A 1,153,433-nucleotide genomic window follows, 5' to 3' on the forward strand; every position below is an offset into this window, starting at 1 on the left:
TAATGAATAAATTGCAACCTGTCCACAACCTTACTGATGGACCTCAGGCTTGTTTCCTTTTTGCCCTGTTATTAGAGTGTTACAAAGAATAACTTTGTGTATGTGGCCTTGTGCACATGTGAATCTGCATGCTGGATCCTGATCAGAGGGCAAGTGAAGGGCTAGGGATAGCAAGAAGTAGAGAATATAAGTGTCAGTACCAACTATCCTCTTTCCAGGTCCTTCGCTGACCTTCAGAAACACATATTTTCACTTATAGTGGGTTGTCATGGGAAAGCAGGGAGGCTCTTCCCTACTATTGTGCCTTGAGAGATTATAGATTTGAACAGAATGTCAAATGAATGCCCCACAGCCTTCTACTGACCTTGCCAGAGTCAGGGCTGTTCACACACGTAGTTTGCCATCTGCCCACATCTGGCTTCACTGCCCAACCTTAACACTTTAAGTGAGTGTTTTCACACCTTTTTTGAAAATAGAAAAAATTATGTGGGCAAATCCCAGAGTTTGCTGTGCTTTAGCTGGTTAAATGAACCATAGGGAGCAAAAAGGGACAGATCAAATATACTGGTAATGTGCCACCATCTTCCTTTGTGACTACGGGAAAGTCACTTTGTCTTGCTGTGTCTCCATTTCCTTATTCATGAAATTAAACATTCTTATGCATTTTATTAAAGTACTAAATAAAACACCTAAAAGTGTTAATTAAGTATACCTTAGCATTTTAACCCTTATTTACGACTGAGAAAATAGTCATGTGCATGCATATTAACTTTGACCATCAAATGTCACTTTTGGTGATCCAAATGTCTGGAGGCAATGGTGTGATTTTGTATGAAAGTGAATCCATTGCTATCACTAACTTGAGTTGTCTTGCAAAGACTTCCTATTTTATTTACTGACACTAACCCTCAAATCTTTCTTAGGGCAGTATTTTTTTGTTTAATTTGTATATACTTCACATTCTTGGTGAAGATTGTAGTCATGATAATTTTACAAAAATCAGATTAGGGATTTTCTATGGACCAAGATTCTATAACCCCTAAAATGCTTATTTTAAACAGGGAAAGTAAATCATTACACATTTCTGGTTAATAAAACCACTGAGATGGTTTCTTTAAACTTCATTAGATTTTTTTCAGTCACTCTGGATTATGGTAAACAAAATTTTCTAGCCTTAGTTCTGAGAAGATCTTGTATCAATGAGTGTCCAAAAAGATGAAATTGGTCATTTAATACTATTCTTTTCAAGATCCAGATAAAGCCTTAGATATGTTCAGACCAACCTTGTTTCTCTAGAAGTTGAGTAACTGCCAGCCTTAATGAAGTAATACATCATTTTAGTTATTAGTATTTTAAACAAATTAGTTTATCACAAAACCTAGCTGAGATTACGATCCTTCTAGAAATAGGACTAGAAAGGAGGTACAGAACCCCAGAAATTATTTGAGTGTAGCAGTACAAATTGGTATGTTGTAAAAAGAAGGTATTCGACTGGTGAAGTCAGCAGCTTGGAATCTGAAACCATCTGGAGGAGAGATGGAAACTTTCAGGAAGAGAGATGATCCTCAAGGCAAATTTTGCCTACTTTCAAATTCTACCACTTCTGAGATAAGACTGGAAGCCCCACAGTTCCAGGGCTTCTAAGAGAGTTAGCCTTTTTTGAAAAGCAGCTGACAAAATCTGGGAGAATGGCCCAGTCATACTGGCTATTCCACTTTCAAATCTATGAAGTCCCTAGAATAAGAATAAGTAAGAGGATAAGAGACAACAGGGACCATAGAAGAATAAGTAATCACCACTAAGATTTATCTTTTTTCTGTTGTAAATATGTCTATTTGAACCATAACCTTTCAAAAAGTTGATAAATAAATCACAACTTTATAATTGGTCTTTGTTTGACATGATGTGAATTGTTAAGCCGTACAGCTTCTTTTTTTTTTTCTTTCCAGGTTTTTATTTAAATTCCACTTAGTTAGCATACAGTGTAATATTAATTTCAGGTGTAGAGTTTAGTGATTCATCACTTAGACACAATACCCGGTGATCATCACAAGTGCCCTCCTTATTGCCCATCACTCATTTAACCTATCCCCCACCCATCTCCCCTCCAGCAACTCTCTATTTGTTCTCTATACTTGAGTCTGTTTCTTACTTTTCATCTCCCCTCCCCATGTTTGTTTGTTTCTTAAATTCCACACATGGGTGAAATCATATGGTATTTGTCTTTCTCTGACATATTTCACTTAGCATAATGCTCTCTAGCTCCATAATATAATTGCAAATGGCAAGATTTAACTCTTCTTTTTTGTGACTGAGTAATGTTCCATTGTGTATATATATACCATACAAATGGTGACTGTAGATAATGCTGCTATAAATATTCAAAATTTGTAGATAATGCTGCTATAAACATTTGAAATACTTTGAATCAGTATTTTTGTATCCTTTGAGTAAATGCCTAGTAGTGTCATTGCTGGATCATAGGATAGTTCTGTTTTTAACTTCTTGAGGAACCTTCACAATGTTTTCCAGAGCGGCTGCACCAGCTTGCATTCTCACCCACAACATTAGAGGATTTCCCTTTCTCTGCATCCTCACCAACACCTGTTGTTTCCTGTGTTGTTTAACTTTAGCCATTCTGACAAATGTGAGATGCTATCTCATTGTACTTTTGATTTGAATTTCCCTGATGATGAGTGATATTGAGCATCTTTTCACATCTATTAAGCTATAGAGCTCCTTAAAAATATATAGACTCTGTGCCCCATCTTGGACTCAGAAATCTGTTTTCTTCACAAGATTTACCAGAGATTTATAATTCATATTAGCATTTTTAAAGAACCATCTTTTGGCTTTGCTGAATCCTGTCACATGTTTGTTTTCTATTTTATTTCTTTATGTTCTCATATTTATTTTTTCCTTATTTATACTTTCTTTGGCTTTATTTTCCTCTTTCCTAAATACCTGGGATGGATGTTGGCTCATTAACTTTTAACCTTTATTTTTGGGAATTATTTGTATTTTAGGACTATAAATTTCCTCCAAATTTGACCTTCAATATACCTTACAAGTCTTACTTGTTTTATTTGAAAACAATATCATCCTGTTAAAAATATTTTCTGATGCCCATAGTTTTTTCTATTAATTTGTAAATGTTGTTTCTTAAAAATCAAATACATCGGGACATTATTATTGTCTTTTCAATTTTTATTTCAAAGTTGTAATTGCATTGTGGCCCAAGAACATGCACCACATGGATTCAGTCTTTTGAAATTTATTGAAATTTGCTTTCTGATATTTATAAGCCTGCCTTTTTTTTTTGCTTAACTATGTTACATATTTTAAAAAATAATCCTTGTATATGAATTCTAACATCTGAGGTCTCTAGTTTTGTTTTTCTTGCTTATAATTTGGAAGTTTCACTCATAATGCTTTGTTTCCTTGTGGGTTTTGTTATTTTTTACTTTAAGATCCACATATATTTACTGGAAAACCATTTGTGACAAGTCTACAATGACAAGGCCTACAATAAAATTTCTTTAGTGGGGATTTTCTTTTGCTTATATCACATGTCTTTACGAGCCCAGGACCACTTTGAGCTAAATTTGGGCCTAAAGTTTTTTGGGCTATTTAGGTGATATGATTTGGGGCTGCAAAACTGCAGGAAGTCTAGCTTGTAGTTGTAAATTCTCAGGGATGTTCCCCCCTTTTGTTCTGCACCAGTCCAAGGGATCTTCTCTTTGCATTCTCTTCTGGTGGGTAGTGATGGTGAGATGGGGAGTCAGGTTTACTTTAAGTTACTGTTACTCTAAGGCCATAGCCCTTTGGGGCCTTAGCTTTATTGGGATAAGTCTGCTATCAAACATTCCAACTTAGATTGATTTTAGGATTCAATTTATGTCCCCTGTACACCTGACTTAATCAAGACAGGAGCTCAGTTTTGCAATCCTCAATGGGTATAAGCAGCTTCCCCTCATTTCCATTCTTAGATTGTAAGCTTACTATATTTTTAGCTCCTCAATGACTTTAAGAAAACAAAAGAAAAATATTTTACATCATTTTTTTCAGTGTAAGAATTGGTCTAAATAATCTAATATGCCATATTACTCAAAATTTGTCTTCAGCTTGATTCATTCAGCCTGGCTTTTCCACAGAATAGAAGACATGGCCATCAGCAGGTCTGGATGATGACAAGAGCACAAAAGGATTATTCCCTCCATAGCTCTAGGATGAAACATATTCCAGGGATAGACTCAGATGGACTCACTGTAGCTGGATATAAGGTATTGAATTGGGGACAGACTCTGTCACCAGAAGAAGGAAAGTAGGACTGCTGGGGAAATCAAAACAATAGTGTCTACTGTGCAAACACTATTTAATTCTTCACCACCATCAAGAGGTAGGCATTCACTTTCTTTTACCTGAGGAAAAAAAATGGCTCAGTAAAACTAAGCAGCTTCTCCAATTTCATATAACTGGGAAAAGCAGAGCCAATTCAAACCTGGTCTCTTTGATTCCATGCCCCATGTTCTTTTTTAGATTGACTGATTGATTGATTCATTGATTCATTAGAGACATCGGGAGGCAGAGACATAGGCAGAGGGTGAAGCAGGCTCCCCAGTTTCCCTCATACCCCATGTTCTTAACCACTACATTCTTCTGCCATACCCTTCAACTGGCCATTCCCTTAGTGTGTCTCTAGTGGAGCAGGACCCAGGACATGGTACTTCGGGTGGATGGTATGGAAAATGGGAGAATACAAGTGGGGAGCTCAGTAGCCAGTGGCACCTCAGTGGATGTGCTGAGATAGAGAGATGGGGAGGCCATTAGAGAAACCAAGTACACTGCATACTTTACATTTCAGTCAAGATGGGCCTGAGTCATGGGTACGTAAGTAAATGGGACTCAAATAAAGCTAGACTTTTTACACTACTTTGCATTCACTCTATAACCAATCTTGATATACTGTCATATCCAAAAAACCCAAAAAGCACTGAAAGGGTTATAGGCTTTCACTAAAGTTTTAAGAGGCAGAAGCAGTGTACAGGTGAGTGTATAGCACATACAACATAGCAAAGCTTCTTTTCCTTTAGTGCCATGTCTCCCCAAAGATCCAGTTTTTGTGGAAACTGCTCAAACCTTCTGTCAGTACCAGCTGTCAAATTCCAACTCATTTCTCCTCCTTCTTTCTCTGTGTACCTTTGGTTTCCACCCTGATCTTGGATGGCCCTTTACAGGTAGCTTCACCCCATATTGACATAGAACCTTATATTCCACTTGTTTTCAAACTTTTTTCTTCCTAGAGTGCAGTATCTGATCAGTCCAAGAAAGACCTAGTAGTCAAAGAGTCCAGCAAAAGATACAAGAGGTAGGAGAGAAGAGAGCTTTGCATATACTTTTTGCTTTAAAGTTTCTTTTTTGCTTTCTTCCAAGTTTCCAATGTACATAATCTAGGCCTTTCAGGAATGGAAGATGAATCTAAATAATATTAAATGTGAGGTAAGAGCTAAGTATAAAAGGATCACTGTGGAAAATGATCTGCCTTATGAGATAAAGCATTTTGTTTTCTTTGTAGACACTGAAAACACTTATCGGATAGAATCCAATGTGTTAGATTGTGTTAGCTTAGAATGGAATTGTTCTTTGTCCTTCAGTGTCTTTGTTCTCAGTGATAATGTTCCTGTAAAACACTATTGCTAATCTAATATTGCATGGTGTCTTGAGCTCCGGATCCTTTACGACCAGATGGCATGTAAAGTGATTCAGTATCTATGTACAAGTGATTTCAAGAGAAAATGTACAGATGATACAATGACTTGCAGACATGCAGAGTTGAAGTCAACTGCCTCTCAGCAATAAATCAAATGCTCTGATAACTGACCTGGCAGTTTTTCATCTTGGATTTCCATTTTATTCACCAGAAACATCCTTTTGGGGAAGCTTAAATGCTTTTGAAATGAACGCAAATGAAATTGGTTCTTTACCAAAAGATGACACTAGACTTTATTTATTTAAAAAAAAACAGGTTGGATTAATTTGAAAATTATTTGTCTTGGTCTTTGTGTTTTGTGCTATTTTTGTCATTATGCCTATCCCTTAAAGAACTAGACACTTCTCAACAGCCACAGAATGAGGTTAAAAGAAACACACACACACACACACACACACACACACACACACACACACACACACAAAAGACTTGTTTAGATAAAATCAGCTTTCACCCTGCCTTCCAGCATACCAAGCACGCACAACAAAACAATCTCTATGGTTACCCTCCTCCTTTCTTTAATACCACTCACCATGGCCCACATTATTAGAATACATACACACACCTGTCTCTCTCCTCACCAGCCTCTGTACCTCTTAATATAGGAACTAGAGGGGTAATATCTGCCTCATGGAAGATGCTTAATGACATATTTTTTAAAAGATTTTATTTATTTATTTATTTATTTATTTATTTATTTATTTATTTATGAGAGACACAGAGAGAGGCAGAGACATAGGCAGAGGGAGAAGCAGGCTCCCCACAGGGAGCCCAATGTGGGACTCCATCCCAGGACCCTGGGATCACACCCTGAGCCGAAGGCAGATGCTCAAGTGCTAAGCCACCCAGGTATCCCTTAATGCTGCATTTCATTAATTCTAAGAGACATTTATTTCTTAAATTTTAATAATTCATAAATAAAGATGTTTCTTACAATAAATAGCATGTTATATAAGTGGCAGCATTTTTTTAATGGCATATAAAAATAATCATGCATCTTATAATTGATAAAGTCTTGTATTCAGTGAAATATGGTGCTGAGATGTACCTAATAAGAGATATTCACCCAAGGTTTAGGGGAATCTGTTAATATATTTTAGTTAAGAATATCAAGAACAGGAGCACCTGGGTGGCTCAGTTGGTTAAGCATCTGCCTTCAGCTCAGGTCATGACCTCAGGGTCCTGGGATGGAGCTCTGCTTCTGGCTCCCTGCTCCCTGCTCAGTGAAGAGTCTGCGTCTCCCTCTCTTTCTGCCCCTCCCACCCCCTTACTCCCCCAACACATGCTCTCTCTCTCTTTCTCTCTCTAAAATAAATAAATAAAATCTTTAAAAAATTCAAAGAATAAGTGACCAAATAATAGAACTTTAGAACATGGACTGGGAAAGAAATTTTCTAAAAATTAAAGAAATCAGAGTTACGATTCAGACAGTACATAATTACTGAGCATTTACCATTTGCCATGCTCTGTTCTTGGTGCTATTGACAAAGAAGTGAACAAAATAGTCTTGTGGAGTTTACAACATAGTTATAAACAGAGGGAGAGGGAAAGAGAGTCTTTTAAGCAGACTTGGCATTAAGTGTGGAGCCCAACATGGCTCAATCGCAGATCTAACATCCCTGAGGTGATGACCTGAGTGGAAACCAGGAGTCAGACCTATAAACTGACTGTGCCACCCAGGCATCAGGGCTTGCCAGGGTTTTGAGCAAGGAATCATATATCTGGCTTATGTGTGGAGTTGTGTGCTGCTTTGTGCGGTAGGGGTGAGAGGACTAGAGAAGGGCTGACTAATGTCAGCCTAATGGGGAACACAAAGGACAGTAAGTAGCTTACTATAATAGTCCAGACGACAGGTGGTGGTGATTATGAAGGAGGTGGTAGCAATGGAAGTGGTTGTGTAATTTCAAAGGTAAAACTGTCAGGATTAGCTAATAAATTGGAAATGGAGTATTGAAGAGAGAAATCAGGGATGAAGGCAAGATTTTTGGCCAAGCAACTGGTGAATGCCATTTACTAAGATAGGGAGGATTGTGGGAGGAATAGTTTGGAGGAGAAAAAAAATGAGTTCGTACTGTATGTATTGAACTAAAGATGATTATTAAGATTCAAGAGGAGATATTGACAAATGAGTATAAACTTCAGGGAAAAGGTAGAAGGTGAAAATATAAATGATTAAAAATTAAAATATATGTGGAATTTTAGGATATATGAAATCTCCTAGGCTCTAGAGTAATAGTATAGCATGGAAAAGGAAGGAGCCCTGGAGCAATCAGATATGAATGATCAGGGAGCCAAGGAGGAGTCAGCACAGGAAAGAGAAGAACACTCAAGGAGATGGGATGGGAATCAAGAGAAAGGGGCATCCCGGATGCCAAGTAGAGGATCAAGAGAATAACCTTGTTACATTCTACTATGAGATGAGGAAGATCTAGGCTGAGATGTAACCATTGTTTTTGGAAGCAAGGAGGGTATTAGTGACCTTTACAAAAAATAATTCAGTGGAATGTAGGGACAAAACCTGGCTCGAAAGAGTTAAAGTGAGAACAGGAGCAGGGAAAATGAAAATGAGAAATAGCCATTATAAACTACTCTTTCTAAAGGGATACAGTTTTGGGATGTCACTTGGAAAGGATATAGGATCCATGAGAAGTTTTGTTGTTTTTTCTTGTTGCTGTTGTTGTTTGTTGTTTTTTATTTTTAAAGATGGGAGACATAGCATGTTTGTACCCATGAAAGAAGGATATTCAATCTCCCTGAGTCCCTTCTCTCTAGTCTCTCTAAGGTAATTACTTAGTAACAATGAGGGGAGAAGCATGCAACTGAAATAAAGTCTGACATCTGGTCTAAGTTAAACTCTGAAAAGAAGGGATCCCTGGGTGGCGCAGCGGTTTGGCACCTGCCTTTAGCCCAGGGCGCGGTCCTGGAGACCCGGGATCGAATCCCACATCGGGCTCCCGGTGCATGGAACCTGCTTCTCCCTCTGCCTGTGTCTCTGCCTCTCTCTCTGTGACTATCATAAATAAATAAAAAATAAAAAAAAAAACTCTGAAAAGAATATTTATTTACACTTTTATTACCAATTCTGTCTTACATTTCTGAAAGGGTTCTAGAGAATCAGTTTTTTTTTAATATCCTGATCTGCTTTGTTTTTTAATAAGAAATATGGGAGAGGGAGGTATTTTTACATATTTTTGATTAGCAATATAAACGTGCCTGTAAATTCATTCAATATTAAATCATATTAACAACAGAATAATAAGGTCTCATCCTAAAAAGAAATAATCACACCGCTATGCTCCTCTTTTTCAATATCAAAGCTGACAGATAATCCAGTCTCATTAGAAACAGATAAGAGTCTCCTGACATCTGTTACAGTAGATGGCTGACATTACTGCTAAACACGTTGACTCTATTTATTATAGAAGAGCTATACTGAATAAATGAGGATTCTAGCCCAGTGGTTCATGGCTCTGGCTGCACATTTGATTTCCCAATACCTGTGACCCACTCCCAGAGATTCTGATTCATTTGGTCTGAGTTGGCACACATACCCAGGTATGTTTCAAAACATCCCAGGTGATTTGAATGTGTGTCGGGAGTTGAAAATCACTGCCTAGCATTTAATCTTCTCACCTCACGGTGGAAAAAAATCATAGCTGACTGTAATTAAAAGGCTTGAAATTTGATCTAATTTCAAAGACAGAACACGGGAAACAGCCACCTCCACATGCAGTAATCCCCCTACCGTGGATTCTCTCAACCACAGAGAGCACACTCACGTGACTTGGCTGGGGTGGCAGCTCCATGCCCTGCCCAGTTAACGTGGAAGTGGAGCAGGTTGGCATCTGTGGGCAGGATTTCTCTTCTCCCCTAGTGACTGAGAAGACTATTCTTCTCCCCTAGTGACTGAGAAGACTATTAAAGGGTCTCAGAGCAGTCAGAATCAAATTGGTTTTTCTTTGTTCTCTTAACTACATTTGACAGCTAGGCACAAGGAGAAGCTAGATAGTCAAAAAGTTTATTTCAGGTGCTTGTTGGAGAGAGAGCAGGAAAGGAGATGGAACTGAGAACAAGAAAACACAAGGAGAACAGAACGAAAAAGACAAAATTCAGCTGAAGCCATATAGCTCTAGTGGCAAATCCACTTTGCGTTTCAATTGCACACAAAATTTAGGTCACAGTAGAGTTTTTTTGCTTGAATTTTTGGATAATTATATCTATTTTATTTTGTTGGTGACAACAGCCAGGTTATTTTTTTTCTCTGGAAAGAACAGAATACCACAAGGAGGATCTTGGACTAAAGGCAACTTTTTGTTCTTTTATTTTTGCCTCAGAAATTTGATTTATAGGACAAAATAAGCAAAGGAAAAAATCTCTCATCAAAATGAAAATAAAGAGTTAAGTTTAACCCCAGTGTTACCATCATTATTTATCTATTTTTCTGTTATTCAATTTCTTGTTCAATCATATAAGTTCTTTCACAGATGTTTCACTACAGAATAGCTGGCCTTTTTTTTTTTTTTTTTTTTTTTTTGCATTCCTGGTCTTTCATCTATCACCTATTTGTTTCCTGGTAAGCTTGAGAGGCAGAGTTGGATTGATAGAGTGAAGTCCTGGTTGCCTCTGCCTCCGGGCACATTATCTTCATCAGTTCATCCATGCTCCTCAGGATATTTAGTTTCTTGGCTACTTCGCTTCCTTGTAGAGCCCAGTCTGAGCCACAGGCACCCATGCTCATACACTTAAGTCACGTTCTTCCAATACATATTATCTACCTTTATCTAAGTGCATATCTACCCATGGGCAATATATACTGTTCATTGTGAATGTGCTTTTACATTTATATTAATGGAATCAAACTATAAATCACACTATTGTTGTTTTTTTAATCATTCAGTGTTATGTTTTGGAGAATTCTGCATGTGAGTTTATGTAGTTTTTGTTTTATTTCTTTGGACTACTAAATAGCATTCTATTGTTTGTTTACATCCTATTGTAACTTCTTTTATTTTTTTAAAAATTTTTTTTATTTATGATAGTCACACAGAGAGAGAGAGAGAGGCAGAGACACAGGCAGAGGGAGAAGCAGGCTCCATGCACCGGAAGCCCGATGTGGGATTCGATCCCGGGTCTCCAGGATCGTGCCCTGGGCCAAAGGCAGGCGCTAAACCGCTGCACCACCCAGGGTTCCCTAATAAAGTCTCTTAATTTTCATTTTAAGGACTATATGACAGTCCAACATACTGATACATCAATTTCAATCTAAATATATTCTTGCTATTGTTTCTTTAGATTTTATTTAGTCTTATAATTAATCTGTGTAGACATATGTATCTTAACATGTACTTATTTGCTAGCACTGCCATAACAAAGTGCCACACACTGGGTAGTTTAAAAAACAGAAATTGATCTTCTACAGTTTTGGAGGCTAGAAGCCTAAGATCAAGCTGTTGGCAGAGTTGATTTCTTCTAAGCCTTCTCTTCTAGATCTGTAGATGGACACCTTCTCCCTCTGTCTACACATAGTCTTTCTTCTGTGTGTGTGTGCATGTCTGTGTCCACATTTCCATTTCTTATAAGGACAACAGTCATACTACATCAGGGCCCACCCTAAAGACCTCATTTTAACTTAATTACTTCTTTAAAGACCTTATCTACAAATATGGTTACATTCTGAGCTATAGGGATTTAGGATTTTAACATATGAATTTGGGGGAGGCATGATTTAGCCCACAACTAAAAAAACTAAGTATATATAATTATATGATATAACATCTTATAACTAATTATACATCTATATATATTTCTATATATGTGTCATATATATGTATATATGTACATACTGTTTTCTAATTTTCTATGTAAGTTTTGAAAATGAATACCTAGAACTTAGAATATTGGTTCAAAAGATATAAACATTTTTATATACTCTGATATTTATTGTTTTCCAAATATATTGTGTCTGTGTATACTGCCAATTTCTTTTGGTGCGTGCCAGTTTTACCAAGTATAGCAAGCACTGGGGACAAAATTTAAATTAACTTTTCCTTTTTCAACAAGTTTAAAATTAACATTATTTTCCTGAATTTCTTAAGTCTCTGCAGGAGTAACTTCTGATCCCTATCAGCAAGTAACAAGTCAAGACTATACTTTAGATGCCAATAGCATAACAGTAGATAACAGTAGCAAAATAGGGGATCCCTGGGTGGCTCAGCAGTTTGGCGCCTCCCTTTGGCCCAGGGTGTGATCCTGGAGTCCCTGGGTCGAGTCCCGCACCGGGTTCCCTGCATGGAGTCTGCTTCTCCCTCTGCCTGTGTCTCTGCCTCTCTCTCTCTCATGAATGAATACATTAAAAAAAAATCTCTAAAACAGTAGCAAAATGAAAATATGTTGTCATAGCTATACATATGCATCCTTATAAAGCATTAGATAACTTTTATGGTTTCTGGTTGGACTGTCAGCGTTCTCCGGAGACACAGAACCAAGAACATATATAGATGTAGATAAATATATACACACATACACACACATATGGAGAGAGGTTGATTGATTGATTGATTTTAAGGAATTGGTTTATGTAATTGTAGATGTTGGCAAGTCCAGAATCTGTAGGGGAGGGCAGCAGGCTAGAGACTCAGGGAAGAATTTGATGTGGCAGCTGAAGTCGAAAGGCAGTCTGCTGGTCCTCCTGCTTAGGAAATGTCAGTCTTTTTTCTCTTAAGATCTTCAATTGTTTGGGTGAGGCCCAGTCACAATAAGGAAGGTAATCTGTTCACTCAGAGTCTACTTATTTAAATGTCAATATCATCTACAAAATATCTTCAACAGCAACACTTTGACTAGTGTTTGACCCAATATCTGGGTACCATGGCCTAGCCAAATTGACACATAAAATTAACCATTGCACTGGGTATTTTGGGTTTTGTTTTATTTTATAACAGCTCTATTGCTGTATAGTTCAATACAATTCACCATTGAAAGTACATAATTCAATGGTGTTTAGAATATTCAAAGAATTATGTAATTATCTCCACAATTGATTTTAGAAAATTTTTAGCACTTTGGAAAGAAACTGCATATCCTTTAGATATTACCTTCCAAATTCCCTATTGCCCCCAGGCCTAAGCAACTACTAATATGCTGCTTATCTCTATAAATTTGACTATTCTGGAAATTTCATATTAATTGACTTTTTTGGTGGTCTTTTGTGAGTAGCTTCTTTTACTATATTTTCAAAGTCATTCATGTTGTAGCATGTATTAGTACTTCATTATGGCCAAATAACATTCCATTGTGTAGATATACCACATTTTGTTTATGGACATTTGAGTTGGTTTCACTTTTTGGCTATTGCATTATGTTGCTGTGCACATTTGTGTACAAACTTTTGTGTGGATTTATGTTTTCAATCTTGTGGGTTATATCCCAAGCAGTAGAATTCCTGGGTCATATGGTAACTCTATGTTTAACCTTTTGAAGAACTGTCACACTGTTTTCTAAAATGGCTACACCCATTTTATATTACACAAGTGTTCCAGTTTCTCCTCACCTTTTGGCCAACACTTATTTTTAGATATAGCCATCTTAATGGAGTGAAATAGCATCTCATTTTGGTTTAAATTTACATTTCCATGATGACTAATAATGTTAGCACCTTTCCCTGTATTTACTGGCCATTTGTATATATCTTCATTGAGAAATGTCTGTGAATGTCATATGACCATTCTTAAGATGGATTGTCTTTTTATTATAGAGTTGTAAAAGTCTTTTATATATTATTTATATCCTTATCGCATATATTATTTATAAATATTTTCTCCCATTGTTCAGGTTGTCTTTTCACTTTCTTGATAGTGCCATTTGAAGCACGAAAGTCTTTCAGTTTTGAAGAAGGCCAGTTTATGTTTTTCTTTTCTCATTTATTCTTTTGGTGTCATAAGTAAGATCCAGTGACAAATCTAAGGTCACAAAATTTTACTCCACATTTAATTTTAAGAGATTTATAGTTTGGACTCTTACATCTAAGTCTTTGATCCATTTTGAGTTAATTTTTGCATATAGTGTGATGTAGGAGTTCAACTCCATTCTTTATCATGTGGCTATCCACTTGTCCCAGCATCACTTGTTCAAAAGACTGTTTTTTCCTATTCAATGGTTTTTCCCCCCAAATGACCAAAACCTTTATGTTAACAAAGTACACTGAAAAGTTTACATTTATTTCCATTTATTTTGTGAGAAAAATCTCTATTCCTTTGTATATTATATATAGAGTATCTAAGGAATACTTATTATTTTGTTAGGTTAAGGTGTTTTTAACTCTGAGTAGCACTATGGTTATAGGTATTTAGTGAGAAATGTAGGTAACCTGAGAAATGACCTTTGTGAAAGTCATGGATCCATTACTTCACCTTGAAACTACCATCCATGTCATCCACACACTACTTACAAAGACAAGTCAAAAATTCATACCAACTGAATTCCTCCTTCCCACCTCTAGTTACAACTTTAAAAATTACTGTGGAAATTTAACCTTTAAAATGTGATAAATAAACCTCAACTGCACTTCTCCTTTCTTCTTCTCTTTGAAAGTGTCAAGAAACAGCATGCCATTATAGACCAAACTCTACTGCCAGCAGTGAAGGCCAGAGAAATCATCAAAACAGCATTGCAGAGAATAAGATATTCTCGGGAAAAGTGATTACTTCTTTCCTTTCAGCTCTTCTTTTACCTTCCGAAAGACGAGTTCCATGCAGGAGGTTGCATTTCAAGTTCCTAATAGAGTTAGTATTGATTCAATAAAATCTAAAGTGAACAATAGATTCTAAATAACTCCTGTTTATAAGAAAACAAAACCCCCACAAATACCCAACATCCCTTCCCCAAAAAGAATAAAATGGAAAAATTTAGCCTATCAATACTTGTTATTCATCTGTATCAATTAAGATAGAAACAAATAACTAGGCCAATGAAACAGAATAGAGAAGCCAATAAGATGGATAATTGATATATGATGCTGGAACCAGCTTCTACTGGCTCCTAAAAGCAGATTGTTAAATCACTAGAAGCTTGAAATTGACATTTGGTTCCATAACATCTATTATGTAGATTCAATCCAAAGCTAATAGTTGATCTCTTCTGTGAAATCTTTATTTTTATCACTCAGTAATTTTTGAGAAGGCAGAAGGATTATTTTATATTTATTCTATATGTTATAGTATATAATTAATGGGTTAAAGAATTAATGAATATATTAACTGCCCTTAAACTCACAGGCCTTAGAAATAATTTTTGCCTTCTTGGATTTTATTTGCTTGGATATGGTTTTCAAAATGTTTCACAACACAGAATTTTGCTTCAAACCTCAGCCTGAAGCAAACTTTTAAAAGTATCTGCATTAAAGGTGTGAGATAAGACTGGATAACTACAAAATAAAGTAAGTTTACTTTCTGCTTACATATTCTGCTTGATCTGTCATTGCCTGCTGAGCATAACAAGGCAATGAGGGGTACCCTAGATAGTTGGCTCCTATATCAGCCAGTAGTTGGGGGAGAGGTACAGGAGGTATAATGGCTTACATGTCTCTACCCTATTTTGGGCAAGGGTAGCTTGTAGCTCAAACCTCAATTACAAAGACATTTTTTTTTCAACCAAAAGGTGTTTCAAAACTTCTTCCAGCCCCAAAGGATAGCAAAGAGCACAGAACAAAGAGTGATGGAATATACTCAATACAAAGACAGGTCATAAACTGCAGCTTCCTCCAAACAGAGAGAAAAGTCCTTTGGGAACTTACTGGTAGCAGGCATTTTTTAAGAGAGAAAAAGAACTCCTTAGCAATACAGTTGAGAGACTTGTACTTAGAAAGAAATTTGCACAAGTATCTAAATGAAGAATGAGTTAGATCCTGACTATAAACTTGTATGTCTCAGTATGGCTCTCGAAGAAGAGCAACAGGTCCTGTTATAGCTTGAGGGACCATGGAATCTGAGCTACCCCAGGGCAGAGACTATACCTTATATTCTCCAGGTTTTGGTGAGAAGGAAATGGGATGTTTGTGACAAAACCACTGCCATTCATTTGAGATTCACTGTTAGGTTAATAATTTAGTGAAATAATTTAGTGAAATATACAGCTCTTTTCATAATATGACTGGGTTCAGCTATTCTCAATTAATCCTTTACAAAGTCTGGAGTAAGCAAAATCCCTTGTCATAGATCAAGACTCTTAAATGGAATCACATGGATAGACTTGTAGGCATATTTGCATCAAGACTAAAGATCTATACAAAATTTCATGTCAGTATATAAATTTTCCTAGGTAATGGGTCCATCATTTTCTTTAGACTCTCAAAGAGATCTGTGACCCTAAAAAGGTCAAAAACCAGTATTCTCGATAAAAATCAGAACTGGACAGATCATGCCTCATTTGTCTAGTCAAGGTTCTGGTGTTCAGAGCTAGAAAACTAGGAAACACCCCACAGATAAAAATATTCATTAACAAACTTGTTTCTGTCTGAGTTTCCTACGTTACACTATTTTCATGGAGAAGAAAACATATGAGAGTGCAGCATAAACATTTTTCTCCAAAATCATTAGATTCAAAAAGTGTCCAAGAATTATAAATCTTTTCTTTGCAAACATTTCCGTTCATTTCCCGTTCAAGAGCAAAATCACCTGGTCTGCATATTCAGGCTCCATCTGTAAATACAGATCTGAAAACAAAACAAAACAAAACAAAACAAAAAACAGCCAAAAGAGAAGGAAGCAGAAGAGACAAGATGCATGAAATGATCTGTAGGTCTACTACCTTGTTTCATTTATGCTCTAGCACAAACCCCCATGTTCATTTTCATAGCTGTACAAACATGACGACTACTACATGCCTGGGTGTGATGCTGAAGCCTGTGACTATGGACAGAGCAAGAGGCAAAAGATCAACTTACAGCCCTCACTGAGAATAAGAGAACTTCACAAAAAGCTGTTCAAATCTTAGAATTAACATTATTCCCATTCCACGCTTGGGGAAAACACTGAGGTAGGGAAATATTTGGCAAAAAAGGAAGGAGGGTGTGCATGTGTGAGTGTAAAGGACAAGTGACAAGGGAGAGGAGCAAGAAGAAAGGTATCAAAAAGCTATAGTGTGCTAAGAGCAGTAGAGTCTTCTTTATTAAGTGACAAACACAGTTCCTGCCCCTGTGACAATGTAGGGTAACATTATTAGGCCTGTGTCATGAGTAGCAATCTGTTTATTATGTGTGGCATATTTAGGATGATCCATTTCAGTATGTACTCCTATGGCCTCCAAGTGAGGCATCTGATATATACAGGACACAAAATCAGATCCTTTAGAATATCCAGGTACAACATGTGCAATATCAGATTTATACATCGGATCCCAGCTTGTGATTGGAGAAAAAAGTTAGACTGGACTTGTTGGGTAAAGGAATCAGGAGTTCTATAACATACAACCACTTCCAGCAACACGGTTTTGGGGACAGCCACTTATCTTCCAAGCTGCATAGGTCAGGTATCCACTGGATTGGAAAGAATAAGCAACTTGCAGTTTGGGCTGTTTTTTACATGACAACATAGCCTTTTGCAACTGGCATAGTTTTATATTTGCTTCTACCACACTTTTGAGAGCCACATAAAAATTAATTTAAACTTATATAAAATTAAATATGAATATATATTTAAATATCTATAAAAATAAAAATGTATTTTTATATGCGCACACACGTCAAGTCATACTAAATTGAAAGGCTATCTATCCAATGTGTTCATCTCCATTTAAAGGTCAGACCATGATACTACAAATTCCATTTAAGGCTATGACTAAGCTCCACTTTCTCCAGAGCACTACAGCCCAAAGAAAGTTTTTCCTGACCTTCTATTGACCTTATTTGAACTACTCAGCTGAGATTTATATGTTGGTAGGTATGTTGCCTTACATTGCTGTCTTACATAATTTTAAACTCTTGAACATTTGGATATTAACACTTTTTTTCCTCTATGAAGGTTTTATGCTCACTAAACACTGTATCTTTTCTACTTCTCCTCAGTCCCATGTACAGAGTTGACCCTCATTAATGAAGAACACCTGACCCTGCTAATTCACTGAATTTCGAGTTGGAACCTTCCTTTTCAGAATATCTGGGCTTCCAGAATTGCTAGGCTCCCAAATATGGAAGAATGTCATTCTCTCTAATGAAATATATAATGATCTTTTTAAAAATCATAAAACAATACATGGGAGATAAACTCCTTGTTTTTAAGGTTATTTGATAAAGTTGGAGGGGTAGTTCCCCTAGGAAATACCCTATCCTCCTGAAATAACCAATCAGTTCCTTGGCAGGTGGATCATCCACTGTTAACATCTCAGCACCTTTAACAGGAAGTTGCTTTTTCGGCAGTCTCCCTGTTGGACCCTAACAACCTGGTTCCCACTAAAAGATTTAATTGAAAATATGTAAAGTCTTTTTCATAAAATCAGAAGTGCAACCTAATACTTGCTTTATTTTAGTTTAGTTTATTGTACTAGTCAGGGTTCTCCAGAGAAACAGAACCAATAGGATGTGTGTGTGAGTATGTACATCTACGTGTGTATATAGTCATATATGAGATTCTATGTGTGTATATAGTTATACATACACATGGATAATTACATTATCCATGTAATTTTGAAGACTGGCAGGTCCAAAATCTGCAGGGTGGGCTGGCAGGCTGGGACACAGAGAATAGCCTATGCTGCAGTTCAAATCTGCCACCTGCTAGAGTTCTTCTCTTGCTCAGTTTTTTTGTTCTGAAGGTCAGGCCTTAAAATGAGTGAATGAGGCCCACCTATTATGAAGGACAATCTGCTTTATTCAAAGTCCACCAATTCAAATGTAAATTTTATCCAAAATCACTCTTTTGGAAACATCTAGAATAATGTTTAGCCAAATACCTAGGTACCATGGCCGAGCTATACGGACACATAAAATTTGCCATTACATTTAGCTTATTATTTTATTTTAACCACAGGTACCTTACACTCCCTTGGCTTAGTGTACCTTTTATCTGCCCAAGGGCAGGGACCTCCCCTGGATCTTATTCATCACTGTATCCACAATACCAGTTCCATAGATGGATGAACACCAAAAATTGTCTCTGGCAAAGACTATAATGTGACTGCAAACTCCAAGCAGCTTATTATCACAGCTGGGGCACATCAGCAAGAGGGACAAAGCTGTCTTAATTTGGTCCAGCCTAATATGAACGTCTTTAAAATCATCATTCCTAATATTGTAAAAAAACAAAAACAAAAACAAAAAACCAACCAAACAAAAAAACAGCCCAAACTGCAATTTGCTTATTGTTTCCAATCCAGTGGATATCTTGACCTGTGAAGCTTGGAAGATAAGTGGCTGTCCCCAAAACCATGTTACTAGATGTGGTTACAATCTGGATCCAGCCTCATTCCATTACCTAATGCGGGAAGGGCTGGGAGTTTGCCCACTGAGCTGCCATGGGTGGGTCCTGAGGGAGCATGGAGACTTTAACCTGCTTGGAGGGAGCAAAGTAAATGTTGTGGGTGTCTCCCTGAATCTGCACCCTAGCTTAGGTGCTGATGCAGATGAGGAACAGCGGAGAGTGGCTCACAAACAGGTGGTTGGCCTTGCCTATGAGGTGATCTAACTGAAAGATTGCACATCCTGGGCCATTGGACTGTCTGTGGCAGATTCGGCATAAAGTATAATGAAGACACCTAGGCGGGTACATCCAATTTCCACCATGAGTAAGGGTCTTAATGGAATAAAAAATGCTATCTTCCTTAGCATCCCTTGCATTTTGGGATGAATGGAATCTCAGATGCTGTGAAGGTGACTTTGACTCCCCAAGGAAGAGGCACCTTTGAAGGAGAATGCACATATGCTTTGGGGATCCAAAAAGAGCTGCAGTTCTGACGTTTTCTAATGGTATGCCACTCCGCTGTCTAGACCACAATAGGATTTTAGCTAGAGGTTGTGAATACTGTCCTTATTTTCTGATCTGTTATTACTTAAGTAGTAATATTGCAATGACCTAGGAGAAACATCAGTTTCCTAAAGTTACAGACAGGAATGGCTCACAAACCCCTGCAGCTGCATCCCGATGCTGATGATCCCTACATGGTGCAGGCCTAGATTGTTCAATATCAAATAGCTTCGCCACCTCAGAGGCACTGTGGCCAGTGTAGCAGATGCTGCAGCTGTTCTTCAAATCAGATGTGTGTTTACTGTGTATTACAGAACCCCCGGTTCCTTCACCCTACAAGTCCAGTCTGACTTTTTTCTCCAATCACATGCTGGGATTCGATGTATAAATCTGATACTGCCTGTATTGTGCCTGACTATTCTACAGGATCTGATTTTGTGCCCTATATATATCAGAATATAGTATACATGGCCATTTAAGGTAAAAAGAAAGATTTGTGTATAAACAATGCAACCAATTATCTGTGTGCCACACCAACTAAAATTCTAAATTAACTTTGAATTTATTCTAATAAATAACTAAGTAATCTCTAATGATCTTTCCTTAAATCCTTCTGGAAAACCCTTGTTTGTAAGTAAATCTTCCCATTTTAAATAAACCCTCCATAATATTGGAAATGAAGTGAGTGGATAGCAAGAGATTTGGCTAATGCCAGCTGAGCGATATTGAACTGTTACTATGAATGCCATATTGCCATTCAATGATAAGATCTTTTATGATTTGGGCTTTGAGTTGAACATGGGCATGTTTTTTTTTTTTTTTTAAATCATTCTTTGCCTTCTCTCACTGCTCTGTTCTAGGGAGGTAGGGATAAAAGCCGATCCCTGTAGATTGCATTTCAAAGGCCTCTATACCATATGTTTTCTGGCTGAGTTTGATCATTGAGGGCATTGGCAGTCAGGGGTAGCAAGAAGTGAGGGGCTATTTCTCCTCTTCCTTGTGTGCCTCAAGTCACTGAAATGCAAATCTCACTGTCATAATTCTTCCCATTTTCCACTTTTTGCCTTATGGACAATGCTCTCTGGAATACTCACCCCTAGAAGGGAAGGTAAGACTATCTTCTTAAAATTAAAATAATCACAACAAATAAGGCAAAATAAAATATCAAATAAAAGGAATCATAACCAAGTCCAAATAAGAGGGCACAATTTGCAAACAAAATTTCTGCACTTAATGCATTTTTGTCAGCAAATTACAAATGGCCCTTAAGAATCTTGGAAAAGGTTGGAGGTAGCAATCAAAATTATTTTTAAGTCTTTTCCAAATCATCTCCATTGTGAGCTACTCTAAAGCTAGTAGAGCTTAATCTCTATTTTTAAAGTTCTTACAATCATGAAATTACCTTTTCTGTGGGAGACTGAGGAAGAATGTTCACAGATGTTTGGTTTATGGTAGTGCCATAAATTCCAAAGAATACACTGGCTATATTCAAAACAGTTTATTTTCTGAAAGAAAGATTTTCCATATCACAGTTGATGTATCCAATCATAGATCATGCTGTTCTATCAACCACAAACTTTACTCTTTTCCTCCCTAAAGATATGCACACCTCCCAAGTTCTCTGTTTCTCTTATATTCTATGTTGACTCAACAGGGTATTTATCGTTGATACACTTTTTCTTTTCTTTGACTATTTCTGGTTGAATTATTTAAGCTGTTTGGAACTATGAAATTCCCTTAGGAAATGACTATTGATCTCTTGTTGGAGCACAAAGATGACTCTCAAAAACCTTTTCCTAGAACTTTTGAGAAACACCTCCTAAGAAAGAAAGGTTACAAACCTCAGCTCAGACTGAAAACCAAACTAAGTAGTTGACTATATCCTGACAAGAATTACTGGAGACATCATTCCTTTTAGACTATGGATAAATAGTTCAACTACTCTGAGTTCTAATTTTAGTTTTTACATGCCCAAAGCATTAATTTTTCATCACTGAGCCTGTGAATCAGTATTAAAGGGTTTGAGGTCTATTCTTAATTAACATACTTTACTATGATATCCTACATATCTTGAAGGATGCACATACATTGCAAAATGTCCTTGAGCCTTCAGACCTGCCCTACCTCAGATAAACTAAGTTGAAGTGTTATCTTTTGTCAAAAGATGATACCACCACCTACCAAAACTTGCTCTCCATTATGCAGAGATGGTATAATTTTTCCCTGAGGTATAAGGTCTAAGTTTGGTGTTTTACAAAAAAAAAAAAAAGAAAAGACTTCAAATTTAGAGCTCAGGAAAAGAGACATGCTTCCTGTGTTTTTTGATTATGAGAAATAACAAAGGAAGGACTGACCTCCATTATAGGTCTGAGGGAGAAATACTGATGTCTAGTTACAGGTTGTCCAGCACATCGGAAAAAGTAAAGCAAACATTCAGTCTATCAAGTGAACCCAAAAATACATTGCTGTCTGTAAGTAAGGAGTTTGGACTTTAGACCACCTAAGGTTTTCTACTAGCTCAAAAACACTGTGATTTTTTTAAAAAAGATTTTATTCATTTATTCATAAGAGAGAGAGAGAGGCAGAGACATAGGCAGAGAGAGAAGCAGTCTCCCTGTAGGGAGCTTGATGTGGGACTCAATCCAGGATCCCAGGATCATGACCTGAGCCAAAGGCAGATGCTCAGCCACTGAGCCACTAGGCATTCCTAAAATACTCTGATTATAATGGTACAGTTTCTTTACACTCTCTGATTTTGTGATGTGGAGCCCTAAATGATCCTATGCTTATTCATTCCTTTCTCTGCATTTCTCTCAGTCATTTCATTTGGAAAAGATAATTATAGATGATATCGTCTCAAAAAAATTTCATTCTCCATCTTTTTTATACTTTGTAATGGAAGTCATTGATGCCATAGAAATTCTCTGGGGACTTCATGGATATTCCTTACTCTCCTGTGACCTTTACGAGGGCATATAAATGTTGAATTAAAGAAGTACCTAACTGCTTCCAGTTAGGTTATAGAAGGATGCAAAAAACCTTTGCTTTGATAGTAATTACAAGAAAAGAGCCAAACTAAAAACCATACTTCTCTATGAAGCTAGTGAAAATACTGACAGCAAAGGAGCCTTATAGTGAAAATACTGACAGCAAAGAAGCCTTGATAAACTATATTCCAGAGAGAAATGAGCCCATCACAGGTGAGCAGAGAATGGCAGCAGCTTCCATACCTGGATCCAGAGCCCAAATGAGCTCTCAGATCTAGGAAGACTGTGGGGAAATAGGCAGTCCTTTTTTGGATGACTGGGCTGATGAGGAAAGGGCAATCACATGGTCCTGGGCATTTACACAGTGATTGGACTTCAGGGCCAAAAGTCAATCCAATATATCTGAAAGTGCAGTCAACCCCTCCCGGCTCAAGATCAAAACACTCCAGTGTTCTTTCATTCACAATGCTTGGAAATCTCTCTGGCTCACACTTGTGCTTGCTCTCCCTCTTGCATTCTCTCTCTTCCTCTCTCTCAAAAATCTGAGGAAGCAGAAAAATGTGGTAAAATAAAATTTGGATGACATAGAAATAGACTCAGAGATAACCTTGTTACTGAAATTAGACAGGAACTTTAAAATAAATGTTATAAATTTGTCAAAGAATTTACAAGAAAACGTATATTGTGGGTAAACAAATGGAATTTTCTCTTAATTTTCTGTGAAGAATGTAAACAGTATAAAATAACCAAACAGAAATCCTAAAACTTAAAAGTGCAATATCTGAAGTCAAAATTTATTAAATGGGTTACCAGCAGATTGGATATTGCAGAAAAAAGGATGAGAGAATTTCGAACAAGCCAATAAAAATTACTCAAATCAAGGACACCTGGGTTGCATGTCCGACTTTTGGTTTTAGCTTAGGTCATGATCTCAGGGTGATGAGACTGAGCTTCATATTGAGCTCTGCTCTCAAGTATACTCAAGATTCTCTCTCTCCCTTTACTCCTCCACCCTACTCACACACACACACACACACACACACACACACACACTCTCTCTCTCTCTCTCTCTCTGTCTCGCTCACTTGCTCGCTCTCAATTAAATAAATAAATAAATCTTTAAAAAAAATTATCCAAACTGAAATAAAAAGGAAAAAAATGTTTTTAAATCAGAATATCTATAACTGTGAGATAATATCAGACAAATATAATTGGAGTCCCAATAGGAGAGAAAGTGGGTCAAGAAAAAATTTGAAGTAGTTTTTTTCTCTTAGCAACAAAGTGTTCATTTCACAGTGGGGTCTCTCTCCTGCCTTCTAACTGCTCTCTCCACCTCTCTCTGGGCTAGAACTGGTATGCGTATGTGGGCAGAGCTGTTGGTTAGAAGCATGGCTGGTCCTGAATTACAATAATTAAATCAGAGTAAGCTTATTCTAAGACTCTAGGTATAGTAACTTCCAAATCCATGGAAGACAATGAACCACTAAGTACCAAGTAGTTATAATTACTACATAGTTCTATTTTTTACTCCAAACATGATAGAACCCAAACTCTGAGTTTCTGGGGGAAGTTAAGGGTGGGAGGGAGGGCGTGGAGGCAATATTTATCATTAACAATTCATTTAATCAATTTATAAATAATCCCTCTGTTTTCTCTGCATGACATTTTTAAAATGAACAAAACTAAAACCACTGAAGGGAAAGGAGCAGTGATATAGCAAATAAATCTGGAAATGCTCCTTTTAATAACTTACTCTGCTGAATCTTAATATGTAATGAAATGGAAGTGGCCAGGTATGAAGAGGCTAAGGCATCTAAGGAGCAGAAGTTGATATATGAAGTGCATTGATGGATGTGGTTGCATTGGATGAGATTTAAATACTACCTCTAGGTCAGCTGAGAGGCTGACCTCTAAATAGTGGTAAGAAATCCCTGTTTTTACTAGAAGATTCACATGGGATGGGGGGAATGTTCTGTCCACACTGGCAGAAATGAAAGAGAGAGCAGTTACCAGTAGGAAGCCACCATGGAATGCCTCCATCTCCTGCTAGCACCTCGTTGAGCACTCTGAATAAAAAAGATTCCAAGAAAGGAAAAAAGATCAAAGATGTTCTAATCTTATATAATTATAAGAAGACTAAATGGGAAAATTCCTATTTCATTCCATATTTCACATTTCCCAGCTTGTCAGCCAGTATTTAATCATCTTTTGGCACAGTAGCCTTCACTTTCCTAGTTTTTGAAATTTTCTGATCATAAATTGTGTCATTATATAAGTGTTGCCTATTACTTTGGAATACTCTCATTTGATGGAAGAATGACTGGAGGAAATCTTATGATATCAATTAATTTGACCAGTGACTTAGGTGATCTCTGGATATAACATGTTCTTGGGCAAATGGGGATAAGCATCAAGAACAGCTATGAAGGTTGTTGAGGATGATGATGAACCACATAGCCTTAGAGACCATGTAGTTCTCCCATAGTACCACTCCAAAATGACATGATAGAGCAAAGGTGCAAGTGAAGGAGAAAGGAGTTGGAGACTCCTTGGTCGGGGTAGGTATGGAGGATGGGGAATGAATGGGTGTAACTGAATGACTACAATGCTGTGCAGAATACAAGAGGGATAAAATTAATAAGAAAAAGAAAACAGAACCCACTAATAAAATTCTAGGAGTTACTTGAGCAAATTCCATGTAAGGTTATTTTCAGCTTATGTTTGAATAATAGCTGCCTGCTTCTTTTTTTTTTTTTAATTAATTTATTTATGATAGTCACAGAGAGAGAGAGAGAGAGAGAGAGAGAGAGAGAGAGGCAGAGACACAGGCAGAGGGAGAAGCAGGCTCCATGCACTGGGAGCCCGACGTGGGATTCGATCCCGGGTCTCCAGGATTGCGCCCTGGGCCAAAGGCAGGCGCCAAACCGCTGCGCCACCCAGGGATCCCCTGCCTGCTTCTTCTGAAAGGCCTCTATCCCTTTCCCTCTAGGACTCTTAGGTTTTCCTGAAGAAACAGTCTTTGTTTTTTGAAAACCTATAGTGAACATGTCTCCTTTTACTGTCAAGCCATGATGAGAAAAAAATGGAAAAGCCTAGGGTTACTTCCCTTCTCCCACCACATCCCCTTTCCCTAGTATCAACAATTGCCACCTCTAATTCAGCAGTTAGAAGCACATCCTATCCACATCCACATCCTATCATTATCTTATGTCCATTTTGAAACCTAGAATTGTTCCCTAACAAGAGAATGTGAGACTGAGAATTTTATACTAGATATCTGGCCAGAAACAGCTCAGAAAGTATAGTCTCTTTTCCGGGAACACTGACCATCCTGAAAGGGTTAATTAATTTCCAACAGGATCACACTTGATCAAGATTCTGCTTGATTTTCCATGGAGTTAAAATAAGATTGAATTAATCTTGAAGGAGTCAGTAAGAAAGTTTTGAAGTGATTATTAGCTCAGCCTAGGGAGAAACTCTATTTTGTTAAAAGCATGTAAACATGATATCCAATGTTGCTATTACCTCCACAAAAGTGCTAGCCAAATGTTAAATTGCAAGCACTGGTAGAAAAATCAGGGGAGAGTAATAAAAGTCTAAGGATTTGCTTCCTTTTTAAGCAAATTATTAATGACCATGGGAAAATAAAGTGATTTGAGAAGAGAAGCTTGCTGTGTACCAGCTGCTGCTGGAGTCAACTAATTTCAACATTCCACATGATATCTCACTAGATACACATGCATGAACAAGAAGGTCTTCATCACATTACAATTAGACTTTTAAATTATCTTCTAAGATGCAGTTATAGGCAAAAGCTATTGAATGCATAAATAAAATTGAGAAACAAATTTCCATCTAGGTTTCATAAAACCAATTTCAACATCCCCTTGATGTCTCATGGACACTGAATCTAGTTCTCCTCAGTGAAAGGACTTGGGTATCTTCAGAAAGGAAAAGTAATTGCTACCATCAATTTAATAACCTGTCTTTCCCATTAGACTGTGAGTGCCTCCTGGGCAGGACCAGGTGTTTTACTTTTGTATCCACAGGACCTAGCGTAAAGTCCACCATCTGGAGGTAAATGCTCAGTACATATTAGTTGAATGGATAATACGAAGGAGGAAATGGCCATCACATCATGTTTGATAGTGGTGCCTAGTGACTCCTTGGGCCCTGAATCTTTCATTATCAATGTCTTCTTTAGATTAAAATATTAATAGCATTCTTCTGATAGAACCAAAGTAGAACAAATGCATAGACCTCCCTGTTCTTGAATAGAATGACTCAACATTATAAAGATATCAGCTCTTCCCAAGTTAATGGATAAGTTTACAACAATCCCAATAAAATACCAACAAGTTTCTTTTTTAATGAAGTTAGGTAAGATGATAGGAAAGTTCATGTGGAAAACAAACATGTAAGAGTAATCAGGAAAGCACTGAAAAAGAAAACTCTGAAGAACTAGCTCTACCTAAAGCACACCATATGATAAAACTCCTATGATTTAAACATTGTGCTACTAACTCATGAACAGACAGGTAGACCAAAGAAAAAGAATGGGAATGGATTCAAAGATATGAAAGTTTAGAGTATGATAAAAGTGCATCTTGAATTAATGGGGCAAAGATTGACTTTTTATATTATTTTATTATTTTTTAAGATTGACTTTTTATTTTATATTTTTTAAGTTTTTTTTTTAAAGATTTTATTTATTTATTCATGAGCGACAGAGAGAGAGAGAGAGAGAGAGGCAGAGACACAGGCAGGGAGAAGCAGGCTCCATGCAGGGAGCCCGACGTGGGACTCAATCCTGGGTCTCCAGGATCATGCCCTGGGCGGCAGGCGGTGCCAAATCGCTGCACCACCGGGCCTGCCCAAGATTGGCTTTTTAATAAATGGTAGCCATTTGGCAAAAGATAAAATTAGGTCCATACCTCACTCCATACACAGAGTAAACTCCAAATATATCAGGAATTTTAACATAATATATGAAACCATAAAAGTATTGGGGGGGAAAAAAACATGAGTAAATTCCTCTTTAACTTCAATGTAGGAAAAGTCTTTTCTGACTAGGATTCAAAATCTGAAGCCAGTAAACAGAACTACTGGTAAATCTGATGACGTGAAAAAAATTTAATTACACGGTAAATACCATGAAGTTAAAAGGCAACTAACTGGAGGAAATATTTATAACAAATACCCCAAATAAAAAGCTAAAATCCCCACTATATAAGAACTATTAAAAACTGGGACTAAGGAAAACAAAACTGGGACTAAGGACCAAAACCTAATAGAAAATGGTAAAAAGATATGAATAGACAATTTACACACACACACAAAATACACAAATGACCCCTAAACATACGTAAAGATGTTTAAATTCACTTACAACTAAAAAGTACAAATTCTAGCAACACTGAGTTACCATTTCTCACCTATCAGACTGGAGAAAATCCAGAAGTAACACACCACATTGTATTGACCAGGCTATGAGGAAAGAGACATTCTCTTACATTGCTAGGAACGCAAATCTTCTAGATGGGGAATTTGGTACTATATAACGAAGTTACATATGCACATACCCATACATAAGAGAATGTTTGAATAAACTGTGACATATCCACACAATGAAGTAATTTGCATCAAGATAAAGAAGAATAAGAACAATCACTATGAATGGATAGGGAATGATTTCCAGGATATATTGCTAATTACAAGAAACAAAGTGCAAGAGATTATAGTGTGTTATCTTCATTAAGAAATGTGAGAAAATAAGAAAGTATACAAAAGAAATATAGGAAGAACAAACCAGAAACATGCATGGGAATGGTTATCCACAGTGTCTAGGTGGGAATTAGGTAGAAAGATTAAGGAAAATATAACTTTTCTGTATCTCTGAGTTTTAGAACCGTGGTAACATTTCACATAGCTGAAAACAAATTAAACAATGAAAATTAACCAGGGCACAGAGGGAACCTAAAATGAAATTCAAATAGAGTTAACCTAACTGTATTACCAATGAATAAATAATCACACTGTAGAAGTTGGTGAAGAAAAGAACTAACCAGGACTCCTGGGTGGCTCAGCAGTTGAACATCTGCCTTTGGCCCAGGGCATGATCCTGGATACCTGGGATCGAGTCCCACATCAGGGTCCTGCACGGAGCCTGCTTCTCCCTCTGCCTGTGTCTCTGCCTCTCTCTCTCTGTGTCTCTCATGAATAAATAAATAAATAAATAATAAATAAATAAATAAATAAATAATAAATAAACTAACCTAAGTAACTTTGAAAAATAATTTACTAGGTATGTAAGGCTAAAGAAAAAAGATACAAATATTTGCATTTTCTTTATTAAATTTGGTTTCGCAGATGATAGGTAATTCTGAAACTACATTTATGCATTCTAGGATTAAGCAAATAAATAAAATCCAGATTTCTCACTCTCATAGTATTCACTATGGGTGAAGCTAGTGCTCCATCTTTTGCTTTTAATGTAGTCAGTAGTTCTGGATTGCAAAACATTATGTTTAACCTTCTAGCAAATAATTTTAAATTAGTAAAACTGCATATTGAATGGATGGCATCTCCCTTCTAAGGAAGTAAAAATGGATGGCATAATTAATTATTTCCAATATACGTTTGAAATTCAGGCACACAAAAAGGACATCTTACATTCTCAAAAAAGTAGGTTTTGTAATTATAAACACTAATAATGGTCACCATTTGTTGAGCATGATTATGTGCCAGATACGCAGCCAGAGCACTTTTCACACAATATTTTTTAACTGAATTTAATGGCATCTTTCTGCTGTTTACAGATTAGGACATGCTTACATATTGGAAAGTAGAGACAGAGGGGAAGTAACTGCCCCATATAATCTTGAATTTGTCTAATGTCAGAGCTCCCAAACACAGTCCTCCTGTCATAATTCTTCAAGCCCAACAGGCTTCCCTGATTCCTGCACTACTGCTTCATTTCCCTACACTGCTGTCTTATGACCAGCACATAACAAGAGTTAACTGCGGATGCTCAGCATCCATCAGGAAAAGGGCAAGACATAGTTATTCATTTTTCTTATCTAGATGGAGCCTTAGGTTACCTCTCTTTGTGATCTTATTTGGTACCTCATATTTTCCAGAACTCAGTTCATTTAATGTCTTCTTTAAAGGAAAAGACAGAACATAATGGGAAAAAGTATTTCTAAGATTCTACCAAAAGATTTCAGAAACTGGAAAAGATTGTCTTTTAGTAGAGGGCTTATTTTTAGCTTAACCAGGCTCCAAACTTATAATTGCTTTAACCATAATCTAAGGAATCCCTTAAAATGCTGGATTCTCAAGAAGTAAAAGTTCTTCTGTCACCCAGGGGCCAATGCAAGAAACCCAGTTTCTTTGTTCATTTCTACCTCTTGGGCGATTCCGTTCAACTCTTTACTCTCCCTCTCCTTTGTCCCTTTCTGGTATACCATGATATCTGCCAAAGGAAAGCTAAGTGACTGTAAAAAAGAGTCATTTCCTTGATTCGCAGATTGTAAGGAGAAATTCGAAGTTGAAAATTGTTTAAGCTAAAAAAAAAAAAAAAACACATAAATAAGCAGCCAAGTGTTGACAGTAGAAAAAAAGTGCCGTGCTTAGAATTCCTGCATACCTTATTCAGTAAAAATTCCCTCTTCTCCCAAATTATTCTTTTTTTTTAAAAATTTATTTATTTATTTATTTATTTATTTATTTATTTATTTATTTATGATAGTCACAGAGAGAAAGAGAGAGAGGCAGAGACACAGGCAGAGGGAGAAGCAGGCTCCATGCACCGGTACCCCGATGTGGGATTCGATCCCGGGTCTCCAGGATCGCGCCCTGGGCCAAAGGCAGGCGCCAAACCGCTGCGCCACCCAGGGATCCCCCCAAATTATTCTTTTACAACAAATAGGTGCACTCATTCCTAAACTGTAGTGTGCCTTGTACCACAGCTGCATAGCCAGCCTCCCTACTCAACCACTCCACTGTTCTCCAGGGGATTATACAGCCTTTCCACAAAAACAGTAGTGGCTCTAGAAACTGGAGAGTTCTACCAGAAATGGCAACAGGGATACTTAAGTGCTACCAAAAAGAATTCTTCCATGACCAAGATCCATGGAAAAATATTTAAGATCCACAATATGGCTTCCATATTTTACAGACGATTCAGACCCCAAATCCTAAGAAATGGGAAAACTTAGGATTTTGTGTTAAAAATTCTGTATAACTACTTATAGATGATGTTCTGCCAAACATACCTGGTGGTATGACATAAATCTGGACTTGGAAGAATATTTTTTTTTTGGAAAGAATATTTTTTATTTAAGAGTATATCATTGCTGTGGGTTTCATTCTGGGGAGCTATGCAGAAACTTCAGGTTGGTCCAATTTACTTTGAATCACAAACTTTTTTTTTTAAAGATTTTATTTTTTTTATTCATAGACACACAGAGAGGGGGGCAGAGACACAGACAGGGAGAAGCAGGCTCCACGCAGGGAGCCCGATGTGGGACTGGATCCTGGGTCTCCAGGATCACACCCCAGGCTGCAGGAGGCGCCAAACAGCTGCGCCACCGGGGCTGCCCTGAATCACAAACATTTTCTGAAATAGAACTTGTCAACTCACTCATTTTTCAAAGGTGTTGACTTCCTCTTGAATTTTAAGTTTCAAGATTATTATCGTAAAATTATCTGTGTTATTTATTTAATGTCCTAGCTTACTACAAAATAGATCTCAGGTAGTTTATGTACTTACAAGTAGGACAATGAGATTTTTTTTTCTAAAGGTAGAGAAATCAGAGCAAAGTGAAAGGAAGAAAAAGAAAAGCCCAAGAGAGTTAGTTCACAGAAATGCATGCCTCAAGGTTCTGCATAGGGATAAGGGAAACCACATAGTAAATTCTGGATTCCCCTGTTGCCCAACCTAGAAGGGAAAAACAGTGAGCTATGGAATTCATCTTGTCCTTAACACAGTGTGATACAGAAAATACTTAACAACTAAAATAGGTCAGGCCCTAATCAACCTGATACTCATCTTAAAAATGTAATATGATTGTATGGTGATGAATGCTAACTAGACTTATTGTGCTAATCATTTCACAATGTGTTCACAATGTGTATCCAATCATTCATTATGTTATATGCCTGAAACTAATATAATGTTATATGTCAATTATACCTCAATTAAAAAAATAATTTTTAAAAGTAGCACAACATCTTAATATGTAGTACTTGGTAGTAAGAAATGCCATTCTCTTGACTTTGCCATCTTTAGACTAAAATTACTGGAGTACCTGTTAGCGAAAGATTCCTTTGTAAATCAAGCTTGTTGCTTAAAAGAAAAGGATAGCTTATTTTTCTTCGTTTTTTGTGCTTTCAAGCAGAAACTTGGTCAAGCCTTCAAATTAAAATTTAAATTTTTGACTACTTTCTGGTGATGTTTTTAAGTTAAAAGTAGGAGAAAATCTTCCAAATATGTCTACTGGTATTATTTCCTCTTCTAGATCTTCTATATAAATACTCAGACTTACAGAGGGTTTATTTTATGGAAAGATTTTCCTCAAACTGAATCCCAGTGAGGGCATCTTTGGCCTACAAACACTAGAATGCTACAAAATTGGGGAAGGTGAGTTCCATGAACAAACACTCGATTAAGTATTTAATGAATGTGTTGTCCTTGAAATGCAGGAAAATGTCCTTCATAACAGTTCCTCAAAGAGGAACCAGCAAAGGAGAAAGGGCTGCACAGAAGTGGAAATTCTGCAAAGTAACATAAGGAGGCAAATTGATTTCTCACATAATTTCATTCCCAGAAAGGGCAGGAAAAAAAGTGTTAGGGATAAAGTGTGAGTCTTACCCTAATCTCCCCTTGGCTTTTCATGTAAACCTTTTCTAAGGGAACTTGATTCCAATTTTGTGGCGAGCTTAGAGAAATTTGCTTTCTCTAAGTGTCTCTGACCCCAACCAAAAGAGAAAACTGCAGATATTTCTCTCTCTCTCTCTCTTTTTTTTTTCTTTTTAAGATTTTATTTTTAGATAATCTCTAAACCAAGGTGGGGCTGGAACCCAAAACCCCAGATCAAAAGTTGCATGCTCCACCCACCAACCCAGCCAGGCACCCCTTCCCAGATTTTTCTAAGTGAAGAATTCCATGAGTACATCACTTCCAGATTCTAAAGTGTGTGTTTATGAAGAGGTCTTCCTTCACAGGTAGCTATAAAGTACAAATGACACTAAGGACTTTGACACACTAATGTGGGGGCAGGGGGTGGGTGGCAACTAAAGTGATCTTTGTTTAACATATTTAATCAGATTCTGGGCTTTAATAGGCAATCTTTTTGTTACCTTATGCCCTGAGGGCAACTTATAGACCTTGAGAGAAAGGAAGGACCAAGGGAGAAGATGAGGGAAGGATGTGTGACACTCAAAAGAAGAGAAAAGAATAGGGAGAACAAAAGGGAAGATGAGAAAGAAAAGAGGTATACAAGTCATACATTTCCTGTGGTGTGAAGGTGATTCATGATACCAAGACTATTCCAGTTTTTTTAAAGATTTTATTTATTTATTTGAGAGAGAAAGAGAATATAAGCAGGGAGAGCGGGAGGTAGAGAGGGAGAAGCAGGTTCCCTGCTGAACAAAGAGCCTGCAGTAGGGCTCCATCATAGACCCTAGGATCATGACCTGAGCCAAAGGCTGATGTCCCCAGAACAAATTTTCTATAAGAATGGGATTGGCCATGTCTGAAATAAGAATAAATTTCCTCTAGCTTCTTCCCACCCCTCAGTGGTGGAGTGGCCTTCTGCAGTCTCCTCTGTGGCCTAGCATCCAGGTCCCCACCACTAGCCATCATATACCAAAGCCCACAAGAGGTCACTGACAAGGTTTCCATCAGCCCACAAGTGACAGCATGGCAGCACTTCCCTCCCACAGCTTGCTCATGGTCACCCATGACTCTTACTGGTGCGACCTGGGTTCCACTTCCACTAACAGCCCTTGTAGAACTTCAGAGTACCCTGGGGAAGCCACCCCTCACCACCCAGGTCTCTCTAGGGCCCACCCAGGTCACTGATGGGCAAACTTCTTTTGAGGGAAGTCCACTCTCTCGTTAAAGGCTATAGTGTTGGAGTCCCCAGAATGCTCCAAGTGTCCCCAAGCCTCCAGTGGCATGATCACTTGTGACATGGCTCTGGAGGCCATGAGGAAGGAGCCTGGTGAGTAGCCTGGCAAAGCCAACACTGGACCCCAGTCCTGAGTGGCCACCACTAGGCTTCAGGAGGTGCCAGGCTCACGAGTGCTGTCCTCTCCCATCCCTCCTCTCCCCTCCCCTCCTCTCCCCATAGACCAGGCAGGCTACAGCAAACAGAAGCAATAGGGTTCTTTTATATCAAAACAGCAAAATACCAAAAAAGAAATTGAGGGAACCCCTCTCATTACTATCCAAGCCACACACAAGCTTTCTTGACACCATGTAACCCTGTGCCTTGTACCAAGTACAAAATAAACTCCAAGCAGCCAGGGGAAAAAAAAAAAAAGGAAGAAAGAAAGAATAAATTTCCTCTGAAAAAAGATTTACTAACTTGGATCCCTTGACCCTTAAAGGGCTCATTGAATAGGTTGTGGGGAGTCCATGAATACCTAGAAATTGTATGCAGATTTGGCACATGTACACATTTGTATGTGGTGGTCTATCAGTATCTCAGAAGAGTTCTTTTGCTAAAAAGAAGTTAAAGCCAGTGCACACAAAAAGGAATTTCTTTGTAATTTAGCTTGAATCACCACCTGAAGTTCTTAGGTTCTTGGTTCACTTAACTGTGGAAGGATTCATTACCCTATTCCTGAGAAAGTGAATACATAAATCTCAGATCTGGAAAAAAAAATTGAAATGTTATGTGGCCCATTTCTCTGCCTTCAGAAAGGACTACAGTCTATAAAAAGTGAAAATACATCATTTTTCAAACTCTACAGAGCAGATTTCAATCCTTTTTTGGTAGCCATTCATCACTCACATTTCTCACCATAAGGAAGTTCTTCTTTCTGTCAAGCCTAATTCCCTTATGCTGCAAAATAATTTGGTCTCTTATGTTTAACAATCCAGTATTTTTGGATACTATTATTAAATTCACATGCAGTTTTCTCTCCCTCAGTACTTTTGATCTTTCCATATTTTCATTCTCACATTCATTAATCTTCTTCATGGCTTTCCTCTGAACCCTTTCCAATTCTTCATACTTGTCTATAAATTCAGAAGTGAGTGGACTGAAGAGAGATTCATAAAACCCTCAGTTGATTGGCAAACTTCCCTATGGTCACTCTAGTTGGTATGGGATAGTAAGTTGCCAGAAAATATTATCTCTGAGTGTGAAATTATAAAATTAATGCAGAATGGCCAAGACAGTTTTACTGGGGGTAAAAATCTAGAAACAATAGGGTGATCATCTGATTAAAGACTGTACATTAAAGGAAAGATGGTATCACTTAAAAGAGGTATTGGTCAGCCACGAAAGCTTGAGAAAGAAGAATCACAGAGTCAGGTCGTGGCACTGACTACCCAAACAGTATCCAGGGAGGAGAGTGTCAGCTAGATTATTCTAATAACCTGGTAGTGCTTGTCTCTTCCTGTTGAAGAGATAGATGCCATGGGTCTGAGTCCTGTGATCCTTATAGATTTGATCACTTATCACAGAACCCACGATGCGACCATGTCACTTGTATATAAGGAGATCAGCATGAGCAGGTGACCAGAAGAACCCATTCAGCTCTCCCTACATTCCTGGAAGCTCTAATTTCTATGTTAAACCTCTCTATTCTCATCATACTTGCCAAATTCTAACTCAGATACCAGATATGATGTGTCTACATTTTTCCAGTTTTTTGAAAAAACTGTATGCAACAAATTCATTTTTATTACCCTTGCTTTATTTCACAATATAGTACCAAAACATTACCTGGACATTTAAATCCTGAAGGGAAGGTAAATAGGAAGTTTATTGGTTGCTATACCAATGTTTACTTGAGTAAAGGAAGTCTTTTTTCTTTATTGCACTTCAGCATTTTCTTCCTAGCAACGGGAGGTGTAGATAATTAGCCAGTATATTACTGGCTCTTAACTGATATCTAACTAAAAAGTCTTCACTGATGGCACACCCTTACCAAATTGTCTTTAACTTGTTAGCTCTGAGAATGGAAAGGCATATACTGCTAATAGACATCATATCCACTTGAAGAAAGTCACTCTGAATGAAATACTATAAATCACATAGGAAACCTAAAGGATTCACCAAAATGTCTTAAACGGATAAATCATTAAGAATTTCATGAGACATGGAGGAAGGTTCAAATCATAGGCCAGCACTACTCTTCTTCCCTATTATGGGAGTCAGTTAACAAGCACAGGATGGACATAATTGATAGTATTTGTCTTCCCATGGTCTCATGGGCTTCATTTGCAATAACAATTTGGAAAGATTTGCCATGTATTCACAGCAATTCATATATTTCCCACCAGTGACATCCCTAGCATATTTGATATACAGAAAACATTTTTTCCTCTATACAACAAAATTAATTTTGGTAATAACTATGACATGAAACAAAAATAATGTCAAGAAATGTAGACTGAATTGTTTTCTTTATTCACCTTAATAAACATAATCATACTAGAAATGAATAAATTGATGGATGGATGGATTAACATTCATTTCTAAAAAGGAATAAAATAATGGATTATGTCCTTGTGTTCTTGATTTACTCAAGATACTTTTTGGGGAAAAAAAAGAAAAACATACCTATGTTGGATTCTCATAATTGGTTAACATTACAGTTTCTATTTTTTAGCTTTAGTCTCTGCAAATTTAAAAATCTTAAAAATCTTAAACACAAATAAAAACTCCAAGTAGTCACCTAAAAGGACAGAATTGAAATAAATCAAGTTCTCTTTCATTGTGTTTACAACTATTATTTAAAACCCACAGTTTAAACTATGGTTTAAACAGGAATATGTGAAGGTACAAATTATGACAGTTGGGAACCCCAATGACTCTAAATCATCACAAACTTACCCTTGAAACAAATAAATGTAGCTGTCTTAGGTGTCAGGGACAACCTTCACATCTGGCAGTTTGCTAAAGTAATTTTCAAGTGGAATACAATGTTCAGTGAGGAATAAGTCTTTTAAATCTGAAGCATATTATATATATTACATATCATGTATATATTTAAAACACAACAGTAACTGCTATACTTATTTAGATCTTAAGTTACGAGAAGTTTTTGCATGGAGGAGTATTTTCCCATTGAAAGTGTTTAGACTGCAGGCTCATAGTGATAATCAATAACAGGTTAGCGTTCATGGTTTTGTTATTGTTTTTACCTTCTCTATATACAATGCACTTCTTTTTGCTTGTATCTGAGGCAGATTGACCCCACTTACTCAACTTTGACATGCTACTTCCTCCAATTTAATTATTTTGGATTGCAACCTTGATGGACTCATGCTCATCAATAATCTGAAACATTCCCTCCACTTTCATCCATAGAATAAATAATATCATCCACTTTTTTTCACAGAGGCCTATTGCACAAACTTCCCTTACTTAGGACCTACACTTACGCCTTTGTCAGCAAAGCCCTCAGAACAGAAACTGAATTCTTGACCAGCTCAAGCTGGGTGGCCAGCTCAATAGGACACCACATTTAGAGCCCCGCCTGTATCCCATTCATTTCCCTCCCATGGTAGTGTCAGTGTGTAACTCCCCAAAGTCATCTTCTTTTTTCTTTCATGATATTGCTGAACCTAACATGCAAAGGCTCAAGCCTTTGTTGAACCTGTTCGCTCTCAATGTTCTACATTTTCATTCACAAAGAAATGGAGGGGGGTCAAGTTCATTCTTTATTGCCTCTTCTACCCTAATAATCTGCCAGAATTATCTTATATCTTAGTATTGCTGAATCTCCTTCATTTTTTTATACATCTCTTGTGGACTTACAAGAAATCGTTAACTATAATATTCATCATAAAGTAATTCTGTACTTTTCATCCCTGATGTTCCTGGGCCATATTTTTGCATTTATGAAAATGTACTCTCCTGAGTTTAGATTGTGTCGTATTCTGGCTGAGAAAATGAACTCAAAACCTTATTTGCTTGTTACCTATATCTCTTTCCAAAAGGAAGTATTTAGCAATAGAAAAGTTGTCTGACTGCAAAAAATTAACCACATCCAAGCCCATGCAGGCTTCAATTCATTGATTTACCATATATGGTATATGTGATTTAGTTTATATATGATTTATTGCATATTAATGAACATTTATTGTGTAAACATATTAGAACTTCAAATGTGACAAAAACCACCCCAGGTGCTGGGGATACAGTGATGAATATGGCAGGTAATCATTCTGGCCTCATGGAGCTTATAATCTACAAGTGACTAGTATTTATATATTTTTTTACATTGCCTGTAGATATCCAACTTCTAAAGTGACTTCAAGGAGCACATTTGCAAAAGTCATCATAAAAGACTGTGGTTTAACCAAAGACCTCATTGTCTACAATGGATAAGTACATTCGGTTGTAAGTAGACTGGCCAGGAGCAATATTCCATAATGATTAAGAATTCAGGCTATCAAGTCAGGTAGTCCTAGATCAAATCCTGGCTCTCTCCACTGGGTGATAGTGGGCACTGACAATCTACTTGACCTTTCTGAGCTTTATGGTCCTCAGGATCAAAGGGGTATAAAAATAATATGTATCTCAAGGAGTCACTGTGAGGACTGAATAAGATCTGAGGGCTAAGAACAGCACCCAGCACACAGTAAATAATAAAAGTTAACCATCATTATTATCATTTACTACTACAAATGTTTAAATGAAAGCCCCATTAGATGACCATTAAAAACAAAATGTAAGAAGCATTTAAGTAATTTGTTCATATGTATCAGTCAGAATCCAATAAAAAAAAACAAACAGATTTCAAACAGAGGGAACTGACTACAAAGGGATTGGCAGGGTTAGAAGAGAGGAAAAGGAAGGAGTCAGGATATCTGGAGACCAGGAGGTTGCTGAAGTGCCCGGGGCTGGCACCCACTGGCTCATACTTGCTGCCTGGCTGCTAGAGCTGTTGCCACCACTGCCTGTACTAAAAGCACCATGACTAGGCCCAGACCTGACTAAGGGGTGCCACTGCAGCCAGGACTGGTTACACCTACAAAGATGTGCTCCTGGGGAACCCACATTCGTTTTTCTCTCCTCCCCAGCAACTGCCAGTCCCTGCCATGGAGTTGGTGCCCGAGACCAAAATCTCTACACTCTTCAGCCTTCTGGTTCCCCATCCATGCCTCCCATTGGCAACACCCAACAGAAAGGGGGCCTGGAAAGTGTAGATCACAGACTACCATCCCCGCTGTACAGAGCAGAGCAGAGAAGGGCAGCATGAAGCTGAGAGACAGCAAGTGAATAGCACAGGACACAACACATACTCAGATCCATTATTAAATCTGAATCGAAGCATCATCAAGATTATTTAATTATACTTCTAGTTTAAAGATAAGAGTGTAGGGACGCCTGGGTGGCTCAGCTGTTGAGTGCCTGCCCTGGGTTCAGGGCGTGATCCTGGGCTCCAGGATCGAGTCTCACATCAGACTCCCTGCATGGAGCCTGCTTCACCCTCTGCCTATGTCTCTGCCTCTCTCTCTCTGTGTCTTTCATGAATAAATAAATAAAATCTTTAAAAAAAATAAAGATAAGAGTGTAAATGTTCTTTTTCCTGCCCAATTTTTGTTGTTTCTCGAGAGCTGATTTTGTTTCAGCTAAGTTTCATGTTGATCTTGGCATAAATGCCACCATAGGGTCTATTAGGAGTTTCTATAGAGGAATTTTTTAAAGGATTTTTAAAATGAGAGGATTCAAATGTTTGGAATATAATTTTAAAATGCCACTCTATCTGTACTACTAATCAATGCCTCTATTTTGCTGTCTTGGTAATGAGGACTGCACAGGTGGCGATAGTATCCTATCTATCTGGGTCACTGAGTAGGGCGTGGAAGCTTTTGAATAACTTCCCTGGCAAATAAAAACCATGCCAAGAAAATGATAATGCATAATGGTTATTTCCCAAAAGATATATAAAGCAGCCTTTGGAAAGCATGACCAGGGGCAAGGCGGCACAGCCTCATGATGCAGTCAGGAGAGAAAAAAGTCAAGTCACAAACTTTTCCTACCTAGTTCTTAAATAATTTTTTGTACTCAAAAGGCACAGTGTACTAATGTGAGGAGAATACTCATTCAGGTGTTTGGCAGCTACTAGATACACATTATCAAAACTGTGTCCTGATGTTGGGTCTGAAGCAGTTAGTTCTTGTATTTTAGAATCTGTGTTAGTGAAAGTAACATAGGGCATTAATCTTTAATTGGTCTGGTTACTTTCACATGAGAAATACAGTTGTAGGATCAGGTACAGCTAGATTCAGACAAGGATGTGGGTATATAGATTGGAAAGAATTAGCATGTAAGTAGAAGTAGGTAGCCACTGCTGTGGTAGAGACACATAAATTTATTTAAGGGTGTTTATGGTGAGACCCTCCTTAAGTCACCTCCATCCTCTCGCCAAAGTCTCTCTTCACTATGACTAAGTTTCATTGCCCCAATGAAATTTTTTAAAAACCCACCTTTCCCCTCAACCACTTAATACTTAAGAGCAGGCCATATCAAGTAATACAGTTGTGAGGTTTACATATTGACTAGCTAAGCATGGGGGTAGTTATGTCAGGGATGCTAGGACTGAGAAAGGGGTGGAGGAGAGAGATGGAAATAATTAATTGCAAATTGTGCCTAAAGGGAAGCTCATCAAATACATTATTTTAATGGTAACATGATGTTCTAGAAAGAACACGGGCTCTAGTGTCACATAGAAGGGAACTTAAGCATGATGTCCAGGGAAGGCTTCTCAGAGGAGGTAAGATCTGAACCTAGACTTGAGTGATAAGAAGGTATGCGATGAGCTGGCAAAAGAGCCTGCCAGATGGAACAAATAGCAATTGCAAAGGCTCTGGGGCAGGAGAAAGTTCAGAGCATTCAAGGAACAAGGAAAAGGCCCACAGAACTTGGGCATCGTGAGTGGCTGGGAGCATAATTTAAACTGAGGTCCAAAAGCACACAGGGGCTTGATCATGTTGGGCTTTGGGTTTTATCCAATACTCAATGGCAAACCCCTGGAGGGCTTGAAGCACATGGAGGACATGAAGTGAATGATATTTGTAAAGACTGTTCTGGCTGCTCTTCAGGGGAATAGTGTAGGGAGTGTGAGTGGAAGCGAGGAGGTTATTGAAAGCCTATGGCAGCAGTTAGGCAAGAGATGATGGTGGCTCAATCTCGGGTGGTAGCAATGGATAGCCAGAGAATGGAATGAATTCTGGCTCTATAGTGGAGTAAGATCAATATATATTTATCATGTGGAAGAACTGGATGTGTGGGACGATGGAGGGCTGCTCGAAGACCACCGTGGAGCAAGCAAAGGATTGTGTTTAACCAAGGCTGGAGTTTCCCCAGGTGAAAAATTAGAGGAGAGATGGGTAAGAGTGAGGGCTTGTGCAAGACAGTGAATTTTAAAAAGTATCCTGGAATCTTAGGAGAGAAGTGAGGTTACAGGTAGATGGGTGATGAGGAATGAAAAAGCATGGAAATCAATGGATTGAAGGTGTCTCTTATCAGCTATTGACACACAGGTGCTAGAGTAGTTACCAGCATTCTAACTTTTGGTAAATTATCCAACAATTTTTTAAAACCTCAATTTCCTCATCTGGAAAATAGGAGTAATAATTCCTACATTACAGAGCAACGGCTGATATTCAATTAGTTCATATGTACAAAGCTTTCCCTGTAGGGCCGGGTACCTAGTAAGTGTTCAGGAAATGAAATCATTTATAATAATAAACCCCCTTCCAACTCCCTTTCAATTTCTCTGTGCCCCAGTTCCTTCAACTGATACTGACACAACACCCATGGAAATTATGTGTCCTTTTCAGTTAACTCTCCCCGCGCTAGTGATTGGGTGAAGGTAAAGAATTTCAAACACACAAAACTATCATCACATTTTAGTGTTCATAACACTTCTGTCCCCAGTAAGTTCCATTTAGCAAAGTGTCAATCAGTTAAAAGAGGACATTGGGAACTGTTTAGATATCTTTTACTTTTAGGAAATAAGGCAACCCCTAGACTCAGATCCCCAAGGCATCATTACCAACAGAGGCCATGTGTTTGCCTCCCGGACTTTATGCTGCTCTCCTCTGACTGCTTCTCCAGAGCAATGCCCCATATCTGACTTGGAGAACCCTGGTCTCCCAGGACAGGCCTCTGGGAACAGGTCAGTCATTTTCAGAAGCTGCATTAACCTTTCAGGCACCATTTAGTGGATTAATGTTTTGAAGCACTAAATAGTACCCTAGTGGTCCATTCAGATGTGATGTAGCCTTTAAGGAGAAATGAGCTAAAAATTCTGTTGTTTCCTAGAAAAAAAGAGCCTTAATATTTGCATTTGTCTTTACAACAGTTCTCTATTGGCCTCATGATGCAGTAGAACCCATTATGATTCTGGTATCAAAGGAAAGGAATAAAACCCGCACAGTAGTCTTAAGAGCAATGCAAGTCATGTGATGTACTGTATAGTTTAACAGGACAATTTATAATGATACTTTTCTAAACTGGCAAGAATTGGCCCTATTTTACAAATATAAATATGAAAAGATAGACATGTTCAGTGATCTAAAAATGTAATTCCTCCAAGTAATCAATGACATTTTTCCATAGCTAACTCTCACTTGAGCACTTTTTATGGACTAGACATATTCCAAGTACTTCGTATTGTTTTAATTATTTCCTTCTTACAGCAACTTTATTATTCCTGCATTATGGATAAGCAAACGGATGCTCAGAGATGTTAAATGACTTGTTTATATAGCCAGCAGGTGGTAAAATCAGGATTCAAATTCAGACAGTCTAGCTTCATAGCCTGGCCTCTTAATTATGCACTCTGACCATATTTTGCAAAATTTTTTGGTCATGATTCACAGTAGAAAGCACTACTACACTGTAAACTAGTAGAAAGAATTTTAAAGATAATACTTATCCTAACAATTGGAAGACCTTTCAGTATTTTTCTTTTTATCCTTTTTCATTTTGTTTTTAATAAATGTTGATTGAGACTCCCTGGTTTTATTTTCTGACTCAGTAATGGGTTGTGGTCTTAGGTTTTCCAAACACTGCTCTAATTATGCTGCCTCCCAAACAAAGGAGCCTGGGTTTCATAAAAAACCTGCACAGGAATTGAATGGAGGCTGAAATCGGCTTCTCTCTCCTGCGCATCCTCTAAACCTCACCTGTACTCAGTTAAACAATCAGCCAGCAAGGGAAGATCAGGGAGAGGAGGAAGGATTGATTTGCAGAAATGTCCTAATTCCTCCTCAGTTGTTTCCTTTCTTTTGTTATACCATTCAAATTATGCCTGGACCATTTTAATACAGAATAAAAAAACATCACCCCAAAATCCAATTCCCTAAGTCCTAGAATAATGGCATTTTTAACTAATGAAACATGCAAACTACTGTCGAGTCCATTAATAGCCTCAATTTTTAATCTCTCAGATGATGGAACATTAAGGTTTCCATAGCAGCAGGTTCTAGCTGTTGGGGGATCCCAGGCTTTCAGTTGTGTGACAATTAGGGTGAAGCATCGCTGAGACTTTCCAGTGTTTCTGTGTCTTCATTATGCAGCACTCAGTGTTTTTTTTTTTTTTTAAAGCACTGATTATCATGATGTATTAGTTTAAGGAGCTTGACATGTTGGTACCTACCCTGGGAGAAGATAGTAATTTCTTGCAGCCTATCACCAGGAGCTGCCTGACATATCTGGAGCGATGATCTGGGGATGATCATTATCTTCAGTGTTTGGCTTATAAATTAATAAAAGTCTTGGTGAATTCAATTATAGACAGTTTGTATTCCAGGACTATAATAATTTTTGATAAGGACAAGAATCCAATGATCTTAGACAAGAGCAGGAAGACCTTCTTCGTCTCTAATACCCATATATCAGGAGGCTGTAGTATATAAAGCCTAGTTAGTTTGATAAAAATTAACAAGTTTTTTGGATTAAGTATACCTAAAGGAAGAGAGACATCAAGAGAGTGGTAAAAGCAAATTTGAATATTGAGTTACAAGCAGCTACTATCTCATGCCATTGATCATAGGATGCATAGTATATGATAACCAAATGCTAACTTTACTAATTTGAAGAGAACAACCAAAGTTAATTTTTCTAAAGAAAGGTGGGGTGGGGAAGAAGCGAGAGAGAGAGAGAGGAGGAGGAAAATAAGATTATCCTCATTTTTCAAATATAAGAAAATATACCAGGAACTCAAATGTTGTTTATATAAACTATAGTATTCACATATAACAATAGGGTATATAAAATATGCTATTAATGGCCTCATTTCATTGATAAGGTAACAGAACCTCAAGGATATTGTGGCAGAGTCAATGCTGCCTGTTAATCATACCTAGAAACAGATATATCCTCTTGGTCACACATACCCATAGCTAGACCACATTTCCTACCCTGTCTTGCAATTAACTAAGACCACATAATTGAGTTCTGGCCAGTGAAATATAGGAAGCAGTGGGGTCTCTCCTGTCTGTTTGCTGGATATTGATGCCCAAGGTGACCTCATGAGCCATGTACTGAAGCTGGAGATAACATCTCTCAATCTGGTTCTCTAAATGACTATATAGAAAAAGATCTCCCTGAAGCCCCATACTAGAATGTGATGAGAGCAATTAATATACTTTTCATGGGCTAAGTCACTGATATTTTTATGTATGGATTCTTGTTAAGACTCAATAGCAATGTTAATTATCCTGCCTGATACAGAAATTAATACTTTAGGGGCACCCCAGATGGCTCAGTTGGTTAAGCATCTGCCTTTGGTCCAGGTTATGATCCTGGGGTCCTGAGGGGATGGAGCCCCATGTCAGGCTTCCTGCTCAGTGGGAAGCCTGCTTTTCCCTCTCCCTCTGCCATTCCCTGCACGTATGCTTTTTGACTCTCCGTCAAATTTATAAATAAAACTTTTTTTAAAAAAAATACTTTTGTTGCAAGATGCTGCTGCAACACAAAATATGTAGTATCAGCAAGGAAACTAAACATGCCAGAAGGATGGCAATCAGTGTTATACTGTGGCAAAACATTTGGGAAAACTGCAATAATATTGAAAACAGGTCATGTGCCTACTGAAGTAGCCATTCTGGAGGAAATGGTTAGAAAGAATGAATAGATTAGTGTGTGTTGATGAACTTGGCTGAGTTTGGTATGAAAGTGAAAAAAATAAAAAGACATACATAAGAGAAAACTGCCCAGTGTCTAGAAATTTGGCCAGGATTGGAAAAGCCAAATGCTTTTCTATCCCAATTTAAGATTTAAGGATTAAGATCAAAACAGCCTTTGTGCCAAAGAAATCTTTAAAACCCAGTCGCACAACAAAATCACTTTAAGAATGTGGCCTTCCCTCTCAAGATTAATGGCCTCAAAATATTCATTATTTAATTGAGAGAGAAAGGATTGGGGAAGGATAGAGGGGAATCTAAGAAATGAAATAATTTGAGTATCATATCTAGTAAAGAATTTGTAAAAAAAAAAAAAAAAAAAAAGAATTTGTTGTGAGGTTACTGGCATGTGGAGTCACCGGAAGAAAACAGTCAAAAGTTTTTAAGGGTATTTCATTACCAAAGAAACCATAGCATGTACTTAGGAAGTCTTTGACTCTTTAGGATTAAAATAGTCCTTGAATCTTTGATCTTCCACATACAGGGAGCTCTATAGCTTCCAACAAAGGCATACCAAATGCCCCTTTCAGATGTGGCCAAGAAGAGAAATGAAAAGGAAGAATCCCCTACAGAGTGGATTGAGGAGCCATGAAGTACCTACTGAAAAACAGAAACAAGTTTAATCAGGGGCTAATGGGGATCTGAAAATTTTCATAATGCCAACTCCATGGGATTACCACATTGCTCTACACCTACATAGTGTACATCTACATAGTGACTGCTATGACTTCCATTCTTCCCTTTTCAGAATGGGAGTGTTTATTGTAGCCATCTTTCCCCAGCTTTACCATTGCACGATATCTTTAGAGTTCAAAAGTCACCACAACATGAAATGTCACATCCAAATGCCCATACCAGTCTGAGAGGTCCTAGACTCTGGGTGGATATAGTGGCTGGATAGGACTATAGATTATGTAGCTTTGGGTCATGCAGCTAGGTACAGAAGGAAGAGTAAAACGGGTATTTGGTAACCAAATGGGAATACTAAGGTAAAGACAATGCTGTGCTCACCAAACACATTTTCTTTTCTTCCTGGGCATATAGTCCAGACTCCTTTTTTTTTTTTCAGCTTATCTTTTTTTTTTTTTATAAATTAATTTTTATTGGTGTTCAATTTACCAACATACAGAATAACACCCAGTGCTCATCCCGTCAAGTGTACCCCTCAGTGCCCGTCACCCATTCACCCCCACCCCCCGCCCTCCTCCCCCTCCACCACCCCTAGTTCATTTCCCAGAGTTAGAAGTCTTTATGTTCTGACTCCCTTTCTGATATTTCTAACACATTTCTTCTCCCTTCCCTTATATTCCCTTTCGCTATTATTCATATTCCCCAAATGAATGAGAACATACACTGTTTGTCCTTCTCCGGTTACTGTGGCCAAGTTCAAAAAGGGTGTTGCCTGAGTTCTCCTCTGGGATTTTGATGGAATCTTGTCTCACATTTAGATCTTTCATCTATTTTGAGTTTATCTTTGTGTATGGTGCAAGAGAGTGGTCCAGTTTCATTCTTCTGCATGTGGATGTCCAATTTTCCCAGCACCATTTATTGAAGAGACTGTCTTTCTTCCAGTGGATCGTCTTTCCTCTTTTATCGTATATTAGTTGACCATAAAGTTCAGGGTCCACTTCTGGGTTCTCTGTTCTGTTCCATTGATCTATATGTCTGTTTTTGTGCCAGTACCACACTGTCTTGATGACCACAGCTTTGTAGTACAACCTGAAATCTGGCATTGTGATGCCCCCAGATATGGTTTTCTTTTTTAAAATTCCCCTGGCTGTTTGGGGTCTTTTCTGATTCCACACAAATCTTAAAATAATTTGTTCTAAGTCTCTGAAGAAAGTCCATGGTATTTTGATAGGGATTGCATTATACATGTAAATTGCCCTGGGTAGCATTGACATTTTCACAATATTAATTCTGCTAATCCATGAGCATGGAATATTTTTCCATCTCTTTGTGTCTTCCTCAATTTCTTTCAGAAGTGTTCTATAGTTTTTAGGGTATATTTTGAGAACCATTTGAATGGTAAATGGTTCTCCAACCTTTTATTTTCAGGTTGTAGGTGTCCTTCTGTCTAAAATGAGTCTCTTGTAGACAGCAAATAGATGGGTCCTGCTTTTTTATCCAGTCTGAAACCCTGCGCCTTTTGATGGGGTCATTAAGCCCATTCACGTTCAGAGTTACTATTGACAGATAGGAGTTTAGTGTCATCATGATATCTATTTAGTCCTTGTTTTTGTGGATTGTTCCACTGAACTTCTTCTTAAAGGGGAGTTTTAAGAGTCCCCCTTAAAATTTCTTGCAGAGCTGGTTTGGAGGTCACATATTCTTTCAGTTCCTGCCTGTCTTGGAAGCTCTTTATCTCTCCTTCCATTTTGAATGAGAGCCTTGCTGGATAAAGTATTCTTGGTTGCATGTTCTTCTCATTTAGGACCCTGAATATATCCTGCCAGCCCTTTCTGGCCTGCCAGGTCTCTGTGGAGAGGTCTGCTGTTACCCTAATATTCCTCCCCATGAAAGTCAGGGACTTCTTGTCTCTTGCTGCTTTAAGGATCTTCTCTTTATCTTTGGAATTTGCAAGCTTCACTATTAAATGTCGAGGTGTTGAACGGTTTTTATTGATTTTAGGGGGGGATCTCTCTATTTCCTGGATCTGAATGCCTGTTTCCCTTCCCAGATTGGGAAAGTTTTCAGCTAGGATTTGTTCAAATACATATTCTGGCCCTCTGTCCCTTTCGGCGCCCTCGGGAACCCCAATTAAGCGTAGGTTTTTCTTCCTCAGGTTGTCATTTATTTCCCTTAATCTGTCTTCATGGTCCCTTAATTGATTGTCTCTTTTTTCCTCAGTTTCCCTCTTTGCCATTAACTTGTCTTCTATGTCACTCACTCGTTCTTCCACCTCGTTAACCCTCGTCATTAGGACTTCTAGTTTGGATTGCATCTCATTCAGTTGATTTTTAATTTCTGCCTGATTGGATCTAAATTCTGCAGTCATGAAGTCTCGTGAGGCCTTAATGCTTTTTTCTAGAGCCACCAGTAGCTGTAGAATAGTGCTTCTGAATTGGCTTTCTGACATTGAAGTGTAATCCAGATTTTGTAACTCTGTGGGATTGAGGGCTGTTTCTGATTCTTTCTTTTGAGGTGAGGTTTTCCTTCTAGTCATTTTGCTCAGTGCAGAGTGGCCAAAAACAAGTTGTATTGGAACACGGGGGAGTATCACTGGTCCGTCTAGCTGGTCTTCTGGGGGAGGGGCCTGCTGTGCTGATGCTCAGGTGTTAGAACTTGGGGGAGCTGCTCTGCCCCTGCCTGCTGTAGGGCTCAGCGGGGGTTGTTTACCCCGTGAGGTCTCAGGAGGAACAGCCGCAGTTGCTATGGCAACTCTGGAAGCCTGGAGTCAGCCTCCGCAGGAACTACGGGGCTCGGGGCTCTCGGTTCTCCGTCTGCAGGGCCTGGAGGCTCCGGGGCGGGGCCGCTGATCTGCTCAGCTCGGGGCAGGAGCGTCCTCGCTGTCCTGGGCCCTCCCGGCCTCTGCCTGTCCCGGGGGAGGCCGGATCCTGGGCTGTGTCCCGGCGCCCTGTGCTCCGGGGCCTGCGCTGGTGGATTCGCGCTCCCGCCCCGCAGCCCCCTCCGCGGAGCCGCTCCCGAGCCCCTCCGAGCTGCTCCGGCCCCGCCGTGCGCGCTGCAGCCCTTAGGGAGCTCGGAGCACTCTCCTGCGCTCGCAGGTGTCTGTTAGTGTCCCCGGGAGCCCGAGGGCATCCCCGCCCTCCTGGGTCCTGCTCCAACTCCCTGCGAGCCCCTTTCCGCCCGCCCGGGAAGGTTGGTGCAGCTCCTGCTCCTCCGGGACGGGGCTCTCCTGTCCTGGGGACACTCGCCCCGGCCTCAGCCCGGCTCCTCGCGGGCCCCTCCCCCTCGGAGGCCTTTTGTTCCTTTATTTCTTTTTCCCCGTCTTCCTACCTTGATAGAAGCGTGAACTCCTCTCACTGTAGCGTTCCAGCTGGTCTCTCTTTACATCTCAGGCCGAATTCGTAGATTTTCAGGATGATTTGAAGGTTATCTAGGTAATTTGGTGGGGACAGGTGATTTGGGGACCCTGCTCTTCCGCCATCTTGCCCCTCCCCCCTAGTCCAGACTCCTTCATAGTGAATAGGCTCATTCAACAGTCCTGACCAAAGAAATATTGGAAGAATCGATGTATACACTACATTCAGACTTTGCTCATAAAATCTATGGCACAATCTTCTACTTTCTCTCCCCTGCCCCACCTCTGCCTCTCAGAGGTCAATATCCAGGGAAAACATTGAAGATGACTGATTATTTATCAACCTAGGTTATAAGGTTGTATGGAGAAGAGCTCCCACTCCTGCACTCTAACACACACTGAATTGCACAAGAATGATTATAATTCCCCCAAACTGGAAGCAACCAGGATGTTCCTCAATAAGTGAATGGATAAATAAACTGTGATAGACCCATACAATGGAATATCACTCAGCAGTAAAAAAGAATGGGTTATCAAATTGTATAAAGATATGGATGAATATTAAATATACACTGCTAGTAGAAGAAGCCAGTCTGAAAAGGTCAATCTATATCATTTCATTTATATGTCATTCTGGAAAAGGCAAAACTATAGAGATGCTAAACAGATAAACTTGGATCCAGATCTTTTCTAATACCACTCTCCAATAAAAAGAGCCAAGATTATTTGGAGAAATGGCTGATTCTAGAACTGGAGGAGGAAACATGCAAGATGAACTACTAACATTTAGTAGTGCCAGAAAGTTAGGAAATGCTTAAAAACAAAACAAAACCCACAATGCTGAAATTACATCAAAAGAAATTATAGTCAACTGAAAGAGCTCCCAATGGTCAAATCTGGAACAATTTAAATCACAAAATAAAGAACTGGATTCTATCTCAAAGTAAAAAATAAATATCCACAAGTCCATAATGATATAAGGAAGTGACTGAATAAAAGAAAAGAATCACATCTCCCATGCAGAAAAATCCCAAATAATCTAAGTAGACACTCCACTCTCAAAAAAAGGATAACATAGATCCCCACTCCTTAAACGTGGGCTGCACACAGTGACTTCCATAAAGAGGTCAGGAACAAGGGAAGCCCACTAACTACAATGGAGAAACCTGAAAAACTACCTGAGCCAGGTGATCAAGGTCAACATCAATAGTTATGTTGATAGTATATATTCTTAATATGATGCCATAAAAATGGTAATTTACTTTTGTGTTTTTCCCAAAATACCTAACTCCAGCCTAATCATAAAAACATCAAGTAAATCCCAACTGAGGGACATCTACAGACTGAATACCTGACCATAACAATGTAAGATGACAATAATAAGGAAAGCTGTTTGGGTATATGGAAATTCTTTGTCCTATCTTTACAAGTTTCTGCAAATTGACATTCTAAAATTACAAGTTTATCTAATTTAAAAAAATGTTCAAGTATGATATTAAGATCACTTATTCTTTTGTTAACTCTTTTTCAAGCTAAATTCATGGGGTTGAATAGATAAGAAGATAAGATTACTTCTATTTCCTTTTATTTTTTTATTTTTATTTTTTTTAGATTTTATTTATTTATTCATGAGAGACACACAGAGAGAGGGAGCGACACAGGCAGAGGGAGAAGAAGCAGGCTCCATGCAGGGAGCCTGACGTGGGACTGGATCCCAGGTCTCCAGGATCACACCCTGGGCTGAAGGAGGCACTAAACCACTGAGCCACCCGGGCTGCCCAGGTTACTTCTATTTCTAAAATTCTGTGATTTCATGACATATATCTGCCAAGAAATTTATCACAAGCAAAAAAATCCTAAGAATATTGGCATTAACAGCAGTAATCTTACCATTAACTTTTTTGCTCAATTCAATGCCTATCTAATAACCAGAGAAAATCCAACTTAATTTCCATATTTCCTCTTGACAATAATCAATATGCAGTGTTTGCCAGATCTTTCCTCTAACAATCATCACAAAAGCAAAAAATCTCTTCCAATGCAGAGTGGTTACTGAGAATGAGCTAGCTAGCACAGCATGGGAAAAGAGAGGTTATTTATTTTTTTTTAAGATTTTATTTATTTATTCATAGAGACACAGAGAGAGAGGCAGAGACACAGGCAGAGGGAGAAGCAGGCTCCATGCAGGGAGCCAGACATGGGACTTGATCCCTGTTCTCCAGGATCACACCCTGGGCTGAAGCTGGTGCTAAACGGCTGAGCTCCCCAGGCTGCCCAAGAGAGGTTATTTTTACATAGGCCCATTATATTCCTCTCAAGAGCAATGGTGTACATATTCACATAAATTCATTAGGATGCAGGGCAGATGATGAAAGAATGTGACAGAAGGGCACTGCTGTGGTGTCACATTAGTAAGCTGGGTGGCCAGTGGCAGGCTACCCCTGTGGGAATATCCAGAATGGAGAATGGAAGGGAGAAAAGAACTTCCTACTTCTCTAAAATGACAGTTACCATTTCCTAATGCTGTGCTGTAACGGATGGGGGACAGGCAGGGCGTGGTAATGATCATGAAGATTCTCAGATGGGGTTTGGGGGAGGAAGGGCTGATCTGCATCAACACATGGTAGATGAAAAACTGTTGAGTAGTTGGAGCCAACACAAAATATGTCCCTTTTTAGTCAACTGAACAGCACTAAAGTTCAGCCTGCGACTAACTTACAAACAAGGATCTGCTTAGTGATGGGGTAAAAAGACTCAGTGAGCTACTGTTGGTAACATGTCTGCTTCTGGCTGAAAAGGGAGGTTTTTTTTTTTTTTTTTTTTTAAAGAAATTGGCAACTTTAACACGTCTTTTTAAAAAAAAAAAACTGTCAACAGGAGATTTAAGAAAAGCTGAGAAAAAACTGAGTTGAAATCAGAAGAATCAGGGCGCCTGTGCGGCTCAGTGGTTGAGCATTTGTCTTTGGCTCAAGTTGTGATCCCGAGTTCCTGGGATAGAGTCCTGCATCAGGCTCCCCATGGGGAGCTTGCTTCTCCTTCTGCCTATGTCTCTGCATCTCTCTGTGTCTCTCATGAACAAATAAATAAAATCTTTAAAGAAAAAAAAAAGAAATCAGCAGAACCTTCCTTGTTCGATCTATGTTATCAGTATTTTAAAATTCCAAACAAGCAATACATTTCTATGAAGCACTTGTTTGTGCCCGTATTATAGTCTGCTCTTTAGAGATTATAAGAAGGATTTAAAACAAGGTCCTGCTCCTGTGAGGGAACTTGACCCCAATCTAACAGCAGAAACAGAGTAGGTAACCAAACATGGAAAATTAGAGAACCCAACTGTTTGGAGATACCAGGTCAGAGATGGGCTTATTGAAATGAAGCCCAGTAAAAAATAATTAAAAATCTGATTCCTAAAATATGTTTAAAGAAATACATTTTTATTGTTTATGGGTGCTTAAAGAGAATTATACGATAAAGATTACCTTTCACAAAGAGGTATATGCAATCCTGCCTAAACGACCAGTTACCTGGAAGGGCATGCTGGTAAATCTCCAGTCAGAAAGAACACAATCTTGTAAGCAGCCAATTCCAAACATTCTCAAATCCAAAAGATAGTCACAGCATCCCTTTACTGTCCTCTCTATGTCCCTGTCAGGCTGTTTAGCATTATCCACAGATGGGCATCCAAAAATCTATCTTCTCTGTCTTCCCATAGAATCTCAGCTTGTTCTAGCTACTGCTCATGCTATCAAAGCCATGGTAAGCCATTCTTGGATCCACTCTGGGAGAGCAAGGGTGGATTCTTTATTCTTCAGAGTAGGGTATGTAAAAGACTGTTTTTGCCAATACTCATCACTTCTAACGGCAAGATCTAATGCATTATTTTTCTGGAAGATCTCACCACCACTTATAATGAAGAGATGAAAGAATAAAAGAGGTAAAAGGAAGAGTATATTATGCCATGGATATATAGGTTTGTGGTGCTGAGGTACATGAAAATGCTGTGTTCATCAAATAGGTTTTATGTATTCTTTCTTAACGATCATATTTATGCCATCTCTTTAATAAAGAAATCTTGGTTTTCTATAGAAGCACACAAGATATTTTCAGTTTCAGTTCTATCAGAATTATCAAAATTCATTATTATGGGAGACCCCATTAGGGAGATATCAAACTATTAAGACGCTCTTTTTATAACTCTGTTCTTTTGAGTCATCTGCTTGCTCTCTGTAATATTTTTATCTCTCCAGCAAATGCTCACATTTCAGTCTTAAACTAGAAATATTTTTTAAAGGCATTGTTTTAAGAATATATAAAATGGTTTTCAAAATATAACTTTTTAAAGATTCTACTTCATGCAAATGAAAAGCCCAAATATAGCTTTGCTGTTATAACGAATAAAATGAGAAACTCCCACAAAGAAATAAAAAAATCCTAGTCCCAAATGAAGACCTGCTTATTTGTGGCAGCACAGTGAAAGAATGTGCTCACGCCCTGGAAATTCTCAGTAGCCAGCTTTTCTCCATAACACTTGTTATAGATGCTCTCTTCAGAGAAGAAAAGATTCTTTTCCCAGAAACAGCCCTCTCTTTAGAGACAAATCACTTATTTGTATGTGGTGGCAGCAGAGGAACAAGGGGAGACCTCTGCATCTTTTCCCTCGAAGACCTGATTCATCCCATTCAAGGGCCGCTTTATTTCTATTGAGCCCATGGTAACAAGGTAAATGACTAACACAGGTATATTGTGTTTTCCCAAATAGGATTATTCCTTTGCTTTTATCTTACTGGTTTACTATTAAGATTTTATATTACAAATAAAAATATAATGCAGCACGTTACATTAAATATTAGAATAAAATGTTGTCTGTTAAATATATTCCACCTCCATACACACAAATTTAAAGTGGAATGTGTGATTTAGTGAGATTAGTAAAGGGATAAGGAAGTAGCTCTTCAGACAAATCTCAAACATAAAGATAGCTCCCAAATAAATTCATCATTCATTCATTTGAAAAACATTTATGCCAGGCACTATTCTAGAGAAACAAAGCTCAATAAGGTCTAATGTTGGGCCCTATTCTCAAGAAATTTACTAGCTAGCAAAAAAAGATCTGTAAACAATTAATGATCATATCATGTGATATATGCCATCAGACAGCCATAGAAAAATCACCCCAAATTGCAAAGTTTGACAGGCACATTGAATCCTCTGTGCTGTGGCTACTGGCAAACTGTTGCCAGGATGTGCTGATGAAAGGTTATTCGAGCTCTTTGTACATGGAAGCTCAATAGACATTGGCTAATGAATGGATGGATGTTGATGTCTTCATTAGGAATTCTTAATTCATAGAAACAATATCTGTTGTTCTGACATAGCTGGCAAAATAAGAGTTATGTTTGTAAATATTCCTTAGCTTCAAGTTACATTGTTTTAATATTCTAAAAGTTCTTAATGAGGACACTTAAATTTAGAAGGAAAGAATCATCACATGAGGTTAAAAAGCACATGGCATTCCATGGCCTTAATGATTATGACACTGACAGATGTGCTTAATGAGTTTAGAGCAGCAAAAGGTAGAAGGTTCCTGGTTCTGCCAGAGATTAGCAAAAGCCATACAATTTTCTACAAGGAAAGGGATAAAAAACAATCACTGACTTTCAAATGTATGCTTTTAGAACAACATCTGAAGTGATTTTAGAAACATCTGAAGTGTTTTTAAATTAATGTTTCTATTATGTCTCTTCAAAACCGTGTGGTGAAGCCCTGAACTCCAATACCTCAGAATGTGACTGTTTGGCATTCCAAGGAGTGATGAAGTTAAGCTGAGGTCCTTAGAGTGAGCCCTAATCCAACCTAACTGATGTCCTTAGTAGAGATTAGGATATACAGATGGACCCCAGGAGTACGTAAGCACAGCGGAGGTAGCAAGGTGGCAGCCACCTGCAAGCTAAGGAGAGACACCTCAAGAGAAACCAACCCTGCCAGCACCATCTTCTTGGACTTCTAGCCTGCAGTATTTGTGAGAATATAAATTTCTGCTGCTTAAACCACCCTGTAGTATTTTGCAGCCTGAGCAAACTAATACAACTCCCCAGTCACCCCTGCCCTCCAACCAACAGAAAATTCTGATGCAGCTGAGGCTAGGCAGCACAAATCCGAATGCTTTAAAAGCACACAGGTGAATCCCACGCCAGTACTTTTAGGGTTTACGTCTTGAAAAAGGCAGCTACTAAAGAGAACTATGTGTTTTGCCAAAGAGATCTCTTTCCTGCTACATACCTTCATCTGTCTTCTGCATGTGACCTCAACTGCCACTGTGCTGCTGTTGTCTCTATTTGGAGAGGTTTGGGACTAAAGATGACTACCCAGACCAGACCTCAGTCATCACACAGATGGAGCAGAGCAAAGAAACAGGAAGCCACCTAGACCAGTCGATTAGAATGGGCATCCTACATACTTCTGCACTATGACCTTGCAATTCAAATTTCATGTATGCCCTGCTGCCCCAAAGCTATTTCCATTTGGCTGTGCCTCTCTCTTGGGGCTCCTTTCAGTTCTCTAACTCTGGATTATAGTTAAGTTTATCAAGCACTCCTGGAAAAAAATCACTTCCATTATTTGGGAAGTTCTTGCAGAAACAGTTCTTTTATAGATCAGGGTCTTCAAAATCTGACACTAATGATGTAAACTTGTTCCAAGGCACCTTGGTACTTGGTAACAGAGTGAGCCCTCAAGCAAAATTGTGAGTTTAGAGAAATCTGTCTTCAACATTTTAGCCTCTTCTGTTTGCCATTAACTCAGGCCACTCACTAATCCTAGCTCCAGATGTAGGTGGCTCTTCTGCATTCTGCTGACATCTGATTTGGAAAAAGTTCTCCTAAAATTCATTTATTCAGTCATTCACTCACCGAGTACTTACTGAGTTTCCTCTATTGCTGCTAGCTACTGAACTAAGCCATAGGAATACAATAATATTTTCTGCTCTTAAAGAGATGATAGTTGGAGACAGGGAAAGGGGATTCAGCAAATACTGTTACCAAAGAAGATATAATTACACAGAGACAAAAAAAAAAAAAAAAAGAGCAAGGGTAGAAACAAAGGCATGGGGGAGCAACCCAGAAACCCAATTGAAGGAACTATCCAGGGGAAGGGAAAAAAGTCCCTTTCCAGGCTTAAGCAAAGCTGGATGTGGCTAGCTCTAGAAGCATCAGCTGAGAGTACGACAGACATCTCTCTGGAACAGGAACCCTAAGAAGGAGGTAGGAACTAGACTATGTGGGGCCTTCGTCATGGAACTGGAATGGGAGAGGCTTCCTTTTCATGAAATCACCTGGTTCATGAGAAATAAAGATCAGCACACGATTTGCACTCTAGTGTGATCATTAACAGCCACAGTAGATTTGCTAACCAAGTACATTTCAAATTCCTATTGTAGGTGGTGATAGAACCTGGCTTTTCGATATGGCTGTTTTTTAGCACAAAAGCGTATTTGAAATTAGCCCCAAGCATGATAGATTTTTTTCCTTAAGTAACCCACATGGGACTGTTTTTTACTGTATCAGATGTCACCAGGATGGTATCTTTTTATCCACCATCCAAATGGAATATTAAATTTTCCACCAGATTTAGCGACTGGAAACTATATACATTTAGGAATGTAACTTCCCTGAAATAGCAATACTGAAAGTAGATATGTTCTATAGAGGGCTTTTCTGAGCTGGCCTTTTGTAGAAGACTTGTCTGTACATGCCTGGCTCATCTCCTGCTGGAAGACGAAAATAATATCTAATCCTGGGACAGGAACTCTTTCAGGGCTGACTATACCCGATCCCCACCTCTTTCCTCTTAGAAAGCAAAACTATACATTTCCACATAAACAACAGCCAGTTAGCAGGCACAAATGCTAAATGGGAAATTAACTTAGAGTGGGTGAGACAGACTACTAAAATTTTGACTATCCTACTAAATTTAGCCAAGGGAGATCCATCTATGCCAATTTAAAATGGTTTCCAGGAGCCGCCTGATCACACATTTCAGCAAAAGACAGAAGACCAAAATAGAGAAAGGAAATGTAGTTATTCACTGCATCTAAATGTGCTTCTAATTAAGGTGTCTATCCACACCCTGTTTTACAGAAGAAATAAATAGCTCTTTTCTGCTGGACAAGGATTACTATGTTTTGTGATGAATTCACTCTGGCTTGCTGACTCTTTCCTTCACTTAGCCATACAGATCCAGATGAGCTGGGGCAGCAGAAGAGGAAGGAAATCCAGAACTGCCATTATGTCAGGGGAGAAATCCCACCAATATTGTTTTTCATGAATTTCAGTTCGATATTAAAATGCATCAGGTATACATTTGTTAAATGTATTAAGTCAATTCCTTCTTCTATAGTACTTCTCTCTCTAGCTCCGGTTCCGTGTTGCAAAGACTGCTTTATCAATATGATTAGTAGTTTCTTTTCACAAATATGTTTTCTTTCATGCTTCAACTACCACCAGCATAAATAATAATGTTAGAAATAAATAATTACACAGGTGTGACTTTGATCTGGAGATCTTGAAGATGATATTTGCATTATTCTATTTTAGAAACAACCACCATACAGAGTGTGTCTTCAGTTGTTTTGCGCATTGCCATAATTATACAACCTACGGCTTTGGAATCAGGATTCTGAAATAAATGTGTAGTTTTACCCATGACTTTCTACATAACCTTGACAAAGACATTTACCATGTCTTGGCTCAGTTCCTCTACCCGTAAAACAGGGATAAAAATATTGACTTTACTAATAGGGCTGTGATTCAGATTAGTTATCCCAGCTTTGCAAAGTGCTTTCAAAAACCATCAGGCTGCAAAAATCACACTCTAGCAAAGGATATACATTCTGCTCATCCTTCTAAATACCATCCTTTCCCACTCAAATCATTCATTCCCTTCTCTCACATAATGGATTCTCTCAGGTGAGAAAATAGCTTAATGGCAGATGTCATCAGGCACTCTTTCTGCAATAAACTCATGAAATGCGAGGGGATACATAAATCAGCAATTAAAATAAAATTAGAATTAGATTCTGATACCAATGGCCTCTTTTTATTTGGATGACACTGAGGTTTTAGACTCCTGGGTTTTTGTATTATGTCAGCATTATCATCATACTCATCACCATTAATGTTTATTGAATGTTAAGTGCTGCCAGGCATTGTGCTTAGTTTTTTTAACATGGGCTACCTCATTTTTTTCCCAAGATTTAATTAATTAATTTATTTGTTTATTCATTCATTCATTCATTCCATTCATTCATGACAGACACACAGAGAAAGGCACAGACATAGGCAGAGGAAGAAGCAGGCTCCCTGCAGGGAGCCCAATGTGGGGCTTGATCCCAGGACCCTGGGATCACACCCCAAGCCAAAGGCAGATACTCAACCCCTGAGCCACCCAGGTGTCCCATGGACTACCTCATTTAATCCTTAAAACAATGTGGTAAGTAAATTGTCGTTATTATCCCCATTTTACTGTAAAGGTAGTTGAGGCGTACAGGGATCAATAACTGAAGGTACAGGACTTGTAAGAGGTAGAACTGGAACACAAACTTGGTTCTCGCTGACCTCAGAGATCCAGCTTTTTAAAGAATTTTATTTTTATTTTTTTTATTTAGTTTTTAAATAGGCTCCACACCAGGGCATAGCCCAACATAGGGCTTGAACTCATAACCATTGAGCCAAGATCAAGAGTCAGATGCTCAACTGACTGAGGCACTCATTTTTTTAAAAAAAGATTTAGTTATTTATTTTAGAGAGAACACAAGCAGAAGGGGCAGAGGAAGAGAGAACCTCAAGGATACTCCACACTGAGCATGGAGCCTGATAGGGGGGCTCAATCTCATGGCCATGAGATAATGATCTGAGCTGAAACCAAGAGTTGGCTGCTCAACCAGTTGTGCCACCCACATGCCCCAGAGGGCCACCTTTTCATAACTTTGTTATATTCCCATCATGCCAATCTTTGTGACTAAATTACACAGCAACCAAAAGTAGGAAATATTTATGGAAATAAAGAAGACATCAAGAAACTGATATTACTGTAGGTATAGAAAATGCCCCAAACAAAAGCAGCTTTTAAATTGAAAGAGTCAACCAAACCCATACTCAGCTGAAAGGAGGAAAGTCAATCCTCAGAGAGAATACAGTTAGTTAATTCTTCCAACCAAATGGTAGTAGCATGAATAGGATATACTCTTATACTGGGTATATTTGACATATTATTTTTCACATGTCCCCTAAATAATTTAAAAATATAATTAATGCTTTTAAAATAAAAATTAAATCTGTAAAGGGTGTTTAAAAAGACATTTCATTAAGTTGAGCATTAAAATAAATGCATTTTAAATTTCCTTCTATCTCAAAAGTTCAATGATTCTCTGAATGATTTGTGATAATATAAATGAATTGAATGGCACTTTTCTGTGCATATACTGTATGAAATCATTTTCACATTTCTCAAGGAAGCTTTTTAAAACTTCTCCACTCCCCATTAGTCTTCTATAATTACTCAGAATTCCTTCCTCTCACTAGGTAACTTTCATTTAACTTTCACAATTTGTCATCTACACCAGGGGATTCTTTATAATGAAAGGGGACTATAAAATTTGAAATCATATATTTTTCTGGAAAACATTTGTTTATTGAAAATAACTTGTTCTTTTTAAATTTCATTGACAAATTTATAAATAGTTCTACTTAAAAGCTGTTTCCAAAATTAAAATTCTTTATGAAAATTGAAAAGACATAAGTATATTTAGAGCCAATTTTTCAAAACTTCTTTATATTGATAATCTGAAATTTTAAAAATAATAGAAGCAGAATGATCAGCCAGTGATTAAGCTATATTTGTTCTAAATACTTACTGTATTGTTTGTATTTTCTAAAAAACTTCAACATCCCAGAATTTCTTCATGAAATTGCTTGCAATCGTCTTCAAGATGCATAAAATTTATTCAGTTTACATATTTGAAATTGTTGACACTTTCGATTGACTCTTCTCTGTCAATCACAGTAATTTTCATCAAATTAGTTGTCTAAATTAATGATCCTTTTTAAAGTTTCTGCTGGTTTAGACACCACAAAATTTGAGTCTTCCTCAATTTTATTCCATTCTGACAAAGAATATAAAATAATTGTTAAGAGACAATTCTCCATCAGTATCTCACATTATTATATATCTTCAGAGTGACAAGTGACTACCTTTTGTTCTAGACTACCTTTTCAAGGATGTTTATATAGAGAACAGCCCTGAAAGATAGAGATAATGTCTCCCTCCAGAGGGAGAGTATTAGAATAAAGATAGTATCTTTCTCCAGAGCAAAGTTCAGGCATATTTACTGCCCAGTATAAAAGATTCAGGCCCTCTAACATCTAAGATTTCTCTCCTATAAAATAACTCATTGTGCGTGCAGGTGTTATCTGGGGCTCTTTGTATTGGATATGAGAATTGGGGCTCAGGGAATTAATGCCAAAAATGCCAATACTCTGGCTATTACTATTGTTATAAGAACTAAACTGTTCTTCATCTCTGACCCAGGAGGTTCATGAAACTGGCAGGCCAACATATGAGCTTGAAAATAGGGTCAAACTTCAGACTTGTCATAGTTCTTGCTAGTTGGTGTGATGAGAACATCATGCTGATAGAGGCATGAACTTATAGAGGAAAAAAAAGGAGAATCTTTTGGGCCAATTAAAGAAATTTGAGGGAAGCCCATAACTTATTTGGTCAACTGTGCAACAAATAGTCCTCCAATTAATCACCTGATAATGAGGAAGGATTGGGGAGTGGTTGTGGACTGACTACTGGGAAATAAATCAGATAGCTGCCTAGAAGGGAAGATGATGGCAGAGTAGGGGAAACCTAAATTTGCCTCATCCTGTGAATACAATGAGATAACTATCAAATCATCTAGAAATTGACCTGAAGACTGGCAGAACAAACTCTACAACTAAAAATAAAGAAGTGGCCACATCAAATAAGACACAATTTAGGAGAGAACAGATTGTGGCCACTGTGGTGGGGTTGGGGAGGGGAGGGAACCATAGTCATGGAGAAAGGTGAGAGACAGACTAACCACACATGGGAATGCACTAAGAAGATGAATCCCATAGCAATTGGCTTAGAAAAAGAGAGGGGTTGAATTTCATGAGTGCTTGAAATTAGTGCGGCTTAAAGCCTGGAGTTCTACATGTTAGTGGGCTTGGCTCAGGGAGAGCCTAGAGGCACTGGGGCTGCTCTTAGAGAAAAGGCAGAACAAACACCTTTGGACATATAACAGAACATGTCCCAGAAAGGTAGCATTCATGGAGACACTCCTCCCAGAACAAAAGAGTTGGGAGATGCCATTTCCCTCCCCCAACCTCCAACATAACCACAGGCCACCTATGTGAACCAGTGCAGTGCAGACACTTGATACCTAATTTGTTTACACCAAGCCCTGCCCCCACATCCTACTGGAAATACCCCTCCCAGGCACATTTGTCTCAGTCCTAGTGCAGTGGACCCCTTCCCCTAGAAGACAGGCACAAACCCCTGCCCACACAGTATCTTCTAACCCAGGAATTTTGTGAAGCTTCAGTTCTGGTGGTGGTAGTGGCAGGTCTCATTTCAAAAGCAGATCAGAGCCTACATAGTTCAAATATGCCACTTTCAGGCTAGGTACCACTGCCTACAACAGGCAAAGAGACCCTCTGCAGATAACTGGCCTGAAGGATAAAGTGGCTAGGACACAACAGCAGAGCACACACAGCAGACATTGGAGATACTCTCTGAAGGGCAGGACACTGAAGAATGGGGGGCACTATATGGTGGAGCACTACAGGACCTCTTCTTCATAAAGCTATTACCTTCAAGAGCAGGAAACATAGCTGATTTTCCTAACATAGAGAAACAGTCACGGAGACTTAGAAAAAATGAGAAGACAGAGAAATTAGTCCAAATGAAAGAAAATAAAAAGGCCATGGCCAGAGATCTAGACAAAACAGATATAAATAACATATCTTATGGAGTATTTAAAACAATGATCATAGGGATACTCATTTGATTTGGGAAAAGGATAGAAGACATCAGTGAGATCCTTCACACAGAGATAAAGAACTAATTGGAGAGGAAGAGTGAAATAAGCAAGATTAGAAAAATGCTTGATGCAAGGAATAACAGGCTGGAAGAAGCAGAGGAAGAATTAATGACCTAGAAGATAGAACAATAGAAAGTGATCAAGCTGACAAAAGAGAGAAAAAAGAATTATGCAAAATGGGAATCGACTTAGGGAATTCAGTGACTCCATCAAATGTAAAAACCTTCATATTATAGGAGTCCCAACAATGGAAGAGAAAGAAAAGGTGGCAAATAATTTATTTGAAGAAATAATAGCTAAAAACTTCCCTAGTCTGAGGACAGAAACAGATATCCAGATCCAGAAGGCACAGAAAACCTCCAACAAAATCAACAAAAGCATATTCACAAGACATACTGTAATTAAACTGGCAAAATATGGTAAAGAAAAAAATGTAAAAGCAACAAGACAAAATGCCACACACACACACACACACACACACACACACACACCCCACAGTAACATACAAGGGAAACCCCAAAAGGCTAGCAGGGGATTTTTTTTACCAGAACTTTCCAAGCCAGAAGGGAGTACCATGATATATTCAACATGCTCAATGGGAAACATCTGCAGCCAAGAATATTCTATCCAGCAAGCCTATCATTTAGAACAGAAGGAAAAACAGTTTCCCAGACAAACAAAAACTAAAGGAGTTCATGATCACTAAACCAGCCCTGCATTAAGTATTAAAGGGGACTCTCTGAGTGGAAAGGAAACACTACAAGTGACAGTTTGAATATAAGAAACACAAAGGCAGTAAAAATGAATATTTTCATAAAATATCAGTGAAGGAACTCACAAAATAAAATGTAAAATATGATAACATATACCTAAAAGATGGGGAGAAAGGAATCAAAAAATGGGTCAAATTTAAACAACCAGCAACTTAATATAGGCTTCTATATGCAAAGATGTTATATACAAATATAATGGTAACCACAAATCAAAAATCACTAATATACAAAAAACAAAGACAGAGAAATCTAAATATATCACTAAAGAAAAGCAGCAAGCCATGAAAGACAGAAAGACAAGAAAAGATCAGAGAATATATTCAGAAACAACCACAAAACAGGTAATAAAATAGCAATAAATGCATAGCTATCAATAATTACTTTGAATGCAAATGGACTAAACACTCCAATAAAAAGAACTAGGGTGATAGAATGGATTTTAAAAAGACAATAACCAGCTATATACACTCCTTACAAGAGACTCATTTTAGACTTAAAGACACCTGCAGATTGAAAGTGAGGTAATGGCGAAACATTTATAATACAAATGGATGTCAAAGGAAAGCCAAAGTAGCAATACTTATAGCAGACAAAATAGACTTTAAAACAGAGACTGTAACAATAGACAAAGAAGGACACTATATACTAATAAAGGGGACAATCCAATAAGAAGATATAACAATTGTAAATATTTATGCACCCAACATGGGAGCACCCAAATACATAAAACAGTTAATAATAACATAAAGGAACTAATCAATAATAATACAATAATAGTAGGGGACTTTAACACCCTACTAACATCAATAGACAGATTCTCTAAATAGAATCAACAAAGAAACAATGGCTTTGAATGACAAACTGGAACCAGATGAATTTAACAGATATATTCTGAACATTCCATTATCTTAAAACAACAGAATACACATTCTTTTCAAGTGCACATAAAATACTCTCCAAAACAGATTACATATTAAGCCATAAACCAAGCCTTGACAAATTAAAAAAGACTGAAGTCATACCATGTATCTTTTCTGACAATGATGCTATGAAACAAGAAGCCAACCACAAGACAAAAATCTGGAAAGACCAGGAATATATGGAGGTTAAATAATATGCTACTAAACAAAACCAAAAATCAGCAGAAGAAAGGAAATAACAAAAACTAGAGTAGAAATAAATGATATAGAAACTAAAAAAACCAACAAGACAGACCAATGAAACCAGGAGCTGGTTCTGGGGGGAAAAAATCAACAAAATTGATAAACTGCTAGCTAGGTTTATCAAGAAGAAAAAAGAAAAAGGACCCAAAGAAATAAAATCACAAATGAGAAAGGAGAAATAACAGCAAACACTACAGAAATACAATTTTAATAGAATATTGTGAAAAACCATATGCCAACAAATTGAACAATATAAAAGATATGGATAAATTCCAGAAATACATAACTTACCAGAACAGAAACAGGAAGATAAAGAATTTTGAACAGATGGATTACCACCACCAAAGGAATTAAATCAGTAATCCAAAACCTCCCAAAAACCAAAAATCCAGAACACATGGCTTCCCAGGAAAATTCTAGCAAACATTTAAAGGGGAATTAATACCTTTTCTTCTCAAACTATTCCAAAAAATAGAAAACAAATGAAAACTTCCAAATTTATTCTACAAAGTCAGTGTAACCCTCATACCAAAACTAGATGAAGATCCCACAAAAAGAGAGAACTACAGGCCAATATCTCCGATAAATATAGATGCAAAAGTCATCAACAAACTACTACCAGACCAAATCAAACAATATATTTTTAAAAATCATTCAGCACAATCAAGTGGGATTTATTCCTTGGTTGCAAGTGTGGTTCAATATTTACAAATTAACCAATGTGGCACATCACATCAATAAGAGAAATGATAAGAACAATATGATCATTTCAATAGATGCAGAAAAGGATCTGACAAAGTACAGCATCCATTAAGGACAAAAAAAAAAAAACACAACCCCTCAACAAAGTAGGTTTACAGGGAATATAACTCAACCAAATGAAGGCTATATATGAAAATAATATATATTTCCCCATTGAGGATGTTAGCTAACATCCTCAATGGGGAAACACTGAGAACTTTTCCCCTAAGCTCAGGAACAAGATAAGGATGCCCACTTTCATGACTTTTATTCAACATAGTACTGGAAGTCCTAGCCACAGTAATCAGACAACAAAAAGAAAAAAAAAAAACGGTATCCAAATCAGTAAAGAAGAAGCCGAACTTTCACTATTTGCAGATGACATGATACTATATATAGAAAACCTGAAAGACTCCATCAAAAAACTGCTAGAACTAATAAACAAATCCAGCAATGCCATAGGATACAAAATCAGGGATCCCTGGGTGGTGCAGCGGTTTGGCGCCTGCCTTTGGCCCAGGGCGCGATCCTGGAGACCCGGGATCGAATCCCACGTCGGGCTCCCGGTGCATGGAGCCTGCTTCTTCCTCTGCCTGTGTCTCTGCCTCTCTCTCTTTCTCTCTCTGTGACTATCATAAATAAATAAATAAATAAAAAATAAAAAAAAAAAGATACAAAATCAACATACATAAATCGGTTGAATTTCTTTACATCAATAGTGAAGCAGCAGAAAAAGAAATTAAGAAAACAGTCTCATTTATAATTTCACCAAAACCAAAAAGATATCTAGGAATATTCTAGCCAAAGATGTGAAGACCTATCCTCTGAAAACTATAAAACCCTGATGAAAGAAACTGAAGATCGCACAAAGAAATAGAAAGGGATTCCATGCTCGTGGATTAGAAGAACAAATATTGTTAAAATGTCTACACTACCCAAAGCGATCTACACATTTAATTCAATCCCTATCAAAATACCAACAGCATTTTCCTCAGAGGTAGAACAAACAATCTTAAAATTTGTATGTATCCACAAAGGAAACCAAACAGCTGAAGCAATTCTGAAAAAGCTGAAGGCATCACGATTCTAGACTTCAAGTTATGTTACAAACTGTAGTGATCAAGACAGTATGGTACTGGCACAAAAACAGACACATAGATCAATGGAATAGAAAACCCAGAAATAAACCCACAATTCTATGGTCAGTTAATCTTCAACAAAGCAGGAAAGAATATCCAATGGTAAAAAGAGTATCTTCAACAAATGATGTTGGGAAAAACTAGTCAGGTACCTACAAAAGAATGAAACTGGACCACTTTTTTACACCATACACAAAAAAATAAATTCAAAATGTATTAAAGACCTAAATGTGAGACCCGAAACCATCAAAATCCTAGAAGAGAGCACAGGCAATAATCTCTCTGACAACAGCTATAGTAACTTTTTTCCCAAATAGGTCTCCTGAGGCAAGGGAAACAAAAGCAAAATAAAGCATGGGGGCTACATCAAAATAAAATCTCTGCATGGTGATGGAAAAAAATCAACAAAACTAAAAGGCAACCTACCAAATAGGAGAAGATATTTGCAAATGACATATCCAATAAAGGGTTAGTATCCAAAATATATAAAGAACTTGTAAAACTCAACACTCAAAAAACACAATAATCCAATTAAAGAATGAGCAGAAGACATGCACAGAAATTTTTCCAAAGAGGACATAGAGATGGCCAACAGATACATGAAAAGATGTGCATCATCACTTACTGTGAGGGAAATGCAAATCAAAATTACAATGAGACATCACCTCACACATGTCAGAATGGCTAAAATCAAAAGCACAGAAAACAACAGGTGTGGGGAGGATATAGAGAAAGGAGAACCCTCTTGCTCTGTTGGTAGGAATGCAAACTGGTGCAGCCCCTGTGGAAAACAGTATAGAGTTTCCTCAAGAAGCTAAAAGTCAAACTACCTTATGAACCAGCAATTGCATTAGTGAGTATTTACCCAAAGAATAATTCAACAGGATACATGCACCCCAATGTTTATAGAAGCATTATTTACAATAGCTAAGATATGGAAGTAGCCCAAGTGTCCATTGATTGATGAATAAAGAAGATGTGGTGTATGTGTATGTATGTATATATGTGTGTGTGTGTGTGTGTATACATACTGGAATATTATTCAGCCATAAAAAGAATGAAATTTTGCCATTTACAACAACATGGATAGAAAGCTAGAGAGTATTACGCTATGTGAAGTAAGTCAGAGAAAGACAAATATCATATGATCTCACTCATATGTGGAATTTAACAAACAACTAAAAGGGGGGGATGGAAGAGGAAAAAAAAAAGAAACAGACTCTTAACTAGAGAGAACTGATAGTTACCAGAGGAGACATGGGTGGGGGATGGGTTAAATAGATGATGAGGATTCAGGAGTGTACTTTTCATGATGAGCACCAGGTGATGTATGAAATTATTGAATCACTATATTGGACACCTGAAACTAATATAGCACTGTATATTAACAAACTGGAATTAAAACAAAGAAAGACTAAAAATACTAAGATAGTTGCCCAAAAGGTGCCTAGGTTGTTGTGAGTTTTCATCCAGATGTAAGTATGCATTCTTAACAATTAGGCTATTAACCTAAGTCCTCCCCTTTGTGACAACTAGTATTAAGATTCATCTTGGATTTGCAGAAAGTTCCATCCCAACACTTACAGAGATGAACATCTATGTGGAGTATAAGAGAAGGCACATTTGCAGAAACTGTGGCAGAAACCAACTAATTATTAGTGCTCTGCCTGGATCATTTGGGAGAGAAGGGTGTGTGATATTTAATGCTTGTTTAAAAAGAATGCAGCAACAGCTGTGACATCTTATTTCTCACTTCCTTCTGCAGGTTCTCAACTCAAACGTGAATCCATTTAGATATGATAGAAAAACATCTCAGAGTTTTTGCATGGGTCTTGGTTGGCTTTGAGAGATATTTGACCCTCATGGAGAGATTTCTCTGAAAACCATAAACTCTTAAGGGAACCTATAGCTAAATCACTGACTAGCATTCAGGCTTTTACTGCCCAGGTGGGTTTACAATGCTGATGAAAGTGAATCAATGGGAAATGAGAAAGTAACCCAAAGGACTCTACGTATATTTTTACTGTCAGTCTCATTGCCCTGGAAAACTCCCCTATCTCTACTGTTAAAATTGGGCAAAAACTTAAGAAATTATACCATAATAATGGGCAGGAAGTGACCCAGATCAAGGCAGATTTCTTTTTTAAAAATTAATGTGTGAGTCAAGCACAAGTCAAGTATGCAAACCCCATAGCCCTAGCCTAAAAACAATATGGCTGTGGTTGCTAAATCAAGGAGTCCTCAAGGCAGAAATAGACAAATGTCTCAAATAATAACCCTGTTACTCAACATGGGGCTGTGGAGGAGATGGTGGTAGGGAGGCAAAACTTTGAAAATTTGTCTGGTCGAGTTGCTAGCAATGGCTATACCACTTGAAGCCAAACATAAATCTAATGCCTTAAAATCATAAAGCTCTCTTCCTAGGTGCTTCTGGATCACTTCCTCCCCACTCTACACCACCTCAGTTGTTTTAAGAAAAATGATTATGGGTGAGACTAAGGTCTCTCAGTCCCCAAAGGCAAATCAAAGGCCAAATACAGTCATTTGAATATCCTGGGGAGTTTCAGAGTGGGAGTGATTCAAACTTGTATGGCTGTCTTGGCTATGGACAACCAAGTCACTATCCTACTTGGACATGTGGAAGGAAAAGGCACTTAGATTTAGCCAATGGGGTTTGAGTTAGGTTCACCGTGGGGAAGAACAAATTTTGTGACACCCTGGGGAACTTTGGGCCAATTCAATGTACTGTTGCTATCTCTTCTATATCTGCATATATAGTAAGAGTTGAGGTATTCTATCGCTATTCTTCCCTATCTCAAAAGGCCAGACAGGAGGGCCTAACAAGCCTTGATTGTCACATGGAAACAGTATATTCAAGAATACAGCCGACATGACCCAAGTCACATCTCAGCTTTACATGAAAAAAAAAATGACAGCTTTTCCTTTGAGGGGAATTTTATCCACTACTTTACCACCTAAAGGAAACTGCTGGCTCATTGAGACCTTCAGTTCACTGAGGTTCACCTAAGCACCTGTACCTAATTGAGTAATGGTTTGGCTAAGTTGAAACCTAACAGTGTCTGCTGGGCTGCATAGCTTTTCAACCTCAATACCAGCTATGCAAACTAAAAATGGACATGGTTGCTCCAATGAGTAAGTAAAACTCCAAATTCTCATAGCTTGAACCCATGTCCCTTTTAACGAACTTTGTAATATTTTTATTAACTCTTGGGCTGTTGCCAATGGCTTGGCTTTTTGGTCTACCACTTGAAAAGCTACAGACTGGACAACTAAACCCCCTATTTTCCATTCTGGTTGAATAGGCAATTGTGTAAATACCATTTTTGAAAAAATCCATCCTTTTCCCACTAAATTGAACACCCATTCATAAAATATAAACTTCTCATAGAACCTTGAGATTTCAAACTATTTGTCCCTCCCTGTGCCCATATTGATTATGATATGTGGAACAACTGGTAATGAAATTTCTCCCTCACTGTTCATCTATTTCATACTTTCTATTTTAGGACATTTATATTTTTGGTCTTCACTTTAAGATAATATTATCTAATGCCCCCCAAATTTTGTTTTTGGATTTCATTTAAGTTACATGTTAATTTTGGAGAATTTAAATTTTAAATAATAACTAGTCTTTCCATTTGACATGTTTTTCCATTTGTCCAAATATTCTTTGTATGCTTTCTAATAAGAGTATAGTTTTCTTTCTATAAGTCTTGTGCTTTTTCTTATCAAATTTTTGCCAATTTTTAAAACTGTTTTCTTCATAAGTGTATGTATATTTGTCATATATGTGACTGTTAAGAATGAAATACTCCCCCATATTTCTATTTCTAGGTCTTTATTGCAAGAGTAAAGGAAAACAATTTGTTTGTCTTTTGTCCAGTTACCTTACTAAATTTCCTTATTAATTTTTGTGGTATTTTACTAGATGGTCTTTGGTTTTCAAGGAATAAATCTGCAAAATAAATCTGTTTATTTATTCTTCTCCAACACCACTTCTTTCATTTTCTTATTGTACTACAGTTGCTAGTTACTCAAAAAAGTGCTGAGTAGTAGCAATCATAACAGGAATTGTTGATGTAGTTACAGAGGCTATACAGCATAGGGCTAAGAGCATGATTTCTTAAGCATTAATGCATAACTTTGATTTACAAGCTTGCCACTTGCTGTTTGTGTGTTCTTGGGCAAGTTATTTAAGCTTTCTATGTCTTGGTTTTTCCATCTTTAACATGGGAATTATAATAATAACTATCAACTATGATTTCTGTGATAATTATTATATGTAGAGTGCCTAGAACTGTTCTTGCACAGAGTAGGCACTATAAAAGTGTTAGCTATTATATTTTTTCTTTATTTAAGTGAAAGTCTTAGGGTTTCTCTAATTAGAATGGTATTTATTGTAAGTTTGTGGTAAAACAACATACCTAAGTAGTTTCTTATCTAGTTTTACTGTGTTTTTATTAGGAAAAACTGCTTTATTAAATGACTTTTAAACATCTATTTATATGAGCACCTGGTCTTTTTACTGATGTCATAATGGATTATACTGATACTGAATCACCTTTGGATATCTGAGCTACTTCTTAGTAATAATGTATTATTATTTTGGTATATTCTATTTACCAATATTTTAGAGTGTTAGCACATATTGACAAATGAGTTTGTTTTGTTTTGTTTTGGATACTATATTGGTCATTGGTAAAGTTTTGTTATTAAGTTTGTGGGATTTATATAATAAATTAGGAAGATTGCTAGCTTCTTCTATGGTTTGAAATAGTTTAAATAACCTGGACTAAGCTTTATTCTGTAAAGGTTAGATAGAACTTGGCTGAGAACCCATCTCACTTTGGTGTCTGAATGGTACATCTTTATTCACCTTTTCAAGCTTGTCTTTGGTAATTGGTCTTTTCAAGGATTTTATATCTTCTTCGATCAAACTTGATATTTTATCTTTTGCTAGAAAATCATCCATCTCCTTCAGGTCTCCAAGTTTGTTGTGAAAATATGTGTGTGGTCTTTTATAATTCTTGTAAATCTCTTCTATATCTGTACTTCTGTCTACTTTCTCATCCCTAATCTTGTATATATTTTTGCTCTCTCCCTCTGCTCTAATCAGGTTTATCTGATTTATTAGTCTTTTCTAAAAACCACATTTTGGGCTTATTTTTTCCTTTACTATAGAGTTTTGTTTTTTACTTAATTAAATCCAGTTCATCTTTTAAGTTTTCCTCTTTATAATTTCTTTTGGTTTCTTTTGTTATTCCTTTTCTAATTTTTAAAGATGTTTTCTTCCATTATTTTCTATTTTTCTTCAATATTGAGGACATTTAAGACTATTGATTTTCTCCTGAGTGCAACTTTTACTGTGTTTTATAGATTTGGAGATGAAGTAGTCTCATTTTCTTTGCTCCCCAAATGGCATGTTATTTCTTCATTCATTTCCTCACTGGCCCAACATAATACTTCTAGAAGTATGATTCTAAGTAGTCAGAATTTCTGGTTATCTATTTACTATTCATTTCAAGTATGATTGATTTATGACCAGAGTTTGTGACCTATAAAAAGCTGAAAATGCCATCAGTAAATTTAACATTTTATGGCCAAAGTCATGATTACTTTTTGTGAAATTTCCAGAAATGTATAGAAATTATTATTCTCTTCATAAGGAATATAAAGGCCTATTTATACCAATAAGATTAAATGTATCAATTGTATGATTCAATTTATCTATGCCTTTGCTATTTAATTCTGTCTACCAGAATTTTTAAATTCTGAGAGAAGTATACTAAAGTTGCACACATTCAAATGAATGAATTATAATCATTGTATTCGGGTACATAATGTGATCTAGTAAGTATTATTTGTAAAGCATTGAATAGGATTGTACGGGAAAGCCCAATAAATGTACTAAATAGCAACTGATTTATGTAATGAAAGGCTGTAGGTAGGCAGGCAGATAGATCTACAGTGTTTAAGAATTCAAGAATGCCATCAAGAAAGCAGGACCCTTGCTTTTCTGTTCTGTCATCCTTACTAAACACTGATACAGTTCTGGAATGGCTTCTATGTTCTGGGCAGCAGAAAGGAGGAGCAGAAGTGGCAGCACTGACAGATATGATGGCTTATGTCTCATTGGCTAGAATTGAGTCCCAGAGCCATCTGTAGTGCAAAGGGAATCTAGAGGGATCCCTGGGTGGCGCAGCGGTTTGGCGCCTGCCTTTGGCCCAGGGCGCGATCCTGGAGACCCGGGATCGAATCCCACATCGGGCTCCCAGTGCATGGAGCCTGCTTCTCCCTCTGCCTATGTCTCTGCCTCTCTCTCTCTCTCTCTCTCTGTGACTATCATAAATAAATAAATAAATAAAAATTTTTAAAAAAGGGAATCTAGAAAAACAAAAGAAAAACAAATTTTAGGGATCCCTGGGTGGCGCAGCGGTTTAGCGCCTACCTTTGGCCCAGGGAGCGATCCTGGAGACCCGGGATCGAGTCCCACGTCGGGCTCCCGGTGCATGGAGCCTGCTTCTCCCTCTGCCTGTGTCTCTGCCTCTCTCTCTCTCTGTGTGTGTGTGACTATCATAAATAAATAAAAAAAAAAGAAAGAAAAACAAATTTTAGCTTTAACATTTCCAAAATGGAAGAAGGCAAGTGAAAAATAAAATGGAATGGGTGTTGTGGTAGTCAGCCAATGGTATCTGCCACACATAAGAACTGTTAAGACATATATTCAGGATTCAAAGTTTTAATAGCTGGAGCCTCTTGCTTTCCTCAGGGCTGCTCCAGCTTCCCTTTATCACCTCTCTTTTTTAAAAAGTTGTAAGAGTTAAAGACATTATACCTAACTTAGGTATTCTCTGGTAATGAGAAGAATTGGAAAGATGAGACCTCTACCGAGTTACACAAAGAATCCTTCTGGGAATTTGACTGAAGTTACTTTGAATTTATAAATTGGTGTAGGAAGAATTCAGGTGTTATGACATCTTCACATGATGAGCATGGGCTACTTTTCTATTTTTAAGATATTCTTCTAGAAATATTTATTCAAAAATGTTTTTATAGTTTTCTATATATAGGTTTTACACATTCATCATTAGGTTTATTCCTAAATACTGTACTCTATATTTTTATTATTATAAAGGATGTCTTTCATAGTTGTTATTACTCTAATTGTTTCTGGTTTATAGAAGTATAATCAAGTGTTTTTGTGTATTCATCTTATGTTTAGCTACTTTGCCTAACTCCCTTATTATCATTATCATTATTATTAATATCACCTGGGGGATTTCAAGTAGACAATCATATCATCTGAAAAATGACTTTTTTTTCTCTTTTCCTATCTTTATGACTTTTAATTAATTCCTTTTTCTATACAACTGGTTAGGGATACCTGGGTGACTCGCTGGTTGAGCGTCTGCCTTTGGCTCAGGTCATGATCCCGGGGTCCTGGAATCGAGTTCCACATCAGGCTTCCTGCCTGGAGCCTGCTTCTCCCTCTGCCTATGTCTCTGCCTCTCTGTGTGTGTCTCTCATGCATAAATAAAGAAAATCTTAAAAAAAAAAAAGAACTGGTTAGAATCTCCCATACAATTGTTGAACAGAAGTAGTGATGAATTGTTAAAAAAAGTTTAAAATTTTAAGAGGAAAATATAGATGAATATCTTTCTGACCTTGCAAATGATTCCTTAAACTACCACAAAAATATTTACTAAGAAATAAAAATTAAAATTGTAATATTATTTATAAAAACTTTTATAAGTCAATAATAAAAATACAAAAAGAAATGAAAAATGGGCAAAAGACCTAAATAAGTATTTTACAGAAAAGAAAACATATAACACTAAAAAGCATATCAAGTTAGGCTCAATCTAACTATTATTTGGGGAAATGTAAAAAAAAAAATAAGAGTGGGAAAGTTATCTTACATTCATTCAACGGGCAAAAACTAAAATGTTGACAGTACCAAGTATTGCAGAGATTGTAAATCAATGGGCTCTCACATATTGTTGATGGGATGTAACTTGGAATAATCGCTTTGGTAAACAATTTAGCATTATTTTCTATAGTTGAATATTTGCATACCAAATAAATTAGCAATTTCATATTCGGTATTTATGCAAGTGAATTTAACAAATGTATACCACAAAACACCTAGCAGTAGCACTATTAATGATAGCACAAATGTGGAAACAATCCAGATGTCCATTGACAGGAGTTTGACTAAACTATAACATAATCAGATAATACTAAATACCAATGAAAATTAATGAACCAAACTACATTTAACACATGGATGAGTCTTATTGTAATAATGATGAGTGGAAGAAGGAAGTCCCAGAAGATACATACATTATGATACCCACTTTGTAAAATTCAAAAAGAAGCAAAACTAAATAAAATATTTAAAAAATATATGCATATATTAATGTTTCTTTAAGGCAGAGCAAGGATAAACAAAAAATTCAAAGTAATGGCTATTCCAGGGCAGACCGAAAAACCGAATTGGTAATAGCATATAGACGTATTTTAGATTACAGTTCTTAAATTGGGCAATGGATTCATATAATTTCATCATATTGTTAATGAATATATAAAATTAAATAAATAAAATAACTGAAGGCCATGAATAAGCAATGATGACAATACATCATAAACCAAAGATACTGATTAGTCCTATGTGGTGCCTTAAGGTAAAAAATAAATAATAATAGTTATAATAACAAAAACAACAAACACATAAATAAATAAAATGAATTCCACTTATAACTTCCATTCTCCAAACTGATGGAAAATTTAAACTCAAGTATTTGGAGGATACTTGCCCCACCCATGTCCTGTAAAGGCCTAGGGTCTTATCAGAATAAAGGCATTGGGAAGACCCTTCTTCCTAGCCACTATGATTATCACTGAGATTCCCATTGCCCAAACTAGCTCTATGTTGTTCTTTTATCTCTTTGTCATGCTTTGTAGTCTATAAGCAATTTTTCCTTCCTTTCCTTTCCTTTCCTGACACAGTCCTTCCTAGAGGCAAAGGAACACAATGTCTTTGATATCTTCTAGGAACTGAGCAAAAAAAAAAAAAAAAAAAGTGAAACACACACACACAAAGAAAAGGTAACAAATTAATATCTAAAAAAATATTCTAAAGAGAAAATGTAGTCTCTATTGTATTCATTCACCTGTGAGATATAGTTTAGTTAGGCTAAACTTCTTTCTCCAATTTCAGATTTTCTTGGTCAGATTTATTGCATCCTTCTGAATGAGTTATTATTCTTACTTGCTATATCACTAAAACATCTTTTTTGCCTCTAAACCCAACTCTTTGGTGATTGAGCTTGAGGAAAAATTTAATTACAATTTTACATGTAATTTTGTTTACTTCCAGAATCATAAACTGTTGCAATAAATGAGAAAATGAGTAAAGGCATAGAAAACAAATTAAGAAAACTGTCGTATCAAGTGGGAAATGGGCCCTTTGGCAAATTGTTTTTATTGCTTTTTTCCCCATTTATCTGAACACAAAGTTTATTAGTATTATATTGTCAAATGAAGCAGCTGAGTCTAGTTCAAGTTTATTACTAATATTATCATTCATTAATAATAAATTTATAAGTCAAATAAGTATTTTATAATATTTGCATGATTCAAATTGTGACCTACATTACAGCTATTTAATGAAGGATGATCTTGGGTCAACTTGCTAAAAATCAACAGTGCTTGCCCTTATAACATAACTTCATTCTCTCAGCCTGACATGTTTTTCTTACATCGATTAATGAGCTCTTCTATTTTTGTCTTTTCCATGTTTAACTTGCAAAGAGAAAAAAAAAACATCTAAGTTGATACATCTGAGTGTCAGGTAGAGAGTAGCTGTGGAGCAGAGAGAATTTTGAGCAAAGAATTAAATTTACAGGGCAGCTGTGGAAAGATAAGGGTCTAAGCTATAAGAATAGAAGAACTCTCCTATTAAAGGAGGAAGCAGGAAGAAGAAAACAGGGAGGTAAGTGCCTTCCAGGATCTGATCATATACAAAAACTTACTTTCATTTACCAAGTGTAGGATACATCAATTTCCAGCCCAGAACAGAACATTAATAATAAATACAGATTTTCATCTGTCTTCAACATAAATATTTTTCCCTTTTATTTTTGTATCTCTCAAGCTGACAGAGGAAAACTCCAGAGTAAATGTGGATCAAAATGCTGTTTCTTGGATTAAAATTACTCTTAAACATTTGAAGAAACAGATTCTAAAATTTTAAATAAACATAAGCACATAGAATATGCTTTTAAAAATCTTTATGGTATGAAAAATTATACTGCAAACAATAGGCTTGGCTCTTGTGTGAAGACATAATGTAATTTAGTGATATATATGCTATGTTAACTATATATGTGAATATGTTTACATATATAATAATATAAATATCATGTTAACTGTCGGTCTTCCTTTTTATAAGATTAGTGCCCTGACCTTTTATGCCATTTTCCATGGTGTTTAATTAATTAATTGGGATAATTTAAAAAGAAGACAAACACACCCTAAAAATTGGTCAATAGTGTGTCTCAAATTTAAGTCCATGCATTCCCAAGCCTCTCCTTCTTTCAAAAGTAACAGATCACTTTTAAATCCATCAATACAAAATTACCATTGTATTTCATTTTTATAACTACCAACAAGTACACAAGGTCCATGAGATTTTGCCTCATTTATCAAGTATCTCGTTAATAAGGGCTCCAAGTGTTCCCGGTCAAACTGTGCCTCTCCCAACTTTAACACTACCTGTCTCTCTAGCACAAATGGCACAAAACACAAATCTTGAGAAGGAAGCTATGATCAGAACTGACCACTCCCTTGCCCTTGAGAGTAATTGAAGGAAACTCATTATGCCCCTCAGACACTGCCAGAAGTCCAAAATTCTCAGACTGTCCTCATAGCCACACACTTGATACAGCTCTGTCCATTCTCTAATACAAAATCTTTGACCTTCCAAACTCTTGCACTACAGTCTCTGAAACTTACTCTTCCAACTCTCCTCTAGAGCTTCTAACTCTTTTCTAGATATTAATTCCAACTTTTTCATCTAACAAAAATTTAGCTACTCCCTCTGTATGCTGTCTCCTCACAGCCCTTAATGGAGGCTTTTTTCTCTCACATCCCATGTGACACCACAGGCCTAGAGAGCAAATTAGAGTCTCTGATCCTCATTGCTGTTTATAGAAAATGTCTTTTCTTCCCACCTTCCATAAAAACCCGAATCTTTGAAGCATAGTCCATTAAACTGTACCCTAGGATACCATTCTATAGTGGTATAGATGGTGACGCTATGGGCACCATCAACCTTTGGATCCCTCTCTCTTCAGTTGTTGTCTACTCCATTACTCTCCACCATTACCTCTGTCAGCATTCTTAGTGACCTCTGTATTTATGTTGATATTTATTTTACACCCAGGCCTCTCATTCATTGACTTCCTTATCTTCGACATTATTTTTTTGTCCTTTTCACTTAAGCTATCCACTCTCAAGGTTATGTTTTGGAAATTTTCATTAGCAATTACTCACTACATTACTTCCCAAATCTTTAGTCAAAAGTTTACTAATTTCTGTCTTTCCAGATCATGTACGGGCATATCTTTGAGATACTGTGAGTTTGGTTCTAGATTACCACAATAAAGTGAATGTCATAATAAACAAAATAAAGTTAATTTTTTGGTTTCCTAATGCATATAAAAATTATGTTTATACTATATATTGGCAATTAAGTGTGCAATAGCATTATATCTAAAAAAGTACATACCTTAATTTAAAAATATTTTATTGCTAAAAAAAGAATGCTAGCTGTCATTTGAGCTTTTAGCAAGTCATAATTTTTTTGTTGGTGGAGGGTCGGTCTTGCCTCAGTGTTGATGGTTGCTGACTGATCAGGGTGGTAGTTGCTAAAGGTGAAGGTAACTATGGAGATTTCTTAGAACAATTCAACAACGAAGTTTTCTCCATCAACTGACTCTTCCTGTCATGAATGACTTTTCCTTTCTCTGTAGCTAAGATGCTGTTTGATAGCATTTTACCTACTGTAGAATTCTTTCCAAATTAAAGTCAATTTTCTCAAACCCTGCCATTGCTTTATCAACTAACTTTATGTAATATTCTAAATCCTTTGTTGTCATTTGAACAGTCTTCATAGCATCTTCACCAGGAGTAGATTCCATCTCAAGACATTCTCTTTGTTCATCCATGGGAAGCAGCTCCTCATCCCTTCAAGTTTGATCATAAGATGGCAGCAATTCATTCACATCTTCAGGCTCCACTTCTAATTCTAGTTCTCTTTCTGTTTTCCACCACATCTCCAGTTACTTCCCCCACTAAGGTCTTATACCCTTCAAAGTCATCCATGAGGGTTAGAATCAACTTTTCCCAAACTTTTGTTAATGTTGATATTTGACTTCTTCCCATGAATCATGAATGTTCTCTAAGGCATCTAGAATGATAAATCCTTTCCAGAAGGTTTTCAATATACTTTGCCCAGATCCATCAGAGGAATCACTATCTATGGTAGCTATAGCCTGAAAAAATGTATTTCTTAAATAGTAAGTAAGACTTAAAAGTCAAAATAACTCCTTGATTCATGGATTTCAGAATGGATGTTGTGTTAGCAGGTATGAAAACAACATTAATCTCATTGTACATCTCCATCAGAGCTCTTGGGTAATCAGGTGCATTGCCAGTGAAAAATAACCTTTTTTTGTTTTGTTTTGTTTTATTTTGTTTTGTTTTGTTTTGTTTTGTTTATGATAGTCACGCACAGAGAGAGAGAGGCAGAGACACAGGCAGAGAGAGAAGCAGGCTCCATGCACTGGGAGCCCGATGTGGGATTAGATCCCGGGTCTCCAGGATCGCGCCCTGGGCCAAAGGCAGGCGCTAAACCGCTGCACCACCCAGGGATCCCGAAAAATAACCTTTTGAAATGAACTTTTTTTCTGAGTAGTAGTTCTCAACAGTGGGCTTAAAATATTCAATAAACCATGTTGTTAACAGATTGTGGTCATTCAGGCTTCGTTGTTCGCTATCTAGAGCACAGGCAGGGTACATTTATCATCACTCATTAAAGTCCTAGAGTTTTTGGAATGGTACATGATCTACTGGCTACAACTCAAAGTCACCAGCTGCATTAGCTACTGACAAGAGAGTAAGCTATCTTTAGAAGCTTTAAAGCCATGCATTGACTTACATTGACTTGCAACAGGTATCAACTTCTTTTTTGCTATGAATGTCCTATATGGCATCTCCTATGACTTCTTTTTTGCTATAAAAGTCCTATATGGCATCTTCTATGACTTCTTTTTTTGCTATGAAAGTCCTATATGGCATCTTCTATGAATATAAAGCTATTGTGTCTACATTAAAAATCTGTTGTTTAGTTTGGGCACTTACATTAAGTGTCTTAACTAGATTTTCTGGGTAACTTGCTGTAGCACTAGCAATCGCTTCACCTTGCATTTTTATGTTATGGAGAAAGCTTCTTTCCTTAAACTTCATGAACCAAGCTCTGTTACCTTCAAACTTTTCTGTAGCTTCCTCACCTCTTAGCCTTCATAGAACTGAAGAAAGTTAGGCCTTGCTCTGGATTAGGCTTTAGCTTAGTGAAATGTAAAGGCTGGTTTGATTTTCTATCCAGACCACTAAAACTTTCTCCATATCATCAACAGAGCTGTAGCACTTTCTCACCTTTCATGTCTTCACTAGAGTGACACTTTTACTTTCCTTCCTGTACATTCACAATTTGAATAACTGGCACAAGTCTAGCTTTTGGACTGTCTCAGCTTTTGACATGTCCTTTCACTAAGCTTAATCATTTGTAACTTTTTATTTAAAGTGGGAGACATGTGACTCTTCCTTTTACTTACACGTCATTATAAGGTTATTGATTAGCCAAGTTTCAATACCATTGTGTTTCAGAAAATGAGGAGGCCCACAAAGATAGAAAGATGAGGGAATGGCTGCTTGGTGAAGCAGTCAGAACATAACATTTATCAATTAACTTTGCCATCTTATATGGGCATGGCTCATGGTACCTCAAAACAATTACAAGAGTAACATCCAAGATCACTGATTACAGATTAAAACACATTTAATAATAATGAAAAGGCTTGAAATATTGTTGGAATTACCAAAATGTGACACCCAGACACAAAGTGAGCAATAGCTATAGGAAAAATAGTACCAATAGACTTGCTCACTGCAGGGTTGCCATAAATCTTCAATTTGTAAATAAATAAATAAATAAATAAATAAATAAATAAATAAATAAATATCAGTATCTGTGAAGTACCATAAAGTGAAATGCTATAAAGCCAGGAATGCATGTATTTTAATATCCGAACTCCAAAGATGTTTGAATCTCAAGTCTATTGGCACATTTTTAAATTCTCTTTATATTTTCACTTCTCTCATCTTGGATTCCACAAAACATCACTGTAATCACTTCATTGCATGTATTCCCCACTCTCTTCCCTTTGTCTCCTTCTCTGGCATTCTTGCCAGCAAAACGAAAAAAATTCAGTGCTAGTGAAACGTAACTCCATGCCACCTCTACATTTACTCTCTAACAGATGAATTTGGCTGCAATAAAATTCACAATCATTACTTATCAGTTCATAATCCACATTTCGAAGTGCCCAAGCAATACTGCTACATTTCTCTCATACAATTGCTTTCTCACTTCTCACAAGAACTATTTTATAACTTCTCCTTTCTTCAACATTTATTCCATGCTTTCTCAAATAATTATTTCAACTCTTATTCCTTGAGAAAATAGGAGCAATCAAGTGAGAATATCTCAAAATCATATTGCAAAATTACCAACAAACTTCTTGCTATATTTGAAATACACCAGGTGTATTTCTGCCTGTGGACTTTTTGCCTATAAGGCTCTTTTTTAAAGTTTTTGCTAGGACTTGTTCCTTAACATTATTTAAGCCTCTGATAAATTGTTACTTTCTCAGAGAGATGCTTCCTGACTACTCCAACAAAGATGCACCTTCAGGGATGCCTGGGTGGCTCAGTTGGTTAAGTGTCCAACTCTCGACTTCAGCTCAGGTCATGATCTCAGGACTGTGAAATGGAGTCCCATATCAGGTTCCACACTGGGCATGGAGCCTGCTTAACATTCTCACTCTCCCTTTAGCCCCCTCCATCACTCTCTCTCTCTCTAAAAACAAAACAAAACAAAACAAAACAAAAAAACGCACCCATTCATTACTCTCTATTATTCAGAGGATTAGTTCTGTTATAATCTTTATTAACATGTGAAGCTATATTATTTTGTTTTATGTCTTGACTTCTAGAATGAAAGCAAGGGATTTGCTCATCCTGTGTCTGAAGCACCTAAAACAGTGCATGAAACATAGATGCTCAGATAACTTTGAATAATTAATTAAATTATTATAAATAATTAACTAAAATAACATAATTAGTAAGGTAGTGAAAGATTCTCAAAACCTCTGGACTGAAAACAATCTTAATGAGAGAAAATAAATATCCAAATAAATAGATAGATATACCATGTTCATGGATTAGACTATATTGTTAAGAGGTTGATCAATGGATTTAACACAAGCTCAATAAAAATATATGCAAGCTTCTTTTTTTTAATCTAGATATTGACAAGTTGATTTTAAAATGTGCATGCAAATAGAAAAATATATATAATAGCAAAAACAATCTTGAAAAAAAAAGAAGTTGGAAGAAGACTTTTATTACTGATTTCAAGGCTTGCTATAAATCTACATTAAACAAGACAGTGTGGTATAGATATAGGGTGGGGAAATTAGACCAACAAAATATATTGAGAGTCTAAAAAGAGGCAAAAACATATACAAGCAATTAATCTCCCACAGAGGCATTAAAACAATCCAATGAATAATGGAAATTCTTTTCAACTAATGGTACTGAAGCAACTGCATATCTAGCTGGAAAAAAAAGAAACATCACTATCTCACAGTGTACATAAAATTTAAGTTGGATCATCCACCTAATATATAAACTGTTAAACTTCTAAAAGAAAAATATAGTAGAATATCTTCATAGACTTAAGGTAGGATAAATTTCTTAGACAAGACACAGAAAGCTCTAATCATAAAAAATGACAAATTAGACTGCATTGAAATAAAATTTTTCTGCCCAAAGACATATTAATAAATGAGTAGGTAAGACACAAACCAGAAGATATAGTCACAAAACCTATATGTGAGAAACAACTGATAACAGGGTATACAAATAACTACTACAAATTAATAATAAAGAGACAAGCAACCCAATTAAAAATAGGAAAAATATTTATACAAATACTTCCCAAATGAAGAATATAAATGCCCAATAAGCACATGGAAAAATGCTCATCATTAGTGCTCACCAAGAAAATGAAGATTAAAAGTTAAAAATAGAGCTACCTTGGGGATCCCTAGGTGGCTCAGCAATTTAGCGCCTGCCTTCGGCCCAGGGCATGATCTTAGAGCCGGGGGATCCAGTCACATATCGGGGTCCCTGCATGGAGCCTGCTTCTCCCTCTGCCTGTGTCTCTGCCTCTCTCTCTCTCTCGAATAAATAAATAAAATGTTTTTTTTTTAAATAGAGCTACCTTATGATCCATCAATCACACTAGTCAGTATTTGCCCAAAGAATACAAAACACTAATTCAAAGGGATATATTCACCCCTGTGTTTATAGCAGCATTATTTATAATAACCAAGATATCAAAGTAGCCCAAGTGTGAGATAGATATAGATACACACACACACACACACACACACACACACACACACACACACAATGGAATATATTCAGCCATGAAAAAGAATGAAATCTTGCCATTTGCAATGACATGAATGGAGCTAAAGAGTATAATGCTAAGTGAAATAAATCAGTCAAAGAAAGACAAATACCATATGATTTCATTCCCACATGGAATTTAAGAAACAAAAGACTAAAGGGGAAAATAAAAGAGAGAGACAAACCAAAAAACAGACTCTTAATTCTTTATTATGGAGAACAATGGTTATCAGAGAGGAGGGGGTTGGGGAATGGGTAAATAGGTGAGGGAGATTCAGGAGTACACTTGTCATGGTGTATGGTGTTTCATGTATTGTATATCTGAAACTAATGTAACACTTTATATTAACTAACAAATTTAAATAAAAACTTAAAAAGCAAAAAAAGAGAAAGAAAATGGAGATTAAAATAAAAATAAGATATCACTACACACCCACTAGAATGGTTATAATTAAAAAGATTGACAATACTGAATGTAGCAAAGGATATAAAAAAATAAGAATTCTCACACATTGCTTGTAGAACAATCAAATTATGTAATGGTTTTGGAAAAAGATTTGGCAGTTTCTTATATAGTTAAGTATATACTTTCCATATGACACTGTATTCCCACTCCCCGATATTTACCCAAGAGATATGAAAACATATGTCCACACACAGCTTGTACATGAGTGTTCACAGCAATATTATTCATAAGAGGTGAAAATTGGAAACAACTCAAGTATCCTTCAACATCAGAAAGAATAAACAATTTATGGCATAGTCAGATAATGGAATACTACTCAGCAATAAGAAGGAATTAACTACTAATTCATAAATTGATAGCCATAATGAAATTGATGTATCTTTTTAAAAAGTATTTAAAGAAGTCAGATTTTTAAAAGTACATATGGTAGAATTCAATTTATACAAATTTTCTAGTTGTCTATTACAGCCTATTTCAAAACTTCATGGTTTAAGAGAAATTAAAATTAAGTATTTTGATCTCAAATCTGCAACTTGGGCACAGATCACTGTGAATATCCCATCTCCACTTCATACAATGCCAGCTGCATAGCTCCACTGGGACGGTCAGACACACTTCCAAGGTAGCGCATTCACATGGCTAGCAAATTGGTTTTGTATATTGAAATTCAGCCAGGGCTGTTGGTTAAGGTTCTCAATTTCTTTCCATATGGATTTTTCTATGGGCTACTTGGACTTCTTCACCATACACTAGCCGGGTTCTTGGAGTGTTCCCAGATTCAGAAAGCAGAAGCTGCCGATCTCACAAAGCATGGGTCTAAAAGTTGGCACAGCATGACTTCCATCATTTCTATCAGCTAAGTTTTTATAGAGTCCTCCTATATTCAAAATTAGGGGGTAAAGATTCCATGTCTTGATGGAAAGAGTGTCAAAGAATATGTGGTCATCTTTAATCTACCAGATATGCAGTACTAGAATACAGAAAGCTAACCTATGCTGATAAGAATAAGAATAGTATTTGCTGTGGGGTAGAGAAAGTAGCAGGCATTGACTGGCAAAGCACATAAGGGAAATTCCTCAAGTGGTAAAAATGTTCTCTATCATGATTAAAGTAGTAGTTACAGAGGTGTATAAATATGTCAAAATTCATCAGACTGTAACACTAAAGATCTATGTATTTCACTGTATGCAAATTTACCTCCATTTAAAAAATAACTTCCTTATGTGGAAGCAGGTTTCTTCTAAGCAAACATAGTCACCCTAACAGAAAGTTTAGAAGTAAGTTTATTATATGCTCTGAGTTTCATTGAGAAACTCTTCTTGGTTGATTATTTTTAAATTGCTCTAGTAAAAGAAATCAGAAAAATCCTGTTTCTTAAGTCATTTCAAAGCCATTTTTAGGTCAAATAAGCTCAAAACTGAAAATTCTGGGGAAAAACATTTTTACTCAGCATATATGTTAAGGTGACATATATGCATATGTATACATGTATTCACACATACATAATTTGATTTGGATTATTTTTATTCTGTTTTTGCATTTGAGGCTTGAGAAAATTGAAGAAAAAAATCCTAGCAAAGCCATTTAAAAATCAATTCAATTTCTCAAGTATATTCTTATGGTGACATCAGATTAAGAACCATTTTTTACATCCTAAACTTGGTGCCCTTGATGAGCTTTAGGAAGGATGAGTTCTTCAAGAGTTTCTTAAATCACAAAGTAACTACTGGACTATTAAGTATATTTTATTATACTTAATTCTTAATAATCATTGATCTGTATATAGTGCTAAAGGCAATTCCTTTAAAAAATTCCATTAACCAGAATATTCTGTTTTTTAGGAATTCTGGATAAAGAAAGAAGATAGCATAATAGAACTTTAAAACTGTAACCAGTTTTCATGACAGTTTACTTCAGTTGCAAAACTAAATTGGTATCTATGTTTACTGAGGTCTTTAGCTGGAACCTGTGTGCCTTGGGTTAAAATCCTAGCAAGTTCTCTTTTGCTGAGCAAGTTTTCTTCATGCAATCCTGCCCTCACAGCTAGGCAACTCAGTGGTTCAGAAATCAGTGTTGATGAGTTAGCTACTATCTTCCAAAAGATTCTCCATTGAAACTGCTTAGAGCTCTTTGTGACTCCGTCTTCCTTCCTTCGTAGGATCCCTTCCCTTCAAGAGACCTTCCTCTGAATACAGATTCCTGCTATTGAATGTCATGAGTGCACGCTTGTGTTTGCAATTAGAGAAAAATAACACTTTTAACTCCATTCCATCATCTGTATTTGCAGACAGTGCTGCCCAGCACAAGAACGGTTATGTGCATGTGACTGTCTCCCTCTAATGCTAGAGCCCACATTATCATCTGCTGCTATGAATGCCCAAAGCAGGGTATGTATACCAAGGGTAAGCCACCAGAGAGAAGGCCTTGATGCCTCCTACTTCTTGGGAATCCTTTTTCATAACTCCTAGGCAGCCAGTAACTTCAGGAGTACTTTATGAATATCCAAATGCCCTAATGTAGTGCGCTACCATGTCTGCCCACTTCTAAAGTAAACCATCCCTCAAAATAATCTCTTTTCTCTCTTCACATCCTGATTCCTAGGGGAGTCCCCTGGTCTTCAGCATAATAAACTAAATAAATCCTTCTAAAATAGAATGATTGATAGGTTTAGACTTCACAGGACTGCTTATAGAAATTGATTCCTAATTAATGGAAGAGTATCAAAAGTGTCGAAAGAAGGGTGTATATATGTATATTTTTATCACAAGCCATGTGTTCCACACATATCTGGGATCCCATCTAAAATATTTCTCCTGTTTTGCCCCCATTCTGTTGGTTTACCAAAAGAATATGTTTCAGTGACTTGAAAGCCCATTCTGAAATTTGCCAATCAATAAAATACTTGGTTGAGAATTGGTGTTTGGAGGGAAAATGGGTGGTGTAAGGATATTTTTATTTGTTTATATGAGATTATTGTGAAGTTCTGAATGAGCAGGGGTACTCAGTATGTCTGCATGTGTTCAGCCCTCCACTTCTTAAAATATCAAAATACCTTCATACCAGTTACTAAAGATTCACTGTCCCAGATCCCTTCAAGGACTTCCTGTTTCCCCCAGCCTCTGTCCCAGATCCTTAAACTTCCCTATGATCCAACAATTCAAGGGTTAATGTCTGGCATGTCATGGTAGGGTGCCTCTGAGCCCCTACTTCAATCTATTCTAATTGGTCAGTGCCCCCATGGCACTGGTTGGTTTTGATGAAAGCTGATGAGATCATATGATTGTATACTTTTTTCTGCTAATCATTTGTGCATATAGAGTCAACTCTGAATTAGCTATATCAATGATTGCTAATATAAAACACAGTAAATCCAATTAAATGCTCTTCCATTTTACTTTGGAATGCATTATGTGATTTTCAGCAAGTTGAAACCCTTAACTATGGTTTTAAGCTAGTATCTAAAGTTAGTAATAAAAAAATAAAGTCAGTAATAGAAACTAATTTATTATTGTGTCCCAAATATCCAAGATAGCCAACACCCAAGGGAAAGTAAGGGAGTGGGAATGAACAAGTAAGTATTGAGCATTTTCCTATATCAGGCTCTGTTATCTCATTAAATTCTCACAAAACCCTCTAAGTATCATTATTCCCATTTTACCTATGGCAATTGAATGCTCAAAGTTGTATTTAATATCACACAGCTCTCTAAGCACAAGCACAGAAATGATCTATTTTATGCCTTTCCAAAAAAATATGAGAAATATGACTATGCCAATTTCATTTGAGGAAACTCAGACTCAGAGAGGTTAACTAGCTTGCTGAGGGCTAAACACCAATATGGAACAGAACTTAGGTGAGAATTGAGATTTTTAGACCCTTACTCCAGACTCCCACTTCCTGGGGAAATGAACTTGGCAGTATCAAAATGACACTATTTGAGAAACATATTCCATTCAGGCTACCTCCCCTACTTCAAGATAATGTCTTGGCCATACCAGAGCTCCTGCTTGCTTCCTCCCACCTTCCATCACCTTGGCATCAGTCCTTAGCAGAGCCTTATTATTGTCTGGCTCCTCTGCAGAGACTGCCCATGACAGTCTCAGAACTGTGGGTCAGTACACACACACACACACACACACACACATGCACGCACACACGCACGCACGCACACACTCCCCTCTCCTCACTGCAACAGGATTTTTATTAGTTAGAATTTTAAAAGATCTTGGAAGCTTTCCCTTTTTTAAAGATGAGATGTCATCTTTTGTTACGGACAGACTCCACCAGGCAGAAAGGAGAGTTCAATGTTCTCAGCGCCGCTGTGCACTGGGAAAGGAAGCCTGTTCTTACCGGTATGCAAACTCTCATTCACCCCCTTCTCTGCGTAAACAAATTAATCTAATCATGAAAGGATGTGTTAAAAAGAAAGGAAGAGAGAGAGTGAAGGCGGGAGTAAAGAAAGACAAAATTGAGGAGGGGGAAGGTTAAGAATAAAGACTCCAAACAGAGATTGCCATGGAAGAAGAAAGAATGTCTCCCAGTGTAAAAGACTCTTCTTTCAGAAGAAAACTACTTCTGGCTGCAAAATAAGCCTCCTACTGTTAGACCATTTAACTCTATCCAGTCTCCAGGGGTCCCATCCAAATTAATTTCATTCCTTTGTCAGGATCCTCCCATCTTTAGTTACGCGTCTCCATCTGTCCCCTTTGAAAGACTGCTGGGCACTCAGCTTCAATATCCTTCTTCCCAGCTGCCTTGGACTTTAAGGACCAATCTCTCACACAGAAGCAGCTCATCCAGGGACTCCGGGAGTGAGAACTAATTGGCAAGGGCCATCCTCTATATTCCCAAGAAAACCCCAAACAAATGAAAAATGCCAAGCCCGTTTTAAATAAAAAGCTATTCTTATAACTGTTAATTCCACAATTACCGTGTTAGGAGCACTGGCAATTAATCTCTCCACTTATATTTTTCTCCAGCAAATCTGCTTTTAAGGAAGCAATCACATGTCAAATAATTCAGTAAACCAAATTTGTATGAGACACAGACCAGTTATTTAGCTAGCATCCCCAAAACAATAGAACCGTCTATAGCGTTTTAGTTCGTGGGCATAATTGAGATCATCTAGCCAGTCTCTTAATTTTGAGGTGAGAAAACCAAGGCATACAGACCCTGAAAGTTTTCCTGTTGCACTATCCAGTAAGTTAGTGGTGAAGCTAAGAATAGAAACCAGACCTGAGTTCTGGTCCAATGATCTGATCTCTTTGTTGTAAATCTGAAGATAGATAAAGCCAGAACAAGTTTACATTTCGAACAATGTGAAACACTTTTATATTTATAATAAGCCCACAAATATAAACACGCGACCACTTTTCAAACACCAGTTCTCTTACCTTTTCACCACTCACATTTTGTGTTAAGAAATAAGAGCTATTCTTCATATAAATCTAGCAAACATTGAAAGGGAAACGTGCTGCCTCAGAAATCATATACAATGGGCTTTATAGTCAATTCTACATGGAGTTTATCCACTCTTCTGTTTACCTTAACATTTTTCTTTTCCCTTACTATAGATAACTGTGTGTTGGCTAAATTAGAATAAAACAAAAAACTTCAACAACTTTGTAAAATGTTTTTTTACATGTATTTTACATGTAAAAATACATATAAATGTATTTTTCACAGTTTCCCCCAAATATCCACTGGTATTTAATAATGCCACTATGCATACCCTCATTTAATTTTCTTCACCCACTTTTAAAAATCGGCTTGCTATCACACTATATACTATCTTGTTTCTTCTATTCTATTTACATTTAACTCCCTTTCTCCTTTTCTGAATTGTCTTCTGCCAAATACCCTCTAAATGTGATTCTTTCACCAAGTCTTTGCTCTGAACCCACTCTGGACAACAGTAATTTCATTTTCTTTCTTAGCTTTGCCCATTTGAAAATAAATTATTGCCTTTTTAAATTCTTCTTCCCAAAATTCTGTACTTAATAATTATCCATGATTACTTCTCCTTTGTCGACATACATAATTAATTACACAACCTGAACACTCTGTCTTCCATTTAGTTTCAGGTTTAAGTTAATTTTGCAAACATTTACTGTCTCCTTATCTTATGCAAACCATTGTGCTAGGTTCTCTGTGGCATAAAAAAAATAAGCAAATTATATTCCTTCATCTCAAGGTAGTTATCTGTCAGTCTTCTCCAGGTAAAGCAGAGTTGATAAAGTGTCTACTTTATAGAGGTAGTTTGAGGAGTAAGCAAACTAATGTATGTAGTTCCCAGCATACATTAAGTTCTTAGTGTGTATTACTTGATACTATGTTACTTTTAGTGTTATTGACAAATCAGTTTTTGATCCTCCCAAGTCTGAAAACGCTAGGACAAAAATATATAGAATATAAGGCTAAATGTGTCAAGAGCAATAGGCAAGCTGGCAGACAGCATTCTAAGCTAGTAATTAAACATCACCAGTAATGAGACATACTGATATCATTTACCTCTTGATAATGATGCGCTGAGAAGGGCACTTTACCTTTGTGATATCCTTGCTATATATAAATATATTGCCTGAATAAAATCACAAGCAAATATCAGATAAACCCAGAAAAAGAGGCATTCTACAAAATAACTGTTTAGACTCTTTCAAAAGTCTCGAGGTCATGAAAAACAGACTGGGGAACTGTCTCTGAAGAAAATTAAAAGAGCATGCCAGATGAAGGACCAGATAAAGGACATTACTAGGATAACTGCTGGAATCTCAAAAAAGGGTATGGATTAGTTAATGGTAGTATATCAATCCAATTTTCTGGCTCTGATCATTATGCTATAACTATTTAAGTCATTAAGATTTGGGGAAGCTAAATGAATGGTGTACAGAATTCTTTGCACTATTTTTGCAAGGCTGAAATTATTTCAAAATAAAAGTTTTTCATTCAAAAAAAGAGCAAATAAAATACAAATGTAAGAAAAAGGAAAGTGAGAATTCTTCCTCAACACATGGATGAAAAGGAGAGAATGAAGTGGGTAGCAGAAGGATTCTGGAAGATAGAAGCATCTGAGCTAGGATTTGAGGCCACTGATATTGAGGAAAGGTATTCTATGCGAAGAAAAGAGCAGAATTACAAGCAGCTAACAAGCAGAAAGGAAGGTGTGTTTGGATAGAAGTAATCATATTCTTTTGGAATTCAATGTCTTTGAGGGGGAGTAGTCTGAGACAGCAGCCAGACTTGCATATTTTTCTATCTCTGTTGTAGGCTGTATAATGTGTCTCCCTGTCAAAATGTCCATATCTCAATCCCCAGAACCTGTGAATGTTACTTTGCATGTTATAAAATACTTTGCACATCTGATTAAATTAAGGATCCTAAGGGACTCCTGAGTGGCTCAGTGGCATGATCCCATGGTCCTGGGATCGAGTCCCGCATTGGGCTCCCCATGAGGAGCCTGCCTCTCCCTCCACCTGTCTCTGCCTCTCGCTGTGTGTCTCTCATGAATAAATACATAAAATATTTTTTAAAAAATATGCCCTAAACATCTTTAAAAAAAATTAAGGATCCTGAGAAGGGGAGAGGATCCCAGATTATACAGGTAGGCCCAACAGAATCACAAGGGTCCTCATGAGAAGGAAGAAAGATTCAGTGCAGGAATCATATGGCCTCTTATAGCTGGAAAAGACAAGGAGGCAGGTTTCCCTTTGAAGTGTGCAGAAGAAATACTGTCTTGCAAGCACTTTTATTTTAGACTTCTGAACTCCAGTACTGTTAAGAGAATAAATTTGTGTTGGTTTAAGCCACTAAATTTGTGCTAATTTGTTACAGCAGCAAAAGGAAACTAATACAGTCTCTATTACCTTCTTTGGGGCCCATTTTGGTTTTATTTCCATCTGGACTACTATTTTAGCCTCCTATCTGTTCTCTTGGCTCTGTTTTCCATCTCTCCCTTCTATTAAATGAGGTTTAATTTATTTTTCTGTCAAGCCCTGGATTGATCATGTCATTCCTCTAAACCAAAGCTCTCAAAGGTGCCTAGTACTTGCTAAAAAACATTCATGCTTACTATCCTGGCATTTAAGAATCTGGCCCCAACACGTACTTTTAACTTCATCTGGGTATCTCTGCAGCATTAACTTTTCACCCAGGCAAATAAATTTTGTCATGGTCTCTGGGGCTCTCTTCCTGCATTTCAGAATGCCAGTTTTAAAGGTCCCGATCATGTTCCCACTCATTCATATTCTAGCCCATAGTGATGTCTGTCTCCACCAAGTGACTACAGTCTTTACCGATTGTTCTCCAAAACCCTCATATCGGAGGGCCCAAAGTAAAGAGCCTTCAAAATTTATGAGCAGCTTAATATCTGAGAATTGAAACATGGAAAAAATCCAAGTAAATTGCCATTTGAAGACATGATTCAGGATTTTGTAAATATGTATAAATCTGGGATGCAGATTTAGAAAACACTCAAGGCAATAGAAGTCTGTAAAATATGGTGGGGAAATGGGCTTGGGGCTAGGGTAACTGAGTAATGGGCATTAAGGAGGGCATATGATAAAATGGGCACAAGGCATTATATACAACTGATGAATCACTGAACTCTACCTCTGAAACTAATAATACACTATATGTTAATTAATTCAATTTAAATTAAAAAAATAAGTGCATAAAATAGAATTCGGGAAGACTAAAACTAATAAAGAAAAATGTTCCAGACAACATGCTATAATGCTTAAGTGGCTCTGTGCTCATGTTTTCTGGATTCAAAACCTGGATCTATCACTGGGCAGTTTTACTTCCATAACTGGGATCACTGTCCATTATAATAACTGATTGTCATTGTCAATAATATAATTATAGGCAAATTTTCTGATTATAGTACATAGTTTCACACATAGATCTTCCTACCAAGAGAGAATCTACCAGCAAGAAATGTGGTTCCCATTATAAATTTCTAAACTGGCATTTGGGTTCATACATTACCCTTTTGAGAATTTAGTTAAGTAGATCACTTAGGCTAAGTTCGAAATCACATAAACCAGCTAGAAAAAAATCAGTTGGAGAAAATTCAAAAAGAGAAAGCCCTTCTCCAGGAGCTGGAAGATTTGGAATTGGGTATTTAAAGATTCACAGAAACCAAGTTGTTTCCAGAAACCAGTGCAGACACATTTTCTGTTAAACACATTAGTTTACATGAAATATCCATGTGCCCACATTGAATGCTCATCTGTAATTTTAACCATTTAGCTAAGATTATGCATATATGCAAAATTATTTAATAATGTCTATTAAATTGATGTTTACATCCTGCATCCTGTACCATGTCCACACATGATATAGAAAATAAATACATTAATTTTTTAATAAGTTTGACCGATTGAAAGGCAATGTCATTGTTTTTTAGTAGGGGACAGTATTTACCACATATGTAAATAAAAGCATTTAAATCTAAAAAAAAAAAAGCAGCAATTTACTGCATCACTCTGGCCAGTGACAATAACTTTGCATTATTTGCATCTGAATTATTTATACTGGTTGTCTATAATGATCAAATCCACCAGATTATCACTCAATTTCTCACTGTAATTTGCATAGATAGCCTCTTTGTGCACCTGGCATTGTGCCTGAAAGTGTGGGACAGCTGCTCCATTGAAAACAATAACAGCTGTGAAGCTTAAATCATTTCATGTTTTAGTAAGATGACAACAACATGATATGCAAGCAGCAGACGGGAAATTCCTTTTGGACATTGCTTGTTGAAAATGCAGAACAGCAAAGAGCCATGCAATACAGTGATGTACGTTAAACTCTGCAGATGGAAGCCAGTGACACTCTCAGAAAAACCTGGTGATTCACAGATTCATAGAGTTGTCAAAAGCATGTTATCTTAGCACATACCTTAAATCCCTGAAATCTCATGCCTAAATGATACCAGAGAGAACTAAGAAGCACTTCTTAGCCTGATTCATAATACTCTCATATTATGGTATTGAGTCACATTAATTAATGTAGCAATGAACACTTTTGAAAAGATTTTATTTATTTATTCGACAGAGAGACAGAGATACTGACAGAGAGCAGTAGCAGGGAGAAACAGGCTCTCTGCTCAGCAGAAAGCCTGACTTTGGGCTCAACCCCAGGACCCTGAAATCAAGACCTGAGCCAAAAGCAGACACCTAACTGACTGAGTCACCCAGGTGCCCCTATGAACACTTTTTGATGAAGTCCCTTTATATTTTTTTACTCAAATTCTCTTTTTGGTACATAATATCCCAAACCCCAAGATATGTACATAATGAAAGACAGAAAGAAAGACAAAGAAAAAAAATATCCCATGCTTATTTGCATAATTTCTCATTGCATTATAGTAGCATATCACTGCAAATGAGTACAACTAATTACATGAAATCAAAGTCATAAAATTCTGTCTTTAGAAAGAAGGTCACTCAACACAGAAACCTACAGATTACCAGAAATTCAGAGGCAGTGGAGATTGACAAATTCAACAAGTGATCTAGCTGACCTTTAAATGATTTTGATGAAGAAAAGGGCAGCTCCCTTGAGTAGGAGAAAGAAGTGCTCACCTACCTAACTGAAATTATTTGGCAGGCACTGAGCTGGGTCTTCTGCCTCAAGTGAATCTCAAGTAACCTGTCTGAAGGCCTGTCCTTCTATTTTTGAATTTGAAAGCAGAAGACCACTGTTTCTATCCCAATATCTCAGTCAGGACACTACCTCCCTACGTATCACCAGGATCCTTTGAAAATCTAATCTTGAATTCTCTCTAATCCAGTAGAAGTTATTTTCTTGTTTAAAAATTACCAATGGATTCCCATGGTCTCTAGCATGGAATCCTAACCCTTCATGATATAGTCTTCGACACTTTGGCCTTGACATATCTTTTCTTCTTTCTCATTTTTAAAGCTTTGTTTAATGAAGATTTTCCAATTATAAAAGTAATATGTGGTTATTATACATAAATTAGAAACACAAAGAAGTATATATATTAAAAAATTAAAACCCAGAATTAACCACTATTATTCATATTTAATTTTATTTCCTAACAGTTGCTTTTTACAATGTATATATACATTCTTTCTCTTACTGTCTTTATTCTTTTCTATATCAGGTTTTACTCTAAGCACTTGCATGAGTATTTTCAGCCCATCTACCTGGGAATTCATTACAAAAAATCATAATAAAACCACTTTAGTCTATAAATTATTAAAGAGAATAATACTTTTTATGTTAGCCAACATTCCCCACTATATTTTTTTCTTTTTTCTTCCTTGGGATATGAATGTTAGAGAAAAATCCAGGGAAAAAGTCCAAATCTTGACTTTTGAGCTTAAAAACCCCAGTTTTTTGAGGATCTTATGATATAAACTTATACCATAAAGTTCTAGAGGTTTATTAGGGCAACCAACTTGCCTGGTTTGCCCAGGACTATCCTGGTTTAAAAAATGAAAATCTCATCTTCTAAGAACACCCTCAGTCACAGGAAAATCAATACAGTTGATCATCCCAGCAAAAGCCAGCTTTTCTGTTTAAGTGAAATATCCCATGGTCTTGGAAAGCAAGAGTCCCTGAGACAGGGCCATGTGCCTTGCCGGCAGTCAAACCCTAGAAAGACTGATTCAGTTGCAGGTAGGTGAAGGAATTTGAGAGTGGAGAACCTACTCTTCTCTTCTTTCCTTAGTAGTACCCAGAAAACAGTTAATGGTCAAGAGATCAAGAGGAAAAATTGGGAAAATTCTGATTGTCTACTTTTTCTGCTTGAGAAACAGGAAATGGGAAAATTTAGGAGTCTGGGGAGAACAACAAAGGAAATGGTGGCTCAGGGAAATGTGAAAGGCACTGACCATGGACAGCAAGTACAGCATAGCAGTGGCCCTATTGAAGGTAGAAGCCAAGGCCAGTCAACACAACCATATCCCTGCCTCTGACTATCCAACAGCCTCACTCAGGGGCACATGAGAGGGTCCTCAAAATGATTGGCCATGGATTCTCTAGAGGATATTTGAAAAATACTGATCTAGTTGAACCTTCTAATTTTATAGATGAAGAAAGAGTCCCAGAGGAATAAAAAGTTACTCAAGATTATTCACTTATTAGAGGACACAGAACAAAACCCAAGATTCTATACTGATCATGGTCACAAATTGCTTGAAATGATATACCTAATAGGACCTGTTTCATGGGTAGAAATAGAAATATATCCAGGGTACTAGGAACAGTGTGGGATCTTAAAATTTTACCCTACTTACTAACTAACAAATGAGCATGTTACTATTTCTTGGATGCATGAGGTCCTTGAGTTGGAAACAAAGAACTCTGTTACTCACAGTAAAAGTAGTGGCAAGCTTCATGGCTACTTGCTTCACGTCCTCATGCTCCCAAGTTTCATGAGGGCAACTCAAAGGGCTCATGATGGATGCCTGCAAACAAAATGGCTTGCATTTAGAGGACAGAAATGCTAAGCTTGGGGATTCACCACTTTTGTAGTAAACAGCAGTAAGCCAGCCTTGACTTTGGGGAATATGGTACCTCATCTCTCAAGATTCCTTGCTGCAAACACAACTCTGATAAATGGTCTGTTAAAGAGTGGGAAAAGCCTTGCCTTCTTGGTATACCCAGCAAGAATGTAAAAGGAAGCTCAAGGCCCATGCCAGATTTTCTCTCCCAATAACTATCATCTAAACTAAATGGAGAAACAAACATGCATGATTATACGGCATAATACTGCCCATTAGTTTTCCCATTCTTCCAAAGACTGAGATTTGATTCACCACATTATAGGAAATAAATGTTTCCCAAACATTGTGGTACTTTCTAAATATTTTATGTATTTTTATAAGCACTTATTCCACATATCAGTCTTAAATTATGGCTGTTTAACAAGGGTGATATTCCAAATATCTAAAATGGGCACCAATCAGAACAGAAACTTGCTATAAATAACAAGTATACATCATGATTGTAGTAGCTACTAAGTTCTACTGAGACTGAGCTTATGCTTAACTTAGAATACAGAAAGTTGAACACCAAAAATTTGTTAGAGTACATAAAAAATGTATAGCATTTGCCTAGGGATAAAGCAGATATGTGAATGCCTATTAGTGATCACAGTCCCAGTCTGTTTGATCTAATTCAATTGGAAGTCAATCCAGAAAATAACTTTGTGGTTCAAAAAAACCCTGTTATTTTCCCAACTTTCAAATGAGTATGAGGAAACCTGTTTGCATAGAAATTAGGTTGTTTGGAAGGCCAGAGTAAAGTATGACTTCAGCTAAAAGGAATATTCTAGGGAGCAGCTCTTTGAGAAAGGTCAAAACATTCTTTTAATTAACAAAAAGGTAAAATAATTTTTGAAGATGTTTTTATAGTCTTGAGGAAGTATTATGAGGGACTAAAGCTCTAGGGACAACACAATGGCACTTAAATGCTTCTTTTACATATTGTCAATGGAGTCTATCTGGTTATTCTCTCCAGGAGGTAAGATATAATTGACAGTGTGAAAAATTTCCTCCCAAAATTCTGTTATTTTCGCTCTCATTTGGAAGAAATGCTAAGGCCCACACATGGCTCACAGCCACTCAATCAGCCACTTACAATCCTGGAAACATCTCAAGGAGAACATTCTTGCTTACTTTCCTCTAATCCTCTCAAGGAAAATTATTTTACCATTTGTTTCTTTTTTTAAAGTTTTTATTTTAATTCCAGTTAATTAACATATTACCATCTGTTTCTTGGGAGTAACAGCAACTACATCTTGCCTCATGGCCCTACGATCCCAATGACAAAGTCACAAATGACCTAATTTGGTGAGTGGAAAAACCACGGTACAAAAATGAAGAGCTTTCAGATGCACTAAGTGCCAGCTGGATGGTAGAATGATTTCTGAACAATGATCTGGAGGGCTATGTGAATTCAAATTATCTGGACAATTATCTCATGTTTCTAATGCACAGATCTAGAACCTCTGAATCAGCAGAGAGAGCCAAGAAACAAATCAAAGTATGTTTCAAGTCTTCATTATACCCTTGCCACTACTATATTACCAGTCCTAAAATATACAGAAGCACATTTACTAAGTAATGGGCATGATGTAAGGTATTTTCACATGTTGTATGATTTTATCCCCACAATAACCCTATAGGGTGGCTTATTATTTCTGTTATGCTGATAACAAAAACAAAAGAACAAATCATACCTTATGAACTCTACAGAATTTTATAATTGTAAAAGCTGAAAGGGAACTATTTTAATTTCAGCATGCATATTTGGGTTTTACTATTTTAAATTTATTTTATTTTAAATTGTGTGTTGCAACCTAGGGATGGAAGAAAGGAGACTATAACCTTTTTAGTATTTATGAATTCTAAGGATCTTAACTAGCCCTGGTCAACTGCAAAGTTTGCTGATATATTGGTTTCCTGCTTTTGTAACTATTATCACAAATGGGGGCCTAGGACAGTAGAATTTTTATTCTATCACAGTTCAGAAGGCCAGAAATATGAAATCAAGGTGTCAGCAGGGCTGCACTCCTTCCAAAGGCTCTAAGAAAGAATCTTTCCTTGCCTCTCCCAGGAAGATCTGGTGGCTCCAGGTATTCCTTGCCTTGTGGTACCTTATTCCCATCTTTGCTTCCATCTTCACAAGATCCCCTTCTCTGTGTCTGTGTCTTCTCTTCTGTCTCTTATAAAGATACTTTTCATTGGATCTAGGGACCATCCAGATAATCCAGGATGATTTTAACTCCAGATCTTTAACTTAATTACATCTGCAAAGACTCTTCCCAATAGGGTCACATTCATAGGTTCTGGGGGTTAAGACCATGGACATACATTCGGAGGTCTACCGATCAACCCACAACAGGTGGGGTTAGACAAAATAATTTGGCTTCTGCTCTTCTATTATAATATTTACAAATAACTAATAAAAAGGCAATCTGAAAATCAACAAGTCATGTAAACAAAACTCAATGAAGACAGAGGTACTGTGCTTTCTTGTTTTTTTTTTTCTCTGCTGAATCCTAAGTGTCTGGCACATACTAGATGCTCAATAAATATTTGTTGAATGAAGGGGCTTAGGGCTCATATATGAATATCAGGGTGGAAGGAGAGTTCTAGAAGCATTTGAGCTAGTTTTCATTGATGAGTTGTTTCTGACTATAGCTATGAAGCAAACTAGGATCTCAATTCTCAGTGACAAGACTGAGAGAATAATTAGGAATACCTGGAAAGGAAAAAAAAAATTAAGTGGGCTGTAAAGTTTGTTTCTGTGAAGCCAGAAGTCAAAATTGTAATGTCCAAAGAGGAATGGTAGATACCAGAATTGTGATCCGCTCCTGAATGTAGTTTGTAGAATGAGTTTCTCAAGTGAGGATACCTAGATAAGTTAGGTGTGATATCATGTGTGGGTTGATTTTTGCAGATTAAGATGCCAACGAGAGATAGCGACATTCCTCCAGAGCTATCAAGAATTAGGAAGCATCAGGATTCCAGTCAAGAGTACTGGAGCCCAGGGCTAAGATAGCATTCCTAACATTTAGGAACAATTACAGTGCTGTTAAAAAACCAATACAGAATCCCAATTTTGCATACTGGAGAAATTTGGTGGGTGTTCAGATAAGTCTATGGCTTAATAGGCTGAATACCTGTAAGTTACCACACATATATCACTAGGATGAGGAGTGTATTCTTTTATGGCCTGCTCTGTCCAGGATCTTAGCTTTTTTTTTTTTTAAATTAGTTTCATCAAGCTTAGGAAATGATGGGGCTAAGCCACCAGAAGAAGATCCTCCATGTCAGCAGCTAGACTGGACAAGGAAAGAACAGATACCTTCAGCAGACGAAACTGTGGAGTCAAGTGTATTCCAGTCTGAGAAAACACATGATAGAATAAGAACCAGGAAGAGACAAAACTTGTTTGAAAAATGGTAGCTAATGCAGCCAGTAGTTTGGGAAACAAAGCTGTAATGTTCTGTAGAAGCCAGTTGTGGATAAGGAAATGAAACTAATTTAAAAAAAAAATCTCATTGAATTTTTCAGCAACCTTTCAAGGTTTCCTCAAAGAATAAGAAATTAAAGCTTAGCTGGGTTAAATTACCTTGCTTAGGTTTAATTCAGTGAAGCAGACAGAATTCTAATCCAGGGCTGTCTTGACTTCAAATGATAGCAGTCTCCATGGGATGTGAGACTAGATCTGTGTTTTCCCTTCAGAATGTGAAAGAGACCCCCCCCCCAGCTGTGATTAGTGAAATTAACAACACAACAATGCACATATGAAAAGACAGCATAGATAGGTATACCCGTTAGAAGATTATTGCAATTCTCTTCTAGGTATAAGAAGAGAAGTCCTATACTAAAATAACAATAGGAATAACATAATATGCTATGTTGGCCAAAGTCAACACTCTATCCCAGAAATCCAAGTTATATATTTATTTTAACTTTTCTTTTTCTTTTTTCTTTTTTCTTTTTTTTAGATTTTATTTATTTATTCATGAGAGACAGAGAGAGAGGCAGAGACACAGGCAGAGGGAGAAGCAGGCTCCATGCAGGGAGCCCGATGTAGGACTCGATCCCAGGTCTCCAGGATCACACCCTGGGCCGAAAGTGGGGCTAAACTGCTGAGCCACCCCAGCTGCCCTATTTTAACTTTTCAAAAAACATTTATTTAATGTTTTTGGGAGATAAGATAGAAGAAAAGAGGAGCCACTTAAAAGGATTCAGACATTTAAGCCTCATTCCTATTTTGGAAAATCACTGCTTTTTTTTTTCTACTAATGAATATGGAAAGATTTTAAAATATCAGAGAATTCAACATTCAACTTCAAATTAATGAGGGTCATGTATTAAGTAATTCTCCTGCTTCCCAAAATGGCTTGATGATTTATGAATGACATAGAGACAGTAAAGTTTTCAAATGAAAGGTGCTATATCAATTGAAAATATTTACAGTATCTTTATTGAAATAAAGCACAGCAGTGAGGTGCTCTGTAATTCATAAATGTGGACTGTAATTTAGGAATTGAAATCTGTTTTTATAATTGATTTTTTTCTAATGTCAATTGTACAGACGGATAAAAATGGCAATTCATGAGCAACTCATAGTTCATTCAAATTTCTTAATCATTAAAATATAAAATTATTACAGAATCAGAAATATGAATATTAACCACTATTTCCAGACTCTAAAGAGAAATCTCACTGAGTGAATGAAGCATTACTGTGGACCTGACCCAGAAGAGCAAGGCTCAATAAGAAGGAAGAAAACATCGGTTGGGAACATGGGTTGTGGGGTCAGAATGTCCTCAGTTTTAATCCCAGCTCCGATACTTACTAGCATTGTGTCCTTAGCTATTTCCCTAAGTTTTATATCCCCTTATCTGTTATTCCTATCTTAGAGGGTTGCATTAAGAATTAAATGTAGTAATACATTTGCAATATTTTTTTCTTTTTTTTTAAGATTTTATTTATTCATGAGAGACACAGAGGGAGAGAGGCAGAGACCAGGCAGAGGGAGAAGCAGGCTCCATGCAGGGAGCCCAATGTGGGATTCAATCCTGGGACTCCAGGATCACGCCCTGGGCCAAAGGCAGGCACTAAGCTGCTGAGCCACTCAGGGATCCCTACATTTACAATATTGTTCAGCAAAGTGCCAGGCACATTTTAAGAGATTAATAATGGGAGTTGTCATGCTTAGTGAGATTTTTCTTTCTTCCACTGCATCACTGTCCTTGGTGATACAGGATATTTGCGGAAGCTAGCAATTACACTTGTACTGGGATACCTGTTTTCTAAAGTATTCAATGAAACATCCTTCATCCCATGCTTCAGTAACTTTCTTTCTTCATCTGTTTTAGAGACTGAAAGTCTAAGTAATTCAGTGCATCTAGGAGTAAAAATTAAGCAAGGTGTATTGATTGCACCTAGGGTGTGCTGTCCATAGGAAGAAGGAGTAGAAATGACAGAGGAGCCATGGGAATGATAGATTCTGGTGGTTTCTCATACATGAGGTCAGACAAGGGGAAAACACAGATGGGTTCAAATTATCAAGAGTAATTTCTCTTCACATACAACAGAATCAGGCAAGAAAGCAGAAACAAGTTCTTTTCCAGCCCAGCAGATACACAGCAGGTAAGTAACTAGTAAGCTCTATAAATCACATGCCCTCTAAGAGCCAAAGACATTCCTCCAAGTCCTAGGTGAATGGTGAAGGGGGCCAAGGGAATCCTACACTAATTGAATACAAATATCAGGCCTGGTTGGCACTTCCTCACTTAGAGAAGAAACCAGAAAAAAGAACAAGCTAAGGCCCAAGAAAGAATCTGCAAGATAAGAAAAGAGAAATACTACCCAATTAAAAAATGAGCAAAAGATCTGAACAGACATCTCACCAAAGAAGATGTACAGATGGCAAATAAGCATATGAAAAGATGCTCAACATCAAGTGTGATTAGGGAAGTGAAAACTAAAACAACAAGGAAATACTACTACATAGCTCTGAGAATGGGTAAAATTCCAAAATTTAACAATATCAATTACTGGTGAGGATTGGAACAACGGGGGCACTCATTCATTGCTGGTGGCAATTCAAAATGTTACAACCACTTAGGAAGACAGCTTGGCAGTTTCTTACAAAGGTAAACATAGTCTTATCATATAATACAACAATCACACTCCTTGGTATCCCAGTAATCACATTCCCACCTGACTTAAAAACTTATGTCTGCACAAAAACCTATATGTAAATGATGATAGCAGCCTTATTCAAACTGCCAAAACCTGGATACAACCAAGATGTCCTTCAATAGGTAAATGGATAAACAAACTGTGATATAATTATTCAGTGATAAAATACAGAATATTATTTAATGATAAAATAAGCTATAAGAGATATTGAGCCATATAAAGACATGGGTGCATATCTTAAGTGCATAGTGCAAAGTGAAAGAAAACATTCTGAAAAAGCTACACACTGTATGATTCCATTATTAAACTACAGAAACAGTAAACAAAACAGTGGCTGCCAAGAGTTCAGGAGCTTGACAGAGAGGGTTAAATAGGTAAAGCACAGGGTATTTTTTAATGAGAGAACTGTTCTGTATGATATTCTACTGGTGAACACATGGCATCATGCATTTGTCAAAACCCATAAAATTTTACAGTACAAAGACTGAACTTTGATATATACAATTAAAGGGGTGCCTGAGTGGCTCAGTCAGCTGGGCATCTGACCCTTGGTTTTGGCTCAGGTCACAATCTTGGTTGTGGGATCCAGCCTGCATCCAGCTCTGTGCTCAGTGCAGAGTCTGCTTGAGATTCTCTGTCCCTTGCCTTGCTCATGCATTCTGTTTCTCTCTCAAATAAATAAATAAGATATTAAATACATATATTTTAATTTTTTAAACTATACAATTAAAATAGTCATTTATATTAGAAGGGGATCCCAGGATGAAATGCAGACTACAACAAAATGATCTAACTATATTATAAATGTATGAAACAACCTCACTGAAGGGAATGAGGGAAAATACACTGACCTAAGTAATTTTGAAAATGAGTAGATTCTCTAAAACTAAAGGAATAAGGTGCTTCACAGAAGCACTATACTCTGATAAAATTGTATTCATTAGAGTTCTAGTAAACAATTCTGGAATCACTATGCACATACACTGGAATTGAACAGTTAAGTAAATAAATTAAGTAAATTAAAAGCAGATAGTAGGATTCAGGTGTATAACTTTTGAAGTAGGAGATTACAGACAAGCAAGGAGAGAAGTCTAGAATGATCCATAAGATAATGGATTGTAGCTGAAATCGTCAGAATGAATTCATGTCTAGTTTAATATGTAGATACATCTGGATATATAGAGAAATATATAGATGTAGATATAAGTATGGGTTAGCAGGCACACACATATATCTTCATTCCATACCTGAGAAGGCCTAGAAGCATTGACATCTTAGTAACAGTGAGCACATCTTGTCCTAGATTTTGTTTTCTATTACCATTCTCTTAAGAAATTTACAAAAGAACTTGGAGTACTCTGTAATACCAGAAAATAAAAAGTGCTATAAAATAAAACCCACAATGATGAGATATGTCAAAAAGACATGAGCCAATTGAAAGAGTTCCAATGTTGAAACAATTTTTACAACACATATAGTATTAAATCATAACCTAAAGTATAAATGAAATAAGCATGAGTCCATATTGATATAAATTGATGGACTGGATGGATGGATGGATGGATGGATAACAGACAAGTCATCCATGCAGAAAAATTCCAAATAATTTGTGTAGATTCTTCCTTTGAAGAGAGGCAACTACACCTTAAGATAGCAATTTCCTTCTGAAGAATACATTATGAAAAGGGAGGAAAAAGAGAAATTTTGTAGTGGAAAAATTGACAATTACCTCAGCCAGGTTATCAAGATTAATATCAACAGTAATAAACCATGTTGATGTACCCTTGATACAGTATTATCAGAATGGCACTTCTTCCTCAGAACCTATAACCTCAATCTAATCATAAGACAACTCTTAACTGAGAAACATTCTACAAAATATCTAACCAGAACTCTCCAAATATGTCAAGGTCATAAAAAACAAGGAAAAACTGAGAAACTGGCATAGCCAATAGGAGTTCAAGGAGACATGATAATTAAATGTAACGTGGTATCCCAGATAAGATCCTACCCTGAGTTAAACATTTAGCCTCCACCTACATCTCTAATCTTAGGAGTTAAATAGAGTTCAGGGAATCTTCCATGGTTCATAAAACACCAAACCCTGCACCTCAGGCTATGTAGGCTGCCAACTATGAGAATCTTGCACTCTGCACTTTTTATTTGAGACTGAAGAGACAAGTTTGCCTCTTGGCATCCCCTGTGCCCACCACACACACACACACACACACACACACACACACACTTACTTGGGATGTGAGTGCACTAAACACTGTCTGCCCACTGTTTACTGCACTTAGCAGTTTTGTGTTTATTTTTCATTCCAGAGTTTGGGGTATTTTCTAATCTCATCAAAGAAAAGTTTGCTATTTCTCATCCTCCTCTTTTTTGCAGTTGGTTTTAATATGTACATAGGGACAGAAAAATCCTTATTTCAATGTCTTTAACCAGAAAGTCCAATATTACCTTATTTCAAAGAAAAGTAAACATAAAAAAGTTACCTGCAATGCACAGCATCCTTTCCCCTCATTTCCACTATTGTATTAATTTTACATTTTAAGACCAAGTAGACTACAACGGTATTTTGTAGTACCTTTTGAACTTTAAAGCAATGAGAATAGTAATTCATATATGCATTTTAGCATAATAGCAACTGCTGAAACAAAAGACAAATTGATCTATGTATCCTGTAAAATTTTGTCAAGCTTTTGCTTAAAAGCAAGGAATTCTAAAAGATTGACATGTAATTTCTTTGAGATTCCGTGTAGGCTTTCTAATAAAATTCCCATATTTAAGTGTTTGCATTATCTTAAGTAGTACTTTTCCATTAAGTTGCTTATATCTACTATGTGTGAGGTATTGAGTTTCAGGAACCAATTGAATTTGACTTTTATTTACTTATTTATATATTTTTAAGTTCAATTTGCCAACATATAGCACATCATTAGTTTCAGATGTAGTTTTCAATAAGTCTTCATTTGAGCATAGCACTCAGTGTTCATTGCATTATCTCCTTTATGCCCTCCTTAATGCCCATCACCAGTTATATCTAAAATTTTGTTGAAAATAGCACTTAATATTTGATATTGCCATCAAATCCTCCTCTCCCCCAATTCTTTTTTGGTAAAACCACTTCTTTGCTTTCCCATGTGCCCACTTGGTATATATTAAATAAGAAGTCTTAAAAAAATAATGTGCTACAGACACACTGCAGCAAGTTTGTGATTTATATTTACAGCATTTATCTACTAAAGATGCTTTGGAAAATAAAATAGTAATCAAGATCCTTTTTTATTTTTATATTTTTTAAAGATTTTATTTGTTTATTCATGAGAGACACAGAGAGAGAGAGAGGCAGAGACACAGGCAGAGGGAGAAGCAGGCTCCATGCAGGGAGCCCCACATGGGACTGGATCCAGGATCACACCCTCAGCTGAAGGCGGAGCTAAACCGCTAAGCCACCAGGGCTGCCCTCAAGATCCTTTTTTAAAGCAAAGTATACAGTCATGAGGCTCAAATATCATAATCCTCTGTAAGAAAGATTTAACTGAAAAGCTATGAGAATTTTTTATAACTTTCTACTTATTCCCAAACCTTCTATCCCCTTTAATAAGTAAAGTTAGCTCTATGTTAGCCTTCTTCATAATGTTTGAGCAGCTAACACTGCTGTCAGAGCAGTGTTGGATGCATGAACCTCTTGGGGCTAGGGGAGCGTGTGTTCTGGGTAGATGGTGCAAGTCTGCATGGTCTCCTGGGGAAGGGTACAGAATGTTACCCAGGCCCTGCCCTCTGACCTCCCGCATCTGTGCCCATGCCTCGGAAGTTTCACTCCACCACAGTAGACATTGCTAGTTCCATCGTCTTGGTCTTTGTGTTCTTCCTCCTCCTGTTTTCTTCATCAGAATTTTATTTTAAATACGTTTCAATTTCAGAGGGAATATTGTTTTAGCAGCATTTATCTCTAAGATCACCATTTCATCTAAACTTAGTCATAGTATGTATGATCAAGTGGTCAGGAAGACTCTAAGATCTGGAGCCCAGTGAAGAGTTCAAGCCCCAGAGCCACCCCCTCCCAGGCAGCACCTGCAGGTGTGCCTTGCTTTCTTCTTGCTTCAGGGGAGGAGGAAGATAATAGCATTGACTCGAGGAGTGAGGGAAAGGATAACATGAATTAATATAAAGTCCCTGGTACCCAGTAATCTTCTAATATAAGTTGGCTATTACAGTTCTATCATTACACATTTCTTCTGAATTGTCTTATACCTTCTTTTAATTTTTAAGCTTCTTGATTTTGCCATTTTATTTTCTTTTAAATCATTTTAATTTTTTCTTATTTACTATTTTTATGCCTTTGTAATCTTTTAGTCTACCCTTTCAAAGTTTTAGGGTTTTTTATTTTTTTGTTTTTTTAGTTTCTTTTGTTCATTTTTAAAACTGCATCATTGTAGTTAACTTTAGTTCTTTTATGGTTGCATTTGTTTTATTCCTGAGCCTTTTCGCATTTTTTCCCTTTATATTTTGCCGCTTTATTTATTGAATACTTAATTTTTAAGCTTCTAGGGAATTGTTTTTATTTTAACTGTATTTTGTTTAATCATCGATATCTCCATGTTTTAAATATCCTCTATTTGTCCTTTTATTCTTTCTCTTTTTTACACTTTAGTCTCAATTTCTGTTCTCAACCTTTTGCTTCTGTGAGGTCTTCTATTCCTAATGTCCTCAGTATATTTTTTTTAAGATTTTATTTATTTATTTATGAGAGAGAGAGAGGCAGAGACAGGCAGAGGGAGAAGCAGGCTCCATGCAGGGGGCCTGACGTGGGACTCGATCCTGGGTCTCCAGCATCACGCCCTGGGCTGAAGGCAGCGTGCTAAACCACTGAGCCACCCCAGCTGCCCTGTCCTCAGTATCTTGATGTCAATTTTTTCACTTTGAACCTTCTGTGCTCATTTCTTACAGGTCCAGGAATGCAGAACAGGGAGAATTATGAAGTAAGGCACTTAGTAGTGGAAGTGATTAGTATATTGTCTTTTAACCATCCTCTGTCCCTCAGGCTCCAATTAATGGGGTCCATATTCCCTTCAATGTTGTTTTATTTTTTTTTAAGATTTTATTTATTTGTGAGAGACACGGAGAGAGAGAGAGTCAGAGACACAGGCAGAGGAAGAGCAGGCTCCATGCAAGAGCCCGATGTGGGACTCCATCCAAGGTCTCCAGGATCAGGCCCTCGGCTGAAGGCGGCGCTAAACCGCTTAGCCACCCGGGATGCCCTTCAATGTTGTTTTAAAAAAGACACACATATGCACACACGTGCACACACACACACACACACACAATGGGTAATTTGAAATACTCACAGACCAAAAATCTTCCCTAGTTCCATAAAAAAAATTATTAGAATGGTATACTTAGCTGTTAAAATAATGTCATTTAATTTTTTAATTACCTCTTATTATAAAGGTAACAGATATTCAAAAGAAAATTTAAAAATTCAAGAATGCATTTTAAAAAGCCCTAAGAAACTAAAAAATTGTTTTCAATCCCACTAGCCAGAGATTACCACCTTTATACTTCAATACATTTCCTTCCTTCCAGAATTTTTGATATATATATATAAGAACATATATATATGTTCTTTTTTTCTTGTAAAGTTAGTTATATCATATGTAATGATATAGTCTGCATTTTTCTACTTAAAATGTTTATTTTCCTTTGCCCTAAAAATCTTCCAAAAATCATCTTTAATGGTTCCCTATATGGCACCAGATAGATCATCCATGTTTAAGCATGCTTATAGTTGGTATTACTTCTCTTCATGCATAATCTGGGCTTCTTATTGGAAGTTTAGTGTTCTTAGTCCATAGTCTGTCACATGTACAATAAGAAAGGAAGTAGATTAGAGGTAGTCTTTAGAGTAACATCACACACTGTCTATTTTTAGTAAGTTAGAAACTTGATGATTTGGGATCTCTGGACTAGGAATCATAAACTCAAGTGACCACCATAGGGCAGCCCCGGTGGCGCAGCGGTTTAGCGCTGATCCTGGAGGGATCAGGACATGATCCTGGAGACCCGGAATTGAGTCCCACATCGGGCTCCCTGCATGGGGCCTGCTTCTCCCTCTGCCTGTGTCTCTGCCTGTCTCTCTCTCGCTCTGTGTCTCTCATGAATAAATGAAAAATAAAATCTTAAAAAAAAAAAAACCAAACGTGACCACCATAAACTCAAGGAACCAAGAGGTGATATAAATACTGGCCAGGTCTGTGCATGGAGACAAGAATAGGAAGTGATAAGGCTTGTGGTGAACCTGGAATTACAGGCTCCTTTAAAGAGGATAGCCCCACTCAGCTCAAGATAATTGTCACTATGTCTGAAATCAGGGCCCATTCTTCTCAATTTTTTCAAGAGAAGCTAGAAATCCAAATTTTTAAATATATTATCTAATTTTGAAGAACTGACCACTAATGCACAGTTTTAAGGAACACTATTCAGGACAACACTATGCAAACAAAACAAAACTGTCTGAGAGCTAGGCTCAGTCCATGGGAGTCATAAGCCTAGACCCCTATGATTACCATGGAAGGAGCCAAATTAAAATTTGGAAAACTAGATACTCTTTAAATTTTAAAATCTGATTGAGGTTCATTACACCCATATCATTTTAGTCTTGTCCACCTACCTGTTTCAACCAAACATGTACAAAGGGTGTGGGACAGACCCAGGAACACATCCATGCACAGATATCTATTCAGGAGACCCAGAAGCACTTGTGAGTCTGTGATCCTCTCCCATCTTGAGAAAAAAAAGCTTATATTAAGAATAGGGGAAGCAGGGGAAGAGTCTTCTTTCCCTTGTCTTTACTAGTAGTGCAAACTACTGTTTCTGGCATAGCTTGAGGAGCAAGGAAATGCTGGCTTCCAGAAAGTTCTGAATCAGCATAAAGATATGAATGCACAGTTCCTTAGAGAAGAGTTGAAGGGGAAGAGTTTCAGAGCAATCATAGGATATAGGATAGATGCTATAAATCAAAGTTGACATTCCCACATACTTTCCCCAGCCCTGATCAGCAAGGTCTTAGGATTATGTCAAAGCTCTAGTATTTCAGACTGGTAAGAGGATGATTTGGGCCTAGATAATACAAGGTCAAGAAGAAGTAAAAATGGTTTACAGAGCTGTTATTTTTTTCAAGGGCAGCTGGATATTCAGTTGTAGGAGTTTGGCAAACCCATACTTGGTTAGAACAAGCATTTATTCACTCAACAAGTTTTCATCAAATGCTTAATGTATGCCAGGCTTAATATACACTAGGCATGGAAATTCAACTGTGAACATAATAGACATGATCCATTAAAATCTAGGAACTGGGGTAACAGGTAAGGAAACAGGTAATTATAATGTGGAATAATAATGCTAGGGAAAGTGCAAGATGTAATGAAAATACATAGAAAAATACCCAAACTGGAATGTCTTGGAAGACCTATAGAACAATTTAGGGTTGTAAATCTTTGGAGAGAGGAAGTAAGAAACTGTTTCATACAAAGGGATATGCACATGAAAATACTCAGACACCAAAGAGTGCCTAAAGCCTTAGAAGTACTAAAGGAAGTTTAGTATGGCTGGAGTATCGAGTTCCAGGGGTCAAGCAATGAGAGATGAAATATCTAAGAAGATCCAACATGGTTGATACACTTAAAAGGAATCTTGGTAGTAGCTATGGATTTAAGTGATTTCTCAATCTCTCTCTATTCTTTGATTAGTGGATTGAGATGGTGCAGGGAGCAAGACTTTATTGCAGAAAAGGGGAAGGGCTAGAGCTTGGCAGGGTATCAGGAGCCTCCCAAGTGGGCTTGGGCTGTGGATGGTGAAGAATTACTGCTATTCAAGGATGGAAGCCAAAGTTCTATCACACAAATTAGCTCTCTAGGGTTCACTGCAGGTATAGCACCAGGACAAACTCCCAACCCCATGTGGACATGACTGCATGGTTAAGATGTCTGGGAAAACAAAGCTTGGATTGGAAAACATGAATTAGTGACTTCTTCTGTGAGGAAAAGAGAGGAATTAACAAGTGAGAAGTGTCCTCCTCACTGAGGCCTCAGTTTAACTTGCTTTTAAAACATTTTAAATAGAAATTAAGCAGAGTATCAGGTTCCTGATGGGGACCTCCTTGAAATCAGTTATACTTTAAGAAAGCCTATATACACTCTATCAGTAATATTTCAGAAATTCTATTATGGAAAATATTAGTTCAGCTGAAGCATTATAGGGAATAAAATCTCCATTTGGCAATACATCTTAAACAAACAAACAAAAAAGGCACACATGAAACCAACAAATAAATTCAGGCCTCACTTCTTCATGATGAAAGAAAAGATTTTTCAGTGCTTCCATTATATATTCACTAATTAGAAAAATATCTGTAGCTGAGAATTGAAGTGAGTTTATATTAGACAGATGGTGTAAGCCCAATAGCATGAACTCATGCTACAAAAATAAAACGTGTCTTTGTAAACATCCATTAAGCATTAATCTCAAATTCTACAAACTAGTAAAACAATGTGGAACTTTTTTATGTAAGCCAAGTAAAACAGTGAAATCAGAATTCACCTCTTCTCTAAACAGAAATGAAAAAGTGAACTGTGTGTCAGAGGCTGCTCTGTTTTGTATGCACATGCTCAGACAGTATTTTTCAAACAGTTATCTGTGAATGAATATTTGATGTCATTGTACTCTCACCCTTAATAAAGATTTAATGGAAATATTTAATAGCATTTGTAAAGCATCGTGTCTCATTGTATCCTCACCAGATCCCGGTAAGGTATTATTTAAAGCTTAGAGAAGATAAGTAAACTGTCCAAGACTATGGAGCCAGAAGTCATGTCTAGATTTCATAACCCAAATATAGTATTATTATCAGACTACATACATTGATATATTATTTTTTATTTAATGAGTAGGACTTTTGATTCCAGAGAACTGTTTTCTTCCCTTTTCCTCTTTTTTAAAAAGTCTTCATCCTTGATATCAATTTATTCAAACTAAAACATTAGACCACAAAAATCTCTTCCTCAAGCTGTAACTAATGTGCCCATCCACTCCCAAACAAATATATAATAAGTGTCAACTATACTCTTGGCACTGTGCAGAGACCAATGAACAGAATACATACCTCTACACTAATTTTTTAATGTTAGAAAAACATGTTGAGACAGATATATACTACCACATGATTTTCTTACAAAAGTTTGGCATGCAGTAATGAGGAATTAATTCAAGTAGCATTGCTAGTTGCCCCTTCCGAACAGGTAAGATCTGCGGAAAGTGGACTGAGTCCAGGTATCAGGTTTGAACTTGCCTTGGGCACAGTGCATAAAAACAGGGCTAGCAGAATCTTAGGTAAAACTGAGAAACAAACAGAACATTTGGTTGGGACATGCTGTCAAACTAAAGGGGTGTGGAGAGTCAAACTAGATATGTTTTAGCAAAAAAAGATGAGGAGATATGAGGCAAAAACTGATAGAACTGCAAAAAAATTTAAAAAAGGAAAAGAAAAAAGAAAAAGAAAAGCAACACAGGTGAATCCACTATTATAGTTGGAGATTTCAACATCTCTCCATCAGTAATGGACAGATCCAGCAGGAAAAAAATCAGTAAAGACACAGCCTCATCAATCAACTAGATCTAACTGGTATCTAGAGAACATATCATCTAACAATAGCAGAATACACATCTTTTCAAACTCATATGGAACACACTCAAAGATAGACATTCAAAACTATAAAATACACCTTAACAAAATTTTAAAAAGAAAAACCATAGAGTGTATTTTCTCAGACCATAGTGGAAATAAACAAAAATTGCTTTTAAAAAACCTAGAAAATCCCTAAATACCTCAAGATTAAACAACACATTTCCACATAACACATAGGTCAAAGAAGAAATCTCAAGAGAAACTTTAAAAAACACTCTCTAGTAAATGAAAATGTAACTTACTGAATCCTATGGAATACAGTGAAAGCAGTACTTAGAGGGAGATTTATAGCATTGAATGCATATTTTAAAAAATAAAGATCTAAAATCAACACTCTGAGCTGTCAACTTAGGAAATAAGTAAAAGAAGACAAATTAAATCCAAAGTAGGCAGAATAAAAGAACTAATAAAAATTAAGGAAGAAATCAATAAAATGAAAACAGCAATAGAGAAAAATTAACAAAACCAAAGCTGGGTCTTAGAAAAGATTAATAAAAGTGACAGGTCTCTGGTCAGCCCAACTAAAAGGGGGAAAAAAAAAAGAGAGAAAAGACACTAGCTACAAATATCAGAAATAGAAGAAAGGACATCACTACAGATTCCATGAACATTAAAAGGATAGTAAAGGAGTATAATGAAAACACTATGCCCACAAATTTGATAACCTAGATGAAATGTAGCAATTCTTTAAAGACACAATCTATCAAAATTCACACAAGAAGACATAAACAATCTGAATAGGCCTGTATCTATTAAAGAAATTGAATCAATAATTGATAACTTTCTAAAACAGGAAACACCAGGCTCACATAAGTTCACTAGCGAATTCTATTAAATATTAAAGCAAAAAATTATATCAGTTCTCTAAAATCTCTTCCAAAAGATAGAAGTAGAGGTAATTCTTCATAACTTTTTCTATAAAGCCAGCATTATTCTAATTCCAAAATAAGACAAAGACATTGCAAAAAAACTATAAGCCAATATCCCTCATAAACATAGATGTAAATTCTTCAACAAAATATTAGCAAAAGAAATTCAAAAATATATTTTAAAGTAAATTTGTTCCATGTGCAAGTCTGGTTCCAAATTTGAAAATTAATTAATGCAATCCATCACATTTACCAGCTAAGGAAGAAAATCACATAACTATATCAATAGATACAGAAAAAGTATTTTACAAAATCCAACACCCATTCAGGATAAAATAAAAACTCTCAGAAGATAAGACAGAAGGGAATTTTCTCAACTTGATTAAAAAACACCTACAAAAAAACCCCCAAAAGCAAAAAAAACAAAAACAAAAACGAAAAACAAGGACAAACATCAGACTTAATACTAGAAGCTTTCCAGCTAATATCAGGAAAGAAAAGATGTCTCATCTTACCACTGCTTTTTATTATTATTATTATTTTTTTTACCACTGCTTTTAAACATCAAACCAGAAGTCTTAGCTAATCCAATAAGACAAGAAAAGGAAACAAAAGGTATATAGATAGGGAAAGAAGAAAAAAGACTATCTATTCATAAAGTTTGTTTAGAAAACCTGAAAGAATCAACACAAAATCTTCCTGTAATTCATAAGTGATTATAGCAAGGTTGCATGATGCAAAATTAATATATAAAAGTCAATTGTTCTCCTAATACTAACAAATGAACAATTGGAATTTGATATTAAAAACAAAATGCCATTTACATTAGCACCTGAAAGAATGAAATACTTCAGTATAAATCTAACAGAATGTGGCAAGTTCAATACGAGAAAAAATACAAAACTCTGATGAAAGGAACCAGAGAACTAAACAAATGGAGAGCTATTCCATGTTGATGGACAAGAAGATTCAATATTGTTTAGATGTCAGTTCTTCTCAACTTTGATCTACAGATTCAATACACTCTCCATCAAAATTCTAGTGACTTATATTGTAGGTAACAACAAGCTATTCTCAAGTATATATGGAGAGGCAAAAGATCCAGAATAGCCAACACAATATGGAAGAAGAACAAAATCAGAGGACTGCCATTACCTGATTTCAAGACTTACCATAAAGCTACAGTAATTAAGACAATGTGGTATTGGTAAAAGAGAAGACAAAATAGATCACAAAATAGAGTATAGAGGCCAGAAATAGACCCACAAAATATAGGCAACTGATCTTTGACAGAGGAACAAAAGAAGTTCAATGGAGGAAGGACAGTCTTTCCAACAAATGGTGCTGGAACAACTGGACTTCTACATGCAAAAACCAAACCAAACCAAAAATTAATCTAGACACAGACATCACACCCTTCACAAAAACGAACTCAAAATGGATCATAGACCTAAGTGTGAAATGCAAAACAATAAAACTCCTGGATAACAGAAGAAAATGTTGATGATGGCCATGACTTTTTAGATACAATACTAAAGGCATGATTCATGAAAGGGAGAATTAATAAGCTGGACTTCTATAATAAGTTCTGTTATCCAAGAGACACTGTCAAGAGAATAAAAAGCAACAAACTGGGAGAAAATTATAATAGCAAAAGACATTTGATAAAAGTCTGTTATCCAAAGTATACAAATAACTCTTAAAATTCAACAATAAGAAAATGAACAACCTGATTTTTCAAGTGGGCTAAAAATATCAATACACACCTCACCAAAGAAGATATACAGATGGCAAGTAAGCACTTTAAAAGATCCTTGGCATCATACATCATTAGGGCATTGCAAATTAAAGCAAAAGTGAGATATCACTATACATCTATTAGAATGGCTAAAATTCAAAACACAGAAAACCACTGATGAGGATGTGGAGCATCATGTACTCTCAGGCATTGCTGGTGGCAATGCAAAAATGGTAGAGCCACTTTGGAGAAAAATGTGTTAGTTTCTTATAAAACCAAACAATTGATCCAGCAATTGCACTCCTTGGTATATATCCTAATGAGTTGGAAATTCATGTCCACACAAAAATCTGCACATGAGCGTTTATAGTAGCTTTATTCATACTTGGAAACAACCAAGATGTCCTTTAGAAGTTGAGTGGATAAACCATGGTACATCCCTATGTAATATAATTCAGTACTAAGAAGAAATGAGCTACTAAGCCATGACAAGACATGGAGGAAACCTAAATGCATATTATTAAGTGAAAGAAGGCATTAATCTATATACTGTATAATTTCAATTATATGACAATCTGGAAAAGGCAAAACTATGGAGACAATAAAAATATCAGTTGTTTCCAGGGATTACTGAGGAGACAGGGATTAAAAGGTAGAACACAGGGGGGGAGGGGCAAGATGGCGGAAGAGCAGGGTCCCCAAATCGCCTGTCCCCACCAAAATATCTAGATAACCTTCAAACCATCCTGAAAATCTACGAATTCGGCCTGAGATCTAAAGAGAGACCAGCTGGAATGCTACAGTGAGAAGAGTCCGCGCTTCTATCAAGGTAGGAAGACGGGGAAAAAGAAATAAAGAAACAAAAGGCCTCCAAGGGGGAGGGGCCCGCGAGGAGCCGGGCTGAGGCCGGGGCGAGTGTCCCCAGGACAGGAGAGCCCCGTCCCGGAGGAGCAGGAGCTGCACCAACCTTCCCGGGCGGGCGGCAAGGGGCTCGCAGGGAGTTGGAGCAGGACCCAGGAGGGCGGGGATGCCCTGGGCTCCCGGGGACACTAACAGACACCTGCGCCCCGGGAGAGTGCGCCGAGCTCCCTAAGGGCTGCAGCGCGCACGGCGGGGCCGGAGCAGCTCGGAGGGGCTCGGGCGGCGGCTCCGCGGAGGGGGCTGCGGGGCGGGAGCGCGAATCCCACAGCGCAGGCCCCGGAGCACAGGGCGCCGGGACACAGCCCAGGATCCGGCCTCCCCCGGGACAGGCAGAGGCCGGGAGGGCCCAGGACAGCGAGGACGCTCCTGCCCCGAGCTGAGCAGATCAGCGGCCCCGCCCCGGAGCCTCCAGGCCCTGCGGACGGAGAACCGAGAGCCCCGAGCCCCGAAGTTCCTGCGGGGGCTGAATCCAGGCTTCCAGAGCTGCCATAGCAACTGCTGCTGTTCCTCCTGGGGCCCCACCGGGTAAACAACCCCCGCTGAGCCCTACAGCAGGCAGGGGCAGAGCAGCTCCCCCAAGTGCTAACACCTGAGAATCAGCACAGCAGGCCCCTCCCCCAGAAGACCAGCTGGACGGACCAGTGATACTCCCCCGTGTTCCAATACAACTTGTTTTTGGCCACTCTGCACTGAGCAAAATGACTAGAAGGAAAACCTCACCTCAAAAGAAAGAATCAGAAACAGCCCTCGCTCCCACAGAGTTACAAAATCTGGATTACACTTCAATGTCAGAAAGCCAATTCAGAAGCACTATTCTACAGCTACTGGTGGCTCTAGAAAAAAGCATTAAGGACTCACGAGACTTCATGACTGCAGAATTTAGATCCAATCAGGCAGAAATTAAAAATCAATTGAATGAGATGCAATCCAAACTAGAAGTCCTAACGACGAGGGTTAACGAGGTGGAAGAACGAGTGAGTGACATAGAAGACAAGTTAATGGCAAAGAGGGAAACTGAGGAAAAAAGAGACAATCAATTAAGGGACCATGAAGACAGATTAAGGCAAATAAATGACAGTCTGAGGAAGAAAAACCTACGTTTAATTGGAGTTCCCGAGGGCGCCGAAAGGGACAGAGGGCCAGAATATGTATTTGAACAAATCCTAGCTGAAAACTTTCCCAATCTGGGAAGGGAAACAGGCATTCAGATCCAGGAAATAGAGAGATCCCCCCCTAAAATCAATAAAAACCGTTCAACACCTCGACATCTAATAGTGAAGCTTGCAAATTCCAAAGATAAAGAGAAGATCCTTAAAGCAACAAGAGACAAGAAGTCCCTGACTTTCATGGGGAGGAATATTAGGGTAACAGCAGACCTCTCCACAGAGATGTGGCAGGCCAGAAAGGGCTGGCAGGATATATTCAGGGTCCTAAATGAGAAGAACATGCAACCAAGAATACTTTATCCAGCAAGGCTCTCATTCAAAATGGAAGGAGAGATAAAGAGCTTCCAAGACAGGCAGGAACTGAAAGAATATGTGACCTTCAAACCAGCTCTGCAAGAAATTTTAAGGGGGACTCTTAAAACTCCCCTTTAAGAAGAAGTTCAAGTAACTCTGAACGTGAATGGGCTTAATGACCCCATCAAAAGGCGCAGAGTTTCAGACTGGATAAAAAAACAGGACCCATCTATTTGCTGTCTACAAGAGACTCATTTTAGACAGAAGGACACCTACAACCTGAAAATAAAAGGTTGGAGAACCATTTACCATTCAAATGGTTCTCAAAATATACCCTAAAAACTACAGAACACTTCTGAAAGAAATTGAGGAAGACACAAAGAGATGGAAAAATATTCCATGCTCATGGATTGGCAGAATTAATATTGTGAAAATGTCAATGTTACCCAGGGCAATTTACACGTATAATGCAATCCCTATCAAAATACCATGGACTTTCTTCAGAGACTTAGAACAAATTATTTTAAGATTTGTGTGGAATCAGAAAAGACCCCAAACAGCCAGGGGAATTTTAAAAAAAGAAAACCATATCTGGGGGCATCACAATGCCAGATTTCAGGTTGTACTACAAAGCTGTGTTCATCAAGACAGTGTGGTACTGGCACAAAAACAGACACATAGATCAATGGAACAGAACAGAGAACCCAGAAGTGGACCCTGAACTTTATGCTCAACTAATATACGATAAAGGAGGAAAGACGATCCATTGGAAGAAAGACAGTCTCTTCAATAAATGGTGCTGGGAAAATTGGACATCCACATGCAGAAGAATGAAACTGGACCACTCTCTTGCACCATACACAAAGATAAACTCAAAATAGATGAAAGATCTAAATGTGAGACAAGATTCCATCAAAATCCCAGAGAAGAACTCAGGCAACACCCTTTTTGAACTTGGCCATAGTAACCGGAGAAGGACAAACAGTGTATGTTCTCATTCATTTGGGGAATATGAATAATAGCGAAAGGGAATATAAGGGAAGGGAGAAGAAATGTGTGAGAAATATCAGAAAGGGAGTCAGAACATAAAGACTTCTAACTCTGGGAAATGAACTAGGGGTGGTGGAGGGGGAGGAGGGCGGGGGGTGGGGGTGAATGGGTGACGGGCACTGAGGGGTACACTTGACGGGATGAGCACTGGGTGTTATTCTGTATGTTGGTAAATTGAACACCAATAAAAATTAATTTATAAATAAAAAAAAAAGGTAGAACACAGAGGATCTTTAGGTCACTAAGCTATTCTGTATGATACTACAATGGTCCATACGTGTCATTATACATTTGTGAAGACTCGTAGAACATACAATACCAAAAGTGAATCATAATGTAAACTATGGACTTTGGATGATTTCACAATGTGTCAAATGTTGGCTCCTGGATTATAACTAATGTAGCACTCTGGTGATGAATATTGATAGTTGGGGAGGCTATATGTTTGAGAGAGAAAGAGATATATAGAAACTCTGTTTAACCTCCACTTCATTTTGCTATAAATCTAAAGCTGCCCTTAAAAAGTCTATTTAAAAGAAAGAGAAAAGTGGTGGGTCTTGGAGCATCCCCTGAAATTCAAGAGACAGTCACAACTTGAGTATAGAATCATCTGTTATTACTACCTGGAGAGAGTCAAGCATGGAGACACATTAAGAGCACTGACCAGACTCCAAAATTACATGACTTGAAAGAGACTCCTTGGATCAAAAAGACCTAGAGATTTGGAGTCAGGCAACTTTGTCTACCACTGTATAGTTATGATCTTGTTGTGACCTTCAGTTTCTTTTCTCATTACTATTCTTAGGAGGATCAAGTGAATTGGCAGGTATGAAAGTCCTCAGTAATAAAAAGCACATTCTTGTAGAAGATTGAAACCACAAACAGGTACAGTGCAGAGATGGGTGAAATAATCCACGTCTGCCAAGAAAAGTGCCAAAAATGCCTAGGTTGTGGGAAAAGATATTGGGAGACAGAGTTAGCTAGTTCTGATGAGTAATTACTTTTGGAGAAGTTGGGGATAGGAAGAAGCCAATAGCGATCTTAGGGTGTCTTTTTGGTGGTGCAGGAAAAAAAAGGGGGACGGTGTCCTTTAGAAACAGGACAAGTTAGGAGAGGCAAGCCGTTTTTCATGGAAGTTGGCGAGTTAGGTTTATAAGGGCCAAATTTTAGCCTCCAACGGGAAACATCCAGTGAGTAATTTAATAAGTGTGACAGAAACTCAGAGAGAGAATGAGGCCAGAGATACAGAGGTGGAAACCATCTGCTTCGAAGGCTGATAGGTGAAGACACAGGCATGAGTAAGATATGGAGGCATTGGACAGAGAGAGACGAGCAGAGGGCTGGGCATGAACACCTCTATGGCTGACTCTGCCTCAGATGCTTGGTCTCCTGGATGGCTGGTAGGCTGTAAAACCAAGTCCCCAGACATCCATCACTTTTAAGAACTGCCCTTTAAATCTTCCTCCTCCAATTTAAACCTGAGGTAATTAATCAAATGAGACAAAAGTTCCAGAGATTTGTTCTTCTCTATAATAACCATCTCTTGTCTCTAGGGCCTTCTCCAAAGTCTTCATTGAATAGTTTAATAAGCCTGTTGGAGTTTTTCCTAGCTGTCACCTTCAGTAAATATCTTCCAGAGAAAGTCTCCAAGTATGTGATACCTAACAAGCTGAATACTTAACGCAGTTATTGAAATAGGGCCTGCTGACATGACAGCTTGTGATAATGGCTCCAGAACTATTATTGGCAAACATTGCAAGGCTTCAAAAAATTCTTTTTAATTCCTCATTAGCTCTGAGGCTCTCACCACTATGTGAGCTCAATTCCTCATCCCATTGTCAGAGTCAACAATAGCCTGTCTTCTCTGGTCCAATTGTCTCTCAGGTTTTCTGTCATGAATCCATTCACAATCTTTTACATTTCAAGGACAATGGATGTCCAAAATTTGACCAGACAAATCCAGAGAAGTTTGGATTTTCTTTTATTACTGATTCTTGTCCCTTAAAACTTTGATAATTTAAAGTCATTCTTTGAGCTAACAAGGCTTTTGGGTTTTAATTTGATTTGGTTTGTTTGGTCCCTATCTCGAGCAAATGAATACAGCAAGCCATCCACATGTTTCATTTCCCTGTGCCCAAGCTCACATCGATTACAAATAGGTCTCTCAATGCCAGCTGCCCTGGGTCTCTAAGAGAATAGATGGGCATGGGATGGAGATGCTTAGAATGACTGGAATGAAGCACTCTTGATGCCTACCAAGGCAACCACATGAGGACTTCAGTTCTCATCCACAGAGATAAACCATTTCTCCATGTGTCCTCAGTAATATCCCCATACTTCCTATAAACGAAAGATTCACAAAAAGAGGCTAAGAAGCATCATGCGAAATATGATCTTTATTTTAAGTGACTAAGAGCCCTTTTCCACTTTTCAAACATTGTCTCATTATCCAAGCACATTTAATAATTTCCTGTGTGGAGAGTTGTGCTAGGCATTTTACAAAGCTAATTAAACAGACACGGTATCTAACCTCTAGGCATTTATGATTTAAGGAAGACAAAGTCAGTAGAGACAGAGGAACTAATTCAGGATATAAAGGAAATTAAATGAGTACCATGCAACCATGTGGATGAACTATAAAGTAAATGTGATACTGGTATCTACTGGCAGTAAGAGAACCAGCCAGCCTGCCTGGGGATTCCAAAAGGTTCTAAAATAAGTTTTTTAAAGTTCATTGTGACTATTATTTATCTGTTCAATTCTGTATAGTCAAGAGCTAGCTAAGTCAAACAAAAGCAGACAGCTGACAATAAATTCTTGTCCTTCCATTCTGCAGAGGGAACTCTCCAGGAGTAGATAGGCACCTTCCAACACAGACTCCACACCTTCCTTAACTTACGTAACTTCAGTTCTATATGTTTTTACTTGCTTAGCTGTAGTCTGTTTTGATGAGTCTGACATTGTGTCCATTCTGACCTCTCTAGACTTCCTTCCTGGAATCATCTGCCTACTACAAAGGCCAGGTTTGTCCACTTCATTCCCAGTAACTAAGGGGGCAATAGCTGGTCACAGTAACTAAAGTCAAGGAAAGGACCAGAGTCACTAGTATTACTGTTTAATATCAGGTGTCCCAAGGTCCCCAGAGAACCAATAATTGTATTCAGACAGAATAGGTCGGATAACTTTGCAAACTAGGTTAGGAAAAAGAATGCCTGGCAAAGAGTTTAAAAGTAGAGGGTAAAGTTCTTTTTTTTTTTTTAAATTTTTATTTATTTATGATAGTCACACACACAGAGAGAGAGAGAGGCAGAGACACAGGCAGAGGGAGAAGCAGGCTCCATGCACCGGGAGCCCGACGTGGGATTCGATCCCGGGTCTCCAGGATCGCGCCCTGGGCCAAAGGCAGGCGCCAAACCGCTGCGCCACCCAGGGATCCCGAGGGTAAAGTTCTTGTTACTGCTTTGTAGGAAAGCAGAATTACATTTTCTATTAAAGAGGTCAGTTCTGCTGTGAAAGTGCTGGTTACTCTATACTGGTAAACAGAGGACAGTATCCGAAACTGCTGCTGGGAGTAACCCAGCAGGGCCAGCAAAGACCCGGGATCTTACATGGGGCCAAAGCACCAGGAGATCCTTGCAGTCAAGGATCCAATTGGTCCACAGCTTACCCTGGTGCTGCCTTAGCAGGAATACATTGTAATCTGCATGGGCCCTTCAGATCCAGTGCTCTACTGTTTCTGCACCTGTGTAGGAAAAAGGCACCTTCAACAAGGCTGGGAACCTCCTAGCTGGGCTTGGACCCTGCTGAATCATGCCACCTTCAGAGGGCTGGGCCTCTGCCCTCTGAATCATGCCACCGTCTCAGGTGCTGCTGCAGAGCAGAATGCAAGTTGCTGCTCTTTCTGGTACCTACGCTCAGATTCCACTAACTCTCCCATCCTTAGCTTCTCAAAGGTCCAATCCCCTGTATGGTGCTATTGACCTCCGACATACCTTGCATACTTTTTCAATGGGTTTAGGCTTTTCAAGAATACAGAAGGTGTGCATCTTGCAGGAAACTGTGGCTTTTGGCTCAGAAATTTAAACTATCTTTGAGATAAGAAGGCCAAAATGCTCTATTTGCTTGAAATGAGGAAAGGGGAAAATGTAGGAAGAAGAATTATTCTTAAGAGGTAGACTGTGGTTATAATGCAGACACAAAGGCCACAGGTACTCTGCCCAAGGCAAAGATGAGGCCCAGAGGTGGATTAACACAGAAACAATTTTAAGATGAATCTTCACATATATAAAACTTATATTTAACTTACAAGAATACACATTTTGTAAATAGGGGAAAACCTGTATGAATCATTTTTTCTTCCAATTCACAAATTAAACTCCAGGTGGTCTAAGAGTATAGCAAAAATCACATTTTTTTTTAGCATGTGGTAGATTTCCTAGTGATGACAATAACAGCAGTGACAATTATAATGAAAACACAGAATGGCATGAACTAATAAGAATTCTCTGACATCCAAGTACACACACACACACACACACACACACACACACACATATATATTAGGTTCGTCTGGAGGGACTGTGGAGATCAAGTTAGTCCTTACTTTCCACTAGCCTTAGTCCCCATGCCCAATTGTAACATGCATAGAGACTGACATGACTTTGAGTGATTGAGTGAAATCAGACACATTGAACTTCCCAGGTCTAGTAATTAATACCTTGTCAAATAGGAAGACAGTGGTGCACTCAAGGGGAAAAGCCCAGGAGTAATTATACAGTGGCCAGGTTAGGACTCAGTAAGTGACACTGACTTATTGGCCCTGAGCTTCTGACATTGCCTGTCAAGATCAGTTTATAACAGAAATGACTCATCTACCCTTCTCATTCTAAGATCAAGTGTGTGTCCTCTGCTCAGGGGAGTCTAACCTTCTTTGGCAGACTGATGGAGTCAAAGTCTAATTAACATGATGATAAATCACATGGAAGCCATTGCCAATTCCCTGATTCTCAAATAATCCATTCCATGTTCTACAATTGCTGTTTGCCTGGTCTCTGTGCCTTTCGAGAGGATCAATACAAGGACAACCCTAAATTAAATGATAGTGTTCCTTGGTGAAAAAAAAAAAGACATTAAAAACCTGTATCTTCTATAAAACAAAAAATAGGAAAGAAGGATAAAAGGAGAAAGGAAACATACATTGAGTATCTTTAAACTAGAACTAAGCTCTTTCTCCTACACAGCTGGGTGTATTTTTCACAAGTGTTGGATCCCACCAAAAAGCCAGGTCACCAAAGTAGAATCTGCCTTGGACATAATTACTCAGGGTGAGAATGCCTTGGACTTGGCCAAAAAGGGATTATTTCAAATGTGTGAGGAACCTGTAGAGAGCCTATGCCAGCGGTACATAAGCAACTGAATTCCAATAAATGCTGCAAAAATTGAGAAAAGCAAAAGTTTGTTTGGCCAATCTATACATCCTTGTTCTACGGCTAACAGACCCAAAATCAAGTCCTCAACCTCTCTAAGCCTCAGTTTCTTCACCTCCAAAATAGGGAATTAAATGGCAAAATGTGTTTAAAGTCCTAACTACAATACTTGGTAGATATCAGGTGCTTGGTGGTACCTTTTACAGAAAAAAAAGGCAGGAAGAAGAATAGGTTTGGGACAGAGGATGAGTTTGATTTTAGACTGTGAGCTTGAGGGTCCAGAATCACGATCAGGTAAAAAGTTGGAAGTATGTTAAAACAATATTGAAGGCAGCCCGGGTGGCTTAGTGGTCTAGCGCCACCTTTAGCCCGGGGCCTGATCCTGGAGACCCGGGTCGAGCCCCATGTCAGGCTCCCTGCCTGGAGCCTGCTTCTCCCTCTGCCTGTGTCTCTACCTCCCTCTCTCTCTCTGTCTCTCATGAATAAATAAATAGAATCTTTTTTAAAAAATTAAAAAAAAACTATTGAAATTAGGCCAATTAAGAACTCTGCAATGGCCTCTAAATGTGTAAGACAAAGGAAGTGTTACACTCTCTCACTCTAAATTAAAAGCTAAAAATGATTAAGCTAAATGAGGAAGACACAGATAGGCCAAAAGCTAGGCCTTTTGAACCAAAGAGTTAGTCAAGTTGTAAATGGAAAGGAAAAGTTCTTGAGGTAATTAAAAGTGCTACTCCAGTAAACACACAAATGCTAGCTATCTTCACCATCCCTAGGACAGAGGGACTCAACAGAAGCAACTCAATAGAAGCAGGATAGGAGAACAGCCCACAGCTGTAAGCCAAGTGCTATTGTCTGAAACTTACTCAACTAGGAAGTTCAATAGTTTAAAATTTACAATACATTTTTCGTTATAATTTCTAGGGTCCATGAGATTTACATCTTATATAAAGTTATGACTAATTTAATTCTTAAGAAACTTAGTTACTCATCTAAAACTTCCATAAATTGCATAAACAAGGTATTTATAATACTAACAGATAAAGTTATACTTCATATCCTGCTACTTTGTTATTTGTGACTTGATTTTACTGTGTTTTCTACATAGCTCTGTGTTGTTTTTTTTAAAAGAGTAAATAATTCAGTACTATATAGAACAAAGCTGAGCTTATATAAAACAGCTCAGTCTTCAAATACTGGATGAGGCTAAATTTAATTTTGGCCAGGTCGCATCTAATCAGTAAATCACTTCCAAGAACAAAATACAGAAATAATGGAATAAATCCTTATCGTTAACATGGATTTTTGAAAGTGTCTAGAGTCAGTCAAGATCTCAGTAGTATTTCTCAAATAAAATAGTAATTTACATGTCTATGTTTATTGTTTTAAAATTTGACATAAAATATATATAAAATTTACCACCTTAACCATTTTTACGTTACACAGTTCAGTAGTAGTAAATACATAGGCACTTTCTCAACCTATCTCCAAAGCTCTTTTTATCTTGCAAAGCTCAAACTTTAAACCCCCTAATCAACTCTACATTCACCCTCCTGCTAGCCCCTGGCAATTACTATTCTATTTTCTGTCTCTATGTTTTTTACTATTCTTTATGTAACTCTCATAAGTGCAATCATACAGTATTTATTTGACTTTTTCTGTGACTGGCTTACTTAGTATAATGTTCTCAAGGTTCATCCATGGGAAGCATGTGTCAAAATGTATTCTTTTAAAAAAATGAAAAATATTCCATTGTATGTATATATCACGTTTTGTTTATCCATTTATCCATCAATGGATACTGGAGTTGCTTCTTTTTTTGGTGTATCATGAATAGTGCTACTATGAACAGGGATGTACAAATATCTCTTCAAGGGGGACCTGGGGGGGGGCATTGGTTAAACCTTCGACTCTTGATTTTGGCTCAGGTCATGATCTCAGGGTCCTGAGATCCAGGCCCATGTTAGGCTCCTGCTCAGAGCAGTTTGTCTGAGATCTTGAATTCTTTCCCCCTCCCTCTCCCTCCTCCTCTGTTCCTCCTTTCCCCCTCTGCCCCTCACCCTTTCTCAATCAAATAAATTAATTAGTTAAATCTTTTTTAAAAAGAGAGAGAGAGAGAGACAGAGACTGCTTACAATTCTTTTGGATATATACCCAGAAGTGGGATTGATGAATCATATGGTAATTTTATTTTTAATTTTTTCAGGAACTACCTTACTGCTTTCCTTAGTCTGCTATATATCTTGCCTCATGCCCCTCGTCTGCAGCCCCACTATCACCATACAAGGTCGACCTCATTACCTACCTCTCCCCTACACTACTGCAAAACCTCCCGAACTCAATTCCTGTTCCAATCCACTGAACATATTAATTTTCCTTTAAGTGAATTTCTGATACAATTTCTCTGCTGAAACCAACAAACAAAAACAGAAACAGGAAAACCTTCAATGGCCCTATTGCCTGCCAGTTGAAGCACTAACTCTTGGACCAGATTTCCAAGGGCAGTCAAAATATAACTTCAATCCATGCTCTGGTTGTATCCTTCCCTCTTTCCTTTGCCCATGCTGTCTGCCCTCTTGTCAACATTTGCTCCACCTTCTGAAACACCTTCACCCCTTAGACATAATTTCATTTGGCACTGGCAGTGAGTAGTCAAAATGCCCCTATCAAATCTGAGTGTCTGTCAGTCTATGATTCACCTATGCAGCTTTCATGCATCCATGTACCTGTCCTCAGAAACATTCACCATATTCATAATTTCATATTCAATGTCTTATTCTCCACTAAACTAAACACTTTAAGGACAGGGAAGGGATCTATTTTATTTGCCACTAAAACCCCAGTGCTCTACATTGCTAGGCATAAAAGAAATAGGGAAGAACTGGTTGTTGTTAAATATTGAAGGCTTTGTATTTTCCTAAATATGAATTCTACTCTTCCTTTTGAAATTCCAAACTCTTAGAATTGAATCAAATTCATGAATGGGCCCTCTGGGGATGTTCTGAGGGCTCTTTATTTAGGGCCTCAATTACCCAGCTTGACTGTCTTAATCATACCAAAGAGATAACAGCTAAATATCTGCTTCCCTGAGGGTAATAGAGTCAGAAACACTAGATTTCATATTGGACTTTCTGCAATTAGCTCCCTTTCCCTTAATTATAATCATTGTCTTCCCCATGCTTTATGCTAATAAATAAATTATGATTATCTAATATTAAAAGGATCCCATGGAAATAGATTTGAGGAATATTATTCAGTAGGCAGAGCATTATCTCTGTGAGAAGTTTAAAACTTATCTCCTTTTTAATTGGTTTGTTTTATTATTCTTTTCCTGCTCTGTTGGACAGAAAACAATAAAAAGAATCACTACTTTTGCCAGGGAGAGACAACATAAAAATAAGTTAAAATAGGAGACAACTCTACATCCATGGTGCAATTTTACAGTAAAATTATAATACATAATAAAACTCAAAATGAGTTGCAGCTGTGGTTTGAAAATCTTAAATATATTATTGAAGAGAAAATTGACTAATAAACAGTCTCCCACACACTAACAAATCAGTGTACATATGCAAATAAAATTAATCCATACTCTAAATGCTAAAAAGAAATCCATAAAACATGTAGGAAGCTGCCATTTTTCCAGAATAACTGGAGGAACTCACATCCTATTGAGCCTGGGGAAGGAGCAGGAGAGGAGGAAGAGATAGCAGCCAGGAACAGGAAGGTGGAAGGGAAGCCACAAAGTGGTATCGAGGTGAGCAACTGAGAGAAACCTAGAGGCCCTGCCAGAGACAAGGTGGAGGGGAGAAGAACAAAGGTAGTCAAGAGAACACAGTGAGGACAGAGGTGCAGGCTCCTGCACCCAGAGCACTTAGTACCTTGGTCTGGGAATTCTACTTTTTTTTTATTATTATTTATGACAGTCACAGAGAGAGAGACAGAGAGAGGCAGAGACACAGGCAGAGGGAGAAGCAGGCTCCATGCACCGGGAGCCCGACGTGGGATTCGATCCCGGGTCTCCAGGATCGCGCCCTGGGCCAAAGGCAGGCGCCAAACTGCTGCCCCACCCAGGGATCCCGAATTCTACATTTCTTAGACTGTGTGTCTGCACACATTTTACCAGCCCAGAAGCCGCATCTTAAGGGAAGTGAACCAGGCTGTACCTGCCCATCTTCTACCTAATATTTGATTGCAAGCTTCTTGAGGCCAGAATCTGCCACTTGCTCATAATGGTACATATTCCTGTATGTATGTCAAGACATACTCCAGTATGTCAAGAACTTGCACACCATTAAGTGCCTAGTGTGTGCTTAAAAAATTAAGAGATGGGACAGCCCAGGTGGCTCAGCGGTTTAGCACCTGCCTTCAGCCCAGGGCATGATCCTGGAGACCCGGGGTCAAATCCCATGTCGGGCTCCCTGCATGGAGCCTGCTTCTCCCTCTGCCTGTGTCTCTGCCTCTCTCTCTCTCTCTCTGTGTGTGTCTCTCATGAATAAATAAATAAAATCTTTATTTTTTTTATTTTTTTATTTATTTATGATAGTCACACACACAGAGAGAGAGAGAGAGGCAGAGACACAGGCAGAGGAGAAGCAGGCTCCCTGCACCGGGAGCCCGACGTGGGATTCGATTCCGGGTCTCCAGGATCGCGCCCTGGGCCAAAGGCAGGCACCAAACTGCTGCGCCACCCAGGGATCCCTAAATAAAATCTTTAAAAAAATTAAGAGATGTATGAGATACAACGATATCCTAGAACCCACACAGAAGTATTAATTCAGCTTAGTCTGTGTACCAAACCAAAGTCTACATGGATGTCAAATTGCTCTGATGGTTCTGGTTAACACCTGTCTCAACACAGTCTCCACTTTCACTCTCAAAAGTACCCAGGTCTGGAAGACAAATTTCATGGTGCCTCTAGTCATAACACAGGCTAAAAGGTGATTTCTAGAATTCCCTGTCAAATTGTTTACTGGCTTGTTGTCTCTTAATGATCAAAACAGAAGACTGTGCAAATTCATACAGCAAATACCATCATTATGGATTATGAGTAAACAAATTTAGTTATCATTATTCTGTCATTTTTTTTCTAGAAAAAAGTATTTTCTAAACTCAGTGAGTATGTATAGCTACATAATGATTTTTATAATCATTTTTTTCTGGTATGAATATACAGCAGAAATGTTACTACCTTCAAGTCTCTGAGATATCAGTATCATTAAACATGGGGCCACACCTATACTGAAAATTAGTTCTCTCTCTCTCTCTCTCTCTCTCTCTATATATATATATATATATATGTGTGTGTGTGTGTGTGTGTGTGTGTGTATTTTTCATACACACACACATTTGTAAGAATAGAAACACATTTTGATGCTCCCAGAAATGTAAAAGACTTTGTATCGTGTCTGTCTTACATGGCCATGACTCCACTGCCGGATTTGTTTAAAAAGATGAAGGAGTTAAATTTTACCTTTTCACAAACATTTAAAAAATTGCTTTTAAGCATATCTTATTCAGTGATGCACTAGCCTATGCCATGTCATTTGTAGGAGTTAGAAAAAAAATCTCTCTGGATGGGCCAAGTAGAAAAAGGGCCCCTTTCTCCAGCTGAATTTAGGTCTGGATCACAAGCTAGATTTTATCCATTCGCTCCCGCAAATGTGAGTCATGGCCCTGACTGTAAAACTAATTTTTCCCACTTTACAAAGTAGATACAGTTACATAAAGGTTGCCTGTAAAATAAATCACATTTTATGTCTTTTTTTTATTAAAACTTTTCATCTGAGAGAAAAAAAAGCAAGTTTGATAATGTGTGTGTGTGTGTGTGTGTGTGTGTGTGTGTAGGTGGCACGGGGATTCCACTTCATAGTGCAGGGAAGCTTTGAGAATCTCAAAGTTGAAAGAAATGTAAAAAGCATTTGATAAGATCATATATCTACAATTCAAATAAATAAAAACCTATGAATTAAAAATAGCCAGAATGCTTTTATTTTCAGGATTTTAAGCCAAAGACAAAAAGATTATGAGAACTGACCAAACTGAGCTTAAAAGTCTTTAGTTTTTAATTAAGCCTCTAAAAAGTGACAACATGAAAACATGTTGTTCTCTTAGATAGATCTCGATCCAGTTTCTCAGTAGTGATTTCAGGAAGGTGGTTAAAATAGTGATCATGAGGATGATGATGAATATTAACAACTGCAGGACTAACAAAGAACAAAACCAGAAATGGGAAAGTGTATGATTCAGAAGGTGACAGAGAGCAGCAAATGAAAGAGTCAGAGCCCCACATCCACACAAGAATCACAGCTATAGTAAAACTCAACTGTCACCAAAAATCTATGGCCGAGAGGATCCCAAAATTCTGAAAGCACAAGTTGGTAAAGAGTAGCAAGTACTTCCCTGATTTACGACCCATGTAGGAGCACATTTGTGTGCATCCAAAACCTGGGTGAGGAGGAGACATACTGGCAGCTTTCAATTTTACCTCATGCTATAATTGTAACATAAAAATAAAACCACCAGACTGGTGTTAGCATAGATGTTATCACTGGAGTGGTACTGTGTAAACAGTATTTTTATGTGTTCTGAACCGATCTGTCCATTCTTTATTTCCACTATCACAATGGCTTCCAAATCTAAATGAAATAAATATTTAAAATGGCATTATTTCATCAAAATACTTGTAGTTTCCTAGAATAAGAGAAAACCATTCTAAATCTTGATGCAGCATTTTTACTAACTGGCAAACCAAATAATACCAACTGCACTCATCTGTGAGGAATTCAATCCAGAGAGTGCAGTCCTTAAAGAAACATTGTTAGTTGAACTGGAAAGAAATCGCATCAACTGTCCTTACACAGAATTTTCTTTTGATGCCAGACTTGTCTGTGTACATTCAACCTGAGATTTATCTACTCAACAATATTTTGAATGGATTCGTTTTTTAAAAAAATAGAGTGTTTATACTAGTAAGTCCCATCACTTTCCATTAAAGATTATTTTTTACAGTTTAGTATATCAGTTGACATTTACACTTTGTGAATAGATTCCCTTTTCTTTGTTGTCTCTTTTCTTCATCCTAGTACTTTGAGACCATACAACATGGTTAAATGTAGCTTTCCTTCTTCACCTCCACATCTGCCATTATTTGGACAGCCACTGTGCCAAAACCTATTGATTTCTGTGTTCTCCCCCAAATACTTTAGTTCCAATCATAAAGTTTCAACTTTAAAGTATGCTGCCCCTTCAGCCCATGCAATACCTCATCACTCAGTTTAGGTGCTAATTCTGTTCCTTGCAATGTTGAGACACATTCTAGATGGTTTGAAGCCATTCACCGTGAAACAATGTCCATACTGACTGAAACGAGCATTGTTCTCAGAAACACTGGTACCAAGAAATAAAGGAGATCAAGAGTGCATTTTTTAGAGGTCAAGAAGGGAAAGTTATAGTTCAAAAATTTTTCTGGGAAGCACCCGGCTGGCTCAGTTGGTAGATCATGAGACTCCTGATCTTGGAGTCATGAATTTGAGCCCCACATTGGGAGAAGAGATTATTTTTAAAAAATAAAAAGATTTAAAATAAAAGGTCCTGGGAAACCTGTAGTTTCTATGAGGAGTCTTAGAGAGTGGGAGCAAACAAGTTAAAAGCAAAGGAAACGGAACAAGAGGATGTGCAAACACTGCTCTACACTTAGAATCTGCAAGTGTAGCCTGTCACTACTCCTTAGAGGGACCAAGGGCACCCACATTCCATGTCTAGAGAAGCACAGCCAGCAGACCCTCTAAAGTGAAATGCCTTTTTAACAAGAGAGATTGTTCAAACAAACAAGCAAAAGAAATAGCATTATTTATAAGACATAATCTTGGCTTTTATCTCTTGGCTCAGGATGTTCTTCATATGTCAATATAAGCATGCAGACCCAAAATGTCACTCACTGAGTGCAAAGTAAATCTTTTAAATCTCATTTCCATTGACAATAAAGTATATGTGTTCAGTTAGTCACTAAACCCAAAGCTTCTTAAGAGTGACTAAGTGTTAATGATTGTTACTATGTGTGCCAGATGAATGAAGTCATGATGACCTTTCCCAAAAGCTAGAATGATTGATGCATGATGACAAAAAGTGAAAGCTCATAATAAAATAGCATCATTCACAGAGTGCATACTCTAATAATGCTCTACTAAGGTTCAACACATACCCCTGCAACAACACTATAAACCCAGGATTTAACCTTGTTTTTCAGATGAGATCATTAAGGCTCTAAAAGGTGAGGGTACCTGTGTATAGCACATAGTCAGGAGAGAACCACAGTTACCACCAAGGTCTATCTGATGTCAGATCCTGAGCCATATGCCCCGCAAAAGCTTGAAAAAGTAAAATTAAGCCTTCTCCTTAGAAAAATCATACAATAGATGATTAGAAAACTAGATGTTTCCATGTCACTCCTCATCAAGTAATTGTTATTTATATTAAATCTACCTGCAGAAAGGATTTGAAGCAAATTCCTGAGTAGAAGACAGGATAGACACATATACGTGGGGATAAATGTGTAATCATATCAGTTTCTATAAGGAGGGCGAGGGAAGCTGATGAGAACAGAGGTTTTGATGGAGGGTGATCATGGACAGCATGTCATGACAAACACACAGGCCTGCTTGGTGTTGATTTAATCCTCCTTGGCCCCACAATATGGCAAAGTGTGAAGTTATTAAAAGCTCAAGCTGGGAACCAATCCATTTGCATTCAAATTCTGTGCAATTTCATGCCACTTTGTTAGTTTCTCCCAGTCTCAATGTCTTTGTATTTAAGGAGGAAAGGGCAATGATTATAGTACTTTTTTCAAAGAGAGTTGTAAATGAGAGAATCCTACAAATAAAATTCCTTGCATAGCCCTAGCTTTTAGGCACTCAGAGGAAAAAAGAGTTTTGACAGCAGGGAATGCTATGAAAATAATCATTGAGTAACAGCCAGAAAACCTGTTCCAACCACCCCTATAAGTTTCCCTTATGTCCTTCCTCAAAAGCCAGCATGAAAATTGCAAAAGCTCAACCAAGGAATGCTTCCTGATGTGAAATCTTACAGTAGTGCTCTCCAAGAACCTATTAAAGCCACCAGAAGCAGAACGGCAAGGAAACTTAAAAAGGCTCCTGCAACAGTAATGTCCATGATGCCAATGGAGAGCTGAGGCATTTATTAGGTGTTCCTTTGGAAGATGTTAGGAAAGATTATTAAAGATAACAACAAAGGATGACCAGATTCATTGGTTCCTGTGAGTAAAAACCCTAGGCAGTTCCTGAGCCAATTAGAAAGGCTGAAATAGCCAGGTCAACAGAAGGTCAATTTATATCCAGAAGCCAATAAGTAGATAATAAATATATCATCCTGGAGTTTCTTGGTGAATGTGGTTTATTAGTACAAGGATGAACAATCATTAATGAAACTCAGGTTTATTATGTACCTGATAATAAACTATGTGCCACCCACAAAGGATTCTTGGGAAAAAAGGTCCATTTCCTCCCTTGAAAGTCCACGTGTTTGTGTGGGTTTGTTTTTTTTTTTTTTTTTTTTTTGCTTATTTTTCCTACTAGGAATGTTCTAATGAATAACATGGCATTTATTATCTCTCCAAGGCATGGGTTTTACAGGTGATCTGTTATTCCCTATTTATTAGTCTATTAATCATATCCTCTTGCTGTGGTGACTTTGGCATTGAACTATATTGGAAACTATTAAGTTCGTCTAAACAGCACAGGTAGTGAGATTAATTCCACTTCTAAAGATTGCTTTGGACAGCCTAAGACATGAATAGGACTAGAAGCATATTTGATGTCACTAACCTTAGAGACAGGGGCATTTAATACAATTCATTAAGTATAATTGAAATAGAAATCCTACAATGAGAATGTAACAAGGAACATTGTGTAAATTGACTTTTTGAGGTATATCCTTCCCTCGGTGCACATATTCAGTTCCCATTAATTTTAATGGACATAACGTGCTCATATATCAACTGAACTATTTCACCTGCTTCTGTGTAAAACTGGCTGCATAGAGAAAAAGGTTCCTGTGAAGAAAAAGTGAGAATGCTCATAAAGATCACTTGGATAATTGAGTCTGAGAGCATTACAGAGAATTAAATATAAATTATTGCATTGAATAATAAAGGAGGAATTATTATTAAATGAAACCTATTGTATTGTTTTAAAAAGAAAGCCCCTGGGAAAATAATTTGAGGTCAACTCATGTGTATTCTGGACTGCTTTCCCACTCAAAACCCAGTGCTCCAGAATGAACTGTGAGCTAAAGGTAGAGACTATGTCTTATGCCTCAGCATTGTACACTCAGCATAAACCTCACACACACACACACACACACACACACACACACACACACAAACCTCCCACACAAAAGGCACTCTGCAAATGAAATGAAGTGGACTCTATTGTTTCTTAAATTCTCTTCAAACTTCCACACCTCTGGGCTTCCACTCACATTGATCCCTTTGTCTGGAACATCCTCACACACTAGCCCCAATCTTCAATTGCTAAATTCCCAGCCAACAGATGAACACCCCACCAAATGTTAGGAGGTTTTTCTTGATTTTTTCCAAGTGAGTGCTGATAGACCAATGCAGTCCCAGAATCGTATTACACTCTTAAAACTTAATAAAGACCTTAAGGGGGATCCCTGGGTGGCACAGCGGTTTAGCGCCTGCCTTTGGCCCAGGGCGCGATCCTGGAGACCTGGGATCGAATCCCACGTTGGACTCCCGGTGCATGGAGCCTGCTTCTCCCTCTGCCTGTGTCTCTGCCTCTCTCTCTCTCTCTGTGTGTGTGTGACTATCATAAATAAATAAATTAAAAAATTAAAAAAAACCTTAAGGAGGTTTTGTTTAAATTAATTATACCTATCGATATTTACATTAGAAATTAAAACTAAAAATGTTTAAATATTAATTGATTAAAGCTAACAATAATAAACTCATTACATTTTGGCGTAAGTAACACATTTTTTTGTGAAAAATAACTTTTCCCCTGAATCATGAGTAGTTTGGCATTGCTTTACACTTTACAAATCTCTTTCATGTTTGGTTTAATAGAAGACAGACAGCTAGATTCTCATATCTGCTTTTGCAGTTAATATATTACAATATATTGTTTGAAACATTTAAAGAAAAACTAGCTTCACATGATATGTAGTTGGAAAAGGGAGGAGTATTTTTGGCAGCCTATTTGGGTAATAGTGGATATTCTTCTTTGATGCCCTACCAAATTTTTCAAAGGTAAAAGTTTCTTAAATGTTAACTACAATGGTGGAATCGGAAATAATATTAATGAATTTTTCATACAGTTAAATTTTTATTCTATTTTTCACTTAGAATAAATCTGTTTATCCACGCATGATTTTTTAACATTATGCAGTCATCATTTGGAAAATACTGATTCATTGAGTTATGCAGTTTCCAAATATTCAACTCTACAATATTTTCAAAAGCCACATTAATATCTCCACCAATCTCATTTAAAAAGCCTTCAACTATTGAGAAGCTGTCAAACTCATGAAAAATTTTCCAAAATTCCAATTTTCACTTGAAAGTTTGAGTCTTATCATTGGCAACAAATACTGTCAAATTGTTTTCTTTGAGGTAATAAGCTCACTGGATTCATTTTGAGAAAATGTCTACCAAATATTCACATCTGAAAAAAGTTTGTCAATCATTCCTTCTGGTATAAAATCATAATGTATAAAATCATACTAGTATAAAATCATAATGCCACTAAAACAACAACAAAAGAAAAAACCCTACTAACTCAGCTAGCAACAAAACAACTGTGCAAATGTTTTTCCTAAAATGACCATTGTATTTCAAGATTCCATAGAAACTCCCATTTGATCATATAGGATATCAAAAACACATGTATGCCAGGATCAAGAGTTCATAAAATAAATAATTTTGACTGTTAACCAAGGACATTCCTATGTTAGTGTTTTGTTTTATTGTGAGTGTGTAGCAATTAAGGAATACAATGACTTCAAGCACAATTGGGAGCCACTGTCTTGATTTCTGCACCAGCATTTTTACCCACCATTGCTTTTGTTCCATCATTACAAATGATACAGTGAAAGAAGCAATACCATTTTAGGATTATTTTGAAATAGTTTTAACCACACAGACTGCCTGAAAAGATCTTTGGGAATTCCTGTGGCCACACTTTGAGAACCACTGTGATACAGTAGAACAGACTTCAGTGTTGACCTTGAACCAATTACTTAACCATGTCTATAAAATAGAGATAATAAATCCTGGCATATTGGGTTATTGTGAGAATGATATGTAAAGCACCATATGCTACCTGTCACATATTCAGTACTGAACTAATCTTATTTCTTGTCAGCCCCTCTGTACTTACTTTATATCTATAACTACATTTAGAACATGACTTATAAAAATGCTATCTTTGGTTTTATTTCCGTATTAGATAATAACTCCTTTCTGGACCTTACTCAAATTTTCTATCCTAGGTAGAGTCATTGCTCCCTTTGAGAATCTGGTGTACCAGTAAGGCCTCCCACCTCAGAAAAATGTGTACGCACACACACATGCACACACAATTTTGCATAAAACTGCAAACTGAAAGAGCCCTTGAGGTGTATCTATGATTCTTCCAAGGAAGAATTTTTTTAAAGGTTGATCCTTGAAACATCTGCTTCGAAATCAACCTAAACATTACAATAATGATTCCTAGAGTGCCTGACTGGCTCAGTCAGTTGGGCATCCAACTCTTGGTTTCAGTTCAGGTCATGATCAAGGGTTATGGGATTGGGCACTCCACTCAGCAAGGAGTCTGCTTGAAGACTCTCTTTCTGCCCCTCCCCCTACTCACATGTGTGCGCATGCATTTTCTCTCTCTTGTAAATAAATATTTAAAAAATAATTATAAGAAAATAAAATAATGATTCCTGGGCCTCTCACAGAACTACAAAATCTGGATTGCTAGTCATCAAGCCAAGAACTTCACTTTAATAGTTCTCCAGGTGTTTTCTATACCCTTTCAAGTTGGATCTCCAAGGGAATTCATGAGCCTGATTAAGAAATCCTACCTCATAGAAGCTGCTATATGGCTGATACTCAATATACATTAATGTGAATATACACATACTTTGAAGTCAATGAAATGGCAGAGGATCAATGAAGTTTAGAAGAGTGTACACAATCCTCATATTTTCCAAACCCTCACTAATCAGCACAATTACTTGAGGGTTGTATTTTTGTTTGTTTTGTTTTATTTTAAAGCAAACATTTACTCAACCTACTCTAGAGGAAGTAGATGATGATTAGGAAGGCATGGAGTGGAATCTGAATAATTAAAAGTTTAGGGGTTTCTTCTAGTGATTATGATCATGAGGCCTTAAGAATCACTTTGTGCTCCTCTGCACAAAGTTTGCTTTGCTAAAACACACACACACACACACACATACATACACACACACTCACAAGAAATATACCTGTCTCTACAGGTTTATTTGATCCTGGATTTAGATGTTTAATGCAGATTTATTTTCGTCAAACTTTTTTCCTTGTCAAATTGTTTTCTTTGCATTTGTAAATCATATGATCGCTCTAGGTTAAAAGCCTCTGCACAACAAAGGAAACAGTTAACAAAACTAAAAGATAATCTACAGAATGGGAGAAGATATTTGCAAATGACATATCAGATATAGGGCTAGTATCCAAGATCTAAAAAGAACTTATCAAACACAACACTCAAGAAACAAACAATCCAGTCATGAAACGGACAGAAGACATGAACAGACATTTCTCTAAAGAAGACCTAGATACAGCCAATAAGCTCTGAAAAAATGCTCCACATTACTTGCCATCAGGGAAATACAAATCAAAACCACAATGAGATACCACCTCACACCAGTGAGAATGACTAAAATTAACAAGACAGGAAACAATGTTGGCAAGGATGTGGAGAAAGGGGAACCCTCTGGCACCATTGGTGGGAATGCAAGCTGGTGCAGCCATTCTGGAAAACAATGTGGGGGTTTCTCAAGAATTTAAAAATAGAGCTACCCTATGACCCAGCAATTGCACTATTGGGTATTTACCCCAAAGATACAATGTAGTGAAATGACAGGACACCTGCACCCTTCAGTGTTCATAGCAGCAATGTCCACAACAGCTAAACTCTAGAAGGAGCCACAATGTCCTTTGACAGATGAATGGATAAAGCAGATGTGGTATATACATATATATATGTATGTATATACATATATATATAATGGAATGTATATTCCATGGTATATACATATATATGTACATATATACATATATATAATGGAATGAATATTCCATTATGTATATATAATGGAATATTACTCAGCCATCAGAAAGCATGGCAAACCATTTGCTTCAATGTGGATGGAACTGGAGGGTATTATGCTGAGTGAAATAAGTCAAAGGACAAACATATGGTTTCACTCATATGTGGAATATAAGAAATAGTGAAAGAGACTATAGGGAAAGGAGTGAAACTGAGTGGGGAAAAATTAGGAAGACAAAGCATGAGAGACTTCCTAACTCTGGGAAACAAAGGGTTGCAGAAGGGGAGGAGAATGGGGGATGGTGTAAATGAGCGACAGGCAGTAAAGAAGGCACTTGATGGAATGAGCACTGGGTGTTATACTATCTGTTGGCAAATTGAATTTAAATAAAATATTTTTTAAAAATAAGATCACTCTAGGGTAGTGGCTTTCACATTTTACTGCAATTAGGAATAACCTAGAGAGCTTTTTAAAATCCTGACAAGACCTCAATCCAATTAAATCACAATCTCTAGGAATGGACCCAGGCATCAGTTCAGTATTTATTTAAACTCTTCGAATGATTCCAAATTGTAGCCAAGTATGAAAACTGATGCTCCAGAATTTATGGTCAGAGTTAGAAGAAATTAAAATGTGTTTCTTCCACTTCCTGCCCTCAACCCTGGCCATAAAAAAATAATTAAAAAATTTTTAAAAACTCTTCTTGCTGTTTTACATATAAAACAGAGAAGTTGAAGACTAGAAAGAAGAGGGGGAGGGGGGGAAGCCTGGAAAAAGAGGGATCACTTCTAATATCTACTACTTTGTAGTGTCTAGAACGTGTTCAGTTTTTCTGAGCTATGTAAGATTATACTGCAATGCCTCTCTGCCTGCAAATATTTCAGTGTATGTTTCTTAAAAACAAGAGCTACATACCTGTCAGACTGCCCAAAATCCAAAACACTGATAATACCACATGCTAATGGGGATACAGAGCAACAGAAACTTCTCTCATTACTGGTGGGAATGCAAAATGGTATCATCACTTTGGAACACAGTTTCTTACAAAACCAAACACGCTCTTAACTATACAATCCAGCAACTGTGCTACTTAGTATTTATCCAAAGGAAGTGAAAACTTAAGTCCATCTAAAGCCCTGCTCACAGATGTTTATAGCAGTTTTATTTATAATTGCCAAACTCTGAATGACCAAGATGTCCTTCAGTATGTGAATGGATAAACTGTGGTACATCTGGACAATGGAATATTATTCAGCACTAAAAAGAAATGAGATTTCAAGCCATGAAAAAACACAGAGGAACCTTAAATGCATATTAGTAAATTGAAGAAGTCAATCTGAAAAGGCTACATACTGCATAATTCCAACTATATGATATTCTGGGAAAGGCAAAACTATGGAGACAGTGAAAATATCAGGGGTTGCAAGAGGTTAGTGGGGAGAAAGGGCTGAATAGACAGAGCAAAAAGAATCTTTAGGACAGTGAAACTACTTTGCGTAAGACTATACTGGTTGTGGATACATGTTATTATACATTTTCCCAAATCCATTGAATGTACAACACTAAGAGTGAACCCTAATGTAAACTCTGGGCTTTGGGTGATAATGACATCAGTGCAGGTTCATCAGTTGCAACAAATGTATCACTCTGGTGGGGGATATGTTGATAATGGGGAAGGTTATGCACGTGTGGGGACCTGGGGATATGGGAAATCACTGTACTTTGGGTCAATTTTGCTGTGAACTCAAAGCTGCTCTTAAAAAATAAAATCTCTTTTAAAAATAATTAAATAGCAAAAAAAATTATAAGTAGTTTCCTTCTATTGTCTGCTATGCCATCCACATATCTCCAGCATATTGATTGTTTTCTTAGGCTGACCTCCACCCCTTCTCAGCTCAAGATGGCTGGCTCAGTTTCAAGATTTCTGTGAGGTGTTAAACACACCTACCTTGTCTTTTGTCTCTTTCTAACAGTAAGGGGAAAAAGATCTTCTCAGTAGTGCTCAGTAGATTTCCCCTCATGTCTCACTGGCTAGGCTTTGTTGCATGCATACACTTAAACCTAATTACTTATAAAAGTGAATGAGACCAGTACAATTGGCTTAGATAAATCATAAGTTATTTCCTTGGTTGCAGAAGAGCCTGCCCTCCTTAAAGGAAGTATACCTAGAAGGAGGGTGAGCAAAAATCAGAATTCTGTTTTCGAAGGAGAATGGCGATTGATTAAATCTAAAGTGCCAGCTACCTTCAACTTTTTGCCTGTCGACTCTTCCTCTGGAATCAGCCTCCTTTATGTGAAGAAAAGGGCACTTCAGAAACAAACTACAGAATAAATCAAGAGATAAACATATAGAAGGATAGAGAACATGGTCAGTCATTAATGGTACTGCTCATGTAAGAAACCCTTTTCTGCCCAACATTTTAAAAGACTTTCTCAATTTTACTTTTAAGAGTATCATTATCATTAAAAACTTAAATTATGCCAAATTAATGTTTAAAAATCAGGCCTTTTTTTAGTGGTTTACATTTGCTTTTCTGATACAGAGAATAACACTTAAGATTTATTGAGTGACATCTGGTTAATTAAATGTCTATTTCCTCCTGCCTCTTAAAGAGATCATAACACAGAAAGACAACATTGGGAAAATAATTAAAGTGCAACCAAAGAGCAGGACTAACCTTCTAACTCACTATAATTAAAAATAAAACAAGAGCATTGTGCTGAGAGAATTGCCTGTCTTTATCAGGACACCTGTCTGTACATTTGAAACCTTATTCTGGAAGTCTCCATTTTGCTTTTCTCCATTTTTGTGTACAAATGAAAATTTCATTTTCCACAGAATTACTTTGGCAAAAACCTTTTTATATTCAGCCTTCAGGAAAACTTATCTCTTAAAAGACCAGAAGGCAGGGACGCCTGGGTGGCTCAGGAGTTGAGCATTTGCTTTCGGCTCAGGGCGTGATCCTGGTCCGGGGATTGACTCCCTCACATTAGGCTCCCTGCGAGGAGCCTGCTTCTCCCTCTGTCTTTGTCTCTGCCTCTCTCTGTGTCTTTCATGAATAAATAAATAAAGTTAAAAAAAAAGAAGATAGTTTCTACCTACCTCTTTACAGGAGCAATGACCCCAAGTGTCATTAATAAAGGAGCGATAATGGGGGTCAGCTAAAAGAGAGCAACTTGCCTGACAGCCATTGTTGGTGGAGGAAGGCAATGATCCTAGGCCTTGGAACCCTTCAGACAGCTGTGAGCAACATTGCAGGTGACAGCCTATGAATGACCTTTCCAGAATAATAAATTAATAGGAGTAACTAACATAATACTTCTCCGTATATTAATAAGCATGTACTTGGTGTTTCATCTTTCTTTTTTTAAAAGCTTTTATTTAAATTCTGATTGGTTAACATACAGTATAATATTAGTTTCAGTGTTTCATCTTTTTCTAAGGAAAGAATATACCCATCCTGTTCTTTTGAAAAAAGCCTATGGACCAAATATCAGAGGAAATATATCCTAAATGTGAGTCCCAAAAGCTTTACCTTCAAGAAAAGGGAAAAGTAGTTTTAAAGGGATCAGAGGGATCTCATATCCTCATCCCCAACCAGAGGCTGATATTCCTCTGTTCCAAAGTGGCAGTGGAGATCCACAGCTCAACATATAATGTTTAAGTCTTGATTCCATCATTTTCTAAATATATGGTGCTAGCCATATCATTTAACCTCTCTTAGAATTATTTTCCTCATCATGAAGATGATCATGGTAATTGGGCCTGTTTATGAGGATTAAATGAGATAACATATGCTTAGTGGGTGCATTGTAGAAATGGCATCTATACTTCCTTCCATTTAGCCCAGACTGTGACATAGTGTTAGGTGCTGAATTGTGTCTCTCCAAATTCATATATTGAACTTCCAACCCCCAATACCACTTCAGAATGTAACTATTTTTGGAGATCGGGCCTTTAAAGAAGTAATTATGGGGGTGCCTGGGTGACTCAGTTGGTTAAGGATTCAACTCTTGATTTCAGCTCAGGTTGTGATCTCAGGGTTGTGAGATCAAGTCCCATCTCAGCCTCTGTGCTGGGCATGAAGCTTGCTTAAGATTCTCTCTCTCCCTCCCTTTCTGCACCTCCCTGCCCCCTTTCTCTCACTGACTCTCTCCCTCTCTAAAAAAAAACTAAAAAAAATTAAAAATGAAGTAATTATGGTCAAATAAGGTCATATGACTAGATCCTAATCCAATATATGTTACAACTGATGAATTATTGGACACCTAGTACTCATCACATCATTGCTTTTATATATCTAGCATCATGTCCTGCTTAGCATCATAGTTTCTTTTGTCCTTGTCTTCGCTCTCCCACACTGCCCATAGCAGATAGCTGAGATCCTCATGAACTCCTTAGACTTTACATGTGATTATTAGTTCTTGGGAACAAGAAGTGATTTTACATATATGTCTTACAACCCATAGCATAGCACTCTCCACATAGTGAATACATGTTTAGAAATGGTCAAATCAAACTGGATGAAATTAAAATGAAAGACTTTTCTTTAATGAAAACATTTTTCTGGAGTGCCTGGGTAGCTCAATGCATTAAGCATCTGCCTTTGGTTCAGATCTTGATCCCTGGGTTCTAGGCTCGAGCCCGCTGAGCAGGGAGCCTACTTTTCCCTCTGTTGCTCTCCTTCCATGTGCTCTCTTGCTCTCACTCTGTCAAATAAATAAATAAAATATTAAAAAATATCTCCTATGGTGAGGATTCTTTGCATTGTTGATAAGTTTCTAGGTAATTAAAACTTTATCTTAAAGCTGAACGATAATAGTATGACATACAATGGATTTGGAACTGTGATATCTGAATAGATAAAATATTTTAATTTTTAAATAAAATATTTTAAAAGAATCATTATCTTTCAGAATTTCTAAGAAAATATTTTTTAAATCTAACATTTGTCCTATTTGGTAACTCCAGTTGAAATAATGGTTGTGCAAATATTTTATAAAAGGTAAATTATTACACAAACATCATATTTTCAAAGCATTTAATATGGATATAACATAGAACATAATTTTCTTGACTTGGAATCATAAAACAGATTTCACTACTGAGGATAAAGAGGTCAAATCTATTTCTGTACTTACCCAATTTGACAGATTCATGGCACATCAATAAGGAATATTTTATAACCTTTTTTGTTAACAAAAATGAACCAGACCTTGTAAAAGATTTAGTTTTTAATATCTGGAAAGGTCATGTCAGTATTTTTATTTTTGTAATATTTTTGTGTTTCCCAAGGTGATGAGTGTACTATCAGTAAGAGACACAATCATTCATTGTGAGAGTTGCACTAATTTAAGCAATTGCACCAGATGCTTCTGGTCAGTCAGTTGTTGGTTATCCACACTAAAGTAACCAATGAATGCCATTTAGTCCATTAAATCCTCCATATTAAGAAAGGGAATAGATTTGAATAATGTATCAAATGTTTCAAGAATATACCATAAACAAAACCTTTCTATATTTCGCTACTTGATCCACTAGCTTCTCCCTTTAATCCACTTCATACACTAATTTATTTATTTAATAAGCCCAGGCTGAGTTTCCTTCCTCTCTGCAGTAATGTTAGGGTTTCTAAGTACCCCTCCTACCTTAAATAGTGTGAGGTTACAAGACCTAGATGTGTCCTCAGCAGAAATGAGTGTTGTTGACCTAAGTTAGGGGATGCAGACACAGAGAGAACTAGAGATACCTATAAGACCCCTCTTGAAAGTTAACATTGCCACTTAAATTCCTCAACACAAATCACCAAGCTAGGAATAGCTGGTGGATAGGATCAAATGTTCACTGATTACAGTAATAGGCCAGGAGCCACATTTTTAATGAAGTTTTATGGAATTATCTCCTACTATGATAGATTCACCTCATACTCCATGTTGTATCAAAACTTTATATTGATTGTGAACTTCTGAGGGCATCTTTGGTCTTTCTCAATGGTTTCCTTGTGCTTGTTAGTATTAGTCTTCCATGTCTCTGCAATAAAAGTAGTTTCACATTCCATCTCTGGCACAATTACAGCACCCAGAACAAGGCTCTCACTGGAGAACATGATCAATTCTTACAAAAGCACTGCAGGCCTTCCCAGAAGTACAGTCATTATTCTACTTGCCTCCATCTAATGATAAGGGAAATTTTTATAATATGTTTGCATTAGCATTTTTTCAAGAAAACTAGAAATTTATTTTACTCTAGAAATACATTAAGCTGTTTCTGCATTCAAATAACTCCTAATGCAATAGTTCAGTGTACCCCAAACTTATGTTATCTCATTTTATAATTTAATTCCCTAAATATCACTCACCTTGGTTTTTGTTACTCCCGAAGGATAAAATTTCATTTGTACAACTTTACAAAATATCCTTTTATAAGAAATCTTTTTTTGCAACCAAATAATGAGTATAGCTAAAGCTTCCCAAGGGGTTTCTGTTATATACAAAAAACAAAGTTTCTACCTCTGATATGTTGAATGACTATATTCACCTGTTCAATCACTTGCCTTCATAAATCCTCTAGACCTGATACCCTTAATTAGCATTCATAGTATACTCATATGCACAGATATGTTATCTGCTAATGTATACTTATCTATTTCAATGGATATTTATTTTGCAGTGTGGCCAAATGTGCTTTACAAATGCCTATATCTTTATTTAGAAAGAACTAAAAATAACAGGGTTTTCCTACCTGAGTTTGGGCCCCAAGATCTCTCATGAACCCATTATATGTAGAAACTATGGAGAAAAGAAAATCTTATACTGGGATCACATAAATGAGTAAATGGATGATGGGTGGTAGGATCTAGGTTTCTCACTACTGAGACATTATAAATAAACAAGGTAGAAGCAATGAGCCATGTGGTGCTGGAGTAGAGCCAGAAACATCAGTACGGACTTGTATTTGGCTTAAAATGATACAGATAGGTAGAGAAATGATTTTACACATGTCCTAGCACTGTCCACTGAGAGGGCCTAGAAATGATGATATCCCAGGAACAATGAGCACATCCAATGCCCAAATCTTGGTTTCTATTACCATTCTCTAATAAAAGAAACCAGACCTCCTTGGAGAACTGACTGATTCTAGGACTTAGGCAGGGAATATAAAAGATGAGCCTAGAGAATCTTGCAATGCCATAAAGTAAGGAAGTGCTCAATAAACAAAATGATGGGGGCACATCAAAGGAACACATGACCAGACTGAAAGTGTTCTCAAAGGCCAAAGCTGAAATAATTTGAGCAACAAAATAAATAAGATAGTAGTGAATTATAACCCATAATATAAAGTGCATATTTGTGAGCCTCTACTTATACAAATAAATTACTGAACAAATAAATAGAGAGGAGTGATGAAACTTCAATGCAGAAGAGTTCCAAATAATATATGTGGATACTACCCCCTCAAGGAAATAAAGCTTTAACTCCTCACACCTTGAGTATGGACTTTACTTACTGACTGCTTTCAAGTAAGGAAGTAGAATGGGGGGAATGCAGTAAATTTACAGTAGAGAAAGCTGGTAAACACTAGGTAAATCGGATGATTAAGATTAACATCATCATGGACAAGTAATCATGATAGTAATGCATGACAGAAAAATGAAACTAGACCACTCTCTTTCACCATACACAAAGATAAACTCAAAATGGATGAAAGATCTAAATGTGAGACAAGATTCCATCAAAATCCTAGAGAAGAACACAGGCAACACCCTTTTTGAACTCGGCCACAGTAACTTCTTGCAAGATACATCCACGAAAGCAAAAGAAACAAAAGCAAAAATGAACTATTGGGACTTCATCAAGATAAGAAGCTTCTGCACAGCAAAATAAACAGTCAACAAAACTAACAGACAACCTACAGAATGGGAGAAGATATTTGCAAATGACGTATCAGATAAAGGGCTAGTTTCCAAGATCTATAAAGAACTTATTAAACTCAACAGCAAAGAAACAAACAATCCAATCATGAAATGGGCAAAAGACATGAAGAGAAATCTCACAGAGGAAGACATAGACATGGCCAACATGCACATGAGAAAATGCTCTGCATCCCTTGCCATCAGGGAAATACAAATCAAAACCACAATGAGATACCACCTCACACCAGTGAGAATGGGGAAAATTAACAACGCAGGAAACCACACATGTTGGAGAGGATGTGGAGAAAGGGGAACCCTCTTATACTGTTGGTGGGAATGTGAAATGGTGCAGCCGCTCTGGAAAACTGTCTGGAGGTTCCTCAAAGACTTAAAAATAGATCTGCCCTACGACCCAGCAATTGCATTGTTGGGGATTTACCCCAAAGATACAGATGCAATGAAATGCCGGGACACCTGCACCCCGATGTTTCTAGCAGCAATGTCCACAATAGCCAAACTGTGGAAGGAGCCTCGGTGCCCATCGAAAGACGAATGGATAAAGATGTGGTTTATGTATACAATGGAATATTACTCAGCCATTAGAAATGACAAATACCCACCATTTGCTTCAACGTGGATGGAACTGGAGGGTATTATGCTGAGGGAAGTAAGTCAATCGGAGAAGGACAAACAGTGTATGTTCTCACTCATTTGGGGAATATGAATAATAGTGAAGGGGAATATAAGGGAAGGGAGAAGAAATGTGTGGGAGATATCAGAAAGGGACACAGAACATAAAGACTTCTAACTCTGGGAAATGAACTAGGGGTGGTGGAAGGGGAGGAGGGCGGGGGGTGGGGGTGAATGGGTGACGGGCACGGAGGGGGACACTTGACGGGATGAGCACTGGGTGTTATTCTGTATGTTGGTAAATTGAACACCAATAAAAATTAATTTATAAAAAAAAAAACAATAAAAAAAAAAAGGAAATATCAGAAAGGGAGACAGAACATAAAGACTCCTAACTCTGGGAAACGAACTAGGGGTAGTGGAAGGGGAGGAGGGCGGGGCGTGGGGGTGAATGTTATGGTCACTGAGGGGGGCACTTGAAGGGATGAGCACTGGGTGTTATTCTGTATGTTGGCAAATTGAACACCAATAAAAAATAAATTTATTATTAAAAAAAAGAAAGAAAAAAAATAAAGCACACCCTTGAAATGAAAAAAAAAAAAAAGAGAGAGAGTGGTGCATGATATGATGCAATGTAATAAGAGGTGCAGTTGACCTCTGTGCTATTATTTCAAAATCTCATAACCCCAGGCTGATCAGAAGAAAACATAAGAAAACCCTAAATTGAGGGACTTCTATAAAATATCCAACCAATACTCCTCAAAATTGTTAAAGTCATGAAAAAGAAAGAAAATCTGAGAAACTGTCAATCAAGAACAGCCTAAAGGACATGATATCTAAATATAAAATGTTTTTTGTGGTAATGGGATCCTGGAATAGAAAGAAAAGACATTAAAGAAAAACCAGTTAAAGTCAAAGTGTGGACTTCAGTTCATTATAATGCACCAATGTTGGTTCCTTAGTTATGACAAATTTTCCACAGTAATGTAAAATGTTAATAATAGTAGAAACTTGGTGAGGAGTATTCTCATACTAACTTTGTAAATTTCCTATAAATCAAAACCTATTCTAAAGGAAAAGTTTACTTAATTTTTTTAATTTTTATTTTTTTTATTTTTTAAAGATTTTCCTTATTTATTCATGAGAAACACAGGGAGAGAGTCAGAGACACAGGCAGAGGGAGAAGCAGGCTCCCTGGGGGGAACCTGATATGGGACTTGATCCCAGGACTCTGGGACCACACCCTGAGCTGAAGGCAGCTGCTCAACCACTGAACCATCCAGGTGTCCCTTATTTAAATTTTTAAAAATGTGAAACCAACTTTTAATTGGTCTCCTAAAATAAGGAGCTCTGACTGAAAGCCATTTTGTTCTAGGACAATCAATACAACAGACCTTCTAATCATGAATACATAAAGCAAGTGTACATCTTTCATTCTTAAAGAACACCTATCTACAGTGAACTTACCAAAATAGCAGGTATGTTAGTTAGAGGGAAAAATCTAGCAGTCTGTTTGGTTAGGTAAACTGGCTGTACAGTAAGTTTGGCAAATTTATGACTATGCGGACTTTGTTTTCCACTTTAGAAAAAACACGCCCGAGTGACTTAAATTATTAGGTGTTCTTGAGTGGTGATGAAAATTTGAACTGGAAAAGACCTTGGGATGGACATGCAAGCAAGTATTCACAGATTCCCCTGCCAGATATTATGGCATGATAGAATGGACTAGAAGTGCAGGGTGTCACTGTTTAGGAAATCTGCACATACTTTTACAATACTTAATTTATTCCTATCTGCATAATTGGGAAGAAATATCTCTCCTGCATTTTCATTCAAATTCTTCTCCAAAGCCAAGCAAAATTGTCCCTATCTTTGTGGATGGGTGTCGAAAGCTGAAAAAAAAAAAAAAAACATGTTGATCAAACCCAAATTTATTGGGTAGCCTTTTGGGGAATAGACAGTCAACAGTCTGATTATATATTCTGAAGGAAACAGTTTGACTAATGTGACCTTTGATAATATTGTAGACTCTAAATTGTAAATCATGAGTTACAAATTTAAATGTCTACTAGGTTCAAGTAGGTCTCATAAAAGCAGAAATCAAGCTTAGAGAGACCCTGTCTAAAAGTGGTAGCCACTATTTAGCACCAATTGACTACTACCTAGAAATATAGACCCAGTGTTAATGAAAATTTTTTTATGATTTTTATTTATTTATTTCAGAGAGAGAGCATGAGTGGGGAAAGGGGCAGTGGGAGAGGGGAAGCAGACTCCCCACTGAGCAGGGAGCCCAATGTGGGGCTCTATCCCAGGAACCCAGGATCATGACCTGAGCCAAAGACAGAAGCTTAATCAACTGAGCCACCTAGGTGCCCTGAAAACAAAGCAGAAAAGCCATATTTTTGTTCAGAGGATCTCAATTTTTAAATACTAGTAACCAATTAAAAAGATTTAAATGAGCCAAATTAAATGCAGCTAAAGTATGGACTTGGCCTACAGGCTATCAATTTGTCATTTCTAGCAACTACATTATTATAAGTCCAGGTTTTGTCGTTATTGAACTTTTTCCAAGACATTGGAAAAATAAATATGTATGTTAAAATAAATACATATGTCTCCAGCCTAATGAAAGAAACAAACTTACAAAAGAGTGTTATAGGATAATGATGTAGAAGGGAAATAGGCATAGTCATTTCAGGAAAACAGGGCAGGGGTGGGGGCAAAGTTCTTACTTTTAAAGTTAGTAAATTCTAAAATATGTTATAAAGAAATTCTAGAATCTAGGGGCACCTGGGTGTCTGAGTGCTTGAGCATCTGCCTTGGGTTCAGGTCGTGATCCCAGGGTCCTGGGATTGAGTCTCCCATCAGGCTCCCTGCAGGGAGCCTGCTTCTCCCTCTGCCTATGTCTCTGCCTCTCTCTGTGTGTCTCTCATGAATAAATATAATTTTTTTAAAAAAGAAAAATTCTAGAATCTGTTTCACTGACAATTTTATTTCACTTAACAATTCTAATGACAGGCTAGATTGTTTGGACCATCAAGCTCAACTGAGGGCATGGCTAAGTCACACTGAAGGTAAGATGTAGATACCTAGATACAGAGTGCCGGAAACCTAGGGACAAGTTGAAGGGCAATTAGCAAGTTCACAGGTAAGTTCAATGAAAGCCCCAAAGTAATCAGCAATACCAACTACAGAGGGAGGGTCTGATAGAGATGTGGCAGCAACTTTGAGATGGCCACTGCCATCTCAGGCAGGAATTAAACTTGATTATCATTACACAAACCAATAGTCTGACCTAATTTCCAATGTGACTATTCTAGCTCAAGTCCTCTCCATCAGTTCCTCTGCAAAATGCCTTTCAGCTCTATCTCTCTGCTTTCTACTCTCCCCCACACTGCTTCCAGTGCCAAATCAATGGCAGGGTGGTTGCCTAAGTGCAGGCAATTACGTGGACAAGTCTATTGAGAGTTTTGTTTTGTTTAAAGATTTTACTTATTATTTATTTATGTATTTATTTAGAGAGAGTATGAGTGGTGGGGAGGGGCAGAGGGAGAGGAAGAAGACTCTCTACCTAGCAGGGAACCCGACATGGTGCCCGATCCCAGAACCCTGAGATCATGACCTGAGCCCAAAGCAGATGCTTAACAAACTGAGCTACCCAGGTGCTCCAAGAGAGTTTAAAACAATACTAAAACTGACAAAAACTTGTTTTCAAATATGAGTCAGTGACAAACCATTCCTCCCACCAAAAAAAAATCTTTTCTCACTCTAAGTTCTAAACAATTGCTGTGATTACTATTTTTAAATATTATATACATGAGCTTCAAATTACCACATTTTTAGTTGTATATCCTTTGATAAAACATCTATTAGATGGAAATCAATTCCGAGAACTCCCAATTACACAGTTAGCACCCTGTGTTTATCCAATGAGTAAGTCTGTCATGATTCATTACTGTTCAAGCTCACTTCAGGAGCAGTTTATATCTCCAATCCCTATGCTACTACACATTCTCGAATACAGGCAGTCTTTGCAAGGCATTGTGGGAGTAAAAATAACTACACATGCAGAAATCTTCATGATCACCATAAAACAATCTTCATAATTGATAGAAAGTGTAGGATTCCTTTGTGACTTTTAAATTTTTGGTTGAAACATTAAAAAAACTCATTATTATAAATGAATAGGGAAATGAGAAAGTAGTAAAGTTTATTTAGTATAATTTAAAACATTTGAAATATTGTGAATTAAAGGTGTTTTCTTCCTTTTTGAAAAAATAAAAAAAACCTATCAAGAGTAGTTTGGGAGGATCCCTGGGTGGCTCAGCGGTTTAGCGCCTGCCTTCGGCCCAGGGCATGATCCTGGAGGCCCGGAATCAAGTCCCGTTTCGGGCTCCCTGCATGGAGCCTGCTTCTCCCTCTGACTATGTCTCTGCCTCTCCCTCTCTCTGTGTCTCTCATGAATAAATAAATAAGATCTTAAAAAAAAAAAAAGAGTAGTTTGGTGCTTGCCTTCTTTGTGTTCTAGAACTTTTTCATATGGAAGGAGTATTTGTTCTATGCCTTGACAAATTGTCATATTCCTTTCTAAGTTTGGAAAGCTTCCAATACTCTATCCTTTGCTTTTGTCATGAAATATCTCCAAGAGTTCCTTTAATGTAAGTTTTTGCTGGTATCACTTCCTCAGGGACATCTTTATATTTTTCATTACTGCCACTTGTCTCATTAATGTCAGTAAATTCACCTTCACGGAGTTTCTCCAGCTACATATCTGGAGTCTCAAATGAGACAGTGTCAACATTCACATGGCCAGGCTACTTCTCCCATAACTCTGTTTAACTTAGATTTGAGTTTCACTTTTATTATTATCGCTTTTGTTTCTTTGTTGCACTTTCATCTTTGATGGTCAATTTCCTCTTTTTTATCCATTTTTGTAAAATGTCATGTGGATTATCATTGGACAACAAGGATATAACACAACTATACACTTTACTGTCTGTGCATAAAATGACCAACATATACACAGTGACCAATCACCAAAGACTTTTAAAGAAATGTCTAGGCGGTCACTGACTGTAATGCACATTTGTTATCTACATAGTGTCTTGTAGGCTGAACATCTACCAGTGGAAGTTTGTGCTTCATGCAATTATTCACAGTTAATAAACTAAACTAGTAACTGAAATTGGAACCTTGATGTTGAGGGATTGGTGTTATTTAACTAAGTTGTGGTAACTAAAATTCCTGTCCATCAGAACCATGCAGAGCAACGACTTGGTAGACTCACAATGATAGTACAGTGATTAAAAAGATGAAAGAACTTGTGTTACTTCAGTTTTATCATTTTGTAACCAATTGATGTTTTGATTTGTGTTTAACATTTCAAACAATGAAATGAGTGCAAAAAACAGAAGTTGTTTAGTATATGTAAATTTTAGTTCATATTAAAAATATTTTAATAAATTTGAATCTTCAAAATGGAATTTATTCTTTTTAGATACTTAACTTTTAAAAAACAAAGGAACAAAATATATTCACATTATTATTACTGAAAACAGCTTTGTCATACAGAAAGGAATGAGTTTAAAAAGTGATGCACTCTGTTCAAATATGCTAGGTACTCAATTGGATCTTTCTTAAAGGCAAATATGATCTTGTAATGACTCTGATCAAAATTTTCACTATCTCTTTATCACCTATGTCAGTAATTCTTAACCAGTATCATCTGTGAAAGTTTTCAAAAACACAGATTCCCAGACAGTAATATATATAGAGAGACATTGCAATGCAGATCTACGCTAGGCACTGGGAAACTGTACTCTTAAAGCCCATTGGTGATTCACCTAGGTGCTAATTCACCAACCTACATGTTAGATTAAGTTTCTTTGCATGGAAAATAAGGGCCCTTAAAATCTGAAGCTTACTTCTATAGACTCATCTCTGGCTACTAATTTTTTCCCCGCATTTTACAACTTACAACTGCTCATACCTCCTGAATTAGCTATCTATCTTTGTCCATTGTGTCCCAACTCCCATGAATTGTTCTAGTCTCCCAACTCCATGCCTGAGTCCACTTGGAAAATCTTATTCCTGTTTAAGAGTTAACTCAAAGCTCAGGTGTTTTAGGCACCACCCCTTCTGTATACTTCCACTGTAGCAATTATAGCACACACTGCAGTGAATGATTAGTTCTGTGACAAGCTTCTTAAAGTAGGACATGTCCTTTTACATCTTTGTATCTCCAGCATTCACCCCATTACCCAGTTCTTTCATACCCAGATATATCTGGTAGGAACACTTTCCACTTCAAGTAACAGAAAGATGGCAGAGATTTGTAATTCTTATATAATAAATCTTGAAGGAAATGATGATTGGTGAGGATGCGTCAGCTCAACAACTTAAAGCTGTGATTTAAGTCTTCTCTGTGATTCTCCAAGACTTTCCCTCATACTTGGAACCTCATAGTTGCAAGGTGATGATTGAAGCTCAACACATCACAGCCATAGGAAGGAGAAGAGGACTGTGCCAGTTGTCTATGTATTCTTTAATCAAGAAAGCAACATTTTCCAGAAATTCCTCAGCTAACTTCCAGCGATGCCTCATTTGCTAGAACTGGGTCACACGACCACCACAAGCTACAAAGGAGGCTGAGAAAGCACATAGGATTGGTGTGAAAAAGAATTAGTTTAATATATATCTTCAGACCAATCATGACCCATGGCCTCAGATGGTAGGTACATCATTGGTCTGAATAAAATTATAATTCTGTTAACAAAGAAGAGAAAGGAATGGATATTGAACATAACACTGTCAGTATCTGCCAAAGTAGATATTCTATGATTGTTATAAGTATAAATGAGAGAATAAATAAATGTGTGAAAGAATAAATGATTAACTTTCAAGATAAAGATAGGCTTTATAAAGATAAAGATAATTCTGACAATTGATTAGAGTGAACAAGCCAAGGGTACCTACCAATGCAGAATGATACCAGTAATAGAAAACTCAACTCCTACACTTTTAGGCAAAGACAAAATAAAGGACTTGTGTGTCTCTGTGTAGCTTTCCTCATTGACAGAGCATTAGACAGCTCCAGGCTTACAACTTCACAGCTTCAAGTTCAAGGGGGTAAAGCACCACAGAAGCCAGAAAAGAAAGGAGTAAGTCCATGGTCAGGCTAGCATTGTATGGCCACCCTGGCCCAGCAGTCCCATCCATTACTGATGGGCTGAGTCAGGGGAGGATGAAGAAAATCAGGAGCTACTACCAGCAGAAGGAAGGACAGATGATCAGCAGACAAAAATAATGGAACCCAAAAATAAGGACTGAGCATTCTCAGAAGTGAGAATGAGAGGTTAGCAAAGATGGGTGGGACCAAACAATCTCTGAAAGCCAACATGATTTGACTGTCACCACTCTCCAAGCATCACCACCATACCACTTGGTAAGGGAAATTGGCAGCTCATCTCAGTCTAACTTTCCCTCTGTGATTAGATTTACAACCTAGGAGTAAGAGGACAGGTTAAATCAATGCTTCTCAAACTTTCCCATCAAAATATCCCCAACAGCCATAGAGAGTGGGAACTCTGGAATTTGGGGTGGGTGGTGGAATAGGAGGCTAGCCGCATATTTTGGAGCAGTCTGCTGCACAACTAAAATGTATTTGAAGTCTTGTGCTTTTTCTTAAAAATGTTGATTAACTTAATGTGAGATGAGTACTGGGTGCTATACTATATGTTGGTAAATGTAAATTAAATAAAAAGAAAAAATTAAAAAATGTTTATTAACTTCAAATTGTATTCCATAGAATATCTATGTAATTTTTAAATGTTTTCAATCACTAGCCACGAAAAATTTCCTCAAGTTTTTTCAAACAAAATCACATTGTTTTCAACTCTATTATTCTCAGGAAGCTGCTTCTGGCAGTGACATCATCTGTTAAAGCTATCATTAGCATTTTGAATGATAACTGCCATCTATTTAGTAACTACTACATTCCAAGTAATTTTATACATTTTCTCATTTAATCCTCTAACGAATTCTGAAAAGCAACTATCATTATTCCCAAACAAATGAAGGAAGTAAAAGTTACAGAAGGCCACACTAATTCCCTTCAAAAGTTACACAGCCACATATCAGGACTGAAACGCAGAACTCTCTGGCTTTAAAATTCATGTCTTTTCCAACATGTTTCCCTTCCTCTGCTTTCACATTGCTTCTTTATGTTCCAGGAATGTCAACCTCCACTATGAAACAATCCACAAATTCAAACAGAAAACAAAATAACTAATGTCATTATCCACATGTGGAGGTCTCCAGTACCAAGGCAGTATGAAGAAAGAAGAGCAGAAGCCCTGGGATCAGGAGGCTAAGTTCTCTTGTCAACTTCACCTGGAGCAAAATGTGGAGTTTAGAAAAGTCTCTCGCCTGTCTGGACCTGAGCACCTTCACCTGTGAAATGAGAGCAGGATTTGGTCACATTTGTAGTCCTCTCCAATTCTAGCAAGCTATCATTTTAACATCAATTCCTCAGGACTCAGTTACGTAAGTGTAGACTAAGCCTCATATGGCTATTGAATGTAACATGCCCTCTAAAAGAGACTAGGAAATCCAACTGTAGACACACTCAAAAGAAGTTTCCAGTTGAATGCTAACTCCAACTTTAACTTCTAAGAAAGTAATAAGGATGATGGTAACTGCTACTTGTTATCAATCATGTCCCAGTGACTATTCTTCTAGAAGTACTATCTCATTTAACCTCCACAACTCCATGAAGTAAGTCCCACTATTATTCCCATTTTATAGATGAAGAAACTAAATCACAGAAAGCTTAAGTAATTGCCCAAGATCAAATGTATTATGTATGGCAAGTCTACCAGCAAATCCAGCTGGTTAGGCTCCACAGTCTGGAGTGGCCTTCCTCCAGAAAAACTGTCTCCCTCCTCACCAGGCTGTTCTCATTGAGAAATCTGTACCTGAAAAGCTTCTTGGGAAAGAAAATAAAATCTCATTACTAATGCTGTGCCATAGATTAAACTTAAAATGCAGAGTGTTTTACCATGCCAGCAGAGGCATACCAGAGTTACAACAGTGTCTGGTTTTTCCAGTTGGCTTTGTTAACCTTGGAGTCTCTGTAGGTTTCAATGGTCATTGGGGAGAGAACGATTGCCCCAGTAGGAAGGAGTCTGACTGGAACCAGGAGGCAAATGCCTTCTACGGAAGGATTCACTGCATTATGACCATTTAAAAGCTGATGATACAACAGAATTACCATTATGACTTATCCACACCAGTTAGACATGCGTAATCATTAGTTCTCAAGCTGAAGTAGAACATACTAAACTTACTTGACATTCTTTCTCTGGCGCTTCCCAAACTCGTTTGAACACATAATCATTTGTTTTCATTGAGCCTTTTTTGAGACCATTGTCCCAATTGAGACATTGGGACAGAACACATTTGGAAAATTCTGCTCAATAGAATACAGCAAAGACCACAAAAAAGAAACGAGTGCAATAAAGAGTCCACAACTTCTCATACTATCCATCCAGAGGGCCCTGTAGCCCCAGACAGCTGGAGCACACGGGAGAAGGCAGTTCCTCACTCTTCATTACTCCCACCAGGGGCAGAACAGAAATGCCTCCATCAAGATAGAAAAGTACTTGCTGCTTTTAATTGAGCATTTATTACAGATAAGACTATGAAAAGCACTTCACATACTTAAAATTTTTAAGTTTGAACATCTGTATCATTTATAAATGTACGAAGGATAACTTTTGGAAATAGATTACTTGCTGGTAATCAATATAGCTCCAAAAAGATGTTTCTTAAGTAGAATTCGTTAATTAAAATTTTCAGGGATCCCTGGGTGGCTCAGTGGTTTAGCACCTGCCTTTGGCCCAGGGCATAATCCTGGAGTCCCGAGATCGAGTCCTATGTCAGACTTCCTGCATGGAGTCTGCTTCTCCCTCTGCCTATGTCTCTGCCTCTGTGTGTGTGTGTCTTTCATGAATGGATAAATAAAAATCTTTAAAAAAAAATAAAATTTTCAGGGAGGCAGTCAGTGACTGATATGAGGCAATGTCCTTAACAGGTTCTGCTTAATAGAATTTTTGTAAACATCCTATCCAGAAAAAGAACTTTCTATCATCAATTTTTATCTTTCTTTTCATAGTAATTTCAGGCTTCAAACATACAACACATTTTTTTGCCACTGAATTCTCTAAGAACCTCTATCGAGAAGGAAATCTTGATTAGATAAGTGAATCTCAGATATTTGTAGTCCTAGGAAGAAATGGTTCCAAAAAAAGAGGGTAAATGAAAGATGGTTGCTTTAAGAAATGAACAAAGAAGGAAGATAGGTTCCCAGCCACAAGACACACACTGAAAGAAATAGCTGGCTTTGCAATGTTAATGCCATCACTGCAAATTAGTTTTAATATAAGTAATTAATCAATTTTTGTCAGTTTTTGCAATACATTATGAACATTCTGTGTGAGGTCCGTCCTTCACTGTACTACTTCAAGTTTAAAAGCCTGAGGCTTTTAGAACTTGCCTTATGACATTGGCAAGGACCTTTTTATAGACTAATTAACATGCCAAGAATTTCAAGCCAACAAAAGATACAATGGTACCCTTTTCCAGTTTTCAAGAACTTTTTCATGCCCACTTTAAGCACCTTTTACACTTTGGCCCTCTCTGCTTGGATACCATCCCACTCACTGGAAGGACTGGCTTTAAATTTCACCTTGAGTGCCATCCCTCCCTCCCAGGACCCGTGATGAGGGGAAATAATGACATCACATTATGCAAGTTTCCTTTGGTAACCTCTCCTTCTAGAGCCTTTGTGTGGAATTAGCAGAAAAATATAAATCCATACTCAATGAGATTAAATTTAAGTCTCTAAGCAAAAGCACTGCATTGGATCAGAGCAAATGTAACAGATCTCAGCATGGACTCCTTTGGCACTCCAGTCCCCAAGAGGAGCACACACTGCCAGCCACACTGTCCACACAAGGATTTGGGGGATCTGGAACGATGGGTTCTGGATTTAAATTACTGTTGCTACTGAACTGCTACCTCTTCTATTAAAGTTTAAATTACCAATATACTAATACAAAAGAACCCATACTCATAAGCTCTAACTTGTTGGAAGGGATGTTTACAAACAACAAGATTTCCTATTTCTTGAACCTAACTTAGTTGCTAGGGCAGATTCTCACCCAGGTGGAGAACTGTAAATTTATTATTATTTCCATTATACATAGAAATGTACCCATTATGGAATATAAAGAAAAATAGAGGTAAAAATATCATCATATGTAATATACCAGTATTAACATTTTCAAGTAATACTTTTGATTACTCCAAGTAATTTCTTTTGATCTTTCTTCTCCTATGACTTGCATTTTATTATCATGCTCCCATGGAGAAGGAACACAGGTGAAACTATAAGTGAATTTTGACCAAATATATTTACTAACTATGCCAGGCTGAAGACAATCTCTCAGCCATCCTCTGAGAGCTAACTCGGATGACAGCCACCATGTCACCCCACCAATGAGGAAATAGGACCCAGGACTCAAGGGCTGCACACTTTCTGATTTTCCTCACAGTGAAGCAAGGCAGACAGAGGGAGTGAGGATTATTAATCAGAGAAAAGTGAAGCCAAACTGTCAGCCCACTCTCTATCCTCTGCTTCTCCAGCATTACCCACTCTCCCCCTTCTTTGCTCAGAGACAGTCCCCCTTTCCTCACTAGGGTGGTCTACCTTTTCAGTTGAGTGCTCCTCAGCCCCCCTGCAGGGCACTCCTGGAAGCCTCACAGGGCTTCAAAGCCAGCTACTAAACTGGCGAACCCTCTGTCCATGTGGTTTGTCCAGGCATGTCTCCCAAGGCCACTGTGTCAATGGGAAGCTCTAGGATTACTCTGTACAAATGAATTCTAAAATCCTTCCTTGCTTCACAGCAATCTCACAGAGATTTATCTTGTCACAAAGAAGAAAATGCAAACCTTTCTGCTGTCACTGAGGTACTCCAAGTGTGACTGCCTTTACTGCACTTCTCAAAAACGAGGCTCTGCATCCAAAACAAAATTTCAGTCATAATTTGGGCTTTAACATGAAATGGGTGGAAATCCTTCAAAAGAGTAACTTAACAATGAACTGGGTGAACATGAACAAGCAAGCATTCAGTACCTGAAAGGAAAAATCTAAATGATGAATAAATATGGGAAAAAATAGGTTCAAGTTCATTAATAATCCAAGGTATGCCAAACAAAGCATAGATGTTTTTGCTTATCTAACTAAAAAGGATTTTTTTTAATTGTATATGCAGTGTCAGTGTTGGCTGACATGTGGAAAAACTTGCTAGTCATATCTCCCACTACTGGTGGGAGAAGATTAATAAAAACAATTGCCCAAATACAATTTGGAAATTTGTATTGAGAGCAAAAACCCACAAAATCTCTGACCCACCAATTCTACTTGGGACCCAAAGGATGTAACTAGTAATATTTATAAAGATTTATATTTTCACATTTGATAATAACTGGAAAAATATTCAACAATAAAGTAGTAAAAATATATGGCTTAGTTACTCAGCAGAATGCTCTGCAGCCATGAATAAGAAGCTGTTGGAAAAGGTTTGCAAACGTGGAAAAAAGAGAATTATAAAACAACACATAAAACACAATACTATTTTTGTGGGATAATACAGTTGTAGAAACACAAACACTTAGGAAAGAGTCTAGAGAGGAGTCAACAGTGGTTATCTTGAAGTACAGTGCGATGGAGTCAAGACTAGCAGAGTGGCTTGTAGTTAAGGGTGAGAGGATGAGATATACTTAGTCCATATTCTAACTCTGCCACTGTGGAAACTGTGGTGACTTGCTTTAGATTCTTTATCTATAAAATGGGGATAATGCTCCTTCTTAGGGTTTGGGAAAGGATTAAACACAATGATGCTAGTAAAGTATATAGCACAATACCTGATACAAATACATACTAATTGAAAAAATTATAAATTTTTTATCTGCAATTTCCAACTTTCTACAATGGATATGTATTACTTTTATATTTAAAGTCATTCCAAAAAACTATAAGCAACTACAGAATTCCAACTAATGATATAGATGCTTAAGTACTTAAGAGGGCAGTAAACTCATATCCAGAATTATTCTGAAATGCATCAAAAAATAAGATGGATTGGGACGCCTGGGTGGCTCAGTAGTTGAGCATTTGCCTTTGGCTCAGGGCGTGATCCTGGGGTTCTGGGATTGAGTCCCACATCGGGCTCCTTGCTAGGAGCCTGCTTCTCCCTCTGCCTATGTCTCTGCCTCTCTCTGTGTCTTTCATGAATAAATAAATAATAAATTTTTAAAGATCTTAAAAAAATAAGATGGATGGATGATAGATATACAAATGTTTATTATAAAATTCTTTCAGCCTTGATATATGTTTGAAAATATTTATAGTGAAATGTTGAGAAATGGTTATTTCATTTAAAATTACCTTTTTCTTTATATAAGTAAAGCATACTCATTTTAACACAGCATATAATAAAGATATATTTAAAGAAAAAATAGTCTTCCTAACAGTCTTCACCAATTTCACTGTCCTCAAAAGGTATTTTTTTTTGTATCCTTCTGCATTGTTATGCTCATAAATGTAAAGGAAGGTTTTTTTTACAAGATCATAGTGTACACAATACTTGGCAACCAGTATTTCTTACACTTAGAAAGTAGCTTTTATTTAAAAAATGAGATCCATTTCTTACTAATGAACCTGTAAGTACAAATTAATTTTCTTTATAGATAAGATAGCAGTGAAGGCATAGCTTCTTCACATACTTGATTTTTATTATTACTTAAATTTTTAGAAGACTTCATAGTAAGGAACAAGATACTTCGGTTTTTCAAATGAACATACAAACAAAAAGCAGAAACAGACGTGTAAATACAGACAACTGATGGTTCCAGATGGCAGAGGAGAGGAGGATGAGCAAAATGGGTGAAGGGGAATGGGAGATACAAGCTTTCAGTCATGGGATGAATAAATCACAGGAATAAAAGGCACATCATAAGAATAAAAGGCATGACTATATAATCCATATCATAAATAATATTGTAATAGCTTTATGGTGACAGATGGTAGCTACACTTATGGTGAGCACAACATAATGTACAGAAAAGTTGAATCACTAATGTTGTACATCTGAGACTAATGTAGTATTGTGTGTCAAACATACTCAAATATAAAACTTTCTTGGGATGCCTGGGTGGCTCAGTGGTTGAGCATCTGTCTTTGGCTCAGGTAGTGATCCCAGGGTCCTGGGATCGAGTCTCACATCAGGCTCCCTCCGGGGAGCCTGCTTTTCCCTCTGCCTGTGTCTCTGCCTCTCTCCTGTCTCTCATGAGTAAATAAATAAAATCTTTAAAATTTTTCTTTTTTAAATATACTTTGCTTTTTGAAATTCTTTATTTTTATATGAAAATACAATGTAACTAGGTGCCTGAGCGTCCTGTCACCTAGCTAGGGTTTTATTCTCACTTCTTCCTGCTGGTCCTGAGTCCACTCACTCATAGGTCCTTATCTGCAGTGGCAGTATTGCCACTGTTACACTTGAGGCCATTTTTCCAGAGCCATCACTCCAGCCCAAGGTAGACAGAAAAACTTACCTGACATTTGCATGCCTCTGAATATGCTGACCACAATTTTACTCACATTTGTATACAGAATATAAAGAAAATAAAACAACAGCAGCAACAAGTGTATTGCATAATTCATTGTCATATCCATCCCACAAAAGCAGGATGGACCCTACCCAAAATGCTGTTGACATGTGAAGATTGATGATTCCACACACAGACAAAGAAGATTTTCAAGAAGAATGGAAGGGAATACAGCTGCCCACATTTTAATTTGCATTGTCCTGAGTTGGTAATTTGTGGATAGACAAAAGGGTATAGAATTGAAGGATCCTTGGGGCACCTATATTGTTCAGTCAGTTGAGTGTCAGATCCTTGATTTCGGCTCAGGTTATGATCTCAGGTCATGGGATCAAGCAATGGGCTTGGCTCTCAGTAGAGAGTCTGAGATTTGCTCCTTCTGCTCCTCCCCCCCCCCCACTCACACACACACTCTCTTTCAAAATAAGTAAATCTTTAGAATTAAAGGACCCTTTGTCCAAATATAAGGGTTCCATAGCCTTTTGTTTATTATTTAACCAGATGCTCAAATCTAGATATGAGATGAACACACATTATAGACATACATATCAGAAATATGTAAAGAAGAAAAAGAAGCAGAGGTTAGTTTTGCTCATCAAGAATACTTCACCAAAATCACCAAAAATGCTGATGAATTTGCCTGAAAATGTATGAGACAATTAGCTTACCATGATCCATGAAAAGAACCTATTCAGATTTTGATTGGAGGTGTTTTGAATCTTTAGATCCACTGGAGGAGAACTGATATCTCTACAAATACTTCTTTCCCACAGTTTCTCCCTTCACTCATTCATTTATAGTTTGTATAAAGGATATATATAGTTATACAAACTATAAAGGATACACTCATCCTTTATAGTTTATTTTGTATATTAAATATATATATCGTTTTATAGTCTTCCATAGAGATTTTGCATATCTTTTTTGAGATTTAATCCTGAGTACTTATTTGATATTTTCTGATACCTTCCAGATATTTTCTAAGTATTTGTGGCTAGTGTAAAAAAATGGAGTTGACTTTTGTTAAAAACAAAACCTTATATCCATCCACCATGTTCAATTCTATTATTTGTAATAAATTACCTATAGATTTTTTAAAAATTTTCTACAAAAAAGGATCATATCATCTGCTAATAAAGATATTTTTATTGTTTACAAAAATACAGTAGCATAGGTGAGTTGCATAGAAGATCTCTGGAAAAGTATACAAGCAATTGTTAACATTGATTGCTAACCTAGGGCCTTAAATAATCTTTCATAGGAGCACCGGGGCAGCTCAGTCAGTTAAGAATCTGCATTCAGCTCAGGTCATGATCCTGGGGTCCTGCAATTAGAACCCCGTGTTGGGCTCCCTGCTCAGTGGGGAGTCTGCTTCTCCCTCTGCCCCTCCCTGTGCTTGTGCTCTTGCACACAGACTCTCTCTCTCTCAAATAAATAAAATATTTTAAAAAATAATAATCTTTTATATATCATGTCCCTTTTGAATTTTGAGCCATTTTACATATTGCAAATATGCAATTGCAAATAACTAAATTTTTTTTTCAGAAATAATACAACCTTTAAGGCAGTTAAAATATTACTGAACAATTGGGCAAGTCACAGGCTCTCTGAGCCTCAGTTTCTTAATGTGTTAAGTACCTATGATTGGACTAGATTTGAGGTTGTAAACCAGATGTCCTTGAGTTAAATCCAATCTGCAGATTTGGTATGTTTGGCTCTCATAGTAGGATTTTTTCTTTTTATTTTGTCTAGGTGCCAATATCAAAAAACAGGTTTCAGTTACAAGGTTAGACTTCCAATTGTCTTATAACATCTGTTAACCCCAGAACAGAACATTGGCCTCCTCCCCATAGGCAGAGTATGGGCTCCCCAGGGTGCTCCAGTCCTACCCAGTGGGATTTCATCATTTCCATTCTCACCCATTCTATCTGGGTGCTTGTGAGCATTTAACTTTGCAACTCCTTGAGAAGAGGTCCCTGGTCCCTTCCTAGTCTGGCATATTACTATATATACTCTGAGAAACTATATACTTAAAATGTGTGTGTATGTGTGTGTCTATGTATGTGTGTGAGAGAGCACCTTTTTCAATTAGTTGGTAAGGTAAATACTGTTTTATTTAAGGAAACAATAGTCAATTGGTAAAGGATTGTTTTCTTAAAAAGAGGAAAATTATTAATGACTGTCTTAATAAACTGGTGAGATGGAAAATTACCTTACAATTCAGATCTGTAAAAAAAAATAGCCCTATTATTTTATCTGTAATTGATCTGGTCTTGTTCATCAGCACCATTCACTGAGTTGCAGACAAGGAACAAATTGGTCCCACTTAATAATCTCAACCCAACAATTTAAAATGTGTCCATACAGAACTCAGACTTGGCATATATAAATCAGGAAAATGAAGAACATTTCAGAGCTCTTTCCTCTTCTGCTCCAAAATAATGTCTGGGTGTGTGGGGAAAGAAGTGTGGCTCAGATAACTTCGTGGCCTTAGTCAAGAAGAGAGACCTGGCCTCCTGCCTGAATACTTACCTATGAGGTGGGTATAGAGGCTGCTAAGGTGAGTTTGGCCTTGTCTAGCTTCCCCTGGCATTCCATTTTCTGTGGCTAACATCAGGGACTAGCACACTCGTGGTCTGTTTGCTTTCAGCTAAGCCAAAGCTTTATGATTTTCCCATGCTGATCAACCCCACGTTGGCTATCACTAGTATGTCACCTCTAAGTTTGGTCATTATTTCCATTAGTCCTCTCTAAGGATCATTCCACTGCCATTAATGATTCACTTCACCCTGGTATGGAAGCTCCATCTGGATGACTCTTCAGCCAGACTCTCGGCCACTTTGAGAACCAGTCCCTATACCAGGGAACTAGGAGACTTAATAAACCTAAATACTAATGTCTCATTCTGCTGGGACAGTAAGGTGTGTTTTAATGTATTTAGTATGCTACTGGGTCAGAAATAGAGATAGGGAAAACATATTTTCTTCAAAATAGAATATATTATGATTTTATACTATTCTCTTCAATTCTATTCTGATCTATATATTTGTGCTTAATCTCATAAGTCTGATAATTTTAGCTCTTTTCTCCTATACCAAAAATCTCATATCTCCATAACACCATACTATATCAGAATGAGGGAAAAAAGTAACCCCAATAATGTGCTTACTGAAAATAGTTACAAAGTTTTTAAGTTCTTTTTGTCCTTAAGATGATACATTCTATTAGGATGCATGATCAAATTACTGAGTTGTTACAGTTACTTGAATTAGTTTCTATTTTGCCACCAACTCTATAAACAGATTCATTTCCTTTCCATTATGAGAATGCTCTTCTACTATTTTATTTTAGAACTATGTGAAATATTTGCATGGTTCCAAATCCAAATCTACAAACTGAACTTTAATCAGAGAAGTCTAGTCTCTCTCTCCATTAGCTCTATTCTGTTTCTTCCTTCCTTGCTCCCTTTGTTTTTTCACTTTTTGTCTTCCCATTTTTAATATAATATATTCATTTCCCAAACATTCTGAAATAAAAGAGAGCATATTGTTTTGTACACACTTTAGGTTGAATATTTTTTTTGAGATTTTATTTATTTATTCATGAGAGACACAGAGAGAAGGAGAAGACATAGGCAGAGGGAGAAGCAGGCTCCCCATGGGAAGCCCAATGCAGCACTCCATCCCAGGACTCTGGGATCACCATCTGAGCCAAAGGCAGGCACTCAACCACTGAGCCACCCAGGTGCCCCTAGGTTGAACATTTTAAATACATTCAGACATAGAATTTTAGATCAGGAAGTCACTTTGCAGATTAAGATAGTCAAATACTTAATCCTAAAAAAGAAAAAACAGGACAGAGATTTGGAAAGGTTAACTTTCCAAACACATACAGCTAATTGCTAGAGCTGGGACTCAAATTCACATTTCTTCCATCTTGTGTTCTTTATACACAATCAACATTTATAGACAATCATAGTGATTTCAGCATAAATTAAGAAATGATTTGAAGCAAAATTTAAGGAAACATGAACACCAAGATACAACCAGATGATTCATTTTTATTCCCTTGGTTTATATTTGGTTTGATTCAAATTCTATCCCTTTAATTAATATGACAGGACCAATTCACTCTATTATTTTCTTACAGTCACCAGCAGCTTTCAAAAATATGACTACCAAATGCTTTATGCTTAGCAGCTGTAACAGGAAAGCCCCTGCACCCTTTCTTCTGCTTTTTTTGATAAAAATTATTGACTATCATGATTTTCCCTACTGAGCCCTAGTACTCTCCACCTAATACCCTAGTCACTCTGAGCCTGGGGAGTAATATGCATTTTCATTTTGGATTGCTTGGTAGCCCCTGTGGAAGAGATTAGGCAAATATTAAAACATTGTCATTGGTTTTATACTGCTTGAAAATATAGTCTCTTGGTCTTTTCTAGTTTAATGCATAGATTGGTAAACACCTATGCTTATAGCACCTGTTTTTGTGCTGCCTGTGAACTATGAATGATTCTTATATGTAAAACTAAAAGTATTTGATGGAACACAGCCATGTTCATTCATTTATATATTGTCTATGACTCTTCTCCCCTATAACAGCAGAATTGAGTAGTTGCAACAAAGGGACAAAGGCCATAAGGCCTGAAAAACCTAAAATATTTACAAATACTTTGCCAACCCCTTCTTTACAGGATTCTTTTTTCCTGTTCCTTCTTTTACTTCATAATCCATACACAATCAATTCTTTTTGCCAATTCACTCCCAGTATCAAGCTCTTCTAGATATCAACTACTTTATAAGGAATCTGAGATTACCAAATTTTTGTAGAACCCAGAGTGATAGTTTCAAAAGCTTTATTCAGTTCAAGTAAGTTTTCTAATGGCCATATCCCAGATTTTTACCCATTACTACATCATCCATCTTTCTCAAACTCTCTTGCTACCACCTATCAGGAGATCATGACTTTAGAATTGGCTCCTTCCTGCTGCTTTTCCAAATAGATAGGGCCTGATTGAACTACTCACAGCTACACTGCCCATTGTACATGTTTATAACTTTCATGGATGATAGTTAAATCCAATTAAAAATGAAGACTGAAAAGACGTTTTTCCAAAGAAGATATACAGATGGCCAACAGACACATGAAAAGGTGTTCAACATCAGTAATCATCAGGGAACTCAAAGTAAAATCACAATGAGATATCACCTTATAGTTGTCAGAATGGCTAGTATCAAAAAGATAAGAAATAACAAGTGTTGGTGAGGATGTGAAGAAAAAGGAATCCTCGCACACTAGTTGCTGGAGTATAAATGGATACAGCCACTATGGGAGACAATACGAAGTTTCCTCAAAAAATTAAAAACAGAAATCCAATAATTCCATTATTGTGTATATATCCAAGGAAAATGAAAATGCTAATTTGAAAAGATATATGTACCCTTATGTTTATTGAAGCTTATTTACAATAGTCAAGGTATGAAAGCAAACTGAGTTTCAATTGATAGATGAATGGATAAAGATGTGGCATGTACACATACACACACATACATACACACACAGAAATATTATGCAGCCATAAAAAAAGAATGAGGTCTTGTCATTTGTAATGACATGGATGACCTAGAGGGTATTATGCTGGGTGAAATAAGTCAGACTAAGGAAGACAAATACCATATGAGTGAACTTCATTCATAAGTTGAACGAATCTAGAATGGAAATCTGAAAAAATTTTAAAAATAGATAAACAAACAAAAAGCAGAATCAGACCTATAAATACAGAGAACTGATGGTAGCCAGAAAGAAGGGGGTAGGGGAGAAGCAAAATGGGTAAAGGGGAGTAAAAAATACAGGCCTTCAGTTATGGAATGAATAAGCCACAGGGATAAAAGGCATAGCATAGGGAATACAGTTAATGGTATTATAATAGTATTGCATGGTGACAGATGGCAGCTACACTTGCAGTGAGCATAACGTACAGAGATGTGCAATCACTGTTGTACACCTGAAACTAATATGACATTGTACGTCAACTATACTTAAATTAAAAAATTTTAATGCCCCTTTTCTCTTGTTATACTCAATTCAGACTACCCAAATTAAAACTGCCTAGGCCCTAACACCATAGTTTTTAGTGTTAAAGTCCTTCTGTTATAATCTGTTTCCTTAAAGACTTGTGCAAGACAGTAATGATTGGGTCAAATGCATTTCCAGGATTAAGCAGTCCAGATTATCTTTTCTCTAATGGCAAGCTTTTTCTGTGGAGCTTTATTGTCCTTTCCCATAATCTGACTTCATTGAACCCTTTCCTCAGTTCACCTGATATGTATGAATAACTTTAAATCTCAAAGGCAAGAGATTTGCTTCATTTTGTGTAAATTTAGAGGTAATTTTGAGATACTCCGACCCTTCAACAGAATGTAAATCTTTAGGCACTTTTCATGCCACAACACTCCTCACCACACCTTCCCAAGAACAGGTAGGGCCTTGCCCAACTAATATGTCTTAGTCAAGGAACAGAATAAAAGTACAACATGCCCCAAAGTTTTATGGTAATTTTTATTTTAAAGACAAAGCTTTTTACAGTTTCTAAAAGGGCAGATTTTTATATTTAAAAGAGTTTAAAGTCTATTCTCCCTGGATGTCATACCTTATAGTTAAGTTTCCATTGAGATTTAACATGTAGTTAATAATTAGAACACTGCTTTAATAGAGTTTCTAATAGAAGACGCATCAGGGATCCCTGGGTGGCGCAGCGGTTTGGCGCCTGCCTTTGGCCCAGGGCGTGATCCTGGAGACCCGGGATCGGATCCCACATCGGGCTCCCGGTGCATGGAGCCTGCTTCTCCCTCTGCCTATGTCTCTGCCTCTCTCTCTCTCACTGTGTGCCTATCATAAATAAACAATAAATAAAAAATTAAAAAAAAATAAAAAAAAGAAGACGCATCAGACATACAAGAAAACTCATAAGATACATCTTACGCACATATAAATGCCTAAGTATTCACTATGAATCCAATTCAGTCGAATCAGATAGCAACTTTCAGTTTCTTCTCAGTAAGAATGTAGCATAGACCTTAACTACATAAAGGTTCTCAAACTTCAACATATAAATATTTGCCTAAGGAATTTATTTAAAAATACAAATTTCTTCAAAACCATGATGAGATACCATCTCACACCTGTCAGGATGGCTAAACTTAACAACACAAGAAACAACAGGTGTTGGTAAGGATGCAGGAAAAGGGGAACCCTCCTACACTGTTGGTGGGAATACAAACTGGTGCAATCACTCTGGAAAACAGTATGGAGATTCTTCAAAGTGTAATAGAACTACCCTACAATCCAGCAATTGCACGACTAGGTATTTATCCAAAGGACACAAAAATACAAATTTCAAGGGATACATGCCCCCTGAAGTTTATAGCAGCATTAACAACAATAGCCAAACTATGAGGAGATCCCAAACGTCCATCAAATGATGAATGGATAAAGATGTGTACACACACACACACACCACACACACACACTGGAATATTACTCAGCCATTTAAAAGAATGAAATCTTTATTTGCAATGACATGGATGGAGCTAGAGTGTATTCTGCTAAGTGAAATAAGTCAGTCAGAGAAAGACAGATACGTATGATTTCACTTGTATGTAGAATCTATGAAAGAAAATAGATGAACATATGGGAAAGGGGAAAAGAAAAAAAAGGAAAGGGAAACAAGCTGTAAAAGACTCTTCATGACAGGGAACAAATCAAGTGTTGATGGAGGGAGATGAATGGAGGATGGGCTAGACAGGTGATGGATATTAAGGAGGGCACTTGTTATGATGAGCTTTGGATGCTGTATATAAGTGGTAAATTGCTGAATTCTACTTCAGAAGCCAATATTGCCCTGTATGTTAACCACCTAGAATTTATATTGAAAAAATAAATTTAAAAAATACAGATTTCTTATCTTGACCACGAGAGATTCTACTTCATTAGGTTCAGAGTGGGATCCAGTAAAAAGCTTTTTTTAACAGCTTTGGCTTCCCATCCCTCAAAGCACACAAACACACATATACCATGTACACCTACACACACTAGAAGATTCTGACACAGATAGAAGAGGACCAGTCTTTCAGAAACATTGATATAAAGGGATTTCCTCTTTAATCTCACCTGTGTCCACCTCACTCTATGCCTCCACCCTTCCTGAACAAGAGAAGGATGAGTTCATCCTAAAAGCATCTCCTTTTCTATAGACAAGCTTCAGCTCTCACTGGCAACTATATAATTAGGAATAGCAGTCTAGCCATTCAAGCAGAAGTGCTGGAGAATGATTATCCTTCTGCCTGTTTTCCAGAATACTTGATGTGAGAACTCAGCAGACTTTTCTTGTAAATGTAAAGAAATAGCTTTTCAGCTTGCTTTCAATCTGATGGAATGTATCTACACCAATCCCTACTCTGCTGAGTCCCCAAACAAATGGACAAATAGGCATATAGCTAGAACCTTGCCCTTTCATTACTCAGGACCCATGGGCAAATATGGATGGTCTAAGGCAGCACTGTCCAATGGCATTTTCGATGATGATGCTCTTTATTGCATTATCCAATATGGTAGCCAATAGCCATATGTAGCTACTGAGCTCTTGAAATGTGGCTAGTGTAAATGAAATTGAATTTTTAAATTTTATTTAAAACTAATCAATTTAGGGATCCCTGAGTGGCTCAGCGGTTCAGCACCTGCCTTTGGCCCAGGGCGTGCTCCTGGAGGCCCCGGGATCGAGTCCCATCAGGCTCCCAGCATGGAGCCTGCTTCTTCCTCCTGTGTCTCTGCCTCTCTCTCTCTCTCTCTCTCTCTCTCTCTATGTCTATCATGAATAAATAATAAATAATTTTTTTAAAAAAATTAAATTAAAATTAAATTTTAAACTAATCAATTTAAATTTTAAATATTCACATGTGGCTAGTGGCTACTTTATTAGACATTTCATATCTGTGGTCATTTATTCATGGGCTTCATATATAAAGATTGTAATATAGGTTATAATCAATAAATATAGATTTATAGTTTTCAAATATGTTTTTTCCCTTTTGGAAGCTCCTTCATGGTCAAATCTGTTTCTTTGTCATTTTTAACTTCTTCAGAGCAACCAGAGCTTATTCCCATCTAGTAGGTACTCAAAAACTATCTTGTCAAATCAATCTATAACCGAGGCATGCCCATGGTATAAAAAGTCAAACAGAACTAAAGTGAAAATGTCCTACACTCAATTATCCTTCTAATCTCCATTCCCAGGCAACCACTTTCATCTCTAGCAGTTTTCTCTGTCATTTACCTCCTTATTTCTAAGTAACAATTTATCTATTATCTCCTAATTAAAAATTATACACACCTATTGACTTCATATTATGATTGTAGAGTTTCTAGCTCTTTTATAATGCCCAGTTCCTAAAGGTTATATGACATTTTTTAGTTAGATCCCTATTTAATGTTCTCATTTATAACATATACATATATAAACATCATTCACTGCTCAGCCATGACATGTACTATGATTACATTTCTTCTCTTTTGCTTTGTGTTTTGCCCTGGAGTTAATTGCTGTCTCTTCTTCTTCCTTTGCTTGCTTTTATTTGAAACTAAGCTAAATTTTCATAAACCCTCTAACAACTCTGTAAATGCTTCTCCTGAAATTTTCTAAATGGTCAAACAGATAAATGATCCAGGAAGCACCCTGCTGGAGCACCCCATCCTCCTACTTCAATCTAGTGGGCTTGTTTTCCAGGCTGGATGCATAGCTTGAGTCCTGAGTCCTTTGCTTCTCTCCTAGATCATATCTCATAAAATTCTCTTTTACTCTCTCATTTAGTGGGTCATACCCTTTAGGAGTTGGTGGGGGAAATGTTGCACGGATAGTAAATTTTTTGAGAGAGAGAGAGAGAGAGAGCATACATATGCATGAGCAGAGAAGTGGGGGAAGTACAAGGAGAGGGAGAGAGGGAAAGAAACTCCAGCAGACTGCATTGAGCATGGAACCCCACATAGGCTGATCTCATGACCCTGAGATCTTGATCTGAGCTGAAATCAAGAGTTGGATGCTTAACAAACTGAGCCTCCCAGGTGCCCCTGGATAGTGAATTTTTGCATGTGACTTTGTATATTTGAAATAACTTTATTCTATTCTCATACCTGAATGACAATTTAACTGGGTCAAGAATTAGCAAAACTGAAAAAAATATATATGTGAATCTGCAAGTAAGGAGGGAATAATTTTCCCCTAGAATTTTGAAGATTTTCTTCTAGTTTTCAGTGTTGTTGAGAGAGCTGATACTACTCTAATTCATAATCCTTTGTATATGTCTGTTTTTTTCTCTCTGGAAGCTTTTAGAATTATCTCTCTATCCATTGTGAAGTTCCAAAACTTCACAATGACGTGTTCAATAGGAGTATATTTTTCATTCATTGTGCTTGCTACATTGTGGACCCTTTTAATCTGGAGACCCATATCCAAGGAAATTTTCTTTTATTATTACTTTGAAAATGTCCTCTTCATCACTGTATCTGTTTTTTATTTATGAAATTGCTATTTGTTAGTATACTGGACCGCTTAGATTAAACGTCTAATTGTCTTAGTTTTTCTCCCTTACTGTTCATTTCTTTATTGCTTTTTCTTGCTAGGAGTTTTCCTTGATTTTATCTTCCAAATCATGATGAGCATTTTTAATTTCAAGTATCATTTTGAATTTTCAAGTGCTCTTTGCTCTGACTATATTTGTTTTATAGCTTTGCATTTTTATTTTATGTCATTAAAGATATTAGAGTCAATTTATAGGTGGTTTTTTTTTTCAAAAATCAGCCAGCTTCTCACTCATAACCTCCCCCAATGCCACATACATCCCTTTAGATTCAACCTACTTTTGATCTGCTAAATGGTTGAACACCTGCACATCCACTTTCCATCTTCATATACTATAATTTGGAATTTCAGATATTTCCTGGCTGGATCAAAGATAAAATTGAACACCTGTAATTTTGCTGCTGTTACCATTCTTATTTTGACTTCTGAGAGGAGAAATGGTCAGAGACACCATTAACTTTTACATCCCATCCTCTGAGAGTGCATCAGTAGCCTTAGTATAAGAAGATTCTTGTTAGTGAGGGTAGAAAGTTATTCTCTTCCAATTAGAAAAAGCCTGTCATATTTATTATATTTCTTATGTTTCTTAACATGAGCTCTCACCTAAATGATTTATTTATTTCATTTGTTAGATGCCTAAGACATACAAAGTCAGAAAAGCTATGGCAAGAAATCAAAAAAGAAACAGTTTTTTTGCTCTCTGGCAGTTCCTTTAATGGTTTGGGCTTTATATATTATGCCCATTACGTAAGAGAGAGAGAGAGGGACACTGAGAGAGCATATAAAGCCAAAATGTTAAGGGAGATTATGCTGAGAAGCTATTATTTACATATAAAACTGGAGGCTTTTAACTTAAAGTTTTATTCTTTTCCAAAGTTTTCTATTTAGAACACTGAAGAAAAGAAAAAGGAAAATGATGGGGACATAAAAACACTTAGTATTTAGTTAGATAGATACCAAACTTTGCCCAGTTTATTCTTTCACAATATTTTTGTTGCTGTATTCCAAAAACAAAAGCATAGAGATCTTTCCCTAGGTAAGGAAGAGCCCAATTGTTGCAAATGGCCCTCCACCCATGCTGCCCCTCCCCCACAATTCTTCTACCTCCAATCAAGTCCACATCTCTCCTTATTTGGCTGCCATTCATCTGAACCTCCTTCCACTCTTCATTTGTTTTCTCCTTGCAGTCCTGTTGGGAGGCAGAGCTCTCTTCCATTACCTAAGTTAAGCCTGTCAGATTCTCACTTTCCAAAGCCAACCTTGCAACTAGGGTGCCAGCACCCGACCAAATCAGACACACCTGCTCCAGCTAGCAACGTAAAGAAGCAAGCATCATGAGAGGAAGGGGAAGCTTTCTTATGTTCTGGTAGCTGCGGCAGCAATATCAGGTTCCCTGGCAGGAGCAGTATCAGAGCTCTGTGCCAGCAGTGTCCAGGTTGCCAACCTAAGTGAAGCACCTAACACTGCAGCTATGATGACAGGGACTTATGGACATGGAGTCTGAGCTCCAGACTCTTGGCAATTCTATCCATGCTATTCCTTTAATAAATTCCCTTCCTGCTCAAGTCAGTTCTAGGACTCTGATTCATATATGCAGGTTTCATATTTTTATTATTGAAATAACTATGATAATTAAAGATGCAAATCTTGATCTATGAAATAACAAATCTGTAAACAAGTAAATATTATCTATTATCTATATTAACACTATGGGTAGATATTCCTTTTGTGCCCGCAAATTTTTATTATTTTGAATAATAAGTCTGTTTTTAGAGTCCTAAACCAAAAACAAAAACAAAAACAAAAAAACCACCCTGCTAATATCCTTTTAATCTTGCAGATTTCAGAGACCAGACTCAAGGTTCTTGTTGGTTCCAAGCTGGGACATAGGAGAACTAAAATGAGCAAGCCAACTAGCCCATCATAACTGCCTAGATCCATTCTTCAGGCACTAGTGTGCTTAAGTACTTCCTTTGGATTCTATACACCTGCTTTCAAAATGCATGTTCAGGTGAGCTAGGGGAGGGAGGAAGGGGGAGAGGAGGGAAGAGGAAAAGGGAAAGAAGGGTGGAGGAGGGAAGGAGAGAAAGAGTAGGAACTCACAGAGGTGGTTAACAGCTATAAGAATCTATTTGAGCACTCCTTTAATTAGGCAAAGCTAATGAGTGCTGGTGCCTTTTTAAAAAAATCAGTATCAGGTGGTGGTTTTTAGTATCATTACTATAAATAAAGGCAGTGTAAGTTCAGGGAATCACAGGCAAATTCCTGAGATAATTTTACTTTCTACTCAGATTTAAATAAGCAACTCAAAAAGATGACACAGGCAAGGGAAATATTTTCAGTAATGAACATACAGCTATTTTTTATAGGAGAAAATCTTAATAAAATATTGAGAATTAATACTATGCTAGAAACATTTCTGAAGATAGTATCACATTAGGCACTGAGAAGCATCTAGAGATGAACAGGCCTTTGGCCCCACCCTTATCTCAAGTTAAGTCTGAGTGAGAGTTAGTAGAGAAGTGGAAGAGGTATGTGAAAACAAGAAGATACGTAATACGATAAAAGATAGTATGTGATAAACCAAAAGAGGCATAGCAGAAAAAATCACATTTTTCATTTGTTTTTCAATATCTTTATTTATCACTCCCAATCAAATGTTCCACCCTGGGGCTCCCCATGCACCAAAGATGAAATGCTCACCATTTTCAAGGAGAGAGTAGCTCTGCCTAGAATAAAGAAGTCACAGCCACACTATGACTTTCTTAATTTAGAGGGTTCACAATAAACATGAAAATCCCTAGCTTTCAAATACAAGAGCTAGATTCATGAAAGGCAAGCATTTTCTCAGAAATCTCAAAGATGTGCTTTGAAATACCAACTAGCCAAGCACAGAAGACTGAATTGTAGAGTTTTAACTGTAAACATAGAATGGGGAGACAATAGGGAAAAGAAGAGGGATTTGAGGAAAGCCCATCCTGAGGCTGGAGGAGGAAACTGAGGAAAGAGCCAGAGAGTTGATATGCTTCTGTCTTGGTCCCATTATCTCAGGATGCAGGATCCCTAAGCATCACTTCCTACAGGGACTTTTGGAGGAGAGTGACCCAGTTCACTCCTCACTCCTCAGGGTGGCCCACAGAGTAGAATTAGTAGCAAGTTGTGTTTAGGCTGAGAGAGTCTGAGATAAACCCCACCCTCCACTCTAGAAAATAACCCAGAAAAATCTCTGGAGTCCTTTCAGAAAGCATGGAAGATATCTGAAAAATGAAGAACCTCAGTGTGTGAAGAAGAGTCCTTAAGCCTACTTGAGAATGATGCATCAGGGAGATAGAGGACCCCTAGCAGAGGCTGCAAGGCCAGGGGACTCTGGGGACAGCCACACCAGTGGGAGTTGAAAGAGAAGATAGTAGGAAGAGACTGACCATACCAAGAGCACAGATGAGCAACACAGCCAGAGATACCTCATGAACAGACACAGTGAGATGTCACAGAAGACCAATTATGCACACCTGCTTCCCCTATGTCATGAGGCCCCTGAGCTTCCCTTCCAGAGGCTGAAAGGAGAAGAGTGATACTTATAAGGGACCACCAACCCTGGTAGAAGGCATGAACCTAAGTTGACCGAATTTAAATCCTGACTTGTCTAGAGAATGAGTAAACTTGAAGTGCTAAAATCAAGTCTTCTCTACAGCTGATGGGGGTGGATGATAAGTTAGATTCATTTTTAGAAACCACACATATTTCTACATAAGACAGTGTGAACATAGGGCCCATAACACAAAAGTACACACCAAGTGCTGTGAGGAAACTGAAGGAAGGAGACATTGTATTACGTTGAGGGGCAGAGGGATATCAGGCCAGTATTTTTAACAGGATCTTTTTTTTTTTTAACTGTGCCTTAGTAAATTTATGGGATTTTGAGAAGTAGAAATGAGGTGGAGGCATTCCAGATGGCAGAAAGAGGTTGATCAAAGCCTAGGAAATGGGAGGAGGTGGGAAATGTTCAGGAAAAAGTGATGGTCCAATTTGGCTGGAACCTAAGTTCCTCTTTTAAAATTCCATACATGCTCTGCCAGAGTCCTGTGCTTTGTACCTCAGCGACAGGAAGAGTGTTATAAATATCTACTGAGCTGAGTGATGCCTGGAAACACCCATTCCTTAGAAGTTCTATTATCTCTGCATGTTTCCTATTCCTTCCTGCAAATGTAGTAAACAGACTTGCCACCAAATGATGCCTCTAGTGTGGAAATACTCTCCTCTTGCTCTGTGCGCAGCCTTTGCCTACAGAGAAGGGATCCTCCGTCAATATTTTGTCCTTTCAACAGAGGTTAGGAAAGCTTTCACCATTCTGCCCTCCCTATTCCTTGGATGAAGGCATGACTAATACAAGGAAAGGTGGTGGTTCACTGGGGTATTAGGGGAAATCTAGGCATTTTTAATTAGACAAATCTCCAAAGGTGATCCGGATATGCAATTTTTACCTCCCTTTTTTCCTATCACTTTCCTTGCCTCCAATTCCTTCCTAGCAATGCAGAATAGTATATGGTACATATTTGGCGGCAATAGCTATTTTGAATGAATGAATGGTTGGATAGACACACTGATCTATTTTTCAGACTTTAGCTGCAGTGGAATCACCAGAAGGGCTTGTTAAAATACAGATTATTGGGTTCCTGAAGAGAAAACTGAAGAATTTCTGTTTCAGTAGATCTGGGGTAGGAGTAGAGAATTTGCATTCCTAAGGACACTTACCCTGCCCTGCCCTCACCCTTTTGGTGATACCAATATTGTTGTTGGGGGAGAAGGGTACTCTGACAACTACTGGTCTAGATCAATATGGAAATCCCCCCAGTACTTCAATCATGACACAAAACTGATTGCTATCTTTGAATGTTTTGCCTGTCATTTTCCGGGAAGCTTTTAGAAAAAGATGCTTCCCTATGTTTACTTACATAAGTTATAAGAGCAACTCAATAGCATAAATTATAGACATTGAAACTTGTTTCTGGGAACTATGGAATCTTTATTAAGAATTCTAGGAATCAGAAACTTCTGAATAAAATGTGAATTATCATTTTCCATTCAAGGATTGACATTTTAATGATGCAATAAGACTTAAAAAAAAGCCATAACTTCTAATATTTTACCCTAAACTGCCCCCCTTTAATATCACAACAAAGCAAAAATCAGACCTTCCCATCTGGAGTGACTGAGAATTGACTAAAGAGGAACACTCCTCTTTACCTTATCTAGATAAGAATCCATTTTGAGAATCTAGGACTGTCCTATTATCCTTTTACCCCTAAGGAAAAACAAAATAACACTTTTCATATTATGTCGAGCACTCATAAAAAGCTAGATCTTTGCCTTGTTTTCCAGACAGTATAAAAATTCCAGAATTGCTTCAAGAGAATCTTCTGCAAAAATTTGACTTTTTTTTTACTTTTATTTTATTTTATTTTATTTTTTTTACTTTTAAACATTAATGTTTAATATTCACATTGGGCCATAGCTTTCTTTGGAAATATTATTCTTGAACTTTCCTCACCTGATTTTCCAATTCTGTTAGTTATCTATATACAAAGACACTCAGATTTTGCTGGATCACTGTAAATAAAAAGGATTTATTTTATAATGGTGCATATTCTGTGTACTATGTGGACTCCCATGCTCAGAAATTTAAATGGTCAAATATCCTTGTTTCAGCAAGCTCCATGAGAATCATTAATTCCAATGAAACCTAATTGGATATATACTACGGAGTTCAGAAAAACAGTATTTGAATCTTCGGGGTAAATCCCTAACAGTGCAATTGCTGGGTCGTAGGGCAGGTCTATTTTTAATTCTTTGAGGAACCTCCACACAGTTTTCCAGAGTGGCTGCACCAGTTCACATTCCCACCAACAGTGTAAGAGGGTTCCCTTTTCTCCGCATCCTCTCCAACATTTGTTGTTTCCTGCCTTGTTAATTTTCCCCATTCTCACTGGTGTGAGGTGGTATCTCATTGTGGTTTTGATTTGTATTTCCCTGATGGCAAGTGATGCAGAGCATTTTCTCATGTGCATGTTGGCCATGTCTATGTCTTCCTCTGTGAGATTTCTCTTCATGTCTTTTGCCCATTTCATGATTGGATTGTTTGTTTCTTTGGTGTTGAGTTTAATAAGTTCTTTATAGATTTTGGAAACTAGTCCTTTATCTGATATGTTATTTGCAAATATCTTCTCCCATTCTGTAGGTTGTCTTTGAGTTTTGTTGACTGTATCCTTTGCTGTGCAAAAGCTTCTTATCTTGATGAAGTCCCAATAGTTCATTTTTGCTTTTGTTTCTTTTGTTTTCGTGGATGTATCTTGCAAGAAGTTACTGTGGCCGAGTTCAAAAAGGGTGTTGCCTGTGTTCTCCTCTAGGATTTTGATGGAGTCTTGTCTCACATTTAAATCTTTCATCCATTTTGAGTTTATCTTTGTGTATGGTGCAAGAGAGTGGTCTAGTTTCATTCTTCTGCATGTGGATGACCAATTTTCCCAGCACCATTTATTGAAGAGACTGTCTTTCTTCCAGTGGATCGTCTTTCCTCCTTTGTCGAATATTAGTTGACCATAAAGTTCCCGATGTTTCTAGCAGCCATGTCCACAATAGCCAAACTGTGGAAGGAGCCTCGGTGCCCATCGAAAGATGAATGGATAAAGAAGATGTGGTTTATGTATACAATGGAATATTACTCAGCCATTAGAAACAACAAGTATCCACCATTTGCTTCAACGTGGATGGAACTGGAGGGTATTATGCTGAGTGAAGTAAGTCAATCGGAGAAGGACAAACAGTGTATGTTCTCACTTATTTGGGGAATATGAATAATAGTGAAGGGGAATATAAGGGAAGGGAGAAGAAATGTGTGGGAGATATCAGAAAGGGACACAGAACATAAAGACTTCTAACTCTGGGAAATGAACTAGGGGTGGTGGAAGGGGAGGAGGGCGGGGGGTGGGGGTGAATGGGTGACGGGCACGGAGGGGGACACTTGACGGGATGAGCACTGGGTGTTATTCTGTATGTTGGTAAATTGAACACCAATAAAAATTAATTTATAAAAAAAAAAAAAAAAAAAAAAGAAAAACAGTATTTGAGTTACAAAAACATGCCTTTTTTTTCCCCACAGCCAGAATGCACATGAAATTCCCAATTAAATGTTGGACATAGTCTGAACTACACAGATCCTCAAATTACCCACAAACTTGATTTTGATGTAGTCCTACAGTGGACAGAAATTATGCTCATAAGGGTAGAAAATATCATTTAGTCTGCAGAAGTGTCCATTGATCCGGCCTTTTTATTACTCTCACTCACCAAAGACTGATGCTTATTTAAGTTGACATAACTTCTTCTAGACATACGACTTCAGCTTCAGATTTATTTTCCTTGCTATATTTTATAAGACATAAAAATTAAATACTCTTATATGTAATTATTAATTATAATTGCAGGTGGTATTTTGATGCTAATTGCTCCCTGTTGTCCCAATATTCTATGAGTATATGCAATTTTATAATATACTCTAATTATACATTGTAGAGAATTTTCCATTTATCTTACAATGGGTTATTTTACCAAAATGCAGGCAAGCACCGATATTAAAGGCCTTCATAGTAATAGAATAAAAACAAAGCTTGGTTAAAATCTCTTTTAGGAAAGGAAAACTACCCCCCTTTTTACATAATCTGGTAGAAATTCATGGTTAAGTCTCCTGGGTGGATGGAGGCTAGCAGAAATGGGTAGAGGTCAAAAGAGAGAATAAATACAGAGCTCAGGCTCAAGAGAAGAGAGCATCAGAATAGATGAGTGTCGAGACAGATAAGGAAGATGTTGGCAAGTGAACAACAGGAGCAAGAATGGCAGCATAGGGATGCAGGTTTGGGAAGCAAGCATGTAGGATGAGTGGGAGGACCAAGGAGTAAGGACACCAGGCGAGCATGCCGAGAAGGCATGGCAAACTTATGCAGGTGTGAAATTGGCAGATCTATGTAGAGGGTAAGTAAACAAAAGTTAGAGTCACAGCCAAGGCTATGACTGTAAAACTAATGGAGATGCAGGAGAATGAAGATGGAAGCAAAATAGACAATCCATTTTGACTATCCTAATGAGTTTTAATTAATACCTTTGTCTGGAAACCTCCCATGACCGATGATAGCAGCCTCCAGAGCAGCTTGAAGTAACTGTCCGAATGCAGATTAGCTGTTAACTGAATACATAGCTTGAGTTTTCTTTAGCCAGTTGTTTTCCATTGTATGGGCAAATGATCAAAGGTGTGAATCTGAATTCCCCAACAAGTGAATGGGATGGGAAACAAACAAACACTTATGAACTCTATTTCTGTTACTAGTAGCAACCCTCCTTAGGGAGGGTGAAAATTAATACTTCAAGAGATCCCATAATAAATGTTTAGAACCATCTCAGGCATAAAATTTTAAATTCCTCAGACAAGCAACCAGGCTAGATATAAAAAAAAACCCACAAGGCTGCCCTGAAAGTCATATTCACCTGCTCTCCTCAGAAATTAATGAATGCTAAATTCAACTCTTAAGTGTCAGGCCCTCACCTAAGCAGCATATTAGAATTATATAGGCAAATTCTGATTTGTCCAGGAGCATGAGCATCAGCATTTCTTAGAAGCTCCCCACATGACTATAAGGACTAAAAACTACTGCTTCTCAAAAAAGAGCTTGATGATGAAAACTCATTGCTTGATCATACTTCAGGAATACATTTGATAAGTTTAAATCACTTTGTTACTTTGTTACAATGGCAATTTGTTAAATTACTATTGATGGGTACTGTTCCTCCTCTGTTTCTTATGAGTTGTACAACCTAATTTAGCCTATCAGTTTATGTATCCAATGCTTTGTTGTGACAAAAAAAGTCTATATTTCTAATGGAGATCTAAACCAATTGCCTTGGTTAAAACATCTATTTTTCACACCCAAGAAAAATAGACATTATATCAAAAGAATATTTTCTAAATAGTCATATTGTGAAATAGAGATAAACACAAATTGTTGCAAACTCAAGAAAGTGATTTTGATACAACTGTGTCTAATAAAAATTAAGAAATCATTAATAATAAAACAAGTTCATAAATAAGAGTGGTTATAAACTCAGCTGACTTTGATGTCCTGTGCACATTAATTGATTGATGAACATTAGTCATGACCTACAAGCTTAAATAGAAATAAGAATCCTGCCAAATGTTAGATGAAAAAAACTTAAGTCCTGGAAAATATTATAGGCATATGAAGAAAGTAGTAGCATAACATTAGCATGAATAATGTTCATTTTGACTTCTGAGTTAAATTTTCTCTAAGTCCCAACATTATATACAATACATGCCAAAGTATTCAAATTTTTCTACGGCATAAGACTCCTCTCCGATAAAATTAAAATTAAATTTTTAAAAAGCCTTCCAAGGAAACACAAAGAGCCTGGTTAGATTAAAGTCTAGCTCTGGGCTCAAAGGTCCACACTCAGCTTACTGTTGGCCCCTTTGAGCCCTATAGCCCATTGCCCTGAAAACAGAATTTTACCCCCATTTCTCCCTCTCATAGATTGAATTCTTTCCTATGAGGTTCTTTGGTTTGATAAAGCAAAGATCCATCAAATACCCCTAGAACCCTAGGGAAGAAATAATTTAGATTTAATCTGGGACCCCTGCTACTTTAGATATTAAAAGAATATATTAATTATCATTTGGCAACAAGATTGGCATACTATTTAAAAGGAAAAGCACTGAACAGCAGGGAGTAGAAATCTAATTTCGAGTATCTCAGTAACTCTACACTGAAATTTGAACAAACTCATTGTAAGAGGACTTACTCAGCAAACAAAGGAGGTAATAAAGAAAGAGATATAACTCAGTGCCAGACAGCGTGCTAGCTTGTTAACAAACACAACCTGACTTAATCCTCATTGCAAAAACATCCTCCTTTAGTAAGGATACTTACAGAACTGAAACACTCGCCCAAGTTCACACAACTAGAAAGTGGTAAAGCTGGAGTTTGAATTGAGAAATATCTGACTCCCAAAGTCTATGCCCTTCCCCCTCACCACATTGGCAAAGAGTGCCTACTAAGAATCATATTTTGAAATCTATTTTGAACTTTACACCTTATAAAATTCAATATGATCTATCTAAAATGAAGACTAAATATCAAATTATTAAACAAACACTTCTCATCAGTCATCCTGCTTCCTGAGATCCATATGTTGAAAATATTTCATTCAATATTAAAGTAAATAAATGAGAAAAAAAATCCAGCAGGGATCCAAACCTCAATATTTGAAATTATCAAATACCTTTTAACAACCCCATTATTTAGCAACAATGAAGAGATTTAAATTTCACCAACAGAATGAGCATAATGAAGGTATTACTATGCCATGTCATAAAACATTTTACTTCTGCCTGAGTACACTTTCAGAAGTCTAGTTATAGGATAACTTTGGATAAGAAACCCCTAAAAATCTCTCCAATAGCATTTCTTGGATGAAACAAATCTGGAATATAATGGCCAAGAAAAAGCCTTAGACAGTGAGTTTATTACATTAAAAGTCTATAACCTAAGGATATAGTTTGAAAAATACAAAAAAAGGCCCGCTATAGAATATGTGAAGTTCTGAGAAATATCAATCTTTGACCAAAAGGTAAAGTCAAGAGTCTGAGATGTCCCTTAGACCAGTTGACTTGGTGAGGAAGTTATTTATATATGATCCTGCAGTTAGAGATGTTTGGCCTGGAGACATAAATTTAGAAATCACATGTAGATAGTATTTAAATGATTGGATGAAGAATCACGTAGGCAGAAAAAAAATAAGAAGTAGCTTTACATTATTATAATCTTTGTGAATTGGGAAGAGAAAGAGGATTTTAAAAAGAAACAGAATGAGTGGTAGGCATGCAGGAAAAAAGCCAAGAGATGTTTTCCAAAGTTAAATGAAGACAATGTTTCAAACAAAGCATAATTATGTAAGTCAAGAGCTCAACTGATATAATTCTTTCCCATTCTCCCTAAACTTGTTTCTTCTCAAGTATTCATTGGCTAAGTAAATGAACATCCACATTTACTGAAAATACCACAAAACACTTGGAGTTACTCTTGACTTCTCCCTTTCTTTCATCCTCCACATCCAACCATAGCAAGTACTGTTGACTTTAATTTCACAATAAATGCCAAATTTGATCACTTTACATAGCTTCCACTTCTGCCACCCTAGTCCAAGCCACACCTGTCTCTTCCCTGGACCACGGTAATAGCATCTAGGTTGGTTATGCTACTTTGTCTCCTGTGTTGTTATGACTTATATTCATCACACAGCAGCCAGAAAGATCATTTTAAAATTCAAAATAGGGTCATAATCTATAGCCCAGAGGAGCTGTTGCTACAAGAAATGACGGAATCAAATGTCTTCTGCTTCTTATAGCTCCTGATGGCAGTAAGGACAAGATAAGAAATGAACTTAGTCTGCTGATAATAGCCTCCAAGATAAAATATTGGCCAGAATGTGTCTTAATTGTAGTAAGAAACTGCTAAAGAGAAAACCCAAAGTTGTATTCTAAAAAGAGTATTAAAGTTAAAGCAGGAAAACAATACCAAAAAAATGTTATACCAATTGAGGGGCAAAAACCTAAAATGTAGAGGATATAAAGAGGAGCAGTAGGAGTGGGACATGTGAATTGGGGGACCAGACATGTCCCGCTCCACCAAAGCACTTTCTCTAGGAGTCATTTCCAGTCTTTGCCCGAATAAGGGCTAGTTCTGAATGGCCATACTTAATCCATGTTATTGTCCCAAGCAAGATGGTTGTTCCAGGGGCCATCACGGTTGGAGAGGGTGGAAGATAATCATATTATTCTTCTAGAAATTTGTATTGAGATGTTGAGAACCTCAGACTGTTGCAAGACAAGGAGAAAGAAAAGCTTCCAAGTGATAAAGTATTAGAAAGTCCATGAGCTGATTGCTGAGCAATCCCATGCTACCCTAGTGCCTGCGTTTCCTAAGTACTAGTTGCTCAGCATTTTTAGGACTTCCACGAGACTTCTCTGTAGCCTAATAATCACAATTTTTAAGTGAGTCAATTTGAGAGGGATGTCTTAATCCCTTGAGGCTGCTATAGCAAAATGCCACAGGGTGGATGGCTTACAAAACAGAAATTTACTTCTCACAGTTCTGGACACTAGAAGTCCCAGATTGGGGTGGTGATATGATTGTGTGAAGGTCCTCTTCCAGATACAGACTTTCATCCTTTGGATGAAAGAGACTAAAGGGCAAGTCTTTAGATATATGTCATCAAGTCTCCCTGAAGTGGGAGACCCAGAAGAAATCTATAGAAAATATTTGCCTGGAGGCTTCTATACTTAGGAATCCCTATAATGAGTTATTTGCATATTAAGTTATACAAAATGTGTTCAAGTGAATGGGTAGATCTTGTCTCAATATGCAAGGCCAAAAGCATCTGAACATTAGGAGAAAGAACAAAGACCAAGCAAACCAAGTTCATTCAAAATACATACAAATAATAACAAGCATAAGTTAAAGCAAGAAATCTCAAGAAAAAGATTAGAATATTGTAGTCTCCATAAAAAACTTTAAAACACTTAACACAAATAATTCAAATGACAAGGGACAAATTGAAAGGCTTTTAAGCCAAGTTAGTGATGAAAGGCAAAGAGCCACCATCCCCAAAAGAAAGTCCAGTATACACCCAAAAAAGATCAGCCTGCATAAGCCAAAGAAAGACCACAGGTGGTCAGAAAAATTAAAGAAGCACCCCATTTTTATTTTGATCTGGTTTCAATATTGCAAGACATAAACACTTCCATGTTAGAGCATAATATAAGAGATTTTGAGGATGAGATCTTTATTTTTTTGTAAAGTCATTTAACATTCAAACATCAGAGTGTTTATTTACGTGGGTATGAATTTGAGTAAGTATATTGTTTTTCTATTGCTGCTGTAACAAATTACTTCAAATTCAATTGCCTAAAACAATATAAATTAATTATCTTACAGTTCTGTATGTCAGAAGTCTCATAGACATCTCGTCAACTGAAATCAAGGTATTGGCAGGGCTGCATTCCTTTCTGGAAGTTCTCAAGAAGAATCTGTTTTTGTTAGCTCTAGAGACTACCAGAATTCTTTAGCTCATAGCCTCTTCCTCCATTTTCAAAGTCAGAGACACTCCATCTCCCTGATCCTTTTTATTGATCACATCTCTAGGAAAGGTTCTCTGGCTTAAAGGACTGATAAAATTAGAGCAGTTTTATTTCCCTGACCTTAATCACAGTTGCAAAAGTCCCTTTCACCATTCAGGATTAACACAGCGACAGGTTCTAGGGAATAGGTATAGACATCTTTGGGAGGACACTATACCACCTACTATAGTAAAGAAAATTGGATCTTCCTCAGGATGAGTTAAGCTCACATTTTCAAGTCTTCTAGATGTCATCAAATGCTCAAGACTTCTCCCCAAATCGATGAGGGCATCTCTCTTTTGCTTTGTGGGTCCATAAATTCTGATGTCTCTCAACCTGTGCTCTTAATTTACTACAGGAGATGATGTCTTCTTCCTTCCACTAAATAAAAACTTGCTCAGTATATCACTTGAGATATTTGCTATTCCTTGTACTCAATTAAAATATCATAACTTCTTCTTTTGTTTTTTTGTCCTTCATTATATACACAATTGCTATATCAGACACTCTCCCAGAGGCAAGTATTATATATTCAACTATCTTCAGATGATTTCCACACAGCACCATGGAGATTGAGGAGTTTATTGATGCTTTTACCATTTAACAAGTATCTGGCAAAACAAGTTTGTATTTTATAGGCAGAAAACAACAGACAAGTGGTTATTTTAAGTCAAGCTATCAAAACACATCAAATTAGATAAAGTTGGAGAAAAGAATTTTCCAAAGCAGGTCACTAAAAATTTCCCTCAGAAACCATTTTTCGGGCATGTTTAAAATTCAATTCTCTACACATTTTTTTTTCCAGAAACTCCCAATACTTAAAATGAGGTTCCTCACTGATGAACTACTTTTGTCCTTTTCTCAAGGTTGTCAGGTTACAGACACCACAGGAGATCAGAGCTAGAAAGAAACTCTGAAATCTATGTTCTTTACTTAATAGAACAAGGAAACTGAGGCTCAGTAAGTAAAAAGAATGAAGTATGAGAATCACATTGGTTTTATGGGTGAAAAAAAAAGGCTTGAATTGCTAGTGAACATTATTCAGAATTAGGACCAAAAGGGAGAAATTCTCACATTCTCAGGCTTCCAACTAACAACACTCTTGTTCATAGCTTAACCTTGAGAATGGTAATAGCCATGAGCCAGTGGAGCGGAAGGCCAGAGGAGAGAAGGATGTCACTCATGCTGATGGAGTGAGTGCCTTGCCAATAATAGGAATCTGCACACGGTCCCTTAAGCAACGATAGTTCAGCATGGTTTCCCCCAAAGAGTCTGTTTTCATTAAACATTTTCAGCCACAGCTTGCTTGATTTTTAATAAATAGGCAAGTTGATAATCTTTCATCTGAGAATTTTATATCTGGTGTTAAAATGAATTTAAATCAGCATGCCATGTAATTGTACATTTTCAACAGAGTATAAAAACATGCAACAGCAAATCACTAACCTCCCATAGTCCTTACCCAACACTTACCTCTTCTTCATCCCTTTTCTCACATATATGTGACACCTGGGAAGACACCAGGCAGCATTTTGTCATGATTCATTTAGGCCATATATACCTTTGGTCTCTCTTTTTTTTTAATTAATTAATTTATTTATTTTTTAAATTTTTTTAATTTTTATTTATTTATGATAGTCACAGAGAAAGAGAGAGAGAGAGGCAGAGACACAGGCAGAGGGAGAAGCAGGCTCCATGCACCGGGAGCCCGATGTGGGATTCGATCCCGGGTCTCCAGGATCATGCCCTGGGCCAAAGGCAGGCACCAAACCGCTGCGCCACCCAGGGATCCCCACCTTTGGTCTCTGAGAAAAATTTCTGTTCTCACACATACTCCTGCTTCAGATATCCTACAGCTGAAGACAATGGAAAAGTGAGAGAAAATATAAGGGCTCATTAGACAAACATAACGTCTCATCCCATGTAGTGATGAAAGTTTACTTCTGTTTTAATTCCAGGGACCCCTATGAAAAAACTTCACACAGAATGTGCTCCCATGTTCTCTCTCCCACTGTCACCATCACAGGAAAAGACTCCAGAAAAATGTTTGTTGGGCTTTTTACTAGCTTTATTGAGGTATAATTGAGAAATACAACTGTGTATAAATTGTATTAAAAGTATACAAAGTGATGATTCGATATACATACACACTGTGAAAAGATTCTTTCCATCCAGTTAATTAACACATCCATCACCTCATTTATTCACCCTCTTCTTTGTGTGTGAGTACATTTAACTATTACCCTCTTAGAAAATTTCAATTATTCAATACAGTGTTATCAATTATAGTCACCATGTTATACATTAGAACCTCAGACCTCATTCATCTTATACCTCAAAGTTTGCACCCTTTAACCAACCTCTCCCTGTTTCACCCATCACCAGCCCATGGCCACCACTTTTCAATTCTGTTTCCATGAGCTCACCTTTTTAAAAAAAAATCTCACATATAAGTGATAGCATGCAGTATTTGTCTTTCCCTGGCTTATTTCACTTAGCATAATGTGCTCCAGTTTCATCCATAGTTTCACAAACTACAGCCTTTTCTTCTTTTTAAAGGTTCAATAATATTCCTCTGTGTGTATATGTGCATGTGAAAGAGAGAGAGAGAGATCTATTCATCCACTGATGGAAAATTAAGTCATTCCTACATCTTGGCTGTTGTGAATAATGCTACAATAAACATGGGAGTACAGATGTCACTTCAAGATAATAATTTTGTTTCCTTTGGATATACTCAGAAAAGGGATTGCTGAATCATATGGTAGATATGTTTTTAATTTCATGGAGAACCTCATACTGTTTTCCATGTGGAAAAAATATTCCATCAACATTGTACAAGAGTTCTCTTTCCTCCTCATCCCTGCCAGCACTTACTATCTTTTTTTTTCATCCAATATTTTTGTTTTTCCTGATTTTTATCTTTTATTTATTCAGGTATAATTAACAGTGCTACATTAGTTTCAGGTGTACAATGTGATTTTAAAATTCTATCCATTTCTCAGTGCTCATCAAGATAGGTGTACTCTTAAACCCCTTCATCTATTTCACCCATCCCTCCCACCCACCTCCCCTCTGACAACCATCAGTTCGTTCTCTGTATTTAAGAGTATGTTTTATATCTTTGTTTTTTTTCTTAAATTCCACATGTAAGTGAAATAAATCAGTCAGAGAAAAACAAATACCATATGATTTCACTCATATAAAGAATCTCTTGTCCTCTGAGAATAGATATTCTAACAGCTATAAGGTGATATCTCATTATAGGTTTGATTTGCAATTCCCTGATTATCCATATACCTGTTAGTTGTTTGTATGTATTCTTTGGGAAAATATCTATTCAGGTCCATTGCCTATTTTTATTTTTTAATTTTTTAAAAGATTTTATTTATTTATTCATAGAGACAGAGAGAGAGAGAGAGAGAGGCAGAGACACAGGCAGAGGGAGAAGCAGGCCCCATGCAGGGATCTTTATGTGGGACCAGGAGCCCCTCAAAGGCAAAATAAAGATGTGTCACAGAAACAATGCTGGGAAGGGCATATAAAAGTTTTTGTCACCACAAATAAAACTAGAAATAGGGTGGATCAAGTGATGGACAGGCCCAAGTGAGAAACAGGTCTATGGTCCCCTACTCAACTGTCTGACTGCCTTCTAAGGCCACTGTATATAACTTTCTATCTGCTAAGATTCTGGGTCTTTGGAATCTTTTTGATTTCCTGGAATTAATTGTTATTCACTGATTTCATCCAGTTCAATACCCCTCTTTCAACTCTACATGGTTCTTCCCTCAGGCCCCATTAGGCCACTCCTTGCTGGCATGAACCTGTCTCCACATGGAAAGGACACTGAAATCATGAAAAGGAATGAGAGAATAGGAGCCAAGAAAGAAAGACAACAGAGGACTAGTCCTAAAAATAAGAGAAGTAACACAACATATAACCATGCAAGGGATGCAGTAAAAGGGTGCAGTGCAGACTTCCAATAGGTGCACGTGGTGAAAATAAACACTTTGGAGACAGAGTGCTAGTTTTAATTCAGCTCTGTTTACCAACTGGGTTAATTTGGACAAATTACTTTATCTCTCTGGGTCCTAACTAAAACAGATGAATAATAATACCACTTATCCTCATAGCAATTCATGGAGACTAAACAAATCAATACACCTAAATACTTAGCACACATAGCTTGCACTCAGTTAAAGTTGGCTAATACCACATAATAACATGAAAATAATATCCCTTGAATCCTTGACCCTTTTATAAGTGTCTTAAATATATGTAAAAGGTCTTAACATGTGCATCTATAAGTGCCAAGTTAGTGCCACTATTCTTTCCAAAAAAACAAAGTATAGTCTCTGGAAGAGAACATAAGAAAGGGGCCTGTGTCAGCCCCTTCATTCACAGTAACACATATTCCTCCCTGGAGGGAGTTTGACAGATTATGACATATAGTTGCTGTCAGGAGTGAAAAACAACCTTGTAGTAAATAAGTTTTTAATATGTGTTTTTGAAAAATTGGGACTATGCTTTAAAATTCCTTGAAATTAGTCACAGGTAAGTATATGATTACAGGAACACAATGCTTTCCCTTTCCTCAGTGGCAGCAACTCCTCAAAACAGAGAAAGCAGATTAATTCTTCATGTTGAAGATGGAGCCTCATCCTCCACTCCACAAGCTGGGAAGTCATTCTTGTCACAATAATGGAATTTTAGCTGTGAATCTTCCCAGGAGCAGTCCATGCATTTTCTCCTCTACCCAGTCCATGTCCCTGGATGATGACAATGAGGATAATTTGGTATTGAAAATAATCGGGTATAATGGGTGGAGATTAATCAAACATAGTTGGATTTTAGATATTTCAAAGTTGATGCTGAAGTCTGTAACAAGAAAAGACCAGATGATGAGCTCCTAGGAAAGGTAGTTCTCACTGAGTGGAGCACATGAATCTCAAATGAGACCTGGAAGCCTCAGATGGTGAGAATGTGAAGGAGAAGATTAATTCATGAAAGAAAGTACAAAACCCTGTCAGAAAAGCTAGTCCACTAGAAGCACAAAGAAAGAATGAGTGACAAAGGAAGAGGGCAGAGTCTCTAAGACTCTAGTACAGGCTGTGTGCCCAGAAAGTCTCCTTCAGGAAAATGCTATTGGTAGATGTAAGCAACCTCTGGGACCAGGTGCCTGAGCAATCTTAACCAGGAACCAAATAGAGAAGGATACTACTTGTTACATAAGCAGAAAAGCTAAGAGAGAGTAGTGCCTGAGCTCTGGGTAGACTGGGTATTTCTTACATACCTGTCATCCATTCCCACCTTCTTCCTTCCTGGCAAAGTCTCGATTTCTTTCCATAGATTTTCCCTTCCTCTATACAGCTTCAGAGAAAGTTAACCCCACCTCCAGTTCTTAGGATGAGTCTTAGCTGTCTAAAAGAAATCTCATCAGAGGGAGGCAAGATGGTGGAAGAGTAAAGGACTTCTTTCATCTGGTCCCTTCAATTTAGCTAGATATCTGTCAAATCATTCTGAACACCAATGAATTCAATCTGAGATGTAAGAAAAGAATTGCTGTAATTCTACAAATAGAAAAGCAACCACTTTTTGAAAAGTAGGAGGTGTGGAGAAGTGAATCTGAGGGGATGTATTGGAAGATAAATGGTGGGGATAAGGGGAGCCTCCATAAGCCAGCTACTACAAAGGATATAGCAGTGGAGAGCAAAATTGGAACTTTTAGAAGTCTGCTCCAGTGAGAGACATCCCTGCCTAAAAGCTGCTCATGTGGTGAAGTGGGGCATAATCCAAAGTGGGACAGCGTGGTCTCAGGACACTTGAGGTCACAGAAAGAACGAGGGTACTTGAGCCAGCAGAGTTCCCAAGCATTGGAGCAGGGAAACCAGCTATGGTCAGGGAGTCCAGGAATGGGCTGTCAGTTTGGTTTGTCATAAAACCCAAATTGCAGGATTGGGCAACCCCTCTCCAAGAGGGGGCCGTGCAAATGGCAGGCCTGAGGCAACCCTCCTCTCTCCCCCAGGAGGAGCGGCACAAGTGCACATCGAGTGAGTCTGTAGAGTTTGGTCCACACAAAACTAAAGACTGCTTTTCCCTAAGGGTTTGCTGAAGAGAGGGGGGCCACAATCTTTCGGCCCCGAGGCTGGAGATTGGGTGACGGTTATTTTTATTTTTATCCTCTAAAGCAGCATGGAAAGACTTCAGGGAACAAAAGCCTCATAGAGCAACCCAAAGCCGCTTACACTGAGCCCAGTCTCCCAGCAAGGGGTGGTGCGACTCCGTTCAGGCAGAGACACCTGATAATCAGAAGAGCAGGCCCCTCTCCCAGAAGACCAGCTAGAACATGAGGTGAATACCAAGTTTATGGATCACAAAGAACTGCAAAACTCCAACACTAAGGGAAATAGTATATAGAATATGAGGGTTTTTTCTTATTATTCTTTTATCTTTCAATTTAAAATTTTCCTTTTCTTTTTTCTTTTTTTCCTTTTCAATTAGTTTCTTATCAATTTTTGTTTTTAAGTCTTTTTTAACTTTCATTTTGATACTTACATTTTATACATATATTCTTTTGCTGTACTCAATTTGTGTGTGTGTGTGTGTGTGTGTGTGTTTTACTTTCTACAATTTTGAGATGTAGTGTCCTCTAACAGACCAAAATACACCTAGGACCAAGTGGATCACTCTGCTTCATCCACCTGGGAGATTATATTCTCTCCTTTTCCCCTTTTTCTTTCTTTTTCTTTTCTTTTTTGGTTTCTGACCTCTTTGGATTTGTCTAGTATGTATTTCCTTGGGTCATAGTTGATATTTTTTGTTTTGTTTTCTCGTGCATCCATTCTTTTCTGGGCAAAATGACTAGAAGAAGGAATTCACAGCAAAAAAGAACAGAGGCAATACTCTCTGCCACAGATCTAATTGATATGGATATAAGTAAAATATCAGAGCTGGAATTCAAGATAATGATTATAAAGTTACTAGCTAGACTTGATAAAAGCATAAAAGACATCAGATAATCTCTTAGTGCAGAAATAAAATATAATCAGGCCAAAATTAAAAATGCTTTAACTGAGATACAGTCTAAAATGGATGCTCTAACAGGTAAATAAAGCAGAAAAAGGAGTCAATGACATAGAAGACAAAAGGATGGAAAGGAAGGAAGCTGAGTAAAAGAGAAAAACAACTAATGGGCCATGAGAGGGGAGGCTTCAAGAAATCAGTGATACCATAAAGTGAAACAATATTACAATTGTTGGGGTCCCAGAGGAACTCAAGATACCTCCAGATTGAAAGTGAGTGGGTGGAGATCATTTGTCATGCTAGCAAACATCAAAAGAAAGCTGGGATAGCAATCCTCATATCAAATTAGATTTTAAACCAAAGATTGTAGTAAGAGATGAAGAGAAACACTATATCATACTTAAAGGGTTTATCCAACAAGAAGATCTATTATAAATATTTATACTAACTTGAGAACAGCCAATTATATAAATCAATTAATAACAAAATTAAAGAAACAACTGATAATAATACAATAATAGTAGGGGACTTTAACACCCCACTAGCAACAATAGACAGATTAACTCAGCAGAGATCAACAAAGAAACAAGGGCTTTGAATGACACACTGGACCACATGGACTTCACAGATATATACAGAGCATTCCATCCTAGGCAAAAGAATACACATTTTTCTCAAGGGCACATGGAACATTCTCCAAATATATCACATACTGGGTCACAAATCAGGTCTCAACTGGTACTAAAATTGAGATCATTCCCTGTATATTTTCAGAACACAATGCTTTGAAACTGGATCTGAATCACAAGAGAAAATTTGGGAGAAACACAATTACATGGAGGTTAAAGAACATCCTACTAAAGAATGAGTGGGTCAATCAAGAAATTTTTTAAAAATTCATGGAAGTAAATGAAAATGAAAACACAACTCTTCAAAACCTTTGGAATGCAGTGAAGCCTGTCCAAAAAGGGACGTATATAAGAATACAAGCCTTTGGGATGCCTAGGTGGCTCAGCAGTGTGAGCATCTGCTTTTGGCTCAGGGTGTGATCCCGGGATCTGGGATCAAATCCTGCATTGGGCTCCTTGCAGGGAGCCTGCTTCTCCCTCTGCCTATGTCTCTGCCTCTCTCTCTCTCTCATTCTGTCTTTCATGAATAAATAAATAAAATCTTTTTAAAAAAAAAGAATACAAGCCTTTTTCAAGAAATAAGAAAAGTCTCAAATACACAATCTAACCTTACATCTAAGGAAGCTGGAAAAAGGACAGCAAATAAAGCCTAAATCCAGCAGAAGAGAACTAATAAAGATTAGAGCAGAAATCAGTGAAATAGAAACCAAAAGAACAGTAGAACAAATCAATGAAACTAGAAGCTGTTTTTTTTGAAAGAATTAATAAGATTGATAAACCCCTAGCCTGACTTATTAGAAAGAAAAGAGAAAGTACTCAAATTAATAAAATCATGAATGAAAGAGGAGAGACCACAATCAACACCAGGAAACTACAAACAATTATAAGAACATATTATAAGCAACTATATGCCAACAAATTAGGCAATCTGGAAGAAATGGATACATTCCTGGAAACATATATAAACTATCAAAATTGAAACAGGAAACTTGAGCAGACCCATAACCAGCAAGAAAATTGAAGCCGTAATCAAAAATCTCCCAAAAAACAAGAGTCCAGGGCCAGATGGCTTCCCAGAGGAATTCTACCAAACATTTAAAGAAGAACTAATATTTATTCTTCTGAATCTGTTTCAAAACATAGAAATAGAAGGAAAATTTCCAAACTCATTCTATGAGGCCAGCATTACCTTGATCCCAAAACGAGACAAAGACCCCAACAAAAAGGAGAATTACAGGCCAATATCCCTGATGAACATGGAAGCAAAAATTCTCACCAAAATACTACCCAATAGGCTCCAACAGCACATTAAAAGGATTATTCACCACAACCAAGTGGGATTTATTCCTGGACTGCAAGGCTGGTTCAACATTTGCAAATCAATTAACATGATACATCATATTAATAAGAGAAAGAACAACCATATGATCCTCTCAATTGATGCAGAAAAAGTATTTGACAAAATATAGGATCCTTTCTTGATTAAAACTCTCTACAGTGTAGGAATGTAGGGAAAATATCTCAATATCATAAAACCCAACTATGAAGAGCCCACAATGAATATCGTTCTCAATGGGGAAAAATAGAGCTTTTTGCCTAAGGTTAGGAACATGACAGTTATGCCCAGTCTCACCACTTTTGTTCAGTATAGTACTAGAAGTCCTAGCCTCAGAAATCAGACAACAAAAAGAATTAAAAGACATTGAAATTGGCAAAGAAGAAGCCAAATTCTCATTCTTCGCAGATGACATGATACTGTATGTGAAAAACCCAAACGTAGGACACCTGGGTGGCTCAGTGGTTGAGCATCTGCCTTCCACTCAGGGCAAAATCCCAGGATCCTGGGATCAAGTCCCATGTCAGGCTCCCTCTGAGAGAGCCTGCTTCTCCCTATGTCTATCTCTCTGCCTCTCTCTCTGTGTCTCTCATGAATAAATAAATAAAATATTGAAAGAAAGAAAGAAAGAAAGAAAAAAGAAAGAAAGAAAGAAAGAAAGAAAGAAAGAAAGAAAGAAAGACCTAAAAGACTCCACTCCAATTCATATATGATTTCAGCAATGTGGCAGGATATAAATTCAATACACAAAAATCAGTTGCATTTCTATACCCTAACAATGATATAGAAGTAAAAGAAATTAAGGGATCAATCCCATTTACAATTGCATCAAAAACCATAAGACACCTAAGAATAAATCTAAGCAAAGAGGTACAGGATCTGTATTCTAAAAACTACACAACACTTATGAGAGAAATTGAGGAAGACACAAAGAGATGGGAAAATATTCCTTGCTCATGGGTTGGAAGAATAAATATTGTGAAAATGTCTGTGCTACCCAGAGCAATCTACACATTTTTGTGCAATCCCTATCAAAATACCATCAACAGTTTTCACAGAGCTGGAACAAATAATCCTAAAATTTGTATGGAACCAGAAAAGACCCCAAATAGCCAGAGGAATGTTGAAAGAGAAAACTAAAGCTGGTGGCATCACAATTTCAGACTTTAAGCTGTATTACAAAGCTGTAATCATTAAGACACTATGGTACTGGCACAAAACAGACACATAGATCAATGGAACAAAGAACACAGAAATGTACTCTCAACTCTATGGTCAACTAATCTTCAAACAGGTAAGAATATCCAATGGAAAAAAGACAGTCTCTTCAACAAATGGTGCTGGGAAAACTGGACAGCCACACATAGAAGAATGCAACTGGACCATTTTCTTATACACAAAGGTAAACTCAAAATGGATGAAAGACTGAGGAGACAGGAATCCATCAAAATTCTAGAGAAGAACACAGGCAGCAACCTCTTTGACCTCAGCCACAGCAACTTCTTGCTAGGCACATGTCCAAAGACAAGGGAAATAAAAGCAAAAATGCACGATTGGGACTTCATCAAGATAAAAAGCTTCTGCGCAGCAAAGGAAACAGTCAATAAAACTAAAAGGCAACCTACAGAATGGGAAAAGATATTTGCAAATGACATATTAGATAAGTGGGTAATATCCAAGATCTATAAGGAATTTATCAAACTCAACACCCTAAAAAAACAAATAATCCAGTCAAGAAATGGGCAGAAGACATAAATGGACATTTCTCCAAAGAAGACATAAAAATAGCCAACAGACACAGAAAAATGCTTCACTTCACTTGGCATCAGGGAAATACAAATCAAAATCACAATGAGATACCACTTCACATCAGTCAGAATGGTTAAAATTTATAAGTCAGGAAATAATAAATGTTGGCAAGGATGCAGAGAAAGGGAAACCCTCTTACACTTTTGGTGGGAATTCAAGCTGGTACAGCCACTCTGGAAAACAGTATGGAGGTTCCTCAAGAAGCTATAAATAGAGCTACTCTATGATCCAGCAATTGTAGTACTCCATATTTACCACAAAGATACAAATGTTTTAATCCAAAGGGGCATCTGCACCCCAATGTTTATAGACGCGATGTCCACAATAGCCAAACTGTGGAAAGAGCTGAGATGTCCATCAACAAATGAATGGATAAAGAAAATGTGGTATATATATAAAATGGAATATTATTCAGCCATCAGAAAGAATACTTACCATTTACACTGACATGGATGGAACTGGGGGTTATTATGCTGAGCAAAATAAGTCAATCAGAGAAAGACAATTATCATATGGTTTCACTCATGTGTAAACTATAGCAAATAGAGCAGAGGATCATAGGAGAAGGGAGGGAAATTAAATGGGAAGTCATCAGAGAGGGAGAAAAACCATGAAAGACTCTTAACTATAGGAAATAAACTAAGAGGAGGGGGGTGGGAGATGGGGTAACTGGGTGATGGGCATTAAGGAGGGCAGGTGATGTGAGGATCACAGGATGTTATATGCAACTGAAGAATTGTTGAGTTCTACATGTGAAACTCATGATACACTATATGTTGGCTAATTTAAGTTAAAAAGAAAACAAAAATAAAATAAATCTCATCCTCTTTTCCAGAGGTTAGTAAATTGTCATGTGACCCACTGATACCAGGGAGAGGCTTCCTGAGGCTTCTGCAAAAGTTCTTCTTCGGGGGGAGGGGCAAGATGGCGGAAGAGCAGGGTCCCCAAATCACCTGTCCCCACCAAATTACCTAGATAACCTTCAAACCATCCTGAAAATCTACGAATTCGGCCTGAGATGTAAAGAGAGACCAGCTGGAATGCTACAGTGAGAAAAGTTCGCGCTTCTATCAAGGTAGGAAGACGGGGAAAAAGAAATAAAGAAACAAAAGGCCTCCAAGGGGGAGGGGCCCCGCGAGGAGCCGGGCTGAGGCCGGGGCGAGTGTCCCCAGGACAGGAGAGCCCCGTCCCGGAGGAGCAGGAGCTGCACCAACCTTCCCAGGCGGGCGGAAAGGGGCTCGCAGGGAGTTGGAGCAGGACCCAGGAGAGCGGGGATGCCCTCAGGCTCCCGGGGACACTAACAGACACCTGCGAGCGCAGGAGAGTGCTCCGAGCTCCCTAAGGGCTGCAGCGCGCACGGCGGGGACCGACCGGAGCAGCTCGGAGGGGCTCGGGAGCGGCTCCAGGGAGGGGGCTGCGGGGCGGGAGCGCGAATCCCACAGCGCAGGCCCCGGAGCACAGGGCGCCGGGACACAGCCCAGGACCCGGCCTCCCCCGGGACAGGCAGAGGCCGGGAGGGCCCAGGACAGCGAGGACGCTCCTGCCCCGAGCTGAGCAGATCAGCGGCCCCGCCCCGGAGCCTCCAGGCCCTGCGGACGGAGAACCGAGAGCCCCGAGCCCCGTAGTTCCTGCGGAGGCTGAATCCAGGCTTCCAGAGTTGCCATAGCAACTGCGACTGTTCCTCCTGGGGCCCCACCGGGTAAACAACCCCCGCTGAGCCCTGCAGCAGGCAGGGGCAGAGCAGCTCCCCCAAGTGCTAACACCTGAAAATCAGCACAGCAGGCCCCTCCCCCAGAAGACCAGCTGGACGGACCAGTGATACTCCCCCGTGTTCCAATACAACTTGTTTCTGGCCACTCTGCACTGAGCAAAATGACTAGAAGGAAAACCTCACTTCAAAAGAAAGAATCAGAAACAGCCCTCTCTCCCACAGAGTTACAAAATCTGGATTACACTTCAATGTCAGAAAGCCAATTCAGAAGCACCATTATACAGCTACTGGTGGCTCTAGAAAAAAGCATTAAGGCCTCACGAGACTTCATGACTGCAGAATTTAGATCCAATCAGGCAGAAATTAAAAATCAATTGAATGAGATGCAATCCAAACTAGAAGTCCTAACGACGAGGGTTAACGAGGTGGAAGAACGAGTGAGTGACATAGAAGACAAGTTAATGGCAAAGAGGGAAACTGAGGAAAAAAGAGATAAACAATTAAAGAACCATGAAGACAGATTAAGGCAAATAAATGACACTCTAAGGAAGAAAAACCTACGTTTAATTGGGGTTCCCGAGGGCGCCGAAAGGGACAGAGGGCCAGAATATGTATTTGAACAAATCCTAGCTGAAAACTTTCCCAATCTGGGAAGGGAAACAGGCATTCAGATCCAGGAAATAGAGAGATCCCCCCTAAAATCAATAAAAACCGTTCAACACCTCGACATCTAATAGTGAAGCTTGCAAATTCCAAAGATAAAGAGAAGATCCTTAAAGCAACAAGAGACAAGAAGTCCCTGACTTTCATGGGGAGGAATATTAGGGTAACAGCAGACCTCTCCACAGAGACGTGGCAGGCCAGAAAGGGCTGGCAGGATATATTCAGGGTCCTAAATGAGAAGAACATGCAACCAAGAATACTTTATCCAGCAAGGCTCTCATTCAAAATGGAAGGAGAGATAAAGAGCTTCCAAGACAGGCAGGAACTGAAAGAATATGTGACCTCCAAACCAGCTCTGCAAGAAATTTTAAGGGGGACTCTTAAAACTCCCCTTTAAGAAGAAGTTCAAGTAACTCTGAATGTGAATGGGCTTAATGACCCCATCAAAAGGCGCAGAGTTTCAGACTGGATAAAAAAACAGGACCCATCTATTTGCTGTCTACAAGAGACTCATTTTAGACAGAAGGACACCTACAACCTGAAAATAAAAGGTTGGAGAACCATTTACCATTCAAATGGTTCTCAAAATATACCCTAAAAACTACAGAACACTTCTGAAAGAAATTGAGGAAGACACAAAGAGATGGAAAAATATTCCATGCTCATGGATTGGCAGAATTAATATTGTGAAAATGTCAATGTTACCCAGGGCAATTTACACGTATAATGCAATCCCTATCAAAATACCATGGACTTTCTTCAGAGACTTAGAACAAATTATTTTAAGATTTGTGTGGAATCAGAAAAGACCCCAAACAGCCAGGGGAATTTTAAAAAAAGAAAACCATATCTGGGGGCATCACAATGCCAGATTTCAGGTTGTACTACAAAGCTGTGTTCATCAAGACAGTGTGGTACTGGCACAAAAACAGACATATAGATCAATGGAACAGAACAGAGAACCCAGAAGTGGACCCTGAACTTTATGCTCAACTAATATACGATAAAGGAGGAAAGACGATCCACTAGAAGAAAGACAGTCTCTTCAATAAATGGTGCTGGGAAAATTGGACATCCACATGCAGAAGAATGAAACTGGACCACTCTCTTGCACCATACACAAAGATAAACTCAAAATAGATGAAAGATCTAAATGTGAGACAAGATTCCATCAAAATCCCAGAGAAGAACTCAGGCAACACCCTTTTTGAACTTGGCCACAGTAACCGGAGAAGGACAAACAGTGTATGTTCTCATTCATTTGGGGAATATGAATAATAGCGAAAGGGAATATAAGGGAAGGGAGAAGAAATGTGTGAGAAATATCAGAAAGGGAGACAAAACATAAAGACTTCTAACTCTGGGAAATGAACTAGGGGTGGTGGAGGGGGAGGAGGGTGGGGGGTGGGGGTGAATGGGTGGCGGGCACTGAGGGGTACACTTGACGGGATGAGCACTGGGTGTTATTCTGTATGTTGGTAAATTGAACACCAATAAAAATTAATTTATAAAAAAAATTAAAAAAAAAAAAGTTCTTCTTCACCTTCTGGAAGACATTCTGGACATTCCTCAAAAATTGTTCTTTGTGATGCAAAGCCCTGAACTGCTGCCAACCTGGGAATTAATTCAGTATACAAAAGAGAGAAGGGCTAAAAAATATAAAAACTGGAAGTAGGGGCCATAAGATTAAGTTATTTGGAAGCTGTCCTACCTGCGACTTCCACTTTCACAAGCCACTAAATCCTTATTATGGTTGAAACTACTATGACACCAATGCTTTTGTTGTCTGTAGCTAGAATACCCTGGAAAGGAAGTAGGAGCTAGAGGAGGAGAAGGAAGATGACAACAAAGATGATGAGGAGGAGAAAATAAAATCCTCAATTACGGGTCAGACTCAGAAAAATTACTACAAATTGCAAGAAATCAATATTCTAGCACATGTCTGGCTGACTTTGAAAGCCTACCTTTTCCCACTATCATCTCATGTTACTTCTCTACAGTGGATAGCAGAAAAGAGCACACTCTCAATTTCCTGCCTGAGTAGGATATGCACTGAATTTCCACACCAGCTGGTAAAATAGTTTTTGCTTGAGAAACAAAGGTCTCTACATAAGAGGAAGTGAAAGAGTACTCCTAGAACTCAGTCTTGAAAGGAGAAACCCAGATCCTTTGGAGGTGATAGGGGCAGAAACTGTTGGCTTTCCTTCGGTCCTGTGGCTTCCCTAGGTTATGTTTTATTACAGTGCAAGTTCTGGCAGTGATCTGAAAGAAACTGCTAGCAACTCCTGTTCTCAAGGGTTTAGCAGAAATAAGTTGATGGAGAAAATAAAATGCTACCAGTGGAGTCAAATACATAGAGAAATTTAGAACACTTTTCTAAAAAGAGTAAGGAAAGTTATACCCCTTATCTTCATTTATTTTTATTTTCCTATGCTTTAAGGCAAGTGAAATAAGGCATATATTTTCCCCCTTTAAGTCAACAGAAATGCAGCTCATGCTGCATTTCTATAGACAAAGTGCTTCTTCTTGTAAAATGTTTTATTAAAGGCATAAATACTTTGATTATCAAATAATGCTTTGAAAATCCAACAGAACACTCTCTTGTCAGAAATGTAGTTCCCTAAGATGGAATTAGTATAATATAGTTACTTAAGATAGTAATAGTTAGAAAGAGGCACAAATATCTATTCTAGATTACAGATTCCCTCCCTGCCCCATCTCAGAAAGGCATTTCCTCACTACAAGGCCCAGCAGATGAAGATTCTGAGCCCTCTGGCTCCTAATAAGGAAGAGAGGAATGGAGAAGTAGGAGGAAGGGAGGTTACTCCTGCCCTTCTGCCACGATGGATATTCTACCACTTCCCAGTAACAGAGGGTCTGCATGTCACCCCATGGCTCATGATTCTCCAAAGCCTGTAACAAGGGATAGGTGAAGTCACATGAGAAATATTATATCACAATTCCCTTGCCTCTCTCTCCATGATACTCATCTGGAAATACCTAAGCCTGATTACCCTCAATCATCTTTCTATTCTGCATTTGTACTTAAACAGTTGTCTGGTCTCTTTTTGAATTTGTGGTCACAAATCTTCAGTGGGGGCAGCCCCGGTGGTGCAGCGGTTTAGCGCCGCCTGCAGCCCAGGGCGTGATCCTGGAGACCCTGGATCGAGTCCCACGTCAGGCTCTCTGCATGGAGCCTGCTTCTCCCTGTGTCTCTGCCTCTCTCTCTCTCTCTCTCTCTCTCTCTCTCTCTCTCTCTCTCTGCATCTCTATGAATAAATAAATAAAATCTTAAAAAAAAATCTCCAGTGGTCCCCAGCACTGCCTGGCAATCCTGCTCTATTTCCCCTATGCAATTCATTTTCTCATTCTCCCGATTTTTCATTTTTCTCTCCTTAGGGCTCCAACACTCCCTACTTTTCCTATTCTCAACCAACTGCTTTGTTTCTTATTTCAATGAGAAAATAGATACCAACAGAAGGGAACCCCATATCTTCCCATTATCAAATTTACCAATTTTTCTTATATATAAACATTCTTGTTCTTATCCATCTAATTTCTCCCCATGTATACTGGATGTAACCCCCTCTTATCAGCTCTTAATTATGAAAAAGCCTCAAGGGGTTGGTGAGACTCTTGAAAATGCATGTAAAATGTCCAGCGCACAAGTATTTTTTTCTGAAGAACCATCCATAGTTTTTTTCATAAAGATCTCAGAGGGAGCCAAAACATTTAACCCCACTATAAGCTAATAAGAATAATAATAGTCAATATGTATTGAGCCTCTAATATATGCTAGTACTAGCATGAAAAAACTAATTTAATTCTCAATGCAATCTTACAAAAAAAGTGTTATTGAAATGCCTGTGCCACAGGTGGGCAAACTGATGGTCAGATGCTTAGAGAGTTTAGATAAGAAGCTCAAGTCTACAGCTGGAATTGCAGGGCTCCAATTTGAGCCCAGGCAGATGCTCAAGACAATCACGCTAATATTACCTCTGTTGTCTGGAATGACTGGTCACCAGTGGATAGAGAATTTACAATTATTCTTTCCTTTCCTCATTTTATATCCAGAAAACTAATACAAAAATATGTACAAATTCTCTTAAAGAAAATACTATTTTACAATCAAAATTATTCCAATAAACCACAAGGCAGGGGAAGGTGAATCCTTTTACTTCATAAGTAATTTAAATGATATATTGCTTTCTACATTGTGCATCATTTTTTAATAAACTATTATGAGATATTATGCAAATTTAAAGTTATCTGCCTTCTGTAAATAACAGAAAGAACTTTAAATATTTAATCAGTGATTTATAACTGCTTGAGTGATTGAAGAAGGTAATTTACCCTGTCCTAGCACTCTATACATTTGGACAATTAAAAAATTGCTTGGCTTATGTTCTAAAATGCCAAAATATGAGTCACTGTGATACATCCTCACTTGTTATACCTTGACTGCTATTACATCCTCACTCCTTTATTCCTACAGACCAAGAAACAGATGCTTAAGACACACAAATGCCCCACCCAAAGCTCAAAAGAAAACCAAATATTCTTCTGAAAAACAAAACTTTTCAAGACATAGTCACCTATCCATTGCTTCATATTGCTCAGGCTTTATTTGCAAAATAAATCACAAAATATTTCTTCATTTGCAAAAGTCACAAGCAACATGTCCAACTATTTGAAATAGATAAAAGCACTGTCTTGAGTTTCTACAATCTGTCAGAATACATACATAAAGTCTATAAGAATCCCCCATTTTACCATGTAGTCGGTATGCTCCTAGCTATAAAATGATGAGAGAGGGATTTACCCAGGAAAACCAATATAAGAAAAAGATCTCATTTCCCACTCAGTGTCTCTTCTGCAGACAGGTTTATATATCCAGGAAACATAACTAGGAATCCTTAGGGTGGATGCTTGTTAGACTCTAGCCACCATTCACATTAACACCTGGAAAGTGCCAAATCTACCCCCAAATTTCTCGAATTTTCCAATAAATTCCCTTACCTCCTACAGTGCTTGCTTCACCCATATTGAGCTTTGCCACTCTGCAAAACCATTCTCTGTTGACACTAGCCTTGTTGCCTCTGCCTGGAACACCCTTCCCTTCCTCCCTCTCCCCCTTTATGTACCCAATTCTTCATCTTTCAAATCTCACCTCAGAGATGCTTTCCTTGAGCACCTCCAACCCAGCTCTGGAAGAGGTGGCATTCTATGGCTCCATTAGTGCCCTGTTTGCACTTAGCTTAGCAACAAAGTCTGTTGTTACAGTCTATTATCTGTCCCCCTTGCTAGACTCTACCATCCTTTGGATGAAGAACTGTATCTACCTTATTAAAACTTGCATCTTTTATCATAGCTTCAATTAGAATAGATAACAAATAAAAATTACTTATTAAAGGAATGAACAACCATCCTCATTTATCATATCCTCTATTTAGAGCTATATGTCTATAAATGCAGGTAGGAAAGATGCATGTATAGAAGTGAGTAGTACAGAGACACAGAAAAAAGAGAATAGCCTTACCCCACGCACATGAAAACACATATTCATTACATAATGAATTCCTCCTCTTACGCTACTACCACATTGATTTTTACAATATGTCCTCCTCCTTTCTCATCATTTTATTTTTGCCATATCTTTTCCTGCCAATTCCCGATCATTCTCACAACTTGCCTTTTTCTCCACTATCTTTTTTTTAAGGATTTCATTTATTTATTCATGAGAGGCACAGAGAGAAAGGCAGAGACACAGGCAGAGGGAGAATGCAGGCTCCATGCAGGGAGCCCGATGTGGCACTTGATCAGGGGACTTGATCGGGGGACTCCAGAATCATACCCTGGACTGAAGGCAGGCACTAAACCACTGAGTCACCCAGGGATCCCCCTCTCCACTACCTTCTAATGGCAACTTTAATCTGGTTTGAATAGTAGGCTAATTCTAACTGTATATCAAAACAACATGGAACTAAATGTGTAAATAAATGTGGTACACCATACATGCCATTCATTGACTTATGCCTTACAATATATACTTATTAACAAGATATGTTTTCTAGATGTGAGCAGTGTATTGCAACAAACCACCAAATGTCAAAAGATCAATGAAAGACTTCTGGCTAAGATGGAGTAAACAGATTTATGACTGAACCTGAAACAACACACACACAAGCTGCAGAAAACAAATGAAACGACAGTTTTCCAGAAAGTAGACATTAGGCAATGAAGACCCCAATAATTCCTGAAAGGTAAGAAACAAATGAGGTAATCACTATAATTGCCCAGTTAGAGAACTTCCATGCTATGGCACAGGGAAAAGGAGCCTGGGTGGAGCCTAGTAGAATGTTTGAATTTAAGAAACAGAGATGGGAATCCAAGCAGACAAAGGAGGCTAGAGTTTGCAGAATAAGAATACCAGAGAGGAGCAAGCTTCACAGAGAAGTCTAAATTCTCAAAACCTGAGCATAGATCAGCTCATGCATTTGTGAAAATTACCAGAAAAAGAGCCACTTGAAAGAATAAGAAGAAGTAGTATCTTAGTACTTACGGAGAACCAGGAATAGCATGTATTCTCACCAGTTAAATTGGAAAACCTTATAACTCACAAGGAACCGGTAGAGTACTTAGAAGGTTTTGCCTCTGAGTGAAAAAAAAATAATAGTACTAAACTAAATACAACTCTGGTGCTGCCTTACAAATATTAAAGGCAAGACCTGAAATAATCCAACTGTTACTAAGTAAACTAACTGTATCCCCAGAACAAAACTCAGAAGAGCTATGGAAAAGAAAAATATCTAGCACCCAACAAAGTATCCATCATGTATGGCATCTAATCAAAAATTATGAGGCATGAAAAACAAAAGAAAAATATTAGTTCACAATGAATACTAGATCTATCAAACAATTGAAACTGATATAGAACTAACACAGATATTAGAACTAGCAGAACATTAAACAATTTTTATAATAAAAAAGAACCTTAAAACAATTTTGTAATAGCATTCCTTATGCTTAAAATTTTAAGTAGAGACATGGAAGATATAAAAGAAGACATCAAATAAACTTCTAGAGATAAAAGTTATAAAGTATGATATACTGGTCTTCCATTGCTTCCATTTTACTAGCTTAAAACAACACCTACTTATTAGTACATAGTTTTATGGGTCAGAAGTCCAGGAGGGACTGGTTAGGGTAGATGATTAGTGTCTCAGATAGCTGAAATTATGCTACTGGCTGGTCTAGACTCTTATCTTGAGGCTCTGAGGAAGAACTCAATTTCAAGATCACTCAGGTAGTTTGCAAAATCAAGTTTCTTGTGGGTATAAGACTGAGGTCTCCATTTGCTTGCCATGAACCAGAGGCTACTGGGAGCCTTGAGGCTACTTTTAGATCTTTTTTATATGAATCCCTCTATCGTCAAGCCAGCAACAGTACCCTCAATCCTTCATGTGCTTCATATATCTCTGGTTTCATCTGATAACAATCCTGAAGAATTCACTTATTTTAAAGACTTATATAATTACATAGACCCACCCAGGTAGTCTCCCTTTTGACTAACTCAAAGTCAATTGACTAGTAACTTTGACTACATCTGAAAAATTCCTTTTGTTATGTAGCATTATATAATTGGGAACCTGATATCTCATCATATTCACAGTTCTGGAGATTAGGCAAAAACTCTCAGGGGGCCATTTTAGAATTCTGCCTATCACAGGTGAGATAAAAAAAATACACTAAGACTTAAGGAATATTAAACGAGAAAAGATTAGTGAAATTGAACACAGTAATATGAAATATCCAAAATGAAACAGAGAAAAAATAGAATAATAGAAAACAAAATGAAGCATCAGTAAGCTCTGGGGACAACTACAAAGGAGGTGGAAAATATTTAAAGGAATAATTGTTCAAAATTTTCCAAAATTAATGAATCCACAGTGGCAAAAAGATCAATGAATCCCAAGCACAAGAAGTCTGAAGAAACTACACCAAGGCACATCATAATCAAATTGCTCACAACCAGTGATAAAGAGAAAATCTTAAAAGCAGGCAGAGGGGAAAAATACATGTTATTTACAAAGACAGATAAAAAAAGAGCAAAATTCTCATTAGAAATTTTGCAAGTGAAAATATGTATAGCAACATCTTTAAAAATAGGTGGAGAGTGATGTTTAGTCAATCTAGAATGGTATACCCAACAAAAATTACTTCAAAAACTATGGCAACGGCACCCAAATGAAGTAATAAAGAAGTTTAGGGTACAGATTACAGTAAGCACAGTGATATTAGGATTGAAAAGTGGCTGTAGGAACTGCTGACTTCAGAGTCTTATAGTATCTGCTCAGTCCATGCCAGCAGTGTGAACAAGTCATGTACCAGTGCTTCTTTTCCCCCTTAAATCAGTTCTGAGTTATGGTAAATAGCAAAAATTCCCCAGGAGATTCTAATGTGCAGAGATATATGTTTGAGAACCACTGATATGAGGTCTTGCGCCAAATGTGATGGGAAGGGGTGGTAAATTTGAGCAGGGGAGTGAAATGATCGGATTTATATTTTTAAAGCATCACATTAGGATCCCAAGAAAGCCAGTAAGGGGGCAAGAACAGAAATAGGGAATACCAATTAGGAGGCCATTGCAATATTCCTGGTGAAAAAGAGTATGGTGACTAGAATGGTAGAGGCACAAGTGGTAAAAAATGACCAAATTTGTGATATATTATGGATGCAATGCCAACAGGATTTGCTGGTAGACTGGATGTGGGATGTGAAAGAAATATTCAATGATGACAAAAAGGTTTGGGGCCTGAGGAACCAAATTAATGGTGTGAATGAGACAGGGGTCCTTTGGTAAGGGAATGGGAACAGAAGAATAATTTAGGGGGGAGAAATCAGGAGTTGACATAAAAAGAGTGTGGTTAACACTTTTCTACCTTCTTCCTTTTTTTATTTAACTTTCATTTGGTTTGGCCATAGCCTGGCTCTCACCCTGTCAAAACCACAAACTGCATCTCATCTCCCTTGTGAATCCAAAGCTCAAAACATTTCCCTACAGTGATATTATATCACTATAAAGTAATGTGCCTGTACAGATATTCTAAAGATCTGAGGAAAGACACACCTGGCTATACCGACAACTCCCAGAAAAGACATTAAAAGCATATTTCCACAAGGAAAGTTTTAGCTCTCATCAATGTACTCCTGTGTGCAAACTGGGAGTTAAAATTTAGTTTAGCCAAACTCCTGGGCAGCAGTGTGCCCTAAAGCTTTTAAGAGTCAGATCAACTAAATTTCAAGAAGTATCCAATCTCCTCCATTAGCATTCTTCATATAAAATGATTGCATGACTTAGATTTTGCAAAAATCAGATACATTTCTTTATTTACATATTATAAGCAAGGCTCATTAAATTTTTTTAACATCCACATATTTTTAGAGAACCATTGAACTTCTGATCCCTCTTCTCAATTTTAACATGAGGTTTGATCAGATTTCTAAAAAGGAGTATTGAGTATTTAAATTTTTCTAGTGGCTGATTCCTATTCTGGAATTGGTCTGGCCTATTTGAAAATAATCTTCTTTCTGAAAAACATGTTAGAATGGTTTTCCTTTTTTTAACTCCAAGATGGCACTGGATTACAATTGCTTTAGCAATACTCATTTCTGAAAAAAAAAAAAAAAAAGAATTATACTACTCAAATTAAGAGAAAATATTTTATATCTTTATCAAATTTTCTTTATCAAAACAAAATAATTTAAAGCTATAAAGTGAAGACCTCAAAAGACATCTTTAAAATAATAAAATATGAAAACTAAATGAATATTAAAATAATTTTGTAGACACATAATGATAGAACAGGTAGCTGTAAATATCAGTTTTTATGTTCTAAAGATGGTACCAACAAAGCCTTCTTAGTTAAACAAAAATTAAAGATATCACAACCAATGTATTAGACTAAATTATTTCAGAATAATGATAGAGACCAGACACCCAGGTTGCTTTTGTTTGGTTGGTTGTTTTTAAAGGCTTATTTTATTTATTTTAGAGAAAGAGAGAGCATGAGCAGGAGGGGCAGGGGGAGAGGAAGAGGGAGAGAGAATTCCAGATTGCACACTGAGCAAAGAGCCTGAGGCCTAGCTGGGTCCCATGACCCTGACATAATGACCTGAGCCAAAATCAAGAGTCAGCCACTCAATAGACTGAGCCACCCAGGCGTCCCCAACCACCTGGGTTTCTAACTTAATGGGAGAATCTGGAGGAGAAAGTAAACAAAGTATCAGGGCTATTGATAAGAGTTTGCTTATATGTACTAACATATTAATGAAATGAAAGAAGTTCTTCATATATCAAAAAGGCATACATGTGTGTAAAAATGAAAAAAAGTATGCCTTAGAAAAAAGATTCTGGTGTGAGAAGTTGGGTCTACAAATAAAGTATCAAAAGAAGAGAATGTCAAAGAAGAACATATAAGCTGCTCTTGACTGAGGGAAGAAAAAGATCAAAAATATATTTTTCCTTTTATGATAGTGAGTTTCTGAACAGTGTTTTGTTTGCCAGAAAATTTGAAAGCAAAGGAAAGAGCATTTCAAAGTGACAAAAATTTCCCAGCCATATTCTAGAATAGACTGATCCCATTAATAGCAAATAGGTGTTTGGAGACAAGAATTTATCTCATACTAATAAATCTACTACTTTATTTGCTAAATTCCTTTGCCTCGAGCTGTTTCAATGCTGTTGAAGCATTGCTCAATTACATTAAGTTCTAAAAACAATGATTGATGTGAAAATTAGTGATATTTATAAAACTATGTTGATATACACCGAGATAAGATCCCCTTTTATGAAAATGTAATAGCTTACTAAACATTTCTTATCAGTACATTTATTCAAAATACACAAAGGATGGGCAGCCCAAGTGGTTCAGCGGTTTAGCGCTGCCTTCAGCCCAGGGCCTGATCCTGGATACCCAGGATTGAGTCCCATGTTGGGTTCCCTCCGTGGAGCCTGCTTCTCCCTCTGCCTGGGTCTCTGCCTCTCTCACTCTCTGTGTGTCTCCCATTAATAAATAAATAAAATCTTTAAAAAAATACACAAAGGCTTAATTTATCTTAATGGTGTTAAGGCAATATCAACCTATGTAATGTTCACTCAAATGGTAGAAATTTTTTCTATTTCAATCTTTTAATTTTTAAAATATTTTTCCAGTTCTACTGATAAAATTCACATATAATTATAGTAGTTCACAACATGTTTTGATATATGTATATGTTGTGAAATGATCACAAGTTAACATCAGTCACCTCATAGTTACAAGTTTTTTTCTTGTGATGGGAACTTTTAAGATTTTCTCTCTTAGCAACTTTCAAATATATAACAGTATTGTTAGCTATGCTCATCATGCCATACATTATCTCCTCTAGGGTATCTTTTCTATGGCTACCAATCCCATTCATGAAGAATTCACACTCATGATCTGATCAATTCCCCAAAGCCCTCCCTCCTAATGCCATCACATCAGGAGTTTGGATTTCAACATATGAAATGTTAAAATATGACACTAACATTCAGTCTGTAGCAGTACTAGAATTGACAGAAGTTAGAGATTTCCAGAATAGAGGATTCCAGGGAAGAATTCAGAATGACTACTTAGTTCCTGAGAAACTAATTCTGGCCACTGAATTAAGGTAAAATAGTTTCTGGTGGGAAGCTGAAGTGTTTAGTTTTGGAATCTTCCAAATTTAATTCACCTGTTGTGCATCTGATTAGCAACCTGAAACATGGGTCTGAAGTTTAACAGAGAATTGGATACGTATCAAAGACATCTTCACCAGACAGAAAAAGATTTTAATATAGTGGGTGCAGTAAAAATTGCTTAGAAAAAGTATGGAGAAAGGCTAAAGATACAGCCCTTGATGATGACATACAGAGGGGCAATTAGACGAAGGAACTATAAAAATGGATTGGAGTCATCAAGAAGTAGGAGGTCCAAAGACAGTGATTTGAAACCCTGGAACCCAAAGAAGGAACAATTTAAACGAAAAGGGGAAGAATGGTGTGATGGTTAGTTTTATATGTCAGTTTGAATGGGCTAAGGGATGCCCAGATAATCGATAAAACATTATTTCTGGATGTGTCTGTGAGGATGTTTCTGGAAGAGATTAGCATTTGAATTGGTAGACTGAGTGAAGAAGACTGAGATCTCCAACTCCAGTGTGCATCAGCAAACCACTGAAGTCTGAATAGAGCAAAAAAGAGGAGGCAAGATGAATTTGCTCTCTTTGCTTGAGCTGGGACATCCATCTCCTCCACAATCACACATGGGAGGTCTTGGTTTTCAGGCCTCTGACTTAGGCTGAATTACACCATGGAATTTCCTAGTCTTCTAGCTTAGAGTCAAGCAAATCATGGAACATCATCACCTCTATAATGCATGAGCCAATTCCTGTAGTAAGTCTCCTCTTGTATATATATATATATATATATATATATAATCTTACTGGTTTTGTTTCTCTGCAGAACCCTGACTAGTACAGGGGACCTTCTGAAAGGAACATAATGGGAGCTTGCTGGAGAAGTTTGAGAATCTCTTCAAATCCTTTCACAAAACAGTGTAATATAACAGAAAAAAAGTGGGGAGAGGCAGAGAGAGAAAAAAGAGAGGAAGAGAGAGAGAACCTCTATGAAAAGGAATCCTCAAAAAATGAGTGAGGCTGAGGGGCAGGTCTCTGTCCTCATCTCTTCAGCTTCTGGTGTTTCCCAGTGTCAGGAAAACAGCAGAGGGCATCTGACATTACTGAGCTGGGAAACAAGAAGCAGCCCACCAAGGGATCACACCCACAGGGAGGAATCACACTCCCTGGGGGGATCCTGGAACACCACACAAACGTGCGGGAGCTCTGAAAGCTCTCACCAGGAGTATGTGCAGAAAGCCTCTAGAGACCCAGAGGGGTCAGAGGATGACAGAAGATGGAGCAGGAAACGAATGATCTAAGCAATCACAATCAAGGCTCTCAGAGTCCTCAAACAAACCGCTTTCTTTTTTTTTTTTTAATTTTTTTTAATTTTTATTTATTTATGATAGTCACAGAGAGAGAGAGAGAGAGAGGGAGGCAGAGACACAGGCAGAGGGAGAAGCAGGCTCCATGCACCGGTACCCCGATGTGGGATTCAATCCCGGGTCTCCAGGATCGCACCCTGGGCCAAAGGCAGGCGCCAAACTGCTGCGCCACCCAGGGATCCCAAACAAACCGCTTTCAAATGAACAAAGCTGCACCCTGAGATAAACCCATGAGGATATAATCCAAGAGCAGAATAAGCACTCTAGAGATGGAGACAAACAGACAACTAGGAGGGAATCAGAGGTGGCTCCAGGAAAAGGCCATGTTTTTAAATGTCTGGCAACAACCATGAGTCCAGGAAAGCTATCCTGTATACTCCACCTCCTACAAAGAACTCCTAAAAGCACAGGAAAAGTCATGACATTTGCCATGAGTCACTGAAAAGGGCTGTGATGGAACCCCACGCAAATAAAAGAACAAAGGGGAAACAGCCCAAGTTGTATGCAACTGACCCTTGAACAACACAGAGGTTATGGGCACCAACCACTCACACATTCAAAAATCCCTCTATAACTTTTGTCCCCCCACCAATTTTACTAAGTTTTTCATTGACTGAAAGCCTTACCAATAACAGAAAGAGTTGATTAATACATATCTTGTATAAGTCTTATATACTATATTCTTACAATAAAGTAAGCTAGAGAAAAGATTAAGAAAATCATAAGGAAAATACATTTACAGTACTGTACTGAAAAAAAATCCACATGTAAGTGGACCCAGGCCATTCAAACCCATGTTGTTCAAGGGTCAACTATACTGGGATAATTACATCATGCCAGAAAAAAAAAAAACAATATCTGGTCACAAAGGAAGTGATGACTATCATCTAGCATTTCAAAATGAGACATGATAAATTTTAAAGACCAGAGAAGCTATGAAAGAACAGCACAGCACTCACAAATGGTACATCTAGAACACAGAAGAATATGAAAACAGAGCTGAAAGAGCTCAGAGGCTGCCAACAGAAGGGAAAGGGCATAGAAATGGCAGATAGGGACACTGAAGACAAATGCCACAGACATCACCATTTACAACCTGGTTCTTACTCAGAGAACAAATAAGGGCTCAGTTCTCTAGCTAATTAAACTTCTGCAGCTCTGTCTTTGGATTGCCCCCTACCTGCCTTTGCTTGTCCTCACTATAGCATTTTTGTATCTCCTTCTCCATTATCCCTTGGGTTTTCCTTCTTAATCTCATATATTTTCCCGACACTCTCTGAGCCGTGCTTCATGAACGTGTCTAGTATCACTACTTGCACCTACAGGGCCCATGGTGTTCACACTCCACAATGAAAAGTCTTAACCCTGACATCCTTATTGTTCCCTCAAAACCCTCCATCTCACCCCAAGCAATAAGTAATTCAGACTTTGACTGCAGAAGTGACACTCAGCAACTGGTGACAGTTTCTCCTGGCAAACAACCATCAGATAAAGAATAAAAGAGACTTGGATTGTGTCAATTTCCTAGCAGATGATGTGGTTTTAAAAATGGGGGTAGAAAAACTCCCTTTCATGTATGTTGAGCTGATTTTAAGTACACAATAAGTGGAATAATAGAGGCCTAAATATGGTATGTAACATACTTCGCTGTTTGTACTGTTAGGTTAATATCAGACAGTGGTGACATTATGAAGGTTCAAGTACACCAGCAACTCCAGAAGGAAGCATTCTCTCCCTGAGATTTCTTCTCTCTGTTCATTGTACAGCCTCCCAACAGCCTGGCTTTCATAAGGCAGACTACTTCATGGTCAAAAATGTAGTATGATGCTAAAAAGGCCAAGAGAAGTTGCTGGGTGAAAAAAAAAAAAAAGAACCCCCCCACCAAAAAAAAAAAAAAAAAAAACATTTCAGCAAACAGGAAATAATGCCATCACCTTTTTAAACTAAAAAGCATCTTTGATTTTATAAAGCAGATTGCAGAAATATTAATTCCCCTAGCCCTTTCTGCTCTATCCTTTATTTTAAAGTTTCATTCTGAATTTTTCTCTTAGTTAAAGGTGTTACAACCACCTTGACACTTGGAAAGCTATGGTGATTTAGTAAGCACATTAGTCTGAGCTTAATATCTAAACCAAGAGTTTCTAAAGACTTACGGGTTTTACTCCAAAGATGACAGCATGTCCTTCCAAACAGCTCTCTGCCACCATGTAGATGAGAGCCTGACCTCTGAGGATTAAAGTTGGTGATGATGAGCTTCCAACTTTGCTCCTAAAAATCTAAATATAGTTTGGGTAACAAAATCCAACATGATAAAATAAGATGGCATTTCTGATCACATTTCTGTGGCTGAGCAAGATGCTCAAGGTACTCTGTATGCAGATTGCCTTAGAACATGCTGCAGATGTAATGTACAACCAAAGAGAAACCTACTGATTTTAATTTAGTGGAGTAAATAATTGTGAGAATGGCATCAAAATCCAAACCCAGACCATGACTCAGTTGGTTGAGGAAAGGGACAAGTGCAATCAGGATGGTTTATATTCCTCATTTTCTATATAAACAAATTTTGATGTGTGAGAATGTCAGTGCTGGCAGACTGTTTCTATAGTAATATCCTAATAGCTTGGAGACCTCCTGGGGAAATTATTTCTCTCTTTGCTCTATCTGGTGGTGTGTGAAACCAATCACGTCCAAAATAAAACACTGAGAACAGCACAAAATGTAAGCATGGAGAAAAGAAATGTGTTAGAAGGCTACCTCTTGATCTTAAGGAAAAACTAGAAAACTGAGCCTGTTTTTAGCCAAAACTTTTGCCCAATTATTTAAGTAGAATATGGGGAGAGGGTACGCCTTCCTTATTTCTATTGTTCATGAATTTGAGAAAAAGACAAATACTCCCAATAACAGAGAACAGTGATGAGGTGAATGATTACCAAAGGCACTTTTCTTCTCTTTGCCTCCTCTTCTAGGTTAGAGACAGGGGCATTTTTGTTTGTTCAGAAGGTCTTTTCATAAAGTTCAATAATTATTTTAAGGAGAATAGTTTCTAAAGCTAATATAAATTAATGCAAACATTATTAACATATATAACATTCTCCATTGTCACTTAAATTAACTGAATTCCATTTTAGGTCATTCCATTTAATTAAATCAGAGCTGCTCGCAACAAAGCTTTTCCCAAAATAAGTATAGTGAGGGCAATTACTCTGTTCTACTGTAAGTGTTGCAGGTGAAAATCAAGGAGGAACACCCCCTCAACCGAAAGACTATTTATGTTTGAATTTAATTAAAGCCAATTCATTTCTCCAACTGCCCTGAGACACCTAGAATTTCCAGAATAATCTTACTATTTTGTGCCAAACTCAAGAGATAGTGCAGGATTGGGGTAGAGTTGAGACATTGTTTTCTTTTAAATAAGAATTAGGCAATGTTTCTTGCTTTTCCAATAACTGAGTGAATGAGAAAATGTCTGGCTCAGACTGTCTCACAGTAAGATTATAGCAGGAACACGTGAGTCTTTGATACAAATTATTTAGTCAATAGTAGGTATAATGCAAGTTCTGCATCTAATGATATGACTATAAGTTACAAACAATATAGAAAAAATGCAAAAGAAGTCATGGCTAATTACTTTGAAAATGCAAACATGGTCTTTATCAATGGAAGGAAAGACTTGGTTCTGTTTAGGAGAGATCAGAGGAGGAGGAAATGAAGGGACCACTTCACCAGCACTGCACATTTTTTTTTGTCCTAAACAGAATACACATGAATACATTAACAGCATGAGAGTAAGCTAGCAATGTCATTATCCACAGGAGTGTAGAAAGTGTGTGAAAACTGCTCAAGTCACTCAGGAAATTCAGGTTAGTACAAGATTACAAATAGCTCTTTCGCCTCCATATATGCAGAGCATGAGCATCTTTGCACTAATTATCAAGGCATAGAAATACGGTTCTAGTATCAAGTCCAGCCTATAAATATGGACTCAAAATAGGATTCAAAGGAACAAGTTTAGCCTGGCACCATATAGAAAACCTGGCCAGTACCCCCTTGCCCTTAAGCTATGAGACAAAAAATTCAAACTAAATAGATTTTTTTTTAATCCCTGAGTGAAACCCTATATCCTTTTCTTTGGGAAAGACAACAAAATAAGCCATTGACTTTTTAAAAAAAAAATCTCTAACTTAGCCAGCATCCAAAATGCAGTACAATACAGGATATTTATCCCACCACCCTTTGCACAAATACAGATTTCCATAAAATCAATTAATCTCAGGGTAGAAGGGGCTTTGGAGGTCATGAAGCCCAATCTCCTACCGAGTTACTCTCACAGCCAGAAGATTGTCCAGCCGTGTTCAAAAACCTCCATTTGGGGAGCTTATTGCTGTTTAAGGCAGCCTCTTCCACTGAGGAAGAGCAGAAGTTATTAGACTGTGCTAATATTGGGCTGAAATCTGCCTCCTGGTAATTTCCATCCACTGGTCCTAGTTTTATCCTCTGAAGCATTTCAGGGTCTAAACCCTTATCATCACCATGACAACTCTTCAAATATTTGAGGGCGATGAGAGCTTTCTTCACCAGTCTATACATTCCCAATTTTCACACTTCCTCATTTAGAGATAGATCCTTCATTCCCCCCAGATGCTATACTTGAAACTAAATCTTACTTGATCAATGTCCATGTTAAAAGATACAGACCACAATATGATACAGTAACACATTTGGGCCTGGGTGCAAAGACTTCTGCCCTTTTCTGGGAACACACATTTTCTTACATAAGAATAAAAGTTTTGTTCAATCACTCTCTAGTAAAGCCTATTACCAGAAACATAGGTGGTAATACTCAACCCTGACATCTCCAAAATAGAAGTCTTTCCTAGAAAACATTACAAAATTGACTTCAGTTCAAAAAATGGTTTCAAGCGCTCACAACAAAGAAGGTTTTATATAGAGGACATATAAGATATAAAATCCTAAAAAATATAAAAAATATTATTAGATATGGAGAAAGGGGAAATCATTTCCTTGGAGAAGTCTGGGAAGGCTTCATGGAGAGCGTAGGAAGAGACAAGAGTTGAAGGGTCTTGAAGGATGAGTGAGATTTTTTTAAAGATATTAGATATTTATTCATGAGAGACACAGAGAGAAAGGCAAAGGCATAGGCAGAGGAAGAAGTAGGCTCCTCACGGGGAGCTTGATGCGGGACTGGATCCCAGGACTCCAGGATCATGGCTGATGACTTTTCTACTCAGTGTAGGAATCCCTAAGATATTCATTTCTATACTCTTATTATATTCAAGTGGAATTTGGCCACACAAAAACTAGAGGTACATGCCTATTTAAATGGCCATCATTAAAAAGACAGGCAATAACAAATGCTGATGAAGATGTGGAGAAAAGGGAACTCTGGGGCACTGTTGGTGGGAATGTTAATTAGTACAGATACTATGGAATACAGTATGGAGGTTCCTCAAAATATTAAAAATTGATCTGCCATATGATACAGCAATTCCACTCTGGGAATATACCCAAAGGAAACGAAAACACTAATTCAAAAATGTGTCTGCACCCCCATGTTCACAGAGCATTATTTACAACAGCCAAGATATAGCGACAATCCATGGACCCATCAGTGGATGAACAGATAAAGAAGTTGTGATACACACACTCACACACACACACACACTCAATATTATTTAGCAATTAAAAAAGGAAATCCTGAGGGATCCCTGGGTGGCTCAGCAGTTTAGCGCCTGCCTTCGGCCCAGGGCATGATCCTGGAGTTCCGGGATCGAATCCCACATCAGGCTCCCTGCATGGAGCCTGCTTCTCCCTCTGCCTGTATCTCGGCCTCTCTGTATCTCTGTGTCTCTCATGAATAAGTAAATAAAATTTAAAAAAAAAAAGGAAATCTTGCCATTTACAACAACAGGAATGAAACTTGAGGGCATTATACTGTCTTTAAAACAATCAAACTTGTAAGAAAAGAGAACAGATTTCTGGTTATCTGAGACAGAATGCTGAAGGGAAGGGGAATTGGAAGATGGTGGTTAGGAGGTATAAACTTCCAGTGATAAGATAAATTTGGTGACTCCCGCTAACACTGCTGTAGAATACACAGGGAGATTGTTAAGAGAGTAAATTCTAAGTGTTCTCATCACAGGAGAAATTTTTCCTTTTTTCCCTTTTCTTTTTATTGTATCTGTATGAGAGAATGGATAGTAACTAAATTTACTGCAGTAATCACTTTACAATTTCTAGAACTCAAACCATTTTGCTATATACCTTAAACTTACACAATGATACGTGCTGATTATATCTCAATAAAACTGGAAAAAACAGTTTATAAAAACAGATATATATTATATGTACATATTTTGCAAACTCAATAACAGCTACCATGTTGTACTTTATGTTGTGCTATTCATATGCCAGGCACTATACACTAAATGCTTTACACAAATGAACTCATCAGACATGTAGAATGCCCGTTTGAAGCAGGAACTATTATTTTCTCCTTCTCTATAAGAAGAAATTGAGTCATAGAGAGGTTAAGAAACTTGTCCAAGATCACACAGCTAGTGAGTGGGAAGAGTAAAGATTTGAACCTAAAGTCTGGCTGAGGGCTAATTTGTTACACTATGCTACCTCTCACATTAAGTATGTGGTTATTTATTCTAACAACCTGCTTATAATCTTACTAATTCAAGTTTTTAAAGGCTATTTTAGTCTTCAGGATGAGCTACAGCAACTTTTCAGTTTATATCTATCTGTTCAGCTTCCAGAATTCTTATGCTATTCTGGATACTGATTAAGGGACACAGTTAGCCTGCTGAATCCCATGAATTCTGAATCATCATAGGAAACAAGCCATTTCTCCATGGCTAACTGAAGGGAACTTGCCTGTGATAAAAATACATCTACAGATCATACACCGTTCCCCTCATACCTCCTCTAAAGCATATTCCATAATTAAGGGTAGGCTAATCTCCTCAAGCTGCCACTCTCTCCCCACTTCCAGGACGGTTTGCTGCTAAACAACTCTGACAGATAAAAATGTAACCTGCTGTTAAATCCCCAGGAAAGAAAATTCCACAGCCACCCCCAAGGTAACAAATCCCCTTGGCTGATCACTTGGAGCCATGCCTATTCATCAAATGAGAAAGTTTATTTACATACTTCCAGTGAAACTGCTTTCTCTTGATTTCCTCAGGGGCCCTCTGGTCCCTGAAAACTTGCTTTGTTCTGTAGCAGCTGGCACTGTTTCAGATTCTAGGATCACTTAATTGGGTCATGACTTGTTTTCTAGTCCTGACTCCTCTGCCACCAAGGAAACTTGCTGAAGTTAGCAGACTAAGCGGAGGTGACTTAAGGGAAATCTAGACCTCTAAAGGGAGATTTTCTTATCTTGACCACAGAGCTGGGCACATATGTAGGTCCATATGCACCAACACAGAGAGGCTTGCCCTCTCTCAGTTAATCCTACACCTTCTTCTCCATGTCAGCTGAGCTTTCTGCTCTGATAGTCTGACTCATCTTTTGGGGGGATCACTTACTTTTCAAGTCTTCAGAGACTTTCAGGGCTAGGCTACATTGGGTAGGAGAGGCCCAAAGTCTACAATTTTTTCAAGAAGCTTCAAAATTCTATAATAACTAGGAATAAATTTAACCAATGAAGTAAAAGATATATACTCTGAAAACTATAAGACATTGATGAGAGAAATTGATGACAATACAAATAAATGAAAAGACATTGGTGCTCATGGATTGGAAGAACTAATTATTGTTAAAATGTCCAAACTAACCAAAGCAAACTATAGATTCAATGCAATCCCTACCCAAATACCAATGGCATTTTTCACAGACCTGGAATAAATATCTCCCAAACTCATGGAACCACAAAAGAGCCCTGAATAGCCAAAGAAATATTGACAAAGAACAAAGTTAGAGGTAACACAATCCCTAATTTCAAACTATACCAAAAAGCTATAGCAATCAAAACAGTATGGTACTGGCACAAAAACACACACATAGATCAATAGAACAGAATAGAGAGCCCTGAAATAAACTTACTTATATTGTCAATTAATCTATGGCAATGGAGGCAAGAATATGCAACAGGAAAGACAGCCTCTTCAACAAATGGTGCTGGAAAAAAACCAGACAGTAACATTCAAGAGAACGAAACTGGACCACTTTCTTACGCCATACACAAAAATAAACGCAAAATGGATTAAAGACCTGAAACCATAAATATGCTAGAAAAAAACAGGCATAAGCCCTTTCACCACAGTCTTAGCAATATTTTTTGGGGTAGGTCTTGTCAGGCAAGGACAACAAAAGCAAAAATTAACAAATGGTACTATGTAAAACTAAAAAACTTTTGCCTAACAAAAGAAAGCATTAACAAAATGAAAAGGCAATCTACTAACTGAGAGAAGATATTTGCAGATGATATATCTGATATGGGACTGATATCCAAAACATACAAAGAATTCATATAATTCATTAACAACATCAAAAACACTCAATTAAAAAATGAACAGAGACTCTGAATAGATATTTTTTTAAAAAAGGACATAGAGATGGCCAACAGACACATGAGGAGATGATCATTATCACCAGTCAGGGAGTTGCAAATCAAAACCACAATGAAATATCACCTTATACCTGTACAAATGACTATTATCAAAATACAATAAGATATAACAAATGATGGTGATGATGTGGAGAAAAGGAAACCTTCATGCACTATTGGTGGGAATGTAAAGTTGTGAAGTCAGGATGGAAATCAAAATGGAGGTTTCTCAAAAAATTACAAATAGAACTACCATATGATCCAGTAATTCCACTTTGATTATTGATCCAAAGAAAATGAAAACACTAATTCAAAAAGATATATGCATCCCTATATTTATTTCAGATTATCTATAATAGACAACATATGGAAGCAACTCAAGTGACCATGGATAGATGGATGGGTAAAGAAGAAGTGGTATACATAAACAGCAGAATATTATTCAGCCATTAAAAAGAAAGAAATCTTGCCATTTGCAACAACATGGATAGACCTAGTATGCTAAGTGAAATACGACAAAAAAGACAAATGCTAGATGATTTCCTTTATATGTGCTGTTTAAAAAACAAAACAAATGAGCAAACAAAACAGAAATAGACTCATAGATAAAAAAAAAAAAAACTGGTGGTTGTGAAAGGATGAAGGAGATAAAGGGGTATAAAATTCCAGTCATAAAATAAATAAGTCACAGGGATGTGATGTATAGCATAAGAAATATAGTCAATCATATTGTAATAATTTTGTAAGGTGACATATGGTAACTAGACTTATCAAGGTGATAATTTCATGATATATAAAAATATTGGATGAATATATTATATAGATGAAATTAACATAATATTATATGACAATTATAACTCAATAAAGAAGTAAAAAAAAGGCAACTCTGGCTACAAAAAAATGAACATTCTTGCACAGACCCTCAGAGCCACACCTAAGCCCCTCTCCTCATCCCAGCCAGCAAGAATAAAAGCATAAGACACAGTCACCCTCCCTTCATTTCATACTTTTATCCACATATTCTCCTGGTATTGCTAAGTCTGGGATACAATTATCCCAACTTTAATGACTCCACTCAGAACATGCAAATCTCAAACCACCAGCCTCTCCTGACTCCAAGCAGCCCCTGGCTGTTTGTCCATTCATGAGGTAGAAGGATGCTTTCACTCCTCTACTCTTCATTCACTTATTCAACTAACACTTATCAAGCATCTTCCAAGTTGCCCCAAATACTGCATTAAGTGCTTGGGTGCACAAAGATTATCAAGTCACTGCCCATACCTTCTAGGAGCTCATAGTCTAGTGGGATAGACGATTATAAACCAAATCACTGATTTAGAGGGTTATAAGTCCTCTATCTGTTGTGATGTTTATATGCTATGGTGCCTGGAGAAGAAAGCAAATAAGTACCTGGGGAAGTTGGAAGATGCAAAATTTAGCCTGAGACTTAAGAACGAATAGGAGTATGCCTGGAAGAAAGAAGGAATAGAATGTTCTTGTCAAAGAAAGTACCTTGAACAAGACACTAATATATAAAAATATATGCCATATTCAGAGTCAAGAGGATGTGTCTACTATGGTAACTAAGGCCAAGGGGAAGGGGAGAGGGCCAGAGAGAGTAACTTGAAAGAGAGGTTGTGACTAAATTGGGAAAACCTTGCCAAGGACTCTGGTTTCATTCAGGGGCCACAGGTTTCCAGAAGAGCTAGAAGTTTTCTTTTTGTTTTAGAAAAATTTCTCCAGTGTGGAAAAAGTATAAAAGACATGAGTACTGGAGATAGAATGGTTAGTTGGGGGATCATTCTAACAATCCAGATTCCTGTCCTATCCTCCCTATTACCGATGGGGAGGAGACTGTGAGGGAACATGACAGCAGATAACAGATATTGGAAGGCACATCCTGAGGGAGAGGGCTCGGTGCACTTTTCCAAAGTCCCTGAGAGTAAGATGATTCTTCATGGAAGAGTGAGATTTTACCTCAACAGAAGGGACAGGTAAGGTTTGACACTGAGCATGGAAAGTGATTACAAATGGTGCCATGCTATAGAATTGGAAGAGTTGGGTGTTCTATTTCATGTTCCTCTTAAGTCCATTTAGAATCTTATATTATGCTAAGGACGTACAAAAAGATTCCCAAAGCACTGTCCACTTTGATCCTACTGCTGTGTAGGAGAAATACATTATATCTTCAATTTTTTTGGCTAAGGGATAACATGGAGATTTGTGGCTAATATAAAATATTGCTGATGTTACTCAAGAAGGAGCCAGCAAAGCCAATATTTACCAAACCCCTTTTGGAATCCACACAAACACTAGATGAGGTAGATATTATTGTTCCTATTTTGCAGATATTGAAATGGAAACACAGAGCGGGGGACACTTACCTAAAGCAATTGTGCTGGAGGGTGACAGAGATGGGATTGGGTCTCAAAGCCCTTCACCTCCCAAGTCCTACATGTTGCCCTGAGCTGCCCTGGGGAGGGTGGGCAAATGCTGAGAGGGGCTCTGAACTGGAACACAGAAGCTGGTGTTGGAGCTAGGAAAGACATCAGATGCAGGGTATGGCTCTGGGCAGCAATATTTGTTTAATACACTTTTTCTAAGTGAAGCCACTTTCATTTCAGTATTTTTCCAACTATTTTTTAGGATAGAAAGAGGAATGGGTCACAGACCCTGAGGGACTGAAGTGGCTCACCTTCTAGCTCTGCCTCTTGTTTTGAGGGAATAACCTAGGTCAGCTTCCCCCAATGGAAAAGAAGTTTTAGGGAAAAAACTTGTTTAGTTTTGTATAACTAACTTGATCACAGAGTCTTTTATCTATACAGCACCTAGCACCTTGCAGATCGACAGTTCAGAAAACACATAGTGACAGAGGCTAAGGACCTCTCTCCTCCAGCCTTCATCTCCTCCAAGGCAATCCCAATATTGAGATGTGGATTAACCTTGTAGGTAATGATTCAGCCAGAGCCTTCTGCAGGCAGTGTGGGTGTGAAGAAATAGAAAGTGCAATGTAGTGATGATTGCTTGCATGAGTCATTAACTCCTTTGAGCCTCAGTTTCCTTATCTAGGCAGTGGAGGAAACATAACGTTGTCTTGGGGACTGATGAAAGAATGTAGTGAACGGGTTTCATATAACTGCCTGACACTTAATAAGACTCAGGGAATGTTAGCTATTACTTTTTAAAATCATATTAAATGCTGGAGGTAATGTTACATGAGACTTGTGAAAATGCTTTATAAACTCAATAATACTATATAAATGTCAATTCTTCACTGTTGTTGTTATTATGAGACACTACCTAGCCTCTGTAAAATGCTGCAGTTAAGTCCTCTGTGTCCACAGAAATACTCGATTGTTAAAGATTGATTACTCTGCTTGTTAAGGCTTCATTACTCATGTGGCCCCGACCTGCAATGGAAAAGAACAAAAAATCCTTCTGTTTCCCCCTCTATAAATGGAAATTACTTTTCAAGAGGCCACTTCCTTTTGGCATGAGAAGTGAAGTAAAGAAAGCACTTTGGGTGGGGGTGGGGGGGGCTTGCAATCAATAAAGTGTAAGAAAGTAAAGAACATTTAAGCAGATAAGAAAGTTTTAATATAGCAATCTGCAAGGATCTTTAGCATTTTTTAGTTTGAGCAGTCAGTTCTTAGCTAACTGACCATACACTGGAATTTCAAATAGCATCAAGAAACTAGAGGACTGGAAAATAATCCACTGAGCTCCTAGATGCAGCTAGGGAGTCCTGGCTGCTTCTATATCGGCTTCTGATGAACAGGTTTCCTATGCAAGCAGAAGCTTTGTGAATGTTTCCTTTTCCACAGGTCTTGTTTATTCATCTGGACTCTCAGATGAAAAAGGTGAAACTCTTAGCTTCAGTTTGGCTTTGGGATCCATCAGGGTGTTTACCTGGAGGAGTTCAGTATCCTTCCCAAAAAGGCTAATTGCCTATACCAAGGTGCCTAGAATATGCTGGAAGAAATTGTCCTAACATAATGCAGATGTGTGTGTGCAACTGACTATGAGGACTTGATAGGTGAACATTACACAGTCCACAGACACTCTATCTCCTCGTCCTCCCTCAGCTGGGGGTGGGGGGCATGAACACAGAGACAATAGCCCCTGTGCTAGTCCTGCAGCTTCTAGATCTCTCCCCTCTCATCTCTTGTCCTCTCTACTCCCTTCCACTTTCTTCACTCTCTTTCCCCCTTTCCCCAAAGGAAATGCCTTACCTACAAGACCTTCCAATTTACAAGGTAATTTTACAGTTCCCTCTAATACATGGGCTTGTGAGTCCAGAGAAATGAGTCTGTGTTTGAATCCATCTCAGGCACTCACTGACTACGTGCCCTTGGGCAAGCAGGCTAACTTCTTTAAGAAGGGTCAGCTAAGAATATCTAACTTCAAAGAACTGTTGGGAACATAAAATGATCTAATGTATTAGAGCATTTTCCGCCGCAACCAGCACGGAGAAAGTACTTGTTAAGTAGCAACTATTCATAGCAGGCCCTTCTGACTTAGAGACTAATGGCACCATTTTACTTAAGAGAAAACTAAGACATAGAGGTAAGATGACATTGCCAAGGCCATCCAGTTAATAGGAAACAGAACTAGACTTTGAATCCAGGGCATTCGACTCCCTGGACAATTTTAATTATCCCAAGAAATGTATTTCTTAGTAACATGCAGAATGATTCCATAAGATTTCCTTTATTTTCTGGCTTTGGAAGCCAATAGCTGATATGATATGATTCCCACCATCCTACAGTGGCCAGGAAATTATGGTCTGACTTGGACAATCAATAGCTTTACACAGCTTGCACACATCAGTATGCATATGCATATATACATACATATATGTGTATATATGTGTAGTAAACTACAAATGTTCTTTTTTCCAAAAATATTATAGATAAGTTGGTATGAGAAATCTGCAGTGACTTTCAGGGAACATTCAAGAACAAAGCAGAGGCCATCCAATGACACGAGAGGAGAAAACACATTCAGCTTCCAACTTTGCTGCAGCAATGCTGATTCAGTGTTTTCATTTCTTCAAAGAAATATTTGCAGTAGCTCTTATATTTAACAAGCCACCTTGTGCTTAGTGTTTTATAAATACAAAATAAGAATACAATTTTTTTAAAAAAAGCAAGAACACAATAATACTGAGTAATGCTGAGAAAGCATCATAATTTGGTACAATAAGAAAAGAACTTCTCTGGGTACAGTTTGGATAGTTATTATCTTAGAACTCGAGAAAATACATACCAAATACTAAAAGGTTATCAGATATAATCACATCAAGAAGTCAGAAAACTTCACTAGACCCTAAATAAACACTCGTAAATGAAATCTACTTTTTCTTACAACCTGCTTCCAAACTATATGGGAAATTTCTTTCAGGTTAAAATCAGTAGCACTTTAAAATGTATTTTATTAATACTGGGGAAACCACTGGAAAACCCTCAAAATGGAGAATGTTGTGGGGTGGGTTGTAAGTAATTACCTTGATCCTCTGAAATAGCTACAGGAGTTCTTGAACCTGGCTGTCCTTATACTCTGACTTCCCCAAGTTGCCCTGGCTTATTATTGTAAGGGTAGGAAAACCCAGGAAATGCAAAGGCATCCTTGTGCAATCATTGTAAAAATGAGTCATTTCACCCGCAGTAGAATTTTATTACCTATAATAAATATACTTTCAGTTTTTAGTATTAAATATACTTCTTTTTTTTTAAGTAAGGCTTTATATTCCTTTAGGTTCCCAGCAAAATTAAAGGGAAGGTATATTTTCCCATATAACCTCTAATCTCATGCATACATGGCCTCCCCCATTATCAACTTCCCCCATCCCAGAGTGGTACATATGTCACAATCAATGAACCTACAATGACACATCATTATCACCTAAAGTCCACAGTTTACATTATAGCTCCCTCTGGGTGTTGTACATTCTACGGGTTTGGACAAATGTATAATGATTCTCTGTGCTCTGCCAATTGATGCTTCTCTCTCCCCAACCCCTGGGCAACCACTGATGGTTTTATGGTCTTCATAACCTAGCCTTTTCCAGAATGTCATATAGTTGGAATTATAACAATATGTAGACTCTTCAGATTTTTTTTCCTACTCAGTAGTATTCATTTAAGATTCCTCCATGTATTTTCATGAATTGTTAGTTCATTTCTTTTTAGTGCCAAATAATATTCCATTGTCTAGATAGACCACAATTTATTCACTTACTTACTGAACATTAACAATATACTTTAAATCACAAACAGTATTAATAATATGGAAGTAGGATATAATACATAAACCCTCAGAGTTTTGGGGGTCTAAGACCCAAATCATGTTATAGAAGAAAGCTCTATAAAAAACTCCTCAAATTATAATATAGGGATAATAATATATACCTCAAATATGCTTTGGGAAATGGGCCAGGTAACAAACATAAAAACTCCTAGCATGAGGCTAGACATACAAAAGTTCTGCAAATGTTGGCTGAGTCTAAATACGAATTGAGCCTGAAGCTAGACATATCCAGTCCCTGAAGGCTTCTAATTCTCTTGCTGCCCCCAACCCACCTCCAATTCCTAGAGAAGAATTCAGAGAAGAGTGAGTTTTCAATCCTTCTGACTGGTATTTCCTTCAGAAAAATCTCAAAATTCGTACACATCACTTTACTCTCAGAAAGAATCACACATGTTCTTTGAAAGCGCCAGTTTCCAAACATGAGGGAGTTTTATTTATTTTATTTTGAGGAGAACAATCTTTATTAACTGAAATTTTATGTTGAAGCACAACCTGTATAAAATCAGTAGAACCCATGAGTTTATGCTGGTGAAGGTATGAGTTTGGAACAGGGCAGCATCTGGCCTTGAGTCAGCTGTCTTCTCTCCAACAACCAACCTCTTCTACAAACCCCAAGAGCCTCCAGGTAACTCTCAGATATCCCTGGGACAGTTTGAAAATTTCTGTTCTTCAGGGACAAATAAGCCTTCCCACTCTGAGGTAAGAAAGCTGCTAGAAATATTATGTCACAACCCCAATTTTTAAATACCAGTAGGGCCACCATCTATGGAGGAGTCACAGTTAAACAGAAATCTACCCCCATATTTCATTTCAAATTCTTGTGAACTTTAAAAGTATCTTGGACTGGGCAGCCTGGGTGGCTCAGCGGTTTAGCGCTGCCTTCAGCCCAGGGTATGATCCTAGAGACCAAAGATCGAGTCCCATGTCAGGCTCCCTGCCTAGAGCCTGCTTCTCCCTCTGCCTCTGTGTGTCTCTGCCTCTGTGTGTGTGTGTGTGTGTGTGTCATGAATAAATAAAATCTTTAAGAAAAAAAAAACTATCTTGGGCTAGTTAATTAATAAACATTCATTCATTTTAACCCAACTTATTAACCCATCCTTAGTATTAGTTTGGTAGTGAGTGAAATAAATGGAAGTCACACCGAGTATTTCTGATTTGGGTATAAGAGAACAAAACTGCAAGGTTCGGCATTCTGCAGGTTTAAAATCATCTAATACTTAGCACCTAGTTGCAGGCATCCTCCAAAAAAATCCTCCAAAAAATACATACAATCCATTTGGGTCTAAATTGAGCAAAGTAGGCATAGTGATATGAGAGTATTATAGACAAGGCCTTGCCCTGGTGTCAAGTGTACTTTAATCTCCAGAGCAGAGGGAATAAAGAAAGTACTGTGCTTTAATTTGGTGGCTATTTATACACCTTAGTAATTACAGACGTGAAAGCAATGTCTTTGTAAGAAAGTTCTGGCTAAAACCATAGTTTTAAGGATCTGGATAATAGCTTTCCAGTAGCTATTTGTATTTCTCTCCAGATTGACTATCAGTGGTATCTTTACTTAGAGAAATGTGTCCCACACAGCTAAATCTAAGATTATTATATTTCAGAAAAGAGAAAGACTCTCTTTATTTGGTTGGAAACAGACAGAAGGGTATCTGTGTTAATTCTCTGCAGCCCCAAATATTTTCCCCAGCACCACACTTAACAGTTAAACCATTTTAACTATTGAATGTAAGTGATTATATAGCACCTTGCAAGTTAAATTCTTCTCTTAAATAATACCTATTACTATTATCACTCATAAATTCATTTTCATGCAGACCCAATTTATAAAAGATAAGTGTTAATAGTACACAAGCTGCACTATTTCCTACAGAGAGTGATATCCATTAATACAGCTTGCTTCAATCTCTTAGGAGATGGTTGTTTTTAAACCAGTGAGTGGCTTCTAATCTAGTAAATTCAAATCAATCTGAATTTATTACACTCTGCTCTTTTTTTTGCCCTTTTCCATCTTAAAATTTAAAGAGGTTTACTTAGTTCCAGACCTTGTGCTTGCTCTTGGAGCAATGTAAGAAAAATTTCCTGAAAGAATCATGTTTTCCTAGTTGTGAACCATAAAGGAACAGAACATGTGGGGCTGTGAGACACTGAGGAGGCTAGCTTGGAAACAGAACCTGCTGCTCAGCCTTATGGCTGAAGATATAAAAGTGCCAATGTTCTAGTCTGAACGGGTGGCTGAGTTTCATAAATATCCATGCTGTTGTGTGATTAGCCACAGAAAGAAGAAACTGTGAGTCATTGAAATGCAAGCAAATTAAAACAAACAAATAAACAAAAACCCAGAAAAAAACAAAACTGTAATTCAGTGCAGTATTCAGGGATAAAATGCTGTGTCATTGCCAATGGCCACAGGTTACATGCCAATTCTAGCTGGGAAGTTTAGCTTTCCCTAAGCCAGGACACAGATTCAAGATGGAAAACTGGGCATATGCATCATGAATCCTTCCTCATCTTGTGTCCTATTGAAATGGTAGAAAAGTGATTGGCTTTTTAAATAAACCTCTATCACAGAAGAACAGAAAGTCCAAAGGAACCAGGAAAAGACAAAGCAAACATGATCAAACGAACAAAGGACACAGGATAGGGAAACAGTACTTTAAAACTATGGTGTTCAATGAAACTTCAAGATTTAGGTCAACTAATACAAAAAACAGAAATGGAACCTGGGGCACTCATCAAGATAATTCACAAAGAGCTAAATGCCAGCTGAGCCAAATAGCCCCTTCCAATTTCTGGAGTTAAAAGGACTGACATTTGTTGAGGCCTTACAAAAGCCAGGTACACATTCAATCTTTGTAACAACTCTCTGAAGCAGGTATTATTATTATTATCATCCTTATTTGCTAAATAAAGAAACTGAGGCACAGAGAAATTAAGCAACTTACTTACAGTCACTTGGCTAGTAAGTGATAGAATCCAAACCCAGGAACAGTTTAGCTCCAGAAAAGATGTTTCTATTAGCCATCTGTATTACTGCCATAGAAGGCCAGTTGAAGACTGCTCCTTTATGAAATTGAGGAGCTTCAAATTCAGAATGGCAGACTAAGCACCAGCTATCGCCTTACCTTCTCAGACCATCCTCAGAAATAATTGCAACAAAAAATTTTTAGTATTCATTTCTACAATGAAAAGCAAGGAACACCTTTATAGAACCAGAAACTTTGAGGACTCATAAAAGGCAGAAGTCAAAAGGGATCAAAGAAAGAAACCACAAACCAAAACACTTGCAAAAAAGGACTAAAGAGAAAAGAAGAAGGAGACCTATGTGTTTGAAGCTCAGACTTGACAGTTACTGGAGGGAGAAGTAGGTCTTGAGGCAGCTAAGGAGACAAGTGCCCCACCCTGCCCACAGGCTGTGCTGTTGAGCAACAGAAATGCTGGCCTTGTAAAAATTATGACTGCAGCACTTAGGTCTTGGACGCAGAACTAAGCCCTGGCTAAAAGGAGGAGAAACTGGTATTCATTGTCCTCTGGATATAAGCTCTCTTCCAGTCACTGACCCTCTTTCAAAGGCAGGCTTTGTGGACAAGCTAACAGGGAGGCTCCAATCTGTAGAATAATGCAAAACCATGAGGCACCAGTATTTGATGTAGAACATCACCAAACATAACAAGCGGAAATGTTCACACCCTGAGGAAACAGAGCAAACAGAATAAACCTTTGGGTTAGGAAAAAATAATGTCCACAAAATCATAACAGTGAATATGACATCTATAAAGTAAATCAAGTATAAGTCTTGACAACTAGAAATTTGATCATTTATATAAAAATAAAAAATAGGGTTGTCTGGGTGTCTCAGTGGTTGAATGTCTGCCCTTAGCTCAGGTCATGATCTCAGGGTCCTGGGACCAAGTCCTACATTAGACTCCCCACAGGGAGCCTGCTTCTCCCTCTGCCTATGTCTCTCTCTCTCTCTCTCTCTCTCTCTCTCTCTCTCTCTCTCTCTGTCTCTCATGAATAAATAAATAAAATCTGTTTTTTTTAAAAAAAGGCAAGTTAATGAGCTAGATGATCAGAATGAGGAATTCTTCCACAAAGCAACTCAAGACATTGAATGTACAACAAAAAAAGTTAAAAGGTTAGACTCAGATGTTCTAATATTTATCTAAATATCCCAGAAAGGAGATTATATAGTATTGAAGGGAGTAAATATTCAAGACAATAATGGAAGACAATTTTCAACAATTGAAGACAGTACCTCCAAGATGGGAGGACCCACTTAGTGCCAAACAGGATGAATAAAAAAAGACAGATTATAGTGTATACCCAGAACTCCAAAGAGAGAGACAAAAATCTCAATTGCTTCACAAAGGGAAAATATTCTAATTCTATATAAAGAAACAAGTGTCAGATTGACATAGGCCTTCTCATCATCCACAGTACATGCAAAAATGTCTTCTTGGGGTCATCTCTTACAAATTCATATGGGGAGTGTGCCTGAGTGACTCAGTTGGTTAAGCATTCCATCATACCATTGATTTTGGCTCAGGTCATGATTTCAAGATCATGAGATCAAGCCCCAAGTCAGGCTTCACACTGATCATGGAGCCTGCTTGAGATTCTCTCTCTCTCTGCCCCTCTCCCACTCTCCCACTCACTTTCTCAAAAAAAAAAAAAAAATCATGTGGGAAAACTAACCTAGGATTCTAGGTCCAGAAAATTATCATTCAAGAGTGAATCAAAATAAATACATCTTTGAACATAAAAGGAATCAGAATTTTTTTGAACCAATAAACTCTCTCTCAATGAATGACTCAGTTTTAATTCAGAAAAAAAAAAGACAAAAAGGCAAACAAAAAAATGAATCTAAGAGTTTGATCCAAAAAAGCAATGATAAGCAAAAATAATAATATGAATAATACTACAATATATATACTGTCATTTGTATCATAGTATATATAATTATAAGATATAAATACATCCATTATATACCATGTATATACTATACTATATAACATATAAAACATAATGGTATAAATAAAATAATATAACAAGTACATAAACATTTCTGACAATATGGAACTAAAATCTCAGATAATCTCAACATGGTAAATAACTGGGGGAAGTGAAGTAGGAAATATAAGGATTCTAAGGTTCTTATCGTTTTTGGAGAAATCATATAGATATTGACTTAAAAATATTGCTAGAGGGATCCCTGGGTGGTGCAGCGGTTTAGCGCCTGCCTTTGGCCCAGGGCGTGATCCTGAAGACCCGGGATCGAATCCCACGTCGGGCTCCCGGTGCATGGAGCCTGCTTCTCCCTCTGCCTGTGTCTCTGCTTCTCTCTCTATCTGTGTGACTATCATAAATTAAAAATATATATATATTGCTAGAAAAATTTTCACTGCTATTAAACTTTTAAGACCAACCACCAAAAATGAGAAACATAATGCAAAGATTGTAAAATTTCCAAACCTCAGGATGGAGGTAGAAATGGAACAGAAAATGATCTATCCAAGAAAGAACAAACAGAGGGGGAAAAAGTTCTTGAATGGAAACTAGAAAACAAAAAGGATAGCATGCAGCATAAATCCAAGCATATCACTTATCACAATAAATATGAAGGACTTTAAAAATCTTTAAAATAAAATATATTAATGAGGATAAAAAGAACATGACGAAAGATTATAACAATAGGGAGCTGGAAACAGAAAGATAAATGGTTATTGACTTAGAGTACTTGAACTAAACAGAATCTCTTGACTAGGGGAAATGAGATATAGCTGAGGGAACAGTTATCATACAAAAAAACAGAGAAGTAAATCAAAGTCTAGGTAAGTATACACAGAATCTTGAGTGCCCTATTCCCATCTTGATCCCAAGATGTTTTAATGATGCATTTTCCCTTCAGACAGAACACCAGAAGATTCTTCTCTGAGAAATAAGACAACCCAAAAGAACAGACCAAAGGACACTGACATCAGGAATTCTCCAATTAAACTGCCTGGTCAATATCCCTGTTGGAAAACCAAGGGTCAATAGCCCAAACTATGTTCACAAAGCTTCCTATCAGCTTTTTAGTGCCCTATTCTTAAATGAACATAGAACCAAGGATCGATATATATATTGATATATATATCGATATCTTCAGATATCGAAAGCTAATAGAAAAGACCAAAGCTATATTCAGAGTAAAGAAAGTTGAAGGAAACAGTTTGTTTTAAAGAAAACTTTGAAAAATACTATCTTTAATATTCTCAGAGAAATAAAAGAAAATATTATAGTCATAAAATAAAATTAGGATGCTTTTAATAAGAAGCATTCAGAGCAAAACCATCTCTCAAAATTAGATATATGATGGATAAATATTAGAATACTGGGAACAAAGAAAAAGTCCTAAAAACTTTCAGAGGCTAAAAATAGGTGGTGTGCACACCTAAAAAAAGAATCAAAATTGTATTAGACTTTTCAATGTCAAAACTGGAAACTTGAAGAAAATGGAACGTCTTCAAAAATTCCAAGGGAAATGGAATCCAACACAGAATTTATTTTAAATCCAGTTAATCATCAGTCAAATATGAGGGTAGAATAAAGATGTTTTCAGAAATGTAAGATGTCAAAGCTTATATCCCATGCACTGTTTCTCAGAAATCTGCAGGAAGAGGCATTCTTCCAAACTGTCAAATAAGTCAAATAAGAAATAAAATGTGAGATTCTGGAACAAGGCATTCAACTCACATGTAGTGAAGAAATTCCCAAAATGATGGCGCAAGAAGGCCCAGGATGATAGCTATGCAACAAGCCTGGAAAGAAACAAGTCCAAATTAGAGAAGTTTAGAAATCTCCAGAGAGATTCTCCAAAAAGAAAAAAAATTGATGACATACCACATGTGCTCAAATATTTATCAAAAGAATACTTAAGAATTAGCAGAAAGTGTGGGTATAAATCAATGATAAACAGATTTTTAAAACTATCGTAAAAAAAACCTTTCCAGGCCAATAGCATTCTCACAAACATGGTCAATGTTCCTAAAACCCACCAGACTTCCTGCAAGAAGTGTGTCAAGCATCAACCCCACAAAGTGACAATACAAGAAAAACAAAGATTCTCTTTCTGCCCAGAGAGTGATGTTAGGACAGGAAGCAGGGTGGCTATGGTGGGCAGTCAAAGACAATTTTCCAGAGGAAAACTACAAAGATTGCACCAAGGCTTGAATGCACTGAGCCCAATTGCAGATCTAAGAGAATGCTGGCTATTAAGACATATAAGCATTTTGAACTGGGAGGAGATAAGAAGAGAAAGGACCAAGTAATCCAGTTCTAAGCTTCGTATTTTGTTGTATCATGAAGACAATAAAATCTTGAGGTTATGTAAAAAAAAAATGAACATAAAAAAGAAGTGAATTACTCTAGGGAGAGCAAAAAGATATACAATGGGGATCCCTGGGTGGTGCAGCGGTTTGGCGCCTGCCTTTGGCCCAGGGCGCGATCCTGGAGACCCGGGATCGAATCCCACGTCGGGCTCCCAGTGCATGGAGCCTGCTTCTCCCTCTGCCTATGTCTCTGCCTCTCTCTCTCTCTCTCTCTGTGACTATCATAAAGAAATAAAAATTTAAAAAAAAAGATATACAAGTAGCTTTGAATAAAGTTTGCATGGTCATAATCATAAAAAAATGTTAATACTGATCTAATCAAAATTATCAGTTCATTGAAAGATAGGTGGAATGGAAGACTACTTGGGGGAACTGAATGATAAATCTTCAGTTTATAATATAGAAGATCAATAGGTAATTCCCAAAGCTTTTTTAAAAAAGTGACAGAAAAATGTTATTTAATAAGTTTTTAAGAGCTATTTGATTCAATCAGCAAATAGCTACAAGTTAGAATCATGAAGTATTTTGCTAGAACAGGACTCCCACCTACCTACAAAGAAATGAAAACACAACTGGCACCAGGCTTCTCATCAATAACACTGAATTCTAGAATACCAAATTGCACACCTTCAAAGGCCCAAGGAAAAATAATTTTCAAGCTGAAATTTTATACCTATATAAATTATCAAATATAAGAATAAAATATTTTCAGCTTTGTATGGATTTGGAAAGTTTACATTCATCCATCTCATGGGAAAATGATTTATCTAGAAAAAAGCAAAACAGAAAAAGAATGCAAGAAAGACTACAAAATGAGATACAAGGAACCATGGCAACCAAACATTAACCTAAAAGAAGACAGAAAAACTCAAGATGCAAATCCATGTTCTTTGGCATGTAGGATATGTTTTTTCTCAGTAGTAGTGTTCAGATACACAGTATTTTGTTCTTTATTTTTTTAGAGCAAAAAGAAAACCTGACTTGGCAATGAAGAATATTTAATAACTATGTGATTTTTATTTGGTTTAAGTTTTTAGAAACAATCTACAGATAAATTGGAGAATGCTGAATCATAGTTAAAGATCATTTTGTAAATATTATAGATTCTGGCCATGAAAAATAAGAATAACTCCTTTTTTAAAAAGCAAGAAATTGGAAGGATTGTGGTTAAGAAACTATGTGTACAAAGTTCCTCATCTTTCACTATTTAGAATTAAAACATGGCATATAAATTGTGAATTATGAACCATAAATATTTTATTTAAATTATAAAGGAAAGCTCCAGAAGATAAAAAATAAAAGCAATTGAAAAAAAAATAAATAAATAAAAGCAATTGAAAATACTAGTACTCATTTTGAGAAATGGAATTAGGTGTAGGGAGAGATGACAATTATTATTTTTCATTTTATATATATTTTTCTCATTTTTGTTTGAGTACTTTTACTATGTGTGCTGCTATGGTCTGTTTGTGTGCTCCAAAATTCATGTTTAAATCCTTACTCCAAAAGGTTATGGTAAAAGGTGGAGCCTCATAGATGAGTTCCCACAGGGCTCCCAAAGCCCACCATCACAGGAGTTCACAGCAAGAAGCTACAACCTGAAGAGTGGTCTCACTTGGTCATATTGGCATCTTGTCCTCAGACTTCCAGCCTCCGGAACTGTGAGAAATAATTTCCTATTGTTTGTGTGCTACCCAGTCTATGGTATTTGGTTATAGCATCCTGATATATGCCTAGATAAAACTTGAATTTATATAAAAGACTAGCTTAAAATGAGAAGGACATAGGTTGATGCATATGTTAGAAAGAGGATACACCAAAAGGTCAGAATCAGGAACAGAAGGTGGAGGAAATGAATGATTTCCATTTTTAATTCCTAAATTTGTTTCAGACAAGTGTTAAGTTTGGAATTTTATAATTTAAAAATTAAAAATAACAAATTTGTAGTAAAACTAATGAAAACTAGTCAAGAAAATGGACAACTGAACAAAATGCTATTCTTCATTTCTGGAAGAAACAATTTATTTATTTTTTTTCATTTTTTTTTAATTATAAATTAATTTTTATTGGTGTTCAATTTACCAACATACAGAATAACACCCAGTGCTCATCCCGTCAAGTGTCCCCCTCCGTGCCCGTCACCCATTCACCCCCACCCCCCGCCCTCCTCCCCTTCCACCACCCCTAGTTCATTTCCCAGAGTTAGAAGTCTTTATGTTCTGTGTCCCTTTCTGATATCTCCCACACATTTCTTCTCCCTTCCCTTATATTCCCCTTCACTATTATTCATATTCCCCAAATGAGTGAGAACATACACTGTTTGTCCTTCTCCGATTGACTTACTTCACTCAGCATAATACCCTCCAGTTCCATCCACGTTGAAGCAAATGGTGGGTATTTGTTGTTTCTAATGGCTGAGTAATATTCCATTGTATACATAAACCACATCTTCTTTATCCATTCATCTTTCGATGGGCACCGAGGCTCCTTCCACAGTTTGGCTATTGTGGACATGGCTGCTAGAAACATCGGGGTGCAGGTGCCCCGGCGTTTCATTGCATCTGAATCTTCGGGGTAAATCCCTAACAGTGCAATTGCTGGGTTGTAGGGCAGGTCTATTTTTAATTCTTTGAGGAACCTCCACACAGTTTTCCAGAGTGGCTGCACCAGTTCACATTCCCACCAACAGTGTAAGAGGGTTCCCTTTTCTCCACATCCTCTCCAACATTTGTTGTTTCCTGCCTTATTAATTTTCCCCATTCTCACTGGTGTGAGGTGGTATCTCATTGTGGTTTTGATTTGTATTTCCCTGATGGCAAGTGATGCAGAGCATTTTCTCATGTGCATGTTGGCCATGTCTATGTCTTCCTCTGTGAGATTTCTCTTCATGTCTTTTGCCCATTTCATGATTGGATTGTTTGTTTCTTTGGTGTTAAGTTTAATAAGTTCTTTATAGATTTTGGAAACTAGCCCTTTATCTGATATGTTATTTGCAAATATCTTCTCCCATTCTGTAGGTTGTCTTTGAGTTTTGTTGACTGTATCCTTTGCTGTGCAAAAGCTTCTTATCTTGATGAAGTCCCAATAGTTCATTTTTGCTTTTGTGGAAGAAACAATTTAAAACATTTTCCCCACGGGTAGTTGTTAGCATTATTTTCCTACAAAAAGGAAGAATGCCATTATTTATTATAATTAATTATATTTATTAATAAATATAATAACAAGCACTTAGCTAAAGATACTTTCTAGAGTGTTAATTTATAGTCCTTTAAAAAAATTGAATTCCCCAAGCATTAATTCTTACTTATGTATCATAGGCCTCGTATGCTTTAAGTTAATTCTTTTTATGGAACAGCTCAGTAGTTTTGCAAGTCTTTAAAATCTAATAATGCAATCCACTTACATACAATAAACTTTTTGACAAGAGTCTGAGTGACAGGACCTTTGCTAGGACCTGAGGGACACAAAGATGAGTAAGTCAGAAAAGCAGCTCACAGGAAGTTCACAAGGGAGTCTCAGTGTCCATAGAAGGATTTCATCACCCCTTGAGAGCCATAGAAATCTTTCACAGCTAGCCTGTGGTTCTCAGCTTCTCATTTCTGTATCAAGTTATTAGGTTATTTTCTGAAGTGGCCAGGAGTCAATCGTGGCTTTTTTGGTTAATAGCCATTGGTTAGAAATGTGACACTGAGGCATTAAATATAGCTTCAATATTTGATACTGCCTTCTTTTCTTGTATGTGATATCAACAACCAAAATTAGAGTTATGCTATGCCCAGAACTTGAATGTAACCGCACTTGTGTGTACCAATGTTAAAGCTTTAGCAGTCGCATTTCCATTTGGATTTGCAGATGCACCAGCTCTGTGTGGCTCTACCTCCGGAAGGCTTCATTTTGCATTGATTTGAATTTAGCTGCAGTTCTCTATCAGGTGACGGTAAGCAGTTGAAGTGCTCTTTCTCGTGGTTTACTATTGCCAGAAACCAAAACTATCCAGCGCCCCAGTGTTTGTACCTTTTTATGACACTTTTTATTGTTGGTTACTTTATACTCTCACATACCTATCTTCCCCCTCTGGCACATGAGTTTTGTGATACAGGAGACCTGTCTCATTGTTAAGTGTCTCCTCGGCTCTGTGTAAAATGTCTAGAAATAAAATTTTGATTTGTGTTTAACGAATCTTTTAAAATATTACTTAGTGGACAATCTACCCTCTTGTTTCTACACGTTCACCCCCATCTCGCCAAGGTGCAGAATCTCTGACTCACCATTTAAAGAGCACTTATGAGAACTGGGCCCTAATCACAGCAGCAACATGTATGGATTCCTTTTTATGCTCCAGACCATGTGCTAAGTGTCTATTTATTTCCACATAGTGGGTTTTTTTATCTTTATAACAATCCCTTAGGATCCATTTTATCGCCACTGCACGCATGAAGAATCAAGGCCTAGCAGGAAATGTTCCCCACATCAAGACACAGTTCATAAAGGGTAGACATAGGATTTGAACCTACACCTGTCTGTCTTTTGAGTCTAAGCATTTAACCACTGCATTATACAAAAGGTGGCATTCCCAAGACTTTGGGAGAAAATGGTAAAGAAATTTATTAATCTCAGGAAGTGGCAGAGACAAGCAGGGAAGTTTAGAAAGGCATGGCTATGACTGGAATGCTGATCTTGGGGTTGGGTAGAAGTTAATTCCAGTGACATGGAATTCCTTTGCATTAATAAGAATAATGTACTTGACAAGTCATTTCATTATGTTTTTCATGCATGTAGTCACTTGCCATTTATTTACAATGTGGGAATAATTATAACACATTTTGTAATTTGTACAAATATGCACAACGAACCATTTACAATTGTTAGACTCATGATTACGGCATGTAATTAAAGCACAATGGTTTTGCATTTTTTCACAAGCATTGATAAAATTAATCCTTTCTGTTTTGTTTTGTTTTTTTCAAAATGACTTTTAAAAAATACCAATGTTTAATTATTAGTATTATTTTTCTAACCTTTTTTATTTTTTATTTTTTTAATTTTTATTTTTTTATGATAGTCACACAGAGAGAGAGAGAAAGAGGCAGAGACATAGGCAGAGGGAGAAGCAGGCTCCATGCACCGGGAGCCCGACGTGGGATTTGATCCCGGGTCTCCAGGATTGCACCCTGGGCCAAAGGCAGGCGCTAAACCTCTGCGCCACCCAGGGATCCCTAACCTTTTTTAATAAACTGCTCTTGCCTTGCCATGGAAGTGTTTTTAAAGCCTTGGCATCAGAAAAGCTTCAGTTTATGTCTTTGTCTACCACTCTCTAGTTTTGTGACATTGGACATGATACTTAATCTCCCTAAGCTTCAGATAGCCATACACAAAGCAAGAAAAAGGAATCCTAACTTGCCAAGTTCTTTGAGAAGAGACGAAGTACATGAAGCTCCAAGTACAGGGTTTGAAGCATAGTAACTGTGATGATGATGATGATGATGATGACAGCAATCTTTATTAAGTGCTTACTATTTGCCAGGCACTTTTCTGAGTGTCTTATATGAATAAACTCATTGACTCCATAAAAAGTAGCAAGCAAGGACGCCTGGGGGCTCAGTTGATTAAGTGTCTGCCTTCAGCTCAGGTCATGATCCCAGATCATGATCTCAGGGTCCTGGGATGGAGCCCCCACATCAGGCTCTCTGCTCAGCAAGGAGACTGCTTCTCCTTCTCCCACTGCCACTCTCTCTGCTTGTGCATTCTCTCTGTCAAATAAATAAACAAAATCTTAAAAAAGATAAAAGTAGCAAGCAGTAGTTGCTGTACTAGCAGTGCTCAGTTCGAGGACTGTATGCCAATACCAGTATTTCTCCACTGGAATTACAGTGATGGCAGGTTTTAAAACTCACTGTAGTTCCTCAGTGTACCCAAATGAGTTGAAAACTTAGGTTGGCACAAAAACCTGCACACAAAGGTTATAGCAGCTTTGTTCATGATTGCCAAAACTTACAAGCAAAACAGCTTTGTTCAGAATTGCCAAAACTTACAAGCAACCAAGATGTTCAATAGCCGAGTGGATAAACTGTGGTCCATCCAAACAATGCATACTTTTCATTAATAAAAGAAATGAACGATAGAGCCACAAACAGATCAAGGAACCAGAAATGCATGTTGCTAAGCGAATGAATCCAATCTGAAAAGCAACATACTGTATGATTCCAACTATAAGACATTCTGGAAAATGAAAAACTATGGGGACAGTGAAAAAGATCAGTGGTTGCCAAAGGTTCAGGAGGTGGGAGGAAGGGAGGAATAGCAGAGGCACAAGGGATTTTTAAGGCAGTGAAACTGGTCTATATGATACTGTAATGGTAGAGACACATTACTATGTATTTGTCAAATATACATAGATTATACAAAGAGTGACCCTAATTAAATTTCTGGAGTTAACAATAATATATTAATATTAAGACTGAATCATTAATTGTGAAAAATGTACCACACTAATGCAAGACATTAATAGGAGAAATTATGTGGTTGCAGGTACGGAATATTGTCTGCTCAATTTTTCTTTAAGCCTCAAATTGCTCTAAAAAAATAAAGTCTGCTAATCTGTAAAAACATACCAGGTTGTACACTTAAAGAATATATTATAGAGTTCTTTCTGAGGCTTAATTAATAAAGATATTTTCCCCTGCCCACAAAAAAAAATATATTTTTTTCCCTGAAAAGTCATTGTAAAAAACTAAAAGCTGAAAATGGTCTTACTTAAGTAAAAAAAAAAAAAAGGAAGGAGAAAAGTGTTCAGAGACTAAATAAAGAGAACCCACCTTGAGTGCCCACCTCATCTATGCTGAATAATTTCAGACACAGAGGAATTCCCAAGTCAGTGATTTCTAAAGCAGTGTCCCTGCAGCAACATCAGCTTCATAGGCAACTTTCTAGAAAGATTCTTGGTCTACCCGGATTGGGCTGAGTCAGGGGTGGAGCCCAGCAATCTGTGTTTTGACCAGTCCTCTACGTGAGTCAGATGCTTGCTGAAGTTCCATAGCTACTGCTCAAAGTCAGTGGATCTCTACTTTCTTTCTTTTTATTATTTTTTAAAATTCTTCTAAAAGATTTTATTTTTAAGCAATCTCCATACCCAACATGGGGCTTAAACTCACAAACCCAAGATTAAGAGTCAAGTGCTCTACCAACTGAGCCACTCAGGTTCCCCTCTCCTTCCCATTTTTCAGCAGACACATGAATTCACAAGCAAAAGTTTCCCATGTTTGATGACAGAGCCCCAGCGGATAGGCGCTAGGGTGAGGTAAGTGGGGTGCCACAACACGGAGAAATCAAGATAGATCATACTTCGATGCAATGCTTTCAAAATCAAACGAATACAAAAAATATCCATGATGAACAAAATAATAAAATTTTCAATACAGACAGGATCGGTGTGACTGATTTTCCCTTTAGCCTCAGGCTGCCCACTGATCACAAGGCATTGCTTCAGCAATGGGGGGGGGGCATGTGTGGGGGGCTGGGGGCTGGGATCACTGAGGCCAGCCTTCCCTTTCTCCTGACTGAAGTACTTGCCCTGTGTCACACCATCCTCCTTCAGGCACTGCCCCCATTAAACAGTGGTACTAATTGGAAACTGAGCATTTCTAAGAGAAATCAAAGAATTACTGTTCTTGAGACTTAGCATTTTTGTGGGAAGACTGAGTTTACACACAGAAATAGCAGAGAACCCACCAAATAACATCTCCACATGCAAGTTACAATAGTGCTAAGGGTTTAAATTCTGACGAATCACCCAGGACAAGAGAACTGAGCTACATGAGGCTTACTTGGTAACTTGATGAAAATGCTCTGGGGACTGCACATGGCTACAGGAACAGTGGCTGTGTTACAGTGATCCTCCAGGGAGACAGCCACTTGGAGCCAAGTTTGGAAGGTCTGCAGAGTTGGCAGAGGGGATGTGAGAAGAAGCAAAATCTGCTGTAAGCCTGAAGAAGAAACGGAAAAACTGGGGAGTGTGGGAAATGCAGCACAGGTTTGCTTAGTTCCTCTAGAAATAAGGAAAACCAAGGAAAAGAGGTACAGGAGGTGTCAGAGGGAAAGGGCAGAGTGGGAGAAAGAGTGAGGAGGAGGGAGCTACAGCTTGTGATTAAGAGTATTCCTTAGCCACAGCCTTCCCCGGATTCTGGAAGCTAAGAAACGGGAGGTCCTGAATTGAGTTAGAAATGGCAAACAAGGAGCAAAGGAAGGAGCAAAGGAAGAAGTTGCTGTGGCCAAGTTCAAAAAGGGTGTTGCCTGTGTTCTCCTCTAGGATTCTGATGGATTCTTGTCTCACATTTAGATCTTTCATCCATTTTTAGTTTATCTTTGTGTATCGTGTAAGAGAATGGTCTAGTTTCATTCTTCTGCACATGACTGTCCAATTTTCCCAGGACAATTTATTGAAGAGACTGTCTTTTTTCCAGTGGATAGTCTTTCCTGCTTTGTTGAATATTAGTTGACCATAAAGTTGAGGGTCCACTTCTGGGATTCTCTATTCTGTTCCATTGATCTATGTGTCTGTTTTTGCGCCAGTACCACACTGTCTTGATGACCACAGCTTTGTAGTACAACCTGAAATATGGCATTGTAATGCCCCCAGCTATGGTTTTCTTTTTTAATACTCCCCTGGCTATTTGGAGTCTTTTCTGATTCCACACAGGTCTTAAGGTGATTGTTCCAACTCTCTAAGAAAGTCCATGGTATTTTGATAGGGATTGCATTAAATGTGTAAATTGCCCTGAATAACATTGACATTTTCACAATATTAATTCTTCCAATCCATGAGCATGGACATTCATGAAGGCAAGAGAAACAAAAGCAAAAATGAATTATTGGGATTTCATCAAGATAAGAAGCTTCTGCACAGCAAAAGAAACAGTCAACAAAACTAAAAAGACAACCTACAGAATGGGAGAAGGTATTTGCAAATGACCTAGCAGATAAAGGGCTAGTATCCAAGATCTATAAAGAATTTATTAAACTCAACAGCAAAGAAACAAACAATCCAATCATGAAATGGGCAAAAGACATGAAGAGAAATCTCACAGAGGAAGACATAGACATGGCCAACAAGCACATGAGAAAATGTTCTGCATCACTTGCCATCAGGGAAATACAAATCAAAACCACAATGAGATACCATCTGACACCAGTGAGAATGGGGAAAATTAACAAGGCAGGAAACAACAGATGTTGGAGAGGATGTGGAGAAAGGGGAACCCTCTTGCACTGTTGGTGGGAATGTGAAATGGTGCAGCCACTCTGGAAAACTGTGTGGAGGTTCCTCAAAGACTTAAAAATAGATCTGTCCTATGACCCAGCAATTGCACTGCCGGGGATTTACTCCAAAGATACAGATGCAGTGAAATGCCGGAACACCTGCGCCCCGATGTTTATAGCAGCAAAGTCCAAATAGCCAAACTGTGGAAGGAACCTCGGTGTCCATCGAAAGATGAATGGATAAAGAAGATGTGGTCTATGTATACAATGGAATATTACTCAGCCATTAGAAACGACAAATACTCACCATTTGCTTCGATGTGGGTGGAACTGGAGGGTATTATGCTGAGTGAAATAAGTCAATCGGAGAAGAACAAACATTATATGGTCTCATTCATTTGGGGAATATAAAAAATAGTGAAAGGGAATAAAGGGGAAAGGAGAGAAAATAAGTGGGAAATATCAGAGAGGGTGACAGAACATGAGAGACCCCTAACTCTGGGAAACGAACAAGGGGCAGTGGAAAGGGAGGTGGGCGGGGGGCTGGGGTGGCTGGGTGATGGGCACTGAGGGGGGCACTTTATGGGATGAGCACTGGGTGTTATGCTATATGTTGGCAAATTGAACTCCAATAAAAAGAAATTTTTTAAAAAAAGGAGCAAAGGACATTAAAACAGAATTAAGTGGTCATATAAAAAATTTCAAGTGAAGGAACCTGTGAAAGACTTCAGTGCAATTCAAACACGTCATCTGAAGTGATGAGTGGGGGACTTCCACAGCAAAAACTTTTTTTATAAAGAAGAATGCTCAGATTGGGAGCACTGAGCAGTTTCTGGGCCCATTAGTCATTTTGAATGGAGACACGCAGCACCGCTGTGAGAACCTAACACCCCGGTGATTTGGGCAGGGCTGGACTTTGCAAACTGTTTTCTTTTTGGAGAAAGGTATTTGTCTTTCTCAGTAATTGTTGCTGAAGATCTGCAGCTGAGACCCAGCAGCAGCTGCAGGAGCCAGAACAGGACAAGCTCAGCAGGTTACAGAAATAAAAGCTCCAGTTCAAGCTGAGAAAGCAGATACAGAGGAAACAGACTGGACTACGTAAAGCTCACCCTTAACCTGTTGCTAAGAAGGAAATTGCCAGCAGACAGTAGGGTCAAGTAGGAGTGGAACAGCACTGTCATTGCTTTTTGGAACAGAGAATGAAAGGAGCTTCTCAGGGTTATGGGCAGAGCCTGTGAGAACTAGAATTATGTAAGATCCCTTTTTCAGGGACAGCCATTAGGCATCTGAACAGAACCTATAAGGTCATGATGTCTACCAGGATCAGGGCCTATCACTTCTGTTTAGCAAGTTATCAAACTAGAGCCATCACCCAGATCAGAAGTAGGAAAGAATGAGGAGGCCCTACAAAGCACAGACTTTGTGGAATAGGAAAGTGCCATGGACTTGTTCTTGCAACCTGGTACTCACTGGCCCACTCCACCTCAGGCTAGGGAGCTCTGGGCTGCCCTGGTCAGAATATTCTTCATATAAGTGGTCAACACTGGCTGACTTGGTCTAGGAGAAGCCACTGGCCAGAGCTGAGATGAAGCTCAGCTCTGGAAGCTCAGCTCTGGATCTAAAGAGATGTCGACCCTAGGACTCTACCCAGGGAGGAAAAAAAAAGCAAGACCCTTTGTTCTTTTTTGTTTTTGTTTTTAGATTTTATTTATTTATTCATGAGAGACACAGGGAGAGAGGCAGAGACACAGGCAGAGGGAGAAGCAGGGTCCCCACAGGGAGCTCAATGCAAGACTCGATCCCAGGACCCCAGGATCACGCCCTGAGCCGAAGGCAGTTGCTCAACCACTAAGCCACCTGGATGCCCCCAAAAAAGCAAGTTCTGAGAGAGAATTCTACCAACCTAGAGGCCATGCCAACTTCAGGGCTGAAGTGAAGGAAAGAAATTCAAGGCTCAGATTCTGCAAGATGTGTTAATAGGTTATATAATGATTGTCCTAAAATTTATCTATATATATAAACAGTTTTTTAATATTATATATATATGTTTTGTTTCTCTTTTAGAGTTAAGTACTCATCTCCTATGAAAATACTAACTTGTCTTTGATCAATTGGGAGTAAATGATTTTTGTCATTATTTGAAAATAAAAGCAAGGCCAAAAGTGAAAATCTTTGCATTATAAAGCAGAGAGTTTTTAAAGATTCTTGAGTTATCCAGTGATATGATGAAATCAGTCTTCAAGGACAAAGATTTGAGCAGTAGCCTAGTAGAAGTAGGAGAAGAAGACTGAAGACAGTATAAGACTGAAGACAGAAAGCCTAGTATTGCATACTATTGAAATGATTTAAAATCTAAAATAACAATTGCTAGGACTTGAGGGTAATAGTAGAAAGGGACAAATCTGAGAAAGAATTGTTCAGAGCTGCAAGTAGGGAGAACAATGAAGGAGAGATGGCACCACATCTTCTGCAGAGGGGGTTAGAAGAATGTGGGGGTTCTTGATGGCAATGAGGGAAGGATGCTGAAGTAACTGAGGGTGCAGATCATGAATCCTGTCCATGTGAGATTTTAGGATAAGCAGAACAGCCATCTTTTGTGGGCAACTAGAGATAAGGTAATGGAGAGAGACTGTGAGGTCAAAAAAAATTTAGGAAAGAAAAGACCCAGGTTGAAGCCATGTGCACAATGGTAGAGAAAAGATCCAAGGGTACTATAATAATAATAGCAACAAGAGTAATTACAATTTCTGTGACTTATTGAATGGCTACTGTATTCTAGCCACGTTACCAGCAGTGTCACCTGTTTCGCCTCTAAACACCATGAAATAGATTTGATTGCTCCTCTTACAGATCGGAGATTGATGCTCCTTGAGGTTAAGGGACTTGCCTAAGGTGACCCACTTAAGGACCAGGACTAGATATCCAGTCTGTTGACTCCCAATTCAGCCTCTTTGCACCAGGAATTCTTTTCATATGTGTAGTGGGTCATTCTTCTTGTCACAAAGCACTGGAGGTGGAATTATGAAAATATGGATATCCTATTGGAGTAACTTTAATGGAAGAGAGGAAGGGAAATCAGAGTTATTAACATTGGTTGGGCTCGAGAGAGGCACAAGTCCGGTTAAGAAAGAAGCCAAGAAGTTTGTAATATCCTCCTACAATGATAAAAAAAAATTAGTAAAGAAAGCATTACCCCTTGTCCTAAACCTGACACAACACAAAGATAGAACTTTGAAACATAATTTGGTTTTGGAACACTTAATTATCTCCCCCACTAATGCAAAGGGAAAGATGAGATCCAGACAACAGCTTTCAAATGGAGCAGAAGTTCCAGTAGGGAGATGAGCAGAGAGAACTGAGATGCTTTACAGCTTCATTAATAAATTCCCAGAACATTATACATATCCACATTCACTTATAAGCCCCTCGCCTCCTTGTCTCCTCTCTTTGGCCCCAAACATTCCAAAAGTCAATGTAAGCAACTTTTATTCTATTTTCTTAGGATTTATTATGATAATTATATATATGTTTTGAGGTCAAATGATAAGATTCTAAAATCAATGCCATTTAACAAGCACTTAGTTAATGTGTTCTAATCTCAGTAGACACGAGAATATGTTAGACATTTCCTGCCTTCCAGAAATGCACCATCTTTACATGGCCAACCATAAATCAGGATATGTGATGAAGGCTGTAAGAGAAATGGGAAATGGGGATTCTGTGCAAAAAAAAAAAAAAAAGAATGAGAAGAATAAGGATTTACATTATACCTAGAAAGACCAGGTGGAATCTTGTCAGGAGCTAATGTTTATTCTGGGCCTTCAAAGGTGAATAAAATTTTTCTGAGGGGTTCAAAGACGAATAAGAAAAATGGAGTATTTTAATTGGGGCAGAAATGGAGGCTGCAGTACTTGACCAGACTACAACCGGCCCCAAAGAGAAATAGCCCATGGCCTAATGGACAATGTATAAAGGAGCCTAAAAGATATATACCCTCTCTCAGGCCTGATACTGAACACAGTCCCATCAACTGGGGGATCAGCAGCAGGAGCCCAGACAGCAGGGAGCACAGGAAGTCTGAGGATCAGCAGAACCGTGGCTCCAGGTCTCTCTTACTGGCCCTGCGAACTCAAGCCTCAGAGAGACTTTGGCAAAGGCTTAGCCTTGGACTTGACAGAGAGTACTGCCCCTCTTAATATTTGAGGATGTAAAGAAGTTGAGGACCACAGAGAATGGTCCTGGCCATTCCCTTGATAAGCAGACTGCCAATGCCTAGACTTCAATCCAGAAACATCACATATCAGATCTGGGATAATAAGATCAATCTGAGACCCTACCCAGCCAGCATGAGCTAGTTACAATTCTTTACTACTACAGTGATTTACAGCAAGTAAGTATTCAATATATATTTTCTGAACAACTACCTGAATATGTTTTTATGCTACATTAAACTTGTTTTGCCTCCATTTCCTGCAGGACTACAAGCTACATTATCATCGTCATCAATCATCATCATAATCATGTTACTAGCTTCCAATTATGGTGGGTTTACCATGTGCCAGATGCAATGCTGGATGCTGGGGATCACTAATCCTCATAACACTTCTACAAGGCAGATACAATTAGCTACACTTTACAGATGGAGAAAGTCAACTTCAGAGGAATTGCACATCTTTCCTGGAACTCACATATAGCTCACCAGTGGCAAAGTAGTGGGACACCAACACCATGTTCTATCCAGTATGAAAACAACCCATTTCAATTGTAAATAAGCAAATTTTTAAATTTGGTCAATTGCAAGGGAGCAAAGTTATTGTGGTCAGTTGGTTTTGCGAGGGTGTAACAGGTATGTGACTCTTTCTAAGGTTTTATTAACCTTATATATACTTAAAAGTAAACAATTTGATGAATTTTCACCAGCTGACAAAACTGATTTTTCCCATTTCAGTCTGAATATGAGAATTCCATGAATATAGCACAAATATCACCTTTTCTTTGTCCATTACAGCCATCTCACAAAAAAGAAGAGAGATAACAGTTTCCAATTTACAGACATGTGTGATTTTATTCTAAAATTTACAAACAGTACTCTGGCACCATATCTCAAAGGTTTACTTTCCTACCCTCCACACGTTAACAATGCTGACTACTTAATGCGTGCAATCAACTCCATCTCTCATCAAGAGATTCTAGAAGGACTTGGGACATTTTTATTCAACTACATGCAGGTTATCCTTCCTAAAGAAATATCTCAATTCTTCCCACTATCTCTTAAGGAAACTCAACTCCCCTGAACTCAGTTCTGCTTGCTTCAGAAGTGAGAGATCTAGTAGAACTGGAGTAGCCCCATTTATTCTCATCACACAGAGCTGCAAAATGTAGCAAGGAAATAACAGCAGACTAGCAAAGAACCTTGCAACATCCCTTTTTAAAAGTGTTCCTGTCTGTCAGGGCATATGAATTATTATGCTACACCCCCGATTGCTAAATCTGCCCCCCTCTCATGGAGGTGCCAGCTGCTGCCTGTTCACCAGCAACAGCTCTGTCACTTTTACTTTGCATCCTAATTAAGAAGACATCGAGAGACACATGGAAGTACAAGTACCAGAAGGATTGTGCTATCTGTCATACTGTCCTCCAGATGTTTCTAACGATGCTTTTGAATTTGGATGGAGGAGACACACAGAAAGAACTCTGGTGCCATGAAACCTTTCCGTGACTACTTGTTGAAGAAAGACAATTAACGACCGAACAGCTGCTAATGGGAACCTTTAGCTGGAAAACTTGTTAGGAAGAGCACTTACCATCTCTCAGAGGAATTCATACTGATAAACACCTTAGTTATGCTTCTTATTTTTGTTCTAAAATGCACAATTCATCCTTCCTAAATCAGTTTCCTTCAATTACTAAGAGAGCTCATTAAGATAAAAAAGATTTATCACCAGTTTAAAAGAAAAAAAAATTTTTGTGAGCTCATGGAAGCCTACAGTAGGAATCATTTTCCTGAAATATTTTTAAAACTTCCCAAGTATTTGACTGGTAGCTTCTGGTATTATACTATTGAGGAATTGCAAACATAAAGCTTTGAATACTGAAGCCACATTTTAGAAACTTCCCTGTTGGACATATCACTAAATTACTTTTTAAAGATACTTTACTCAGAATACTGTGCCCCACCTCCACATTCCTATCCAGAGGCAATAAATACAAGTTCTGGCTTTAGATACATGTGGCTTATGGGGGGTGGGTAGGATATAAGAGAAGGAGAGAGAGAGATTCTTAAATAATCATTTTGGCAATGGACCTTGTCTTTGGAGTGGCCAGACTTTATTATAACTATAGTGTACAAGTGTTCTTATTTGTTCTGAAGTGTGGTGTGAAATTGAAAGGTAATCTTCGTGTAAGGAAAGTGATCTTGAGCAAATCTCAATCAGTGTTGACCTCATTCCCTGAAGGGAAAGAAAGACTAATTAATAAAATGATATTTTAAATAGAAACTCTGACAATTCTGTCCAATTTCATTATACTAACAACCTCTTTCTCTACCCTCAAAGAAAAATGAACCACTCTTACTAATTTTCATAAATACTGTACTATACAATCAGGAAATAATTAATTTGGAGCTCTTCATCAGTAATGGTGATGAAGTTCTTTAATGAACAGTCTCCCTTTAACTCAATGATGAGACAAATATTCCTGAAATATTTATTGGTATAAAACTACATCAAGGAAAGAAAAAAGAAGCAATTTTTTAAAAACCAGGTCAAATCTTGAATAAGGTATAGCTGGTTACTTGTCCTTTTTTGCACTGAAGGAATGAAATTCTAAAGAGTATTGGAACTTTAAAAAATATATCTAAATATTATTTTTGTTAAAAATAATTGTCACATTTCTATGCATCTTCTTTGTCATAACACTATGTTAAGTTACAGAGCTATACAAGTATGAAAAAGGACTTTTCTTTCAAGAAAATCAGTATCTAAGTCAGAATCTCTCAATAGCACCTCTATGGACACTTTGGACTAGATAATTATTTGTGCAAAGGCTGTCCTGTACATTGTACATTGTACATTGGCATCCCTGGCCTCTACTCAGCCTGTGGCACCACCTCTTGCTTGAGTTATAACAACCAAAAATGTTTCAGACATTCAGGACATTCAGACAAATGTCCTCTGAAAACAAAATCACCTCTAGTTGAGAACTAATTGGACTTAAAGCTCAAAAACCTTTAAGGACATGGTTTTCATAAGAAGGGTGCAATGATAGATTGAATCAGGAAAGGTATCTAAATAGCTAGACAATTGGGTGATCTAGTGATTATGAGTCAGTTGGTTTAGGTTTACATCCTGGCTCTACTTTTTACTGACATGGGCAAGCTACATGTTTCTTGTAAGCCTCAGTCTCTGATCTATAAAATAGGGATAATAATAAAATTTACACATAGGGTTGTCTTGATGAAGCAAAATAAAGTACAGAAAGACCTAGAATGATTTGCATCAACTTCCATTACCATAGGTGGCCATCAAACTTTTGTTGGATAGACTAGACCTATAAATATCCATCACTCATAGCGACATTAATAAGTACAAAATAGATTTGAATGAGTATTTTAGTGCTAATGGAAATGTAAGCTTTTTTATGCATTGGTAGAGGGCTACTTACTTTTTTTTTTTTTTAAAGATTTTACTTACTTATTCATGAGAGACAAAGAGAGAAGGCAGAGACATAGGCAGAGGGAGAAGCAGGCTCCTTAGAGGGAGCCCAAAGTGGGACTCGATCCTGGAACTCCAGGATCATGCTCCGAGCAGAAGGTAGATGCTCAACTGCTGAGCCACCCAGGCATCCCACTATTTATATTTTAAATGATGTTTTATAACAAATACATCATGTTTAATCTTGTGAGTTTTTCCTTTAGAGGAAATGACTCAGGAATAATTAATCCATAATGATCAAAATTGAGACACAGACTAGAAAAGTTCTTGAATTTCAAAAATAAACCCAAAATGTTGGAACAGCCAGGCAAAAATATCAAGCAATAGATAGGAAAAGAAAGAAAAAAAATAAAGCTGATCTAGCTTTCTCCATAGAGTCCAATGCCAAAACTCAGAGAATCAATACCTGTAAGATTATCAAAGAAAGAATTGTGAGCCGTGGAATTTATGACCAGTCAAGCTATCCTTCAAGTTTTATAAAATGTTCAGTCAAACCCCTTAAAATATGTAAAAATTCAGAGAATATTGCCATGATTCTTCCTTAAGAAAACTACCGGATGACAAGTTTCATCCAACCAAAATATAGCTGGGGAAAGGAAGTAAGAGATGGATGATGAACACTGAGTGTATTTCACTATAAATAAAAGAAAGAATATTTTAACATGATACGACTAACTAAAATTATGAGAGGATTGTGAAAGAAGGTGGTAAGTTTTCTGCTTTCTTCATCTTTAATACACGGAAATCAAAGGATGTCAAAGGTAACAGAGTGAGATAATATAAATTTAAACATACTTAGCTGTTCAAAGAGAAACACTTAAAAAGCTGGTAGTATTGATTGAAATAAGTTAATAAAGTAAAAGAAGAGAAGAGAAGGGGAAGGAAGAGGGAACATGTGAATTTCAGTACTGCATATAGTAGGAAACTAACAAGTACAATCTAAAAACATGAAGGAACTAAAGATACTACATAAAAGTATAATTAAAAGATAACAAAACAAAAATGCAAACTTCTTACTACCAGAAAAACTATACAGAGGCAAATCGAATGAAAACAGACCACAAAGTAAAAGTTTCTTCAAAGTAGAAAAGAGGGATCCCTGGGTGGCGCAGCGGTTTGGCGCCTGCCTTTGGCCCAGGGCGTGATCCTGGAGACCCAGGATCGAATCCCACGTCGGGCTCCCGGTGCAGAGAGCCTGCTTCTCCCTCTGCCTGTGTCTCTGCGCCTCTCTCTCCCTCTCCCTCTGTGACTATCATAAATAAATAAAAATTAAAAAAAATTTCAAAGTAGAAAAGATAGCATGAACTAATATGATAGAATCCAGACCAAATATATGGGCCATATCAATAAATCTAAATGGCCTACACTAATTGAAAAATGAAAACTGAATCACAAGTCAAAACCTAATTCTATAAAAAGGAAAAGTGAACGTTATTAAAGTGAAAATAAAGATAAAGTGTTTTAACAAACAAAAGCAAATAAAAAGAAAGCAGGGTTTATGATTTTAACTGGCAGAGTGGAATTCAGAGCAAAAAGTATTAGACAAGACAAAGAAATCTACTTATAATGACGTTTTGTAAAATTTACAAAAATACAACTGCTACAAATATTTTTGTACCAAAGAACAGCAGTGTCATGAATACAGAAAAAAAAATTATAGGAGATTCAAAGAAAAATACCCAGAAATACATTAGAAGAAAGATATTTGAAGTCATCTCTCTCGGTCAATTGACAAATAGCATAGACAAAAAATAAGTAAAATTATAGAAGAATAAAATAAAGATTAACAACAGAGATCTGACTGATAAATATAGAATTCTGCACCCTGGGAAATTGAAACTATACCTTCATTTCATGTAAACGTAAACATTCACAAAAATTAACAACGTATTAGACCCCAAAGATAACCTTGTAAATTGGGAAAAGTAGAAATCACAATTCCATCTAGAAACAGTAAAACTCCCCCTCAACCACTCTTGAGTAAAATAGTAACTGGAAAAAAAATAGTAACTAAAAAGCAAAATTCCAAATTTCTGGAAAACAATATTTTATGATACTGCAACATATCAGGATAAGATATTGCTAACACAGTGCTAAAAGAAAAACTGATAGCCTTAACTGCCTATTTCAATAATAAAGAATAAAGATAAATGACACAAGCATCCAACATTAAAAGTTATATATGGATCAGCAAAATTAACAAAAGGGAAATATCCAAAGAGAATTAATAAAGACAATATAATAGTAATAAGTTAGAAATAGAGATATAGTAGAACTCATAATTAGATACAAAAACTTTTTATGAAGGAAGAGAAAGGGTGAATAATTAAGTATCATTATCAAGAAAAAAACAAAGGAGAAACATTGCATATACAAGACAAGATGATAAAATGGAAACCCAAACAGAAGAATTTAAAGAATCACAAGAGATTAATTTGCATAGAACTTGCTGAATTCTATGGAAATCAATTTTAAAACCTGTATGGAATAGATAACTTTCCAGAAAAGGTCATTTACCAAAACTGACAAAGGAAATGAAAAATCTAAAGTAAATAAATTCCATTAAAAATATAGAGAAACATGTCAAAGAATTTCAAACAACAAAAGCACTAAGCCCAGTATATTCACAAGATAATTCCAATGAATCCTGAAAAGTAATTAATTCCAATGCTCTTTAAAGTACTTGGATTACAGGTATTAACCAGAACTTTTAAATTATTTTTATGAAATAAGTATAACATTGGTAGCTACATCTGACAAAATAGCATAAAAAAGAGTATTACAGATGCATCTCATTTACAAATACTAGTGCAAAAATCCTAAATAAAATATTTGTAAGCAAAAATCTAGCAGCACTTTATAAGAATAATACAATGTAATTAATTACATGAGGCTTGTAGAGATGTATTTTAAAAAAATCAACTACCATTCTTGAAAGGATAACACTCAGTAAAATAGAAAAATATGGGTACTGTCTTAACATGGTCCTAAAGCCAAATTTTTTTTAAAGCCAAACTTAATAAGAAAACACTAGGGGCATTTTCACAAAAGTCAAGAACAAGAAATGATGCCTGCTATCATCTTTATTATTTATCATTTAACTAATATTACTTGCCAATAGAATCTGCCAAAAATAAAGAGTTAGAGGTATAAAATGTCGGAAAGGAAGAGGTCCTTTTTTTATTATTTTTTTAGGCAGATGATCTATCTCTATAGAACATTCAAACTAATTAACTGCAAACAATAAGAGAATTCAATAAGGGAATAGGCTAAAATAAGAGTAATCAATAGCTTCATATAAGCAAAAATAACAAATAAAAGATATGATAGAAGAAATGACCCCATACATCACATCACCAAGGAATGAAATTATCAAGAAATGTACAAGAATATTGAGAAGAAAAGTCTAAAATGTCACTGAATAAAACAAAAAAATGGCATGAACAAATGGAAAGACATACCATTTTCTTAGACACAATGACCCAATACTACAAGGAGGTCAATACTCCTTAAAATAATTAAATATTCAATAATATCCCAATAAGTATACCAATTTATATCTTAACCAAACAAGTGAATTTTAAAGTTCATGTAAAAAAAATAATACACACAAAACTCTGATAATGGAGAGCAATAAGAAAAGCTAGTATCACTAAATTTTTATAAAATTACAAAGTCTCAATAATTAAAACAGTGCTCTGGTACATGAACAGATAGAGCAATGAGTTCTGAAATAGACCCAAAACCACCAAATGATTTAGGATGTCACAAAGGTGATATTCCAATAAATGAGGAAAAAGGGTAATGGTGTTGGGAAAAATGCATAGTGCTATGCGGAAAATATCCACACTTTGAACCAGGATCATTTCTAGATGGATTAAAACGTTAAAAGTAAAAAGTTAAACATAAAAATACCTGGAGAAGTGTCATGGCAGAAGTGTTTTTATATAACTCATGATTTTCTAAGTTTGACACAAAATCCAAAAGTCACAAAATAAAAGACTGATAATTTAAAATATGCAAAGCACAAATTTCCACATGGCAAAGGCAAAAAAAAACAACACATTAAAAAAATAAAGAACCTAAGGGCACCTGGGTGGCTCAGTGGTTGAGCCTCTGCCTTTGGCTCGGAGCATTATCCCGGGGTTCTAGGATCAAGTTCTGCATCAGGCTCCCTGCAGGAGTCTGCTTCTCCCTGTGCCTATGTCTCTGCCTCTCTCTGTGTCTTTCATGAATAAATGAATAAAATCTTTAAAAGAATAAAAAATTAAAAAATAAAGAACCACAATATATTTACACATACATCCCAACAGCTAATATTACTAAATTAAAAGGAGACCATACAACCCAATATGTGAAAGACCAACACTGAATTTTAAAAGGCTATGAACAGTTCAAAGAGGAGGAAGTGAAAATGGCTCCTGAACATATGAAAAAATTCTAAACAATGAGATGATATTTTCTCCTTATGTTGACAAAGATCAAAGAGTGAGATAGTACACTGGGCTGACAAGGGGGAGGGAAAAGACACCTTCATGCAGTGCTGCTGGGAGGCCAGATACACTCAGCCACCATGGAGGACTATTTAACAACAGCATAATTACAACAGTCCTTACCTACCCCTCCAACCTACAATTTCACTTCAACAAATGTGGGAATCTATCCATAGGATAGATAGACACTCATATATCTGATGTGGTACTTGGAGTCACACAAAACTTACAAACATTTGCAAGTACCAAAATGGACATTAATAGGGAAAGAGTTAAACAAATTTTGGTGCATCCATAGTATAGAATTAGAGAATAATAATATACTTAAATGGAATGACTTCCAAGAAAGAATGGTAAGAAAGGGAAGGAAAGAAAGAATGGAGGGTGGAGAGGGAGGGAGGAAGGAAGAAAAAAAAGCAGAAGGGTGGTATAAAGTTGGGGGTTGGACTTTGGGAATAGACACATATTTGTTTATATGCACATGTGAACAAACTATCTCTGGAAAGATACATAAGAAATTGGTTATAATTTCTCAGCTGGGAACAATGGTAGAAGAGAAATTTGCCTTTCCCAATACAAGCAAAAGATGCCTTTTGAATGTTTTTTATAAATCTATTTTTGAGTCTACAGGTTGGATTTGGTCTATAGATTACTACTTTGGGTTTTTTTAAAAGATATTTTTATTTATTCATTTGACAGAGAGAGCCTTAGAATATTGGAATTATGCAATCGACTTTATCCCAGTATGACAATTATTACAACATAAGTACTTCAACTCCTAATGTCCCAAATTCCAAGTCCATTCCAAAAATAAAGAATTTTACTATGTTCAGAAGTGGGATTATTCTACTGCAGAATAAATCATACAGGGTTTTGCTTGACAACCCTTCTATCTCTGACATAATAATCCTATAGTGTAGACTGATTTATATAGACTGAAAAAAAATTATCTTGTTAGAAATTCAAGAAAGAGAAAAAAGAAAGATAATATGAGTTTATTGGGCTCTGTCCATCTCTCAAGAGAAACATATACTACATTTGCTCATATTTGCCTTTAAAAACATAAAGGCTGATAAATAGTAAGTAATCATATAAAAAGAGAAACAGACTCACTATATCTGACAGTATAATCCCAGAAGAAAATTTTTCTTTTCTTTTTTTTTTTTGTCAGAAGGGTTAAGAAACAAAATCACCCCGAATTGACTCCAAATTGCTCTATAGATTCAAATCTCTTTTGTCAGTCCCTGAATGGTCTGAATTTCTCAGATTTGAAGGCTTTTTGACCTTTTTATAATGTTTATATTGTCAACCCACACAATTTCTTGTATACATCTGACTCCCAATTAAATCTGTAATGGATTTTGACCAAACTGATACTTCCTATTTCGAGTAATGGTGCCACATCTAAAGAACCTACTGCAAATGCTATCTACACAATGATCTCATTTTCAAGTTTTTCTTCCCAAAAGACTACTTCAACTTCTCACCATATAAATTGAAATTACCCACTATCTTTATTGGACTGTTTATCCATATACTCTTGCTGTTATTTCATATAAAAGGCTTTTGGTGAAACAAGAAGCATGTTCTCTTGAACCTTGCCCTTTAATTAGTGTAAGCTCCTTGGGGACTAATGGCCTGACTTCATGGCTGGTAATAGGATGGATCTAGGAAACAGGGCTAAAATGAAACATTCCTTCCAAATGTTTCGGGCAATCCTAAACCATGAAATGCCTGCCAACCCCCTGAGAAGATCAGATCAATAGAGCAACCACTGGGCATGTAAAGCAGAACCGCCCACTGCAAAGTCCACTTAATGAAAATCCCCAGTGGGCACTAGGTCTGCAATAGAAGAACATTCTTACAGAAGAATAGATTCCCTTTGTCTGTGTTTCTGACTCCAGTGGATGGTCCAATGAGCAATTAGGCCTGCAAACACTAACACCTACCAGCCCCAAACTGATTAGATGGCCTCACATAAATAAGATGATTAGATTGTTTTGGACTTCTTGCCTTTAGGAATCACTAGAGTACTGATATTAAACACAAGTATTCTAGGGTCATCTTAGGCAATAGAGCTTTTTCATCAGGAAATTCAACTCCAATCAGCAAACACTTAAGATTGGCTTTTGTAGAAAAAGCACTTTGTCTTTTACCGACCAGCAAATTTATCCATGTCTTTGGTTTGCTTCATTAAATTTAATGCACATGTATTGTACATTATTTTTAAAGAGGAAAGACATACTCAAGTGTTACCAGCTCTTCCTAATAAATCCATCAATACAGTGGAGTATGCTGTATCTACTTTGCAATTCTATACTAGGTTAGAAGCTCCCTTTCAACGACAAGTTATTTATCTTACTAACAATCTATCAAAGTAAGTATCTCCTAAGGTACAGCATTATTAAATATTTTTCACAGCTGAAATTCCCCAACCCCCTCAGGCAGAATTAATAGTTTTTGTTCATACATATATCATGATGCTTCTCACATTTTTAATGGGTGCTGTTGTTGATGGATCTTTTATTACCACCAGATTGGGACCCCCCTGAAGGTGGACCACAGTTCTTATTCATCTCTGAATAAGCCCCAATAACTTGCAGAGAACCTCCCACAGTATGGATGAATAAAAAATGAAATCTTGTAGCAAGAGGTTTGTTGTCCTCTCTCTGCTACCTAACCCCGTAGCAATGCTGGGATAGGAGTGGCAGGGTAGAGAGTGGTGGGGTGTTGAAGCTCTAAAACTACTTCCCCTGAGTTCCTTTCAATCCCATGGCCCTCGTTCTCCCTTCAATTCTATTACTATTATGACTCCTAGATTCACAATGTAACTTTCTTCTAAATGTGACAATTACTGCACAGAATGGCAATTTAGACCTATGACAGTTGAGCACAGAAACAGGTAGCCTATGGCACTGAAATGACAACACAACCCCTGGAGTCCCTGGTGGTGACACCCTGTCACACTGCCCACTGCATAGCGCTCCCTCAAGTCTCTCCCACAGAGCCTCTCCTCCTCCCTTCCTTCTGCTTCTTCTCTATTACTCTCTTTTCCTCCCAACTCCATTATTCCCACTGCCCTGCTCGTGCAGATGATAGCCCATGGGCTAAAAATACTGCCAGGTAGGGATGGAAAATGTCAAACAGAGTGTCCCCACTCATCTTTCACGTGCCCAGTACAAAAATCATTAGTAGACTCTTTAGACGCTTACCTGCAACCTCAGAATTCTAAGGCAGGGCTAGAAACAGCCACCAGCAATTACGAGTGGGCATGGAAGATAAAGTCTCCTTGCAATCTCTAGGAAATTTTTACCTTCTTGGCAGTTAAAAGTATTAATTTATTTAAGCCTTAGTACTGAACTGACAAAAAAAAATCTTCCTTTTCTTTTCCTCAATCCCCCCCCCCCCCAACACACACACAACCAAACCCCATTGTGATTGACTGGTAGTGGTTCTGCTGGAGTTCTGTGTTTAAAATAATCAAGAGGTAGCATCCTGGCCCAACAAGAAAAGGTATTATAATGCATTAGCAATGTCTTGCTAAGTGATCAAGAATAGAGAGCAGTGACATACATGCTAGTTATTTGCCCCATTTGCCTAACTCTCTCATCTGGTAAATTACTATTCTTGATGTAATCACCAGGGCTTGCAAACTTTATTTGATTCATTCAACAATTAACTGAACTTGAGTACAATTTAATTAGAATTGAGTATGAGCCAGCACTATGCCGGATACTGGACATAAAAAAATAACTCAGCATAGTCCTCAATCTCAGGCAACAGAGTCAAGCTTCTCACAACCACAATATTCTGTTTGCACTTCAGTGAAACCAGCCAGTAGGCAATGTGATCCATGTTTGTTCAGTTTAGTCAATGGCTGGCATACAACCATCCTTTTAATCTAACAAGGAAAATCTTAACCTTGGATTTCCAAAAAACTAAACCACTGGAGGGGAGAGGAGAATGGGGAATAGATGAAACAGGTAAAGGGAATTAAGAGGTAGAAACTTCCAGTTATTAAATAAAAAAATCATGGAGATGAAACTACAGTTTAGGGAATACAGTCAATAATATTATAATAACTTTGTACAATGACATGATAATTACACTTAGAGTGAGCATTTGGTAATGTAAATACTTGTTGAATCACTATGTTGTACATCTAAAACTAGTATAGTATATGTTCATTATACTTCAATTAAAAACAGGGACACCTGGGTGGCTCAGCGGTTCAGCACCTGCCTTCAACTCAGGTCATGATCCCAGGATCCAGGATCAAGTCCTGCATCAGGCACACTGAGAGAAGCCTACTTCTCCCTCTGCTTTTCCTTCTGCCTAAGTCTTTGTCTCTATCTCAGTCTGTGTCTCTCATGAATAAATAAATTGAAAGAAAGAAAAAGAAAGAAAGAAAGAAAGAAAAGTAAATATAATTGAAAGAAAAATTCTATTTACAATACACTTCCACAGTGTAAAGCAGGTACATAGAAGTCTAATAAATAGACCTATATAAAAATTAAAATAGCTAAAAGAAGATGAAATTAAAAAAATTTTATTGGAGTTCAATTGCCAACATATAGCATAACACCCAGTGCTCATCCCGCCATGTGCTCCCTCAGTGAGGGGGCCCCCTCTGTACCCATCATCCAGTCACCCCAACCCCCCACCCACCTCCCCTTCCACTACCCCTTGTTCATTTCCCAGAGTTACGTGTCTCTCATGTTTTGTCACCCTCACTGATATTTTCAGCCATTTTCTCTTTCCCTTTATTCCCTTTCACTAATTTTTATATTCCCCAAATGAATGAGCCACATAATTTGTGTCCTTTTCCAGTTGACTTATTTCACTCAGCATAGTACTCTCCAGGTCCATCCATGTCGAAGCAAATGGTGGGTATTTGTCGTTTCTAATGGCTGAGTAATATTCCATTGTATACATATGCCACAAAAGAAGATGAAATTTTTAAAAAGCCTAACTCAGGCAAAAATATTCCAAAGGGTCTCCCCAAATTTTCTGGTTACATTTGAAAGGGGCTTAGGGCCTATGATATAAGTTCAAATAATCAAATATTGAGTTTTGCTACTCCAAAGAGTTTGAGAACCTATAGTTTATACTTACATAGTACACGATACTGGTAACAATAGCTCAAATGAGGACAAGCCTAGAGAAATAACGGACAAAAGCAATATGGCTTTCTACAGAAGTGAGTATATGCCATGCGAGCACTGACTAACTTTCCATAAGAATCAGTTCAGGGTGAAGTGTAACAGATGTAGAAACTGTGACATTGACACATCCACACTGGAAGTAATGAGTCTGTCTATGCTAAGAAATGCTGTTTCCTTGCAATAGGAGGATCCATTCAGCCTGAGAACCAGGGCAGCAACAGGAAAAGAGGACAGATCAGAAAGGAAGACACACAACTTAGCCCTCTGAGCTAAACCACAGCCTGCCCTCAGGGTCTCCACCTCTCTCTATCCAACATCATGGTGGCTTCATATCATCTTCAAAATCCTCCCCAGAGCCTCTGGGTGCCTGCTGTTTTCTAGATCTCAAAACCTTGTTTAAGACCGAATGGTCTTGGACATCTACACTATTAGCAAATTTGGGGTTCTTTCTTTATTTGCTTGGGTTACATTTGTACAGAGGCTTAAGAAAACTCTCCTAGCTTTTTTTAACTAGATATATGCACTATATTAAATATATAATTTTTAACTAAATACATTCCAACATGAACTGAGAGAGGGTGTGTTGGCCCCCACACATAATTCCAGAATTCATTTATTTTCAGCTGTGGCTCTCTACTCAAAGGTGAGAAAGGTATCCTCCCTATGCCACTGTTAAAATGAACAGGATCCATATGACAAGGTATTTCTCAAGGTGCAGTCCTAGAGCACCCATCTTGAAATCTACCTAGGAAATATTAAAATGCAGATTTCTGGGCTCCATATGGCAACTATTAAGGGCCCATAAATCTGCATTTTAACAAATTCACCCAATGACTCATAAAGAGATTGAAGTGTGAGGATCTCTACTATTTTATGGTAATTGGTCCTTAAAGGCATTTAAAATATATCAGCAAGGGGCCTGGGTGGTTCAGTCAGTGAAGCCATGACTCTTGATTTCTACCCAGGTTATGATCTCAGGGTCCTGAGATTGAGCCAGGCTAGGGCTCTGCACCCACCCTCTCTGCCCCTCCCCCACACTCATGCTATCTCTCTCTCTCAAAAAAAAAAATTTTTTTTTAATTAAATATATCAGCCAACACAGTCACATCTGTGCAGTAGCATTAGGGTAATTCAAAGTTCAGATCACTAGAAATTCCCAGAAAGTTGGCATGACTCCCACCCCGGGGTCCCCATGGGATTAGAATAATCCTATTCCCTGAGTGCAAGGCAAAGGAAGGCTTTGGATGTCTGCTGTGAGGGATGCTAAGACTATTTACAGATTGGGGACAGATCTCAACACTCAGAGGGGCCCCTGGCAGCAGGCTCCCCACTCTTCGCAGGATGGGCAAAAGCTATAGCTCCTCCGCATGCCTCTGACCCCCTGTGTTGGTATTTATTGGTGGATATTCCTGGCTCCGGAGGGGCAGCTCCCAATGTGAGTCACAAAGAGATTTTTGCCTGCATCTCTGGCCGGTGCTGTTCACAGTGGAGCACCCATAAATCCTCCTACCCGCATCGATCAATAGCAGACACAACAAAACTTGAACCAGGCAAGTTTAAAGTTCAACGTGGTCGCTAAGGGAAAACACACTGTTCTCTGATTCCCTTTTTAAGAAAGAAGAGCTCAGAGATAAATACAGAAAATCATTCTCTTGCTATTTTCAAATATCTCACCTTTCACTGTATTGAACTTCAGCAATTGCCTGAGTTATGACCACTTTTAAAACCAGGTTCAAGTTAAATACTAAGTTCCCTACTTGATTTTCTTCTCCAACACCTCAAAAGAACAGTTATTTTGATTCAGATACATGTCACATCACACTTATTAGCACACTCAAAAAAAAAAAGTCCCTGTGCTAATGTTGGTATAGAATGAAAATATTTGAATTTGTTCATTTCCAAAGTATTTGTAAGCCTGCTGGTATCCCTATCACACTTCTAGCTAATACACTTCGACCTATCGAATTCAGAGCATGATTTTGTACAGGATCATACATACATGAAAGATCTATAGCCAATGAAATAATTTCAAAGTTAGAGACAAAAATGACTAGAATTTAGTCTCCAAACCTCATCTTGCAATGACAGAAACTGAATTCTGTACAGTGGAACTCAAAATTTACTTCCAGCACTGAGATTGTGATTTCATACTCTAACAGAAGCTATTGGTACCTTCCTTTACTCCTTTGTCAGTTAAAGTTCCCACACCTGCTCACAGCTTCCTACAACAAGCACCTGTGCCTCTCTATCTGTTGAGAGACAGCTGAGTTGCCTGGGTAGGAGGGAGGTACTGGGGAGGGAACACCCCCAGGCCAGCTCTCAGCCAGTGACACAAATAAGTTAGATTATCAGCCAGTGTTGCGTCCCCAAATGGGACAGCTTTAAGGTGTGCATTACCCCAATCCCAAATGTGGGTAACCTGCCCGCTGCTACACCCTGTGCTGGCTTCCCTGTCCTGCCTGGCCACTCCTTGCTTACACTCAGATCTAGTCTCAGGATGTGCTTCTGGGAGTTACACCTAAGTCCCCCAGCTATGGAAGGGGAAAGCCAACATGGTTTGGTTTTACATTAAAAAGACAAATAGGGGATCCCTGGGTGGCGCAGCGGTTTAGCGCCTGCCTTTGGCCCAGAGCACTATCCTGGAGACCCGGGATCGAATCCCACGTCGGGCTCCCGGTGCATGGAGCCTGCTTCTCCCTCTGCCTGTCTCTCTCTCTCTCTCTCTCTGTGTGTGAGACTATCATAAATAAATAAAAAAATTAAAAAAAGACAAATAAATATATCAGATTATGTCAGGGGAACCTAGAGGAAGGGGTAAACAGTTCTGTCTCAAATAGTGTGAGTGGTGTTCATCTGGTTCTTACAAGTGCCAATTTTTCAGAATCTTTGTCTCATTTCACATTAGACAGTTATTATGCCCTGAATAAGAAAATATATCAATCAGGCTCAAAACTGATCTAATAGCAATTTTGAAGTGAAACTGAAAAAAGTGACCATACTTCCTCAAAACCCAAAAGCAGCATTTGGGATACTTTCCTTAGGAGACTAAAGCATAAGAATTCTGCAGATGTCTTATTTGGTCTAGATAAGCCTGGTGTCTCCATTGGTTCACTATGTTTCACTTTTACTTTAACCGAGACACTTTCATATCTCCATTTCCTTAAATATATATTGAAGTAACCCTAGAAATACTTGCTTGAAAACTTTGTGTTTTACTTTCTATTCTTATTAACTGCTCTCTGATAGCACTTTAGTCTCTATAACAATACATGATTTTTATTAAATAGGTTTTGTGGAGAATTTACAGGTTTTCAAGCCAAAGGCTTTTCCGTCTTCCATTGTTATATTGATGGATGTGTAAAGACATGAAAAGACAACTTTAAATTTGAGCCTTTGCTCCACTGGGTCTGAGGTCACTCAGAAGATGAATTTAGGATGAAAAAATGTTGTAATATGTATTTCTTCCCAAGGAAAGATATTACCTTAAAAATAGTTATTGCTGGGGATCCCTGGGTGGCGCAGCGGTTTGGCGCCTGCCTTTGGCCCAGGGCCTGATCCTGGAGACCCGGGATCGAATCCCACATCAGGCTCCTGGTGCATGGAGCCTGCTTCTCCCTCTGCCTGTGTCTCCTTTTTTTTAAAAAAAAAAAAAATAGTTATTGCTGCAGCCACACTCACAGAAGAGGGGGAAAAATCTATGTTTTCTAGGACAAACCAAAACACTAAGATTGTAAGTGAGCAAGTGAATTGCCTGAGACCACTCAGTGAGCCAAAGGTATGAGTGAAAACAGGCTGCAGGACGCTAATTCCAGATCATACCGTCTAAATAAAAAGTTGGTTATTGAATCTCACTGCCAGGCAGAGGTGGATTTACCCTAAAGCCAATGGAGCCTTACTACATATGTATGCAATATTTCCAGAACCCTGGGTGGCCCTCTCATATGATCTCACATGGTCATATGGTTCTGTAAAATTTGCAGAAGTACAATTCTTTTTACTGTAATTAGTTAAAATCTATTTCCTGAAGAGGACCTCCTCAAATTCTATAAGCTTCAGATTCTATAAAATCTGAAGCCTTCCTTCTGCTAGGACTACATGAACATTCCCTGTACTTCCCAGCTGAACACTTATCCGTAGAACTCAGAAACCCACCAAGTATGCTCTTCCCAGAGAGACATTGTATTACAACATTAGCTCAGGCCTCACAGCACCTCCCCAGGTAACAACTTCACTAATCCATGGACTTCCAGAAAATATTTCACAATGACTCTAAACCTTTGTGAGAAACTTAGAAAGCTTTAGTGCATCAGTGAGCAGTTAACATCTGCGGGTTCCTACTGAGATCTAAGGTATCAATTAGTGGTAACTAGGATTCTTGATTTTTTTTTTTTAACCAGGATTCTTAGCAATGGGCTTTCAGAGAGAACAAGCATATGCTGATGTTTTAAATTAAAAACGTACTCTCCTGTAGAGAATGTCCACAGAGCATTCATCTTCTTTGGCCCATATAATTCTTATTACATTTTGCCCTCCAAAAGTGATTATGGCACTCATGGAAACACTGAATCCCAAAAGAAAATATTTCTTTATGAGAAACCATAACTCTTTGACTGCCATTATTTCCTGGACTTTTAATCATGTAGCTCTTTTTATTTTTTGTTTTTGTGAGCCCCTGCAGCTCATTCTTCATTCTCTACCACCAAACCCCAGCCAAAATACTAGATAAAAAAAGAGATGAACCCTAACATAATGGCAGGAGACCCTTGTGTCCTGGGAGGTGTTACCATCCTTCTAGGCTATAGGGTAGACCTAGAGAGGAGCTGGCAACTCCTCCTTCTCTCCAACTCTTGTTATTATAACTAATGTTGCCAAGTGTGCCTGAATCGGTTTCATTAACAATAATACTAGCTACCATTATTGAACTCAGACTATGTGCCAGGCACTATATTAAGCACTTGACATGCATTATCTCATTTAAGCAACCTCAAAACTATAAAAGGTAGGTACTCTTTAATGTCCCATTATATAGATAAGGAAACCAAAGCACAGCAATGTTAAGTAATTTGCCCAGAATTACTTTTTGTTTGACCACCTTCCATCTCACCCAGGGACTCTTAGTCCTAGCCTCTCCCAATATAGGATTAGACATGTAACTCAGGCTGGCCAGCTAGAGAATCCTATCCTCCCGGCCATGATGGTTGATTCAGGGGTGGCATTGTATTAGTTTTCTATTGCTGCATAAGAAACTAACACAAACTTAGAAGCTTAAAATAACATTCACAATTCTTGTTGGTCAGAAGCCTATACACAGCAGGGCTACATTCTCTGCTCAGAGTTTACAAAGCTAAAATCAAGGTGCTGGCCAGGCTGCATTCTCATCTTGAGCATCCTGGGGAGAAGTCCACTTCTAAAATCATTCTTGTCATTGGCAGAATTCAATTCCTTGCCTTTGTAGGTCCAAGGTCCTTTTCCTTGCCGGCTATTAGCTTTGGGCCACTCTTAGATTGGAGGTGCTACCCACATTCCTTGCCACATAACCTCCTTCATTTTCAAATTGGCAACAGTATGTTGAAGGCTTCTTATACTTAAAATCTCTGATGTCACCATCTCTGAGCTCAAGACCTGGATTAAAATATTTGTGTGATTAGATCAGAACCACCCAGACAATGTCCCTATCTTAACATCGACTGATTTGGGGACCTTAGTTATGTCTGTAAAATACCATCCAAACAAGTGCTTTACAGAATAACTGAAAAGGATATTGTGTATATCAAGGGTAGGAAATTTTCAGAACCATCTTAAAATTCTACCTACCACAGACATACAGCTCAGGTCAGGCCAATAAGAATCCTCTAAACAAGGAAGCATTCCCTCTTCTCTGGACTCACTATATATACAACAAATGCATAGAGCTGGGAAATGGAGAGACTGTGCCTACAAAATAGAGGAAATAAAATACAAAATACAGGAAAGAATACAAAATAGAGGAAAGGAAAGTTAAGAGGGAGAGAGAGGTCACCGATAATATTTTAATATCTGGATACAGATACCTGCTAACTTGACTGGCATCTGTTATATCCAACCAAAGAATTCTGACCAACACAGCTAAATCTTTCTCATTCCAAAGCCCTAGCTCTTTTTTTTTTTAAGATTTTACTTATTTATTCATGATAGACACAGAGAGAGACAGACAGACACAGGCAGAGAGAGAAGCCGGCTCCATGCAGGTTGACTGATGCGGGACTCGATCCTGGGACTCCAGGATCATGCCCTGGGCCAAAGGCAGGCACCAAACCACTGAGCCACTCAGGGATCCCCAAAAGCCCAAGCTCTTAATGATGAAATCTTGTATTTTCCTTTTATGTTAATGATAGTTAATGCTATCAATAACAAGCATGTATTAGGGAAAGAAATAAAAGTGTAGAGTTTTTGTTTTTGGTTGAGGCTAAGTTTTTATCAGCTTAAAACAAACTGTTAAAACTATAAGATGTTTTATGGAAGCCTCATGGTAATCACAAAGAAAATACCTTTAGAAGCCACACAAAAGATAATGAAATTAAAGAACATCACTACAAAAATCAAAGTACAAAGGAAAGCATATAAACAAAAACAAAAACAAAAAAAATTGTAAGACGGAAAATGACAATTTTAAGTCTTTATATATTAATATTTACTTTAAACATAAATTGATTAAACTTCTCACTGAAAAGATATACAGTGGTTGAATGGATAAAATATAAGACCCAACTATATGCTGAATAAGAGACTCACTTTAGATTTAAGGACACACATAGGCTGAAAATAAAAGAATGGAAAAGGTGCTCCACGCAATGTAAACAAAAGAGCAAGCATAGCTATATTTATAACAAACAAAATAGACTTTAAGTCAAAAATGGTCACAAGAAACAAAGAAGGACATTATATAATGACAAAAGGATCAATTCACCAGGAAGCTATAATAATTACATTTACACCCAACATCAGAACATTCAAATATATAAACCAAACATTAATAAAACTGAAGACAGAAACAACAATACAATAATAGTCAGAGAGAGACAATATCCCACTTTCGGCAGTGAATAAAACATTCAGAAAGAAAATCAGTAAGGAAACTGGTCTTGAACAACACTATACACCAATTGGACCTAAAGGACATATACAGAATATTCCACTCAATAGCAGTAGAATACACATTCTTCTCAAGCACACACAGACATTCTTCAGGATAGACTCCATATTAGGCTACAGAACAAAACTTAACAAATTTAACATTGAAATTGCACCACATATCTTTTCTGACCACAAGATATAAAGCTAAAAATCAGTAACGGGAGGATAACTGGCAAATTTAGAAATATGGAAATTACACAACATTATCCTGGAAAAAGGGGTGGGGTGTCAAAGAAGAAATCAAAGGAGAAATCAAATGAAAATGAAAATTAATGAAATATAAATTCATTTAAATGAAATTTAATGAAAATTAAAACCCAACATATCAAAACTTATGGGATACAGCAAAAGCAGTACCAAGAAGGAAGTTTACAGCAATAAATGTCTATCTTTAAAAAAGAGAAAGATTCCAAGTAAACAACCTAACTTTATACCTCAAGGAACTAGAAAAAGAAAAACAAACCAATCCCAAAGTTAGCATAAAGAATAATAAAGATTAGAGCAGAAATAACAGAGACTAGAAAAACAATAGAATAAATTAATAAAATTAAGAGCTACTTCTTTCAAAAGATAAACAAGATTAACAAACCCTAAACTAAGAAAAAAAGGCTCAAATAAAATCAGAAATGAAAAAGGAGACAGTGTAACTAATGCCAAAGACATACAAAAGATCATAAATAACTAGTAAGAATAATTATAGGCCAACAAAATGGATAATCTAGAAGTGGATAAGTTACTAGAAATATATGACTTACCAAGACTAAATCATAAAGAAATAGAAAATCTGATCAGGCCAATTACTAGTAAAGAGATGGAATCAATAACCAAATCTTTTCAATAAAAGAAGTACAAGACCAGAGAGTACAAAGGTGAATCTACCAAATATTTAAAGCATAGTTAACACCAACATTCTCAAAGTCTTCCAAAATATTGAAGAAGAGGGAACACTTCTAAACATATTTTACAAGTCCAGCATTATCCAGATACCAAAACCACACAACGATGTCACAAGCAAAGAAAATTTCAGTGCAATATCCCTGATAAACATACATGCAAAAATCCCCAAAAAAGTGCTAGTAATCCAAATTCAACAATATATTAAAAAGCTCACCACAATCAAGTGAGGTTTATGCCTGGGATGCCAGGATGTTTCAACATATGCAGATGAACTAATGTGATATACTACATTAACAAAGTGAAGGATAAAAATTATATAATTACCTCAAGAGAAACAGAACATGTAACAAAATTCAACATCTATTCACGATCAAAACTCAACAAATGGTATAGAAGGAATGTACTTCAACATAATAAAGACCATATATGACCAAGCTCAGAGCTATCATTGTACTTAACAATAAAAACCTGAAAGCTGTTCATCTAAGATTAGGAAAAATACAAGGATGCCCATTCTTGCCAATTGTAGTACTTGAAGTCCTAGTCAGACCAATTAGGCAAGAAAAATAAATAGAAGTTATCCAAAGTGGAAAGGAAGAAGTAAAGTTATCTATGTTTGTAGATATGATCTTATTTACATGCAGAAAATCCTAAAGTTTCCAACACACACACACAAATTCTTAAAACTAAGAGACCAGTTCAGTAAGGTTCCAGGACACAAAGCAACATATAAAAACAGTTGTTTCTATACACTAACAAACTACCTGAAAAGGAAATTATCAAACAATCCTATTTACAATCACATCAAGAAACAATAAATACTTAGAAATAAGCTTAACCAAGAGAATGAAAGACTTGTACACTGAAAACAAAACACAGATGAAAGAAATTAAAGAAATAAATAAATGAAAAGACATCTATGTTCATAGATTAGAATACTTAATATTGTTAAAAGGTCCATATTATCCAAAGAAATCTCATTTTTCAATGCCATCTGCATCAAAATTCCAAAGGTACTTTTTTTTAAGTTTTTATTTAAATTCCAGTTAGTTAACATACAGTGTAATATTAGTTTCAGGTATACGATATGGTGATTCAGCACTTCTATATAACATACAGTGCTCATCACAAGGGCACTCCTTGATCTCTATCACCTATTTAACCCATCCCCCCATTGACCTCCCCTCTGGCAATCATCAGTTTTCTCTTTATAGTTAAGAGTCTCATTCTTGGTTTGCCTCTCTCTCTCTTTTACCCCCCTGTCTTGTTTGTTCTGTTTCCTAAATTCTTGAAATCATGTATCTGTCTTTCTCTAACTGGCCAAAGTGACGTCTAAAGAAAAAAATCTAAAATGTATTCTGAACCACAGAAGTCCTGAATAGCCCAAGTCATCTTGAGAAAGAATAACAAAGTTAAATGGATCAACAGGTATCATGTATCCTGATTTTCAAATATATTACAAAGCTACAGTACTTAAAACAGTGTAGTATAAAGACAGACATATAGACCAGAAGAACAGAATAGAGAACCCAGAAATAAACCCATGCATAAATGGTGTACTGATTTTTTGTAAGAGTGCCAAGAATACACAATGGAGAAAGGATAGTCTCTTCAACAAATGGTGTTGGAAAAACTGGATACCCACATGCAAAAGAACAAATTTGGATCCTTCTCTTGTACCATACATAAAAATAAACTCAAAATGGATTAAAGACTTAAACATAACACCTGAAACTATAAAACTCCTAGAAGAAAACTTAAGGGAAAACTTCTTGACATTGGTCTTAGCAATGACATTTTCATTATGACACCAAAAACACAGGCAACAAAGACAAAAATAGACAAGTGAAACTACATCAAACTAAAAGCTTCTGCACAGAAAACAAGAGAGTGAAAAAGACAGTCTACAAAGTGGAAGAAAATATTTGCAAACCATATATTTGAAAAGGTGTTAATATCTAAAATATATAAGAAATGCCTACAACCCAATAGCAAAAACACAAATAACGTGATTTTAAAATGGGCAGTAGATCTTAGCAGACGTTTCTCCAAAGAAGACATACAAATGGCCAACAGATGCCCAACATACCAATCATTAGGAATTGTAAATCAAAACTACAATAAGCTATCATCTCACACTTGTTAGGATAACTGTTATCAAAGAGACAAGAAATAGCAAGTACTGGTGAGAATATAGAGAAATTAGAACCCTTGTGTACTATTGGTGGGAATGTAAAATGATGCAGCTGCTGTGGAAAATAGAATGGAGTTTCCTCCAAGATGTAATAATAGAACTACCAGATGAGCCAGCAATCCACTTTGAGGGATACTTTCAATAGATTTGAAATCAGGATCTCAAAGAGATATCTTTACTCCCATGTTAATTGAACCATTATTCAAAATAGCCACAATATGGAAACAACCCAAATCTCTTGTTAACAGATGAATGGATGAAGAAAAATATGTATACATACAATGAGATGTTATTCACCTTTAAGAAGAAGGAAATCCTGCCATAGGTGACAACATGGATGAACTCAGAGGACATTGCTAAAATTAAATACAAAATGGAGAGGAGACTTGAAAATACCCTGAGCAGCCAAAAACATTGAGCAATATAAATGAAACTTAATTTAGCTTATTCTGCAAAACCAGCTGAAACTTAACTTGGGTTGATCCTTATAAAAGAAATAAGCCATCCTCCAAAAAATTATATAAGAATCACTTTTAACCATTCCCTGATTAAAAACCATCACTTTCAGGAAGGGGCAAGATGGCGGAACTGTAGGGTCCCCAAGTCACCTGTCCCCACCAACTTACCTAGATAACTTTCAAATCATCCTGAAAACCTACAAATTCAGTCTGAGATTTAAAGAGAGAACAGCTGGAATACTACGGTGAGAAGAGTTCATGCTTCTATCAAGGTAGGAAGATGGAAATAAATAAATAAATAAATAAATAAATAAATAAGCATCCAGTGGGGGAGGGTCCCCTTGAGGAGCCGGGCTAAGGCCCCGCGGCAAGAGCCTCCAGGACAGGAAAGCCCAGTCCCGGAGAAGCAGGAACTTTACCAATATTCCCGGAGGGAAAGGCAGGGAGCTCCGACAGGATCCCAGGAGGGACGGGGAAGCCCTCAGGCTCCCAGGGGCACTAATAGAGGACCTGCACCCAGGGGAAAGCGCGCCACACACCACGGCGGAGCTCCCTAAAGGCCTGGAGTGCGCACCCGGTGGGGCCTTGGGAGCAGCTCCGACGGGGGCTCAGTCAGAGGGGCTGCTCGGCCCCGGGAGCAACTCAGGCCGCTCCTGCCACCTGGCAGCCCCGAGCTGTGCTGATCAGCATCCCCCGCCCACCGAGCATCCAGGCCCCTGCCGACTGCGAGACTGAGGTAGTTACTGCGGGAGCTGACTCTAGGGCTGGAGAACTGGCCGCCACCACTGTTGTTGCTCCTCCTGGTGTCACCTTGTGCCTGAGACTGAGCAGGGCCACCAGGGAGCAGGGGCCTCACAGGATAAACAGCTCCCACCAAACCATGCACCTGGTGGGGGGCGGGGCAGCTCTCTCAGGTACACACACCTGAGATTCAGCACAGCAGCCCCTCCCCCAGAAGATCAGCTGGAAGGACAGAGGAAGAGTAAGTTCTTGACCAAGCAGTGCTGGAAAGCTCCAAGGGAAGTCGAGGGACTTACAGTATATAGAATCAGAGGACACCCCTCCTTGTTTTTTTTTTTTTGTTTCCCCCTCTTTTTGCCCCTTTTCCTTCCTTTTAACAGTACAACTTCTTTTTAACCACTCTGCACTGAGCAAAATGACTAGAAGGAAGAACTGACCACAAAAGAAAGAATCAGAAACAGTCCTCTCTCCCACAGAGTTACAGAATTTGGATTACAATTCGATGTCAGAAAGCCAATTCAAAAGCACAATTATAAAGCTACTGGTGACTCTGGAAAAAAGCATAAAGGAATCAAGAGACTTCATGACTGAAGAATTTAGATCTAATTAGGCCAAAATTAAAAATCAATTAAATGAGATGCAATCCAAACTGGAGGTCCTAACAATGAGGGCTAATGAGGTAAAAGAAAGAGTGAGCAACATAGAAGACAAGTTGATGGCAAGGAAGGAAGCTGAGGAAAAAAGAGAAAAACAATTAAAAGATCATGAGGAAAGGTTAAGGGAAATCAATGACAGCCTCAGGAAAAATCTACGTTTAGATGGGGTTCCAGAGGATGCCGAAAGGGACAGAGGACCAGAAAGTGTATTTGAACAAATCATAGCTGAGAACTTCCCTAACTTGGGGAGGGAAACAGGCTTTCAGATCCAGGAGATAGATCTCCCCCTAAAATCAATAAAAACCATTCAACACCCTGACATTTAATAGTGAAACTTGCAAATTCCAAAGATAAAGAGAAGATCCTTAAAGCAGCAAGAGACAAGAAATCCCTAACCTTTATGTGGAGAAGTATTAGGTTAACAGCAGACCTCTCCACAGAGAGGCAGGCCAGAAAGGGCTGGCAGGATATATTCAGGGTCCTAAATGAGAAGAACCTGCAGCTATGAATACTCTATCCAGAAAGGCTCTCATTCAAAATAGAAGGAGATATAAAGAGCTTCCAAGATAGGCAGAAACTGAAAGAATATGTGACCACCAAACCAGCTCTGCAAGAAATATTAAGGGGCACTCTATAAAAGAAAGAGGAAGTCCAAGGAAACAATACACAAAAACAGGGACTGAATAGGTATTATGATGACACTAAATTCATATCTTTCAATAGTACCTCTGAACGTGGATGGGCTGAACAATCCCATCAAAAGGCACAGGGTTTCAGACTGGATAAAAAAGCAAGACCCATCTATTTGCTGTCTACAAGAGACTCATTTTAGACCTAAGGACACCCACAGCCTGAAAATAAAAGGTTGGAGAACCATTTACCATTCAAATGGTCCTCAAAAGAAAGCAGGGGTAGCAATCCTCATATCAGATAAATTAAAGTTTATCCCAAAGACTGTAGTAAGAGATGAAGAGGGACAGTATATCATAGAAGGATCTATCCAACAAGAGGACCTAACAATCATGAATATTTATGCCCCTAATGTGGGAGCTGCCAAGTATATCAATCAATTAATAACCAAAGTTAAGACATACTTAGATAATAATACACTTATACTGAGAGACTTGAACATAGCACTTTCTGTAATTCACAGATCTTCTAAGCACAACATCTCCAAAGAAATGAGAGCGTTAAAGGATACGCTGGACTAGATGGATTTCACAGATATCTACAGAACTTTACATCCAAACGCAACTGAATACACATTCTTCTCAAGTGCACATGGAACTTTTTCCAGAATAGACCAAATACTGGGTCACAAATCAGGTCTTAACTGATACCAAAAGATTGGGATCATCCCCTGCATATTTTCAGACCATAATGCTTTGAAACTAGAACTGAACCACAAGAAGAGGTTTGGAAGGATTTCAAACACATCGAGGTTAAGGACCATCCTGCTAAAAGATGAAAGGGTCAACCAGGAAATTAGAGAAGAATTAAAAAGATTCATGGAAACTAATGAGAATGATTCAAAATCTTTGGGATACAGTAAAAGCAGTCCTGAGGGGGAAATACATCACAATACCAGCATCCATCAAAAAACTGGAAAGAACTCAAATACAAAAGCTAAACTTGCACCTAAAGGAGCTGGAGAAGGAACAGCAAATACAACCTACACCCAACAGACGAAGAGAATTAATAAAGATTCGCGCAGAACTCAATGAAATAGAGACCAGAAGAACTGTAGGACAGATCAACAAAACCAGGGGTCAGTTCTTTGAAAGAATAATAAGATAGATAAACCATTAGTCAGCCTTATTAAAAACAAAAAAGACTCAAATTAATAAAATCATGAATGAAAAAGGAGAGATCATCACCAATACCAAGGAAATACAAATGATTTAAATAATGTATTGTGAGCAGCTATATGCCAATAAATTAGGCAATTAGAAGAAATGGACGCATTTCCAGAAAACCACAAACTACCAAAACTGGAACAGGAAGAAATAGAAAACCTGAACAGGTAGATAACCAGAGAGGAAATTGAAGCAGTCATCAAAAACCTCCCAAGACACAAAAATCCAGGGCCAGATGGCTTCCCAGGGGAATTCTCTCAAACATTTAAAGAAGAAACAATACCTATTCTACTAAAGCTGTTTGGAAAGATAGAAAGAGATGGAGTACTTCCAAATTCATCCTATGAGGCCAGCATCACCTTAATTCCAAAAGCAGACAAAGATCCCACCAAAACGGAGAATTATAGACCAATATCCAGGATGAACACAGATACAAAAATTCTCAACAAGATACTAGCCAATAGGATCAAACAGTACATTAAGAAGATTATTCACCATGACCAAGTGGGATTTATCCTGGGGATGCAAGGCTGGTTCAACACTCATAAAGCAATCAATGTGATAGATCATATCAACAAGAGAAAAAACAAGAACCATAGGATCCTCTCAATAGATGCAGAGAAAGCATTTGACAAAATACAGCATCCATTCCTGATCAAAACTCTTCAGAGTGTAGGGATAGAGGGAACATTCCTCAGCATCTTAAAAGCCGTCTACAAAAAGCCCACAGCAAATATCATTCTCAATGGGGAAGCACTGGGAGCCTTTCCCCTAAGATCAGGAACACAACAGGGATATCCACTCTCACCACTGCTATTCAACATAGTGCTAGAAGGCCTAGCCTCAGCAATCAGGTAACAAGAAGAAATAAAAGGCATTCAAATTGGCAAAGAAGAAGTCAAACTCTCCCTCTTTGCAGATGATGTGATCCTGTACCTAGAAAACCCAAAAGACTCCACCCCAACATTGCTAGAACTCATACAGCAATTTGGCAGTGTGGTAGGATACAAAATCAATGCCCAGAAATCAGTGGCATTTCTATACACTAAAAATGAGACTGAAGAAAGAGAAATTAAGAGTCAATCCCATTTTCAATTGCACCCAAAAGCATAAGATACCTAGGAATAAACCTAACCAAAGAGGTAAAGGATCTATACTCTAAAAACTATAGAACACTTCTGACAGAAATTGAGGAAGACACAAAGAGATTGAAAAATATTCCATGCTCATGAATTGGAAGAATTAATATTGTGAAAATATCAATAATACCCAGGGCAATTTATACATTTAATGCAATCCCTATCAAAATACCATGGACTTTCTTCAGAGAGTTGGAACAAATCAGCTTAAGATTTGTATGGAATCAGAAAACACCCCGAATAGCCAGGGGAATATTAAAAAAGAAAACCATAGCTGGGGGCATCACAATGCCAGATTCCAGGTTGTACTACAAAGCTGTGATCACCAAGACAGTGTGGTACTGGCGCAAAAAAACAGACATATAGATCAATGTAACAGAATAGAGAATCCAGAAGTGGACCCTCAACTCTATGGTCAACTAATATTCGACAAAGTAGGAAACACTATCCACTGGAAAAAGGACAGTCTCCTCAATAAATGGTGCTGGGAAAATTGGACAACCACATGCAGAAGAATGAAACTAGACCATTCTCTTACACCATACACAAAGATAAACTCAAAATGGATGAAAGATCTAAATGTGAGAATGAAACTAGACCACTCTCTTGCACCATACACAAAAGTAAACTCAATGGATGAAAGACCTAAATGTGAGACAAGAATCCATCAGAATCCTAGAGGAGAATACAGGCAACACCCTTTATGAACTTGGCCACAGCAACTTCTTGCAAGATGCATCCATGAAGGCAAGAGAAACAAAAGCAAAATTGAACTATTGGGACTTCATCAAGATAAGAAGCTTCTGCACAGCAAAAGAAACAGTCAACAAAACTAACAGACAACCTACAGAATGGGAGAAGATATTTACAAATGACCTATCAGATAAAAGGCTAGTATCCAAGATCTATAAAGAGCTTATTAAACTCAGCAGCAAAGAAACAAACAATCCAATCCTGAAATGGCCAAAAGACATGAACAGAAATTTCACAGAGAAATTTGTGATCACAGATTCATGGCCAACAAACACATGAGAAAATGCTCCGCATCACTTGCCATCAGAGAAATACAAACCAAAACCACAATGAGATACCACCTCACACCAGTAAGAATAGGGAAAATTAACAAGACAGGAAAGAACAAATTTTGGCGAGGATGTGGAGAAAGAGGAACCCTCTTGCACTGTTGGTGGGAATGTGAACTGGTGCAGCCACTCTGGAAAACTGTCTGGAGGTTCCTCAAAGACTTAGAAATAGAACTGCCCTATGACCCAGCAATTGCACTGCTGGGAACCCCAAAGATACAGATGCCATGAAAGACTGAGACACCTGTACCCCAATGTTTATAGCAGCAATGTCCACAATAGCCAAACTGTGGAAGGAGCCTCGGTGTCCATCGAAAGATGAATGGATAAAGAAGATGTGGTTTATGTATACAATGGAATATTACTCAGCCATTAGAAATGACAAATACCCACCATTTGTTTCGATGTGGATGGAACTGGAGGGTATTATGCTGAGTGAAGTAAGTCAATCACAGAAGGACAAACATTATATGGTCTCATTCATTTGGGGAATATAAAAAATAGTGAAAGGGAATAAAGAGGAAAGGAGAGAAAATGAGTGAAAATATCAGTGAGGGTGACAAAACATGAGAGACTCCTAACTCTGAGAAATGAATAGGGGTAGTGGAAAGGGAGGTGGGCGGGGGGTTGGGGTGACTGGGTGACGGGCATTAAGGGGGGGGCACTTGGCAGGTTGAACACTGGGTGTTATGCTATATGTCAGCGAATTGAACCCAATAAAAAAAGAAAAAAAAACACTTTTTAATCATTTTCTGCCTTTTGAAACTCTCACTTCAATAACTAATCATTGTAGAAAGTAAACAACTTCTTCATTTTCACTTTGTAAACCATCATGTAATGTCATGCCCCTGAGTTTGACATCAGTCTTGGAATTTGAAGGTTTCCACTTCAAAAACTGTTCTTATATCCACAATAAACTCTTACTGAGTACTATTTATTGATTCAGTGGTTTTAATTTTGCTATTTCTGGATTTTGACATTTTCCTAAGTGAAACAAGCCAATCAAGGAAGACAAATATTGCATGATTCCACTTATAGAGGGTATCTCAAGTAGTCAAAATAATAGCAAAGAATAGATTGGTTACTGGAGGCTGGGAGCTGGGAGATGAGGGAAAGTTTGTTCAATGGCAGAAAGTTTCAGCTTTGCAAGGTTAATAAGTTCTAGAGATATCCTGTAAAACAATGCCAACAGTGAACAATACTGTATTGTGTACTTAAAAATGTGTTAAAAGGGTCAAGCCCATTTTTTTAATTACACAGATGCACACAAAAAATGTTCCTACCACAAGAAAAATAAACAAAGGGACAGAAGGAAATTTTTGGAGGTGATGGATATGTCTATTACCTTGATTCTGTAATGGTTTCATAGGTGTGTGAAAATGTCTAAACTCCAAATTATATTCATTAAATGTACCATTTTTAATATCAATTATACCTCAATAAAGGTGTTTTTTTAAATAACTGCTTATGGAGTATTTTCCCCACTGATTTCCATAATAAATCCTCAGGTGCATCTAAGAATATATATGCAGTAGAAAAGGGTGACAGTGACAGAGCTTAAAGAATGCTTATTCTTCTTGAGCAGTGCCCTACCCTTCAGAGATTTTTATTTCATTGCTCTGTGGTGTAGCCTAAACATCAATATTTTTTTTTAAACTCCCAGGTGATTTCAAAGTGCAGCCATGGTTGAAATCATCTGATGCACAACAGTGCTTCTCCAACATGAATAAACATACATATCCCCTGGAGATCTTGTTAAAATGTAGATTCTGATTCAAGAGGTCTAAGGTGGAGCCCGAGTATACATTTCTAAAATGCTTCAGGGCATGCTAGAGATGCTGATCTGTGCCTTGCTCTTGGACCAACAAGCCTATAGTATGTAGCAATATGCAAGGGTAGCATTAATTGAATGAGAAATACCAAAAGGATATTTGGATACAAGAAAAGTGGCACCTACAGAAAAACATATATAGTGCTTCTTCAGCTTCGGCTACTGTGGAATCACCTTGCAGGGAAATCCATGAGTGGGACTCCATCTTCCTTGTCTGTTTCCATAAACTCATCAAGTAACCAGAACATCATGGATCTGTTATAGGGATCTAAACCAATCATTGTTAAGATGGGGAAATAACAGCTTCTCTTTATGAGTAGAGACAATCTGGAGTAGGAAAGATGCATTCATCTTCTTTTTGTATTGCACCAGTCTGTGACAAGCTGTAAACAACAGGGGAACTCATTTGGCATATTTTCCCTGCAGCCATTTGTCAGGTGTCATAATTCTATGAAAAAAAAAGCCCTTGGGAAATTATAATAAATATATTCCTTACTATTGAATTTCTATTTATGCTGATATCTCTTAAGAGTCTTAGACTTACTGTACTTGTAAGTACAGAAATACTGTACTTACAAGTACAGTATTTCAGAATTCCAATTCCCCATAAAAATGGGCACCTAGAAATAACCTGAAAAGACATTTACAACACTATTACACAATTACAATTACAACACTATTAAAGTTTTTTACAGCTATTTTTCTATATCATAGAAATATGAGTGCTTGTTTTCATTTCCATACTAGCAAATAGAAGATGCATAAATGAAAGGACTTAAATGTGACCTCAGGGTTGTTTTTTTTTTTTTCTAGACCAGTGGTTCCCAAACTTTTTTTGTCCCAGGACTCCTTTTCATCCTTAAAAATTATTGAGGATACAAATTGCTTTCATTTATGTTAGTTCTACAGATATTTACTCATTTAGAAATTAAAACTGAGGAAAAAAATTGTATATTTAGTTCACTTAAAAATAACAATAGTATATGCATTACATTTCATTATAAATAATGTATCTTTAGGAAAAGTAAGTAATTTTCCAAAACAAAGAATATTTAGCAAAAAGAATATATTTTTTTTACATTTAAAAAATATCTTTTGAGTCTGTCTTCCTAGAAGAGAGATGGATTCTCCTATCTGTGGCAGCATTCAACTTATTGCGATAGAAAGAATATCCAGCATCTCAAGATCTATAATCTGGAAAGGAAGAGTATTTTAATATTCAGATAGTTGTGGATATCCTTCTTTGATACTACACCAAAACTCAATAAGTGGTTGTTTCTAAAAGGTTAACTGCAATATGGCATCAGAAACCATATCAATAAAGTTTTATGCTGTGTTACATTAAAATCTACTTGTCTAGCTTATTCTTTGAATGGATCTTTTACCCATGTATGACCTTTGACATTTAGAGCATGTTGGTTCACTGAATTATGGAGATCTTCCAAATGTTGACATTTCATTATACAATATCAAAAAAATAATCCATTAATATTACTACCAATCTGATTTAAAAAGTTTTTACATATCAGAAAGCTATCAAGATCATGGGAGCTGATACAAAATTCAATTTTCTCTTAGAAGCTCAAACTTTATCATTAAGAACAAATGTTGTTAGTTGTTTTCCTTGTAGTTATAGGACCAAGTTATACATTTTTTTGAAAGATGTCAGCTAAATATTCATGTCTCAATACCAATAGTTTGTTAGTCATTCTTTCAGGTGAAAAGGAAATTTCCTGGTATTCTAGGTAAAACATTTTATCTATAACTCAAACTAATCTACAAATACTTTTCCTCAAGATAATCAGCCTACTTCACAGGCAGTAGAAATATTTTGTACATAATTCCAATTAATCCACCCAGATTATTAAAAATAGTGTTCTCAATAGTCAAGATTTAATAATTTTAATAATTTTTACTGCTCCATTGAGGACATTACTAAGTAAAACTAACTTTGGTTTGTCTGTTTAATTTTTTTTTTATTTGGGTATAGGTAACACACAATGTTACACTAGTTTCAGCCACAACAATTTAGGGATTTGACAAGTTTATACATAATGCTTTGTTCACCACAAGTTTAGCTACCATCTAAACTATTATATCACTATTACAATATCATTGACTGTATTCCTTATACTGTGCTTTTTATTCCTGTGACTTATTCATTTCATAACTGGAAGTCTGTATCTCCCTCTCCATTTCACCCATTTTGTCCAATCCCCAACCTCCTCCTCTCCAGTTATCATCAATTTATTCTCTGTATTTACAGGTCTGATTCTGCTTTTTGTTTATTTTTTCATTTTTTTAAATTCCACTTATGAGTGGAATCATATGGTTTGTTTTTCTCAGCCTGCCACATTTCACTTAGCATAATACATAATACTGAAAGTCCTAGCCACAGCAATCAGACAAGAAAAAAAAAAGAAAGAGAGGCATCCATATTAGTAAAGAAGCTAAACTGTCACTATATACAGATGACATGCTACTATAGACAGAAAATCCTAAATGCCACCAAAAACTAGTAGAAGTGATGAGTGAATTCAGTAAAATGGCAGGATATAAAATTAATACCCAGAAATCAGTAGCATTTCTACACACTAAAAATGAAGTAGCAGAAAGAGTAATTTTTTAAAAACACCATCACTTACAACTGTACCAAAAAGAATAAAATATCTAGGAATAAACTGAACTATAAAGGTGAAAGACTTGTACTCCAAAAACTATAAATCACTGATGAAAGAATTTGAAGATGGCAGAAACAAATGGAAAGATATTTCATGCTCATGGATTAGAATAACAGTGTTAACATGTCCATATAAAAAGACCTACAGATTCAGTGCAACCTAAATCAAAATACCAACAGTATTTTAGCCATAACTAGAACAAATAATCCTAAAAACCACAGAAGATCCTTAATAGTCAAAGCAATCCTGAGAACAAGAACAAAGCTGGAGATCAATCCCAGATTTCAAGATATACTACAAAGCTGTACTAATCAAAACAGTATGGTACCTGTACAAAAATAGACATAGAGATTAATAGAACAAAGAGACCAGAAATAAACCCATGATTACATAGTTAGTTAATCTATGACAAAGGAGGTGAAAACATACAATGGAGAAGACAGTCTCTTCAACAAATGGTGCTTGGAAAACTGGATAGCTACATGTAAAAGAATGAAACTAGGCCACTTTCTAACATCAGACACAAAAATAAACTCAAAATGGATTAAAGGCCTAAATGTAAGACCTAAAACTATAAAAATCCTAGAATAGAACAGGGCAGTAATTTCTCTGACACCAGCTGTAGCAACATTTTTCTAAATATGTCCCATTTGGGAAGGGAAATAAAAGCAAAAATAAACTATGGGGACCACATCAAACTAAAAAGCTTTTTCACAGCAAATGAAAGCATCAACCATCAAAACAAAAAGACATCCTACCAAACAGGAGAAAATATTTGAAAATGATATATTTAAAGAAAAGTCAATATCCAAGATATAAAAAGAACTTCTACAACTCAATACCAAAACAAACAAATAATCCTATTTGAGAATGGGCAGAAGACTTGAATAGACATTTTTCCAAATAAGACATCCATATGGTCAAGAGACACATGAAAAGATGCTCAACATCACTCATCATCAAGGAAATGCAAATCAAAACTACAGTGAGATGTCTTGGTGTTTTTTATTTGTTAGATTGGGTTGTTTTGTTTTGTTTTTTACTAAAACCATGGCAATGAAGAATGATTACTAATACACTTTGGGCCACTACCCTGATTTGTGCTAAGGTATCAGCAAGTGTACCCATCATGGATTTTTTGCTGTCATTACTTGACCACGGGAAGTATTTCTTTATTTCTTGAAACTAAAACTGTTTTCTGGAAAAGTGTTCCATGGAACACATTTGGAAAAACTTGTGTTAAATACTTCTTTAGTCCTTTCCTACTTCTAGAGTTTATGGTTACATCTACCTCCCATATTATCCTTCAAATTGACATATATTAGGGGGTAAGAAATTTTACCAATGAAATTTTACCAATTTTCATTAGGCTTCAGTGTTCTTTCCTATTACTTACTAATCAAGTTTTGACTTCCATCTGTAGTACCTAACACAGTGCCTGGAACAGAGTATGTGTTCTAAAAATGAATGCTTCTTCATACTTTAGCATTTTTAAAAGACGATTTGTGGAATCTTACAAAACACATACAATATGGCAAATGTATTTTAAAAATCTGATCAGAGATGCCCAGGTCACTCAGTGGTTGAGTGTTTGCCTTCTGCTCAGGGCATGATCCCAGGATCTGGGATGAGTCCTGTATCAGGTTCCCTATGGGGGCCCATAGGACCCATTGCTTCTCTCTTTGCCTAAGTCTCTCTCCCTCTCTCTTTCTGTCTCTCATGAATAAATAAATAAGTCTTTTAAAAAATAACTTAAAAATTTTGATCAAAGGGGTACCTGGGTGGCTCAGTGTCTGACTCTGGGTTTCAGTTTAGGTCATAATTTCAGAGTACTGGGATTAAGCCCTGTATCGGGCTCCATGGTCAGCAGGGAGTCTGCCTAAAGATTTCTCCCCCTCTTCTTTTGTCCCTCCTCCCACTCATGCTTGTGCTCTCACCCTCAAATAAATAAATCTTAAAAAAATAAATAAAAATCTGATCAAAGAAAAAAGTGCAGCCTGAACAATTATTAGAAGTGGGTTGAAAATTTGACTCAGAAGTTTCTGATGGTCAAAGAAACATGAAATCTCATTCAGTTAGAAAAGCCACATTATGAACTTAGGTTTCATAAGAATTCAGCAGAAGGAAATTCAGGGTCATAAAAAGTGATCCCCATCCATATTTGGAGGTGGGTTGAGACAGATTAATAAATACCAGATGTAGATTTAATTTTGGGCTAGTAAAATATTATTTTATTATTTCATTCATAATTTTAATCAAATCTACTCTTTAAAAAAGTAAAATCTACTCGAATTATAGCTGTGAGGAGTCAAATTGTTCAAGAAGTATCCAGGGTATCATCAGACCCATTTATTGAGCAAATTAAAAATCTCCTCACCATGAAAACTCCAGAATCACAACAGCAGCACATGCCAATCATTCTAGAAGGATTAGGGCTTATAAAGAACCTAAATGTATTTATTAAACTATTTATGTATTCAGAAAATATATATTGGGTATCTTCTATGTGTAAAATCACTGTGTATTAGGTATTACCTAGATAAGATCTTCATATTTCCTGGGAGTCAGATATCCAGATGATACAATTCATACAGATAATTTTTCCCTAAAAACATAAATAATAATACTTAAGAAGTAGTTAAAAGCAACCAACTTTACATTCATTAGGGCATATCATCCTTGACCATTGTATGCAGGACTTAGATTAGAGCTTATATTATGTAGATGTGCCTGTTTAGGTCTGGAACTACACAGCACAATATAAGTGACAGCTTACAGAAAATATAAATGGATTGGAACTGGATTTTGGGGACAGATGAATTATATGTGGTGGGAGAGAGGAGGAAGATTATATGCTAGAGCAAGAAAGTTATTACTATTGCAACATTTATTGGAACTTTTTAAACTTTTTCTCCCATTTTTCCTAAATGTAAAAATTTCATTACACCAGGTAATTATTCTCATGTCTTGGAAATTCAGATTTACTCTACCTAATCATAGTGACTTTATTCAAGCTGTTCTCCACCAAAATATAGATTAGATAGATGATAGAGATATCTTTTCCATTCCTTTACCTCCACTCAAAATTCTATCTGTTCTCCAAGATACAGTTCAAATTTCATGTTATACATGAAACATTCTCCAACATTCTACATCGCCTTGTATTCTCACACCACTCAATTCTTGGAGCACATACAATACATACATTATTGATTTAGAAAATTATTCATGAGCTTTTGCTCTTAACTTTTTGGTCATTTATGATGTCAGATTTCTCTGCCTACCTGATGTGTACCTCAAATTGCTAAATTTTAGCTTCTCAGTCCCTGACATAATACTAAATACCTACAGATAGGTGCCCAATAAATATGTGTAAAATTTAATGAAATTTGTGAAAAAGAAGACACAACCATCTAGCAATGACGAAGAGACTTTTTTTTTTTTTTTTTGGTTTGGGTACCTCAGGAACTCATAGATGAACATTATTATTATCCTTGCTTACTGAGCTCTTTCCAGGTTATAGATTCAAAGGTAAATAAATCAAGATGTGCCATATTGTTACAGCATGTTTGGTAAGTTATGTTTAAATGGATCTTAGTATTTTTAAGATTTTTAGTCATTTCTCTTATAACTAAAAGAATAATAATGTATATGTAGTACAAGAAAACCAGTTATTTTACTAAGTCAATGAAGGAGCCATTTCATGTCATGAAAATCAGCACAGCATCTTGCTCACACAGGCAAGTGTCCAGATGGATTAAGTTTGGCCCTGGGAAATTTAGGTACACATCACCAGAGTGACTAGAATTATCATGCTTCAACTGTGCCAGACTATTAATTCTTCTTAATTTGGCATGTTTATTAGTTCTATTCTAAGTCTTTCTTAAATTTTTATCTTAGAAGATAAAAGGGAAGAAAACTCTTTAAAGAACAAAAGCATAGGCTTCATTTGGTATCCCATATGTCAATGGTCCTTTAGGACAATATATTTCAGCTAGCTTTTTGAAACAACCATCATCCAAAAGATTAACTTGGGTTAGACATTAGATAAATAATAGACCTGAAGATCCAAGAATGACATTTTCTCAAGCTGGAAACAATTTGAGAAACAGGAAATGAATACCCCCTTTATAATTACCTAGAGAGTAATTGATCGAATTAAATCCTTCATATTAAGCACCCACGTTGCCTTTTTATGGTGAAAGCCTAAATTCTAATGGTTTCTTCATGCATCATTGACATAGGACCAAACCAAAACCTAGGAGAACTGCTGAATTTTACAAATCTCCAACTCTGTTAATTAACTGACCAAGGAGGTTTTACATAAAGAATACTTAAGAATGTGTCTTACTTCTCCCAAATAGCATTTCAAAGGTTGGAAGTAATTACATATCTCAAGGATCCACCCAGAAGGCTTCAGGAATTACATTTCTTATCATAAATGGGCCTCCAAAATACACTGATGACAGAAGACTTGTAACATGGTATTTTGTGATTTGTATTGAACAATCTATTTGAACAGAGATTTGAATTTAGACAGAATTGCTGAAGTTCTCTAACAGTTATTAGGAATCCCACTACCACTTATGTATGATGTATTACAGACACTGAGCATATCCCCATAACTGCAAAGCAGTGAAGTTGAATAACTCACAGCAGGTCATACAAAAAATAGAAGAGATAGGATACAAATGTAAATCTGTTTAATTTTAAAGTCCATGCTCAGAAATACTGTGTTATACAGTTCAACCTTTTACTTAAAAATTAATTTAAATAATTTATGAAGAGGATTCAAGGTAGCTCCTAATAAAGAAATAAATATAATTCAGATAGTAAAACAATGGTATAAGAGATGTAAACAAGGAAGGGAGATCATTATACCAAAGGTCCCAATTAAAATACAATTTCTTAGGCAACCCTCAGAGGAAAAAGGAAACATACATTATATATTTTTCTCTCTCTCTGATAAAAGGAAACAGAGGAGTAATGTGAGAGTTACCAGGTTCCCTGCCACTAAGTTTTTAGGAAATGTCATTGTGTCCATGGTTAGAGATGGGTCATTGAACACAATTTCTTCCATGCACAGATCTGTAAAAGATGTACAAATATTCCTTGTGTGACTACTACTAAGATCAGTCTTCAAAAAATGTTGAGAATATAATGTTAAATCACCATCCTATGAAAGAAATTTTATGATACATAATTTTTTAGTGATCTAGTATAAGTATAAATCTTGGAGTATACAGAAGTGATTGTTTAAAATGTCCCTTAGATGGAACTTTCACACTAACTTTGAAATATTAACTGTTATAAGAATTGTCATCCTGCCATAAACAAATGGAAAGCCATACAAAATATGGGAAATTACTCTTTTCATCCAGTGGACATCAAACAGTGTAGAGTTATGATCTCATGCAAAAGAAGTGGGCCCTACAATTACCCCAACTTACTGGCTGAAGGGTTTTCAGGGTGTAGTATAAAGAGAGGAATCCAACTAGAGCCCAGTCGTGCTAATTGTACTGGAAGTCCTAGCCAGTGCTGTAAGTTGAAAAACATAAAAAAAAAAAATTGGCATATAAAGATTGGAAAGGAATAAATTCAATTGTCTTTATTCACAGATGACATGCTTACCCCTGTATAAAATCCTAAGGAATCTACTAGAAAGTTACTGAAGCTAACCAGTAAATTCAGCAAATTCACAGTTTACAAAGTCAGTATTTAAAAAAAAAACTATTTCTATAACTTACAATGAACGGTTGGTATTGAAATTTTAAAATATAATTACAGTAGCACCAAAAATCATGAAACATTTAGAGATAAATTTATCAAAATATGATCAAGCTCATACATTAAAAACTACAAAATGTTTCTGAGAGAAACTGAAGAAGGCCCAAGTACATGGAAAGAGATACAGTGTTCATGTACTAAAAGACTTAATGTCAGTGTCAGTTTTGCCCAAATTGATCTCTAGATTCAATGTAATTCTAATAAAATTCTGATCAGTTCTCTTATTTTAGTAGAAACTGACAAGTCAATTCTTAAATTTATATGGAAAGGCAAAGCATCTAGAACCATTGAACAATTTTGAAAAAGAAGAAAATTTTGGAGGACTTACAGTAACTTACAGTAATTTTGCAAGACTTACTCTAAAGCTAGTTATGAAGATGATGTGATATTGATATAAGGAAGGCGCAGAGATCAATGGAACTGATTATAAATACCAGAAATAGGTCCATATGTATATGGTCATTTGACTTTTTTTTAAAAGATTTTATTTATTCATGAGAGACACACAGAGAGAGGCAGAGACATAGGCAGAGGTAGAAGCAGTCTCCCTGAGAGAAGCCTGATGAGGGACTCAATCCCATGACTCCAGGATCATGACTTGAGCCAAAGGCAGATGCTCAACCACTGAGCCACCCAGGCACCACTGGTCAATTGACTTTTTTCTGTGTGGGTATAAAAGTAATTCTGCAGAGAAAGTATAATCATCTCAACTAATAGTGCTGAAATAATTCAATATCAATATGGAAAAAAATGAATCTCAAACTCTACCTCATGGTATGTATAAAAATCAACTTGAAATAGACTATAGATCAAAATATTAAAGCTAGAACTAAACAACTTTCACAAGAAAACATAGGAGTAAAATTTTATGAGGTTTCAGTTGGTCAAGATTTTTTAGGTAGGACACAAAAAGAATGAATCAGAAAAGAAACAATTGATTAACTTCCTTTAGCAATTTTGTAGAACAACTCTGCTAGTAATGAAATCCTTTGGTTTATATTTATCTTAGAATATCTTAATTTCTCCTTTACTACTGAAGGGTAATTTTGCCAGAATTTTTGGTTGACAATTTTTTTTTCTTTTAGTACTTTTTAAAATCACATCTTGGCCTTTCAGCTAAGATCAAATAAAGTACTTTTAATAAATGTCATCTATTATCTTCTGGCTTCCACGATTTCTGATGAACAATAAACTGTTAATGTTATAGAGGATCACCTGTATATGATGAGTCACTTCTGTCTTGCTGTTTTAAAAATTCTTTTTTTGTCATTTTACAATTTTATTATAATATGTGGGTATCTTTGAGTTTATCCTTCTTGGCATTTGTTTAGCTTCTTGGACGTGTAGATTTATATCTTTAATCAAATTTAGGAACTTTTCAACCACTATTTCTTCAAATATTTTTTTTTTGTCCCATTTTTTTCCTGCTTTTCCTTTTAAGACTCCCATGATGAATAACCTGATACAGGTGCTGTCATTTCTTCATTCTTTTTTCTTTCTGTTCCTCAGAAAGGACAATTTCATTTGCCTTAGCTTCATGTTCACTACTTTTTTTCTCTGTCTACCCAAATTTACTGTTGAGCCCCAGTAGTGAATTTTTCTTTTAAGCCATGATACTTTTCAACCAAACAATTTCTATACAGTTCCTTTATAAAAATTTTCTCTGTATTGACATCCCCTATTTGTTCACACATTGTTCTTCTGGTCTCTTTTAATTCTTTGTTCATTGTTTTCTTTAGCTCACTGAACACATTTACTAGAGTTGATTTAACTTCTTTGATTAGTACTTCCAAAGTACAGGCCTCATTAGAGTTAGTTTCTGTCAAATTCTTTATTTTCTGTGAAAGAGCCTTATTTTCCTGTTTCTTTGTATGCTTTGTCATTTTTGATGTTGTTGAAAACCAGACATTTTGAGTATTGTAATGTATTATAATGTGGTTAATTCTGGAAATCAGATTCACGCTCTCCTCAGATTGCTTTTTTGGCATATTGAGGGCTTTAGTTGTCCATTTATATAGTGACAGTTCCCAACTATTTTTTCAAAGTCTGTAGTCCTTATGTGTGTGAAGTTTTTTTCCCATTATCTCTGTAGTCAGCCTGTGACCTAAGACAAATTTCCTTAAATGTGTGGATTACAATTTGTTAAGGGTGTGTATATCTCTTTAAATCTTCCAATGGCCACTACAGGGAAAACCAGTGCAGCTCAAGGGGACTGAAACAAAAGCAATTGCCTATTCCAGTCCCTAAGGGAACTGTCAGACTAATTAAAATGCACAAACCAAACTTTTTGGAGGATAAGTTCCTTAGTATCCATTTGGCAATAGCCAGCTACTCTAGGAATGTAGGCCACTAACCCCAATAGCCATGGAGGTTCTGAGGAATGAGGATGGTAGCTTGGTTCACACATGCCACTCTTACAAAGTTCAGCAGCCTCTCCCTTAATCAAGTGCTCACTTGGTTACTCTAAGTGTTTGATCAGGTCTTAGAGTTCAAATAGTTTATTCTGATCTTATTGTCTAGCTTAATGGTTGTTTCCATAGAGGGACTGACCTCTGGATTTTCCTACTTTACTCTTTTCAATGACATCACTATCTAAGTTTTAATTGTGAAAAATATTTAGGTGTCGCTTTAATTGAGATAAAATACTATGTTACAAATTTAACATATAACTTGATAACCTTTAATTAAACCTAAAATACTCATAGAATTGGCTTTTTCTGTCATTATCATAAAAGAAACCAGATATGCAAGGCAGATGAATGATATAAACATTATTGGCTAATAGGCAAATATAATACTCTCTTACCAAGCATAAAACTCTCCTCTTATGATGGATCAGGTTAAACTTCAGCAATGATGGAAATATACAGGAAAACAATTGTTGTCATAGTACAGTTTCTATAGCATTAATAAACTGTTATCAGCTTCTCTTATCTGAATTTAAATGGGCTGGGGTTATGACTTCTTAGCTCTTGACACCTTGGAGTCTGCTCAGTGTGTTTCTTAGCCTCTGTGTATCTATCATCATCTCTTTCATCTCCCTAACCAAATATACACACATTTCCTTTTGCATGTAAAACCTAAGTAACTTGGAAAATTGACCTGATTTTAATTTCTCTTCCTTAAAAAAAAAAAAAAAATTTCTCTTCCTTGGTGTTCTTTTTTGTCATGGAATCTAAATAAGAATCTTTCATACTTTATTATATAATATATATATATATATATATCTTATATAGAATTAAAAATTATTTATCCTAACATTTGTATAGTCTTACCTTGATGATAAGCCTTCTGTCCAGGAGTTAAATCAAGGTATTTAGCTATGACTGTGTTAGAGAAATGTTGGAAAAGAAAACATGAATTACAAAAACATATTTTTTGTAATTCATTCATTCATTCATTCAACAAATACTCATTCAGTATCTTCATATCAAGAGCTGTTCTTATGCACTGGGGATACAATTGTAGGCAAATAAAAGGGTTTTTTGCTTTCATAGAACATATTCGGTGGGCAAAATCATGATGATTTTAACAAAATCATCAATGCTATGAATATACCAGAAAAAAAAAAGAAAGGGGCCCTATAGAAAAAAATGTTAATCTAAGAGAATACATAACAAATGAAGATTTAAAATTCAGGAAAATCTTCCCTAAAGAAGGGACCATTGATCTAAGATCATAAGCATGATACAGTGTTAATTTCATAAAGAGGATGAGGTCCAATGAGGGCCAAAGAGAACTTTCAGAGATAGATTTGCCTGTGCAAAAGCCCTGTAATAGAAAACAGGAAGGCAGGATCGGGAACTTGGAAGAAGACCCTGTGAATATAGGGAAGATAGCAAGGTGAAGAGAGTGAAGTGAGTTGGAAGAAGGACCAATCTATGAATGATACCATAGGATCATAAGGATTTCATTCTTTATTAAGAACAATGTGAGGAAGAGGAAGACATAGACATGGCCAACAAGCACATGAGAAAATGCTCCGCATCACTTGCCATCAGGGAAATACAAATCAAAACCACAATGAGATACCACCTCACACCAGTGAGAATGGGGAAAATTAACAAGGCAGGAAACCACAAATGTTGGAGAGGATGTGGAGAAAGGGGAATCCTCTTGCACTGTTGGTGGGAATGTGAACTGGTGCAGCCACTCTGGAAAACTGTCTGGAGGTTCCTCAAAGACTTAAAAATAGATCTTCCCTTCAACCCAGCAATTGCACTGCTGGGGATTTACCCCAAAGATACAGATGCAGGGAAACGCTGGGACACCTGCACCCCGATGTTTATAGCAGCAATGTCCACAATAGCCAAACTGTGGAAGGAGCCTCGGTGTCCATCGAAAGATGAATGGATAAAGAAGATGTGGTTTATGTATACAATGGAATATTACTCAGCCATTAGAAATGACAAATACCCACCATTTGCTTCAACGTGGATGGAACTGGAGGGTATTATGCTGAGTGAAATAAGTCAATCGGAGAAGAACAAACATTATATGGTCTCATTCATTTGGGGAATATAAAAAAGAAAGGGAATAAAGGGGAAAGGAGAAAAAATGAGTGGGAAATATCTGAAAGGGAGAGAGAACGTGAGAGACTCCTAACTCTGGGAAACGAACTAGGGGTGGTGGAAGGGGAGGTGGGTGGGGGGGTTGGGGTGACTGATGGGCACTGAGGGGGGTACTTGATGGGATGAACACTGGGTGTTATTCTATATGTTGGCAAATTGAACACCAATAAAAAATAAATTTATATTAAAAAAAAGAACAATGCGAGGCTAGTGGAAGATTTTAAGGAAGAATGAGTTGACATTCTAGAGAATAGCTGGCAATAGGCCACTTGAGAGGTGATATTCTAGTAGTCCAAACAAGTGTGGATAGTGGGTTGGATTAGAGTAATAATGGTGGAAAGGGTGAGAACAGAAACATTTTGAGAGAGATTCAATATGATACAATTGATAGGACTTGGTAATATATTTGATATAGAAAGTGAAGGAAAAGTCCAAACCCAGCATAACTTATGCTTTCTGCCTTAAACAAATAGACTGATGAGAGAATCATGAGATAAGAAATACTAAAAGATGACCAGGAGAGTATATGGCAAGATCTAAAGATCTAAATTGGATAAGCTGAATTTAAGGTATGTTTGAGATACCCAAGAAAAGTCAGTGGGCAGTGGATATTAAGACCTGTACTTAGAGGGCAGGTCTTACCCGAAGATGTCATCTGGGCATCCACAGTAATTGAACTATAGTTCTAGCTGAGATTCCTTAGGGAAAGAATAGCAGTACAAGAAAAAATGGGGTATGGAGAGCAAGTCCAAGACTCCACTTTGAGGGAGATGATTATGAATAAAGGACACAGAAGAGTTGGCTAGAAAATATAAGATAGATATAGGGGATGCCTGGGTGGCTCAGCAGTTGAGCATCTGCCTTCAGCTCAGGCTGTGATCCCTGAGACCCAGGATCGAGTCCTGCATTGGGCTCCCTGCATGGAGCCTGTTTCTCCCTCTGCCTGGGTCTCTGAGTCTCTCATGAATAAATAAATAAAATATTTTTTTAAAAAGTTCGAAATAGAAGTATATAAGAGAATATTAGGAGAGCTAAGGAAATAAATTATTTTAAAAGGAGGGTGTGGTCATCAGTGTCAGGTCAGTGATTGAATTCCAAGATTACCCATTGAATTTGGCAACTCAGAGGATGTTGGTGATCGTCACAGAAGGCACAAAAGGTAGTTTGGTGGACTGTTGAGGACATAAATTAGACTGTAATAGTTTTCAAAGGAGTGAAGAATGAACAATGTCGGTAGGTAAGTCTTCAAGAAATTGAGCTGTGAATGGGGAGAGAATAAATGGGTTAGAAACCTACATGGATATCTGAGGTTCAAGAATTTATTTTACTTAGGAGAAACTTCAACAAGTATAAATGTGCATAGAAATGATCCATATTCATGGTGAACGTGAATACATTGATTCAGATGCCAGAATTATCAACAAATGAAAGAGACACAGGGGCTTCTGGATGACATGAACCAAGAGAAGGATAGAGTGATGGAGGGGAATAGCATGGGTTTCAAAGAAAAAGACTTTGAAAGTGAGTAAGGGAGTACAAGCTGAATACTGATTCCATCTTGAACTACATGGTATGGAATGTGAGTGGTAAAAGAATAAATAGCATCACTTTGAATAGCTACAAGAAATGCCTTGTCCTCAGGGAAGAGGTTAGGATATAAGAGCTACTGTCTACTAGACTGTGAGATCCAGGATCTCACATGGTGAGAACCTTAAGATCAAGGATTATGTCTATATTGACAAGATAGTTTAGAGTTATGCCTCTCAACCTTTAGTGTAACATCGGAGTCACCTAGGAGATTTGTTAAAACACAGACACCTGTGTCTTATCCTTGAGTTATCTAATTTTAAAAATCTTGGGTAAGCCTAAAGATGAGCATTTCTAATAAGTTCCTATATCTGTTGATGATGCCAGTTTGCATACTACACTTTAAAAAACACTGAGATAATCTATGTTGTGATAAGAAACAAACCCTAAAATCCCAACAGGTTAATAAAGCAAAAGTTTATTTTCACTTATTCAAAACCTAACCTGATTGGGTAGCTCTCTAGAGCATTCTTTTCTAAACAGAAATCCAGGAATCCAGGTTGTTTCTACTTGGAGTAATGCCATCTGGAACCTGTGGCCTCCAAAGTCATATAGCAAGGGAAAAGAGACTGAGACAGTCATGTAGTATGTATTCAGGGGTCAGATCTGGAAGTGGTTTACATCCTCTCTACTCAGATCTCATTGGTCAGAGCTTAGTCACATAGTCTAAAAATAATAGTAAGAGGGTCAGGGAAATGTAAAGGAAAGCATGTGTATTTCGTGAGCATTTTTATTTTTATTTTTGATAGTCACACACACACAGAGAGAGAGAGGCAGAGACACAGGCGAGGGAGAAGCAGGCTCCATGCACCGGGAGCCGGACGCGGGATTCGATCCCCGGTCTCCAGGATCGCGCCCTGGGCCAAAGGCAGGCGCTAAACCGCTGCGCCACCCAGGGATCCCTCGTGAGCATTAACAGCCTCTGTCAGAGCATCTTTTGTGTCTAACCTCAACAAAGGGAACAATGCCAGTCAAAATAAGGAGCTCAATATATATTGGCTAGCTCAATAAATTGAATAGAATTTAATAGCTATTGACTGAAATCTGGGTTTTAGTTTTCCTTTTGCAAGGCAAAGCATCCCTTGCAACTAGCTGCTGTTATTCACATATATCCTTCAACACACACACACACACACATCACTGCCTTCTCTGAGTGACCTTCTCTGACCTTGCCAGGTTCAACTTTACATTGTTACCCTTGGGACATCCATAGATTGAATTGATATGAACATGCTGAAATGGAAAAGAAAATTTTACTGATGAAAAAACAAGACTGTATCATGTTCACTCCTGTCTGCCAGGAATTCAGAGATTTGAGATAAAGTATTTAGTTCAACATAGGGCCTCATTTTTGAGAAGGTTGTGCCCTTGGGATGTTCCACTTCCCGTATTACCTTCAAGGCCTTTATTGTATTCGAGGTCTGGTGATGGCTGAGTGACAGGAATGCTGACAGTTCTATTAGCTGTAGAAGCAGGACAGGTCAATCAAGACTTCTCACATCTCTAGGTAACAAGTGGAGTTTCCGAAAGCAACCCAGATTCCAGCAGGATGAGCTGCAGAGCCTTGTTACAAGATGAAAAGGGCTCTTGAGGGCTGCTGTTACCTCTAAAATCCTTGGCCACCACTTAGAATGGAAAGCATTAGTCCTGCTTCAAACTTGCTTCCTGCCCACCTTTGGTAGCACCTAGTGAAAGAGTACAGAAATACAAACAGAGGGAGAGAGCGATTTTCTGGACTCTGAGGTGTCAGGAGAACATGCTTCCTCTTTGACCACTCATGGTCTCTCAGTAAGGAAAAGAGCCTGTGATGGGTACTTGAGAGAAGCATATCTTTTGGTTTTAACCTATGAAGATAAAAGAGGTCTTGTTTTAATAATTTATATCTTATTCTTCTCTCCCTTTGAGGCACAAGTTTCATGATGCTGAAGAACTTTACTTTGTTTAATAAACACATTCATTCAGGGGAAAATGAGAAAATCTTATGAAAACTGTCATGAGGGAAATTCCAATGAGTAGTAAATAATGTATTATTCAGTGTCTCCATATAATTGGTGTAATGGGGTGTTTCCACTTAAAAAGTAGTTAGATTGGCATCTTATTGGATTTGTATTTTTTATAGCATTTCATAGATAGAAAATAAATTAGAACATGGAGTATCCAGCTGCTCTTTGAATCTTTGCACAGTACAAATCTTACTTATTTTCAAGTTCTCATGATAGTGACCAAAGGAACAAGTCAGATTTTTTAAAAAGATTTTATTTATTTATTCATGAGAGAATAAACACAGAGAGAGGCAGAGACATAGGGAGAAGGAGAAGCAGGCTCCATGCAGGAAGCCCGATGTGGGACTCGATCCCAGGACTCTGGGATCACGGAGCCAAAGGCAGATGCTCAACTGCTGAGCCACCCAGGCATCTCACAAGTCATATTTTTAAATCCTGTCATGAGATGACTTAAAAAAGAAAGCTGAGATACTTGTAGCAACTGTCACTGAGTTCACTTTTCAGGTAAAAAAAACATACACTAAGGTTTGTACAAATGTGACCTGCATTCAGACCCCTACACATCTCAGGAAATGATTGGCTGAATGATATCAGATTTATAAAATGTCAGGTGGTCCAAAAGCTACTCTGCAGTGAGGAGTTGTTGTTTCAGGAAGGAAAGTCTTGGTTTTTTTACATTCTGCTATAGAGATCTGGGAACCAGAGCTGTCCAAAGCCTCCAGAAACACATAACACTCCACAGGTCAGTGTTTATTAGGGTGCTATTGCCATTTAAAAAGACAAAAATGGCATCACTCTGCAATAAATTTTGCACTCAATTGATACATATTTGTTTGGACCTATTATGACCAGTGAAAATAATTCTATATATTTCTACACAATTTTTACTGAGTACATAGAAAACTGAAATCATGAACCTAGGATCAGGGTTCATGTTTTAAAATGTGGACAGTGAGCGCAATTCAGAGAGGTAAGTATATGTTAAACTACATTGTAACTTGTTCAGGGACTGTGTGATATAATGAAAAGGAGTTTTATGAAATTTTTCAAAGATATTTATTTATTTATTTATTTATTTATTTATTTATTTATTTGAGAGAGCATGCACAAGTTGGGAGAGGGTACAGAGAGAGAGTGAGAGAGAATCTCAAGCAGACTGGCACCAAGCAGGAAGCTGGACATGGGGCTCCATCCCACAACCCTGAGATCATGACCTGAGCCAAAATCGAGAGTCAGATGTTCAACTGACTGAGCCACTGAGGCGCCCTAGTTTTTATTAATTTTTTAATTTGCAAAACAGGTTTTTCCATTCAAACTTATTTTCAATCTGTGGGATTATAGGAAAGTTACTTAAGGTTCAGTGAGTCTCAATTTCCCACCCATAAAAGAGACATAATATTTTTGCCTTGTGGAGTTGCCACGATAATTAAATGAGGGCTACATGAAAGCCAAGTTTGTAGTAAATGCTCAATGAATGGTAGCCGTAACTGAACTATAATTGTTATTATTCAGCATTCTATGAATAGGTGATTGTACAAAATATTGTTTATCAAAAGGAATTTGATTTCTAAATAAAAAGTGTCATGGATTGAATGTGCTTCCCCAAAATTCATGTTAAAATTTAATCTCCAGTGAGGTGGTAATTTGGAAAATATAGATCATAGGAGTGAAGTCCTAATGAATAGGACTAGTGCCCATGTATATCAAGCCCTCATATATGTAAATAAATTGCCAGAGAACTCCCTCACCCCTTCCATCATATGAAGACACAGTGAAAGATAGCGTCTGTGAATGAAGAAATGGGTCTTCACCGCACATGGACTCTGCCAATTCTTTGAACCTGGCCTTCTCAGCCTCCAGAACCATGATAAATAAATTGTTTATGAGCCAGCCTACAGGATTATGTTATAGCAGTCTAAATAGATAAAGACAAAAAGCTTTCTTTGAAAAAAAATTTTAAAAAGATCTTACTGCACAATCATATTTTTGTAGAACTACTAACATGAAATAAATATACATTACTAACATGAAATAAATAACATTAGCTTGTAAATGCCCATTAACCTAAGGAGTTGGTCTATATTTCAGAATAAATGAGGATGAAAAATAAGAGGAAATGAATTCCAACTTCCTATTTGGTTATCTTTTCTCTTATAAATTTGGATTTTTAAAATGTCCATTGACATTTATATTAAATTGTTTATTTGTCACGGAGTATATTTTGAACATTCTTTAGACTTGTCCCTAGACAATTTAAAAGAACTGGGCTAATAGTGGTTATCAACTACATCATACACGTTGAAGTTTATCAAACACCTTACGAGAGAAAGATGATTCCTAAGTCAAAGCCCAAAGAAGTGCAAAAGTGGGAAGTTATTTAAAAATCTGCTCATTTTAATTAGTTCCTATAACATCATTTATCATAACTGTGAGAGACTTGTTCATAAATATTAGAATTTGCACATTTATAGATGATATACGTGCTAGGTCTTCTCTACCTGTCCAATTGTCTAGAAAGAGGTCGTTTTTCACATGGACTAGACACACATTTTTATGGTTCTAAGAAAATTCATTTCTCGGAGGTTGTGGTCACAGTTCCCAAAAGAAAAACTTCAAAGGATATATATTCTAAAGAAATTAGTATGTCTTTTTACCAATATGAAGCTCCTGGTTTCATTTTCCACACTGTTTGACAGATTTAAATGTCGGAAATCAGTAACAAAGCTTAAAATTCCATGCCATCTCTGAAAAGAGTGTAAATTAAAATGCTGTCAAGCTATTTAGTTTAAAAAAATGAAGGCAGACTTCCTGGCAGTCACATTTTTCCACCACTGATGATTCTGACCATATCCAGAGAGGATATGAACTAACAAACCCGGAATAGGCAAAAAGGAAGGACAAAAGGAAGTGAGAAGCAAAATGAAGGAAAGAAAAATAGAAAAAGAACAGTTTTTAAACAAAGAATAGAAATAATCAAGCTATTTTTCCAATTGCAAATACAAAGAGAATACATTGAGAATTCAAGAAAATTGAAAATAATTCCTCAGTAAGATAAAGTAAACCAACTAAAAGAAGCACCCCTTCAGAATCGAGAGGGTTTTTTGTTTTTGTTTTGTTTTGTTTTAAAGATTTTATTTATTCATGAGAGACACAGAGAGAGAGAGAGAGAGAGAGAGGGAGAGGGAGAAGCAGGCTCCCTGCAGGATGCCCAATGCAGGACTCAATCCTGGGACTCCAGTCATGCCCTGGGACAAAGGCAGGTGCTAAAACACTGAGCCACCCAGGCATCCCAAGAGTTTTTAACTTATATACAATTGTGCTTGTGTGGAAATAGGTACTTTAGGCCAGTGTTTTCAAATTGCATTCTACGTACAGATTACCATTCATATTATAGTTTTAGGAGTGACTATACAAGCCCGCCAGACATTTGGCTTTCCTATCAGATCCAAGCAGTGGACTCTGATAGGTGACATCTCTGATAAATTGATTTGAGGGATGAAAGCAGGATTTCGGAAACTAATTAGATTTCTTATCTAATTTGTCCTGGTTGAAATAAATGAGATTCATTTCTTTCACAGAAATAAATTCTAGAACTAGGGGTCATCTATGCTAATTTCTATACAGATATATGATCATGTTCTTTCCTTTATACACATTAATATATCTGCATATTCTCCTATAAAATACTAAAATAAATCACACAAAAGATTAGTGTTAATCTGTTTAGATCACAAGTGGTTATAGAAGGAGGAATAGAAAATGGTATTTAATCGACACAATAGGATACTATTGAAACAGATAGATTTAGACATACTGTGGTAAAAAATATATCCAAATACCATTTCTCACTTAAAAAGGCCCCTCCTTAAAATGGTTAATTTCAAGGCTGGAACAAGGAAAACATAAGATGAGCCTAGAACATCTTGTGCCAGAAAATGCTCACAGAATGAACGAGACATTCCCAAAGAATCAAGAAATCAAAATCATCTTGAAGGTGCTCCCACTGGGCAAATTTGAGACAGTTAGATCATCAAAATAAATACAATATAAATGACCAACACACATTTGAAGCTGTGTGTGTGTCCATTTACACACGGATCTTTTTCCAATAATATAGTATGGTAATACAAATGTATTTTCTCTTCCCTATGATTTTCTTAATAACATTTTATTTTCTCTAGCTTACTTTATTGTAAGAAGACAGTATATAAAACATATACAAAATAGTGTTAACTGACTATTTGTTATTAGTGAGGCTTCTAGTTAACAGTAGGCTATTAGTAGCTCAGTTTTGGGGGAGTCAAAAGTTGTATATGGATTTTTGACTGCATGGGGCTTGGCATCTCTAACCTCTCTGTTGTTCAAGAATCAGTTGTATATCCATAATTTTGTGGGAGAACTGTGATAGAGTGATCAGTTAAAAAAAACTTCCATCAGGAGGTATATTATATTATTATAGCTGTTGAAGCAAGAATGAAATTGAAATCTAGCTTAAATTGGAAACTAGAACAATGTACAATTTAGGGGCTATTAATGACAATGTTATTCTTGTATTTTTTAAATAGGTGATGATGTGTCTCAAATACTGTAACATTTTGATTCCATACTAGAGGTTAATCCATACATTTAGAACTAATGTAAACAGGGGCGCCTGGGTGGCTCAGTCACTTAAGCATCTGCCTTTGGCTCAGGTCATGATCGCAGGGTCCTGAGATGGAGCCCTGCATTGGGCACCCAGTGCTGTGGGAAGTCAGCTTCTTCCTTGCCCTCTGCCCCTGCTCGCTTGCGGGTGCTCTCAAATAAATAAAATCCTGAGCCTGGGTCGCTAGTTGGTTAAGCACCTGACTCTTGATCTCAGGGTTGTAAATGGACCCTGTGTTGGGCTTTGTGCTGGATGTGGAGCCTACTTAAGATTCTCTGCCTCCCTGTTCGCCTCACTACCCTTTTCTCCCTCCCTCTCTAAAATAAAGACATAAATAAAGTTTTCAAAAGAATGTATAACTATCTGAAAAAGTGCATAACTTCCAGTTTGATTTTAAAATAAAATTATTTACATTAGTTTTATTTTTAAAAAATATGCACTCTTTCAGATAGCGTAACTTCCAGTTTGATTTTAAAATAAAATTGTTTACAGGGCAGCCCCAGTGGCTCAGTGGTTTAGCGCAGCCTTCAGCCCGGGCATGATCCTGGAGACCCAGGATTAAGTCCCACACCAGGCTTCCTGCATGGAGCCTGCTCCTCCCTCAGCCTGTGTCTCTGCCTCTCTCTCTCTCTCTGTGTGTCTCTCATGAATAAATAAATAAAATCTTTAAAAAAATAAATAAAATTGTTTACATTAGTTTTACTTTTTTATTTTAAAAAGATTTTATTTATATAGTCCCAATAGTTTATTTTTGCTTTCACTTCCCTTCCCAAAGGAGACATATCTAGAAAAAATGGGATTACCATCTATGTTTTCTTCAAGCAGTTTTATGGTTTCACATCTCACATCTAGATCTTTAGTCTATTTTGAGTTTATTTTTGTGGATGGTGTAAGAAAGTGGTCGAGTTTCATTCTTTTGCATGTAGTTGTCCAGTTTTTCCAACATAATTTGTTGAAGAGACTTTTTCCCATTGCATATTCTTATCTCTTTTGTTATGAATTAATTGACCATATAATTGTGGGTTTATTTCTAGGCCTCTATTTTGTTCCATTGATCTATGTGTCTATTTTTGTGCCACTACAATACTGTTTTGATCACTACAGCTTTGTAGTGTATCTTGAGATTAGGATTGTGATATTCCAAGTTTTTCTTCTTTTTCAAGGTTGCTTTGGTTATTTAGGGACTTCTGTGGTCCCATATAAATTTCAGGATTATTTGTTCTAGTTATATAAAATTGTTGATGGTACTTCTATAAGATTGCATTAAATCTGTAGATTGTTTCAGGTAATATGGACATATTAACAATATTGGTTTTTCCAATCCATGAAGATGGAGTATCTTTCCACTTATTTGTGTCATCTTCAATTATTTTATCAACATTTTATAGTTTTCAGAGTACAGATCTTTTACTTCCTTGATTAAGTTTATTCCTAGGTATTTTATTCTTTTTGGCATGATCATAAGTGGGATTGTTTTCTTCAATTCTCTTTATGTTATTTCATTATTAGTGTGTAGAAATGCAACAGAGTTCTGCATATTCATTTTGTATCCTGTGACTTTACTGAATTTATTTATCAGTGCTAGTAGTTTTTTGGTGGAGTCTTTAGGATTTTTAATATATAATATCACATCTTCTGCAAATAGTAAAAGTTTTACTTCTTCCTTACCAATATGGATGCCTTTTTTTCTTGTCTGTTTGCTATGGCTAGGACTTCCAGTACAATGCTGAATAAAAGTGGTGAGAGTGGTTATCCTTGTCTTGTTCCTGATCTTAGAGGAAGAGCTCTCAGTGTTTCATCATTGAGCTTGATGTTAGCTGTAGGAGTTTTTCATATATGGCCTTTATTTGGTTGAAATATGTTCCCTCTAAACCTAGTTTGTTGAGAATTTTTATCATGAATGGATGTTGTTCTTTGCCAAATGTTTTTTTCTTGGAAATGATGGTATGGTTTTTATCATTTCTCTTGATGTGATGATTTGTGACCTTGATTACTTTGCAAACCACCCTTTCATCCCAGGAATATATCCCACATGATCATGATGAATAATTTTTTAATGTATTATTGGATTTGGTTTGCCAATATTTTGTTGAAGAATTTTGCTTCTATATTCATCAAAGATATTGCTTGCAGTTTCCCTTTTTCTTATTTCTTTCTCTGGTTTTGGTATCAAGGTAAGGCTAGTCTCGTAGAATGAATTTGGAAGGTTTTCTTTCTCTTTTATCTTTTGGGATAGGTTATTAACTCTTCTCTAAATGTTTGGTAGAACTCACCTGTGAAGCCATCTGGTCCTGAACTTTCATTTGTTGAAAGTTTTTTGATTACTGATTCAGTTTCATTGCTAGTAACTGGTCTGTTAAATTTCTTTTTACTTCTTCCTGATTCAGTTGTAGGGAGTAATATGTTTCTAGGACTATCCATTTCTTTTGGGTTGTCCAATGTGATGGCATATAATTTTTCATAATATTCTCTCCTAATCCTTTGTGTTTCTGTGGTGTTGGTTGTATTCCTCTTTTCTTGTTTCTGATTTTGTTTATTTGAGTCCTCTCTCTGTCTCCCTCTCTTTTAATGACTGGCTGTTTTTTTGTTGATCTTTTCAAAGAACCAGCTTCTGATTTCATTGATCTGTTCTATTAGTTTCTCTGGTCTCTTTTTTCATTTATTTCTGCTCAATTTTTATTATTTCCTGCCCTCTTCTGACTTTGGATATACCCAGATATTTTAAATAGAGCCTTGTCGCTTGCACATTTTGGTCATTCCATCTTCTATTTCTTTAACTATATGATAACATGTCATTTTATGTTCCACATCTTATGGAACTATATTTTTTGATTCCTATATTCACAGTCTTTTAGGGTCTATGTCTGTTGTAGGTTACCTATTCTAACTCTCACCAATGTCATTTATTTAATTCATGTGCATGTTTGGTAATCTTTGATTGCGGGCTTATGTTTGATTGACCTTAATCAAGGGAAAACCTGAGAGCCTAAAATAAGAACACTTTTAGCAAGGAAGAAGCCATGAACCAGGATAAGCCACCAACCAATGACCACTTCAGCCACCCACAAGGTTCCTACTCTTAATCTGGGACACTAATAGTTAGCAATTTCTCATCCCCACCTTGTCACCAGGCCAGGGCAGTTTCATGGCCACAGTGACAATCTGGTTTCTGACTTTGAAGAAATCCCTCCTTTCATATGTGTTTGTTGTTTGCTGACTCCTCACAACTTTTCCTTCTCCCCCCCTTTGGGCTTTTTTGAGATTTGCCTTAATTCTTCAAACCCAAATACCAAAAATTAGGTCTCATGAAGTTTTCAGATTTTTTCTGCAATAAGAAGACCCTTCCCTCAAAACACACACACACACACACACACACACACACATAAATATTCCATTCATTATATTCCAAGAGCTATAAGCTATGAAAATAATTTCTACCAACAAGTCTCCCTCACAATTAGCTGTGTATGACCCTCAACCCATTATATAGTTATTTCCCTAGGTCCTGAACATAATGCTTGAGTTTATTTCAGTAGCTGGAAAAATACTCACAGTAGATTTCCAACTCATAGAGTAAGAGCTATAGAAAAACAGGTTCATGTGCAGCCCTGTGTATCTCTCTTTTTGTATAGATTAGTAAGTCAAGAGCAATACTACACCCCTAGGAGAACAACAGAGATTATTGCTACCAATGAGAAGGGGAAATGCAGGGTAAATCCAACATGCCCAATTTAATTCTCCAGTTTAGTTAATGTAAAATATAATTGATTCTCACAAAGTAATAATGAATTTTCATAACTTGAGTTAGTTGATGATGCCAACAAAAGCTGCTACAAATAGCTTTGCCCTTTGATCCCCATGGCAAATTTTATGTCTTGGGAAGGTTAAGATGAAGCATTACACCTGTGGCAAATCTCAGTAGAAGAGTCATAGCAAAGGCTCCGAAGAATACAGTGGTAAGCACATGCTCTTTGATGTGTAATTTATTCTTTTGGGAAACAACAGCTTGCTTGCCACTGAGTCCTGTTAACCACGGGACATTTGATAATCAGAAACCTCAGTTGACCATAATAAATTTGGAGTTTTCAGATCTATCTAGCCCTAAAACTGACTGTAAGCAATGGACTCAACAATCAAGGAGAAGTTATTAGATACCAACTTTAGGAAGATCCTCAAGGCAAAAATTGAAAAGAAACATTGTCCACACATAGTAGGGTTATGTTTCTCATGATGTCATGAGACAGCTCACTTCATAGGCTCCCACTGCTTCATGAAAAGTTCCCTATGACTGAATGATGTGGAAGAGAACTCTGTGGCTTACAACAGAGAGAGGTAGATCACCATAATACTAGAGCCTACTTCAGGGTTTCCCTGAAGAGAAGTAAAGTGAAGAAGACAAATCTTCCAAGAAGGCAGAATTTAAGTACATTTTTTGTCCATATTACTCAATAGAATGTCCTGATTGGTTAGACTGAATGTGTTTTCAAGCTCTGAGAAGCCTGAACCCTTCAATATAGTAGAATACCTAACTGGACCAGGAAGCCATCTTGTGGCAGATTGATAATGCTGAATCCTGCTACATCCCCTGGAACAAACATTTGTCCTGGATTTGGATATTCCTTCCATGTTGGACAGTCTTTTCCAGCAACATCAACCATAAATTTACTGCATGGTTTTTTCATCTTCATGGAATGCCTCACTATATTCCTTCTGGTAAGAAAGTCCTTCTACTATAAAAAGAAATAAATGCAAAAATTAAAATTTTTCTGGTCATATCTGTTTCCCCATTACCCAGATGTAGTTGGAATTGCCTATTAAATATTCATTTACTGTGTCAAACTAATGCATAACATTTGGCTAGTGTGAAATGCTATCCTACAAGATATGATAAATGCTCTGAAAAGGATTCAATTTATGACTAGAAGACATGAGTACCATCAACAAGAAGTGAGTGGGGTTGGCACCTGTTGTAATTATACCCACTGACTCTTTACAAAATATTTTCTCCCAATCTCCATGACTTTTTATTCTGCTGACTTAGAGTTTTCAATATCCAATGAAGAATCATCAAAAGATTTAACAATGATTTGACTACATTGGAGGTGGCAACTACCATCTGTCCATTTGATCCTCTTGGGGACAATAAATGAAAGCAAAAAAAATGTGGTATTTGGTCCTGGCTCCTTAGGGGAAATTGACTGGAGCAAAATGGGAGCATAAAGAAGTCTGGCTAGAACCCAGTTGATTCCAAGACGGTTCTATTAATCCAAGAGGTAAAGATTAAGAAGGGTCCTTCAATCTGTCCAGACAGAGTGGACATTAAGAGCTCAGATTCCTCAGGAATGAAGGTTTAAATGAGAAACCAAACAACCTGAGGTGCTTGCTAAAGACAATATCAAGGCTCATGACAGTTGCATACTTTTTTCTTGCTGTGTTACACATATATTCATATACCTACACAAATGCCCTTCTCTTTCCTTTTCTCTCAGATAGGTAATTTTGTTGTATTATACTTGTATCGCATGATTGAGATGATAATCTGATTGAGATCCTAAACAAACTTTAATTTCCCCATTGGAGAATTTCTGATCATCCAAAAGATTGCACATTAGCATTTTTTTTAAAATTTAAGTACAAGATTTGATTTTTATTTTTGTGTATATAACACAATACATAAGATAAAGTATATACTTGAATAAATGTTTATTGAATAGGTATATGGAAAGGAAGGATTAATGAATAGGTAGATGGATGAATAGAAGGCTAGATGAATGGATGATTCTGTGGTAATAGCAAATAAGAAATGTGTGATTTTTTTCTTTTAAGGAGAATTCTAAACTCTGTTTCTTCCTTTTGGAGTTTGTATTGGGCATATATGTTAGAATATTATTCTTTATGTCCGCCTCTAGTTCATATTATCCATAATTTTATCTGAGTCACATTACAAATAGTTTTCTTCAGATCTACCTTCCAATTCACTATTTCACTATCAGCTCTAATATTCTAATATAATTGAATTTTTATTTAAATGGTTACAGTTAAATTTCTAGAGATTTTATTTGTCTCTTTGATACTATCCATGTCATGTTCTTTTATACTTCCCCTTTTAATAATTTTAATACACCTTTTTAAAATCAAATAGATAAATGTAACATCTGAATTTCTTCAGGTTATGATCCTACTGTTTACTGTCTTTGCTGATTCTGGTTCAGGGTGAATGATTTCCTTAAATATTTTTAAATTTTAGATTGTGAACTCATCTTCAGCCTATCTATTTCTGTGGGAAACTTCTGTGGCCAAGTCAGGGTATTCAATTTTCACAAGTCACCCATGGTTTCACTGACCTGTAACTCCTTTTCATGTTGATTCTCGGCTTGTGGATTTATGAACCATCAGAAGAGTATATATTTGAATCAAAAACCCATGAGATGACAATCCCATGATTATGAAATTCTCCAGGGGAATTTTGTTCCCTAGCAGCAAGGCTTAGTTTTAAAGCGTCTATTTAGCCTCTTTGTGTGGGTGATATTTATTTCCTAGTCACTCTTATGGAACATGTGGCCCTTCAAGAGTCTTTAAACAGAGACCATCTTTATGCAGAGGTCTTAGTTCTAACTCCTGCTTCTCACAGGCCCCAAGGCTTGTCATCCATCCCTCCATGCTGTTATAATCTAAACATAATTTAAATCCCTAGGGTTATCATGACTCTTGGCACCCATGCTCCTACACACACACACACACACACACACACACACACACACACACACACACACAGCAATAACAGTAGCTGCTACAGTGTCAGATATGGCTTTTTATGCACTTGCTCTCTAAAGATTATGTTTTGTGGACTCATCTATGTATTTAAATGGGAGGTTCAAAAATATTCATTCAAAATTTCTAGGTGTTTTGTCATGGGAAAACTTGCAGCTTACTTAGCGTAAAATATTGTCTGGCAAGAGAGTCTCAAGTAGTAAGAAACTGGAAAGGTCTCTGAGATGATGAATCTTAGGGGAGGATTTAATTTGCTGAGAAAGGTAAAGAGAAACATGAATGCAAGGAAGGAGAAAAAAGGCGCCCCAGGCTGGAGAGTAGCACTTGTAAAGAATCCATAACAGGAAAAGGTAGCAGTTGGCTTCCATGACTGAAGGGAAAATTACTGACCCAGGCCAGAAAGACTATTAGATAAAAGACCACAGAAGGGGTGGAATGTGCTGGTATTTGTGTTTCCGGGGAAGTGATCGGAATTTTATATCAAAGATCTATGAGATCACTATAAAAAGAAGTAAACAGTACATGTGGCTTTAAGAATCAGCCTATCTTCCCAGTTACATGGGGAAAGAGACATAAGAAAAAAATCCTGACAGCTTTTAAGTGAAAGCTCATTTGACCAAAGGAGATATAACAGAGCTAGCAGGCAATTGTCGAAGTCCAAAAAGAGACTGAACCCTCTGATACAATTTGACATTGAACAAGTGTTGACAGATTAGCATCCACAAGCATTTCTGACAAGATATAGTTCCCTCAGGCTGTGGACAAACCTGGAAGTGGGCACCTGACAGCCTGCAATACACATACCACTGTATATCACCTTGACCGCATTTTATGATTACAAATCAGTTTTCTTTGACGTGCCCCATTTTTCACTGCAGCATCTTTGTCTCAGTGCCTTTATCAGTTATAACTTCATCAGAGCATTTGAGTGCACCATTTACAAAATTGCTTTTTTGCTGAAAGTGAGCGAGTACAAAGCAGTGCAATTCTGCAGAACAAAAGAGAAGAAAGAAGTACTACCTAGAGACTCTAGCACAGATGGCCTTCATTTTTCTAACAAAACACTCCTGTGAGGTGTTTTGCCAATAAATATCTTTATGTTTTACAGAAAGGTGAAATTACCATTGAGTTGATCACGCGTTCAGGTTTTCTCCATAGGTGAATTAGAGAAGAAAGTCAAAGGCCTGCAATGTAATGCATGCATGGTGAAGCGTTCAAGTATGCACATTACCCACATGCAAGCTTCTCTCTCAAGTCCGCTAGCTCATGTCATCATCACTTATTCCTATTCCAAATGAGAAATCAGCTCTCTTTACAGGCAGATCTATTTTATGCCCTTCCCTGTCTGTGTTCCCAGCCTTCCCTAATAGACTTCAAGGCCTACAGTAGAGAACTGGCAAATCCTTTAATTTCTAGAAACTATCTGCACTGTCAGCTCAGTTTTGGCTTCCTCTTCTATTGACAAAACTTGCTTGTATTTATTCTCTCATTCCATGCATTCATGTAATGCAAATCATTATATGAATCATTACTGCAAGATCAGCTCCAATGGATTCATTCACAATTAGGACCCATAAACAATCTATAACACATGAATAAATAACCTGATAAAATATTATTTTATTATTTATGAAAACACCATCGTATCCTTAAAGTCACAGATTTCTCCCAGTATCAATCATGGCAAACAGAGACTGGCATTTGCAATGTAGCTTCTGCTATGCCTCAAAGGCCAGATCCCTGGGACCAGATCAGCTTCTTTGTGTTCTAATCCAAACTGTGCCATGAAGCCACTAGGCCAGAGCAGATAATTTACCTTCTTTCTGCATTAGTTTTTCAATCAGCAGAGTGAGAGCAGGCTACTATTTGCAACTGGGCTAACAGAGTTCAATAAATGTCATTGAGCCATGACTATAAATGTTCTTGAAGTATGCCACAGAACTACCAGGTGTTATTGTCCTAACGGCTAATTACTTCAAAGTATAAATATTTAGTTTAAAAGTTGAATTGAGGCCATTTTTATATTCCAGGGCCACTTCATATAACAAATTATCCTAGCCTAATACAAAATAAACACCTGTCACACTTGGGTGGCTACCAAATCCTATAAACATGAGACACATCATTTATTTAGCACAACCCCCTCCCCGCCTCCCCCCCTCCGGCCCCCAGCACATGCGCGCGTGCACACACACACACACACAAGACCCAAAAACCTAGCAAATAACAACAAAAACAGCCAAAAAAATACCTCCAGCTACTCTCATGGAAAGTTACTGTCTGGAAGAGTGTTAACTCCCAAGAGTCTTTGAATGGGTGGGTGGCTAACCCTTTCCTGAATCTGTTTTTGCATCCAGTCCAGTGAACTGGAAACAACGAATGATTATCAGATTTCTACAGCCCTGCAGCGACCAGAAACAGCAAGGTGCCCATCTCTGCCCAGGGCGAAGGGGATTGTCAACTGATTCTCAAATGATACCACTGTAGTCTGTACTTGTCCTTTTCTCCTTTTCCTTCCTTTTTTGGGCAGTTTCACCAGATTGATCCATGAAAGCCCCAGTGTTTTATGCCCCTGAAAGGAGAGCCCTGTTAAATTCAATGTGTGAATGAATCTTTCCTTCACCCATGCTCATTTTTCACTAGCAAATACTACAAGTTGAGCAGGATGGTTGTTAAGTCAACCCTTCTCTGGCTTGAACAAGTGTGGGGGTCTGAATAAGTTATGACTTATTCCATCTTCAAATTTCTTTCTCATTTTCTTCTCCATCTCTCATCACTTACATATTTGATGTTAACATTTTTACAGCAGAGTCCACAGTAAGGTTTCATGAGTGGTCTTGCTTAACGGCACTCCCCCCATCACTTACATTTCTTCCCCAGCAACTCTCTCATCACAGATGTTGCTTGGGGCTGGGGAGGGTTGGGGACAGGATCAATAGCTCTCATACACCTATATACCTGGTGATCTGGCAACATGTCCTTTGTGTTTTCAGTTAATGTTTGAAGAACAATTTCTGTAAAAATGTAGAAAATTTATTTTAGGTAAACTAGTACCCATCAGCTCAGAAAATATCATTATAAAGAATTTTGCTCTACTATCTTGAGCCATCATTGCATCATTCTTCTAGAATTCAGCCAAAGGTTTGTGTTAGTATCCTCAGAGGTTTTGTGACAATGACAGGGTCTGGTGCACTTATGGACTGTTCTGTTTCAGCTGGACCCCATCAACCCATATAACATCAGAAGTACATTTATAATGCCCATCCAACCCCTGGCCCAGACTGTGGCCCAAAGTTTTCAGCCATAAGGCCATTTCCACCCACTCCAGGGGCAGCACCTGGCCATATTCCATATCCCTGGTATCCTCTCCTCAGGAGCAAGTAAAAAACTGCTCTGCCTTGTCCACATCACACGAAGAGACAGGATTTCTCACAGGAACTCAACTCAGACCCTTCTTCCTGTCTGCATGGATTTCGATCAAATGTACTTCTTTGGTCAAGTCCACTAGGCCTTGATACATTAATGATCATTAAAAGAATCAGAACATTCCTTGTCTTAAAAAGTATCACATTTAAATGTGTCTTCTTGCAGAATTCCATTTCAGATTTCAGGAGCTAATTTCAAAAGTTCTTGCTTTCCTTTTCTGCTTTTCTTTTTCATCTTGTTCTCCCTGATTCCAGCCCCACCCCAACTTGAAACTCAATTTATCCTATATCCCTCCTTCCCCTTTGTGTTCCTATTAGAACAATCTTCAACCTCACCAAGGCAAAGAATGATCTCCAGAATAGAGTACGGGAAATGCAAAAGAGAAAGTATATATATAGCTTTACAAATTATCCCCCTCACAAGTACTCATCCTATCTGTGACTCAGTTGAGCTGCCTGACATCTACAGCTCACTGCTTTGTTTACCTTAGATCTTCCTCTCTTTTTAAACCTTTTTTAAAGTAGGCTCCAGGCCCAGTGTGGAGCCCAATCTGGGGCTTGAACTCACAACCCTAAGATCAAGAGCCAGTCACTCAACCAGCTGAGCCACCCAGCCTCCCCTTCCTCAGCCCTCTTAACAAGTTGAGCCATATCTTGAAACCCTTCCTGGCACCATCTTCATTTCCCCTCTTTCTCTCTTTAAATCACTTTCCTCTTTTTTCTGCCCCTCACATACTCTGGGGATGGAAGCTTCAACGTTGCCTGAACTTTTTCTTCTCATCTCCATGACTTTATCCAAACTTTTCACTTCTCCTTTAATTTTTGACCATTTGACTTCCATTTCATCACCTCTGCCTCTCCCATGCCCATCTCTAGAAATGCTTCTGCAGCTGAGAACATACATTTTAAGTTTTAAAGTCTTCTGATTTAGTTCTTCCTCCAAGTGCTTCTGGAACACAGTGGGGATATTTCATGTCGTGATCGAGGGAGGCTTAGAAGTTATATAGTGAGCATCCATTCTTAATCTAAGTCCCAAAGGAAGAAAAATTCCTTAGCAAGAAGAAACCCCAACCATTAAAACTGAGGACCCGGGACTGGAGAAAGTACCCAGCTAAAGAATATTCAGGGTTAGAGAGGGGTCTACAGCAGGGTCTAACAACAGCAAGAGGTAATTTTTTCAAGTTACAGTTTTTCAGTTAAAAAAAAAAAGCCTGCCTTTACAGGCAGCCAGCATTTTGCAGAGCACGGTGAAGGGAAAGTCTCTATAAAGACTGCACTAAAAGTGAACAGTTACATTTGCATATTCACTGACTGGAGGCAATTTGCAACTAATAATAAGAACCCTGAAAGGAAAGAACAAACCCCGCCACTATTTACTGAGTGTTTACCATGTGTTGGGCAGAATGCAAAGTGTTTTACAGCATTATCTTAATTTTCACAACAACTCTGAAATTGAACTATTATTTTAGCAATCTCACTAAGAGAGGAAACAGGTTCAGAGAGGTTAAATAAATTGTCCCAAATCACACAGTATATATGTAACAGAATCCAGGTGGTTTCAACACGAAGCCTACACTCCTGGCCCAGAATCATGTGAGACAAGAAGTAGTCATAGGACATAAGAAGGATCTGGACAATACAGGAGAGAAGTAATCTAAAACAGAGCCTTCTCATCCTATAGGACGATCATCTAATAGTTCATGAAAAAGAACACGGTTTTGACATCAGAACCCCACTCAGTATATATCACCAATGTATATATTTAAACTTTATATAATAGAATTATGTCACTCTCTTTACAGAAGGTGGGCTCAGACCTTCTGAATGAATTATTTTTATATCTTCATAAAATTATATGTTAAAGGACCCCTCTGTCTATTGTCAAAAATAGCTACATGAATATTTCAGCCAATACTCTGGTAGAAGGAACAGAAAATTAGACAAATAGTCCCCTTGCTACAGAATTAATAACTTAAATAGCATTTTAACTTGATGTGCCAATGAATACTCTAGTTCATATTGTGTTATGTAACGCAATTCTATATTATCTTGAAAAGAAACAAGAAGTTCTCACTTTTAATCATTTTAAATCATATGCTAACATTTTCTCTTGTTTAAACAAGAGGATTTTTATCCTCTATATATTCTTTGCAAAGTGTTCTAGTGCCTGAGAAATTATTTCAGCTATTGCCAAAGCATGATAAGAGAGAGTGATCATGCTATGTTATATTTCATAATCACAGTTCTTCTTAGCTCATAATCCTATTAATTCTTTTGGTCTACTTTCTTTTTGGTAAATATTTGCACTCCAAAGTATTAGCATATGTACCTAGATACATACCTTCTAATTCTCCCTCTTGGAATCTGATTAGAAAACGTGATGGCACCATTAAACATTGTAAACTCCTTAAGTTTACACACGTATTAATGGTGTTAGCAGAGTGCTGGGTGCAGTAAAAGGTACTTGGTAAATATTTGTTTACAAATACTACCAATACTAGTAGTAGTAGTAATAATAATAATAATTAACATTTCCTGAGGGAAAGTAACAATTTCCCATGTGTCTGTCATTGTTCTAGGTTTTAAATTACTTTTCTCATGTGAACCTCATAAGAACACGTTATTTCTATTTTCCCAATAAGGAAATTCAAATTTGGGGAGGCAGTTCCTTTCCCAAGATCCCACATCCAGTAGGTGAGGCTGCCAGATTCCGTCCCAGGCATATCTGATTCCAAAGCCCAATGCTGAAATACTATACTATCATCTCACCACCCTGTTATCTTTCCTAAAACCCTGCTGAAAAACTTTTTAAGCTCATCATTTTCTTTCACATTTCCTTGCAAAATGGATATATTTACAAATTTCACTGCCCATACCCCTCCAATTCACATACATGCTCCTGTAAGGAAATGTCAGATCTTAGCTCATGTGCTCATTATCACTCTTCCCAGTGCTGCACTGCCAAGCATTTAACAATTGACTCTGAGGCTAGAGGATTCAAAAGGAGCCCTGATTTGTAGCATTTGTCTGATTTCCATGCTATAAATTCTGCTACTATGAATGACTATGAAAATGATGTCACTGAACATAGGGTCAGAAGGAGATGTGTATAAATGACTTTATCTGGTGCCCATGTACGTCAGCATACCACCAACTCTTCTCCATACTCAGAGTGGAGTTGGAAAAAAATTCAAAAATGTGCTCCCTGTTAGGATTAGCTTTGGGTAAGCAAAATGAATAGGAAACACATCTGTTTCTAACACTCACATACTGTCTGATAAATTTAAGTGGTTTTTTTGCTCTTCTAGATCAGTGGTTCTCAAACTGTGGTCCCAGACCAGCAGCATCAGCATCACCTGGGAACATGTTACAAGTTGCAAATTCTGGGCCTCATCCCAAACTTACTGGATCAGAACTCTGGTGGGGGTTGGGGGACATCAGCAATCACTGTTTTAAGGAGCCTCAAGGTGGTTCTGATTCACCATAAAGTTTGAGAGCCACTGTTCTGAATTTCAAAATCTCACTTCCAGTTCAACCCACAAGGTAAAGAAGTCAAGGTAGAGAGAGCTAATGAGGGGGAACCCTAGGTCAATTTTAATGGAATAAGTGTAGGTGGTCACAGGCCTGGCAAGTAAGTATGTAATGCAGACTGCAAAGATAGGTCTCACTTACCACTTATCCAAGTACCACTCACATCTGAGTCAGAAGTGAACGTAAAAGTAACTTGCAGGAGATCTCTTCAAAACAGAGAAGATATTCATTGGCTCTTTGAGGCTCATCCCAGAAGGAGTGTCTTAGCAGGTATCAAAAGAGAAAGGATCCAACTGAAAAGGCTCACTCTTTAGTCTTCAGTTGAAGGAGGTCTGTACTTTACATATGTGAGTTGAAACACAAGTTCCCTAGCTAATTACCACCTGGGTTTATCCTGGGTTCACTTGAGAGTAACTTTTTTTCTGCCTTCCTCTGTAGTTCACCTGCATCAGATTCTCCTGAAAGGCTTGTTAAAACACAGATTGCCAACTTCATTCCCCTCCCCTACCTCAACCAGTTCCTATTCCAGTAGGTCTGGGATGGGACCCCAAATTTACATTTGTAACAAGTTTTGGGTGATGTTGAAGCTACTCCTATGGGATCTATACTCTGAGAACTACTGGCCCTACCTGTGTGCTCTATATGCTCTCCCACTCTGGACAGTGCTCTTGATTTGCTTAGGAGCTGTTGGATTTTACCCAGAGGCCACCTGATGGAGTGGTAGGTGAAGACATGTGTACAGTAGAACCGGCAATAGCAAAGCTTTCATTTTGGTAAAGCAATCATTGCAAAACAGAACCACAGTTTAATCAGAGCCATAATTGGCATATTGCATAAGGATTTTCATTTACTCTGCTGCATCTCATTTAACTCTGAAGAGGCATTAGCTGCAGTTTTTAAAGGAAAATGTTTATAATTAGAGCATATGTGTGTAATCAATTTTGGCTTATGGGAAGGCTTTTCTAGAAATCAAAATGCATACTGGCATCAACACACAAATATTCCAGAAACAAACATTATGTAATTTACAAGGTATTCATTAATATACCAATATACTATTTCCAGCATCTCATTCAGGAACCAGCTGATAATTTGTCTGTGAAGACTCAGTGTTCCTATTACTAAAATGACCCAAAGGCAGCAAAGTAGTCAGTACAGCCTGTCTTCATCATTCTGCTCCTAACCACATAAATAACCAAATAGCATTCATTAAGTTTGTAGATGGCATCAAGCCAGAAGAGAAATTACCCCAAAGGGGAGAAAAATATTTTAAGTATAGTATGACTTTAATAATTTGGAGCAAAGAAGAGAAAATATAACAAACGTTATCTGAGCAAGGCAATATATTGAAGGAGAAAATCCAAACTGCAAGATATAAAGGTCAATATACATTCAAGTTTGCCATTTATTTGTTTACTCAGCAATTAATTATTAAGCACCTATTATGTGCCAGGCTCTGGGGACACAGTGGTGAGCAAAGTAAATATTGTCCCTCACTCATGGAGCTCACAGACAAGAGAGAAGAGAGGCCTTAAACTAGTAAATAAACAAACAAAAATGTAATTTCCAATCGTGGTCAGTGTTTTGAAGGAAAAGAGCAGACTAACAGAAAAAGAACAGCTTGGTGTGTGAGGAGGGACTATTTAGGTGGAGTGGTTGGTTAGGGAAGCTTCTCTGAGGAGCAGACATGAGCCAGAACGTGAAAGATGAGATACTGTCAGCTTTGAAAGAACATTATTCTAGACAGAGAGAACTGGTCCACGCCAAGCCAATATCCTGCAGTAATTCCCTGGGCAGGAAAGATCAGTATCAAGGCTTTTCCTAGGAATGGAAAGATCAGGGTGGCTTGAGCACAATGAGCAAGAGAGAGAGTAGAGAGAGATGAAGTGGGAGAGAAGGCATCCAGGGAAACATGCATCAACAGCCAAATAACATTGTAAATCTGGGGATCAGCAAACTTTCCCTATAAATGGCCAGGTAGTAAATAGCATAGGGTTTTATGGGCCATAAGGTCTTTGTCCCAAGTACTCACTCAACCCTGTGGTTGTAGCAAGACAGCAGCCTTCCACAATACTTAAATGGATACTTTTTTGTGGTTGTGCTCTAGTACAACTTTATTTATACAAACAGTTAGTGAGTGGACTTAGACTGCTTTCTTACAGCCCCGGAAGCACACAAGCAGGCATGAGACTGTGCTAGAAAACATAAGTAGGAACAGGAAATTAATCTCCTAAATGAATCAGACCAGCTACATTCATCAGGCCATCATTCCATGAAATGTCTTCTTTGGGCTCCACACTTAAAGTGGGATATAATTAAACAGTCATAGGTTTTAAAATAGTGATGATTACAGCTTTGGAAAACTCTGGCAAAGCACAAAGGTTGAATGAGTTGATGAGTTCAACCTGAACAACAGAGAAAAGTAGTAACATCATTTTCATGTGTCCAAAGTGTTATTTGGCTGCAGGTGTATCCAACTGTTTCCAGTGTTCCCAGAGTAGAAAGATACGGGAATCAGAAGGAAGGGAGAAGTGAGAGAAGGAACTGGAAGTGAAACTGGCAGCCTGACCAGGCCAACCTGTGAAGAGTGGTCCCCACTGGCTCTCCTCCCTGTGTCTGTTGCACACAAGTCTACTCAGGAATATTTTAATCAGTGTGTCTCAGATATACCACTGTTTGAAGGAACATCATATTATACAACTATTCAAGTGAATAGTTGTCCCCTAATGTATATCCATTTCTAAACACTGCGTTTTCCTATTTGCAAAGAAGCCAGCATGTACTGATCACTACCTACATGTCAAGTGTACTAAGTGCCTAACACGCATTGTCTCGTTTGCTCCTCAGGAAGTCAGTATTATTTTTGCCCTCATTTACCAACGATGGAGTCCTTGCTGTTATCCTCATTTCCCAGAAAACTTAGACTTAAAGATATTAAATAATTTCCCCCAGGCCAATTAGCAAATAAATAGTAGACTCTATTTTATGTTTATAATAAAGTAGATTAAGTGAGGAACACTGAGTAATATAAATCATAAAACTGTCACTTTTTTGTTCAAAGGGCCAAAGGTTAGAATGTACTTTTGACTTTAGCCAATTTAGTGCATCACAACTCTGTAAACCTTTCCAGAAGATCAGTGATTCCTATTTATTGTCTATGTGCAAGTGAGTATTAGGTGAAGAGGCTCTAATCTTGGGATATTCAAGATGTAGACTTAATTTTCTAGGCTTTCCTAATATCTTTTGCAGTAATTAGGGTTTTAAATTTCTTGAAGCATAGGAAGTGTAGTTGTTTTATTTAAAACAACTCTGATACTTCTAGTATCTAAAGTATTTGTGGGTCTGTGTCTGCTATCTCTTATTCTGTTCATTCTTACTCTTGTGTCTTATTTCTTTATAGGCTTAGATATCTTTTACTATATGATGCTCATTTCCTTCAGAAAATTATTTGAGGGGGTGCCTGGGTGGCTCTGTCAGTTAAGCATCCAACTCTTGATTTCAGCTCAGGTCATGATCTCAGGGTCCTGGGATCCAGTGCTGTGTCAGGATCCATGCTCAGCGGGGAGTCTGCTTGAGGATTCTCTCTCCCTCTGCACCTTTCCCCACTTGCTCAATCTCTCTCTTTCTCAAATAAATAAAGAAATCTTAAAAAAAAGAAAGAAAATTATTTGTGAGAATTCTTTGAGGCCTAGGATGAAGGTGCACTCCCCCAGAGAGAATTGGAATTTACTCCTTCTAAGTGTTTGGAGGCACTGCCAGTTTAAGGCCACTTAATTTTTTTTTTATTTTTTAAAAAAGATTTTATTTATTTATTCATGAGGAACACAGAGAGAGAGGCAGAGACAGAGGCAGAGGGAGAAGCAGGCTTCATGCAGGGAGCCTGACGTGGGACTCGATCTCAGGACTGCAGGATCATGCCCTGAGCCAAAGGCAGATGGTCAACTGAGCCAGACATCACAATTTAAGGTCACTTTAAACAAAATTCACAGCCTGGGTTTCATTGGACTGCAAATCTGGGAATTTAGGCTGCAGATCTTTGTTGGGATCAGCCTGGAGTTCCATGTCGGCTGTCTCTCCTTCCATCACTACGTGGCACCAAGGTAAATATCCTTACATTCTCTTCGAGAAGGATGTGAGCTGAGTATTTCTGGTTCACCCTTTCACTTTGAGGTTCCAGCATGATAATAAGGGTCTGGTATTTCTAGTTCTCACCTTGGGCTTTGCCCTGGTTCCCCACCCCTTTTTAAAAAATATTTTATTTATTTATTCATGAGAGACACAGAGAGAGGCAGAGACTTAGGTAGAGGGAAAAGCAGGCTCTCTGCAGGAGGCTGATGTGGGACTCAATCCCAGACCCCGAGATTGCTCCCTGAGTCAAAGGCAGATGGGCAACCATTGAGCCATCCAGGTATCCCAAGGTTCTCCACACGTTTGAGGCCAGTTTGACCCACCCACCAGCCATGAAATGTCTCATGGCAGGAGTGGCCGCGGGATTGCTTACCTTTCTGGGTTCCACCTTTGTTTAATTTTGGCATAATAATTCTGTTGTTAGAGCTTTGATGTTCTTAAAAAGAGGGCTTTTCAATATTTTGTAGCATTTTAATTTGTTGTTATAGTATAGAATTAACCCCACTCAAAGAGATGTCTAGCCTTCAGTTTTGGTTCTGGGGAGGTGATCTCTAAGTCCTTGGAATGTACTGCCTGAAAAGAGTGTCTTAGTTTACTCAAGGGCCTTGATTCACACCAATGGACTAACAATGAGATTTAGCGTGGGGGCTCTAAGTCACTTAGCATCAGCTCTGGAGGGGTGAGCCACACAGGCTGTAAACCATGTCTTTAGTGACGGAGCCCCAATAAAAACTCTAGCCCACAAGGCTCAGTTAGCTTCCCTTTTTGGCAATACTCTGTGCATATCGTCACACATCATTCTGGGAGAAGTTCATGGCTCTAGCCATGACTCAACTTGGACAGAGTAATGAAGCTTCATACATGAAGCTTTCCTGGATTCTTCTCCCCTTCTTGGCCCTTGGTATATTTTACTCTGTAACCTATTATTGTACTAAGCAATAACCATGGGTATAACGGCTTTCAGTGAATCCTGTGTATACTTCTAGCATCAAAACTGAGGGTATCTTGGGGATCCCCAAACTTGAAATTGGTATCAGAAGTAAGGATGGTCTTGGGGACCTCCCAAACTCTGCAATTATTTTCAATGGAAAGTTGTTGCTCTCAGTGGGAAGAAAGTCTCATTACCTAGCTAGTCATATGATTAGAAATGGAAGAGTCTGTAATAATTAGGAAATGCAATGCTATCCTGCCCTTAGTCCATGTTTACATACAGAACTATTTGCTTGTGTTGAGCAATATGATTGAGCTAATTTTAATCAAAATATCAGAACCACCTTTTATGAATCAGACTTCATCAAACCCTGACTGGATGTTTTTCAACCAAGTAAATGTCATCATTTATGTGTGAATATATGCACATGTAATATATATATATATATATATATATATATATATATATATATAGCTATATTTGTATAAATTTACCTGAGAAGTTAACCCTGGATTAGTAATCAAAAGACATGGGTTTTACCTACAGTTTTGACTTTATTACTTTCTAGAAAAGTCAACTTTGGTAAGTCATCTATCTTTTTTGAGTCCACTTCTTCATAAACCAAGTGACCAAGGCTGGGGATTCTCACTGGGGTAATTTTGTCTACCAGAAGTCATTTTGGAAATTGTTTGGGTTGTCTGCATCCTGCACAACTGTTGGATGTTTTATCAGACATTTGTTTAGATAAAACATCTGTCTATAATTGAGCCTAGAACCTCTCTTTTATAAATAAAAATAATTTATGTCTCTGCATCATTTTAATGTGCATGGAATTCTCCAGATTTATAACTACTATGTAAATCAAGGGAAGATTACATATTGTCTTGCTTGGCACTTTCCCAGCAATGCTACTTATGTGTTTGAGTCACTGAGACCAGTCACCTGCCTGAGTCTGCGTTGTGCAGTTTTTATACTCAAGCCCCTCCCTGTAATCCTAAACTGAGCATTTACATATTGAAATGTAGGTTATTATATCCCTTTCTTTCATTTCTTACCTATATTACAGTCAGTGGATTATATATACACATTTACTTTATATATATATCTATATCTATCTATATATATATATATAGAGAGAGAGAGAGAGAGAGAATTTCATTTTTTTTTAAGATTTTATTTATTCATGAAAGACACACACACAGAGAGAGAGAGAGGCAGAGACACAGGCAGAGGGAGAAGCAGGCTCCATGCAGGGAGCCTGACGTGGGACTCAATCCTGGGTCCCCAGGAGCAGGCCCTGGGCTGAAGGCTGCACTAAACTGCTGAGCCACCCGGGCTGCCCATGGATTTCATTTCTATGTGGGGTTCTGGTCTGCCTGTCAAATTTGCCCTATGCCAAATAGACAATGACTTGGGATCTTCCCTTTTTATGAAAAGTTTTCCAATACTAAGAATATGCCTGGGTAGGCTCAGTCAGTTAAGCCTCTGCCTTCACCTCGGGTCATGATCCCAGGGTCCTGAAATCAAGACCTGCATATGGGGAGACTACTACTGCTTCTCCCTCTGCCTGCTGTTCATAAACTCTTTCTTTCTTCATTTCAGTGAATTAGTCTGGGTGGTTTGGGTGCTGTGTGGTAAACAACTGTGGGTATATTTCTAAGCCTTCCTGCCCTGTGTAGCTTCATTTATAACTAACCCCTCAAGGTATGGTCTGTTATCAAAGATGATCCCCTGGTTCAGAGAGGAAATAGGGGACACAACAATTTCACTCTCAGAGGTAGCCTCTGCTCAAGACCAGGTGAATATGTTTTTATTTTAGCATCATTCATTTCAGTGAACTTACTACTACTAAGTAATAGAATCACACTGATGAGTAAGATGATGCCCATCATCACAGAAGACTTGTAGTCTAACTGGGGAGACAGTCTTAAGCCCAAAAATCTATGCCATAATTCAGGAAATGGAAAAATCTGAAGTGTGAAGTATAAGCAAAATGCTATGGGAGAACTCATATGGGGAGTAACTAATTTGACCTGGGAGAATGAGGGAAGGTTTTAAGAAGTGTTATGGGATATTTTCAGGCAGGAGGCACTCCATTAACAAGGGGTAGAATAGAAGCTAAAAAGGCAGGCCATGGGAAAGTCTGGTTAGTGATCTCAGAAAGTTAACATCAATAAGGAGTCTTGGACAAGGTAGGGCTGGAAAGGAAGTTTGGAATCCAATCATGGAGGAAAGCCAGGCTGAGGAGTCTGGACAGAATTCTGCAGGCAGTTCTACAGAAAGCCATGATGTTTTCAGGAGAGTGATAATGACTGGAGCCATGGTTTCTGAAAATTTTCTAGCTGGTGTCTGTAAGATGCATTAGGGGCCAGGAGAAGATAGGAAGAAAGGAACTTGTGTTAGTAAGCAGTTGTACCAGTCCAGGTGAGACTAGCAAGGTGGGAAACAGAGTAGCCCAACTGGAACCAGAGGGTAGAGGGAGAGACTCACAGGGGGGAGGGAATATGGGGAGGTGGATACACCTTGACTCCAAGGGCTCCGGCCAGCCTGCATGAGTTCCCAGTGATGATGCTGTAGCCCTGATACTGCCAACCACCAGGGGAGGGTTGCCCAGGAAGATGGAGGTGATAATGAGCTTTGTCTTTAGACCAGTTGGATTTGAAAAGTAGACACTATATTCATGTGGAGATCTCCAGCAAACTACCAGAAAAAGAGACTGAGTGCTCTATAATTTCCAGATTATCCAACACTTCTCTACTGCCCTTTCCTCCTCTGAAAAAGGCCCTATTCTCTGCTAAAGTTGAAAGGTTACAGATAACATTGTAGTTAGAAGCTTATGCTCTGACCCAACTGACTTAGACTCAAATACTAGCTTTGCCACTTTAGCGGTATGAGCTTGGCTAAGATCTGTAAGCCCTCAGTTTCCTCATCTATAAGATGGTGATAATAAAAGTATCCTTTGCATAATGTTGCTTTGACGACTGAGTTAGTATCTAGCATATTTTAAGTACCTAAAAATGTTACCTGCTACTAAACCTGATAACGTACCATTTCCAAACATACCCTGAACTTTCCTACCTCCAGTCATTTGCTCCTGCTGCTGATCACAGCTTAGAATGCTCTCCTATCCTGACCCCAACCCACCCACCAATGGAATTCATCCCTGCTATTCACCTACTCCCTACTCATGATCCTGAAATCCAACTTGCTCTGAGAGTCAAGAATCACTGAGTTGGAATTTGGGATTATCCATAAGATTGGAAAAGTTTGCACATTCATTGTTTAGATTACACAAAGTCTTGGCTGGCTCGGAAGGGAAAATCCAGAATTTATTCTATTATAGAAAATACTCTGATTCTGTGAGGTTTCCTAATATGTTTTAATAGAGGGGTTCATGTAGCAAATCATGTGCCAAAATATAGACTTTATTGAGTATGAAAAGCAGAAAAATGAGAATTTGGGAAACCCAAACAAATTTGGACACATATCCCTTTTTTTTTTTTTTTTTTTTTGCATGGACAGTTGAGCACTTTTTCCTTAGCCCTTCTATTTTGGATTCCTTTTTGGCAGTATTTTCCCAGGTGAAAAGTGCTACCAGTCAGTTCTTTCCTGCTACCTTCCACCCATGCTTTGTTTTGGCAAATGTAACTTGCCTGAGAGCTACAGCAATGCTACCCTGCACAGCCCTGATGCCAAATTGGAAGAAACATTGTTCTCTGTGAAATTAAGATAAGAGTTCAGAAGGGCCAATCTGCTTCAAAGTATGATTTTAACAATTTTTTTTAAGTTAACTGAAACAGTAGCTCAATGTCATTCTTTGAGTTTCTACTTATTACAGTATCTTTCTTTTGTTTTAGAACAGTTCCTATAGCAATATGATGAAAATAACCTTTATTTTTTGTTCAGCTGCAAAGACAGAACTATAAATTATTCCTTACCCTAGTTTCCTTTCAGCACATACAAAAGCCAGTGCTTGCTCTGCCCCAATAAATCAAAGCTTCAAAAAGGGCAAGGCAGCTAATCAGAGAACGCAGCTTCCACTAACTAGACAATGAAATCCTGTGTCTGTCATCTTTGGAATTAAGAAGAGATAAAGTGCTACTTTACACAAAGTTTCCAAACCAGGTCAGGAAGGAGTCAAGACACAGAATGGATTTGTAAACTTGGTCATTACATTCATCTAAGACCATATAATCCAATAAAGATTGAATTTCCATCTGCATTTTACAGCCCTGGATAAATGTCTTCAATGCATTTCCAATAGGACCAAAGATATATTTTCAAAAAATAAATAAATATTTTTGAGCTGGAACTGATAAGGAAAATGTTTCTGAGAAAAAACAATATTGGAAATAAACCTTGAAGGAGGTAGGACTATTTATTTATTTATTTATTTATTTATTTATTTATTTATTTATTTATTTATTGGATGTAGGACCTTTTAATGGTCACAAAGATGCATAAACATTTTGTAAGACTGAATTGGCTCAAATCAATTCTGCCCTATAGATCCAGTTCATTAGTTTTCAAATATTCATGTCTCCAATAGAGTCATTAATGAAGCCAACATTTACTGACTATATTTAAATTAGGCATCACTGCTAAGCATGAGATTAAGAAGATGAATACAGCATTGGGCCTGCCCTCAAGGAGCTCTCACTCTTTGAAAAACTCTTCTGTTACTTCATTTTATTACTCAAAATAAAACATGTGCATCATTATAAATTAATCCTGAGGTTCATCTGGGAAGTCTACATGAAAACTTTGCTTCACAGAAATTTTCTCTGTGAAATGAAATTAAATGAGCAAAAATACAAAGAAGACAGCTTTTCAAGGGCCGAGTGTAGTTACAGTTACATAAATTCACCATAACCATAGTCACAAACTCAGTAATTCTATAAAACTGCTTGAAAACAAAAAAGAAAAAAATGGTTAACATTTATGTTACAGCACTTTCTTAAGGGCAGAACAGTAAAAAATATAAATGTGTTTGGAACCCAAACAGTGCTAATATGTAGGATTTCTGACCTGAGTGTGTTTATATGAGGGACCAAGAGAATTACTGGAAGAAACTAATTTTATTTATTTACTTACTTACTTATTTTAAAGATTTGGGGTACCTGGGTGGCTCAGTGGTTAAGTGTCTGCCTTCTGCTCAGGTCGTATCCCAGGATCCTGGGATCAAGTCCTGCTTCAGGTTTCCTGTGGGGAGCCTGCTTCTCCCTCTACCTATGGCTCTACCTTTCTCTCTGTGTCTTTCATGAATAAATAAAATATTTTTTAAAAATAAAATAAAATTTTCCTTATTCATTTGAGAGAGCGAGAGAGCACAGGCAGAGGGAATAGCAGAGGAAGAGGGAAAAAGCAGGCTCCCGACTGAATAGGGAGCCTGATGCAGAGCTTGATTCCAGGACACTGAGACCATGACTTGAGCCAAAGGCAGATGCTTAAGCATGGGCTTGGTTCAAAAAATAGTGTGTTCATGGATAGTACTCAAAGTTTGTCTTTAAGTCCAGCTGCTGGGCTAGGCTAGGCTGAGCTACAGACTTCAAATTTTAAAAAATGAGGGACACCTAGGTGGCTCAACAGTTGACCATCTGCCTTCAGCTCAGGGCGTAATCCTGGGATCCTGGATCAAGTCCCACATTGGGCTCTCTTTGAAGAGCCTGCTTCTCCCTCTGCCTATGTTTCTGACCGTCTCTCTCTGTGTCTCTCATGAATAAATAAATCTTAAAAAAAGAGTTTTTTTAAAATGATAATGTAATTTTTACTAAAAACTTTATAGACACTGAGGGTGGGATAACACTGCTTTGGGATCCACATCAAAGTGCAGCACAAAATGGAGGGAATCTACGTTCTCACTACTTTTGTAAAATACACAGCTGAATATTGGCTTATAGAAGTCTCTGAGACGATGGCACTCTTTTACTCCATTGGCATGTCCAGGAAGGTGAGGTGTCACACTTTACACAGGACAGCCCCCATGGGGACACCTTAGCAGTGGAGATTACCAGCATCAAATAATGCTTATTGAGAAGAAAAAGAAGAATGTGGCAGATGCCTTGAGATTGATGATAGGCAGTATAGGAATGTATGAGTACCACCTGGGAAACCTTTCATATAATTTGAGTAGTTTGTGGTGAGTTGCAGGATTTTCCATATTAAGTGGGGAGAAGAACCAGAGAAATATGGTTTATTCCTGCTCATCTAACCCCATTTGTCTACTTCCCTGAGCTGGAGTGGACTACACACACTACATAAACTATAAGTTACTCAAATGTTAGGTCCTAATTCATTTCAAGAATATGATGAATTATTTTCTAAGAAAAGTACCCACGTATCTGAAATTTAGTAACATATTCAACAACTTCTTTCCATCTGTGGAATTTCTGGTCAAGCACTCATATTTTATACTGTTATGACCATAGCATAATTCTAAACATAAGTGTGTTGGGGGGGGTAGGACACAAAGAAAATTAAGAATGCAAGGGAATAGGGTTTGTTTGCCATGAAGACCGCCCTATTCTCCTAAGAACCAGTGACATGGAACAACAAAAAAGGATTCCTGGTACTTTTGGAAATTACATAAAAGGTAAATTGAACTTTAGTCCAGAGGACATACCTGTAGGATGTCTGGTCAGAAAGTTCTGGGCTGGATTCCCTTCCTCATTTAAAGGTTTTTGCAAAAGCTTTTCTGCTCACAAGAGAAGACTCTGAAAAAGAACTCATTTTTCAAGGTTTATGTGAAAATGCTCAAAACGGGTTATCCTGCACTGTTAAACCTAAACTGACTGCAAATGGAAAAGTATATATCCTATTGTACTTTTAGTGGCCTTCAAAAATAATTAAAATCAAAGAAGGAAAAAGCATTGACAAAGTTATTTGGTGAAGACACTCTAGGATAGCTTTTTTTTTTTTTTTTTGGAATTGGAAAGCCTCTTGTTTTGCAACAAGGGTCTTCTTTTCTTCTTCTCAATCTACCTTGTGCTCTGCTACCAGATTAATTTTTCTAAGGCATCACCTTCATCATGTCATTCTTCTGCTTAAAGCCTCAGAAAATAAATTTCATAGGCAATGGGCAGGGGGAGTGGCAGAGAATAGCAAGTTCATAGAGGAATAACTATAGCTAAAATGTATTGTGTGCTGTGTGCTAAACACTGTTCTAAACACTATACATGCAGTGACCCATGTAATACTCAAAAACTATGAGATAGATGATAAATTTTTTTTTTACCTCATTTTAAAGATGAGACTAAGGAACTAGCTCAAGATTATATAGGTGACATTTCAACCCAAATAGTCTTGTGGGATGCTAGGGCTCTCTCACTCTTCACCATTGCATTTCTTTCTTTCTTTTTGAAGATTTTTTTTCTTTATTTAGAGAGAGTACATGCATAGGAATGGGGAAGGTGCAGAGAGGGATAGAGAGAATCCCAAGCATATTGTGGTCTGAGTACAGAGCCCAACACGGCTTGATCTTATGACCCTGAGATCATGACTTGAACAGAAATCAAGAGTCAGATGCTCAACCAATTGAGCCACCCAAGAGCCTCTTAATCACTGCATTTAAATCCTAAAGCTCAGGGCACCTGGGTGGCTCAGTCAGTTAAGCATCTGCCTTGGCTCAGGTCATGATCTCAGAGTCCTGGGATTGAGCCCCACATCAGGCTAGGCTCTCTGCTCACTGGGGAGTCTGCTTCTCTGTCTGCTCCTCCTGCAGCTTGTGCTCTTTCTCTCTCAAATAAAGAAAATCTTTAAAAAATAAACTGTAAAGCTCAAGAGGCCCTCAGTGTTGGGCACACACACACAATATTTCCTGTTCATGTTGTGCTTGATCCCTGAGAAGTTAAGACAGGCATTTAGTGCCTTCCACAATCTAAGAACTCTTTCCTATTTTATCATTCACTGTCACCTCTTAGTTCCTCCCATATGGCCAAATATTCTTGCTGTTTTGAATGCTGCTCTTCCTGAGGGTCTCTGTCTTCCTGTCTTCCCAAATCTTAACTATCACTTAAAGCCTACAACAAACCCTGCCCTCATCTGAACAAAAGTATCTTCTTTGTCACATCATTGAGGAGGACCTCTTTGGACTTCCACAATCACTGGGTTCCATTCTGGTGGTTTCATATCATCACTCATTAGTTTATAGAGTTCTCTTCCCAAATGCTTTTCTTCACCTCCGTTCTCAGTTTTAATCCCATCAAAACCAGGTCTAATGACAGTACACGCTTCAGAAACACTTTATTGATTATGTAAGAAATACAACCACCAAATGTTCCAAATAAAGAGCCTTTATTTAGAAGATATCCTTGGCTTGATAGAATAAAGCAGAGGAACAAATAAACACAAGAATGGAATTGAGCTCTTCCGAAATTGCCTTGGACAATTATGTTAGGGTTGGAGATATACACAGGAAATGTGTTTTATTGATCAAGTCCTTTTTGTTTCCTCTAGTGATTTCTAACACATACATTTCCAATTTACTGGTGATTTCTTTTTTAAAAGATTTAAAAATACATTTAAACTTATTTTTCTCTTAATATCAACAATAAAATGACTTCTTTTGTCTGTGCTTAATAAGAGTAACTTGACTACTTTTTCTTTTCTTCTTGACATCATCATTTCTCAGATTTTACTGAATTAAAATGTGGAATTTTATTCAAATGCCGTTGTTACCTTACAAACCTCTTAAGAATTCTTTCTTAACATTTGGATTAAGCTTTATGTTCACAAGGACATTTGAGAGGATTTATAGTGCCTTTTGTTGAATTTATTATTCAGGATATTTGGAAGAAAGAGAAGGAGCTATAACTAATTTTTTTTTTTCAAAAAGTGTAAGTGGATGGTATACTTTCTAAATCCAATACATATTATTATGGGACATAAAACTAATGATGACCATGCTCAAATTAAAAAAAAAAACAACAACTTTATCATGGAAAAAAACTAACAATGACTAATTTTGATACTGTCACCATCCTTTGAGGAGAAAGTTGTTTAGACAGGCCACTCCAGTATGAAGGTTATTTTGAGCTGAAGGTAACTGAGACCCTACAGGCTCAAAAGAAACTTTTGACCTTCCTGTAACAGCCTAGAAGAATCTAAATGTAGGGGATCTTTCTCAGAATAAGGATTATTAGCAGAGATAAATTTATCTGAGGGACTCATCTGGGTAGTAGGGCAAACATCTAATTAGCTAATGTATGCTCTACTTCTTATCACCCAGTGAATTGCATTCTTCCCTCTGAAGTCCCAGATCTCTACCCCCTTCTCCTTATTTCAGGATGATATACAGACTTCATTTTGTCTTTCTTTGGAATTTCCATGCCTGTGTGGATTCCTCATACATACACTATTAAATTTTATTTTCTCCTGTTTGTCTCATGTCAATTTGATTCTTAGTCTAGCTAGAAGGCCCTTTGAGGGGACAAGAATTCTTGTTCTTCAATAGTTTCAAATGAAGAGGCCACAACTCTTGACTCTGGAAGGGAGCACAAGGGTAACCAAGACTGGCACTTGGTATTGTTTAGGTAGGGGCAGGGAGAGTGGTAGGAAATGAAGAGGAGGTACAGGTCAAAGAGATCTGTTCCTGTTCCCAAGCATGGGTTTCCTAAGACTCAGTGAAGAAACAGATTTTGTTATGTTATGAGTATATATATATAAAGTGCTTTGCTTCTACAGTTCCTTTTCTAGTATAAGTCTACAGAAAGCCTACTGTGGCCTACTCAGGCCTAGAAGGTTCTGGGCAAAGAGTAATGAACCCTATTTTTCTTGAGTTTAGAAAAGGTTCGGCCAGAAATTCCAAATTAAATTTTAAATGAATTTACCCACTTACAGTGTTCTTGATTTGGGTTTTTTTGGTTGACATATTGAAATTTGTAAGCAGGACAATAATAGAGTGTGTATAAATGAGTTCTGGCAGTACAAATCCTTCTCTTTTTTTCCTCCAAGACATAATAAGATAAAAGGAAAAATTGTTATTGAATCATGAAATGGAGTCATCTTGTCAGCCATTCCCACTCTGACCAAAAAGGCTGTGGAAGGTCACAGGTGAGTCTGGGCAAACCCTGCACTGTTTATTGCACCTTGTGGCCAAAGGACCCTGTCATAAATGTGGGGCCCTGAAAATGGGTTTTTTACTTTATCTGTAGCAGGTTTAAAGACAAGTTGGTTTAGTCTATTCTTGAATGAAAATGGAACCATATTCTTTAAAAAGAATAGTAGTACAGATTGGATGCTTTCTAACCTGTTCTTTTAGGTACGTGTTTATATCATTACTCTTAAAACTAGGGAACTTACCTGTTAAAAGAACTTATTTCCATGTAACTCTCTCCCACTTTTCCCCCAGATTAAGGAATGATGATGAGCTCTGGTTCAGAAGATACAAGCTTGAAGCATCTCAAGAGGCAAACAAAGAGAAATTGTTATATTAAGTCACACTCTTGAGTATTTAAGAAGATGTAAGACTCTAAGATAAGCAATTAGTGGGAACCATCCCTCTGATGTGTAAGATAAATGTTAATGCTTTTCTAACTACAGACTAAGATATACCAGTCATCCTTACATTCCTGAATTATAATGAAATGTGGGCCCCAATTAATCTTTGTTATACACTAAGAACAAAAACAAATGTTCCAGGGACAATAACTAGACGGGCTTTATCTATCATACAAAACCTTTTAACCTTGCTAGCATTTTTTACTACAGAGGCCACTGATCAGGTTTAATTACCGAAGTGGTTAGTGCAAGGTCAATTACGTCCAAGGGCCTGGTTCTGGTCAGATTTTCTGTAATTAATGGAATCAAACAAGCTTTGCTAATATTGGTGTGTCCTTATTTAGCCAATCTACTTTTGGCAAAATGATTTCAGGTCGTGGATTCTACTCAATCTGTTGGTATTTACTAATGTATCTCCATAGTCACTAAAGACGAGAGTTCAAATATTGCGACCATATATGCACCAAAAGAATACATACACTTAAAGCTCAACCTGTCCAAAATAGCACACTCTGCACACTCTCCCTTTATCCAGTTTTTTTTTTCTTGCTGTACTTATTATTTTCAGAATGTCTTTTTTTTTTTTTTTTTTGTCTGTCCCCCCATGAAAATATAAGCTCCGTGAGGGCAGGGACTTTAACTGATCCTATCTGTGGTACCCAGAACTATGCCTGGCATGAAGTAAGTTTTCAATGAATACATATGAAATGAACAAACTTAGTGATTGGTTTGCCAAAATTGGTGGCCAGTAGAAGTTTTCACCAGCATCTATCTATTGTTGTTATACCAGGTAAGAATGAGTTCACAGAACCACTCATTCACGGCAGTTTTCAGATATCAAAATGGATTGGAAATTTGGTGTTTTAATATGGCTCTGGTCCTTGCCAATCTTCTTTTCTTTCTCTTTCCTTTCTTTCTTTCCTTCCTTCTTTCCCTTCTTCCCTCTTTCTTTCTTCCTCCTTCTCTCTTTCTCTCGACTGTGTTGATTCCATCACTGGTATCCAAGAGGTTCAGTGGAATAATGACTATGTGCCTGTGCTCCAAACCCAGCTCTGCTCCTTACTATGTGTCTAAAATATCCACTTACCCTCTGGCCCTTCACTATTCTCACACATAAATAGGGATTGAAAGAATTCCCTCATAGGATTATTTTGAGAATTAAAAGAGAGATAATACATGAAAGCACAAAGAGCAAGACGTGAGATATGGCTAACATAATCTGCTATTAGTCTTTTGACTCTCATTTGGATTTTCACTATTTCTGGGGTTTTAACTTCTTTTTTACTTTTCCCGTTCCTTTCCTTAACTTCAGTCATTTTTGAATACTACATGGTATTTTTCTTGCCCTGTGTCTTGCCTTATTCCCAATTATTTAACAAAACTTGCTTCATTATATCTATTCTGTTTGATCTTCTTTTACCCAGAGGCCTCTTACTCAGAGCTCTCTGACCATCTGTGGTAAAGTGCCCAAGTGGCTCCCTAGTCCTACTTTTACCTGTCATCTGTAAAATGGGAAAATACTGGCAGCTGTATCACAGAGTCTTGGGGAGAACTCCATGAGGTAATTGGTGCTAAAGAGTGTCATGCATAGAATTATTCAAATGATGATAGTGAACTATTTTTTTTTTTTACCCACAATGTCTCTTTCTCTTTTTGCTGACTAACACTTGCTCGATTTTTGTTTTTTCCAACCTCTTAATAGTGTATTAAAATTCTGTGCTACCATCATCTAGGACTGCTACTGACTAGATTCTGGAATTGTACACATAAACTACAGGAGGCTAATGTGGAATTACTTCCAAAGGCCAATATGGAGCTTGTACAGCCTGCCACAATTGCTTCTAGCCCTCCTTATGTGGTTTAACTAAACCTCTTTAATGTTGGCTGGATACTTCTGTCTCTATCAGAGAGAGATAAGCAATTTTTTTTTTAATTTAGCAAAGAGAAAGGATAATTAGAAGGGCTCCCTTTTCCCTTCTTTCCCCATTCCCTGTGGCCCTAAAGGAGACTCATATAGGTTTACATGTGACCCTCAGGCCTACCCAGTGCATAGACATTAACAGCTCACTCAGGCACTGGCTCAGCTGTGCTGGCCCTCCTTTCCCAATGGTAGGAGAGCCAATAGACATCTGTTGAGCTTGAGAACCTCACCATAGCAAAATTTTAAGTTGCATGATAGGTACAATTTCACACAGTAAGGGTAGTCTATAGTCAGAAATCTTGTGTGTGTGTCTGTGTGGGTGTGAGAGAGAGACAGACAGACAGACAGACCTTCCCATACTCCTTTCCCTCCCTCAGAGCTGCTCACAACCCTCCACCCCCATGTCCCACCTGTGCCCTCAGGAAGGTGTGCTTAGCCCCCTTTGGCCTGGTTCCACCTAAGACTCAAGAGAGAGGTGAAGGGGTCTAACTATACTTGACTCAACCTGATTTTATTTAGACAACGTTAGTAAATTAGAACACTCTTCTAGCCAGGTTTTCTTGACTGGTCGAGTTGTCCTGAATCCTGAGCACCTTCACCATCTCAACTGCAAACGAACACAGTAACAGCTGCTTTCTTCTCCAGAGGATAAAGACTGCCTCAGAAGAAATTTCTATTTTATGCACTGACTGAACTCTGCTTCACTGAGTTTATTCCAGTCTCTAACAATACAAACTGAACTCTTAAGAAATATTCACACACACCAGTATTCAGCATGAATGCATTCATTTGTGAAACCAATAGTATACTAACAGGCCACAAAAAGACCTAGACTTTGTAATGGCTATGTCAGTGGCAACGCACAACTAAATGTAGTCACCAAATCTTGTTTCATTCTCTATGGCAATGGTTTTCAACTGCAGTCGATTTTGGACACCAGGGCAATGTCTGCTGATGTTTTTAGTTGTCACAACTGGGGTAGGGGGCAACAGGAATCTGGTCAGTAGAGGCCAGGGATGCTGCTCCACATTCTTGGGTGCGCTGAAGTGTGCCAGGATGTGTCACTACAAAATCCACCCCTGTGACAGAAGGATTATTTTGAGCTAAAGACAATTGAGAGCTAGCAGAGGCAGAAAAAAGCTTTCTACCTCCGTGTAACTGCCTAAAAATAAAGTATAAATTTCCTTTTTTTTGTAAATGAAATTTACATTTATAAAGGAAATTTCCATTTGTAAAGACATTGAAGAGAGCTACTCTGGGAGACAACTCTTATCATCTGAGGAACTCTTATCTACATAACAAGACAACCCTATTACCATACATTTCCTTCCCTCACCTTCCTATAATTTGCCTCCCCTGCCAAGAAGCCCCAAACTCTTTTTTCTTTGTTTAGCCTAAAATGGTATATAAACCTCAATTATCTGACCACCTCGTTGAGTCTCTTTCCTTTGTGAAACTGCTGTGTGGATGTATGTAATTAAATTGTTTTTTTTTCCTTGTTAATCTGCTTTTTATCAGTTTGATTTGAAAACTACACCATTGAAAAAGATCTTTCTTCCCCATAGCAAAGGAGCTCTGGACAGTCTCCCACAACAATCATCCAGCCCCAAACAAATGTAAATGGTGCCGAGGCTGAGAAACCCTGTTCTACAGGGATAGCTAGAAATCTAATGCATGAAAAATCAGCTTGGTGTTTGGGAACTTAGTAGCCTAAGAGAAGCCAAACTCATTTTTGTCTATGGCCATGTGTTGTGGACATATCAGAGATCTTCAATGTTTCAAACTGTGCTTAATAAAGTGACTCTGCAGGGTCAAACAGATGGGTCTCATTCCCCCGCTGGTCTGCTGGTGACAGATTAGGAGTGCGACACTACCCTGCTCTGCTGGCAGGACAAGTGTCTTGGTGAAATGAAAAGTTCACCAAAGCACAATGCCAAGTGACACTTGTGTTTTGAGTGTTAGGAAATTAGGGCATGTATAACCCAGTGAGTTTTGCGGGGAGAGAGATATTAGGTAGCTTTTGGTCTAGGATGAATGCCAAGAGGCTGGATGAGCAGCTGGTGAGGTTGCAGATCCAGACAGTCCTCCTGACTGTAGAGGGCGAAAGGAGATCTGCCAGGCTCCAGGTCCCATCCCAGCTTTGGCCAGAGCTGGTGACTATAGGCAAGGAGCAAACCTTTTCTGTGAAATCAGTAGCTCCCCCATGCTCTGTAGGATTCCCTCTAGCTCTGTCATTCTCATTCCATGGTTTCTTATCCACCTGCTCTGGCACACAAGGATTAAGGCAATTCTGTAACAGGACATCAGTGAGGTATACTTGTTTGATAGGCAATAGTATTTGGTAAAGGAAATACAGAATAAAAGGAACATGTGTAGGTTTGCATAAACAGGAAAACCTTTAATTTGATAATCACGTATTCAACAAACATTCATTTATGGAGCATCTCTTCTGAAGAAGGTATACATAATTCTCCATTTTTCTTTCTAAAAATTTGTTTTCAACAAACCAAACGGGAAGTTTCTAAGTTTGTCTGCTTGGATGTATAGCAGTTAACATTCAGTTCCACTAACGATGACCCTCACTGCATTCCCCAAAGGACAGATGGGACTCCACTAGTTAATACCCTTCCAGGTGGTGCTGACACAGCACATGTTTGAATATTCCTCTCTGTGGGAAATAGAGACATAACTTCTCTGCTACTGTAACTTCCTTCACAGCCTTGGTTCTTCAAGGATTTCAAGTGAACTCAACTCTTAGAGACTTTATGCCAACAGGTAAACTCACACAACTTCAATGCAATGCTCTTATTCTGTAGCTCTGGTTCTTGTGTCTGTAATGGCTGCCCACCGTGCAGAACGCTGGCCTCCCATGTGCTCTGGCCCAGAGAGCTGTCCTCCGGGGAGAGGAATGCCTCAGCTCCAACCATCACATCTTCAAAAAGGCCACCTGGAGAAGGAAGAAAAACCCACGATGCTCTACTTCTGTAACATGATGAAACAGCTAAATGCACATTAAATCAGAATCAGGCAAATCTGGTCAATAAGGAGGCATGCTGATCTAAAAAAGAAAAATGACTCTTAGGGCAGACATTGACATTTTACAGCAGGAGCCAATTACTCCTTTTTTAATGAACCATGTCGTAATTAATATGATTCACATACACGTTATAGAAAAAAATGAAAGTTTGTATTGATGCTCAAGTTGTACTGCCGTGAAGTGATTCAGTCCTCTTTCCCACTGGTTCCAATGGCTGTTTGGGACCTTCCTGGAGCAGAATTTTGAGTCGCGAAGATTTCCAGGCAAGTCGAGTTCTGCACAGCTGGCCTCTACTCAGGTAACGCCAATGCTTTCAATCCCATGCAATTATATTTATTGTGCTTGTCAGTAGCAACTGATTTTAAAACTTAGTGTTTAAAAAAATTCAGACAGCTCCACCTACCCACTGAATGAGGCCCAGATCAAATGCATCTATTTTCCCAATAGTTTTAACCAACAGAGAAACAAACAATAAAGTTAATCATAAAAGTTTAGAAAGTTTCAGTTCAGAGGCAATAATAAGTTGGGATGTGTGCCAGTATCAGGAAGAGAGCAGACTGCAGATTAGTGACAAAGATGGAGAAGTGTGGGAGGATTGGCAAGCTCATGTGTGGCCTTCTTGGGGGGGAAAGAGTGAGCAACAGAAATAAAAACATTCTGCTCCTGGACAGTTGGTTCTTAAGTCCCCAAATGCAGTCAAAGGAGGCATGGATTTAATAATCCCTGTTAAGGGGAAAGGAAAAAGGAAGAGTCATGCAGGGCAGAAAGCATCTGTTTTATGTTGAGTAATTCAGAAGGATGTTACTCTTCATACAGTGCTAGTAAGAAAGGCACCTGCTGAGTTTCCATATCAACTTCCTGCTGGGTTTTCTATATCAGGTTCTGCAATGAGAACACCAAAGTTGAAGGAACAGGCAAGGAAGAAAGGTTAAGATTCCTAAACAAAATGTAAACGCAGACAACTGATGCAAACTTCAAGGGCTTACTATGAAGATTAAATGAGATCATAGTTATGAAAATGTGTGTGTTTCACTCCTGTGAAGCTAACTGATATTAGAGGCCCATGTATCTACCAGATAAGAAGGGGCTGTTCAAGAGACAACAGTGGGGTCCCTTAGGGGATGGTCACAGAATTACAGAAGAAGGTGTCCAGTCTGACTTCTGGTTCTCTGTGGATGGTATTTCCATCAAGTGACCCTGGCCCTGTAAGAAAAGTTTATGGGGACCTGCCAAAGAAGATAATGCCACTGTTAAAATTCAGAAACAGGCAAACCATGGATGAAATCTAGTTATCTCCTTTTTAATTCCAAAAATTGCTATGTCATGAAGTATTGCTCCCAGAATAATGGTAATACTGATAAATGTCATCATAAAGTGGTTAATAACTTTAGTTCTGGAATCACACAGACCAGTGGTTCTCAATTTGGGGTGATTTTGCCCATCAGGGGACATTTGGCAGTGTCTTTGGACATTTTTGGTTATCATAAATTGGCAGAATGTTGTTGGCATCTAGGGGGTAGAGGCCAGGGGTGTTGCTAAACATGTTATAATGCACAGCCCCCAAGAAAGAACTATCCACCCTAAAATGTAGAGAATACTGATGTTGAAAAATACCGACATTATGGACACAGGTTCTTAAAACTATTCGCCATATATTCGCCAATTTGCCAGCCATGTGGCCTTCAACAAACTTGTCAGCAGCTTCTCTTAGCCCTTCCTCATCTGCAAAATGGGAATTATAACAGAAACTAGAAACTACTCGAAACTTGTAAAACACTTCATAGCATATTTGGACTGCTTTCACTCACCCTTGGCACAACCTGATTTACATAAAGCAAATGAAGAAACAGAAGCTCAGAAAAATTAAGTGACTTGCTTGGGATACAGAGCTATTAAGTGGCAATAATGGACTGAGGAAGATATTTTGATTTTTTTTTTAATTTATGATAGTCAGAGAGAGAGAGAGAGAGAGAGAGAGAGAGAGAGAGAGAGAGAGAGGCAGAGATACAGGCAGAGGGAGAAGCAGGCTCCATGCACTGGGAGCCCGACGTGGGATTCGATCCCGGGTCTCCAGGATCGCGCCCTGGGCCAAAGGCAGGCGCTAAACTGCTGCGCCACCCAGGGATCCCGATATTTTGATTCTTAATCAATGCTTTCCCACTCTAAGTTTTCAGATGAATGGGGTAAACTCCAGAGATTTGGGGACTTTGATTCTTATTGCTTCAAATATCAAAGATTTATTTTCTTTTGCATGCCAATGAATATGAACTCAGGATGGAGCAGCTGTGTAAGAGACTGAGCTGATTAAATAATGCAAAATGGTGCTGCTGCTGCCCCCTACCCCTAAAAGAAAAAGTTTAAATTTGACCTGTTTTTTTTCCCATCTCTGGTTTTCATAGTTCTGCCTGCCAAGCACATAATGTATTTTGCAGGACTTAATAACAAGAAACTGCAATCATCCTTGGGAACAGGTACTATACAATGCATTTTAGCTTCTTTTTATTTAAAACACTGTGAGTTAATATATTTCAAATGCTGATTTTGTGTTCTCTAGCTTTTATCCATGACAGCAAAAATTGCTTTCCCTAACTGCCATTTATTTTGAGAATAATTTTGTTTCATTACACTGAGAAAACTCCCTGTATTTCATCTTTTTAGCTTTATTCTTCAAAGTGAAGGTACAGCTTCAGGCTCCGTTGCTACATTTCTGGAACATATAGTTACAAAAGTATACATTATGATTAAAAACAAGGGGAAGAGGGACTTTTTTTCTGTTGACTCTAAGGTTTGAGTCTCCGAATTCTGTGTACTTGGATTTGGACAGTTGGGAATAGGAAGAGGGAGAGGAAGTTAAGATGCCTAAAAATAATGTCTCTGCTTTGAGTCATCACCTAAAAACAATCTTCTTAAACCACAACAAACAGGGCTATGCTGATGTGATAGCTGACCAGATGTTAAGTTTAAAATCCTCCATTTACGTATGTTAAATAGCTTTTAATGTTCTTTTATCTTGGTTAACAAATTTATATTATTAAATTCAATTCCTCAATGTAGATTTGAAATTTCAATCAGTAAAGACATATGTTGTCAAGGCAGGCTGTACAAGATAATATAAGCATTAAAAGAAAAGGCTATCTAAGTGCTTTGGGGTGTGCTAAACAAGACAGATAAAACTGGAAAATACTGGAAAATGTGAACTTCATAATAATTGTAAGCTCTAGAAAAGACACTTTAGAATATGCACAGCCATGCACGCATGTTTCTTTTAAAGGGTACTGTAGACTTAAAAAATTAAATATACAAAACCTGCCTTAAATATGTATTTTTGTGTAGGTATGGCTCATGTTCAGAGTTACATTCTGAAGCAGAATGCTTTAATGGCATGGAAAAGAGAGTTTATACTTCATGTTATAAAACTTCCTAAAATGAAATCTTATTTACAAAATAAAAAAATATAAATGTAAATTCAAAAATATCATCAGAAAATGACTCAAGCATTTGTCAAATATATTTAACATCTCAAATAACATTAAGCAATTTCTAGAAACTCACTAAAATACAGCATGGGTCAGGCCCACGTTGATGATACCTGGTCTCCACCTCTCTAAGTTGGAGACATAGTGTAAGGCATTCCTTTCTGTGGGATGGTGGGCTGGCTTCACTCATTCAATTCATTTAATCATTAAGTACTGTCTATGTGCCAGTGATTGTCCCAGTCACAGAGCACACTGAGAAGGCATTCTCTCACGGTGCTAACATGCCAGTGGGGGAGACAGCCCAGGAACGAGATGATTCTAATAAGGTGGGATAAGTTTAAGATGGATGCCTAGCGCCTGCTGGGAGAAAAAAACTATTCTGGGTTTATGAAAGGAAGTACGATTTCTGAGGCAGTACCCTGAGAGAGGTCATTATTACTCTGATTATGAAAACTGTGTTGATGGGGAGGCAAAAACCTGGCATGGCACAGAGGAGCAAGCACTTTTTCCTATTTAAGGACGGCGGCTTGCTAAATGAATAACAAACAGGAAGGATGGAACAACAACAACAAAAAAAGAAACAACACAATAAGGAAGAAGAGCCTGTCCCTCTAAAATGACAATTATGTGTATACTTAACTGGGGACCGAAATTTTAGACTAAGGGAACATTAGTGAAGCCTTCCAACTCTACACTGTCAACAAAAAATCTGTAAGAGCTTTTAGGAAGTAGGAAAAAAGAAGTAAGATAGACGTCTGTGAATTAATTTAAGCCTTGATCTTGTATTTTCTTTAAGCCACAGATGCACTATGGTAACTTATAAATAAAAAGCCTGCTGATTTTCATCTACGTGGGAGCCAGGTAAGTGAAGCATGGCTGTTTTCCAGTGCACATCTAGGTGGAAAGCCAGCAGTATGTCAAGTATCAGAAAAGAGACATGTGTAGGGGAGAAAGGAAGACTGATGCCCCTTGATCTCAAGACAGGACTGAAAATGTGCTCAGATTCAAAAGTTACTGGATCTTGATCCTATTCACCAAATCAAGGAAGTTCCAGACATGAAACTGTCATCACTTCTTCCAGAATATGGGGATGGTGGAGAATACTGCTGACATTGGATGGTGCTCTTATAACACTGTAGTGAACAAGGAGTTCTGATGCAATCACTGAAGCTTCTAGTTATATAAAGCAAACCAAGTAACTGTGCTAATGATAGCAAACTCAGGGGCCAACATTTATATGATAGTAGTCTTTTTTTTTAAAAGATTTTATTTATTTATTTATTCATTCATTCATGAAAGACACAGAGAGAAAGAGAGAGAGGCAGAGACACAGGCAGAGGGAGAAGCAGGCTCCCTGCGGGGAGCCCGATGTGGGACTCGATCCCGGGTTTCCAGGATTATGCCCTGGGCCAAAGGCAGGCCCTAAACCCTGAGCCACCCCAGGATCCCCCATGGTAGTAGTCTTTAGGTGTCACATAAAAATATATGACCTCAAGTGCAAGATGTATTTGTTAAAATAAATAACTCGGCGGGGGTGGGGGGGTTCAAATGCATGATATAAAACACTGCCACCATTGCCTATGAATCAAAAGAATTTTTAGTTACTCGTTCCTATGGAATATCTATGGATGATAAGTCAGCAGAAGGAAACCAACAGTAGAAATGCAGCCCTGGACGTCGTGTTGTGAGAACCCCATTGTGCTGTCCCATCAGCGATAGGCCTCTGACCAAACAAGTTTATTCAGAACCAGAGTTACCAGAGCTCAGAAACAAAGGAGTGTTTTCCTCCAGTTATTCATTAATACAAATATTTACAGCAAACTCACGTGAATAAGTAATCTTTTTAGGAAGCCATGCTCATTGTTACCTATCTTTCTTAACTCTGACATGCACTAGTATGGAAGAAGACAATACACTTGGCCTATCAGTACAATTAGAAGTCCCAGATGGGGAAATGAACTTCCTTGAGAAACAAAATGCTCTTCTATGGAAGATGACTGTCTGTTTAAATCTTATTTCAGTCTATTTAGATATTTTTAAATTTCTGTTTTACTTGAAAATATTAATTCTTCTAAAAGAGATGCAACCAAGTGAGAAACCTACCAGATTTAAAATACTTTCTGACTCTATTGTCAAGGATGGAGGAGAGACTAGTTTGTGAGGCTGTGGACACTTTTCCAGGTATCCACTGGTTAACAGTGGAAAGGTGTCATTAACACATTTAAGTAGGTAGTAATGCAATGCTGTAATGCGTGGTTTTGGGGCCAGACCTATTCGTGTGTTAGTGCAGAATTCTGACAGGAAGAAGGCACAAGGTGATTTACCACACTTATAAGGGAAAGGGCTAAGGAGGGTCATAGCTGCCTTTGTAAATGGTCCTGGGTAAATTATCTCATGCCTGAACAGCTTATTTCTGTTGGTTGGTATTCATTAAGGTCTTTAACTGCAATTATTAAAACTTAGAGACATTGAAAAATTAAAATAAAATAAAACTCAGAGAAATCAAGGGTTGTATTGCTCAATTTTTCTTGTTTTAATAACTGATTAACAAATATATGAATTAAACAAAATTAGAAAATACAGAAAATTTTTTTGTAATACCATTACTCACTGATAGCTATTAACATTTTAGATTGCTCTAGAGTTCCATTCTCTGTGTCTAACTGGACATTTCTATATATGCTGTCTTATAATATATAGCTTCTTTTTAGCCTAATAATGGGTAGTGACCTTCCCATGACAATGATTATTCTATGATATTTTTTAATGGCTGCACTAAGTTCTGCTACATATCTGTATCACTTAGGGAAAAAAAAAAGATAAATGCAAAACTAATTTCACCAGAAAACAAATTCAAGGGTTTTCTTTGGCAAGAATAGGAATGGATGGTGGTGGTGGTTAAGAGATGGTATCGACTGTTAGGCTCAGAAGGTATTTTAGTATAATCTAGCCCAGTGGTTCGCAAGGTGCTATCTCACTAGGCGTCTCCATTTTTAATTCTAGAAGATGATAAGATTGTCCAACAAGGGAGAAATATCCAGTCCTATATCCTGATATTGATAAAGGAGAGTGGGCCCAACATCTGAATCCTTTTTGTTAGTTATCTAGAGACTGAAGGGGCCAAATATCTCAGACTGACCTACTCTGTAAAGTTATTCTGTTAAGTGAATGATTTTGGGGGAGGGGGGTTTGGGAGAAACAGCTTCTGATATGCCCTAATGTGGTTCTTTTCTAAACCTAATTTCCCCATATGGATTTCTACCAAAATTATTTGGTTAGTTCAGTTAAAGAAAACTGTCCTAAATTTTGATTCAAAATAAGGCTACCAGGACAGCATCAAAAGCTGGCAAAGAAACAAAATCTCCCATACATGGCTGGGTGAATATAAAATTGTACAGGCATTCTAGAAAGTAGTTTAGCACTTTCTTTGAAAACTTAACATGTAATTATTAATATGGTCCAGCAATTGCAATCTTGGACCTTTAGACTAGAGAAATGAAACTTTTCCCTTGTTTCATAAATTCCACATATTGAGTGAAATCATACAGTATTTGTCTTTCTCTGACTTATTTCACTTAGCATTGTATCTTCAGCTCCATCCATGTTGTTGCAAATGGCATGATTTCATTCTTTGCTATGGCTGAATAATATTTCATTGTATATAGATACCACTTCGTTATCCATTCATGAATTGACGGACATTTGGGCTTCTTCCTTATCTTGGCTATTGTAAATAACACTGCTATAAACGTAGGGCTGCATGTATCTCTTTGAGTTAGTGTTCTTGTATTCTTTGGGTAAATAACCATTAGTGTGATTGCTGGATCATAAGGTACTTCTATTTTTAACTTTTTGAGGAACCTCCATACTGTTTTCTACAGTGGCTGCACCTGTTTGCATTCCCAGCAACAGTGCAAGAGGGGTCCCCCTTCTCCACATCTTCACTAACACCTATTGTTTCTTGTGTTAATTTTAGCCATTCTGACAGGCTTGAGGTGGTGTCTCATTGTTTTGGTTTTTCAGTTTTGATGTGCATTTCCCTGATGACATGTGATGATGAGCATCTTTTCATATATCTGTCGGTCATCTGTATGTCTTCTTTGGAAAGATATCTGTTCACGTCTTTGCCCATTTTTAAATTGGATTATTTATTTTTTGGGTGCTGAACTTTAGAAATCTTCCCCCATTCCTTAGGCTGCCTTTTAGTTTTATTTCCTTCTTTGTGCAGAAGCTTTTAATTTTGATGTAGTCCCAACAGTTTATTTTTGTTTTTTTTTCCCCTGCCTTAAGAAACATATTTGGAAAGAAGTTCTTTGGCTGATGTCAAAGAAGCTACTGCCTATGTTCTCTTCTAGGATTTCTATGGTTTTAGGTCACACATTTAGGCTTTTTTTTTTTTTTAAGATGTTTTTATTTATTCATGAGAGACACAGAGAGAGAGGCAGAGACACAGGCAGAGGGAGAAGCAGGCTCCATGCAGTGAGCCCGATGTGGGACTCAATCCCAGGACTCTGGGATCACTCCTTGAGCTGAAGGAAGACACTCAACCACTGAGTCACCCAGGTGTCCTCACATTTAGGTCTTTAATCCATTTTGAATTTTTTTTTGTGTGTATGGTATAAGAAAGTGGTCCAGTTTCATTCTTTTGCATGTTGCTGTCCAGTTTTTCCCAGTATCATTTGTTGAAGAGACTTTTTCCCACTGGATATTCTTTCCTGCTCTGTTGAAGATTAATTGACCATATACTTGTTGGTTTATTTTCTGGATTTTCTATTCTATTCCATTGTATATAATATTTTGAAATGACAAGATTTATAAATAGAGGACAGGGTAGTGGTTGCTAGTGGTGGTGGAAAGGGGAGAGATAGTGCCAATATAATAGGGCAATAGGATGGATCCTGGTTGAAATGCTGATGGACCTGCTCAGTGTCTTGACTGTGGTGGTAGAAACACAAACATACACAGGACAGGGGATAGGATGCACTCACATATGGAACCACATACATGAGTACACACACACACAAAGGGATAAAATAAAACCAGGGAAATCTGAGTAAGATGGGAGGGACTGTACCATGTCAATACTTTGGTTGTGACACTGTACTATACTTCTGCACAGAGTTTCCATTGGGGGACACTGGCCAAAGTGCACAAGCAATCTTTTACATTATTTCTTATAACTGCTAGTAAATCTACAACTATTTCAATAAAAATTTCAACAAAAAAATGCTACAATTCTTGGCAAATGATGTTGTCTAGCTTTCTTCAATCCAGTTACCTCTACATGTAGCTTTCAAATGCATATTAAAAATCTTGCCCACATTAATGTTCTGGTCAATATATCACTGAGATCCCATTTACCTCAGGGGAATGACCTGAGTAAGCCAGTAAGTTAATTTTGTAATGAGTTCTAAAGCAGATGGCTAGAGTGAGACAGAACACCATTACATTTAACGTGGTTGGGCTGACAGCCTGGCATTAAATGCTTAGATTACACACAATAGCATCTTAAATCTTAGGTTGTATATGAACTACTTATTCTAAATAGTCCACTAAGCACATTCTTTTTTGCTTTTTTTATTGCCTTGGAGTAAATTATGAAGAAAGATTCTTGCATGTTTTTAAACTCAAATGTCATAGCAGATTTTCTAGGCACATAACACTAAATATTTTTTCAGACTGATTACATTAGACTTAAATTCTAATTTTACTCTTAAAAGTAATATTAACTTAAACCTTATAAGAGATTTGGAGAAATGAGAAAAAGGAAAAAAAATGCTATAATAATCTAATATAAATATCACTTGGGCCTAGGGGCACCTACGTGAGTGTCCAATCTTGATTTTGGCTCAGGTCATGATTTCAGGGTCATGGGATTGAATCCCGCATTGGCCTCTGCACTTAGCAAGGAGTCTGCTTGAGGATTCTCTCTCCCGCTTTCTCTATCCTACCCCATCTCTGTCTCTCATTCTCTCAAGTAAATAAATAAATCTTTTAAAAAAATTATCATTTGGGTCTATTTCTATATAGTTTTAAGATGCATTTTTAAAATATTGATTATAATTGCATATTTTTTGATATCATAAACATTTTTACATGTTGCTCAGTAAGTCTTTATTTTAATAGCTGCAAAATAATTCATCTGAACTTAATCCATTACAAAGTTAAATTGTTCCCAGGTTTATTAAGATCATAAGCAGTAATTAAATAATCATTTTTATCTTTATAGAATTTTCCCATTTTTTAGGATATTCCCTTTGGATTGAGTCTCAGAAATGGAATTACTGGATTGAAAGGTATAAATATTATTATAATTTGATGCATATTTTTTCCAGTGAGCTGTACCAACTGGCAATGCCATCACGATTAGGTTTTTGTTTTTTAATCAGCACTAATTTAATAAAAAAATGACATCTCAATCCTTTTTGAATTTTAATTGCTGTGACTTTAAACATTCTCCCAAATGTTTAATAACTTGTTTTTCTTGTGAATTGGCTAACTGTGAATTCACATCTTTTTTCTTTACCTACCAACAGGGGGTTTAGTTTCTTTTTTTAATAGTTTGGAAAAATTCTTTAGTAAATGTTAATATGTTTTTTATGCAGGGAAGAAATCAAGTGCCAAGCACAGTCTCATTTCACTAAATCGTTACAAAATCCACTTGAATTAAATATCTAATTTAGTTGTCCCAAGTTATAAAAGAGGAACCAAGATTCAGAAAAAGTAAGTAACTTTTACTCACAAATATAAGCAAGGAACAAGAGTAGGTTTGCAATCAGGTCTTTGTTTCTGAGCCTAGTATTCATTCCATCATAAAAGCTCCCTTACCTAATTATGATGAGAGATAATTGCTATAGTAACTTTAGTTGAAGAAAGAATCCATAATATCCCAATTTTAAGCCAGATTTAGTAGCAGTTAAAATGATGTAAACACTCTATTTTTTAAGAAGAAAGTAGATTACTTCTTTTGGATTAGACATAAGAAGGAGAAAGAAGAACTAGAATGCAGATTAAAACCCTTCTTGTAAAAAGAATTCCTTGGTTGGAAGACAAAGCTTCTGAAAAATGAAGAGAGCCAACAGGACTGATGAGAAATTGGCACAAAATCTCAGAATGGAATTTTTGTCTGTAAGTTTAAAAAGCAAGATGAGTTAAACTGGCAGAGTTTAGGCAATTCAGTAAAAAAAGATTATGACTTGGAATCATTAAATAACAGTTAAGGACTGGCAAGAAAGGGATCAAATTGTAACCAGATGCCTATTTTCTTTGGCCATTTACTAGTAGGCATTACTTTGAAAATATAATATTTAAGAACAAATAAATCTTTAAAAAGGAAAACATGGTAATATATCCATCTTTACATAAACACCATTTATTTCTTAAGCCTGTTATTTGGAGTTGTGAGAAATAATCAGGGATCATAAAACTGTTAATTAATCTATTTATTTTAAAGGAGAGGTAGAGAAAAGTTTATGAGGATTTTGTAACTACAAAACACAACAAAAGTAAGCTCTCATCCTAACAGAGCGGAACACACTGAAGAGGACAATGCTATGTGATGTTTTACTGTGCACAAGCTTTTGCCTTTTTTCACTCTAAGCCTCACGGAAAACAAAGAGGGGCTCTTTTCTATGAAATTGCTTGTGCAGCTTCTCCAAGTCAGGAATAGCTTAGGGTCTGGGACTAGAAAAGGGCATGCAGTAATCAAGGTGCAGAGCTGGAAGTTTTATACCCACCATTTAAGATCCAGAAGAAGCTGGAAGAATCAGTGGGATACTAGGAAGGCTCACAAAGGAGAACTCTAATTGCTATGGAAAGAAGACTGGAAAGCTGGAGATAGAGTATAATAAATAGTGAAATGTAAAAACAGATTAACATGAGAAGGCAGCACTCTGCACAGCTAGAAGCTGCAGGACAGCAAAGATCTAGAGTCTGGACTAAGGGAAAGCTAAAACTAAACTCGTCCTCTAACCCCCCACTCCCACCCCACCCTATGAGCCGAATGCCCACTGAGAGCCTCAGCTCACTCTGGTTCTGAACACTGATGGGTGTAGGGATAAGTGATAAAGAATGTAAATGGCTTGGCAGGCCCTGAACAGATGAGTCTCTCAATGAATGAATAGAGCTTATTATTATTATTACTATACCTAAATGGTTTATGTATTTTACATATTGCTACAGATGCATCTTCTTCTGTCTGCTGTTCATGAATGACTCTAGGTTTCTTTAATTATTTTTATTATTTTATTTTTAAAGGCTTTATTCATTTATTAATGAGAAAGAAAGAGAGACAGAGACATAGGCATGGAGAGAAGCAGGCTCCCTGTGATGAGCGTGATGTGGGACTCAATCCCAAGACTCCCAGATTATGACTTGAGCCAAAGGCAGATGTTCAACCACTGAGCCACCCAGGTGCCTCTCTTTAATTATTTTTAAAGAAAGAAATACAAATGGCTTATAAAATATCCAAAGCTTAAGTAAGGATTTTTTTTTTTGTTACCCTAAGTAACAATAACATTTACCAGTGACAGTTACCAAAATTGCAGATATTGACAAAACCATTGCAAACCTATAGTATTTCCAAATAAAGAATGCAGATGGCCTAGTGCAAAATATCACCTGCTACGTGAAAAATAACTCCAAGCTCAGAGGCCACTGATAGGATTACGTAGAGGTTCTCTGGAGGTGTGTAATGGATAGCACTCCTAGGGATGTAACCTTGGGATAGCCAGCATATCCTTGGTTATCAACATAATCTTCTTCTTAAACATGCAGCTCTGAATCCAGATAACTATGAGCCAGGAACTATAATCCAGGACTATACTATGAGCCTTTAATACATGAAATTATTTGGCTGAATTTACAGTAATTACGTCCTTACCAAATATATCCAAATTATATAATAACATTAACCAGAAAGAAGAGTCTGACTGATTATTCAAGATATTCTGTAAAACAGTGGGAATGAATAGGTAGATATAAGCACAACCTATAACCACTCAATCATTAGTGTATTACAATGTAAACTGGACTTTTCTGGCTACTGGGGCATCAAATACTTGGAAATGACCAAAATTCAACTATATTTTGTTGGGAAATACCAGCATCTTTCAAAATCAGCTAGCCATAAAATACTGCCTTTAATTCATTATGAGACCGGATCTTGGCATCTCTCCACAAAAATGCAAGTTCTGTGAGTTGGCATCACTGATTAACTGAAGAATTTGCATAGTTCAATGCAAATCAAGGCTGGTACAACATATACCTGGAAGAAACAGCCTGGTTTAGGAGAAAGAACATACCTATTTTCCAGAAACAAATTTTGGTCAGGCCACAAAATTTTCATGCCTTAGTTTCTTCATCTGTAAGAAGGGGTCTCCCTCTCCCTCCATTGGTCAAGGATTGCACCAGACACTGCAATGTTTGTAACTGGCCCCAAACAGACCAACCTTTAATCCACACTCCAGTCTGGCAAAGCTTATTTAGTCAAGAGCCTTCCTCCATGTGTCTAGAAGGGGTCTGAAATTCATGACTGGTAAGCTACAAAATTAAACACCAAGTAAGTACCTAGGGGTATTTAATGGTAAAATGAGAAAATTTTTTTTTCAGGATTAGAGTTTTAAGAGAAAATACAGAAATATAAGTTTTGATCTGATAAGAATAAAGACTATAACTTCTCCAAGTCAACCATGAGAAAAAATACATTATGTTTTGATGAGAGTGAAGAAAAATTTGAAACTCCTATGTTTTGGGTGTCTTTAACACATCTCAATTGCTAAAAGGCTTGGAGCATAAACAAGTATTCCACTGAGTGTGCTGTGCTCTCAGAACTATTCCACTTGGTATAGGCTTTAAACACTTTTGACAAATGCTTTCTATTTTCCATTGATTTAGGGGTAAAAAATGTCTTTGAAAAGAAACAATTTTTTTAAAAAAAATTTCCTGAAATTTCCTTCCCTGCAAGGTCTTCATCTTTCTTTCCTTTGTTTTTTTCTAAGGATTTATTTATTTATTCATGAGACACACACACACACACACACACACACACAGAGAGAGAGAGAGAGAGAGAGAGAGAGAGAGAGAGAGAGAGAGGCAGAGACATAGGCAGAGGGAGCAGCGGGCTCCTCCCAGAGAGCCCAGTGTGGGATTCGATTTGGTATCCTGGGATCAGGCCGAGCCGAAGGTAGACACTCAACCACTGGGCCACTCAGGCGTCCCAGGTTTTCATCTTTCTAAGCTGTGAGAAGTAAGTGTGCCCAGATGGCAGTCCCTCAGTAAGGATACTTGGGCGACCAAAACCCAGTATGAGTTAAGGGTGTACAATCTCATTCCTTTTCTCAAGAACCTTAGGTTCATAACATTAGTATGATGCTAGTAACAAACAGGGAGATAAAAATTTTGGGATCAGGTTAATCAATGGGATATTAATGTTTTTGTTTTGAAAAACTTATAAAGAAACCCAACAGGACAGGGCTCCTCACTCAAGCCCAGTGTTCCCTAGGAGCCAACTCCCCCTGTTCAACCTTCTGCCAGTTAACCCATGACACCAGCAATCTGCAGGACACTTAGCTGTTTTTTGTTTTTAACTTATGAAAAGTTTCAGATATTAACATTCTCTAGTAGAGAGGACAGTATAACAAATCCATAAATAATCAGAAACAATAATTACCAACCCATAGCCATTTTGTTTCATCCAAATCCCTACCACAACTTTTTGAAGCAAATCCCAGACTTAATATTTTGTACATAATTCAGTATGTATCTTTAAAAGACTATAAAAATAAAAACACAATGCCATGATCACATCTAAAATATTAATAATTCCTGAACATAAATATCCAGTTGGTAATCACATTTCCCCAACTAGCTCATAAAATATTTTAGCAATTGTTTGTTCACATCAGAATCCAAATATCCAAATATGCTCCCATTATTACAATTCATGTGTCTTTTATATCATAAGATCCTCTCTCTCCTTTTTTCTCCTTTTGCTTTTTACGTTTCAAAGAAATCAGGTCTTTTGTCCTGTAGTATTTCTCAGAGACTGAAATATGGTGACTGTTTTTGTGTTTGTTCATCATGAACTTATAAAAATATATTTGATATGCTTTAATCCAATGCAGTCATTATTTTTATGGATACTCAACTTGTACTATGTTGGTTAGTGAGAATCTTTCCATTTTGGAGCCTGTAAGTCCTATTGATATGATCCTTGTAATTTACAATAGTTTTCTGTTTGTTTACTTTTTTTTCCCCCTCTGGTAGGAAGGATTCAGGAAGACTCAGCCTCATCTTACACATTTCCTATCCTAGACATAGAATCAGCCATTTCCCCAAGAAGCCTGGTTCCTTTAGAGAGGGATAATATTCAGAGATCACAACTACAGATTGTCCTTTGTACCTGTTACCTCATATATACATGTATACACAAGACACTCTTCTTCTGGAACCCAGCGTGTTCCCTTTTCAAAGTTCAGTAAGAAAATACCAAGCTTCTAGCATCCTTGCATCCTGTTCAGAAACCAGGTCCTAAACAACTCAGAGATGAATTTTTTTTTTCACCTGGTCAGCCAGGGGACAGGTTAAAATACCACATTAGCAACAAATTATTTTGGTGGACAGAAACTAAAAACAAGAAAGCTCATGAGTCCCTTCCTTTTTCTGGTATTAAAGGAAATACCTTGGTTCCATTTTGAGAACTTAGATGGAAAAAGGAATCTTTGTACATAGAGAATTTAATTTTTTTTTAACTAAGTAAAGATATTCCTGTATGAGTAAAAGAAAAATTCTATAGAAAAAGACTCACCAAGAATCTCCCTTGGACATGGAATTACAAAGGTGACTCACTGCCTTGTGTGGGTACGGGTCCCTGCTGGTAATTTATTTGTCAAAGCTGTGGAAGGATGACATAGGGCTGATCATTGTGTGAGGCTGTGGGCATTCGAAGGCTATCCCAAAGAAAACAGAAGTAGTTTTATATACTTGTCCAGCTAATTAGGAGGAATATTTCTGACCTCACTAAAGGAAAATATTCTTTAAACCTCACAGTATGTTTGAAAACAGAAAAGAAAGCGTAAAACAGAAGGGTATGTCTCATGGTAGTTTTTATACTTTAGAGAAAATTTATTCAGATGGTAAAAGGTTTCTCAGTCCCTAAGGAATAGCAGCAGGTTCCTATAGGACTGCTATGTGGGGATAGGGAATTTAATGGAAAGTCCTACAAATTAACCATAAAACTACTTAAAAATACACTTCCAAAAAGAAGATAAATGATCAAAAAGCACCTGAAAAAGTATTCAATATCCTAAGTTATCAGGGAAACACAAACAAAAATCATTATGAGATACCAAAACAGCTAAAATAAAAGACTGACAACTCCAAATGATGTTGTTGATGATGACTTGGAACAACTGCAACACTCATACACAGCTGCTGGGAGTGTAAAATGGCATAGCCACTAGCAGAAGTGTTTGGCAGTTTATTAAAAGTTAAATGTACATCTACCCTACAACCCAGAAGTTCCATTCTTAGATATTTACTGAGAGAAATGAAAACATGTCTACAAAAAGACATCCACAAAATATCTGTAGCAGCCTTATTCAAAATAACCGCAAATAAGAAACAACCCAATTGTCCATCAATAGCAGAATGGATTCGCAGAGTGTGCCATACAATGGAACACTATTCTGCAATGAAAAATAAACCACTGATAAATGCAGTAACATGGATAAATCACAAAAACATCAAATGAAAGACCAGACAAAAAAAAATAGTGTTTGATTTAGTTTATGAAAATTTTAAAAATTGGCAAAAAGAATCTAACATGATAGAAATTAGATACTGTGTTTTTGGAGGGTAGACTAAAGAAAGAGTCCAAAGAAAACTTTCTGGAGGAATGGATATAATCTTTAATCTTTATCTTCTTTTCTGAACATTAGTTACATGGCTATAAATCAGTGGTTCTAAACCAGGGTGATTTTGCCTCCCAGGGGACAACTGGCAACGTTTGGAGGCACTTTTGATTGTCATGACTAGGGGGGATGCTACTGGTATCTAGAGAGGAGAGACCAGGGATGAACAAGACAGCTTTCCTACAACAAATAATTATTGAGTCCAAAATGTCAATAGTGCCAGGGCTAACAAACCTAGTATATATACAATTGTCAAAACTCATCAAACTGAAAAGCTAAGATCTGTACATTTTATTAAATGTTAATTATTACAGAAAGAAAGAAGAAAGAAAGAAAGAGAGAAAGAAAGAAAGAAAGAAAGAAAGAAAGAAAGAAAGAAAGAAAGAAAAAGAGAATTCAACAACCCCCTCCTCACCTCCAAAAGTATATTTGGAGAAGATTGGCTTAAAAAAAAATAAAGGAAAAGAAAAGAAAAGAAAAACTTCATATATATTATTTAAAGATTTTATTTATTTATTCATGAGAGACAGAGAGAGGGGGGGGGCAGAGACACAGGCAGAGGGAGAAGCAGGCTCCATTCAGGGAGCCCGACGTGGGACTCGATTCCAGGTCTCCAGGATCAGGCCTTGGGCCAAAGGCAATGCTAAACCACTGAGCCACCCAGCCTGCCCAAAAAACTTCATATTTTAAACTTAGGAGAGTTCACCTGCTCAAAAAATGAATTTCGTATTAAAACTGTATGCAATTAATGTTTATTGAAACAGAAGAATATTGGTTTTTGGTTCCACATGTAAGGAGCTTAGAAGTTACCACTCCATACAAACATGTAAAAAGCTGAATAGACTGAAAAATCAACAATTCTTCCTGAATCAATAAGAGTGGGGAGGCCACAGGGCAGACTACTGCCTTTAATATTTGAGAGACAAGAGAATATAGGGAGTCCTTGCTTATTGGAGCAGAAATTGAGGAGCAGAAACTGCTGTGGGAACTAGTACTACAGGAGGAAAACCTGAACGCATAATTGATGAAGTGCTGGAGGCTCAGTGTGGACAAGTCTGAGAGCTAAAAACTCTAAGGGGATCCATCATAATGAATCCCCACAATTTTGTGAGATTGACCTCCTGGGGGTCAGCCATGAACTCACAGAAAATATCAAGAAAAAAAGTCCTCTCACGCTTCCAGATTGGGAAGGGAAAAAAGGTCTATTCAGAAATATACCAGAGCATTCTCTTCTTAACAAGGTCTGTCCTCTGGGGAACACACACAGGTTAACCACAGCCTAACCTGCTAGGGTGTTATCAGAACCAAAAACTAATTTCCCCAGATAAACCCAATTTATCTGGAAAAAGGGAAATAGCCAACTCCAGTCAGCTCTAGCCATTCTGTCCCACCTGAGGGGAGAAAAAGAAAAAAAAAAATTGAGAAACAGATGTATAGTTCACAGTCCAGAGGCATAGGCTCAATAAATAACTAAGACTTAATTACAGGACTATAATAATTCCCCTCTTCATATACCTCTCTACCATATTCTTAAAGGCCTATTTACAAGCAGTTCCTTTTACCCAGTACATCATGTCCAGCTATCAAGAAAAAATGACAAGGCATGCTAAAAGTTAAAAAACAATTTTGAAGAGACAGAGCAAGAACCAGGTGTGGCAGGATGGAATTCTCATACTGAGAATTTAAAACAACAATAATTAATTAGCTAAGGACTCCTTGATATAACAGAACATGTAAGAATAGATGTATAATGTAGCAGAAAGATGGGAATCCTAAGAAAGAACCAAAAAGAAAAGCCAGAGGTCAAAAACATTGTAATAGAAATGAAGAATACCTTTGATAGGGTTAGCAGTAGTAGACCAGACACAGCTGCAGAAAGAATCACTGAATTTGAGGCTATCTTAATTATTACTGAAAACCAAATGCAAAGAAAAAAAGGACTGATGGAAAAAAAAATCTAAGGACTGTGAGACATGTAACGTATGTGTAATGAGAATAGTAGAAGAAAGAAACAGAAAAAATATGTGTATGTGTAATGAGAATAGTAGAAGAAAGAAACAGAAAAAATAACTGAGAGTTTCCCCCAAATTAATGTCAGGCACCAAACCACAGATTCATAAAGCTCAGAGAACATGAAGCAGGATAAATGCCTAAAAAACTCCACTACATTTAGCCATATCATTTTCAAGAAAAAGATCCTGAAAGAAGCCAGAGGGGGGAGGGAAATACCTTACCAACAGAGGAACAAGGTTAAGAATTAGATCCATTTTTTCCCAATTTTTTATTCAAAGTCATATAAGCAAGAGAATAAAGTGAAATATTTAAAGTATTGAGAAAAAAAATAACACCCCACCATCTATAGAATAGAATCTATTCTATACCCTGTGAAATTATTCTTCAAAAGTGAAAGAGAAATTTTCTCAGAAAAACAAAAGTCAAGGGAATTTGTTGCCAGTAGACTTCTTTCAAGAAATATTATAAAAGTTCTTTTTTTTTTCTTTTTAGAGAGAGAGACCGACCACATGAGCAGGGGGGTGGCGGCAGATAAAGAAGGAGAAAGAGAGAAAGGCTCTTAAGCAGGCTCTCCATTGAAGGCAGAGCCCAACACAGAGCTTGAACCCACAACCCTGAGATCATGACCTGAGCCAAAATTAAGAGTCAGACATTCAACTGACTGAGCCACCAAGGTGCCCCAAAAGAAGTTGTTTAGGAGGGAAATCATATAGGTCAGAAACTCAGATCTACATAAACAAAGAACATCAAAGAAGATGTAAATGAGGTAAAATACAACCTTTTTAAAAACTGGTCTAACCAGGGGTGCCTGGGTGGCTCAATCAGTTAAGCGTCTGTCTTGGGCTTGGGTCATGATCCTAGGGCCTTAAGAATGAGCCCCACACTAAACTCCCTGCTCAGCGGGGATTCTGCTTCTCCCTCTTCCTTTTCCTGCCACTCCCTCTGGTTATGTGCTCTGTTACATAAATAAAATCTTAAGAAAAAACTGGTCTAACAAATAAATGTATTTGATTATGTATGCTTATGTATATATCTTATGTGTGCGTGTGTGTTTGTGTATTTATACGTGAAATGAATGACAGCAATGATATAAGGGACAGGAGGGAGCAATTAGGATTGTTTTGCTATTATATTCACTCTACCTGTGAAGTGGTATGGTGTTATTGGAAGTGCACTTGGGGGACAACTGGGTGACTCAGCAGTTGGGCATCTGCCTTCCGCACATGGGATCCAGGATCAAGTCCCGCATCGGGCTCCCTGCAGGAAGCCTACTTCTCCCTCTGCCTATGTCTCTGTCTCTGTCTGTCTCTCATGAATAAATAAATAATCTTTTTTAAAAAATGAAGTGGACTTGGATTAGTTTTTTTTTTTTAAGATTTTATTTATTTATTCATGAGAGACACAGAGAGAAAGAGAGCACGTGGCAGAGGCACAGGCAGAGGGAGAAGCAGGCCCTATGCAAGGAGCCCGGCATGGGACTCGATCCCAGGTCTCCAGGATCAGGCCCTAGGCTGAAGGCGGCGCTAAATCACTGAGCCACCCGGGCTGCCCAACTTGGATTAGTTGTAAATGTATATTGCAACCTCTAGGGTAACTATTAAAATTTTTTTTTAAAAAAAGTATAACTATGTTAACAAAGGAGAGAAAATGCAACCCTATAAAATGTTAAATTAAAACCATAAAAGACAGAAAAGAAGTATAAGGCAAAAACAGGAACAAAGAATAAAGGCAACAAATAGAAAACAGCAACAAATTTGTAGATATTAACCCAACTATTATGAATCATCACTTTGAACATCAGTGGTCTAGAAGCACCAATTAAAAGACAGAGATGGTCAGAATGAGTCAAAAATAAGACCCAAACAAATGTTGTCTACAAGAAACTCACTTTAAATATAAAGACACTTGTAAATGGGTAGAGAAAAAGATACCATGGTAACACTAATCAAAGAAAGTAGGAGTAGCTATTATTTTAGACAAAGCAGACTTCAAAGCAAAGACATTACCAAAATCATAAAGGGGTCAATTCTCCAAGAGCAATTCTTTTTTTTTTTATAAATTTTTAAATTTATTTATGATAGTCACACACACAGAGAGAGAGAGAGAGGCAGAGACATAGGCAGAGGGAGCAGGCTCCATGCACCGGGAGCCTGGCGTGGGATTCGATCCCGTGTCTTCAGGATCGCGCCCTGGGCCAAAGGCAGGCGCCAAACCGCTGCGCCACCCAGGGATCCCTCCAAGACCAGTTCTTAACCATGTATACATACAACAACAGTGCATCAAGCTACATGGGGCAAAAACTAAGAGAACTGTAAGGTGAAACAGACATATATACTATCATAGTTGGATATGGACAGATCCAACAGGCAGAAAATAAATAAGGACAGAGTAAAATAAATAAAAATCAGTAAGACAAAAAAGATAGGAAACCCGGTTTTAAAAATGGGCAAAAGACTGGAATAGACATGGCACAAAAAAGGGTGTCCACGTGGCCCACAGACAGAGAAGGTGCTCAGCTTCATTAGTCATTAAGGCAAACCAATTAAAAGCACAATGAGCTATCATGGCATTTACCAGAATGGCTCAAATAAAAAAGACAGAAAATACTCACTGTTGTTGATGATTTAAGGGAACCAGAATTCATATACCCTGGTGGGAGTTTAAATTAGTACAAATACTTTGGAAAACTGCCAAATATCTACTAAAACGGAACGGATTCCATAATCCTCCTCCTAGGTAAATATCTACCAGAAAAGCACAGACAAGCACCAAAGACTCTATAAAACTGTTCATAGTTGTAGTGCTTGCAATAGCAACGAACAGCAACCTAAATGTCCATACAAGAATGGATAAAGCACAGTTTACACTCATAAACTAGAATACTACACAGCAGTAAGAACAAATGAAGGACTGCCATAGGCAATCATAACGTTGAAAGAAAGCAGACTCAAAGGGGCATCTCCTGTATGATTCCACTGACAAGATATTTTAGAATAGGCCATAATCATCAACTATGATAGAATTCAGAGTGGAGATTGCCCTTTGGAGGACAGGATCCACACTCCATTTATTATTTCTTGATCTACATGCTGGTTAGACAGGTGGACCTACTTCTTAAAAATTCACTGATGAGGTTGCCTGGGTGGCTCAGTTGGTTAAGTGGCTGCCTTAAGCTCAGGCCATGATCCTAGGGTTCTGGGATCGAGCCCCATGTCGGGCTCCTTGTTCAGTGGGGAGTCTGCTTCTCACTCTCCCTCTGCCCCTCCTCGGCCCCTGTTCGTCGTCTCTCTCAAATAAATAAAATCTTTTTAAAAAATTCACCGATGGGGATCCATGGGTGGCGCAGTGGTTTGGCGCCTGCCTTTGGCCCAGGGCGCGATCCTGGAGACCTGGGATCGAATCCCACGTCGGGCTCCCGGTGCATGGAGCCTGCTTCTCCCTCTGCCTGTGTCTCTGCCTCTCTCTCTCTCTCACTGTGTGCCTATCATAAATAAATAAAAATTAAAAAAAAAATTCACTGATGAACATTTGTGTACTTTCCTACATGCTATACTTCAATAAAAATTTGACTTACAGAATGTAAAGGAAAAAAAATACTGGGAGAAAGACTGATGGGGACCAGGGAGTCATTTCAATAACTCTTTTCAAATATGCTCTTATCTTCCCTTCTTACACTTGTATAACTCGTACCTGGACTACTCTACCTAAAACCTCCTGAGGGAATTAAGTTTTGGCCTTAGGGAAGTGTTTAGACAGTCCATGCACAGACAGTCCTGGGGTGAGAAAGCAGCTGGGATTGGAGTAGGGTCTGGCATAGGCTGCAGGTGAGTCAGGCAAGGGTTCCTGGTAAGCCTCAGCATTCCTTAATCCAGCTTGGAATGTCACACTCTTGCTGGGCCCATTTGCTCAGTGCTCAACAAAGGCATTGGGTCTGAGGCAGCCACAGGGAGCAGCAGGCATGGAGTGTGGTGACGACTTCCAAAGGGGCATCCCTTTGTCCCACAGGTCACAGTAACAGGCTGGCAACTGAATTGTGTAATTCCATCTGAATCTCAGAGGAAATTTCTAGTACAAAGCAGAAAGTTGTTCTTCAGTGGAAAGAAAAATGGATCCGAAAATGTAATGCTGTGAACTAGTTTATGGCACGGGTACTATTAACTCTGATGTTTGCGAAAAACAAGTAGCTCACAACTTGGGTTACTAAAGTTGAATTTCACAATTCAATTTCCCTTAGGGGAATCTAAACTGTATAATATTAGCCTTCCTGCCAGGGATTTTCAGGCCTTCCTAATGCTTACAGTGGTAACCGGAATACATTCTCTACTAAGCCTGGAGGCAGCCCTGAGTCAGCTCTTCCCGTTACCTGTACACCTAAGCCATTCAGGAGATATTCAGAAATGCCTCTGGAGGAGATGCTACAGAGCTCCACCAATATTCTGGCCTTCTCCTCTACCAAGAACTTTTTCTTTAAGTTTAAATTAACTGACTTATAGGCATTCACATCTGCTTTCTTTCCTTTTATGTAGGAGTTGCTGCTTCATCCTTTGGGTGGGACAAACTAGAACTCCCAAGTTAAAAAAAATTGTCCACAAAAACTTCGTCACTCACTCCCTCTCAGAAGCCTGATTTCTATACTTGTCTCTAACCTTCACATTGATTCTCCAGGCTTCGAGTTCTATGAGCAATGAAGCCCATTAGCTAAATTCTTTTGGAAACCTGACAGCCTCACACTGTGCAGTTGTTCCTATGGGCACATCTGCTACACAGTAGGGGAATGAGATTGGATGCAGTCCTTCCCCCACCTCCTAACTTTACTGTTTAAAATGGCACTGAGTTTTAGAAGTGGTAGGCAGTAGACAATTAAGGCATCCTTATACTTTGGTCACTATCTTGACATATTCAAATACACCAGCTTTATGTTCATCATCAATTAAACACCTGAACTGCTGATTCCAGAGAGCTACTTCTTAGAATGGGATTCAACAGACAAAGCACTAGTGATTTTCAACTTCCAAACCTTGCATGTGACATAGCACCCTAGTATGTGCAGCAGCCCTTGCTCATGCACACAGACACATGCCTCTTTTTGCTAACGCTCGGTGTTTTGGTTTCCCCAGATAAAAAAACATTCTTATATCCTCAACTGCAACACCAAACTTCCATGTGGAATGGTGATATCTTATCTAAATCTCTATATATCCCTCCATGAGGTCTTGCATACAGGAGGCTGACAACAAATATTTGTTGGCTGGAAGGAATAAGTGATTGAATTAATGCATTACATAACTAGAATCCAAGTTTAGTATATTTCTTTCTTTTTTAAAAATTTTTAGTACATTTCTATACAGTTATCAAAGAAAATAATGTTTCATAGGATGGAGCTAAAAGGAGATTGGGAATTCTGATATTTCTAACCCCAGTATTCCAATACTTTTTCTATGTTACCCAGCAAAGCACCATCGCCAGAAAATGACTTTGCTTGGAGCTTTGCCCAGCACTGCTTCACAGGCATCAAAGTTGAGAGCAAGGGGCAGAGACCCTCACTGCTCTTCCCAGCTCTCGGAAGAGATAACTATCACAGTGGGGTCCTGAGGATTCTGGGGTCATTTTGTTTCTTATAAAACTTATTTGTTGGGGTACCACCATAATATTTCAAGAATTAGAATCAGGGGATAACAGTCTTCATATTGAAAACAGAAACTTAAAGATGGCATCAATCATTGAGTGATTTAAAATATTGGAATTAGGCAGGTGGTGACACTGACAATGTGAAGACTATTCCAAGTGTTATTCTGAACACTGGGGTACAGTCTGGTCCTTAACAATGACCATGGCTCACCAGTTTTTCAAGTGTTTGCTTGCCATGCATATATTGTGTCATTCTAGTCTGTTTAACTCAAAAGATTTAATCCCACAAGATCACCTATAATTAGAGAGTGATGATGCATTCTTAGAAGACAAATATAGACACCACAGAGGTGATGCATCAGCAGTCTGAAAATAATTAATGCTTATCCTCACAAGGCCACCTACACCAAGACACTTGGGAACAGTTCACTATTGCCATAATGTCATAGAAGGATGGCAAAATCATTTTTCTTATCTGCAGAAGTAGGTCACAGCAAGAACATTAGGCCAACCCCCACCCCCCCCAAAAAAAACACCAAAATCCAGAGTGGACATGAATAGTTTTGTGACACAATCTTTTAATTTTTCAACTCAATGTAAGAATGTAAGACTTGGTCACTGATTTACTCTGTACTCTCTACACATCTCCCTACATGGTAATAGACCAGAATGAGGCCTTGAAATGCAGTATTTGCAGACACAGCAAAAAAGCTCCATTACCAGAATGCTGCTTCTTGACTGACAAGAGCTCAAGGATTTGAGGCAGCCACTGGTTTTGTTGTTGTTTTATTTCCAATGACAAAATAAAACCTATCATCATAAATTAGCACATCTATCAGGAGTCTGAGCTAGGCAAAATAGAGTCATAGAGGCTAAAGGTTATAGCACTTCCAGCTTTTAAACTCAGCATATGGCACATGTGGGGCAGCATTTTATTCCCATCCATATGTCTGTTTAAGCTCAATTCAACAGAACTTGCAAAGACAGTCTGAGTTTTGTGCGTTGCACTAGTGCTGGTGCCTTCTAAATAATAAGTGCCTTTCCCAGTGCCAATGAGCTGGGCATAAAAAGGGGTCGCACAGTAGTGGGAAGAGGGACCAGGACATTCACATGGATGATTCTATAATCTCAGGAAACTTATCAGAGAGGCAGAAATCCACACTGCCTAAGGCTTTGCCCTGTCATCAGTCAGACAGACACAGCATGATTCCCACACCAGCAGCTTTTCCCAGTCACCGCTGGGGCTCCTTACAATCAGACACTTGGGTTCACAGACTCACTGACACTGGACTTTCTTCTTGGGGAACAGATAAATTATCTCCAGGAAACCAGGCTTCTCTCCTAACTATGTGCTCTTATTGACCTACATTTTTTAAGAAATTTATTCTGAAGTTGTGGGAAGGGCTAGAACCCATTCTTTGGCTCCAATTCTGAGTTACTCATTTGGCGCAGTCCTTCCTCTCTCTTTTCCCCTCAAATGTACTGAAAAGCTTTCCTCTTTTTTTCCCCTAGCTTTCCTTACTTTCTTCTTGCTCAGACTAATCCTATTTCATTTTTTACAGAATATGATTTTCTGTGTTCACTTTATCATTTTTACTCCTCTTAGTATCATTGATGACCTTCGAGCTTAGTTATTCCCTGCTTTCTCTTCCACATTCATCCTTATTTTTCCCCCATTTTAGCACTGAAGGACAACTGTACAATGAGTAAATTCTGAAGTTGTGTCACAGTTCCCCTAGGGACAATCTTCTTCCTCGAGCTATTAGATTGGAAAATGGTTTTTTAAAAAAACATCAAGGCTTTGTCATAGAGCAGGTGCAATCATTAAAATGTAAAATTAGTCCTTTTTCCAACAAAAGTGGTGTGATACTTTACTTCTAACTGCACAAAAGGATTTAGGAAATGGAATATAAAAAAACCTATCAAGAGCTTTGAAGAGTTAGGTGCCAAGTTATATGATGTTTTGTTCCTACAGTGTCGATGATAAAGCCATAGCAGGGTGGAATGCTATAATTTTGCTTTCTGTATTCACTATTGCAAGGTCAGTTCATTTAAGCATTGAAAATTGACCTGCTTTTTATTCACGCACACATCTGTTTACTCATTTATTCAAGACATTCATTGGGTTCTTCCAATGTGCCAGGCAGCAGAGTAATAAATTAAAATAAAAATTAAAAATCTTTTTTATCCTAAGAAACATGTCAATGGTTAGTCTCTATTCTAGACATGCCACTCACTTCAAAGATTATCTCATAAATTCTATTTACCTGCAGAAAATGAGGAGCAGCAGTAATAATAAACTTACCTGCAGGCAGATTTAGGAAGGCAGACATAGTATCACAGCACTCTGTAAAACCTGTGACTGTTTCACTAGCTATTAACTGACAGCCTAGTGGGCTTGGACCACAGTGGGGGGAAAGGCTCTGGGCTTGCATTCCAGCTCTGTGGTTTGCTGCTGGTATGGCTTTTCTTAGGCCCCCCTGAGCCTCCGTTTCCTTCTGAGAAAAATAGAGCTAGCTGTACTAGTCTCCAAGGGTGGGTATGATGATTAAATGAAACAAAATCCACAAATCTACTACTATGCCCATCTCAAAGTTGATGCTCAATTAGTGGTACCATTATCATGACTGGAGTTTACGGATAGGAGAAATGACTGCCCCAAACCAAGTTATTCTTTTCTTTTCAGAAGAGGAATGATAACGTTGATTTCAAGGAGACATAGGTTAAAAATTAGTGTATCGCATGCATTAGCTCTGCTCCTCTTGAATTGTGCTATTTCTCTCACCAAGCACCCCATTATCTCCATAAATGCACATCCACATGAGCACCCTATTCACTGATGCTTACCTGCCATCATTATCTTTTTCTCCTTTTAGCCCAAACTTGTTTAGAGAAAGCTCAACACAGGAAAGTAGTCACCTACTTTACATGAGTCAACAAAGGGAAGGCGATGAATCAATTTCTTTTTGCTTAGGGTTGCAGGTGAGGGAAATGTGAGGAAGAGAATAATAAGGATTTTTTGGGCCCCCAAGAAGAGCGACTTAATGATTCAAGCCTAGCAACAGAAATTAATGCTTGGTTGTAGAGAGGACTATTGATTTCATGTGTTCACTTCAATTTGGTTCACAAAACTACACGACATTAGAGCTGGAAGAGATGTAAAAAATAATTCAGTCAAATCCCATTTTTTTAGAGATAGAGAATTTGAGGTCCATAGAAGTCTTAGATGTCTTGTGAAGGCGACCCAACTAATTGCTACAGAACTAGAACTAGAATCTAGGTTTCTCACATTTTCATTCCAAAAGAAATTTAAAATTACTAGGGTATAGTGTATTTAGGTGGTTGTCTTTGTTTGCCAATGTGTTTTTGTCTAGTGTGAAAAAGAATCAGACTTTTAAAAGGGGTTTGGACCTGGGTGATTTACTTTATGTGCTTAGTGGTGGTAGTGAGCAGCCCATCAATGCTTTGAAATTACACACAAAATTTTAAGTGGATATGCATTTTTAGGGGTGAGGGAGGGGCAGAGAGAGACTCTTTTTTTGTTCTTTTTGTTAAAGATTTTATTTCCTTATTTTTAGAGAGAGTGCATGCGAGAGAGCACATGCAGAGGGAGAGGCAGAGGGAAAAGATAGAGAATCCTAAGCAAACTCCCCATTGAGCATGGAGCTGGAAAAAAGGCTCCCTTCTCATGACTTTGAGATCATGACTGAGTCGAAATCAGAGTTGGATGCCTAACCAACTGAGCCACTCAGGTGCTCTGTGGGCATACATTTTTCTAGGAATAAGGTCCAAAGCTTTAACATAGTCTCAGAAGCAACAGCAAACAAAACAAAGTTAAGTGCAGTGGATTGGGTAGAGAAAGAGTAGTAAGGCCAGAGGTTTCTAAGCTGCTGCAGGCTGGGATGCTTCTAGTGCAGGCATGGAGGATGTAGGGTAAGAGGAGGCTAGCTGGCAAAGAGAACTCTGTGGTCCCACCTTGCTTTCCAGAAGGGAGGCTTTATTTTGTATCTGTTTTCCACATTAGCGTTCTGCTCAATTTGCTGGAGGAAGGATGCTACTGCTGGCAGTAGGGGGAATGAAAACCACTATTGGACCATATTTTATAAAATTTCAATAAATGTGTGGCCCTCCCTCTGCCCATTAAAAAAAAAATAACCTTCAGCATTCTGTCAAGAGTTCCTTCTCCTGACTATATCTGTTGTTCTGTGTTTAACAACCAAGGTATCTCTTGTCTTCCCCATATCTTCAATGAATGCCTGCTAGTGGCAAGAAAATAAGGACCAGACATTGAAAGTGGTTGGAAAAAAAGAATCTGAGTCCATCCTATCTTATTTCATGAGGATAACAGAAATCACTTTTTTTTTTCTTTTCCCTAGCTTCTCACAGGATGATCTTCATCCCAAAGGCCAGGGTGCTGCAATAGCTGTATCAGAAACCCCAAGTGGATTGTCCATCTTTTTCTTTATAACCTGAGAAAAGATCTTCCCTCCATTTTTCTCAGATAATAAAGAGCTGAAGGTATATATTTAGAAACCAGTAGTTTTAAGTTTTATAGAATGTTTGAAACTTGGGATGGGGAAAAATGAGAACTAGCAAAAAGCAATAAAGCTTAGAAAGCAATATATTTGGTCATTTTCACCCAAAATTAGAACTTCATGCCCCTAAGACACAAGCCTAAATAATATTGTTTGTGTTGCATTAACCTTAAGGTATAATATGGCAAAAGCAGATTACAGGAAATCACAAAAAAAAAACCTGTTATAACATTAGCAGCAGCTAGCAGGAGTATTTTGGCAAGCAATCACTCTTACAGATTGAGTTATAAACATTGGGATCATGGCCTGGGTCTGTGTGAGTTTAGACACAATTTGCACATAAATATATGACTTCAAAAATAAGTACCATATTGAAAAATGGCCACCCCACAAGATATTTTATATGAGGTTTGATGTTTCTCTTGTTTTGCATTTTGCCCTTCACTTAACGTGTTTATGAAGGACAGGAGAGCCCAGGGTTGGAGGAATAGTGAGGGATCAGCTGGTTCAACTCTACCTCTCCTGCGCTCCACAACTTGTCAACATGGTATACATGGATTTAGGATTTTCAAAGATACTATCTCATTGAATAGTTGGACCAAACCCAATAATCTTCTGGTTATTGTGAATTATATTATAAAGTATAAGATAGTGGCACCTGGGTGGCACAGTTGGTTAAGCATCCAACTCTTGATTTTGGCTCAAGTCATGACTGTGAGATGGAGCCCCACATGGGGCTCCGCTCTGGATGTGGAACCTGCTTAGGATTCTCTCTCTCTCTCTCCTGCCTCTTGCCCTCTACTCTCTTCCTCTCTCTCTCAAATAAATAAATAAATCTTTTTTTTAAGTATAAGATAATGTTCCCATTTTTGAGAAATTTATGATCTCACTGGAAACCCTGGACATACATTTAAGCAGCTGTCAGTCATTCTAAGTGGGGGGCAGCCAAAGCAGGGAGTGACGAAAACACAGCTGTTAATCATATTGCCTTCTTTGGTACCCGTAAAGGCTAAGTACCCAATAGGAGGTATATAAAATATAACGTAGCTTGTTGCACTAGAGGAACACAGATAATACAGCACTGGGCTGCAACATTGGAACCACGTCTCTCATAGTAATAATATGTTCAAAGTCAGAAATGAGAGGAAATAAAAGTAACAGCCATTTATTTAGTATTTGTTACATTCCAAGTACTCCTCAATATATTCACTGATTTATCATTACAATACCCATAAGGTAAAAACAAACATAGGCTCAAAGACATACTTGCCTAAGGTTCCACAGCCAGCACATAGGGGCTGAGATTTCACATCAAAGCTGAGTTCTAAGCCCATGCTCCAATCTCAACTCCTCATCCTTGTTATTTCCAAGATTCTTGAAATGTGTTAACATACCTATGATGATGCCTTGTTCAATTATGAAATATAGCAAAGCTCATAAAGTATGTAGAACTTTCTGTAGAAATTTTACTGATATCTAAGTATGTAATAATTTTCTACATTTCATATTAATATATCTTAAGGACTATTACTACAGTATATTCAAGATAATGAGATAGAGGACACATTATATTTAGTTTCTGAAGGTTCATATCAAAGGCCATACATTTAGAATACATTCATAACTGATAAATTGTTTGGATATTTTATTCAGCTTGATGAATGGAATACTGAGATGAGATCAACATATTTAAGCATTGGGATAGATTCAGTGTTGGTGGGGGAAGGCAATATAAATCTGTTATATTTAATGGTACTGTTTTAAGAAAATGACTGTAAACAAATAACATCAACACACATTTTAAGTATAACTTTTAAGTAGGAACAAATACAATGGACTGTACAGTATAAGGAAAGTACACTTATAAAGTCCTATCTGCTGCTTAAAGAAAGTCAGCTGAAGGTACATTCACTTCTGGATGCAGCAGCTAATTCATATAATGCCTGGGCGTGTTCAGTCAGATCCAATAATGCCAACTTTATTAGTTTTAGATTATGACATTTTAGAAGGAACCTTCCATTTTATCTACACAGATTCTGGTACTTGCAGCATCCCATCAGAAGTCAGACACTAGTTATTAAAAGCTGGTTTCCACGGATTGAATCTGATGATTAAGGATGACTGTAGAGAAGGGGTACATGGGGCCACTTAGAGAACAAAGGAAAGGCTAAGCTTCTGCCTCAAAAATCCTGCATGAGCCTCCTTTTCTAAAGGCTATTGAAAAAGACATCTCACGTGGGGCACTTTTTTCCAGTTCTCATAAGGAAATGAATTCCCACTCTCTCCTGAGAGAGAACAGCTCAACTGGGAAGAAAGGAGAAAGCAAGGAAGGCAAGCCCAGTGCCAACAGCAGCAGCAAAGGCAGGAAGAAAGGAAGTTAACTTCTTTGTTTTGGCAGCAGTTTTGTATTTGCCTTTGTGGCATCTCTGAATTCCTGAAAGCGCCATCCATAATCACTGGCCCTTCTCCTAGGGAAGTAAAAAGAAAGAGCAAGCAAAAGAACTTTATGTCCTGAATCTTACTGTGACAGGAACCTTTCACAAATCTGAGCTTTCTAGGCTACTCATATGCATGATTTATGGTGAAGGTTCGAGGCTCTTAAAGTCATTTTACAAATGAGAAAATGCTTAGTACCTTAGCAGGTACTAAGAAAAATACCTGAGTGTGCTTGATGAAAAAGTTGAAAAGAAGACCAAAGCCTTTTCTGGAAAGGGTCCTAGTTTAGCTTAGATAATTACAGTGCTGTGGAAACATAAGGTTTGGTGTAACAGGATAACTTAATGAGACATAAACTAGTGTACTGTCTTTGATGCTATGGACTCCTTTGCAAATGATTGCAAGAGTTTTCACTCTCCTTTCCTTTCCCTCATGCACAGGAAAGGCAGGAAGACCCCAGTGAGTTTGAATGCCTGCCTCCTTTACCCCTCCTGGAGGCTACAGCTTCCAGAGGCCAGGGAAGGAGGCCACTCCACAAGAACAAAGTAGGCTTTCTGAGATGCAAATCAGGGGAGACATGGTTAATAAATTCCAGAGCAGTGGCTCTGTTTTTAGTGTCTGGCCTTAGAAGTATCAGATCTGAGAGGGCAGATGATTATGACGATGCCAGGGGAGACCCTGGATGCAGCAGCACGGGTCTCTGGAACTAACAGGGAGTTGAAACACCAGGAAACTGCCATCTTTTGATTTTGGACAGAGTGTCTTCCCAGAAATCTTTTTTTTTCTGATTTTCCTGGGCTGACAGAGACCGGTTACTTTAGGGGAAGGAAAACTTGCTTGAGAAAAACAGACATTGCTGTCTCAGTATTTATCCCCAAACTGGCAAACAGAAAACAGTGTCACACACGAAAAAGAAGGTTCACTGAAAACACTCCCTACTTGAGAAAACAGTACTTCAAATACCACCACATGAAACTGCTGTATTAAGAAAGTCACACTTTCCAAGTCTGATTCATAGCATTAATGTTCAACTGGAAAAAAATATATAAATTTCTAAGAAACACTTCCATACAGGGAAGTATATATTAACACTATAACCAAATACCACACGGTTGGCTGAAGTTGAGAGAGAAGTGTTTGAGGATAAATTACGGAACAAAAGGTATCCACGTCTAGCAATTAATCTCTAAAGTCCTTGGCCAAAGCTTCTCTTCTCATCCAAGCTGACAAATGTGTTTTGGGATTTGATAGCCAGAAAAATCCTTGGGAGGTATTTTAAGAGTAATTTTTCTTAGAGGAAGCAAAGGAGTAAAGAAGGCAAGGTGAAATGCCTTCAATATTTCTTTGATATGCTTATCTTTTTAATATAACAGCACACTGATCTGCAACAAGACAATTTAAATGGAAATTTAAGATTTATTAACACATTTTGCTGTCTTTCAAAATAGCAATGCACCAAGCCTAAAAAGATTTCATCAAGTATAATTTAACATTTTCTTGATGATCCAAGGTCAATATTATAAATTACCTACTAGTTGTGAGATCTTGGGCAAATCACCTGAATCTTCAGTGTCCTCATCTTTACCATGGGAATGCTAGTATCTGTCTTATAGAATAGTGGTGATGGATTAAATGAGATGATTCCTGCAAAGCACTTAGCATAGAGCCCTTTACACTATTAAGAGACTCAAAATGGTGGTTACTGCTTCTTTTTAATATATTTCTCTGCTCATGATTATGATCTAGAAAAATGAGTTGACCTGTAAGTTTAACTTCTGAAGTTACTACCTAAAATTTAAAACTTATATTTTCTTTTAGAAAAGAAAAAAAGATCAAATAACCATTTCTTTCAATGTGGTAGACTTAATGTCAGAAGCAGCCCTTAGTATAAAAGACTAAAAATGTTGAATAAATATTTTTAAAATCTCTAATACATAGTTGTCAGGAGAATAACTGAATCCTATAAGGTAAAAAAGAATTCTGAAACCTCTTGGTAAGCCAGGGCTGAAGAAAGAGTTTTCCAGAGGAATCCGCTCATCCTTGAAGGTCAAGACTAGAGCATGAGCTTTATGCTGGGGGTCAGAGGACAAGCCTGGGACCCTGTAAAATAAAAGGCTGGATCAGAAGCCCTTAAGATACCTGCTCCTCCTTCCCTGCCACTACCTCGTGGTAAATGAATTAGAAAAACAATCTGCCCTCCAGAGGCTGACAGTAGATGAAGCTATTTACCTGCCTCAGCCTTGGTCACTCTGACAAGGAGGGTGAAGGGAAAGGCACCTCTGAGAATTCCTTTTTTTTTTTTTTCCTCTGAGAATTCCTAACCACAAGTTCACTCTTGGGAATATTTGGGGATAGAATCCATACTATTTATGGGACCTCATAAACGATACTTTCTGGAAGAACATACTTTTAATCTAGACCTTAAAGAGCTCCCACAGGAAAAAAAAAAAAAAAAAAGCTCCCACAGATAAATACTAGGGAGAACATGAGCCCACGGTCACTATCACTTACCTACTTCATGACCACAGACAACTTTGAAAGTATTTCTGTGACTCAGTTTCCTCATGTAACAAATGTAGATGATAATAGTACTTGTAATAGGGACTCTTGAAAAAATTAAATAAGTTACTATGTATAATATGCTAGGAATGGTGACTACCCCACCACAGTAAATACTCAATAAATATTAGCTATTACTAAAGGATATGGGAAACTATTTATGACATAAATGAAGAAAGTAGAATTTAACATTATATATAACCTGCTTCTGGTTTTTCTTCATCTCTTTAACTGCCCTCCTTCCGCCGCAGCATGCCTGCAGAGAAAACACTGGAAGGAAATAGACCAACATGCTAACTCTGTAGGATATGACTCAGGGAAATTTATTTTCCTTTTAGACTTTTTAGTTTTTAAATTTCCAACAACCATTATATATTTCTTCTACAATTAGAAATACTTAAAATAAGAAAAGACTCCTGTTTCCTCTCGTTGAATCCCATTACCCACTCCTCCCCCCTAATGCTAGCATGCTCATTTTCTTCACAGAGTGACAATTTAGCCACATAATTTTCAGGTTAGTAGGTAAAGAAGAGAAGGACATCTAAAGGAAAAAAAAAATCAGAAAGAAAAAACTGGCAGGTTCCCACATCATGGAGGAGAGAAATAGTTTAAACACTTCCATGCATAAAAACAGGTTGGCCAGTGATGGCACTCATGTTAAAAGCCAGCAGAGGTTTGGGGGTAAGGAAGATTTTTTATCCCCTTGGGTTTAACTTGCTTAGCTTTTGTGATTATGGCCCACAAAGTCAAGATGTCCTATATGTATAATTATAGACAAATATCTGAATGATAAGGGCAAGTAACACAGTTATGTCTGAAAACAAAGTCTACTTTAAAAACAAAATACATTATTTGAAGAATAATAATAAACCAAAGTCACCTTTCTTGTAATTTAGATATATTTTAGTCTTTAAGAATCAATCTACTGTAACAAAAATGTCCCTGGAGTGCTGTCATATTTTCTGCCTGCCCAGCACCTTCTGGACACCCTTGAAATGTTTGAAGAATTTCTTTCTTTATTGGTCCTACTTTCCTAGGACAGAGCCAGAAAACTTGTTTTCCCTGCCTTCCATGAAGTCAGGGCAACATTATGGGACCAGATTCCGCCAACCAAATGCCCTGCTCAGCACTAAGTTTGAAAAGTAACTTGAGGAAGAAATAATGGAGAATCCATCCTATGGTGACCATAGAGGGAAGTATCAGACTTTCTGAGGGTAGGAGGTCCCCTGGATAAGTGATGTAGTGACATTTTCTCTAAAACAACCTGGTTGGCGTACTGGGCTCTGTTCCTGGCTGCACATGTAACTACTGGATACCCTTTAATAAATTCTGCTTCTGCTCAAACTAGCCAGGGTGAGTTCTATGGTCTCAAAGAAATCTGAAAATATGAGGAATGATGATAAATGAAGCCTCTAAAACATGAAGAACAACAGTAGATGCACCACAAAATTACAAAAATACTAAATAACTATTATCTCATTGGTTGGTCCTTTGTTTGTATACAGTAGAGACTAAATTCTCATTTACAGGTGGGGAAACTTTCCCAAGATCACACAACTTATAAGCATATGGTAGAACTGGTATTCAAATCCACATATTTCTGGCTCCAGAGTCCGAAATCTCACACTGACATAAACCTCTTCCCTGATACAACCCAACAGGGGATATAAAAGAAATATCTAATGATGCTTTATTTTTTTTTTAAACAACAGTTCTTTTATTTTTTTTTTTAATTTTTACTTATTTATGATAGTCACACACAGAGAGAGGCAGAGACACAGGCAGAGGGAGAAGCAGGCTCCATGCACCAGGAGCCTGACGTGGGATTCGATCCTGGGTCTCCAGGATCGCACCCTGGGCCAAAGGCAAGCGCCAAACCGCTGCGCCACCCAGGGATCCCTCTAATGATGCTTTATAAATACTTCCTAAAGAGGGAGATCCCAGTGTGCTTTATCCAAGGCCCTTTTCAGACTCTTCAGTTCACTTTACTGTGACTTCTAAACTAAAACACAGAAATGGAATGAAATCCATATAAAAAGTGAGTAAGAATGCAAAAATTTGTTCAGATGCTTAATAGATCCCGGGAACCACACATATGAATGACTTTCTTTTTAAAGCCAATTCCTATCAATCACTAAAAATAAAACAATACTACAATCTCTCAGGGACATCTGAGAACATTATTAATAATGTTACATATATCATAAAAAGCAAAGGAACAGGAAATATGAATTTTTAAAAATACAGTTCAACTATATCCTGATATCTGTAATCAACTCTATATTGCAAATTGCCACTTCATCATGCTAATTTTGCAAATGTACTGGGAAGCTTTAGAAGACCTTTTAACACCTGTTTTAGGGAGACCAACCACCTTATATTAGCCCCTCTGCACATTTAGAAAACAAGATTCATTTACCAAGTCTGCTTAAATCTTAAAATATGAATGTATTCAGTGATAATTTTATTTTGCAGAGTAGAAACACAAGGGAGCTTCTAAATGTTGGCTCTCATTATACTTCCAATTATTTCAATTATTTCAGATTATGCATAAGGCAATTTCTCCTTTGATAAAATGCTGGATAAAGATAACCAGGGGAATCTAAATAGCAGCAGTCTTTGTACATATGGTAAATTATGTTCGGGGGGGGGGGGACAAAAAGCTCTAAGTTAGGTGATGTAATATGAATTTGATTTTCTTATGGAGACACTATTGTAACAAAGCCTTGCATAACTAAACCTAGTCCAAAATTTATATATAATAATTATAAACATCTCATTTAATGAACTGTTCTGCATTATTTCAAACATAATTCCAAAAAAACCAAAATTGCAACCAAATAATAAAACCATGCCTACTATGATTCCTGCTTGATTTTATGTTAAAAACCAGAGGATAAAGAAAGGCATAATCAGAACCCATAGAAATAACAAATCTTTCTTTGGGTAAACATAAGATGTCCATTTAGCCCTACAAACCAATAAACTCTTTCTTAAGGATTTTCTTACTTCATAGGAATGAGTGGCTTTTCAATAGCCATGTTTGTCCTGTATGACCTTGGGCCCCGATCACATCTGACAGAGATAAACTCTGACCTAATAGAACTGCCTATCTTATCACAGAACTAAGACTTTTGGGAAAAAAGGGTGAATTAACTGCTTTTTGAGGAAATATCATTTTTTGCTAAGCTTTTTTTATAATTAAAGACCCAGATATGGGCTTTCTAGAATGAAAAACCAGAAGATTTTCAATTTTCTTAAGATTCCAACTCCTTAACACCACCAGCTATTCTTTGAACACTGATGTGAAGGCACTGGAGTCTTTAAAAAGATGAAGATAACCAACATTTACTTCCTCAGCATTTTTCCATCCATTCTTTCCACTTCTCAGAATGTGAGTTCATACCATTACAAGCTACAAGGCTCTGAAATAAATGGTGGCCAAACTGGAAGACAATTAATTATGGTGTGTACATGAAAGACTCTACATCAAGTCTTAGATGTTATCTTACATATTATAGTAATAAAGTAAGCTACACTCAGTCTGATGTCTTAATTTGTATCCAGCTACCTCCTGGTCCCAACTCTCAAATGGAATTTGTCCATCCCCTAACACCTCTCTACTCTAGTTGGCATCAGTATGTTTCCTTTCTTAAGGCTCTAATGATAAGCCTTGGTCTAGTCCCTATCTTGTATGGAATATTTTTGTTTTATTTTTTTGATTTGCTATCTTATATTTTAAAACTTTTATTTTGAAATATTTTTAAATTTATATAAAATTGCAAAAAAAAGTACAGAGCATCCCCATATGTAATTTACCTAGCTACTCCTAATATCAACATCTTACATAATCACAAGATGATTATCAAAACCATGAAATTAATATTTATACAACACTATTAGGTAAACTACAGATCTTATTCAAATTTCACCAGTTTTTCCACTATTATTTTTCATTTGTTACATTTATACCCCTAATCAATTTGGAGTTAATTGCTATGTATGGTGTTAACATATGGATCTAATTTTATCTTTTTCTAAAAAGCCACCCAATTGTTCACAGCAGCATAATTACGATAGTAAAAAAAATAGAGTCAACCAAATATCCACTAACTGATGAATGGATAAATAAAATGTGATATATCTATATAATGTAATATTATTCAGCAATAAAGAAGACTGAAGCATTGATCTATGCTATGACATAAACCATGAAAACTATGCTCACTGAAAGAAGTTGATCACAGAAGACCACACTGTCATCATTTTTTAAAAACTCTGTAATTTTAATTTATATGTTCCCTTTCACCCAGGAGTTGTTTAATAAGAGAATTTATTAATACCTAGGTATAAAGGCTTTCCTCTTTTTTGCCTTTTTTGTTTTTGTTGGCAAACTGTGGCTTTTAAGCATTTAAAAGTGTCGTTTGTCATGTTTAATGCACTGTGGCTTGAATTCTATGTTGTCTAGTATCAGAATCACTACCATTCCTTTTTGTTTCCATTTACACAATACAAACATAATTCTACCTTTGTCCATCCTTTCTTTTTAGAATATTTGAATCACTGTTTTAGCTAGTATCTGATATAGAATATATACTTGGGTTTTACAATGTAAGTCAAATTGTAAATCTTTTTAATAGGTAGATTAAGCCCATTCACATTTATCGTTAGGACTGATATGTTTAGTCACACGTTTATCATGATATTTTATAATTATGAATTAAAAATAAAATTCTTGTTTCTTTCCCTACAAGAGGCACATATTGATATTTAGGAAAGTTTCTTATTTTAATTCTAGTGATTACCTTTGTACTTATATTTTTAAATGACCTTTACTTAGGGGCGTGTGGATGGCTGTCAGTTAAGCATCTGCCTTCAGCTCAGGTCATGATCTTGAAGTCCCAGGATCAAGCCCCACATCGGGCTCTCTGCTCAGCAGGGAGTCTGCTTCTCCCTCTGCCCCTCATTCTGCTCATGCTCCCTCCCTCTCTTTTGCTCTATCAAATAAAAAAAAAATCTTAAAAAAAATTTATTTAACTATTCACCATATTACATTTCTCTTTTGGCTAGGGGTATTCTTTATCATCCACTTATCAATTCAAAAAATGATTTTTTTTTCTATTTTCATCTTTCTCTATCCCTTCTCCCTTCATTTTTTTAGTTATATTATTTCAATTTTGTCACAGTACATGTGTGTTAGTCTTCTATCATCATGCCCATTTCTATTCTAGTCTTACATGAATATCTATATATATTTAAAGGCCATGATCAATGTTAGTCCTATGCTGACGTTTTCTCTGTCTTTAGTTGGGAATCCTCTAGTGTAGAGGTCAACACACTTTTCCTGTAAAAAACCAGAAAGTAAATACTTCAGTTTTGTGGACCATATGGTCCTTATCACAAATATTCAACCCTGCCACAGTGTAGCAGAAAAGCAGCCACAGGCAACATGTAAATAAGCAACTATGGCTATTTTCCAATAAAACTTCACTTACAAAAATAGAGGACATGCCATAGTTTGCTGACCCCTGCTCTAGCATTCTTTAAGAAGGACTGATAAATGCAGGATTCTCTAAATTTTTGTATAGTTAAAACTTTCAGTATTGCCTTGGTATCTGAAGGAGAGCTTGGCTGGATATAAAATCCTTGATTCACACTTTCTTTCATTGAGGCTTTTTCAAAAAAATGCTACTTTCATTGTTAAGTTTCATGCTAGTCTAATTATTTTGTCTTTGCAAGTTATTTGATCTTTTGGCCCAGAGCACCTGAGTATTTTATCTTTATTCCTGAAATCTAAGAGATTTAGTATGATATGTCTCAGATTTGGTCAGTCTACATTAATTTTCTCCAGTACCCAATAAACTCTCTCAACGTGCAGATTCAGGTCTTTCTCTGTTTCTGTAATTTATTTTTAAATTATAGTTTTAAATATTAGCTCTGTATCATTGTTTTGTTTCCTTTTTTTTTTTTTTCCTGAGGGACTCTGAAAAATATTTTTAAATGACTTCTTTGCTCATCTTTTATTCCCATTTCTCTTGGACCTAAAGGGTGGCAGAATAAGGCACTCCAAAATATGCCACTTTAACATAAAAATTATTTTGAGTTAAAGCATTTAAAAAATAGCAAATCAAAGGAAAACACATTGACCTTCCTTCTTTTTCTTAAAAGCAGGATATGAAATTCCCACGTGAAAGATGTCCTTCCTAAACCAGAAGGAAAGTAACATTCTTATCCAGGACCAGAAACTGAGACACAAAAATTTTTTGTGCAAAAACAGACCTTGTTAAAATAATTCTTACCTTTCTTTAGCCTGTTTGTGTAGTTTCCCCCCAATTGCTTCCCTGTTCAACCTACTATAGAAGAATGTGGGTTTGGTCATTTCTTTGGGTCTTCATTCCTTATGAGAGTTTGTGTCATGCAAAACTTGTATAAATGTGTATGCCTTTCTCCTGTTAATCTATCTCATGTCAGTTTGTCAGAGCTTGCCAAAAAAACCTAAGAGGGCAGAGGTAAAAGCCTACCTTTCCTTCAGACCCTATTTTCTTCTTTCTTTATGTCATTTTCATTTTCCTGGTTATTTTCCTGTCTGTCTTCAAACCCTTTATTAAATTTTCATTAGAGTCTATTTTCTCTTCTTTTTTCTAAAGATTTTATTTATGTATTCATGAGAGAGGCAAAGGGAGGAACAGGCTCCTTGAAGGGAGTCCTATATGGGAAATCTATCCCAGGGCCCCAGGATCTATTTTCATTTGGGCACTTTTAAATGTATGCTTCATTTCTGAGACCCTTTTGTCTTTCCATTTCCTGAGTTCCATCAAGTCCTTTTTTATTTATCCTGGTTTTTGTCCATTTTGCATTTCTGACTCAGAATTGTTTTTCATATCCTCAAGTGCCTGGTGCCCTTAATTCTGTCTGGAGTGTGAATTTACACTCTTCTTTTGCCTCATGGTTATTTTGCAGGGAAGGATTTTCCTGAATTGATGGTTGTGATTTTGTGTTTTCTGATTTTCTGCAAAATTTCTCTACTGACTTTTTCTCATTTTTATGATACTGGAGTGGTTTTTTAAAAAAAATCTCTATTTTGAAAGGAGCCTTCTTCTGTCAGCCTAGCAAAGCCCAGGTACTTTACTGGTTTTTCTGTCAAGTGTTTGTTTTGGTGGTGGGAAAGGAGTTGAGTCCTCTGATTATGTAATTCTGTCTTACAGAACCCTAAATCCACCCCCACCTTCAACTTGCTTTTCTTCCTTTCTCCTTCATGTATTTGCTAAAAAGCACTTCTTTTCTTTTTACTTTTTTCCCCCTCCTCCAGAAGAAAGACTGCCCTAGTAAGTAATGCTTACCCTTTTAAATTATTACCCTTTAAACTGTATCTGTCTTCTTAAATGTTTTATCTGGTCCTATGCCACATGACCTTTTAAATCACACATACTTTAAAATCTCTTGCCTATACTCCAAGCTCTGATCTGCTTGGACATTTTTCCAGCATTTTAAAATTTAGGCTGAATTTAACTTTTCTAGTGGCCATTCAAAATCACCCTTAGGCACTTTTGCTAGCCTCTCTCTTCTGTCTTCCTTGCAGTTTTTCTTGTTCTGCTTTTGCTCACAAAAAGCCTTATGGCAGAGTGGAGGTGGGAGGGAAGTATAAGGAACTGAACACCAGAACTTGTTGATTTTTTTATTTTTCTATTTACTCAAAGTTATTTTGCACTTTTGGCATTATATGTCTCCAAGTATGTGTAAAGAACTTTCATAATCAGAAGTTGTTTCATACTGTTTTCAGTTTTTGAGACTGATAATTACATAGCTCCCATTGTTTTCTGCTACCTAGAAAATGTATAGGATATTTTCTGTCTCTCCAGAGGATGGGGAAGGAGCAGCATACAAATTTTTCAATTTAAAAAATGACCACTTTAAGGGGGAAAGCAGGGCTCTAGCTGACTGTTGCCAAGAATGTGGCAATACGAGAAGAATACATTTAATTTTGTGTATCCAGAGTCAAACTCATGCTATGACTTCTCTCATTGACTCTCAACACCTGCCAAGGCACATTTTTTTTTTTTGTTTGTTTGTTTGTTTTGGAGGGAGGGAAGGACACAAAGTGGTTTATAAAACTGACAGAAAGTACCATATCCACAGTGAGGCTCTCTCCAAGCCCTCGACATTATGAAATCAAAGTAATAATCAACTTTTGACAGACATAAAATAATAAACCCTTGTATATCTAGAGCAAGTTTAGTTTAAATGGATTTTTATTTATTTATTTTTTTAATTAATTAATTAATTAATTAATTAATTTATCATAGTCAGAGAGAGAGAGAGAGAGGCAGAGATATAGGCAGAGGGAGAAGCAGGCTCCATGCACCGGGAGCCCGACGTGGGATTCGATCCCGGGTCTCCAGGATCGCGCCCTGGGCCAAAGGCAGGCACCAAACCCCTGCGCCACCCAGGGATCCCTAAATGGATCTTTAAAAGCACCTAAACACTATGTAGCAAGGTACATTCCAGATACTATTACCGGGTTAAAAAAGAAACAATAGAGTCAAGAAAAACTGAAAATACAGGGAATGGTTGAGCTATCTCTATTGTTGTCATTAAACGCAATTTCCTTTCCATTTCACACAACTCTAAAAGTAAAAACAAAGCCACAATCCATTTGCTTCTAGAAACTACTCTGCAATTTGTGACCTGAACTGCTGACAACATATAGGAGACAACTAAAAATCTGAGGATATGTAACTCTATCATGACCTAACATATTTCATTTCCTCACCATGCCACCCAACCCTCCTCAACAAATTTGACTTCAAAGATAGAGAGTAGTGGTAAAATGTGATACCAATTACATTAATTATAAAAACGGCCACACCTTGCCTTTTTTCTTTACAAAGTGCTGCAACAAGAAGGGTATTCTCCTTCTACAGATATTAAAACCAAGATTAAGTCATAGAAAGCCAATGACAACACTAAAATTCTAAAACACATGAGAAATTGAACTCTAAATTAGCCACAAGGTTAACAGCTAGAAGATTAAGCAGCTGTAGACATTAAAGTAACAGAACAAATAAAAAAGACTTAAGAGCATGCTGATTTCAAATTCTCAGAAAAAATTCTGAAACTTGGTATCTTGGAAATATGAAATATAAATCCATTGAAAGAAAACTCAATAAAGGGGATAAATATCAGAATGTGTGAATTGGAAAACTCAGTACTAAGGGATTTATCCTGAATTCAGATATATATATATCTGTATATATATATATATATATAAACATTAAAGAGACAAAGGAGAATAGTTTAAAAGACTCCAATATATGTCTCATAGGAGGTAAAAAGAAGGAAATGGGAAGGGAGGGATAATGGAGATTTACCATACAACTGTTAACAGCTTTCCAGAACTAATTAAAGATAGGAGTCCTCAGATGAAGTGGTCTCAGAGTATTACGAAGAAAAATTTTTTTAAAATCCAAACCTGGACATCACTATAAAACTATAGTACATCTGGCACAAAGATAAAATGTTACAAACTGCTAGGGAAAAAAGGATGGATTATCTTCAGAGGAATGGCAAATAATCTTACAACAGCTGTCTTATCAACAGAAATAGATGGCAGAAGGCAATGAGTGATCTCAAATTAAAAAGAGGTACAGAATTCTATACCTGGCTTAGTCATCATTCAAGATTGTGAACAAAATAAAGACATTTTAGACACAGAAAGATTAGGAGACTGTGCTATTTACAGGCTGTCAGTGAAAGGAATACTAAAGGATATGAAACGCAAGAGGAAAACAAAAAGCATGACAACTGTTAAGTATGTATATGATAAACATTAAAATACTTAAAATTAATAACTAATTTATTTGTTTTTAAGCAAAACAAACAGAAACGGTAGACAACAATGGGGAAGATGTGTGATGAAGGGGAAAAGGCGCTCAACAGAAAGTTAAGGAACATGCTGGGGAAGACACAGAGTAGGAGGATCCTGAGCTCACCTCATCCCAGAGATACTGGAAGGCAAGCACATCCATTACAACTAACTCTGAAAACAGACTGGCAGAAAAGATCTTCCACACCTAATCACATAGAGACCACAGAGAAGAGGGCACGAGGGGCAGAGACATAGTCAGGAGCCAAACCTCTGGATGACTACCTAAAATTGGGAGGGACATCACAAACATTGAGAAGTGGGAATCCAGACCCACACTGGGCACCCTACCCTGGAGATTTGCACTGGGAAGATGAGTCCCCTAATATATGGCTTTGAAAATCAGTGGGACTTAACTCCAGGAGAGCTAGTGGGTGTAATGAAATGGAGTCCCCACCCTTAGAGAGCCCATGCTAAGTAGCTCGGCCTGAGACAGCAGAGAAGCAGCAGTTTGAAAAGTGCCTGAGGTATAGGTGAATGAGATTTACATAATAATCTTACATTCATGCAGGAGGAGCAGGGATTTATAGGAAATTTTTTCTAGGCATGCGCCATTTATCTTGCTCTCCCCCAGCCTACACAGCCAGATGTTTGCAGAAGCCAGTTCTAATACTGCATTTACCTTGTTAGCACCAAATGTCTCACCTGGCATTCCCTAGCAGACTCATCTCCAAAGTGACTTGTGACCTGGGAAGGCAGGGGAGATAACCTCACACATCAGCATGCCCACAGTTCCAACAGCCAGACAGGCCTCTGAGCTTCCTGTGCAGAAAGTAAGTCCTGTGTTCTGTGCACCTGCATGCAGCTGTAGCAGAGAGGCTAATTGTAGACAGTCAGGCTGAGTGCTGGCCCCACCTACCAATGAGCCCTTGCTGTCATAGCCAGGCCTCTCAACAGTGAGGGAATAAACCATGCCTAGTATACCCAGAGCAGGCAAATCAGTTCATTGCGGCCTGCTGGGCTGAAGGCAACTGCAGCTCTGCCACAACAGGAAGGCAGACACATCCCACAAAGGGAATACCACTTGACCACTTGGTTCTGGTGACCAGAGGGCATTGCACTACAGAGCACCAGAGAACCTCTTCTATATGAGGATACTACTTTCAAGACTGGGAGATGTAGCTTACGTATCTAATATACAGAAACAAATGCAGAGTTACACAAAATACGGAGACAGAGGAATATGTTCCAAATGAAAGAACAAAACAAAAAAATCACAGAAAAAGAGCTAAATGAAATGGAGATAAGCAATATGCCTGATAAAGAGTCCAAAGTAATGGAAAAAAAAAATACTCACTGGACTTGAAAAAAGAATGGATGAACTCAGAACATCAACAAAGAGATAAAAAAAGAAAGAGAGTTGAAGAATACCTGAAATGAAAAAATACTCTACGGGGATTCAGCAGCAGATTCAAGATGCAGAAGAATGAATCAATGATCAGAAGATAGGATAATGGAAAGCAACCAAGCTGTATAATAAAAAGAAAAAAAATAATAATAGAGAAGAGGTTAGGGGGAACTTCTTGATGTCATCAAGCATAAAACCATTCACAATATAAAAAATGACTAGAGTCAAAAGTTAGTAGGAGGAAGGAAATAATAAAGATCAGAATGGAAATAAATTTAAGATGAAAGTAACAATAGAAAAGATCAATGAAAACAAAAGCTGGTTCTTTGAAAAGATAAACAAAATTGATAAACCTTTACTAGATTCATCAAGAAAAAAGCGAACTTAAAAACATAAAATTAGAAATAAAGGGGTAAAATTAACAATTGAAATCACAAAAATACACAGAATTACAAGAGAATACAATGAAAAATTATATGCCAAGAACCTGAACAACTTAAAAGAAATGTATAAATCTAGAAACATACAACCTTCCAAAACTGAATCAAGAAGAAACAGAAAATGTGAATACATGGGATGCTTGGGTGGCTCAGTGGTTGAGCACCTGCCTTCAACTCAGGGTGTGATCCTTGAGTCCCTCATTGGGTTCCCTGCATGGAGCCTGCTTCTCCTTCCTCTGCCTATGTCTCTGCCTCTCTCTCTCTCTCTCTCTCTCTCTGTGTGTGTGTGTGTGTATGTGTCTCTCATGAATAAATAAAATCCTTTTTTTTAAAAAAAGAAAAGAAAATGTGAATACACAAATTACTAACACCAAAATGGAATTGGTAATAAAAAAAAACAAACTCCTACCAAACAAAGGTCTAGGACAGATGGCTTCACAGGTGAATTCTACCAAAACTTTGAAGAAGAATTAATATCTAGTCTCAAATTATTCCAAAAAAATAGAAGAGGGAGGAAACTTTTCAAATTCATTCCACAAGGCAAGCACTACACTGATACCAAAACCAGACAATGACTATATAGAAAGAGAACAACAGGCCAATATCCCTCATGAACATAGATGCAAATACCCTCAATAAAATATTAGCAAAGCAAATTCAATATACATTAAAAGGATCATTCACTCAACTAAGTGGGATATATTTCAGGGATGCAAGGTGGTTCAATATTCATAAATCAATGTGATATAATACATTAACAAGAGTAAGGATACAAAACCATTTGATTATCTCAATAGATGCAGAAAAGCATTTGACAAAATACAACATCCTTTCATGATAAAAACACTCAACAAATTAGGCTTAAAGGGAGTATACTTCAACATAAGAAAGGCCATATATGAAAAACAGCTAACAACATACTCAATGGGAAAAAAATTGAAGCCTTTTCTCTAAGATCAGGAACAAGACAAGGATGTCCACCCTCACCACTTTTATTCAACATAGTACTGGAAGTCCCAGCCAGAGCAATTGAATAAGAAAAAAAAGGGGGGGGGGGAGGCATCCATATTGTTAAGAAAGAAGTAAAACTTTTACTATTTGTAGAAGACATGATACTATATAGAGAAAACCCTAAATACTTCACCAAAAAACTACTAGAGCTGATAAATAAATTCAATAAGGTCACACAGTATATAAAATTAATGTATAGAAATCTATTGAACTTATATACACGAATAATGAAGTAGCAAAAGGAGAAATTAAGAAAACAATCCCATCTATAACTGCATCAAAAAGATTAAAATACCTAGGAATAAACTGAACCAAGAAGGTGAAAGACCTATTCTCTGAAAACTAGAAGGCAATATGAAAAAGATTGAAAATGACAAAAACAAATAGAAAGATATTCCATGCTCAAGGATTGGAACAATTAATACTATTAAAATGTCCATACTACCGAAACCGATCTAAAGATTCAATGCAACCCCTACCAAAATACTCAGAGTATTTTTCATGGACTTAAAATGAATAACCTAAAATTTGCATGGAACCACAAAAGACAGTATTTCACTTGAAATAATCCCCTCTGTTCCATCCATGTTGTTGCAAATGGCAAAATCTTATTCTTCTTTATGGCTAAGTAATATATATAAACCACAGCCTCTTTTTCCATTCATCTGTTGGTAAAACCAACTTTTCATCCCTGTAACTTATTTATTTTACAATTAGAAGGTTGTTCCTCTTCATCACTTTCACCTATTTAAAAAACCGACTCCTGGAGTAGTGAAACAGGATAGAAAGCCCAGAAATAACCCTATGCATAAATGGTCAATTAATTTATGACAAAGGAGGCAAAAATATACAGTGAAGAAAACAGTCTTTTCAACAGATGGAGTTGGAAAAAGTGGACAGCTACATGCAAAAGAATGAAACTGGAATAGTTTATGACATTTAAAAAATAAATTCAAAATGTATTAAAGACCTGAAACTATAAAACTCCTAAAAGAACACATAGGCATAATCTCTTGGAACATTCTCTTAGCAGTGTATTTATGGATATATCTCCCCAGGCAAGAGAAACAAAAGTGGAAAATAAACTACTGAGACTACATCAAAATCAAAAGCTTTTGCACAGCAAACAAACAAAATAAAAAGGCAACCTGAATGGGAGAAGGTACTTGCAAATATATACCAATAAGGGGTTAATATCCATAATATATAAAAAACTTACAGAACTCAAAAAAAAAAAAAAACAATCCATTTAAAAGGTGTGTAGATCTGAATAGACATTTTTCCAAAGACATATAGATGGCCAATAGGCAAATGAAAAGGTGATCAACATCACTAATCACAAGAAAAATGCATATCAAAACCACAGGACACATCACCTCACACCAGTCAGAATAGCTAATATCAAAAAGGCAAGAAATAACAAGTATTGGCAAGGTTATAGAGAAAAGAGAACCCTTGCGCACTATGGGTGGGAATGTATATTGGTGCAACCAATGTGAAAAACTTATGAAGATTCTTCCAAAAAATTAAAAATAGGAATACCATAAGATTCAATAATTCCACTACTAGGTATTTACTGAAAGAAAAAAAATACTAATTAGAAAAGACATATACATCCCTATATTTATTATAGTGTTATTTACAATAGCCAAGATGTAAATCAACCCAAGTTACCAACAGATGAATGGATAAAGAAGCTGTGGTTTATATATATTACTTAGCCATAAAGAAGAGTAAGATTTTGCCGTTTGCAAGAATATGGATGGAACAGAGGGGATTATTTCAAGTGAAATAAGTTAGAGAAAGATAAATACTGTATGATTTCACTTACAAGTGGAATCCAAAAAAACAAAAGAAATGAACAAACAAAACACAGACTTTTAAAAGTCAGAGAACAAATTGGTGGTTGCCAGAGGGGAGATGGTTACTGAGGGGAATAGACGAAATAGGTAAAAATGATGAAGAGGAACAAATTTCTAATTGTAAAATAAATAAGTTACAGGGATGAAAAGTACAGCATAAGGAACAGTCAATAATACTGTAATAATGTTGTATGGTACCTACACTTAATTGTAATGAGCACTGAGTAATGTATATAATTGTTGAATTACTACATTATATAACTGAAGCTAACATAATAGTATTGTTTTTTTTTAATTTTTTCATAATATTATTGTATGTCAACTATACTTCATATTTAAAAAATAGATAAAATATTAATAAAATTCTTGCCTGCTTGAAAAAGGTAAAGATATTGAACAATTTTGTTTTTGCTAGAAAACTTTCTATTCTATATATTTTAAAATTTTAAGAGCAACCATTAAGAAAAACCTGCACACTATTGCTTCCAAGACAGTAGAGTTCTTAAAAGGATTAAAAATCAAAATAACAGAGAATATGAAATAGAAGAAAAAAAAAAGTATGACAACCAAAAAATACATACTTCTCTCAATACACTGATATACAAAGATGGTATACATAATTCCTACTATATTAGAAATCACGATCATGTAAGCAGATTTAACACACCTATTTAAAATAAAAATATCAAGAAGCATATCTTCTGTTTGCAGTGCCCTGATTTCTGCTAAAAACATTTAGTATATTAGCAAGACTTGCTTGAAAAGTGGCTGACAGTACAAATGGACAATGTCTCAAATGTTTATTTTCCTTACAAATGGTACCCAAACTGAAGTTAAATGAGAAGGAAAAGGGGGCACCTAGGCCTTAGTGGGTTCATCATCTGCCTTCAGCTCAGGTCATGATCTTCAGGTCCTGGAACTGAGCCCCACATCAGGCTTCCTGCTTAGCGGGGTCTCTGCTTCTCCCTCCCTCCCTCTCTCTCCCTGCCATTCCCCATCACTCATTCTCTCTCACTCTCTCAAATAAATAAATAAAATCTTTCAAAAAAATGAGAAGGAAATAATAATAATTTAAGACCAGATGGAAGAGAGTCAGAAGCATTGGAAGTGTGGACAAATGTGGTTGTTTATAAAGAACTACATATATATAGTTCTAAAGAGACAAGAAAAGGCACCAGCACCTAAACATTACTCAGCCTTTTTTTGGGGGGGGGGAGCAGGGAGGGGCACTGGGAGAGGGAGAGAGAGAGAATTTAAGTGGGATCCATGCCCAGCACATAGCCCAACATAGCTCAATCTCACAACTCTGAGATCATGACCTCAGCTGAAATCAAGAGTTGGGACACTTAAGCAACTGAGCCATCCAGGCACTCCTCAGATAATTCTTTACTCCAGTTCAGTTTGTTTTCCTTTATTATAGCTTCGGACAATGCACCAGACACTCTTTTGTATGCTACAGATTAATCCAACTTAAATTGTTGAAACCTAACTGGAGATATTAACTCCACAAAGCCCCAGTTGAAGCTACAGATAGACCTTCTGCCATTCCAACATAATCATTCCTCTGCAACCATCATTTCCAGCTTCTACCCTAGTAAGAAGCAACATGTTGCCTCTCTATCTTAAGGGATGTTAGCCTTATATTAGATGCCAGCCTTTCTTCTTCAGGTGAACTTAATTCATAAGTTTTTACAGTACTGTGAATCCTTTAACTACTGAGACTCAGCATCAGTGGATTTCAGAGAAACCTAAGATCCAGGCAGGAAAGTGACTTTACTGGTCACACTGATGCAGGTGGAGCAGCTAAGAACAGAATCAAATCCGGTCTCTCACTTACATGCCAGGGCTTTTTTCCCCACTGTGTCACTTAAGTGTAGAAGGGCAAGGATGGAAAGGACAATAAAATAACTTCATTTCTCACAGTACCTTTGGCCTGGTTACCCAAAACCTTTCCTGTTCTAAATTTCTTCACTTTGCTGAAGTTATTATTCGTTCCTAGGAGGGCTCACAGAGAGGTTCTCAGTGGAGGCTTAGAATAGTGCCACGTTCCAATCCATCATTTCCTTGAATGTTGGCTGTTGTCTCCCCCTTCCAGCCAGCAAAGCTCCTGTAAACAACACAGTGGCTTCCTCCTTGGGAGAAGCAAGTTCAGTCATTTCAATCTTGATGCTACTTTATTTCTAAAAGCAGATATTTATCTTTACGTCTCCTTTTCAAGGAAGCAAGACTCGGCACCAGGAAGCTACCTGACTGCACCACAGCTGTGCTGAGTGTGTGAGAAAGAACCAAGTTCTCAGGATCCCTGGGTGGCGCAGTGGTTTGGCGTCTGCCTTTGGCCCGGGGCGCGATCCTGGAAGCCTGGGATCGAGTCCCGCGTTGGGCTCCCTGCATGAAGCCTGCTTCTCCCTCTGCCTGGTTCTCTGCCTCTCTCTCTCTCTGTGTGTGTGTGACTATCATGAATAAATAAATAAAACCTTAAAAAAAAAAAAAAAAAAACAAGTCCTCTCCTTAATACCTTCAGGCAAGGGGAAAGGTTCACATTTTAGAAAACTTTCTTGGAATAACCATATTTACAAATAAATGCAAACACAAAAGCACTGGAAAATTCCTAAGTCACAAATGTTTCCATGTGTATCAGGATCCAGAGTCAGACTCTGGAGGTGAACCCAAAAGTGGACGAATACTGAGGGAGGGTAGAAGGAAAAGGGAAGCAGAGAAATCAAGGGCTGTCCAGAGGATATCACAGCTTTCTTTTACATCCTTTTCTCTGACAGCCCATCTGCCAGAGGACCTTCCCATGAAGGAGTGAGCTGGGTCTCTCAGGAAGAGCTGGAGGCCAGGCAGCACTCCAGTGCCATCATTTCCGACCCTTCTTTGTGGCTTCTAGGAAGGTCTTGTGGCATGGACTTCATTCTTTTGGAGAGAAAAAAAAAAACAAAAACCAAAACAAACAAACAAACAAAACAAACAAACAAACAAAACTACATAATGTGGATTTACCTATTCTTCAGTTAAACACTTTGAAGATATTCAGGAGAAACTTAGTCCCTTTAAGAAATAAAGTTATATTATTCAGCCTTGGTGAATAAACTAGGAACAGCTGGGAAGAGACAAAATGCCTCTGTGTGAATCGACTTTAAAAGGAACATTACAATTGAATCCAATCTCCTCAATGTACAGATAAGAAAACTGGGACCCATACAGATTACCTAAGACCAGCATCACAAGCCGAGTTGGTGGCAGATCTAATGACTACACTATACCTTAAGTGTCCCACATCAGGGTGAGCAACTGTCCTATCAGACCAGGCTTGCCATGAGAGAGAGAGAGGACTCCAGAGGTTGTCTATCCTTGAGAGGAGGAAGAAACTCAGGCTGGGAGACACTGGTAAGTGTTCATCCTGAATGGCAGCAAGATGACTTACAGAGCTAACTAACATCTGGATTCTACAAAGCATCTGAGTGTACAAGGGAGAGGTCATGGTAGAAGGAAAAAAAGGGAAAGAAAAAATACAAGCTTTGTGACAACGATTCACTACTTCAATAGTCAGGGATTGTGTTAAGTGCTGGTTAATAATGAAAAGCAAAGACAAGAGGAAAATAATTATTTACCTAGTTGAGCTAGAGATCAGGGTTTCATCATTATTAAAAGATTTTTTCCTTTACATTTATGGGGAGTATATTCTAAGTGTTTTTATACCTTGGTTCTGGAAAACCTTTATTAGAAACACTTTGGAGGATGCCTGGGTGGCTCAGCAGTTGATCATCTGCCTTTGGCTCAGGGCATGATCCTGGAGCCCTGGGATCAGTCCCACATGGGGCTCCCTGCAGGGAGCCTGCTTCTCCCTCTGCCTATGTCTCTGCCTTCTCTGTGTGTCTCTCATGAATAAATAAATAAAATCTTAAAAAAAAAAAAAAAAAGAAACACTTCGGATGTTTGTTAGAATGCAGATTCCTGGGCTCTCCTCCAGGGTTACTGGCTCAGAAGCCTGAATTTCAAATACTGACATATAAGAATCAACACTAGTCATAATCCCATCACCAAAGAATTAGATAGACCCTATTTGTCTTCCAGTCCTCCCCACAGCCATTTCAGAGTCAGAAGTGTAGAGATAGTGAGTGCCCTCAAATCACTAAGGTAGCTCAGAGCCTGCCAGGCCTTGCCATCAGGACTTCTCTCCCCACCATGTCAGGAAGGACAGATGGATTGAACTGGGCTAGATCACAGTTGGTTTAATTTTAAGATTCTATCTTTTTGGTCTAAAAGTCCAAATACATATCATTTTGTTAGTGAAAACCATACCACATTTTCTGCCGTAAGTATGCATTTCCTTTAAAGTCAGGGGAGGAAGAAAGTTAATGTATTAAAAATTAGTAAAACAAGAGATATTATTATTGATTTTCTGGGCCAAAACTCAATTCCTGCTTTTCTCAGTAGGGCCAAAGACAGAGCACCCCTAGCCCAGTCAAGCTCTCCTACCAAGTAGCAGCTCCTCAGGGTACAGGCCAGTGCCATTCATGGCCTGGAACTATCCTGCTCTGTCTACAACTCTAGCTCCTTGGTAAGGATAGAAATTCCTGAGGAGAGGGGCACATGGCAGGGAATGTGGGCAGGGCGAGTGGCCTTTGGCTGGCTCACTCCAAGCTCTCTTAGAGTACGGCAGCATGGTAGTCAGGTATGAAAGGAAGCAGAGTGAGCCAGAATCCACACTAGGTAACTACACTAAACTAAAGATACCTGCTCATTTTCCCAAACCAAGAATGCCCTGCAGGACAAAAAGGGATGAAGAAGGCAACAACAGCCTTTTCACCACCAAATTGCCGAGGCAATTCTCAGAAATCTGTTTTGAGGAGATTGAAAATAGAGCAGTAATCACTACCTTTGAGACTGGATTCCCTAAATATAATGAGTAGCACTCAACTCCTGATTATCTCTGCCCACTGAGCAAAAAGGAAATCAGGAGGAAAGAAAGAATGCTGACACTTCTCAGGACTTGAGAGTACCAACACTACTGCCCTAATTCTCTGGAATGTGCACAAGGATTACCATAAAAGCTGAGCACAAATTCTATCAAGTGCCTGCCCATCTTAATGAAGGTCTATCCACCGCCTCCTCCGTCTGCAACAGCCCTTGGATATCTGCAATGGTTTACAGCCTTCCATCTTATCCATGCTCACCTAATAACAGGACCTTAATATGGAAGTCTCCATGCCAGGAGATGAAGCAAAGGAAAGAGCAGAATACTGCAGTATCTTAATTCCCCTCATTTCCAATGAGGCCAGTTTTATACTAAAATATATTTCTATTTGTGTATATACATTTGCACATGCATTTTCAAAGAACATATAAAAACACTATCAATAATTACCCTATAATGCCAATATTGGTTATTCCCAGTGATTTCAATTTTTTTACATTTTTCTGTATTTCCCAATTTTTATCATGAAAGTAATCTTTTCATAAACAATTTATAAAATGTTACTTTAAAAGGTATTAATGGTTATTATTTATCCAGAGATGAACATGGTGTGCAACAGACAGATAAGGCCATTTGTGTTGTGCAGTGTCTAAAAGTAGATGGAAGAAATGCTGTGGAGATAGAAACCTCACTTTATCTTCTCTGTAGCCCTTTTGTTGCTACTCATCTGTAAAGTTCCAAGGCCTCTACCTAACGATTTCTTGGAGCCCTTATTGATTATATATATATTTTAAATTGTTTAAGATTAAACCGCAACTTCCTCCAAACTAGTGTACCATCAAAACTTTTTAACTAAGATGCCAACAAATTGCCAAATGATTAAACCGAATTTTCATGTGTTATTTTCCTTCCTTCTTCTCTCATGATGGAGGTTTTAGCAGGCAGTGAAAAAGCAGATGGATGGGAGAATTATTTGTAAAATTATTAATTTCTGAACAATTGAGAAGTAGAATATATCAGTTTTACATCATGGAAATGATGAAACTTAACTATTTGTGGACTTCCTAAAACTAAAAATCAAACTACACACAAGTATCATAAATGAGAATTTTCTTCTTTAACCAGTATACAAGTCTCTTACTAAGATACTTTATCTGCTTCACCCTTCCCCAGCAAACAGTGCATGCTTTCAAATCCACCTGGAGCTAAGAAAATTTCCCTGAACAACCCTAATTATCAGATGATAATAGATAAGCTCTATAAAGCTTTTGTTTCTTCTATCCTACATATTTTCACTATGTAATTCAATAACACAGCATTATACATAAAACTATAATCAGATGAAGCTCAACTTTTTTGCTAGGATCCATAATGCTTGAGAATGTTACACTGTTCTCATGTTTGAAGGTTGTGGTTCTCTAAAGGATGATATTAATAAAAGAAAAACTGTTGCTGCCAGATGGTAAAAATAATATACTACAAAACCCAGGAATGTGAAAAAGGACCATTTGCCATTTTATTTGATGAAACTATCATGGGATGAATAATAGAATCAGAAGACCTAGGTAGGCATTAAAAAAAAAAAGAAAAAGAAAAACACATAGCCCTACATATTAGTAGTTAACATGAACTTGTCTAGATTACTTACTTTCTGTACTTTTTTTTTTTTTTTTTACTTTCTGTACTTTAAAATGGGGTTTGTTGTTGTGAGGATTTAAATAAGGACAATGTCTGTGAAAATATGTACAATTGTTGTAGAACACAGCTATCTACCTGAGGGAAACAAAGAAGCTTTAATCTGGGGGCTCTATGTCCTTAGAAGTACCACCTGCATAGCTGGGAAGCCTGGAGCGGCTGATGGAGTTAATGAGGTTAAGTGTGGAAGAAAACAAAAAAGATTTCCAGGAAGACTCTTCTTGGGAATTCTCTGTGGGGGTCAAACTGTAAGTTAGGAGAAAGAGAGAGAGAGAGAGAGAGTTAGGTAGATGGCTCCATCAATTAATGGAGCCCTCTGCCATGTTACCACTAGTTGTTCCACATTTAGAGCTGATGGGACCCAACTGCAGTAGAAATGGAAGCAAGTGCAAACCGGTAAAACAACATTCAGCTGTGGGTCTTTGGGGTCTCTGGCCTGATTAAGTCATACACCAAGAGTGCCAAAGGCCGGTCTTGTTTCTGATAAGATGTCTGGATTTTATTTTCATTGCAATAAGAAGGTCACAGAAGAATTTTAAGCCAGGAGCAATGAAAGTCCATCCTTCTTGGGGCACAACTACTATAGTATGTACTTAGCAATGCGTCAGTGATTCTTAACCAGATCCTATATTCTGTTTGTTCATGATCATCTACAGATATTAAGGTATGGTAACAAGGTACAAGTTAAAATTACAACAAATCCGGGGATCCCTGGGTGGCTCAGCAGTTTAGTGCCTGCCTTTGGTCCAGGGAGCGATCCTGGTCCACGGGATTGAGTCCCGTGTTGGGCTCCTGGCATGGAGTCTGCTTATCCCTCTGCCTCTGTCTCTGCCTCTCTCTCTGTCGATCATAAAAATAAAAAAAAAAAATTAAAAAAAAATAAAAAAATACAACAAATCCACCAAAAGATATCCCTATTTACGTGGAAGAAATGTTACATTATAATTTAAGAAGTTAGAATTTCATGTATGTTAATAGCTCTAATTAATAAGATAAACCTTTCCTTTTGGGATTTGGCAGTGATAACAGCCCAAGCAGGAGTGCCATCTGAATCCCTGGAAACCTAAAATAACATTTTTACAAAAAAAGCAGCAGTGCTCACAGTAACTAACTTGGCCTCGAAAATAGAGAATTGGAAATGTAAAGATGGTATCTTTAACAAGTGTCATTCTACTATTTTACAGCTCTTGCCAATACAGCGCTTTAAAGGATATGCATTACAGTGAATTTCCAATTGAAAAAGTAAATCCCAAATATGGGCAAAATTAGCAGCCCCACTCCTTGCCATTGTAATAAATGATTAAGTAGGTGTTACAAAGATGAAAAAGCAGAGCATCTCTTTCTAATCCTGACAGACATCCTCCCCTTCTTCACTGATCCTTTATCTTGCAGTGAAGACCTGCATAAGGAAGTTGATTCCTGGTATGTTCCTGATACCTGGTATATTCCTGATAAGACACTGTTCGTGAACTTGTGCCAAGTTTCTATGAACCTGGGAAACTGGGTGGGTATCTGTGCTCCTGATTAATACTGTTCAGCAAACAGATCAAAACTACATGAAGTATAATCACTAGCAGGGAGGGATAGTCAATCAGAGAGCTCCTGTGGTTGAGCTGCTGTGAGGCCACTAACTCAACTGGCGGCAGTCAGGGCTTTCATGCCCATGTGCTGACATGAGCCTGAGTTGAGATCATGAAGACATGATGGCCCCCTCTGTTTTGGGGTCAATATAGGATGGGCCTCCTTTCCTCTCAATTCCTCCACATCCTAAAAGGTAAATTTTTTACCTTTAATCTCTTTCAGACTTGAGACTACTTTGTAATAAAACTATTCTCAATTTACATCACATATGGATGATTATTCTATCTCCCTCATATGCTGCAACATCCTCCAAGTCAGAGTCATCACTCTTGATCCCCATTCACCCATTATACAAACATTTCAAATAGTATATGAGAAAGTAAAATAAAGAGTAAATGTCTTACAGCCTTACTCCCCAAAGATGACCACTATTAAGTTTCTTGCATCTGTCCCCATAAATGTTTGTGGGCATATACAAACTTCTGTGTTATTCAATGTTTGGTCCAATGAACAAAACTTAAAAGAAATATGGATATACAGAATTTTAAGTCATTTCTGGTTTAGGGCAGTATATAATTATAAGTAACTGCAAAATAAGATGTGTATGGACATTCCAACGTAATAGACATTCCAACGTAATACAACCTGCCTCCATCAACCACTCATACGGTCTCCACCTTCCAGGACTTCAGCAAGTATTGCATTTGGGTAGCAGGTGGAATTACCAGAGCACAAGCCTGGTGAGTCCAGCTCTGTCTCTAACACATGGTGGGTACTCCCTAGCCAAGTCACTCCACCTCTCTGAATCTCAGTTTCCTCTCCTACAAAAGGAGAAGGTGTTTTCAAAGGTTTCTTTGAGAGTTCAGAATTGAAGCTGATAATCAAGTACTGATAAATAAAACAGGTAAACCAAGGCCAAAGTATGAAAATCAAACACAATTATCACAGCTTACCAGGAAAATAAGGATGCAAATTAGACTGGAGCAGTTATTTGAAAAATATTTTAATTTTAATTTTTATAACTGACATATAACATTATATTAGTTTTAGGTGTACAACATAATGACTTCATATTTATATACAGTGAAAAATGATCATCACAGTAAGCCTCGTTAACAGCCATCACCATCCCAATTACAAAAATATTTTTTTTCTTGTGATGAGAACTTTTCAGATCTAATCTGTTAGCAACTTTCAAATACACAATGTAGTATTATTAACTATAGTCACCATGTTGCACATTGTATCACCAGGACTTACTTATTTTATAACTGGAACTTTGTACCTTTTGATTGCCTTTACCCATTTTGTCCTTTCCATACCCATGAACTTGGATTTCTTTGGTTTTGTTTTTTATAATCCACATATAAATGAGATCATACAGTATTTGTCTTTCTCTGTCTTATTTCACTTAGCATAATCTCCTCTAGGTCCATCCATGTTGTCACACATGGCAAGATTTTATTCTTTTTTTATGGTTGAAATATATATATATCTCCCACAACTTCTTTATCCATTCATCCATAGATGGACATTTAATTTCCATATCTTGGCTATTGTAAATAATGCTGCAATAGGGGGTGCATATACCTTTTCGAGTTAGTGTTTTCATTTGCTTTGGATAAACACCCAGTCATAGAATTGCTGGATCATATGGTAGTTCTATTTTTATTTTTGATTTTTTAATTTTTTTTAACAGGTTTCTGTTTTCCATAGTGGCTGCATGAATATATATTCCCACCAACAGTGCACAAGGGTTCCTTTTCTCCACATCCTTGCCAATGCTTGTTCTTTCCTATTTTTTGATGACAGCATCCTAACAGATGTGAGATGATAGCTCACTGTGGTTCTAACTTACATTTCTCTGATGACCAGTGCTGTAGAACATCTTTTTCATATGGCTGTTGGCCATCTGTATGACTTAGTTGGAAAAATGTCTGTTCAGATCTTTTGCCCATTTCTTAATTGAAATGTTTGGGTTTTTTGCTACTGAGTCATATTAGTTCTTTATATATTTTGATAATTAACCCCTTACAAGATCTATGATTTGCAAATATTTTCTCCCACTCAGTAGGTTGCCATTTCATTTTGTTGATAACTTCCTTTACTGTGCAGAAGCTTTTCAGTTTGATGTAGTACTTTATTTTTGCTTTTAGTGTCAGATTAAAAAAATCATCATCAAGACCATTGTCAAGGAACTTACCTCCTATGTTTTTTTGAAGGAGTTTTATGGTTTCAGGTCTTATATTCAAGTCTTTAATCCATTTTGAGTTATTAGTTTTTTGAGATGGTCCAATTTCATTATTTTGCCTGTGGCTGTCCAGTTTTCCCAACACCATTCATTGAAGAGAATGTCCTTTTCCCCACTGTATATTCTTGGCTCCTCTGTCATAAATTAATTGACCACATATACATGGGTTTATTTCTGGGCTCTCTATTCTGTTCCACTGATCCATGTGTCTGTTTTTATGCCAATACCATGATTACTATAGCTTTGTAATATAGTTTGAGCTCAGGAAGCATAATACTTCCAGCTTTGTTCTTCTTTGTCCAGATTGCTTTGGCTATTTGGGATCTTTTATGGTTCCACACAAATTTAAGAATTCTTTGTCTAGTTCTGTGAAAAATGCTATTGGAATTTTGATAAGGATTACACTGGATCTCTAGATTGTATTGGGTGGTATGGATATTTTAACAATATCAATTCTTCTAATCCATGAGCACAAAATATCTACCCATTTATCTGGTCTTTTTCAATTAGTTTCATCAATGTCTTACAGCTTTCACTGTGCAGGTCTTTTACTTCAATTAAATTTATTCTTAGGTATTTTATTCTTTTTTGATACAACTGGAAATGGGATTTTCTTAATTTCTCTTTCTTTCTTTCTTTCTTTCTTTCTTTCTTTCTTTCTTTCTTTCTTTCCTTTGTTTCTCTCTCTCTCTTTCTTTCTTTTAGATTTATTTGACAGAGAGAAAGAGTGCGCACACAACCAGGGGGAGTGGCAGAAGGAGAAGGAGAAACAGGCTCTCTGCTGAGCAGGGAAGCCAATGTGGAGCTCGACCCTAGGACTCCGAGGATCATGACCTGAGCCAAAGGCAGATGCTCAACCCACTGAGCCACCCAGGCACCCTTTAATTTCTCTTTCTTAGAATATAGAAACAACAGATTTTTGTATATTGATTTTGTATCCTGCTACTTTATTTCTTTCATGAGTTCTATCAGTTTTTTTGGTAGAGACTTGGTTTTTCTCTATATAATACATAATCTGCAAATAGTTTTACTTCATTCCTTTTTTAATTTAGATCCCTTATTTCTTTCTCTTCCTAACTGCTTTGGCTAGGACTTCCAATACTTTGTTAAATAAAAGTGGTGAGAATGACTATCCCTGTTTTATTTTTGATCTTATGATGGAGTATGATGTTACTTATGGGCTTGTCATATTATGGCCTTGATTACGTTGAGGTTCCTTCTATACTCACTTTTTTGAGAGTTTTTATCATAAGTGAATGTTGAATTTTGTCAAGTGTTTTTTCTAAATCTATTGAGATGGTCATATAGTTTTTATCCTTTGTTTTGTTAATGTGGTATATTACACTGATTGCTTTGCAGATGTTGAACCATCTTTGCATCTCTGGAATAAATGCCACCTGGTCATGGTGTATGATCCTTTTAATGTATGTTGAATTCGGTTTGCTAAGATTTTGTTCAGGATTTTTGCATCTATGTTCATCAGGAATATTGGCCTTTAATTTTCTTTTCTAGTGGCATTTTATTTGGTTTTGATATCAGGGTAATGCTGGCCATATAAAATGAGATTGGAAGCATTCCCTTGGAGCAATTTTTTAAAACAATTTCCTGATCTATAATTCATAGGAAATCCATTTCTTGTTTTACCAGAGGTATATCAAGCAATATACACTGATCCTGAAGTTATCTTAGGATATAGCCACAATCCTTCAGAAGTAGAGCCAACCCATGTTTACTCATTTCTCAGCAATGCATGTGACCTTCTCATCAGCCTCAGAGAGCTTATGAGTATTTTTCCATTGTCAAGAGTCATATATAAGTTCAATGTTACATTCAGTAGCTACAGGGCTACAATTTAAGCAAGTAGTTAACATCATAATTCCTATTTGCCACCTCAGTGACAATTAGCTGCCTACCAGGGAGGAGGTTCCTGTTGATCAGACCACATATGCTGTTCTGTCCTGTTTGTTCTGTTTTGACAGGGTCCTTTACCAGGAGCATAGATAAATATCCGGAGGAGTGTCAAAGTGATGAGGGAGGGACTTGAGAAAAGGGAAAAGGTGCTGGAAGCAGGTAGGGTACCATCAGTGTTAAACATCTATTGGGCGATTTGACTGCAAGCCAACAGCAGCAAAGCTACTAATAATGGTTGAAAACCTTTGTTCTAGGGCAAAGCTAGGCAAAGGAAAGTGGCATTCACAGTGTCTTTGTCAGGTGTTTTTGCCATTTCTCTCAGAGGCAGGAGAGATGGAGGTTAACAGAACAAACTCTGGAGTTAGAAAGATATGGGTGCTGCCACTATTAGACTATTACCTAATCAATTCTGAGCCTCTATTGTTTATTTATCTCAAAGAGACAGACAAGGCAATACATGCATTGTGCTTATTATTATTATCATCTGGAACTGTGGATTCTGTGAGTTATCTCCCACTAAACACAAGAACCTTAAAAAACAATTACAAACAAAACTGAAAAATTATCGCCTGGTAAAGGAGCTGTTCTTACCTGAAAGGAATTCATATAGCGAAGGGATGGAGGCAGTGTGGCATTATTCCTTGATAAAATCAGCAGCAGCTCTAAGCAGGTTGCAGAGGGCAGGGTTAGAGAGTGGATGCTGATGTCACTTTCCCAAGCACTGGAAAGCCTGAAACATAATGATGTGGATAGTTTCATAATTGTGGGGCACTTGGGTTGCTCAGTCAATTAAGCATCCGATTCTTGATTTCAGCTCAGGACATGATCTCAGGATGGTGAGATCCAGCCCTGTGTTGGGTTCCAGGCCTGGCATGATTCTTTCTTTCTCTCTCTCTCTCTCTCACTTCCTGTGCCTCTGCCCCTCTCCCACCCGCTCCGTACTCTCTCTCTCTCTTAAAAAAATAATAATTTTATAATTGTATCTGGTCATAATTGTTTCAAAAATCTGATGGAGAAGAAGACTTTCAACTGTGAAAGGGAAAAACAATGCACAAAAATACAAATAAAATGGTTATACTAAAATTTCACAGAGTAAATGTCTAAGACATTTTTATAGTGTTTTTGACATGAAACAGATTAGGCAATTTTTTCAGGTCAACATCTCATGTTCAAAGTTTAAGAGTCACATGAAATGCAATCTTATTTGTGAGGGACGTATGTGGGGTGGGGAATGGATAATATAGCTAACAGATTGAATGCTTCCTATATTCTATGTCCTCTTCTAACAGATTGAATGCTTCCTATATTCTATGTCCTCTTCTATATGTAACATCGTGTTCACCCCTCAGATACCTATGAAATGGAACTGTTGCTGTCTTCTTTCTACAGATGTGGAGATTGTTTTTGAGCTGGATATGCCCTATGAAATATCTAGTTCATTGATTTTCAAACCTTTAAAAAGTAATGGAATCCTTTTATCAAGAAATCTTGTCAAAGCTCCATTTGTAATACAAATAAAAGCAAAGCTGCTCTGTTGGAAGGGCAAAGGTTAGCAGGAGGCTCTCTTCATCTTTTAAAGTAGCCTATGAAGCATCTCTGCTACATCCTGTTGAACCTACTTGAAAATTCTTTCCATTCAAGAAATGAAGAAACTGAAGGATAGAAAAGTAGAGAGACTTCTCTGGGATAAGGTACGTGTTTAGAAAATGATATGGCTGGATCTAGAATCCTGGTTTCTGGACTTCCCTTCTAATGTTTAATGTAAAGGGGAAAATCAGAAAATCATTATGGAAAAAACAATGTAATAAGAATAGGATATATCTTATGCTGTCAATTCTTCTATTTACCTATTTCCTACCTGTGTCTGTATCAAAGTATCTCTTATCACTGTCCTAATTCTTAAAGAGAAATTATATATATGTAGATGTACGCCACTTATGTAAACTTCTTTCTGTGAAGCTACCTAAAAAATTCTGGAATGTCAGAGAGCATCAGGGGCTGAGGGCATAATGGATTTTAACACTTATGAGTCACAGGAGATGGTTTAGCTGTGTCAGCAGTCAGATTACTTGTGCCAATACATTTTTGATGTGGGGTGGGGAATTAACTCTTCTTTGCAGCATTTGTCAATTAGTTGGACTGAAATAGGACACTGCCCACTTTCCCAAAAAATGGTCTGTTTTCAGCAACAGCACATTTGAATGTCTTCTCCATGTTTTAATGTCTTCTCTATTTTATATTGATTGCTATTATTATTCTTTCTCCTTTTATTAATTATACAACATTCTCAACATTTCTCTAGGATGGAAATAAAAATCTTGCTGTCTTTGGTAAAAGTCAAATGTAGTACTAGTACAGTGGCTCTAAGCTCAGTCTCCCTACCCCCTTCCTTATGCTCTCTACAAACCATGTAATTACTTGTGTTACATTAAACACACAGTGTCTTGCTCATACAGTTTTCTGGGCCTGGAAGGCTTTTAAGCTACCTGGTGAACTTCTGTTTATCCTGCAAGACCCACATATGTATCATTTCCTTGGAGACTCCTCTTGTTTCCTTTTTAAGAATTAACTACTTGCCTAATACCATATTTGTATTCATTATAACACTTACCACCACCCTACTTGTATTCTTATTGGATTGTGTGACTCACCCTAGATCAGACATAAGCAACCATAACCCGTGGATTTCTCTAACTTTGCTGCCTAGTGTGGAAATAAAGGTTAGATTAGTTGTTTTTCCTTGGGCACACCCAGGTATTAACCTTTTACTGGCTATAAGAAAAACATTTCACTGACATTTATTTGTATGCCCAATAATTTATTTTCCAAGTGTTATTTTTATAATCAGAAACAAGTTAATGTCATGATGTCAATGGGATTTCTGGGTCACACAAAGGAATGTTTAACTGCTGCTCAAAGGTGGCAACATGCTGCTAAGTGGCTATGGTGTGATCTATCAAAAAAAAAATACTCAAGTAGAAATTAAAATACATTAGTATTCCTTGTCACAGACCAGTGAATGAGCTTAGACAAACACTCCTGGACAAGTCTGGTTTCCTCATGAGATCCTGGAGTCCATACACAACCTATACAATGTATTAATCCACCAATATTTACACAAAAGAACATTCATCACACTAATGATATCCATAGTCACAAAAAAGATGCACTTAGTTATACATGTGAGTTATTCAGGTCTCCATGTAATTACAAATATTTGCATGGTATGTGGATTCAACCTTGGCATTTAAAATCTAATCCTTCAAGTATCCTGTGATTTAACAAATTCTTATCCCTATTGAAGCTCATGGAGTTGAAGAGTGTTGTCCTGATCACATCGTAAGTGATGGAAAAGAAACTCAAGTATGATCCTCTCCATCTAAATTTCATTCCCTTTTATATCTTATAAATGCTTGGTATTTCTGAACAAATTCTATTCAAAAAAGCCAAAGGGTAAATGATGGAGTAAATTTTAGATATCTTAGAACATTTCTTTTCTTAATAATTTGAACCCCTTATTTTTGAAATTAAACAACCCAGCTAGACCTAGGATGCCTCAAATTCCTAATATTTATCCTTTCATTTATCCTAATATTTATTCATTTACTCTTTCTTTTCCACAATATATATTCATTAGCTCCAGGATTTACCTTTTTATTGTTAAGTTTTATAAACATTCTTTATAATCTTAACCACATATTATTATTTTTTTTAAATAATTTTTATTTATTTATGATAGTCACAGAGAGAGAGAGAGAGGCAGAGACATAGGCAGAGGGAGAAGCAGGCTCCATGCACCGGGAGCCTGACGTGGGATTCGATCCCGGGTCTCCAGGATCGCGCTCTGGGCCAAAGGCAGGCGCCAAACCGCTGCGCCACCCAGGGATCCCTAATCTTAACCACATATTATTTTAATCACAGAAACATCCATATATGAGGACAAAAAGAAAGTAATACATGAAAAGTGATTAGCAGTTGTTTTGGAAAGTTAGAACTATGGGTAACTTTTCCCCAAAACATCAGTCAATGTTTTTACATTGTGTGTGTGTGTGTGTGTGTGTGTGTGTGTGTTTTGTCTTGGTTCGTTTTGACTTAGGAAGAAAGAAAAAAAGAAAGCAAGAAGATGGAGAAATGGTCTGGCATACTTAAAATTCAGGTTACCGTAAAACAACCAGCAAACTCCTTATGACAATTTAAGGTATGTATTAATTAAGCCAGAAGTGATCCTTGAGACGATCTACTCAGAGCTCAAATATCAATACAAAGTTATGTTAATGACATAAATATTTTAAGAAGCACAGGATTATAATAATCCAGAATTTAGATTTCTGGTATTTCCTGCAAAAACATCCTAGACTGTTAGACCTAAATCAGTAAACTTCCACTATAAAACTGACAAGAAAGATAATTCAAAGTGAATAACAAACTTAACATTAACTGAAATTTATTTTGGTGATTTTAAAGTAGTGGGAGAGGAGAAGCTTTCCTAAGAGACCAGAGCTATCAGCCAGGTGACCTTAGTCAGAGACCAAAATGCAAGCAGAGGACACACTATCCTTATTTCTGAACTTTTGCCTTGACAAAATTCCCTAAAGAAGAAACTATGGCCTATTTTTAAAGAGGCAATGAGAAAGGGGCAAAAAGCCACTTTCCATCATTTCTAACAAAAATAGTGAAATTGAGAGTGAATCAACCCCCAATATATATCAGAAAAAGAACTTGAGAAAATGGAAAGGTGATACAGTCTACTAAAAACCAGGGGTTGTTTAATGTAATAGATGAAAATGACAGAGATGATAAAACTCAACAAAAATTAATATATTTCAAATGATTCCAACATAATATATGGAGAAGAGAAAATAATATGGTATAGGAGAACTCAAGATGAAAATATTTAACTTAAATTTCATGTTTCTCACGTATTAGCAGTTGATTTGGACTCTCCAGTCTTAGAAGGATGTAAGAAAGCAAATAGCCTATTAATGATAAAATATAATACTGTTTATATCTGTATATTTTTACATTTCAATTTCAAAGCTATAACAATGATAAAGCTCAATTTAAGCTCTCAAGATACCAAAACAAGCATATGACCACAACTTAGTGCTAGACTCATTATAAACATATAATTACTTAATACATTATTTAGAGAAGGAATCAAAATTTTAAAAATTCTTATACTGTCAAGAACACAAAATTCAGAAACAACCAAATATACTGTTTATCTGTTATGATAATATTTACTCCAGGATATTTAACATTTCAAAAGAACTAATTCATAAAAATAGAATCTAAAAAGTGCTTAAACCAACTGCTCCTTATAAATTTCAAAATAAGGTTCAATAAGTTATGAACAGCACTTCTTTGAAATTACAGTATTTTCTTTAAAAAATTACAGAAAAAAATTGAATTTTTTTATGTCACAAATGTCAAAGCTGTCCTTCAGTTTGCTTTAAACTAAAGGGCTCTTGAGAGGAAAAAATTAGGTACACAATTCCTAAAAGCTATGCCTTTTAAACTCTGTCCACAAAACATATAAAATGTCAAGGCAATCTCTCTCTCTCCCACATATCAGAGAGCATGGAGGAAATGGTTCTGCTTTGAATAAGATATCAACGAGGCAATCTCAAAATTAAGTGTTCTTATTCTCTGCCAAAAAACAATAAAAGATTTTGTTTTTTATTAATGGCTATATCATTACAGGATACCACTTGTTGAAAACTTAGGGATTAGATTGGTGACTATTTATTTATTTTTGTTTCCAAGTATTTTGCAATTTATAAATACTGGTTTTACTTTATTAAAAATAATTTTCTGTATAGTTGACACACGTAAAATGTTTCCAGTGTACAAGATAGTGATTTTCTTAGATGTTCTGGAAAAATTTTTTTTTAAAGATTTTATTTATTTATTTGTGAGAGACAGAGAGAGGGAGAGAGGAGCCTGATACGGGACCCTAGGATAAAGACCTGAGCCAAAGGCAGACATTCAACCACTGAGCCACCCAGTGCTCCTACACTTTGAATTTAATTTCAAATATGGTATAAGATTGTTTTTTTAATTTATTTATATATTTATTAAATATACCTTTCTATATTTGAAATTTTTTGCAACAAAAAGTTTAAAAAATCTGAAGGAATAGCTGGCCTTTTTTGATAGACTTCTAACTATGGTAATAATATTGTGAAGTTTCTGGCAGGCATGTTCAAAGAGGTGTATCTCCTTTAATGAAAGTGTTACCATTACAGCCATTAAAAAAAAAAAAATGGGGCAGCCCCAGTGGCTTAGCGCTGCCTGCAGCCCAGGGCATGATCCTGGAGTCCTGGGATCGAGTCCCATGTTGGGCTCCCTGCATGGAGCCTGCATCTCCATCTGCCTCTCTCTCTCTCTCTGCCTCAGGCTCCTCTCAGCGAGCTTTCTTCTCTCTCTGCCTATGTCTCTGCCTCTCTGTGTGTCTCTCATGAATAAATAAATAGAATCTTTAAAAAAAAATAAATAAATTCAAAGTGTATTAAAGGCATAAATGTAAAAGATTAATTGATTAAAAAATCTTTCTAGGGACACAAGGGTGGCTCAGTGGTTGAGCATCTGCCTTCGGCTCAGAGAGTGATCCTGGAGTTCTGGGATCGAGTCCTGCATCAGGCTCCCTGCATGGAGCCTGCTTCTTTCTCTGCCTGTATCTCTGCCTCTCTCTCTCTCTCTCTGTCTCTCACAAATAAATAAATAAAATCTTTAAAAAAATTTTTTTCCAGAACATCTAAGAAAATTACAACAAACCTATATATATAAGGCTTTTATATTTTTTAAAAATTGTATTGTTAAGAAATAAAAAATCTTTAAAAACCATAGGCAGAGGAAAGGAAATTCTATGATAAAAAGAACTCCCATATTCTCCTATATATATTTATAAAAGGAAGACAGCACAAATTCATTTTTTAGTAGTGAATTTTAAGTTTCAAATAGTGAATTTTAAACCATTTGAAGATGAGAGGTCTCTATGGGATATGGTTAAAACTATAGATTCTCCCCCGACAACAGTGCTTATTTAAAAAAAAATATTTATTTACTTATTTTGATAGAGAGAGAGAGAGAGGGAGAAAGAGGGCGAGAGTAGAACACAAGCAGGGAGAACAACAGAGGGAGAGGGAGAAGCAGTTTCCTTACTGAGCAGGGGACCCAAAGCAAGCCAGATCTCAAGACCCCAGGATCACAACCTAAGTCAAAGGCAGATGCTTAGTCGACTGTGCCACCCAGGTGCCCTGTCAACAGTGCTCATTTATACAAAAAAATTTTTGTACATAAATCTGAATATTTCCCAGACCACCTAATTCTCTAAGCCTAATCATGTCCTCCTTTCATATTTATGGAATTTATCGAATATATGCCTTTTCTTGTCTGGCTTCTTTTACTTAGCATAATGTTTTCAAGATACACAGATCTCAGAGTAAGATCCCTTCCTTTTGGATTAAAATATGACTTCTAATTTACCACTTTTTATAAAATATTAAAAACAGTTCCATCTTTATATCATAATACCTATGTTAGCATATTAATAAGCGTAACCACTTATGAAAAGCTTTCAAAGAGTTTTTGAAGAGGTTTCCTAGCTCACATTTTTACCTCATTCCATTACCAGAGAATATCAATTGAAGGGAAGGCTGAGAAATGCACTTCCAACCCGTTAATCACTTCACTGAGTAACTGGAAATCAACGTATGAGGGCTGGGATATAATAAATCAGGTCCACTCTAATAACATTCTCTGAAGTCAACCTCACACTGGCAACCACTGGGTTCCCTGTCTCATCAGGGAGCCAATGCCAGCCAACACTTTCATTAATCAACACTGCCCAGTCTGCCCCACAGTTCAAGTCCTTTGCCAATGTGGATGAAAAGTGTCTGTGGTGCACAAAATACAAAGCAAAAATTTAAGACTGCTGGTTTTACTATTTCCTGGGCTTAGGAAAACATATAGGTTTTCTTCATTCTTCAATTCAAATTGGTTGGGAGGGACTGTGTTGAGATGTATGGTGAAACCATGTTTGCTCTCAGCAGAAAAGAGAGAAAATGATCTATTAGAGCTCTATCAGTCCATGGCTTCAGATAAGGATGTATCCTGCTGGTCTGGCACCATACCCAACTCTATTCTCCCCTGCCTTTATAAAACACTGTCACCTTCAGTATCTCTGGCTTCTCTCTACCTTCTTCCTAAGTCCACTCTCAGATGGCCTTCTCCTGAAAATCCATATACTCTTTCTGTACAAAAGGGCACTGGCAATGGTGTAACTCAACTCAGGTTAATTAGGCCTGGTCAATCTTGGTATCTTAGCTATTAAGATACACTAATTTGCATAGCCAAAGTCACCATTACCTCTGTCTGACCCATTAAAAGGCATATCCCAATGACTAAAACTGTGTCCCTCAATGAGAAGAGATGAGAGTTCAAATGCCAAGATCACTAACCTACTCATGCTCTCCATGCAAACATCCCTTATTTTAGAAAATGTCCTCTTGTTTTAAGACTCCAGACCTTTTGTGAAATCACATGTCAATGTAACTCTGGTAGAGTGAAAGCACAGTTGGCCATATATATTTCAGGTAAGGTAAGAAAATAAATTTCCAAGTAATTTTGCATAGAGAAAATTCATTTCTACCAACTTAAATTCAATTCCTCTGTAACAATCTGATTCTTCAATACCTTACTAAAACAAATAAGATCTACCAAGTCAGTCCAGAAAGTCTCCTAAATTTTATGTCTATCATTTACCCACTAGTCCTAAAAAGATACAATTGTAGAAATGGACAAATACGCTTCAAAGTTTTGCTCAAGAATTTTATGAGTTAAGATGTATTCCCTAGGAAGATGATCTTAAGTCAAAGAACAGAAATATTTGGCTAAATTTATCTAAGGCAGAATCAAATATTATTAAATGGAAATTTCTGGAACCTAAGGAGAATTCCATTGAAACCCCCAAAGGCCATGATTTTTTTACAGAATTATTAAATACATAATATTCTCTTTCCTTACACCACCACCTTGAAATGAGGCGTCTCTGGTAGCTGGCTTCACTATTCTACATTCTGTCATTTTGGAGAGGCTATTCTCAGTATTTGAAACCAAGGTATAAAAAAGACACTTTAAATGTGGGTAATCCTTTCTGTACAGTGTATGTGCATATAATTGAGGTAGGAAGGAGGGGAAGTGTTAAATGTGAGATACTCAAGAAATCAGTATTCTAGAAAAATTTTAAAGTTATTCTCAGAAACTGGTTTAATGTAAGTACCTGAATTTGCCAGTGCTAGAAGGGTTAGAAAAGCTAACTTGTCCTTTTTTTCAGCAGCAATATATCATACTATGGATATAAAAAATACTGTCATCTTCTTAACCAATTTATAACAATGAGAAATTATTTGCGAATGTTAAAGTAAGGAAAGCTTGTATTTTGTAGCCTACAAAATAGAAAGCAAAAAACAATGTTTCTTGATGATCTAACTAAAAAAGCTTATTTAATTTTATTTTAAAAAACAAAATGCTCCATTTATAACCAAAGTATTTTTTTAAACTACTGATATAAACAGTGGTTTAGTGCCGCCTTCGACCCAGGGCCTGATCCTGGAGACCTGGGATCGAGTTCCACGTCGGGCTCCGTGCATGAAGCCTGCTTCTCCCTCTGCCTGTGTCTCTGCCTCTCTCTCTGTGTCTCATGAATAAATAAATAAAACTTTTAAAAAAATACAAATTTCCTTTAGTTAGTAAAACAAACACATATTTTTCAGTGAAAGCAGCAAAATTATACTTTTGATACCTGAGTTCATCTCTTATTAATACCCCAAGTATTATCTTCAATTCTGCTTTCTAATTTACTTACAACATTGAGCTTTAGAAACTAGCAAATATAAATCACTGCTTCAAAGTATGAAACCCCTCAAAAATCAAGCCTTAAATAATAATTATAAATCTATACTGACATGGAAAGACACACTATTTTGATAAGTTGCTGGGGGTTTCTTTTGTTTTGTTTTGTTTTCATTTTTTTAAGAGCAAAACAGGGGCACTTGGGTGGCTCATTCACTTAAGTGTCTGATTCTTGATGTCGGCCCAGATGATCTCAAGGTCATGGAATTGAGCCCCAAGTCAGGTTCTGTGCTCAGCAGGGAGTCTGCTTCTCTGTCTTTCTCTCTCTCTCTCTCCCCACTTCTCCCTCTGCCCTTCCTCCTACTCATGCGCACTTGCTCACTTTCTCAAATAATAAATAAAGGAAATGAAACCTATCTTGGAATGTTTAAAATGTATATTAATATTATATCAAATGAAATCAGCTTTTTTTATGCAAGAAACAATCAAATCATCTTAACAAGTACTTTAAATCTTTCATTTCCCTGAAACTACCTTAATGGGTAGTCTTTTCCATGAGAAAAGGTACTTGAAGTGATAAATTTTGAATTCAAGAATTTTATCATTGTGAGCATCACTCAAGTTGCTCTAGATATTAAAAATTCATTGCCAAAAAATAATAAGAATAAAAATGTACTGCCTACAAATTTACAAATTTGGTGGTTGCTATTAATACAATTCTTAGATCACAAAGAGTCGGAAATAAAACAAATGACTGACAACTTGGAGTGACTTGAGCAGGTATATTATCTATTAAGAGACTAAATAAAGACATGTTAATAGTATTAGGGAGTTTTCTTTCCTTCTTTTCTTTTTTAATACTAGGAAAAAAGTTTGTATCCAAAGATTATAAGGCACAATTATTTCGGATAATTTCCATGAACTTGGAACAAGGTAAAAGCCCATGTTATTTGCCTTAGCACTTTGCCCAAACAAACCAGGGAATGTGTCTTCTTTGAAAAGTCAGTGTTCCAACCTAGCATTCAACCTAGCATCCATTCATACTTTTGCTATGTCCAATAAAATCAAAATAATAGCCAATCTGCCGGGTGCTATGATCCCATTAGGTCTTGCAACAGAGCCAGCTTAAGTTTAATCAGACCAAACAGCTGTTTTAACAGTTGGGTTTCTCCAAAATTAAAATATTCTATTCCTGACAGTGCCTAGCAACTCAACTGTTGAAACAGCTGCTCAAGTTGAAGAGGTAAAACCAAATGTACATACAGTCTTCTTCCCAGCTGCAACTGCTATGAGATTTTTTTCAGGATAGAAGTTCCTAAAGTTAAGTTCATGTTGACATTTCCTAACCTGTTTAAAACCTCCATCTCTGGTCAATATTTCTGCCATCATCATCTCTTGGTGTTTGCTCTTTTGTCTCCTTCACACTCTAAACCAGCTGGTGGCTCTGTACTTCCCTCCTTAGAAATATCACCTGTGTGCTTTATATTCTTATTCCTCTCTCTATTGTCTTGGGAGTATTTTTATTTCCTATGAAACAGGGGTGGTAACTCAGGAGTCTCCAGACTCTACTAAGTGATGTATTATTTCCCCATGACTTACATCAGCACTATTAAGGTTAACTAACTGTTGAAGACCCTTAAAAACAATCTTAAAAATGCTCTCTGGCTAATGGTTTTTATTTCTGGTCACTTTATAAATGTTTTCTAGATTCTGGACTTGTCACTACGATCTCATTCAGATGTGTCTGTTTGTTTAGTCTTTTAATACTCTGTAGCAGAGATACCTTTTCATCAACAGTCCTATTATCAATAGTGAATGCTTTCGTCTGTCTCTCTACCCGATCTTTCTATCCATGCATTCATCATTTTTCCAGCATCTTCTCATCTTAAAATTTCTGCCAACTAGACTGGACATACCCAGACTAATTGACTTTGAAAAGCTCTTAAAGTCTGCAAAAGATCTTGACCCTGGTTTTGTAACATTTGCTTTCTCCCCTCATAATGTCCTTACCCCTTTAAATTGTACTGCATTACAGATAATTTAAAATCCTGGCTCCCAGGGTCTGTCTAAGAATAGATTTACTGCAGGACCCAGACTCATCAAACCAGAACACACCTACAAAGACGCTGAACACGTTTCAAGATTACAAATTTTTTCCTGCAGCAGCTCCAGCTCTTCCGCTAGGTTATGTACAGAGTGATTCTGGCACATTAATCTTAGAAACAACCTCTCTCCCATGCCCCATTTCTCAGCGGCGGAGGGCGGAAAAGATACACTTCAACAAGTGCAGATACCATAAATGAAAAGGTGCTCACCACCTCGTACCAGGCAACACAGCCCTGGGCAACCCGACTCCAAGGGAGATACTGGAGTGCTCTGCGAAACAAGGCTCCCAGGCTGGAAGTCATTTCAGTATATCATGTCAAACCCTAAATTACCAGCATCATAAAGCTAAGTTTTTTTTTTTTTTAATTAAAGGAGACTTTGAAATACTGGCTCTGCTGTCACTATCCCATTACCATGATGTCAGTGTAACACTAGCCCCGGAGTTAACTAACTTTGTTTTTGAATCAGTCTGCAGAACGGGATTCATTCTTCCAGCTTACAGTATTAAGATCAGTTTTGCTTCACAGGGCTAAACATAGAAAAGTTTTCATTTTTAATAAGAGCTTAGATAAATAACCCTAAATCCCAAAGGACCTCGTTAAAGCAGCCTCATAAAAGTTTTACACTTGCATATGAGTTTGAAAAAAAATCGTCTACCTAGCAGTTTTAGCTCCTGCTGACTTCCCTAGCCTTGGGGAAGTTATTGTTGAAATTCATGTCTTGCTATTTCTGATGATTTAAAGCAGTCTATTATGATAAATCACCATGAAGTACACCAAATGAAAGACACTATTCAAACAAAAATTTCAATTTTAAATACACAAAATACACACAATGCACTCATCCGTATGTTTAAATAGCACTAAGGTTCTTATATGTTACTCATCTAGCCACCACATATTTTATCCTCACAGCCTAGGATGCAAAAACATATTTTGTACGAGGTGATCTATTTTCCCTTTCTTTTTTTAGGAGGTCATTTCAACACATTATTCTCTACTCTGGAGAATTAAAGTCCATGCAGGAAAGTTCCAACAAAACTGGAAACTAGGGATCCCTGGGTGGCGCAGCGGTTTGGCGCCTGCCTTTGGCCCAGGGCCTGATCCTGGAGACCCAGGATCGAATCCCACGTCGGGCTCCCGGTGCATGGGGCCTGCTTCTCCCTCTGCCTGTGTCTCTGCCTCTCTCTCTCTCTCTCTCTCTCTCTCTCTCTGTGACTGTCATAAAAAAATTAAAAAAAATTTTTTTTGAAAAAAAAAAAAACTGGAAACTAAATCAGTTGGAATAACAAGAACATAAGTAGTGGGCAATATTAACATTTCATCATTTTCCTCACAGGACATGGGAAAATCAAGACTGATACAGTATATTTAAAAGGTGAGAGAAGGGGCAGCCCTGGTGGCTCAGTGGTTTAGCACCGCCTTCAGTCCAGGGCATGATCCTGGAGACCCAGGATCGAGTCCCATGTCCGGCTCCCTGCATGGAGCCTGCTTCTCCCTCTGCCTGTGTCTCTGCCCACTCCCCCCCCCCCCGCCCGTGTCTCTCATGAATAAATAAAATCTTTAAAAAAAAATAAAAGGTGAGAGAAGGATTGAAAACACAACAGAATCTTATATGTTCAATAAAACACCAGAGATGGCTTTTGAAAAATGCCTCTGTGCAGGACCTCATCTTACAATATGGTAAGTGCCTAATATTTACTTAGTGAACTTGAAAGAAATCAGCTTATAGATCATTTTCTGCCATTTTATCCCATTACAGGACAATCATCACTAGTGCTTCTTGGGCCTTGGAATCAGTGACCAGGAGTCTTCACTGAAAATCTGTTAGATTTCAATGATAAAACTTCAGAGCAAAATCCGACTTGAGAGGAATTAAGCCCCTCTGCAATATTACTCATATGTGACTATATGGTCTTGAAAAACTCCAGTAACAAGGAAACTCACTGCAAAGCCCTTCTTTAAATGGAGTGAAATATACTTCAGAACCCAAGCCTTTCAGAAAATATTTCATAACATCTAACACTTTCTCTTGATTTTTCTCTAAGATAAACATTCCCCATTTCCTCTAACAGGAAATATATTCCATTTCCTAAACATTCTATTTTTACGACCATGTATTGAAACAGCCTTACCATGAACTTCATCATTGCAGAATGAAAAGCTGCATAGGATCTTTTTTTTTTTTTTTAAGATTTATTTATTTATTCATGAGAGACACAGACAGAGGGAGAAACCAGTTCCTCGCAGGGAGCCTGATGTGGGACTGGATCCTGGATCCTGGGATCACAACATGAGCCGAAGGCAGGCGCTCACCCGCTGAGCCACCCAGGTGTCCCTGCATAGGATCTTATATGTCATCTGACTCTTTCACACGTATCAGTTCATTTAGTCTTTACAGGAACATTGCAAAATGGGGTTTTGTTTATACCCATTTTACAGATAAGCAGGCATAAGTTCAAGAGGTTAAATGACATGCATATGGTCTCACAAAAGAATCAGGACTCAGCTCAGTACCTCTGGCTCTGAGTTTTCCATTACGCTCTTTAACCTCAGTCTTTTCAGCTGTAAAATGGGAGTAATAATATTAAGCCTATTATTAAGTAATAATAGTAAGCCTCAAAGGTTTCTTGTGAATATCAAATGAGACAGTGTATGAAAAAAAATAAAAAGCAGGTTTTTATTGCTAAGATCATTCATATGCAAAAGATCTATGCTCTTTCAAGTATTTAATTTATGAATAGGAGAAGTCCAAGTCACAGGCAATATGAATGTCATTGTTCTTTGCTTCCAGAATTCAAAGCATATAGCAAACTAAATGATCTAGGAATTTAAGACTAACCCCTAAAAAGACAGGGGAAAGTCATTCATCCTTTGGAGTTTAGAATTCAATTAAGCAAGCACTTTCCTAGAAAAACTAATTTTTGCCTGTAATAAATGCTTAGTATTCTGTCAGTCTTATAAATTATATTACAGTATGTTACAGATTTTTGAGGGCTAGCTTGGAAACTTATTTGACATTTATAACATAATTTTATGAGAAATACTGTTCTAGTTCTAGGAAAGAAACTTTAGATTATAACCATTTGTAAGATGAGAAGAGCCTTTTTCCCCCTTGTTAAGGCCTATTAATAGGTTCCTAAGGCATAATAGGGTATTTTTAAATACTTAGTTTTATTTTTCAAGGAGAATAAAGTGGTAGTATATATTCTAGATCTAGTTGATGAATGGAGAGTTAACTTTCAATTCAGGTACATTTTATTAAGTACTGCTGCAAAAACACCACACTAAGACAAGGATTTAATTCATTTAATTGTTTTCTAAAAGTATGAATTGATAAGCAAGCAGAAACCTAATAAATTGCCTCTGTTTCTCAATGAAAGTCATTTAAGCTAAATTGTAAAAAGTGTTTTGTCAAAAATTTGAAAGGTACACAAAAGTATAAAGCATAATGAACACCCATATCCTTAGCACCTTCAACATTATCAATGACTAATCTTGTTTCAGCTGTATTTCCCACCAAATACCCTCAATCCCTGAATCCTTTTAAAGTGAATTCCACAAATATGATCACATTATCTGTAAATATTTCAATATGTACTCTGAAAGATAGGGACCCACTTAAAAATATACCCACAATATTATCATACCAAAAAAATTAACATAACTCTTCAAATGTTCACGTGTCCTCAACTATTTTAAGTTTTTTTTTCCTCAGTTCATTTCATTTTTTTTTTTTAATTTTATTTGACAGAGAAAGACAGCAGAAGGAGGCAGAGCAGCAGGAAGAAGAAGCAGGTTCCCCCTGAAGAGAGTTCCCACTGAAGAGAGCGCCCAATGTGGGGCTTGATCCTAGGACTCTGGGATCATAACCTTAGCAGAAGGCAGACACTGGCTGAACCACTTTGGCGCCCCCTTTTCAGTTTGTTTAAATTGAGAGCCACATAAGTTCCATAATGTATTGTTTGATAAGTCATATGTTTCTTTTAATCAAAGGATTCTCCTTATCTTTTTCCCCTCTTGCTAACTTTTCATTAGGTTGTCTTATAGTGTTTTTCAGCCTGAATCTCGCCAATTACATGATGGCATAATTTAATATGTTCTCTCATGAATTTCCTGCAAGCTGAGAGTTGGATCTAGAGACATGACCAGCTTTGATGCATTCGGGAAGCTTACTTCATAGGTAGCGTTATATGTCAGGAGACATATAATCATCACTCCTCCCCCCTTTGTCTTTCTGTGATGTTTCCGAGTTCCATGATTTTATGATGGGTCAGTATATGGTGATATTCTAATTCTAGGATTTCTTTTTGATTGATCAGCTGGAATCTTTCTATAAAAAGAAACTTCCCTTCATCATCTATTTGGTTACTTTGAGATATGGTTCAAAGAAGAAAAGCAGGATAAATGCTTTAACATCCAGTTTTCAAAGCAATGAGATGGCCCGCTAGCATCTTCCAAAGGTAATGATCAATGAAATTTCTTGGATTTTTTTTAAGTATCTTTAAGAACTTATAGATCTAAACATATTTATTGCTTTACCTTTATTATTAAGTTATTACTCTTATTGATATTCAAACTGACTCATCTTTAGCTAGTGAAGCCTATTCAGGTTGCCTCTTGAGTTCTTTTGACATGACCCTGATAATATTTGATAACTTATTTTCAGTTAGAACAAGATATTACAAGTTCTTCTTATATACTGCCTAAACATATCTGCAATCACCCACTCCTGGGTGGAGTCTTGCTTGCTTTTAGTAGGAAATGGTATTTAGAGACCAAACAATCTAAGTTCTAGAAATGCACTGTCACTGAGTTAGTCAATGTTTTTAGGCCCTTCATTGTCAATAACTAACACTAAAAAGTATTATCTTTTTAAGGTTAAAATAAATCATGTATTCATTTTAATATTCTATTTCAAATCCAGAACTACAGAGTTTTACTTAACCTCATCAATCTTGCAACCCCATCTGTACCTTTTCCCCATGCTCAAACTCCCAGTTTCATGACACCAATAAAATTATTCATTTGACTTACCTAAAATGCACATAAAACAGTCTCAGTGTATCAGTACCACACTATCATCAATAGTATGATTACTGAAGAAATTTTAAATTTTTTAAAAGTTTTGTGTGTGTGTGTGTGTGTGTGTGTGTGTGTGTGTGTGTCATTAGGGTATGTCCCAAGAAAGATGTATAATCAATTACTGTGTTTTAAAGTCTCTTGGAAAAAAAAAAAGTCTCTTGGAGCCCTTCCTCTTTATGCATGTATGTTATCAACCATATATGCACTTACATTCTCTTTAAATTTCCTTTAGATTTTTAGGGATAGCTTTTAAAAATTATATTCTGTCTTATAATTAAGTAAAATATATACTTGTTCCAAAGACAGATCTATAAAATCAGATAAATTTCAAAAAGTCTCATCTTATTTTCTGTTCTATTTACTTATCCTCTTATCATCCTTTTATAAATACCATTTAAATTCTGTTTTATTCTTTCATTTTTTAAAATTCAAGCAAATATATTCATATTCTAACTATTCTTCAATAAATGACAGCCTACTATATACACTTTCCTTCACTAAGTTTTCCTCACATTTTCTTCACATATTTTTCTTCACTTTGCCATAATGAGATCTGTCATTACTTTTTACAGTTGCATGGTTCTTAATTGCAAGCAAGCCTCAAAATTTATCTAGTCCCCTATTGATGGACATTGGGTTGTTACAAATAGTAACAAATTGAATAGTCTTGTGTGTTTGTTCTTTCATTTTGGCCAATGTGTCATTGAAATAAATTTCTGTAAGTGAGATAGCTCCATCAAAAGGTAACTGCACTTGTAATTTTGCCACATTCCTCTCCATAGGATTTTATCATTTTGTTTTCCCAGTATTGTATATGAGACTTCCCATTTGTGCAGTTTTACCAGCTGAATATGTTGTCAAACTTTTGGATTTTTGCCAATCTAATAAAATCTAATATAATGTTTTATTTTGAGTGTTTTGTTAATAAAATAATCTTTTATTAAAGAGTGAACATCTTTTCATATGTTAAAGAGGTCTTTGCATTTCCTTTCCTATGAAATATCTGTAGTCCATTTTTTATAGGGTTGTTAGCTTTTTTTCTTCTCTGTTTATAGATTTTCATACATGAGGGTTATCAGCCTTTGTTTGTGGTTGAATTTAGAGGGTTTTCATAGTTCTTCTTTTTTACCTTATAATGCTTTTTTGAATAAAAGGGTTTTTTAATTTTTATGTAATTAAACTTATCACTCCTTATTCCTTTTAGATTTGAGACACAGAATATTTTTCTTCACTCCAAGATGATGAAAGAACGCACCCATATTTTTTTTTGTACCTACATGGTTTCCTTTTTTAAAACCTCTGATCTACCTGGAATGTGTCATAGTGTATTTATCATGTAAAGATTAAAATCTTATTTTTTCCCTTGTATATATCCTATTATCTCAACACTAATTATAAATTCTATATTTCCTCACTCATTTGTGTGACCACCTCTATTATATATTCTATTTCCATATAAGATTAGCTCTATTCTACTGAATTTCAATCTGTCTATTCATGGGTCAGTACCATACTATTTTAATTACAGTAGCTTAATAATATGCTTTAGTATCTGATAGGGCTAATCTCTCCTATGATTTCTTTTATTTTTCAGGGTTTTCTTAACTATTTTTGTTGCCAAATGAACTTTATAATCAAATTGTCTAGCTGGAGACAAGACAAAACCTGATAGTATGTTTATTGAGTTTAATTTTATTGGGTTTATACATTAATTTAGGTATGACTGACATTCTAATGATATTTAACCTTCTTATCCAAGAATATGGTATATATTTTCATTTGTTTTAGATCACTTTAGAAGTCTCTTTCAAGAGTCTTTTATAATTTTCTTCATACAAGTTTTGAACATTTCTTGTTAATAAGTCAATGAATTCTCTTTTTCTATTGTAAAGGGACTATATTCCCTTCCATAATATATTCTAAGTGATTTTTGATTGTATATTAAAAACCTTTATATAATTTACTAATAAATAAATTTGCTAATTAAATAAAATTATTTAATAATCTTATAAATTAATAAATTTATAGTTTTTTCATGGATACTTTTGGGTTTTCCAGACATATAATCATAACACCTTTAAATAATTCTTAGGCCAAAATTGCATTCTCTTGTCAAACTGCAGTAGCTACTATCTCCAATACAATGTGAAAAAAGTTAAAAATTTTAAAGTTTTAAAACAGAGCCTAAATAAATAAATAAATAAATAAATAAAATAAAATAAAATAAAATAAAATAGAGCCAATGTTTAAATTAATCATACTGGGAAAAAATCACATTAGAAGAATACTATTTATAATAACAAAATAACAAATTGGCAAGTTAAAAAGTACTGGCTATGATGTGAAGCAACAGGAATGCTTATGAATCTGGTGTGGGTGTAAATCTGTACAGCTAACTTTGGACAGCTGTCTGGAAGTATCTAATAATACTGAAATGTACTCTAAAACCCAATTATTCCATTTCTTCATGTAAAGAAGAAAAAAGTACACACAAACTAACAAAGAGTGATGAATAAGAATACAAAGTGCTGCATTATTTGTAATGGAAAAAATTGAAAACAACTTGAATGTCCATTGAAAGGATAATCAACAAATAAGTTGTGGTATATTTTGACAAAGGAATATTTTACAGAAATTAAAATGAATAAATAAACTACAAGTACCAACATGAAAAGACCTTAAAAAATGTTAAGTGAAAAAAGCAAGTTGAAAAAAATACATACGCTGTGTATGTATTGATACCATCTACATAGCACTTAAAAACATGTAAATTCAAGGCATATAATCTTAGTATCTAATATTTAGCAAAAGTCTCAAAGTATACATACTTAGTAAAAGTATACATAGTAATCAATAGTATATAATCTGGTTTACAGATGCATGCATGGCAATGAAAAACATCACATTTCAGATTACACATTTCCTCTGGGGAAGGATAACAGGGCATGGATTCAGAGAAAGCTTCAACTGTTTTAATTTTTTATTTCTAAAAATTATCTACTTACCTACCTACTTATCTATCACAAATATGGTAATATGGTAAGGTGTATTAAAAACAGGGAAGAAAACAGATATTCATTATATTATTCCCTAATAACTATTCTATAAATTCAGTTATATTATTCTCTAATAACTATTCTATAAATTCAAAACAGTTCATAGCAAAAGATAATTATTTAGATAAACTATAAAACTAGTTTATTTAGATAAACTATATAAACTTGGTCAGAATTCTTAAGAAATTAGCTATAATACCCTGAGAGACTGGACCCCCTCACTGAAGTATAAGATGTGAGGAAACAAATACTTTTACCGACATAACCAGAAATACAGACAGAACTCTTATACAATTAGCTTCAAATACAAATGCATGAATTTGGTAATTGCTCTTCCCTGCTGAGGACATCAGCCAGTGTTCACAAGATGTCTATATGACTACACACTGGATATTACGCTTGAGGAGGGGCACCTAGCCAACGACAGCAGAAATAAGATGAAATGACTGTATAAAACAGTGGCATGATCTACTACATGCTATTTCCTTTCTGGGCTTTTTCTAAACTAGATTATTAATAAAGCTTGAGAAATGTCTAGATATTTAAGGATAAACATTTAGCACACTGGAATCAAAAGTACAAAGCAAAACCCAGCTGTTGCCAGGAAATTAACTGCAAGAAAACGGAATCGGGCCAGAAGTTCCAGGATTAAACCCAATACTAAAGGGAGTATCACTTTTATCTGGGAGAATCAAACCATAACTCTTAGTGACAAGAAGGTTCACAACATCATACAAAATGGAATCAGAAGGGAAACAGACCTGAATCTTGCCCTCAAGCACTTTATTTCAAAATAACATATGTATCATCTATATATCAAGTTTATGAAATTCTTCAGCTAAAAAAGTAAAATGTTAGGTTGTCCAGACAAATACAGAGGAAGAAAGAGCTCCTTTATAGTAAAAAAATTTACACAGGCCTCTCCTACTTCTGCTCTTTATGGCTGAAGAACCTTGTTAGCAGTTTAAAGCCCCAGTGTGTTCAACTCTGATCCAGCGTCATTAACCCTTGCCCTCTGCTCTACAAATCTCATTTCTCCAGGAGGCTGTCCAGATAGCCACTTCTTCCTGAAGCAATTACTCCTGTGGGGCTTGAAGAGTCAATTTTAATTTTAATGTATTACTTACCAGTTGGACAGGCTGCTACATGACATGTAGTACATTCGTTCATCAGTTAGAAAGGTGCATTTTAGTTACTACTTTTTGCCACAAAAATGCCAATCTCATTCCAGTACTAAAAAGTAAAAGTTAAGCAAACCTTTTCATAAAGGGTCAGATAATAAATATTTTAGGCTTGTTGGACATCTGTCACAACGACTCAACTCTGCCGCTGTATATGGTAACAGCAGCCTGTATATGGTAACAGCAGCCAAAGGCAATGTTTATACAAATGGGTGTGGCTGTTTCAATAAAATTTTATTTACAAAAGCAAGCTAGTGGGGGGAATCTGGACTTAACCTGCTGGCTACAGTTTGCCCAACCGTAATGTAAAGCAAGCAAGCATACTTTAAAAGAGAACTGTCCCATAGGACCATGTTAGTCCTTTTCACTTTTTAAAGTTCAATTCATTCCAGTCTTCATCAGCAAATACACATCAATTACTGATATAAGAGATATTTTACACAGTGAAACCTTTCTATTATTTCTCTGGGCCTCACTGCTCTAATTCCTCTGAATGAAAACAGATCTGTAGCCTTTCAGAGATTAAGAGCTCTGTTTGGAAGCTGATGCAAGTTTTGAACACTTGCCATAAAAAATGCACATGCATAACGCACATAATTTTTTATCCAATTTCATGGGGTTCACAGACATCATGAAATTTGCTAGAAGTGAGGGTGAAGTGTCTAAGAACTCCATGTTTTTGTCTTATCTCTTGAGTTAGTTATCTACTGCTACATAACCACCTCCAAGTTGGATAGCTTAAAACAACAAACATCAGTTTCTGCAGGACAGGACTCTTGAAACAACTTAGCTGAGTGGCTCTGGTTCAGGCTCTCTCCTGGGGCTACAGTCAAGATGTCAGCAGGGGCTATAGTGATCGGAAAGCTGGGCTGGGGCCTCAGTGCCCTCATGCTGGCAGTTGGATCACCTAAGAGTCAGTGAAGCATACAGCAAAAAGGAATCCACTGAGCCTTTTATGACCTAGTCTCAGAATTCACCCTCTCTCAGATCTACTTTGTTCATTAGGAGTGTTCACTAGGTCCAGCCCACACACAAGGGACAGGGGCATTAATCTCCTCCCCTTAAAGGGAGAAATAAAGAATTTGTGGGCATACTTTAAAATCATCACATATCTCTAAGTTACCCAATGATACCAAGAAGATGGGATTCCATTTAATCTGCCTGTAATACCTCAGCATTCCTAGCACCATGCTTATCAAATAAATACCCGGCACAGATTCATTAATATGCTGAGTTAGGGTTCAGATAGTTTTTCCAAATAATTCTTTGAATTTTGTAGCATACCATTTTTAGAAGTATCTAAGCAGAATCTTTAGTTATTTAACTGGCACAAAGGAATAAAACTATAACAAAGAATGGATGATGATTCCTGAGCTATGCTGCCACGGCTTATAAGTAAATCTTCTTCCCCCAAAATTTTGGTTGAGGGAGATTTACACAAGAAGGTTAGAAGGACAAATTTTGTTGATAAGAAAGAGTTATCATTTTGAAATTAAAAAAAAAAAAAAAGAACAATAGCATAACAATCCCTAGCTAATTAAGACTTACCTTCCAAACTGGCTGAATAAAAACTATCTTCCCCTGAGCATTTCCTGAATTCCCAACTTTTGGAATTTTCCCTTAAGGTTTTTCACCAAGGCTTTGATTATCTATAAACCTGCCAAGCACATAGCCTCAGGAGGTAGGGCTGCCAGGTACAATCAATATGGTCGGAGAGAAGATGTATGTGTCACATTAGCATTAATAAGTGTCACCTGCAAAAGTCCCAAGTGCATCAATAAAAAATTAAGATCTTCATATAAAAAAAATCAGAAATTAAAATTTTTCCATTAAATTTTCTTTAGTTTCAATTGATTTCAGTGCAAATATGTACAGAGTTTATATAAATATTCCAAGATGTCAAATAAGCCCTCCAACATTTATAGGTCATGTCTCCAAGGTACAGAAATGGAATCTGTAGTTACTCTGCTTCTGTAAAAGCATCTGCATTCTTTAGGAAAGGGAATATAAAGTAGAAGAAACTGAATTTTCCAGTGGGAGTATGAGCTGGAAGCAGGATAATAGCTTTGGGACAGTTACCTCTCCCACCTTCTTTTCTCCTTATGAGACCTAGGCCCTGTGGTGAGTAACACTTGGCTACATATGTATACTTTCATAAGAGATCCAGTAGTTGTAATTTCTCATAGGCCAGCTTATTTCTAGTTACAAACCCAGGAGCCCAGCACACTGGACAGACTCAACATGAGTGGCTCGTGTATATACTGATGCTATTGGACATATTTTATATTATAAACCATTCTAGGGATTACTTCTATTTGACTCCTTTACTAAAAACTAACTGTGCCTTTTTGGTATTTTCTGTGCTATACTAGATTAATACCAGATGTAGATGAATCGCATTCCTAGACTATATTCTACAGAAGCAAGAGTTTCATAGTTTTTACTCACCAATCTGTACCTATCCCCTGACACACTGTTACTAGAATGCATGAACAAACACATAAATAAACAAATCTTCTACTTACCTCTGTGTACAGTAGGGCAAGGTTCTCGTGAATTGTGTGTGTTAGCAAAATACAATTCACAATTTGAGTAGTTTAAAACATACTAACCTTAAAACTGTAAATAAATATAGATTCTCTTATTAATTTCCTTCCTTTGGTATACACTCTGGGAAATTACCAACATGTCTCTGCCCTCCTTCAGTCTATTCCCCTTGTGAGATATAACCAAGCTATACTTGGCGTACAGTGACACCTACTGGCTGACAGAAAATGTCTTCTATGTGTGTTTACATTCTGCTATCTCTTCCTTAAATTCTTATTTTCCAACTTCCATTCATTCAGTATCAGAAAGTTTCTCTATATTCACTCCACTCCACTGACATACAGGATCTTCTTGTGCAATTTTTCAAAAGTATGTTCTTTGGGTCTAGCGTTCCCATGAAAAAAGTTTCCATGATCACATAAAATTCACAAGTGCTAAGTAAGTACTGTTATGTTTCTTACTAATTCACACTGAACCTTACTGCTGTTTGGCCAGTGCAGCAGTAAAGATGCTTATACACAATTTCACTGAGTCCACTGACTCATAGATTTGTTTGTTAACAAAAATGACAACAATAATAAGTAACAATAAGGGATGTCTGGGTGGCTCAGTGGTTCAGCATCTGCCTTCAGCCCAGGGCATGATCCCAGAGTCTTCAGGATCAAGTCCCACATTGGGTTCCCTGCATGGAGCCTACTTCTCCCTCTGCCTATGTCTCTGCCTCTCTCTCCGTGTATCTCTCATGAATAAATAAAATCTTAAAAAAAATAAGCAACAATTATTGCACAGTAAGAATCTCAATTAGCTTATTTGACTATTGCATCCTTTTTTGCTCCCACAAAAGACCTATTAATATCCTTTGAAATACATTTTGGGAAATGCATCCTGCAATTTCCTATCTTTGCTCAGAATGTCTCCTCTTCAACCTCCTGCCCCCATTATCATTCCATCCCTTAATTCTGAGATCAAATGCTATCTTCTCTATGGAATTTTCCTTAATTAGAACTAATGAGAAAGCCCTCTGTTTATGTCTATCATAGGACAGAGCATGTGTACCTTCTAGAGCTTTTATATAACTTGCTTCCAAGATTAAACACTGAGACTCTGGAAGTAAAAATTCTGTCTCATTTATATTTTTATCTTCGGTATCTCTAAGCAGAAAGTTTTACACACAGGAAGACTAAGTGAATGTCTGTTGAACTGAATCCGAGGCTAAGCACTGCATTAATTAAATACTTATAGCAAGAGAAAATTAAGCCCTCCGTTTATAAGACAAACTAAACACAACAGAACTTGAGATCACACTCTTAAAATGCTTCTAAATATCCCAAAGTCATGGAATTGCATAAAATTAAGTATACTTATCCTAAAAGATGAGGAAATTAAGGGCCAAATTGGAGGCTATCACTCGGCCTGGCAATGTAGCTAGTCAATAGAAAATCTGGGACAATATTCCATGTCTGACTCTAATCCCATACTCCCCTTACTGTAAAATGTCAAATATCCTCCTACAACTCTAAGTGCCCCAAATGTTTCAGATCATCTCAGTATCAAATGCCCTAACAATCACCCCCAATTACAGATGGGGGAATCATTCCTGTGACTGACTTACTTCAGAGTGAAGTCCCATGCCACAAAAGATTATTAAGTTTAAGAAATACATTTCTACAACTGCATCATGAAGCCCCATGCCCAACTCTTTCAATTAGAAGACAACATGGTCACTTTAATCTTTCTAGGTTCACTGAGGAATATGTAAAGTGAACTAATAGTTTGTATGTGCCTACTAGTATGTGAAAAACTGTTTAGGTAGGAATTTTGCTAAGGACACGGCTTTTCCAAATAATCTCCTACCCTAAAGTTCTGCTTTTACTGCAGTTGTTTTTTAAACACTGGCCAATTTCATCAAAGAGGTAAAATGTGGCTGGTAAGCCAAGGTGGATCTGAAGGTTTTACAATGACTAAGGCTGTTACCCCACACTGGGAGAAGAATGGGTGAATATACAAGCAGCTATTGGAATTAGGTCCAAAGAAGCCCAGGGAAAGCAAATCAGGTAGGAGATAAATGAGAACTCAATACAGAGAATGTTGAAAAAATAAAGTATTTGCAAAGGAGCCAAGCATGTCAGTCAAAGGTGGAAAAGAGAGGGAAGGAGGTTAACCCAAAAAGTGTTAACATGGTTAGAAGCCTTGTGAGGACACGGTATAAAAATAGACTAAGACGGGCTTGGGAGCAGCCAATTAAGACTGGTGTTTGCAACCAGAAAGGAAAAAGAGTAGACACTGAAATTAGGTTTAGAAGCAGAAGCCAAGTTTAGGCTTCATTAGGTAGGTAAAAAGAGTGGATAAGTTAGTCTTACTTGGGGGCTAACAGGAAGAAATCTCGATGGTATCAATCTGAAGAGTCTAAAAGCAGTGCTTTGTAAATAAATCCATTTCCACTTTTTTTTTTTCTTTTACAGGCAGTGTTTGTTGATGGTGGTCTAAAAATACTGACACAAGGACACATGGCAGATATAACCAAGGGTTTTGAAGACAGACCTATTTTTGAATCCTATATCTATAATATCTTAGCTGTGCCTCACTGGGCAAGTAACCTTAATTTCCATGACTTGTAACTACAACACTTTACCACACAAATGTTAAAAGGATTCAATGATATGAATGCTACGATGTATTACAAAACTTAGAACAAGTCTGATACATTATAAAAGCTCAAAGATAGTAAATATCTTTATTAGATCATTAAAACTACAATACTTATCCTGAAAGACTTTAAAGAGGAGGGGATTTATAGCAAGCTTACAAAAAAGAAGACAATATAGATGCACAGAAAATTAAAAAAAAAGAATATCACCAAGGAAAAGAATATCAGAATAAGAGTCTATAGTGCCTTTATAAGTCTTATTTGAACCCAGAGACACTCCTATTCAGAAAAACCAACTAAGCCTGAGTGACTTTCAGAGTTAACTTAAACAACCTAGCACCTAAAATGTCAGCTGTGTCTCCCAACCTCCCTGTTGGCCTTATTGATTTTGAAACAAACTCTGTGATAAAATTAGCAAGGTTAAGTCACTTTACCAGTAAAGGTATCATTATTTTATGTCGCTATGTGATGGAAATAAGAGATGCTAAGAAAATAAGAGTTAAAAAAAAAAAAACAGAAATCCACAGGGCTTAGAATAAATTTTTATATATTTAATTCATGTAATTCCCCAGGATGTGCATGTATTAGCCATGCACAATAGAAGAAAAAATTTTATAGGTCTGTTAATGAAGACCTTACTCATGTAAGAACACTTAATAAACAAAGATGTCCATTGCCATATCAATCCCTTTCTTAAAGAATATTACAAAATAATACGACATTGGTTGAAATGGAAAGCTTAGGGTCCTATGGGTAATTATAAACTTTTAAACATAATGAACTACCTATGATCTGCACAGATGAATATTTGAGAAGCTGTAGAATTCCATTCTGATTGGACACAACAAAATCGGTGTCAGGCATAGGACAAGGCAGGACTAAAGTGGTTAAACCAGAGCCAGGCTATAGAAGAACTCATACAATAATGCAAGGCGATACAGATTTTGGGTAGGCAGGAGGAAGAAAGGGAGTGATGTAATTGGGGATGGCTAGCTGGCTACATAATTTAGGCTGGACTACAGAGTTTCTGGCAGGCTCAACAGATGCACATAACCTCCACGTGAAGAGTAATGAATACCTGAACTAGGTTGATTAACAATACCAAAGAGAACAAAAAGAATAGATATGAAGGAGATTTAGAAAGAACACTGGACATCACCTCCAAATTGGCTGGAAGTAGGGAAACTGAGAAACAACAGCCAACTTCACAATCTAAGCCTGGATGACTAAGAAAATCATGATGCCATTGATAGATATAAATGAGAGGAAAACATATGTTCACCAGGAACATTAATGAATTTCTTCTACCTCGCACATATTGAATTTGAGAAGCCAATGGGATATCTGGCATGGATAAGCCAGAAATAAGACAGAGATATAAACAAAGAACTTGGTGAAATGTAGGTCTGAAAATACAGACTTGAAAGTTTTTACTCAATGGAAATTAGAGTTTCTACAATGAGAGTATATGAGCTTTAGCAAAACGGAAAAAGAAATCAGGGATTTGGTTGTCAAGCTATAGCAAAAAGCAGCAATCTAAGGGAGGAAGGGAAGAAGTCAAAACAAAGGAAAGAGAGCAGGCCAAAGAACCAGAAGAAAACCAGGTGAATGCCAGGGCAAGTATATCCAAGAAGAAATGGTGAATAAGGATTAAATAAATGCTAAGGATTAAGAAAAAGCAAATGATTTTGCCTACTGATGACCTCTTGAGATCTCTGTCTGGATCATTAGCTTCAGTAAATAACTGAAGTAGAAGATAAGTGAACTTGTTAGAAGATCTCCTTAAACATGATACAAATGCAAAAGCCTGCCAATTCCAATTTTAATTTTGATAGGATCAAATTATGATAGGACTCTAATTTTGATAGGATCAAGTACATAACAAGACATCATAAACCAAGTTTAAAAGTAAGCTAAGGGATGGAAAGAAATGTTTCCAACAGATAAAGGATGAGGGTTCACAATCTGAAAGAAATCCCAATACCAAACACAGACAGACGGGTACACGCACACACATACACATACATACATTCAGAAACACAAATTTAAGTAGGCAAAATAACATGAACAGGCTACTGACAAAAGAGAAAACTCAAATGGCTAGTAAGCATAACACAGATATTCAACCACACTAAGGAAAACACTCATTTGAAAAAGATGCAGTTCTATCAGACTGACCAAAATTAGTATACCTGATGATATCAAACACTGGAATAGGTATGAGGAGAAGGGTAAAGTGCCAAAGAAAATAGCTCCTAGGAGAACAATTAGACAGTATCTATTAAAATTTAAAATATCAGTGGTGGGGTGTTCGGGTGGCTCAGTCAGTTGAGTGTCTGACTCTTAGTTTTGGCTCAGGTCAAGATCTCACGGTTGTGGGATTGAGCACCACATCAGGCTCTGTGCTTAGCAGGGATGAGATTCTCTCTCCCTCTCCTTCTGCTAGTCCCCCTACTTGTGCTCTCTTTCACTTTTTCTCTCTCAAATACATAAGTAAATAGAATCTTAAAACAAATAAATAATAAATAAGATATCAGTATTAAGGGCCACTCCCTACTCTCTAATAAAAAGAACCAGAACTCCTCCTGTTGGCAGATTCTAGGGCCGGGAAAAATATGAATCTGGGGCATTTTGCAGTATCAGGAAGTAAAAGGGTGATCAAGAATTATTAGTATGGGGGCATGTCAAAGGGACCCAGGAGCCAGCCTAAAAGAGCTCCCAAAAGCCAAAACTAAAACAATTTAAACAATAAAATAAATTAATAACAAACATATAAATAACAAAATGTATACCATGGTGTTGGATTATAACCCAAGGTATAAAATAAATATACATGAGTCCATCAGATAAAAATGATTGAATAAATAGAAGAAACCAATCTTCCTTATGTAAAAATTCCAAATAATACATATAGATAACACCCCTCTTCTGGGAGATGAAGCTTACTTTCCTCCTTCCCCTTTGAGTGGGGGCTGGACTCAGGGACTAGATTCCAAGGAACAGAATATGGTAAAGAAAAAAAAGTCACTTCATAGTGAAAAAAAAAATGGCCAAGTGATCACGGTGAACATCACCAGTGATGGCTGTGGAACTCTGAACCCCCTGATATAATGTGATGGTATTCTTTTCCAAACCCATAATCTCAGTCTAACCAGGAGAAAAATGTCAGACAAACCCAACTAAAAGACATTCTAGAAAATTCCTAATCAATCCTTCTGAAAAATAAGTAAGGTCTATAAAACTATCTAAGACCAGAGGAGACCAAGAAGACACAAAGAATTAATGTAATGTAGTATCATGGACTGGATCCTAGAACAACAAAGAACATTAATAGAAAACCTGGTGAAATCCCAATAAAGCTTGGAATTTAGTTAATATTAAGGTAATGATGAGGGTTTTAGTTTTGAAAAAGGTGCCATGGTAATGTAAGATAATATGAGGCAAAACTGGAACTGGGTGAAGGCTATGTACACAGGAACCATCTATACCATTTTGTAACTTTTCTATAAATCTAAAACTACTCCCAAATAAAAAGTTCATTTTAAAAAATATAAAATTAATATATCTTAGGAGCAGCAACTCCACTTTTTCGTATCCACTCAGGAGCAGCAACTCTACTTTTTCCCATCCACTTGAAACAAGTCCTTGTAGAACTGTACAAGAAGGTATGTACAAGGGTCTTCACTGCATAATTGTTAGTATCAGATAAAAATATAAAAAACTGTAATAGACAAAAGAAATCATAGACTATCTACATTATGGAACATCATACAGTTGTTAAAAATGAGATATATCTATCTATATGTAGTGAGAAGATATAATGCTAAGTGAAAAAACAGACTGTGGGAGGGTACTACAATATGCGGTAAGAAAAAGGAAAAGATATATAAAAGATAACATACAAAACATTTCTATATACACTCCTGGGGCATTTATAAACATATGTCTATGTTAAGATAAAGAGTAGTGACGGTGGTGACTTCTATCGAGATGGTGGCCAAGGGGATTTGAGCTTTGTTCTATGATGCTGAAGTTATTTTACAAGGAGAATGTCTACATCATTTACCTGGGGAACTATGAGCAATCAATGTTTCTAAGGTAGGGAGATAATTTTCCTCTAAAATGGGAGAGAAAATGACTAGAGTAAGGTTCTGGTAGTTGTTACCGTGCAGTGATCCACAGGGTTTCCCATGGAGACTGGCAGTATTACAGGAGGCCTGGGGCCTGAGGTCCTGCCTAGGTCATTGAGACAAGCACTTACTGTCACAGTAGATGTTACAATAGCAGTCAGCCTTAACAACGGAGAGGTCAATGACGTAACATTCAACGTATCTTGTTTCCAACAGAGGTGCGAGTACCTGGAGGACTCATGCAGCCATCTGGATTTTATTTTATTTTATTTTTTTTTATTTTATTTTTTATTTACTTATGATAGTCACAGAGAGAGAGAGAGAGAGAGAGAGGCAGAGACACAGGCAGAGGGAGAAGCAGGCTCCATGCACCGGGAGCCCGACGTGGGATTCGATCCCGGGTCTCCAAGATCGCGCCCCGGGCCAAAGGCAGGCGCCAAACCGCTGCGCCACCCAGGGATCCCGCCATCTGGATTTTAAAAAAAATCCCCATGTGCTATTGAAACGGACTTCTTCCCTCTACTCCAGCTGATCACAGAATCCAAAGTTCATTTTTCTCTCTCAATGACTAGAATAAAAGCTGAACTAACCAGGACCATTGCAGTTGCTCTAGATGACAAATGTCAGACTAAAATTTTGGCAGCTATGGAAGATTAAGCACTTTTTCTATTATACTCATTATCCCACATTAAGCCAATAGATTTCCCTATAAAATGGGATTACAAAAAATCATATGGAAAATCTTGAAGAATGTTTAACTCAGAGCATATATTTAAATAAGTGCTTAAAGCTCCATTTAAAGTACTACAGTTTTCCTTAATATATTTAAATGAGATCATTTCACAACAGTAATTTGATATTTTTAAAATAACATTTGAGGAGCTTTAGCAGTACAAATGAAAAGTAAATTTCTCCTCTACCAAAGCTACATTTCAGTAGCTGAGAAGCCAAAGTCCTTCTCCAATTCTCAGTCTTCAAACAGGCCACATAGATTCTATGGTCTGTCATTTTAATAACACAAAAATAACACGACACTCTTTGCATCGAGACCATAAAGCTTGAATCCTGCTGACCCCAACTATGCTTTCTCTGTGCTTAAACCTGGGTAAATGATACACTGGACAGTCACACTATAAATTTACAACCACAAACCTCAATGGGCAGTGAACCACACCTACCAATCCCACACATCTCTAGTCATCTCATTTACCTCCTCTCCAAATGACCATTTTGAATCTTCTCCATTCTTCTCAAACTTCCAACTGTCTACTACACTCACCCCTTTTACTCTTAGGCCTCTTCCCCCACCATTCCTACTTTATTGATAAAATAGAAACCATTGGAGGACAAGTCTCTCACTGCCCCAACACCTAGTATGCATACCTGTTCTATCCATTCCAGTTCTGATCCTCCCTCCAGTAACAGAAAAGGAATTAACCCTCCTCTGAAGGCTGGTTGTTACACCTGAGCTTGAGATACGCGACTGCCCGATCCTATTGGAATCCATCACCACTTCTTTCTCACATGTAATCAGTCTCTTCTCAATAAGATCCTTGCTGTTGGCTTTTGAACAGGTGCAAGAAGGTCTAATCCCATCTGCCTAACTGCAGTCAGCTCCCTGTCCCCTTCGTATTGCTCCTCCTCCCCTTTAAGCTAAACTTATTGTTTCTGTCACAGCACCTGCCACTCACTGCTCACCCATTCCAATCCAGCTCCCAGCTCTGTCACCTGACAAAACAATCCCTGCTAAGGTCACTGAAAACTTTTTCAATCTAAATCCAATACACATTTTATACTCAACATCTTATCTTATCAAATGCTTCTGACCTGATCACTTCCACCTTCTTAAAGTATTTTGTTCTTCCCTCAGCTTCTATGAAACATACTCTGTTGTTTCCCTCCTACCTCTCTGGCTGCTCCTCTAGCTCCTTTCTAGACTCATCCTCCTTTTTCTGGCCCATAAATGTGGGTAGTTCTTCACAGCTCAGTCCTTCCATTCTCTCTTCCTAAACAATCCCACCCCTGACCTTGTCATCAATTATGACCAATATGCAGATGACTCACGAATCTAAAAACCCAGCCCAAAACTTTCATCTGAACTCTGGGTCTATATATTAACTTCCTATTTGCGATTTCCTCTTGAATGACTCATATAGTAACTCAAACTCAACACATATAAAACCAAACCTCATTATCCTCTCCCAAAACTTGATCTTCCAACGTTATCTATCCCAATAAATAGTGGTTTGGTTCCAAAATCCAATCAATCACAAACACTGCAATATTACCAAGTATCTCTCAAATCTATCTCAGCTACCATCGTCCACTATAGTCATTTCTCTTGGGCTTCTGCAATAGCCTCCTAACTGATCTACTATATCCAATTGTTCCCTAGTTGGCTGCCAGGATAATCTTTCTGAAGCATAAATTAAACCATCTCACCCTTCTCTCTGGACAAAACATTCAACGGATTCTTATTGTTCTTATGATAAATACAAAGACAAAGCTCTTTAAAATGCCTCTAAGATCCTAAGTTGGCCTGGCTCCTCCCTACTGCGTCCTCATTTCTCATTCTCACCAGGTAGCCACCTTGGTCTTCCCATCTCTTGTCCTCACTGTGTCCTCTCCCACCAGAGGGCCTTTGTACTGCTTTCTTTCTTGCCCAGAGCCTCTTCACATAGTTTGCTTATTCTCCTCTTTCAGACAGCAGTGAAGCATCAGTTCTTCCTGGAATCCTATCCAGGCCTGGCTGGTCTCCCTACAATTTGTTCCTCTAGCACTATATAGCTTTTTTTCATAGCACTGATCATATTGTAATTTACTAGACTCTACTTAGGTCTATGATGCAAGGCATCACAACTCTTTTAGATCAATTTTCTTTTTGCAGTACCTAGCACTATAGTATGGATTTAATAATATCTGTTGAATGAATGAATAAATGACCATCTTCAACACCTGAGGTTGAGAACTTTTTTAATGTCCAAATTCAATGGGTTCTTGAAATTCAGCCTCTCCAGTCTGGTACCACTGTAAATGCCTTCTTTTTTTTCCATCTAAATTACCTAAAACAGGGACACCTGGGTGGCTCAGTCCATTAAGCATCTGCCTTTGGCTCAGGTCATAATCTCAGGATCCTAGGATAGAGCCTTGCATCAGGCTCCCTGCCCAGCAGGGAGTCTTGCTTCTCCCTCCCCCTCTGCTCATGCTCTTTTACTTTCTCTCTCTCTCTCTCTCAAATAAATAAATAAATAAATAAATAAATAAATAAATAAATAAATAAATAAATAAATAAATAAAATATTTCATAAAAAAATAAATTATCTAAAACAGCCCTGGAGGATGAATCCCTAGCTCTAGCCACTCACTGATTCACCCTATCTATGTAAAGCTGACAGGATACCGGGGCATCATCTCATAGGCAATCAAGATAGTAATAGGAAAGGAGACCAAGTGGAAAAAAAAAAAGAGAGAGAGAGAGACAGAAATACTGCACAAGGAAAAGGGAGCTTGAAACCATTCCATCTGAGGCTCTTAAGCCTGGAAAAGAGAAAACCTAGGACTGAATGTCAGATTATTTGAATATTTGAAGAGTGGTCATATTCAAGAATCGACAGATTCATTTTTGGTAGCTCTGGATATGAGTTTCTGGGAGACAGATAGCTCAATAAGAGGAAGACAATTCAGTCAATTAGAACTATGTCAATGTGGTCAATCTTGTTAAGGAGTGACTTTGCCATGACTCAGTGAATTCAAGCCCAGTATGGTGAAAAGTGCAGCACAGAGAACAGTGGTTCTCAAGCATTTTTGTATCAGCTGTGGAACCCTTTCGTCAAATAAAAGCTTTTGATGAGAATCTCATTTGCCACACAGATAAATGGGAGCATCTCTATGGGCAGATGACTGCCACTCTCTACTCCCCACTTAACCCCTATGCGAGCTACCTGCCACTGCATCGGCAACAGCCTACTGGAACTCCCTACATGAAAACATGCATACTTTTGGGGTGCCTGGGTGGCTCATTTGGTTAAATGCCTGCCTCAGCTCAGGTCATGATCACAGGATCCTGGGATTGGGCCCTGCATTGGGATCCCTCCCGAAAGGGGAGTCTGCTTCTTCCTCTCTCTCCCTCTGCCCCTCCCCACTGCCTGTGTGCTCGCCTTCTCAATAAACAAAATCTTTTAAAAAGAAAACATGCATGCTTTCCCTGCCCACCCCTCTGCAGCTTTTACTGGGGGTGAGGGTGGAGTAAAGTACTTATCTCTCTTCTATTTTCTCTGATTCAAATGATTATGATTTTCCATGAAAACCCTTTCCTCAGCATGTATGTAGATTTTGCTCTTTTCAAAGAATTTTTCTTTGTACATGTTGCCTTAACTTTCCTGTAATTCCTTTATGGCAGTAATCTTTGGTCTCCTGCTTTAGAATCACACATAATAGCAAGTATAGGAGGAGGTAATAGCAAAGAGGAAAAGGAAAACCCAAACCCTTCTGATGTGAAAAAGTGAAGACTCCAGGTTGGACTCATAAAAACATCTAGCACATGATTAGAAAACACAGAAAAATGAAGTAACAATTTCATACACGTATCCTCTTTCATGATTTAGCCAATCCCAGTCCCCTTTCCCTTTCTACTCCCACAGTTCACGACTATACTTATCTCACATTCTTACATTAGAAGAGGGAACCCAGATTCTTTCCAGAAAGTGGTTCCAAAAGATGAATTGCTGTCCATAGGTAAAACATGCTTTGACTACTATCTCTAGGGAAAAATCTCACTTTTATTATATGTCTCAGTCTTATTTCCTATATCTTCTTCAATGATTATAAATTTATGGATAAGAATTCCAAATAAAATAAGTCTGAATTTAGGCCACTGTATTTACACAGTGTAATTTTTCCAGTTACAAATTAAAGAAGTATGTGCTCAACTTGCTATGTAATGAAGAACAATTTCTAGATAGGTATATTAGGTGATAATACAGAAGTGTCCAACAAATGTGCGGAAAGTACTTTCCAAATAAGCATTTATATTTTCCCAGAGCTATTTGATAACTTTCCTGTATTTTTAGATTAATTTCCTTTCAATGGATTCTTGTTCTAAGAAGCTACAGCAAAGGACTTCTGAGAAAAAAAAAATCACATTTGTATCCTCAAACTTTAATCTAGAAGATCAGGTATGAACATACTAGAAGTCAGAAGTTTCCACTGCTGATGTTATGTATTAAGATGCATAAATATTTACTAATATAGTACAGTAAGCAGTATATTTTGGGGAGTAATCAAAATGCTGGTACATCCTAAACTACCAAAGGAATTATTCTTGGGGAAAAAATATACATTTATAGTGACATTTTCAGATCTCCTAAAATTTTATGGTGAGGACTATATGATATAATGAAAAAGGACAACCTAGATCAAATTCTGGCTCTATCACCAACTAACAACGTGACTATTTCTCTAATTGAGCCTCAGTTTCCTCACTTATAAGACTTGGACATTCATATCTGAAGTCTAAATTAATCCTATTCTACAAATGGAATGCCCTAATTAGAGTGCACTGACAATGTCAGTCTATGACTTCTATCTGGGGACATAGAAAACACTTGAAATGCTTTAATAAAGTGCCCTTTAGGGATTGGTAACACTTGCCAATTCATTTGTTTGCTTGCTAATTTATTTATTCTAGCATCATATTCACACACTATCCAAATAAATTCATGTGAAGTGTTTTAGGTTATATAATTATTAAATAGCAGGTCTTAGATATTCTGCTAAATATAAAATTAGCATAAATTAACATTTGGTTTATGTTTTCATCAATCAAAAAGGACAAATTCTTCTAAATTTCCTCAAAATCACCTAATTTTATCTCAGGCAATGATAGTATCTGACACAGCAGGTATAGGCACCTCAATTAAGCAGACTTTAGCAATAATTTTATGAATACACAGGCAACAGAATAAAAATAATGGAACTGCATTAAACTTAAAAAATTCTGTGTATCAAAAGATCAAAAGACACAATCAACAGATACAATAAAAAAAACACAATCTATGAAACAAGAAAAAATATTTGCAGCTCATGTCTGATTAAAGAGTTAATATAAAAAATTAAAAAAAATAAAAAAAGAGTTAATATCAGGATATATTAGCTCCTGCAATTCAACAACAGAAAAATCAAATAATCTGATTTAAAAATGGGCAAAGAACTTGAACATTTAGACAAAGAAGATATAAAAATGGCCAACAAGTATATGAAAGATGCTCAATATCACTCATCAGAGAAATGCAAATCAAAACCCCAATAAGATATCGCCTCATACCCGTTAGGATGGCTACTATTTAAAAAAAGAGAAAATAGGGGCACATGGCTGGCTCAGTTGGTGAAGCATGCAACTCTTTAACTCACGGTTGTTTGAGCCCCACATTGAGCATAGAATTTACTTAAAAATAAAATCCTTAAGGGGTGCCTGGGTGGCTCAGTTGGTTAAGCATTTAACTTCAGCTCAGGTCATGATCCCTGGGTCTAGATCAAGCCCCACATCGGGCTCCCTGTTCAGCAGGGAGTCTGCTTCTCCCTCTGGTTGTGCTCTCTCTCATAAATAAATAAAATTCTAAAAAATAAAATAAAGTCCTTAAAAAACACAGAAAATGGTTAAGTGTTGGTGAGAATTTAGAACTCTTGAGGGAATGTAAAATGCTACAACTACCATGGAAAACAGTATGGAGGTTCCTCAAAAAATTAAAAATAGAACTACCATTTGATCCAGTAATCACACTTCTGGGTATATCTCCAAAAGAACTGAAAGCAGGATCTCAAAGAGAGATTTGCACAGCCAAGTTCAAAGCAGCACTATTCATAATACACAGGAAGTTAACCAAATATCCATTGAGGGATGATTAAACAAAAGTATTACACACACACACACACACACACACACACACACACACACACAGAGTGGAACAGTACTCAGCCTTAAAAAGAAAGGCAATCTTGTTATATGCTACAACATAGATTAACTATCTTAAGGACATTATGCTAAGTGAAATAAGTCCGTTACAAAAAGACAAATACTCCATGATTCCACTTATATGAAGTACCTAAGGTAGTTAGTGTTATGAACTGAATTGTGTTCCCCCAAAATTCTTAAAAAGAATATCAACAGGGCTCTAACCCCAAACTGACTGTATTTAATGACAGAACCTGCAAAAAGTACTTACTAAAATGAGGTCATTAGAATGGGGCTCTAATCAGAACTGCTGTCCCAAGAAGAGGAAGAGAACCAAGATCTCCCTGGCTCTATCCCCTCCCCATCTCTTTACTCTCTCCCTCTCTCTCTCAAAAAAAAAAAAAAAAAAAAAAAAAAAGGCCATGTGAGGACATAGTGAGATTGTGGCTATCTATAAGTCAGGAAGAGAGGCCTTACCAGAAACCAATCTTGATGGCACCTTGATCCTGGACTTCCAGTGTCCAGAACTTTTGAGAAAATAAGTTTCTAGTTTTTAAGTCATCTAGTCTTTGGCATTTTGTTATGATGGGCCTGGCAGACTAATATAGCCAAGTTCATAAAAACAGAAAATAGAATGGTGGCTACCAGGAGCTGGGGGAAGGGGCAAAGGAGCTGTATAATGGGTACAGAGTTTCAGATGCAGAATGTAAAATTCTGGAGAACTCTTTCACAACATATATGTGAATAGATTTAACATTACTGAAACTGTATACTTAAAAATGGTTAAGACGGGGGTGACTGGGTAGCTCAGTCAGTTAAGTGTCTGCCTTTGGCTCAGGTCATGATCCCAGGGTCCTGGGATCCAGCCCCACACTGGGCTCTCTGATCAGTGGGGAGCCTGCTTCTCCCTCTCCCTCTGTAGCTCCCTTTGCTGCTCCCCTTGCTTGTTCTCTGTCAAATAAATAAGCCTTTTTAAAAAAAGGTTAAGATATGTGGTTTTTACCCCCCCCAAAAAATTAGGCATAATTTCAATTTACCTGCTGAAATAAAGGAGAAAAAAGATTTAAAAATACTATTTCACAAATAACAACAACAAATATTATTTTATTCATATGAAATGTATATATATGGGTGTAATTTATGTGTTTCTATTTCATTACAAAAACCAATAATAGTGCCTGGGTGGTGCTGTTGGTTAAGCATCCCACTCTTGGTTTTGGCTCAGGTCCTGATCTCAGGGTTGTGAGATCGAGCCCCACGACAGAGTTCAGAGCCTGCTTAAGTTTCTCTATCTCAAAAAAAAAAAAAAAAAAAAGTTTCTCTATCTCTTTCCCTCTGCCCCTCCCCACTCTGCTTACTTGCTCATGCTTTCTCTCTGTCTCAAAAATAAATAAATAAATCTTTTTTTAAAGCAATAATGATGACTATATTAAGGTAAACAATACTTTGTTTTAGAAAGAATATTTATCAATACAGAGCCAACAAAGAAAAATCTAGTTATTTTAAAAATATAATCTCTAAATTCACCAAAACTAAGGGTGAAGATAACATATCATCATTTCTTCCCTCAACATATTTTGCCGGAAAATGTTGCTACTAATTGTGGAAAAAGAATTTAAATTCTCCAGGTTTTTTAATCAGATATTTTACCTTTTGAAAAATGTGGGAAGAGCCACTACCAGTACTTGGACTCATGTAAGTTAAGAGAATTCAATTTAGCTTTTTTTTTTTAATAAATTTTTATTGGTGCTCAATTTACCAACATACAGAATAACACCCAGTGCTCATCCCGTCAAGTGTCCCCCTCAGTGCCTGTCACCCATTCACCCCCACCCCCCCGCCCTCCTCCCCTTCCACCACCCCTAGTTCATTTCCCAGAGTTAGAAGTCTTTATGTTCTGTCTCCCTTTCTGGTATTTCCCACACATTTCTTCTCCCTTCCCTTATATTCCCTTTCACTATTATTCATATTCCCCAAATGAATGAGAACATACACTGTTTGTCCTTCTCCAATTGACTTACTTCACTCAGCATAATACCCTCCAGTTCCATCCACGTTGAAGCAAATGGTGGGTATTTGTCGTTTCTAATGGCTGAGTAATATTCCATTGTATACATAAACCATATCTTCTTTATCCATTCATCTTTCGATGGACACCAAGGCTCCTTCCACAGTTTGGCTACTGTGGACATGGCTGCTAGAAACATCGGGGTGCAGGTGTCCCGGCGTTTCATTGCATCTGAATCTTTGGGGTAAATCCCTAACAGTGCAATTGCTGGGTCGTAGGGCAGGTCTATTTTTAACTCTTTGAGGAACCTCCACACAGTTTTCCAGAGTGGCTACATCAGTTCACATTCCCACCAACAGTGTAAGAGGGTTCCCTTTTCTCCGCATCCTCTCCAACATTTGTGGTTTCCTGCCTTGTTAATTTTCCCCATTCTCACTGGTGTGAGGTGGTATCTCATTGTGGTTTTGATTTGTATTTCCCTAATGGCAAGTGATGCAGAGCATTTTCTCATGTGCATGTTGGCCATGTCTATGTCTTCCTCTGTGAGATTTCTCTTCACGTCTTTTGCCCATTTCATGATTGGATGCTCATGGATTGGCAGAATTAATATTGTGAAAATGTCAATGTTACCCAGGGCAATTTACACGTTTAATGCAATCCCTATCAAAATACCATGGACTTTCTTCAGAGAGTTAGAACAAATTATTTTAAGATTTGTGTGGAATCAGAAAAGACCCCAAATAGCCAGGGGAATTTTAAAAAAGAAAACCATAGCTGGGGGCATCACAATGCCAGATTTCAGGTTGTACTACAAAGCTGTGGTCATCAAGACAGTGTGGTACTGGCACAAAAACAGACACATAGATCAATGGAACAGAATAGAGAACCCAGAAGTGGACCCTGAACTTTATGGTCAACTAATATTTGATAAAGGAGGAAAGACTATCCACTGGAAGAAAGACAGTCTCTTCAATAAATGGTGCTGGGAAAATTGGACATCCACATGCAGAAGAATGAAACTAGACCACTCTCTTGCACCATACACAGAGATAAACTCAAAATGGATGAAAGATCTAAATGTGAGACAAGATTCCATCAAAATCCTAGAGAACACAGGCAACACCCTTTTTGAACTTGGCCACAGTAACTTCTTGCAAGATACATCCACGAAAGCAAAAGAAACAAAAGCAAAAATGAACTATTGGGACTTCATCAAGATAAGAAGCTTTTGCACAGCAAAGGATACAGTCAACAAAACTAAAAGACAACCTACAGAATGGGAGAAGATATTTGCAAATAACGTATCAGATAAAGGGCTAGTTTCCAAAATCTATAAAGAACTTATTAAACTCAACACCAAAGAAACAAACAATTTAGCTTTTTAAAAAAAACCCCACTGATTTACACTCAGTGATTGATTGCATTCCTGTAAATTCTCATAAATATTTAAGAACAAAGGACTTGAAACCTATAAAATTCTTCATCATAGTTTATTACAAATAAATCTATTTTTTCACGTTTCTCTAAAAGAAAATGAGAGAAGTATAACAATAAACATTTATATTATATTTGTATTTATCCTGTTTACTCTAAGTTGTTAACACGTGGGATTATAGAAGTTTGAGCTCATGCCTCAGTAAAACATCTCTTATTTTTTGGCCTAATTAAATGTCAAGAAAATTGTGGGCTGTGACACCAGAGGGAATGGCAGACACAGCCTGATTTCAGGAGATAGACTAAGACAGGGTTTTTCAAGTTTGGCACTACTGACATTTGGGGCTGGATAATTCTTGTAGAGGCTCTCTGAGGCATTGTATGATGTTTAAGGCCATCCTGGGCTTTACCTATCAGATTACAGTAGCCCTTCAAGTTGTGACAACTAAAAATGACCCAAACACTGCCACATGTCTCCTAAGAGGCAAAATTACTTACAGTCTAGAGAATATAAAGACATATATGAATCGATGAATTAGCACAATTAAACTGCAGAAGTTAATTTCAGATCCAAAGCTACAAAGTTAAAATTTAGGCTCTAAACTCTGATATGCGAAATCAACAACATAAGTTGTAGGATAACTATGCACAGGGGATAGGGGGATAAAAAACAATAAACTTCAAAATGTCAAGACGTGTGACTATTGCTAGAAAGAAAGAACATTCTAAATATACTACCTGCCACTTTATGTGTGTGCTCAAGGAACTAAAACCATAGTTGCATTTGCTGTTTTCCTCTTTTAGACTGCCATCTGGCAATCCATATTTCCACTAAAAAAATAATAAAAAATAAATTTGCAGCCAATTGGACTATAATAGTTAATGCACCACCTCACATGCCAAAAATATGCCAGGGTGTCTATGGTTTACTCAGTAATGCCTCCAAAGAAAGAAACTAATGTCCCTTAAAAGACAATGTCTCTAAAGACAAAAGCAAGTAACTCGCAGGATGCTTACCCAATTTATGAAGTTCCCTTCCTACCTTTAGGAGATACAGAGTGAACCAGTAGTAGGAGAAAAAGCACAACAAAAGAAGTTATATACAACAGGCAAGCTGAAATCATCAAACTCATTTATTATGTCCCCAAAACATCAAAGTTTAAAAAGTCCACTAATTAAATATAGCAAAACGCAACTGACTATATTATTATATTTCCAGTATCACAGGGATTAGGAATGAGTGAAATAATGAGACAGTGCACTGAATTCTTGTCACACTCCTCAAGAGAAGCAGTGTAAAAGATTCTTCACGATAATGAATGTAAGTTCACCACTGTAACTGAATCTACTACCAATTCCTTTTCCTTAGCACCCAAAAGTTGTCAAAAAACAAACTGACACATCCAAACCAGTATATTCTTTCTTTTTCATGAATCCATAAAGGCAGACTATGGTAACAAGAATCTACAGTCATCAATAGATGAACACAAATTATCAAATATAATGATGAACAGATAACTATGTACCATTCATTTAACAAATGTTGTGTTCTTTTTTTTTTTTTTAAGATTGTATTTATTTATTCATGAGAGACACACAGAGAGAGAGAGGCAGAGACACAGGCAGAGGGAGAATCAGGCTCCACGGAGGGAACCCAATGTGGGACTCAATCCCGGGACTCCAGGATCACACCCTGGGCTGAAGGCGGCGCTAAACCGCTGAGCCACCCAGGCTGCCCGATAAATAAAATCTTTTAAAAAATAAATTTATAAAAAGGGTAAAAAAAATTTAATGTCATACCTTTGCTGCAGCAATAACACTTCTAGAAATCCTTCATAAACAAGTACAAATAATTACAAAACAAATTTGTGTAACAACACACAGCACAACACTAATTATAGCAGCAAAATAGTAATAATCCAAGTATCTATCAACAGAAAAATAATTAAATTATTTGTAGTAAATCCATTTCATAAAATGCCAAGCACTGACATGGAAAGAATCTTGGGGATCTCTGGGTGGCTCAGCAGTTTGGCACCTGCCTTCGGCCCAGGGCATGATCCTGGAGTTCTGGAATCAAGTCCCACATCGGGCTCCCTTCACTGAGTCTGCTTTCCCCCTCTGCCTTTGTCTCTGCCTCTCTCTCTCTCTCTCTCTCTCTCTCTGTGTGTGTGTCTCTCATGACTAAATAAATAAAATCTTAAAAAATAAAAGGAAAGAATCTCTAAGACTGTACAGTGTTGCCTTTTTTTTAAGTATAAAAAATACACATGTATCACTCATTTTATGTTGATAAAAAATAAATAGAAAAAGATAAAAATAAACAGAAGTTGAAGAATATATAACATCCTTTTTACTTCTGGAGAGGGACATGGTGGAGAACTTACATATATTAGTTTATGTATGTCTGTTTAAATATTTTATAATTTGCACTTATATAATCCAAAAAAGAAAAGATGAGCAATTTTTCAAAATTTCTTATTTACTTCCTAGAAAAAGACTGGGATCTTTCTGTTCTTAGTACAAATTTGATCTAAGTCATTGGAGAGTACAGGACAAGTATAAACTTTCCGTTCCGTTCCCTCTGTCAGGAACACTTTCTCTCAGAAAAGGGTCACTGTTTGACTTCCTTCAGGTTTTCCACTTAAATGCCATCTTATCTTGTAAGACTTCCTTGACTTTTCAATGTAAAATGACAACCTCCTCCACCTATCCTACTACTCCCCAACTACTTTACCATGCTTTATATTTCATTAGAGTAAATCAACACCTGTGTCTTAGTGTTCCTATCTCTAAAATGGGGGTGATAATAGTACCTATCCTGCAGGTTGATGTTAGGCTTAAATATGCCAGAAGCCCTCTGATGAGTGCCTGGCTCTTAAGAGAGGCATATCAGTACCATTACTCCATGCCTCTTTTGTTGATGGTCTGCCTTCCCCTTATTACAATGACAAGCTCAGGAAGAAAGGACTGTGTTTAGTTCATGACTGCATCCTGAATGCCTGGAAAGTGCTTCTCACTAAATATTCATAGCTATTGATGCCTGATTTAGTACTGCAGCCATATGCATAGACAGCTGAGATTACAAGAAAAAGACCAATTATTTTCAGTAAAAGAAGCTTCCTGCACATTATCATGAATCATCTGTAATAATTCAATCTACTTTAAAGCATAATATTTAGCAGTATGACTCCTAGAAACTTCAAATAGGGAAGTGGTATGGTACCATTTAATTCATTAATTTCTCAACACTAAATGGCAAAAGAAACTAAAATATAATGTGGAATGAGAAAACAAAAACAACTTACTTTTCATTTCTGCTTTTGATGCATGGCTGGTAGAGGACCTTGACAGCATTCCAGGCAGAACCTGAATCTGCCTTCAAGATATCTTCCAATAAGGAGAACTTTTTGATACTTTTGGAACTTCTCAAAGATTCAATCACCAAACTATCTGAGTTTAAAATCCATAGCTAAAGATATGGAGAGAAAAGTCCAAGCATAAGGATATTATCATCACCCTATCCATATTTCATACCACCACTAAAAAACAAAATACAAACAAAAGTATAAAAATACCAGAAAAAAATATAGGAGAATCCAGTATATAATTGTAAGTATGGTAAGTCTTTCAAAGTGTAACATCTACTAGAGCTGCTGAGATCATAAAGTTAAAAAGACAACTAGGAGAAAATATTTAATATGTAGATAACAAAGTTATTATCTGTAATTTATAGAATTCCCAATAATCAATACGGGGGCAAAACAGCCCAAAAGAAATAAAGGCAAAGAATATGAACAGAATTAACAGAAGTGATAAACATATAAAAATGTTAATATAACTAGTAATAAAAAAATGTAAAAATCATATGCCACCCTTTTTCACTTATCAGATCAGCAATAACAAAAAGATGGTAACATCCAGTTCAGTAGAGGGTTTGGAACTGCTAGTGGAAGAGTGTTTCCAGATTTGGATGCACACTATTTATTGAGGGGTCAGCAGGACTGGCTTCAGCCTGACCGCATGGGGACCTCTGAAGCAAGAATCGCACCTACAAGGTCTGTCCCACCTTGAGCCAGGAGGCCACTGCTTTCTATCCCAGGGTCAAATCACAGGCAGCAGACAGACCAGGGCAAGAGTGGGGAAGAGGTAACTTTCTGAACAAGGTGGCATCTGTCATGTAAGGGCATGTCTCTGAAGACAGGCAGCTGTGTGCCTGTAGCAGCCCACACGTCTCAACAGCTGGGACACGGGTGTGCCAACTTGAGTAAGGAGGATCTGGGTGGGAGATCAAGAATGTCTCACTCTATGGGATAAATTAGTATAACTTTTCTGGGGGGGGGGTGATAATTACCAGTTTAAAACACACAAATTCTGTCTAAAATTAGAAAGAAGTACTAAAATACACATGCAAAGATTATTTTTATTCCCAGCACTGTCTTTAACAACCACACACTGGAATTCTAGCCATTAAAGACTCTTATTTATATTAACACTAACAAGAAACAATCTTTATGACATACACAGTTGTGTGAAGTAAACACGAGGAAGAAAAATGCTCATCATGTGATTCAGGTATGTTTCACAAGCAGAGAAGCAAACGTGAGTGTGTGAACATACAGTTGCATACAGGGAGGGAAAAAATGTTGAAGTGCACATACCAGATTGTTAATAACATCTACCTTCAAATACTATGATGTAGCAAAACAAGGAAAGAAGATGAGGGAATACCACCACTTCTTTTACATTCTTCATGTTGTCTGAATGTTTTAAGAATGTATTAGTTTTATAATGAAGAAGTTTTTTTGAATTTAAATATATATTGACAGGTTTTAGGTTTTTAGGTATTTCCTATTCCCAAGTTTAACTTGAAAACCCTTATAGTAAAAGAAAATTAAAACTAATTTCAGATTATGACTATGAGGCATAGTCACTTCAGTCAAAAAGTATGTTAGCTTTGGTAGAAATGATCTGGAATCAGAAAGCATGGGGTCCCCATAATGGATGGCCAGCTACAAAGCCACACTTAATAACAACTTTTAACTCTCCCCCTCCTTCTAGCTACCATGTTTCCCTATTAGCTTGTGAGTTCCTTAATGGCATATTTTTTTCCTATCCTGAAAGCCAAGAACAGTACCTATAGAATAAGATATGTTCAATATATGGAGGAAAAGAAGAGATGTAGGCCCTGATTCTTGGATTTTCACGTAAACATCCCAAATTCTTTTCTGCAGACCATTTTTTTTTTTTTTTTAACAGAAACAATAACAGTGCTCGTGGGACATGCAGGGGTTGATTCCACTAACTGGAGGACTTCTTACTACTCAAACATCAAAGTGTTAAAATCAGGATCTCGAAGAGGTATCTGTACCCCCATGTTCACTGAAACACTATTTATAATAGCCAAGATGCAGAAACAAACTAAATGCCCATCAACAGATGAATGGATAAAACAAATGTGGTGCACCCAAACAATGGAATATTATTCTTAAAAAAAAAAAGAAGGAAAACTTGTAATATGCAACAACACAGATGAACTTTAAGGACAGTATGCTAAGTGAAATAAGCCAGACACAGAAGGATGGTACTTCCTGATTCCACTTACATAAGGAATCTAAAACAGTCCAACTCATAGAAGCAGAGAGTAGAATGGTAGTCGCCAGAGGCTACAGGAGGGAGAAATGGGGAGTTGCTCATTAAAAGGTATATAGAGTTTCAAACAGGCAAGATGAGTAAGTTCTAGAGATCTCCCGTATAATACTGTGCATGCCTGTAATTAACAATACTGCTATCATGTACTTAAAAACCGATGAAGAGGATAGATCTCATGTTAAGTGTTCTTACCGCATACACACATACACAGAAACAGGAGCAAGAGAATACATAAGAGTATTAAAGAGTATTCTTTAAACAGAAGAGTATCAACAGGGAAAAGTCAATAGAGGGGAAAAAAGTGACAGAGACCGAATTATGTTATAATGACCAAGAAAAGCCATTAACAACTTGGAGTGAAAAACTTTATTTTGCGGTGTGAGCAGGAATCAGGTTTTATTTCTCTCCATATCCCTCATACCTACCACATAGAGGCACTTGATCTTTTGTTATTAAATTAAGGGAATTTGATTTGTGAATTAAACTGATATTATGAATTCAATTTTTAATTTGTTTTCCTGACCTGAGAATTAAAGAAAAAAGAATGGCAAGACTAAAAAATTTCTGAGGCCCTGGATTACCAAGCTACAGAAAGCTGAAATAATTTCTTACCAACATGTACACTTTTCCATCATGACCTTGAACAGTGAATCTAAAAGTGCTTCTAGCAGTGGAGAGTTCCACCAGACACTGGGCGATAATGCTCTGTACAAACTGAGACCTGTTTGAACAGAAATCAATTTTCACAATGTACCTCTCATTATAACTCTAAGTGGCAAGAGGAGCCAAAAATATCCACAGGGTACCTAAAAGGTAGAGGTATGTGCAACTAGACTTTTCTGTACGCTGCTCATTCCTTCACAGACTGTGCTAATGTGGATTTTAATATATTTCAATGTATTTGTTTGCTCCAGTCTTCTTATTAACTATTCTCCGATCCTTAACACACTTCCTACCCCAACCTAACTATTCCCCTTGACTGAATAAAAAATACTGTATTAGTCAAGTCAATATTCCATTTGTGCTGTAGCACATTAACCAGTGAAGAAGTTAAAAAGGAAGGCATGATATTTCCTACCAAACATTAGACAGGATTACATACAATGTTTTCCATTTGTATCCCCTCTAAGAGTCAGAGCTGAGTTACAGAATCAAAGTATTTACAGGAGGATAAATTTTAAGGTTATATTCAGATTGCCATAATTTTTAGATATCCATAAATGAACTGGAAGACATACTATAGTTAACTTCTGTTTGCAAACTAAAAAGATTCAGAGAAAGAAAACGTTAATGGATCTAGTGGATAAGTAATATATACGTATTTTTTTAAAACACTGGAGTCATTTGAAAACTGTTTCAAAATTTAAATATGTCAAATTAAAACCAGAAATAATTATTCAAAAACCTACTGATGATTAAATTATAAAACCTTGGATACCTGGCATATAGAAAGAAACACAAAAAAAAAACTTTCACAATTAGAAGATATATATAATGAACACATTTGTTTATACCTCTATGTAACAAACAAACCATAAATGAATCCTCAAGTCTTTTATATGTGTGGTTTGGTTCAATTGTTTAAAAGTCTTTTTTGAAGGGCTTTGTTTTTCCATTTAAAATAAAGACAGGTAAGAATAAAAATGAATTCCCAAATAATCAATTGTACCTATCATTTTCCACATTTGAAATCACAGTATAATTAATTTGCCATTTGTACCTTGGTATGATGGGAAAATTTCTTTCAGACGGTTGAATAATTATCTCTGTCATATAAAACTTGGTGGTTTCTAGAAGAAAAAAATAAGAAAATTTAAAATCTCCACATTCCACTAAGATTTTTCTTGTGAGCATGTTGGTCCCAATGATAACATCTCGAACTAAATATTTAAAACGTATACTAGTAAAATTCACATTCAGTAAAAATTTTTCCAAAATGACTTAGTTTAAGACAACAAAGCACTGATGACTACCAGGAGACTGTAGAGGGCCTGATGTTCTTTCAGAAGACATGCCCCAAGTGAATCTGGACATGCCCCAAGTGAATCTGGTACAATGACACTCTGTTCACACATATGGAAGGTTAGAAAAATCAGCTGCATCACAGCCATAGCTCACTTATATAGAATAGAAACTACTCATTTGACTTCCCAATTTCCATAGTCACAAACATAAGAGTCAATGAAAAGGGATTTTTATTTAAAGATTATTTATTTAGTTATTTGAGAGAAAGCAAGCACAAGCTGAGGGGAGGGATAGAGGAAGAGGGAGAAGTAGATACCCTGCTGAGCGGGGAGCCTGACATGAGACTCCAATCCGAGGACCCTGAGATCATGACCTGAGTCAAAGGCAGACACTTAACTGACTGAGCCACCCAGGTGCCTCAAAAAAGGCTTTTTAATCATAGTGTCCCAAAGCCCATGCAAAGATGCTATAAACCCCACATTAGTCTTTCCCAGAATACTAGTTTATTAATATTAGTTTATTAATCACTGAGTTTATGAATATACAATTCCCAATGAATCTGGTTATGTGATTACTTAGTTTACAGAAAAAATTAAACAGTAAACTAAGTATCTTACAGAAATGAATATAAACATAACCATTCTGAATTTTTAAAAAAATCAATGGAAAATGTTTCTTTTCACTAGTAATTGGCATCAAATACATATATTTGAATGACAAACTACAGCAATGATGAAGATATAGAGAAATGGGTACACTTATTCACATATTGCAGTCAGAGGTGCAAATAATAGATTTCTGGAAAGCCACTTGAAGGAGACCTTAAATATATTTTGAGGGACGCCTGGGTGGCTCAGTGGTTAAGTGTCTGCCTTCAGCCCAGGGCGTGATCCTGGGTTCTCAGGACCGAGTCCCACATCGGGCTCTCTGCATAGAGCCTGCTTCTCTCTCTGCCTATGTCTCTGCCTCTCTCTCTGTGTGCCTCTCATGAATAAATATATAAAATCTTTAAAAATAAATAAATAAATAAAATTTGATGCCATAATTAAACACTTAAGAATTTATCTAAAAGAAATATTCATAAAAATTTATCTATAAAGATGCTTATATTAACTAAAAACAAACTAACAATTGAGAATGGTTGGCCTAAACAATTATACATTTAGGCAAGAGAATTCTATGCAGTCATGAAAAGTGGTGTGCCAAACAATTTTTCGTTGTTTTAAGATGGAAAGTTATTCTCAGTACATTTTCTGAAACTGTTTTCAATTGCTCAATATAACACACACAAAAAGGCAAAAAAAAAAATTTGATGAGTTTAACAGAGTATTACATAATTGAGCCATGAAGATGAATTTATCTATCCTTCAAATTCAATTTTCATTTTACTATTTTGAAGTCATGATTAGATACAGAATTAAACCTTTTAACATCATGAAGTGATCCCTTTTATCCCACTGCTGTTACACTATAATTTAATTCTACAATTTCAATCCTACAAGGTATTACTGCTTTATGTAGTTAGCATCCACTTAATGTCTCCCACTTACTTACCACTGTCTTCACCAATCCTTGAACTTAGACCTCCTATCTGAGATCACTTTCTTCTACCTTCTTCAGGTAGAATTCTATTATTCTACAAAGTATAATTTCTTATAATTAAAAAATGAAACCACTAGAAATGAATAATTCTCATTTTTGTTCATCAGAAAATATATTTACCTATATGTTGGTTCTTTCATATCATATAAATCCTAGGTTAACAGTTTTTAACCTTTATGCACATTGACACTACCATTCCATTGTCTTCAAACTTCCATCATTTCTGCTCATTTGAAAGTGATCTGTCATTTTTCTTCAGTTGCTTTTAAGATTTTCTGGTTTTTGTTTGTTTGCAGTATCACTCTGGTTTGTCTAGTTATAGACTTTTTTTTTTTTATTTATCTTACCTGGGTCTCATTTAATGAGAAGTCAATCCATAGCTTATTGTTTTCTATCCCTTTTGTAAAATTCTTAGCAATTATCTCTTCAAATATTGCCCACGCTCCCTTATATTTCTTTTCCTTCTAGAAGTGTGACTAAAAATATGTTAGAGTATGGAGGTTCCTCAAAAAGTTAAAAATAGAACTACTTTATGATTCAGCAATTGCACTACTAGGTATTTACCCCCAAAATACAAAAATACTAATTCCAATGGATACATGCTCTCTGATGTTTATAGCAGTATTAACAACAAGACCCAAGTTATGAAAAGGGCCCAAATGTCCATTGACTGATGAATGATGGTACACACACACACACACACACACACACACACACACAAAGGAATATTACTCAACTATAGAAAAGGAAATCTTGCCATTTGCAACAACATGGATAGAGCTAGAGAGTATTATGCTAAGTGAAGTATGTCAAAGACAAATACCATAGGATATCACTCATATGCGAATTTAAGAAACAAAACAAATGGGGTCGCCTGGGTGCCTAGTCAGTTAAGCATCAGACTCTCGATTTTGGCTCAGATCATAATCTCAGGGTGTGAGATCAAGCTCTGAATCTGGTTCGGGGCTGGGGTAAGATTCTCTCTCTCCCTCTTCCTCTCTCTACCACTCTCTCACAGGAAAGAGAGAAAAAAGAAAAAAGAAAAGAAAAATATCATAAGGGAAAAAAGAAAGGAAAACTAAGAAACACTCTTAACTACAGAGAACAAACTGATGGGGAGGTGAGGTGAGGGGATGGGTTAAATAGGTGATGGAGATTAAGGAGTGCAGCTGTTATAATGAGCACCAGGTGTTGTATATAAGTGCTGAATCACTAAACTATATACCTGAAACTAATATTACACTAATATTAGTGTATGTTAACTGGAATTGAAATAAAAACAAAAAACCTCAAAAAAAAAACATATGTTAGATCTTCTTGGTGTATGTTTTATGTAGATCTTTCCCAAATATGCTTCCTGTTGTTTCCTTTGCCTTTTGATATCTTCAATCCTGTCTCTTACATGGTTCAATGTAGTAAAGCATGGTTGTTGCAGTTTACATATGATAACTCCAATAACAGAAATCTCTATTGTTTGCTGTTTTTCTTAGTTCTTATTGATAGAAGTCTAGTTTATCTTTAGTTGTATGGGGAACACTGTGCTTGGTAAGTTATTTGTGGTAATAATATGTTTCACAATGATGGTACTTTTCTCCAAAGGTGATTTGCATTTGACTTTGCCAGGCACACAGGTGTTATAGCTAGTCCAAGGCAGATTAACCAAGTTCAAGACTTGAAATTCACTAAAGTACCAAAGGATTGACACCTGTCTGTAATTACACAGGGCTGTTCCATCTGATTCACCTTCACACCAAAGGTATGGCTCTTTAGGTTCTCACATTTTTGTGCAGAAAATTACTACCCTTTTGGTGTAGTCTAATTCATGTCCTTACTTCTCAAAGCAATCAAAATAAAAGTTCTAATTTTAGAGAATTGGCATATTGCAGGGAAAAGGTGACTTCAATTTTGTGCTAACTTCTGAGTTTGCTTTTGTGATAATTTACCCACATATTTTTTTTTGGCTTTTATAACATATTTTCTATTTATCTTGACCTTTGTTCCTTCCTATGGATTCCAGTTACCATTTGGTATCTTTCACTCCAGCCTAAAGAACTTTCTTTAGCTTTTTTTTTTTTTTTTTGAAGAGAAGCTCTGCTAGTAACGCATCACTTCCACCTATTTACATGAAAATGCTCATTTTTTGCCTTCATTTCTGAAGGACAGTTTTGCTGGATATAGAATTGTTAGTTGACTTCGTTCCCAACCCCAGCATTTTAAATATCTCATTTTAGTGTCTTCCGGTTGTCACTGTTTCTGTAAAAAGTCACCTTTTATTGTATCATGAAGTCCCTGCATGTGATGCTTCATTTTTCTCTTATATTTTCAAGACTCTCCCTTCATCTTTGGCTTTTATCAATTTGACTACAAGGTACCTGGGTAAAGTGCTGCGTGTTTATCCTACTTTTCACTGCAATTATTAGATCTAAAAGTTAGTATTTTTCACCAAATTTGCCAAGATTTCAGCCACAGTTTTCTACAAATATTTTTTGCTGATTCTTTTTCTTTTTACCTCTGAGATTCCACTTACACATTAACTGAAACATGTGATATTGTCCCACAGATCTCTGAAGTCCTGTCCATTTTGATTCAGATTTTTTTCTCTCTGTTCTTTGCATTGGTTAATTTCTATTAACATACCTTCAAATTCAATGGCTACTTTTTCTTCTGTCATCTCAAATATGTAGTTTAGCTGACCAGTGAATTCTCCAGTTATGGTAATTTTCAGCTCTATAATTACTAATAGTTCTGAAGTTTCCAATCTGTTGAGATTTGCTATTAGTTCACTCAATGGTTTTTTTCCCTTTTAATTCTTAGCCATATTTATAATAGCCACTTTAACATCTCTACTAAATCTAATATTTGCACTTACTCAGCACCTGTTTGTTGAATCCCCTTTTTTTCCTCTGAGTATCAATCACTCTTTTCTGTTTCTTTGCATGTTTCTTAATTTCTAAATGGAAGTAGGACATTGTATGTAATATAATGTTGCTATTCTGGATTTTGTTTTGTTCTTTCAAGGGTTGTAGTCAACTGACTAGCTTGGACTCAAACTATGAAATGTCTTCCCACAGCATGTAGCTGCTAATGTTTCTGCTCAGTTTTATTTTTCTTAGCCTGGCTCCCTAGAGAGTATTCACTATACCTGCATAGTTTAGCTCTCAGCAGGTTTTGCTCAAATACCTCAAGTCATTAAGGCTCCCACCTCTGCTCCCCAATTGTGTGTGGATTGAGAAATGAAATCAAAGGCATGGGAAATGTGCAAGTCTCCCCAAGCTTTCAATTCTTACTGAACTCTCTGGCACCTATTGTATGCATTTAATAGTCAACCAGAGCTATGTGAAGAGGTTATCTCAGCCCATCCCCAGCCTCTTACTTCCAAAATCTCCATCTTACATTTCTAGTTTCTCCTTTGCCTACCTTGAACCTTATATTATTATGACTGTAATGATACCATGGAAATATTTCCTTTCTTGTTCAGCCTTCTGTTTCCCTGCAGTGCATAACTGCTTTCTTTTCCACATTTAGTTTTCCAAGCACCTTTAGCTAATTCTTCCAATATGACAAAATGGCTTATCTCAAGATTGCTACATGTGGTCAAAGAAACCAAAGAATGCATCACTTTCATTTTGTAATTGAAAAAGTGTTTATCGCAATCTTCTCTCCTTTGCTTCAATCTAGGGTGTTATTCCCTAGGCCTGCCTGGGACTCCCTTATCTGTGTTAGATAATCTGTTTCCCAAACTCCATGTCTTCTTTCTGGAGGTCAAATCCTTAGGTTTGGGGAGGTATATCCTATGGTACATTCCTAAGAAAATATGCATTTGAAGTCCATATTTTGAGACACTGCATTTCTAAAACTGTGTTATCTTCATACTTGATAGTCTGACTCTGATAGGATTATGTTAAAAATCTTTTTTCTTCTAAATTATGAAGGCATTGCTTCATTATCTTCTAGATTTCAGCAATGCTGTTAAGAGTTCAATGCCATTCTAATTTCTAAACTTTTGGACACCACTTGCTTTTCTTTCTCCAGAATCCTCTTCCTGGATGTTCAGAAACTGCTCAATGATACAGCTTTGAATAGCTTCCCTGCCATCTCATTAGTCATAATGGACATGTAGTAGGCCTAGCTCTAGAAAACAGCCTTGTAATGTTTTTTTTAGAAATTTTGTTCCTTGATAATTTCCTAAACTCTGTTATCTCCATTCTTTCTTTCTAGCTTTCTATTAGCTAGATGTTGAATATCCTAAAAGTCTCCATTCATTCATTCAACAAAAATTTACTGGGTACCCATTATGTGCCAGATATTTGGTGCTGAGTTTACAGTGATAAATGAGATAGACAAGATCTCTATCCTCAAGAAACTTACATGATGATTTTTTTTTCTATAATTCCTTTCTAATTTTCAATCTGAATTTTGGTTCTGATTTATGAGATAAGACAGCACCTTAATTTTATCTTCTAGTGCTTTGATTAGTTTTTAAAGCAATCACAGCTTTAATTCTATATTCTCTGAATTATGGAGGCACTATTATTTCATTTCTCTAAGAACATTATTTTTGTTAAAGATATTCTTCTGTTTTATACATACTTTATTTCTTCTCTATGCCTTTATTCTCTTTACTTCATTATTCAGTCTCTTTTATGGAGGTTTGCTCAAAAATTTGTTGATTCTCATCAATCCATTCATGTTTAAGCATAAGGTAATAAAATGCTGACAGGAAACTCTCAGGTGTGGGTACAAGTCTTGTTGACTGTAGGATGGCTGAATCTAAGCTCATTTTACTGTTAGGGGCCATATGAATCAGTGTCTGCAAATCTCTTCTCTGGTTGGTATTCTTCCATTTCCCAAGAAAGAGTCATCTAATCTCCTGCCTTGAGAGTATAAGCAAGTTGTAAATAGGGGAGGACTCTTAGGAGTCTTACAGTTCCATATAACAATTTTGAATTCATCACCCTTCCTTCAGCCCTTTGTCTCAGACTGCTTTCCCTGTTAATCTCCTGCCTCCAGATTCTGAGCAGACCAGCTCTGGGGCTCTAGAGTGAGTACTGGCTCACTCCTCACTCAGATGATCTGCAGACACTGACGTTGCAATGCCCTCCATACTGCCAAGTGTGCTCTCATACCTCTCAGCTTTATAGTTTCCAAAAAATGGTCTGCTTATACCTCTTGTTTACATCACTGTTGCTTTGTCTCCATTGTCCTTTGTCTCTGTGGATGTACATCTTTTGTATTCCCTAACTGACATTTTAACTGGGCTTCAGAGAGAAGAGAAAAGAATAAAAAAAAAAGTCAATTCACCTAATTTGACTAGAAGCCTTAAAATTTTCTAGGATGTTGCTTAAAGGGCTTGCTTTCATTCTCCAAAATGACGTTGAGGGTGGCATCCTTTACCACTATTCCTTCTTCCTTTTCTGTTCACTCTGAGCAAGTAACTACTTACAAGATTTTGAAAATGTTAAAATACAAACAAAAAAAAAGACCACCATCTGCCTTCTCTTAGGTACAGTAGCTTCACTTAAATCACATCTTCTAATTAATTGTATTAAAAACAATTATTCATCACCCACAAAGCTAATGCAGCGTGTTGTAGCTCTCTAAACATTCTAAAAACACATCTTTAAATAATGATGCAATTATTAGGATTTTATTATATTTGACAGTGGTATAACACAGACTTTACCTAAATATAATGAACACTACTGGGAAAAGAACAAGGAACAGAGTATAAAACTCAGAAAAGGGATCCCTGGGTGGCACAGCAGTTTAGCGCCTGCCTTTGGCCCAGGGCGCGATCCTGGAGACCCGGGATCGAATCCCACATCGGGCTCCCGGTGCATGGAGCCTGCTTCTCCCTCTGCCTATGTCTCTGCCTCTCTCTCTCTCTCTGTGTGACTATCATAAATAAATAATAAAAAAATTAAAAAAAAAAAACAAAACTCAGAATATGTTTTCTTCTGTTTCAACCCCCAGCCCTAAAATACAGCCCTGAGGCAGAGGGCAGCCAAGAAATCTTCTCCACTGCCTCTAGCAACCAACATTTCTGATTAAGGAGTTGTGCTGAGGAAAAAAACAAAAAACAAAAAAAACCTTGATATTCTTTATGACAGAGCCAAGTACAAACTTTATACTATTGCTTTATATCCACAGAAAGGATACGAAATACTGAAAAGGACCCAACTTCTTAATGCTTAAAACTCAATACTATGTACTTATAAAGGTCAAAATACACAAACTTCTTGGCATATTGTAGGATATGTTAGCTGATTTCTATTTTAAAAATCATCAATTCTACAACATACATTAATTATCTATCTCTCATATAGATTTCCTATAAAACCTCCTTCTACTCTTTTTTAACAAGAAGGCAATCATTTTGGATTTTTTATTATGAAATTCTTACCTGATGACATGGTCTCTCCCAACATTACCTTGCAACGCTTACAAATTACTTTGGTATTTGCCTTTGGTTTCTGTAGAACAGAAAAATGTCATTTAAATGTCATTCAGCTTTTCTTAAAAGGAATATATAATTTTAACTTAGTCTCTAGAGTATACATTGAACTTTACATTTTATTTTGCCCTCTACTAAATACTGGGAACACATTTAGCTTGTATGCATAATTCACATGCACAGAGATCTTCTTTTTTTCCAAATCTAAAGACAGAATAATGAATAGACTGATTTTTTTCAAACCTAGCCACTTCTTGATAATCTAACTGTTGTAAATAATTTGAACAAGAAGCACCTTACATTTCTAAAAAGCACTTCCAAACACCCATTACCATTTAGACTAGGCAGATGGTGAACAACAAAGGCAGAGAGAGTAGGTGACTTGTCCCAATTCATGTGTCTAGAAAACAGGAGAATCAAAAACTGGAGCCATTATTTTGACTCATAGTCCTGTGTAACTTATGTAAAAGTAATCTATAATTCATAATTACTTATCAGAAGTAGAAAATACTTAACCCATTCATATAATTCTATTTTTCCATGTAAGATACACATTCTAACTGGAAAAACTGGAAAGTGTTCTGAGACAAATTCCTGAAGCATTCTTAAACTTCAACAATCCAAATTCATTATTTGGGATAGAGATTAAATAGCTAGCACCCATCTAATCATTACGCAAACAAAAAAAATGTTCTTTTACATTCAGAGAACAGAGGTGGTTACCAGAGGTGGGGGAGGAGGGGTGGCAAAAATGGGTGAAGGGGATCAAAAGGTACAAACTTCCAGTTATAGAATATGGAAGTCATGGGGATGTAATGTACAGCATGGCAACTATAGTTAACAATGTTGTATTATATAATTAAGGTTGCTAAGAGTAGATCTTAAAAGTTCTCATCATGTACTGGGTGTTATACCCAACTGATGAATTCTTGAACATTACATCTGAAACTGATAATGTACTATATATTGGTTAATTGAATTTAAATAAAAAGAAAAGTCCTCATCACAAGAAAAAAATTATAGTTATGTATGGTGATGAATGCCAACTAGACTTATTATGGTGCATATCTGGCAATACATACAAATATCAAATCATTACACCTAAAAGTAATATAATGTTATCTGCCAGTTTTATCTCAATCTAAAAAATCTTACTGATTTGCAGTTTTTTCTAAGAGGTTATGTTATAAGCAATTGCATGGTAAGAGTCTGGGCCAGAATTCTTAAGTTTAAATCCCAGCCCTGTTATTTATTATACACATGACCCTGAGCAAGTTAATGAACCTCATCTGATTTCCTCATCTGCAAAAGGGAGTTAATAGTAGTGTTTAACTCATAGCGTTGTTTATTAGGATTTAAAAAGGAGTGTTATAAAGCACTGTACTGGGAACATAACTACTAAATGGATGTTACATAAACAAAATATGTTTTTGGTACATGTCATTCAAGAAATGGGCTGGAATGTCATACCTTCCCACAAAAGGACCAATTTTTTGCCTTTTATTGGACAGCCACTATGTATTAAGAATCTACAAAAAAAAAATGTTTTCACATCCATAGTAATACCTTTGTTAAAGTCATACAACATTCCTCTCACACAGATACGCTGTAACATGGGAAGTCACATAAGAGTGGGGAGGGAGAAGGAATTTCTATAACTCTGGACACCTGAGGTCATCTCTCCTGGGAAACTACAGGATAGAGTGGTGGTCTAAGTAAGGAAAGAGTGCCTTTCTGATGTGGGATAACATAAGGAATCTTATGATCAAGGTAAGTTTGTACAATTTGATCAATTTGTTTGTACAAAGAAAATGTACAATTACATTTTCTTTAGCATTAATAACTATTTCCTAAGACTGCATATTTAAATTGAGTTCCATGGATGTGCTACTAGTAACTGGTAGAGTTGATATTTGAATCTAGATTCCTTCAACGCTAAAACTTGTGCTTCTTAAGTGCTATGCCAAGTGTTTTCCAAACTAATTCATAAAATCAATTCAATTGATTGAAGGTTATGGCCTATATTTTTCTTTTTAAGATGAAATAGAGGGGCATCTGGGTGACTCAGGGGGTTAAGCATCTGACTCTTGATTTTGGCTCAGGTCATGATCTCAGGGTCATGAGATCAAGTTCCCTGTCAGGCTCTGTGCTGGCATGGGGCCTGCTTAAGATTCTCTCTCTTTGGGATCCCTGGGTGGCGCAGTGGTTTGGCGCGTGCCTTTGGCCCAGGGCGCGATCCTGGAGACCCGGGATCGAGTCCCACATCAGGCTCCCGGTGCATGGAGCCTGCTTCTCCCTCTGCCTGTGTCTCTGCCTCTCTCTCTCTCTCTCTGTGACTATCATAAAAAAAAAAAAAAAAAAGATTCTCTCTCTTTCCCTCGGCCTCGGCCTCTGCCCCTCCCCTGCCACTAGCTCTTCCTCTGTCTCTAAAAATAAAAAAAAAAATAAAGTAAAAAGATGAACTAGAACAGAAATATCACAGTACTTCACACACAGTGTAAGTACTGCTTCAAAAAACTTTTACTTGACATGTGTTCATGTGTGTGCATCAGATTTTGATATAAATAAATTTCTGGGGTGCCTGTGTCACTCAGGTGGCTAAGCATCTACCTTCAGCTCAAGTCATGATCTCAGGGTCCTGAGATCGAGCCTCACAATGGGTTCCCTGCTCAGAGGGGAGTCTGCTTCTCCCTCTCCCTCTGCTCCTCTGCTTGTGCGCTCTCTCAAATAAATAAATAAATAAAATCTTCAAAAATATATGTATTTCTTACTTTAGGGGTCAAAAAAAGTCAAAGCTACAGAGAAACTAAGGCTGGTGAGAATTTGTTCAGGTGTAGGCAAGGATACAGGAAGAAGACAGCTCAGAAAGCAGGTGTATGTTCAACTGTGAAGTTTGACATTTGGGCAGTTTCATGCTTTCTTACAATAAAAACTTTCTGTATGGCTCTAAATTGATATTAAAGATATTTTTTAAAGGACCTATTTTGTACAAGTTAAATCAAACCATCCTCATTAAATCTTACAGAAAACTAAAGGCTTTCCTAAAAACTATATATTGGAATAGCAATACCTGAGAAGAATAAATTTTTCTACTCAGAAATTTTTCTACTCAAAGAAAAACTTTGAGTAGAAAAATTTCATTAGGTACTCTGCTATGTATTTCATTTATAATTGCTCTTATAGCACATTTCGCTTTGTCTTTCAGTGAAGCAGGAGAAGTGGTATTTGTTGGTTAAAAAAAAAGTCTACCTTTTCAAGACACTGGTAATCAGGATTTTAAAATGTGACCAATAAAAAGCAAATTATCTCAAACAACCAAAGGTGTGTGGTTTGAGTCAAAAAGAGCCCATTAGAAGGGACCTTTAACATAACTGGTAAAATCTGTATATGGCCTATATTTTTATCATCAAGTAATAATTGTTCATTTTGTCAAATGTGAAATGACACTGTGACTACTTAAAAAAGAAAAATCCATATGGGATGAAATGACAGAATGTTTGGAATTTGCTTTAAAGCACTTAAGTGGGGAGTTGGGGTGGGGAGGGAATTAAAGGGACAGATGAAGCATACTTTATGAATCAAGATGATTTGGTATACTGAGGTTCACAATTCTTTTCTTTTTACATTCATGAATATTTACAAAGTTCAACACGTGATTCTAAGAAAAAGAAAAAAAAAAGCCTTAAGGATTTAACAAAACAAACAGCCAAAATCAACAAATTATTGCCAAGTACACCAGGAAAGAAAAAAAAGTGAAGCTGTTAGTCATGCTTGCCAGCTGTCATATAATCAAAGTTCAATTTTGTTTGTTCCTTAAAAAATTGGATGAAGTCACAATGTGACCATATTTTCTAAGTCTACAATAATATTATGAATCTTATAAAAGGTTGAGGTGCCATCTTTATCATTCTATTTTAGGATGCTGGTAGACACAAAAAAATAGCATGAAACACGTAATTGCAAGAAATAAGGAAAACTTCAGCAGGTATCATCTGAAAACAAAAGGTATATCCTGCCACATTAACAGGCACAAATACTGCATGTTCTAAAGGGATCTTAAAGGAAAGAAATAAGTGTTGGATTTTGTTCATTATGCTATTTTTTAAATGAGGTCTTCTCTAATTAAAATATTATAACATTCTAAATTCTGTTTAAACAGAAACTCTGTTTTGTAATGCATTTCTCTTGACCACTACTTAAAGGAAATAATAAAGCCAATAAAGCAGTCGTGCGATAAAGCAGACTAACAGTGTGGGAACTCTACAGAACAAACATCAAAGACAGACCTTGTTGTGGACTAATTAAATCAATATATCTGAGAGACGGCACCACTGCTCAGAGATGTGGATTAGCCTCCTGTCCTCGTTTTTATTTCCCTTTGTGTTGTTTCAATTTCTAAGGACCCTTGATATTGTCTCGCCAAAAAAATGTTTCCCAAGAGATACTATTAGGATGCTGTGTCACCATGTGACATTTCAAAACACTGCTAGATGGCTAGACTTGGTGATATGAGAAATAGGTTTTCAATAGCACAGAGCAGCCTTGTTCCCACAGGAGCCTTGAGAGCACTGTTTAAGCAGTCCCTCTAAATTTATGTTACTATTTTGGTCACAGGCATACTCTTTCAACTGCTGCAATATGCAATTAAAGAGAACTTCCATCTAGGCTAACTTGGAAACAATCCTGTCAACAGTGGCTTGTCATGACAGGAGTTTCTCACAGTCTCCTTGATACTAAACACTGTAATGTCTGAAAATGAAGGGTCTTCCTTTAATTCACAGGATGGTTGTTTGCAATTAAAAGAAATTATTGTAAATAGGCATCATATAACTGATAAAGACATAAATTGAAGAATATATTTCCAAATAGAATGCAGAGTTTATCTAAAACGGGAAACTTGGGATCCCTGGGTGGCGCAGCGGTTTAGCGCCTGCCTTTGGCCCAGGGCGCGATCCTGGAGACCCGGGATCGAATCCCACATTGGGCTCCCGGTGCATGGCGCCTGCTTCTCCCTCTGTCTATGTCTCTGTATGTCTCTGTCTCTCTCTCTCTCTGTGTGACTATCATAAATAAATAAAAATTAAAAAAAAATCTCTTAAAAAAATAAAACGGGAAACTTGTGGTTTCTCTTAATCTTTCTCTTCTCCTTTTCCACTCACACCTTGCAAATATCTTAAAAATTTATAGCTTAACAGTCAAGTATTAGTATATAAATTTAAATTAAAGTGTGATTTTAACATCCATTTTAAACATATAATAGACCTCTGTTAACTTCTTACCATTTATTTTTGAAAACCATTCAAGAATAAAGTACTATAATTTTAAATGAATCATATTTAGGTAAAGGGATTGGTGTTTATGGTGAGAGATAAGGCAAATAATTCTGATAACTTCAATCTTTGATGACTTCCTTAACTTGCCCTCAAAATATAAAACTGTTCTATAAACTAACTTACAACCTGAGAGCTGCCCAACTATTGCACATTTCCTGAAGTGGGTTCAGTTTTCATTACAAAAATTAAATGAGTCTTAAATGAAATTTAATGTACAATGCTTTTGTCCCACCAATAATTAGATGTTAAAATGAAGATTCTCTGGCAATGATTTTCTTTACTTTTTAAATCACATCTGTATTGACTTGCCATCAGAATGATTTCTCACAAGGGCCAAGTCAATGCCATTGATTTTCTTTTAAAGTAATAAGGCAAACCACTTATTCTCTGTACTGAAAGGAAACTGCTTTCTCCCTAAAGCAACTTCTCTAGCAGGAGGCTCCTGACCTCACATTGTCAACCACCAATTCAGACCCAGTAGCACAAGCTTCATTTCCACGTTTGGACTCCTCCATTTCCTCTGTTTCCTTGATGGCATCTGCTTTTATGACATCAGCAGAAGTTTTAACTATGGGCAGACACAGGAAATACCTAGGCCTCGCTGTATGGCGTGTACCTTGGAACAAAAGAACACTTTTAATTTAACATAGGCAGAGGGAGAAGCAGGCTCCATGCACCGGGAGCCCGACGCGGGACTCGATCCCGGGTCTCCAGGATCGCGCCCTGGGCCAAAGGCACGCGCCAAAACGCTGCGCCACCTAGGGATCCCCTTAATTTAAATCAGACTATATAGATTATCGACTATTGTCCTAAAAACAAGAAAGTAGGGCATTTTGATTTGTAAAATGGCAACATTCCCAATTCTGGGCATGAAAAACTCCTCTTTCCCTTCTTCCTGCAGCCCCTGTAAGCTGTTTTGGTCTAAGGCCATATGCTCTTCTTGTATCAAGAGAGCAGAGCTGGTGAATAGAGGCAGTTCAAAATCATGGATTTTGGTCCTTGGAACAGTCTGTGTAGTATGCTTTAATTAAGACTGGAGAATCCAGTTTCTAAGCCAACCTCTAAATCAGCATTTATTTTGAAAAGATATTTTACCAATTTAAAATGGTTCTCAGAAGAAGGACAGCATGTCTCCACTGGGGCTAATTCAGGTCTTGGCTGCCATAAATCACTTCTTAAATTCACCAAGAAGAAAGAGTCTCCAATAAAACAGTCATTCTCTTGCGGATGAAGTGGCTTATTAGCAAAGGGGTCAGGATGACAACACCATTCTTCAACTAGAGCTCCCCAGTTCTCACTCGGCAATGGGAGCACTCTGATGAGCTCCCTAGTAGAGAGAGGAAAAACATTTTTTTAAAGAACAAAATGGAAACGTAGCATTTTCTTAATTAAATCAGCATGAAAGATGAAAGAAACGCATTAACCACATTGTCTGCAATGATAACCTCCTGCCTAGATTACAAAAGTAAAATATACTTATTATAGGCAGTTTGAAAGTGTATAAAGGTATAGAGAAAATAAAAATTATCCTTTCAAGCAACATAGGTATACACATGTTCACAGTCCAGAATCAAAAGATATACACAAACTGTACCTTGCTTTCACTGTTTTAGTTATATTCTGATTCTTAATGATTCCATTCTGTTCTATAGGTATGCCAAAACTTTGAGATCATTCCCTTTCCGGTAGGTCCTCAGGTTTTGAGTTTTCCAGTATCAACAACCCTGTCATGAACATTCCTATTAAAACATTTCTATACGGGATCCCTGGGTGGCGCAGCGGTTTGGCGCCTGCCTTTGGCCCAGGGCGCGATCCTGGAGACCCGGGATCGAATCCCGTGTCGGGCTTCCGGTGCATGGAGCCTGCTTCTCCCTCTGCCTATGTCTCTGCCTCTCTCTCTCTCTCTGTGACTATCATAAAAAAAAAAAAAACAACATTTCTATACATATCTGATTATTTCCTTGGGAAAAAAATCTTGCAACTGTGAGATCACGATCACAAATGATATCCATATTTTAAAACCCCACACATATTGACAAAGTGCTTTTCAGAAAGGCTATATCAATCTGTAATTCTTCCATGTGCCTGCTTCAGAATTGAATACTATCACTTTTCCATGTAATGGGTGAAAATGGTCTCCATACCGCTTTAATTGGCAACTCTAATTACTAGTGAGATTGAACTGGCTTTCATATTTATTGACCAGCGAGTTTCTTCTGTGAGTTGTGATGAATGACTATTTTCCAATGACCTATTAGTATGCTGTTAGTAATTTTTAAAAGTATATTCTATCTAAGAATATTAGCCTTTTAGCCATCATCTGTGACAAATAGTTTTGTTATTGACTTTTAATTTGGTTTGTCTTAAATTCCAAATCACCTAACTCTGTCTTCAGTGATTTCTCCCATTAACTATTTTTATTTTTTTTTAATTTATTTATGATAGTCACACAGAGAGAGAGAGAGGCAGAGACATAGGCTGAGGGAAAAGCAGGCTCCATGCACCGGGAGCCCGACGTGGGATTCGATCCCGGGTCTCCAGGATTGTGCCCTGGGCCAAAGGCAGGCGCTAAACCACTGAGCCACCCAGGGATCCCCCCATTAACTATTTTTAAATAAACTTTTTATTTCGGAATAATTGTAAATTTACAGAAAAGTTACAAAAACAGTACAGAGAGTCCTTATACACGCTCCACCCAGCTTTCTCTAAGGTTAACATTTTATATAACCATGGGAGATTTGTCAAAACTACAGACTTTATCTGGATTTCCCTAGTTTTTCCATTAATGTCCTTTTTTCCTTTGATCTAGGATCCAATTCATGATAACACACTGCAGTTAGTCATCATGTTTCCCTAGTCTCCTTAATTTAGTCCATTACATTTTCTTAGTCTGTCCTTATTTTTTAGGACGTTGAAATTTTTGAAGAGCACTGGTCTGGTGTTTTACAGAATATCCCTCAATTTAAGTTTCTCTGATGTTTCCTCAAGATTAGACTGGGGTTACGGGTTTGGGAAACAAACTAACAAAAAAACCCCCACAGAAGTGAAGTGGCCTTCTCAGCACATCCTATCAGAGGGTACACTCACTCAATCAATATGACTTATCACTGGTACTGTTAAACTTGAACAATTGGCCAGCATGGTATCTACTAGGTTTCTCCACTAATAAGCTATAGTCTTCCCTTTGCATACTCAATTCCTTGAAGTGAGTCACTAAGCCCAGACCACGCTGGAGGGGAGAGAAATTGAGTTCCACTCTACTATTATTTTTTATGCTTAAAATGGCCTTAAAATTAAGTAGGCACTTCTACTTGCTACTAGTTTTTTTTTTTTAATGGTTTCATTTTTTTCTGGACAACAGATACATAAAACTTTATCAGAAGAAAAGCTAAACATGATTTTACCTATATTCTAAATTAGGGAGATCTGTAGTCTAAGAGGAGAAGAAATATGGGCAGGATGATAAGAAGCTTCAAAATAATTAATCCTGAGAAAAACAGAATAGAACCACGTTCATGGTCTTCTTAATGCCCATGAGCAGTGTGATTGCTTAGAGCAGCCTGAGTACCTCCATTCCTCTCAGCAAAAACATATGCTCACTAGAGTCAACTATATTTGATCACAGACCTGATTATGCCACTTATACATTATTTTAGTTACATAATTTAAAAAGCATGTAAACTAAGGAAATATGAATTGCTATTCCTCTGAAAACTAAAGACTTTAAATGAAAGCCAGTTGCCCCCCCCCAAAAAAAATAATTGATAAGCTGTAGGAGATACAGCTATATATAGAACACTGGAAAAAAGGAAGAAGAATAAAAATCTAGAAAAATTCTACAGCTCCATTGCTTTCAGATGTCTAACTTCTCCTTCCATTTAAGAAAACACAAACTAGAAATTGTAGATGATGAATTTTGGATGGAATACCTACTAGTAAAAAAAGCTACACAACAGTATAGCCAAATTTAACAAAGAGGTATCGGTTCCATGGGACGCCTGGGTGTCTCAACAGTTGAGTGTCTGATCAAGTTCCACATTGGGCTCCCTGCTTCTCTCTCTGCCTATGTCTCTGCCTCTCTCTATCACGAATAAATAAATAAAATATTAAAAAAATAGATCAGTTCCAGGATCCCTGGGTGGCTTAGCGGTTTAGCGCCGCCTTCAGCCCAGGGTGTGATCCTGGAGTCCCAGGATCGAGTCCCATGTCCGGCTCCTTGCAAGGAGCCTGCTTCTTCCTCTACCTGTCTCTCGGCCTCTCTCTCTCTCTCTCTCTCTGTGTCTCCCATGAATAAGTAAATAAAATCCTTAAAAAATGTATATATATATATACATTTCCATGATAAAATGGAAATTTATTTTATCGGTTCCATGATAAAATATTCGTAAGTTAATGGACATTTGTATGCTTTAAATTAAAATATTTAAGATGCAAATGTATCATTTTTTAACGATTTCCTCCATGTTAATCTTTTTTCTTTGATATCCTCAACAATGAGTCTCATAAAAAGACTCTTAACTACAAAGAACAAACTGATGGTTACCAGAAGGATGGTGGGTAGAGGGCTGGGTTAAATAGGGGATGGGGATTAAGGACTATACTTGTGATGAGCACCGAGTGTTGTATGGAAGTGCTAAACCACTAAATTGCATATCTGAAACTAATATTACTCTGTATGCTAACTAGATAAAAACTTAAAAAAAAAAAAAACCACCAATAAGAAAATGACAGGTAAACATAGCACCTTCTCCTACTGGAGTCTCTGGTGAGAGAACTGTGGAAGCAGGTCTTTGGGCAGCAGCTCCATTACTATCTTAGCAGCTTCTCAAGTACCAGCCCAAGGCCAAAATCCACAAAAGCTGACAGATGCTCTACTGCACTGATCCACCACAGAACTCTGCCCAGTAATTCTGGATCCACCAGCAACAACAATCCCCATAGAACCCTCAAACATTCTATCTGGAACCCTACTAGCAAGTGGACTCATGGATCATTTGGCTATTTGATCAGGGTTTGATCAGGGACAGGAGAGGGGGATTTGTAAATATAATGTGATTCACTCTATTACTATTTAATGGTCATTCTTCTAGATCTTTCTTACTATTCTTATATCATTATACAATTAGTAAATTAAAATATATTAAAATGGGCCAATCTTATAAAAAAAAAGGGCAATTACAATATGGAAGAAAGAAGACATGTAATTTATAAATCCAGAGGACAAAGCTAGGAAGAAGAAAGGCTCATTTTAGTTTGACATAAGGAAGAACTTCCCTTTCAGATTAGGAAATGCCCTCTAGCAGCATCCCTTCAACTGCTGAATCTGTTTAGGATATTAAGTGACTCTTTCAACATTCATTTTCTAAAAGTCTTCTATGAACCAGGCATTCTGTTGACACAAAATATTAATACACATAGTTCTTTCTCTCAAGGGACTCAGGGTCTAGGAGACTTATAAACAATAAAACTTTATAAAATAAATGTAATAAATACTCCTAACAAAGTAATGGTTCTAAATTCATAGGGGGTTGGGAGAGGGGACAGCTTAGAACCTTCTGAAAATTTAATGAAAGCTTTCAACCTTTCTTCAAACATACATTCCCACAAGCACATAAAATCTGCATATTACTTTAGGGGATTCTTTGATTCACAAAACCAACCCACAAATTCAGGGCAATAAATACAAAGTATGAGGGGAGTAGAAGGTATATGAATTTTAGAGAAGTGATACTTGAGCTGATCTCTGAAGGATGAATAGTTCCTTTTCTTTTTTTTTAAGATTTTATTATTTATTCATGAGAGAAACAGAGACACATGCAGAAGGAGAAGCAGGCTCCCCTCAGGGAGACTGATGCAGCACTCGATTCCAGGACCCAGGGATTACAACCTGAGCCAAAAGCAGACGCTCAACCCCTGAGTCATCCAGGTGCCCCAGGTAAGAGTTCTTAAAACTATAAAAAGAATTAAGGGTATCATGAATGGAGTTAACAATATAAAGGTAAGCACCGTATCTGTTTAACTATATTCCTAGTGTCTGGCACAGCGCGTGACTCACAGTATAAGTTCTTAAATACTTGTTAAAGGAATGAACAATCACATTTTGATACACATGAGGCCCCTGCTTGGCTCTGTTGCATACTGGGATAAAAGGGTTAACAAACCTTTTCCCTTGCTGCTTAAGAATCTAACCTTTGGTTTAACCACCAAGCTCTGTTACCCTGGAAACCAGGTAGATGGTAAGCATGAATTATATTGCTAGGCAACGTTGCTTATGGTAAAAATGACCCCTGACTGGCAAATTGCATCCAGACTGACAATGCCTGAATGTAGTCCTTTGCAAGGAACCCTAGAAACTATGCCAAGGAATTGCTACAGAAGATGCTGGCTGCTTAGGACATGAGGCTTCTTCTCAGAGTAGCTCCTGCACCTCCTTGATTGTGGATCTCAAGCTTTGCACCTGGAACTGTGTCACATGGAAAGACAAGAGTCACTTGCTTCAACTGTTGCAGGATTCCTGCGGAGAGAAACTCCTTTTGATGCTGCCCTGCTGGCAAGCTGGCAAGAATTGTGGCTTGTGGTAGGATTGTGAGTCTGCATTTTTTTTAAGTTCTTATTTATTTATTTATTTATTTATTTATTTATTTATTTATTTATTTATTTATTTATTTATTTATTTATTATTTGAGAGAGAGAGAGAGAGAGAGAGTGAGTGCGAGCATGAGCCGGGTGGAGAGGTGTGGGGTGAGCAGAGGCAGAGGAAGAAGCAGATTCCCTGCTGAGCAGGGAGCCTGACCCTGGGATCATGACCAGAGCCGAAGGTAGACACTTGACTGCTTAACTGACTAAACCACTCAGGTGCCCCCTGAGTTTGCATATTTAATTGAATTTTACAAGATCTCTGGTGGGCACTGACATACACCTTATTCCATTTAATACTTACTACAACTTTGTGAGGTAAGAATTTCTATTCCCCTGCTACAGAGGAGAAAAGATAGGTTCAGAAATGTTCAATAATCTGTAATAAATTCACAGAACCAGTGGTGAGGAATAAAGGCAGGATCTTAACCCAGGTCTTCCAGGCTCCAAAACTGAATTCTTTCCCTCGGAATATATTCCCTCCCCTGACAATGCAGACCATCAGAAAAGGAGACTGGGAAGGGGTGCAAACTGTGTGGGGTGTTACATGCCGACCTAAGAGCTAAGGACTTGTTTCTATAGATAGGTGGGAAGCATTACAAAATTCTAAGGAGGGAAATGATAGGTCAGATTTGAATTTTTATGAAGAAGCAGAAGAGTACCTGTTTCAAGTGGGAGGCAGACCTAAAGAGGCTCCTAAATCTTCTCTATCACTGAGATTCTCTATCTCTTGACATTTTGCAAACAGATCCTCAATACATCGCAAAAGATACTAATATCAAAATCTCACACTTGATCACAGAAATGAAACTGCACCAAAATTTAAAGAAATCTGGGAGACTTGATACACATTAGCACAAAATGTGCTATTTCAAACTTAACTTGACCCCATATCACAGTGAATAAAAGCTAAAATATATCCCATAACTATCTACATAAGACATCAGGAGCAAGAAAAGTGCTCAATTCACAAGTCATTGCAAAGATAAAAGTGTTTTTACTACAGAAATAATTTTTTCTGGTATTTTGAAAAACATAAAACCTCTTAGAACAAAATATGTATTATAATCACAGCTCTACTGAAAGTGTATCTGTTGAAAACCTGAAACTTTGATATGATCTACTTCTCCAGAGAACTTTCAAAATAAAATAGATATCATTTTTTTCCAAGGCAGTTTTAGGTAAAAACCTGTCAAAGTTCAGAAAAAGAGTGAAATGATTTCTTGAATTTTCTCTCATCTTAAAATAACACGAACAGTAACACATTTATAATTAATTAAAATTTGTTAGTTATTTTTAATGCATCTTAACCACAAGCCTTAGGGACAAACAAAATACACAATGTTAATCAATGCTATTGACTGATGATGCTTATTCAAAACTTAAACACGTAGAAAAGAAAATGAAATGCCCTTTAACTTTAAAATCAACCATTAATCATTGACAATAACAATGGTAATAACATAGAACTTTTACAGGTTGGATTATAAACAAGTGGACATTAAGAATCTTAGAATAACATCAAATACTTAAAGCTCAAATTATGGCTACTAAAATCTAGATAAATTGAGCTGATGATATCCAACTGGTAGATGACAAATCCTACAAACCAAGCTTTACATTTCATTACCATTATGTACTTAGTAAAATTAGACCCATAAAGGTATCTTCATTTTTTTTCCCAAAAGTTTATATAATGTTACCAACGATCTAATTTGTGCCTGTACTCTTTTTTCACCTCTGTTCTTTTTCATAGACAAGCGACTGCATTCATAGTAGTTATTTTCAGACTATAATTATAGGTGGTCCGTCAAGTAGACCAACTGGTTGGATACTCTGACATCTCTTATGTTTCCATAAAGTCTATTCTACTTGTTTCCTTCTAGAGTTTCTAAGGTCTCCCTAACTGCTGAGCTGACACTCAGCTCTGCTACTGCAGGTGGAATGAGGAGGGCCTGTCCAGAGACCTTGGGAGACCTCTCAAGTGGGACTAAGAATCAAAATCTTTTATGTTTGAGTCTGTCTGGCCAACTAATATAACTCAAGTCTGGCATGAATTTATTTCTAGGAGATGCAACAAATTCCAAACCTGATGATCATTTAGCTGTTTCAATAAAGTAAATTTTGTCATTATTGTTACTTGATATTAGGGCTTATTAGTCTCAACAGGAGCATGATGAAAAACTATGTATGTTCAGACAATTTTTTTTTTAAGAGAGGAAGAGGGGGTGAGGGGGCAGAGGGAGAGGGAGAGAGAATCTCAAACAGGCTCCCAGCTGAGTTTGGAGCCCAATATGGGGCTCAATCTGATGACACGAAGATCATGACCTGAGTTAGATGCTTAATGGACTGAACTGGTGCCCATGTGCCCCTGTTCAGACAATTTTCATACAAATACTCTGAACTGGTAAAAGTATAAACTAGAGAATTTTATGGTAAGGAAATAAAGCATTATTTATTTTCAGATATCCAAAACAAATGGCTAAGATCATGTTCCTAAATTAAGAAAAAAAGACTGCTATAATTAGCAGATTTCATGCACCTTGATTCTAATAGGTATTAAAAGCCATTAATGAGTCTTTTTTTTTTTTTGAGGTTTTATTTATTTATTCATGATAGACAGAGAGAGGGAGAGAAAGAGAGAGGCAGAGACACAGGCAGAAAGAGAAGCAGAACCCCCCATTAATGAGTCTTAATAGATTATAGAAATAAGGTGCAGAGGACTGTTTAATTTGCTTGCCAAGAATTTTTTTCATTAAAAAAAGGAACATGGGGATCCCTGGGTGGCGCAGCGGTTTGGCGCCTGCCTTTGGCCCAGGGCGCGATCCTGGAGACCCGGGATCGAATCTCACGTCAGGCTCCCGGTGCATGGAGCCTGCTTCTCCCTCTGCCTGTGTCTCTGCCTCTCTCTCTCTATGACTATTGTAAATAAAAAAAAAAAAAAAAAAAAAAAAAAGGAACATGGATTAGTCTTGCACTACCCAAAGCATCATGAATCACAGAACCCAAGGTACAACTTTACATGGTTCATTAATCATAGAATTTTCTGCTCGTAGGACTCCTAGAGTTGTATCTAATCTAACCTCCTCATTTTACAGATGAGGAAACTAAGGTCTAGAAAATTAACATGACTTATTCCCAAAAATAAGGCTAACCAGTAAGCAGATCTTAACTCTGCTCCATCCTCTTACTAGAGGAGTTCCCAGTACAGATAAATCAACCTATCTCAAAGTGCCCTCCTGTAAAAGATGCTTACAATTAGTTCATTTCGATTATAGAACACACAAGCCTCTTTTGGTTTTGTTTTCTATTTAACATGAACAAAAGATGTCCTAACTACCTACATAAAACAGATATCTGAGGGAGAAATGAGAAGACCCGCTGAGTTTAATGTAAAAAGTCAACATGAAATCCTTGTACAGATACTGGAGGATGCTTGTTTTTCCAACAAACATGAGGCATGCTGCCTGAGAGTGAAATCTCCTACTAAGGATTTCTCTGCATTGTTCAAGAGGCATACACTTGCCAGACACACAGGTCTGATAGGAAAAGGCTTTCAGGTAAGCCTTGCTTAAATGAGGCAAAGGCTAAGTCAACTCCATGTTTATTTTATTAGAAAGAATAGGGAGGAAAACAGGGTCATTTCCCTGGCACAGCTAAAAAATCGAGTCCTGAATCAAAAAGACTTGACACAGTAAACTAGATAATTTGCTAATTTGCTAAGAAGACCACTAAGCAAAGGGGAGGGGAAGGAATCTATAAAACCAATTAAAAGGAACTTGTCAAGTTTTTACTATTATATGTATGACAGCTTTTAACTGTTTTGACAAGTTTGGAAAATTGGCCTTATTATGTCTACTTAAGAAGAAACACAAGTAGGAAGCATCATAAAATTTTAAGCAGGGAAGTGATTGGTCAGGTTTGAATTTTGACAAAGAAGAGGAAGAAGTCCAACAAGAGTGCCTATTTAGAGCGAGAGTTAGGCCTAAGTAAGCTCCTAAACCTTCTCCATCACCAAGATTCTGTCTTTCGACATGTCTAAGATGACTCATTATGTCTACTTAGGAAGCAGCTAAAGGGATATAGACAAGGTTTCCTAGCTACTAAGTGGTGAGGCTGCAGTTCAAACCCAAGGTTCCATTCTCCCACTTCTGCTTTACACCACACAGCCTCCAGATGGTCATGGTTAGGGAGCATGAAATTGTTCCTCTAGGTGCACCTATAAGCCCTTCTAGTTCTCAATTCCAATGATTAGAAAAAGAATGGACACAAAACAGAAGATATAGTTTCTGCATGGGAAGAATTGTTACAGGTAACAATTTTTATATCATCATCCTTTTCCAAAGAAACACAGATACCAGCCAGTAATGGATAAGCATATCCTTTATGGTGAGCAGTACCAGGAAATAGTGCTACACTGTATTTAACTTGCTCTTCCTGTGACTTCTAGGTCACCTCATTGTTGTAAAGGCATGCATGTTTCAGCAACTTCATGTGAGAATTCAACCAAAGCCTGAAATAGACTGAGAGGAGAAGTTTCCGGGTTTTACTACAACACAAAGTGGAATCCTATGGATATTTCAGGTTACAGTGGGTCTGTCACAACACAGTGCATAATGTGCAGCAACTTCAGCTCTTAGGTAATCTGAGCAGGGACATTCCCTCTTCTGCAGATTTAGTCACCTCATCTCTTACCCAAAATAATCATTCAGAGGTGCTCCATTCACTATCCCCCCACTTATACTAGGGTAACTTTCCATGATCTCATCTACCTGCGGCACTACCAGGAATTAGAAAGTAAGCAAGAGAGGCTGGTGGAAGGCCAAAATAAACACCCTACTGTTTATTCAATTCAACCCAGGAAGAATTTATTGAGTACACTATTCATCAGGCACTGTGGGCTGATGCTGGGGCTGATAGTGACGATGCTAGGGCTAATAATAAGAATAATAATTATAGTGGTAGCCATCATATACTGAATGCCCAGCACGTGCCAGGCACTGCTATAAATACTTAAATTCATTTGATCCTCTGAATAACCCTACGTAGTAGCTCCTATTGTCATCTATATTTTTGTAACAGGGAAATTGAGGAATGGAGTGGTTAAGTAGCTTGCCCAGAGTCACAGCTAATAAATGGTGGATGCAAACCAGACAGTCTGGCTTCTGAGTCTATACCACTAGTGGCTACCCTACACTGCACTCTAAATATGAGTGGGGATAAGGGACACAGGTCAATAAGACTATTCCAACACCTAGAGCCTATAGCCCAATTGGGAAGACAGGCAAATAAACCTTTGAGGAGCACATAAACCAACCGAGAATTCAGGGAAGGCTCCTGGCTGTAGATGGCCTATCAGATGAAACTAGGAAGGAGCTAATCAGAAGGAGACATGGGGTATGGGGTACATTCCAGGGGAGAGAGTAGCTCTGTACAGGCAGAAGTTTGGCATTCATTGAGATAAGGAACACCAAAAGAGGAGCAGGTTTTAGATATGGAGAAAGATCTATCCCCAAAGAAGTCTTAGGCACCCATCTTGGAGGAAACACATCTAATGAAGAAATCTAACTTCTTTCCTTAAGGATTGTTAACAACAATGAGGTTTTGATCGGTCTTTCCAACCGATGAGTGATTAGAAGCTGAAAATTCAGAGGAAAGGCTTTGTGCCCAGGAAACAAGTAGGAGGGAGAGAGAAGGTGGAAAAAATAAAGAAAAGAGACAGACACCTTGGGAATACAAAGAATATACCAAAGGGCCCTTCCCATCTCAAATGAGTAATCACACTACACTGTAAGAATGGGTTATAAGATGAACCTAATCACCCAGAAAAGGTTAATCTGTGCTCTGTATGCTCTGTTTTAGTAAGTAGGGAAATAAGAAATGGATTTTAGAGAGGGACTAAGAGAAAGAGTTCAAACAAAAAGTTGTGTTGCAAGAGCTTCTATGATTTAGAAGATTCACTTAATGTGGGGAAAAAACCTCATTCACCATCATGATGGATAAAACATGCAACAGAGTCCATGTCTCTTTTCAGAAGAGACATGCTTCGGTGATCAACACAGGCTTTCACCAAGGTAAGTTGTCCCGCCTCAAAGCCAGCATGCTATGTTCCCCTTTGTCACCTTTAGAAGACCTAACTGCTCTATGATTGTTGGAGAGCTTTATGGTTGATTTTGTTCAAAGTGACATTAAGCTGGCTCTCATTTGAAGGCCATATATTGCTCCCCTGATAATTACTTCAAAAATTCTAATAGAAAAAAAGAAAACCATTGCCAGGCACAGAATGAATCAGTGTAAAATACATTCCTTACCTGTCTCTTATTATGACTTCACCGCAGGACTGGCAATAAAATGTGCAACATTCTTGGGCTTGTGAGCTCTGATTAAACATTGAAACCAGTTCTAAAGAGAAATCAATGAAATAGCAAATCTTAGAGGTGTGGGACAAATATATTAACATACTTAAAGAGTTTAACAGCCACAATAAATTACTATTAATAAACACTGTTTACAATCCACCCAGAAGTACACATTTAATTAGCATTATCTGATGACTCAACTAGAAGCAAATATTATGACGTGCTCTCAAAACAACAGATTTTTCTAAGTGTTTCAGAGCTAGGTATTGCCCTAGATTATCCCTGTTACATACCACTGAGTTATTTCACTCATTCCATAAATACCAACGCTAAGGATGGGAGAAAGATAGTAATTACTTTCACATCAAGCTAACTACAAGGGGCCTGGCCTCACCATCCTCAGGTTTCCTCTGCTCTGTCTTAGGTACAGCTTTTCATCAGTGTGATTGCTGCTCTTATCTCTTAAATTTAAGTTTAATTTGATTTAAATTACATACAAACAGAAAGAATCTCGAAATTGGTCTTTATTGGGCAGGTTCCTGGGAATGCAATGGTTTCTAAGAATTCAAACTTCCAAGAGCAAAACTCAATTTTGATTAAAGCTGTGGAAAAATGTATATTTTCCACATTATGTGAAGTGCAGCATTCCCTTAGTTTCCATTATATCATTCATGAAGAAAGGAAACTTTCATTCCCCCCCCCCAAAAAAAACCAAAACAAAAACCCACACACAAAAATATCAGTCTGTATAAAAAAAGAAAAGTAATGAGGTCATACTCATTTCAAGCAATTTGAACTTGGTTCGTGTCACTTTGTATGTATGTTAAGATTTTAAAAACTGATGGTAGAAAATTTAAGCCTTGGCAATTAAAAATTCATCCTTTTAATTTCTAGGGGTCTCTGCCAACCCCTGTAGCACTAAGGTGAAGTAAACAGTATTCTTTAATTTTGAGCAGATAATAAGTAGACCTGGTAAGTCAACCAAAACAGTCTCTTCAGAACCAAAAAACAAATTTTCAGTGAAACACTCCCCCCTACCGGTCACCCAGCACGATCCACTGGCTTAGGTTCAAGACAGAACTTCCTGACAAGGTGGCAGTGTGAGAGAGCACTGCCACCTGGGGACGAATCTAATGCTTGTGCTGCCATCAGATTTCATTGTAGTCAGTTTCATGTCAAGGGTCCAGCCTGATCTGACCTATGTTAAACTCAGGGGAGAGTAAAACAATATGTTTACTGTAGTCCTTGAAAGAACATTTATAGTTGCAAAGTCAACTTTTTAAAAACCTCAAGACACAATTGAATGTGCTAAAAATGTCGTCACTTCTACACTACATTTTGACTCCAGTCAACATTAGTATGCATCTATCTGGTATTTATTCATTTAGCAGATATCTATTCATCACCTATTATGTGGAAAGCTATTAAGTACTGAGATCTATTTTGCATACTCTTTTCATGCACTGCAGAGCAGGGCTATAAAAGTATTCCTTTTCAGATATTTGAGTAAAATGTTTTAAAAATGTAAAGCCACAGCAGACCAGTTGAATGCAAGCAATATGCAAACCAACATTCAGCAGTCAACTTTTACCATCCTATAATTACAGCGAAATAATAATGCTTGCTGACTTAAATTTCTTTTAATAGTTCTAGTTTCGCTATTTATTAACAACCTTTACCCAAGTTGGGTAGGCGACAAATCAATTGTTTCTCTAGAAGGCCTTCATACCTCCTTAGTATGGGACCTAAAATCACAAATCCAGAAAACTAGCAGACCTGAAAAATACACCAGTGTGGCTTTTGTGCCTATCTTTGCCCAGTTTCCACAGCTGGTGTATTTCCCATCTTGGTGACCCCATTCTTCTTTCCATGGTTATTATACTAGTCATTCTTAGCATGTGGATACGTCACTTAAGCTCCATGAAATTTCAGTTCCCTATGCCTTGTTCCTAAATACAAATCTTTCCAACTCAAAACTAGCTATTCACTAATTTAGGACTTGGGCAAAAATCACTCTCCAATGAAAAAGCAGCACAAGACTCAAGGGAATATGCCACATCTCCTAAATGGCTCTTCAGAACAATCCTGCTGACCCCACCTTGAGTCTCCAAGCAGCTCAAATGAAAGCCTAAGTAGAGATGAGGCAGGAATGAAGTCTCAATGTGCAGCTGAAAGAATCATAACCCTTCCTTGACAAGGAGCATCTTGTAGGTCTGTTACAGTCTGTTTCCCCTTTCACAACATTTTTAATCCTCTGAAGCCTATTACTTACATGGGAAAAGAGGCATTGAGCCAATAATTTTATTAAATAAGTTATTCTGAGAAACATTTCTACCACCTTACTGAATCAATATGACAATAACAAAATACTAAAAATATAATAGCATAGCAATAATCAAAATCATATTATGCATCAAACTCAATTTCAGAATCTATATATGCTGTTTCACCTGGAAATGTCTCTAAATGGATGGGATCATTTCCATCATTCAGTTCTCTGGTCAAATATCATCTGTCCTCAGAGGGGCCTTCCTTGAGCACCTTTTACCCTAGTCACTCCCTATCCCATTATTCTGCTTTACTTTGACCATAGCACTTTTCTCTGTATCCAAATAACTTATTTGTTCATTTTGTTTCCACCCATGAGAATGTAAGCTCCTTAAAGGCAGAGGCTTTCCTAGCGTGTTCATTTCTGTATCCCTAGCACCTAGATCAAAGCCTAGCTCACAGTGTAAGGCAAAGTTTGTTGAATGGATGAGTTTCTATGCAATGCTTTAAAATCCACCAGGTCATGCACAACTGCCATCTGATTTAATCTTCCTATCAACTCAAGAAGCTATGTAATTTTAAAATTAAAGAAACTAAGCAAGGGTTATATGGGAAAACTCTGGACCTTCAGCTAATTTTGCTGAACCTAAAACTGCTCTAAAAATTAAAATAGATTAGGAAAAAAAAGCACATTAACCACACCCTCCCCCCAATCATGGAACAAAGCTTCAGAAAGGTTAAGTGGCATGCTCAACTGCACAGCTAATAACTCTGGCACAGCTGACAAAGAACCTTTTGACCAGCTCTTTCCATGCTTCTGCTAAACAGACTTTTTCACCTGGGAAAAGGTCAACTTTTCAAAAGAAAAATCATCTTTGATTTACAGCGGAAAACTAAATGCAGGAACGAAACAGGAGGCTGGGATCACTCACTGGCGTTGGATTCTGCTCGCACCTGCAGACGCAGGTGCAGTCCATCTCCAGGGACATACCGCAGCCCACCACAGGAGGATGGCACAAGCCTGACCTCTGCTGGAAGCTGGAGCTCTGTGCAGCCTTCTGGGGTCTTCACCTGGAGTGAGCATGGCGTTATAGAAATATCCATGGACATACCTCCTTCTTTAGGCTCCCTGGTAATTAAAAACAAAACATAAAAAATTACTTCTCCTTGATGGAAACAAAGTGATAAAACAGAGAAAAAAGGCCAAGGACCTCACTGTTCCTCTTCAATAAATGTTCTAAAGTTACTGTCCTAAAAAAATAGTGAATGAATCATAAAGGAAATCATCCTATACTAAATTTAGATCAGGGCAGAGAGTACTTTTCCCTGTCACTGTAACATGAAAGTTCTAGAACATATTTTTATTTTTGCCTTTTTTAATGGTAATTTAAATGTGCGTGTTTCCCTCGTTGCTAATAATGATCTTGAGCCTCAGTTCTCTATCCTTTTTTTATTTTTTTATTTTTATTTTTCCCAGTTCTCTATCCTAACGCATCCTGCAGCTACTCCAACCTGGACCTACCTGGGGTTGCTCTCAGAGTCATTCTGCTCACATAGACCACCTCTCATTTCCTAACGCCCCCTATTTTCTCCCACAAGTTTCCCCACAAGGTTCTTCGAACCAGCACAATCCAATGCTGACCTGTTGTACATCATGCATTTGTTCTCCCAGGGATCCCCTGTTCTCCAAAATATTTTGGTGAGAGGACACAAGGCAGCATAAGATAGTGGTATATCTGTCTTTGCATCTCTTGATCCCAGCGTGGTTTGTACATTCATTCACTCTCTCTCTCTCATTCACTCAATACAACTTTTTAAAGTTCTGTAATGTGCCAGGTACTGGGACTACCATTAACAAGGTATCTTCTCTGCCCCTCATCCCAAGTAGGGCATGGGCAAGTAAACAGGAATGATTAAGAGAGTATTATAAAAACAACCATGCACTGGCAGGGATAGGGCTGGCAGCAGCAGGCCACACTGGCAGGGAATGGGCAGCCCAGCACCCCCGGGACAGGTTCTTCATGATCCAAAATCATAGGACTGCCATCTTCACAGACGCCAAGGAGTAGAGCACCATGTTCAAGCTGAAGTATATCCTTGAGGGCATCCTCAAGTGGCCACCTGATGAGCAGCAGCTGTACAAGGATGACCAGCTTCTTTATGATGGCAAGACACTGGGATAGTGTGGCTTCACCAGTTGGATGGTATGGCCACAGGCCCTGGACACTGTGGGCCTGGGCCTCTGAGAAGCTCTCTCTACTCCCTTTCCACCAGATGAATGGTTCAAGGCCCTGCGCATGGAGCCCTTCTCCAGCCTTCCTGAGCCATCATGAAGCCACAGGACTCAGGAAGCAGTGCCAATGAATAAGCAGTGCAGTGGGAGGCCCTGGGCCCACCTAGTGCCCTATCCCCTCTAAAAGAGATTTGGGTGTCAAAAACAACAACATTGTACTTATTCATGATAAACATAGAGTACTATGGAAATACATGGAGGGCTACAGTGACTATCACAGGTCAAGCATTGTTATTTGAACAATGAATGATGAGTGAGTGAAATATTCTTGCTTCTGAGACTAGCATTACAACGATGCTGCATTTTACTTACAATAAAGTACTGTCATTTGATATACAGGATTTTGATAAGGATAACAGGATTACATGAAACAAAAGATACAGGAGAAAGAAACTTCTTGTCAATTTTAACAATTATTTTTTTTTTCAATTTTAAAAATTGAAAAATATCGGGCAGCCTGAGTATCTTAGTGGTTTAGCGCCACCTTCGGCCCAGGCTGTGGTCCTGGAGACCCGGGATCCAGTCCCACATTGGGCTCCCTGCATGGAGCCTGCTTCTCCCCCTGCCTGTGTCTCTGCCTCTCTCTCTCTCTCTGTCTCTTATGAATAAATAAATTAAATCTAAAATAATAATAATAAAATAAAATAAAACAGTCTAGTGATGTATGAATACCAGATATAACAGAACCAACTAGTCCAATTCACTACAAATAGAAATCACTTGGTAAAGGCAATCGAGAATAAAACACAGTCCATTCCCTGTCCACCAGGCACTGAAAAGTACAACAGCAGATATAGACCTATAGAAATGATCCTCATATGAAGCTAGAATATGCCTAGAATTCTAACAGAGGTGCCAAGCACTCTGCCTTTTAAGTGTAGACAGCAGGGGCAGGCCATTAACTCCACATCACCTACGTACAAAAGTCAGGCCATCTACTTGAGTATTATCTAAGTACAGAGATCCTGTAATCCTCTTAATTTGCTTTAGAAGATCCTAAGACTATTTTCTGGTTAGTTCTTTTTCAAAGCATATGGACTTGTACTTAATTGGCAAGAACCTGAGTCTTTTCCAAGGAATATATCCTTAAACTCTTGAGTCAAAAGTCTAGTTCTTTTTTTTAGAGAGAGATTGTGCATGCGCAAGAGAGCATGAGTGGGGGAAGGGGCAGAGGGAGAGAGAAACAGAATCCTAAGCAGGCTCTATGTTCAGTGTGAAGCTCAATATGGGGCTTAGATCTCATGATCCTGAGACCATGACCTGAGCTGAAATTAAGAGTAAGATGCTTAATGGACTGAGCCACCCAGGCACTCAGAGTCAATAGTTTTAAGAACTGATATTTAAGAAATAATAGTCCTCTAAAGCAGAGGTCAGAAGGACCAAATGGTATATATTTCAGGTTTTGCAGGCCATTTATGGTCTGTTGCATATTATACTATGTATTTTATTTTTAACAATGCTTTAAATAATGTAAAATCCATTCTCATAAGTTGGACCAAAACAAGGCACAGGTTAAATTTGCACATGGGACATAGTTTGCTGAACATTGCTCTAAAGATAAATAATTTGTCCATTTTGCTGCTCAGAGATTTTCAAACTGGATTGTGCCACTGGCACTAGAAGTACCTTAAGGGACATCACTACATTTCTACGCCTCACCCCACCCTATCTCTGGCTTACCACTCTTCTTCCCCTTCATGAAAAATTCAGCCAATTTGAGTGGAGTAAGATAGGCATCAATGCAAGTGTGGGAAAACCACAGTGGCCTGGAGATGTGGAAAACCCAGAAGAGTGAGGAAGGTGGGCATCCACCAGGACAGCCACCCTACAGGGATGTCAGATCTCAAGAGGAAGGAAGAGAAACCTAAATGGGGGAGCGGGGGTGGGCAACTCAGTATAGGGTTTCCAAGCCTGCCCTAGACCGCTCAGGCTGCTATAACAAAACACCAGAGACTAGGAGGCTTAACATACATTTCTTACAGTTCTGATGGCTGAGAAGTAAAACTTCAAGGTACCTAGAGATTTGGTCCTTGTTGAAACCCTCTACCTGGTTGGCAGATGGCCACTTCCTCATTGTAACTTCACATGGCAAAGAGAAGCAGCTTTAGTATTTCCTTTTATAAGGGCACTAATCCCATTATGGTGGCAAAGAGAAGCAGCTTTAGTATTTCCTTTTATAAGGGCACTAATCCCATCATGGTGGCTCCACACTCAAGACCTCATCTAAATCTAATTATCTCCCAAAGGTTCCATCTCCTAATACCATCATATTGGGGATTAGGGCTTCAACATATGAAATTTTGAGGAAACACAAAAATGCATTCCGAAACAGATTCCAAACAGATGAGGAAGGTGTCAACACTGAGGGGAGGTAGGGGAAGAAGCAAAGGATGCCAGCATAAGATTAATTACATAGATGGAAACTGACCAAATAAATGTATGTCATGAGAATAATGAAAGCCAGGATTCTCACTGTGGGAGAACAGAGTTATAAAGTGGGAAAGAGAAAAAATCAGAATGGATCCTATGGTAATAGACTAGAACTGAAAATACCTGTGTGGAGTCATGGTTTTCAATGTATATAAAGAGATATAGTAATACAGATGTGTATATGTGTATGTGTGTAGATGTATAATATACAAACACACATACACATGCATACATTCATACCATACACAAACATTATGCATTTGCCACATACACACTCTAGTTTTGTCTACTAGGGCCTGGAAAAAGTGACAGGTCAATAGTAATGAGGATACTTTATGCTCAGATTCTGGTTTCTAAAGGTCATTTTCCAGTTTTATTCTTAAAAATTTTTTTAAAGGTTTATTTATCTGAGAGAAAGTATGCTAAAAGTGGGGGGAGGGGCAGAGGGAAAGAATCTCAATCAGACCATGCATTGAGCCTGAGTCCAACGTGGGACCCAATCTCATGACTCTGACATCATGACCTGAGCCGAAATCAAGAGTTGGATGCTCAATCAAATCTGTCATCCAGGCACCCTAGTGATTTTCCACTTTAAAACAAATGGACATACACAAAATGATGTTCCTTGAAAAAATAACTACATCCAAGGATGGAACAGGAAAAGAATGAGATGAGACTGGAACATGTTGCTGTGCAAACAAAGAAAAAAATTAAAGAATAATAGGAACATATTTAAAAAGACCACATTACAAAAGAATAATAGAAACATATTAAAATCATCTTGAAGGGACTCCCCCTGGCCACATCTGGTATAAATTTGAGCAAAAAAAGTAACCCAATGAATAGATGATGATCTTGGGTCCATACTGATGTAAATGAATGAATTAAAGCCAGAGTGCCCAGTTTCTGCCTTCTGGAATACAGAGATAGTTTTATCCTGTGCTGCCCTTGTTCTGTAGTTACTCTGATGATAGTCAGTGGGATTCTTGAAGTTTGCAGTATTCTTCTTTCTTGAATGGTTGAGAGAGAATTTGTTTCTTGAAAAAAGGAAAAATATTTTTGCATAAATTGACTCCACTATTGAAAAAGGGATAGTTTGGGGCACCTGGATGGCTCAGTCGGTTAAGGATCTGCCTTTGGCTCAGGTCATGATCCCAGGGTCCTGGGACTGAGCCCTGAGTCAGGCTCCCTGCTCAGTGAGGAGTCAGCTTCTCCCTCTCTGTTCCACCTCCCTCTCCTGCTCTTTCTCTCAAACAAATAAAAATAAAATCTTAAAAAAAGGGATGCTTTAGATTGAACCATTATAGCTTCAGAATCAATCTTTTCCTAAATAAAAATATCAAAACCAAAAAAACTAAGCAAAAAACAAAACAACACTTTATGGTGGAGAAAGCAGACATCATCTTATCTACATGCTCAAAGTTAACATATACTTTAATGAAATAAGCCAAAATCCTGTGATACTTGATAGGAGAACACAGCATCACTTCTGTGATATGCTTGCCAAAGATGTACAACCTGAACCTAATCCTGAGGCAACATGAGACAAACCCAAATGGAAAGATATTCCACACAATAATTAGGCTGTAATCTTAAAAAGTGTCAAGATTATGAAGGCCAAGGAAAACTGAGGAACTCTTCCAATTTTAAGACACTAAGGAAACAAAACAACGACATATAAGGCATGATTCTGAACTGAGTTCTTTTGCTATTATGGGTATTATGTAGATCAGCGGCAAAATTTGAGAGAGGTCTGAGTATAAGATGGTAGTAACGTGTTTCCTGGTTTTGAAGGTTGCATGTTGGTATGTAGAGGAATGTTCCTATTTGTAGGAAATACACAATAATGTATTTAGGAGTAACATTAACTTACTCTCAAGTTTGAGACTGTCCAAAAACAAAGATTTTTGAGACCCTAACTGTCCACACCTTTTATATACTTGTGGCTTTCTTCATTGTGCACACCCTGCTTGAAATTATCCAATGACTTCCTATCTCACTCTGAGTACAAGCTAAAATTCTTTCGACGGCCCATAAGACCCAGTGATATACTGGAGACAGCTGTTAAAATTCCAGGCATTTTCCAAACTAGTTGACATCACTTTGGTAGCTTGACATCATCCATAGTGAAAGTATCTACATCACAGGAATCAGTAAATGTTGCAAATCAGGAAGATTTTTTTGTTAGTTTTATTGGTTTTCTTGGAAAGCAGGTTGTTAAACATTTACTAACATACATCTGTAAGACTATGTGCTCCACCAGGCCACCCACATCTCTCTGAATTTGGCACCCATTCATGCTTGCTGTTCTCTCAGAGGGAAACAGTCTTTCACCAGGTATTATATAGTTCCAAACCTTTCCCCTTTAAGTTTATTACTCAAGTGTTGCTTTCTCATTTGGAATAAGAGGTTGTAATTTTCTCTCCCTATCCCTTTTTGTTTTATTTTTCTATGTATTTATTTTCATTCAAATTCATATATATTTTGGGCACCTGGGTGGCTCAGTTGTTGAGTGTCTGCCTTTGGCTCAGGTCATGGTCTCAGGGTCCTGGGATCAAGTTTCACATCAGGCTCCCTGTGGGGAGCCTGCTTCTCCCTCTGCCTTATGTCTCATGCCTTTCTCTCTCAAGAATAAAATCTTTTTTAAAAAATCATTTATATTTTATTTATTTTGTATGATTTCTGCTCACTTATCACCCACTGCCACCATTATACTATAAGCTCAACGACAGCCAAGAATTTTCATCTTTGTTGCTGTCGTCGTTCATAGCTGGATACCCAGCACTTAGAATCTGAGTTTTTGGGGGTGCCTGGATTGCAGTGGGTTAAGCATTTGCCTTAGGCTCAGGTCATGACCCCAGGGTCCTGGGATTGAGCCCTACATTGGGCTCCCTGTAGGGTAGCCTGCTTCTCCCTCTCCCTCCCCCTGCCCGTGGTTCCTCTCTCTCTCTCTCTCTCTCTCTCTCTCTCTCTCTCTCTCTCTCGCTCATTCTCTCAAGTAAATAAATAAAATATTTAAAAAATATATTTAAAAAAAAGAATCTGAGTTTTTGGCACTAGAATAGGACCTTAGTAAACATCTGTGGACTAAATGAATGGCTAAGGTTTATCCCAGGAATACTAAAATAGCTTAACATAAACGGATTTTTCTAATGCAATTCACGGATGTAAATATGAAAGGGAAAAATATTACCATCACAATACATGCACAAATCATTACAGAAAATAAAGTGTCTATTCATGATTAAAACCCATAGTAAACTAAGAATAGAAAGGGACCACGCCATCTACCACACAGATTCACCAAGTCAATTTCATCATACCTAGTGATAAAATGCTAGAAACATTTCAAGATTAGGAACAAGAATAAAACTCAATCATATCATTTACATTAACTGAAAACAGACTAAAAATTTTAATTAAAATGCAGATTTTCAGAATGTATTCTGAAAAACTCCACCCAGTATATGCTTTTAAAAATTTATATGTAAGGCATACATTAATACTAAGAAGACAGAAAGAGATATGTGAGGCCAAACAGTACTGTCAAAAATGTTTTCTGACGAAGATACTGTGTATTTCAATGGAAGAAACGGCACTCTTTTAAACTAATGGTGATGGAACTAGTGGATATTCTTACAGAAAAAATAAAATAAAATTTAACTCCTATCTCACTCCAAACACAGAAAATGAATTTCATCTAAATATAAAAGCTAAAACTATGTAACTCCTAGAAAATAAACATAGGAAAAAACAACCTCAAGATAAGCCAAGATTTCTTAAGAAGCAAACAACACTAACCATTAAAGAAAAAAATGCAATAAACTGAAGTTCATTACAATTAAAATTTTCTGTTCTTGAAAAGACACTATTAAGAAAATGAAAAGGCAAATTTCTGATTGGGAGCAAGCGTTCACAAATTCACAAGGCATAAATAAGAAAGGTCTTATTTCCAGAATCTATAAAGAACTCTGTAAATTCAACAATACAACAAACAGCTTGATTTTTTATAATGACAAAAAATTAGAAGACACACACACACACACAAAATTAGAAGACACCTTCCAAAGGAACATGTATGAATGACCAAAAAGCAAATGAAAAGGTACTTAACATTATTAATCCAGGAAATGCAAATTAAAACGACAATGAGGCTTTGTACCTTTACAGAATTAGGTAATTAAAAGAAATGAAAATGTATGTCTACCAAAAGACTTATATGACAATGCTATAGCAACTTTATTCCTAATAATCAAGTTCTAGAAACCAACAAAATATCCAGCAACAGAATGGATGGATGAATTGTATATTCATACAGTAGAAAACTACTCAGTGAGAAAAAAAATGGGACTACTGACATGTGCAATGACAGAGATCAAACAGGAATCTCAGAAGCAGTTTTGAAGGAAAGCAGCCAGAATTTAAAAAGTATATACTCTATGAATCCATTTATATATAGTTCATGAAACGGCAAAACTAATCTTTGTTGAATGAAATCAGAAGAGTGGCCGCTTTTGCTTTTAGGAGAGGCAAGTTGGTGATAAAGTTCAGCAGCCAAAGACCATTGGGGAACAAACCAGTCAGATTTCTTCACTTGCTTAAACAAGGGAGAGTAATCTAGGGAAAACTGTGAAGGGGCCCCTTGATAAGAGGAGGTGGGAACTTTGTCTTGTTTTTGTTTTGTGTAAGTTTGGGGTGGTGGATAACCCTGCATGGTGGACTAGAATTGTAGATACTTACCTCAATGTATGATTTGAGAAGGAGAGGGAGACACAGAGAAAAAAAAAAAAAAAAAAGAAAAAACTATCAAGTATCATCCCCGATTTTACAATTGATAAAGTTCAGACGAAACGATGCTACTCTGGTGAAGAAGCTAGGATTTGAATTCAGTTCTCATGCCAAATCCCAAACTGCCAGATCTACACTTGTCCGATTTAAGGAAAAGGAAGATAAACATCAATCTACCTCGGAGCGGCTCCGTGTAGTAAAAGCTTCAGGATTTGAATATCTAATTCACTCTATTTGAAATGGCAGTCACAAGGGAATAACTAAAGGGGGCCACAAATAAGAGAACATTTCTCCTAAAAGTCTTTTTTTTTTTTTCTTATTTATTCATGAGAGACACACAGAGAGAGGCAGAGACACCGGCAGGGGGAGAAGCAGGCTTCCTGCAGTGAGCCTGAAGCGGGCCTCGATCCCAGGACCCCGGGATCGTGACCTGAGCCAAAGGCAGATGCACAGGGCAGCCCGGGTGGCTCAGCGGTTTAGCGCCACCTTCAGCCCAGAGCGTGATCCTGGAGTCCTGGGATCGAGTCCCACGTCGGGCTCCCTGCATGGAGCCTGCTTCTCCCTCTGCCTGTGTCTCTGCCTCTTTCTCTGTGCTTGCTTCCCGTGAATAAATAAAATAAAATCTTAAAAAAAAAAAAAAAAAGGCAGATGCACCACCACGGAACCACCCAGGTGCCCCTCTCCTGAAATTTCTTGTAGTAACAAGTTAAACGTTTGTTGACTTCTCATTGGAACGCGGAATGCGAATACCACAATGAGCTCCAATAAGAAGCCTGCAACCTCGGTTAGTCGTTCAGTGAATGTGTCAGTTTTTCTGCAGAAAACAGCGTGGATGGGGGCGGAGGGTGGGGGACAACCTAACCGAGTTCATGTACAAAATAGGAAGCTCACAGTGGAACTTAACCCTCTGAGGAGAAGCCCAGAAAGAAGCAGGCAAGGTTCGTTCGTTTGTTTGTTTGTTTGTTTTCTGCTGTTTTAGGAAAAGCCGGGCACTGTTAACGTTACATCAGTGCTCCTCAACCTTTGGGGTATTCGGAGTCCTGGGAGGCGTGTTAAAAGAGAAGTTCTGAGTCAGCGGGTCTGGTGTGGGGCTGAGACCTGCATTTCTTAAAAACAACAAAACAAAACAAAACCTCCCAGGTGATGCCGAGATGGCCAGTCGAGGAGGGAATAAAAGCACGAGGGTGCGGGAGGAGAAGCTCCACTTTGAGCAAATGACAGGCTCTAAGCAACCGGGAAGAAAGTCACAGCTCGTCCCTCCGAGGGGGGCGGAGGCTGCGGGACCAGCAGCGACCCCGGCTAACGCCCTGTGCCCCGGGGCCCACACGCCCAGCGCCGGCCTTACCCGAGGATGAGCAGCGCGCTCTGCAGCCGTCTCCGCACCTCCAGGAACACGCGCGTCCCCGCCGCAGCCGCCCCCATGGCGGGCGCCCAGCCGCAGGTGCTGGGGACGAGCGGCCACCACGGCCGGAGCGGCGGCACGTGCGGCGGCGGCACGTGCGGCGGCGGCGGCGGCGGCGGGGCGGACCTCCCGCCCGGATCCCTGCGCCGACACAGCCCGCCAGCCCACAGCGCCACCTGCCGGGCGGAGAACGCGCAGCCGCCGGGACTCCGCCTGGGGGCGTGAGCGTTTCCGGATGCTGGCCTAGGTCCGAGGGCTGACAAAGGTGGGCAGGGAGAGCCCAACCGCCCTCCCGCTCTTCTTCTTGTGGGCGGGGCCCGATGCGCGGCTCTCCCAGGATCCGACCTTAAAAACCTGAGCCGAGTACACCCCTTTGACTAGCGTGGGTGGGAATGAGGCTGGAAGAGCGCGGGATGAAGGATGCAGGAGATGCAGGCGGGCGCTGACCTCCCAGGAGGCTCGAGAGCCGATTTCTCCACCCCAAAACACAATCTTGTTTCGTTTCCTAATAAACGACAGTATCTTCTGGATGCACTGTGGTCAGTCCCTTGGTAGTTCTCCTCTGAGGCAACGAACGTCCAGGATTGACCTGGCATTGCTTCTGGGTTCAGACGCAATGGCTCTAAGGCGGAAACAGGTGCAAAAATGTAAGAGGTTTTGTTAGCAATATGGAAGAGCAAGTAGTTAAGTCCAATATCGTGAATCACAGGATTAGCCGTTCCTATCCTCTTTGAGAAAAGGAAAATGAGAATGACTCCACAGGTACATTTCCGCTCTCCACGTTTTGTAGAGGTCGACACTGATTCACAGGGGTCCTGGTCTTATTACTGCTAGAAGATAATTTTGGAAAGTTTTACCTCTGCTGTAAGGCCTGCTTCCCCCTCTGCCTGTGTCTCTCATGAATAAAAATAAAATCTTAAAAAAAAAAAAAAGCTGTTCTGGACTCCTAGCATTCTTTCCAACTCTCCATACTTAAGATAGAGGGAAATGCTTAAAAATGGGGAGATATTAAAATGTAAGGCAGGGTGGTAAACTTATAGTAAGAATTCTTTAAAAACAAGAGGCTGGGGGCACCTGGCTGGCTTGGTGGGGGGAGCATTGGAGGCTTGATGTTACCCCGACCAAATTGGGTGTAGAGATCACTTACAAGTGAAACCTTAAACAAAAACCAAGAGGCTGTTAGGTTTTAAAAACAAACAATGATGGCTTGTATTCAGAAAATCGTGCCCATTGATAGCTTCTTAATTCGAAGATTTTCCAAATAATAAATTCACTTCCCTAGAGATCCTATTTTAAGAGATCTTCTAAGGTCAGTATTTGCAGTTTTAAAGTTTATTATGGTGCTTCACAAATTCCCGTATCCACCGCAATAATTCCAAATCATGGTTGGAGGTAGCAACACAATTAAGAGAATCAAGTTTACTACTACTTTCCTACCTCAAATAACGGTGATCATGGGTGATGGTTTCAACCCCTAACCTCTTCCACCTTTAGTTCTCAAGCCTATTAAATCTCAAATGCTGCCACATTGTATTGAAATCTTTAACAGTCTTAGCGCAGCATGCTTTTCATACTTGATGTCTGATTATCTTTAAAGATTGCTTTATTGTACAGTCACAGATTTGTAAAAATCAAACAAACAAACAAACAAACAAAAAAACCTTTTTGTTTCTTTGACCCTACAGTTTAGGCAAAAACAGGGCAATCCTCCCTGCAGCAACTACATGATTTAAAGAGAACATAAAGTTAAAATGTTTCCAAATCTGATAACTATATATCTCCTAACTTCAGTGTTCCAATTTCTCTGAGCCTCAAGTTCCTCATATGAAATATTGAGGGATCGTTTAACACTTAAAGGATTGTTTAAATAATAGATAAAAGCTGTTCTCGGGCAGCCCTGGTGGCTCAGGGGTTTAGCGCCGGGCGTGATCCTGGGGACCCGGAATCGAGTCCCACGTCGGGCTCCCTGCGTGGGGCCTGCTTCTCCCTGTGCCTGTGTCTCTCATGAATAAATAAAAATAAAATCTTTTTTTTTAAAAAAAAGAAAGAAAGAAAGAAAAAAGCTGTTCTCAATTCCTAGCATTCTTTCCAACTCTCCATCAAGACGTGGCTGGCCCCTGCGAGTTGGAAACCCCTGCTCTTCCGTTTGGAGGCCCATCCCCCTTAGTCGGTGGCCTCGGGCCGCTTCCCCGGCCGTGCGCTTGAGGGCGCTGTGGCGACGGCCAGCGCCTGGAGGCGAGGCGCCGACCGGGGGGCGGAGACCCGGGGCCGTCGACGTCGACGCCGGCGTGGGCGCGGGCGCAGTGCACGCTGGGAGCTGTCACTAGGCCCTTCGGCTCCCGGCCTCCGCGTCGCTGCCGCGGTTGCCAGGAGAGCGGCGCCGGCGGGGAGCGGCCGAGCCCACGGCAGGTAACAGCGTCCCCGCCCCCAGCGCGGTCGCGAGGCCAGCTGCGGGTCCTGAGCTGCGCCCGCGGCCAGGCTGGTTGCGGAGCCACGGGGACGCCCCGCGGGGCAGGCTGCTGCGGCGTCGGGGGTGTTGCCGCCCTGGCCCCGCCTGGATCCTGAAACCCGGCTGGCCGCCCTCGGGTTTCCGGAGAGGCGGGCGCCGCGCGGGGCTCGGCGGGCGGGGGCCGGGGCCGGGGCCGGGGCCGGGGCTGGGCGGAGGCTCGCGGGCGGCCCCGGGCACGGGCGGCCGCTCCCGAGCCCTCTGCGCTGGGGCCCCGCGGCGCGCGAGGTTGGGGTGGAGGTCGCACCTGTGCGGTAACGGCGCGCGGAGTAACCCCTTTGTTGGTGGAATCCGGGATTCGTGCGGTCTCGCTCAGCCGGGGGCCCTCCTGCGATGGAGGAGACGCGGATGCCGGCCGTGGTTGAGGGTCCGCGTTGGGGGACTGGGAGGGAGCGCACAAGTTCATTAGAGGAAGTCAGGTTAGTCCTGCGGAAGTTGTTGACCGCGATCACCTTTGATTCTCCAGCCTTTTACAGTTGCAGCCTAACCATAGTTACTTGTCGGGTCTCTCGCATTCTTCCCCCGTCCCCTGAGGGGGGAGGGGGTGGGGGTGGGGGTGGGGGGTGGTATACCACTGCTTTAAAAACGGAAAGAACTGCGTCTCTTACGCTGCCTTCTAGTTCTGTGGAGTTTGGGGAATAGATTTTGCGATCATCCGCTTTGGAGAGTGTAGTTAGAGCAATCAAAACAGGGTTTTTTTTTTTTTTTTTTTTTTTTTTTTTGAGAATTACGAAAGAAAATAAGGAAACTAAGCGTTTGCCTGACAAGCCCAGAGCTGTGGAAAGACATAAATTTCTCAATTTTCGGTGTTCCTGGCTTTCTTCTACGCAGACAGACCTCGTGTGTTATCAATGGATAGTGTATGTCGACGTTGTACGCGAAGAAATTCACCGTCTGGTAAACACAGGGATTGAGCTGAGCCGACAGAAGTGGCCACAAGGGCAAATTAAAACCAGTTTCAGGTCAAATGCTTTATTTCAGGGAGTAAGCCGCCACTCTGAAGAAATTCCTCTCCACCACTAAACAATTGTAAATCTCTAGGTGATTCTAATCGTGAAGAACCCCGGTCTTGAAGGAAGAATTAAAAATACCTGAGTTAATACACGCACCAGAAAATGTGACACCATAACCAAAGTGTTAGGTGTGAATTCCACGTCTGACTCTATATACCGTTTAGAGAGTCTTACTTTGTTGCTAAAGTAGTAGAAAGAGCTCCGGCCTGCGAATGAGAGATTTTGTTCACATTCTTTGTCCTCCAGCTGACCAGATGTGCTCCAAAGTCTCTAGTCATCTGTTTAAAGGAATTTCATGAGATCAGGATTTTCCAAACCAGTGTTTCACCTGAACACTTCTCAATCCAGTAACAGCCTTACTGCCCCAGCAGTGTTCCATGACAAATAATTTAGGAGCACATTGGGTTAAATCATGCCCTACCTAGCCAGAAAGCCTATATTCTCAAGGCCAACATGTTAACATCTAGAATACAATTACATAGGATACCAGTCTGGAAACTACTGTACAGATCTTTCTCAATTTATGATGGGGTGTGTGTGTGTGTGTGTGTGTTTGCAGAAGTACACAACTTTAATAATGATAGATGAACGGAAACAAAAAGACGGATATAACACAGTAGGACAGGGGTGAGGTAGGGATGGAAGGGACAGAGGGATCACAGCAGCCAACGGGTGATTCTTTTGATGCCCTGAGGTCATGAGACACTTGACTCATGTCATCAATAACTGCATGTTGAGTGAACCACCAACTCTGGAAGGCAAGTAGTGGTACTATTGCTGAGCTTAGAACTGGGGCAGGGGTCCTCTCTGTCACGGAGTGGTTTTTGTTTTGTTTTTGTTTTTTTTACAGAGTGTTTGTTAATTCTCAAGATCGTCTGGGCTCCTGAGTGTTAGGTCAGCGTTGTAACATCAGGAGATGGCCTCTTGAGCACAAGTTCCCTAACAGGAGGTGGAGAAACAGGTCCGTCCCCCCCCCCCCCCACTCAGAGTAACCAGGATATATCCTGATAACCCCACCATAAATTTAAAATGTCAAAATTCGGAAAGGCATTTACTATATCTAACTTAATGTTAAACATGTGCACATTACTTACATTAGCCGTCAGTTGGGCAGAATCATCTGTCAAAGGTCATTTTACTATAAAAGTTTCGAATATCTCATATGACTTACTGAATACTATACTGAAGAAAAACAGAATGATTGTGTGGATAAGGAATGGTTGTAAATGTATCAGTTGTTTACCCTCATGATTGCAGAGCTGACTAGTTGCTGAGGCTTATGGCCACTGGGAAAAAAGGGTAAATTGAACTCTCATGAGTTAGACTGCCTGTGCTTGAGCTGGGTCTCCGTTCAGCTCTAAAACTCCCTACCTTACGCTTTTTAGCTCTCAGTTTAAGCTTTCTGGGGCATAAAGATCTAGTGGCAATTCACTGGTATAACAAAAGGCTTGTATTTTCCTTATTAAAATATTAAGGATGCACATAGGTTTCAGTGAACTTTAGTGCTTTTATTTATGGCTGAAGAAGACTTTTTTTTTTTTTTCTGGTCTCTTGATGCTTTTTCTATAACCATAATTTACATTTTGGATTTGATTTTGTGGTTAAGTCATTGATTTTATTGAGAATGGCATTTTAAAGTTCCAACAAAACTTGTTGATTAGGGCATTATTTTTACTATGCATGAGTTCCCTCTTTAGTCATTAAGTTCTTAAACTATGAAACATAATAAAAGTCTCTTGAAATGTACTTAATAATTAAATTTAAGAGTTCAGATCATTGGAAAGAGTTCAAGGTTAAAACAAATTCTAAGGCAGTCATTTCTGTGTTGCTTACATATAGGATCTAAGTGTTGAATACAATCTTAAATTATTTTGTTAAATTCTGTCAGGTGTCACTGGCAAACAGCCAGTGTGGCCACTTTAGTCTGTTCTTTGTTACTTTGTTAGGAGTGAGTGCTATTATTGTGCTCTTTTGTTAGAGGGGGACAGTGGTGGGAACAATACATTTAATAGGTAATCCCTAATTCAGGTAAGCTTTCTTCCTGAAATGAAACTGTTGAGAAGTATAGAGCTGCAGGTTTTGTGTAATGGCTTATAGTTTGTATTGAAATTTGGCAATAAAAAATAAGTACTTTTGGTTCCCTCGTCTTTAAATGGTGATTTCTTTTTATTGTATTTACCTATTTACCTCCTCCTCCCCAAGCTATCCAAGCCTAAAACCTCAGTATTTTTCCATTGCATAAGTCAGAAACATGGTACCAAATTTAAGGAAAAAATTACAGATAATGTACATTCATTTTATGTGTGCATTATATAAACACCCAGGTAACCACCAGCATAATCAAGATTTGGAACATGTCACCACTCAGGCCTGTATTGTTATGCTTTTGCTTTCTTTAAATGCATGCTCTCCCAGGCTTGGCATGTCTACATCATGTTATCCTAACTCCAGTGCCACCTTGTCTGTGAATCCTTTTTTGATTACCTCATTTTGAATTTTTTTCTCTTCTGACTTTCCTGTCAGCATATATCATTCTTTTCTGTCCTTGATGGCTAAACCAGTGGTATGCTCATAGTTCATGGTAGGCACTTATATTTATTTGTTGACCAAATGGGTAAGTGAAGTATTTCTCAAATGTCAGTCATTTCTACATCATCTTCAAAATTTTGGTGGTATCTACATATTTTCTGTATACCTATTTTCTTTGTATTTCTCTATATCCATGTAGTTATTAACATAATTTTTAGAGAAAACTTGAAATAATCACCATAAATAAAAAGTAGGTATCACTTGCCATCAACAGAATGTAGACATAAAGTTGAAAATAAGCAAACAAAACGTGTTAAATTCTGGAAACTACTGGATATTGAACACTCTAAGCCTAAAACTTGCTGTTCTTTGTTTAAAAGGGAGATTAGCAAGAATTACGAAGGTGTTGATAACATTCTGCTATCAATAGGAGAACTTCTGATGCAGTCAGAGGAAATGCAAGAGAATGAAGAGGGAATAGTTCCTCACTGATTCAGTGTCGCTTAGCCCTCTCCTTGGGCCCCATAAAATCATCTCACATCTGATTGGTGGCCAAAATTTGGGGAGACGCTGGATTAATCAGGGCCTGAAAATTCCTTAGAATTTTATCTGTGAAAGAATTGGAAAATAAAACCTTAATTGCAAATTAAGAAGTGTACTAGAGTTAACTTGAAAAGTACAATAAAAAGACTTAATCATTATTGAATTAGGTTAAATATCTTTTTTTTTTCAAAAAATGCTTTTAATGTTACTGATGTTACTTTTACAAATAAAACATTCACCGTTTTATTATTAGGAAATCATAGCTGTAAGATAAACCTTTGAAGCTAAAGAAATTTAAAAATCAGTGGGAACCTTTTATATGAGAAAGTGATGACTGTTGATTCAGGAGTGATGAAATGTTGATGATATATGTCTATCTGCCATAGCTCCTATAAGAATGGATAAAGTAATAAACTTAAGAGAATATAATAATTCCTTTATTCCTTTCATTACTTTTTAAGTTTGATCTAGGTTTTAATATTTCCATCCTGCGAAGACATTTTTGACCTTTTTTCTTCTGAGGTAGTGAAAAATTCTCCTCTCATGGAAAGAGTTTAATGTGAATAGGTAGGAAAATAAATTACCTACTCTTGTTCTATTAAATATATCCTGTATTTCAACTTGCTGTGGTTATTTTCAGGCTTATATCAATATTGTGAGCTTAATGTTTAAATTACTGTTATTTCATGTTCATGAACAAAGAGTTCAGGTAAATAGACAATTTAGTTTGGTGTTTCTTTTTTCCAAAAAATAATTTATCTGAATGGTAATACTAGGTTTATGAGTATAGACAATAATTGGCTATTCAACCAGAGGTCAGATTGCTGTTGATCTAAGGTTATGGGATACAGCCTCAATTTGGAAGTAAGAAAAGAGCACTCCAGATGAATAGTCTTTATTTCATAAAAGACCTTTCACTCAAATAAGTAGTTTCTTTCCTGTGTCTCTACTGTAAAATAAAGAAGCAAGATTGAAGCAGTGCAGATAAACTTTTTATTATTTGAAGGTAACAACTAACTAATCAGAGAAACTATAAAAAACACAGCAGTCTTAGTCCTTTAAGTTATACAGATAAATAATCTTACATTTCCATTTGCTCTTTTTGTGTGCTGTATCAGCTACTTGAAACCCTTAGAATATTTGTTAGTATAATCAATCGAATTTTCAAGATAGCTGGAATTTTTGTATATTGTACACCCTAAATATCATTCCAGTCTGATGTTATGCTTTCTGCTTGTCTTCAGTGTGATACACTTTGCACAGTGACTTTTCATATACACTTAACACATATACACTTGACCATATTTAAAATTTCCTGGACAAAATTTTTTCTCTGTAGAAAAAAATAGAATATAGTATTTGCTTTAAAGTTAGTGTCTGTCATCTTGGGAAGAAAAATAAATATTTAAATGACTTCCCATTTTATATACCAGCAATTCCATGAATGTTACTACCACCCTTAAGTTAGGAGTACACCTTTAAGCTTGAAGAGGGATTCCAGCAACATGATTATTTTTATGGCACCTGTCATTTTATTGGAAGGCTATCTTCAAAGCATTGTACCCCAAGCCTACCTGATAATGTTAATTTGAGGTTACCTATTAGTTTTATGTGATGTGATTACTGCTGTGTTATTATGTCTTTTAAGTTGGGTGTGGTTTAAAAAGAAAATATTCAGTAGGTTGCCTTCTTGTTGATTGATCCCTTCACTGTGCAAAAGTTTTTTATTTTGATGTGATCCCAGTAGTTACTGCTTGTCTTCCCATTGCCAAAAACCACGTATCTAGAAAAATGTTGCTATGATCAGCAACAAAACTCCAGGTTTTCCAGGGTTTGGTGGGGGTGGGGAAAGGGGAGAGTTAATCTGTTGGCTGTGAGAGACCCTCCTGGGGTATGAGAGAGTGGTGGTTAAAGGGGCACTAACCTGGAAATCTGAGCATACCTGGACATTGACTCTGATGTGACCATGCTTAGGACATCACTAGCACCAGTCTGGTGTATGACCAGAGCACTTAACAGATGGTTTGTGAAATCCCCCCTCAGAAGGAATTGGTGCTATAAAGAACAGTGTACTGCCCAGGTCCTTGACAGGTGTTATTATGACCCAATTAAAGTTTCTGTGTTTTGGTTAAAAAAAATATATATATCAGAGATCAATGTCTATGACATTGATCATGTCTGTCTAGATGTCTATGACATCTAGACAATGTCAATTGACTATGATCAATGTCAGAGAAATTACTACCTCCGTTTTCTTCTAGGACTTTTATGGTTTCAGGTATTACATTTATGTCTTTAATCCATTTTATTTTTGTGTATGATATTAGAAAGTAGTAGTTCAGTTTCTTTATTTTGCAGATCTCCATCCCGTTTCCTAGCATCATTTATTGAAGAAACTTTTCCCCATTGTATATTCTTGCCTTTTGTCATAGATTAGTTGACCATTTTACTGTGGGTTTAATTCTGGGCTCTGTATTCTCTTCCACTGATCTATATGTCTGTTTTTGTGTACTATACTGTTTTGATCACAGCAGCTTTGTAGTAAATCTTGAAATCTGGAATTGTAATACCTTCAGCTTATATCCAATAAGAGGTTAATATCCAAAATGTATAAAGAACTTACACAACTCAACACCAAAAAAAAAAAAAAAAAAAACCCAAACGATCCAATTAAAAAATGGGCAGAGGACCTGAGTAGACTATTGTCCAAAGAAGACATACAGATAGCCAACAGATACATGAAAAGATGCTCAGCATCACTAATCATCAGGGAAATGCACATCAAAACCACAATGTGATATTACTTTACACCTGCCAAAATGGCTAAAATGAAAAAGACAAGAAATAATAAGTGTGATAAGGATGTGGAGAGAAAAGAACCCCCATGTACTGTTGTTGGGAATGCAAATTAGTATAGCCAGAATGGATAACAGTATGGAGGTTTCTCAGAAATTTAAAAACAGAAGTACCATATGATCCAGTAATTCCGCTGGTATTTATCCGAAGAAATGAAAACACTAATTTGAAAGATATATGTACCCCTATGTTTATTGCAGCATTATTTACAGTAACCAAGATATGGAAGCAGCTAAGTGTCCACTGACAGATGAATGGTTAAGGAAGATGTGATACACACACACCATAGAAAATTACAGACGTAAAAACAATGAGATTGTGCCATTTGCAACAAAATGGATGGACATAAAGGGTACTGTGCTAAGTGAAATAGGTCAGACTGAAAAAAGCCATACGATATGATCTCACTCATATCAGTAGTCTAAAGAAGCTGACAAAAAGCAGGATCAGACCTATAAAAATACAGAGAACTGATGGATATCGAAGGGGAGGGGGTGAGGAGATACGCAAAATGGGTGAAGGGTAGTGGAGATACAGGCTTCCAATTATCAAGTGGATAAATCAGGGGAATAAAAGACACACCATGAGGAATATAGTCAATGATATTGTAACAGCATTGTATGGTGACAGACAGTAGCTACACTTGTGGTGAGCATACCATAATGTGTAAAGGTGTCAAATCACCTGATACTAATGTAACATTGTGTGTCAACTATACTCAAAAAGCTGTTTTAGAACATGAGAGACTCCTAACTCTGGGAAAAGAACAAGGAGTGGTGGAAAGAGAGGTGGGTGGGGGGTGGGGTTGACTGGGTGACAGGCACTGAGGGGGGGCATTTGATGGGATGAGCACTGGGTGTTATGCTATATGTTCGCAAATTGAGCTCCAATAAAAAAAAAGCTGTTTTAAATAAAAATTTTTAATTTATTTTAAAATTTAATTTTAAAAGTGTAAATAAAATTATTTAATTTACATCTATGGTTGTATGACAAAGTATCTCAAAATGTAGTGACTTAATAAATACTTCTCAGTTTCTTTCAGAAGGGATTGGGGAGCAGTTTGGCTGTGAGTTTCTGGCTTAAATTTTGTGAGGTTGCAGATATTGGCCTGGACCATAGTCATCCTTATGTATGATTGAGGTTGGAGAACCCCTTTCTAAAGTGGTTTGCTCACATACTAGCAAGTTGTTTCTGGCTGTTGAAGGAAGGCCTAAGTTTCTATGCATAAGGCTCCTTAAAGTGTCCTTATCACACATAAAGGCTAGAATGAGTGATCCAAGAAATAGCACATAGGCTAGCAGTAATTTTGTGTAGGATAGGTGACTATACAAGAGAATGAATATCAAGAGTTCAGCATCATTGGAGGCTATCCTGGAAGCTAGCTTCCACATTTTATAAAGCTAATATGCATACATGTCACTAGTAAGCAGTACATACGTAATCAGTATGCGGTTTATACACAGCTCATGGTTTTAGAATATTTAAAGATTAACTTAATAACACTTGATTATATTACTAAATGAAGCAAGTACTTTATCGACAAAATTCTTAGTTTTTGTTTTTCTTTGGGGGATGGTGGGTTAATTCTTGGTTCAAATGTAATACTAAAGATGCAGATTTTATTTATTTTGGTTTTCCTTTATTTCTAAGATGAATGAAGGAGGGAATGCCACATGTTACACAGCTGCTGTTTGATTTGCTATGGAGACATTATTTTTTAAAAAATTAAGCTTAGGGATCCCTGGGTGGCGCAGCGGTTTGGCGCTTGCCTTTGGCCCAGGGCGCGATCCTGGAGACCCGGAATCGAATCCCACGTCAGGCTCCCGGTGCATGGAGTCTGCTTCTCCCTCTGCCTGTGTCTCTGCCTCTCTCTCTCTCACTGTGTGACTATCATAAATAAATAAAAATTTAAAAAAAAAAAAAAAAAATTAAGCTTAATACCAAAAAGAGGGAATAATTTGCATGATTTTAAAAGTATACAAAAAGTATACGGAGAAAAGATTCCCTTTCCTTGGCCCTTATCTATGCATTTTCCACCTGGCCAACTGGAAGTAAGCAGTTTTATTTATTTATTTATTTATTTATTTATTTATTTATTTATTTATTGCATTTTTTTTCAGAGCTGTATCATATATATGCAGATAATATGACTACATATTTTTTCCCCTTTTTTTATAAATGGTAGCATACTGTGAACACTGTTGTGCACATTGATTTTTTTCTTTTTTTTTTTTAGTTCATATATTTTAGGAGCCTTATCTGAATTGGTACATACACTTTATTCATTCTTTTTACCAACCAAGTGTATTCTGTTGTCTTCAATTCATATCACCGTTATTGGTTATTTACTATGAGTCAGCTGGGACTGACTAGGAGCTGGGGATGTGAGAGCTAAAACTGATGGATGAATACTCTGTCACAGGGATTAATACCCTTGGGAGTCAGGGTTCGATTAAGTAAAGCAAAGGAGGTTTTTTAGCAGAGAAAGTATAGTGTGTAGTGGGAGTTCACAGAAAGGAGATGTACATATGAGTGTTGGAGATAGAGAATAGTTAGGGAAGACTTCACAGCAGAGGTAAGATCTGAAGCCTGAAGGATGAGTAGGTACTAGTCAAGTTAGGATTTAGTGTTTCAGGCAGAAGGAAGTTTTTAAAAAGACTTCAAAACCTATTACAAAGCTATAGTAACTTTAAAACAGTGTGGTACTGACAGTAGAGGCAAACATGTACACCAATAGAGAGGAATAGAAAGCCCTGAAATAAACCCTGTGGCCAAATCTTCAACAGAGTGCCAAAGCAATCGATCGGGTTTCTTCAAAAAATGGAATTGAGAAAACTGGATATCCATATACAAAAGAATGAAGTTGGAATCTTATTTTATGCTAGATAAGAAATAAAACAATACCTAAATATAATACCTAAAACATAAAACTAGTAGAAGAAAACATGGGAGAGGGATCCCTGGGTGGCGCAGCGATTTGGCGCCTGCCTTTGGCCCAGGGCGCGATCCTGGAGACCCGGGATCGAATCCCACGTCGGGCTCCCGGTGCATGGAGCCTGCTTCTCCCTCTGCCTATGTCTCTGCCTCTCTCTCTCTCTCTCTCTCTGTGACTATCATAAATAAATAAAAAATAAAATAAAAAAAATAAAAAAAAAAAAAAAGAAAACATGGGAGAAAAGCTTCATGACATTGGTTTTGGCAGTGATTTCTTGGTTATGACAACAAAAGCACAGCTAACAAAGGCAAAAATACACAAGAGGGACTACGTCAAACTTAAAAACCCTTATTCATCAAAGGATACCATCAAAAACAAAAAGGCAACCTACCAGAATGGGAGAAAATTTTCAGAAGTGATATATCTAAGGGGCATATCCTGAATATATAAAGAAATGTCACTCAGCAACAAAAAGACAACCCAATTAAAAAATTGGCAAAGACCTGAATAGACATTTCTTCAAAGATTATATACAAATGGCCAAGGCATATGAAAAGATTTTCAGCATCATTAATCATTAAAGAAATGCAAATCAAAGCTACCATGAGATGCTACCTCACACTTATTTCCATGGCTACTATCAAAAAACTGAAAAGCATTGGTGAGGATGTGGAGAAATTAGAACCTTTATGTACTGTTGGAAATGTAAAATGGTGCAGCTGCTATGGAAAACAGTATGGTGGCTTCTCTTAAAAACAGAGCTGCCATATGGTCTAGCATTCTCACTTCTGGGTATATTGAAAAGAAAAGATGATCCTGAAGAAATATTTTCATACTCAAGTTCATAGCAGCTCTATTCACAATAGCCTAGTGGTAGAAAATGTAAATGTCTGTGAATGCATGGATGGATAACTATACATATAGAGTCAAATATTAATCTTAAAAGGGAAGGAGATCCTTGGGCTCCATGCTGGGCATCAGCTTACTTAAAAAAAAAAGGGGGGGGAGGGGGGGAATCCTGTCACATGCTACAATATGGATGAACTTTGAGAACATTATGTTAGGTGAAATAAATCAGTCACAAAAAAGCCAAAATATCGTAGGGTTCCACTTAACATGAGGTACCTAAGGTAGTCAGAAGCAGAAAGTAAAATGGTGGTTGCCAAGGGCTAGGAAAGAGGGAAAAGAAGAGGGTTTTTTTTTTTTTTTTTATTGTGTGTAGAGTTTCAGTTTGGGAAAATGAAAAAATTGAGGTTAATTGTACAATGTGAATATACTTAATACTACTGAATTGTACACTCAAAAATGGTTAAAATGATAAATTTTATGGGTTTTTTTAACCACAATTGGAAAAGATAAATGACATTAAACTTTTAGAAACATAAAACATATATGCATTTTAAAATGCTATCCTGTAATGAAAGCCACGTTTCTAAATACTGAAAAAGGAGCTGATTGAAGAATGAACCTAGAGGGTTTGAATCAGACGATATTGTACTGGCTCAGTTGGTAGAGTATGTGAGTCTCAACCCTGGGCCCATGAGTTCAAGCCCCACGTTGGGCATAGAGCTTACATGAAAAATATACAGAGTCACAGCATTTTGAATATAGGTTGATAGAAAAAAATTCAAGTGATGAAAGGGAGCATGGGGCATACCCAGAAGAGAAAGTGCATAATTAAAGACACTGAGGTGGGAGGCAGCAAGACTTGTACAGTTGGCTAGTTTTAAAAAATATTTATTGGCTCTTGTTAAAGATGGTAAGGCCAATTTTATTAAGGAACATCATGATAAGTATAGGGACCACTGCATTGGGATTTTATAGTGGAGGAGAGAGATGGGCCTTAACTCTGAATACATCATGGGCAAGTGTTGGTTTGTAACCTCCTCAGAGCCCTTATTTGAAATCTGAAACCGGCCCTGTCTGTGATGGGAAAGAAGTGACAGAACAAAGAGATCAATCCGTTCAGATTTGTAGGTGGCAAGCTTAATAAGTGAGGGAATTTACATATGAGGCTTGCCTTGGGTGGCCTCAAAACAAGTAGATCTCCACACCCACTCACCAGCTGGAATCTTACAAGTTTATTGATAAATCTTTATTGGGTTCAGTCACATATCCAGTCCAGGTAGCCTCCACACTACGTTTCTATCAAGTGTATCCTTAGAGCAGCTTCTGGGAGTAGCGAAGGCAAGCAGAATACACATTCTAAGGACGAGGGAGGAAGCGAGGAGCCTCCGATTACCTGGTTCCAGCTCATGGGTCAACGGGCAGTCACATCTTCTTGATGATCTCCTTGAACAGCAAGTGGGACTTTATAGCCATGGAGTAGGGTGGGAGACAGGATGGAAAATAATTCTAAGAGGAAACATCAGGGACAAGGGGGGATTCTGGCTAAACCGACCTACCAGGATTCTTGCTCAAGATAGGTTGAGGTATCCAGATGATGGAGGATGAGAGTCTGATCAGGTATTGAGGGTGGTCAGATACTGTTGGTGGGGGTTTCTGGTCAAGCTCACATAGCACGGTTCTTGGAAAACTACATTTTGCAAGAAAGTTCACAAGTGGGCCTAGGAGAATATTTAGAAGTTTTACTAAAGTTTGGTCAAGCAAAGAAACATGCCAAGTTTTGCTTAGCTAGATAGAAATATGAACTATAAGATTGAGTGGGTCCAGTTTATGAAAAGGCTTTAGTCAATATGATTAAGAGCTTGCATTTCATTTCTAAGTAATTGTTAACAATTCTAGCAATGATAGAGTATTTCTTAGGGGTTAAGCTTGGGGCTAAAGTGCATTTTGTAGACAAAAGTTTACTTGCAGAGCTTCCAGCAGGGAATAATATGTTCAAACTATGTTTCGCTGTGTAAAATTAATTGGCTCCTAGAAAGCTGAAGGTAGTAAAAGTAGAAGGCTGTTAAAATAGTCCAGGCAGAAACTATTAGGAGCCATGGTTAAAAGACCATTCTGAAAGATAATGCCTACCACAGTCAACTTTGGGGTGGGGGTGGGGAGGAGGAGGTGAAGTCATAGATAGATTTGATATAAGAATAGAAAATAAGGCCAAAGCGCAAGTTTGTGTGATTGGGAAGATGACAGTACTGTTTATTTCAGTAATGAAGTAAAAACAAAAACTCAGAGAATAATAATAGCAGTGCTTGACAGGTCATATTTCTTGTGTTGGAGTGATGTCCTAAAAAATTTTTTTAGAGCAGAGTGTGAAGCAGAAAGTGAGGAGAGGCGTAATAATAATGATAAACAGTTCAGAGTTTATCAGTGTTTCAGAGGATACCCAGTTTTTGTAAAGAGACTCTGAATAAAGATTTTACAAGAAGCAACACCATATTTTGGTTCTGATTCTATTAGGTGCTTCAGAATCTACCAATATATCTAGAGTTAATTCTCTCTCTTGCCAGGTAACATCTCAGCAAGGTTCTTTTGTTCTTTTATGATATTAAAACTATTGTTCTGTTTTCATCTTAACCTTAAAACATGAGACGAGATGAACATCAGAAGAGATAGAAAAGCAGAGGCAGGTCTGCTATAGGGAATTCTCATTTGTCTCCGTGAAGTATCTCGATATCTTCAAAACTAATTACAGCTGCTTTCCTTTGCCCTTTAAGGGACTTAACCCCTGCAGTGCTACTTACTGTGCAGCACCATTCATTTAAAACTTTGAGTAAACAGATGTGCACAGACACATGCATGGTTTGTGTCCAGTGTTAATCCTTTTCTTGTTTGTCTCTATATGTAAAATTACTTGGCTAAACTGTTAGTTTCTTCCTGTTTATTATTTTGATCATCTTCTCTAGATGCATAAGCACAATTGAATCTGCATCTTTGTGTATGTGTGTTTTACTCATGATTTTACTTTTGGAATAGTTTTAATAAAATTTACAAAAGAAAATAAAACCCTTCATGGGATTTTTTTTGTTTGAAAAAAATATGTCTTTCTTCACAGGCTATAAAATTTGTTTACAGATGTTCAGTTAAATGCAGTAGGAAGTACAGAAAAACTTGTGCCATTCAGTATACATAATATAACATTTTTTATGTTCATGTAGCAACCAGTCTCTGTTTTTAAGTTGAATACTGTAATAGTCTATTGCTTATTAATTTTAAAAATGCTGAGAACATTATTATTTTAAAAATGATTAAATTTTATTTTCTTGGAAATAATTGTTTAATATGGTGGGTTTAATTGTACTGTAAATTTTGCTTTTTTTCTACATTTTTTCTATCAGTTTGTTTCAGTTAAGATTATATTTTAGTGATTAAACTCATTTGTTATTGTTAAATGAATAATAATAGCTACTAATGAGCATATTTATTTTGAGAAGGATACTTTCTGAAAAATGACTTTTTAAATAAACTTGAAAAAGCACTTGGTAGGATAGCTAACATTGATGTTGTCCTTCATCTTGTGTTTCACATTTCTCTTTAATCATTCTGAATAGGCACACTCTCATTTTTGTTACTTATCATTATCTCACACTTTACCTTCTGTGTATTGAAAAACAAGCAGTGTTTTCTCCTTCTAATTAAAAACAAAACCAGAATATGGTCAATCTAAATAATTTAGGTTTTCTTTAAGTGTATTATGCTTGTACTTACTCTCAGGCAGAAGATTTACTCTTGCCACCTCTAAGAAGTTAGTTTCATTTCCCACCATCAAATTCAGTCAGTGTATATATAGAGAAATCAGACGGATTTAATATTAGTAAATACTAAACATTAAAAAGATACATTTGGAAAAAGCATTATAAACCTCAAAGCCAAAATTTAGTTGACATTCTCAGTTTTAGATTATTCACACAAGTATTTATTTCTTTTTATAGATGTGGTTGATACAAATATGAAATGACTAAATCAGAATATGTAATTGAACCATCAGTGATGTCCACAGGTTTCATAAATATGTGGGTAACTTCTTTGAAATACTTGTTTTCTTAACTATTATTTTTATCCCCTCTTAACAGTCCTCATGAATTCTATCTCCCTTTCCCAAGAGAAAAACAAAACCTGTCTTTACTGGATCTTGTAAAGAATCCCTTGGGTGCTTCATAATAAAATTTCTAACCTAGAACATACCCCTAATCCAACAGGAATCTTCGCATCATCCCTGGGTATCCTTAATTTAAGGACAGCCACATTTATAATTCTGTTTTTGGATGCACAATCCAACCTGTGGCACCTCTCTAGGATTAATTCCACATGAGAGCACATGTTTACTTTTTTGGTATTGTTTTTTCAGGGGAGTAGATTGTGTTCTTGTACATACTGTATAGAGTGCCCCTTTCACCATGGTCATTTATTGAAATAGGATTTTTGTTTTACAAATAACCAAACAAAACCCGTTTATATCAGAATTTATAGTTATTTTGCCTTATACTCTAACCTACACACTTTCAGTATTCAGTAGTGATGTAGGTTTGGGGTATTCAGAGTTCAGTTTTGGTCCCTGTCCCTAAGCCAAGGTCTACAAGGAACAACAGAAATGTATGTACTTATATTATTATAGTGCTTTTTAAAAATAAGTGGAATAGGAAAAGAAACAACAATATCTAAAAAATGAGGAGTTAAAGAGTCAAGAAAGGCTATATAGCCTGAATAGGTTTTTGAAAAATTGAATAAGAAAGGAGAGGGAGGCTATGTCAGGCAGAAGAATTAAGAGTTGTGGTAAAAAAGTAGTTGAGGAAGACTGTGATTATGGACCAGGCTAGGTGTCAGCCAGCCAGAGTTCTTCCTGCTTCCTCCTCTTAATTCTGTGTGAAACCTCAAACACCAAAATGTTCATACATACAGGACTTCATGAGCATACTTGCTTCATGGATTTGTTATGAAGATAATTTGTGTAAAAGGGCTTAGCATGGGGCTTGCCACAGAGTAATTACGAAGTCAGTGTGAGCTGCTATTAGTAATCATCATCATCTTGAATAATGTTTGGGCAATGTTTATTTGGCCACTGTGCTTTGGGGACAGGATATTATCTTTAACTCAAGGACATATGTTGAGTTTCATTGTTACAGCTATTAACTATTTGAAGCTTACAAAAGAATCCTAGCTACCCATTAAAGGATCATTTTAGGTTGTAATATGTGCTCACACTGTTCTGTTTTTCTAAATTACTTTTCTTCATGATCCTCATGACGTGTCACAAAAATCAGTTTAAAGCTAGAAGAAATCTTTAGTTATCATTTTTATAGAATTCAGACTATTTCTAACAGATGGATAATTTCTTATATGTGGATTAACTTTAGTATCTTTTTTCCAAGTAAATAAAACTTGCTGTTTGTCATCTTGCTAGAATTGTGGGATTTTTAATTTTTTGAATCTCAGGTGTTATTTTTATAATTTTCACTGAGATCAAAAGTGAGAATATAAATATATAATTAAAATACGGTGAAACTCTATGTCAGAATTTTCTCCATCTAGAGAGTAGCATCTAATTAATTTTAAAAGCTTTGACTTCTGGGGACACCTGGGTGGCTCAGTGGTTGAGCATCTGTCTTTGGCTCAGGGCATGATCCAGGATGAGTCCCATGTCGGGCTCTTTGCACAGAGCCTGCTTCTCCCTCTGCCTCTGTGTCTCTCATGAATAAATAAATAAAATCTTAAAACAAAACAAAAACAAACTTTGACCTCTGGGAGTATCATACTTCATAGAAGAAACAACAATGTCTAAAAAATGAATGAACCAAGTACTGAATACTGCTGAGAAGTTGATTAAGATGAAAGGCTGGAGAAATGACCATTGGCTTTGGCTAATGCAGTTAACTGGTGAACCATACATGGGGTGGTTTCCTTGGAGGGAGAGTGTCATGAGGCATTTTTTAGTGGGCTGAAGAGTAAAGAGGAAATGAAGAAATAGTATAGAAAAATGTTTTAGAAAGTTTTGTAATGAGAACAGAAAAATGGGTTGGTAATCAGAGAGTCTGTGAGAGTCAAGAGGAAGCTATGAATTTTAGTTTCTCACTATGGAAGATTCCAGGACTCTGTCTGTAGGTGAATAGAGAATGATCCTGCACAGGAAGAGATAGTTACTGAAGAAGAGTAAACCAGTAAAGGTACTTTAGGAAAAGTCTTGAAAAGCAAGAGGAGATGGGATCCAAAAAGAGGATGGAGGTGGGTCCTTTGTTCCTCACAACAGGAAAGTAGAGAATAAGGATATAAGTGTATATGAGTTTGCAGATTGTTGGAGGGAATGTAAGCATTCCTTTTGCTTCTCTTTTTTATTGCTGCTGTTCTTTCATGATCTTAAGTTATTTTTAATGGTTAAATATCTTATTGAATTGGTGTGCTAAATTTTATTAATTTAAATTCAATTAACAGTGTATTTTTTTATTTTATAGTGTAATTTTATTAGTTTTAAAGGTAGAGTTCAATGATTCATCAGGCTTATATAACAGCCAGTGCTTGTTACATCATGTGCCCTTGTTAATGTCTATCGCCCAGTTACCTTATACCCCCACCACATCCCCTCCAGCAACCCTCAAGTTTGTTTCCTATGATTAGGAGTCTCATATACTTTGTCTCTCTCTCTAATTTAGTCTTCTTTTATTCTTCTCTCCCCCTATGATCCTCTGTTTTGTTTCTTAAATTCTACTTATGAGTGAGATCATGTAATTGCCTTTCTCTGATTGACTTAGTATCCTCTCGTTCCATCCACATTGTTGTAAATAGCAAGATTTCCCCTTTTCGATGGCTGAGTAGTATTCCATTGTATATGTATACCACACCTTTTTTTTTTTAATTTAAATTCAATTAGCTAACATATAGTACATCATTAGTTTCAGATGTAGTTTTCAACAATTCATCAGTTAAATATAACACCTAGTGATCATCCCATCACATGCTTTCCTTCATGCCCATCACCCATATCATATACCCCATCCCCCCACCTACCTCCCCTTGAGTAACATTCAGTCTGTTTCCCAGAGTTAAGAGTCTCTCATGGTTTGTCGTCTTTGATTTTTTTTCCCATTCAGTTTCCCCTCCTTCACTTATGGTCCCATGCACTATTTCTCATATTCCACATATGAGTGAAACCGTATGATAATGGTCTTTCTCCAATTGATTTATTCACTTAGCATAATACCCTCTGGTTCTATCCATGTCATTGTAAATGGTAGGTATTCATCCTTTCTGATGGTTGAGTAAAATTCCATTGTATACATACCAGATCTTCTTTATCCATTCGTCTGTCAATGGACATCTAGGTTCTTTCCACAGTTTGGTTATTGTGGACATTGCTGTTATAAACATTGGGGTGCAGGTGCTCCTTTGAATCACTACATTTGTATCTTTGGGATAGTAGTGCAATTGCTGGGTGGTGGCATTTGCTTCTGTTTTCTTAATTAAATTTGCAGTTTGGTCTTTAGCAACAATGGAAGGAGGTGGTATTAGAGTTTTGAAAAGAAGACAAAGTATGAAATACTTGTGTTAGGCAGTAGATTTACTAAGGAAACAGTGATTTAGAACAGTGTTGAATACCTGGTTGAGGAGGTTTGTTTTTCAATTTAAAATGCAGTCAGCCACCCTGCAGTTATATGATTTTTCTCCAGCAATGTTCAGTTGCTTGAGCTCAGGCATAGAAAAAGCAGATAATCAAGTTCAACCCAGATTGGGACTTTGCCAGGTAAGTATTGAGAGAATAAGGAAGACATTTCACTCCCTGGCCCTGAAATGGGATGGATATAAAAAGGAAAAAAGCCTCCATGAGACTGAAGAGTAGTGGTTAAGAGTTAGAACTCTGGGGGTGCCTGGGTGGTTTCACCCAGGGGTGCCTGCTCTTGGTTTCAGCTCACATCATGATCAGAGGGCCATAATCTCAGGTTCGTGAGATGAAGCCTCACATCAGGCTCTGCACTCTGGGGGAGTCTGCTTGAGATTCTCTCTCTGCCCCTCAAAGAGTTAGAACCCTAAAGCTAGACTATTTCTGTTCCCTGACTCTGCCATTTATAATATTTCTATACCTCTGTCTCTTTATTTGTTAAGTGTGGACAGTAATGTTTACTTCATGGGCTCAAATAGGATTAAATTAAGTAAAATATGCAAAGCATTTAAATGGTGCCTGGCATGTAGTAAGCTACAATTTAAGGTCAGCTAAGATGTTGTTTTCTCTGCTGCATCTGAAGTCTTATCCTGAGAAGGTAGCTAGGACCAGAAGCCAGCTGGATGTGCAGAGAAAAGCTGCAGATCTGTTGACCACATATTTGGAGTTTCTTAGAGTGTATAATATTTTGAAGGTTTGAGATTGGGTCAGATGAGGGGAAGTACAGAATATCAGGATTCTAGTGGATACCTTAACCTATTTGTGAAATACTTGTTAGATGTTTTATTTTATCTATATTGTTAGGTCTCCCGGAAAGTTTCCAGTTCTCTGGAGTAACTGGCTGTATGATTGAATAAATTATTTGCTAAAGATCATTAGTGTGTCAATTTTTGAAACTTAGAACTTTTGACCAAAATGAAATAAATTTGTTAATAATTGTCATATTCATTTATTAGGTGGTAACAGTAACTGAATGATAATTTTTCATTTGGTAAAAAAACTTGGAAAGAGTGCTGTGTATATATATGTGTGTGTGTGTATGTATACACACATACATATATATAGCATTTTTTAAAGTACTTTTTCATTCATAATGAACAAGTAGAGTTTTCCCCCTTGAATTTCATGGTACTTTAAGTAATCTATTTATTTACATAGTTGGAATGTGATAAAACTCTTGGAAAGTCCCCAGATATATTTGTAGAATTGGCTAATAATGAATAGTCCTTTGTCTCTTCATCCCTCTCCTGACTTTTCATGGCAATGGAGACAGGGAAGCAGGGAGCTCAGCTAGTAATAAACAGATTAGCCAAAATATCTTTATTTGGTTATTTTCTGAAATTAGGTCTATTCATTTTTTATAACCACTTAACTTTTTTTTAAATTATATGGTCTGTTGGAATGTTTTATTTCTTACTAAAATTTTGCCTTTTCACCCCGTAAAGTATGAAAACTCTGATAATTTTCATAGGGTCTAGTTTGCCTAGAGAAATCTATGTCTTTTTTTCTTTAACAGCTGTTTTTTTTTGTCTTTTTTTTTTTATGATAGTCACAGAGAGAGAGAGAGAGAGAGAGAGAGAGAGAGGCAGAGACACAGGCAGAGGGATAAGCAGGCTCCACGCACCGGGAGCCCGACGTGGGACTCGATCCCGGGTCTCCAGGATCGCACCCTGGGCCAAAGGCAGGCGCCAAACCACTGCGCCACCCAGGGATCCCCTTAACAGCTGTTTTGTTTAATTTTTATATTTGAATGAGACAAAAACACTACACTAAATCATGCTTTATGACAATTCAAGTCCAATTTATGTGAGTTATAACTTAGAAATAACAGCTAAATTGTCAAGGGATATGATTATAGATTAAATTTAAAAAAACTGCTTATTAATAGCTCCAGAAAGAATTTTTTTAACAAGGATAACTTTTTTTTTACAGTATTACATTAGTTTCAGGTGTGCAATATTGTGATTCAACAATTCCATACTGAAAGAAAAATTATAAATGCCGTTTGACTTTACCTGCAGCACTTTATGGAAGAACAAGCCACAGTCTTAATTTACCTTTTCAGGTTTCCTAGTTATATTAAATAGTTATTGTATTGATCAAGAAATAGGTTTTGGGTTTGGGGTTGTTTTGTTTTTGTTTTAATTTCAAACAAATAAAACTCATTTGATAGTGGTGATAGAATTCTTGTTTGGTTTCTTGTTTAAAGTGATGCACATGTTCAATATTTTAATTCTGGTGAAGAATCTTGATTGTTGTGATAGTTTTATGAGCATATATTAGAACTTAATAGGTATGTTAAATATGTACAGGTTAATAAAATAGTAAAAAAAAAAAAAACCCCACACATTTGGCAGTGACACATTTTGCATTCATGAGACAATTGGGTATAATTTAACCGTCTTCAGTTTTGCATTTTACTACCTTTACTAAATTCAGAGCCGTATCTTGTTTTTAATTACAATTTATTAGTCCTTATAATTACTTACTTCCTCATACTGTTTGTTTTTATTAGTGCTAATGGTGGCAATAACTTCTTTGAGCATTTTCTATGTGCCAGACACTCTGATAAGTTTAATATGTTCTTTATTTAATTCTGACAGCCATTGAGCTAGGTATTATCATCTTGTTTTACAGTTGAGGAAACTGAAGTTTGACATCTCACCCAAGGTCATACAGCTAAGTGTTAAAACTAGGATTTGGATTCCCAGCTGTCTTGACATTATTAACTCCTGTGCTTGGAGACCCTAACTCCTACTGCCCATCTTTTTGTGGACTTGGGGTTCTACAAAACACTGTTTTGTTATTGAACATGTGCAGTTTTTGCCATGTATTACAACATTTCTGGAGAAGTTGCAGTGTATAAAGTTTCCTTGATCCAAATGGGAAATGTTATATTTGCATTAGGATCTAAGCCAGTGGTGTTCCAAGTGTGATTTGTGGGCCATTCACAAATTCTTTATTAAGGAAACATGAGATAAACACAGATGAAAGTAAGTATTAGACATCGGGTTTTTTTTTTTTTTTTTTTTTGCTTGTGTGTGTGTGTGTTTTACGGTTTATTTATTTGAGAGACAGCACTAGTGCAAATGAGGGGAGGGGCAGAGGGAGAAAAACTCAAGCAGACTCTGGAGTGGGACACAAGGCTTTATCTCAGGATCTGGAGATGATCACCTGAACTGAAATCAAGAGTTGGACACTCAGCCAACTGAGCCATCCAGGTGCTTCTCAATGTTTGATATTTCTACAACAGCTATGTACATGGTTTATATTTTTATCAGCAATCGACTGGGGAAAAAACTGGTTCTTCACCACACTTTGAGAAGTACTGATCTAAACCACTTTAAAATAAAATATGGAAAAATAAAATACCTGAGACTTAGAATTTGCATTTGTTATAGATTGGATGAAAAATTAAAAAGTGATATCCCTACACTTTTCTTCTGATATGTAATGAGTAATTTTATTTTCATTAAAAGTCATTGAGGAAGCAAAACCTAATTTCTAGTCCTAAGATCTGACCACTTTTTCACACAAAAGGAAAGTACAATAGCTCCTTCCTGATGAAATTCCTATAAAAGATCTTTCTCATTTTTCAGCTGTTTGCATAAGATTTTGCTTATAATGTTCTATCAGATAGTTATATGTGTCTTTGTTATATAAACTCTTTTTAGTTATATTAAAATATTTAGATAATTTTTAACTAAAAAAATATTTGAAGAATCAAATTTCTGCACTGAGGGGGGCACTTGATGGGATGAGCACTGGGTATTATGCTATATGTTTGCAAATCGAGCTCCAATAAAAAATATATATACAAAAATAAAAAATAAATAAATACCAAAAAAAGCAAATTTCTTATCTGACTTAACTTTTTAAGCTGCAAACACAAAAGTCTAAACCCCACAAACTTAATTGTTCGTTATTGGCTAGTGTTTTATACCAAATTTAAAAAGTATGTTAGAAAATCTGTCAGTTGAGGTAATACTGTTTCACAATTAGATTATTAGTCTTATTACAATTAAAATGCTTTTATTTGGGAAGCCTGAGTGGCTCAGTGGTTTAGCGCCTGCCTTTGGCTCAGGTCATGATCCTGGCTGGAGTCCTGGGATTGAGTCCCATATCGGGCTTCCTGCATGGAGCGTTCTTCTCTCTCTCTCTGTACCTATGTCCCTGCCTCTCTCTGTCTCTGTCTCTCTGTCTCTCACGCGTAAATAAAATATTTTTAAAAATAAAAAATGCTTTTATTTATAGAAATTACTTCTAAATTGATTTTCAGGTTAATTTTCCCAGTGCACAAATACTATATATCTTATCTTGAAAATGATGTATCTTACACTGGAAATATTACAAGGGGAAGAAATCCTTGTCAATAAAAATTATACATGTGCTTTATCTACCACTATTCTTAGGTATATTGATTATAATTTAGTTATTTTATACTATTATATATTTTCAGATAATCCAGTCAAGTTGAATTTTTTCCCTAAACTTAATTTGGTTTTACAGTTCTTCTGTAATTTCTCAGAATCAAAACTAGAAATGCTTTAGTTTGTGTTCATTCTAACCTTCATTCCTTATATGTCACTATGTGTTAATATTTAACTCTTTTTTTTTAATTTTTTTTTTAATTTTTATTTATTTATGATAGTCACAGAGAGAGAGAAAGAGAGGCAGAGACATAGGCAGAGGGAGAAGCAGGCCCCATGCACCAGGAGCCCGACGTGGGACTCGATCCCAGGTCTCCAGGATCGCGCCCTGGGCCAAAGGCAGGCGCCAAACCGCCGCGCCACCCAGGGATCCCAATATATAACTCTTTTATCAAAGTTTATGGCTTTAATTGTTTAGTATGGCAGTCTCTTTTTGAAGACTAAGTATAATATATCCACTTAATGAAACCATTAAGAGTTATGATTACATACAAATTAATGTGGAAAATGTTGGTGACAAATATAGAGTACCAAGACATATGCTATATGATCTTAGCTATATAAAAAAATCTGCATTAACAATTAAATAGAGGGATCCCTGGGTGGCGCGGCGGTTTGGCGCCTGCCTTTGGCCCAGGGCGCGATCCTGGAGACCCGGGATCGAGTCCCACGTCGGGCTCCCGGTGCATGGAGCCTGCTTCTCCCTCTGCCTGTGTCTCTGACTCTCTCTCTCTCTCTGTGTGACTATCATAAATAAATAAAAATAAAACAAAAATAAAAATAAAAAAACAATTAAATAGATAATTATGTTAACATTGTTATTCTTTGGCAAAAATATCCACCTGTTTACTTTCAATTGTTTCTATTTTATTAAATGCATTTTTCATAATTAAGACCTATTTTTTTATTTTTTTTAAATAGGTGCCACACCCAGTGTGAGACTTGAACTAATCCTGAGATGAAGAGTCACATGTTCTACCACCTAAGCCAGCCAGGGACCCCTATTTTTCTTTTATAAAATAAAAATCAGTAAAGAGAAATATAAAAATCTTTTTGGCCTTCTGATTTGCCTTTTATAATGATCTTTAATTTGAATTATCCTATGCCTCTATTTTACTTATTTATTTTTATTGAAATTTAATTGACAATATTAGTTTTAGGTGTAGAACTGTTGATTCAGCAATTCTGTGCTCAGCATACATTATTACAATACTATTATTTTTTAAGATTTTATTCATGAGAGATACACAGATAGAGGCAGAGACATAGGCAGAGGGAGAAGCAGGCTCCCTATGGAGTCTGTTACAGGACTTGAACCCAAGACTGTGGGATCATGACCTAAGCCAAAGGCAGACACTTAACCACTGAGTGGTGCCCCCATTATTATTACAATATTATTGACTATACTTCCTGTGCTGTATTTTTATCTTGGTGATTTATGTACTTCATAACTGGAAGTTTGTACCTCTTAATCCCCTAATCTATTTCACCTACATATCCACCCACCTTCCCTCGGACAACCACCAGTTTGTTCTCTATTTAAGAGTCTGCTTTTTGGATTGCCTCTTTTTGTTCATTTGTAATTTTTTATATTCAACATGGAATATAAGTGGAATTATATTTGTCTTTCTCTGACTTATTTCATTTAGCATCTATACTCATCCATGTTGTCACACATAGCAACATCTCATTCATTTTTATGGCTGAGAAATACTCCACTGTATAGATATGCCATATCTTCTTTGTCTATTCATCTATCCACGGCCATGGCCCTTGTGTTGCATTTGTATCTTGGCTATTATAAATAATGTTGCAATAAACTACGGGTGTATATATCTTTTCAAATTAGTGTTTTTGTTTTCTTTGTGTAAATTCCAGTAGTGGAATTAATGAATCATGTAGTATTTTTATTTTTAATTTTTTGAGGAACCTCCATATTGTTTTCCAATTTATATTTACAATTGCTGCACCAATTTATATTCATACTAACAGTGCATGGTTTTTTCCTCCATATTCTAACACTTGTTATTTCTTATGTTTCTTTAATTTTAGCTATTTTAACAATAAAATGATATACCTTATTGTGGTTTTGACTTGCATTACCCTAATGATTTTGATTTTGAGCATCTTTTCGTTTGTCAGCCATCTGTATGTCATTTTTGGCTTCTACTGCCTTTGAGCTTTGTTCTTTTTCTAGCTCTTTTAGGTGTAAGGTTGGGTGGTTTATTTGAGATTTTTCTTTTTTGTTTAGGATTTTGTGTTTTGTAAGTAATATCCACACCCACTGTGGGGCTCAAACTCAAAACCCCCAGATCAAGAGTTGCACACTCCACTGACTGCCAGCTGGGCACCCCTCTTGCTTTTTTGATGTAGGCCTGTGTCACTATAACCTTGCCTCTTAGAACTGCTTTCTTTTATTGCATCCCAAAGATGTTAGACCATTGTGTTTTCATTTTCATTTGTCTCCATCTATTTATTTTTTTCTTTGATTTCTCTGTTGACCCAACTATTGTTTAGTAGCATGTTGTGTGGTGTCATGTATTTGTGTTCCTTCCAGATTTTTTCTTGTAACTGATTTCTATTTCCATACCATTGTGGGAAGAAAGGATGCTTGGTGTGATTTCAGTCGTGTTAAATTTACTGAGACCTGTTTTGTGGCCTAACATGTGATGTACCCTGGATAATATTCCATGTGCAATTGAAAAGAGTATTCTCTCTTTTTGGGTGGAATGTTCTGTATATGTTAGGTCCACCTATTCTAATGTGTCATTCAAAGCCACTGTTTCTTTTTTGACATTCTTTCTGGATGATTTGTCCATTGATGTAAATAAGGTGTTAAAGTCTCCAGCTATTACTGTATTACTATTAACTTCTCCCTTTATGTTTTGTTGCTGTGAGAGTGCAGACTATGAAGGTATAACAGTAAAGTATGTTTTCCCCCAAAATAAATTTTGCATTATTTTAAGGACCTACCCCTCCCAATTGAGAATGAAAGTATCATGAGGTCAGGAGTATTCTCTTTATTCAGCATCTAGATGTAGTGCTTGGCACATGGTGTATGTACTGAAGTAAATAGTTTCATAAGTCAAGTGACTCTGTTTAAGATAATCTCTCTAGAAATGGCATTTGGGGATTTGTTTTTATTTTATGGATAAAAGAATCAAGGTAGAGAATTGGGAAGTTTATATTTGTCACAGCTTTAACCAAGAAAATTTTGATTTAATAGATTCATAGATCTTTACCTTTTTTCAGTGCAAACAGCTATTATTAATATAGGTTATATGCTCTAGAGTAGTGACTCTTAACCCTTTTGAGGATTTTGTTAAAAACCATTTTGAGAATATTATAAAAATAGTAGACTATCTCCCCAATAAAATTTAAGAGGTAAATTTTGCATATAATTCGAGGTAATTCACAGATTCTCTAAGATCCATTCTATAGAAAAAAAAAAGATGTAGATACGTAGAGATACAGATATCTGCACTGAGGTATAATTCATCTACCATATAATTCACCTATTTAAAAACACATAATTTAGTTTTCAGTACAGAGTTGTGTGACCATCCTTAAAATAAATTTTATTTATTTATTTAACTGTAATTAACATCCAGTATTAGTTTCAAGTGTACAATATAATCAATTCTGTATATTACTCGTGCTCATCAGAATACAGGTAGTCTTAATCCCCTTCATCTATTTCCCACATACCCCAACAGACCCTTCCTCGTGTAACCACCATTTTGTTCTCCATATTTAAGAGGTTTTTTTTTTTAATCTCTTTTGTTCATTTGTTTTTAAATTCCACATGAGTAAAATCATGGTGTTTGTCTTTCTCTGACCTTTTAAACTCAGCATCATACCTTCTAAGTGCATCAGTGTTGTCGCAAATGGCATGGTCTCATTTTATGGCTGAGTAATTCTCCATTGTGGGTACATATACCACATCTTCATTCATCTATCAATGGACATTGTTTGCTTCTGTGTCTTGGCTGTTATGAATAATGCTGCAGTAAACATAGATTTGCATATATTCAAATTAGTGTTTTCATTTTCTTTAGGCAAATTCCCACTAGTAGATCATATGGTAATTCTATTTTTAAATTTTTGAGGAACTTCCATACTGTCTCCCACAGTGACTATACCAGTTTGCATTCCCACCAACAGTGCATGGGGGTTCCTTTTTCTCCACATCCTTGTTAACATTTGTTATTTTTGTCTTTTTGACTTTAGCCATTCTGACAAATATAAGATGATATTTCATTGTGGTTTATCTTTACATTTACATGATTATTGATGTTGAACATCTTTTCATGGGTCTCTTAGCCAACAGTATCATATGTCTTCTTTGGAAAATGTTTATTCAAGTCCTTTGCCCATTTTTTTTTTTTTTAAGGATTTTATTCATTTATTCCAGAGACAACAGGCAGAGGGAGAAACAGGCTCCATGCAGGAAGCCTGACGTGGGACTTGATCCTGGGTTTCCAGGATCATGCCCTGGGCTGAAGGCGGCACTAAACCACTGAGCCACCCGGGCTGCCCTTCTGCCCATTTTTAAATCAGATTCTTTTGGTGTTGAGTTATATTAGTTCTTTATATGTTTTGAAAATGAACCCTTATTGGATCATTTTACAGATATTTTCTTCTCTTCAGTAGGTTACCTGTTTGTTTTGTTCATGGTTTCTTTCATTGCACAAAAGCTTCTGGTGTAGTGCCAAATTTAATTTTGCTTTTGTTTCTCTTGCCAGAGAAGACATATCAAGAAAAATGTTACTATGGCCAATATCAAATTATTGCTTTTGTTTTCTTCTAGGCATTTTACGGTTTCAGGTCTCACATTGAAGTCTTTATTCCCTTTTGTGCATGCTGTAAGAAAGTGGTCCAGTTTTATTCTTTTGCATGTTGCTCTCCAGTTTTTCCAGCACCATTTGTTAAAGAGACTGCCTTTTCTCCATTATGTATTCTTACCTCCTTTGTTATAGAATAATTGATTATATAAGCATGGGTTTATTTGAGCTCTGTATTCTGTTCAGTTGATTTATGTATTTATGTCTGTTTTTGTGCCAGTACCATATTGTTTTGTTTATAATAGCTTTGTGATATATCTTGAAATCTGGAATTGTGGTAACTTCCAGCTTTGTTTTTCAAGATCGCTTGGGCTATTTGGGGTCCTTTGTGGTTCCAAATATAAATTTTTAGACTATTTTTCTAGTTCTGTGAAAAATGCTGTTGGTATTTTGATAGGAATTTGCATTAAATCTTTAAATCTAGATTTCTCTGGGGAGCATGGATATTTTAATAATATTGGTTCTCCCAATCCATGATTATCTCCCAACATGAAATATCTTTCCATTTGTTTGTGTCATCTTCAATTTCTTTAATCAGTGTTATATAGTTTTCAGAGTACAGGTCTTTTACCTCCTTAGTTAAGTTTATTCCTGTGTATTTTGTTCTTTTTGGTGCAATTAGAAATAAACTGTTTCCTTAATTTTTCCTGCTACCTCATTGTCAGTATAGAGAAATATAACAGATTTCTGTATATTATATATTCTGTGATGTAGATTTCTTTTATTAGTTTTAATGGCTTTTGGTGGCATCCTTAGGGTTTATTTTTATATATATAATATCATGTCATCTGCAAATAGTGAAAGTCTTATTTCTTCCTTACCAGTTTGGATGCCTTTTATTTCTTTTTCTTGTCTGATTGCTGCAGCTGGAATTTCCAGTGCTTTGTTGAATAAAAGTGATAATAGTGAATACCCTTATCTTGTTCTTGATCTTAGAGGAAAAGCTTTCACTTTTTTAGCATTGAGTATATTGTTAGCTGTGGATTTTTCACATATGGTCTTTATTTTGTTGAGGTGTGTTCTCTCTAAACCTACTTTATTGAGAGTTTTTATCATGAACACAATGTTGTCCTTTGTCAGGTGCTTTTTCTGCATCTGTTGTGATGACCATATGGTGTTTATCTTTCCTCTCATTAATGTGATATACAGATTATTGATTTGCAAATATTGAACCACTTTTGCATCCCTGAGATAAATCCCACTTGATTGTGGTGAATGATTTTTTAAATGTATTGTTGGATTCAGTTTGTTAATATTTTGTTGATAATTTTTGCATCTCTGGTCATCAGAGTTACTGACCTGTAGTTCAGGTAATGCTAGCTTCCTAAAATGAATTTGAAGCTTTCCTCCTTCTTCTAACTTTTTGGAATAGTTTGAGAAGAAAAGGTGTTAACTCTTCTTTAAACGTATGGTGGAATTCACTTGTGAAGCTGTCTGGTCCTGGACTTTTGTTTGTTGGGAGTTTTTTGGCTGCTGATTCAATTTCATTACTAATGATAGGTCTGTTCAAATTTTCTCTTCTGATTCAGTTTTGGGAGGCAGTAGGATTCTATGTGTCCAATTTGTTGACATAAAATTTTTTCATATTATTATCCTATAATCCCTTGTAATTCTGTAGTGTTGGTTTTTTGTTTTTTTTTTTTCATTTCTGATTTGAGTACTCCCTTTTTTTATGAGTCTGGCTAATAAAGGTTTATCAATTTTGTTGATCTTTTCAAAGAACCAGCTCCTGGTTCTGTTGGGTTTTTTAGTTTTTGTTTGTTTTTGCTCTAATCTTTATTTCCTTCCTTCTGGTTTGGGGTTTTGTTCTTCTTATTCTAACTTTTTTTTTTTTTTTAAGATTTATTTATTTATTAGTGTACATGGGTGAGAGCAAGGACAGAGAGAGAGAATCTCAAGGAGGCTTCATGTGATGCCGTGCTCCATCTCAGGACCCTAAGATATGACCTGCCAAAACCAAGAGATGGATGCTTTTGTTTGTTTGTTTGTTTGTTTTTGAGATGGATGCTTAATTGACTAAGCCACCCAGGTGCCCATTCTTTTTCTAACTCCTTTAGGTGTGAGGTTAGGTTGTTTGGGATTTTTCTTCTCCAGGTAGGCCTGTATTGCTATAAAGTTCCCTGTTAGAACTGTTGTATCCCAAAGATTTTGGACCATTGTGTTTTTTCATTTGTCTCCGTATATTTTTTTATTTCCTCTTTGATTTTTTGGTTGTTCCATTCATTGTGCTCTTTCCAGATTTTTTTCTTGGAATTGATTTCTAGTTTCATAGCGTTGTGGTCAGAAAGGGTGCAAGATATGATTTCTTTCTTTTTGAATTTGTTGAGACTTGTTTTGTGCTGTAATATGTGATCTCTTCTGGAGAATGATCCATGTGTACTTGAAAATAATGTATATTCTGGTGTTTTAGGATGAAATGTTCTGAAAATATCATTAGATCTGTCTTGTCCATTGTGTCCTTCAAAATCACTGTTTCCTTGTTGATTTCCTTTTGGATGATCTATCCATTGACTTAAATGAGGTATTAAAGTCCTACTGTTATTGTATTGCTATCAATTATTTCCTGTATGTTTTTTATTATCAATTATTTCCTTTATGTTTTTTATTACCTGCTTTATGTATTTGGGTGCTCCGGATTGGGTGCATAGATACTTACAATTGTTATATCTTCTTGTTGGATTATTCCTTTTATGACCACATAGTGTTTTTGTTTCTTGTCACAGTCTTTGTTTAAAGTATGTTTTACCCAGTGTAAGTATTTTTACTTGCTTTCTTTTCATTTCCATTCACGTGATAAAAGCTTTTCCATCCTATCACTTTCGATTTGAATGTCTGTTTAGGTCTGAAATGAGTCTCTTGTAGGTAGTATATAGATGGGTGTTGCTTTTTTACCCATTCTGTCACCCTATTCCTTTATTGGAGTTTTTAGTGTATTTACATTCAAAATAAATCAAAGTAATTATTGATAGGTATGTACTTATTGCTGTTTTATTACTTGGTTTATGGTTCTTTTTGTAGTTCTCTGTTCTTCTCTTGCTCTGTTCTCTCATGGTTTGTTCCTGTAGTGATACAGTCGGTTCCTTTCTCTTTATTTTTTGCATATCTATTACTGGTTTTTGATTTGTGGTTATTGTTAAGTTTGTATATAGCATCTTATGCATATAGCAGTCTATATTAAGTTGACATTTGCTTAACCCATTCTTTACTCCTCTCACCCTCATAGTTTGGGTATATGGTATCATACTTTACATCCTTTTATTTTGTAAATCCCTTGACTGATTTTTATTAGTATACTTATTTTTATGGCTTTTTTATTTCCTACTTACTCCTGCTTATGATATTTCATTTCCACTTAAGTAGTCCCCTTTAATATTTCTTGTAGGGATGGCTTAGTGGTTATGAATTTCTTTAACTTTTGCTTGCCTGGGGAGCTCTATATTTCTCCTTCTATTCTAAATGAAGGCCTTCTAGATAGAGTATTCCTAGCTGCAGTTTGTTTGTTTTTTTTTTTTTCTCTCAGCACTTTGAATATATAGCATGCTCATTGCATTCTGCCTGCAAAATTTCTCCTAAAAAATTAGCTGATAGCCCTAAGGGGTTTCCCTCGTATGTAACTTTTCATTTCTCTTGTTGTTTTTAACTTTCCCTCTTTATCCCTACTTTTTGCCACTTTAATTATTATGTGTCTTGATGTGGACTTCCTGGGTTGATTTTGTTGGGGATTCTCTGTGCTTCCTGGATCTCAATTTCTGTTTCATTCCTGAGATTCAGGAAGTTTTCAGCTCTCATTTCTGCAAATACATTCCCCCATTTTCTCTCTCTTCTCCTTTTGGGATCCTTATAATGCAAATGTTATTTCACTTCATGGTGTCACTGAGTTATCTAAATCTATTTTCATTTTTTATTATTTCTTCCTCTCTCTCTTGCTCAGCTTGAGTGCTTTCCATTACTCTGTCCTCTAGGTCACTGATCCATTCTTCTGCTTCCTTTAGTCTATTATTTATTCCATCTAGTGTATTTTTAATTTCAATTATTGAGTTCTTCATCTTTAATTGGTTCTTTATGTTTTCTGTCTCTTTATTAAGGGTCTCATGAGGTTCTCCACTCTTTTCTTAATAGTCCAGTGAGTATCCCTATGACCATTATTTTAAATTCTTTATCAGGTGTATATTTTAGCTCTGTTTGATTTAGCTGTCACTGCGATTTTGTTCTTTCTTTCATTTGGGATATATTCATCTGCCTCATTTCGTCTAACTTTGTGTCTGTTATACGTGGCAGAAAAGTCAGCTATGTCTCCTGCTCTTGAAAGTAGTGGCCTGTGAAGAGGGCCTGTATTGCCCAGTGGTGTGTTGTTTCCTGTTGAGCAGAACCTTCAGGGGTATCTCCCGTGTGCATTGTGTATACCCTGCTGATATGACTTAGCTGCCTTTTGCCTTCTGTTTATTCATCTGTAATGGTTCTCTGCTGTTATGGACAGTGTTTGATCCTTGTTTTGTTAGTGAGCCAGTCTCGGGCTACCTTGGGCTTCTCTTGAGTCTGCCAGAGATATGGGAGCACAGAGCTATAGGAGAATGTAAGAACAGGATGTGTGGTCAGTAAGGTTGGCAGCAGCAGGAACAACTTGCAGCTGCTGAGGACTGAGGTACATGGGTTGGAGAGGAATGGTCCACTGAAGTGGGTGGGGGTGGGGATGTCACATGTTGTTAGCAAAGTTTGCCCTGGTCTGCTGTGGGAGAAGATCTGAAATAGAGTTCTGGCTGGTTGGGGTGTTTCCGTAGGAGAATGGTGGGCAGGAGGCACTCTTAACAAGTTAGGTAGCTCCTGTTGTTACCCTGCTGGTTCCTGCAGGTATCTATGAAAGAAATTGTGCCTGCCAGCTCCTTTGTTACTGAAGAAGTCTCCCAAAGATCCCTGCCCCTCCAGCACATGCTCTGAGATTAGTAAGTAGATCTCCCAGATATCCAGGCTTTTTTCAAACTGCTGTTTCTTTGCTGTATCTCATTGGAGCTGTTTGTTGTGCTGTCTCTTTAAGGCTGGGGGGCTCAATTTCCTCTCTCCCTCCTTGCTCTCTCACAAGCCTCTTAATTTTTAAAGGACCAGGATTTAAGCCCTCCCAGTTATAAGAACTCAGAAAAGTTAGCCCCTTTGGTTTTCAAAGCCAGATACTCTGGTCATTTATCTTCCCCATGCAGGCTCCCTGGTGTGAGTCTTGTTTCTCACCTCTCTCAACACCTGAGATGTCCCTCCCTCCCATGGAAAGTCCCATGGGTCCATTTAGCTCCTGATCTGTCATGACCCTTCTTACCTTCTTTAATATGGCCTCTTCTCTACATTTAGCTGGGGAGAATTTGTTCTGCTGGTCTTCAGGTCATTTTTTGTGTTATTTATACCAATGTGGCTATTATTTGAATCCGTGGGACATGGTGAGCTTAGGGTCCTCCCATTCTGCAATCTTCCCCGGATGTCCTTTCCTCTTTTCACTTTCTTGCTGATACCTTTTGAAGCAGAAAGGTTTTCATTTTGATGAAATCCAGTTTATTTTTTGTTGTTGTTGCTTGTGATGTTTTTAGTATTATTTCTGGGAAGACTTTGTAGCCTTAGGCCACAAAAACTTATTCCTGTGTTTTATTCTAAGATTTTTATACCTGTTACATTTAGATCTGTCATCCATTTTTGAGTTGATTTTTGTGTAGATATGAGGAAGGAGTCAACTTCATTATTTTACATGTGGCTATCCAGTTATCCTAAAACCATTTGTTGAAGAGACTATTTTTACCTTTCATTTAATCATGTTGGCATCCTGTGAGTCCCATTCTTAGACCCTCCTCCACATCCATGAATCCTAAAGAAAGGTACAGAGCTTGATAAAAATCCAATAGGATACCAGAAAAGTAGAGGAGAAGCAGCATTGGGTTTTAGATTGAGCCTCAGTTAAATCTCTATCAGTTATCTAGTTGCTCTTGTTCACTGCTCTACTCTGTTAGTTGTCTAGTGCTTTGTAACAAATTTACCCCCCTAATCAGGGGCCTAAAGCAGCAAGATTACTGTAGGTCATGAGTATGGGGACTTAGTTATGTAGTTCTGGCTCAGAATCTTTTCACGAAGTTACAGTCAGTATGCTGGTACTGCAGACAAATCAAGGTTTGTTTGGAAATGAAAGATCTGCTTCTAAAATGGCTCACTCACACAGCTATTGGCAGGTTCACTGGAACCTCTCAGTAGGGCTCCTTTAAGTGTTTCATCATGTAGCAACTGGCTTTCTCCAGAGCTAATGATCATAGGGTAAGGGAGGAAGCTGAAGTGCTTTTATGACCTAGTCTTGGCCATTACCTATTGTCACTTCTGCCTTGCTATTTTTGTCAGAATAGAGTTACAAAGTCCAGCCCAACAGGCTGCAGGATTTGGAACCATTTTTTAAAATTAATATCGAAGAATATGTGAACATGTTTTGAACTATGTATTTCTTTTTTTATTAAAAGTAAGGTCTAATTCCAAATAGCTGATGTTCCTTTATACTGTGTGCTCATTTATTGCTTAATAAAATGAGATGATCTCCAAGTAATTAATTTTTTTCCTGTTCTTTTTTTTTGCATGTCTTTGATATTTCCAATCCAACCAGTCTTAGTGTATTTTAATATCAAAGCAAAGCAGAGGAATATGTCTATCACAAATGTTATATCAGAAAACGAGAAATAACGTGATTTCTAAACTGAAGTATCAATATTTCCAGGTCTTTCCTCTCCTTTCATTCTCACGGTCATTTTCCAATTCCTGGGAAGAAACATAAGAATATTATCTTTGAAGCTGTCTATAATAGTTCATGACTTTACATAGTAGCTGACCAATTTTGACCACTTCTAACTCACGAAACATTTTAAAGTTACCCACTAGTTTTGTAGCAAGAACATATGAGCCCATTTTAATGCTTTACTTTGTAACTTTGATTCCTTCTGCAAACTTTTTTTTGTAGGTAATGGTTTTACATGACTTTGGAACTTGTCTCTAGTGGGACGCTGTGGGAGGATGAACACAGAAGAGCTAGAATTACTGAGTGACTCCAAATACAGAAACTATGTAGCTGCAATTGACAAAGCACTAAAAAATTTTGAATATTCCAGTGAATGGGCAGATTTGATATCAGCACTTGGAAAACTTAATAAGGTATGTCCATTTTATCCATTCCATAAAAAGAAGTAAAAATCAGAAATCTCATATTGTACTTACTATATTTCTCTAAAATTTGAAGTAAAGAATAATAAAAATATAACTAAAGCTTAGAATTATTTTTGGTACTGCTATTATTTATGAGTTGCCTGTCTGTATAGCCATGCATATTTTTGCAGCCAAAACAACACAGTATTTGAAAAATATATTCCATCATTGCCATTAAAAACATAAGACTAGGGCAGCCTGGGTGGCTCAGTGGTTTAATGCCTGCCTTCAGCCCAGGGCATGATCCTGGGGTCCTGGGATTGAGTCCCACGTCTGGCTCCCTGCATGGAGCCTGGTTCTCCCTCCGTCTGTGTCTCTGCCTCTCTGTGTCTCTCATGAGTAAATAAAATTTTTAAAAAAATTTAAAAAAATAAAAAAACATAAGACTAGGAAACAAATATGCTATAACTCGAAGGCTAATAAGTTTCTGTAATTGAGCATCAGATATGGTTCTACAGTTTCTGATAGCAAAATTAAAAACTGCATATAGAATGTGGTGATTCATATCTTTAACAAATGGTATAGAACAGTAAGGAAAACTTTTTATCCAAGGAATTCTTAGATATATTCAGTACTTTTTACAAAAGTGACAAGTAGTTGCTTAGGCCTTGGAGGTTTACCTTGAATATTTCCTCTTAACATGTCCAGTTTTAAGCCCTTATTATAATGGCATTTTTGGATCAATTCATAGCTTTAAATTTTAACACTGTTTTTTGTTTGCTTGTTTGTTTTTTAACTTAGATCAAACTATGCACCTCACACCTAGAGTTTTGATTTTGGGGATTTGGGAGGGATTTTTTTTTTTAGCCATTATTATTGAATTTGAATGCTTTTAAATATTAAATGGAGTGGAGAAGAAGATAGGAAATGAGAACCCTCCCAGTAAGTATTAACATCATACAGTTGAGCATACAATTAGGAAAGAAATTGTCTTAAAATACATTACGAGGACACTACTGTGTCACCTCATACATATTACAGATAATTATTTTGATATCTTTAAAAAATAACTTTCATTTTTAATGTGCCAAGGAATTATCTTAAAATTAAATGTACAAACTAATGCTTGACATGTTAAATTCTAAGATTTACCATTTGAGGTTTGATAAATTGTCAGATTTTTCTTACAATAATCTCAAGAAATCACTCCAAAAGTGTGAATGTGCTTTTAAGGTAATGAGGTTCTTTCTTGTTCTGAAGAGTCTCTCTCTCTCTCTCTCTCTCTTTTTCTCTTTTTAAAGATTTTATTTATTTATTCATGAGAGACATAGAGTCAGAGACATAGACAGAGGGAGAAGCAGGCTCCCTCTGGGGAATCTGATGCAGGACTCAATCCCAGGACCCCAGGATCACAATCTGAGGAATGTCAAAGGCAGACATTCAATCACTGAGCTACTCAGGCTCCCTGAAGAGTCTCTTTCTGAGGACTTACTAGGAATGCTATTTAAAAGCAATTTATTAAATTGCAGAAATTAATATACATAATTGAGTACATAAGTTTTTTTTTTTTACTTAATATTTATGAAAACATTTTACCATATCCAGGTAATCCAAAGTAGGATATGCAAGTCATTGAAAACCTTACTTTAGGTTGTAAAACAGGCATGGATTATATGTAATATATGTAATATAAATTTGTTGAAGATAGTTTAAATACATGTTTTAATATAAAATTTTATCATTTATTAATATACTAAATTTATACAAGTTTTTCAATTCAGAAATGCCTTTAGAAAATGGTGTTATAGGGCAGCCTGGGTGGCTCAGTGGTTTAGCACCACCTTCAGCCCAGGGTGTGATCCTGGAGACCCAGGCTCGAGTCCTGCGTAGGGCTCCCTGCATGGGGCCTGCTTCTCCCTCTGCCTGTGTCTCTGCCTCTCTCTCTCTCTCTCTCTCTGTCTGTCTCTTGTAAATAAATGAATAAAATCCTTTAAAAAAATGATGCTATATTTTACTCTTCTTTTAAAATTTAATTTGGTATTAATAGTTTTTTCATTAAAACATTTTGTGTTATAGATCATTAAATTTTCTTCTGCAGAGATAATTATACTTTTCCTTAAAATATATGTAAATATTAGGGTGCCTGATGGCTCAGTTGGAAGAACATGTAACTCCTCATCTCAGGATCTTGAATTTGACCCCCACGTTGGGTGTGGAGATTATTAAAAAAAAAACGAATTAAAATATGTAAATATTGACTCTTGGCTTTGTGTTTAAAATTCAAATTAATATTTTGTTAACTAGAAGTAGCTAGTTGAAAAATATATTTCATAGCTGTATTATTCCTGGTGTTTTACCCTTCACTTGCTTTTCATTTATAGATTTAATTTTATTTACATTCTTTGCATCCAATGAATTAAAAGATTGTAGTTGGAAGAACATTGAAAATGGTATCTCTAATTGGACCTCAGTTCAAACCTTTACTTTTGTTATAAACTGGGAGATCTAGGGGCACCTGGGTGGCTCAGTGGTTGAGCATCTGCCTTTGGTTCAGGTCATGATCCCTGGGTCCTAGGATCGAGTCCCACATCAGGCTCCTCACAGGGAGCCTACTTCTCCCTCTGCCTGTATCTCTGCTTCTCTCTCTGTGCCGTGAATGAATGAATGAATGAATGATTGATTTGGGAGATCTAGTCCTGACTTTTCTATTGTGGTACCTTTGGCGGGTCATTTTATGTATTTTAACTTCTGTTCTTTTTTGTAAAATAAATGACTTTTTATATTTCTTATAAATTCCAATTCTAGCATATTATACTGTTTTTATTCTGAGTGTTTATTCTGTAGTGTTCTATCAACACTTTAATACTTTGAAGAACTTACTTATAAAGTTCTTTTTGTTGTTTAACAAATCTCCTTGGGTGGTTTATAAAATAGAATTGTCTATAAATTCTGATCTGACCATCATCTCTAAAGAAATACTATGTTTGAATAAATACAGTTAGTTGTATTTGGTCCACTTGGGAAATTAAATTAGCAAAAACAAATGGGCAGTTATAATCTTAAGTAGATTCTTTTAAGCATTAGAATTCCTTGCTATCATATGATATACTAAAGCAATGGTTATCCCTCCTCCACCTACATATTTATGTTGAGATCCAATTTCCTTCATATCTTTCAGCATATCAAAAATAGATTTAAGGCTGACTGACATTAGAGATCAACAAAAATCTAAATCCTTTCCTTCTTTTATGAATAAATTTGTTGGCAAAATACTGTGATTTTTTTAACATAAAAATGCTGTTTCTGTTACTATGTGGTGGGTTTAGTTTTTAACAAAATAATTTTTTTACATCCTCAGTTTTAATTTTAAATATTGGCATATACTGATAGATATAATTGACTGAGGCAAGAGTAATTTGGCATCCTTTATAAATATTTAGAGCCTAAAGAAGTCCTATAAGGATTTTTGATAATTCTGTGCTAGAAAATGGGAATAAAAGATATATTTTTGTTTTCCTCAACTGAATTACAATGTTTTCTTCAAGGTTTTACAAAATAATGCAAAGTACCAAGTAGTACCCAAAAAGCTGACCATAGGCAAACGCCTAGCTCAATGCCTACATCCAGCTTTACCAGGTGGAGTTCATCGAAAGGCACTTGAAACATATGAAATTATCTTCAAAATCATTGGTCCTAAGAGACTTGCCAAAGATCTTTTTTTATACAGGTAAGAATAATTTTATTATTTATATATAAATTAAAAATATTTTCAACTGTTTCATGTTTTATGCAGTAAAGACTAAAATATTGAAAACTCCTTAATAATGGAAGTTTTTAGATCAGTGTCAAATATTTTGATAGTTAAATGCTTCAGAAAAATTTAGGCTATTCCTTTAAGTTTTTTTTTTTCTTTGTCATTTATGGCAAGTTTTTGTTTAGAATTGTTGAGACTATACGGCTATCTGCCTTTTTAAACTTAAGGACAATGATGAGAAAAAATAAGATACCTTTATCTCTTAGTAGCTTTCAATGTAGTTAATCATTCTTTCCCTGAAGTATTTTTTTTCTGTTGGCTTACATTCTGCAGGTTACTTTTTCAGTCTTCATATGGGCATACGGAATTTCTTAAAGCTTGCTTAGTCTTATGTTTTTCACTTTGTATTCTTTTATTGGATAAGTTTATCCACATCCATGGTTTATTCTTTTAAGTGCTGACTCCCAACTCAGTATCACCAGTGTTGGCTTCTGCTTTAAACTTCTGGCTTACTCACCCTTTTTGTGTGGTTCTATAAAAGCAGCTGAAGCTCACCCTCTTCCAAACTAAACTCATTTTCTATAAACCCCGCCTTCTGCAAGTGTACTAAAGTTCAGTAAATGGCATCATTTTCCATCCACTTATACAAGAATCCAAAAGATTACACTTAATATCTTGTTTTCTTTTGCCCATATTCTTCTCATGTACCTTCTGTCACTAAAAGCTAGGTCTCATAATGGTAAAGAACAGAAGCTGTGGGATCAAAATGGTTTATCTTTACCACTCACCAGCTCTTTGATCATGGATCATTTTCTTCACTTCTGTGTGTATTCTCATTTGCAAAAGGAGAATAAGTTTACCAGTTTCACAGGATTGTTAATAGATTTAAAAATGTAAATATGTATAAAGTGCTTAGAACAATGTGCAGCATATAGAAGTACTCAATAAATCTTAGCTATTGTTGATAGATGTTCCAGTGCACTTACTTCTTTCACCCTGACTGGCAGCATCTACTCTTAGGTAAATTATCTCTAGCTTATTCTTTGTCATTGGCCTCCTAGCATGCATGTAATATCTGTTCTTATCTTTTTGTGCCCTTTCTCCCCACAGTACCAGAGTAAAATTTTTAATACATTAAATAGATGTCATTCCCCTGGGAAAACCTCCATTGAGTTCTTCCTGTTACTTAGAAGTAAAATTCAAAGTCCCTACTGTGGCTTCTAAAGTTTTATATACTTTGGTCCTGCCTGTGTCAATTACCTACAGCTCCTCCCACTTTCCATCCAAATTACTCCATTCTGTGACACAGTTCTTTTATTTATTCTTCCTTAATTTTTTGTTTCCCTCACCCTGTGATGCTCTAATCCAGGTCTCTGATTAAATATCAAATCCTCAGAGAAGACTTACCTAGTTACCTTATCCGTAAGAGCCTTTCCTCCACATTTTTGTCATTAGTACCCCATAATTTTATGTGATGTATTTAAGGGAGGTATCATTTTATTTATCCTGGTTAGGATTTATTGGGATTTTTAAGTCTATGAATTAGTGACTTTTATCAATTCTGAATCTCTTCAAATTGCCTTTACTCCATCTGTTCTCTCTCCCCTTTTTAGAACTATGAGTAAACATGTGTTAGATCTTCTCACTCTGGCTCTCCCATCTCTTATCCTCTCTTGTTTTAAAACCTCTTGTCTGTCTGTGTGGTATTCTGGATAATTTCCTCTTACCTAACTTCCAGGTCACTCATTCTCTCTTTTTTTCATATATCTGTGAAATTCTCATCCTTAGTGAGATGTAAGTGACTATAACATTGTATAAGTTTATGGCATACAGCATATTATTTGATATATGTACATACTATGAAATGATTACCATAAGTTTAGTCAATACATCCATCATAACCTCAGTTATGATTTCTTTTCTTATGATGAGAACTTTTAAGGTCAACTCTCTTAACCTTTAAATACAGTATTGTTGACTATAGACACCATCCTGTATATTACATCTCCAGAATTTATCTATCTTGTAATTGGAAGTTTGTACCTTTGACCAGCTTCACCCACTTCTCCTCCCCCCATCACCTAGGCAACCACCAATCTCTACTCTGTTTTCATGCAGCTGGTTTTCTTAGATTCCACATTTAAGTGAGATCATACAATATTTGTTTTCCTCTGTGTGACTTATTTATTTCACTTAGCATAATGCCCTCAGGTTCATCCATATTGTCACAAATGTCAAGATTTCATTTTTTTTATGACCAAATACTCCATTCAGAGTGCACGTATGTGTGTGTGTGCACTTATGTGTGCATAAGCATGTGTGACAGTTTATCCACTCATCTCTCAGTGTCTTGGCTATTGTAAATAATGCTGCAGTAAATATAGAAGTACAGATATCTTTTCAAGATCATGATTTCATTTCCTCTAGGGTATATATCCAGAAGTGAGATTTTTGGATTATATTGTATTTCTATTTTTAATTTTTTGAAGGGCCTCCTTACTGTTTTCCATAATTGTATCAATTTGCATTCTTTCCAACAGCATACAGGGGGCTCTCTTTTCTCCACATCCTTGCCAGCATTTGTTATCTCTTGCCTTTTTGATAATAGCCTTTCTAACAGTTTTGAGGTGATACCCCATTGCATTTTTGATTTCTATTCCACTGATCATTAATGATGTTAAATACTTTTCATGTTTGTATTGGCCATTCCAATATCTTCTTTGGAAAAATATGAATCCAGATCCTTTGCTCATTTTTTAATTGGACTATTTGAGGTTTTTTTGTATTGAGAGATAATGAGTCCCTTATATTAATTTTGGATATTTACTCCTTATTAGATATGTGGTTTGCAGATATTTTCTCTCATTCCATAATTACTTATTCATTTTATTGATCATCTTTTACTGTGCACTAGCTTTTTAGTTGGATGTAGTCCTAGTTGTTTATTTTGCTTTTATTGCTTTAGATTTCATATCCAAAAATTCGTTACCAAGACCAATGTCAAGGAGCTCTTCCCCTATGTTTCCTTCTAAGAATTTTATGGTTTCTGGTATTTAAGTAATATGTAGTGTATTGTTAGTTTCAGGAGTGGTAGATTTTCCTTTTTTTTTTTTAAGATTTTATTTATTTATTCATGAGAAACAGAGAGAGAGAGAGAGAGAGAGAGAGAGAGAGAGAGAGAGAGAAGTTATGGGGCGGGGGCGGGGAATGGATGAAGCACAGCCCTGGCAAAGGCCAGCATTGGCCCTGGGACTTCTGGAGCATGGTAGCTTTCAGGAAGCTTCAACTGTAAATTTGGATCAGACTACCTAAAATTGGAGGCAGAAAAGTGTGAAACTAAGGGAGTTTTGTCTTGATGGCCTCTATTTATTATATAAACTAGGAGCAAGAGATTCTTAATGTATTTGTTAAGTACTTAAATGCAAGAGGACTTGGTGCTAAGGCCTTAGGATACAGAAACAAAACGATAGTCATGGTCCCTTGCTTTCTGATACTTACAGCTTTACCTGTTAGAATTTCTCTATAAATACAGAATTACTTACTAGAATCAGTAAGTATCAGGTACTATAGGAACACAAAATAGGGAGCCTACGGCCTCCTCAAGGAAATAGCTTAAGTTAATTCCTGAAAGTCTAGGAGTCAGCCAAGCAACAAAAAAAGATGTAAGTATGGGAATATGGAATTGAACCTGTCAGAGCAGCATGTGGAAAGGTCTGGATACTAAAAAGAGCATGGAAGGTTCTAAACAAACTTGAAAAGGAATTTCTTCAGTATAGTTGGAGCGGAAGGTACAAGAGCAAAATTGGCAAGTTTATGTGGGCTGTATAGAGGTATGTAGTAACAAAATGTCAAAAAATGTCAAAAGTAGGGTGCCTGGGTGGCTCAGTCGGTTAAATATCTGCCTTCCGCTTGGGTCATGATCTCAGAATCCTAGGATGGGAGCCTTGTGTCTCGCTCCCTGCTCAGCGAGGAATCTGCTTCTTCTCCCTCTGCCTCTCCTCCCAGCATGTGCACATGCTCGAGCTCCTGCACGCTCTCTCTCTCTGTCTCAAATAAATAAAGTCTTTTAAAAAAATGTTAAAAGCTACATTAAACTAAACTATCTGAAAGGCAATAGGAAACTAATGAAAGGTTTTACTGACAACAAGTGCTTCAGGATAATACTGAAACAATACCTGGTAAGTCATGATAACTGAGCTCTGTATAATGGTTATGTCTTCTAAGGAAAAGTCTGGTAGAGATAATTTATAATATTCAAAAAATATCTAGAAGAATGATTTGGAGAGAAAACTTGGTGATTGATTATGAAGAAGATTATTTTGAGTCAAGGATCTTCCTAAATGTATAGATTTTTGGTCAGCCAGATGGATGGTGATGCCATATTTTGAAATTGTGAAATTTGAAGACTTGGTGAAATAACTGTGTAGCTCCTGGGTTTGTGAGTATGAAGCTTAAGTGAGAGACCTGGATTGGTTAAATGGATGTAGAAGTCATCAATATATAGATAGCATTTTGAGCTGATCAGTAGTACTTCTTTCCTCAAAATACAAATCAAGATTCATATATATATATATATATATATATATATATATATATATATATATGAATTGATACTTTGTAGTTAATGTGCCTCTCCCCACTCCCTTTTGTTTCTATTTTTGGAAACAGTTCTGGGTTATTTCCTCTTCTTGCAAATGCTGCCATGTCTGTGAAGCCAACGTTGCTGAGTCTGTACGAGATATATTACTTGCCTTTGGGTAAGACCCTGAAGCCTGGTCTACAAGGACTGCTAACTGGCATTCTGCCTGGCTTAGAAGAAGGATCGGAGTACTATGAGAGGTAAGGCAGGACTGCTGGTGGTGCAGCTAAGCGATCAAAATCATGGATTTATCAGCAAGCATCCTCGGATTAATGTTTTAACGTCATAAAAACTAATTATTCTATGCATTTCAGTATATGACCTGAAGGTTTCTATAGCCAAAAAAAAAAAAAAAGTAGTATATTTAGTTTGTATATTACAATGAAAATGTAGGTAGGTAGTAGGAGCACAGACTTGAGAGGCCGAGGGACTGGGTTCAAATCCTGGTTTGGGGCAGCCCCGGTGGCGCAGCGGTTTAGCGCCGCCTGCAGCCCAGGGTGTGATCCTGGAGACCCTGGATCGAGTCCCACATCAGGCTCTCTGCATGGAGCCTGCTTCTCCCTCTGCCTGTGTCTCTGCCTCTCATTCTCTCTCTGTGTCTCTATGAATAAATAAAATCTTTAAAAAAAAAATCCTGGTTTGATAGACTGGACAGCTTAGGAACGCTTTTTCACCATTTGAGAACTTTATTCAGTTTCCTCATCTACAAAACAAACATTATACATAGTGCATTCTGTTGTAATAATCACTTAGTCCCGTGCATAGCACATTTAAGTCATGAAAAAAATTGCAACCCATAATTTAAAATAATAATCAAAATATAGGAACTTAAATTAATAAAAGAATGGGAAATTGGGCCATATGCCAACAGTTTTTAAATTATTAGTGGTGGGTCACCTGTGTGGCTCAGGTCATGATCCCAGAGTCCCAGGATCAAGCCATGCATCAGGCTCCCTGCGTCATGGGGTCCCTGCTTCTCCCTCTCCCTGTGCTGCTCTCCTTGCTTGTGGTCTCTTTCTCTGTCAAATAAATTAATTAAAAAATAATAATAAATAAGTAAATAATTAGTGGTGGAAAAGAACCTAATACCAAGTACAGTGCTGTTTTGCTAACTATTGACATGATGCTCTTGATATTTTAACTTTTTAAAGAAAATCATTTAATCTATTTTGGAGTGTGTTATTTCTTAGAAAGTTTATAGACAGGGCACGATAGCATTAACTATCTTTAATAGCTTGTTACTGATATTCCTACCAAAAAGGAAATTATAAATTCAGGTGGAAAAAAAAAACAGAAAATGCCAAGCTTATTTTATGAGTACATTTAATGATTTAAATTTAAATACTTTACTTTGGTACATTGACCAGCTACTCTCTTTTATTGTGGTTATATATTCCTGTAATATAGTAAGAATCTAATCCTGAAAATACTGGATTACCTTCCTAACCTACTTGGAGAAAATCTATTTTTTTGTCTCAAAACTTATCATTTTCTTTTGTTTCCTTACAATTTTAGAAACATGATATTTCATTTAGTGTATAAATCAGCTTTGTTTCTAATTGTTATATTCTAAGGGAAATACTTTATAAGTCTGCTAGATACAGTTAAAATTTTGACATAATGATTTTTATGAATGTAGTATCTATGGTGTATCTCATTATGTGTCTTCTATTTAAGATGCAATAACAAAATACCACAGATTGGGCAGCTTATAAACAACAAATTTGTCACAGTTCTAAAGGCTGGAAGTCCAGTATCAGTATCAGCACAGTCATGTTTTGGTGAGGGCCCTCTTCCTGGTTTCATAACTGGACTCTCCTCCCTGTGACCTCACACAGTGGAAGGGACTATGGAGTTCTGTGGGTTTTCTTTCATAGTAACACAAATCTCACTCATGAGAGTTTCACCCTCATGACTTGAGCGCCTCCCAAAGGCTCTATCTCTCCTAATGTCATCATTTTGGTGGGTTAGGGTTTTAACATGACTTTTGAGGAGACATTCAGACCATAGCATTGTGTTTTAACAGTTATTCCACACAAATTCTAATAAAGGTATTTATAAACATGTTCTTTTAAGCCATAGATACATTAAGGCCAGAAGGGAGTATAGTGTTAGGTTAGGTCACATGGCAAGTAAACAGTAGAAGCACATCATCAGGTTCTTTTGATTCTGACTCTACTGTACTACAATGTAATATATTTTTGTGTATTATGTTATTCTATGTTTGAAACAAATCAAAAGTAATTTATTTTAGAAGATAATCCTTACTAAAGCAATAATTTTGTTAGAGGTCTGATTCATCAAAGTTTAATGAATTACAGGATATGAGGGCAATCTGGCTATGACATCTGTCACCCCATAATAACTAGGGTTGATTCAGCTGACCTGGTTGAGTAGGCAGGTGTCCCCTTCCTTCACTCTTCCAGGTGTGTCCCTCCCAAAGCTGTGTGCTTGATCAGAGCAGCAACCTTCTACAATAGAGGAGGACCATTCTTTGGTCAGAGATAAATGATTAGCCTATATTCCCCTGCTAGAATCTCCAACAAACTTTTTAAATTTTGTGAATTACATAATACGATTTCAAAGAGAAGGAAACATTTGGAAAAATAACCTTTAAGAATTCATGGGGTGGGGATGGAATCACCTGGGTGGCTCATTTTGTTAAGTGCCTGACTCTTGATTTCAGCTCAGGCCCTGATCTCACAGGGTTCTGATTTCAAGGCCTACATTGGGCTCCACACTGGGCATGGAGTCTCCTTAAAAACAAAAACAAACAAACAAAAAAAACGAGAGGTGGTGCACCTGGGTGGCTCTCCACGGAAATCTTTAGTAAAAGGCGAAAGATTTATTGCACCTGGGTGGCTCACTGGGTTAAGTGTCCAACTCATGATTTCAGTTCAGGTCATGATCTCATCTCATGTCATGAAATCAAGCCCCAGATTGTTGGGCTCCTCAGGGAATCCGCTTGAGATTCTCTCTCTTCCTTTCCCTCTGCTCTTCCCCCTGTGCACATGTGAACATGTGCTTGCTCTCTCACTCTCAAATAAATAAATCTTTAAAAAAAAATTTCATAGAGGGGTACCCGGGTGGCTTAGTTGGTTAAATGTCTGACTCTTGATCTCAGTTCGTGTCTAGATCTCAGGGTCGTGAGTTAAAGCCCCATGTTGGGCTCCACACTGGGTGTAGAGCCTACTTTAAAAAAAAAAAAAGAATTTCATAGAAATTAAACAAAATATATTCTGCTGTAGGATTACTATTAGAGATGTATAGGACTTGGGGCATTTTTGTTGTTGTTATCTTCATTTTACAAATTAGGACATACAACTGAAGAAAGTTTGACTTTTCCAAATAACACAGCTAGTAAATGGGGGAACCAGGACTGAAATCTAGTCCTCTGAAGTATACACTTCTAGTTTATCACACTTGTCTCCAGGGCAAAGCACAGAACTACAGCATAAATGCTTTCATACTTTCTGGAGAAGAAGAATTTTTTTAACAATGTGAAACTAAATGCGTGTCTTCTTAAGCCACTTTGTTTTGTACCTCAGAACAAACACCTTGTTGGAAAAGGTTGCTGCTGCAGTGGACCAGTCAGCCTTCTATAGTGCCCTCTGGGGTAGTCTCCTCACCAGTCCTGCTGTACGTTTACCAGGAATCACATACGTTCTCGCCCATTTGAACAGGAAGCTTTCCATGGAAGATCAACTTTATATAATTGGCAGTGATATTGAGCTAATGGTACGTCTATATATGGTTGATCACATAACATACTTCTTTAGAGCCAGGCACACTATTCCAGACAAATAGTGAGAACTGTACCACAAACAGGGTTCCTATTTTTGTGGAGATATTTTTCATCAAGGAAACTCAAAGACCAAATTAGTCACTAATTATTGTTTTTAAAAGTTTCAAAATATTTTTTTCATGGAAATGGAATTATAGGTTATATGTTATTTCCATCGGTTATTCAAGCAAATAAATGGTCTTTATTACCATTTTGCTAACTGATAAGACCATTGTTAATATAGCCACGTTAATTATATGATTCCAAAAGAGACCTTCTACTCAGTCACAGCTCTCATAGGAAAGATGGATTTTTAACAAAGCAACAGCTGGATTCTGTAATGGGATTTGTACAAGAAGATATAGTACCAAAGGAGATGGTGCAAGATAATACCAAAAAAATTACATCAATTGCTTATACTTTTTAATTTCTAGATTAACAACAGAAGGAAACCTTTTATCTCTGTAGAGTGCTGTACTGTGAAAATTAGCAAAGTAAAAAACAAACCCTCAAAGGTCATTATGAAAAGTGTTTTTAAAAAATTGTGGTTAATCATTCTGTACTTTTTTTCTCATTTGATTATGAAATGACTGAAATTTTTATGCAGATTTTTGGTTACATTTATTAAATTATAATTAACGTATACTGAAAACATCTTGTGTGTACAGTTGTATGAATTTGACAAATGTCTACCATCAAGTAACCAATATTATGAACAAGGTAAAGACTATTTACATCACTCAAAAAAGTTCTTCTGTGCCCCTTTGTAGTTACTTCTCTTCCCCTACACTCCCAGGCCCCTACAAATACTGGTCTGATTTCTGTTCCTAAAGTGTACTTTTTCCAGAATATTAGAGAAATGGAATCATACAGTATCAGCCATTAAGTCTGGTTTCTTTCATTTTTTTTTTGCAACACATGTGAGGTTCATCCACGGGTATGCACATATCCATGATCCTTTACATTGCTGTGTAGAATCATTTTGCATGAATGCACTGCAGTTTATTTATTCATTTACCAATTAATGAACATTTGTTTCTGGTTTGAGCAATAATGAATAAAGTTGCTGTGAACAGTTGCATACAGTTGTTTGTGGAGACATATGTTTTTATTTCTTGGGGAACTAGGAATGGGATTTCTGGTTCATATAGTAAAGGTACATTTAACTTTTTTTAAATGACGGCTTTATTAAGATAAAATTCACACACCATAAAATGTATCCTTTTGAATGGTACAGTTCAGGGGTTTTTAGTATATTCACAAAGTTGTGTAGTTATCATCTAATTTTTAGAACATTTTCATCACCTTAAAAAGAAACCCCATAGTTATTAATCACACCACCTTTTTCCCTCACCTCTGCCCCTGGCAGCTGCTAATCTTTCTGTTTCTATAGATTTGCCTATTCTGGACATTTCATACAAATGCAGTTATACACTATATAGCTTTTTATGAATGACTTCTTTCACTTGTCCTAATATTTTTAATATTCATCCATATTGAAGTATGTATCAATACTTCATTCCTTTTTATGGTTGAATAATAGTGTGTAGTATAGATGATACCACAATTTACATATCTGTCAGATAGGTTTTTTGGCTATTCTGAATAATACTCTGAATACTCATGTGTAAGTTTTTGTGTCAACATAGGTGTTCACTTCATTTAGTAGTGGAATTGCTACATCATATGGTACCTCTGGGTTTAACTTTTTGAGGAATTGGCAAACTTTTCCAAAGTGACTGCACCAATTTACATTTCTGCCAGCAACATATAAGGATTCCCATTTCTCCACATCCTTTTTAACATTTGTTATTGTCTTTTTATAATAGATATCTTAGCACGTTTAAGTGTTATTTCATTGTGGTTTTGATTTGTATTTCCCTAATGTCTAATGACATTGAACATATTTTCTTCTGGTTATTGGCATCTTTATATCTTCTTCCAGGAAATGTCTCTTCAGATTCTTTGCCCATTATTTAAACTGTGTTATTCCTCTTTATTGTTGTTGTGTTGTAGGAGTTCTTTATATATTCTGGATGTTAAACCCTTGAATATATGATTTTAAAATATCTTCTCCCATTCTATGGACTATCTTCTTATTTTCTTGATACTGTCCTTTGAAGCACAAAATTTTTAATTTTGATCAAGTCTAGTTTATCTATTTTATCTTTGTGCTATTGGTATTAGATAGTATCCAAGAAATTGTGTCTAATCCAAGATCAGACATTTATTCCTGTTTCTTCTCGTATATGTTTAAGGTTATAAGAAACTGCCAAACTATTTTCCAAAATGACTATACCATTTTTATTGCAGATTTTAAAACATACTGTTACATTTCCTTTAAATGACTTAATAGAAATTTTAAACAAATCACTTTATTTCTTTAAAAATAAATGTCACAATTGGAAAACTATTTATAACATATTCCTGAGTACTATCCTCCATATTATTCAAAATATAATAATAAATATTAATAAGTAGAAAAATGGATTTGAACAGATAATTAGCCTAAAGAAAATAAAAATAACTCAAACATAAGAAAAGATGCTTAACATTGCATATGATAGAAATAAAAATTTACACCAGGATACCAATTTTCATAAATAGGATTGGCAAAAATAAAAAAAATATAGATAAATATGGAAAAACAGAAATTGTTACACATAGCTGCTGGGAATATAAATCTATATAACCTTAATGGAAAGCACTACACTATTTATATTACAAATACATACACCCAAAGACTCAGCAGTACTACTTTAGATTTATCCTACAAGCATACTTGTATATCTGTGTATTGTATATTGCAGCATTATTTAAGATAGTAAATATGTACAAATAGTATAAATATCCATCATTAGGAGCGTATTAAAAAATTAGGATTCATCTATGAAATAGAGTATTTCTTTGTCCATAAAGAAATAATGAAGCTCTTTACGTAGTGTTAAGGAAAGATCTCCAAAATATATTGTTTAAAAAAAGGCAAAATCTGAGATACATGCATGTGTGCTCCTATTTACTTAGTTTTGCAGAAAATATTCACTAGTAATGCTCGTTGCATGTAAAAAGGAAATTGAGTAGTTTGGGGACAAATATGGGAGAGAACTTTTTGCTGTATACTCTTGTGTGTGCCTTAATTTTTTCTAAACCATCATAATATATTTACCTATCAAAATAATGTAAATACATTTAATTAGCGATAAGAAAGAAGCATACAGAAGTATTTGTTGGAGAAAATGAAGCATTCTGTTTGCATGGTAAATCTTTCCCAGTGTAATAGACAATATATATTAAAGGCTCTCTTATTTCAGGTAGAAGCAGTAAGTACTTCGGTGCAGGACTCAAGTGTACTTGTGCAGAGAAGCACACTGGACCTCATACTCTTCTGTTTTCCATTCCATATGAGTCAGGTAAAACATTAATAATATTAATATGAGGAATTCTTTGGAAAATCATAGATTCCTGATGCATAGTTATTTTTTAAATTGAATTTAACTTGAATTCTTTTGTTTTATGAACTGTAAGTACAATACATAATTATGTACAATTCATGCAGGGCTTGAACTCACGACTCTGAGATCAAGACCTGAGCTGAAATTGAGAGGCAGATAATCAACTGAGCCACCCAGATGCCCTGAATAAGTTCCTTTTTTAAAGGGTAGAATTTGTCAGAATTTTGAAAAAGAAGAAAAAGGGTTATTGATTTGCATAGGAACACAGGGAATTGAAACAGATTATTTCATAGAATCTTTAAAAATTCTAACCTATTAAAAAAAAAAAAAACAAGAGATAATCATTGCTGGTTCTAAGTAAGGCAGGACTCTGAGACCCAGGCCTTCTACCAAGCTGTTACCTCTGTTCTGATGAAATTTACCTTTACTTGGTTTGACAATTTGATGATGTATGTCAGACCCTTAGCAGAGTTGGCTCTTTGAAAGCCAGATATTCAGTCACTGTGACATTCTCTAGTACTTTTTTTTATTACAGATGAAAACAGTTAACAAATCATGAGTGAAGTGTTTCATTGGCGGGACTTAATTTATTATCAGTCTCTTCATTTTTAAAGAAATGGTCTGAATTCTTTTGAGTTCTAAACTTCGGTGAGCTATGTAGAACAACAATGTATGAACATTCAGAATTGAAGAACAAAAGTAGTTAGATACGGAGAATTTCTGCCTTGGAAAAGCATATTTATTTCTAAAAAGTCATTAGCAGAAAACACTACTATTTTGGAGTTTTGTAAGAACTACGGTTGGTAGATAACTAGTGAGTTTTCATTATGATCTGCCAAGCTCACATTTTTCTTTATTACTTTATTCAGTTGAAATTGAATTATTAATAATTGAATTTTATACTTCATTGCCTATATTGTCCCCAATTAGTACATAAACTATCCGCAGTTTCTGTTTTTGAGATTTTCCATCCTTAAACCAGAGGCCTTTATTCTGCCTCTGGCTTTTCACAGAAACACCTGCTGGGATGTCGGAGTGGTCTAAACTTATCAGTATAGGAGTGGGCAAACAGCTCATCAGGTAATAAGGAGTCTGACTTTTTTAAAAACCCATAAAAGAAAATGAATATGCTAAAGTGATGTATATGGCTCAAAAGCCTAAAATAGTTACTATCTGGGTCTTTATTGAAAAAAAGTGTACTGACTTTTACTCTTAAACTTTCCCATTCTTTTCTTCCCTTCCAAGCATTCAACATTGTTTGTCTTTGTCACTGATAGGTGATTCAGCAAGATGGGAGGGATTAAATCATAGTAGACTTAAATTGGGAAGAACCTAATTTGTAATCTCATTAGACCAGTGTTTTCTCAACCTTTTGTTTAGCTGATTTCTTTCAGTACTTTCTTACTCTACCACCTCTGTATTCCTACCAGCCAAGATTTTCTCAAGCCTTACCTTTTATAATTTGTATTATAAAACAATAGCTGTGTTTAATGTTTTTTTAAAAGTACATATCCTACCAAGGCCCATTATAATACTTCCCCCATTACTGTACCAAATTTTTAAATTACCTGAGAATATTGATGAAGACAAAATCATATTTGTTCCCCACTTTTCCTCTTTCTATATCTTGCACATAATACATTTTAAGCAAATATTGATTTTAATTGTAACTTAAGGGAGCCTTCATTATATTGTCCCAAAAGTGATTACTATTAATAACTTCAGCAGTTAGTGTTTGTAGACTCTTTTTACTTATTTCATGGAAAATTGACCCTAATATCTAATACTTACACCTTTGAGAATTCTTTTCCGTATTAGAAATATGTGGTTATGTCAACAGTAATCAAGAAATGACTTCTTATTTTTTAGAGTAGTTTGAGGGGAGGGGAAGGCACCTGGGTGGCTCAGTCAGTTAAGCAACCAACTCTTGATTACTGCTCTGGTTGTGATCTTAGTGTCCTGAGATTGAGGGTGTGTCAAGCTCCACACTCAGCAGGGAGTCCACTTCTCTCACTCTCCCTCTGCACCTTAACATGTGCACTCTCTCTCTCTCCCCCTTTTTTTTTTCTGGTTAAAAAAAAAAGTTATTTGTGTGTGTGTGTGGTTTTTTAAAATAAAATTAGGGAGACATACGTACTTTTTAAAAATTTTTTAAAATTTATTTATTTGAGAGAGAGGGGGAGAGCAAGCACACATGCAGAGAAGCAGACTCCCATTGAACATGGTGCCAGACAGGGCTTGATTCCACAACCCTGAGATCATCACCTAAGCCAAAATCAAGAGTCTGATGTTTACCCAGCTGATCTACCCAGGTGCCCCAAGACATTAGTCCTTTTCAACATTTTATTAAAATATCTGTAATCTTCATATCTGATGTTAGATTAGCAGTTCTCAAATGCTTTGGTTTTGAGACCCTATTATACTCTTTAAAAATATTGAGGATCCTGGGATGCCTGGGTGGCTCAATTATCACGTTAGCATAGATAACATTTTATGAAAGTAACTCTTTGCCAACACATTAAAAAAAATGGTGAATAGAGTAGCATTGTTTTATTTTTCTGCAATTTCATTAATGTCTGGTCCCACAGTACAGAGCAGAATGCTCATATCTGCTGCATTCAATCCATTTTTTTTTTCTTTTGGTTAAAATATATGGAAAAAATCTGCTCTGACTGATATGTAATTAGAAAAGGGAGGAGTGTTTCAGCAGTCTGTTGTTGTTTAAGAAGCATATTCTTCGATACTACACCAAAACTCAATAAGCTATAGTTTAAAAAAAAAATTAGTTGTATTATGGAAGCTGAAACCGAATCAATGAACTTTTCATATTCTGTTTCATGAAAATCTGCTGATCTGTCTTGTACGTTGAATGCATCTTTTACCCAAACAAGATTCTATTTGTTCGGTTGGTTGGTTTTTGCTGGGCATGAGGTAGAGTTTGAACTCAGGCCCTGAGATAAAGAACCAAGAACCGAGCTGAAGTCAAGAGTCGGTAGCTCAATCAACTGCGCCACCCAGTGCCCACAAACATGCTTTTGTAACATCATGATTGATTATTTGAAAATGTTAGTTTACTGAATTATACAGATCTTCCAAAGATTAACACAATAACAAACTATCACATTGCTCACTACTACCACAGATCTCATCAGTAAATTTTTTTTAGGTATTGGGAAGCTTTCAAGCCAAATACAGATTTGCCAAAATTCTAATTTTCTGGGGGAGTCTGGCTGTCTCAGTTGTTAGAGCATGTGACTCTTGATCTTGGGGTTAAGTCTGAGCCCCATGTTGGGTGTAAAGGTTATTTATAAATAAAATCTTAAAACTAAAATTCTAATTTTTTCTTGGAAGCTCAAAATTTATTATCTGTAATGATGAATATTAATTGTTTTTCTTAAAGTGACAGCCTCACTTTGTTTATTTTTGAGAAAATATCTGCCAGGTGTTGAAACCTGAGTAATCATAGTTTATATCAGTCCCTCTTCCAGGCAAAGGTGGTAATCAGTAAAAAAAAAAAAAAAAAATTACTGGTAGTACATCTCACAATTCAAACATGTAAACAGGTGTTTTTTCCTCAAGACATCTATCATGTATACATCAGTATATGTCAGAAGTGTTTTGTGTATATTCCCCATTTCATTACACAGAATATTAAAAGACTTATGCTCAGGGGCTAGTGTTTAATAAAATAAACTTTTTCTGCTTCATCGACAGCATTTTTAAGTGAAACTGGCTTTTTTGTTGTTGTTAATTTTGCTGAAGTAGTACATGGCAGTAAAAAATACCATGACTACAAGTACAGTAGATGCCACTGCTGTACTGCTTTTGTTCCTGCTAGGGTACTGGCAGTTTTACTCATTATTGCTTAATCAGAGCAAATGTCAACACATTTCAAAAGGCAGATAACATCTTGATATTGTTGTGGGTATAGTTTTTACCTTGGGGACCTACTGAAAGGATTTTAGAAATCCCCAGAACTTCAGGGACCACACTTTGAGACTTGCTTAGATGAATAAAAGGCATTCATGTTCAGATGAGTGACCATAGTTTTTCAGCTATTGATGATCTGTGTTCTGTAACATCTCCATTATTTCTCTAACATTCCTTTAAAACAAATAAGCTGAGTGAATCCTTTTCCAGTACTGTCAAGGACCAAAGAGTGAAAAGTTGACAAGTCTATGATTAAGAAGTCTATTCTCCAAAAAAAAAAAAAAAAAAAAAAAAATCACTTCTCTGTATTCAGGTGAGGCACTAACCAGGTACTTGAATTTGAATTTGATGAAGTACTTAGGCCCTGTGAGGCTCTGGTTTTTTATTCTAGAGTGATTCTTAGACTAGTTGATTTCCACATTAGCTTTTTTTTTTTTTTAAGATTTTATTTATTCATGAGACACACAGAGAGAGAGACAGAGACATAGGCAGAAGGAGAAGCAGGCTTCATGTAGGAAGCTCGTTGTGGGACTTGATCCTAGAACTCTGGGATCACGCCCTGGGCCAAAGGCAGACTCTCAACCACTGAGCCACCCAGGCATCCCTCGACATTACCTTCTAATGCTCAGATTCCAAAATACTATTATTAAGTAGCTATCTAGTAATATTCTTAAGATTAACAGCTATTGAATTAGCTGCTTTCCTTTTATCTTTCTTTTAACCTTACCTCTTTTAGCTAAAACCAGACCTTGATTAGGAAATCACTTTTTGAACATCTAATTAAGACTATTAGGAAAGGCAAAGAAAAAAATGAATTTTCTCTTTATAAAAGAGCTGGAGTAAAATGAAAAATAAGATGTGTTAAAGCTGGATATGGGTACAAAAGCATTATATTGCCTTCTGTATTTTACTATCTGTTTGAAATACTACAAGATAAAAATTTTTAAGAGGTCAAGAAATGAAAGACTTGTAATTGATGAAGATAGTGAACTTCTAATGTAATTACTACCAGTTGACACCACTATGAATATGAAAGACTAAATGCATATGATTTTCTTGAATCTTTTCCATTTTGCTCCATTTTTTTGTTTGTTTTATGTCAAATCTTACTAATATTGGATAGGTTAAAGAACTTTAAACTGGAGATTGAAATAATTGAGTTATGCAGCTAAATAGCTGTGCTACCTTTTCTTACTGTTTCTGAATCAATAAAATGGAAGTAATCATTCCTGTGTTCAAAAAGTCAAATGAATCTTAAATAAAACTACCTCATAAGCCTTAATGTTCTGAGTTTATTGCAAGGTAGTATTTTTTTAAAGAGGAAAAAAAGGAATGTGTTTTTATATGTGATTAAGTACAACTACATTTCTCACTTTTTCAGGCCACTCGACCAGATATGATCAGGATCTTGTCAGCAGCCCTTCATGTGGTATTGAGGAGGGATATGTCCCTGAACCGAAGACTTTATGCATGGCTTCTTGGTAGGTGTTTGGTGTGTATTGTCCTAGCTGAGGAAAGATAGAAACTCACCATACATAAATATTATCAAGTTATGTGTATGTCCTAAGTAAAGAAACTAATAGTTTGCTTGAATAGACAATAAAAAAATATAAATGGTATTGTCTATTATTTGAAGAAATTTCAAAATCTTCTTAAGAGAGGCTATTTTAACCCACAAGTTGTGTTTTCTTTGACAAGATTTTTTTCCACTTATAAGTTGAGGCTTTCATACTGTGAATATGTAGACAAAGCAAGATAAATTAATAACCAAAGTAATAACATAATTTTCAAAACTTTGAAGTCATCAAAAGAATCAGAACTATTACTACTGTCCCACACATGGCTCCTTAGCAATCTCCCACTCAAGCAGTAAGTTTTTTGTTCTTCCATACTTTTTGTGAGTGTTTAGCCTGTCTTCACAACTCCTTACTGTCCAGAATGAAAAGATACAATATATCTTAACTTGGATTTTCTGACTCTTCAGCTATTTCACTGTTTGTAAGATTTAAAAAAAAAAAAAAAAAGGGCAGGATAATGCTGGAATACTATGATACTTACATATTGAATTGGTTTCCCTTTATTAAACTATCTAAAATGATCTCTCTTGCTGACATTGATTGGGCTACTAATTGGTAAGTGTTTGGTGCTGTTTTTGAGATATTTGTTGTTTCGGTCTTTAGTGAACAACAGTTTTGAGAATTCCATTTTAATTTATTTTGCTATTTGTTTCCATGGAGGTTTTGATAACAACGGTGCTATCATAGGACCCAGAAGCACAAGACACAGTAATCCTGAAGAACATGCCACTTACTATTTCACTACCTTTTCAAAAGAATTGTTGGTGCAGGTAATAAATGCTTTCACTTTATTTTTTGGTTACTCCCTGATCAGTAGAGTTACTCAACAAATGTAAGGTCCTGTCTTAATTGAATTAGTGTGTCTAGACACCTGGGTGGCTCAGTAGTTAAGCCCCTGCCTTCAGCTCAGGGTGTGATCCTGGAGTCCCAGGATCCAGTCCCACATTGGGTTCCCTGCATGGAGCCTGCTTCTCCCTCTGCCTAGGTATCTGCCTCTCTCTGTGTCTCTTATGAATAAATAAATAAAATCTTAAAAAAAAAAAAAGAATTAGTTTGTCATGGAAGGGTGGAGACAAGGCTCACAAATATCCTAACTTGACTATAACAAGCAAATGATTACAATAAAATGGGTAAGTAATCTTTAGATTTACTTCCATTTAAGTACAGATTTTTTTTACTTTGTTATGACTTTATTAATACATAGTTTCAGCTTCTCACCTCTCTGCCCTATGAATTGGAGATCTTCCAAAAATGAGCTAGGACCTGCGTTATTTCCTCTGAAGCCTCTTGGAAATTTGGGTTGCAAAAGGAATCTAAATGTGGTAAAATTACTATTGTAATGGGAAAGTTAAAATGAGCCATAGTTTTATTTTTTATTATTTTTATTGTGATTATGAGATATTCAAGGTAACTCAAACAGTAAATACATGGTTTCTGAAGCATTTTTAAGTGAGTGAGGTTATAGGAATTCAGTTTTGAGTTACCAGTAGGAAGACAATTGCATAGTAGCAGATGCTGTCATGGTACTATGCCATACAGTACCTGTATGTTGATGAGACCTGTTGATGATGCTATTATATTAAATAGAAACATTTTTATCTTTTAGGCAAAAAGTTAAAGTAACTCATGAATTTTTCTAGATTTTTTTAACTTTTCCACTTTTTTTTTCTAGAGAAATGTAAGCACTCTTTTTTTTTTTCTCAAGATGGATGAATATAACTTTTTTCCCCCTTAGCAGAGGAAAAAACCTAACTTCAGTGAAAGAACTTAAGAAAAGCAATAGATGTATATGTGCTGCCAAAGGAGCACAGAAAAGCAATAGGTGTAAATCTCTATTACAGATGGTCGTATTTAAATTTTTCCTTAAGAAAAAAGTATTTGCATCTGTTTATTTAAATGACTAATATCCTTTTTCTTTTTTAAAGGCAATGGTGGGGATCTTACAAGTGAATGGATTTGGAGAAGAGAGCACTTTAATGCAGGATCTAAAACCTTTTCGTATTTTAATCAGTTTACTTGACAAACCTGAGCTAGGTAATATATACTGTCCTAGGGCGTAAGATCATGTGTGGTTGTTTTGTACTGCCTCATAATAAAAGTAAGACAAAGTCATGACATAGAGAAATTGCTGTATTTTGAGGTGGCCTTCAAATACAGGTTCTCAACAATTTCTTAACTCTAGAACGTTAAGAAGATACAAATGTATATACCCAACCCATTTATTCTCATATTTTTCCTTGTACTATGTAGGTAATGTATGTATGTAATGGAAGAGGCATTTTAAAGATACTATCTAAGCTCTTCTTAATCCTGATTAAGTTAACTGAAGCATCTATGATCTGTCATGACTGTCTTATAGTTCACAAAATTCAAGTACTTGAACAAAAGATACCTAGGTTCTCTCTCTCAGCTTAATTCCCCATGTCCCCTTTGTTTTGTGTGTTCTCCCTTTCTCCACTGTATATTTCTCGGATATTAGGTCTATTAGGAAGTTCATTATGGCACCTGAGACAGAAATTAAGAAAAACCAAAAATATTAGAAACAATAAAATGAAATATAAAATGGGTAGTTTTATTAAATTATATGTAGATGTTTTAGCAAATATGTATGTCTTCTCATCAACTCTTAAAAATGCAAAGTTTTAAATATAAAAACAAGTTGTATTGATGGCTTTGATAATTTATTTTTAGCTGTTGTGTGATAATAGATGAAGCTCAGAAATTTTTTTAGGGAGATTGGCATCTGTTAAGTTTTTTTCATATCATTTAAAATAATATCAGTCATAATAAAAGTATTTATTGAATACTCAATATATTCTAGGAACTATGCTACCAACCTTATAAATAATTTTTCCTAACCCTGTAACAGCCCTGTAATTTTGGTATCATCCTCATTCTAGGCAAGGAAACCAAAACTCAGAGAAGTTAAATAACTTTTCCAAGGATGTTGCTATTAACTGCCAAAACACACTTGCTTGATTCTATAATTTTTAGAATGTCAATCTGTTAAATAAACATTTGTTCAGATCAAAATGTGAAGTTTAATGTAGCTTCTAGAAAAAATTATTTTTTTCAAAATAGTTGTTTTAAAGCATCCTATAATCAGGCCAATTTGTAAATAATCCTGATTTGTCAATGCTAATTAATTATTGTCTTTAATATGTATATTAATTTTAGGACCTGTAATTCTGGAAGATGTCCTAATTGAAGTATTTAGAACATTATATTCTCAATGCAAAGCAGAATTGGATCTTCAAATGGAACCACCCTTCAGCAAGGATCATGCTCAGTTAAGCAGGTGGATTAGCAAAAAACTAAGCATGGATACAAAAATGTCCTTATTTATTAATATTCATGAAGTAGACACTGCTCTATGAAATTTGTGTTCCTGAGTATCTGATTTTAAATACTACTGTATTTTGGCAATATGAACTTTCATGATTAACTGTGCTGATCTTTGAAGTAGGCATTTTATAGTAGAACCACCACGTTCCAGGGTTGGTTCTCAATCTAACTCATTAGAATACTAAGTTTTAGCAGTTAATGTGAAGATAAAGATTCCAGGGAGTTTATTCACACTTTCCAAACTCAAAGGAGATTAACTGCCACATGCCAGTTAGTAATGGAAATTGTACCTTGCTTGGTACTGGGCCTGGTTGTTTGGGCGGGGTTGTGCCTCTTGGTTACTCAACACACTCAGGAGACCAAATCACAGTTCAGAAAAAGATTGAACTTGGAGTTAAATGAATCAAAGGGCACCAGGTGTTATTTCAACAATTTTCTTTCAAGTTATGGTTATTTCTTCTTTCAGGTATATATACAAATAAGTATTTTTTTAATGCCTGGGAAAGTCATGTAATATTAGCATATCCTTTTCTCTAACCCGGTGGTAGATTCATGTTGACAATGTCATAACCATAAAGTCTCATCTGTCATTATAACAAAGGTTTCAAGACTATAGTTCCTTTTACATAATTTGCATTCCATTTGTGTCTCTTCAGTGAGGCTTTGGAGAAAACCTGGGCTTTCCTAAAACACAGTTTTACATATTAAAACATTTTAGGACAGTTTCTGATTTCTGATAAATATCCCTGTACTTTTTGTTTGAGAAGTTAATATTGACTACCCTGGTACCCGATTTCATTCTTTACACTGCCTGATAATCTATATTGCCCCATAGCATACTCAGTGAGTCTTTTGTGCTATTGATAGTACCGCACTATAAATAAAAACAACTGTTTTAGCTGTTAGGAAAGGTGGCAGGAGATGATAGGAAAGTGGGTGGTTAATAGGCCAGAGGACCCCCACTTGAAATAAGTTTTTTTTTTCCCTGATGGAATTTTAGTAATAATGGGCAATTTACGGTATTATTTTGTTTTTCAGCTAAGAATAATAATTTTCAAGGGAAATAAAAGAATGTAGTGCCAAATAACAGGTCCTCAGGGTTCAAAAATAACTTGTTCTTTTGCTGGAAGCACAGCTATTTTTTCTTCTCGAAGGCTCATTTCTGATCTTGATCCATACATTTGAGTTATGAAAACCTGACTTTGGAAAAGTAACCACATACAAAGTAATAGAGTGTCAGTATATAAAAATTATTTGTTGCAATTTTCTCACTAGCAAGTGTTCTAGCAAATACCTAGGAATATGTACTGTCCTAACAACATTGTACTCAAATTTAATTCTGAAAAAATAAATGTTAATATTTCTTAGTTTTTGTTTGTTTCTCTTTTCCTTTTTTAGTAAATTAAGGGAAAATAAGAAAACAGCAGAGCTGATTAAAACTGCCAACCTTCTTTTTAATTCCTTTGAGCCTTACTATATGTGGGATTACGTTGCACGTTGGTTTGAAGAATGTTGTAGGTATGTTAAACTGTTTCATTCATTTTAATTTAATAGCATCCAAAGCCGATTTTAAGTTTTTGAGTGTAACGAAAAGAATGTTCTTTTATATATTCTACTACTACTGACAACTATTAATTATTTAGTAGCCATAATCTGGCTCTGTCATGTCACTTAGAACCTTTGATCATATGCTTTTGAAGTTGAAAAGGAGTTTAGAAAACAAGGTATTTAGTCACCAACATAGCTGAAAGATTTTCTCTCTCCAGTTTATAGTAATCCAGTTTTTCTTCATTGTTAAGAAAATAACAAATTTGTGGCTGCTGCCTCAGTATACTTTACCAAAATGATTCCCACTTTTAATAACAAAAAATTCCTTGGAGATTCTTGTGTTTTTAAACTCCTAGAGCTTGCCCATTTTGTCACTGGTGAGTGATAAAAGCCCTCTACCTCTTAGGACATAAAGTATAAAAACTCTGAAAACCCAAGAATACTGTGAACCTGAGTGGAATGAATCTGTGGATTCTAGACAAAATCCTCTCAGAACCAGATTAACCTCTCAAGCCCTGGGAGCATGTAGTCAAAAAGTAAGCATGTACAATCTTGGAATTAGAAGTCTTTTAAAAATATGAAACATTAATCCCTTTAATGGTTTAGAAAGTTGTTTGCTTACTAATTCAACAGATAATGAGCACCTGGGAATATAGACAGCCCCTGTCTTCAGATACCTTATAATGGGAACAAGTGAAACATGCACATGCTTATTTTTAGAATTAAATTAAAAGTTACAGATATGTTGGGGCTCCTGGGTGGCTTAGTCATTGAAGCATCTGCCATAGGCCCAGGTCATGATCACAGGGTCCTGGGATCAAGCCCAGGTCAAGCTCCTTGCTCAGCAGATAGTCTGCTTCTCCCTCTCTCTCTGCTCTTCCCCCCCCCCCTCCCTCCCTCCTGCTTGGGCTGGTGCTTTCTCTTTCTCATAAATAAATAAACAAACTTTTAAAAAAAAGTTTACAGATGCCTTAATATATTAAAATGTAGTGGGAATGTTGAAGAATAATGAGTATCTTTTTGCCACCTAGCCCTGGGTTTCCACCTTCACAAACACTCATCCATTCTTCTTTGCCCTTCTGTACTATTGCCTGAACACACATCAATTGACTGAACCTTCACTCCTGCTGCTGAGTCTTCACTTGTGCTATTTCTTCTAAAACATTCTTCCCTTTAGCCCATCTGGGAGATCAATAGCTTTCCTTTTTTTTTTTTTTTTTTTTTTAAGATTTTATTTATTAATTCATTAGAGGCAGAGAGAGAAGCAGGCTCCTCTCAGGGAGCCCGATGCAGGACTCCATCCCAGGACCCTGGGATCTTGTCTTGAGCCAAAGGCAGACATTCAACCTCCTGAGCCACCCAGGTGTCCCTTCTATGACTCCCTTAAATCTCCCATCAGAATCAATTCCTGCACTGCCACATTGTTATATTTATTTATCTATACACTTTTATTTCTTGCTTGTTAGGGACTCTGTCATTCTTTGCGTCTTCAGAGTGTAGGGCAATATATGGTCTACGACTAATATGATTTAAAGTGAATGTTTGTTGGAGGAATGAATCAGAAGAGGTTTCCTGGTGGAGACACCTTTTGATCTCAGACCTTGAAGGATGGATGCATTCTGAATTTGAGAGAATGAGTTTGAGGGAAGATGGCGAATCAGGAGGACAAGTTGGTATTAAAAAAAGGCCCCAAGGTTATAAATCAAGCAGCAAGCAATCCATTTTAACTAGAGATGATATATGTAGTGGAAACCATGGGAAATAAGTCCAAAAGAGTGAGAGCCACCCAGAACACTTGGAAGAGGATGAGCATTCCAGGGAGAGTTACAAGCCTAGGAATATTGCTTTGGAAAATTTTCACTTAGAGTTAAGTGTTCTAGGGGAACGGAAATGGTTCACATACTCAATAAAGTGAATTTTGTCCTTTTAGGAGAACATTGCATGCCAGACTTCAGATTGGGCCTGGAGATAGTAGTGAGTCATCTGAGTTACAGCTAACGAATTTCTGCTTACTGGTGGATTTTTTGTTGGATATAGTTTCTTTGGTAAGACCACCTTGGTAAAAAAGTATTGAGGAAACGTAATAACATAGTTCAAATATTTCATTTGGAGATAGACCTCATCTGTCAATAAATTTTCTTTTCAATGTTAAATTGATTTTTTTTCCCTTTTGGCATAGCTTTTTTTTTTTCCTATGAATTTTTCCAAGTTTTGTCCTCTGATATATATATATATATATATATATATATATATATATATATATCTGATATATATATATATATATATATATATATATATGTCTTATGTAATACATGGAATATACTTCACAACTGCATGTTATTGAAATCTTAAATGTTAATGTATAGTGGTTTAATGCTGCTTTTATATTCAACTAATAATTCTTTCTGTTAAATGAAGACTGTTGGAAATCTTTTCTCCTTTTCTCTCCTCAATTCTTTGCTTTCTCATTTTGAAGCCTACTAGAAGTATGAGGGTGCTGTGTCAGGTATGACATTTGGCCTATTTTGTCTTGAACTGATTGCATTCACTTTTGTTATAGTTTCAGTAATATAGCAGATAAAACTGGGGTTATTTTATAATATATACCTTGAAGTACTTAAATTGAGAATTTGGGAATAGAAATTTTATAAGCCAGTAATAACATGGCCATACAATGTTAATTAAGAGCATGATACATATAAAGTATTACAGATGAGTAAAATTATTTCTTTTGTGTTACATACATTAAAAATAAATGAAATAATAGAATTTTATGGAGATATATATATATATATATATATATATATAAACTTTTGTCATTTCATTTTTCATCTTCAGGAGACTTACATTGAAATCCAGACAGAACACTTGCCCCAGTTGCTGCTCAGAATGATTTCTGCCCTGACAAGCCATCTCCAGACATTGCACTTGTCTGAACTCACAGATTCACTCAGGCTCTGCTCAAAGATCCTTAGCAAGGTTCAACCTCCACTCTTATCTGCCAGCTCTGGAGGTGTATTGCAGTTTACTAGTGGGCAGAGCAACTCAGTCAAAGAATGGGAAGACAAAAAGGTAAGGTTTGCTATTATTTTTGGTATTAGACCAACTGTATTTCTTCAAAGCAGACTAGTTTATATATAGTCATTTAAATATTATTGAATTTTTTTTTTTAGATTCAGTTTTTGTGGCAGTAGACCATCCCTTAGGCTTTTGGCAATTTAGCTGTCTATATCAGCCCTCCACTAAAAATATAATTAAGCAAGATATGTAATTTTTAACTTTCTGGTAGCCATATTAAAAAACAGAAACAGGTGAAAATAATTTAATTATATTTTATTTAGCCCAATATAGCTAATATATTATTTTAGCATATAATCAATATAAAATTGATGTAATGTTTTAAAAATGAGGTAGTTTACATTTCTTTTTTGTACTAGGTCTTCAAAATTCCAGCATGCATTTTATATTTACAGCATTGAAATGCAAAATTTTTATCAGAAATAATTGATCTGTATTTAATTTTATAGTGTACGTTTGAAAAATTAAATTCACATACCAAGTTATTCTGAACCTATGTAAAAGTTGTATCATAACTAAAACATTACTTTTTGAACTTTAATTGAAAAAAAATTTAGTTCCTTTGCCAGATCAGCCATATAGGAAGAGCTTAGTAGCCACATGTGGCTAGTAGCTACCATATTGGACAGCGGGTTTATAGTCTAAACTTTACTGGTCCTTTTCATATATACACTAAATTTTTTTTGTGTGTGTGTGCTCTTCTTGATATCCAGAATCTTTCTGCTCGATTCAGTCTTCCAGATTCTTAATGCCAGCTTTCTAATTTTAAATAGAATTACGTAATTTTAATTTCTGGCCATAGTATCATACTTAAAACAACTGTGATGCACCTATGGAAAAAAAAACACATAGATAATTCCATTGAATTTAAGCACTATTTTAAAAACAAAGATTTAAAATTTTCTCTTACTTGGGATTCATTACCTAAATCCTGGGTTTGTATAGTTGCCCTTTTTTTTTTTTTCAGTTGCTTTTTAAAATTTTTTTACAGCTAGCAAAATATTTTATCAGGATCATCTAATATAACCTTTCCCATCAAGTATTAATCTTAAAACTTTTTTTTTTAAAGAATTTATTTATTTATTCATGAGAGACACAGACAGAGAGAGAGAGAGAGAGGCAGAGACACAGGCAGAGGGAGAATCAGGCTCCATGCAGGGAGCCCGACGTGGGACCTGATCCCAGGACCCTGAGATCACAAACCCGGGCCAAAGGCAGGCACCCAACCGCTGAGCAATTCAGGCATCCCAATCTTAAAACTTTTTTAGTGAACTTTTTAAATGTATTGTTTTTCATATATGAAATGAATGTCCCTGACCCATACTCAGTTTAAACATATCCCAGGATTATTTTACATAAACCAAAACCAGTCTCTTATTTTCGTTCCTACCTGTTTATTATTTATATGTGATACATAATACTGATTCTGTTAGGAGAATTGATTTTGTTCTATTTCCTTAATTTATGCCTCTAGGATGTACTTAGAAATAAACCTAAAATAGTTGTTAACTGCTTTGTTTTTTGTTCTTTTTTTTTTTTAAGATTTATTTATTTATTCATGAGAGACACTGACTGAGAAAGAGAGGTAGAGACACAGGCAGCAGGAGAAGCAGACTCCTTGCATGGAGTCTGATGCAGGCTCGATCCCCGGATCTCGGGGGTCATGAGTCAAAGGCAGGAGCCCCCAACTGCTGAGACATCCTGGCATCCCTGTTTTTTTTTTTTTTTTAGTTTTTGAATGAGATTAGTTCAAAATGGGAGGACTTCAGCACTCTCTCATTAGCATATTCAAATATGTATTATATAGAAAACATCTAGAGGCACTTATTGATGGTTATAGGTTAAAGTAAATGGGAACATACATTCATATTAAATGAAAGACAAATACTTTTTTTTTATTTTAATTTATTTATGATAGTCACAGAGAGAGAGAGAGAGAGAGAGAGAGAGAGGCAGAGACATAGGCAGAGGGAGAAGCAGGCTCCATGCACCGGGAGCCCCATGTGGGATTTGATCCCGGGTCTCCAGGATTGCGCCCTGGGCCAAAGGCAGGCGCTAAACCTCTGCGCCACCCAGGGATCCCATACTTTTTTTTTTTTTTTTAAACATAATTGGGTATTAACTTGAAAGTATGCTTTACCCTCTCCTCTCTTTGGTTCTCTTATGTATTCTCAGACTATATATGTTCTTGCCTTTTCTTTTACCAAAGCACACTGATATTATCTTCACTGAAATGTCTAAAATTTATTATATTTGAAAGCTGAGGGTATTTTCTTTATTCCTTTTTTTAAAAGTATAAGTGAAGGAATGATTCTTTAAAAAAAATCATTACTCTAATTTAGTCTCCATGTACTTAGTACATTTTTTAAAAATCATCATATTAGATATATATATCCAAATGTCCAAAACATGTCATTTCTTTCTCTTTTCAGAAATATATTTTATTATAAAATAATCTGAAACAGTTATATAATATAGACCATACAACTAAATAAATGTATATAAGTTTAACTGAGTTTATAGCTTGGATTCTATTAATTTAATGTCCATTGTTTTATGATCCTTATATGAAAAAGATTAATACAGAAATAACTTTACAATAATAAGCTAATGACAGTTGTATCATTTAAATAAGGCTTCTTTTCAAAAAGATGTTACAGGGTTTTAGATGGTTTTAACCTTTCAAATTAGAAATGTTGACCTTTCAAATTAGTTCAATTCTGATTGCTGCCTCTAAACTTTGGCAGTGTGATATGGAAGGTTCTCATACTGTTATAGTAATAGTAAAAATACCATGAAGTTCAGAATCATCTAAGCAAAGCTCTTCTAATAACTGCTATCCTTATTTGCTATGTAAGCTTGGGCAGATTTTGTTTTCAACTTCCCTGGACCCTCAGTAGCTTACCTTTGAAAGAAATAGAGCAGACAGCCTCTCTTTATCCAATACCCACTTAGTGTATTCATTGGTGAAGTAGGCACAGTCCCTGACTACCTGACCCATTTTTGCTGGTTGGGAGACAGGGGCCAGCTCCTAGAGAGCCTTTTCACCATGCTGGGGCTTTTATTCTTTATTTTAGAAGCAATGGGAAGACATAGGGTAACAGGCAAGTGATATAACATGATTCATATAATAGATAAATTACTTGCAGTGTGGAGCCTGGATCTCAGAAACAAAATGGATGTGGGGAGACCTGCAGTAGTGCAGGCAAGAGGTGGTGGTAACATGCTATTAAGATGGGGACATGAAGACTGAGAAATAAATGGATTAGCCATATATTGAAGAGAGAAAAATCAGTAAGACTCTACTAATGGATTAGAAAGGGTAATGAATGATCACTGACATTTATTGAGTGTTTACTAACTGGCAGGTACTAAGCCATGTGTTTTATATATACTGTTTTACTTAATCCTCAGAGCAACTGTAAGATATAGGAACTGTTGGTATCTCAGTTACATTTATCAGGATACTGTTTAGATAGGTTAAATAGCTTGCCAAACTAGTAAGTGTCAGAATCTTAGCTAATTCGTGGCTAGTACCCTTAACCGCTATTCTGAAGTGGCTATAGGGAAAGTGAGAAGGAAAGGTGGAGAAGATCCCAAGAATCCCTAGGTTTCTGTCTTTTGATTTGATGAATGGTGATGTCCTTCACTGAAGCAAGGAACACTGTGTGAGGCCCAACTTTGTAGCAGCAGAACATTTAGTTTGTATCTTCAATAATCTTCAATAAGATCACTTTTTAGTGATTAAAAAGTGCTCTTATTCAGGTTCAGCTTATGCTCTGGCATGGTCCCCAAGCAATGCAGGATATGTACAACTTTTGTCTCCTTAAACTAAGCCAGAAAATATGCTAAGTGATTGTACTTCTCCTGTCTTTGTAGGAAGGGGATGGTTAATGCATTCCAGCTCCACTCCAGTGACTGGTCCATGTTTTGTTGATAATTTTAATTGTCTTTCTATCTTATTCAGATTTCAAACTTACTCCTTTTATTCCTAGTACCTAATACAGTGTCTGGCGTATATATAATGTAGGTTCAGCATCTGTTTGTCAAAAGAATGTAAGATTGATGGCAAACATTTAAATAGTACTTTACACATTTCATACAGAAATTTCACATAACTGGTTTCTGAACAGATGACCTATTAGAATTTATTTCTGGTGTTTAAAATTTCTCATTCCTTGCATTGTTTAGACATTAGGAAAGTGATTTCATGAAATAGACTGAATAAATTGTCAGTTTGAAAATAAGGATATATAGAGATCATAGAGATTTGTGCATACACATATTTTGCCCTCAAGAACCCAGCCTTATGTTATGTACGTAGTGAATAATAAACACTTAACGAATGAGTTTATATTAATCTATTTATTAGACTCATGAGCATTTCCTATTGATTATCATAGACCTATGAATCAGTTGTAGAAATTGTTCTGAGATTCAGACATGTAGATTAAGTTTTAAATCATCTAATCAAACTGACATCTCTCAAAGCATGGCCATTTCTTATTTTTAATTTCTAATATACACAGTTAACTGCTTAGCCTTTGCTCTTTTTAATGTCTACCAGGTATCATCAGTTTCTCTCGAAAATCCTAGTGAAGTGTTTGAAGATGGAGAAAATCCACCAAGTAGTCGATCATCAGAGAGTGGATTCACTGAGTTTATACAGTATCAAGCAGACCGAAGTGATGACATTGACAGAGACCTGAGTGAGGGGCAGAGGTTAGCTGCCATCCCCATTGGTAGCACATCCTCTGAGACAGAAACAGCCTCCACTGTGGGATCTGAAGAAACCATCATCCAGCCCCCATCCATAGTCACTCAGGGGACAGCACCTCGAAGTGGGAAGACAGCCCAGAAAACCGCAATGCAGTGCTGCTTGGAGTACGTCCAGCAGTTTCTCACCAGACTTATAAATCTCTACATCATTCAGGGTAACACTTTTTCTCAGGCTTTGGCTACAGAGCATCTGGGGGATCCCAGTCGAGAGCAAGGAGAGACTTCAAAATGGGACAGGGATTCGCATGGAGATGTAAAAGAGAGAAACATAAGTAAACACAAAACTTCAAAAGAATACCTTTCTGCCTTCCTTTCTGCCTGCCAGCTCTTCCTGGAGTGCTCCAGTTTCCCAGTTTACATTGCAGAGGGGAACCATACCTCAGACTTACATACTGAAAAATCAGAGACTGGTAAGGTCATCTTGGTTTTATGTATATATTTAAATACTTTTTACGACACACCTTTTTTTTTTTTTTTAAGAAGCACTCAGATATTAAAACTGGGATTTTTTTTTTAGCCAGTTAATTTTTTAAGGTGTTATTTTAATTTGTAGATTTTTTTAAATGAAATACTATCTTTATGGGGAGATACATATTGCTATATTGGAAAATTTTGTGATTTTGATGTCTTTCACTGTTTGCTTGCAAATGAGTAGAAGCTAAGAAGGAAATTCACTCCTTTGGAGAAACATAATGTAACATTTAAATCCATTGGTTTCCTTTATTAAGTGTTTAGCATTATTTAATTTTTTTATATAGGCACACCCAAAATGCAGCGAGTGCTACATAATGTTTATTGATTAATGTACTGTGTGTCAGGACAGGGAAATAGATTTATGACTTGGCATAAAGAAAATTACATACCAAAAAAGTTTATGAAATTCATGTTGCTGTTTTATTTTCTTAAAGCTTCAGTCTAGGTGAGAAATTATGGAATTATGGTTTTTCTAACAGATCAAGGCCAAAAGGTAGTAAGAAGAGGTGCTTTGTTTTTTTTTTTTTTTTTTTTTTTTTTTAATTAACCTGGAAGTTAGAGTCTGTGTGAAAGGTTTATCATGATGGACTGTGTTGTCTTCCGTCTTTTGTTTCAGACTGGGAGCACGTGCAGCCTCCACTGTGGCTCCAGACTCTGATGAATGCTTGCAGCCACGCAAGTGATTTCAGTGTGCAGAGTGTTGCTATTTCATTAGTCATGGACCTGGTGGGACTGACTCAGTCTGTGGCCATGGTCACTGGGGAAAACATCAACAGCGTGGAGCCTGCACAACCCTTAAGTCCAAACCAGGGAAGAGTAGCAGTCGTTATTAGACCCCCCCTCACTCCAGGCAATCTGAGATACATAGCTGAGAAGACTGAATTTTTCAAGGTAAATTCTAAGAAATATGGACATGACTAAGATGGTACTTGACCTAGTTTGCTTAGCAGAGATTTTAAAGATGGTAATCAGCCTTCATTAAATACCTCTTCATATTTTGCTATATAGAAAAAGATGTATACCACACTTAATCTGTGCTACTTGGCCAGTCTTGTCCCCAGTTTTGTGAGAGGGAAGAAGATAAGGATGAGAGGAGTTGAGGATGAGGTTAGAGAAAGCAAGCAGTAGGGCTCTATACTCTAAAGCCATGGAGCTGAGTAACTACAGCTAAAAAAGAAGTAAGTTCATTTACACAGTGAAACTTACTTTCCACATGGTGGGGTTATGACAGTTACTCTTCATAGAGTATAATTTCAGCTCTCCAAAACTTCCAGGAAAAGTTTTTCTTTTTTTGACTCTCTATTATCTGATTATCATCTGTGGTGTATGATGCCATTCACAAAAAAATGCACAGTTTTTTATTTTGATCACAGCAGTACAGATGATATCTTCTACATAGAAAGAACATCAAGTATATTGGATTATATTACATCTTAAAGTAGGTAGATTTTTTGTATATAAAGCTTTTTAAAAGTTTTATCTCATTTCAAGTCATTGTGCCTCACCAGATCATTTCTCCTGCTAGATTTAGAGTTGGTTTTTCTGTAATAACATTATGGTGGTAAACCCTAAAAACGGTTACATTTTTTGTTAATGCTATCATAGATCATCAAGTACTATGTTAACATGTATAACTCTGAAATACATACAACCTATATTTTATGTGTCTTAAGTAATTTGGATATTTGAACTATGAATTATATTTAATTTTGTAACATATAACCATAAATATTAAATTATATTCAATGTGAGATTTGTATCCTCTTAAGGCTAACGTATTCTAGCAATACTTTACTAAATGTCATTAAAGGTAGTGAAATGGGGTTCTCTCTGGTACCTGTAGAAAGTATTTACATGTTTGATGTTTAAAATAAATATCATTAGGAAGGGACCTTAAAAAATAAAAATTCATCATTAAAGGTCTATCATAAGAGGTTCTAATGGCCTGGATGACCAAAAAGTAAGCACATGGAAAGCTACACTTCATCCTTGTGGCATAAATGAATGTTGAAGACCTTCAAGGTCTGGTATTCAGAGGCTTGTACATAACAGGAAATGCTTGTTAAATAAGTTTTAATTTATGGTGTCGTAACATTGTCACTTTTACATCTTTTTCTATAGCATGTAGCTTTAACATTGTGGGATCAGCTGGGAGATAGGACACCTCAGCACCATCAGAAAAGTGTGGAACTGTTTTATCAATTACATAACTTGGTTCCTTCTTCTAGCATCTGTGAGGATGTTATAAGTCAGCAGTTAACCCATAAAGATAAGGTAAATTCTTTTTTTTATCTTGTCCCTCCCTCACCTCCTCCACTCCCATTATACCAAAAGGTAAATTAAAGAAACTTTACCAAAACTATTCTAGCTAGTATCTGATTAGAGATTATATAAATTCATTCAGAGTGATCTTCATGTCTTTAAAACAAATTTCTTCTGTTCTCTTTAGAAGAAAGTTCTTTACAAAAGCATCAGTAATAGGAGAAATCAAGTAACCCATAATCAAATACTGGGTTTATTTCTTAGTTTAGGACATCAGTTGTGGATAGCAGTGATTCAAGTTGTTGCTGGGCCAAGTTCTTGGATTACTTAAGGAGGAATCAATAGCCTTGTTTTGGAAGTATGGCTGCATTAACTAATGTATGTGAAATGAAGTGATGTGTGTTTGAAGTTACGTTTATAAGCCACAGAATGCTAATATATGAGATATTATTTGCATTATAATAAATATTCAAAATAAGGATTTTGTATCCAAATGTATATGAAATGATCCATAAGTCAGTAAGAGTAAAAGTAATAGAATTATAGGTGCTCCTGAGAAGAAGCCAGAACTATCATCCTGGTTGACCTCTTCAGGGCAGAGTTTTGTTTTTTGGTTTTTTTTTTTTTAGATTTTATTTATTTATTCATGAGAGACACACACAGAGAGAGGCAGAGGTACAGGCAGAGAGAGAAGCAGACTCCATGCAGGGAGCCTGATGTGGGACTTGATCCCAGGACTCCCAGATCACGCCCTGAGCCAAAGGCAGACGCCCAACTGCTGAGCCACCCAGACATTCCTTCAGGGCAGTTTAATGAAGTGTGGTCTTCCCATGCCTGCTCTGTAACGTCAATCAAAGATTTTATTAAACAGCTCTTAGAGGTGCATCACCTTAATTTTTAAGTACTGTAAACACTAATGAGTTTGAATGGGCCATTAAAAAGAAAAAGGCATTGTGTTGAGTAAATGAAGCTTTTGGCAAGAAGGGAAGTGGCAAATGAATAAGAGGAATAAAGTTGGGTGATGGGCACTGAGGGAGGCACTTGACGGGATGAGACTGGGTGTTATGCTATATGTTGGCAAATTGAACTCCAATAAAAAAAAAAAAGAGGAATAAAGTTTATTAAAATTCTATGTCTGCTTCAGCACATTCTTTTAAAATTGTTTAGGAATAAAACGTTTGATAAAGGCTTGCATTTAATTTGTTTATATTAAATATAAATCTAGGACAAATTATATAACTGTTTACTTGTGTGATATTTTTAAAGAAATACTAAGTTCTGAATAAAGGTATACATCCATGAAAAAATTAAAATACTGTTACTTTTCTTTTTTTTTATGTGTTTGTATTGGTTGATGTACAAACACAGGCTTCATAGGAAAAGCATTTATTAAAAAAAAAAAGAAAAAAAGAAAAAAAGAAAAGCATTTATTAGGCCCATAGGAAAAAAAGAAAGTCCTCTAACTGATCACCCGCAGTTTAGACAGTTTTCAGTCCCTGATGCTGGGGAGTGTTTACTCGAGGGAGTCCACAAATGTTGAAAGAAGACTATAAAAATCTAGATAACTTCACAATTCCTACCTGATTTACATTAATTCATGTTCATTATCTAGACCAAATGCTTATCTTTCTGAATATTTTTCCATTATTTTGTCCATTATTATATCACTTAATGTTTCCAAGATAATTTCAAAGCGATATAATGTTTTTCTTATATAATTTTTTAGGTGTTTAAATTTTTTAATCTAATAAACCAGCTTTATAAGTAATGACACAAAAAAAAATAAGTAATGACACATTCATTTGAGATTATTATGTGATTCCTGGGACCAAAAATAAACTGTATAGTGTAGTAAATTTTGACTACTAAGTATGTATATTAAAATAAGAAGGAAAGTGCATCCTATACTGTGCATTCTTGGTTCTTTCCATCCTGTTGTAATCTAGAAAACTGGTTACCTAGTCTAAACTAAATACTAATGATTTATGAGATAACATGAGATGATCCTTCAGGTTTAATATTTCTGTTTACATTTAAGTCTCTTTTATGTTTCTACTTTCATAAAAACAATTTATTGTGTTGTGTGTTGAGCACTATGAACATTGAACCTAATACTGCCTCGTAAATTGCTACTTTCATTTATTAAAATCCCTTAATATCTTCAAAGGAGAATAAAATAATTTAATCTCCCATCTTCCTCCTCAGAAAATAAGGATGGAAGCACATGCAAAGTTCGCAGTTCTTTGGCATCTCACAAGAGATCTCCATATAAATAAGTCATCATCCTTTGCACGTTCTTTTGACAGGTTGGTTGCATTTGATATTCGGATTTGCAGTCAGATATCTCAATGTCTCTTTTCTTGAATCCTCTGCCTAGTTTGGCAGGGGTAAAAAATAACTTACAGATTTTATTTTATTTTATTTTATTTATTTATTTATTTTTTTTTTTTAACTTACAGATTTTATAAAGAAAACTTATAAATTGTTTTTTTAATCTAAGCTATATTAAAATGCATGGCATTGAAGCACCCAGAGCCCCTTTCTTTCACTAGATGACTATTCATCAAGACCCTACTATGTGCCAGGCGCCATTCTAGGTGTCAGGGATACAGCAATGAATACAGCCTTTTTGAGTCTATATTCACAGTGAAGTTTCATTTAAACAGTTAATTATGTATCTGCTTCTCCAACAGTTATATTCAGTCTTCTTCCTGAACTGGACATAATAAATCTGTTGCTAAAATACTGACAGACCACTTACATGGATTCAGAGAACCTGTAGCTACCTAAGAGTGGTTTCGCTACTTGTCTATCTAGACCACTTAAGATGCCTCATACCCCAAATATAAGATTTGCATTAACTTCCAAGGAGAGGCTATTATATGGTAGATTCAGATATTGGCACTGGATAATAGGAGTCTCACCAGCAGGTCTCCTGGAGGAGGCCATAGATCTGACTCTGCTACTATGCTTATAGCCCCAGCTCAGGACCAGATGTGTGCTTTACTGAACACTGCTTTTTCCACAGCATCACCATTTTTAAATGATCTGCTGTTGAACCAGTACAGTGAACGAGGTGCTTGGCTTAGGTACTTTACAAATGCCATCTCTATTTGACAACTCCCTTTTCTCATCATACAAATGAGGCACTGAAGGACCTGAGAAATTAAGCAGCTTGCCCAAGACCACACATGAGGTCGAGTGGATAGCCCACATTTGAATCTTGGGTTTTCTGATTCCAAAACACATCTCCGTACCTTTCACAGAAGGTATTTCCTTGACTTAAGCACGTAAGTTTGACTTGGTAAAGAGATTGGGTACAGAAGAACATGTAAGAAGTGCTGACTTGCAGGGAGTTTAGTATTTGGTGATATGAGCCAGGAATATGTTGCTGAAACAAAACTAAGAGGTTTTTTTCCTATTCTTTAGTATCTATCTTATAAAGGTAATATATGCTTGTGAAATAAAAAAAAAAAAGAAGTGTATAAGAAAAGAAAGAAAGACCATTTTCTCCTTTCTCATATCTACTGAAACTGTAGGGATTAAGATGATTAAAATGCTGTGGTCACCAGTTATCCTGAAGTATGATTACTTTTTAGAAGTTAATTCAAAATAGTAAAACTTAAATAATACTGATTTAAGAAAAATTAGATTTAAGAAAAATTAGTGTTAAGATTAAAGTTGATGTTCTGTTGCTTTAATTATTGGTGTTCATTGTAGGTCACTGTTCATCATGTTAGATAGCCTTAATAGCCTCGATGGTTCTACTAGCTCTGTGGGACAAGCCTGGCTGAACCAAGTGCTACAAAGACATGATATTGCAAGAGTTTTGGAACCATTACTGTTGCTCCTGCTTCATCCCAAAACCCAGAGGGTGTCAGTGCAGCGTGTACAAGCAGAACGTTATTGGAATAAGGCTCCCTATTATCCCGGAGAAGAGAGCGACAAGCATTTTATGCAAAATTTTGCCTGCAGCAATGGTGAATATCACATGGAAGTAGGACAGCTTTATTTAAAATTAAATTATTAAAATAAAGTCAGAGGTGAACATGGTGGTGATTGGTAACAGTAAGGTGTTCCCCATGGGCTTTTTCTCCCCTCCACATGTGCCAGCAATCCTCATTGTGGGCCCTGTCAGAACATACTCCGTCAGTGATAACCTTAAGAGGACTTGTCTCTCTTTATCAGTTGACTCTTTCAAGGGAGGAGTCAGCACAACTCTGGTCAAAGACAGTCTTCAATTTTGATGAAAATGCCTTTATAATTTAATTAGCAATTTTGATCCTTCAAGGCTAAGGAGATATTTCATTGGGAATGTATAATCTTGTAGTGCACATTTATATTTCATGAATCATTTTCCTCATCTGTGAAATAGTAGTAGTAGGACCCACCTTTCCAGGCTTTATTGTGTACATCAGACATTGTCCTGTGACATGTTTAGTGCAGACTGGCATATCCTAGTGTTTGTTAAGTAATCAGTATTACCACTTGAGGCTCACACTTTACAAATGGTCAAGTGATGCCATCTATAACACAGTGATGATGGCTGCATAGATTAGATTAGTTTATTATACTTCAGAGACAAACGATGCCCACATACATCATTTGTATCTTAACAAGTAATCCTGTGTGGTCAGTGATAAAAAGGTCATTTTCCTGAGCAGATAGCTGATGCTGAGAGGGCAGTGGCTTTCTCACAGTTCCATGGCTGCTGAGTAGTAAACCTGCTACTGAGCCATTGTGCTTCTACTTCCTCTAAAGAGTGTGTTTCTACAAGCCTTGTTTCCTTTCTCCACCTGCTTTTCCACCACTTCTTCTGAGTCTGCCTGGGGCATGTTCCACCCTGCCTGTCACCCCAACTTCTTTGTGTTAGCACTTTCCCCGCTGCAGTTCCTGCCTAACTGCTGAATTCTCCCCTTGCCTTGAGATCAGCTTCCTTACCTGTAGGGTCACTATGCTTTCCCTGAGCTTTATAACATTTTCTTTGTACTACTCCTATGAAAGGAAGCCTTCTGCTCTAGGTGAAAGAATGCCAACAGCTTAGTATGCCCCCTAAAAGGTACAGAAAGCGATGAATATGTTTGTGATCCTCTCCTAAGTTCAAACTCTCTAGAAAGCAGTGATGTTTTTTCCTTCTCTCACCCCCATTATCTCCAGGTTTAGGCATACTAGGTAATTCATAAATACTGAGTTGTATTGAAATCAAGGAGATCATATACATATTATGTATAATTTATATATAATATATAAATACATATTATTTGTATATAATATATATTTTACATATATATATAATCAACTACCAAACTATTTGAATTCTTAGAAATAGCGTAACTAAAGGAAATATCACACAAAGAGGGAAAAAAACTAAAATTTTGAACTGCAGTAAAAATGATAACCTTATTTGGGAAAAAGGGAAAATTTTTATATTTCTGTTTTAAATGTGTTCTGTTTAATTCAATTAATAGACATTCTATTGTTGAATTGTCTTTACTAAATTCTAGTTACTAGTCAGCTACAAAATTTTCTAACTTAAAGGATCTAAAATAGTAAAAGTAAAATATAATTTTAGTAGGGAAGTATAAATAGATGATGAAGGTAATGAGTAAAAATCTTGAGTTCAGTCTACATTTCAATTATTTTAATATGTTTTATAATTTTCCTTCTGTACTGTTTTTCTCCTATGCCAGTAAGCCAAGTACAACTCATTGCATCTAAGGGAAATGGTGAAAAGCCGCTTACCATGGACGAAATAGAGAACTTTAGTCTCACTGTTAATCCATTGAGTGACAGACTTTCCCTTCTAAGTACCAGCAGCGAGACAATTCCAATGGTTGTATCTGATTTTGACCTTCCAGACCAGCAGATAGAAGTTCTCCAGAGTTCTGACTCTGGATGCTCACAGTCCTCTGCTGGGGACAACTTGAGTTATGACGTCGATCCTGAAAATGCGAATGTCCAAGAAGATTCCCAAATGCCAAATGCCAGCTCCCCTGATGATGATGTTCAGCAGGTAGTGTTTGACCTGATATGTAAAGTTGTAAGTGGCCTTGAAGCAGAATCTGCATCAGTCACGTCCCAGTTAGAAATGGAAGCTATTCCCCCAAAGCACAGTGATGTAGGTCTGGGTGAGGAGGCACTTAAAACTGATGATCAGTCTGCTCAGCAGAGCCAGAGTGCTTTGCTGAGTAATGATGGTTCTCCATTTCTGTCTGTGTCTGCGGAGGGAGGCCCCGAGTGTGTGGCAAATGGAATCTCCAGAAATAGTTCCTCGCCTTGTATTTCAGGAACCACACAGGCTCTTCAGGACTCTAATGTTGCTTCCATAGAAACCAAATCTAGACAGAGGAGTTACAGTAGTATCCAGTTCAGCTTCAAAGAAAAATTATCAGAAAAAGTCTCTGAGAAAGAAACCATCGTTAAGGAGTCAGGTAAACAACCAGGAGCAAAACCTAAAGTAAAACTTGCCAGAAAAAAGGATGATGATAAGAAAAAAACTTCAAATGAAAAACTCAAACAAACCAGTGTGTTCTTCAGCGACGGTCTAGATTTAGAGAACTGGTACAGCTGTGGAGAGGGAGAAATTTCTGAAATTGAGAGTGACATGGGTTCTCCAGGATCACGGAAATCTCCCAATTTCAACATCCATCCGCTCTATCAGCATGTGCTTCTGTATCTCCAGTTGTATGATTCATCAAGGACTCTGTATGCTTTCTCTGCTATCAAAGCCATCTTGAAAACTAACCCTATTACTTTTGTAAATGCCATTTCAACCACTAGTGTAAATAATGCGTATACCCCTCAGTTGTCTCTGCTTCAGAATCTCTTGGCCAGACACCGGATTTCTGTCATGGGCAAAGACTTTTATAGTCACATTCCAGTAGACTCAAATCATAACTTCCGGAGTTCTATGTACATAGAAATTCTCATTTCCCTCTGCTTGTATTACATGCGTAGTCATTACCCAACTCACGTCAAGGTCACTGCACAAGACTTAATAGGCAATCGAAACATGCAGATGATGAGCATAGAAATTTTGACGCTTCTCTTTACTGAGCTGGCAAAAGTAATAGAAAGTTCAGCAAAGGGTTTCCCTAGTTTTATCTCTGATATGTTATCTAAGTGCAAGGTTCAGAAAGTGATTCTTCACTGTTTGCTGTCATCTATCTTTAGTGCACAGAAATGGCATAGTGAGAAAATGGCAGGTAAGAACATGGTTGCCGTGGAAGAAGGTTTCTCAGAAGATAGCCTTATCAATTTCTCAGAAGACGAATTTGACAATGGCAGCACACTCCAGTCACAGCTTCTTAAAGTGCTTCAGAAGCTCATTGTTCTAGAACACCGAGTAATGACTGTCCCCGAAGAGAATGAAACAGGTTTTGATTTTGTTGTATCTGATCTGGAACACATTAATCCCCATCAGCCCATGACTTCTCTTCAGTATCTCCATGCTCAGCCAATTACATGTCAAGGCATGTTTCTCTGTGCAGTGATACGAGCTTTGCATCAACACTGTGCCTGTAAGATGCACCCACAGTGGATTGGTTTAATCACATCTACTCTTCCTTACATGGGAAAAGTTCTACAGAGAGTGGTTGTTTCTGTGACACTACAGCTTTGCCGAAATTTAGATAATTTAATCCAGCAGTACAAATACGAGACAGGATTGTCCGATAGTAGGTAAGAGTTGATTTTTAATTTTATCGCTGACATTTTTCACATCATGACTACATAATTGTCCAGAAAATCAGTTACAGTTTGAGTAAATAAATTAGTGGTTATCAGTTACAAATAGTACAAGGTTACAAATAGTATGTTATTTTCACAAAGGAGGAAATGGAAATTCAGCTTGACGGAGAGTATCAGTAGAAGAAATCCAAAATGGAAAAGAGGAGTGTTTAAACAGGCCTTTTTTTCTCCTCTAAGAGTTGAAATTAATTTTGATGTTCTTCTTGACTGAGCTGGCAAAAGTAATACAAAGCCAAGCAAAGGGTTTCCCTAGTTTTATTTGATAAGTTATCTTAGTGGAAATTAATATCACACTAAAAATAATTAAAAATAACTGTTTTCCCATCTGGTTTTTTGTTTCCAATTTTTATAGTTTAGTGATGTCTTCCACCTGTATCCCCATGCTCAATTAATCTGTCAGAAATTAGCTAAGTGTTTAATAGACAAGTGTCTGCTTTATGTCCTGTATAAACTTAGCTAAATTTGTATTGTAAATATTGTAAAATATGAGAAAACTGCCTGTATCATCAATACTGATAAACCTGCTATTATGTAGTTGCTAGCTATTTACTGGCTATATATATTGAATTCTTTAGCCAAAAAGAACTCTAGTACAACTCACTTGTTTTAGATATTAGGATATAAAAACTTCTAATGTGTACTCTTAGTCATTTTTTCATGTAATATTTATTGAGCACCTACTATGTGCCTAGCACATGCTAGACATTTACTATTGATAAAACATGAACACTTCTTTCACAGAACTTGTGTTCAAATGAATGCATTTTATTTCAGACCTCTGTGGATGGCATCAATCATTCCACCAGATATGATTCTTACTCTTTTAGAAGGGATCACAGCCATTATCCATTACTGCTTATTGGATCCTACTACTCAGTATCACCAAGTAAGACTGCATGAATATTTGACACCTTTGAAAAGACTGAGGTTTAATACCCATTTGTAAACCTTGGTAATTGGTATGTATTTTTACCCCCAACTTTGATAGCTTTTGGTCAACGTAGACCAAAAACACTTGTTTGAAGCCCGTAGTGGAATCCTCTCGATTCTTCATATGATCATGTCCTCTGTGACATTGCTTTGGAGCATCCTGCATCAGGCTGATTCTTCAGAAAAGATTGCTGTTGCTGCTTCTGCATCTGTTACCACTATTAATCTTGGAGCCACTAAGGTTAGTCAATTCACACTTCCTCTGTGTATAGTCACAAAAAACTCAAAAGAGTTTTTTCTGGGACTTTCCTAAAGATTTTATTCAGAATTTGTGAATAATTTAATAAATTAATAAATTAAAAATAAGTAGAATTTATGGCACGCTATGTGAATTGAGTAATTCTCAAATAATTTTAACTGTTTCATTGAGAAATGATATATCACATAATTCATGCATTTATAAGTATATGCAATGATTTTTTTTTTCTAGTACATTCCCAGAGTTGTGAAACTGTCACCACAGTCTTTGAATATGTCCATCACCACAAAAAGAGTCCTGGTACCCATTTGCAGTCACACCCTGTTCCCCTCGCTAACTCCATTCAACCACTAATCTGTTTTTTCTGCATATACATTTGTTTTTTCTGGACATTTTTAATAAATGGAATCATGTGTTATTTGGTCTTTTGTATCTGGTTTCTTTCATGTGACAAAATGTTTTTGAGGTTCATTCATACATAATTTTATTCCCTTTCTTTAGGTTGTTTTAAGTTGACATTTTAATATGCAAAACCCTCCTAGAAAACAATTTAGCAATATGCACAGAGAGCTTTAAAAGTTTTGTAGTCTGTGACCTAGTAATCTACTTGAGTAATGAATTCTAAGGTAATCAAAATTATGTGAATATATATATATGTAAATGTATATATCATTATAGCCTTATTTAGTGGCAGAAAGAGAGGTCCTAAACAGTAAATAAGAAAAATGGTTAAATAAATTATCCTTTTAATGTTACATTACAGAGTTATTAATAATTGCAGTTTTGAAGAAATCTTAGTGGATGGAAAATGTGTAAAACTGTAGTGAAGTAAGGATGTTACATAAATGAACAAATCTTGTATTTATAGTTATATGAAAATGATATGCAGAAGAAATTAGTGTGCTAATAATGACTATCTCAGTATAATGTGATTAATGGTTGAGTTTTTAAGTTTTTTTCATACACTGGCATTTTCCAAGTTTTCTCCTTCATACTTAGAGGAAAATTATATTTGAAAGTATGTTCTGCAATGTCAAGTTGTTGAATTGATATCCCTCAGTTACCAAATCTTACTTGTAGACCTGACTCCCTAGATCTTCAATAATGGGAGAACAACTGAAATTGAGGGAAGAGGAAGGGCAGAAACTTAAAATTTTTTACCAAGTACTTATGTTTAGATTAAATATGCTTTTCTGTTGTGTAATTTCACTTGAATATAAAACACCCCCTTTCCTTTTTAAAGGAATCTACTAATGTAATTGAATTTCATTTATACGTTTTCTTATTGTCATATAGACTCTTGCATTTGGCTGATTGGCAGTTGTCATTTTATAGGGTTTGGGTTTTTTTTTTCTTTTCCAGTTAAAATAACCATGATTGCCTCTCTTAACACTATTAAAGTTTCCTCTACTGTTATTTCGGTAGCAAAACATGAAAGTGCTATATATTATTTTTTTAAAAAACTAGAAGTACAGTCTAGTTACTAATGTGTCATAAGTTTTAATTAACTTGTCATTTGTTTAAATTGTTTTAGAATTTGAGACAGCAAATCCTTGAATTATTGGGCCCAATTTCAATGAATCACGGTGTTCACTTTATGGCTGCTATTGCATTTGTATGGAATGAAAGAAGACAGAACAAAACCACCACCAGGACTAAGGTATCTATTTAACTATTTGTTACTGTTGTTGTTTCATTTGGTAAGCATTTGGTGAGAACAATGCTAGTTTTCAACTCTCCATTAGTTGCAGTGGGGCTGGGATGGGATGGGGAATAGAAAACAGTAGTTTTTCTACAGGTTTAGATAATGTATTCATTGCCTAATTCTCTTAAATAAAAAGTATTTTATGCAAAAAAAAAACGAAATTAGTATGATATTAACTATATTTGAAATAGAAAAGTTAACATAGTGTGTTTTTTAAGATTTTATTTATTTATTTATGAGAGACACAGAGAAAGGCATAAACATTGGCAGAGGGAGAAGCAGGCTCCCCGCAGGGAGCCTGATGTGGGACTCAGCCCCCCCTCCCCCACCTCCCATCCTGGGATCACGCCCTGAGCCTGAAGGCAGAGGCTCAACCACTGAGCCACCCAGTGTACTTTTTAAATGTTAGTCATTTAAGGGTACAAAGCAAGATTGTGGGGTTTTCACCTTAGTTTTTCATTAAGACATTATAGCTTAAGTAGTTCATTTCTAAATGTAATCTATATATTGGTTTACCTGGCTTATATGTGAGATTTTTGCTGCTTTGTGAGTTTGAAAGCTCAAAAATGTTCTAAATTGGAAATAGTGACTCAATAGAATATTAAGGCTATTAAATAATCAACCCTCACATAAGATATATGATTTGTCTAGTTAAAGGCTTCTGATGTGTTATTTTTGTGCTGATTTCACATCACATATATGTTGAAGTTTCAAAAGGAATGAAAATAAACATTCCTACTTATGACATTTTTTTCATGGGATAATTGAATAGCAGATACTACATGAGACAGAAGTAAAATCCTGGATTATTTAAAATCAGTCAAGGACCTGTGGTTGAACAAGGTATATCAAACATCTGCATTTTTCTCTGTTCTTCTTTCAAAATTGAGAGTAGAAGAATTTGGAAAGACATAAACCAAAACCATGACAAAAGAGAGAGTTGGCCACAGAAAAATAAGTGTCAGCAAAATTTTGCAAGATGAAAAAAAACACAGGTCTGAGTGGTAACTGATTTAATAAAGAAAATTGATAGCCGAATTGCTGCAAGAAAGGAACCAGTTGCCACTGTAAAACTACAGGTAGTCTTTGGAAGTGGAAGTGTCAGGTGCTTCTAAATATAAAGGGTTGGGATGGGGCTGAAATCTGGAAGATTGATTGAAAATTTATATATAAGGAGCAGCTAACTACTCCTAGATTCCTTTTCCCAAACTCATATGACCACCAACTGTTATGCTACCCAAGCGGGAAACTGGAGTCAAGTTTGCTCTTTAAAGTGTTGGTCAAGAAAGGCTCTGAACCCAAGGGCACAAGATTCATACAGGTAGACATTAGACTTCATGATGAAAACAGACAGGAGAATTTGCAGAAAGTTTATATACTGAAAAGTGGGCATTAGCTTCACCCAAGTGAGGTAGCACAAAGCCATATGGTCCTTAGGAATTTTGAGGATTCCTCCCTGGGGAAATAACCTGACAAATAAAAAAGACCTAGAGGTACTAAAGTTTTTGGGTCTATAAACAAAAAACTAGGCTGTAGTCACCACACAGGGAGGCCTCCCTACCGATCCATATTATACACAAATGTTTGACTTCTCATTACTTTTTAATAACCTTTTCAAGGGCAATAATAGCATGGTTGTTAAGAGCATAGACCTTGAAACCAGATCCCTGGGTTTCATATCCTTAGTTTACTCACTAACTGATTGACCCTGAGGTAAAAATACTACTTCGTGGGACTGTCAGAATTGGAAGAATATATATCTACGGTACTTAGAGCAACACCCAGCACTTAATAAGCACTCTGTAAATATTAGCTATATTATTCTTCCTCACATAAATATAAAGAGCCAAATATATTGAATAAATATGAAATACTAGCCACATGACAAAAGCCTCTAATATGATAGATAGTGACCAGAACAACTAGATAAAGTCTAAAGAAATAATGCAGGTAACAGAATAACAGGTAAGTAATAATATAGTAATGCCTTTCCAAGAGATGAAACTATATTGCATCCATGATATAAGATTATAAGAAAGACCTTTGCAAAAATTAAAATTTTTCTTGGATATAAAATTTTTTATAGCAGACACCAAACAAAATCAGTTTAAGGTCAGAAGAGAAAGTGGAAAAAAAAATAAAAAATAAATTAAAAAAAAAGAAGAGAAAGTGGATAAACACCAGAAATAAAATACAAATTTAGAGATACAGAAAGTAGAGGCAAGGAGATCAGAAAATTAGGAGTGATACTGGGGGGTGTCACTATCTTCTTGCAAAAAGAAAGAAGAAATTAAGGAGAAAAAATATTAATGAAATCATACAAGAAAATTCTCCAGAAATAAAGGAAATCCATTTCTACACATACTGTGAAAAGAGATCTACACAAAGATCAGGATGTAATTTCAGAACACTGGATACCAGAGATCTGAAAATGTTCTAAAGAGAAAATACTGATCCTATTCAGTGGAATAATGATATATTTGTTAAGAGCAGTGCTGGAAATTGTGATGGGAAAGTTAGTTTCAACCTATAATGCTATATCTAGTCAAACTGTCATTCGAGGCATTTTGAAACTGCAATATCTATATTTTAAAAAGGCATTGCCATCAATTCACACTTTCTCAGCTACTGAGATGAAAGAAGCATCTCCACTAGAAGAGGAATAAAATAAGGAAGAAGACGTGGGATCCAAGAAATAGGGGTTTGGACACAATAGACAAGGAACAGGAATCTCAAGGCTGATAGTCACAGAAAAGAGATCAAGATGTTAATGTGTCGCAAGCCCAGGGAGTACCAAGCCAGGGTAGAACAAAAAGACCTCTAACAGATGTCTCAAGGAAAAAATAAGAGAGAGAAGAGGAGGAAAAGGTAGAAGATTAATTACCTAATGCATTTGAATATGTAATGAGAGGTTTACAGTTGTTGGAGTATTTGGGGGATGAATCTGATAGAAATGGAGAAAACCAAACAAAAATAAATCAGTTTATTAACTCTAGGAAGAACAGAAAGTGAAAGAAAGGTAATGACAGTATAATACACAGTATAACAGTACAACCATACGTAGTTAAATGAATATTGGATATTGATTAAAGTAAAACTGTGACATAACTATGTTGGGAAGATAGGGAAAAAAGTGTAAGGAAACTAAATTTTTGTCTTCTGAAGTAGGAAGTCAATAGGAAATTGAAAAAAATCATGAAATAGGAAAAAATAGCTATCTGTATTACTCAGAAATAAAAAAGAGCTGAGTTAAGTATGATTGCTTTGGGGTGTGAGATATAGGATAGGACACAGCTGTCTTTTCTTGTAAGGCTTATTGTCCTGTTTGATTTTTTGAAATGATGTATATGCATTGTATTGATACTTTTTTTTTTTTTCTTAACCTAAAGTAATCAAGAGACTTGCAAAGTCTTTTGTATTAAAAAGGGGCCATGAGGGCAGCAGCCTGGGTGGCTTAGCAGTGTAGCGCCGCCTTCAGCCCAGGGCCTGATCCTGGAGACCTGGGATCGAGTCCCACATTGGGCTCCCTGCATGGAGCCTGCTTCTCCCCTCTGCCTGTGTCTCTGCCTCTCTCTCTCTCTTTATCTCTCTCCCTCCCCCTCTCTCTCTGAATAAATAAGTAAATAAAAAATCTTTAAAAAGGGGGGGGGGCATGAAATATTCTCTTAATTCTGTGATTTCTCTTAAAAGACTTATGTACCTACATACATACAGAAATACAATGATGTGTTTATTCAGGTCATTCCTACAGCCAGTGAAGAACAGCTTTTACTAGTAGAACTGGTTCGCTCAATCAGTGTCATGAGAGCAGAAACTGTTATGCAGACTGTGAAGGAAGTTTTAAAGCAGCCCCCAGCCATAGCCAAGGACAAGGTAAGAAGAGCTTTCCTTTGCTTTTATTTATAGTTCTATTTCAGAAATGATGCTGGTAGGTAAGATATTTTTTTGTACAGTAATGTCCTTTTAACTCTTACAGATTGCAAAGAGGAAGGCATGTTGCCCTCACTCTACTGTGATAAAAATATTTATCAGTATCTGCAGTGACTGCCATTGGGATCTTTCCTGTAGCCAGTGAAGAGCCATTAACTGCTAAGATCTCTTATGTGAACATTTAACGTAGTTAAGAGTTGTATGACTGAATTCTTAGGGGAGGTTTTTTTTATGGTCATTTAAAGGAAGAACATGCAACCAGAACCTAAGGTCTGCTTACTTCAATTGTTGCCTTTTTTTTCTTTTCTGTTTTTTTTTTTTTTAACAGCTTCTTTATTGCTTTCTCTTTAGAACGAATGTCTAACGTTTTGCCATAACCTTAGTTCTACTTAGTGTCATTTCTTGACCATGTACAATCTCAAACTTTTCAAGGGCCACAGAAACTAAATAATATAGTCTGCATTCACAATGCATTGCCTCTAATTAGGCAGATAAGAAGTCTCCAAATCAGTAAAATTATGGACTTCTCTACTTTCTTCTGCTCTTTGTTCCAGCAATCCTAAAAGATATTTTCAGAGAAAATATTTATGACCTGTAAACATTAGACCGTAAGCCAAGCCAAAATAAACCAAATCAGATCCTTAACAGAATTATTACATGTATCTAAAAATGTTTTTTTTTAATTTTATCTTTTTCTTGAATTCCCAATGGAAGGAGTATACTTGTGTATGTGTGAATAGCTAATACTCATACTAGCTTCTTATTAATTGGCTTACTATTCTAACATCACCCCTGAGGCATTTGCAATAGGATTAAAGTTGCCTATGAAAGCTCAATTCATAATATTTTGAACATCTGCTTGTGCCAAGACATTGGACTAAGCATGGAGGATATGGAAATAAGTACTAGCAAATTCCGCCCCACCCCCTACAACTGCTCTAAGTTCTGAAGCCAGAACTTGATTTGATACTTGATTTTTCTTTGTGTGATAAAGGGCAACTTTCAAGGGAATAGTTGATACTAAAAAGAAACAAATTGGTAAATGTCAGTGGACATCAGTATCATTTTCTTGCCTATTTCTTGCCTATTGCTAGTTTCTAAGGGCAAGTGTTTTTTATTGTAGGTTAACACTTGGTACTCTCTAGTTAAAGACTACATTAGGATACTATTAGTAGTGACATCAGATTTGAATAAGCTACACTAATTTAGTAGAAACTTGTAGTAAAATAGATTTAAATTCAAATTTCATAAAAATCTTCAACCCAATTCTGCTAGCAACAAACAAGTATACGCTGATTAAAATAAAACTGATCTTGATGCTTACAGAGAGTAGATGATCATTGAAAAGTAATGGCTGGAGTGTCAAACTTTTGATGTATTGCAGGTGGGAATTGAGAATCTTTTGATTTCTTCTATGCATTTTCAATTTTTTAAACAGCTCCAGGGTTAAGTTTTTTTTCTACTAAATGAAAGAGACTTTGCGAGACCTTTTTTATGACAAACTAGTGTTTTTGTTTTCTTTTATTGTTTAGATTAAAAATTGGCAGTAAAGTACAGAGTAGTTGCAACAATAAAAAAGCAAAGGCAGCGTTTTTCTTCACTGTAAAATTGATTTCTTTTGTTTATAGAAACATCTTTCTTTGGAAGTCTGCATGCTTCAGTTTTTCTATGCTTATATTCAAAGGTAAGATAACCGATGTGGATCTCTCCTTACTGCATTAACAATGTGTCAAAGATAGGGAATAGAGGAGAAAAACACCTGAATTCTTTCAAGTTGCTAAGTTGTCCTTTGGAAATGAAAAATGTTAGAAACATTGCCTATGGGTGTATTTATACAAGTCAGTGGGTACGTTAATGAGCTTGCCATAGAGATCCTGAACCTAAACACCTAAGTTTATTGAAGATACACTGGATACTGAAGCAGTGAATTTTAAGAAAATCATTTAAATATAAGTGAAAAGCTGAATCCAACTCTTGAAACCATGTTTGTTGCTGCCGAATTCATTATTATTTTGATATAGGTGAACATGTGGTAATTTAATCTGATTTTTTTTTTTTTAATATTAGGGATGATGATAAAATACCTTCTTGTTCTGGTATTCCAGTTTGGTGTTCAGCTTCTTGTTCTGGTATTCCAGTTTGGTGACCCCTGAGCAGAAGTCTGCTGAGTTTTGATAGACTTCTTACTAGAGAACCTGAATCTTAATCCTCCCTTATAGGGCAACTGCATTTTAATCACCAAACTTGGCATCAGTTTGTGATCTGTGACTAACATCTATAGTTAGGTTAGGTAGTATATATAAACTGTGATTCAAGCAACTACCTAAATAAAGTTTGAACTTAGATATATAGAAGTGTTAGAGTTAAGGCCAGACCAAAATAGAGATAATCTTAATTTCTCTAGATGTTTGACCGATGTTCAGGATAGATTGATGACTCTCCCTTAGATGAGCTAAAGACTCATAGGTGATGGGAAAAAAAGCAAATACAAGAGTTAAGTGGAGAGAATAGGACCAAGAGCAAGGGACTAATTAGTAATTAGACTAATTACTTAATTAGTAATTAGGACTAATGTTAGTAATTAGACTTACTGCGATTGTATTTTACTTCTGAGAGTCCACGTTATGAAAAACTGGGATTTGTATAGCAAAATTTCTATAAAAAGTCACACTGGATATTTTAAATGTGTTGGGTTTCTTTTTATATAATATTGGTAGAAAACATAGAGCTTTTAGGAATTTTGTCCTGTTATAGTCTACACAAATTTAGGGAATGTTTAGAGAAACTAGTAGGAAAATGTTTTAAAGGCTGTGGGAAAATACAAAGAAAATTACATATATACAAAACCATATTTGTCTTGCAGAATTCCAGTGCCCAATTTAGTGGATAGCTGGGCATCACTGTTGATACTTCTGAAAGACTCTATACAACTGAGTCTTCCAGCCCCAGGGCAGTTTCTTATACTTGGGTAAGCAATTTCACTTAAAAATACTATTTTGAAGAAAAAAAATGTTCATTGTCTTAACTGCTGAATAACAGATGTTTTTAGGTGACCATGGAATTTCTCTGTATTCTCATGGAATTCTCAAGGTATAGAATTAGACATATGGTTTGAGACCTGAAGAAAAAGGGGCTGGATAGTGGTAGGGAAGAAACAGTGTGTCTTTGTACAAAATGTAAATGCACTAACATAAAACTAATAATAATTGCTTTAGGGATGAGTAGGATGGCTGATGGGGAAGAGGAGAGTCATTAGAGTTTAGGGCCCTCAACATAAACAGGCTTAAAAAGTCATTTTCTCTATTTTGAAGTTTCTTTATCTATGTTACTAATTTGTACGATTACTTGATAAATCCATCATCCGTTCTTAACTGCAGGCATCATGGTATCATGGACAGTGTTGGTTTTTTGCTCACCATTGTTCATTACGTGTCTCCAGTAGATAATAGTTCAGTGAATGAAGGTGTCAGGAGCAGAAAGCCTTTGTGGAGACAGAAATGGGAAGGAACACTAGAGCAATGTGTATTGTCTGGTTTGGTTCTTAGAGTAGAGCAGAGGGGGAAAGATGAAGATGAAAAGGGATCTGGGAGCTAGATGGGAAAGGATTCTGTGTTTTAGTTTAAGATATTTGGTCTTGCACAAGGAGGGGAGTGATGGCAGGTCTTGAAGAGGGACATGACTGGCAAGTTAGTAGTAGTATGGATCCGAGGAGAAAGAGGCTAGGCTAGGAATGCTGTTCCATGTGGGAGGCAGGGAGTGTGTGAACTACCAAGGATGGGACAGTACAAATAGGACAAAGAATAAAGAAAAAGAGACCAGCAAGGGAGATAGAAAAGGAAATACCAGAAAATTGAAAGAAAACCAGATATGTTCCATGTTCTAGAAAAAGAGAAGAGGCTCCAGTAGCACTTGCAGAGAGATTACAGAAGACAGGGGAATAATAAGAGGGTGTATTTATTGATGATTTCGAGAGGACTGGTGATTTAGGAGAGAGGAGTTTAGTGAGATAGTGAGCACAGATATTAACAGCCCAGGGTTAAAGTGAGAAAGTGTGGACTACTTTTTGAAGATGTTTAATCATGAAAAGAAAGAGAAACCATAAAGTCGCAGTAGGAAAAGTGATTTGGAAGTCATCATTAATGGTAAAGAAGATCTGGGGGCCCCTTGCTGGCTCATTCCATGGACATGGAATTCCAGCCCCATGTTGGGTGTATTTGGGAAAAAAAAAAAAAAGAAGAAGAAGAAGAAGAGGAAGAAGAGAAGAAAAGGAAGAAGAGGAAGAGGAAGAAAGAAGAAAAGAAGAAGAAAAGAAAGAAGAAGAAAGAAGAAAATCTGAGGATGTTAGTGAACAGCAAAGATTTTGAAATTGCCCTCTGCCTGCATTTAGTTCCCTGCTCCTTCACTTCTTAGCTGTGTGGCCTTGGGCCCATTATTTAAGCTCTCCATCTATAAAATGCATATGATAATAATGCCAACTGAAAGTTCTTATGAGGATTAAATTAGTTAATATTTGTTAAATTCTTAGAACAATGCCTGGCCAATAATGGGTGTTATTTAAGTGGGAGCGATAGAAGATTCTAGTCTAGAGAGAAGAGGGCTCACTGATAGCACCAGATTCCAGAGGCAGCTGGGAGGGAGAACAGGGAATGGCAGGTATAAGAGTGAGAAAGGAGAATACATTTTCTTGAAGACTTTGCTGCTTAAAGGTTGATGTTTAGCCAGCAGCATTGGAATCACCTGGAAGCTTACTGGAAATGTAAGATCTTAGGCTTCACCCCAGACCAACCCCATTAAAATCTGCTTTCTAGGAAGATCCCTGTGATTTGAGTGAGTACACCCTAAAGATTGAAAATGACTACTTAAGATATAAGGAGGGGGATGGAAAGAAAATAGAGTAAACTTTTCCCCAACCTTTTTACATTACCTCAGACAGTCCAATGAGGCCTTTAATAGCCAGCAGCAGTCAACCTGTTTTTATGCTGAATAGATAGAAATTCAACCAAGTGCAAAGAACTTTGACCTTTTAGTCAACTTCTGTAGTTCTAATAGGGATTTTATATGTGTAGATGTGTGATTCTATATATAGAGTTAGCTTCTGCACTTAATTCCCTTATGGGAACTATCAATTCTGGCTTGGCAACCAATGATCTAGAAAATTTTGAAGTGGAGGAGGAGGAAGGTGAAGATTCTTCAGTGAGGTAGCCTCAAGTTTTCTGGTAAATGGGAGAATGTAGTCTTGCACTAGGCAGCAGAGAGGAGGTAGAGGAACCTTGCTGAGTGTTTGGTGAGAGTGGGTCAGCCTGAGGTAGTTGAGTGACACTGAGGTCCGACCGCAGCCAAAGTGAGCCAGATACCTTGCTCAAGAATTTCAGGGATCATGATGATCCCCGGTCCCTCACACTATTTTGAAAATTATCTAAATAAAAAACCCAAGGGAGTTTTAGGCATTAAAGATAGAATGAAAAGAACAGAAAACGCAATGTCTACAATTCCTGAATCAAAAGTTAAGATAACTGGTAATGCAGGAGTTTTAGTGTAAATGTAACTCCTAGAAATCAAACAGCGTAATCATGAAGATTTCTACTTCTTTTTGGATCTCTAGTTCCAGCCCTCATCCCTGTGACCTTGGGTACCTCAGTAAACCTCTCCAAGGCTATTTTCCCATTCATCAAGCAAAAATAATGGCGCCTGCCCTACCTACCTAACAGGCTCAAAGAAGGAATATATGTACAGTTTTTTGAGTTATCAGCAAATAACCCTGTCATTAAAAATTAAAGCTATCTATTGTGACTTGTGGCTTCTCCACAGAATACTGTCTTCTTAGATAACTTTTCTTCCTTTCTCATTTTTCAGAAAATAAAGGATCCTACCTCCTTCTCAAGTGTGTATACTCAGATTGTTTAAGCAAAAAGTTGGACAATTTCAGAAAGCCTAGGAACTTCATTCCCTTTTTGAATTTCTGATTATGTGTTTATTACCAGCCATTCCATGATGCTCTAAAAATTCCTAATTATAAAATAGAAATTGATATGAAGGTTGCTTTTTAATATAACTTCACATGTTAGTTTGGAAATAATTATGCATATAATTTATCTTAATAAAAGATAAATATCAGGATGCCTGGGTGGCTCAGTGGTCAAGTGTCTGCCTTTGGCTCAGGGCACGATCCCGGATCGGGCTCTCTATGGAGAGCCTGCTTCTTCCCCTGCCTGTGTCTCTGACTCTCTCTCTGTGTCTCTCATGAATAAATAAATAAATCTTTAAAAAAATTTTTAAAAAGATAAACATCAGTAAATATTGAGTGGAACTGTAGCAAACAAGAGAAGTTGAATTTTTTTTCATTCATGAAGTATTTTTTTAAAAGATTTTATTTATTTATTCATGAGAGACAGAGAGAGAGAGAGGCAGAGACATAGGCAGAGGGAGAAGCAGGCTCTCTGCAGAGAGCCCCACATGGGACTCGATCCCAGGACTCTGGGATCACGCTCTGAGCCAAAGGCAGACGCTCAACTGCTGAGCCACCCAGGTGTCCCATATTCGTGAAGTATTTTTTAATCTATTTATATACATACAGGGTAAGAAACTTTTCTGTGTTGTAATTTAAGATTGCAGGGGTTTGGGTTTTTTTTGTTTCTTAATTTTTTATATATATAAAACAGAAACAAAAATATATAAATAATTAGTATACTCTCCATAAGTTATTACAGAGTGAACACATCAATTATATAATCAAGGCCAAATTAAGAAATAAAACACTATATGTCTTCTCAGGTCCCCTCCCAATTACTGTCCTTTCCCTTCTCCCCAAAGATAAGCATCATTCTGACTTCTAACACCACAGATAAATTTTGCTCTTTTTTTGAACTATTTGTAAATATTTTATTTTATGTCTGCTGCTTTCACACAACATATAAGATTCATCCATGTAATTTCACATAGCTATAATTTATTAAATTTATTGCTGTTTGGTGTTTCACTGTATGAATATGCTAGAATTTATTTCTTCCTTTGCTGGACTTTGAGATACCTTCCACTTTGGTGCTTTCACAAGTAATGTCATGAGCATCCTTGTATATGAGTTTTTGTGCGTATGTTTATTCCTTTTGTGTGTGTGTGTGTGTGTGTGTGTGTTTTTGTTTATTCCTTTTAACAGACTCAAAGGATACTCTATATATTCATTAAACATATAAAATAGAAATTGAGGCCATGGAGCCACTTGGTCATTGTGAGAAATCAGATTGCATCATTTCCTTTACACTGATACCCTGTTTGTTTTTTTCTTTGGCCCTTTTAGGGTTCTGAATGAGTTTATTATGAAAAACCCTAGTTTGGAAAATAAAAAAGACCAAAGAGACCTTCAGGTAAGGCATTTTGAATTGAGGGCTGTTGCCAAAACTTTGTCTCTCTCAGTGCCCTCAACTCTAAAAAGATAAGGTCTGGGACGCCTGGGTGGCTCAATGATTGAGCATCTGCCTTTGGCTCAGGGCATGATCCCAGATCCGGGGATCGAGTCCCTCACATCAGGCTCCCTGCAAGGAGTCTGCTTCTCGCTCTGCCTATGTCTCTGCCTCTCTCTCTCTCTCTCTCATGAATCAATCAATCAATCAATAAAATGGTCAAATAAGATCATCTATGAAGTTGGGTGCACACACATACATATGCACACATATATGTAACTTTTTCCTTGTCTCTTTAGGATGTGACTCATAAAATAGTGGATGCAATTGGTGCCATTGCTGGTTCTTCTTTGGAACAGACAACATGGCTGCGACGAAACCTTGAAGTTAAGCCTTCTCCCAAAATAATGGTGGACGGAACCAATTTGGAATCTGATGTGGAAGGTATTGATCTCAAACATTGAGGCTTATATTCATAGGCACCTGTGTAGCACTGCAAGCACTATAAGATCGTCCCTTTTCTCATGTTAGCAGATAGCTTTTGTTACTGGGAAAAGACTAACTGTATCTTTACCTGTCTTTTCTCTTATTTAGATATGTTATCACCTGCAATGGAAACCTCAAACATAACTCCTTCTGTATATAGTGTCCATGCATTGACATTACTTTCTGAGGTAAATATCAAGTTTCTTCACATGAACTTCCAAGTAAACGATGTCACATTTCAATATTAGCAAGCAGTTCTTACAGAGGAGTTTTTAATTTGAAAAACCGTTGTGTGCTTCTAGAGATCACTGTATAAAATGAAGTTTTTTTTTTTTTAAAGACTTTATTTATTTATTCATAGAGACACGGAGAGAGAGAGAGGCAGAGACACAGGCAGAGGGAGAAGCAGGCTCCACCCAGAGACCCTGATGCGGGACTCGATCCAAGGTCTCCAGGATCATGCCCTGGGCTGCAGGTTTCGCTGCGCCACCGGGGCTGCCCTAGAATGAAGTTTTGACTTTGTATTCAGACTATGTAGTTTGTTAAATATGAGTGATAGCTTTAGATATTGCTTCCTTCCCCATATTTTTAAAAAGTATGATTTTTAAAAAGAAAAGTGCTTTTGTATCACAGTATGATCAGGAGGTTAGAGGTGGTATAATGATGCTTACCACTCTGAAATATCTTACAGCTGACCAATATTTTTAAATCTATCTTCTGACATGCTCTTTTTTATATCCTGTTATAGTCTTGTAGGTCGCTTTTGTTTCCCCTTTCAGATGTGGATACCAAGTCTCACAAAGATTAGAATGATATGAGTAAGGCCAACTAGCTATTAATTGATAGAGTTGGGACTTTAATAGCTCAATTCATTTGGTTAGTTTATTTCAAGCCCTCTTTTAACCAAGTCAGAGAAAGAGAATACTGAGTGTCTAGTCTTTAATCCACCATTTACTCACTGTCACATTAGAAGGTTCTTGATCTCTTTTTTCTATACTTCCTTGTCTCAGTTGGAAATAGTAAAATTTGCTCTACTTCTGTCCTATATTTATAGCGGGCAAAAACCCAAATAGTGGCAAAAACCATTCATATAAAAATGGCTTAGTGAGACCTGACTTTAGCTTTTTCTAATTTTAATGTATTCGAGGCATTCTTACAGACTGAAACTCCAAATGCTGTCAGTTTTAGCTGCTAGATTATACTTCATTTCTTATGTTTTTTAGGTGTTGGCTCATCTTTTGGATATGGTTTTCTATAGCGATGAAAAGGAACGGGTTATTCCTTTACTTGTAAATATTATGCATTATGTTGTGCCCTACCTCCGAAATCACAGGTATTGTTACTAAAGGTTATTTCTTAATTCAAAACCTATTAGAAACACATTGTGTTCCTTTATTTCCATTTTTGGAATTACCACAAAGTGACATTATTTTTGCCTGGAATTGTAATGATTAAAAAAAAAAATTATTTCTGTTATGGTGCCTTCTGTGTCCTGTCATTGTTCTGGGTGACTGTGATCACTCATGAATCACACGATGATTCAAGTCACAGCATACAGGTTAAAGTGGTTCTGGTTCAAGTCACAGCATACAGGTTAAAGTGGTTCTGGTTCTCCTTCCCTCCTAGTGCACATAATGCCCCTAGTTACCGAGCCTGTGTCCAGCTGCTGAGCAGTCTTAGCGGCTATCAGTACACGCGGAGAGCCTGGAAAAAAGAAGCCTTCGACCTTTTTATGGATCCCAGTTTCTTTCAGATGGATGCCTCTTGTGTTAATCAGTAAGTCGTCATCCTTTATTCAGTGCAATAATGCATCTTGCTGAAATTATCAACTATCCTGCCAAGTAGAACACTTTTTTTTTTTTTTTTTAGTGGTAACAACAAGATCTTAGTTACATATCATAATCCTTGTTTCTTTCAGTTGGAGAGCAATTATGGACAATCTGATGACACATGATAAAACAACATTTAGAGATTTGATGAGTGAGTATTCATAAACAGTGTGTTTCTTGATCTTGACCCATTCTTATTGTTTACCTTGTTTTTCTCCAGAAACTACTGAATTAGCTCTTTGTCAAGTTATAGTTAAAATCCTATAGGGATGGAATTACTAAAATTTAGAAAGGACCAGACATCTGGGTGGCTCAGTTAAGTGTCTGCCTTCAGCTCAGGTCATAATCTCAGGGTCCTGGGATGGAGCCCCCACATCTAGCTCCCTGCTCAGCAAGGAGTCTCCTTCTCCTTCTCACTCTGCCCCCGCTCCCACCTCCAACTTGTGCTGGCTTGCTCACATGCTCTCTCTCTCTTAAATAAAATCTTTTAAAAAAAAGTTAAAGAGGACAACATGGTGATAAATGGATAGAACTATTTATTTTTGTTTTTTTTAAGATTTTATTTTATTTATTCATGAGAAACACTCAGAGAGAGGCAGAGACACAGGCAGAGGGAGAAGCAGGTTCCATGCAGGGAGCCCGACATGGGACTCGATCCCAGATCTCCAGGATCACACCCTGGGCTGAAGGCGGTGCTAAACCGCTGAGCCACCCGGGCTGCCCTATTTGGTTGTTTCTAATTTGTGTCTAAATTGTTTTCCCAGCACACAGCATATAACCTGGCACATAGGAAGCACTCAATAACTAATTACTAAATGGATGAAAGACTGATAGATGGCGAGGCAGGGAAAAGCCGGCAGTTGGATTCAGCCTATCAGACAAGTCACTCTCAATCCGAGGGCTCTGTTTATCTCCTCTGAAGGAAGAAAGAAGGGCCAAGAGGATCAGAATCATGCTCCACCCCCCTTCTACTCCATTTTGATTGGTTTTATATTAGGGTTCTTGTATTTCATCTGAAAAAAGGGTTTTCTTGTTGTCATTTTATTTATTTATTTATTTATTTATTCATTCATTCATTCATTCATTCATGAGAGAGAGAGGCAGAGACACAGGCAGAGGGAGAAGCAGGATCCATGCAGGGAGCCTGACTTGGGACTCGATCCCGGGTCTCCAGGATCACGCCCTGGGCTGAGGGTGGCGCTAAACCACTGAGCCACCCCAGCTGCTGCCGGTTGTTGTCATTTTAATTTTAGTTATTTACTGTAAGTAATCTCTACACTTAGCATGGGGCTCGAACTCACCATCCTGGGATCAGGAGCCACATGCTCTTCCACCTGAACCAGCCAAGTGCCCTGGTTTTCTTTTAAAGTTACTAAACTAATGACCTTAAATATTAAAGCTGGATGACTGATGGTTTTGTCCAAGTTCTTTAAACACAAGCTGTAGTTTCCTATCTGGAAAAGGGGCAACATAGTTTCTCTCCTCTCACCATCACAGGATGGTTTTAAGATTCAGATTCATCTGTTCAAACAATATTTATTAAAAGACAGAAATGGGCCAGGCTGTTATGCTAACTTTAATTAAATAAATGAATTTATTTCAGGGAGTCAGTAGTTGTGAAGGAAGTAGGGTGATAGGATAGTTTTGAAGTAATACCTAAAGAGCTCACAGGTGAGATGAAACTATAGAAGCCAACTCTGGGAAGGCCCGGGGACGAATTATTCCTTGCACAGGGAACAAAAATTACAAAACCCGGGCCAGATAACTTTTTAAAGCAGTGAGGCATTCAGCAGATGGCCTGAAATGTTAGAGGGTTTTATAAAATGGTATTGTTGGTGTTCAGAATTTTCTAAATTTTCATCTTTGTCCACATTCACAATTGCTACCCCCGGTCTTCCGCCTTATATGTGCTGGGTGTCTTTGCCAACCCTTCCGCCCCAGAGAGGAGCCTCAAATCCTCCACCCTAAGCTCCTCCTACTCTTGGAAGTCACAGGGTGTCGAGCCATTTTTAAAAACAAATAACAGAATTTTTTTTTTCTTTCAAATGATTGGATGGGTATGTGACAGCCTCTCTCACTTGCACTTTTTTTTTTTTTTTTCAGCCCGTGTAGCTGTGGCTCAGAGCAGTTCCCTTAATCTTTTTGCAAACCGGGATGTGGAGTTAGAGCAGAGAGCCATGCTTCTCAAAAGATTGGCATTTGCTATTTTTAGCAGTGAAATTGACCAGTACCAGAAATATCTTCCAGATATACAAGGTAAATAGTGAAAACCTATTTTCTCTGTCTTCCAAATTAAATTTTTTTATTCTTTAGGAAATACTTCACCTAAACTGTAAGTTGGGGTGAAATATATACCAAGTGTAGGTGGATGGAGAATGTTGTAGAAATAGAAATTTGTTCTACTAAATCAACAAAAGTTATCATCCGCAGCATGTAAAAAATCAAGCACTCAATTTGTAGGACTTGCCTAAGTGTGGTCTCTATTTTATTTTTTGGTTCAAAATTGCTAAGAATTCGTTTAAAGACGAGGCATAAGACTATTTTGCTGCAGGTAGGCATGTTCGTGGGTTGGGGTTTTTTTGTTGTTTTATTGTGGATAAGGGGTTACATATTTTTAAGGAGAACTAAAATATAGTCAGAGCCAAGAAATTTTGGCCAGAAATAACATTTGGAGATCGGTAGTTTGGGCAGGGGATTATATAAGGTTTTTGATAACCTTTACCAAATAGGTTTCATGGCCTTCTGTGTCACCCTGTGCCACTAAATATCTCAACAGTGGGGATGGACTTGCCCTGAGGCAGAACTGTTCCATACCCGAGTCAGTGTACTTAGGCAGCCACCAGCTTCATCAGCCAACGTGGGCACTATGCAGGGAAGGACAGTTAGGACAGTTGTCCTCCCTTTCGGGAGATCATTTCTCTCAGAAGATAAGTGGCTCCATCTTTCCTAACCCTTTATACCAAATGTCAGATATGCAACATGGATAGTCTGTCCTGTGATTTTGTTTAAGTTGACCAAATTAGTGCTACTCAAAAGTGTGATCTGTGGATCAGTACCAGTCTGTTATCCCATTCATGGTAAGTTCAGAAATTTATAGTAAACATTTTAAATTTTTTTAGCACTTTGACAGAATCTGTTGAATCTGATTATAAAATATTTGTATTTTAGATCTTCCTTTATTTTCCTAGTAATGTTTATATTTTATGAAAGTAACAATCAGCAGTAGATTGGATGTTTTTTAATTGCTCCTTCACCAGTTTGAGAAGTAGTAGGCTAGGTTACGTGGAAAAATTGACATGAAAATGATTTTAATTATTAAGCTACTGAAAATATACTGCCTTTCTTTCAGAGAGATTGGTTGAGAGTCTCCGTTTGCCCCAGGTGCCAACTCTTCACTCTCAAGTGTTCCTGTTTTTCAGAGTGTTACTTTTAAGAATGTCTCCACAACATCTTACCTCACTCTGGCCTACCATGATTACTGAACTTGTGAGTTAATTTTAATCATCAGGTTATAAATCTAAATTATAAAACAGTGTGATTAGCATCAGCATGCTTACTGTATAAAAACAAGTTGTGGAAAAGAACTGAATTCTAGTTAAGCTTGTTATAACTGACAATTTTTAAAGTTGAAAATGGTAAAACAAGTTTGATTCCATCTCCATACAGCTGAAACTTCCTTGAAAATCGTTACTTCATCTGATCTGGTTTCATTTATTCTCTCCTACGCCACATTTTTAAGTTTGTCGTGGCTGCCAGGCCTCGTGGCAGTCCGTAGCACTACCTGTGGAGTGCTTAGAGATAGTTTACCTGGGTTTAAATGGACTGCCATAAGGCTCGTGCTCACTCTTGAAGGGTGGCACTTACCCTAGCTAAGCTTCCTCCACAGAGACTTTCATTAGATTTTGTAATCTCCTAAACAGTAAACATCCCTGAGTCCCACCACACCAGTCCTCCTCCCTGGATCATACCGTCATCCTCATCTGAATGATTTGGGGAGCTGGGGGAAAGAACATGAGTAAAGAAAGGGAAGTGTATTTGTAACTCTGAAAACCCAAGCATTTATAATCTCACAGACTTTGGCTTGAGGTTGGTTAGTTAGTTAGTTAGTTAGTTAGTTAGTTAGTTAGTTAGTTAGTTAGTTATTTTTAAGTAACTAACAGTGTTCCAGCATCACCAAACAAAAGCCTGGCTTCATCCCAGTTTGGTCAAGTTACTAGGAAGGTTCTGTGCTAAATTTGCAGTTTCACTTTCAGAAACTAGGTAGGATTTAATTAGATTGAATCCTAAAATTTATTTTTGAAATAATGAAAACATAGCCTGAAGAGAACTTGAAATAAACATTAAATATCCAGCTTAAATAAACATTTAACATGAATTTCACGGTCTTCAGGTACAGGTATTTTTACTGATGGAGCAGGAACTCACTGCTGATGAAGATATTTCACGGTAATATGTACTACATTTCCATATTTTCTCATCAGTGTTCAGAATCCTAAGTCATCCAGAATGTTCCAATTAGAGTACAGATACTGTTTTATTTGAATATGTTTGTCTGTTATAACCTAATCAGTCATATTTGGATATAATATAGATCATTAATTTCTTAACCATTTCAGTCTAAACTATCAGCACTCATAGCATTTGTCTTCTTAACAAATGAAGTTTAAAGCAGTATTATTTCAGCTACATGAGCTGTGCTGGTTTTGGTAGGTCAGATCATGTCCCTGAAACATGCAGCAAAACCTATCATGGCAGGTAACCAATACCTAAGGTATCCATACGTCCAGATTTTCCAGCATGATCTCCATGTACTACAGTTTTGTTCTTTTTAGTATAGGCAGTATACTAATACAATTAAGTATGATTTTTTATTTATGTAGAAATTTTGTACAAATAAAGCTTGTAAATTAAAATGTACCTTAAAACCATATGTTTTGAATATATTTTATTTTTCAGTGCTAGGTTTAAAAAAAAAAAAGTCACTCCCGTGCCCTAACAACTTTTTTTTTTTATAGAAAGACCCCTCCCCCAATCTTTGCAGAGACATCCAGTAGTAGGGAGATCTCTTGGTTTTATAGATTGTATTTTTGTATTTCTTGAGTGTAACATAAGTTATCCTGTACTATTGTTACATTCTCAACATAAGTGAACTTTTTAGGGACACCTGGGCAGCTTAGTTCGTTAAGCCTCCAACTCTTGATTTCAGCTCAGGTTCTGATCTCAGGATCATGAGATCGAGCCCCACATTGGGCTCTGTGCTGGGCATGGAGCCTGCTTGAGATCCTTTTCCTTCGCCTCTGCCTCTCCTCCACTCTTTCTCATCACCCCTTTAAAAAAAAAAAAAAAAAGTGAACTTTTTATTTGAAAACAGCAGAATGTAGTCATGACCTTCCTCAGCAGTTACTGGTACACCTACCAGAATGAAAACTATTAGCTGGCACTTTGGGAATTACCTGTTAGGAAATGGGAATAGCTGCTGACAGCACTATCTCCTGCTTACAGGACTTCAGGCCCCTCTGTGGCTGGTCTGGAGACGACCTACACAGGAGGTAATGGCTTTTCTACTTCATATAACAGCCAGCGGTGGTTAAACCTCTATCTATCTGCTTGCAAATTTTTGGATTTGGCTCTGGCATTGCCCTCCGAAAATCTTCCTCAGTTTCAGATGTAAGTAAAAGCAAGGATATTAAAGGGATATTTTTGGAAATGCATCTGCTTTGATAACTGACATCTAGGACTAATTTAAAAGAATCATTTTTTCTAAAATGGGGGGGGGTGCAACACAGTTACTGGTACTGAATGGTTGCTATAGATAAATTAACAGAGCATTTAAAAACTGCCTACCATATGTGAGGCAGTGGGATACAGGAGTCACCAACTTCCAGTCCAGTGTAGGGGACATACAGTTGAACACACGCTGGGTGTTCTGAAAGCTGACATGCAGGAGGCTTTTGAGGTCACGCAGCAGAGACCCCCCTTCCTTGCTTTAGGTCTGTGTGCAGATCTATACTGACATGGTGAAGAGTGAGCGGGTGGGGGAGGCACACGGGGAGTCTGGGGGGTTGAAATGGACCTGGTTTGTGTGAAATGCTGAGGAATCGGTATTGCAGGAGCAGAATGTTGTGGGAAGAGGTTGGAAAGAGGCTGAATGCTGTAAAGCCTTGAAAGCTATATTAGAGCATTTGAACCTTAAGGAGGACAGAAACCCATTGACAATTCATAATAAGGAACGAAGTGATGTTACCAGCCTTGCATTTTAGAAATTTTATTTCAGCTGCATAGTTTAGACAGAGGACTGGAGATGGGCAAGCCTGTAATCAAGGAGGCTTTTATTTCAGAGGATAGTGAACTGAACTAAAGAGATGATAGCAAAGGGGAAAGGGAGAAACTTTAATAGAAGTAAATTCTCATATTTAATTATGGTTTTCCATTTTAATTTTTAAATAGGCAAGCTATATGATTGTTTTATCAAATACAGCTAACTTGAGAATTTATCCATATGATCAAATACGTATTTATATATAATGTGTTTTATTATTCTTCTGGAATGGAGTATCCATAGGATGAAGAATAAGATACCAAAATCTGCTTTCTATACTGGACATACTTAAATCTCTAAAAATTGCTGTTTCACAAGCTTACTTTTTATTAAATTTAATAGTAAGAACTAGAATATCTGAAAACTATTATACATCTATTTCTTAACAAATATGAGGAGTCTCATATCTGTTTAAACTGTTACTCCTGAAGAAATTCAGAAAGGGATCCTAAGCAGAATTGTAGGAAAGTGGCCAGAATTAATTAGGATGCTTATTATCATAAAAGTGATGGAAAGTATAGGTTTTGATGCTCTAGGAAGAACATTGAAGTAGTATGCTCATGGTATTGGCTTTTTGGCTTCCATGATCAGAACCAAAATGAGTTCATCTGGTTTACTTGTCAGGAGAATGTTACTAGAAAAGGGATGAAGTAGGCTGTAATACTGGAAAAAAAAAAGTTTTTTAAACTGCTTTTAAAAATCTATTAAGTAGTAGAAGAGTGACATGAGAATTTAATCTTGAAAGAGTAGTATCTTTCTAAACATGAAATATTTTCCAAAAGTTAAAGAGAGAACCACAAAAAATTTTAGTCTCTGTAAGACTAAAAAATACCATGAAGTGGAAAAGGCAGCAATGAGTTGTGTGGTGACAAAAGTCTAACTTGCCTAGTATGTAAAAAATCAACCCAATACAAAAATGAGCCGACAGATTTAATAAATAGTTCATAGAAAAGGAATGGCCTGTAAACATTGGAAAAGTCATACTTATCAGAGAAATTCCAGTTATAAATAACCATCATAATGGTAAACATCTAAAAGTACATTCTTTTTAACCTTAACAGATTATTATTCTAGTTGCAAGCATACAGTGGTATCATCTAGTTGTTCTCCAAAGGAGGTGATGTTTACCAAAATTCAAAATACATTCTCTTTGAGCCAGTAATTCTGCTATTTCTAAGGACTTCTATATCACTATACTGTCAGATGTGTACAAAAGTCAGTATTAGGGGGGATCCCTGGGTGGCGCAGCGGTTTGGCGCTTGCCTTTGGCCCAGGGCGCGATCCTGGAGACCTGGGATCGAATCCCACATCAGGCTCCCGTTGCATGGAGCCTGCTTCTCCCTCTGCCTGTGTCTCTGCCTCTCTCTCTCTATCTCTATCTCTCTGTGACTATCATAAATAAATAAATAAACAAATAAATAAAAAAAAAAGTCAGTATTATGTAAGGGTGGCCATTGTGGCACTATTTGTAATACCAAGAAATGGGACAGTCCAGGAGACTGGTTAAGTCAGTTCATTCCAACACTGTAGTACCAAGTAGTTATTAAAAGACAATATGAGGTTTTATATATTATCTCCAGGATATCTATCTAGTTAGAATAAGCAGCAGTCATGCTTTTTTAAAGTTTATTAAAAAGGAGGAGGTTGGCTGTATGCATATATGCTCTATTATGCATGTACTCTGTATGGACACACAAGGGACTGGTGATACTGATGGATCCTGTGGTGGGAGGGAGACAGACTACTTTTCCTTAGTATACCCTTTGATACGGTTTGAATTTTTCCCATAGTCAGATATTAATTTTACTTATTAAAGACAAAAATATTAGGGAGGTATGAAAGAAGTTCTATTTATTTTTTTTCTTTTCCCCCTACTGTGTGTGTATGGGATCATCTGGCCAAGTATATGGTAGAGATTTTGCCCATTAACAGATGAGGATGGAATCATTTAAATTACTTGCTTTGTGCTCACAAAAAAAAAAAAAAAAAAAACAAACAAACAAAAAAAACCACTTTATTTACTATTTACAACCCTATGAGGTAGTTAATAGTATTTTTCTTTAATGGTGAAGAAAAGGATCAGGTTAAGAATCCTGTCCTAGGTGACAGGGCTGCAAGCAGCACAGCTGCCATTTGAATTTAAGTGGTGGGGTCGTGATCTTTTCCACTATACCTCTGTGGCCTTATCTTGCACGGTACATCTTGTCTTACCAGTATCAATATTCTTCTGTACACAGGTACCGGTGGGCCTTTATTCCAGAAGCCTCAGATGACTCCGGTTTGGAAGTCAGAAGGCAGGGCATACATCAACGAGAGTTTAAACCTTATGTAGTTCGACTAGCAAAACTTCTTCGGAAAAGGGCAAAGGTATTGCATTCTTCTTTTTTCTTTTTAAATGTAAGAAGATAAAATTTGTAAAGTGTGTTTATATGTCTTATGTACTTTATATTTTTTAGTGTGCATCAGGCTAATTAGAGATCCTTGCCCCAGAAAATAATAAATTTGGCATGCTCCTCAGTGAGCCTTTGTTCCAAATCTTTTGTCTTTTTTTTTTGCATTAAAATTTTTTCAGGGGCATCTGGCTCACTCAGTTGGTGGAGCATCCGACCCTTGATCTTGGGGTCATGAGTTTGAGCCCCATGTTGGGTGTAGACATTACATACAAAAAATAAATAGAACACAAACTTTTCGAAATTTTTTAATTTCTTCAAAAATGTAGTTTGGGGATGATGTGGGTTTGCAGTGTGTGCTTTGAGTGCTCAGAAATTTTCCAGTCTTCTGGGGTTCCCTAATCAGGCAACAGCCCCTAAACTGAACCACATTCCACAAACTAGAACAATGGGATGGGAGGACAGTCACTTAGGATGTTCTGCTTGAAGGATCTGAGGAACTTGATTTTAAATCAAGTTGTTTCTTTAGGGAACTAAGTAAAAGGGCAGAGATGAAGATAAAAGTTGGATCCAGAGTTTATAGAATAGACCTTGGGTACCTCTCACTTTGATATCAGAGTTCAAAAAAATCATCATGGTGACAAATCCAGAAGCCGTGTGACTGTGTATGACCTCAGGCACATGCACTTTGTCATCCCTGCATCTCTTTACTATTGACAGTTTTTATAAGACTCCTCTTGTATCTGAGGGATAAAGACAGCTTTTTGCCTAAAACGTGTCCCCCACCATAAGAAAAGTTTTGATTAGAAAGCATTTTCTGCACGTTAAACAAGGTCTTCATGGCCAAGCATACTTTTCATTGGAACAAAGGCTATGAGTTCTCCTCTTTCCTTCCACAGGACAAGGAGGAGGACTTTAAGACAGTGATTTTGGAGGGATTGGAGATGGCCAAGCATCAGGTGAGGGTGGCTTTTTGATGCTTGTGATATGGTGGCTAAAGTTGCCACATCTGGACCAAATATTGAGACACAAACCCAGGTCTGGGTTTCAACAAGTACAAGAGAGGTAAACAGTAAGGAAGCCCATCTTCAAGTGTAGACTGGTGAAGTGAAAGGAGAAATCATTTTTCTGCAAACATGTCTGACTTTTTAATTTTATTTATTTTTGAGGAGGTGGTATTCTGATAAGAGCAGAGCACCACAAATGCACTCTTTATTGGTCAATAGCTTCTTAGTAAAAAGCCCTAAGTATGTTTTGGCTGGAATAGAAACAAAAGGTCACACCTTAGTTCTCTTACATTTGTAAACTAGTTGTATAGAGGGTTCAAGCATATTATGCATTTTCCCTCAGGATAAACTCATCTCTGTTTACCCTTAAACTACGATTGGATTGCAGTTTGATGTAGGGGACTGAAAAGGTGGGACGGTCAGCCACCTAATGGTAGTCAGTGATGTGAAAGTCAGTCCCAGAACTGGTAAAGCCAGTGTTCTAGTTAAACAAAAGGAAGAGAGATTTTCTGTATCCTCGGTTTTAGATTGGGAGGTTAAATAATTGCTGGGACTGGATGATCTTTTTTTTTTTTTTTTTTTTTTGTTTCCTCCTGCTTTAACTTCAATCTATTTTCCTTTCTCAGGATTTCATTTTTAAATGATCACACACCAGAAAATAAGCTGGGTTTTTACATCTGCATTCTCCACTGGGAAACTAGTGTTATTTAAAAATTAGATTAACAGTGAAAGTTTCTCACAACATCTGATCTGAGAAGGCAAACCATTTGTTAATCAATAGGACAGATTATAGTTCTGCTTTTTAAGTTCCCCTTCATGTTTTTTTGCCCATTTTCTCTCTACTCAGTGTTTTTGTATCTGTGATTCTGCCCAAATCCAGACATCTCAGTTCTCTTTCTTTCCCTAGAGATCTACATCTTTGTATAATCTAGTTGGCTGCTTAAACCAGCCTCTTGGTACACAAATTATTTTAACTGTAATTACTTTTAGTTGGACAGTTTTCACCTACATTCTTGTTTGACTTTTCTGCTGGAAGATAGATTTCCCCACTTTTTAAAATGAGGAACCTTTCTGCATCTTGCCCAGATGCCCCCCCAGTGAGTAAACTGCAGAGCCATGACACCAACCCTGTTATTTTGACTCCAGGTCCAGCTTTCTTCCTCATGTTGTTTACCATGGGGAAGAAGCAAACGTCATTGTCTCTCCTGAGTGTTCCTTTCCTTTCTCTTGTAGTGTAAGCCACTTGGCTAAAAGGGAATTACCTGACTTAATAATTAGGCGAACTGGAGAAGACTACTGTCTCTTCCTAACCTCCTTCTGTCATCACCTTGTGACTTAGTCCTGGGCCACCTTAGTAGGAGCCCAGAAACCTGGGAGCTTTTTGAGTATATGCAAAGCACAATATAAACTGTTGACTCTCCCTCTCCAAAACCAATTCTGCTAACTGAGCTTGCTTGCACACTCCAGGTGGAAAATGTACCTGCAGTGTCCACACTTAAAAACCGGCACTAAGAGGCAAGAGTTGAATCAAGTCTGGAATGGAGACTTAATGTCATCATCTGTTAACTGTTGCTGGTGTTTGTACCCTTTCAGATTTTCTCATTTGTTAATAGCATTCCCTTTGTGTTTTCAACAGAAAAATCCAGAGGAAGACAACTCAGGGAGAACGTTGGGTTGGGAGCCGGGGCACTTGCTGCTTACCATCTGCACCGTGCGCAGTATTGAGCAGCTCCTGCCATTCTTCAACGTGCTCAGCCAAGTCTTCAACAGCAAAGTTACCAGCCGATGTGTAGGACACTCAGGGAGCCCCATCCTCTACTCAAACACCTTCCCTAATAAGGACATGAAACTGGAAAACCACAAACCATTTTCCAGCAAAACCAGGCAAAAAATAGAAGAGATGGTAGAAAAAGATTTTCTGGAAGGGGTGACAAAAACTTGAAGCACCACAAGTGATTCCATTTAGTTATATGTAAATGTAATTATTTAAAACAAACATTGCTCTGAGTTGTATAGTTTCTTTTTTCTCTTTTTTGTATGTAACAAAAACCCATTTCAGGTTGTATTTAATTTAAATATTTGTAAATAAGAGCAAATGTCTGAATGTGGCCTGAATCAAGTTTAAATATCGTTGGCTCATATCGATTATGGTGCCTGAGAGAGATCTATATATACATATATAGTCCGCTGTTTTACTGTCCTGAGTTGTCTTAAACCTGCAAAATACACACTGCACATTTTTTGCTATTGGTTTCAGGCTTTAATTTAGATCTGTTGCGCTCTTTCTGTTATTAACCACATTCTAGTATCAGAATGGTGTCGCTTCTCTGTTGGAGGCATAGTAATGTATGACAATTTTATCTCACATACATTCCTAAGAAGAGTAAAGAATAACTGGAGCCTGGGCCATGCATCCTCCTAAATGTAGCACGAGCATCTCAAGCTCAGTACAGAGATGCACAGCCTCTGTATCACGCCTCTGAATTCCTGGTGATGTTCATTCAAAAGGTAAGTCATTTAAAAATCATTCTAAATTTTGCTGTGGAAAAATTGGTTGTATGAAGTCTTCTCCACCCTCCTCATTTGTATTAACAGTGGTGAATCCTCCAAAACAGTGAGCATGATTAGGTTACGACGATGGAAAAGACGTTCCAAGGAGCTGATAATAAGGTTTAATTTTCCAGCAGCCCTCGTGAATTTTCCCTGCATGTATTATAAAGTTGATAATTGAACCATAGAGTGAAGCCCCACTTTACATTAATGAGATTGAAATTAGGTAAGTTTTGCTTTTTAAAAACTAAATTTAACAAGTCTTACCTACTTCAAAACAATTACTGTGGTAGTGTTTAAGAAAAATAATCAGTTTTAGAAGCACAATCTAGTAAGATGCACTGTAAACATTATGATTATAAATGGGTTTGAACCTGTCACAATAATGGGAGTACTATTATTTTGTAAAAACTTTTTAAAAATCCAGTTTCTCATGAATATAAAAATTGTCTTCAGAAACCTGGTTGGGGTGGTTCTCCAACTCCTCCAGCCAGCTGAAATACTGCCAGGCTCACTGCGTGTGCAAGGCTATCTGCATTTTCCTGCAAATTACATGAAAAGAGATTAGATGAGAAAGAGCATCTCTCAGGTAACTTGGGACTGTGAAGGGGAGGGGACTTCTTGATTTTGTTTCACTAACATATTCAAATGAAAAAAATTTTTTTCACCTTTCAGTAACATTCCAATACTCTTAAATAAATAAATGGAAATCTCAAATTCTTCTAAGTCAGGTGAGTCCTTAATTTTGTAATCTGATTTATCATTCCAAAACTGAATAATTCAATACATCTATTTAGAAGCAAAGCCACAACTGACCTAAAAGTAACTGTTACAAGGTCCCAGATGGCCTCTCCCCATAAATCAGGAATTTTTATTCCCTGTATTCTAGGATGGCCTAAACCTCTGCCAAAAAGCTGCCAGCTCCCTAATAAAATGCTTCCTTCTGAGTGCCTATTCAGTCCACTCTATATTGCCTCAGTTGTGCACACACTTTCATTTTATCAAGGGTTTAAAGATGATGGTGTCTGAAGAGGACAAATGTTAAAAATCCAGACTGTGAGGTCTTCGCCCTACGGCAGAAGCACATGGCAAGGCTGTTTAGAGGAAATTACTTTGAAAAACAAATCAGAAGTCCAGGAACAAAGGGGTGGCTCAGTTGGTTAAGTGACTGACTCTTGGTTTCCACTTAGGTCATGATTTCAGGGTCATGGGATCAAGTCCCACATTGGGCTCTGTGCTCAAATAAAAAGTCCAGAGACAAAGATGAATTTCGATCAGCATGGCTGATGGTACCATTAATTTAGACATGTACCTCAAAACTGGTTGTTTCCGTAAAGCAATACGTTAAAGAAGGGAAAAAAGGATAGTCCACTTCAGGCCATATAAGCTGAGCATAGGCAAACTAAGTACTAGTTACTCATGCCACAGCTAGAAATAGGACACTTTCAGGAAGTCTGGAATAAATCAAAAGAAAAATATTGGGGGAAATAAACTAAGTGGGTCTAAATTTTTTAATATGAACCTAAAAATCCTACATAGACAAATCTCAGATGTTAAACCCTGAATTTTCACAGTGAGACTGCAACACTATTCAAATTGTTTTCTTTTCTCTCCAACTACCACCCCTACTACCCAATGCTGTCAGATTCTCACTACACATTTTTTTAATAGAAGTGTCCCAGCTTACCTGTGAGTCTGCTTCTGCATATACTCGGACGATATCTTCTGTACCAGAAGGCCGGACAAAAGCTCGGGAAAGCTTGTACTTCTTCACAAGGTCATTGATTGCTTCCTGTAGGCCTGGAGGTGTAACTACTTGTCTTTCAGCATCAGTGGTGCTGATAACTTGCCTGTCTGCAACCTATGCACAAACATCTTATATTTGTCACTATATCACAATTCCCACCAAAAGACTGTAGCCATTTCATTTTAATAACAGACCTCATTGTACAGCCAAGTGCAACACTGTCAGATAGTAACCTACCAGAACAAATACAGAATGCAACTGCATTAAAATTCTATAGGGTGCCTGAGTGGCTCAGTGGTTGAGCTTCCAACTCTTGGTTTCAGCTCAGGTCTAATCTCAGGGTCCCGACATAGAACTCCACACTGGGCTCTGTGCACAGTGGGGAGTCACCTTGAGGTTCTCCCTCTGCCTCTCCCCCTGGCTCAGGAACTCACATGTTCATTAATCTTTTTTAAAAAAAAATTTATGATTTTTATTTGACAAAATCAGGGTTATTAATTTCAGTTGTATAACTTCCTTCTTCAGTCTCTAAACAGTTACCACTAAAGTAATGGCTAGTACTATAGGACTTCAGTACACTGATCAAATAACCATAAGAAGGTCATGATAAAAATCACCTAAATATGCCAAAAAACTAATCTGAACAATCAGTAGCCATTTGTGTGAACCTGGGCTCTACTACCTCTAACGGTCTTTCACAAATTCTGTTGGCAATTGGGTACACTGGTATATATCTGTATAGACATCAATTAGGATTTATATGAAATGCCTTTAGAAAAAATTCTTTGAGCCCACAGAGCCTACTTTTTATAAGCATCTAGCCCCAGGAAAATACTGTGTGAACCAAGAATCATGCAAAGTAAACATTCTCACTTGAAATGATAGACTATCAGGATTGATTCAGAAGAACATGGGGGATATGAGAATGGTGAAGCAATGGAGAATAGTTGAAATCTGGTGAAGCTTTTGTTCTCTCCACATTTATATGTTTTAAATTTTCCATAATAAAATCTTTACAGAAAAAGTGACACATATTATTTATAATAAAGTTTGTAAACTGAATACTTCTCAAACAATTGAATGGTTATTCCATAATTTTTAAGATATGAGAAAATACATGATATAAGCATGTTCTATTCAATATGTATACAATGAATTATGACAAAAGGAAAAAATTTTATATAGAGGTTGGAGATAATGTATTTTAATGTATTATGGTAATTTTCAGAAAAGTAATTTTACAATCTTTCTCCCACCTTAACTTTGAGCTGTCTGTTTGGAAGATCCATATAAAGAGCATCCCACTGTTGTACAGTCAAGCCCTTCAGAGTCAAGATTGCCTCAATCACCAGCATGTCAGAAATAGCATCACCAGCTGCCTACAAGACAAAGTGAAAGAAATTTAATGTCAGCAAAGCTTGGAGATGAATGCTCTATCTTAACCAATCACAGTATCCTGTGCCTTCTCCCTGCCCACCTCCACACAGGATTATTACACCATAGTATATGGAGAAAGAGAAAGGGAATGGAAGACCACAATGAGTTATACAAACAATATTGAAACTACCTCTTAAGAAACCTGCCATTAATCTTCCTCATTATAAATTAAACCGGATAACTGTTAAGTTTCCAGCATTAACATTCTATGATTCAAATTTTCCGTTATAACAAGATCCCTTTTGAGATATACCATGATAATGGAAGGCATCATGCATGGTAAAGTGTAAGACACACCTAAACTTGGATCCATACTCTTCATTTATTAGCTCCAAGCCCTTTGTTTCTTCATTTATGAAATGGGAATTATAGTAATGCCTCTCCCTGTATTATTGCAAGGATTATACAATGACGTATGTCAAGTGCCTCAAATGTGTAAGATTCAAATATTAGATCCACCACTTTTCTAGGTCACACTCTTGGCTCTTCTGCTGCCATATTGTAGACTCCAATCTCAATGATGCAACCCATTTATAAAAGACTCAATAGCTGATCTTGACTCTAGGTGGAAGCAACTCATTACACTTAATTTTCATCATAAAATGTAGGGGGAGGGAAACACATCAATGTTCTATCACCACATTTCAGTTCAGTGTAAATCTCAACTGTATATACCACTGTGGCAAGGAAGTTGCCAGGACTTTTCTACTTTAATTTTTTATTCAGGCACGCCTGGGTGTCTCAGGGTTCTGCATCTGACTGCTGCCCAGAACATGATCTCAAGGTCCTGGGATCAAGCCCCATGTCAGGCTCCACCCTCAGCAGAGAATATGCTTCTCCCTCTGCCCTTACCCCCTGCTTGAGCTCACTCATGTGCTCTCTCAACAAAATCTTTCAAAAAAATTTTTTTAGACAGCATACTATTCTACCTTCTGAAAATGTAAAAGTAACCAAGAGCCTGCCACCCACCAGCTCTGACCTGATTAAACAAATCAATAACATTTTCAAGCATCTTAGCAGCTTTCCTTTTCTTATCTTCTAATTCTTTTGCTAGTTGTTTTATCCTTATTTCAGCAGCTTTACTAAACAGTACCTGCAATGAAAGCATAAAACAGAAAATCACAAAACACACTATCCATGCCCCAGGCACCCTAGCTAAACCACTTTTGAAACCCTCAATGACTGCAAAAACGGGAAAAATAATGGCAACTTTAGAATGAATGAAATTAGGAAGATCAAATCAGAACCCAAAAGATACTACTAGGGGGGGGAATTTCCTTTATGGATTATAAAACTGGTTATCAAAATTTAAAAAGCTGATTACAAAGAAAATTCCACCCTAGCAGAGGCAAATGCACATGATGAGTTCTTTATGTTTGCCCCTCAACCAGCTGCATCACTCCTGTGCAACCTGATTCTTTAAGCCTATCTGTATCCATTTTACTTAGAAGAATATAAAATTCAACAAAAGTAGTATAGTTTTCTTGTCCTGAAATACTTTTACCTAGCTTATATCCCTAATAATAAAGAGATTCATCATATTTATCACATTACAGAAAATAGTACCATGGATGTTATACACATCATGTTCCTCAAGATTCTTGTCATTTTAAAATTCTTTGCCCGTGATTTTAGTGCCTTCCAAGGTTCAATACCATAGTCAGCACTCTGGTCACTGTTTTTGCCCGACCACAGCCATACCCACTTACCCTACAGCAGCAACAGAAACCTTGTAGCCCAATGACTAGAATACATACTGTCTTTAAAATCATTTATCAATATCTGAATTAATTAGATCACTGCAGTTATAATTTAATTGCATTTCCTAAGAACTGATTTTTCTTAATTTAAGGCCTCTAGAACCAGTTTGAAATTAAGGAAAATAATCTGACCCAGAAAACATTTTCTGTTGGCCACCTCCATTTATGAAATGAGGTGAGGTATAAAAATATTTTTTATTTTATTTTTTTATAAAAATGTTTTTAAAAAACCCTGAATATTATGAGTATTATTACTAAAAGCCAGATAATATACTTCAAAATGTATAAGGTATGTGTACTATATTCTCAAACTTTTCAAATACTCTACCTACAAAAACCCTAAAAATTTTATATGCTTATGGCTAATTATACTCATTATAATGAGTTGTTCATAACTTAATTCTCAAGTGTTCAAACACTTGAATGCTACTGAACTTTTCTTTACACTGGTCATAAGTGGTAAAAGGAAAGATTTTTAAATGATATATAGACCACCTGCTTGAAAAAAAAATTAACTGCATTTTTTTTTTTTAGGAAACTAAGAATAATGTCTTCATACTCAAAAATCACTATCTAAAAGAAAATCAGTTTCACAACATAGAAGACTATATTAGTTAACCAAATAATCTTCTTCTGCCATCATACTGATCATTTCAACAAAGGGGGCTATAACGTAGTACTATCCAGATACAGAATTCCCATCATTAAAAAACGTCCAGCTACAGCCAGCTGTAGTTGATTAAGAGAACTTACCGTGCCATGCCCATTTGCTTCAAAATAAACTCCAATGTCAAACTCTTGAGCTTTGTGGTGCAAATGTTTTACACCAGTTTTAGTACAATAGACAGGCACCTATGACATATTTAAAAAATGTAACTGCAATTATTCAATTGGCAAATAGTTATTTTGTCCCTACTCTTCCCAAGGACAGCACAGGGAACAAACCTCCTGGAGCTATCTAGTGAGGATGACAATTAAGCAATTAAAATACAAAGTGATGTTAGTGAGGGGGAGTGAAGGCACTTACAGAAGCCCACAGCCAAGGAAAAAGCAAGAGAGTGTCACCTGATAAGATAATGCAGGATGTGGGGAGCGGGGCAGAGAGTGACGTGATCTAATTGTAGAAAGCTCAGCTACAGTGTGGAATGGCTTATAGTAGGGGGTCTGCAAGCTTTTACTACAAATGGCCAGATAATATTTCAGGCTTTACAAACCGTATGATCTCTCTCACAACTGTTCACTTCTGCCATTAATGTAAAGCAACTACGGACAATACAGAAACAAGTGAGCATGGCTGTATTCCAATAAAACTTTATAAACATGTGGCAGACTGGATTTGGTCCACAGGCCACTATTTGCTAACCCCTGGCTTAGAAGGTTAAAAGAGCAGGAGGGTTCTAGGACTAAGCCCATTATGAAATTACAGTAGTCAGACTAGCAACACTTGGGCGGCCTAAATCTTGGATGGATCTAAAAGAGAAGAGTGGTTACGGCTAATGGTGGCAAAAGTGCAGAAGAGATCAAGATCAAAGAAGATTGGCATTTAACTGGATGTAAAAAACCTCAGGAAAGCTAGAGCTCAAAAGATTGCATCCATCCATAGGAGAATGGGTTGATGATTAACAGTTTCAGGTGTGTTCTTAACAGTTTCTTAAACAGGCTATCTTAACCTATAAGAAATTTTTTAAACAGAAAAATAAGAAAATACTGAAACAATAATCCAGGAGCTGAGAATTCCTGTGAAAGATGAAATGCCACGAGTGTTTACTACAACCTTATACTTCAATCAGGTCACAAATTAGCAGCCTCCAGATGTGTTTCATTTTGCCTATTTATTTGGAATTTTGAATCAGTTGCCAAGACTTAAAAAAGGAAGAGATTTACACAAAATTCAGATTTTCAGCTTCTCTTAAAGAATCTGACTAAAGGTGACAGCTGCTGGCCTGGCTGGGCACATACTTCTCTGTCCTCTTCCCCCTGCTGTACTTAGTCACCTCACCTACCAAGGTTCTACAAGAATTTGACTTTGCCATCCTTGCTTAAAAAAGAATGGAAACGCAACAAAAACTAGTAAAATGCAGAAATTTGAAAAGGGATACACAAAAGTTGGAAAATAATACACTAGCTAATGAGAAAGAGTAAAGGCAAATCGATCTAATTTTGGCTATGAACCCTCTAACTCTTGGAGATGATGTGGTACACAGGATGGTCATCTGGTGGATGTTGGGGGGGAAAATTAGATACAAAACCTCCTACCAACCCAGAAAACTTTTCCACAAAAGAGTAAGAAAATAGTTTTAATTACGGAATAAGCATTAAGCCAGACTGTGATATACCAGAGGCAATCTGCTAAGAGAATGCAAAGACAGAAATCTCACCATTGGGCAGCCCAGGTGGCTCAGCCTTTAGCGCCTGCCTTCAGCTCAAGGTGTGATCCTGGAAACCCAGGATCGAATCCCATTGTCAGGCTCCCTGCGTGGAGCCTGCTTCTCCCTCAACCTATGTCTCTGCCTCTCTCTCTCTCTCTCTCTCTCTCTCTCTGTCTCTCATGAATAAATACATAAAATCTAAAAAAAATCTCACCCTCATATAATAGAGCTGAAGCTAATAACAGACCAAACTTTCCCTGTGAGCTTCAACAGGTCCTGTCCTTGGGTGTCTCCCACAGTGCACTGTCAGCAACAATCTCCTACCTCCTAAAACTGATCAAAGTCCTCGCTCTATCCCATCCCCCAGGTAGTATGTAATCACCCAGGCCTGCCTTCAGCAGTTCAGGTAGATTGAGCCAGAATCCTCCCTGATGACTGCTCAGTAATTTCCCATCTACCAACCACCCCCCCTTGCTCCTTGGCTACAAAATCTCCACTTTTCCTTATTGTATTAGGTGATGAGCCCGGTATCTCTCCCCGGCAATAGTCCCTATGCCTACTGAATAGGCCCACTTTGCAAGGAGACTTCACAGGGCCATTTGTCACATGTTTTTTGTCTTAAATTTACCTGATAACTGCGGTGGCCATCGATGTTTAATCCTTCGGAAAAGAATAATAAAATAATAAAATAATAAATAATAAAATAATAAAATTTCTCATCTCTCTATAACAAGTAGATAGATGGCTGGCTCCGAGGTATACCTAACATAAACTCAGGACCCTGGGAGACAGGTGCTAGCTTCCCTGAAGTTCACATTTCAGTGCAGGGACTGAAAACATTCCTGAGCCATAAAATTTACTTAGCCTTTAAAAAGATTTACATTCATTATAAAGGAGACAGAGAAGGAATTTACAAGTTTTCTAAAAGAAATGCTCTAAAAAAAAGGGAAGGGGTAAGTCTCTTTCCGTTTTCACATCAGGGACAATTTCTTTTCCTATTTTTGATTTCCACTCACCCTTAAATGGACAACAGCTCAGTTTCATGTACTACAAGCTATTCATTTATTCATATAAGTGAGGTCATTGTTTTCCTCAGGGAAAAATCTTAGAACATAATAATTAAGAAGCTACCAGAAAATGGAAATGGTTCAATACCTTCATAACTTCTTCAAGATACCGTGTTGAACTTCCATTTGCATATGCAGTTTGTACAACACCAATATTCAAACTTTCTCCAATCTAGATAAAAACAATGATAATTGGCCATCAAAAGTAAAGACACTAACTTATAAAAGCAAACATGTAACAAGAGTTCCAAAGGATGACAAAATCATCACCCAGTTCAGCTGTGTCTTAGTTTATGCAATGAAAGCTGTAAATGAAAATTTACATGCATGCCAGAAAAAAAAGCTAAAATACTTTTGAACATCATTTAAATTCCATAAGGAATCTCTTCTAAAGAAGCTTGTGATTTCTTGCTAATTTTTTAAATAAAAGTATTTACTGAATTCTTAAAGTATACCTTTTTCCACATTATAATAATTACTTCCCATTACATTTTATACTTAAAGCTGGCCTAAGATTTCCAAAAGAGCAAAACAGAGCATACCTCTTACATTATTAAGTATAATACAGAAAATACAGATCTCAGAGAATAAGATTTTCTGTTTAAACTTGAGGCTTTGGAAGTGATGATGGAATTCTCATTAATAAAGTGCTAGTTATGAAGAAACCAAAACTTCATAAGGCTTCAAATCACAGTTGCCAATATAAGTAAGAAAAGAATACTTTCAGGTTCCAAAACCAGTGCCCCATGTTGAAATGACTAATATTACCATATCTTCTTATATTTTCTGGCCACAAAGGTAAGGAACTCCATATGTATTGTGCCTCTGAGACATTCAAATGCCTGTTAGTCACCAGTAAGTCTTGCTCTGAAGGGCAGTTGATCACTCCACCATACCTCCAATAGGAGCTCTTTAAGGAAGCTGCTAATTAGTGTTGCTATCTTGTCTCCATCTATGAGATGAAAGTGACCATCTACATCAAGGTAGTAATAAACAATTCTGTCTGCATCTCCATCAAAGGAACAACATCTTTCGTTAGGCTTCATTTCCATTCCTAGCACACAGAATTTAAAAATGGATTTCAGTCAAAGAAATGGGAATAAACCTCCATAAGGTTTTTCTCTTACATTAGTTACAAAGGAGAAATATTTCACTAAAGTATGATCATAACTGGCCTTATGTGTTCCATCAAACCATGTCCACTATCACTTTTCAAGAAGTACTTAAAATTATCCTTCCAAATAAAAACCAATGCCTTAATCTTTAATTAGTATAAGGGTTTATTGGTTGTTTTTACAGGGTAAGTTCTTTCACAGCTAACTGGAAAAGAAGAATTCTATGCTGAAACGATGTAATATTAACATAAAATTCTGTTCTGTAAGCTACTTGGTTTGGCAAGACAGGGTCCCATAGTTTTTTGTTAGCTACAGATATTTGTGAAAGCAACTGACCTAGTACTATGATGTCCTTTACATATAAAAAATAATCAGCAATAGATGAGGTATGTGCTTTAATTCCAATAGAACCGATTCTTATTTGTTCACACTATCAGTAACAAGAAACACTGGTAAGTTAAAAGAATTGTAACATGTGAGAGAAATATAGCTTGTGTAATTTGCATAAAGTTTTCAAAACCTCAGCAACTGTCATGTCCAACTTATTAGAAAATTCTGCTATTCCTTAGCCATGACAGCAGCAGGTGGACAAATCCAACATGAGGCTTCCATGAGGAATATATTTTTTTTAAGATTTATTTATTTATGAGAGAGAGAGAAAGAGAGGCAGAGATATAGGAGGAGGGAGAAGCAGGCTCCATGCAGGAACCTAACGCGGGACTCGATCCCGGGACTCCAGGATCATGCCCTGGGCCAAAGGCAGGCGCCAAACCGCTGAGCCACCCAGGGATCCCCTCCATGAGGAATATTAACGTAAGGTTGACCATAGGGCATAACACAAGCTTCAGGAAAGTGAGAGGGCCTTTAATGGTTTTGTTCATACTGTAGCTGCGTGATGCAGGACCGCCAAGCTCAACAGTGAAGAAAGAATTCTTGAGATATTTTAAAATGTAAAAGGTGCTTTTATTATAGGAGGGGAAAGGATCCACGGGCAGAGAAAGCTGCACTGGGATTGTGATGAGTGAATGATTATATACTTTTAAGTTTGCTTGGGGGGGTATGATTAGAGAGAAGATAAGTTTCTAAGGAATTTCTGCATGCTGAAAGTGAAGTTTACAGGATCTTCGAGGTCTGGTTATTGCCAAGATAAGGCTACTTTTAGTCTCTATCAATATACATCAACATGAAGGCAGCCATGAGTTCCTTGAGGTATAGTCACACACTGCATGTCTCAGGTATTAGTGGGCTGCAAGTTGTAAGGAGATTTAATTTTAGCAACATTTCTTTTGCGCTAAACATTTCTCATTACTCCTTCTCACCAGCGTCTAAAGCAAGGGAGCAGAAGAGCTCATTTTAGTGAATGGACAGATGAGGGACCCAAACCAAACTGTCAGTGAAAGTCACAAAAAGCAAGTCAATGAAAAGGAGTTAAAACTGATTGATTCAACTAAAAATGTAAATGCTTACTACAGTGAGGCAGAATAACAAATGAGAGAGAGGCAATTGGATGAGAACTTATGTGGAGTTCTGAAAAATGATGTCCTGTCTGAAGTGAGCAGGAGCTACTCCATGGCAGCTGATTATTGCCATGTAAGAATGGACGTTTTCTGATTTTGGTAAAGAAGTCAGAGTTTCTAATATTTAAGTAAAATCACAGTATCTTTAAATGGTGACAACTAATGCAATTAAACACACAAGCAACAGAGCAAACAAAACACATCTATCTGCCAGCCAATCATGGCCAAAACACTAAACAATTTAGTATCTGTATCGCTACATATACTCTTAGTGCAACTATAATCTCTTAGTACAACTACAATCTATAGAATAGTTTTCCTCCTGATATGCCAATTGTACAAAACAGTGATTTTGCAGACAGTTATAATTAAGAGTTGCATTCCCTTTCCATAATGCGTATAATTCAGATGAGGTAAAAAATAAAAAAATGCTACTTAACTATTGCTATCCTTTAGATCAATGATTCTCACAGTGTGGTCCCCAGACCAGCACCATTAACGAAGGTTAGGTACTTGACAGAAATCAAATTCTTACCCTACCTAAATCCTACTCCACCATCTACAAAATGAGAAACTCTAGAATCTAGGAATCTACGTGCTAATAAGCCCTCTAGGTGATTCTCATGCATGCCACAGTTTGAGAATCACGGCTCTAAAACACCAATTTCTGATTTTGCTAACCCCTCACCCCCAGAGATTTCCTACACACTGTAGTTGTGTGACTTACATACAAAGAGAGTAGACCATGTTTTGAAAGACACTGACAAGTAAGGAAATGCTCAGATGTCTAGAGCAGAAGCACCAGGACTAGCTACATGACTCAACTCACTTGCCCACCTCTGTCTGTAAATAAGATTCATTTTAAAGAGCTCTAAAAACAAATTTTCTACATACCCTGTGGAGGCTTTTGATGACTTTTCACAAAATCAGCCCCACATAAATGGTTGAGTTTCCCTTTCGTCCCATCATTAAGTAGCTGAACTGACAGCTCCTGGGAAATGTAGTGTTCCATTTCTCTCAGCTTCAGGGCCCCTATGCCATTTGCACAGTCAACCTTAAGTGATCTATATTCATCTCCACTGCAGAAAGCCTTAAAAGGAAAAGACATAAAAGAAAAATTTCAAGCTATAAGAGAGTGAAGCATAAAGCACATATAGGTATATGTAAACATCTTCCATCATTTCAGTTAACTCATCTATTTTAACCTGAGAAAAAGGGTACACATATTTAGCTGAAAACTGTAGAAAACCAAAGTAAAATTTAAAAACCTTTATTTTGGACACTAGAACAGTTTCACCAATTGAGTAACTTATGGAAATGGAGTTTTATCAGAATTTAGCCTCAATTAAGCAAGGTCCCTTCAAAATAATACTACAGCCTATGTTACATGACAGGCATTTAAATGTGGGAATGAGCATACAGACAAATGAGCAGAATGACACCTGTCACTCTCTTGATAGTACATAACACCACTGGGCATGTCTGGATTTTTCCTGTCAACCTCCTCTTTGGCCCATCCTTAGTTCAGAATATAAGTTCTAGGAAAACAAGGGATTTGGTCAACAACATGTACTCAATATTTGTTGATCAAATTAATTATACCCCCCAAATCTCAACCAGGGTTTAAGAAGTTAATCTTCCAGGAAAAAAATCTTTCTCAACAGTAGACACCTCAAGTATGAAGCCAACAGCATCTAACATTAACCCTACAAGAAAATTCATCTGTATGAATATTTATGAAACCACAAGAACTCCATGTTTTCTCAAGAAAATTCATCTGTATGAATATTTATGAAATCACAAGAACCCCATGTTTTCTCTTCCAATTATCTCAATGTACTACATACATTGGCAAGTAAATACCAACAAACATTCAGCAGAATACAAGGGTCAAACCTTGTGGAGCCTTAGAAAGAAAAAGGAAATACAGCACATTATTGGAAAAAGGAGGAGTGACAAAATAAGATAAATTATTCAACTGATGTTACTTTATTCATTTGCTTAAACCCTAACCATGTTCAAGAGATTTTCACCTGTTTGGTAAGCTCCGTAAAGGCTTTAGAGAGTTTCTGGCAGTAACCTTCTATGGTTGCCTTTCCATATTGGCCACTGGTATTTCGACAGTACACCATGTAGTGCAGCTGGGGTGTCGTTAACAAGCCGTAATCTATCATAGAAATACAAAAAGCAATTTGTCACATTTCTTAAACGACAACAAAAAAAGTTTAAATGTATTCATATCACATGAATTTTAGAGTGACAAATGTTTTTTTTTTTAAAAAAAAAAAAGACCTTTCATAAAACAAAAATGCCAACTTCCAAATTATTCAGAAATACACATAAATATCCACTGAAATTATTACAACTGCCACATTGTGATGTTGTGATTTATAATAAGAAATAGAGACTTGGTCTTTGTCTCCATTCTTGGCAGAGCTTCTAAACCCTTAGAATTTCTAAGTGATGAGAGCAAGGAATTAATTGTCTTTTATTACGCTAAAGAATGGCACTGGAAAGCTCCTTAAGCACACTACGATGGGGCTGGTTGCCAGGGAAACCAACCACGTGATTAGAGAGTAGGAACTTAGAGACTTCTCCCTTATTCCTGGCCCCCTGCTGTGTTTTGTTTTGTTTTGTTTTGTTTTTAGATTTTATTTATTCATGAGAAACAGAGAGGCAGAGACACAGGCAGAGGGAGAGGCAGGCTCCCTGTAGGGGGCCTGATGTGGGACCTGATCCCAGGACCCCACGATCATGACCTGAGCCACCGAGGTGTCCCTCATCTGTGATATTTTTAGAAAATGCAAAAATGCTGGTTATTTCTCACCAAGCAGATTCCAGGGATCCCAAGATCAGTATTTCTTACATATAATTTCCTATAGCTAAAACAAAATATGCACACCCAGAGAAAAAAATGTTAGCTTTTTAAATTTATTTATTAAAAAAAAAAAAGATTTATTTATTTATTTATTCAAAGAGAGCGAAAGAGAGGCAGAGACACAGGCAGAGAGAGAAGCAGGCTCCATGCAGGAAGCCCGACGCGGGACTCGATCCCGGGTCTCCAGGATCACACCCTGGGCTGCAGGCGGCGCTAAGCTGCTACGCCACCAGGGCTGCCCAGCTTTTTAAATTTAAAAAACTAGTATTTTATAGCTAGTAGTTCTTTTTTTTTTTTTTTAAAGATTTGAGAGAGAAAGAGAGACCATGTGCACTTGTACATGGGGGAAAGGGCAGAGGGAGAGAATCTTCAAGGAGTCTCCCCACTGAGCGTGGAGCCCGACACAGGGCTCGATCCCATGACCCATGAGATCATGACCTAAGCTGAAAACAAGAGTCAGACACTTAACTGACTGAGCTACCCAGGTGCCTCTATACCTGGAAGTTCATTTTTTAAAAACTTCTTTTATCTGTATTTTCTAAAATGTTACTTTTACAATTTTCTTAAAAGATTTAAGTTTTTTAAAGATTAATTTAGATCAGAACAGCTACATACCATGGAATTGACCTTCTAAAACAGTCACACCATCTATTACAGACTGTGAAAGTTTCTCACTGCTGGGCCTAGAAAAGAAAAGGAAGAAAATAACACATCCCACCCTGACACCAAGAGTTGCCAGTTCTGAAAGCAGATGTAGAAATTATGGGCTACAAATTTCAGAATAATAGGTTCGGTGTATTTGAACTAAAACCTGTCAAGTCTGAAAACACTGCAAAGATAATACAAGTAAAATATAAGCATTTTCTAGCAGGCTTTCACAATATATTTCTTGGAAAGAGTCTGGCTCTTAATGAATTTAGAAAACAGATATAAAAATACACTAATTACACCATACCCAAATACCTTTTCAAGTTCAACTGTAACAATATATACATTACCTAAAAATAGTAGCAAGAAATACTGAATGCACACACTTTGCATAATGCAGTACCAAGAATATAGAACCTATTTTTCATTTGGAAAAGTCATAACAAATTATATATCTGAAAATAAAGTAGATCATTATAACTGCCTTCTGGAAAATGTTCTATATCATTTAAACTAATTAATTGGTAAGAGGCAATTACATGTGGGATGGCTTCACTGTGAGATAATAATTTCAGAACATAAGTCACTAGGCTATTTCTGATACCCATAAATCCACAATCAGTGGTATTTAGAAGTCTCTCTGGTAACACACTAAGGATAAAATACTAGACATTGTCATATCATTAAGACTATGATTAGAAATTTCCTTTAGAAAGAATTTCTAAAATGAGATCTTACACTAAAGAGAATGCTTCTGTTTTAAGGCACACTTTTAATCTAACATTTTACAATACTTTTTTGTAAAGGAATGCAAAAGCTGCCAAATATGACAAGTAGTCCCCTCTTGTCCATGGTTTCAGTTACCTGAAACCGTAGTCCAGAAGCATGACATATCATCAAGTCAACAGGAGCCTAACACTATGTCACAATGCCTACGTGATTCACCTCACATCCTCTCTCAAGCAGGCATTTTATCATCTCACATCAATAACAAGAAAGAGAAGGGGGAGTACGGTACAGTAGGATATGTTGACAGTGAGAGACACTACACTCCCAGAACTTTGTTTATGGATTTCATTTATTTGACAGAGAGCACAAGCAGGGGGAGTGCAGGCAGAGGGAGAGGCAAGCTCAGTGCTGAGCAAGGAGACTGATGCGGGGCTCCATCCCAGGACCCCAGGATTATGACCTGAGCCGAAGGCAGACGCTTAACCGACTGAGTCACCCAGATGCCCCTAACATAACTTTTATTACACTATGTCATTATAATTGTTCTTTATTATTTATTGTTGATCTCCTGTTGTACTTAACTTAAAATTAATCTGTATCATAGGGGCGCCTGTGTGGCTCAGCTGGTTAAATGTCTGACTCTTGATTTCAGCTCAGGTCATGATCTCAGGGTCATGAGATTGAGCCCTGTCTCCAGGCTCAGGACTGGGTGTAGAGTCTGCCTGGGATTCTCTCTCTCCCTACATGTGCACAAATGCACTAATAAAAAAAAGCTTAGAGCAGCCCGGGTGGCTCAGCGGTTTAGCGCTGCCTTGAGCCCAGGGCCTGATCCTGGAGACCTGGGATCGAGTCCCATGTTAGGCTCCCTGCATGGAGCCTGCTTCACCCTCTGCCTGTGTTTCTGCCTCTCTCTCTGTGTGTCTCTCATGAATAAATAAATAAAATCTTTAAAAATAAATAAAAATAAAAGCTTAAAAGAATTCATCTTTATCATAATTATGTATGTAGAGAGAAAAATATGGTATAAAGAGTTCAGTCTTGAACTCCAAGGGTCTTGGAATGTATCCCCTGCATATAAGCAGGGGGAGGGGACTATTGTATGTAGAAATAATATACATTGTTAATGTTTTCCAGTGAAAGCCAACATGTGCAAATGATACCAAAAAATGAACCAACAATAATGCAGATTATTAGGCAAATCTCTATAAATACTGAATTACAATCAGGTATTCTTATTCTCTAAGAGAAAACAATTAACTTACAGAAGTAAAGGGTTGGGAGACATATGTTAAGTACTTCTCTCAGGTCAGGTATTTTGCATACATTATTTCATGTAATTTTCACAAAAGCTTTATCATCAACATTTTATAGATGGGCATATGGAAGCTCCAAACGTTAAGTAACCGATCCAATCATATAGTGTTAGAGTTGGAGCTCGGACCCCAAAACCCAAGATGTAGGAGCGACTTAGCTCCTACATCCTACTAAAAATAAAAAGGCCAGGTAGGTGGAGGAGCCTCTTAGGGCAGTTCCACTTAATACTTTCAGTTTATTATGGGTACTAAAACTGATGCAATCATTTAGGTCAAGTTCCCAAAGCTCCTTTCACCAATAAGTTCGATGGTCACCTGGTATCTCTACCAATCACTACGAAGGCATCTTGTTGCAGATTCACGGCTGCTTTCACACTGATGTCCATCAAAACTCTTGGCATATCTTGTTCCTCAGCATTTGCCAAACAGGTAGCATGTTCCTCCCAGGAGGGTGCCAACATTTCACCCAAAGGATCAACCAATTTTACCCCATTGTCTTCCTTAAAAGAAAAGCAAACAATAAGCCATCTGTGCATATTCACAAAGGGTGAGTTGAAGAAGTAAACTCTAGCTGTTTTCCCCTAAAAAAAGACATTCATGGCTGAGTGGCTTCACGTGTGACGGTATGGAATCCCAGGGAATGGACTGTTTTATATAAATCCTCACCACAAACATCAATCTTACTAATAATCCTATTTTTATTCCACTCTTACTTTGAAAAAAACAGAGATTTAGAGAAAGTAATCTGGTTATATTCATACAGCTAGTGAGTGTCAGTGCTGGTATTGAAACATCAAGTTGGGACACCTGGGTGGCTCAGTGGTTGCGCATCTGCCTTCTGCTCCGGGTGTGATCCCAGGTCCCAGGGATCGAGTCCCACATCAGGCTCCCCATGTGGAGCCCGCTTCTCCCTCTGCCTGTGCCTGTCTCTTTGTATCTCATGAATAAATAAAATCTTTAAATAAATAAATAACAAAAAATAAATAAAACATCAAGTCTATATTACTCTTAAACCCACCAGCCACTATGCTTACACTAGTTTTTTAAAAAGGCTATCATCTGTGCATTCACCATCAATTACATGACCAGGGCACAAATGGAGCAGAAGGACACCAAGATATCCTCCTCACTATGACTCTGGACTCTTCTTTTTTTTTTTTTTTTTTTTTTAAAGATTTTATTTACTTATTCATGAGAGACAGAGAGAGAGGCAGAGACATAAGCAGAGGAAGAAGCAGGTTCCATGCAGGAAGCCTGATGTGAGACGGGATCCTGGGACTCCGGGATCATGCCCTGAGCCAAAGGCAGACATTCAACTGCTAAGCCACCCAGGCATTCCAACTCTGGACTCTTTAAGAACACACTGGCCAATATATCAACCAGTCAGTGACAGAAGCTGAAAGTTGATTCCCAATTCCATTCTGCTCAAATGAAATAAATAAAGGGGGGAGGGGAAAGGGGGAAGAAATAAAAATGTAATTCAGAGTGAATTTCAACTGAAGGAAATAGCTCAGTATTGTTTTACGAAGTACTTCTAGAACTAGCAATAAATTTAGGCTTCAGACCACAAGTCAATAATCAACTGTGGTGATTCAGACATTCAGACACACATTTTATAATGATCCACATTTACAAGTTGGACGAATAATGTCCTTTTGTGTGTTGGGGGCGGGGAGTAGAGGAAGGTTATACTCCTTCACAGATCTACATAGCTTTAATTTGCTACTGATTTAGCTACAAAGACAAAAATCTCATGCTCTTGCAACCAAACAGAGACATAGTACTCAAACCACGCATCGGTGAACTATATAGGCAGTACAAAACAAAACAGCTAAACTATGTCAAAAGGAATATTTTGATTAAAAAAAAAATGGAGGTGACTGAATGGCTCATTCAGTTGAGTGTCCAACTCTTGGTTTTGGCTCAGGTCGAGATCTCAAGGTCATGGGATTGAGCCCCACATTGGGCTGTGTGCTCAGTCAAGAGTCTGACTGAGATTTTCTCTCCCTCTCTGCCTCTCCCAGGTTCCCACACTCGCTATCTCTAAAATAAATAAATAAATCTTTAAAAAAATTTAATTGTCATAACACTAGAACCATCAATCCTCATCAATAACCTGCTCGAAGCTTACTTTAATATACGTGGAACCATCTGTTTGGCTGTTCATTCAGAACAAGAAACTATAGAAAACCAGTCTAAAAAATTTCAAAATCCACTAAACCTTTTCAAATGCTTGCCCCATCCCCAACCTTGCCTCCAACCTCTACTAAATTAACACAAGTAACATTTTTGTTATTGATACTGTCTCAATACAACTTGGAAGGACATTCTGTTATTTCTCTAATATGGACTTAGTCCAAGAAATGACTCTCATTTTCATTCTCTCCACACCCTTTAAAGTCATGAGCTAAATGATCACTCATCAAAAAAAAGCCACTTCAGGGTGCCTGGGTAGCTCAGTCAGTTAAGCATCTGACTCTTGATTTCAGCTTGGGTTGTGCATTGTGCATGGCCTCAGGGTTGTGGGATCCAATCCAGGGTCAGGCTCTGCACTCAATGGGGAGTCTGCTTAGGATTGTCTCTCCTGCTGCCCCTCTCCTCACGTTCTCGTTCTCTCTCTCTCTCTCATAAATAAATCTTTAAGAAAAAGCCATTTCAAATCCAAAGGCACATGGGCAGCCCCGGTGGCGCAGCGGTTTAGCGCCGCCTGCAGCCCAGGGTGTGATCCTGGAGACCCGGGATCAAGTCCCACATCGGGCTTCCTGCGGGGAGCCTGCTTCTCCCTCTGCCTGTATTTCTGCCTCTCTCTTTGCTCTCTGAATGAATAAATAAATAAATCTTAAAAAAAAAAACAAATCCAAAGGCACATAATGAGTAGGCACATTCCTAGAATCCAAATTTGTACTTCAGGTCAAACCGTTCAGACGCTAAGATGTGTTCCTGTAAATAAAGATTTGCTTTATCAGAGCACTAAAAGCATTACCTCGGGATTATGTGATGCTGTTACCATGACTCCTATTGTAGATTTTGTCTGTTTTGATCTCAGGACAGCCAATAATCCCATGCGAAACATGACATGATCAAGATGTTCTGCTTTTGTTCGAAAGCCAGCAGTCCCATACTGAAGAACGAGTCCATTGGGCTTGGCATGTAATGCTGAGTATTTTGTAATAGCATCTAAATCCATGTCTACAAAATTAAGGAATATTTTTAATCATAAGAAATCCTTCGAGGACCATTTGCTTCAAAAACTGCCACCCTAAACTAACAGATCTGCCTCGCTCTGAACCCCCACAAAGAAAGTTTGAGAAAGAAAAGAACGGCAGAATAAGTCCCAGTGGTGGGCACTGGGAAGATCCTGCCCAACTTGTATCCTCCACTCCGGGGCAAATAGCAGGTTATCCCCAAATCGTCTCTCATTCTGGCTCTGGGGCTATTCCTTCCTGGACCCAGGTGGAACTTAAAATGGTCCACTCTCAACTGAAATGAAAGATTCCACCCATAGATTCATAAACTCCTACAACAATCAAAGATTGCCCCATTTTACAAATGGAAAAACCTAAGCCTAGGTCTCAGTTAAATAACCTACATTTACTTGGGTAGCTGGTGACAGACTGGGGCCCAAGGGCAAATACTGTCAAATGAACTGGGACTACATATCCCAAGTATCTGGGGAATCTGTCAGTTCTTTTGTTATTCCTCCCAGACCACAGAGACTTGAGCCCAAAGGAAAGGCAAAGGGCAACAGCCTCCTCTCCAAGGCTGCCCAGACCTCCTACCTTGCAGTGGATTTTTCCATTTTCATAAGGAAGGATCAGGACACCCTTCTAAACTACGCTCTGAAACTGGTAACATCTTCTTTTTATCTCTAATTGGCCCCTAGACCACTAGTACTTCTTTCTCTGGGATACTCCAATTTTAGGTGGAACTTGGCCTTTGTCCAACCTCAGCTGCACGTACTATTCAGTTCTCCCGTCAGTCTCATTCCGAAAGAGCCCAGAGATGAGCAGCCGTCCTACCTTGTTTTCTTCCCTGTCCTTTGTTGCTTCAATGAACAAAAGTTAAAGGAAATGGTGAAAATTTTTTTGCTTTCGTCCAGCTGTATAAACAACAACAACAAAAAAAGCTGGTAATCTGCAAGCTAATTTAGTTTGGCCCCAAGTGATCAAATCTCTTTCACAAGCGTGCGCACATTTTGTTAAAAACTGACCGTTCGGGAACATATCATGATTATTCCTCAGGGCGTAAACCAGTCCTGTTAAATCCAGGAAATCTTTTTTTTTTTTTTTAAGAAGATAAAATGCTTCCACCCTTCAAAGCGTTTTCGGTCTTAAAACTACGTTCCAAAAAAAAAAAAATACTATGTTCAATAAAAGCGAACGTGCGAACGCTTTTACTCAAAGTCCTTACAAGTCCAAACAGCGACCACTCTAAAAAAAAGTTGAAAGCATCCACCTTCTTTCCATTCAATTACCAACCGCTTGCTTGTTCCGCTTTCCTTCCAGCCCCCGAAGGCCGCACGCTTCCCGGCTCTCGACCCTGAGGCCGCCGCCGCCTCCCCCTGCCCCCAGTCCTGGCCTCTGGTCCGGCGCCCCCAGGACGAGACCCTCACACGGCTCTGAGGCGCCAGGGCGGGGGTGTCCCGCGCGCACCGCCCGTGGGTCAGCCCGCCCGCAGGCCGAACCGCCACGGACAGGAAAGCCCCACCTCACCGCCAACCTAGGGGCCCCGCTCCCCCCCCCCCGCGCCGGGACGTCCCCCTCACCTCCAGCTGGTGGAGCGGCGGCCCCGCGGCGGCGCCTCCTACCTGACTGAAGCCCTCAGAACCCGCGGACGTGGCCCTGCGTGACTTCCGGCCCGTCACCACGCCCCCGAGCCAATCACGGCGGGGGAGGATCCGCTGGCTCCGCCTCGCCTCTTTGCGGAGCATGCGCAGCCCGCGCCTGCGGAACTGCGGATCCAGGCTCTGTGAGGGCTTGGGGCTGTTTCCCTTGAATGACCGGGAAGGGTGAGGCCCCCGCGGTGGCCCGAGGGTTGGGGCCGAGGGTCGTGGGCCATCCGAGCAGTGCGACCTGCAAAGACGCAGCCCCCGCCTCCAGACTGGGGTCTCGGAGGGGGCATTCTTGCGTTCCTGGGAAGCCAGGGTTCCTGGTGGTCCCGGATGGGGGGGACCAACGCCGATGGGCCTCGGACAAGGTGGCCTTTCCCGCATACTCTCCTAAGATCTCCCCAAACGTTGCCTCCGGGAGCCTTCTCGAGCCGCTGCCCGCAGCCCGTCTCCCCGCACCAGCTCGCACTAAGCATTTATGTACCTGTAAGCCCCCACCCCCCCCTTAGGCTGGGCCCCTCCGGGCAGAGGCCAGGTGGACCCAAATCGCCCAGAACTCTCAGGACGCTGTCCCGGACTGATGTGGCTCCCGGGAAAGCCCTAAAGGCCCGCTCGGGAAGGGTCCTTGGAGCTGGGGCCGAGGGACGGCACCTGGCGGAGGCGGCGGGGCCCTCCCGACCTCGGAGCTGAGGGACCCGACCAGCCTCGCGGGACTGCGGGCCTCCCTTGCCCCGGGGCGCCCCCCGCCCACGCCCGAGCCCCGTGCCTTTCCCGGAATTCGGGCTTGCAGAGCATCTGCAGGTGTTTGCCAACCACCTACCACGGAATAATTTGGAGCACCTGTTGAACGTCCAGATTCCAGGATTTAGATGGGAAGCGGGGGTGGGGGTGGGGGTGGGGGTGGGGAGGTAACGGACTGCGAATCTGAAGGTTTTTAACGAGGTATCTTGCGGGGATGTTGTGCATCTTAGACTTGGGGGTTGGGAGATAAAGCGAAGAAAGAGTGTAAACGTCCCGGTTTGTGCCCCTAGCTGTCGGCGCGTAGCGTTCCTGCAAAACGGCTTCCACGGAAAGGGACCTTCGGGAAATTTCTCTGGACATCGCTGAAATTAACAAACCTAGTGGCCCCCGGACCTTTACGGATTTCCTGGCAGGTGGATTTCGAGGCAACATGTCTGCTTCTATGAAAGAATGCCTGCAGCTTCAGCTGCTAGAGATGGAAATGCTGTTTTCTATGTTTCCTAACCAAGGAGAAGTAAAACTTGAAGATGTCAATGTCCTGACGAATATAAAGAGATATTTGGAAGGCACCAGGGAGGCGCTGCCACCCAAAATCGAATTTGTGATTACCCTGCAGATTGAGGAGCCCAAGGTAAGTACCCTGAGTTGTTTTCACTGCTGCTGGGTGCCCAGTTTTTAGTGGAAACACTTGAAATGTGAGCTTTCTGTTCAGGAAGCAAATAGAGACTATTCTAGATCTGTATATCCTTTACTTGTTTGAAAGTGAAATATGTAAAATTGTGGGATGCCCTGTAAACTGTCTTCAAAAAATATCTTGAATTTTACATAAATATGCACATCTTTTTAAACAAAATATGTCTAATGGTTGTAGTAAAAACATCTTGTATTCTCATACTACCATTGTTTTTCTTTTAACCAGTTTTTTTTTTACCATTCCAACTATTGTAGTATGTACTGTCTTGTACATATATCATGATTTTTATAAATCTAAATATTGCCTTTAGCAAAACTGACCTGTAAGGAGTGGATGAATGTTTCTTTGGTGGCACCATAACACAAAGCAGATACAGACAGGAAATCTAAATACTAAAAATGAATTTTCCTTCCTCTTCTGATCCATTGTCTCCACAACATTAGCATGAGTTAACAAGTGGACTAGGCGTTTGAGAACCCCTCTTCTTGTTGATTTCCTGTTCATCTTTCCACTATCATTCCCTCACAGAAGATCTCCTGGTGCCCAGAATGAATTCTATCTCATTGGTTACACATTTCAACAGATCCCTGTGCTTCTTACCATTGAAATGAAGTACCTGGATGTATAACTATTAGTTTAATGTCTGTTTCCTTCACTTTCCTTCACTAGGCTCTAGTCTTCATGAAGAACAGAAATCATGTCTGGCTTCTTCACTTATTTATCCTAGCATGGGGTCCCTGACACATGGTGGGTGTTCAGTAAATACTGGAAGTCATGAATGCCTAAGTGGAGGGAATAATGTCTGTTATGTTCTCAGTATAGTCTCTGGCCCAGAGCTGACACTTAATAGTAGCAATGATTGTTATATTTAAGAATCATGTAGTTGTCACTGATAAAGTAGCTTAGGTGATTTTATGGTACTTAAATCTATTTGATTTTCATTTTAAGGTGAAAATTGATTTGCAAGTAACCATGCCTCACAGCTACCCCTACGCAGCACTGCAGCTGTTTGGACGGTCGTCTGAGCTTGACAGACAGCAGCAGCTACTTCTCAACAAAGGTCTCACTTCCTACATAGGGACTTTCGACCCAGGTGAGCTCTGTGTATGTGCAGCAATCCAGTGGTTACAGGACAATAGCGCCTCCTATTTCCTGAACAGAAAGCTTGTTTACGAACCATCTACCCAAGCAAAGCCAGTCAAGAACACATTCCTCCGAATGTGGATCTACAGTCACCATATATATCAGCAGGACCTAAGAAAAAAGATTTTGGATGTCGGGAAAAGGTTAGATGTGACTGGATTTTGCATGACAGGAAAGCCAGGCATAATCTGTGTGGAGGGCTTCAAAGAGCACTGTGAGGAATTCTGGCACACAATTAGGTATCCCAACTGGAAGCACATTTCCTGTAAGCACGCTGAAAGCGTTGAAACCGAAGGAAATGGGGAGGATCTGCGCCTTTTTGATTCTTTCGAAGAACTACTCCTTGAGGCCCATGGGGACTATGGATTAAGGAATGACTATCACATGAATCTGGGCCAATTCTTAGAATTTCTAAAGAAACACAAAAGTGAGCATGTTTTCCAGATACTTTTTGGTATTGAAAGTAAAAGTTCAGACTCTTAGGAAGCTATTAAGAAGCCGATGCTTCACTAAGTCAGTATTTCTGTCAATAAGACCAAAACAAAAGGGCCAGTGGCTAGGTAGCATCATCTGTGAGACACCTAACTCCAGAATTTTTACCTGGTAATGAAACACAAAGGCCTTTAAACTTTATAACAGTGCAATTGTGATGTTACCTCTCTGTTCTTGTGTTAACTGAAAAGTATTTAATTGTACACTAATAAAAAGTCCATTTAACCAGTGAAGCTGACTTGATTAAAGAGGAGTCCAAATCCATAGTTAATATTAAGCTCTGAACTCATGAATAACATTCCTCTCTTGGATGATATTAGCACATGATGACACACCACATTTTCTTTTTTTCATTATTGGAGAATGAATTCAAAGTCTATTTGAAGTGAGAAGACCACATGTTGACTACATTTCTTACTTTAAAACTCCTATTTATAGTTTTTTTTTTCTTTTAGTAAAACCAGATCCTAACTGTAATGGCAGAGGAATCAGAGCAATGAAATCGCAAGAGTAATGAAGATGACATGTAATGCTATGTGTTCATCTGGCTGTTTCACCAGCTGATTAAAGATACTAGGGATAAGGATACCAGTATTCTTAGTTCTCCCCCAAAGAAGATGCAGTTTCTTGCCTCCAAACTGTTCCACAAGTAGTGCAGACTGTCAGCCTTTGCCTGTGTACCAGGACACATGCCCTGCTTTGTAGGGCAGGAGTGTTGAGGAGGACCACTGTGGATGGCTCTGCTCCATCACCATGGGGGAAAATCAACCTCTGCATTTTGAGAAGTCACTGCTATTTCCTCTGAAAATTCTTGGCTTCAACAGCCTTTGTCAAAAATCAGAGTTTATTTTGATGACAGTGACCCCTATTTAACTAGCACCTGCCACACCTTTTCCTTTTCATTGCCAAGGATCCACTCACCCCAGGAATTTCTACTAGTCTTGCCTGTGTTAGGAGATGTCCTGAGCTGACTCTGCAACTTTCTCTGGTTTCAGTGGTCGCTCTTTAGCCACTACTGCCTTTTCTCAGGGACTGTTTCATTCTCCTACTGAACTCAGGCCCCCCACTGATGCCCTGGTCCCCTCAGGATGCCAAAATTGATGTAACTTGGAGGGGAATGAATGCCTCACTCCCTATGTTGTAATACATTCTCTTAGATGCCAAACATTGCCACATGTGCTGGGGAGCTGACAGGATTTTTCGTGAAATAGTACATTCTGGTGTTTCTTTCTGTCTAGGATACAGACATATGTCCTTGAGCTAGAGCAAGGACATAATGTAACAGCAGACCCTGCACTAAGCTGACTACCTTGACCCTGCAGCCTTGGCATGTGGTCTACTCTGCCCTGCCCCACACTAGTAGATCAGAATGAGTTGCTTTCAAACCAAGGCTCTCATCATGGACTGGCCCTGCCAGATGATCCAACATGCCCATTCGTGTTTTAATCCTAGCCATAGATGTGGCTGGGACCCAAGCAAGGGCCTTATACTTTACCTTAACCTATATGCAAAGGGAAGAAATAGGACTTAAATTGCCAAAGACTCATTTCTCAATCTTTGTCATGACTGGAAACAATACAGTATAGGAGTCAGTATCCTGCATAATCTCCCCAAGACCATCAGTAGCTAGCACTCACAAGTTTTTAGGCCCAAATAGATGTGACTCTTACTTTTTTTTTCCCATATTAGGTGCTATCCACCTAATATGTGCCTAAACCTCTCATTGAGGGTTTTTTCCTATGATTAAATTAGCAGAATTAGTGATGGAAAGATAAAGAAGCTTAACTATAATATGGAATAAAAATTATTTGCATAATTAAATAAATGAATAACTTATGAACTCTTTACTGCTTATGGGGCTATTTCTGGTGGTAATTTTTCAGAATTTATTTTTACATGCTTGGTATTACCATGCAGCAATACTTTTTTTCCTATCAGAAACACTAATAATAGACATTAACTATGGGAATATAGGTCTTAAAAAAATAGACATATATGATAATTCAAAGTTCAGCTTTGTATGTATAGTAGACTGCTAGTTTTCTTTGGCCAGCCTGGTAGGAGCATGGGCCACCTTCCTCCCCTAGCAGCCAGCACCCAGCCCCACACACAGCCAACACTTACTCTGAGGAGCTGCCCCTTTCTCTGTATGGTTTGGGAGAAGTGATCAGAATCAAGTCACCCTCTGGCAGCCTTCTGGAGAGATGGTTTCGAGCTCTTGCTGCTTAAATCCATAGTGCCACCCTCATTAATGACCATTTATTTCTGACCTGAATATTCAGTTGTTCAACACTTCTTTTCAGCTACGTGACATCAGCCCTTTTTTTCTTAAAAGTCAGAAGTCTGAATTGCTTGACATTTAAGAATCAGGATATTGTACACATTCTATTTTTTAAATGGTTATTCAGAAAGAATGCTCTTTATAAATATTGTCCTTTTAAAACTTATTGAATTAAATAAGCCTTTCTTCAAGTATGTTCTGTGCTTCTCATTCCTTACTGGTCTATTATGTGTCAGGCTGAAGGTTGAGGCTAGTTGCGTCATGGACTAAGGAGTGGGTCCAAGTAGCTGATGGACATAATACAAAGGACCTCTAAAACATCCCTATATTAAGTATGTTGCTGGTGAATTTGAACTTCCATCTATGACTTTTACATGCCAACCATCCCTTCAGAGAACTTGCAAAGGCCTGAGGGAGCCTATCTGAGGTCTTCACAGAACAGGACAATTTTCTTTCATTTGCTTTTATCTTATATAGCCCAGTAGTAAATTGAAAGAATAGGTATTTTCTGAAGATGACATGGTTTGCTCAAAAATGCTTGTTTCACACAGAATCCTGATTTGCCTCAAAATTTCACCCATTGTGTGTCCCTCCTAAGTGCTCCATAGTAGAACTACTTTCACTGCAGCCTGGGCCAGCTTGGAGCAGCCTTTTTCTGAGCCCAATTAAAGCTAGCATTTGAATCAACCCAGAAATCAGTTTGAGCAGTGGACACAAATTTCAAAGAAATTGAGGCAACATTGAGGGACCGCCTTAGTCATAGCTGGAACAAAGTACACTATTATTCACTATTCGCTACTAACATCCTAACGTGCATCAGACATTCAACCTACACAAATTTGGCTGAGGCAGCAGACTCTTGTGCTTTCATGAGATCTTAGCAAGTATTTGGAAAATCTAATGATGTCTGTGCTCTGGGTACTATGAACATATCATTATCAATTTATTGGACCAGCGTGATGCCCTATATAGCAGCGAGATGATCAAGGTCTGGTGATAAGAATTATAATCTGTAATATTGTTTATTGATAGCACAAACTGTATCAGTAGCCCTCTACTTAATGGAATATTGGAAAAGCAAAAGTCATTGGCCTAATCACTAGCTACCTATTGATTTGCTCCAAGAAAGAGAACTTGTCTGTCAGCTGCAGTTGGAATCACCAGCTGATCCAAAGATCACATTAAGTCACCCCTGCTTCTTTTAAAGTTTTTGATGGTGGGACTTACTGCTGTTAGTCCCTGCCAGAATAACTCTTATTTTTGTGTGTGATTAGGGATCCAATGTGGTGATAGATGATGAAGAAATTAATTCTGACTCTTCACTGAGAAAATGACTAGATGGTGGAATTGTTCCTGTATACTTAGTCCTAAACATATGCTGAGTCCTATAACCACAGTAATTTTTGAGACCCTAGAAATTTGTATTCGTTCAGAGCTCTGTTACCAAGTGATTTCCAAAAGGACTAGAGGTTTCCTTTCTGCAATGCATTATTATTCTAGTAAATGGAACCTCAAAGGAAGATTTTGGATATTACAGAATTCATCACCTTCAGGGTCTCTCATTCATATCTGAGCAAGGCAATTTGCTGAAGGCCTTCACACTCTATATTGGTGGCTCCAGTCAGGTTTTTCTGCTGTTGTTGTTATACTATCAAATAGGCCCTACATTGGGTTGCCCACCTACTTGGTCCTAAGCCCAGATAATATTTAATGAATAAACACTAGTGTGGTTGTATCAGTTGTATACATTAGCACTCATTTTCTTGGTCAACATCTGTGTTGCCCTAGTTGTTAAATATTCCAACATCATTTCAGGTTATGAGGCCCAAAGATTTCTGTAGGCCAAACTAAGCCAATGACAGTGGACCAGCTTCCTATGATAACAGTTTCCATTGTGTCTCCAGTTGTTAACTGCTGCAAAGGACTGCTATTCAGCCTCTGTCAACCCCAAGATTCTGATGTCTCCATTAAAATAGGGAGCCCATTTAAAATAAATAAAAATAAATAAATAATAAATAAAAAGTAAACAAAATAACCCATTTTTGACCACAGCATTTCCTACAAGTATCCCAGGGTGATTAAAATGTCCTTAATTAAAAAAAAAAAAGTCCTCAATAAACTGCTGATTCCCTCAATACATTAAAAGGAGGGATACCTGGGTGGCTCACTGATTGAACATCTGCCTTTGGCTCAGGTCATGATCTAGGGGCCTGGGATCGAGGGAGCCTGCTTTTCCCTCGGCCTATGTCTCTGCCTCTCTGTGTCTCTCATGAATAAATAAATAAAATCTTTTTAAAAACATTAAAAGGATTATACACCATGAACAAGTGGGATATATTTGAGGGTTGCAAGGAAGGTTCAACATCAGCAGATCAGTCAATGTGATACATCACACTAACAAAATGAAGGAAAAAAAATCATATCTCAACAGATGCAGCATTTGACAAAATTTAATATCCATTTAAAATAAAAACTCTGAACAAAGTTTATGGAGGGCGTAATAAAAGCCACATATGACAAGCCCATGGCAAATATTATACTCAATGGTAAAAAGCTGAAAATTCATCCTCTCAATCAGGAATAAGGCAAAAAATGCCCATTCTTACCGCTATGTTATTCAACATAGTATTGGAAGTCTTAGCCATAGCAATTAAGCAAGAAAAGAAATAAAAGGCATCCAAATTAGAAAGTAGTAAAACTGTCTCTACTTGCAGATGACATGATACTATATACAGAAAACCCTAAAAACTCTACCAAAAATCTTGTCAGAACAAATGAATTCAGGAAAGTTGTAGTATACAAAAATCAGTATGCAAAATATGTTGCATTACCATATACTAATAACAAACTATCATAAAGAAAAATTTAAAAAACAATCCCATTTACAAATGCACCCCAAAAAAACCCCTAGAAATAAATTTAACCAAAGAAATGAAAGATGTGAACACTGAAAACTGTAAGGAATTAAGAAATTGAAAACAACAAAAATAAATGAAAAGAATTAATATTGTTACAATGTCAGTTACTGCCCAAAGCAATCTACGGATTCAATGCAATCCTTATCAAAATTCCAATGGCATTTTTCATAGAAATGGGAAAAATAATCCTAAAATTTGCATAGAGTCACAAAAGAATCCAAATAGTCAAAGCAATCTTGAGAAAAAAAGAAGAAAGCTAGAAGCATCATTTTCCCTGATTTCAAACTACATCACAAAGCCATAATGATCAAATAGTATGGCACTGGCATAAAGACAGACACATAGATCAATGGAATAAAACAGAGAACCCAGGAATAAACCTACATATACAATACTCAATTAATTTACAACAAAGGAGTTAAGAATATACAACAAGGAAAGGACAATCTTTCAATAACTGTTGGAAAAACTAGAAAGCCACATGCAAAAGAATGAAACTCAGTCACTCTCTTACACCAATCACAAAAAACAAATCAAAATGAATTAAAGATTTGAATGAAAAACCTGAAACCATAAAATTCCTAGAAGAAAGCATAGGCATAAGCACCTTGATATCAGTTTTGGTAATGATTTTTTGGATTTGACACCAAAAGCAAAGGCAAAAAAAAAGTAAAAATAAACAACTGAGACTACATAAAAATTAAAAAGCTTCTACCCAAAGAAAGAAACCATCAACAAAATGGAAAGGCAACCTACTGAATGGAGGAAATACTTGCAAATCATATGTTTGGTAAGAGATTAATACCCTAAATATAGAAAGAACTCATACAACTCAAAGAAAAAGAATCCGTAAAATGATGGGCAGAGAATCTGAATAGACATTTTTTCAATGAAGAGTGCAGATGGCCAACAGACACGTGAAAAGATGCTCCACATCAACAATCAAGGAAATGCAAATCAAAGCCACAATAGATATCACATCACACCTGGTAGAATGATGATTATTGAAAAGAAATAACAAATGTTGATAAGGATGTGGAGAAAAGAGAAAACTTGTGCACTGTTGGTGGGAATGTATATTGATACAACCACTATGCAAAACAGTATGGAAATTCCTCAAAAAATTAAAAACAAATACCATGTGATCCAGCAATTCCACTGTTTGGTATTTATCCCAAGAAAATGAAAATGCAAATTTTAAAAGATAGCTGCACATCCATGTTTGTTGCTACATTATTTTCAGTTGCTAAGATATGGCAACAATCTACATGTCCAATAGCAGATGAATGGATAAAGAAAATGTAATTAGTGTGTGTATGTGTGTGTGTATAGTTCAGTCATTAAAAAACAATAAAATCTTGCCATCTGTGACAACATGGATGGGCCTTATGGGCATTATGCTATAGTGAAATAAGTCAGAGAAAGACAAATACTGTGTGATCTCTCTTATATATAGAATCTAAATAAATAAACGGGAATGTTATGTACAGCATGGTGACTATTGTTACCAATACTGTACTGCAAATTTGGAAGTTGCTGAGAGTAAATCTTAACAGTTCTCATCACAAGAAAAAAATTTTGGTGATAGGATATTGACTGGACTTATTGTAGTGATCATTTGCCTTAATATATACAAATACAAAATCATGTTGTATATGTGAAACTAATATAATGTTAATTACACCCCAAGTTTTTAAGAAAATGCGTTTCATGGATGCTGCTACTCCCATCTCCAATGTATTTCTCAAGGCTTTAGTGAAAGGAGCCTCAGTGATAGGTTCTTGGGAGACTTAGGAGATCACCAGGATTAAAATGGTCTGATTGACATGACAAATCCACTCCAACCTTCCTATCATTGAATCTTTTAATTCCTTTACATTATTTCAAGGAAAGTTTGCATTTTCAGTTTCATTTAATGTGGGCCATTATTCAGTCTACATTTCAATCAACTAACTGAACAACAAGTAGAATGACTTTCAGCTGCCTAAAGCAACACACTGAATCCAGAATCTGTGGCAAGTGCACCCCTACCAATCAATTCTATCCAATCCAAAATTGTACTTCTCCTTTCTCAGTACATTTTCACTCAATTTTTGCCAATATAAATAAGCAAAGTCAAGAATTCTTTTGGTGGGAGTCTTCTTCTGGGTCTCCCTTTATAACTGTATCCACCACAGCTCCTCTCTGGAATCTGATAATTAGTGTGTGGAAGAGGAGCAGGAGGTAAACTGAGGGAGCTGATTATAGGATCTTCAAGCAAGGCAGTTAACAAACTAACAGGAAGAGCTCCCATTTTCATTAGCAAGGGAAGATATGTCAATTCTCTGTTTTCCTAGGGGTCGGGAGGTTCTCTGGGACACAGGGCTTTCAGTATTCAAACCTGGATTATTGTACACACTAGCTTAGGATATCACACATCTTCCAAATATCCATACCCACAGATCCCATTCCAAATCAAGGTCCTCCTGTTTCTGATCAATACTCTCAAATACAAGATCTGGTGAAGCTGTGAATGCAGCTCCTGGTGGAATTTGGCAACGAGTAGGATCAAACCTGACCTTGTTCTCAGTGATTTCAACCTGACAGCAAGACAGAAAAGATTCTTTTGGCAAAAACATAGGCATTTTTCTAGTTTTTACACCATGACTTGAGCTGAGGATTTAAGCCTTTGAGCCTCGATGATCTCCTTCTTGATGAACCCATCTCTATAGAACCAACCACCCTCATCCCACAGTCCTGGATTTCCACTCCTTTACACTGTTTGGGAGTGGCAGCCATTTGTCGGCCCAAACTTGCCCATCCTTTGATAGTGCATTCCATCCATTTTTTGCTTCTTGTTTTTGAGGTCCCAAAGATATTTCATTACATTAATTTTATTAACTATATTTTTACTATTTATATTTACTTCTTTAACCCATCCGAAGTCTCCCTTTTTATATGATATAAGGTATGGTTCTAGTTTTAATATTCCCCATGTGGTAGACCAGTTTTCCCAAGCCTTTTATGAAAAGCCCTATTCCTTTCATCTGTTGATTTTCATCTGTTGATTCCTTTCATCTGTTGCTACTTTTGTCATTCACATATTCAAGGGGTCTGTGAGCTTCCAGGACTTTGATGTATATGCAAATATCTGGATTCTGGAGGCTAGTAAACGGTAATGTAAAATGTTTCATTAATATTTTTATATCAATTACGTACTGAAATAATATTCTGGAAGTGTCAGTATTAAATAATACTGACATATTATAATAATGTAATAACATATTATAGTAATAAAGTATTAACATGGATTCTTCCTGTTTCTTCTTTTTATGAGGCCACTAGCAATTATACAGGTGGCTCACTTTCTTTTTCTTTTAGATGATGCTATATTCTAGACTGCACTCAAGCGAAGAGAGACTATGAAGCAAGATTAAACACAGGTTTACAACCCACCTCCTTCACGAATTAGCTCTGTGCACCTGGTAAGTTCCTTCAGAAAATACCTACTTGGTAAAGAACTTATGGGACTGCAGCAAATAATATATACAGAATACGTGATACATAGTAAGCAATCATCCAGTCTTTGCTTTATTCTCTTCCTATAAGGATAAGGAAGTAGCTCATTTATCATAGTATACAGCAAATATGACTACACATTTATTAAATGAAGGTCAAGCTAAAATCAGCTATTAGAATATTTTTAAAATTCATACCCTGTCACATCACTGCCAAAACACAGCATTATCATTTTAAAAGGTGACAATATTTTAAGAGAAAAAGACAATCATAATTTTATTCATTCACTTTTTCTATGTTTTAATAAATCTTTTGCATAGGTAAATACATTTAGTTAGAGCTACAAGACACATGAAACAGACAAGAAATCAGCATTCTGGATCTTTTCAAAGTAACTATATTGAGGAAACTTTTGATTAAATGTTACTTTCAGAAATACCCCCCCAATCCCTTCTATTCACACCTAAATCAATCTGTGTAACTGTCAACCTTTAATAAATCAGTTTATAGTATGGTTTATCTTGAACATCTTCTTATGCTTTTTGAAAGCATTATTTCAAAAACAAAATTCTCCAAATAATTCTACAAATAAATAGCAAATGTTATTGCACCTGAGCTTAAGAATTTAAAATTGTTTCCACTGGTTCAGTTATTAACTTCTAAAGTAAAACTTGAAATAAACATTAACGTCTGGGCTATAACTACTGATGATAACTAGAATATCTCAATACCTGATGTCCAAATAATTTCTGATATTGAGGAATTCGTTACAAAATGTCCTCCAAACTCAGAGGAAAGTGAGTTTGTTGTGATACAGGGAGCTCCTCATTACCTGAGCTAATCAAGGAAACACGAGGGCAGGTCACTCATGTGGGAACCCAGCTTATCTGGGAACCATACTCTCGCTCCTGACTCTGGAGATCTCTGTTCTAACAGATAGGTTCCACTGGCAGCCCTTTCTCAAAGAGATGATCTGCTCTCTCTCAGCTCTTCCCACGGCTTGGACTATGCTAAACTAAGGGTACCAACCTCAGGACAAAACCACAGTCTACAAATGCCTGGCAGCAATAATGTAGAGGACAGGGCATTCAGTCAGGGGCAAAAAAGGGGTTTGGGAAGGGATATATGACTGAGGACCAAAGTGATAAGTCACAATGGTGAAAGAATATTAAAATCTAAGGCTGCACAAGGCACTGTAAACAGCAATGATCTTTATTAGAAATGTTAGAGTTCAGTTGCACTAAAAGAGCTAATATAATCTAGGATTGAAATAAAAATACCTGAGAAGTTATTTTTCTCTAGGCAACAAAGTAAGTGTTGTTTCTGTTTTTAGCGAAAGTTCATCGATGCCTTAATTCATTTGTCTTCATAAAAAAAGAGTAGATTTTTAACAAAATGTTCAACAAAAGAATTATGGATCTTAATGCTGAGTATATCAATTTACTACTACTCATCAATTTACTACTCAATAATGGTCTTTCCATTAGTTACCTATATAAAAATGGTGTGTTTCTCAGCAGGTACAACAGCTTTTAAAGAGAACTTAGGCAAAATAAAAGAGAAATCACAAATATCAAGAAAGTAAATGAAGCAAAATTGTCTAGTGTCATGTTCATCCTAAAGTATATTAATATTCTTCCATGGATTTTCATTATTAAAGTAAAATTCTTAGTCTAATGAATTATTACAAAAGATTCCAATCTTTAAAAATGATGAAAGACTTTAAGATCTCATTAATGGAATTAGAAATGTCAGTTCTTATGCTACTGGTCAAGTTTGGTCTGTATTTTCTGGGCCTCTTCAGGCCAAGAATAACAATCAGGTAGGATCTGGTCATAATCAGTATCATACATCTGAGAGCAGACAAATGCCTCCTTGTTTGGGGGTTCAGGATAAACTGTGGCTGTCTTTTCTTGGTAAGCATCTTTCACAATCTAGGAATAAAAAAAGAATATTGATTAACAAATAGAGTTGATGGTAAGTACATGTCAGTTTTTATCTGTTTTGAAAAATTAATTTATGTCACCTGTTTAAAAAAAGAGGTTAGATTATGATAAAAGCACACATACAAAAAGAAGGTTTAAAATGAAAATGCAACTTTAAATCATATAGCTGGAGGAGAACATGATGTCAACAATGGAAAGTGAGAATAGAAATGTATTATATGTGATCATAACAGGATTTAGCAGATAATCCAGCGGTAAAGGTCTTGACATGACCAGAATGATAATTAACTTGAACTAAATACCTTAATATTCCTGCTAAGTCTGAACTCAGTGTGCAGCTTCAACAGTCCCTATGCTGACCACAGCCTCTTACAAAATGTCCTTATTTATCCCTGCTCACCTAATCAGCTGGACTCTGTCCTCAGTTTCAATGCTCCTCGCCAGTATTACAGGATCTCCCCTCCCTGTCTCCCTGTCAAACTCACCATCTTAGCCCCCAGCCTGAGGGGGGGGGACCCCAGTGCTGGCTTTCTTCCTTCATGGCTCCCTCCTGCGATGTCATACTTTTCCTAACCCTACCTGGGTCACACATTATGCTTTTATCCTTTTCTTTGACAAACAAAAATCTTTCTCTCCTAGTTACCACAGGCAGTTGCGAACCTTCCTCCGTCACATCTGCATTTGACTCTCTCTGCTATACTGAGAACATCCCAGCTAATCAGAGAAAACAATCTCAATTTCCCCTTCCATCAAATCAAACTATCTCCTCTGTATCTTTAAACATTCTCTCTTTCCTTACTTTCTTTGAAAAGAATGGATTCTTCCTCTTGTCAAGATTAATCAGTCTATACATGTTCTTTAACTCACTCCAGTTGTAAAAAAGGCAATCACTGGCAGCTATTTATGTAATAGAGTTATTTGGATAAGTCTGATTTTGAAGACTATTGAAATGATCAAGTATCTTTTCTCAATGAAAAATTATGCATTTATGAAAAAATATGGTTCCAAAGACTGACGTTTTATGGAGAAATGTTTATGAAAAACATGAATTAGATGTATACATCCATGATTATGAAGATGTTAGCAAAGCAAGCAAGCAAATGAACAAAGACTGGAGGTGAATATACCAAAATGGTAAAACTGCTTATGTTAGAAAAATACAGTAGCAGGTAATTTCTTCTCTTTTTCCCAAAGTATCTATAATGTGGTATTATTACTTTTTTTTAATTTTTTTATTTATTTATGATAGTCACAGAGAGAGAGAGAGAGAGAGGCAGAGACACAGGCAGAGGGAGAAGCAGGCTCCATGCACCGGGAGCCCGATGTGGGATTCGATCCCGGGTCTCCAGGATCGCGCCCTGGGCCAAAGGCAGGCGTCAAACCACTGCACCACCCAGGGATCCCGTATTATTACTTTTTAACAGCTTTTTTGAGGTATAATTCATTGACTACAAAATCCCAACATATTAAGTACACAATTATTTTTGTAAATTCACAGAGTTGTGCAACTGTTAGCACATCCAGTTTCAGAACATCTCCATCAACCCAGAGAACTCTTATGCTTTCTGCAATGGCTATATTTTATAATAAAATACATTGTTTTATTACTGACATAGACCTCTGGAAGTTTACTCCTCTTTCTGCTCCTAGGACACACTGTATCAATGATCCCCTCTCTCCCTGAGGTCTTTACTCTGTCCTTGTCAATGCCAGACTCTGCAAGAGCAACTTGTATTGGTTGCTTTCCTAATTCTCCCTAGATACAACTTCTGTGCTATGGAAACTTTTGTAAAAGGTTCTGGTCACTTTTAGGTACTAAAAGTCCATCTGTTTCTCACTACCCCAGCTGCGTTAATCAAAACTTCCACTCCCATCCTGACACTGTATCTTGTCTAGTTTCTGACATGGGTTTGGTTCTGAGTCTCTTCTTAAAATGCTGACTTCTCCTCTTCCTGGCTTCTTGCCTCTGTCTTCTGGACAAAATAACAAACCATGTTCTATCCTTGGTTCTCACTTGTCAATACTTGCTGTCTTAGTAGCCTCAACCACTCCTGGCGCCTCCCCCGTTACCACCGGGAATACAGCCTACATCTTTGTATCTGGCGCCTCTTTAAATTTCAGTCATTTCCACCGACTTGCTGAAACTGTATGGATTGTACATGAATGTCCTCTGAAAGCTCATACTTTCAGTCCACTTAGACCATCTTCCTCCCTTCACTTCTTTGTCTTGACTTGATATTCTGCATTCTGTGCCTTCCCATTACTCTAGGTGTAATATCTGAGTCTTTCTAAACTTCTCTGAGATTCCTTGCTTTTATTCTTTCTCCTCTAATCATAAGCTAACACCTTCTCATTTAAATCTTCAAATTGGGGATGCCTGGGTGGCTCAGTGGTTCAGCATCTGCCTTCGGCTCAGAGCGTGATTCCAGGGTCCCAGGATTGAGTACCACATCAGGCTCCCCCGCAGGGAGCCTGCCTATGTGTCTGCCTCTCTCTCTGTATCTCTCATGAATAAATAAAATCTTTTTAAAAATCTTCAAATTAAACTTAACATGATAATGTGCTGATCAGTGTATTAATAATCCAAACTTGGTAAAAACTAGGATATAAAAATAGTAGAATGTAGGATACTCATTTATGGATAGGTAACCAAGCAGACCATCTAGTTTTTTGAAGTTTTACGTGGTTTCTGAAGCATGTGCCCTCAATCAACAAGGCAAATAGTGACGTGTGAGTCCTAAATATCGTATTGCTTTGCTAAATTTGCTAATGGCTTTGATTTTCAACCAACAGTAATTCTGCCCCTGAGGGGACCCTTGGCAATGTCTGGAGACATTTTTGGTCATTACAATTGGGCAGGGGCTGTGGCAGCCCGTGGGTAGAGGCCAGGTACGCTAAGTATTCCATAGTGCCCAGGATAAGCCTCACAACAAAGAGTTATTCAGCCAGTATGTGCATAGTGCTGAGGTTGAGAGACCCTCATTTAAAGAAAACATATAAACATAACCATTATGGGCTGACCTATGTCACCAAAAATTCATTTGTATTAATCCCCACTACTCCAGAGTGTGATATTTGGAGATAGGGCCTTTAAAAAGGGCAATTACGTTAAACTGAGGCTGTCTGGGGGTCCCTAACCCAAACTGACTAGTGTTCTTACAGGAAGGGTAAATTGGGACAAACCAAGAGAACCAAGGATGTTTGTACACAAAGAAAAGACCACAGAAGAACACAGTGGAAAGGCAGTCATCTACAAGCCAAGGAGAGAGCCCTTGAACAAAATCAGGCCTCTACTGTCTTAATCTTAGATTTCTAGCCCCCAGAACTGTGAGAAAATAAATTTCTGTTGTTTGAGCCACCAGGTCTGTGGTATTTTGTTATGGCAACCCTAGTAAGCTAATACGATTATACTGCAAAAAAGTCAATTTCCCACTCCTCTTAATGAAAATTTCTGTGAAAAAAAAAAAAAGAAAGAAAATTTCTGTGAGTTTAGGTTCTTCTGGATTAATTGTTTCAAGAGCTCATCTGTCAGCCCAACAGTTCTGAGTTGCTTGCCCTCATTGTTTTTACCCTCTGCCTGGTGTTATCAGTTATGATCTTTAAGATGCCACGCATCCAGCAACATGGTTAAGATGGGTGATTCAAGGTCTAAACATTAATCTACCATATCTGCAGCATTTTGGTGACCATTGCCAAGTGTGATATGGAGAACAATAAGTAAAAACAAAAAACAAAAACCAGAAAAAAACAAAAACGTGAAGCTGGGGAAATTAACCGAAATGAAACCCTGCTAACTTTTTTAGATTATGGAAAAGAATGATGGAGAAACTAATGATTCATCCCAATTCTTCAATTCCTAGGTAGGAAATGCAGTTCCTAAGCTCTGCTGAGGTACTGTGGCTCATTTCTCTAACTTCCAACAAAATAAGTTGATACAGATATGCATTTCAAGGGAGTTGATTAGTAGTACCTAAAAATGCCTATTTAGGAACAGAAAGAAGGAAAAATAATGAGACTTAAACACAAGTGGTTTTACCTTTGCTGCAATTTTCAGAGAAACATCTCTAATGGTGTCCAAAGGAGGATAAAGCCGGCCCTCTTCCAAGTGTTTATCTGATACTTGCTGGGCTATAATCTTTCAAAAAAAAGAAAGACAAAAATGTTTTTATTTCATACCACAAAACATTTCCTTCCCCTTGTCAATGGGAAACCTGAGTCCACAGACACTTGGGGATTGGTGGGATCACACCATTACTAAAGTTGGGAAAAGAATCTTCATTGTCCAACTCTCTAGTTCCTTTTCTACTATGCCATGAAACTGGAAGCTTTTCCCTTCTGATATACTAGTGGAATAGGAGAGAGAGGAGCAAGGAAGGCAGAGGAGAATGATGCAAGTGATAGTACAGGAGGAAAGGGACTCAGGGCTGATCACACTACTTCTCCCAGATCACATATTCTGGCACAACAGGTAGAGCAGGAGGCTGAGAAAGCCATTTCGGAGTCACATTGCAAGCAGGATTTCAATTTACCCAGATTCTGGATTATCTGAATCACCTAACTGGCCCTGGCATTTGGTATCTCCAAGCCCTTCTGTATTTCTAAATCAAATGGCATACACTGAAAAATTTGCTAAATGTTATCTCTGTCTCTCTGTCTCTCTCTCTCTCTCTCTCTCTCTCTCTCTCACACACACACACACACACACACAATAATAGAGAAAACAGGAAAGGACTTTTGGTAGTAATGGATATATTTATGGCATATATTTTAGTGATCGTTTCACAGGTATATATTTATCTCCAAACTCATCAAGTTGTATAATTAAATATGTACAGCTTTTTGTATGTCAATCATACTTCAATAAAACGTATTTTTTAATGAGACAGACTGACATTATATGCCTCCTGATGTGGTGCACCGAGAAGAGTGCAATTATTAGGCATTTAGTACTCCTAACAAAACCACATACCTTGAATTCAATCATGAGGAAACAATCAGATAAACCCAAAGTGAGGAACATTGTAAAAAACAACTGGCCTGTATGCTCCAAAATGTCAGCACCATAAAGGAAAGACTGAAATATTCTTGCAGATTAAAGGATTAGTCTAGGGGTTATAAAGGCCTTTTTTTATGGATAATTGGAAAAATCTGAATTTGGACTATGCATTAGATAAAAATATTATATCAGTGTTAAAGTTCCTGAATTGAAAATGGAACAGAAAAAAAAAAAAAAGAAAATGGAACAGAGATCACATTAAAAAAATGTCCTGAAATATCTAGAGGTAAAGGGACATAATATTGTAAGTTGCTCTTGAACAGTTCACAATAAAGTTCTATATGCTAAGCTATTTGCTAAACTTCCTGGACCAGAGGTAGACTCAGCAACTTTGAAGTTCCCTTCAGCTCTAAGACTTTGATTAGGTATTCAGTGTGGCAAATCTAAACCACTGGGTTATGATTTAATGGAGCTGAGGATGCAGAGAGGAAGTAGAAAAATCTTCCTCTTTTGAACACTTTGAATAACCACCCGCTTATTTCTCAGTATCTCGTAATATCTCTTAGATTTTTTAAATCATGAAATTATTTCTGCAATTGTTTTACTCCATCAGCAAATATGAAAGACACTGAGCGCCACATCAAGAGAGGTTAAAAAAACAGCTCCTGCCTTTGAGAGAGTTGTAAGTTAGTAATGGAGAAAAGAGAATGCTGGAGGGGAGGACAGTCTTAGCTATAGGTGACATGTAGAGTATTAGGAAATCCAGAGGAATAGTGGAGGGACCTGGAGTATGGGACAAGTTAGACAAACAGGGAAGGCATGGGCACTCCAGAAAGTAGATTCAGACCAATGGCAGAGATGTAGGGGCTGGACTCAGTGAGCCAAAGTGTCCTGATCTTGGGAAGCTGAGGGGTGGTCTGCATAGGGAATAAGGATTGGGGCACCATCAATGCAAATTAAGTTCTGGTGGATGACTGAAGACTTCTCAGGCAGGGTATTCAGGCAAGGGTTTGGAGTGGAGGAGAGCAAGATGAAGTTACTAGTATAACTGCTATGTGATTATTACATTGCATATTATGCAAAATATAGTGTAAAATTATATTAATAGAAAGTCGATCACAAGGAATTTTATAATGACATTGCTTAACTCATTTATTTCTTGCCTTTGTAATGGGATGCTGAGTAAAACTTTTCCTTTGCCCCAGAATTGGTGATCAGAGCCCCCCCCCAGCACAAACAGACAGAACTGTTTTTACAAACAGAATATATATATATATATTTTTAATTTTTATTTATTTATGATAGTCACATAGAATGAGAGAGAGAGGCAGAGACACAGGCAGAGGGAGAAGCAGGCTCCATGCACCGGGAGCCCGACGTGGGATTTGATCCCGGGTCTCCAGGATCGCGCCCTGGGCCAAAGGCAGGCGCCAAACCACTGCGCCACCCAGGGATCCCCACAGAATATATTTTAATGAAACCATCCAATAAGTGAGGACTACCATCTCCCTCAGAACTGAAGAGGTGGTGGAATCAGCCCTGCAACCCCCATAAACACAGCCACTCCCCTTCCCAGAAGGCTGAGATCAGGAGAATCAGGGAGAGTCACTAGAACCATGATTTGGCCTAGTGGATAATGCAGTGGCTTGTCCTTCCTCTTTTTATTGCATGCTGTCTCTGCTTGAAAGCTTCAGGTGCCCTCAAGAAGGAGAGACTGGCGTTCTATTCCCCACTTAGCCTGAGCAATTATAGACGTTTATATAAGTAGAGGTGAACTGAATGAGAGTGGGGGAGAATGAGACAGAAAGGGGGGATTGCTGCAGATCAGTCTGTACCCCTCGGAAGGCATCAGCTTCCAAAGTTGAGTGACCACTGCAGAGGATGATCCAACAGGCTGGGTAAGCTGAGGAAGAGGAGGGAGGCTGAGCTGGAGCCATATGTCTCACATCCTGCCCAAGAGGTTCCCAAGAGTCCTTTAAGCTCTTGTACACATGCCCCATGAGAAAGCCAGATTTTTGCCCTGGCCTCATACGGTTTAATGGCCTAAAAAAGTGGAGAGTTAGTTAATAAAACACATTTGCCCTTTTCTATACACATGTGAGGAAATAGGCCTTAATGAGGCAGGGAGAGGTTTTTCAGAGCCGAACCAGTTTCCCCAAACCACTCATGGTGCTGGTATGAGAGGTTGGGGTGGGGGGCAGTAAAAGAGAAGATGACTCGCTGCCAGCTGTTGCTGCAGGCCTCTTGCACTGAAGGGAAAAGATATCTGAATTGTATACAAATTCTGAACTAGAGAGTTGTTTAATAATTGTTCACTGATGTATCCCTAGCATCCAGAATAATGCCTAGTATATAGTAGGTACTTAATTAATACTCGTTACAAGAATGAGTAGAAACAGAATTAAAAATTACTTGAGATGCCATTAAGAGAAAGAAAAGAGGGACCTTATGGGGAATTATTTCAAACAATGACTGAGCCAAAATAAAACCATTTTATGTTGACTGAATGAATTGGGCTGCTTACAAAATCTTGTTACTCCTTGTACTGCAAAGATTTTTTTTAGCACATTTAAATCAGTTGACATTTCTTAGATGTTAAAGCAAACAGTTGTATGGAGAGGCAGTATTATTATTTAACTGGATAGAGAAAAAATAAGCACAATCATGAAAGGATGTAATAGCACAGTGGTTGAAAGCTCAGGCTCTGATGTGAGGTAGGTCCGTATTCAAAGTGTAACTGCAATAATTAGTATTTGCTTGAATTCAGGCAAATTAATTAACCTTTGTAAGCCTAGTTTTCTCTTTGGTGACAGAAGACTAATAATAATTCCAAATTCATGGGATTAAATGATATAAACACCAGTAAGGAGTTTACCACATTGTCTGGGAAAGTAAGCATTCGATAAATCTTAGCTATTTTACTTTTCAAAGAACAGATGGCAACCAGCATGGCAGAATGGAAATAAAATAGCTTTAGGGGTCAGATCTTGTTCTACAACATATTAGCTTATTAGCTTTTTGACTTGAAGGAAACTTATATAACCAACCAATTGCAAATTATTTCTATGAGATAATATGTATACCTCTCCTCTCACCATTGGCATATGGCTGGTATCCAACATCATTGTTTTTTCTCTAGAACGTTACACAGTATCATTTAAGGGAGATCTGGGACAGTTAGAAAGACTGCTGAGTAAAGAAAAATCAGTCTGAATCTTTGCTTTCCATGTATGCCTGTCAGATAGACAGGGAGCCAAGAAACTGTAGAATAGCTTCAAGTAGCAAACAGGTAACAACAGGGAGCCTTACTGCTAGGAACCAAATCACTAAAATGGAATGGAGGAGTGTCCTAGGGGAAAAGGAGAGAGTATAAAAGAGTCTTGGTGTCATTCTCACCTAGTAGATCATTCACTCAAAAATGATTTGCTGCTCATGATTTGCCATTGGTGTCAAACTACGTTGTGTCCACTTTCAAATGACCTCTCTTCATTTCATTTTGGCAATGTTACAACAGCTGGTTTTTCAATTATCCAGTGATTTAAATCAATCAGTTTCCTCCAGATGCTGTTGTCAGTGGTGATCATCTTGTGTTCCAGACAGACATTAGAAAGGGGTGGGGTGAGGCAGGTGAGAGGACGTGAAGCAGGTGACTCAGGCAGAACAGTGTAGGGATAGGAGGCCAAGGCTTGCCTCTTAGATGTGGACAAGAGATGAGGGGTTTATTTCCAGGCAGCTGTACAGACAATGAAGAGCCACGAGGCTGATCCAGCGGAGCACTAAGTGCTCCTATCTGAGGTCCAGAAGGCTGCCAAAGTACCAGGAAAGCTAGAAATCTCTTTGTTATATAAAAATGCCCAGGGAATCTTCAGGATTGATGCTTATCCATGAGATTTCTAGTTCCAAAAGAGACTCAACTATTTAAGTAAATAATCCTTAATTATTAAATTTTGGGTTGCCAAACAAAAAATTCACCTAGATCTCCTACATGTAACTTTTGTTAACTACAAAATATAATCTAGTAAGGACTTCCTTCTTTGGTCCCCCTAGCAGTGAGCAGCTGTGATACTGTATTTATTCTTCTTTATAAGATAAATGCCTAGTTCTATTTAGCTCAATTCAGTAAATATTTACAAAGTTTCTTTATGGGCTTTAGCATTGTGCTAGGTGCTAATGGAGTTCTGAAAGAAGTATATGAAAGACTCTGTCTTTAAAGAAGATAATCTACAATTTAATTGTAAGGCAACACTTAACTGTTTGAAACATAAAGCTCTCAAGAGCATAATAAGAAAGTAGAAAGTAGTTTAAGTAGAAATTAAACTAAATGTCAAGGTGTTTGATAAAGACAGTCATGGCTAAAGACAAAGATCAAGATGAGCCACGGTAGTCACAAAAGGAGTTAGGCAGTGACCAGAAGGATAGGCTTAGCCAGGTGGAAAATAGTTCTGAGTTTTCCAAGCAGGATAACAGAGCAGTTATGCAGGTCTATGTGTGTACCATGTTTTTGAAGCTTTGAGATTAGGGAGAATGAAAGAACGTCAGGTTTCTAACCTTTAGAGTCTTCTTAGAAAGGGATGTCACTAATAGCAATGCAAATATTGAGGGTAAGGGAAGATGAGAAGTAAAGTTTTATAAATCTTGAGTTTAAGGAAACTCAGGCATTAAGCAGACATTAAGGAAGCAGGCATTTCTGTGGAAATATAGATCAGACATAAGAAAAGATGAGACCAGAGATACATAGATTTGGCCACTTAGAATTAAGATAATGGAAACTAGAGAATGGAGGAGATCCCCAAATTCCCCAGATTCATAAGAAAAAGGGAAGAAAAAAGGACAAAATAAAAAGGATGCTAGAAAAAAAAGCTCTTAGTTAAAAGGGATTTGAAAAGAAGACAAAGAAAACAATGAGGTGGTATAAATAACAGGAATGTTGTGCCGAAGCCTGAGAGAAAAACAGGGGAAAGGTCAAAAGATTTAGCTGGAGAGATCACTAGCTATGATAAGAATAAGACTATTGACATTACATTTTATTTCTTTTTTTCATAGTTTTTTGGTAGTGATTATTACTACTTTGCCTAGAAAGTAAATGAAAGGGTTTTTTTTCATGAACCTTGTCACTAGATGGTGCTGGAGTTATTCAGGAAAGCAAACACGGGCTACAATGAGTAAAAGATCTCCCCCGTCCCCCACCGCTTTGATGTGTCTATTATATAGAACAATGATTACATTTTCCTTAATGTATAAACAGCTTTGAAAAGCTCTCCTAGTAATTAAACACCTATTTATGTTTAACAAGATTTTTTTTCAAAGCTCGAAGGACACCTGGCTGGCTCAGCCAGTTAAGCATCTGCCTTCCACTCAGGTGATGATCCTGGGGTCCTGGGATAGAGTCCCACATTGGGCTCCCTGCTCAGTGGGGAGCCAGCTTCTCCCTCTTCCACTATGGCTCCCCCGGCTGTGGCTCTCTTTCTCTGTGTCAAATAAATAAAATCTATATTTTAAGAAAAGGAAACTGAGACATCAGCTGTCATACTTTTACTGCAGTGAAGAGAAAGAAAGGAGCAAAACATTATAGCCTTCAGACTTCAGAATATTCTGTACTCACAGAATGATGCCAGGTTCTAAGCACTGATATTATAATCCTTAGATCAAATCAATAGCATAAGACTCTTTATCTGTATTTTTAGAGTTCCCCTTCACAACAGAAAGAATAGCATGTTTGCAAGATGAAAATATTTGAATTTTAATAAATTTTTATTTAGCTCAGTTTAGTTATAATGTTGGACAGTGGTTTAACTTTAGAAGAGATTCATTCAAATTTCTCATGAATTGGATCCTGTTCAAACATGCTATCAACCAGATGAACATTCTGATTGTCAAAAGCTCATGATTTTATAAATATGTGCCTGATATTGTATCATCCCCCTGAAGTTTGAGGGTTAAGGGGAAGTGAAGGGAAGCTGAAGTTTATGGTACCTCTTGCACCATAAGTAATAAAGTACTTTGTTTCTGACCTAAGAGTTTTGTGTCTTTTGCCAGCACCTATGAAACCATGGCAGGCTAACTTGTTGGCTTGCAAGAAGGGTAAACTTCAGATCCTTCAGTTCTTAAGAGTTCTTACCGATCCCTCATGAGTCTGTTTTGTGATGTTCTGAGGATCCTTCCTGAAGGCCCACACTCAAACCTACATCTGTGCTTTTAATAACTTTATAAACATTAATTCCTTGTTTTAATTTTCTTTCCACTTGAAATATTAGAGTAGTTTCTATTTTCTGCCCTGAATCCTTAATGATAAGTACTTTCTAACTATGCCAAATGACTTTTATTTTAAACCTTCAAAATGCTGTTATTAAGGAAGGACTGGAGAAATACTTACCACTTCATTATGATTTGCAACAGTATTTTTGTGTCACTACTGTCACAGAATTCGATTGGAAGTGTGAAGACAAAAAAAGCTTCCTTGTAAGAGATCAGAAGTTTTCTACTGGCTACTGATGAGCAGTCTTTTATTTAGTGACTCAATATGAACCCACTACCCACCCCTTACTGTCCACTAGGAGAGTTTCTTTCCTTTTGACTTTGTATCTTATAGGGAACGAGCTGAGATTTTATATAAAGAGATCATTAAACAACCAACACTGAGCTCACTTGGAGTTTTATAGCCTTGGTGAACACAGAGTATTTTACAATACCTCAGCAGTTGTGAGAAAAATGTTATCTGTGATATGTCTCAATCCACATGCCACGACACCAAGAGCGACTCCAGGAAACACATAGGAATTGTTTCCTTGGCCAGGATATAGGGTCCGTCCATTTGGAAGGGTGACCGGATCAAAAGGACTGCCACTGGCAAAAATCGCACGCCCCTACAACACAGACATGTGGCTACCTTTAAAAAGAAGCATGATATTTTCAAACAAATGTATCATAGCAGAACTACCCCATAGTTACAGTACTGAGTGTTTAGAGAGAAGGCTAATTTTTGTTTACTCTCTAATAAGTCTGGGCAAGTTTTTATGATGTTGGCAATAAGTTCTGAGGTGGATGATTACTGTTGTTCTCTGCCTCACTCTCCTTAGAGATGTGTGCAAAGCACAGGATGCCCCAACATCACCACTCTCTTCTCTGCAATGGTCCAACCAATAAGCCTACTAACCATTTCTATAGGGGCTTCAGATTATACACTTCTAAACATTAAAAAAATGAGAGATTAACATTACAGCATTGGAAAGTATGACATTTTAGGTTAGAGTTTAGGGATCTACACATTTCAACATAATCACTGGGACAAATTTTATGTATTTCCATATTGTGGAGAATTATATAGAAAATCACGTAGAAACAAACTCAATAGTACAAATGGGATTAGCAAATTAAGAGTAAAGTTAAATTATCAATAATTGTCAAAAATTGTCATTTTTTCATATTTTGTTACACTGTTTTTGAGAAATCTCACATATTGCATGCCTTAGATGGCAGTGACTTAGGGCCTACTAGGTGCTGCAAATTCATACTGCTAATCAAAAAGGAAGAGGGGCACCTAGGTGGCTAGTAGGTTAAATGCCTGACTCCTGATTTCAGCTCAGCTCATGATCTCACAGTTGTGAGATTGAGCCCCACTATGGGCTCCACACTGTGTATGGAGTCACGGAGTCTGCTTGGGATTCTCTCTCTCCGTCTCCCTCTGCCCCTCCACTCTTTCTCAAAAAAAAAAAAAAAAAAAAAAGGTTGGGGGAGAATCTTTCTGATCTGTGAAAATGAGGGTGGAAATGTAGCTGAGAACAGTCAGGCTTCTAAAATAGTTATAGGAAACCCTTGACAAATAAAGCGTCACAATCTAAGAAATTCATTTGAAAAAAGCAACATTTAAATAATGACAGTTTTTGCTGTAACTTTCCATCCCTACTTAGGATCTAAATTCATTATAATATTAATAATATTAACTTAATATTCATTTTTAACAAAGGTCGTAATATATTTTTGTATACAGGTAAAGTTGTATAATGATTCAACCTTCATCAGGGTATAAAAAGATGAAAACAGGTAAGAAAGAAAATAGAAATTTTCATCTAGATGTCTATAGGACACATGTTTTATAGAACATTACATTTTGTTTTCAGACAAGTCTGATAACTTCATCTGTTTAGCAGATAAAATATTTTATTATAAGGAACTTTCTAATGTAATTTTATTATTTGAAATATATATATATCTTCAAAAAATTATAGCTGAGGAAAAGACCTAAAAAACTATATATATATGCTTATCTCCTTTCTCACCTCCACTTCCTGCCTACTATTTTATAATCATCATTTTAAGGAGGAACGACACTCAATAAATGATAGCTACCATTCTCATGTACATGGACTGTTAATATGCAGAAGAAAATCTCTCCATAATTTTGGATTATAGTTCTTCATGATTCAATCATCTTTCTGTATTTTGTATTCTTAACCTTTCCTAATGACATTAGACCTTTCCTAATGAGGAAAGTAGAAACTTATCCAGCACAGATGGACCTTTGCTTGTGCTGTAATCCTTTGGCCAAACCAGTATTTAAACTTTTAGCCTCAAAATAACCTTCAATTTTATTTCAAAATTTTTAACAACATAGAACATTAGGTAAAATGGTAAGAATTAGGCCATTTGTATCAGACACATTCAAATTTAAAAATACAACTATAAATTTGGCCAATTTTGTTCATGTCTATTCCTGGGGAGTCTACAAACTCTTCACACCTACTGAGATACATGACAAAATAATTACATAAACATTTATTATGCCTAATGCACCATGCTAAAATCTTATTTCCCAGAGGAATCTGTTTTCCCTTTTAAAGGCTTAAGGACTACTGAGGAATGTCAGACAAATTCCTCAATCTAGAGATGGGTTGAAAATTGAAATTATTGAGAACACGGATGTCATCACAAATCAGAGAGATAAACAATGGGGTAGCTCCTTCCCAACAAGTTCATTAATTCTAATAATGAGCATTTAATGTTATAATGTTAAAGGACCAGTGCCATCAAGCTCTGATTTGTGCAGAGTGACCTAACTTTGTGTCATATTTACCTTTTCTAGTTCATTTTGGATTTATTTCCAAAATAAAAGTGCTAGATATATATGATCCAACCTCTATTTTGTTGTAATGACATTTCAAGTCTTTCAAGGGAAAATAGTTCCAACCTATTAGTCAAATTTTATATTAATACCAACATAGTATAAAATATGCCACTTTTTTTTTTTTTTTTGGAAATAATAAAATCCTTAACCTCTGAGGATGCCTATCCCAACCTGGCTGGATGTCAAAATACTGCCCAAATGTACCACCATGCCACCAAAATCCAAACCCAGGATTTAGCAAAGCAAAAATAAGATTGTGGTCTTACTTTGCTTCAATGTTCAGAAATAGCTAATTAAGAGTTATTTTAGTAAGCATCTAGAATCACACTTTTTCCTTTTTAGCTTTCATATTTAAATCTTGGAGACTTCAAAACCACTGGAGAAAAACTATCAATAAACATTACAAAGTTTATTTTGTTTTACTGAAGAAGAGGAGGATTTTATACAACATTCTGGAAAAGGAAAGAATTCTTATCCCTTCTAACTTATTCACTTTGCTTTCAATCTTGGTTGTTTAATTTTTAAAGATTAAGTGGTAAGAACCTTAGATATCCTTGGCTCCCCTATAATGAATAAGAATTAGATTATAAAATATCAAAGTCTGTGCCAGCATTGGTGGAGCTGGGGAATGGAGGAGGGGTAGAAATCAGTTATACTTTTGCTTTACCTTGGTTAGTTTATAGCACTGCTCTGCAGTACATTCTGCTTTGCTAGTTGGATTACTCAAAGCAAAAATAATAGGCCGTTCATTGAAGGCAGCCATATCTTTGAGAATTTGTTCTGAGAATGCACCACCAATTGCAGCAACTCCTAATGTAGAAATGAGAAACCAGTGAATAGACTATCATTGGTTAATTAATCTAAGAAGTCCATGCCCTCAAACAACGAGACATGTCAGGTCACTTTCTAATAGACCCTAAACAAAATACGGAATATTTGCATTAAAGTGACAAAAAGAGATAAGTTCATTAATGCCAATGATTTATAGGGTTACAAATCTACAAGTATCTACACAAAAAAATCACAGATACAACATTCGGCTCATAATACACTGAGTTAGTGACCCACTCCCTAGGTATTTTGATTATAGACATTTAAATCAGGAAATTAAAATGTGGCTAAGATATATTATCTCTCTATAAACAATTCTATGAATATATTCCAGTCTCTCAGGCTATAATTATGTTTTATAAACCAGTGCTTGACACTTAAGACAATCATCTAATTCAATTGAAAAATTGAAGTATCACTCAATGAAAGAATCCTCACAGAAGAATACGGCAATTAGCATAATGGAAATAGAAAAAAAAATCAGATTCCTGATACAATATATTTTGTAAAAAACAACAATAAGAGCTTATTATAGTTTCCGGCAGAGAGTATTTGCTTTTATTATGATTATCATCATTGTTCTCAATACTGTCATCTATTTCACAAGAGCATCTAGGAATGAAGTATGTTACAAAACAAGGACTAACATCATATACACACAAAATATGGCATAAAGCTTCATAACTTTGGCTGCATTTTTTTAACATTAAATTTGACTAGTAAAGATCATATGTGCACATACACTGTAAGCTACTGCATTAAGTGCTATAAGGAATATAAATATGGTCCTTGTCTTCAAGGAGTGTCTAGTTAGTTCAGTGTTTCTCAACCTCTGGGATATTAACATTTTGGGTTGGATGATTCTTTGTTGGCAGGGGAGGGCTTTCCTATGCATTATAGGATGTTGAGCAGCATCCTCAGTCCCCACCTACTAGATGTCAGTAGCCCTGACACCCCACCCCCAACCTTTCCAAAGTTGTGACAACCAAAACCATCTCCAGACATTGCCAAATGTTTCTCTGAGGGCAAAATCACTCCCATTTGAGAATCACTGTCTATCTGGAGTAATCAAGCCTGGTAAAGAGTGTATTATGCCAAGGATTAACAAGCTGACAGAGTCAGCAAAGGGGGCCACACACTTTAGCTGGGATTGGTAGGACTGAGAGGGAAGCACTAAATTTACAAATCTAGGTGTCTATGGGGTACTGCTGATTCAGTGAATGTGTAATTATATTTGTGAATTCCAAAGGTTAAATTTTCAAAAAGTTCAATTATGCCTCAAAAATCAGTAAGAAAATGAATCAGGCCAATATGAGGTCAGGGTGGGGTTTATGGGAAAAAGGGAAAAGTTTACCTATGAGGGCAGTTGGTTTTATTTCTTGAACAATGGCTTCTAGGTTCTTCATTTCTTCATGTTCATGGGCAAATTGCTCCTTCTCTTGTGTTAAGGCAGCACGTCCCTAAGTAAAGCAAATAAGAAGAAATGTTAAATCTGCCAAACATATGTGAAACAAAGACATTTTGGAATATTACACATATTACTGGTATTTGTCCTTAACATCATCATGCATCATGCGTTACAGCTGTTCTTAAACTCTCTTCTCCAATTATTAGAGTATTCCTTCATTCAGTCTTTCAACAAATACTGTGTCTTAGACAATGTCCTAGGCAATGGGGATGTAACAGTGAACAAGCTAAAAGTCTTTCCTTTTCTTTTTTTTTTTTTAGTCTTTTTCTTAACTGTTATTTAATACTAAAAATCCTGATTCTACAGACATTTGTGAGAAACTGGCACTAATAAATGGCAAAGCAAAATGTTTAAATATCATTTACTAAACAATATTTGTGTTAAATAACATTGTTTTCTAATGCAGAGCTAACTTTAGCCACAGCACTCTCAATTTATGTACCACTGAGTTAAAAAATGGAACTTGATGCCATATTTATATCATAGTTTGATTTTCTGAATAAGCACTAGCTTTGTATATTTTATCTTAATGTTTTGATTAGAGTGTGTCATGTGTTATCTAGGAAACATGCAATTATAATTTTCTAGCTGCAAATTTTTAAGATTTTGACTTAAAATCATAAATCACTGCCTAATGTTATATGGTACTTGATGACTTGCAAGTTGTTTTCATATATTTCATATGATCCCCTCAACAATTTTAAGAAGTAGGGCAACTAATATTACACTATGTGTTAACCAACTGGAATTTAATAAAAACTAAAAAAAGAAAAAGAAAGAAAAAGGAAAACCAGTATTTAAATAAATATTATTCACAGTAGCCAAGACATAGAAGCAACCTATGTGCCCATCAATAGATGAACGGAAAGGGGGAAAACAAAACATGGCGCTCACGCACGCGCACACACACACAGAAGACTAGTGATTATTATTCAGCCATAAAAAAATAATGAAATATTGCCATTTACAACAACATGGATGGACCTTTAGGGCATTATGCTAAGTGAGATAAGTAAGAAAAAGATAAATATCATATGATTTCACTTACATGTTAGAATCTAAAAAAAAAAAAAAACTCCAACAATCCTGAATTTACAGATACAGAGAACAGATTTGTGGTTGTCAGAAGTGAGGAGAGGAGGGGCAAAATGGATGAAGGAGGTCAAAGGTACAAACTTTCAAAATAAGTAAGTCCTAGGGATATAATGTATGGCTTGGCAACTATAGTTAATGCTGTACTGTATATGAGGATCCCTGGTTGACTCAGCGTTTTAGCGCCTGCCTTCAGCCTGGGGTGTGATCCTAGAGTCCCAGGACTGAGTCTCACATCAGGCTCCCTGCATGGAGCCTGCTTCTCCCTCTGCCTGTGTCTCTGCCTCTCTTTCTCTGTGTCTCTCATGAATAAATAAATAAAATATTAAAAAATAAAAGGTATAATACTGTACTCTATATTTAAAAGTTGCTAAGAGAGTAGATCTTCTAAGTTATCACAAAACCCCCAATTATAACCCTATGTGATGATAAGTGTTAACTAGACTGGTGATCATTTTGCAATATACACAAGTATTGAATTATTATGTGTATACCTGAAACTGACACAAAATTATATGTGAATTTATACTTCATTCAGAATCAAATTTGAAGCTGTTTCATATTCACTTAAAAGAACATTCTAGTCTCCAGTAGTATTAAATTGAATGTAGTTAGATCATATTCTTATTTAACTTGTTTATTAAGAAAAAAGTCAAAAGCATCACATAAATTATTTATTTTTTTAACAGATTTTATTTATGTATTTGAGAGTGTGAACTGGAGAGCATGTAGGGGGAGGGTCAGAGGGAGATGGAGAAGCAGACTCCCCACTTAGCAGGGAACCTAAACTAGGGATCTATCCCAGGACCCTGAGATCATGACCTGAGCCAAAGGAAGCCACTTAACCAACTAAGCCATCTAGGCGCCCCCATAAATTCAGTTTCTATTTCTATCAGGAAGCATCTAATTGTTCAATAAACCCTATCTATTATAGGCTTTTTAGAATTAATCATAGGTTCAACAACAAATAGTTTATGCAAATCTAGACTGATTTCATGAGTAAACAGTAAATATTCTGTTTTTTATTTAGAGACAAGATTTTTTTAATTCCTTTTTAATAATATAAAGAAATCTATGACAATACTGTATGAAATCTTTACAACTATCACCAAATTGTGGGGAGGGGATACCTGGTGCCCTCATCTCATTTCTCTTTGCTTCTCAGCCAGGAAATGTATTTCATTTACATATCTCAATTATAGAGATTAATTCAACATTATCCTAGTATATAAATAAAGGCTAGGTTTAATGATAATTTATTAATCACGAATGAAAAAAAAACAGAGGCATTTGGAGTACCTCAGAATTCCCTCCAAATATTTTGATAATTCAGAGTTTGCCTTAGGCCCCAATTTCTCATCATCTATTTCCTGTGTCAATGTTCTTTTGCACTGTAACTTGACAGTTCCTCCTACAAAAAGCACTTATACTTTCCAAGCCCTTGTCTTTGGACTTGAACATATGATTCTTTAGTCAATAAAATGTACACTGAAATGAGAGTGTGTCAGTTCCAAGCTTAGGTCTTAAGGGTAATTGGCGTTTCTACTTATTTTCTTGTGCCTGCCTTTACCATTTGTGCTTTAAAAGTGCATAACCTGACTAGCTGGCTGGTCCAACGAGGATGAGAACCTTGTGAAAAAGGCCTGGAGTCAACCTATGGCTTAGAGCCACCCAGCCAACATCATCAGAGCTACTCCACCTAACCCTCAGGTATGTGAGAAATAAAGTATTATGGTTGTATGTCACTGAGATTCTGTGGCTTTCAATAAATATGCAATAGCTGAGTGATACAGGGGATAATTTTAATTTTGATTGTACATTCCATCATTTCTTTTTACTCATTGTTCCTATCTGTTGCTTTGGGAATAAGAGGTTCCTTTTCCTGAAACAATTTAATGAAAGGAATGCTTTTGCAATCTATCTCCTACCTCAATGCTCTTAGTTATTTGCTTAGTTATTTGCCAAAAAGAAAGTTGCATTATTGGAAAGGAATGAAAAATTCTGGTTTGGATAAGAATAAGAACTTGGAACCATTTGAGAGTTACAGTATTTAACTATCTAAATTATTTCTGAACTATTTCTGGAAGTAGTATAAGCTAAAATTCATGACTATTTTTGTTCTCGCAACAATGAAATTTCTAGGACAGGTACTAAATAAAGTTGCAAACATATTTCCTAGGAATAATAACTTCCAGATTCCAGCATTCTACACTAAACACGACATAGTTTTGGCTTGTTGCTCTTTCCCAGAAATGCATATACTCAATTTCAAGTATAAAGGCAAGAGGTTAAACTAATATCTATCTGAGGCTCTATATGGCAAACACTATAGAACTCCAAATTGCTTCTAGTATGACTTTCTGTACATTTGAGGCTAAAGGGATAAACTAGATCTTGCAGCTAGAGTTTCTACTTTCAACCCAGCAGTCACCAAGTTGATGTACCTTCATAGGACTTTGAGGAAGAAAGTACACATCGTGAAGCATGGCCATATAGCTTTTCCTGAAGCTTGTGGTAGTGCTTGCTGGTTTTCAGGCAAAAGCAGTGGTCTCTAGTGTCTAGCCCACTACCAACAGGTGAGTGCTAAGTAATGGTGGTGGCAGTGGCCACCATATTTGGCAGCTTTCCTGTTTGTGGCTGAGACCCTGATGCTCCAGTCCATGGCTACAGTAGTCTCCTTACTATAATACAGATATGCACGACAACTGAACATTCAGCCCTGTTGTCTACTACTTTTAAGATTTAGAGATTTGCATTTCAGAATGTTTTTATGGACAAAGGAACTTTAACATGTGCTAGATTCTCTGACAGAGAAAAAGATCTCAGGATAATTAGTCACCCACTCCAAACTGGATAGTCACCTCAACACAATGTTACATAATCTTGAGAAGTGCTAAGAAAATGTGTAACTCTTAGAGAAGACAATGTATTACAGTGTTTGCCTACTGGTCTTTTTGATTTTCCACCTGACAAAGTGTAAGTATTATGCAAATATAATCCAATAAATTTACTATAGTGTCTCAAAATGTCATATTTCTTTTATTTTTTAAAATATTTTATTTTATTTTTTTAAAGATTTTATTTTTAAATCATCTCTACATCCAATGTGGGACTTGAACTTACAACCCCAAGATCAAAAGTTGTCTTGTTTTTTTTTTTAAATTATTGTGAAAACACAATATGAAATCTTAAATTTTTAGATGTGTAATCCCTTTTTTAAAAAGCCTTTTTTTTTATTCACTCTTTTTAAATATGATTTCCTAGTTTTAGCCAATCACATTGCTGCCCAGGTGGAGACTGTACTTCTTACTCTCCTTGCAGCCTAAAGTGGGCTAAGACTATCTCTGGTCGAAAGGATGGAGTGAAAGTTATGTGTGCAACTTCTGATGCAGCACATCCAGCACCCTCCCCCTGTCCATTCCCTACCCCCCTTTCCCCAGCTGGCTGGGACAGTGAGAACTGGAAAGCTGCTTCAAACCAGATGCCTCTCTTCTTCTGCCTATCTCTAGACTATTAGATGACACAGAAGTAAATTTTAACTTGTTTAAGTTACCATATTTGGAGGTCTCCTTGTATAGCAATTTAACCTGAAATCTAACTAATACTGATCTTTAGAGTCACTTCATTTCATATCTGAAAATAGCACACACACTATCAGGAGGACTGCCTTGACAAACCCTTATCATCTGGGAAGACCAATGACCAAACAGTAAAAACCAAGAAACTGTCTATACTTTTTTAAAGATTCAAAGCAATGTAAATTCTACCATTTCTCTATACTTTAACAATTATTTTTTTTACTCCTGAATTCTTGCTTGTTGCATTTATACAATTTCTTTTTGTTCAATTTTGTATCAATGTCCTTATACACTCTTTTGTGTAGGGGTGGTGTCTGGGTGGTTCAGTTGGTCAAGCATCTGAGTCTTGGTTTTAGCTCAGGTCATGATCTCAGGATCCTGCGACTGAGCCCCACCATGAGACTCTGGTGCTCAGCACAGAGTTTGTTTATCCCTTTCCCTCTGGTCCTCCCCCTCACATGCCCTCTCCCCCGCCCCAAATAAATAAATACAATCTTTTAAAAAAATATTTTGGGTATTTTAAAACAGATACTGAATCATACTATCTCCTTTCCCAGGTGAGGAACCCTGATGTTTTTAATCTATTTTTCTACTTGAATCTATCTCTCTTCCCTATAATTGGTTAGTGGCTCAACAGAACTCTCAGATGCTCTTGTTCTGCTTTATATACCACAAAATTGAAAACTATATTCCATGAAAGGAATAACCAATGTTGAACATGGTCAAGGAAGATCATACTTCCTAGATCTGTCTTTAAATATTGTAATACTGCATTCTAGTATCATGCTTTCTTCTTTAATAACAGTAAAACATAATTGGTCTTTTCCTGTGGTTTACTTGAAGTAGAAAGAAATCCCAAAGAAAGGATGGTGAGAGAAAAGAACATTTATAAGATTTTCAGAATTATCATCAGAATAAGAATAGGAAATACTAAAAAAGAGGAAAATATGCCACTGATTTGTTTATTTTAAAAACTGCTTAGGCTCATCAAACAGTAAGATCCCACACAATCCATGGAAAAACAGTCTGCCCAAAGCATGAAGTAGAAGAATCAGGTGCTCACAGTGAAGGCTTGCTGAAAGCATCTAATGTTCCCAGTCTGAGAAAACAACCAGTTCTTGACTATTCAACTACTGACAAACAACATGACAATGCAAGTGGATCCAAACTGTTTCTGGTATACAGTTTAAAATAAATTCACATATGATCTCCATAAAAATGGAAATCTATTCATTTTCATTACATCACCAAGGCAAGTAGCCTCCCACATGAGAAAATAAAACTAACTTAAGAGCAAAAGTCTTAGAAATGATTTTCTTAACAGCTGAAATAACTGAATCCAACCTGGTATAGTATGAATTGTGTGGCTGCAAAATGCAAACAGGAGGGGGTCTAATCTGTTTATATTGAATGTGAGCCTGCAAAATCATGATGTAAACGGAGTTTAGAAGATGCCGAGTAATCTGAAAGTGACAGACATGATCCCCATTTTATTTTTTTAATAGATTTTATATATTTATTCATAAGAGACACAAAGAGAGAGAGAGAGTCAGAGACACAGGCAGAGGAAGAAGCAGGCTCCACGCAGGGAGCCCGACGTGGGACTCGATCCCGGGTCTCCAGGATCACGCCCTGGGCTGAAGGCGGCGCTAAACCGCTGAGCCACAGGGGCTGCCCCCCATTTTCTTAATTCAATGACTCAAAGTAGTTTCCTGAGAGCAGTGTCTCAGTTTATCCAAAACTGTAAATTTAAAAAAATTTTAAATGTGTTTTACAAGATTGTCCATACAACTGCTGATTGTTGTCAATATACCATTAATTTGTGATAAACTTTGTTGGCTAGGGACATGAATAAAATCACTGCTATCAGAATGCATTCTAATAGCCAACAGCAAATAAATTTGTTATTTCTGAAAATTTCTAATGATATTCAGAAAAGTAGAGAACAGCGCCTGCCTCAGTGAGACACAGAAAATGCCATCTCCAAATTCTGGGGACAGAACATAAGACTAAGGCTCAGGATCACAGTCCCCAGGCTCTTCTCTTCACTCATGACCTGGGGCATGTCCTTTGATAGTTCCATGGATATTGATTTCCCCATCTATAAAGGCAGTTTGGACTAGTGACGATGACAATGTGATAAAAGTGAACCAGATCTGAGCTTTCCAAAGCTAACTGAGCACCAGACTCACCTCAAGAAAGAGCGATTCCTGACCCCTACTTTCAGATATTCTAATTTAAGACCAGGATGAGGCCCTGGAATCTATGCATATTTTCTTTTTAAGTTTCCCAGGTAACTAGGAAAAAATTACCAGTTTTGAGAATCACTGCGCCAAATGATTTGTCAGATTTCTACCAGATGCATTTTAAAAAGATTTGTGATATGTTTTCAAAAACGTATGATTTTTCCTTTACTAAAGAAGAAAAACTGCAGAATAACAAATTATTAATCACAGATTCCTAGTACTGCTTTTTTCATGGCCAACTTTAGATATAATGAAAAATATTTAATTTGGTTTAAATCCCCTAAATATCCGGGAATGAGAATCAAATTACAAAGAAGATGGATAAACATGTTGAAAGGAAAGATGTATGTTTTCAGCATGAACACTTTACTTTCTTAATCATAGATAGCAACAGTATCGGCAGCTCCTAGCCACTGAAGCCAGATCCTGACCAGAAAACATCTACCCAGTAAGAAACATAGATTATGGGATCCCTGGGTGGCGCAGCGGTTTAGCGCCTGCCTTTGGCCCAGGGCGCGATCCTGGAGACCCGAGATCGAATCCCACGTCGAGCTCCCAGTGCATGGAGCCTGCTTCTCCCTCTGCCTATGTCTTTGCCCCTCTCTCTCTCTCTCTCTCTCTCTCTCTGACTATCATAAATAAATAATAATAATAATAATTAAAAAAAAAGAAACATAGATTACCCACAGTCTCTCCCCGAAAGGCTTGATTCTTTTTTTTTTTTTTTAAGACTATTTATTCATGAGAGATACAGAGAGAGGAAGAGATGTAGGCAGAGGGCGAAGCAGGCTCCCTGTAGGAAGCCCCATCCAGGACTCAATGCTGACTCTGGGATCATGACCAGAGCAGACGCCCAAACACTGAGCCTCCCAGGTGCCCCAAAGGCTTGATACTTGACAGTTACTTAGGAAGGCCAGGAATCATGAAATGTAGTACTAGCACCTGTGAAAGGCTCTACTTGCCCAAAACAGAAGAAATTGGAAGACAAAAATAAAGGTCTCTCAAATATTTTCTATACCATTTTGAAAATTAAGCTGATCTGGTTTAGATAAACTACTGGAATGGGACCTCTAGATCTGGCGATACTAAGGTGACTGCCTATACTTTTGGACTTCTATTTTCTTTTTTTTTTTTTTTTATTTTATTTACGATAGTCATACAGAGAGAGAGAGAAAGGCAGAGACACAGGCAGAGGGAGAAGCAGGCTCCATGCACCGGGAGCCCGATGTGGGATTCGATCCCGGGTCTCCAGGATCGCGCCCTGGGCCAAAGGCAGGCGCCAAACCGCTGCGCCACCCAGGGATCCCTGGACTTCTATTTTCTGCACCAATGGCTCATTTTCTTCCTCCTTTCAAAATCTGAACTGGAATCCATATTCTTTATACTACCCATACCAGTTGGATATGGATATAGAAGATTTTTCTGTTGACATTCCCCTTTCCAAGATCCCTTACTGAAATGCTTTTTGCCTTCTTTTGGCAAAGTGCACATGAGTATTTCTTATCATAGAAATCCCAACTTCTATGTGTGTTGTTTTTTTTTAAGAGTCTGTAATTAAACCAAATGTATTATGGATAGCGGAAAATTCTTTTGAACGTTATTTTTTTCTTCAATCGCCCCTTCCCCCTTATTTTGTGCCAGTTCTTAGAGAAGAAGCGGCTAACTGTACTGAATTACTACCTTTTTCAAAAGCACAGATGTTCTGGTGCAGGTGGAGAGGATATATGGCAAAGACCATCAAGATTTGGGGTTAGCATTTCATGACCCAGAACAGGTACAAAAATGAACTATAGATTGTTACTGATACATATTTATTTCTGCCTGTACATAGGCACTAGAAGAACTCTTCCACAAGTGTTTTTGTTGGCCTTCTTTTGGAATCCATGCCTACTTGGACAATTTGCATAAGAGTGCCATGCTGGTTCTACTGTCTGGTCATTATTTGTTAGAGTTGAATAGGGCTCCTCTCTGCATCTATAGAAAGGGCCTTCTTAGCAGACTGCCAGTGCCATTTCACTGTCAGAATTAATCATCTAGTCTGATGAAGATGTAACTCCATAAATGAGGCAATCACACAGTATGCTTTTTAGTTTCTGGCTTAACGTCTTTAAAGAGTGAAGGGGTTTGGTGTATTTTTATGTAGTATAAACAATTACATAACAAGTTAATAAAATTAATAAAATGATTCTTATTGGTTCTTTTTTAAAATTAATTAATTTATTTATTCATGATAGACACAGAGAGAGAGGCAGAGACACAGGCAGAGGGAGAAGCAGGCCCCATGCAGGGAGCCCGATATGGGACTCGATCCCCGTCTCCAGGATCAGGCCTTGGGCTGAAGGTGGCGCTAAACCGTTAAGCCACCTGGGCTGCCTGATTCTTATTAGTTCTCAGGAGAGTTTACGGAAGGATTAATGATAAAGGACAACACCCAAAAAAACATGTAAATTTGAAAGCAAGATTATATTACTTTACTAGTTGTCCTAAGATTTATTAGTTCCGCAACAAAAATCAACATAATAATTCTGACTTTAAAAACCTGAAAGGAGGGATCCCTGGGTGGCGCAGCGGTTTGGCGCCTGCCTTTGGCCCAGGGCGCGATCCTGGAGACCCGGGATCGAATCCCACGTCGGGCTCCCGGTGCATGGAGCCTGCTTCTCCCTCTGCCTATGTCTCTGCCTCTCTCTCTCTCTGTCTGTGACTATCATAAATAAATAAAAATTTAAAAAAAAAAAAAAAAAAAAAAAAAAAAAAAAAAAAATAAAAACCTGAAAGGAAAAGTGGTTAATTGAAGCTTCATGTTCCTTTTATATTAAAGAGTGCACAAGCTGTTAAATATATAACAACCTTTTAAAATGTAACTTTATCTTGGCAAGCAGAATATATACGGTTCTTTATTTTGGCAAGTAAAAGACATAAAGTAAGAATGACTGATTAGGTCTAGGCAACAAACTGCACAGTTATTCCAAGTATTGTAATCCATGGAATTTTGAGTCTCAGTTCAGTAAATCTATGCTAAAATTATCTGACATGCTAAAATCTGTATATTTTATAATGATTTCACATAAAACATGTTACTAGAAATCACAGAAGAAATCTATAGTCCCAGACTTTCACTTTTTTAGATACATGTATCTAAAGTACAACACTATTTGTATAGCTTTCCCCATGGCTCCAACTTTTTACATGCATATATCACTGAAATCTATCTCCAGGAGCCCAGACCCTTATCCTGAGCATCAGTCTTATATCTCTGATTGCCAAGGAGACATTTCCATGAGATGTGCAAAGGTACCTTCAACTTGCTATGTCCAAACTGGAGGTACCTTCAACTTGCTATGTCCAACTGCTATGTCCAAACTAGCATAATACCCAGTCTTAATACCCATAATACTCAGTCTTTCTCTTAAACTTGGTCTGTTCATCATTCCTTTTTTACAGTAATGGCCATATCATTTATCTAGACACCCAAGGAGTCCTGCTAGATTCCTGCCCATACTCTACACTTCTCCTCCTTCCATATTTAGTGTTTAGAAGTATGCCAATACTATTTGCCAAACATCTACTGAATTAAATGTCTTTCACTTACTACAATAATCACTGCTTTATTTCAGGCACCAATTAATTTTTATCTGTATTACTACAATAGCTTTGTAACTAGTTTCTTTTACTCAGTTTTACCTCATTTCAATTCATCCTCCACAATGCCTAGAGTGACAAGACACAAAACTCCTCTGCATAAGTTTTTTCAATTGCTCATTGTCAGGATTTATAAGAGCCTTTGTCACTGGTCGGTCAGCTGCTTCCTTTCCAAACTAATCCCTAAATGCCTCTTATAATGAAATATCATCTTTTGTAAATGCTGCTCTTCTGCCTGGAAGGCCATTCATCAATCAATTAATTTATTAACAAAATATTTATTGTCAATTATGTGATAGACATCACATAGGGCTTTGAAGACACAGAGATGAAAGACGTGATCCACAGGTTCCATCATGATCTCCTAGTGAACTTCTGATTATATTTCCCTTCACTCACTTTTACATAGGAGACATTCAAGACATCCACGGAGACTCAAGATAAACTCCTAACTTCCCTTTCAAACTGAGGTGAAGAGACACTTTTTCTAGGAACTCTCCTCAGCACTCCCATTATTCTCACCAGTGCAGTTGGGAACATTATCTCCAGGGCACCCCTGGCACCAAGGACCCATTTCTATAACATTTTCATGCAGAGATGTAACTTTTGGCTTGTCTGAGTTTTTCCCACTAGTCTGTGAGGCTCCTGAGATCAAGGGAATTACTGAATCCCACAGTCTACAATGCCTACCTAGAGTCAATTTTATTCAGTAAATCTCATTTCAAAACTATTATATATTATGTGGCCACAATGTACAGTTTTTTCTATTTATGCTGATTCTTCAAAGCAATATAAGTTTTTAAGCCAAGACATTTTAAACTTTACATTTTTCTAATATGTTATAAAAAATTAAATTGCAAGTTAATAAAATTATTATTATTTGATTCTCAGGAGATACTGTAAAAGTAGTTCCTATCTTGTTTTCCTTCCTTATAGATTCTCATTTGCCACAAAAAGTTATGCATACAATCTGTCCTTAAGGCAAAATTTGTCTATACTAATTACAAATTTTTTCTAGCTTTATAAGAAAACAATTTCTAAGGAGAATTTGAAATATACAAAAAGGCATTAAAATAATGTAATTTTTAAATCACACATACTTTATACATTTACTTCTATAATTTTACATGCAACTCAGTTTTTTTTAGATTTATTTATCTATTTGAGAAAGAGGGTGCATGCAAGCAGGGATGGAGGGATGGGGCAGAGGAAAAGGGAAAGAGAGACCCTGAAGCAGACTTCCCACTGGGTGTGGAACCCAACACAAGGCTCAATCCCATGGCTTCAAGATAAAATCAAGAGTCATCTGCTTAACCACCTAAGCCACTCAGATGCCCCTGCAACTCAATTTTTAAAATAAAATAGTAATATATAACATGTTGGTTTTCCTTTTTTCATCTAACATTATACTGCTAATCATTTAATGCTATTTGTAGTTCTTTAAAAAAAAGACTGTATATTTCTATTCATTTATCTACTCCACAATTACTTCACAGCTATCCTTTATTTAGGTAAACATAGCATATTACATTTTTTCTTCAGCTAAGACAGCATATTACTATTATAATGACTGTATGATAAAACACATCATTATTATGAGTAATGCTGTGATAACATTCTTAAACATAAAATACTGTGACTGGCACAAAAACAGAGACATAGATCAATGGAATAGAATACTTCGTTGTCAATCTTTGACAAGGCAGGAAAGAATATCCAATGGGAAAAAGAGCCTCTTCAATAAATAGTGTTGGGAAAACTGGATAGTAACATGCAAAAGAATGAAACGGGACCACTTTCTTATACCATACACAAAAGTAAATTCAAAATGGATGAAGGACCTAAATGTGAGACAGGAAACCATTAAAATCCTAGTGGAGAACATAGGTAGTAACTTCTTTGACATTGGCCATAGCATTTCTTAGTAGAAATGTCTCCTGAGGCAAGAGAAACAAAAACAAAAATAAACTATTGGGACTACATCAAAATAAAAAGCTTCTGCACAGCAAGGGAAATAAACAACAAAACAAAAAGGCAACAAAACGGGAGAAGATGTTTGCAAATGACATATCTGATAACAGGTTAATATCTAAAATATATAAAGAACTTATAAAACTCAACACCCCCCAAAAATGAATAATCCAATTTAAAAATAGGTAGAAGACATGAACAGACATTTTTCCAAAGAAGACCTACAGATGAGCTAATAGACACATGAAAAGATGTTCAGTATCACTCATCCTTAGGGAAATACAAATCAAAGCTACAGTAAAGTTATCACCTCACACTGTCAAAATGACTAAAGTCAACAACACAAGAAACAACAGGTATTGGCAAGGATGTGGAGAAGAGAGAACCCTCTTGCACCGTTGGTATGAATGCAAACTGGTGCAGCCACTCTGGAAAACAGATGAAAATTCCTCAAAAAGTTAAAAAGTAGAACTAGCCTATAATCCAGCAATTGAACTACTAGGTCTTTACCCAAAAAATACAAAAAGACTAACTTAAAGGGATACATACACCCTGATAATTATAGAAGCATTATCTACAATAGCCAAATTATGGAGCCCAACTGCCCAGTGATAAATGAAAGGATGAAAAAAAATGTGGTGTGTGTGTGTGTTGTGTGTGTGTGTGTGTGTGTGTATGAGAGAGAGAGAGAGAGAGAGAGAGAGAGAGAGAAAGAGAGATATGGAATATTACTCAGCCATAAAAAGAATAAAATTTTGCCATTTGCAACAACATTGATGGAGCTAGAGAGTATTATGCTAAGCAAAATAAGTAAGTCAGAGAAATACAAATACCATATGATTTCACTCGTGTGGAATTTAAGAAACAAAACAAATGAGCAAAGGGAAAAAAAGAGAGAGAAAGGGAGGCAAACTAAGAAAGAGACCCGTAACTATAGATAACAAACTGATGGTTACCACAGGGGAAGGTGGGTGGGAGGTTGGGTTAAATAGGCGTGTACCTGTGATGACCACCACGTGTATGTAAGTGTTGAATCACTATATTGTACACCTGAAACTAAGCTTACACTGTATGCTAACTAGAATTTAAATAAAAACTTTTAAAGAAAGAAGAAAACATAAAACATTGTTACGTCTCTATCTCTTGTAAGATATATTCTTACAATGGAAACTATTGGGTCAGAAGCATAAACTTTTAAAGGTTCTGGATACACATAAGCCATTTTTCCAGAAAGTTTGTACACATTTCACATTTGCTTCTATATTAAATTCCTGAAGTCTATGCTTATCACTGGTTATTTTAAAAGTTCATCTTCAGGTAGAAAGAAGATTTACAAGTATTTTCTTCTGGCAGTTTAAAGAAGAGTGACTAATGTGCATAGAATGGCAGAAGTAATATTAATGCCTTATAGCCATGTAGCAACATAGTCAACCTACCTAGTCTTATTTGGTTCTCACAATAACTTATGAAGTAGGTCCTGTTATCTCTATTAGAGCTGGGAAAACGACCTTGTCAGTTAACACTGAAATAGTCATTTTTTAAAGCACTTCTCAGGAATTCCCATTCAAACTCTCAAGAGTTTAGTTGAGAGAAAGTAGCAGGCAAAAGGGTAGCTATTTCATGGTTTGTTCTTTTTTCCTAGCTATTGTGTAATTTGCCAGATAACCTTTAATAAAAGGAGCTACCCTTAGGTGTTCCTGCTGTATCAATATAATACTGCCTCATCCAGAAACTAATTCAAGTGGACTGACAACCCATAGAGTAGTAAGGAGCCAATAAACGTCATAGGCCAACCCGATTTGGTAGCTGAGCCAGTCTTCTTTTTCAGAAGAGTATCAGTATTATTGTATGACATGTGGTCATTCATATACAACAGTTTTTCTTTCAACATAGTGTTGGGGGTATGGTGAGTGGAAGCAGTAGTAGTCTTTGAGATGGGCATCCAGAATGACACATTAATTTTTATTCAGTTAAAATTGACAAATTCTGGGACACCTGGGTGGCTCAGTGGTTAAGTGTCTGCCTTTGGGCTCAGGGTGTGATCCCAGGGTCCAGGATCGAGTCCCACACTGGGCTCCTGCAGAGAGCCTGCTTCTCCCTTTGCTTATATCTCTGCCTCTCTCTCTGTCTCTCATGAATAAATAAAGTCTTTCAAAAAAAAAAAAAAAGAAATTCTTACCTTGACTATTAATCCTTTTGAGTCAACCAACCATATCTTTTTCATGGCCTTCTCTTTTGGTAAACCTTCTTTTTCCATGGCCATAACAATCAGGTGTGCGATCCCTAAGGCAGCCTGAGAAGACATTATAAAAACAAAACTTTAAAAAGTTGTTCCACATAATAACTTATCAAGAGTTACGTTTCACTCCATTTTATCTTTGTTAATAAGAAAGAACAAAATGGCTCTACTACTGACCTAAACGGTTATATTCATTCATTTATACTGGGAGCAAAGTATTTTTGTCACATTTGGGGTAAGCTAAAGGACAATTATTTACTCTTCTTATCACAACAGAACCACTATTATGTGGCCTGCTCTTTAGCCACAGATAAATCAGTGATATCCTTGATTGTCATCATCTTTAATCCTGTTAATGCAATTAAGATTTGCTCCAACGAGAAAATATTGAACTTAAAAGAATGACCTGGTCAGCCTTGCTTATTGGACTGTATTGTTTATTGTTGGGCTCCAGCTCCTCTATTGAATTTGAAGAATGAAGCCTGGTCATTTGGATGGGAACTTGACCAATTAGGCAATAGAATAAAACACATAAAATCTCTGTCCCTAAGCATTTATTTACTCTATTAATTTGGACAAAGAAAGTACTGTGAAATCTCTTTCAAGATTAAAAGCAATCAACTTCTTTGGTATTTGATAAATTTTGTGATAATCTGTGAATGTCCAAAACCTTTTCAGGGACAAACAAGTGCCAGTTTTGAATCATCCAACCATGAATACATCTGCCCTGCTGAGTATCAAGAACTGACCTGTACCATTCATCAAAATCCTTTGGAAATTCAGAGAATTTGAAATAGAAGAAGCTGACTAAAATTAAATACAGCATGTAACCTTCATCCAAATAAAAAACTCAAATTTTAATAAGATGTAATTTAGCCTTGATTTTTATTTTGATGTGAAAATGAACTTGTGATTTATATTCTGAATACTTTGACATGTTTACATCTTGGCATTTAAATTCTAGCTTTGTGAATTTCATTTTAAGAACAAGTAAAATCAAAACCAACATAATATATACAATTTCTACTAGTGTAATACATTTGTTTATAATCATATTCAATTTGAAAATTTAAAGGTTCTTTATATATAGCCACGAAGTATTTCTTCTTTCACTCCATCCTACAATTCTAAACAGATTTGGGCAGTTTTTTCACCAGAAGCTCAAACTCAATTGACATTTTAAGTCCTATTTTGGGGGCATGAATTATCAGTGGAGTCTAGTTTTCTTCTTCCAAATGATTAACTCACAGCAGAAGAGAACAAAAACAGCCTACTTTTACTTTTGTCTCCGTGCCTTTTCCTTCCAGCAACTGTGAATGTTTTGGTTCTTTTGCATGTGAACAGTTATAATGCACAAGTCTCCAATTCAAATATGTTTTTCTTAAAAACTTGAATATAGTTATATATGTGTACACTGATTTGTGAATCAAATTAAGAGAACTTTCATATGGGACACTGGAGGGCACTAAAAGCATCAGATATAATAGCCTAAAAACTTAAAAGCTTTTATACATAATCACACATTGGAAACTTTTTTGTTCCCACAAAACACACAAAACAAAAACCCATGCCACCATTCGATAATCTCAGAAATTTAAGACGTGAAAAGTATCACTATATCTCTATGCTAAAGTCTCCTATGATAAATGAATATACCTCAATACTTAACTGGGGAATCTTTCAATAAATAGCTGCAATATATTGAAAATTTGAAAAAATACCTTAAACTTCAAATTAGTGAATAATTAAGATAAATTCTGTTCATCACTTTAAGATAATATAAGTATTGTATAAGGCAAGTACCTCTCCAGCTCCTTGGAAGAGTATTTTTTGATCAGACAGTTTGTTTTTGGTTATTCGAAGAGCCGCAAGAACGCCTGCCACTGCAACAGACGCTGTTCCTGTAACAAGAAATAGCCTTACATGATCCTCAAACAGATCCTGCCAAATTCAAAGTCTTGAATCTTTATTTGCCTCTTGAATTCATTGTACAACAAGGTAACTGGTACAGAAAGGGAACCTATGGTTGTCTGACCTCATGCTTACATATGAGGTGAAATTCTCAGGCTATGGACATCAATATTTTAGCACAGCAACTCTCCACTATTCTTGATGACTTTCCAAAAAGGTTCTATGACTTAATGTGATATAATGAATAAAAGCATGGGGTTTGAATTCTTATGTGGATTCCAGGTCAACCTGTTTACTAGCTAGATGAATTTAGAGAAATTATTTTTTTTTTCATTTTGGGTTTTTTAAAAAAGATTTTATTTATTTATTCATGATAGACACAGGGGAAGAGAGAGAGAGAGAGAGAGAGAGAGAGAGAGAGAGAGAGAGAGAGAGGCAGAGACACAGGCAGAGGGAGAAGCAGGATCCATGCCAGGAGCCTGACGCGGGACTCGATCCAGGATCACGCCTTGGGCCAAAGGCAGGTGCTGAGCTGGTGAACCACCCAGGGATCCCCTCATTTTGTTTTTTTAAAGATGTATTCATTTACTTGAGAGTGACTAAGAGAGAGAGAGAGAGAGAGAGAGAGAGAGAGCATACAAGCGGGGAGAGGAGTAGCAGGAGAGGGAGAAGCAGACCTCCCACTGAACAGGGAGCACAATGTGGGACTCGATCTCAGGACCGCAGGATTGCAGGATCATGACCTGAACCCAAAGGCAGGTGCTTAACCGAATGAGTCACCCAGGTGCTCCTAGAAAAATTATTTAATCAGTTTCCTCATATGTAAAATAAAATAGTTCTACTGTGTGAGACAAAAGAGTACTAAGTGCTATTAGATTCTTCCACCTAATTACTCTAGGGACCCTGAAACCTACTACTAATCCCGTCTATACAAAATAGGTGTGCAGTAAATTCTTGCTGATAATGGTTGTGGTAGTAATGACGTTTCCAATACATTTGGAATTTGATCTTTAAATCTTTAATTTTAAAAACTGACAGACAATAGCAATTAAAATCTGATGTTATTGTGTCCTTTAATTGGCTATTACAATTAAACCTATAACAATCATTGGTGGATCCCAAAGGTGCTGGACAATATTAATGTAAAATTTATTTAGGATAATAGACTGAGTTTTCCTCATCATGCCCCACGGTCATAGAAACTTCACCAGTACTACTTTTACTACTTTGGCATATAAGCTTTCACAGATCACAGAGCAGTTTTCTTGCTTTTAAACATAATTTCATAGCTCAAATTCTTTATTGGCTCAGGTCCAAAGTAAAACTTTGCACCCTCTTGTAGTATTTCCCAGCTCTCTCATCTATTTTCACTCCTCTACATAACACATTACCTATAATGGTTCCTAGATCACTCACCTAGGTAGCAAAGCTTAATTAAACTTTAAACATCCATATTTGGTGTAAAAAAATATATTTAGACTAGGTCTGATGAATGACACAATGATGAAGTGTCATATATGCCAAGTACCAAGGATGAATGAAGCATTTCACCATTAGTATGTTTGTTCTTTTCAATCTTTTGGTTGTTTCTTTCTTGTAGAATCTGGTAGTCATAAATAAGATCACGATAAATGATAATTACTGAAGACCTGTGTCACTTGCATGTTTTTTTATTTAGAAACACAACATAAATCACGAAAATAAAATGCTTGAATTTTGAGGCATCATTATAATAAACTGTGGTAAGTGATACATTATGTAGAGACAACTCTCCTATATAACATTTAAAATGAAAGCCTGTTTTCTTTGAGGAAATACTTCGTAGTGGAATTATTGAATTATAGGGTATTTGTGGTTTTAGTTTTTTGGAGACTCTCCATACTGTTTTCCACAATGGCTGCACCAATTTGCATTCCCAGCAACAGTGCACAAGGGTTCCTCCTTCTTCACATACTTGCCATTCACATACTTATTATTTCCTGTCATTTTGATTTTGGCCATTCTGACAGGTATAAGCTTATATCTCATTGTGGCTTTGATTTGCGTTTCCCTGATAATGAGTGATGGTGAACATCTTTTCACTGTTGACCATCTGTATGTCTTCTTTGCAAAAATGTCTGTTCAGATCCTCTACCTATTTTTAACCAGATTAGTTTTTATATAAGTTATTACACAAATAAGAATAAGTTATGCAAATAAGTATTATTTGTAGAAGTTCTTTACATATTTTGGATATTAACCTCTTATCAGATATATTTGCAAATAAATGAAAACACCAATTCAAAAGGATATATGCATCCCTATGTTTATTGCAGCATTATTCATAACAGCCAAGATATGGAAGCAACCCAAGAATCCACTGATAAATGAACAGATAAAGAAGATGTCTATGTACACACACACACACAAACACACACAATGGTATCACACAGCTATATAATGAGATCTTGCCATTTGTGACAACCTATATGGACCTAGAGGATATTAAGCTGAGTGAAGAAAGTCAAACAGAAAAAGACAAATACTTATGTGTGGAATTTAAAAAAATAAATGAATAAACAAAAAGCAGAACCAGATCTATAAATACAGAGAATGAACAGACTAATGATTGCCAGAGAGGGAAGACAGGCAAAATGGGGGAAGGAGAGTAGGTGATACAAACTTCCAGTTATAGAATGAATAAGTCACAGGGATAAAAGGCATAGCAGAAGAAATATAGTCAATGGTATTGTAATAGTGTTGTATGGTGAGAGACAATAGCTACACTTATAGTGAACACAGCATAACAAATAGAGTTGCTGAATCACCACATTGTACACCTAACACATAACATTGTATGTTAACTATATTCAAATAAAAAAATAACAATAAATAAAATAAAAGCCTAGGTAAAAATATGGCTGATCTATGTAGAAAAGACATTACAATAGGATCAGAATGGTTTGTCTCTTACATCCATGGTACTTACAGGAACTATTAAATAGAAGAAAATAATTTTAGGGAGGTATAAGTATCCAGTCACTACACAAGTAGCTATTCACTAATACTAGCTCAAGTTATCTCATTCTCAGGCTTTTTGAAGTAAACTGACCAGAAGCTTGGATTTGAGGGACTCTAAGCTCCCTTCCAACTCTGAGACCTCTATCATTTTAGGGTCTCTATAGCCTCTATCAGAACCACAAGATTTAACCAGCTGAAGAATCAAAGTTGAAGCAATCACTGTATTTGTATTATTGATTTGACTTTAAATAGAACTGGGCATTTAAGAATAGTAGAATAAAATCTTTCAAAAGATCCAAACTATAATGTGGTGACATTTTTATATGGTTATGCTGGATCATTCTGTATTAAAAGCCAAGATGTTTTAAGTTTGTACATATCATCTCAAGTAAGACAAAAGACATCTCTGTTTACATTAGATTTTAGTGCCTTCTATTTAAATATATATTCCACAACATCTCATGAGGCAATAATGAAACATCTAAATTTCTCTTCATAGAATAAAAATAAAAGATATTTTTAGCACTAACAAAAAGCTAATTTGAGCATGATTTCTTTTTTGACATGTTAGCTGAAATTTATTTTTTTGTAATAATTACATGTATGGGTTTTTTATTTATTTTCTTAATTGAGCATGACTCTTGCACATGTCCTAGTCCTACTTCCTGGTACGGCTTTGATTTAAATCAAAGTCAAGGGAGTAAATGTGGCAAGATGATATCTCATAAAAATGCCGAGTTTTTGTAACAAATTATTCCAAAATAATTTTTGAGATTGAAAACTATATTTTTAGTAAAGCAGACAAAGACAGGCTGAAGTTTATCTTTGTACTAGGACTTTTAGAGTTTTTTTTTTTTAATTTATTTATTTATGATAGTCACAGAGAGAGAGAGAGAGAGGCAGAGACATAGGCAGAGGGAGAAGCAGGCTCCGTGCACCGGGAGCCCGATATGGGATTCGATCCCGGGTCTCCAGGATCATGCCCTGGGCCAAAGGCAGGAGCCAAACTGCTGCGCCACCCAGGGATCCCGGACTTTTAGAGTTCTTAATATTTAACACTGATCAAAGAATGACCTCTACTAATGCAGTAATTTGTTAAATCTGATTAGAATTACTATATATAAATAGCAAAAGAGACTGATAAGTAATCAAGTTAAACTCCTCATGTGCTACTAAATAAGTAGTTCAGACAGCACCAGAAGCAAGGGGAGCAGGAGTAACTTTTTGAGCAGGGCTACAGCATTAGGAGTACGTGCTACTCAAGCACAGTATTAAAGAAATAATGTGAGAGGTCCAGGATTTCTGACAGGGCAAGCATGACACGGAAGCAGGGAGGACTGGTCAAAATGGGGGATTGAACACATAATTTAGTTTTCCCTCTCCCCAATAAACTCTACTAAAACAACAGAAAGGAGATTAAAAAAAAAAAAAAAAAAGATCAAGGAACCACAAGAGGATAGCAACAAAATTGCTAGAAGCTAGAAGGCAGATGGGCAGATAGCAACAGACAGTGGATGCGAAAAGGCTGAGTTCTTGGCCAGCCATAGGAATGCTAAGAAACAATCGGAGTGAGAAAGCAGAATTATCAAAAGGCCTGGCTACAGGAGGCACCAAATACCTCTGAAAGTGGGGATTTAAGAAGAGATGTAAAACATGAGGCTACTCAAAAATCTGTGAAGAAGTAGTTATAACCTAGATCCATTTTCCTGACCTTCTAGCAGACAGCTGACCCTCCACACTCTGGAGGTTTATTTAAAAAACCAGAGGTTTATTTTCTAGAGACCATATCTGAATTGTAAGACATGAGGCACAACCGTAAGGCATCAGGGATAATTGGTTGCAAGGGTGCTATACCTTGAAACAAGGTTAAATGCCAGTTAACATACTCAATATAGAGACTTCCAATCTTCCCCTACTTGGCTCCAAGAATACTGGCAAAAAGCTCATCCTAGCAGAAAGCTAACATCAAGAGAGAGACTGACACAATCTTTTCTGTGGAATCTGAGCAGTGTAAGAGAAAAAAACAAAACCAGACTGCTAAGGAGGATTTCCTTAAGAAAATGGCTCAATCAAGTATCTTATAGTAAAGACCTAGAGTACAAGTTCCATTTGTTTACCAAGCCTTCCAAAATGTAAGAGAGAAGACACAGAACACATGTGAAACTATAGGTAGTATAGTACTGCTGAAACAAACACAACTTACTAGAATGCTGCATGATATGATGCTGAAGTGTTGGATAAGATCATGCAGGCTCTTCCACTACATACTAATAATAACTGTATATATTGTTTTATATACATATAAATATATAATGTATACATATATCATATGCATAAATAAAACTAAAATTATAAACTATATAATTATAAAATTATATAATTATAATTATAGGTAACATGGCTAAAAAATTCTAAATTCAGAGAGCAGTGGGGGAGTAATTTGAGAGTTGGAGGCTGATGGTCACTGCAATTATTGAGGAGAGAGGATATTGCAACAATTCAAGAAAGAAGTTGAAAGGGAGGAAATAATTAAGAGATAAAAATCAACAGGTCTTAATGATTAAATACATAGAATGGGTGAGGAAAAGTCCAGAATAATCATACATTTTCTTGTTTGGGTGACTAGGAAAAAGTTTGCAAGGAAAATATGAGTTCAATTTTGAACTTGTGAGCTTGTGCTTACTGTCTATGTGCTGCTCAGGGGGAAATGTCAAGAAGGTAGTTAGATATACAGGTCTGGAACTCAGCATAGAAATCTAGGTCAGAGATAAAAATCTGGAATTTGAAAACATGTAGTTGTATTTAGGTCATGTGGATTGACAACACTATTCAGTGAGTGGCTAAAGGAGAGAACCCAAAATAAATATAAACATTTAAGGAATAAGGGCAGAAGAATGTGATATAGGGGAAGATGGCCAAGTAAGAAAATGGTCAAAGAGGTAGAAGAAGCAAGAAAGCATATGGTACCATGGAACCAAAAGGAAGAAGTAGTGATAAACAGTAGAAAGGTTAATCAAGAAAGGCAATGATAATAACTACTGGATCTGACGATTATTACATCATGGAGACCTTCCAGAGAGCTATTTTGGTTATATATGTTAGAGCCAAAGCTGAAGGGCAGCATGCTGAGGAATAAATAAAAGATGAAGAATAGAGACAGCAGATGTGGAGTATTCCTTGGAAAAGTTTAAATAAGAAAATAATGAGATGAAGATGGAGATGGGGGCAGGAGGGAAACAGGGCCAAGAAAAATATTTTATTTTTATAGGAAGAATGACAAGGACTGTTGGAGGAAAGAATGTTGGGTCAAGGTAATTATTTTAAGAATTAAAGAAATTCTTAAATAAACCTAAATTTTCTTAAATTTTGGGTGTCTGGGTGGCTCAGTCGGTTAAGCATCTGCCTTCAGCTCAGGTCATGATCCCAGGGTCCTGGGATCCAGCCCCACATCAAGCTCCCTGCTCAGTGGGGAGTCTGCTTCTCCCTCTACCCCTCACTCTGCTCATGCTCTCTCTCTCTCTCTCTCTCTCTCTCTCTCTCTCTCTCTCAAATTAATAAATAAAATCTTTAAAAAAAAAGAAAGCAATTTAAACATGATATAGCCTAATGGCAGTAGAGACAAAGAAGCTGAAGTCACAGGAAAAGAAGCTACCCACTAATTCTAATGAGCTTTTTCAAACTGGTCTGGTTTCACCGTTAGGAAAGCCAAGTATGTTTAAAAAATTCTTTTCTATTAAATCCTTTTGTATAAATAAATAAATAAATAAATAGATAGATAGATAAATAGATAGATAGATAGATAAATAAATAAATAAATGATTTTGTAATAAGAATATCTGACAAAATATTCCTGCATTCTAGTTCATGTATTGATTTTTAAAAGAAATATTTGATAAAATAAATTCTAATATAACAAAATAGTCTGAATAGTTTTTGTCTCCTAGTATAAAGACATCTTAGCAGAAATGCAGGGCAGATCTGGGGGAGCCTGGATGGCTCAGTTGGTTAAGCATCTATTTTCAGCTCCAGTCATGATTAGAGGCCCTAGGATCAATCCATGTGTCAAGCTCCCCAATTAATGTGGAGTCTGTTTCTCCCTCATCCCTCTGCCCCTCCTTCCACTTGTGTCTCTCTTTCTCTCTCAAATAAATAAATCTTAAAAACAAAAAACAAAACCAAAAAAAAGAGAGAGAGAGAGAGAGAGAGAAATACATGGGAATGTAATTATGGTATCTAGATATAAAATAAGGTACTTTGGATTAATGTTAAATCAACTGAGAATTAACTTAGAATCTACAAATAAGAGGAGTGTCATCCGAATACTATTTTCCCCCTTTTTTCCATTTAATTTATCTTATATGATACAGTTATATCTAATATTCCTTTATATAACTGGTATTAAGGGTAACATGAAAAATGACTCTTCTAAGAGATGACAGCAAATGCCAAATTACAATATAAAGTAATGACAGTACCACTTTGAAAAGAACACTAATAGAAGCATTGGGTTTTTGGTATTATAACTAAAGACTATACTTTAGGTAATTTTGTGTTATGGCTCAACAACTCAGTAAAAAGTGCTATCTTTCTACACTTGAAAAAATGTATTCATAAATACATGCCCATTGTAACAAATGCATTAAACAGTTAAAATCCAGATTGACAAAGACTAAAAAAAATCACTTCTAATCCTACTGCCTGGGTAGGATCATTTTCAACATTCTGATGAATACTCGTACAACTGTTTTCTATATCTGATATATGCAAATTAAAGAAAATTTTAATTTGCAAAAAATATTTCATGTCATGCCTACTATTTTAACATACTTTCTGACACTTAAAAATATCTTGTGACTACCATACGATGTTAATAACATATTTTAGAGGACTTCTCATTTTTTGCTATTAAAAAAAATTGCAATAGAGATTGCATTCCAGAGATAGCAATGGGTGGCCAGGACCCTCTTTAAGCCCAATCCCTTCCCCATCCCTTGCCTTGGGGGGGCAGCTGTGCCACCTGCCACCTGGAAAGGGATATAGGATCCTATATCCTAGGATATATCCTAGGATATATATCCTATAGGATATAGGTTTGTTCCTGTCTGGCTCTCAGTGCCAAAGAGCCAGACCCAAAACATGGTGCAGATAGGCCAGGTTCCAAAGAAGTTAAATAACTGATGCTGGACTCACTGGCTCTGTTCCTGCCCTGCTCATGGCTGCTTGTTCCTTGCTCCAGAATTTCCTGGGTATGGCACCAGGTATGCATTTGGTACCAGCTGAAAATATGTTTCTAAAATGCAAGCTCAGTTTAGCAGAACTCTTGGGACAGCCTTGCCCTGTCCTCGAAAATTGGATCATGAAGGTATTAGATCCAATGGATGTTGCTTTTAACACTTCATTTACTAGTGGGTGCCGTGGAACACAAAGATATCAGAACATGCCATCAAGTTGCAGCTTAATGAGGCAGAGGGGCAGCTAGAACTCGGAGGAAGCAGTGGGTCCTCCATAGTTGCAGAAAGCTGCCTGGGCTTCTTCACTAAAAAACTGTGGTTCTTTACTAACTGAAAAGGGCCATAGAGAAGTGGAAAAAGACGCTGGCCTATGGAATGAAGAAACAATGTTCCACGGGTACACAGTTGTAATTTTCCAAAAAGAGCTGAATGAAGTGAAAAATTATGGTCTCCTAGGCTACATACGGCCCTAGAGAGCCCTTGAGAAGAAAGAATGTGTGAAAATTCCAGCAGCAGGAAAACATCAGGGTGACACCTTTGAAACTACACACCATCAAAACAGAAGTTTATCCATGTTGATGATATTCTCGAAGATGGGAGAAAGGCAGCATATTGCTCTGAGGAAGGCATGGAAGTACATACTTTTGATGACAAATGTCATCATTTGAGGTAGTTCTGAAGGTGGAAGAAGAGGTCAACTCTAAACAAAATCTCACAAAATGAGAAACAGAGTAGGATGTAGGTCTTAGCGTGGTGACTCTGAAAACAATGAATATATTTTGACCAAGAGATACAAAAATCCCATATGCATTTCACTACTTTCTTTTTTTTTCTTTAAGATTTTATTTATTTATTCATGAGAGACACAGAGAGACAGGCAGAGACACAGGCAGAGGGAGAAGCAGGCTCCATGCAGGGAGCCCGATGTGGGACTTGATCCTGGGTCTCCAGGATCATGCCCTGGGCTGAAGGCAGGCGCTAAACCACTGAGCCACCCAGGGATCCCCCATTTCACCACTTTCTAAAGAATACTGTGACCATAGGAATGTTGTCTTTACTGAGAGCTGGCTGTGCACAAGAGGACTGCCTACAACGTTGCGTTACACTAATCGTGGTATACCTGGGAACTCCAGGACTAAATAGGATTAAGTTAATAAACTTACAATCAACTTACTACGAGGGAAGACATTAGGAGAATCTTTTTCTTACTGGCTTAGAAGTTTTCCCAGCAAAGCTAAGAAAGGTAGCGAAGATTGCCCTACCAGGACTGTGATATGTGACTCTATGAGTGATTATATTGGGCTTCTTCTGGGGATACCATTTACAGATCAGATCCACTAAGAGCATCTTTATTTCTACCTGCCTGTCCTTATCGAGCATACCCTTAGTGTCCAGATTCCTCATGGGTAGCACACAGGGTGAAAAAGAAGCACTGACCATAGCATGGTGCTGCTTGGAATAATGCTCATGGTGCCGGATGTACAGCTGGCATGCTGACCCTCATCCAAGCAGGAGCCAATACTTAGTTCAATATTGTCATGCTGTACTGTGAATACCGGCTTGTTGGTCAGATTCTTTTCTCCAGGCCTGCTGCTTTTATTCCATGTCTTATTATAAAGATTTACCTCACAGGACCATATTATCTAAAGCTGTGTATGGAAAGCAATGGGAATAAAAAAGCTCTTATCTTAGGAATCTCTGCTTTCATCTTTTTAATGTTAACAGTCATGGAGCTGTTGGATTTCTCCATGGAGCTAGACTGCATCCCGGCCAGAGAGCTCCTTCTTTTGTGAAAAATGTCTTCTATAAAATTTGATTTTGATCTTTTCGATTATCAAAGCATTTAGTATAAGATCAAGCTATATTTACCTAATTTTTAAAAAATCCTAATAACCAAACTAGTTCATTATGGCTAAACCTCCTATGTAAATAATTACAATGTCATGTTAGAGAGCAGCCATTCCAAGGAGGCCATTATGAGAACAACCACCTCTTTTTATAATTGATTTTAAATGACCAGAGGATGAGACCTTATTATTTTGATCTGAATTTGCGAATTCTGATGGTCTCTAGATTATATTATTAAATGTCCAATTATTTATAGATTTAGCCAGCACTTTTTCAGCTAAAAATAATTTATAGTTAGACTGCATTAAAGTCCAAATCTCTATCCAAAACCAAATTGTCTATCATTTAAAATTATTTTAGGTCACTAATATAGAATTTTAAGTATTTTTAAAATCAAATACTTTTTATAAACTATCTTTAACGCATCTGTTAAAAAAAGAAAAATGTTCTCCCAAGAGTTTGGTGTGAAACATTTATTTACATGGTGTGGCTGTAATAGCTAAATAGCTACATAATTATTTTCCTTGGCACTGAAATGCAATTTTTATGCCCACAGTGGGGAAAGTATTACATTGTGGGCAAAATGGTAAAAACATAAGGTTAGAAAGGTAAAATAGATACACATGGGGAAAAAGTATCATTAGAGACACTATTTTGGTATGGAGAAATGTACAGAATAGAATGGTTTGGTCATTTCTAATCAGAACCCCAATAACTTGCCAAAAGTTCTCTCTAGCCGGAGACTGGGCCCATTTTTCTCAAATCTGTCTTTTTGTTGGCTAAGTCAGAAATGCTCTAAAATTCCTATGTGTAAATAGGTAACTACACAGATTATATTTTAGGACAGATTAGCTGGGGTGAAAAATTAAATAATTAATGCCTCCACACTGGTGACCCGCTGGGTAGAAGGGGGAATATTCTGTGGTGAATCCTACAGAACGACTCCACATGCAGTGCTATTTGGACTTGGCTTAGCATCTGCCTCAGATTTCCTGTGCTCCTGACTTTAATTCTGATGCAGCCCAGACCTTGACCTCTAAATTCCTACTCCTCATTGACAGGAGCTCTGATCCTAATTACAAAATACTCATTTTGTTTGATTTGGATTTAGCATTCTTTTTATCTTAAACCGAACTCTGATGCCTATCAATTCTGCATAATGGTTCAAAAGTATGTAATATTGGTCTTTAACTTCTATATGGACATTTCTGTGGGGCCCCCAAAATTGAAAGATAAGAGTATTAAGGAAAGGACAGTTTGCTCAATAGTTTATGTGGCTATTTATTTATTTTTAAGTAATTTCTACACCCAACATAGGGCTCAACTCCAAACTCCGAGATCAAGAGTTGTATGCTCTACACCAAACTCTACACCAAATGACCCAGCCAGGTGTCCCTAATATAGAGTATTTTAGAGACCACTGCAAAATGAACTGGTAAATGACTCAGACACCGGTCTACAAAATCTTTATTTGTAGCACTGAAGGCATGCTATCATTATACATGTATCTTCTAGGAAGGTCTATACAGCTCTGTAAAATTAGACTCTTACTACCCTTCTGAAATCCTCCAAATACTCACTTCTCATGAATAAATACTCAAAAAGAAATTTAATAACACAGAAAGAAAACAAAGTTGAATTAATGTAAGGCATCTTTGTCATGAAAATGGCACTAAAGTAATAATGTGATAACATCACAAAGGATTTGGGGAAAAGAAAGATTTGACCAACTAATTTAGTGTGCCCCCAAAGATACAGAGACTCATTATTTTTAAACACATTATATCTATATAGCTATGCCACACTATAAATTTAAAGCATAGTGAATTTTAAAAATTATACCTGTGAAGTACTTTTTATTTTACAGGGGACTTTCACAAATGATTATTTGTCCTTAATACAAACTCTATGAATAGAGAAACATCATCCTCATTTAAACTTTTCTTTGACGACCTCATTTCCAATGGCACTCATCTCATTTCACTTTGGCTGTCTTCCTCCAAAGTTCCATGAGATGGTGCTTACTATCACTCAGATCTAATCCTTTGTGGTAATACTACATTAGAATACCTCACTCAGGCAGCCCAGGTGGCTCAGGGGCTTGGCGCTGCCTTCAGCTCAGGGCGTGATCCTGGAGACCTTGGATTGAGTTCCACGTCAGGCTCCCTGTATGGAACCTGCTTCTCCCTCTGCTTGTGTCTCTGCCTCTCTCTCTTTCTCTCTGTGTCTCTCATAAATAAATAAAATCTTAAAAAAAAAAAAAAAGAATACCTCACTCAGGGTCTACAATTTCCCACCCTCCCAGTTGTTTCAATTGTCCCCATTATGCTTATTCTTTAACTTCATGGGAGCCTCTGGGCCCTACTGTCCTTATCTTCACCCCCCTTTCCAGCTTACCTTGAATATCATCATTGAACGTACAATATCGGTTTTGGTATTTCTTGAGGAGACGAAAGGCATTTATATTGGCAAAATCTTCAAACTGAATAAGGCAATTCATCCCATACCTATGGGACAAAACATTCACATGAGAAGAGGTTCTTGAAATAACATATCAAAATAAACCTCAAAAAAAATTCTATCTTGCTACTTACTATAAATATGTTATACAATGTCTGTTCAGCAAATATTCACTGTAGACTTACTACAGAAAAAGTATTGTGTTGGCACTGTGAAATAATATAAAAATTACAAAAATATGGTCCTTACCGTGAAAGAATTTAAAATTTATTAGAAACAAAAGTACTTTGAAATAAATGAAAAGTAACATAAAAGTGGTATAAACAAGGAATTATAGATGTTGAGAGGACAGATATATATCACTTCTGGCTGGTGACAGAGACCAAGCAATAAATGAACTGAGTTTTAAAGAATGGCTATGATTTAAAAAATAGAGATGTAGGTTTTTACATGCTAGGTAAAAAATAGAAGCAACATAATTGAGGTGAAAACTGAGAAAGAAAACAGTCTTTAAAAAATAGCAAGAAGCCCTATATGGGTATCATGTGGTGATACATGTAAGTGTATACTAAAAGATATGGTTAGAATTTTATATGAGAACCATTAAAATTCTGGGTTCTGGTTTTTACTCTACAGCAATGGCCAAACACTGAAGGGCTTTGAGCTTTGAAGTATATTGGACAGATTTTTACTTCTGATATGAGCAGCTTGTCTCACCCTTTATTTGTATGATCATCCACCTACCTAACCTATCCAAGGCAAAAGAAATTAACATTTTTTTAAAAGATTTTATTTATTTATTCATGAGAGACACACAGAGAGAGAGACAAGAGACAGTCAGAAGGAGAAGCACAAGGAGCTTGATGCAAGATTTGATCCCAGAACCCTGGGATCATGACCTGGGCCAAAGCCAGACACTCAACCACTGAGCCACCCAGGTGCCTGAAATTAACATTATTGATAACCCAAGATTTTTTTTTAATTTTTTAAAAGATTTTATTTATTTATTCATGAGAGACAGAGAGAGAGAGACAGAGAGACAGAGAGACAGAGAGAGAGGCAGAGACATAGGCAGAGGGAGAAGCAGGCTCCATGCAGGGAGCCTGATGTGGGACTCAGTCCCGAGTCTCCAGGATCACGCCCTGGGCCAAAGGCAGGAGCTAAACTGCTGAGCCACCAGGGATCCCCAATAACCCAAGATTTTAAGAGTTGCCAGAGAAAGCCATATCACCATGAACATCCTTGCCACTACAGATTTATGGTCTCCAACCTAGGCTAGACTCCCACCGCTGCTCTATATGTGATTCTTTTCATTTTTTCTTCATCAGCTTCCATTTCCATTTCCATCACACCCAATGGTTACTCCTAATGTTTTTCAATCCTTTTAAATCTTGACTTCTCTACTTATCTCCTACATGTGCATATGGTTTTCCTACTCTAGCACATACTGTGCCATTAATCATTTACAGTATTCCTGCTTGTTTTTACAAAAAGAATTTTAAATTTTTAAAATTTTTTATTTATAGTTGTTGCCCTTGATGGTATGCTTCTTACAGTCTTCTCCACAAACATTTATTTAAATATTAATCAAAAATTTCTTCTGGTGAGAGCATCGATTTAGGAAATAATCTGTTATCTATTTATTATTTTATTATTTTTTATTTTCTTACTGTCTTCATTTAAAAAAAAGATAATCAAAATTTCTGTTTTATATATTTGAGAGTCCATATAATTAGCTGTAATTAAAATCATGACAGTGATTAAAATTCTACTAGGATGCACACACCCATACACAGTAGTCAAGGAGAGAGTAGTAGGAAACATCAATGTTTAAGTGCTAAGGATGCTACAAAGGAGAAAGAAGAAATGATCACATGTTTAGGAGAAGGCACATAAAAGTATGACATCCCAGAAGTCTAGGGGACAGAATTTTAAGAAAAAGACAAATCATCCAACTATGCCAGCATTATTTATTTAATAGTCCATCATTTCCTCTCATCAACTGTAATCAGATACTATATTATGTTATATACTAGATTTGCTTTCTGTGCTTTTCCTCTTTTATTCTATTGCTAGTAGCAACAAAATTTTTTTTTCACTTTTTAAGTAGTATGTATGTGTCTGCATACACTTGCTTATTCTTTACAACCACTCTATGATGCTGGCAGTATTACTACTCTTATCTTACATATGAGAAAACAGGCACACCATGTTGATACTTCCTGGTAATAACAGTCCAATAGTAATGATTAGTGTATTAATATCTTTATCCAGAAAAAAAGCCTCTGTTTTAATTACTATGGTTTTTAAATACCTTTAACATTTAGTAATATTTATCTCTCATCTTTCTCTTTATGTATTTGCTTGGCTGTGGCAGTGGTTTAAAACGCAGACTTTAGATTCAGAGTTCCTGGGGTGTAATCTTGTCTCCTCACTTATTCTGTATTCTTAACTGTCATGTGATTCTATATCTACACTAGAATAAGTGAGAATAATAACAGCATATTATCATAAATTTGTTATCAGAATTAAGTGATATGTATAAGCTCTCAGTGTGCAAAGACTGACGCACGACTACCCTATAATCATGAAGTATTTTTCACCTAATACCAACAATAGAAGCCATAGACAGTGCTTTAAAGGTCTAACAGAAAATAACTGTCGTCGTAGGATAGTATGTCTACCAAAGCTACTCTTCGAAAGCAATGTTGTAATGCAACTATACTTCTTTAAAAAAAATGAATGAATATAATGTTTTTTATAAGTAGAGTTGAAAGAAAGACATCTGCAGATAAATAAAAACCAAAAGACTTCAACTAAAGGAATCTTAAAAATGTATATTTCAGAAATAAAGAAAATAATCTCACTAAAAGTCTATGATGAAATTTAACAGTAAAGAATAACAGGGAATTTTTAACCCATAAAATAGTAAAGAGGAATAGGCCTAACAGAGTGAGGAGGTTGAGAAAATTTTCCTCAAACACCAACAATAAAGCAGAACTAATCCTTCAAAACCACCATTTCAGGGCTTGGAAATCAACTAAAGGCAATGTAGCAAAAATTTTAAAGTAAAATGTGGGATTGGGTTCAAATCTTGAATGGAACATAAAATCTTTATGCTCCTTATATATATGATGCCATTCTAGCAAACTCTTTGGCTAGCCTTATTAAAAATTACTAAAATGTTTTTAAGAATGAGTAAAAGCATTTTTATGATTATAAATTACTACTTTTCTTTACAACCTTAGCAAAGAAGGAGAACCTGTGGTAGCAACCGATCACCCCAAACACAATTATCTGGTGCTTGGAACGGCTCCTTTCCTACTTCTCTGGTTTCCACATAGGCCTTTAGAGAGTAAAGGCTGTGTGCTTTCAGACAGCATACAGTTTGCTCCTGATGTGTCATGTACTGATGATGGTCTAGCAGCATTAGACGATCTGTCATTATGTTCAGAAGCAGCAGAACTGTGTGGTTTCAGCATATGAGGACGAATCAGAGCCTTCTCAGTTCTATTCCCGGATCTACTACTTACTCGGGTCTTGTGGGTTTGGACTTGTTACAATTTCTCTGTGGTTAAAATGAAATCCCCATAGTACGGTTTGCCTTCAGTGTTTAGGACACAATGTGGTCAGGCTACAAGTTTATAATATTTTCTAAGTAAAATCTAGGAATAGCCAGCCACAGGTACTAAAATGCTACACAAGATACTTTATCATTTACAAAAGTTTATTTTAGAATTGTTCCCTGGAGAATACTGTATATCTGTTTTAATTTCACAACTTTTCTCTACCTGGTAGTTAACTCTGATTTGATTCTTAAAGATTTAGAGAGAGGCATCCTGGATTCATTTTGTGATATAGCATCCTGTATCATATAATAATAATAAAAAAAAACATGTAACAGATATTTTGTTCCACACTGAACCAGCCTTGTCACTATGAAATTATAAGTAGTAGAACACAAGGATGTTAGCCAATTTAATTCTACATAACTATGAAAAGAACCTACTATCTCACGATCAAAATAACACATAAAACAGTGGGTGTAAATGGTTCTAAAAGTTAACAGAAATACCACCCATAAAATTAGCCTGTGAAAACTGCAAATTTTATCTTGTGGCATTGTTAAACCACAGAAAACCTCATTACAGTGACTAATCACTACATCCAGCACTTCGTGGGTGCCAGGCGCTGTGCTCCACTCTTTATATGGATGTTGTCATTTAATTCTCTCAATAACCCAACAAGGAAGGTAGTTATTACCCATTTTACAGACGAAGAAACTGAAGCTCAGAGAGATTAAGGGCCATAGCTGAGTGTATACTGTTAATGAGTGGTAGGGTCTGGACTGAACCGCAGGGCCCACCATTTTAAGTACTATATATATACTGGGTCCCAAAAGCACCACTGTCATAACCAAGTCAATGAAGTGAACAATATATTTACAAATAAAATGATTGAATTGATCAAATAAAAAAGTTGTAATTCTATAAAACTAACAAGATAGCATTTGCATGTATTCAATACCCTAGGTATTTTTATTATAGAAAATATATAAACAGGTAATTAGTGAAGACAATTAGTCTTTCTTTGATTATAAATTCACTGTAACCAGGTCAACCAAGCGCATTTTTATTTTCCCTAAGAGATACAGTAAAATGTGGTTCTTTTAGGATTTATTGCATATATGGCACTATGCAGTATTTAAGATCCAGAGCCCTTTAGTCCTGATGGGTTCCTCAAAGATAATTTATTACAAATTACTCATTCTTAATGTAACTGGAGTCTAAGGATGCTTGAAGAATTTGGCTGTAATAGGACACATGGATCTGGTGTTTAAAATGCTTACAGTCTCATTGAGAAGATAAAGGATACAAGCAAAAATTTAGAGGTTCTGGTTAAAAGGAAAATCAAAGGTTCAAAGAGATCAACTATAGGATTTAGGGAAGACAACATGAATTCGAGGAGGCTTCAGCTGGGCCCATGAGTAGAATTCTAAGATAGGTAATTTGAACTTTAGTGAGGTTCCCTCTGGCCAAGAATCATCCGAGTTTTATTTTCCTTGTAGGTAAGAACTAAGAACAGAAAATTGTCCACTCCCTTGTTAGTTCATTTTAATACAGCTCCACTTCCTACTACCTTACATCTGTGTCATTGTGTAACATTTAAGTATTCTTCTCATTTCTCTTATCATCCCTTCTATTATATTTTGTTGACACTTCTTAATTATTCTCTGTGAGAGTGGAGACTATAAAGATCCAGCAGTAATCATCCATTCTTTCATTCTTTTCCCCTCTATCTATAATCCTCCCCTTATCAAGTTCACTTATCCTAAGGGATTTATCAGTCATCTTTATTTTTTTTTAAAGATTTTACTTATTTATTCATGACAGATCGGGGGGGGGGGGGGCGGAGAGAGAGAGAAGCAGGCTCCGTACAGGGAGCCTGACGTGGGACTCAATCCCGGGTCTCCAGGATCACACCCCGGGCTGAAGGTGGCACTAAACCGCTGGGCCACCGGGGGCTGCCCCATCAGTCCTCTTTAGACAGATGACTTCTAAATCTCTCTCTCTGTTGCTGATCTTTCAAAGAATCTCCCACTCTCTGTTGTCAAAATGATAGTAAAAAAGACTTGGAGAAATGCTATATTATGGATCTGTTTTCTTTAAATGAGAAAGAAATGTTGAAGACAGTGTTGTTATATATTGTCAACCATTCCTTTTCTTTAAAGATTTTATTTATTTGAGAGAGAGAAAGAGAGCACAAGAGAGAGGGAGAGGCAGATAAAGAGGGAGAAGCAGACTCCCCACTGAACAGGGAGCCTAATGTGGGGCTCGATCCCAGGATCCTGGGATCATGACTTGAGACGAAGGCAGACCAACTTGGCTTAACCAACTGAGCCATCCAGGTGCCCTTGTTAACAATTCTTACTCTAAAATGAGTTTCTGTGAAATTTTCTATAGTATCAAAAAAATTACAATTCAATATCAAGGACAACCAAGAATCACAAGCAAAATGGAGTCATTTTGTTTAGATGTTGACTACTCAAAAACAAAACAAAACAAAACAAAACAAAAACAGCAGTTTGTGAGATTTTAAGTTCCTTAAAATTCAACAAATTCCAAAGCTGCATTTATAACTAAAATTTCCACTTGGTATATGTTACTGAAAAGCATTTTAAAAGTTACTTCTTGCCTCCAAAATCAGTGAACTCTTATCCTTTATGCTTTTAATTTAACATATAAATACAAAGCTCCTAAAAATTCTAAGCTTTTTCCCTACAAAACTGATCGCTCAAACTTTCCCTATTTCTATCATTGGCGCCACCAAAGCCAAAGCACTAAAAGCATTTTCTAATTTGCCTTTCCCCTCACATCCTGGGGTCAAGTTCTGTTGTGCCTTCTTCTTTCTTTCATATTCATTGTTCCGCCTTCTGTTCTAAGGGCCTCAATTCAAGTTCAGGCTCTTTGGGCCACAGGATCACAACAGTACTACAATCTCTTGATTAGTCTCCTTGCTTTTGTTTTCTTTCCCATGGAAATCATTTACACGCTAAAAAAGTCTTGTCATGGTATTTTAAATAGGTACTATGTGATGAGATCTTGTCTAAGTTTATTATCTCTGCTATTCTCAAAAGGAAACTTTATCCTTCTTTCCTTCCCTTATTTACTCATCTATCAAATAACACACTGAAGGGAACGAGGGGTCAGGAATACTCTAAGTGCTGTTGACACATTCCTGCCCTCACAGAGTTTATAATCTTTTGGAGAATACAGTAAATAGATTACAACACAGTGTGATAAAAAGTATAATAGAGGATATTTTGGGCGCCAAAATGCAGAGCAGGGGCACCTACCTAAAATTAAGGAGATTAGGAGAGGCTTTCCAGAGGAAGCTAAGGCCTGAAGGATTAGTAGGAACTTGCCAAGTTAAGAGGATGGGGAAGAATTTTCAAGGCAGAGAGAACATACTCATAGGCCCTGAGTTAAATAAATCAATGTTATGTTCTAGGAACTGAAATCAATTAAATATGATTGAATCACAGTGTTTATAGGGAGAGACAAGAATGAAGACTAGAGAGGTAAACCAGGTCAGATTATGAAGGGCCTCTAACCCGTGTTGGGGGTTTATACTTGACCCTGAGTGGGACATTACACAGGAGCACAACATGATCATTTCCACTTTAGACTGACTCACTTTGCACAGTCAAGATAAAGAATGGCTATCAGAAGGGCAGGACTAGAGCAGGAAGCTAACTTAGGAGGCTGCTGCAAAAACCCAGCCACGCACTTGGAAACAAGAACAGGACAAAGACAAGCAGACGGATTTGAGAAATATTTATGAATTAACAGTATCAGGTGAAGAGAAGCAGATGATGAGAAAAAAGAAATGAAGAATTAATTCCAAGTTTGTAGTTTGGTAACCTGGCAAAGGATGGCTTATATTTTTTAAAAAGTAGAAAACCTCAGGAGAAGCAGGTTTGATAAGGAAGATCAGTTCAGCTTTGGATAAGCTGTGTTCCAGCAACTAGAGATATGTAAGCAACAGAAGTTGTCAGGAGACATTAAGATGTATGACTTTAGTATTTTAGAGTTTGAACAGCTGCAGGGAAAGATAAGGCCCATGAGTGGGTGTCTCAAGTGATGTAGCAGTAAAGGCCATTAGAAATGAAGAACTTAAGAACAAGAAAGGCCAAGATACAAGAAAGGTCACTGACATGAAAGTTAAACGGGGCTGAGAACAAGACTGAAAATGGGTGAGAATTGGGGGAGAGTAGTTTAAACTGGGAGAAGATAGAGAGATGATAAACCTAATTGACATAAACCTCAAAGAAGCCTGTGGGGGGGGGGGGGAGTTAAATGAGGATGGAGGGCTCAGAGTCTGAAAGAGACAGAGGAGAGAAGATATTGATCTCATCTCCCAATCCTAAACTGTTGTGTGGACCAATAAGCATCACTGTTTGAAAGTGCTACATGAAAAATGGGAGTCTCAAATGAGAGCCATGTTGCCATGAAGCAAGAATGTAAAGGGAACATCTATGGAGGAAGTGAAGACACAAGGAAGTCTTTTATTAAAAAGACAGGAAAAAAGTTTCAAAGGGAGAAGAGTGTTGGGAGGTTGGTTTAGTAAACATGAAACACAAAGCATGAAGTATGTGAAAGAATATATGGAACTAGATAAATGTGTTACTTTTACATTGTAACAATTCACATTTTAATAGACATGAAGCAGGATTTGCTAAGAATTGTGTCTCGAGGTCACTTGATGGACTACAAAGGTAAAATGTAGAGAGATGGGCATATGGGAAGGGGTAGGTTGCATCCTGGGCTCTCAGTTGGAGGGCAGTACCCATATAGGCTGAAATGCTCAGGGCAATGATCTCTGCTTCTACATAGCACTATTTTGTGACCTTCCACTTCTAGTCTGTGTCATTTCTCTTGCCAGAATGCCTTCATATAAAGGACTTAGAAAATGTTTTTATAAGCCCCATCTGCAAATTTACCATAGAGAATTAAAGGTCTCCTCAAATGCAGGTTTCGGTAAATACCTTATTCCAAACCTCAATCACGTCATTTACTTCTACAGTTTGAATCACTAAATCTGTCTATGTCTCCTCAATTTAGTCTAAATCAAACTGTTTATTTCTAAAAGCCAACAACTTCCACAAAACACTAGAAAACAAGTTTTGAGCAGCAAGAGAATTACATGTTATTTTGCTGAAGGTTATTAGAGTCATAAGATTTTCAAACTAGAAAGATCCTTAGACACCATGTAGCAACAAGTAATGCCCAGGAATGTCAAATAACAACCAGGATCACAGGAATAGACATACCAGTGAGTACTGTGCCTAAGAGAAAAGACAGAAAAATCAAGTACTCGGTACTTAGGATGCTAGTAGATAGTAAAATTCACTAAAATTCTAGTAAATCTACTAAAATCAGTTCCATTGTTTTAAAGTTCTTTCTTGTAGGTTATCTTCCTCCCTATTTCTTAACCAGCAATAATCGATTTGAACAAATATTTTGTAAAATAAGAACTAGATCCAAATATTGACTTGGATCAACAGTCTCATTTTTACTATTCCCAAGAATCAATATCAGCCTCAAAGGGTTTTAGTTAAAATGTCATCATTATGATATTTAAAAGAATTGCTATAGGTTCTAACGATAATCTTCAAAGAGGCATTCCGAAAGTACTGTGAATATTAACAGTAATTATTGTACAGTGTTCCAGGGTACTACTTGGAGAGAGATAACCCTCATTTGGATTTAGCTTTGTTTAAAAAAAATAAATAAATAAATCACATTATTCTATAATGAAACCTCAAAATCAAAGTAAAATGAAAGACTTTTTTGCATGTGTAATTCCTTAAAAACACTGAAAGACGATACACATTCTTGTGCCACTGAATAGCAGAAATTATGCATATTATTCAAGACAAATCTGAGAACTCTACATTTAGAAATAGCTGAAGGCACAAATCCAATGTAAATTACAAATCTGGCTTCTTTGGCACAATCATCTGGATTAATGTCAAAGTTTGAACACTAACCATCTTCATAACTAGAGCCCACCTACCAATAATGTGTCCTGAAGCTATGTGTCTATAATTCCATATTAGTGGTATTTCTTATGGGAGTATTATTGCCTAATACCAATAAAAATACCAAAATATCATGTTCCCTGCTTTATTAATAAGCTCTTTTCTTCCCTGGGGGCCTTAAGAACTAAGCCAGCATATGTTCCAGTGGTACTGAAGGTCTTTTAAACCCAAACTGGTTTAAAACTATTTCTATTGGCATCTGTATGGGTACATTTATCTGCATGTCAATGACTTTTTCTCTTTTAAAATACCTTAATAGTTGGTTGAATTTGATTTAATCCAATATACAAAAATTAGATTTCTATTATAGAATTCCTACTTAGTTTTGAACAATTCTTAGGAATAAAATATAATCTAGTGCTAAGAACTGTTTAATAACGTTTTGCATTAAACCATTTTTAAATGACCATGATACTTTTTTGAGTTAACAAGTACACTTATATTTCAGTTTAAATTTTCAAGAATGCAACTCTTTGACAAACTGACATATTTTCAAAATCTGATTAACAAAGCTATCTTTGTGTTAGAAGGGTAATTTTAGGTAATTTACTGAGTTTACTATAGGGGTGTGTGGAAGTATAATTTAAGATTTGTAAACTACTAATTTTATTCTGGTATCACTGAGAAATATAAGCCAAGACAAGTAATTTCTGTGCTTAAAATAGTACTTATTGAAAGGAACACTTAAAATGGAGTTAATAATCCAAGGGGCTTAGAATGTAACTACTTGGGTTTAAGTTTTGCCTTTTCAGTTATAAACTGAATCTTTTAAGTCAAATTCTCAGTCTTTCCACTACCTGTCTTAGAACTTCTTTGTTGGCAATTCTAAATCTATAAAAAGAATTAGAAAAATATCAAATTAACAATTCAGGCCACCTACTAGTACATAAAATATTCAGTTTTTGAAAAAAATTGGACTTTGTTACCAATCTGATTCATGAAAGTGAGAAAATAAAAACCTGACAATTTTGCTCGCATTTATTTCTTGTCTTTTTTTGATATTAGCCATCCTGACTAATGTGAAGTGAAATGTGAAGTGGTATCTCACTGTAGTTTTGATTTGCATTTCCCTGATTATGAGTGATATTGTTGAGCATCTTTCCGTGTGTCTTTTGGCCATCTGTTTGTCTCCTTTGGAAAAATATCTATTCAGGTCTCTGCCCATTTTTTTAATAGAATTGCTTGCTATTTTGATGTTCAGTTGTGTAAGTTCTTTATATATTTTGGATATTAACTCCTTCGCAAATGTATCATTTGCAAATATCCCTCCCATTCAATAGGTTGCTGTTTTGTTTTGTTGATTTCCTTTGCCATACGAAACTTTTTTTTTTTTTAATTTTGGTGTAGTCCAATCGTTTATTTTTCTTTATTTCCCTTGCCTCAGGAGACATATCCATAAATAAGGCCAATGTCCAAGAGACTACAGCCTATGTTTTCTTTTAGGAGTTTTATGGTTTCAAGTCTCATATTTAGGTCATTAATCCATTTATTTAAAAGACTTTATTTATCTATTATAGAGAGAGAGCGAGCAAGCTTGAGATGGGAGGAGGAGAGGAGGGAGAGGGACAAAGAGACAGACTCATTGTGCTGAGCACCAGAGCCCAGAGTCCGACATGAGGCTCCATCACAGGACCTGGAGATCATGACCTGAGCTGAAGTCAGACACTTAACCTACTGAGTAACCCAGGTGCCCCATCTTTAATTCACTTTGAGTTAATTTATGGTATAAGAAAGTGGTCCAGGGATGCAAGGGTGGCTCAGTGGTTGAGTGTCTGCCTTCAGCTCAGGACATGATCCTGGAGTCTTGGGATCGGGTCCCACATCGGGCTCCTTGCATGGAGCCTGCTTCTCCTTCTGCCTATGTCTCTGCCTCTCCCCCTCTCTGTCTCTCATGAATAAATAAATAAAATCTTAAAAAAAAAAGTAGTCCAATTTTGCCAATACCATAGAGTAAAAAGACACCTTCCCCATGGCATATTCTTGCCTCCATCGTCATAGATTAATTGACCATACATATGTGGGTTTATTTCTGGGCTCCCTAATATGTTCCACTGATTTATGTGTCTATATTGGTGCCAGTAGCATACTGTTTTGATTAGTACAGTTTTGTAGTCTATGGGACTGGGATTGTGATAACCTCCAGCTTGGTTCTTCTTTATCAAGTCTGCTTTACCTTATAAAACTTTTTAAAAATGGATTTCAGTGAAATGGTGTGAAGCTTCCTTGAATGTATTATTTATTTGGATCTATAAATAGGATGCTATGTGAATAAGGTTTAGATATGTACCTATCGTTTCTCTACTAAATACCTATTTATATTTTGACAGAATATTTTAATCATAGAGAAAAGCATTAGAGAATAATATTAACTAACATCCATGTGCTCCCTACACAATTTTGTGAAATGTTGACATTATGCCATATTTATTTCAGACTAAAAAAAATGGCCACATATCACTTAAAACCCTTTCTGCCCCTCCTTGATCCCAATTCCCTCAGCTAACTATTCTCTTAAATTTGATGCATATCATTCTGACACATGCTATACTTTTACTACAAATGTATGCTACCCAAAAGCAAACCTGACATTGTTTTTAAGCTTTATATACATAAAAACCGTATATGAATCTGATGGGTGTTGAATGGTATCTGATCCTTTTGACATCTCAGAGCCATTATTCACAGCTCAGGGTGAGTGAATTGAATGGTCTCCTTTTGAATTTTTTCCCTCAGTTCTATAATTCTTATATATATTCATGTGGACATATGAAGCACTAATGTCATTCAATTTTTATGTGCTGTGCAATACTGTATGCTATATATACACAATTTATCAATTCTCCCATTGATGGACATTTAAAATACTTTAAATTTTTCACTACTACAAACAATGCTGTTCTGAAAATTTATGAGCATGCCTCCCTACAAATGAGTTTCTCTGGGGTGCAAATGCCATACAGTAGGTTATGATAATCTTAACTATACTGCCAAAGTGTTTTATGAATTTACATTCCTGAAAGCAGTGTAAGTATTCATCCCCAGCCTCACATGCATTTGGCATTGTCAGATTTAAACATTTTTGGCAGTCTGATGGAGGTGACATGGTACTTGATATCTGTGAATTGGCTGTGTGGTGCTGGGCAGCCAAGGGAATACGCTGTTTGGATTGCCCTTCAAGAAAGAACTTGCCTAAGAGTGCAGTTATAGACAGCTGTCTCCACCACAATGGTTTAAGATTGGAGATGCAGCATTCCATCCACAGCCACACTCTTCCCAGGGAGTCCCCAGGCAATTACTGAGCACAGCAGTAATACTGGGGCCAGGTCATTTATACTCAAGGTGAACTCATCCAACAAGCAATTTTGTCTCTGGAGCTTCCCATTAGGTTGGCTGAGACTTTGTCAGATATGTATTATAGTCCAAGGTGCTCTCTGCCCAATTCTGCTTCCCAGATGTGCATTGTGGTCTGAAGGCTTTTTTCCCTGCCTTACCCTCCTTCTCTGCTAATGTCTCACAGACATTACCCCTTATGTACTTCTTACACTTCAACACCATCTCAGGAACTGCTTCATGGAAAATGCAAACTGATATAATCTGTAGAGTTGAAGCCTTTACTGAATCAAAAATCCTTATTACCTCTAGAAGTTGGGCGGGTTATTTAATTGCTCTATACCTCAGTTTCCTCCTCTCTGAAATAGGAATAATAGTACCTGCCTTACAGGTTTGAGGGAATTAAATTAATATAAGCCCTTGGAACAACCTCAAGCACATACTATAAGCTCTCGGTAAGTATCAGTTTTTATTTGTCCAGTATGATTTCCTTATTTATCACAAGAGTTGTAATTAAGGTTGGGGATATTTGAAACTATTACTAAGTAAACAAGGACCTGGGAATATTTACTGTTTCCTTCCTTGGATTGTGCATTTAGGCAAATGCTATTATAGCATGTGGGTAAAGGTAGGGCGATCTCAAAACACTCAGTGATAAATAGTTCTAAGTCTGATTACCTTTGTCAATGATAAATCTATATTCTAAAACTTGTTTACCATTTATATTCTGGGTTCTTTTTTGCTCATAATAAATTACATATACAAGTAACATTAAGGAATGCTAACGGTGACACTTAAATATTCTTGGGAGGCTTTGATTAAATGCCTTCTCTATCTATCATACAGTATACATTTAGATTTTATAGTCTACAACTATTGAGACTATTAGTTCCCTTTGGGGTGATATTAAGTCAAATATCACAAAAATTTCCTAAGATAAGGCAGAAATCAGAGCTAATATTCCTTTTTAAAATGATTTTCCCTGAAATTATTTTCCCAGAAATGTCCACCAATTCCCCTTTAATCAATAATTTTTCTAAAATCTAGAGTAATTATAGCCCCAAATTAATGTATCTGTGCAGAAAGATCAAGAAAGCTCAGCAACGAATGCATTCTTCCTATAATCTTGTCCTTAGAGATCAGGTTAATGAGAATTTGGAAGAGCATTAAGTCTTTAAGAATGACCCAGTCAAACATTTATTGTAATCAGATTCTTTTCTCCCTATCTTCAGTTTTAAAACTGGGAGTTTAGCCAAAAATGAATTTCTAGAATAAGCAGATGCTTATAAAAATAAAGTCTTCATTAACTTTGTAAATGTATTTTCTGTCTCATTCCAAAATTCTCTATTTCTCCATAGCAAGAAAAATAACCTCTGTATTATTCCAAAACTCCACATGAAGTATATACACAGAGGTCTCAGTCTACAGACCTCTGTAATACATTTGTGAAAACAGATCATATATCCCATTCTTTAATTCACTCAATGGAAAAACACCAGAACAGTATATCAGAAAATAGTACTGAAGCAAGTGGTGGAAAGAGAAAAAGATTTGTACTATCTTGTCAGTAAAATGAGTGATATCATCACCCTTCAATTGATTTGAATAATAAAATTCTATTGGGTTTTCTAAGACATATATGTTATTAAAATATATTTCTTGGGATGCCTGGGTGGCTCAGTGGTTGAGCATCTGCCTTCGGCTCAGGACGTCATCACGGGGTCCAGGGATGAAGTCCCACCTTACAGGGAGCCTGCTTCTCCCTCTGCCTATGTTTTTTTTTTTTTTTAAGATTTTATTTATTTATTCATGAGAGAGAGAGAGAGAGAGAGACATAGATAAAGGGAGAAGCACCAACCCCCCCCCCCCCACACACACACACAGGAGCCCGATGCAGGACTCAATCCTGCATCCCAGGATCATGCCTACTGCTGAGCCACCCAGTTGTCTCTATCCTTATGTTTCTGCCTGTCTCTCATAAATAAATAGTCTTTAAAAAATAAAATAAAATATATTTATCATATTGTATCTGCTTTTACATACTATAATTTAGCTCGTCTTCTTCATTACCACTCTTCATTTCTTTTTTAAATGTTAGCTAAATTTCAGAACAGTTCAGGTTCCAGGTTTCTGGATAAATGAGCAATGATCAAAATCCCTCTTCTCTCTTTACCCCCCCTCCCCCAGCAAATTAAAAAAAAAGGGGCTTAATCTTTTGCAGGAGAAATCCTACTTAATCATTTAAACTTCCTCTGAGGAAAGTGATCACCACTTTGCCTAGTTATTAGAAACATCTAAGAAATTGAACTTTTCAGAACCTTGTGCTATAGTAGTATTAACTGGGATTTTGCAAAAATAGCAATCCTTGAGCAAGTGTTTTCAGAAACACTAGACAAAACAGGTCTCTTCATCCAGCATTTGAGTTCTTAGAACTCTAAAATACTATTCTGAACTGATAATCTCTGAGAAGAAGCTGCATATGTGAATTTATCATTCTTATTTAACAAGAAAATACCTTTTTATAGCCCCCAAAAGAGATGAAAACAATACTGAAAGACCAAGCATGTACAACTGTTAAGACAGGGTTAAGAAAGCCCTTAAGTTGTTCAACAGTTTATAATAAAGGTCAAAATCTATGAGAAGTAATTATTATTCTATACTGGCAAATAGAAGGACATCATTTTTTAAAGGAGAAAATTTTTAGTCAAAATGAGGTAATATAAATCATTAAAGACAAAAATTTAGTTTCAAATGAAGAGAAATTTGCAGCTGAGCTAAGAAGTAAAAAATAAGTATAACAAAGAACCTCTACACAAAATTTCAGGAAAGGACTTTCTACTTCTGGTAACGCAAAATAAAAAACATCCCAAGGAGAAATGGGCTTGTTATTTGAGGATATTCCTATTTTAGGATTATTTATTGGCCTAGCTCTCTTTTCAAAGCTAGATTTATTAAATAGTGAGAAACTTCACAAAGTTTCACAAAACTCAAGATGGATCAAAATTTTTAAGTAAGTCAAATACAGTTGATAGACATGGTTTCATTAATTCACTTGGTTTTCTGTTCTGAAGGGCGGTCCTAACAGTTCACAAGAGAAGTACACGGAAGCAGAGCAGAAAGAAAGGGAATGTGGCTACAACTGAGTCACATGGAGGCTGCAACTGGGTTAGTAAAAGCTGGCAAAGCTTAAATCACAAGCATATGTAAAGAAATCTCCGCTCGTTCTCATGTGAGCTGTATTAGTCACTTTGTTTTCCCAAAAGCTGATAACAATAGCATTTTGTGGTGTCTAGAAAAAAATGAAATGTTTATATTTTCAAATCCCCAGTTAAGAAGGAATTTTTCAATTGAGGAGATTACAGATTTGGAGTGATGCTGGTTGTAGCTAAATATCAACTATGGGACATTCCAAATTCTTCACATACCAAGCAATGTAAAAACAATGTGAAGATCATGACTTCAAGGAAAAAGTTTTCAACGTCATAATCAGAATGTAAGACAGTAGGGACAGCATTTAAAGATGGGTACATCATTAAACCAACTCATTAGGATAGACTAAAGGACCTTAAAGACAGGAATATGAAGTAGCCCTGATATTTCACCACCACATAAAATAAACAAATCCAAATCTCCTTTGAAGCCATGGTGTAAGAAAGTTTTATTTTTATTTATTGTATATTTTTTATTGGATTTCGATTTGCCAACATATAGTATAACACCCAGTGCTCATCCCGTCAAGTGCCCCCCCTCAGTGCCCGTCACCCAGTCACCCCATCCCCCCACCCACCTCCCCTGTAGGAAGGTTTTAACAGTCATTAGTCCCAGCAAAGAGAAGGATTTTTTTCCTGAAGCATAATATGCTACCTTACACTTCACATTGCTGTGTGTTAAATTTTAAAAGATTTCAATTGTTACAGAAGATAATCTGTGTTTAACACACTTTAATTGTATCAAAGTACAGTATTCTAGGCTTTAACACAGAAGTATGTGACAGATTTCTGAAATAAAAGAAAGTGAAACAAAAGATATCACGATTAAAGTTGGGGAGACTTCCATAGTATGCTTTCAAATAATTCTATGGTTCTACATATCAGGGAAGTTGTGCTTCACTCCTTTTAGGGGTAACTGGAAATGCAGTCAGCTACTAACTCTGACTGGTTTCATAAATCTGAGGACTAGATTCATACAACTAAAGCCAAGATAAAGCTGTCCTTTAAAACTGAGGGCATACATATCATGCATTTACAAAATCAGTCTCTATTGATTTAGCATGCATATACTTAGCATAGTTATATGCAAATAAGTTTTATATATCATATGTTTTATATCTATAGTTCTATAAATCTAGAATTTATATTCATGTTTACTTTTCTGTTTTCTTTACATGTAGATTAAATCTATAAAAGCAACTAATAGCTCCTTGAAACAAAGGCAAAAGCTGCGATATTAACTTCTAAAGTGAGAGTTTCAAATGACCTCTTTTAAGAAGATACATAAAATAAGGTTTTAATATTACTATGAGCAAATCTTTTGAAAGCTCCAGTTAAATATAAACAGTGACTAAATATATCATAGAGAAATGTTATTTTCTCTAGCTTGGATTCACAAGAGCCTTGGTTTAAAGACTGCTTTCCAAGTTTTCCGCTGTTATCAATTTTTAACAAAATATTTAAAAAGTTATAAAACAATCAAACGTCTCAATTCAAAACATATTTTCAACGAAAACCCCTAAAAGTTAAGTCTTTTTCTGTGACCAAAACCAACATTCCATGACTGCAAACAACTTCTTCTACAGCAAAGTATTTTTTATCTAAAAAAAGACAGAGGTTGGGTTTTCCCTTAAGCTCTTTAAATACAATTATACTAAGATGCAAATGGCTGATTTTAAGGTGCCAAATCAGGTAAAATCACTACCATTTTTGAAAGGAGACTCTGTCTGCCAATAACAAGAATGTTATTTCATGTTACGTGTTAAGAAATGAAAGTTATACGACACCATCTCTGCTGCTTCAGTTAAACCTTATTCCTCTGAGGCTTCACTCCCCCGCCTTTTTAAAGTTTTTATTTAAATTCCAGTTAGTTAACATACAGTGGTAATATTAGTTTCAGGTGTACAATATAGTGATCCTGCCAAAGCTTTTCAAGTGGACCCACAAGTGTGCCTTCGTGACATTTAGTTAAGTGCCTATTAACCCCTTATGTCAAGTAGCCTGTTCTTATAATGAAAAAAAGGTGAGTTTTTTTTTAAGATTATTTATTTATTTATTCATGAGAGACACAGAGAGAGAGGCAGAGACATAGGCAGAAGGAGAAGCAGGCTCCTCACAGAGATCCCGATGTGGGACTCGATCCCAGGATTGAGATGACGCCCTGAGCCAAAGGCAGATGCTCAACTGCTGAGCCACCCAGGCATCCCAAGGTGAGTTTTCAATTGCAATTTTTTAATCCTTTCCTTGCTTGATTCACTGCTGTGTTGGTCCCTGTTAGTCGCTCTTTTCCTGAAACTCTTATCATTTAGCTTCACTGCTACTACCTTTCCAGCATCTGGCTCCTTTCCTCCACTGGGCTAATATCCAATAATCTGCCAACATTGAAATATTGAAAGGGGGAATATAAAATTATTTTATGCTTACTACCTGATTTTTAAATTTCTATTCCCCTATGGTATTGATAGGTGTACATGTCTATGGTGACGTTAAAAAGAAGAATGGATGGAAAGTGCATTTTTCTTAGTTTCTTGATTGCAGAAAGTTCTATCTCTAACAACAAATTGCTAAAGGAAAAGAGGCTAAAAACTTACATGCTATATTTCTCTAGTTCTATGATAAACTGTTAAAAGATTTTTAGACTAAATTCCAGCACATTAAATCTTAAAACAACCATCTGTTTTGAAGTAAACTTAATCTCACCTCAAAGAATACTTGAGATGAATGATAGCATTCCTTTATAAGAAAATACAGCAATATACATTCTCTCAAATTTAACTTTTAATACAGCTTGTGAACTATGTAATTAAAATAGGCAAGCCACTTAGATATCCATTACATTGCCTTTTATAAACAGAATATTTATATTCTTATATTCATTCTAAGAGACAAGATGTGCAGTGCCAACCACTTACTACCATACCTTTTTAATAGTGTGTGAAATTCAACGGCTTTTGAATCTGAGTTCTTAGGCCTCACTTTACTCAGAATCAGCCAACAATTCTACATTTGCAGGAAATTCACCTGAAAACCAAAGCTCACATTGCCCACCACAAGTATGTTAGTTCTGGGTCATGGATAATCAAAAGTCATGGAAGACTGGAGGCTTAGTTGGTCTTGTGGCAGAACGGGAATAACACTATGGAGTTTAAGGCAACACAACATCTGGAGAAGATTCATACAGGATGTGCTAAGGTAAGGCCACAGTTCACACCATCAAACTAAAACGGAGAACAAAAATTAAATTTGTAATTCAAATTAGTGTGCTGCAAAGCTCCCTGATCTTCTTGTATCTCCTGCCATCTGCATCCCAGACTTCTGAATCTAGGGTCAAGGTTTCTGTCTAACACAAACTGCTTGGAAGTTGATGCCACAGTCATCACAAGAAAAAGTTGAACAAACTCAAACTAAATAGCTCTTCATAGACCAATCATACTGAACCAAAGAGACAAACAGGCAAATACAGATGATCACATTTTACTGGAAGCAGAAGGGCAGGAGCAACCTGGCCACTGGAGCCAATATCTGTGCCAATGTTTTCAACTGTAATTGATGAATTGCTGGCAGCTCAGTGAAGACTAACTTGAGAGTTAAGAACTCCCAGGGGGTCCACTCTTGCCGGTGGGGGGGGGTGGTGGTGGTGATAATCCCTCACAGTTTTATCCTCTAAGAACCTAACCAGGTTCTCACAGTGAAGATCAGAGAAAAATTCCCTTACGCTTACAGCAGAAGGAAAGCAAAAGTAACCATTTTGAAATACTCCCAATGTTTCTGTTCTCCTTGGAAAAGGCCCCTCTGGCCTTCAAGATGCGGGGAGGGAAATACACATCTTAGGCTCACTAAAGGCTGAGACCTAAGCATAGGACTACAGCATGCCTTCCTTCCCCCCACATCGTTTTTTTTTTTTTTTTAAGATTTATTTATTATATATATAGAGAGAGCATGCACACAGAGAGGGAAAAGGAGAAGCCGACTCCCGACTGAGCAGGGAGCCCCACATGGGGCTTATCCCAGAATCCGGGGATCATGATCTGAGCCAAAGCCAGAGCCACCCAGGTGTATCTCACCCCACATCTTATTAACACTTCAACAGGGCTCTTCTAACAGAAGATTTCAGATAAAAGAACTGCAAGCCTCAGACTCTATTGAAGATGTAGGAAAATCCAAAGACAACAAGGGAGACAAAAACAAGGACACTGAAAAAATTTTGCCTCCTAACATCACAGCTACAGCAGACTATAAACCCAATCTAACTCCTAGCCAGAGAAAAAAACCTTCACATTAAAGACCTGTATACTTATTCAGTCCCTTTTATATCATACATCCTATCCAGCTTTCAACAAAAAATTACAAGGTATGCTAACTCCCCTGCCTTTTTTTTTCTCCCCTGCCTTTTTAAATAAAAAAATACAGTTAGAAAAGTTTACAAAGCAAACATCAGAATTAGATTCAGATATGATATAGATTTGGGGATAATCAGACCAGGAATTTAAAATAAATGAACATGCTAAAAGGTCCAATAGAAAAAGTGGACAACATGCAGGAACATAAGGGTAATGTAGGAAAGAAATGGAAACTCTAGGAGAATCAAAAGGAAATCCTAAAAATCAAAATCGCAATAAATAAATATTGCATCTGATGGGCTAATTTGTAAACTAGATACAGGAGGAAAAAAAATAGTGGGCTCAAAGATATGTCAATAGAAACTTCTAAAACTAAAATGCAAATAGAGAAAAAGAATAGGATAGTAAAGATACAATATATATATAAAATACAATATAATTTGTATACCAAGAGGAGAAGAAAGAAAGGAACAGAAGAAATATTTGAAGTGATAATGCTAAGAATTCTACAAAATTAATGACACATGCCAAACCACAGATCCAGGAAACTCAGTGAATTTCAACCAGATAAATACCCTACCCACCCCACCATCACCAAAAAATAAATAAAATAAAAAAATAAATAAAATAAAAATAAATAAAATCCATAGATATATCTTAAGTATAACATATCCAAAACTGCAGACAATCAAAGATGAAGATAAAACTATGAAATAAACCTGACGGGGAAAAAACACCTTACCTACAAAGAAGAAAGTTAACAATACATCACACTTCTCTTCAGAAACCATGTAAGCAAGAAGAAAGTAGAGTGAAATATTTAATTTTTTCTTTTAAAAAACCCACCACCTAGAATTCTTTACCAACCAAAATTATCCTTCAAAAGTAAAGGAGAAATAAGGCTTTCTCAGACAAATTAAAATTGAAGAAATCTGGGGCAGTAGACTTGCCTTGCAAGCAATATTAAAAGAAGTTCCTCAGAGAGAAGGAAAATAATATAGGTCAGAAACTCAGACCAACATAAAGAAAGGAAAAACAGTACCTTTAAAAAAAAAATCTTAATTGATCTAATAGAGAACAGATTGTTCAAAACAATAATGGTAATAAAGTATTTGGTGATTATGGTTTATAGATAAGTGAGATGAGTAACAGCAATGTTATAGGGGATGGCAGGAAGGAAATGAATTGGGAATATTGTAACATACCTAGAGTGTCCATGAAGTGATACAGTGTTATTTGAAAGTGGACTTGTATTAGTTGTAAATGTATGTTACAAACTCTGGGGCAACCACTAAAAGTTTTTTTTGTTTTGTTTTGTTTTTAAAGAAGTAAAAATGGGGACATCCAGATGGTTCAGGTGTTGAGCATCTGCCTTTGGTTCAGGTCACAATCCCGGGCCCTGGGATTAAGTCCTGCATTGGGCTCCCCTCAGGGAGCCTGCTTTTCCCTCTGCCTATGTCTCTGCCTCTCTCTCTCTCTCTCTCTCTCTCTGTATCTCTCATGAATAAATTAAATTAAAATTAATAAATAAATCTTTAAAAAAGTAAAAGTGATACACTAATGCGATGAGGAAATGAGTCTAAGGTCAAAACTTGCTTCTTTTTATACTAGTTAACCCCTTGGCCTTCCTTTACCTACATGTCTGTTACATGTGTCTTCTGGAGCAATGTGTATATAAAGTTTTGGATGGTCCAATTGCTCTTTTTGCAGTTCATGTTTCAGCAACATGATGAATATATTAAAGATAAAAAAAGCTGCACACAATACTGAAGAACTGATCCCACAACCACACTGACCAAACACATGGACGCATGTTGCAGAATTCTATAAGCCTTGCCTCACGGTGAACATGTAACTAGGTAGTGGTCGGTTATAACAGAACTCTGTACAGATGAGTCTGATAATACTAGTAGTAAAAATGTATCTATACCAGTGCCTAGAACACGACCTGGCATATAGCATAAACTTGATATTTATTGAATGAATAAATGAATTGATGTAAAAAGGAAGAATATTTGATACCAGCTGACAAAATTTTTTTAAATGTTATTTATCAACTTGCTTCAACATCCATCTTAGAAATAAAATGAAGTATCCTATATTGGTTTGCATTTCTGAAGTCTAACTTTACACAAGTATTTAAGAGTATGCCTGGGAAAGATCTTACATCTGGCACATTAAAAGGTATTGAGATCAGGTGTCTAAGTGTTTAAACATAAAAACACTCACTTGTGGAAAAAATACTTTGAGAGCTTTCCAGGTATGTTTGCATATTTAGGCAGCCTTACCCCATGATTAAAGCCAATTTCATGGAAATTGAATATAACTTTTCAAAATATCTAGGGATGATGGTGAATCAAAATGTACAAAGTGAGTAAAATATGCCCCTAATTTTAATTTCATATGGTTTGGCACTTAAGAAAAAGAACAGTTAATACTATTTTTTTCTATAAAAGCTAGAAAAGACAAGTGAAATAGGTCCTCTCTGACAACTCATCTTCCCCACATTATTTATCAGGTACACTATATTCTTACAGCACCCTACCCTCATTTCCACTAAAGGTTTATTAAAAATGTCTATTTATTTATATATCTTCCCAATTGTGCTGAGTTCCTTAAAAGCATTTAGCAAAATGAATGCTTCAAATGTTCAATGTGTTTGTTCAATGAGTATATAATTCAAAGTACCCTAAAAATTTTCTTCAACTAAGTTTACAGAAATCATTGGCATGATTGCAGAATAGCTCTGGAAGACTAGACTAGTTTCTCTGTTTACTGGTCAATAATGTTTTTGTTTTTGTTGTTCCCTTTACCCTAACATCTATCTGTTTTTCCATTATATCCATATAGAATACCCAGAGGGAAAGTATAACTTAGACAGTAAAAATTATTGGTATGATTGTGAACCCACACCAAAGCACACATTCACATTACATCCTGTTTGGCTACAACATGCTCTTTTCCTGCATACAGCATTATATTGCTAAAATTGACCAAATTATCAAATTAAAGTGGCTAATTTTCTATTCATAAATATGTCTGAGAAAATTTTTTACCTCTGTAGGCAGGAATTTAAAATTTCAGACAATGGGGAGGAGGGGCAAGATGGCGGAAGAGCAGGGTCCCCAAATCGCCTGTCCCCACCAAATTACCTAGATAACCTTCAAACCATCCTGAAAATCTACGAATTCGGCCTGAGATGTAAAGAGAGACCAGCTGGAATGCTACAGTGAGAAGAGTCCGCGCTTCTATCAAGGTAGGAAGACGGGGAAAAAGAAATAAAGACACAAAAGGCCTCCGAGGGGGAGGGGCCCCGCGAGGAGCCGGGCTGAGGCCGGGGCGAGTGTCCCCAGGACAGGAGAGCCCCGTCCCGGAGGAGCAGGAGCTGCACCAACCTTCCCGGGCGCAAAGGGGCCCGCAGGGAGTTGGAGCAGGACCCAGGAGAGCGGGGATGCCCTCGGGCTCCCGGGGACACTAACAGACACCTGCGCCCCGGGAGAGTGGGCCGAGCTCCCTAAGGGCTGCAGCGCGCACGGCGGGACCCGGAGCAGCTCGGAGGGGCTCGGGAGCGGCTCCAGGGAGGGGGCTGCGGGGCGGGAGCGCGAATCCAACAGTGCAGGCCCCGGAGCACAGGGCGCCGGGACACAGCCCAGGATCCGGCCTCCCCCGGGACAGGCAGAGGCCGGGAGGGCCCAGGACAGCGAGGACGCTCCTGCCCCGAGCTGAGCAGATCAGCGGCCCCGCCCCGGAGCCTCCAGGCCCTGCGGACGGAGAGCCGAGAGCCCTGAGCCCCGTAGTTCCTGCGGAGGCTGAATCCAGGCTTCCAGAGTTGCCATAGCAACTGCGACTGTTCCTCCTGGGGCCCCACGGGGTAAACAACCCCCACTGAGCCCCGCAGCAGGCAGGGGCAGAGCAGCTCCCCCAAGTGCTAACACCTGAAAATCAGCACAACAGGCCCCTCCCCCAGAAGACCAGCTGGACGGACCAGTGATACTCCCCCGTGTTCCAATACAACTTGTTTTTGGCCACTCTGCACTGAGCAAAATGACTAGAAGGAAAACTTCACCTCAAAAGAAAGAATCAGAAACAGCCCTCTTTCCCACAGAGTTACAAAATCTGGATTACACTTCAATGTCAGAAAGCCAATTCAGAAGCACCATTATACAGCTACTGGTGGCTCTAGAAAAAAGCATTAAGGCCTCATGAGACTTCATGACTGCAGAATTTAGATCCAATCAGGCAGAAATTAAAAATCAATTGAATGAGATGCAATCCAAACTAGAAGTCCTAACGACGAGGGTTAACGAGGTGGAAGAACGAGTGAGTGACAGAAGACAAGTTAATGGCAAAGAGGGAAACTGAGGAAAAAAGAGACAATCAATTAAGGGACCATGAAGACAGATTAAGGCAAATAAATGACACTCTAAGGAAGAAAAACCTACGTTTAATTGGGGTTCCCGAGGGCGCCGAAAGGGACAGAGGGCCAGAATATGTATTTGAACAAATCCTAGCTGAAAACTTTCCCAATCTGGGAAGGGAAACAGGCATTCAGATCCAGGAAATAGAGAGATCCCCCCCAAAATCAATAAAAACCATTCAACACCTCGACATCTAATAGTGAAGCTTGCAAATTCCAAAGATAAAGAGAAGATCCTTAAAGCAGCAAGAGACAAGAAGTCCCTGACTTTCATGGGGAGGAATATTAGGGTAACAGCAGACCTCTCCACAGAGACGTGGCAGGCCAGAAAGGGCTGGCAGGATATATTCAGGGTCCTAAATGAGAAGAACCTGCAACCAAGAATACTTTATCCAGCAAGGCTCTCATTCAAAATGGAAGGAGAGATAAAGAGCTTCCAAGACAGGCAGGAACTGAAAGAATATGTGACCTCCAAACCAGCTCTGCAAGAAATTTTAAGGGGGACTCTTAAAATTCCCCTTTAAGAAGAAGTTCAGTGGAACAATCCACAAAAACAAGTACTAAATAGATATCATGATGACACTAAACTCCTATCTCTCAATAGTAACTCTGAACGTGAATGGGCTTAATGACCCCATCAAAAGGCGCAGGGTTTCAGACTGGATAAAAAAGCAGGACCCATCTATTTGCTGTCTACAAGAGACTCATTTTAGACAGAAGGACCCCTACAACCTGAAAATAAAAGGTTGGAGAACCATTTACCATTCAAATGGTTCTCAAAATATACCCTAAAAACTATAGAACACTTCTGAAAGAAATTGAGGAAGACACAAAGAGATGGAAAAATATTCCATGCTCATGGATTGGCAGAATTAATATTGTGAAAATGTCAATGCTACCCAGGGCAATTTACACGTATAATGCAATCCCTATCAAAATACCATGGACTTTCTTCAGAGACTTAGAACAAGTTATTTTAAGATTTGTGTGGAATCAGAAAAGACCCCGAACAGCCAGGGGAATTTTAAAAAAGAAAACCATATCTGGGGGCATCACAATGCCAGATTTCAGGTTGTACTACAAAGCTGTGGTCATCAAGACAGTGTGGTACTGGCACAAAAACAGACATATAGATCAATGGAACAGAATAGAGAACCCAGAAGTGGACCCTGAACTTTATGCTCAACTAATATACGATAAAGGAGGAAAGACGATCCACTGGAAGAAAGACAGTCTCTTCAATAAATGGTGCTGGGAAAATTGGACATCCACATGCAGGAGAATGAAACTGGACCACTCTCTTGCACCATACACAAAGATAAACTCAAAATAGATGAAAGATCTAAATGTGAGACAAGATTCCATCAAAATCCCAGAGGAGAACTCAGGCAACACCCTTTTTGAACTTGGCCACAGTAACCGGAGAAGGACAGTGTATGTTCTCATTCATTTGGGGAATATGAATAATAGTGAAAGGGAATATAAGGGAAGGGAGAAGAAATGTGTGAGAAATATCAGAAAGGGAGACAAAACATAAAGACTTCTAACTCTGGGAAATGAACTAGGGGTGGTGGAGGGGGAGGAGGGCAGGGGGTGGGGGTGAATGGGTGACGGGCACTGAGGGGGACACTTGACGGGATGAGCACTGGGTGTTATTCTGTATGTTGGTAAATTGAACACCAATAAAAATTAATTTATATAAAAAAAATTTCAGACAATGACTTTCTTCCTCATTAAAAAAATAACACATTGCTGTAAACAACATCTAATGGCAACCAATGCATAGCAGAGTATAAGGTGATTCTGAAGAAAAACAGGACATCCACCCTTTTTATGTTTTTACAGAAATAACACATGAATTCTTATTAAAGTGACATATAAACATTAACATAAATTGAGATAAAATTTAGGAACAAAGGCCAAAACATATGATGAATTCAGGGGCTTTATTAGCTGGATGAAATCTGCCAATTTCAAAAGAAATCTATTTACTCTTTGTTTACAATTTAACATGCATTAAGTATGGGATATATTTGCTTGTTTTGTCTTAACATTATAATGAAAAAGTAGGAATGGGAGTAGAATAGATTATAAAACTAACAACCTTAACTATCGTAGTATACTAGATATTTAATAGTTATTGAAAAGTTACTATGTGCTAGGGACTATTCAAAACCAAGTGGATTGGCTGTCTCAGTTTTGTTCTTTAACTTGCAACAAAAAGCATGAATGCTTTAATTCTGGTTAACTACCCAATAAATCTTAATGTGAAATATTTTGACATCAGAGATATGTTGAATGCACTCAACAAGTATTTCCTGAATGCTTCCTACAGTCAGGCTCTGGGGATACAGCTGTGAACAAAATACAGAAATCCTTGCCCTTCTGGAGTGTATCGTGCATTTGGGGGAGACAGACAATAAATTATAAATAAATTATATAACATGTTATGAAGTCGTAATTAGCACAGAGAAAAACACAAGAGAGAAGGGAGACACAGAAAGCCAGCATGAGACATGCAATTTAAGACAGAATGATGTAGGTAGGCTTTACAGAGGGGATAAATGAAGAAAGAATTGAAGGAGGGGAGGAAAAGGGAGAGAGGAAGGCATGCAGGTTCAAGAGACCAGCAAGGGCAAAGACTGTGAGGTGGAAGCACCCCTGAAGTGTACAAGAAATAGCAAGACTTGGAATTCCCATTGAATGAAACTCCCCCTGAATTCACATGCATTTCCTATCTGTTTATAACTCAAATACCAGAAAATATCATCACACAGTTTTGTTTAGAAAATCATATAGGGAAACAGAGAAATTCATAGTTTTCAACCGAATTACCTAGTTTTCAACAACTGCTTTTTCACAGTTGTTAGGGTACTGCTTATCTTCATGGCTACCTGTTTAAAATTCAGCCAAAAGTTTACAGTTGTTGTTTCTATTTTCACCATTGTACCAAAAGTTGCATTTGTTAAGACATCTGTCCTATACATAGATGCCAGGCCATTTGCATGTGACATATCTGGTTAACACTCCTTTAGATCATAGAAGAATGTAGTACAATGATTAAGAGGGGTGGCTGGGTGGCTCAGCTACCCAGGTAGCTGAAGGTTAAGTGTCTGCCTTCAGCTCCTGGACCTGCAGAGATCTCCGCAGGCTCTCCTCTTGCTCAGCTGTGGCTGAAGGGAACTGGTGGAACAACACTGGCTCTTTCCAGGACCAGGGAGTTTCGGTTTGAGACTTTTCCATTCCCCCTTCTTTCAAGTGCCTTAGCAGGGCTAGCTATATGGAAAGTAGGGGGTAGGGCAGGCTGGCAGCTCTCCAATGAGAGGCTCAGTTTTTACTGAAGAATCACAGCAGCTGGACTCTTGCTTTCTATTCGGAACTAATTTATTGCCAAGCTGAAAAAAAAAAAAAAAAATATATATATATATATATATATATATATATATATATATAATATGTTTTGATCTTACCACATCAAGGATCAAGTCCCACTCCCACATGGGGCTCCCTGCTCAGTGGGGAGCCTGCTTCTCCCTCTCCCTCTGCCACTCCCTCTCTTTGTGCTCTCTCATTCACTCTTTCTCTCTCTCAAATAAATAAAAATATTAAAAAAAAAAAAAAAAAGAAAAAGAAAAGAGCATGGGCTCTAGAGCCAGACTATCTGGACTTGAATCTCAGCCCAGTCACTTTCTGGTTGGGTAGCTATTGAAATTTACTTAAGCTCTTTGTGTCTCTGTTTATCTTACCTGAAAAAAAAATGGGGATAAATAATTAATAATTATAAGAATCTCATAGGGCTGCTTTGAAGATTAAAAGAATGTAAAAGCACTTAGAGCCTGGTATTTGTCTTAAAAATGTGCTAGCTGTTGTGGTTATTTTCACTGTTACTAATACTAATGGATGACATCTGTCTTGTTTTGTTTTCACGTGTCATAACCAAAATAAGAAGGAATTACTCATTGCTTCTCGGCCTTTTGGCTAAGATCAAGTGTAGAAGGAATTACTCCTTAATTTTTCATCTTTCTTTCTCTTTATGGAATTGGTAAAAATCATTATTTAATTTTTTAAGATTCAAATGCATGAATACATGAATGCATGTGCATCCATGTGTTTAAAAAGCTATTTCTAAATGTCAAGAAAACAACACATTCAAATCAGGTCACCTTCTCATAATTTCTAAGTTAGAAGAAAATATGCCTTTTAATATCTAATACTTATATTAATATCTAATACTAATACTAATATCTAATACTAAGTGCTCAGCAGACTGTAAAAGGTATACTTAAAAACAAATTCCTGGAATCCCTGGGTGGCGCAGCGGTTTAGCGCCTGCCTTTGGCCCAGGGCGCGATCCTGGAGACCCGGGATCGAATCCCATGTCGGGCTCCTGGTGCATGGAGCCTGCTTCTCCCTCTGCCTGTGTCTCTGCCTCTCTCTCTCTCTCTCTCACTGTGTGCCTATCATAAATAAATAAAAATTAAAAAAAAAATTCCTTTGTTTTTTATAGCATTTAGAAAAATACAAACAAGTGGTAAATAGAGGAGCAGGGTTGCTATTCCAGGGATATTCAGTCCTTAAAAAGCACAAAAGATGGAAATCTGGAAAATGTGTATTTGTATTAAAAGTTTCCTTATAGCCTCAAAGTGTTCTCTGTGTTTATAAAAAGTCCATGTGAAATACTAATTTCCCCACATTCTTCTCCCCAGCTCATGGTAACTACCTTTCTACTTTTTTTTTTCTTCTCTCTCTCTCTCTCTCTCTCTCTCTCTCTCTCTCTCTTTTAAAGAGAGAAAGCTTTCACTAGCACATGAGGTGAGGGAGTAGCAAAGGGAGATGCAGAGAGGAATCTTAAACAGGCTTCATGCCCACCCAGAGCTAGAGGCAGGACTCAATCTCACAACCCTGAGATCATGACCTGAGCTGAAATCAAGAGTTAGATGCTTAACAGATGAGCCATCCAGGTGCCCCAGCAATTACTGTTCTACTTTTTATTCTTATGATTTTGACTACCTTAGGTACTTCACATGAATATACTCACATACTACTAAGAATTTAATCTTGGTATGCTTTACTGAAACTGTAGATTCAGTGCCTAGCATTTTAACCTAAACTGAATGGAAATGAATTTTTCCAGGTAAATCAACTCTCTCTCTCTCTCTCTCTCTCTCTCTCTCTCTCTCTCTGTGTGTGTGTGTGTGTGTGTGTGTATATATATATATATATATATATATATATATATATATATATAAAGTGGGCTAAGGGAATAAATAGGGGGAAGAGAGATTATAATATATCTGCTTCTGGGCCAACTGTTTCACTGCATTTGCCCTCATTCTAGGGTAACTCCTCAATCTCTCTTTTGACAAATTCCTATTTCTAAATAACATCTCTACCATACAAATTCTCCAGGGTCACTTTTAACACAAACACCACTAAAACAAACTGAACATTTTAATTCATCTCGTGCATTTACTTGCAACATTGCTATTTTTTCTCTGTGTACATAGGAGATTTATGATAGTTGTAAATTCCCCTGAGCAGACACTACAGGTCTGGATAAATCCAAATATTACACTAACCGAGAGTTTAATTTGCTAAAGAAGGTTAAAATTATTAGTTGTTACATCTTTAACTGTCTGGAACTGAAAAACAACATAAATGCTTGCTGATTACATCATCTATTAAGTATGGAACACACATAAAGTTAACCTTTCACTTACTATGTAAAATCCTATTACCTTGAAATACACAGACAATACTAAAGCTTATCCAAAAACATTGAACAAATATACAATCACTCTGCTTGTTCATTGGTGAAGGATTGTTAGTGTTACAGTACAAAGCCTTATTTCCTTTTAGAATTCAGAATTAGTTTCATATAATCATTTGATACAAACTCCCTTAAGGTTATACACAGTCTTCAGATACATCTTCTGTGACATACCAGAACTGTAAGACTTTACCTTGGCCCTCAGTCAACAACCATTTGTTGAGCATCTATTATGTATTATTATAAGTGTCCTAAAGGAAAAGAAAAAAGACCTAATCCTTGACTTCTAGTATCTTCAAGACTTAGTGCCAACTCAGTGTGATACATGCTATTAGAGTATATCCATGTTCCGGAACCATAGAGGACTTCTTTAATCTAGACTGGGATAGTCTAGCTATTTAAGCTGAGTTCTGAAAGAAAACAAGAATTAAATAAGCAGAAACAGTGGGGCAAGAAACAGTATGTACGTGGACAGAGTAGCAAGAGTGACATGCACAAGCAATTAAAACTGTTTTTTTTTTCCTTTTAAACATTTATTTATGTTAGAGAGCACAAGTGAGCTGGGGGGAGAGAGCAAAGGAAAAGGAAAAGAGAATTTCAAGCAGACTCAAAGCTGAGTGCAGAGCCTCAGGGCTAGATCTCACCACCCTGAGATCACAATCTGAGCCAAACCATGAAACTGATGCTTAACCAACTAAACCACCCAGGTGCCCCAAGACTGGTTCTTTATAAATGGTGAAAAGAATACGTGATAAGAAAGGAAGGTGAAGTGCATGTGCCAAATTAGGAAGGGATTTATTTGTAGAAAATGAAAATAGTTAATAAAAGGGTAAAGATAAATACATGAGAACTTATTAATATAACACAAAAGACAACTAGAAGTTACCGAAGTTTTCTGAGATGGTGATAAAGATATAGAGTGCTCAAGGTCTAGGGAAGTTGGGTATGGTTATACAAATGGAATCAGGGCATGGATCAAGGACATATCAGAACTGTCTAGATGGATTTAGTAACGAATTTGTTCTTGAGGTAAATGCATAGGAAAGCATGGGGGAGTCATAGAAGATACTCCAGAAGAAGTAATTACTTCAATATGCTTTAAGATATAATCAGATGATACAGGTATAGATATCTGAGAAAGAGAGAGAGAGAAAAAGGACTGGCCTACTTGATTGGCATAAATGGCTTATGTTATGCTTAAGTCTCATTTTAATCACTGCAAAGTTAATTCAATGGTTTTTAAAGTTTTTGTATCATTTTTATTGTATTTACTTTTAGTTTTTATTATGAACCCACTCTAAAGCTGACTATAAAAGTAATATGTAGCATAGGGAATAAATGCAAGGCAAAAACTTTTTGTGAGGGATGCCTGGGTGGCTCAGTGGTTAAGCATCTGCCTTCAGCTCAGGGCATGATCCTGGAGTCCAGGGATCAAGTCCCACATCAGGCTTCTCAGGGAGCCTGCTTCTCCCTCTGCCTTATGTCTCTGCCTCTCTGTCTCTCTGTCTCTCGTGAATTAATAAATAAAACCTTAAAAAAAACTTTTTGTGAAATATTTTCTCTTGAATTCATCACCTAGCCATTTGTCTCTTGAGCTCCTAATAAACGAACTTTGAGTGACAAGAGTAAGCTAAAGTTTATGTAAACAAAATAATTTAAGATGTTGAATGAGAAGCTTATTCCTCTGGGTCAAGCATAATTATATAATGTGATGATTATCAACTGACTGATACATACAAACATTTTCAACTGACTGATAATGATAACAATTATCAATGAACTGATGAATTTTATGATACAGATCAACCCAAATGTTGAAACAAAATGCAGCTTCTTTAATACTTTACTAGAACTAAACTTGGAACATTTTAGAGAATATTTAGTTCTAATCCATCCTCCACTTAAGGCAGAAATCTTTATATATTAAGCATATCTCCCTACATACTTAGAGTGATAGAGGGGTCACAAATATTATTAACAACAAAAACAACCAAGAATAACAACTAGTGAGTGATTTTTATATGCAAGCATTATAGTAAGTACTTTTACATACATTATTTTGGGATAATGCCAACTATTAAATGTTCTATCTAATATTAAACTGAATTTACCAGCCTATAACTTTTAACTAAATTATTGGCCCAAATCATGCTTCCTAGGAAAAAATTATAAATACTATTTATAGCACTTAATAAAAGTAATTTCTTAAATGTCTTATCTCAATCATCTCTGAAGTGGGTACTGTTACTATTTTTCAAGAAAAGGAACTAAGCCTTAGGGAAAGTCAGTAACTTTCCCAAGAGTGCAAATGTGGTAGATGATGGAGCTGAGGAATGATTTCAAACGCCAGGTTTTACTTACATTTGTCCCTGAGACATGGCTTTTGTAGTCTGGCAAAATTAGGTTTATAAATTTCCTGAGCTGAGTCAGATCTCAAACCACTGAAATAAAAAAGTCATGCTATGCGGCCTCTAAAGAAATGGACTGTGAACCTATTCCAGGCAACACCACATGTGCTCAGTATGACTGAACCTTTTGCCATTCAAATTTCTACACTTCTCAATCAAACCATATCGGTTAACAATAAATTTAACAACTGCTTGTTTTGTGTTCTGTTTATAAATGTAGTAATCTCTACCATAAATACTATGGGATATGGTGTTATTTTGACTGAAGAGGTGAAAAAAATGGGTCACCATCTGTGAATGCCAAAAAGGAAAACAGTCTTATGAATTAATCCTTACATCACAGTTAAATTGAAATCACGGCATGCTGTGTTCATTTTGGCTTGTTTTACAGTTTATGAAATAAAAACAACAGTCAATGATGGAAAACTGAGTTGCCAGAAAGTGATCATCTTAGTAATATGAATGGTTATTTTGCTTTTAACTCTTGATCATAACAAATTTTATACAAATTTTGTTACAGCTTTAAATGACAGAATTGTGAAATCTATAGTTCAAAAAATATTTACCACCAACTTACATTAAATGTAGTTGCTTTATGTAATATACCAACTTCAGTACTTATCTCCACCCCTCAAGGGATAGCCTTTTCATAAAGCCTGAGAAAATCAGGTTCTCCTTTCCACATGAAAATAATGCTAGTAACTCATCAAAAGTAAAGCACGATTAAGATTTAATTTTCTAATAATGGTGTAAGATTTGTGTCAATGCACTCACATTCTCTTATGTGGCCTCCCTTTGAGTAGTTCAGTTCAATTCAACAAAGGTCTACTGTGTATCTATTCTGTGCTAGGCACTGATGTAGAAACCTGTTCATAAAAAGAACTAGATCCCTGTCCTTGGGGGTGCACACATTCCGGGGGCTGAAACACATAGTCAGTAAATGTAACAAATGCTAAATTATATACAATTATAAAATAAGAAAAAGTATAGCAAGGCAAGAATATCAGGAGACCCAGGAATTGGCAGAAGGTGGGCAAAGTTCAGTATTATTTGGGGTCATCAGGATAAGTCTAGAAGAATGAAAGATTTAAACAAATACTAGAAAGGATTAGGTTGTTAAGTCGATTTCTGGGGGAGAATATTTCAGACAGAGGGAAGAGCAAAAACAAATATTCTAAGTGGGAAACGTGTTTGGAGGTCAATGACTGTAAAGGCAGTGCAGACAGGATGGCTGCAGGATTGCTCATCAGAGAGGCCAGGAGTGGCTGTGAGGAGGACCAGCTTTTACTCATGGAAATGCACTGCCCAGAAGGCTAGGTCAACACAGGATAAAACAGCAAATTATTTTCGCATTTCCTACTGAACAAAAAACTCCCCTTAATTCCTGACCTTACCCTAAACCAACTTTCTAACTTTGCTTCTGTAACAATTCTTTTCCTTTCAGCATCTTTAATCCCCATTAATGAAACTACATCTCCTTCAAATATTGTTATAGTATTCCTCCATCAAATTGGCCACACAGATAATCTTTAAAAATAAAAACTAAAGTTTAGTGCTCTCATAAGTGCATAATCACTTTATCTTTGTTTACAAGTACATTCAAATTGAGGAGGGCAAAAGAAGATTACAACCTTATTTTGACCCATAAAGCATTGCTGCTGATGGTGTTTTCTGGTTTTGTCTGGTTTTGTTTTGGTTTTTGCTTTTGTTTTTAATCTATGAGCATAATAAAGGAAATCCACCTAGTCTCCTTTTTTAATATTACCAATAAGCAGATATATACTCATTCTTATTTTCCAATTTATTACGCATTGTAATATACATGGAAAACTATAAGAAACATAAGCTTTTAAGGAACTAGGCTGCTTTACCTTGCTAAATAAAAGTCAAGATTAATAGAGACAAAGAGGAAGTACAATACATAGATTTTGTCAAATCTTAATGATCATCTTTAATAAATATAATAATTTACCCCTAATAAACTTGAATAAAATATTTAGGGATTCTACTATATAGACCTCAATGTCAATTCAAAAAGAAGAAATAATGTGTTGGCCATGTGTATACTTTCTTTGGGAAAATGTTCATGCTGTCTACCCATTTTTTTAACGGGTTAATTTGGTTTTTTTGGTGTTCACTTTTATAAATTCCTTATAGGTTTTGGATACTAACCTTTTATCACATGTATCATTTGCAAATATCTTCTCCCATTTCATAGGATGCCTTTAGTTTTGTTGATTGTTTCTTTTCTAGAAGCTAGAGTTTCCTCGAAGAGTTAAAAACAGAAGTACTCTACAATCCAGCAATTGGACTACTAGGTATTTACCCAAAGAATACAAAAATACGGATTCCAAGGAATACATGCACCTCAGTGTTTATAGCAGCATTATCAACAATAGCTAAATTATGAAAAATGTCTATCAACTGATGAATGGATAAAGAAAATGTGGTATAAATAAAAATAGAATATTACTTAGCCATAAAAAAGAGTGAAATCTTGACATTTGTAAAGATGTGGATGAAGCTATAGAGGATTAGGCTAAGCAAAATAAATTCAGTAAGAGAAAGACAAATACCTTATTATTACACTCACATGGAGAATTTAACAAACAAAACAGATCAACACAGGAAAAAGATAAAATAAATGGAGAGAGGCAATCCAGAAAACAGACTCTTAACTACAGAGAACAAACTGATGGTTACTGGAGGGGACGTAACCAAAATGGATTAAGGAATGCTCTTGTGATGAGCACCAGGTGGTATATGGACGTGATGAATCACTAAATTCTATGCCTGAAATTAATATTACACTGCAAGTTAACTAGCTGGAGTTTGAATAAAAACTTGAAAAAAAAGAAACAATGATGGATACAATAGGAATTTATCAAAATACTTTCTTCTTCAGGAAAACTTGAAGATCTAAAACATAAATGTATCTATACAATTAAAATTCAGGGATCCCTGGGTGGCACAGCGGTTTGGCGCCTGCCTTTGGCCCAGGGCGCGATCCTGGAGACCCGGGATCGAATCCCATATCGGGCTCCCGGTGCATGGAGCCTGCTTCTCCCTCTGCCTGTGTCTCTGCCTCTCTCTCTCTCTCTCTCTCTCTGTGACTATCATAAATAAATAAATTAAAAAAAAATAAAAAAAAAAAACAATTAAAATTCAAATCTTTACCCGGGCAGAATTACTTATTTGGAAAATTGTGTGTTTCTCTAGTTTACATTAGTGAGCCACCTTTCCTTTATGTAAATGTCACTGTAGTTTCATGAAAGTTGGATTCAATGTTTAAGGCATGCTTTTTCAAAAGCAGTTATTTTATGCCCAGTATGTGGTAGAGTATATCGTGGGATACTCAGAAAAACAGTAACCCCTTGAAAAAATAGTTCTTTTTCTGACACAATTCATATTCTAGTAAAGAAAACAGGGCACAATGGAATATGTTCATGAGAGTCAAACAAATAGAATAAAACCAGTATAAAACATTTATATTCATATTAAAAGAATGCCAGAATTAACACATTAGAATTAATGATTTTTTAAAAATTGATTAGGCAAGGAAAGTACCTAAAACGAAAAAGTTGTAAACCATGTTCAGCAAGAAATGAAGATAAATTTAACTATTCCTCAAGTCAAATTGGTTCCTTTAAGGCTGGGCCAGGATACAGACAAAAATGCAAAATGAACAAAATATCCCCCTTAAATCTTTAAATATAAATATAAATCTATGTATTCTTTTTTATATGTACATATTCTTACATACATACACGTACAGCATACCTGCAGATTTCTATATGATCTATGTTTTTTATTCACTTGAAAAAAGTGGACAATGAGATATAATTAGAGATAGAATTTTTAAAATAAATGTTTCTTTCTTTTGTTTTTTGAGAGAGAGAGAGTGCAAATGGTGAGGGGTGGCAGAAGGAGAAGTGAAAGAATCTCAAGCAATTGCCCCCCCGCAGGGGGCTTGATCTTACAACCCTGAGATCATGACCAGAGCTAAAATGAAGAGTCAGACACTTAACTGACTGATCCACCCAGGCACCCCTAGAAATAAAAATTTTAGGAAAAATATGGCCTTGGTTAAATTGTCAATCTGATCCTTCTTTGTATGGAAAAGTGGGAAAAAAAACCTCTGAGTCATAAATTTCATCTGAGTCATGTTCCTTGGTAAGTAACATGGTTACTGATTTTTCTCATATTGACATTCTTTCCATTTGATTTTTTTTTTTTTCAAATCGTTTACATCACCTTTGGACCACATAAAAAATAGCAGATGGTGTCCCAGAGAGTCATATGTTTTCATTAAATTTCTTATGAAAACCAAAGTAAATTATGCTGATTAAAATGATGGGTGGAATCCAAAAGGCCTCAGATTTATAGATAAAATCATCTAAGTTATAAATATATCCATTCAACTAAAAAAAGCTGGCATAAAAGGTAATGATTGGAACAGGTGGAAGAAAGCAGCATAGAAAGTTAGTGATGAAATTCACTGCAGCAGAAATAGCAGGAAGACAAACAATAGGAACAAATGATAAGGCCAAAACTTTAGCATGGTTAAGTAACTATTAAATTGCAATCTTGTGTAAGGGTGAAGAGCACATAAAACTTGCATTTCTGATGACTTCTTCAAAAAGAATATTACAAATAATAATGAACTTAGTAAATCTGGCCATGATGATCAGGGGCTATATATCTTATTCTTATCTTATTCTTCAAGAACTCTGACCAAATTAAAACTCTGAATAGTTATGTGAATAGACACACAGAGGCTTTATTTTAATACTGAGTGAATGAAAAAAAATCACTTTATGAAAACACTATCAACATACCCTGCAGTATATGGCAGATGGCATGGGGCTTTAGACGAAGATTATTTCTCTTAAATATTATGTGACTGATCATAATAAAATTTGCGATGGCCACCAAGGTTGAGGAAAAGTCATCTAAATATTATTATAATCATCTTTTTGGCCATTCCTTATGCTTTTAATTGACTTTTAATTTTGATCATTTAAAGTAAAAAAGGAAAAAAAAGCTTAAAATAGAGTCTTTGCTGAATAGTTTTTATTTTTTTCATTAAAAAAAGTAATACCAGCTTTTTAAAAACTCACTTGAGGTACAGCTTTTGTTCCTCATTTAGTTAATAATCATCAATGAAATTCTGATATTGAGAATTTTAGGCAGCAAAGCTGAAGCAACCATTACTTTTATTAACATTCAGGGGCAACTGATTCAAGAAAAAGAAGGCTACTATATGGAGGGGATGTAAAAAAGTATAGTTTTAGAATATGTTCAAATTTAATTTTTTATCAACTTATAACCAATATAAACATAGGATGTTATGTGCAAACCTTGCAATAATCACAAAGCAAAAACTTTTAATAAATACCTAAGAGAAAATGACAAAGAAGTCTGAACATAAAGAAAGCCATCAAATAAGGAACAAGAAGTAATAGGAACAACAAAAACAGCCAGAAAACAACAAATTGGAAATAAGTACCTATTAATAATTACTTTAAATAATAAAGTAACATTTAAATAATAATGGATTAAATTCTTCACAAATGACAGAGTGGCCCAATGAATGAGAAAACAAGGAACTAACTTCAGAAGCAAGGGATACACAGACTGAAAGTAAAGGGACAGAGAATGATTTTCCATGCAAATGGAAATAAAAATAAACCTGGTGGAGCTATACTTATATCAGGCAAAATAGATTCAAACAATGTCATAAAAGACAATGAAGAACATTACATAGTAATGTAGGGGTCCATCCAGCAAGAAGACACAGCATTTATAAATATGTACAGCAAACACTAACAAACCTAAAGTAAGAAACTAACAGGAATAAAATAATAGTAAGGGATTTTGACATCCCACTTACATCATTGGATAGATCGTCCAGGCAGAAAATCAATAAGGAAACAATGGCCTTAAATGATACATTAGACAAGATGAACTTCATAGATATATCCAGGATATTCCATTTAAAAGCAGAAAAATACAAATTTTTTTCTCAAGTGCTCATGGAATATTCTCCAAGGCAGATCATATGTAAGGTCACAAAACAGGTCTCAATAAACTTAAGACCAAAATTACATCAAGCATCTTTTCTGACCACAATGATATGAACTAAAAATCAATTACAAAGAGAAAACTGGAAAAACTATAAATACGTGAAGATTAAGCAAATGCTACTGAAAAGCCAACAAGCCATCAAAGAAACCAAAAGAGAAATCAGAAAACACCTACAGACAAATGAAAACAAACACAATGTACCAAAATCTAGGGATGCAGCAAAAGCAATTTTAAGAAGTTCATAGTGATACAGGTTTACCTCAAAAAACAAGAAAACTCTCAAGTAAATAATTAACTACACACCTAAAGGAACTGGCAAAAGAACAAATGAAGGCTAAAGAGAGGGAAGAAAATACTAAAGATCACAACAGAAATAAATGAAATAGAGACTAAAAATTCAATTAAAAAGATCAATGAAACTAAGAGCTGATTCTTTGAAAAGATAAATACTGACAAACCTTTAGTTAGACAAACCAAGAAACAAAATTAGAAACGAAAAAGCAATTACAGAAATACAAAGGGGTATAAAAGACTATGACAAACAATTACATAACAAACTGGACAAACTAGAAGAAATGGCTAAATTTCGAGAAATGCAATTTTCCAAGACTGAATCACAAGGAAATATAAAATTGGAATAGACTAATTTCTAGTAAGAAGACTAAATCTGTAATCAGAAACCTCCCAACAAAGAAAAGCCCAGGATTAGACAGTTTCACTGGTTAATTCTATGAAACATTTAAAAAAGATTTAATACTTATCCTTCTCAAATTCTTCAAAAAAACTGAAGAGAAATAAACACTTCATAACTCATTTTACAAGACCAGCATTACCCTGAAACCAAAACCAGATAAGGACACCACAAAGAAAGATAAGTTATAGGCATTATTCTTAATAAGCATAGAGGCAAAAATTGTCAACAAATATTAGCTGATTCAACAAAACATTAAAAGGATCGTATAGCATGAACAAATGGGATTTATTCCAGGGATGCAAAATGGTTCAACATCTGCAAATCAATTTGACATACCACATTAACAAAATGAAGAATAAAAAGCATATGATCATCTCAATAGATGCAGAAAAAGCATTTGGCAAAATTCAACATCCAACTAAATAAAAATTCTCAAGAAAATGGGCAGAGAAAACATATCTCAACATAATAAAGGCTATATATGACAAACCCACAATGAACATCATACTCAATGCTAAAAGCTGAAAGTTTTTCCTCTAAGATCATGAAAAAGACAAGCCTGCCCACTCTCACCACTTACATTCAACATAGTATTGGAAATTCCTAGCCACAGCAATGAGACAAGAAAAAAACAAAAAGCATCCAAATTGGAAAGGAATGAAGTAAAACAATCTACTTGTAGATGACATAATATTATATGCAGAAAACCATAAAGTCTCCATCAAAAAACTGTTGTAAGATACAAAATTGATGTACAGAAATCTATGGTGTTTGCATAAAATAATAACAAATTAACAGAAGAGAAATGAAGAAAATAATCTCATTTAAAATTGCATCCTAAAAAATCTAGTAATAAATTAAGCCAAGGAAATGAAAGACCTATACATTGAAGACTATAAGACACTGATGAAAGAAACTGAAGAAGGAGGAAAAGAAAGAAATTGAAGATGACACAAATAATTGGAAAGATGTCCCATGCTCATGAATGGAAAGAAATAATTTTGTACTCTGAAAACTATAGAACACTAATGAAAGAAATTGAGGAAGTATACAAAGAAATGGAAGAACATTCCATGCTTATGGATTGTAGGAACAGATATTGTTAAAATGTCTATACTACCCAAAGCAATGCAATCCTTCTCAAAATGACACCAGCATTTTGCACAGAGCTGGAGCAAACAATTCTAAAATTTGTATAGAACCAGAAAGAACCTGAATAGCCAAAGTAATGTTGAAAAAGAAAATCAAAGCTGGAAACATCACAATTCCGGACTTCAAACTGTATTATAAAGCTATAATAATCAAAATAGTATGATACTGGCACAAAAATAGACACACAGATTAACGAAACAGAATGGAAAACCCAGAAATGGACCCTGAACTCTATAGTCAACTGACCTTCAACAAAGCAGGAAAGAATATCCAATGAAAAAAAGACAGTCGCTTCAACAAATGGTGTCAGGAAAATTGGACAGCCACATGCAGAAGAATGAAACTGGGCCACCTTTTTCAAAAGATTTTATTTATTTATTTATTTATTTATTCATTCATTCATTCATTCATTCATTCATGAGAGACAGAGAGGCAGAGACAGACAGAGAGAGAAGCAGGGTCCTTGCAGGGAGCCTGATGTGGGACTCAATCCCCAGACCATGATCAAGCCCTGAGCTGAAGGCAGAAGCTCTACTGCTGAGCCACCCAGGCGTCCCCCTGGACCTTTTTTACAACATATACCAAAAAATTTCAAAACGGATAAAAGACCTAAATATGAGAATACAATCCATGAAAATCCTGGAGATAAACACAAGAAGCAACCTCTTTGGCCTTGGCTACAGGAAATTCTTGCTAGACCGGTCTCCAGAAGCAAGGAAAACAAAAGCAAAAATGAACTATTGGAACTTCATCAGGATAAAAAGCTTTTGCACAGCAAAGGAAACAATCAACAAAACTAAAAGGCAACCTACAAAATGGGAGAAGATAGTTGCAAAGGACAATATCAGATAAAGGACTAGTATCCAAGATCTATAAAGAACTCTTCAAACTTAACACCCAAAGAACAAAAAACCCAGTCAAAAATGGGCAAAAGACATGAACAGATATTTCTCTAAAGATATACAGACATATGAAAAAAAGCTCAACATTACTCATCATCAGGCAAATACAAATCAAAACCACAGTGAGTCAGAATGGCTAATATTAACAACTCCGGAAACAACAGATGTTGGTGAGGATATGGAGAAAGGAGAATCCTCTTACACTGTTGGTGGGAATGCAAGCTTGGTGCAGCCACTCTGAAAAACAGTATGGAAGTTCCTCAAAAAGTTAAAAATAGAACTATCCTATGACCCAGCAATTGCACTACTAGGTATTTATCCAGGGAATACACAAATAGTGATTCAATGGGGGCACATGCACCCCAATGTTTATAGCAGCAATGTCCACCATTGCCAAAATATGGAAAGAGCCCAGATGTCCACTGACAGATGAATGGATAAAGAAGATGTGGTATATAAACACAATGGAATATTATCTGGCCATGAAAATGAATGTTAATCTTGCCATTTGCAATGATGTGGATAAAGCTAGAGTGTACTATGCTAAGTAAGTGAAGTCAGTCAGAGAAAGACAAATACCATATGATTTCACTCATGTGTGGAATTTAAGAAATAAAATGTCCATAATACCCAGCACAAATTACAGATTCAATGCAATCCCTCTGAAAATTCCAATGGCATCTATCAAAGAACTAAAACAAATTATTCTAAAATTTGTATAGAACCACAAGAAATCCCGAATAGATAAAACAATCTTGAGAAATAAGAATACTGGAGGTATCACACTCCGTAATTCCAAACTATAATACAATGTAGTACTGGCATAAAAACTGATATATACATCAATAGTACAGAATCAAGAGCCCAGAGATAAATGCACTCTTACAGAGACCAAGAACATAAACAAAGCAAAGTCTCTTCAATAAGTAGTGCTGGGAAGACTGGACAGCCAAGTGCCAAAAAAGAAAGAAACTAGAACACTGTATCACATCATACCTTAAAAATTAACTCAAAATGGATTATAAACCTGAATATAAGACCTAAAACTATAAAATTTCTTAAAGAAAACATAGGGAGTAAACCCTCTGACAATGACCTTAGCAATCTATTTCTGGAATCTGATTCCAAAGGCAAGGGAAACAAAAGTCAAAATAAATAACTGGGACCATAATATCAAACTAAAAGGCTTCTGCAAGGTGAAAGAAACCATCATAAAAACAAACATTCAACCTGAGTGACAGAATATATTTGCAAATCATAAATTGGATGAGATTCATATCCAAAATATACCAAGAATTCATAGTCAACAATAATTTTTAAAGAATCAAACAACCTGATTAAGAAATAGGCAAAAGATCTAAATAGACGTTTTTCCAAAGAAGACATACAGATGGCAAACAAACACATGAAAAGATGTTCAAAAATCACTAATTATCTGGGAAATGCAAATCAAAACCACAATGAGATATTACCTCACACCTGTTAGAATGACTATCATCAAAAATAAACGATAAGTCTTGGAGGAGATATGAAAAAAAGGAATGCTGCAGCCACTATGGAAAACAGTATAGATTCCTCAAAAATTCAGGAACATATCCACCATATTGCCCAGCTATTGCACTTATGGGTATTTATCCAAAGAATATGAAAACACTAATTTGAAAAGATATATTTACCCCTGTGACCACCGCACATTATTTATAATAGCCTAGATATGGAAATAGCCTAAAGTGTCCACTAACAGATGAATGGATAGAGGATGAGACAGACACAAACACACAATGGAATACTACTCAGTTAAAAAAATTGAAGTCTTGCCATTTGTGACAAAATGGATTGGATATTGTGGGAATTTACTCAGTGAAGTCAAATTGAGAAAGATAAATGCTCTATGATATCACTGATCTGTGGAATCTAAAAGAAAAACAGACAAAAAAAAAAAAACTCAGAGTTTACCTTAAAAAAATACTAGTATAAGAAGTAGAACCAGAAAAACAAACACAAATATTTAAGGAATGCATACATTTGGTGATTTTAATATATACTCAACATATGCAAGGATTGTAAGAACTTTAGCATTTCCTAAATTAAATCACTTGAAAAGGAGTAATTCCTTGAAATACCAGACTTCTTCCATGGTATACCTGGTATACAAGAAATAACAAATGTTGGTAAGGATGTAAAGAAAAGGAAAACCTCATGCACTGTTGGTGGGAATATAAATGGGTACAGCCACTGGGAAAAGAGTAGGGAAGTTCCCCAAAAAATTAAAAATAGAAAAGTCATATGATCCATTAGTTCCACTATTAAGTTATTTATCCAAGGAAAGCAAAAACACTAATTCTAAAAGATACAATATTTATAACAAATATACAATAAATAATTTATTTATAAGAAATATTTAAATATTTACAGTAAATATATAATATAACAAATATACAATTTTATAATAAATATTTACAATAAATATATAATTATTTAATTATTTACATATTTGTATCTAATATGTAAATATGCAGCATTATTTATAATACCCAAGACACAGAAGCAACCCAAATGCCCACTGACAGATGAATGGATAAAGAAGATGTGGTGTATGTACACACAATGGAATATTACTCAGCTGTAAAAAGAATGAGATCTTGCCCCTTGTGAGAACACAGATGTACCTAGAGAATATTAAGCTAAACAAAATAAGTCAGACAAAGACAAATATCATATGATTTCACTTATATGTGAAACCTGAAGAGCAAACAAAAGAACAACAACAAAAAAAGCAGAAGTAGACTCATACATACAGAAAACAAATTAGTGGTTGCCAGAAGATAAGGGGGTGGAGAGAGAGGCAAAATGGCAGAACAAGAATGAGAGATACAGGCTTCCTTCCAGTTATGGAATGAGTAAGTCACAGGGATGAAACGTACAGCATAAGCAATACAGTAGATGGTAATGTAATAGTGTACAGTGACAGATGGTAATCACACTTGTGGTGAGCACAGCATAATGTTTAGATTGCTGAATCACTCACTATGTTGTACACATGAAACTAATATAACATTGTGAGTCAACTATGCTTCAATTTTAAAAACTTGAACACACAACCAAAATAATAGTAACAACAAAATCAGAAACAGCTCATGAAAATGGAGAACAAACTGGTGATTGCCAAACAAGAGGAGGATAGAGGGATAGGTGAAATAGGTAAAGGGTATTAAGAGGTACGAACTTCCAGTTATAAGATAAATAAGTTACAGGAATAAAAAGTACAGCGTTGCGAATATAGTCAATAATACGATAATAACATTGTATGATGATAGATGGTGACTACACTTACCAAAGTGAGAACTGGGTAATGTACAGAATTACTGAATCACTATATTGTCTACCTGAAACTCAAAAATGTTAAAAATAGAACTACCCTATGATCCAGTAATCACACTACTGTGTATTTACCCAAAAATATAAACCACTAATTCAAAGGGATACATGTGCCCCTATGTTTACTGCAGCATTATTTACAAGGGCCAAACTATGGGGGCACCTGGGTGGCAAAGTGGGTTAAGCATCTGACCTTTGGTTTCAGCTCAAGTCAAGATGCTCAGCACAAAGTCTGCTTGAGATTCTCTCTCTCTCCCTTTGCCTCTCTGGCTTGAATGTTCTCTCTCTCTCTCTCAAATAAATAAATAAATCTTAAAAAAACAAAAAACAAAAAACTATGGAAGCAGCCCAAGTCTCCATCAACTGATAAATGGATAAAGATGTGGTATCTTTATACACAGTAGAATAGTATTCCATCACAAAAAAGGATGAAATCTTGCCATTTACAACTACATGGAGAGAACTAGAGAGTATAATGCGCTAAGTGAACATGGAGGGAACTAGAGAGTATAATGCACTAAGCGAGATAAGTCAGTCAGGGAAAGACAAATGTGTGGAATTTAAGAAAAAAAAATAAATGAGCAAAGGGAATAAAAAAAGAAAGAGATACGCCAAGAAACGGACTCTGAACTACAGAGATAGAAACTGATCAGAGGGGAGGTAGGTAAGGAAGATGGATGAAACAGGTGAAGGGGATTAAGAGTACACTTCCCAAAATGAGTACTGAGTAATGCATAGCATTGCTGAACCACTATTTTGCACATCTGAAACTAATATAATACTTTATGTTAATTATTAATTAAAATTAAAAACTTACTTAAAAAATGAAACTAGCATAACATTGTATGTCAACTATACTTCAATAGTTTTTAAAAAAACAACAAAGAATTTCCAAAATAAAAAATGATGAATGACTAGATGAGGTTACCAAGGAAGTAAGGATAAATAGCAAAGAGAAGAGTTTTAACCTCTGGCCCTGAAGCACTCTGAAGTGTAGAGGTTAGGGAGATGAGAATACATAAAGTAAGGAATCACTAAGGTAGAAGGAAACCAAGAGTGGGCTATTCCAGAAGCAAAGGGAAGAAAATCATGTAATAAAAATGTTCAGTGAACCTATTGGGCATAAAATTCATTCATTATTTAGGATTATTTTCTTTTTCTTTTCTTAGGATTATTTTCTTAACCTATATTCTTAGATGTAGAATTACTAGGCCCAACTAATAAAACTGTTGAAAAGGCAAGTTCCAGGAAAACAGACCCATAGTATTCCACTGGATATGCTAATTAATATCCAGGCTAAATAATCAGTACTTTCTGAATTCAGTTTCTCCATTGTTTGTTGATTTGCCTAACTATAATTAAAGGGTTCACATTAATTTTCAACAAAAGCATCATGATCAAAAAAGTATCAGGACTTGGCAATAAACTTCATAAAAGAGAAAATTATATCAATTAATAAAATAAATAGAAGAAAAGTAAAATCTGTGCTCAAAAAAGAAATAACACCATTCATCTGACTTACATAAATTAAGTCATCTATTATTTTTACATAAATTAAGTCATCTACTATTCTTAGTGTAATGTTTCCATCATTACACTTTTTATAATTTCATTGTTTCATTTGATTATGTTTGTTTACTTATTATCTGCCTCCTCTAGTAAAGAATAAGCTATATGAAAAATAGAGATTATTTTTGCTTTATTCATCCCTATATCCCCAGCACCAACACACTGCCTGACTTTTAACAAATAAAAATGAATCAAAACAATAAAAAAGAAAACCTAACTAAGTAGTTTGACAAGACCTTTGTACTAGAGAAACCTAGCTCCTGTCGGGGCACAGGTAGCTAGGGCAACTCAATGGTTTGCTCCAATGGCCAATTTTCCTAAACAAAAAATATTTTGCAGAGGTTAGCATTTTTCTGTAATATGGCTTGATAAGAGAATATCAGAAATAGACTATTCAACAGATTCCAAGAATGCACATGCTATGTTAAGCCAGAAAATCCGTCAGATATTCCACCTGAAGGCCCAGAAAACATACCATCTACAAAAGTCATAAGGAATATGCCAATAAGAAGATATCCACATTAGTAAGTTTTGGTTCTCTCTTGTGAAGGCTAGAACTAACAGAAGGAAACGTTGTTCTAGAACTGGGCTCATTGACAGCAATGGAGAAGACAAGTCTAGGTGAGGATCAGAAGTCATGAGAAGATAGGTGGACATAATTATCATGAGAGTGGCAGGGTGGGGTTTCTGAGGGGCTGGCGCACAGAAAATTATTGAGACAGTTAAAAGAATAAGCATCTGTAACGGCAAAACAGCTGACAAGGCTACTAGTCAGTGTATAAGATCCAAAGAAATCAAAGATGAATGAACAAATTGGAGGGAAGCTTCCCCAATTAAGTCACAGTATCTTTCTCAGCTTCTATTCCTGAGCTAATTTTTGGACTCAGAGCCCTCTAACTTAAGAGGCCTAGAATCCAGAGGGAAAGATCTTGCAATGCTATGTTAAGACTACATGGTAATAATTCCCTCAATCCTTCTCCAACGGGACCTATACCTCTTTATTTAGGTAACTGTGCTATGGGGATAGGGAATTCCCAAACATCTCAAGGGCACAGAGTTGACAGTGATACTAGGAAGGCCAAAAGCATCAATATGTCATCACCCTCCTTATTAAAGTAGAAGCATATGGAAGTCAGTAATAAACGGAGCCTTGGCCAAGGTCTAGCTCATAATGGATCCATTCATTAGGACTACAGACTGACCTGATGACTTTCTCAGTCCCCAAATATATAATCAGAATAGACTAACTTAGGAAGTTACCACAGCACCCATGTCAAGTCTTTACCTATGAGGTAAAGAGTATAACTGTGAAGAATGTCAAGAAGAATTTGAAACTGCCCCACCCAACCCTGAGGATGGTTCCAATGAAGTTATTCAAGGCTGCTGGTGGTTTCATGGTGCAGCTCGACTTCTCCCTTTATCCACTCCTATTTCTGTCCCCTCCCTTTCAGAGGGGTTTATTCCAAGCGCACTCCTTAATCAGCTCCCAATTTAGAATCTGATTCTTGAGTAACTCAACTTGCAACAGTCATTTTACACCTTGAATTTTGGTTACATTTTCTTTTTAAATAATCTTGGGCTTATATTCAGGACCACTTCCCAATTTAATTGGGTAGTGCTAGGTGTCACTGCTAAAAAATTTTTCCCAAAGCAGTAGCATGCCAGAAACCATTTCTGAAAAGTCTTTAAGATTCTTCTCTGGGAATAGTCTATAGTATAACTCCTGATCTATAGGTGCCCTCTGCATTTAAAATTATTTTTTGTTAATCCAAATTTCCTTATCAAAGATCTTAGGTAATCCTACAAGTCACTTTTTTTTTTTAAAAAAAAAGCTTTTTTGACTGTTTATTGACACAAAACATTCAAAATTAGCTCATATCTCATTTTCTGAGGAAAACTTCTCATTGATTCCAAATGGAATTATTTCTCTTTTCATTTTATCAGCACTTAAGCATATAGGCCATAAAAACTATGTTCATCAAAGAAGTTTAACAGCTTCTTTCTAAGTATACTGAAGTTATGTGTATGTATATATATATATATACATATACACACACACAGACTATTTACACAGACAATAAAAACAAATATAAGAACTGCATTTCCCTTTTCTTTTATAAAGCATCACAATGTTCTCTAAGTAATCTCCTGATTAATGTTGGTATCTAGTAAGTTACAGGTAATTTCAAAACATTTCATTATATATGAGAAACTACTAGAAATTAACCATACCATGAAATCTTGAGCTTAAACTATACAGTTTCTCAACTATTTATACGAATAAGTATAGCTTAACCAAAAAACTTAATAACAATAAATCCACCAGGCATATGTTTTTAAAAAGTAGACCATACCAACTGGCAAATATACTCCACCCTGAAATCTTGGGCAATGAGAGATTCAATATATCCTAAATATTGTGCAAGCTGATGAAAGCACTCTCTGCTATTGCATATAACTTCTGAAAATTAAACCTTATAATAAGAAAAACCAGAAGTACGTCTCCAGTTACAACTGAGTCTAGTGATGAGTTTATTTCTATGAAAAACCAAGGCAACGTATACGGTTTAAAATAGTCCATGGTTTCTGTGGCTGTATAGTGACAAATGGGATGGCTGTCCCTTAGTGTGAAAAAATTCTCTCAGAATACATCACTAAATTATGGTGGAAGTCTCTTTGCTGAAAGAAAAAGAAATTGGAAAACTTTATAGTAGCACTTGGCCCACAATTAAATGCTACCTAAATTAGGTGGAATACAGTAATGCATTTTAATCAAGGCTATAGTTTTAATCAGACTCATGATTTGTGATTGGATGTCCTGGTTCTTTTTTTTTTTTTTTTTTTTTTTTAAATGTCCTGGTTCTTAAACACCATTCTGGCCTGTGGATTATACTAACTCACATTCAGTCCCTACGTCCTCTCCCACTCCTACCACCAAAGGGTCAGATATACCCACAAAGATGACTGGGGATCACATTTTATTAGTAGCCAGAAACAAAGTACAGACTACCAATAATTATAAAATAGCTTGCTCGGGTAATTTGGTCATTGGCCACTGCCTCATTTACCATAATTATGCATTTCAATAACCACAGGATCTAAAGATTTTCATAAAATTATCTTTACAGATAGCAATAAAGACAACCTTTTTTGAGATAGATGCATGACTTTATCATTTGGTCACCAATAATTAAGATAGTACGTGTGTACGCATTTCATAAAAATCACTTCTAATTACTAAACATCCTATATCAAACTTGGACAACTTTATAGTTTATTATGTTAGGTTATCTTTAAGTTTTTGAAATTCAATTCAAATATAGATAAAGATTATACATACTTGGAAGAAACTGCCTCCATGAATTCATCCAAAAAATCATCATATTCAGGACCTCTCACTCTTCTCTGCCGTAGCCCAATGTACAACGGATCTTTAAGTAAAGCCTATTTAAAAAAAAAGTTACCACAGATATAGGAATAATGATAGGAATGTCATTCACAATTTCTAAGCCTCCGTTTCCTCATATATAGAAGAAAAGAAATGGAAATAAAATCTTTCCATACTGAGAATTAACCTATAGTATTAATGTCTATTATATTTATAAGTCAAATAAAAAATAATTACTAAATATTAAAATATTCTGCCTTATTTGGGGAAAATAAAAAGAATTAAAATATTTTAGTGATGCTAATTAGAAAAGTTCAATTCTGATTTTATAAGCAAAGTTTATCATGTAGAAAAGTAATACTAAGTTTTGAAATACTACATTAGTTTAGGAAATGGAAAGGTACCAATTCTTTCCTTAGATTTGTTTTGTTTATGAAAGCAAAATCTTCAACAAAATTGTGAATATATCTTTAATATATTAACTGGTTGATGTTAAAAATAAATTTTTAGCCTTAACTAAAGTTTTCTTAAACTTTTTAAACTTTACAAAGTTTTTTTCTAAAACTGATAGATATAAGACATTACTCTGTTCAAGTTTTAGTATGTATTACACTGTTTTTTATGAGACCAGTTTTTTCATCAAGGTATAAATTATATACTATAATATATACATATAACAAAAGCTCCTAGTAAACTAGGAATGAGAATGAATTTCCTCAACCTAACGGAGGGCATCTGTCAAAAACCCATAGCTAACAACATATTTAACAGTGAAAGACTGAATGCTATTCTCCTAAGATTAGAAATAAGACAAGGATATCTACCCTTGCCACTTCTATTCAACGTTATACTAGAGATACTAGCCATTACAATAAGGCAAGAGAAAGAAAATATAGGAATATAGAAGGAAGAAAGCAAACTTATTTGCATATACATGATGATGTACATGGAAAATATTTAGAAATCCTCATACAAAATAATCCACTAGAAAAGATATATATGAATTTAACAGAATAGTAGGCTCTAAGATCAACATATACAAATCAACTATATCTTTATGTCTATCAATGAGCAGTTGAAAATGAAATAAAATACACAACTTCATTTACAATATCATTCCAAAACATAAAATTCACAAGGGACATATTCACAAAATATGTGTAAGTCCAATACACTGGAAACTACAAAATATTGCTGAAAAAAATAAAAAAAGACAAACTGCTTTTTTGGGCTGGAAAAAGAAAAACCTGCAACCTATGTCTTATAATAGTGAAACAATGGACAAAATGGTCATCTTCAGGGATGTGAAAAGACAATGTACCTAAAGAACCCATGAATTTGGCAGAAGAGATATCCAGGCAGAAGGGTGAATGTATAAATTGGCCTCTCTTAGCTGTATGATAAAGTTAAAACAGGGATGAGTTGAAGAAGGAAATGTTTAGCTGTTGAGCAAAATTTAGAGAATATAGAGGAGACGATACTTGCTTGTAAAAGATTTCCAAAGTAAAATAAGGCCTGCAGTCAAAGATCAAGTGTGTGGTTATAACAACTTCTGTGAAAAACTCTGAATGATCTGAAGTGGAAAACTCTGAATGATCTAAAGTGGAGCCCAACAGGCCATCATGGCTAAATAAAAAGAACTGGTTCTGCAGCACTATGGTATACAGTCAATGTAGAGAGGTGCATTTTGAAAAGAATTATGAGTAAGTCCTTTATCTAATGGGGTAGACATTAGTCTGATATGGAGAAAGCTTAAAAAATACAATTTAAGGATACTGTACTATTTAGATGATTTGGGATAAAGACACTTCAAAATGAAAATCCTTCTCTAGACCTTCAACTTTCCATAGGCAGAAAGCAGAGAGAGAAAGCTATTCAGCTGCAACATGGCCACTTATTATGGAAAAGGAAGGATGTCACAAAGGACAGAGCCAAGAGCTCAGAAAGCAGAGCCAAAAGCCTAATAGAACAACGAATTCCAGGACCACTCTAAGGGAAGAGAATTAGGCCTCATTCAAAAAATATTACCTACCCCTCAGGTAGGTGGCCTGGCAACATGTCCAGTGGCAATTCAGAATTGCCAGGAACCAGAGAGCAATATGATTCCCATTTTGAACTGAAGTGTTGATTATAGTTATTCTGTCCCTGCCTTACCACTGAACAGCTAAGAGGAGTCACACCAAGGAGCAAAACACAAGATGCTTCATTTGCATCTAGATGTATTTAGATGACAGGACCCCAGACTCTGGGCCTGCTGCTGTTAATGGGATGAAACTTCTGGGAACCTAGAATGGAGATATGCATATTTTACATGTGGAATGTGAACAATCTGTGAAGGATAAGAATCTAGATGGAGAAAGGCTGTGCCAAGCATCCTGACCTACCTAGCCATCCCAGTGAATCATAAACATTAATAAGATAGTAAATGTTTTAAGTCACTAAATTTGGAGGTGGTTTGTTATGGATAAATGATATGTTTTTGCAGGTGCTGTGATGTTAAAAGGTTAAGCCATCTGAATCACCTGAGTTGGGACCTTCATAAAGCCAACAGAAATTATATGCCAGTTCATACATATTATCCTAGTATAATTATTAACAGCATCCTCTTTTAGTGGGTTTGGCCAGTAGATTCTGTGGTCATCCTATTTATAATAAACTGCACAACAATGAGTTAAGGCTCTCCAGCTAGCTGTTCAAGTTAACATATTTAATCATATAAATGTATCTCAGATGAAATACAAAATCTGAAATAGTGCTGTAGTGTAGTCCAGCTGTTCTGTGAGGCCTAATAACTTTAAACAATCTACTGGCAAACTTCTGAAGAGCTGAGATTGAAACACCAATGAGCTACTGCCAGAATTAAAATACTTTCTCCATGTGTGGAATATATTTGGACTTCTAAAATATGAATTAGGAAAAGAACACAATTGAGAAAAGATGCTACATGTTTCGCCTTCTCTTGTCTCATTCTTTCCCATTCTAATAATTAAGTACGTATCATAAAAAATGATACATACATACAATGAAGTCAAGTATGAAGATTTAAGAATAATTTATCTTGTTATCTTTGAATTAAATCAGGAAGTTATAAAATGCTTCCAAGTCATAGTGTCCCTGTCAAAAATTACTGTTTTTTTTTAATTTCATGATAATTGCAGCATGAATAATAAATGTAATCTTGGAAATATCACTGACCAAAAAAATTAGTATCTACAAAAAGCAATTTAACAAGATTACCCAATTTTGATAATGGGTCCATAGACCAAATAGCCTGGCACAGAAGTGATACTAATTCATTGGCTTAAAAACTTCTTGTTGCCAAGGGTAAAAATTTAATAGATCTTTGTTGGAGAATAAATGAAAGACTTGAAATTAAGGAAGCACTTAAAAAAGTTTAGACTTCCTTTAACAAGAAGTGTCACATAAAATATATGTGGTGTCACAAAAGACTTATAAGCATGAAAAAAGGGGAAAAAAGCAGAAAAAAAGCAGGGGAAAAATATTAAAAGACAAAATACATAGAAATAGAAGAGAGTTCCAAAAAGAAGTAAGGAGGGACTACACTGGTGAAGGTAATTACTTACTCATTAGCAATATCTCAATTCTGAAAACTTGGAAATTTTTATTTGAAGTACTCATTTATTTAATATTGATAGAAATCATTTTTAACTCTCACCCTGTTTCAGTTTCTTGCATTCTTACCTTGCCAATCTGGAGTTTGAGAATTAAAAAATATTTTCTTAAGAATGAAAAAAAATAATTTATTTTTCATTCCTAAATAGACTTTGGTGTCTGTTTAGGGGTTGCCAGGCATCCTATATGTGAATGTGGACATGTCCTGAATTTAACAATTTTTATCCTGTGTCTTATACTGACTTTGTCAGAACACCCTAAATATTCTATATTCAGCTTTCTTCAGTAAATTATAAAAATGTGGTAGTCAGGAAAACTTTTTTTTCTTAATATTTTAAGGTCTTTTTTACATTAGAAAAGCTATATTTGCCTAACAGAAAATTTGAGAGAACTGAACAGTAAAATTACAAAGAATACCAACAATCTCTACTCACTACTAGCACCTTGATGCATATACTTCTAAGTCATTTTCCCGATGTCTACGCATGTAAAATACTATCTCTCTAAATGTGTGACAATATCATAGATTGTTTCATAACCCCTTTACAGAGTAATATATTATGAAAAGTTTTCATGTCACTAGATGAGCATTTTAAAAACTTGCAATCTATACTGAAACTCTGCCCTTCTAGAGAGTATGAACAAATTAATATCTCCACCCAGTAACATATAAATACAGGTCCTTCCTTGACTTACAATAGAATTACATCCCAATAAACTCATCATAAACTGAAAATATCTTAAATTGAAAATGCATTTAATACACCTAACCTACTGAACATCATAGCTTAGTCTGGACTCCCTTAAATATGCCCAGAATACTTACATTGACCTATACAGGAGCACAATCATTGACAAAAAGCCTATTTTATAATAACGTGCTGGATATCTCATGTAATTCCTTGAACACTATACTGAAAAACAGAATGGTTGTCTGGTTACAGAATGGTTATGAGTATATCGGCTGTTTAATGTCATGATCACATGGCAGACTAGGAGCTGCAGCTCGCTGCCTCTGCCCAGCATCATGAGAGAAAGAGATTATACCACATACCACTGGCCTGGAAAAAGATTAAAATTCAAAATCTGAAGTATGGCTTCTACTGAATGCTTATAGCTTTGGCACCACTGTGAAGCCCAGAAATCCTAAGTCAAACCATCATAAGTCAGGAACCATCTATGTCTCTATTTGTTGCAGCATCAAATATATTATCTTTCTACATATATGTATATATATGAAATATACACATAAATATATGATAAATATGCAAATATTAAATATATAAAAATACACATTATTTGATATATAAAATGTTGTCAAGTGGCATTCATTTGTATTTCTCTTCTAACATTGAACATTTTCATAAGTTCATGACCATTTTTAACTGAAAAAATCAGGTTCTGTAAGGAATATAAATTTCGGCTGTTTTGCTGATTCGTATCATCAATAATACACTTACAGAAACTATACTACCAACATTTAGCCAAGAGTCTGAGCCATAAAATTTTAAATATTGCATAAAAGCAATATTTTAAATGTCATCATGCATATGAGCTGGCATGAATGTAAAAAAAGTGGTAGAAATAAAAATGATTCAAGTTTGACTGTGATTCAGTAAGTCTGGAGTGGAGCCCAGGATTTTTCATTCTTAACACATGTCCCTGGTAATTTTGAACCAGTTGGTTCATAGAACATATGGTTAGTGAGAACCACTAACTTCAAATTTATATTAAGTTAAAATAAAAATATTCTACTTCCCAAAATGTTCTTATCTCAGGTAAATATTTTGTCTATTTTAATTTATACATGGGTGATTCTAAAATATAGCACAAACTTCAAGGGCTTCCCAGTAGTTTTAGTGCATATAAAGCCAAACTGAAGATCCCACCTCGTTCCCAAGGCATTGCTGTAGTACTTCAAAAAGCAAAGAAATTCTTGATATGATCCATTATCATCTGATTTAGATAGGGTGAGATAAAAAGAAATTGCAAAATGTAAGCACATGACACGACAAATAGAAAACCCGGAAACTGAGGGATCTTCTTTCCTCTGGCTTTATTATAATCATTAGTGCTCATTCCAGTGCAGAATCACTTGTCTGAAATGACAAGCAATCCCATCATATGAAAGGGAAAAAAATGAAGGAGACTGGAGGGACAAATGATGACATTCTAGCTGGGACTCGGTGGTAAGAAGAATAATGACTTCCCTCATCCTTAGAACCTGTCAATATGTTACCTTATGTGGCAAAAGGGACTGCAGATGTGATTAAGGGTAAGTCTTGGAAAGTGAAAAAAATCTTTCCTGGCTGTGCTCAGAGAAAGAGAGGTGATGACAGAAGGAGAGCCAGAAAGATACTACACTGCTGGCTTGAAAATGGAAAAAGAGCACCATAAACCAAGGAACAAGGAGGCAATCTCTAGAAGTGGGAAAAGATAGTGATATAAAACACAGCCCTGTGGACACCTTTTAAGATTTTAGACCTTTGAACCTTGTGTCAAAGTTGTGACCTATAGAACTATAAAATAATATATTTGTGTTGCTTTAAGCCACTAAGTTTGTAGTGACTTTTTATGGTAGAAACAGAAAATTAACACAGGCCACATTTTAGGGCCAACACTGGTTTCTGTACACAGCTACAGATGACAGAAAGTCTAAAAGGTTTTTCCTTCCTTCAGTTTCTCTCCATCATGGCCAGTTCATGCAAGATATGAAGAGTACTTTCCAGAAGGAACACAAGGATGAACTTTCTAAACAGATGGAGGCTTCAACTTTGTGAGTTTGAGTTTCAATAAGAATTCTAGATCTAGTTATACTGTACACATGAACTAAAGACCAGACTAAACATAAAATGAGAATCAGAAATGAGACCTGGAGCAATGATTCCATAAATGAAGAATAACTATGCCAAAACAACTGCCTTTAGCCTCTTGGAAGAGTAACCAAATGCTATGGGCCAAATTGTGTCCTCACCAAAATCATATGTTGAGGTCCTAATCCCCAATACCTCAGCATATGACTATACTTGAAAACAGTGTCTTTAAATAGGTGATTAAGTTAAATGAGGTCATTAGGGTGGGTCCTAATCCAATATAACTAGTGTTCTTATAAGAAAAAATTAGCACACAGAGGGAAGACCCTACGGAAACACTGAAGGAAAACCAGAGGAAGAAAAGCCAAGGAGAAAGACCTTAGAAGGAATTAACCCTGTTGACACCCTGATCTTAGAAATCTAGCCTCCAGAACTGTGAGAAAATAGATTTCTCTTGGTGCACCACCCAAATCTATATAGTACTGTTATGACAGCCCTAGAAAACTAATATACCATGTAATACATGAAAGCAGTCTTTAAGACCTAATAAAACCTAGATCGGTATGTAGGGAACACAAGGAATATCTACTCATGTTTTTAATCAAATAGCAAACTTTGATATTTGTCACTTATAAAAGAACCAACAAATAATAAATATAATTAGTTTGAAGGTTTTGCAACAGCTTATAAAGAAAACTGAATATGGTATGTTCTGAAAAGACAACTGAAAAAAATTAAGGTAACAGAAGTAAATTGTATATAGCTACAGTTTCACAATTAACATAAAGAAAATGTGAACTGGGGATGCCTGAGTGGTTCAGCAGTTGAGCATCTGCCTTTGGCTCAGATGGTGATCCCAGGGTCCTGGGATCGAGTTCCGCATCAGGCTCCCCACAGGAGCCTGCTTCTCCCTCTGTCTATGTCTCTGCCTTTCTGTGTGCGTTTCTCATGAATAAATAAATAAAATCTTTAAAAAAATTTTTTTAAATCTAAAAAACGAAAATGTGGCCTGTGACGTAACAGATGAAAAATATGAAGGAAACACAAACATCCTACCTAAATGAATGCTTTGCTTTATTACCTGAAGAATAAGAATATTTTTTTTAGCCAACCATTTTATGGCTCAGTTTCATCATCTTTGGCTTTTTTATTTTTTAAGATTTTATTTTTAAGTAATCTCTATACTCAACTTGGGATTTGAACTTACAGCCCTAAGATCAAGAGTCACATGCTCTATTGACTGAGCCAGTCAGACACTCAACCAGTGTCTTTGTCCTCTAAACCTCCTCTAAGTGAAAGATGTTGAGATGAAGGAAGTCAGGCAAGTGTGATCTTACATCAAGTGAAGAATGTCCTACCAAATGGCTCTTAATTTCTTTCCTATTTCCATTACTATTCAATATATGAATTTATAAGGAAAGAGCAAAGTGTTTATAATTTATAAAAATGGGATCTAGTTCTCATTAAACTTTGCTGGAGTATTCTGGATAAGAAAATAAGTGGTGTTATCAATTTGTTTTTATATTTTTACCATAAAATGTAAAATTGGACAGAGATTCACAAAGAGATGATTTTAAAAGTATTACCATAGGGGGAAAAGTTTTTACCATGGAATGTTTTTACTAAAAGCAGTTTTCCACATATGAAAGTAAAACATAAATCAGCAACATATAAACTTCATTACATTTTATACTCAGTCATATTCTAGTGAATTAAATTTTGTCTTTTTAGTAAAGCGGCAATACAAAATAAAAAGAATAAAGTGTCAGAATGAATTAAATAAGATTAAGAGTTAATAACACATCTCACTCTAAATATTTTTCTATTCTCCTTTAGGTATTATTTAAGAGCTATAAACATAAAAACTCAGGTTACATTGCTTATAAGTTAGAATGTTATAACGTATTTTGAATTCCAATAGCTCACAAGAGAAAAACAAAGTCATGTGTTGGAGCATTTTTATTTTAAGCAACAGAAAAGTTAATCTAGAATCTAAATGGCTTCTATTCTTCCTGATATATAAGTACTTTATTGTTAATAGAGTATAGTTGATTTGTGTGTCCCAAAAGTTAAGGAAATGACAAAAATATATTCTGCTTTATAAATACAGCATACCTCTATTAGTTTTTGGAAAAGACAAGGCAGATGTATACTTGTAAAAAAATCATTCTTCTGATGAACTAAATCAAATGTCACTATTTCCTTGGTTAGAAAATTTGAATACCACATAACATCAGCAGAATAAACTATTCTTGCTATTTTGCAAATGAAACAATTTTTGTTAGTTATTACAAATACTTAGGAAAACTGTTGAAATTTTAATATTTATTTTGCAAGCAGTCACCTTACCGAGGGCTCTAATTTGGTCATGATAATTGTTACTTGATTTTTTTGGGTTTCATCAATAAACCTATTACCTATAAATAATGATAACTGGGTCTTTTCCAATCAGTCAACTATCCCATTTGTTTTTCTTATCTCATTACAAAGGCTAGCACTTTCTGAACAATCAAAGAGAATACTGATAACAAGTGTCTTGATAACTCTTTAAAAGAAAGTCTCTAAGGGGCACCCAAGTGGCACAGTCAAACATCCGACTCTTGGTTTCGGCTCAGGTCACGATCCCAAAGTCAAGGGATCGAGTGCCATTTCACGCTCTGCACTCAATATGGAGTCTGCTTACAGACTCTCTCTCTTCTGCTCTGCCCCTCCCCCCACCATGTGAGCAGTCTCTACTAAAATAAGTAAATATTTTTTATAAAAATTAAAAATAAAAATTAAAAATAAAAGAATGCATCTATCACCATTAATTATGAAGTTGCTAATAGTTTGAATAGTTTTTGATATTAAAAGTATCCGGCTAAACTCAACAGCAAAGAAACAAACAATCCAATCATGAAATGGGCAAAAGACATGAACAGAACTCTCAGAGGAAGACATAAACATGGCCAACAAGCACATGAGGAAATGCTCCACATCACTTGCCATCAGGGAAATACAAATCAAAACCACAATGAGATACCACCTAACACCAGTGAGAATGGGGAAAATTAACAATGCAGGAAACCACAAATGTTGGAGAGGATGTGGAGAAAGGGGAACCCTCTTGCACTGTTGGTGGGAATGTGAACTGGTGCAGCCACTCTGGAAAACTGTGTGGAGGTTCCTCAAAGAGTTAAAATTAGATCTGCCCTATGACCCAGCAATTGCACTGCTGGGGATTTACCCCAAAGATACAGATGCAGGGAAACGCCAGGACACATGCACCCCGATGTTTATAGCAGCAATGTCCACAATAGACAAACTGTGGAAGGAGACTTGGTGTTCGTCAAAAGATGAATGGATAAAGAAAATGTGATCTATGTATACAATGGAATATTATCCAGCCATTAGAAACGACAAATACCCACCATTTGCTTCGACGTGGATGGAACTGGAGGGTATTATGCTGAGTGAAATAAGTCAATCGGAGAAGGACAAACATTATATGGTCTCATTCATTTGGGAAATATAAAAAATAGTGAAAGGGAATAAAGGGGAAAGGAGAAAAAATGAGTGGAAAATATCAGAAAGGGAGACAGAAAATGAAAAACTAACTCTGGGAAATGAACTAGGGATGGTGGAAGGGGAGGTGGGTGGGTGGGGGGGTAGTGACTGGGTGACAGGCACTGAGGTGGGCACTTTATGGGATGAGCACTGGGTGTTATTCTATATGTTGGCAAATTGAACACCAAAAAAAATAAATTTATATTAAAAAAGTATCCTGTAAGGTTCAGTTTGCCAATATTTTATGAAGAATTTTTGCTTCTACATCTACATTCATAAATATCTACATCTACATTCATATAAGCTAAAATTTACTAAGTGCTTACAAAATGCCAATCACAATCATGAATACTCTAAGAGCATTACATTATAACAACTATGTAAGATAGGTACTCATTTTACATGAGGAAATTAAAGCACAGAAGAGGTAAGTAACTTTTTCAAGATTACACACCTAGAAAGTGGTAAAGGTAGGAACATGGGTAAACATGAGACAAATTAGTAGTTTCTTATTATATGCTATCTTTTTTTTACCAGGTTTGGATATCAAGGTTATGTTTTCATAAAACAGAATGGGAAGCTGTAATTTTAATATGCTCTAGAACATTTTATAATGTATAGGAGCTACTTTTCCTTAAAAGTTTGAATGATCAGGGGATCCCTGGGTGGCTCAGCGGTTTGGCGCCTGCCTTTGGCCCAGGGCACCATCTTGGAGTCCCGGGATCAAGTCCCACGTCAGGCTCCTGGTGTGGAGCCTGCTTCTCCCTCTGCCTGTGTCTCTGCCTCTCTCTCTCTCTCTCTCTATGTCTATCATGAATAAATAAATAAAATTTTTTTAAAAGTTTGAATGATCAAATTCATAATCTTGTATAAATTTAGAACTGAATTCTATTTGATTTAACTTAATTCTACTGAATTAGTTCATTAATTCTACTAAATTAAGTCAAATTCTACTGAATTCTAATTAATTTAACATTAAAATTTAGACCTATTTTCCCTTTTGTAGGTTTATCTCTTCTATTTCTCTCTATTGCTTGCATAAATCTGGTGACATGGTTCATAAGCATTCAACCATTTTGGATAGAACCTCACTATTTTATCTAACAGCCTAGGAGCCCCAACTAATTGTCACAAGGTGTAAGCTAGCCATGCCAGAAAAACTAACCATGTGACCTGGATTGAGGGACTTTGATTCAAATGTAATCAAACTGGTACCTGGGTTCATGTGGGCAATCAATCAATCAATCATGACTAGGTAATGGAGCCCCAATAGAAAGTCTGAGCAGTGGGGGTACAGATCAACCTCACATATTAACACCACAGGTAACTTGCCCTGTCTCTACAAAGAGGAAAATAGAAGCTTCACACTTGGAACCCTCTGAGACTCTCCCCCCTACGCATCTCTTGCTTTGGCTGATTTTAATCTACCATAACTGTGATTATAATAGTTTCATTGAGTTCTGTGCATCCTTTTAGGGAATTATCAAGCCTGAGAGTTAGCTTTGGGGAATCTCCTCCCAAACACACAGTTGGTCTCAGAAGTGAAGACAGTTGCAAGGACTTTGTAGTTTGGCTAACTCTACACAAAACGAAGTTATCTTTTTAAAAGAAACAAATAATTTACTCTTTTTAAAATAGGAAACTTTTTAAAATAGGAACTCTAGCTGCTCAGATATTAATATACACCATTGCTAAATGTGACTTATAGAAAAATGGGAGTTATAAGCAGATAACAGTAATATAGAGACTAACAATATATTGTAAATGGCAGAGAAATGGTTTGCTAATTGTCCCTTAATGGTTTGCCGAATGTCCGTATTAAAGCATTTAATATATTTTGAAACTAATTACATAAGTACCTCTTTTTCTTGATTCAGAACATCTTGCTGGCAAGATCTTAAATTATTAACTCCATTATCACCTAGGTTTTGCTTAGGCCTTAACAGATAGTAGGTGCTCAATATTTATCTAATTCAATTAAATCTATAATGGAATCTTAAGAGTTTTGAAAAGGTCTCTCAAGCTAAAAAGTGACCTGTCAAAGAGTTAAAATTCCACTATTCATTTTTTTCCCTAATATCTCCAAAATCCCACTGGCAATAAGCAAAACCCTCTAGAAATAACACATAGCATTTCAATAACAAGATAATGTAAATTATCAGATTATTTTCTAATTTAGTAACTTGAATACCTTTCAAATGTAGTAAGCACCAGGCATGTTTAATGAGAGAAGGGCAAAAGAAAGCAAGATTTACAAGGCAAAGTAAGAAATTTGATGAAGGATCAATGGATATGGATTCTATAGGCTGAGGAGGTAGAATGCAGGACAGAAATGGAATAAATGTAAAAGCCCTGCATGCAAAAAGAGTAAAAGAATACTATCAGATAAATGTGAGAAAACTCAAGACAACTAGCCAATTTGACAATTTTAAGACCTCTTTTCGTGAAATAAAGTATCTCCTATAACTAAATACAATCTATCATTGCAAAATACCCAGTGTTATAGTTTCATCATTAGTATGTAACTTTCTCTATGTCCACATTACATCGACAACATCTCAATAAAAGACCCAAGTTTGGGGCTCCCGGTTGGCTTAGTCATAGGAGCAGGTGACTCTCGATATCAGGGTTGTGGATTTGAGCCCCTGCTGGGTATGGAGACTACATTAAAAATAAATAAATAAAATCTTTTAAAAACAAGCAAAAGCCAAATTTAAAACTGCATTCTTACATTTTTGCATGCCTTTCCCATCACTCCTGACTCCTCTTCACCTCTCCCTAGAATTCTTAAGATGTTCTACAGATTTGGTAATGCTAAAGGTTTTATTTATTTGAGAGAGAGTGAGTAAGCAAGAGAACACAAGCAGGAGGAGGGGCAGAGGGAAAGGGAGAAACAGATTCCCCACTAGCAGGGAGCCTGATGTGGGTCTGGATCCTGGGACTCCAGGATCTGACCTGAGCCAAAGGAAGATGTTTAATGGACTGAGCACATCCAGATTTTGTAATTTTAAACTATACCTGATGTTATTGTAATTTATCACAGAAGAATGTTTTTAAAATATATGAAAAAAATAAAGAGGAAATCTTAATGTTCAATATGCATATGTAATTTTAGGATGATTGTTCAAAGATGTCAGGTTTGATAATTTCTAAGTCATTTCTATTAGTATTGAAAAAGAATATATCAGATAAGCAGCATGCTTTTATCAAAATGTTCCCTTTATAAAGGTTAAATGAGCACTTGCATACATAGGAAGTTAGATATTATAATTTTCTCTATTAATGAATATAAAACCTGTTCAAGTTAATATTGTACGATCAATGGGTTAATTAGGAGGGAAGAAAACAACTACAAAAACTGTATACATTCTACCTTTAATTTCTAGTATCTATCACAATAACTGAACCTAAATATTAGCAATAAAGGATGAGCAAAAATATGTACTGATATACAACTTTAGGATTCTAAAATATTGATACAGGAATGAGAAACACTAAATTCCAAATCATCAGAGGCACCTGGGTGGCTTAGTCAGTTAGGCATCCAACTCTCAATTTTGGCTCAGGTCATAATTTCAGAGTCCTGGGGTAGAGTCGGCCATGAGGCTCTCCACTCAGTGGAGAGTCTGCTTGTCTCCCTTTCCCTCTGTCCCTCACCACTGCTCACCTGAACACAATCTCTCTCTCTAAAATAAAACTTTAAATAAATAAATAAAATTCCAAGTCATCTACCACAGGTTTAAACAGGCTTCTAGAACAAGATTTCATACTGATTAAACTTAGTAAGGCCTTTGGGATTAGTTCCTAATCAGTACGAAAACAATAATTTTAAAAAAGAAACCATGATCTCCTAAAGTAAAACATATACTCTATAGAATGACGGTGTGAGTGTTCCTCAAAGGATAAAACACTAATAAACAAGCTGGTAAAAGATTAGTCACATTATTGAGAAGGAGAAGAAAAGAGGAAAAGAGAAAGAATAATTTTCTTATAGTTCTTGGGGGATGAGTTTGAGGAGGGAGGAAGAACCAGACAAAAAGAAGTGAATGTTATGAAGTTCCTGAGAAAAACCTCAAAAGACAAGAATTGGTGCTGTTTTTTAAGGTGTCCAGACTGTCTTACAGACTTAAATTGTTTACCTCATTTTCTGTTCCCACATCCAGAATAACAGGCAGACATTCCTGGGGATTCATCCCTCCACAGGCTGTATACAGCGCCAACTTGCCCACAGGGATGCCCATTCCATTACAGCCAAGATCTCCCAAGCCAAGAATACGCTCTCCATCAGTCACCACAATAGCCTAAAAGAGAAAGAAAAAGTAGCCATTAATAGATGTTTAGAAATCTAGGGGCACAATTCCTTGTCTCTGCCTTCTGAAGTTAATACTCCTGTAATGAAATACTAAGCTGTCGAAAACCAAAATTTAATATATATATCTAAGAGATTTCATATGATCTTAAGTGTGGAAGAGTGGAGACAAGAAATAAAGTTGGTATATATTTTTAAACCATTTTTTAAAAATACATATAAATGATTACTTTGGTTAGTGAAGAAGAGAGGGTATAACACATAAAGATCAGAATAACTTTGTGGCAAATGGGAAGAATACAGGGAAACAGGAGCTCAAAGTGGTAACTAAAGTGAAATGCAGAGCAGCTTTGATACCAATCCCATCCACTTTGAGCATAATTTTGGAAGAGCCCTAGGTAAATAATGCATGATTGCTATGTAGCCCCCCAATGCTCTGATGTTTAGTTTATGCATCTTGGCACCATTGTCCTATTTTCACGGCAATGTTGATCCATCCTCTTTAACTCCTCTAGCCACTGGATACTGTTCTGCCACTTTTGAAATATGCTGAGTACAGTTTGCTACTTCTCTTACCTGAAAACCACTAGACTTACTGAATTTTGTTTAGTTTCTTTCCAATAACCTTGAGTATCTATGAGACATACATTTTAATCATGAGGAGATTTTATTTCTATTTTATTTGACATCTGTATGAAATTAATGCATCTAACATCCTTATTCTGTGATTCATGGCCATTATATGAATTTAAGCAAAACCAAACTTGTGAAACACAATTTGTTAGGTTCTCTTTCAACTCCTACACTTGTTTCAATTGACCCTTGGGAAAATGTCAGTCATTTGACCTTAAATAAATGGATGAATTAAATCTTCTGTTTCTTATTTGTAAAACAGGAATAATAAAGGTACTTTGCAGAGGCGCTACATAAAAATAGGAACCAACTCTATTTTATTCTGCTACTGTACAGCAACACCATGCATAGCATTTGGCACATAGTAAACAATGGATAAACAGTTAGTTAGTTAGTTAGTTGCATAAATCTGTGATTCAATAAAACAGGAACATGATATACAAAGTATTTACCATACACAGTACCTGGTACATTACAAATTCTTAACAAATTGTAACTACCATCAAGAGTATTATACATGGTCATGGTATTTTAGAAGAGGAATTAAGAGTATATTAGATGAACTCATCTATTTTGTTTTATAGATTAGGAAACTGAAGATCACAGAACTGAAATCATCTAAGGTGATTTACCTGGTTAATACCAAAGAATCAGAAACTGGGTATGTTAACTCCTAATACAATGTTTTTCCCCTACACCACAGTGGAAAACATATTTTAAAATATACTTTTCAGATCTTTTTAATTTTCTGTTCACTTATATTATGCAGCTCTTAAAGAACTGACTTAAAATAAATACACCTGAAAAGCAGGTGAAAATTACTTTTGCATACCCCATAAAGCCGACCTTTGTCAAATTTTCCATGTCTAATTGCAAAGGGTCAATAGGTTATGCTATTTTGAAGATGACAACTTGATAGCACTGGTTTAGTCAGCTCTGAAGATAAGATAAATACCACAGAAAAATGTAATTTTGTTTTTTAAATTAAAATCAAATTTTCAAAGTCCAAATACTCCAATTACATATTTGACATTGTTCTATTTATCATGTTATCACGAACAGAAGTACTTTTATCTATTGCTGGTAATGCATACTTTTATACATTACTTTACATACAGGTAAAGTTTAGTTGGCCTGCATTTATTTTAAAAATATTTTTAAAAGATATTTTATAAAGAGAACATTGTTGTATAACTTAGGTATGATCTGGATAATAATTTATACAATGCTTTTTAGGTTCATTAAAGATATTTAGACCCAGGGAGTTGCTACTTGCGATTTTCATCTGTTTCAACATTTTTGAAAAAGGGGTTGAAAAGTAACAGTAATTTTCACTTATTTTTGATAGCACATCTAAGTTAAACTAAATCTAGGTCTTGTATGTAAAGGAAAAATGTTACTTTAATTCACTTCTTCCTTAGTTTTATTTTCTAAGCCCTCCTTTCATCCTGAGCTATTAGTTTTGTTATATAAATATGCCATGGGCTTTTATATAGGTGGTAGTTATTTAAGTAACTTTTAAAAAAGATTTACTTACTTACTTTGGGGGAGGAGCATGCATGGGTGAGAAGGGGCAGAGAGAGAATTCCAAGCAGGTTCCATGCCCAGCAAGGAGCCCAACATGGGGCTTGATCTCAGGACCCCAAAATCATGACTTGAGCATAAATCAAGAGTCAGATGCTCAAATGACTGAGCCACCCAGGTGCCCATGAGTAATGTTTAAACTGTTTTTGAGACATTTGCTATTTTATCTGCTTATGCCTTGTTACAAAACACTAATTCACAAACATCTCAACATTATAGATTCTAATAGTGAAGGAATCCTCTGGAAAACAAAATTCTAATAGTGAAGGAATCCTCTGGAAAACAAAAATGTGCCACCTACACAGCTTAGCATTAAATTGACATTCCCTTGGCTTTGTTTTTACCTACTTCACCTCCCACTTAAGGAAAATAAAGCATTTGGATGTCTTCCACACAATAATGAAGTTACAAAGCAGGATGATCTCAGTAAACAACCATAATTCTCTCAATGATGTCTGCATTTCAGAAATTTCATCTTCATTCTACTGTGTCAATTAATACCTAGGCATTAGCTGACTAGTAACTCTGCATGAGTATACAGGGGTTCTCCTGAACACACACAGACACCCTTACCATGTATCCTGTTTTCACTCATTCTTTTCCTTTTCTAGGACCTGAATGCACACCTCTTGCCGCTTTGTTGCCTGATGAGTCTTCCTCAATATTACTTATAGAAAGTTACTCCTAGCTATAAATATGACATTCTATCATTTCAAGTCTAAATCCCTCTGAATTTTAAGACCTAACATAATAATTTGATCACCTCTTACTTAAGCAATCTTAAGCCCACTACATTTCCATATTAACACTTAGCTTTAGTCAGGCCAGCCAAGTAATTCACTTTCTGCACAAAAACACTCCATTCTCTTCCTGTACTGGATACTTAAATTCATCTGTCCCCTTCTTAGAATAAAATCTTCTTCCCTTTCCAGTTATCAAAGGCTAAATTTAAATTCCAACTTTGGTACAAAAATTTCTTAACTATTTTGCCTTTTCTAAATGATAGTCTCCTCTAAATGAATATGGCATTAATAATTTATACCAGTTTAATTATATATTGTCTAATAATTGTTTTTTTAAATCATTTTTTTAAAATTTTTATTTATTTATGATAGTCTCAGAGAGAGAGAGAGAGAGAGGCAGAGACACAGGCAGAGGGAGAAGCAGGCTCCATGCACCAGAAGCCCGACGTGGGATTCGATCCCGGGTCTCCAGGATCGCGCCCTGGGCCAAAGGCAGGCGCCAAACCGCTGCGCCACCCAGGGATCCCAATTGATTGTCTTTGTTTCATGTGTGCTTTCTTCAATATTCTATTACAATAAAGAGCTGCCATTTAAGTGCCTATTCTGTGTCAGATATTATGCTAGGCTTTTAAAATAATACTAAGTATAGTTAGTGATGTGGGAAACAAAGGCAGAAGAAAAATTATTAAATTTCCTTATTACTTACAGCCCACTGATAAGTCCTTGAAATACTCAGAGTGATCTTGATCTAGGAATTCAACTGCCTCGATGTTAATACTTTGCTAAGGGCAAAGGGCAATTTTAGCCCAACCCTGTAAGTCTACCTTAACATATAAAAATCCTTTAAAAATTTCCTTTATCTCTAAACCCCCCCAAGATATGTGTTGACAATCATCCCCCAAGTATAAAACCCACCAATATCCACCTGAAGGGTCTCACTGACTAAGGTTTTTTAGGCTGTAATAAATGACCTTTTCCCCAACAATAGCTAGCCCCCTCAAGGCTTCCAAGAGAGACTTATGCTATCCCTAACCCCCTCCCAACTTAATATATATAATGGGCCACTCCTCATCATCTGGGGGCAGCTCTTTCTGCCCACAGGTCCTGTCCTCGTGCTTTAACAAAATCACCTTTTTGCATCAAAGATGTCTCAAGAATTCTTTCTTGGGGACGCCTGGGTGTCTCAGTGATTGAGCATCTGCCTTTGGCTCAGGTCATGATCCTGGGGTCCTGGGATGGAGTCCCGCATCAGGATCCATGCAGAAAGCCTGCTTCTCCCTCTGCCTATGTCTTTGCCTCTCTCTGTGTGTCTCTCAGGAATAAATAAATAAAATCTTTAAAAAAAAAAAAAAGAATTCTTTCTTGGCCATATATAGGCTTCAAACACTAACATCTTTTCCTATATCAGTTAGGATCAGGAATATCAGTGAGGGCCCAATATTAAGAGTTGAAAAAATAAAAGTAGGCTACTAATGAAAATAAATGCTCAGAGATGAACTAGTAGGAAGAACACAAAGCAAGGTAACTGTATTGCCTAACTGTTATGATTATGTGGGTATTAATTAGTCCTCTGTACCTTAGAACTATTTCCTATACTGACTCATTCTTAAAATCCTGTCTAGATTCCAGCTAAAATGTAAGCATCCTTCTTAGACATTTTATGCTTCACAGAATTAACACTTTGGGGTAGTTTCTGAGGACTGGATCCAAGGATACTGCAGTCTACCTAGTGGGATAAAAGCTAAGGAAGCAACTTTGGGAAGAAAAGCGAAAAAACTGGGAAGACTAGAAGTCATGAAAAACATTTTGCCTTCTAAATTTGCCTGGCATAAGCCTTAGAGAGCAGAGTGAATCAATACTAGTCATTCTAGCTCACAAGAAAAGGAATGATGCAGAGGAAGACATAGATATGGCCAACAAGCATATGAGAAAATCCTCCACATCACTTGCCATCAGGGAAATACAAATCAAAACCACAATGAGATACCACCTCACACCAGTGAGAATGGGGAAAATTAACAAGGCAGGAAACCACAAATGTTGGAGAGGATGTGGAGAAAGGGGAACCGAACCCTCTTGCACTGTTGGTGGGAATGTGAACTGGTGCAGCCACTCTGGAAAACTGTGTGGAGGTTCCTCAAAGAGTTAAAAATAGACCTGCCCTATGACCCAGCAATTGCACTGCTGGGGATTTACCCCAAAGATACAGATGCAGGGAAACGCCAGGACACGTGCACCCCGATGTTTATAGCAGCAATGTCCACAATAGCCAAACTGTGGAAGGAGACTTGGTGTCCATCAAAAGATGAATGGATAAAGAAGATGTGGTCTATGTATACAATGGAATATTATTCAGCCATTAGAAACGACAAATACCCACCATTTGCTTCGACGTGGATGGAACTGGAGGGTATTATGCTGAGTGAAATAAGTCAATCAGAGAAGGACAAACATTATATGGTCTCATTCATTTGGGGAATATAAAAAATAGTGACAGGGAATAAAGGGGAAAGGAGAAAAAATGAGTGGGAAATATCAGAAAGGGAGACAGAACATGAGAGACTCCTAACTCTGGGAAAAGAACAAGGGGTGGTGGAAAGGGAGGTGGGCAGGGGGTAAGGATGACTGGGTGATGGGTACTGAGGGGGGCACTTGATGGGATGAGCCCTGGGTGTTATGCTGTATGTTGGCAAATTGAACTCCAATAAAAAAGAAAGAAAGAAAGAAAGAAAGAAAAGAAAGAAAGAAAGAAAGAAAGAAAGAAAGAAAGAAAGAAAGAAAGGGAGTGATGTTTCAGAAGTCACAGCTGAAGTGCCACTGTAGCCCTAAAAGGCATCAGTTCATTCAATCTTACTCCTAAGACATAGCACAATGTTGCCTGGCACTTAAGAGAAAGTTAAAAAAAAAAAAAAAAAAAAAAAAAAGAAAGAAGAAGAAAAAAAAAAAAAAGAGCCCAGGAAGGGACAAGTATATCTTACCTTCCTTAGACAAGAAAGGCAGTGGAGCAGCACCATGTCTAAGAGTAGTAAGGGCTCTGTGGCCTGTGTTCAGTTCCCACCACCACCATGCACTGCTGTGTAGCCACCTCACCTTCCTTTCCTCACTGAATTATCATGATAATTACAAGAGTCAATCCAGGTAGTGTCTCACACAGAAAACTACTAAACATTCAATACTATTTTTATTTTACTCTCATTAGGTCACTGAGAGAACAGAGTCAGATGAACTACTTCAGGTCACAATGATATAGGAAGTAAATTAATAGATTTTTTTTGTCTACTTATGTATTCTTAGTGGATGATTAAACCCAACAAATGTGAAAAGGGATTTTGCTTAAAGAAATTCAGGGTAACTTCAACATTTATTCAACATTTACAATGGGCAAGGAAATACTGAGAAATTATATAGAAATAGTAGGGAAACTCAGTCTCTAAATGGTACCAAAATAAAATTAAGCCAGTATGCAAACATCAAAGAAATATAAATTAGGTGACATTCACTAGAAAAGCGAGTAAATGCTGATGCAGAAAACAAAGGCAAAAAGGAAATGTAGATAAAATTAAATTTCCTTAAAAAAAATTAAATTTCCTTACAACCTGCAGCCCAATAACAAATAGTTGAGGCAGGCAGAGTGTGACATTCTTCCAACAACTCCCAATCTTAATGTTAATGCCTTGCTAGAGAAAAAAGCAACCTTAGCCAGGCCTCTAAGATACTGAGTCTTCTTTAGTATATGAAAATCCTTTTGGAAACTTCCCATCTTCACCTCCTCCAACACCATAGTAGTATATAATCAATTGCTCCTCACAATCCCAATGCAGTCCTTTCTGCTCACGGATCCTGTCCCTGTGTTTTAATAAAACCACCTTTCAGCATAAACATCTCAAGAATTCTTTCATAGCCATTGGCTTTGAACTGCAATATATCCACACCAAATGCTATCTGGTAACATGAAAATTATCAATATGTTATAGAATAGGAAAAAGAACAGATTTGCCATACTAGAAAAACTTAGATGACTTACCTTGATGACATCTTCTGGCCATGCATTAAGAACTGAAGCAATATGTCCTCGATCATGGATACTAATAAAGAGACCTCTGACAGAAAAAAAAAAAAGGTAGTTTTAATTTACTTCATACTTGCCAAAATATCATGAATGTTTAAATTTTTTTTTCAGGGATGCTTGGGTGGCTCAGTGGTTGAGCATCTCCCCTTTGGATTAGGTCATAATCCCAAGGTCCTGAAATTGAGTCCCACATCGGGTTCCCCATGGGAAACCTACTTTTCCCTCCGCCTATATCTCTGCCTCTCTCTGTGTGTCTCTCATGAATAAATAAATAAAATCTTTTAAAAAAATTTTTCCAGGCAGTCTGGGTAGCTCAGTGGTTTAGCCTGATCCTGGAGACCCAGGATCAAGTCCCATGTCGGTCTCCCTGCATGGAGCCTGCTTCTCCCTCTGCCTATGTCTCTGCCTCTCTGTGTGTGTGTCTCTCTCATGAATAAATAAAATCTTTAAAAAAAATTTTTTTTCCAAATCAGTTTAATTCACTTCTGTTTTTATCAAATTCATGAAAATTATTTTCCTTAAACAAATAAAAGGAATCTTATAATTAAGGGAGAAATTACTTTAAACAATGTATTGATATCTATAATAAAGGTTAGACTCATTCTTAAAATACATATCCTTGAATATTTTGTAAAGAAGCATTCACTCCGTTATATGCAGAGAATTTTTTTTTAAGATTTTATTTATTTATTCAAAAGAGGCACAGAGAGAGAGAGAGAGAGAGAGAGAGGCAGAAACACAGGCAGAGGGAGAAGCAGGCTTCTTCTCCTTTAGCAGAAGTTAAAGGTGGTGCTAAACCGGTGGGTCCCCCGGGCTGCCCCTATGCAGAGAATTTAAACTATCAATTCCACTCATAGATTCATTTAGTCTTTTATTAAATAATATATATAAAAGCACATCGAAAAACTTGAAGCATGTATAAATAGGCATTTTCAGTTTATATTTCACTTTACTACATCTTCACCGTCTGAAGATGAGAATCTGTATTAGAAATGGGTTAAGTGACTAATGCTGAGCAGTCCTTTTATGTGAAACATACTTGACTTTTTTTTTTAAGTTCAAACATCCAAGTTATAATTCTTTGATATGCAGTCTTAGTTGCTGTTTGCAATCTGTTATTTAGACTCAAATGAAGACTTTGACACTGCTCTCCTCCTATCCCCCATTTCCTAGGAAAGTGTAACAAGTAACTAAAAAAAATTGAAATTAAAAATAAATCTCAGTGTCTTAATCTCATGTAAACGTTTTACTTTAGGGACACCTGGGTGGCTCAGTGGTTGAGTGTCTGCCTTCAGCTCAGGGCATGATCCCGGTCCAGTCCAGGGATCGAATCCCTCCATCAGGTTCCCTCTCAGGAGCCTGCTTCTCCCTCTGCCTATGTCTTTCCCTCTCTCTCTGTGTCTCTCATGAATAAGTAAATAAAATCTTTAAAAAGAAAAAAAAAAAGTTTTACTTTAGTATTGTTAAACGTAATTCAAATACAAAGAGCTACATACAACCAATGTACAGCTTAATGAATTTTTATAAGGCAACCACCCTTGTACATAATACCCATTTAAAGCAGAGTCTTGTCAGTATCCCAGAAGCCTTCCTCATGTTTCTCCCAATCAAAAACCATTCCCTCCTAAGAGTAACAACTATCCTGACTCTTATGGTATCATTTAATTTACAGTTCTATCATAAAATGATAAGCTACCCCTAGACACTACAATTTGTCTTCTAAAATTTCTCATAATCTGGATTTTGCCGATTACATTCCTATGGTATAGATTAACAAACAGGCCTTTCTTCCATACTTCTTGAGAAACTGGTAATTAAATCAAAAGGCTTAATCAGATTCATATCCATTTTTTATGAGACAATTCATGGTCTGGTGTTATGAGAAGATGCACAGTACTGTTATAAGCTAGACCCCAAGACCTAACCTTTACTGCTCACCTGCTTGTACTCACCAACCTTTGTCCCACATTTTTCCTAAAGCTCATTTTTCCAGCTTATCTCTTAGGCAAATGGAAACCAAAACAACCCCTTGAGCCATAACAACTGCCCTGGCAAGATCTGCAGCTGGCCCAGACCAGCCAGACCAGTTTCAACTTAAACCTTGACTTGGGCCTAGGCAGATAGACATGGAGTGACCTCTAGAATGATCTACAACCACCTTTATTTCATTAGTATACTAAAATCTCTACCCAAGGAGGAACACAAGCCTTATTTAAACAACATATAATGTGTATATGGGCATGTTTCCTTATGGCACATCTGTGACCTTATGCCTGCCACTACTTACAAAGACAAGGCTTCCCTATCTAAATATTTACCTCAACCCTAAATAAAAGAAATCCATCCACACTTGCTTGGAGAGTCATGGCTTTGGAAGCTATTCCTCAAGATCTTATTTGCTGCAAATAAAGTACTTTGTGCAACAACTCAACTTGGGACAGTTTCTGACTCACCAAGAGCAAATTCACATTGGTTTAGTTATAGTATCTTGTAGTCCTTTACATGACTTTAACAGCTGCTGATGCTTAATATCTAAATTCACTAATTCACTAGGAGTTACAACATGGAATATTCCAGTTCTAGCAATCATTCCTCATGTATTTGCTGAGACTCTTATTTAAAGACAAATTTCACCATACCTATTGTTTGGCAAATGCAAGATTCCTTCTCTTAACAGTTTTTGAAATAAAGAACTCATTTGCAGGGCACCTGGGTGGCTCAGCTGGTTAAGCACCACACTCTTCATTTCAGCTCAGATCATGATTTCATTGTGGTGAGACTGAGCCCCACATTAGGCTCTACACTCAGCAGGGAGTCAGCTTGAGATTCTCTCTCCCCATCTCCCTCTGCCCCTTCCCTGGCTCATGTGCTCACTTGCTCGCTCGCTCTCTAAAATAAATGAATCTTAAAAAAAAAAAAAAAAGAAAAGAAAACTTAGTTCATTTGCTGAAATCCTTCAAGAGTCTCCACTAAAGTGTGTGTGTATGTATATGCATGTGTTGTGTGTATGTTCTGGATTAATATGAACTCGTGGATTTAAACATATTTGATGTGCTTTAATCCACTGCAGTTATTTTCTTTACTGGGACTCAAATTATCCCACACTTAGCCAGTGGAAGGCTCTTCATGTTGGCCTCTGAGTTCTTTTGACATGACTATAACTTGTGGGTTTGTCTTTTTTTTTTTTTTTTCGCCTTTTTTTTTTTAAGATTTTATTTATTTATTCATGAGAGACAGAGAGAGAGAAGCAGTCTCCATGCAGGGAGCCCGACGTGGGACTCGATCCCGAGTCTCCAGGATCAGGCTCTGGGCTGAAGGTGGTGCTAAACCACTGAGTCACTGAGGCTGCCCTCGCCTTTTTTTTAAAGCATGAGATCAAGACCTGAGCTGAGATCAAGAGTCAGACATTTAACCAACTGAGCCATCCAGGCACCCTATGACTATAGGTTTTGACAGCCTCCTTGTTCTCTGTTATGACAAAATGTTCCTTGTTGTCTTAGAAATGTCTGCTTCAGGCCTGAAATAATCCATTTCTCTAAGAATTCCTTCTTTCTTTTAGTAGAAAATGGTATTTCAAGACTACAATATAGGTAATAGACATCCCATCTGCCACTAGTTGGTGAAAGTACTGTTACAGAAAAATTATAAAACAATGTTAAGATTCGCTTCCTATTTATGGCCAGAAATCTCAAACTGGCTCTCTTTTTTAAGCTTATTTATTTAAATAATCTCTACATCCAACATGGGGCTTGAACTCATGACACCAAGAGCTACATGCATTTCCAACTAAGCCAGCCATGCATCTCACACTGGCATTCTTCTTTTACAAAGTTTACCACTATGATTTCCTAGCAAATTCAACTTCGCAGTCTCTGAGAAGGCCATTTCACACTTTCTCATTTCTCCTCACCTCCTACACTCATCTCCCTCTCACACTCAGCTGATCACCAAATCTTAATTTCAAACAGATAGATGCAATAGGGTGAAAACTACCTCATCTTTCTAATATAAATTCTACTAATCCATCTGTATCTTTTTAAATAGGTTTTATTTTTTAGAACAGTATTAGGCTCACAGCAAAATAGAGCAGAAGATTCAGAGACTTCTCATAAACTTCCTGGCCCCACACATGCCTAGCCTTCCCCATTGTCAATATACCTCACAACACAGTAGGCACTGACACACCATTATCACCCAGAGTCCATAGTTTACATTAGGGTTCATGTTTAGTGTTGCACATTCTGGGGGTATGAACAAATGTATAGTGACATGTATCCATAACTAAAGTATAATACAGAGTTGATTTACTACCCTGAAATGTCCTTCCCGCTCAAACCCCTAACAACCACTGATCTTTTTTACGGTCTCCATATTTTTCCCTTGTCTAAAATGTCATATAGTTGGAATCATATAGTTTATAGTCTTTTCAAATTGGTTTTTCACTCAGTAATAAAGATTTAAGGTTCCTCCATGTCTTTTCATGGATTCACAGCTCATTTCCTTTTAGCACTAATATTCCATTGTCTGGATGCACCAGTTTGTTTACTCATTCACCTATTGAAGGATATCATGGTTGCTCCCAAGTTTTGGCAATTACAATAAAGCTGTTTAAAAACATTTGTGTGAAGGTTTTTGTGTGGATCTAAGTTTTTCAATTCCTTTGGGTAAATAAATATCAGGGATAGAATTATTGTATTTAATAAAAGTAGGTTTAGTTTTGTAAAAACTCGCAAAACATCTTCCAAAGTGGCTGTATCATTTCACATTCCCAACAGAAATGAATGAGAGCTCCTATTGCTCCACATCATGACCAACACTTGGTGTTGTGTTCTGCTTTTTGGTCATTCCAAGTAATTGTGCAGTAGTATCTCACCGTTGTTTTAGTTTGTATTTCCCTGATGACATGCAATGTGGAACATCTTTTCAAAAGCTTATTTGCCATCAATATATATCTTCGTTGGTGAGGTGCCTGTTAAGATCTTTAGCCTATTTGTAAATTAGATTGTTTTCTTATTGATTTTTAAGTCCTTTATCAGATACATCTTTTGCAAATAATTTCCCTCAATATGTGGCCTGTCTTTTCATTTTCATGACAGTGCCCTGTTTTTTAAAAGTAAGTTCAATGCCTAATGTAGGGTTTCAACTTGTGCCCCAAGATCAAGGGTCACATGTTCTACCGAGTGAACCAGTCAGGCACCCTGAGAGTATCTTTCATAAAGCAGAGATTTTAAATTTTAATGAAGTCCAGTTTATATATTATTTCTTCCAATAGATTATGCTTGTGGTGTTGTATCTAAAAAGTTATCACCATACTCAAGGTCATCTAGATTTTTACTATGTTATCTTCTAGGAGTTTTATAGTTTTACATTTTCCATTTAGGTTTGTGATCCTTTTTTTTTCTTTAAGAGACAGACCATGCATGTGTGGGGGTAGAGGGGGGTGGGAAGAGAGAGAGAGAGAGAGAGAGAGAGAGAATATTAATAAGCAGGCACCACATCCAGCATGGAGCCCAGTATGGGGCTCGACCTCACAACCCTGAGATCATGACCTGAGTTGAAATCAAGAGTAGGACATTTAACCAATTAAGCCACTCAGGCGCCCCTGTTTGTGATCCATTTTGAGTTAATTTTTGTGAAAGATATATAGTCTGCTGAGATTCACCTTTTTGTTTTTTTTTTAATTTTTATTTATTTATGATAGTCACAGAGAGAGAGAGAGAGAGAGAGAGAGAGAGGCAGAGACACAGGCAGAGGGAGAAGCAGGCTCCATGCACCGGGAGCCCGATGTGGGATTCGATCCCGGGTCTCCAGGATCGCGCCCTGGGCCAAAGGCAGGCACCAAACTGCTGCGCCACCCAGGGATCCCGAGATTCACCTTTTTGTATGTGGATGTCCAGTTGTTCAAGCACCACTTACTGAAAAGACTACCTTTTCTCCATAGTATTGCCTCCGTATTTCTGCCATCCCCCATTACAGTGAAAGAAATTTTCTACTATCACGGACATCCTCTCACATGAGCTCTAGATTCTATTCCAGGTCAACTTTTTTTTTTTTTAAGACTTTATTTATTTATTCATAGAGACACACACACAGAGAGGGGCGGGGGCAGAGACATAAGCAGGCACCATGCAGAGAGCCTGATGTGGGACTCGATCCAGGGTCTCCAGGATCACGCCCCAAGCTGCAGGTGGCGCTAAACCACTGTGCCACCGGAGCTGCCCTCCAGGTCAACTTTTTAAAGGTTTCACTCCTACCCATCTTTATGCTACATCACTTTCTCTACTGGATTATTCTTATTGGCATAACAACCTGCCCTAACATTATTTATCTTTTGAAAAAACTGGATTTTTGCCCTCTATTCTCTCTTCATAGCAAAACCCTTCTAAGACTTATCTTTTCTTACTGTCACTACTTTCTTGCCTCCCATTCTCTCTTCAATCTATTAATAAGGCTTTTCTCCCTCACTGCTTCACAGAAACAACTCTTACCAAAGTCTCTGATGACTCACATCTGCTAAAGGCAAAGGTCAACTCTCAACTCTCATCTTACTTGACTTCTCAACTGTGTTTGACACAGCTTTAAATATCATGTTCAAAATGACTCTCAAACTTCTATCTTCAATCTAGCCCACTTCCTTGAGCTCCAAACTATAAATTTAGCCAACTAGTTAACTCCTGTCATCATTCAGGCCCCAACTCATAGCTTAGTTCTTCAGACAGATCTTTCTGATAACAGCAAATAAAGTACCCTCCATACTAACATTTTGATCATCTTTACAGTATTTCCAAGTATCTGAAACGATCTTAAATTTTCATGTTTACTGGCCATCTCCTCCTTGCCACCACCCCACAGTACACATATATACACAATGCGACAAGTTCCTTAAGTACAGATTCTATTTTGCCCACATTTGTAACCCCAGTGCCTGCAACTCTGCTGGTATATAGTTTGTGTTCAACAATACATGCTGACTTTAGCACTGAAAAACTAAGGCTTCTATAATTAAATTTTTGAAAGTATAAAAAACATGAAATAAACCCAGACTTATACTGACTTATTAAGTAACCAAAAATTATATTATGATGGTAAGTGCTACAGGCAGATTACTGATGAGTGTCTGACTCAACAAAAATATTAATTTACCAAATTGGCACTAAATTACATCCTTTCCTGGGTTATTTTTTCATATGAATTTATTTTGTTTCTCCAAAATGATAATAAGCTCTGTATAAGTTACATATTTTTTTTGGATCCCTGTCACATCCAACTATGCAACCAACAAGATCTCAATAAATTATTCTAAAATTAAAATAAAATGTATTTGGACTTTTTAAAGGCAATTTTGTTGAATTATCTAAACTGTTCTTGGCAGTACACCATTCAATAATATCTCTTGGGAACTTGTTAGTTAGCCAAGATTTTTCAAACAACACTAGTCTCAGGAAATAGTACCATTTTTTTTTAAATGAGAGGGACAATGAATGAAGTTTGCATCAATTAAATAGAAGAGCCATTTGGTCACCTGTAATCTCTTGCACTGAGCAGAGATTCATTTGTGACTAACATGTTTACCCCCCCCCCCTTTTTTTTTCAGAGAGGATGAGAAAAAGATGGTGGGAGAGGGGCAGAAGGAAAGGGAGAGAATCTTAAGCAGGCCCCATGCCCCACGGCTCATCTCACAACCCTGAGATCATGACCTGAGCTGAAATCAAGAGTCAGATGCTTAACCAATTGAGCCACCCATTCAGTTACCCAGGCACCACTAAAATGCTTGTTCCTACAGAGAGCTCAATAAATGAAGAATCTGTAATGTCCAACTGCGGTCAAGCATTTTGAAAGAATAATTTGCAACACTTCATGGAATGTCTCTTTGATCAGAAACCTAATAAGAGATACCCAAAAGTCAGCAGGACATGTCTCATACTTGCTGGTACAGAGCTGAATATGAAACTTTAATCCTCAACATAAACATATATTTACAGTTATAAAATGAAAACTTTAGACCAGAAGATTATTTATCAATGATATTTTTAAATGAATGGAATTTCAATAAATATTTTTTCTCCATATGTTCTTGTTGGTCAATTTGTTTAAAATAATTTTATTCTATTATTTCTATGTATTATTAAATGAAACATGCCAATTAAAAATACTCATGCTTTTATGTCTATTTCATGTCAAAACTAAGACATTTTTAAAACATGAATCATTTTCTCATGTACATAGTTCAAATTTCTCTCATAACCTCTAACATTGTATATACTGCACTCTCAAAACAGATTTGTAAGAGGAGATAATATTCTGACTTCATGTTGTCTCACATAACATCCCTAATGAAGTTTATTTCATATCAAAATAGAATTCATTTCCTAACATATAACCTTCTATTATGACCAGATTTGTATTTTCTTCTGGAAATTAGTTCATGACCCTGCGCCTGACTCAGTGGAGACAACCACTCTACAATTTTCTGTAAGAATCCTCTCTTTCATGCAGAAGCTCATTTTACTATCTTTTGGAATTAGAAAATTAGACTTCATATTTTTTCACAAAATATAAGTATGTACTCATGAGTCCTAGGAATCAGGCCAAAGTTGAGTTATATCAGTAGATCTGAGCTGTTGGGAAAAGAAGCACTAAAGAAAGCTAAGTTCAGGTCTAATCAGGAGATACCTCAGATAAAGATGCAGAGTTAGAAGGCACATGTCTAACAGTTGAAAGGAACAGAATAACTTGCTAAAGGAGAAAGAAGTGAAGGCCAAGGGGAAAGCACTACAAACTAGTGCCCATATAAAAGAATAGGATGACTAAGAAGAATCCTTGAAAAAAAGAAGGAGGAAAGGAAAGAAAGAAAGAAAGAAGGAAAAAAGAAAATAATCTAATTGGACAACCAGTATTTCTAAAGTCAAGTAAAGTCAAGGAAGGAAGGACAGTATTAAGAAGGCATGGATCAATATTACCTTCCTGCAGTAGAATTCTTCTGTGTGTGCTCGTGTGTATGTGTGCATGTGTGTGTATTTTTTTTTTTTGAGAGAGAGAACACATGCAAGTGGAGAAAGGGGCAAAGGGAGAGGGAGAGAATCTTAAGCAGGCTCCATGTTCAGTGAGGAGCCCAACACAGGGCTCAATCCCACAACCCTGAGATGATGGCCCAAGCCAAAATCAAAAGTTGGACACCTAATCGACAGAGACACCCCAGTGCCCCAAATTCTTCTAAGTATATTATAAAGAATTGTTTTTTCCTGAACTATTTGAGAGTCCAGTAGCCATCAATACTAGTGTCTCATTACTACCAAACAATTAGTGCATTTCCTACAAATAAGATACTCCCCTACATCATTATAATTAGAAAATATTTAAAAAATATATTGATACATTAGTACCATCTGATTTTCAGGCACCATTCACATTACACCATTTGTTTCAATGATGTCCTGCATAAGCAAAGTCTAGTGCAAAATCCCATGTGTGTTTAGTTGTCATGTTTAGTTGGTCCTCTTCAATGTGGAGTATTTCCTCAGTCTTTCCATGACTTTCATGACCTTAATACTTTTAAAGTTACAAGTCAGTGTTTTGTAGAATGTCCCTCAATTGGGGTTTGTGTGGTATTTCCTCATGACTAGATTCAAATTATACATCTACTGCAGGACTACCACAGAAGTGATACTGGCTTCTTCTCATTGCACTCTATCAGGTGGCACTGTCCCTGGTTTGTCCCATTATTGGTGATGTTAACTCTGATCATTTGATCAAGGTGGTATCTTCCAGGTTTCTTCACTGTGAAGTTACTCTTTTTTCCCTTTATAATTAACAAGTATGAGATGATACTTCAAAACTCCTTGTTTCTCTGTCCAACTTTCAATTTATTGATGTGTTTATTCATATCAATATGGGCTCCTCTTTATTATTTTATTCAGTCAGTTTTAATCAATAACAATTATTTATTTGATGCTCAAAATGTCCAGACATGACCAGTGAGAACCCCTTCAAGCTGGCTGTTGTTTGCTTTTGACACATCCCCATGATTCTTTGTGCACTTGCTTACTTTCTGTTAGAAGATGTCCCAAACTCATCTTTTACTTATCCTGGTACAGCCCTGAAATCAGCAATTTCTCTAAGGAGCTTTGGTTCCTTTTAATGGAAATAGTACTTAGATATGAATGCCAGGTATGCTCATTGTTACTGGGGTATTGCTGCTCCTAGGACAACTCAATGGAGAGAAACAGGATATATGTATATACATACTTTATACATATGTGTATATATACATACCTACATAACACATATATATTTCTATAGCTATCCATCTTCTCTATATATACGCTGAAAACCACATGTTCACACATATCCCTCAATTCCAGTTCAACACCATAAGGTTCATTCTAGTATTCTTCCTTCCATTTTCACACTTACAACTTTCTCCTATAGTGAGAAACCTAGTTCCCATTATGCTTAACATATTTACTTATTTGACCAGTCCTCTTGTATGAAATCAATCTTGTCCCCTCCCTGGGCAGACACCCTGCTCACTTCACTAAGGCTCCACTCTCTGAAGTAGGTAGCCCCCCCCTACTCAGGTGCCCTCTCCACCCCCTGAGGCTCTGACATCCAGCATTGGACCATCCTCCTACAAGAACTCTCCCTTCACCTTGCTTGGCTCTCATACCCTGAGTCAGGCTGCCCTTCTATGTGGGGGTTCTTAACCCTGCGAGCCTCCAACACTCCCATGCCAGCCCCCTCCACCCTTTTAATTAGGGACTGAAGCATGACGAAGCAGAAGGAGGGTGCAGACAGAATGCTGCTGTCCCCTTGGAAGAACATGAGAAAACTGGCACTGGATATAGAGGAAGCAGCTATAATTATCCTCTGCTGCTGGAAGACTACCAATCACAAGCACATCTTTACAGATTAAGGATTTTTATCTTGGAAATATTTCCATGTCCTCAGCTCATCATACTTATGGAAATTATTCTAATTTTTTTATCTCTCACTTTTGTTGGTGTTGTTTCCCATTTATATACAGTGAAAGTGATTTTTTTCTCCTTTCAGACTTCTTATGTATCTTTTAAGCATACAAAGTCCTGCCTCATCAATTACTTTTCTATATACTTTGTGACAGGAGAATCTAATATTCCAACTGATACTTTTCCAAATATCACACTTCTGCTATAACTACACTTTGACCTCATTAATGTCTATTTTTTGACACCAGCTTTTATTTTTTCCCTTCAAATTAGCAGTGGATCTTGACTGAATTTCCTTCTTTTTTCAGCTAAAGTTTATCCATTCTGACAACTATTCTTAACTCCCCTGCTTTCCTGTCTTTCCATCACACCCTTTCTGAAAACCTCCAAGTCTAAATCAATCCATTTGCCTTCTCTTTTCCTCAGGCCCTACTGGAGAATGATGCCATTTGGTCAGGTGTGTTAGATCCATTAAGACTTCATCATCAATAGATATAGACAAAAAAGATGTGGTGCATATATGCAACAGAATATTATTCAGCCATAAAAAAAGAATGAAATCTTGTCATTTGCAATGACATGAATGGGGGTAGAGAATATAATGCTAAGTGAAGTAAGTCAGATGAGTAAAACAAATACTGTATGATTTCACTCATATGTGGAATTTAAGAAACAAAACAAGTGAACAAAGGGAAAAATGAGATAGAGAGAGAGAGTGAGAGAGTGAGAGAGAGAGAGAGAGAGAGAGAGAGAAACCAAGAAACAGACTCTTAACTGTAGAGAACAAACTGATGGTTACCAGAGGGGAGGTGGGTGGGAGGATGGGTGAATTGGTGATGGGAGTTAAGAGTATATTTATCAGGGTGAGCACTGAGTAATGTATAGAATTGCTGAATCACTATATTGTATACCTGAAACTAATACAACACCGTATGTTAACTATATTTGAATTTTAAGATTAAAAAAAAATTTTTTTTAAACCCAAAACCTCAAGATCTCTCCAGTGTTATCTGGGTCCTCACAACTCAACAAGTCTTTCTTAAAAGTATCTTCTGCTGGCTATTCTTATATTACCCATTAAAACTACTTTGTAGGGCAGCCCAGGTGGCTTAGTGGTTTAGCACTGCCCTTTGGCCCAGGCCCTGATCCTGGAGTCCCGGGATCGAGTCCCACGTTGAGCTCCCTGCATGGAGCCTGCTTTTCCCTCTGCCTGTGTCTCTGCCTGTCTCTGTCTCAGTCTCTCTTTCTCTCTCTCTCTCTCTCCTGCTTCTCCCTGTGTCTCTGCAGCCTTGCTCTGATGAATAAATAAAACCTTTTTTTTTTTTAAGATTTTATTTATTTATTGAGACAGAGAGAGAGGCAGAGACACAGGCACAGGGAGAAGCAGGCATCATACAGAGAGCCCGACGTGGGACTCGATCCAGGATCTCCAGGATCACGCCCCAGGCCGCAGGCGGCGCTAAACCGCTGCGCCACCGGGGCTGCCCTAAATAAAATCTTAAAAAAAAAAAAACTTTGTATTTCCACTCTTGCCCATTCCCACCCCTTTATACTATCATCAGATTAGCACACTTTTCTCTAAAGAAAAAGACTTCCAGCTTCTAGCGATCTACCTATAAACTTTCTTCCGTTATTCTTCGGTGAATAAAGTGTCAATATCACTGTCCTCTGTTCTAGTTTACACTCATGCTGTCACTCTCTGGCCACTTACTCCTCTTCATTGAATGCCAGCATTCTCCAGGTTCAAAAAGTTCTCTTTTTCACTCTAATGCACAGTGAAGGCCTAGGGACTCTGCTCTGTTCCCACCCTTGGAATAATTTTCAAAGTCTCCTTTGCCTCAGCTTCAGCTGAATGTCTGATCGGTCTCCCTTTTGGTCCCATTCTTGCTTTTGGCATTTGATCAACTAATTCAGCCTGAGAACTATCTAGTTTCCAACTCTGGATGATCTTTTAGGGATTCATTTAGGCATCCCTCCAATACCTCCAGTTCCTCTTCATGGCTAGGCTAGCTCCTAATTACTTATCAGAGGCAGTTCAAGTGTTATCTCCTCTTGGAACTATTTCCTGATCCACACTCAAGCTGCATTGGAATCTCTCTGCAATTCCATAGAACCCTGCTGTTTTTCTCTATTATAACATTTATCATATTTTTCATATAGTTTTTCACTTTCTTATATGTCTGTTCCACCAGAACTCTTAAAATCAGGAATTCTGCTTTCCTTACAGAAAGCAAAGAAGGAAATAGTTTATAGAAAGAATATAAGTAGGGAGAAAAGAAGGTAGTTCAGATGTGATTATGGCACTAGCGGGTCCATTGGTGGGTAAAGCAATAGAAAATAAAAAAACAGACAAAAAACAAAAACTGGAATGCAGAACACTCAGGAGCTATGTGGTCAATGTATATACTTTTGAGGGTCCTCTAACAAGACCAAGAAACAGAAGAAATCAAATTTTAGGGAAAAAGTCCCCAGGAAAGTATAGCAAGAACCGGAGCCAATGCCCAGTTCTAGGACATGGAACACCCAGATGCCAAGAGATGAGCAGCATGAGATCTATATTAATAGAGGAGCAACAGATCTTAATGACAGCAAAGGGCCTGAGAAATAATGAGGGTCCCAGTGCCACTGGACCTAAGGAAGAATCATGAAGTATAAGATCACACTAGCTTTGAAAGAAAAGTGAAAAAGTAGTTCAGGCTTCAGTCTGGCTTACTCAGAAATAAAACTATGATAAGACAGAGCCTTTAGATGGAGAGGGACTCAGGAGAAGGCACAAGTGCTAATAGAAGGTGACATCCTTAGGACTGAATACCAATTCTATTACAGAAGTAAAGAAACATTTAATTGAGGCCAGAAGAGAAAAGTATATTTTCTATTTCCTCTTGTCCTGGATTCCAAAGATAAGGTTTTTCTTTTTTTTATTATCACATAACAACCTAGTATTACTAACATGAGTGATACTATTCTTGGTATAACTAGTTGATTTCACTCTGCAATAATAATCTTGTGAATTTGTTTTGTTTATTGTAGATAATGCTTAAAGTTCTATTTCTAGTCTAAATCCTCCTGAGGAGAGAAAATCAGCATGGTGGGCAGATTTCTAAGATGGGCCAAGATCTCCCAGCTGCTGAAGTTCACATCCCCAGTACTGCACACAATGGATTTTACTCCAATTAAGTTACATTAGAGGAAGGAATATGTTCTTTCTCAGGTCAGAACCTGGCAGTTATTTATCAAAGTCCTATATATTTTCAACTTTGGTTGAAACCAAATCAGCTTTGGTATAACAAGATTTAGATCTTATCTAATTATAGATAGTTTTTTAAAGGGTCCTTGAAGAACAGCAAAAAGGATTTAATGTTTTAAGAGGAAACCATTAAAGGACAGTTTTAAAAGGATGCAGTAAAAAAAAAAAAATAAAAGGATGCAGTAGAGGAGACATAAAGAGAAACATACGTCAATTTTAAATATTTATAGGATTATTACAAAAAGCACAAAAATCATTATTTTAAAAATCTCAACCAAGAATAAAAGCTTAGAGGTGCTAGGTGGCTCAGTCAGTAAAGCATCCTACTCTTGGTTTCGTCTCAGGTCCTGATCTCATGGCTCCTGAGATCAAGCCCCATGTTGGGCTGGCTCTGTGCTCAGCAGGAATCTGCTTACATATTCTCTCCCACTCTTCTTTCACCTGTTTGTGTGTGCTCACTCTCTCTCCAATAAATAAATAAATCTTTAAAAAATAAAAAATAAAAACTTAAGATAAAACACATGTGATTCATGCTTGCACTTTAAAGATCTCTTCAATATGAAAGGGGATAAGTTTAGGAAGATTGCAGAAGAAGTATTCAAAGTTTTCTGTGTTATCAGAAGTTAAGGAAATAAAGTAGCTAATAGAGCCAGGTTTTTCTCAGTCTGTCCTACTATTTCTCCAAGATACTATATTGTGAGCAGAAAAAAAAAAGCACAACAAATTTTACAATTTAACTCTGCAAGGGACAAAACCAGTCACCCTAACCTACCTTGTGTTCAGTCCCCTGCAATAAAGACAGCAGTAGCAAAGACATCAAGAATACCTGCTGAACACACTAAAATTCTTTGAATATGACATTATAATAAGGGAAATTAAAATGCCAAAAGCTAAGAAGGAAATGAAGACAGAGAAACATGGAGAAAAGACCACAGAATGGTAAATTCCTACACCCAAAAACAATTGGACTGGCACCAATTACGTGCCAAGCATCCATCTTACTTATCCTGTCTGAATTAGCAAATCCTATCAGAACAAAATAATTACCTAGTCTCACATCTACGCTGGTATCTCAAGTTTCTTTCCAAAATGATAAATAACAGCAAAGAAATAAAGGGGAAAAGGTACTTTTTCCTCTCACTTTTAAGGGAAAAATAGTTATATCCTATCAAACATTTATTGGCAATGCAAGGGGGGAAAAATCCATAAAAAAAAAAAGAATGCTTCAGTTACTTGATGTCTATGGAATGAGTCCTATTCAGGGCCAGTATAAACTGACTATTGCAGTGGGATCCAAGAACGGAAATAATAGAGACACTCAATGATGGAAGTGCACTATAGTCATGCTGCTGCTTTTTGTGCAAGAAGTCAAAGCATTAAGGACAAGGAGCAGCAATGAAAACAAGGATATAAAAGAATTCAACTACTTCTATGCATACAATATTTTACTCAGACCATTAAGATTTGCCCCTATGTTTACATGAAATTTACCCACTCGAGCTCGTGATCCCATATCCAAAATCTTTAGAGAATCTTCACATTAATATAACAATCTCTATTAATCATACTGTTGCTATAATTGGACTAAAGTTTAATTCTTTCATTCTTATTTCTCTGATAAACAGCATTCTTGGATAGCAACAACTTCTTAGTTGAAGCTTTGTTTCGGGGTTTCTTTCAAATCACTAATGAAGTAAATCCTACAGCCTTAACTCTGGGCCTTTATCCAGAAGTCTTTCTTTTTGCTAATCTTTACTTTCTTTGGAAATATTATTGCTGACTATTTTATCTAAACTCAAAAACTCAATGCTTTGATCAATTAGTCTCATTTCCTTTTCTAATATTAAAGAAAACTGAGAGACCAATATGCATATGCTGAGAATTACAGGAATAGGTCTTTATTAATCTAAAAGAAAAACACTGCTGTGTACAGGCATTGTCCCTAGGTAGTCTTTTTTTTTTTTTTTTTTTTTTCAGAGAAAGAAAATTCTTCAACAAAAATATAAGCCACATGGGCAGACTTGGTATACTGCCAAATATAGTTCAAGCAAATTCCTTTAATATGAGGTCACTTTTCCAAAGAATTTTCCAGGGGAGGTTGCCACTACTGGGTCCCAATTTCACTGGTTCTCCCCAATCTTACTCCAAGAACCAAACAATGCCCATTTTTCCCTCAGACTTAAAGCATCCTTCCATTTTGATAGTAAAATTCAAATTTATACTATCACTGGAAATCTGTCACTGGTTTCCTTTAAGTGTGAGAAATATGCTTTCAAAAAGCTGAAGCTATATTATCACCACTCAATAAGACTCCCAGAAAATTAAAGAACAAAATTAAACAGAATTAACTCAACATAATAGAGTTCTCAGGCTACTTCCTTCAAGAGTTGTGCTTCAATTCCAGTTCTGTCTGGGTTAGGGATCCCTCCTATGATTCCCTAGTACCTTGTACTCTCCTATCACATGGTGTTATAATTGCTTAAGGTTTGTCCCCTCCTATTAGACCTTATGCTTCATCAGGCAAACTGTTATGTCTGTTTTGTGCATGATTTTACTACAATGACCTAACAGAATGTTTGGCACATGGCAGCTGAGACACATTCAAGTTGGCCATAGACTCTTTGACACTCCTCCCATAAGAATGTGAGTCTATTTCCCCTCCTTGATTCTGCTTTGACCAACAGAATATGGCAAAAGTAACACTGTGCTAATTTCTAACCAATTCTTAAGAAACTAGAAACTCTATCTCAAATAAATAAAAAAGAAAGAAAGAAAGAAAGAAAGAAAGAAAGAAAGAAAGAAAGAAAGAACTTAGCAATTCCATTTCCATTCTTCTACAACACTTGTTCTTACAACCCTAAGGCTGACAAATATGGCTAAGAAGTATTTGTACAAGGAGTACAAATACATAGAATAGTTTTAAGGGAATCGATTTCCAGATATTTACTTTCTATTTGTTTCCTAAAATTGATCCACTACGACTTGATATGGCTCTCTAAGGACTAATCCACTCATGCAGATTATCCATTTCCTATCTCCTTTTATACCAGACCTTCTATTTTATAAAAGAAAGACATTGAATTACCTATCCTGAATTTTACTATAATGTACTGTCCCAAGGTAGAAGACCTTTGGGACTTTATTGGCTTTGGTGAAGCACGACTTGGCCTGTCTTTCACACAATGCTGTTACAAGTAACGTGTGGCACCAGAATAAGGATATTTTGACTCTGAATACAGACATGGTATAGAGTAAACCAGTGAGGATTTGGCCTCAGTCTTGAGGGAGACACCAACAAAAGGCAAAAGAATCATACTTGAAAATGCATTTCTTCTCCTCATATATTTATTAAGAAGCATACTTTTTCGGTTATTCTCAATAGTTAGACTATATCTACTAGAAATAAATCTTCAAACAGCTGGAAGTAGTAAATGGTTAGTGATGTTGTTTTAGGTATAAACTGAATACTTCCCCAAATTACTATTTCTGGATATGCTGGATAAAACCCACAGATAAAAATTTAACATGATTTCAATCAAATAAAGGTATATATTTTAATAAGGTATTATATACTTTTGTAAAATTTATAATCTATTCCTATTATAATAAATTCTATTACTGTTTTATAAAACGGATATTTTCTACATCTTTATCTCAAAGGTAAAATCATTACTCACCAAATCAATTCATTTTTAGCAGTAAGTATTCTTACCTTTCACTATATATGTAGGAAGTTTGATCATTATGTCTGACAAAATTTAATGGATTTTTTTATATATATATTTCTTACCTAACTATTTCTAAAAGCCCAACACAGAATTTAATACACGATTACACTTATTCTTACCAAGTAATGTCATGCCTTCGTTCATACTCCTTACTTCATAAAAACTTAGAATTTCAGCTACATGTTATATTGCTATATAATAAATGAATGAGATTCCAATATCTTGTTTTATAGTTTATTTTTAAAATAGATAAATCAATTTAATTATCTGCACCATTTCAATCTTGATGTAATGACTAATTCATTAATCAACTATCTATAAATTATTTCTCATTGTTTTTCATAATATGCAAAGAAAGAAATACTAACACATGTTTTAAACTGACCAGTCTTTGGCTGAAAGAGTTAGTAAAAAGAACAATTTAGGCCAATAAGGAGTATGACAAGTACTTCACATGAATGAGCTAAATCTGCAACTTCCAAGTTGTGACAAAAGCACAAGATAAAGATATTTTATATCTAAAAAGTCTGTACTGTAAAAGAGGTATTGAAATTAATGTTTCAATTTTCCCAAGCTTTCTGAGTATATTAGGTTAAACAAAATGCTAACAAGTGAAGAGTAACAGATATTAGCAGCTATTTGGTAATATATAATATATATAGTAAGTCTTGGTAAAGACTTTGTGATACTTCTTAGAAACCAAAATTGTGACTCTTAATAACTGGGTAACAAAGCATTTTGCAATTCAGGTGGTTTCTAATTCTTTGCTTTCAACATTTTGAAGGAAGAAGTAAAGGAGCTGTCATTTAGTTACTTATTCAAAATAAATGTTCATTATACATCTCTATATGATTTTTAGCACATAACTTGGAAAGCATTCAAAGAATTAAGTGATAAAGCTATAACAAAATTCTCTCCAGTCCCTTCTATTTATTTGCATGAATAAGGTTTTGCAACACATATATGTATAAGCATAAAAAACAGAAATAAAACTGATCCTAAGGGGTGCCTGCCTGAGTGGCTCAGCTGGTTAAGCTGTCTTCAGCTCAGGTCAGCTATACAGTAATAGCCCTGTATCGGGCTCCCTACTCAGTGAGGAGTCTGCTTCTTCCTCTCCTTCTACCCCTCCCCTATTTGTGCTCTCTTTCTGTCAAATAAGATCTTAAAAAAAAAAAAAAAACACACACACACACAACTGATCCTACAAATTATTTTCTACCTATAACTAACATATGTCTAGATATGCATGAGAAGGGAAAAGAAAAAACCCCATTTCATTAAATGATTTATTTTCAATAAAATTGCTTTTATGTTAATAATCAAAATTTAATACATTTATTTATTGTTAGATCACTTGTGTACCAGTAATAATCCTAACAAATTGTTAATGCTTGGAATCTTAATTACAGAGAATAGAAACATTAATGTCACTCCTACACATAGTTTTGTTGCATGGAAGTGTAATGCTTGATCAATAAAAGACTTTCAAGCATTAAAATGTATTAGGATAAAATCATCAACACGAGTGGAATGAAAATATAAATCCAAGGAGATAAGTGAATATTATAAACTTTCTCTTAAAAAAGCATTTGTTTTTATATATTTTAAGTAGATAATAAAATATATAAGACTATTCCTTTGGGTACATTTAAGTTTTATTTTGATATGTCAATAATTTAAATATGCTAGAAACTATATTCCTTGCAACTATTCAAGGTTATGATGTAAGTTTTTAAATGTCAAGTTAAGAAGAGCAAAGGGTACAGTTTCTCAATATTCTCTTAAGGGATTTAAAAGCAAAATAGTATGATGATGAACCATATTTCAATGCTGTTGAATTTTCACTGATGTTGACAGTTGTCCCACTTCAGTTACCTAAATTTCAGTGTTAAGTAACATTTATTCCTGAGTGTGACTGGCCACAGAATTGAGCAAAATTCTTAAATCAGTTAAGTAGCAAACTAAGAAAATATATACTTTGATAGGGATTAGCAATGATTTAGAATCCAAGAAATAGAGTTTTCATTGTATTTAAGATGAAACATATGAATTTTAAAAGTTATGTTTTACTATTTCTAGATTGCTCTTATTAAGGATTTGTGTTTCCCATACATTGTGAATAGCTGCAGAATCCTCCCAATGGTATAGTAATATACTGGCCCGTTTATAATATGACCTGAAGTATCAGGAAAAAAATTTAAGTTCCGGGTGCCTGAGTGGCTCAGTTGGTTAAGCATCTGCCTTCGGCTCAGATCATGATCCCTGGGTCCTGGAATCAAGTCCAGCATCAGGCTCCCTGCTCAGCAGGAAATCTGCTTCTCCCTTTCCCTCACAACCACCCCTGTTCCTGCTCTCGCTCAGGTATGCTCTCTCAAAAAAAAAAAAAAATTCCTAAAAAAAAAATTTAAGTTTCTATCAAGCATGGTTCTTCAGAAGAGGAAAGAAAATCATTTGGCATTGGTGAAATTACCAGAGTTGCTTGAGAGTACTGTTATTAGAAATTTTAAACTTATACTAATATTTGACAATATATTGATAATCAAAAGAATTTAATCTTCTAGGCTCCCAAATATGTAACAAATTAGTTTTAAAAGGAAGAGGCAATAGGTTAATGAAGAATTACTTGAAAGGAAAATGTATGAAGCCTTTGGGATCTCACCCTACAGGTCTCCCTCAAGACCTTGCTAATTAACTATGTCACATGTTCACAGCTGGGAAAACAAAGGGCCTGGTGTTTAAAACACATTAGAACAAAGGCTAAAACGATGGTTTTAGTTTCTGGTCTTTGTTTTCTGTTTTAAACTAAAAGAATAGATAAACAAACTGATAAATGTTTTCATTAAATTAACAAAGGTTCATGAGGCAGTAACCAACACAAGTTATAGATTCAGGGAAACTGTGAACTCATGGTAGAGAAGTGACAGTGAGCACAGAGATCCAGAAGACTGGCATGCTTTAGTGTATTTTGTCTGAACTGCATGAAGCCACCCCACCTTGGAGGAGAAAGAAGATGTGCAATCCTAACAAGACGCCTTTAATTTTTTTTTTTAATTTAGCCTGGGAAGAATATGGGGGCTAATGACTGTCTAAAACCCAAGTTTTGCAAGACAGACTCAATAAAGAGAATATAATGAGGGGGAGGGGAGACAGGAAAAAAAAAAAAACATGGTCTAAATACACCTTCTGCAATTGAAGGCAAAATACAGCCAGAGCCCAAGGGTGAAAAGGGGGTTAGTTCTCAAGTCTAATTAAAGGAAGTATATATGGCATCTGGGGGGGGGGGGCATTTCTTCCATTTTGAAAGGCATTTATCAAATGGTCTTTATATAAAGGACATTGAACAATATGTTAGACATTGTTTCCATAAGAAGTTTTAATAAAAAGATACAGAAGACACTTCTTTATTTGGCATTTCTTTCTCATACGGACCCTAATAAATACAAAATATAATGTTAAAATATGAATGAATGCCTGCAAATCAGGTTGAGTACATCAAAATACACTTTACTAAGAATAGTTTGCTGTGTCGTTAAAATATCAAACCAGGGGATATATTCTCTACTCAGTAATTTATTTATCTACTGATTGGGGCATGTGAGGAGAGGGAAGGTTTTATACAAATTCAAGGTCGCAATTACCAGATACTAGGGACAATGGAAATCCTTCATATAAAAAGTTTCTTATAAGTAGTTTAATATATAAATGAGACTTCCAACAACTTATTCATCTGTTTTCCAACCACAAGGAATTCTTCCCACAATAGTCATAGGTGGTTTTCTCTGTGTAAGGAGTGAAGAAGATGGTCCTCTGAGAGTCTTTTGTATTTTTTATTTTTAGGGGAATGTATCTCATTCCAAATAAAAGAAGAAAGCTGTTCTATATATATACTCTTTGGTATTGCTCATTTTAATGAGTTACATACATTAATATACACACCGTGTTCAAATTACTTCCTTACTTAGGTTACTTATAAAATGAATTTTATTAATACAACATTTCACCTTATTTAGTGAACTTTGTGCTCTATTTGCTGTGTGAAAAATCATGGAGAGTAATAAAAGAAAAAGAAACCACACTGCCACATCCAAGACTAACAGTCACATGTTAGGAATGTCTTATAACTGCAAAATAATAAATTAGATACTGAATTTGGTAGAGAAATAAACTTTGCAAAAAGTATGTGACATCAGTATCTCATGTATCTTACTTCTAAAATAAGTGAGCTCACCTTAAGTTAAAAAAAGAGAACTCCCCAATATTAAACAGATCTTTTTCCTGGGTAAGGGCTTCTTTGAGAAACTTTATATAGTTTCAATTATTGCTTACACTTAACACTTTCCATCTGTTTTCAGAAATGTTTGTATTTCTTTAGAAGTACCAAATGTATACTGATCATGAGGCTGAATTACATAAAAATTTGCTTTGTGTTCTATGAATACTCATAAAAATATGTTTTTGGTAATTATTTTGTAAGTCTTTACTTGCTAGGATCTTAGTAATATCTTCATTAATTAGGTTTATAATACATAACTTGTATTTGCATCTAGGTTTTTTGAAATCTTTTAATCCTAAAAATAATTTGGGTCAATGATTCACAGGATACCCACACTTTTCTATTCTTATATTTATCTAAATATATTTTATAACACTAGTTATATTCCAATTATAGCTGCTGTACTCAGTGTTAAACTGAGTTTCAATACTTCAAAAAAGAGATTTTTGCTTCATAAGATACTTAAGAACTATAGATACAAACTGAACTTTAGATAAATCGGCTTTTAGTTTCTGCTATACATTTCCTGTTCAAAATAGGTTTTAAAAAGATCAACTTATTTAAACATCAAAACAATACTCGTTTTACAAATGAGGAAACTACCTAAGATCCCACAGTTGGTAAGAAGCAATAAACGAAAAAAAAAAAAAAAAAGAAGAAGAAGAAGCAATAAAGAGATTCATAGCAGGCCTTTTCAGGTCCAAACCACACTATAGGCTGGGTGTGTTTATTCACCCTCTCACCCATTTATGCACTCAAAAAAGACCGTGCTAAGTTCTGCTAGGTTCTAGGGTAGAGGTGAAGGGTACAGCTGCTACCCTTAAGGAAAAAATGCTCAAGAGAAAGTCAGATAAACAGAAAAGGATCAGATGCTATACATCAGTGTGAAATCACCCACCAGGGACCTGGGGGATTCTTGACTTGAGGTGGGGAACTGGGTGTGAAGAGCAGAAAGGGGCAGCAATGAAAACAGAAGTAAGCAAAGGAGCCAGATTACAAAAACCCTTGAAAGCCATGCTAAGAAGCTACGATTTTATGGTGATGGAAATGAGGAGTCATTCGATGATTTTGGTCAGCAAAGTGACATAATTAGACATTCCTTTTTGAAAGCTCACTCTCTTTTGAAATGAGAAGGGCCTAAAGGAGTGGCAGTAGGACTGCATGGATGAGAGAGATTTAGCAGAAAATTAAGAGGTAAAACTGGCAAGACTCAACAAGGGAAAGGAAGGCGGAGAACACCTGATGACCTCTGAGGTGTTTGGTTTAGGTGACTACGTGGGTGGTGTCGCAACTTACAATGTTAAGAAACCTGGGGCCTGAGGATGTTAAGCTAAGGAGTAACAAGACCTGAAAGAAAGCATCAGAGAACACTGACGTTTTCATAGGTGTAATGCATTACTGTACTTAGTTGCACAGATGAAAGAAATATATGAAAGAGGAAACATATTAGGTTGAGTTCATGGAAATAAAATGTTAAGCCAATGAACTCATAGGGGACATGGGGAAGAATATATGAGATAAGGAGGCTAAAGCCGCAGGGTGTTTACATTCTTATAACCACAGGAGTGAGATAAGCCAAGAACACAGCTGGAGTTAAACTCTGGATAAAAGGTCCAGCTGAGGCTGAACTCTGTAGGCAGAGTTATACAACTCCACCTCCACATTAATAATATTTTAATCAATCTAAAAAACTGGTGCACAGAAATGAAATGAATAGTATTTTATGGCAGCATAAAACATTGTCTAATTAGTTCTTCCTTGAGGGAAAAGTGTTAATTCAGGATGGATCTGAGCAGTAGACAAAGGACAAGATCATATGAGTATTGACTTGGATATTAAATAAACTGTACTAGCCTGCATGCTTGAGAAATTTCTATGTATAGCAGATCTTCTTATCTTCTGCTAATGTTTTTAGGGTCAGTTAAATACACAATGGTTTATATATCCATTATCACCTCACCTACTTACAGTCAACACTGCAGGACTAAGGGACTTACTTGATTTCCTTGCTCCATAGCCTAAGAGGATCAAGTCCACTCAAAGCAATTAGGATTGATGGAAGGAGAGCCAGTATCACAACAGTGTTCTTATTGGTCTTCCTATTTCCATTCTAGACTCTCATTTCGAATCATTTATCCACATAGCAGCTGGGATAATCTTTTAAAACTTTAATAGAATGTTATTATTCCTCTGCTTCAGATACTTCAATGGCTTTCCAAATGGATTAAGAATAACTATGAGGGATGCCTGGGTGGCTCAGAGGTTGAGTGTCTGCCTTCCAGCTCAGGGTGTGATCCTGGGATACTGGGATTGAGTCCTGCATTGGGCTCCTCATTGGGAGCCTGCTTCTCCCTCTGCCTATGTCTCTGCTTCTCTGTGTCTCTCATGAATAAATAAATAAAATCTTAAAAAAAAAAAAAAAAGAGTAACAGGGAAATTCTACCTTGACCCATAAGGCCCTGCATGGATAGGACTCCTGCCTTATTCAAACCTTATCTCCAACTACCCTCTTCACTTTTGAACATGCTACTTCCTCAGTCTCAAATGCTTTTTTCCCCTGGTTTTCACAAGCCAACTCCTTATCCTTCATGTGTCAGCTCAAATACTGTCTCCTCAGACACATTCCTGACTACACTATGAAAGGAATTCCCTTATTATTCTTTATCACTGCCTTCTGTTCATATCCTTCATAATACAAGCTGTGCTCATGTATTTCTTTGTACATTTAATACCTGTAAGTTTCACAAAAGCAGAAAATAATGTCTTTTATTTACCTGTACTTCGATTAGTAAAGTATTTGGCATGCAGTGCATGCTCACTACACTTCTGTCAAAGAAAGGAAGGAGAGAAGAAATAACAAGCACAGAGAATCTGCACAAAGATTTTGAAAAGGCGGCAGAGTTGGGGAAGAAAACACAGCAAGAATCTTAGGTAAGAGTTAAGTGATCAGGGAATCCTTGGGTGGCTCAGTGGCTTAGTGCCTGCCTTTGGCCCAGAGCCTGATCCTGGAGTCCCGGGATCAAGTCCCATGTCGGGCTTCTGCATGGAGCCTGCCTCTCTCTCTCTCTGCCTCTCTCTCTCTCTCTCTCTCTCATGAATAAATACATAAAATCTTTAAAAAAAAAAAAGAGTTAAGTGATCAACAATGTTATTTGACAATTTCTAAAACTAGGTTTAAATCTTAAGTTACTGTCATTAATTCAATTAGTGCTAGAAACTTTTTAAAGAAAAACCATGTTTTAGCAATATTCATATGAGATACCTATTAGGATTAAACTCTTTTAGAAAGTAAAATATGAACTTCTTTGCATGTAAACACTACAGTATTTGGGAAAAAATCTTAATTAACAAACATACAATTTTAGCTTTTGAAAATCAGAACACATATTAGTCAATGAGGAACAGTCTAAGAAACTACATGATAAGAGTGCAGCTTCTCTGAACAGCTCAGAGCCAAGATAGAAAACATAATCAGTCTGAGATAAAAAGACCCCACATTGGTCTGGGAGGATGTGATGGTTAATTTTCTGTGTCAGTTTGGCTAAGCACAGTATCTAGATACTTGGTCTAATAGTACTCTAGATGTTGTGAAGTAATGTGTGTGTGTGTGTGTGTGTGTGTGTGTGTGTGTGTGTAGGTAATTTTTAAGCGATATTAACATTTAAGTCAGTAGACTTTGAGTAAAGCAGATTACCCTCCATAATGTGGATAGCCCTCATCTAATCAGTTCAAGGCTTTATCGAAAAAGATGATTCCTCCTAAGGAAGAAGAAATTCTTCCAGCAGACTACTTTTGGATTTGAGTGTAGCATCAACTCTTGCCTGGGTCTCCAGCCTGTCAGCCTACCCTGTAGATTTTGGACTAGTCAACCCCCACAACTGCGTGAATCAATTCCTTAAATAAATCTCTATACACACACACACACACACACACACACACACACACACACACACACACACGATTAGTAAAGTATTTGGCATGCAGTGCATGCTCACTACACTTAAGAATTCTTCCTCTGGAGAGCTCTAATACAGAGGTCTAATATTCTCTTCCTCTGGAGAGCTCTAATATAGAGGTCTAAATGGTAGAAAACACAAATTCCCAGCTCTAGTACTTAAAACCAGGGTAATCACTGAGCCTCGGAATGATTGTTTTCGATTACAAAGTGAATGGATTGAAAAAAAAAGCAATTACCAAATGTTAATGACTCCACCTCTGTCATCCACAACTCAACCACTGTTTCCAAATAAATGTGAATCAAAAATGTACATAAAAACAATTTTAGGGAGATGCCTGGGTGGCTCAGCGGTTGAGCATCTACCTTCAGCTCAGGGTGTGATCCCAGATTCCCAGGATGGAGTCCTGCATCAGGCTCCCCGGTGCGTCTCCCTCTGCCTGTGTCTCTTCCTCTCTCTCTCTCTCTCTCTCTCTCTCTCTCTCTCTTGTTCTGTGTCTCTCATGAATAAATAAATTTTTAAAAATAACAATAATAATTTTAGGTAAGCTCTCATTCATTTATTCATTTTCAAATTAGTATGAGCATACCGACTACGTAGAAATTAATAGATGCTGTTCTGATGGTTAAAATCCAAAGGACTTTCCATGGTAGAAAATATTGGAAAGAATCCTACGGTAACATTAAATTCAACAGACAGATGGCATTTATTTGGCACACTGCCAATAAAAGTTAACTTCTTCCATTAGAAAAATAATATACTTACAACATTTTCAGCTTTTAAAATAAATTACCTCATTTCATAGTGAAAATGTTTTACTTCACAAGGCAACACTATTTTTGTAAAATATGATAGCCTCCAAATTATTATGAATGTCATTCATTCAGTCACAAAACATTCATATTAAGACTAAGACTTATATTGGTAAATGAGAAATTTCTTTGCTTAGAAAAAAGTGAAATTTAATAACTTTCATAGAAAATTACATAATTTGGAATTCTATGAAATATTTTATAAATTTTATTACTGTGAATATAAAATATACATGGAGCTAAAATTGACAATTTCAATTATGCCTTTAAGTGGCTATATATTTTTTAAAGATTTACTTATTTTAGAGAGATAGCATGAACAAGAGGGGCGGGAGGGTGGGGGCGGAGAGAGAATCTCAAGCAGACTTCACACTGAGCAGACAGCTGGACCGGGGGCTGGATCTTACAACCCTGAGATCAAACCTGAGCCAAAACCAAGAGCTGGATGCTCAACCAACTGCACCACCCAGGCACCCTTAAATACTTATAATTTATACTACAAAATCACCTAGGCATAAAATAACCAATATTTTTAAAGGTATATAAAAGAATTCCTTTAAAAAAAAATAATTCTTAGGGGGATCCCTTGGTGGCTCAGTGGTTTAGCACCTGCCTTTGGCCCAGGGCATGATCCTGGAGTCGCAGGATTGAATCCCACATCGGATTCCCTGCATGGAGCCTGCTTCTCCCTCTGCCTGTGTCTCTGCCTCTCTCCCCCTCTCTCTCTATCTCTCTCATGAATAAATAAAATCTTAAAAAAAAAGAATTATTAGATGATAATTATAGATTATTTTATCAAGAAAACTGATGAAAACAAATCTTCAAATTTCAGAAGCATACCTTAGAGGCACATAGGAAATTTTAGGAAGGGTAATAGAAGCAAACTCTAACCTGGTGACTTCTCTTCAACCACTGATCTGGGCAGAGCAGGGGCAGTAGGGGAAGCATAAACACTGCCATAAAGACAATAATTCCTAATAATGTCTCTCCCAGATAAACTGCAATTAAGTTAAAGATATATATAAAAATACAAGAGTTTAAAAGAATATACAGAAAAACAAATAGAATGAAAAAAACTACATAGAAGATCAGATCAGAAGGATATTCAAGTAAGAAAATGTCAACGTTAAACTTTTTATCCATTAAAATAGGAGAAATGTTGAAACCACAACATTGTAGCCAGGATACAGCTGTGTAAACTGACATGTTTGTGTGTTTGGGAGAGGGAGTAGGAATTTTGATGAGCTGTGTCATCAAATCACTTTAAATCTGTTTAAAATCACTTTTATTTGAAAATATATTATTTTTAATAATTCCTAAAATTGTAATTAAAGTTGTCACTAAAAAACTTGCTGAATGAGAAAGCACGGTTATTTGAAATGAAGTGTGAGTTAGTTGTGAGATGTTCTAAATACCTGGAATTATTCATCTGTAGGCTGCTCTTTTAAAAATTCACTAATTTTTTTTAGTTAAAAGTGACCTGAGAATTCAACTAGTTTAGAATCATACTCAAGGCAAGAATCTCATTTATAATGTATATCCACCAATAGATTATCCAAACCATGTGAATAATTCCAATGAGGAAATAATTCCAATGTCAGTTCAATTATCAGAAAATCTTCCTTTACAGTGAAATTAAATCTATACTTCTGTAATAATGTCCATCCTCTGATTTTAGTTTTACACTTGGAAGCTATACCATGCAAGTTTATACTTTTTTTCCACATGAAAATCTTTCAAACAATTGAAGACTTAGCTATGGGACGCCTGGGTGGCTCAGCAGTTAAGTGTCTGCCTTCGGCTCAGGGCGTGATCCTGGAGTCCCAGGATCGAGTCGCATATCGGGCTCCCTGCATGGAGCCTGCTTCTCCCTCTGCCTATGCCCCTGCCTCTCTCTGTGTGTGTCTCTCATGAATACATAAATAAATAAAATCTTTAAAAAGAAATGAAGACTTAGCTATAACCCTTTCAAGTCTTTTCTTTTAGACTAAATATTTCTATTTCCTCCAGCTCTTTCTCATATAGCAAGTTTTTAGTAATTGCCACTGGTTTGGTCACTCTTCTTTGTTTGCCAACGATCCTGAAAGGTATGGCATCCAAAACTAAAAGCAAAATTCCAGATGTGATCTGGGTATATGATGTAGAGAACTACTGCCTCCATCTGAAAAAAAAAAAAAAAACTTTATTCTTAGTAGTAAAGACAAGTATTTATAAGCCCTCTTAAAAATACAGAATGATGCCCTAATTAATACAGCTTTGGAGATAACATTTGGCAATTTTTCTTAATTCTCCATATGCTCTGTGTACCTTTAAATCAAAACACTTGGATGTACCACACAGATTGTAGCAGAGTTATTTTTGGATCCTAAACTTATATTTCCATTAAACTTTTCCACACTTAAAGTCTCTACATAAATATTGAGACTTGATGAACTGTTACTTTGTATTTTTAACAGTCTTTTACCATAAAAGATAAGTTTCACTGCCTTGCTAAGGAGATTTACATGTCTATGCATACAATCTTTAGATCTTGATATGAAGAATTTAAAGTTTGAATCATGCCTACATTTTTTCCATTCTCCAAATTTTTCCTAATTATGGCTATACTTAGGGAAGAAGAAAGTTTGGAATTTTAAACTACTTCTGGGAGCACACTGATTTTTCCAGTACTAAGACCTAGGATATTCTATCTCACTCCTATTTAAGTGAGTCATCATATACATTTTCAAAAATATAGCATTTAGTCTGCTCAGGGAAGAAAAGTTAATTTAAATTACTAGTTCTAAAAGGGGTGGTAGAAAGGGAGGTGGGCGGGGGATGGGGGTGACAGGCACTGAGGGGGGCACTTGATGGGATGAGCACCAGGTGTTATGCTGTATGTTGGCAAACTGAACTCCAATAAATAAATAAATAAATAAATAAATAAATAAATAAATAAATAAATAAATAAATAAATAGTTCTAGGAATTATCTACATCTCCATAGTAAATGAAAAGCAACTTTTTGCAAATAATTATCTCTAAGAAATCGGCTGAATAGGTAAGGGACTTGAACTAGTTCAGACATTCCACCTAACTTGTTTTATGTCTTTGAAAAGAAAAGAAAAACCCAACACATAATATTTTTTTTCATTCTTTAAAGTGGAGTAGATGCAAATATTAGGCCTATTTCAAGGGAAATGAGAGCAATTAACAAAAGAATATTTTGAAGTAAGTATAAATCAAGACCAAAGGCTTATTACTGTAGGTAAATGGTGAAAAGTTTATTAACATCTAACATTAAAATGATCGCTTTTCTAGAAGTATTAAAAAATTATTCTTAAACATCAACTACTTGAGTTTCTAGAGATACAGAAAATTCTAATACAGTAAAAAAATAAAAATTACAAACTAAACTAGAACTTAAAGCCAAAAATATCCCCTGGTTCTCAAAAGTCTCCTAAATATTTCTGAAGAGTCCAAAGTGGCTTAATTGAAGAAAGCCAAATCCAATCAAGAATAATCCTGGTCCACCTGGGCAGCTGTCCTATCCAGGAGGCTGTCCTATCCTACTTACAGGGGTAGGACCTGCTCTCACTCCTTCCCAGAGATCCCTGTAGTACTGAAAGTTAGTTGCTGGAAGAAAGCAAGAGATATCAACCTCTGCAACCTAGATCACTCTACTGTTTATATCACAATGGTCCAGTAACAACTAAATAGCATTCAACTATTGAAAGGTGCCACAGCCTTACTTCAAGGATTCAACATTTCCTTGATAGCTGCTATTGAAACTATGAAACCATGTTTCTTTTCCATAAACAACTTAAACTCTATTTAGAATTCATTACTGAGGTACTGAAGTGCTTATAGCTTGTTAAAGTGAAATCCCCATCATACACCTCTATAATACATCATAAAAATAGATTATACTTAAAACCTGGTAGATTTAACATGAAAAAATTAAAAAACAAGAACAATATGAAAGTATCCATTCTAAACTGTTCAGTAATAGCTATTATAGTTATAATCTGCCATATATAATGAGATTATTATTGGGTTAAAGGAGTATCAGCCTTGGGAAGGTTTCTTTTTATACTGATTCCTTTTAAGCTTCTTTTCTTACTGCTATTTTACAGACTAAAAATCAAAAGCAACACTTTCATGCTGTAAGATGACAAAATTTGCCAAACTTTTGGCACATCTGCAGAAACTATGTTTCCACATGAGTAATTTCCATTTCTTTTTTTAATAAGTTGCCTATTTAGTTATCCATTTACTTATTATAAGTAGGCTGGCTCTAGGCCCCAGCTTAAGGCTTGAACTCAAGACCCTGAGATCAAGAGTCTGCACTTATGCTTAAGCGACTGAGCCACACAGGTGCTTCTTAATTATTTATTTTTAAAATAATCTCCATCTCCAACATGGGGCTTGAACTCACGACCCTGAGATCCGGAGTTAGAGTTAGATGCTATATTGACTGAGTCAGGTGCCCCAATAATTTCCATTTCTAATCATAATCTAATCATGGTCTAATCACAGTATAGTTAAGATTGTTTCTGTATCACTAGGTATTCTTCCTCATACAATATTATATTTGGGATAATAAAAAGCTTAGACCTCACAATTTAAGTAACAAACAGTCCTTTTTGGAATTTTGAAGGAAATATGTATACAAATAACTATAAATGTAGAAAAACAATTTTAGTGTTTTGTTTTGGTTCATCTCAATATATCCTTTTATTCATTTTTCTAAGAATTTTCTGGAAAAAAAAAAACAAATAGAACATCTTATTGACCAACTCTGACAATTAGTCTTGTTGATAATCTTAGTCATTGTCAAAATCAAAACAGGTACCATTTATATAGCATATGAAATGTGTAAGTTGAGATATAAGAGCTTTAAATATATTACCTACTAAGTTCTAGGTCCATACATTTAATTGCCTACCAGACTTCCTTATTTCGAAGTCCTCTGGGGTGCCTGAGTAGTTCAGTCAGTTAAGCATCTGCCTTTGGCTCAGGTCATCATCTCAGGGTCCTGCAATCAAGCTGAGCCCCGCTTGGGGCTCCCTGCTCAGCAGGAGAGTCTGTTTCTCCCTGTCCCTTTGCCCCTCCCCCTTGCTCATGTGCACTCTCCCTAAATAAAATCTTAAAAAAAAAAAAAAAAAAACTCAACATGTCCTCAAAAGAACTTTCTATCTCCCTTACAAACATATTCCATTATTCTAAAACTCAGTGAATGATACCATCATCCATTTATCCATTTAGTCATCAACAAACCTGGGAGTTATAATAATATCAGTTGTAATTACTACCTAGGAACACCTACTTTGTGCCAAGAATTATGCAAGGTATATTACCTATATTAAATTTAATACCACCCTCCAAAAATTTGCAAATAGGTATTATCCTAAGAAATCTTATGGTAAAGAATCCTGTTTAATTTCAGTTAATTCAACTTTTCTTCAGTTAATTTTAGCACTGAGGGCAGCCCGGGTGGTTCAGCGGTTTAGCGCCGCTTTTGGCCCAGGGTATGATCCTGGAGACCCTGGATCAAGTCCCTGCATGGAGCCTGCTTTTCCCTCTGCCTGTGTCTCTGCCTCTCTCTCTCTCTCTCTCTCTCTCTCTCTCTCTCTCTCTGGGTGTCTTTCGTGAATAGATGAATAAAATTTAAAAAAAAAAAAACTTTAGCATCGAATGCTATTTTCACCATAACTTCTGGCAAACTAATTAATGGTACTACTCAGATCAAACTCTGGAAATGTCTTATTTTTAAAAAAACCACAAACTGTTTTATTAGCTCATTCTTTTTGCCAAAAATCTATTAGTGATCTACTGGATAAAGATTAGTAGATGAAAGGAGGATAAGAGTTTAAAGTTGTCTTGTCTATCAGTAATCTAAATTTTACTTCTTCATAGCCTGATTCCTTAGAATGAGTCCAATTACTTTCAGATCAATTTTACGAAAATTTACTTTATAAAATAATTTGCTTAAATAGTAGGAGAAATAAAGAATATACAGTACTCTATGTTTTTTTTGTGTGTGTGAATGAATGAATAGAATAATATTAAGTTACTCTTTCTATGAGGTAGCAAATAACATATTAATTCAGCACTAACCAGGCACTAAGCTTAAAATAAGCACAGGAAGGGGATCCCTGGGTGGCGCAGCGGTTTAGCGCCTGCCTTTGGCCCAGGGCGCGATCCTGGAGACCCGGGATCGAATCCCACGTCGGGCTCCCGGTGTATGGAGCCTGCTTCTCCCTCTGCCTGTGTCTCTGCCTCTCTCTCTCTCTCTCTGTGACTATCATAAATAAATAAAAATTAAAAAAAAAAATTAAAAAAAAAAATAAGCACAGGAAATACAGGAATAATTTATAAAATATGATCACTTTTCTCTAGATACTTATAATCTATTTGGGACTAAATAAAGAGTAAAATGCCACCATAGAGACCAAGAGAAGAAAGAAAGAAAAAAAAAAAAAAAACCTAAGCTCAAAGATAGAGCAGATTGTGATGGCCAAATATGGGGGATGGGAAGTAGGTGAAGTGGGTGAAGAGATTCAAAAGGCACAAATTAGGGGTGCCTGGGTGGCTCAGTGGTTGGGCATCTGCCTTTGGCTCAGGTCATAATCTCAGAGTCCTGGAATTGAGCCCTGATCAGGCTCCCAGCTCAAGGGGGAATCTGCTTCTCCCTCTCCCTTTGTGTACGCTCTCTCCCTCTCTCTCAAATATATAAATAATTCTTTAAAAAAAAAAAAGTTGCAAAGAGAATGGATCTTAAAAGTTGTCACAAGAAAAAATTTTTGTGCCCATGTATGACAACATGTTAACTATTAACTAGACTTATTACGGTGATCATTTCACAATATACAAGTACCAGATCATTATGTTGTATACCTGAAACTAATATATGTCAATATACCTCAATAAACTGGGATCCCTGGGTGGCTCAGCGGTTTGGCGCCTGCCTTTGGCCCAGGGCGCGATCCTGGAGACCCGGGATCGAATCCCACGTCAGGCTCTCAGTGCATGGAGCCTGCTTCTCCCTCTGCCTGTGTCTCTGCCTCTCTCTCTCTCTCTGTGACTATCATAAATAAATAAATATATATATATATATATATATATATATATATCTCAATAAAAAATAAATAAATAAGTAAAATAAAAACAGACCAAGAGTACTTTGATAGAACATTAGAAATACCAAAGTAGGAACATGATTAATTGCCAAAGGCATGGTAAAACAATATTTAACTAATAAGAGCTTATAAGAGAGAGAAAGAGGATTCTTGGAAAATGCAGTATAAAATATAACAGGTAGAAATATTTCCAAAAAAATAACAAATCTGCTTTAGCTGTCCCTTATGTATACCTGCATTATTAATTTGGACATAATTTTTCTTTAAAAAAAGTTTTACAGAATACAAATAATTTAAGTAACGTAGTAAGCTCAGCATTCTGCAAAAATACAAAAAGAATCATCCCTAGCTCTAAAAATCACCTCTATCTACAAATTAGCCACAATTCGATGTGCTGACATAACTGTATTGCACTACCAAATACTGGAAGTTCTGCAAAAATTAAAATGTTATGGGTATGTGGGAACAAGATAATCCAAACAAACTCAACATTCTTAAAAATCATTATTCGCAACATCTTGAAAAACCCACACAAAGTATCTATGCCAAAGAAAAAAAGAAATTCCATACAAGACCAATAAATGGATACTCCAGTATCCTACCTTAGGAAAAAAAATCTGGAAGAGTTATCCATTTAAGGATTTATTTTTGGATACCCAGTCAGATTTTAATGCCATATTCAAAATGAATAATAAGTACCTAAACATAGAAAAGTATCATATTGAGACAGGGAACCTAAAAGAATCCCATGAAAAATTACTTTATTCACTCTTTTTCCCGCTTCCACTCTTGCTAGGACCTACACCTCACCTCCCTTACACACACCATACAGAATACATAATACATGTACTACTCATAAAGGTCAAAGATTTAATGATTTCTTCAGAGACTTCAAGCACAATAGATAACATCGAAGGAGTTACTGGGCAGGGTAGTCATGAACATTTTCTAAGATCATTTACTCAACAAGAACCCTGGCTGCAGGGCACAAGGGAGAACCCCTAAATACTTCTCTTTGATCCTGAATTACCGAGAAGATGTGTGCACCAGACCACCATCCTCAATAAAAATCCTAGGCCCCAAGCAAAGACAAGACTCACCCTTCCTTCCTTTCTCAGGCTCTCAGACACCTGAGATACTGGTATCTGTATTCTCTCTACCTTTAATAAACTGTTTCACCTCCTCTTGGCTCAAGTTTGATTTTTAACCTGCATGAAGTCAAGGACTCTCTTTGCTGTTCCTGTGGGAACCTCCCTCTGGAACCTTGGACCCAGCCAGCCTGCATCACTATCACAAAGATGTATTAAAAAGTATGAGATCAGGGTGCCTGGGTGGCTCAGTTGGATAAGCATCTGCCTTCAGCTCAGTCACGATCTCAAGGTCCTGGAATAGAACCCAATTGGGTTCCCTGCTCAGCGGGAAGCCTGCTTCTCCCTCTCCCTCTGCCTCTCTTCCCCCTGCTTGTGCACTCTCACCCCCTGGATCGCTCTCTGCTGAATACATAATTAAAATCCTTTTAAAAAAAGTTTAAAAAGTATGAGATCAAAAGATATACCTCTTTGCAAGTGTATTAAGCTTAGTACTTGTACTATTAACTCAACTTTTACTATGTTCCTAATTGCTATCACCAAATACACAAAGTAAATATAACAAGAAATATAATCCTCCTGTTGAATGTCTTAGAATACATACTATTGCATAGCATAGACATTTGTCAATTTTGGCTTAAAATATAGTCTAACATGCTAATTAAGGTCTGAAAGAGCCATCATTATTCAAACACCATCACAGTTTTCTTTCCAATTAAATACAATGTCTAGATATATGCCACATAACACATTTTCAAACAGGTTCCTTTTTTTTTATAGTTATAGGAGAGGCCAGGAGAATTATTTCATTAAAGAATTTCAAAATCATCAGAAGTTTAATATACACATTAAAAATCAACAAGACAGGAAACTACCTGTAGAGATCATATAGAAATGGTTTTAGGAACTACTTTTTCTGTTAGTAAAGCATTCCTTTACCTAATTTCAAATACCATGGAAAAGTTGAAAAGGATAAGATGAATGTTGCCACCTACATTCAACATTTGTGAGCATTTTGCTTCAAATGCTATGCTACCTCCTGCCCCACCTGCCCCACTTTCTCCTCTTCCCTTTCCCTTTATCTATCAATTTATTTCTTTTTGACAAAGCACCATGTAATCAAAAACATTAACATGTCTAAAGATAAACAGATGACAGTCAGATAAATACTATAAATATCCATTTATAAATTCAGTTCTACTTGCTACTGGGTGGGTTCAGACAGATCAGGTTTTATCCCAAATGAGATTTTTTTTTTATATATTTTGGCTTTCAAATTTATATTTAAAAATTGAAGATAAGGGATGGTGGGCTGTAGTTTAATCCCAATGTTACAGAGGAAACTGAAGCATACAAAGGGTAAATAATTTATTAAAGACTAAAACAAACAGCAAAACCAAATACATGAAAATAGGCAATATATTCCAGAGCCCATACTTCTAAACACTGCTCCAGGAAGTCTCTAATCTAATAGGTAATCCTCATGATTTTTTTATCTAGAATAATTCCATCACCCCTAATTCTGATGCTGCCCTAATCTGAGACCCCATCCTCTCTCAGTGAGTTTACTGCACTGTCCTGCTAACCAGGCTATTTGATTCTTCTATCAATTTAACTAATAGTAAAAGCTGAAGTTCTCTAGCCTACAAGAAACTACAGGTTCTATACTCTCACTGATTTTACATCAATGACCTCACCTACTATTCTCCCCTCTCTCACACTGCCAGGACACTGGCTTCTATGCTGCACATCCCCAGGCATGTCCCCCTTTATGGTCTTGACACTGGCTATTCCTCCTGCCTGGCATATGTTTCCTTTTGTATCTACATAACCGCCCCCTCATTCCTGCAATATCTTTTTCTAATGGGGCCCTACATTGTCCACTTTATTTAAAATTGCAACTGCCCACCCTTAGCCCCGCACAAAGCAACTGGCTCGCCAAATCCCCCTTTCCTGCTCTAGTTTTTCTAACACTTACTACCCTTCAAATATTTTAGATAATTCACTCTTTTTTATTTCCCTACTTCTTCTGCTCTTAGATTTATATGTATACTAATATATCCTAAACCCTTAAAAAATTGCCTAGTGCATACTTCATGCTCAAAAAATAATACTGAGACTTCTATGTCAACTTGAATCCAAATATTTTGAACTACACCCTTCTACATCTCTTTCTTTTTTAAAAGATTTTATTTATTTATTCATGGGACACATAGAAAGAGGCAGAAACACAGGTGGAGGGAGAAGCAGCCTGATGCGGGACTCGATCCCAGGACCCCAGCATCATGCCCTGAGCCAAAGGCAGAGCAGACACTCAACCACTGAGTCACCCAGGCTTCCTCTTCTACATCTCTTATAGTTGTTAGCATTTCTCAAGATCTCACAAGAAGTTAGGATTTCAAAAAATATGCTTAAATTACATTTTAAAACAGCCAAGTGTTATACACTTATGCTTTTACTAAGATTCTTTATGTAGAAATATACTTTATAGACTTGAAGACATGTTCTTGATGTCACTCTGGAAAGCCAGATAATGAAGAGCTTTTATAGTATGATCCCTTGTATAAGGAAAATAGTATGTATTCGTGTGTATTTACAGGTTTTCTGGTATTATGACATTAGGTATTTTTAAAGCATTTCTCCCTTTTGTTTGTATTTTCTCATTTTTTTCAATAATGAATACGTATTGTTTGTATAATAAATATACTTCTAACTCTTGCTCTATGAATAAAATATTTACTCACTGTTAATATAACTTTTATAAATGCAATATAGGTATGTGCTATTAATGTAATTTAAGAGACCATTTACAGATATTCCTCTAATTATTTTCTCTATACAAGGGATGATGTGGCTAATTGTTTCATTTATACAGAGAGTAATGTGGCACAAGTGTGCTAAATATTACCACTACATCAATATATCTATGGGAAATCCATATATTCAATCTAACTTTGAGGTATTACATTTGAAATACTATTCAAATACTATTCCAATACTATTTCCAGTGTAAGTACTTTTAACAGGCTTTTTATATTTGTGGTATAAACTTATAAACATTTCTTTTTGATCTTCAAATTCAGAGTGATAAGTAGCATAAATACATTCAACTTGAATTTTGTTGTTTGCTGTTAAAAGTATTAATATTTATTTCAATTGTTCACTGCTTCAAAAGTATTTACAGTAATATAATTAATAAAGTAAAGCTATGGATTTAGAAAAACTATATTCTATATTTTATACATCTTTAAAGGTTACTACTATTTCACTTAAGGAAAATAAGCAAAAGAGCTACTTTAATGCCAACTCTTGATTGAGAAAATATATTCATTTTCATTAGAATTTGGAATCCTTGCTTTACCTTCTAAAATAGATATGTGTTAATTAGCATATCAAAGAAAAGCTTAATTATTATTAACTTCTTTCTTTCCAGACAAAAAAACAAGTTCACTTGTCTATAAAAGGAAACCTAAATATGTTTGTAATACTTTTCTATGATCTTAAATCTAGAAAGAAAATACTGTATTTTAGTGTTTACATACATTTATACCTAAGTTCTTTTAAATAAAATTTGATTTAAATTTTTCTAAACTTAAATACCATTCAATGATTTGCTTTAATTACTGCAAAAACTTTACAAAAAATTAAATACACAAAGGTATTTAAAATGCAAAGTTTACATACCTTGGCTTCCGAAATGCTAAACTGTATTGCTGGCAAGCCAGACCCACAGTGGGGGTATAAACGATAGGCATGAATTTCTCAAGGTCAGACATTAGCACGCTATAAAAGAGCTTTTCGTTTCTATCTTGGAGATCCATTAAGAGAAGATACCTGTGGAAATTGGACATAATGAGACCTATATTCCAACAAGTCATGAAACAGCTGCTTGGAAATGTAAACATGTTGAAACAAAGTATTTTTTAGATCACAGAGAAAACATCTGATCAAAAAAGACTTTAGAAATATTCTTAAACATCTCAAAGAATGAAGAACCATATACCTGAGCAACTGTCATTTAAACATTAAAATCATTTTGCTGAAACAGCACAGTTTTATTTGATACCTGGAAAGACTTTATATCTATTTTAAAATGAAAATACCAATATAGATAGAATTTAAACATTAACTTAACTAAGTAAATAGACTTCATCCTATAAGTTTTAGTAAAATAACCAAGGGAAATGACAAGTGGAAAATAAGAAATGTAAGCACCAATCCTAAAAATTACTAAGGTAGGCAAGTTCAAGAGAATTATTTGTATCAAATGGCCATTTCTTTCCAGAGGCATTGCTAATTCAGAGTTCTCTTTCTAAACATCAGCCTTATCATGTTACCTGTAACCTTCAATAATTCATAGAATAAAATCCAAACTGGTCAGTACAACTTAAAATAGTCTTGCAAAATTGTACTTAATCCTACCAGCATTTTTAGGCTGATTTCCATTCCCTGGAATAGCTGAAAATGCACAGAATTTGGAGTCAGATACAAGGATCCTAATGTTTAACAAACAGATGGGTTATACCAAACCCCTTTAACATTTGGGAAGATGATGACTTTCAGGCATGCTAAAACTGATTTAGTCACGAGCAAATCATCATTGCTAAGCCAATGACCAATTCTCAGACCTCAGCTTATTTTACCTGTCAAAACATCTGACACAGGTGCCCTTCCTTAGAACTCAATATACTTTTTTTACTTGACTTCCAGGATATCTTATTTTTCTTGGTTTTCCTCCTGTCTCACTGGTCAGTTCATTCCTGGTTTTTTGTTGATTCATCCTCTTCTCTGAAAGCTCTCTAACACCCAAATCTAACACATTAGGAAATAAGTTTGGCTTTATCTTCAACATAGTATCAAAATCTAAACACCTTCATTGCTAACATCCTGGGTCTAATTTCTTACTTGGATTAATGTGACAGTTCCCTAAATAGTCTTCCAGTTTACACTCTATTCTCAACATTGCAGACACTTCTTGAAATATAGGTCAGATCACATTGCTCTTCTGTTCAAAATCTTGAATGGCTCCCCATTTCACCCAGAATAACACCAAAGCTCTTTAGTGGCCTTCAAAACCATTCATAATCTGTCCTCTACCTAACTTCCCCTCCCAACCTACCATTTTCCCCTAGCTCATTCTGCTCCAGACACAGGTCTCTGCTGATTCTAGAACATAGCAGCTGAAGAACACTGTTGCTCAGATTTTCTCATGGTTAATCACCTCACTGCCTTTGATTATTCGCTCACGAATCACCTCCTCAATGAAGTCTATCCTGATTGATATAACAATATAATAACACAAACTGACTATACCCACCTTCAGCATTCTCAGCCGCTCCCCCTCTTTACTTTTTTTCATTAGCACCTGTCAATTTCTAGTATAGTTATTATGTTACTATTTAGTATTTAATAATTTTTAAAAATAATTAACCTAAGTTCCATGAGGGCAGAGACCATGGTCTATAATCCCAATGTCTCAAAAAGCACCTGACACTCAGCTGATGCTCAATAAATATTTGAGGAATACTCTGTGGTAAAAACATGAATGTGACCGGCTCTTATGAGGTAGAAGTAAATGGTCTAGGAAAAGAATATAAAATATAAAAATATCAGAGACTGAAAGAAAGACTTATGGAACAAATGAAAGGTATTACAAAGGAGTTAAAGAAGCAGCAAACAGGGGATTCCTGGGTGGCTCAGCAGTTTGGCGCCTGCCTTTGGCCCAGGGCGCGGTCCTGGAGTCCCGGGATCGAGTCCCGCATGGGGCTCCTGGCGTGGGGCCTTCTTCTCCCTCTGCCTGTGTCTCTGTCTCTCTCTCTCCTCTGTGTCTATCATGAATAAATAAATAAAATCTTAAAAAAAAAGCAGCAGCAAACATACACAATAGGCAAAGAGGTCAGCTTCTTTCCCCAGCTGCCCCTGTCATATCTCATGGGTTCATGAAAAGTAGCCATGGCAGGGATGGAGGTTATCCATGGGCTTAGCAACATAGATGTCCACTGATCAAAGCCAACCTGGCTACAGACACTGCTGAGTACCCCATCTGCAAGCAGAAAAGACCAGTTCTGAACACCATTCATATGGCACCATTCCGGAGGTGATCAGCAAGCTACCTGGTGGCAGGTCGATTACAGTGGACTGGTTTCATCATGGAAGGGGTGGTGTTGGTTCGTACTGAAATAAATACTCTGGATACAGATTTTGCTTTTCTTGCACACAGTACTTCTGCCAAAACTAAACCATGGATTTACAGATGCCTTAAATACCATCATTATGGTATTCCACACAATACTGATTTTAATCAAAGAACTCAATTCCAATGAGAATAAATGAAGTGTGGCAATGGGTCCATATTCATGGAATTCACCAGGTTAGCTGGCTTGATAGAATGGTCTTCTGAAGACTCCATTACAGCACCAAGTAGGTGCCAACACCTTCCAAAGCTGGGGAAAGGTCCTCCAGGATGCTACATATGCTCTGAATCAGAGTCCAATATATGGTGCTATTTCACCTATAGCCAGGATTCAAAGGGCAAAGAACCAAGGGATGGAAATGGAAGTGGCACCACTCACTAAGACCCTCAGTGACCCACTAGCAAAATTTCTGCTTCCTATCACCATGAACTTATGCTCTACTGGCCTAGAAGTCTTAGTTTCAACGGGAGGAATGTTTCTAGCAGAAACCAATAATTCCATTGAAGTGGAGTTAATACTACTGCTAGCCACTCTGGGCACCAAAAGCCTCTGAATCAAAAAGCAAGGAAAAGAGTTACTGCGCTGGATGGGGTGACTGATCCTGAATACCAAAGGGAAGTTGAACTTTTACTCCTTTTTTTTTTTAAAGTTATTTATGATAGTCACACACACACAGAGAGAGAGAGAGAGGTAGAGACACAGGCAGAGGGAGAAGCAGGCTCCATGCACCGGGAGCCTGACGTGGGATTTGATCCCGGATCCCTAGGATCGCGCCCTGGGCCAAAGGCAGGTGCCAAACCACTGCCACCCAGGGATCCCCTTTTACTCCATTATTATAGTTATTATTATTATTATTAAAGATTTATTTACCTAAGAGAGAGTGTGCACATGTACACAAGCATGTGGATGGGCAGAGGGAGAGAATCCTCAAGCAGATACCCCGCTGAGCAGGAAGCCCAATGCCAGGTTCCATCCTATGACCCTGAGACCATAACCTGAGATGAAACTAAGGGTCAGCTGCTCAAATGAATGAGCCACCCAGGTGCCCCATCAACTCCCCTGAAAAAAGGAATTCTGCCAACAGACTGCCTTTGGACTGGAACTGCAACTCTTCCCTTCTTTGGTTTCCTGCCTGCCAATCCGCCTACAGATTTAAGATTGATCAAGGCTCCATAATTATGTGAGACAAAGAAATAAGGCAGAGGCAAGGTAAGATGCCAGAGGAGTAGGGTCTACCTACCTAGATAACTTTCAAATCATCCTGAACACCTACAAAACCGACCCGAGACTTAAAGAGAGAACAGCCAGAATGCTACAGAGAGAAGGGTTTTCACTTCTAACAAGGTAGGAAGGCGGAAAAAAATAAAATAAAGAATCCAGCAGGGTTCTTTATCCTCGCGAGGAGCCAGGCTAAGGCCCCAGGGAGAGCCTCCAGGACCGGAAGGTGCAGCCATGGAGAAGCGGGAACTTTAAAAATCTGCACCAGATTCTTCCCAGACGGAAAGGCGCTTAGCAGGGAACTTGGGCAGGGTCGCAGGAGGGGCAGTGAGGCCTCCAGTCTCCCGGGGTCACTAACAGAGGAGGTGCGCCCGGGGGAGAGCGCGGTAAAGGGCTGGAGCGTACCCGGCGGGGCCTCGGGGAGAAGCCAGTGGGTCAGGCGGGGGAGGAGGGAGCTGCGTGGGCTTGGGAGCGCGATTCCAGTGCAGGCCCCAGATCCCAGGGCGCTGGGGACACAGCTGGGATCCTGTGCTCCCCTGGGACAGGTGGAGGTGGGGAGGGCACAGGACAGCGAGGATGCTCCTGCCGCTGGGCGCCCCCGAGCTGTGCAGGTCAGCGCCCCCACCCCGGGAGCATCCAGGCCAGTGTGGACTGGGAGACTGTGATAGTTACTGTGGGAGCTGACTCCAGGGCTGGGGAGCTGGCCGCCGCCAGTGCTGTTGTTCTTCCTGGTGTCATCTTGTGCCTGGGAGGAGCAGGGCCACCAGGATACAGAGGCCTCATGGGGTAAACAGTTCCCACTGAGCCGGCATCCAGTGGGGAGTGGGGCAGCTCCCCCAGGTGCAGGCATGGAATCAGCACAGGATCCCCTCCCCCAGGGGGATCCCTGGGTGGCTCAGCAATTTAGCGCCTGACTTTGGCCCAGGGTGTGATCCTGGAGTCCCAGGATCAAGTCCCGAGAGGGCTCCCAACTGGAGCCTGCTTCTCCCTCTGCCTGTGTCTCTGCCTCTCTCTCTCTCTCTCTCTCTCTCTCTCTCTCTCTCTCTGTCTCATAAATAAATAAATAAAATCTTAAAAAAAAAAAAAGAAGCTCCGCCCCCATAAGACCAGCTGGAAGGACAGAAGAAGAGCAAATTCTTCACCGAGCAGCAGTGAGCAGCACTGGAAAGCTCCAGGGGAGGTCAAGGGATTTACAGTATATAGAACTAGAGGGTACCCCTCCTTTTCTATTCCTTTTTCCAGTACAACTCGTTTTTATATCAGACTATAAACTTCCAATTTTTTTTCTCTTTTCCCACCTTAACTATACTATTTTACCACCTCTTCATTTTTAGGTTTCTTCCTTTTTGACTTTCATATTTCTACAATTATAGGTCTTAGATATATTTTCCACTTCTAGATTCCCTTCAACATACTCAGTTTTGTGATATATACAAGATACGATTTTTTTGTTTTGTGTGATTTTTTTGCTTTGTGTGATTTTTTTTTGTTTTCTCTGGCTCATTTTGTTCTACAATGGGGGAAGTTAATACCTTCTAAAACATGACCAGTATGCACCCAGAACCAAGTGGTCACTGCTGGTTCACTCTGTGAGATTATATTCTCTCTTCATTCCCATTCAGCCCCCCTCTTTTATCTCATTTATGTTTTTGTGGTCAATAGTGAGGGTCTCTAAACTATTTCTGGTTTATGTAAATTTGGGACTGAGCATTTTCTAACATACAGAACTTAATATACTCAGAACCAAGATGATCACCCTCTAGGACCCCTCGGGTAGACTACATTTTCCCTCCACTACAACTTCGTCACCACCACCATCTCCCAGTACCCCTCTTTTTTCTCTTTTCTTTTTTTGCCTCTTTACTTTTGCTTTTTTCTCTTTTTTCTTTTTTTCTTCTTCTTTGGGATTCTTGGCCTTTTATTATTTGACTACTTTGTTTTAAAATTTGTTTTTCACTTTAGTGGTCCTTTTATTTTATTTCATTCTGATCTTTGTTTTCAATTTCTGGTCTCTGACCCTGTCAGAATCACCTAGGGTGAAATTTACTTAGGTTGTGGTTGATAGTCCGCTCAGACAGCCACTCCGCACTGAGCAAAATGACTAGAAGGAAGAACTCTCCACAAAAAAAAGAATGAGAAACAGTACTCTCTGCCACAGTTACAAATTTGGATTACAATTTGATATCAGAAAGCCAATTCAGAAGCACAATTATAAAGCTACTGGTGCCTCTGGAAAAAAGCATAAAGGATTCAAGAGACTACATGACTGCAGAATTTAGATCTAATTAAGCCAAAATTAAAAATCAATTAAATGAGATGCAATCCAAACTGGAGATCCTAATGACGAGCATTAATGAGGTAGAAGAAAGAGTGAGTAACATAGAAGACAAGTTGATGGCAAGGAAGGAAGCTGAGGAAAAAAGAGAAAAACAAAAGACCATGAGGAAAGGTTAAGGGAAATAAATGATAGCTTCAGAAGGAAAAATTTACATATAATTGGGGTTCGAAAGAGCACTGAGAGGACCAGAGGGCCAGAAAGCATATTAGAACAAATCATAGCTGAGAACTTCCCTAACTTGGGGAGGGAAAACAGGCATTCAGAAGATAGAGAGGTCCCCCCCAAAACCAATAAAAACCGTTCAACACCTCAACATTTAATAGTGAAACTTGCAAATTCCAAAGATAAAGAGAAAATTCGTAAAGCAGCAAGAGACAAGCGATCCCTAACTTAAATGGGGAAAAATATTAGATTAACAGGAGACCTCTCCACAGAGACCTAGCAGGCCAAAAATGGCTGGCAGGATATATTCACGGAACTAAATGAGAAGAACATGCAGCCAAGAATACTATATCCAGCAAGGCTCTCATTCAGAATAGAGGGAGAAATAAAAAGAAACCAAAAGAATTTGTGAGCACCAAACCAGCTCTGCAAGAAATATTAAGAGGGACTCTGTAAAAGAAAGAGGAAGCCCAAAGAAATAATCCACAAAAACAGGGACTGAATAAGTATTACGATGACACTAAATTCTTATCTTTCAATAGTTACTCTGAACGTGAACGGGCTAAATGATCCCATCAAAAGACGCAGGGTTTCAGACTGGATAAAAAAACAAGACCCATCTATCTATTTGCTGTCTACAAGAAACTCATTTGAGACCTAAGGACACCTACAGCCTGAAAATGAAAGGTTGGAAAACAATTTACCATTCAAATGGTCCTGAAAAAAAAAGCTGGGGTCAATCTTCCTATCACATAAATTAAAGTTTATCCCAAAGACTATAGTAAGAGGTGAAAAGGGATACTATATTATACTTAAAGGGTCTATTCAACAAGAAGACCTAACAATCATTTATGCCCCTAATGTGACATAAATATTCAATTACTAACCAAACTAAAGACATACTTAGATAATAATACACTAATAATAGGAGACTTCAACACGGTACTTTCTGCAAATGACAGATTTCTAAGCACAACATCACCAAAGAAACAAGAGCTTTAAATGATACACCGGACCAGATGGATTTCACAGATATATACAGAGCTTTGCATCTGAATCCAACTGAATACATATTCTTCTCAAGTGCATATGGAACTTTCTCTAGAACAGACCACATACTGGGTCACAAATCAGGTCTCAACCGATTCCAAAGGATTGGGATTGTCCCCTGTATATTTTCAGACCACAGTGCTTTGAAACTAGAATTCAATCACAAGAAGAAATTTGGAAGAAACTTAAACACCTGGAGGTTAAAGAGCATCCTGCTAAAAGATGAATGGGTCAACCAGGAAATTAGAGAAGAATTATAAAGATTTGTGGAAACTAATGAAAATGAAGATACAACCATTCAAAATATCTGGGATACAGCAAAAGCAGTCCGAATAGGGAAATACATTGCAATACAAGCATCCCTCAAAAAATTGGAAAAAACTCAAATATACAAGCTAACCTCACATTTAAGGGAACTGGAGAAAGAACAGCAAATAAAACCTACACCAAGCAGAAGAGAGTTAAAGATTCGAGCAGAACTCAATGAAATAGAGACCAGAAGAACTGTAGGACAGATCAACAAAACCAGGAGTTGGTTCTTTAAAAGAATTCATTAGATAAACCATTAGCCAGCCTTATTAAAAAGAAAAAAGACTCAAATTAATAAAATCATGAGAGGGGGGCACTTGACGGGATGAGCACTGGGTGATATGATATATGTTGGCAAATTGAACTCCAATTTAAAATTAATAATAATACTAATACTAATAATAATAAAATAATGAGTGAAAAAGGAGAGATCACAACCAAAACCAAGGAAATACAATTTAAAAACTGTATTATGAGTAACTATACACCAATAAATTAGGCAATCTAGAAGAAATGGATGCATTTCTGGAAAACCACAATTTACCAAAACTGGAACAGGAAGAAATAGAAAACCTGAACAGGCCAATAACTAGGGAGGAAATTGAAGCAGTCATCAAAAACCTCCAAAGACACAAAAGTCCAGGGCCAGATGGCTTCTCAGGGGAATTCTATCAAAAGTTTATAGAAGAAACAATACATATTCTACTAAAGCTGTCCCGAAAGATATAAAGGGACAGAACACTTCCAAACTCGTTTTATGAGGCCAGTATCACCTTAATTCCAAAACCAGACAAAGACCAATATCCCTGATGAATTATCGGGGATATTGGAGAATTACAGACCAATATCCCTGATGAACACAGATGCAAAAATTGTCAACAAGATACTAGTCAATAGGATCCAACAGTACATTAAAAGGAGAATTATAGACCAATATCAGAGATATTGGTCTATAAGTATAGACCAAAAGGAGAATTATAGACCAATATCAAAAATTCTCAACAAGATACTAGCCAATAGGATCCAACAATACATTAAGAAGATTATTCACCATGACCAAGTGGGATTTATCCCCAGGATGCAAGGTTGGTTCAACACTCATAAAGCAATCAATGTGATAGATCATATCAACAAGAGAAAAAACAAGAACCATATGATCCTCTCAATAGATGCAGAGAAAGCATTTGACAAAATACAGCATCCATTCCTGATAAAACTCTTCAGAGTGTAGGGATAGAAGGAACATTCCTCAGCATCTTGAAAGCCATCTAAGAAAAGCCCACAGCAAAGCCCACAGCAAATATCATTCTCAATGGAGAAACACTGGGAGCCTTTCCCCTAAGATCAGGAACAGATAAGGATGTCCACTCTCACCACTGCTATTCAATATAGTACTAGAAGTACTGGCCTCAGCAATCAGACAACAAAAAGAATTAAAAAGCATTCAAACTGGCAAAGAAGTCAAACTCTCCCTCTTCACAGAGGACATGATACTCTCCATAGAAAACCCAAAAGACTCCACCCCAAGATTCCTAGAACTCATACAGCAATTCAGCAGTGTGGCAGGATACAAAATCAATGCCCAGAAATCAGTGGCATTTCTATAAACTAACAATGAGACTGAAGAAAGAGAAACTAAGGTGTCAATCCCATTTACAATTGCACCCAAAATCATAAGATACCTAGGAATAAACCTAACCAAAGAGTTAAAGGATCTATACCCTAAAAACTACAGAACACTTCTGAAAGAAACTGAGGAAGACACAGAGATGGAAAAACATTCCATGCTCATGGATTGGAAGAATTAATGTTGTGAAAATGTCTATGCTACCCAGGGCAATTTACACATTCAATGCAATCCCTATCAAAATACCATGGACTTTCTTCAGAGAGTTGGAACAAATTATCTTAAGATTTGTGTGGAATCAGAAAAGACCCCAAATAGCCAGGGGAATATTGAAAAAGAAAACCAGAGCCAGAGGCATCACAATATCAGACTTCAAGTTGTACTACAAAGCAGTGGTCATCAAGACAGTGTGGTACTGGCACAAAAACAGACACATAGATAAATGGAACAGAATAGAGAACTCAGAAATGGGCCCTCAACTCTACAGTCAACTAATATTTGATCAATCAGGAAGACTATCCACTGGAGAGAAGGACAGTCTCTTCAATAAATGGTGCTGGAAAAATTAGACAGCCATTTGCAGAAGAATGAAACTAGACCATTCTCTTATACTATACACAAAGATAAACTCAAAATGGATGAAAGATCTAAATGTGAGACAAGAATCCATCAAAATCCTACAGGAGAACACAGGCAACACCCTTTTTGAACTTGGCCACAGCAACTTCTTACAAGATACATCTATGAAGGCAAGGGAAACAAAAACAAAAATGAACTACTGGGACTTCATCAAGTTAAAAAGCTTCTGCACAGCAAAAGAAATAGTTAAGACAACCTACAGAATGGGAGAAGATATTTGCAAATGACCTATCAGATAAAGGGCTAGTTTCCAAGATCTATAAAGAACTTATTAAACTCAACAGCAAAGAAACAAACAATCCAATCATGAAATGGGCCAAAGACATGAACAGAAATCTCACAGAGGAAGACATACACATGGCCAACAAGCATATGAGAAAATGCTCTGCATCACTTGCCATCAGGGAAATACAAATCAAAACCACAATGAGATACCACCTCATACCAGTGAGAATGGGGAAAATTAACAAGGTAGGAAACCACAAATGTTGGAGAGGATGTGGAAAAAGGGGAACCCTCTTGCACTGTTGGTGGGAATGTGAACTGGTGCAGCCACTCTGGAAATCCATGTGGAGGTTCCTCAAAGAGTTAAAAATAGAGCTACCCTATGACCCATCAATTGCACTGCTGGGGATTTACCCCAAAGATAGAGATGCAGTGAAAGACCGAGACACCTGCACCCCAATGTTTACAGCAGCAATATCCACAATAGCCAAACTGTGGAAGGAGCCTCGGTGTCCATCGAAAGATGAATGAATAAAGAGGATGTGGTCTATATATACAATGGAATATTACTCAGCCATTAGAAATGACAAATACCCACCATTTGCTTCAACGTGGATAGAACTGGAGCATATTATGCTGACTGAATTAAGTCAATCAGAGAAGGACAAACATTATATGGTTTCATTCATATAAGGAATATAAAAAAAACAGTGAAAGGGAATAAAGGGGAAAGGAGAGAAAATGAGTGGGAAATATCAGTGAGGGTGACAGAACATGAGAGACTCCTAACTCTGGGAAACGAAGAAGGGGTAGTGGAAGGGTAGGTGGGTGGGGGGATGGGGTAACTGGGTGACAGGCACTGAGGGGGGGCACTGGGTATTATACTATATGTTGGCAAATCAAACTCCAATAAAAAAAATATACAAAAAAATAATGTGAGCCAATTCTTTAAAATAAATAAATTTTTTAAAGTCTCTCTATATAGGACCAGCAGGATATATATGCATGTATGTGTTGGTTCCTTTCCTCTGGAGAACCCTAATACAAATACTTCCTACGTGTTAGTCTGTTACTTCTTCTAACCTTTGTGACAATATTTTCAAATAACTCTATTTCTTTCAACTCACAAATGAAAAACCTCAGGTTTAGAGAGTTTTAGTACCTTAATAAGAAAGGGCCAAGCCACAGGCACAGGGCATGGCAGATACAGTGGTCATGGCACTGGTTGTAGTAGTTTGCTCAAGGCCCCACTGCTGGTGAAATACAGCCAGAATTTCAACAGACAGCTCTCCAATTCCAAAGGTAGGGAACAATAGTACCTTCGTCTTTGTACAAACACAAAAACAGAATTCTAAAAGTGACCCAAATTTGCATGAGTGCTAGAACCAGCCTTGGAAGTTGAAAAAGTATGCTTTTATCTACAATGAACCTAAAATCTGGCTGAAAGCCATTATGACCTGGTTTTACTCTGCCTAAAAGGGCATTTCCAATAATTCAACTTCACAACAACCATTTGATCACAAGAGAAAAGCCGTCTCTCTGAGAATATAGTTTAGGAAAGAAAATTTTCTATTTTTCTAATATTCCTACCAAGGGTAAATTTGTTTTAAAACATCATTGTATTTATAAGCAAATTCTTCTCAAACTTGACTACTCTTTCCAAATCACTTAATATTTTAACTTTCTCATCCAATTAACTACTAAGAAAAATATAAAAATCATCTTCAGGAATGTGTTACCTGTCAAAGTCAGAGGTCAGACGCTCAAAATTTTTAATGATTCTAAGAACCTGGATATCCTGACTGATGAAGCAAGGTGGCAACAATCCATGAATATTCAACTGTTGTCTTTCTTCCAGGGTAAAAGCCAAGTCCTAGGGTTAAAAGAAAAACAATAATTTGAAGGAATAAAAACCAAAAATTATACACACACACACAAAATTCCAACAAACACATGGAATTAAAAATCAGAAGATCTGGTCTTACCTAAACACAGCCATTCAACTTTGAGATCATGTGATCTCTCAATAGCTGTTTCCTCATCTTTAAATATTAGAATACTATAAATATTTTCATGTTGTTTGTTTTAAAATTAGGTAATGAAGAAAATGATGTGAAGATATGCAAATGAAAGATATAAAGATTATTGCTGATATTCAATATACAAATGGGTAGGAGTTATAAGAGATTTTAAAATTATGAACATGAGTAGGTCACCTATGACCTGCTGTGCCTCCTCCCATAAAATAGTTCAGAAAATGCTTTATAGGATTGAGGCACTTGTTCCAACACTCCTTTTCCAAATTATTTCCTACTATTCTTAACTACACTCCTAGCTACACAAAATTTCTCACCATTGCCTGAACACAACATACTTTTATTCTTGCATGACACCATGGACAAAAATGTGTTCCCTGCTTCTTTGCCTTTCAAGTTTGACCTCAGATGCTCCTTCCTCTCCAAAGCCTTTCCAGACTCAGCCAGTATGCCCATTAGAAAACTATTATTATACTATGTTGTTTACATAAACACTAACTACATAAAACATGAGGCTCAAAAACAAACAAATATAACTGATGGGTTGATACAGAAATTCAGAATAGACTGAAGAGATTTGCTAGAATATAATATGAAGATAAGTAATAGCAGAGAAACCCCAGGAGTCCTTAATCTGGAAGAATGGAATGAGCAGTTCCCCCTGGAGATGATGCCCCTAGAGCTACTGAAGCCCAAGACACTTCTTTGACTAGACTGACAGCTGTTGCCCTGGGTCTGGCAAAAGTGCTGATGGTCAGGTTCACTCACTGGAACCACGACTGATGCTTCTCAGACAATAAGGATGGTAGAAATGTGTTCACTAACTTTGTATTGAGCAACTCTACAACCATCCTCCTCTGCCTCTAAAAGTTTCTTGTAATGGTAAAATAATAACTCCCAAATCTTAAGGAACTGTATTATTACTCTGGGAAAAAGACAATTTGGTTCATCCCAGATGTGGATGACCCTGATTCTTGAGAAATGAACACGTCCAATCTCAGAAAGTAGGTAAAGGAGATCAACAGACAATTCTTTCTTCTAATTTTTTATATATTTAGGCCCAATAATTCATGTCACTGATGGAAAGCTTTATGTTTGATTAAACTCCTGCATCAGGGGGCAGACTGAAGAAAGTCAGAGTTGTCCACTGAATGACCCCTAGTGGAGCTTCTAAATTGCCTACAAGGGCTAGCTGGGACCAATGGCTCCAGAACCTCCAGTACAAGAAACTTTACAATCCTGACTTCTCAAAAGGTCTCCAAGTGCTATCAGCACAGATGTACAGTTCCCAGAGATTTTTCTCCAATAGCAGCCACTCTTATGACTGCAAAAGCCCCACTGTTACATGTTCAGTTGGGGGTCCTTGGAGCTGCTCTGCTCCCCAGCAACTGGATGGCCCCTTTCCTAAAGGATAATCCAGTATGTTCAACTGTGCCTGGCCCCACCACCCTCTACTGGAGGCCTGGAGAAGAGCAGACAGTGCACCTGTCAGTCCTTTGCCTAGGAGTTCCAGCAGGCAGCAGGAGAAAGGGGAACCCTCCTGCACTGTTGGTGGGAATGTGAACTGGTGCAGCCACTCTGGAAAACTGTCTGAAGGTTCCTCAAAGACTTAAAAATAGATCTGCCCTACAACCCAGTAATTGCACTGCTGGAGATTTACCCCAAAGATACAGATGCAATGAAACGCCAGGACACCTGCACCCCGATGTTTATAGTAGCAATGTCCACAACAGCCAAACTGTGGAAGGAGCCTCGGTGTCCATCAAAAGATGAAGGGATAAAGAAGATGTGGTCTATGTATACGATGGAATATTACTCAGCCATCAGAAACAACAAATACCCACCATTTGCTTTGACCTGGATGGAAGTGGAGCATATTATGCTGAGTGAAATAAGTCAATTGGAGAAGGACAAACATTATATGGTCTCATTCATTTGGGGAATATAAAAAATAGTGACAGGGAATAAAGGGGAAAGGAGAAAAAAATGAGTGGGAAATATCAGAAAGGGAGACAGAACATGAGAGACTCCTAACTCTGGGAAACGAACTAGGGGTGGGGGAAGGGGAAGTGGGCAGGGGGTGGGGGTGACTGGGTGACAGGCACTGAGGGGGGCACTTGATAGGATGAGCACTGGGTGTTATTCTATATGTTGGCAAATTAAACAGCAATAAAAAATAAATTTAAAAAAATAAAACTTAATAGCAGAAACTTAAAAATATATATATAAAAAAGAAGGAGACACTCAATATTGCTGGCACCTTTTGCATGCCATTTTCTTTATCCATGGTTTATGCTCCCCACCAGAATGCAAACTTCATGAGGTCAGGGATTTTTGTCTGTTTTTTGTTGTTGTTGTTTTTCACTGCTTCATCCTTAATGGTTAGGAAAGTACCTGGTATAACTAGAATTCAGTAATTTGCTGCATAAATAAAATAGAAAGCTTTAAATATTTAACTTTAGAGACATATTAGAATTTTAAAAAGAGTAAAATTATTGCTTAGGAAACTGATAAGCATATTAATTCTTGGTAAGTTAAATTTAAAATTAAAAGGAACTGGGGCACCTGGTAAGTTAAATTTAAAATTAAAAGGAACTGGGGCACCTGGGTGGCTCAGCTGGTTAAGTGCCCAACTCTTGATTTTGTCTCAGACCATAATCTCAGGGTTTTAAGACTGAGCCCCTCCCTCATTGGACTTCATGCTGGGCACAGAACCTGCTTAAGATTCTCTCTCTCCCTTGGGACTCCTGGGTGGCTCAGTGATTGAGCATATGCCTTTGGTTCAGGTCATAATCCCAGGGTGCTGGGATGGAGTCCTGCATCAGGCTCCCTCCCAGCTTCTCCCTCTGCCTAGTCTCTCCCTCTCTCTCCCTGTCTCTCATGAATAAATAAATAAAATCTTAAAAAAAAAAAAAGATTCTCTCCCTCTGCCCCCCCAAAATAATACATGCATAAATAAAATTAAACAAAAAAGGGATATTTGTATAAAAAAGTAACTATAAAATGGAAAGCACACTCCACTTGTTAAAGATATAACTGGGAAGACTGATCATTTTAGGCAAAAATGTCATGGATCACTATAGATTAAAACAGCATCAAGTACAGCAATGTATTTGAAAAAGAAAGAAAATTCAACAGATTTTCCTCTAGCTCAAAATGAAAAATTTGGAAATTAAAAAATGGGAAAAAACAAGAGTAAAGTTAAAAATCTCAAAAATACATGACCATATGTAAAAAGCAACAAGCTTCTGAATACTATGCCTTAAAAATCTACCTGCAAAATAATAATCAAAATCATCAATATTCTGAGAATAAGGCTTATTATCAGAAGCACTAACATATGCTCCTGTGTTCACTTAATAATGGCACTTAATCATTTATTGTTAGACAGTATTTTTATTTTTACATAGATTTTCCAATGTTGGGCAGCCTGGGTGGCTCAGTGGTTTAGCATCACCTTCAGCCCAGGGTGTGGTCCTTGGGACCTGGGATCGAGTCCCACGTCAGGTTCCCTGCATGGAATGGAGCCTGCTTCTCCCTCTGCCTGTGTCTGTGCCTCTCTCTCTCTCTCTCTCTCATGAATAAATAAATAAAATCTTTTTAAATTAAAAAAAAAAAAGATTTTCCAATGTTGGTCTGACCTAACAGGTCTCCTGTAGCTTTTGCCATGTAAATGACAATGCCATCTGACTCTTTTGCTATCCTTTGATAGTAACTACAAACACCCACATACTGTTAGCCAAATATTCTATGGCATAATAAAGTGTCAGTTCAACTCTTAACCACCACCACCATCAAAAACAAAACAAAAAAACTAGGGCTTAAAAATCTGGGGAATGGGGCCAAGTTAAAGTCCTATGACTGGGTTCATATTCTATTACTACCCTTTATGAATTAAAAAAAGGTCAATGAATAAGCAAACTTAAATCTTAAAATCCTGAAAATTTAAAAATATATATATAGCATGATTTCCCTTAAATCAGTTAAGAATGACACATCAATGTGATTCCTACCAAACAGCAGCTTCCCAGAAAGTATTCAGAGAAATAATAAGTGGAATTTTGAACCATTTAACGATCTTGGTTCTGTTTCATTTTTTTTCATACTAACAGATATATTCATATATATTTTTTAGAAATTATAAACAGTAGCTTAGTACATTCTCCTTACTAAACACTAGCTTAATAAGGTGAAACACTAGCTTAATACATTCTCCTCATTAAAAGCTGATGTAACAAATACCTGTTTCAAAGAATTCTTACCTCAGGGTTATGCTGCAGGGCCTATCCAGCAAAGGATAGTGTATCCAAAGTATACATGCAGCTTCTAACTTTCATTTGATTTCTACTAAGTCTTTCATGTAGTTAAAAAGTTTAGACTTCTATACATATATTAGGTTTCTAGACCACCTATAATTCTAATTCCCTAAAAAGCTTTCTCATACACCAGATCCCTAGACAGCAGAATGGTATGCTATTTCACTGCTGAGGACAGCACACAGGACAACTATTCTTCTGGACTCTACTAATTGATCTATGTATCTCTTCTTGAGAAAACTGAGACTATCAAGCAGAAATGAAAACAAAATTCCTGGCATAACAAGAGATTTATATTATAACCGTGTTTGCACCTGAGAAAGAAACATTGTCCTGAGTAATGTATCAGAAATGATTACCATAAAAACAGAATAGATAACAATCTGAATTCTGTACTAACCATCTTTAATGCTTGCAATAAACTTCAGTAATTTGCCTTGTTTTTTCCTGAATAAAGACTCAAAGTAATCAAGCAGAATGGAAAAAAGGAAAACATCTAAGTCACAAAAATCTTTAAGTAATCTACATATAAATACTTCATTATAAAATGCATTTATTGTAATGTTTGTTTTTGCTATTTATTATTCTGAAATAAAGATATCAAAGTGGCTCAGCTCTAAATGTCAGTATTTTCAAATGTATTAGCATATGTTATATGCACATTCTGTAACTATAGAAGGAAAAATGGTACTAATTTGTCCTGGACATATACTGAAGGATTCCTTCCCCCCAAGTCTTCCAGGGTGCCAAATATTGATCTTTGAAATTGATTTTTTTAATTCTAATTAAAAATGTAGATTATGACTTCTAGAATTTTCCTGGTGTATGCAACCTCATTCCTTCAAAAAGCCAGGAACCCAGATGGGATATACATTTCCAAAGTAAAGTTTTTAAATGATTATTTTGAGTGCATTCAGCTGTGTAACCAAATACTCTAGCGACAGTCTCCTCAAAAGGCAGAAAATCAATTATTTAAAACCAACAATATATTAACAGCAGCTTCTTTAAGAAAAACATTTGGTGTCATTACATAGCAATTAATTTTTACTCATATCTTTATAGATCTTGGAAACTAGCCCTTTATCTGATACGTCATTTGCAAATATCTTCTCACATTCTGGAGGTTGTCTTTTAGTTTTGTTGTCTGTTTCTTTTGCTGTGTAAAAGCTTCTTATCTTGGTGAAGTTCCAATAGTTCATTTTTGCTTTTGTTTCTCTTGCCTTCATGGATGTATCCTGCAAGAAGTTACTGCGGCCAAGTTCAAAAAGGGTGTTGCCTGTGTTCTCCTCTAGGATTTTGATGGAATCTTGTCTCACATTTAGATCTTTCATCCATTTTGAGTTTATCTTTGTACGGTGCAAGAGAGTGGTCTAGTTTCATTCTTCTGCATGTGGATGTCCAATTTTCCCAGCACCATTTATTGAAGAGACTGTCTTTCTTCCAGTGGAGTCTTTCCTCCTTTGTCGAATATTAGTTGACCATAAAGTTAAGGGTCCACTTCTGGATTCTCTATTCAGTTCCATTGATCCATGTGTCTGTTTTTGTGCCAGTACCACACTGTCTTGATGACCACAGCTTTGTAGTACAACTTGAAATCTGATATTGTGATGCCTCTGGCTCTGGTTTTCTTTTTTAATATTCCCCTGGCTATTCGGGGTCTTTTCTGATTCCACAAAAATCTTAAGATAATTTGTTCCAACTCTCTGAAGAAAGTCCATGGTATTTTGATAGGGATTGCATTAAATGTGTAAATTGCCCTGGGTAACACTGACATTTTCACAATATTAATTCTTCCAATCTATGGGCATGGAATATTTTTCCATCTCTGTGTCTTCCTCAGTTTCTTTCAGAAGTGTTCTGTAGTTTTTAGGGTATAGATCCTTTACCTCTTTATTAAACTCAACAGCAAAGAAACAAACAATCCAATCATGAAATGGGCCAAAGACATGAACAGAAATCTCACAGAGGAAGACATACACATGGCCAACAAGCACATGAGAAAATGCTCTGCACCACTTGTCATCAGGGAAATACAAATCAAAACCACAATGAGATACCACCTCACACCAGTAAGAGTAGGGAAAATTAACACAGCAGGAAACCACAAATGTTGGAGAGGAAGTGGAGAAAGGGGAACCCTCTTGCACTGTTGGTGGGAATGTGAACTGGTGCAGCCACTCTGGAAATCCATGTGGAGGTTCCTCAAAGAGTTAAAAATAGATCAAATAGATCTGCCCTACGACCCAGCAATTGCACTGCTGGGGATTTACCGCAAAGATACAGATGCAGGGAAACACCGGGACACCTGCACCCCGATGTTTATAGCAGCAATGTCCACAACAGCCAAACTGTGGAAGGAGCCTCGGTGTCCATCAAAAGATGAAGGGATAAAGAAGATGTGGTCTATGTATACAATGGAATATTACTCAGCCATCAGAAACGACAAATACCCACTATTTGCTTCGATATGGATGGAACTGGATGGGATTATGCTGAGTGAAATAAGTCAATTGAAGAAGGACAAACATTATATGGTCTCATTCATCTGGAGAATATAAAAAATAGTGAAAGGGAATAAAGGGTAAAGGAGAAAAAATGAGTGAGAAATATCAGAAAGGGAGACAGAACATGAGAGACTCCTAACTCTGGGAAAAGAACAAGGGGTGGTAGAAAGGGAGGTGGGCGGGGGGTGGGGGTGACTGGGTGACGGGCACTGAGGGGGGCACTTGATGGGATGAGCACTGGGTGTTATTCTATATGTTGGCAAATTGAACACCAATAAAAAATAAATATACAAAAAAACTTTTACTTATATCTAATATAAAGTGATTTAAATTGGTAGAAGTAATGATTACAAAAATGTATCTAGGGCAGCTTGGGTGGCTCAGCGGTTTAGCACTGCCTTCAGCCCAGGGCCTGATCCTGGAGACCTGGGATCAAGTCCCATGTCAGGCTCCCTGCATGGAGCCTGCTTCTCCCTCTGCTTATGTCTCTGCCTCTCTCTCTCCCTCTCTCTCTTCTCTCTCTCTCTGTATGCCTCTCATGAATAAATAAATAAAATCTTAAAAAAAAAACTATCTAAAATATACTTGGTGCTAAAGGGAGGGGAAAACAAAACAAGACAAAACCAGAGAGGGAGACAAACCATAAGAGACTCTCAACTATAGGAAGTAAACTGAGGTTTGCTGGAGGGGAAGTGGGTCGGGGGATGGGGTAACTGGGTGATGGGCACTAAGGAGGGCACATGATGTACTGAGTACGTTATATACAACTGATGAATCACTAAACTCTGCCTCTGAAACAAATAATACACTACATGTTTATTGAATTTAAATTAAAAATAAATAAAATATACTTGGCCCTAGATACCCTAAAATCTACATCAAAATATCATAACTGTAACATCTAAAAATCATTTCATCTAGGTATTATAAGATATCGCAAGCATAACTATTTTGTAGTTACAAGTGACATGTTTGTTTAATTAAAAGACAGAAGATCTCCACCTAAGAGAGCAAACGGATTTTTAAAATACTGGATGAGAGATTTCATTAAATAGCTTAAGTATTTCTCACTTAAAATTCAGGTGACTAATCTTTACAGATTCCTTATAAAGCTGAGAAATTATTAACCATCATTGTTAATACTACATTTTTCAAACATAGCTCTTGACAGTATGTGTAGTGACTATTCATTTATGAACCAGAAATCTCAAGATTACAAAATAACCATTTATTGTGACTTTGATTTCTTAATTCTTTGAGCTAATCAAAGAATCTATATAGTATGAAAATTAGATGGCAATTTAACACATTACCAACTAAATTACACATAAACTTGTAAATGTCCCTTTCCTATTCCTGAATAATGAGGAGAAGGAGGCTTTTCCTCCTCCTCTCTGGATTAGTCAGTTGTCCTCCAATGTACTTCCATAACATCATATACTTCTGTCATGAAACTTCTAGTACTTCATTATTTCTGCTGAAGCGCTGTTTTACCCAGAAGTCTAGGTGCTTCTGGAGGTCAAGATGGAGCAGGGCCTCAATAAGTTTTCAATAAACAAATGGATGAATATATGAATCTGAAAAACTTTTTCATTTCCATGTGGTTCAATTCTATGTACAGATCTTCCTCAACTTACAATGGAGTTATATCCTGATAAACCCCTTGTAAATTGAAAATACCATTAAGTCGAAAATGCGTTTAACACATCTAACCTACCAAAAATCAACAGCTTAGTCCAACCTACCTTAAATGTGCTTAGGACACTTACATTGGCCTACAGTTGGCCAAAATTATCTTATACAAAGTCTATTATATAAAAAAGTACTTAATATGCTCATGTAACTGATTAAATATTACACTGTAAGTGAAAAACAGAATAGACATATATGTACAGAATGGTTTTAAGTGTACTGGTTGTTTACCCTTGTGATTGTGTGGCTGACCACATGCTGCAGCTTGCTGCTACTGCCTACTATCACAAGACAGGATCATACCACATATTATTAGCCCAGGAAAATATCAAAATTCAAACTTCAAAATATAGTTTCCACTGAACACACATCACTTTCATACATGTTCCTAATCACAGACACTAAAGGACTCGGAAGATAGAATTCACGAGTCTTTCAATGTAGGCATCTTTTTTTTTCCACTAGGGAACTTAGTATTTCCTTCCATTGTAAAAGAAGATAATAAAAGAAGTAGTAGTAGTTCCTGTGACTGTCATAAATAGAAACAATATTTTATCACATTAAACTTCCGGCATATATCTTGAAAAAAACATTTGTGTCTATCATTACTTTGAAATTACAGTAGATTTAGACCCACAGTAAGTTTGTTTTAGAACATGAAGAAGTACACAAGCTAGTCATGTTGACAACCTCCATATCAGTCTCTTTAAAAAATGAAATTTTACTTTAAATTGCTCATATTTTTTAAAGGTTTTATTTATTTATTCATGAGAGACAGAGAGAGAGAGGAGAGAGAGAGAGAGAGGCAGAGACATAGGCAGAGGGAGAAGCAGGCTCCATGAAGGGAGCCTGACGTGGGACTTGATCCCGGGTCTCCAGGATCACACCCTGGGCCAAAGGTGGCGCTAAACCGTTGAGCCACCCAGGTTGCCCAAATTGCTCATATTTAAATAGAGCCTTGCTATTTAAGTCTTTCATAAAGGGGAATAGATCTTATATCACACATTTATTCTTTAGTACTTTGATAGCTGTATCATACTTGGTTTCTTTTATAATACTATGCATTCTATTTATCTGGAACCATTTATTTAAGAAAGCTGTGGACTTCAAATTTCCAAAGGGATTTTGGTACAAACTATTTTAAGAACTGTTGCAGATAGTGAAGGAAAAAAAAGGATAAAGATGTGGTGTGTGTGGGGTCCCTGGGTGGCAGCAGCAGTTTAGCGCCTGCCTTTGGCCCAGGGCACGATCCTGAAGACCCGGGATCGAATCCCATGTTGGGCTACCAGTGCATGGAGCCTGCTTCTCCCTCTGCCTATGTCTCTGCCTCTCTCGCTCTCTGTGTGTGACTATCATAAATAAATAAAAATTTAAAAAAAAGATGTGGTGTGTGTGTATGTGTGTGTGTGTGCAATGGAATATTACTCAGCCATAAAAAGAGTGAAATCTTGCCATTTGCAATGACATGGATGGAGCTAGAGTATAATGCTAAGGGAAATAAGCCAGAGAAAGATAAATACTACATGATCTCACTCAAATGTAAAATTTAAGGAATAAAACAAGCAAAGGGAAAAAAGAGAGAAACAAACCAAGAAAGAGACTCTTAACCATAGAGAACTGATGGTTACCAGAAGAAGGGAGGTGAGGTGGGAGGATGAGTTAAAGAGTTGAGGTGACAGGGACTAAGGAGTACACTTGTTCTGATGAGCACTGGGTAATGTATGGAAGAGTTCAATCACTATATTGTACACCTGAAACTATATGACACTATCTGGAATTTAAATAAAACTTAAAAAAAAAAAAAGAACTGTTGCAGAGAACTATGTTTCAGTGTCCAAGGGATACATACTTCACTTATCAACATGATATTCCCAGAAACGCCACAAGATGGCTTTCTTACTTCAGATCCACAGTTGATATTTTTCAGAAATGTTTTGTCTCCTTTTATTTTATGGGAGATTGTCATTGGTATTGGTCAGGGGTCTCCACAGAAACAGAACAAATAGGGTGAGTGTATAAACATCACATATATGAAGACATTTATTATAAGGAATTGGCTCATGCAAATATGAAGTCTGCTAAGTCCTCAGATCTAAAGTTAGCAAGTTGGGGACCCAGGAGAGCCAATGGTGTTGTTCCAGTCCAAACCCAAAGACCTGAGAAATCAGGAGAGCTGACAGTACAGTTCTAGTCGAAAGGCCAGCAGGTTTAAGACCCAGGAAGAGCCAGTGTTTAAGTTCAAATCTAAAGGTAGGGAAAAAAACTGATGTCCCACCTTGAAAGCAGTCAGACAAGAAGGATTCCCTCTTCCTCACAAGAAGGTCAGCCTTTTTGCTCTATTTAGATATTCAACTGACTGGATGAGGACCACCCACATAAGGTAGGCAAGTGGGCTTCACTCAGTCTACCAATTCAAATGTTAATCTCATCCAGAGATACCCTCACAGGCACACCCAGAATAATATTTGACCAACTGTCTGGACACCCAGTGGCTTAGCTAAAATGACACATAAAATTAATCATCACATTCACACCAAATATTTTTCACCAAATATATGCTGAGTGAATGCTTCACACTTGTAGTTAGGGCCTAAGCCAATGAAACAGTGATATGTCCAATATGGTCCACAGCCTCTTGAAGCTAATAATCTAGAGAGCTTACCAGGATATTACATGAATAGCTGCACAAATAATTATAAAATAATAATGTGGTAAATATAAGGGAAAGAAAGGGAAAATTTACTAACTCAATGTAGGGGCTTAAAAGAAAAGTTCACTTATCAGTGATATTAAAATGAGATCTGAAGGACAAGTAGAAGAGTAGGAGCTCACCAGGTGAAAGGCTCAAGGGTGACTGTGCAGAGAACAGGAAGGGCATGAACCCCAATGCAGAAGAGCTTGGCTTCTTGGAAAAAGTATAGGGAAGGAAACATCAACTATGAGAAGAATGTTGAAAGATGACCAGATGACCCTGAGGAGACAGGCAGGAACCAGAAGAGGCCGTCCTTGTTAGCGGGATAATGCTCTAAATTTTATCCTAAAAGTAACCAGTTCTTTGCCGGATTTGAGATGCCATTTTATGAAAACACTACAATTAAGCCAGCAGCACTCACCCATAATATTTGTTATTCACCACGCTGAGGAATCTCCATACTAAGTCTAGCTCTTTAAAGAAAGAGAAAACAGCACTTCAGAAGCAGTTTCTAAGTACCAGGCAGATGATAGAAGGTTCAATCTGGGCTCGTGATTCTCAATCTGTCTTTCAAGCCTCTGTAGGACTCACGTACATACTTCCAACTGCAACATTTGTCCTCATAACACCACCTCCTAGCCACCACACGAAGGGCAGATCTGAGTCATGCCCTACACTGATAACATTTTGGAGTACCTGGGTGGCTCAGTTGGTTAAGCATCTGCCTTTGGCTCAGGTCAGGTCATGATCCCGGGGACCTGAGATGGAGCCCCTTATCAGGCTCCCTGCTTCAGCAGGAAGCCTGGTTCTCCCCTCTGCCCTTCCTCCTGCTTGTGCACTCTCTTTCACTCTCTCAAATAAATAAAATATTTTTAAAAATACAATCACATTTTAACTCATATCATTTTAACTTAGAAAATTAACTTCAAAAATATATACTTCATACAACCCTTCTAGTATATAACGAAAAACCTACTGATCACTTGAAACCATACTGCATCTAGAAAGAACGAACTAGCTGCAGCACCAAAGTGGGAGGGAGACAGACTTTTCATTACTCTTTTGTATTTTTATTTTCCTATAGTTAACCTGTAAGGCTATGGAAATTATTAAGAACTATTAAGAACCATTTATCTCAATCTCCAAGAATAATACAACCATACTTACTATTTACATTTGTTAAATCTCTAACCTTATGTGTCTGGCACTTCTAATTATAGCAGAGACTGCTCATTGCCTACAGTTAACACTGTTCTCCCCTTCTTTCCCAGTAAGGGGACGCCCGTATTATTTAGGGTGATAATGTATCAGCTAAAAGACTAAATTTCTAGACTCCCCTAGAGTTAGATGAGGTCCTGTGACTGAGTTCTGATCAGTAACTGGTAAGAAGTGACATGTAGGATGTAGGGAAGAACCACTAAAGAGAGCTGATCCCATTGGAAAGTGGACTTTCTTGTGTTTCTCTCATTTCTTCCAGCAGGCAGCTTGGAATAAACAAATATCTATAGACCAATTATCAGTCAGGACCATAAAGTTTATTGAAAATGGAAGAGCAGCAATGTTCCTGATGATTCTGAGACCCACCAAACATGGCTAGACTGACTCTGATTTCCTTCATGTGCCAGAGAAAAATAAGCGACTTCTTAACCAAGTCACTATTCTTTGTTTTTATTGTTGTTATTATTATATGCATCAAAACCCAATCCTAAATGATACACTAGTCATCCCTATAGCCACTAAAGGATCAATAGCATATTCACCCCACAATATAGACTGTGACCTGCGGAGAGGCTTATAGACATATCTGAAAGGCAAAATAGAGCTACAAAAAGTTACTTCAATAATTATCCCTCATTTATCCACTCAAAGACTTTTACAGAATACTAACTATATTCCAGGTCCCATGAGCCACTACATTAAAAGACAAAACTATGACATACACCAGTAGAACAACCTTACCCACCTTCCCAGAAGAATTTTGAACCTTGAAATTTCTGTAGCACTTTCTCCCCCATGCATGAAGAGAAACAGAAGTGAAACATACAGTATCAAAAAGGCCAAGCGGGGCACCTGGGTGGCTCAGTCAATTAAGCACCTGATTCTTGATTTTGGCTCAGGTCATGATCTCAGGGTTGTGAGATCTAGCCCCAGGTCCAGCTCCTTTCTCAGCAGAGTCTACTTGAGGACTCTCTCTTTCCCTCTGCCCCTTTACCTGTTCTAAAATAAATAAATACATGTTTTTTTATTTAAAAAAAAAAGGCCAAGCATTTTTCTAAATCCTCAAAATATAGAAAATTTATAAATTATGTTATTTTTACATAAACTTTCCCACAGAATAACCTTTCCTAACATTACTATGCCAAATATGTGCCCAGTAAATGGGGAGGGGAGGATTGGGAATATATCTTTGAGAGGAGATTCCCTGATTTCCCCCCCTAAAACTTAAAACCAAGTTAGACTGAGTTTCACAAGTTCACATTCTAAGAATAATAAATCTGAGGGTTCTGGTTCTGTGCAAGATGGTGTAAGCATACTTTATCTTGTCTCTCCCAATGAATCCAACTATAAATTTTGTACAGAATGCACTGGGCAGCTATTGGAAGACTCTGAAAAGTAAATGGCAGAAGAACAGAGAAGACGACTAGAATCCAAGGTACTACCAAACCAACAAGTGAATTTCCTGGAGTTCCTTTCAGTGTAGCCTGGCTCTTTCCCCCTCTAATCAACTGGCCTTCACTTAAAAAGCAGCCTCAGGACTCCTGGGCAGCTCAGTGGTTGGGCGTCTGCCTTCAGCTCAGGTCATGATCCTGGGATCTGGGATCAAGTCCCATATCGGGCTCCCTGCAAGGAGCCTGCTTCTCCCTCTGCCTATGTCTCTCATGAATAAATAAATCTTTAAAAAGAAAATAAAAAAATAAAATTAAAATTAAAAGCAGCCCAAAAACCAGAAGGGCAACTGAATACAGACAAAAAAAGTGCCAAGAGAAGCTTTCTTTTTCTGGTCCAAGAATCAGGAAAGGAGACCCTTAAACATCACAGAAGAGGGAAATACACTATTATTTTCCATTCTCTCCAGCCTCAGTGCCCCCCCCCCCCCACACACACACACACCGACCCAGTATCCCAGAGCGGGTGACAGGAGCATGACCACCACAGACATCTAAAATTGTAAGAAAGGAAAATCATTCTCTTTAACCAGTGGAGCAATGATCCCAAAATCATGGATCAAATGTCTGTTGCATTTTTCTCTGTCTTCCAGTCACTTGGCCCTAAGTACAAATTCAGATAGAGGAAGTATATGCAGAGCAAGGAAACTAAAGGGCCCAGTTTTATGGCTAGTGAGCTGGGAAAGGGGGACATCAAGGAGACAAAGTATCAGCAAGTTCACAGAAAGAAGAGAACTCAAGAGAGCAATTCCATAAAGTTGTATACAAACTCCTGGACTCACCTCTGAGCTATGCATGTATAGACCTGACCTTAGTCTTACAAAGGATTTGAGAACTCAACTATGGTGTAAAACACTGCACAGATCCTACACTAGCCACTGGGCAGTACACATGAAGAAACAGATCCAAACAGCACTACAAAGGGCTTTGAGAAAGGAATACTGGAACCACAAATTACAGAAGGTGGGTTCAACTTGTGAATTGACCGAACAAGTCTGAAAATTAAAAAGTAAAAAGAAGGGGATCCCTGGGTGGCGCAGTGGTCCTGGAGACCCGGGATCGAATCCCACGTCAGGCTCCCGGTGTATGGAGCCTGCTTCTCCCTCTGCCTGTGTCTCTGCCCCCCAATCTCTCTCTCTCTCTCTCTCTCTCTATCATAAATAAATTATAAAAAAAAGTAAAAAAAAAAGTAAAAAGAATAGTATTCCCTTTAGGATTTAACAAAAACCTGGAATCCCATAATATGTAAATGTCCAAGATACATGCAAAAATTACTCAGCATATGAAGTACCAGGAAAATGTTAACTTTCAAAGGAAAAGAAAATCAATGATGATATGGAGAATGGAGTTATCAGATAAAAAGTTAAAAACAATTATTGTAATCATACCCCAAATTGTAAGGGCAAGTCTTTTGACATGATGGGAAAATATAAAGTTTTATACAAGAAATTAAAACTGTAAAGAACCAAATGAAAATTTCAGAACTGAAAAATACACTAACTAAAATAATAAATTCATAGGATAGGCTCAAGAATAGAATGGAGATAAAAGAGCAAAAAAGTCAGTGAACTTACAGATGGATCAACCAATCTGAAAAACAAAGAAAAAAATGGGAAAAAAAAAAAAAAAAACAGAGCCTCAGGGACCTGTGGGACAGTATCAAAAACCCTAACATTTGTATCAACAGCATGCCAAAAGGAGAGAAGAAAGAAAAAATATTTGGAGAAATAATGGCTAAACACATCAATCTTGGTACAAGATGTAAACTTACAAATTCAAGAATGTCAGTCAGCCCCAAGAAGATAACCAAAAAAAAAAAAAAACAAAAAACAAAAAACAAAAAACACCTAACCTAACTCCAGAAAAATTATTTCGAAATGCTGAAAACTAGAAACAAAGAAAAGGAGCCAGAAAAAAACAACCCATTGCATGCATACCACAATTCGATTGACTGTAGATTTTTCATCAGAAACAAGGGAGCCTGGAAGGAAGAGAAATGACATTTTTTTTAGAGATTTTTTTTATTTAGGGGATCCCTGAGTGGCTCAGCAGTTTAGTGCCTGCCATTGGCTCAGGGCATGATCCTGGAGTCCCGGGATCAAGTCCCACATCAGGGAGCCTGCTTCTCCCTCTGCCTGTGTCTCTGCCTGTGTCTCTGCCTCTCTCTCTCTCTCTCTCTCTCTCTCTCTCTCTCTCTCTCTCTCTCTCTTTCTCTGTGCCTCTCATGAATAAATAAATAAAATCTTTTAAAAGGGTTTTTTATTTATTCATTTGAGAGAGAGTGCAAGCAAGAGCATGAGTAGTGAGGAGGGGTCAGAGGGAGAGAGAAAAACAGACTCCCAACTGAGCAGCGAGCCTGATGCCAGCTTGATTCCAGGATCCATGCTCATCTAACTGAGCTACCCAGGCACCTGAGGAATGGCATTTTTAAAGTGTGAAGGTAAACAATTGTCAACCCAAAATTCTAAGACTAGTGAAAATACCTTTCAGAAATGAAAGTGAAATAGACATTCTCAGATGAAGGAAAACTAAGACAACCGGTCTCCAGCAAACCTGATCTAAAAGAAATACCAGGGACACCTGGGTGGCTCAGCGGTTGAGCGCCTGCCTTCCACCCCAGGGCGTGAACCTGGGGTCCGGGGATCGAGTCCCGCATCGGGCTCCCTGCAGGGAGCCTGCTTCTCCCTCTGCCTCTGTCTCTGCCCCTTTCTGTGTCTCTCACGAATAAATAAATAAAATATTTTTAAAAAATAAAATAAAATATTTTTTCTCCTTTCTCCTTTATTCCCTTTCACTATTTTTTATATTCCCCAAATGAATGAAATGAGTGGGAAATGTCAGAGAGGGAGACAGAACATGAGGGACTCCTAACTCTGGGAAGCGAACTAGGGGTGGTGGAAGGGGAGGTGGGCGGGGGTGTGGGGGTGACTGGGTGATGGGCACTGAGGGAGGCACTTGATGGGATGAGCACTGAGTGTTATTCTATATGTTGGAAAATTGAACACCAATAAAAAATAAATTTATAAAAAAATAAAATAAAATAAAATAAATGCTAAAGGCAATTTTTTTTTAAGATTTTTTAAATATTTTTTTGAGAGAGAGCATGTATGTGAGCAGGGAGAGAAGCAGAGGGAGGGAGAAAGAACCTCAACCAGACTCCATGCTGAGCATGGAGCCCAACGCATGGCTCAATCTCAAGATCCTGAGATCATGACCTGAGCTAAAACCAAAAGTCAGACACTCAACTGACTGAACCACCTATGTACCCCACTAAAGGCAGTTCTTTAGATGGAAAGCAAATGATATCTGACAAAAATCTGAAATTGCAAATACAGTCTGGTAACTGTACAGTTACAGTCTGTAACTGTAACAAACTACCCTTTCCCCTTAAATTCTTCAAAATATGTATGACAGTTAAAATAAAAAATAATAAACATTACATTAAATTATTACATCAAAAAGAAATTATTACATCAAAAAATTTTTTTCATAACAACTCAACAGCATAACAAACAATCCAATTTAAAAATGGGCAGAGGATCTGAATAGACATTTTTCCAAAGATAAACAGACAACAGACACATGAAAAGAAGCTCAGTATCAGTAGTCATTAGGAAAATGTATATCAAAACCACAAGAATCACTTCATACCTGTTAGAATGACTATTATCATAGGAAATAATAAGTGTTTGTAGGAATGGAAAAAGGTATATCCACTATGGAAACAGTATGGAGTTTCCTCAAAAAATTAAAAATAGAACTGCCATATGATCTATCAATTCTACTTCTGAGTTTTTATCTAAAGAAAACAAAAATACTACATGGAAAGTATATATGCAATCACACATTCATTGCAGCATCATTTCCAACTGCCAAGATATGGAAACAACCTGGATGTCCATCAATGGATGAATAGATAAAGAAAATGTGGCCCATATATATGCAATCTTATTCTGCCATAATAAAAAAAAGAAGGAAATCTCACCATTTTCAACAACATGGATGGATCTTGAATGCATTATGCTAAGTGAAACTGTCAGAGAAAAATAAATACTATACGTGATCTCACACTCACTAATTTTTTAAAAATAAATTTTTTAAAAGCTCATAGATACAGAGACAAGAGTGCTGGTTGGCAGAAGTGGGAAGTACGGAAGTAGAGGAAATGGGTGAAAATATTCAAAAAGTACAAACTTCCAGTCATAAAATAGAGACGGGAATGAATGTGCAGCATGGTGACTATAGTTGATAATACTGTATTGCATATTTCAAAGTTGCTAAGGGAGTAAGTCTTAAAAGTTCTTATCACAAGAAAAAAAATTTTCGGGGCAGCCCTGGTGGTGCAGCGGTTTAGAGCCACCTGCAGCCCAGTGTGTGATCTTGGACGCCCGGAATCGAGTCCCACGTCGGGCTCCTTGCATGGAGCCTGCTTCTCCCTCTGCCTGTGTCTCTGCCTATCTCTCTCTCTCTGTGTGTGTTTCTCATGAATGAATGAATGAATGAATGAATGAATAAATCAATCAATCAATCAATAAATAAATAAATCTTTTAAAAATTTATTTAAAAAAAGAACACCATTAAAAAAAAAAAGAAAAGAGGGATCCCTGGGTGGTGCAGCGGTTTGGCGCCTGCCTTTGGCCCAGGGCGCGATCCTGGAGACCCGGGATCGAATCCCACGTCAGGCTCCCGGTGCATGGAACCTGCTTCTCCCTCTGCCTATGTCTCTGCCTCTCTCTCTCTCTCTCTGACTATCATAAATAAATAAAAATTAAAAAGAAAAGAAAAGAAAAAAAAATTTCATGACTATGTATGGGGACAAATGTTTGCTAGACTTATTGTGGTGATCATTAGCCAATATATACAAACATCCACTCATGTTGTTTTTTTTTTTCCACTCATGTTGTATACCTGAAGCTAATTTCTGACAATTATATTTCAATTTAAAAAAAGTTTATGTAATGTATGGAAATGTAAGCAGATGTAATATAACAACTATAACATAATCAGAGGAAAGTAATAAGATGTGATAAGGCTTCTATATTCCAACTGAACTGGTAAAATGGTCTTAAGTAGACTGAAAACTTATGTATAACATAATTCTTAGAGCGAACCAGTACCAAAAAAGGACTATAGAGACATTCAGTCCTGCACTGAAAACATGATGTTAAAGTCTGCTAGTATTAATGTTTATTTCTCTTGGAATGTCCTGTAGGAGGGTCTTTTTTTAATGAAGGTAGCTAACTGTGTTATTTGGTGCATAGATATTATATTTATATTTATATATTATATTTTTAACTTCATTCCAAATTGCACTTTCCAGAATTACAGAATATTTTGTCTCAATGCTTTTTGATATGGATTCTACATTGTCTGATGTCAGGTATAACCCTGATTTCCTGCTGTTTGCATTTTCCCAGGTCTTTATTTTTAGTCTTTTTATAGCATTTTGTTTTGAATGTATCGCTTATCTATAACATTGTTTGCATATGCTTTGTGGCATGATCTGAAAGTATTTTTATTAAATAGGTGAGTTAGGGATCCCTGGGTGGCGCAGCGGTTTGGCGCCTGTCTTTGGCCCGGGGCGCGATCCTGGAGACCCGGGATCGAATCCCACATCGGGCTCCCGGTGCATGGAGCCTGCTTCTCCCTCTGCCTGTGTCTCTGCCTCTCTCTCTCTCTCTCTCTCTCTCTCTGTGACTATCATAAGTAAATTTAAAAAAATAAATAAATAGGTGAGTTATTCTCATTTGTATTTACTGATATTCATGAATGATAGTAGCGAAAAATGTTTGCCTTTAACCCAAAAGGCTGATCTATAACACCAAAAGTTCCAATAAGTATCAAATATAATGCTGGTGGCTACATTTTTTAAAACATTGAAATGTATGTATGTATGTATTTCTGTATTTAAGAGCAAGGGAGAACACACTCACAGTGGGGAAGGGCAGAGAGAGAGAGAGAGAGAGAGAGGGAGATCTCAAGTAGACTCCCCCCAAGCATGGAGCCTGATCTGATGTGGGGCTCGATCTCACAAGCCCAAGATCATTACCTGAGCCAAAATCAAGAGTTGGACGCATAACTGACTGAGCCACCCAGGCACCCCTGGTTGCTAAGTCTTAAAGGATCCCACAATTGCCTGGATATTTCACTGATAGCTAACATCAAACTGAATGATAAACTTCAGAGAAATCTTGTGAAAGTAGTTTTGAGTAGAAATTCAAAGAAGACATTTATGGTTGATTACTTCCTGTACATCCCCTATCTCTTCAGTACTTTGCATATAATCACCAACTTTATACAACAAAAGTGCAGTTCTCTCTGCCCATGGATCCTGTCCCCATGAGGCTTAAATAAACTTAACAAATAGCACCATAAAACATCTCAAGAATTCTTTCTTGACTGTTGGGTTTAACAACCCCACAACACTATGACCAATATGTTTGATCTCAACTCTGTAACCATTATGTTATAGTTACCATATATAAAAATTAAGTATAAGGTTTTGAATAAGTAAAAACTTAAAATGCTTACAAAAATGCTCATTAAGCAAGTTTTAGTTTCTTCCTGGCTCTGAGCAACCAAGTAAGGACTTACTGTTTTGCTAACTAACCAAGATCTGCCACTATTATTAACAATAATGGTCTCATCATTTCAAGATTATTGGTTTAAAAGATACCTCAATTTGGACATGTAGACAGAAAAACAGGAAGCTGGGCCAGTACTGTCAAGGCAAACTAGAAGCTCACTAGTGCATCACTAAGCCAGAAAAGAAAGTTACTCTCCAATAACTTTCCAGATATGTGAATGCACTACTTAAAGAAGTTAAAGGGCATTGTTGTTGTTTTTTTTTTTTTTTTTGAACTATAGACTGTGATTCAAATTTTTAAGATTTTATTTGAGAGAGAGTGTGCACAAATGGGATAAGGGGCAGAGGGAGAAAACCTCAAGCAGATTCCCCATTGAACACAGAGTCTCATATAGGGTTCAGTCTCATGACCTATAAGACCATGATCTGAGCTGAAACCAAGAGCTGGATGCTCAACCAACTGAACCACCGAGGTGCCCCTCACATGTTTTAAAAATTGAAATGTAACAGGTAACTGCTGGAGTGCACTAAACACAGTGAAGTATTATATTATGAAATTTTATTTCAATTATATGTATATTAGTTTGCTAAAGCTGCCATAATAAACTACGAGACTAAGTGACTAAAACAACAGAAATTTACTTTCTCACAGTTCTAGAGTCCAAGAATCAAGATGTTGGTAAGGATCCTTACAGTCTGAGGCTTTTCTCATTTACTTCTCTTTGTGTTCCCTTTCTTTTTTCTTTATAAGGACATCAGTCATATTGAATTAAGGCCCATCCTCAAGACCTGATTTTAACTTAATACTTCTGTAAGATCTTAGCTCCGGGACACCTGGATGGCTCAGTCAGTTAAGTGTCTGCCTGTGGCTCAGGTCATGATCTCAGGATCCTTTGTCAGGCTCCCTGCTCAGAGGGGAGCCTGCTTCTTTCTCTCCCCCTACCCCTCGCTCTGCTTGTGCTCTCTCTTCCGCTGTGTGTGTCAAATAAATATATAAAATCTTTAAAAAATAAATATAGATCTTAGCTCCAAATATGGTTACATTCTGAGATACTAGGGATAAGTACTTCAATACATGACTCTTGGGAGGACAAAATTCAGCCATAACATTATGTTTATACATATATTATGTATGCATGCACTGTGTCACAATAAAAAAAAGTTTTAAAATATCTTATTAGAGGACTCTGAATAAATAATTCAAATGTATTACATATATTCTAAACCTAAGGGGCCTAGACCTAATTTTATAATGGAGTCTTAGGACTCCTTCAGTCTCCAGACTTCCAGGTCTTCAGTGAGACAGTTTAGAATTTAACTACCCCAGGGGTACTCATAATGCAATTATGAAAATTTGTATGAACATGTAAGTACTTTTGCTAATAGTCTTACTCAGTATTACCTGATTAAAAAAATAATCCTAGTGTTTTAAGTGTATGACTTATTAGTACAGAGCTCTAACAGTTATATTTCCATGTTTCTAGAGACTATTATTATTATATTGATTTCCCAAACTACCAGATTAAACTATAAAAACTTAAAGCCATACTACCTCTCCCTCTCTTAAAACTCAAAGTCCTTAAATATCTAACAGTTTAATCAACGGCTAACCTAGATGTATTTTTAAGGACTGAGGGAAAATATTGATGTTTAAAATTCTCTAAATTCACTTACAGCAACAATAATCCTTTGTTTAAAATGTACTACTTTAGTGGTGCCTGGGTGGCTCAGGTCATGATCCTGGAGTCCTGGGATCAAACCCCATATCTAGCTCACTGCTGAGCAGAGTCTGCTTCTTCCTCTCCCTTTGCCCCTCCCTCTAGCTGTGTGTGCACACACACTCTCTCTCAATAAATAATTTTAAAAATAATAAAAAAATAAAATGTACTACTTATATACAGTAAGCTAAAAACAGGTAAAAATTAACATAAGCCATAAAATATTTTAAATATCATTTTAAGAATACAAATATCCATATTTTACATTTAGCATGTCCATGTCTATGGAAATTTCCTAATCATTTAGGTTTGAAACCTTGCCAAATTTGTTCCACTTTATTGAAAAATATCTTATGATTTATTCTTCATCTATATACTATCAAAGTTGGTTGAGTTGGTTCAATAACATAAAATAATGAGGTAACAAATAAGCCAAATCGGGGCAATCTTGGATCTCTCACAGTATTTGGTAATGTCAATTTTGAAAACCATTGGAAAACAGTCCAAATATTTTTTTTGTCAGAGTAACTGATTTTTTCCAAAGTCAAACAGAATCAAGTAAAGGCTGGTTTCACACCACTGGAACTTTTAAATTTCCTGGCTCTGCAATTCACTCCCTCTTCTCCCAATAATTTTAACTACCAAAGCATATTTCTACCTTTCTCTAACAAGCCTAGTTTCTTTCATTCCCCCAAGCCTTAACACATTTTGAACAGAGTACGAGAAGTAGAACACTTTCCTTTTTCACTTCTTCACAAGTATATTCTTTAAAACCTATGGGTGGCATTCCGTTGAAGTGTATGCAAGATTGCAAAAATCATGTGATGTCAGTCAAGCTCAGTTATATGAATCTGAGGGTAAAATACAAATCTTTCTCTTGCAGAGAGAAGACGTATTTTGCTTTTTACTATAAAATAAAAAGGGAACACAATCATGTCATCCAAAATTCAAGAGAAGGGGGCTAGTACACTAAAAAATAAGTTCTTTATAACTGCTCAAGCTATGACCTAAGGCTTTCTATACAAAAGTGCTATATTAAAAATTAGACTACTAAAAAACCTTGTTTTAGTATAAATAATTTAGAAACAATATTTACTATCTCAATCTTTTCAATATCTAAGTGAAGAGGCAAGGTAGAAATCATATTACAACAGAAATGTAAGTGTGCTCACAACAAAAATCTGATTCATTGCTTTATTCCCTGAACCAGAATATTATCTAATATAGAGTGGATTCTGAACAAATATTTTCTAAATAAAAAAAAAATGAATGCAATTATCACTTTATTTTGTAAGGGCAGTAACTGAAGCTAGTTAAGAAAACTTCACCCGGGGCAGCCCCGGTGGCGCAGCAGTTTAGCGCCACCTGCTACTCAGGGCGTGATCCTGGAGACCCGGAATCGAGTTGGCGTTGGGCTCCCTGCGTGGAGCCTCCTTCTCCCTCTGCCTGTGTCTCTGCCCCTCTCTCTCTCTCTCTGTGTGTGTGTCTATGAATGAATGAATGAATGAATGAATGAATAAAATAAAATCAATTTTAAAAAAAAGAAAAGTTCACTCAGGGATGCCTAGGTGGCTCTGTGGGTGAGCGTCTGCCTTTGGCCCAGGGCGTGATCCCAGACTACCGGGATTGATTCCCACATTGTGCTCCTTGCATGGGGCCTGCTTTTCCCTCTGCCTATGTCTCTGCCTCTCTCTGTGTGTGTCTCGTGAATAAATAAATAAAAATCTTTAAAAAAAAAAAGTTCACTCAAATTCTCACAACTGCTGAATGGGAGAACTGGGGCTTACACTTTCTTCTAAATACAATGTCTATACTTTGCATTATATTGCATTTCTCTTACTTGCCCAAAGCTCAGACACAAATTAGAACACAAAAATGAAAAGTCTCAAACTTTCTTCAGTATTTCCTATACTCCATATCACCAGTTTCGAAAGTTCTCAATCAAACTCATCTCTGTACTTCACTTGAGCACATTATTTTGATTTTGTGCTACCCTATACTACCAGTGTTGTTTGAAGTACAGCAAGGTAACAGACAAGTATGGAGGTATATAGCCCTATATCCACATCACAGGGAATTCCTATCAGTGGGATTCCACATGAAATAATACATCAGTTTCTCATATTGTTGAGGTAACGCCAGAGAATTGTGGTAGATAAAACTCCTGGATAATTAAGTCTAGTATAGTTTACACTAAAAAAAAAGAAGAAGGATCCCTGGGTGGCGCAGCGGTTTGGCGCCTGCCTTTGGCCCAGGGCGCCATCCTGGAGACCTGGGATCGAATCCCACGTTGGGCTCCCGGTGCATGGAGCCTGCTTCTCCCTCTGCCTGTGTCTCTGCCTCTCTTTCTCTCTCTCTCTCTCTCTCTCTCTCTCTCTCTCTCTGTGTGTGTGTGTGACTATTATAAATAAAAAAAATAAAAAAAAGAAGAGGTTTAAGGTATCTTTCCTTCATAGTCATGAGATTTATTTCTTTTTCCTACAATACATCCAACATGCCGAAACACAAACATCTACAAATGCACTTGCTCAGAGATTAATTTTTCAGATTTAAAAGTTCATAATGCTGACCAAAATGGACTTTGACAAGTCACTAATTTAAGCTGGATTAAAATACCTAAAATATTAAAGAGTGGTATCTTTTGTAGATTTACTTATAGATCACGTTATCATTTAAAGACATTGGAAGCCATGTATGCACAATTATGATACAACTATTGACTACTATTTTCTACCACTGCTACAGAAATAAAGCAAACTAATAAATTTAGAAATAAAAAATAAGTTATATTTTATGGTGTATAGAATTTTAATTTTGAAGAGTAATTTATGAAAGTTAGTCGTGAAAATTCCTGAGAAAAAATAAATATAACTCATCTGAATCAGAAGGTATCCTTGAAAATCATAAACGTTAAACTAGGATAAGCACATATAACACAAAGAGAAGTACCTCAAAAAATAGTTTGGACTATGTACAGAAAGATACTGAATCTCATAAGAGTGAGGTACTTTCTCAAATAGCATGATGAAATCCTACCTGGAATTATGTAATTTGAGTATAAGCAAATAGTAACAATCATATTACTAATGAAGAAAGATCTTATTTCTCTTAGGTTTTTACAATTTTTAGGTTTTTTAATCTGGAACACATCTACTATTAACCCTGATTCTATCAAGGCTAATCACCTCCTTAAGGTTATCTTGCAAGTAATTAAAAATTCCTGGATGGCCAGGTTTAAACCAAACTCCAACTATTCTCCTATATCCATTATCCACTGTATAATGAATGTATAGAGAGTAAACTGAGCTTTACACTTCAAAGCTATTTACTTCCAAGAAATTACATCAAACAGGATATATGTCTTTTTTTTTAATTTTTATTTATTTATGATAGTCACAGAGAGAGAGAGGCAGAGACACAGGCAGAGGGAGAAGCAGGCTCCATGCACCAGGAGCCCGATGTGGGATTCAATCCCGGGCCTCCAGGATCGCGCCCCGGGCCAAAGGCAGGCGCCAAACCGCTGCACCACCCAGGGATCCCCCCAGGATATATGTCTTAAAACAATGCTCAAACTACCACTCTAAAAGCTTCTTACTTCAAAAGCTGACTACTGTTTAAAATACAAAAGAAATAAAAACATGGCTCATTCATTCATTAAATCAACATTTCTTTAAACCTCAATGAAAAAAAAAAAGCTCAATGAGCAAAATTCTGTAACTAAGTAGGATTCCTGATCTATGACAATTAAAATAAGATAAAAATGCAGTAAGTATAAAATGGTATGATACAATTGAATACACAAAAACAAGAGATCGTAAGTAATAATAGGACTGAGATAATTAGGAAAGTCTTCCCTAGAGATAATTATTAAATCAACTAATGCCATTTTAATTGTAGAAAATTACACCTAGACAAAAAAGAACATATTAAGAGATTCTACAAATGTATTTCAAGTAGAAGACTAAACTGGGGGACTAATAAGATCAATTTGGACAAGACAGTAAACCTGACAAGACTGATACTATATTCAACATAATAGAAACTTATAAATACTTGAATGACAGAAAAGTAACATGAAGAAAACACTAACTGATAAAGGTATGTCTCTCACATCTACATGCAGACAGGCTATAATAGTGAAAATAAAACCAGCAAAACTGTCGTAGTTACCCAAAACGTGAGGTGATGAAGGTTTGTGTTTGACTGAAGACGGCTTCCTGTAGCCAGACAACAGGATGGGGTTTTAGAGGGTATGATCTACTAGCCAAAGTTGTCATAAAAATCAATAAACATTCTTGGGCTACCAAAAAACTTTAAAGCCCAGAGATCTTCAGTGCAGGGCAGATCAAGAATGTCTCATAACCATGGTTTCAATGATCCATGCAAGCCCATTCTGTTACTTCCATGAGGCACCACACGGCTCACCCCAGAGTTGCTGAACCAGATCTTAAACCCAATTTGATATTATGCAGACAATAGAGTTCAATTATTAATTCAAAAATGTGCTCTTAACACATCATATTGCACCTTTCAACTTGGTGGAAGGTCTCCTTGATATTATTGCTAAGTAGACATTAATCCTTATTGGTGAAGAGGAGCCAAAAAGAATACAAGAACATATATTCTTGATGCAAACAGTAAAGGCATAATTACCCTTGCTCAGTGACTGCCTGTTCCACCTACCCACTTCAAACACTCATTCTTGTCCATGACCTCAGGAAATTCAAACAGGTTATACCACTCAGTGGTCTTTCTTAAGTGACAACCCATTACCTGGTCATAAATTACAGATAGTAGACACACATGAAAGTCACAAATTGTTCTGTCACATCAGATATTACCTCAGTTCTACTGAAAATAATCCCCAACCTGCAGAATAATAAAAAGGAGGACAGTCTGGGTGGCTCAGTGGTTTAGCGCCGCCTTTACCCCCAGGCATGATCCTGGAGACCTGGGATCGAATCCCGCCTCAGGCTCCAGGCATAGAGCCTGCTTCTCCCTCTGCCTCTTTCTCAATAAATAAATAAAATCTTTAAAAAAAAAAAAAAAGGAAGAAGAATAAAAAGGGAAAAAGCAAACTAGCAATTAAATTCATTTTGAAGAAATAAAATAAGTAGGAACTATTTAAAATTCCATTAATGCTTTATGACCACAAATACTGTCACCACAAAAATCAAAAAGAACTCACACTAGCTACAATTTACTAAATAAAAGAAATCACAAGTCTTCAAGCCATTAATAATAATCAACAAATCACCAAAGTTTCTATCACCAACCAAAGTTTTGATAAGTTTCAATCACCAACCCTGGCCAGAAGGTAAGAGCTGAGGTCCAGTTGCTAATGAAAAAGTAGGTACTCAAGAAACAAGCCAAATGACTAAACAGATCTCTGTGCTGCCCCGATGGCACTCCTCATACCCTAAATAAGAAGGATACGCCAAAAGCACATTTACACAAAAAGCCATCTAGAGACAAGCCCGGCTACAGAGTTAAGTGTGAATGTTTCACATCTAGATAAGCAAAATCATAAATTAGGTAGTTTTCATTTGAGAAAATATTAAGTGTTTACACTCCATTACCAGTGAAGAAAAATGAAATGGTACCAGAATCTGAAAAGAATCTCTAAACTACACTGAATTGTCTTAAAAAGAGATCTTAAAAAAAAAAAAAAAAAAGTTTTAATTTCCAGAAGGCCAGATTTAAAAACAAACAAACAAACAAACAAACAAACAGGAACGGCTTTATCCACCGTCCCCAGGTCTACGACAAGGATTTCGTACCAGGCCCTGCAAAGTGTCTGAGGCAGAAGCCACCCCCCCACGCATTCCCAGCCTCTTAATTGTGTCGCTCCAGAAACGAAGAGGCCTCGCCTCCGAGCTTGTTAGTGAGACCCGAGGCTCTCAGAACTCCTCTGCGTCCAGGACGGAGCAGCAGGGCCCCCTCCCTCGGGAGCAGCTCCAGGACTCGCCGCACTGAGGGGAGCCGGCGAGCGGGGGGCACGTCCACCGCCGGCGGAGCGGCCGCCCACCTGCAATCCTCACAGAAACGTTCGGTCCCCTCACGGAGCCTGACACTACTTCCTCTGGCTAGACTGGAGGAGAGAGGCCAGAAGGCACCGTAAACAAGTTACATCCTCCTTCCGAAGCGGGATGCCGAGCGGCAGCGGCTCCGGGCGCCCATCCCACTGCGCGGCGCGGAGCCCCCCCGCGCGGCGCCCCCAGGCCCCAGGCCCCAGGCCCCGAGGACGGCGCCCCGGGAGGGCCGGCAGGGGGGCGAGGCGAGCCCGGGCCCCCCCGCAGGGCCTGCGTCCGCCCAGGTGGGCCGGCGGACTCACCTTGTTGAGGTGGGGGTCGCGCGTCACGGCGTAGCCGCGCTGGCGGGTGTGGCGGCGGCGGGGGGCTGCAGGCTCCATGGCGGGCGCGCGGGTGGGCTGCGGGGTCGGGCCGGAGCGGGCGGCGCGCGGGGAGGGAGGCGGATGCTGCCGGGGCGCCCGCGCGGACTGCGGCGGCGGCGGCGGCTGCGGCGGCGGCGGCCGCGCTGGGAAAGGGCCGGCGGGCGGGGGCGGGCGTGGGTGGCGAGAGGGGGTGGACGCGGCGGGAGGAGCCCGCGAGAAGCCGGTGTCCCCGGCCCGGCCGCCTGCGAGAATCGCTGAGTCATGGCAGGAGATCGGCCGAGCCGGCGACTGAGGAGGAGGAGGAAGAGCGAGGCGCTGGCGGCGCCGCCGGGGGGCCTGAGGGGAGGCGGCCGCGGGAGTCGCTCCCTCCCACGCGCGGGGCCCCGCTTCCCCCGGGCTTCTGATCCCGGCTGTGCAGCCCGGCTCTGCGTGGGGCGTGCCTGTCGCTCAGGGAACGCGCTTCCCCCCCCACCCGCGCGGACGGCGCGTGGGGTCCCCCGCCCACCCCGGGGCCGTGCGGGTACCATCACCCCCGGGCCGCGCCCCCCCTCTCGCAGGAGCCCCGGGGAAACAGGGAGGGGGCGAGGCAGAGGCTGCACACTGAGGGATGGGAGCACTGGCGAAAGGGACTCAGAGGCTGCTAAAAGCCGACCTCGAATGCCCGGGACTCCAGACCACTGTCTGTCCCTTTCCTTTTTTTTTTTTTTTTCTTTTATAGATTTATTTTTTATTGGTGTTCAATTTGCCAACATATAGAATAAGACCCAGTGCTCATCCCATCAAGTGCCCCCCTCAGTGCCCGTCACCCAGTCACCCCCACCCCCCCGCCCTCCTCCCCTTCCACCACCCCTAGTTCCTTTCCCAGAGTTAGGAGTCTCTCGTGTTCTGTCTCCCTTTCTGATATTTCCCACTCATTTTTTCTCTGTCCCTTTCCAGTAGGGGCTTCGAAGCTCTCTATCCTCCCTCCGAGGCTGTCCACACCCAGGGTCCCGCACAGAACCCACCTTGACCCAGAAAGCAGAAGCCCCAGCTGCCCTAGGAGAACAGGTAGTGTGGGGCCCGGACACTGTGGCAGTCTCTAGATTAGCAGGGGGGATTTTATTTTACTATAATAAAATAAATTTTAATATAATTAAAATAAAAGTCTAGGTGTGTTGCACTGCAGATGTGTCAGGGCCCACTCAACAGTCTTATTTATATTGTATATAATTTTGTGAGACTGCAGAAATCCAGATGTTTCTGGACTTCTCTGAGTATTAATGGATAACAATCTATAAGGGGCTTCGGTTTCTTCTTTGGTAAAAGGGAGAGGGTCAGGATCTTCCAGCACTGTAATTCTGTTATTGGTATTTATACCTGAACTTTCAAGGAATGGAGGAGCAAAGTCAAAATGAATGTATGACGCACAAAAAAAAAAAACACTAAAGCTTTCTGTGCCCCAGTTTCTTTTCCAGGTAAGTGGGATCAGTAGTTTCTGCCCTATTCATTTCTACCTCATAGTGGTACAAAAGACAGTATTAGGGATTGATTATGGGTTCATTTTATATATTCATAAACTAGACAACACATCGAATGTTTTACATTGCTTGATCAGAAAGATGTTACAATAATTGTTTTTTGGTCATACTTCTATCCAGAAGCTTCTTGGGCCTATTCTTTGAATAACCTAGAATCATCTGTTTCAAGGGAGAACATTTTATTACTACGGAACATTTTATTGGCATCAGAGTTCTTTAAAAGCATCCCTTGCATTCAAGTAGCACTTTTCACAGTGAACGCCATAGTCCATAAATAGTTAACCCTAACTAGATACCTGAGAAGGTATGCTTTTACAGAACTCACTCCCAGGAGTTAACTGAGGCAAGTTACAATTAGAGAGCTTTATCAGAAACAGAAACCGTTTAATTACAGGCCTACGAAGCAAACCTAAGATGCTGAAGAAACAAAAATATTAGTACAACAGAACCTTATTATAATGCCCTCTTAGGGAAGTTCAGCTATGTTACTGATTTATCCCTGTTTCTGTGATGTATTGTGTACAGATACGAAAGCTGACATAAATAGAGGGAGAAGCCAAAAAAAATATGTGGGCTCGTCCCCCAAGCCATCACTACGAAGGGATTACAAGATCCTGGCAGTGTAGGTAAAGAGAAGTAAACATATGGGAGGTGTGAATTTATGAAAAAAACGTCCATCATCTTCAATATAACAATATGAGGCCTAACTGAGGGAGTGACTTTCTCTATCCATGTGCAGTTGTTCTAAGAGTACTGAGAACAATCTCTTTTTCCATGTAAATGTTATCCAGAACGTCAGATTTCAATCTTTTTTACTTGTTTTGTAAGGTTGGGTTTTATTTTTTTTAAGATTTTATTTATTTATTCATGAGAGACACACAGAGGCAGAAACACAGGCAGAGAGAGAAGCAGGCTCCATGCAGGGAGCCCGATGTGGGACTCGATCCAGGTCTCCAGGATCACGCCCTGGGCTGAAAGCAGGTACCAAACCTCAGAGCCACCCAGGCGTCCCAAGGTTGGGTTTTAATGTAAAAACCAAAAAGCAAAAAAATTTTGGAGAAGAGAAAAAACTTGTTTTAATTTTCCTTTTAAGAAACTGCAGTTATGCAGTCACTCTACACATAATTGGTAACGTTATGAGTAGGATTCACAAATTAAAGGGCTAGATCCTGTAAATTTCCATTATACAGGTGAGAATACTCTCAGTCAAAATGAAATTTTTCTTGCCCAACTAATGCACTAATAACTCTAGTCATTAAAATATGATTACGGTATTCTATCTAATGTCTTGAGATTAAGTACAGAAAATTCAGGAAATATAGCACATATAGCATTTCAGGTGTTTTACTTTCGAACTTAAATTTCCCCACAAGGAAGGGTTAGTCTCCGTCATTGGTGTATACTTGCAAAACATTTCAACACTACAAACACTAAAAGTTTCAAGACGTGCCATTTGAAATGTTTTACTTTCATGAGAAAAAAAAGTTATTCTGATAGAAGGATGTAGCTATATGATATTAAGTAAATGATTATTTCTTCATATAAAAACCATGTTACCACTATGTAAAATAAGTGATTTTTAAGTTGAAAACCTCAACATGCCTTGTTCTTGATGTGCAGATTCCTTTTCTGCATAAAAGAAAGACCTTGGACCTTTTGGGGTTTTAATCTGAGAATTCCAGTGTTCAGTATATTAGAAGAAAGTCCACCAGGGTAGCTGACCCAAAAAGTTCAGAATTTAATGTAGGCAGCTGCATCCTTGCGATGGCCAGCTCCAAGCTAATTGCCAACCAAGCAAAGAGTTAATTTTTGTCTGCATTCTTCAGTGAGGATACAACTAGAATGAGTGTTGGTGTTGGAGGGAGGCTAAACTCCATATCTACCCATCGTAGGTTTTCCAGTGGGACTCATTACCAAAAGGACATTATCAAAAGAAAAAGTTTATAAATACTTGCAGTGCACATCACACCGAAGAACTCGAAAACAAAGAGCAACTCAAAGCAGCAGTTTAAAACTGTGGTCTTTATAGCATCTTCAGCAAAGAACAATACATTTGTAGAAAAATGATAGCACAAAGAAAAGAAGTTTTAGGTTTTCTTTTTCTTTCTTTCTTTCTTTTTTTTTTTTTTTTAGTTTTAGTTTTAGGTTTTCAAGGGTGGCAAACTGGAAAGGTAAATATATGGGAAGAAATTAACAGTAAGATTTGTTTCCGGATTCCTCTTCCCAAAAATATATATTTTGGGGTGGCATATCCTGGTTTCTTTCACAAGGCTTTATTCGTGGCTCTAAGGAATCCCTGACGAGCCAAGCTCTAAGTTATTGGTATTTGAGTTAAATTACAGTTATAGGTGAAATGGGTGCATGAGTCATTTCATTAAAATGCTTTGAAAAGATGTGCCCTTATTCTCTTCTTTAACCAAAAGTGTGTGCAGAAGCCCCATCCTCTAAGGGATTCTACAGAATGTCTGGAGCTCTGTAGAGTTGGGTTTTTTTTTTCCTTCCTGAGGAAAGCAATATTACTCTTTAACAGTTAAAAGCATTGTTCCTGTTTGGGATAATGTAATACCACCTCATTCTTACTATATATTACAATCATTATGCATACAACTGAGGAGGGCACTTGACGGGATGGGCACTGGGTGTTATGTTGTATGTTGGCAAATTGAACTTCAATAAAAAAAATATACAAAAAATAAAAATAAAACTGTGAAAGAAAAATAAAGACAAAAAGTCATAATAACTAAATGTAATTTGGAAAAATATTTTGTAAATATCTTGGATCTACACATCAATTTATGTATGTATGTATGTATTTACAGTTGCATTGAGAAAACACTATCACACACCGAAATAAACCTAATGAAAGCCAAAAAAAAATCATTAAGCATACAATATAAAAACAGACACTCCATAGTGACTAATTTTGGAATAAAACCATAGACTAAGTCACAGCATATATAAATCATTTATACCTTAACTGCTCACTTAAACCTGAACAAATTTTCATGAAGCATGTTAATTTTCCTATGATATAATTTATTTTTTAATTTTTTTTAATTTATTCACTTATGATAGTCACAGAGAGAGAGAGAGAGGCAGAGACACAGGCAGAGGGAGAAGCAGGCTCCATGCACCGGGAGCCCGACGTGGGATTTGATCCCAGGTCTCCAGGATCGCGCCCTGAGCCAAAGGCAGGCGCCAAACCGCTGCGCCACCCAGGGATCCCCTATGATATTATTTAGTTGCAATATTTTGCTGAAGTACATTTGAAGAAGAAGCCAGTTGTTTCACCTATTCTGGATCATGTTATACAGTACTTGTATAGAAACTTAGAAAGATACATTTTCCCATCAGGAGACATTTTGTCTATATCATCGATTATATTTACAAAACGTTTTAACATTACAAACATTAGCAGTTTCAAGGTGGGGCACCTGAAAAGGTTTATACTCTGCTGCAGTGATGCAGATATGCCTTTTACACAAGACCTCTTAGTGATGTCAAGCAACTGGAAGTTAGATCTGTGAAAAATGATAAATGAAGTTGAAATGGAGTCTGGAGACAATGAAGGGAGCTTCCTGGCAGCTTACTTAGCGTACTTCAACATGAAGAAGGAAGATTCTCCTTGCTTGGCAACAACTCAGCCAGTGAGAAACCACATGAACTTAGCCAATGAGAAGTCCTCACAACCTCAAACTCCCCAAAGCAATCCCTTCCAATTGCTTTCTTTCCTCTATATGAGGATATTCTTTTTCCTTCCATCTTAGGGCTTGCCAATGGTTTGCCATAATTTGCAGTCCCAAACTGCAATTCCTCTGCTATTCCTAAATAATTTTTTTTTTTTTTTTTGCTGGTTAAATAATTGGCTATTTTGTTTTTAAGGTTGACAAAGTATCAATGAAAACTGCTTGATATCCATCATTTCCTGGTGACATAAACTATGCATCATGCCTTCATAGGTTTTTAAAGTTACATTGGTTAGATTTACCAATAATTTTAGCTTTCAACAGAGAACCAACTTTTATGGAAACTAAAGGGTGGTAATATCCATGGTACTAAGAAATATCTGTTAGCCGCTGATAGGATTCCATGGAATGGAGGCCCACAGGGGAAGTCAGTGAGTCCAGTGATACCTGCCAGTTTCTGCCAGCACTACATAAAGGTAGTGCTCTATCCTGAGAAAATCCTCCCAAAATAATAGCATTAAAAAGAATGCCATTCTTCACTCCTGCTCTCTCAAAGCTTTTGCATTTTCTACTAATTCCAGGTTCACTCTCCTATGAATCTGGTGAAAGTCCAATAATATTAAGCCAAGAAGGCATAGCCATGTTCACAGTTAATGTAACAGGCATAAATGGCACACATGAGTAAACAGATTTGATACATGAATTTTGGATACCTGCAAAGTCTCCTGCCCATCCATGCCCAGTATCTCCGTGGCGAGAAGGCATACAGACATTGATGGTACTACTGCCTTGTGAAAAGCAGGAAGAAAAACGGTTCCTGAGAGCTACATCCCTTCTAGAAAGCTCAAATATCATGGATCTACACCAGTGGTTTTCAATCTTTCTCCCATTTTAGAGTTACCTGCAGAGCTTTGAAGAACACTCCTGATTGGTCAAAGAGTTGTTGATTTAATTGGTCTGGATTGTAGCTTTGGCACAAGGACTTCTTGCCCTAAGCTCCCCAGATAATTCTAGTTTGCAGCCAAAGTTGAGAACCACTGGTCTGAAATAATGGTTCTCAAACTTGTGCATAGATCAAAATCATTTGGAGGGTTTGTTAAAACGGGCCCCACCCCCAAATCTTTGATTCAGTAAGTCTGAGGTGAGGTCTGTAATTTGCTTTTCTAATAAGCTCCCAGGTGATGCTGACGGTCGAGTTGCCACATTTGAGGACCACTGGTATAGAGCAATGCTATCCAGAGAAACATAATGTGAACCACATATAATTAAAAATTTTGCAGGGAGCCACATTTCTTTAAGTAAAAAGGAACGGGCACCTGGGTGGCACGGTCGGTTAAGTCCTGGACTCTTGGTTTCGGCTCAGGTCGTGATTTCAGGATCTTGGGGTCAAGCCCTGTGTCTGGCCCCACTCTCAGTACAGAGTCTGCTTGGGACTCTCCCTCTCCCTCTGCCCCTACCTCCCTAAAATAAATAAATCCTTTTTTAAAAAAGGTTTTTTAAAAAGAGGGGAACCTAGGTGACTCAGTTAAGCATTTGCCTTCAGCTCAGGTTATGATCCCAGGGTCCTAGGATTGAGCCCCCTGTCAGGTTCCCTGCTCAGTGAGGAGTCAGCTTCTCTCTCTCCTTCTGCCCCTGCCACCAATGGATGTGCGCATGTGCATGCACACAGTCTCTCTCTCTCTCTCTCTCTCTCTCTCTCTCTCTCTCTCTCTCTCTCTCTCAAATAAATAAAATCTTTTAAAAAAGTCAAAATAAACAGGTGAAATATATTTTAATAATATATTTTATTTAACCTAATAAATAAAAAATAACAGTTATCATTATAAAAATTATTAGTGAGATGCTTTTACCTTTTTTGTACTGTCTTTAACATCTAGTGTATTTTACACTTACAGCACATCCCAATTTGGACAACAGATTTTTATTATTTTTTTAAGATTTTATTTTATTCATGAGAGACACAGGGGGGCGGGGCAGAGACACAGGCGGAGGGAGAAGCAGGCTCCATGCAGGGAGCCTGACATGGGACTCGATCTTGGGTCTCCAGGATCACGCCCTGGGTTAAAGGCGGCACTAAACCGCTGAGCCGCCCGTGCTGCCCTGGACACCAGATTTTTATTAGAAATACTTGTCCTGCACATAGATTGTATAAAATTTACAATTGAGGTAGTAGATACAAATACCCAAGTAGTTGTAAACATATTTTAAAGCTTCCAATGACTGACTAAACTGAGCGTACATTTTATATTTAAATTAAAATCAAACAAAATTTATTTTTCCTGTTTGAAAAATGTTAAGACTATTTACGGAAGGTCAATCATTAATACAATCTACCTATTTCTACCTGTTTATACAATTTCCATATTGTTACAACATTGTGCTTCCTAAAGTTCATATGCAAGCCAATGATTTAGAAATCAGATTGCATGTTGTCATAGAAATAATACAACAAATGCTTCCAGGGTATCCTATTAAAGCCTCTTTAACACATAATGGCTGAAATAGACAAAGAATCAAAGAGTAACTCCCTGCAGCTTTTTTTAAAGACTTTATTTGACAGAAAGAGAGCATGAGAGCAAGCACAAGTTCTTCAGAACCTAACACTTTTATGTTACACCAGTGGTTTTACATAACTGTACATAAACAACTTTTCTAACTTATTTCATAATTATTTATTTAGACACATCTTTCTTTCACATGTATAATTTCTATCTGTCTCTTTTAAGTCCTCTACATAAAGGCAATATGTCATCTTCTCTTTGGCAAAAGATTTATCTGGAAATATGTAATTAGTCACCAGAATTGGAGATAGAATATTCATTGTTGCAATAACTGGTGTTAACAGCCTTTCAAATAATTCTTGATCTTCAAATCATTCTTGAAAAATTCATGTTTTGGGGGCACCTGACTGGCTCAGAGGAGTGAGAATATCAGGATCTTGAGTAGTTCGAGCCCCATGTTCAGTATAGAAATTAAATAAATAAAACATTCTTAAAAATTCATGTTTTTTGTATTCCTGTAGAATGACATAAATTTGGTTGAGGCTATTCTCTAATCAATATTCATTTGGATTGTATAATTTTGTAATGTTTTAGTACCCTGTAGAATTATATCTACTGTCAATAAGGTACTCACTCATGAATAGCATATATTGTATTTTTTTAAGATTTATTTATTTATTTATTAATGAAGACACACACAGAGGGGGACAGAGAGAGAGAGGCAGAGACACAGGCAGAGGGAGAAGCAGGCTCCATGCAGGGAGCCCCATGTGGGACTCAATCCCAGGACTCCAGGATCAGGCCCTAGGCTGAAGGCAGCGTTAAACCGCTGAGCCACCCGGGCTGTCCTAGTGTATTATTTAAAACCTAAAAGTACAACTATTATGAAAAAGATCCAGTTCCATGATTTTTGTCATTTAATATCACTGAATTAAATTAAAATTTTACTACTTTCTTAAATCTGTTTTTTTAATCAATCGAGATAAAAACCAATTCCCATCATTGTCATGAATAAATATGTAGCATTGTTTTCAAATACTGTTTAGTATAGCAACTCTGTCATTTGTTGGCATGATTTCTTTTTTTAAATTCAATTTATTTAAACTAAAAAAAAGAAAAACAGTTCATTCATTTCTTCCACACATATGCACACTCCCCTACCTCTGACAACTACCAATCTATATCTGTAAGCTTGGTTTTATTTATTTATTTATTTACTTACTTACTTATTTATTTCTCGATTCTGCATTATATAAGAGAGATCATATGGTATTTGTCTTTCTCTGTCTGACTTATTTCACTTACCATAATGCCCTCGAGGGCCATCTATGTTGTCACAAATGGCAAGATTTCATCTTTTTATGGCTGAATAATATTTCATTGTGTGTATATACATACATATACGTACATATACATACACATACCATATTCTTTTTCTATTCATCCATCAGTGGAGACAAGTTGTTTCCATACCTTGGCTATTGTAAATAATGCTGCAATGAACATAGGGATATACATCTCTTTTCAAGTTAGTGTTTCATTTTCTTTAAATAAATATCCAGAAGTAGAATTGCTAGATAATGGTGGTTCTATTTTTAATTTTTTTTTGAGGAACGCCATACTATTTTCCATGGGAGCTGCAATACTTTGCATTCCCACCAACAGTGCACAAGAATTCCTTTTTCTCCACATCCTTGCCAATACTCGTTATTTCTAGTCTCTTTAATAATAGCCATTGGTGATATCTCATTGTGGTTTTGATTTGTGTTTCCCTAATGATTGATATAAAGAGCATCTTTTCATGTAACTGTTAGAAATTAGCGTATGTTTTTGAATGATGAATTGAGGGTCTTATTTGTGCTGGCCACATTTCAAGTGCTTAATAGCTACATGTAGCCAGTGGCTATCAAATTAGAGAGCACTAATCTAATCCAATGCATTTTGGCTCTTCAATAAATGCTTTAAGTGATTGAAGAAGATCAAATATACATATCCATATGTATATGTGGTGACTTTTACTTTCAGAGTCACTCAAGTTATACTACCTTATTAATCTTTTGCTTATATACCTATTTATATCTATAAATGCTGTGTAGCATATAGATTTCCTTTACAATGCCCTGATTCTTTTCCTTCTTTTCAACCTAGTTGGTTCATTCCTCCAACTCTTTTATTGAAAGCTCACAAAGTCCCAATTAATTACATGATACATAGAATAAAATGTAAAATAGAGGCACCTGGGTGCTTCAGTGGTTGAGCGTCTGCCTTTTGCTCAGGTCGTGATCCCAGGGTCCTGGGATCAAGTCCCACATCAGGCTCCCTGCAGGGAGCCTGCTTCTCCCTCTGCCTGTGTCTCTGCCTCTCTTTCTGTGTGTCATGAATAAATAAATAAAATATTTAAAAAATAAATAAAATAAAATGCAAAATAATATTACATTTAAAACAAACTTCTGGGATTCAGGTGTTCAAAAAAGCATTGTTCTTTAAAATAGCCATACTGCTTGAGAAATTTTGCACATATTCCTAACATTGCTGCCAAAAATTGAAATGTATTATTCCAATTCTCTTTTGGAATTATTTCTTGTTCACTTTAGGTAAGCAGTAGAGCACAGCCATTTGAGAGTATGACATCCACAGGTACCAGGGGTTAGGACTTCAACAAATCTTTGGGGAGTCACGATTTTATACAAAACAAGCATGAAGTCAGACTACTGTTTGTTTGGTTTTTTTTAAAAGATTTATTTACTTATTTATAGAGACAGAGAGAGAGAGAGAGAGAGAGAGAGAGAGAGAGAGAGAGAGAGAGAGAGGCAAAGACACAGGCAGAGGGAGAAGCAGGCTCCATGCAGGAAGCCTGACGTGGGACTCAATCCTGGGTCTCCAGGATCACACCCTGGGCTGAAGACGGCGCTAAACCGCTGCGCCACCAGGGCTGCCCCAGACTACTGTTTGAATCTTGAGCTACCACTTCCTAGTCCTGTGACTGGGAAACTTATTCTCTCAGGGCCTCAGGTTTTCCATCTGAAAAATGGAAATAATAGTATCTGCCTTTTGGAGTTGCTATGAGCATTAAACAAGATGTTTTTTGTGTATTTAGGGCAGCCCAGGTGCCTCAGCAGTTTAGTGCCGCCTTCAGCCCAGGGCATGATCCTGGAGACCCAGGATTGAGTCCCATGTCAGGCTTCCTGCACGGAGCCTGCTTCTCCTTCTGCTTGTGTCTCTGCCTCTCTCTCTGACTCTCATGAATAAATAAATAAAATCATAAAATAAAATAAAATAAAATAAAATAAAATAAAATAAAATAAAATAAAATAAAATAAAATATTTGTGTATTTATTTATTCAAAAAATATTTATTGATCATTTACTCCATACCAGGCCCCAGTGTAGGCCCTAGAAAAACAGTAATAAATAATACAAAATCTGTGGCCTCTGAAAATTATATTCAATTGACACAACAAACAAGCTATATATCACATCATATATTATACAATAAATGTGTAGTACTTAGAAAAATGCCTGTCACATAGTTAGCACTCATCAAATCTTATCCTTTTTCTTCAAGATCCAATATCGAATATCATCTTATGAGGCCATTCCCCATTCCCTTGCATATAGTTATTTGTACCTTAGTTTATTCAAAATGTTTATTGAACACTTACTAAATACTAAGCCTCAGACTAGGCACTAGTATACAGAGATAGACTTGTGAAGAGAAACAGCTAATACACAAGTAAAGAAGTTAATAATTATAAAATATGAAGTGTGAAAGAAATCAGCATTCACTTCAGCAATCAGTAACATGAACACTAGTTTTAAATATTTCTAATGTTTTTCAACTGTATTTTTCATAATACTTGGCATGCTTTTTATTTAAGTACTTGAGAATATTTCTGAATGATAGAAGTATTTCTTCCACTGTAGCTACAGATAACATCAATAAGGCTTCAGTTACCTGTGTATTGCAGATTTGTCCCCAGTGCGGATATTTCCAGAAATATTTCATCGACTGTGAAAGGGAAAACACACAATTATACAAGTAATAGCTAATGTTCCTGTCAAAGAGGTATTAAAAGTAGTAATTTGGGGGGTGCCTGACTCAGTCGGTTGAGCATCCAGCTCTTGGGGATGGCTCAGGTCATGATCTCAGGGTCATGGGATCGAGCCCCACTTCAGCTGTGTGCTGAGTGTGAAGCCTGCTTTGAGATTCTCTCTCCCTCTGCCCCTCCCACTCCTGCTCATGTGTACAGGTGCATGGATGCATGTGCACACACACACAGACACACTCTTTCCTTAAAAAAAAATTAGTGGTAGTTTGGAATATAGTCATCGAGACTCTGGAACCAGATTTCATAGACTTCTATTCCAGCTTCACCACTTCCAGCTTGTGTGCCCTTGTTACATTACTTACTACCTCCCTTTGTCTCCTCGCATGATTTATCTTCGCTAGCAGTAACTCTGTGAATATTTCTCAGGTGAAAGTAAACAAGATAAATCAGGCACACTATATACTTAGCTTGAACTTTTAAAAACAAAACACTATCCATTCATTATCACTAGAAGAAATTAAGTGTCCTAAGAATGATTTTTACTTAGAATTTCAGCAAATAGGTGTTTTGGCAGAATTGAGACTTGACAGGTATTAATACTAATCCTGGAGTATTAACTAATGCACTAGATTCTTCTGTGTATTTTTTGCTCTCATGACTAAATAAATATTATTTGAAATTGCCTATTTTGTTTAAATTTCATGTTTTTAAATTTGGAAATGAAGGTGCTTGAAAATAGGGCTGAATCCATGGAAGCTTTTTAAATTTGTTTTGTTTTTCCCCGATATCATCACAGTATAGCTTCCGTAGATTAACTCTCTATGTATTGCATGTGAAGCTCACCACTCTATTGCCCATCGTTCCTGTACCAGTCCAAACCTCTTCCTTAGATTGAGGAGTGGTAGAGCTGTTCAGGTTCTATAAGAAGCAAAGAAATGACATTACTAAAAATTTGGAAAAGCTCATAGGGTATCCCAGTAGGGTATTGGTATGTAACATGCTACTCCAAAATTCAGTAGTGTGAAATGATAACTATTTTGTGATCTCTCACAGCTTCTGCAAATTCAGAATTTGTGAAGGGTTTAGCTGGTTAGTGCTGGCTTAGCATCTCTCCTGTGATTGCAGTTAAACAGGAGCTGGGACTGGGAAGAGGGATCCCTGGAACAGCTGGGGCGTGTGCAGGCACCTCTCTCTCTCTCTTGTCCTCCCGTTTCATGTAATCTTGGGCTTTCCATGCGAGTCTCTCACTGCGGGCTAGCCTGAGTTCCTCACACAACAGCATGGCCACCACAGGACAGTCAAGCTGCTTACATGGAGCTTGAATTCTTCCAGAACAAGTATTTCAGGGAACAGGGTAGAAAGCACTTTTCATTTTGATTACCTAGACTTGGTAGTCACATAGTGTCACTTCTCCCATACTGTCTTGATCCAAACAGTCACAAAAACCAAAGAGGAGTTTGTGATAGGAGATGTGGTGCAGACATTTGGAAAATTGCATTTGCCACAGAGGATTGAAGAGATCTATTTACATTTATTCCCATCACTTTATATATATATATATATATATATATATATATATATATATATATATATATCAGTAGTTCATCTGAAATATGCTGTGGGTGATGCACTTGACATAGACAAATTATCAGCACCCGTGTAAAATTTGCAGGAGTAAAACAAGTTGAGAAAAACTTATTCCAGAAAAGCATTTAAGAGGATATTTCATAATTCAATTTAGATTCAGGCCCAATCACTTACTACATCTTTGGTGTATCAGATTTTAGAGTCACTGGTGATTCTGAATACAAAGAGATTTCCTTTTTTTTTTTTTTTTAAGATTTTATTATTCATGAGAGACAGAGAGAGAGGCAGAGAGGCACAGGCAGAGGGAGAAGCAGGCTCCATGCAGGAAGCCCAATGTGGGATTCCACCCCAGTTCTCCAGGATCACACCCTGAGCAGAAGGCAGATGCTCAACAGCTGAGCCACCCAGGCTTCCCACAAAGAGATTACTAAGTGCTTTCTAAATTGTTTTCAATGTGTTCTAACGTGGTATGTTTTCTTCTAATGCTTTGAAAAACAGCAATTCCTAGGAAAATATGTGTTAGTGCTCAGCCTGGACATTAAATTAGCCATAATACACCATTCTATGTTATCTTTACTGTCTTAAATAGTTAGGAGATTATTAAGTTGGGCTAGCTTCATAGACTGTTAACAAAGAGCAGTAAAAGAATTGTATATTAGAAACCAAAGGCATTTGGGTTTATTAGAACCATGTACTGATTTAGCTGTGGTAGAAATAGAATAGCATGTTAAAACTAATAATGGACATTAAATACTGACTGAATAGAGAATTCCTTTTTTTTTTGAGAATTCTTTTTTAATTTGAAAAAATATGCTCCAAAGTTATTGATGGTTTGTTTCATTTCATAGTTCTGTAGTGCTTGAAGTTTGTATAAAGAGCATATATTACTTTCATATTCAGGAAAAAAACTTAAAAGTTTGGAATATACCCAGGGGAGTCTGTAATTAAAGCAATACGCTATAAAATTTTAGGAACCTCAGTTTTTTTCTTTCGTTCCAAAAGTAATTAGAGATAATGATTTGGCATCATACCTCATTACCTTTCTGCAATACGGATGCATTAAAATCTCTCACTGTTTGCCAGTAGGCACTGAAGCCAATAACATAATATACCTGTGAGACAGAGAGGATAAATTTCATAATACTTTACTCTGCCAAACACCTTTGTAGATCCACCTTACTTTTCTTACTTCAAAAAAGCTGGACTTAAAAACAAACCAAAAAAAAAATCCTAAAGTTAAATAATCAAAGCTAAAAAGACTTGGTAGAAATGTACCCCTTTTTCATGGAACAACATATATTAAAATTTACCATTTAACTCTGCCTCACCTACAGAACAGATTTGCATGCAATGTAGTTAATAAATAATTTTGAAATATAACATGATAACAAGAATTCTCTAAATTGTGATATATGGCTTTTTACTTCTCAGTATCTGCTACATATTTTGAAATTTTTGATGTTATAATTAGAGAAAATAAATATTAAGTATGATTTATTTTCAATTAAAGTTTGTTTTTTTAAAAAAAAGATTTTATTTATTTACTTGAGAGAGAGAGAACAAGCGGGGGGAAAAGAGGGAGAAGCAGAAGCCCCTCTGAGCAAGGAGCCCAAAGCAGGGCTCCATCCCAGGCTCCCGGGATCATGACCTGAACCAAAGGCAGCCTCTTAACCAACCGACTGAACCACCTAGGTGCCCTTCGAGTAAAGTTTCAATTGCAAAAAGATAATGTTTCAAAAAGTTACTTAAATTTCTCCTTGGAAGGAATAGCTAGTTATTGCCTTAGAATTACCATTAGTATCTGACACTATACTGAATTGTCTTCATATCTCAAATATTATAAAAATAACAAACAAAAAATCACACACATGAAAAGTTAGCCTTATGAAGTTGCTTTACGTAAGTGGAATTTTAAAAGATGGAATATCGTTTTGGAGATCAACTCAAAGTATAACGACCTTGTTAACCTGGAATCCATGGGCTGCATTTAGTGGTAAGTGTCTAGTGATCTGCCAAGAATACAACTAAGCCAGCATTAGGTACCAACTATCATTCTGTAATGTCACCAGAAACTTGGCATTTCAAATCTAGTTCTAAGCTGAAGCTCCTAACCCAGTGGCAGAGCTCCAAGCCCTTTGGTTTAAGTGAGAGGGAGAATACGTATATGAAAGGTTGTACTCAGGAGAGTTGTACAAGAGATTCATTCATGACAGATGAAGAGACTCGAGAGAAGGCACGTAGGCCTGAGGGGAAATTTGAGGACTGAAATAAATCTTGCCATAGTGGAAACAGCATGACCGAACCATTTTTTGGAACATATGGTACAATTTCTGAAGGGAAATTGGGAATCTTTGGGCAGGGGAAAAACATTATATGGATTTGATAGGAAAGTTATTCTAGGGTTTTGAAAACAACCAGTCTTTCCACACAAATCTATGTAATCATTCAAGATTTCCCAATTCAAGAATTTATATTGACACAGGAAATATCCATGTAATTGTTTGTTTTCAGATTTGGAGATACATATTTGCTAGAACCATATGCAAAAAAAAGCTGGAGGAAGTAGTCAATCACTTGTCCTGCACCCCTCCTACCCTCATCTCTACCCACAGAGCATGTTTAGCTTCTGTAGCTTAGTGAAGCTTCAAAGGTGGATTTTTCCTCACCTTACACTGTGGAGGCTGCTCTGTTCTGCAGTTAAAATGGGCTTGGGAGGGACTTAAGACCATTATTACACACACACACACACCCCAACACACACCTCTGCCATGGGCTTACTGTGATGGTAAATATGGGCCAGGCAGGAATGAACTTTTATCAGGTAAGCCAGAACCATACCAAGACAGGAATAATCTCCCACACTCTTCAGCTTTTTCCTTTCCTTTCTTCATGCTTTACTAAACCACTCTTGAGTCCCTGGAAAAAAAACAAGGAGCAAGAAATGACTAGACCATGCTGAGCAAAAAGGGAGGAAACATTTAAAAAACACAGGCAAAGGTAAGAGCAAAACTATAAAAATCACTTGTGTTAAAAGGAGTGTATCAAAATGCTCTCAAGGCCTTAGAATGAAGTTCAGACCCAGCTCCAGGTCTGTCAGAGAATACATGTCTGACATTTTATTTATACAGAGACTCATACTTTGTCATACTTTGACTTGTTTGCCCGGTCTACAGAGAAACTGATATATAATTGTTGAAAATATATTACTTAATACAGATATTAAATTACTAGCACTGTTTTCTATCATTTTTCTTGCAATTCTTCTGAGGATATCTGTTGGGAGACACAAGTCTATCTCATAAGGCTAAAATATTAGTTTTTTTATTCATAATATCTTTCTCCAATCTGTATATTTTCTTCATAAGTAGATCCACGATAGAGAAAGTAAAAGGACATAAGAACAAAGCCCTATGAGTTGAGGATTCATAGTAATTTCTGAACAATTAAAAAGTGGCAGACAGTGGGCCACACTATACTAATTATTAATTCTCTGGTACCTAAAGATCCCACTTTTTCATATACCTCTCACACCTCCAAGAAAATAATGTATTACAAATTTTCTAGAATTAGCTGCTTTAAAATATGTATCAAACACAGAGGAGAGGAGCCTGGGTGGCCCAGTCAGTTAAATGTCCAATTCTTGATTTTGGCTCAGGTCACGATCTGAGTCATGAGATCAGCCCCGTGTCAGGCTCCACATTTTCTGTGGGGCCTGCTTGAGATTCTCTCTCTTCCTCTCTCTTTCTGCCTCTCCCTGACCCTTGTGCAAGCCGTTTCTTTCTCTCTCTAAAAAAAAAAAAAAATTATGACAGGGTGTTCCTGGCAGTAGATAAGGTAGTTCTTGGTGTATTTGTTATCTACCAATATTTAAGAAATTACCACAACATTGGCTAAAATAACAGCATTTTTATCTCATAGTTTTGTAGGTCAAGAATCCAAAGGCAGCTTTGCTGGTGCCCTGGCTCAGAGCCTCTCACAAGGATGTGGTCAAGGTGACAGCCAGGGCTGTTTTCATCTCTAGGCTTGACCCTGGGAGAATCAGATCCTAAATTCACCAGTGCTGGCAGGATTCATTTTCAGTCTTGGTTGGCCCTGCTTGCTCTTTGAGTTCCTAGGGCAGAGCAACCTTAGCAGTTTGCTTTATCAGAACAGGCAAGCAAGAAGATCCAGAAGGAGAATACGAGCAAAATGGAAGGCAGTCTTCTATAACCTCATTTCAGAAGTGACATCACATCACTTTTGCCATATTCTGTTCTTCAGAAACAGGTCACTAGGTTTAGTCTACACTCAAATAGAGGAAATGGCATAAAACATGTAAATACCAGGAGGTAGGGATCTTTGGGAGACATTTCAGAGATTGCCTACCACCCCTGATGTGGAAAATTCTTTGTAACTCCAGAGGCTTTTCACATTGTAATACTTTTGAATAACCATTTCCAAAGGTTAGTGGGTTTTATTTGAATATAACATGGTCTGTTTTATACTTTAAAATGTAGAGAAAAAGATTTTTTGCAATAATTTTTATATACATTTTTAAATAGTTCCCTAGTTTTCACATATTAGTGATATATCTGAACACTTAATAGATCTAAAACACTTTTTTTTGGCTAAACAAAATTAAGGGGAGTCAGAAGGAGAAAAAAACAAATAAATTATATATATGTATGTATGTATTTTTGGAGGTTTATTTATTTATTTGAGAAAACGAAAGAGAGCATGCAAACAAGGGGAAGGGCAGAAGGAGAGAGAGAATCTCAGGCAGACTCACCACTGAGCATGGAGCCTGACTCGGGGCTCCATTTTACCACCCTGAGATCATAACCTGAGCCAAAATTAAGAGACAGGTGCTTAACCCACTGAGTCACCTGGGCACCCCTTAACCAAGTACTTTTCTGTACTTATGGATTCAAAACTTGATGTGTATGTGCATGTTTCTATAGAGTGAATTAATTGCATTCATCAGATTCTCAAAAGACTAAGAACCATTGCCCTAGGCAACAAAAATTTTAGGCACCAAATTCTCATATAGAGTCTCATGAGTTTATTGGATTTTCTTTCAAACTGTTTCAACAGGGACGCCTGGGTGGCTCAGCAGTTGGGCAGCTGCCTTCGGCTCAGGTTGTGATCCCAGGATTTGGGATCGAGTCCCATATCCGGCTCCTGCGAAGAGCCTGCTTCTCCCTCTGCCTATGTCTCTGCCTCTTTCTCTTTGCGTCTCTCATGAATGAATAAATAAATAAATAAATATTTTAAAAAATAAAATAAACTGTTTCATCAATGTAACTGCTGTAATATGACTGCAGGGAGCCTGATGCAGGACTCCATCCCAGGACCTCAGAATGACTTGAGCCAAAGGCAGATGTGCCCCTTCTCTTTCCTTATTGATTGAGAACAGTTTGAGAGCAAGACCTACATTTCATTAATTTCTGAATCCCTAAGGCTTGGGGGCTCAGCAGGAGTTCGGTAAAAATTTGTGGAGCCGCACCTGAAGGGAGGGGCTACTGACAGGGGAAGGATTGCACATGACCCAGGACTTTCTCTAATTTTTGCCCTAGTGGGAAAATACAGAGTAGCATTTTTCTCCCTCGGGTTTCCGTCAAAATCAATGAGTGTCATTGATATGAGATCTGATACGATGTAAAAAATGTATTTATCAAGTCCAGATGCATTCTTTCCACGGAAAACTGGTTAGAAACACATTGCTGTGTTTTATTAACCAAAACTCCTTTATCTCCACCCTTTCCCTCTTCTCTGATCTGAACCTCTGTAGCAGTTACACCCATTGTGCTCTACCTCAGCTCTTGCCCTGAGATGAGCAAGTGATCTGGGTGCAGAGAAAAGAGGACCATGTTATGAAGCGGATAACGCCTGCTTTTGCCTGTCTTACTGGCAAGTGTTAGGGAAAAGAACATACAGATTAAGTTTTAAGATAAATTTACAAAAATAGAATCTGATTCAGATGTCAGGTCTTCGGGGAAATAAAGAGAGATAAAAATTCAAATAGAACTGAACTTCTCAAGGTCAATGTGTTCTATGTGTATATTGTATCAAAACAATTACATCATGTAGCCGTTCTTCTCTGAATAAGGCCTAATATCTGCCCACACCCAGCAACATGGTTGTTTTTTTTTTTTTTTTAATTCTAAATGTTTCACGAAGGCAAATTCTTTCCCACACTCAGAAATGTGTTCTTGGTCCTCTGAGTATTCGTTTTATGCCAAGTTTCAAAGTTTTAATTCTAAATTCTTTTGTTTAACTTTTTAAGCGTATGCTATAGGAGAAGAGAACACTAGTTTTTTTTCTGCTTGATTGACTCAAATAGTTAATTATTATTTCTAGAAATACTTGATAAAAGTACTTTTAAACCAGGAAGTAGAAGGAGAAATTCCATGAGACAATCTCATATTTTGAGAATACAACAAACAGGAGGACATAGAATCAAGGGCCGTCTTCTTATGGATCATTATGTTGTTACCTTATTAATAAGTTATGAATATGTTACTATCACCCAGGAAGAGTTAGATTAAATTAACAACCCTAATAATAAATCGACAGCCCTGAATCAGCCTGAAGGGAAACCTCTAATTGAATGACAGAGGCCTCTATCATTGTCTATATTCTTTAACACTCAAACTTTTAGATGAAAATGTGAAGGCATACCTTTTAAAGTATAATGGTATATGTATTTTTTATAACTTTTCATCCTAATTTTAAAAATAGTTCATGCTTACTACAGATAGTTTAGAAAACATAGGAGGAAATTGTCCATAGTAATATGACTTTTCTTTCCCATGGGTAATTTAGATTTCTTGAATAATTTAGCATGGCTCTGAAATAGTTTCATATTTGCCAAAAATCTATTTGATAGGCCTAACAACATATTAACTAAATTTATGAGTGACATGGGGATTTTAAAAGAATAGTTAATATGTAGAGGAGAGAACTAAGAATCAAAAACTCTCTGCAGGCTGGAAGAATTAGGTTGAAAAGAACAAGATAAACTGCAGCAAAATCAAATGTAAAGCTCTGGTACAGAAACAAGTGTGCATACATAGGAAGCAGGCAGTGTGTCCAAAGAAGAGTTCCTATAGAAAAGACCAGGCACTTCTAGTTGATGACAATTTAGTTAGTAATTTGCTTTAGTCACTACAAAAAATGCTAACGCAAGCTTATGTACCACTAGTGATGCACAGAATCCTGATGAAGGGATTCTATTTCACATGGTTTGGGCTACATCTAGAGAATTGTTTTCATTCTACATGCACATTCAAAGATAGTGTTGATAAACCCGGAGTCTTCCCTATTAAATTTTTTTTTTAAATCATGTGATCTAAGAACAAGTTGGAGGGACTGGTGCTGTTTAACTTTAAAAAGAAAAATCTAAGGGAATACATACCAGCTGCCTTCAACAATTTTTCTTTAAAAGATTTTATTTACTTGAGAAAAAGAGAGTAAGTGAGAGAGAGAATGAGCAGAGGGAGGGGCAGAGAGAGAGGGAGAAGCCGACTCTCCTCTGAGCAGGCAGCCTGACCTGGGGCTGGATCCCAGCACCCTGGGACCATGACCTGAGCCAAAGGCAGACAACCAACTGAGCCACCCAGGCCTCCCTGCCTTTGAAAATTTGATAAGTTTTTTTCCTGGGCTGCTCCAGGGAGCATAATGAGGATCAAGGGTTAGAAATGTCATTCAGATTTCAGCATGAGATTTCCTCAGCAATGTTTATCTGAAGTAGCCCCCCCCCCCCCGTAACAAGTATATTACCCTATTTTAATTTTCTGTATAATGGGTTATCACTATCTATTCACTTGATGTTTTTTCCCCCTGTAAACTTAATTCATTTACTTATTGTCTGTTGGTCTGGTTTTTTTTTGTTGTTGTTGTTTTTCTTTTTTTTTAAATGATAGTCAGAGAGAGAGAGAGAGAGAGAGAGAGAGGCAGAGACATAGGCAGAGGGAGAAGCAGGCTCCATGCACCGGGAGCCCGACATGGGATTCGATCCCGGGTCTCCAGGATCGCACCCTGGGCCAAAGGCAGGCGCCAAACTGCTGCGCCACCCAGAGATCCCTGTTGGTCTGTTTTCTTACTAGAATATAAATTCCTTGAGAATGAGGTTCCTTCTACCCTGTTCACAGTTCTATACAGTACATTGAACAGGGTTCCTATAACTGGTTTTTTAATGAATTAACTTATAGGGAAGCAGATTTGGGCTTACCAGAAAAAAAAAAAAAAAAAGGATTTTCTTTCTGTGGGAACAGAATAGTGTGGGAGGGGGGAGTGGCTATCAATCACTAAGCATATTCTACATTAACTAGTTTTCTCTTCATAGTTTATCATTAGCTATCTTTTGAGCACTTATATGCCAGAAATAGGCAATGGAGTCAAAGCTCAGAAAAAGTAACTTTGAGCTACCCCCACATTGCTAGAACTGGGCTTATAATCCAGCCTGTTTCCAAATCCAGTGGGCTTTGTGCTATACCATAAAAAGAGCAAAATTTTTATGGAGATGAACTTCCCATCAAGGGTGCTAGCTAAGGTTAGATGGTCATCCATCAAGGGTGCTAAATTATGCTAGATAATGGATTCTTGAACTGAGTGAGATGTTGGACTAGACCCAACTCTAAGATTCTGTGATTCTATGATAGAATCAGCCCATTCATAATAGGAACTGATTCTGTAACAGGATTTCTTTATTTTGCAAATAACAAAGAAGAAAAGAAAACTTTTCTGAAAGTGTCACTGGGAACCCAAGAATGTGAACTTACACACTTGCTGAGACATTATCCCTTAATCCTAGCTGGATGCTGTGGAAAGTTCATGCAGAAGTAGATTTGTGCTTCAAATGTAATCACTCCTATAATCTGCAGGTAAAAATAAAAACTAAAACGTTGAAACTAAAATGGAAAGTTTTCAATAAAGGAAGTAAATTGTACAGTGATTACAGTGATAATTGTTCCAGATGAATATCTAAGCAAAGCTCATTTCACAAACTATGAAAAGGAGTCAAACAAAGAATAAAGAATATTGGCAATGTGCCAGGAGTCATTCTTGGAAAGAATTAGTCTGCCTATTACAGTATTAGCCATTATAGGATTAGCTGATACAAATCACTTCAAAATGAGAATACATTCTATGGAAGCTACATATTACCTTACACCTTGAATATATTCAGAATCATTTTTTTTTAATCGAAACTAAAGTTTCTTTTACGAGATCAATGTAAATCAGATACTGGTGAATAATTCATTAATCATAAATCTTTAACTCAGGTGTTTGAGAGGAGTTACGTTTAGATCCATGAAGAAAAGATATTCTGCAAAGAGATTATCTTTGATACAGAGGTTAGCAATATATCAAGGCTTCCAAATGATCATAAGGAACTATGTGAGAGAATTTTTTTTGGAAATGTTAAGCACTTCCCAACTTACCAATTTTTGCTAGTTTTTTTGGTTTTGCTCTTTAATGCTTATAAATAAGGATATTCCTATAGGATGTACTTAAAATTCTATGCTGAGTACAGTAGCTAACCGTGAGAAACTAATATGCTTTTTAATTGATACAAAAATTAAAAGTGAAAGCAAGTTATGCATTTGTAGAATATAAAATATTAGCATGTTTAGTCAGTCATCACAACACAAAGGTGACTTGTGGTATCCAAAAGAGTCATGAAATGGTTGTCAGTGAAAAAGTCAAACAAATTCAGGGCAAGGTAGATAGGAACTAAAAATATCTTTAAAAACAGGATTATGTTGGAGAGGATGTGGAGAAAGGGGAACCCTCTTGCACTGTTGGTGGGAATGTGAACTGGTACGGCCACTCTGGAAAACTCTCTGGAGGTTTCCAATATAAATAAATAAGTAAGTAAGTAAATAAATAAATAAATAAATAAATAAATAAAGGGATTAAAAGACCCTTTTTCATATGTGCATCTGGCACATAAAAGTTACCAGGCAAATGTTGTTTCCTTACTTACTGTTTCTATGTTCAACTCTGGCAAAGGAGACATTGTTCTGTCCACAGGGGTCCTGACTTATGATGGTTTGACTTCCAATTTTTTGTCTTTATGATACGGGAGAGTTTGGTTCTTGTCTCATGGAGTTGAAGAATGAATTTCACAGATGAGCAAAGCGATAGAGGTTTATTACGCAGAGAAACAAAGAAAGTCCTCAGAAGTGAGCTGTATCAATATTGAGGGCTGCCACCGAGGGCTTTTATGGTCTTTTATAGGAAGATGACCGGGTACTTGGTAAATTTCTTATCAATATCAGCGTAGAGGGCAGCCCTGATGGCTTAGCAGCTTAGTGCCGCCTTCGACCTGGGTGGTGATCTTGGGGACCTGGGATCAAGTCCCGCATCAGGCTCCCTGCATGGAGCCTGCTTCTCCCTCTGCCTGTGTCTCTGCCTCTCTCTCTGTGTGTGTGTGTGTGTGTGTGTGTGTCATGAATAAATAAATAAAACCTTTAAAAAATATATATCAGCGTAGATATTTAGAACAAACATGGTGAACTTGTAACAAACAAGAGGTTTTTTTTTAAATATCATGAGCACAAACAAGATGTTCCTTTCTCTCCGGTTAAGAGCTTCTCCATAATTTTTTTACATCTGGAGTTTCTGTGAGCCTAATAGCCTTTAAAGGGGAATACTCCCTAACAATTTGGAGTTTTTCTGTTTTTACTGTCTTACCTCTGTTCCCTAGAGATGGGTAAGAGCCTGACTTTGGGGCCTTTCCCTTATCTTCCCCTGCCTAGCCCTGTCTGCCCCTAACTCATTCCTACATCATTTACAATGATGCAAAAGCAATACACACTCAGTAAAAACTACTTTGAATTCTGAATTTTGATCTTTTCCTGGGCTAGTGATATGTGCTACATCTTCTGTTATGATGCTGTGCAGTCAGCCATTAGATCACAAGGGTAAATAACCAATAAATTGACATTTTGAACCCACACAACCATGTGGGTCTTTTTCACTTTCAGTACAATATTCAATAAATTACATGAGATATTCAACATCTTATTAAAAAATAGGATTTGTGTTAGATGATTTTGCCCAACTGTAGGCTAATGTAATGTAAAAATGTAAGTTTTGAGCGTATTTAAGGGAGGCGAGGCTAAGGGATGATGTTCAGTAGCTTAGGTGTATTAAATGCATTTTCAAATTATGGTATTTTCAATTGATGATAGGTTTATCGGGATGTAATCCTATTATAAATTGAGGAATATCTGTAGTTGTGTCTTATTTTATTCTGTGAACTAAATATCTTTATTTTGTAAACTAAATATCTCAAATGGATTATTAGCATTTATTTTAGTGGTATGTAGCAAATGATAACCTTATAATTTCTACATTGTGTAAAATTGTATTGTTTTAAGTCAGTTTTGCTTAAACAAAAGAAACCTTTTAAGCTATTGAGTAATGGGTCATATCTACTTGGCATAAGATTCAGGATAACAAGGCAGTATATGACATCTCCATACTTAGATCAATGAAATAAACTGCTATATTGATTTATTCTTTTTTTTAAATATTTTAATTATTTATTTATTAGAGAGAGAGAGAGAGAAAGCACAAGTAAGGGGAGCAGCAGAGGAAGGAGAAGCAGGCTCCCTGTTGAGCAGGAGTCCAACAGGGGCTTGATCTCAGAACCCAGATATCATGACCCAAGCTGAAGGCAGATGAGATGCTCAACCAGCTGAGCCATCCAGGCACCCCTAAATTGATTTATTCTTAAGCATCAATGTGGTGTGATCTGAGATCAGATGCTACATTACTCTGCTTTTGGCTGAATGCAACATTCCAAACTTTTGAATCAGAAGGGTAAATGTAGTTCATTCAAAATAATTATTCTTTTATATAAACACACTAATCAAGTTATAAAAATATTACCAACTCTTGAGGCAACTTATCACTGTAAAATTCCCAAGGGAAGATTGGGATGACACTATTGAATACAAGTGAAAATACCTAACAGGGGGTGCTTGCCCCTCCTCCCTCCCATCTCCCCCTTTCCCCTCTTACTCATGTTCTCTCTCTGTCTCTCAAATAAATAAATAAAATCTTTTAAAAAAATACATGATAGTAATCAACAGAGGAGAAAAAGTCAGACATAGGAGAGAACAGTATCTAGGAGAAGCCAGATGTGTATCTATAGCTTAATAATGTGGAATTCCTGATGTCTTAGGCTACAGCAGTTTCAATTCAGAGTAAAGTTAATTTCAGTATGTCAAGATCCTCATATTCTGCTGAAACACATTTGTCAAAATTATTCTCTTTCCTCTATTATATATGCTATTTTTTCTCTCCTCCTTTGTGTATCCCACATTTCTAAATATATAATTCACTGTCAGTAGAAAAGTTCTTTTAAAAACACACACACACATATTTTTATACAATATAAATTCACATCTTTAGATCAGAGGAATCTTCAGAGGATGCATGTTCTGATTTAATCTTTACATAGCTTTTGTTTATTTTAACTCTTCCATGGGAAGGAGTGCCATAATATCATAAATAGATCATTAATATTAAATTAATATTGAGAGTAACCTAAATGCTTGCAATTTCTGATTTTAAAATTTGGCATTTTTATTTGAGTCAGTATAAAGGTGATTGTGTCTAAGATTAACTAACTTCCTGTATATCACAAAAGAGCAAGAGCATTTGTGCCTTGTAACAAGGAAACATTAACACATCTGTTCCTAAACATCCATGTAACCGTGGCCCAACTGTTCATTGTGTTCTAAATTGTAAAGACCAGGCCACATGGATTATGTGCCCCTCTGAAGGAGACTGAAAAGGAAACTAACATTGTTGGGTATCTATTTTGTAGAAGGCATTTTGGTAGACGCTTTACATACAATATCTCACTTGATTCTCACCACCATCCTGCAAAGTGAATATAAGTATTTCCATGCTCCACTGATAGCTCCTCCTTGAAGAATGACCCAGGTCATAGATACCACATATGGTAGTAGCAGTTTTTCTTTTATTTTGTTTAAAATATTCTTTTTAAAAATTTATTTATTTATTTATTTGACAGAGAGAGGGAGAGCACAACCAGGGGGAGCAGCAGGCAGAGGGAGAGGGAGAAGCAGGCTCTCCAATGAGCAGGGAATCCCCAATGTTAGGGCTCAATGGAGGGCTGATAGGGTCTTAGTGGGGGGCTAGATCCCAGAACTCTGGGATCCGGACCTGAGCCGAAGGCAGACACTTAACTGATTGAGCCACCCAGGTGTCCCAATAGTAGTAGCAATTTTTCTTCAGATAAAATGATAGTGAGATAGATTTGGAGGCTGCATTGTCCAATATGGCAGCCACTAGCCACATGTGATTATTCAAATTTAATCAATTAAAATTAAAAATTTGGTTCCAAAGGGTCACTAACTATGTTTCAAGCACTCAGTAGGCACTTGTGGCTAGTGGCTCTTGGATTGGACAGAATAGAACATTCCCCTCATCACAGAATGTTCTATTGGGCGGTGCTAATTTTAAGTTTGCAAAAATCAAAACAGACGGCATTTTCATTGCAGAAAACAAAAAATAGATCTTGCCATTCAACTGAGTAAATAGTTTGAGCAAAAATTATTTCAATATTATATGAAAATTATTATGTGACCAACAACAAAGATGGCCTTAATCTTTCCCCTCCACCTGACTACTCTTTAGACAGGCTTCTTCCTTACACTGGGGCCCCTGACTTCCTTTTTCTTAGGTCATTTTCTTCAGAAAACTGGTAATTGTAAATCATTTGTTTGAAGCTTTGGGATATATGGAGTCTTTTAAAAGCATCTTGCTGGTTTTACAGCCCAGAAATATCTTTCACAATGACTTGGGAACCATCTCTTTTTTTTTTTTTTTTTTTAAATTTTTTTTTTTTTTATTTATTTATGATAGGCACACAGTGAGAGAGAGAGAGGCAGAGAGACACAGGCAGAGGGAGAAGCAGGCTCCATGCACCGGGAGCCCGACATGGGATTCGATCCCGGGTCTCCAGGATCGCGCCCTGGGCCAAAGGCAGGCGCCAAACCACTGCGCCACCCAGGGATCCCGAGAACCATCTCTTTGAAATGTAATCATCAAAGGAGATAGCACTCCTGTCTTGTGGGAGGGTCTTGGAGCCTAACTTCCCTGTGGCTCTTGCTCCAGGTTACAAAACTATCTCCTGTCATAAAGATATGAGCTTATTTTTCCTTTGGATAAAGCCAATTAGCAAACACTGATGGCCTATGGCTTCCCCCCAGTATTTTCCAGTACTTTTCCACTACTTCAGCCCAGCCCTTTAAAAGCCCTGCCTTTCTACCTGAGTGAAGTTAAGTTCCCAGTTAGTTCTGACATATCCTCTCCCCTATTGCAACAACCTTGAATAAAGTCTTTTTTGCCTACTTAACTTTAGTGCAATTTTTGCCTTAACATAAGTTTTCAAAAAGTTGGAAATAGTCATTCAAAATACTGTCTTATTGGGACACCTGGGTGGCTCAGCAGTTTAGCGCCTGCCTATGACCTGGGGCATGATCCTGGAGTCCCAGGATTGAGTCCCATATTGAGCACCCTGCATGAAGCCTGCTTCTCCCTCTGCCTGTGTCTCTTTGTGTTTCTCATGAATAAATAAATAAAATATTTTAAAAAAATACTGTCTCATTATACTGAAAATAGTTTCAATGCTTTCTTAAGATAAACCAACTATTAAAGGGTCTACATAGTTGTAATCAGAGTTATACAGCTGAAGTGAAATGGTTTGATTTCAAAGGTAGATCCAAATCCAGGATTTAAGGATAGAGAATCGCAATTACATGTAGCTGGGCCTGACATCATTTCATCATAGGCTTAAATCTCACATAGGCTTAAAATGGTAGATCTGGGTTCACTGGGGGAAACTTCCAGCAATCTACAGTGGTGCCCCCACTTATCCATGAAGGATATGTTCCAAGACCCCCAGTAGATTACTGAATATATGTATTATTACATATATATATATATATATATACACATATGTAAAAAATATTTTGCCTAGAATTTATATTTTCTGAAAATTTCAGGGAACTAATTATCATGTCTTTTGGCTTCTTTTCAGCATTTTGAAAGTTATATTTATTTATTTTTGGAGAGAGAAAGCATGAACGGCAGAGGGGCAGAGGGAGAGGGAGAGAGTATCTCAAGCAGACTCCCAGCTGAGTGTGGAGCCTGACATGGGGCTTGATCTCATGACCCTGATACCATGACCTGAGCCAAAAGTAAGAGTTGATACTCAACGAACTGAGCCACCAGGTGCCCCCTTACAGCATTTTGCCAAATTCGAATCACTATTAATAAAAAATATTTTCTTCTCAGAGAATAAATTTCATGGTTTGTTGAGAGATAGGCTTTGGGGTGATTTTCTTTCTTTTCTTAAGGGCATTATAGGGCCTTTACTTCCATAACCATTTAAGCACTTCAGAAAATCAAGAAATGTTGGCTTCATCCAGCTCTTGCTTCTGATTCACTACTTTTTTTTGACCAGATTTGAAAAGTGATGCCTCATGGGGGTGTTGGGGATGGCATCACAAGCTTTCTGTAGAACTAAAAATACTTAACAATATACAGATATATTTATAAATTTCAGGTGCTTTATAACTTTTAGAAAGTTTTCATGTCAATTCTTTTAATCCTTTTAACAATCCAATCGGGTGGGTTTTAGTCTTTGCCCATTTTACCAAGACAATACAAAACAAAAATTCAGGAAGCTTAGAGACACCTCGAGGCAATCAGCTTCAACAAGAGTTGTGTACCTCTATTGTGCCCACTTCTCACTAAACCATGGCAAATTTGTGCTTGGGTTCCTACCACTTGACTAACACTACTCCTACTAAGGTCTCCCTCTTCCCCAACCTCTTTGTGAAAACTTTTCAATGCCTGTCTACCCAGAGTATCATCAGCTCTTTGCAACCACACCTTACTCGGTTCTCAGACATCACTGTCTTTCATTTTTTCCATGGCTTCCCCAGTTGCCTTTTAAAGGACTCAACTTCTTTTACCTTAGAGCTTCCCAATAGGAAGCAAAGAAACATTGATTGCTTTACCCAGGCAAGGCAAGGAAGTCCAGGACCTCCTCGCTGATAGCCACCACTGAAAACGTTTTTATTCTGTGCCCCTATGAGGGCCATGTAAGAAGAGTGGATCAGAAAGTGTGCCTCTCTCCCTCCCACCACACATGGAACTCACTGCTCTATTGAGTTGTTCTGGTAGAGGCCAAGCTGCACACCAATTCTAGTAGCCCGAGAAAGAATTTCAGTCTAACACAGAACTGGAGGATATAAAACGGGAAAAATCTCAGTGTCTTCAGGAAAATAAAACTGAAGTACTGGAAGACTGATTTCTGGTAAACGCCTGATTCACAGAAAATGGATAATATTGGCATTTTCTTAAATGACAAGAAGTTGGTCAGGGGCTGCCTCATGTCAACCTTAGGAAGTCTTAGTTTTGGCTACAAGAGGCATGAACAAAAATGACCCCGATCCGGCTGGTCTCACAAAACAGGCTGACTTGAGCTTTGTCTCTATGACTGAACTGGTTTGTCTGTCTGCTCAGGAATTTTCAATGCTGGTCTCCACTTGTTTTTGATTTTCCCAGACTCTAACTGAGCTCTCTTCTCTTTATATTCCTTGCCCATAAATACAGTCCTCCCCAAATCCTCAAGGGACTTGCCTGCAGCTTACTTTTACTACATACATGTCCTGAGTTGCAATTCCTCTGCTAATTTCTGAAAACTTATCTTTCTGACACTTTTGAGCTTGCCTCAGTTTATCACTTTATTTGGGTTGACAAGGCCAAGAGGGGTTGTATATAGCAAAAGATAGAGCTGGTGGTGGGAGGAAAATTAGAAGTAATTTACTCTTATTGGAGCAGCAATCAGAGGACCAAATTCTTTCTTCAAATATATAGCATCAACTACACTTTGAGTAGTCACTAAGGTAGTTGCAGGATGACTATCCTTACTATATACTTGTTCATCAAGAGAAAATTTGATTGAGTGGTTCTTGAGAGGCTCATCTGGTTAAGCAACCAACTCCTGGTTTCAGTTCAGGTCATGATTGTGGGGTCATGAGATGGGGCCCCCAAGTCAGGCTTCATGCTCAGCTGGGAGTTGGCTTGAGATTCTCTCTCCATCTTCCTCTGCCCTTCCCACCTGATCTGTCTCTCTCTCCCTCTCTCTCTAAAATAAATAAATAAATCTTTAAAACAGAAGAGAAAATTTGGTTGGATTCAAAATCCATTCTCTGCAAGAAATTTACTATTACATTTGTCAATTTAAAAAATAAGCTGATTGGGCATCTGGGTGACTCAGTCAGTTGTGTCTGCCTTTGGCTCAGGTCATGATCCCAAGGTCTGGGGATCAAGCCCCCTGTTGGGTTCCCTGCTCAGCTGGAGAGTCTGCTTCTCCCTCTCCCTCTGCTCCTCCTTCTGCTTGTGCACTCTCTCTTGTTCTCTCTCTCTAAATAACATATTTTTTTAAAAGAATGAACTGATAGCATTTTCAAATATAATTTCAACTGTCATAAATTTTTGAGTGATATAAAAATGTTCTTGCTTTTAAAAAAAGATTATTTATTTATTTGAGGGAGAGAGAGAGAGAAAGAGAGAGAGCAAGCATTTGTGAGCAGGGGAGGGGCAGAGGGAGAAGAAGAGGGAGAGAAGCAGATTCCCTGAGATTATGACCTGAGTTGAAATCAAGAGTCAGACACTAAACTGACTGACCACATCTGTTTTAAGATGACAGGACATGTGGATATCCAGAATCTGGAATCCCCATGTACCAGCTGAGAGGCCTTAAAGCCTGTAACACCTCTGTCTGCCTACTCATTGCTCTGATTCTTAAGCCAGTGTGCCACAAAAAATGGCACCACAGTGTTTAGCTCCAACAAAACTATGCTGGTCACAAGGATTACAGATTCCAAAAGCAAGAGAGTCCTGACCTAGAGCAGCAGTACTAAATTGGTTGCAAAAGCACTTTCAACCAGACCTTCTACTCCAGCTCAGAAATTTCCTGGAATGCTAAGTTGGTAGGGAAAAACTTTGAAACAGATAGGAACCTAAACTTCCAAAACCGTCAGTGACAAGGCCCCACATCCTCCTCCTGAAAGTGGCTGGGTTTAACCTGCTCATGATGCCCAGCTGTGGCCCAGCTGAGGTCACCAAGACTGTGAGAGCCCTGTGTTCCCACACTCCTTGCTCCTCATTGCACTTCCTCTCCATTTTCATGCAGAGAGGTACACTCTCTGCCCCATGAAGGAGAAGGCTCCTTCTGCTTCTCTGGCCCTAGTGACAATGCCCCCAACTGGATCCTACCGAATATTTGTGATGAAGATGCTAAAAGAGCTACCAGGCATTGCTGCCGTTTCCTCTGTCCCCTCACTGCTGCTTGTCACTGCCTGACATTCATGGCAGAGGCAGGGGCTACTGTAGCCTCTGCTAGTCATGGGGAAACACCCTACTTCTCCCTAGAGACTGCCTCTGACATCCCCTCAGATGACATGGGTACCCAGTGTGTTCTCTTGGGCTCCAACTCCTGGAGAATGTTGTGAAGAGTTACATCTTTAAAGTAGTGTTTATAAAGAAATATAGATCACCTCTTTCCCTGAGACGTCGGGAAAATTATCTTCCTATTTACGTCCTGCTATGCTATGTTCTAAGTCATGTTGCATATTCTGCTGCCCATGGCTTCATTAAAAGCAATCCAATCATGCAAAAGACATAAACAGAAATCTCACAGAGGAAGACATAGACATGGCCAACAGGCACATGAGAAAATGCTCCGCATCACTGGCCATCAAGGAAATACAAATCAAAACCACAATGAGATACCACCTCACACCAGTAAGAATAGGGAAAATTAACAAGGCAGGAAACAACAAATGTTGGAGAGGATGTGGAGAAAGGGGAACCGACCCTCTTGCACTGTTGGTGGGAACGTGAACTGGTGCTGCCACTCTGGAAAACTGTATGGAGTTTCCTCAAAGAGTTAAAAATAGATCTGCCCTACGACCCAGCAATTGCACTGCTGGGGATTTACGCCAAAGATACAGATGCAGTGAAACGCCGGGACACGTGCACCCCGATGTTTATAGCAGCAATGTCCACAATAGCCAAACTGTGGAAGGAGCCTCGGTGTCCATCAAAAGATGAACGGATAAGGAAAATGTGGTCTATGTATACAATGGAATATTACTCAGCCATTAGAAATGACAAATACCCACCATTTGCTTCGATGTGGATAGAACTGGAGGGTATTATGTTGAATGAAATAAGTCAATCGGAGAAGGACAAACATTATATGGTCTCATTCATTTGGGGAATATAAAAAATAGTGAAGGGGAATAGAGGGGAAAGGAGAAAAAATGAGTGGGAAATATCAGAAAGGGAGACAGAACATGAGAGACTCCTAACTCTGGGAAACAAACAAGGGGAGGTAGAAAGGGAGGTGGGTGGGGAGTGGGGGTGACTGGGTGATGGGCACTGAGGTGGGCACTTGATGGGATGAGCACTGGGTGTTATTCTATATGTTGGCAAATTGAACACCAATAAAAAATAAATTAAAATCAATTTGGAAGAGGAAAAAACCCTGAAGGGACTATACATTATTAGAAAACATATCCATTTCATTGCAAACATAAAATCTGCTATTAAAAGTCAGCTGAAATACTATATAAATTCAATATTTAGCACTCATATTTCTTATTTTATTTCCTTGTTATACTTATGGAATAAAAAGAAATTATTATGGATTGAATTGTGTTGCCCCTCAAAAAGATACATTGAAGTCCTAATCACCAGTGCCTCAGCTTATGACCTTATTGGGAAATAGGGCCATTGCACATGCAATTAATTAAGATGAGGTCATACTGGAGTAGGGTAGATCCTCTGATCCAATATGACCCATGTCCTTGCAAGAAGATGGTCATGTGAAGACAGAGAGATTCACAGGAAAAATGCTATCTAATGACAAAGGCAGATACTAGAGTTACACCATTTCAGGCCAAAGATTGCTGGCAAACCACAAGAAGTGAGGAAGAGGAAGCGTTTCCCTTATGGGTTTCCAAAGGAAAACAGCTCTGCCTTATATTGATTTTGGACTTCAAGCCTCCAGAACTGGGACAATACATTATTAAAAGTTGCAAGACAGATTTTACCTGAGCTACTGCAGCCTGGGAAAGAGATTTCAGTATAGAACTGAGGTAAAGTAGGTAAATTCTGCAAAACAGAAAGCAGGAGGCTTTTAAGTTCTGGGTGTGTTAAAAAAAAAAAAAAGGTACTGAAGGATACTGTGTGTTGGGGGGTGGGTGGCCAATGTGGTAAACCCATCTGTGTCTGCTAACGGGGGTCAAATTTAGGCTCCTATTCCTATCCTTGATGATAACATTTCAAAAGGATGATCCTATATTCTTTGAAAGACATTCCTGGATTGTAGAATATACAATCCCAAAGACAGAGAAAAGATTAACAATCATATGTTTTCTAAAGTAAATGCTCCGAGGAAAGAGTGGTCAGGGGTCTATAGTCAGATTTCGTCTGACTATAAATTCTTTCAGCAATGTTGAGTTTTCTCAGGCATAGCAGTTTGAGGAGACTCAGGTACTTATGCTAGGAACACAGATTTAAGCTGATAAAAACTATATTTGTGTTTAAGTCTTAGTGTGGGAGGTAGATGAAGTCATTTGTGCTGAAAGGTACAAGTTCTCTAGAGGCAAAGGTTGAGGCCTGGTTAGGAAGGACTCAGAGGAGTGTAACAAAAGTTTAGTCAAGGAAAGAGTCTTTGTCAGTGACCATAAGAATTAATATAAAAGTTGTCCCATGACACTAGTGTTCCCAAAGAATAACCTGATAGGTGTTAATTTTTCACTATTTTAAAAATACCTAATAGTCCAGATTATGTATTTTGTGAAAAGCAGTAGTCAGACTCCATGAACTTGCAACATCTATTATCACTAATGTTCAAGAGGCAGACATTTAATTTATATTAATGAGACTGAGAGAGGAATTTATTGGAAAAACAAACTAGGTGGCCTCTGAATCTTTGGGTTGCACCTTTTATCATAAGTAAGCAAATGGACTCTGTACCCCACCTAGATATCTTGCCTTGAAACATGCTTTGTGCTCCAAGGAAAATCCGGATATTTCAACAAATATTTATTGTGTGCATTAGGTTCTGTTCCAGGCACTGAGAATGCATTGGTGAATAAGACAAACAGATCACTACCCTTAGAGGGTTCATATTTTAATAGTAGGAGACAGATATACGTTAATAAACAAGTCCAATTTAGTTGAAACATTTTATAGGAAATTGCTATAGGATAATCCATACAGGGTAATCTGATAGAGTGTGATGGACCGAGGGAGAACCTCTCTGAGAATCAGGGAACCCCTCTGAGCAGGCATTTAAATTAAGACCTGAGTGGTCCTAAGGTCATACAAAGATCTGAGGAAAGAGCATTCTGGACAGAGGGCACATGTGCAAATGCCCTGATGTGAAAATAGTTTTGGTGAGTTTACAGAAAAGGAAGTACTGGAGCATAATGAATGATCTGAAATGTGGCTGGAGGAAAGCCAGGTTATATAGGATCTTACAGGGAGTGGTGAGGAGTTTTGATTTATACTAAGTATAATGGAAACTCATGAAAGATTTTAAGTAGGGGGTGATCATGAGAACATTTCATATTATGTATATTTATTTTCTTCAATAGTTTTGGTTGTGAAAAAAGAATGGTAGGGAGCAAGAGTAGAAGTAGAAGAGCAATTTTGAAGGTGTTACAAAAACCTGGAGTATATGTGATGGTAGTTTGTACTAGGCTGGGATGATGGCAGCAGCAGAGAGCAAAAAAGACACAAATAGATTAAGGATATATTTGAGAGGGGAACTGATTTATGAATAGATTAATTGCAGGGAAAGGAGAAATCAAGAACACTTAGATTTATGTCTTGAGGGAAATATTGGGGAAAAATAGATTTGGGGAAGTGGGCAAGAGTTAACTTTAAAGGAAATGTCAATCAGGCACTGCATATATGACTCTAGGATTCAGGTAAGGGTTCAAGCTTGAGAAGTTACATTTAGGAGTCATCTATTTAAACATTCCCTTTAGGATTTGAGGAACACAAAACAGAACACAAAATGGGAACATTTTAGTCAAATGGGCAGATGAAGCAAATCAGTTGTCAATGTTATTTATTACATTTAATAGTAGTTGTTACTATGTCTTGCAAATGTGCATGTGGTATGCTTTATGTTAAATGTACCCATAGGCATATTCAAAAATATCATGAGGGAAAGGAGAGAGACTTTACCATTAGGTTTTATGGTGTTGTAATCCTCAAAGCATATATAAATTTTGCAAGTTGACAGTCCTCCACATGCTAATAATTAAAACAGTGTACTCCCTGGTATAAAGGCAGAGAGCAGAAGTGCCAGTCATTATCTCCTGATGCATTCCTGTGTTATTATGCATCAAGGGTAGTAAATGCAGTGAGTCTGAGCCATCCCTCACTTCTGGAAATAGGAGGGTGGAGCAGAAGAACTCCAAACAGAATTGCCCCAATGGCCCATCTGAGGCTATGGCTCATGGTGTCATTCAGGATTACTGTGTGATTGAAGCATGCCTTTCATGACACGTCCCCAAAGTGTGTCAGGTTGGGCCTCTCACAACCAGTAGGCAGTTCAGACATGGTTTGCTTATGCCTAATCCCCATCGCTCATATGTCCCAATTATTTTTATGAGGTTGTACATAGTCCAACAGCAGGTCCAACCACTCTAGAGTTTCATCAACACCATTCAGATATTGAAGATGTTCCTTGGGAAAGGTATCTTTCTCCTTGGCTTTGGATTCAGCCTCAGCATAACCACATCCAGTTTCTGTGGCAGACTAACCATAAATATTACTGTGCACCCAAAGTTTAACAAGCATTTTGTGGAATTAGAAGGGAAAATTATGCTTTTTTAATTCCTGCGGTGGTTGGAATAAATAATTATTTTCTTTTGTTTTAAAGACTTTATTTACTTATTCATGAGAGACACAGACACAGGCAGAGACACAGACAGAGGGACAAGCAGGCCCCATGCAGGGAGCCCGACGTGGGACTTGATCCCACGTCTCCAGGATCACACCCCAGGCCAAAGGCAGAGCTAAACCGCTGAGCCACCTGGGCTGCCCCAATAATTATTTTCTTCAAGGTTTATGTTCTATGTATTTGAAATGAATGCTATAGATTACTGTCCAATAGAAACGATCTCAGCAACATGGTCTTCTAGTCTTGTCTGAACGCCTCTGGTAAACAAAATTATCAATTCTCTGACTCACTCTATTCTAAGGTAGCACAGTGGTGGCTTAAAGCTGGTGTATTCCTGATAACACACAGCAGTGGTTGGCACAGATGAGAACTAAAAATAATAACTCACAGGCTTTGGATCAATTATGGTTTCAGATATCAGTTCTTATTCTTTTAAACTATTATTGGAGATGTAAATCTTGCAGACTTCACTTTCAGCCTCTATAGAATGCAGTTAAAATGTATATCTCTTTCTCTGTTATGAGCGTTAAATGTCAAGTGCTTAGAGCAATGTTCGGCCATGCTAAACATCTATAATTGGTAGTAAGGTGAAATGCTATTGCTGTATGTGAAAGCCTCTCCTCTCATCCCTCTCACCCCATGACTCTCACCCATATGGCCACTAGAAATGCAGTCTGAAGCTTCCATTGCCTCAAATAAAACAGGCAGCTTCAAATAAAACAACACTGCAAAATGTCAAATTTTTCAAGAAGGATCTGAATAAGTGACCCAATTCCTCCCATCCTCTGAATATATAATAATCATCTGGAAGCAAGAGGGGGCATTAGAGAAGAAGAAAGAGTATGTGGATAAATGTCCCCAGACCCTGCCCATCTGGCTTCCCCGTTCCATCAGCAGCTGTCATATAGGGTTTGCAGTTTTGCACAGCCAGCTTGTCACTTTCTAAGCCCGTGCTCTTTGCACCTTGGTGTGCTTCTGGAGAGAAAAAGGCCCCCTTCTGGGGATCTTGAACTGACCTCATTTACCCTAAAATGTCTTTTCCCCTGCAATTGGAGGCTTTAGATAAAATCTGATAGACTTAAAAAAAAAAACCAAAATTACATTTTGCAGATGTAAGTATGTGACTTACAAATTCTCCTGGCCATAGGAACTTTTAGCTTTCTATCAACCAAGATACTAAAACACTTAATAAAAACACTCTCCTTTTTATTATCCAGTGGTCATATTTCTACCCACTGGTGCCATGGTAATATAACTTACATTTTATTTAAAGATTTATTTATTTATTTTGAGAGAGTGAGAGAGTGTAAGAGAGAGTGTGCAAGTGGAGAGAGGAGCAGAGGGAGAGAGTGAATCCCAAGCAGACTCCCCAATGAGTGTGGAGCCCAGTACAGGGCTCCATTTCCTGACTCTGAGATCATGACCTGAGCTGAATCAAGAGTTGGATGCTTAACCACCCAGGTGCCCTAAATATAAGTATCTTTTACCCAGTAATTCTGCAAATATTTTAAAATAGAAATCCTGTATTTCTCATATTTTCTCTAAGTTAGCATTCTTAGGTTCATTAATCAGTCATCACATAAAATGATTCTAGACCCTTCCATTATAGTTACTGTTATCTGTATGTGGTCAAGCATATTTATTTGTCTCTCTTAAAGATCAGTGATCGAATTGGGTTTTGTATTTTTGATAAAATTTTATTCTGCTAAATGGAATTAATCTTTCTCGACACTAAATTGCTAATGGACATTTAAAGTAATGGGAATAACTGTTTTAAAACATAGCAACAACTATATGGGTGTAGTAGGAACTCAAGTTTTTGTCATTTAAATAAATTTCTCTTTTCCTCATTCTGAGCTTGGTCATCTCTTTTAGACTCTCCATAAATGCTAGCATTTATTGTGATTTTATAAAATAACTTTGTCACTAAGAAACACTCTTACTGATCATATCTATAAATTTTAATTAATTAAAAGTTAATAATACTCAATTAAAGTGAATTCCATACTCTCTTATTTATATCTTAGAGAAGATTATGTCCATAATATGGTATGGGTTAATGGCAGATGGTATGAATATCAGCCAAATCCAAGTGAAAAATTTCTCTAATTAGAATGCAAAACAATTTTGTAAGGGTTTTGTATTTCCTACTTCCTCATGGCCTTACACAAGCAATGACTTTAGTTTCTGGTGGATGTCAAAGATGATGGCTTGTTAGGCAACAAATATAAATATAGCATTAGAGGTATGACCTACTGTATTAACAACCACCACCAGTGTAACCATCTCCAGACTGAATAGCTTGCAAGCTGACATCTCTGTGCTATTCTCGTTACTAATTTAAGTACAGCTGGACAAAGCTCTTTAGGATCCTGTGCTAGTAGCTCCCAAAGAGAATCATGCAGATGTGCAGCAGTAGCTAGAGAAGCTCCGGAGCCCCTAGGGATGCTTCTTTGTCACTGCTCATCAAATGCAGTGTCTAATTCTAAGCATTATGCTGCCTGGCCTGCTGAGCAAAGCCTGGGGAAGAGGTCAAGATTAACGAAGTCCATTCCTGCCTTGCAGCAGATTTCTGGGTAATCAAAAAAGAACAGATATATTTGTATTAGCAGAATTTAGGAGTTTAAAACATCTCCATTTAGTAATGAAACAGTTTTATAAGGATTTAAAATTTTCCACTTTCTCATTTGCATTCATCCACTTATTTAGCTCCTCAACCATTTTCTTTTTATTTTTTAGAAGATTTACTTATTTATTTGGGAGAGAGAGAGAGAGAAAGAGAAAGAATGAGCAGGAGTGGCAGAGGGACAGGGAGAGAGAATCTCAAGCAGACTCTAAACTGAGCATGGAGTCCGATGTGGGGCTGGACCTCACGACCCTGAGAACATGACCTGAGCCAAAACCAAGAGTTGGATGCTTAGCTGACTGTGCCACCCAGGTGCCCCTCTTTTTTCAAAAGATATTTTTTTTTATTTTTATTTTTTTTTAATTTTTATTTATTTATGATAGTCACAGAGAGAGAGAGAGAGAGAGAGAGAGGCAGAGACACAGGCAGAGGGAGAAGCAGGCTCCATGCACTGGGAGCCCGACGTGGGATTCGATCCCGGGTCTCCAGGATTGCGCCCTGGGCCAAAGGCAGGCGCCAAACCGCTGCGCCACCCAGGGATCCCGATATTTTTATTTTTAAGTAATCTCTATACCCAATGTGTGACTTGCACTCATAACCCTGAGATCAAGGATTGCATGCTCCACCAACTGAGATAGCCAGGCACCCCCTCACCCATTTTCCGATGGCTTTCCTCATCCATCACCCCCATAACTATTTTTTGTTTGTTTTATTTTTAACTGAAGTAAAATACACTACATAAAATTTACCATCTTAACCAGTGTACATTTCAACAGTATTAAGTACATCCACATTGTTGTGCAGCCATTCTCCAGAACTCTTTTCAACGTGTAGACTTGAAACTCTATACCCATTAAACACAACTGCTCAGTCTGTGCCCCCCCCCCCGACCCTGCCCCTGGCAACTACACTTTAGTTTCTGTAGCTAGGAATTTGACTGCCTTATATAAATGGAATTATACAGCATCTATCTTTTTTTGTGACTGGCATAATGTCAAGTTTCATCCATGTTGTAACATGTGTCAGAATTTCTTTCTGAATAATGTTTTTTAAGACCAAATAATATTCCACTGCATATATACCACATTTTCTTTGTCCATTCATCCCTCATTGGACACTTGGGCCGCTTCTACCTTTTGACTATTGTGAATAGTGCTACTGTGAATGTATGTGTACAAGTATCTCTTTAAGGTCATGCTTTCAATTCTTTGGGATATATACCCAGAAATGGACTTGCTCGAGTCACAGGATAATTCTATTTTCAGTTTTTTGAAGACTGCCATACTGCTTCCCACAGTACTTGCATCATTTTATATTTTTATCAGCTGTGCACAAGGGCTCCAACTTCTCTACATCCTCACCAATACTTGTTACTTTCTGTTTTTCTGATAGTAGCTGTTTATTGACTGAATTATGTCCTCCTAAAATTCATATGTTTAAGTTCCAACTCCCAGTAAATCACAATATAGCTGTATTTTTAGATAAGGCCTTTACAGGGTAATTAAATTAAAATGAGACCATAAGGGTTAGCCCTAATCCGATCTGACTAGCGTCCTTATAAGAAGAGATTAGGTTATTCCAGGGATGTGTGCACACAGAAGAAAGGCCATGTGAGCACACAGTGAAAAGGCTGCCACCTGCAAGCCAAGGGAAGAGGCCTTAGAAGAAAGAGAACCTGCCCACCCCTGGGGACTTCCAGCCTCCAAAACTGTGAGAAAATACATTTCTGCTAAGTCACCCAGGCTGTGACATTTTGTTATGGCAGCCTCAGTAAACTAACACAGTTGTCATCCTCATGGGTGTGAGGTGGGAACTCATTGCAGTTCTGATTTCTATGACCTTAATGGTTTGCTAGCAGCATCTTTTCATGTGCTTGTTGGCCATTTGTATATCTTTTGAGAAATATCTATTCAAGACCTTTGCCCATTTTCAAATTGAGTTGTTGATTTCTTTGTCGTTGAGTTGCTGGAATTCCTTACATATTCTGGGTGTCAGTCCTTTATCAGATATGACTTACAAATGTTTTCTCCATGCCATTTTCTCTAACATGCCATGTTGATTGCCCTTTGATGCAGAGACTGGTAGGAGTGGGGGTGTGGGGAATGACAACCATGCCTGCAGGAACTTATTTTTCAGTATATCATTTGCTACACATTGCAAGAGTGTTTCCCTACATTGAGCTTCAACCAGGAAGGTGACTGGTAAACTCTTACTGCAATGGGTGGCAGTTCCTGGTAAATTAAGTAGGTACTGTGTGACACATAGTTTCATGTAATGATAGGATTAGAAGGAAACAAGGACATAGGCCACTGGGGAGGATCTCTGAGCAGGGAGTTAGGAAATACTGGCTCTGGCCAGCTCTGTCACCAAGATAAGTGACAGCTCAGAGGCTCTCCCAGGCCCCATCCTCCTTTGCCAACTCACTTAGTAAACAGGGGCCTTGGTTTTTATTTCATATGGGCTACCAGGAGCTGCAGCTGGATGGATGAGGACATGTGATTATAAGGTATGGTCTTACATAAAGTCAAGCTCTGGAAACAAAAAGGCAATCTGATGGCTGCTCTGCAGAATGGCAGACAATCTGCCATCAGGTCACCCAGGAGCAGGAGCAAACTAGAGTCTCTGAGACAAAGCCCCAGAGCAGATCTCCTGAAAAGCCCATACAGTCTGCAGCCATACACCCTGAATGTTTCTGATCTTGTCTGATCTTGGAAGCTAAGCAGGGCCTGACCTGGTAAGTATTTGGATGGGAGACCAAAAACCCATACAAAGAACAGGTACCCTTTTGTGGCATTCCTTAGCCACAATTCTGGGTGGGAAATGAACCAGTAAGGACACCAAGACAGTTTAGACATCCTCTTAATTAGGTCCCTGGTTCCTTGCTACTCAAAGTGGGATCCAGGAATTAATGATCCTGGGATCACCTATGAGGTGGTTAGAAATGCAGAATCTTAGCTCCATCCCAGACCTATTGAATTCAGGGTCTGAATTCTGGTCATTTTTACCAGATTTCTGGTTGATTCTCATGCTCATTAAATTTTAAAGAGTGTTATCAGTGAATCATTTGTATTACCACATGCTTCCTGGTTGTTTCTGAGAGCTTTGGCTCAGAGGTTTTCAATAGGGAGAGGTATGACTCCCTCACACTGGGAAGTTTGTGGGGGCTTTTGGTTGTCATAAGGACTATAGGGGTGACTGGCATTTAGTGGACAGGTTCCAAGGATGCTAAACATCCTGCAATGTGTGGGAATAGTCCCTCAGAGCAAAGAACTGTCCCACTCAAATGCCAGTGGGTTCCTGATGAGAAACGTGTTGGTTATTTCTTAATCTATAACATAAGCACTTGGACTACATAGATTCCAATGTTTATCCCAGCTCCAAGATTCTTTTGTTCTACCACTGGCTTCACACCAGTTTAGAAAGTTCTCAGTGCTATCTTCCCCTCCTTCTAATTATGCCTGCTGTAAGCCCATGTCATTTTCAGTTAGACAATCCAATGGAGCCAGTCACAAGAGATTAATCTTAATGAACGTAAATTCATATTATTCCCTATTACATACAACCTGCCCATTCTGGTGAGAATTCAAAGGGCCCTTTCAGTCAACTTAATGAATTTGTCGCTGTGATGCTGATAACACTGACAAGCCTGGAAACATTATAGTCAGCAAAATATTTTACCAGTTAGCAGTTCAAGGCAATCATTGCCCTGTCAGATTTGAGGTAAAGTGGCTCTCCCCACTCCCACAACCTCTGTTCTGTTTGGATTAACTGCAGGTCCTGCTGGGGTGGCATGGGAATAAGGACACTGGCCGAGATGCAATCTCCAACAGCTGTTTAGCATTGTCTCTGAAGAGAGAACACAGGCAGCAAACACGTGGAGGGTCATAAGCAGAGCCTGGTGAACCCGAGCATGCTGAGAATTTTCTGAATCTGTGGGCCTAGTGGAGGAGATGAAGACAGATTGAACTGATAGAATGAATCATAAGAGAATCTGAGTAAACAATTGAGCTTCCCTTAAGTGTGGTGTGTCTTTTGAAAATGAAAATGTGAATTCGCTCCTATGTACCCCATTGTAGTGCTGTGAGGACAAAAGAAAGTATCTTTTGAAAAACGTGAACTTCTTGGATGAAAGGCACTATGTGCCTCTAAAGTGCTGTTGGTATTTATCATCATGCTGTGCTTGACACACTACAGGTGCAAAGGTTATGAAAATAAGGTCCTTTCAATCATTACAGCTAAAGGAAAAACAATATACTAGAGGAGATTTTTCCCCCTGGGATTATTTGTCCTGAGGTTCTATGGAGCAGTTTCTGTTAGTGTGCTCACCACATTACCTTCTTGCTTCAAAAAATTAATGGCATGAATGACAAACATAGCCTTCTGATGGTTGATGCACACACATGCCTCCTCTATTTATATAGTGGCTGGCCATTCTGATGTGCAAACAAAGGAGACAGTGCTGAAGACTGGGATTCTGTCTGTGGCTTAGACTCTATGTCAGTTAATAGTGTACTAATTATGCCCCATTTTAGCCTATAGCCTGGGTCAGCAGTGTAAGAGAAGTTTTATTAGAATCATTAGGAAAAGCAGTTGGTTGCGAAAGCAGTTCAAAATAATGAAAATATGCCTTTTCATTTTATCATAAAATGTGTCAATGAACATGGTTTGTGAGCCCTTACTGAAATCTATTCTTTGAATCTGCTGAGTTGAGGGATTCCGTGACCACATGTTTACATAAACAATATGCCTAATGCATTTGTCGCATTATCCACTCTCAGTTTCTTAAAAGTGGAATAAGAACTAAAGCCACTTCTGGAACAACCTCGGTGCAAATCCTGGAATGTTAGTGTTTTCTAATCTTTTATAAATGTCTTGTCAGGTATTTTCACAACAATATTTAAAACTATTGAATCTTTTCCAGAAATTAACAATTTAGTTTTCATAGAAACAGTAACTTTTTCTTTTCTCACTTGTACTTGCTAGTTTGTTAAGTCATATAATCACAATAACAGGTTCAACAGGTATGAACAAGTTTGAGAATCAACACTGCTGACTCTTAAGACATTCACCACTCAACATGTAGGAATAGTAGTAGGGGCCAGACTAGCCAGGTGTCTTCTAGCCACAAGCAGTTGTCAGGCCGTAAGTATGTACACCTTTTACAAAGGGAATGGAGATGACCAATCAACCTGAAAAGTAAGTTAAGTATGGTTACTGAAATAATTATCTGTTATACTGAATGTGTGTATCTCCCTAAAATTAGTGGAAGGCCTAACCCCCATGTGACTGCATTTTGAGGAAGGAAGTAATTAAAAGTTAAATGTTAAATTAGAAGTTAAGATCTTAAGGCTGGGGCCCTGATCTGAAAAGATTAGCATGCTTATGAGAAGAGATGCTAGAGCTTACTCACTCTCCCCTGTGCAAAGACACAGCAAGAATGTGGCCATCCACAAGCCTGGGAGAGGGCCCTCACCAGAAACTGACCATGTGGACCTGGATGTAGGACTTCTACCCTCCAAAACTGTGGGAATACAAATTTCCATTGTTCACCCAGTCTGTGGTATTTTGTTATGCAAGTCTGAGCAGATTACACTAAATACTATGTCTTTGGTTCTGAGGAACACTTAGCAGTAAAGTTCATTGATTAAACACAAAATTATTACCATTTCTGGAGAACTGACTTAAAGTGCAGAGCCTGAGCTAATGGATCCTGATAAATAGTCTATTCAGTTTCATATTGGAATGTATTTACAGGCCTCATTCTAGTAGTGAACTATTGAGTGTAGCTACTTAAATCAGCTCTTAGGCTTATCACTAGAAAATAATCACAGAGAGCCCTTTATTGGTTAGACATATTTTCTTCCTGTAGTATCTATTAGCAAGACTGTCAGGGTGTTACTATAACTACATTATATAATTATATTACATGATTAGTATATATAATTATATAACTGGCAAATTATTATATAATATAGCTACAGTAATACCGCATATATATAGGTATATTGTATCATATACTATATGCAGTTGACCCTTGAACAACATGGAGGTTAGGGGTGTTGACACCCATGTAATTGAAAATCTGCATGTAACTTATGACTCCCTTGAAACTTACATACTAATAACCTGTTGACTGGAAGCATTACCAATAACATACATAGTCAATTAACACATATTTTGTATGTTATGTGCATTATATACTATATTCTTAACAATAAAGCTAGAGAAAAGAAAATATTAAGATAACCATAAGCAAGAGAAACTGTTAACAGTATTATAGTGTAGAAAAAATCTGCACATAAGTGGACCCATGCAGTTCAAATCCATGTTGTTTAAGCACCAACTGTATATATACACTGATATCCCATGTAATATACTATATCATATACTATATTGTTTGTAGTAATATTATATAGTTAAGGGGGATGTAAGGATTCAAAAAAGTCACAAAACTGTCATTATTTTCAACTTATATACTTTTCTACATAAAAATATCCAAAAAAAACAACAGATAAATGGTTATGCAAACCAACTACATTCCCAAAAACCAGTAACAAATAGTTCAAATGATTTTTAAAATGTCATTTATAATAGCAACAAAACACGAATGGTAACTAAAAATAGAAATTTTTAACAAGTGTGTAAGGCTTGAAAGATATTAAAGAAACAAATGTTCACAATGTTCACAGATGGAAAACCTCAATAACATGAAGACATCTGTTCTCCTAAAATCCAAAGTCCAAAGGTTTTTTGATAAAAGTTAACCAGTATTATCCTTAAGTCCATTTCAATGAGCAAAGGACCAGGAATTGCCAAAATGATTTTGAAGAAGAACAAGGAGGATTCACTCTTCAAAATATCATGCATCTTCTGTCCTAAAGCTATAGTAATTAGGACAGTATAGTTTAAGACACAGTAACACTAGCTCAGGGATAGAACAAATAGATTGATAGAAGGCCTATAAATAGTTCTACCTCCATATGGAAGCTTGTTATGTTATAGAGGAGGCGTTGCAAATGAGTGGAAATAGGATGGGAAAAGCTAGTTTTCCATACGGAGATAAAAAAATCTCTTCTTTCCCCAAAATAAGTTTCAGGTGAATAAAAATGTAAATGTTGACAGAGAAACTTAAAAAATTTTAGAAGAAAATATAGAAAAATGTCTTTATGACGCTGGGTTAGGAAAGGATGGTTTTAGACAAGATTTAGAAATTACACACCAGGGTACCTGGGTGGCTCAGTTGGCTAAGTGTCTGCCTTTGGCGCAGGCCACCATCCCAGGGTCCTGGGATAGAGCTCCACATCTGGCTCCCTGCTAGTTAGGGGGTCCGCTTGTCCTTCTCCTTCTGCCTCTTGCCCCTGCTCATGCTTTCTCTCCCTACCTTTCTCTCAAATAAATAAATAATCTTTAAAAAAAAGAAAAAACTAAATATTAATAGAGGAACTGATAGTGATATAATCACAAAATATGTAGTGAAAATGAGCTAACTAGAACTGTATTTCCCAACATTGCTGGAAGAAAGAGTCTTATCCTATTTTTTTTTTAGACTTTATTCATTTGTTTATTTTAGAGAGAGAACATGAATGGGGGAAGGAGCAGAGGAAGAACAATAAGCATAGTCTATGCTGAGTGTGGAGCCCAACGAGGGGCTTGGTGCAGGGTTCAGTCCCATGACCCTGAGATCACAACCACAGCTGACATCGAGTCAGATGCCCAACCAACTGAGCCACCCAGGTGCCCGAGGCTTACTCTATTGTTGATGGTTGACTACTGACAGCTCTTAGATCCTCACCCTTCTTCTCTGTCCGTCCCACATCTGGGCAACCTGATAAGATAGCTAGTGCACACCACTCACCCTCTGTCACCAGTGGGCTGTTCAGACCCAGCCTGTGCAAAGGAACTCTTCCCTAGGAGCAACTGGGTGTCTCAGCCAATTAAGTGTCTGCTTCTGGCTCAGGTCATGATCTCAGGGTTGTAGGCCCCACTCCCCTACTCTCCCACTTCTTCACACTCAGTCTCTCACATTAATGCACAAAATCTTAAAAAAAAAAAAAAAAAAAAGAACTCTTCCCTAGTCTCATCTCCTACCCAACATAAGGACCCAAACTTCTTTTGGTTTCATTCTTCACATCTGACTGAATCTGATCCCTTCTCCCTAAGGACTTCTTTTACCTTTTCTGTGTAAGTAATAAACTTTATGTCGTATCTATTGGTGCCTATGCGTCATTCCTCTCAGTGTCTTCATAAATTTCTGGGTGAGAGACTGTCTAGTATTCATCTAGGAATATTAGGTACTCAAATAAAATAAAACTGTTAACATCATACATAAATGTTTGCTTTAAAAGACTAAGACAGGGATCCCTCAGTGGTTGAGCGCCTGCCTTCAGCCCAGGGCGTGATCCTGGAAACCCAGGATCGAGTCCCATGTTGGGCTCCCTGCATGGAGCCTGCTTCTCCCTCTGCCTGTGTCTCTGCCCCCCGCCCTTCTGTGTGTCTCTATGAATAAACAAATAAATAAATCTTAAAAAAAAGAAAAAGTGTAGAGAACATAAGAAACCACTTTATACACATTATCAGGGTTAAGAAGTAAAATATTACTGACCCATATCAAACTCCTGTGTGCTCTTACCCAGTCCTATTCTTACTTCAGAGATAATCACTATCTCAAATTTGATGTTTCTCATTCCACATGTTTTTATACTTTTTAAAAACATTTATGTATCTATAAATAATATATAATACTGTTTGCATGTCTTTTAATATAAGCATAAATGGCATCATACTGTGACTTTCTGCAAACTTTTGATATTTTTTACTCAATTTTATGTTTTTGTTAATAGTTTTATTTTAGTTGAGTAAAATCATATGGTATTTGTCTTTCTCTGTCCGACTTATTTCACTCAGCACAATATCCTTTAGAGCCACCCATGTTGCAAATGGTAAGATCTCATCCTTTTGGGGGCACTGGGTGGCTCAGTGGTTGAGCGTCTGCCTTTGGGTCAAGTGTGATCCTGGGGTCCTGGGATCGAGTCCTGCATTGGGGTCCCCACAGGGAGCCTGCTTCTCCCTCTGCCTATGTCTCTGCCTCTGTCTGTGTGTGTCTCTCATGAATGAATAATAAAAATCTTAAAAAAAAATCCCTCATACTTTTTAATGGCTGAGTAATATTCCATCATGTATCTATACCAATCTTTTTTTATCCATTCATCTATCAATGAACACTCAGGTTGCTTCCATTATCTTGGCTATTGTAAATAATGCTGCAATAAACTCCTGTAAAAATAGAAGTGCAAAAGCTTTGCACAGTGGCAGTATCGTAGCCAATGAGGTTTATCCAAGGTGCAATTATTGCTAATTGAAAATAGAAGTGCAAATATTTTTTGAACTAGTATTTTTGTTTTCTTTGGGTAAATTACTGGATTGTATTGTAATTTCATTTTTAATTTTTTAAGAACTTCTATACTGCGTTCCACAATGGTTGCACCAATTTACATTCCCACCAACAATGCACGAGGGTTTCTTTCTCTCCACATCCTCTCCAACACTTGTTATTTTTTCTCTTATTGATTCTAGCCATTCTGACAGGTATAAAGTGATATCTCATTGTATTCTGACCTGTAGAACTGGGAACTAATAAATGGGTGTTGTTTTAAACTGCTTTATGGTAATTTATTATGCAGAAAAGTGGCCCATTTCTCCTATATCTCCATCTTCTTCTCTACATTCAACACTGACTATTGCATGCAAATGGTAAGGCAAGATTCTCAAGAGAAAAACAACTTGCTTACAGAGATACTCATTTTTACTGGGAGTATTTTACTGGTATATTTTTCAACTAGTGCACTCCAGCAAGGTATAGCCAGGTTTCTAAATTTTTCTTTTTTATCTCTTTTTTAAAAAGTTAACAAATATATTAAGCATAAGAAAAAAATCTAGGGCAGCCCAGGTGGCTCAGTGGTTTAGTGCCGCCTTCAGTCCAGGGCGTGATCCGGAGACCCAGGCAGAGACATAGGCAGAGGGAGAAGCAGGCTCCCTGTGGGGACCCCAATGCAGGACTCGATCCCAGGACCCCAGGATCACACTTGACCCAAAGGCAGACGCTCAACCACTGAGCCACCCAGCCCCCAAAGGGATGAGATCTTACCATTTGCAACATGGGTGGCTCTAAAGGATATTGTGCTGAGTGAAATAAGTCGGACAGAGAAAGACAAATACCATATGATTTTACTTGTATGTGGCATCTAAAAAATAAAACAAATGAACAAACAATAAACAAAAAAAACATCCTTTTTTTTTAAATGTGAAGAACAGACTGGTTGTTGCCAGAGGGAAGGTGGGTGGGGGATGAGAGAAATAGATTAAGGGGATTAAGAAGTACAAATTTCTGCTTATAAGTCACAGGGATGAAAAATACAGCATAGGGAATATGGTCAATAACATTGTAATAACATTGTTTGGTGACAGGTGATGACTATGCTTGTGGGAAGCAATGAGTAATATATAGAATTGTTGAATCATTACATTGTACACCCGAAACTAATATAACATTGTATGTTAATTATACTTCAATAAAATGTATATTAAAAAATAAAAGCCCCCCAAATTAGACAATACTCATTTCATTAAACATCCATTGAATTAAACAACACCCATATATCACAGTCCTCTGGGTCAGAAGTCCAGGCACAGTGTGGCTGGGTTCTCTGCTCAGGATCTCAGAGGCTAACATCAAAGTATTGGCTAGACTGAGTTCATTTCTAGAGTCTCTGGGGAAGAATTCTCTTCTAAGCTCATTCAGGTTTGTAGGACATAGGTCCCCTTTTCCCTTGCTGGCCACCAACCAGAGGCTTCACTTAGGTCCTAGGAGCCACCTGTATTCCATGCCACATGACACCCTCTATTTTCAAAAATCTCAGCAACTGAGATTTTTTTCTCCTTTATTAAATTCCTTTCTTATTTACTTATTCAAGATTTTATTTATTTATTAGAGAGAGAGAGAGCAAGTAGGGGGAGTGGCAGGCAGAGGGAGAAGGAGAAGCACACTCCCCGCCAAGCAGGGAGCCAAATGTGGGGCTTGATCCCAGAACCCAGGAATCACGACCTGACCCAAAAGCAGATGCTTAACCGAATGAGCCACCCAAGCATCACAAATTCCTCTCATATTTAAAATCTGACTTCCGGGGGTCCCTGGGTGGCGCAGCGGTTTGGCGCCTGCCTTTGGCCCAGGGCGTGATCCTGGAGACCCGGGATCGAATCCCACGTCGGGCTCCCGGTGCATGGAGCCTGCTTCTCCCTCTGCCTGTGTCTCTGCCTCTCTCTCTCTCTCTCTCTGTGACTATCATAAATAAATAAAAAAAAAAATTAAAAAAAAAAAATAAAATAAAATCTGACTTCCTTTCTTACCTATAGAGCCAAATTTAAAGGATGAATATGATTAGGTCATGCCCACTCAGACAATCTTTCCATCTTAGGTCAGCTATTTGTGACCTTAAATTACGTCTGCAGAATTCTTTTACAGTGACATCTAGATTAGTGCTTTATGGAATAACTGGAAGACTGTGTGTGTATACCAGGAGTCAGGAATTTAGAAAACCAAATTCCACTTACCACAGACTAGAACTAGAGAGAATATGGCATAGAAAGTCAACACCAGGGGAATTCCTAAGTAGTGGCCATATATGTCCTAGATGTTTAATGTTAAAAATGGGCTAATATATCTAGCTCATGAAATCCTGAATGCTTAAAACTTAGGGGAAGAAAACAAAGGCCATGGAAATCTCTGTGATCTTGGCAGACTGTAATCAATCAAGAAGAGGAACCACAAGCAGGTGTTCCTGATCAAGGTAGCCGCAGGCAGATCAGTGGAAAACTACTTTGCTATTTGAGCCAGCTTTCCAATTAATGCCATTGTAAATGATACATAAAAATAAATCTAATGTAAATACAAAGTTAAATATAAATATAACTGAATATAGTTATAAACAAAGCATTTTTAAAACCAGAATATTAAAAAAATAAATAAAACCAAAATATTTATAAAATGGAAAAGAATTAAAATTGAGGGGAACTGTATTTCATTTCCTATACACTTATAGGCCATGTAATGCTCATTCTTCCATATTTTTGTATACCAGCTATTCCTATTTTAAACACAGAGTAAGGGAAATTATAAAAAGTTGATGGTTTAATTAGCAGTAATGATAGCTTGGCATTTAACAATCTTTGGTATGGTCCATCTTATCTTTTCCGAGTTATTTTTTACTACTTTCTTACTTGTACTATCTCATGTAGCAACAAAACAGAATTGTTCCTTTTCCCCTAAACCCACCACTACAGCTTTAGCCATGTGTCTACCTCCGATAATACTTTTGATGCCACCGAATTCTATTAAATTTGTCAGATTCTCTTTTTAAAAAGATTTTATTTTTATTTATTCATGAGAGACACAGAGATGCAGAGACATAGGCAGAGGGAGAAGCAGACCCCTGCAAGGAGCCACATGTGGGACTCAATCCTGGACCCTAGGATCATGCCCTGAGCCAAAGGCAGACGCTCAACCACTGAGCCACCCAGACATCCTGAATTTGTTAGATTCTACTGGTCCTTTTGGGACCATCTCAAATGTTGCCTCCTTGGTGAAACATTCTTTGATCTATATCCCAGCCTTTGGCAAAAATAATCTTTTCCATGTGAACTCCTTTAGCACTTCATTCAAAATTAAGTTTCCTGTCACTTCCTACCTTACCCTGTGGTTATTGTGTTCCTATTGTAGCACCCTCTACTTGACTGTGTCCTTGTGCAGTAGTAATTTGGACTCTTTCATTTCAGATTACCCATGAGCCTGGCAAAATACCTCGCACTACAAGTATTTAAAAACTGTGGGATTATCTATCGAATGCATGTATTTTTTGTCTCTATCACTGTGCCAAATCAAGGTAAAAGAAATTAATATAATTCTTGCTGTAGACAAGACCTTAGCCACATCAGCTAGACCTTAGTCACAATTATATTTCACAAATTATTTCTTAAAATTCCCCAAAGTTTTAATTTCCCCATTTCAGCAAACAAACCCTCAGTAGAACACAATCTCCACACATGCACAGACTTGCGTCATACCTGTGTGCTGCAAGCCTCGATCATGTCAAACACCGAGAGAAGTAAGTTCCTCTAGACTGATTGCCCCAAATCCTTCCTAAACTCTCTCTTCCCCTGAAGCTTTCCAAACAAAGTTTGACCACATTACCGGGTGGAGAGGAAGGTTTTTTCCTTAAATCAGTGAAAAAAGAAAATGTCTACAAGAAAATGAAACAGTTATCTGTTTCTCTTGTGACAGAAGTGGATGACATGTCACCCTCCTATGGTTTTCACGAATTTCATTGTCATAAGATTTTATGGAAATAAATACTGAATTAAATTAGATCACTCATATCTGCCCCATGAGATATTTTATGAACATACAACCTTTTTCTTCAAACATTTGAGTTAAATTTTGGCTTACAAGTTAAAACGGTTTGACAGAACCACTTATTCCTTTTTTTAAAGATTTAATTAAAAAAAGATTTAATTAGTTTATTTGACAGAGAGAGATAAAGAGAGAGAGAGAGAGAGAATGTGGACAAGCAGAAGGGAGCAACAGCAGAAGGAGAGGGAAAAACAGGCTCCCCACTGAGCAGAGAGCCTGACATTGGGGCTCGATTTTATGACCTGAGCCAAAGGCAAACACTTAATCGATTGAGCTACTCAGATGCCCCAGAACCATTTATTCTGATAGACCATTGTCATTTAACTGATTACTTCATTGTACTCAGAAATTAATGAAGAGATATAATTAAATTATGAAATAGGCTCTAAAAATTCACCACTTATATACTTAGGAATTACAGGCAACATTCACAGGGCACATGATAAATACAGGCACATGTACATGCATACATGTTTGTGCACACATGCACATACACCTACATATATGCAAACACTCATTCACGCATACACATCTATATATACATACCACACGCTTTGTAATGGGAAACCAACAGTTTCACATTGCAAAAATTATAATTACAATGCAAAAGTATAAAGGCAAGAAGTATGACTGTGAATTTTGGTGCACAAAGCCTTTGAGTTAGTAATTCATTCCCTAAATCACCAAAACATCCCAAGTTAATATAAGAGAATAAACAAAATAGGGGGAAGAAATTTTGACTACTCCAAAAGAAGATAGCAAAGGAAGAGCAAAGACAAAAGAAAAAATGAAAACAAATACTGAGATGGTAGACTTTAAATCATATCAGCAATTACAATATGAGAAGACTGAACATTCCAACTCCAAGGCAGATCTTATTAGATTAATTAAAAAAAAAAACAGACTCAGTATTCTCAATATTTTTATAAGACACAAACTTTAAATATTATGACACAGAACAATTGAAAGTAAAATGATGGAAACATAAATACCATATACCATGTAAACACTAACCATAAGAAAGCTTAAAAATTAAGGTTACATTTATAAAAATTATAACTGGATATAATGTCAAAGTAGACTCTAAGGAAAAATGTATTACCAGATATAAAGAGGGACATATAATACTGATAAAAGGGTCAATTTAATAGGAAGAGGGATCCCTGGGTGGCGCAGCGGTTTGGCGCCTGCCTTTGGCCCAGGGCGTGATCCTGGAGACCCGGGATCGGATCCCACGTCGGGCTCCTGGTTCGTGGAGCCTGCTTCTCCCTCTGCCTGTGTCTCTGCGCCTCTCTGTGTGTGTGTGTGTGACTATCATAAATAAATAAAAATTTAAAAAAAAATAATAGGAAGATAGAATACTCCTTAATGTGTGTGGGTCTGATAGCATATCTTCAAATAGAAAGTAAAAATTGACAGAAATAAATAGACAAATCCACAATTAGAATTGGAGATTTTAAGGTATTTCTTTCTATAATGGGCAGAAAAGACAGATGAAAATTATTAACAATATATAAGATATGAACAATCTGACCTAAACAGACATTTGTACAGTGCTTATAGATTATTACAGCCAACAACTATAAAAAAGAAGAAAGAATACACACTATTTAAGTGCACATAGATTGTTCACCAAAGTAGACCATATTTTGGCCTATAAAGGAAGTCTTGATGAATTTCAAAGGACCAAAGTCTCACAGAATATGTTTTGTGACCACAATGGTATTAAACTAGAAGTCAGTAACAAAAATATAGAAATCTTCCAAATGTGTTGGAAATTAAGTAACACATTTCTCAATTATCTACTGGCCAAAGAAGAAGTCACCAGGGAAATCAAGTTCAACTATTTTGAATGAATAATAATAATACAAATTAGCAAGACTTGTGAGATACAACTAGAACAAGGTTTATAGGAATTTATATATTTTTAAAGGACATTATCCATTTATTTGAGAGAGAGAGTGAGCATGAGCAGTGAGGAGGGGGAGAAGGAGGAGCAGATCCCCTGCTGAGCAGGAAGCCCAAGGCTGGGTTCTATCCCAGAACTGTGAGATCATGATCTGAGCCAAAGGAAGACACCAACTGACTGAGCCACCCAGGCACCCCAGAATTTATATGTTTAAACACATATGTTAGAAAGAAGAAAGCTTTAAAATCAAAGATCTAAGCTTCTACTTCAAGAAGCTAAAAAAAGAAAATTAACATTAAAAAGTGTGCAAGATGTCCACAATAGCCAAACTGTGGAAGGAGCCTCGGTGTCCATCGAAAGATGAATGGATAAAGAAGATGTGGTTTACGTATACAATGGAATATTACTCAGCCATTAGAAACGACAAATACCCACCATTTGCTTCAACGTGGATGGAACTGGAGGGTATTATGCTGAGTGAAGTAAGTCAATCGGAGAAGGACAAACAGTGTATGTTCTCATTCATTTGGGGAATATAAATGATAGTGAAAGGGAATAGAAGGGAAGGGAGAAGAAATGTGTGGGGAATATCAGAAAGGGAGACCGAACATAAAGACTCCTAACTCTGGGAAAGGAACTAGGGGTGGTGGAAGGGGAGGAGGGCGGGGGGTGGGGGTGAATGGGTGGCGGGCACTGAAGGGGACACTTGACGGGATGAGCCCTGGGTGTTATTCTGTATGTTGGTAAATTGAACACCAATAAAAAATTAATTTATTAAAAAAGTGTGCAAGATCTATACAGGGAAAACTCTCCAACATTGCTCAGAAAAATTAAAGAACACCTAAATGAATGAAGAGACACATCACTGATGTGATATTAAGATAACAAATCTTCCTAAATTTATTATTCCCTTTTTAAAATTGATTATTTCTAAATTGATTCAGCACAATCCTAAACAAGATCCTAGCAGGCTTAATTTTTGTGTTTGTATGATACAGTAATCTGAATCTATAATTTATTTGGCAATGCAAAGGACCTAGACTAGCAAATACAATCTTAGAAAAGAGAAGAGGGGTACATGGGTGGCTCAGTTGGTCAAGTGTGGAACTCTTGGTTTTGGCTCAGGTCATAATTTTACAGTAGTAGGATAAAGCCCTGCATCAGGCTTGGTGTTCAGTGTGAAGTATGCTTCAGATTCTTTTCCCTCCCACCCAGGCCCTTTCTGCTGGTGTGTGTATGTACTCCTTCTCTCAAATAAATAAATAAAATTTAAAAAAATAAACCACATTGGAGGACCCATGCCAACAGATTTTAAACTCACCCTAAATCTTTGGTAATTAAGACAGTGTAATATTAGCATAAAGATAGACAAACAGATCAGTAGAACTGAAGAGAGTCTGGAAATAAACCCAGGTAAATGTGTTCACTTGATTTACTAAAAAGACATTCATGCTCTTCAGAGAGAAATAATGGTGTTATTAATAAGTGATGCTAGAGCAACTGGACATTCATATGAAAAAGAAATAAAATTTGACTCTTGTCTCATGCCATACAGAAAAACCAATTCTAAGGATATCAAAATGTCAATTTGAAAGCTAAAACTACCTTGAGAGAAGAGTTTTTAAATAGGACACAGCAGAAACCATTAAAAATTTTAAGTTATAAATTAGTCTTCCTCAAAATTTAAAATTTTTCTCATCAAAAGACACTATCTAGGTAGACAAAAAGGCACTCCAGCTGCTGGAAGAATGTGTTCACAGTATATATACCTGACAAAAGATTTGTATCCAGAATATATGAAAGACTTTTACAATTCAATAATAATAAAGCAAACAACTCAATTTTTTAAAAGGCAAACATTTAGGGATATAATTAACAAAAGAAGATATATAAATAGCCAATAAGCATTAGAAAAATATTTAACAATTATATTTTTTTAACAATTATCTTAACAGGGTCAGTATAAGCTGAGAGCGCCTAGGAATTTACCTGGAAGGATAATGTAGGTAATTTTGGTTTTTGCCTGTCCAAATACTCAACCAGACAGATTCAGAGTCATTCCTTAATGTCCCCCCAAAAAAAGGGACATTCTTCCCTGGCAACCACCATCACTTAAAGCAAGGTCCTAGTTGGCAGGGAAGAGTACCCCATCTTAGTGAAGTGCAACTACCTGGCAAGTGGATCTGGACAACACTGGCATCCCTCCTCATCTTCAACCCCACCATTTGGTGGACCAAGAGCCAATGTGAAAATAGCAAAATTTGCAGCATTAACGGGTGCACCAGAGGAACATTACTTTTCTTTAAAAAGTGAACCACCCAGGATGCCTAGGTGGCTCAGATGTTAAGCTCTGCCTTCGGCTTGGGCCATGATCTCTGGGTCTTGGGATTCAGAGCCCTACATCAGGCTCCCTGCTCACTGGGGAGTCTGCTTCTCCCTCTGCCTCTTCCCTCTGCTTGTGCTCTCTCTCTCTGTCTCTCTCTCTCTGTCTCTCTCTCTCTCTCTGTCTCAAATGAATAAATAAAATCATTTTAAAATTTTTAAAAAAGTGAACCTGCCATCATTAGGTCACAAACATGCTATACTTCAGTTGATTTGTGACAAGTCGTATGGAAAATGAAACAACAACAACAAAAAATCTTAAAATGTCAATAGCAAACTGCAAAAACATTTTCAAGAATATGATAGACAACTGGAGAAGGTAGGTATTTATTGTAGGAAAAAATGGTTTCTATCTACAATGAGAATACTGACTTTAAGCTTTAACAATCAGTAAGTTGATTGTATTTCTGGTAATACTATAAAATTTTGTTAAATCCTACGAAAAATATTGACTTCAAAAAAAGTTTTAATAGATTTTATATTCTAGAGGAGGCTCACAGAAAAATCATAAAGTACTTCTGTACAGTTTCCCTTGTTATTAACGCCTTCATTAGTGTGATACATTATCATTGATGAGGCAATAGTGATACATTATTATTAATTAAAGTCCATAGTTAGGATCCACTCTTTGTTGTATATCCTATGGGTTTTGACAAACGGGTAATGCCACGCATCCATCATTACAGTGTCCTACACGATAGTTTAATAGCCCTGAGAATGCCCTGTGCTCTGTTCAAACCTCCCTCAGGAGCCAAATAAAGGCAGACACCCAACAGACAGAGCTACCCAGGAGCCGTGACTTCCTTTTTTAACTGTTTATGTGACAAATTACACTAGCTGGTTTTTAAATGTTGAACCAACCAGTCTTGCATACTTGGAATAAATCCCATTTGTTCTTGATGAAGTATACTGAAGTCTGCAACTTACTTTATAATGTCTTTTTAAAAATAAGGTGGAAAGAGATAGGTTTTATAACAAAATGTTAGAAAAAATCATAAATCTATAATAGACAAGAAATACAGAACCAAAGACAAATATAAAAATGAAAGTGATGTGATTTGTGGTGTTTGTGTTAGTGTAATTTATTTTTCTCTTTAATTTAAGGCAGTCTAAGTGTTGCTAAAAACTTTTTTAAAGCATCATTGGCAAATCTACACTGAGTTTTTAAAAAATATTTATTTATTTATTTTGAGAGAGAGAGAGAGAGAGCCCACATAAGCAGGAGGAGGGGCAGAGGGAAAGAATCTCAAGCAGACTCCACGCTGAGCCAGAGCCCAACACAGAACTTGATCTCATGACCCTGAGATCATGACCTGAGCTGAAATCAACAGTCAGATGTTTAACTGAGTCACCCAGGCACCCCGCCCCCCACACTGAGTTTTTAAAAGTTCCTTTTAATTCTCTAAAAATGTTTGTTTTAAAACTCACTTTCTGGTTTTTAGCCTTAAAGGTCAAAATTCTATCCAGTATAACTTTCAACAACAGCAGAAATATTCCTTCTCTTGCACCCTGGTGCTTTTTTTTTTCCTTGTTGACTTAAAAAAATCTAACTAAACACATAATTCATTCTTTTTTTTTTTTGATGTCCTAAATTTTATAAGGACATACTAGGCATTATGAACAAGACTGAAGTAGTTAAACTTGCAATAAAAAAGGGTCAGCCAGCCACTCACCACATGTCTATTCATAACCACTTGGATTTGGGAAATGATTTCTCTGATCTTGGTGTTCCATAAACAGAACTACATGTTTCTGCATTTGGGTTGTTCTTTTATTGCAATTCTGAAAAACTTTTTTAAGAGAAAAGAGAACTAAATTAACCAAAAAGGATGTTTTGTGCATTTAAAAAAATTTTTTTAAAGATTTTTTTTATTTAAGTAATCTTTCCATCCACTATGGGGCTCAAACTCAGGAGGACCCCGGGATCAAGAGTTGTATGTTCTTCCAACTGAGCTAGCAAGGCATGCCCAGAAAGGATATTTCTAATAAACAGATTTCAAATTCAAATATCTAAGCCCAGCAATATCAAAAGGAAATGTTTGTTGCATTTTTTCAGTCTTTTTCAACCTTAGAGAAACACTTTGATATTTCAAATGAATAAGCTTAATTATCCACAATATTCAAATTCTTGTGCTGACATATTTTGGAAATGTAACAATGAGATAGAGAAGGTCCCTCTTTCACAATACAGAAATCCCAGCATTTCAAACATCATATGGTAAGAACAATACCAGCAGGAGTGGGAGAGAGGATAATGGTGCTGACTTTGTGGTGAAAGGAGTATTTGGCCTTAGATGCAAAGCAGCTTCAGAGGAAGAGCTTTGCAGAACAGGGCATGTATTAGGGTCCCCAGAGAAACAGAACTAATAGGATGTGCTGAAGAGAGGAAGATTTACTTTAAGGAATGGGCTTATGGGATTGTGGAGACTTGGCAAATCCAAAATCTTCAGGGTAGGCTGGCAGGCTGGAGACCCAGTCAAGAATTGCATTTCAAGCCCTAACATGATCTGCTGAAATAATGCCCTCTTCTTCCAGAGGCCCACCCACATCATGGAGGGCACTATGCTTTACAGCAAGTCTACTGATTTGAGTGTCCATCTCATCTAAAAAATGTTTTCATAGAAATATCTAGAATGTTTGACCAAATATCTGGTCATCATCAAGTTGACATAGAAAATTAGCCATCACAAAAGAATTCTAAGGTGAAGAGGAAAAAGTTAAAAAAAAAAAAAAGATCTTCATGTCAGATAATTTTGATCTCTCAGAGAAAAATGAGGGATTTGTTGGAAGGAAGGCTGAGGGTTGATAGCCATTGAAAATACACTCTGGGGACAAGGATGGGATTTAGAGATGAGAAAAGCTTTAGGAATAGCACTCAGAATAACCTTTATGTTTGAAGCAATGTTGAACCTAAGTCAGATTTCTCTCTCTTTTTTTTTTTCCTTCAGCATGGTTTCTAAAAGAGGAAAAAAGCTGTGGAATCATACCAACTGAAATGTGAGTCCTAGAAACCCACTCACTAACCCACTATATGACCTTGGGAAAATTATGTGAAAATTAGTCTCTGCTGTAAAAAGTAAATAAAATTATTCGTGTAAAAGTGTCTGGAACAGGGAGTGGTTACTTAACTGAGGGTGATCTTGCTCCTCAAAGGACATTTGGCAATAGCTGGAGACATATTTTTGGTTGTCATAACTGGTGGTGGTGGGGGTGTTATTGGCAGAAGTCAGGAATGATGATACTTAAACCTTATTCAATGTATAAGACAGGACCCTTCCCCACCAACAAAGAACTATCCAGTCCAGAATGTCATAGTGCCAAGGTTGAGAAATCCTGGTCTAGAACAACGTCCGAGGCATTACAAAAACAGTAAATCTTGGTTTCTGTCTTTATATTAATCATGGTAAACCAAATGGAGTAGAATTTTTACCTGTAAGTGGCCACAACTGAAGGTTTCTTTTTCTAAAACACTTAAAATATTCTGCTGTAAAGAAGACTAACAGGCAATTTAGAGACAAAAAGAAGGAAACTCCGTTCAGAAATAAAATTCTCTCACAAATAAAATGTGAAAGAAATTAACAAATTCAAGAAATATCAGAAGTCTAACTTCTGGTTATAAAGGGTCCTGTTGCCCTGGGCCAGGACAGACTCATTCTAATATATCATGTGCTACAGAACCAAAATTTGAGGGAAACTTTTAGTTGACTGGGATTTACATTTATATATTGTTTATACATTTTTCCTATATCAATGATATATTTTAGAAATAAAAGAGAGAACCCAGCAAATTGAATAGTTAGGTTTTGTCAACCTTTATGTGTAACTTTTCGCTAAAAACCAAACTGAAATTCTTTTTTTTATATATAAATTTTATTTATTTATTCATGAGAGACACAGAGAGAGGCAGAGACACAGGCAGAGGGAGAAGCAGGCTCCCTGCATGAAGCCCGATGAGGGACTCGATCCCAGGTCTCCAGGATCACGCTCTGAGCCCAAGGCGGCGCTAAACCGCTGAGTCACTGGGGCTGCCCCAAACTGAAATTCTTAAGCAACTTCAGAACCAACACAGTACAGCTTTACCTGGAATATCTCACTACCTCTGGTTTCTGTGAGTGCAGACACTGAACAAATATGCAAAAATAAGGCAATTTTAATTCTTCCATACTGATTTGACCATATTTGCATCAAAAGTTCTATTATTTCTATTCTATTTGGATGGGACTGGGAAGGAGGCCAGCACTGTAAACCCATTAGTTAATTCTTGAGCACTTAGTAACGCTGTCACTCTAAGTCCCACATTTGTTTTTAGTCTTTTTCTTTAGATTGTGGCAAAACTGGCACAAAAAATAAAACTTGCAAAACCTGCAAAAACAGGTTTTTTGTTTTTTGTTGTTAAATGCAGACAGGAGTTTCAAAAATTACTTTTTTAATGGTAAGTTTTATTTTTTTATTTTGTATTTATTTTTTAAAGATTTTATTTATTCATTCATGAGAGACACACAGAGAGAGGCAGAGGAAGAAGCAGGGCTCCTCACAGGGAGCCCCAAATGGGACTTGATCCCAGGACCCTGGGATCTCAACCTGAGCCCAAGGCAGGTGCTCAACCACTGAGCCACCCAGGCATCCCTAATGGTAAGTTTTAAACTAAGAAGTCAGATCAACTAAAAGTTGGACGAGGAAGAAACTAGCGTGAGCCCTGATGCCTGCTGGCTGGTTGTCGGCCTGGAAGTCCTTCCTTGGCTGCAAGTCACTGACTAAAGTCTAGGGAAAAGGGGAGAACCATTACCCCTGGAAATGGACAGAAAAACATTAGTGGAGATTAGGGAGGAACTCAAGACTGTGGCTGAAATCAGTCCTGTTACCCTTATGAGCAGAGTAGAGAGTGTTTTCTAAGAGCCCTGGGGAGCCTAGCTGCCATCTGAGGAGAGCCTACTGTGGGCCAGCCGCTTTTGAATATTCTTTTATTCGATCCTACAAACAGCCTGAGACATCTAGATGCTGAGCAGTTGCACTGGGATTAACACCTAATATGAGAGGGATGCTGAACAACTGGAATTTGTGCCTCGATTTGTGCATACCTATGATGAAAATAGGTCTATTGTGGATTTGTAAAAAATTAACAAACTTTGTTTTTAAGCAGTATTATGTTCATATGTCATGGGCTTGCAATACCAATTTTAGAAATAATCTATAACCATACAAGAAAATTAAAATCAGTTGGAGTCCCTCAAACTCCATATAACCATTTCACGCATTTTTTGTACAGTTATACATACCTATGCAATTTGACAAGAATGGAATCATATTCATTCTTTAACAATTCGAAGACGTTTTATGATATATTTTTGCTTTTGTCTCCCTGTCTCCCCCGCTTCGTTCACATAATCCCCCCCTCCACGTACATGTTTATAAATGTACACAAATCTGCATATCCTTACACATGTAGGTTTTTTGGTTGTTGCTTTTATATTAATGGAGTTTATATTCTTTAGTGCATTTCACTTAGACTTTGAAGAACCCACTCCAAGAAAACTGGTTTGGATCTGGCTTATTCCTGATGACATAATGTCCCAGAGTACAGGTTTACCTACACTGATCCTGAGAATCACATGGGGCTCCATCTGTTATTCCTATCTCCCACTGCTCAGCTCCTCATGCCCTTTTCACTCTGACCTCTGGTGGTCACTCCTTGTTTGTTCATTCTCTGGGATGTAACTTAAATGTAGTGAAGGCTGTTTGATTTAATTGAAGCTTTGCCCTTGGATCTAGTCAGAGTCTTGGGGCATGAGAACAGAATGGGAAGCATGACAGAGAGAAGAGCTGACATTAGAGATCCCTGGTCCATTATCTCTCCTGGGAGTCATGTGGAGGCATAGAAATCAGCTTTTGCTGGCCCCTGGGAGTGAAGTAGTGACCACTGCCAGATGTCAACCACACACTGTTCCAAGGACCACTTCTCTGGATCTACAGAGTTGGAATTCTAGCTCTATTTATTGCATGCCCATTATGTGCCAGGCCACAGTTCAAGACATTCACATACCTTCCCACATTTATGCCTCACAACCAGGCAAGTTTTATCATGCCAACTTTTCAAATGGGGAACATGGGCAATGAGAGATTAAGTGGCTTGCCTCAAATCACATAGCTAAGAAGTGGTAGTGTTCGGTTTCAAACCTTAGTCTTCCAACTTCAAATACATTTCCATTGAGTGCATTGTTGTTACAAGCCCAAGATGGATTCAGTGCCATATTCAGGGGCCATGTAGAAGGAGGGGGAACTTTACTCTTTCTGATTGGATACATGATGAAGAGTGTGGTTTGCCCAGGACCATCTGACCCTAATAAAGATCTTTATTGAAAGCTTGTTCGTGTCCATTTGTTATCTATCGCTATTTCCAGAATGAAAACACATGTGATAATAGAAAAATGCTACCTACCATAAGCTTCCAAGTTTGGAGCATAAATGATGGCACTTCATCAGCTTCAGTTTACATTCCTATGAATTCAGCTTTACAAGAGTCTCTATGTCCCAGCAGTGTCCTATGAAATCCTGTCTCTGAGAGACTTTCTGGTACTTTCTGGTTGGGACCTGATGTTTGTACCCTCGCAGTATTGTCCAGGTTTTGTATTCATACATATTTTTGATGGTTCTAGGTTAAGTCTCAGTGATTTCTGTAGGAAATTCAGTTTCTTCTCTATTCAGAGAATCTTCTCTATTCTCTAAACTATAGAAGAGAGGGGCAGAGACTCCTTCAAGTCTCTTTCTGGAGACATTTGCGTTTTCTCAGTAACATTCATTAAACATCTGATTTCCAGATACTGCCCTTAGTGCTGGAGATAGAAAAGTTTTGCTGCCCTTGAGACTCTCACAATCCAGTTAGGGTGGCAGACACAGGAACAAGGAATTCCAAAGAAGTGTGGTAAGTACACAGGTCCAGGGCCAGCACAAAGGAGGAAGAAAGCAGCATGGCCTATCTGAGAGAGCAGACCCCACACGGAGGCAGGGCTACACCATGGCTGCAGGGAGGGACTCAATCTTCAGATTTCACTTGGGAACACACCATTGTTTCTCCTCCGGTCACCCACAAGGATGGGAAAGTCAGGGGTTCTTCAGGTGAGTGGAAAGCCCACAATAGCTCCGTTAGCGGATTGTGGGTCTCTCCTGCCAGAGTACATCTAATCTGAATACAAATGCCATCTTATCTTTTACTTTGCCTTGTCATTAGATTTGCTTAATTTACGAAGTCTGTCTTAACCAAAAGGCCCTGGGTTTTTTTTTAAGCATGCCGATCCATACTCTCTAATGGGTAAAGGGTTTTGACCAAACTTTGGGATTAAAAGTTAACAGAAAAGATTCCAGCCACAGCAAGTCATGCCCCTTCTACAAGGCTGAGTCATCACTTAGACCTTGACCATAGACCATGAAGCATCTCCTCTTCCTGTCTTTCCATTGCTAAAACTTTCCAAGTACATTTCCATAACAAATAAGATTTAGCTTTGGGAAGGGAGCTGTTCTTTTTTGGTCTAGGTCTCTTGGGAAATCAAGCCTAGGGGAAAAAAAAAAAAAAAAGCTAAGCGGCATAGCCTTAATCATGGCCAGGAATGATAGAGATCACCACTTCTCCTTAGATCACAGTATCCCCAATGCCCTGAAATGTGACAAGAGATGCATCCAGGCACTCTGGTTCATTTCTAGAGAGTTTATACTAAAGTCCCCATTAGGTGAGGGGCCCCACAAAAGATGGATAGTTTTTAATTCTATTGGTGTGTAAATGTAGAGACTGGGTTGTATTAAAAGTATTTTAATAAAATCTTTGGTCATGATAGTCACAATACTAGAACATCAAGTCTAGGAAGGTTGGGGGGAAAAGCTAGCAACCTCGATATTTGTTTTTTAAAAAACTTATAACATTCCTTACAATGCATTATTTACTAAAATAGTAGGAGTCACACTGTACAAAGTGTCCATTCTCATGTAGAAGACTGGTTGTAGAGTGGTGGAAAATTGTAGGATCATCATAACAGGACCAGATTGGGGAACTTAAGGCATTAGGAACGGCCTGCTTTTGATATAGTTGGATATGGGTGCTAACTTGCTCATGCAAGGCTACAGAAAAGCTGAGGGATTGTGCTAGGCTGGGAAATAGAATCTTTGTTAAGCCAGAATCCTGAACCAGAGAAGCAGGAATTATCAAGCATCAGAGCCAGAGGAGGTAATGCTAGAAATGAATTAATTTATTTTTAAAAAGTCAAGTTGATGTTAAGACAACCTCAAATAGATGCAGAAATAAGGTGCAAGCAGGGCTTTGGATAGATTGAAGAGTGATGTCACTGAGGCCGCAGAGTAGGAGACCCCAGCCTCTGTTCTCCCCACAAAGATCAACAACTAGTGGCTCTTGATGAATAAAACAGACCTAAGAGCTCTGGAAGCCAGTTAAGAAACTTTAGCATATACTGAAACAAAAACAGCACAAAAAGGGAAGGAAGACTGCTTGGCTTTGCCTGTGTCACCCCATCCCCCAAGCCAGCATGGCTCCACCCTAAGAAGTAACTTCCAAGCTAGAAAAGAAGTCCCCCCTGGGGCGCCTAGGTGGTTCAGTCGGTTGGGCGGTGGGGCATCTGGGACACTCTTGGTTTCCGCTCAGGTCATGATGTCATGGCAGGGAGTCTTCTTGGGGATTCTCTCCCTCTGCCCCTCCCCTTGTTCTCTCAATCTCTCTCTCCTTCTCTTAAATAAATACATTAATTAAAAATAAATAAATAAATAAATAAATAAATAAATAAATAAATAAAAAGAAAAGACTTCCTCTTGCAGGGAAAGGAAGAACAGAGTGAGCAGAGAGCGTCCTCTGCCTTTCAGGGCAATACATGAAGGTCCCACTTCAGTTTCACTTCACCCGCTGACAGGCAAAGCTGAGACACATGGAGAGGGATGCGAGAAACAAGGCAAAATAGCAGGGGCTTGCCAGGAGCAATCAGGCAGTGGGAGTGACCGTGGCTTTCAGTGACCTGCTCTGTGGACAGACCCAACAGCTTTGGCCACTGGAAAGGAGAAACAAAACAATGGCCCCCAAAGCCACTGATCCTCCATCGATTTTACCAGCTTTCATCTCACAGGTGTTCATGTTTGCTGACACGGGCCACCTGAATCTCTCCCTGTTCCCTCCCCCAAACTCTGCCAGAGCCCAAGCACCACACAGGCAGCCAGTGCAGGCCTCCACAGCTGCATGAGTGCAGGACATTGGCCTAGATGCCAGTGGCTGACCTCTACCACTGTGGGCCAGGTCAAGGCTAGCTCCTCCAGCTGCGCACTTGCATATCACTAGCCTGACGTCCCTCACTGGCCTTCACTGATGTGCATGTGCCCAGGGAGGAGACTGCAGCCATGGGAAAGCATGCCAACAGCAAGAATCTCTGCAGCAGCTTATGGGCTCTGATCAAGCCCTGTCCTCTGTCATAAGCCTGCATCACCGTGCTTCCCTGCCGCTTGCCCCTCCAGCTTACATGTGCATGCCCCAGCCCAACCTCCATCACCAGCCTCCACCACTGTGTGCCCATGGCAAGACACAGCAACCATAGTAGTCAGTGCTAATAGCTAGGGCCCCTGAAGCTGCCAGCACATCAGTAGTGGGCCTTGGCTCTTGTCACCTGCCTTGGCCCTCACCACTGTATGTATTTCTGAAACCAGACCCTGCCACTATACAGGCGCCTGCACTTGTCTCCACAGCAGAGCTGTGCATACCACAGGCTCTGGTCACTACCAGTGCTTGCCCTAGTCCTTAGCTATTCGACCTGGAGGTGCTGCTGAGGACTCAAACATCTCTTGCACCCTCAGCAGACACTCTGTTGTGCTCACCCAGGACCATGCAGTTGTCAATGCCGTGGACATTGAGGCAATGTCCTGAGGCAATGCCCCCTTGGACCTGGTGCTGCCACACACCTCTATACTTGGCTCTCAGTGGATTTTTCAGCACAGACTTTGCAGACCAGAAGGAAATGGGTTCATAGTCTAAGGATTAAAAGAAAGGAACTGCCAATTGAGAATACTTTACTCAGCAAAGATGCCCTTCAGAAGTGAAGGCAAGATAAAGTTTCCCAAACAAACAAAAGCTGAGACAGTTCATTACCACTAGACCTGTCTTACAAGAAATGCTGAAAGGATGATACTAGAAACTTGAAAACATATGAAATTAACACACTGGTTAAAATAAATATGTAGTCAGATTCAGAACACTGTAATACTGTAGTATCAGTGGTATGTTGACTACTTAATTCTAGTATAAAGGTTGGAGGACACAAGTAATAAAAATTTCTATAGCTATCATATTATGTGTATGGATGGATACACAATGTAAAAAGGTGTAAATGTGGAACACTGCATGGGACTCGCTGTACAAAGGATCAGTATCCATGCATGAAGTCTGTGTGTGATGGCAGAGAAGGGTGTGAAGAGCATCTCTTCCGTGGCTGTAACGAGTGCTTTGCCCATCATTCAAAAGCTAGAACCACAAATTGTAGTTGCCAAAATACTTGCTTGTTAGGGGCTAGACAGGATTGAGAAGAAACTGCTTATTCTGAATCAGCCAATAAACCAGATTGTTGCCAATGCCAGAGGTGCTATGACCAGGTCAAAAGATGCTGTGACAACTATTGTAACTAGAGCCAAGGATTCCATGGCCAGCACCATCACTTAGGTGATAGACAAGACCAAAGAACAAGACTGGCAGTGTGGAGAAGACCAAGTCTATGATCAATGGCAGCATTAAAACAATCTTGGGTTGTCGGATGATGCAGCTGGTGAGCAGTGGAATGGAAAATGCACTTACCAAATCAGAGTTGCTAGTGGACCAGTAACCTCCCTCTCACTGAGAAAAAAAACTAGAAAAAGAAGCAAAAAAAAAAAAAGTTGAAGGGTTTGATACAGTTCAGAAGCCAAGTTATTATATTAGACTGGGATCCCTGTCTATGAGGCTCTGCTCACATACCTACCAGCAGGCTATCAGCTGGGTTAAAGAAGCCAAGCAAAAAAGCCAAGAGATCATTTCTCAGCTCCATTCCACTATTAATCTGATTGAATTTGCCAGGAAGGATGTGCATAGTGCCAACCAGAAAATTCATGGTGCTCAGGATAAGTTCTCTCTCTCCAGGGTGGAGTAGAAGAGAAACATTGGCCATGATGATACAGACGAATCCCACTGTGCTGAGCACATTGAGTCATGCACTCTTGCTATTGCCTGCAACTTGATTCAGCAGCTCCAGACCATGTGCCACACCCTGCTGTTCAAAATCTGAGGGTTACTGCAGAACATCCAGGATCAGGCAAGTCACTTGGGGGTGATGGCTGGTGACATCTGCTGGGTGTTCCACAATGCTGCCTCTTTTAAGGAAGTGTCTGATGGCCTGTTCACTTCCAACAAGGGGCAGCTGCAGAACATGAAGGAGTCTTTAGATGTTGTGATGGATTATCTTGTTAATAACATGCCTCTCAACTGGCTGGTAGGTCCCTTTTATCCTTAGCTGACCGAGTCTCAGAATGCCCAAGGTACACAGAAGGACACAACTAATCAGGAAGCCCAGCAGCCTAAGCACAAAACACATCAAAGCTGTACCATCAAAGTTCATGGTACACGCAGCCAGATGACACTTTCTCTTATGTTGAAAGTAACCTGTTAGACAACTCTGAATTGAGGAAGCAGCTAAGTAGAGATAAGGTCCTCAGTTATAGTCATTTCTAACTGGATTAAGAGCTTCAACATTTTTGGCATTATCAGATGAGTTCTGTTGTTTACCTGGCTGATCAGAAAATGATAGATTGGTCACAGCCTAGCCAGGACTCCCAGAAAGTTTCAGTGCATTTATGGTCTCATCCTATTACCATTGTTGCTGTTCATATTGAATAAAAACATTGTCATGTGGGCTGTGGTGTGGGCTGCCGTCTGCTCCGGTTTCATCTGAGCAGGCTTCATCTCACTGGTTTGTCTCACAAAGCATGCCTGTACAACTCTAGGTTTTTAAATTTTTCGTGAAGGAATGTGCTCTATGAATTCAATAAATTAAACTGCAAAATAGATCAATGAAGAAAGGATGTAAATGTCATCTCAAAAACTTAAAAAGTGGTGGGGGTGATAAAAGAGTAGGGTTTTTGTATGTGATTGAAGTTAAGTTGTTATGAGCTTAAAAATGACTGTTATGTTTACAAGATGTTTCAGGTAAGTCTTCAAGTAATCACAAATGAAAACCTATAGTAGATACATAAAAAATAAGAAGAAGGGAATCAAAGTATACCCACTACAGAAAATTCAATACAAAAGAAGACAGCAAGAGGAATAAAAGCAACAAGAAACTACAAAATAGCCAGAAAACAATGAACAAGATGGCAATGGTAAGTCCTTACCTACTAATAATTACTTTAAATGTAAATAGATTTAGGGGATCCCTGGGTGGCTCAGCGGTTTAGCAGCTGCCTTCGGCTCAGGGTGTGATCCTGGAGTCCTGGGATCGAGTCCCACATTGGGCTCCCTGCATGGAGCCTGCTTCTCCCTCTGCGTCTGTCTCTGCTTCTCTCTCTCTCTGTGTGTGTCCCTCATGAATAAATAAATAAAATCTTAAAAAAAAAAAAAGTAAATGGATTTAAATGCTCCAATCCAAAGACCTCTAGTGGCTGAATACATAAAAAAAAACAAGACCCAACTACATACTGCCTACAAGAGACTCAGTTCAGCTTCAAAAGCACACATAGGCACAAAGTGAAGAGATGGAAAAAAATATTCCATGCAAATGGAAACCAAATAGTGTGGGTAGCCACTCATATCAGACAAACAGACTTCAAGTCAAAAACTGTAGCAAGAAATAAAGAAGGTCATTATGTAATGAGAAAGGGGTCAAAGCATCAAGAGGATATAACAATTGTAAATATATAAGCACCCAACATAGGGTTACCTAAATATATTGAGAAAATACTGAGAGATCTGAAGAAAGTCATAGAAAACAGTACAGTAAGAGCTGGGAACTTCTGCCTTACTTTTAACAATTCACAAATCATCCAGACATAAAATCAATAGGTGGAAAAATAGACTACATGTTAGAACTACATGTTAGATAAAATGGACGTAACAGCCATATGTAAAACATTCCATTCAATAGCAGCTGAATACACATTCTTAGGCACACACAGAACACTAGAATAGATCATATGTTACTTACAAAACAAGTCTTAGCAAATTTAAGGTTGAAACCATATCAAGTATGTTTTCTGACCACAATGGTATGAAACTGAAAATCAGTACCAGGAGGAAAACTGGAAAATTCACAAATATGTGGAAATTAAACATCACACTCCTGAGCAACAAATGGATCACAGATGAAATTAAAAGGGAAATAAAATATATTAAAGCAAATGAGAATGGAAACATAACATACCCAAACCTATGGAATACAGCAAAATCAGTGCTAAGAGGAATGTTAATAGCAATAAATGCCTACATTAAGAAAAAAGAAATATCTCAAACAATCTAACTTTACACCTCATGGAACTATAAAAACAAGAAGAAGCTTAGCCTAATATTAGTAGAAAAAAAGGAAATAGCAAAGATCAGAGTAGAAACAAATGAAATATAGAATACAAAAAAATAGAAAAGGCCAACAACATTTTGAGTTGGTTTTCTTAAGTGGTAATAAAACTCACAAACTTTTAGCTAGAGTTATGAGAGAGAGAAGAGAGAGAGAGAGAGAGAGAGAGAACAAAATCAGAAATGAAAAGGGAGATATTACAACTGATACCACAGAAATACAAAAGATCATAGAAGACTACTATAAATGGTTATATGCCAACAAAGTGGGCAACCTAGAAGAAATGATAAATCCCTAGAAAATACAGCCTACCAAGTCTGAATCATGAGGAAATAGAAAATCTGAACAAAAAGATAGCAAGTAAGAAGACTGAATCAGTAATTAAAATCTTCCTAACAAAAGAAACCTAGGACCAGATGGCTTCATAGGTGAATTTTACCAAACATGTAAAAAAAGAATTAATGTCAATTCTTCTCAAACTCTTCAAAACCACTGAAGAGAGGGAATACTCTCAAATTTGTTTTCCAAGGCTAACATCACCCCATACCAAAGCCAGATAAGGATACTATAGGAAAACTATAGATGATGATCTCTAATGAATATACATGAAAAACTTCTAGAAGAAAAACGACAACTAGCAAACTGAATTCAACATCACATTGTTTTTTTAAAAAGATTTTATTCATTCATTTTAGAGAAATAGGAGGGAGAGGGTTAAATGGAGAGGGAGAGAGAGAATCCCAAGTAGACTCCCTGATGAACCCAGAGCCCTACTGAGGACTTGATCCCATGATCTGAAGATCATGACCTGAGCTGAAATCAAGTTGAGCCAGTTGAGCCATCCAGGCACCCCTCAACATCACAGTAAAAGGATCATTCATCATATTTAAGTGGGATTTATCCTGAGAAGGCAAGGATGGTTCAATATATGCATATCAATAAATGTGTGATATACCACATTAATAGAATGAAAGACAAAAATCAAATGATCTTTTCAGTAGATGCAGAAAAAGCATTTACCAAAATTCAACATTCTTTCCTGATAAAAATTCTTTAAAAATTGCTTATAGAATGAATACACCTCAATATAATAAAAGGTCATATATGACAGGCCAATAGCTAACATCATACTCAATGGTAGAAAATTTTCCCTCTAAGATCAGAAACAAGACAAGGATGTCTACTCTCACCACACTATTCATCATATTACTGGACATTTCAGACTGAGCAATTAAGCAAGGAAAAAATTATAAAAGCACCTAAATCAGAAAGGAAGAAGTAAAATGGTCTCTGTGTGCTAATGACATAATTTTGTATATAAAAAACCTTAAAGACTCCACCAAAAAACTATTAGACCTAATAGAGCAAGTCAGTGAAGTTTCAGGATACACAAAGTACAATAGAGAGCAAAGTAAGGATTGATGGATGGGAGGTGGGTAAGGGATGGACAAGATGGGCGATGGGGATTAAGGAGGGCACTTGTGATGAATCACTAAATTCTACTCCTGAAACCAATATACCCTATATGTTAACTAGAACTTAAATAAAAACTTGAAACAAATGAATAAAAAAAATCAACGTACACAAATCAGTTGCATTTCTAAAGACTAACAAAGTATCTGAAAACAAAATAATTCCATTTACAATAACAAAAACAATTAAAAAATAACAAAAACAATAAAATACTTAGGTATAAATGTAACCAATCAGGTTAAATATCTATATACCAAAAACTATAAAACATTGAGGAAAGAAAATGAAGATAAAAATAAATGAGATGATATCTTGTGTTCATGGATCAGAGAAGTTAATATTGTTAAAATGTCCATAGTACCTAAAGGCATCTATAGATTCGATGTAGTTCATATGATGTTTTCAAGGCCATTTCTCACAGAAATAGAAACAAAATCCTAAAATTCTTCTGAAACCACAAAAAAACAAAAACCACCAAAATCTAACCAAAGCAAATAGCCAAAGTAGTCTGGAAGAACAGGGCTGGAGATATCACACTTCCTGATTTCAAACTATAATACAAAGCTGTAGTAATCAAAACAGTATGATACTAGCATAAAAACATACAATTATCAATGGAACAGAATTGAGAGCCCAGAAATAAATAAATAAATTTATACAGTCAATTAGTATTTAACAAGGAAGCCAAGAATACTCAAGAAAGAATGGTCTTTTCAAACAATGGTGTTAGGAAAACTGGATATCCCTTATCTTACATCACACACAAAAATTAAATCAAAAGGGGGTCAGGACTTAAAAGTAAACTTTGAAACCATAAAAATCCTAGAAGAAAACACAGGCAAAATGCTCCTTAACATTTTTCAGATTTGACACCAAAAGTACTAGCAATAAAACCAAAAATAATAAGTAGTACAACATCCAACTAAATGTTTCTGCACAGCAAAGGAAACTATTAGCAGAATGAAAAGGCAACCAATTGGGACATCTGGGTGGCTCAGTTGGTTAAGTGTCTGCCTTCTGCTCAGGTCATTATCCCAGTGTCCTGGGATCCAGTCTGGCATGGGGTGGGATCCTTGCTCAGCAGGGTACCCACTTCTCCCTCTCCCTGCCCCTGGCTTGTGCTCTCTCTTGCTATCCCTCTCTCTCAAATAAATAAATAAAATCTTAGGGAAAAAAGGCAACTTATTGAGTGGGAGAATATTTGCAAGCCATGTATCTGATAAGGGGTTAATATCCAAAATGTATAAGGAGCTCATACAATCCAATAGCAAAATACCCCAAATAATTTGATTGAAAAATAGGTAGTGGACTTGAAAGGACATTTTCCCAAAGAGATAGAAAATGTATGTGAAAATGAATTCAGTATCACTAATTATCAGAGGAACGCAATCAAAACCACATGAAATAAATATCATCTCACACCCATTAGAATGGCTGTTATCAAAAAGAAACAAGATAACTAATACTGGGGACGATATGGAGAATAGGGAATCCTAGTTCATTGATGGTAGGAAGGCAAATTGGTGCAGTTACTCTGGAAAACAGTATGGAAGTCCTCAAAAAATTAAAAATGGAGCTACCATATGATTCAGTGATTCTACTCTAGGTCTATTTAAAAGAGATTATCTAAAAAAAAAAAAGAGATTATCTGCACACTCATAGTCATTGCAGCATTATTCCCAGTAGCCAAGGCATGGAAGCAACCCAAGTGTCCTTTGACAGATGAATGGATAAAGAAAAGGTTTTATGTATATATAAATATACATAAAATTGTATATGCTTACATATTTAATGGACTATTATTCAGCTGTAAACAAGAAATCCTGCCATTTGAGACAACATGGGTAGACTTGAGGACATCAGAATCTAAAAACATCGAATTCATAGAACAGAGTAGAATGGCGTAGTTGCCAAAGGGTGGGGGAATATGGGGAGATGTTGGTCAAAGGGTACAAACCTTCAGTTATAAAATGGATAAGTGGGGATTCCTGGGTGGCTCAGCGGTTTAGCACCTGTCTTTGGCCCAGGGCGCGATTCTGGATCCCCGGGATTGAGTCCCACGTCGGGCTCCTGGCATGGAGCCTGCCTCTCCCTCTGCCTGTGTCTCTGTCTCTGTCTCTGTCTCTCTCTCTCTCTATGCCTATCATAAATAAATAAAATCTTTAAAAAATTTTAAAAAATGGATAAGTTTCAGGGATCTAGTGGACAGCACAGTGACTATAGTTAACAATATTGTAATTTTGTTATTATGAGAATAAAGCTTTAATGTTCTTACCATAACAATTTAAAAATGACAATGAGGTGGGGTAAAGGATGTGTTAACTAACCTTATGGTGGTAAATATTTTGCAATGTATGTGTGTAACAAACCATCACACTGCATGCCTTAAACCTACATATGTCAATTGTATCTCAGTAACCTGGGGTATGTGTGTGGAAAAGAGGACTTTTGGAGAGCACTTGGAGTCAGTTTTATCTGGGATGATGACTGAATTCAAGGAATCAGACCTGGGTCTGCATTCAATCCTCTTGGGTTTTGCAGTGTTAGAATCCCCTAATGAGAAGCGCAGACCGCAGACCTCAGGGACCCCCAGCTCAATCTTCTTGATGTATAGCTGAAGAAAATAAGGCCCAGCGCACAGATACTTAGTGTCAGAGAGGACTTTCCACTCTGAGTTCTAGGCTTTCTTTAGGGCTACACCACACTCCGTTTCACTGGCAAACTTGCTTAGTTGAATACATAATCAACACCTATCATATCCCAGGTTCTGTGGCAGAGGGCGGGGATTCAAAGATGCCTATGAAGATTATGACCTAAACAGTGAGACAGAGAGCTTCAGAAAGAATTATTTTATACCAGATAAAAATTATTAATAGAGTTTCATTATATGCGTAAGTGCATATACAAAAATGCTAGGTGAAAAAACCAGCAAACAAAATTATATGTATATTCTGTTCGCCTTTTGTTTAAAAAAACAAAACAAAACATAGAAACTTGAGAAACGCATAATGAGCCATAATGAGCCAAGTGTTCTGGAATAGGCGAAGACCTTGTGTTATAAATACCCGTGCACTTCATTTGACCTCCCTTCTTTGAGGTCCAGGACCCAGTTTTTGTACTTGTTACGGGTGCATCTTGCCGCAGACCTGCCGCCCGGTAGCCGCTCAGGGGACGTTGCATCAGTGACCTGCACGTAGCCGCCACTCCGAAGGGGCGAGAGAGTGAGAAAGGACAAGGGAGGGTAGCGTGCTGGTGGGACAGAGGGGGGCGAGCATCATGAACTTAGGGAAAAGGCCAAGTAGCCTTGGGGCGGACGGAAAGCGACGCTCTCCCCCTGGCGGCGGCCCAGGATGCTGGGGGGACCCGTGGGCGCCCGCGGGAACTGGGGCCCAGAGGCAGCCCGCGCCCCGCGCGTGGGCTCTGGTCGGATGGGCCCGTGGGGGGGGGGTCCGTCCCTGGAAGCGAGATGCCCGACAGAGACAGCTTGGGATGGGGTTGGGGAAGCAGCCCTGGTTCTTCTAGACGGCTGGGGTCTAGACTGGGGGGGGGGCACCCAGGGAACATCCCCACATGCTCCCGTCACCCTTCCTCCCCAACTCTCAAGCCTCCTCCTGAGGATGCACGCTGTCACGGGGACGCACATCTCTTGTGAATCGACTCGGGGGCTTTTCCCCGTGCTTCGTTATCCCCCCCCCCCCCCGGGGGACAGAGATGCTGGGGCGTGAGGTCTGCTCCGCACGGTCGAGGACCCCCCATCCCCCCACGCCGCCCCTCCTCGGGCGGGCGTCCGGGTTCCTTCGCCCTCCCTCTCCGCGCGCCCCCTCCTTCCCTCCTTCGCCCACCCCCCCCCCCCCGCGTCCGCCCGGCGTCATCGCCCCCTTTCCCCTCCCATCTCCCCCGCGGCGCGCAGCTCGGCTCCGGCCTCCTCCGCAGTCTCCGCCACGAGCTGCCGGCGGTGCTGCGGGTCCGCGAGGCTCGTGGCTGCAGCCCGGCCGCCCCGCCCGCGCCGGCACCGCCTGGGGGGCCTTGGATCCCGGCTGGGCAGCGCCCGAGCGCCCAACAGGCTTCGCAGGTAAGGACGCAGCACCCGCCCCCCCCCCCCCCCCCGACAGGGCAAGACCCAAGAATCTGGAAGTTTCCCCGAGAAAGGCAGACCCGCCCGAGGAGAGCTGCTTGCAGGGCTCCGGCTCCAAAGGTAGGGCTCCCACTTAGCACTTAGAGACCTCAAAGAAACCACTCTCCAGTAGGCAAGTGTGTGTGCCCGCCTCGGCGCAGTTTAATGTGAACAGTAACAGTGTTTGCATTGGACTATAAATGGAATTCTTTCTACTTCTGCAGTACCAGAGGGGACCCTCTTGATTTTTATGATTATTAACAGATGCCATTTGAAAGAGGTGTTAAAAACGTTCTTGGAAAGTCTACTCCGGTGGAAAGCCTCGTTGGCAGGGTTACTATGAAAGCTAGGAACAATTGTCTGTCTCAGACTTTTTTGTCTGTCTGTCTTTCATCAGCTTGGCTGCACAGGTCAGCAAAAGGAGCAGTGAAAAACATTTTTAAAAAGAGAAGGTGACATGAAATGGAAAAGTCTTGTACTTGCTTTAAAAATCCCCCCCAAAAAGGCAGGGGCGGGGGCGGGGTAGATAGACAAAGCAAGATTGGCCAAGTATTGGTCATTGTTGAAGCTGGGTGATGGGCACATGGGGTTGTATTATTTTCTCTACTTTTTTTTTCTTTTTAACTTTTCCCTCTACTTTTGTGCAGTTGGGAAATTTTCCACAATAAAAAAGTTTTTTGAAAAGTTGTAGGAACACTCCCACCAGCTTCCTTTGACCTTTTTACACTGTCACCGATTTGAAAAGAAGCTGCTTGTCCTATCTAGGTATTTCCTCCCCTTTTATTAACACTGCTCACTTCTAAAATTAATTCTCATTTTATCCCCATACACTCCTCTCTACAGCGGATTATAAAAGTCCTATAATCCTGGAGAATTATGCTATGCTTAGAATCTGGTTTATAATTTAGAAGAGAGAATGTTCAAGTTCCAGCCAAATAAGACATCAAGGCTTGAAAGTAGTGGCCAAGTATATGGAATTTCATTTATATTAGGAAATATTTAGAGGAACCCCTTTAGTGTGAGAGGAGGTTGAGCATGGATACTCTGCCCACATTTTCTTGCAGACAACTCAAACCTGTACATTCTTAAGAATCTTTTTCGTGTTTTTTTTTAAAGATTTTATTTATTTATTCATGAGAGACACACACACAGAGAGGCAGAGACATAGGCAGAGGGAGAAGCAGGCTCCATGCAGGGAGCCTGACATGGGACTTGATCCCGGGACTCCAGGATCACGCCCTGAGCTAAAGGCAGACACTCAACCACTGAGCCACCCAGAGTTCCCTTTTTCATGTTTTCAAATGTGAGATTGTTTAGCTTAGTGCTTGGCACATAGGTTGTGCACATTATATGTTAAGATAAACAGTTGCTAATGTGAGTTAATATAACCTATCAAGTAAATTATTTATCTTTCTCTGCCCAGTGCTCAAATATCCAAGGCCAGCATATTGCATTTTAACAATAGAATCAGACTTGGAATTCTGGAGGCTGAAGCCACCTCAGCTGGCGTTGAGTTAACTTTGCAGATGAGAAATCTGAGATGAGAGGTTGGGAAACAGCACAGTCAAATTAGTGGGAGAAAAGTTATAACTTCACTTAACCCCATTTTTCCCCCAAAAGCTTCAAATAAGTTAAACTGATACACAATTGGCCAACAACATTGTGATCCTCAGATGCTTTAAAGCCTGCAGAGTAGCCAGCCTAATACATTCATATATATTCTTGGCTCTGAAAGGCCAACTTGCAAGATATAAAATAAGTCAGGAGCCATATGCTGCGCGCTTCCTATCTCAGTGGATGAGAGAGCCAGCACAAGGTTCCCTTGGGGCTTTCACCCCAAAGTTGATTTACACACAGCATATCCACTGCATAAATTGAAATGTCCATGCCCTGGAAAAAGAGCTAAAAAACAAAGGGGGTTTTATTTTTTATTGTGATGAGAAACAGAAGTTGTGGGTTACTGTAAAATAATCAACTGTGTAACTTTACCATCTTCCTACCCTCAAGTACTGCCAAATTTTTAAAGCAGACATTACTTTGTCTCCATTCCTGAAACTAAACTTGAAAATAGTGCTATGGTATGGTATTTTGAAAAGAAATTGGCACATTGACAATGAACTTTCTTGCCGTTTCTTTTCAGCATTGAGTCAGTGGACAGCTTATCCTCTGGTAATGGATTATAAAGTATTTGATAAACATATGTGGAATATTTGGCAAGTTGAAGATTTTCCTTTGTGTTGAAAGGCCTTGCAGCACATTTCGGGGACTATTTAGCAGTGCTGTAGGTCAGAGTGGAAGTGTGTTGGCACTACAATGGTTTTTGGAAAACCCACCTGCCAGAAAATTGTCTGGCTGTAGACAGCATCATCAGCCCTCAGTTCATCAGGATAGGCTTTGTAGCCCGTAGATGGGCTTTCTAAATGTGATAAATTCCATATGTAACGATCATTTAGTATATTATTAGCCAGTTGAATGTATCCCCCTGTTGAATCTTACATGCTTTAAAAATAAATTCTGTATCATAGCTCAGGGAATGTAAACAATTTAAACGCAAGACTTTAGATTTGCTATCAGCAGGCCAGCCCTGCCATCTAGTGGTGGCAGTACAGACAGCAGGCAGGTTGCTCCAGCGATCAGGGCTTTTAAGCTTCTTGAGGATCACTGATGGGTAAGTTACTTGTGTTTTCTCATTTGTGGCTTAGTCTGAGACTTAAAATCTTTTTTAAGGATTTTAATTATTTATTCCTGAGACACACACAGAGAGAAAGAGAGGCAGAGACACAGGCAGAGGGAGAAGCAGGCTCCATGCAGGGAGCCCGATGTGGGACTCAATCCCAGGACTCCAGGATCACACCCTGGGCTGAAGGCAGCGCTAAACCGCTGAGCCACTGGGGCTGCCCAGACTTAAAATTTTTTAAAACATTCTATTTATTCATGAGAGCACACACAGAGAGGCAGAGACATAGGTAGAAGGAGAAGCCAGCTCCTTGTGGGGAGCCCAGTGCGGGACTCAATCCTAGGATCCTAGGATCATGCCCTGAGCTGAAGGCAGGCATTTGACCCCTGAGCTACCCAAGCATCCCTTAGTCTGAGACTTTAGAGCTGAGAGGTATGTTAGACGTGTTCCACTCCAGCTCCGCAGGTTGGGAGGATTATCACAGAGGTTCTTTCTTAATTTAATTTATATTTTTAAAGATTTTATTTATTTATTTGAGGGAGAGAAAGTGAGAGGAAGAAAGAGGGGAGAGAGAGAGGGAGACGGAGAGAACTAGCAGAGGGGAGAGGGGCAGAGGGAGAGGGAGAAGCAGACTCCCCGCAGAGCAGGGAGCTGGATTACAGGCTTGATTCCAGACGGCGGGATCCTGACCTGAGCCAAAGGCAGATGCTTAACCGACTGAGCTACCCAGACACCTCTATCAGCAAAGGTTCTTAAGGAAAGAAACTCTGAAATGGTGCATAACATAGAACTCAGTATGTGTTTGTTGAATAAACAAATTTATCTACCCCGTTCTAGTTCTTGTCTCTGGCAATATTGCTCCACGCCACCAAAAGGTTTTAACATGATCTTCTCTTTTTAGTTGGAAAACTGCATGACTGTTTAATTTTCCCTAAAATGAAAATCTTCCTTTATGTCAAAGTGTCTGAACCAAACTTTCTTTTCCACTTTATGTCACTCCCTACTGTTCTGCCTTTCTAAACATCCAGGGCAGACAGTTGTAAAAACTAGGCTCTTAATGTATCTGCTGCTGCTGCTGTAAAAATGATCAAAAGCGTAGAGATTTAAAACAACATGTTATCTCACAGTTCTGGAATCCAGAAGTGTCAAGAGGGTCCACGGGATTGCATTCCTTCTGGGAATTTGAGGAGAGAATTTGTTTCCTTGCCCTCTGCAGGCTCTAGAGGCCGCCTACAATGACCCTCCCTCATATAAGGATACCAGTGAATGCATGGGCCTCACCTGGATAATCCCAGCTAATCTCCTCATGTAAGAATTCACTAAAGCACATGTGCAGTCTCCCTTACCCTGGAAAGAACATATTCGCAGGTGCTGGAGATTCAGATGGGGCTTTCTTCAGGAGCCGTTATTGGGCTTGCCACAATGAGGTGCATGGCCGTTAGAAATGTTTGAGATCCCTTCTAAATATCTACCTATGTTTTGATTCCTTTTGTTTGATATTAATAATGATTGCTGTCATTTGTGGGTGCTTGCTGTGCCCTAAGATACAGCATATTCGTTTCTCTCAGAAATACTCTAAAATACTATTTGTGTTTAACCAGTGTTGGAAATCCTGCTGGGAGAGGTTAGTAACCCTCATGAGATCATATGCCCGCAAAGCCCACTGCCTCCATCCTCACTGCAACGCCTTCTGTTATAATCACTGACACTGCTGCTGTTCTCCTCACCGTGCTTCCAGACACAGGGTAACCGAACCGCTGTCTCCAGGCAGCGCTCCAGTCAGTGATTGACATTAGGTGAGGGCCTCAAGGGGCCAGGAATTAGACTTTGCAAAATACCCATTCTCCTCCGCATCAGCGCCCCTTGTGTGAGGGTGACTATTAAAGCTCCTGCAAGTGACCTCTGCAACCGAATGCATGTGATGCCCATTGCACACCTGCTTACTCTCCCTCCTAATGCTCCTCCTCTCCCACTGTGGCTGTTTGCCTAAACCAGCACTCCTGCCTGCAGGATGGAGAGTATCTGGGCCAGGCCCTGGTGTCTACCTGTTGTGTGTCAATCTTTCGCGGGCGGGTGGAAGATGAAAGTGGAGCAGGAGTGAAGGCAGCTGTGCATGTTTCTGCATGTAGATAGTGTGTGCATGTGGGAGTTGTCGGGAGGGGCAGATGGCTGGAAACATAAAAGGCTAAATAAAACACAGGCATGTTATTAAAAGTGGCTATGCAATGGTTTCTGTGTCATAACATACACATTAGGTAGAAGTAGGTGTTGGCTCTCCAAGGTCATTGACGTGAGCAGTCCCTGACCCACACCACCCCTACAAAATCTTTGACAGGCTCTTGTAAAATTATGTTCTATGGGAGCGCAGTATACACACGAATTTGGACAAGTACCTAATTATACAGAGCAAGGGACCAGATGCAGAGACAGGCCTGAGTAAGTACAAATCAATACCTGGTGAGGGAGAGCAACTCCTTCCCTGCAAATTCTTTTCCTTTTTTCTCTGGCTTTATTGAAGTATAATTGACAAAATAAACGATGCATATTTAAGGTGTACATCATGATATTTATATATATAGTATATATTTAAATATATATGTGTAAATAAATATACATACATATATACACACATTGTGAAATGACTACTATAACTAAGATAATTAACATATCTGTCACCTCAGTGTAGATTCTTGATGGTAAGTCAGCATTCTTATTTTCATATAAAGGAAAAATAATTCATTTGAAATATTTAGTGTAGTGAGCAATCATCTAATCTTTCATTAGTCTACCTGTCCTACTTAAGCTAAACTATACAGTTCTTGGGGTAAAAAAAAAAAAAACAAAACAAAACAGAAGAGGCACTGAGTCTTAGAATATAATTATGTTGTGCCATAGTAAAGTTCTACACACTCTAGAATAGACTCACTCGAAAATGTAGATTTTTATTTCACTGTAAACTGCTCCCTTGAAATAATTATTTTGACATTGACTCTGTTTCTTTTTAGGCTGAAGGCCTGATGCAGTTCTAGAATTCCTAATGTAGATCCAGGCTATAAATAAGACACAGGAAATGCAATTCAAGTGTTCTGTGGCTGGGTAATGTTTAATCACACTTAAGTTTAAAAGCTCTGAGAAAAATATATTTCAAAGCCGCAGATATTCACAGACGTGAGTAATTAGGAAAGCATTCATTGGGAAGTCTCTAAAATGTAGCTGTTCTTGAGCAAAAAAATCACAAAACAAAGAAAAGAGGAGTTTGCAAGTGTGTCTAAAACTATCCTGAAATAAAAATATTTGTTTAGTTTTAGAAAACTAAGTGCTATAGCTTTGGCTTAAGTAATAAACTATTTTAAAGTGATATTAATTCACCCATTAAAGTAGAATAATAATTATAAAAGGACCTATTATTGACTGCTTACTATGCTCTGGGCTCAGAGATAATTCTCTGGCTATATCATTTTACTTAATCCCCACGTTTTGTTCTAGGGTAGAGATGACTATTTTCCCCACTTTGCAGACGAGGACACTGAAACCAAACTTAATGAATTGTCCAAATACATGCACCCAGTAAGTGGTAAAGAGGAGACTTAGTCCAAGTGTTCTTAATTCCTCGGTCAATACCCATAACCACAACACTGGTACATATGGTCCAATATTCTAAATACTATCAGCAATCACACCTCTAAGAAAGCATGAACAAATAGAGGAATAGTAAGTTATCTCTCGTAGTTTTGTGTGGTTATTTCTATTAATATAGACCAAGTACAAATGTGGAGTAAGTCTGCTCCATTGGTAATTCGTAGATGAATTCTACAAATCCTGATTCTTGTTTCCTCCCTAATTTCTTTCTACTCCATTTGTCCTCATGATCCAACCTATAATCAACTGTGTGTACACTGACTCATGGTGGAGACCCATAACCTCACTTTTGTTAACCAAAATTGGAATTTGAAGCCCCAAATCCAAGGCATCTGGAAAGTGACAGTGAAGGTCACAATTATGACGGAAAACAGGAAAAAGGAGGAGGATGAAGGAAGACACGGGACATTAAAGCTTTCAAAATATTATGGCTGCCCCGCCCATTGGGACTGTGTCTCTTTAGATCAATGAGTTGGTGCTTTTTGGATGCTGGGCACATGTAGATGTGTCCACTGAACCATGGATTGCTCTATCGGTAAGAGCTATCATTTACCTTACACTGACATTTTACCACAAGGCAAACTTAGATTTTTTCCAAAAGAAGTATCCTTAAACATTTGTCCAGTTTTAAATTACAGGCCAAATTAGGCTAACTAAATTCATGTCCTCTTATTACTGTGATTCTGAGGTCATATTATAAGGCTCTGCCCTTCCCATGCCCAAGGATAGATGTGGGCATAGGTTTTTTTCCTGTGGTACACTGTAACAGGCAACAGAGCTCCCTCAAAGGGCCCCAGACAGGGCTGGCAACTCCATGCTCTTGCATAATTTGTAGCATCAGATGTTGGAAGCATTACATGCAAGCCTACTGAATTTTTTAAATTGAAGTATAGTTGACATGCGATGTTACATTAGTTCCAGGCATGTAACATAGTGATTTGACAATTTTGTAGGTTATATTGTCTGTGCTCACCATGCGTGTCGCTACGGTGGGTCACCCTACAGCGCTATTATACCATTGACTGAATTCCCTCATCTGTCCCTTTTATTCCCATGACTTAACCATGACTGGAAGCCTATAGCTCCCACTCCGCCTCACCCATTTTGCTCATTCTTCCCCTTCCCCCCAGCCTACTGAATTTGAGTCTTTTCAGATGTGTTATTAACTTACTTATGTAAAAGTATGTTTTTTCTTTATTAATAGCTGAACCATTTGATATTAGCAGTTGCTAACACAGTAAAAGAGCAAAGCTTAGAATAAATTTGTACCCAAAGATGAAGCAGAGGTCATTTGGAACTTGGTTAAGCAATCATCCCTGGATAAACTGCCTTCTGGGCTATGGCTCAAGATGCTGCCCCAGGGCCTTTACTATGGCAGTGGTTCTCAAACTGTACTGAGTATCTGAATTACCTGGAGGGCTATAGTCAAAACACGGATAGCTGGGAATCCCACCGCCCATCCCCTTCCCTGCCATTATGGAGAGTTTTGGGAAGTAGCTCTGGGTTGGGCCCTGAGAATTAGCATTTTAAACAAGATCCCAGGTGATGCTGACACTGCTGCTAGGTCTAGGACTGCAGTCCTGGCATCCTTAAATATGGTAGTGTTATTTTGCCATACAAGTATGGACTTTTGTTAACTAATAACATTATTTTGAGTTGTTCTTATTTTGAGTCCAAAGGGAGGAAAATAAAAACCAATGTCCCAGCTCAAAGCAGGCAGGAGGACTTTCCTCTTCCTCACAGTAGCGTCAGCTTTTTCATTCTATGTAGGCCTTCCACTGATTAGATGAGGCTCACTCATGTTCAAGAGGGAAGCCGGCGTTAGTCAATCTACAAATTCCAATGCTACTCTCTTCCAGAAACACCCTCATAGATGCACTCAGAATAATGTTTGGCCAAATATCTGGGTACTCTTTGGCCTAGTCAAGTTGACACATAAAATTAATCATTACACGGGGCTTTCTTAAAAGTCTGCCTAGAGAATTATGGCACGGAGTACGTGTATTGTTGGTAAAGAGTAAGGGAATTTCTATATTTGAGATTCATATTCAATGATTTGTGTAGCAAAAGATCATTACCATATAATGTTTGCATTCTGCCTTTCTAATCCCTAAGTAGTCTTATTGTAAGGCTAAATTAAATAGTAGTGAGAAAAAAAAAAACTGGGGAAACGATATCACAGTACCGTGATTTAGATATCCTCCGTTTTGCCTAGGAATGCCTTTCACACATTTATTACTCCACGGATCATTAGTATGAAGTCTTAACATGTACAGTGTGATTTTTGTATTTCTCACCGTGGATATTTGGCTGACTTTCAGTCTTTGGTGTATATATTTTTTTAAGATTGACTTATTCATTTGAGAGAGAGAGCGTGTGTAAGAGTGGGGGGAGGGGCAAAAGGAGAGGGAGAAGGACAGAAGCAGACTCCCCACTGAGTGGTGAGCCCATTGCAGAACTCAATCTCAGGACCCTGAGATCACAACACAAGCCAAAATGAAAAGCCGGTCGCCCAACCGACTGAGCCACCCAGGCACCCCTCTTTGGTGTATTCTTCTTCTTTATTTTATTTCTTTATTTGAAAGAGAAAGAGAGAGAGAGGGAGAGAGTGCAAGGGGGAAGGAGGAGAGAGAGAGGGAGAAGCAGACTCTCCATTAAGCCGGGAGCCCGAAGTAGGGTTTGATCCCAGGACCCTGAGATTATGGCCTCACCCAAAGGCAGATGCTTAGCTGATTAAGCCACCCAGGTGCCCTGTAGTGTATTCTTTTATTAAGTTCACAATGGATAGCTGTTGTCATAAAGAACTAAATTAATAAAATTGATTTTTATAGATTTTGTTGCCTACACTAAAAATTTTTCTTGTTTGAAATTTTGCTAAGAATCAAGTAGATACATCAAATACACACACATTAAAAAATAATCCATTTTGCTTTGTTGTTAGGCTAAGAGGCATCAAATAACTATGATTTTAGCTTTATTTTAGGCGAAGACATAATTTTTCATCTTGAGAACTATCCACTTAAACATGATTTAAAGGCCTCAATAGTTACTGAGTTTTTAGTCTTTTTCACTCTAATTCAGTTAAATAAAACTGACAAAATAGTTCATTGTGAAAATTGCATAGGAGATGACAAAACAAAATACTAACTAGCTCAACAAAATCATTACCAATATAATTATTGCTTTGTATAAAGTGACATTTGTCATGGTGATGATTAGAACATGGTGATGATTGTGACATGATTGTGGATTTTTTTCTGAATTAGGTTCTTTATTGATTTTTTGATGATATCCATCACTCTGTACAGAAGAGTGCCCTGTCTCCAAAATAAAACAAATTACAAGCTATTTAGCAAATAAGACAGTCTAATATTAATCAGAATCACCATTGCTCCGCCTTCAAGTATCAGTAGATAAAAAAAAAATGGAAATTGCAAAACTTCTATGTAATTTTGCTGATGCCAAATCATGGTAAAGATTATTCTAGGGCAGCCCAGGTGGCTCAATGGTTTAGCACCGCCTTCAGCCCGGGGCCTGATCCTGGAGACCCGGGATGGAGTCCCACGTCAGGCTCCCTGCATGGAGCCTGCTTCTTCCTCTGCCTGTGTCTCTGCCTCTCTCTCTCTCTGTATCTCTCATTAATAAATAAATAAAATCTAAAAAAAAAGATTATTCTTTTGTGTCCAAAATAATAAATAATAAATTATTTATTATTAATTAATAATAAATAATAAACAAATAAATAATTATTATTAATAATAAAAAGATTATTATTATTTGTGTCCAAATATATGATGATACAAATTAATCATGTCATGTTTCAGTGAATACATCATGTTTAAACAGTAAAGTGGTTCATGTAGTATATGTTTTTGTTTTATCAAAAGAATGCTATTAGTGTGTTAGCAAACTTCTCTACTTGTATATGGCCACATGAACTCTCTTATGTCAAAAGATGCCCATATTCAACTCTGCCTCAGAGATAACTTTTGCTTTTCATGACAGTGCATAGGATCTTGCAAGTGTGCCATGGGTTGTGGGCCATTCCTAACATTCCTCATTAGCTTTTTTTCCATGCCAAAATCCCCCCCAAAATCCCCAAACAAAAAGCAACCTTATCAGAAAACATTAAGAGTAATGGTACTGTAGGAATAATTGACCTTGAATTGTCCCAGCTTTCTATAAAATGAATAGCATAGGGTAAGCCTTGATATTTTAGCTATTGGTCAAAAATGACTTGGAGCATAGCTCACAAACAGTAGCGACCTGGAAGTTCAAAATTGCTGCTCTAAGGAATGTTACCACTGTCCCCTACCCACACAAAGCAAAAACTGATAAACATCGATTCTACGAAACAGATTTATATACCAGTGAGCCTAGAGAAGCAGGAAAAAAGGCAAGAAGATGTAAATAGAAGAGGTATTATATAATTTATCAAACATTGGCAGCTTAAAAATATTTAACAAAAGCACTGCTCTTAGATGATGAGACTAATGATGAAAAGGGACTATATTTAATCATGATCATATTTCCCCAAGTGGCAAATTCAGAACCACGATCTTAAATTCTTACAGCTAATTTTAATACATGGTAAAGTTCTACTGTGAGGCATTTCTGTATGTTGCTTTGCTTAGGTGGTAGTTCCAGGCACAACTTGGTTTTAAGAAAAGTGCATGGTACATTGCACCATCGGTCAGCCAGGTCTGCAAACCATGGTTTAAGGAAATTCACTGTATTATAATGAACATTTTCTGAGCTCTGTACTAGGCATTTATATATACTCTAGGAATGAGAAATTTATGATCCCTGCTCTTAAAAAGCTAAGTGTAGGGGAAAGTACAGGACATCTGTGGCTTATTTTTAAATCACCTGGAAATAAGGTTGTAGGAGACGTAGGAAGGAATCCTCAGGCAATAGAGAACCCCAGTTCTCCACTCCATCTTACCCTCCCATGTGTTGGGCTGTCTGGGGAAGGAGAGGCAGATATGGCAGGTGGGGGTGGGGGACGGTGGGGTAGGGCTGGTGGAAGGAAGGTTGGGTGAAATACAATTTACTAATTTTGGAAGTCTGTGAGCCTACTGAGCAAGGTGTTTATCTAATCTCAGTAAAATCTAAGTAGTGCAAATAAGGACTCCTATTTGTGGTGATGGTACATTTCTAAATGAAAGGGATAAGTAATATACTTAAAAAGGGAACATTATAAAGCCTCTCTTTGTTTTTATATTTTTAAGGACAAAGGAGAAAAAGGAGAACAAAATGGAAAATATGCTATTTTGCTGGATGTTTTTCACCCTCGGGTGGACCCTCATTGATGGATCTGAAATGGAACAGGATTTTATGTGGCACTTGAGAAAAATACCCAGGGTTGTCAGTGACAGGACTTTCCATCTCACCAGCTCCACCTTTGAGGCAGATGCTAAGATGGTGCTCAACAGAGTGTGTGGCATTGAATGCCAGAAAGAACTCCCAGCTCCCAGCCTTTCTGATCTGGAAGATTCTCTTTCCTATGAGACCATCTTTGAGAATGGCACCCGAACCTTGACCAGAGTGAAAATTCAAGATGTGGTCCTTGAGCCAACTCAAAATATCAGCATGAAAGGAATATCTGTTAGGAGAAAGAGACAGGTCTATGGCACAGACAGCAGGTTCAGCATCTTGGACAAAAAGTTCTTAACCAATTTCCCTTTCAATACAGCTGTGAAGCTGTCCACGGGCTGCAGTGGCATTCTCATTTCCCCCAGCCACGTTCTAACAGCTGCCCACTGTGTGCATGATGGAAAGGACTATATCAAAGGGAGTAAAAAGCTAAGGGTAGGGCTGTTGAAGATGAGAAATAAGGGTGGTGGCAAGAAGCGTAGGGGTTCTAAGAGGAGCAGGAGAGAAGTGAATGGTGGTGACCAGCGAGAGGGTGCCAAAGACAATCTGGAGAGAGCCAAGGGTGGAAGAAGAAGAAAGGAATCTGGTCGGGGTCAGAGAGTCGCTGAGGGGAGGCCCTCCTTCCAGTGGACCCGGGTTAAGAATACCCACATCCCCAAAGGCTGGGCTAGAGGAGGGAAGGGGGATGCTGCCTTGGACTATGACTATGCTCTTCTGGAGTTGAAGCGCGCTCACAGAAAGAAATACATGGAACTAGGAATCAGTCCAACCATCAAGAAGCTGCCTGGGGGAATGATCCACTTCTCAGGATTTGATCATGATAGGGCTGACCAGTTAGTCTACCGGTTTTGTAGTGTGTCCGATGAATCCAGTGATCTGCTCTATCAATATTGTGATGCTGAATCAGGCTCCACTGGTTCTGGGGTCTATCTACGTCTGAAAGAGCCAGATAAAAAGAACTGGAAGCGCAAAATCATTGCAGTCTATTCAGGCCATCAATGGGTGGATGTCCACGGTGTTCAGAAGGACTACAATGTGGCTGTGCGCATCACTCCCCTCAAGTACGCCCAGATTTGCCTCTGGATTCATGGAGATAATGCCAACTGTACTTACGGCTAACAGAAATCTGTACAGAGTCCATGGATTATCTAAATCGCAGAGCACACTAGTTACAATTATTGTAGCAAGATCATTTCATAGGCTATGCCTGGACTTGAACCCTATCAATAATAGCATTCAACATTTTTATAAATTTATCTTTTCAAAATTAGGAGCTTTTCATATGTTTAAAAAATCCTTAGGTACAAATGCTGAAACTAGATGGGCACCTCCAATGTCAAGGATATATTCTTCTTTACATGGTGATAAGTATTTGTGGGAAGTCTTTTGTTTCTATCTGCCTTCTTAAAATTAGACACTTTTAAAACTTGTTTAAAACTTCAAACTGGTACTATAAATAATATGTGATTTCTTAAAGGACTTATTCTCAGGGTCCTACTCTAAGAATCTAATAGGGTGCTGGTGCATATTAAATGTGAAACCACATATACAGATGTAGACAGTAACATAATTAGAGGAAGGATAGAGACAGTAATTTACAACAGTTTGTACCACCTGGAGATGGACCCATTCGGCCCATGCCCTCCGTGTTTATATAGTATATTCTGTTGGGTCTGAGAAACTTTGGTTTAGTTTTTTTTTTTTTTTTTAAGAATTATAAGGTACAGCAAGCTTTATAAACAGAACTATCAACTATCTTACTGCTTTAAAAAATATCGACTGAAGTGTGTATTATTTAAAAATGGGAGAAATACTTTGTTCTATGAAATGAATCTAGTTTAAAAGTAGGGAAGCTGAGGTATTTTAGGATCTCAAGTTATTATTTAACTGAAGTTCAAAACATGGATTTTTCATGAATGCAGAGAGAAGACAGTTCACAAGTTATAATGATTTTGAAAGCCTCATCATTTAATGCTAGTCTTCTGTGTATGAGGTGTTAGAGTTTGAGGAGCAGGAATTTTAGTCTTTCTCAAGAAAGAGCCTTTTCCCCTTGACAGATTTCAGCTTTCTTAATAGGGCCATACACATATTATTTGGGTGATTTCTCTGACTAGTGTTTTTAGATAAATCTCTAAAAATGAATATAATTGACACATATAAATCTAAAAGAAGGGTCTGATTATTTTCATTATTATTATTTCAGACCAAGGTTGTGCTGTCGCGCTGGCCATCCATGGCAGCCCCAGCAGACAGAATCAGAATCCCGGGTCTGCTTTCAGGCAAAACACAGAGTAGTTACATATTTCTTGAATGAACAGGTATTTACTGAATGGTTGGTAAAAGGAGTTTCGCTCAGGCTATTATGTTTAAAGGGTTTTAGTGATTTGCAAGTGAGAGCACCATAAAATTCAGGAATTGAGGCCTAATTTCTGGTCTGCTGTTTTTGGCAGTTCCTACAGCACACATTCTTTTCTCTTGTGATTCACCTGAGTCACTGATTCTGCCAGAGTTCAAATTTATTTTACATGTTATTTTTTTTTAAGAGAAAGGGGAGTATACCCTTGTTTAGTATGCAAAAGAATATTTGATAAGATTGTGATAAAAGGTGGTTTTATAAATCGTGTCCAAAATAGCTGGAATACAAGTATACATTCTTTACTGCGATTCTGTTTAAAAAAACATTCAATAAAAATTACAAATAAATCAATCATAACTCTTACTGTATCTGTAAATATGTTTTATAATCAGGATCTTAGTGAATATTAAATTAACTGTGTCATTTACTAAAAAATGATTTAATTCCAAATGCATTTCACTAAGCAGTATTTTATCCTTGGTCCTAGTGGGATAGGGCTATTGACTCAAAAGATTTTGATCAAATCATTTTGGGGAACATCTATATGATCATTCCAACAGAAAGTGTTTCAACGTGAATTTTGCACACTTTTAAGCTTGGAAACACACAAAATCTTCATCTTAGATTCTTAGAAAATAATTCCTGGGATTTGTGTAAGTTCAGAATAACTTATGATATTCTTGGTGTTGATAGTTTGTAGCCTAAGCTTAAATTCTAAATCCATATGATTTCCTTAAAATCATTGTACTTTGAAAAATATAAAATTTAGCCTATTTTTTTTGCAAAGGTTTATTTTATTTCGCCATTCTCTTTTCCAAGTGAATCATGAACCATTTATAACTTAGGGCCACTAAAGTATACTTATATTATTCAGAAAGTTTTACTTCATATACTTTTCTTGTTATACTTACCAGATTTGAAATAGAAATTGACTTCACTTAGCTGAAGGGATACACTCATGCACACACATGATGTCTACTGTGTGCAAAGAACTATAGTGACTTTTTGTCTGAAGAAACTTAACAGTGATTTGAATTCAAGTAACTCCTTATAAATAAGTATTTACCAAACAGCTGAAATTTAGAATTATATGGTTTTTATTTTACCCAAATAATGTATTTCATCTTGTTTTTTTCTTGTTCAAATTGGTGTGTGGGCAGAAGAGACAACATTTTTTTGCTTTTTTGATGTGCTTATTTAAATCCCAAATGTTCTTTTTGAAAAAATATTTAAATACATATTTGACCAAGATCAGAGTTCCAGACAAATCATTGGCCTTTTTATTTGTAGATCAAAGAATTCTTCGAAATTCTTCTTTTCCTAGATAGAATCTCAGGATTAGAAGAGACCATAAAGATCATTTAGCCTACCTCCAAGATTTAGATTTTAATTTCCTCCATCACATTCCATTCAAGTAGTTGTCCAGTAATAAAAACTTCACTACTTAAATATTTGTTGGTTATTAAAATTAATTCAGGAATATAACTTAACTGTTTTAGCTTAAATTATTAGTTCAATTTGTTACATTCTGCAGAAATTATATGTTCATCTTGCATTTTATCCCAATCTCCACATTTCAATTACTCATACTTCTTTGGCCTTATGCTAGCAAATTGGGTGTTTACTCTTATAAAAAATGAACTGTGGGGATCCCTGGGTGGCGCAGCAGTTTGGCGCCTGCCTTTGGCCCAGGGCGTGATCCCGGAGACCCGGGATCGAATCCCACGTCGGGCTTCTGGAGCATGGAGCCTGCTTCTCCCTCTGCCTGTGTCTCTGCCTCTCTCTCTCTCTGTGACTATCATAAAAATTAAAAAAAAAAAAAAAGACTCTCCTTGTTTGCTTTCTTAAAAAAAAAAAATGAACTGTGATCCTTAATTAAGAATATTGGGATAAGGCAATTGAATGAAGTACTGAGCATTACAAAAATGTGGATCTCTAGCTGCAAATAGCCTAGAAATAGCATCATTATTCTTTTACATGGTATCACTATAACAATTAAATATATTTTGGCTACTGATTTTAAGATTACCTGCTAAGGCTTAAAAACTAGTTTTAATGCTTAGTAAACATCTCCAATTAATTAATGGAAAAATATTTTTAATAAATTGATTTTTTTTCAGCTAGAATTGTTTTTTCTTTAATGCCCTACTCATAAGGCTCAAAGATACATAGCAGATTTGGTCTAATTGGTCATGAAATCATGTTCTCATCAGATGAGGTCAGTGTATGGATGGATTCACGACTCTTTATTGATTCACTATTTAACTGAGGGGAATAAACCTCTTAGATGGTTTTCTTTTCTACTTATAAATAAAGCCTAGGGAGGGAAATTCCTTGTCTACTTCTTTCTACATTTGATAACTGGCAGTTTGATTCAGTTAGTCCAACTGTCCAGAGCATGGTGGCCAACTTAACTTGCAATTCAAATCTAGGCTAGTTTGCTTTACCTCCAGGTAAGGTGGTGTCTTAGTTTTGGCTGCCATAAGAAAATACCATAGATTGGATGGCTTAAACAACTGAAATTTTGCTAGGTACCATCTTGCTGTGGACTCACATGACCTCTTCTTTGTGAACATTCAGAGAAAACACAAACGAGCTTTTTGGTATCTCTTCTTTAATTTTTTTTTTAATTTTTAAAAGATTTTATTTATTTGAGAGAGAGAGGGAGAAAGAGCATGAGCAGGAGGGAGGGGGAGAGAGAGAGGGAGAAGCAGACTCCACGCTGAGCAGGGAGCTCAATGTGGGGCTGATCTCACGACCCTGGGATCATGACCTAAGCTGAAGGCAGATGCTTAACCAACTGAGCCACCCAGGAGCCCTGGTGTCTCTTCTTATAATGGGATAGTCCCATTATAAGGGCCCCACCTTCATGACCTAACCTAACCCCAATTACCTTGCTAAGACCCCACTTCTGAATAGCATTACTTTGGGGGCATGAACTTTGGGGGCATAGTCCACAACAGGTATCCATTAAAAAGCCACAAGTTGCACCTTGTGCCAGCCCCAGGAAACCTCACAAACACAGCAGCCACCAGAAGAACTAGTCAGAGGGTCTGAATGTTAGCTCGAGGCAACTGATCTCCTACTCACCACTTTCATCATTACGTCAAGTGCTTGTACCTGGCATAGAGGAGGTGACAAATGCATGCTAAAAAATACCACCAAGTATAGCTTGAGGCTTACTCTTTCAGGGCATTACTTATTCTGTGCTATATGACAAGGCTTCAAAACACTAGAGGTATTGTCTTAATTGTATATTGCACTTAAGATACAGCTATATTTAAATAATAGGAATATTTATTTGTGATGAGAATTTTATTACTGAAATACTGTAGCATGGCACTTAAGGTGTCAGATATTTGCCATATTCCCTCCTGACTCATGTGTGTGTTTCTGATAAAAATGCCTACAAACTGACAGGAGCCAGGCTGCCGTAGTACTGCTCATCCTCTCCAGCTGCCATAAAAAGATTTAATCAGATAATCTCTGCCTCAAAATTTGTCCCTAAATTCTTTTTGCTTTAGTAGCATTTAAAATTAAAAAAAATAAAATAAAATTCTCTGAAAACATCTTAAAATCCACTTACTTTCGTCAAGCACTGGGACTGCTACATGGCAGTCCACGTGAGCATATGATCCATTGCTGCATTCCAGTATGGTGTTACCAAACTGAGGCTGTAACATCTGTGTTTGTAAACATTTTACTAATACTGAAACTCCCATTTATGTTATTGAAATCTTGTATTATCAATTCATAAACTGAAAAAGTGTGCATACTTTCACCCACGTGGCATAGATAAAGTGAGTACTTCAGAAACTGCTCACACAACTAAATATAGAATTTGGAAGCTTCCTCTAGGCTCTTAGCCCGATGACCACCCATTTCCTTACTCTTCTAAATATTTTACTTTTAATTTCGTCAGTAATATGCTATGCAATTAACATGTTATCTAGAATTTCCTTTGTGAATAATTTGAAGTGTCCAAAATATAAAAAATATTAGCCCAAAAATGAGTGACATGAAATTACTTTTACTCTAGATATAATCTTAACAAATTTGGTAATCTGATTTCTCAAGTTACAATTAGAAGGCAGCTGCAAAGGCAAGTCTACAATAACCCCACAAAGTGACAGTGACAAAAAAGAAGGATGCCAGCAAAGTACTAAATGACTTTTAAAAAAGTATAAAGACCATAAAACTATAGTCATTTGGAGCTATTGTATTGGTGCAGTTAGTTATGTGAACTGCACTGGCCTATGGAGGCATATCAATGTATGTCATATTTATAAAGATGATTACATGATCAATTTTAAATTTAGTATGTTCAGTAGGAGTCTGGAAGGCATTACATCATAGAAAAATTTTTATTTGAAAAGTTTAATATAAAAAATAAAAGTTTAATATATATATGTATTTATAGATACATATTTTTAAAAATTTTTGGTTTTTTGAGGGACAGAGAATGAGTGTGGGTGCATGTGCACGAGAGTGGGGGTGGGGGCATGTGGGGAGGGGCAGAGGAAGAGAGAGAGAGAGAGAGAGAGAGAGAGAGAGAGAGAATCTAAAGCAGTCTCCAGGCCCAGCACAGAGCGAATCGTGGGGGCTCAATCTCACAACCCTGAGATCATGACCTGAGCCAAAACCAAGACTAGGATACTTAACTGACTGAGCCATCCAGACACCCTATTAACATATATATATATATTTAATTAATTAATTTATTTATTTATTTATGATAGTCACAGAGAGAGAGAGAGAGAGAGAGAGGCAGAGACATAGGCAGAGGGAGAAGCAGGCTCCATGCACTGGGAGCCCGATGTGAGATTCGATCCCGGGTCTCCAGGATCGCGCCCTGGGCCAAAGGCAGGCGCCAAACCGCTGCGCCACCCAGGGATCCCCAACATATATATATATATATTTAAAGTCTTGTTTAAAAAAGAGAAACATCAGTGGTCTACATAATTGATTTGTTTTTATACTCAAGTGAAATTCTAATCTGAAAAATCAAGAAAAATACGTTTCCTAAATATTTTATCAAGCCTCCAACATCCTATTTTTTCTTTTAAAGAATTTATTTGACAGCATGAGGAAGCAGAACAGCAGGTAAAGGGAGAGGCAGGGTCCCCACTGAGCAGGGAGCCTGATGCAGGATTTGATCCCTGAACCCTGGGATCATGAGCTGAACGAAGGCAGGTGCTTAACCAACTGAGCCAGCCCAGTCACCCCTCAAATTCCCAACATCCTTAACTGTTAAAATATTTGTGCATTTTGAATATTGATGTGTGTTATTCCAAGTTTAGAATCTGATACAGCTGCACCCTACTTATGCATACATTTTAGCACTATGGCATATAGATACAGCAACTCTGGAGTAATGGAAATAATTCAGGATATGGAGTAAAATACCTTTAATTGTCTGACCACAGTAGACTGCCTTTATAAAATAAGTGTTCAGCAAATAGAATAGCTAATTAGTATAAGATTATAGAAATTACCTTATATAATTGAAAGAAAGACTTGACATTTCCTAAAAGCAGAGAGGCCAGCAATCATTTATCCTGAACAAGTGAGTATGTTTGTATATGGTGCACGAGCTGGGAGGATTAGGGTAATGTGCCTCTTGTTCTCTGAAACTAGTACTCCCTGCCTGCCCACCCCCCTGCATCATTTACTTCTAAGCTTCCAGCTTACTGCTGTTTAGCTAACAACACAATGTTTTTCTAAAAACTGCCCATCAAGGAGCTTATAAACTAGATGAATAATTAAGGGATTTCCTAAAAGCAATCCTTATAGTATTGAGTCTTCTGGATGGTAAGGAGGACAAGTTCCTTTGGGCTCCAAGCATCTTCCCCTTATCCAGCCCTTCTCTTCCCATTAATTGGTAGGAGTCAGACTTTGCAATTTTTGTTTTATTTAGAGTTTACAGTTTAAACTACTGCAAATGACTCAGACACCTGATCACAAAATAGCATAAATTTCAGGGCATAGGAAAAAAAATGTAATAGTACATAATAGAGAGATCTGGGAGGACTCATGAATTTTCCCCCCCTCAAAACCACTTTAAATGGATCAGCTGTTAGAAACACTTGCAGCTAACCATCTTAAAAGATACAACTTTAAATTTCTCAAAAATTTTTCCTTGTGATACCTAGAAACATGCTGTTTATTTTTTCTTTTAAGAATTAGTATGGGCTTGGTGCCATTCTACTGCCAAACAAAAGTACCACCTTATCAAAGCAATTGCCTAAAAATAAAAGCATGCTGTTTTTGAGACAGACCTGAATTTAGTATTTTGCCACTGCACTTAGGAAATTTACTTTAAAAGGCTTTCTCTGTGGCCTCGGAAAAGAAGTGACACTATTGTACCCACCAAATGGACAGCTGTGCCACTTTGTGTAGACCAATGTGGCTCCATGAAAGGACATCCTGGGCAGCCATTGGCCCACAGATGGCAGCATCTCCCTCCTGCACATACCCCCTAATTAAAGCTTGGGTTTTGGTGGAAACTGCTGTATCATAATGCAATATGAACTACCTTTTTTTATGATTGGTAACTAAATGCCTCCATTTTTAGACAAGATGAAACAAAATGCTCTTTGTGGTTTTCCTATTTTGAAGTATTCAGAAAATTTCTCTTTTGCTGGCACCATCTATAACTTTTAAATAGAGCTACTCACTGTGATTCCACGGGATCTCTGGGTTTTCAGTGGTTTTCCTTAGCTTGGGTGCTCATCGGAATGCCCTAGGGAATTTTAGAAAGCCTGTTTCCAGGCCTCACGTATATCTACCCTGGAATCCCTCAGAGCAGGACCCAGAGATCTATACTTGCTAGAGCTCTCCAAGGACTGATGATGATCATCCAGGTTTGGTAACCACTATCATAATGCGTTTCCTAAACCGTTCTTCCACCTTTCATAGCTCTCCCGCCGTGCACAACGATGATGTCTGTCTTTTTCTTCCAGGTTAAATGTTTTCTTAGCTTTACCTGCCTTTATACATTTTCTTGGAAGCTACCTCAAGGACTTTGGTAATGGAAGTCATGGTAAACTGTCAACTACCTGTATAGTATTTTTTTATAAAGTGGAAATACATTTTAGCAATCATATTGCTATAATCCTGTTTTATGATGGTAAGAAATGAATCAAATTTACCAAACTCTTGAACATATGTTGAACATACAATCGTTTTACAATCTGTGAGAGAATCCAATTTTATGTATTTCTTGAAAATTAGATACTATATATTTTTAATTTATAATCCACTTCACAATGTAGGTTAGATAAATTTAATATAATTCCACAAGCTTTTATTGAGCCCAATCTTAGGCACATAGGATATAGTTAAGTCTTAGAGTCTACCCTTCCTTAGAGAATTCATAACATACTAAAGAAGCCAGACATATATTTTAAAAAATAGTGTGGAAAAGGTTTAGTATAAGGTGAGGAGGGAACACATTTGAGAAGGCTTGACTCTCTCAGAGTGGGCAGATATGATACAAGACATGCTTCTTAGAGGAGGTGACACCTAGGTTGGGTTTTGAAGGATGAGCTGAAGTTTGCCAACCTCTCAATGGGGAACTTGGAGGAGGAGGGCATCCATGGCAGGAGAAACAGCCTGTGCACAAGTCTGGAAATGTGACACTCCGGCGTGTGTTTAGGCTACAGTATTTAAGGATTGTTGCTATTGGAGATTAGCACCTCCTACTGGTGAGGAATGACAAGAAATGAGGTTTCCAAGCTAGACTTCAAGCCTTGGAAAGATTTCTGGGCTTGAACGTAATGCTAGAGTTTTGACTTTAACCTTTAGATGACCAGGAACCGATGTAGGTTTTTAAGTTAGAGAAATGTGATCAGATGGGCATTTGGGGAAGGAAACCTGGCGGTAGGTACCCTTTAGGCTGGATTGAGGTGGGTTTGCCTAGGGATTAGGTTAGAGGCAAAAAGCCCAGTGAAGAGGCTGCTGGAGCCGCTGTGGTAAGGAAGTAGTAGTGGGAATGGCAGAAGAGGGCCGTTTGGGAGGCATCCTGAGGCAGAATGCTCAGCATATTCAGTAACCCACTGGATGCAGGAGAGAATTGAGGGTGTCATGTCCCCCAAGTGGGAGACGGGAGACCAGGTAGACTGTGGGACCACCAAGCAAGAAAGACAGAAAAACTAGGCTTGAGGAAAAAAATGAATACATTTTCAGACATGTGTGTGTAACATTTTTGTAGACTATTTATCAGTAAGGTTGATAACATCCATACACAAAGAATGCAATGCCAAGAAAGTTATGTAACAAGCATATCTGGCTTTTTTAGTGAACTAACCTTTAGTTAACACATAACCACCCTGGTAAGTTATTTAACTATATTTTGTTCTGAACCCAATCAAATAGCAACTGCATCTTTGCCTCTGTTCTAAACTAAATGCTCTTTTAAATTTAGCTTTGAAGCCATAGTTTTGTTTTTCTGAGAAGGGATAGGTTTTCTAAAAATCTGGTCCTAAATTTACATCTGAAATATTGCATATATGGTCACAACTCTATTTCCCGTTTTCAATAGAGTACGAAATCCACGTGATCCAAAATAGCAGTTTTGAAAAAAATAATTCCAAATTTCCTTGGGACATACTTATAAGGCTTTTCAGGCTGTAAAGTTTACTTCCTAGTTTAGATTTATAAAGACAATTACAAATTATAAAATCAGTTGAGTTACCCCAGAGATGTTCTCTACTCTGAAAGAAATGAACCATGGGATGTTTGGATGTGTGGAGATGCATCTAGTATTCAAGACTGGGTTAACAGCAGAGGGCATCATCAGGGAGAGATGACGGTCTCCCCCTCGCCTGGCTGGGAAGGGACCCTTCTTGGTCCTGACCCTTCTGCATGCTGCTGTCCGCAGGCCTGGGTTCTGTTCCAGGCTAGTCTCTTTAGTCATAGGCTTTTATTCAAAATTATCTTGCTCCTGCAGCTCTGATGGCTACAACCTGCACACACGATGTCCATTCTGCTGGATATATTTAACTTCATCTGTATCTTCCATCTCCAATCATCACTAAATATTTTTAAAAAATCACTGTTAAAGTATATTTATTAAACTTTTTGATCTCCAGGTATAAAGATTTAATTCTATTATAAAACATTTAGCATGTCAGTATCTTCCATTCATGTTCTTAAAAAGTATCATTAGGTGTTGGAAAATTAAGAAGGAGTCTCTAAGAAACCGAGTCAAACTCTGGTGGGTGTTGTGTCCTCCCTGCCCACTCACCCCCCAGTGCTGTGTTGAATTGAGTTGTATTTTTTTTTTTTTTGAGAGGAGAGAGAGAGAAAGAGAGGGAGAGAGAGAGAGAGGGAGAGAAAGAGAATGTTGGGGGGGGAGGAAGGAGAGAGAGGATTTTAGGAAGGCTCCATGTTCAGTGCAGAGCCTAACGTAGAGCTTGTTCTCACAACCCTGAGATTATGACTTGAGCTGCTGAAATCAAGAGTCAGATGCTTAACTGACTGAGGCACCCAGGTGCCCCACGAACTGTATTTTTATGTATAACAGGCACTTGCACTTATCAATTTTTTTTTGCACTTATCAATTTTTAAATACATTTAGTACTTCCGGTGACCATACTTTATATTAAAGAATATTCCTATTATTGACTATTTTTATACCTCTCTCTTCTTTGTCCTTTAGTGTTCTTACAACTTTAGACAACTGGCAAAGTTTATAGTAACTGTAGTAATTTGAAAAAGTAACAACAACAATATGCATGAAGCATTACTCTGTGCCACGGATTTTCCATACCTTATCTCATTTAATGGTATGTACATAGATGGAAATTTTCTTCATTCCACAGACAAGAAAACTAAAGTTTAGAGAAGTTAATTAACTTGCCCAAGGTAACAGGGAGTGTGAGCAGAAACCCTCTTCCATGGAGACTGATGCAAAATTCTCATCCTTGCACGAGTCCAGCATCACCTACAAAGTAATGTCAGGGTGGTGGAAGTAGGCATTTGGAGAGACTGAACAAAAAAAGGTGGTGCTGGGGTTCTTTTATTCACACACAAAAAATATAATCTGATAAAATGTAACTAGTAAATTTCATCTTTCAAAGATGAGAACAATTCTTTATTATTTTTTGAAGATTTTATTTGAGAGAGTGAGAGCACTAGCCTCCAGGAAGAGTAGAGGGTGAAGCAGATTCCTCACTGAGCAGGGAGCTGGATATGGGACTAGATTCCAGGACCCTGAGATCATGACCTGAGCCAAATGCAGACACTTAAATGACTGAGCCACCCAGGTGCCCTGAGAACAATTCGTTTAGATCTAAAGAAGCTGTTTTCAAAGTATAGTTGGGGGATGCCCAAGGGCTTCAGAGACTCTTTCAAGTGGTCTGTGTGATCAAAATTATTTTTATAATAATACTGTGAGGTCAAAACTGATTTTATAATAACACCAAGATACTTATTTTCTCACAAATGTGCTCATGGTAGATTTTCCAATGACTATTTGACATGGGATACTGACAGCCACAGTGAAAGCAAAAACAGGTGTAAGAAGGAGGCTGTCTTCTGTTAAGACTAATATTAAAGAGATTTGTAGAGATGGCAAAACAATGCTACTCTTTAAAATTTTTTGAAATTGTAATTTTCATAAATATTCTTTATTTATGTTAATATGTAATGATTTTAATACTTTTATTTATTTTTTAGAGAGGAAGAGAGGGGAGGGAAGAAAGGGAGGGGCAGAGAGAAAGGGAGAGAGAAAGAATCTTAAGCAGACTCTATGCCCAGCGCAGAGCCCCTAGGGGCTCAATCTAACAACCCTGAGATTGTGACCTGGGCCGAAGTGGAGTCGGATGCTCAACCGACTGAGCCACTCCAGTGTCTAAATATTTTTATTTTTAAATGAATTAGACATTTAAAAGTTCCTCAGTTTTAAATTCTTAAACATAGTAAGCATTGACAAAACCCATATAAATGAAAGCTTTTTGGGGGCATCAATAAAAAGTGCAAAGGTGCAGAGTGAAACCAGAGTTTGAAAACCCTTTGTACATGAGTTAGAGTACCTACTACAGAGTCAATTATAGAGTTCCTTTATGTTTCAGAATTGTTTGAACATGCATACATGGAAATGAACTCAGATGCACTGCAGCTCTGAGAGTTTAGCTAAGGTTAATTACCATATCGCTAAATTGCAATCATAGCTCTCTGTTTCTGTTTACAGAAGGGATCCAAATAATGTGCTCACTAGTGAAATCTTCTGTCAGCAAGGCTCCTAGAAATTGAAATTTTCTTACAGCCCAAGAGGATGAACAATAAACTACCACAAAACCTGTTGCTTGGAAAATATAAACCAATGTGGCTTCTCAACTAAGATAACATCGATTTTTATTTTGAACCAGTTTTTCCACACAAGAAACACTATGATAATCACTGCTGCAAGAGCATGCCCCTTTTCCACCAACAAAAATCTGGGGATATATTATTAAAGGTGTCTACCTAAGAGGGAGAAGGAGGCCTTCACACAATTTATCTTTCTGTGACTTTCCATTTCTCTTTTTATGTGTTCTCCTTTCCTCCTCTCACAAACCCCTCCTAAAGTCTTTGGTCTTTATCCTTTTTAAGTACAATAAATTACATAAAAAGAACAAAGGAGGCACTTTAATATGGAAAGAACCATTTGCAATCATTATACTATACAAAAAGGGACTCAAAATCTTCAACTAAAGATGAGTTTTAATTGATGTTAGTTCTGTTACAATGAGCTGACAGAGAGCTATTAAAACTCTAATGAGGGATCCCTGGGTGGCGCAGCGGTTTGGCGCCTGCCTTTGGCCCAGGGCGTGATCCTGGAGACCCGGGATCGAATCCCACATCGGGCTTCCGGTGCATGGAGCCTGCTTCTTCCTCTGCCTGTGTCTCTGCCTCTCTCTCTCTCTCTGTGACTATCATAAATAAAAAAAAAAAAATTTATTAAAAAAAAAACTCTAAGACATCTGACAAACGTGCCATAGGAGAGTTATTCTTCAGTAGTTAGAAATATGGTAATAGCTCAGCAGTATCCAGGTAAGTGAGGACATGTCTAAGAACTAGTATACTTGTATTCATCTCACAGACACCAGCACCTACTAAAATGCTAGTTCCTGAGGGTATGAACAGGAGAGGTTTCTTGCCTGTGAGGCTCACAACTGGCCATAGCAGATGCCACTGTCACAGATGATTATAATATGTTAAGTCCCATAAAGTTTGATAAAAACTGTGCTGAGTAGAGTAGGGTGGGGAGCCATGATAGACAGGTGGGATTTAACAGAACTGCTGGAATTGGTGAGGTAATTACAGGCAGAGGGTCCTGCGTGAGCCAGCAAAGTGCTTGGTGTTCTGCTGCCTCAGGAGAGGAATGGTTATGCAGAGAACAAGGGGCATGTACCCACATGTACTCTCTGCACGCAGAGGATGGGGTTGAGCCAGAGGTGAGGCTAGAAGGGCACGCTCTTCATGTGGAAGAACGTCATGGGTACATTGGACCTGTGTTGAAAATTATCCAGAGAGGTTCACTTTTTAAGTACCCAGAGCACCTCGTTCAGCATCTCATCTATATGACAACTCTATAAGGATCACCCAGAGCCTCACTGTGGCAAGGTTCGAGTGTCTGATTTAAAAATAATGCTCTTGAAGTTTCATCTATTAAGAATTTATACCATGTGAGCCATTCAATGAAGAGAGAAAGCTTATTAAAAAATACATTATTAAACTTAAAAGTCTAAAACACATTTCTATTACAATATGCCTACACAGTAATATATGACCAAAATGTAATCTATAAAAAATTATAATACATAATCAGATACTAGCTTTTGAAAGTTAGTTCTCAGGATATAAACCCTAGTTAGGGAAAGACAGTTTTAGAAATAAGGATATGGGAGCACCTGTGTGGCTCAGTAGTTGAGCATCTGCCTTGGGCTCTGGTCGTGATCCCGGGGTCCTGGGATTGAGTCCCTCATCAAGGCCCCCCACAGGGTGCCTGCTTCTCCCTCTGCCTATGTCTCTACATCTCTCATGAATAAATAAAACAAAATCTTAAAAAAATAAATAAGGATATACTTCTAGCTAAGAAATACTTCTATTTGAGATTGCGCTACTTTTTGAGTCCTTGTCACAATCTAGTTATAGGCATAAAGTCAGTTTTCTAGATTTCTCTGTCTGAGTTTATGGGCAGGCGTCTTATTATTCTTCAACTTCCATGGAGAATTCTCACAAAACTAATATAAGAGCTATGTAATTAAAAAAAAAAGTTCATCCTTTTCTTTTTTGAAATATGGAATTTCAGCTTATTTGGCAGCAGCCATGAGTCCCAAGTTTAAATAACAACTGATTAAAATGTTTTTTTCCCTCATTTTTAATTTATTGTAAAATAATAAGAACTATGTTGGTATGGACATTTTTCACTGTGAATGTTTTTAAATTTTCAATATTTTGTATATGCTGTGTGTCATTTGAAACAGACGTTTTCTCTAAAAAATAATCGAAAAGAGAAAGATTGTGTTTGCATTTTCTTTGTTCAAGGTGTTTATTGCATCTCAGAGGGCATACATGCACTGGGTTTTTAAACTGAAATAGAAAGAAATGCCATTTTGAAATTGGTTTTAGGTAATTTTTTCCCCATTACAGTGTATGTTATCCCCACAGTAAATTCAGATACAACCACTTTTAAATGGTACCATACATCTATTAAATAATTTGAAAAATAGGCAAACACCTTTCCAACCCAATATGCTTTTACGAAGAGCTGCCAAGCCACTAGCAACACTGATCAACAGTGACCTCATTTATGCGTCAAAATCTTAAGCCAAGCCATCAGCACATACAGTATGACAACAAATTAAAAATTAAAGAATACAGTATGTACAGTAAAGGATACAATTCTCTGAATTAGTTTAAATCCTAATCACAATGGTACAACAAAACCTACTCTGAGCTCAATTGAGGGATGAAAGAACACTAGTCTACAGAACACACAAAGAAATAGTAAATTAACAGATGTACAGAAAACCCACAATAAAATAAAAATATTTGCAGTAATCTTTAAATTACACATATACTTTGGGGTGCCTTCATAATCATTTGAATAGTACATTTCTAATTGCATTTTCATGGACAGGATAGAAATGGACCCTTTACTTTTCAGTGCATTTAATCAAGAATGAATAAATAGGTCAATTTAGATGCAAAACCTGTCAAATATAATCAAAATATACATTTTAATGTAGCAGTGATTAAATATGGAATTCTTTCCATATGATTTTTTCATTCTTGATAAGGTAGCTTCAAGGAGAAATATTTATTATGGACGTTAACCCTTATATTTTTTTTAAAACAAAATTTCTTAACATATACAGTGCCACAAAAATAAACATTTCTCACAACAGTTGAAGTTCCTGTGATTGGAAAAATGTACTCCACACCGAAAAAGTTTTGTATATTTAAGAGTGTTTTCCTTACTATTTGATATTATCACACTATGTTTGTAACAGAGATACAGAGAAAAAGAGAATTTATGGGAAGAGTTTAGGTTTGTCCAAAAGTCATATATACATCAAAACCCTCAAAAACACAGACACATCTTTCCAAATGGCTCACCACACAACAGCTGCATCATCCGTCCATGGGCGAGGTCCAGAAAAGCACTAAAGGCATCAGAAACATCCATTCATTGTTTTTACATCGTACAACACACAAATAACCCAAATACACTACAATTTTGAGAGTAGGGATAACAGCTAAGGTAGTACACATTCCTAATGTTCACTTTCACAGCTGTGCTACACGTTTTGGAAGAGAAGTTACGAGTAAGCATTGGGTTTGGTACTGGTGGCTCACTTTGAAACTCTGAGCATCAATTTTATTTGAAGTCTCCAAACTCATTATTTTTTTCCTATTCAGTCACAAAAATTGCAGCTGTAAAGATAAAAAGCACTTGAATTAGAAAATAACATTATACACTCCTCAAACATATTGCCTTCCTGGCAATTTTACCTCACAGTTACTAGGAAAAATCTTCATGCAAAGGATGTCTTTATAACAAATTCACATTTACATGCTTTCCACAATTCTTTGCTTAAAGTTTTAGCCAGGAAGAAATTTTTAGAAAAAATTTTAATGTATAGTTTCATTCTAGGTAAAAATTGTATCAGCAAAATTTTGAAAACATGGATACTTAGGATAAATTTCAGTAGTGAGACATTTACTATTAAATAAGAACAGTTCACCCTTAAAAAAGGGCAGACGGAAAAAAAGGAATGGCAGTGATTTTCATTATTTTTGGCTTCTTTTCAGTTATGGCATTCAGTAGGTTACTCAACAGCTGAACAAGTAACAGAACAGAGAAGGAGGGAGGTATCAAGGTGACTCAGCGCCTTTGCAAATGCGGCTCCCCCTCCTCTGTCCCCAGAACTGCCAGCCCATACTTCACCAGTTACCTTTGCCTGGGAATCTTCCTGGGGTTGAAGGCTTAGCCACGTGGGTGACTCTTTTTCATAAATTAGTCTGTATCTGTCTCTCTTGTGACCGTGAACCTCTGAGAGCAGGGGCTATCTCAAGCATCTCTGTTTCAGGTGCTCATCAGAGCTCCTGGAGCAGGATGAGAGCAATATTTACAGAAAGATAGCTGGATAAAAGGCTGCTCCCTGCAGCATCCTTCATCAGTCCTGAACCTATAACGGCTAAGAAATAAGTGCTCATTGCCTCACTTATGCCTACACCAGCCCAGCCCAAAATGGAACAGAAAAGTCAGACACAAGGAGGAATTACTTGACTAAGATGTCAATATCTCAAAATGATAAACTCATCAACTTTGTATAAGAAAACAAAAAATCATAAAGTAGGAATCCACAAAAATCTTAGTATGCATTAGAGAAAGTTTAAATATATGTGTGTGTGTGTGTGTGTGTGTATAGGTTGTAAGCTGCATTATACAAATTACACTGGACAGTGGTCTCAAAACTTTGACACTCTTATACCTCCCTCCAGTGTGCAACCTTGAGCAACTCACTCAATGCCAAGGATCAGTTCCTTTAGCTGTGAAATGGAGACAGAAAATATCTGGCTAGTATAGATCACAGGGTTTCATTTCTCACAGGGACAACCAAAGGAGTTCATGACTAGGAAGTGGGTATGAAAAGTTATGTCTAAAGGAAAAGCAGTATTACTGTTTCTCCACTTTCTGCAAGTACTTGTTGAGAATCTACTCATTGCGTTAGGTGCTGGGGTTAGTAGTAAACTTTTTTCCTTTATCAGTTTCTTTCCGTAAGTCCATTATTAATTATGTCATAAATCATGTTAGAAATTTAAAAACAATGTTAGAAATTTAAAATTCTGCTTGAGTGCAGAAATTGGTAAGGGTAACAATCTAAGCTTTGAGGAAGCCAAGTAAGGATAAACAAAAAATACAATTTTGTAGCCAAGTATATTCTTAGATGTTTTCTAAATGCAATATAATAGATGTTAGCTTTCTATAAATTCCTGTCATCAGGTAATAAAGTGGTAATTTTCTAATTTACCAAGTAGCTTGGGCAGTTTTTTGCTTTATCAATAAAATCTTTGTGCTTTTCAGGACAACTTGGAGGCCTTTCTCCCTCTTAGTTTTGTAAATTAATTAAGATTAAAAAATTATTGATAATTCATTGGCGGCTTTGAATATTGATTTAAAAAAGTATAAATACTCAAATTATTATTATTATTATTATTATTATATACATGTGTTCAAAGCACAAAAGTACAAATATCATACCTGAAATAGCTAAGCATTGCATAGGTCATTATTACAAGCCCACAGGAAAAGCTCAATATTAGATACCTTAAATTGTTTACAAGAAATCCTTGATGTTAAGATCCGCTAATGGGTCCTTTGCTGGAGGTTTCTTGGGACTCTGAGTGGCAGGTGTAGGGCTTGGAGAAAGCTAATGGGGAAAAGCCAGCCCAGGATAGCAGAAACAGAAATCAAACAGAGAGACAGGTAAGCATTAGGCAGAGCACATGACACAGAAAACAAACATGCAGAAGATCAGATGGCTAAGGGATTACAAAATCTACTTAATTTTACTTAGCCACAGTGTTGTTTAATTTTGGTTTCATAAAGTACACTTCAAATTATATTTGGCTTTGCTGAAATTCTTTGATATCAGATTTAGAGGACTCTGGCAGAACCATATGGGTATGAGTTAGGGAAGATGCAGAAAACTCGTCACATACAGATATTATGAATATAGAGTACAGTAACACAACAATCAGTTGCTCTAAACAAAAGCATTTTTACTTTGAGTTATTAGTACTACTAAACTAATGAAGTTAATGACTTTTCCTTATAGTGAGAGTGAGTTTAAGAAAAAAACTGAAAGGAAATAATTTGCAGAAAGTCACTAAAGAAATTACTTTAAATTATTAAATATACTAGAATTTCACTTAAAGTGTTTTAAATGAAAAACAGTCAAGTTTGGGGGCACTGTTTATTTCAGATGAGAAAAGAATTGCCCAGGTATGAATACCATTAACTTCCAATAATTGCCTGTCCAGCTCACAGAGAAGATTAATTAAATGCTATGGAAAGAATTATGTTGCACTTGCTAGCAAAAGCAACAAAGAATTAACTTACCTTGTTTCTGCTTAATCCCTAAATTATTTCATTGTGTGACAGACATAAGCTTTGGAAGCAGCCTTTGCAGGAGTGTTAAGGTTTGAAACCCTGAAAGAGGTCATGTAATCTGTATAGAATAATGTGTCCTTTGAGTTTAATTCTTCTTCTATGTTTGTAACCTGACAGAAATCTCAGAAATCTGGGGTGATGAGGTAGCAATGTATGTTTTTATTGGTTCAGTAAATAGAGCTCCAGAAATAGAGATTTTCAGATTTGTTCCCATGTCCAGAAACTATTTCCTTATTGCACTACCTATTAGTCAAATTTCCATTACTTAAAACAGGAATCATTCTTCATAGAAAGATCAGAAAAAGATAAATGCAAGGGTTGAAGTTGTTTGGAAGGTAAGAAATTCAAGAGTTGATTCATCATTAATAATTTGGTGAGATGACATCATGAAGGATGATATCAACTGACTGAGATAGAGTGGAACAGTCAGTAATGAAAAACATCAGTAATGTTGTCACATTGGTAATGAAAAACATTATTTTGTTTTCCGAAGTTATAAAATCATATTTACTTTACTATTTATTATAATCACCTCTGCTGCTTCTCTGATATAGGAAATATAATTTAAAACTTTTTTTAGAAGGGGGGAGGGACAGAGAGAGAAAGGGAGAGAGAGAATCTTAAGTAGGCTCCACACCAAATGCAGAGTCCAACCGGATGCAGGGCTTGATCTTACAACCCTGAGATCAGGACCTGAGCCAAAATCAAGAGTTGAATACTTAACTGACTGAGCCATCCAGGCACTGCTACAATCTATAACTTTTATAAATATGCCATTCCATTTCCTAAATCACTATAAATTCAATTAAATGACTAAAACACTGTTTTCATCTTATTATCTATTTTTCATTTTCATTCTTTGAAGTAAATAAACTCATGCTGTATAATACTGGTATCATGAAGAAAAATATCTACTTTAATAAAATTGTATTAATTTATTTCTAAAGCTTTTAGTACACCAAATACAATAAGATTTTAAAAACCTCAATAATATTCTTCCAAGTTAATAAAAATAGAAATGTCCTGCCTTTTTTCAAAAGTATGTTAAATAATCATAGATGTATTCAACCATCAAGAAAACATTTAAAAAAATAAGATCCTTTTTAGAATTTAAATATATCTAGATTAAATTTAACCCTAACTATCATCCCCAAAACCTTCCTCACTCCCTTCAGAAACAATATGAAGCAGAGTTCATTAGTCTCAGAACAGACTAGAAAATTTCTCCTGAAGCCAGGGCTTTGAGTATAGCCTTGAAGGTTAGGGTTTCTTATATTCTAAATTTATCTCTTTAAACACCCACCATTCTCTCTTCTGGTCCCTGTGGCTTTTGAGGGGTGAAAGAGGCTGAAAGTAAAATTTGGGAACAGGTAGACAATAGATTTTAGAGATGGTTAAAGGAAGCAAAAGGGATTAAAGTCTACTCAGAAAGTTCAAAGTAGGAATCCTATGGATAACAATATAAACGTCCATTTGGTGAGTTAAAAATATCATAGAAGTGGGGCGCCTGGGTGGCTCAGTCAATTGAGTAACTGACTCTTGATTTTGGCTCAGATCATGATTTTGGCATTGAGATTGAGTCCTATGCAGCAGGGAGTCTGTTTGAGATTCTTTTCCTCTGCCCCTCCCACTGTCCCTCGAAATAAAAAAATATTTAAAAAATATATAGAAGTGAAATTATTTACTGATGCCATTATAATATATTTCAGCTTTTTGTCTTGGTTTGTTGGGCATGGTGCTAGTAAAGTCATAATGTGGTGTTCTGACTCCATCAATGACAATTTCTCATGGTAAAAACCTCTTTGGTTTTCTACCTATACCTCCACCTTAGCCAGGCAACTTACAAAAGGAATCAAGAACTGGTTCCTCATCAGCATTATTATCACTATCAGCAGCAAAGCAGTTCAACAAAGTGTATGTGTTTTACCATCTTGGTAAACAAAGGTAGCACTTTGTGTAGAAACAAATTTGGCCTCATCTAAAGGGAGGTTTGCTCTTTTTCCTGGATCCTGGTAGGTAACCTCTAAATCCTTGGAATTTCCTGAGTAATAGTAATGTCTTTGTTCTTCAGGGTGGCTTCTTAGAACCACACCTGATAGTTTATGCTAACAAGAGGACTCAGGGTAGGGACTAGCCAACCAGAAAGATGAAGAATGTGATGACAGTGTTAGGTCTTGGGGTCTCATGATACCAGCCTTTCAGTGAAGTTGGGCAGGGCTTGGAGATTGAACTCAACCACAGGGGAATAATTCAATCAATAATTCCTATATAAGGAAACTTCAATAAAAACCCTGCACACTGAAATGCAGGTGAGCTTCCTGCGTTGGCAATACCACATATATACTCTTACACATTGATGTCAGGTGAGTAATACATCCTCCAGGACAAAGCTTCATGCTTGGAACCCTCCCAGTTCCAGACTTCACCCTATGCATCTCTTCTTTTGACTAGATCTAATTTGTATCCTTTCACTGTAATAAAACTGTAATACATTTCATGCTTTCCTGAGTTCTATAAGTTCCTGAGTTCTCTAGGAAATTGAGAACCTTCAAATTTGTAGGCAGCTGGAAGTGCCTACAGCTTTCCTGAGTTCTATAAGTTCCTGAGTTCTCTAGGAAATTGAGAACCTTCAAATTTGTAGGCAGCTGGAAGTGAGAGGGTAGCCCTCAGGACTCCCAAACTTATGGCTGGTGTCTTAATTGAGGATAGTCTTGTAGGGACCGCTCCCTGAGACTCTTCAGTTTGGCAGACTCATTGCTCTTAACTAACTGTACGAAAAGTCACAATTCTTGGGAAAAACTGGTAGCCTGGAGGACTGTGTCCCTAATCTTGAGTTTAGCTAGTTCTGGGAACATGTGAGAAAACGGATCAGAAGTACTCATTTTTCTGGAATAAATGCCCAGATACTTTAAACGTCTAGTTGTTTTCAGGAACTATTCTGAATTAAGTAGGAGAGGAATGGAAAGACTTAGGATAGTGAGTTACTTCTAGCATTTTCCTCCAAATCTCATATGTCTCATATGTCTTCCATGTTCCCCCTTTACTTGTGAAGCAACAGATATGAGGATATATATTAGGTAAAAACATTTTTAACAGTTTGCCATGTGGCAGTTTAATACTTATAAATTAATGTCATTATTTTAAGGACATTAAAAAACTGACCTGTGTGCCAGGTACAGCTGCAGCTCCAAAGGGTGGCCTCATCATGGGTTGTGCAAACATGACTGGCTGCTGAGGCATCATGGGCATGCCCGTCCCAGCAGGAGGCTGAAGAGGAAGAGTGGTTCATAGCATGATTGGAATCCACCCACTATGGTAATGCCCTGACATTTATTCTTTAACGTTTCTGAAAAGTTTTGAGGAATGCAGGCCTGTGAGGAAGCATAACTTGTGACTTTGAACAATGGGTGCTGTGAGGCTGGCAGATGGCAGAAAATCACTGAGGTACAGTAGAAGCCTAGCTGGCCACATGGCACCCTTCTCCCAACCAGGCTTTGTTGGTGATTATTTGTCTTCTGTAAACATAATTTTTAAGAGACAGAACCTCATTTATTTATGGACCCTAGCCCTAACATTTGCTAGTGATAAAAGTGATAAGTGAAAAGTCCAAGTATAATGATTAAGAGTTGATTCTGATGATTGAGCTAAGAATGTGATTGGTAAATAGTACTCCAAAAATGATATAACTATATACTACAGGAATTATTTTGATGACAGAATTTAAGTATTTTATAGCTGGCTTTATCATATCGTGTGTAGATCTCTTAATGTCTAACACAGATGACTTAATTTATTAAGTCTTACATTACTGCATTTGGGGAAGAATCATATTCTACAGCTGTATTTGTTAATCTGGTATTTGGCAAAGACCTCAGACATGTCAATTACAATTTCTAGCACAGGTTGCCACTCACCATTCCAAATCCTGCTCCAGGCTGTCCAACAGATGGGGCCCCGGCAACAGGAGGAACCGAACTGGTTGGAGGTACAGCTCCTTGCTACCAAAAAAAACCCCACAAAACACACACACAAACACCAACAATAAACAAAAGAACCAACATAATTTGGTTTTAAAATGACAGAATATAATTTTAAAAATGCATGCCCCTTTAAATATGTGTGGTTATGTAAAGAAATATCAGATTTCCATTTTAAATTTAAAAAAAATGGCTCTCACACCATGCCATGATATGAACAAAGTTACTAGCTTAATGTTCATTGCTGTGGTGCTATTTGGGCTCACTGGCTTGCAGCCTACTGACAACACTGGGCTTCCTTTCTACCTCCTTATATGCTTCTCCTCTACCCTCACTGTAAATGTGTCAAATTTCTCTAACCTTGTCTTTTCCTATCATTATATCCTCCTAAAGGTACTGGGTTAGACATCTGAAGAATGTGTCCTCATTCACATATCAATGCTTGGTTTCCATTTGCCCATTTTTAGTGTGTGTGTGTGTGTGTGTGTGTGTAAGGGGGGGGGAGGGGCAGGAGAGGAATAGAGAATCTTAAGCAGGCTCCATGCCCAGCATGGGAGGTTGGGGGTGGTGGTGAGTATGGGTAGGGCTTGATCTTACAACCCTGAGTCATGCATGACCTGAGCTGAAATCAAGAGTCAGACAATTAACCGACTGTGGCACCCAGGTGCCCCTTGCCCTTCAGTTTTAGAGTCTCCATTTTGTGTTATACTTCTCTCTGACTTTTGACTGCTATACATTTGCACAAGGGCCAAAATTAATTCCAAGTTTTATGAAGCATTTAGAAGACTATGCATAATAAAGCACAATTATCCCATTTCAGGTACAGATTTGACGGTTTTCAGTCATACAAGGCCCCCTAATATTTCCCTTATGTTTAAAACTAACCTTGCTGAAATCTCTTAAATTTAACTTAATCATTAAAGCAAAATCCTAGTGAAAAAAGAAAATACTACAGTGATGTCAGCAAAAATGGTGAAGTAAGGAAATCTGAAATTTTCCTCAATCCATAAAATCAGTGGAAAAACAGGCAAAAAATATTAGAATCAAATCAACTATTTTAGAACTCTGGAAACTAATTAAAAGTTTGCAGCAACCAAGAAAGTACTTATTTAAGAAAATCAGTTGGATCTCGGCAAGAAGAGTAAGCTTTATGGCATCTTAACTTACCCTAGTTTCATCCACTATTCTTCAGCTCAGCTGTAGTCTTGAAAATAACAGCTTACATTCTCAGTAATAGTACCAAAGGGAGCAGAATATATCTAATTTATTTTGTCTCCTTGGGTGGCTCCCTGGAAAGACTGGATCAAAAGGCTCATCTTTGTCTCATGAAACTGGGGATGCATCTAGTGCTAACGTTGTTACCTGAGGCCATTTGTGGAAAACGTTTACAGGCAAATGTTTTAATTGTTGCTGTCTAAAGCAATGGGTAACAGGGCAAATAGTAGACTAAACAAAAAGCTTGGAGGGAAGTCTGGAGAAGGGAATGTTTGGGGGATTATGGGTTCAAAAGCTCAGCCATGCCTCTGGGAATTTAGAAGTTCATGCACATGCCCAGGGCTGTGTGCAAGCTCAGGAAAGACGTGAGAAGGCCTCTAGCTGACCCTGAGGCTTTGAACAAGCAGTAAGTGACTGATTGCTAAGGCAGTGTGGCAAACTGCCTGGTTGATTCTTAGGGCATGCCCCAACACAACTCAAGACCCTCTACAAAGACTGGGAAATATTCTGGTTTAAGGAATTTCAGAAATAGTTATCTAATCATTAGTTGACCACATAGCTAAAGAAGCAGAGACTTTAATGGTCACACATAATAAAGAACAGAGACTACAGAATTAGTTCAGAATAGTCACTCAACAGAAAAACAACCAACCACAAAAAAGTAACCACAACAAGCCTGTGGGGAAGAGGTAGAATTTGATTTCCAAAGCTGCCACATTTAAAAATGTCTAAGTTTCAACAAAAAAATTCTGAGGAATTCAAAAAAAAAAAAAAAACAAAAAACAAAAAACCAAGAACATACAGTCCATATGCAGGAAAAAGACTTCAAATCAATAACCTAAACTTCCACATTGAAGAACTAGGAAAAAAGGAAACAAACTAAACCCAAAAGTAAGCAGAGGAAGGAACTAATAAATATGGGAGTATCGACAAACAAAAACTGATTGAAGAAGTCATAAAAAATTTAAACAGATGTGTAGGAAAAAGACTATCAGTCATCAAAAAAACTTGCATCAGTAATCAAAAAGGCCCTGAACCATATGATGATTTCAATAACTGTAGAAAAAGCATTTAATAAAATACAGTATCTGTTGATGATAAAAGCTCTCAATAGACTTAAGTTTAGAGGGAACATATATATATGGGTGTGTGTGTGTGTGTGTGTGTGTGTATATATAAAGGCCATCTATGAAAAACCACAGTTGACATCACAATCAATGGTGAAAAACTGAAGGCTTTTTCTCTAAGATCAGGAACCAGACAAGGATGTCCACTCTCATCACTTTTATTCAACATAGTACTAAACATCCTAGCTGCAGCAATCATACAAGAAAAAGAAATAGGTGTCCAGATTGGTAAGGGAGAAGCAAAACTCTCACCATTTGCAGAAAATATGATACTACATATAGAAAACCCTAAAGACCACATCCAAAACATCATTAAGACTGATAAATGAATTCAGTAAAGTCAAAGGATACAAACTCAATAAACAGAAATCTGTTGCATTTCTCTAAACTAATAATGAAGTAGCAGAACGAAAAATTAAGAAAACAATTGTACCAGAAAGAATAAAACACCTAGGAATAAATTTAACCAAGGAAATGAAAGATCTATACTCTGAAAGCAGTAAGACATTGATGAAAGACACAAACACATGGAAAGACAGACCCTGGCTCATGGACTGGAAGAACTAGTATTATTAAAATGTTCATATTACTCAAAGCTATCTATAGATTTAATGCAATTTCTATAAAAAAACTAATAGTATTTTTCACAGAACAGGAACAAATAATATTAAAATTTATATGGAACTACAAAAAGACCTCAAATAGGCAAAGCAATCTTGAAAAAGAAGAACAAAGCTAGAAGTACTATAATTCCAGATTAGAAGATTAACTACAAAGCTATGATAATCAAAACAGTATGACACTGACACAAAACCAGATACACAGATCAACGAACAGAATAGAGAGCCCAGAAATAAACCCATGCCTATGTTGTCAATTAATCTATGACAAAAGAGGCAAGAATATACAAAGGGAGAAAAGACAGTCTTTTCAATAAATGGTATTGGGAAAACTGGACAGCTACATGCAAAAGAATGAAACTGGACCGCTGTCCTAGGTCATACACAAAAATAAACTCAAATGAATTAAAGACCTAAATGTGAGACCTGAGACCATAAAACTCCTAAAAGAAATCATAGGCAGCAATCTCTTGGATATTGGCCTTGTTAGCAACATTTTTATGGATATGTCTTCTCAGGCAAGAGAAACAAAAGCAAAAATAAGCTTGAGACTACACCAAAATAAAAGGCTTTTACACAGCAAAGGAAACTAAATGAAAATCAATAAAACAAAAAGGCAACCTAATGAACGAGAGAAGATATTTGCAAATAATATATCCAATAAGGGGTTAATATTCAAGATATATAAAGACCTTATACAACTCAGCACCAAAAAAACTAATTTGATCAAAAATGGGCAGAGGCCCTGAATAGACATTTTTCCAAAGAAGATCTACAGATAGTGAACAGATACCTGAAAAGATGCTCGAAATCACTTACTACCAGGAAAATGCAAATTAAAACCATAATGAGAAATCACTTCCTATCTGTCAGAATGGCTAATACCAAAAAGACAAGAAATAAGAAATGTTGCTTAGGATGTGGAGAAAAGGGAACTCTCATGTGCTGTTGGTGGGACTATAAATGGGTGCAAACACTGTGGAAAACAGTATATAGGTTCCTCAGAAGATTAAAAGTAGAAATAGCATATGATCCAGTGATCCTACTACTATTTATCCAAAAAAAATGAAAACACTAATTCAAAGAGATACATGTACCCCTATGTTTATTGCAGTGTTATTTACAATAGCCAAGATATAGAAGCATCCTAACTGTCCACGGACAGATGATAATATGAAGTGGAATATTAGCCATAAAAAAAAGATCTTGCCATCTGTGACAACATGGATGGACCTACAGAGTATCTGTTAAATGAAATAAATCAGACAGAGAAAGACAAATACTATAAGATTTCACTTAAATGTGCAATCTAAAAAGCAAGCCAAATGAATAAAAACACAGATTCTTACATATGAAAAACTGGTAGCTGCTAGAGGAGAGGTGGGAGGGGAGAGGCAAAATACATAAAGGAGATCAGGAGGTACAAACTTCTAATTATAAAAAAAAAGTGCAGCAGGGGCACCTGGGTGGCCAGTTGGTTAAATGCCTGCTGTTGGCTTAGGTCATGATCCCAGGGTCCTGGAATTGGGTCCTGTGTTGGGTTTCCTGCTCAGCCAGGAGTCTGCTTCTACCTCTTCCTTTGCCTTCACCTCCTTGTGCTCTCTTGAGCACGCTCTCTCTCTCAAATCAAAAAATAAAAAAAAATATATTTAAAAAAAAGGTGCAGCATAGGGATTATAGCCAACAATAAAAAACTTCCACCACAGAAAAGCCCAAAACCAGATGGCTTCACTGATGAATCCTATTAAATGTATTAGGAAGAATTAATATCAATCCTTCTGAAGCATATAAAAAGAAAAAAAGTGGGGGAATACTTTCTAATTATTCTTGGATGCCAGTATTGCCCTGATACCAAAGCCAGACAAAGACCTTAGAAGACTATAGACCAATATCCTTTATGAACACTGTTGCAAAACTTCTTGACAAAATACTAGCATACCAAAGCTAGCAGGATGTTGGAAGAATTATATACCATGACCAAGTGAGATTTATCTCAGAAATGTAAGGTTGGCTCAATGTAATAATACATCATATTAACATAATGTAAGAAAATCCCGACATAATCATGTCGTTAGATGCAGAAAAGCATTCAACAAAATCCAACACCCATTCAGGACAAAATGAACAAACACCACTCAACATACTAAAAATATAAGGGAAACTCCTCAACCTGAATAAGGGTATCTGCAAAGAACACACAGCTATCATACTTAATGCTGAATGACTAAAAGCTTTCTCCTTAAGAATAAGATTAAATGTATTTGAAGTTCTAGTTGTGGCAATCAGGTAAGAAAGAAAGAAACAACATCTAGAAAGAAAAAAGAAAGTAAACAATCTCTATTTGTAGATGACATTACCTTACATATAGAAAATCCTTAGGAATCTATATACAAAATAAACCATCAGAACTAATAAACAAGTTCAGCAAAGTTACATGATACAACATCAATATACAAAACTCAGTGATCACTGTACACTCAATGAATAAACAAAAAATAACAATTACCAAGACAACTCATTTACAGTAGTGTTAAAAATAAAGAACTTAGAAATAAAATTAAGAAAAGAAATACAAGACTTGGGGCACCTGGCTGGCTCAGTTGGAAGAGTGTGAGACTCTTGATGTCAATCAAGGTTGTGGGCTTGAGCCCCATGCTGGATATAGATTACTAAAAAAATAAAATAAAATAAACTTTTTAAAAAAAAAAGGACAAAGGACAAGACTTGTTGAAACACTGCCAAACAATTTGTTGAAGCACTCTTGAAATAAAAACTTAAATAGACATGTCCAAGGATTAGAAAACTTAATATTAAAGTGGTAAATATTTCCTAATGGCTTTATAGATTTAGTGCAACCCCTTTCAAAATTTCAACTTTTGGAAAAATGGACAGTCAGAACTTAAAACTTACATGGAAATGCAAGAGATCCAAAATAGCCAAAACAATCTTGGAAAAGAAGAATAAATTCGGAGGACTCATACTTCCTGGATTCAAAACTTACTACAAAGCTGTATCGAAACATGATAGTACTGGCATAAAGACAGACATAGAAATCAATACAACAGAATAAAGAGTCTGGAAATAAATTCTTATATCTATGGTCAACTGATTTGTGACAAGGATGCCAAGATCAATAAATGAACATTTTTTTAAATAAATGGTTTTGGGAAAACTGGATTTCCACATGCAAAATAATGAATCTGGACCCGTATGTCACACCATACATGAAAATAAGTCTAAAATAGTGAGAGAGCTAATGTAAGAGATGAAACTGTGCAACTCTTGGAAAGAAATATAAGTGTCAATCTTCGAGACCGTGGATTTAGTTTCTTAAATATGATACTATGAGCACAAACAACAAAAGCAAAAATAGGTAAGTTGGGGTTTATCAAAATTTATCAAATTTATCAAAAGACACTCTATCAAGAAAATAAAAAGACAACTCAGAGAATGTAAGAAAATATTTGCAAGTCATATATTTAATAAGAATCTAGTATCCAGAATACATAAATATCTCTTAGAACTCACAATAAAAAGCCAACCCAATCATAAAATGGGTAAAGGATGTGAAGACATCTCAAAAAAAAAAAAAAAAAAAAAAAAAAAAGATATACCAATGGCCAAGAAGCACATGCAAAAATGCTCAACATCATTTGTCAATCCACAAATGAAACCTTACACATTGCTGGTGGGAATGTAAAATGAAGTAGCTGTTGTGGGAAAGTTTGGCAGGTCCTCAAAAAGCTCAACGGAGTTAGGCATGAGCCAGCAATTCTTTTCCTAGGTATATGCCCAAGAGAACTGAGGACATACATTCACATAAAAACTTCTAGACAAATAACACAAGTATTTTTCATCACAGCCAAAAAAAGGGAAATGACACAATTGCCCATCAGTTGATGAGTGTGGCATATCTAAAACATGGATTATTCGTACATAAAGAGGAATGAAGTACTGATACATACCACAACATGGATGACCCTTGAAAATGTGCTAAGTGAAAGAAGCCAGTCACAAACCTCTCCATATTATAGGAGTCTGCTGATATGGAATACCCCGAATAGACAAATCTATAGAAACAGGGTAAATTATTAGATGCCAGGGGATAGGGAGATGAGGAAACTGGAAAGTGACTGTTTCTTTTTGGGGTGATGGAGATACTCTGGAATTAGGTAATAGTGATGGTTTTATAACACTGTAAATATACTGAAAATCATTAAATGGTACACTTTAAAATTGTGAAGATGGTAGATATAATGTTTATGCAAATTTTACCTATAAAATTTAAAAAAAGAAAATAGTGAAGTGTAGCAGAATATGCCATCCCTAAGTATGCCTCTCTGGCAAAATATTATTTTTAGAAACAGCAGATGCAGGAGAAGCTCTGAAAACAGAGTAGAAGTTAAACTTCTGTAAGGGGCATTTATATTACAAAGGAAATCTCCATTTGTAAGGGTCTCTCCCACTGTACCAGGAAGAGAAGGTTGACTACATCACAAGAGGATTATACCAATGGAGAAGACGCTACCTGAAATCTACACAACAAATCTTACCTCTAGATTACCCTGCTTTTCCTGGTAACTTCCCCCAGACTGGCCACTGAACAGCTTGCTTCCTTTTGTCTGCAGCTGCAGATGGTGTTGAAGCCAATGGCTTAAATGACCTTGGGGAGTTACTCCTTTTTCCCTGGGCATCTCCTCTATACATGAGGTATACATGTTAATAAACTTCTGTTTTTCTCTTGCTAACCTGTCTTTTATTACAGGAGTCTGAGCCAAGAATTCAGAAAGTGAGAGGGAAAGTTATATTTCCTCCCCTATACTACAGGTATTATATTTTCAGAGTCAGTCTTTGCTCATCATTTCAACAGGTTAGGTGGTCGGCTATTCACCAGACCCAGAATCCTATCATTTACCAGGATTGTATCCTACAAACTGCAAGGTTTATCAGAACTGTTATTAGAACTTCAGGCTATGAAAGAAAAAAGGTTTTTTATTATTAATCAAAATAAAATGAACTTGTGGAAATTCCTGATCAAATAAACGGATCAAATAATTTAAAGAAGGCCTACGTTTGCTATTTTGCTCAAACAGATTAACTCTTAATAATTTACTTCCCAAATATTATTTATATCTTAAGGTTTTAAAAATTGTTTTCTTTTTTCAACATTCAACTGAATGTTTCATCTCTGTAGGCATATAAAGGTTGGTTGTTTTTTAGGGAAAGAACTGTGGATTCTGAGGTCTCTTGTCAAATGCATGTATTTCTGAATTGCGAGTACCTTCCCAGTTTGTGTGATGAAAACTTAAAGAGGTCTGTTTGCATATGAAAATAGGTAGAAGTAGCCCTGGAAACACAGGGCTCTTGATGGCTATGAAGACAGAACCCTGCCAGCAGACATATTTTAAGTGCTCCAATCCTGTTAAGATTTTTAGATCTAACTTGAGTTCTGTACTCTGACAAATTTTAAAGCTGCACCTCCAAGCAGCAACTGTGAGAAATTTGAAACAAACTGGGAGGAGTAACCTTAGCTCTTGTCTATCAGTAGAAACTTTAAAAGTCAATAGAAGGATGCTCACTCTCCCATCTGCCCTTTCATCTCCTACTTGAAAGAAGTTTGCAGATTACCAGGAAATACGGAAACATTGCTTTGCTGCTTCTGAGGCATAAGTTTTATTTTAGTCGTCCCTCTTCTTTTTCTTGAATATTCTTAGAAAAAGAGACTCAAACATGTTTTAAGTAATAGGAAAGTGGAAGAGATGTTTTATGAAAGAACTGGCTGGAGGGAAGAAGCCAGAGGCCTTCTTACATAATAAACCGGAATAATCTCTTAAATTAAAAGCAAAGCCAGAGTTTTGTAAAAAAAGAACTTCACAGGAAATGGGATAAATAAAGGGCAGTGAATTTACATAGGCTGCATCTAAGACTGAGAGTTGATACAGATAAAATAACTCTGCATTTGACCGCCTTTATATTGTCGCCTAAAATGTCAAGGAAAATAAAAGAAACAGAACTACCTGGTAACTCTGCCCCCCTGATAAATTATTTCTGTTGTTCTAGTTTCTCTTTCCACAGAAAAGATACTTTATGCAAAAGCATGCTGTCTTTTACTTTCTGGAGTTGTTGTTAATTACTAACAACTTAAGGTCTTCTTCATAAATAAAAATAAGGAGTTTCAGAGTTTTAAAAACAATGAGAATATTAATCTCATTCTCAGTGATGGTGCTTGCCCATCAGATTATTAGTAGCCCTGTTGTCCTGAAGAAGCAAAACAGCTGTTAATTAAGTATTTGATGAATTCTTAACCTTGTATGGTTAAAATCTTGATCTCAGGAGACACGTAGACCAAGGAAGATTTCCAATTTAAAATTGTATCCAACTTAAAATTTTCCAACTTAAATATATATATATATATATATATATATATATATATATATATATATATATATATTTTTAGAGAGAGAGAGAGAGAGAGAAAGAAAGAGGAGGGAGGACAGAGTGAGGAGAGACTCTTAAGCAGGCTCCACTCCCAGTGAGGAGGCCAACGTGGGACGATAAGGGGAACACATGGCGCTTCTTTAATTTTGCATAAAAGAGAATAGGAAAATTAGTTCTTTTAATTTGGTAATGATAATATAAACTGTGAGATTTATTTTTTTTATTTTTAATTTTTATTTATTTATGATAGTCACAGAGAGAGAAAGAGAGAGAGGCAGAGACATAGGCAGATGGAGAAGCAGGCTCCATGCACCGGGAGCCCGACGTGGGATTCGATCCCAGGTCTCCAGGATCGCGCCCTGGGCCAAAGGCAGGCGCCAAACCGCTGCGCCACCCAGGGATCCCTAAACTGTGAGCTTTAATGTCAACATGTGGTTTTCATAGATTTATAAGATTGGTTCTAAAGAAGATCTTTTTCTTTTCTTCCTTCCTTCCTTCCTTCCTTCCTTCCTTCCTTCCTTCCTTCCTTCCTTCCTTCTTTCTTTTTCTCTTTCTTTCTTTCTTTTCTTAAGATTTTATTTATTTATCCATGAGAGACAGAGAGAGAGAGAGAAAGAGAGAGAGAGAGAGAGAGAGAGGCAGACACAGGCAGAGGGAGAAGCAAGCTCCATGCAGGAAGTCTGATGTGGGACTCAATCCCAGGACTCCAGGATCATGCCCTGTGCTGAAGGCAGGCGCCAAACTGCTAAGCCACCCAGGGATCCCCTCTTTCTTTCTTTAGGGATCCTATTACATTTATTCAATCTCTCTCCCTCTATCCCCAACAAAGGTTTCTGTTTCTGAGAATGGAGTGTGGCTCCCTAAGACAGACAACTATCTGCTTATGGTCCCAGTATCTATCTGGGCTACCAGCTACAGGTAAACGATTGAGGTCCAGTGTAATAATTATATGCTCCCTTTCACTCTCAAAATGAGTTCTGGCTTGGACAATATATGGTCGGCATAGGTCAGTTTAAGAGAGATATGGTTTTCTACAAAGTATCCTTAAACGGAACTCCTTATTTTATAGCTAAATATGGTCCTCTTAAACACTGCTTTAAAATAATGCAAAGAAATATTTAAAGAGATAAATACCTAGATACAATAGGCGATTTTCTCATTGTTATTTGTTAGAAATTACTCCTTAAAATTAAGATCTTTCAGACTTTGAGCTCACCAAAGGCAGAGAATATTAGTCCTTAAATCTCCCTCTTTCTTACTAACAACATGGGGTTAGATGGGGAGACTACAGGTTTTGAGAACTTAAGACTGAGCACAAAATATTTTTTCTTATAGAAACTGTGGTATAAATTGTAATTTGATTAATACTGCTAGTATTGTTTAGCAGTAAATTTTAGTTCAGAAGGCCTTTTTCTGATTGGCTTAAACATTTTATTTATAAAACTGTAATAAAACTGTTTATATATAAAAATATTACTATTTATCAGGTTATTTAAAAGAAAACATGTTTTAAATTCTAAAATTCAAGCATTCAAATTAATTTATGGATCATAATTATTTTTAATCGCATCTACAATGTTTATATTCTAATTCATATTAATTCACTACCATTCATGTTTATTTGGCTGGGGTTGGTGGGTGATGGTTAGGAATTAATTCAAGCAACAAGGAGAGGATGGCATCAAGAGAGCCTTAGAGGAGACTGTGGTTTAGACAGTTGGAGGGAGTAAGGTGAAAAATCACAAATAAGCTTGGAAAACAGTGATGACCACTGTTTTTGCAAAAAGTGGGGCACATACAAAGAAAAACAGTAAATTTTCCTATCCTGGAAATGTCCTTTTTTTAAAAAAAAAAAAATTATTTATTCATGAGAGACACACAGAGAGAGGGAGAGACATGGGCAGAGAGAGAAGCAGGCTCCATGCAGGGAGCCTGATGTGGGACTTGATCCCAGAATTCCAGGATCACTCCCTGGGCCTAAGGCAGATACCCAACCATTGAGCCACCCGGGCGTCCCTGAAAATGTCCTTTTTGTGGTAGCAAATCTCACAAAATAATTAGTCTTTATTATCAGTGATAGGCTCTTTCACAGAGTGAATGATGGTATTAGTTGAGATATAATACACAAAAATGAAATCTATTTAAATTTTATAAAAAAGATGGTGTTGGTAGTTTCAATTTAAAAAAATGATAAGCAGAAGTGGACTTTAAAATTAAAGTCCACTTACACAATAGCAAACTGCCCAATCTTTCTGATTAGAAAAAAAGTTTTCCCTACTTATTAAGACAATCAGATAACTTGGACAAGAAATGCGATAAAAAACATAGGTAATGATCGGTGATGGTCAAGACTTTTGAAAAGTTGTTTCTATGTGCAAATACAGAACTGATATCTAAAGAAGCATAAATACCATTTTGAAACAATGAAAATAAAGAATAGGTCACAATCTTTATTAAAACAGAACGTCAATGAAAATTGGATTTTGGTAAATATTGTATCTTGCTCAGGATCCTTTCATGTGGGTGGAAAAAATACGTCAGTAGCAAAATTAAAGTACGCTCTGTCCTATATACTTAGAAACTGGAAAACTTGCCCTGGCTGGCCCTTGGTAGCTACATACCAAAGGTGCACTTGGTGGGACACTTGCTGACCAGGTTGCGGGGGCTACTTTCGGCTGCCAGTTGGCTCCACCAGTCAACTTTTTCTCTCCCGCATTCCACTGAAGATCTCCCCTAAAATCAAGCATGCAAAAACAAAGACAAGTATTAACACACTAATAAGAAAAGAGTGTGTGTGGCTCATTAAATACTTTAATGTGGGGCTAGAAGCAGTCTGAGTTGTTAAGAGAATAGGATAAAAATTATAAAAGTCTCATCATATTGTATTTAAGAAAGCGTAAAAGCATTTGGAAAAAAATCATTTAGAGTTTGGATCTCAATGGTGACCGGAATTTCCTATCACTTCCAATGAAAGAATGTGCTGCAAAATTCAACTGAATTAGTCACTGGTTATTAAAAATTCCAAACAGTGTATCATAAATACTGTATACCTATACTTTGTCAAATATCTCTATTTTGTTTCACTCATAATGACACTTCTAAGCATGAGAGGGCCCATCAGAAGGTTTTACATAACTACATCATGACTATAACCTGCCTTACAGTGACTGTAAGATACATCTGTTGTAAAATGCATCCCAATTTTAGAAATGTTAAAATGTGCATCTAAAAAAAGGGCACATTGTTTATCATTCTTACTATCCTTCCTTTGAAGCTGATCCTCCATGGGAGACTTTTTAAAAGCTAGTAATAGTGTAATGATTCTAGAATTTAAAGCTATTAAAGCACTCAAACCATAATTCCCAAGTAGTTCTAGCTATAACTTCGTGACAGTCTTGGAGACTGAAATAGATTGCCCCTTTTCATTGCAGAGTCAACAGTTTGAAGGTTCCAGTAGAGTAACAACAAAAACAAAAATCCAGAATGTAATAAAAACCAATTTTGAAACTGCTTAGCCTGAGAGTGAGTTATTACTCCAATGAGTTTACTAGTCTCAAATAAATGTAAATACACTGTCATGAAGAAACTAGATAATTTCAAAAACACTTACTTTTTGGATGTGGTACCAGAAATTCCAAGATCTATAAAAGGATAAAAGAAAACAGAATTCAAACCTCTATACTCAGCTTAAATGATATGACATTTAAAAGATCAAAGAGTCAGAGGCCTAGAAAAAGTCCATATTTTGCCTAAGAATGACTGTATTCAATTTTACAAAGGAGAAACTATGTTAGGCAACATGTTCAGAAATCCTAACATTTTCTTTTACTTCACGTTATACTTAAGGATCACATTTTAATGTCAACTGGTGTCTAGGAAAGAGTAAACATAACAGGCTTGAGACTGTTCTCTTAGAAAGGCCTATGTGCCTGGCATCTGAGAACCTCGCTTAATAAACTGTTCTCTATACTGAGATAATACTTTTCCTAATGATAAGGGTGGCTTACTCTGTCTAAACTGTTTGTACAAACAATGTGGTTCATGTTGAACACCTGCTTTTTTCCTTCTGTGAGACTGAAATTCTGGGACACATTAGGCACAGACTGCCTACATGATCAGCATTCAAAAAAAATCCCTGGGTGTGGAGTTTCTACAGGGTAAAAACATCACACGTGTTGCTGCATTTTTTTATGCTCTTCCCCTCATGGGAAGGGGAGAGCATAAAGAAGTCGGTATGTGGATTCTTCTTAACTCTGCCCATGTCTTTCTCCCTGATGATTCAGCTGTGTGTCCTTACTATGTTGCTGTAATAAATCTTAGGTGTGAGTATAACTATGTGCTGAGTCTTCTGGGTCCTAGTGAATCTCTGAATGGGAAGGTGGTCTTGGGGACTCCTGACACAACTGGCTTACTCATTCTACTTTAATCTCAATTCATTTAATACTTCAGTAAGTATTTGTTGAACCTCTACAGATGTCAGGCAATGTTCCAAGCACTTGGGATATATTAGTGAAGAAAACAAAGAACTGATTCCTAGAGAAATTTGCATTCTAATAGGATGAGCTAGATGGTAAAACAACAAAATAATAAAGTAAATTATGTAAGTCACTAGAAGGTAATAAGAAAGCCCATAGGAAAAAGCAAAGGAAGAGCAAGGTATGGGGATTCTGGTTGAGTAGGATGAGGGTGAGAGGCAGCATTAAACAGGACACTCGAGAAGGCCTCATGAAGAAGGTATGATTTGCGCAAAGCTGGACAGAGATGGGGGAAGAGCATTTTAGATTAGTCACCTGGTATACTCTCTGCCTACGGGTACGTTAGATGAAATTGCCAAACTGCTTTCCACAGTTACATTTTCACCAGCAATGTTAGAGAATTTCAATTTCTCCACATTCTCATCAATGCTGGTTGTCTTTTCTAATTATACCCATCCTCATAGGTGAGAAGTGATATCTCATGCGGTTTTGATACCCATTTCCCAGATGACTGCTGTAGAATATCTTCATGTGCATACTGGCCACAGCTATATTATTTGGAGAAATGTCTATCTAAATCATCTATTTTAAAACTGGGTTATTGTCTTTTCATTATTGAGTTGTATTAATTCTCTATTTATTCTGGGTATAAGTTCCTTAACAGATATGTTCTAAAAATACCTTCTCCCATTCTGTGGGTTCTCATTTTCTAGATAGTGTAATTTGTAGCACAAAACTTTTAAATTTTAATGTAGTTCTATTTATCTATTTTTATCTATTGTTGCTTGTACTTTGTACAGATTATAAGATTATTACTCACACCTAAGATTTGGTGCCATATTTAAGAATCCAAGGTCATGAAGATTTATTTACTAATACATTTTCTTCTTAGAGTTTTAAAGTTTGGGCTCCTGCATTTAGTTCTCATCCACTGTAAATTAATTATTTTGGAGTAGGTAAGCTATGTAACTCCACCCTTTTGCATGTGGATATCTAATAGCTGTCCCAGCACCATTTGTTGAAAAGACAACTCTTTTCCCATTGAACAATCTTGGCATTTTCGATGATAATCAATTGACCACAGAAGTATAAGTTTATTTCTAGACTATCATTCTATTCCATTGAGATATATGCCTACCCCTGTGCAGCAGTACCACTTATCTCAATTACTATAGCTTTGTATTAAGTTTTAAAATGACTAAGTTTGAATCTTCCAAGGTTATTCTTTTATTTAGAATTTTGGCTATTCTGGCTTCCTTGTATTTCCACATGAATTTTAGGTTCAGCCTGTCATTTTCTGTAAAAAAGCAAACTAGAATATTGGTAGGGAGTACTTAATTTTTTTCAGTTTTGTAAGATATTTTAATTATTTTATTTATTATATTATTATTATTATTTTTAGAGAGAGAAAATGCTTTCTCTCTCTAAGTGAAGTGGTGGGGAGAAGTGGTGGGGAGAAGGGGAGGGAGAATCCTAAGGAGGCTCCATGCCCAGTGTGGAGCCTGACATTGGGCTTGATCCCATGACCCTGAAGTCATGACCTGAGCTGAAATCAAGAGTCAGACACTTAACTGACTGAGCTACCCAGGCACCCTGGGAAATATTTTAATTAAAAAAAAATGTTTACCTATAGTGAAAATCAGTGTTTTTTTGGGGGTGTAGGTTTTTACATTTCTATAAATTTTGATAAATACATGAATTAATGTAATCATTACTATAATCAGGACCCAGAGCAATTTAATTACTCAAAAATATTCTCTCTTGCTACCCTTTGCAATAAAAAATACACTCTCGGCAGCTAGAGGTATAAATCCTTTATTTCTGAAGGAGAATCTGGATGATACACTGTAGTGCCAGCAAAAGCAGTTACCACTGCCAACTATCCTTCAGCGACATGAAATTTTAGAGTAGGAAGAAATACTCAAGTAACCTCTCCATGGGTGTCATCAAAGCATTTTCATGGATGCCCAGATCAGGGACAATGAATAGGAAACAAAAATATATTCGTTGGATAATGCATAGGAAAAAAAAAAGTCTCTATCAAGGACCTTCTAAAGCCTTGAGAAAAGTCAAAGGTATCTGCAATGGTGAACCCAGTCACCTTAATGAAAAATCAGATTCAGAGTTAAAAGATCAGTCTTTATACCAGCTGCCCTCATCTCTTAGGACTCTCTCCTTCACTTGTCCATCTCCAGTCTTTGGTCTCCTTGTTGTTCCTTAAATATGCCAGGCAGTTTTCTGTCCCACTGCTTTTGCACTGACTACCTCCCCTTTGCAAGCAAATATTCTCCTTCAGATATCCATGTCGTTCATTTCTTTACCTTCAAATCTTTGCTCAAATTGTACCTTCTCAGTGAGACCTACTCTAACTCCCACTCTGCAGCATTCCCATTCCTCCTTGCTTGGTTTCTTCCTCCATAATGCTTATGACCTAACATACAATAGAACTTATTTGTAAATATTTATTTCTCCCCTTCCTGAGCACCATAAGAACAGAAATTTATACCTGTTTTGTTTGCTGATTTATATTTAGAGCCTGGAAGAGTGCTTGGTACTCAATAAATATTTGTTCAGTGAGTAACTTAAATTCACATGGACATTCATCTGTCAATATTAATTTAATTATTTTTTAAAGATTTTATTTATTTATTCATGAGATACACAGATGCTCAACCGCTGAGCCACCCAGTGTCTCCCAATTGTCAATATTTAAACATTTAAGTTACCCTATGTTCTTATTTCCAAGTGAAATGAAAACTCAAGTACTTACTATACATAATGTACTTGGTTTCACACTTGAATATGCTCTCTAATTATAACTTTAGTAATTTAGATTAAAAATGGCATAGGTACTACATGTGAGACAATGGCACCGCAACTGTTTATCTTCCAAGGAACTGTACTGCGTAACGCACTAAGAATTTCCATCTACTCCTTGATGTACTTAACCATAAGTGAATCCAGAAAAAAAGTACATATATAAAAAAGAGAAAAAATTCACATATGACACAGTAAAAAACAAATAAAAACTGTATTACTCACTGCCTACTAAGCTGGCAAGAGATGAGTCAAGGTCACTCCCAAGGGCTTTGCTTGCTGCCATTGCTGGACTAGGTGGAACCATTGAAATGGGTGCAGGCTGCCCGGCTGGTGCCATGGTTGGCATCAGTAGATCGCCTAGACCATCAAACACTGGAAATCAAATAGACCAGGTTCAGAATGATTGAAAAATAAAAAGGCCATATGCAAAATTAAAGGGAAATTATCTTCTGAAAAACTATAAGTGAATATACAATCTTACAAAGGAAGGCATGGAATCACACTTTTTATGACTCTAACACCAAGAAGAACATTTCAACATATGTCTACTCATAAAGTACAGAAATACTAGTCAACATAAACAAAGATGGGAAAAAAATCTGTGTAATGTACAAGAAAGAGCACAGATTTTGCAGTTGGCATTAGGCTCAAATTTAGTTGCATGCTTCACTAGCTGTGTGATTTTGAGAAAGTGACTATCTGAGCTTTAGTTTCCTCATCTGTAAATGTGGAGGGTACTGCTATCACATAGTTTTGTTATGAAGATTAAATTAGATAATAGTATGTCTTTATAATAATGATTGCTCTATATAGGGACTCAGTTAAGTGGTAGCCACTGATACTCTTATTAAACACAATCACTAAAATACTTTATTTAACAGCAAAGCCTAAATAATTTACTCTCAAATCCTACAATGCTTATCTTTTCTTTCCCTCTACAATGCTTATCTTTAAAACAATTCTTTCATGAGAAAAGAAGTCTGGATCTCCTAGTTTCCTATGAAGTTAGTGTTAGAATAAAACCTGATCTAATGGGCAATACTTAGTAGTAAGTATCTGAAAAACAGCTGACCATATTTTAGAAGTAAAAGTTTTGATCCTCCCTCTCGTTATAAGCAGTAATTTTTGGTTCTAATTTTAAAGGAATGTTTAGAGGAAAAACTATTTTAACTATTAGGAACCATGCTATTATTGATGGTTCCTGGTCACTATGTAACCAATTACCACTTGTTTAGTTCCTAAAATACAGAAAGACCATTCAAAATATAGACTCAGAGGATTTGCATGAATTGTTGCTAATACCTATGTCAAAATTTTTGTGGTTAATTTTCCTTTAAAAAGTATGAATATTTACCATCAGCACTACTGTACAAGAATTCTAAAGTGGAAAAAGGATAGCATTCAACTAGGCACTGGCAAGAGAAGCAACTAAATTTTCAGGCAGGGGTATATTTAGGGTGTTTTCTGAAACACATTTAATTGCCAAAAACTCACCAATTGAAAATTTGTAGTAAGGACCCAGCATGGGAAGAGTAGAATGGAAGAAAATACAAACAAAATGACAGCAGGATGAAAGATTAAAGGCAGGCAGAGAATACTAGTTGTGTCCCAACTTCATAAAACCGAGGGCCATGCAAGCTTCAGAGGGTGTAAGCAATGGCAGTGGGAGTGTCCACACATTCAGATACTGCATAAAGTGTTTGTTTTCCCTTAACCATCTCTAAACCACGTGCATGTAAGCTCATGCAAACAGATGGTGTGTGTGTTGTTAGATTTCTGCTAAAAATTGAAACAGAAACACAGAAAAGGATTACAGGTTATCCTTAAATCTTCCAAAATGTACTGAAAATATATACTTAAAATACAGAATAAGAGATTCATTAAAGTTTTATAACCAGGTCGTCACTCAATATCTGCTTATAAGTTTCCTGATATCATACTAACCTTAGGTGGGCTATTTTACAATCAGAATAAATGAAAAGAACATTTGAAAATCACTGCCTCACCTGATGGATCAAAGGAGCTGCTGCTAGAAGTTGAAGGCGTTGTTCCAAAAGCTGCCTCAAAATTGGGCTGTAGCAGGTTATTCTGAGCTGGAGTCACTGGTGATGGAGAAGGGGCCATAAAAGAACCCCCAAATCCTGAGGAAAAAAACAGTCCCAGAAAAATATAAATGGAAATAACTAAAGGTAGTTAAAGGCCAGAAAAACAGACAGGAAGAGTCCTATGAGACTGAATCAATATAGATAGACGAGAAGTCAGTAAAATCTGGGAAGTTAGTTTTTAAAAAGTTTTTCATGTATCTTGGTATCTGTCATATATTTTTTAAAGATTTTCATTTATTTTTTAAATTCAAGTACAACACTCAATATTACATTAGGGTTTCAGGGATACCGTATAGTGAATCAACAATTCTATACATTAGTCAGTGCTCATCATAAGTACTCTTTAATCCCTATCACCTATTTCACAACCCCTCCCCTCCTAACCTCCTCTCTGGGAACTGCCAGTTTTGTCATGTATTAATGAGACTAAAGTTAATTAGAAATAAGATAGCACTTAAGAATACATACCCTTGTTAAGAGAACCTGTGGCAACCAAACCTATTATTACAACAGAACTACATAAAACTTAAAAAAATCTCAGGAGGGTTAAAACTGAGATAATCCTATTATATTAAAATTTTGTTTCTTCAAGTCACAATACCAAGTAAGCTAGAAAATGCTTAGTTGTATGCATTGGCTCACTATAATAAAAAAAATCAGAAAAATATGCAGGAACTCTGCCACCAAATCCTCCTTAATATCTTTCCTACATGTTCTAGTCCCACTGCTGCTAAATTTGGGTTCCTTCACATTAGCTCTCAGGATTTATAAACAGCCACCCAGAGGGGCTTCCTGCCTCTACCCTGGACCTCCCCCCATCTAATCTCTGCTGTGCAACTAGACTGATGTTTCTGAATGGAAAACACTGACAAAGTTACTTGTCTAAAGTCCTTCACTACCATAACTTTCAGATTCATATAATGCATATTCCTTTGCATAGCAATCAAGCTCTTTTGTCTCTGTCCCCCTCTCCCTCCCTAACACCTCATGAGGAGTCAGATGCCCACTCCAGGAGGGCCTCTTGGACTGATACTGTCACCCACAGCTATGCCACCCCTGACTCCAGGTATGCTTGAGTTACATGCTCTGCCTCTGTGTCCTCCATATTGGATACATCTCTCCATCCCATTCCCATCACATGTCTTTATTTCCATCCGCAAGCTCCCACTCTGGGGATGGCTTTTTGGTGTCAGGAACTGTCTTCTGTTTTTCACCAATATTCAGCACAATGCCTAAGACATGGAATTACTCTTTACTGCATACAGACACTTCTGAATATAAAAGGTACAGAGGAATCAAAGGCCACTGTAAGGTAACCAGACTTCAAATTATTTACCTTCTGAAGGCTGGAAGCAAGTAATTTCTCTCAAACAACAGATAGAAGCAGAAACAAAGTTCACTCTGTACTGCTTCTGTACAAAACAAGCAACCAGTGAAGGCAGTGGTTTCTTAATAAGACACTGAAAGATATTCTATTATCAAAGAATTTACTTCCAAAGTCTCTTCTATATTATTTGGGTATAAATATTCCTTCTAATCTAGTCACATCTCCTCTTTTTTACAAACTTCTTGCAAAAACAAAGAATGCTTTAAAGAATCCTTAAATTTTCATTCTATAGAACTAGTTTGTAATTTGGAAAATGACTTCCACTGAAATTCTCCAGCTATTTTCTAAAGCAGGCAATAACATTCAAGTCGTATTGCTCCCAGACATTGATAATGGCACAAGTTTAGGCTTTTCTTGCATATGTATTAAAAATGCAATTTGAAAACTGTTATCTAATAGAGGATGGTCTTTAAAGCTCATAGTGGCTACCTGAACTGATTTTAGTATTTTAGTGACATAGGCATTATGTAAATTTCCTAAATGAACAAAAGACATTCTCTAGATCTTTAAGAACTAGTACTATGAAGCAAAGATAGGCTAGAAGTAATTATTTCTGTGGATGGGATTGTTTGGTTTTAGGGAGATTGATGGTTATGCTGATGCTGACTTCTTGGAAACATCCCACACCTCAAGTTCGAATATGACTGTGCTTACTTGAGGTAATTTTTCTGTGGTGTGGTTCTCTTTGTAATAGGTGAATGTGCAAACAGCTGTTCTAGACTCTCGGTTTCTTAAAACTGGACCAAGAAGAGACAATTTATTCTACAATCACAGCATATTAGTGTTGGAAAAAGCCTTTTGATCATCTGTTTAAAGCCTGTCTTTCTGTGAGTGGAAGAAAGGATGCAAGGGCCACCCAAGATTCAGTAGTAGAAAAAGAAAAATGAGCATTTACACTAGGCTCATCTGCTTAGTGCTACTGAGTTTCATGAGATACGGAGATCACATTCATAGGTGATAATGAAAAAAAATTAATGACTTCTCTAAGAAAGTGAAGGGTAAAAGCCAACACTGGCATGAGGCTCACTAAATACCAGCAGGGTTACTATTCTAAGCATTTTTTTTTTTTTTTAGGTTGAACCATATGAACCATATGGATCGCTAATAAATAATCATTTTGGTCCTACAAAAACAGGTTTATATATATATTGTTCAAACCAAAACATACATTAGCTCATTTAATCCTCACAACAAATCTGTGAAGTTTCACAGAAGAAGACACTGAGGCCAGAGAAGTTAAGTAATCTGCCTAGGGTCAAATGACAGCAAATAAGAGCCAGGATTCCACACAGGAATCATCCAGAGGTTGGGCTCTTTACCACATTACTACATGGCCTCTTTTCCATAGTGGGGAGTAACTCCAGGGTTATACTCTTTCCTGCAGGATTATGAACTTGAGAGAGATCTAGAAAGATAAGACTTTTCCCCATTAAATTCAGTTCTTATGAAGTAGGTGCCCTCATAAATCTGAACTACTTAAAAAGCTATAAAGTGATATAAGATAACCAACTGATTATATCAAAGAAAAAAATCTGCTATATTCTAAATGAAGGGTTAAACAGGAAAATTATAGATATTAACAAGGGAAACTCCTTCTGTTAAGTGAAAAGTTTTAGAGCCCTGGAATAGACGTAACAAGAAAACCCAAACCACTAATCTTTCTATATGGTTCCAAATTATATTAAGAAAGATATTCTATGGAGTTGAAGGTAACAATCATAGGCTTCCAGATATCCTGCAGGCATATTTGGACTGTCTTACGCTATAACTGAATCTCCATCTCTCTTCAAGTGCTCAACCATCTATAGACACACTCTTTTGTCACAGATAGTTGATCTTATGAATCTATCTTTCTAAAGAGAACAGCCTACACACTTAAGGAAGTTCTATTAACAGACATATCAAAACTGACAGTCACAGTTGATATATCACTTGGGTCAGGAGAGTGAAATTTTAAACCTACTGGTAGATAAACACACTCCCACATACCACCCCCACACTCAAATATGTTAAAGATGATGTCATCTCACTTACCCTGTAATATAGTCAGCTGTCAACAAATTCCATTTTCTAAGATCAATCTGAGATAGTCAATATTTCTAGGAATAATAGCCTTTGTCTGACGTGTTTCAGACAGCTTCCCCCACCTCCTTAGAGTATGAAATAGTTGGTTCTCTGTACATCTTCCCATTCAGTGGATATTATGTTATTAACTCTACCCTGAACATTTTTATATTTTAAATCAGTTCAAACACCTCTGTGGTTCTGCTAAAAAGTCATCTGTGTCATGTGGTTAACAGAGAATGCAAAACTACAAAGAGTCTCATAAGACTGGCCCATATTATTCTCTGCCTTTGGAATTAAAGATAGGATGTGGCACATTCCTAACACTAGTACAAATTTATGGTGCGGTCACTCTAGAATTGTGTCTATTATGGAAGAACATGGTTTTCCGCTTGCTGTCAACCTGAGAAGTTAGGCATAAAACATCTAATCTCCCTTAAGAATCCATTTTTACATCTGTCATCCAGTAATCTATATATTTCAGACATCTAAGTTTTCAGGTGGTGTATCTTAAGAGGAATTTAAGAGCTTTATTGTTCACTGCATGAAACAATATTTCCTTTGATTTGATACAAACTTTACTTTCATGTTTCCAGTAAGACTATCCCAGACTGGATAATATTTGCATCCTACCAATAATCTCAATGATTTGGAGATTCTTCAAGCCTGTTCTTATTGGTCAAAACAGCTGTCTTTTCTAGAATAGTCTCTAGTTTAACCACTTTGGATACACCAACAGAACTTGAAATTTTTACTTACAGGGTAGAAGATGACTCAGATGATATTTCATGCACAATTTAATTCTGGAATTGGTATTATTTGAAAGTTCTAGTGGTAAATTTGAATAAAGAAGAATAACCAGTTTTTATGAAAGATATGCCCAATTTAAAAGACTATCCAGGGATCCCTGGGTGGCACAGCGGTTTGGCGCCTGCCTTTGGCCCAGGGCGCGATCCTGGAGACCCGGGATCGAATCCCACGTCGGGCTCCCAGTGCATGGAGCCTGCTTCTCCCTCTGCCTGTGTCTCTGCCTCTCTCTCTCTCTCTCTCTCTCTCTCTCTCTGTGTGACTATCATAGATGAGGATTAAAAAAATAAAATAAAATAAACCTAAAAAAATTAAAAGACTATCCATTTAGTCTTTGTTTTCTAGTTTTAAATTATATACAAATTTTTGGCAAAGCTTTCCTCCCCAATTTTGAGATGATTCTTAATTTTTGGTTTAAAATCTCTAAATCATTTTAAACATTTAATTATACATTATAAAAATTATATGTATATAATAATATTATATGTATATATATTATTATGTATATTATGTATATAATAATTATACATAATATTACATATTTATTGCATTTCCCTTGTTACATATATGTAAATTTATTCCCTCAAAAAAAAGTTGGAGGAGCAAGAGCCCTTGTTCAGCAACCAATGCTACTTTTAGAGAGTACACTTTCCATTACAATATATGTGTATTATTTTTCTTTTATGCTTACAAAATAGTTTTATTGCTGAAAGTGAATAATAGAAGATTCTAAATACTCACAAAATACAACTTTTTTTCTTTTTTGGTTCAAATTCTTACTTTCAATCTGATATTTGTGGACTTATTATCTATGATTGGGCTCATTTATCCTAAAACAACAAAAAAACGTTCCTTTTTATTTCAACAGCTTGTGGACTTAACTGTTCTCTCCCCATAGACACACATACAAGTATAACTAACACATGTTAAACTTCACTGTAAATTACCATAACACAGTGCCCCAAATATTTGTTCTACCATTGATATTCATTCAACATAAATGTCTGGGCAATTTGAAAACTCTGAAATAGCCACTGTCAGCTAGATTAAATATACAAATGTGACTGGGGTTTTATACTGTGTACATTAGCAGGGTTTTTTTTTTTTTTTTTTGGCTAGGAAAGTTGCTTGTAGTTCATAGTATAAAATTACATTAATATTCTATGATATTCTTTAATGAGAACATGGATTCTTGCTGTTTTGTTACCTGAACAAGTATGAGAAACATTTTTCTAAAGGCAAAACAGAAAAACTATAAAAAACAAGCCCAAACAATTAAGACCTAGAAAAATTAGAATTTAAAATCTCTTATATCAGGATATAAGGTAAAAGAATAGTAGGCCTCATGCCAGGTAAATCAGACTCAAATATGTACAAATTAAATTATAAGAATTGTTTGTAAAGCAAGCCAGACATTAAAACTCATTCCCACATACTTACATTAAAAATTAATCTATTCAGATTAAAAAAAAAGAAAGAAGAAAAGATGCACAAAATACTTTCCCATCACTAAATAAGTCACAAGATGATGCAGTGGAAAAAATGGGACATGTACAGTCAATGAAACCTATGTAAGTGACATGGTCACTTTCATCACTGATTTTTCCTTTTCTATCCGATTTTACTAAGATTTCAGGATGGACATTTTAAGATTGCTTTTGGTGAAGTGTTCTAACATGCACTTTTCGTGTACTTTCCTTTTGAGACATCCTCATACACAGAGCTTGTGCAGCTGAGACGGAGGTCCTTGATGCTGCATTTGGCAGTAGCTGATGAAACTTCCTGTTTGTTTCAGGTGTGTTTTAGACTCTATCTCACTCCCAGAATCAAATCTCTTGGCTCTGCGGCTGACTTCTGACTTTGAATTGGAAGAGAACATTGTTTTTTCCCACAGGCTTTGACCAGACTCTCTGCACCTACTTCTAGTGTTCCTGGCTCTAGGAAACAAAAGATCTCAGGTTTCAGCCCTGGAAGCACAAGGGGGTTAAATGGATTGAGGACAATGTGGCTTTGCAGTCTGGAGGCACTTAACATGACGGACCAGGCTCCTGCCAGGCTCCTATCTGATAGTCTTACAACTCCTCATTAGGGTCTGTGGCAAGAAAGGAGGTAACCCCAAGAACGAAAGACTTCTTAGAACTCTCCGAAAAGCGAGAGCATTTGATTTCATATGCCATCTCAACCTCAATTACAACTGCAAAGCCAAAGGCTTATAATCAGTACACTCATTTTGAAATTGACAAGGTCATCTTCCCCAAATAACCATTTAAAACTATGCTATTTCCGTGGCCTGTTAAAAACCCATTACTGAACCTTGAAAACTTGAATTAAGGTTATTGGTTTTATAAGAGCTTGAAGGTTTTATGACCAATTTGAAGACTCTAGGAAGAATACCCAGGGCAGAAGAAAAGCCAAGTAAGCTAGTATTTTTTCCCCAAATAACCAACTATGTTTTGCGTTAAGTGCACTGCCTTTTATCATATCTGCAGCTTCCAAAGTCCACAGTGACATCACAGTGGAACTCTGGTTCTTCACTATTCAGAAAAATACCAGCTGGCCGTCACTGGTATGAAGGCGATTCAGCAACCAGGAGTGTCATATTTAATCAAGGTAGTCTGAGTCTGAAGAGGAGAGGACAGACACAAATGAACTGCTATCACTCCCAAGAAAGATGGCTAACTAGCTAGTCTGAATGACTGATGGAAAGGAAGGGTAGCAGCTGGGCTGTGCTTACCCTTTCTGGCCTCTTGAGAAAAGATTGGACCTCATACCAAACTTCCTATAATACTGAAAGGTGACCAGGGTCCTTTCATGAGGTCATTACTCATTACTAATCCAACAATGAATGTGCTGTGCCTGCTGTACCTGGCCAGGACTGTTCATTACATGAAACAGTAAAACCTAGTCACTCTTTCAAGGGTATCATGATCAGCAGGAAAGTTAACTTGAGAGACTCTGAACATGGCAACTTCCTTGTGCTGATGTGACCCACACTCTCATCAATCCCCTGCCAACATTATGACCAAAATGCATCCCTTGTGGTGCCTGGGGAGGGGCACTGGAAGCTGCATCTGAGTATCTGAGGCTTCTGTGATGCTACTGCTGCACTTCCTGTTATATACCCTTCTAAGTCAAGTCAGAGTGAGGTAAGTTTATGAGTTTGATAACTTGAGCCTGAAACTTACTATTGTGGTCTTGCATATGGCAAATGCTTTGCTTATAAAAATAGTAATTTCTAGATCTGGCTATCATTAAGCACACTTTGCCCTGCCTCCAATGAAGACTGATAGTTGACTTTTACTATCTATGAGTATTTGAAATGTCCTCTTTTATTTTATCTATATCATTCTGGTAATAAGTAATAATCCTAGGCATCTTGTACCAGTCTACTTCACACTTCAACTCTCTGTTAACTGCGATCTTTGAAGAGGTTTTCAGATAAAAAAAAAAAAATCAACTAGTTAAAAAAGTGGCATAGATAGTGGCAGCTTCAACACTGGTGGAAATCTATGACAGTTTCTTTTAGAGTGATTCATGTTACAAAATCAATTGTCAAGCATAATGGTATCTTTCCACAAAAATTCCTTTAAAAAATGGGCAGAGTCAATACAAGATAAAATTTGCTACATAAGCATAATACTTCTTTAGTAAACAAAAAGAAATGTACTGAAAGTAAGGCATTAAGGAGCATCCAAGGAACCACAGAGGTGACTTGTATACAATTGTGACTTTAAATACTCATTTCATAAAATCCTGAGAAATAACTTTTTATTACACAGTGTTTTGTTTTTCAATTTTATGTCTCAAAAGGAAAGAAAACATGCACCTTGAAATTTACATATCTGTTACTCATAAAGATATATCCAAACTTAACTTTCACAAGATACCATTTTATTTTAATTTAATTAATTACCAGCTAGTAGGTCTGCCGATGCTGATGAACTAGAAGCAGCCTGAGGTGCAGGTTGGGGTTCAGAAGCACTACTTCCAAATGCATCTACCCATTATCCATTGTGCAGCAAAAAAGTAAAAGAGTGTAAACAGTAAGTACAGTAAGAAAATTAAGTGTTTTGCCAAGAAATGCATAGACGTGACACTTTCTGTGATGAGCGTGTTGCCTGTGGATATGTCAAATGATTGAGTAAACTGAATTATGCTCTAACCAGTTTATTCTCTCAAAAAAGATTTCTAGAATATTTCAGATTAACACCTCTTTGTAAAAGTAAGGCAATTTTTGTTTTTAAAAATAAAAGTTTTAGATGAAATCCTGTCATCTCTTAAAATAGGACTCAGGTTTAAAAAATTTTGCCCAAAGACAATACAACAGAATTTCTCCATTTAGAACTCTATTAAACTTAAAAAAAAATTAACAAACCTAATTCAAGCAGCAGCAGCCCTACTTGTACCCATTTATTAAAGTTCAGTGTTTATTTGCCACAAGTTTTGAGCTCCTAAATGTCCGAGACTGTTGACACAATTGTACTCCTCATGTACCCATCATGGCATATACCATGATGCTTCAATGTACGGTACTCAATGTGGTTTTAATTTGCTAAGAATGGTATTTTAGCCTGTGGCATAACATTTATGGACATTCATGAAGAAATCACTTCAAACCAGTACTTTTCCCTATAAATTTACTGCTAATAAAAGACTTTAAATGCATCACCCAAATTAGTGCAAGAGTTAATTCAGTACATCTCCCTGCCTGAAGATAATATACAAAGTAAGGGGAAAATACATTTAAATCAGTGCAACATCTAATTCTCTGGAAGGATTTTAAAATATTAAGCTCAACATAAATGAACCCCACAGAACAATGTATGGCTCTACATCTTAAGTTTTCAGTTTGGACTGGCTTATTTGTTTTCAACTTTAAGTTATCTAATGTTTACAATACTTTTAAGAACTTAGAAATGTTGATTTAGCCAACAGATCAGGATCACCAAGGAAGAACAGTAGAAGGAAATTCCAACCAGCTGATTCTACATTAGGATGAACAGAAAGTTAAAAACACAGACTTCAAATGAAAAATGATTTGATTCTATTAGGCCATGCATTGAAAATTATGACAAACTGATGAGAATGAAGATAATGATGGAAAAGATCTTAAAAACTTAAATTTATAGTTAAGAGATGGAAGTAACTTTAGAGTCTAAAGAAAAAAATGATAGAATATAATGAAATAGAAGATGTAAAAACTCTTCTGAATAGGGGAGGGAAGACTCTTTAGATGTTGAAGGAGGAGAGATACGCACCCCCAAAAAGGTCTATCACACCTGAAGAATCCACCTTTGCTGGAGAGGCAGTGGTTGCAGGAGATGGTGCTGCAAATGCATCCACTACAGTGAAGCACACAACAGGAAAAATTGCATGTCACCCAAGTAAAATAAAACCATGAGCCTTGACAGATGGCTTCTTGGGATTTCATATTTAATGGCAGGCAGTAAGATTGCAGACAATCTTACCAGTTAAGAGAAAGCAAATAGATTAAAAAATATAGACTTTCCAGAAGAAAATAAAATTTGACTTCTTGAACTCAGAGGTTTTAGCATGGGGGGTGGGGGGGAGTTGTCTCTTCACCAGCAGTAGATTTGAAATTATTAATTAACCTCTTTAGTTGGTGATGGGCCAAAATGAGATTTTTTTTTTCAAGTGAAATTTGAGTTTAAAATGACTCAAGGCAAATCTGCATGTTTCCGTATCCACCTCTCCACACATAACCCCCATCACACATGTCAGAAGGCTTGGCCTTGGCAGAAGCACTCACCGGATAAGAGGTCAGCAGTGAGAGAACTCTCAGGCACAGGAGAGGCCCCTTGTGGTGGAGAGGAGAAAGCATCTTCCAAAAGTGAAACAAACCAAAACCAAGCAGAGGTAAGTAGAAAGCTGAAATCAAAGTTAAATATCTAACAAATGCATTATCACAGGTGAGCACAAAGAGTTCAATCATGAAAACATCTGGGGAAACTAATGTAAAAAAGGGTTGATTTAGTTTTACCTGTACCAAACAGGTCTATGCTAGGAGCAGCATCTGGCTTAGGCGCCGCAGCGACTTCAGGAGGAGACTCAAACAAATCTAAGACCAAGAACACACATGCCTTTACTCAACTTGACAAACCAGCCTGACATAGCATCGCTTTCCAGTTCTGAATTAGCACTGGGGAGAATTCTGAAGTAAGGAGTAGCAAATGGTTTCTAGAGAAGCACGTCGTTACACAGTTGTCATGCAGTAACAGTTGTGTATGCAGGGCATCTCAAGTATCAGAATTCAATCCACCAGATGGACAGAGTTCAACAACAACAAAAAATTACCACCAAAGATATCTAGAGCAGGAGGAGCGGCGGTGGTGGTGGCAGAGGTGGTGGCGGTGGCGGTGGTGGCAGCGGCGGCGGCGGTAGTGGCAGCAGTGGCAGCTGCAACAGCGGGAGCAGGAGAAGGAGCAGTGGCGGGAACCGGAGGGGCTGTGCTAGCTGTAGGGGTAACTACAGGAACACTGGTCTCAGGTGGCTTCATTGCAAAGAGGTCCAACTCGGGTGCAGCCTCTGCACTACCTTCAGATGGGGCAAAGGGGTCTTGTGGAAAGGAAAGTGGAGACACACATACAGCATCAGTAAGGAAAGAGACAAGAGAGACGCGTCGTATCTATGGATAAGAGACACCTGACACAGATATTCACACACTAGCTAGGCATTAAGCTGCTTGGGTTGAACTACTGTTTTATTAGCAAGGGTCAGTGATTAGGATGTTTTTCTAAAGAAAAAAAAAAAGAAAATTTAGTAGGTAACGCAAGTTAAGAAACTGAAATGCTACGAAGTACTGTAAAGATTAGCCTATGATTTGGGATCAGAGACTGTTATTCTTCAAGTCCTCAATCTGGGAAATTTGGTAGCTTTGAAAATTAATTAAAATATGCCTATTTATTAGAACTCAGTGCTACAAAAGAGTATGATACAAAAGCAGAGGACAAAAAACATTAAGAGAGCATACTTGCACTGACAAAAATTGTCAATCTTGAGAAATTGTCAATTTTGATAAGTATGCACTTCATTGTCTTAATGTTTTAAGTGCCGGCACTATTTATTCAGTTATGATGAATGATACTTTATACTCAAGAAGAAATTAAAGTTAGAAAAACATATGGCCACATCTCACTAAAGGAGTTTCACATCAGGACAGAAAAACAACAGACTTGCTCATGACTGTCAACCCACCATTTCCTGAACATGCATCAAGTGCTGCGGCTACGGGGGCTGGGGTAGCTGGCGCGGCGGCCCCTTCGGATGCTGCAGGGGCCTCCCCGGGAGAAGCTGCAAAGGCATCTTGGGTGCAGTTTTTAAAATAACAGAAATTAAAGGAATAAAAAGAGAAGAAAATATAGTAAAAGAACCAAGTTAAATTGCGAAAAAGGCTCCCTTATACAACATGAATTTTTTCAAATGCATTCTTATGGCTCATGCACTGTTGGCAGTCAGAAAATCATAATACTTTGCGCTCCTTCATGTTAGTTACATGCAAGGGGTACAGTGTTTATACTGCTGAAGCCTATTAGGATCCATCGGTAACAAAAGTCTTATTGTATAAGGGCTCTGAAAAGCATGTTTTATGTAACATTAAAAATTAATGGATGTGAAAATTAAAACACAAAAATAACCTTATTATGTGATTTAAGACATTAATCTTTCATGTACAGCTAATACTCATTCACTGTGTTACTATGATGTCTCTGACTGTGGTTTCTACCAAATATAGATGTCTTGTTTAATGTCAATAAAATTAAACATATGATGGTAATGTAAACAATTAAAGAAATGTTTATGGTCTAGTACAGGCAAAATTACACTGTTAACATGAAAGGTTTACTAAGTATTCATAAAAGTTAAGTCTTTGTTATCCTTGAAAAACATTTTCATATACACCAAGGATTTAAGGAAATAGATAACAAAATTAGGGAATGACACTGTAATGCCTTCATTTCAACTTAAATTTATCACTGTTTTCAAATATTGCATTGCTTTCATTATTTGGAAAATGATCTATTTTCAACAGACTAAAAACATAGTTCCATGCTTTAAGACTATAAGCATATTACTATTTTTAAGCAGAAAATCCATTAACATATAGGCAGCCCCAGTTTATAAATGCCCAATATATAAATGGCTGATGTGTACAAACAACACCCAATGTGTTTTTGCCAGTAAACCACTTTAATTTGGTAAAAACTCCTGGAGTTTTCAAAGAGATTCTATAGTTCAAAAGTACAAAAGAATGAAGATATCATTAGTATTATTTGCTCAGAAGAAACTCCTGGAAATACCCACCTAGAATTTGCCACTTACCTGCTGCTAGACTTCTCATTCTAAAATACTGCCTTCCACAATATCTACAAGTGCCCCCTACAACACTGTTCCTCGGGTCGTTAAAAATAATTTTTCAAGTATGCTTGTAAAATTCTACACAGTATATCCCCTTTATTGGAAATTTATGTAATATACATTAGGCTGTAGATGGTTCTACAGTCAAGGCACTTGTTTCTGAATTTAACCCAGCATGTTCCAAACTGATCTGAGAATGAAACAGACTTTCCTGCTTTCTTGTCCTGAGGCCTAGCACTAAGTGGAACAACAAACACTAATTGGACACGTGGGTTAAAACGTCCTTTACAAAAACACAAATATCTTTAGAAGACACGAGACAGTTAGTTGTTCTTATCTTACAGATTTATTTGATCTGCTTGCCTCTCTCAGCTCTCAGCTACACAAGGGAAAAGTAGAGATCTGTCCGGGGAGAGGCCACATAAAACTGGAGTACGGATAGGCCAGGCTTGCTTCCTCAGATGCAATGCGAAAGACTGTAATAGAGGGCTTAGAGCAATCTGAAAACCCTAAGAGCTGTGGCAGTACACAAGAGACCATAAGAGGAAGCTGGCAGGGCTTGAAAGTATTTTGCCACAAGTCAGGTCTGTTTTCTTTCTTTTGATTCCCGTAAAACCTAGAACCGAGGCTAATAATACTAGAACTAGTAAAAACAGGAAGAGCGGTCACTAGTATTTATATGCCAGTCACTGGGTAAATATTTTATGTACATTATTAAATTTAACTCCTCTAAGTATCTCACAATATAGGTTCTATTATCTCCACCTTGTGGAAAAGAGAATAAAGTCTAAGTGACTTGACCAAGGTCACAAAACAGGCAAATGGTGGTCAGGATTTGGTGGAGGTTTGTGTGTTTAACTACCATGCAAATGGTGGAGTCAGGATTTGGTGGGGGTTTGTGTGTTTAATTATCATGCCACATTGTCATGAACCATGGCACGCTATACTATTTCATCTTTGTAGGATGGAATAAACACCAGTTACATCAGTGTTGGGGGGTCAAATAAATATCCATGGGCTAGCCTGTTCGATTATTATCCATGTGTGAGTGAAACCCAAATTTGTAACCATGTCCTCAGAAGAGGTTTTTTTCCTTCCCTGTCAGCAAGACATCTCCTTTTAATGCTTCTCCTGTTACTTAAAACTAAACATTATAAAACTTATCTAGTCCCATCAGAACTTCTGTTAAAAACAGGAGCCTAGCTGCTCCGGGTCTTATCTGCTAAGTCTTCTCAGGCCAGGAGGGAGAGATTTGCATAAGTGAGACTGCAGAATACCCAGCCCCAGTCATTGCCTGACTAGCCAGGAAGAAGGCCTGGAATGAGAACTGTCTAGAAGAGCTCAGTTGCCCCAGAACTGTGAGAGGGAATACATTTTTTTTTTTTAAATAAAAACAGAACTTGTTTAACAGAACTTGTTTAGCTTTCTTTCATTATCAATGGCAGCATTATCCTTCCAGTTTTGAAGACTTAAGCTCTTTCCAATCAAGTTCTCTTTCCCTTGTTTCCCATTTGCAATTCATTTTTACGTTCTGCCTATTTTCGACCAGTGCTATTTCCTGGAAATGCACATTCTTGCTGTACTACAATTATAAACCCAGTCCAGACCTTCCCCAGCAAAACAGTCTCCTTGACATTGCTACAAACCAGTCTTTTTTTTCCCCCTTTAGCAATCTAGGAAGAATTTTCTCTTAATTTTTTTAAACATGTGACTACCTTTCCAAAAATTTCAAATAGCTGTGATTTTCCCCAGCCTGAATGCTCTCCATCTTCCCCAGACACAAACCATCTTTAAATTATGTATTTGGCACAAAGGTTTCAATCATTGTCAATAGCCTGAAAGTCAACCTTCTAGTCTTCCTCAAAGTTCCCAGATTATAAGACTCTTACATGAAATCTACTTTTAAGTGCTTATGTTTAAGTACTGGTTACAAGGAAGATTAACTTAGTTTGTCAACCACCTTGTGCAAATGAAAGGCTTGTGAGTTAACGTTCTCTGGTTTTTCGAGCCACGTGGTTTCATGCTCACCAACTATGTCCTCATGAAAGCTTGCTCACAAATTGATTCAGGTGATTAAAAGGGTACCCTGGTGAATGTGTAGAGGAATTAGTATCAATTTAGCATTCTAGTACTTAAAAAAACCCTGTGCTGTCACAAACTAATGTACTGCCGTAAGTTTTCATAAGTGAAAAATAGGATATTTTAAGGAAGTTTATCTTTTATCAATATCTGTACATTTTATTGATTTTTTAAAAACATGATACTATCTTGCAGGCAGTTTGCCTGACCACAGAAAATAGATTTTTTCTTAAAAGTTCACTTTAACAAATAAAGCATTTAATAAACAATGTTTCTGAAAAAAAGTTTTTAATAACTTACATTGAACTAAAATGTTATGTGGGGTATCAATCTGAATATTAATTTCAATGTTTGCGTATTTCATATTCATGAAATTAATCAGTGACTTTTCAGAAATTAAGTATCTTTAACTTATTTCTAAAGATATCTATTTAGTACTGCTGTACAAACTAGATAAAACCTCAAAAGCACATGTTTTGAAGTCATGGAAACAAAATATGCGGTGCCCTTACTGTATTTAAGAGTTCTATCACTTACTGATTTCAGTGACAAAAAATAAGAAAAAAAATGGCCACACAGCATGGCCCATCTCTAAATGATTCCATATAAATCAATAAAGAGCATGAAATAAATTAGGGAATATCATTGAAAACTACATAACAGGAAGTGACATATATAGACTCTTGACCATAAACGATAGAGATTTTATAGCTGTCAGAGGTTAGAAGACAGTTTATGGGACTATCCATATCAATAAAAATAACTGTGACAAGATTTATAGATGTACTCACTTTACCTATAGCCAGATGACTAGAAAGGATATTAGTAAAATCACAAGGAGAGCTCCATTCTTTGGTATTAAGTTATATTGTTTTCTTTAGTATTAGTCTTTTAAATTTGTATTTCAGGATAGAAAAAAAATGAAAATGTTCACAAACATATGGATTTTTCTGCATGATGAATGTAGAAAAACCTGTAATGAGTGATCAACACAAACAGCATGATGGCACAAAGACTATTTCAAAGCAATATATTGGGTGTTATTAATCTAGAGAGCCATGAGGGAAGCAAGATGGAGTTGACTGATTTCTTAAAGGCAATTAAGTTCCTTACAAATAGACTAAAAACAAAAATCTAAATAGCTAAAGATCTAGAAATGTTTAAGCATGAAATAGTTATCCATTCTGTTCATATTTTCCTTGAAGTTTTTCTGTCAATATAAGCCTATGAGAAACCACCCATCCTCAATACAAATGGAGGGGATGGCGGAGAGGAGGTAAAGAAGTTGATTTTACAAACTTAAGCTAAAAATTTAATTTTTGGTCTCAGAAGTTATAGATGCATAACTGAAAAACTAACTTTTGCTAGTGGTTCACTATTTTTAATAAAATACTGAGGAGCCTGCAAACCCCTTTCTCCTTTAAAAAAACCCCACTTTTCTCCTATAATAGGAATGGCAGTGCAGCAGGGCAGCAGCAATTTCCTCGTGTGAATGAGTGGCAACAATGCCATGTCCAGCTGAGTGCTCCTTGTGTTAGACAATGTTGGCAGAGCTCAGAGACTGGGGCAAGGCAGGTAGCACAGTGGTATGTGGCAGTGTATGCTCCCAGGGGAATGTATTAACTCCACCAGAGCTTGCCAAATCTCTCCTGCTCTCCCCATCATTTGCCTCCTCCAATTTCTTTACCATATTCTCAAAATGCCCTGGGAAAGATGTTATGTGGTAATAGAGAAATACAAGACTATGATGACTATAACACTACTCGATGTATATATTTGATATGAGCACTTCTCCAGGTGTGGACATTAGTACCACTCAGATGGGAATATGTAAATACACTCACTTCAGATGGTTCATCAGGTCCAGGCATATAATACTACCAGAGTCTAGGATACCTGACTTAACTTCACAGCTGTAAGTCAACTCTGTCAGAATTTATATTTGCATGTGAAGTATATTTTCAGGCAATCATTTCAAATCCTGATCTAAACCTGTTTTCAATCAGCATTTTGAGCATTGTATCAAATGATCGCTCAGAGTTCCAATGCCAAAGATGATCCAAGTTTTTGCTTGTACAGAACAAGCTTACAGTTACAAAAATGGACATATCCCTAAACTCTCTTCAGAGACATCCAAATCTGAACCACTCTTAGATGATTTTTTTGTCTTACATCTTAAAAAGTAACTTAAGCCAGGACTTCTCATTCCATATTCTCCAAGTATTATTCATTCAGCCAGTTTGATTATGGTCAAAAAGTCAAACCTAAATATGATAGAGAGATCAGGTAACACCTTTATATTGATACTGTGGGGCAGGAGCATATATGGGGTAAGGGTTCTAATAGCAACTTAAATCCTCACTTTTAAGTAATGGAAAAATCAAATGGGCCTAATGCATTAAAATCTTTACTCTAAAATCACTAAAATTAAGTGAAGATAAAGTTGATAAAGTTAAGTGAAGATAAATATATATGAAGAAACATGTAAAAAGTTGTTAAACACTGACATGCTGTTATATAATATAAACATTTTTAAGCACCTTAACTCTAAGGTGATTTTAGCAAACCTGGCAGGAAAAGGACAAAACAGTGATGTGACTGACTAACCTCCAAAAAGATCCACGTCAGCAGTGACAGCAGTGACAGTTGTAGTAGTTGAGGCAGAGGCTGAAGCAGTTGCAATTTCAGAAGTTGTAGTAGGAGGGGTAGGTTCTGGTGCAAATGGATCTGAAATTTGTGCTTCAGAGGGAACAGAGGAAAGTGCAGCCAGAGAATCTATGTTGCACCATAGACAAAGAACAAACAAGAGAAGAAGAGGAAAGGACAAAGATATACCAGGCTCCAAATGATCAAATAAGGACAGTCATTAAGAGACAGAAGGCACTCAAAAACACAAGTTTAAAATAAAGCTTTACTCACCCTCTCCCAAGAGGTCTATTGATGTCCATTATATGTCAGCGTATGAAGAAATAAGAGAGAAAGCTGAAACATGCAACCACACTAATGTCCAAGCAGGGCGAGGTACTAACTGAAGACATTTTAGCTTTATGCACCTTTCTGGACCACTTGCAATTACAAAATAATGTATTACCTATTATTATTATGGAATGTTTGAGCTGGAAGGGACCACAGGGATCCTCTAGACCAAGCTTCCTATTATATTATACACAGGAAAATGGCGAGCAAGCAAGGTCAAGAGACTTACCTGAAGTCAGCTCTAAATGACTTTGACAAACTCAATTTATTTCTTGCCAGATTTACCATTTCATCTGCTTTGATTGGTTTCACTATGTACTATAAATATGAATTCATAAGAAACTGCAGTTGATTAAACTTTATTATAATCTTATACTTGATGTGTTACTTCAGTCCAGAATACCACAGAATAAATACAGGCCTTAAGATAACTATAGTCTAATCATATAGAACATGCCAAATGTAGTAAAAAACCTGAGTGCAGGGCAGCCCAGGTGACTCAGCGGTTTAGCACCACCTTCAGCCCAGGGCATGATCCTGGAGACCCGGGATCGAGTCCAGCATCGGGCTTCCTGCATGGAGCCTGCTTCTCTCTCTGCCTCTCTCTCTCTCTCTCCCTCTCTTTCTCTCTTTCTCTCTCATGAATAAAAAAATAAAATCTTAAAAAAAAAAAAAAGAAAACATGAGTGCAAGTGTAGAGGGTAGGGGGGAAAAAAACCCTAACCTACATGATTTTTGTCTTCACAAATTTCACATTACTGGATGCTTTTCAATTTGATAGGTAATCTGTTTATAAACATTTTGTGACAACATATGATAATTATTTTTAAGATGAATGTGACAGATTGTGTAGCATCCAAACTTTTCAGGCCTTCTGAAGTCTGCATTCCTTTTGGAGATGCATACTTTCTTAAGGTTCAACAGTGGGATTATAGTTGGCATCCTAAATAAAAAGCCTAGGACCAATAAAAAAATATACAAAAAAAAAAAAAAAAGCCTAGGAAGGGTAATTCTTAACTGAACTATGACTTTAGATGAAACATTTTGAGTGTCCAAGAGCATTCTTGTATTCCCAGTCTTGTGATAGACCCCAGGGCTCATATTTGGATTCATGAATATTACTGGAAATTAAATTTCATCAGAACTCATTAGGGAGCTATTTTTTTTTAATGATTCCTGAGTGGATCTGAATCTTTTATTTTTTTAATTTTTTTAATAAATTAATTTTTATTGGTGTTCGATTTACCAACATACAGAATAACACCCAGAGCTATTTTTTTTAAAGAGCCTTAAAAACAATTATGAGAACTCAGGAAATTAAAAGTTCTAGAAGACATTTAAAAAACTGAGACCCATAAATTTGACATAAAATATGGCCACATTCATTTAACAATGCAATTTGCAAACCCGATAAATATTAGATAAAGCACTCTATAGATACACTAAGATAAGGCTCTTCCTAACCAAATCATATATTTCATAACAACATTAAAAAATTCTGGCACACAGGGTACTTCACATTAGAAACAGTTTTTTAAATTTTAGAATGTATGCCTAATCAACACCAGGCAAAAAGGAGCTATGTTGATTTGGAGCTATTAGCTGATCAGGTCCCAAATCCTGAGAAACAGAAGGTCCTTCCAATAATTCCTCAAACCAACAGTATCAGGCCCAATACAACTGTTAACTATAGTCGTCCATCCTAAAATATTAATTAGAAACCAAAGTGGATGACCAAAAGCCAGACAGACTTGGTTTCTCTATTCTCTGACAGAGTGACAGAGAGAGTCTAGCCTTGCTTTATCAGTGGCTAATTCAAGATGCAATGTGACTTAGCAGAAGAGCTAAGAGCCATGTGATTTAACAGTTTTCAGACCTGCTATCGTTTTTGACAGCGAATGGACAATTTATTTCATACATTTGGTAAGTGAGAAAGGAGAAGACTATTCACACATACTAGAAGGAGAGAGAAACAAATATTTTTTAAAAGTATAAAAGATGAAAATGCTTTTAAAAACACATGTTTCTGACTAGTGTTCTATTCAGATGGAGAGTTCTAAAACTTGCTGCAATATGATGAAAGATGGGAAGTATAATTTCCTAGGGAAACGTACTAGTATGATTAAACATATTGGTGCATAACTGTTGTTGGAAACTTTTGCCACAGGATTTAGTCTCTGAAATCTTAATTTTCTGGATGAAATATAATTTATGTTACTTATGTCTTGCTTTATGCAGAATTTTCCCTACTATAAAAGAAAGCCCTACTTCAGGATGATGGGAACAGTTATTATTCTCAAAGCCAACATTTTTTATAAAGAATTAAACTATATAAGCCCTCCCCCTGCTCAACACCCACAGCAGTAGAGTTCAATTCACTGGCAGGTAGTACATAATTAGAAATACTTTTTGCATTATGGAAATTCTAGAAAATATTCACTGTAATTGAAGAAACAAAACTACACTAAATTAATAAGGATATCTAATTTTACAGTGATACGAAGCTAAACTTCTTAGGTTATTATAAAGATTAAATGTGTTAATATATTTCAGTGCTCACTATATCTGGAGTATATCAGATGCTTGCTAATCGTAATAATAGCAATAGATAACATTTAAGTCAAGTTATAATTTTCATTATAGAACTATGCATGCATTTCAAAGCTTCTATAAATCTTTCTATATGTGTGTGTAACATATGCATGTTTCCAAAACACCTCATAGATATCCCCCCAGATTTAATTAACAACCAAATGGTAATATAGGTCACTAAAATTGCTTGTACTGTGGGTAATATTCCCTATGGAAACTATTAAAGTCATATGATTACATAATAATGATGAGCCTTCACATGCACGTTGGTTATTACTTTCTATTAGGTCTCTTAATTCTAATAAACCCTAATTAGGTCAACTAATTATAGTAAAACTCTAAGAGGAATTCTGTATTTCTCAGAAAATAGAAATTTCACCTCAAGTATTTATAATGAGAAATTATCTGTTTCCCACTTCTAAGATACGTAGAAATACATCACATACTCACTTGTTTGTGTTGAGAGATGAATTTACTATGAAGAGAAAAACACTCTCCTTATTATGAGCCCAAAGGTAGGGATTTAAAAAATGCTCTGTCTTCTTCAGTCAAACATGTTCATTATATCAGCCCACAGAATGCAACTCATATATACATTATTTACCTTAGGTTTACTAAAATATGAATTTGCTAAAATTTGGTTTGTCTTATACCAACAGGAAAAATATCATTTATAATTTGTCCCTTAAAATGGCAATATTTTTCAGTGCCTCTAACCCTTAAGAGAAATTTATGAACACCTGAAGTGGCCAATGGTTGCTGGAAAATGAATCTTCTTACTAGCATTATGGTCAGATAAGAATATCCAAATAGGTCTGAAGAGTTTTAAGGTTTATATTTTGCTGTCAGGTTATACATCTTTTTTTTAAATTTTTATTTATTTATGATAGTCACAGAGAGAGAGAGAGGCAGAGACACAGGCAGAGGGAGAAGCAGGCTCCATGCACCGGGAGCCCGATGTGGGACTCAATCCCGGGTCTCCAGGATCGCGCCCTGGGCCAAAGGCAGGCGCCAAACCGCTGCGCCACCCAGGGATCCCGCTGTCAGGTTATACAAAATTAAAATGCGCTTCAATAATAGAAGCAGCTTGATTTTACCAAACAAGATTGAGAAAGTGATTTTATTTATTTTTGCTTAGTCAAATGAGCCAAAACATATCTGTTACAACTTAGCATCACATTCAACTACTACTGGATTATCTATAGGAGAAATGCAAGCTGAAGGTAACTAATAATATTTCTGAATTTCATATTATACAAGTTTACTTCAATTTCTTAAGGCTTATTGTTTTTATTTTTTACTATTTTGCTTAAGAATTAGAGAATGTATTAGTATTTTTCTCTCTACCTGACTTTCTACTACTATGAAATACTGCAGTTACAGATATATTCTTGAGACAGAATACTAACATTGTCTAATTATCAAAAAGTGACCATGAGGCCCTGAGCCAAGGTTCTGCTAGTCTATCAGGAGCTTTGTACTATATAAAAAAGTGCTGTCTCAGCAGCGGCAGATTAGGAAAAGAAAAGTACTTCTTTCTTAAGGAAGAAAAGGCTCACAGCTTGACTCTCAGAAAGCAGGCTGGAGTTTAGTCCCTCTTTTCCAGCCTTTGAGCAAGGCATAAACTGCATGTCCCTGTTGAACAGCCCTGACTAAAACCACACTATTCTGCTTTCCTATATATCCACTGCTATCTTAATGCCTCAATCACCAATACTTATTTCTAACAAGATTGAAATGTATTCTAATGAAATTGGTTATTATAACCTATCCTGTAGAGTACTGTAACTTGGCAAAAAGTGCCTGAAGATGGAAATGAATAGAAATGTTTCACGGAAATTTTAAAAGATTTCACCTAGCTTTATCTTTTTACTTGGCATTCTTTTGGTACATAATTAAAAAAGAAAATAAAAGAAGAAGTATTCCTCTTTGATTTCATGCCAAAGAATAAGGTGAAAGGGGATTGTTTACAGTTTCACTGTTTGTTTATTCATTATAGTTCTAGGTAAATCACTAAATGTTCGGTAAGTTCTAAAAATTAGTGTGAATACATATTGACTGAAATAGTTGACAAAATTAACGACTTAATACACTCATATAAAACTGAAAATATTTTTGTATGGCCCCACAAATTATAATTAACACTAAGTTTTAAATTATAAAAATTCTCTGAAAGTCATTTATATGAAATTATGACCGAAGAAGGCTGATTTAAAGATATGGATTTGAAGCATTTTAAATGAACCAGAGAATACAATTAATTATAGTAAGATACTGTGGTAATGAAAATAAATTACTAAATTGAAATAAACACTTCAGAAAGATGAAACTCAGAATGAAAATAGGAGAGCCAGAAGAACGTACTTATAAAATCTCAGCAGCAATACTTTCCTTCTACCAAATAAAATTTAATAAAGTTAAGTGAAGTTGAAAGAGCAGTTTTATTTAAAAAATCTGATAGCTATAGGCATGGGAGTTCAACACAGAAGGTTTAAATATTTAAAGTGGAAAACCACTAATACTTAAAATGTTCATATTTATAATTAGCAATTTATTGCAAGACTGGTTACCTGTTGTTTATTTTGTTTTCAAAACAACTTGGAAATAAAATCAAGAGGTCATAGTTTGTACTCTGATGTCCTACTGACACACTGTTTAGCAAGCTAGGATTATTTAATTATCTATGGGAATGCAACTTTATATGACTTTGGAAATTTAAATGTTAATTAAGGATTCTGATTCTAAAATGACATATTAAAAGCTACAGATCCTGCCTACTAGTGACTCAAGTAATATTCTGTCTGGGAGAAGATAATCTCAAGATATGATCTTTACTGCCCTATTGGACATTAACTAGTTTTGTATTTAACCTAGTTAAGTTATTCTAGCACTCCTTTTCAAACATGGATAAATACCAAGTCCCTCAAAACATTATCTGAACCATCTTTATAATCTTACTGATTTTCTCATCAGCAAATTATTGTCTTTTCACCTGTGTTGTTTCTTTTCTCCACCTTAGCTTTACTGAGGTATGTATTTAAGATGTACAATGGGAAGAAAAAAAAAAGATGTACAATGTAATGATCTGACACATACATGTACATTGTGAAATGATTATTACAACCAACCTAACACAGCCATCACCTCACATAGTTACTTAGTTACTATCTTTATTCTTATGGTGAGAATTCTTAAGATTTCAGCTAATTTCAAGTAAACAACAGTATTATTAACTACAGTCACAAGCCATACATTAGATCTCCTGAACTTATTCATCTTATAATTGACAATTTGTGCCTTTTGATCAATGTCTCCCCATCCTGTGCCTTACTTTCCATCCCCTGCCAACCATCAATATACTTTCTGCTTCTGAGAATTTGACTTTTTTAGACTCCACAATACAAGTGAGATTATACATATTTGTCTATGTCTGGCTTATTCCCTTAGCATAATGTCTTACATGTTCACCCATGCTTTTGAAAATGGGAAGATTTCCTTCTTTTTAAGGGCTGAATAATATTCCACTGAATTTACATATATATAAAACATATTTTCCTTCTCTATTTGCCCACTGAAAGACATTTAGGTTATTTTCAGATATTGGCTATTGTGTATAATACTGCAGTGAATATGGGAGTACAGATATCTCTGATATGTGTGTTTGTGTGTATCCATTCAGAAGTAAGATTAGTAAATCATGTGGTAGTCCTATTTTTAATTTTTTTGAGGAATCTCTATACTGTTTTCCATAATAGCTATACTAATTTCCACTCCCACCAACAGTGTACAGGGTTCCCTTTTTTCCATACCCTCATCAGTACTTGCTATCTCTTTTCTTTTTGGTATAGCCATTCCAACATGTATGAGGTGATATGGTATTATGGTTTTGATTTGCATTTCCATGATAAATGATCCTGAACACTTTTCCATGTATCTATTGGCCATCTGTATGTTTTTGTTGGAAAAACGTCTATTCAGATCCATTGCCCATTTTTAAATCAAGTTATTTTTTTTGTTGTTTTTTTTTTTTTTTTTTTTTTTTTTTGCTATTGAATTCAGTCCTTACATATTTTGGATATTAACTCCATACGAGATACAAGGTTTGCAAATATTTTCTCCCTTTCTGTTGGTTGTATTTGAATTTTATTGTTCCTTTTACTGTGCAGAAGTTTTTTAGCTTGATATAGTCCTATTTGTTTATTTTCACTTTTGTTGCCCAGGCTTTTGGTGTCTATCCAAAAAAATCACTGCTAAGACCAATGTCTAAAAAGATTAGTTTCTCTGTTTTCTTGTAGGAGTTTTTATGGTTTCAGGTATTATATTTAAGTCTTTAATTCATTAAAGTTACTTTTTGTGTATGGTATAAGGTTCCCATTTTATTCTTTTGCATGTGGATATAGTTTTTCCAAAACCAGTTATTAAACAGACTATCCTTTCCCTGTATTTTTGGTGTTCTTGTCAAAAGTTAGTTGATTGTATGTGTGTGGATTTATTTTTGGGCTCTCTGTTCTGTTGATCTGTTTCATACCAGTACCATACTATTATAGCTTTGTACTATAGTTTGAAATCAGGAAGTGTCATGTCTTCAGTTTCGTTCTTTCTCAAGATTGCTTTGGCTGCTTGGGGTCTTTTGTGATCTGTACAAAGGATAGGATTATTTTTCTATTTATGGGAAAATGCCATTACAACTTTTCTAGAGATTTCACTGAATATAGAGATCACTTTAAGTAATACGGACATTTTGACAGTATCGATTTTTCCAATCCATGAATACAGAATATTTTTCTCTTATTTGTGTTTTCTTCAATTCCTCTCATCAGTGTTTAACAGTTCAGTGTACAGATCTTTCATGTCTTCAATGAAAATTTATTCCTAAGTATTTCATTCCTTTTGATGCTACTGTAAACAGAATTGTTTTCATTTTTTTCAGATAATTTATTGTTAGTGTATAGAAATGCAACTGATTTTTGTATGTTAATTGTGTATCCTGCAACTCTACTGAATTCATTTATTAGTTCTAATAGTTTTTTTGGTAGAGTCTTTACAGTTTTACACATATAAGATGATGTCATCTGCAGAGATAATTTTGATTCTTCCTTTCCTATTTGGATGCCTTTTATTTCCTTTCCTTGCCTAGTTGTTCTGGCTAAGACTAGCCAGCTAGCATAAGACTAGCACTAGGCTGAATGGAAGTGGAGAGTGGGCATCCTTGTCTTGTCCTGAATCTTAAGAGAAAAAGGTTTCAGCTTTTCACCATTGAGTATGATGCAGGCTCATCATATATGGCCTTTATGATGGTGATTCTTTTTGCATATAATCTGTTAAGAATTTTATCATGAACAAATGTTGAAATTTGTTAGATGCTTTTTCTGCATCTATTGAGATCATATGATTTCTTTTTTTTTGAAGTAGGCTCCATGCCCAGCATGGAGACCAACATGGGGCTTGAACTCATGACCCTGAGATCAAGACCTGAGCTGAGATCAAGAGTTGACATGTAACCAATTGAGCCACCCAGGCACACTGAGATCATACAATTTTTATCCTTCATTCTATGATATCATGTATCATATTTACTGATTTGTGTATATTGAACCATGCTTGTATTCCAGGGATAAATTCCACTTGATCATTGTGCATGATCCTTTTAATGTGCTACTCAATTTGGTTTGCTAATATTTCATAGAGCATTTTTGCCTTTTTGTTCACTGAGGTTATTGGCCTATCATTTCCTTTTCTTGCAGGGTCCCCCCCTATGTGGCTTTGGTCTGAGCGTAATACTGGCCCAGAAAATGAGTTTAGAAGTGTTTCCTCCTTTTCAATTTTTTGGAAGAATTAGAGAAGGACTGGCATTAATTCTTGTTTAAATATTTGGTAGAATTCACTTGTGAAGCCATTTAGTCATGGTTTTTCTTTGTTTTTGATTCATGTTACAATTTCCTTCCTCATTATGGGTCTGTGGAGATTTTCTATTTCTTCATGGTTCTGTCTCAGTCAGTTGTATGTTTCTAGGTATTTATCCATTTTTCTGGGTTATCCAATATGATGGCATATAATTGTTCATAGTAGTCTCTTTATGGCCTTTTGTATTTTATAATATCAGGTATAATGTTTCCTCTTTCATTTATAATTTTCTGAGTTTTGCTTTTTTTTCTTGTTTAGTCTAGCTAACGGCTTGTCATTTTGTTTATTCAAAAAACCAATTCTTAGTTTCACTGATATTTTCTATTCTCTTCATAGTTCCTATTTCATTTATTTCTGTTCTAATCTTTATTACTTCCTTCCTTCTGCTAACTTTGGGATTAGTTTGTTCTTTTTTTAGTTCCTTGAGGTATAAGGCTAGATTGCTTATTTGAAATCTTTCTTCTTAATGTCGGCATTTACCATTATTCCCTCTTAGAGCTGCTTTTGCAGCATCCTATAGATTTTGGTATATTATGTTTCTGTTTTCATCTTTTTTTTTTCTCCAACCTTTCTTTATACAGTGTTCATCCTCTCTGCTAAATAATTTTTTTAATAATAAATTTATTTTTTATTGGTGTTCAATTTGCCAACATACAGAATAACACCCAGTGCTCATCCCGTCAAGTGCCCCCCCTCAGTGCCCGTCACCCATTCACCACCACCCCCCCTCCTCCCCTTCCACCACACCTAGTTCGTTTCCCAGAGTTAGGAGTCTTTATGTTCTGTCTCCCTTTCTGATATTTCCTACCCATTTCTTCTCCCTTCCCTTCTATTCCCTTTCACTATTATTTATATTCCCCAAATGAATGAGAACATATAATGTTTGTCCTTCTCCGATTGACTTACTTCACTCAGCATAATACCTTCCAGTTCCATCCACGTTGAAGCAAATGGTGGGTATTTGTCATTTCTAATGGCTGAGTAATATTCCATTATATACATAAACCACATCCTCTTTATCCATTCCTCTTTCAATGTGTGTCCTGAATGTTAAAGTGAGTTTCCTATAGGTAGCATATTGTTGGATCCTGTGTTTTCACTTTTTAAAAATATACATTGAACCATCTGTGTCCTTTGATTTGTGGACTTTAATCCATTTACATTTAAAGTAACTACTGATAAGTAAAGACTTATTATTGTCATTTTATTTACTGTTTTCTGACCATTTTGTAGTTCCTTTTTTCCTTTCTTCCTCTTTTCTTTTGTGACTTATGATCTTCCATAGTGGTATGCTTTGATTCCTTTCTCTCTGAGTATCTTCTAGAGGCTTTTTCCTTTATCATGAGTCTTATATAAAACAGCTTATAGTTATAACAGTGTATTTTGAGTTTCAATAATAAACTTCAATAATAAACCAAGTCTTATACTTTTGCTCCTCCTCCCCGCTCCTGACTTTCTATGCTTTTATGTCATATCTTTTAATATTGTGTTTATATTAACAAGTTATGGTAGCTTTAGTTATTTTGAATTCTTTTGTCTTTTAACTTTTATACTATAGTTAAAAGTGATTTAACTACCGCCACCCAGTATTTGACCATAGATTTACCTTTACCAGTCAGCTTTTTCATATGTTTTCATGTTGTTACTTAACGTGCTTTTAATCTGAATAACTCCCTTTTACATTTCTTATAAGGCATGTCTACTGGTCATGAATTTCCTTAGCTTTTACTTATAGAGGAATGTCTTCATCTTTCCACTTCTAAAGGACAACTCTCCTGGGTATAGTGCTCTTAGCTGAAGTTTTGTTTTCTTTTTTTTCCTTCCACACTCTGAGTGTATCATCCTGATCTGTGAGGTTTCTGCTGAGAAATGTGCTGATAGCCTTATCAGGGTTCCTTTTTATATAACAACTGGATTTTCTCTTGTTCTCAAAATTTTCTTTTTGTCTTTGACCTTTGTCAATTTTTTTTGGTTTATTTTTATTTTTATTTTTTTATTTATGATAGTCACAGAGAGAGAGAGAGAGGCAAAGACACAGGCAGAGGGAGAAGCAGGCTCCATGCACCGGGAGCCCGATGTGGGATTCGATCCCGGGTCTCCAGAATCGCGCCCTGGGCCAAAGGCAGGCGCCAAACCACTGAGCCACCCAGGGATCCCTGACCTTTGTCAATTTGATTATACTGTATCTCATTTGGGTTGATCTTGCTTGAGGACTTTTGAACATCATGAATATGAATATCCATATCCATGTCCATATAATTTGGGACATTTTCAGTCATTATTTCTTTAAATAAGCTTTCTGTACATCTTTTTCAGTCTTCTTCTGGGATTCCCTTCATGCATATATTCATCTGATAGCATCCACAGGTCCCATATGCTTTCTTCACTCTTTTTTGTTTCCCTCACAGGAATCCCCTAATGACCCATCTTTGAGTTTGCTGCTTCTTTATTCTGTCTGATTAAGTCTGCTATTGAAGCTTTCTATTGAGTTCTTCAGTTCAGTCATTATATTCTACAGCTCTAGGATTTCTTATGGCCTCTATTTCTTTATTAGATTCATTTTGTTCATGCACTATTTTCTTGACTTTGTTTATTGTCTATTTGTGTTCTCTTGCATCTCACTGAATTTCTTTAAGATGATTATTCTGAATTCTTTGTCAGGCAATTCATAGATATCCATTTCTTTGGGAATGGTTATTAGTGTTATTAGTTTCCTTTGGTGGTGTCATGTTTGATTCCCTGATTCCCTGATGTAATCCATGTATCCTTGTGTTGGTGTCTGTGCATCTGAGGAAGTAAACAGCTCTTCTAGTCTTTAAAGACTTATCTTGGTAGGTAAAGACTTTCACCTGCTCTGTGCTAATGACATTGCCCAGACCATCAGAACAGAATCACAGCTGAGTGGGGTTGGATCTGGGTCATATGGTTACCAGCTGGATATGCTGTGATGTCCATGGTTGGTGGGCCTCTTGTGAGGGGCTTGGATGGGTTTGTATCCTGCCTCATCCCTGGGTGGACCTTCAGGACCTTGGTTAGTAGGGCTGGAACTGGGACAAGGGTCCTTTCAGGGTCTGCAGTTGAGTCCACAGATGGTGGGCTTGTTAGCAAGTACATGGATGGGTGTGGCTCTCACTAGGTCCCTGAGTAGGCAGATATCGTCCTGGACCATAGCTAAGTGGAGCTGGAACCAATCAGAGGGTTGTCTTAAAGGCCATGGTTGGGACCAAGGTCAACGGGCCTGCCTCTGGGGGCATGGGCAGGTGTATCTCTTGCTGGATTCCTGGGCAGGCAGGACTGCTCCCAGACCATGACTGAGAGAGGATGGAGCTGGGTCACAGGCCATTTCAGAATCCACAGCTGAGACCAAGGTCAGGAGACCTATAACCCAAGGCAAAGGCAAGCATGGATCCTCCTAGGTCCCTTGGCAGATGTTGCCTGATGGCAGGACCAGGGCCAAACAGGACTATAAATGCACCCAAAGGGGCATGGTGGTGTTTCCGGATCTGTAGCCAGGACCAAGGTTGGTGAGCCTCTCATCTGTGCATAGGCCTGCTCTCTCAAAACAACCTTACCTGATTTTAGGCTCCATTACCATTTTGCAACCTCCTACCTGGATCCCAAAGCTCCCACAAAGGCACTTTGCTCATGAATGGCAACCAAATTATTTTTGCTGTGGGGAGCTATGATGGGGCACCTCCTATTTCAACCCATTGCTTATGTTATTCCCTCTGTATTTTTCTATAGTTGTATGAATCACTTTTTAAACTTAAAAAATTTATCTTGATAGTTTGGCACAATAGGGCAAGGTATTTAAAACCAACTCAGTGCAGCACTGAAAATGATTCAGTAATTAACCTATTTTTATATTTGTATTTGATTTACTTTTTAATCAAATATTTATAAAAGTTTAAGTTTTTTTCAAGATCCATGAATAAAAATGGGCATCAAGCACTTAGGTGTGAATCTTCTGGTTAGTTTAGTATGGATCTTTTCTGGCACAAACAAGAATCTATCCCATATTTCAACTGTCTGAAGTCAAATACAATATGAATTAAAACCAGCTTAGGCTTAAAGGAATCCAGGAAGGAGGCTACATGTGAACAAATCAAATTAGAAATGCTGGGGATCCCTGGGTGGCTCAGGGGTTTAGTGCCTGCCTTCGGCCCAGGGCATGATCCTGGAGTCCCGGGATCGAGTTCCACATCGGGCTCCCTGCATGGAACCTGCTTCTCCCTCTGCCTGTGTCTCTGCCTCTCTCTCTCTCTGTGTGTCTCTCATGAATAAATAAATAAAATCTTAAAAAAAAATTAGAAGTGCTGCCTTTGAGTAATTTCAGAAGTTCACAGGAACACCTAATCCTCTAATGTCTGAATCTCTAGAGACCAATTACTAAAAATAATCAGATTTTCAAAATAGCAATGAAAAATATTGCCTTTGCTTCAACTTTTAAAAACTATATGACTACTACAGAGAGGCTCTCTATACCTCTCTCTCAATATGTATTGAAATCAATAGATGCCATTCTCAGCATTTTCTCTCCAAGTTTCTAGCAACATTTTGGACAATCTGAAGGTAAGAAGCCTGAATAAAAACAACTGAATAGTAAAATGGCACAACTGTCTGGTTTCACTCACCTCCCCATGCAGTGGCTCCTCCAGAAGGTGGTGGTGGTGCTGGTGCTGCGGCTGCTGCCGCCCCTCCAGAAGGAAAGTCTGGCTGGAGGTCCAGGAGATCACTAGATGGTTTAGAAGCGCTGAAAGGCAATTACAATTTTAAAATCAGATTTAAGAATTTTATAATGTAAAGATGCTTTAAATAAAGAGTGATGCAGAAAACAAAGATTTTCAATATTTTAAATCCAATAAGAGAATAATACTTTGGAAAGTATAGCATATGTCCTTCTATACTGAGGGTTGGCAAACTACTTTGTAAATGGTAAGAAGCTAAATATTTGAGGTTTGTGGGCTAGATAGTCTAACACTATTCAACTCTGCCAGTGTAGTATTAAGTAAGACATAGACAATATATAAACAGATGACCGTGCTTTTGTTCCAATAAAACTTTATTTATAAAAACAGACATTGGGCTAGTTTCACCCATAGGCCATAGTTTGCCACCTCTTGTTCTATACACAATAACATAGGTAAACCATACTGCAAGCAATGGGCCACTCAACCAATCATAAGGCAGAAATTAAAGGGGGGAACACACCTAAATGCCTCAAATTAAGGGGGAATTTTATCACATATATTAATGTCCACTGGGTAGAATCTGAAGGGCTGGTTTTGAGGAATGTGATAAAAGGAAGCATACTCCAAATATTAAAGTATCGGAGTAAGAGAGTCATGGATAATTTTTCCCTTTTTTCTATTTTCTAAGTTTTTTTGCAAGAAAAAATTCTTGCTTTAAGAATTTATTTATGAAGCAAAGAATACTAAAATGAATAATCACTATATACCTTTTTTTCTAAGTTAAACTATAACACATCAAGTTTGCCTATAGAGGCCTCATCTGAAATACTTCTGTATTTTTTATTCTCATTCAGTTAGGGCTATGCTTTTCAAAGCTCCTCCATCTGCAAAAGTTCCAAGGAGGGGCCTAGAGCTTTGCTATTCAAAGTGTGGTCTTTAAACTAGTAACATTCTGAGACATGGCGTAAAGTACAGGATATTAGGTATACCTCATATCTTCTATATCAGAATCTTCATTTTAACATGGCCCCAGGAATTTCGTTCAGGTTTGAAACACACTAATCTACAGGTTACCAGGCCAGGTACCAAGCCACCAGGGTCCCAGAGTCCCCACCCTTCTTCATAAATAGCAGTTCCATCTTTAACCTTTTTTAAATATTAGATTTCCAAGTAATATTCTTTTGAAGAAGAATTCCAGTTTCTTTTTTAATTTAAAAACACTTGAAACTTGCCTAGTTTTGATTTCCATTTCATAAATATAACTTCTCAAAGTGCCAGGATAGGAAACAAATGATTAAGACCTGAATCAAAGTTTTTAGAAGAAGCAATTTATCTTAGTATAGAGGCAAAAAGGACTTGGCTTTACCAAATTTGTGATTACAGGCAAGTAAGAGGTAACACACAATAGTTAACATGGGTACATTACATGGATTTATCACTCAATTCAAAATTCAGATCTCCAAATATAGGGCATTCATAATCAGTCATGGATACTATAAATCCTCTCATGACAAAAGAAGCAAACAAAACATGACCTAAAATTATTATCTGAGGAAGCCTCTTTGAGCTGGCATTTCATCTGAGGCAGCCCTGAGATTTTACACAATGCACTGTTATCTCCAACTTTCTCACTATTGTTCTCACCTCTAGGTGCTATAAAAGCTGATTAGAAACATCTTGATGGTCTCTTCCTACCACCAGAGTCTGAGTTCCTCATAAGCACAACTGCGAAGGTTTTTTGTTTTGTTTTGTTTTTTAAGTGCCGTAAGACACCCTTTAAATTTAACACAAGAAGAGGCTAATTTCTGAAATCACTTTCCATTTCTTCAGAATTTCAGAAGAACCCAAAGCATCTGTACCATTCTTCCACCTCCTTCTCTAAATGTGTGAGCAAGAAGGTGACCCAAGGTTTCTACAGCTTGGGTCTTCTGATGCTGTGAGAATACAGGCCCAAGGAACTGTAGAAAAGGCAAAAGAACTTACTTTGTGAACCTAAAGATAGCCCAAACTATTACATGTTACTAGGACTGGATTTCATTTTGTGAAAACATCTGGGTTCAGTACATAAAAATAAAACAAAAACCTAATCAAAATACTAATACACGGTTTAGCACATACTCGTGAACTAACCTGACAGGGACAGCCGCAGACGCAGTTGCAAATAAATCAACTGGTGGGGATGTGTCGATAGTTTTAGCTGGTGTAGAATTAGGAGACGTAACAGTTGTGGCTGGAGAAGACTGAAAGTGAAGATGCACAACACACTCTAGTCAAATGTGAATCTAAAGGACACAGAGCAACAGGACCTCCACTTTGTAGACCTCTGGCATTCGCAGCAATTTTTTGGTAACTCCTTGTGGGAGAGGAAAAAACTCAAAAAAATTTGAAATGGAGAACTGTAATAAGTAATCAATATTGGCCAAAACAGGTTTTAAACTTTAAAAATTAAATGCAAACTATATAAAATTATGTTTAAAATATTTGGCTTAACATGGCAATGACTTCTACTCATGTATTTAAAATCAAGGTTAGTTATTTCCTAAATAGAATTATCAGGAGAGATCTTACTAACTGCTAAAAATGAAAACAATTATCAATTGGAATAACTGCTATAAAACCAAGGCCATTTTTTTCCTCTGCCTTCTAGCTAGAATTCATATAAAGCCTTCTCAGGTATCTTTAAATTCTAGAAATCTAACTTTCAAAATAGTTTACAGGTGGCAGAGAAAAATTTATAAAGAAGATACAAGTCACTTACAGCTTAAAGGTACCATGACTATATCCCATCACTAATATGAAATAGATAAAACTAAAAAAATGAAATAAAATCTAACATTTATTGTCCTGTACTGGTTTATTTTTAAAAAGAAAACCTAATAGTTAATATATTAAAAATTAAGATTTTTGTTGAGGAAACTATCCTATTTCCCTTTATTTGGTATATTTAATTCTCCACATATTTACAAGAGAAAGATTAATGAAACATCTCAAACCAGTCCACCAATACTTACTGTAAGTGGAAGTGTGATATAATAGCAAGTAAGATATGAAAGAATAAGAGCAGCCAAACGCTATCAGATACTGCTATAAATGGACATCTAATTTTAAACAGACCAAACGAAGGAAAGTTTTTAAAAGAATAAATTAAGAAAAAGGACTGAAGAGAGAGTGTTCAGGGGTCTTCAGAGTGAAATGGTATTTGTTTAATACCTATTTGTCCCAGAATCGAGAAGTCAAAATTCAATAGATACATAATTGCTAAACATTCAGCACATCAGGAAAGACAAACACATGAGCAATATGGATAACGTTGCTCAGAAAAACATCAATTCAAGCCTTTCTCTTCACCAAAATGTCAAAATTTTCAGGTGGGATATGACAGTTTATTAAGGGAATAGAAAGGACCAACGAAATTTAATTTGTATGTTATCCACAGTGGACACTGACAACTCCTCTAAAAGAAATTAGTATTTTTTTAAACCAATACATGTAAATAAGTAATGTTTATGAAAATGCCACTGAGAACTTAAAGACAACAATGAATCTACCAACATAAATGCAGAAATGAAGGTCTTCAGAGCCTCATTAAAAATGCCTTCTAACAATAAGCTCTGGAGAAATGAGACAGCTAGGGAAACAGAACCAGAATAATCCTGTTATTAAGAAAAAGAGAATGTCAATAAAATTCGATTTGGCCAAAATGTAGACAGACCACTCCAAATGATGCCATAATTTTTATCACACTCTACTCTACAGTCATATGTTGGAATTTTTCACATAGCTGTAATGATTTTAAACCTGGTTTTCTATCAGAATCACCAGGGAGCTTTTTGTTTGCTTGGGGTGCCTGTGGGAATCTTAGGCAGCCAGCCAGGTATTGACATAGTACAGGGTGTCTGGGAGCCACCAGTGCAGTCATAATGACATCCTTCACATCTGTAATAACAGCAATCACATAAAGGAAATTTGTCATAGAGGAAAGAGCACATTTATTACATTTTTGTCTGAAAAATACAATGGCAAATGTAAGCTACAGACCCAGGGAAATAAGTACTATTATTGTCACTGATAACCCAGATCCTGTCATTCAAAATGATAAAAAAAGAGGGAGTAGAAAGAGTTATTAAAATTATTACAGTAGAGTATCTAAAAGGCATGCTTGCAGAAAGACACTCCATCACAACTGACTTCTTTACCATTCAATCACATATAAAATTATATATCTCACAGGGCTGGGATTCAGAGTATGTATGTGCTTTGTAACTAGTCTGTTTTCAGTTGCAATATAAATGTAAGAAAATTTCTCCTACTTAATAACTTCGTCCAAATAAAGGACTAAGAAGACATTGCTATTACTACAGTGGATTGAGAAACTAATAAAGTAGAATACACGAACTTTACCTTTCTTTTCCTTAAAAACCTAAAAAAATTACCATAAGATCCAGAAATAACAGGTATTTACATACTTGAACATTTACATGTTCACCCAGCAGCAGTGTTTACAACAGCCAAATGGTGGAGGTAACCCAACTGACCAACTGACAGACGGAAAAAGAAAATGTACATACATACAATGGAATATTATTCAGACTTAAAAAAGAAGGAAATTCTGACATATGCTGCAGCCCCAAAATATTACACTAAGTAAAATAAGCCAGTCAATAAAGGACAGATACTAGATGATTCCACTTATTTGAGGTACCTAGAGTAGTCAAATTCATAGAGACAGGAAGTAGAATGATGGTTGCCTGGGGCTGAGGAGAAGGATGTGGAATTAGTGTTGAAAGGATACGGAGTTTCAGTTTTGATGGCAAAAGTTCTGGAAATGGATGACAGTGATGGCTGCACAACACTGTGTATTCAATGCCACTGAACTGTACACTCAAAAATTCCTAAAATGGTCAAAACAAAACAAGCAGCAAACTTACCTTACTTAGTGGAGAGGGAGCACCAGATCTAAAAGGCAATAAAAAAAATTAAAACTGAATATACATGAATGTATTTGTAAGCATTTAAGTTTGATATCACTTGGAGAAATATTAACCTGTTTATATACATGTTTTAGTAATGGGTAAACTATTTTTTTAAAAAAATATATTCTTCACTCAATTAGGACATCCTTTTGCAGTATTTTCCATTCACTTAATTTCTACTACTAGAAATTCTTAAATCCAAGTTCTTTTCTATAGCTCTAGCAACTCAATTTTTCAAGTTGACCATTATTGCCTGTATCCAACAAAAATGAAATTGGAATTTTAAAAATATTTCCCAGACTTGGGGAAAATAATGTTTTACAGAATTAAAAAAAACCCTCTGGTGTATTATTTTAAAGAGCTAGAAAACTCCTTAAGGTACACTGTGATTCATTTAATCATAATTGTGATGCATTAGAGGAACATCAGAATTTAAAATATCCCTATGAGCACGTGCCTGAAATGCGTCTCAATTTTCACATGCATATTCCTGGTTTGTTTTTTTTTTTTTTATGGCTGTAATAAAATCTATGGGAAATATTCCCAGTATCCTGTTAGAACTATTAGGAGATTGAAAAAGAACAGTAACCTCATGCTTGTTTCTAAAGGAGTGAGGGAAAATTAGAAAGGAGTAAATTTTTTTTTAGTGAGATAATTGCTACCACTGCCTTGTACATCATTTTTAGCACAGTGCTTCAGAAACGACTGTCTAAACAGGTTACACTTTACCAACCCAAGTTAAAGGAAAACCAATTAATGATAAAACAAAATGAAGAAAAAACATTTCAATAGGAAGCCTACTGTCAGTGTCTTAAAGAATGGCAGGCATGGCTTTCTATTCATCTATAGAGAAACTAGCACAAGTAGCACTAGTAAAACAAAATTAGCAGAAATTAAGTAACTGAAATTTTGTACAGTATCATGAATTTTTGTTTTATTGAATGTAGCAAAAACGGATTTAATAATATACATCACATTAATACATTTTATGTTCAACCTTATTTGCAAATACATGCTATTAAAGATTATCATCCTCAAACCTAAGTACAAATATCATAATTGGCACAAGAATCAGTTTGCCAAGCTCCCACATGAGCACCATTACTAAATGACACTTCTAGTTACCCCAAAGAGTAAGCAAATAAATGAAAAACCATCATCCCACTTACCACATTGTATCTTGTCTCTTTAGTTATCTGTCTTTTCCATTAGAAGCTAAATTCTTTTGAAGAAAGGGAATCTATCCCATTGTTTTATACCCCTAGCACTTTACACAGCACCTGACATCTTCCAGGCAGTGATATTTCTGTATTATTTGAATTTTAGAATAAGAATGCATTCATGTGCTTTGTGTAAAAACAGATTAATCATAAGTCTTAAAAATTATTTTGTGTAAAACTAAACTGTCAGAATGAGTGACCTCTGTTCCTATGGACCGCACCCAGCCTTTGCCATGATTTTTCATCTAAGAGGTCAGACAGAACCAGAGGTGTGCTCCCATTTGGGGCCACAGCCTTAAAAAGTATCACTAATCACTGATTAAAATCTGAGGGCTCAGAGGCTTAGAGAAGTAAATAACTTGCCCAAGCCTCATCATTCTTTAATAGTGGATTTACGACTTTAGTCCAAGTCTGTCTGATGCCCAAAGCCTGTGCTCATTTCACATTCTAGCCTGTCCTGACACAAATACAGATGAGCCCAGCACATGAGTTCCTCTCTTACACAACACACAGGCTGCTTCGTTTCATGTTTCTTCATTGATTTACTTCTCTACCATTGGTCATTTGCCCTTTATAAAAGAAAATACTACAATCTTTTATATATAGATAATGACACTTACTAAAAATCAATACTTATTTTAATGATTTCAGCAAATATCCAGAAATCTAGTACATGGTAAACTGTGTTGGGAAGAATAAGGCATGAATATAATTTTAAAAGAGAATGACCCATGTAGTCCTATCCTAAATTCTGTGAAATGCTACAAACAGATCAATGGGTTTTTATGATGAACATAGAATACGCCAAGGTTTACTTCCATGATGTTGACAGTAAATCATTGAAAGAGGAAATGTTATGTCTTATCCACAATAATAATCTCTACGTAATTTTGGCTATAAATGTTAGCCAGAAGACAAACAAAAAATACAGATGTGAAACCCTATCTATGTCTTCCAAATAACTTTAATTACAATAGACTTATCAAGTTTACTGTACCCTCAGCACTTAGCAAATGCACATATAAAAATTAAATCAATTTCTCTTTTGTTCTATGGTATCACAGAATCACACATATACAAATATATCACACAGTATTGCATAAAACTTCAAAAATGAGTATTGGTGGATAAAAGCTATTACATATAAAGAGTATATATATATATATATATATTTATAGTAGACATTTGAAAATGCTTGTCTCTGAGATTAGAATCATTTTATACTGCTACTTAAAGACAAACAACTTTAATTTTCTAATACTGTCTTTTGGTACTTTTGCTATATACCACGGGAAAATGTTGTTTACTAATCAAATAAAAAAACTTTGATTTCCAAAATCTAAGAGGACTGCGCATACACCTAAAAGAGATTTTTTTTTAGTCTTGATCTAAAGAGACCAAGATAAAGTAAAACCATTTATGCCAGTCACATTGGGAGACAAATAAAAAAGGATAATGAAAACACAGATGTGTAAAATTGACAGAAATGAGTTTTAAATGCTCTAAATACCAAATGTGGAGCCTTAAGAGTGATTTTTGCATTTTTAGTAATAACAAATGCAAAAAAAGTCACTCAATGTAGTACTCACCCTTCACTTAAGTTCCCAGGTAAGCACAAACATACAAAGAAGAAAACAGTTAACTACTATAGTTCATTTATATTAAAAATAGGGAATAAGCAAAAGACAAGTTCATATGTGGTCTCAGTCAATTCAGAAGAGAAACAGGACAAGCATAAAATGATTTTAAAGGAGAGAGAAACATTACCCTCAGTCAAAGGTAATTCAAATCAGGAGGTCACTGAATTTCTATTTCTCTACACTTACAAATGTAACTATGTGTACATAGTTAAGTTTTGCAAAAATAGTTTACAGCAGCCACAAGGGGGCGAATTTAGACTTGAAATTAAGGCTAACGAAATTCACCTGAAAAGACTGCTTTTTTGGTGACTGCAGTACTGGCAGGTTTAACATGGGAAAAGTGTGGTTCTGTGCAGGGTGTTGGGGGACCCTGAAGGGAAAAGAATACAGAGAAGCCGACTTTTCATCGAGCCTTCTGAGGTGCCTTGCCAAGGGAGAGGCTTTGAGTCCTGAGGATATACATGTTTCCTCAGCCAAAGAGGTCCTTCTACCACAGGAGCAGGGACAGTTCTTAGGCTTCTTGCCTCCTTTTGCTTAATTCTTACACAACTCTTTTGGCTTCTTAGACACTCTAATACAAGGTAGCCCAGCAATAACTGGAAGTGGGCAACTTAATGTAGTCTCAAGTCACCAGATGCATTCTCATGTCTTTTTAGCTGGCATCAATCTATCCACAAAACTCTGATCATCCATGGCTACAATGAAGTGGAGAAAGACCTTGCTCTTGCACTGTGGTGACAATCTTAACAGAGTCTCTACAAGGTCCTGTCATGCATCATACCAAATACCTCTGCCATAACTGCCTGAGAGAGTCCTACACTGTTGTTCATCATTGAAAATATAAAATATGCAATGATTTTTACACTAACTTGGAAAAGATGATAGAAATTACACTTAGCTAATGAAACAACAAGCAACAAGTAAGAACAGGACATGAATCTAGATTCTGTGCAAATGCTGAGAGAGAAGAAAACAGAAAGGAGTTGCATTTTGATAGCTGCATTATAGGCACAATCCATGAGCAACATATAGCCCTGCAATGTTGTCTCTATGAACTTCTGTTGTCAATCTAAATGAAATAAACATAAAGCTGGGACCAACAGACAGATTTCAAGCTGACTGTAGACATAGCTACAGGTGGAGATAATGAAGTATAAAATTGTCCCTGAACTTTAGAATCAGAAAACCTATTTAAACTACATATGTGGGGAAAAAATTGCCACAACACAAGGTAGTGCATGATTAAAGAAGGTTTAATGAGACAGCCCTCCCAGGATGGGTAAGATTTACACACACACAGAGACAAGGAGGGTAGACAGCCAAGACTAGCAGAATTATAATTTGAGCAAGGTATAAAGACTGGAAAGCATTGCGTACTGTGAATAGACAAGTTTGATACTTGCTAGAGAGAAAAAAAAGAATTGGAACCTGCACATTTTTGCATGCAATGTGGAAAAAATAGTAAAAAATGTATGTGCCCAAACACAAAGGTATGAAAATCCAGTAAAATTGTACTTATTGCTGACTGATTGCTATCCACTCTATAAAAAAGATCCCTGAGCAAAATATCAGCAGCATGCCATGCTGAAGGCTTCAAGTGGGGAGAGTCTAAAATGCAGAAAACTATACCTGCGAGCTCTGCTTTTTTTCACAAAAGGGTAGGTAATGTAGTAGAATATTCAAGGCTACCTGTGAAACTGCGTTTTACTTCTGCCCAATGATAACAGCCTCAGTTTTTTTTTTTTTTTTTTTTTTATGATAGTCACAGAGAGAGAGAGAGAGAGAGGCAGAGACACAGGCAGAGGGAGAAGCAGGCTCCATGTACCGGGAGCCCGACGTGGGACTCGATCCCGGGTCTCCAGGACCGCGCCCTGGGCTAAAGGCAGGCGCTAAACCGCTGCGCCACCCAGGGATCCCACAGCCTCAGTTTTTAAACACGAATAACTCTTTCTGTATATTGTAAATCCCCCTGTAAGGGTAAGTATATACGTCATCAAGTTCAGGCAACTGAAGTACAACCTACTAATCTGCTGCATTAACCTGCAGATAGATTGCTTATGCCCGGGGTGACACTGCCATAAGTTAATTGGATGGATGGGATCTTTGCGGAAACCTTGAAGAATTACAATAAAGCATACCCTAAAGCTGTGGTGGTATAATAGTACCATGATACATCTCATTCTTATAAAGAACGACTGTTAACATTTTTCATTTTATTTAGAATATACAACTAATGCATACTTGTTTCCGGGTTTCTTTCCTTCTAATGTGTTTAGATGCTGTTCAAGGGTCTCCATAAGACTGCTGGGAGCCTACAATAAGAAAGTAAAAATAAATGTCTGCATTGCTTTCTTTCACAGTAAATACACTGGAACATCACTGTAATTTTGTATGGTGGAACTCTGTGTGTGGAGCCCACTGCGTATGGGAGGTAATTTCATCACAGGTTCTTTTGATACTTAAAGATTTATAGGTTCCAGAGAATCTCAGACGGGCCCATCTTACATATAGTTAACTCCACTGCACAACAAATGGCAATACAGTGTGGTTTCAGTGTAGAGATTGCATTGGATAGACTTTTCTATGATATTACTTACATCAAATAAACTCAAATCAAGTCCACCATATGGTTCCATAAGATCACATGAAAAAATAATAGGTATTTATATCCAATTAAAAAATATAAGTGCCCAAATATAAACTTTTAGAAGTCTGAAACTACAGTAAAATCTCACTTATCTACATGTGACTGAAATGTCAGGAAAAATTGCTACTGTAGTAAATAAAAGTTGAGGGGTGTAAGTGATAGTTATGGAGAAAATGATACGTCTTTAGTAGTCAAGAATTAAGATTTTCTTATTGAGCTACTTAATTTATATATATAATAAAAACTTTAGCAATATGATAATGTTAAACTACTGTATTTTAGAAGATTTAATATATTTCAACTCTTTTATTAAAAGGTACCTGAATGTTTGTTTTCATACTAACATTTTAGGCAATACAAAGCAATGGCATTTTACTGTATATTAGAAAGAGAAATAATAAGTTCATACATATATTCCACCCCATTTATTCCTCAAGCATTAGGAATTTAAGGTCATCCTTAAATAATTTTAACCTAAATTAGTCCTTAACAGCAGTGTAAGCATTCCATGAATGAAATATGGAGCTACATTTACAGATACATTTAATTCTAACAATTATCCTTCAAGTTCATATGAAATTAATTTTGAAGACCTTTCACTATGCTAACTGCTAAAATAGCTCATATAATGCAAGGAAATTCATATAACTGTACATTTTACATTGTACCTGTAATGACAAAATCAAGTGGAATTCTTATTAAAAATTTTTAATTTTAAAAGTTCAGGATATTTAATCTCATTTTCACTTCACTAATAGATTCATGAGCCATTTTAACAATTAAGTGATTATTATATATGTAATTATATGATTATTATAAATATAAATTACTAAGTGAATAAAAATATTAACTTGATCAAAGTGATGGAGGTAGGGTAGAAAGAGTCAGTCCTATGAGCATTATCTAAAATATTATGGCCTATACAGTAGAAAAAGTAAGATTATGGGGGATATAATAAATTTAGAAAGTTGTAAAAATTAGAATTTAAAAATATAATTCAGGTGAAAGTAGACTTACTTAGCAAATTCCAAGAAACTGAAACTAAGACTATACCCGTAAGTTGTAAAAAAAATAATTTTTTAAGAGATAAGGAAAATTTTGCTCCATAGAACTAACAGTATACTATAAAGATGTATTCATTTAATACATAGAATATGCACCGTATTTTTAAAAGAAAAAAATGCTTCATAATTTTTAGGTGAATTAATACCTGATAACTTCAAAATTATCATGCTAAATGTCATAATAACAATTACTATAATTGTCAGAATAATGGGACCTAGGAAGCCTGGGCATATAATTGCAAAATTTACATATTTCTATTTTTTTCTACTGGGATCATAGTAAGGAAAAAAAATATCAAGCCACAGAACTCCTCTCCAGTTACAAGACATAGGTCCTCTAAATGTCCGGTGCAACGTAAAGAAAATGTGATTCCATGTTAAAACGGCTTAAAAAGACAAATGCTACTTATAGTCACAGAACAGAACAATATGGGATAACAAAAAAGGAGGTGGTGTTTTCTCCTATAAACTTCCTTGGTTACCTTAAGAACAAAAAAACCAAAAACTGGGACGACAGTTTGCAACTTCATTCTTTTTTGCAAAGTTTCTTAATAATTTTTGGATGAAACATTCAAAAGAAAGTAGCAGTCACAAAAATTACTAGTTTAAAAAAATCTTACCAAGAGCACAGATTACAAAACTAACTTTTGTCTTTGAGGGGAGTTATTCTGTGATAAATTGCACATAAAATTAAGTTTGGAGCATTTTACCTTAAAGGTTTAAAAATGCCTCATTATTTACATTTTTTACAAAGACATGTGAAATATAATAGAAACAAATTCCTCAAATGTTTTTGGAGGAAAAACATCTATTTTGATAGTAATGTTCACAAATATAGGAATATTGGCTGCCTTCTTAACTCTACCTATGGCACTGAGTCTCTCTTGGCAGTATAGTAGACAAATAAAAAGTGTCTCAAATTTCCAAGCAGCAAAACTTTGAGAATGTCCCTGCTGTTGTAAAAGGAATCTAAAAGAACAAACTATAAATAGCAGGATCTTAGTTGCTTATTTTTAAAAATGCCACAGTCAATAGACCAATCAGATGGAAACACCAACCCAAAAATCGAGTCATTCTGTGGAAGCTAACAGGTAACAATAATGTATCACTGTTCCAGAACTGATCAGTGCTATGGTTTTTAAAAAAAAAAACAAAAAACAAAAAACAAAAAACAAAAAAATCTTCCCTTTACTAGTAGTTTTCAGATCAACCAGAATTCCCAACACCAAAACCTAAGATGTTTTTCACAAATGGAGATACTTTAAATTTGGAACGCACACACACACGCCAAACAGAAAATGCTTTAGAACCTAAAGTATCTGAAATGTCAATGGTTGCTTCCTTTTGGATCCTGGACTCACAGTCAGCTTTGAATTTGTTCCAAGAAAGGATTTTCAAAATATCATTTAATTGATGTTCATAAATCATTTAAATGCAATCATGATGATATGCACAATTATCTAAAAAGGGCTATAAATGACCACACTGGTATTTATTTTGTATTTTCCAACCAAAATGACATCTATTAAATTCCTCTTCTCCACCTTGCTGCAAGAAGAATTCTAATTTTTCTTTTCAGATATAAGCAACCTATTCTTACTCCCAGTCGCTAGGCAGCTTCCCCACATCTATCGCCTTTATAACCCTCATCCATGTTGGGTATTTTGGCTCACTGCCACAGCTAGAATCAGTGGCTTTGGTGGCTACAGAGGAGCCTGGCAGAAAGTAGAAACTAATCTCAAAGATGTTAAACGAGTCCACACAACCTGGCATCTGTGACCCATCACCAGATTAATCTTGGTCTAACACTGTGTAAAGTTGGACTAACTCTAGAGCAGCGCACATTCCAACTCAGACCTGATCATACTGTCACAGTGGGTCTAAATTGCCAGATCAATTAAAAGCCTCCACTAGACCTTTGGAAGGGGCTCTAAATAAGAATTAGGGAGAGTGTTTAGTCCTGTCACTCATAATCCCAACAGAAATCATAATTTGGTTACTTTATATTAAGAAATTTCAAAAGCACACAATACTCTTGTTTTGAGATTTAAATATATGCTCGAGAAATGAACCAGAGAATTTTTGCGTGTATGATGAGGTAATTTTAAAATAGATGTCACTATGGAAGTTTATGTGGCTCTTAAGGTCATAAAAAATGCAGAGGAAAGAATGATACCAGATTCTAATAAATATCACAATATACTCAGGGCAAGATTTTACCCTTTTTAAGGATAAGATCTCTGTTGCCCTTATTACGGTAACACAACGTACACCATTAAGTAGTATGTCTCTGGACTACTATTTCAGAGAAGGAGAGTCTATAAATTATAATGAATATTATAGCAACATTCAAAATTAATCCCAGGTTTGTGAATCCTTCTTTCAATGACGTATTACAATTTTCTAATTAAAAAAAAAAAAAAAAAAGAACCAAGCCGGGCCTGAACTCAAGACCCTGAGATCAAGACGTGAGCTGAAATCAATAGTTGGACACTTACCTAAGCCACCCAAATGCCCCCAAACAAAAAGATATTTAAATATTCTTTTAAACTTTTGTCTCAGATGTTATACAAACTGAGACAAATGAGGACCTATTTTCTTCTTAACTGAGAGCCTCTATTTTATTCTATAGTAAGAGCATCTATACAGTTGAAATAAAGATTATTTACTATTTCTAAAAGCTATTCATTGAGCAATATATTTTAATATCTACCTTTTTTAGGTTAATATGCATTACTTGGCTATTTTACCAAACTACAATGTAAATATTTATTAATTATTTTAAATATAGAAACATTTCAAAGGATTATAAAGATAGTCATTTTGTTATTATTAAAAAGTGGGTCATCTTTTATTATGACAGTTTTCTTCTATCATGATGACTATTTACAAAGAGAGAAAACTCATACATTCACTACTGGTATGTAAGATAGAAGCTCTATATTCTCTCTTAATATCTCACAATCTCTAGTTAAAGGACATGTTTGGGACAGAAATTTACCATAACACAGTAAAGAGTTGATTAAATGAAAACAGTTCCTGCCAATTATGAGAAAAGTCACACAGTAATTCTGGACATTTGAATGGTTCTTGATTCTACATCTTAGGAGCCCTAGAGTGTACCCTCTTGACAGATGAAAGGATCCATAAGAAAGCACTACTATTATTTTTGCTTACTAGATGATCCCCAGAGAAATCACTTATCTACTACTATGACTTTTTTTTAAAAAACGTTATTTATGGTAGAAATTCCTCTACTTGATAGGGAAGACAAGAATCAGTGTAGTAGAACTATAGTATCAGAGCGCTCCTCTTCCATGCCCCTCCTTCGTACCTGGGAAATGTTGAAAACTAGGAGAACAAGCAGAAAGAACATTTCAATGTTCCAACTACATGCCTACCAATAGTCACTGTTCAGAGACAAAGTGCTTTTCAAACATTATTCAAGGCTTCTTTTTGAATCAAGTTCAAGAAAGAAAAGATGGTCCTCAAACAGTAAATTTGGATGCCTTTAAAAGAAGAAACTATGTTATAAGGGCAGGTAAATCTTCATATTAACTCCAGAAATATATTCAGTAGCTAGAAAAAATATGCAACCTAGAATAATTTCCAAAAAAGTTGGTTGGCCTAAATTCAAAATGCATTAAATGCTTATAAGACTATGCCCTAGGTAATATCTTTTATGGCAAACTATGGAGTAATAATTTCATGTCTACTACACTTTTCACTCAGAGAATCACTTACCTGTGTGAGGTCAGGAATGTCACCTTTATCAATGCCAACTTGCTGCAGATTAAAAAAGATAAGGTTCTTAATGGGAATTTTTAAAATTAATTTCTTTGCATTTAACAGAAGACAATCCACAGAATAGTTAAAACCAAGCTGAATCTTGGTATAAAAGAACTGTCAACTCAACATAATAGAGCAATGATTTTCTTAATGCAGTTAGATATAACAAATGTACAGAATTTCACTAGAACCCCAAAAAAGATACAAGATATTGAAGTATAAAATTTAAAGTTTTCCTCCACAGCTAATGACAGCTAAAAGTAAAAAAAAAAAATTCTTAGACTAAATTTAAATTGTTATAAATGCTCAGTAAATCCTCTGGACAGGGAATGGTCATTTAGGTTTAATAACTTGTTCAGGGTGTAGGATCCACCTCTCTTCCCACAGAGAGAACCATTTTGTTTTTTTCTTATGTATCCTTCCAGAGTTTCTTTATGTATATCTAAGGAAATCAGAAATATATAAATACATATTTATTTCCTTCATTATTATACAATAACAGTGTATTATATACACTGGGCTTATATTTTTCATTTAACAATACATCTCAGACAGATATCCGCATTAACACACAGTTTCCTTATTTTTTTAAACAGCTTCTTTCCCTATGATTTATTTTTATTTAATAAGTCACATATTAATGGACATTGAAATTGCTTCTAATCTCTGGCCATTGGGAGCAATGCTGCACACAGCATTCTGTATGTATGTGAACATATCTGTAGGATATATTTGTAGAACTGGAGTTATTAGGTAAAAGCACATGTGAAATTTTAGTGTTGGTAGCTTAGGGAAGGGAAGCAGGGGAGGGAGGAAGAACAGAAAGGAGAAATAGCACGAAAGAGCACAAATATGGGAATATACAAATGAAAGTGAATCAATGAAAAGAATATATATACACGTTAACTATACTGTTCTATCAACTCTTTTGTGGGTTTAAAAATGATTCAAAATAAAAACCTGGGGAAAATACAAATCATAACTTCAATTCTCTCATTATGTAAATGATAAAATTTAGGTTCAAAGAAACAAAGTAGGTTAAATCAAGTCTCTCCCTTTGAGACATGAACTGCCTTGATTATGTTGATGGAAATGCAGAAGCATAAGTACTGGGTTCCTACAAAGACAATAAAATAAAGATCGGAAAAACCACTCGTTTGACAAATGCTCTTAGCTAAGTTCTTTATTTTGCTTTCTCTAGTCTATAGTAGGGTTTCTCAGGCGTGGCACCATTCACATTTTAGGATGATAATTTTTCAGGTCTGTCTTTTGCACTGTAGGATATTAGCAACATCCTTCTCTACCCACTGGATGCCAATACTTTCCTTTCCTCCAGTTGTGACAACCAAAAATGTCTCAAGACACTGGTTGCTGGAGAGAAGAGGGGAGCAAAATCACCCATTGTGGAGAACTACTGATGTAGAGCATTGACTCTCATTCTCCTAGAGCAACTTAGGCTGCAGATTCCTCCTGAAGGTATAGACATTACCTGCCAGTGACTGAACTCTGGCTTTAGGGAAGCTATTGCTGCTTCCCAAAACTCAATTAACTATCACAAATTATGGAAATTATAAACTTAGGTAACTTCATTCCATTTATTTCCATATTTTAATACATCTTTAAGTGATCCATTAAAAATATTAATATGAATGAAGTCAGCATTTTTTGAAATTAAAGTATCATGCATCTTTAATATTAGGATCATCTTGATAAAAGGTGATATGTTTCTCTTAAATAGATAGTTAACAGAACTTTTTTGAACAGAAGACATAATTTAGGAATTCTTCCTTGACACTGCTATTTTCACTAACCTGAACTTCTGAACCATAATGTAATTGGAGGCTTGAGCTGAGGTGTAACTGTATTCCAGAAATCTCATCACTTTCTGTCTGCAAATATTCTGGGAGACATAACTCCTACGACTTGGTATTTATCTTAGAATAGCAAACTAAGAATAACTTAGTTCTATAAAAAGGGAAGTGTGTTTAGAAGAAATGCCTATTAGTTATAAAATAACCATTTTACAAAGTTTCAATTGCCTGCTTTAGGAGACTTCATCGTAAAAATTCGAAACATGCAAAGTTTTCTACATTTCAAGCAATTCCTCTGGGATATTTGAATGTTTCCATAGACTTTGTTCAACTACTCTATGTTCTTTTTAACATGGCGGACAATTTGTTAATATTTGCCAATAGCCTATATAAATAGTTCTATTTTAAAAATGGTATTCTAGAAGTCTTCTACACATTCTTCAGGAAAATGGTACCAATTACAGAGTAGCTACTGGATATGGTCCATACATATGTACATCACACAAGGGTTGTTTGGTAGAGAGAGAAGCTTTGTACATTTGTTAAGAAATTTCTGTATTTATCAATCATAGCTGAACCACTCAACATTGGTATTCAAACAATTAATACCTAAATTATGAATAATGTAATTTAAGTAAAGAAAACAAATGGTTGTTAGCCCATTGTGGGTTAGTATTTATTCTATTAAAATAATTTGTAAATTAGTATTATTGTATAAAAAAGTCATAGTCATAAAGTTCAAATAAAAGTATAATATTTATATTCAGTTATTTAGACTAATTTCTGTATACTTTCTTCTCAACAGCCTGAAATGGGCCTGTGCTAACATGAAATTATCAAGATATATGAAATAAAATGTTACACCTAAAAAGAGAATGAATTAATAAATAAGTACCCCGTTTCTCACAAAGACCTTGAATCCAGCCTTACAGTGTTGATTAGAGAAATGTATACCCTAGATTGTCACACGTCCAGCTCCTTACCTATCTAACATATACAATAAAGAATGGGGGAGCTGGGCAGCACATGTACCAAGAATCAATGGAACAATGACAGGATCTTCTGCTCTGTATGCTTAGGCATAATTGATATTTCCACAGAAAAAAGTCAGGCAAATTTTACTAGATTATATTGATAACTAAGGTTAAACCAGAGGAAAATCTTATCAAATACAAAAAGCAAAATTGTATAGCAGGAAAAGCAAAACTTTCAAGCAAGTCTATCCTTTCTTTTTTTTTTTTTTTTTTTTAAAAGAATCTTTTTTTTTTTTTTTAATTTTTATTTATTTATGATAGTCACACAGAGAGAGAGAGAGAGGCAGAGACACAGGCAGAGGGAGAAGCAGGCTCCATGCACCGAGAGCCCGACGTGGGATTCGATCCCGGGTCTCCAGGATCGCGCCCTGGGCCAAAGGCAGGCGCCAAACCGCTGCGCCACCCAGGGATCCCCGCAAGTCTATCCTTTCTTAAAGACAACCATCATCAATAAGCCCTTGAGAAATACACATGCCTTCATGTATATGTAATTCCTGTAAACTAGTCTTTGCCCTTTGTTTCTCATATTAGATATTAAAAAATACTTTTGTTCTGATTACAAACTATATGGACCAAGGTCAAGAGACTGTGTTTTGCAGTTATCAGTCCCCTAATTTGAATTTGACAATTATTATTCCTGTGAATAAGTGAAATTTGAAAGATAATGCATGGACTACAGTGCTTTTGGAATTGTGTGTATAAAATGCTTGTTCTTGTGCTATATTCTCAAAATGACAAAAATTGAAAAAGCATGGCACAAATGTTCCATGGCCACAGCCTTGTATGCTTTGCTGTTCACCTTCTGAATGCCTCACACATGGCACTCCAGTCAATACAATTTGTTCACCGACACGTAAGATAAGACCCAACCAGTCATCCTACCAAACGACTGTGATAACAATTTTGTAACTTCCAATATCAGTATGAATCAATAACTGGATTTCATGAGAGAAAACACTAACTTACAAGTAACACCTCCTCAGGAACACCAATTGTATGGTTACACAGTTATTGTGATTAAGTACAAACAGACATCCTTAAGAAACAATTTATAAACTTCATAAAATTAATGATACTTTATTTTTTTTCCTTGTATTTAAATACTGACAAAGTAAGAAGGTCATATGTATGATTTCTACACACTAAGGACAAAGTAAGAAGGTCATATGTATGATTTCTACACACTAAGAACAATAAATGGACTTTCCTAAGGGCTTTTAAACAATATTTTATTTATTTATCCATGAGAGACCTAGAGAGAGAGGCAGAGACAAAGGTAGAGGGAGAAGCAGGCTCCCTGTGATGAGCCCAATGAGGAACTTGATCCCAGGACCCTGGGATCATGACCTGAGCCGAAGGTAGACGCTCAACCACTGAGTCACCCAGGGGTCCCATGGACTTTTTTTTTTGTTCAGGGTTTAATAAAAAGGAAGCTCTTCCTTACAATCAAAGATAGCCATAAGTGGAGAAGAGGGATGAACCACCTTTTAAAGCTCTGAATCTGCTCAGTATCCATGAAACTTGTATTTGAACACAGAATGATCATTTAATTGGGATGCAGGAGTGTACAGTTCTCAGTGAGAAGTTGAAGGAGAGGACCTTTGAGGCCACTTTTAGCCCTAATACATTGGAGTTCTGGAACAGAATGCCTTGCCAGATTATAAACCCCATTACATAAATTTATATTCTTAAATTATATTCCCAACACCAGCTTAATATTACTTACCTCTGCAACTTTGAGAAATTCAGATACTCTTGTCATTCTAGTTAGAAATCGTTTGTAAATTTCTAGGGCATCTTTACATTGTCCTTTCTTCATTTCAAAAAACTTTTCTGGAAGAGATAGATAAGCATTTTGAAAAGACTATTATTTCAATTTTCTTCTAAGTTTACGTTAATACTATTAATTAAAACTTAAATGAGCGTTTGGATCAAAACAATAGGCACTTCAACCTGTATGAGGTTCTAAAGTACCTAAAAGAAGGGGGACTCACAAAGTTTAAGAACAGAGTTACGTTCCAGGTGTCTCAAATGGAAGCATTTAAATAATGAAAGCACAATTAAAGTAGAAGAACAGATGAAGTGTCGCAACAAGTTAAATTCATGATCCATATATATATATATATCCCAGTACCCTGCTTTAGAAAATAGAATCAAATACTTGCTTATAATCTCACAAGTTTTACAGCATCATTATTTTCTTATTAGCTCACCATAAACCAATAACCTATAAAGCAGTAAGTTTCTCCAAATTAAAGAATTCTTTAATTCTTTGTCTACACTCTGTATAAATTGATACTTTTGTTGGCCATAAATGGTTCTTTCAAATATTATAATGTGTCTCTTGCTAGAAAGTAGTGGTGTTTTGTGAAAAATATTTGGTTTCCCAAACTCATCATGGCTTCCTAGTCCATAATTGTATCCTCCTTTAACTTTCAACTTTCCAGACAGAAAAACAGAGGATCCTTTTGCCGCTCTCTCTTGCACTCCCAAGACTGGAATTCACAATCACAAGGGTACTATAGCTACATTATAATTATACTACACAAGTGTATTTTCTACAAAAGCGTTTGGAAGAAAACCAGCATTTTATCAGTATTTTTGCCAGTCAGTCATTTATCAGTTCATTCAGTCAATAATTATTGACATTGTGAATGAAGACAGAGAAGGCCAGGGTCTGAAACAGCTTCCAGGCCACTCTGGATCATAACTGAGGATGATTCTGTATTCCTCATTATTTTATATTTTCACATGGTAACACACATGCTATTTTTATATTCTCTCATACTTTAAGGTTCTTAATTTCATTCAGCATGTAATTTTACTACCTTAAAAGTATTTTTAATTTTCTCAAGAAAGGTTTAATAATATATAATTACACAAAGAACTAATTATTGAGGGTAGCTACTCATTACCTTCTGTTGACAGTCTGGGTAATTTTACATTTAACATGGACCTCCCCTGTAGGGTATTCAAGGGAGGCAAAAAGATCAAGAAAACAAACACATACTGTTTTGCACTTAAGAGTTGAGAGGGAAGTGAGTCTTTTAAAATATGGCCATATCTAACCTAAAAGGTATTATGCTAAGTGAAGCAAGTCAGAGAAAAACAAATACCATATGATTTCACTTACATGTAGAATTTAAAAAGCAAAACAAAAAACGGACTCTTAAATACAAAGAACAAACTGGTGGTTGCCAGAGGGGAGGTGGGTGGGGGGATGGGTGAAATAGATGAAGGGAATTAAGAGGTATAAACTTATCGTTATAAAATAAAGTCACAGAGATGAATAGCAAAGCATAGGGAACACAGTCAATAATACTGTAATAACATTGTTATGGTGACTACACTTACAGTGAGCACTGCATGATAGTGTACAGAATAGTCAAATCAGTATGTTGTAAATCTGAAACTAAAATAACATTGTCAACTACACTTCAGTATCTAAAAGTGGCCAAATCTCTTCTTTATCCACTCTATCCTGTTTTCTAATGCTACAGGTAGAATTATGGTGCTATAAGGGAATAAACCGTTTACAGTTTAAACTTTTTTTAAAAAAGGACTTATCCTGGCAAAATATAATTCTTTCTTTCTTTCTAAACAATCTTCACATAAATAATTTCTTCCAAACATCTAAATTACTTTTCTTTACTATAATCTTAAGTTTACTTATTTGCATCAGATCTTCAGCAGTAACACAAAAAAAGAAATCAACTTAATAATTTTAATTTCCTTTTAGAACCAATGCATCAGAACCTTACGCAATTTGTCTCCTCTGGATGCTTTTTAAATTGTTCATATCTTTCACGGTAATTTAGGATTCAGGAACAAAGTAATAAAATTATTATGGCTTTAGGTTATAATTTCCAAATTGTTTCTGTAACAGTGGTAATGATACAGAAAAGCAACATGTACTGATATAGGGGAAGCTGTGAGATTCCCCTGTCCCCTAAGAGACTATGGTAGGGCCAGGAGCAATTCATACTTTTAACAGAAGGGATGGGTTATCCAGAAATAAGCTTCTGTCTTTATTTCATACTAAAGATAACATGTTGATTTTCAGTATTTGAAATGAAATTTCAAATTTGGCCTTTTTATGTGAATCTTTATAATGTGTTGATAAATTTCCTTGTCATATTACTATTAATTTTCACAGAACAACTGTCCTAAGGAAAAGAATCAGATGAAAAGGAATCTCATTCCTGTGAAATAAACCAAGGCTTTTGCACATGGACTATGACTAATGCCCATTAGTCAAAAGGAAACCATCTGATATGTTATTTGCAAATATCTTCTCCCATTCTGTAGGTTGTCTTTTAGTTCTGTTGACTGTATCCTTTGCTGTGCAAAAGCTTCTTATCTTGATGAAGTCCCAATAGTTTATTTTTGCTTTTGTTTCTTTTGCTTTCGTGGACGTATCTTGCAAGAAGTTACTATAAAGAACTTATTAAACTCAACAGCAAAGAAACAAACAATCCAATCATGAAATGGGCAAAGGACATGAAGAGAAATCTCACAGAGGAAGACATAGACATGGCCAACATGCACATGAGAAAATGCTCTGCATCACTTGCCATCCGGGAAATACAAATCAAAACCACAATGAGATACCACCTCACACCAGTGAGAATGGGAAAAATTAACAAGGCAGGAAACCACAAATGTTGGAGAGGATGCGGAGAAAAGGGAACACTCTTACACTGTTGGTGGGAATGTGAACTGGTGCAGCCACTCTGGAAAACTGTGTGGAGGTTCCTCAAAGAGTTAAAAATAGACCTGCCCTATGACCCAGCAATTGCACTGTTAGGGATTTACCCCAAAGATTCAGATGCAATGAAACGCCGGGACACCTGCACCCCGATGTTTCTAGCAGCCATGTCCACAATAGCCAAACTGTGGAAGGAGCCTCGGTGTCCATCGAAAGATGAATGGATAAAGAAGATGTGGTTTATGTATACAATGGAATATTACTCAGCCATTAGAAACGACAAATACCCACCATTTGCTTCAACGTGGATGGAACCGGAGGGTATTATGCTGAGTGAAGTAAGTCAATCGGAGAAAGACAAACAGTGTATGTTCTCATTCATTTGGGGAATATAAATAATAGTGAAAGGGAATATAAGGGAAGGGAGAAGAAATGTGTGGGAAATATCAGAAAGGGACACAGAACATAAAGACTCCTAACTCTGGGAAACGAACTAGGGGTGGTGGAGGGGGAGGAGGACGGGGGGTGGGGGTGAATGGGTGACGGGCACTGAGGGGGACACTTGACGGGATGAGCACTGGGTGTTATTCTGTATGTTGGTAAATCGAACACCAATAAAAATTAATTTATTAAAAAAATAATAAAAAAAAACAAAAGGAAACCATCTTCTTACTTGCACGTCGGAGTTTCATTATAAGTGATAAAATGTTTGCAAAGATTTGCGGCACCAACATGGATTCCAACATTAGCTGCAGAAAACTGCTCATGAAGTCCTTGATTAAAACTAACCCATAATTTATTTATAAAGTTAATTCCTAGCACTATTTAGTAAACAAGCAAAAAACATACCTGTCTCAAAACACTAGGATATAGTAAGCGTATCTATCTTCTAGAGTGTTATTTTTGTAAGAGCAATTTAACAGCAATGCTAAATGAAGGCTACTCAACACCAGAATGTGATAAGGCAAGAACACATACCTCTACCACTTTTGAGGTCAAGTCTTTAATATGAAGATACAACTCTCCTTTTCTGCTCCTACTGTTAGACAACAGACTATCCTTTTCAAATTAGATGAAATAAAAATATATATCGCATGGTTGTTATTTTAAAATACAGAGAAAATGCATTCTTACTACAATCTTATCTCTGAAGTCAACAGAAAGTAAAACAGAGCAGCATTTAAGCAGATGTTCAAGACAATCGAGGAGAAACACATGGCTTAACGTGTTTACTGCTCAATGAATTATAAAGGCAGTAAGTCCAATTAATGTTTTGAAGCAGAAGTAGGAAACCAACAAGGGTACACACTAGTGAGAGGGCATGAGAACAAATCGGAACTTCATTTCTGACTGTCTATGGAGTTGAATAAGATAAGCAACTCCAAAATAACTGAGGTTTTAGGTTTAAAAGACTAATTATGTATCAATAGAAATGAGATTAGGAAGGGCAAATTCAAGAGTTCTGTTTTGAAGATTGCTGAGTTTTAAAAACACAATATCTAAATTTAAGTGTCTACAAATAAGACTTGCAAAACTGATGCTCAGAAGAAAGCTTACAGACTGAAAGAATAAATCTGGGACTCATCATAAGGATATCTCCATAGGAAACCATAGGGTTCCCAAAGAAAAATATATAAGAAAGCAGGAAAATAACTGGCTAGAAATGAATCATAGCAAAAACTCACATTTATGAGTGGTAAGGAAGAGAAAGATATGCCCATAAAAGGGAATGGGAAGATCTGTTGTTTTACTGGTAAACCCTCCCACTTGAAATAAAGGTAATACAGTGTTGAATTACATATTAACAGGTATCTTTCCCCAATAGGGCAAAATCTCTAAGAGCACTGTGTCTGATTGCCTTACCCAACCTCCATTCTCTCTCTTTCTAGACTTAGGAGAGGCTAGGATGTCGGATACAAATTCAGTTCTGTAAATTAGACCTGTGAGAGATCTGGAAGGTAAAACTGAGGTAGAAGCCATCTTCCTGTATGTTTTTAGCTATTTCTGTGACAAGAAAGTCCCTAGAAATGTAAGATTATCCTTCCGCAGCATTCCACTGTCTACCCTCCACCCTCCAAGGTTCTGAGGAGTAGTGGTTATAGTCACACCCATTTGATATGACTCCCTACTTCCTGGATTATAGCTTCAGGTGTCTATTCTCTAGGTTCCTGGGGCTGCAAGGCAGCTGAGGTGGTGGCAGAAGTTTCTCATTTTTAGTGTACCATAAAGTGGTGGGCTCAGAAGTAGTAGCTTTCCTGGTGTGTAAGAATTTATCATTTCAGAAGTCATTCAGGAGGCTAAGCCTAGAACCACCTCTGTTGATTACTTAAGCACCCAACTTCCTACATTAGATCCCTTTTAATTTAGAGTATGTGGAGTGGTTTCTGTTCCTTGAATAAGCACAGTATTTGGTATTTGAAGTACTTGTAGAAATCGGACCCTCAAAATAGTCAAATATGGGAATCTGGGACTAGATAAGTAACTGGCTGGATCTGAAGGCAGTGATGACTACCCACAACTAACAGAAAATTGGATTCTCACAGTCTGTGCTATACAGGAGCAAAATGATTACTTAAATTGTCACCTATGGTTTTCTGAAATGAATAGCTAAAATGAAGCTTACTGGGAGAGACCACCATGATGGGAATAAGACAAATAGAAGGTAGAGTGGATGGCTGCTCCTGATTCCAAAGGAAAATGACAACACAGGATTTTAAATTATTGGCTCGAGGCACCAGTCAGACAGTGGTACTCCAAAACTGCCTTCAAATAGTCTTATCTCTTGCAGACATAGGGCTGTCATCACTGAAAGTCAGAGAGTCTAATCTTGTTAAGTTGCTGAATTACAATGTATGTGGTTAAGTTAAATTCCCAGCCTCACCACTGTCTCCTCTGTGAAAGTTAGGATGTTTATGGAGAAGAAAAACTAGAAAGGAGAGTGCTTCAGTAGATTCAAACCAAAGTGAGCTACTCTTGCCTGAAGAAGCTTTTCCTCAGTCTGAAGAGGCTGGTCCTGTCTTGCCTGGTGATCCTATAATGAAATCACCTTTCATGAAAGAATGAAAATTTTTCTTATATTCAATCCATCTATTTCTTACCCCTTTCCCCTTGCCAACTGCCTCAGTACCTAGAATGAGATTTAGAAGGCAGCAATCCCTGAATGCCCCAGGAAGACAAGTACAAAGTCTGACCCAGGACAAAAAAATATACATGCTAATAGAAGTGCAAGTCCTTGCAAATTGTTGGCAGTAGGGTTGCTAGATAAAATCCAAGATACTGATTAAATCTTAATTGTAAATAGGTAACTTTTTAGCATAAATATGTTCCAAATATTGAACAGGATTTATTAATATAAAAATATTCATGTTGGTCTGAACACAAATTTAACTGGGCATCTTACATTTTCCCTTCTGAAATCTGACAACCATCATTAATAAAAATGTAGAGAGTTGGGTACAGATTCTAAAGGTTCTGAATAGGCAGGAAGGCATATCACATTAGATTTCATGATATAATTGATAATGTGTCAATTTGGGTGAACATGCTAAAAAAAAACATGGATTCAGATGCTAGCCTGAACATCTGGAATTAGCTCTAATATAGTGATTCCCAAACCAATATCCCAAACCAGTATCAACAGCACCACTCAGGACCTTATTAGGAATGCAAATTCTCAGGCTCAACCCCAGATCTATCTGTAGTTGAAGTTTTCCCAGTTACTGTAATATATGTTTGGAATGGAAATACTTTGAAAATAGCAGAGTCCCCACACTAGTTTCCTGAACTCTTGAAAGATATAGGGGTAGCAATTTTTTTTTTTTAGGGGTAGCAATTCCATCAATTTCCTCGATTAACTTGCATATCTGGTTTGTGAAATGGGTTGTAGGTAGAGATATACAGTAAATTACTGTGAACCTAATCAGGTGATGACCCTTACTTGTAGATTTCCAGACGTGTCCCTGTTACCAGCATACCAGCATAAAATCAGCATCATTCTTGACACTTGATAGGCAGCTATCAAACTAGAAAACTCTTTTTATCCCTATCCCCAAAAACAGAGCCCAGCAGAAGTAATTTGCTTTCATCTGGCAGGGATGATAGTATATGCTTGCTGTCTTATTTCAAAGATATCAACCTCTCTGGCTATCACAATTCCACGGGTTGTCACATTAATGACATCAGGTTGATTGTACCCAGTGGTCAAGAATTTCAGTTATGCTAGGTGCCTTGATAAGTCACATGTATGCCATGGAGTGGGAGAGAGAATTTATTAAAGTTCAGAGACCTGTTACATTAACAAATTTTCTTTGGGTCCAAAAGTCCCCTGCATGTGAAGAACAAATTGCTTCACCTTATAACCTCTATAAATAAAATGTAGGCCGAAGTTTGCTGAGCTTTTTTAGTTTTAGAGGTAACATATACAACATGTGTGTTTTCTACTCTATAAAGAGTATCAGGTATGGTGTCAGATTTAAGTAGGATCCAGATCAGGGGAAGGCTCTGAAGCTGCTCCAAAATGGAACCACATGGGCCTTTGTTCCTATGGACTTAAAAGTACTCAAAGTGCCTGCAGTAGATCCAAATGTTGTAGAATGTATCTGGCACACTCCAACAGGAAAATACAGTGGAGCTTTGGAGCAGAGCCATGTCTTCTTCAGACAGTAACTAATCTCCTTTGGAAAAACTGTTCTTAGCTTGCTTATAGAGACTGAGATTCTAACCATAGAATATCAAGTGATCATAAGACGTCAAGTGTTATCTAATATACATACCCATAAGTTGGACAAGTGTAAGAACACTCTATCATCAAATGAAAGTGGTATTGAAGCAGTCAGCCTCAAGTGAATCCTGAATACCCATGTGGGTTGTACAAACAGATGGCTCATATTCCCACTGCACCTACTCTTCTGGGCTGTGTTTTTCCCTCCAATCATACCTATGGCCTTTGGGGAATTCCCCATGACCAGCGGACTGAGGAGAAAAAGAATTCAAGGTTGGCTTAGAGATGGTTTTTCATGCTAGCACTAGTTAAAATTGGTTTGCTAAGTCATTATATCCCCTCCTTGAGAGCAGAAAGAAATCTTACTGTAATCCAAACTTCAAGCAGTGTATCTATCTGATTTTCACTTTATGTCAAAGTTAAGATGATGAGTTGGGGCGCCTGGATGGCTCAGTTGGTTAAGCATCCAACTGTTGATTTCAGCTCAAGTCATGATCTCAGGGTTGTGGGATCAAGCCCTGCATTGGACTCTGGGCCCAGTCCATAGTCTGCTTGAGATTCTTTCTCTCCCTCTCCCTTTGCCCCTTTCTCCATGCATGCTCATTTGCTCTCTAAAATAAGTAAATGAAATAAATCTTTAAAAAAAAATGGTAAGACAAATGGAACTACACCAAAAGATGAGCAGTTACTAACTGCTGGCCTAGATGACCAAAAACTTGGAAAAAATAAAATTGGAAGATTGGTGACAAGGTCTAGAGAAAAGGTAGTGGATGGACCTCTTAGAATGGATAAAGAGCATGAAGGTATTTTCATTTTATGCAAATATAGATTAAATGGTAATTACCACAAAAAGATTCTCAATGATCAAGGGATAAAAGGACTCTGTATGCTGATGAACATATTGCCTATTATAAGTGGAGGTTATGAATAGGTCCAACAACATAGTCTGATATATCTGCATCATTGCTAAGTCTTCAGTCTGTCAATACCTGAGATCAACTCTGAGCTTCTACCCTGGCATCATAACCCAGGGAGTGTAGAGTCATCTGCCAAGTAACAAGTTAAAGATTAATTCCTTTTACCAAGGAAAAGAGCAGTGATCTCTCTATTCTAAAATAGATAGTTTATCTTGGATATGGATTTATCACCTCTGCCCATATTGCTTTGCCAGTACCACCATCTGGGGAATTACTCCCCATTATGGTATCTCACACAATACTATTCTGCTACACAAGAAGTGAGACAACAGACGTACCCCACAGGATTTGTCAGTCTTAGCACGAATCCCTTTAGTCCAGAAATAGCTGATCTTACATAATGATGGAATGGCTCTACAGAACACGCTATTTTAAACCTACTCTAAGAAGATACCTTAAGAGTTAGAGATTCTGCACTACTGGCCAGTCTATGGTACATTGTTCACCACAGCTAGAGTATATGGGTCCAGAAACCTAGGAGCTGGAGTGGCTCTTCTATAATACTTAATGAGGTGGCAGTGGCTTCTTATTCCTATATGTTTCTAGGGGTGGCATCAGAGGTAGCCATTACCACAATGACCAGGGGTTATTGGGACTTATTATAAAAGGCAAAGCCTAGAACCTTCAGTCATTCCGGTACTTTCTAAGCACCAAAATCCTTGTATGAAATCCCTTCTGCTTGTAATTTCTACAGTGCTTTCTGTTTCTTGCACTTAATCTTTGACATAAAAACAGAGAAATGTGACTAGAATGAATCATATATTTAGATTTTTATCTATTAAGTCTATGGCATCCAAATTTTTGCATTCTGATCCAGTCTTTATACAAAGATACCATTTTGAAGTTCTACCTACCAAGTAAGTTAATAACGCCATCATTGTAGCAAGCAAAAAGTTTGATAAGATCTTTGAAAAGAAGCATAAATGCAGCATTTATGACACCATTTGTTAGCTCATTTGGATGCACCTAGAAAAAGATAAAAATTTAATATGTTAATTACATGTCATCAAATGATAATTTTTCTCAGAGCACGTGAAAATGTCTAAAATGATTACTGAGAAATTAATCTATAGTCTACAAATGTATAACTCTTTTAGTAGTAACTCTACCAATGTCAAAAGATGGACTGCAATTTTTTTTACTTCAATTTCAGTCAAGGAAGTTACTTCTATCAATTTTAAGATATATATACATTCTATTTGATCAATGATCCATAGGTCAATCAAATCTAACTTCTGAACATCTAGTCTTTGTTACTTTTATCATGATATATATATATACAAGCTCTGTTCTTTTTCCCTCTAGGACTTTTCTCCCTTAAGACAGAACTATTTTTAAGGGCAAGAAAAGCAAAGAAAAATAAATGAATAAAGAGGAAAAAAAGTTAAGAAAAGCAATTGCATAAATATCTATTAAGCCCTTACTGTAAAATCCATCAAAAAACAAGATGCTTTGCTGCTTTTACTGAAATTTCAAAAAGAGATGGATGTTGTAACTAGGACTCAGTTATAGATTAAACTGTATGATCTTAACAGAAATTTTAAGTCACTAATAGATGGAAATCTTTGTTCCAGGCAACCACCAAAACAGAGGAAAGCTAACATTGTGAGTTAAGAATCTTCTTACATGTCAGAATATTTTATTTTCATGAATCAGATATGTTTATTTGAACTTTTCATTTTGAAATAACTGTAAATCCACATGCACTTGTAAGAAATACAGAGATTCTAAGTACCATTTAACCAGTTTCTCCCAATGGTAACATCTTACAAAACTACTGTACAATATCACAACCAGGATATTGAAATTGCTACAAACCACCAGTCTTGTTCAGGTTTTCCCAGTTTAATTTGTACTCTTGTGTGTGTGTCTGTGTGTCTGTGTATATGTGTGTAGGAGGGTTAAATATAATTTTACCACATGGGTAGCCTAATGTATTTATCACCACACTCAAGATAAGGGTATGGTTTTTTTTTATTTTTTTTTAAATTTTTTATTTATTTATGATAGTCACAGAGAGAGAGAGAGAGGCAGAGACACAGGCAGAGGGAGAAGCAGGCTCCATGCACCGGGAGCCTGACGTGGGATTCGATCCCGGGTCTCCAGGATCGCGCCCTGGGCCAAAGGCAAGCGCCAAACCGCTGCGCCACCCAGGGATCCCAAGGGTATGGTTTTAAGAAACATGTCATATTGGTATTGCCAGGAGGAAGGACCATGACCAAACAAAAATAATGCTCTTCAGTGGATGGTGTCATTTAAGCAGTCTATATAAAATGGCTTCTAATAGCAGGATAAGGTATTTAACTATTTATTTAGGCTAAAGATACATCTTGCAGCTATTTCACCCTGTCAAACACCAAAGGAGAACATCATCCTGCTCTGAACACGAGGTTCCAAGAATGTCCCATTCATATCTTTCCATGACCTAAGTAAATGCCTGGGAAACCACTCAGGCAACCTGGATAACCAGTCATCTTTACCATGCTAAAAGCTGACATGAAGTGTTCGAGTAGGTCATCCAAATGAGGGAGACCTCAATCTGCTTCCTGAGTAGATTCCCAGCTTTATATGTAGCCCACCTTCAAACAGAAGACAGTACTAATCATGTAGGACACATTTTCTAGTATGATACATACATCAAATTCAAGCAGTGCATCAATTTGTCCCTGCAGTATTGGCATACTCTTCAGGAGCTTTTCAGGAGCCATTGTCCTCATTACACCGTCCGCCCTACAATTGTTTTAAAAAAAGAAATAGATGCAACTTCCTTGTATATGGAAATTCAAGACCACATGCATTCTTCCAAGCTGTCCCCCTTCCATTTTCCTGTTAATCTCGTGGGATGATTGAGCTATTAAAAGGCTGTAGTTGATTCCCCTCTACATTACTTGTTCCTCAATCACATGGGCAGTGCTTTCTTTCTTTCTGCACTGACCTCAGGAAGAAAGCAGTGTGGTCTGAATAAAAAGAGATCAGTTGAATTACTGGATGGATTTTTCCATATCTATAATGGAGGTGTAAGTTTTGTGAATGCCAGCTTGTTTGTCTGTTTTTGAGAAAGAGAGCACATGTCTTAAAAGTGCAGAGTGGTGTATGCTAATAACTATCAAGGGAAGAAAAATACAAGACGATATGCACAATTTGGACAAAAGGAGGTAGAGTTTAACTAGCTGCGGAGGGCACAACTGGAGGTCCATGCCTGAGGATGCATCACACAGGGTGCATCACACAGGGATGCATCACTCGCATCACTGAAGCGAGTGCCCACCTACAGGCCTCTTATGGAGCCCTTGCATCCAGGGATGGTCCAGTGTGGCATTATTGAAATAGTTGAGGAAAATACCCAGCTCATGTCAACAGGCTAAAAAATGCCAACTTTCAGGGTCTCTCCCATTTCAAGGGTGGGGAAAGCATCCCAAAGTATCCTTATGTACCCATAAAAGAGTGTAGAGGTTCCTACAAAGGCTATGGACCCACTGCAGAAAGGCCGCAATGCAGCTGGGCATGTCAACATTGGTTACCCAGGGTCAGAGGAAGACATGTAAACCAGAATCATCTATAATGTGAAAGGGATGAAGTAAAAACCTTAATTTTATAAAATGTTCACCCACAAGAAACTAATTTATTTTGAACAGGCAAGTTTATATTGTTCAGCACCATGATAAAAAAGTAGTTCAAAGCTAAGGTTGGGTCAGTCTTAGAAAAATAGCGTTGTCTTTTTGTGTGAATTCTTGAGAGTAAAATATTAAACATTCTGCAATACCTTGCCATTATTTCAAGTCAGGAACAATTATAAGATTTATGGCTGGACACTTCTGATTAAATTCAGTATCTATTTAGAAGGAAATAAATGATAACTATGTTTCTGTTTCAATGGGGTTTTCTTAATCCATGGTTAGTATTAATAATCAGTTCAATTATGGTGTCTCTGTGAGTGTGAGTGTGTGTAGTGCTAGGGCATTATTACTTCTCAAGAACAGATCTCTACCATATACACAGTTGAGTTTTACCTCAATCAAAACACAAAGAAATAACTATTGTGAACTGAAGCCACTGTTCTTTAAACTTTGAAAGAACTTTAAATTCTCTCTCTTTAAAATTATTTAAAGGAATATATGTGTTAACAATTATGAATTGATTTTAACAAATAAAATGTTATACCACATCAACTCTGAGCAGCTAATCAGATTTTCTGCATGAAAATATAAAGTAATGCATATCCAGCCTAACTTCAAAAATACTATTGGGTCTCTTTTTTCAGGTGATTGTAAATTGGGCCTTCATGACCAAGATTTTTGGTATTTAAGCTTAGTTAAGATAAGTAAAGTATGTCTCAAAGACTTACTCTGCTCAAATAAATATGAGAAGGAAAAAAACATACCCTTTCTTCACTCTGGCAAAATCAAATGCCATCTGTCTGTAAGAGAAAGCCTTTTCATTCAAATATCTACTATAGCGCCTTATGAAGGTAGACATATCATAACCTGGAAGGGCAGAAGAAATAAAACTAATCAATAAAATACCTTCAATTGTGCTTTGCTTAGTACCATTTTTTTTAAACTCCCCAATTGTAAATAATGCTAGGATGAGGTCAATAAATGTACCAGAAAGGTCTCATTTAAAATCCTACTGAAGGGGATCCCTGGGTGGCGCAGCGATTTAGCGCCTGCCTTTGGCCCAGGGCGCGATCCTGGAGACCCGGGATCGAATCCCACGTCGGGCTCCTGGTGCATGGAGCCTGCTTCTCCCAATGCCTGTGTATCTGCCTCTCTCTCTCTCTCTCTCTCTCTCTCTGTGGCTATCATAAATAAATAAAAATTAAAAAAAATAATTTAAAATCCTACTGAAAAAAAAATCCTACTGCAAGAAAAACTTTAGGCATGAGACATTCCAAGACACTTCAATTTCGTTATGCTACAATCCTTGTACAGAATCTCTTTTCTGATTTTTCTTTGCATTTTTGTTCACTATTTCAAATAACAGGCTGTTTTAGGCTTAATACATGTAGCTATCTGAGAACTATCCACTTGCTTGGTGTACTTGCAACCAATACGGATGATAAATGAACATATGACTGTTTTAAATTCTACTAATTTACAAAGAATGTTTCTTTAATATTGGATTTTTTTTAATTGGGAAAGTATTTTTCATTTCATTACCTTTTGTTTTTTTTTTTAATTTTTTAAAATTAATTAATTAATTAATTAATTTATGATAGTCACAGAGAGAGAGAGAGAGAGAGAGAGAGAGAGAGAGAGAGAGAGGCAGAGACACAGGCAGAGGGAGAAGCAGGCTCCATGCACAGGGAGCCCGATGTGGGATTCGATCCCGGGTCTCCAGGATTGCGCCCTAGGCCAAAGGCAGGTGCTAAACCGCTGTGCCACCCAGGGATTCCCCCCTTTTGTACTTTCATAAACAAATGACTATGGGTCTAGAATACTAACTGTTACAGTAAATACTCAAAAAGACAAAAAGCAAAATTAGAACGCAATTTATATGCTGAGTTCTCTAACAGTTAAATATTTTAATGCTCTACAAAGTAACTATATAATTACTTTTACATTTTTTCTTAAATACAACAGAACTACCAGCTATACTAATTATAGATTAAGAACCTAACCTCACTTCCAAAAAAAAAAAAAAAGAAACAAAAAAACAAAACCAAACCTTGCATCAAAAGCATTATCCAAAAAATTAGAAAACATAAATATTCTCACCATGGGATCCACTTTTGTCCAAAAAATTGCTGAGATTGAACAATGTATTTCTAGAAGCCAAGTACTGAATAAATCTCTGAAAAACAAAAATCAGAATTAAAACCAGTATTTCCAAATCATCCCTTTAAACAATTGCTGATACTAAGCTATATTACAAATTCTCTTTATGATTTTTTTTTTTACTCAGTTATACAGTTTCCTAGTCTACTGACTTTCTCTAAGGAAAAAAGACCAAAAAGTACTAGCTGAATTAGAATTGTTTTATGATTTTTCATTTTTTATATAACAAAGACTGCAATTTAATATGATTCAGTAAGTACCCCATGTAATACGGGTAATTTTTATTTCATTAATATTTTCCAAGATTAAGCATTTTTGTGAAAGCAATTTTCACTTAAAGGTGCAAAAGACTGTTTCTAATGGGAAGAATAATTTTATTGTCCCTTTCTCCTAACATTTTTGCCCACTAATACATTTACATGAGATATGCCTTTTAGGTACTAGTAATATTTAATATTTCAATGTCTCCCAGAGAATGTCTAACTTAACATTTAAAAAAATAGCAAAATAGAATATTAAAATTGTACTCTGGACGATATTGAGCCATATATCTCCTCTTCTTCTCCTAATTAATGAAAAGTAAAAGAGCCCTCCATAAATGCCTCCCTCCCTCACCAAAAAAAGGAAAAGTTTATTCCATTTACCTCATTTCCATGCACCATGAGATGATGTGTTGTGACTAAAGCTTTAAATACAACCACCCAGCTACTGTTTGTTGCCCGCTCAAAGAGTGTGTCAGCCATCTGAGGAATATTAACATTGGTCTCATTGGTAGCCTGGATCAAATCTATGAAAGTACAAGAAATCCAACAATGATATTAATCATTACATATGAAACTTCATTTCAAATTTTAAACATTTAAACCTGTTTACTAAAATGGGAGTCCCCAAATTGCTTTGACAATACCTACCAAATTAAAAAAAAATAAGCGGTAATATTTTTACACATGCACGCATATACATGATTTACCCAATGCATTTATTTTTTCTTGAGTTTATTTTTTTCCATTGAATTCTCTTCTGTGTCTTCTGAATTTTATGTTTTCTCGTACTAATGTCATTCTTTAAAATTGCAAATTCCAGGAAAGCTAAGCCTCATGTTAATTCTCTTTTCTCATACAATTCCTCAAACATGTGGACACTTATTCTATACACCATTTGAAGGCAGTAACATAAGTGTATTTTTTTAAACATTAAACAGCTAAACACATAGTTCACTTGGATTTTAATTTTGATGGGTGCTAATAAATATACTTGCCACCCAAGTGGCAGAATGAGAGCAAATAATTAAAAAAATTCTATTACACTTACCTAAGCTTCCGAAGAATACCATGAATGCATTAAATTACTATTATGTGACATCAGTCTATAAAAGTAAACCTTTATAATGTATTCACTGTCCACATTTACATATCAAATATGTACAATTCCAGCTATACCTCAGAGGAAAAGTTTTGTTTATATAGTGGCCAGGGTGGGCTGCCAGCATTCAGAATAACTGGTGAGTGCTGTCAAAAAGTTATCTGAGGCCAAGTTCAAAAAGGGTGTTGCCTGTGTTCTCCTCTAGGATTTTGATGGACTCTTGTCTCACATTTAGATCTTTTCTGCAGGTGGATGTCCAATTTTCCCAGCACCATCTATTGAAGAGACTGTCTTTTTCCCAGTGGATAGTCTTTCCTTCTTTGTCTAATATTAGTTGACCATAAAGTTGAGGGTCCACTTCTTGATTCTCTATTCTGTCAACTTTGTGGTGAACTAATATTCGACAAAGAAGGAAAGACTATCCACTGGAAAAAAGTCTCTTCAATAGATGGTGCTGGGAAAATTGGACATCCACCTGCAGAAGAATGAAACTAGACCACTCTCTTGCACCATACACAAAGATAAACTCAAAATGGATGAAAGACCTAAATGTGAGACAAGAGTCCATCAAAATCCTAGAGGAGAACACAGGCAACACCCTTTTTGAACTTGGCCACAGCAACTTCTCATAAGATACATCCATGAAGGCAAGAGAAACAAAAGCAAAAATGAACTATTGGGACTTCATCAATATAAGAAGCTTTTGCACAGCAAAGGATACAGTCAACAAAACTAAAAGACAACCTGCAGAATGGGAGAAGATATTTGCAAATGACGTATCAGATAAAGAGCTAGTTTCCAAGATCTATAAAGAACTTATTAAACTCAACAGCAAAGAAACAAACAATCCAATCATGAAATGGGCAAAAGACATGAACAGAAATCTCACAGAGGAAGACAAAGACATGGCCAACATGCACATGAGAAAATGCTCTGCATCACTTGCCATCAGGGAAATACAAAACAAAACCACAATGAGATACCACCTCACACCAGTGAGAATGGGGAAAATTAACAAGGCAGGAAACCATAAATGTTGGAGAGGATGAGGAGAAAAGGGAACCCTCTTACACTGTTGGTGGGAATGTGAACTGGTGCAGCCACTCTGGAAAACTGTGTGGAGGTTCCTCAAAGAGTTAAAAATAGACCTGCCCTATGACCCAGCAATTGCACTGTTGGGGATTTACCCCAAAGATACAGATGCAATGAAACGCCGGGACACCTGCACCCCAATGTTTATAGCAGCAATGTCCACAATAGCCTTATGATTTTCTTAATAACTTTTTTCTCACTTTATTGTAAGGAATATAGTATATAACACATGTAACATAAAAAAATATGTATTAATTGATTATGTTACCAGTAAAGCTTTTGGTCAACAGTAGGATTTTGGAGAAGTCAAAAGTTATGCTCAGACTTTTGACTGTGCTGGTGATCAATGACCTTAACCCCCGGGGTTTGCTCAAGGGTCAACTGGTACTTCCTACAGCACAGTATGACCTCCTTGGAACAATACAACAAGACTTCTCTTACAGGCCACAGCTACCTTGCAGAGAACAGCATATGATACTCAGTTACAAGAGAATCCCATGCAACAAATGCAGAGAGACAGACTTATCTTTTTCCTTACTCAAAATCTACACTCAGAGTAATCATTAAACTATACATTTGCTTTATACGTTTCTCTATTTTACAAAAAAAAATAAGGTTTAAAAAAGTTGATACTGCATCTCTGAAATGAATTCTAGACTAAAGGGTATCAATAACTGTTCTGAATTATAAATGGACCAGATTAGGATTACTTTTTACTTTATTTTAAATTCCACTCATCATCACTATTCATTTTAACATCCTTCTCTCAATATTTTTCCTTTATTAGAATTCTACTCATCCTTCCGGAAATCTTTCCTGGTCCTTTTTAAAATGCAGACCCACGTGGCTTCCTGCTGCTTTGAAACCTGAGGCATTTTGTTCCTGGTGCCTATTCAGGTTAGATGTGTATCCATCAAAACTTCCCACCATACCAAATCTCCTTGAGAATGGAAAGAATCACATCAATGTCTGTTTTCTGTGTAGAGCTTTGCAGAGCACTGTGACAATAAACAACTGTTGAGAAAATGTACGAAACTTCCCATACTTTAACCAAAATATAGCAAAAAGTTCTTTGAAAAGGAAAAATCACTAAGCAGTAACATTGTTTTCTAAGGCTACATTATGGGACTACTTTACACTTGAAATTCTGTTTCTATCACAAACTCTTCTACTCATTTATTGAACTGGGCTCTCAGGATACAGAAACATATTGCTGGTCAGAGAAGACAAATACCTGTTCAGATAATAGAGAAAGCCCTATAAAAAATGAGTAAAGAGAGGCAACAAGAGAGAGTAAAGAGAGTTCAGGTCCAGGGACTAGCTTATCCCTGTCTAGATGTACAACTTGGCAAATTAAATGTCTCTTTGACTTAGGCCCTTATCTTTAAAATGGGAAGTAATAATCACTACCTTTTAGGACTATTATAAGGATTGTAAAGTGTTTGAGCATAGTAGGCACCTAAAATAAATGTTTGTAAATACTGTTATACATATACTACATTATGAAAACAGAGCAGAGTAGTAGGAAAGGCTCCATGGGAGAGGAACCTAATGTCACAGCTACGCTATAGGAGAGGAGTGAGAAGGACATTTTTACCAAGTGTGCAAAAAAGGAGAGCCCTAAGACATGGTGTGTTCTTGGAGAATTGTGGTGGTCTGGGGCCTGGAATGTGTGGGCAGGGGGTGGGAGGAACATAACTAAAAAGCTAAGGGATGACCACTGAGAGATTTCACACATGACTTGAAGAGTTTGGACTGCACCCTATGGACCAACAGGAACCCTTGGAAGTATTTTAGCAGAGAAGTAGAAGACTTCCACTTTTCTAGTCAACCACATCATTCAGCGACTACTAAATTCCATCTGCAAGGTAAGCAGAGGCATAGAATAACGAATAATTACCTTTGCCTGGAAAAATATACTAGAAGACAGGAAAAAGAATAAGTTAGCCCAGTGAGAGTTAGATGAGGTGAACCTGGCTAATGAATAGGAGTGGAAATAGAGGGACATAATGAATGGAGCAGAAAGATACTCAGTTCAGGAGGCTCAACTGATGGGATTTCCAGGTGTGCAAATGGTATTAGAGGGGAAGGGAAAATGAATCACGAATAATTTCAGATTTCTGGTTTGGGGTTCAGTAAATGCTTTTTGTTTTTACTGAAAAGGGAGCGAAGTTGGTTTCAAAGGAGACAAACTATTTTGAACACAAACATTTGAAATAGCTGCTGGAGATCTACGTTGAGATGTCTGATAGGGGACTAGAAGCATGTTCTAAAGTTCAGGACAAACATTTAGCCTAGATACAAATTTGGGAGTCATCAGCAATGAAATGGGAGCTGAAGTCATGTTAGTAGAAGAGGTAACCGAAGATCCTACAAAGAAACAATAGAAATAAATAAGTAAAGAAGCAAGGATCAAAGCTAAGAAAGACCAACATTTAAGAGATGAATAGAAGATGAGTGAAATAACAGTCAGATGGTAAACAGAAGCCCAGGAAAGTGAAATAGTGAAAGTCAATTAAGAAGCAAGCTTTGAAAAATTCAAGAGGCAATTAGGGAATCACCAATGTCAAATACTACAGGGTCCTCACAAGCTGAACTCCAGGAACAGAATATGTACAACTATGGGACTGCTCCTGTGGGAAGGAAATAAAGCTCAAGTATAGACTAGATATAAAGGGGAGAGTTTCAAAGAAAGGGTTTTTGTTTTTGTTTTTATGGTTTAACGAAGGGAGACATTTAAGCATGTTTAAGACTAAGCAGGAAAAGCCAAAAAGAAGTGAGGGTAAAAGGAGAGTAGAGATCACTTATGGGAAAGTCTAGAGGCAGAATGAGCTCTAGAATTCAAGGCTCAGATGTCAGAGTTAGCCTCAAAGAAGAGGGTCATACAACAAGGAGAGGTAAAGACGGGTGCTGGAGTGGAGATGGAAGAATGATCAGATACAATGCTACTGACAGGTATGCTCTTGGTGAAGAAGAAGTTATAAATTGTATTAAATCTTGACCTTGGGATCCCTGAGTGGCTCAGCGGTTTAGCACCTGCCTTCGGTCCAGGGCCTGATCCTGGAGACTCGGGATCCAGTCTCACATCGGGCTCCCTGCATGGAGCCTGCTTCTCCCTCTGCCTGTGTCTCTGCCTCTCTCTCTGTGTGTGTCTCTCATGAATAAATAAATGGTCCAGGGCGTGATCCTGGAGTCCCGGGATCAAGTCCCACATCAGGCTTCTGGCATGGAGCCTGCTTCTCCCTCTGCCTGTCTCTCTGCCTCTCTCTCTCTCTGTGTCTCTCATGAATAAAGATTTAACAAATAAAGATTTAATTTATTTATTCGTGAGAGACACAGAGAGAGAGAGAGAGAGGCAGAGACACAGGCAGAGGGAGAAGCAGGCTCCATGCCCAATGTGGGACTCGATCCCGGGATTCTAGGATCACACCCTGGACTGAAGGCAGGCACTAAACCACTGAGCCACCCAGGGATCCCCTAAATAAAATCTTTAAAAATAAATGAATGAATGAATGAATAAATAAATAAATAAATAAATAAATAAATCTTGACCTTAAAGTAGTCATCTTTTTAATATTCTGTGTCAAGGGTTGGCAAACTACAACTTGCTGGGCAATCTGGCTTGCCTTTTGTTTTGTAAATAAAGTTTTATTGGAACACAGCCATGCCCATTTGTTTGCATATTGTCTAAGGCTGCTTTCATGCCACAGTGACATAAATGAACAGTTACAACACTCAACTCAAACTAAATTCAGTGGTCCACGAAGTCTAACATTTACTCTCTTTTAGAGAAAAAGTTTGCTGATTTTGTTCTGTCACTAAATGGGAAGTGTGCATGAAACACCTCTGATGTATAACACAGATTAATGGCTGTCTCGAGGAAAAGCAATTGTGTGTTCGAATTGTAAGCTGAACTAACTACTCACATAGACCACTATTTTTACTTGAAAGAATGACTGATAGACTTCAATCCGTGGTAGTTTTGACTTGGTATTCAGCTCTCAACAATAAAGTGAGCCTGTCACATCAAAGAAAACAAATGACAGTACTGATTGCCAATGATAAAATTCAATCTTTCAAGTAAAAATTGGAATTTTAGCAAACTTGTGTCTGCTACAGTAAGCTTCACAATTTTCCAGTTTTCTGATAAGACTGTTGGTGACATTAATGAGTATCACTTGTTGATATTATATAATGAAATACAACATTTTGGAAGACATATCTCAGTGAACTGGTATTTTTTAAATGACTAGTATGTAAAGTTATAAAACAATACATTTGATTAATTCAAAGTAAAGACAAACTAATACTAATGGATCTTAATGTAACAGAGTACATAAAAAATCCACTGATGTAGTTTCGGAATCAATACTGTGATTTAAATTTAAGAAACTATCACTTAAAGAGTTATGGTGTATAAAAAGGATATTAAAAAGTGTATTAAAAAGTATTTAAAAAGGATATCCACAATTTTCTGAAAAAGCTATTAAAATAGTTCTCCCCTTTCCTACTGTGTATCTGTGTGAGGATGGATTTTCCTTATATACTTCAACTAACACAAATATCCCAATAGATTGAATACAGAAACAGATATGAGCATCTGTCTTCTATTGAGCAAGACATGAAAGATAAGTATTAAGATATAATACCACTCCTTTCATATTTTTTTTGCTTTGGAAAACAATTATTTTCCTTAAAAGTATTATTTGTATTAATATGTCAATAGATTTACTATTACTATTTTAAAATAAAAAATATTTTAAAATTTCCTTAGTTTCAATTTCTAATACATTAAATATCTAAAGATGTAACTTACATAAATGAAAGTTCTTTGAATTCCTCAATAATTTAAAAGTACAAAGGTATCCTGAGACCAGTTTGAGAGTTGCTATTCTTAGTATGTATCTAAAAAGAGAATTGCTAGGTTGTAGAGTATCCACATATTTAACCTTACAAAATGTTTTTACATAGTCATTGCAACATTTATATTCTCACTAGTAGTTTATAGAAGTATCTACTGCTTTACTTGCTCAACAAATAAAGGGTTTCTATTAAAGAATTTCAAAAATTAAAACAAAGAATAGACAAAAACACAGAAAAAAAAGTTCTTAAAACTGTAAGAATCTAAATGCTGAATACCTGTCCTTAGAGTTCCTTAGAATTCAAAGTGTTAGCTGAACTTGGGGAGACAGATCTGATATCTTTTAAAAGATAGGTTTTAAAATAGCTTTATTGAAGCACAACTGACATACAAAAAAACTAGACATTTAAAGGATAGTTTAAGTTTTGACAAACATGCATCTATAAAACTATCATCAAAATCAAAATAATGAACATATCTATCACCTCCAAAGTTTTCCTGGAGACTTTCTATAACTTATTTCCTACCCCTTACCATTCTTTGCTGCTGTACCTTAGCAACCAACAATTTGCTGTCAGCCAATACACAATCAGTTTGTATTTTCTAATATAATAAAAGTTCTCTAATAAGGAGAATAGTCCATTTGGGGGGTGGGGAGGCAGAAGAGAAGTTCTGGCTTCTTTCACTCAGGATAATTATTTTGAGATTCATGTAGTTCCTGCAGGTATGAATAGGTCCAATAGTTCATTCCTTCTTATTACTTGGGTATATTGTGTTATATGGACAGAGCAAATTATTCATTCACCTATTGATGGATATTTGGAATGACTCCAGTTTTTGCTTATTACAAGTAAGCTGCCATGAACATTTGTGTATGAGGATTTGCATGAACATATGCTTTCAATTCCTTGGGTTACTGCCTAGGAGTAGACTGTTTAAATCACTTCAAAGTAAATATTTAAGATACTGCCAAACTACTTCCAAAATGGTTGTATCATGTTACACTCCCACCAGCAGTGTATGGGCAGTCCAGTTTATTTTTTGCCATTCTAACAGGTGTGATATGGCATCTAATGATGGTTTTTCTTTGCATTTCTGTAATGGTACTAATGTTGAACATATTTTTCATCTATTTTTTGTTACTTTATTTGTCGTAGGCATAAATTCTTTGCCCATTTTTATTGGATTGTTTCCTAATTATTGAGCTATTTTGGATCAAGTCCACTATCAGATATATAATTTGCAAATATTTTCTATAAGTCTATGGCTTCCCATTTCATGCTCTTAACAGTGTCTTTCAAAGAACAGATATCCTCAGTTATGATGAAGTCTTATCTACTAAGTTTTTCTTTAAGGGTTCAATGCTTTTGTGTCATATCTAAGAAATCTTTGCTTGAGTCAAAGTCACAAATATTTTCTCCTATGTTTCTTCTAGAGGTTTTATAGTTTTAGTATTGTATGTTTATGTATGTTTAAATCTATAATACATTGTTAATTTTAATAAATGGTATGAAGTATGGATATAGGGTTTTTTTTTTTGCATGTATCAAACTGTTCTAGCACCATTTGTTGAAAAAATTATTCTCTCCTATTCTTTATTCTTTCCGACTTTATACCTTTCTCAAAAATCAATTAACCACATATCTTGGGGTCTACTTCAGGACTTATTCTGTTCTTTTGATCTATTTGTCTGCTTTTATACCAATACCACACTATCTTTGTTAATGTTAATTTTAATAATTCTTTAAATCAGGTAGTGTTAGCCCTCTAACTTTGTTCTTTTTCAAAGTAGTTTTTGTTTTTTAAAATCCTTTGTATTTCCATTAAGTTTTATAATGAACTTATCACTTTTAACAAAAAAATGTCTGCTGGGATTTTGATGGGGATTGTGTTGATTACATAGATCTGAGGTGATTCGGCACTTTAGCAATACTGAGTCTTCCCACTATGTACATGGTCTGTCTCTCCGTGTATTTAGATCTGCTTTAACTTGTCCCAGCAATCTCATGCAGTATTCAGTATACAGATCTTACATATATTTTGTCAGATAAATACTGCACACATTTTGATGATATGGTAAATGGTATTGTTTCTTTTTTCATTTCAATTTCTAATTGTTCATTGCGAATATTAATACAACTTACTTTTGTATATTGACTGTATCCCACAACTTTGCTTAACTCATCAGTTCTTTTTTGCAGATTTTATCATATATTCTACAGAGATGACATTATCTCTGATAAAGTTAGTTTTTACTTCTTTGCAACCTTGATAACTTTTCCTCCTCCTCTTGTTTTTTTTTTTTTTTTCTTTATGGTATTGGTACTGGCTAGAATCTCCATTGCAATTTGAAGAGTGGTGAGAAAGAACATCTTTCTTTTTTCCAGATCTTAATCAGAAAAAAATTCAGTTTATTCAGTTTTTCACTAGTGAATGTGATGTTAGCAGTAGGTTTTTTACAGCTATCCTGTGTCACATTAGGGAAATTTCCATCTATTCCTAGTTTTCTGAGAGTTTTTGCTATAAATGGATATTGGATTTTTGTCAAATATATTTTCTGTATCTACTGAGATGATCACATTGTTTTTATTTTTCTATTACTATGGTGAATTAATTTTATTCTTTTACTAAAGATTTTATTTATTTATTTGAGAGAGAGAGAGAGAAAGTGCAAGGCAGAGGAGTAAAGGGAAAAGCACAGAGAGCTCTCTGCAAAGAGCACACAGTCTGACTTGGGGCTGATCCCATGATCTTGTGATTATGACCTGAGCCTGAATCAAGAGTCGGACACAACCGATTGAGCCACCCAGGTGCCATACATTGAGTATTTTCAAATGTGAAACAAGCTTTGCATTCTTGGGATAAACTCCCGTGGTCATATTTTATCTTTCTGCCATTGGATTTAATTTGCTAAAATTTTGTTAAGAATTTTTATGATCGGGGTGCCTGGCTGGCTCAGTCACAATGTGTGGCTCTTGATCTCAGGATCGTGAGTTTGAGCCCCACACTGGGTGTAGAGATTAAATAAAAATTTGTTTTAAAAAGAATTTTTACATCTATGTTCATGGGGGATATTGGCCTATAGTTTCTTTTGTAATACCTTTGTCTGGTTCTGCAATGAGAACAATGGGGTCTTAAAGTAAGAATTCTCTCATCTTCAATCTTCTAGAAGAGTTTGTATAGAATTGGGATTATTTCTTTTTTTAAATATTTGGTAGTTTTCTGGGCCTGGAGTTATCTTTGAAAGAATGTTTCTAACCATTGAGTCTGGGTAGCTTGTGCTTTTCAACACATTTGTCTTTTTCATATAAGTTGTTATATTGGCTTCAAGTTGTTAGTAGCATTCCCCATATTGCCCTTTTAACATCTGTAGAATCAGTAGCGATGTCATCTCATAATTGCCTGTTATTGGTAATTTAAGTCTTCCTTTTTCTTTCTGATCAGTCTGGGTCAAGTCATTTCAATTGTATCAATCTTCCCAAAGACTCAGCTCCATCTCTGCAATTCAGAGGAGGCCCCAATTCAGGTGGGGTCCTCCATCTTGTGCTACAGTCTGGACCCCCTCTCCTGACAGTAAGCTGGGACAATCCTAAAATTCACTTTGTTCTCCATCTCACAGGGATCACTGAGCCCTAATGCCTGATGTCCAATACACTGAAAACAATTATTTGATACAGCTTTGTCCAGTTTCTCGGTTGTTTCAGGCAGGGGGGTACAGACCCTGTTACAGACCCTGTTACTCCATCTTGCCACAAAGTATAAGTCTTCTTTTTTGGTAGTTTTAAGTAACTGAAAATATGTTAGAAAATCCCTCTAAGGCAAGATAATCAACAGAATAAGAGAATAAAAGAAATAGATATGAGTGGAAAAAGGACTTTAACTTTGGAGAACTGTAAAGAACTGCTCACTAAAATAAGAAAATAGCGATAAACCCAAATAGCTCTCAAATTTGTGATCACTTACTTCTTTTTCCACTACTACATGAGACTCTGAACCACTTCCAGCATGTCAAAAGGTAGCACATGACAGGGTCCTTGTTACCTCTTTCCTGGACTTCTCTATAACCTGTTCTCTAGATTTCCTCCAGCCTACAACTAGATAACTTGTGGAAAAACAACTGGCCAAGTGTACACTTATGATCTTGGCAGTTACGTACTCACCAACCCCCCACTTCCTGCTATCCACTGAATTAAATACAGTTACCTCAATCCTGAGTTAAAGAGCTCCTATCAGAAGGCACAGTTACTTTCCTACCCTTTTTTACCATCTGTACACCAGCAACATTGTATCAATACCTTTTCATGGTGTTCTTATTGCCTAGAATGTCTCTGCCTTCACTCTTTTGAGATCTCATCTTTTACAGTCATCTCAAATACTATAATCTCCAAGAAATCTCTTCTGATACTGCCCTCAAATGGAGAAGAGACTTCAGTTCTCTCTTTCATGCAGGGTGGGGCAAAGAACACTGACCTGGGGCCAGAGACCTAGTTTACAACTGAACTCTGCAACTTATGGACAAGTTAATTTGGCCACTCTGTGGCTCTATATTTTAACTAGAAATTGGAGTAATATGAACTACCTTACAGGACATTGTCATGTGTGCTAATCTTTACACACCTTCATTATAGGCCTTATTACACAAAATTATAATTGTTAATTTACATGTCTTTGCTCTCTTGGAGCTCAGGATCCAAAAGGTAGGAATGAGGTTGTATCTATATCTCTTGATCCCTAGTCCCTAACACAGGCTCTGGCATATAAAAGACACTCAGTAAATGACATGGCTATGACTGGCTTAGCATTCTGTGCCTCAGTGTACTTTCATACTAAACTGATAGTGGGTGGTAAAGGTGTAATTCTTTCCACAATTCTTACTGGACACAACTGGATCACCAAATTAGAGTTACTTTCTATGTCATGGATTTATATATACTTTTATCAAGCAGCCTAAATTTAGAAAGGGAACTTATGTTCCATTTTTAAATCTCTAAGTTTAATTTCAAGATTCTTGTCACACCCCACCAGAACAGCAATTTTCCTTAGACTGAATGTCAGAAAGGGGAACAAAGATTGATCATTACTTTATCTTACAATCCTCTTCTAAATTCACCCCCCTAAAAAAGAAAATGAGAAGCTACAGAACAATGTCCAGTGATACACTAATATAGATTTCAAAAATAACATCTCAGAGTATTTGCCACATGATCTAACTTCGATGTAAATTCATTAAATGTTCTTTTAAATTTATATCTTTTCTTCTCCATTCTCTACTCTCTCCCCCTTTCCTCCTACTAGGTAACAACATTGGAGTGTTCAAACATTTGAAAATAGAAGGTGATCTTTCAAATTTGAACAATACAAAAAGATAATGACGCAGATGGTCTGAGGTTGTTTGGGTTCAGTATAAAAGGCAGACATTAATGATTGCCTCATCAATACCTATTTCCTTCTCTCTTCTTCCTTCGCAGCAAATGCCACCCATTCCTCCTGCCTGGCCCACACATCAGAAAAGCAAAAATATGCCAGATACATGCAATCCCTCTTTCCTTTGTAGCTAGACATGGACATATGAGGGGCAGTCTGTTTGGTCACCATAGAAAACCTTTTACTTTGAAATAAACAGCGTTTTGTAATTAACAGAGTGGAAATAGGCCTCCTCTCCTTGAACGGATACAGTTGTGTAGGCATGGGACATCATGTGTATGCATGAGACATAATGGTCATATTGAGATGGGAGCGAGCTGGAGACAGCAGTGAGGAAACATGAAAAGCACCTGGGTCTGTGTTGGTGCTGTTGAGCTGCTAATCAAACCCTGGAACTGCCCCACCTCCAGACTTGTTAAGGAAGATAGTAAATTAGCTTATTAATTTCCGACTTGGGATATTCTGTTACAGCCAAACAATCCTAAGTGATACAAACTGCAACAAAACACAATAGAAGGAATGAGGCCCATGACTTCTACAGCGTCTTCCAGCTTTAGTATCATTTAAGTATCTCCCTGCTTCTAAAAATCACATTATTTCTGCTCTTTTACAAGTTCAACAACCCCCAGCAGTGCCTTCCTTAGATTAAGGGGTCCTTTGTGTAAGCTCTGTTTCAGGTGAGTTGGTTACAGGAACTAGGAGAAAAAGCACAGATGAAAGGATCACATTTTGGGAAAGAAAAAGATAATATCCTTCTGCAATGCAGAAAGAAGACCTAATAATGTGAAATAATTTTATAAAATATAAATTTTGCATATACACCTTCTGAGGCAGCATGGGGAAGAATGGAAAATAATCAGAACAAAAATATGAAGCAGGTGGTTAGACATCCCAAAGATTGAGCAGAGGTGCTGGGAGAATTATGTCCACTCTAGGCAGGGCTGGGCATGTAGAATGAAATGGCCTCATGAGGGTTGAGGTGGGAGCAATGCCTAATGGGGAAGCACTGAGAGCTGCATAAATGACAGCAAAGGTGGGACGGCAGGAGTGAGAGCTGATGACCCTCACCTGTTAACTGTAGACAACAAGGCTGAATGGAGCAGGAACCAAAAGAATAAGTACTAGTGGCTTTACAGAAATTGATGCGGAGCAGTTTGCAAATCTGCCTGATATGATGAACAAAACTTAACAACAGTATCCTTCTTCAAATAAATACTCCTTTAAATAAAAATGCATGAAATGTGAGCTTTAAATTTTTTTCACTTAATTTAGTCAATATAGATACATAAAAACTTTATTTGTATTTTTGTATTACTACAATATGAACTTTCTAAACTAGGTAAACTATTATTTTTTTCATCTCAAAGAAAATTATGTATACTTTATGACTTTTTTGTAGTCCTTTGTACTACAAAAATACCCTTCTTATACTGTTTGTTCCTCTATAGGATTTTGGCAGATTCGAAATAAGGAGATGCAGTATACAGCATAGTTAAGTCATTCAGTTAAGGTTCTGGAACGAGACCAGATCCATCCAGTTCAATTACCATCTGTTATTTAATAACGGTGTGACCTTGAGCAAAGTTGCTTCTCTTAACTTCCATTTCTGCATTACTATGATAGAGAAAATAATGGCACCTATCTGACAGCTGTTTTATTAAAGTGGGTAAGGCAAGCAAAATCTAGCAGAGCCTGATACCTAAGGGATGGACATCAAAGCATCTATCTATATATTTACATATATACGTAAAATTCATCAGTATATAAATAATAAGCATTTATATATAGATATACACATAGTATAATCCACACTAAGGGTTGGATACACATAATTCTAATTAGATTCACTGGCCACATGTATCAAAACACCTTGGCATACTTTGTTAATTAATTTCATTCATTCATTAACAAATATTTACTGAATGCTTATCACGTGCTCGGCAGAGATAAGTACTGTGATAGAAAATAAAAATAAGGGGTAGAGAATAATACTGGGTACTATTTCAGACAGGATGATGAGAAAAGGCATCCTGAAGGAAATAACATGTAATGAGACCTAAATGCAGCAAGAAAAGAAAGAGAATCTGTGTAGAGGAAGACATGTGCTTTTTTTTGTTGTTTCTCTTTCTACCCACTTTACCCTACTCTGTCATTCTCTTCTTGGACTTCACTCTTAGCCGCAGGGAATGCCATGCCTTGTGTAATGTTTGAACTACACCCAAAGCTATGTCTGTTGTCTGTGGGGCACATAAAAGGATGTCCTCAGAGTTATGTCAATCATTTAAGGCATCATGGCACACTATACTCTAAAGTGTTCTAAATATGAGTCAGTTTGAGGGGCAGGCATCAGAAACTTTTCAAAGTGAATGTTATAAAATTACTATGAATCCTCTGACCCACTGGAGTAAAGGAGATACTGACCATGCTGCCTCCTCAGTGCAGCATCATAAGTCACAGAGCTTCAAGGAGCCAGCTTAATTGTCCAGCTACCTGCCTGCATGAATCTGAATCCAGGGCCATGTACCATACACTACTGTGTGAGATTAGGGTCTGGGAAATAAGTACGCAATCCATGTGCCAATACTGCATCCTCAGTTCACTCTAGTTAAGACTCTGGTGGTAGAAAATCATTAGGACAAAAACTGAAAGTCTATCTTTTTGTCTTTTAGGATCCATACACGGCCTGCTCTGGCATTAACCATGTAACGTTTAAGCAAGTCACTGGATTTCTTTAGCCTAGAGTCTTCATCCAAGAGGTGGAAATAATCACATATGTCCACTAACCATAATACTACATTGCTTTTATGTTTTATTCTCTTGAATGTTTTCTTATAAACCATCACCTGGTTCTCAAAAGAATTCCATGCTTTAAGAAGCAGATGACAATTTATATGAACAGAACTTTAAAAGGACATGTAGGTAGTACTATAAAAAAAAGTAGGTAGTACTACAGATGTGGAAGATGACATTTGTAACAGGCCACTGAAACAGAAGATCTTGGTGTTCTGGGCAATCCACAAAGAATGTTGAGCCAGTTCTCTAAGTTGGCAGTAATTGCTGGAAGGATGGCCTCTGCTGACTTTGTTGCCAGGGAGATTTTAGAAGATACGTGTGGTTTGGGTTTCTGATTTCCTTCTACTGCCACACGATGATCAAATACTTGTGTTTAGTCTTCAGGTGCATCAGGTAAATTCACTCATGTCCCATTTACTTCACAATCTTAAAGTTTTGATGTTGTTTTTTCACAGAGCCTAGGTCTAAAAATAAGCACAAGGGGTTTACATTTAAATTATTACAAAACAGTATTCTAGGGGTCTCTTGAGAAGAATTAGGCACATTAGTAAATGTACCATATCCCAACACTCATCAACCCTGCATGTCTTTTTAAATATTTAACCTAAGTTCTTCATGCTCTGACCACAGCCCATCACTTCCTATTCTGTCCTCAGAAAGGACTAGCCACCTCAATCTCAGTTAACTCTTTACATTCGACACCTCCTTTTAGAGTGTTCTCCAAGCTATAAAGAAAAGCAGTATTTCATAGTCAGGACCCATCAGCAGAAAGAAGACATTGGTTTTCTGTTCCAATCAAGCTCCCTACCAACATATGTGCAGCTTATGTTTCCTAAAAATAAACAATATCCCAAAATGGCAACTCCTGCTGCAGACACTCAGGACTTCTCCCCTTTGCTGTAGCTATATAGCCTAATCTCTAGAATGTCTCCCAAAATCATATCCATCTTTCACTCCAAGGCTAGTACAGGGCTAGATTTTACCTACTTTCCACTCCTGCCTCTCCCCTAGGCAGGATTCCTTGGCAACACTTTCCAACGTTATCCTATCTTCTTGACCTTAACTGAAGTTTTATTTTTATTTTTCAGAACACTTTATGGAATTTCCGAGAAGGAAATGTCCAAAAAACATCTAATTCTATTTTCCTTCTGTAATAGCAAGGAAGACAACTTTAGTTTTTAACACATTTTTGTTATATAGATAAATACCTTATCTTTATCTGCAGTAAAAGAAAGAAAAAGAATATTAAAGTGAAATGAAAAGAATATGTAATAATAGTGAAAGGGAATATAAGGGAAGGGAGAAGAAATGTGTGGGAAATATCAGAAAGGGAGATAGAACATAAAGACTTCTAACTCTGGGAAACGAACTAGGGGTGGTAGAAGGGGAAGAGGGCGGGGGGTGGGGGTGAATGGGTGATGGGCACTGAGGGGGGCACTTGACAGGATGAGCACTGAGTGTTATTCTGTATGTTGGTAAATTGAACACCAATAAAAAATAAATTTATTATAAAAAAAGAAAAGAATATGTAAGCCTCTCCTCCATTCAGATCCGAATTCCTAAGAGAAAAAAATAAGAGGAAAAATTGAGAAAGGGTTCTATACTTATTTTAGGTGCACTGGACAGAAGTTGCTGAGACTACATTTACTGGTAAGTGGATGAAGGGGGGAAAAGTAATGAATGATCAGAAATTCAGATATAACAGGTGGCAGCAGCAGCAAGGTAAATCAGTAGGTTGACCCCTGAAATACCAGGTCCTCTCTCTCTCTCTCTTCTTTTGCTCCCAGCCCTGAATAGCAAAGAACCCCTACCAGGCTAACAGAGACTCTCTTCCATTCAAGAGCCAGAAAGAAAGAATTAAGTCCCTAGTTCCACAATAGATTAGGGGGCCAGGAGGGAAATATCTTTCTGATGACCCATAATGGAATTCACTGTCTTTAACCCTAAAAATATTGCAACAACGGTTAGTTTCATTGGTGAATTAGTCCTAAGTTTCACTATACTTCAGGTACATTATGATTACTACAGGCTTTGGTGAGACACCTAGGGAACTTAAATATTAATCAGAACATTGTTCTAGAGAAAAGTGATATTTCAGATTTACAAAGCTTCAATGTTGTAATTGGCATCAGAATACTATCAATATGAATATACTATTCATGTCCACTTCTTTAGATAAATTTAAATATAACTACCTTTCCTGTTACTCAGATAATGCTTTATTATTATTCATTCTTAATAGCTCTTTATAAAGACACCTTAACATCTGTTTCACACTCAGAGCTAAGACATTTTGGGCTAGATAACTCTTGGTTGGAGTGGTAGCAGGGAACATGCTGTCCTGTGCACTGCAGGATGGTTAGCAGTTCCCCCGTTCTCTACCCATGAGCTGGCAGTAGCACCTTCCCTCCCCCAGTTAAAACCATATCCAGATATTGTCAACTCCCCCCTTTGGGGCAAAACTTCCCCCCAGTGGAGGACCGCTTGCCTAGAATAAGAGTTTGGAGATCTCAGGAGCTCAAATGAGGTTAGTGTAGGGCCCCTGGGAGGCTGTCCCAGCTTATATTCAGTATTTTCTCCAGTTTCAGTTATGGGCAAATGACCATGATGTATGAGTAACAGTCTCTAAGAATGGAATATACAGCATTTACTGTCAACATTTACTGTTATAACTAATATTTATAGAAAAAGAGACTCACACTTAATCAAGGGCAGCAGTTCCCAGCTTTTGAAGGGGTTATGATACAAAAGTTTACAAGTATATTTAGAATCAAGAACATATTCAGTTGAACTCTCCAAAATTACCATTGTTGTCTCAGTTAAAAAAAAAAGGCTTAACATCATCAGCAATTTCATATAATTCAACCTAGTAATTTCTTTCTGTAGCAATGGTAGGTTCTCACAAAATCCTATTGAAGTATTCTATTCCTGCTGCCTTTTTCTCCCAAGGTCTCTGGGTGCTACTGACTTCATTTAAATTTTCCTCAAGAGCAATCACTGCTTCTGTAGAGGCTATGCACACAGCCCCTGAGCTGTTCTGACCCTGCAGTCCAAGGAGAGAGACGCCTATTTTCCCACGTTTCTCTTCAGCTCCTTTTTCCTATTTGTTTTGATTCCCAAAATAAAGACAAATGATGAGTCTCTGTATATACAGAAGATAGAAGATTCATCTATGGTTGGCAATATAACAAAGATTACTAGACAACTCACATGCACACACAGCATCAAAGGAAACACAGATGAGGAAAGAGAAAGAATTGCACAGGTGAAAAATTCTACAGAAAGCAGATAATGAAGGGCATATACTCTGAGCAGCAATTGTCTATTCCAGATGACAGCTAGGGTTACAAAACAGATTAGACAGTTACCTATTAGTCAGCAATAAACTCTGATACCAATAACTTGTTCCAAGGATGACTAATTATGGTCTACCACTCCCCACAAGTGTTCTGAAATTCAGAGTGGTGGTAGGAATCCTGGACTCAAAAATCCTTGAAATATGGAGTTTAAATGTGAAGCTCTATGGGTCACAGAACTCACATTATCGAGTCACAAAAGTGGGAGTAACAAGTACACTGCAATGTGCTTTTAAGTTACAGGACAACCAAAGTTCCCTTAAACTCTAACACCCGCTAGATCTCCCTTCCATTTGGTGACATGACAGTCCACTGTTTTCTCTCTTCAACCGTGGAGAAAGATGAACCCTCCCCTCCTTTCTGGCCACAGCTCATTCTGGGCTTCCACCCCCCCTTAGGCCTTTCTCCCTACTTACTCCCTACATCTTTATCTTCTTTCCTTATACCCTCGCTTCTGTTTATTTTATTTTTAAAATTTTATTTATTCATGAGAGACACACAGAGAGAGGCAGAGACATAGGCAGAAGGAGAAGCAGGCTCCTTACAGGGAGTCTGATGTGGGACTCAATCCCAGGACTTCTGGATCACGACCTGAGGCAAAGGCGGATGCTCAACCACTGAAAAAATATACAGAGCCCCCCTTCTGTATCCTTTAAACACATGCTTAATAACATAGTCCATTTCTGAGGACAAAGAATGAAATCCCTTTCCTGACTGAGTTCTACTCCATGTTCTATGTACCGTAGTTCAGATGAGGAACCCTGTTGAGAAAGGCTGACAACAGGCTCCTGCTGCCCAACCTCCATTACATCCTGCTACTTCTTCACAAATAGCCTGCCTTCAAAAATGAGAGTCCCCTGTGCAATTTTACATCTGTATTTGTAAATGCTGTTGTTCAGGCCTGGCATTCTCTTCTTCCTGTCCACTCTAGGGCTCCCATTCATCCTGGATATTCACACAATACTATCTTTGGGAGCTTCCTTGGACTTTGCCAAGTAGTCCTTTCCATGGTCTTTTTACTTACCTTTAGAGCTCATCTTACGATATCATGCAGGTTTATTCACATATCTGTGTGCTTACTAGAATGTGAGCTCTATGGGACACCTGGGTGGTTCAGCGGTTGGGCACCTGCCTTCGGCTCAGGTGGTGATCCCAAGGTCTGGGACCGAGTCCTGTATTAGGCTCCCTGAGAGGAACCTGCTTCTCCCTCTGCCTAGCTCTCTCAGTCTGTGTCACTCATGAATAAATAAATAAATCTTAAAAAAAATTGAATGTGAGCTCTGGAAGACATGACTAGCAAAATTCCTGAAATATAGTGGATATAAAGTAAAACTTTTTTGAAAGAAACATAATAATGCTTCTTTTCTCCTTATCCTCAAAACTTGTGTTAGTAACTCAATTCCTGGAGCTCTATCCATTATTTTTTTTAAAAAATCAGAAATTAATATCACACTGACATTAAAAACAGTTGCAAGAAACCCTGAGTCACCATGTAATGATTCCTCTTTCTCAAAGGAACAGATGGAGGGAGAAAATCATGACAATTATTCTTAAAATGAGTTACACCAATATCTGTGTCTCTTCTTCCAGAAGATAATCAACATGTGGCAGAAAAGGGAGAAGGACATGTAATATCTGCATAGACCTTGCTAGAATTCTTTTTAAAGATCATACTTGTTTGCTGCTCTAAGTTCCTGTTACAAAAAGAAGCAAAACTTGTCCCTCGCTGTGTAAACAAGACAAAAATTATGATTGGATGCCACAAGCCCAAAATTTATGCTTTCAAGAAAGCTATAATAAGGGTCAGAACACACCCCACACAGACAGAGTTGCCTGGTCATGCCCTCAGAGCATGACTACTGGAAGGGAGGAAACCCCTCTACGCTATCCCCAAATACAGAGAATTGCATCAGTTCATTCCATGCTGGAAGACATCTTATTTCTGGCAGAGGCTATAAGCAGTAGGAGCCATGCGTGCTTGGCACAGATGAAGAAAGAGAATCAAAGAAATCATAAACACTTTGATTTTCCTTGTCCAAAAACATTCATCTCAATGTTATTAAAAAGAATTAAAGTGAGGTCCAACACAAAGAGGTACCATCCCTCTTTTAGCAGATCGAAGACTATCACACATTGCTTAATTTCTTATTTAATCATTCTGTAGGGCAAATCTAAACAGGCAACCTGCCGTCTTTCACTCTTTCATTTTCCTTATCACCATACTAAGTTATTATAAGCTTCATGTCTTTTACTCTATCCATTCTTTCCAATTTCCCTGTACGTGCCACCTACTAAGCCTTTAGACCAGCTTTGGTGTTTTCAGATAGTCTTACCACATGGATTTTCATCCCTCCAATTCCTTCTACATTTGAGAAGACCAATGTCCCCAATACATCTCATTGAGCCAATCATTCTCTTGCTCTAAACATCAATGGCCTGTCACCTACACATAAAATCCAGTCATTTTTATCTTATACTCAAGGCCTCACCTAACGAATTCTTACATCTGTGATTTTTTAAAATATTTTTTTAATTTCAGAGAGAGAGATAAAGAGTGTGTGTGCCAGTAGGGTAAGGGGCAGAGGGAGATAATCTTAGAGCAGACTCCTCGCTGAGAACAGAGCCCATGCAGGGCTTGATATCTCCACCCTGAGATCATGACCTGAGCTGAAATCAAGAGTCAGACACTTAACTGACTGAGCCACCTAGGCAACTCCCCCCCACCTCCCTGACATCTGTGCTTTCATCTCTTTTTCCTACAGAATTTTTTGTCTTTGACATCTTACTCTATTTATTTGTGTGTATTGCTCATGGACTGTCTTACTTCCCACCTCAAATATAAACTTATGAAGGAAGCATTTTCATCTGCTTGGTTCAGACATACCCCTAGTCATTTAGAATGGTACCTGGTACACAGGTTGAGACCTATTCATTAAGCATTTGTTGTGAAACTGGAACACACTCTGCCTTGATCTCAAGCCTTCCTTCATATCCTACAGTCAGCACTAATTTTTTTTTTCTTATGTCTTTTACTTTAGGTTCTTCCTGTATCAGGCCTATGGAAGTTCTTCAAAATCAGATGAAGTCTCTCAGGTGGAAGCTACTTGTTAACCACTATTTTTATTATATCAATTGTTCTTCTGAATAAGGTGGTCATATTTATATAGCTTATAATAAAATTCACCATTTACTTTTTAAAAAGTTACTGGCCCCAGAGGTATTTAGCAACAGGGAGTAGAGTGTAATGAGTTCATCAGAATTTAAATATTAAAGAATCTCTTTTCTTCAAAGCACTGACAAAGCTTTGTGCTTAAATTGTGGCTAGTAGGTCTTTAGTGACTAATCCAGCAAATAAGTTAACTTAAATTTAAAGCCCAATTTGGGTCCAGGCCATTAAATGGGGATAAAATCACTTTCATACTTTACTTTTATATTGTCTTTAGATAGCTTGGTTGAATTTCGGGTGTAATATATTAGAGCCTAAACATCCTTTAGGACAATGACTACAACCATTTGGATTAATGGAATGATTCAATGGCTGACACTAAATTTCCCAACTCTAATTTCAATTAGTAGAGCTTAATCAAACTTCTCTTTAGTGCTGTTGCACATGGAATACAACTGAGTAAGGATGAGATAAAAGCCAATTTGCATAGAGATTAGAAATAACGTGAGGCACTCTTAACCAACATGTTCACAACTGCACGTCTGGCTAATTAACAATAATGCCTTTTCTTTTGTTGATAGGCATGAAAGTCCAAATAGGCACTTACAATGTACATTTTAATAATAAGGTATGTTACTAGGTTTTGGCTTTCTTGGCTAATAATTCTTATGTAAATACTTAAGTCATTGATAAAGGCCAAGTTTATCAAGTTTTGATACTGAAGAATGAATTTATTGCTTTATTGCACTTAGCCAGGTAGTCTGTGCTTCACTGAAGCTGTTAACTCTTTAGCTTGTTGAGTTGCTACTGGGATTTGATGAGCTCTCATAATTTAAGCAGAGTGATGTGTTCAGAGGATTTGTGATAAAATATCAGCTACTTCAAGTGAACATGTTTATGTCATAGATTTAGCTGTTTTTACCTAAACTGTGACAAGGAAAGACATCATTTTAAGAAATATATACCAAGTTATTCCATGCTCCTCAGGAAATAATATCCTAAATGGGTCACGTTTGTTATGAAGTTCACTTAAAATTCCGCTACAATGTAACTGTGGTGAGAATTTCCAATACCAATATCACCAAGAACTTAAATATAATTAATGATATGGTTAATAATGTTCTTTCTACGTATATTTCTTTTTCTCCTACTATTTTGTTAACTCATCTCAAGCAGAGACCATCATGCTTATCCATGCAGATATTTGGGGAAAGGGCATTTGAGGCAGAGGGAAGAGATGGTACCAATAAAAGGGCTTCTCTGACTTGCTCAGAAACAGTTGAGAGGCCACCAATGTGTCTGGAGCCCAGTGTGTGGTGAAGAGGGCAGAGGCCAGATCCTACAGGGCCCTGAAGGTCATTACAATGGCTTTTAGACTTGCGGGTGAGTGAAGTGGAGATTTTGAGCAAAGCAGTGCCATGACTGGAATTAGATTTAAAAGAATTACCCTAGCTGTTGTGTTGAGAATACATTGTTGGGGATAGGGGAAGATGGAAGCAGAATTAGGCAGCTATGGAAGTAATCCTGGTGAGAGAAAATGGTGGCTGGGAATGTATGGTGGCAGTGGAGGTGGTGACAAGTGGTTGGATCTATATATGTTATGCAGATAGAGCCAACTGGTTTTTCTGACTAAGTAAATACAGGGTAGGAAATAAAGAAGAGTCAAGAATGACTTTAATGACAAATGACCGAATGGGTGAAGTTGCTGTCAACTGAGATTCAGATGACTGACGTGAGATTAATCAGGTCTGGGGCCAAGATGAAGAGTCCAGTCTTGGATGTGTTGAGTCTAAGGGTCTGAAAATGTTTTCAAATGCGTAATTTTGCCTCCATAGTTCGCCCAGCTAAAAATGTTAGGTAGCCTCCTAGCTCTCCTTCCCCTTCAGATACAAGCCCATTGCTTCTGTAGCAGAATCCCTTTCCCATCCAGCCTCTCTATTTTATGCCCTTGGTAATGTCCTTGTGTAGGCCTTCATGACCACTTGACTCACTACAGTCTCTTGATCTGATCTTGATTCTCCCTAAGGAACCTGTCTTCTACATAACCAGATGTATATTCCTAAAAAATAAATCTGATAACGGTACACTCCTATTTAAAACTCAGCACTGGCTTGTTACTACTATATAAAAGTTAGGGCTCGCTTCTGTGATCCTTTACTATATTGCTCCACTCTACTTCTCTTTTCTTTCCACTAGACACTAAATATGTCCTGCCCATCATGCTTCTTTGTCTGGCAAACTTATTCATCCCCCAATATCCAGCCAAACATTAATACTTCAGAAAAGCCTCTCCCGACAATGCTCAAGCAAAATTGGCCATTCCCTCCTCTGTGCTCTCCCAATATATCCACCATACCTTCACTGTATCATTTATAATGATGAATCATTACAAGTTTGCCTATATATCTATTCTATGAGGCTCTCAGTAGAGGCTGCTTGTCTTATCTGTTTTCCAAAGCACCTCACTAATTTGCACCCTCTGCTTACTGAAGCCCTGAGGGAAGCCCTTAAGTGTTGCTCAGATGTAGCAAAGGTACCTATTCCAGATCTTTCAACTTCAAGTGTGCCACCCTTCAAGGCTGGGGTGGGGCTTTGAACATCCTCTCTCTTTCTGTCTGCAACATTAGGGGTGAAGACATTTAGAACCACCAGAAGAAAGAGAAGCTGGTAGCAGAGAAAACAGCTTGATGACAAAGCAGCCATCATGGCTGAAGCCAGCCCTACGTATTTGAATATATTTGAATATATTGTGGTCTTTGTAATGTATATACGAGACTACATGGCACAGCTTTCAAATAATCATCCACTTAAATCCTAGAAATTAAAAATTCCATTTTGGCTCTCCTACCAAATTATACAACCATGAGAGCAAGAAAATCAACCCTAGTGGATATACTATGGTCTTCAATAAACATTTACAGCAATGATAAATGAACCTTGATACATTTTGCTCACATAAAAAAAAATGGTAAAAAAAAAAAGATTACTAGAAAAAAATTAACAAGCATTAAAATGGAAATTTCCAAATAACTTTGGTATAAATATTTTTTTTAAATCTGGTAAATATTAGCCTAATTTCATATGATAGGGCTCCTTTCACTCTGTTATCTAATAATCAAGAGAAAAGACAGGAAAAAAAGAATGAGGTTTCAAATTTAGAAAATAATTTTTGACATCAACACTCAAAAAAAGTATGGATATAAATATTATGTTTGATTTTCTATTAAACTATGTCAAATGTTTGTCTCCAAACCTCCCATTTCTTCACATTAGGTGCTTCACCTCTATTTTCTGTCCTATACATTCTGATACTTAACTCCCCACCTTTCCTTCAGGATATAGAATTTTATCTTCAGTGATTTACTATAACTATCTTTATTTTTTCCCCTTTTACTTCCTTTCCATTTCATTTATCTTATTGTCATTATATATATTAACGTTTTTAATTAAACAATAGTTTCCTATTTCCTCTACACTATCTCCAAATAATTCATTAAAATTTTCTTTGCATTTGTAATTAATACAGAAAATACTCTCTTTCTTAAACATAAGGGGAAAAGAGATGATCATATATTGAGGATTTTCCTAATGAATATAGACATAGAACAATAACTTGATAATTTTAATTTTAATTTTTTCCAGGGAATGGTTCCTAATACTGCCATCATGAACATATCTCTCCTTGAGAAACAAGCAATACTATTACTCAAAACAAATGTAACATGTTTTTGAAGTACTTCTCCTTCAGTACAGCTTTTTAAGAGATCTGTCATCTCATCTTTCTTTTGCTGTATAATTCAGAAGAAACTATAACATATTTTGAGATTTCAAAATTAGTTAGGAAGCACTTGTTGAATAAAGATTTGCAGGTCTAAGAAAACATTGTTCAGCTAATTACACATTATTAATAAAATACTCAATTCTTTATTAAAGCAAAAGTTACACTGAACATGTTTTGTTTGGCTGGTTTTATCCATATTGATTGACATTAATTTCAAAGAAAGAGAGGGCCAACATTAGAAAATCCTATGTATTTTCACAGAAGTTTGGAGACAGGAATAGTGAATCTTTGGCTCAAGAGAGACAAGTAAGTCTTACAACTTTGGCAATTTCCTCTTTTCCATCTTCTGTCCTAACACCCCTCAGTTTTATATCTTCTGTATGCACTGTAAGAAAACTGAGATGTGTAATATTAGTTTGGTTCCCATATTAACAGTCCAAAAATAACTGTTAAATGAGTATGGAACAGACATTAATTTTTCTAAAAACTTTCATATAATATAAAGAAAACTATTTAAACTACAAATAACTAAGTTTTACATAAGAAAACCAAGATTTGACATACATAACAGATCATACTATGATGCAGAAATTGCTAATATTCTTTTTTTATGCATTTCAATTCCAATATTCTACTACTGACAGTTAATTTTTGGATTTTTAAGATTAAAGGTTTAATTCAAGAATAGTACTCCTGAGTCAAGGCAAATGTTTGCTCCTTTCACACTTTTCAAAGCAGCTGGCCAAGTTTAACAGTTTAATTAATTAAACAAATGCAAAAAAATGTTTAAAAATAAAATAGCTCATATTTATAACCTGTTTGAGATTTTGACAAACTCTAATAATTACAACTTCCCTCAAATTATATTGTATCTGGTCCATTAATTTATTAATAGTTAAAAATTCTTAACCACAACCATACAGCTTACTGTTAGTTAGAAGGATGAAATTCTTACATGTAAAATTTAAAGTGATTCAATTATTCAGCTAGCAGTTTTTCAAAATATCTTCAAACAATAAACATAATCTCCTAAACATTATTAAACTTTTTTACACAGTACTAAGTATTGTTCATGTTTCTAATAGTATTAAAAACTGTCCAAGTCTTTCAAACATATTTCACTATTAGTATATACAATATAAATTGAGATTCACCATGAAAAACAATCTTACTTTTAAATCAATTTTACTACCAGTTCAAAATTTTTTTCTAAATCTTAAAAAAACTTTTTTCTTAGGGCACCTGTGTGTAGCTCAGTTGTTGAGTACCTGACTCTTGATTTCGGCTTAGGTTATGGTCTCTGTGTCACGGGATGGAGCCCCACATCAGCCTTTGCACTTAGCTCGGAGTCAATTTGGGATCCTCTTCCCCTCTCCGTCTGCCCCTGCCCCCATTCACTCTCACACTCTCACTCTCTAAAATAAATTAATAAATCTTAAAAAAACCAAAAAACTTTCCTTAAGAGCAATTCCTTAATGCTTAATGCAAAAACAGTCTATCTCGTGTATCTCCATTTCTGTTTTTTTCTACTCACGTCTTCAACTATAACCTGAAAGCAGTGCAAAATGCTAACAATAAAGAATGTAGATCCAACAATAAAGTCTCCACATATTTTAGTTCTGTCACTTCCTATGTCTTAAACATGTCCTTGGACAACTATCATTATTTTTAAGAAGCAATAACCCTCTTTTACTAAAAGTATATTTGAAAAGCTTAGTATAGAAAAAAATGCTAAGTTTATACCTATACCATCAAGTCTCAATAAATTTTCAGAGATGATTTTAACCAAAGTTACACTGATATTTTTATAATTAGTACTAACACTTGTCAAGAGAACAAAACAAGATCATGAAACCAGATAGTGAGGGTTTAACTGCCCCATTCCTTTTTTGAACCTCCTAGGAATAAACTATTATCTCTTAAGTAATGCAAGACCAGCACAGAGCAGCTGAAGGTGGGCTCCTTTTGCATAGTTACTGCTGCATACAGGACCTGAAAAGTATCTAGGAAGATAATTGTTGGGGCCCAAAAGGCTTTTGCCTCTAATAACAATAATTTGTAAAGTAATTTAGCGTCAAAGTTTGTTGTCATTATTCCTGCTTTTAACAAATCTATTCTTTCAAGTGTTACCGTTTCCCCAGGATGCCTTAGAAAAAAGAGATTGAGGCCCGAAGAAATGAAGTTAATCTGGACAAGATCATAGCTGGAATGCAACAGAGCCTGGAATTACATTGGGTCCTCTGATCACAAATCAGTGTTCCTTCTGCTGTACCTTCCATCACCTCCCAAGGTCCTTAATTAACACATATGATATAGTAAGGGCTTCAGCAGCAAGTTATCAAAAGACATAAGTGATGAGGGGTGAGGCTGGGGCTCTTTTGAACTGAGCCCCCTCCACCTTTTTTCCCATTAGCCAGAGAAGGGTCTTTGGCAAGGCTTTTGCCTATCTAGCTAATTTACTAATGAATTGCCTTTATAACTCACCTTCTTTTTTTCCTCCCTAAAACAATCACATGGTGCTTTAACTGGTTTTATTTTGGACTATTGCTACTCTGACACTAGAGATACAGACAGCAAGCAAGAAACACAATGAAAAGGAAAGTGCCCCCATAAGTCTTACAGTTACAACGTCTGATAAAATAATAGTGACAGGGAATAGAGGGGAAGGGAGAAGAAATGAGTAGGAAATATCAGAAAGGGGGACAGAACATGGAAGACTCCTAACTCTGGGAAACGAACTAGGGGTGGTGGAAGGGGAGGAGGGCGGGGGGTGGGGGTGAATGGGTGATGGGCACTGAGGGGGGCACTTGACAGGATGAGCACTGGGTGTTATTCTGTATGTTGGCAAATTGAACACCAATAAAAAAATAAATTTATTATATTAAAAAAAAAAGGTAATTGCTTTTCCCTACCACAAAAAAAAAAAAAAAATCCTGACTTTTCCCCCTCATTATCTATGGGACCTTGGATGAGTTCCCTAACCAGTTCGGGCCTTGTTTTCCTTCTCTGTTAAGTAAGGATACAAGTATTGAGCTCACAGGGGTTTGTGAGGATGGCAGCAATTGAGAGCATATGATGCTGATGGGTGAGCCTCTCCTTCACCCCAGAAAGCCCCTTCATTTTTCTTCATTTAAATCTTACAGGAAGGGGATCCCTGGGTGGCTCAGCAGTTTAGCACCTGCCTTCGGCCCAGGGTGTGATCCTGGAGTCCCAGGATTGAGTCCCACATCAGGATCCCTGCATGGAGCCTGCTTCTTTCTCTGCCTGTGTCTCTGCATCTCTCTCTCTGTCTCTCAACAATAAATGAATAAAATCTTTAAAAATAAAAAAATAAACCTTATAGGAAAAGACAGTTAATGTACTTATACATAAAAAAGTGAGGGGATCCCTGGGTGGCTCAGTGGTTTAGCACCTGCCTTTGGCCCAGGGCGTGATCCTGGAGTCCTGGGATCGAGTCCCACATTGGGCTCCCTGCATGGAGCCTGCTTAAAAAAAAAAAAAGAAAAGAAAAAAAAAGTGAATAAAGAAGCATCTTACATTAGAGAAGAAATCATATCCATGTAGGTACTTAAGTTACAACTAAAAGAAAATTTCTTGGTACTAAAATTAAGATGTGCTTTGTATAATTTAAGGCAACTAATTAAACAGAGCAAGGAAGAACTTCTCCCATACTTACCCACACAAATCACTAAATTGCTAGATTTTAAAGATCAGGAATCTCTGGGATCACGCCCTGAGCCGAAGGCAGACACTCAACCACTGAACCACCCAGGCATCCCAAGACAAAGTCACTGTCGGATGAATTCTGCCCTTGGAACCATCCAAGCTGAGTGCCAATCCATAGTGTTAGATAAATCCAGCAAATGCTTTGCCTTACTATCTAGCATGGATAAACTCCCTAGACAAGGGATGGCAAATGTGTTCCATCTTAAGTGCCAAATAACATTGATAGCAGAAATCCAGAGCATTGTCTATGAATGTACTAGGAGGCAAAATCAAACTTTGAAGAAAATTGTGCCAAGATCAATCTGCAATGTCTGCCAAGGATGGAGAAATATGCAATGAGTCTACTGGCTGGCCATTAGTCATCCATTTCCAACTCATGTGGTCTCACTAAAAGAAAAATTAACAGTAGCTAGCTTATTACTGATCACATTACTTATAGCAGTGAAATCCCTAGAGATCTAGGCGGCATGCAATAAGTATTTTAAGATATAGGTGACAAGCCATAATCCACTTTCTTTTTCCGTGGACATGGTAGAATCAACGCTATGTGATCATATCCCATTTCCTTTCCCTGGTTTTGCAGCTAGTCTTCATCTCCCACTTTCTCCTAGTGAGGCCACTGAGTTCTTGCCAATGGAATATAGGCTAAATGATGTCTAGGCCTGGACGCACATCTTCCCCTGCAATAACTGCCTCTCACACTTTCTGTCTCCTTCCTCTGTCAGACAGATGCATAGAATGTAGTGGAGGCCTCTGAAATCCCTTGGTGAGACTCCCTAGATAGAAGGAACCATCCATAGCAGACTGAGATGTGGGTAAAAAATAAAACTTGTATCAAGCCATTAGCTCTTGGGATTCCCAACAAGGTAGTTCTGGTTAAGATCGACAACCACAGTATCATGCCACATACAAAGATAAATCATGACCTGAACAAAGCAAATCAGAACTCTTCCCTGTGAATTTGTAAAACTCTAGGTATAGAAGGAGAATCCCTTTCTTTTGGTGAGGCTGTGGTAATGTAAGCCTGTGAGCCATCATGTTTCCAGACTCACTAAGAAAGTTAAGTTTGTGAGAATGAAGGATGTGCTCAATCACTATTCTGTGAAACGGAGGCAAGAGAAAGGAGGTGGGAGGAGAATCCTGAATAAGAACCAGAGAGGCCCAATTCAACCTGCCTTTCCCTCAGCTTATGTTGGTCATAAGGGCCAACATAATCCTGCCTTTGCCCAAACTAGTTTGATCTATATTCCTGTAACCCATAATCACAATAGTCATGGATATGGGTATAAAGTAGGAAGTGAAAATCCTTCAACCCACAGATAACATTTTGGCATATAGTCTACGAAAATATGTATCATGGTACTTTTAAAAAAATTAGATTGTATCCAATAAATTGGCTTTACATGTCAGATATACGTTAACAACATCATTTTTCAAGGTTGCCCAGTATTATATTGTTTGGATACACCACCATTCTTGAATAAATTACTTAGGGGTATTCAATTTTGTATTCCTACATACAATGTTGCAACAAACAGCTTTGAAATCATACTTTTTCCTATTTTGCCAGTTATTTGAGATAAATTTACAGCCATCAATTTTGAAGAGTTTTGAGTAATACTGCCAATTTTCCATCCCAAAAATTTGCACCAATTTATGCTCCTACCAATTGAGTGCCCAATTTATACTCTTTTTTATCCATCTGAAAAAGTAATGCTGAACTCAACTGAGGAAGCACTTCTTTTTATTTATTTATTTTTTATTGGTGTTCAATTTGCCAACATACAGAATAACACCCAGTGCTCATCCCGTCAAGTGCCCCCCTCAGTGCCCGTCACCCATTCACCCCCACCCCCCGCCCACCTCCCCTTCCACCACCCCTAGTTCGTTTCCCAGAGTTAGGAGTCTTTATGTTCTGTCTCCCTTTCTGATATTTCCTACCCATTTCTTCTCCCTTCCCTCTATTCCCTTTCACTATTATTTATATTCCCCAAATGAATGGAACATATAATGTTTGTCCTTCTCCTACTGACTTTTTTCACTCAGCATAATACCATCCACGTCGAAGCAAATGGTGGGTATTTGTCATTTCTAATGGCTGAGTAATATTCCATTGTATACATAAACCACATCTTCTTTATCCATTCATCTTTCAATGGACACCAAGGCTCCTTCCACAGTTTGGCTATTGTGAACATTGCTGGTATAAACATTGGGGTGCAGGTGTCCCGGCGTTTCATTGCATCTGTATCTTTGGGGTAAATCCCCAACAGTGCAATTGCTGGGTCGCAGGGCAGGTCTATTTTTAACTTTTTGAGGAACCTCCACACAGTTTTCCAGAGTGGCTACACCAGTTCACATTCCCACCAAGAGTGTAAGAGGGTTCCCTTTTCTCCGCATCCTCTCCAACATTTGTGGTTTCCTGCCTTGTTAATTTTTCCCATTCTCACTGGTGTGAGGTGGTATCTCATTGTGGTTTTGATTTGTATTTCCCTGATGGCAAGTGATGCAGAGCATTTTCTCATGTGCATGTTGGCCATGTCTATGTCTTCCTCTGTGAGATTTCTCTTCATGTCTTTTGCCAATTTCATGATTGGATTGTTTGTTTCTTTGCTGTGGAGTTTAATAAGTTCTTTACAGATCTTGGAAACTAGCCCTTTATCTGATACATCATTTGCAAATATCTTCTCCCATTCTGTAGGTTATCTTTTAGTTTTGTTGACTGTATCCTTTGCTGTCTAGGAATAAACCTAACCAAAGAGGTAAAGGATCTATATCCTAAAAACTATAGAATACTTCTGAAAGAAATTGAGGAAGACACAGATGGAAAAATATTCCATGCTCACTGATTGGCAGAATTAATATTGTGAAAATGTCAATGCTACCCAGGGCAATTTACACGTTTAATGCAATCCCTATCAAAATACCATGGACTTTCTTCAGAGAGTTAAAACAAATTATTTTAAGATTTGTGTGGAATCAGAAAAGACCCCGAATAGCCAGGGGAATTTTAAAAAAGAAAACCATAGCTGGGGGCATCACAATGCCAGATTTCAGGTTGTACTACAAAGCACTTCTTTTTAGATTCACAGCATTACTGCATGAAATGATTAGCACAGTCCATAGAAGGGCTAAAGAATTTCAGTATTCCACTGAAATACAAAGAACAGACATTACCCTAAACAGAGTAATGTTACTGCAGCACACAGTTCTTCATAAAATGCAATAAAGTATAACTAAAAGCTCAGTGACTCCTTTGGAACTATGATGAGCTCCGTTGGGGATAAAAAGGAAGTATAGGACCACAAAGCAATGAAGAGATGCAGGTGGTAAACAGTGGGTTCAGCCTGTTTCTTGGCATTGCCTCAAATCAGCCTTCTGTGGAACCTTGCAAGGGTGCACTCATTCTCACTCAAGGCAGGCAAAAACCAGAATATTAAATGTTAAAATGCTTAGCGAAGAGCCCATAAAAACATGAACACCCTGCAATCCTATTGAGTTAGGGAGACAAAAATAACAAAACTTTGTTAAGCCATGGTCTAACTGAATCTGATGATGGGGAATCTGTAAAGTGTAGAGTTTGAAGCTATTATAAATTTTCTGAAATTCTCTTTCAGCTTTTAAGGAAAAATAATAAAGTATTTTCTGATATTTTTAACACTTATCTTAAGGAAAAGAATTCTAAGAGGATGATAATGTGAAAACAATTAGTTTTGGAGAGAACAGGGAAAAGATAAAATTCTTCACCTGGATATTTCCTTAACCTCAATTTTAATAACTTAAGTTTTTTTCTTGGGCATTAATAGACTAACGAACCCAGTGAAGTATGGCACAAACATACTTAAATATACTTAATATATATAGTGATGAGGGGGGGTACTTTTGTTTTGCATTAATAGTTAAGCCTGATTATAAAACTCCATTATTTCAGCGGTGATAGTTAAAGAATGTTATAAATTATGTCACCAAATAATAAGACCAAACTAAATGGCCTCTAAAGCTCATTTAAGAAACAGATTTTAGAAGACTTTCAACTAAGTTACATGAGTCTGTAATCTTTTTAGTCTTCACTATCACTAATGGCATAGGTAACATTCTCTGGTGTTAGCACCATGACCCAAGAACCAAGCAACAGACAAGAAGAGGGAAAAGACAAAAAGGAAATGCTGGCAAGATGAGCCCTGGAGTGCCATTAGGGACTGCTTCATGACTGTTCACTCTGTCAGAAGTGCCCTCAGTTTGTTTTGCATTTATGGTGAGTTCGAATTCAGACTATTAAAGTGTCTGTGTGTATGCATTTATGTTTAAATATGTTTACATTTACATGATTCACACAGATATTTCCTGGCACCAATGCAGCAATCAGAACTAGGTGAACAAGGCAATGACCCAATAGGGCACCTGTTCAAGAAAGATAGATAAGAATTATTCAGTATTAACCAATATAGAATGTATGATTTTGCCTCTTTGGAACTTAGATTCCTCATCTGTGAAAATGAAGATTCTCTCCAGCCTAGAAAGCCCTCCATAGCTGATCCTGGTTCACAACTCAGGTCTTCTTTAACCTTCTTGGCCTTCTTAAATTCAGTTTTCCAGTAACCTTTCACTACTTTAAATTCCTAAAATGTGTCTTGTTCCCTCTGAACCTCTTCTTAGATAAGAGTGTTCAGCAGCTCCTGGTCTCACCTCACCTAGGTAGTCCACTCATTTTTCAGGTCAAGACTTAAACACCACTTCTGCAAGGTACCTCCACTGGAGTCTTTCACTTCCCCTGTTAACCCTTAATTCCTTTTGAGTCACTTGTAAAAGGACTGTCTCCCATACTAAGTTGCTAAGAGTTATGTCTATATTGTTTACCATGGTACTCTTGCCTCCTGGAACAATTCCTGACATTTAGTAAATACCTAAATATTTGTTAAATGAATAAATAATGAAATTGTGCTAAATAAGTTACTGAAAGCCTCAATATTGAAAGTATTTTCTAATTTCTACAAAAAGGTCATTAAAAGCCAAATTAAATATGCTAACAGTTATTGCTCTCTTTCCAAAGGCAAAACAACCCAAAATTTTAGCTAAAGCTTCTCTCCTTTCTTCAGAGCTTTTCTAAAATCCTCATGTTTCTAATGGTAATACTATCATGTTAGTGAATAGCATCACCATCTATATAGTGAACAGCATTTTAAAGGAAATTAAGAGTATATAGCTACTTTAAAATAATGTTTTTCTTCCATAGCTATACCTACCTGTCATAATGTATGTACTTGTGATAAAGCAGATACTAAAAAACAGTGCTACCTAACTCTAACTCAAAACAAACTAAAGCAAATGGGTACACACATATACATACAATAAAGGCTAGTGAAGAATCTTCTCTAATACTAATAATCACCTACTACCTAATTATTGATGATATACACTAAGAGAAGTATGCATGCATATGCTTTAAATCCACAACCAAAAAATCTTTTCGTATCAAGGACATAATTTTATCCTAGTGAAATTTTTTAAAGTAGGCTCCACAACTAGCATGGAGCCCAATGTGGGGCTCAGATCCCCAACTCTGAGATCAAGACCTGAGTTGAAATCAAGAGTTGAAGACTTAACCAACTGAACCATACTCCCTGGTGAAATTTTTATCATGTCACAAGGATACAAGCATTGAAAGACTATCAGGAAATGTACAGCTATGTACATTAAGCAATGTAATGTTTCTTTTGTTTTCCTTCAATATCACATTTCTATGGCTTTCAAAACCTTGAGAGAAAATGGATCAAGTTTAACTCCTTGCTCTTCTGAAAGGTTAGCAAGTAAATGTAAAATCTTTGAAGAAAGAGTTTTTAAGAACCAAAAAAAGTCTGAAATTTGGGAAATATGAAATCTGTAATAAAAAAAATCATTCGGAAAATGTTTACCCAAATATACTGCCATGCTATGTTTGGTGTCAGGGATAAGGCAGCCTCAATGACACTGCAGGCTAAAGGAAAAAAAATTACACTAAACAGGATCCCACTATAACCCCATGAGCGATATGACAGGGATACATGTCCTGAGAAGGAATGACTAAAGCTAAGTTTTAGAAATGAGATTTTTAAAATATAAGAGCCCAGAAGTAATACAGAGGATAGTGAACCTAATGAATGTCAAAGTTTCTCAGAAAGGAACTGTGGTGTGTATGGGGAGTGGAAGAAGAGGAAAGAATAGTGGACAGGAAGCAGGTTGCTTCCATTTCTAGCATACAGAAAAAAAAACATATCTGATAATTTAGATAAATATTACTGGCATCCTTCCACTTATCTGGGTGAACTCACAAGAAAATAAAACTGATGCTCAAGCCCAAAACATAAAGAGGATGCAGAAAATCACATGGTAAAGTGATATGGAAGAGAAAACTCCTTGAGGCCAAGTGTTAATCTGAGTGGCCGGAAGGCTTAGATTTTAAGAGCCCTATGGGGAACAGAAAACAAGTTCTTTGAGACTAAGCAAGGTGGTTAAGTTGGAATAAAGACCTTTACAGAAAGCTGGGACCCTCAAAGAGTTACTACCTTTGTAAAATCAGGAGAAAAAACAAAAAGAGAACACTTTGCAGCAAAGGAACTCAACAGAAAGGCTTGTCCCACTTAGCCTAGGTTTTGGGGAAATGAAGGGGAAGAAAAGAAATCTTTAGGGCTTTTGTAATCATAGAAATCCCCCTGCCCAAGTTTGTGACTCATATTAGGCTACAAATTAATACTCTTCTCTTCAAGACTTTCAGAGCCATATGTGTTTCAGAATTAACGACTCCAGATTTTACAAAAGTAATATGGTACATACACCATACATTAAGTAACACCCCAGTCTAATCTGGACAGCATTCTATGATACAACAATATTTCTATAGTTCAACATACAAACTTTCATGGTACGTAGTACGGATTTTGCTACCAAAGTGATTTACAAAAAAGGATTTTGATCTTCTGAGCTTTTCAGACTTTGCAATTATGGACCTAGACCTGCCCTAGATGGGAAACTCCAATAGCAGAAATCAACTTAAGGTGCCCCCAGGACAGTAGCACCTGTGGGATCTGAGAGAAGCAAATACAAGTCTCTATAGGTTATCCTCAGTTTTCAGGACTACCTCAGATGAAGTCCAAAATGACAAACACACGAGGAAACAATTCGTGATTGAGGGTCAGGCAAAGATCATAGCAAACACAGAGGTTCATGTAATGGATCTATGAAATACAGAACGTGAAAGGAGTTGTGTTTCAAATGGTGAAGAAACAAAAGAGGAACTAAAAAATGTAAGAAATAGGTCATCCCCGAAAAAGAGCAAATCTGAAAAACTTCAAAAATGAAAAATATTAGGGAATGAAATTAAAAACTAAGGATGAGTAAAAGCAGAAAAGACATAGCTAAAGAGAGAATTAACTAGAAGATATCTGGAAAACAAAGCATGCTAAACAGTGAATAAAGCATCTGAAATGACAAAGAGTATATTTAGAGATACAAGGATATGATCTGAAAGTTTAGTGTATATATAATCATATTTGAAGGCAACAAAAAAGAAAATGGGTGTAGGCCACAATCAGTAAATAAGACAGACTGAGAACTTCCCAGCTCTGATAAAAGAAATGAATTTTCAGATTCAAGGAACCCAACAAGTCCCAAAGAGGATAAATAAAAGAAAGCTATATCTAAGAGGAAGGAAAGCTTCCAAATTCATTCTATGAGGCCAGCATTACTCTCATATGAAAACCAGATAAAAACACTACTAATGAAAAGAATTATAGACCTGTATCTCTGATGAACACAGATGCAAAAATCCTCAACAAAATATTACCAATCCAAATCTAACAATACATTAAAAAGTCATTCACTACAATCAAGTGGGATTTGTTCCTGGGATGCAAAGGTGGTTCAATATTCACAAATCAATCAATATGATATATCACATCAAAAAGTATAAAAACCATATGATTATTTCGATAGATGCAAAAAAAGCCTTTGACAAAGTACAGCATCCATTCATGATAAAAATTCTCAACAAAGCAGTTTTAGAGAGAACATACCTCAACATAATAAAGGCCATATATGAAAGTCACAGCTAATATATTCAATGGCAAAAAATGGAGAACTTTACCCCTACGATCAGGAACAAGATCATGCCCACTCTTACCACTTTATTTAGCATAGTACTGAAAGTCCCAGCTGCAATAATCAATAAGAGCATCCAAATCAGCAAGAAAGAAGTAAAACTTTCACTAGTTTAAGATGACATGATACTATATATAGAAAACCCTAAAAACTCCATCAAAAAACTACTAGAACTGATAAATGAATTAAGTAAGGTCACAGGATACAAAATCAATATACTGAAATCTATTGTATTTCTATGCAGTAATAATGAAGTAGCAGAAAGAGAAATTAAGAAAATAATTCCATTTGCAATTATACAAATAATTAAGTGCCTAGAAATAAACTTAACCAAGGAAGTAAAAGACCTGTACTCTGAAAACTATAAAATGCTGAAGAAAGAAATTCAAGATGACACAAAGCACTAGAAAGACTTCCATGCTCATGGATCTGAAGAATACTGTTAAAATTTCTGTACTACCCAGAGAAATCTATAGATTTAATGTAATCCCTATCAAAATACCAACAGGATTTTTCACAGAACTAGAACAAACAATCCTAAAATATATATAGATCCATTAAAAAAAAACCCAAATAGCCAAAGCATCTTGAAAAACAAGTATAAAACTGAAGGTATCAAAACCCAGATATGAAGATATATTACAAAGCTGTAGTAATTAAACAGTATGGTACAGGTACAAAAACAGACACATAGATCAATGGAACAGAATCAACCAGAAATAAACCCACAAATATATCGCCAATTAATCAACAAAAGAGGCAAGAATATGCAATAAGAAAACGACAGTCTCTTCAATAAATGGTGTTTGGAACACTGGACTGCTACATGCAAAAGAATGAAGCTATCTTACATCATACACTAAAAATAAATTCAAAATGGATTAATAGACCTAAATGTGAGACATGAGGTCATAAAAATCCTAGAAGAAAGCATGGGTAGTAATTTCTCTGACATCCATCAATCATAGTGATATTTTTCCAAATGTGTCTGCTGAGGCAAAGGAAACAAAAGCAAAAATAAACTACTGGAACATCAAAATAAAAAGCTTCTGCATGGTGAAGGAAACAACAAAACTAAAAGACAACCTACTGCAAAGGAGCAGATATTTGGAAATGACATATCCAGTAAAAGGTTAGTATCCAAAATACATAAAGAATTTACATAACACTAAAAAAGACCAATAATCCAATTAAAGAAATAGAGACATGAACAGGTATTTCTCTAAAGAAGACATACAGATGGCCAATAAATATGTGAGAAGATGCTCAACATCACTTATCATTAGGGAAATGCCAATCAAAACCATAGTGGATATCACCTCATGCCTGTCAGAACAACTAAAGCCCAAAACACAAGAAACAATAAGTGTTGGTGAGGATGTGGAGAAAAAGGAACTCTCTTGCACTGTTGGTGGGAATATAAACTGGTATAGTCACTATACAAAACAATATGGACATTCCCTAAAAATAAAAAGTAAACTACCATATCATCTAGTAATTCCACTACTGGGTAATTATTCAAAGAATATGAAAACACTAATTCAAAAGACATATGCACCCCTATGTTTACTGCAGCATTATTTACAATAGCCAAATTATGGACATTGCCCAAGTATCTACTGATAGATGAATGGAAAAGATGATGTGGTATATATACACACAATGGAATTACTCAGCCATAAAAAATAACAAAATCTTGCCATTTGCAACAACATGCACGGATGGATCTAGAGGGTATAATGCTAAAATAAATAAGTCAGTCAGAGAAAGACAAATATCATATGATTTCACCTATATTTGGAATTTAAGAAACAAAACAAAGAACAACAACATAAAAGACAAACCAAAAAATAGGCTTTTAACTATAGAGAACAAACTGGTAGTTACCAGAGGGGAGATGAGCGTGGGGGATGGATGAAATAGATGAAGAGGGTTAACAGTACACTTATGATGAGCATTGAGTAATGCCTACAAGTGTTGAACTGCTATCTTGTACATGTGAAACTAATATAACACTAGTATATTAACTCTACTGAAATTAAAATTAAAAAAATCAGAAAGCTACATCTACACACTCATATACTACAGAAGGACAAAACAAACAAGATTATAAAAGCTGTCACAAAATAGGATTACCTAAAGGCAGGTAGACTCATAGAAAAAGTCTTAAAAGGAACAACAGAAGCCAAAAGAGTGAAATTATCTTCAAAGAAAAAATAATTGTCAATCTAGATTTGTGTATATAAACTCTTCTTCAAAAATATGCACAAAAAAGTTTTTTTTTTTTTTAGACAAAATCAAAGTTGACAACTAAAGAGCCTCACTGAAGGAGCTTCAAATGGATACAGTTCAGGAAAACCCTAGGCATAATGAAGAAATGGTGAAAAAAGAAGTCGAGGAGGATTTACTGACATAAACATTGCCTGTATCGAACAATGTCTAGTTTGGGGGGTTAAGATTATGTTAGAATTAAACTACTAGACAACATAGCATGTAAGAAAGAAATGGGTGAATGGAGTAGTTTCTAAGTTTCTTTTCTTTGGGAGGAAATAAAGAGATACTGTTCTACTTTAGAATTTAAGTAGGCAGATTAAATTTTTAAAAGCGATCACTAAAAAAACAGAAATAATATGTTTTAAGCTTCCAAACTATAGACAGAGAAAGCTGGAATTAATGTAAAGACTGAAGCAACTGAAAGCAGGAAGCAAAAAACGTGCATGGAGAAGTGGTAAGGGCAAATCACTAATGAACATATCTGTTGTTACAGTGGTGGTAATAGCAGTAACGGTACTAGTAGGGGCAACAATAGCACCAACTACTAGTGCAATTGTACCAGTAATGGTTAACAGTAACAGTGACAGTAATAAGCTTATGTTCCTTGCACATTTGTGTGTCAAGCTCTGGACTAGGTATTTTCCATGTGTTGTCTCATTTATTCCTCACCAAAGATAAGGGAGGTACTATTACTAATCTTCATTTTACAAATGAGGTTTATTATGGGGCATCTGGGTGGCTCAGTCAACTGAGTGTCTGTCTTCGACTCAGGTCATGATACCAGGGTCCTGGAATTGAGCCTTACATCCAGCACCCTGCTCAGTGGAGAGCCTCCTTTTCTCTCTCTGTCTCTGTCTCTTTCTCTCTCTCTCTCTCTGCCACTCCTCTCCATCCTACTTGTGTACGCATTCTCTTTCAAATAAAATCTTTAAAAACAAAACAAAACAAAAACCGAAAAAAACAAACAAAAAAAACCCCCACAAATGAGGTCATCACTGATCTAAAGCAAAGCATAAATAATTAAGAAGGAGATTTCAGAGTTTTTAACAACTGAGCGCTCACTGGATGTGAGAGATGAGGGATAACTCTTAAAGTACTGGCTTTGGCCAGTTGGGTTGACAATGCTTGGCACCTAATAGCAATCCTATTATTTTATGCACATATTAAGCCAAAGACACAGAATATCCAAAGAAGGATAGACTTGTGTTTGTTTTCTTTGGGTGGTGAACTTCTGTCTCAATAAGCTTGGGTCTGAAAGAAAAACAAGGGACAACAGGTTGGTTGCTGGAAGAGGTCATAGAGTCCAAGGAGAGTTGTGTATAGGTGGCTTTGTTTTAAATGGAGATACTTGAAAATGGTTATAAGAGAGAGAGAAGAAGAGATTAAAATACAGATGACAAAATAACTGATATAGAAAGGAAGAGAGTTATAATTTAAAATAAAAGTGCTAACCCTGGGAGAATAACGATCAGGCCAAAAAGCAAAACCACAAGAAGCAAAGATGCATCTTCTCTCTTTCTTGAGAAACCAGGAGTGGCATATCACAAAATTCTTTGGGAAACATTAGATCCTTCTTAAAGATGTGTAATAGAGGAAGTTTATATATATATGTGCAGACCGTCACACATTTGGAACAAATAAAGAATGAGCAAGAACCCAGTTGTAATACGGCTGTGGGCTTCACGGCACAATTCTCTCTCTGGCTTGTTCTTTCACCCGCTGCTACTAGGAAGACTCCATCATGTCCCATAGGTCATCATGCAATTGACACTGGGTATGCCATTCTACTATTCTCCCCTTTACAAGGAACAAAACATAGAGTACATTACATAAACACCTAAGAAAAAACAGACAGCCAACATTTCCCTTTATGAGCAATGTTTCTCTATAAGGAGAAAAAATTGCCAACAAGGCAGAACTGAAGAATGTGGCAAGAAATGTGACTTTTCAAATTATTTAACTGAACTATGATTGTATTTAAAGGCTCAGTCAGTAGCAACTGGCTCAGGAGTTGAGTCACTTAAAATACAACTCTGTAAGAAAAGCATCCTAGGTCCTCAGGGAAGAGGGTTGTATGTCACTTCTGACCTTCTTTACCAAGTTATTGAAACCTAGATAAGCTCCAAGAACACCCTATCCCAGCATCAATCAATCTGAAAAGAGGAGGTAAGATATTTAAAGGGTATTTATTTGTGAAAAGCGAAGAGATGGATCCATAGCAACTAAGTGCACAGATTAAATTACAAGTAAGACTTCAGCAGCCATTTATTAAACATTAAAACTCATATGGCAATGTACCAAAAATCAAGATTTTAATCTAAAACGCTATAAGCTAATATAGCAATTGAGATATGAATTTACCCACATAGTTTTATATTTTTTCCATATATTCAATTTTTACAATATGTAAAAAATTGATTTGAATTACCAATTTTATACTAGTTCTAAGAAAGTATATGCTAACCACACTGATCACCAAAATCTAAAGTGACCCAAACAGAATTAACATTATACCACATAAAAAGATATCCCTGAAAATATGGAAGTAAAAAGATCCAGAAAAAAAAAATCCTTATTGTTCCACTAGCTGATATAAAGCCTGTTTAATTATTTTAAGTCATTGCTAAAGCATGCCCCCTGCTATTTACCTGAGACTCTTAGCCACTCTTCTGCTTCATCTGCTCCTGCCACCCCTGAACCTCACAAGATCTCTCTGCCCCACCTCCTATTATGCTGAGTGTCATCTGGGAATGTCATAGGACCATACAGACTGGACCCCTTAAAGATTTGCTGTTATCAATCAATGATAATCTACTCGAATGCTTTTTCAAAAGTGTATTTCCCTCAGCTCTTCTAAACTGCCTAAAAAATACTATCTCTATCTCCATGCTTGGGCTCAGTCTTCTGGTGAAATCAATAAGAAGAACAAAGCATGCCTTGGGATAGAAAAATGAGAGGGTATATTTAGTCGATAACAAATAGTGAAATGAGAACTAGAAAAAAAGCAAAATGTATTTACAACAAATTAGCCCACTTCTTATGTTGAGATTTACTCTAGTGGTCAGCAAACTTTTATACATTGATCCAATTAATTTTATTCAATAATCTTTGCCTGCTTTCTGGATCTGTGTAATATAGAAAGCTTTATTAAGTTATCACGAATATAGATATGGTATCAACTGAATTAGTGTGCAAATTGCATTTCTATAAATCAAAATATATTTTATTTATCCTAAGCAAGCTTAGTTATAGCCAATATATTTATTTTAATTAACTAATTTATTTAAATTTAGGGTTAAATTTTCATTCTGTTTACAAAATGTCTTGCTTATTTGCAGGTAATTTATGAATAAAATTAAAGCAGCAGGAATTTTGTGGTAACTTGCCAATATTTGCCTTGAGTCAAAACAGAGACTGTATCTCCCATTTCTTTTACCATAATATTTCTAATGAGAAATAGAATCTTATTTTTTAAAGATTTATTTATTTATTTATTTATTTATTTATTTATTTATTTAGAGAGCAAGTGAACAGGGGGAGGGGCACAGAGAGAACGTAGAGCTGACTCCCTGCTGAGTGTGGAGCCTGACTGACTTCAGGCTCAATCTCACTGCCCTGAGTTCACAACCTGAGCTGAAACCAAGAATTTTGCCCAACCAACTGAGCCACTCAGGTGCCCTAAATCTTACTTTTTCTTAATTTGGGAGGATAGGAATCATTTATAAAATGCCAGTCAGTATCTCTCAAAATATGATTTAGAACTTGAATCATTTGCTTATTATGTGGCATAAGTTCATTATTAAAAACCCTCAAAAGATTTAGAATGGGGAAAAATTCCATTACTGATAACTAATTTGGCTTTTCATGAGGTTTGGTGTGATATTAACAGTAATGTCTTTGTCTGAATTTTGATAATGTTAAAGATGTTTTAGTTTAACAACATAGCAGATATAGAAATTGTTGGTAAAAGCTATTAACAGAAGCGAATCCTATACTAGAGCTGTCTAACTTTCCAAGTTTCTCCCTGCAGGTATTACATTGGATTGACTCTATTTTTTGGTTGCTCTGTAACTGTGACACAGCACTTGGGTAGATATTAGGTTCCTTACTGGATCTTACCCCCTTTATTTAACTTGGGCTATCCTTTAGGCCATCAACTACAAAACAGAAAAGGAAAAGCAACTGAAATGTACGATAGTTGTAACCAAGGTAAATACTTGCGGAATCCTGGATGTTTTATGTGTTACCAAATAGGTACACAAAGTTACAGGGAAAAGGAACAAGGATGTGCAGGTGGCCCCAGAAAAATTAATGTCAAATTAACTTTGGTCAGGTGTTTATTAATTTTCATGTGCTAGCAGCAACATTATTATAGTAGAGTATGGAATAAAAGTTTTACATAATCCAAAAGTACCTTAAGATATATAATCATTTAGAATATTAAAAATATTCTATTTTATTTTAAATTTAATATATAACTGGCGATTGTGGTAAAGCTTTTCTGAATATATTTTTCCTCTAAGAAACTTACTGTTATTGAAAAAAAGGGGAAAAAAAATCTGAGACTGTATGTCTGGAGTTTATCTGTACCTTTTCACCGCATATAATTCTGTCCCCAGATGTTACCAAATCATTCCTATAAACATTTAAATCATATATCATTAAGCATAATTTCATAAATCCCAAGAATTAAGTAATTTTCCTTGTCTATCAACCTACAGAGAAAAAGAATTATCTTTTAAACCAGTACTTTAGATAAGTAATATTTGGAGCCCATTCAGTTAACTCAATATCTGAAAAATCACAAAACCATAAACTCAAATCTTATAATCTTCCAACATAAATTCCAAACTAAAAAGTTATACACCAATCAAATTAAACGTTTAAATTTTTTTTGTCTCAAATCCCCAACTCTACATTGTGCTCTTTTCCTCTCAACTACTATTTAATACTTTTAAAACTAAAACATTACTTAAGAGTGCTTCAGTGCCTATAGGGAAACTTAGTTATGTGTCTGCATGTTCTAATAATAGGTATGATTCACTTTTATAACTGGTGTGTTACTGAAAACCTGTGAATAAATTACTAAGTTAGTCTACTGTTATTTAAAAGAACTTCACAAGGAATTCCAAGCAAAGATGCCCTCTTACAACACATATAAATACAACAATATTTGTATTTTAAAATTTTCCATATAATTTTTTTTCTTAAAATAGGACACATCAGTAATGCAAATAGCTGTCTTTCCAAATTCTGCCCTAAGGTTGGTTTTAAATGCAGTTAATTTATTTTATTACTTATTCAAAAAGTAAAATGTTAAAAAGAAAAACTAATACTGAAAAGTGCTTGTCTCTTGCTCATTTTTTTAAGTGACCAAATTTAAAATTCTCCATGTATATTACAGAGATTGCAATAAGGTCATGGGTTGTGTTGCTTGATTTCACACAAAGCCATACAAACAGGATGAGTATTTTGGAGATTAAACCATTCAGGCTAATACTGTTCTTTTTTTCCACACCCAATAGAAAATATTACTAAATAAAAACCAGACAACAGGTAAGTGCAGTGGTTAAAAGCTGTGAAAGTTAATTACCTTCCCTGAACCTGTTAAGCAGCAATAAATTAATAATGTAAAAGCCCAGTGCCTGGCATATAGTAACTGCTCAATAAATGTTTAGCCGTTATGATTTTTTATTCACATTAATAATTCAATACCAATTCCTGCTTCATCTGCTTTCTAAACACAGAATCTCCCCCTTATGTTCCACATCTTCAAAATCACCCCACTCACTAAATCATGCTGGAGATCCTGGAAAACCTCCCACCTTGAAAATTTTTAAAAGACCATCCAGAGCTAAAATATTAAGGCGACTAAATATTTAGATATGGAAGAGTGAGTCTTTATCTGAATGATGTTTTAATGAAATGCTCAAACCCGTGAATGTTCTTTGAAATGTATCGATATGTTGATCTACCATTTTCATAGCATTTAGCAAATCCATAACCTATAGCTTTTTTATTAAAAGCATTTGCTAGACTAACACATACCTTTAAGACATGAGTCATCTTTCCAGAGTTGGGGAAACTGATGGAAAGATGGCTAAATGATTCAGCATGCTGCAGCAAAATGAGCTGGTCATGAATTTATAATTTCCACTTCTGTTAGGTGCCCTGGCCTTGACGGCCTCTTCCATCCTGTACTGCATATATAACCCATGATACCATAATCAACAAATTTTGTTAAAAATTCCCTCAGGAAAGGAGTAATGGTATTTTCCCCTCAGACAAGCGTCTAGAAGCAAAATTATTCAATTTTATGGCACAACAGCCTCACAAGGCTGGATAAGCCTTACAATGTCCAGCTGTAAGCTTCATCAAGCTGTGCTTGCACAGACAATAGGACTAAAGTCAATTCTAACACTAGTGCCATTTTCTCAGCTGCACATGGGGGAAGACCCAAAGCAAAAGAAACCCAGAAAACGGGCAAGGGAAGTCAGATGGGGAATAGGTATGGCTATACTTTGTGTACCTTCTTTTTTTTTTTTAAGATTTTATTTATTTATTCATGAGAGACACACACACAGGCAAAGACATAGGAAGAGGGAGAAGCAGGCTCCCTGTGGGGAGCCTGATGCAGGACTGGATCCCAAGACCCCAGGATCACTACCTGAGCCAAAGGCAGATGCTCAACCACTGAGCCACCCAGGTGCCCTACACTTTGTGTCTCTTATGCCAACACTGATCTTTACCAACAGACATCATAAAACAAAGTAGATGCTAACCAGGCCAAAAAAGACTGCATAGCAGCTATGGAACATACTCTGATGTAGTCTTCCCTACAAAGAACCTCACTACCTAAAGCCAGGGAAAGCCTTTCTCTAAGTCCCTATTTCTCCTTCAACAACAAAATATTTACTATGTTCATCAAATGCTAAACTTACATCAGAAATACATAGATTCCAAACTGGAATAAAGCCCCTTTCCATCCAATAAGCAATAAAAAGAAAAAGCATCATGAATGAAATATTTTCTTGTAAAAGTGCACCATCTCGAATGCTGAGAAAGCACATCCATTTTGTGACCACAGCATAGTCACTCTGCCCAGCAGTTTCTGAGAAAGGGACAAAGAAGTGTGCCAGGATGTGTAAAATGAAATCGCCATGATCTCTGAAGTCCCATTTCCTCACTCAATAGCTTGAATTTATTTTAGTTTGTTGTGGTTACATACAACATACACTCACACACCCACACTCACACATGAAATCTCAGCAGCCACACTGAAAAAGAAAACACTATTTTAAAACTATCCAAAAACGCATTTGGAAAACTAGGGTGACAAGTTTGACCTTTTATGATTTCATCTTTCTCATTCTTTTTTTATTTGGGGGGGGGGCGGGGGTGTATGACTGTATAACCTCTAATTTCCTGTAACCTGGACAAAGGGGTGGGGTGAGGAGCAAAAAAAAAAAAAAAAAGTGAGAAGTGCCTAATCCAGAATGTACATGTTCTCAGTATTTTATAATATTAATACATTTTTTTTTTCTCCACCAAGACCTTAGAGGTCAACAGGAGAAAAAAAAAAATGGCTCATACACAAGGTTTCGGGGTTGACCCCAGGCAACACCTCCACGTCTGGAGATTTCGAGCTCAGGGGCAGCCCAGCTGGGAGTTCTGCAAGCTGCAGCATTATCGACAGCAAGCCCAGGCCGCACGCCGGCATCCAGGGCGCCTCTGCCGTGCGCATGTCCCACTTATATAAAAAGATGCTTACAGTCCAGGTGCTTTTTCTTGGGGCCCATCACTTCATGAGTGGTGGCTTTGCAGACCGCTCTCGCAACAGCGGAGCCGGTCACGCTGTACTGAGCGGCGGCGATCCGATCCGTGAGCGTTTGGCCCGACATCTTCTCCGGCCACGTCTACCACCTCCTCTTCTGCGGGAAAAGAAGGGGAGATGGTCCTGCTTTGCACCCGCAGACCCTGCCCTCCGAGGACCCCGGCCTTGCCTCCTCCAGCCGCACGGCGGCTCCCTTCTCCTGCGTCCCCGCCCTGGTACCACCTCTAGGAGCCGGGGCGCGCCAAGCCCCGCTGGTGGGACGCGATCTGGGGGGTCTTCCGCAAGAGCAGGTCCGTCAGGGCCCCAGGCTCGTGACACCGTCCCGGAGGCCCCGCGCGCCCAGCCGCCCCCCGCCCCCACCCCCGGGCAGTCGGCACTTCGCTCGCAACCCGATCCCCGCGGGGCGTCGGGGTTATTCCCCGGGCGCCGCGCCCACCGGGTGCCCACCTCTCGCGGGCCCGCCGCCGCGTTCCTTCCTAGTGGCCCGCAGGCTCCGGGGTAGGAATCGGATGCCCGAGCCCCGACCGTCTCCCTCGTCCTCCTCCTCGCGCTGCTGCGGCAGTGGGCTCGTCCTCCCTCGGGCGCGGAGGAGATTAGCCTAGCATTGCGCCATATTATGCCCTCGCCTCCCCTTCCTGCCTCGCCGCCGCCGAGGCCCTCCGCCCGAGTCCCCTCCCCGCGCCCCCAATCCCCGCCGCAGGGGCCGCCCCGGGGGCTCTGCGGAGGCGCCCGAGGCTCTGGGCGCCTCGCCCTTCCCGGGGCTGACAGCCCAGCCCAGCCCCCCGCCCGCCCGCACCCGAGCGCGCCGCGGAGCTGTCACCCGGCCGCTGCCCTTCTCGGCGCCCTAGGATTATCCTCTCCGGATCGGCGCGCGGCCCCGGCGCGGGGGAGGGGGCCGAGCCGGGGCCGCGGGTACTCACCCCGCCCCAGGAGCGGCGCCTCCCGCCGCAGGATGCGCGGAGCCCCGGCCGCCGAAGGAAGCCGCGCCGGGTGGGTGTGTGCGGCCGCGCGCGGACCCGGTGCCCCGGGGCGAGATGCCTCCAGCCCCAGCCCCAGCCCGGCCCCCCCCGCCCGCAGCTCCGGGGTCCCTGCGCCCGCCGCTCGAGAGCGCAGGAGCCTGTACCCGCCCGCCGCCGCCGCCGCCGCCGCCGCCGCCGCCTCCTCCGCCAGCGCCGCCGCGTCCCTCTAGCGATCCGCGCCGCGTTCCCATCCCCGCCCCCACCTCAGCTGTGGCTGCTCCAACGAGTCAGGTGACGGCGGCGGACTAACCCGGGCGAGCTCTCCGCCGAGCGCCTCGCGGCCCCCTCCCAGCTACTCACACGCGCCCCACCCCGCCCCGGGGACCGCCAGCTTACAGGCAAGGGGGCGCCGCGCGCGAGCATCCCCGGCCGGCGCGAGACGCCCAGGAGGAGGCGGGCTGGCAGGGAGGCCGACGCCCACCAGCCAACCCCCCTCCGCCGGCGAGACCCGCACCCAGCACGCAGTGCGTGCGCGCGCACCAAGCACACCTGCCCGGCTGCTGCGGGCTCGGTGCAGGGCGGCGGGGGCGTTGGAGCTCCGCTGCCCCGGAGCGGGCTCGTCGGGTGCGGCGGGGAAGGCCCGGGGCGGCCAGGGCGGCCAGGGCGTCGTCGCGCGCGGCCCGGCAAAGCGCAGCCCTCGCTCCTCGACGTTCTGTCTCTGACTCGGGCGATCTAAATGTCAGACCCCTCGGGCCAACCTCGCCGTTACCTGTGCCTCCTCCTCGAGGCCTTGGAGCTCCTCTACTTGTTTCAGTTACGCTTGGAAGCCGGGGTGGGCAGGTAATTCTAGCCACTTCGATCTTAAATGGATGCAGAGGTCGGCTGCAAGCGCGAATAACGAACAAAGCCATCAATCAGGCAAGGCCCAGATTATATTCACAGTGATTATTTGGGTGTGTAGGGAAAGCTCTTTGTGTCTTTGAAAAGTAACGTCTCCCAATTAAATATAATGTTTGAATGTCTTGGGTATATTTCAGTTGCATACATGAATTTCTAAACAGGGTTAATAGTTTCACGTGTTCACCTTTTCAAAGACTTACTTCTTGTAATCTTGAAAAACTTTTACCTTCTCAAAGTAGAATCAAGATCAGAACTTAAGCTGTGAATTTTCTTGACATTTTTTTTCTGGCTACAGGTGGCCTCTAGTGGACCTTAAGGGCTTCAAATGTCTGCCTACAGGTATCAAGGTTTTGTGGTGTACTGCTTTTACCTGTTAGAGTGTTCGTTATGAAGTCATGATTTTCTAACTTTGGGGACTGATTCTAGCATTAATTAAAAGTGGGATGAGTAAAGAAAGATAGTTTAAGACCACCATCCCTCGGTTTCAGATACTGTTCTTACCGTGATCCAGCAGTAGAAAACCTAGATATTTAAGTGAAATAAAGAGACATTTCCATTTTTAAAAAATGCACCCAAATTTGAATGGCCCCAAATTGAAAGAAACCCAACTGCTCTTCTACTGGCAAGGGGTAAACAAAATGTGGTCTGTCCACACAATGGAACGCTACTAAGCAATAACAAAGAACAAACTAACAACAGGGGATGAAAATACGTTATGCCAAATCAAAGAAGCCCACACACCGAATGCTACGTGTTGTGATCCCATTTATATAATATTTTGAAAAAAAGGATAAACTATAGAGTAAGAAAGCATATCAGATGTCAGGAGTGGAGGGAAGAGACTGACCACAAAGGGACAGAAGGTAACTTGTTGGGAGTGATGCAAATGTTCTACATCATAACAGTGATGATGATTACACAACCCCATATATTCTCAGAACTTATCAATTTCTACACTTAAAATTGGTGAATTTTATTATATGTGAATTATATCTTAATAAATCTGATAAAAAGAGCTCCATTGGCAATATTAACATCATACAAAGTAGACTTCAGAGTAAGGAATATTAGTAGGGATAAAGAGGCACATTTCATAATGATAAAACTTCATCAAGCATATGTAACAATCCTACATGTTTATATACCCAGGAACAGAGCTTCAAAATAAGCTAAAAAAAAAAAAAAAAACAACTAAGAGCTTTAAAAGGAGAAATAGATGCATCTACAATTATATTTGAGGATTTCAACATTCCTAGTAATTGACAGAACAGGTAGATAGGAAATCAGTAGAGTATGGATGGCTTGAAATAACCATATAAAATTTTGACCTAATTGACATTTATATAGAACTCCACCCAACAACGGTAGGATATATTCTTTTCAAGAACATATGGAACATTCACCAGGATAGACTACAGTCTGGGCCACAAAGCTAGTCTCGTAAACTTAAAAGAATTACAGTCATGCAAACTATATTCTCTTACTACTGTGAAAATCAACTAAAAATAAATAACAGATACCTGTGAATCCCTAAATATTTGATAACTGAACAACACATTCTAAATAATCCATGGGCCTAACTTTCCCATGGGAAAATTTACTTTGGAAGTGAATGATAATGAAAACGCAACATATCAAAATTTGTAGGATGCAGATAAAGAAGTGATTAGAAGGAAATTTAGAGGATGCAAATGCTTGTAGTCAGAATGTAGAAAGACCTAAAAGTAACTATGTAAGTTTCAATCTTAAAAAGCTAGAAAAAGAACAAATGAAATTCAGCATGAGGAGAAAGAAGGAAAAAATAAAAATAAGAGTAAAAATCAGTGAAAAAACAACTAATAGATAAATTAATGAAACCAAGAGCTGTTTAAAAAAAAAAAGAAATTGATCGAGGACAATATTATTAGCCAGACTAATCAAAGAAAGAAGGAGATGACATAAATTTTCAATGTTAGGAATGAAAGGCAGAATAGATCCCACAGACATTAAGAGGATAAGAGAACATTATGAACAGCATTATGCAGATAAGTTAGACAATTTTCACGAAATAAGGAAATAGTGTAGAATAGTGATTCTCCAGCAGTCCAAAAGTAATGCCATGTCACATATATTGCTATTAGTTAAGAGGTTTGGAGCAAGTAACATGTTTCCAGTAATGGTCAAAATAATATAGTCTGTGAGTCATTTCTTTTCAAAATTAAATTGGAATAGATTCACGGTCAATCCTATAATAGGGTGAAATTACATGTAGTTATTTAAGTACGGCACAGTGAAGTATGGGAAGCCATAGTCTGTCTCTGATGTACTACGCATGTTGCTGGATCCTTCTGTCATGGGTAGTTGTAGAAAAATATTTGAAAATCTGCAAACTATAAAAGCGTCACATACAAATTAGTAAATTATTAAAGTGTAGAACCAACTTTTGAAATGTTTTGGAAGAAGGTCTTATTGAGCTTTGAAAATAATAGAATATTTGCAGTGTCAAAGATTAAGAAATGCCAGGTTCTTGGCCCACCTCGGTAGCTCAGTTGATTAAGCAGTCAACTCTTGATTTTGTCTCAGGTCATGATCTTATGTCCTGGGATTGAGCTCCACATCAGGCTCCATGCCTAGCGGGTAGTCAGCTTAAAGATTCTCTTTCTCCCTCTCCTTTTCTCTCCCCCCACTTGCATGTGCTCTCTCTCTCTCTCTCTCAAATAAATAGTTCTTAAAAAGAAAAAAGAAATGCCATGTTCTTCTATCTAGGAAAACCTAGAAATACAACCTTAAATGTTGTATATGAAATGGAAAGAAAGAAAATTGATCAAAAGATAGAAATGCATTGAGAGGAAGAAAAATGATTCCTTATCAGTATATTCCTTTTGAAGGCCCAGGAACACAATAAATGGCATCCAATAAATTTTAGTGAAGAATGGGCTAAAATTCTTGGCGCCTGGGTGGCTCAGTTGGTAAAGCATCTGACCCTTGATTTTGGCCCAGGTTGTGAAATTGAGCCCTGCATCGAGCTCTGTGCTAGGCATGAAGCCTGCTTAAGACTCTCTCTCTCTTCTTCTCCCTCTACTCTTCTGGCCACATTTGCACTTGCATGCTCGCTTGCTCTCTCTCTCAAAAAAAAAAAAAAAACTTTAATTTAAAAATAAACAAATTCCATGGCAACCAGCATATTTGTAGGAACATGTACATTTTATATATATAATAATGAAAATAATTTGGTATCTTCATTTTGCTTCCCTGTTCTGTTTTAATTCTAATATGGCCATTCTGGTTTCCTAATATTCTGGTTACTGATAACAAATCTTGTCTTAAATAATTGTTTATCTCTCACACAGTTTTGTGAATTAACAGGGCTCTGCTGGGTGGTTTTCCTTTGAAGTCTTTCATTTGGTTGCCATCAGATGACAGCCAGGGCTGTAATCATTGGAAGTCTCTACTGGACCTCTCAAGATAACTTACTTATTCATTCACATGTCTGACAGTTGATGCTGGCTGCTCTCTGAGCTCAGCTGAGGTTTGGACCAAAACACCAATATAGGGCATCTCTATGTGACTTGGCTCCTCATGTGAGAGTCCAGGGATGTCACATTTATTACATAGTGGCTGGCTTCTAAGAGAGAACATCCCAAAGTGGAATGTTCCAAAATACCTTGGTAGAAGTTTAAGGTTTCTTATGACCTAAGTCCAAGGTCCTACAGCATCAGTTCTGTTATATTCTTTCAGCTGAAACCTTGCTGAAAGCAAGTCACAGAGACAGCCCAGATTTAGAGAGAGGAGACTATTAAAGGGAAGTTCATTGGGAGACTAACTGTCATAGTGATATACAAAAGTAAACATTTGTGAAGAACCTGTAAAGAGCAACCTGTTCTCTCAGAAGTTTGAGGTTAAGTGATTCACTTAATATTCATTGAGAACTACTGAAAAATAATTGGAAATTGATTTAGAAAATGACTTGGGCATACATTAAGATAACATAATGAATTATTTACTCTAGTTTGAATATTCTCTCCCATATCAGGTAAACTACTCACCCCTTAAGACCTCATAGCAAGTTATATCATGACCTGCAAATCTTTCCCAAATTCTCTATGTTAGCCTCCTTTTTACAGATGAGGAGCTTTAAGACTAGAGAATTTAAGTGACTTCCTCTGTCACACTGAAGTAATGGCACAACCAGTCCTAAACCATAGTTGCCAAATTTCTAATCCAGTATTCTTTGCACTGAACCTATTGCTTCTAATAAAGATATAATAGTGTTATGCTAGACTGTCATTTCATTATATTAATTTGCTCCTTAGTCAGAAAAGTCCTTGTTAAAATGTATGCGCTGGAAAGTATGGTAGCTAATATCTTAGGTTACGGAATTGGACAAGCCCTGGTTTCAGTTCCTAGCATTGGCTCTTACTAGCTGTGTGACTTTGGGCAAATTCTGCAGCCTTTAAGGCTTAGTTTCCTCATATACAAAATGGGCACAATTATAGTATCTACATTGAAGGATTGTTATTATCAGCAAATGTGATAATGACATATACAGCCAATAACACAGTGTGTGGCACACAATGAAAGCCCAATAAATGTGATTAATAGTACTCAGTGAGTAGTTGTTAATGGAGTAATTGATGTTATTATTTTGTTAATTTATGGTTATATTATATTTTTATCTTATTTGGAACTATGATCCAAGTTTATACAGTTCTCTGATATATTACTCTACTAATATCATTTCTAAAGTGAGAAAATAAACTAATAATTTACCTAGCTCCTGAGACGTAAACCAAGATTACTTCAAATGTCATCATGGGTTGGACTGAGTTCCTACTCTTCCCAGAAAAATAGAGTAGAAAAATATATGCATATACAAATAATCATTATGCAATAATGCTATAACGAACAGCCATTCCTTCTGTCTTTTTTCCCAATCTAGAGAGATAATGTCAAGGAAATTTTTGGGAGCGAGAAGAATTTTCTCTGAGAAATGAGAGGATTAATCAGAAAAATGTGTCTGGCGAAGGAAGTTTTCACAAATAAACTAACTTAAAAGCATGTGAGGGCTGAGCCAGTGTGCCTCACCTTAGAAAACCTAAGATTTCCTCTCACGATCTTATTTTCTCCTCTATTTTTGTTTGTATTTGTCTACAGCTCACTTTACATTCTGGGCTGCTTAGGGTGAGTGACTTGGGCTCCATCTGATAATCCATTGCATTAGTGTATAGAAGGCCATGCATTTGTCTCTGTAAAGCTCTGGGGGCACAGCAGTGTGCTGAGTGAAGACCTGGTGTTCTCACACTCATCAAATTGTGTAACTGGAACATATGCATTACTGGCTGGTTTTAAAAGTTCTCTTGCAAAAATCATTACTTAGATCAACTGTAATCATAATTATATAATTATCAACTATAATTATATCAGTCAACCATTTCTGTGTCTCCAGTAAAGACAACATTAAAGAGAAATGGAAAGTTTAGGCTATTTGATGTTCAGTATAACCAGATGAGAATGAATGGCTGTGTTACTGTTTAAACTAATTTTCACTAATATAAGGAAGACCTTACACTTTTTTAGAGAATAATCCATTGAATGATACTGTTTTTCTACTTGCCTTGAGTATTCTTCTTTGTCCAACGACTTAGACTTTAGCCATTTGAGAGTCATTATAACGGACAGAACATTGTCATGGGAGGCTTAGCAAATTAGAGAACTCTACATATATAGTTTGTTCTAATAGTTATGTTAGCCTCGTCCTAGAATGTTCCCAAATTAACCCTCAAATAAAAATGTAATGAAACAAAATATATAATTTCCTTTTTTTAAAGAAATGTTAGTTTGGAGAACCAAATTATCAGCACAGCATCACATTTTCATTAAAAAAAAAAAAAAGATTTTATTTATTTATTTACTTTTTTAGAAAAAGAGCAGGGATCCCTGGGTGGCGCAGTGGTTTGGTGCCTGCCTTTGGCCCAGGGAGCGATCCTGGAGACCCGGGATCGAGTCCCACGTCGGGCTCCCGGTGCATGGAGCCTGCTTCTCCCTCTGCCTGTGTCTCTGCCTCTCTCTCTCTCACTGTGTGCCTATCATAAATAAATTTAAAAAAAAAAGAAAAAGAAAAAAAGCAAAAGCAGAGGGGGGGAGGGGCAGAAGGAGTGGAGAAAAATCTCAAGCAGATTCCCTGCTGAGTGCAGGGCCTGATGCAGGGCACCATCTCACCACCCAGAGGTCATGACCTGAGCTAATGCCAGAGTCAAATGCTTAACTGATTGAGCCTCGAGGCACCCCCACATTTTCACTTTTAAGTAGGAAGTAGGTAAAAAAATGCTAGAGTGCCAATTATTTCCTATGGAGAAACTAAAGATGAGTGGATTATTGCAATTCTCCAAATTTATGGCCATTATTGACTTGATCAATAGAAAACTTCCCCTTAAATTTTTGTTTTTGACCTAAAACAATTCTAAATTCTATTGTCATTGTGAATGATTTTAGATGTAGTCATAAAAAACAAAACACAGGAAATTCTCTGGCATCATCACTCATCACTTACAGACTTGGATGCTTGTTATGTCTCTGTATTGATGTTTCTAAATGGGTATTATCAAAGATGAGCATTTGGTTTAATGACACCTGAATCAGTGTCAGTGGTGCAGCTCTTATATCTGTTAGATATGAAGAGACAACCAATTTGTTATCATTGTCACGGACTTTATTATTCTACAACCCCTGTCAACTTCACTCAGGATTTTGCTGTTAAAAAAGAATGAGCATTAAGAAAATCCTAAAACTTCCATTTTGAGGGCAAAAGCAATGAATATAAGTCAAATGAATAAGTCAATAAACTTAGTATTTATGCAGTATTGTTTCCTAGGAGCATAAAAATATTTCTTATTAATAGACCATAAAATTTTGAAGATGTATACATTTCATTACATACTAGAGATAGACATACTGTTTGTATCTTTGAAGTTTTGTTCGGGATTTTAGCCCTTGGCCTGGTGATATCCAGTGAGGGACATTATCTGGCAGCTGCATGGTTTACTGCTGGGTGCTGTCCTTTGCACTTGGAGATGTTATTGATTATCATTACCACATGGTCCCTATTAGGGAGCCATAGTCCATTCTGAACTGTGTATATAAATATTGTTGATTGATTTCCAACTACAGTAATGGTTGGTGTGGCTGCTTCCATTTGAGACCTGCCTCAGATATACAATCTCTTTCTCATAAACCCTTGATGGTAATTATATCTGCCCAAGTACATCATCTTTCAAGGTTTATCATCCCCCAGCAGCCTACAGCCTTGCCACTTACCAGGCATCAGTAAGTCCTTAACATATCTCCTGTTCTTTCTCTGGTTGCAGTTGTCTGAGCTTCTGCTAGCAATCATGGAGGCATTTCTGTATCCTCATTCTCATTTGCTTCACTTCCTATAGCTGTGTGTATAAGGAATCACCTTAATGATACAAGTCTGTCTACAGTCAAGGAACTCATTGCTCAAGAGTCACGGTTACCACTTTGTTCTCCATTGTGGCCATCTCAAATCCTGATGTGACATTATGTGTCATTATGATAGATGACATTTAATTGTTACTGTCATCTGGGAGTTTAGACAGTTACCTCTGAAGCTGGATACCTCGCCAGTTTTAAACTTTACCAGCTTCATCTCAGCCTCCTCAATTTAGAAAGCCAAGTCACCTATCATCAAACAATAATACTGTGGCTTCCAGCCCCACAGAATAGATGTGAGGTCCTGATTGTGATAAGGCTACCTCGCAGAGGCTTGTGTGAAATCAGGTCAGTAAAGATGTGCTCATTCCAAATTTCTTTCTACATGGAAACTTCAAGAAGAACAGCACTTCGCAGGATTATTTGAGAAATAAAAGAACACGAATGACCTTCATGATGCTGAAGGATATCCAGGGCTGATGGAATGAAAGATTTTCTTACAGGTGTGGGAGAATGTTCTGGTACAATCTATGTCTATTTTTATTAACTACAAGCAAGTTTATGTAGAATATATTGTTTAACTGTTGCTGGAAGCATGTATTCTGATGTCTTATTCAGGCTGCTTCAGCTACAGAAAGTTTAAAAAAATAGGATAAGGACCTGATCCCATTTTGGGGTTCAAAACACAGGTGCATAAGCCCAAATTGCACATACTAGGCTAACAATGTGCCAGAAAATGCTAGGTATCTGTTATCCATGGCGAGCCAAGGACTAAGCAGGCAGTACCCAGATAAGTGTTCTGCAAGGGAGCAGAGCCCAGTGAAGGGTAGAGTAGGCCAAGGGTAGAGGCAGGATTCTAACACTGGTAGGAGACCTGGTAAGAAAAATATAGGAGAGGGATTAAATGCATTCTTAAATACTACCTGGCATGATTCAGACTTGGAATAGCACTGATTTTGCAAATATGAACAAAGTAGCCCAATTTCTAAAAATGGGTACAGGGGCAAGACATCAAGCTCAGCAAAAACTCTGCCCTGTTTTAGTCTTACTATCTTGCACTGTGGTTTCATGTATAAGTTATCTTCAAATGGTTTAGAAGGCAGACTATTAATAATACGTGAACATGTTTCCTCATAGTGCTAAACATACAATTGAAATATTATAAGTAATTTTTGGTGTCTATGTTTGGCTTAATATATCTATGTACGTTCAATACAAAGAAAATTTCCAATAATAATCTCACCTTCTTGCCTTCAACCTTATTTACAGCCAAAATAATTTTTAAAACTGGAGCTAATTAGAGATGCATTCTTTTCATAAAAATCTTTCATTTTCATTCTTTTCATAAAAAGACATATTTGTCTTTTTCTACCTACTTAACTCTTTTCACGTTTTTACAGCTAATTTCCAGACTATGTAATTGTCCCATGTAACTTTTTAAAATCTTTGTCTCTCCTCAATAAAAATAAATAAATGTTTGGCCAGTGAGCTAACAAATGAATGGACCAATAACTAACACAGTGCCTAAAATGTAGTAGATGCTCAATAAATGAGTTTAATAAATGAATGAATGGGAAATTATGAGTAATAATGACATTGACAAAAAGAATGGGTTTTTCAGAAAAATTTTAATTTGTGAAATAATCCAGGAAACTCTAAGGGTCCTTCTGATTAGATGAGGTCAGACACACAGGGAAATTCAAGGCAGGCTGCCTGGCACTTTGTACAAATCAACTGGCTTTTCTCCAAGGAATTCTAAACATTGCCACAAGCCGTAACTTGCCAACTGCTTATTAGTCCTTAAAACACCTTCAAGTAAGGTTACAATTATTCAAAAGTAAATGTTCAAAGGGTTAATCTCTGCTATGTTGTGAAAAAACTATAATTTTGTCAGCATAACAGTACATTTTGATAGAAATATGCAACACCTTTGTAAAATAGCTAAGCTGTCTCTATGACTCATGATTCCTGACCCAAGTTTCATAATCTTTTCTTCTTAAAACCTGTTCAATTTTTAAAAATCAACGAAAAATGTTTTTTCATAAACTCAAATAAGCAGATGATGAATTTCTGCTGCAGCAGCAATTTCATGTTTAAGATTTAAATTACAATATATGCTTTGCCTACAGACCACATAGTTAGGAAACTGTGTTTTTAAACCGAGTGTGTTCAGTCATAAACACTGATAGATAAACCATCTTACAACATAGCTTTAAATAATAATGTGATGTGCTTTAAGTCAACAAATATTTGTTGAAAGCTCATCTGCCAAGCACTTCCTAGGGAAAAAAAAAAATCATTGTGGATCTTATACTCTAGCAAGAGAAGACAGGCAATAAACTAATAAGTAAATAAATTGTCTAAAATGTTAAAAGATTCCAGTGCTACAGGAAAAAAGATGAGTAAGCAAGATCTGGGAACTGGTATGGGATGAATGGTCATGTAATCTTAGGGTGGTCAAAAGTGGAAAGTTCGTGGACAAAGGGCATTTGGGTAAAGACTTGAAGAAGGTAAATGACCCACTGGTATACAATACATTGATAATTACTCTTGTAAATGTCCTTTTGAACAGCCCTCATTATGTTTATATATTTATATGGATGATGTCATTCCCTTGCCTAAACCTTCAATTGACTTCCTATTGCTTTAGGATAATGTTTCTCTTTATAATGTTTTATGACTTCTGTGATCTCACCCCTGCCTCAACCTCCAGCCCGTGTCTTTTTCTCTTTTTGCTTAGTCTGCTTCAGACAGGCTGGATTTATTTTAATTCCTTCTCAAGTACCAGTGGCTTGCCCATTTTCAGGCCTTCCAACAGGCATTTCTCTCAGCATGTAACAATTCCCTGGACTTTTTTTTTTTTTTTTTTTTTTTTTAGCTAACTTCCCAACTAACCATCCATCCCACTTCCCAAAGTATCTATCCTGTATTCTTAGATTCTTGTTGCACTGCAGTTTTGCCTTCCCGGTCCTTTTACAATCACAAGTAAATATTTTTTTGCAAACCAAATGCCTTTCCTGATATCCTGTAATGTGCTAGACTCTATCCTAAATGTTGCATATATAGTAAGTAAGTAGATCTGGCCCTGCTCTGTTACACTGCAGCCTAGTTTGAGCTAGTTAACTAGAATTTATTTGGAAGTTTCTGAACACTATTAAATCTTTGAAGTGAGTCTTATCAAACACTATGCATGTAGGACAGAAGTACAGACCATAAAGTGATATTCCAATTCTTCAAAATGAAATGAATGAGGAGATGTCTATTTGGTTATCTGGCATATGACATTTCTCAACTCTTGAAAAAAATCCTGTTTAGAAGCAGATGATGACCCTCATGAGCCAATAAGCCATTTTGTCAAAACTATAACTGCACAAAATATATTTTTCATAGAACTGTTAATCAGAGGATTGTGTAGTAGGCAATGGATTCTACAACTAAAATAATCAGATAGATGAAGCCCTTACAGTGGAAAAAGCCATCTATTTAAGAATAAAGCATTCATCTACTTAAAAGGCATTCTAAGTGGATTTCATAGTAGCCCAAAATAATATGCATTTATCATTCTAATCTGAAGAACATGACAGTCGCTTCAGGTAACTTGTTCTTGAATAAGCAATAAGGTCAGTGCCTTAAAAAAGGAATAACAGAAGAGGGGAAGCAACTAGAGAGAAGCCAAATGTCCAGTTTGGGATGTATATTTATATATCCAACACCTGCTACTGTGGAATTCTAAAGATCTCATTCTGTGCGTTGTTACGCTATTAGAAACCATTTTATCAAGTGTGCATTTGAATTGTTGGTGTATTAGATAATATTCTTTCATCCACTAGCTTTCAACATTCTAAGCTTCCCATGAGTGTGAGGTGTCACAAATTCTGATGTATGAACACATGGTAATTCTGCTAGCACACAACAAAAGGGCACATTTGTTTTACCCAGCTATTAGTATTGCCACAGGGTAAAATTTACTCACCACTACAGTGTGGGGATTTAACATTTTCCACTGCACTCCTTACTCTGTAATACATATAAATGGAATCATTAATGCTTTCTAAAGTGTCCACAAATAACTTTTTGACAATGTTTTCATTTTATTTCTTTGCTTGATGCCTACATTAAAATAAAATTATGACAATTGTGATTAACGCCACAATGAAACTGACTCTTTAGCAAAGTATACAAAGGTGTTAATTGCCCACTTACAAGCATTACTAAATTGAACTCTAATGGTTTGACTACCGAGTTAGTTGTATATGTTGCTAGTTTACTTTTACAATACAATACATGATACAGGAAAACACACAAATGATATAGCACTTGACAAAACTGAGAGAGTGCATTTTGAACATGTTACTCTTGATGACATTAAAGTAAAAGGATACCTTTCATACCAGCAAACAGTTGTTCACTTGGTCCTGCTAGTGAATTAGTGAAAAAAACAAAACAAAACAACAACACTGCGTTTAAGAAACTAAAATCCTCACAAGCTTTCTCATTTTAAACTTTCTAGTAGTCAATGGGGGTAGTTACTAAATTTCTTAAGTACAAAATATTCGTTCTTTTTAGTCTTGTTCTGTGGAATAAGAGAGTATCAAAAGTCTCAACAAATAGGGTAAACACGACTCTAAAGAGACCTAAACCTAAAAAAAAGCAATCTGAATTAGATTCTGTTTTCTGAAAAGGGAAGGGTTAAACTAACAGTTCTTGCTCTGGAGCACTAGAGAAAAATATCAGAGCTTGCTAAGGGAAAGCACTAAATTTAAAGTTGCATGTGTGCATTCAGCTAAGAAAATCCCCCATAGCAATGGGAAAATGTTGAGAACTTCATAGAGGAGCTAAAAGGTTTTCATTTCTATTATGCTTGCCCTGCTGCTAGGGTTAACTTTGGATAGAATGGAATTTTTTTTTTTTTTTACCTCCAATCACTTCAGGACTTTCATTCTAAATTTTAAGATCTGATTGTGAAACTACTTTCTTATATTTGAGCCATTGAAAAATTATTTTGTAATACAAAATAGTGTCTGAGGCCGAATTGAATTCTGTAAGGGATGACACCACTGATCTGCTAGTTAAATGTACCTGGAACTTTGTGCTTCCAGTTTCACTTGATATCAGTTTTAAAGAGGTCAATGAAATGATGGAGTGGAAACGATGAGGGTCTTTCATAGGAAGACAGAAGCCACCTGGGATCTATTTTTATAAACAACTGAAATCAGTTGTTGTGAAAGCAGCAAAACCATTTTTTTACAAAAAGGAAAGGACTTCCTGGTATTCTTCTCAAAATAATTCCTACTATTTCTTGATGCCTCTAAAGAAATAATCTACCTACTTATGATACTTAGTGGAAAGCTATTTTTATGCAAATCTATTGATCAAGAAACAGCTGATGAATTAAAAAAATAATGGTCAATTCCACCTTGTGAAGTATTTATGGCTCTGAGAAAATTTATCAGACTTAGAGGAACCTCAGGGAAACTATAAAACTAGGGACCTTAGTAAGTAGATAGCTCTACTTCTGAAGCCTACAGGGACTGTTAGGATGAAATGAAGATCAATAGCCATTTAGGGATATCCCACAACAACTTTACAGCTTCCAAATAAATACAGAAGAGAAGTACAGTTAAGGTAAAACAATGAAACATATATATCACAAAATCCCTGGGGATATTTTTTCCTTTCTCAATGCAAATAAATTGTTTTATCAGGCACATTTGTGTAAACAATCTACCTGGATTTCAGGAAGGCATTTTCCAAAATCTCTTATGACAACATAATGGATGGGAGAGAGGAGAGTGGGTTAGGTTCCAAGACACCTGTATAGATTTGTACGTGTTCAAGTGAGACAGGAGACTGGGTATGTGTAAGGGATCTTACATTTGACAATAATTTTGAGCCAGCAAATTGGATGAAAACACTAGAGCCATTTTTATCAAGTTTTAGATGATAAATTTGCTAATGTGAATATATTGAGAAAGGGAATTCATATTTGGAAGAATGCCAAAAGGTAGATTAATTGGTCAAAATTAATGAAATTGAACTTTAAAGAAAGTGCATGACACTTGCCTTCTAATCCCACGGTCTCTTACAGTTTGACAACTTTCTAAACTTTAAGAGAACAGAACATGAAGAAAAAGACCAATAGATCCTCTCAATGCAGCAATGCAGGCTAGAATCTCTGCGTGGGGCAGTGGCCAATGGGAACTACCAGGAAGTGGCAGAGGATGCAAAGCTGGAGGTTTAAGCAGCTGTCTACCTGTGCTGTGCCTCAGAGGAAGGGATCTGCATTAACACTCTTAAGGGCTACCATGATCTCTGTGGGTGTAAACAGCAGTTTAAGATCATGACACTCAAAAGGGGAGGTAAGCTCAGGATCAGAAGAAACCTTTTCTTGTCACTAAGGGTTCCGTCTTATAGTTGGGGCAAGGCAGTAGGAGTTTCTCAGTGGAGCCTATGGTCTGCCTAGGAGCATCCAAGAGGTCTGACTGAAGTAAGCAGGAAGTCTGGCTGAAAGAGTGGCATAATCCCCAGCAGTGGAGGCTGGAAAAGCTGTGCAGAAAGTTAGTCCTATAGATAAGTGAATGTCAGTACTAACAGGGAAAATAAATTACATTCTGGAAACAAAAGCAAAATCTCCACAATCAGGATTGCATGTGGGGAGAGGGAGGGAAGGAGTCAGTGGGTAAGAGGATGTCTGGGGCCCACTTTGGAGTATTTCTTACTCTGAAGTCTCTAGAGTCATATCCTGGGTCGGCCACTTACTAGTGGACAAACTACTTAATTTCTCTGCACCTCTGATAGTAGCAGTCTCAAAGGTTTTTTGCAAAGATTAAATGAACTAAAGTTTATAAAGCACTTAGAACAATACCTGAAAAATAATCAATGCTACATAACTATCTGCTAAACAAAAATAAATTAAATGAACATTTGGATTGATGAGAGAAATACAAAAGGCCTATCTCAGCATATAAATGGGCAAAGAACCTAGTCAATCACACAACAGGTGATTCAATGATTGAGTAAGCATGGAAAAATACTCAGTATTAATAATAACCAATGAAACACATCTTTAAAAAATAACAAGATACCACTGTGTTTTTTTTTTTTTTAATTTATGATAGTCACAGAGAGAGAGAGGGGGGCAGAGACACAGGCAGAGGGAGAAGCAGGCTCCATGCGCATACCGGGAGCCCGATGTGGGACTCGATCCCGGGTCTCCAGGATTGCGCCCTGGGCCAAAGGCAGGCGCCAAACCGCAGCGCCACCCAGGGATCCCAAGATACCACTATTTTAAAAATAACAAGATACCATTGTAGACACGATGGAATGGGTATCTTCCTCTATTGTGTCATAAAACACTAACTCTTCAATTTAGGTACACTTGTAGGTACCAGAGCTAGAAAAATGAAGACCTCAGACTTGCCTTGAAAACCTTAGTTACAGTCTAGGTGAGAGACAGATGTGTAGACAATGATTATGAAACAATGTGGTGAATTGTGTATCTTACTCATGCTTACTGAAGATCTCTCACCCATGGTGCATGTACAAGAGGCTAACCGGGACACAGGACAGGCAGGCAGAGGTTATTACTCCTGCTAGGAGGAAATGACCCTGAAAAGGTAATCTGAGGCCAATTTGTAACAGATACACAGCATTGCTAGGGAATTCCCTGTAAACTAGACAAGGACAATAATAGCTCTCTATTTTCCAACAGTAAGAAGTTAAACTCAGGGGGCAGCTGGGTGACTCAGTTGAGCATCTGACTCTTGATTTTGGCTCAGGTTATGATCTCAGGGTCATGGGATCCAGCCCCTTATGGGGTTCTGCACTCAGCAGGGAGTCTGCTTGAGATTTTCTCCCTCTCCCTTGCCCTCTCCTTCTGCCCCTTCCCCTGTTCTCTCCTGCTCTAAAATAAATAAATAAAATCTTAAAAAAAAAAGAAGTTAAACTCAATATCCAGAATATCTTTTGAGTAATCTGAGAGGAACAAAGATATCTTCAAATGCTCATTCCTGGAGAGTTAGAGAAAACTAGTAGAAGCATCTCCTTCCAGTTTGGCAATAGTACTGTAGATTCATAGAGGGATTCATCCAACCTTATAATTCTGGGAGTTAATTCTAAGGAAATAAATAGAATTATTTATAATAATAAAAACTAGAAATGCATTTCCATTAGGAACTGTGGTATATCAACTTCATGAAAAATTTGTAGAAAACTTTAAAAAGATGAAAATTTTGGAATCCACTTAGAAATATGCTTATGACATAATGTAAAATGAAATAATTCAAGATAGATCTATGATATAATTACTATTATGCATATAAGAAAGACTTAGGGAAAAATTTAACGAGTTGACTTGACATGCTTAGGTTGGTGAAATAGTGGCTATTTAAGCATTTTCCAATTCTTTTTTTATTAATTTTAATACAAAAGAAAATAAAAATTTCTTCATATAGGGCCAAAAGATAACTATTGGATTGAAGAGATTGTACTGACAATATATCAAATAAAAAAGCCCAGAGAGTTGAATAAACTGTAAATTCAAAATAAAACAACAATTTGATATTACTCCTCAAAGAGCAAATCCCGTATTAGGAATAAAAATACAATGGGCAGCCCTGGGCTCAGCAGTTTAGCACCGCCTTCAGCCCAGGGTGTATCCTGCTGACCCAGGATCGAGTCCCACTTCGGGCTCCCAGCATGGAGCCTGTTTCTCCCTCTACCTGTGTCTCTGCCTCTCTCTCTCTCTGATGAATAAATAAATAAAATCTTAAAAAAAAAAGTAAAAATACAAGAAGAGGATTTACAATAGGAAAGTGATAGCCTCTGTCAGTTGTCATTGATCAGACTGTATCTGAAACTTGTTTGTTCTGGAAGCCACATTTATTAAGATGGATATAGGCAAGTTAGAGTACATTTACATAAGAAAGGATGAGGGAATGGAATTGCATAATGTGCCAATGTTTAATTCAGAAATGAAAAGGCAACATGGGTAGATAGCATATTTATGTTAAAAAAATATTAAGTGCTGTCTTGGAGAAGACAGAATAGATTTTCTGTGGACTGATCCAGGAGTCCCTATCAGTGAATATTGTGGAAAAACAGATCTAAATTTATAGAATTAACTATAATTTATAATGCACGTTAGTGCTACTCAAAGCAAAATGGTCTGTCATGGAAGATGATGAAATCCTTGGAATCAGACTGGTTTAGCTTGCTGATATGATCTGTGGGGATATTACATAGGAGGTGAGAGTTTGGACTGATGTCTTTTAACACCTAGCCCAATCTTGAAAGTCAATAACTCAAACTGCGGTCTCAAGAAATCCAAAACTTGGCATGCTTTCAAACCTGCAGAACCTACTTGTTACTTCTCTTCGTATCATGCTTATGATTTACTGGGCTGCTATGCTTAGGAATGAGAAAAGGCTGGGTGAGGTGTTAGAATGACAGCTAAAATGAAGACAGTTGCTCTTTAAGGATGAAAAGGGGAAGCTTGAAAAACGTGTTACTATCAAATCCTGTAGTAATAAAAAGTTGGATGAAAAGCTGAAAGCTTGTGTTATGGTCACTATTCCAGTAACTGACATTTTGCAATGAGGAATAGTTTTATTAAGTTTCATTCCACTAAAAATTAAATCCATTTAAATCCTCAGAAGGAATGTTGAAGGAACATTACAGAACCTGGAGAAATAGTTAATTTCTGGTCTTTGAGAATGAAAAATATACTTCAGACATATTTTAAAGTGAACTTTTTTATTCTTGCGAAGATGGTTTCTGAACTAGGAGTTTTCTGTGACTATTAAAAACCTAGTTTCAAAAATTTCCAAAATAATAGCATATTTATTGCTTCCTATGTCATCGATTTTCATAGGATAGCACTCACGTCCTTGGAGTAATAGTATAAACAGAGCTATTCAGATTATTTTTATAATCCTTCAAGTCTTTTTGCTTTAATTGAATGATCTGTGGCAAACTACAAGGACATAGGAATGTTCTGCCAAAGGAATGTTCTGAATCTCTGGTTTGTCTTCTCATGACCCTTGAAGTGTTGCATAGCATAAGCAGCAAAAAACAATGAACATTGTGGAGTTCCTTCTTATAATAACTAACTTTAATCTGTTAGGTATTAAGATTTTGTTTTAATAGGGGATTTTAAGTATAATTGCTGTTATCTATTTTTGAAGTTCCTAAGAAGTATCTATAAATACCATATTTAGTTCTTTAATTAGGGTAATGGGGTGCTGTAGTAAACTAGTTTAATTAAAAATGCTTGATTGAAATTATTTTATCTTGTGGCAAATTGATTTTGTGACTCTAGAGCAGATGACCCATGTAGCATACATTTCATTTCAAGACAATTTGGCTTTGTCCTTCCTGTCTAATGAGATTTTGTTTTGTTTTATTTTAAAGATTTTATTTATTTATTCATGACAGACACAGAGAGAGAGAGAGAGGCAGAGACACAGGCAGAGGGAGAAGCAGGCTCCATGCAGGGAGCCTGATGCGGGACTTGATCTGGGGTCTCCAGGATTACACCCTGGGCTGAAGGCGGTGCTAAACCACTGGGCCACCAGGGCTGCCCTTGTTTTGCTTTATTTTGGTTTGGTTTTTTTGTCATCGGGAATTTTGTAGATCTTGAAGCTTTGATTTGTTTAAAACTTTAGGATCTTTGATAGAAAAGATTATATAAATATATGCATATATGTATGTATATATATCACGTATAGGTGTATGTTATTTGTCATTTCAAGAAATAGTTCAGAAATTATTCCCTCTTGTAAACATTTTTTTTCTCAGGACAGGTTATTTATATTTTAAATCTAATTTTCTTTAGTGCTTGCTAGGCCAAATGACATTTCTTTTAAGGATAGCAGACATAAGTAAATTAGAATGAAAGGAGTTAATTAGGTTCAAGGATATAACATGCTGGTACCCAAAAACATTTGAAAGCTCCCATTGCTAAATAAACACACAGTCAAATATAAATCATTAATATGAACATTATGGCATATTTATTTATTAGATTGCTATTGTCCCTCCCGCACTGGCTAGATAATTAGCACTCGGAACAAATACTTCATAATCGACAAAATGCAAGGTAAAGGAAGTAGAGCCCAACAATTATAAGATTCCTTTCACCAGAGATTTATAAACAGGTGCCCTTAGTATACACAAATACACACAAACACACCCACACATGCCTTCTATCAACAACTGCTAGTGCTCTACCCTATAGACCAATTCTGTTCTTGGCTGTCAGCCATGTGTTTCTGGCCTTGAGCCTTGACATTGTCCTTTAAAAAGGAAACAGATGACTGTAGGAAACTAGTCCAAGAAGATGTAGGTCTAAATGATCAAAATAGCCAGTAATCCAAGGGAGACAAATGCACTCATGTCCTTATAGAGCCTGAAGCACTGCCCATGGAATCCTTTGATAGTAAGAAACAAATAAAGAGTGGCATTAATTGACAGAGGAGACCTTGTAGGGACTAAGGAGAAGTATCACATCAAGTCTGAATGTTCCTGCATCCTGGCTATATTCAAGGAATTTTAAATTAGTAATATTTATCCAGAGCCCTGTTTTGAGAAATACGAATTTAAGGCTTTAGAGTATGAACATTTATTAGGAGATAGAAAAGAGAACCTGATTAAATGGAAATCCACATAGTCTATGTTTCTGGTTGGGAAGTCTAAATAGGATATCAATTCTTCCCAAATTAACTTAAACTTTTAACATATCTGAACACAATCTCAGTGACATATAGAGGAATTTATATCAATATTAATATAAAGAGAAAAAAATCAAGAACATAAATCACAAACTTGTATTTAACCAAATTGCCATGAAATATGTAAAACAAAAGTTAAAAAAAATAAGCAAATTTGACACATTTTCAATAATAGTGGGCAATTTAATATAGCTTTTAAAAATTTATCAGCACAGCAGACGTAAAATTAAGGACATGGAATAGCCTGCTAATGATGAAATAACAGGTTTGATTTAATAGCTATATATATAAAACCATACTTTTCAATCAGAGAATACACATTCTTTTCAAGCCCACGTGAAACATTTATAAAACATTCAAGACAAGAAGGAATTCCAATAAATTCCAAAAAATCAATGTAATACCCATCAAGTTCTCTCACTTTAAGTTTGTTTGAAAATTGGAAGAAAATATGAACATGTTAACTCTATTTCTTTTGGATTGGGATTGTGGATAATTTCTATTCCTTGAAATACTCCGCTGTGTTCCCTTTTATTAACAAGTAATTATAAAAAAAATAAATAAATAAGAATCTGTGTGTGGCTGGAGGTGGAATAGCAGACCAAGTGGAAACTTCAAGGATAAAGGAAATAACTTCTGAAGTCCTAATAACTCTCCTATAAATCTTGCCTAATGACCAAGACTTTTGTCCACCTTTTAGTGTTTATATGACCCAGTCCAGGCAAAACCAAAACAAACCAACAAACACATGAAAAAAGTAATCTTTGTATTTAATTTCATCTAGGTATTCACTGAGTAGTCCTTATGATGATGCTTAGAAATATTAATGAAGTACAGAGTTATACTCCCATGTATTGTCATGTAATTGGATTTCTCATTCAGTTGTTGATAAATCTTTTGTTGGCAGCTAAATCCTTTCTCTCAGTAATGTTTATTTTATCTTTTAATGTTATTGTTTTTCCAGGTCCAATGAATTAATTTATCAGTCAATCTTTACTGACACAGTTTGTTGAGATACTTAGCTTCTGTAGCGCTCCGTTTTCTGGTGCACATAATGAAGGATGTTCTAATGTTTTTCAAACTTTACTGTTTTTTTGAACGACTTAGGGATCCTGTTAAAGCACAGATTCTGGCTCAGTGTGAAGTGGAGCCTGAGAATCTGCATTGCTATCCAATGTGTATTTTTAGTCGCAGGGTTCTAGGGACCTTTGCAGCCCCCAGAGGCTTCAGAGACAATATTTCATCACTGCTTTTTAAAAATAATATTTTATTTATTTATTCATGAGAGACACATAAAGAGAGGCAGAGACACAGGCAGAGGGAGAAGCAGGTTCCCCACAGGGAGCCTGATGCAGGACTTGATCCCAGGGCCCAAGGATCATGCCCTGAATCAAAGGCAGTTGCTCAACCACTGAGCAACCCAGGCATCCCTCATCACTTCTTAAGGTGATTTCTACAGAAATGTGGGACTTAGAGTGAGTTATACTGCAAAGGGTCCCTTCTTCATCTTCTCCCTACCAACACTTTTATCACCTTGAATCTTGCCTAGAGGGCAGAGTGGGGAAGAGACACCTGCCAGATTGTGACTATCAGTGTGGAAAAGATGGTTGAATGGTGGCAGTGGCTGGAGGAGGAAGGGGAATTGCACGCTGATATGAGTCACATTTGCTGACCGAGCTCTATTTTACTGATGCTGTGCCCGTCTCCTGCCTTCTCACTGGAACTAATTAAATAGGCCCATCAGGCTGATATGTGATACAGTTTCAACCCACCACATTGTAAAATTATATTTGTCCCACTCCTCCAAGCCCTGGGGACTCTTCTACCCACTGGTCTAGTGCCAGGCACTGAAGTCGATATAAAACAAGGAGACTTGATTTTCTCCTGCAGGGGAGCTTAAGACTATGGTTGAGGAGGCAAAAAAAAGATGGAGAAAAAGCAATAAGTGAAAAGAGAGAAGAATCTGAATATTGTTACTTACTCTGATTGAGGACATAATGTTAACCTTGCTTTATTTGAGCAAAGTTTTTGGTGGCATGAATTTAATAAGAGAAAACACTGCATCTGAATTGTTCCTAATCAAGCTAATTGAACAAAGGGAAGAGTTCCAAGAACACCTTTAGTACTGATGGAAAACATTTATTTTCACTGCAAGACATAGACCCTAAGGAACCTCCATTCCTTTCTCGAATGAAATGTGAACTCTTACAATAAGGTTGATATTCCATTTTACGTCATTGATGGGATCCAAGCATAGTAATGGGATTACTGATCAATGACATGAATTATAAATTTATAATGCTAAATCATTTTTTGTTTTTATTTCAAGGAATAGATTTGATACAATTTTTATTGGTCATCAGAGAAACAAAGGAATTTGGTTTGACAGGTGGTAAGGCAACCGAAAACAATGGCTTTGCATTCCCAATGTTGAAACTTACGGAAAGTACCTTTGATTGGCTAGTTATAAAAAATGCACAAAAAAAAAATGCACAAAAGTGTAATGTTATAGGAAACTGATTTCAAATAAGTTCGCAGGAAAGCTCTGGTGTCCTTATATAATATTCTTATTTTGCCTAATGGACTTTTTCTGTTTTGGGCAGCTCTGCTGACCAGTAGTAGCTGTTTCAAGAGGGGAAATCTTAGTGGTAAAAGTGGTGCTCAGCTTGTGGCAAGGCAGCACAAAGAAGACAAAGGAGAAAAGAATTAATGCCTCCAAATTAGGACTTTTAAAATGTTTACCGGATTTAATGGCTAAAGATTTTAAGTGCCCTGAGTGGAATTTAAATTTTATATTCATGATATCTGGATTTAGGGCGACAGGAAAAGGCTAAAGAGGTTTTTGGGAAATGATCCCTGTACTCCTAGAATCTAGCTGAACCTCACCTGCTCAGAAGTGACTATCTAAAGCCTGGCTTAAGATTGAACATACTTATAATGAGATTCTAGGAGCTCTCTTTTCCCCTGCTGATATTAAATCACTTTTTTTCTTAGAGTTACATCATTTCCCTCCAAAACTTTTTTTCATATTCGATCTTTCTTGAAAACCAAACTAGAAAGCTCTTTCAAAAGCACATTTAAAAAAGCCTTCCCAGTGACCTTACAGTGCACCAAATATTTAGGTCAGTGATGAGATTTTGGAATATTTTCCAAAGTAAATGGGGAAGTTTTGGCACACACTCCAGGTTGCAAATTTAGATGATATCTATAGTCTTACAAGTGAAACCTGGGGTCATTTTGAAGGATTGGGATCTTTTTTAGACATGACACAACTGCATTCTGTCCTCATGGATCTCTGTGGTGGAATCCATCCTCTTTCCAGGAAGAACTTGATGCTACAGCCATCAGCATCTTCCTAGATTTGCTTCAGCTGCAGTCAGCCACACCCTCAATGGCATCCCCTTTCCAGACGACCACATCCAAGGACCTATGATGGCAGGGTTATCAAGGCCCTGTGAGGCCTCACAATGATGAACAGTACATGTTCTAATTTCCTAGGGGAGTGGCTGAAGCTTTATCATCCCGTATCACAGTTTGACCTTTCCCTCTGCTCAATCTGCCCCTGCCCCTCTCTTACACATGTGCTCATTGTTGCATCCAGAGACAATACCAGGAGTGGTTCTAGAACACAGGCAGTAAGATAGGGCTTTGGTGTTGAATCACTTATGTTTAGCTGACAATGAGGACTCCACTACTGGTGATGAGTGGAACATAGGGAGCCCCTAGCTCTGGTCGTGAATTAGGATGGTATACTATTAGAAAGGAACTCACTAGCAGATGTTTTATCAAGCATGTTGAAAAGTATGAAGAAATAGTAACTGTAAAGAAAACAGCACAGAATGGCTATCTCTTAGTGCCACTAATGTACTAGAAGATAAAAGGTACAGGTTAAGAACTAGTGCTTCCACCAATAGAAAATGAGTGGAGATAGGGACTGCTGGGTAGCTCAGTCTGTTGGGCATCCTCCTGTTGATTTCAGCTCAGGTCATGATCTTAGGGAGCCCTGTGTTGGGCTCCATACTGGGGGTGAACCTGCTTAATATTCTTTCTCTCTCCCTCTCCCTCTGCTCCCTCCTCTGCACCCAGGTGCGTGTGCTCTCTCTTACTCTCTCTCTTAAAAAAAAATGAGTTGGGATTTAGATAAACTGGTAAGAAAACATATTTCTAAGCCCACAGAGTAGGTGTAGGTGACAACACTCTGGAAGACAGAAAAGAAGAGGAGGAGGAGGAGCAGAAGAAAAAGGAATTTAGAAAGGATAAAGATTTCAGAAAAGAAAAAATTGTGAGGAGCTATCTGCACCAATATAACTTGTTGCAATAAAGCTGATTATTGTTGGTCACTCTCCTTTATTAGTTCTTAGTTTCCTAGCCTTCCTTGTGTTTTCCAGGGGTTAGCTGTATCTTTATTTGTGAATCTCAGCTATGAATATTCAAATCTTCTTCACACATAAATGTGTCAACTGTCATGGTTGCTAATAACTAGATGTACAAAGTGATAATACATCTCTTTTGTTTATATTGCCAATACTCTTTAAAAAAAAAGATTTCATTTATTTATTCATAAAAGACACAGAGAGAGGCAGAGACACAGGCGGAGGGAGAAACAGGCTCCTCGCAGGGAGCCTGATGTGAGGGACTCAATCTCAGGACCTCAGGATCACGACCTGAGCCAAAGGCAGGTGCTCAACCAGTGAGGCCACCCAGGTGCCCCAGTATATTGCCAATACTCTTGAATTTTATTTATCTGTATGCATTCCACACTGATCACACCAAAAGCAAAAATTATGGGCATTTCTCTACCTTTATCATTCTGTCGTATAGAACTAAGGTTTGGAATGAACATGATAAGCATTTTTTTACTGTGATATAACTGACATATAACATTATGTTAGTTTTAGGTGTACAACATAATGATTCAATAGTTGTATAGATTGACAAATGATTGCCACAATAAGTCTAGTTAACAGTTGTTACCATATGCAATTACAAATTTTTGTGTGTGTGATAAGAACTTTTAAGATCTACTCTCTTAGCAACTCTCAGATATATAATGCAGTATTATTAGCTATAGTTGCCAGCATTTTATTTTAGAACTGGTAATTTGTAACTTTTGACTACCTTTATCCATTTTGTCTCTCCTCGACCCCTGCCTCTGGTAACCACCAACCTATTCTCTGTATCTCTGAACTTGATGGTTTTTTTGTTGTTGTTGTTGTTCTTGTTTTAGATTTCACATACAAGTGAGATCACACAGTATTTATTTCATTTAGCATAATGCTGTCAAGGTCTAGCCATGTTGTCATAAGTGGCCAGATTTCCATCTTTATAGTTGAATAATATTACATGTATGGATACATAAATATTACATATTACATATATAAGATATATATATATATATATAATATAAAATTTATTTGTCCATTTATCCTTTAATGGATACTTAGATTGTTTCCATATCAGGTATTGTAAATAATGCTTCAATGCACAGAGGGGTATATATTTCCTTTTGAGTTAGTGTTTTTATTTTCTTCAGATAAACACCCAGAAGTGGAATTGCTAGGTCATATGATAGCTCTATTTTTAATCCTTTGAAAAACCTTTATATGTTTTCCACAGTGGCTGCACCAATTTACATTCCCATCAACAGTGCAGAAGTGTTCCTTATTCTCCACATCCTCACCAATACTTGTTATCGCTTGTCTTTTTGATAGGAGCCATTCTGACAGGTGAGAGATGTTATTTCATTGTGGTTTTGATTTGCATTTCCCTGGTGATTGGTGATATTGAGCGCCTTTTTAATGTACCAGTAGCCATCTGTACATCTTCTTTGGAAAAATATTTATTCAGATCTTCCATCCATTTAGAATTCAGATTGTGTGTTTTTATTTGTTTTTCTGTTTTGTGGGTGTTTTTTTTTTTTTTTGCTATTGAGTTGTATGAATACTTTATACATTTTGAATAATAACCCCTTATCAGAAATGTAATTTGCAAAGATTCCCATTCATTAGATTGCCTTCTCATTTTGTTGATGATTTCTTTCATTGTGCAGAAGCTTTTTAGTATGTCATAGTACCACTTGTTTACTTTTGCTTTTGCTGCTTTTGATTTTAGTGTCAGATCCAAAAAGCATCACCAACACCAATGTCAGGAAGCTTACTGCCTGTGGTCTCTTCTAAGGTTTTATGGTTTTAGGTCTTACAGGCAAGTATTTAATCCATTTTGAGTTGGATTTTGTGTATGGTTGAGACAGTGATCGAGTTTCATAATTTTGCATGTGGCTGTCTAGTTTTCCCAACATTATTTATTGAAGGGACTGTCCTTTCCCCATTGTGTGTTCTTGGCTCCTTTTTTAAAGTTAATTGACTATATATATTTGGTTCCATTTCTGGGCTGTCTGGTCTGTTCCATTAATCTATGTGTCTGTTTTTATGCCAATACCACACTGTTTTGATTACTATAGCTTTACAACATAGTTTGAAATCAGGAAGTGTGATGCTCCAAATGTATTCTTCATTAGCATTTTGTAATGGACCAAAAACTGTTTCTCAATCTCCTGATGGAGAAACTTTTGTTTCCTTAAGCCTTTTAAGAATCTTTCTAAGTTGGGATCCCTGGGTGGCGCAGCGGTTTGGCGCCTGCCTTTGGCCCAGGGCACGATCCTGGAGACCCGGGATCGAATCCCACGTTGGGCTCCCGGTGCATGGAGCCTGCTTCTCCCTCTGCCTGTGTCTCTGCCTCTCTCACTCTCTCTGTGACTATCATAAATAAAAATTTTTAAAAAAGAAATGTTCTCATTATAAAAAAAAAGAAGCTTTCTAAGTGATTTTTTAAAAAAGATTTTATTTATTTATTCATGAGAGACATACACATACAGAGAGAGAGAGAGAGAGAGAGAGAGAGAGGAGAGGCAGAGACACAGGGAGAGGGAGAAGCAGGCTCCATGCAGGAAGCCTGATGTGGGACTTGATCCCAGGACTCCAGGATCACGCCCTGGACCAAAGGCAGGTGCCAAACCACTGAGCCACCCAGGGGATCCCCTCTAAGTGATTTTTATTTTTTTTATTTTTTTAAATTTTTTTATTTTTTTAAATGTGGATGGGCTGGTCTGATCTTTTTTTTTTTTTTTTAAGATTTTTTATTTATTTATTCATGAGAGAGAGAGAGAGAGAGTCAGAGACATAGGCAGAGGGAGAAGCAGGCTCCATGCAGGGAGCCTGATGTGGGACTCGATTCCGGGTCTCCAGGATCACGCCCTGGGCCAAAGGCAGGCACTAAACCACTGAGCCATGCAGGGATCCCCTCTAAGTGATTTTTAAAGAAAGATTTATTTAGGGACACCTCGGTGGTTCAGTGGTTGAGTGTCTGCCTTTGGCTCAGGGGCTGATCACAGGGTCCCGGGATCGAGTCCCACATCAGGCTCCCCACGGGAATCCTGCTTCTCCATCTGCCTGTGTCTCTGCCTCTCTCTCTGTGTGCCTCTCATGAATAAATAAAAAAGATCTTATTTATTTAAAAAAAGATTTATTTATTTATTTGAAGGAGAGAGAGAGAGAGAGAGAGAGAGCGCACACGTGAGAGAGTGCAGATGAACAGGGGGAAGAGCTGAAGGGGAAAGAATCTCAAGCATACTCCATGCTGAGCACAGAGCCTGATGCAGGGCTCAATCTCACAACCCTGAGATCATAACCTGAGCAGAAGCCAAGAGTTGGACACCTAACTGATTGAGCCCACCCAGGTGCCCCTAATCTTTCTAAATGATTTAAAAGTGAACAGAAGGTTAAAGCAAAAAAAAAAAAAAAAAAAATGGAAGGTAAACACTGGAGATATTAGAACATTGGTTTAACTAGTACCAGGTAGAGAGGTAAAATGACACTGAGAAATACATATTACTTTATGTTTTTTTATGGATACATTTATGCACTTGCCATTTAAAAAATAGAGATGATTTAAGAATGTTTTTATGGGAAAAGAGAAACCTTCACTCACTCTTGAATGAAAGTGATCTCTCAGGCAGCCCATGGAAACTACACTGAATGGGTTTGTTGGGGACAGTATAAACAGCTTAAGATTTGGAATTCCATGTATAGCACACATAATCAAGTTCTGGTGGAATCAAGAGAACTTGACCAAGTCACCTCACTTTCTGGAACTTCAATTATCTCTTCTTTATATAAGTGGCTCTCAAAACTAGATGCATGTTAGAATCATTTGGGAGCTTTTTACAAAGAAAATTCTATCATCACAGATTAGTTTTGCCTTCCTCTGAACTTTATAAAATGAAAGAATACATAATTTACTATTTTGTGCCAGCTTTTTAAGTTTAGCATCATTTCTTTGAAATTATCATATTTCATTATTATTCCTATAAAATATTCCATAGCATAAATTTATCATAAATTATCATTTTCTGTTGATAGACATTTGGGATGTTTCTAGTCGAGGGCTATCATATGTAATAGTGCTATGGTGAATTCTAATCTGTGTCTTAGACCATACTGGTGTTCTCATTTTTGAGGGGTAGAAGTGTAGAAGCAGAATTGCTGACTCATAGATATTTTGCATGTTTTTATTTTAACATATATTTCAGTCAGATTTCCAAAGTGGCTGTGCCAAACAACAGGTCATAAGAGTTCCAGTTCTCTGATATGTGGTATCTTAAAATGTTTTAGTCATTCTGGAAGATATGCCGTGATATTTCATTGTGGTTATAATTTTCACTTTCCTACCTGTTGAATACTTTTTTCAAGTTCTTATTGGGCATTTGAGTATCATCTTTAATGAAGTGCCTGTTAAAGGTTTTTGCTCATTTAATCACTGGATTGTTTGTCTTTTCCTTATTGGCCTATAGTAGTTCTTTATATGTTTTGGATATGAGTCCCTTGTTGATTTTATGCATTGAAAAAAGTTTTTCCCTCTCTGTGACTTGCTATTTCATTTTTTTGCTGTCTTTGATAAAGGTAATTTCTTAATTTAATGAAATCTAATTTATCATTGTTCTTTATGATTACCCTACTTAAGAAATCTTTGCCTATTCCTTGGCCATTAAATATTCCATGTTTTCGGGCAGCCCTGGTGGCGCAGCGATTTAGTGCTGCCTGCGGCCCAGGGTGGGATCCTGGTGACCTGGGATCGAGTCCCATGTCGGGCTCCCTGCGTGGAGCCTGCTTCTCACTCTGCCTGTGTCTCTGCCTCTCTCTCTCTCTCTCTCTCTCTGTGTGTGTGTGTGTCTCTATGAATTAAAAAAAAAAAAAAGATCTTTAAATATTTCATGTTTTCTTTTCCCAATGTTATTATTCTCAATGCTTTCACATGTAGGTCCACAATGCATTTGGAATTAGTGTGAATTAAGAGTCAAGGTTCATTTTTCCCCCCATATGGATATCCAACCATTTATATAAAAGATTTTTTACATCTATGTTCATGAGATAGATTGAGTGATGATTTACTTTTCCTACAATGACCTTGTCAGATTTGGTTATCTGGGTTATGCTGGCATCATAAACAAATCAGGAAACGTTTCCTATTTCTCATACTCTTAAAAAGTTTGTGTGAGATTTGTATTATTTCTTTCTTAAATGTTGGAAAGAATTAACCAGTGATGCCATCTGGGCAGTTTCCCAAATCAAAGTCATGCTGGGTTAGTGGTTAGCCTTCTGGTTTTTCTCCAATATGTCAATGCCTTCTTAATTTTTTTCCTTATTTGCTCAGTTATAAAGCCATTGAAAAGCACAAGGAAGAACTTGAATATCATTACAGAAGATTTTTAGAGGATATTCACAATAATGCCCAATAAGGAAATTCTAGTTATGGTTTTAAGAACTAAGAATCGTGTCATTTCTCCAGAAAACACATTTAAGTGGACGAAAACAGGAAAAAAATAGAGTGTAGGTGTGACAAGTGCTTTCCTTTTTGTACAAAACAAGATAGGAGCACTGTGTCTGTGATCTAAGGGTGCATTTGCTTATTTGTTAGATTTCTAAAAATGTGCCTTTACTAATAGGCCTCTGGATGTTGGTAAAAATAAGCATTGTAATTAAACAGATGAAATGGCATGGTTCTGTTGAACTGTGAGAGTTTTGTTTCAGACTGTAGTCCAGTTCAGGGGAGAAGCAGAGAATAAATAGACAGGTTGTCCAGGTTTGTAACAGATACCATCACTATCGGCTTATGGGAAGGAGGGAAAAACTGATGCCTCCATTAACTTAGTACTACATTAAGTGACTTGGAAAGTATTAACTGCAGCAGTATTAACTACTACACAAAATCTCTCTCTGTCTACCTCTTTCTCTCCCCTCTCTCCATCTCCAACAGCTTTGACTTTCTCTATCACATTTCACCTCATCTGACCTCCCTAACTCCCACCCACCCTGCCAATACAGCTTAACCACAAAATGCAAAATAAACCCCTATCTCCCAACAAAATAGAAGGAAAACTAGACAGTGAAACAATTCAAATGGGAATCTGAAAAGGCACTAAGATGATGCTTCATGTGTTATTGAGGAAAGAGTGCAAACTAGCTGTAGGTCTTGGAGAGGGGCCTCTCTGGGCACAGGGTTGAGGAGGGTACCTTGATGATGAAAAAAAATCATTGGAAAAATTGGAATAAATCTTGGGAGATTTTAGAGAAGATTTTAAAACAGGAAGAAGTGGTTACAGTATGGGTAACTCTTGAGTTTCTCACCCAGGGATATGTAACTGGGGATAATTGTATAACCAAAAGAAGTTACAGTTCAAGTGGATTAAAGTGAATGAATATGACCTGGTAACAGAGGTGAATCTGTAAGCTCAAAGAGAAGCAATTTCACTTTCTCTTTAATCAAGGAAGCCGAAAGGAATGTTTCTGGTGTGCAAGGAAGATGGAAGTACAAGCAAGTTAGGAGGGGGCCTGTGAAATTACTGTAAAATGGCATCGCATATGTCAACTCACATCAGAAGGAATGTATCGCTGCAAAAGCATGTAGCTATAACCCATTTGCCTTATGTGTAGTGAAATGTGTGTTTATTTTGTAGAGCTGAATGAACAACTGCAGAAGAGGATGGTAGGAGAGCTGAAGGAATCATGATTCGAGTGGCAAGTTCTCTTCAGGGGAAACATCTGGTTTTCTGGGAGTTAGAGGCAGAAGGTAACCTGAGTGAAACTGCAAAGAGCTTTTTTTTTTTTTTTTTTTGTAACTGTTTGTCCACCTTGTATTGCCCTAACATAGCAACCAAGACAGAGATTGTTTACCAAGCTTCTTGATGAGTCCGATGTGGTTGGCTGTGAGAAATCCCTACAGAACCTCATGTCAGTGTCAGAACCACTAGGGCAAGATTTATAGCATTGCCTTCTTTGTCGCCTTTGCCCTGCTACAGCCCAAACAGAAAAACGCTGGCCCTGATATCATCCTCTGGAATTCCATCAGATCTTAGCATTTCCCAGCTGTTAACAACCATGTGAAATTGCTCATAACTGCACTTCAGTGGAACTTTAAAGAGTTTTATCAGACCATTAGATACTGCCCTGTTCTGTTTGCCAGTCACTGGAAGCAGGCGCTAGCATGGTCTGCCATGGTTCTTCCTCTGATGCCTTCCTCATTGGTTGACCTGAATTCACACACAGCTTTCACTTCCTTTCTAGAAGTGAACCAGAAATACTTTGGTCAGCCTTTTAAGGTATATAGTGCCTTATGAAATAGAGGGATATTTCTTGAGCCCAATGTGGCCATTCTAGTGTAAAATTCAATACAAGGATCCCTTTCCAATTCTCTATACATCGCCTTTCTTTCTTCTTGTCCTTCACTGTCATGCTGGAGAGAAATCTGTTGGCAGGGAGTCATTATCGTGAAGATCAAACTATGCTGGAAGAATACAGTGACCATTTTTCTAAAGCGAGGGTGGGGTTGGAGATGTGGGCTGATAACTGCTGATGACTCTGAGGAAGCTATACTTCTTTCATCCTTAAACAGTAATTTTATTTGTTGCTTACACACTGAAAAGTGAAAGCAAATCTAAGAGATCATGTAGGTTAGAAAGGCCAGAGGGTCCTCCAAAAGAAGCAGTTCCAAATTAGATTTGTTCCTACCCTGGCTATTGACCATAGATAGTAAAATCTGGAAATTGATATCAACTCTTCCCTGGTTCCTACAGAGTGAAGTCCAGTAAAAGTGCGAGCGCACTCTGAGTTCATTAAAGCCTTGTTGGCTGGTTCATTTATTGCTAACCCTGCTGCATTCATATACTCCCACCCTGATCTTCTGTCTTGAAGTTATAGCAAGTGGTTGTGGTATCATGGAAGGACTGTTCTTTGATCACTCTCTTCTCTCTGGCGATAACAGGAAATTAGTAAATGTAGATTGAATAGATGAGTGAGGAATTTCTGGACAACATCAGTCAAGGGAGGGTGGGAGAGCAGAATGGCCAAGGAAGGAAAATAGAGCATGGAAGGATGGGCTAGGAGGCAGAGAGGTCTGATGGGAAAGGGGTTTAAGGGATGAAAGTGGATAAGGTTTTGCAAAAGAGGATTGAAGAGTTGTTAAAATAGTTCTCCCTAGGTGTTTAAGGGGACGCTTAATCCCCTTCCTGCATCTTTTTATCCACTATGCACACTAGTGATAAGGCACAGGAGATAAATCTAGGGTTTCTGCCTACTTTAGGAGGTGGGTTTGGAGAGTATTCAAGGAGGTAAAGCCCCCTGGCTCCTTTTCCTTTTAGGTCCTTTGTATGTATATATTAATTTTATTTTCTTAAGGATTCTCATATCCATCCTTTCTTCTCCCCCCAGTGGTGTGCCTTAATTCCGGCCCTTGCATCATTTCCTACCGCGACGATTAGAGTGACCTTCTGACTTATTTTCATTTTCCAGCTTCTAATAGCAATGGCCCAATGTCCTACCAACATTGCTACCAGAGACATCTTTACAAAACACAAATCTGATTGTATTACTGCCTTATTAAAAGTTTTTCAGTGGTTTCTTTATCTTCCAAACTCTCACAAGACACGTCATGATTGAGACCCTGACTACATCTTCAGTCTACCTTTCGCCAGGTGCTAGCATTACTAAACCTCTTGCAGCCCCAGGAGTTTACATAGTGTCACTGACTACTATGCATTTGTATAAATGGCTTCCTCTGACAGGAATCCTTTGCATTGTTTCCCTTCAGCAACCTTCCACTCCCATCACCTAGTAACTTCTACTTATTCTTTTATACACTTAGCGCAAGTATCATCTTACCTGAAAACCTCTCTGGCATCATCGTCATTGGGGTGCTCTTTCTGAGTGCTTCTTTAGCACCCTGTATTATAGCCATTATGACAATACCTAATGGCTTCCTTTGGCTCCGGTCATGATCTCAGGACACTGGGATCAAGTACCTCATTGGGCTCTCTGCTCAGCAGGGAGTCTGCTTCTCTTTCTACCTCTCCCCCTAGCTCGTGCTTATTCTTTCTCTCTCTCAAATAAACACATAAGTAATCATAAAAAATAAAGAAAACCCTGTTGCCTATAACAGTAATGAGCAGACAGTGGGTATTCAATGACTATTTGAAAAAAAAATAAAGAGTGAAAGCTTGAAGGAGACTATACTAGAATGTTGATCATTGCTTCCCCTGCTCATACCCTTTCTGCGCCGTGTGATCCTATTCCTCAACTCCAGTGGATTAAGACTATCAATAGTATGGTTTATAAAATGAGCTGAGCCAATCAAATTCATTTTCTGGGGCTTCCATGTTGGGGAATGAGAAGCTGAATGATTTAGGAAAGGGAAGCAATGCTGAAGGTGTGATGTAGAGTCAAGACACAGATGTGGTGGAAACAGAAATTATAGTAAGGAGAAGACGTCAGTTAATGGAGAGATGCAAATAGAGCAGATGCAAAGGAAAAACAGATGTCACGAGAGAGGAATCATACAACCAGAGAGAGAGAGAGGGAGAAAGAGAGAGAGAGAGAGAGAGAAATACAGAATGAGAGACAGAGACAGAGAGATTTCTGTGGTTCCTATTATATCCAGAGTCCCAACTAGAGGTAGATTCTCTTTACCATTAAATCTTTATGGGAACTAATCTGAATAAATCCTGTTCATTGTTAGTAAGAGTCTTAACTGAAACAGAGAGAAAGAGAGGAGAGGGGAGGAGAGAGGAGATGTGACATTGCAATTTATAAAAGAAATACACATTTGGTCTTCTTCCATCCTGTTTCTGGCAAAGCTCCTAAAACCCTTAGAATTTCTCAAGTGATGAGGGTGACAAAGGTGTCTTTTGTTATGTGAATGAGATGACTTTTGGATCTCCTCTAAGGATGGGGGCTAGTTGCCTGGAGAACCAACCACGGGTTTAGAGGAGATGGGAAAGGAACTGCTGGTAAATCAGTCATTAATGGCCAATCATGCCGAAGTAATGAAATTTTCATAAAAACCCAAAAGGGCAGGCAGAGCTGCCCTTTGGTGTCTCTGGGTTGTGGACAGATGGAGATGTGGGGAGAATGGCTAAAAGCCTTGCGCCCTTTCTGCAAACCTTGTCCTGTGCATCTCTTCTGTCTGGTTGTACCTGGACTATATTCTTTTATAATAAACTGGCAATCTAGTAAGTAAAATGTTTCTCTGACTTCTATGGGCCACTCTAGCAAGTTAGCCAAACCCAAGAAGGGGCTTTGTTAGAACCTCCGATATATAGTTGTAGGGTCAGAAGCACAGGTGACAATCTGGATTTGTGATTGGCATCTTAAGTGGCGGAGGTGGGGAGTAACACAATTTCAGTCTTGTAAGATTTAACCTGTGGGCTCTAATGCTATCCTCAGGTAGGGTGTGTCAGAATTGAGATGAATTGTAGGACACCCAGCTGCTGTCAGAGAATTGCTTAGTGGTGTGGGAAAAACATCCATACATTGGAATTGGTAACCAGAATTATAGAAAGGAAAGAAATGAAAAAACAAAACAAGTAAGACTTGTTTTAGACCTCCAGTTTCCCTCTTCTCCATGCTTCTCTGCTTGCTTCAGGATTTAGTTCATGCTATAAAGAAACAAGGAAATTCTTCCCATGCCCACTAGCCCAGACCCTTGGGACTAGGTAGCCATCATCTTTTCCCTCCTGTAGGCTCACCCTGCCTGCTGCTCTGTGGCATTCTCACTGTGAGTTATGTGCAAGTGAACAGAGATCTGAGGAAACAGTATAAATCCCTGGTGCTAACATATTTAAATTAATAAGGAAGTAAAGCATGTTAAATACTCTATTGAACTTCAGTTCAAATAGAGTCAAACTTCAGTAGCAAATGTAAATGCACAATAGTCAAACTTCAGTAGCAAATGTAAATGCACTTAAGAAATATTTTTGGCATTAGCAAGTTGATTACTAAATGTTTTTAAGATCTGCAAATATCAAATATTAATACTTTCAGATAAAAGTTGTAAGACAATAAATGAACGATTTTGTTTCTAATCTGTATCTGAACAATTGTTTTATTGTTGCAATACTGACACTATGACCTATAATATTAAGAAATAGTTCTTATTTACTATTTTATGGATTTATCAAAGAGAATATCTTCAAAGAATGTCTTACAAGGACTCTCAAAGTATTTTCAGATACTAATTGGTAAATAAGAATTAATATAATTACGTGAGACTCCAAAAAACTGACAAGATAGTAATGATTTCCTTGTAGTTGGGAGAATGGCCAATATTTTAATAATTTTTTAGGAAATAATAAAAAATATGAAAAAGTGTTAGATGTTGGCAGAAATTCATTAGCTGTGTGACACGTCATGGAAAGACTTGGGGAAAAAAAATCCCCAAACATATTTGTATGGAAAGGACCAAAATTTCCAAGAAGTGTTTTTGACAGTTAAGTGAGAGGAAGACTCACATTTAACTCTTGAATTATTTCTTTATAAAAAGCAGAAGTTAGAAAATTCCTAAATAGAATGAGAAGGAGTGCCATGTCAAATCTAATGAGTCCTTTGGGGAATTCCATATATTTTTTCAGCTTATTAAAGTATAATTGACAAAATTGTAACATACTTGAAGTGTCCATTGTGGTGATTTGATATACATACACATTGTGAAAGGATCCCCACCATCTAATTAATTAACACATCCATCACTTCACATATTTATTTTTTAGGGTTTTTTTGGGTAAGAACATTTAAGCTCAACTCTCTTAGCAACTTTCAATTACATAATAAAGTGTTATTAACTATAGTCATCATGTTTTACATAAGATCCTCAGAGCTTACTGATCTTTGAGTTGACGGTTTGTACCATGTTACCAGTCTTTCCCTATTTCCCCCATCCCCAGCCCCAGGCAACCACTCTTCTACTCTTTGTTTCTATGAGTTTGACTTTTTTTGTTTTAGATGCCACATATAAGTGAGATCATACAGCATTTTTCTTTTTTTTTTTTGGTGTCTTTCATTTAGCATAATGCCCTCAATTTCCATTCATGTTGTTGCAAATGGCAGGCTGCCCTTCTTTCTAGTGGCTGAATAATATTCCATTATTAGTATTAATAATATTTTACAATTATCAATTAATAATTCCATTAATACATATGGACTTTTTATTTATCCATTCATCCATTCATAGACACTTAGGTTATTTCCATACCTTGGTTATTTTAAGTAATACTGCAGTGAAATAGGAGTATAGATATCTTTTTGATATCCTGTTTTCATTTCCTATGAGTATATATCCAGAAGTGGAATAGCTGAGTCATATAGTAGTTTTATTTTTAATTTTTTGAGGAACTTTCATACTGTTTTTCCATAGTGGCTGCATCAATTTACATCCCCACCAACAGTGCACAAGGGTTCCCTATTCTCCACAACCTTGTCAATATTTGCTATCTCTTGTCTTTTTTTTTAAAATTTTTTTATTCATTTATGATAGTCAGAGAGAGAGAGAGAGGCGCAGAGACACAGGCAGAGGGAGAAGCAGGCTCCATGCACCGGGAGCCCGACGTGGGATTCGATCCCGGGTCTCCAGGATCGCGCCCTGGGCCAAAGGAAGGCGCCAAACCGCTGCGCCACCCAGGGATCCCATCTCTTGTCTTTTTTGATGATAGCCATTCTATCAGATGTTTTGATATCTCATTGTTTATTTTATTTACATTTCTTTGATGATTAGTGATGTTGAGCACCTTTTTATATATGTGTTGGTCATTTGTAAGTCTTTTTCAGAATAATGGCTACTCATTTCCTCTGCCCATTTATTAATCAGTTGGGGTTTTTTGTTGTTGTTGTTTTGGGGATTTTTTTGTTTCTATTGAGTTGTGAGTTCTTTGTATATTTTGTATATTCACCCCTTATTCAATATAGGATTTCAAATATTCTCTCCCTTACATAGGCCTGGAAATTTGATATATTTTTAAAATAGTTTCTTTTAAACAAATGTTGGTGAAGATGTAGAGAAAAAGGAATCATCATGCACTATTGGTGGGAATGTAAACTGATATAGCCATTTTGGAAAATAGTATGGAGTTTTCTCAAAACATTAAAAATAGAACTACCCTATGATCCAGTTATCATACTACTGAGTATTTACCCAAAAAATATGAAAATGTGAATTTGAAGGGATATATTGACCCCTATGTTTATTGCAGAGTTATTTAAAATAGCCAAACTATGGAAGTACCCCAAGTGTCCATTGGTAGATGAATGGATAAAGAAAGTGTGTTATCTATATCTATACATAATGAAATATTAGTCAGCCATAAAAAGGAATGAAATCTTGCTGTTTGCAATGACATAGATGGAGCTAGGTGTATTATGCTAAGTGGAATAAGTCAGGCAAAGAAAGGGAAATACCAAATGATATCACTCATATGTGGAATTTAAGAAATGAAATAGATCAACATAGCAGGGGAAATGGAGATGCATACCATAAAACAGATTCTTAACTGTAGAGACAAACGCAGGGGATGATGGAGGTGGGTGGGGGAATGCATTAAATAGGTAATGGGTATTTAGGAGGACACTTGTGATTAGCACTAGGTGTTGTATGTAAGTGACGAATCACTAAATTCTACTCCTGAAACTAATATTACACTATATGTTAACAAACTGGAATTCAAATAAAAAATTGAATTAAAAACTAACAAATAAAAAGAAGATGTGGTAAATATATATACAATGGGATCTATTCAATCATAAAAAAGAATGAAGTCTTGGAATGCCTGGGTGGCTCAGTTGGGTAAGTGTCTGACTCTTTATTTTGGCTCAGGTAGTGATCTCAGGCCTTGGGATTGACCCCCATGTCTGGCTCTGCACTCAGTTGAGAGTCTGCTTGAGGATTCTCTCCTTCTCTCTCAGCCCCTCACCCTGCTTGGAACAAAGATTGTCTTTTGAAAAATGGTGCTGAAACAACTGGACATCACATGCAAAAAAAAAAAGAGAGAGAGAGAGAGAGAGAGAGGAGGAGAAGAAGAAAAGAAATGAGCAAAAGAAAATGAGCAGAGACTTGGACCTTAACTCCTTCACACACACACACACACACACACACACACACACACACAACCTCAAACTAGATCACAGATCTAAATGTAATATGCAAGATTTACAAAACTCCTAGAAGATAACTAGGAGAAAACCTAGACCTGGCATGTGGTCATCTTTCCAGATAATATACTAAAGGCACAGCCATGAAAGAAATCATTGATAAGCTCTAATTCATTAAAATTAAAAACTTCTGTTCTGTGAGAAACAACATGAGGAGAATGGGAAGACAGTCCATAGATTGGGGTAAATGGGAAGACAGTCCATAGGTTGGGATAAAATATTTGCAAAAGAAACATCTGATAAAGAACTGTTATCTAAAGCATACACAAAGTCTTAAAACTCAATAAAAAGATGAACAATCTGACTAAAAAATGATCAAAAAAGACTTGAACAAACATGTCACCACAAAAGATGTATAGATGGTAAGCATATGAAAAGATGTTCTACATCATATGTCATTAGAGAATTATAAATTTAAGTAACAAGATACCACAGCACATGTATTACAATGACTAAAATCCAAAATACTGAGAATGTAAATGATGGTGAGGATGTGGAGCAACAGGGATTCTCATTTATTGCTGGTGAGATTATAAAATAATATAGTCATAGTTTGGCAGTTTCTTACAAGACTGAACATGCTCTTTCCATAAGATCCAGTAACTTGGTATTTACCTAAATGAATTGAAATCTTATATTCACACAAAAATTTGCACATGCAGCTTTATCCATAATTATCAAAATTTGGAAACAACCAACATATCACTTAGTAAGTGAACAAACAAGTAAACTGTGGTACATCCAGACAATAGAATATTGTTCAATTCTAATAATAAATGAGCTACCAAGCTATGAGAAGACATAGAGGAAACAAGTGCATATCACTAAGTGAAGGAGGCAATCTGAAAAGTCTATATGCTGTATGATTTCAACTTGCGACCTTCTGGAAAAGGCAAAACTATGGAGCCAGTAAAAATATTAGTAGTTGCCAAAGGTTGTGGGGGGAGGAGAGGATGAATAGTCAGAGTCCAGAGGATTTCTAGTGAAATTATTCTGTATGATACTATAATAATGATGGATATGTTTCACTACACATTTATCAAAACCCACAGACTTATAATATCAAGAATAAACTCTAGTGTAAGCTGTGGGCTCTGTGTGATAATGATGTGTCAGTGTAGGTTCATCAAATATAACAAATGTACTACTCTGGTGTGGGATGTTTGCAGTTGGGAGAGGCTGCATATGTGTATATGGGGCCAGCAGGTAGATGGGAAATTTCTGTATTTTTCACTCAATTTTTCTGTCAAGCTAAAACTCTCCTAAAAAAAATAAAGTTTGTTACTTAAAAGAATGATGAAAGACCTGTATTCGATAAGCACAAGGAATAGTACATTGTTCTATTATATGTTGTAATATGTAATTCAGAGAAAAATGGTGCTATTGCCAACACCAGATCCTCTTTTTTTTTTTTGTTCCATTTTCAAGGCTCTAATCTCCAAAACTGTCTATTCTTCTACCTCTAACAGACGGAGTTTGGAGAAAAGTCCTGAGAAATTTTAGATCAGCAATTTTCCCATAGGCACAATAGTTCTGCTGATTTTTTTGGTATATTTTTTATTGGAGTTTGATTTACCAACATATAGTGTAACACACAGTGCTCAACCCCGTTAAGTGCCCCCCTCAGTGCCCATCACCCAGTCACCCTGTCCCCCTGCCCACCTCCCCTTCCACTACCCCTTGTTCGTTTCCCAGAGTTAGGAGTCTCTCATGTTCTGTCAGCTTCTCTGATTTTTCCCACTCATTTTCTCTCCTTTCCCCTTTAATCCCTTTCACTTTTTTTATATATATATAGTTCTGCTGATTTTAATGACAAGAACATTGCCCTTTAGAGATTCTTAACTAGAAAACCTCTACAGGACCAGATGGAGTTCAACTATTCACCAAATCATGATTGAGTGATGTAGCATTATTGTAGCCTTTGAATCTAGCCAAAATTTATTTTCCCATGACACTGATAGAAACCTTGAAATATTTTTGATCTAGACCTAAATCATGATATACTTGTTGATTTACATTCCATAAGACCTGCAAATACCTCTAACTTATCAATATTTGATTATTGTTTGTGTAGTCACAGAAACAAAATTGTGTTCTACTACAATTTCATGAACTGAACAAGAATTTGAAAGTTGGAAAGATGGTTGGCAGTGTCTCATAAAACACCTCACTTTACAGGTTAGGAAACTGAGTGTGAACTTAGAGTGACTTGACCAGTATGTCATAGCTAGTTAGCAGCAAACCGGAAACTAGAATCCAGTTCTCTGACTCCATAAAGAGTTCTTAGTTCACAGAATGCAAAGTGTTGGCCTCAAAAAGAAATGTGAGAATATTTGCAGACTTAATTTTTATCAGTTAAAATTGTGAACAATATGAATTATTGATTTGATCAAAAAGAGTTAATGCATCAATTCAAAACTTCTTGGACTTGGTATGGTTTGCTTGCAATTGCAATGCACTGTAACGAAACAAAGAATTTATAGCAAGATGTGACTTCAGTTTGCTTCTCCTTAAATAGAAGCCAGCTCTATTTAGAGCACAGGTGTGTTATTAGGGAAAACACACTGACTTTACACTTTGAGTACATTCCAATAGAGTACTCAGTTCCTGACAAAGAGAAGTGAGGACATATGCTGAATATTTAATGATATGCTGTTTTGTGGTTTCTCCCAAACCACAATGTGAAGGCAGTATTTGTTTGCTTTGAGTGATGATTATATTTGGTGCATTATGTTCCATTTGGTATGTAATATATACCATGTCAAAATTGTTAGTGCCGTGAGAGGAGAAAACAAACAAAACTGTAGTTGTTTGTGGTCCCAGAGAAGAGAAACAATATTTTTATCAGAACGTAAGTCAATTTTCACATTTAGAATGCATCTCTACCAGAGACCAGCAAATAATAAATTATTCTCTGTATGTGAGCTTTCCAACATGTCCTTTCCCTAAGATGACTCTTCGTCCACATGCCTGACTGTTGCTTTCACATCACTCAATTCATTGATTTACTTCCCACATTGTAATAAAGTGGAAATGAGAGTTTCTGTTAAGAAGTTTTTTTTCCCCCTGTGGAAAAGCAAGGATGAAGGCTCCCTACCTTGAACTCTATTTAAATACTTTGAATCTACCTGCATGATATTTCTTTCTCTTGCTCAGTCCTCAGACTGAGCTCTTCTAATTTTAACTTTTCTCCTGACAGCTCTTCCATAGAAAGAACTTTGATTTTAGAACCAATACTTACTCACTGTGGAGTAGCACAAGCAAGCAGTGTATTGATTTTTCTCCCACTAATTATTCCTTGCTTCTATTTAAGTTAATATTGGCATTTTGAAATTGTGTTATCACATCTGAAAAATTCAATGCTAAGGCAAACATTTCTTTTGTCATTTATGATGAGTGTTATAGCATTCTTTTTCTGTGGCTCTGTCCCTGATATTGCTGAATTATCAGGCTTTTCCTTGAGCATTTGTTCATTTCTTCACTTAGTTGTAAAGAATTTACACCAGGAATACAAATAACTTCGAAAAACCCGTAGGTGGCAAAAATTGTATATCTATTGGCCATTTCTAAAATTTACCATTTCTCCTTCCATACGCTCCCGATTATCCTACCGCTCTTCTTTATCACTGCTGGTGAGTGTGGATGCCTCACGAAAGCAGTCACATGGCGATTGTGCGCATATACTCACACCCAGCAAACCAAACCAGAAAAACCGTGGCCGTTTCATGAAAAGTGAGATCATTTACATGAGAGCAATTTTGTGTTGCAGCTCAAGATAGTGTTAATGTAAACCCATGATATCAAATTATTATTAGGTGCTGTTGAGCAGGGACACTGGACTAGAAAAAAGCCGGGGACACTTATTTCTAGACTCTATCCTGCCATTCACCACTTATAGAACTTATAGCAATTTTGAGTGAGTGATGGAGAATTCAAATTCATATCTATTTGAAGATTAGTCTAACACCAATCATACCCTGTTTTTATTATTTACTACATTATTTGCCTATGTATCTTTCTCACCTATTAATATTTTGTTCTTTAAAAAATTGCATGAATTCTCCATCACTCACGCAGAGCCCTATTACTGATATGAAAAAAATGCTAAGAGAACTTCAGCTGATGAGTATATTTAACTCATGCATCCTTCTCAGATCTTACGGGTTGAGCCTAAATCTCATGAGGCCTGTCTTGACTTGTTTAAGGCTCTGGTGCCTGTTTTTTCACATCTGATTTAAAATAAGCTTTGTGTCAGGAAGTGAGATGGAAGATATAAAGTGCAGGGGATCATTTTGCAGACAAGACCTCTGCAGAAGATCAGTTGCAGTCTTATCCAAGGGAGGCATTTGACATGATCGGTGTCAAAGTTTAAACGTATGCACACAAATCTCCCCCTGAAACAGGACTTCTGCTCCTCACAGCCTGCCAAATAGAGCCTCGCCTCCCACAACATGGAAGCCACCACAAAATCCCTCTGAGGACTATTTGCTTAGTGTGTTTTTAGGGTGTGCTCTCGAGTGAGCCCTATTTCTAGCTGTTCCTGCCTAGAGATTGTAGGTTTCCTCTGGGTCAAATGACAGTGGCTGGATGAAGTGCTATGTTTAAGATTGTGTCAGAATGATTCGGAGCCTAGCTCAGAGGTCGGTAGTAGAGTGTGTCCTTAGGCTGTGGCAGTGCACATGCCATTGGTTTGCCCTCTCTGCTGAGTATTTTTGATACTAATAATGCCTGGTGCTTATTACGCTTGCCCTTCCAGGCACTTCTGTAACGCACTGTAAGACTCTCCATTTAATTCTGTCAATAATCCTGTGAGGTATGTACAATTATTATTGCCACTTTTACAATGAGGAAACTGATGCATAGAGTTAAGGAACTTGTTCAGGACCGCATAGCTATTCAGCAGCTGGTCTGTGATTTAAACATAGGCGGTCATTTTCCCATGCTTGGATGCTTACCACTATACATACTGGCTAGGTATATTCAACGAGAAATGTCTTATCTGACCTGGATGGCTCAGTGGTTGGACACCTGCATTCAGCTCAGGGGGTAATCCCGGGGTTTTGGGATCAGGTCCTGCATCAGTCTCCCCGAAGGGAGCCTGCTTCTCCTTCTGCTTCGTATCTGCTTCTATCTCTGTATCTCTCATGAATAAATAAATAAAACCCTTAAAAAAATAAAATGCATATATTTGGAATTGTGAGGAGACTGTGGGCTTATTGAGTTCATTGCTATTTCTCACTTTTTCCCCAGCAAAGACTTTGGATATGACATTATCATATTTGGATATGACATTATCATATTTGGATATGACAAATGATTTTGCTTTGAATATACCTCCTTTTTTTTAAAAGGCTCAACAAGAGTCTATGTCTCTTTAACCTGATAACAGAATATCAGCACATCCAAAGGACTCATGAGAGGGTGCATAAATGGACTTCACTTACCAGTGTTTGGAAAGCAACAGAATATCCTCTAATTTCCCTCTAAATTAGCCCCACATTGCACTGAAATAGCTAAACTGTCTTGTGACAAAGGACATTAATAAAACATAAACAAACCTTGTGTTTGATAAATAGGTATGTTACTGAAAGGAAGAAGATGCTCATTAGCTGGCAAAGATACTTTTCTATGGTAAAATTTGGGAAAGATATTCACGGTTAATTTTGTATTAATGTAGGCATGTTTCACAAGTAGAGGATAGATGAATGATCTCAATAGAAGGATATAATTTTCCCAGGATACACCTCCAAATCACATGTCTTTTAAAGTTATAAATGGCTACCTACTTTAAGCCCAAGGTTCTTTTTTTTAAAATAAATTTATTTTTTATTGGTGTTCAATTTACCAACATACAGAATAACACCCAGTGCTCATCCCGTCAAGTGCCCCCATCAGTGCCCGTCACCCATTCACCCCCACCCCCCACCCCCGCCTTCCTCCCCTTCCACCACCCCTAGTTCGTTTCCCAGAGTTAGGAGTCTTTATGTTCTGTGTCCCTTTATGATATTTCCCACACATTTCTTCTCCCTTCCCTTATATTCCCTTTCACTATTATTTATATTCCCCAAATGAATGAGAACATATAATGTTTGTCCTTCTCCAATTGACTTACTTCACTCAGCATAATACCCTCCAGTTCCATCCACGTTGAAGCAAATGGTGGGTATTTGTCGTTTCTAATGGCTGAGTAATACTAAGCCCAAGGTTCTGATCATGGAATGTAGGAGAAAAGTCTTTAAAGATTGGGATCATGAGATATCTTAATGCCCATATATCCTCATATGACTTACTATGGTTACTCGGATTAAACCTTGACAGAGCCTTCCTCATGTATTTGTGCAGAAATGTAAACTTACAAACCTATTATATTCAATAAACACTTTTGAGCACTACTGTGTGCTAGCATCTGTGGCAGAGAACATTAACTACAAAACAGACTGAGCAGAGAAAAGAGTTGATCTGTGAAACCCAGTTGTTTGATAACATTAATCAGTATGCTAAAGTATGTTTAACAAAAATGACAGTTTGGGCATGGCTGTAATTAGTATTTAGATTGTTAGAAAAATAACACTATTCTTTTGAGGCCATTTCTTGTGCTGGAAGAAGTAGTCATAAAATCAGCATATAGGATATTTATCATCATGGCTAGGGTTATGGCTAGGGTCACCTGGTTTTCCTGAACAATTCATGTTGATTCCTGATGCTGTGGTATAGGTATAAATAAGGCTCTATTGTACCTTCAAAATTGCCCCAGTTTGGAAGACAAATTATATGATTATCTTAGTATTGCCACATGTCCTAATCCAGACAAGTTCAGATCTGACACATATAGTCAAGAAGAAAATCTCAACGGAATGACAATGGAAAGGAGAGTAGAGGATCTCAAGAAACTATATCACATAAAGGCCCCAGATGGTGTATTTTGGTTCCAGAGAACATGTTACACAAAATCCAGTCTGGTAGATGGGACCAGCAATAGACAATTCTCAAAAACCAAGCATATGGTCCAGTTCTGCTTAGAACAAGACTCCTTGGAACAGTTGGCTTTGGTAGTATTGGTGGAGACATATCAATAGGAGCTGGGTTAGTTAAAGCTTTCCAAAGGGGACTGGCTTAAGTTAGAGAACAGCCCAGCCTAGGAGGGAGACTTGGTTGCTAGTGGAGAAAAATGAATTATAGATTTTATTGCAGAGATTTTTCAATACAATGGGAAGTAAGAGAGAGTTGCAATGTGGTAGATTCTTTCCAGGTACATTAGATGTTTGGTCCACACCAGAAAAGCCAATCACAGATTCAATCCACCATTACTGCTGCATCTCTTATTGTCAGTGCTGGCTCTAGAGCGAGGTGTGACTGAATGTCAGGTGGAAGCCATCATTGTAAAAATAGATGGAAAGGGCTGGGAAAAGGTTGTCTAAGTCTCTTTTGAGGGAATAAGAAACAAGTTTGAAAATTTGATCTCAAGGCAGGAAGCTTGACACAGATCAGTTGATTTGCAAAGATTTGTTGAGTGAATGAGTACTCAGATGGTATGGGTTTTACTATTGAGGAACCCCAACTAAAGAGAGCTATTAGTACAAATGCCCACCAGTCTTTGAAAGGGAGTCAAAGGGTCTACCAGAAAGTCACAAGTCTCAACATCAGGAGTACAATCACACACAGCTGATGGAGGCAAGGAGCAGATACCAGACTGGGTCAAAGGAAGAGCATATGGGAACAAAGAAGGAAGGCCCAGGCCAATGAGCATGTCCACTATTGGATGACAGTCACTAACCTGTGTGGATAGACAGATGTGTGGAGCAGAGGTGCGTCTGTTACAGATACAGATTCCAGTGCGGTTGTTGGTAAAACTGATCCATGGGAAATAAGTGGGCCTGAAACTGACACAATTGAGAAGCACACTGAAAGCCAAATAAGAAAGGCTGAGGTAGCATCCTGTTTTATGCCAATTTAAAAAACATAAATGCCTAAAAAGTCTTCTCTGCCTACATTGATTCATGTGGTGGGATCATAATAAAGATTCTGAGAGGCTTTAAAACTTTAAATCAATACTGCAATTGTAACATTTTCTCTTATGTATGACTCCCGTTCATGAAGGACAAAGGACAACACATTAAATACTTCCAAAAATAAACTCAAACATCTTTCACACAAAATAACCTTAGTTGAAACACTATATTAATAGTCAATGGTACAATGAACCTAAAACCTGATGACTACTCCTGCAGGGGATATTGGATTGACAAAACCGTATCTCAATTTATTGGAGAAAAAAGTGGCATTTTAGGAGAAATAACCTATTGAAAGATAGATTTGTAATTTAGAGAAACTGAGTTTCCCCTTTTGTAGATAAGCTGTTGAATGTTTTTGTCTGTTTTGTGGGTACTATATTCAAAGTCTTATTCCAGATTGGATAATTACATATAAACATACACATATCTCCAATTCTCCTAAGGTGGTACTCATCCTTTTATAGATGAGGAGATGGGATAACTCATCTAAGTCTAAGAGCAGGATACTGGTAAGGGGTTTTAAGTCCAGGCTCACATGACTTCAAAGTCCATTCTCTTTCTCCCTATGTCATTTTACCTTGATTATTTAGGGGTGCTCTGTATGTGCTATGAACTCAATAGACAGCACTTACTTATTAAATTGTATAAATAAGCACAGTAAATACTATCAAAAGTTCCATCTTTGATTATAATCTATAAACTCCTAAGATTATTATTTTTTAAAAATATTTTGTTTATTCATTTATTTGTTTATTTATTTGACATAGAGAGAGCACAAGCAGGGGGAGTGGCAGGCAGAAGGAGAAGAAGAAGCAGGTTCCCTGCTGAGCAGAGATCCCGATTCGATGTGGGGCTCCATCCTAGGACCCTGGGATCATGACCTGAGCCAAAGGCAGGTGCTTAACCGACTGAACCACCCAGGAGCCCCAGCTCCTAAGATTATAAGTTCCTGTTCACTGATGTACCCTGTGCAGCTGGCATATAGTAAGCATTCAAAACACATTTGATAAAGGAAGGGCAAAAGAGAAAGAAGAGGGAGGAGGGATGGGGGAAGGAAGAATATTATAGTCTGGGATAATCATGGATGATAATCTATATGATCATGGAGAATGAAGAGCAGGGATTTGGAATATCAGCACTAGAAGGTAAAGATGATTCTATAATTATCACCCAATATGACATGAGGCCAAAATAAATGATAGAAGGGCATGACTGGCTCAGATGAAGCAGATGGGACTTAAGAGGTATTTATAAATATGTGGAAATCTGTGATTTTGAAGGGTGAGAGTTTGGAAGGCATTGAGGTGAAAAGAGAAGGAGAAAGGAAAGGAAGAAAATGGAAGTGGAGTGGTTAAGTTTCTTGCGCTATGTCCAGTTAGATGGAGAAGATGAAAGGCTGATGATGACATGCACACAGGGGCAGCTGTGATGGTAACAGGGTCCACAACTGGCTAGCCATCTATAGAAAGCCTCTTGAAAGTAAATGAAGAGCATTAGCTAAATCTGTTATTATTCACAATATAGTATCACAATATAGTATCACAAAGACTGAGAAAGCAACAGGAGCAACTTCTAATATACATTTATCATGAAACTGCAACAAAACTTTCAGCTAAATGAAAATGTACACACCTTGGAGAACATTATAATACAATTTATAATATCCAAGAGGAGAACTCTGGGACCCTCCAAGGCGGATCCTTTTGTGCTTCTTGCCACTTCCTTTACCCAGGGTGCATTTCAATTAACAGATGAAAGGGATCTAAAATTTCAAGAATCAATACGTGAGAGCAACATAAATCTAGGAGAATAATATCAGAAAGGCTCAAGTGCAAGATACGCTGAATTTTGTGGAAATGTTAACAATATTTTTAAAAGGTTTTCCAGTGATCTTTTTCTTAAGCTAAGTTCAAAGCAAGAACAATAAAAAAGAGACATGGCTGGGGATCCCTGGGTGGCTCAGCAGTTTAGCACCTGCCTTTGGCCCAGGGCACGATCCTGGAGTCCCGGGATCGAGTCCCGCATTGGGCTCCTGGCATGGAGCCTGCTTCTCCCTCCTCCTGTGTCCCTGCCTCTCTCTCTCTCTCTCTCTCTCTCTCTCTCTCTCTATCATAAATAAATAAATAAATCTTTAAAAAAGAAGAGACATGGCCAAGATTTGGGGCAGATGGTATGATATCAACAGACAAAAGAGAAAAGACAGAACCTTAGAACTCTCTATTTCTCTGTGATGCATGTGGTATTCAAACCCGGACTCATAAAGTCAACATAGTTAGGAGGGGTCAAAAGGCCAGCTTCAGAGAGGCAATCATTGAAAATCACTTGCTTCCTTGAATGTGTTTGAAACTATAGGCATACACAAATCATATGCAAGATTTTCCCCCTCAAGATTTATTGAGAGATAATGAACTGTATATCATTATTATATATGCCCAAGATTCTTAGAGGTCTAATCACAGGGTCTCCTTAGGTAAGCTTGAAGGTTCCTAGAGTAAAGTTCAGGTGCCCGAAATAGGAAAAGATTGCCACCAGTTTTAAAAAGTCAGATTCTGAAGGGTGGATCTTGGAAATACAGATCAATGAACTTGAGGTCAATACCTGGCAAAATTCTAGCATAGATTATTAAATAGATGGGCATTGAGCCCTTAAGAAAGTCCACCACCAAGCCACTGCAAGGGCGAATATGCACAGTGGAAGGAGGAAGGAGAGCAAGGTAGACTATGGGATCTGAGGAGCTTAACAGGCCTGAAACAAAGAAGTCAAACTTAGAATTAGAAAATCATTCTGATAAGGGCAAGAATGGAAAATGTGATACCAACCAAATGCAGAGGAATGAAGGGATTGTTGATAGGGCTGAAGACAGAGACAGCAAGAGACAGAAGTAGGGCTGGGAAGAGATTTGAGTGAGACAAGACCAGTAGCCATGAAACGAGCTAGATCTGGCAAATGGAAGCTGGATGTGCCAGGGCTAAACTGTTTTCTCACTGATTTGGTACCTTCTGGGAGCTTCTGACTCGGCTGCACCCAGGCTGCTCAATACCATATGCTCTTTAAAGGGCCAGACACCAGGGAACTAGGTCTCCCGACTGCCTCCGAGAGCACCTTCCAGATGCTTTCATTTCTTTGTGTCAAAAAAAAAAAAAAATCACATTTTTGAAAAGAGAGAGAATTTAATTTTATTATACTGTGGATTGTTTAAGATGTTGCCTCAGGGAAGCCCTGGGCTTGCTTAGTCACCAAGTACTGAGCACTCACAGAGGAAAGGCACTTTTTTTCTTAGACATCACTGGAGGCAGAAAATCAGTGTTGCAGAGCAAGTCATGCTTAACTAAATGTTTTTTCCCCATGTAACTTAAATAAAAGATGTTAGGAAAAAAACCAGAATACATGCTTTCCTTAATTAATTGCAGTGAGTGTTGCTTATCATTTTCATATGATAACTTACCCCAAATTAACTAACTCTGGGCTTGGGATGCCTGGGTGGCTCAGGGGTTGAGCATCTGCCTTCGGCTAGGTCATGATCCCAGTGTCCTGGGATTGAGTCTCTGCATCTGGCTCCCCATGGGGAGCCTGCCTCTCCTTCTGCCTATGTCTCTGCCCCTCTCTGTGTGTCTCTCATGAATTAATAAAATCTTTAAAAAAACAAACAAACAAAAACACTAACTCTGGGCAAGACAGTATCAACTGCTATAGCTCATATTTCTTATACTGGGGCAGTTCTTTATTAGAAGCTAAGTAATAATAGCAGAATGAATATATATATTCATGACATATATATATATATATATATACACATATATATATATGAGTGAATAATTTTTTTCCCTTCTGACAATTATATAATTATATCATCCATTCTCTTCTTAGGCAACCTTTCCTTAGATTAAATTTCCCATCTGCTGTCATGTATATTTCTCATCCTTAAATGGGTTCAGAGTTGGGAATAAAACAGATTTCTTTATGGGATATATCTCTTGAATTATAAAATACTTTATTTGATATTATCTGCCATTTAATAACTTCTTGATTATGTGATGAAAAATTTATAAGAAAACATATAGTATTGATGATTGGAAGATGTTTATTTTTAAGAAGTTAAACAAACGACTGTTTTTCATGAATTCAAATTTTCTTTTCCCTCACTGTGCTCTTTCTTCCTCCCTAACCCCAATCTCTAATTTTGACACGATTTATTAAAAATGTTTTCAGTGGCAAATAATAAAAACACTCCTTCAGTGGCTTAAGCAGGTAGGGTTTATTTTTTTCACATCTCAAGAAGTCTGGAGGTTGGTAGTCCAGGATGTCTGGTAGCCCAGTGATCCCATCAAGGATGCAAGGTCTTCCTGTCACACACACACACCACTGTATTAAGTATGTTGGCTTCTACTGTCATGATAGTTACCTTATGACTGCTCTACTCTGGGCAGATATTTGTCTACAATCAATAATTGTAGTCCTACCCCCTTGCCTCTTTGAGAAGAGATACCAGGAGTTTAAAACTCTTTAAGAAAAGAACGCTAAGTCTGGGACCCAGGGTCTGGGTTTGCATCTTCTCTTAACACTTACTAGCTATGTGACCTTGTGCTGCTAAATGTTTAGTGCTTGGTTGCTTGAGTATAGCTCTGACATGAATGCTGGCTGATATTTTCATTTATGTTACTGAATAGGACAAAAATGAGGCAATGAGGATGTATTTTGGAATGTCAATGATGTGACTTCTTTATTAAATTGGATAGTAGGATTTAAGAACTGGAAAAATATTTCCTCAAATGTTTGTGCTATTCACAATATAACAGCCATAGGCATAACACATTTTTATTAATTAATTTATCTGTTTGAGGGAGAGAGCATGAATGAGGGGAGGAGAAAGAGAGGGAAGGGGAAAGAATCTCAAGCAGACTCTGCAATGAGTGTGGATCCCAACATGGATGGGGCTCTATTTCATGATCCTGAGATCATGACCTGAGCTGGAACCAAGAGTCAGATACTTAACCAACTGAGCCACCCAGGCATCCTAACATAACACAGTTTTAAATTTAATATCCTTTATTAACATTTTCCTCATCACTTTTTAAAATTAGGCAATCAACATAGTAATAAATAAATATTGATTTTTATGCCATAAATACTCTCACCATAGCCAATTTCAATCTACCAACATAACATTGCTGAATGCAGAGTTGGAAAGACATGCGCAGTGAGTAGCACATCATTGTATGATATTTTCATTATGCGGATACAAGAAATATAAATAGCCTTAAGATAATGGTAAAATAATTAAAGTGATGTGTTTGAGTGTCTATTATTTTTATTTTTAATATAATTTAATTGTAGGTAAAATTTAATTTTTAATCATGACTGTGTTTAACAATTGACTCCCAAGACCCCTAAAAACTTAACAATTGGCTCTCAGGAGCCTATTCAAGTTAGCTCAAGTACTGAACTTGACCTATTTGAGTTACTGCTCCCTTATTACTGAATGGAAATTAAAATGCTTCTTTTGTCTACCTCAGTGATTGCTGTGAATATTACATAAAGTGACCCATTTGGTAGAAGAACTTCATAATGCCCAAGTGCTATGTAAATATATCTCAAGACAAAAAAAAGGATAAACATAGGAAGAGAAAGCAAAAAGTATGTTCTGGAAAATGTGCATGGTTCAAAGTAATAAATTTAAACTAACCCATCAATTTGATAAGAAGACACCTTGCTAGAGTATAAGGAAAGGAAGGGAAATGAATTGAGAGCTTTGGTGGAGTATAAAAGTGGCCACAATCCTTCCACCATCCTCCCATCAAGAGGTAAAATGTGGGCTGACTTGTGACTTGCTTTGGCCCATTGAATGTGGTAGAATCATGTGAGTTCTGAGCCCAACCTTGAGAGGCTTGGCAAGCTTCCAGTCGGGGTCTTGGAAGGCTACGACTGCTATGGGACTTGGAACCAGCTGCAGATACAAGGCGGATCCCGGTAGAGATTAGTCAAGACTGCCCAGATCAATGTAAGGCATAGTTGCGCTCAGTCCCAATGACTGACCTTCACTGTTATGAGCTAAATAATTGGTGATTGTTCAAAGTCACTAAGAGTTGAGGCAGTTCCAATTAAAAAATGGGTAGAAGACATGAATAGACTTTTTCCAAAGAAGACATACAGATGGCTTACACACAAATGAAAATATGCTCATCATCACTTATCATCAGGGAAATGCAAACAAAACTACAATGAGATGTAACCTTACACCTGCTGGAATGACTAAAATCAACAACACAGGAAACAGCAGGTGTTGGTGAGGATGTGGAGAAAGGGGAGCCCTCTTGCACTCTTGGTGGGAATGCAAACTGGTGTGCCCACTGTGGAAAACAGTATGGAGGTTCCTCAAAGGTTGAAAATAAAACTGCCCTACAACCTAGCAATCACACTACTAAGTATTTACCCAAAGAATACAAAATACTAATTCAAAGGGGTACATGCACCCCAGTGCTTATAGCAGCATTATCTATAGTAGCCAAATTATGGAAACAGCCTAGGTGTCCATCAAATGATGAATAAATAAAGATTTATATACAATGGAATATTACTTAGCCATAAAAAGAGTCCTTGCCATGTGCAAGGATATAAAACTAGAGAGTATTATGCTAACTGAAATAAGTTAGTCAGAGAAAGACAAATATCATATGATACCATATGATATGTAGAATTGAAGAAACAAAATAAGTGAGCAAAGGAGAAAAAAAGAGAGAGAAGCAAACCAAGAAACAGACTCTTCCCTATAGAGAACAAATTGATGGTTACCGGAGAAGAGGTGGGGGGGCGGTACAGGGAAGGATTAGGTGAAATAGGTGAAGGGTATTAAGGAGTGCACTTGTGATGAGCACCGAGTGTTGTATGGAAGTGTTGAATCACAATATTGTATACCTGAAATTAATATGACATTGTATGTTAACTAACTGGAATTTAAATAAAAACTTTAAAAAAAAGAGTTGACATAGTTCTTTACAGAGCAAAACACAACATTGCCATATTCAAAGGTTCACGAGTTTATACTAAGTTCTTAGTTCAAGGGTTTGTATTAGATTCTTTGTATTATCTAATCTCAATCTTTATAAGAGTTTAATTTATTTAATTAAATTTATTTAAGTTCAAATTATTTCTTTAAATTTAATTAATTAATTAAATTCTTAAGGGACATGACAACTTTGTTTAGAGGGATGAGATAACTATTGAGTTGAAGAGTGTATACAAGGGCATATGTGATTTATGGGAAGAATATTTACAGGTGTGTTAGAGTTTAAAATCATATGTGGAAAAGAACTTTGAGAAATGAGACCAGAAATCTATTGTTGAGTAACTAAATAATGTATACTTTAGTGTGTTTAAAATTTGGGTCATTTAAACACTGTGGAAAATACACTTTCTATACTTAGATTTTTAAATAAAGGTAAGAATTTGAGGAATCAGTTTTCTTCACAAAAGTCCAAGATTGTGTCTGATAGTTACTACTAGTGATTCTGTAAGGAAAGTAATGTTTCCTAAATACCCTTGAAGAATTTCTACTTGGCCCCAAATAACCCTCAATGCTTTTTACAGTTGGATGTTCTTTCTGAATTTCATAATGATATTTTGCCTTCAAGGCATAATATGCCCAGCATAATGACTATTATTTATTGCATTTAACAAAGATATGCTGTAATTTCTTAACTTGAAGTAACAAATTCACAGAGAAACTTAAGCCACTCTGAAGTTATACACAAACATGTAAACAGGTAATTATTGATATATATTTATTTAATCTTGAAATAAAAAATGAAGGAAAAAACATGCTGTGCCTTTACTCCCACAAACCTTGGTTCTTTCCTAAGAAGGTAAATATGAAAATGCTGAATTTCAGTATTTTCTGCAATTCCCCATTTTTCTTTCCTTAACATATCCCACTCTTAAGTCTTAGCTTTTATATATATATATACATAAATGTGTATCTTCCTGCATGGGTTATGAAATGGGAAATTCTGGTAATACTATCTGCATACAACAAGAAATTGTTCACTGCTTGCTTACTATCATCTGTTTTACTTTCTTGTGAAGGAAAATGATTTTGAGATCCGTTGTTCAAAGCCACAGGGGAAATAATGGAATTTGCACACTTCTTTTTCAAAAGAAATTGCAGGAAATATAAAGCTCATTCTGAAGGTACAGAATTGATCACAGGCAAATCATGAAAAATAGTCACATTTGTCTTTGGGGCTCTCATCTCTAACACTGGCCTCATTTCTTTTCTCCTCTGCATCTTTCACAGCATCCTCATGCTCCCTTCCCACTACCCATGGTGGATAGTGCTTCATCATACAGCTCATTTTAGGAAGTATTTGAACTTTATAAAAATCAAATCCTTAAACTAAATGGATAAAATTTACAGCAAGAAATTCTCAAGTTAGTTTGATTGGGGGTAGTGTGCATGTGCAGAAAAGGGGGATCAATGACATCACATCATAATACCAATGACCTGTTTCATGAATGCAGATTTGGATCTCCAAGACTCTTAAATGCTGAAGCAATATTGCTCTCCCAAATAAAAATATTAAAGTGTAAAACAAATGCAAGGAGTTCAACAAAGTTTTGGCTTTTCTAATAGTTTCTATTTGAATTGGTTTTAAAATCAATATTAAATACTTTCAAATATATGGTTTGGTCCTTATCTTTGGGTCTTTGCTTATCTCTGGAGCCATAACCCAGATGCTGAGTGGTGCCCTTTGGTGATCCAGCAGAGCACATGTGGCTAAGATGACAAGCTTGCTTTCTAGAGACAGTTATATAGTAAGACAGCCTCTTAAAAGGCCATTCAACATGAGGGCAAAAAGCTTACTTCTTTTTAGTCACTTTTGAGTTGCTAAGAATTTGGAAAGATGTTTGAAGATAATTTTAGCCTAAAAAATCTTTACATAAATTCATACAAAGAAACGATGGTAGTCGTGATACTTCTGCGGTATCATTGAAGAGGGGTGGGAGTGGACCAGGTTGGAATGGCACCAAAAGAGGACTTTAATCTTATCTTTAATAATTTAGAATTATTACAAAAAATATATTTATATGTTACTTGGTACTTAAGCTTAATTTCAAATGAATTAATATGGCTAACTAACTATCATTTAAAAGTCTATGATTTTGGTCCACTTTAATTTTTCTTGGAGTCCCAGTGTGGGTTCCCTGTGCATTATCAAAGCACCTTTCTGGCATTGCTCTTTCCCCTCTCCCAGCTCCTGAGCCAATGCTATCTGCCTCATTTCCCCTGGTGAGACTTTGCACTAAATTCCTAAGCTCTTGTTCTCGTTTTAGAGTTGCAACTTGCCTCTAGTAGTATCTGCATTCTGAGAGTGGGGGTCCCGAACTTGAGCTTACCTGTAGCCCAAGGTCTTAGCATCTGTGCCCATTCAGAGACCTTCATGCATTAAGCTGCTTAGTTCGCCAGCTCCATGATATGAGTACCAGGGCTCTTCCCTTCTCTCATTTGACCCTTGCCTCAAGATTGGAGATTGTCCTGTAAACGTGACCCAGTGGCTGGACCTTGATCCTGTAGGCTCATCTCCCTAGGAGCCTCTACCCACCCATGTAGCTTCCTGGTATTCCACACCAGCACTTCCTCATCACCATGGCAGCACCAGAGGCCTGCTGGGAAATCTCATTATAGCTGAAACTTCCACTAACTTGTGCTATTTGCTTGAGTCCTGCGGTGAGCTGTTGAAACAGGTCAGCTAGGCCAGGAGCTCCATCCCTTCAATCCTTTGCCATATGAAAGAGCCCTCTGGAAATCTTCAGAAAGAGCAGAATATCAGTTGCAACATCTGGTTAGAATCATGCCAGCCAGGGATCCCTGGGTGGCGCGGCGGTTTGGCGCCTGCCTTTAGCCCAGGGCGCGATCCTGGAGACCCAGGATCGAATCCCACGTCGGGCTCCCGGTGCATGGAGCCTGCTTCTCCCTCTGCCTGTGTCTCTGCCTCTCTCTCTCTGTGTGTGACTATCATAAATAAATAAAAATCAAAAAAAAAATTAAAAAAAAAAAAGAATCATGCCAGCCAGCCAGAAAGACCCAAGTCTTTACCTGAGAGATGGCAGTGTCAAGGCCAGATGGAGGTTATCTAAGGAAGGAAGGAACCGAATAGGCAAAGTGTGTTGGGGGGTGGGGGACAAGACAAATCAGGCTGAGGTGGGGAGACGCCTGTATGCACAGCAGATTCGACACAAAGCAATCAAACTGATTAAAGACTCAGGCCATGGAGTCCTCTAAACAATTCAGGTTCTTCTTGAGGATCTGGGTAGGGTGAGGAAAGAGCCCAAAGTGATGAGCTCCACCAGTCAAATGCCCCCGTGCTCCTTCTGCCCTATTTCACTCTGAGTCAACTGCCATGACTCACTAAAAAGAAAAAAAAAAAAAAAAACAAATACAGCAGTCACATCCAATGGTATCCTTCTGAGTCACCAATTCTGACATCCTGAACCATGCCAGGGACATTTATATGATAATGTGTTGTTTTATTTTTAAACAAATTTCATATTATTTTATTATTTCCATGTAACTGCAGAAAATTAAGAAGATGCAAACACATAAAATGAAGAAATAAGAATCAGCTTCACATATGCCACTTTTATATATGTATTGTTAATATAAAATAATTTTGGTGCATTTTTTATACTTTAAACTGTGTATATGTGTGATCTTTCTACCTCTTTTTAAATGAGATCAGACTGTACATACTGTTGGCAGTTTGCTTTTTTCATGCGACAATATGTCATAGATATCTTTAATAGAACCACTTTCAAGTAGTTCTTTTCTTTTGCCCTACTCCTTTCATAGAATCATCTGACAGCTCTTTACTTTTGTACATTCAGTTATTTTGAATTATCTGATATAGTTTTTAAAAAATGTGTTTTGAACAGCCTCACATAAGTTCCTTTGGTTTATAAAGAATTGTCAAGGCGGGCAAAGAAAGCAAAAGCAAAATGACTGGAGAAGTGTGAGCCTGAAACAAAATAATTAATATAATTTGCAGTTTTTTCTGATTTTTCAATAAAATTAAGCTCCTCCAGCTATCAAGTTGTCCTATAGCTTTTGCAACTTGTATTTTGATTCAACTTCAATTATTCATAAATTGCTATTGCAATTGTCTTCCTATGGGTGAAATATGCAGGAAATACCTAGAAGGCATGCATTCTATGAAGATACGGGCCCAAGTAATGCAACCCAGAGTGATTCCCCAAATCACTCTGTGATACTAAATTTCATGTTGTTGTTTTTTTTCTCTAGGGCAGTGAAGCCAAATGAATGCGGTCAGTCCCATTCTGTTGGATGTACTACCGTAAGATTTTTCTGCACAAAAGGCCTCTTGAACTGTATTTTGTTTCCCACCCAAACCCTTACCTGGAGGAGTTTATCCTGGGACCTCCCACCTTCTGGTGTGGAATTACTGCCTTTCTCACTAGAGCACAAAGCTCAGGCAGGTGTCTATAGCCTCTTAGTCAATTCTGTTATAGCACCTTCCTAAATATTGTGGGAATGCTTAAATTCTTGTCTATGTTTTTCCTACCAGGTACTGTTTTCTTCTCATATTACAATCTTGGTTTTAATATTTCCAGATTCTTCTGCCCAGTTTACTATGTTCAACATCTGTGATGTATTACTCGGCTACACTGACTATTTATTTCTTACATATTACTGACCTAAAGCCCCTTGCAGTGAAAAACTATATTGTGTCTTAAAATAAACACAAAAGTCTGATGATTAGTCATTACTTCTGGGCGTGTGAATTCTGTGGTTCAGCCATTCAAAGATAATTTTTAAAATAAGAATTCAGGGATCCCTGGGTGGCGCAGCGGTTTGGCGCCTGCCTTTGGCCCAGGGCGCGATCCTGGAGACCCGGGATCGAATCCCACGTTGGGCTCCCAGTGCATGGAGCCTGCTTCTCCCTCTGCCTATGTTTCTGCCTCTCTCTCTCACTGTGTGCCTATCATAAATAAAAAATAAAAATAAAAAAAAATTTACCTTTAAAAAAAATAAAAATAAAATAAGAATTCACTGGGGATCCCTGGGTGGCGCAGCGGTTTGGCGCCTGCCTTTGGCCCAGGGCGCGATCCTGGAGACCCAGGATCGAATCCCACGTCGGGCTCCCGGTGCATGGAGCCTGCTTCTCCCTCTGCCTGTGTCTCTGCCTCTCTCTCTCTCTCTCTTCTCTCTGTGACTATCATAAATAAATTTAAAAAAAAAAAGAATTCACTTAATACTTGTTTGTGAGTACTTTTTTTGGCTGCTGTGCTCACAAACTTCCTCTTGAGTGGCCTATGCTTATGATGTTCATCCTTCCAATTTCTCTGATTCTCTTGGTAGATTCTTGTTATTTTTTTCAGCACATGGTATATTTAGCTGCAGCCATTCTCTTTACTGCTTCTTTGGATTATGTGGCCAGGGAGGCTTTTCTCCCAATACCCCTTTATTTCCTCCTGAGCCTTAACCACACTGTGCCTCTTCCTGAGGAGTAACTTCCGAGCGTATGATTTGCCTCCTGAGTGGGATTTCAGTGATTTGGGAGAGATGTGAACTGTGTAAAGACCTCTTGGGTTGGGCTTTGTAGCAGCCATCTTTTTCTCACATTAGAAGTTCAAATGTCAAATGTCTCTCTCCTTCTTTTTCTGCTATGACATGTTTCCCAATATCAGTTTTTTGTTGTTGTCATTATTACCAGTTAGAATGACAACAGCTTTCTAAGAGCCAGAGGATGACATTGTGTTTCTAGGGTCCTCCTGGCATCTGCTCCTCCTGAGCTGTGCCCATGATTCACAATCCTGGCAGTGTCTACCCAGTTGGGCTTCTCATTTTCCCTCCCTCCCTTTTCCCTCAAGGGCTCTGGGAGCATTTATCTTCTCATTAAAGCCCATCTATATCCATAAACCAAGTTTTAATGCTGAGTTCCTGTACACGCTCTAGTCTTCCATGATTTTTGTTGTAAGGCTTAGGTTTCCTGGAGCTCGCTTTTGTTTTCTCTCTGTCCTGATGTAATATTTCTCTCCTCGCTATTTTATCAGAACATAAAAGAGATGCCCATCAAACTCTTAGTGTGAAATTCTGTGGTATGCCACATCCAAGAAAGTAGTCTGTGCAATTGGATATTATTGACACAAAAATGTTAAAATGATTTTTACCTTTGAAAAATGTAACATTAGCATTCCTTGGAGCTGACTCACATGGTGTAGAGAGTTATAAATTCATTAAACAGAAATTCTGTAGTCTTGTTCTCAATAATTTTCCAAGTCACTGTTTGTCGATACGCATAGTTGTTTAAATGTTCTGAAATTATTCCTTGATGATTAGAGTTATAATTCCATTCTGAGACTTTAAAAACATGTTAAATTAGCTTTTTGGATCATATGGTGCACTCTAGTGGGGTCTACTTGAATTACAAATGGTCTTGTTTCCTACTCGTTCCCACCATTTTTGAGTGGGTGGGGCATGACTTGGAGAGGCAGAAAGAAGCTAAAAAAAAAAAAAAAAAAACTATGACAGTATTCATGATGAAGAAAGCTGAAGAACTTTTTGGGTAAGAGAAGCATATCTCTGGAAAGGACACAGAGACATGCAGTTCATTCCATTGCCTCTAATTAGCACTTCACCCAAGGTAATACAGAAGATAGAGTTCTACCCTAAGCATATATTTGAAGGAGGGAAGATGTGAACTGTGCCACATAATCATGTTATGTTCATTTTGAGAATGTTTCACATCGATGTTAAACGTCATTATCACCAAATATTTACAGAGCATGGCTTGTGTACATGAAATTGTACTAGATGTTATGATTAGTTTTTCCTGGGCCACTGCACACATCATAACTTCTAACAAGCCACTTACACATAACTATGGCTTCACAGGTCAAATAATTTAATAGAGAAGCCAAAATGGAACTCTTCTAGGATGAAGCATTAGAAGTTCAAATGTCAAATGTCTCTCTCCTTTTTTTCTGCTATGACATGTTTCCCAATATCAGTTTTTTGTTGTTGTTGTCATTATTACCAGTTAGAATGACACTATGGGAGGTTGAAAAATCAAATAACGTAGAGTACATAATTTACCCTACAGATGACACACACATTTCCATTCTGGTTTGCTTTTGCCTTACCATGCTACCCCCTAGGTGCAGTTAAATCATAACTTTACCCTTTAGTCATTATTTAAATAATAGCTGTTAGTACTTACGAGGCTCTGGGCAATATGTAAACACTAGGGTCATAGTCCGGTGATTCCTTAGTTCTTTTTTGATTTTATTTATGTCTCTAACTTCACAAAATGAGTTCTGTGGTTAAATACTTCATACTAAGCGAAATAGTTGATGTAGTCAATATAGTGCCTGACAACATGTAATCAAATTTTAAATACAATTCAATTTTTAAAAAAGTTAAGAAAAAAGAAAACAATGCTATCAAAATCATATGCATTTACATGAAACCAAGTATGTTGCTGTAGAGTCACATATTTTTTACTAGTTTCTCGTATACACACGAAAGCAAATGTTTAAAAATCATAAAAAATATTGCAATATTGCTTACCTAAGATTGGTAAAGTGCCTGTCCTGGTGGTAATAAAATGTATAAGCTATGTAACATTCAGCTTACTATAAAAGCTTTAATCATCTGCATGGCAGTTCTATATTAAGGCACATGCCAAGAGCAATTGAAGAATTTGCCATATAGACACCCAGATCAAGTTTCTACATTTAATTAGCTACAGACAAACTCTATATTTAGATCACTTCTCAGAGCAGTACTTTAGTTATTATCTCTAACTTGTAAAAAAAAAATAATGGTGGAAATTAGTCATTTTAAAGCTGATAAGCTTTCAAAAATACCCTAATTGACAAATTCATGCTAAAAGTGGATACTATATAGATTAGCACAGGAAACAAAATACTGTATGATGATTCAATTGCCCAGAAATTCACAGGTACTCCATCTCAGCGGAGGAGTTGGTCTTAATCTGATAACAATTACCTCCTCTAAAGTTCTTGCCTATCATAGGTCATTTCCTATCAGGAAGGTATTCAGACTTTAGAAATAAAAGCATGGTTAGAGCTGTCACTCTATGGCATCCTGGGTGACATTTGACTTGGTTAACCCAATAAAATTTAAGCACAGATTTTTAAGCTGTCTTTTCTATAAATGCTAAACTATCCCAAAAGCTAATTACCTCCACTGTCATGAAATATTCTAATATTAAATGCATGAACTACTAACAGCAACATTGTAGAAGCGGAAGCATTTAATTATAATGGAAGACCTTGGAGGGAATATATTATCCAAAACAGAAATTCTCATTTGTAAAGTGCATGCATTTGCTTGAGCTGTTTTCTTCCTGTTACATAAGGACCTGGGAGTCAGCCAGTGGACATCTTGCCACAGAGAATTGACAGATGCCTACTGAGTAAAAGTGGAAACAATCCAGGGAGTCCAAATTAGTGCACTTCATATTGACTATGGACAAAATATTTGCTTTATGAAAGATATGCATCCAGTTTTCCAGTTTTGACATAATTCTTAAAACTGTGTTAGTACATTTATTGCCTCCTTTTCTGAGGTTTCTTAATAGCAATTCATACCTTCACTTTTATCAAATGCAACAGTGTTATATTTCCCTGCAGACCTGAAAATAAACTGCAATATGGTGTGTGGCCAGAAATATTGAATGTTTCAACATTACAGGCATGTGCTGTTGCTTTTGAGGTGGCGTTAAGAACCTGTATATTTGCAAGGGAATTATCAGTTAGTAAAAGAAGTAGGAAAAAATCTCAAAAGTTTTTCTACAAATAGCCATTACCCCCACAACGCTACATTTTATTGGTATATTTTGTGTTTAAAACCCCAGTCTCATTCTCGTCCACATTTCCAGTTTATCATGTAGTATAATAGGAAAGGCTTGGGCTCTGAAACCTAGTTCTCCTACTTCCTAGCAGAATGACCTCAGAGACTGAGCCTCGCCTCTATCATTTAGACAGTAGAAATGGAACTATTTCATTTGGATGGTTGTGAGGAGGATGAAATCAGGAAATGCACTGCTGGTTGCGCTTAGTGAGTAGATGTGCAAACTGCTGTTGTTTTGCCTCAAATTCCCTCAAAACAATAAAACAATAAAACCTGGGCACATCCTGAGTGTATTGTGGTTTTAGGTCATGTGAAACTTAAGAATACAAAATTAGTTTTAAAAGTAAATGCAAAATAAATAAATAAATAAATAAATAAATAAATAAAGTCTATTTAAAAGGCGAAAAATAAATCATAACATATTACAAATTTCTAAAAAGCTGATCTAGGGACACCCTGGTGGCTCAGCCGTTAAGGGTCTGCCTTCGGCTCAGGGCATGATCCTAGAGTCCCAGGATTGAGTCTCACATCGGGCTCCCTGCATGGAGCCTGCTTCTTCCTCTGCCTGTGTCTCTGCCTCTCTCTATCTCTCTGTGTCTCTCATAAATAAAAAATAAAAGTCTTTAAAAAAAAAAAGCTGATCTAAAAATCCAGATCAAACATCATACTCTTTGACTGCTTCCTTATATGACCATAATTTTGTAATAGCATTTTTGTATATTGAGGGAAGAAAAATAATTCAGTTTTTTTTTTTAGCATTGTTGATAGACCTTTGTTTTTTTTATATTCTATCTAGTCTATGGAAGGTTTTTTTGAGACCATACTCATTATTGACAATGGCATGGTAAATTTTAGAATTATTGTCAATTTTAGGAAAATTTTCATCAAGTTTCTTTCATATATAAGTTGCAAGATTTGGGGGGATTTCAATTTTTCTCTGTGACAAATTTTAAATACCCTTTAAACTGGCAACATTTGACCAATTTTTTACTGATCGTCATCATGTTGTGGTGTTTGGTAGAGTGGACAGAAGCTATTTATGGAAGCTATTCTTAAACCTAGTTGAACGGTAACAATTTAACTGTACCCAGATGTGACTTCGTACCCCGTGATTTCAACAAATCTAAACTAAATGTATCTCCAATTCAACTTCCCCTCAATTGCATCTCATACTGTGGAGGTGAAATTAAAGTGGAAAGGAAATGGTCATCTAGCCACTTGCAGTTAAAACATCTTACTCTTGCAAAATTTATAAAACAAATGATCATAGGGGCGCATTGCTAAGACTCCTCCCAGGGCCGTAGAAGGGGCCCATGAAGGTGAGGGGTCCTGAAGCTTAAACTTCATTACCTTCACCTAAAATTCAACTCTACTTTTCATTTATTTTCTTTTTTTCTCTCCCTTTCCTGCTCATGCTCTGGTCACCTCTGTCTTTGTCTCCTTCATTGCTTCATCTTCCTATGATCTGACACAGAGAGTTCTATCCCTACATGGAAATTGCTCTCTCGAATGTGACAATATTCCATAGCTTTTCCCTTATTCTCTTCTGACTTGCTCTTGTAACATTTTAGGCTATCAATCACATGTTCCTTGAAATACCCCCTTCCTTTGTATTTTTGGTGACTCCTCCCTTCCCTGTTTATTCAGCCGTTCAGTCTTTGTTTCCTGCACTGTTCTGGCTTGTCTTCTCTCACCCTCCACATTATATGGATCCCTAGAGTCCAGCTATCTGCCTTCGATACTCATCTCTATGTAAACTCCAGAGAAAACCCTCTTGGCTCTCCTGACTCCAGCTGGAACTTCTACAAGAGTGATTTCTAAATCTCTAAGTCCCATCTTACCTTTTTGGTATGTTACAGTTTCACTTTTTCCACCCACCCCAAGGATAGGTCTTTTCAAAGTTACATAGAGACATTGAAATTATTCAAAACCCATCTCAACCTCACCCTTCCTAAACTGACTCCATATTGGTCTCAAGGATATAAATTTTGGAGTAATTTTTGACAAGACTTTTTTGCCACATTTTACATATCAGGCTATCTCTAAAATGATTCACTGAAAATATCCCCTTATCTACTCTCAGTTTAAATCCCCACTGCCCTCCATGTATAAACTTTGAACCTAACCCCCAATAGTATACTCTGAGTAGCCAAATGTTATCTATCTTTCAGAGAGGAGCTCATGACCCACATCTTCCACAAAGTCTTCCCTGAATTTTCCCATTAACACAGATCATCCACATGGCAAAATATTTCTCTGAACTGGGTCTGATTTTGGTTCTTAAAAAAACAAAAGATTTTATTTATTCATTTGAGAGAGAGAGCAGGAGGGAGAGGGAGAAAGAATCTGAAGCAGACTCTGCACTGAGTGCAGAGCCTGATGTGGGGCTTGATTCCACAATGGTTCATTAGACCATGACCTGAGCAGGAACTATGTCAGACACTTAGCTGCCTGAGCCACCCAGGTGCCCCTAATTTTGGTTCTTCTAAGTTAAACAATGAGACAGTTTAAGGACTCCTAAGAGAGCTTCAGGTCAGTCAATTTCTCTGCCATCCCTTTATTTATTCTCTACTGAGAACAATATTTATATGGCATTTTGATGTTACCAATACAAGTTTGGGTACTCTGTTGGTGAGCTTTTCCCCCAAATGCTCAAGCATATTTGACCTCTATTTTTGGGGGTGAGTAAATAAAGTTATATGCACATCCAGGTTATTGCTTCATAAGAAGTGGTATTCTCACTATCTTTCCTACCTCTTATGTGACAAAATGATAGCCCACTGTGCTATAAACATAATTCCATGTCCTCATATGAGGAAGGTTCACTGGGTAGGCCCCTCTCTTCTTTGAAAGTGATAATAAAACAGCCAAGAGAAGCTGCTTTTCCATTTGTTATAGTTTGTGAAATTTATCTTCCTGGAAAGAGCCTCAGAGATCCCTGCAATAAAGAACCATTACAATTAACTAATTCCATTCCTTTCCCAGTGGTGAGGAAAAATAGTCTGTGGCTGACATGGGCTTAGGGACATGTGAGAGAAATTGACCAAAGATCTTCTAGAACTCAACTATATCACTCTTCTCTGAATTTCTACTCCACTTCTAATCTATATTTTTGAAAAGGTGTGAAGGTAATGTGGGAGAAACAATGTACTTCTGACCACCCTAGGGATTCAGTGCCAGAAACAGAGTTTTTATTTTTATTTTTTAATTTTTTTAAGATTTTATTTATTTTTTATTATTTATTCATGATAGAGAGAGAGAGAGAGGCAGAGACACAGGCAGAGGGAGAAGCAGGCTCCATGCTGGGAGCCCAACGTGGGACTCGATCCCGGGACCCCAGGATCACGCCCTGGGCCAAAGGCAGGTGCTTAACTGCTGAGCCACCCAGGGATCCCCAGAAACAGAGTTTTTAGAAATTATTTCTTTATGGAGGTCTCACACATCAACCTACAAGCTGAGGGAAGGTAAGAAACCCTTTAATATTTGAATTCAAGCCTCAGTGGGGGAAAGGATTTAGTTAATGTAGGATGCCTATACCTAAATTACTTACTTATTTATTTAATTATTATTACTTAGTTAAGTATTAATAATTACTTAATTATTAATTATTATATATATATATTGACCTCTATCATGTGTTATCTCCCAGAAGATCAAATGCTTACAAAGGGATAGAAATGTTTGCCCTTCCTCCTTCCTTCTTGAATTCCCAGACAGTGCTTATTAAATAATCTATACTCAGGGGCCAGTTGGGTGGCTCAGTTGGTTAAGCATCCATCTTCAGCTCCAGTCATGATCTCAGGGTCCTGGGATTGAGCCCCGTGTTGGGCTCCCTGCTCAGTTGGGAGTCTGCTTCTCTCTCTACCCCTCTCTGCCTCTCCCTCTGTGATCTCTCTTGCTTTCTCTCAAATAAATAAATAAAACTTTAAAAAATGGTTAGTCAGTAAATATGTGTAGATTAAATAATTAAAGGAATTTTTTAAAAGATTTATTTATTTATTCATTCATAGCGAGAGAGAGAGGCAGAGACCCAGGCAGAGGGAGAAGCAGGCTCCATGCAGGAAGCCCGATGTGGGACTCGATCCCGGGTCTCCAGGATCACACCCCCGGCCGCAGGCGACACTAAACCGCTGCGCCACCGGGGCTGCCCCAAGGAATTTTTAAACATTGAGAAAATCCTATACATCTGCAAGGGAATAGATTATGTTCAACCTTGTTTGCCTAAATAGACTTTATAAGCATAATACCTATTACATTTCCAGGAATCCTTGAAACATGGGGAAAACCCACTAAGATTTATGAATATGTTGACACATGCACAGTACTCCAATTGTTTGGTCCTTCATTAAGATGAGAAAATCTGTCAAACACTACCATCTGCCATCCAAAGAATCAGAAGATTAAAAAATTGCGCAAATGAAGTCAATTGATGACTCACAAAAGGGATACAAGTTGAAAAAGCAACACATTATATAATGACTAATAAAGTCTGAAACAATGGCAAAGCTGCAAGGGTAGAGGAGGAGGGGGAGGCCGGGGGAGGTCTGATGGTGATTATCCAGTTGCCATGTCACTGCCAAACTACAAGACAAGAAGATGTAGGGGGAAGATGACTAAATTAACTATTCTCTTCCCTCATCATTACCAACCTCCTGTTGCGGAGACACAGTGTCTCATTTCAGGAAGACTGCTTGTTGTGTTTCAATAGTATGATTGTCTTTCATTGCTTGGTTAAGTCTGTAATCAATGGTGGGCAAAAAGTGAAAGGATTGAAACGCTCCGATTTACCCACAGAAAATAGTCACACCCTAACAGACGCATAATGGTCTGTGGTTGTTCATATTTTCTCAGGGGATAACCCAGCTTGAGCAAGAAAAATGCTCCTGAAAAAAACTGGAGGCTGACATCTCATAACCCAGACCCATATCCTGATATCTCAGATAAGGAAACTAAGGCATAGAAAGGTTAAGCAATTTTCCCAAGATTATACTGGTTTCATGTCTTAATGAAAAAAATCTCTTTATTATTATCATATGCTATTATACTACAGCACATTTTAATGTATGTCAGGCCATTCTGTTATAATAAAAATAGAATAATATGAATTAGTTATAGTTGTATTATAAAAACACCAGTAAAACTTAAAATTCAGTAAAAGTGAACCATTATGGGTTACTTGGAGGATCAGATGGTTGAATAACCTACTCTTGATTTGTTGTGAAAGGGTTGTGAAATTGAGCCCTGAATTGGGCTCAGGATGGATTCTGCTTGAGATTCTCTCCCTCTTCCCAACTCCCTGCTTGGATGCACACTCTTTCTCTGTCTCTAAAAAAATAAATAAATAAAGTCTGGATATTCTTTAAAAGAAAGCAAGCCATTATAATTACTTTAGGTATTTTTTAAGATTTATTTATTTACTTGAGAGAGAGCATTTCATGTGCGAGTGAGTTGGGGGAGGGGCAGAGTGAGCGAGAGAGAGAGAGAGAGAGAGAGAGAGAGAGAATCCTTAAGCAGACTCCCTGCTAAGCACGGAGCTTGACACTGCTGATCCCAGGACCCTGAAATCATGACCTGAACCAATAAAGAGTTGCCCACTTAACTGACTGAGCCACCCACCCAGGTGTCCCTAATTATTTAAGTTTTAATAAGAGAAACTGATGCATAAATAAACTATAACCAAGAGTCAATGTAAAATAATGACATCCTAAAATATACAGCAGTTCCCCCTTATTTGTGGTACTTATGTTCTAAGACCCCAACTGGATGCCTGAAATTGTGGTTAGTACTGAATCCTATATATGCTATGTTTTTTCTTATACATATATGCCTTTAATTCATAAATCAGGCACAGTAAGGGATTAACAATAATAACTAGTAATAAATAGAATAGTTATAACAATATATTGTAATAAAAGTTATGTAAATGAGGTCTCTCTCTCAAAATATCTTATTGTACTGTAGTCACCCTTCTTGTGATGATGTGACATGATAAAATACCCAAGTGATGAGGTGGAGGTAGGCGAGTGACGCATGGGTTATGACATAGTGTTAGGCTACTATTGGCCTTCTGATGATGAGTCAGGAAGATTATCTTTTTCCAGATGGCGATTGACCTTTGGTATCTGAAACCACGGGTAAGGCAGTACTATTGTATCCTGCTTTTTGTCTCTCAAATGGCCTCAGATTGTATACACTTTTATAATCAAGTTAAAAACCTTAATATAATTATAGATTTATCCATGTTTAAATTTAACTCATTTAAAAAAAAAGGGAAGGCAGTAGCTACACTTGTAGTGAGCACAGCATAATGTATAGAGTTGTGTAATCACTATGTTGTACACCTGAAACTAAGGTAACATTTGTGTCAACTATTAAAAAACAAAGAAAAAGGAAATAAAGCATTTGAAACATCTATATCCTACTATTGTCAGAAATTCAAGTATAGAAATTTCATTTAGCATCTCAATTCAGAAAGTTTTGAAAGGCTTTATAAGCTTCCCATCTGTAAAGTGCTTAGGAACATCTGACACAAGTTATCTTTAAAAGATTTACTTTTAGGGATGCCTGCGTGGCTCAGCGGTTGAGCATCTGACTTTGGCTCAGGGCGTGATACCGGAGTCCTGGGACTGAGTTTCACATCAGGCTCCCTGCATGGAGCCTGCTTCTCCCTCTGCCTATGTCTTTGCTTCTCTCTCTGTGTGTCTCTCATGAATAAATAAATAAAATCTTTTAAAAATTTGCTTTTAAATAAAACTAGTATATTATAAGCCAAATTTACAATAACCTCCAAATCTCAGTTTGGCCTCCCACAGGAGCAGATCATAAGATAAGAATTTAAGTGTAAATAGTTGGGGAAGAGAAAGTCATGACCAGAGAAAAGTTGGGAAGTGAGACAGGGAAGGAAGCAGCCAATGCAGGAGGCAACCATCACTAGGTATGAATGGAACCTAATCCCACCAGGGAAATCCAGACCATGCATCCCAGAAGGATGAAGGAGCTGGGACATTTACATACCAACTCCCATCAGTCATTGAATGAGCACCGCTCTGGTGAAGGACAACATCTCTGCCCTTTGTTAGGCCCGCTTACACGAGGCAGAGTGGTCTCCTATAGCAAGTCCTTGGTGCAGGTGTTGGCCACTGGAAGTCTAGCCAGTGTGCAGCACTAGCACCTGTGCCACCTTTCCTCCATTCTGCCTTTACTCTAAAGGACATCAGTTTGTCTATAAATCTTTATATCTACATAGCACTTACTTTTTGAAATAACAAAATAAAAGATCAACTTACCCTTCAGACCCCATCATGTTGGTTTGTGTAAGGGCTCCACTGAGGCAAATGCCCAGTGAGAAGATCCAAGCTCCCTATGTCAAGCTGCTCTGATGATCAAACACACAATGTCTTGCGTGAAATCATAGAGTATGAGTTAGTGGGAAAGAAGAAGACATGTGCAGGAAGCCAAATCTACCAAGTGTATATGACGGATCTTGGGTATCGAGCTGTCCTCTGGCAAGACTCTCCCTCCCAGTACCAGGAGTAAAATGATAGTTACTGCTGGGCCTTATGGTCACCCTTCTTACTTTTTCTATTCATGAAACCCTAACATTCTGTGTGCCTCCAAAACTTTAATTTTTGAGGCAAGGAGGTTTGTAGTCCCGAGGGAGATCAAGTGGCTTATCCTTGGTCAGAAACTGAGTTCATGGTTCATCTAGAGCCAGAACTGATTCCCCACGGTCAAGGAGGTGGCAGGATTCTGAGTAGGAAATCTGCTCCAGCTCACCCACTCTCCTCTAAAGTGTACATATTTTTCCATTCTCACCCACCCTCTAATTTGTCTGATTCTTTCCTTTCTGTCACATAAAGCTTCCCAAATTGGCCAAATGGCCAAATGACCAGATAGATGTTTTTTCTTCTTGGTAGTGTCACTTCGTGCAGGCTATAAGTTATGACTTGTATCCTCTTTTTTAGGAATGAAAGAAATGAAGAAATGAGATAAACTCATGGGATTAGAAGATGCAAAGAACATTCCTACCTGCCTTGTACCATTTTTGTTCATCTGTTTCTCGGCTGTATGCCCATGTAAATACGAAAATGGATTTATTTGTGTGTCTTATAGTTTGCCCCAGTTCTTCCCATATTAAACTTTTCCTTAGAATATACTCTGATGTTTTGCCCTGAAACATCCTCATTCATTATCCAAACACTAATAATCAAAACTATTTAACTTTGAAAAATTAATTAAAAGCATTTCCCAGGTTGGGAAAAAAACATTCAAGAAAGAAATGTCATGTTTTAACAAGAAAAGGTAATAAAAGTGGGAAAACACGTGCTCAAGTAAAGTGTGATTTTCACCCTCTTGTCGGATGCCTGACAGGATCGCTTAAAAGAGAAAAAAAAGGATCAACTATGTGATTTATATTTTCACGTTGAAATTTGTCCCTAGCCTGAAATCAGATTTCTGTGTTTACTCAGCCATACAATGAAATCACATTACTCTTCTGACTCATGACTCACAGGAAATACTGGGTGATTTTTAAACAGAAAAGTGAGCATAAAACTCCTTTTTGAGCATCCTGAGATATAAGGAGATAAAAGAAGCTGGAAAATGTCTTCCCATAGCCACCGCTTGATAATACTCATCGAGTTCTGAAAATAGCAGAAATATTGACACTTTTTTCTGGTTTATGCAATGTGAAGTATGAAAGATGCTGTTATATAGTAAGTGAATTTGTTAGGAGGTTTTCTTCTCAACTATAACTCCAGGGTGTGTGTGTGTGTGTGTGTGTGTGTGTGTGTGTGTCTGTGAAAGAGGAAGGCAGGGCATAGAATCGGAAAAATAAAACTTACAAATATCACTAGGCTTTTTATGCATTTTTCTTTTGTATCTTTGGAGAGAAACATCATAAAGGTCTATAGTATATAAACATATGATTATGATTACAATGGAAAAATAAAATACAACAGAATGATCAAAATTGCATATTTAAAAGTTTGCATAATCCAAATATTACACTAAGTCATCTTTGGTAGAAAGCCATACATTTCTAAAAATATATATATATATATTATGTAGAGTACAACATATGCATAATACTGTGTTTTAATTGCATCAGGAATACTGATACTCAGCAAACATTGATTGGATTTAGGATTGCCAAGAAAATCCTGCCAATTTAGGGTTTATTTATTTACTGTGCTTGGTTATTTAGTTGACCCTGTTTCAATTATTCATTTAATACTCTTGCTAATTTGATCTATACACAAGTCTCTTCATCTCTAGTTTGATAGACAATGGCTCTTAGGTATGTACTCACAAAAGAGATTGTATTCCATTTATTTATACTCAAGCGTGCTATTCCTATAAAATGCTTTGACATTCAATTCAGAGAAAACGTTGAGGACCAAATCTTGATTTCATAGTGAGCACTCCTTCTTTTACATACTAAACTGGAACTTGTGACTCAAGGAGTACATAGGGAATTCAGATCCTTAAATATGAATAAAAAATTATTAAAAGATAATATCAACTTTATAGACATTCACAATTACCAGAAACATCTGGGAATAGTGGCAAATTACCTTAACCATTTCTAATAATAAGCCACTTAGGTGGAAATCTTAATTAATGCCAGGAGAAAAAGAACAAAAGTATGAGGTTATTCTGGCATTATGTAGATCTGCAGGTAGAAAATGTAGCATGTTTTTATCCTATAAAAATATAATCTCCTGAATCTACAGAACAGAACCATCAATAGAATTATTTGTGGTGGTAGAAATGTTCTGTATCTGCTTTGTACATTGCAGGAACTGCTACATACATGTAGCACTAGGAAAGTAGCTAGTGCAATGTATTCACTCTGTCTGCTCTTTCTACAGGCCAAGTTGGAGGCCCAGGGTCCTGAGAGCTAACGTAGACTGGGCATGGGAATGAGAAGGGGGTTAGCCATGACTGCGTCTTCAAAGCACAGGGCACTTGGGGTTCAAGTTCCATGAATCATTGAGAGGTCAAGGTGGCAAGTCAATGGGAGAGGACTGAGAACAACAATGAGAAACACGGGGAAGGTGTTGTTGTGTAGAACCTGCAAGATGTAAGCAGGTTTGAGAGACAAGGTCCAGAAGGAGTTCTAGAAGCAACTGGAAATAAGGCAAAGGACGCTTTATAAACTGCGATTAATGAATTCAGGGACAGGAAGGGAACTGTTGAGATAAGAGAGCCTACTAGACTGGCTTCTTTCTTTTCTCTGATACGCCACCCTAATCTAAGCCCTAATACCCATATTACTATTTAATTACTTTATTACTGTTTTGTCTTACTTGTGTTATCTTTGGCAAGTTGGAAAACTCTCAGTGCCTCAGATCTACATCTGTAAAAGTATTCATATCTATCTCATAGAGTCATTTGAAGATTGAATGTAGAACACTCAGAACAGAGTTGGCACATAATACATGCTAAATAATTGGCTATTGTTATTATAGTGTTATATTAATATTAGTATTTTATAACAGTTTTTTGATTGGTCCATGTATCTTCAGACTCTATCACTTCCATTCCAACCTGCATTTGGTTTTGTAATCATTTTCTTCATGGTACTTCCTATGGCCTTCCGTGTTTCCCAAATCACCTGATGATCACGCCCAAACTCTTCTGTCATGACCTTCAATAATCCAGCCCCTTCTACTCAACCTGATGTCTCTTTGTACCCAATGCTCTACCTCTCCTTCTTCCAGCACGACCCACTTACTTTCTTCTATGGAAGTCATAACGTTTCATACCACCTCACCTTGTTTATGTTGCTCTCCCTTTCTAGAAGGATCTCCTTACCTTCTACCTGTCTCAATTCTAACCACTTTCAGAGCCTAGCTCAAGTTCTACCTCCTTCACTATGGCATAGGTAGTTTCTGTTGTGCTTTTCCAAAGTATATGTCAAATAACATCAAGCAGAATGCCTGACACAACAGGAAGATTTCAATAAATATTTCTATCTTGTTTATCCTTATGCTAGTCCTCCAAATCATAGATTTTAGAACTTACTATTGTTTGATTGATAGTTTATGAATATATATTGCATCAGTTTAGAAAGCCTTCGGTTATGTGTCATGGAAGAACTTGTTAATGGAAAGTTGAACTCTAGAGATATTTATTGTGTGCTTCCAAAGTTTCATCAACAAGTCAAAAAACCCTTTGGTTTCATTATCCTCAGACTATTGGATTTCCGTCTATATACTTTTTGCTTCACTACCACAAACTGGCTGCTGTAGCTCCAGGCATTTCATCTCTTCATGAGTGAAAGGTAGAAGAAAGTACCAATGGAAAGTGTGTCATTCCTAGGTAGAGAATTAGCAAAAAAAAAAAAGAAAGAAAGAAAGAAAGAAAGAAAGAAAGAAAGAAAGGAAAGAAAAAAGAAAAGTGTTCTGGGAAAGGAGAAAAGGGATGCCATAATTGGCTTAAATAATTCATAACTTGGGGCAGGGCACACTGCTACCCAAACAAAACTGGAGTTCTGCTGGGAAAAAAAGAAAGAAATGCCTCATGAGTAGGCATCTTGGTTAGTGTCTGCCCCTATTTTGTATTTTTATTCTCTACTATAGTCTCCTATAGAAATAATGTCTTTATTCCCCAGGGTACACAGTACAGTCTTGAAAACATAGCAGCCACACAGCAGGTTAATTGTTTGATTGTTGACTTCTTAACTGCTGTTCAGGGCATTCCCTAAGCCTTCACCTTCTGCCTTTGTTTTGATCCATTTCAGAGTCCTAAGCAGACACCTATTTTGAAAGTAAGAAAGATTTAACAAGCACAGTGTGAGCTACTAGACACATAAATTTAACACACTTTATACGGATCCCTGCAGAAGCTCAGAAGCCAAAATACAAATTTTGAGAAGTTTTTTTGTTGCTCTCTGCCTGATGTAAACATTATGTGCTTAGCTGAGCTGGGAGTCCTTTAATTATCTTTTCAGGAAGCCTTGTTGAGAGTGTAGATCCTAAGGCAACCAACCAGAGCAGCCTCCTGACAGCCCATGCTCTAAAAAAGTAGTCAACTCCAAATAATAGTCCCTTTCCTGAGCATTATAGTATTTATCCAAGCACAAAGTAATTAACATCTCCAGCAAGTAAAATCTCTGATTGCTTCATATGGTCTCAGCAACTTTCAGGTCACCACCCATCTGGTTGCACTGATTTTGCCATTTGCCGGCATGTGGGTCTGTGTGTGTGGTGAGGGGGTTGTGGGGGGGAGTAGTGGAGGACCATCAGGTGTTTGGAGTAACACGTTACCACATGTGCATGGTTAGGTTTGTAATGTGGACCCAGTCGCTCCATCCCTCTGCTCAAGTAAGAAAGGGACAGATGCTCCTGGTTACATCACTCTTGGATTTAAACTCTGATACAGTCCTTGCTTGGTGCCTCTGAAGAGTAACACAGCTTGGAAGAGATAAACCTTTTACGATTAATTGGATGAAAAGCTATAGTCTAGCAAATTCTTCAGCTATGAAAGAAAAATTCTATAGATCAGGAAAATAATGGCTGTACTGATTTTAAGCCATTGGAGAGAATGATACATGGACAAAGAAAAAGATATTGCTAACTAGACTCCATCTATGTATGTATTCCCAAATGATGCATATGTAGAATAATTTGTACACATGGCCTCAATAGAGCAGTGGAAAGTGAAACATTCCAAATGTCACCAGATTGTTTGGTTTTTTGATGGTCTACACCCAAATACTTTGGATCTCAAGTCTTCTTTTTAGCTGCTTTGAAAGTATATAAATGTGATAAACAAATTTGCATAGGTGTAAGGAGAAGTGGCCCAATTTATACAAAAGTGAGTGCAGAAGCTAGGAAATACTCAACTCAGATTTCGCATTGTCTGAAGTTGCTGATCCTAAAGCGGTCTTAAATCATTGAGTAAATATAGATGATGGAGTAGCTATGTTACTGTAACTCACGAAAGGTCATTCTGTAGATATGTCAAAACACAATAAAAGAAATAAAAAAAGCTATCGGTATTCCACACAAGCTAAACATAGTACTTGCAACAAATATTACCTAATAATTAATAAGTGTTGTAAATTTTATCTATTATTTCAATATGTCTTTTGGGGGTTTTTTGTTTAGTTTTGTTTTCCACACACACAAAAACACCAACTTAAACTGGAATGAGCACTCGATATGCTCTTATAGGGGCTCCCATGATCTTGCTTTGATAATAGCAATTAAAGCCCCCAGGCTTAACGTGAGAGGCTGGGGTGAGTGGGAGGGGCGGAGAGGGAAATTATCAAACTGTCTCTACACCCCACAGTGTTCATGATTGCTCTTTGCTGTTGTTGGCTCTGACTCATTTTCTTAGATTTAATTAGCCCACGCTGATGTTTCCACAGCGTGGAAAACATCACAGAGAGTGACAGAGGGTATTTGAACAGGGAAGTGTAATGGTTAGAGTGGAGATTTGGGATGCATTGAAAGCTGGCTGCACTAGGCTATGACTTGGGGGAGATGCTTATCCTTTAGAAGTTTCAATTTCCTTTTTTCTCTGAATTGGGGTAATAATAGTAACTCTCATAGGATTAAGGGCATGAGTATTTATATGAGTAAAATAATCATATAAATTGTTTCGCCTGTTATAAGCCATATAAATATTATTATTATTATTATTATTTCAGTTATAACTCATGATAAAAGAAGAGGAAGAAAAGGGCCTTTTAAAATCTATTCCAGACATCATTTTTCACTCATTTCTTCATTTAAAAGAAAAGAACATTGATTGTCATTTTGAATGCCTTTTGTATTGGGATAGACATAATGGCTTTGGGTACAACACAAGATCTTGGTAAAATCTCATAATGAAATTTGAGATTGAAGTTGAAATTTGCCTTTCAAATTTCTCACCTCCATTTCAGCAGTCCTCCTCCAGAGTATTGTTGTCTCCCACTGACCTGGTGATTCAGAGCCAATCACTGAAGTTACCTTAACAGGCAAAGCTGTCACCTCAGTCAGCCCCCACCAAATCTCCTGTGCAAAGTCTGATTTCTTCAGATTCTTTTTTGGTGACTGGCTTATTTTCATGCTGAGGTGTTAAATTTTCTGATCTGTAATAACTCTTCCAGTTTATTATTCCAATGGTAGAAACAGTGCCTTACACAAAGGAGTCTTTCTTATATGGAATTTCACAGTTCACAGTAGGCTGGGGTAAAAATGTAGGGGCAGATAAGATTTTCAGTGTCTCTGAAATCAATTCTTACAGGAAGTTCTGTCTGTATGCAGGAATATCTTGGTAGAGGTAACGAGGTCCTGTCCTGATATGACGGAGCATGTAGTTTAGTTGAAGATTAAAATTATAACAATTAGATAACGGTGCTACTACTAGAAAGCACAATGCACAATATTGTTAGATAATAAGTATCAGGTAATATTGTTCTGAGAATACATAAAAATGCCAAAATTATTTAGTAATAGCTGAATGTTTATCAAAATATTTTATTGTAGCAAAATACCACATGTAACATAAAATTTACCATCAGTGACATTTAGTATATTCATAGTGTTATGCAATCATCACCACTATCTAGTTCTAGAACATTTTAAACATCTCAAAAGAAAAAAAAAATCTCAAAAGGAAACCCTATACCCATGACACTCCCCATTCTTCCCTCCTATCAATCCCTGGCAACTATTAATCTGCTTTTATCTCTATGGATTTGCCTATTCTGGATACTTCATATAAATTGATTCATATAATTTATTGTTTGTTGGATCCACTTTGTTTTATTTCACATAATATTTTCAAGGTTTCATCCATGGGGTAGCATATATCTGTACTTTACTCCTCTTTATGGCTTACTAATTTTCCATTTTATGGATATACCACATTTTGTCTGTCCATTTATCAGTTGATTGACATTTGGATTGTTTCTGTGTTTTAGTTATTGGGAATAGTGCTTCTCTAAATATTTATGTTCAAGTTTTTTGAGGGGCATCTGTTTTCAATTCTTTTAGGTATATACCCAGGAGTGGCATTACTGGGTCATATGATTTAACTATACTTGACTTGCTGAGAAACTGCTACACTATTTGTCACAGTTTCCATTTTATATTGTCACCAGAAAGGTATGAGGGTTCTAATTTCTCCCCATCCTCACCAACATTTGTTATTTTCAATTTTTTTTTCCAGTAGGTGGTATGAGGTATTATCTCTCTGTGGTTTTGATTTGTATCTGCCTACTGCCTAATAATGTTGAGCATCTTTTCATGTGCTTGTTGGTTTTTGTGATAGCATTTTAAATATCTTATCTAGGGGTGCCTGGGTGGCTCAGTCGGCTGAGTGTCTGACTCTTGGTTTTGGCTTGGGTCATGATATCAAGGCCCACCTCAGGCTTTGCACTCCACATGGCATCTGCTTAAGATTCTCTCTCTCCCTCTCTCTCTGCCCTTCCCCCTCTGCTCTCTCTCTCTCTTTCTCTAAAATAAATAAACAAGCTCTTTAAAACAAATAAATGAATATCTTATCTTGTTTAACTCTTAACAGAGATCTGACAGGTGTTTTACAGATGAGTAAACTGAGGCTTTAAAATTAAGATGAAATATATTGTCCAAAGTCATGAGAGAATCAAGTTCAAATAGATTTTCACCCTTTGGATATAAGGGAAATAAGCCTGAAAAATGATGGGCTTGGGCTACCCATCAGAGTATCTGGACCTCCTGTGTTACAAAAACCTTCAACGGACAGCACAATTTCCATCAAGGCATGTTGGAAGCGACTCACCCCCATGGCAGGTGGGTTGCAGAGGACAAGGCACACACAACTGGATTGCTGAGCTGGTTGTTAAATGTGTTGCTCAAGGCAGTCAGCTTCCACAAAGGAGATTTTAGGGAGCCTCTGTAGGCTATTGGCAGTTTTCATTTCCATTTTGTTTCTCATTATTAAAAAAAGAAGTAGCCTGTCATAATTGCACCACGATCTAATTTCTTTCACAAAATGCCATTTTATTTGATTAACTAGAACATTGAGATCAGGATATAAAAGATGAAGTAGTTAGACTTACATAACCCAATAGGAACAGAATCCAGACTGTATTTCAAAGAGCTTCTGATCACTCGGGATGTTCAAAGAGCTTTGGAATAGGACAAGTGAATAAAGAACACATGCCCTGGAGCCAGTAATCTTTTAACCAATGGACTGACCAACTCGATAGCCCATGAGAAGAATGTCTGTGCATATATGGATGAGCAACAGGCTTGTCATGGGCATGCCACATGGCATTGGCATCTGGTAAGACTTTGCATGTATCTTGGTTCACTGCTTTGCCTCCTCTTTAGATTAGCCTGCCATTGGTTACATAATTTGGAAATAAAAAGAAAGAGCGCACAGAGTGAAGAGAGTTCCTACAAAATGCCTTTGATATCATAGTTTCTAGGAAGAGCTCCCCAGCCCCTCCATGGTAAAAGATGCCTAAAGTCCCATGGAGATTGAGCCAAATGGAAAGGAATTTTAAGTTCTAGTATACCTTACCTCAAATACTGAATAATCTTTTACTCTCTATGAGATGCTTTTAGAGCAATGTATGGCATGGCATTGTAAATCAGCAAAGAGAGTCAAATATACACAGGGACTAGTTAGAGACACCAAAGGTTTAATGTTGATAACTTTAAAGGATATTGACAAATCATATTAATGGACAAAGCTTGCTGGACATACTATGTGGGAGCACTGTATTTTCCCAGGTACTTGTGTGAGTAACACTTGCCTGTCACATACCACCTAGACAGTGTGGGGTGTTTTTATTAGCAAGCAGAAGCAGATCTCCAGCCAACACCAGAGCTTTCTGTTTACTTTAAAGGAAGTGCAAAGTATAAATGTTTACCAAATCTGGACTAGATTGCCTCTTTTCCAAATGAGTTTGGTTGTGATTTCTTTCTTAAATGTGTTTCAATATAGATAGAACAATTTTGGACAGAAAATAGTGAAACCCACTTGGATACCTTTTCTCCTATGATCTGAGCCTTCCAAGGAAAGATGAGGAAACTGGCAGGAATTTTCTCATCAAGGGTGGTGACTGTATAAATCACCCATATCAAGTATACAAAGTTATGTTTTTAAGAAACACTTTTTAAGGTGTTTTTAAAAAAATCCCCTCTCCCCCAAGAATCTTCTATCCTCATATTAAATAACAAAAGCAAAAACTCCCAGCAAAAGTAACATTTATGTAAAGACAGAGCATTAGTGAAAACAACCAGGGAGCATTTGCTGGTGCCAGGCCTGCTATCTGGAGCATTTGTTTCCTGGAGAGTGTGGTGAGATAAAGTGAGCTCTTTTATCCTCTGGATCCAAAATACAGATGCTTTAAATCCCGTTTTGGTGCAGAGCTTAATCAGAGTTGGAGTTGAACCGTGAAAGCACAGACTCCTTGTAACAAGATCTTTATATATATATATATAGAACTGGCTGTCCACTGCAGGTACAACCCAGCTGACTCTGTTTGAATTCCCCAGATGTTGTAAGAATATTTACTGACCTTTCAAAAGCAGTTATAGGTTTATTAGCTATGCAATTCCAAATTCAAAAACAAAAAACCCAAACCCAAGATATTCTATATTAAAAGCTAATGGAAAATTTCGGGTAGACATTACTGACTTTTTAAAAAATCTATGCTCTAAAACATATTTCACTAAGAGTAGTACACCATAGAAACACAGTTAATTAGTGTATCCATTTGCTGCTAGTCAAAAAGAACTACAGTTTTTTCCCCTTTTACTTTTCATATTATTTTAGTTTAACTTCATTGGTTTTCCTGATAAGTAGAAAATCAGAACATTGCTGAAAAAGTAGAAAGTGCAGAAAATGATAAAGAAATAAAATTACCTATAATTGCAACCCCAGCTCTCACAAATGTTAATGTTTTGGTCTATTTGTCTCATCTCCTGTCTATGTTTGTGTGAATATGTTTGCACACCTAGGTATTTGATTCCCTACAGAGCTGATTTCATACCTTAGACAGTTTTCTTCCCCAATTTCACTGAATTATAAAATGAGATTTTAACATGTCATTAAATATTCTTTGAGCATAAGATTTTAAATGGCTGAATGATATTATCCCTTAACAATTTCTTTATTTTTATTTTTATTTTTTTTATTTTATTTTTATTTTAAAAAAAATTTTTTTTATTTACTTATGATAGTCACAGAGAGAGAGAGAGAGAGGCAGAGACACAGGCGGAGGGAGAAGCAGGCTCCATGCACCAGGAGCCCGATGTGGGATTCGACCCGGGTCTCCAGGATCGCGCCCTGGGCCAAAGGCAGGCGCCAAACCGCTGTGCCACCCAGGGATCCCCCTTAACAATTTCTGTATTATTGAATAGATTGTTTATAATTTCTGTTATGAATTTGTAAGTAGTTTTCAACATAAATTTTTTGATACATAAATTATTTTCTTTCAATATGTTCTAGAATTGCAATTGGTGAGTAAAATAGAAAAGTGAAACTTTTTGAAGCTTCATATATATTTTGCCTTTGTTGTTCTAAATGAGGGTGCCAATGTAAATTACATAAACTCCCACCACCAGGGGAAAAAATATGCCTGTATCTCTCACTATATTCTCATCGAGACTTCTTTATAGTGTTAAAAAAAATTAGTTTCCAGGGATGTTTGGGTGGCTCAGTGGTTGAGAGTCGGCCTTTGGCTCAAGGCATGATCCCAGTTCCTGGATTAAGTCCCACATCAGGCTCCCCCCCAGGGAGCCTCCTTCTCCCTCTGCCTATGTCTCTGCCTCTCTCTCTGTCCCTCATGAATAAAAAAAAAAATTAGTTTCCAGTTTGATGTGCCAGAAATAGTACTCTGTTGTTGCTTCGGCTTCCTTTTCCTTAATATTAGTTAAAATATACATTTAAAATTTTTGGTAAGTGAAAATTTCTTTGAAATTTTCTTTGAAAAATGTTCATTTTCTTTAACTGATTCTCTTTTTTCTGTTAATTTATTTTTGTCATTTTTTTTGTTTTTAAACAAAAAAGATACCTGTTATAAAAATTTCAACAATTATGAAAATAAAAATATGAAAATTACCTTCTACTCATCAGATACACTTTATACATGTCTTACAGACATTTGTTTTCACAAAATACACCATTATACATATACATGTATGGGATTTTTTTTTAACATAAATTGTATCATTTGTTTTTTCTCTTAAATGTATTTATTCATAGAGACACACACACAGACACACACACACACACACACACAGAGAGAGAGAGAGAGAGAGAGAGAGAGAGAGGCAGAGACACAGACAGAGGGAGAAGCAGGCTCCATACCAGGATCCCGATGTGGGACTCGATCCTGGGTCCCCAGGATCACATCCCGGACTGAAGTCGGCGCTAAACCGCTGTGCCACCGGGGCTGCCCTCATTTGTTTTTTCACTTTAAAAGTATATCATAGGGGGCACCTGGATGGCTCAGTTGGTTGAGCATCTGCCTTGGCTAGGTCATGATCCCAGGGTTCTGGGATCGAATCCTGGGATCTAGCTGGCTTCCATGACCTGTTGGCAGCAGTTCCCTGCTCAGCGGGGAGCTGATTCTCACTCTCCCTGTGCCCCTCCCCCTGCTTCTTCTCTCTCTCACTCTTTCTCTCTAATAAATAAATAAAATCTTAAAAAGACAAAAAAACATGTCATAGATTTGTTTCCTTTTTGATACTGACAGATTTTCGTGACTAGGTGAAAAAACTTTGTTCTGAAGTAGCACAGTTAATTTCATCATTTCTTTATTTATGCATACCCTGAGCATATATTTTTATGCTCCTTGTGAGTAAGAGACTCTGGCCTTTCCTATGTGTCGTCCCTCTAACCAAATGTAAAATACGGATATAATTTTCCATTATGTATCTTTCTCAGAGAAGAAGCTTCCGTCCTACAGCTGAGAACACAGTTCTCACTAACTAGTTAGAAGAGCCAAGGGCACAATAAAGTGCTCTAAGAGACCCCATTCTCCATGCCTCAGAAATGACAGGACAGGATTCCTGGAAAAGCTGCAAATGACGGCTGACGGCCTTCCCCCATGCTCATTCTGAAATCAGAGAAGAGGAGCAGAGCTATTCATGGCTCAAGCCATGGGAGAAGAGGGTTGAGTCACCATTTTGCAGCCTGTCCTCTGCTGAACTGGTGGCTAAATGCCTGTAGCAGTGGAGGAGGTTGCCACTGGCCAGACCTAGGGGTCAGGCTCTCTGTTTCTAGTATAAGAACTAGTATATATGGCCACAGGCCTGTGCAGCTGTATGCAGCTTGGTTTCAACCTCCAGAAAATAGATCAAAAGGCCAGATGAGGAAGAAGCTATCAGGCTCAGGCCCATTTCACCTCCTGCCTCAGAGCGGGTTTTTTTTTTTAATTATCCATCTATCTCTTTGAGAGACAGAGAGAGAGAGCACTTGGGGGAGAAGGGGAGGGACAGGTGGAGAGGAAGAGGGAGACTCTCAAGCAGACTTCCCAATGAGCGGGGCCCCTTGCAGGGCTCGATCTCATAACCCTGAGATTATGACCTGAGCCGAAGCCAAGAGTCAGACACTTAAATGATGAGCCACCCAGGTGCCCCATGCCTCAGACTGTTCTAAATGGACTGCCAGTAGAACTGGGCACAATCACCTGCCCGACCTTCACTATCTCAGGTGAGCATGATGCGTGGATGCTGTTATGCAGACCCATCATTCACAATGACTTACTCCTGGAGATCCTGGGAATGGAACATAGAAAATCCATTTATTCAACAACCAGATATTTATTAAGTGCCTCCATAACACAGGTTTCTGGAATCTTGTTGGGTAGTGGGAACACAATGATGAAAAATGCATGATCTTTTCCTTCCAGGAGCATATAGACGGGAACAAATGATTATAACATATGCTTGATGCCTGGCCAGAAGTGTATCCAGGGTGGGAGAGGCACAAAGGAGGCGGTGAGTTATTCCCACTTAGAATGAAAAGACAAGGAAAAGCTTCGTGGAGTAGGTGCTTTTGGAGCAAAGTGTGCTGGTCTTTCCAAGCCTGGACTTCCTGAGCATCCCTGAAGCTATATCTGGCTCCAGAGCCCAGACCTAGAGACATTAGCTAGTGTGCAACTGCTGAGCATGGCCATCCCAGTGCCCAGGACTTGGGGTAAGTCTATGCAGAAGGACTTTTAAACTAGAAACACTGAGTCTAATCCTAGGAACATAGTGTGATCTCTCAAGGTCAAAAGCCAGTTCTCAGAGAGGACATGGATTTAAACCCATGGGTGAGTTATCACTTTGCCTTTATTTTTGTTTGGGTTTTCCCATAAGTAGACCCTGACACAAAGCAAAATATTCAGGAAAGGCAGAGTGAAAAGCAGATTTGTAATACAGAGTTTCGTGACAGCATTATCTCCAACTCCTCACGGGTCATGGGAGGAGAGGGCACAGTAGTGTCCACACCCACCTGTGGATTCAAAAGGTCTCAGTTCCACTGTTAATACTAACTGTAAAGAGAAAACCAGAAATGGGGGTTAGGTCAAGAACCTGATCAAGGTGGGGCATTTCTCAAAGGTAACACTTTCCTGTTTCATCTTATGAGGAAACTATTGTTATTAAGAATTTCAGGGGCCCCTGGGTGGCTCAGTTGGTTAAGTGCCTGACTCTGTTTCAGCTCAGGTCATGATCTCCGGGTGGTGAGATCGACTCCTGTGTCAGGCTGGGCCTGGAGCTTGCTTGGGATTTTCTCTCTCCCTTGCCCCACCCTCCCTACCCAGTCTCATGCATGGGCTCTCTCTTCAAAAAAAGAAATTTCAATAAATTGGATCCTCATTACTAAAATTCATTCTGTTTGAAATCAAGTTTCAATCTATCAACAAATTAAATTCAAATAATTAAATCTAATATTATGGAGTAAACATGCCATGGAGAATGAAATCTAGAATCTTTTATTTCTCATAGGAAGAGCATTACACGCACCACCTTTTTATCTGTTTATCTGGGGGCAGAAACCTCCAATTCTAAAGTCAGCATTGGAGGCAGAGAGACATTCCTGAGAGACCTGAAGCTTCTAGACCTTTCTGCCAGACCTTCGCAGCCTGGAATAGCCTCAGCCA

General features: G+C 37.2%; 8 protein-coding genes, 1 non-coding gene and 6 pseudogenes across 27 annotated transcripts; 9 read left to right on the forward strand and 6 right to left on the reverse strand.

The window, feature by feature from the left end:
• The first annotated feature begins 33,633 nt into the window (after nucleotides 1–33,633).
• On the forward strand, nucleotides 33,634–33,895 carry LOC129512488 (pancreatic progenitor cell differentiation and proliferation factor-like). The gene is given in 2 exon segments (XM_055329753.1): nucleotides 33,634–33,766; nucleotides 33,804–33,895. Coding segments are annotated over 2 exon segments (225 nt in total).
• A 198,970-nt stretch (nucleotides 33,896–232,865) lies between these two features.
• LOC129513102 (60S ribosomal protein L36a-like) lies at nucleotides 232,866–233,173 on the forward strand (annotated as a pseudogene).
• A 99,549-nt stretch (nucleotides 233,174–332,722) lies between these two features.
• On the reverse strand, nucleotides 332,723–482,162 carry UBE3D (ubiquitin protein ligase E3D). 2 transcript variants are annotated; one of them, XM_055329541.1, is made up of 10 exons: nucleotides 482,006–482,162; nucleotides 472,082–472,278; nucleotides 468,834–468,924; nucleotides 456,982–457,213; nucleotides 450,503–450,572; nucleotides 442,253–442,322; nucleotides 441,145–441,253; nucleotides 438,189–438,352; nucleotides 394,475–394,613; nucleotides 332,723–333,296 (listed from the first exon to the last, which is right to left on the reverse strand). In XM_055329541.1, the coding sequence occupies exons 1-10, from the start codon at nucleotides 482,080–482,082 to the stop codon at nucleotides 333,276–333,278; spliced, it is 1,170 nt and encodes a 389-aa protein (XP_055185516.1). In that variant the 5' UTR covers nucleotides 482,083–482,162; the 3' UTR covers nucleotides 332,723–333,275. The 2 variants fall into 2 exon arrangements, with proteins under 2 accessions (XP_055185516.1, XP_055185517.1); XM_055329542.1 differs by having other exon boundaries at nucleotides 472,104–472,278; nucleotides 482,006–482,137.
• On the forward strand, nucleotides 473,171–473,688 carry LOC129512760 (elongin-B-like; annotated as a pseudogene).
• A 2,216-nt stretch (nucleotides 482,163–484,378) lies between the features above and the next one.
• DOP1A (DOP1 leucine zipper like protein A) lies at nucleotides 484,379–592,286 on the forward strand. 5 transcript variants are annotated; one of them, XM_055329676.1, is made up of 38 exons: nucleotides 484,379–484,471; nucleotides 519,237–519,427; nucleotides 522,964–523,145; nucleotides 527,841–528,011; nucleotides 531,360–531,549; nucleotides 534,907–535,005; nucleotides 540,359–540,458; nucleotides 541,215–541,324; nucleotides 542,480–542,588; nucleotides 543,732–543,852; nucleotides 545,298–545,417; nucleotides 547,378–547,492; nucleotides 548,286–548,519; nucleotides 553,093–553,714; nucleotides 554,395–554,669; nucleotides 555,900–556,052; nucleotides 558,246–558,346; nucleotides 559,761–560,020; nucleotides 561,731–563,720; nucleotides 564,564–564,675; nucleotides 564,778–564,960; nucleotides 566,513–566,638; nucleotides 570,422–570,556; nucleotides 572,242–572,297; nucleotides 573,477–573,581; nucleotides 577,908–577,974; nucleotides 578,310–578,454; nucleotides 578,605–578,684; nucleotides 579,720–579,829; nucleotides 580,123–580,272; nucleotides 580,415–580,476; nucleotides 582,429–582,581; nucleotides 583,675–583,811; nucleotides 584,716–584,771; nucleotides 585,828–585,992; nucleotides 588,882–589,011; nucleotides 589,934–589,993; nucleotides 591,678–592,286. In XM_055329676.1, the coding sequence occupies exons 2-38, from the start codon at nucleotides 519,290–519,292 to the stop codon at nucleotides 591,981–591,983; spliced, it is 7,428 nt and encodes a 2,475-aa protein (XP_055185651.1). In that variant the 5' UTR covers nucleotides 484,379–484,471; nucleotides 519,237–519,289; the 3' UTR covers nucleotides 591,984–592,286. The 5 variants fall into 5 exon arrangements, 4 of the variants coding, with proteins under 4 accessions (XP_055185651.1, XP_055185653.1, XP_055185654.1 ...); XM_055329678.1 differs by having other exon boundaries at nucleotides 543,732–543,843; XM_055329677.1 differs by lacking the exon at nucleotides 484,379–484,471 and adding an exon at nucleotides 485,318–486,542.
• Nucleotides 530,566–530,685, reverse strand: LOC129513232 (U5 spliceosomal RNA). The gene has a single exon (XR_008665194.1). It is a non-coding gene; the product is annotated as a U5 spliceosomal RNA (small nuclear RNA).
• A 411-nt stretch (nucleotides 592,287–592,697) lies between the features above and the next one.
• PGM3 (phosphoglucomutase 3) lies at nucleotides 592,698–614,011 on the reverse strand. Of its 4 annotated transcripts, none has more exons than XM_055329680.1 (14): nucleotides 613,937–614,011; nucleotides 613,191–613,270; nucleotides 612,155–612,360; nucleotides 609,487–609,671; nucleotides 607,097–607,164; nucleotides 605,637–605,770; nucleotides 604,498–604,693; nucleotides 601,868–602,025; nucleotides 601,060–601,143; nucleotides 598,289–598,387; nucleotides 596,755–596,868; nucleotides 595,595–595,717; nucleotides 594,279–594,452; nucleotides 592,698–593,133 (listed from the first exon to the last, which is right to left on the reverse strand). In XM_055329680.1, the coding sequence occupies exons 3-14, from the start codon at nucleotides 612,356–612,358 to the stop codon at nucleotides 593,044–593,046; spliced, it is 1,629 nt and encodes a 542-aa protein (XP_055185655.1). In that variant the 5' UTR covers nucleotides 612,359–612,360; nucleotides 613,191–613,270; nucleotides 613,937–614,011; the 3' UTR covers nucleotides 592,698–593,043. The 4 variants fall into 4 exon arrangements, with proteins under 4 accessions (XP_055185655.1, XP_055185657.1, XP_055185658.1 ...); XM_055329682.1 differs by having other exon boundaries at nucleotides 613,191–613,216; nucleotides 613,937–613,994; XM_055329683.1 differs by lacking the exon at nucleotides 613,191–613,270 and having other exon boundaries at nucleotides 613,937–614,005.
• A 105-nt stretch (nucleotides 614,012–614,116) lies between these two features.
• Nucleotides 614,117–617,518, forward strand: RWDD2A (RWD domain containing 2A). Of its 3 annotated transcripts, none has more exons than XM_055330796.1 (3): nucleotides 614,117–614,179; nucleotides 615,031–615,371; nucleotides 616,383–617,518. In XM_055330796.1, the coding sequence occupies exons 2-3, from the start codon at nucleotides 615,171–615,173 to the stop codon at nucleotides 617,058–617,060; spliced, it is 879 nt and encodes a 292-aa protein (XP_055186771.1). In that variant the 5' UTR covers nucleotides 614,117–614,179; nucleotides 615,031–615,170; the 3' UTR covers nucleotides 617,061–617,518. The 3 variants fall into 3 exon arrangements, with proteins under 3 accessions (XP_055186771.1, XP_055186770.1, XP_055186772.1); XM_055330795.1 differs by having other exon boundaries at nucleotides 614,131–614,485; XM_055330797.1 differs by having other exon boundaries at nucleotides 614,131–614,367.
• An 8,290-nt stretch (nucleotides 617,519–625,808) lies between these two features.
• On the reverse strand, nucleotides 625,809–824,596 carry ME1 (malic enzyme 1). Its single transcript, XM_055330798.1, has 14 exons — nucleotides 824,416–824,596; nucleotides 795,611–795,744; nucleotides 783,794–783,943; nucleotides 744,877–744,952; nucleotides 737,723–737,884; nucleotides 723,544–723,647; nucleotides 673,281–673,390; nucleotides 660,697–660,794; nucleotides 658,834–658,947; nucleotides 644,015–644,120; nucleotides 642,497–642,639; nucleotides 639,398–639,571; nucleotides 631,749–631,847; nucleotides 625,809–627,700 (listed from the first exon to the last, which is right to left on the reverse strand). Exons 1-14 carry the CDS (start codon nucleotides 824,491–824,493, stop codon nucleotides 627,530–627,532), a joined length of 1,719 nt encoding a protein of 572 aa, XP_055186773.1. The 5' UTR covers nucleotides 824,494–824,596; the 3' UTR covers nucleotides 625,809–627,529.
• Nucleotides 702,202–702,363, forward strand: LOC129513215 (U2 spliceosomal RNA; annotated as a pseudogene).
• Nucleotides 824,597–829,869: 5,273 nt separating the features above from the next.
• LOC129512401 (acyl-protein thioesterase 1-like) lies at nucleotides 829,870–830,411 on the reverse strand (annotated as a pseudogene).
• Nucleotides 830,412–872,763: 42,352 nt separating this feature from the next.
• LOC129513223 (U4 spliceosomal RNA) lies at nucleotides 872,764–872,882 on the forward strand (annotated as a pseudogene).
• Nucleotides 872,883–888,311: 15,429 nt separating this feature from the next.
• On the forward strand, nucleotides 888,312–899,460 carry LOC129512402 (perilipin-2-like; annotated as a pseudogene).
• A 748-nt stretch (nucleotides 899,461–900,208) lies between these two features.
• Nucleotides 900,209–915,173, forward strand: PRSS35 (serine protease 35). Of its 2 annotated transcripts, none has more exons than XM_055330205.1 (2): nucleotides 900,209–900,335; nucleotides 911,925–915,173. In XM_055330205.1, exon 2 carries the CDS (start codon nucleotides 911,950–911,952, stop codon nucleotides 913,186–913,188), a length of 1,239 nt encoding a protein of 412 aa, XP_055186180.1. In that variant the 5' UTR covers nucleotides 900,209–900,335; nucleotides 911,925–911,949; the 3' UTR covers nucleotides 913,189–915,173. The 2 variants fall into 2 exon arrangements, with proteins under 2 accessions (XP_055186180.1, XP_055186181.1); XM_055330206.1 differs by lacking the exon at nucleotides 900,209–900,335 and adding an exon at nucleotides 900,429–900,458.
• A 12,770-nt stretch (nucleotides 915,174–927,943) lies between these two features.
• On the reverse strand, nucleotides 927,944–1,068,924 carry SNAP91 (synaptosome associated protein 91). 8 transcript variants are annotated; one of them, XM_055330843.1, is made up of 28 exons: nucleotides 1,068,829–1,068,924; nucleotides 1,067,846–1,068,005; nucleotides 1,020,751–1,020,893; nucleotides 1,020,047–1,020,122; nucleotides 1,018,711–1,018,813; nucleotides 1,016,966–1,017,059; nucleotides 1,015,184–1,015,295; nucleotides 1,005,651–1,005,757; nucleotides 1,001,035–1,001,076; nucleotides 995,821–995,891; nucleotides 990,675–990,702; nucleotides 987,877–987,986; nucleotides 985,690–985,808; nucleotides 972,191–972,358; nucleotides 966,344–966,451; nucleotides 965,444–965,704; nucleotides 965,130–965,207; nucleotides 964,899–964,970; nucleotides 964,387–964,470; nucleotides 963,042–963,125; nucleotides 954,772–954,906; nucleotides 952,988–953,137; nucleotides 949,081–949,111; nucleotides 948,092–948,203; nucleotides 936,008–936,091; nucleotides 935,256–935,360; nucleotides 931,248–931,350; nucleotides 927,944–929,350 (listed from the first exon to the last, which is right to left on the reverse strand). In XM_055330843.1, the coding sequence occupies exons 2-27, from the start codon at nucleotides 1,067,973–1,067,975 to the stop codon at nucleotides 931,258–931,260; spliced, it is 2,700 nt and encodes an 899-aa protein (XP_055186818.1). In that variant the 5' UTR covers nucleotides 1,067,976–1,068,005; nucleotides 1,068,829–1,068,924; the 3' UTR covers nucleotides 927,944–929,350; nucleotides 931,248–931,257. The 8 variants fall into 8 exon arrangements, with proteins under 8 accessions (XP_055186818.1, XP_055186819.1, XP_055186817.1 ...); XM_055330844.1 differs by lacking the exon at nucleotides 1,068,829–1,068,924 and adding an exon at nucleotides 1,068,356–1,068,437 and having other exon boundaries at nucleotides 952,988–953,122; XM_055330842.1 differs by lacking the exon at nucleotides 1,068,829–1,068,924 and adding an exon at nucleotides 1,068,356–1,068,437.
• Between the last annotated feature and the right edge of the window lie 84,509 nt (nucleotides 1,068,925–1,153,433).

Source organism: Nyctereutes procyonoides, unplaced genomic scaffold, assembly GCF_905146905.1.
Source record: "Nyctereutes procyonoides isolate TBG_1078 unplaced genomic scaffold, NYPRO_anot_genome, whole genome shotgun sequence".
Lineage (NCBI taxonomy): Eukaryota > Metazoa > Chordata > Mammalia > Carnivora > Canidae > Nyctereutes > Nyctereutes procyonoides.

Bases quoted from the DNA above. Each gene is read 5' to 3' on its own strand.
- ME1 (XM_055330798.1), bottom strand. From the start codon at position 824,493: ATGGAGCCTGCAGCCCCCCGCCGCCGCCACACCCGCCAGCGCGGCTAC. The intron at 639,572-642,496 runs GTAAAGCAAAAG...TCTGTGTTGTAG, and splicing joins AGTGCTATAAACTAACCAAG to GGGCGTGCGATTTTTGCCAG. The intron at 627,701-631,748 runs GTAAAACCACTT...TTTTATTCCTAG, and splicing joins CTCTGAAAATTGCAGCAAAG to ATTGTGAAAGATGCTTACCA.
- UBE3D (XM_055329541.1), bottom strand. From the start codon at position 482,082: ATGGGGGCGGCTGCGGCGGGGACGCGCGTGTTCCTGGAGGTGCGGAGA. The intron at 438,353-441,144 runs GTAAGAAATTAT...CCATATCTTTAG, and splicing joins ATGGAAAAGTGTACATGTTG to CTATGGATTTTAAACTCAGA. The intron at 333,297-394,474 runs GTAAGAACAGCT...TTCCTTCTCCAG, and splicing joins GCTATATGAATTCCTTTCAG to GTGGCCTTTTTGAAGATGTG.
- PRSS35 (XM_055330205.1), top strand. From the start codon at position 911,950: ATGGAAAATATGCTATTTTGCTGGATGTTTTTCACCCTCGGGTGGACC.
- SNAP91 (XM_055330843.1), bottom strand. From the start codon at position 1,067,975: ATGTCGGGCCAAACGCTCACGGATCGGATCGCCGCCGCTCAGTACAGC. The intron at 1,015,296-1,016,965 runs GTATGTATCATA...ATCTTTTTCTAG, and splicing joins ATGCACTGCTTGAATTTGAT to GTGCATCCAAATGAGCTAAC. The intron at 949,112-952,987 runs GTGAGTAATACA...ATCCTTTTATAG, and splicing joins TCTTGCCAGCTTAGTAGGCA to ATCTTGGAATTTCTGGTACC.
- DOP1A (XM_055329676.1), top strand. From the start codon at position 519,290: ATGAACACAGAAGAGCTAGAATTACTGAGTGACTCCAAATACAGAAAC. The intron at 540,459-541,214 runs GTAGGTGTTTGG...GTTTCCATGGAG, and splicing joins ACTTTATGCATGGCTTCTTG to GTTTTGATAACAACGGTGCT. The intron at 573,582-577,907 runs GTAAGCAATTTC...TGGCCCTTTTAG, and splicing joins GGGCAGTTTCTTATACTTGG to GGTTCTGAATGAGTTTATTA.
- RWDD2A (XM_055330796.1), top strand. From the start codon at position 615,171: ATGTCTGCTTCTATGAAAGAATGCCTGCAGCTTCAGCTGCTAGAGATG. The intron at 615,372-616,382 runs GTAAGTACCCTG...TTTCATTTTAAG, and splicing joins TGCAGATTGAGGAGCCCAAG to GTGAAAATTGATTTGCAAGT.
- PGM3 (XM_055329680.1), bottom strand. From the start codon at position 612,358: ATGGATTTAGATGCTATTACAAAATACTCAGCATTACATGCCAAGCCC. The intron at 607,165-609,486 runs GTGACCATCGAA...TTTCTTTTCTAG, and splicing joins GTGATTGGTAGAGATACCAG to GCCCAGCAGTGAGAAACTTT. The intron at 595,718-596,754 runs GTCAGAGCTGGT...TTTGTCTTGTAG, and splicing joins TTATTGATTTGTTTAATCAG to GCAGCTGGTGATGCTATTTC.